The sequence below is a fragment of the Penicillium cinerascens genome (assembly GCF_028974065.1).
Source record: "Penicillium cinerascens strain IBT 15544 chromosome Unknown scaffold_4_segment0_segment0, whole genome shotgun sequence".
NCBI lineage: Eukaryota > Fungi > Ascomycota > Eurotiomycetes > Eurotiales > Aspergillaceae > Penicillium > Penicillium cinerascens.
Window position 1 is genome coordinate 1 of NW_026695297.1, and position 994,905 is coordinate 994,905.

Consider the following 994,905-nt stretch of genomic DNA (forward strand, 5'->3'; position numbering starts at 1 on the left):
AAACCCTAAACCCTTCTTCCAATACAACACAGCGGTCAGCGGGGGGCGCCGGGGGGATTGCGGGGGCTAGCGCGTCGGTACTTACTCTAAGATCCAAAACACTACGTTTGCGAAATATATTCACTCTCTAGTATAAGCCCGACCGAAGAAACCCTATCCCCTCCCTCTGATAGTAAATAATAGTAAATCCGAAATCATTATATCCCTTCGTAGAGAAGGGCTAATAATTGTAGACTAAAACTACTAGCGACTAAGGTGGTAGCGCGAGTAACCCTAAACGGTTCGAGTATAAAAACCCTAACGCCCACCCTAATACGATACGCCACTTAGTTAGAATAGCTTAATGCCTATCTAGCGCCAAAACGAGCGAGCCCTAATACCCTATACACTTCAGAAACCCCTAGCTTGGCCCAAAAACCCTCTGGATAAATGTAACCCAAAATCTCTATCGGAAAGAGAGCAACCTTATATCACGTAATTACTCCCTCCACGACTAAACCCTACCTTCGTCTAGGATCCATTTATCTAATACCTATCCGCGGCAATAGTGCTACCGCTTAGCCTTCTAATATACCCTAGTGTGCCCGTTAGCGGCCCTTACGTAGTGTGGAGATATATCGCTTAACTCTTAACTCGTATGCGGATATTATAGCGAAGATGATCCGTGTCGCCTAGCGTTTCGTTCTCTAGGATATATTGCTATTAGGGTCTGATGCTCGGGAGACCGATGATGCATTTGACTAGTAGCTCGCCCTTAAATATACGTCGGGGGGAGAAGGAGCGAGCCAAGCAACTATAACCATATATAGTATAAAAAGTGCCTACCAGTGCGGGAACGTTCTTCGTTTAGATATAGATATAGACTTTCCGCACGACCTTGTATTTACCCCGAACCTAGAGAAAGAAACCTATAAAAATCTTTTATTTCCCTCGATGCTAACAGATATATATCTCCTTGCCGACCTATCAAATTTATATCGGCACCTTTCCCATCTACCATAGGACCGAATCGCCCACAACGATCGCGTTAGATGCACGTTCACCAAACACCGACTGTTCCAACCCTAGCCATAATATATACGTCGCCTCGTCGCCTATAACATAACCACCGCCTAGTCCGCCGAGAAATTCCCGGACCTACCCTTTCTTCTAGAAGATAGCCCAACAGAGCGGCATCACAAGGTCCCTAAACTAGCACCTATCCGGTCCCTTTAGATCACACACCACTTACGAATTAAAGCATCGGTAGCAACTACTATACGGCTCGAACCATCCCCCCCGCGCTTGACCCTAGGACTGCGCTTTTTTCTTCGCATCGAAGTAGTTATACCGCTATAGGTGCGGGCAATTCGCTAGTCGATGGCGCGCGTGCAAAGCCTGCCTAGATGCTAGACGAGGGAGATGGTAGCAGATCATATATATCCCGCGCCACTCCTCTAGGGACGCGATATAATCCGCTAACCCACGCGCCCGCCTCTATATCTAAGATCGAAGTAGCTCGCCCCTAGCCCATAAATCGCTTGAGTCGTCGGATTCAACCTCCGCTACATCTGGCCCTCGAACCGAGGCATCCGCGATATCAGAAGGTTCCGGTAAACGGACCGTACCGGAATTCTAGTAGCAGTCACATAAAAGCGCTGTGGGGGTGCAGGGACTGCCGCGCTCGTCTAGGAAGGTAGATAGCTCAAACACCCGACAATTAGTAGCACTGATATATCTCTATATAGCGGCTTCCGCGGCACTTAGCGGTCGTCCACTGCCGTCGGTGAGAGCACTCTTCCATTAACGAGGTACTAGAATGATCGATCGCCCCCTGGCCCCATCTCGTCTAAGCCGCCCGACCTCCTATGTAAAGCTGATTAAGTCCCAGGGGACCCCAATATAAACCACCCACCGAACCGCCGCGTAATCGATCCCCATGCCAAACGCTGATGTCGCCACAATATACGGCGGCTCGCCATCCCACTAGCGTTGGAGGACCTAGGCCTTCTCCTCAACACTACTAGACTGCGAGTGGTAGACCGGCGCATCAAGGGCCCGCCTAACCTTATCCGCGACGCCTCTTATGTAGCAGTAGATAATAGCACGCCTAGCACGATCAAGGCTTGCAATCGCTTCGCGGATTCCAGGAAGTGCAAAGTCCCGGATAAGATCAGAATTAGGGGGGGCAGTGGCTAACCCAAAAGGTGATATCCCGACGCGTTGTAGGGCTACGGATCATCCGCGCACCACGTAGCAACATCGCCTATTCGAACCCAAACACCATCGACGGCGGTAGGGTGCCTATCAGGAAAACCATCTAACAAGCCAAATCCCGCAACAGCGGGAGTAAGGCCATCGCGGGCCGGTAGAACACCGCGGTCACCGCGAGATGACACTCGTCGAACACAACCTAGTCGAGTTTATTCGCAACGTAAAGGCGATTCAGAAACTGCCGGAACCGAGGCCGCACTGCCTATTCAACCCCGACGATAATAAGTGGGCAGGAGTGTAAATGATCCGGGTTCGACTGCGCGTCCTAGATATAGGCATCAACCCCGGCCTCTACGCATCGGCGTTGTATCTCGGCCTTGAGCACCACCAATGGAAGGATTAGCACCGTGGTGCCAGCCCCGGGCAGCTAACAAGGGAGAAGGTATAATAGACTCTTACCCTCACTAGTTCGTAGGATAGCCAGGACTTAGCCCGCGCCCGCCAAGATATGTTCCATCGCTTGTTGCTGCCCGCGGGACCGATACTGAGCGTGTACGCCGTACATCCGCTAGAGAACCTTATACGCCTGGTCCATTCGCTATCGCCGCCGGGTCCTAGCGGGGGCCTCGCGTTGGGTAATACGCCGTGCGATAGGGGTCTCGTCATCATCGCGCCGTCGCTTAAATAGGGTAGCGGACGATCGGGTTTCCGCGCTGCCGACTACGCTTCGACTACTAGGGGTCCTACTGGAAGTGCTGCGCGGGCTACCACGCAGGGAATGATCTCCTTCCTCCCATTCCTATGGCGTGGCCGGCTTAGCACGCTTATATAGCATGGCGAGGGCTGGTTGAAACTGGAGAGGATTACGCACGAACTAATGCTAGAGCCGACTAATATATCGAAACTCCTGGAGCCCGGCATCAGTTAACCCACCACGGAAGTTCACCGTCCCTCTATACACCCGATTACCAGTAGATAGGGTGTGGCTTGCCTGCTAGTGTAGTGCGTCCGACATACTCCCTCGCGCGGGATCCGTCTCCTCGCCATCGTCCCTCTCTTCAATAAGGAGATTGGCTTCGACAGTAGCAAATTTCCGTCGGGCGATACCCACCGTGATCTAGCGCCAGGCCTAGATGTGGATATGCTTCCTAAGAACCAGCTTGCCGGCATTCACTATAATCCGAGTCATGGTATCCACAGCCTATGGATCAGGGCTATAGGACCAGAGGTAATTGGATGCGGCGCTGGGCTGCTGCGTCTCGTGCTAGAGAAAATCGCGGAATGGTTAGATCATAGCGAGGTACTGGGTCACGAGCTGTACAACCTTAGGGAGTAGGAAGCGAACCAGCCATCGAGACGCATTATTCTGGTTCCGGGACTTATGGTAGCTAAGGATAAATAGCATTTGCCTATCGTGGAGAAATAAGTCTCGAGTGGTTAAAGTCGTGTTCCTCCACCGGAGCCCAATGAACTCCGTGCGACGCCCCTACTAACCCAACCTAATAAAGAAGGGGACGAGGAGTGCTCGAAGGAAACGCTGCACCCCATCCTTATACTGCTGCGCGGCATCCGCGGACACCACCCAATGCCCCTCGGCGGTCCGCGACTAGAACGTGCGGAAGAGAACGGGGGTCCTACCCACCCAGGAGATCAACCAGTCCTGTAACGGGGCTAGGTGGCATACGTTCCGCGAATCCGTCAGGAATGACTGGCCGGGCGCGGTGGCATCCCAGTTGTCGACGAGGAGCCGTAGATCTAGTATGGGGATCTCAGACGTAGGGCTAGAACGGCCATTGAGGCATAGCTCTTCGTCAAAAATTCGCCGAGCCTCAGAAATCTTCTGGAAGATAATTTGATGTAAGTCGGATAGATGAAAGATGACGTCCGACCACACCAGCGTCTCGCCGTCCGCATACCAGCGAATCTATACCAGTGGAACCTCGGTCTGGCTGATGCTAAACCCTAGTAGCCGATTCTCGAGCAATTCAGCCACGGGGCCCTCGGTGTCATTTAATAACCACTCGTTCCGGATATCCACGATCGTCGCACCAATTTCGGCCTCTCGGCCACCCGTGGTCTCCGCCAATATATACGCAAGGACCACCATTTGACAGTCGTAGATTAACTAGGATAGAATAGAGGTATAATTCCCGACCATTAGCCATGTACCTTGGGTGGGACTCCAGTACCGCACGGCAGCGTATGAAACAAGGACGGAATCAAACTTGCGACGGGGAACGGAGTATTGAATAATAGTAAGGCTAAACTCTAGGACTGCCCGGTCGAGTCGGTCGCGGAGAGTCGCTTTATATATGCCTTCTCGGTCCGGGTCGACAAGGTTGATAAGCTCGCTCGTGACCTGAGTTACCTCAAGCTATGCCTCACGCTGTCGGTCGCTCGGTTAGAATAGGGTATCTCGGAGCTAGCCCTGCTCGACCACTCGGTCCTAGTAGTAGATCAGTCGCTACTAGGTATCGATATATCTCCGGCGGGACTGCTCGTTTTATAGGTCCGAGATAGGGTCCTAAGAGGCTTCTCCCCGGGTAAAGGTATTAAGGAGCCGTGCGTTTCGGCGACTGAGATGCTAGGTTTCTAGGTCCTGGTCATACACAAGCACGGTCATAGCATTCTCGAGGACTCGTCCGACACTCTTATAGATCATAAAGAGTGATTCTTTCTGCTCCTGCTTAGGCAGTCGGTAGCTAAGACCGAGTTCGCTTAGCTTAAGTCCCTAGAGATAGATATAGATCCCAGTCCACTTCATCCACGGTGTGACCTCAGAGACATATCGTGTAGCCTGGACACAATCTCGGAGCGGCTGAGACTGCCGCTGTCGGTATCGACGCATAATATCGTCCCATGATTGATTAGAAATAGGGCAGGAAGAAGATCGCTCATAGGTAGAGGGTGGTGCATTGGTGGGTGCATTGGCGTAGAGATATATATATTGTGGGGTAGCGGTCCGGTGGACCCAGTCTGTCAGAACAACAGCGAAGTAGCGCTGGGCTTGCGACTGGCAAAACAATATCTAAACGTAGGCCTGATGCTATGGCATCGCGCCCTGCTGCGAAACTTGCCACTAGTGCCGCTGATTGTAGTGTTGTCGTATCCGATCAGTGCTAGTCGTGCGGAAGGCACATTGTGCAAAATGGCAGAGATACCCCAATACGGTCGGTAGCCTATGAATCTCCTCCGTGCCATCGGGTGGCTATACCACATCAATTTTCGTAGCGGCCACATCTTGTAATAGAGCGCTGGATTCAATTCTCCTACGCTGCCCACTTGGTGTTCGATGCTTCTCAAGTAAATGCCGGGCCAGATTCTGGCGAATGTAGCAGTTGCCGTGGGTAGTGTAAAGGGCCACCCGCCATTCGCGTAGGATCTTAACATATGGTGGAAAGATGTCAGTTTCTCCCCCAACCATAGACTGTGGTGTACTAAATCTAGATTGGGGCATATTTCACGGATTAAAGAATAAGATAATATCAAAAAAATAATAAAAATATATTATTAATATCGCTAACAGTAAGTAGTGAATACCAGCGGGTTTGCCCCTGAATACCAGCGGGCGCTAGTACCATTCCGGTTTAGGGCCGGGTACATTTTGTTAGTAAAGTGGGTGAACACCAGCGGAGTTCAACGTAGACTATATACAGGGGTAGATAATTAGACGAAAAGAAGATAGACAGGTAATTAATGGTAAATTCTGATTGTCTTTTCTACTCGTTCTCAGGGGGATATTTATATCCTACCCCTGAGAACTGTTTTCTGAAGAAATGCATACAAAAATGTTCTCCTACACCGCTGCCCGGTGTCCATAGGAAACCCCCTGAAAAGAAGCAAAGAAGGCGATATAGATGAGGAACCTGCATATACGGGCGCCCATTTCCAATAACCTCATGGGCCTAGCTGACCAATCAGCAGCCATCGGGGCAGAGAGATGCCGACCGATATTGGCGCCTTAGGATGAGGGCTCCAATTTCCAACAGAGACAAAGGCTGATGTGACGGTAGCCCGAATCGGGATATATTAGTGTGACGGTAGATGATATATCTTGGCGGAGCGGAAGACTTGACGCCGATTCCTCAAAATTGGGCAAACTTTGATCTACCACACAACCATCAAAAATAGTTAAATACAGACACAAGCTATATTATTTCAATGCTAAAAGAGTCCAGTTTCATATGGGATATTTTTTACTGTAAAACTTTAGAAGTTGGTTTGTTGGAATTGGATCAGGTTGACCTTATAGAACCAGACGTTGCATATAGTGACATGCATTACTTGCTTACTGTGCCGACAGACTACTTATGAACCTGCTTATCATAATACTCAGCTTGTCAGCCATATCTTTCTCAACTTAACGCTTTGTAACACATTATGCGGAAAAACTCCCAAATCGACTAGTGTATCTTGGCCTAGGGACCGGAAAGTTAATCGAGAAGTGTAGGTGGTAGCACCACAACCAACCAACCACTGTACATACACCATCCTCAGAGCAAGCGAACAGACACCTGAGGCAGACACTCATGAATGGCAACGCTTGAGGCTATCCCTATGTCTTTCGATCGCCTCTATTGTCGCCAGAACGTCACATTCGTCGCAACGAGAGCACGAGAGGCTTCGAGCATAGCGCGAACGGGGATAGCTGGCTTGGATGCCCGGGCCCATATCACGCTCCTGTGTTGATGAGAAAGCTTGGCGCCGGTCTCATACTCATCCTATAAGGTCTACTGGAGAAGCCTCTTTTCTATTCTTGTCGCTCTTGTTGACGTCTGCATCCCTGTCGATACGAAGCCTCGCTACCGCTTCGTGTCGCATCTGTAATGCTCGTCGTGGCATCCATCCATCGTCACTAGCGTTGATGTCTGCTCCCCTGTCGATAAGAAGCCTTGCTATCGCCTCGTGGCCCATTTTCAAGGCCCATCGAAGTGGCATCCAACCCTTCTCGTCGCAAGCGTTGATGTCTGCTCCCCTATCGATAAGAAGCCCCACCACCGTCTCGTGGCCTTGCATTGCAGCACATATAAGTGGTGCCCGTCCATTTTCGCTAGTAGCGTTGACATCTGCCCCTTTATCGATGAGAAACCTCACCATTGCCTTACACCCTGTCTTTGAAGCCCATTGAAGTGGTGTTGTCCCAGCTTTATCGCTAGCATTGAGGTCTGCTCCGCTATCGATAAGTAGCTCCGCTATCGCCTCGTGGCCTTGTGTTGTAGCGTATATAAGTGGTGTCCATCCATTTTCGTTGCTAGCGTTGACATCTACCCCTTTATTGATGAGAAGCCTTGCCACCGCCTCTAGGCCTTTGTGTAAGGCCCGTAAAAGTGGTGTCCACCCAGCTTTATCGCTAGTGTTAACATCTGCTCCTTCGTCGATGAGAAGCCTCACCACTGCCTTATGGCCGTTTTGTATGGCCCGTAAAAGCGGTGTCCACCCAGCTTTATCGCTAGTATTAACATCTGCCCCTTTATCGATGAGTAGCCTCACCACTGCCTCATGGCCTTTTTGTATAGCTCGTAAAAGTGGCGTCCATCCAGTGTAGTTAGGAGCGTTAACATCTGCTCCCTTATCGATAAGACAACTTATAGCTACCTCGTCGCCATCTGCGGAGGCGCTAATGAGTAGTGCTGATATATTCCGCTGGATATCTTTGATGTCTGCTCCCTTGCTGATAAGAAGCCTCACCACTACCTTATGATTATTGCTTAAGGCCCATTGAAGTGGTGTCCATCCATTTTCGTTCCTAGCGTTGACGTTTGCTCCGTTGTCGATGAGAAGCCTTACGGCTGCCTCGTGACCTTCCCTTGAAGCCCATCGAAGTGGTGTCCATCCGTGTTTATCGCTAACGTTAAGGTCTGCACCTTTATCGACGAGAAGCTTCGCTATCGCCTCGTGACCACTTCTTAAGGAATACAGAAGTGGCGTCAATTCATCTTTATCGCTAACGTTGACGTTCGCTCCCATGTCGATAAGAAGCTTCACCACCTCTTCGTGACCGTTCTCTGAGGCCCGTGAAACTGGAGTTCGCCCGCCGCTGTCCACTTCATCGACGGTCGTTCTTGTCTGGAGAAGTAGCTTCACAATACCTACTCGGCCAACCTGGGCCGCCCAAGATAGTGGCGTTCGATCCTTGTAATCTTTAAGATCTCGCTTGTAGGTAAGACCCTCTGTAATATCGACTCCATCATAAATACTCGAAGTTGAGTTCAGAAGAGCAGCAACAGCCCCTTTGTTGTTGTTAGCTAAAGCGGCAAAAATTGAATAATGATATCGCTCCCCAAGGACATGAATTTCCTGGTCTTCCTTAAGCCGCGTGCGGATAAGCTCGGAAAATCCTTTTTCTGCGAGGATATAGAACAGGTTTACACCCGGGCTATACTTTCGAGTGTTGCACCTCTCAAAAAGATTGTGAACGCTAGTCCAGTTCGAAATAGGAAAATAATCTAGGAACTCGTCCTGGGAAAACATTTTCGCGGCAGCATTGGCATGATGAAGGATATGCTGATTGGCATACTCTAGAAATGGGTACTCCTTTGGTAATTTCACCCCGTCTTTGGAGTTTGATAAGAGGTTGCCAATACCTGCGCGCGCAACAGCATGAGTTAGGTATGTCTTGCAGCATTGTTTGAGTTTCTCGTGACTTAGACTCTCGCAGTCAAACCCAAGGTCAGGCCATAACTCATGCAGACCCTTATCTTTGATAAGAAAGTCCCGAACGGATTCATGTATGAATTGAACTGTAGGAGGCTTAGAGTTCGTGGTCTCAGCAAGTCCTTTTGAGGAGCTGATGACAAATCTGTTAACCCTGTCGAGGTTTTGACTGGGAACTTGAATGGTAAAATCCGGAATATCATCATCGACTAATCCCCTTGGAGATAACCCTGCCCAGAGAGCATGACAGAACTCCTGCGGTTTTAAAGGCCGCTTTGCGTACAAAACCCAGAGGATACAAAGCAGGAGAGCTTCCGTATCACCATTATCCCGTCTTAGGATATTTCTGAAAAGATCGCTTAAATCACTTGGTATTTCTGCGAGTTTCTTCTTCAAAGCCATCCCACCCCGCCGAGATTCCATATTAAGAATATCGACTACCAGGACAACCCACATAAAACCACCAGCAGCTCTATTGAGAAGCTGAGCTCGCAATTCTTTGACAAGTACCGGGCCGTCAACTTGGAGGCGACTCTCAATGTATGTTGCTATATCTTCTGTATGGCCAGGCTGATCTTCTAAGGTTAAGCGAATTCCCTGTTGGATGAAGATATAAGGGTAATGTCGACTCGAAAAACATGTCCGGAATTGGATTCTCTGGGCTGTAGTTTTTTTGGCTAGGTCCTCAAAGTATTGGACCATTTCCACAATTTGCTGTTCATCACACTCGTCAAGAGCATCGACGAAGCAGGTAAATGAGCGTTGGCCGAGAGCGGAAACTGCGTTGCAAAAGAGGTCCTTGAGAACATTCAATGGAGGGCAACCATTTTGACTCTGAGAAACAAGCCCACGATCGTTTAAAACTGTCTGAAGGTCAGGGTATCCTTCTAGCAGCTGAAGCAACAATGATCGATACATCCCCAAGATCGACTTTTCTAGGCCTTCACCTTGGGCGTTGAAGAAAAAGGAAGCAGTGATAGCATGTTCATTGTCGTCTTTGAGCTTCAGATTTATGTAGGCAGCCTTCATCATAGTTGACTTGCCAGCACCTGGCTTGCCGCTGATCCACAGAAAGCCATGGTGGTGCGTCAATTTTGCGGGATTAAGCCATGCTTCGTAGTCGATATGGCTAAAGAGCCATTGACAGGTCATGTCGTGCGGATTCCTAATTGTTGATCTTTTAGAGTCAATTTGATTGAATCTAAGGGAATCTAATAAGCGCTGCCGAAATTCGTGCGATAAGAAATGATCTGGGCGTTAGGTATGAGTAGTTGTCCAAATAGTTTGCTATAATGGTAAGCAGACTTACAAGCATCGGCTGTTCTATACGGTTTCGCATTTGTGTCAACCGTAGGGATCTCTCCGATGAGATCTCTTGCATATGCTGCCGCAGTTGCTGCGGCGTACCTCTGCCACTCTTTGCTCTTGTGCGAATCAGAGTAATCACAAATACCCCGAATTGGGAGACAAGGGAGTATATCCATTAGGCCAGCAGCCTCCATCTCAAAACATATTATATCCAATTCCCGAGCAACATTGTCCCGCGTAATTCCGTTTTTTATGACCTGGTTCCCTGAAGCGATTGCGCCATAATGAATCGTTATATCGTTCGATACCCGTCTGTCTCGTGGTACCAGTTTTGTATGGTCGCATTTATCGCAGCTGGACGTTGAGGAGGGTCTATGGTCATATGTTGCGTGGAAGAGAAGATCGGGTGAATCTGGGCGACCGTACTCGGAGTGTCCTTCTAGCTTCTGGTGCAGAATGGATAGAATCCCACTGACTCTCAGTTCGTGTTTCGACCGAAGGGCAGAAACAGCCGTTCCGAGCAACAGCCCAGGAGTCCTTGGTATTGCTGTTCGTTGATACTTCCCGTCTTCCAAGATTTTCCCAAGATCATACTGCATCACCCTTGTGCCGACGACGATATCGCCTAGTCGCACATCAGCCTTGTTTGGCACACCTCCACCGATGCCTACTATCAAACCCGCACGGACTGCTGGAAAAGTTCGCTTCATGTTCGTCAGGACTATTGCTGCGTTGATTGTTCCATACTGCTGTGCTGGTAAGCATGCAATAACAACATTATGTTGCCTCACACGTCCTAGTACATAGGTGTTGCAGTCGTCCGCATGTGTAGATAGGGGTTCATGAAATTCATCTAGCATAATCTGAGCCGCTGCCATTTCTATATATAGCGCGCAGATCCAGGCGATGGTGTACTGATCGTGTCGATGGGTAGGCAATTCGTAATGGTGGGAAATCTTTTGACGCTTAGACAGTTGGCATTCGGTCGTAATTGTGCCATGATCATTGCCTATGTGTAGCCCAGTATTGGCACGATGACAAGATGTTGATGCCATAATTAGAGAAGCAAGTGTTGTGTAGCTCTTGAATGGTGGTGGGGTGGGGGAAGTTCTCTGACTCTCAAGAGACAGGCTGTGTGTGATTCATCAGGTGACTTCTTGGCGCTTAAACACGTAAACAGACCACGAGGGCATTTCTTTGTATTTGAACTGTTCAGTTTTCAGGCTCAGCTACACCTGACAAAGCTCTTAACGAAAGGTCTTGATTTGAATGTTAATAGTTCTATATAATGCAGCTAGATAATCAGAGAATAGCAAGCCGGGGTCCAGAAGTAGGACATCTCTAATGATGAGGAATGTACACCCGATTCCCACAGGCCCCTGGCTCCTAAGTTAGATGGCTCCTCCTGAGCTGACAAATTCAATACACTAAACGTAAAGAGAAAAGAACAGTTCCAGCACAATCCTAGGGTTGGAGCCACCGCTGGTTGGACCATTCGTGATTGATTGTTCCGAGCAAGGCTATTATAGAGGACAGGACGGTTCCAGCTGAGCGGGACTCAGAAAAAGTTGACCGAGACCCAGAAAATTTCTGACTAATTCCCAGTCCCGCTCCCAGTCCCGCTCAGCTCCAGCACCTGATCAGCACAGGAAGGGGTATGGAGGTGTCGGCTGTATTGAATTAATAAGCGAATACATGTCTCAAATTACTGGATAATTTACATACGAATACGAAGCAATACACATGTGCAACTTATAGGGTAATCCGGAAGAACCCCCTATTTAGACTAGTGGGTCTTGGCGTAGGGGCAAGAAAGGCAATCGAAGAGTGTAGGCGGTTGCACCAGTTTCGGGACGTACTGTACCGTGAGGAGTCTATTTCCTTGGGAGTATGCCATCAACTGACAGTCGCAGCTTTCCCCTGGGAACAGCCTACCTCCCAAACTTCGCAGCCACCGCACCATCAAGTACACTTCCTATCTCTTAGTACCGAGCCGAATTAATCTTTGAGGTCTCTAGTCACACATGGTGCAGCGATAAGCGTACCAGCCAAGACGTATCCTGCACAATCAGCAACGCCAAGCTTTCTTCAGGCAGTAACTGCTAATGATCAACAAATTCAATATCGAGGGTATCGTAATATCGTACTCTGCATAATATCAATATAAAAGCTAAAACAACTCTTCGAGCTTAGTTTCGTGACTATAACTTCCTTCTCCCTTTTCAAGAATTTACCCCCTCAACTACCGCAAGCAATTGAGTGAGTTTCCGAAGATAAAGAATCGCATATTCAGTTTTACTGACACTTTCCTAGTTTTCAACTTTTAGCAATCTCGTACGCATTCAGCGTGAGAAATCTGGTATTAATGCCAAAGCAGAATGCCCAATATACGGTGCAATGTTCACTCGCACGACAGCGCGAAACATTCACGTTGAGGGAAGGAGGTATAAAGGGCCAGGCGGCCACGAAGTAGCTGAGTCGATGGCGCGGTGAGATATTGTATTACTATTACTTCATGAGAGCTGTTAAATTCTGTTCTATATTTCTACTAGGCAGTGACTGAAATTTTAGCCGCCTTTACTTACTAAGGGATGTTTTAATCTAATGGGTGATCCAAAAACTCCCGATCATTTATCCAGTGAGCAGAGCCGGGAACTGGGTTAATTTGGTGTTGAGTATTTTGCTTCACCAAAACAGGTTATGTCAACACAGGCTATATTAGATATATAGTCGTTCAAGCGTTGACTCACAAAAAGGTGGATCCGTTCTTATGCCCGGAAAAGTGTTTTAACTTCTATAGCGACCATTTTAAGGGGGTGAATCACTAGACCCAGTCCGCCTTCTAGTCTACCTCCTAGTCTATAACTTATTTATACTATAATCATAGACCCCTCATTTTCTATTCTGCGTTTTCTAATATCCTCTTTTATTAATAATTGACGCCTATCACCAATTACCACACTGCAAGTCAGTCAATATTTCATCAACAGAGCGCACTTATCTACTGCACTTAATGATGCGAATGCCTAATTTAACAACCCTACCATATTGGCAACAGAGAAATAGGTAAATTTTCTGGCTGCTATTGGCGAAATATTGAATCCACTGACCATCTAAGAAAACCTGCCGATAGAGTCCCTAGATCTCACGGCAGCGGTTATTAGGCTCCCCTAAGCGACTGATTTTCATGGCATCATTCTACGTTGAAGAGAGCAATGCCATATCTTTGGACGACGTATATAATCACTTAATCAACGCGATTGCGAAGGTACGGCGAGATACCGGCGCGGTAGTGGAGATTTTGATCGTAGGAGACTTTAACTGATATGATCAACTCTGGGGAGGAGACGACGTGTCGTTGGGAAGACAAGGTGAAGCGGATCCAATCATCGACCTTATAAATAAATTTGCCCTCAGCAGCCTACTCAAACGAGGCATAAAGATATAGCATAGTGCAGGATAGAGTGGGGACTACAAGTCCACTATCGACCTCGTCCTAGCCTCGGAAAACCTGACAGACTCTATGGTTAAGTGTGCTATACTTAGGACGGAGCACAGTTCAGATCACTGCACTATTAAGACCGTATTCGATGCCCCATAGTCGCCCCTAAAGCATCAGGCACGACTCCTGCTTAAAAACGCTCTATGAAAAGAGATCAATGCCACAATTGCGAATATCCCGGCCGCCACTCCATTGGAGGGCACGGTGCAGCAGAAAACCAACCAACTTATATCCGCGGTCTAGGAAGCGGTCCATACCTTAACACCGAAGGCTAAACCGTCACCATAAGTATAGTGATAGTGGATAGATGACTTAACATAGCTCCGTCAAATATATATATACTAGAGAAATCACGCCCGCTCGGAGCGACGGGCGGGGCGAAAGGTACCCTATCTAGAAGAGATGACCCAAGACGCGGCAAAGCAATACCACGATGCTATCCGGCAACAAAAGAAAAAGCACTGGAATGTCTTCTTTGTAGACAATAATAACATATAGAAAGCCGCTAAATACCTAAAGTCGGGAGAGGACGTAGCGTTTGGGAAGATCTCGTAGCTCCTGAGAGCAGACGGAACGACCACCACCGATCACAAGGAGCAAGTAGAAGAACTGCTGACCACATTCTTCCCGTCTCTGCTAGATATTATCGACGATGAGGGGACGAGACTAGAAAGAGCACCAATGGAAATGCCGGCCATCACGATGGAGGAGGTAGAGCGGCAATTATTAGCGGCGAATAGACATTGACATTGCCCATGGGCGGCCCATCATGGGCGGTCCATGGGCACCCATGGGCAGATCCTTTTTTCCCATGGATGGGCAGACTCTAGCTGCCCATGGACAGGCGGCCCATGGGCGGCCCATCATGTCCATGATACAAGGTAGGATAAATTAATGACCTATTATGCAGTAATTTTTGTATTTATCTAGTAATATTTCAGAGTAGAAGTAAGGCTTAATTGAGAGAGAAGTGAGAATTTATTCAATTACTTTCTAATTAATCCTAATCTTATAGTTTTCGAACCCCTTTGGTCGCTTTCTTGCCCGTCCAGACTCACGTATCTAGCTCTGCATTATAGGTAATCTATTATCGTCCTTATCCTCACTACTACCATTAATTTGATCAACCTCATCTTTAGATACAACGCTCTATCGTCGCTTCCCACCCCTTATAGATTGCCTTAGATCTTGCTTATCTTCCTCAGTATCACTAATAGGATTTACCTCTTTGGTCTAAGGGCATATCTCCTCTATTTCCCCTTCTTTAGGGATTTCTAGAGATTGGGCTAATTAAAGCTGCTCCTCTTCTATCTCAAACTTAGTCGTATAGCTATAAAGCATAAGATCCTGGATAGTGGCAGGATTTAGACGACCTCTATAGTAGTGGCAAATATCGCGAGCTGAATTAAATAGGCGTTCAACACTAGTACTAGTAGCTAGGATAGAGAAGATATCGCGGGCTACCTATGCTAGGGTAGGAAATTTATATTAATGGTCTTTCCAGAATTAGGTAGGGGTCGTATTAACTAAGCCTAAATAGAAATAAAGGGTTAGTATAAGATAAAAAGGTAAATTAGATAGAGAATTATAAAACTTACCTCCTTTAAGAAACTATGTTAATTTATCTTAATCCTAGAGGGATCTAGCCGTAGAGGCAAGGACTTTATCAAGCTTAAAGATATATATCTAGACCTAGGTCTTTGATATCGAGTTATTAGATTGATAGCCCTTGATCCGGTCTTGTAGGCTATAATAATACGAAGTCTCCTATCCTCTAGCCCAGTCTTTACTCTTAAAGAACTATAGCTTATATTATAGAGTAAGGATCGTCCTATATATATAGATATCACTAAGTTCCTTAGTATCTGTCTTCGTATAGTACTCACGAAGCTTAGATTCACTAAATTTAAGGGCCTTAAGTATCTACTGCTTCCAACCGACCTATTAAAGAGGTTAGGAAAGGTAAGGTAAAAGTGAGATAGAAATAAAAGGTATTATAAACCTTCTTCCGCTGTAATTGTCGCTTTGAAACCTTAAGATGCTTAAAAAGCTTATTATAGAGACTGAAGACGTTATGAATAGTTACGTCTTTAGTCTTCGAGAGCGTAGTGGTATAGATATAGAACGGCTTTATAAGATAGAGAAGATAATCAATCTATCGCTATTCATCGGAATTTAGTATTATATAGTCGATCTTATATAGACGGCAATACTTATCTAGCTTAGATCGAAGCCTTCTAGCCCATTTAAGTATTAGATAAGTAGAATTCTATCTTGTCTAAACGTCCTAGATTAGGACTAGTTGAGGGTTTCTGATTTCCTTCTAAAGATCCTTGAACTTCTCCTTTCTCTATGGGCTTGCATTAATAAAGATCGCGAGATCACGGGCCTTATTTAAGGTGTTTGTAATATCCCGCTTCTTAGACCGCTGTCTAGCGGCCTTATTATATTCTTCTGTCCAAACCATATCTATAGTATTATTTAGAGGGTTTCCTTTTATCTAACCAAGTAGCTGATTTAGACTAAGCTAAATTATATACGCTATATATAGAATTCGGATAAAACGGGCGTCTAGGTAGTCCTTTTGTATCTTTATGATTATTGTGTTATTATTTGATGCATTATCAGTGGTAATAGCCATAATTCTATTAATAATCTAATATTGTTTTAGAATTGCAGATAAGACTAAGGTAAGGTTGTCTCTAGAGTGGGTGCCCTCTAGGGGTTTAAATCTAAGTAATACCTCTCTATACTCCCAATTTTAATTAAGGAAATACCTAGTAATAGCTATAAAAGCCTGCTAAAAAGGGGATGTCTAGTAGTCTAGACTAACAGAGAGCTTTGCGTCTTCTGGGAGCATTATAAGAATATCTACCTACCGAGATTGGACGATAGACTGGAGATGACGCTATATTGTTTGGCCGAAAGGAAAGGATAGGGCTAAAGGGGATATTTGCGCGAGACGTAGAAGGTCCTAGAAGTGTTGATTCTCAATGATCTAAAATGGTAGCCGTAGGCTAGTGATAGTGGTTAGAAGCTGCTGCTTCTAGACCTCTTTAGACCAAGATTGACGTAGTTTAGGTGGATTGACAGCCTAAAGTGGTAATAAATATTTTTATTATTCTTTATATTTTCTTAAAAGGAAGGTAAGGGTAAAGCGAGAGTAAAGTGAGAGTATAATAGGTATAAAACACTATTATTTTGCTCTCACTTTACCCTGTCTTAGGCTTTAGATCTTCACTTACCGCTTTTTTCTATAAATCCTAGATATTTTGTTCACTTACTAGGCCTGCCCCTCTGTATTTGGCTTTTGTATGCCTTTTAAGCGCATTAGTCCTATACTTAGTCCCCTTTTTGTTAGGTGTCACTAGGTGGTTCACTATCTGTCAGGATTTTAGGTGTCTGCATTTATAACTGCAGATTTCTAGAGCTTCCAATTCAACATAGAAGTTCCCGCTGAAATTCCCGTTCTGCCATTTCTCACCGCCTTTATCTGATCTTGCAGTTATCTCTCATTTATCTCTCACTTTGCTCTCACTTCAGCCTTTACTATGCTTTCTCTTTCCATTTGCCTACCGGACCGAGGTTATTAGGCCTATCCTGTCTATAGCCGCGGGTAACAGTACGTTTACCTACCTCGGGTAACAGCACGTTTACCTACCTCGGGCAATAGCACGTTTACGGCAAGATTACCTCGGGCGAATATTACCTTGGTAATTAGCCAGATGAACTGAATATTTGTCTATAAATATAGCCTAGAAACCAGACTAAATAAAAAAAAAGGGAGCTTTCATCTCAATTATTCTCTTATTACCTTTCTCTCATAAAGGCAGACTAAAGAGACCCTTTATCTTTATCTTCATCCATCTTCCTGGGGTAAGCTACTACGCCGCAGTAGTAGCCGACCTCTACGGGAGGTAGTATTTCTCTCTACAAATATTTGTCCTAAGGACTGCCCTGCCGCATAGGGACCCTTAGGCATTTATTTATCTCTCTTATTTTCATATACTACCAATCCCGACAATTATAAACCACGAAACCTTGATTATACTAGATAATATTAGTGGATAACTATAGGGATCCTTCTATAGCTAGCCGCCCTTGTGATCGCTCACGCCTAATATAGCTAATATATATACTAATACGCACTCGTACTTACTCGACTAGATCCGCTAGTTTAATAACTTAATCATAAAATCTATATATCACGCTTCTATAGGCTCTAACTAGTAGGGTTGGTCGTCCCCACCATTGATAGGGTTCTATATAGGCTAGCCCGCTAGGTACTACGCGGCACGCTATAATATATCCTATGCGATACGCTGCTAGCGATTAAACTGGTATATAGGACTCTCCTACTCGTGCGGGACCTATATCCGCGCAAAAAATATCAACACCCGCTAGTATAGCTCGACGTAGCGCTCTAACTTAGCGTACTTATATATATACGCCTGTAATAGCTTCGATAGGATGCTCTATATATTGGTGCGTATAGCTTCGATCTATAATAAATGCCTAGTCTGCTTAGTGATGCTTTGGCTTTTACTCGCTATCCCTAATATAGTATCCTATATTACCTATACAGTGGCTTCGGGGCCCTTAGCGTCGTCCGTGGGGATTCCACGTATATACGTAATGCCTTGGGCGTCTAGCTATATAAATAATAGGCCTATTTAGTGTGGTCTAACTATAGATTAGCCTCGTCGATTTCCCTAGCCTAGATCACGGCGGGCTACTACCGTTGCTAGGTGAATATTACTTCTATCTTATCGATAGCCTAGGCTATCTAACTGGCCTTAGGGGGTGGTGCAGCGGGCTTATACACGGGATTAGGCTATTAGACGTAGATATAATACGACCTAAATTTGCTATAGAAAAACCACTAGTATATAACTCATTGTATTGCTTAGTCTCGCTTCTCCTATCCCACGGCCATCTTAGATAGTCGCGGTTTCCGACTCTATTAGTACGGGGAAAACTAATAGATAACTCGCTAATGCTTCCGAATACTCTTGGGGGATTAATATATATATACGTAAAATAAATACTTAATCCTATTAGTATAGACGGTTAAACCCGCGATAGGCTGCTCTACTTATATAGGGAATATACTAGGCTTATTATATACTTTGTCCTACTCGTCGATAATAATTTCTTTCACTCGCTACGCAACACTCTTAGGGATATAATGATCACCGCGCCGCTTACTTAAATGGCTAATAATATCTTGGGGAACCACAGCGTGCCCGCATTTCTTATAAATAGCAACGTGGTACGTTAGATTATATATAAAATAATCGTGGGTATTAATATAGTTGTCTATTGTGTGACTAGAATATATATTGTTGGTGCGTTGAACCCACGGCGAATAGACTTAAATGATACCCTCTTAAATCGACGTGGATAATGTTTAAAATAAAACTAGATCTTAGGAAATCCCCCCTAACTACTACCACTTAATTTATAATACGAAACCCCTATTCGTTCTACTGTGATGAATCGTATAGTCTAGTGGTTGGTGGTATATAGCTATATAATGGGGTATAATGGAAATCCTAAATGTCGCCTAGTCGCACCCTATCAAAATAATTAACTATATTTCGGATCCTTGTAACTACCCTTTAATTTTGGGTGATGGGCTTAAAAATCTCACAAAATACGCGGGGGATCTAGGTTTAAATTTAATGGACCTTCGATAGGGATCCGACCAAAAAAAGCCTACTAGGATCTAGATAGGCGTTTCTACTAGGATGAACAAACTGGCTCCTATAGTTAACGAAACCCTACTCTACTGGGATGAACTGCATCCCACTTACCCCTATGGGATAGGGTTAAAGAGCTAAAAATCGAAGTCAAGATTAGCGGAAAAGGGATTTATTTAAGTCTCACTTACTTACTTTTCCTTTTAGGCTGGATAGAAATGGCAGATGCTTGAAGCTCTTGAATCAGCTAAAAATAAGCTTCGAGAGTACTATGCAAAAACAGATGATCCAGAACTTAGTGATATCTATATATATAGCACAATCCTAGCCCCTTAGTATAAGTTGCAGTTCTTTTCTGGCCCTGACTGGATAGATAAAGACTATGCTTCTTTATATCGAGTAAGCTTTCAAGAGCGGATGAAGGTATATCAAATAGAGAGTGATTTAATCTTAAAACCTTAGGCTTCTATCTTAGCTTCTGAGCTTGATCAATTGCTTACTTCTGAGCCTAAATCCACCTAGGATCAAGATGAATTATCCCGATTTCTCTAAGGAGGTAAGCTTATTTCTTCTCTCACTTTTCTCTCACTTTTCTCTCACTTTTCTCTCACTTCTTCTCTCACTTCTAGTCTTATTTTTAGTCTACTTTCTTTAGTTTATTTAGGTTTGGTCCTAATTAGCCCTCGTCTATTCTAGAAAGATTATATATATTAGTTCCCTACACTAGCATATATAGCATAGGATATTTTCTCTATCCCTGCTATTAGTGCTAGTGTAGAAAGGTCATTTAATTTAGCCTAGGATATCTATCATTATCGGAGGGGTCGTTTGAATTCTTCAACCATCTAAGACCTAATAATGTTTATATATACGACGAGGTTCGAGATAGAAGATTAGTAGCTAGCTTTTATTCGATCTCTATCTATCCACAAGGACGGTGAAATAGATGAACCTTCTAAGTAAATAGAAGGGTTTAAGCCAATTAGTGATACTGAGGATGAGGTGGATGATATAGATAATGTGGATGAGATAGATGTTTCTAGGCTATCTTCCGTTCGGGCTAGTAAGAGACGAAAGAGTGTTTTATCTAATGAGAGTGATGATGATTTGGTCTCTCTGCCTATAATGCCAGAAAGCCAGATTCGGGCCTCTAGTCGGGTGAAAAGACGTCCTTGGGGGCTTGAGGGCTTTGAAATTCTATAGATTAATACAGGTGTTATTCTCTTATTTAAACCTCACTTTCTTTTCTTATTTTATTACCTTTCGACTGTAATTTTACCACCTAAATACCAAAAATTCCTACATAATATGCATTAATTATACCTCCTTATATTATGGGTAGTTATGGGACTATAGGAGTCCCATGGGTGGGACGGCCTTTTCCCTACCCACCCATGGGACTAAGGGTCGGTCCCATATCCCATCTATAGGCGGGACGGGACTGTCCCAAATGGGAATACCCATGGGAGTGTCAATGTCTACCCCTGAATACCAGCGCGTACTAATACTATTCTAGTTTAGCGCTGGGTACCTTTTGTTAGTACCCTCCGCGACCGCATTACCGGCCACCAATTTCGCCCTCAAACACGCGCCAATAGCCATAAATTGACCCAAATTGAAGAGGAATCGCTTAAAAAGTGGATATTGTCAATGGATACGCGTGGAGTAGCCCCTAGGCCCTCTATGGTGCGAGAAATGGCGAATCTTTTGCTTGCAAAGCGTGGTTCAACCCTAATCTAGACAGTCAGCAAAAATTGGGTCACAAACTATGTCAAAAGACAGACAGAGCTAAAGACTCGTTTTTCACGTCGATATAACTATCAGCGAGCAAAACAAGAGGATCCAAAGGTTATTCAAGAGTGGTTTGATCGCGTACAAACTACAGTTCAGCAATACGGTATCCTACCAGAGGATATCTATAACTTTGACGAGACTGGTTTCGCTATGGGCCTTATAGCGACCGCAAAGGTTTTTACCCAAGCAGAATACTACAGTCGGCGATCAGTTTTACAGCTAGGAAATCGCGAGTGGGTGACTATAATCGAGTCAATTAGCGCTTCTAGGTGGGCGCTTTCGCCTACGATTATCTTCAAAGGCAAACTACATAATCTAGCTTAGACTAATGACCTTCCAAGGGATTGGCGCTTTAAAGTTAGTTAAAATAGATAGACGACAGACGAGATTGGCCTTCGATGGCTTCAAAAGCTATTTATACCATCAACGAATAGCCATACGCATAGCCGATATCGATTATTAGTCCTTGATGGGCACGGTAGCTATCTCACGCCCTATTTCGACCAAATTTGCTCAGAAAACGAGATAATTCCTATCTGCATACCAGCGCATAGCTCACATCTCTTATAGCCGCTTGATATTGGTTGTTTTGCGATTTTAAAGCGCTCGTACAGAACCTTGGTTGATCAAAAAATGCGGCTTGGCATCAACTATATCGACAAGTTCGATTTCCTCACAGCATACCCACAGGCTCGCATCGACGCTTTTAAAGTAGATACAATTACAAATAGCTTTGCGGCAGGTAGTTTAGTGCCGTTCGACCCAGAACGAGTGCTTTCAAAACTCAATATCTAGCTTCGAACGCCTACACCCTCAGGAAGCCGCCTAAGTAGCCGATCTAGCGTTTTTACCCCAAAAACACCCGCGACTATCGCTGAACTACTTAAACAAAGAGCGTCAATCCAGGCTTTCTTGAAACGACGCTCAAATAGCCCACCAACACCCTCAAAAACCGCGTTAAACCAGCTTATTAAGGGCTGTCAGATCGCTATGCAAAACGGCATATTACTTGAGCAAGAAGTTAAGGAATTACGCGCTGCTAACGCAGTGCAGAGGCAAAAGCGCGCACGTATTAATAGGTATATAGCCTATGAAGCTGGTATCTCAGTGCAAGAAGCTCAGGAGCATTTACAAGCCCATAAGGCTATTATACAGCCTACGGCACCGTCTCTAGCAGCACCCAGCCAGCCTATTCAGCAGGCGGTAGCACCAGCGCGACGACGTCAATACACCTGTTCTATATGCGGTGAGAAGGGGCATAAGTCCCCTACATGCCCAGTTAGGTAGAATAATTAATATAAAGGCGTTTTGGTTGAAAAGAATAGATAAAAAGTAAAAAGTAGATGGTTAGGTGGGCGGCTCGCTTGGGTGGGCGGCTCGCTTGGGAATTACGTTAACTAAGTCCTGTCTCCACCTGCTGTATTCGTTCCGACATAAACGTAGGTCCAGTCTCATTCCACATGCTCGACCTCTACCTCCGCGAGCTTCTCCGAGATGAACTGCTGCCGGTCGATTTGGTAGCTCTTAAACTGCGACGCCTTCAGGTTCTTGGAGAACATAATGTCAAGCTCCTCGTAGGTCCGGCCCTTGCAGTCGGGAAGACGGAAAAAGCCCCACAGAGCGCAGATGAGACCCAAGCCTCCCGCAAGAAACCCGGATTTACCCTTCCAGTTATCTGCATCGGGGTTAAGGATGATAGGCGCGGTCGCGGAGCTCAGGATGCCGAAGACATTATACGCGTTTCGCGCAAGTGCGATGGTGTGGGACCGGAGGCGGGTCGAAGAGGTCTCGCCAATAATAATAAAAACCGTAGGGCCAATAGTAAGCAAATACAGACAGAACCAGAGCATATACATGGCCGCTTGGGCGGCAGCAATGTTTGCTGACTTAGTCGGGATCGACAGGAAGCCAATGATAAACATGACGGTGGCCATCATAAGGCAGCCGGCGATGAAATTGGTGCGGCGGCCGAATCTGTGGGTGACGAAGCAGGAAAGAAGAGTGCAAAAGACGTTGAGGCCACCCTGGCCGACTGTCAACTTATAAGATTTCGAAGTCGATAGACCAGCCTGTTCGAAGAAGTAGGCCTGGTACCAGGTGAGGGCGAAGCCGACCAGGACTTGGGAGACCCAGGCGCAGCAGCTGATCTCGGTACGCCACAGGTTTGACCCGCGGAAACAGTCCAAATAAGTAGCACCCTCGGTCATACTGCGCTCCAGTTCCGTGGTCTCGACCATAAGTGCAACAGCATCGTGGACCTCTTGCTCGTCTTTCCAGCTAGTGAGCCGTTTGACGGACTTCTCAGCATCAGCGATGCGACCGCGGCGTACTAGCCACCAAGGGGATTCAGGGCAAAAGATAGCGAGGGGGAAAATAACGACAGGGAACACCCATTGCACCCCGAAGGGAATCCGCCAAGCCCACTGGCTAAGACTAGAATCCAAGCTATCCAACACGGCGTAAGAGATTAGCTGGCCAATACCCCAGCAGAGAACGACATAAGTTTCTAAATAGGCTCGAAGCGAAGCAGGCGCCACCTCAGAGGCATACGCCGGAGCCAATGTCGTGAAGACGCCCCAGGGCAGGCCGCAAAGAATCTCACCTGCGAATATCTGCTGAATGTTCTTGGCAAAGAACTGGATGAAAATGAAGCCGGTAAGGATCACGAGAGAGAGCAGCAGCATCTTCTTGTGGCCGACACGCTCCGTCACCAGACTGTTGATAAAGATGCCGAAGATGTTACCAACGGGGCTGGCCATTCCAATCGCCGTCTGCCATCTGGGAGGGACCTGGTAATCGTTGCTCTTTCCGACGTAACCGAAGCGGTGTTTGAAGGCCGGGAAGCCCTGAAGGGTGCCGATGAGGGCGGTGTCATAGCCGTCCATGATGACGACGAGCGACACGGCAAAAGACCAGAACAGCGCTTTGGGGTGCTGCTTGACGGAGGCGATGAAGCCCATCTGGGTCTCCCTACGAGTGGCTGCGGCGGCCTCATTAGAAGTGGCTTGCCAGCCGGAGACGGCGTGGGACTCAGGCTCCACCTTGGAAGCACCCTGGACACCGGCTCGGGCCGCGGGAAACATAGGGTCTTGATGTTCTGGATGGTCTGCTGCATCACCAATTGTGTTAGACGGCGACTAAAGGCGTGATAGTCGAGATCTGTGACGAATAGGGGTAAGAGCCAGGGGACATACCCATTGTAGTATAAGCGGTGACGCTGGTCAGGGGCGACTGAGCGAGTAGACTTGAGAATAGACTTCACAACGCCTGTCCAAGAGTTCTGTTGCTGGAAATGGGGGAAAAGCTGCTGAAGAGAAAGATGGAAGCGAGGTAATTATATACATGCAGCCGTGCTACCGTGGGTTAGCGCCTAGGCGTGCCAGGATCGTTTGTTTGATAGGCCCATGCATACCCATTTAACATTCTGAGTCCAGAGCACCACGAACCCCGCTCATCACACCCGGATAAGGTCACTGAATTTTGCCGGCACGAATCGTCTTAGCGTGGTATAAGGTTTAGGTGCTATACTGGGCAGTGCGGGGTCCCCGGGATGGCGGAGATACAAACAATAGAATCCGGGAAAGGGAAGAATTTTAGAGGAAAGGAACGAGAAGTCTTGTGGGTTCACATGTGGATCATTTCGGGAGAGCCTGCCATCTCGCATCCTAAAGGCTAGCTGCGTGGGGGCTAGCTGCGTGGGTAGCACTGGCATAGCGGGTGACAGAATCCCCCCACCAGTGGCATAGAAGCCTTACAAGCTGCCAACTACAATATGACCGTGGATTGCTTACTTCTACAAGCGGACGGCGGCCGAGTAGGAGGCTGGTGGAGATCGATATTGTAGACCGTCCGCGCCGGCGGACGAAGATGGCAAAACCGGCGGTAGCCGAGCGTGCATCCTTACGGATGCATTCCCCGGATAGTGGTTTGAGGCTTAACTTTATTAGTAGAAGAGCCCCAGGAGGCGGGGAAATTGCAGGCTAACCTTGGTTACCCTCTAACCACGAGACCTTCAGCTATCAAGCGACCTACGGTTCCCCGCGGGGGTGACAGAAGACAAAGGTGCCACCGTAGAAGAGATCCGCGGCTGTGGGTAAATTGCACGGCTAATTCGGCTTGCTAACTGACGGCGACATTTTCAGCTACCACATAACTATTGGAATCTGGAGACAGGGGACCAAAATGCTAGTAAAATTATTGGCTCTGGGTAAATTGCACGGATGTTTCGGTGTCTGCCTCGTCCTTCACTGCACTATTACAGTACCAGCCAGAGATACGAGATTCTACTAAGCAGTAGATGCAGGGGACCAGGACCCACGACAGAACCGTACAGGCTGCTGGACGCCTGCGGACGCGCATGGGAGTATTATAACTCTATTATCTACTTCTAACATTCTAAATTGACCTTCTAAATCGCCTTCAGGTATACTGTAAGAATCAAATTCTATAATGATAAGCAATAAGGTATATAAGTAGTAATTCCTTGTTCATCCAATATACTAGCTCAATTATTAATAATATAGAAACCCCAACTCCTTCTTTCCACGTCCCTCCACTTTCCTTACCTCCACCTTGTCGCCTACCCACAACGCGCCCTCTACTAGACTTCGCCAAAGCCCACGCCAACCTAAGCCTAACCTAACCTAACCCGTAAGTAGGTTGGGCTTTGGGCCTAGTTTTGAGTCCACGATAGGCCATAGGCTTTGCCTACTGTCTGGGAGAAGGACTGGCATTCAAAACCCTGCGCTCGAGCATCCTGCACACCTTCACTCGCCGTTGTCGATATGACCTCGCCAATCTTCTCAATCTCTTCGAATCTTTTCAACCAGAAATTCCACCGATCCATGCTCATCGGTCCCTCCGTCCAAAGCCTTCCTTCTCTCTCTAATTCCCAGGACTTTTCACCTTTCTTCGCGCCTTCTCTGAATCTTTCCCCGGCCACCTTGATCCACACCGCTGCAGCAGGTACCTCAAAGTCCCACACTGCATCCTGGAATTCCAGAGCCTCCAAGATCCACTCATAGCCCCAGCTCAATGGCAAGAGGCCATCTTCAGCATTTGGTCCCGGAGCAGCCATTTCACAAGTTGCCTCCACAAAGGCCAGGTGTACGTGGGTCTCGTACCTTTTCGCTCTTGTGGCTGGATCACGCGTTGCCAGCGCTTTGCGCCAGTGACTCTGCTTCCATCCATCTGACCACGAGTTGCCGAAGCTCTAAGACCTTTCCAGACTGGGTCGCCGTCTTCTTCGTCTGTTAACTGGCTAGGTTACTTTAGAAGGTCGACGAGGGCGAGTGTGTGGCTTTCGAGCAGCTCAAAAAGCGCGTCTTCGATTATGCCTAGTGCGCGGCTTCGCAGGTCGGCCTTCTTTTCAAAGGCATGGGGCTTCGTTATGGCGACAGCTGTCTCGGATGGCTTGGAGTCGCCTTTTAGGTATGCTTTGAGAGCCGCAGCTTGATAGGTATGCGCCCCTGTCTCTTCCTCGCCGTCCATGGGTGCAGTGTGTCGGTCGAACCAAGCGTCGGCGGCGGGAGAGCCGAAGCCGTCGAGCTCGATCGATTTGCACGTTATTTCTCGAATGTGGGTGTTCATGATGAAGGAGCGTGAGTGTTCTTTAAGGGATGCCTTTTGAGACTTTGAGCGTTTAAGAGATGAATAGTCACTATGCTGCGCTGCTGGGACGGGTGATGTAGTGAGTTGCGTTATTTTCGAAGAATGAAAGTGCGGAATAGCGGCGATACCGGAAACTTCGAAGGGTGGAAACCAGGCAGCAGAATCCGGACCAGGGTCACACACCTATCCCGATCACAATCGAGGAGGCGCAGTATATTTCTCCGTTTTGTTGCAACAATAGCGATGTGCCGAGAGTGACATCATTAGGCAAGAGACTTTGCGGCGCCGCCAAGCCCCATCAACTGCATATCTGGGATCTAGAGGCGAGACGATGTTACCTGGCGCCTGGTCCGCAATGACAATATGATCTTCTCGGAACCTCCGTCACACCAAGACCCGGGCAGTTAAACAGGCGGGTTGACATACGGGTTGACACCACTGAAGATAATACCCACTAGTATTGATGGCGCTCTCTCACTCTGACGGCTGACGGCCTTAATAGAATCCTTCTAGCCTTTTGTGCAAACGAACTATGTAAACTGGCAGGGTACGAAGTTGAGAGTGGTCAAATGGTTTACAGCAAATACCGAAATCAGTTTCATCGCTTCCTTCTCTTGACATTTCATACAAGCTTCTCCAGAGGCACACTAGACACTTCCGTTTAGTCTACCGCCAATTCCTGCTCTTGACACTATCTTGAATCGTTTTTCTGTAAGGCTAGGACAAATGGGGTGTTGGGTGGGTCTAGCCAAGACATTTATAGAGTCAAAGTGAACAAAAATGGTGAAACTGCTTCGATCTACGCTGTATGCAGAACTATTTACAGAGCATTGCAGTAGCTTGCACCCATACACAGCCTTCAAAAAATGGCGATCATAGCATCATATTTTAACCTTGGCCCCAGTCCTCGCGCGATATAATCTTCCTCTCTATGCCGATCGGCGCTCCGACGGCCATATTCTGTAGGTCCGTGACTGCGAGTGTAGGACTTTCACCCAGTTTTTGTGACTCCGTCAGTACTTATAAGAGAGCCTTTTCCGACTCGAAGATTCAAGCAACAAGCGCACAGACATAATTTCAGCATCAACAGTTCAGTTAGGACCCCTAAGCTAATCTTTTTCTACTCAATCTCTCCAACCGTAACAATGAAGTTCACTTTGGGTACCGCCTCCATCCTCTTCTTGAGCCTCACCTCCGCTGTTCCGGCCGAGGACTTTGCCAATCTTGAAGAACGTGAGGAGCCCTCCAACGCACCCATTGACGTACATTATCCCTCGGTCAACTTGAAACCTTCCCATGCCGACTGATATCTCTTGCAGTGGGATGGCCCGAACAACTATGCGTCCATCAAGTGCGGCAAAAATAATTATGATGGCCATGATATTTACCTTGCCACGCAGCACGCCGTAAACCTGGGCCTGCTGAGCCCCCCTGAGACGCGAGGCGCGAAGAGCTACCCGCACCCGTTTGAAAACGATGACAGCAACGGTGTGAAGCTGCACTTCCTTGCTCACTGCCCGGAGCACGACATGCACCGGAAGGAGTACCCCCTCGTCAAGAACGGGCCTTAAAATGGTGGCAAGAATAATGGGAATGAGCGTGTCGTGTTTTACTACGATGGCAAGACTCAAGGTATCGATGGTCACACGTTGGTCTACTACTGTGGCTTGATGACCCATGAAGGTGCGGCGCAGGGCGGTTTTGTGCAATGCCCCGATGGAAAATAGGCTTGCGCTGAATGCCATACTCAGGCTCCGAGCGTTGATACCTGTCTGTGAAAGAACTTTGGAGGTAGTTGGGCTGAGTGGAGGGGCTTCAATCGAAGTAAACTCACCAACCCCAATTTTTTAATAAGGCGGTGCCTTTGTATCCACGCCAGCATTATATTCAGAATGTAATAAGTTTTGTGTACAAATTTGACACGGACCTTTATTGCGAAAACTCGCAGTGGAGGACCGTCGAGACTTCCATCCCCTTTGCTTCAAAATTCGTACAGAACGGTCGAGAAGAGCAATAGAGTGATCATTTCGTCCAGTTTCAGTATAAACAGTGAAAGTGGTAGTATGTTTATTGATCATTATTGGCTAAAAGACACACCCCACCCAGAATCGCACGTATTTCCTAATATTAGGCATCCCCTAACCCCCAAAAGGTGTTGCACCCGTCCAGTAAGAGCTTCATAGTTCTGACCCTTGTTCGCCCGGTACACCTGAGGAGAATGCACTCTACGGCCCAACTTTTTTCTGTCTTCAAACAATAACCCTAAATAGAGAACCAAAATGCATTTCACCAAACTTATAACGAGGTAGGATTGCTGGTCGTGCTCAATTAGTAGTCGGGCTCCTGAAGTACGAGTGGACTGCCCCTCTTTCGCTGTTTATATCGGTGTCGACGGGCCGTATTTCTCGCGATCCTCGTGGGTATGTTGCGGCCGGCCCTCATCTTGAGCCTGTTTAAATGCAGAGAGCGGCTACGCAGAGATTTCTTTCGATCTTTCTTACCCTTTATGACCTGTATGATCCGGACTTGAGACAAACACCTCGGGCAGATCGGAAAAACTGTATTCGATACAATATTAAAATTATGCCAGTAATGTGCGGTTGGCAATTAGTGTTGAGTCTCCAGAAGCGGATAATCTCATTGGTGTCATACATGTATATTCATTCCCGTGATGTTATGTGTTTGTCCGGGTTTCTGACACTACTGTTAAATTATTGATACACATTCTTCCAACAACCAAAATGTAGCAGGTGACTACAACACCACACTACTCGGGTGGAGAGAATTATAAGATGATCAGAAAGCTATCATCCACCTAATCCTCAATCTGGTTTTGTCTTTTTATGATAATAAAACCCGGTGGCAGGAAGGACGAAATGCTCCTAGCCAATAGAAACTCGAACGAAAAACCTGGAGGATGGTCACATAGCTGATATATCAAGATACAGAATACGAGCGCCACAACCCTTATAGCATATTTATCTTGGTATCAGACGGATAGGCATACTCAATTGATTTCACTTTCCTTTTGTCTTTCAATTATTATCCAAACCGGTGGCAGGGGGTGCGGTCATACCCTCAGCCAATGGAAACTCGGACGAAATCATGTGCTATCCTACAGTCAAGTAGCTCAGTCAGGTCAAGATGCAGCCAACCCAGTGATTACCTTGGATGATAGGTAATGCTGAGGAAGCAGGATGATGCCTAGGGGGAGAAGGAGGACGACGCAGGGCATGTATGGTGGATTTAATGTAAAATACATTTTGTCGGAAGTGGTAGTATACAGATGAGAGAAATAAATAAATGACTTGGGGTCCCTATGCAGCAGGGTCGTCCTAAGAGCAAATATTTAAGACGACTACCCTTCCGTGGAAGTATGCCACCATTGGTAGATGGATGGAGATAAAGATATAAGATAGATAGAGAGAGAGAGAGAGATAGTAGATAGAATCTCCCTGGTCTGCCCTCTATGACAGAGAAAGGATAGTGGGAGGTAAATTGAAAATGAAAGCTCTGGTTCGATTCAGTTTGGGTTTGAACCATATTTATAGATGATAAAATTCCGTTCATCCGAAATGAGTGTGCCAAGAATATAGACTTCATAAAGTGAGGAACAGGCCTAATAAGCATGGTTATGTATGCTGGTGTGGATGGAAAGCATAGTAAATACCAAAGTGAGACATAACTGAGAGATAATTGGAAGCTTCTGGAAATTTGCATGTATACATACATACACCTAAAATCCTGACATGTATATTAAGGTATTCTAGCGCGTAGTCACTATCCGTCCATTAGGTAATTAGGGAGAGAAGGATTAGAACTATTAACGCTAGGGTTAGACTAAGTAAGGGATTCAGAACTATAAGTATACGGACGAGAACTTTAATAATACGATTATAACTAAACTAATCCTTAAGGAAGAGAGTTCATTAATTACAGGAGAGTGCATTTTATTCCTTTGTGCGATCAAGTGGCGCTGGCCTTTATATAGGTTCTCGGGAAACTCTCTTATGGAGTTCTAGTATACCCGATTAGGTATCCGAGTAGCTTTATATTGTTAAGGGGCCGTAACACCACCGGCGTCCCGAAAGTGTCAACCAGTGACGGCATTAAAAATAATTGCGAGACAACAAAGTAAGTCATCTGCAATCTATCAGCAAGCTACGCTAGCCTAACCTCAGCTAGCCCAATTAGTTTCAACCAGCCCCATCCAGGAGAAGGCTGGCAAGCACTAAGCAAAGTCTTGTCTTTCGTCAATGTTACCGACCTCTTCTAATGCCTCGTGATACCACTGCTCACGAAAGAACGCGCTTCTGGTGTACTCGGCGATGAAGTGTCTGCTGGCCTGGATTGATTCCACACCTGCCGATTCTGATATCATTCCCCACCGTCGGTTTTTCCTGACTTGAATGCATATTTGCCTGCCAGATATCCACGCGTCGTGTAATTCCACAGCTACTTGTGTCACTGTGCTCGATACGCTGGAGTTCTGCCGATTGACAAAGACCGCTGCTGATCCTCGGACCACTGTTGCTATTCGCACTCCGCAGTGGCGCAGCTCGTTGCACGTTTCGGTAGACTCGCCGGTAAAGATGCCGCATGGTGGGCAGTATGCTAGCTATCATGTAGATGGAGGGTTCAACGAGGGCGTAGATCATAGGACCCCCTGAGGCGTACCATGTTGGGTCCGAGAATAGCGGGACTGTGAAGAAGACGGAGAAGCGAAGCGCGCATGTTATTATGCCCCTATGTCGTATCAATAACTTTTCTTCTTCATCTAGACGAGACGCAGAAGCAATCGAAGACGAGGCGTGTAACTTACAGCGAAGCAGCCAGAAAAGTAAGAATATGGCCAATCTTTTCTGATGTATGCATTTGCAATTGGAGAAAAATCAGCCACGAGAGCACCAGCATCACCACATCCGTGACTAGACTCGGAATGCTATATGTCTTATAAAAAAGCATGACGTCTCCACAAGTCCCACCGTTGACATCAACCGCCTGGGTCCAGAAGTACCTGAAAGGCCGGCAAATCGAAAAGGCTAGGATGAAAGAAATGAAGCCTTGAAGGATGACAATCACACCCGTGCCAACGATGACGCGGCGGTAACGCGAGACTTCGAAGACTTGGTAGTAGAGAAATAGAGCGGCAAGCTTGGCGAACATGACGGCGGGTGTGTAGGTGAATTCGAGGACTTTGGATAGTTGCAGCCAGGTCTGAAAGGTGCTCACTGGGACGGCATCGACGTGGTACCCTACGCCGCCTATTTTAACCATTACTATCGAGCGTTAGTGTCCATCACTCATTCATCAAATTTCCCTATCTTGACATAAGCCATCGCAGCTTCATGTCTGGCTTTTTCTCCTCATGGATTGGAAAATGCTCAATGCTTCCACCTCATGCATATTCTCAAATCGTGCTTCTAAAGCCCATAGCCAATTCGAGAAGACAGGATGGGAAAGACTAACAGATTCCCGTCGCCGCACTCCCCTTACAAAACACATAGCACAACGTATTACACACCACCATGGGCATTCCCACGGCCTTGGGGTTGAAATATCGGCTCACGTAGAACACTAGTATGAAAAATGTATCAATCACAATGAACGCGATGCTGAACCGCTAGTCCAGACCTGGATCATTCGTCTCGGCTAGGTACTCTGACGACCCCGCGCTCGAGCCTGCCATGGTAGATAGAATAGGCGTTTGGGAGACAGCACATGCGAGGTTATTCACAGCGGATGTCGTGCTAGTGGGTGAGTTGGGGGACGCACTAATTTTACGTCTCGTGTCTAGCCCTGGCACGCCCCCGCGGGTGACCCTCTGCTTTTTGCCTTGATCCCCACTTGTCATTACCAATGCCCAGCCCATTAAGTAGAAATATATTAAGCCACCCGCCAGGAGGAGGTGCGGGTGGAGGGTAACATCCCGACCCTGAGTGTTGGAAATAATTGGTGCCCGACCCTCCGAGGGTCAGGGTCCCACCGTGACTGATTTTAGGGAAAAAAGTCACGTTTTAGGCAGAAAAGTCATACTTTAGGTGTCAATCCACTTAGTCATTTGTCCCAAAATAGTAGGGTGTGTCCTAAATAGGTAATATGTGTCTTATGCGGGTTATGTAGTTGGACCCTCGGAGGGTCAGATTCAGGGTCAGGGTCGGTGAGGTTGGACCCTGACCCTCGGACCTGCGGGTGGAGGTTCCTGACATTGGACCCGCGGGGGGCGCACCCACAACGAGAAGCGGTGTGGGTGGGTCGAAGGTAGGCCGAAGGCACGAATACTTTTCTCCTCGCGCTGTTCTTCTTTTACAAATTCTTTCTGGAGCTCTTTTCCCACCATACAAACGTCTCCTTCTCAGGATCTTTGCAGCTCTTACAGGATTGGGTCAATATGGTCAACCTTCGTACCTTGATTGGTCTTGCATATTTGACACAAGTCGCTTTTCTAGGAGGCAATGCGCAAACTCATAGTTCCCAGCTTAGGGACGTTGTTCCTAAGCGTGAGGATCTCTACGTTGGCGGACGATACACGAACATCACGGCAAGTCTCGATTCCCATTAGTCCTACGCGTATCTAAGACTAGAAAACAGGACAATGCAACCAATTCTACATCAATGGCTATGATAGGGCAAATTTACGTCGAGAAGCTTTCTCCTCAGCCAATCCCAGCGAACCCACCACTTCCCATTATTTTCATTGCAGGTGCGGCTCAGACCGGCACCAATTTCCTTGATACTCCAGACGGACGGCCAGGATGGGCATCCTATTTTATCTCCAAAGGTCACACAGTCTACCTCTCAGACCAGCCTGCACGCGGCCGCTCCTTCTGGTTTCCCGGAGAGACAAGTATCGGGTATATTGGCTCTCCTAATTTTGTCTCTGATATTTTCACCGACGTACAAAACAACGGCAACCAATGGCCACAGGCGAAGCTTCACACGCAATGGCCTGGCACCGGTCGCATTGGCGACTCAACTTTCGACGCTTTCTACAGGAGCCAGATGCAGTTCCAAACCGACCGCTTCATAGGCGAAGAACAAAATGCGCAGGCATATTCAGCTCTAGTCGACCTCGTAGGCGACTGTTATATCATCAGTCATTCGCAGGCGGGTGCATACGGTATCTTCAGCCAAACACTATGACTCGCTGAAGTGGTTAACGATTGAGTAGGCTGGAGGGTCGGAGACATGCGCCCAGACCTAGTCAAGGGTATTGTCCAGCTCGAGCCGTCTGGTCCACCGTTCACGCTCCGCCCGCCGTTCGGAAATGGCCCAGCTTTCGCTTTTGGTCTCACTGACCTCGCAATCGGATACGAACCGTCTGCAGGAAAGAATGCCGAAAACATTCAGACGACCATCGAACCAGCAATTGACGCCGATCACGACGGGTGCATCATGCAAAAGTTCCCAGCGAAGCAGCTGACGAACCTGGGCAAAATCCCAGAACTTGTTGTTACTGGCGAAGCTTCGTTCCATGCGCCATACGATTACTGCACCGTCAAGTATCTGGAGCAAGTTGGCGTAGACGTTGAGTACGCGGATTTAGGCAAGGAGGGCATTCATGGCAACGGACACATGTTCTTCATGGAGAAGAACAACCTTGAGATCGCAGACCGGGTGTACCAGTGGCTGAAAATGCACTAATCAACGCATAATAAAGAATCAATGTCCTCGGTGCATTGTTCCATGGTGTCTGCAACTTTAATGTAGGTCATTGACTGCCAGGAAATAGCTGAGTTCGTGAAAGGAAAAAGCCAAGTCCAGAATTGGCACAAACTCCTTGATCAGGTTTAGCTTCCAAGTCTACGGAGTAACTTTCAAAACCTTGGCATACGCCCCCCACTTTGAAACTTATAGGTTTTAGTAGCATTGAGATTCTAGGGCAAAGTAGTGTGTATTGGTAAAGATAGCTAAAGAAAAGATAAAATAGATATAAAAGCGATCAGAAAGGCGGTGCTAAATAGTAAAAAGAGGTAGAAAGCTAGTAAAACAACTATAAACCCTTGTGGAGATACTCCCGTTATGGCATCCTCCACTTCGAGATTAGAACTTATCCTCAAGTCGCTAATATGCACTAAGAAAGTCGAAATCACTTGCGCGAAAAGGAAAAGTCTAAAAACAAAGGAATATCACTTAAAAAGAGGTATTTCCCTCGAACTTTCTATGATTCGTGAATCTAAGAAAAAATATAAGTTATCGGTTTTAGAAAACTCCTAGTAACGTAATTCACTACCCACCTACCCACCGCAGAACACCTTATTAAATGTCCGGTTCGCCTCTACACATACTCCCGGCTACACGTTGACCTATTGAGCCAGTCCAATCCTTTACTTCCCGGAAAAGCGCTGAGGGGGACACGAGTTACTACGTAAGTGGTCTACTCCCGGCCACACGTTGACCTATTGAGCCAGTCCAATCCTTTACTTCCCGGAAAAGCGCTGAGGGGGACACGAGTTACTACGTAAGTGGTCCGCGCACGCTCACCTTGTCCTACGAAGTGGGCCTAAGTTTTTATCTCAGTTCGCCCATTTTGTCGGAAATAGTGAAATCCTCGTTTAGATTTAAGGATTTGCCAAAGTAACTGACCCTTTTCTGCCCACAATAACCGTATCTATAGGTGAGCTCTTTCACTATAATAAAATTGACAAAATCCTTGCTAGACTAAACACTCGCTCTAGTATCCTTGCAACAAAGTGTACTACAGGCCTCTCTACTATCTAACTATCGATTCTCTCGTATATTTCAACTTTTTCTCTCTTGATATTCTGTTCTAGCAGGCACATAATATCTTTAGTTTGGATACAATACAACACCTAATTGTATCTACGTCTCCTAGCCAAAATGAAGGCTATTATAATTCAGAGGAACATTCGGAGGAACTCGAGGCCGCGAGGCTTGACGGCTCTACCGCGACTGCGCTAGATACCGAGATCCACAAATCCTATAGCCAAGACGGAAATTACGAACAATAAGATGCGAGTATAAGTATAGGCCGGAAACCGTCTTATCCGTGTTTCCTATTGTGGGTTGCGCTCGCTAAGTTTCAAAGAGAGTTTTCGTTCTATTATCTTACGGAGAAATTATGTTAATTGTTCTCACGAGTCTAGCCAACTTGGTCCCGATGTTGAGATCACCGTCAGCCGCTAAAATAGGACTATAGGGGTGAAAGCCACTATTCCATAGTATACAGAGGATGCTTGAGCCGGAGAACTATGCAACCAATATAAAAAACAAAATCAGAAAAAGAAATATCCCAGATAAAATGGACTTTTCGACTTATTAGAATACTCGCTTGGGTTTGAGTACATACTGATTTATGGGAAACCATGTTTGCTAGGGTTGACCTAAAGAAGAGGGATGGTCTGAGAAGTTTACCACCACCTAGAACATCACTTACGACGAAGCGCCGCGACGCCCGGCCGTCGATCTTGTTCTTGTGTCGATTGAGCTAGGTAGGCAGAGGACGTGGGGAGACATTCGCCCGTTTGAGCATGGGTCAGTCCACTATAAAATTGGAACGACGAATGATGCGCGATCGCCATTATTTCGAACGCTCCGTCTCTTGCTCAGTGAGGCCACCTGGGCCGACATCAACAGGAAATTAAAAGACCTGGAAATGGAGGTGCTTGACATCATAGGCTGGTCAGACCTAGATTCCGCCGTGGAAACCTTGACAAGCAGAGTTAGTCTGGTAATCTGGCGGCTGGTCCCAGTTGCGCGACTGTCTCCTTGCAGAAAACAATGGTGGGAGCCCGAGTAAACCGCCTTGCGTGACTCATATACATGGGACTGGGATAGGTTTCAGAAAAAAGGCCAGCCAGAGGCTACGGAGGCCGACGCTCTTGCCATGAAGAATTAGAAGGGCCTGCGGTGGCTGCCTGAGATGTTTAGCAAGATATAGTTCTCTAAAAGAGCCTAGCCTCTTTATATTGGCATCATTTCGGAGCGTGACCGCAAAAATGAATCAAATTTGACTACATGCACTACCTCTTTTGCAGCAAATAACGGTTAAATTCGCTGCTACGCTCAACAGAATTGACGGCATCGAACATCGTACGGAGTCGTCAAACTCAGATCCCGATAAGAAACAAGCATGGCGAAAATCAAGCTTCAGCCAAGTTCAAGCCACGGAAGCACCCAAACTTGCCCAGCCTTGCCGACCTTGGAAGCCCCGAGATCCTTTTGTATAATTCGTATATGTTCAAAAAACTACGTGAAAATGGTTACCGTTACAGTAAAATTTCCACTCCGACGGAGGAGTCTTTTTGGGCTTTTATACCATTAACCAAACCGAAATCACGTCTCATTGGAAGCTCTGTCCTAAAATGTGCGGTTTTCTAACCTCCAGGTCCAAAATCATCTGCCCAAAGAGACCGTTGACCCAAGCGAACCTCAAAACATCATTAGCACACAGAATCCATTCGGCTGCAATTTTCTTACCATGGTCTGGTGTAATCGCTCTGGTTGTAGGAGTTGACACTTTCATGCAGAAGGCCTAGGACATCGTTTGGCATCAGCTGATTATTCGAGATGGAAAGCCTCTCCAAGGATTTTTTTACCTAGACCATTTGTACTGCGGAGCAGCTGCTGTAAATTGCTTGTTATTTCGTCGTCATTGTTGGATGTAAGAATGCGCACGACGAGTGCCATAGGCCAAACATATCCTGGTCCAGTATGTACGCTACCAATTCCAGTGATAACTGGTCCTTCCATGTAATATGGATTGTTGCTGCTGAGGAGAATCTCCCGTGTGGCCTGATATACACTACCGTTCTCATTGAGATATCCGAAAAAGGGAGCAGCCAATAAACTTGGAATGTTGGCGTCATCCATGATGTTACGCGAAGAGTATCCATCTACTTCAAAGGCGTAGATATCCGATTGACATGGCGCAGAGATAGCTGCGATTCCGTACTTGCCAATGGCCGCGCGGATCTCCTTAGCAAAGCTCTGCATCTCGACGGCTAAGTCTGATTCTTTGATGGCCTTAGCTATCAATGATGCCGACTCGAGATATCGTGCAAACATCATGTTTCCTGGAATGAAACCTTGGAAGATGGTCGCATCGTCTGATGGGCGGAAAAAGGAACGAACCAGCCCTGTACCAGAGCGGAAGGGGTTTCCCATTCCATTATTGTCCTGGGTATCCTCGCTGTCGGTGGTTTCACGCGTAAAAGCGTAGGCGCTAGGGTTCACACTACCATTGGCTCCGTACGTGCCGATACGCTGGGCTTGAGTTTCGTTGAGGATTTTTCGCACCGCGGTCCTCCACTGATACTTCCCAAAGAATTCAGCGTCCTGTGTCGCACCAAAATAATTTGTCGACACCGCTAGAAAAGCAGCAAGAGAGTCAAGCTCGTACTTGCATTCAAATACAGTCTGGTTGCTGTAGGGTGGAGTGACCGTGTCGTCATTGGCGGCGCTGTTCACTGAAGGTGTCAAACCAGATTCTGTTGGTGGCTGAAATGCCTGGCAATATGGATATTCCAGTAGGTAGCGCGATTGAAGATTGATCACCCCTCGATACAGCGCGGCGAGGGATTGCTCAGAGTCACTTGCGGTCAACATGGAAAGGTAGGACTGAAGTTGATTAGCCGAATCCCGTAGCCACATTGCATCACTGTTTATGATCAGCTTTTTTTTCTGAAGCTTAAACGATAGAGTAGAACCTTTACGGACATATCTCCCGTTATTAAAAAGCAAAGTTCCTCATCAAGGTTGTCGGCGGCATAACCCCGCCATTTGATGGTTGTGTCCAGGGTGTTGGGCCAACTATTTTCAAATAGCCGATACAGGTCAGGATCTTTAATGACTGACTGCATCCGAGTGATAGTCTTCTCGATCTCAGGCGAATTAAAGGTCCGACATCCCTTTGGAGGACGCATATATGAGAGATGGTATTTTCCGGAGGAAAGCGGCGCGTGTTTAGTTGATGCGAAAGCCGTGTAGTCGGTCGGACAGCTGATATTGACTGCGGCCACGACAGTCGCCGATGCCACTAAGAGCAGCCATGACCACATTTTGAGTTGTAGCCTTGGCATATTACGCCAAAGAAGTTCTAGTGGGTGTGGGCGCAGTATTGTCAAGGGATATCTTGAAAGTCTCTAGACGGCACAAACGACTATCGGCTTACCACCGGGAGCTCCAGTATATACGCACCGGTGTGGGGAGGCTACGGGTACCACCCTAATATGCAACCTAATTGTGGGGTGCCGCGGGGGTTAAATCTCTACGTCACGCTCATTTCACGTGCCCTGAGCGGGCAGGCTACCCCTGTCGACTGATATCGTCATCATGTTATGTACCTCGATGATTGTAACATTGAGGCATGGAGTTCGTCAATGAGATGCGTATATATTGGTCTCCAACAGTGGATGCACCTGATGACTCCCAGCGTCTTTGGCAACTATAGCCATTGTAAATCGCACGAAAGCCGGCGATATGATCATGAAAGCATTTGAAGGCCACGGCCGGCAATCTAGGCATTTTTGAGGTGCTTTATCCTACAGAGGACGTGCGATGCACGGCAAATAAAACGCGCTCTTCCTATACTAGTTTAGCCCCGAGTCGGCATTTTCCGTGTGGTGCCTTCTGGAGGAAAGCGACACTTATCTTGGTTCTGTGAGCATTAGTATTACATAATGCGGGGCGAAGTTTAAATTGCACCACCTCTTGCCAGGCGACAGCTTCCTCAAAATGATGCGTTGCTGTTTTTACCGCAAGCAAATACTATCAGACAATCACCGAAGCTGACGGCAGAGCAATTTGTCACCTGTTTCTATGATGAGCAGTGTATATGAGACGAGGGTGGAACACATTTCTATGATTAATTGAAATTGCGGAATAATAGATATTAGCGTTGGCAAAGGTTGAATGAAAAGGACAGATCTTGCGGATACCGCCATAAGTAAGCACCCCAAGTAATCACCCGCACTTTTAATTACTTTCTTTTCTGACGCCATTTTGAGCCCAGTGTGCCATAGTTGCTTTTCGCGTATAAGCTTCGATCCGCTTCTAGTCATCAAGTTGAACATGCCGATTCTCAACTTATCTTTTTTTTTCTTTCAATTTAGCACTTTCCCACAATTTATCGCTCTCCCCGGTAATGTCTTCATCTATATCACCTTCTTTGCTTCTTTTCAGGGGAGTTCCCTTATAGACACCGGGCAGCGGTGTAGGAGAACATTTTTATATACATTTCTCTTAGAAAATAGTTCTCAGGAGAAGGATATAAATATCCCCCTGAAAACGAGCAGAAAAAATTATCAGATTTTACTATTAATTATCTGTCCATCTTCTTTTCATCTGATCATCTACCCCTTCATTTCTCAAAAAATTATACCCTTTCTCTGAGAACTGTTTTCTGAGGAAAACGCATACAAATCTGTTCTTTCACACCTCTACTCGGTAGTCCATGAAAACGCTGGACTGGCGTAGCAGCGGGATGTTTGAACAACCCCGACCTGACAGTACAGAAGTTCATTCAGTGGCGCGGGGAGCGGTTCTACCGCACCGGGGTTACGACACATACATTTTTCGCTTATGATACTAAATTACGTCGTAATCTATAGCATTATTTGACCTTTTGATTGGCGTGAAATTCGTATATATTATAGAGAGTGCTTATCAACATTAGTATGTATACCGATAGCGGAATAAATAAAAGTGGTATTCATTAAGACCCAAGATCGGAAAAAATAACATTCAATATGGTGTTCTACGGTGGCCGGGGTGGATGGAGTGGCTGGGTAGGTAGTAATTACGTTAGAAGTGATGAAACATTTTGATGCCTCAGGGACAGGGCAACCGCGGCATCATTTTAACATTCGCCACGTTCCGATAGGTTTTCGAATAGCTTCATGTTTGTCCTGGAACTGTAACAATACCAAGTTACCAGACTCGGTTCTCAACGTTATTTTCTATGTTTTTGATATTTTCGTCGGAGGGTAGAATAAATTACACTAGTGATGAGACAGATATAAACAACGTTATTTCATTAGAATATATCATCAATATTATCTGTTTATCAGAAAATGGCACCAAAAATGCACATTTAGGGGTCACTGCGGGTCGCCAAGGATAACCCTCAACAGACCTCGGAAGGTCTGGGCCACAGCCGTTAAGGTTCTACCCCACCCTCAAGAGGGTCCGGGGTCCGGATCATAGACCCACAATTTGGCTCGTTTCTAGGTCTGTCCAACTATATCTGGGCGTTTCGGTAAAACTCTGTACTAGTCCATACCGGAATAAATCCTCTTGTGATCTTGCCTTGTTAAGAGAATCCTTCGGGACTCGACTGGTACAAAGACAGTCTTTCCATGTCAGTAAAGATTTATTGAAAACTCGCTTCCATGGATTGAGTCATGACAAGCGATATTACATTACGCGGCGATCGTATCCAGTCGGCAAATTAGGGACAAAACGCTTTTAGCTATTCACACAATTCAGCCTCAATGCGCTGCCGGTCACGGATTCCCCTCTCCCTATAACTATCGATATTTTGCCGGTCATCCCTTTGCACTAGCCAAGTGCCCGTGCGCCCAATCAAGCCCTAAGACCGGGTTACATGTGTTGCCGAAATAGTTAGCTGCCAGGCAATAGTTATTTTGAAACTTGACCTTTGAATTGGCTAGCAAGTCATTTAGGCAGAATGCGTTCTCCGACATGTCTGACTGGTTCCTTCTGTTTCGCTTCCACCACAGTTACCCTGATATAGGCAATGATCGTTACAAAAAGGCCCAGCTCCCCAGGGGCAGGTATTAGTGTTCCAAAGATCCTTTCGCCAGGCCTATCTGTCAGTTTGAAATGGTCGTAACAGCTTCTTCAGGACAGCATGCTCTCTCCCAAAGACGTGCCCAGCTCGCCGGGCCGTCTGGAGTTAAGGGACTCCTCTCGAACCTTCGAATTTTCGCTATCGCCATATTCGCCTCTCTTGGTGGTTTTGTCTATGGCTGTGAGAATTTTTGACTTACTTTATTGCCTGTTATATCCGTGCTAATTGAAGAGAGAAGATAATCAAGGAATGTTCGGGCAAATCTTGAACATGACCTCCTTCTCTGCTACGGTGCATCCTGATTCGATCACCAACCCGACTTCGAGGGGACTTTTGACCGCGTACGCATACAATATCCATGGACTCAGCGGCATAATCGCTATCCGGCTGACTGACAAGTGAATAGTATTCTTGAACTTGGTGCTTGGGTCGGCGTCCTCATCAACGGTATCCTCGCTGATCGCCTTGGACGTAAGTTGGCGACTGTGTGCGGTGTGATTGTCTTCTTGCTCGGCGTTATCGTTCAAGCTTGTGCTAAAGGACCGTCCTACATACTTGGCGGCCGTTTTGTGACTGGTATGGGTGTCGGCACCCTTTCTATGATTGTGCCACTGTAAGTGTGCTATCTGGAGAACTACTTCCAGTACTCGGCTAATATTCCCTCTAGGTACAACGCGGAGCTGGCCCCCGCAGAGCTAAGAGGATCTCTTGTGGCGCTTCAGCAACTTGCGATTACTTTTGGGATCATGGTATCGTACTGGATAGGTAAGCCATTATTCGCAGTTCAAAGCGGTTTGTTGATTTATTTCCAGGATATGGAACAAACTACATCGGAGGTACCGGCGCAAGCCAGTCCAACGCTGCGTGGCTGGTTCCAATTTGCATTCAAATCCTTCCCGCGCTCGCGCTTGGTATTGGTATTTTGTTCATGCCTCCTAGGTACAACTCCACCCCTATGTGCACATCGAAAGTATTTCTAACGCCTCTAAGCCCCCGTTGGCTCATGACAAAGGGACGAGAAGAGGAAAGTCTGGCCGTCATCTCCCGTATCCGCTCTCTTCCTTCCGACAATGAACTGGTTCAACTCGAATACCTGGAGGTGAAGGCGCAGCATCGCTTTGAAGTCGAAACTTCGGCTGCTCGCTTTCCTCAATACCACGCTCCTGGGCTTACGAACCAGATAAAACTAGGTTTCCAGGAGTATGTTAGCCTCCTAACTAATAGATCCCTCTTCAAGAGAGTTGTTGTTGCGGTATTCATTATGGTTTTCCAACAATGTGGGTTTTAAATCTGACAGTCATAGTGGACTCAGTGGCTAATTCTCTTCACAGGGTCTGGAGTCAACGCCATCCTCTACTATGCAGCTGTAATTTCTTCCCTTCGTGTAATGTAGTCAACTTGTATCATGCTAACTGTTCATAGTTCATCTTCAAGGATCTCGGTCTCACAGGAAACACCACTTCCCTACTTGCTAGTGGTGTCGGCGGTATCCTCATGTTCCTTGCTACTATCCCTGCCGTTCTATACATTGATCAGCTTGGGCGCAAACCCGTCCTGATTGTTGGAGCTATTGGGATGGGTATTTCGCATATTATTGTTGCCGCTTTGTATGGATCCTTCAGCAAGGACTGGGCAGCCCATAAAGCTGCCGGCTGGGTTGCCGTCGTTTTTGTGTGGATTTATGAGATCAACTTTGGCTACTCCTGGGGCGTAAGTCATTTCCCACACATTTGTTCCTTGGAGACAACCATATACTGATGCCTATCATTACCACAGCCCGCAGCTTGGATCGTTGTTGCAGAGATCTTCCCGCTCGGATTTCGTGCAAAGGGTATCTCCATTGGTGCTTCATCCAACTGGCTCAATAACTTCGCTGTAATCAATTTCCCTAGTCTTCCATTCCTGGTTCTGAGTATTAACAATGACCAGATCGGCCAAGCCACACCTCCCATGGTCTCATCGATGACCTACGGGACCTTCATCTTCTTCGGTCTGATCTGCTTCATCAGCGCACTCTTCATCTACTTTGCTGTCCCTGAAACCAAGAATCTCACCCTTGAGGAGATGGACGAAGTTTTCGGTGATGAAGCCGGAAATGCCATTGAGGACCGCAACCGTCTCCTGCAAATCTACACTGAACTAGGCTTATTTAGTGACGGTGTTGTCGAGGAAAAGGCTGTGCCTAGCAGTGAAAATGTCGAGGTTGAGCCGTAGCCCTCCACCCTATCCCATAGGGGTAAGTGGGGACAAGCTGGGGGCTGTGTCCGGCAGCGTGAGCAGTCTATCAACAGTAAGGAGCGTTTTGGACGATCAAGCAGGATTTAAAACTCATGTGCCAGTAATCAATCAATGATAGCAGCTTCACCAAAGTTTGACATATTATTACTTGAGACTTTCTTGATTCAAATCCTGAGTTCCAAAGCCCGATTCTGCAGTGTGGAACTTGGAAGGCTTTCACGTCGGCTTTACTTTTTGATGCGGTGCGACCGGACGTATAGTTGGAAGCATTATCGGATCATGAAGCCATTTCCAGCAGCTCACCCTGCGGTCTATGTCTTTGCGACTGCTGCAGGAGGGATCGAAGTCAGCTTCAATAGGATACACGTATGGACCGTGCATGAATTGTTTCCGATGCGATCCATACGAAGAACCAAATTGATTGAAAATCAAGGGTGGACTCACTCTAGTATAGAAGGGTAGTTTCCGATCTTTGACAGATAATTGATGGCCAGAGGATGATTAGGTAAAAGTCTGCTCATGGCCCTCCATGTGGAGATCGGATGACGAACAGATGGTATAAACCTCATTATCCAGGCTAATATCCAACAGTAACTAATTTAACTAATTAGTTACTCACTGGATTGCTACCTACACAAGTAGTACCTTAATTTCCGATTTCAACGATTCATTCTCATTTCCCTTGTCATATAATCTTGAAGTGCCCTAAATACCCTATTGATGTCAAACTCCCCGTACGTGGAATTCGGTGGATGCCATTCTCTCATATTGCCCTTTGCGGGCTACTCATCACCTTTTGCGAAAAAGGATCACTGTATAAACCTATTCGTCCGCCTCTTGTTCCATGGCTAGGGTCCCCGTTTCCTATCCCGCGATGGCTGAAAGATAAATTTGCCTCCTCAAAGCAGGAAACGGAGAGAAGTAAGCTAATGGCCAGTAGATCCATGGCCAGCCTTGTTCCTTAGCAATAAATCCGGCGGCAAAAGGCTAAAAAGCCCTGTATGGTTTTGTTCATTAATGTTGCGTCCTATGTCTAAAACTTGAAAAGGATGACCCCAATGCAACTCATCAATAGATATATTGCATTCGACCACCCTCGCTGGTGGACAGAAAAGTAATATGTTATTTATTTGGCCAATGTGAGTTACGCATCGATAACGCTAGGGAAGAATAGTGAGGGATTTCCGCTGTGATCGGGACCAATATCTAACCGACAGCGCAGGTGAGCCCGTTAATTACCTGTGCAGCCAACATATTCCCCAGCTTCTCAAGCACCCCCTGCCAAATCGCGGTAATGAATTTGATCATTGCGGACAACCGATAGATCGATCGGCGGCCAAATTCCAAGATCAGGGGTACCAGCAGGCTCACTATATATTGTTCTGATAGTACCTAGCCGTTGTAAAGCATCAACGCATTTCTATCTAAATCTATCAACCCTAGCAATCTTATATACTATGCTCTTGACACGCGGTTTATCATTATCAACCCCATTCGGCCTATTTATATTTTGGGCCACTTATATCCTCCGGCAAAAGATGCACATCTCCATTAGCTGTCAAAGCCTTAGCGAGCGTGGCCCATCTAGCTTCAGAAAATCCAAGACGCGGATACATCTTCACAGTAACGTGATTCTCTAGCTTTATCATAAGCCGTACTTGAACACTTGAAGGTGGGGATAAACAAGTTCGCAGATAGTCGACTGCCTTCTGGCATAGGGTAGCGCCGAGCCCGTTCCCTCGATACCCTGGGAGAGTAAACAAGCTCAGCATTTGCCACCTTTCTTCTTAAGAGCCTGATTTCTGTAGTGGTTCGCCGGATTCAGGAGACAGAGTGAAGTCTTCCAAAGACAGTGGGCCGCGGAGAGTGACCTGGCCAATCGACGTGGCATCTGAGTGCCTCGATTCTTGATTGAGTGGAGTGGCGGCGCAAAGGAAGACTTCCCGATCGGTCGTAGTCAAGATATTTGTTCAGTCCGCTTCCGTGAATGCCGATTCGATTTCATATGAGGATGCAAAGGAACCCGGCGCGGCCTTCAGACCACTCAGACGGAGGTCTCGGTATTTTTGAGCTGAGGCATGTATCTCTCCGGTCTTGAAGATCCGGAAAAACGAATAATCGTGGGCGGTAGAGGTGGAAACCATTATGGCGAGGGAGAATCAGTGAACAGTGGAGAGACTCGTTGTAATCGGGGACGGATTTTTGATATTCTTATGTCCGCGATCTCACATTGGATCCCGCGTGGGTCTGAGGTGCGCTACGGTGAACTTGAAAATTGCCGGTCGCATACTTTCGGGGACAGAAAATGCGGAGAGTCGAGAAATTGTAAGGTTGGACTACTCTTTGGGCGAGCAAGAGAAAGCAGATGTAAAATAGTGCAGTAGAAGTAGTGAAGTTCAACTTCATTGTGTTCATTCTATTCAGGATACAAAGAATCAAAAGACCACTCAAAAGCCATATCGAAATCATTCAGTAACTTCGGAGGATTCATAACCCCAATTTTCATTGCAGACTGGGTCAGAAAGTCTTCCATCAGGGGATTTTGAAGGGCCATCTCTGTTGTCAACTCTGGACCCAGATACCCATTTGCCGAAGGGACAGATTTCGGGCCGAAATCGAGGGAGGAGTGGTAAAAATCACCATTATGGCCTTGTAGTCCCGCTTGTTGACGATGAAGTGATATTGATGCTTTCATTCAAAGCAGACGTCTTTGATTTGGCCTGATATTGATCAAAGACAGACGAACCCGCTGGAGATTTTCATAAAGATCCTTGGCTGCCAAGTTGTCGGGAGTACTAAGGACTTTTAACATCCCCATCGCGATATCTACCGATGCAACATCGGCTGAATTTCCCAAAGGAAGTATACTTGATATGATCAAGGCTAAGGCAGAGGAGAAAGTGTAGGTCAGAAAACCCTAAACCTAGACTTCAAGGGACCCGCTGATCCATTCATCCTAACACAGTTTGAGAGAGTATCGGGCAGCATGAATACACGCCTCACCCAAGGCACCCGAAACTGGCGGCGCATCATCATTCAAGTCGCTGATATTGTTATTTGTGTGGCCGATGAGAATGTTGAGCAGAACAGGCCGAATTGCCAGAATGGCAGACTGCCAATGTTAGCGAGAACGAAGAGAGCTGCTAGTTTCTTGACTCACATAAGTGAATTGAAGATGTATAAGCACAGTGTGTTTCGAGTTCGGTTTATCTGGATGGAGGCTGATGTGCTCTGGGAGAGATTGAACCCATTGTTTTGATTGGATCAGAAGCTTGATCACGCTGTAGAATGCTTTCGGTTGACTTCTTCCGGCTATAGTTCCGCTGTGTCGTGTGACCGGTGATTTTGGCCAACTTGACTCCCGCAGTCTGATATACAGCGCCTGAATACTGTTCACTGTAGGTATCAGAAGCCGAGGCTTAGGCCAAGGCGTGGCGCATTACCAATGAGAAGATGTGCTGAGTGAAATCTGTTGAGAAATTGACAGAAGTAGTTATGCCTGGTGCAATGTCAGTATACCGGAAATGAATTTTGATAGAATGAGGCATACTAAAAGTAGTAAACTCTCAATGTGAACCATGCTCGGCCTCTCGGGAATTATCTGAAGGAGAGTCATCGCTCGAGCGAAATAAGATGTCCCAGGCAATGTTGACACATTGGATAAGCCATGAGGCGCGGAGTACACGTGACCCACTGCAAAAAGGGCAAAGTACTTGCACTTCAGAGTTGATTTGTCAAAATCGCCCTTTCAGTAGATTTCGCATAGTAAATCCAGCATTTCTTTCCTTAATACCATAGGGAACCCGGGTTTGATGTGCCCAAGTGCGGTCTTTACCAGTAACTGAGAGTGTGCCAAGCTGGGCCATTGCACATCTTCGTCCGGCAAAGATGCCAAAGTTGATTCATCAGTATAGCGCCACTGGGGAAGATGGTCAGTCGGCGAGACATTGTCTCTCAGACAGGTTAGGTAATATCGTATAATTTAGACATAATTAACATAAAACTAGGTATAATCGATGCTGGGACCCAGGATTAGTCATGATTTCTCTGTCCCAGCCAACTTTTTCTGGGTCCCAGCCAGCTGCCCGCGCCTTCCGGGTAATCCCCATGGTCCAACAGCCCATACCCAATACCATGGCCTACAGCCCGCACGTTCTCAATGCACCTCCGGTCTACATCCTTATTCGTCACACAGGCTGCTCCGTATCCAACTCGCTTGTGTGCCCAGTTCACTGGGGGATTACGTCACCTAGTTTGTTATTCGTCCATCTGCGGGTTTCCTAAACAAAAAAGCCTCACCGTTCCAAGACGAGGCAAGAGACAACCCTGTCTTAGCTTGGTCCCGAACCCACGAAGACATATATTGATTTTCCCCTGTTTCCCTCTTGTTTCTCTCTTCTTTACCACCACGTATACCCCTCATCAAGCCTCGTAAAGTATTGCGACATGGGTCAAAAACCATCCGTCCCCCAACCTGGGGCCCGCTTTCAAGTGATCGGCGCTGGCATGTCGCGTACCGGGACAGCATCATTCAGCGCTGCATTAGAGACCCTCTTGGGTGGGCCTGTTTACCATGGTGGAACACAAATGACAATGGGTCCTCCGACCGAGATCAAATCCTGGATCCAGATTTTGCAGTATTGGTTAGACGATAAGGGGGCTGACAGACCCACGATGATGGACCTCATGCGGCACCGGCTGGACGGATTCGTCGCTGTAACCGATGCACCTTGCTCGCAACTCTTCGGGGAATTGATGGAAACGTATCCCGACGCCAAGGTCATCTGCACAACCCGTGACCCAGTATCTTGGGAAAAATCCATGTCTCAGATCCATCACGTCGCGCTGTTGTGGTTTCTGCGCGGGGTCCTTCTTCCACTCCCGGGTATGAGACATTTCGTGCATTATATCAGTCTGTTGGAAAAGCAGTGGGTCAAGATCTATGGAACCGCGAATCCCGATCGCGCCACATATGACCAGCACATTGCTTGGTTAAAAGATGTAGTGCCTGGGGATCGCTTGGTGTTCTTTAATGTCAAAGATGGATGGGAGCCGCTGTGTAAGGCACTTGGTAAGGAGGTGCCTATGGACAAACCTTTCCCTTGGATCAACGATGGGGCTGCAATCGATCAAACCGCTCGGTATCATATTCGGCGGGGGCTTACTCGATGGTCTGCAATTCTTGCCGTGGTCGTAGTCGCCGTTGCATTAGGATTGCAGATATGCTTTGACATTTTCTCCAAATGAGTTTGTGTTGGTACGGCTCGGATCATGTGTTACTCGATTACACAGCATGTTAACTAGTTAACTAACTAAGTTAGTTAGTTAGTTTTAGCGGTCTAATGTAATCCACCAATGAGCTGGACACCTGAAAATGCACCTAGGGTGGGATCAAGGCACCAAAGTTGTGGGTTTTAATCCGCGCACAGATTACACATCGAAACACCATGGTAGATATATTATTTTATAGCTCATATATTAACTCTTCAACCTTTTCCTGTTCTGCTACCTGTGCTCTGAGCTAACATCGAGATGAGACTTTCCAATAATTAGACAGGTCTGCTGTTGCTACCTTACACATTTGAGGGTGGAAGGAGGCTGGACTGGAGATGCTATTGGATTACAGCTTGGAACTAAAATCCATATCAACGCCTGAAAATGTTCGGAATATATCACATCCTAATGAAATAAATCGCAAAATTTATTCCTACCTATTCATCCAGTACATAAGTCGACAGGACCCAGATAGCTAGCATATCAGTTGCCTTACTCTGGCTTGTTATAATTACAAACCTAGGCAATTGATGCTATTCACTTGCAAATCTTGTCAAAGATCACCTTTGAAGGCTGCTGGGTTAAATCCATCACTCTCAATTCACACAAATAGGACTCGGAGAATAATCCATTAAGACCGGACAGGTAAAATTGATTCAAAGCTAATCTGCAGAGGCAAGACAAAAGTGTAATATCATTTCATGGTCGGAAACCCTGAAGTTCGCTCCAGGACATAACCGCCCTGCCGCAGCCACAATCGGGCTTATATAGCTTAGATAGAGGTCAATTGCTGCCAAATTCGCCTTCACTTGGGTCTGGGGTATCAAGCATAAGACGTGGGCACCTGCTGCACCATGGAGCCCCGGCCAGACCCTTTCCTCCAAATTTCGCTGCCTGGTAGCTCGTGGTAGACCGGCTTGATCTCTGTACCATTACCGTCTAATTCCAAACCTTGCTCGTCTGTACTGTTCTCTGTGTTAACACCATCGCATCTATTCTCGTCATTATAGCTCTCGCCGGCATCGCCACAGACCGCATCTGGAGACCAAAATCTCGGTTGTGGAGGAGGCTGAGTAGTGTGTGCTGGGTTGGAAAGGATGGCGTTATGTACTGGGCCGGAGAGCACGGATACGTCTGGCTCGGGCGAAGTTGCTTTGTATTTTGTTTTTTGGCGCTGACGGCGGATGAAGAAGAGAACTGCTGCGAGAATGAAGACTCCAACCAATGCCGCAATCGCGATGCCAGCTACGGCGCCGTGGCTGAGTGGCGAGGGGCCTCCTGAATTTCCGGCACTCGAGCATCTGCTTCCAGAGCAAGTGGGCGGGTCGGAATCCTTGGGTATAATTGTGACTATGTTTTGCACGGCTTCTTCGTTCCATGCGCAAGCCGACACATTGAAGACGCCGCGATCGTAATCGGCCGAAAGATAACTGAATGAGATCCGAAGAGATCAGTTTACGCAGCGGTCGTGACCGAGGCTTCCCACTCACGCTTCTTGCAAGAATGTCCGGCCCAGTGTGTACTGAGTAGAGTTTGCCGCGCGTTTCAACGGGAAATAATAGCTGCTGTTGTTGACTAAAGGAGGCTGTGCGGTAAGGGAGAAAGCGTTGTACGGAAGAACGATCGTCACAGCATCTCCACCGGAGGCCACATCAGATAGCCGAAAGGTCACCTGCGCATTCGAGTTGAGCAATTCCGCGTTGTGAGTGTCGTTCACCAAGTATAAACCAGTATCACTATCGAGCGTAAGCCCGAACGCCTTTTCGAAAGCGTCACACACGTTTTCGGGAAGCCAGAGATTTGGATCAGTCGAATCAATGAAGATTGCAATGGGTTCGGAAAGTAAGGTGGCTGTATTTGATCCGCTGTAGCTTATGGACTGGAGATAAACCACAAGGTCGCGGGTGATGTCGCCTGCCATGGTAAACGATACAGAATTCATAGTGAAGCGAGATGTGTCGTAGCCAGAGAAGATAAGCTGGCCATAGACTTGTTTGAGACCTATGTTAGAAAGGACATGGAATTAGAGATGAAAGCAACCACGAATAATTCCCGTTGACAACCATACTTACGGTACTTGGCACCGGCTGTATAGCTCCAGCTTAGACTTGGAATAACACCTTGATTCTTGAGCGTTGTGACAAAGGAAGGCGAGGAGAAATTTCCTAGGGAGCTGAAATTTAGTGGTTGGGGGTTAAGGCCAAAAGTTCCACTATGCGTGCCTTAAATCAGTAGGATTTCAGACAAAGGAGGTTAGAAGGTCATCTTTACAGATAGAAGGGCTCAGGAGTTGCGATGCCCGCGATGGTCTGATTGTCAAGTCTTGGTCCAGTAAGACTAATACCCAGAGTATCCAGAGCAAACTCTGCTCTTTGGGAGTATCCAAGGTTGGCCTCGAGGCCAACACCATTCTCGTTGATTCCATAAAGACCTAGTTCGTGCCAGCTGGAAGACTGATTCGCGTTGAACAAGGTACCTCTGGACACTGCGCAATCTGATGGCACTTCCGTAAACACAGATGTCGAGCAACCGTAACCTGACAGCACGACCATTGACTCTGGAGAGGCCGTAGATACAGTCGTTCGGACGGATTGTTCTGGGGTACCAACTCGAAGATAAAAGGTGCTCCATGGCCCATCATTGCCCTCGCTATATTATAGATCAGCAGATGATACAGGGCCAATTTACCATTTTTGGTGAAGGTTACAAGTATTCGCTGGGAGAGATAACGACAGCCGATGATGAACGTTCAACAATGGAAGATGCCGAACATCCCAGCGTCCAGGAAAACATTAAGGCCAACTCTACCATAATGATGTCAGATCGCATCTTCACGAGCTGAAAATGGCATCAAAAGGAGATCTTGTGGTGCAGCAATAATGAGAGTCTCAATTCAAATGTGGCTGATGTAGCGACCGGGGCATCCAGGACTTTTGTCAATATGAGAGAAAAACGCAGACCAGCACGCTAGGATAGCAACATCATTCTGCCGTTCCCAGTCTAGCTGATGACAGAACCACGGCAATTGACTCAATGAAATTGCCAGGTCACAGAGTCACAGTCCCGCTGTCGTTCAGGAACTCAGGGGAGAACATGCAGTGGAGCAGGTTTTTGCCGTCGGCCAACCTGTTTGCTGCATTGTCCGTGCGGCGGGCCCAACGTGTTGTGTATCTAATCAAGAACCGCCCTCGGAGGTGATGAAGATCTAAGGGGCAATGCTTCAGCATCATTGCTATTCCTGGCTAGACTTTTGTCTGTCATTGCCCTTCTCAGTTAATAGGTCGCTCGGCTTTTTCACAATGACTACATCGAAAGGCAATGCCTCACTGACGCGAAGAACAAAGGTCTGTTGCCATAAGTCATTATTTTATCTACTCACTGTTCACGTGGTCTCTGCTTTTGCTATTGAAATTCGAAGCTCTTAAGCAGCACTTGCTTCCTTGCTCTTCTTTTATTTATCGCCGAACCTCAACATCCGCATTGCGTATTTGCTAGTGTCTCACTTCCGCTGGTCTATTTTGTTGTGATAAGAGTTGTAGCCATGTTGTCTGTGTTCCAACTATGGACGGCGCTTGGGTAGCTAATTGTTGGGGCAATGGCCCTCTATGGTCCTGGATTGTGGTCGACCTGAATTTGAGCATTCTTAAGGCAAAACGGCTGAAACAACGAAGCTATTCGCACTTCCCACTCTCCGTTCTTCAATCCTTCAATCAACAGTACCACGACCTGTACCCTGAGCGGGCGATCAGTTTGCCTACATCCCCCTTGGGGTATAGCGGTAGCACAATTGCCAGCACTACTACCGGTTACGTGCCACCACCCAAAGTATGACAACTTCCACACCATCGTTCTTAACAACCTTATCAAGTACGACAACACCACATCTTATGAGCCGATGACCATCACACCATCCCTTTTCACTTCCTCCAATCCACATCCGACATATTGCATCCCGTAGGTTTTCTATTCTTGTTTATATTCAGAAGTAATGTGATATTTGTTGCTAATGCTGTCTTCGAAGCCCCGCCCGCACTGTCAACTTATTCTACTTGGCCAACGAATGAGCCGTACACGTACTCGCTCACTTATGTCGACGCACACTTCGATTACACCTTTTAAGAGCTTCATCATCAGTACATTCTTCTTCTCCTTTCTCTTCCTCTCTTCTGTCTCATTAGGCTTATGTGAATTAGCACATACAGTACACCCCCGTCAGTGTATATGGTCGTCAACACAATCTTTGGCTACAATACTGCCGGTCGCGCTGGGCGCTTCGGCACCAGTGTACTATTCGCCCTCTATTTAGACCATGTGTTGAATATAATTCCTAACGAGTCAGTGAAACGACAGCCCATCCTGAGCGATCTGGATACCGACTTCCCCCAGACAGAAACTGCCTCAGTGATCGCGATAGCGGCGCCTGACGGCCGGTCAGACCTTATTCTTGTGGCCCCAGATCCTGTCAGGTCTTGGGTTTCGCCATGCAACGCATGTGGTGGATTTGGGCTATTTAATCCTCCGTATGTCGGTTTTCCGCTGACTGCATGGCTGGCCACGGAGATGACGACGACTTCGATGGCACAGCCAACGCCACAGCCTATAGTGGTCGTGAAATCGGGTGACTGTTGCGAGACTAAGGTCTCATATGGTATCTCAGAAATTTTCGCGAAGTCAGCATCTAAGAGCTGATGTAAAGCGTGGCTGAGTTATTTCTATCTACTTATAAGCTTAATATCCAGACTAATCCTGCTCCTTCTCGGTTCTAGAATAATACGAGCGCGTTTTCCTTAAGATGACTAAGACCCTCTTTCGGCGTGCGCGCCGGAAGGTAGATTTAACGTCTCACCATGAGAGGCCTATTAGTCTAAAATATTGTAGGGTGATTATACTTATAGGCCGGAATATTTGACCGTCAACCGGTCGATTGGAATATAAGGGGGCCGACCCAGGCCGTCCACGACCAAGAGTAAAGTCGCTTTATCTCAAATGTGAAAGTAAAGGCTAAGAAATATTAAGACCGTGCCAGGCAGCGCAAATACACTAAGAGGATCGATGATGAGCTGACGAGCCACGCCAGGAAAACAGGGATGGTTCAATAGACTGTCTCCCAAGAAAAAGGCAGATAGAGACGAGGCGAGTGAAGAAGCCGACGGGCGAAAAATGACAAGAGTCCCATCCCTGAGCTATAGGATAACTTGAGTGAGACTTTGGAAGATGCCAAGGTGGCCGAGGCTTAAGAACCCCGTACGCGGGTGAGGATAACACCCGTCCGTCTTGAGTAGGGTTACTGAAGGGCAGAGCGTTTCTTGAAATAAGAAAGACACCCAATGCTCCTTATAGCTTGATATAGTCCAATTCTACCATCACCGATCCCAATACTTGAATCCAATCGAAGTCATCTCTAAATGTGCCAGCGGAGACCCTGACGATCCCCCGTAACTGAGTCGTGTCGCTCAGGCCTCCTTACGGTGTATAGGTCGTGCTGGCTGCCATGTTAAATATCCGCTTCAAAGCGGCCAGACATTGTGCAGCGGTTGCATCCGACAAACGAAACCCGAAGCGGTGGCTGCTCTTGCCTGTATGGGCAGAGTTTAGCAACGAAGTGGAGCTTTATCTCTCCGGTGCGGGTCTCACTCTCCGATTCCACTCGGAAGAAAGCTTGTGATTTATTGTACCCCTTGAATCCCGGCATCCGTCATTGTTCCCCCACTGCCATACAAATATTTTAGTCAACCTTTTGCCGAGTTGGATTCAAGCGTCCCCCTCAAATTTTTCGGCCTCCGACTCTGCTCTCCTCGAAGCTATCTTTCTCCTACTTTTTGTTTCGAACATTCGGACCGGGACCGTCCTTCAGGTTTTCGCCATGAATAAGGAGCAGGTCGCTGCATCTCCGTTCGAGGTGGGCGAGGTGGGCTGGAGCCCGCTCATTAGACCGCAGGCTCGTGAGCCGTACGACCCCAACATTACCTTCGAAGAGTACCACTACTATGCGCGGAAGACACGCGAGGAAGAGTTGACCCTCGAATCACCCGTCCTGAATGTACGACAGATGTTCAAGAAAACAAGCGAGCAGGAGGTACCTAGCAACATTCCGACCCTGACGGAGGCGGATTTCAGAAACCCCGAGAGACGGCTGCAGATCACAAATGAAGAATGGAATAATGCGAGCCGCTCTTTCAGATCGGCTTCTTGGGGAGCCTGTGAGTATAGAACGGAGACTTATTTGGCGTGCAATGCTAATATGCTGTTTTGCTAGGTTTCTTCTTGATTACTACTGACGTTTTGGGACCCTACGGCTCCGGTTTCACGATGGGCACATTGGGTTGGGGACCAGGTGAGTGATATGCTTAGGCCTCAATAGGAGCAAAGCTCATCCTCCGTGTAGGCATCGCATTTTACACTGTCTTTGGATTGATGGCCGGCTATTCTGGCTACCTGGTCTGGCGCGTGTTCCTTGGAGTGGACAGTCACGAGTTCCCTGCAAAGAACTACGGTGACCTTGGTTTCAGAACCCTTGGTCGCTACGGTCGCTATGTCACAAACATATGTCAAGGAATCGCGCTTCTTCTACTGACCGGTCAGGTCACAATCCAATTCGGTGAGAACATCTCCCAGTTGTCTAAGTTCAAGCTGTGCTACGCCGTCTGCCCTGTTATCTTCGCTTGCGCTGGTTTCTTCGTCTCACAGATCCGCACGCTTAGATCGTATGGCTGGGTGGCCAACTTATCTGTGTGGCTTAATATCTTCGTGATTCTTATGACTATGGGTGTGATGGCTAACTCACCTCCTAACTATGCGATCTCGACTCTTGGATCTGCAGGAAGCGTCGTGAACGACGCTACTATCACTCCTGTAGGCGGCATCTACCCTCCGATCATTCACTATAATAATATCCCTCCGAATGGGCTGATTGGTTCTCTGAATGGCATGCTCTCTGGTGTTCTCGCTTATGCTGGTGTTCAACTATTTGTGGAGTTCCTAGCTGAGATGAGACGCCCTCGTGACTTTATCAAGGCGATGTGGGGCGCCCAGTTCTTTATTTATAGCGTCTATCTGATATATGGGTGTGTGGTCTATCACCTGCAGGGACAATACGCCTTTAACCCAAGTTACCAGGGAGTCAGTCTTTACGGATGGCAGACAGCCGGCAACATGATAAGTGTCATCGCTGCTCTGATTGCGGGCGGTCTTTATGGTAATATTGGCATCAAGGTTGTTTACAATAACATCTTCCTCGATATTCTTAAGGCACCACCGCTTACGACGCGGGTCGGAAAGATCATCTATGCTGCTATGGTCCCCATTTGGTGGATTCTTGCATACATCATTGCGGCGGCCATCCCTGATTATATAGGGTTTGTCAGTGTTATTTCAGCCTCAATGCTGCTGAACCTGACATATAGCTTCCCTCCGTTGTTCGCGTTGAGTTTCGATATTCAGAAGAACGCTATTCGGCCGTATCAGGGAGAAGGGTTTGACCAGAACACTGGACATATGAACATGAACGAGACCACCAGCCAGAGGCTGATCCGTGGGTTCTTTGCCGGTGGCGCTTTCCAGGTGGGCATCAACATCTGGCACGTCATTTACTTCTTGGCCTCGCTGTCTATGTGTGGTCTCGGCATCTATGCTGCCGTTGAGGGTAAGTCATCAACATTTCTCCCTTCTAGCTTTCAACCTAAACTTTATTGCAGGGATGATCGTTGCCTTCAAGGATCCTCAGCTGAACTCATTCTCTTGTGTCTCGCCACTCAACCTGAATGCGTAACTGGGCCAGTCAAGGGCCTCCAGTATGATAAGAGATTTATTCATTTTATTCAGATTGCACGCATCTATTGGTTTTCCGTTCCTTTGTTTAAGTATTACCAAAAGGAATTTTGTAAGGTCGAATGCATTCAGTCTGCCTCACGTAGCAAATCCAGCTGGCGAATACTTGCAAATTCCACCCCCGGGTGTAGGGATTGAACGTGGACTTGGTAAGGAGAGAGTTCTGTTGTGACTTGCAGACACTGCTCCAATGTGGTAGCTTACGTTGGAGGAATACTATCAAAAATAGCTATTCGGTCTAGTGACAATTATGATGGCTTCCTAATAATTTCCGTTTACGAACACCTAGGAACGAGTCCATTGAATTGGGCAGGTAGCGGGACCAGCTCAGTTATACCGACCAGAACCAGAACCAGGATGTAGGTATGTCATATTACAGATAGCAAATATGAGAGTACAAATATGGAGAAAGGGAAAAATACTGGGAGGGAGAGAGACCAGGCCCGAACACATAGTTAACTGTACATGTGGGCCGATGTTTTAGGCATGTGCACCTTCAGTGAACATGAACAGTTACCAGAGAATGAGGACGATTTAATGATTTTCTTATATTCAAAACCCTGGTCAGTTCTGCGCAGGCAAATCCTACGCACTCATTTACGACACCAACGGTCATCATGTCCGATTTATTCTCCTCAGCACCGCTTTTGAGCAACGATAGCGCCTAAAGAGCAAATCATGCCCGTGCTAAGGTAAGACCCCAACGGGGACCCCTATCCCGGTTGGCGCTACAGCGGTAGGTGTTATAAAGTTTTGCTGTTATTTTGGCTCTCTCATGCTTGGAGCCATGTATTCAAGGCTGTGTATGATGCGGCTAATCATATTACCCAGCCATATGGACGAGTTGTCAGTTGAAGTCGCCGGGTATCGCAACACAGTTGGGAAGCTTTTTCCTGGATTTGCTCTCGAGGACTTGAAACAAATGTTACAAGAGGAACTTTTGTAATGCATTCGAAATGAAGTTTCGGCTGAGAGTTAAGGGAGCCCAGTCAATAATTACGGACTTGCGGCTCGGGAGAATAACCACATGCCAGCGCCGGAAATGCGGCACAATATGATAGCCGTGCAAATGACCATCAATGACTCTGAAGGCAGTGTAGAGATTGACGCCGATCTGGAAGTTTCTGATGACGTCATATCCACTTTCGCCAGGGACGAGGAAGCCGAAATCATACCTTGGGGTGTCATCAGTTCATGCAAATTTGGACCTGGTCTTTCTCCTTTGCCCAGAGTCCACACCTGTTCTAGTTGATCCAAACTCTACTGGACAGATAGCTCAGTCTCATGTGCTATCTAGCAGAGCCGATGATTCCTTCCAAAAGCCTGCATTGACACAAGGACCCTTCGTGCAAGAAACGAGAGCCCATACATTTCTCTGCGCAAAATAATCCGATTGTATCAACGCCTACATCATCTACTTTCACTCTTTTGCTCCGCTGATTGATGAAGCATATTCTCAATCAACCTATACGCCCGGTCAGAGGAAAGGCAACCGATGCCTCGGTCTGCTTAACATGTCTGTGTCCTTGGCAGTATCACGGCTAGCGGTGCCCGTGACAAGTCCCATCTTGTCTACTACAAGCGCTGCAAGAGCCATTTGGGGGTTCATTGTCTCGGCTCCCCTAATTTTGGAATGATCCAAACGCTTGGCCTGTTGGGCGGGTACTAGTTTATCTCTAATAAGGTAGGAGCTATAAACAGCAGCAAGTCACAGCAGGGTGTTCAGTCATCGCAGTACCGCGCAAGTATCTGACGTCTGTGCTCTTGGCAAGATTTGTAAGGCCTTCATTGGCAGCAAGGGACAAAAACATCCCCTTTTTCATCCACTAACGACAACGCTAGAGGGTTTGTAGGTAGTGAAAGCTTGAACATTTTTCTATGTGGATGTGGAGATGCCATCTCCATGCTAAACTGAGTGTGTGGTAAATGGCTCGTTAGAAGGCGGAATAAACCGAGGAGTGAGATCTGGTGCTTCAGAAAATGTCCTGTCAAAAGGCCACATAGGGCGGTGGATGCGTTGGTGTCCAAGGCGAGGAAGATCCTGATCAACCCCCCCAGGTGTCAGAGCCAACATCCAGTCAGCTGCCATGTTGAATAGCTCCGGCTCCAAGTATCCGATCTTGACAATCACGATGTCTGCAGACCGAGGTTCAAGGTTGAGTTCGGTGAAATCTTTCTCGAGATGGTAGGGCTTGCGTAGTTCGGTCAAAATAACAGATACGCTTCCGACCTGAACGACAGTTTCAGTAACGGCATTTCGGTCTCCTTTCTTGATTGCATGAATCCGTCCTGTCATGGTGACCGGTCCCTCGTGGGTGTCGTCAACCTGTGCGCCAGCAGTAACTGTCACTGTGGCACCTACTCCTGCCCGAACAATCGATTCAACTGCCTCGGGACCTGGGATACTGGCATAAATGACTCGAGGGCCAGAGTCGTGCTGGAACTCTGGCCGAGACAGCACTTTTGAAAGACTCCATGTCACATCGCCAGCACCCCCGGCCGTTGGGTTGTCACCCGAGTCTGAAATGAAAAACGGCCGAGACGTGGATTGCAGAGCAGTATCAATACATTCTGTAAGGGATCCGGTCGGAGCGACAAAGTGAAAGTCTTCGCGAGAGTCCCAGAAGTGAGTTGCGAGCTTTCGGGCACCTGCAGTCACGACATCGGCTTCCCATCCCGTGACCATCACAACCGCATGATTGCGCGGCTCGTCCGCCCAGGCATAACCCACCCAGATAGCAGCATCCAAGACCCCCGCAATTGACTCGACTTCAGGCACAAGCGCATACAGTCCTTTTGCGGGCTGAAGCCGTGTCGAAGTCTGCTCTCCCGGGAGCAAGATTGGGATTGGAACCCAGGCTTTCAATGGCCGAGCTGGAGATGATCCTCCCGCCAATAAATTGACAAGGTTTCGACATGCGCGTTCTTTTGTGTCCATTGCATCTTCATGTGGAGCCATCCGATAACATGTGATGAGGTCTATTTGGTGAGCCAGTTCTTGTGAAACATTGCCATGAAGGTCCATCGAAGCTGATACGATGACGTGAGAACCGATAACACACCTAATTCGACGAAGAAGTTCAGCTTCAGCGTCATCTAAATCCTCGACACACATCGCTCCATGAATGTCAAACCACAGACCATGAACTGTGGTTGATTTGCATATATCCATCAGCCGAAATAAGATGTCTTCCACAAGCTCTTCAAATGCAGTCCTGGCAACAATTCCTCCAGGGAGGGCGTGGCCGATGAGTGCACCCCGCCATTCGGCTGCGTCTCCAAGGGGCGTTCCGAGTTGAATGAAGGGATATTTCTCAATTATCTCGGTATCACGACGAGGATGAAATGCTGGTGCGAGAGTCCGAGCTGGAGAGAACCCAGATGTTTCGCAAGCAAGTCCCGCAATAACAATAACTGGTTGGTTCGCCATTGCATGCAAGGATCATTTGCTGTTCCGTTCGCATAAACTGTGGAAGATGTCTCTGCGTCCTGAAAAAGAAACTCTTTCTAGGTTCCTTCCCAAGGGGCCAAGGTGGCAACGGGGGTGAAGCTTTCCCTTGCCGCCGATCAGTGCGCCCAAGTTCCATGCAACGTCGCTTCGAGCCGCCAGCCACTTCGACCCCGCTTATCTTTTGCCTATGGCCTCTGAATACCGTGTAACCCCCAGTAAAGTCACTTTGGCACAAACGGTAGTTAAAAACAATTTTATTAAAAACTGAATTTTAATGTGGCTCGTCGAATTCGAAGATATGGAGCTGCGCGAGAAGATTTAAACCCGCACGTGCTATCCCGCACAAGGGTGGGGAAGGTAGGCGTACCTCAATAAGGGGGGTGGGGTCGTTCCGAACCTGTAAATTTTGACAGGAGATAGATTAAACAGCCCTTGTCCTCTAAAGCGCAACCCCGCTGATCGGCCAACTCACGATGGAACGTTCCTATCGGCATGCTATTGTCCCCGCGATAAACAAGCCACCTGGGCAACTTGCGGAGCCACATACCGAGGCCATATTATCATATATAGTAAGGCTATCACCAGGTCTAAATATCCCAATCCATCATTTCCAAGGCTTCGCGACTCTGACCCCGCGTTGACATCTCTCTCCTTCAATGTTAAGAAAGACTCCGACGGGGACATGGATGCCGGCGTGGGTTCCTGAGTCCACCTTCACCGTCTCAATCCTACTGTTACTCTGTTCTATTGTTCAATCAGCGGTAAGTTTATACATTCAACCCTTGCCAGGTACAATTATCATCGAAAACTGACACAAGTAAGACGGGAGGTTATGATGGGTCAATGCTCAATGGTCTTAATATCTTACCATCATACAAAGACTATTTCAACCTAAATGAAGCAACAACTGGACTCAATACTGCATCTGTGTCCATTGGTGGTCTCTTAGGGCCTCTGGTATCAGGCGTTCTCGCTGATCGGTTGGGCCGTCGTCCAGCAATTTTCTGGGGATCGAGCCTGACCATTGTTGGCATTATCATTCAGACCGCTTCACAGAACATTGCCATGTTTGTCGTTGCCAGGGCAATTCTTGGATTTGGAAGTGCAATTTCCGGGATTGCCGGAGGAGTTTATCTCTCAGAAGCCTTCCCTAGCCGGTGGCGTGCATGGGGAGTCGGGCTCCTGAATGATTTTTACTAGTCAGTATGTCCATCTGAATGCGCGGGGACTGACTCTAATAGAAATCTCAGTGTTGGCGCGCTCATTGCTGCCGGTGTGACCCTCGGAACGGGACAGTGGCAATCAACCTGGGCCTGGAGAGCCCCGTCGCTATTCCAGGCAGTTTTCTCGTTGCTCTGCATCCTAACTTTACCTTTCATGTAGTGTTCATAACTTCTCTCCGCGTGAACATGATACTAATCAAATCAAAAGTCCTGAATCGCCACGCTGGCTCGCTCACCAGGGGTACTATGAAGAGGCCCGGCTTTCGGTTGCACAAACAAACTCCCATGGGAACCTCTCCGATCCAGTAGTTCTCACTATCTTTAAAGAGATCGTGGATACCCTGAAGTGGGAAAAAGAAAATTGGCATTCTATGAGCCCCATTGAAATTTTCAAGAAGCCTGTAGCCCGAAAGCGCCTCCTTGTTGGAATGTCGGCGGGACCATTTTCCTGCATTGCCGGCAACATCATTGCATCCTATTACTTTGGCTTGGAACTTGACACGGCAGGTATTACAGACAAAAACGAGCAACTGAAAGCAGTATGTTTATTAGCCAAAAAAAGTCTTGCTGCAAGATGACTAATTTCACAGAACGTGGTTCTCAATGTTTGGTGTCTTGTATGCTGTCTCGTCGGAACGCATCTCGCAGCCAAATGGGGTCGTAAGCCAACCGCAATGCTTTCCCAAGCTCTTTTGAGCGCTTGCCTATTTATCATTGGTGGCCTCTCTAAGATCTATGCCTCGAACCCAAAGAGCGCGTCCAACGCACTTGTTTACGGGAACGTGGCGGTTATATTTTTGTTCCAAGGCTTTTATTCGATCGGATGGACAACACTTCTTTATCTTTATCCATCGGAGATCATGAACTACTCTATTCGCGCTAATGGAGTCGCGTTCTCATCTTTTGTACTAAATGCATTTGCGTACGTTACTCATTGCTCTGGATGGGTATATGCTAATAAACGAAGCCTGGTTTTTACTTTTATCATGCCGATTGGTCTAGGGAATATTGGATGGAAAATGTACATCATCAACGCATCCTGGGACATTATAATCCTAGGGCTCATTGTAAGTTTCTGTTGATCCTTGTCTTGGCCCGTTTTTGTTTGCTATGCTGATATTTCTAGGCTTATTACTGGGTAGAGACCAAGGGCAAGACTCTGGAAGAGATCGATGCGTTGTTTGAAGGCGAGAAGCATTCCACGGTTCCGGATGTTGAGAAAATTGAGAAAGGCCAGAAACAGATCGACGTCGTTGCTATTGCGGAGGAGTTGAATGCTGAACTAGGTCCGTCGAGCGCCAAAGCGTCGGGAATTCACATCGCCCCTTGAACCCAAGGAGCCAGTGGAACTTTTTCTGGTTTCTCATTTATGTCCGCGCAAATAGATAAAGTCTTAGCACTACTTTCTTAAACCCGAGACAATCTACTCAATAACAAATAACAAAGCTGCACTTTTATCAGATGGCGATAATAATCATTAATAGTAAGCTTGTCTGTCGCCATCGCGGCTAGTGGGCCCAGAAGGCTTAAAAATGCCAGGGCCCAGCTAGCCCTGGATGATTAATCCCCATTAATGTAGTTAATCAGAGATAGTTTAGTAAATATATTGGCGTTTTGGTTTAAAACAAGCGGATTAAAATTACAGAGGGTGGGTGGGTGCGCAGCTCGCTTACATACGCAGCTCGCTTTTCCGAATACGCTTACCTCACGGTTAATCAGCTGCCTCCGTAGCCGGCTACCTGTCAATCACTTGCAATCCCTTTCTATTTTGGTCTTTTCACCTCAACATTGTTACCCTTTTCAAACGCAGTTTTGTTTCTGAAGCTGCGCTAGATGGTGAACCGCTATGGATAAACGCAGCTTCTCAGGAAGGCCCCTCTTGGAAATTGCCTGTTTCAACCAGGAGTCTGCATTCAATGCTGCGAACGGAGGGGCTGATCGAATCGAGTGAGTTTGAGGTCCAGCGCTATTCTTCAAGCACAGTAATCTAGAGCCAGATTCAGCGGGCGCCTTTGACCAGTTCACGCTGACTTTCTTCAGACTATGCTGTGATTACGAGTCTGGTGGCCTTTCGCCCGCTGCAACCATCTTAACGGCTCTCAAGTCTCAAATATCGATTCCAATTCACGTGATGATTCGCCCACACTCAGAAGGTTTCTGTTACAATGACGAATCCTTCGAGGCCATGAAAACGACATTGGTCGCTTTGAAGAATCTCGGGGCCGATGGATTTGTTTTCGGCATTCTCGGTCCAGTTTCTGAAAGCCTCTCGCAGGATATGTCACCGTGGATTGATGTCTCAAGGAACAAGGAGCTTGTCCAGCTTGCAGAAGGGAAACCGTGTACTTTTCATCGAGCCTTTGATTGCATTCCGGAATCCCACTGGGACATGGCATTAGCCGACATAGCGAAGTGCGGTTTTGCGTCAATTCTCACCAGTGGAGGTCCATCAAGCGACAAGGCAATCGACTGCGTCGGCAAACTAGCTGAACTTGGCCAACGGCTTGATCTACTGCGATTTTGTTCTTCAAAATCATGCGAATTTCCCGAGATCATCGTTGGTGGGGGGTGAGATCGAATAATATTCAACACCTGTGGGAGACGTCACATGCTCGAGTGTTTCACTCCAGTGCACTTATTTCGTCGAGCGAGAACGTCGCGATACACGAAGTGGAAAGGCTTCGAGACATCTTACGAGGGAGTTTCTTACAATAGGAAAGCACTGCCTTCGATGAAAAATGATGCCAATACTCCAACGTACTATTCTTGAAGGAAATATAATATCATGCGACTCAAACTCTGTGAGACGAAGCCGTCGATTGAATACTGGGTCATTTGTGCCTTGGGAAACTCATATTCATCTACAGTAGCTCGATCCAGAACTTGCCCCTGAAAGATTGATAGAGTAAACTGCTTGCATGGCGGGGCTACTTCACGTTAAATGAAAGTTTTTAACCCTTCTCTGTACGTTCTGGTTGATTGGATTCTATTTCCCCTCCTTCTCTCCATTTTCGCAATCCGGATCTTGTTCCTAGTAATAGAGCGTATTCTTTGCTAAAGTCGATTTAGAATGATTAGTCATGATTTTGTTTGAGACTAAGCAAAGTTCAAAACCGAATGTAGTTTCATTCTGACCCATCTCGAAATGGAGATTTCATTTGCCATGCTGGATTTGGATTTGTTTAGCCCGTATCAATATTGTAGGGTGAACTTTAGCTGTTCTTATCGGACGTTCCTGCTATATCATTGCCTAACCTTTGTGACTCTAAGTCGAATCCACAATGAGAGATGTGCATTTTGATCTTTGGATTCGGCGGCCAACTTTACTGATACAGATAATGAATTATTGGGTTTCCTCATATGTAAAGCTGCAACTGTACGGATGTAGATCTAGGCGCATTATTAATGCCCTACTACCTGCTCTTCATTGCCTACGATGATAATGACCTCATGCAGCGGATGCGATGGGGTTAACAGAGCAGCGAGAGCATGAGCTGCAGTCTTCTATACGACTTTCTAGCAGTATAACTCCCACGAGGATTATGTTGGTGTTTGGGCCGCTTACGAGCCCAAGTGTTGCGGTTGAAGTATAAAGACCAGTTTCGTTCTTGCTGTCCGGTCCTATAAAACATCTCCCAGTCCACATATTCTTGAGCCTATTTGAGTTCCGCTCAAGAAAGACAGGCCCACTATTACAACCTTGGCTCCTCGACACACCTACGTTGACATATATTGAAATCCTGTCGTCTCAATTGCAGTTGACCTGAACGGTGCCACCATCAATTGCTATGCATGAGATAGCCGTGAGCAGTGAAATCGTATACGAATTAATGCAATTTGTCAGGCTCATGGAGGATTCTCATTTTCATGATTTCGTATCTACCAATTCTCTTGAGTCACGATCACAGATTAGTAATGTAAATTTCAACAACAAACAATTCGTACAGTTAGTTCTACCACCTGGGGATGAATTGCCGTGGGTCAAAGTTCAAATTAGTTCTATCAACTGAGAGAACAGGTGCGCGTTTTGAAACGAAACCGAAAGGCTTGCGAAACTTGGAAATTCTTTGAATTTCACTGAATTTATGCATTATTGAAGGTTGTAATTGCGAGGCTTATAGTTTGTTGCCGCCCAGGACGCTTTCTTTTTTGTAGCAATGCCCATGTTTTATTATGCATTGATCTGCTCATCCTAACCACGACATTTCTTGATTTGATAGACATATCTAGGAGGTAAGCCTTGATAGCGCCACACCTTGACGAGGAGAGATTAAATTATCTTTGACCTTTAGGTGAATGCGTTACTTTGATGATCCAGGCTATTTGGCCAAGTTTTCCTCATTTGCCAAACACAATAGCCGCCAATGCTGGGATTAACACCAAGCATTTTTGTTAGATTTCTTCTATTTTGGCTGGGATCTCTGCCGGCTTTGTGGTTCCCCATCTACAAGATCCGTCATCTTTTTACCGTGAAAGCATACTTCTCCCCAGCCTGTGCTATCGCCTTCTTTGGCCGAACGATTACGCGTGCACATGTTCTTGGACCTATTATCACCCAGCCAAACACTGCCCAGGGTATTGCCTCGGCATGGGCCTTTTTCAAGAGCATCATGAACTGCATTGCCAATTTTGCGGCACTGGTAATCAATAATCCTGATTTTGCACGATACTCGCGGAAACCTCAAGATCCTTTATGGCCTCAGCTCATAACCATTCCAGAACCATTCCAGTGGGTTTGTCATCACATCTTTATTGGTATTATCGTCTCCTCTTTCTCAAGTGTTATATTTGATAAGCCAGTCTGGAATCCGTTGACCCTCTTGGCAATGTTTTTGGAAAATGCCAATTCCGCTGAACGTTTTGGCATCTTCGTTATCGCGAGCGGGTTTGCATTCGGCACAGCTGGGAAAAAATATCGCTGCCAATTCCGTATCTGCCGGTACCAGCCTCACAGCCCTTTTTCCGCGATTTTGCACTATCAGAAGGGGTGGTTATCTATATGCAGCTATTGGCCTTGCTATGTGCCCCGTGAATATCACGCTTCTGACATGGCCTATCGAGCGCGCCCTTGACCAATCTTCATTCTTAGAGCGTTTTGGTGGCCTTGAAAAATTGCTTGTCATGAACATGCTTGCTATATTTGCTCTTCACAGAAACACAGGCCCAGGACTTGGACACCCCGTCGACGTGGCTATGCGCTCATCTATTGATTTGCGTCTTTATTGCGAGCATAACACAAGTGTTTCTCAGGAGGGCTATTGACCAGCACCAATTTTGCAATGAGCAACGTGGGAATCAACATTGGGTTGATTACTTACGCCGGCGCTTGTGGTGGTGTGTGTATAGCCTCGAACGTCTCGTTGCACATAGTCTTAATCCACCCTTTTTTATTACTGATGAAGTCATTACCACTGGGTTTCCATCTCTCCTTGGCGAAGTTTTCTTTACAATATCAGGGTTCCTCAAGATGCAAATTCTGTAATCGGAGATTCACAGCGTTATCCAGTATCAACAACCCCTTTGCTAAACGAGATAGCGGAGCCTACACTAGAACCTCCGAATCAATTCGTCGACTTTTACTAATGTTGGGGCACACCAGGAGCTGGAGAGAACTAGCCAGACTAAGAGGGCAGCCTTCCTCCTGATTCATCCGAGACATGAGAATCGACTTACTTTCGAGGATGTTTTTGACGTGGACATGTTGTCACTTCTCTCGCTATAGCTCGGAGATGTTCTCTTGGATCCAAGCCTCGCAGCTGAATACCCGAAGATTCTGCGTCTCCAATGCATTAACATAACTATTCCTCTATATCATGCAAACCTGGGCCATGGTCTTCACGGGGGGGCCTTGGATGCGGACCTTGACACCGGATTTGACCGAAGATTTGTGATCAAAGTGGGGAACGAACCTCGGTAAATTAAGAAACAAATGCCCGGATGATTGATATCTCTGGTACAGGCCCCGGGATACGCTTACTCTACGCGATTTTTAGTGGCCTCAATGCTTCATTAGATGCAGATGAATCTCACATTAAACAAACGCTATCTGGTTTTCAACGTCAATGAGCACGCCAATGCCGAATCGGCCATATTTACGAGGCTTTCACTGCGATCCTGCATACACTGTTGATCATACTAATTCCACTGATTGCGACATGAGAAACTCTCGAGTCTCGGAGATTGCATGACATAATTCCAGTATTTAGTCGACCATCAAACAACTACATAGTTCGTATCTTAATGGGCGGGGCCACTTTCCCCTCACCAGTCTCAACGGTCGGACCTCTTGCTTCGCTTGGTGTTTGCCCGTTAACCCCTTTTCGGTTCAAAACTTGGGTATTGCGGCGTCTCCTAGTGTGACTCATGACTCGGACCCCTTGGGCTGCTAGACCATGTGTCTCTCGAAATTAAGCCCGGTGCAGTGATTCATGCATCTGGCCCACCCATCTCATTCCCGATGGGTACAATTCGGCATTTCAGGGAGGGCAACCTCCCAGCAAAAATCACCGCTGACCCCGGCGCGGTACTTCGGATATGCTTTTCAAACCAAGTTAGTGTGGGCGTACGTTAGCATGCTGCTGCAGTCGTGGCGTCCAATCTGCTTTCCAGCTGCCCTCTCGATGGGTAAAGATACAAAGCCGCGATAGATCGAGCCTGTCTTATCGTCAGCAAAGGAACAACCCCGCCGCCACCGCCATGAGGAAGATGAAGTTATCAACCCCAACTCGAGTCATCTCTGCGTCTTTGGCAACGGGGACCGCCTCGTGCTCGGCACTGTTGCTTGTCAAAAGCTTGACTTGCGCACCACCTTATGGTTGATAGACGGGTTTCCTAGCCTCGGCGCCACAGTGACATCGCACCGGCTTCGCTTATCGAACATTATTCAACTATCTTAATCAAAAATGGTCGATCTTTTCCTTATTTGCGATGGCTCATCTGAACACGGTCATGTCCCGGCATACAATGCAATCCCGGCCTCTCTTTGCCGGGTTCTGAAATGAATCTTCCTTATCGCAATGCCTAACCCCGTCGGAAATCCGCAGGTTTGCCATCGCAGCCCATTATCAAGGATTGGCGGCGCTAAAAGGTGCCCGTGGCTGACCGGGTATCGTTTGACGAATATGGGGTGCTCACATCATGTCTAGACGCGCATTTCGAAAGCTCTCTATTTTGACAGTGCTGTACGCAAGACATATAGAGATGTCTGACGCTGCCCCTTCTCGTCCTTTCATTTGGTGCTATACGCGACAAGGCGGGCGTAAATACCCAGGCGTCCACGAGAATCTTGACCATGCCCGCCTTCGCTCTGCAGAAAACCCGCTCGGAGCCATCAAGAAACTCTCAATTCATCAGATGCCACGCCATGGATATTTTCAAGGGTTGCGACTGGTTGATTCTTGACTGCGGGTCAGGCTAGCCCGATCTTGATACCTTCTCCATGTGAGCTAGAGTTTCTTCACGAATCTCTGCAGGTCGTGCTAAACTCATCTTCCAGGCTAACTCGACAAATCCATCGGCCTCCGACGGCGTCACATACTAGCGAAGTAGATGATACTTTTGCCGTCTAGTGGCGCTGGCCTACTGTCCATGATGTTGCATCAGCATCGAGTCTCATGGTGCTTGGATCGCCGAAATGGGATTGGGAGACGGGATCTTTGCGTTCTCGCCGTCTTGGTTATCTATTACGATATGAAAGACATTCAATGGGGCAGGATATAAAACCTATATAAAGCGTGTCCTCCCAGTGTAGCTATGGTCTTTCCTCTCACAAGCAAGCCTGTCTTCCGTCTTCCTCGCTCAACTATCCAAGCCTTCCATCGAAAATAGTCCTGTTAAGACAACCACCTCTATCATCACGATGAAGTTCTCAACCGCCATCCTGAGCAGCTCGCTCCTTGCAACTGCAGTCCTCGCAGCACCGCTGACTGACAAGCGTCAGGCCCGCAACATGGCTCGTTCAAGCAATCGTCAAAGCCATCCTCCTTACATCCCCGGCACCAACGAGATCCTCCACTTGAGCAAGACTTCGCACGAGCAGTATAGCTCGAACTGGGCCGGAGCTGTTCTCATAGGCACTGGATACAAGGCGGTCTCTGCGGAGTTTACCGTTCCTACTCCCAAGCGTCCGAGCGGCGGCTCCAAGCATAAGCAATACTGCGCTTCTGCGTGGGTTGGCATCGATGGAGACACCTGCTCCTCTGCAATTCTGCAGACCGGAGTCGACTTCTGTATCCAAGACAGTACGGTGTCCTATGATGCCTGGTATGAATGGTATCCCGACTATGCCTACGATTTCAGTGGCATCAGCATTTCTGCTGGGGACGTGATCAAGTTGTCTGTGGATGCCTCCTCCGACACCACTGGCACCGCTACTATTGAAAATGTTTCGAACGGGGAGTCCGTGACTCACACCTTCACCGGCGGCGTGGATGGTGATCTTTGCGAATACAATGCCGAGTGGATCGTTGAGGATTTCGAGTCGGGCAGTTCCCTAGTTCCGTTTGCCGACTTCGGCACTGTCACTTTTTCCAACGCCGAGGCTACCGACGGCAGCTCCACCGTTGGACCTTCCGGTGCTACCCTGATTGATATCGAGCAGAACAACGAAGTTCTTACCTCCAGCTCCATCAGTGGCAGCAGCGTTACCGTGGAGTACGTCTAAAGTACGTACTGCAAGCTGTGGGGTATCAATAGGCTTTCCGTTTGGAGTAGCCATGTACGAGGCTATCGGCGGAATAATCTGGACCTTTTGTAGTCGTCTCGTATCTTCTTCTACTCAGACGTCTCATGCTGCAAATGGAACCTCAATACAGATAAATTCGCATTACCTCCTTGTTTCAGCTGTTGAAAATCCTTATTTACACCCTCTTGTCGAATAAGGTAGAACGTCTGGCTATTTGCCAGTGAGCGCAGTGTCCAGAAGAGGCCCATATTAGTTAAAGCCAATAAAACTCGAAAGTATGGACCATTTGTGCGATCGATAGCCTTGTTTCGGGAAGTACAATCCTTCTTTTCTTCCGTACAATTGACCCTGGTTTCCGGGCATCTCATGTCCAGCTAGTCATATCTTTACTCCATTGCTCCTTACATCCTCATTTTGAAAGGGTTTTATATGGTCTCGAGGAATATGCAGATGGCCGTGTTGCTGAGACAAGAAGCGAGAAGATAATTCCAAGATTTGAATCGTCCACGTCCAGTATGAGACACATATTGTGTGCCCAGACCTAAAATGACCTCCTACTTTAGGCATTTGCCAGCAATATTTCCATAATCGCAGGATTGGTTTTCCGCAAATTTTCACTACCTCTAGTGCTCTTGTGATATTTCCTACATCTGATGTGTCAGAGGAAGATGTCCCGAAAAATTCAGCTGCTGACCCGGGTCATTCGGCAAACCAATTCCGTAAGGTCACAAAGAGCATTGGATGCTGCACCAAGTTATAGTAAGCTCCATACGGAAGAAGCTTCAGTACACTGAAATCTATTATTATGGATGAAGGGCGTGAATGATAGAACTTTTGTCGGCCGTTTTCGATGATGATACCCGCATAACTTTTTCTCACGGTCCTAATTTCCTCCAGGGTGACTTTTTCCCCGTTCTCGTTATATTGGCTGAGGACCTAAAGAAAATTAACTGCTGTCAGCTTAAAAAGCTCTGCTTGAATATTGCCTCCACTGACAAGTATTGACAGTGTTCCTTCTATCGAGCACTGGGCCAGTGGTTCGGGAGACGTTTCCTAGATTCCAGGGTGGCTTTACTGATATGGCAGAAGTATTCTGTATTCCAATAGGGAAACTTAAATCAATTGTTAAAAAGTCTCACCATACCTGCTTCGCAAGGTGGGAGGGTATGAATTTCTTCCTGGTCAGTGTATCTACTGATCATTGCATGTTGCTTGTTAGGCTGACGTTTTCTAGCAACAAAAGTGCGACGGAATAAACGTAGGTCGATTACCACTATTTCGTAACCGACATTGGCAGGAAAGATTGCAATACCTTCAGGTTGGGAGACTCCAAAGACCCGATTCGCGCGTTTTGTGGATCAATCAATCGTGGTGTAGACATCGCTTTCCTTTGGACGGAAGCTCTCCGGTCGCTGCAGTCGGATAGGTTACGGTGCCTTGCGCAAATAGGAACATGCCTAGATTTTCAACGAAGCTACGGCCAACTCTGGCTTAACCGCAACTACAAGAAGAGATTGGTTTATAAATTATCAAATCCTTTTGGCACATGTCATAGGCTTCTCAATTCAGCGACAGACCATTCATGATATCGATTTTGTATGATGACAGAGAACTATCAGAACAGTGTCCACAAGTGGCTCATTCGCCTAATGCCTGCAGGCCTCGAGAGCAAATTTCTGAAAAGATAATCGACCTGGAAGTAAAGGCGGATACTATTTTCCTTGTAGAAAGGCGACCAATCACAAAATACCCCGGTTAATCAACTTTGACAAAAGCGACATTTGACTGAAAGTTCCCACGGGTTGCCTTTCCCAGATCACTTAATTGGGATACAGTCACATCCGCCAGCGGCTTCTCCCAGACAGCGTGCCAGGTTCCCGCTGCATGAATGGAGTACTCATGCCCCTTCTGGAAGTGTATGCCAGGCAGATTCACAGTAAGGTCCAAGGTTTGGCCGGCGGATATCTCTACTAGGTCGTCAAGAGACAGCGGGAGCTTTCGTGATATTTTGATGGTGTCAAGTGGCAGGGTATCTCCGCTTTCAGTATCACAAACCACAAAGACACCTAGTACGCTGGCACGGGCATCCAAGGGGGAGCTCCACCTGAGGACCGTCACTGGGGATTCGGTGGGATTATAAATGGACACGGCGATGGGCACGACAAAAGGCGAGAGTGTATCTGTCGCTAACTGTTGAGAAACGAGGCTGATTTGAAGTCCTGCAGTAGACTGCATATCGACAAGAGAGTAAAAGAGGGTGAAGCAAGCGAGAATTAATGCCCTGCTAAGGTGCAGAGATCATCACGGGCTGAGCAGACTCACAGGGCAGATGGGTAGATGAGTTGAAGAAAGAAAAGAGAGTCAAGATCAGTCAGAGTCACGGGCGCGACTACTGGCTCGCTCAACCGGCATATGATGCCAACCTATAAAAGGCCCGACTTCGTATCTTCCCCAATGCAACCTCCCTGACTTGACACGGCTGCAGCCAAGGGCCACCCCATACCAAGTCCGAAATTTGGCTGAAGCCAAGCCAGAAAATGACTGAACTTCCCGTATTTAGTCTGAAGTAAAGTCTTGGACAGTCTTGGGGAGGCTTGGGTTGTATCTTGGCGCCGGAGTCCGACGACGATACAGGGTCCACAGGCTTGGCAAGCTTCCGGCGAGGACATCTACTTCAACCCGTCTATGGAGGTGGTTCAAGCAGAGAATAGCGGTGTTTCCCCCTCATTTTGTAATCCCATAACTATACAAGTTGAATGTTCGGTGCACGACTTTCGTCCCTCTCAGTTTACTTCCCTATGCCGGGTCGTAGGCAGTTACATCCCCGGGTCTTGGTTTCCTCTAGATGATCGTGCCCAGATAATTGATGAAACGAGCCCCGTGGTCACCAAACACGATGGCTTTCAGCATCATTTCACGACTATCTCAAACTCTCAAATCAATGGGTGATACGGGCTTCCGCCGGGCCAAGGCGATGCAGTCATTCAAGTGCGGGATTTCGGGTGCTCCAAGGCACTTCGAGATATTTACGGCCAGTGATAAGATCCGATTCAAGACCTCGCCAGCTCGATGGATAGTGATGAATGGGGTCGACATCCGTGACTTGCAGCGAGAGAATGCCACCTTCTCGACTTAGTTATCTTTGTTGGCGATCAGTTTCGTGCACGCTGGACCTCGGGGTTTTCTAGAGCGGGGGATATCTTTTGATATCGTAGGCAGATGCCCGGACCTTCTATAAAAAAGGGCGTGTTGCCCGGCTTATTCCAAGCTTTGAGAACCATCATCAAGTCGGTGGTATTCTAACCCGTCTTGAGAAATCGATCGATTCACGTTTCATCTCTGTTGTCCGCTATGCGTTTTACTGCCTTCTCTGCGGCCCTCCTGGCCCTCGCACAGCACGTATGCGCTTTGCCGGTCGAAAGCAACCAAGTGTCGGGCTTGGATGTCACCCTTAGCCAGGTGGGCCACACTCGCATCAAAGCCGTAGTGAAGAACGCCGGGAACGAGGAAGTGACCTTTGTACACCTTAATTTCTTCCGTGACGGTGCGCCTGTGAAAAAAGTCGCCGTTTTCAAAGATGGCATGCCTTCCGTTCCTGCGAAGATCTGACACGATGCTGATTGTTCACTTTAGACGCCGAAGTAGCATTTGAAGGCATCCGACGTCGTTTCAAACTTCAGGGCCTCACATCGGAGGCTCTCACAACCCTTGCCGTTGGAGAAACTGTGGAAGATGAGTTCGATATTGCCGTAACTAATGATCTATCTCACGGCGGGCCTATGACGCTGCGTTCTAGTGGCCTAGTGCCTCTGGTGAACAACGGTTCCGTCTCCGGCTACTTGCCTTACCAATCGAACGACCTCGAGATTGAAGTGGATGCAATGAAGGCATCCCGAATCACCAAAGCAATCAACCCGCTCACTCGCCGTACTAAGGAGAGCTGCAGTGATTCAAGCCGGAAGGCCGCCCTCGACAGAGCGCTGAAAAACACCGTGTCTCTGGCCAACGCCGCGGCGCAGGCCGCGCTTTCCGGTTCTGCATCCAAGTTCAGCGAATATTTCAAGACGACATCTAGTTCGACTCGCCAGGTTGTGGCCGCTCGACTCCGGGCAGTGGCAAAGGAAGCTCAGTCGACCACCTCCGGTTCCACCACATACTACTGTACCGATGTATATGGCTATTGTGAGACAAATGTGCTGGCTTACACGTTGCCCTCCCTGAACGCGATTGCGAACTGTGACATCTACTACTCGGATCTGCCCGACTTGACGAACACTTGCCACGATCAGGACCAGGCCACCACAACCCTGCATGAGCTCACCCACGCTCCGGGGGTGTACAAGCCTGGGACGGAAGACCTGGGGTACGGGTACTCGGCCGCCACGTCTCTCAGCAGCAGCAATGCCGTTCTGAATGCAGACTCGTATGCTCTATACGCCAATGGTATGTTTTGCAGTTTTCTCAAGCTCTCAGTCCACCGATGCCAGGCTAACCTTAGGATAGCGATCAGCCTCAAGTGCTGAAAGGGGTATTCCGCAAGCCGTAGTCAAGTTGGGAAGATGCAAGAGATGTGGAAATAAACAAGGTGCTTGGTGTATGTGAAGCAATGCGGATTCAAATGTATTAGGTCGATCTGAGGTCGGAATTGGTGGAACTTCGTTGGAAATGGCTCTCCTTAGGAAAACTGCCGCTGTCCAAATGTAGTGAGTCGTACTATCCAAACTCATTTCCGCCGAGTGAAGTATCTGAAAATATCGCACTACCCACGAATATTCCCTGTAACACCACGTAGCGTGCTATTGCGTAGCTGCAGGTCCAACTTCACGCGGAACCAAAAACCCTGCAGGAAACACGCGTCGCTCTATATCCCGGCTTTCAAACTTTGATACACATCGTCCGGGCGCTCCAGGGATAAAAGATTCCGCCACCATCTTCCTATGGTCAGCAATGCCAACAGAAAGGGGCCCGGTTATTTGCGGTCCAAAATGTATACCCAGTGGAATACCTCGGGGGTGTAGGCCGCCGAGGAGACGTCGCCCGACGGCGCTTTCAACGGTGTGCGCGAGCGCAATGACCAATACTCCGCAAGGAATGGCAGGTTATCAAAGCGCAGGGTCGAGTATGAAAGCGCAATCCATGTGGTGTTCTTGTGTGTCAACGGAGCGAGATGCAAAGCTAGCGCCTCGACTGGAGACAAAGTGACGGCCGGGACGCTGGGGAGAAATTTCTGCACGGTGGGACAGATGCTTGACAGATCGTCTGCGTGCGAAATGTTCCGGTCGCTGAAAGTGGCAATAGCATCGCTCGTACTTTTGTCCAAAATCACATCGAAGGGTGCAAATGGAGCCAAGGTGGAAACATGATCCCAGGAGAGCAAGTCGGCGCATAGCCAATGCATCGCCTGGTCGGGGGCTTTCTGTCGTTCGGCTTTTTGACCGATGCGAACGGCTTCGGCGGAGAAATCTACATTCTGCAGGAGAGATGCGCGTGAGAAATCTGCGAGCCCGAAGCCGAGAAAGAGTAATGCAGTGTATCAGACTTACGACTATGCCGCTTCCCATCCAGTCCCGCTCCGTACATGCATCTCGCAGCTTCATTCCCAGCTTGGAAACGCCGGGCCCCAAGTGCAAGACGCGTGGTGCACCTTCGAAGTCGGGCCGGCCTTCCAAATCTGATAGGACCACGTCCAGGAGCGCCTCGCCCGAATTCAGCCATTCGCCGACATCACGACCGGTGGCGAACCTAAAATCCCAGAACTTAGGGTCGTCGTAGTCCGGGGCACCTGCACCTTTGCTGTGCATTCTCCCCGGCTCTGCCATAGCTGCGCGATAGGACGAGCGCATTGCAGCCTCGGCGCAAGTTCGGCACGTTGTCACGTGACCGTCCTCGGTGGAAGAACGCCGCCGTGCGACGTTGATTTTGGATGTTTCGTATTATCCTGGTGCTTCAACGTTTTATACACGAACGGTCTGTGGTAGTCACGGATTTGTCATTTGCGATGGTAAGATAAATGTATTTAGGACTTGCCTTCGCGCTGGGTACTAGAGTTAGATGTATATATCTCTTTACACAAGGCACTTGCTTCGACGCAAACTACGTAGATACAAATGAATATCAAAATACGCGGCCGTAGACGGTATCCCCTTCAGTGCGTACATTGAAATGGTCCTTTACTCAAGCCACGGTCTACGACGCGATGGGCTCCGTCTCGGATATCATTTTCTCCAACATTGAACTGTCCGGCATCACCGGCTCTGTGGAATACGATTCAACTCAGGTCTACATTCTGTATGGCGACGACAGCTGCAGCGATTGGACTTGGGAGGGCGTGGATATGAGGGGCGGCAGCACGAGCGACGTCTGCGACTGCGGATCTTCGGTGCGTCTTGCTGAACAGGGAGGGGGTTTGTGCGTGGGCAAACAGTACTTTTGCGTGCATATCGGCTTCCAACTCAATACCGAAAGTGTACTAACGTGGTTGCGCCTCGTATCAGGGGGGAGGTTCGAGTCTATCTCTCCTGCAGAATATCCTAATTGGAGAATCAAATAACCACTCGACTTTCCAAGGCCCCGCATCTTTCGCATGTTCTCGGTGGGCCACGGCACGGAACGCGTCCAGACTCGGCGTCCCGTCTGTTGATACTCTTGCATCACTGCGGACTGCATAGGTAGAAGACCCAACCACCCCCTGTATCGCTAGCGTCAACTCCCGAGTTGATCTATGTGGTATAGCTATAGTTCGTACTTCCTCCCATCCATGCAGGACGGCCCTTTTTTTTCCCATATTCTTGATTGCACGGACCGCTTTATTGGCTCGGAGACGCTTTCCCCGGCGATCGGCGAGTCACCGCAGGCGTTGGCCCGTCCTCCGTGCGCCCAGTTGCCACGAACCCTCTTTTCTGCTCGCGGATGCGGGACTGTCAATCCGTGCCAATCCATCAGACGGTATCACTGGTTGGCGAGAGCTCAGACGGCGCGTTGCGGGGCAGTCAAATAGCCAAAGCTGCTGCACAATTCCATCGTGGCCTCCTTTTTCATTCTTCACCCCCACCTTCTCTGTTATCGCCTATACACTACCGTGGGCACCTCGCTATGGAGGACAGGCGGAGCGCAATGGAACAGATCGCCGTGGTATGTCTTGCATCTTGGTCTTTGTCTTTGTTTTTGTCGCGACTGACCGAATAGGACCCGGACGTGTATTCGGCCGACGGTCCTTACTACCCGGATGATTGGCAGTCGTAGGTCACCCCATTCATCGCGATCATCTTAGGAGTTTTACTGACGGCGTAGGGAAACGACCTCTATCGGTTCCTCGATCTATCGGGGTCTGATGGAGAACGGTCGACGGTAGGTATTTCGGCCACCAGAATCACGGTCGGGTTCGCTGATCGCGTCTAGATATCAAAACCTGCGCCACCAGGATTACTTGTAAGGGAAACGAACCGTTCTGGAATTCCGGGATCCGTCTGACTTCGATTAGAATTCCTTCGGACGATCAAATGTTCGAGTCATACGAAGCTGGGTATGCGACATCGGCCTGATGACGATTCTTACTGACCCAATTCTAGCCACTTGGTTGCGCTCGTATTGGACTCGGATCGTGAGAACCCTTTATTCCGTGCTCCCGTCCGCGATGCGCGGCAGATTCTCGATATTGGAACCGGCAAAGGCATCTGGGCCATGTAGGTCCCACGTGTGCTCTACCTCTATTTCAAATGACATGCTCACACTATCTCAGTGATGTTGCCGATATGTTCCCCAATGGTAGGCTTGCTATGATTCCTGATCATCTGGACCGAGCGCTGACTAGTTCTAGCGACCGTTCGAGGAGTTGACCTCTTCCCGCCTCCGGTTTCTTGGATGCCGCCCAACTGTGTGTTGGAAGTCGACGACATCCTCCAGGAATGGACCTGGCGCGAGCCCTTCGACCTGATTCACATGCGTATTATGATCGGCTCTTTCGACCCGGCCGAGTGGGATCGGGTCTATAAGCAATGCTACGAGTGAGTGTCGTGATGCCGTGGCATTCGAGTCGACCGAGTCTGACGATTTACAAATAGCAATCTGCAGCCTGGCGGATGGATCGAACAGCTGGAAGCCAGTCCCCGTGTCGAGTGTGACGACGGCAGTTTGCCCGAGGACAACATTCTTCACACCTGGGGTCCGAACATTTTCGCCTGTGGTGAAGCTGCCGGCCGTGAATGCGACACTCTCGACACAATGCATGAAGCAATTCAGAAGGCTGGCTTTGTGGACATCCAAGACATCACCTACAAATGGCCGATTGGGCCATGGGCCCGCGACAAGCGCTTCAAGGAGGCCGGCACAGTCAATTTCCATCACTGGATGTCTGGCATGGAGGGCTGGTGCATGTGGTTGTTGACCAAATTCGGCTCCCCTGAGCCGTGGACCAAAGACGAAGTTCTCGTATACGTGGCCAAGCTGCGTAAGGAGCTCAAGAACCCGCGGTTCCACATCTACCAACGCGCGTAAGTCTTCATCGGATGAAGATCTCGTACTTGGTTCGGACTAACGAATACTCAGCCGACGTGTGTGGGCACGCAAGCCATTCCCTGATGAGGTCGAGCGGTCTGCAAAAACGCAGGAAGGGTCTGCCGGAAAGTCAGATATCTCTGGTGGGAAGCACTAAGAAGCTACCTAGGTAGCCGGGCCGGATTGCCCCTTCAGGATCCCGAGCCTCGCATATCCGTGTATATATCATGCCCGAGATCTCATGAGTTGCGGCCATCAATGTACTCGCTAGGGGATGGAATGCTCTATTCATTTTGATTTTGTATAGCCAATAAGGCTTTGGAGCTAATGGGATTCTACATTTGTTTTCAGCCAATCAAGCTCCTGGACAACACTTGAGCGTACTAATGCAAATCTCCGTGTTTTGGTTTGTGGAGACTCGCAAGGATCATGGGCGGGCCTTGGTCTCTCATCCGCACGCTCCTTGCGAAGAACTCCAGGTAGTAGAAAATAGGCCACTAGCGGCCACCTGGGCAATCATTTCGTCCTCGACCACAAACTTGTTTTCCGAGAGATTAGGTTCAAACCGACGACTGTCTAGGTGTTTGGTCACCCGAGCCGATGATTGGCCCATCGCGAGGAATGTCCAGACCTGACATCACCATCATTGCGATCGCGCCCGGCCAGGATTTTAACTAGAGGCTGCAGTGCTTTATAATCTACACATATTTGTGGCATCGGCCGTTGATTTCTGATGCCCCTGTCAACCAGCCCTTCTCACGATGTCGGGAAGCCCGGCAAGAAAAAAGGTCGCTATCATCGGGGCTGGGGCCGCTGGCATGGTACGGACCCCTTAAATTGGTTCACGAGCTTCTTGGACTAATATATATCGTGGCTCGCAGTCCTGTGCGGCGACCTTAGCTAATCATCCCGACAAGTTTGAGGTGACGGTGATTGACATTGATTCCCATACTGGGGGCCAAGCAACCTCCATCACCCTCGATGAGTCCAAGTATGGGGCAAAGTGGCTCAATGACGGTGTGCAGGGCGGATCAGCCATATTTCGACACACTTTCCGCTTCTTTCGCCGCTACGGTTACGAGCCGCAGCCGGTAAAGCTCCAGGTCTCCTTTGGCAAAGGTCGCGATAGTTTCTGGACCAATGTGTTCCCCAGTCCTCTGGTGGATCGGCATTCACGAGAAATCAAAAAGCTAGGCCGTGTCTTGAGATACATCAAGTACCTGATGCCTATTCTTGGTGTTTTACCGGTCAAGTTTATCCTGCGCCTGTTCTGTTTCAGCAAAGATTTCAGCAACAAGATGGTTTTGCCTCTCTTGGCACTGTTCTTAGGGACCGGAAATGAGACTCCCAATGTGTCAAGTGTGCTCTTGGAGCGCCTGTTCGATGACCCCCAAATGAAGCTCTGGGAGTACGACCCAGACACTTTGTTACCAAATCTGCCAATTATGTTCACATTCCCTAACTTGGGGAGCTTTTATGAGGACTGGGCCGCGGACCTTCGTTCAGGAAAGATTGATATTCGATTAAATACTTCTGTCAAAGTGCTTGAGCGAGGCAAGAATGGTGTTATTTTGCAGACCCAGAAACATGGCAGCAACAACCACGACACCGAGCCCTTCGATGACCTGGTCCTTTGCTGTCCCGCAGACGAGGCAAAGAAGCTCTTGGGTCACCATGCGACATGGCGCGAGAAATACGTCTTGGGAGGCGTCAAGTTTTTCACCGACATCACGATCACCCACTCCGACTCGACTTATTTTCAGAACATCTTCGAGGCTCAATATGATCCAGCGCTATGTGCACAGTCATCTACAAAAGAGCGGAAAGACCAACTTCAGTTTGCCAAGCAGAGACCTGTCTGCCAGAATGACGGATGGCTCGGGTTTAGACCGATGTATTACACTCATTCTTTTGCCTCGGATCCGGACAAGATCGAAATGGGATTTGACTGTACTAATTATCAGCACCAATTCCGCGAGAATATTGGAGAGGGCCAGTCAGCTTTGCCTCTGAACGAGCATGTTTTTCAAACTATTTTTTTGAATGATCAACATCAAGACCTTTGGACTTGGAATGATATTGACCAGTCCAAAATCATCGGAAGGAAATGGTGGCATCAGTTTGGTCACAGATGGCAACACTATTTGCGTGTTATACCCGGGATGATGTTCATCAATGGCCAGAACAGAACATTATATGCCGGAAGTTGGACTATGGTCGTGAGTGATATCCCTTCCTACATGTTCAGTTCGGCACTAACTTGATTCAACTCAAGAATATGCACGAGATTGCCTGCATCTCCGGAATTGCAGCAGCGTATCAATTAGGAGCCACATATGAGCCGTTTGACGACTTTGCAGAAGACTTTTTTGCCAAATATCTGTTTGTCTGCCATGGGACACGTTACCGAAGAACAAAAGCGAAGGACACTTGAGAAGTCCCTGGCAATTAAAGGACATATCGTAAACTCTCGATTTCATGATCTGTCTTGTTGGACAGCTCGTCTTGCAGTTCGTCTGCCTCGGTCAACTCTCTTGGCAATCCGCATAGCCGGTCGCGCCCGCGGTTCTCCCGCACATAAAATCAGTACGGACAAATGAGGAAGAAGATGCCAAACCCCAACCCGGACAGGGCTGCTTTGATAGCAGTCTACCGTGTTAGCTCGAATGTCCCACAAGCAGATAGCGGATCACTCACCGGGTAGTTGGGGTCTTCGGAAGGAATGCAGAATTGAGGACCGACAACACACAGTACTCCAGGAACATCAACGCAATCACGGTACTTTTCTTGGTGAATCCGGCCACGTTCGAACTAATGATACTCAGCGATAGGGGAATGTTGGCAGCAAAGACCGCTCCCAAGCAAAGACCAACCATCTTCCCACGCGGTTCTCATCGTCGAGCTTCCAGATGAGGATCATGCTAAGCATCGAGGTGGTTGTGCTCAGGATCATCATAAAGATTCGGGATAAGGGGGCTTATGTCGCAAAACCGGAGGTTGAAAGAAGAAAGACAAGCTTTGCAGCCCCAATAGGCATCTGGACCAGAAGGGCCTTGGGCTTGCCGTATCCAAACCCAGTAATGATGATGGACGAGAAACTAGTGATACCGCCATTGCAAAAATTCACGCAAAGGATGTATAGCACCAGAAACCAGGTCTGAGGGTCTTTGATGGCCATCAGCACTTGGCTCCATTTGAACTTTCCAGTATCTATGACACCGGTTCTGTTCTTGAGCGTTCGTTGCCGGGCAATCGCTTTCTCGGTCTTGTTGAAGAAGATCGCATTTGCTGGCAAGTCGGGTAGAAAGGCAAAAAGCCCAAATCCGTAGGCAGCAGTGGCAGCACCGAGAATCAAGAAAAGCAACTGCCAATTATTAATTGTGGTACTCTGGGAGATGATAATACACGCCGTAGGACGATCAGATCGCTGCGCCGCGGTTCACATCATCGGCCAATCTAGGGCAGCCACCAGTGATCGTAGCTGCCGAAGCACCACCCTACTGTAGAGGGTGGCATGTAAATTCAGGACTGCTCGGCTTCAGTGTTGATACCCATTGTTCTTGGCCGTTCCTGACGGGGCCGAGATTAGGGATCTGTCATCATCGGGCAGTCCAGCCAATACGGGAGTCGCGTCGGCAAGCAACCCCCTTTCCTATCCGCAAGAGCCAAAACAGAAGGAGTCGGATGATAAATCCATGGCCGTCATGGAGTCACCGTGCTTTACCCCACAGATTCAAGCGTGGGAAGAGAGACCCACCAAATTGCCGAGTAGCTATGATTTACTCGCTCGCCAACCCGAAGTCTTAGCGGTATGATTCCGCTTTTGTCCTGCACTGACTCTAGTGAATTGTCAGCAATTGTCAGCAAACCCCAAGCGAAGAGTAACAGATAGGACGTTGGCCATGAAGGATAGGGTAGGATCCCCTCGGATGTGACGCAAGCTAGCGGCCCCCCTTCTGGACTCTCGTGTGTTAAAGGAACAATATTTCCCCCAGTTCCCGTGGAGTAGTGTTCTTTCTACCAGCCGAGTCTTTGTCCCATACTTTGAATTGAACCATGACTCTCTCGACAGTGGGAACCGACGATGTACGGGATTCTGTAGATGCGGCTCTTGCAACGCTCGAAGAGTCCCTGCGCCAAGTGAACCACGAGGTAAATAACCAGATCGAAAGCTGGGGGTTTTTTGAGTTCCATTTTGCAGATGGTTAATCCGCAACGTGCTTGATAGATCTGGTCTCACCCTGAGCTCGCTTACGAGGAGCATCGTGCTCATGATACCATTTGCGATTTCCTTGAGAAGCAGGGATTCATGGTTACACGCCATGCCTACGGGCTCGATACTTCGTTTGAAGCTTTAAGCGGATCGGGTGGACGGTTAATCAACTTCAATGCGGAATACGACGCACTCCCCGGCATCGGACACGCTTGCGGCCACAACCTCATCGCCACCAGCAGTATCGCGGCCTTTCTAGCCCTTTCATTTGCATTGAAAAAATTCGGTATTCCCGGACGGGCACAGTTACTGGGTACACCGGCGGAGGAAAATGGAGGCGGAAAGGCCAAGCTTATCGACGCGGGGGCGTACAAGAACGTGGACATTTCTCTCATGGCGTATGTTGAACCCCCAGCTGCCAACTACATTCCAACATGCCGGGCGAGATGCTGATGGCGTGAGGCTAGACATGGCGGACCCAAAAAAGTTTTTCCCGACCAGGGAGCTGCCGACGGAATTGCTGGGACGCTGATGAACGCCCGCAAGAATATCCACTGCGAGTACACGGGCAGAAGTGCACATGCAGGCGGCAACCCGTGGGATGGAATCAATGCCCTGGATGCCTTGGTGTCATCCTACAATAACGTTGCCGTGTTGCGACAGCAGCTTTTGCCGGAGCAGCGCGTTCACTGTGCCTTTATGGATACCCCGAAAGTGGCCAACGTGATCCCAGAGTCCACCAAGGCCTTCTGGCAGGTTCGGAGCCCGTCGCTCAAGGGACTTGACAGTCTCGTGGCCAAAGTACGCAATTGTATTGAGGCCGGTGCACTGGCGACGGGATGCCAAGTGTCAATCAAGGAGTAGGTTTACTTCACGTTCCCCCTACTCTCCCCGCGATTGTCATTGACACGACGTAATGCAGGGAGGAACTTTACACTGACGTGCGACTGAACGATACTCTCTGTGAGCGATATGTACTCCACATGGGAGAATATGGCCGAAAGGTCTTGAAGCGCCACGACAAGGTACTGACGGCCTCGTCGGATATTGGTACGTCATGCCACATCTAGAGTCACTCCCAGAAGCAGAATTGACGGAATTGACCTTGTTGCCAATAGGAAATGTCAGCTACGTGACGCCAACTCTGCATACAATGTTTGGGATCCCTACTCCGGAAAACACCTTCCCCCATCACCCTAACTTCGCCGCGGCGGCCGGAACGGACGAGGCGCATGTAGAGGCTGTAGTCGTGGGTAAGGCACTGGCGCTGAGCGGGTGGGATATGATCACGGACGATGCCTTATTCAAGACGGCACGACAACAATGGCAGGACGAGATTGCACGCGAAGACTAGAATAGCTATAGTATAAATTCAGGTCGCCCTGAAATATACACGGTGATGTCAGACTCGGCTGGTTTTCGGCATGTAAAACGTGGCATCGGCATTTGGAGTTGGTGCCTCCGGCCTCGGCTCCCCGCATTATCTCTTATCTCGGTTTTCTCTTTTTTCCTACCAGACAACTCTCCGATGCCTGCAGATTGGCCCGTGTAGACCCGTGGACCTAGAGAGAGAGGTGGGGGATTGAAATATTCATGTCCGGACGCAACGCGCCGCGCTCAAAGAATGGTCGGTGTGCTTTTCCCCCTCAAACCCGCTTGCCACTGACCCGATGTCGGCTTCGACTCAGGCTGCAGTACCTGCCGTCGACGCAAGGTGAAATGCGGCGAAGAGCGCCCAATCTGCAACCGCTGTTTGAATCTCCGCCTGAGTTGTGAATGGGGAGTGCCGGTGAAGCGCGGCCGCGGCGCGCATGTCCGACATCTCCAGCCGGCCCCCAGTGGTGCGGACCAGCTTCTCTGGCCCGCGCCTGATGGGGTCGATGTCCTGGACATCCCAGATGCGCTACTCGCTGGCCTCTCCCCGGTCTCCTGGCTGGGTGACACGGTGCTTCTCGAGCCTCCCCAGGTCGCTCCTTTCTACCCGCCCGTCGCCCCGGCCCGAATCTCGACCCCCCTCTACCCATCGTTGAGCACCGACGAGATTGTCTGCGCAAACTCCCTCACGCTTACAGAGCATGATCGAAAGTATTTTCAGTACTTTCCCTCCTCGTCTATCATATATTATTATATGAAAGGATGGAATTGGAGTAGCTTCTGCTACCTCTATCAAGGCCCCGCCGCCACCAACAAGGTGATCATGCGGATGATTCTGGCTCTGTCTGCCAGTGACATGCATCGGTCCGGGCTGGTGGTGCAGTCTCCAGGTCGGCCCACGGCCGAGAACCACGGAAGATATCACTACAATCTCGCGGTGAAGGAGTTTCGGCAGCTTCTAGAGACCCCCCGGCGGCACGTCTCGCTAGAAGAGCTCGAGATCATCTTTGCCACTATGTTTCTCATGGTCACCTACGAGTGGCAGTTCGGCCATTCGGTACGTCATCTCCAGCTTCATCTGCACGGAGTACGGTCGCTTCTGGAGTCACATCCGCAGCTCTTCCGACTCAAAGATGTCAACGATGTGTTTCTGTCCCCCGAGAGGGCCGACGACAATGCATCCCCGGCGGATGGAGCTGTAACGAAAGTCTCCTTCATTCCGGAGCAGTTCCTTCTATGGATATTGTGAGAACCCTGTTGGGATCTTTAGCCCGTATGTCTCATCACTAACAAAGCCCAGATACATCGACGCCAGTTGCCAGCCAATGGGCCTGACAGAGTCCTTGAATGACTATGTCATGCAGTCGAAGAATCCAGCACTGAATCCAGATCACTTGCACCAATGCGCTCGCCTCTGGGGCCGTTGCTTCTGGGGTGAGCAATATCCAGATCAGGAGGTCCTGGATGACATCGAAAATTATCGAGCACTGGAGCTGTTACATGCCGGTTTTCGTATGCGCTATCGGACTTGGAGGGTTTTGGTGGACTCTGGGGCTGGTACCGAATCCGGAGAGTCACTTTTCCAAGATATTATCGCTACTCGTGATGTACGCGTTCCTTGTGTGGCTTCCCCTGGCTCCTTCCTACATGCTGATTTGTGATTCAGAAATACTCCGATCTCTTCATCACTGCGAAGTTTGCTGGCGCCGTCTCGGCTCGACGTACCCTCAACACCATTTACATGGCCGTATGTATCTTCTATGCACAGATTATTCTCCACCGCCGGCTGCTCTGCGTGGATAGTTTGCCGTCGGCCATCCACCGGCAAGCCACGGCCGGTATCGTGGACATCGCCCGCAAGCAGTTTGCATCCGATCCAAGGCTGCTGCGTCGCTTGCATTGGCCTCTATTGATGGCCGTTATTGAAACGGATGACCCCAACCACCAAGCGTGGTGTCGACAACGCCTGTTCGAATTCCGTGACTTTCATTCGGAGTACCTGTGGGCCAATGAGGTGGCCGATCAGGTTCTGGCCCAGCAGGACGCGAGGCAGGGCCTCTACGTGAATCTGGCCGACTTGTTGCGTCAGCGATTCAAAGTACAATGACGCATCGTGGAACCTTTGTATATCTAGCTGTAATTCTATAGACCTTCTATGACGTGCTTGGTGATGCAGGACCCCTTGGATTTCTACCTTAGGGACTATTTTCCAGGAAATATGCATCATATGCAACCTCTCCTTGGGCTCTGGTAGCGCGCCCAATGATGACCCGATGGTTCATCCACTTGTACTTCTCGTGGCCCGTTTCAACCTTGACGTGAAGATGAAACCAATATTGGCTGGGGTCAACTGGGCCGCCTTCCATTAGGGCTCGGAGGACCTCGGGAGGGCCTGCTCGGGTCCCTTCGGTGCTATCAATGCCAGTCAGTGGTGGATTTGCTTCCGAGACAAGGTTACTCAACTGACCGAATGTAGAGGAATGCCCCATCATCACTCTTGATCACATAATTGGTATTCACGTGGGTCGTCTGGTCCTCCTCTACCAGCCTATACAGTATGAGACTCCTGTCACCGAGATTGTCCATGAACCTACATGAAATCTGCACCCCCGGGCACAACTTCCCCGTTGAGATTGGGCCCGCGTACGGAGCCCGATTTGATCGGCACGCATCGCCGACGACCGTAAGGACCGTGGCCGACCTCCATAGGCGGACCAACCGCACAGCGAAGAGTAAAGAGATGGCTCAGCTTTGGTGGTGGTGCGATGGTCTCCATTGTTGCCTTGTCTGAAGTCTGAAGGGAGAGGTGAACGAGGGGTCGAAGACGTGGGACCTCTCCACTAGGGTCCTTCCGGTGGGATTGACGGAGGATATAGTCCTCCCACAATCGATATTTGATGTTTAATGGAGGGGCGCACTGAAATTTTTATTTTATTTTTGTCCCTCTAGGCTGATTTCGATGGCTTTGTTTACGACTTCGGGAGCCGAACGTATCTCCGGTGTTGCTTATTAGTAACTTAATCCACAGTAACCGAGTAGCCTATACCAAACCGAGTCTGATCTATTGCGACAACAAACGGTCTTTGAGTTAACAACTCACGGGCCTATCAAATCCAATGGATTAAATCAATCAAATACAGATCACCTGGCGCAAGCTGCCGACAGCTTGCCAATGTTGACATCGTCTACCAGGTAGGTTTCGTAGAGGTTCCCCTGGCCGTTCCGCTGTTTCCGAAGATCTATTTTCAAGGTCTATATGGGCATTCGAGCAGCACTCACTACTAAATTGACATGGATGATCATTGCAGTCTGAGATGGATACGAAATCCACAATGGAATATTTCGCCGGCGATCTACTTATCTTCGCCCTCGATTGTCCCAAAATTTCTATACACGATTTTGAACCCATGAGATGCCGCCAAAAGAAAATCGCTGTGCACGCAGGCGCGGGGCCCGTTCGCATATGCAGATGGGGGATTCGAACGTATTTAGTTGAACACAACGGTCTTATGTCCATTGAGCAATACGCGCCGCTCGGTAACGTACTTCACGGCCGTGGCGAGCACGTTACTTTCGACGTTGCTACCGGCGTGAGTCAGCTCCTTGGGGCTCATGCCGTGGTTAACCCGGACGACGTTTTGTTCGATGATGGGGCCCTCGTCAAGATCACTGGTGACGAAATGGGCAGTGGCCCCGATGATCTTCACGCCGCGGTCATAGGCTTGGTGGTAAGGCTTGGCCCCCTTGAAAGAGGGCAGGAAGCTGTGGTGAATGTTGATGATGCGCCCGGACATGGCCTCGCACAGCTTCGGGGACAAGACCTGCATGTAGCGGGCTAGCACGACCAGATCAATGTTGTGCTCACGCACCAACTCCAGGACCTTGGCCTCCTGCTGAGCCTTGGTATCGGCAGTCACGGGGAGATGGAGGAAGGGAATCTTGTAAGTGGCCGCGAGGGCCTCAAAGTCGGGGTGGTTGGAGATGATCAGAGGAACCTCAATGTTCAGCTGGCCGGTGGACTGGCGGAAAAGAAGGTCGTTCAGGCAGTGGCCGATCTTGGAGACCATGATGAGCACGCGAGGCTTCTGTGTGGTGGGGTGGATCTCAAAGTCCATCGAGAAGGATTGCGCCGTAGGCTCGAAGGCGGCATGCAGCTTCTCGATGTCTGGCACCTCTTCGCTACCTGTAGCAGGCGCAAACTGCATGCGCATGAAGAAGCGTTGAGAGGTAAGATCGCCGAATTGTGACGAATCAATGATGTTGAGGTTGTGCTGGACAAGGAAGCCCGTCACGGCGTGCACGATGCCGGGGCGATCGGGACCCGAAAGGGTCAGAATGAAGCTGGGAGCCATGTTGAAATTGAGCAGAGAACGGGTGTTGAATCCCTTGAGGAAGCGCGATTTCACAACAATCGAGCAATGAGCAGAATCGCAAATTGATCCGTAACTGAAAATCCCACCATCCCACTTTCCGCCGATCGCGGCGATGACTCATCCGATCCGCCCCGCCAGGCACTAAGGCCCGGAGCTTAACGGATTTAAGCATACTTGCACACGTTTTCACTTCTTTCTCACTTCCATCAGTCCTCGGTTATCTTGAGATGCCTTGCACGTGTTGAGCGGTTGAGGGAAATCAGAGCTTTCTGTCGGACATCTAGTGAACCCCCCCTTGAGAATTATCTTCGTCGGATTTCATTCAACCGACATCACCTGCGACGCTAATGCGAACAACCCCGGCAGGCCCACCTCGCCTCCGTGTCCGCGGGGTGTTCAATGCCTTTCTTAGTTGGGAATAAGAACAAATGATGGCACTGTTCAGGTACGGTCGTCAGACCGTGATGCCGTACATGGTGAGCTCCGTCTACAGTTTCAGATCTGCCTGGGCGGCTCCGTCCTGAGATGAACATGAAAGGACACTACAGTTCATGATCAAAATGTTCCATTGATCGTTCCAAGCATCAAAACACTTCAAGATCGCCAATTTGAATATTACTTGCTCAAGATGGCTACTAGGAGATAGGGTGCCACGGGTTTGAAGAAAGATGATGCAAGATGCCGAGCTCTCGGGGCCTGGAATGAGACAAAGAAATCGAACTCGACATTCCTGAACCAATTTTCGTCTTCCAGGGAGGGAGATGGTTGCAATAATAATGCCTCGGACTACAAGGTCGGATGAAACTGTCCTGAAGATGCCCTCATTACCGACGTGTTCAGCCATCACCGGTGAAAGTCCGTGTCTGGTTTGGTGTCATTCTTATGAGCGAAGGGAAGGGAAGTGACGCTAAGCTTACGAAACCATAGAAAGCGGGTTGGGGTACGCGTGTATGTAGTGAGTTCGCTATAGGATAACTAGTATTCCCATCTTTCGAGAGTGATCCCATCTGATGAATCAATTGTAGTTTAGGTAAAGATACTGGGCCATCATGAATCATTCAATAGAAAAAGAAGCGCCAAACGCACTCCACTATATACAGATGAGATTCTAGCCGGGCTCAAAGGGGAGTATTGTACATGGTTCCTCCTTCTACCCGGCGGTTAACAGACGTTTCCATATCCAAACCCTTCAAAGGAAAGCGACACATCCTTCAAGTTTCATTATTGAAGGGCGGCGACCAATTCATCAACGCTCTTCATTTCACGTCCATTGTTCTCGCCCACATCCAGGGCAACTAGGAACCGGCTCACACAGTTGTATCCGGCAATGCCGGTAGTGAGCTCGACGATCTCACGATCGTTGAAACCAACGGTCTGAAGCTGCGCAAACACCTCGTCCTGGACGGTGATTGAGCGGGTCATCTGGTCGGTATAGCGCAGGACCGCGCGCTGCTGTGGGGTGAGTGCACTACTCTCCAGCTGGGCGAGGTCCCCCTCAGTAGTAGAGGGCAAGGTCCGGGCAGCCTGAAGTTCTTCGGCTTTGACCCCACCTTTCAATGCCAGCGGTGCATGAGCATTCCACTCGTACACGGCGTGATTGAGCACGGCCACGCGACAAACTGCCAGTTCGAGGATGCCGGAGTCGACGATCGTACGCGAGCGAATCGCACCCATGAAGCTATTCCAGCCGTCTGCCACCGGCGGGCTGTGCAGCAGGGACAGGTCTAGCGGAATCAAGGGACGCGGGTTTCTACGCGCGGCGATGCGGGCGTAGATGTCTGCCGTGTCGGCGGCCGCATCGGGCGGCGGGGTGGAGGGGGCGTAAGGAAGCCGCATGGTGTGTATTTGGATTTTGTTGAAGGGTTTGATGCGACTGGAGAGAGCGAGTCTGCGAGCATACATCGACCTGTCGAGCAATCGACGTCTCAAGGTCTCGCGCTATGCCACAGGAGATTGCATGAACCGAGCGGTTGTCGGTTTGTCGCTGCAGTGGGGGGGGCTGTCCGGCGGATAAGTGCTTTGCCGGTTAATTCTTCCTTCGACACGGGGGAAGTCGACGGCCAGGAGTTTCAGATTCGAGTTGATATACGTCCGGTACACATTCAAACCTGCATCAACTTCAATGTTATAATATATCTCAATTCCCACCGCAACTGATGCTGACTCGTCGCGGGATTTGATAACGTTTGGAGTATACGGGCGTGAATAGCGGCCACTACGAAAAAACATGCCACGAGAGCCTTTCAACGATCGGCATAGCTTAAAACTTTACCGGCCAGTAGCTTCCGAAGAAAACTTCTGTCGTACCTAAGGAATGAATGAGTCGAATATGATTGCCAGTAGTCTATTCACCAACACCAAGACAGTACGTCATCACACCCCAGGGACTCTCTTCCATCTGAAAAGGAATTCGAGTTGGATATCTTTTTGAATGTCTTTCTAGATCTATTCGGAAGGTCTCCTAGAAAAATGTCGAGCTAGCATATCTGCAATTGCGAATGGTGTTTATTTCCCCATGGCCATTATCAAGGCGGAGAATGACACTCGGCAGCAGCCGGACCAACTCCCGCGAGCCGGGATTGCACTTCCCTCAGTGCCGTGTTTTTGGTTCGCCGGTGTCGTCACTCGTCTCCATACCTCGTTGTTTTTGGGGAGCCACTCACGTCGGTCGTTGTGATGCCCCAGAACGCGCGCCTGGTTAAACGCATCTGCCATGCGCGTGCCGCCCTTCGGTGCCGGGGTTACTCTCGCCCCGCACCCGTTGCCCGAGACTGTATAGCGTCAACTTTTTCTTTCGTATGATCAGACCCAGAACCTGCAAGGCATTTGCCTTTTCCTCTCGATTCTCTACTCGATATTTCTCCCACACAGCTGCCGCCGCCATGAAGCACCATCTGATGGTCGGGACGTGGACCGTTCCCGGGCGTATCTACACCGTGCAATTCGACGACGAGGCCCTCACGCTGGAGCTGCTAAAGACCACCAATATTCCCGAGGCCGAGCCTATCTCCTGGATGACTTTCTCCCACGACAAGAAGGCCATCTACGGCGCCGCGATGAAGAAGTGGAACAGCTTCGCCGTCAACAGCCCAACCGACATCGTCCATCAGGCGTCCCATCCGGTTGCCGGACACCGTATGTATACATTCGCCTCGATTATCTCAATTGTCTTCCGCTGACCCGGTCTGCTTGCTTTTCACCAGCCCTGGCCCCAGGCAGTGAAACCAACACCCGCGCCATCTTCGTGCTCGCGGCACACAAGCCACCCTACAACGTGTACGGCAACCCCTTCTACAAGTACGCCGGCTTCGGCAACGTCTTCTCGGTGAAGCCCGACGGAGCCCTGGATGCCAATGTCCAGAACTACGAGTATCAGGAGAACACGGGCATCCACGGCATGGTGTTCGACCCCACCGAGACCTACCTGTACTCCGCAGACCTACAGGCCAACAAGATCTGGACACACAAGAAGGATGCGGAAACCGGTCAATTGACTCTGGTGGACTGCCTGGAGGCTCCGGCCTCCGATGATCACCCGCGCTGGGTCGAGATGCACCCTAGCGGCAAATACCTGTACGCCCTGATGGAAGCGGGTAACCGCCTGGCCGTCTACGTGATCGACGAGCGCACTCACAAGCCGGTCTTTACTCACATCACCTACCCGTTGCTCCCCTCCGGTAAGTGCAATCATCCACGATGCACACCCACACACACCCACACAGACACCGTCAGAATCTGACTCGATCCTCTTAGGGCTGCCGCCCCGTAACAAGTACCGCGGAGACGTGACCTTCACCACCCGCAGCGGCGAGTATCTCTTCGCAACCACGCGGTCCAACCACTTCGACGTGACGGGCTACATCACCGCGTTCAAGCTAGGACCCAGCGGTGAAATTGAGCGCCAGCTCTTCATCAACCCCACTTCGACCAGCGGCGGCCACTCCAACGCCGTCAGCCCATGCGACTTCAGCGACGAATGGGTGGCACTGTGCGACGACCAGCTGGGTTTCGTCGAGATGTATCGCTGGCGCGACGAGACCCTGGCCCGCGTGGCCCGAGTTGACATTCCGGAGCAGGGCTTTGGCATGAACGCGATCTGGTACGATTAATGATATAGATATGCAGCCGTAAATTTTCCATGTAGACATGAATTGATTTGAGTCAAACACACCCGGAGTGGATATAGTAAAACGAGAATGCGGGGATCAAAGACAGGCGACTTTCGGCAGTGAACATCGGTTGCGCTCAGCTTTCTTCCGGTGAGGGGCACCTTTCCACTGCCGGAACCACTTCGTCATGGATCAAGTCAATATAACGCGCTTGAGTCCTGGAATTGTGCGTGTGAATCGCTGATTTATCCTTTCTCGTCTTCCCAATATCAAGTCGCCATGCCTACCCCCGGCCTTCTCTACGTGACGATGCAGCCCAAGGGCTCGCTGCCAGACACTCAGTTCCACGACTGGTACAACACCGAGCATGGTCCTCTGCGACTGCGTCTGCCCTTCATCACCAATGGCTTCCGCTTCCGTGCGACTGACGGGGAGCAGCCCGAGTACGTGGCGCTGTACGATATCACCGACATGGACGAGTTGACCCGTAAGACCTACTTGGATCTGCGGACGGACCTGATCAAGACAGATCGTGAAAAAAAGACCATGGCCCAGATCGATGTCGGCCGCCTTCTGTACGACCTGATGGATGAGCGAAGCTCCCCCAACTTCCACCCGCTGGAGGAGCGAGCCGACACCGATGCCGAGACCCGCGGGAGCGTCCTGATTGCCGTGACCACCGCCACACATCCCGACGCCGAGAAGCAAGCCGAGCATGACCGCTGGTATCGCGAGGAACATTTCGAGATGCTCTCGCGCGTGCCCGGCTGGCGTCGTAGCCGTCTGTTCGTCACCGCTGCCATTGACTCGTCGGCCCCGCGCGAGTCCCTGGCTCTCCACGAATATGCCGCCGTCAACGGGCTGGGCGGCGAGGCCCATCAGGCCGCCATGAACACTCCCTGGCGCCACCGTCTCATGCATGACGTGGTGACCTCCAAGCGTCGTCGGGTGTATGAGTGGTACTACACCTTTGGTCCCGCGCCCCGCGAGCTTTCCTCGCTGGCCGCTCCCGATGTCGTTGGACCCTGGTCTTCCAACGACGGCCGCACTTGCACTTTCCCTTCGCCTACACGACCGGCAGTCGAGTCCTTCGTGACCACCAAGGATGGCGTGGAGATCCCGTATCGCTTGGAAGGCAGCACCGACCCTACCGCTCCCGTGGTCGTGCTCAGCAACTCCATCCTGGTCAACTGGAACATCTGGGATCGCTTCGTCGACGCCTTCTTCTCCCGTAAGGAGAACCAACGCTACCGTCTCGTGCGATACCTGACGCGTGGTCGGCGCTCTGCGAGCGGCGAGCAGCCCGTCAACGTGGACGTGTTGGCCTCCGACCTGGCTACTCTGCTCGAGGCACTTCGCGTGCCGCCCAAGGCCGCCCGCCTGATCGGAGTTAGTCTGGGTGGCGTGACCGTTCTCAACACTTCTCTTCTGTTCCCGGCGCGTGTGGGAGCATTCATTGCCTGCGACACCAACTCCTCCGCTCCGGAGTCGAACCGCAAGGCCTGGGGCGACCGTGTCGCCATTTGCGAGCAGGAGGGTTCCGTCGACCCCGATACGAAGGAGCCCATCGTTGGCGAACAGCTGGCCGAAATGACTACGCGACGCTGGTTCGTCCCGGGGTCGTACGAGACCCAGCCCGAGGTGCTGGCACCGGTCAAGGAAGCGGTGCGCACCAACAGCTTGAAGGGCTTCGCACACAGCGTGCAGGCCCTCTGTGCCTACGACATCCGCGACCGTATGGCCAACGCCACCGTTCCCGGCTTGTTTGTTGCGGGCGCCAACGACGGCGTCCTGCCTCAGACCATGCAGAAGATGGCGGCCGATCTGCGTGGCGGCGCCGAGTTGAAAATCATCGACAAGGCGGGCCACTTGCCCATGGTGGAGCAGCCAGAAGCCTTTGCGAAGGTGGTCACCGAGTTCCTGAGCAAAATCGATGGTTGAATGCATATATGCTACGGATTATAAATAGACCTGGGATTTTTGATGGCATATAGCGAAAACATAATTGATGTTTGATGACCCAGACCGCACCCCCGTAGGGTATCTATACAGGTACATAGGTAGACGTCCGCCGCGTGCTGCAGATCATGGTATCACGTAGCGCAACCGACGATATGTAGCTCATATCGCGTCCGCATCGAATACGTGACCCGCACAGGTGCAAATGTCGTGTGCCCGTGCGGTGCCCGAGTCCCGCCAAGGGCGCAAGTTCCCCGCCTTCATCTCCGTTCTCTTCTCACCTTTTTCCTCCCCCAATTCTCCGCCATGACCGACAGTAAGGTCCCTCAGCCGGGACCGGCCAAGTTGAAGCGCAATGCGGGCCCCGATGAGTGGCTCGAGGCCGCCAAGGACTGCAAATACCTTTCCGAGGCCCACATGAAGCAGCTTTGTGAGATGGTCAAGGAGTATATGATGGAGGGTAAGCTGGCCCCGAGACTTCGCCCTTGTTGGTACTGAACCGCGTGCGCCAGAATCGAATATTCAGCCTGTTTCCACGCCCGTCACCATCTGCGGTGATATCCACGGCCAGTTCTACGACCTTCTCGAGCTCTTCCGTGTCTCCGGTGGGATGCCCGATGGCTCGCAACTCGAAGCCCCCAAAACCTCCCCCCCCGTCATCTCTTCTGCCGATATCGAGCCCCCGTCCACTATCACAGACCCCAAGATCCGGAAGAAGTTACGAGGCCCCAACAGTTCGAACGAGGACGAGGAGGAAGCCCAGCGCAGCCGATCCGGGAGCCAGACATCGGAGGTTCAGCTGAACCGTAACTTTGTGTTCCTGGGTGATTACGTGGATCGTGGATACTTCAGTTTGGAGACATTGACGCTATTGCTCTGTCTCAAGGCGAAGTGAGTGTGCCGGACCCCCTTCGACCGTAGTATCGGCCAAGGCTGACATCACCCCTTCTTAGGTATCCTGATCGGGTCACGTTGGTGCGTGGCAACCACGAATCCCGCCAGATCACGCAAGTCTACGGATTCTACGAGGAGTGTTTCCAGAAGTATGGAAGTGCTTCCGTGTGGAAGGCCTGCTGCCAGGTTTTCGACTTCATGACCCTGGGCGCCATCATCGACGGCAAGGTCCTATGCGTCCACGGTGGACTCAGCCCGGAAATCCGTACCCTGGACCAGGTACGCGTGGTAGCTCGTGCACAGGAAATCCCCCACGAAGGTGCATTCTGCGATCTGGTGTGGTCCGATCCCGACGACGTGGAAACGTGGGCAGTCAGCCCTCGCGGAGCAGGTAAGATGAAGATGGCTCTCACGCTAGCTGCGTTGAAACTCACGGCAACTAACGTGAAATCTTCTAGGCTGGCTATTCGGTGATAGAGTGGCGGACGAGTTCTGCCATGTCAACGACCTCTCGTTGATTGCTCGTGCCCATCAGCTGGTGAACGAGGGCTATAAATATCACTTCTCCAACCAAAACGTCGTCACCGTGTGGAGTGCTCCCAACTACTGCTACCGATGTGGTAATTTGGCTTCGGTCTGTGAGATCGGCGACGATCTCAAGCCCACCTTCAAGCTGTTCAGCGCCGTCAGTGACGACCAACGGCATATGCCCACCTCGCGGCCGGGCCGCAGCGAGTACTTTTTGTAAGATGTTTCGCAACGAGCTTTGCACGGGCGCCGGCGTTTTGGTTCTGGGAAATGACGAGCATTACATAATGAATCTTAGAGACGAAATGATGTTGATATTTGAAGAGAGTTTGTAGATGCAAGTTGTAGAACGAATCAGGCCCCCGACTTGGCTCCATCTCCACGTTCTGTGGATTCTCCGGGTTCGCCAGATCTACGGGATTCAACAATCACCCGGTAAATGGCATTACGGCATTGAATGGGAGCTCCCATGTTCGATCTCGGGTACAACACTGCCGAGGGACTGCCGAGGTGGTGGAATCCGCACCCGGAGCTGATGCCGAACGGAAGCCGGGATGCATGCCGGACCTCCATAAAAGATGGCCCCCGAGGGCACGGCGCACAGACTAAAGTCCAGACGACGCTTCATATCATTACAATGGAAAAGGTCGACGTGCTCATTTGCGGCAGTGGATCGGCTGGTCTTTGCGCTGCGACATGGCTCGCCCGCTACGGTGTGAAATGCAAAGTGCTGGAACGGCGTGACGGTCCCATGAAGATGGGCCAGGCAGACGGCGTGCAATGCCGCACCGTTGAGATCTTCGAGAGCTTCGGTATTGGCGAGGAGCTTCTACGAGAAGCATATCACGTCCTCGAGGTGAACTTTTGGGCGGATGACGGCACCGGCGCCATCAAGCGTACGGGACGCACTGCGGATACACAGCCGGGTCTATCGCACCAGCCGCATGTCATTCTGAACCAGGCCCGGATCAACGGGCTTCTCATTGAGCTCATGCGCAAGTACAATGACCAACGGATTGACTACGGATACAATGTCACCGAGGTCCACGTCGACAGCGCCTCTGCCACCGACCCGGAGGCCTATCCGGTCACGGTGACTGCAGAGAAAGACGGGGGCATTGAAACCATTGCAGCTAGATATGTTCTGGTACGTTATCTTGGAACTCGATCATCCACTGAGTACTTACGTCCAATCTAGGCATGCGACGGTGCCCACAGCGTTGTCCGCAAGGCCCTGGGGTACAAAATGATCGGTGATAGCAGCGACGCCGTCTGGGGTGTCATGGACGTGGTACCAAGAACAAACTTCCCCGACATTCGCAAAAAGTCCACTCTTCGCTCAAAGGCAGGAAACATCCTGGTCATTCCCCGTGAGGGTGAGAGCAACAACTTGACGCGCTTCTATATTGAACTGGCATCGGGAACCAACCCGAAGGACGTGAGCCTGGAGAGCCTGCAACGGCAGGCGCAGGCTATCTTCCACCCCTATCAGGTTGATTTCGTCGAGACGGTCTGGTGGTCTGCGTACTCCATCGGTCAGCGTCAGGCCGACTTTTTCCATAAAGACCACCGGGTCTTCTTGGCGGGCGATGCCTGCCACACTCATTCTCCCAAGGCCGGTCAAGGGATGAATGTCAGCTTGCAGGACGGTTACAACATTGGGTGGAAGCTGGGAGAGGTCTTGACTGGCCTGGCCACTCCCTCTCTTCTCGAAACTTACGTCCTGGAGAGACAAAAAGTTGCCACCGATCTGATCAATTTCGACCGCTACTTTTCCAAGCTCTTTTCCTCGGGGGCCAAAACTACCCCTGCCGAGTTCCAACAAGGCTTCATCCAGTCTGGCAAATACACTGCCGGCCTGACAGCCAAATACGACGTTTCACCCATCACCACATCATTGGACTCCACCCGGCTTGCTTCGAACGTCGTCGTTGGCATGAGGCTACCCAGCGCCCAAGTTGTACGGTTCTGCGACTCCAAACCCCAGCAACTCATGGAATCACTCAAATCCGATGGCCGATGGCGCATCGTGGCCTTTGTGGGTGACTTGACCCTCCCAGAAAAGCGCAACGAATTAAATGCCGTAAGTTTGACCGTATTCAGTTTTGTTTGAATCTTTTCTAATGGATCGTGCAGCTCGGAGAATATCTTTCCTCGCCAGAGGGTTCAATCCGTGCCTTCACGCCAAATACCCGAGACGTCGACGGTTTGATTGAGACCCTTGTTGTGGGCCATGGAAATCGCCACGATGTTGAGCTGGAGCAGATCCCTGAATGTTTCTATCCGGCCACGGGCCAAAACCAAACAAGAGGTCAGTCTTAATGTCGCGCGGGATTTTTGAACCTATCCTAACCTACATCAGACTTGCACAAAATCTTTTACGATGACGAGAGCTATAATGAGGGCCACGGACATGCTTATGAATTTTTGGGCATCGATCCGTCACGGGGTGCCCTGATCATCGTCCGTCCTGATCAATGTGAGTGACTCTTTTCTAGGCCCGACTCCTTCACTCATGCTAACGTCCCGATGCAGATGTTTCCGCCGTCATGAGCATCGGCGACTACCCTGAAATCGGCAAATTTTTCGGTGGATTTCTCAAACCGCAACTGTAGGTTGGTCACTCCCTTCGGCAATGACCAACGACTCGGGCATCATCCAGGAATGCAGAGTGGTAGATACCGAGTGGCCAATCCTATTGAAAGCAGACTTTAGTGGAGTGACTTTGATCCGTACCGTAATATTGAGAAGAAGAAAAAACAATTCCCAGTCCTTCGCTTCTTGGGGTCTACATTTGCATGTCTTGAAACTTCGCCCTGCTTGATCAGTACACTTGGCGGGGCATCACCAAACTCTTTCACCCCTCCCTTGCAGTCATGGCTCGTCCCTACACGATCGCAACCCATCTCCAGTATTTCAATACCCCTCTCGCGGACTTTATTGCCGCTCGGCCCGAATTCGAGAGCTTCGGCGTCGGCGGTTACATCTTCTCGCAGGATGAATCCGCAACCCCGCGCGTCCTGCTGCTTCAACGCGCACTGACCGACTCGATGCCCGGGTGCTGGGAGGGACCCGGAGGTGCATTCGAACCTGGCATTGACGGAACTCTGCTGGACGGTGTGGCTCGTGAAGTGCTCGAGGAGACCGGGCTCCATGTGTCGCGCGTTGTCGAGCTGGTGGCTGTTGACAGTTGGACACACACGCGTCGCAACGGCAGCAAATTCCGCATCGCCAAATACTCGTTCGTCGTCGAAGTCTATGAATCAGTGCGTCAATCCGACGCACAACCGGTTCCCGGAGAGGAGATGCCCGTTCAATTGATGGCAAGCGAGCACCGGGCATTCGACTGGGCGACCGAAGAAGACGTGCGGCATTCTCTTGACGGCGACGGCAAATATCAATTGCCTCGGCCATCCACCGGCCATCAGGCACTGAACATTCTTCGGTCATTTGAGTTATACAGAGAGTTGCGGAGAGGGGCCTCCGCAGAGTTCAATTGAGTAAATATGATATCATTGCCAAGGTAATCCAATGCTATGTTCCTATCGTATGGTTTAGTCCTCGACGGGGAGAGCACCTTCGGCCTGCATCGCGAGAGCAACCCGGTCAACCTCCCTCCACACTCGCAGCAGATTGCCTCCAGCTACCTTGGCCGCATCTTCGTCCTTGAGTCCCCGCCGAAGGAGCTCGGCAATCAGAGCCGGGAATTTGGATACATCATCTAAACCCTGGGGCACGGTGAGGATCCCGTCAAAGTCACTCCCCAAGCCGACATGGTCGAAGCCCGCGACGTATCCAATGTGCATGATGTGATCCGCAACCCGCTCCAAAGTAGCGTGAGCAATGTCTACCTCAGGCAGGCCGTCGTCACCATCGGATGCCGAGCAGGAGATGAAGTCTGGTGCAAAGTTAACCATCACGATCGAGTAGCGTTGCCGGACCAACTCCAAAATGTCATCGGGCACATTTCGCGGATGCGGGCACAGCGCCTGAGCCGAGCTGTGGCTGAAGATAACGGGAGCACGACTGCCAGTCCAGTCGGTCTTACCGGAGCCCAGGACATCGCGCATGGTGTCTTGGCTCACATGGGCCAGATCAACGATCATTCCAAGCCGGTTCATTTCGTACACCAGCTTCTGACCGGCCGGGCTTACGCCGTGCCATAGAGGATCCGCCTTGCGGATGCTGCCATCCGGCTGCTCGACGAGTGCAGCGTCGGCATATCGATTATGGCAGTTGTGGGTGAGAGTTGCGTAGGACACACCCATTTCAAAGAACATGCGAAGATGAGCGAAGGAGTTGCCAACGGAATGCAACCCTTCGATGCCCAGGGGTGAGATGATCTTACCCTCCTGGAAAGCGCTCAGAGCCGTGGTGCCGTTGGGAGGTGCGGAGAAAACGTCCGGATAGGCCTGCTGCACGCGCTTCATAACATCAACTTGCCCCACGGTCATGCGGATGCCTGTTGGGACTCGTTAATACATGCCGTTCAACGACACGGGTTGGGCTGTCACGTACTGGCCGCATAGTTCTCGTCGGAAAAGTCAGTCCAATCCGCGGGGCAGGGTACGAAGACGCTCCAGAAAGTGCCACCGACATGCCCCCGTTTCAGGCGAAGCAGATCCACGTGGCCACCCAGGGTGCCGTCAGCAAAGGACTTGGTGAAATTGGACTCGTGGATGTGGTTGTGATAGAACTGCCGGATGAAAATGGGGAAGTCATCGTGACCGTCTATTCGGGCGGTCAGTGCTTTTTTGTTTGACACCCCGGCTTCACTTTATCTCACCGATCAGAGGAGTCCGAGTCAGAATGTTGTGTACTCGATCTTCAATACTGAGCACGCGCGCGTGGTGATAACGCGGCCAGAAGAACCAGCCGCCGGCCAGCAGAGTGCAAAGGACCAGGCCCCAGCTGCGCCGAGATGACTTGGGCCTCTGGACAGGCGCATCATTGAAGGGAATCCGGGGGTGTTTCTCGTCCATGGCGGGGAGTGTCGAAGGTGAAGTCCGGGCGTTACCGATCGGCCGGCGATAACGGGGTTCCATGATAGCAGTGTAGCATGGGGTGGGGGGAGGGGGGGCGCTCAGCGAGAATAGAGAAAAGGAAAAAGGACGAGAAGAGTCGTCACCTAATACCAGTTGAGCTGACCGTTCTGTCAGTATCGAATGTTCTCCGAGTCTTGAGGCAAAGCATGTATAGTTGCCCAGGTCGGGTAGCTGTTTACACCGGCAGCAGGATCGCATGTGCACATCTCTGCAGGTAGACACCAATGGCCTCGCATGTCCAGTATATGGGAATTTGTGATTTCCAATCTGAGATCGTAGATTCCCCAGCCTTCGTAACGAAACCGTCCACCCGGGTTTAGGTATTCTTTATCTCCATCGTGATCTCGGAGACTATATGTAACAGTACATAGATCCGTCTCTCGCGGAACGCTGACTCAGCGCTCCGTTTGGGCGCAGAGTTGGATGCGCTGTCTCGAATCTCCCACGCTCTCGCGATCGGAGAGCATTCCACTCTTTTCGGACGATACTTCCCTGCACTTATTGCCTTCGCTTGGCGTCGAACTCAACACACGCCTCCATTAGAATGACACAGCCCGGAAAATCCACCGCCGGGGTGCTCCAGATCTCGGCGGCGGCCACGAAGCCCGGCGCGCCAGCGAAGAAAGCCCCGAAGCCCCCGAACCCGCGCCTGAAACTGCTGATCCGCCGACTGCCTCCAGGGCTGACGCAGTCGGAGCTTGAAGGTGCCCTCGGGCAGGACTGGAAAGTTGGTGGAGGAAAGGTGGACTGGCTTCAGTACAAGCCCGGCAAAGTGTCGAAAGAGTATGGCTCCCCGTGAGCCAATTGACAAGAATTGAAGCTTAATCTCATTGCAGCCCTGCCAAACCATCTCGGCCGTCCAGAGCCTACATCCACGTCACGTCTAACGAACATATCGCCCCTCTGTCGGATCAGGTCCGACAAACTACCTTCCAAGATGCTCGGAACACGATCCACGACCCAGTTCTACTGGGACCTCCGACGTTGGAGTTCTCTCCCTACGCCAAAACCCCCAGTACGCGCGTGCGCAAAGATGCTCGCCAGGGCACGATTGATCAAGATCCCGACTTCATTGCCTTCCTTGAAAGCTTGACGCAACCTCTTACCAAACCGGCACCCGTGGATTCGGCAGAAAACGATGAAAAGAAGGAGACGGTAACGACGACGCCACTGGTGCAATTCATCAAAGACAAAAAGGCGAGCAAGGCAAAGGACGGCTCCTCCTCCAAATCATCCAAGCGAGCGGACAAGGAGTCGAAGCAGGAGAAGGTGCAGGCCAAGAAGCTTCTACAGCGACCTGATAAAGAGCTTGCAACCAACCCGTCATCGGACAGAAAGATCAAGGGTGATAAGCAAACTAAGGAGTCCGGTAAGGCGACCAAGCAGGCTGCAGCTACTACGAAGACCGGAAAATCAAGCACGGCGAACGCTACCAAAGAGAGCTCAACGTCCGCTACGGAGAGAAAGAAGGAACGGGGCACCGCCGCCGCCGCCACGAAGATCCTACAACGTGATCTTGGGCTGTCACCTTCGCCTTCCGGAGGCCGACGACGTGGTAAAGGCGGCTCAACTGAGGCAGATTCTCTCAAAACTGAGGGCTCGCATGATTCTTCGGCGCCCGCAGCCAAGGGCACGAAGAAAGAGGCTGCTTCCAAACCTCCCAAAAGTACCCCGTCAGCATCATCCAACTCGAACAAGGCGAAGGATGGAGAGTCCAAAGCATCAGATGCAGCCACGTCTGCGACCACCAATGCACCGTCCGCCAAACCACCCAAAGCGGCCAAACCCAAGCCCGCGGTTCCCTCGAAACCGTCGCCCGGCTCCACTCAGGCCTTCCTCAAACACGCCAACCCTTCTCAGGGTGTCACTGAAGCACTGTTAACGGCAGCGTTCCTTCCGTTCGGCGCATTGACCAAGGTGGAGATCGACAAGAAGAAAGGGTTCGGGTATGTGGACTTTGCCGAGTCTGAGAGTCTCCAGAGGGCCATGCTCGCCAGTCCGGTGGCTGTTGCGCAGAGTCAAGTTGTGGTTCTCGAGCGCAAGGCAAATCCCGGAGGAGAGAAGTCTCGGAAGGGTCGAGCGGACTCGCAGCAAGCCAAGGACGGCAAGGCGAAGACGGCCGAGGGCAACGTCGCAGGGGCAACGGGAGCTTCTCGAGGGTCTCGTGGAGGACGCGGAGGACGCAACAAAGGGAAGGGTGAAGGGTCGAAGGGAGGAATCGAAAAATGGGGAGACGAGGAAGCCAAATGAGATGTAGCACTAGCAATGCATAACGCAGACACGATACCAAGGCACCAATGATATGATCAATGACACTAACGGTACATGATACCAAAGACACTCACTCCATGTAGAGACAAGTCCTGCGCGTGGGCCATGGGAGAATGAGACCATGTTCCGCCTATTAGAGAAAAGTGGGGAGAAAAAGTACGGAAAATAATAGTTATTAAAAAATAATGAAAAAAATTGCATTGAATGTAATTGTATAAACCAACAGAATCAATCCAAACCGTCATCACACTGAATCAATCTCCAACATCAAAGAGAAGAAATGGAGGAATCAGGACCTTTCAGACCTCCTCGACACCCACCAGGACCAACCGACCGAAGTCAGACGTCGAGACCAGGTTAAGATCATCACCACTTCCTGGACCGAACACGCAGACGCTGCAAGCAGCACGCGTGCCAGTCGAGGCGGAAGTCCAAACGGCTTCACTTTAGGGCATCGAGGACATAGCAGTCATCAGCAAGGGTGGAGATTCTGTGGCTCTTTTAAAGAGCTTAATGGTGGGACGTCTACTCTAAAGTGATTCTTTGAACTGTGGCTGTTGTTAGCAAAAATTGCTCAAAGAGACTGAAGAGTCAAGTGTATGGAGGGGGAGGCACATACGTAGAGTCGCTTGAAAAAGAGAAAGATGTCCGGGGGGCTCGGCCTTTTTATATTTGGGCCCGGGCAGGCGGTGTGCGCTAGCGGCTAAGCGAGTGGTGTCGTGTTTGCCCTGTTTGCACCCGCTCCAGTGGGGGCGGTGGCTCAGTGGTTCAATCACATTCGCCGCTATACACCGCCCGCGGGACCCGCGGCAGAAAAGTTTTCTAGCTCGTGTTTTGTACGCAATTGATTGGCCGTGGTCCACTTGCGTCGTTGCCATTATTCACACCGTGTCGCTCTTTGAGCTCTTGGCCGGTTCTCGCCTCCCTAGTCTCGGCTATCCTCCGTGCTTGGTTCCTCTTCGGCTTGCCGAGGCCAGCTCTATACGGAATGAGTTCACGCGACATGGAAGCCACTGCATTGAACCGTGAGATGGTAAGCTAGAAATCAATCATTCCCTTTCAGCTCTAGTTAGAGGAAGGTATACTTGACCGAGTATCGCATCTGGGTACTGTATCTGCATTCCGTAGACTGCCCAGGTGAGCTCTACTTGTGTCAAGGCATTATGAAACTTAACGTTGTATGTGGAAATGTATCTCTGAGCTCGGCGGTTATTAAACACTTAGATCAATTTTTCTCATGCGTTTTGTATTATTCGGAGGTAGTTTCATTATAAAATATATGAATATATTGCAGGAGTTGAATCAGAAGATATAGTAGTTGTACAAAGCCGTTGTAGGTGATACTGTATAGACCATAGTACATATATATTCCGAGAATGTACAGCTCCCACCCCCGACTACAGCCCCGGGACTACCAAGCTTCTGAGCCACTCATGTAGCCGAAACATTTGTGAAAACTTGAGCAAATCGAACCTTGAAAACCTCAAAACGGAAAGAAAATGTGCCTTTCCAACAGAAGCAGCAAATCCCAGACGGGTGGTACCTTTTCCGATGCTGGATAGCGTCGGCCCGAACACCGCCGATAAACGCACCCGCTTATCGATGCGGGGAGATGCAGCCGTCGCAACGATACGCGACCCCGGATTTTCGACTTCCCTCTCCATCATGGGACGCCCTAAGGTACACCCTGCGAATCGCCTGCGGGCAAATACGGCCTGTACTACATGTCGGGCCTCCAAGAAGCGATGCAGCGGGTCTTTCCCCTGCACCAATTGCATCCGTAAGGGTTGCGGCCGCACTTGTATTCCATTCAAGTCGATACCGGATGCAAGTCCCCAGAGTCGGCCATCACCTGCGACTCAAACAGCGATAGAGGATATTCCGGCGTGGAGCAGCTCGAGTGTCAATTTACATAGCCCAGCCGCTTCACATACTCATGACGGTGCCGATCGCCAGATCGAGCGGGTGATAGAGACGGGCTCGCGATCGCCCGAGGCGACGCATCGCACACTTCCGCGCATGCTTCGAAACCTGCAGGGCGAACGAGGTATTCGAAATGTCTCAAATCCGATGCTGTCGCACGACTGACGTTCTTCTACAGTTTATGTTGGCAAGGCCGCTTCACTTTCATTTCTTCAACTCCTTCGAGATACGGTCACTCAGCATATTGGACCCTCGCAATTCTCCCATAACTTCAATAGTGAAGATATGCTGGAGACGGAATCCCGTCATGATCCACTGAACTTTTCAGAAGAGCGCTGCGATAATGACGAGAAGCGCCGGTTCATTCGGACCTTCCACACGGTAGTAAGTTGGGTCCCCATCCGGTCATGACTGCACTTCTGCTGACGCTTGCGACAGACCAGCGGTTTCCTTTTTCTTGAATGCCATCCAGAATCCTTAATATTAGATGACCCGGACCCAAAGACTGACCGAGAAAAGACTCGGGCAGCCGTTCGCGACCTCGTGATTGCCATTGGAGCGCAGTCATGTTCCAACGAACCCGAAACCGTCCGAACGGAGCGCTTCTTCTTCGCTCGGGGCCAACAAAGGACATTTGCCAATTTCTTGGAAGACCCGAGTATGGATCTGGTCCGCGTGTTTCTACTCATGTCATTCTACATGTTCGGCGCCTGTCGGCGTAATGCAGCGTTCATGTATTTAGGCGTGGCGGCTCGGTCCGCCGTGGCATTAGGTCTGCATACGGATTCTTACGGGTCGCTGAGCCGGGACGAACAACGGGAGCGGTATGTGACACTCCCCAAGACATGACGGGAGTATCTGCTGATTGCAACAGATCGCAATTGTGGATGAGCCTCTGCGTCATCGACTTGTTGGCGAGCTCCATCCTGGGACGCCCGGCTGCCACGGCATCTCTTCTCTGGGAAAATAAACGAGAGATCCCTCTGATGGCAGCTACACCGGCCGAAGCCGTCTTACTTGCCTCGTTTCAATTGTCTTTGATATTGGAAGAAATTATCAGCTGCCTGTATAGCGAAAAGGCGGCATCTACAGAAAGAGCAGATTCATTACTCGCCAAGCTGAATCGCTGGAGCGATCAGTTACCCAACTCGATTCGTAAATCGTCCGAAAATGAAGAGACTATCGCGGCACAAGAGTGCATCATCGGTAATATGCACGTTGCATGCTCCTATCATTTTGCGGTCATACTCGTGACCCGGCCTTTTCTCATCTCCACGCTAAGCGTCCGGCTGGCTCGGTTGCATCGGACCCTCTCGGGTGCGGCTATCGATATGCTCGAGGAAGACCCGGCACATTCGCGGCTTGCGGCTGCTTGTATTGACTCGGCGGTATACATGCTTCAAACGTGCATGGAAGTCCACCAGTCGGGGCTACTGTTGCGGAATATGGGGATCCTAAAGTACGTGATTATCCCACTGCACGGAATTTTGTACTAATGGGAGTGACGTATAGAGCATTTGTCTTCGCCGCAGCGCTAGTATTAGGATTTTCAATGTTCTCCCATCGCGACATTGACTCTGAAGTTGATGGTGCATTTGCAGGCGCTCTGAGCATTCTACGGATGCTCAGTCAACAGTCTGCGCAGGCCGCCCACTATCTCGAAATACTAACCTTGCTCGAGGCGGCCATCACACAGCAACGACGACGACTGGCAGCCCAAGCGCGGCAGCGGCGCAGCCAATACGTGAGTCGCATTTTCAGCTTGAATGATGACCCTGGTTCTGCGCGAATGCAGAGCGAAGGCGAGGGCCGAGCCGCCACGACTCCGCTGCAGCAGGGTGGATCATTCTACCCGTGGACTCCACAGCATGATGGCCCCGCGACGATGACCCCGCCAGTAATAGACGGGGCCCTTTTGGACTGGGAGGGCATGGAGCTACCGCTCTGGGACAGTTTTCCATTTACCGAGCCGGGATCGTCCGTGCTGTGAGACTATGTATACAATCTAGGAATTCTTGTATCAGCTGGACACCCGTATAGCCGTATTCTTCTAGAATATCACGAACTCCCGTATCCGCTACCTTGTCGGCAAAACCGCATTCACAAGATCGTCTCCAGATAAGCGGCTCGACTGTCCCCAGACCCCGACGATAAGCGGTGCGCGGCCCGCGCACCGGGAACCGCCGTCCACGATCCGACGGGCATGGGGAAACTAGATAAATGAGAGCAGACGCGCAGGGGACGATTTGAACCTTTCCACAGACATCCAAACGAACAGAATATCGAATAACATGTCTGGTTGGAGACCTTTGAAAGTCGGCGTGATCGGCGGCGGCATCGGCGGCATGTCGGCCGCCCTCGCTTTGCGTCGAGCAGGCCACGACGTGACCATCTATGAAAAGTCCGATTTTGCCGGCGAAGTAGGCGCCTCGGTCTCGTGTGCAGCCAACGGAACTCGCTGGTTGCACGAGTGGGGAGTCGATGTCGCCAAAGGCGACCCGGTCGTCTTGAAGAAGCTCATCAACCGCGACTGGAAGACTGGAGAGCCCGTGAGTGTTTATGACCTGGAAGACTACGAGAAGCGATGGGGATACGTATACAACATGTTCCACCGGCAATATATGCACGCCATGCTGAAGGACTCGGCGATGGGCGAAGGCGACGGGATCCCGGCGAAACTGGTTGTGAACCACCGCGTACGTGCCTCTGGTAACAACCGTCCAGATCATCTGCTGATCGTACAACAGTGCCGCGATATTGATCTGAACACGAACACGATTACCTTTGATAACGGAGTCACGGCACAACACGACCTTGTCGTCGGTGCAGACGGGATTGGATCCGCCGTGCGAGGCATCCTGGGCATTAAACCCGAGAAGAAGCCGTCCGATTCCAGCTGCCTGCACGCCAACGTGGATACCGACGAAGCAGTCAAGCTGGGCCTGGTCGACTATTCCCAGGACAGCGCACTGGAGTACTGGGGTGGTCAGGAGGGCAAGTGGGATAAGATCGTGCTGTCACCCTGCAACGGCGGCAAGCTGCTGTCGTATTACTGCTTCTTCCCTCGTGAACAGGGTGATTACGCCACGCAGGCGTGGGGTGCCGAAGGTCGTCCGGTGGAGGAGCTGTTGAAGCCCTACCCCAACCTGGATCCCCAGGTTCTCAAACATCTCTCCATCGGCAAGGAGATCCAGCCCTGGCGTTTGTGGGTTCATGAACCATACCCATACATCCACAAGGGCAATGTCTGCCTTCTGGGCGATGCCGGGCACCCGATGATGCCTCACCAGAGCCAGGGAGCCTGCATGGCCATCGAAGATGCCGCCGCACTGGGCATTTTGTTCAATAAAAAGTACTTCAACGGTGACGTCGCACAGTCCCTTGCAGTGTACGAGGAAGTTCGCCTTCCTCGGGCCACCCGCGTGCAGGCCGCTGCGGCCAAGGCAGCGTACAACATCAACGAACGAATCGGTGAGCCACCCTCCCGCTGCAGTCGATTTCGATTCCTATACTAACTCCAGACAGGATTCTCGGTCAACAAGGACACCGCCACGTACAAGGTCGAAGACCCGAAGAAGATCCTAACGATTGAAGAGATGAATGCGTAAGGCCCTCGATTCTTGCTATCCTGTGTGGAAAAACTAACGCGTGCTGCAGATATGACATGTACGGAGACGTCGAGGAGAAATTGGCAGCCAAACGCGGCGATCGATACACGGGCAAATTCATCTGTGGGTTGCCCATTGGTCTGGAATTGCCCAGTGGCATCACGATCGGAGCATCAGCATGAGCATGAACGTCGAAGTCAAAATAGACTTGAATAGCAAATACCACAGCATCTTTCTCACGCTTCCTCACCTCCAATTAGGGCTTCCGGAGTATGCGCTATCCCAAACTCGTGTCTCGGGTTCATTGGGACAGGGCCGATTTTCAGCCGCACGACTAATACACCAGTAATGAATACGCCGGTAACCTCTGCCGTCCTAATCGTTCTGGAAACCGCGTGGAACATGATTTGCAATCTACAGACATTCAATCCACTCGGAGTGAGATACCCCGACCGGGTGCTTTTCACCCGGGGCCCCCCGACTCCGAACTGTAAGGTCTACATCGCAACTCGCAATGAAATCCGAAGATAACGTCGATAATCACTCCGGTCAGTATGCCGAGTTATCGTGCACAGATCCCCCGAAGGCGTTTACGATCCAAGGTTGGGCGTGACGCGTCCCGACTGCCCGCCCGCCACACGATACCGCGCTACGAGATAAGGAACTGGCAAATTGGAGAAATACGGAGGTAATCAAGACATGGTACCAAACCTCAGGTGCATTCAATTTTTGGTATATACAGACAAATTTATTCGTTCATCATTGCTTCATCGAAGAATCCCTCTATCCGAACATGGCATCGCCCAGGCGAATGTGGACGGTCTTGACCTGGGTGTAGTTCTCCAGGGCGTAGGAGCCGAGTTCACGGCCCATGCCGGACTGCTTGAAGCCACCGAAGGGAGCCTGGTAGGAGATCAAGTTGTAGCTGTTGATCCACACGGTACCGGCCTTGAGGGCGTTGGAGACACGGATGGCGGTGTTGACGTTCTTGGTGTGGACGGCGGCAGCAAGACCTATGGTGAATTAGCATGGACTCACGAAGTTGATTAACGAAGGCAGGGACTTACCGTAGCTGGTGTTGTTGCCGATACTGATGGCCTCGGCCTCATCCTTGAACTTCTGGACGACGATGACGGGGCCGAAGATCTCCTCCTGAGCAATCTTCATGTTGGGAGTCACGTCGGTGAAGACGGTGGGCTGGATGAAGTAGCCCTCGGTACCGTGGCGGTCACCGCCGACGGCGACGGTGGCACCCTCCTTCTTGCCGTGATTAATGTGCTCCATGATGCGGTCGAACTGGAGCTGGGAGACCTGAGGACCCTGGAAGGTGTTGGCCTCGAAGGGGTTACCGAGCTGGTTCTTGGCCGCACGCTCCTTGAAGCGGGCAACGAACTTGTCGTGGATACCCTCCTGGACCAGCAGGCGAGAACCGGCACAGCAGCACTGGCCGTGGTTGAAGAAGATACCGAAGTTGGCCCAGGAGATGGCGTTGTCGATATCGGCATCATCGAAGACGATGTTCGGCGACTTACCGCCCAGTTCGAGGGTAACCTTCTTCAAGTTACTCTTGGCGGCGGCCTGCAGGATAGTGCGGCCGACCAGGGTGGAACCGGTGAAGGCAACCTTGTCAATGTCCATGTGGCTAGAGATGGCGGCACCGGCGGTGCGGCCGAAGCCGGAAATGACATTGATCACACCGGGAGGGAAGCCGGCCTCGACGATCAGCTTCGAGGCGTACAGACCGGACAGAGGGGTCTGCTCGGCGGTCTTGATAATAACGGTGTTACCGGTGGCGATGGCGGGGCCGATCTTCCAAGCCCACATGAGAATGGGGAAGTTCCAAGGAATGATCTGACCGCAGACACCGACGGGCTCGTGACGGGTGTAGGAGAGGGTCTCGGTATTGGTGTCGATAGTCTGACCGGTGATCTTGTCGGCCCAGCCACCGTAGTAGCGCAGACAGCCGGCGGCGTTGGCAATATCGACCTTGGCCATGGTGACGGCCTTGCCGTTATCGAGGGCCTCGATGGCGGCCAGTGTCTCCATATCACGCTCGAACAGGTCGGCCAGCTTGGTGAGCATGCGGCCGCGATCCGAGGGGGTCACGTCGTGCCAGGCACCCTCGAAGGCAGCGCGAGCGGCTTTGACGGCGACGTCGACATCCTTCTCGGTAGCCTCGTGGACGGCGACAATGGGCTTCTCGTTGGTGGGGTTGATGGTCTCGAAGGTCTTGCCGTCGACACCCTTGATGAACTCGTTGTTGATGAACCTGGGAACGGTCAGACAGATTGTGGGGTGGTAGTTGATAAGGGTACGTACAAGCCGAGCGGCTGCTCGTAGGTAAGGTTGGGGGTCTTGATGGTAGTAGAAAGCGCCATGATGGAAGGGGTATCACAGATGAGGAGGAAGAAAACAAGTTCTGGAGCAGTGAGGAGAGCTCCATCTTATAAGCCGGTGCTAAGTCGATATGTAATGCGGGGTTCCAGCGCCACGAGCCTTCGCAAAGTTACCGGTGGCGGGGTCTGGCGGTACCTAATGATACCTGCGGATCCGCATACGGCAGGCTGCCGATGCAAGTCCCCGTCGGGTACCGCTGCCCGAGCTTCCCCCTCCTTTTTTGGCGGGGCCTTTGTTCCCCAAGCCGAGGAACGAGGAAGATGTACTGTGTACCGTACTGTACATAGATGCCTAATCCGCATTCCGGACTCTGAACGAATTGAACTCTATCCTATTTCCCCCTTCCCTCTGCAGAAGCATCACTGGACTAAACCTTACACAGTACTGTAGGTGTTCGGACCAAAGGGAGGGGGAGTGGATCCTATACGATCATCCTGATGTATGCGCGGAGCAACGTCTGCCCGGTTACCTTCGGTGGGGTTCTGTCGGGGTCTTTTCCGCTCGATTCTTCGGTAGTGGGACCCTCGGTATGTAAGACACCGGTTCAGCATTTGATCCACGTTTGATGACTGGCCAAATCGACTGGATTCGGCCGAGAGATCTGCGCTTTGCTTCCCGATCGGGCAATTTGTTATACCGAGCTCGGTCTCCATTCTCGTAGAGCTAGCTTAGTCTATCCTGGGTTTCCAGCTACCCTCCTTCCCCCCGGGGTGCCGGATGAGACTGTAGATTTATAGTTTTCCCCGGTTCAGAAAGCGCACGGGAAGATCGACGTGCCGCGCCCGCAGGAATTCCGCGACGTTCTTCCCCAACACGTCCACCGTGCTTGTCACCCCGACCCCGCGATCCAACAAATTACGGAATAGGAAGTGTACTGCATGTAGACCCGGCAGCTCGAAGCGCTCGATCTCTAGCTGCGACTGAGTGCGGCCGGTCTCCCCCAGCAATACCCGCGCCGTCTCTTCCGACAACAGGGTGCGGAGCCACAGGTACTCATCGCGGTAGCGGACCCAAAATCCGCAGTTGGAGTCAGCTCCTTTGTCCCCCGAGCGGGCATGGACAATCCATCCTAGCGGCCCGCGCATGGTGGGTCCAAAATCATGGGCCAGGTCGACTGGCTTTTCCGTATGGGTGATCGCCAGTGAAGGTTGTCGAGAGGGGTACGTTTTGGTGCGTGGCGGAGGTGCAAGGTCGAGAACCCGAGTGTGCGCCGTAGGTTTCCAGGGAAGATGCACGCGATGCTGCACGTCCTGCTGTGGCAGAAGGGTCACATAGTACTCGAACAGAGGGCGAGGGAAACCTTGGCGCATATCCAGATGGAAGGTGGCCCCGGGGTACCCAGCCATGATGTTGTCCGTGATCGGTTTCAAGAATCGCACCGGTGCCAGGTCCTCCGCACGCGGCGCCTGCACCACGATCCGCAGTGGCACCGTGGCACGGTTCTGATCCCGTGCATCGGGCTGACTGGAGCCCAGGAGATCGAACTTGAGTACGGTGAACCGGTTCGAGGACGGAGCCAGCAACCGGCGAATCTGCACCTCCAGCATTCGCGCTTTGTCTTCGATGTCTAGTCCAGTCAGGAACCACCAAGCCTCGGCCTGGAACCCCCCGCGAGCGGTGATGCCGACCTTGGTGGTGGGCGGAGGGGGGCCGGACCGTACCCCGTGGACGGCCACTCGATTGATGCCTCGCTGTTCGAAGTGGATGCCATTCAGCACCGCTGTGACGTCCGAGTTAAAGTACCAGGGTCCCTGGATCTCATACAGTAACTGTGATTTGCAAGTGTCGACAGTCACCGCACCGCCCGATGCGTGCTTCTGCATCGTAATGATCACGTCCCCTTCCTTGGAGATCTCAGCAATCGGGTATCCGATATTCTCCCAGCCGCCACCATGTTCCAGGGTCTTGAACCCGGTGAAGTTCCCTCCGCAAACATAATTGCTGCATTCGATGAGATGGCCCGCGACAAACGCGTTGGCGAGCTTGTCCAGCTCGTCACGTTGCCAGCCGTGATACCAGTAGGCCGCGCCAATCACGGGTGATGCATCGGATACTCGTCCACACAGCACAATATCTGCACCCTCGGCGAGTGCAGCGGCGATGCCCAGCCCTCCCAGATAGCATTGCGCGTAGATCGGCTCGAAGGACCAGTCCGCCAGTCGTTCCCCCGTGTAGATGTTGCGGAATTCGGATTCTCCAGCCGCCAACGATCTCGACACAGCAGGAAGCACTTCGTCTCCAGACACCCACGCAACCTGTATTGATGTTTGAGTAAAAGTCCACGAGATATCCTAGGATGGAGGGGGGTATTGACTTTCAAATCCAGCCCCTTCTTCTGGACCATCTGTATGACCGCCTCATATAGGCCGTTTGTGTCTGTGACACCTGCATTGACCGCTATTTTAATTCCATACTTGGCTAGATCTTCCAGCGCAGGATCCAATGCCTCCAAAAATGAGAGGTCGTATGCTGGTGGTGCATCTGGGGCGGATGCCTGGTCCACTCGCCGACCCGCGGCAGTGGCCATGTTGAACTCGCTCATGAAATCGGCGGTGATGACATCCACCGGGTCCGTCGGGTGATGCCGTGCAAATTCCGCAATCGCATGGCGGCGGTCTGAGGCGGAGCCCGAAGCGCCTGGATGGAATTAGCGTCGACTTTTCGATCGTGCCTGAAGAGACCACCTGCCTGCAATTCTAATGGGACGACCTGAATAAGCCATGATGTTGTAACTACCCTGGGGTTTGATTTATATACAAGGCGATCTCCAAAATTGCAAAGGGGGTCAGAACCACATCTTTCAAAGTTGGTTGCACCGAGGCAGCTCGGCTGAAATTGCGGAGAATGCGGGGTTGAGAGATCTGATAAGAAGATTGTACTTGACGGAACATGCACACGGCGGCTCGGGGCCATTCGATCCACCCAACTGAAAACATTTTCACCTTCTGACTCTTCGGTCCTATTGAATTATGGCCATTCTAATTTGATATTTGAGATGCTCACGAGCACTCTTTGAGTAGATCATTGCGCTGGCAAGTAGCGGGCGTAAACCCTTGGGAGTATAAGAGTATGCATTCGTTAGAGATCATATCGAAATGTATCAACGCTAGAATGTAATTATGAAATTAACGCCGTCGCCTTGAGCGAGAGCTCTCCATGGGTTCAAACGCGTCGTCGTCATCATCATCATCATCGTCGTCGTCAATGTCATCACTAATGACGCTCACACTACGAGTGGTACGAATAGGTCGTGATGAACGAGGAGCACTGGCCTGCGAGTTTGCGAAATTCAAAGTTGATTGTGTCGGTTTAGCAGACCGCGCGGTTGTTCGACGAGTAGCGGCTCCGCCAACTGTGACCGACGAGGGTGCTGGAGAAGCCGCTGTGCGTCCGCCTCGACGTCCAGTAGCAGACGCGGTGGATGTAGCTTTTGGGCCCCGCTTCGAGCTAGCGGTTGCACGAGGTTGCTTGACAAACAGAGCCTGGGAGTCGTCATCGTCGTCAGATATGACATGGGCCACCGCGTCATCGTCTGCAGCATCATCAAGCATAATCACATCATTATCAGAAGCAGATTCATCGGAGACAGCTTGCTTCTTGCGCCCTTTTGCAGAACTTGTCTTGGTTGCTGTGGTACGGGAACTGACAGCCGCTCCTCGCGCAGCTCCCCGATCTCTGCCGCGGCTACGCGTGGTTGTCGCCGTCGCGCGGCTGCGAGCTGGAGCGGCGCCGTCCTCTCCAGCCTCTTCTGCAACCGGATCTCCACCCTCGTTATCGGAATGGATGAGAGCGCCTGGTTGATCCTCCCACACACCGTCGAACTCGGTGTCCCAGCCATCCGGCTTGGGCTTGAACCGCTTCTTCCCGCGAGTGGTACGCTTTTTGGTCCCCTTGGAGAACATGGCTTCCATCTGAGTGCGGTACTTCTCCATGGCTGTGACCAAGGAGCTTTGGGCCCTCTCTTCATCGTCCAAGTCGTCCGCATCACGGTCCAAGGACATCAAATGCTTTACCTGTCCTTCCAAGGACTCGTTGACAAACATTTCCATCGCATGTTTGTCATCCTTGTCGATAAACTGAGCCACCGCGTCTCCGAAAGAGTTTTGGGGAAGGATACTGAGTGATTGAGAAGCAAGGAATTCTTTCACCAACTGCTCTACTTTCACTGTATCCAGGGCCGCCAGGTTGGAAGCAGTTGCATCATCGATATTGGCATCAGGCTTTCTCGAGGAAGAGGACTTCTTCTTTCGATGGAACTGCACAACGTCGTTCACGTTGGCGACTTTGCCCACAAAACGATTGGAAAACCGCTGCGGGTTCTCACATTCATAAGTCCCGCCCTCTGGCGTGGAAGTCTCAACACGAAGGCGCACAAGTGGGAGGGGAAGCTCTTGCGATTCTTCGTCCTCGCCACCGGGTTGACCGTGCATCTCCCGCCATTGTGCATTGGCTTCTTCGATCAGCTCTTCGACAATGGACATGAGGAACCGAGTCACTTCAGTCCGATTGTTGTCTTTCCGCGCAAGCTTCTGTGCTCCTTTTTCTTCGGACAACACAATTTCTCGCATCACAAAAGGTCGGACCGTTTTCAGACGAATGGGTTCGGACTTGAATTCGCGACCGGTAACGCTGATAATGGAGACCTGTTTTGACACTGCCTCTCCGGGGACGAGAGATGTCGCGACTGACGACCCTGGCTGCATGACGTGGAATTTTGTCTCTGGGTTGAGACGAGGGTTAATCAAACACTCGTGCTCGTGTCCCCAAATGACCAGGTCCATGAATTCTGGTAGAAATTTCTCTGGGAGATACCCGGTTTCTGTGTATGCATGATGATTTTGATGTACCGACATCAGATTGAACCAGTCGTCCTTTTGGACAGAGGGTTGGAAGAACTTGACTTTGCCGTCGCGAAACGTACGGAACAGCCTCTCATCTCTGACGTTGCTCATACCATACAATGCGAGCTTTGTTCGCCCCTTTTGAAGCAAGACTGGCTTGATCTCGATGTTATCCGACTCGGGAGTTCGGCCGTAGTAGTTAAGAAGACCTGACACCTGGAGCAGATCCAAGGCGGCCAGATGGCCCTCACCAGATGGATCATCGTGATTGCCGTGGATGGAAAAGATTGGGATGGCGATGTTCATGTCCATGTCCTCGTAGTTAACATGGTTGAAGGCACCCTGAAAACTTTCGCTAGCATCACTGAGCATCTCCAGCTCGCAGGGTTTGTCGCCAAAGCAGTTCATCCGGATTGAGCGCATGACTTGGTACATGGATTTTCGGGAGGGCTTGTTCTCATGGAACAAATCTCCTGCCAGCAAGACCATGTCAACATCACGCTCTCTGGCCAGACACATAATCTCATGGAAGGTCTTCCAACTGTCGTCCCCGCGGATCGGGTCTCGTTCATTGTACCCGACATGGTTGTCCGTTGAGATAAGAATTCGGATGGTCTCCGCATCTACCAGTGAGGTCAGAGAGTCACCAGAAGGTGATAGGGATGGAAATGCTCACCATTGATGCCCGGCATGTTGCGTTTATGACCGCGACTATGCGCGCGCCGATTGTCGGATGCCAGGGTCTGCCCCGTACTCTGGCTGTGGCTAATGACAAAATCCGTTCAGCAAATTACAAATACCGGTGATAGAATCACCAGCAGACCCTCATTCACGACAAGTGACCTCGTTGCGAGCCGATGAAGTTGCGCTGCGTGTGTTGCCTCGCGCTGTCACGTGCCATGCGACGCGTTAAGAGCGGCCAAGCGGCAAAATAGCAAAATCGAGTTCTCACTTTCGAAGACCGCTATGTGAAACGATAATGATCGTTAAAGGAGATACAATAGATAAGAAGATACCTAGCACATGAGAATCAAAAGATTTCTGGGGTCGTGGAAGTGGAAGTTTCGCGTGCCAAGGTACTTGCGGGTTGACCGTTGCCAGTCGCCTCTCCGCTTTTCCCGCCTTCATCTCTTCCCTTCTGCAACGACTCGCTTTCGCACGCTTCCACCCCTTTTCGACTCACTGCATCGTCTCGGCTGATCCAGGTCTAGTCACTGGCTCAGTCGCTTTTCCTCTCGGTTTATCCCAAGTCCTTTTTATGCAATCAAACCCGACTGCCGTATCTCAACATACGCCTTCACTTGACTCATCCCAAGCCAAACCCAGCTCTACCCAGCATGGAAGCGACTTCGATGGCCGTCCAGTCTCTGACCCTCTCCATCATGAGATGTCCGGAGACACTTCAGGCCTGGACGTACCGGCGCCAGGCGTGGACCATCCGCCCCTGAACGACGCTGGAGAAGCCCCGCCATCCCCGCCGGTAAGCCGTGTGAGTCAGTACGAAAATGCTGGGACTCCCGGTAAAAAGGGCACTGATCTAGCTTTTCGTGTCGTTGCTTCTACGAGCCAGTGCATCTTGCCTCTGGAGTCTATGCCAAACGGTACACCCCGCTCCGAAATGCCCCGTGGAGGAGTGCCTACTAACACTGTTGCGCAGAGGTTCTCACGCATATCCTGTCGCACCTGCCTCCACAGTCCCTCTCGGCCATTACCTTAGTATCTCGTCGATTTCATTCCTTGGTCACCACTCCCCATGCCTGGAGAATCGCCTTCTCCCGGTTCTTCCCGGGTCCCCAGGCCGCGGAGACTGGACGTCGCGTCGCAGCAGATGAGGTGGATTTGATGTCGGACCGGCGAGTCTTTGCGCGACTGACCGCACTGGCTTCTTGGCGCAGTGAGTATATCCTGCGGACCCGGCTGATGCGGTCATTATCTCGAGGCAAGCCAGCGCAATTCCAGCCATCTAAGAAGCATGGAACCGTGCGCTCGGCGAACGGTCGCAACGGAAGCGCCGTTGCAACCTACACCTCGCAGTTGATGTTCCCCGTGAGTAAAATCCACGGAACTTTCAACAGCTCTGATAAGGACCCAACCTTCATCCACGGCGCCTCGGAGCAGGGTATCTCTTCTGCTAGCGATCCATCGGCAGTGAAGGTGAGCACCTGGGGGCTATCCGATCTCCAAATGTTCCGGCACTTTGCAGATATCTTTCCAGGTGATTCACCGTACGGCCTTGGGTCAGGCGAGATGGTTGGTGTGCCCAACTCGATGGATGTCAGCCAGCCGTACGGCATGATTTATGGAGAGGGTTGTCCGGGCGGCCGTGGCTACTTTATCTCGACCATGGAGCAGCGAGGCCGCTTCCTGGGTCCTTCTGACTTGGGTTCTCATCCTCGTTTGGGTATTCCCGCGGTGAAGATGATCACGCATTCCGTGTGTTCGGTCTGGATTGCCAAGTCATCGTCTATCCTCAAGACAACCGGTGGCTTGATTGCCATGATGTCTGGTTCTTCCTCTGGTGTACTCTCAGCGTATGCGCTGGGTCCCCACCCAACGTATGAGAAACGATACGAACGAGGGCAAGTGACCGTTAAGTGGGTTCTGAGCCCTGGTGTTCCTATTATTGGCATCGCCGTGGACAATAATTATACACCGAAGCGTCATTCCCAGCGACGGGTTTGGGCTTTTGCCCTCAATGCCTTGGGTGAAATTTTCTACCTCACGGATCTCCCGAGTCAACCGGAGGTTCCCTCGACGACCAAGTTGACTGCCGAGCAGTTTGATGAACTCGCTTGGAAGACTGGCAGAAGTGTGCGATGGGGGCTCATTGAATCGAGTCGACGTACAGCACGTCCAGACCCTTTCAGTCGAGATCCGGTTGATGGTAGTTATAGCCCTCGATCCTCGTCAGATTCGATGCACCTTGATGAAGAGCAGATTGCGGCGGAGACAAAGGAAATTGAGAAATTTCTTTCGTACAAACCGAAGCACTTCCGCAAGGTCTGCGAAGGCTGGAATATGCGATGTGATCTCCACGTTGATTTCGCAGGTGACGATGGGCGCGGTTCCGGTGAATCGGCCCTCGTCATTGCCCGTGGAGCGGATGAGCCTGAGAAAGCATCCATCCGACGATTTGGCCGCTCTGTGGTCAAACCTGGCTTGAACTCAATATCATCGATTTCCTGCTCACGAGCTGAAAACCTACCTAGCTCCCTCTTTGGGGGCCCTGTCAATTTGCCGAGCTCAGCTGCCAGTGAAACGCCTCCGTCTCGATCGTCAGCTCGGTCAAGCGAACCCGTTTCTGACGTGAACACGGAGTGGCGGATTTCCAATTTTACCTTTGGGGATCTCAATTCTGTGGAAGTCACAACCAGTGCATTGGACAATTCTACATTTGCTACTCTGACTGCGGAGGAGGACCCTCTCCTAGCAATGTCCGGAAGTTCCTTTTCGTCTGCTACCTCCTCACCAATGCTCCCGCACATGGACAAGCCTCGATCAAGTCTTGAAATCCCTGGGCACCGAGCACGATACCTTGCAGTTGGAACAAACACTGGTGCGGTCCTTGTCTGGGACATTCGCGCACTTGCCGCCAAGAACGTGGATGTCATCAACTCTATTCCTCCGCTCCATGTCATCCAAACCGAATCGCCCCAAGTCTCCTGCGTGGCATTGACGTCCTTGTATCTGGTGCATGGTGGCAATGATGGCCTGGTTCAAGCCTGGGATCCATTGGCGTCCTCAACACGCCCGATCAGGACCATCAATTCCCGCTTCTCATCCCGCGCTCGTCGTCGATTGGTGCAAGCGGAAGCATCCATGTTTGGCGTCGGAAACAACTTTTTCGCCACAGGGGCTATTTGTCTGGACCCAGATCCTACCAATCTTCGTGGAATGGTCTCCCTTGGCACGCATCTACGTTATTGGTCATACAGCTCATCCGCTGCTGATCAATATAAGACTAGCAAACGACGGCTTCGCCGTGCATTGCGCGGTGACAACGGGGCCAGCGATGGGCAGCGGTTCAATAACAGTGGACGAGGTGCCATCCAAGACTTCATTGAAGATGAGCGTGTCGAAATTGAGCGGCAGAAGATCGCGGACGAGCGAGAAAGAGCCCACCTGAGTCAAAGGTTCGGCGTGGATCTCCTTGGTCCGGATATTGACGAGGAACAGCTTCTCCAGTATGCCCAACTTCTGAGCCAGGAAGCCTATACTGGGGACATAGTCAAACAGGGTGACTCGATAGTGGCCGCAAGCTCCGTTGCCAGCTCTTCCCTTCCCGACACCACCGGGCCAAGTTCGTTCGGAGGTGCTGAAGTGTCCTCGTCGTCTTCTCCCTACCATGATGCAGCAGATGAGCAAGTGGACGATGATCTTGCCGAAGCCATTCGTCTCAGTCTTCTTGATGAGGAGTCTGCATCTCCACCGGTTGACCTAACGCCGTCCATCCCAATAAAGTATGCCAAGGGGATGCGACGACGTACCCCATCATCCCCCGGGAATAGGAACGCCGAGAGCAGTCAACGGAAGGAAATGGACGACTTGGATTTTGCCATCCAGCTCAGCTTAGCCGAAGACCAAAGCCGCGCCGTGACTGGCGAAGAATGGGAAGAGTTCCCAGCCCTTGAATCGGGGGCATTTTCATCTTCGCAGTCATCGGGCAAAGGCAAAGGAAAGGCCAGGGCATGATAAATGCGTGTTTTTATTGTCTTTTTTTTTTTTTTTTTGGTTTGAAGCTCGGGTTCTACCCGATTTCTCATCGAGTCAAATTCGTGATTTTGTCCATCATCTCTAATCAGTTTTGTTTACATTTAGATCTTAAATGCATAGTTCTAGTTTGATTTAATTGCGATATTTGTTCCTGACACATAAAAAGTGCTTCACCTGCGCAGGTGAGTATCGTTGGATCGTTGGATCCTAAGGGTCCACCGAGAAACCGCTGTTATTATAGAAAGATCTGAGGATTGTTTCCCGAATTTCTATCATTTGATCTTTGGGATCCTGCTCTTCCATTCCTCGAGTACCGCGAGAACCTTTACATTCCCAAGTTCCTTCGCACGGCTAAACGCGTTAAAGCCGCCACGTCTCCCAATACCGGTCTGCTCCCCGTTCAAGCAAGATGCGTGCAATTTGATCTCCTCCCGAAACCTCCGGTCCGATAGAATAAAGAAGCCGTGATCCCCACCCGCCGGGGAAAATCCGGTACGCATAGGTGCATACAGAATCGCATTCGCCACCAGTTAGCTTCAATTTCACCTTCCTACGCCAATTGAGAGTGAAGTGAGACCAAGCCATACTTGAACTCGCGTTATAAGGCTTCCCACCTTTTCTTAGGTACCCATTCGTATCATTCTGGGAAATTATTGGGTATATTGAGACGAATTATATTGCAAGATTGATTGATTCATGGGCATCAATTAAAAAAAAATAAAAAAGGCAAGAGATCCATTGGTCTAGCAGACCGGTAGAACGAAGAATGTCCATGGAATCAAGTAAATCACAAGAAACTACATCAAATCTCAAAATATACGCAGACATCCGACGAATCTCCCGTCCAGACATAAATTTCTGCTCTATACTTAACCGAATCATCCGTCACAACGGATTTGCAATTTACAGCAGGGAAGCAAGCAGCATGAAGAGACCGCCGAGGCCACCCCTGGCGACGGAGGGGCCGTTAAGCGAGGCAGCGTTATGGGTGGAGGTGCCAGTGGAGGAAGAGGAGGACGAGGTGCCGGTGCTGCTGCTGCTGCTGTTGCCGGAGGGGGTGTTGGCCTCATCACCAGTTAGAACCTTGAACTCAACGCCGGTGATCTCCTTGCCGGTGTAGTCGTAGACCTTCTGAGGAATGACACCGCCGCTCACGGCGACGAAAGAGCCCGTGGGAGCGTTGGGCAGTCCGCTCTCAATGTAGTCAGAGACCTTGGAAGGAGTGGCGGGCAAGCCCCAGGAGTTCAGGAGCTTGCCGGAGGTGATGATACTGGGGCTGCAAGTCTCGGCCTTGACGGAGGTCTGGGAACCGTTGCTCTTCATGATACGGCCAATGTCCAGCTCGTTGAACTGTTTCTGCAAGTTGTCGTAGTCGATGAGGGTGGTCACGGTGTTGGTGTTGTTGATCATGACAAGACCGTAGTCGTTGGTCTCTTGGGTCCACTCGTAGACCAGACCGCCGGAGAAAGCCTGGGTCATCTCCTCGCCGTACAGAGCCTGCACTTCGGTGAAGGTACGGGGGGTCACCTTATTGCAACCGTACTCGGAGAAGAAAACAGGGACGGTAGCGTTGGCGAAGTCCTCAGTCAGGACGTCGTAGCCACTGGATGTGTAGGAAGCATCACCGCACCAGGAGTAGGAGTTCAGGCCGAAGAAGTCAATACGGGAGTTGGTGGAATTGCTCATCTCACACTCAAAGTAGTGGGCGGTGTCGGTGAGGATATCACTAACATCGGCGGCGGAGTAACCAACGGGAATGGTACGGGGAGCGTTCTTGGCGATGTAGTTCTTCATGTCACGGACAACGGCGCGAACGTAGGCGGGGGCGAGCCAGGTCGAGTCCTGGTTGATGACCTCGTTACCGGCGAAGAAGCCCAGCACGTTCTCGTAGTTCTTGAAGGCCTCGATGATACCGAACACCTGCTCGAAGTAGGCGGCATCATAGGTAGTCCAGGGTTCAGCACGGTTCAGGGAGCCATTGGCCAGAGGAGAGTTGACATCCAGGATCATGTAAATGCCAGCCTCGCTGAAGATGGAAACACACTTGTCGTGGTTCAGAGTGGGCTGCATGTTATAGATACGGATGGTGTTGATACCCAGGCGCTGCATCAGAGCGGCGTCACGCATGCAGGCATCGCTGTCGGTCAGCGGGTCGCTCTTGGTGTTGACCGCGTTGGTACCACCGGGCTGGTAACTGTGATAATCACAAACGTCAGACGTCAGAGCGGAATTGCGGGGATTTTGGGGGGAGGGCCAGGAATGCGGGATACGGATAGGGGAATGCGGGATATCTTACTCAACACCGATGATCTGGAAACGCTCCTTGGTCTTGGAGTTGACAAAGTCCTTGCCATCGACCTCGAGAGGGCTCAGAGCCAGCGCGGAGCCGGCCAGGGCACAGGCGGCCGTGAAGAACCGACCGGCAGACTATCGAGATCAATCGTGCGTCAGTACTTCGACTCGCCCCGAATTGGGATCTATGGGCGCATGTGCGGGTTGCGCGCGAGAGGCAGAGGCAGTACGTACCACAACCATCTCGAAACTTGAAACTTGAACGAGAGATAAGACCAAGAGAAGAGGTGGAAACGAGAGGGGGAAACGAGAGGGATTGATATAGAAGGTTGGGGGGGGAGCGAGTGACAGCGCGAAGCGCGAAAACAACGAATGACGGGTATAGGGAAAAGAAATATTAAAAGGACGTAGATGAGAGAAGGCAAAATGCCTGAAAAAGGAGCCGAAGCGCAAGAAGGATCGGCGGGGAAACAGGAGCCGAGTGGAGTTCGTTGAGGTCCAACCGCCCATTCAACTCGGGCGGTTAGGGCTCTCCTGGTACACGGCGGGTACCCGAGCTATGCGGGGACTTCATACCGCGTGCCGGGTACCCCCCGTGTACCTTGCTTCGTCCCGAGCCCGAGTCCCGACACCGACACTATACTATACGCGCAACACTTTTGGGATGGGATCTTCATTCACTCTAAAATACAGCCTGTATAATCCCCTCGATTTCCTCCTGCCCGTAATGTGAAATGCAGAAACCTGGGAAACGAAAAAACAAATCATTGGCGCCGAGAAATACCAAGGCCCCTGATGCCACCCGGTCGAGGCCAAGACCCAATACATATACAAGAGTACACACGAAGAAAAGGGAATAGTGGAGAGCGGAGGCAGGAAAAAGGGAGGACTGGCAACGAAGGAAAAGGGTGCTGGTGAGGGAGACGGTGAGGGCGAGAGGAATATTACGAGGCGAGCCCAGGGATTTCCAAGCCAAACCCGGGGTCCAGACGGTCTTGGACTCGACCGGATGGCCTTGGACTGTCGGGCGTTTACTCGACGCCGTGGCTGTCGGCACTGCTCTCGCCGGTGAAGGAGCCACCCAGCTGGAGACCGGCGTCCATGGCGACCATCTCCGCCAGGATCTCCAGCACCTCCTTGGGCACGGTCTTGTCGTATATCGAGATGAGGTCTTTGGGCTGCGGGTACACCTTGAGGGCCTTGTAGAAAGCGAGAGCCGCCTCGATCTGGTCGGCACCTGCAATGGAGTTAGCACATCTGGTCCATTCCGTTCCGTGGCGGATGACGTACCCTCGGCGCAGAGGCCTTCACCCTTGGCGACCTGGCTCATGAAGTAGGACTCCTTCTCCTCGAGGTCGGCGGGGAATCCCTCCTGCTTGGCGCGCTGGACGGCGGCCTTGATGGCCTCGCGCTGCTCGGCACCCTGGGCCGCCTCCTCTTCCTTGACGGCCTTGGCGAGGCGGCGGTTGTTCCGCTTCAGGGATTTGCGGAAGTCGGGATCGGTTTGGCGTTTGTGGTCAAAGTATACTGCGTAGGCTGTAGTACCGCGGAAGAAAGAGGCATCAGTGATGTGTTGGTTTCCCCGAGCATGATGAGCTCTTACCGAGCAGTCCGGTCACGATCGTGCCGGCCGACGCGGCCACCAGAACAGACGTCCGCATGATGAAGGAAGGGAAATGTGTAAGGACGCTGGATTTGACGCGGCCAGAAGGGCTCCGAGAGCAAGGAAACGATGGGAAGGAGATACGAGTGGGAGTTGGCCGACGATGATGCGGTTGTTTGGAACGATAAATTTGATGAGGGGATTTACGTTCTTCCGTCGGCCTTTCTCTCCCACCCTGGCAACGCGACATCAGTGAACGTTGGGGGTCGTCGAGTGTGTTGTGATGGAAGAGAATCATAAAACGGATGAAATGAAGACAATCAACGTGGGTTGATAAAATTGGCAAGCCGTGAGGTTTTAGAAATGGCCCCCAATTGTGGCGGTTATCTATACTTCCAGGTTCATACCGCGATGCCGGACCACGTTACCTACATGACACGTTCGATTGTGGTCTTATGCCAAATGATCGGGAGGGAATTGATCCTGAAGCATGAGCCCTTTCATTTTGGGCACTCTACCACAGAAATAGACATCTTGAGGAGCATTTCTTTCGGTGAAGGAAACCTACATAATGATGTAGAACAAGGCACTACGTCTTCCCAGGCCGAGTGGAAGCGTGCAAGGAGAATATGGAAATATCAATTGCCCGATTAAAGCTTGAATGATTCCTACTCGGTGGTCAGTAACACGTTCAACTATAAATTCCGACAGAATCACCGGGCATTTGACTCGATGTAACTCGCCGAGCTATGACCGCCGCGCCAACCCCGTTACGGCCGTCCCCAACTCGCTCTCCTCCTCATCTCCAGCTTCAACTTCCACCTCGCTGCCCGCGCCCTCGTCACCATGGAAGGCCGAGGCTTGACCCTGCGAAGCAAGTCTCGCCGGCAACGCCCGCAGATCAGTGCTCCCAAACCCATTTCCGGCCCCTTGCCCGCCAATACCAGATCCCCCGATCCCGGTCAAGCCGCCGTCCCCGCGGGCCGCGACCGAGCTCCCCAGAGCGATGCCACGTCCGATCTGGTGAAGCGACGCTACTCTACCAGGTTTAACGCCGCCCCCGACTTCGATGTCAGTGCTCCACCGATCCCCGCCCTCCCGACTGCGGCACAAGGTGGTTATGGTGGCCTGGGTGCCCCAATCCCGGCCTCCAAACAACTGTCGCCGGCCGAAGGGGCAGCACCCGCACCCGTGGTCGATCTGAACGCTTTGCGAGACCCCAGTCTACCGGTGGAACGATGTACGTGTATTTCTTTTGCTCTGGTGCAATGAATAGTATTGACACCTTACCGCAGATGTCGCCAACCTCCTTGCCAACGCGTCCGAGGAGGAGATCCAGAATTACCAGGACAAACTGCGAAAAGTCAAGAACCGAACGTCGACCGACCTCCAGCAGAATGTGTATCAGAACCGCACACAATTCATCAAGATCAGTAGAGAGGCGGAGAAGCTCAAGGATGAAATGCGAACGCTACGTACCCTGATGTCCGAGCTCACGAGTGCACTGGGTCAGACCTCCGTGGGCAACACGCCCAATCCAATGTCGCCGGCAGATGATCATTTTCCCAAACGCAGCTCGAACCGCAGCTCCGTTGCCAACCTGGAGAGCATGTGGAGCGTCCAGTTGCAGACCTTGTGGAAAACCGTCGAAGGCTCCCAGAAATTCCTGCCGGCGGTTCCGGGTCGACATATCGTGTTGGAGACGGGCAATTGGGCTGAGCTGGATTCGGCAACCTGGAAGCCAAGACGTCCCGTCCACATTGTCCTGTTGAACGATCATCTGCTGGTGGCTGCAAAGAAACGCAAGCGAGTCGACCAGAATAACCCCAACCACCGAGGACCCGTGCCGACCAAGCTCGTGGCAGAGGAGTGTTGGCCGCTGCAGGATATCGACATGATTGATTTGGCCGCTAACCTGGGCACGGGCGCCGCGCGAGAAGAAGCCCTGGATCGCGGCATTGGGAACGCGATCAGTATTCGGGTCGGAACCAAGCCGTTTACCTACCGTCAAGACAAGCGTGACACGTCGACCAAGAACGAACTTTTGGCGACATTCCGAAAGACGGTGGAGGATCTGCGACGAACCCTACGTACAGAAACCGAGGCTGCCTCCAAGCCTCTAGAGGCGTATGGGTACCTCGCCGGGCGCCACATGTCGCCATTGCTCAAATCCGAACCCTTTGACCTTGGGGATGGCCCTCGCGATAAGTCCGAACTGCGCATCGATGTCGATGGCAAGCAGCAGAACCTCCGGTGGGTGGAGGGACAGGTGGACGAGTTGGACATTGACATCGCACTGCAAAGGTTCGAGGCGGCGGTATCCAGTATTGAACGACTGCGAAAACTCGCAAAGGGACTCAAGGGAAACCCTGTCGCCCAGGAGGTTATCAATACCAAGGTTGACGGACGAGCCACACGGTTGGCAGGCATGCTTTCCCGCGCCTTGGTGGACACGCACTCGTTTCCGGCGACAACCAAAACGAACGTCACCTGGCTGAGCCGCTTGGGTTTCGAGGATCAGGCGCGCGAGACGTACCTCAAAGCACGATCTGACGTGATTGCCAAACGCATCCGGTACGTTATCCATCCGACCTGAAACGCGCGATAGTAACCGCATATTAACGATTTAATAGGGCCTGCGTCTTCGAGGGCGACCTCCCACTTTACATTTTTCAAATTTCATACGTCTACTTCTCGCTCATCAAGAACACCATTAGCATCTACCAACAGTGCTTCCCGGGCGTCATGACCAGCTCTTGTATCCGCTGGGCCAAGCATCATCTGGATGGATTCAATGCTCTACTCAGCCGCCAGCTCAGCAGTGTACAACGCGGCACCTCGGTCTGGCAGAAGTGTCTCGACATTGTTCGCGAGCATGCCGACCTGTTGACAGAGGTAGGTGTCGATTTCACCGATTTGGTGGCACGGGGCCTGGAGGAAAACGGCGAACTGGCTCCTGTTGGTCGAACTGTACAGCCGGATAAGGTGGTGGCGGCCCCGGCGCCCTTCACCCCAGTACTTTAACCGAACCATGAGAGCGTGGAACATGATATCTTGATTATACGTACCTTAGCGGAAGGAGATTGCTCATAGAAATCATTTCGATTAGTCACACATTCACAAACAGTAGTTTCAATGAAGTCCAGATATATACTTGATGCTTCGTGGCAACCTCCCGGTATCAGCTAACATACAAGGTCCTACTGATCTGAACTGCCTGATATGTGGGAGCAGACTCCTTCGTATGGCCTCACCACCGGTAACTGAGACCGTGAACTCGCATATAGGCTTTGGCAATCTGTGCATGAAGGGATATGACATACGACTGAAGAATAAGGAAGTCATGTAGTTATAGCAAAAGCTGAAAACCAAGTCGCTCCTTCAGCATTGCACAAACCCCGTTCGCCGCGTTTCTCTGCCAGCATAATGAAATTGGAGACATTGCGATGGTTCTTAAGGATCCGTAAATCATGACCGCGTCTGCCCATCCGAAATTGAGAGTCTCACTGCGGTTGGGTATCTCTAAGTGACCCATACCTTGTGACACGCCCTGCGCGTGTAAGATCCTCGTAGCCGTGGCGCGAAAAGCTGCAATGCAACGTTCTTGCATTGCGGTGGAATGAATATGCTGCTGGGGTGAGCAACCCGCTTGGGAGGCACGACGTAGAAAGGTTAAAATGGTCGTCGAGAGATGCATTTGAAAATTCCCTTGATATGCATGCACTCCGATAGACGGTATTGAGGGTTGAACCGAATCATATGAAGAACCCCAAATATTCCCCATTTCGTCTATCTGTTGCAATATGGAAGAATAAGTGGCCAACACCAAATCCGAATTGCCGGTTAAAGCCTTCCGGATCTGACTAGAAAGACGAGTGCATTGGTAGGCAAAGATACACGCTTGAACCATGATATACTCGGAAGGCTTCAAGTACTGGCAGAGTTGGTGGATCCAGCTCAGCACGTCTATAGGAGACTCCCGGCCGGCGATGAGAGCTTTGGCTTGCTGGAGTCGTCAGAGACGCCGACTTTACACCTCGGGCTCAAGAGGTCTTACAGTGCAATAGCAGACAAACCAGACTAGATTCCGTCCATCCTGTCTAGAGAATTGCTCCGAGTCCCGGAGATTGATCAAAGAGGCCATGCCTCGACAGTGCCGGTCTCCCTCCTCGGATCCTGCAATGGATGTGAGATGAGGATTCGATAGGAACGTTGGGTCAGTCAGTCTCCTTGGCCTATAAATTCCCGCTGATGAACAACTCTTACCTCGTACACCACAAACATCCAAATTGCTAACAATGTGCTGTCATTCTTGTATTGAACGGGATCATCTAGAGCTGCGTTGACGGCCTTGAGAGCGTTCCCATACGCCCGGTTTCTGTTAGCCAGTGTAGCTGTCGTCCTCGTCGTACTAGCTAAATATGCACATGCAATAGCATTACAGACTGCGTAGACCGGGGAACCTTCTTGCGTGCTAGATATAATGCGTGGAATGGTAGCGAACATGTTGCTGTCTATGCTTATATCCACAAGCCCGACGGAGAACTTGTCTAGGACCAAAGGAATCACATGCTGGCTCAACACCTGGGAGGGTTCGTATATTATCTGGACGGAGGGGACGTCGCCGTCTTTGGCAGAGTCCATTTTGGCCATTGGCGGGTCGTGGTAGCGCATTTTCCGACGATCATGCCTCGTGCTCGGTTGAAACGACGAGACGTTGGCAATGCGGAAGCGCATGCTGACCTCGTCTCGATAGCCTGAACATGATTTCCCTACTCGTAGGCATTGGCTACAGGACGGACGTGCAAGGTCACACTGGAACTCATTTGATCAGTGGACACTACATTCGCAAATCTCAGGACCGCCGTACCTTGATACGTCGCTGTCGACAAGAATGGCAATCTCGGCTATATCGACCCGTGTTCGGCATTTGCTTTGTGTTCCTCGAGTAACTCTAATGAAGATGGTGCTCAACTGGCACTCTGGAGCCTTGGAGAGGTCGGAATGATCGAGTCAGCAAAGCTCAGCTTTGGCCCGTTTGGGAAATCGATTCGTGCAGCCAGTGGCAACTGCAGCCACGATCATCAGCGTATACCGCTCGCTCACGAATATATAAAGACGGCTGTCTGGACAGGGTCATTTCTCCAGAACTCGTTCTTGCAATCATAAATTGATCTCATCCACAATGTCGCCTTTGCCAGTCATTGCCTGTGGCAGCACCAACCCGCAAGTTTTCAACGCCGTCAAACCTCTTTACTTACCAGAGTACGAAAGTAGGGAAGAGAATCCAACTGGCACTGGCTAAGTTCTAACATCATCCGTAGTTATACATAATGTCACCAGCAGCGCCTCCGGAGCAGTAGAGATACCCCACTTGCTGCAAGGGCAGGCCCCGCCCATTGCTGAAGAGCACAACCGCGGCACCATGAACTATTCCAAGCCACCCGTGGCCGTGTTTGCAGGGGCCTTGTACAGCGATAGGGAGATTGACGAGATGCGCCAGGCGTGTCAAGGGCTCAGTTCCGTGCCTTGGTTGAAGATGGATATGACCGTGCCCAAGCCGCCGCTTGGACCGGGGTATGCGGAGCATGTCGTGCAGAGAATCAAGGCATGTATGAAGAAGATTGAAGCCGAGGGAATGCTGCAACAAGATGGCCTGTGGCTTTATTGAGTGAGAGAGACAGAGAGCAACCATCCGGTATAGCGCTAAGTCGGGCAACTAGTCTAATACACACAATCCTAGCTTATGGGATTATCCAGTATCTTACGGTACAACTCTTGAAAACAGGGGAATAGGAATCCTTGGATTATGCTGAACCTGGTTTAGGCTTTCTTGGCCATTAGCATTCAGTCAAAGAGCGTAGGTGGTGACACCGATTTCCGGCCACCACGGTATCAATACGACAGTAACTGATCTTGGGCGAACAACCTGATTCTCCTCAAGTGCTTCGACAATCGGGAGGGCGTGGCCACGCGAGTTGCACATACAGCATTCGTTGACCGGAATACCCTAAGCAATGCGAAGTCGAGGGATAGTATTGAAGTGAGAGTCATGGCTTTCGGGGGATGCTCACAGGCGAAAAGACTGAAGGCATTTGGTTCGGGCGAATATAGCAAACACACGGGCAGTCCTTGTGAATCCTCACGAACGTCTTAGCGATGCGACTTTCTGGTATAGAACTGATATCAATCCAAAGTATATTGATTGTGGAAACGATGCGCTTGTTAATATACAAATTCTATCGAGTTCGGTGTATCTATGTCAACCCGGGCACCGACAGTCCGATTCTATGCACCAAAAGCAAATCTAGATCGAGTACCACTCGTACCTGGACATGTCGTCCTGTTCAAGAAGTTCCTGGTTCCTCCGCCATGATCGTCTACTATTCAGCTCAAACCGCGATGCCGGAGCCCAAGCTGCATCCCAAACCTTGGGGTCATTGAGATAGCTCACGGACTTGAGAATCCCGAATCGGAAATCCAAGGGCTCGGGGTCGTCGCTAGTTCCAGATGGTAGTCTCATATAATACCGCACGCCGTCGGGAATTTCCTCTTTGACATGGCTGATGAGAATCAGGGCTTGATCCTCCGACAGACCATTATACCGATGTTTGCCTTTTTTGCTATGTGTTTTGGATAGAGCCTCACCGTGTTCAAGGAACGCCAGACACTTGTCACGCTGGGAAGCAGTCAACCCCGAGAAGGGCTCGTCTAGAATCACGATATCCGGCTTGTGGACCAGGGCACGCAGGAACAAGACAATGCGCTGCTGCGCGGTACTGAGTTGCCCAAACCGAACATTGTCGGCGTACTCCACGTCGTAGTCGGGCGGGAAAAATGGTTCGTTCAGGCTCACCCCGGGAAGTTTGGGGAAGTTTTGAGACACGTCGACGTGGGATGCTCCATTCTCCTGATGCACTGCATTCGACTCATTTGGATCAAGCTCGGCCTTGAAGGTGCGAAGAAAGGCATTGACGTCAATGTCATTCTCGTGGACAAGCTTTGGTTTCGACAAAAATGTCTCTGCAAACGCCGACTCCACACATTCACGTACCGTCAATTGACGCGGGAAAAATGCATGAATCTCAGGCGAAGAATGTCCCAGCCGAGACTGAAGTTCGAAGATCGAGATTCCAGGCTTGCCTTTTTCGGGAAGACGAGACCGTCCAAACAATTTGATTGGGAGGGCGTATGTCTGGGGATGGTCCGAAGTAATGAGCGACAGCAGCGTTGTCTTGCCCGAGCCATTGGCACCAAGAACCGCCCAGCGCTGGCCTCGACGTACTGTCCAGTGTAGCCCAGATTTTTTCTTATCGTCCACTTTCTGTTGCCAGTCACCCAGGACCGCCTTGTCACCGTATTGGACACGCACACCGTCCATCTCGATCAACGGCTCTCCCCCCAGAGAAGCATGCTGATATTTCCGGCGGCTATGAGTCTGGCCCACGGTGAAATCTCGGAGCAGTTGTTCATCGAGAACACCGGACTTCAAAAGATCGCGAGCCTCTTGCGCAATATCATTTTCAGCACCGCTCATGGCACGGGGTTTCACAGTCGTGGCAAGACGCTTCCAGACATCCAACTTTTCGACAACCTCCGAGCGTAAGCCCTGTTGGATGATCTGATGGGAGTTGCCCACGATGATCATGTGTGTGATCCACTGTGGCACTGCATCCTGCGGGCGGAGGGCCAGAACTAGCCGTGGAGAAGATTTTTGAGCCAGGCGGAACAGAAGATCACTGATGCTACGAACCGTGGGCGGATCCAATCCCATGAAAGGCTCATCGAGAAGCAGCAGCTCTGGCTTCTTGAGCAGAGCTTGTGCAATACGTGTCCGCCGAGTCTGGCCATTGCTAAGGTTCGCGACCGGCATGTCAAGCAACTTGGTCAGGTGCAGGTCGGCGGTCACCTGCCGCAGTAGCTGCTCATCATGCAACGTGCCATTTTCCTCTCCTTCCATGGGGTTGAGTGAGGTTTGGCCTCGCAGGAATTGCTCTACCGTCCAATCGGTCTCCTCGCGATGGCTCTCATACCGAGCACTCAGATATGCGCCTCGGGTGCCGCCAATGGCTCCGGAGCCTTCACCGTTGAATCCAATGTATTGAATTGCGTTTTCGACAAGTCGTAACCGGGGGTCCTTGGCAGCGAGCTCATCGGTGAGGAGGTAGGGATATGTGCGTGAGTTGGGTGGGATGGAGATGTGCTGGCCGCGAAGGATATTGAGCATGTCAGTTCGCTCCGACGGCCCAATTACTGCCCAGTATTGCTGCACGGGCTTCGCACCCTTCGAGGGAGGCGAAGGACCGGAGGGGAGGGTGAAGTTGAAGTTCCGGTATAAAGGCGGATTCGAGGTACCATCTTGCTCCGTCGGGTATTGCTTGTAGAAAGTCCCGTCCTGGATGCGAATAAGCGGCACGGAGGATACGAACCGGGTCGCACGCAAGGACGGCCACAACCGAGTGCGCAGCGTTGTTCGAAGCATCGTCGCTGGCAGGTGAAAGAGCCGGAGCGCATCTCGGAGTTTGGCGGCGTTAGTAGGGTTGGTCACGTGGACCTTCATTTGAGTGGACGTGGGAGCATAGAGATAGGATCGACGTGGAATAAAACAATGAAGCTATTAGATTAGATCAGGGACATAATGAACTACGTGGGTTTCAGAAGCACTCCATTCAATTGATACAATGTGCAATTGCATGAAGCCGCAGGAGGAAGCTCGGTGCTGGATCCAAATCTGCCGCCGACCTCGGAACTATATTTGAAGGCCGATCAGGGCGCGGGGAAAATGGAAAAGTACTTGGAAAAGACCGATCAATTTCATAAAGAAGGAACTGTTGTTGTTAATTCCACAGAATTATGGCAGATTCCTCTATCAATTATACTAGGTATGAATTTCTTCCCCAAGAGTGTCGCTCTCCTGCGGTGACTGACTTGGCCGCGATAGTCAACCGGCTAAATGAATGTGCACAGGGCCTCGGTGGATCGAACTCCGATCTTCTGTCTCCCTGCATTTTTGATTCTTCAAAGATTTTCTAACACCTGGAGTAAATGTTTCCTAATTCCCTATAGCTTGTCTACCCTCCCTTGCCCGCTCCGATAAGACCCCCTTCGACTTCATGCCGATCCCTTCGCTCCCGCTGTTCCTGGCAGCCCAACAGCATGCGCAAATCGACCCGGCGAAGGTGGCCGTGATCGACGCGACCAAGCAACAATCCTTCACATACACACAGCTCCTTGAGGACGCAGCTGGCCTCCGAAAGCAGATCACGGAGCAGCTGGGATTTACCGACTTGGAAGAGCGGCGCATTGCGTTTCTCGTGCCCAATGGATACGACTACGTGGTGACCAGCTGGGCAGTTTGGGCTGCCGGTGGAGTTTGCGTGCCACTTTGTATGCTCTTGCGTCCAAACCAGGTCACGTAGAAAGATGTTAAGAAAGACATCTTTCTTGGCCAACTGTATAGATGGCTAATCTCGAGAGTAGGCACCAGTCACCCCGTCAAAGAATTATTATACATTCTGGGCGATTCCGACCCATCGCTCGTTATTATCCACCCTGCTTTTGACAAGGTTGCGCCGGCTTTGCGCGAGGGATGCACTACGGATGTTCTCTTCATGGGTCTTGACCCGTTCACCAAGAATGATGCGCCGTCTCTGCCATCCTTCTCGCCGTCATTGGCCCTTGACAGACGCGCCCTCATGATATACACCAGCGGAACCACATCAAACCCCAAAGGGTGTGTCACCACGCATGAGACGATAACCTTCCAAGCTGGCTCTTTGGTCAAAGCCTGGAAATACAGCCGGAACGACCATCTCATTCACGTCCTCCCACTCCACCACATTCACGGCATTATTAATGGGCTAGTCGCTAGTCACTTGAGTGGCGCTACGGTCGAGATGCATCCGAAATTCGACCCTCGGGTTATCTGGGAGCGCTGGCAGGTCCAAGACTCTACTCTCTTCTTCGCGGTGCCTACCATCTATTCCCGCTTAAATGATTACTTCGACACCAAAATTCGCGGAACTCCCCAGGAGGATGCTGCTCGAGTTGGAGCCCATGCCTTGCGTCTCATTGTCAGCGGCTCAGCCGCGCTACCGACTCCTATCAAGGCCAAATTTGGTGAAATCACCGGCCAGACCCTGCTAGAGCGCTATGGAATGACAGAGATCGGCATGGCTTTGAGCTGTGGACTGGAAGTGGAGAATCGTATCGATGGAAGTGTCGGCTGGCCGCTTCCTGGTGTCCAAGTTCGATTGACTGACAAGGAAACCGGTCGCATCGTGGAAGAAGTCGATGAAGATGGCATGATCGAAATAAAGGGTGGCAACGTCTTCCTTGAGTATTGGCGTAAGCCCGAGGCTACAGCCTCCGAATTTACGGCAGATGGGTGGTTCAAGACTGGGGATGTCGCCAAACGCGACTCGGATGGCGCTTACTTCATCCAAGGGCGCGCATCAGTGGACGTAATCAAATCCGGTGGCTACAAAATCTCTGCACTCGAGGTAGAACGCAAAATGTTGGCTCTGGAATCCATCCAAGAGGTGGCCGTGGTCGGGCTGAAAGATGAAGAATGGGGCCAGAGAGTGGGAGCAGTGGTCAAATTCCGAGTAGGTTTCCAGGTAAATCGTCTGATGCACGTTGCTGATACCATTTAGGGCTATCCGTTGGACCTGCAGACTCTACGTGCCCAGTTGAAGACTGAAATGGCAGCGTACAAAATCCCCACCGTCTTGCAGGTCGTGGATGCCATCGAGCGGAATGCCATGGGCAAGGTTAACAAGAAGACCCTTGTGCAAAAGTATTGGCCGGGCAAGGCTTGAGGCAAATCTAGCCGATAGATGAGACAATTGTGCTTAGCGAGGATATAGTATACAGGATGATTCAATCAGGAAATTCTTGTAGATTCTTATTGAACGACCACAGGCCTGCTATGGTTTTTATAATTGAAAGACCCAACGCGGATCCTTGTCACCCAAAAATCTCCCTCTGCATCTCCAATATCACCCATCAAAGGCCTCAATCCTTGCGCCTCCCGAACACGCTCCTTCTCGGCATTCTCCCGACGAAGCACCTGCCACAGAATTGCGACGACAATGATATTGACCACAAGATACCCGAGGGCGAATCCATCCCCAAGGAAATACCGCGGACTGCTCTCGCTGCGATACAGCTGTGTCCCGACAAACGCACCCAGGTTACCAATAGAAATTTGCATGGCATTGGCAATGCAGCGCTTCGTCTGGCTGGAAACATTGTTTGCCGGCCAAGACAGCACAATATCAACAGCAGGATAGATACCCGCCGCGGCGAAAGTCGTACCGGCATAAGACATACCGGCCCGGTGCTGCGAAAATAACATCATGTATCCAATGCAACCGAGGGCAGACGAGCCCATGATAAAAGGCGCTCGGCAGCGTGTCTTCTCCGAGAGTACGGCAACGGTGATCGTCTGGATGAATGCTATCGCATATGGAGGCACAGTGAGAAGTTGTGCTTCATCAGCGGAGTAACCGAGCTCCTTGATAATGGTTGGCTGGGCAGTACTTAGCTCTGAGAAGACCGGGTTTGTCGCATATAAACTGACCAGAAGACGGGATGTATAGAGAGTCAACGACATGGTGTGAAATTCTAACCCATGGAGTCACACCTTGGGGTCCTTGGATGCATCAAAAACTGCGCGCCACGAGAACCTCTCCTCCCGCATAGAATCATTGTCATTTCTAAGCCGAAATTGGATGAAATCTCGTTCACCTTTGGACAGGAAATCGGCAGTTGCTGGATAGTTGTGCTCCTAGAAGTAAGCAATGATAGATACGATGGCGGTCAAGAGCCCTTCCTGGTTCATGCAGTATTCATCCTGGGACGTGGGTTGTGCAGAGCCCCGAGTTACGGGACCAACAATTCTTGAGAAGCTGAAATCAAGAAAAATCCTACATGGCAATGAATTAGGTCAGGTAGTTTACGGAGATCGCCTTGGGTCCACAATCTGAAACCGCTGAACACCGCTGAGATCCGTATTCAGCGCCGAGAATCGGGTGGGTCCTGGCCGGAGAGTCATCTTGAAAAGAAAATGCAACGTACGGCCTTAAAATGAATTGAAAGTGAATGATGAAATTGGTATATTGATAATTTTGGCTGCCAAATGCCAATGCAATGAAAAAATGCCCCAATAAGCCCCCCAAAACGCCAGAAACCCCAAACCAAGCAAAAAACAGACCGAACGCAACGCACGCCACGCAAAAAACACACCAGACATAACACACGACACACACATAAACCACATAATATACAAGACATACATAACACGGGGTTCATCGAATTCATGAAACGGAAATTCGTCTAATCTATACAGCTCACGTTCTATCGAGGCAGCTGCACCTACGAAAGATATCCAGACAGAACGCGCATAACTTTTGAAAACAGAGCAGAAAAAGCAAGACATGACATGCGTGATGGAAATCGACGGCGCTCTTTTCGTTGTCCCGGTCCCAGGGACATTATGAAACGACAAGACGTCTACGGCGCCAGGACCAGAGCCAGCAGCGCCATGCGGCAGTACAGGCCGTATCTCATCTGTAGTCACTATGTGAGCATATTCCTGGGTGTAGGGAGAGGGAAGGTAACGTACCTGGCGGAAGTAAGCAGCCCGCTGGTCAAAGTCGACCTCTTCGGAAATCTCGGCGTTCCGGGGCAGCGGGTGCATGACAATCATGTGGCTCTTGGCGTGCTTGAGCAGAGCGTTGTCGATGACGAAGCTGTTCTTCAGACGCTCGTACTGGGCGAGGTCGGCGAAGCGCTCTTTCTGCACACGAGTAGAGTACAGGACGTCGGAGCGAGCAACGATCTCAGGAGTCAGCTCCTCAGACTCGCAGATGAGCTTGCCAGAGGACACGAGCTGCTGGCGGATCTCCTCAGGAAGAGCCAGCTCCTTGGGGGAGACGAGCTGGACGCTGACTTCGTAGAAGCGGAGCAGCTTCATCAAGGAGTGCACAGTGCGGCCGTACTTAAGATCACCAGTGAAGGTGATGGTCAGGCCGTTGACGGTACCCAACTCCTCACGGATAGTGAAGAGGTCCAGGAAGGCCTGGGTCGGGTGCTCAATGGAGCCGTTGCCACCGTTGATGACGGGTACAGGGGAGAACTTGGCCGAGACATCGGTGCTGGTGGGGCTGGGGTGGCGCAGAACAACGGCATCACCATAGCAGCCGAGAGTGCGGATGGTGTCCTGCAGAGTCTCGCCCTTCTGGGTGGAGGAGTGTTCGGTGGAGATGGCGATAGTCCGTCCACCTAGACGTTGCATAGCGGCATCGAACGAGGCCGAGGTGCGGGTCGAGGGCTCGTAGAAGAGAGTGCACAGAACGCGACCCTTGAGGATGTCAAGAACACCCTGGCGCTGAACACCAAGACGCATCTCCTGGGCGACGGTGAACAGCAGGTGCAGGTCCGCACGAGAGAACTGGTTCACGGACAGCACGTGCTTGCCACGGAAAGGAGAGCGCGCGAGCATATCGTACAGCGAGGAGGACACCTGCGAAGAGGGGTACAGAGGGGGGCCAAGCTCGCCAACAGACGGAACAACGGCATCCAGAGCGCGGGTACGACGACCCGGGGTGCCCGAAACGGACGCATGGCGGTCAAGCGAGCTCTCGGGACGAACCATGGGAGTCATGGGCTTCTGCACAGGCGATGTGGGAACGATCCGGTGGGAAGACATGTCGGTACCCTTGGCGGCGTCCTTGGTGACGGCACCGTCAAGGCAAGAGGTCTTGCCCTGGAAAATGACCCGCTGGACTGAACCGCGCATCATCTTGCCGTTAAACGGAGACCAGACGTCGCGGCTCTGGAACATGTACGGGCGGTCAATCTCGATCTCGAGCGAGGTATCAGCCTGGTCGTGCAACTCGAAAATCTTCTTCGGGTTCTCATAGAGACGAGCGGTGACGTCCTCCACGGTCAGGCGGCCCTCTGCGACAGCAGTGAAGAGTAGAGGAAGCGACTCAGCAATACCGGCCACAGGCGAGGCTTCCTTGCCAGCAAGCTGGAATGGGATGCTACCGATCGAGAAGACATCGATGGTACTCATGTGGTCCCACAGAGCCTTCTGGTCCTCAGCTGAAGGAAGGGAGCTGCAGGCCGGGAAGTCCTCCTGAGAAAGGAACAGGGAGAAGATGGAAACGTCGCAAGTCACCTTCAGGCCCTTCTCCTTGCTCAACGCAATGAGCTTGATGTCCTCCTTGGAGGTCACGCTCATGACGTGGATGTTGCGGCTGTGCAGAGACGCCAGAAGCAGGATGGAGGCCAGGTCGGTGCCCTTGGCATCGGTGATCAGAGGCTTGTTCGAGGGCCAGGCTCCGAAGTGGTTGGTTACAGTAGCCACCTTGTTGATGTTGCCCGAGAGATGATTGAAGGGGATGAACAGGGAGCCAACCTCGCTGGTGACCTGAGTAACCTGGTCAGAGTTGTTGGCAGTAGCAGCAACAGAGACATTGAAGTCGCAGTAGGACTTGTCTTGAGCGTTCAGCTGAACGATCTTCAGGTCACTGGCCTCGGTGACGGAGCTGTCCACGCCCACCGGCATCACACGGACCATACTGAAACCAGCAGCGATCGAGGCCTTGGTGACCAATTCGAAGTCCTTGGAACCGGGGGTAACAAGATCTGGGACGAACGCAGCAATGTTGATCAGACCGGGGAGGACCACAGTGCGGTGGCTGGTCTGGAAGTCAGAGGTCTGGATGTCCAGAGTGAAGTGACGGGCGATAGCCTCAATCAGGATTTTCGCATTCTTGACGTTGGTGACCAGGGGAGTTTGGTAGTCCACAGCCATGCGACGGGTGCGGTAACCCTTCGACATGTAGTTGGCGGGGCGGCGGAAGCGGTTGTTGGACGGCAAGTTGATGTAAAGATCGATGAGGTTGTTCGACAAGTGTTGGGTCAGAGAGTACTCAGACTTGATATCATCCTCCTCACCAGGCAGATGCTCCAGGTACTTGACGGAAACACCGTTCTCCTTCAGGAAATCAGCGGTACCGGAAGTAGCAAACAGGTTGTATCCGAGGTTGGACAGCTTCTGGATGGAAGGCAGCATCTCCAACTTCTCCTTGTACGAACCAATAGAGAAGAGGATGTTGCGCTTAGGGAGACGGAAGCCAGTGGACAGAAGGGCCTTGAGGTAGGCCTCGTACTTGTCACGGCCGAAAGAGGCGACCTCACCAGTCGAGGCCATTTCAACACCCAGCACAGGATCAGCACCAGAGAGACGCGAGAACGAGAATTGCGGCACCTTGACACCAACGTAGTCCTTGGGAACGTTGACAGGGGGGTACTCGGTGAACGGAATGCCGATCATAGCCTTGGTGGCCATCTCGATCAGGTCCACGCCCATGACCTTGGACACGAAGGGGAACGAACGCGAGGCGCGGACGTTGCACTCAATGACCTTAATGTCATTGTCCTTGGCAATAAACTGGATGTTGTAAGGACCAGTAACGTTCAGAGCGTTACCAATCTTGCGAGTCGCCTCCACAATACGACGGACAGTCTCCTCACTCAAATCCTGAGGAGGCAGAATGAGGGTTGCATCACCAGAGTGAACACCAGCGTTCTCGACGTGCTCTGAGATGAAGTGGCCGACCATGACACCGTTACGGGCCACAGCATCCATCTCAATTTCCTTAGCGTTCTCAATGTACTTGGTGATGACGACAGGGTGCTCTCGAGAGACATCAGCAGCCTGGTTCAGGTAGCTAGCCAGATCGTGCTCGGAGTAGACAGTGTTCATGGCAGCACCGGAAAGGACGTAGGAGGGACGGACCAGCACGGGGTAGCCGACCTTGTCGCAAAAGTCGCGGGCCTCGTCAATGCTGGTCAGTTCCTTCCAGGCAGGCTGGTCAACCTCGATACGGTCCAGCATGCGCGAGAACTTGTAACGGTTCTCGGCACCATCAATCATCTCGGGCGAGGTACCCAGAATGTTGACATTAAGGCGGTGCAGGGGCAGAGCAATGTTGTTCGGGGTCTGGCCACCCATAGAGATGATCACACCGCTCGAAGCCTCCAGCTGGTAAATGTCAAGAACAGTCTCCAAGTTGATGTTCTCGAAGTACAGGCGGTCAGCCTCGTCGTAGTCGGTACTGACAGTCTCAGGGTTGTAGTTAACCATGATAGTCTTGTGGCCCTGCTCGCGGAGAGTGCGGATGGTGCGGACTGAGCACCAATCGAATTCGACCGAAGAACCAATACGGTAAACACCAGAGCCCAGGACCATAATACCGTGATCATCAAAGCTAAGATCGTGCTCAGAGGCATTATAAGTCAGGTAAAGGTAGTTGGTCACAGCTGGGAATTCAGCAGCGACAGTATCGATCTGCTTGACAATAGGCATGATGCCTGCCTCGACACGCATGCGACGAATGGCCAGCTCATTGGAGCTCAAGAACTTGGCAAGCTGGCGATCCGAGAAACCAAGCTGCTTGGCCTGGCGGATCATGTCGATGGGAACAGTGGTGGCATTGAAGGCAACCATGGACTTGCCAAAGTCGCTCAGGCCCTTGAGGCGGCTCAGGAACCATTTGTCGATGTTGGTCAGCTTCCAGATGTCATCAACGCTGTAGCCAGCGTGCATAGCGTTGGCAATGGCAAATAGACGCTGATCGGAAGGAGTCTGGAGCTCGCCCTTGATGGACATAAGAGCACTGGTCTCGTTGAAACCCAGGTTGTGGAAATCAACGGACCGGATGGCCTTCTGGATGGCTTCTTCGAAAGTGCGACCAATGCTCATGACTTCACCGACACTCTTCATGGACGAACCAAGCTGGGTCGAAACACGAGTGAACTTCTTAAGATCCCAGCGGGGGATCTTAACAACGCAGTAATCAAGCGAGGGCTCGAAGCAAGCGCAAGTGGACTTGGTGACGGAGTTCTTGATCTCGTTGAGTGGAATTCCTAGACCCAGCTTAGCGGCAATGAAGGCAAGCGGGTACCCAGTAGCCTTAGAGGCAAGTGCCGAGGAACGGGACAGACGGGCGTTGACTTCGATGATGCAGTATTCCTTGGAGAACGGGTTCAGGGCGTACTGGATGTTACATTCACCGACAACGCCAAGGTGGCGAATGACATTGACCGCGGTTGTCCGCAGCATATTGTAGTCCTCGTCGGAGAGGGTCTGCGAGGGGGCGACGACAATAGAGTCACCAGTGTGAATACCAAGAGGATCGAAGTTCTCCATGTTGCAGACGGTGATACAGTTGTCCTGAGCATCACGCACGACCTCGTATTCGATTTCCTTCCAGCCCTTCATACTGCGCTCGATCAGCACCTGCGGGCTGACGGCCAAAGCCTTGGTGCACAGTTCCTTCAGCTGCTCCATGTTGTCGGCGAAACCACTGCCAAGACCACCCAAGGCGTAAGCGGCACGCACAATGACGGGGAAGCCGATGCCCTCAACGACCTGCAGCGATTCCTCGATGGTCGAGGCAGAGGCGGATTTGGCGCACTTCTCCTGAATGGAGTCCATGCTACGAGCGAACAGCTCACGGTCCTCGGTGGTGATGATGGTATCAATAGGAGTACCCAGAACCTGGACGCCGAGAGACTCAAACTCATCCTTGAGCTGAATACCGACCTGAAGAGCCGTCTGTCCACCAAAGGTGACGTAGATGGCATCGGGGCGCTCGTGCTTGATGACCTTGCGAACGAAGTCGGCGTTAACGGGCAGGAAGTAGACCTTGTCAGCCAGACCCTTCGAAGTCTGAATGGTGGCAATGTTGGGGTTGATCAAAATCGTGTAGATGCCTTCCTCCTTTAGCGCCTTGATAGCCTGACTACCGGAGTAATCGAACTCTCCAGCCTGTCCAATGCTCAGACCACCACTACCCAGGACCAAGACCTTCTTGACGTGCACGCGGGGGGCAGCCTTGATATTATCAGCCTTGAGGCCACCAGGGAACTCCACGGGCTTGGTGAGAGCCTCGGCAGAGGCAAGGGTCTTCTTGATGGTGTTGATGAAGACGTCAAACAGATATTCGGTATCCCGGGGGCCAGGGGTGCTCTCCGGGTGGAACTGAACACTGAAGAAGGGGCGGGTGGTGTGACGGATACCCTCGTTGCTGCCGTCGTTGGCGTTGACGAACAACTCCTCCCAGCCATCTTGAAGGCTAGAGGCGTCCACGGCGTAACCGTGGTTCTGAGAGGTGATGTGGCACTTGCCCGAGATCAAGCTGGTGCAGGGAATGTTGTGACCGCGGTTACCAAACTTCATCTTGCTAGTGGTAGCACCAACCGAGCGAGCGATAAGCTGGTGGCCCAAACAGATACCAAAGACAGGCGTGCGAGCATCTTTCAGTGTCTTGGACAAGTTGTTGATGGTAGTGGTCAGGGTCGCAGGGTCACCGGGACCGTTCGAGACGAACAGACCGTCGTAGTCCTTTCCGGCGAGGGTAGGGAAGTCGTAGTCCCAAGGGACGACCATGACCTCGACACCACGGGCAAGCAGGCAGCGGAGCTGGTTGTGTTTCATACCGACGTCCAAGCACAGGACCCGAACGGGACGGCCCGAGGGGTGCTTGAGAGCAACATTCTCGGGGGGTGTGAAGAGACGGGGCTCACGGATGGAGACTACAGTCGACACAATCGCTGTCAGAAACAGAATTCACTAGGATTTTTTTCAGATTTATATCAGGATCACTCACCCTCATTGACGAGGTTCTTGGTGTTGGGGTCCACCCAGTCGATCTGCTCAAAGTGCGACTTCCAGTTTGCGGCATCGACACCAGCGGCCACACCATTGGTGGCGCCGGCGTTCTGAAGAAGCATGCGACCAAGCATGCTACCCTTTTGACGAATGCGCTTGGTCAGCGCACGGGTGTCGACACCGTGCATGGCGGGAACACCCTGCTCCTTGAGCCATTGGCCCAAAGAGGACTGGGCCAGGAAGTGGGAGAAATCCTCGCCGGCGTAGGTTGCCACCACCAACGCGGAGACGTGGATCTGAGTCGACTCAAAGTGCTTGGGAAGAGTCTCGAGCAGTTCGTCCATCTGCTCGCGGTCCGGCACACCGTAGTTACCGATGAGCGGGAAGGTGATGACCAGGATCTGACCGCGGTAGGAGGGGTCGGTGATGGACTCGGGGTAGCCGACCATACCGGTCTGGAAGACCAATTCACCGGCAACACTCTTCTCCGCACCGAAGTTGTAACCCTGGTAGACTGTGCCATCCTCCAGCTCGAGGGCCACGAGCCGGTCACTGCCACCCCGGACGGGGATAGAGGCCGGGGCAATCACGGCACCAGAGGCCATGTTGGGCAGCAGGTCCTTGTTGTTCTGGTAGGCAACTGCACCGCCCGACTTGGGACTGGTCGGGGAAGTCAATTCCTCGTTAGGAGCCGACTGGGACATCGAATTGGAGAAGCGAGAAAGAGGGGACAAGTCCTCTCGAGGACGCGATCGGAGCGAATGCAGGTCACTCTACTGCAGCATCCGCCAGCAGGACTTTCCTTGTATGGATTTTTTTAGTCCTTTTTAGGGGTTTTTTATAGAGGAGGTGTGGAGGAGGAGTAATTAGAGGAGATGGAGAGAACAGCTGCAAGAGCTGGAGGTATGAAGGAAGAAGAAAAGGTCTGTGGCAGAATAAAATTTTCGTGCCGCTGAGGGCCCACCGGTTTCGGTGGGGAGTGGGGCTCACCGCCTCAGAGTTTTCGCACTGATTCGGCAGAGTGGACGGTCACAGTGATGCCTGGTTGGGTTGTACTGTGTATACTGTGTATGATAGCAGAGCATATTTTTCGATTGTCTAGTATGGGTGTCTTCCGCAACGCATTAGACTGCGATAGAGGCAATGCATGCAATGCCAATGTTCTCCAAAAGTTCGTCCTGCAGGGCCTGCAGGCGGTGAGTGCTGATAAGCACGATAGGCGATCGGAGATGCGGCGATGCTTGCGGTTGATATACGGCTACCTAGGTATGCTCCTGAAGAAGATAGATGCTCGTAATGAAGTTAGGACGAAGGATCTGGATGAGTTACAGCACGGTTTTTAGGACCTTGGAAGGTAGTGCCGAAGATCGGCATATACAATGACGAATGAGAACCACACCTCGGGCGTTTAGATGTTTGGCCCTCCCGTTAACGAGGCACAGGGCGTAAATAAATCTCTTCCTAAACATGTATCTTTCTACCTTCGTGGACGTCTTTCTAAACGGCTTTCAACTATGTCGAATTTAGGAATAACTTGTTTACTATTCCGAATATTCCAAAGTAGGCCAGCTATGTGCGCCTAGAGCTTGGAATATTTCGTTGGTTCCCTTGTACTCTTGAATACTTACATATACCTAACCACAGAGGCAGGAGCTTTCAGTCAATGTTAAGAAATAGATTTTGACAATACCTCCCACAGGATATTTCAAGTATGCATTCCCTGTGTTAGAGATATCTGCTATTTGCAACCTATTACTGTAACGTCCATTATCCCGTCGCCATGGTATTTGGTGCCACTAGGAATGAGGGGAAAGCAAAAACCAGTCATTTGCAGCTTCTTGCAGTTACTTGCAAGTATAGTTTGTGTTAAACCTGAAAGAGGAGGAATGTACGGTCACCTGCACCTGACAGGCTGCGCAATGACGTGTGGAGCTCCGATCGCCTCCAGATCTGCGATAGCTCCGACTCGCGTGTTTAATCGCGCTCGCGCTGCCTTACCGGGTCGATTTCTTTCACTCATACTCCGTGCTACCCCGGATTCGTCGTGCCCAGCCCCTCGGCCTCTTGTTTATATTTCTGTCACCCCTCCAATGCGGTGAAACAAAACCTCTCCCTACGGTACCTCGGTCATGCAGAAACCCACGTGAATTTCTCGCTTTCTACAATGCTGGCCTCTTTGCTTCGTCCAAAAGGCCGGCGGGGTCGCATTGATCAGACTCCCTTTTCCTCCCCTTTCACACCCAGTGATACCTCTCCATGGTTTCGAGCGGCCGCGCAACGCGGTCTGCGACGCAATCCGAATGCCGACCACAGCAGCGAAGACGACGCGCCAGAGCTGGAAGAGATCGACGAGGGAATGGATGAGGACTGGGTGGGGGAAGAGGACGAGGAGGACGATGGGCCAGTCGAGTCAACCCCTCTTCTTCCCATGTTTTCTGCCTCGCATTTGGGTACCGTAGGATCCAATAAAATTGGACTATAACAGGTGATTAACAAATAATCGTTACAGATGCTTTACCCGTGTACGATATCACCCACGCCATTCGTCCCCTCATCGCCTCTCGCTGTGAGACGACTTTGACCTGGGACCAACTGCGTTCGCCGCAGGTGTCCCAGTTCCTCGTCAAGCCGATCCAGCAAAAAATAATGTCGGCACACTTTTCACGAGCCACCCTCTATGCTTTGATGGCCAATTGCCTGCAGTTCGAAAAAGAAATACAACTTAATCCCGGAAACAGCGGTGCTAGCCAGACCAGGGCGATGGTGAGCGAGCTGCTTGCTATCAAGTTATTGCGGGAATACACAACCAGAGAATTGGTCGACGCCTTGTCATATGAGTTCTTCCCTCTCCAGGGCCAGGATCCCACAACTGTATGGTCATCTGGCCCCCAGGGAAAGCGATTGGCAGGCTCGGCCCGCGTATCGTGTCTGGAGGTGGCTATTCGTGCCCAGGCCAAACGATTCCTAGCCCATCCGGTGGTTGTGCAGCAATTGGAGGCCATTTGGGCGGGCACCATCATCTTCCATTCTGCCGCCGATCACCTACATCGGCGGGTTAACAGAAATCCCGCTGGCGAGCTGGAATATGGGACATCGGCCGATCAGAATGGAAACCAGGTACCCGTCCCTGGAAGTGCGGCGCTCCGGCGCTCCGTGACTCTGTACAACCCCCGCGACGCATCATTGTTCAAGCTCTCCCGGTTGCGAGTTCCGCGCTATCGACAATTTCTCTCGACATTATCTTTCGCGGTGCTACTAGGACTCTTCTTGGCGGTTCTGGAACAACGCAGCCGGTCGATCACATCCCTCGAGATAGTATTCTGGTTCTGGAGTGCAGGATTCATGCTGGACGAGATTGTCGGGTTCAATGAGCAGGGATTCAGCCTCTATCTCATGAGCTTTTGGAATCTTTTTGACTTGGGGATATTGTTACTGCTCTTCTGTTACTACTGCCTGCGGATCTACGGAGCCTTCTTGACATATCCGCGAAACCGTGAGTTGGCCGACCAAGCATACGACATCCTGGCTGCCAATGCAGTACTCCTATTTCCGCGCCTCTTTTCGATTCTTGACCACTACCGCTATTTTTCGCAACTGCTGATTGCGTTTCGCATTATGGCGTCGGACCTGATCGCGGTATTCGTGCTGATCGTGATTGCATGCAGCGGCTTCTTCGTTGCCTTCTTGTCCTTTGGAAATGATAACTCCCCGAAAACGGTGGCCTACGCTTTGTTCCAGTTGCTCATGGGTTTTACGCCCACTGCCTGGGCAATGTGGGAAGAGTACAACTTCGTGGGCAAGATAATTTTGACGGTCTTCCTTTTTATATGTCACTTCGTGGTAGTGACTATACTGATCACGGTCCTGACCAACTCCTTCATGAGAATTGTTCAGAATGCCAACCAAGAGCACCAATTCTTGTTTGCCGTCAATACAATCTCCATGGTCAAATCCGATGCCCTCTTCTCCTACGTGGCCCCGGCAAACATCATCGCTTGGCTTGTTACACCTCTGCGATCCGCGATACCGTTCCGCCAATTCGTCAAACTCAACCGGACGATAATCAAAATCACCCATTTACCAATCCTATTCACCATCTGTTTCTACGAAAAGACATTTCTCTCTGCCCGAGTAGTTGAGCCGATGAATCTGGTCGAAAACACGACCCGTGAGGAAGCATCAGTCCACCCACAAAACTGGCGACCCACTCGTCTTCGTGGGTTTAGCTCGAGGGTACACCGTCTGGTGCGAGAGCCATCCGTTGCGACATACCAAAAAGACCAGGCATTAGAGGAAGTATTCCGAAGGCCGTTTGGAGACGAGGGCATGCGCGAGCGGCCTAGCAGCCCTCATAAGTGCCAGACAAACAACGTGATCAAAGATTGGATGCAGGAGATCGGCTCTGGTCCGGCTCATACCCCCGACGACCAAGATTCAGCCGTGCTGGAGATGCCGCCGCGTCGACCTCGGCTCCCGTACCGAAAGACATTGACTGCGCATGGACGCATCTTCACCGAAACTACTCGTTCGGTGGCATCAAATCCCGAAGATCGAGTCAGTCATATTGTTAGCCCCGCGTTCCGACCTCGTCGCGAACCGATCTCGCCTACTCGCACTCGGCAACTCTCCCAGCATACAGATATGGAGGGCGATGACGAGCTTACCAGTGACGATGCAGACTCGCATGGCAAACAGTCTGATAAAGAATCCATTGTTGACGACAACCATATTGAAAGCATCGAAAAGACCACCCCCAAGTTTTACAGCTCTCGACCATCCACTGCGCGAGTGTCACGCCGTGGCAGCCCCACACGCCGGCCCAAGCATGCCCGAAATGCCTCCGGCATTACCATGCTCTACAATCCAATCGGCTCCCTGAATGAAGGAACGGAGGGCCGAACCACCCCTCCACGACCAAACGACGACTCTTCCGAGGATGAGCTTCCCGCTCCTGTGTCTGCATCTGTAGATCAAGGTACGATGAGGAAGCATATGTTGAATGCGATCCTGGCTCGCAATACCTCCGTCGGCTTGAACCCAATGTCTGTTCCGGAGATGGACTATCTCTCTGATCGTCCTTCTGCACGACGACAGCGCTCTCTGCTCTTTGATCTAGGATCTGATCTGGGAGATAATCGAGCAGTGGCCGGTGGCTTTGGGGGCGCCATCCCAGGCAGCTTCAATACTCAGATAGCACTCGCCACCGGGGGTCTCCACCGAGATGTGCCTAATCAAGACATGCTGAGCAAGTTAGTTCTGGCTCGTATGAACAACATTGAAGAAGGCTTCCGTGAGGTGATCAAGGAAGTCAAAGATCTCGCACGTGGTGGGTCCAGTCGCAGCCGCAGTCACAGCCGGCCCGATCAGCTTCGAGCAGTCGGACGCGAAAAGGAAAAGAAGAAGCGAGGGGAGAAGAAAGATTTGAAAAAGCGCAGGCCTAACTCGGAGGCGAGTGGACCCGGGCGCGACGGGAAACCCGACGAGGAAGCGTAAACCATTTGTACATTCGATTTGCCTTGTATATGTATCGCGAGCGGCATTTGTCTTACGGCGGATTCATCTTGTGTTTCTGCAGAATACCATGACCATAGGAGACTGGCTCTTTGGATCGCCTGAATAACACCAGTTTATCTTTTTTCAATCTCCCTGGGCATTGCAAGAAAGGTGTCAAAGCGATCCCCGAATCACGTCCTCGTCGTGAAGCTATCCCGCGATTTCCATTTTGGTGCGCACCCCTCGCCGCTTTGTACCCACCAACACAAACCCAAAATTAGTGTGATTTTTTGGATCCCTCCGAGCTAATTTCGGGTGTCCACCTCAAAAAGAAACCGACATTCGCAATCTGAAATTGGTTGCCCGGATTCATGAATCCTGAGATATCCTACATCTTTCGTTTGGGAACGATCGCTCATTCTATCTTTCGCCAGCTCGCCCATTCTGTCACCATCAAAACCCCCCAAACCGGAATGGCCTCAAAAAATCTATCCATTCTACCGGCGGACATCATGGAGTCCCAATTGTCCGCAATTGATCTTCTAACGGCGATGTTCCCATCACCGGGCGAGCTGGAAATCCCTGAATCAACAACGCAGTGCGTCGAGAGACTCCGGGACTGGTGCCAGGACCCGACCTCCACGCCTTCCGGGATACCAGAATGGATCCCCCAAAGTATATCCCTCGTCGTCTGTCTACCTATTACAGACGGAGACAAAACAATTCAAGTCAATGTTTCCATTCCCCTACAACGTGAGGATTCGGAACGAGGCTGTGACCAGCCACCGCCATTAGGCTACTCGCTTCGACAGCCGGACTGGATGTCCAAAGCCGAGCTGGCTAGACTTGCCCCCTTAATACCGCAACATGATGCTCTAGAGGCATTTGAATACATCCAAGAAGAAGCTAGCCGCTTTCTGCAAGATAAGCATTTACAGTCACAAACCGCGACTTCAGAGGAATGTTCCAGAGGGCCGCTCGTGAGAGTCTGGTTTTATTTTCCCTCTCTATCAACCCGTAAAAAGAGAGACGACATGGTCAACCTTGCACCGGGGTATTCGCTGACGGGCTTCGTGTTAGCGGGAAAGCCGGGTGTCTTATGTCTCGAAGGCGCATCGACGGATATCGATGCCTATATGAGCTTCATCAAAACACATTCGTGGGGAGATATCCCCAGTCATCAGAAAAAGGTCAGCGAGAGGTTTCGAGAGACAGAGAGTATTCGGAGGGTGTTTTCGGGAATGGAGGAAATCACAGATTCGCTAGGGGAAAGAGGCGGACAGCGGGCCAATCGAGGGGATATGCAGGCATTGGAGGCGTGGTTGGGAGCAAAAGGCTTACACGAGGCATTTGAAAATGTAATCTTTTAGCCTGTGATAGGTTCCCCAGGTAAGTAGGCATTTGATAGTCATCTTCCTGGGGTGACTTTGCTTTATAAACTCCAGCTCGGCGCCAAAAAAACAAATCAGACATTTCCTATGTTTATCATCTGCGCCTCACCAGTAATAATATTCACCGTGTCGGTGTTGCTAGTACCATTGAAGATAAGACCAATGTATGATATTACCATTATCTTGCACTCGTCTGAAATAGTGGCCGCTATTCGGGGAAGTAAAGACGCCATGCAAAGCCCCACCGATCCACAGTGGGGGGTTGTCTACTGTAGTTTGTATCTGCCCACAAAATTCTCCCATGCATACTGTACAAATCATCTCTCGCACGGTCGACATGACTCAACTGGGTCATGCCAAAGATGTGGCTGCGCGCACCCGTGATTGGCCGCATCATACAGGCAGCGTTGATTTGCACGATTGAACCCGCAGTAATCAACAGTTGAGCCTCATTTGCTCAGCCTTGCCCCTCACGCCTCATGGGGAATCAATCTTTTTGGGACTCACCTGTTTCTTTTACCATCCCCGTGATATTCAGGGCTTGACTATTTATCATGGCTTCGGATTCTCACCCATCTCCTACATCCGGCCCCGAGCTGCTAGATGAAACCTCGATCGCACAACCTCCCACCTCAGCTCCCTCTGTTCATCAAGGTGTTCACTTTGACCTCTATCAACCTAACCTTCAGAAGCCGAATAAAACGATGGCGCTACCGCTTCTTCTCTTCCCCGATGGGGACACTCTGGTCTACATTGATCCTGCGCCGGAACACGGGGCTCAGAGCCTACCGAGGCCCACAGCCATTCATCGCGTCCACAGTGATAAGCTTCTAGTGACGGGCTCAACTTATTTTCAACGCCGTCTAGGTCTGCGACAGCAGAACCGAGTAAGAAAGCAGCGTGGCTTTCCATACAAACTTCCTGATGGCATCAAATACGTCTTAGATCTGACACCCCCCATGCTAGAAGAGGATGCCATCCTCTCAATGACTGAGGTGTCCTGCCCGATGGGAATTAGGACTTGGGCAAGTTCCAGGAGCATATGGGATCTGCCCATTCAGTGTGTTGGGGGAAATGACGAAAATGAGACGGTGGAAGAGGTCGTTGTTCCAGCTGGATGGGATAACTTGCCAACGGAAGAAGATCATGGATTCCAGGATGAGCAAGAGAGTGAGAATGAGAATGAGGAGGAGGAGGTGGTGGAGGAGAAGGAGGAGCGTGAGCTTCCTCACACCCGGCAGCGGGCTGGCCTCCCAGTCGAATACTCAGCCAATCGCCACCGTGATGGCATCGAGCAGATCTTGCACGTTTTGGAGGGGCTAAATGTCACTCTCGACACTCCTTGTAAGCTGTGGACATTTTTCGCAGTGGCCAAGCTCTTCGATGTTGCAACGGTTCCCGCCGTGGGCGATTTGATCAGCTCCTGGTTCTACATGGCGAATAATACGCGGTTCATCGAGATTCACCCGGAGATTGCATATCGAGTGGCCTGTGGGATTAGGTCGCACACCCTCTGTCGCAATGCATTTGTTGGCTTGGTTGGAGACGAGGCCCTTTTATATCTGATCCGATCTGGTCGACTGCGCCCGCTGAGGGCATGGGAGAAACACTTTGCTCGCAGCCGTGTTTCTGACCGCTTGGATGACACAGAGGTGCAGCGCATCGAGTATGCCAGCAAGAGCTTTGCGGAAGATGTTATCGGCCACTTCTTGCATCTGGCCGGGGTAGAAATGACGTGGCTGGCGGATATCGTGGAGTTCAGGAAACTCACGCAGCACATCCGGCACAATTCTACCGACAAAAATATGGTCCTTCAGTTAATTGTCACGCTGAGAGACTACATTCGGCACAAGATCTACAGAGCCCTGGATTCAGTCAAAGACCCCTGGCGACCCTCCGATGCTGTGCCAAAGGGAGGTCCCGACCCATACTTCATCGCGTTCCGGAACCGCGACCTTCTTCACCGGATTATTGGGAGGAAGTTCTGGATGGAGCTGCTGGCCCTGAACTTTGCATCGAGTGAACCCTACAGCACAAACGATCATGCTTCAATTGCAGAAGTTGGCAGCGGTCTTCTCGCTTTTCGGGGCCAAGAATCTGCCCGGCTTCGCTGCATTTCACATACGTGGCTCGGTCAACGCGTGGATGATTTCAACCGCATCGTCAGTTCCCGGGCCAAGGCAGCTGTGGCCGCTCAACTCGCGAACCAGAGGAATCGGTGGAGCTCTAGCCTGAACCGCCCTTGGCCCCTTCCTTTCGCCGATGCCAGCACTTCTCTCCCATTCAGACCGACTCCTGGCAGCAACGCCCTCACAGATATCGATGTCAATACTTCTCTTCCATTCAGACCTGCTCCGTCGCGGAAGAATCCCACCACTTCCTTGTCAGATGAAATAGACGACAAATTCGACTCAATCATCGAGGAGATGAGATTGGAAATGCTTTCTACTTCGACGAATGCCGATGACAAAATATTCGACCTTCACGTTTTCTTCGCCCAGGTCTCGCATTATGTGAGCAACTATGCACGAAAGCTGATTTACCCTTACGATGCACACGCCATATCGCTCGACGCAACCGACACTCTGGCCTGCTTGGGAGACAATCAATACCAATTCTTGCCTCTGTGGGCAGGTGGTAATGACGACGAGACCGGGGGTGTTTTTACAGATCCCGACATTCCTGTCATGGACATCGGTGGGTTCTCTGCACCCGGTCCTATGGTTCGTACCGGCAGCGGCGCCTCGACCGATGACTCTTTCAGCGAGATCGGTCCGAGCGATTCTATGAGCACCATCCATGGTGCCTCACACCACGCTACTTTCTCTCACATCTCCGATCTCATGTCAGTCGACTCTGCTGATATTGCACCAATTCAAAAGAAAGATGAGGGAACCGGTCACAAGCCCGCTGAGTCGGTTTTCAGTGACGAGAGTTCGGTACCGTCGATCCAGTCCACTGAAGAGGAACTGGACTTGGATGATCGCAGTGACGGCGCCAGCACTGTGGTCATGGAATCTCCCAGGCTTTCGGACGATATTGAAATGGAACATCCCGATAGCGACGAGGGCCTCGACGATGGGGAATTCGAGCTAGTTTGAAGGAGATAGCCAAGATCCCCCAGATCAAAAGGAGTTTGGGTTTTTTCTTCTTTAATGACTTATGAGATGCAGATATCTGAATACGATGAGCTTAGAAGTTGAGGACTTTCTTCAAATCGAGATGAAGTAGAGTAGTAGTAGTAAGAAGCAGAGAAGGACGCAAGTAGATGAATATCCCGGCACGACCTGATGCCGTGACTAAGCGGGGATCCACCCCCAAACCGGTAGCTACGCAACTTCTCATCCACTTGCTCGTGAACGCTCGGCTCGGCTCTTCGTTGTTTAGAACCTGAATATCTGAAGTGTCTCTGCTCTCACATCTGCGGACATCGGCCATGGCTTCCTCATCGAAGGCTTCCAACTCCCTCCTCTAGTGAGTGACACCCACCCCAAGGAGACTCGAGCGTCAGGGCAGCACTAACACACTGAATACCACCAGCTCCTGCATTGCCCATCGCACCACTATCTTAGCCGAACATTCATCTCCGGGCACCTCTTCGACCTCTGCCTCATCCATCGCGTCCATCATCCTCCCCAAAATCACCCACGATAAGCCCCAGAAATTGACTTACACCCATGAACGACTGTTCGTTCACTACATCGCCGACTCTCCGACAGGCGACTCGGCCGACGACCAAAATGGTCGCACCGAGACCAGTAGCCATGCCCCGCTCAGCTATCTCGTGGTCGCATCCGCTGAGCAAGGCCGCCGCATTCCATTCGCCTACTTGCTGGAGATGAAGCGTAAATTCCTCGCCAACTACCCCCCTCCAGTACGGACTTTTCCACCTTGCCCGCCTACGGTTGTGCAGCCTTCAACGGAGAGCTACGCAGCTTGCTCCAGACATACAACACCGCCCCGCCAGCCGACTCACTAGCCACGGCACGGCGCGAGATCGACAGCGTCCGCGACATCATGACCGAGAACATTGAGCGGGTGCTTGAACGTGGCGAGCGGATCGATCTGTTGGTAGATAAAACGGACCGTCTGGGCGGGAGCGCGCACGATTTCCGTATCCGGAGCCGTGGTCTGCGGCGGCGGATGTGGTGGAAAAACATCAAGCTAATGGTTCTACTCGGCGTCGTGGTTATCTTCCTGCTGTATCTGTTCATCGGCATGGGCTGCGGACTCCCGGCGTGGTCGAGTTGTGTCGGACACAAGTCGGCATGAAGCCCGTGAACGTGATCAGGGGTCGATTTCCATATATTGCAGATTCAACTTTTCAGCGAGCGTGACCCTATGTCTTTCCTTTCTCTTTTGATTGATTTCCCGGCCTTGATGAAGTATGATACGACGGTTCTTCCTGGGGTTTGATGTTTGATTTACTGCATTCTTCGCACGATTTTCTCTTGTGTACATTAAGTCCAGTCATTTGTGTTTGGTTCTCACATGCAACCCGGAATATATACAATACGAACAATACCACTGTGTCACTAGGCAACTTTGGAGCATCGTCTGAGGCTTTTAAGAGCTGTAGGCTTTTTCTAATTGATTGGATAATGTCAATATGAAACGTCCATGGACGAGTTGTATTAGTTACCTAGAGGTCCATTCCCAGATTCACAGCGTTATCTATCTTGCAGAGACTAGTACTAGACAGCTAGGAAAGTGTGTACCTCACTATCAAACCCACAACCTCAGGTATCAGTGTCGGTCTGCAAGCGAGACAAAACCAGTTGGTCGATGACCAGTTGATTTTGTGTCTTTTCTACGCCATTCGTTTACCTCTCCAACCATGGGTCCGTCGAAACGGGATTGACGAGGAGATATTTTGGCGAATTTCAAGATTGAGAAGATTTAGGCAACGATAAAGGCCTCGCTATGATGCAGCTTGAGTGAACATGAAGAATGGATTAGGCATGGAGGTGAGCAGGATGAAACGTGGTGGAAATTGAGCTGCAGCTGTCGACAGTTGCTCCTAATGCGAGTCGCAAAGGAGATTAAGAGTCCCGTAAAGAGGCAGCCGTAAAGAAAGGATGATTCTTGTTTTCCATCTCGTTGCAATGTCCTGAGCGTAGCAGGAGGAACGCACATTAAGTTCTCCCCACCACGGTCACTGCAACGAGAGTGTAGCGAGAAATACCACTATTCCGACTTCTGTCTCATCACCCTTGAGGTTCTGTGCTTGTTGTCGAGGCTTGGGCTTGGGCTTGACTCAAGCTAAAGCCTGGGGTGACAACGGAGAGAACAGTTTCTTTTTAAGCTGTGAATCACGTGCTCCACGTCACGTGCGTATAGTCACTGGTCGACGGTAATTGGCGGGCCCACGATGCGGTTTGATCCGTCGCGCGATACTCAAAGCTCTCTTGGACCTTGGATCTTGAATCTGTATAGGTCCTGTGCCATATCGCCTGTCCGGGCTTGGTAGTGTGCGCAGCACCGCTTCCCTCGAATCTACCTACCTCGTCCACCTCCAGCCATGGCCTCTTAGCGTGCGCTTTCATCCTCGAAATGGCCAATCGTGATTTCAATAACTGGCCACACAGCTTCATACCCGTCGTGAACGTGTAAAAAGCATATGAGCAGTCAGGATCCAGAGAGTACTTTTTGAGCATCCAGACTTTGCCCAAGCTGCACTCATGGCACAGGCTGCGAACGCAGCGCACTTGCGCCGGCAGCAGGCGATGCGTGCTGGAATTGAGGCTTCGCGGTCATCTTCACAGGGGGAAGTGGACAGCAATTCGAATCAGAATTCAAACCAGAGCTTTATCATTACGGAACACGTCTCTCCCTATCAACAAGAGTTATTGCGAGGGCAGCAGACCCATCCAGCATACTGGGGCCAGCAAGCATCACCGGATGCCCCGCGATCTCAAGGAAATCAAAGGCAGCAAGGCCAGAGGCCATCTGGACAGCAGTCCCCTCCATATTATTGGGTCCAGCAGTATGCGAGGCAACCTACTACCAATGCGTCCTCCTATCCGTCCAATACTTCCCGCCGAACCCACAAGCAGCCGCCGAAGCCTTCTCGGCCAACCCCAGACCAGGGAATGACCACGTCAATAAATCAGCAAGCACCTCAGTTTCAATTCTCATCTACATCCAGCCAGGTGCCCGACGACCGAAATTTCATAACGGATTCGTCTCACTCGCATCCTGCAAGATCTCCTCAAAATCTGCCACCATCCAAAAATCCCGCTATGGCCACCATAGCCAGTACCTTTGCGTCGGGTTCATCGTCCGCCTCTGCTCCCTTCCCACCACAACAAAATGGTCCACCGTGGAGTATGTACCCTTTCAATACATTCAATCCGACAACTAGCGAACAGCCCCCGGCGTTTATACCTCATTCTCCTCTAATTGCACCACCGCAGTGGAAACACGCAAGGTCTGTCAATTACGGACAGGAAGTTCTCCCTCAAAATCCCCGAGAGAGATGGGCAAACGGGCTACTGCCGACAGAAATCCCTCCTGATACATCTGATTCCCCGGAAGCAGCAAGCGGAGCAGTTCAAGGGCCAGGAGGTTGGAAGGCGCCTAATGCACCAGGTCAACTACATTGGCAGCCCCAAGTTTCAAGCTCAAGGAATGCTGGTTCTCAGCTGTCTATGGCCTCTATAGCGCCACCTTCGTCAAGAGCTTCTGGAGCCGGGTATGCGTCGGCGAATCAAGCCAGAGAGCCTCCGTTCGGTGCATATGTCGGTGATATACGGCCCCCGTCTGCTAAAATACAGCGACTCCAGGATGGCTCCAGGCATGCGGTAAATCCTCCAAATGGCGCATCCAAGTTCTCACGATACGTCCATCGGTCTCCCTCTCCAGCGCACTTGAAAACGCGATGCGGTCTTGTCCAGCCGATTGATGTCAGAGATGCAGCTCTTAAAGAGTCTTACGATCCTGCCACCATCGCACGAGATGTGTTGATAAATGCGGACAAGCACCCTACTGAGCCTATTTTGAACCATCACTTAGAGATTCTAAGTCAGAACATACCATCCATCAATATCGCCTCGGACTTGGAATCGATCCGCTGGGATCTGATTGACCCCGTGTCATCACGTGACACAGCGATTCACCGCTCGCCCGCGCGTGTCGAGTCGCGTCCCTCCAAAGATCTCGGTGTGCCACCATTTGTGCCTCCTTCTTATCAAGCTTGGCAATCTCAATTTCCGCCTTCTCCCGCTCCCGCTACTGCTTTCGCACGCCCCGCTCTTCGACCACCTTCTCAGTCACCACCTCCCCCCTCACCTTCGGCCCAATTCCCGTATCCGGCCCCGCTTCCGGTCTTTACGAGGCCGTCCACATCGAAACCTTCATCCGCACCAATCACCACACCCACGCCAGTGCTACAGCCCACGGCAGAGTTACCGCTTGGTCCGAAGTTATCTCCAGCTCCAGCACCGGCACCGGCACCGGCACGGCCAATTCAACCACAAACACCATCTAGCTCCGGCCTGAGGCGGGCTTCGGAGTCATCGTGGTCTAAAGAGCCATCGCGGTCCCGGCAACACTCGCCTCACACGCAAGTCCAGGTGGTAATCCCACCGAGCCCTCACAGGATGCCCCCACGCAAGAAGGGCCAGGTAGGCCGGCCCAAGAAGACTGCTGAAGCTACCCATAACGTGGAGGTGGCCATTCAGCGTGAGCCTACAGTCCCCTATCCGATTTATCATTGCAAGTGGATCGACTGCCTGGCAGAACTCCACAACCTGCAGGCGCTTCAGAGCCATGTCCTTAAGATCCATATCCCGCACAACCTCCACTGTGGCTGGAAAGAATGTGCCGATCGAACTCCGCGGGCTGCAGCAGACATGTGGGAGCATGTCACCAAGCAGCATATCGAAAAAGTGGGCTGGACTCTTGGAGACGGTCCAGTGGTACCTGTATCTGGTGAGAACGATCTGGCTACAATTGATATTTCTGCGCGGGATTCACATCTGTGACTTCACTGGTTTACATTTGTAAGAGAGTTGTCTAATGGGATCGCTGTGTTTAGCGAAGAACCAACCTAAACCACCCGGCTTCCAGCTCTCTTTGCGGAATCCTCGCCCGGAAACCATGACCCTACCAGCCAACGAAAACATGATCGACACCTTCAGTCGCGTTCACGGCGCTTATAACCACAAGCAAAAGGCGGAGAAATTCCGAGAAGGGGGCAGCCACTGGAAAGAAGAAACCGGAGTCGAGACGGATGTGAGCGACCGGGGCCTCTGTCACCCGGCCATGCAGCCCTTGGTGCAAGACATGGAGATGGCGATTACCATCTCCAACAACCCTTGATTGAAACGTCCATCATGATCTCATGACTTTGTGATACCCCATGACTGCACTATTTAGTTCGAAGGCAATCGGCGTTCTGGGCAATGTATTATTTTGCATGGGAAGGAGTATCATTCGATTTCCGAGCAACTTTGCGGAATATTTTTCATGGAACAATGTGAATGAATTGCAACTGCAGCCAAAAGAAAAAAAAAAAAAAGAAGAAGCCAATTGGCACTCTGCCCGAAGGCCGTTCTGACCATCGAGCGGGTATTGTACATGCTTGTAGTCCCACTTTCCTCCGCGTAGACCGATTGAGCTGAGATTTGGAGTCCTGTCCGTCTTTCCACAGCTTCGTGTATGACCTGCATCTTGATGTCTTCCCCGTAACGGGCCAGCTAAGGCACCCTTATGACGTCGCGGGCTGGGCAGTGGTCCTGGATTGCTTCGTAGATTTCGTGTCGTCCGCGGTCTCGTCGTCGCGGGCGTTGACATCGAGGAAGTGATAGAGGACAATCATCATCATGGCGCAGGAGCCCAGGAAGATGGCCAGGCGGTAGAGGTCGCCGTCGGAGATCATGGTGGAGATGTGATGGAGGTGGAGCAATTGGCCCGAATCTAGGACGGGATGAGAGTAGACGTGTCAATGCGACACAGGGCGCAAAACGGTAGAAAGGTGGAGTGGTACCGCAGGAGAGTTGAGCAGGGAGATGAATGTGGAAGATGGAAGGTGGAAGGTTGAGGGTCGAGGTGGACAAACGGGACGTGTCACCTTCTTAGCGTCCGCGGCTGGGGCCATCCTTGTCTCTCCCTCTCGGGCCCCCCCGCTTCTCTCGCAACTCCCCCCGGTTCCCTCTTTTCCGATCGCTTTCTCTCCATGCACTTGCAGCCTTCGCCATGACCGAACCGCAGGCCCCCTCCGCTCCCGGGTCCGCGAAACTCGTAGGTCCCTCTCTACTGGCCTGCCTCTTGTGCCGCCACAAGCACCTCAAGTGTGATGGGAAAACCCCGGTCTGCAGCCGATGTCTCCTCACGGGCTCCGACTGCAACTATACCAAGTCACGCAGAGGCTATAAGGGTCCGTCGAAGAAACGCCGCGCTGAACCGGACTCCCCGGACCAGTTACCTCTTGATCCCGCCGTAGGCCTGGTCGATATCCCCACGGACTGGAACCTGCAAAGCGGCTTCCACTATACGCCCACCATGCCCCTGTCATCCTCCGGGTCTGTGAGTCCCGGATTGAATGATATGTCTTTGACAATGGCGCCCTCTTCCCGGCCAACTACCGGCCCACTGACCCCGGATTCTTCCTCGTCGGTCGGCGGGGATGGGTATCTGCTCGATATCTACTATACATACTTCCACTCGGCTCATCCGATCCTACCTCCACTGCGATTCCTCTATCGCGCCCATTTCCCGCATTACTTGGAGCAGGTGATGAAGTTCATCGGCTCGCACTTCACCCCCGCCGCCTCCAGTGAAACGTATCGACCCATGATTGTCGCGGCAGTTCGAGACCAAGCACCCTCGGTCGAGAAGGTGCAGGCCCTCCTTCTGCTGTCCATCGTGTTACATTCGCGTAATGAGCGTCGCGAAGCGGGGGAGTGCTTGGCCAGCGCAGTGGACCTGGCATTCGACCTCGGTATGCACGAGGCGACTTATGCCGAAACCGCCAGCAACGGCGATCCCATTCGTGCTGAATGTCTGCGTCGGAGCTGGTGGGAACTTTTCGTGGTCGAGGGAATGTTAACAGCTCTTGGAGTGCAACGTGTCTACCGCACTAACCTGGTACCGCCCGTCGTGCCCCTTCCTTGCGAAGAGCGCATCTACCAGGATGGATTGACGCCACCACTTCCGCCGACTATCGCGCAATTTGACCAGCGCGTATTCGTGGACGAGGAGCGCGATTTTTCCTCGTACACTTATCGGATTGAGGCCGTGCGCATCCTGGGTCGAGTGGTCGCAACACAGGAGATGGTGGAGGGTCAGCAGGACCACGTCGAAGCTATTGACGCGCGCATCGCCAGCTGGTTCCACCATCTTCCAGAATCCAAGGCGGAACTGCTGCGTCCGGACGGCTCGGTCGACGAGGTCATGTTCCAGGCAACTATGATCGTGAACGGTGCTTCCATCTATCTGAACTTTCCCCGTTCTGATCTTCTCTCGTCGCCCGCAGTCGCGTCAGACGTCATCTGTGGCCATCATGGACCCATTAGTGTACCGGTTTTTTCTCACCACGCCCATGCCATGAAGGCCGTGAAGGCGGCTAGTGAGCTGTCTTCGCTAGCTGCCATACGCTTGCCAGTCGAGAGGCACACACCATTCTTCATCTGTGCTCTCACACTCAGCTCTATTGTCCAGCTGGCAGCCTGTTCCGTCAAAGCGGGCTCCATGCCTGATCCAAGCCGCGAACGCATTGGTCTGACCATCGGCGTCTTCAGGTCACTTGGCCGTACGTGGGCCATCTCGCAGTCGATCATGCGACAGATCAAAGCCGTCTCGCGCGATGTACTCGACATCGGAGTGCGCCCGACTATGGACCCGCTCGATCTGACATTCTGGGTTCAGGAGGGTCCCAGCTGAAGGAGATAATGAAGTGGAGATGCAGTCCTTCGGATGACATTATTGCATCATGTATATTCTCGCATACGCTTTGGACGTCGTGAAATACGTCAGGAAGGGGGGTTGCAAACCTCGGGGGTGAATGGGACCTGTCTCCAGGATCGTTTCAATCCAGATGCTCGAATCTTCCAAGCTGCCGCTGTCAAGGATATAGCCAAAATGGGCCATATACTGAAATTCACCAGAAAATGGGCAAAGGGGCGGAGTCGAAAGCCACTGGACTCGAGCTTATCACCATTGCTGACGGGCACATTTATGTCACGCTCGGTCTCAGATGGGCGATGGGTTGTTCATCGGTCTGGATTCCTGCTTTCTGCAAGCCGACGCCTCTCGACCTCTCGACCTCTAGGATGTTGGGCTACGAGCCCCTATGCATTTTGGCTGCAGAAGGCAAACAAACGCAAGGGCCCCGGGACCTTGAATAGGCCCGGGAGCGTCCGTCGGATAACCTATACTTGCCACTATATTTTTGAATCCGGTTCTTCTGTATTCGGGTAGCTTTGTGAATGCAACTATCAACCACGACCTAAGTAAACTAGTTATAATTTGCAGTTTCCTCTCTTCTTCCTCTCTTTTCCATGTTGAATGTTTTCGTCACGCTCCACTGGCTCTAACTCACCATAATCACTACTGATTGTTGCTGGCATCCTGTAACAGAATTCACTGCGGATCTCGGCTCCCTACTCTTCATTCTACAGTTAGTCGCATCCAGAACGGACAAGTTCACTGGCATAAATGGTCTAGTCACGAACAGCCGGCAATCAAGGAGGATAGTCCAGTAGATGGAGTTGTCATGGCTTACTCGTTGACTTTGGATTTATGCGGCTTCGGGAACTGAATAGCTCAGCGTGCTACGACGGGTGACGTTGAGCTATCGTTGGGAACGGACCAGCGATGTATGAATATTCGCAGTTCTTGTAATTGCGGGATATATGAGCAAACAACTCGGTATACAAGGCATCCTCCGTCTTGACACCATATGCGCAACAGGAACTCGCCTAGACCTGCATTTCAAGGACGCCTTGGTAAGAGCAGCTGATCTCGACGTGCGGCTCGGGGTTGTTCACGCAAATCCACTTGGTCCCCGGGGCCATTCCGTTGGCATTGGAACTCAGCAAAACATGACCATCTTCAGGGATCGAACCAGAAACCCTTTCCAATTCCAGCGTGAAAAGGTTGAAGTCGGGAGCACCTTGGGGAAACTTGATAGAGTACTCGCCGTTGTTACATCGTGCATTCTCGTTGGGCAGCTGTCCATAGGTCCTAGACCACACAAGCGACGATTAGCTTTTGAAGCTGTCACGCAGAAGTGTTTACCCTACCAGATCAGATTGCAGTCGGTGGGGGTGTCGTCGGGATAGTTTGGATCGGTCAGAGTGAAGTGCATGCTTGCACCGGGGGAGGTGGGCCCGGCACGAGCCCAGAAATCACCGATCTGGATAAAATTACTGCGGATGACATTGGCAGGAGCAGCGAGGGCGGAACTGGCAGCCAGGACAACAAGGGAAATGATAGACTTCATTTTGCGGATACGATACGGTTGAATCGACGGGGATCTCGGGATTGTAGCTGTGGTGGATTCAGAATGTTGCTGGGTGGGTCGAAGTGGCGAGAAGAAACACATTATTTATACCTCGACACTCTGATAGGAAACGTCACTCTCCATGAGGCGTGCGGTTATTGCATCAGACATTGCAAGGCGATTGAAGCTAGACATGTCTTGGAATAGTCACGTTGTATGCGGTACGCGACAGCGTTTGAGGCTGAGCGGCCGCAAAGCAAAGTGCAATATTGGGACGCCGTGACGAGCTCGCCTCATTCCCCACGGTCGTCGGGCCTCCCACGTTGTGAGACAGGTCGTGTTGTGAAGAATCTATTTTGAGATGCGGCTGTGGCTGACGCAGTCAGGCCTCCCATTCTCCACTGATTTGGTGCTGGCTCGAAATGCGATGATCCCTGGAGCAGATCCCTGTCAGAGCCGAGTCGTTTGCCCATGGTCAGCTCGTGATTGAATGCAGTGTTCAATCACTCTCCAGACTTGCCGCTTCGTATGGGATATTTTAGGGCTGATGACCCCGACCAGGTGAGAGACCTGCTCGTATCGGAAATCGCTGGGAATTCTCGCGCATGAACCAGCAGGACCGATATAATCTCATATGGCAGATAGTGTGCCTGTTTTCCTGCTCTATTTTGGTGTGAGTCTTTTGTTGCCGTCAACATGACCGCCTCTCTAGGGCTTGAAGGGCTTGTATGATTACGTGCGATCTGGAATTTGGAAGCGTTGCCGGGCTCTTCTCTCGACAAAGGAGCCATAGTGGGTGATCAGTCTCATTTGGAGAAAGACCAAAAGGGAAAGGAAGAGATGACGAGGTTGTGGACGCCGCCTTGCTACTAGGTGCCTAGATACCATACCTGACGTCCACTCGGGATATCCAGTGGTCGATAAACACAAATCAGTAACATTCAATCATCGCCATTGCCTATACCTCGAATACAGTATACTCAGCCTTATCTGCACGCATCGGGTTTGGTCGAGTGGATCAAGGTTCGGCGACTTGTCCGAGCCCTGGAAATTGCTTCCACCCGGAGCCCGTGAAGAATGTGTTTACGCCGGGCAATTGAAAATATCTACAGTTCGCAATATCGCTTATAAGCGAATATGTAAGCTGCCCATTTATGCGAGGGCGACACACCCCATCGATCCACGCACTCACCCGGGACGTCCATATCAATTTCGGAACAAGCCCCGCCCTACGTGGATCCCAGTCACAAATGCTGAAGGGACGAGCACAGGGCTATTTTCAAACTAGTTTTCTCCCGGGGGATTTAATTCTCAGCGTGCAAGTTCTTGGCGTTTTCTCCCTATGTTTCAACATGGACTCGAGTGAATCCACGGGGAAACATAACGATCGAACGGCCGTCCGTCTGATAGCCGTTCCGGACGGCGTCTCCACCGGGTCAACTACCAAGGAGATCGTATAACGGAACGTAGAACATATGACGGATGAACGATGCTATTCATTTGAAGTCTAACGATTCCGCGTAAGAGCCAGGGGTATCTCAAAATGCTGAATATAAGAAACGGTGGCCAACAGAGAAAGCCAAATAAAATGCCTGGCTGACGGAAAATCATAAGGAATAGCCCCCAATGAATGAATGGCGGTAGGGAATCAAAATAGTCAAAACTCCTTGCCCAATGCTCGTCATGTTAACATCGTCAAGATCTAATGCAGAAAGAAAAGGAAAGAACAGGGAAAGAGGTAAAAAAAAAACACGTTTCCAATAATGGCCCGTAGGCATCAGACCAGTCGAGATCTAGTGATGCCTGCCGCTGAATTCTCGCATTTCTTGGAGGGCGACGGCTCGGCGAGAGACGACGTCTTCGCGGCGAACCATATTGCGCAGTGCCTCGCTGGCTTGGATCAAGCCATCGATGCTAATGGCATGATTGGTCATCTGGTGGTTGATGTACGTATAAAGGGCGGCCGGGGTGGAACACGTCGTGAGCAGTTGCGGCTCATTGAGCTTGAGCAGGGCCAGAGCAACTTGGAAAAGGAACGTGCTTCCGCCTCCACTGCCGGACGCACCGTCTTCAGAGGATGGGGTCGCCTTGTCACTGCCATCCTTCACGCTGGAGGCAGACGAGACGGTCGGGCCTGGGCCATTGGATACCGCACTGGTGACGTTGAGGCACAGTACCACATCCCATACTCGGTATAGAGCTTCCGCAGAGAGGCAGTCCGTAAACACCGAAAGGAACCATTGGAACGTAAGGGCCTCCAGTTCCACACCGAGATCTTCAAGGTGTGCTGACAGCTTTGGAAGAAGCTCTGAGATGTACTGGCGCAGTACTGTCTGGTCGGCACGAGACGCAAGGAGTCCATGGTCATAGTAATGTTGAGGCAGGATGATCTCAATCATGGAGGTCAAAATCCAAAATGCATCCTCGGCCGTCGGCATGATGAGCAAAAGTGAGGCTGCAATGAGGTTCATGCCCTGGCAGTATCCCACTTCCTCGTTACGGCGCGAATACGCCAAAAGGACCTCTCTGAGTTTATCAACGCCGGGGCCTTTGCGGAAGAACACATTGTCGGTAAGGGTGCGACGGATGTCCATGTCAATCTGCGCGATAACCGAAGAATCAGGTTCAGTTCCACCAACTCCTCGCACGAGCTCATCATAGTATCCCGGAATGCGCATCGCAGATGCACCACTACACTCAGACCACACCTTGGCGCGGAGAGCAACTGGGATACCGCCGAGAACAAGTGACCGGAATTCTCGCCACTTGTTACGGCCAACCTTGCCTTTATTGCCCAGGCCAGCAATGCCGATGACCTCGCCGTCAGCGAGAGTTGCTTCAGGCGTGTCAACCGCAGTGAGGGATCGGTCCGAGGACGCTGCCGCTGCAGCTTCACCCTCTTTCCTGCGCTCTGCGCGCACCTTGCGAAGGAACTCGTTCCATCGGACCGTACGATCACGTTGCAGCGTATCGTGGAGATCAGTTAGCTGCTCCAGTAGTAGCTTTACTGGTTCGACTTCGGCTAGATTGGCTTTGGCCGATATGGCAACAGGCTCTTCCATGATTCCTCCAGAGAATTCAGGGCGGTCTGCGGTGATGGCCGATGTGGTTGCCGATGGCTGTGCGCTCGAACCGACAGAGAGACCCTTATCCGTCGAGAGAGACGAGCTATTGGGGCGATTATCTCCTGCAGTGGTCAGAGAAATAATCGGGGCCGCAGATGGTGTATGCGAAAGAAGCTCTGTTGGACGAGATGGAATCCTGAGATAGTCCTGCCAGCGGCGGAGGCTGACAGCGCCACTTTCAGGGTCGTCGGGGGAACCAGGAGGAGACACCGGGGTCTCAGGTGCCTTTTGAGGATCGGCTTGATTATCTTCCACGTCCGAGGCATCGCTTCGAAGGTTTCCAAGAGTCTCGGCAATGCTCAAACGATGTCGGGTCGGCTTTCCAGAGGCAGCTTCCCTCTGTCGCCTCTTTCGACGCTGATCATAGATGAACCCAAATCGATCCGTAAGGAACTCGCCGGCCTGTGAGTTATTGTATATTGGAGTCAGAGTTGGAGGTCGAGACTCGACAGGCAAAATGGCATCCATCTCCACGGGGCCAAGGTTGGTCGCGCTTCGGTCTGTAGTCTCGGGGGCCGTGCCTTGTGATACACTCCCTGCTGCATTCCTTCGCGCGGCCGGGGGATTTATTCTGACCGTACCAATGCTCCCGCTGGCGGGACGTCCTGTTGGAACCGTGGTGTTCCCGTTGATCCTCTTCAATGCAGCAATGGCGGACATCCCGCCCTTCGAAGCACCCAGCTGGTTGGTTGTTTTGTCCGGGATGTCGGACTTGATGCTCCTGGCCTCGGAGTCGCTCGCATCTCTTGGCGTTTGTGCGTTACCGGCAAATAATTTGACAGTCCAAGACCCAAGCGAGCGCGAGGATTTGCGTGAATGTATACTTGAATCATCGCCATTTGTAGAGCCACCGGTGATGCGATTCGCTTCACGCGCAGATATGCCCGGGGGCTGGAACAGCTGGTCATCGAGAGCCTTGCGACGGACAGAAGGGTTACTGGGCAATCGAGGGCGCTCAGCGCCTTCCTCGTCAATCCCTTGCATATCACTCATGATGCTGCTGGCACGGCTGGTCTTCCGGCTCGCATTGGCCGAGCCACCAAAGAGATAATCCCCCCAGCCGCGAAGTGACCCCGTCCGCTTTCGATTGTTGCTTGAGTCAGTGCTTGACCCTCCAACGCGAGCGTCAGTTTCCAATCGCTGAGCACGAATAGTCGCCTGCAAGTCTGAGTTCTCTCCATCAGGTTGCGCACCAACTGCATCAGCCATGGCCTGAGACATGAGTCCATTCAGACCCGTGGAATTTTCACCACTGTGGCTGCTGTCTGCGTCCGAGGCCCCATCCTCTGGATGGTTCTCCAGTTGGTATAGGCGACGCTCGATATCCTGATTCGATATGGATACTTCTCGAAGCATCCGCTTGAGCTCCCGCTCCCTTGCATCGGCACGGTGACGAAGAGCTGAGATTTCAGCATCCCGCTGAGCCAGATCCCGCGCATATTGCCTGACAATCTTCACGGGCCCGGTACTCGAGATTAAACGCTCGATGTGAGCATCATCTGCCAAGTGCAGGGCCCCCGGAATATCGCGTATGGGGGCCGAGTCCTCGAATAGGGCGGCTCGGCCAGAATTATGTGACACGCCCGTGGTAAGCTTCGCCAAGGTGGTTTTGCGCCCACGGCCAACGTCGGGAGCCCCTTCCGCACCATTTTCTGTCATCAACGTACTCGTCAAGCCTTGTGTCAACGTGGGGGCATTATCGGGCGGGGAAAGCGAAGGGAACGATGTGAGATCGGTGGTCGCATTGGAGGAAGCCGAGTTTCGTTTCTGGGCTTTGATGCGAAGTGTTTTAGCCTTTTGGCTCCTGCTGGATGCGGAGGAGGCCTGGGAGGAGGACCGTCGCTGGATATGAGGATCGGGCTCGGCCATGACTCAACGACTTGTGGATGGCATAGACGTCGGAATGGGTAGTTGCGGACTTCATGAATGCTTCCTTCCTCTGGCAGACGTAGGTCTTCGACGTAGGTCTTCGAGAAAATTCGAATGAGGATTGGCGGAGAAAGGAGCGATCCTTGCAGACGTACCTTTTCTTCCCTTTGTCGCGTGTCCTTGGCAATCCTAGACGATTTGTGTGGATCTTGGGAATGAAGGGAGATCGGCGGCAACGTCAAAGGTCAACGGCACAGTGAAGGAATCTGTCCAAGTGGCCTGGAGGAATCTCAGGCTCACAACGGGGCACTAAAAGGATCGAAGATAACTCAAGCTAAGACTTCACATCCAAAACAAGCTATGGCACATGACGTGATGATGTATCACGTGATTAATGAGCTCTCCAGTCATGTGACCTTTCAGGGTCAGGTCACCTGACTCCAGCCTCGGCTCTCCGCAAAAGTTACCGATTGAGTGGGGAAGATCCCGACGAGCTGCTCCCTGCTTGTTCGGTCCAACTCTTGTTAAATTTTCCTTGATCACCTTCCAAGCTGAACGTCTAGCAAATCTATACCTCTTCTTAAATCAATCCGAGGGTCCTCCTATGCTCATTATGTCTGCTACAGCACGGCAGCGTCTCCAAGCCCTCAGCAAACAGCTGGTCGAGGGCATCCCCGACGAGGGAACCTTTGAGGATATTCCCAAGATTCGTCATATTGCCTCAGACTCTGTAGGCCCGTAAGTGGTACCCAGTCTCGCTCATCTGTGATGTTATATAAAAGCAACATACATTATTGAAATATCCTCTCTACGACTCTGTCAAAGCTAACCTCGGTATAGTCGGACAAAGGACAAGGTGGTAATTGTCACCGGTAAGCTCTACAGAGTTCCCCACGAGTTACTATAAAAATAGAACACTAATATCGATATAATATAGGAGCCAACTCTCCCAATGGAATTGGCCGAGCCAGCGCTCACCAATTCGCTCATAACGGCGCGAAGGCCGTCTATATCTGCGACTATGTCGACTCACACCTGGCAACACACAAACGCGAGATTGAGTCCCTGTACCCAGGCGTGGATGTGCATGTGCGGCAATTTGATGCCGCCGATGAAAAGGCCCTAGTGGCTGTTATCGACGAAGCGATGGCCAAGTATGGGCGACTGGACATATTTTTTGCCAATGCCGGCATTGTGGGCCAGCCGAAGATGTTCACCGACATTGATGGTGATGGCTTTATGAAGACTATGAGGACCAATGCTTTGGGGTAAGATTCGGGTCTCATTTCTCATTGCATGTCGTAAACTAAAACATTCGACAGTGTCTTCCTGGCAGCCAAGCATGCCGCCCCGGCAATGAAAGTAACCTCGGAAGCAAAGCCGTACCCCAGCGGCTCCATTATCTGCACTGCATCAGTGGCGGGACTGCGCTCCAATGCCGGCTCCACAGATTACTCCGCATCTAAGGCGGCAGTTGTGTCTATCGCCCAGACCTGCTCTTATCAGCTGGCCGGCACTGGTATTCGTATCAATGCCATCTGCCCGGGTCTGATCGAGACGGGCATGACACAGGCGGTCTTCGACCATGCTCGGGCACGCGGCACACAGCGCAAGATCGGGCAGTTGAACCCGACACAACGGGGTGCTGTTGCCGATGAGGTTGCGCGCGTGGCCTTGTTCTTGGGGAGTGATGAGAGCAGCTATGTCAATGGTCAGGCCTGGGCTGTTTGTGGTGGTTTGAGCGCTGGACACCCCGTTGTCCCCGGGAAGCTTGCATAATTTTGATGCCTTGCATAGTGTGACGTGTACATAGTCCGAATCATCATAACAGAGCCCATCTACGCTGAAAGTAACATGTAAATACCGTTGATACGGAAGTAAAACAATTACAGAGTCCATTTTTAAATACAGCAGGGGTGGAATCCCCGTAGGCAATCGAATGAGTCCAGATCAACGACTGCGGACAAAAGGAAGGAGGGGGTGTGGCACAATATAAGGAAAGCCTGCTACCAATTTTTTGGGTGCAGGAACAAGAGTGCAGAGTAGCGCCCTTGCTCACACCGAGACTTTCACGTCAAGGCGCGCGACAAGGAGCGGAAAGTAGACAACAAGGGTGTCGTCCATCCCAGAAGGCACGACAAATAGTAACAGAGTCCTAGGTAGAAACAAAAACACCTGTTGGAGAAAAAAAGAAGCCGCAAAATCAATAGACAAGAAGGTGGGGATTCGAATGGGCGGATGGATATAATGGGTGTATCAAAATAGTCGACACGACGAAGCGAAACAAAACGATGCCGGGACCAAAAGGCTGTCGGCGTCAGAAGAAAAGAAGAGAGGAAGATTACGCCAAAGGGAAGAAGAAGAAACAGAGTGTCGTCTCAGTGAAGCGTTGCAATCATCCTTGAAGGGCTGATGGAAGCAAACTACGAGATCACACGGGCGGTGTTGGGCCGCATGAGATCCTCACTGGCTTGCTTGGACAAAGTGCCAGTCTCGGTCTGCTGGTCCTCGCTGGAGTCGTGGGCATGCTCGTCGTCATCCTCCACGATGCGGGTGGGGATGTCACCGGGCCCGTACTGCTGGCTCGAACGTTCCGGGAAGGTTGAGCTGCTGACCATAGACATGGATGTGCTGGAGCGGTTGTGGACCAGGTCCGGGGTGGGCGGGATGCTCGAGTGGCGGTTGTCCGGGTGCAGCGAGTTGTTGTCGGCATCGCTCACTTCACTGGCGGCACGGGTGGTGCGACCATCCTGACCCTCGTACTCGGAACCCAGACGAGGAGAGTCGGTCTGGTTAGTGGAGGCCTTGGAAGCCTCGGCCTCCTCATCCTCGGCATCCTGAGCGAGGTGCAGACCCTCGACGGCGGCGGCGCACTGGTCACTGATGCTGCGGATTATGTCCGCAATAGCATCTGTCTTGTCTTGGAGGTAACGGTCCGCGACGTCGGACATGCTCAGACGAGCAACGGACTTGTGATCCTTGCCAAGGTTCAGCAGGTGCTGTTCTAGCACGGGGCTTTGATCATTTACCGATTTGCTGGATGTGCTCTTCTTGCTTCCCGATGTCTCCTTTGCAACCTCCGACTTGTCCTCGATAGACTCTTCGGGGGCGTCTTCGTATCCCTGCTCGATCATCTCAGTAATCTCCGAAGTGCTACCGATGGAGCGAACAATGTGCTCCATGTGGTGGCTTTGGCCGCTGATCAGGCTGCGCAGGTGCAGAACGACACGCTGAGCATCGTCACGCTGGCGAGTGAGTGTCGAGTTAGTGTGGGAGAGAGCAGAGAGCTCCTTCTGGTTGCGCTTGCGTTCGCGCTCCAGCTCCTCGGCAATCTCCTGCTGGAGGACCAAGGCCTCGAGAGCATCGTCACGCTGCTTCTCGGTGCCGGAAAGACGGAGAGTGAGACGAGCAACGTCATCCTTCTGCTGGTCAATAAGACCGGTGAGGCGGCGGTTCTCGCGCTTGTGGTTCTCGATCTTGACCTTAAGTTCGGAGGTCTCCTTGGTGAGCTGCTCAGCAAAGGCCTGGAACTTGAGGAACTGCTGCTTCCAGGTCTCGAGCTCCTCAACAAGGAAGTTGTTGCGTTTGGTGACCTTGCTGAGCTCGGTGTCCATACGTCCCTTGAGGTTGATGAAGTCCTGCCACGCCTCCATGGCATCCCGAGAGTACTGGTTGCGCTCGCGGACGATCTCGTTGAGATGACGCATCGAGACCTTCGTCATCAGGGGCTTCTTGACGGAGCCACCGAAGATGGCCTTCATGCCGGTGTTGCGGCCCAGCTTCTCGCAAACGTGGTCCATAACACTCATGACGGCATCCTGGTTCCACCAGTTGGGCTCCTGGACACTTTCGACCTCGCCGCGCATGACAATTATTTGACCGGCAGGAATCAGCTTGCCACCAGCGTAGGCCGACCGCAGGTGGGCTGGGACACCGGAGGGCGACACATCACCGTTCAGAGCCTGTGTCAAGCGGTTAATGAACTTGGTGCGCTGGCCCTGGTTGAGGACGTTGGGAGGGCTAGAGGTGAGGACAAAGTTGCGGTCCAAGTCAACGACAAGGGCGTCAGAGGGAGCGTTAAATAGAGTGCGGCACTCGGCAGTGATACCCAAGATGTAGGGTCCGGGCTCCTGGACCAGCTCCTTCACGTGGCGAGCGTGCACCACGGGAACGTACAGACCGCTCCATTCATAGACTCGAACGCAGTATCGAACGGTCTCCGAGGCCACGGTCAGCATGGCTGGGTAGTGACTGACGAAGATGATGCGTCGGGTGGGCGAAACGGCGGCCTCGGTGACACCGACGATGTTAGGGATCGACAAACAGTTGAACAGTGGCCACATAGAGAAGTTCTGGAAGCCGGTGGGTGACGAAGGGAACTGGTAGCAAAGGGCATAATCCTTCATATCAATACGGACCAAGTCATTCAGACGGGGAGCCGGGAAGCTCAGGATGCGAGAGACCTCCTCGGCGTGGAACAGGTTGGTGGCCTTGTTCCAATGGATCCACATGCCACGAAGATAGTCACCCAGCAGGTCGTACAGGGGATACCTGGAGAGGAAACTCAAGCAGTAGGGAATCCAGTAGGTCTCGTCGGGGTTGTCGTAAAAGTCGGGCTCGGTCTTCTTGCGGAGTTCACGGATGGTCTCGGCACGCTTCTCATCGGCACGGGACCAAACGCGCAGCGCGATACCGTACAGAGTGTGAGAAGAGTCCTGCTGGAGGACAAAGGCGTGGTGGGCGCAGTGAGGTTGGCTCTTGCCGGTGCAGATCTCAACGTCGTGGGGGAAGCAAGCCTATACATCAATTGATTAGATTTCCAGCTACATTTCCACCGTGGTTGCAGCGCTTACCCTCATGGCCGAGTGCAAGGCTCTTGCAATCTCGTTGTCCTGCTCTAACCGGGGGCTGCTGCCCAGGATTTCTGGCAGCCAGAACTGGCCAACGGCACCTTTCATGTGGCCGATTTTTCCCTGGTCGGGTGCGGGAGCCTTGACCCATTGTGAAGGCTCACGGCCGACACCGCAGACCATGTAAGCATGAGTGAGAGTTTTGGGAGTCCGCTGAGGGGGCTTGATGCTAAGAGAAGAAGGAATGGGTTGAGTGATGCGAGAGTGCAAGGACGACGTGCGACTGGGGACGACCAGCGAATTTTCCCCCTCGCCGCGAGTCGTAGGCCGGTCCCTGGTGGATGGCCGGACGAAGGACCCGTGATCTCTCAGAGACGCTCCCATTGCGTCGGTATAGCCGGGTGTCGATGATATAGGTGATATCGATGTAGGGCCTCAAGTTGAGGGAACCTCTGCACTACTTGAGTGCCAGGTCTATAGAAAAGTGAAAGCAATAAAACGAATGAGGCCGAGTTCAATAGAGGGAGAGTCAAAAGCCCCAGGCCAAAGAGAGTGTCCACCGAGGTTGAAGGGTTCACGAAGTTTAGGGGAGGGGGGGGAAGCAGAATAGGAGGCGGACTTGGACTAAACCGAAGGGGAATCGTTCGGGACTAAGGAACACCAGCTAGAGGCAGTTCTCCACTTGGGCCCGGTCCGTTAATTAAATTTCAACGGAGATTTTTGGGTAATTGGAATTGATCCAGCGGCCAGCGGCCAGGGGGTTTCCTCTGTGGGGTGTGCTGCTGTGCTGCTGCCCTGCATCTATGTAGATGCTCAAGAATGTGTGGTGGCCTACGTATACTACTCGTACTCCGTACTCTGTAACCCAATACCCCGAGTAAACATGGGCGCTCCGACTTGGAAACTCGATACGTCCAACCGTTTCATGCAACGGTGAGTATCGTTTCACCCCTCGGTACGATAGGTCAAATTGTAATATCGAGTCCCGGGGTCTGTCCCCAGTCCAATTCTTAAGAACAGTCGCCTTGCCACCCTCATCTATCTGTTCCATGCACCATGTACCAATGCACAAATACACCAGAGGGGAGGTTGCATCTGGGTATCAGTGCGACCGCAGGTCCAGATCCTGTGTTTCACCGAGCGCGAACTCAAGCGAGGAGTCCGAGTACACAATGACGACAAAGAACATTGTGACAAATGCCCGACCTCTGGATGATCGGGGGTGGGCGTGCGCCGATCGAGATGCATGATTTGGAAGCGAATGAACGAATGTCAGATAGGTTGTGGCCCATGGTTCCCGGTTCCCTTAAGAGATCGTTTGGATTCCCGGTTGGTTTCCCGCGTTTGACACGAGTTGGAAGCCCAGATCGAGTGGTCCGTGTGTTGATGGCTTGACTCCCGATATTATGCCCCTGAATGTGCAAGATCCTGCGCTACTACTCCGTACTCTCGCGGTACATTCGTACATTCCGCTCCTGTATTCATGTATCCGGCCATCCGGCCACCCCGAGGATCACGTTGAAGCCGATGGCCTTAGCCTGCCCGGTTTCTGGCCAGCTCCACCACTGTCAAAATCTACCGAGCCGTCTGAGGAAGCTCACGGCGGTGATCCCGCTCCTCTTCTCATCGGACCAGTCCCCTTAATTGGGGTTGGTGGGCAACCTTGTCTCGATTGGCGCCTGTCATTCGCGTGTAAGGTACCACTCCTGGCTAGCACCGGCCGAGACGTGGAGGGGGGATCCAGACCGAGCGCGAGCCAGGGATCATGGATCGTGAGTGATTTTAGTGATTTCAGTGATCTCCAGGTGAATCTGATCGGGCCATGAGGGCCAATCATTCTGATCGATAACATGCAGCTGCGCGAATTGTCGCCCCCCGAACTGCAGGGGAGGAACTCAATGCGAAGGAAAAAAAAAAGAGCAAGGAACCGGGTCGAAGCTGGGGCCGCGAATGCCGATCAACCACCGATCCAGCAGGCCGAAACAGCGGGCTGCGTGGTCCGTCTCCACTGCCCAGCTTGGGTCCGGTACCGGCAGTTTCCACTCCGTGTACCTGCAGACGTTGTATCCACTACCTGGGCGGGGGCCTTGCACCCCATATGGCCTGGAAGTACCGTTTACTTCCGGGCAGGGGACCTTCTCCACTGTCCGAAACCTAAGCTTGATCCATGGTCAGTGTTCCCGGTCCGCCATGTCTGCCTCTACCTTTTCCATAGGAAAGACATACGAATGGTAGTTCGGTCGATGAGTACCTGGGATTACCGAAGTGATGCGGTCCAAAGATAAGGTATTGTGAGATTCCTAGCTTGGAAAAATAAAATTAAAACGTGTTGAGGATCCACTCCCTACAAAGAAATATATCCGAGAGTTACGCCCTCAAATACCTGCACGCTACTTGACGTGAAACACGGCCTTTGCTTATGGTATATACCTGGGCACCGTAGAAGTCACGACGCAAAATAGCGAGCTCGTGCAATTAATAAGGCATTGATTCAAAGTGTGCTCTGAATCCTGCTCTCCAGCTTTGGATGTTGTCCGAATGGCGATGGTGTCACACGTTGTGACAGTAGTTAAAACCACCGTAATGGGTCCGCCCGCGCACGTTCATCGCGTCGCTCTCAACCTTTTTGTTGGATCTTTATTTTATCTTGTACTTCAATCATCCTGTCACGACACGGAGAACTGGGGGAACTTAAGTCTACACAGAGAACCCTAGGGAAAATAAAGAGTGTGGTCAAGGTAAAGCCTTCTGGCCCATCCTCCCCATTCTCACCCACGCGAGAATGTCTGGGATCCTAGATTGGAAAAGAGCGGCTTTTGGTCTGACTATTATGATCTATCCATTCAGATGATGGGTATCTATTGCTAATCTACATTACTCTCGTCAAAGAAGCAAAGCTAGTCATGGACTCCTTATCGAAAGACGTAGACCATTCCCGCCCGGTCAACACTCACGATCATCCCATAAGGCTGCCGCAGCACCGCAACATCTTGGATAATATCCAGATGGCTTTTCAGAAGCTGCTGCTGCTGGAGACTAATGACAGTGCTGCGCGGCGGCCGCGGGCTGGTGCCTTTCTTGGAGTTACCAGTGTTGCCGGTGGTCGCCGGGTTCGAGGGCTGGTGTTCCAGGACGACTTGGATATTGGCTGCAATCGATGCTATTTCGTAGGTCGGCTTGCTCGTTGCGTCTCCACCACTGACAATCATGCTTGTCTCTGGGCGTGCAAGGTCCCAGAATCGAATCTTCCGGTCGCATCCCGCTGAGATGATGAACCCGCATTTATTGCTGGCCGCTTTGTCGTCGTCGGGCGGATTGAGTCCCGCCACAAATGCCCAGGTCCCGAGCTGATCACCGGATGTGTGAGTTGGAGATGCAGAGCCGTTACCCTCGGTGGCGGCACCCATTCCAGCTGCAGCAGGCGCGTTGGCAAATCGGCGAAGCATGCCTTCCGGTCGATCGTCGTCAACGGACCATGCCTCAAAGTCCCTAACATTGAGGCGCTGTCCACGGAGAGCGGCAGGCCGAGAGGTACCTCGATGCGTCCCCCCGGAAGTGCCTTCATTGAGATTCAGTGGTGCCATCTGGTAGACCTCGCGACAACGGAACTTTTCAATATCCCATGCGGTGATTTGATTACCGCGGGAACCGGCACTGGATACGCAGACCCAGCGTCCTCGCGGCTTCAACGGGTGCAGTTGGATTCGGTGGACATACCCCCAACCTGGAAGACCCCATGCCCTTAATCGCACACGGAAACGGAGATCCCATAAATCCATGATGCCATGAGTCGTTCCCACAAGTAGCCAAGTGTGCCGCCGGTCACAGCAAAACGTAGTCGGGGTTCCATGGTGGACTGGGTTTTCAAGTGTGTAGATGGGTAACATGGTCTTCATGTCCAGTGCGATGATTCGGCAGGTATTAGTGGCAACTAGCAGCGTTGACTGGCCCTCGTCCCGGAAATGTTCCATCCAGACAGCATATTCGGGTAATCCATTCTCGGCCACTGGGAGCTGATATTCGCGCACGATCTGGAGCTTTCCATACCGGGCAGTTTCATTGACTTTCTGGTAGTCAACTCGGACGGCATGAATGCTGCCATCGGTGGCGCCGCTGACGAAAGTATAGGTATTCTCGACAAACGTCAGTGCCTTCACCCGTGCCCCAGACGCATGCCGATGAGTCTGGCGGGAGCGCGGGGTCAAATTACGCTCAAGGCGAGTCGTGTCCCAGATCTTGACTGTACTATCATCGGATGCCGTGACGAAGAACGAGTGGTCCGGAGGCACAGCAATGCGATTCACCGGCCCGCTGTGTTCACCAAAGGTGGCCACCAGATGCCCTTCGGGCCTCCACATCTTCGTGGGGTCTTGGGTATTGGGTTGACGGATAGGCAGTCGAGGGTCCAGCTCTTTGACATAAGGCCCGAGATCAAATAGATCAGTCGGATAATTTTCTGCAAACACATTGTCCAATAGCTGCAGAACCACGGGATCATCACCCGCATAGGAATGATTGGCACGGTATCGTCGTGCAGGTGCCTGGACCGGTTTCCGTTCGTAGGCGTGGGAGAGAGGCGATGGCTGAGGAGTTCCTCCTCGATTCGTGGGTGCATCCACCTTCCCAAACGCATTTGCCGAGCTTGTGCTGGTTTCTGCGTATGTTTTGGTAGTTTCGTTGCGACCGAGAAGGTTGATTGCGCTTGACTTTCGTTGGACTCTGTCGCCTCTGATAGAAAGGGTGTCGGTATTGGTAGGAGTTGTTGATGAGCTCTCTTGACCAGAGCTCAGCCGGCGACTGACAGGAATTCGATCCCGATCAAGATCGGAGCCTGGAGGAGACATTGCACGAGACCCAGGACCTGCAGCAGGAGACGATGCAACGGGGGATGCAGCCGAAGAATCGACCCCAATATGATCCAGGCGACCTGGACGTGGAATTTCTAGCTCTTTGTGAAGTTGACTTCTGGCTCGAGCATGTTTGCGATGAGCGCCGGGTCCTCGCTCAATTGTTGTAGAGGCATCAAGCAGTGCATCCGCGATAGTTCTCGGCTTATTGTCATCGGCAATGCGACCTTCATTCCGAACAACTGGTGAATTTCGTGTCTTTTCGTTGAGGTTCTTGTCAAAGAAGACTGTTTGGGGTGTGACCCCATGTTGCGATAAACTGATAATATCATTCAACGGTATAGATGGATCAGTATCGACATCTCTCGATTGGCGCAGCGATACCCTCCAAATGTAGTCTCGAAGTGCAAGAAGCTTGAGTTCATCCTCTGGACTCATGCCAAGGTTCCGCAGCTTGGAGAGCCACTGCTCATCTTCATCGTTCTTCGATTGAGCGCCTAGCATGAATGTAGAAGTTCGTCCCACGCGAGAGCTATGACTACCGGGCTCGGAGAAGCTGAATGCCCCTTCACGGCTCGATGATTTCCAAAAAAGACCCTTATCAGCCTTGGATGCCCAAATGAAAGCCATTTCGTAGATGTTTCTGGATATTGGACGTTTGAGAGCGTCAAGAAGATCGGCCTCAGAAAACCTGACGATCTGGACTTTAAGAAAAGGTCGAATAAGAGGCGTTAGAATCGAATAGATATCCGCCTTCGACATAAACTTCGTGGTCTTGACCACAAGGTTCACAGTAGCCTCGCGAATCCAAATGTTTGGGTGCACCAAGAAGCCAACAGTAATATAAAGCAGATCCCAAGTTGTGGACCGTTGAAACAGCCCAAGATCAGCCATGGCTGCAAGCGAGCGAATCACTTTTTCCACGACAAATTCTTCAGGCTCAGTCATAGATTGGACCATTAGGGGAAGAATGTACTGCTCCAAGCTAATGTTTCCCACGTATGCGGCGACACCAACCACGGCCTCGAAGAAAGCGCACTTCAAGATCCAGTCACGATCATTCAAGTATGTGTTTAGATGGCTCAAAATGACCTCGTTCGATTTCAGATTGCCAAAGAACACGCAGAGACTGGATACGGACCCCAGAAAGGCTCGACGAACAGACGCATCCGTATCTGTGAGAAGCGCTTTTGTGTGGACCTCAAAGTACTCCAGTAAATCAATTCGAGCAACATCGTAAAGATTATGATAAGTGGCATCCTCGGTCCACCGTGGCTCAAAGCCGACGGGAATCAGCGCCGTCAGGCGAGAGTCGGAACGCAGTGCTTGAATCATGTCCAAGAATCTTAGGGATGACTGTGCCAGTGATGCAATGCATGAGGCATACGCAGCACGGACCAAGGGTTTCGGATTATGCTTGGATGATACGATGAAAGACTGTAGCCTTGGGAAGATGTATTCGGAGAATAGATAGGCGTTGACTGGGGAAACCACATGGACCATCTCCAGTAATTGAGTTAGCGTGCGAATGGCGGCGACCTTGACGGAGTCTGTGCGGTCCGCTAAAAGAATCATGATATAAGGGAGAACTCGATCGAGCTTTGCTTCGTCGGATAGCCGTTCTGCAAAGGCCAGAAGAATATCGCATGCTTTTATCCGAGCCGAAGCCTTGGCTGTGGTCCGAAGATTGGAGACAACCAGTGTCAAAAAGATCAAAACGCCCTCGTCGGACTGCGATGATGTTCCCAACATTTGGTTTCCGCTATTGGGCAGATCGAGTTTTACCGGGAGAATGTCTCCTGTGAGTCGAGAGACACCGGGATTGGATGCATCTCGAGAGCCTCGGGATGTGGAGCCAAGGAAATAGGATATCTTGTCAAAGTCGAAGCAGACTCGCTCAATCCTGTTATCGGTTTCGCCTCGGTTGGTGGATTCAGCATCCACCTTCGTTCTCCCTGAAGATGGATCCGTCATGAGAGACATGTATTGATGAAGGAAGCTGTAGAAATATTCGGGGAAAGCTTTGTTCTTCCAGAAGTTCAGATACTCCTCGGCTGAATATCGGGATTCTGGGTCCAGTGAAATCATGTGTAAGATCAGCTCCCGGATCTCTGGGTCTTCAATCTTCGCCAACTGGCTGTGCTCTGGGCTGTATTCGCCTTTGCGATACTTGTACATCTGACTGAGCGTGAAAATCGGAGACTCGAGAAAGAGCTCTGCAATGACGCAGCCGGCGCTGAAGATGTCCATTGCCCAGTTGACGTGACGATTCCCTGGCTCTTCTCCGGCCTCAAGGAATCGCTCGGGTGCCAGATAACACGTTCGCCGCCCGGAGATGTCAAAGTAGAAAGAAAAGTCTGCTGGGTTGTCTTCTGGAAGAAATGTTGGTTTGAACGAGGAAGAAAAGTCGGAGAGATATAGCCAGTTCCATGACGTGACCAGAACGTTCTCGGTCTTGATATCACCGTGGAACACGTCCAAGGAATGACAGTCACGCAGTGCACATAATAGTTGGAATGCAATCCATTTCTTTTCAATGTCTTCTAGAAATGGACGAGTGCTGTGTAGCCGTCAGTTCTGAGTTATCTGATATCAATATCAGTAAACATACCTCATCCGATCGTACAAAGAGCTGTGGATGTATTGTCGGACCAAATACCCACTAGTACTGGTCTCCAGGATCCTCTCGTAGCTCAATGCGTTTGGCACGTCTGATAGAAGCGTGCGTTCCCCTGTAATGGAATGATTAGCTTGATTAGACTATCCGAGAAGATATCGCGTACGAATGATGGCTTTCACATATGGCTCCAGCTGCATCGTCGGGTATGGTTTCATAATAACCTTGACGAAGACCAGGCCATTCAGCTGTCGCGCGCGGATGCTCTTCATGAACCTGCCCCCACCCATCGACTTCTCATACACCAGGTCTGAAAGCTCCGGCACATCGATCCCCGCTGACCCCGCGGACAGGGTAGTGAGGGAGTAGCCTTGACCCATGATTTTGCCAGGACTTCATCTCCCAAGTTTATTTGGAGAGTAACGGAGACGAAGCAGTTGATAAGTTGATAAAGCGGAGGTTGCGGTCACTTGACGCGTCTGCACGTGATGGGCAGGCGGTGAGTGGTGTCAACAGCCTGCTTTTTGGTCCTCGTTAGCACGACAACTACACTTGATATTGATTATTTTGATTTGAAAATCTGCTCGGTTGATGCTATTGTGCTGTTTTCATCGACCATGATGTCTTCGTGCCGGGATTAATCTTTGCCTGGATCCCAGGTTTCGCCTCGGGCAGCCACTTAAAGAAGCGGTAAAGATCGCAGGGGCTTCCAGGGAGGAATTATTATCACACAGTCAACAGGTCCACATTTCGAATTTGACCTTTCAGGCCTCGAGTAGCTACATCGAGTGTCTTGCATCTTACCCGTCGAATCTATCGCTTTGACATGGGCTCTGTCTCAGCTGAAATCCACAGTTTGCATTCCGCCAAGTCCAGCTTACCTCCGCCTTCTATGGATTCAAATACTATGGATCACGTCGGCATTCCCAACATCGGCACAGATGAGTCTCTGTTCGAAGTGATCCCTAAGCTGTCTAGGTGATTCTTTCATTCCACCTTTGGCCACTCTTGATTTGACAAGAATCTAATTTTCTTGCGTAGTTTCATTAGCACAGCCGTGGGCGACATCGCATACTCATTCGAGCAAATGAGATATGGATCCCGCGGGCACCGTCTGAGGCAGCTGGTTCACGCTCTTGCCGAGGATAGTCACAACCCATTTATCATTGTTGCATTGATGTAAGCCATGTCCGGCTCATCTGAAGCACGAGGCTGAACCAAGGTGACACAGGATTTTGAAATGGGAATTTACCAATGCCGCCGACGATGACTGGGGTCTCAATGAAAGTCGAGGCACGGCCTGCGAATTTGTCGCTTGGCAATTCCTGTGTCATTTGAACCAGCGTGAAACCATCGAATTCCTCCTGGAAGAGCTCCCGATCCCTCAACGCACCTCCACGAATTCCATTGAAGTGGAAAGAGGAACATCCGACTTCGCAACATCGAGGGACATGGAGACTACTCCACTTTTGTCAGGCTCTTCGACTGCTCTTTATCGGCTTGGGCTGGGAAAAGCCTCACAGCGCGGTGATACCGGTGAACAAAGCATCAGCGCAGAAGCCCATAGCCTCCATCGATATGCCCGATTCTTCGGGTTAAACGCCCTAGAAGTTGCAGTCATCGCCCAGGCTAAAAGGTTTTTGAGCCAACGAGTTGTTCAGCGCGTGGTCAACGACATCTGGAACGGAGAAATTGTTTTCTGGGACTCGCTCACTGTTCACTCGAAGAAAAAGCCACATATCTTCAACAGAAGGTGAGAACTGACCTTTCATTGTTTATGACGACATGCTTACGCACGTACAGAACGGCAGATCCGTATTCGAGGTTGAGGGTGCCCGTCTACCGAAAGATGTTTGAAGCAGCATTCTTCCTTTCTCTTCTGCTTCTGTACTACTCAGTACTGGTGGAGAGGAAGCAGCACGGACTTGGATTCTTTGAGACACTGATGGATGTGTGGATTGCTGCCTTTGCATATGACGAACTGAGTGGGCTGGTTGATGCGGGTGTACTGTTCTACCAGATGGACTTTTGGAGCCTCTGGAACCTAGGCATAATCAGCGTGGGAGTTTCTTTCATCATCACAAGTGAGTCGATTGTGCTCCGTCTGCCTTGCCAATCTTCAGCTTTACGACTGGATCTTTTTCAATTTTTGAGGCTGACACACCTGCAGGAGTCATTGGGTTGGCGAGGGGAGACAACTACGTTATCGACATTTCATTCGATATTCTGTCCCTCGAGGCTCTGTTTTTGGTTCCAAGGTAGATTCACCTGTATTCTGGGTGGTGTGCAGCTCGGCATTTCTGACGCAGGGCCAACAGGATCTGCTCGCTCGTGAGCTTGAACTCCTATTTTGGCAGTCTCGTGAGTTTTCTGACCTATATTGGAAATATGCCTTTTCTGACTGTGGCTATGATAGATTCCCGTGCTAAAAGAGATGGTACTGTGTCACTTTGAAACCAGCTTGGGGCCCCAAGGCTGATTGATCTCCAGACGAAAGCATTCTTCAGGTTCATGCCGGTGGTGGTGGTCTTGTATATCGGTAAGGGTGGCTGAGATAGCACAGCCGAGTAGACCTGAAACAACTAACGGTGACGGGATCCCTGCAGGGTTCTTGACCACGTTTACGATGCTCGCCCGCGACCGCCTGTCGCTCAAAGAAATGTCGTGGATGCTAGTGAAAGTGTTCTTTGGGTATGGCGGTGAAGATCCCCGTTCTCGACCGCTTCTTTCTAACGCGAGGCAGATCCGGCGCTCTTGGACTCGTGGGTGGTGGCACTATTCCTTGACTTGCAGGTTGAACTGACGGTGGCTGAATTGATTGGTCCAAAGGACTCCGCTTCGCAAGTAAGTCTACTGGTACTAGCGGCTGTTTCTGCACGATCCCTGCAGATTGGTGAAATGGTTGGCTGTCGCGTTTAGTTGACTGACGCGCTAAAATTTAGATCTCCCCGATTTTCGGCTACGGCTTGATGTAAGTTCTGCCTTTGTTATTGCTTGCGCCATGTTAGGACGGAAAACACCGCATACTGTTGCGATCACGTTTTGACGTGCTCGTGACGCTGGAGCTGCAGTAGTTTCGCAATGTTCCAATCCATTCCTCTCAGGGCTGGTGAAATGGTGGCCCCGCAATAAATGCCACGCATCTCGAATTTACACTTTGATCCGAACAGAGACTGACGATGTCACAGGTTGATTTTTGTTTCGATGACCAACATTCTCTTGCTCTCATCACTGATCAGTTTGATGAGCATGAGTATGGAAGGGGTGGGTTCGGTCGCGGCGCGTAAATGATCACATTTTACTAATCTTACGGATATATCCCAGGTCATGCTTCATGCTCGTGAGGAATACCTTTTTCAGTGAGTACCTACATATACTTTTAAAATTTGCACTGCCCCCAAAAAAGTGACCATGTCGCTAATGTGAACAGGTTATCCATCTATGTTCTGGAAAGCATCAATTCTCGACGCCTGACATACTTTATGCCCCCCTTGGTGAGTCAACGCCGAGAACCCTTGAAGGCTTCTGTCCGTGTTCTGGAACACCGAAAGCTCACATGCCACAAAGAATCTTATCCCACTCCTTTGCATTCGCCCCATGCGACTGTTTCTTTCCGCGGGAACGGTCCGTCGCGTGCGCATTGTCCTCCTGCGCGCAACTCACCTCCCATTCGTCATGCTCATTTGGGTCTATGAGTCCAGCTGGCGCCATCTGAATCAACGGACTACCGGTCTCCCTCCACTATCAACGGCAGGACCTGGTGCTTCTGCCGGCGAGCCGAGTGCCTCCAGATGCCAGGACCCACATCATCTTTCCGCAGCCGAAACACGTCCAGGCCCTGGAAATGAACGAACCGACGTGGAGCGGCACGATGTGCGTGAACCAGATTCGGCGCGGGGCAAAGAGACACAGATTGCGGATGTGATCGACGCAATTGAACAGCTTCGAGTGCAAGTGGAGCGCGTAGCTACGACGTTCGCGCAGCCGCCGGCCCGCTGAAGCAGATTTGTGACAGGTACTTTACAAGATGAAAAGGAGCTAGGTCGTTCATCCTCGAAGGGGCTACTTCCCAGGTGCTTACAGCCACGCACGCCCCCTGCGCGACGATGTGGAGCCACCCCGACTTCTCGAGTTTGAGGGGACACTACTCCGTACTCCGTACTCCGCACTCCGTAGATCGGATATAATTAGCGGCCCGGGGCGTTCTTCGGGGCTTTCTTTTCCCATCTGTTCCCTTTTGTAGTAATTCTATCACCGAGTCCGCGTACTACATAGATCAGCCTCTCAACCTTTGGGGTGCGTAAGGTGGGGCCGTCCACGATGCTATACATATCGACGGCTCGTAAGGGCGGTCTCGCATCTAGTGATAGTTAGATGGCAAGTCTTGCCTGATCGAGCAAAAGATGGATGTTTCGCAGTCAAACTTGAAGGGTTTGGAGGGGGCGGCTGTGTACGGAGTGTAAGATCAGGGAACATCGCTGTCAAGGACACTGCATATCGCCAAGCCAGCACCCAAAGTACCGGGCTCCTGTCGTGATTCTGTATGGTTGAGGAAGGCCACCCTTCACGCATGGGATTGCATGGGACGCGACGCTGTTGGGCAGACCGGTCCGGCGGTGATGGAGGGAATGGTTAGCCTTTCCCAAAACCATAGGTTGCAGCCGCCGTTATTTGCGTTTATTCGCAGGTCGGGGGTTTCTTTTGGCCTCTGGCCTCTGCACGATGCCAATCTCCCGTGCCGTACTCAGAGTTCTGTAATTTCCCTGATCCATGAACCTGTGTCCCGTTCTCTGCCATATCCGATACCTAGACTAAGCCCGGAAGAGTCTGACTTGCCTAACCCATGACATATCACTTGCCCAGGAAGCATCGGGCATCTTTGATCGCTCTTCTCCGGCGCTAAATCTATGGTGCATGGGTACTGAATACAGAACTTGCAGACCTAAGACCTCATCGATCTCCTTTCCCCCTCCCCCCAGGCCGTTAGTCGGTCACCCCACTTATCGTTCCCACCGCATTTGCAGACCCGCCTTCTCTTTGAAAATCTGCCTTGCCCGGTGAGGCGTCAACGTTACTCTACTCTTCACCACCGATGCGGCGCAAACTCGTCTCTCGTCTTGTGTCCGCTTGACGTCTCTCAGCCACCGTCCATGTATGCTGCTACTCGTCGCCAACAGCTCTAGCTGTTTCATTCATTATTTATACTCCCGTCGCTTCCGCAATTACACCTTTTTCTATAGACTTGCTTTGCCTTCGCGTTTGAACCCTCTATTTGTCGAGTCTCTTGTGATAGCTAGGCTCTTAGCACAGTTGTCATGGATCAGCCTCCTGGGTCATACGGTCGTTCTACGATGGCCCGCTCGTTGCCAGAAAATGTACAGACCTTTGATGCATCGTCAAGCTACCCGTCGCCAGTCTCCGCGACGACTCCTCAAGGATTAGGGTTCTCAACCGTTGGGTTGGGCATCTCTGGCTGTGGCCTAGAGCCCGGCTTCAACAACCTCAGGGTAATTCCCGGTGCAGTGCCTTTTGCAGCTTCCGCAACTGCCCCGAGCCAGATGGTTCCCATTGAAAGTTACTACGGCATCACTATGAAAGTCGACGATTTCTCCAGGCCGTGCTTCTCGGTCCACAATGGCCTCCCGCCCGCCTCCGACTCTCCGATCAATCTCTACGACTCCCAGACCATGGGCGTATCCCCAAGCTACAATACCTCCTTAGAGGTTGGTGGACAGGGCACTTTTACACAGTCGCTTGATTCCTGGGCTCCGACGTCGTGTTCCGGACCGACAACTCCACTGGAAGCCGTTGTCGCCACCGGTCATTGGGATCAGCCCTACTTTCCAGAGTCGTGCATCACCGCGAACCCACCGAGATTACCGATCAGCAGCGGTCCGTACCATCATATGGCAGTCACAGGGGGAAGCAGACCGCCCACGAGTCATTACCACGCAGCACGACTTTCTTCTTCTCCTCGCAGCACCACTTCATCTGAATGTGTCATCCCAAATATCCCCCAGAAAGTCAATAAAAATCACAGATGCAGCAAAACTCAGATGGACAAGGACATGGATGGGGGACGCAAATGTCGCGTGTGTGGTTTCGTCTTTACCAGACGCTCCAACTGCACGGAGCACGAGAAACGACATGACCCCGGCTTCAAGAAAGTCTTCTGCGACGAGTGCAAAAAGGCATTTGGGAGAAATGCGGATCTCCGGAGGCACATCGAAAGTGCAAGTCAAGTGACAGAGTCCGACAATGATACGTGCTGACTTGGATCCAGATTCACCGAGGGGTGCGCAAGCATGTCTGCAAGTGGTGCGACCTTAAATTAAGTCGACTTGACTCCCTGATCAAGTGAGATGCATTCGTGGACCAATTATTTTGCAATTCGTATACTGAGACTTTCCTAGACACTCGGAAGGATGTGAGATGCGACCCTGCGGCGCAACTTCCTCTGCTATACGTTTCCCTGCCAAACAAGACGTTAAGCCCCCGTCAGCGTCGGCCCAAAAGCTGTCCTCCAGGCGCCGTTGCTCCGGCTCTAAACATTAAGAAGGGTTGCTTCGCACACGGCTCTAGGATCCGGCATTCCCTGCGAGCTTCTTTCCGGACGCTTTTGTATACTCTGACTTACGAGTTTTGGTGGCCAAGAACCATGCTCGACAACTTTGCTTTTACCCCAATAAACTCATAGCATTTAGCATTTCAGTGAGGCTGGACTGATTTCCTCCCTCAGGCGTTGCATTTCGGGATGTTTTTTCTTTCTTTTTCTTGTACTACGACGCATTAGTGATGGACCACGAAGGCGGCAATTTGATTTGGCTTCGATTTGTTTTATTACTGTTGTTTGTCAATTGATCATTATCTATTAGCATTACAAGCAATGTTCACGTGTTGGTGTGATATCATTGCAGCCGTCTCAATAGGCTGGCGCGCGGTAAGCCGGAGCCCATCGGTTACTGAGCGGGTCCTTGGTACCTTTGCACTTGCAGCGAAAGTTGGCTGCCACTTGAAAGATTAGACAGAACATTAACAAAAGGCTACGTTTGTTCTCTAGCACGTTTCATGCATGCTACCTCGATTTCCAAGCGGGTCGCTCGGGCAAATGCAAACCGCGATAGCCCCGCGAGCCTGCAAATTCCCCTCACGTAGCCCCTACACAACCCACCAGCCTGCCCCTAACTATCTTAGCTTCGCAAAAAGAACTGGGATACCCCTTCAGCTTTGAGCCTGTTAAAGTCTCGACTCTTGCCGTACTCCACCCCTCAAGGGCGAGTCACACGCCAAGATGGGGGCCGGAGGGGATCTTCGAGACAGTCTGGGCTATGATCGGCGACGTTAAGGGCGATTGGAGACACAGAATCACTCTCTCATGGCGCAATGTGCCCGGGGAACCTTCGGAAGCGGCCCAAGCTCCTAAGCTAGCTTTGCAGGGTGGTGACGAAGTCCGACAATCGTCGTGTGATTCAAGGGTATCAAGCTAGACATGGTGGACCCCACAGGCCACGGTGAGATTTTGGCCCCCGACGACTGCCCGAACGCAATGGGTGTCAAAACTCCGAGATGGATTGGCAGGATTCAAGAGGCTGAGACACTGCTGTATAGATGTTGAGTCCTTCTTTTCCCTGAAGAGGTAGTTTTACCATTGCACAATTGGCAAGGCATCAACCGGTGTTGGTATCTCGCTATCTCCACCTGTGGTCCATGCCAACTTGTTAGCTGGCCGCTGTCCTCGAATGAGAGTTGGCGCAATCCCAGCAAGCAACAAAGCAAGTCATCGCGCCTGAATGTCGATTGTCGGTCTGAGTTGGTTCAGAATAGCTGACGTTTCAACGGGACGATCGAGCATCGATCTGGGGGTGGACTTTGTACGGAGAACCCTCGAATTACTGTACCTGATGCAAAATCAAGGTGGCGGGTGTGATTTCCCTCGGCCCCCTGAGCCGGAATAGATCAGGGAGATGTCACAGACGCTAAAGCGTCGGTGGAGATTGCCCTCCGGAATGATGATCATTAGTTCCTGTAATCCTCGTATCGGGCCTTAGAACAGACGCCACGATTGCAGTGCGAAAGAGGGGAAAGTGTCGTCAGGGGCATTTCATGATCGGCAGAAAAGCTATGACCCAGGGGCGCAGAAAGAAACCGTTGCGATTGCAAGGATGAAACAGCCGCTGGGAGATTGATTGAGCGTCGATCAACCAAGATTCGCGCCTCCACAGTATAAAGGTTGGTTCCGCCAACGAGAAGACGCAAAGCAATGACAAAAACATCCCGGCCGCAGAGCTTGGACGCATTGTCTCATTCCACTGAAATTTCAGGGGTTATTTTATTTTTAGTTTTTTTTTTTATCACACACTAGCCTCGGGTGTCTTCTTCGCAGACACAAAGTAGTGGTACGATGGCAACCCGTACCAGGGCCCCTTGTGGTGACGCACCCTGACCCTATCTACACTGTGCCACCGTATTTGATCCTTCTACGTTGGGAGGCCGATTCCGCTGACAAGCTTAAGTTTGATCAAATGCATGATAATAGACAAGACTTTATTGTGGGCACGAATAAGCCTTCTAAAATTAGCCCATCCAATCAGTCTTCCTATTCATAAAAGTTTCTTTACAAGTATCCGCGACCACGTCTTTTGAACGCAATCGTGGTTTTCATACGCCGCATTTATAAAGTGAGATGTTTACTCTGCATTGAAGCCCCTCACATAGAAGAGTCATTCCAAAGTCATTTCACTTAGGACTTGGATACTTTTGTGTCCACCGGTGTCGCCGCAAGCGAGTCCGACCAGCCGTCATCAGTCCCTTCTCTGTGACTTGGTCGGTCACTACCCGCACGGTTAGCACATTTAATTCGTAGAGTAAGAATGAATGAACGGAAACAGGTCAAGATCAGACTTACACACACCTTCGCTTCTCCTTAAGATCAAGATGTCGGACGACCAGAGTGGCAATGATCAAAACGACCGATAGACAAGAGGTTGTGATGAAACCCTTGCGGTATTCGGGTGCATCCACCTGCTGCCACACAATCAGAGGTAGCCATGCCTGGATGACATATGCCATCTCGTTCATGCTTCCAATGACGAGAGATCGCTCTTCATTGTCTTCGGAGCAAATTTCATGAGCCCAACTGTCGAGAATGGTTAATGTGTCCGACGGGGAATCTTATAGACGCAGTTTCACTCACGCCATTAGGAGACCACTGAGTCCAAATCCAGCACCACAGATAATGTAGCAAGTCCACTTCCAACACACTGGGATGTCCCATACTGTCAGCGGGACATAACTGATGATATTCACCATCTGGATGTTGTGAGCTTCTTGGTTATGACTGGTCCGCGGAGCGGTTGAACTCACAGCAACGAAGATAATGGGTGGCCATCGCATCCCGTTGAGGAAAGTGTCTGAAGACCCTTTATTTTGTTAGGTATAAATTGACCGACAGCTCAGCAGCATCGACTTACAGGCATAAGCAAGTGTGGTGACGACTTGAACAATGTAGGTGGTTGTAGGATATGTGTTGATCTGGCCGACTGAGTATTTGTGGTCTTTTGACGCTTTGGGAAACCTGACAAGAATGCTGAATGAATTCCTTTTCGGATCACACAGATTCAAACTTACTGTTGAAACACTGGCTGAGCTCCAGCAGCGGCATTGTTGAAAAGACTGTGGTTCGAGGGTAAGCGAATTATCAAAGAAAGGCCTAATCCCACTCACACGTAAAGTACATAGTGTAAGAAGGTAGATGTGCCATGAAGAGAAGATTTACATCAGTTTTGCTTTAGTGAATGACCCTATATCCTGTCTACCCTCTAGTTCCATCCGCTTTTGCGCCAGTGCAACTTCCTGATACGATATACGATCATGGATGTTAACGTAAATATTCGACCAGGAACGTTTAGACAAGGACGTACCTCTTGGCTGAGATACCATGGAATGGTGATTTCCGGCACACCTGGCAAGACAAAGAAGCCGCTGAGAGCAATCGGGAGAGAAATAACTCCATCAATTTGAAAGAGCTTGTTCCGTGTTGGACCAGATATATTCCCTGCGCTCAGTTCTGCCTTACCATTGCCACCCATTGAAACCCCCTCCCCCGCCTAGTTAATACACGGCATCCTTGAAATACCCAGAAAATATGCTAGTAATACCGCTGCTTGTGTGGAAAATGCATGATCGTTTGGCTAGCTCATTTTTGCGGTACCACGCCCCGATGATATATTGCATGCCAGGGTAAAAAATGCTCTCGGCGAGACCTTGAAAGATCAGATTAAAAATTGAATTATACATGACCAGTACGTCGCCAGCGTACATACCGATCAAAAACCTTAAAGCATAGAACTGGGTAGTAGTGTTGCATCTTGACTTAGAAAACGTGAGCACGGTCCAAAGAAGCTGGACAAGTTAGTGGACCTCACCATGGGTGGGACATCCATGATCTTGTCTCTGCAGCTAGAATCCAGTATCAAGGTCTGATACGCTTCAACAGTATGTTACTCGGAATCTCGCCGATAACGTAGCCCACGGTCCAGCATGTCTGCATATAATTTAGTTGATTGCCGTAGAGATCCATGTCCTCTTTCCTAGATACTGTCAGTCCATTGCGACTGCAGGAGTTTGTCTCACAACATACACTCCAGACACGAAACCATTGTTGATGTTGGTCTGATCAAGGTACTTTAACCTGGAGTCCAGAAAAACGCCGAGTCAGCAAAAAAATCGAATCCCATCTGTCACAATCGCCGGATCATTGACCAAAGTCGCAGGTATCCCGGGCTCATTATATTGCGGAAGGAAAGGTAGCACCATTTGGTAGCCCGTGCAGAGGACGATTATGTCGATGTCATGTAGTGTGTGACTGGATTTGAGTTTCGTAACTAGAGGTATGTGCTTGTCTGAAGACGTCTCAGACGAGATTACGTCGAATTATATCACTTCCTCGATTCGCGATGTGCATCCAGGAAGTGCGGTGGCTGGAATGTCGAAGGCGCCATTTCGGGTGCTTTGATAGAAATGTTTGGCGACCAGGCTGATTTCGCGAGCTATATCCATCGAGGACACTCCGCCTCCTATCAACAGTACATTTTTTAATAGAGTCAGTATTGGAAATCTTTCTTCTTTGTGTTGTGTAAAACTTACCTTTCGGAGTTTCGGAATGACTTGGAATACATGATCTTTGAAGGCCATTTGGCTTTTGCCTCAGCCAAGCCGGTAATATTAGGGATGATACCTAAGTGTTTTGAATGACCACTACCATGCGAACTATGAATCTGGCTATAGTTCAGATATACACGCGCTGAAGAGAGCTTCTCACCCCTTGTCACCCTTCTTTCAAGCCTTAATTCATTGCATATTCCCCCCCCACTTCCACCTGACACCCTTGCACAATGCATAGCAAATACTCGGTTGTTGCATAGTGTTGCCCTTTCCAGGTGGACCAGCTAATGATCGGGCAATTCCTGAATCTCGGATCGTTACCTGGTTTATCAGAGTAGTAAATTGCCCGTATATAGCCATTAGTATCTGAGGATATCACTGCGATTAGCAATGAAAACCAGAACCTATTTAAATGAGCGAATATTTTCGAAGGTGGTGGCGAATATGTTGAACTGTTGAAGGGTCCAACTGCCGATCCCTACCGCCCCGGGGAAAGTGCTGCCCCAAAGCCACCGCCCGCATTTCGCATTCCCTTTTTGTTTCTTCAAATTGTCACGAGAGCCACAAATACACAGGCAATTGTTCAAGATGAGTGCTACTATGACAGTCACAGCCCCGCCGGAAATCACGGCCGACAATGTGGCTACCCTCTTCCCCGATGTCGATACCTCCCTGGCTCGGAATGTCCTCCCCACCGCCAACAGCAACGCCGCTCACGAAGGGGCTGAACTCGAGGGTTACGACGAGGAACAGGTTCGTCTGATGGACGAAGTCTGCATTGTCTTGGATAAGAATGACCGCCCTATTGGCAGCGCCAGCAAGAAGGCCTGTAAGTCTTAGCCTCGGAGGTACCCACGGTTCATACCTTAGGGAGGGGCAGTGGCGGTCACCTCAGATTGCCAGGAACCAGCACTGACGGAGGCTTTCTCTCCAGGCCACTTGATGACCAACATTGACAAGGGTCTCCTGCACCGTGCTTTTTCCGTTTTCCTGTTCGACTCCAACAAGCGCCTCCTTTTGCAACAGCGCGCCACCGAGAAGATCACTTTCCCCGACATGTGGACCAACACCTGCTGCTCTCACCCTCTTGGAATCCCCGGTGAGACCGGTGCGGAGCTCGATGCTGCCATTATGGGCGTGAAGCGCGCTGCGCAGCGGAAGCTGAACCACGAGCTGGGCATCAAGGCCGAACAGGTGCCACTGGACAAGTTTGAGTTCTTTACCAGAATCCACTACAAGGCCCCGAGTGATGGAAAGTGGGGTGAGCACGAGGGTAGGTCATAACCATGGACTCATAGGGCTGGGTGGTCGCTAACATCTTAATAGTGGACTATATTCTCTTCATCCAGGCAGATGCCGACCTGGAGCCTAACCCGAATGAGGTGCGGGATACCTGCTATGTCTCGGCGGACGAGCTGAAGGCCATGTTCCAAAAGCCCGATTTGAAGTTCACTCCCTGGTTCAAGCTGATCTGCAGCTCGATGTTGTTCGAATGGTGGAGCCATCTGGGCACCCCGGCCCTGGAGAAGTACAAGGGCGAGACGGAGATTCGTCGGATGTGAGAAATGTTCAGAAATCTCCATCTTTCTTTTCTTTCTCGATACGTTCCCCGATACCTCCGTTTCGTTTCACCTACGCATTGCACCATCTTACATACCATATAATCCACTACATCGGAAATATTTTGGACATTTCTTTGAATTCAAGGAACTCAAGCGATTGACTTGGTTCATTCTGATATTAGCAAAATGGGCAAATGTCGGTCATGACATGAATATATGAATGCAGGCAGATAAAAGGCACCTGCTATGTACAATGCAATGCAACGCTTCCACATCCCAACGCCATGGCAAAACACAAGAAATGCAAAGTCGGAGTATTCACGTAGCCCGGTTCGTCGACAAAAAGAGGATACAACTGCCCAGGATCACAGTGCCGATCACCGTAAAGACGACCTGGGTCTTCCAACCGCTCTGAACAAGAGCCGCCTTGCGGCTGTACTTCATAACGGTTCGAGTGTAGTTGGCGAACCCATTAGTCAGACAGGTCAGACTCAGGAGCCAGAAGATAATGCCAAGGGGAAGAGCCATGTTTCGCTCCAGAGCGGAGGGCTGTTCACGGAAATGGAAAGAGATGATGATCGCGAGAGAGACGATGGCTAGGTACATGGAAAGGCGTAGCCAAGAAAGAAAAGTGCGCTCGTTGGCGCAGTGGTCACGGGCATCCGAGCTTGCATTTTCGAAGAGCAGCGCTCCCAAAAGAGGTCGCGAGAAGAGGATGTGGTGCTGATCCTCGATATGTCTACGAGCGATGTTAGTGCCTATGCAAGAGTGTGGAGAGGCGATAGGCGACTGGGGGTACAACAACGAAAATGATCATCCGGAGCCCATACAACGACGATGAAAACAAGCAACAAGAGCCCCGGGATTTCAAAAGGACGAGGAAACTCGTGTGCCGCAGGCCCACAGTCTCCACGGGTTTGTTTGGACTTACTCTTCTACCAATGCGGGCTTCGAGTGAGCCGGGTTGATCAACGGGTTGTAGCGGTCCGGTGGAAGGGCGTCGGTAGGCTGATTCATGATCGAGGTTACCGGGGAATCGTGAATGAAATTCCCAAAAAGAGCAGTACGAAGAGACGAAGAGCGCGGGCCTCCAGGTTCAGGTGTCACCTGACCCCCGCTTGCGGTTGATGTCAATCATCAAATCACCTGTCATATATCTCCCAAGTGCAAGTATAACGTATACTTTTCTTACTGTTTTTTTTTTTTTTTTTTTTAAATTCTGCGCATTTCAAATCAATTGAAATGTAGCTTCTCTGAAATATCGCTAGGCCAAATGGCATCTGGGCTCTTATCTCTTTATGCCTCAGGCAGAAATTGGAGATCTCCTTTCACTACCCCGTTATTTTCCAGTGCCAACCGTATATGCGGTATGAAAGAGAAACCAACCAACATGGGATGTCTGGGTACCGTACGTAGAATGCTCGACTGTTCAAATGCTTATATCACCTGCATGTCCTGGCAGACAATCCTGTAACACGAGTCTTGGAACATCTTTAACATTGTCTTTCTGAAGCTCTAGAAAATACACTTCTGGCCAAACCCAGACACGGAGAAAATAAATCGACGTGAGTCGCTGAATATAGTATTGAAGTCTCTGATAATCGGTGAGAACGATCACGGTGGGTCGACGGGTCGACGGTGGAGCCGCGATAGCGTCCTTGAATTGCCGACTCATGCACTCGAGTCACCTTGCCTCACGGCGATTGGAGGCTGATTGCGCAGATCTCGCGTGGATCCAGACTTCGGTAGGTGATACATAGACTTCGCCAATTTCGTGCGCCTCCGCCTTGCCTGATCGTTGCACCGGAGGCGACTAGAGCAGGAACGGCGGCCGCGGACCTCCCCACTTCCAAAGGACCCAGCGTAACCCGTATTTTCCTTCTTCGAGCTTTCAGCCTCCAACTTCCTCTTCCAGTGTCCTTGTCCTCCTCTGTAGGCAGAGCTCTATAGATGATGCAGGCCGTGCTGTAAAATCCTTCCCCCCTTCATGGCGCCCCGCAACACGATCTCCGCGGATTCCGCCGAGTATCAGACTCCGTACGGCCGATCCTTCACCTCCAGCTCGCCCATTGCTGCGTCAATCATTGCCCGTGACCTTGCTCATTACGCCGACGAAGACTCCATCACCACCAACGAGACCTCCGATTCGTCGACCGTACGACCGTCCAGCAGCCATGCCGGGACCAACCCTCACTCCTTGGCCGGCTCTTATCGCCGCCCGGGCTACTTCACGACCGTCAATCATACCACCGTGATCCCTTCCAGCGGCGACTACCAGCCCTTGACACAAAGCGAACGGGAACAGGCTATCGAAGAAGAGCGGCATCTGTTGAGCGATAACAATGTCATCCCTCCGGAGCACGCCCACGGGCAACCCAATGGATTACAACGTAGGCTGAGCAGCCTATTCTCGACCTCTGCTCAAGAGAGTTCTTCCAAACAGTATGGGTCGGTCAGGAGCTCCGTTCAAAGCTCGACCGATGTGGATGCCGAGACCGGAGTTGTGGCCACCGAGTCCACGGCGTTACTGGGAACTCCCCGGTGCGATGGAGACCCGATGGGACCGGAGGAGATCGATCGGAAATGGGAAGAGGCCGTGACAGCTGGGCTGATCAACACGACTTGGCAACGGGAAGCCCGGGTCATTGGAAGATACTCGGCGCCGTTGATGGCTACCTTCCTGCTGCAATACTCGTTGACAGTGGCGAGCATCTTCACCATCGGCCATCTGGGCAAGGAGGAGCTCGGAGCCGTCAGTCTGGCCAGTATGACTGTCAGCATCACCGGAAACGCCGTTTATTCAGGTCTGGCCACCAGTTTGGATACGCTGTGCGCCCAGGCGTACGGATCCGGCAAGAGGAAGCTTGTCGGCCTGCAGATGCTGCGCATGGTGTTTTTCCTGTGGCTGGTGACTATTCCCATTGCCATTCTGTGGTACTTTTCCGAGCATATTCTGGCGAAAATTGTGCCGGAGAGAGAGGTGGCTAGAATGGCTGGTCTGTATTTGAAGGTTGCTCTGCTGGGAACACCGGGATTTGCTTGTTTCGAGAGTGGCAAGCGATATCTTCAGGCCCAGGGAGTTTTCTCGGCATCTTTGTACGTGCTGCTCGTCTGCGCGCCGTTGAATGCGTTCATGAATTGGTTCTTCGTCTGGGTAAGTTGCTCTTCCTGTATCTTGAAACCTGTTGATACTAACAGCACCTGCAGAAACTCGAGATGGGCTTCGTCGGTGCACCTATTGCCGTTGTCATCACTGAGAATCTGATGCCGCTATGTCTCTTCGTATATGCCTACTACTTCGTGGGCTCTGAATGCTGGAGTGGATTCACTAGGCGAGCCTTCGAGAACTGGGGTCCCATGATCCGCCTCGCCCTGCCGGGTTTGATCATGGTGGAAGCCGAGTGTCTGGCATTTGAGGTGTTGACCTTGGCATCAAGCTACCTTGGCACCACCGAGCTCGCTGCACAGTCAATCCTTTCGACCATCTCAAGTATCACATGGCAGATTCCCTTCCCTTTGTCTATCGCCGGTAGCACGCGCGTTGCGAACCTGATTGGCGCCAGTCTTGTCGGCGCTGCGAAGACATCGGCTAAGGTGAGCTTCTGCGGCGCTACCATCGTCGGCCTGTTCAACATGGTTCTGCTCATGTGTCTGCGAAACTACATCCCGATGCTCTTCAGCTCGGATTCCGAAGTAATCGATCTGGTCGCGCAAGTGCTTCCTCTATGCGCTGCATTCCAGCTCTTCGATGCTCTGGCTGCCAACTGTAACGGTATTCTTCGCGGTCTTGGCCGCCAAGAAATTGGTGGATACATCCAACTATTCTGCTACTATGCTATTGCCATGCCCATCAGTATGGGAACAACGTTTGCATTGGGCTGGGGTGTGATGGGTCTGTGGACCGGTGTAGCGCTTGCTCTTCTCCTTGTGTCTGCGGTTGAGTTTATCTTCATCGGCCGGATCAGTTGGGAACGGTCTGTTGAAGAAGCGCGGCTGCGGAATGAGCTGACCTAATTACGGGTCCATGTATAAGCTGCATGAATTTTATATATGATACACCTGACGAAAACTTTGCCGATTTGATATATTTTGTTCTCATGATGAACCAGAATGAAGGACAAACGGGCTCTATAGATGGTGTTCGCGGGACCGCTTACACGGGCCAAAACAAATGTCATATATAGTTGGAATGTCAATTAGAATGCAAGATGAATTCATGATATCATTTGAGACTGCACACGGCTTCTAACTGAATGGTCAACCCACACCATGGATTCTAATACTCAAGGATTGCCCATGTCTGTTCATCCATAGTCGAGAAAATAACACCTGCACCGAGCAATTCTTCACCAGCACGCGCCACGTCCGTAGCGGGAAGGTTGAGCTTTGAGGCAATCTGCTGCATGTGAAGACCGGTCTCGTCCTGAGGGTCGGTCTTGAGCAAGTTATAGATCTTCTTAGCCAAGGGGGACATGGACATGAGAGCCCGGTTCTGGCCAGCACCATACTCATCCGCGCCGCCCATAACGGCATCGCCAGTAGCAGCATTGGCACCGGCGCCGGGGCCACCAGGGGGTCCACGAGTGAAGAACAGATGCACGGCAGTAGCCTCGAGAATGTGACAGTGCAGCTCGTTGATGTTGGTCAACGGGCGCACGCTATGGGCACCAATATAGCGCTTGTTGCCGAAGGACTTGATGGCTCCGAACACACGGGCGTATCCGTTCAGCTCGACCTCGCTCTTGCCATCGGCAGGTGCCTTGCCCTCGTCTGTGTCCATGCTGTCAGCCGTAGCCGAGTCCACCCATTTCTTGACCTCGACTTCGCCCGTGCCGTCGTCGATCTTGTATGTGATGTTCGTGCTCTGGGAGCTGATGTTGCGCACCTGGCCGACGAAGAGCACGTTGGCCACGTCCGCGCCGTCGATCTGGTAATTGGCCTCTGGGTAGGGTTGCGAGGCGTCGGCAACCTGCTTGACTGTGACAGGGCGGAGGGTCTTGTTATCGCGGTCACCAGCCTATTCAAGCATTAGTGTTGATGCCACAGAAAAGCAGCAATCCATCATACCTTTCCGCCGGAAGGGCTGTTCGTCTCGCCGGGCATGAAGCCACCGCCGCCAGACCCGCTGAAGGAGTTGTAATTGTTGTAGTTGTCTGAATGAACATGTTAGTATGCGACTGAATACACGTCAAGCCGGGTCACATACCCATGATGAAGGAGTGTGTGAGTAAACAGGTGAGAGTCGTAAAATCATTTTACCTCATCGGGCGAGCGTGTCGCGCGTCGCGGGGAGCATGTTTGTGCTGTTTGTACATCGCTCACCGCCTTCAGTTTCCTCGATTTTTTTTTGCGGCGAAGTTGACCGGCTGTTTCGACGCAGACTAACACCTTGAAAAGATATTTTTCAAGTGTGGAACCGTCTGGAGATTTGATATTCGGTTGTTTTATCGGCTTTTCATTCTTCCAACATCCTTTTGCTCTCTTTTTCGACGAATGATCAAACTGTTTAGTCGTTACCATCTCTATTTCCGCCTTTGATCGGCGCATCACCTCGAGGTTTCAACAATGCCTCACCGCGAGTCGTCTCCGGCCATGTCGGAAAACGAGTTCGACATCACGAACTCGCTCTTCCAGCATGACAGCGACTCCGACAACGATGGTGACACCAAGCCCCGTCAGAAGCACACTCCCGCTCAAGACCTCGACTTTCTCGGTGCCGATGACGATGATGACGAGGCCTTCATTGCGAATCGGCAGGCATCTGCAAACCGAAAGGGCGCCAACCTCAAGGGCCGGACCGTGAAGAAGGGTGGTGGCTTTCAGGCCATGGGTCTGAATGGCAAATTGCTCAAGGCAATCGCCCGCAAAGGATTTTCAGTCCCGACTCCTATCCAGCGCAAGACGATCCCCGTGATTATGGACGACAAGGATGTAGTGGGTATGGCCCGTACTGGTTCCGGAAAGACGGCCGCTTTCGTTATCCCCATGATCGAGAAATTGAAAGGCCACAGCAACGCATTTGGAGCCCGTGGATTGATTATGTCGCCCTCTCGAGAACTGGCTTTGCAAACGCTCAAGGTGGTCAAGGAGATGGGCCGTGGTACAGATCTACGATGTGTGCTCCTCATCGGTGGAGATAGCTTGGAGGACCAGTTCGGAATGATGGCAGGCAACCCTGACATTGTCATTGCGACACCAGGTCGTTTCCTGCATCTGAAGGTCGAGATGGATCTGGATCTCTCGTCTATCAAGTATGTCGTCTTTGACGAAGCTGATCGACTCTTTGAAATGGGTTTCGCTGCGCAGTTGGCCGAAATTCTTCACGGCTTGCCATCGACACGCCAGACGCTGCTCTTTTCCGCTACCCTCCCCAAGTCGCTTGTTGAATTCGCACGAGCTGGCTTGCAAGAGCCCAGCCTTGTCCGTCTGGATGCCGAGAGCAAAATTTCCCCTGATCTTCAAAATGCCTTCTTTGCGGTCAAGTCGTCCGACAAGGAAGGTGCGCTTCTTCACATTCTACACGAAATCATCAAGATGCCTACGGGACCAACCGAAGCTACCATGAGGTTCAAGGAAGGCTTCAAGGATCGGAAGCGCAAGAGGGACGGGGAGAAGGGCAGCAGCTGGAAGGAATCGCCCACCGAACATTCCACCATTGTATTTGCTGCCACAAAGCATCACGTCGACTACCTCTACGCTCTTCTTGTTGAAGCTGGCTTTGCTACTTCCTACGCATACGGTTCACTGGACCAAACCGCTCGCAAGATCCAGGTCCAGAACTTCCGAAGCGGCATCTCCAATATCTTGGTCGTCACCGATGTGGCCGCTCGTGGTATCGATATTCCCGTTCTTGCCAACGTCATCAACTACGATTTCCCGTCGCAGCCAAAGATTTTCATTCACCGTGTCGGTCGTACCGCACGTGCTGGCAAAACTGGATGGAGTTACAGTCTTGTGCGCGACGCGGATGCCCCGTATCTGCTCGACCTTCAGCTGTTCCTAGGCCGAAGATTGGTTCTTGGGCGTCAATATGGCAACCAGGTTAACTATGCCGAGGATGTGGTCGTGGGCACGATTCCCAGAGACCCGATGTCCCGGACATGTGAATGGGTTAACAAGGTCTTGGATGAGGTTCCAGACATCCACTCGCAGCGCCAGGTGGCCACAAGAGGCGAGAAGCTTTACATGCGCACCCGAAACGCCGCATCCATAGAGAGCGCGAAGCGAGCGAAAAAGGTCACTTCTACCGAAGACTGGTCCGCCATCCATGTCCTTTTCAACGACGCGACTAGTCAGATGGAAGCTGAGCGAGAGCAGATGCTTGCTCGCATCGGAGGCTTCCGCCCACAGGAGACCATTTTCGAGCATCACAACCGACGTGCCGGCAAGGCCGGCAAGGCTGAAGGTGACGAGGCCATCGAGACAATCAAGCGGATTCGCACCACGGTCGACAAGAAGAAGCAGCGGGCGCATGCTAAGGAGCAGGCCGAGCTGATCGAGATGGGAGGTGGAAACGCCGGAGAGGATGGAGCCGACGAAATCGACGAGGACATCCCCGAAGAAGCCGGGGACAACATGTCCGAGGCTGACGAGTCGGACCTGGAGGTTACCTTCGGCGCCTATTCCCAGAAGAAGGATTCCGGTGATAAATCCAAGGATTCATTTACTGCGTCGTTCCAGAACCCCGACTATTTCATGGGATACACACCCAACAACAGCAATGCCGCCGAGGATCGCGGATACGGTGTGCATTCCGGTACCAACTCCAACTTCACGGCTGCCTCGCGCGATGCCGCCATGGATTTGAATGGCGACGAAGGAAAGAAGGGCTTCGGCGAACCTCGCTCGACCATGCGCTGGGACAAACGTCACAAGAAGTACGTGGCGCGCCAGAACGACGAAGACGGATCCAAGGGCGCTCGACTGGTGCGCGGCGAGAGTGGTGCCAAGATCGCCGCCAGTTTCCGCAGCGGTCGTTTCCAGTCGTGGAAGAAGGGCAAGCGCATGAGCGGCATCCCACGCGTGGGTGAGGCCGAGACGCCCGGCATGGGCACGGACATGAACCCCGCTGGTCGCGGTGCTGGCGGACGGTTCCGGCACCACAAGCAGCAGGCACCCAAACGAGCCGACCCGATGCGACCGGACTACGAAACGATGAAGAAGAAGAACGAGGCGGCGCGCGAGCGACAGGGCCCGGCCTATGCAGGCTCGCAGGGGAAGAGCGAGATCAAATCGACGGACGACATTCGCAAGGCGCGCAAGTTGCAGCAGAGGCGACAGGAGAAGAACGCGCGGCCGCAGCGAAAGAAGCGCTGAGCAGAACCGTCATGTATCCGATCGTCTATGTCTATGTCTATATTTTTGCATTGGAGATACCAACGTTTGTCACCGTCCAGTCATCTGCATTACCGCATTTTGTGCATGGATCCTGCACCGTAGAGGGCTCTATTAGGCGCTAGCTGACTACTCGAGAGCTAGCCGGAGGCTAATGGCTATTCATGTTGAGAAGAGCATTTGGAACCGAGCTACGGATACACGTACATGAACCCACTACGCGACGATCCCGGTCTCGGACCCGGTGAAGCACCGTTAGTGCACGGTACGCTAGGTAGGGTTCACCCGAGGGTGCACCGTGAGTATATCGGGGATCACCCATACTCGGGCTTTTTTGAAAACCCCACGAGGAAATAGTCCCGAATGAGCCGAATAATATCCGGGGCTCGATCGGCGAATTTGACGATCCCGGCAAAATTTGGGACGACGGGACTGGTAGCGCTAAAAAAAAATCCCCTAGAAAAATATCCATGTATCGAGCCCAGATCCAGACCGGGGGCGCACTATTGAAATAAAAGCAGGCGGATCGTGCATGAACGGGGTGACAGACCCCTTGCTGCTCCGCGTGCCGCATGTTCCAGCCGAGCGGCGTAAAGGGGCTGGAGCCGCCTCTTGTTTCCCCTTCGGCGCCGGCCGAGTTGGGAAAATGACGTTATCTAGGGGTGATCAGAGCAGGGCAGGGCAGGGCAGGGCAGGGCGATTGCAGACCCCGGGAGATAACGAGACGAGACCCTGAATGATGATGATACCCGGGTGCAACGGAGGACCAGGGACCCCGGGGACCCTTGGCCGCGCCGACATTGCCGTTTCTGGCCAGAGCTATGATGGATATCTAAGCATGGTCCTTCAGACTTCCAGGGCTTTTTTCCCGCGAACCATTTCCATAGCCGCCGATCCATCCAAACTTCGGGGATAGTGGTACGACCAGGGTCGGGGTCGTGCTTCTGCAGCTGGCCGACTCCCATAGTTCATGTTCATGTTCATGGCAAACTGCACCTGTCGTGCGACCTCGACCCCCCTCGAGACTGCGACGGTAACCCTTAACCTTTGTGACGGGAGAGCAAGGGTCCGGAGAATACACTCTACAAGGTCGGTGGCGAAGACTTGAAACCGGTGAAAAATGTAGCCCGGGGAAGCGTGATCCCGGTGATTTCCAGTGGAGTATGAAATAAGGTGGAAGCCCTAACTCAAAAAAGAGAGCTGGGAAAAAAAAGCTGCACACCGGAAAATCGGAGACGTTCAGTACCCTGGTACGCGAAAGCTCCGTACATGGAGACCAGAGACGGGATCGAGGTGGGTTGCAGTTCCTAAATAACATGATTTCACTTCGTGTATCCGTATCCCCCTCCACAAAAGTACGGAATGCGCATTTCATTGCCGCGACTATTGGCAATGGCTGCGGGTGTCGATCCGTCTATCCCTCACCTTGCGTCTCCCGGTCTTGATTGGCATCCCCCCCCCCTCTTTTTTCTTTTTCTTCGTTTTCTTTTTGTTTTCTTTTCTTTTTTGGAACCCGTTCATTTTTTCACGGTTTCATTATTCGACACTCGGGGCCCCAATCCGTCCTAGCGTACGTACAGGGTGTCACTGACAGCGACTGGTGCCCCGTCCATGCAAGCCACTGCAGCCCGGGAACCGAGTAGTTCGTGCCCCAAAGATGTGAACCGCGGGTCCTAGTTCTTCCTAGCTTGGTAAACTACTGGAAGCTAGCGACTATCGTAACTATTGTCCACCCCGAATGAGGCAAATCCCCACTCCTTCCACCGTTGGATTCCCCCTCCTTCCCACTCCCCCCGAAAAAGGATCTCCGTCACGGTCGATCCAAGTCTATCAGCTACTAGTGAACTCAGCACTGACCATTTTACCCGGTCCCTAGTCTACTTAGTAGTCCCGGACCCGCCCACTTGACCTCTCTCTCTTTTTCGCCACGCTATTTACTGGTTATCGAGCCTGGAACCCGCAGGCCGGGTGTCCTACTCTGGAGAAAAATAATAATAATTAATTGTTATTTGTCGTCTTTTTTTCCTCTCTTCTCCTTTGTGGCTGCCTCCTGCCTTCTACACCCCCTATCATATCCATAGAGGACGAGGTGTATGTGAACGACTGGGTCTAGTGACATACCTGGTGTCTAGCCAGGGAAATCGGCCATCACTTTCGGGTATAGTTCCACCGTTTTCTTATTATTTATTTTTAATTATTTCCCACCCCCTCCCCCCCCCCCCCCCTCTATATCCCACCTATCCCGCTTATTTCCACCCCTGGAGGAGCACGAGAGACACTAGAGGCAAGGCGTGGAGAGAGGGGGGCTTTGACACGCTGCAGCGTGATCCTAGCTCGATGATCGACCGCCATTCTGCAATAAAGACGCCCGAAGGGAAAGACATGCGCGGCTATGAGTAACGCTGCTGTCACGATCTGGAAATCTCCCGCTGATCGATGCAGTCTATTTTCTGACTCCTCCAATAGCGGACTCATTCCACGGATTATAAGCTTGCCTTCTCCAAGGAGGTGACGAAGACCTTCTGCGTTCACCGCTGACGCTGTATCCTATACTTGCGTCTGCACTGCGTATCCTGTTCCTATTCCTCTTCTCTACCCTTGAACAACCCCTCCCTTCCCTGGTCTTCTCCCTTTCGCCACTACTGCCCTTTACACCCTTTGCACAAACAGGGATCCGCTATGCTGCCTCCAAGTGCGGAACAGAGAGCCAGTGGTCACCTTTTGTGAACGAGCATCCCCACCCAATCCAGAATTTCCCCGTGGGACTCACCTTTCCTTTTCCTGCCGGTCCTCCGATGCAACCACTCGTGCTTCACCCTCCGAGCCTCGCCACCGCCCAGTTCGGTCAGCCCCGGTTCAACTCGGGCCCAGAGCGGCTTCCGTTGAATCGCCCTTGGTCTACCAATGCTCGAGGGTGCAGCCCTAGGGCTTCTGTCCCCCGTCAATCTATGTCTGGCTCTCCTTCTGCTGAGCTGCCCTCGGTGACATCCGGAGAACCAAAGCCGGCTTATCCAGTATCCTCCCCGGTGGTGGTGACGACCGAGGAGCCGGCCTCGTCGTCAACTGCTGCCGTTTCTGCCTCATCAGTTCAGCCTGAGCATCAGCCCGCACAGCTCCCACCCAGGTATGGCGAGCAGAATGCCCCGGCATATGTGGGTTCTCCAAGACCTCTGCCCGGGGCACCTCCGTACCCATTATCAACACTTGAATCTCCAGTTCCAGGCCCGGAAACTCGTTCGTTAGCGCAAAAGTCAACACGGCGAACGAAAGCTCATGTAGCTTCGGCATGTGTTAACTGCAAAAAGAAGCATCTTGGGTGTGACCCGGCACGCCCGTGCCGACGATGTGTTCTGGCGGGCAAAGCAGTAAGTCCTTTCCCTTTCACCTCCGGAAGTTAATAGCAAGCTGACCAGACAAAGTCATCGTGTGTGGATGTCACGCATAAGAAGCGAGGACGACCCCCGCTGAAAGCGGAGGATTCGTCTCATCGGCCCTATACATCACACATGGAGAATCAAGCCGTTTCCGCAGAGGTTCAGCCATCAACGCCCTCTCAACGAAACAGCATGCATCGAGCTACCTCTTCTCGGGAATTACGACCAATGACCGACCTCCAGGCAATGGGCGAGCCAGGACCAGTAGCCGCAGCTATGCAGATGCCTCGAGGCCAGCCGCATCGATGGTCCGCATCTGTGTTTCCTCTAACTCGTCCGATGGACCCTTCGACAACGATATCAAGCGTAGCAGGCAGACGACCGTTCTCTGCATCCGGACCACCAGCATATGGAGGACCACCTCACCCACCCCCTGCTTTCGTGCCCACATCTAGTGGTTTCAATCCGGTTTTCAGAGTTGGAGTCATGCCTCCAGGAATGGAACGTCGATTCCCACAATACCCCAGCCCAGCCCTGCCTCCGCCTACATCGCCCCCGCAACATCCCCCAGCGGGTGTACCCTATCTGTCATACGAATCTCCTGGCAGTACGATCCACCAGCCATTGAGCGACTCCCGAGTTCCCCACGGGCCGCGTGAACCATATCTCGAATCCCCACTTCGACTCCCTCCAATCCACCAGGCAACCGCGAGTACAGGGCCGGTTCATCACCATGCGCATCGACTGAGCGATCCATATCCAACAACCTGGATATCTGCCAGAGAAGAAGCCACGCGAGAGCCGCGCTCCCCAAGTCTCCATAGACCAGCGAGCTCGGTCTTCTCCCATTCGACGCTGCATCAGCGATCCTCGTCCCAAACGGGCCCTCTCGATCCGATCCCCCGACATCTCGGCCCCGTCGAACTCCCATCTCCCGTAACACTAGGGCATTCTCCCTCATCGGGACCACGAGCCGAAACACAGCCGAGCGCAGAAGCCGAAAACCAAGAGCCACGGCCTATCAAAAGGCGTAAGATGGCGCTCGATGACATGGTCAACGGCTAATGCTTGCATTTTGTTCTTGAAATTGTCTACGACATACCAACAGCCCCGGAGGCTCCCTTTTATTGTATAATGCGCAACTCCTGTAGCAGGGTCTACAGGGAAAGATACCCCTATCCAGCGTGGCGAGTACCCTTTAGGTACAAGAAACAGGAAGCACCGTCTGCGATTTCATATCTGTGATCATCGTGTTTATTTCGACGGATTCACAGACTCCGACTTCGGATATTTACACAGCGACGGGATCTGTGCGTTTTCTTTTCTTTTGTTTTTGTTTTATCTGCGCCTCGGTTTGTTGTTTCTGTTCTGAATTGTTTCAGTGCGTCGCTTGAAACGGATGGGCGTCTTGTTTTTACATTTCTTTTGTCGGATTCTCTTCTTTTCTCGCGAGTACCCCTTACAGTTTTTTATACATGGCACGGCGTTTGGCAGAGTGGAAGGGGGCGGGCTCGCATTATTTTTCACCATGACTTTGTTTCCTTTGTTTGAGAATGAGTACATGCATTTGACTGGTGATGCTCGGCATGCAGGAAAAGGAGTGTACATCGGAGGAACGTGCTGGTTTTCACTTTCGAGGCTTGATTGATTACCTTGCCCTACCGGGTCTAGAACGAGACACTGTTTCAGAGATATTCGATATTGTGTGATCATCTCATGGATCATGAATGCATAATGCATAATGCAGAATCAGGTTGAGGTATATCAAAAATAAGTGCATATATATATATATATGTACGTGTATGGAACAAGAAGGTATCACCGCATAAACCCAAGACCCAAAACTAGAAAAACAACCACTGGCCGGCGCGCTGTAACTTGCCCAGCCACCCCTTGCGGCCAGGCACCAGCTCCAGGTCACGATGATAGGGCGTATCCTCCTGCCCTCCATCATAGCGATCCGTGCGCAGGTCCATCTCAGACTTGCGGACGAACTTGGTTCGCTTGACCAGTTTCCATGCGAGGAACATGGCAATCATGATGGGGATCTCGATGTAGTACGAGACAAAATTAACGCTCTGGAAATGCGGGCTGAAGCATTGCCAGCCTTGCACCAGAACCAAAACGGTGTTCAGACCCACGGCGATGATGGGGCCGTAGGGATAGGTCCAATTCTTGAAGGGGAGCAGGTGCTCGATACCCTGGGCGCGGACGGCAGCGCGGAATCGCAGGGATGCGAGGCCGATGCAGATCCAGGACAGCTGGTTGGAGACGCCGACGATGTTCTGCAGCCACGACCATAGTTTACCGGCTCCAATGTAACTGGCACCGAAACACAGACCGCTAATGACGGATGTGGACAAGACGGCAACCCAGGGGACGTGGAACCGGTTCAAGTGGCCGAAGAAGCGGGGCGCATAGCCGTCCACGGCAAGGGAGTAGAGCAGGCGTGAGCCGGCAAACAGGGCGTGATTGGCAGCGGAGATGACCGAGGTCATGATCACGGCGTTGATGAAGCTACCCGCGACAGCACTGCCGGCCTGTTGGAAGACGATGGTGAAGGGGCTGGTGCGGGTGTTGCCATCGGAGAGGTTGGGGTAGTTGTAAGGGACATTAAAACCGACGATAATGATGGAAACCAAGTAGAATAGAATGATGCGCCAGAAGACGTTGCGCACGACCTTGGGCAGGTTCTTGGCGGGGTCCTTGGTTTCACCGGCGGTAATGGCGATGGACTCGGTGCCACCGTAGGCGAACGAGGCTGTCACGAAGACCGAGGCAAATCCACCGATGCCACCGACAAAGGGTGCATCCCCGATGTTCCAGTTTTTGGCACCGATATATTCGTGACTGGTGTTGCCGCCGCAATTCACAGCTATACCAAGAATGATGAATATGATGATCGTGATCACTTTCAATAAACTGAGCCAGTACTCGACTTCACCGTAGACGCGCACGGAGAGCAGATTCAGCGCAATCACCACGATTAAAAAGATCAAGCTGATCGCCCACCCGGGGAAATTCTCGGTCCAAAATTGTAACAATAGCTGTAATGCAATGATATCGGAAGCCGTTGAAACGGCGTCGTTAAACCAGTAGTTCCACGTCAAAGCAAAGCCGAGCGCATCATCCACAAAGCGACTAGAAACAACGTTAGTAAGACCAGCCCCAAAGCGTTAGCGTTGCATCGATCAGCACTTACCCCGCAAAGGTACAGAAAGACCCAGCAACGGGTATGAAAGCCGCCATTTCGCCCAAACTCAGCATCGTGACGAAAACAATGCCGCCGCAAATGGCGTACGCAATTAGTGTAGAAGCAGGTCCACCCTTGACGATGGACTCGCCGGTACCCAAGAATAGTCCAGTACCGATGGTGCCGCCAATAGCAATCATCTGCACCTGGCGTGCCGACAGGCGACGAGCCAATTTGTCGGCATTGACCAAGGGTGTGGTCGAGATATCGCCGACATAGTCCTGGGTGGCCGCCTTGATATCATTCTGTTTCTCGGGGTCGAACGACATCGTGCGTAGAGTGACCCCGAACTTGCACGGAGCAACCGCTCAAAATGGAGAAGCTGCAAGCTGCCATCCCAGTTAGCATGATCAAGTCGACATAGTTAAGAGGTATTCGAGATGAGAACTGACCAGCCCTAAGATTTCGTGACCGGCACGTGCTTTACCCCGGATTCCGTGATAGATATGACAGCGCCCCCGTTTCTCTTGATAGCAACAAAACTAATGAAAAGGAAGGCATTTTGGATCTTCCAAAACCGACTGTCTTCAAGGTGTCAATTCTGCGATGGCGTGATTGCGTGTGGCGATGACTGGATCGGTTGGACCCGCACGCCATGACTTGAGAAAAACTCGATGGGATCCACTTGTTCCTCTCTTGGGACTCTGAAGCCCTTGGCCGCATTGGGAATGTACGGTACGGCTCGGCTGGCCAGGGGCCGATATTCTTATTTTTACTTTCGAGGTACCCGGGTTGCCCTACGTTTCCTGCTGGATTGATGGAGGAATGGAAGCCTGGATGATATCGCTATATACTCATGCACAAAAACAATGCTTTTACTGGCCTCGCTAGCACCAAATCGGAAAGACGCCCAGGATACACCCTCGTAGATATGCACGTTAGCCCAGCAGCCCACTGGCCAGGGCCTCCAGATCTTCCAGTGTCTCGATCTGGGGCTCGGCTCCCTTCTTGTCCTTCTTGTCCTTCTTGCTCTTCTTGCCTGCGGGGGCCTCGTCGAGCTCGCTGGCCGGCTCGGCAAATGTGACACGCGGCTTCTTGCTGGCACGGGGCTCTTCGGCCTCGGAAGCAGAATCGGATCCCGGGATCTCGAAGGGAACGTAGGGAAGGCCCTGGATACCGGCTTCCTCGCCGGTCTCCTCTTCGGCAAGGGCACGATCGCGGGCCCGACGCTTCTCCTTCTTCTCGCGCCTCTTCTCGCGCACGAGCTCCTTGTCCTCGACATCGGCACGGCGAGTACGTTCGGCCTCCTCCGCCACGAAGCGCTGGCGCTGGGTATCGGCGTCGCCGCGGGCCTTGAACTGGTCTTCATCCTCCATCTCGTAAACCTCGTGGGCATTGCCATCGTCGTCGTAGATGAGCTTCGTACCCTTGCCCTTGAACTTGAGCAACTTCTTCTTCGACTTGAGGAGTTTCTCGCGGCGCTTGGAGTCGATAACCAGCGGCTCCTGTCCGTCGATCTGCACCTTCCTGGTTGCCTTCTTCTCAGCAGAGGCGTCGGAGTCGGAGCCACCCTGACCGAGTTCCTCGTCACCTGCAACGAACCGACGCTTGACAGATAGGAAGTCGGCATCCTCGTCTGCGTCTTCACCGGCACCGGCACCGGTGGCAACCATGGTGCCGTCGTCGTTGATAAGTTTGTGGTAGTGGTCTGCCAACACGTCCTGGTTTCGTCGTTCGAACATGCGGTCGTAGCGGGTCCGCACCTGGTTCTCTTCCTTCTTCTTCTCCTTCTTGCTCTCGCCCTCTGCATCTGAATCCTCGTCACTGGAGAGGTGGGCCATCTTCCAAGAAGCATTCTTACGCTCCTTGGTATCGTCTCCCTTGATAAACTTGATGCGTGGTGCACCGGGTAGACCCAAGCTAGCAGCAAAGTCTTCCAGTTTGAGCTCCTTGATATTAAATACCGTCTTGTCAGGCTGCACAAAGCATGATTTGACATATGAAATAAATGCTTTTTGACCCAGGTACTTGAGTTCCGGATCCTTGAAACACATATTTTGCAGCTGATTCTTGATGCTGCTCTGCTTGCTCGCCTTGATATTAATCCTTTCGATCGGCACCTTCTTTTGTTCGAGTCGGCTCAACATACCCTTCTCCTCACTGGGATCGAGGAAAAGAACGGCGCGACCGACACGCTCGTAACGCGCAGTACGTCCCACTCGGTGAATGTAGGTGTCGGCATCTTCGGGGCAGTCCATTTGAATGACCCAGTCCACTGCGGGGAAATCCAAACCACGGGCTGCAACGTCGGTGGCGAAGAGCACCGAGTGCTGAGACTGGGAGAACTTGGTGGTGATATCAAGTCGGCCTCCCTGCTTTTGTCGGCCGTGAAGGTGCATCAGGGGGATACCGGGCTGCAGGTGCCGGAACGACTCGTAGACAAACCGGACCTGCTTTCCAGAGGCCAGGAAAACTACAGTCTTGGACTTGAGATTGCTGCGGATGAAGCTCCACAATGTATCGAGTTTTGAAGCGAGAGGAGTGACGACGTAGTGTTGTTGGAGAGTCGATGGGGTTGCCGCAGCGGCGGCTTCGTGGACAGCGACGTATTCGGGGTCCTTGAGACTGAGACGGGCCAAATCGGAGACCTTCTTCGTCTGCGTGGCACTGAATAGCATGGTCTGGCGCTCCTTGGGGAGATGATCGACAATCGCATCGACGGTCTTTTGGAATCCCATATCGAGGATTCTGTCCGCTTCATCGAAAACTAGCATCTGCATATTATGGGTTTCAAACATGGCAGTCTGATCCAGATGCTGGAGCATACGACCCGGAGTGCAGACCAGAATGTTCATGCGGCCCAGTCGATCTTGTTCCTCGCGCAGACTCTTTCCACCGATCACCAACCCGGCGGAGAAAGCATGGTAGCGGCCCACCTTGCGCAACACCTCGAAAATCTGGATCGCCAATTCGCGTGTCGGAGATAGGATAAGGGCACCCAATCCATCGAGTTCGGTCCACTGCCTGCGATACAGGTTTTCGAGAACGGGAATAATGAAGGCCAAAGTCTTGCCAGATCCGGTCTTCGCAGCACCCAAGATATCGCGGCCCTTGAGAGAATGGACGATAGCGCGCTGCTGGATGTCGGTCAGGGTCTTGAAGTGCGAGGCAGCCAGGCCCTTTGCGGTGGGCTCGGAGAGTGGAAGATCGGAGAAGGCCTTGACGGAGGCCTTCAAGTCGAGATCCTCGACGCGCTGAACGAGTGAGGACAGTGTATCCTCGCCGCGCTTTCGTTTGAGGGTCCGACCGGAGTCATGATGAGTTTTCGGAGGCTTTCCGCGAGAAGTCCGGGCAGGAGCCATGATGCTGTTATTCGTGAAGTTCTTATCGTCGGCGAAACCAAACGATGCAGCTTTTTTTTCTTGCTGAGTCATCTTACGATAAGTCCTTATCAGTGCAGAGACACATTGAACACAAAATCATTCCAAAACAAAGGGCAAAGTACTTGTAACATATTGATGGAGCTAATAGATGAATGTTTAATTAGAGTGCCCTCATTACTATTATAGTCATCCAATCTGCACCCTGTAATGATTATGTAGGACCGTGTATCGTGTGATCAACGCCGAGTAGTTCATGGGATGACTCAGCCACTGATAAGCCGCTTATCTGCGAGTTGGCGCCAGCGACTGCTTGTCACTTCCTCATGGCGGACGACGACCAGGACATTTTCGACTCGCTCGAGCGCGAGGCCTCCGAATTCACAAAGGTATGTCACTCCAATGTTCTCTTATGGGCCTGTGTTAATGCTCAATTCCAGGATGCGGAGATCGACCGCATTCGCAAGGCGTTCTCTCTGGATTCGTAAGTCTCCAGCGACTTTCCCGAGACCTTGGACTAATACACTACCAAACAGCTACGCCGTGCTAGACCTGCAGCCCGGTGTACCAGAGAAGGACATCAAGGTCCAATACCGCAAGAAGTCGCTCCTAATTCACCCGGACAAAACCAAGAACCCAGCCGCACCCGATGCATTCGACCGTCTCGCTAAAGCCCAAACGGCCCTACTAGACGAAAAGCAACGTGCCTACCTCGACGAATGCATTGCCGATGCGCGAAGGCTACTTATCCGCGAGCACAAGTACAATCTAGATTCACCAGAGCTGAAAACTGAGGAATTCAAGGTGGAATGGCGGCAGAAGACCGTCCACGTGCTGCTGGAAGAAGAGGCGCGACGGCGGCGACAGGCCAAGGCGCGCATGCAGGAAGAAGGACGAGAGGCTCGCAAGGAAGAAGAAGAACTGGATGCGCGCAAGCGGAAGCGCGACAATGACAAGGCGTGGGAGGAGAGTCGCGAGGAGCGCATTGGGACCTGGCGGGACTTCCAGAAGGGTCGCAAACCTGCGGGAGACGAGAAAAAGAAAAAGAAAAAGATGAAGGTGCTTGGATAGCCATCAAGCATCGCACGGCGTTAGGGATTTTACAATTGCATTCATAGCTCATAGCTCATAGCTACTATGTAACCTTGATGCTATCTACGACACTTGACTTATCTGCCGTTCCGTCCACGAAGATCCATGCACTTCGACTCCGATAAGCGCCGACGCGGGGTATGTCTCGAACCTTCGATGCAGCTGCAGAGGAGATCGGTCTTATTTCAATGTCCCTCCACAGAAGACTATGATATAAAATAGCCAAGCACTCGGAACCGAGGGACCGTGTTCGCATTGCCCTCCCCACATGGGATTAGACCATTCTGGATTCCCCGAGCGCCGAAACCCACTCTCCCCGCCTTCACCTCAGTCATCTTCCTTCCATAATTCACTACTGTCCACAATGGCCGAGTCCGTGGCACTCGGAGACGAGCCGTTTGAGCCTGTCATGACCGGACCGATTTCGCGTGCGCTAGAACATCTGCGCCCGTTTCCTCCGATCCCCGACTCAACAGGCCACCGCGGGGCCGAGCAACCTACCGATCCGACTAGCTCAACAGCACAGGCTCAGCAGAATGGATCCGCGCATGTACACTATAGCAATGGAGTCATCGACACGAATATCCCTCCTCTCGCTACCGTCATCGAGCGCATCCACGCCCGCGTCCACGCTTTCCTGAGCGAGTCACACCCTTCCGGCTCACTCCTCGCCTCGGCCCAGAAGCAAACCCGCATTTCCCTAGATGTGGTGTCCAAAGCACTCTCCCAATATAAACTATCCGAATTGTCCCTCTCCTACAACGGCGGCAAAGACTGTCTCGTCCTCCTAATCCTCTTCCTGGCCGGCCTGCACCCCTACTCCCAGCACGCCCATACCGATCACAAGACAACCACCCAGACCACCACCGGCCCTGCAACAGAAGAGGTGATACCGTCAATCTACGCCCTCCCACCCGACCCCTTCCCCTCCGTGGAAGAATTCGTCGTGTCCTCGGCACAAGCGTACCACCTCTCGATAACGAAATATACGACCAGCCCACCGCACACCACAATCCGCACCGTCTTCGAGGACTATCTGCAGCGACACCCGGGCATCCGGGCGATATTCGTGGGTACGCGGCGGACGGACCCGCACGGGGCGAAGCTGACGCATTTCGACCGGACGGATCACGGCTGGCCGGATTTCATGCGCGTGCACCCGGTGATCGACTGGCACTACGCCGAGATTTGGGCTTTTATTCGGCATTTGGATCTTGAGTTCTGTGATCTTTATCGACAAGGTTACACCAGCTTGGGAGGTACTTCAGATACCAAGCCCAACCCGAAATTAAGAAGACCCCAGGAAGACGGAGGCGATGGGGAGTATTTGCCAGCGTATGAGCTGACGCAGGATGTGGAGGAGAGACTTGGCCGCAATTGATCTTGGGAAATTCTGTATTGAGGAGTGTGAAACGAGTTTGGCGGTGGCCCATGTCGCTTGCCTTGTATAGATGGAGTTCTCCCCGTTTGACGATAGGTCCATAGATTGCGCGCTGGAGGTATGCTCCTGTACTCTCGTCATGTTTATCTGGGCTACTGTGGACCTACTGGACCTACTGTGGATTTCAATTGGTAAGGGATATCATAATTTAGACTGCGCAACCTTGTGATGCGCGAGGGCGTTTCGAGCGAATTGAAAAAAACATGCATCTCGAACACATACTGCAGAAGACATGCTTTCTCTTGTAGCTGTAACGAAGAACAGAATGACAAGAACAGAGGAGACAACAGTTCCATCAATACCGCAATCGCGTAAAGATATGGAGCGGATTGTGGAAAAAGTAGAAAACAGATTGTCGAAAGAGAAATACCTCGAACGACATTTGACAAACACTAAAAAGCCAGTAGAGAAACAGTAAAGAAACATGGATCGCAAGAAATACGTCGAAGTACATTCTGCGAATGATAAGGGATGTCGCGAGTTGAAAAGAGAAAAATTGCTCACAGTAGGCACTTACTGAAGCCTTGACGTCAATGAGGTTGATATTCATACACGTCGGATGTGTGAATCGTATTAGGTGCATGAGCGAGGAGTGGATACCGTGAATTCCACTCGTGAATGCATGGGAGATACTGATCCGGCCTTGATGTTCTCCTTGCGCGCGGCGGACGTGTAGGAGCGAGGTTCGCCAGCAGGAGACTTGGGAATGGCCGTCTTGGACGATCCCCCGGAAATATCAGTCATTGAGCGGCGTGCCTTGAATGAGCGCCCACGGCACACAGGAGTATTGTCGAGCGCACTGAGGCTGCTGGATGCCAGGGAACCGTGTCCTGCACCTCCATCCTTCATCAGGGCATACCTGTGGTATCTGGTAAGAACATGTTGTGAAACCTGTCAAGCTGGCATGTCTTTACTCACGTAGGGGAGATCGAAGATGCCGGGGTCCAGTTTGAGCCGAGCCCAGCCGGTGAAGTGAAGCTGGCCTGGGAATTAGGCGTGAGGTGCGTGCTATTCTGCTGGGGACGCTGCGCCGAGGGCGACGGGGTAGAACCCTGCACAACCTCCACAGAGTAGTTATACTCGCCAGCACGGTAGGCACGGCGCTCATTGCTCTGCTGCTTTAGCATCTTTTGGGCTTTGGTGTCTGCAAAACGCAACAACAATTTCACGCCATTGTCCTTCACGGTAACGTTGTGGAACTGGCCCAGGACGTGCTCGGCGATATCGCGGGTTTCGAAGCTGCAAGTGAGGTTTAGATGATTGCTAGATTCAGGGCCGGAGGCTCTCTTACCGAGCAAAGCCCACTTCCTTGCTCACGCCTGTCTTCTCATCACGGCTGATCTTCTCCGACACCACACGGTATGGCTCGAAATGGCGGCGCAAGTCCTTTGGGATGATCAGCATTTATCGAGGTGTATGACACCGACAATGGAGACATACGGCCTCTGTCCAATCAATGGGAATGTTGGTGCAGTATATATTGGTGGACGAGCTGTCTTCCAGATCCTTCAGACGAGAGTTGCGGGACTTTTGGGCAAAGCTGGCTTGGTATCCGAGGTAGAAAAACCCACGAATACAATTCTCGCAAGACTCGAAATTGAAGAATTGAACAAACCCAAAGCTGGGATCGTAAATTAGCAACGGAGGGCAGCTTAGTCTGCGGATCCTCATACCCCTTGCAAAGACCCGAGTCCAGGTCGACAATTGCCTTGCAGCGTTCAATCTTGCCAAAGCGAACGGAATAAGAATGCAGCATATCATCAGTTGTCTCAGGAAGAAATCCGCGAATGTAAACATTGGTGATACCCTCGCGGTTTTCCAGGCATTTGGCGAGTGTCAGCTCAGAGGGGTTAGTCCACATGGCAGGCACTGCACGGGGGATCGCGGGCTCTTGCTGCGTCAGAGCTTCCAGGTCTTGAACCATGTACCCGTTCGTGGTCTTCATCATCTGGAAAGGCAGCGAGAGCGAACCGAGCTGCGGGAACATGCTCCCGTAGGCGTACCCCGAGAGGGAACTGGCATCCATGGTGGGAACCAGAGGTGTGGGATAGTACTGTATGGGACCGACATTCTCTGATCTCTGTCCGTCAACAGTGGCCCATCCACTTTGCTTGGTATTCGAGACATCCTGCATGTCGTAGTTCACCACATACGGCCATGATGGGTACGTTCCTGGTACCATTGAATTGAGGTTCTGGTAAATACCCGATGAGAAATATGGAAACTGACCCATCTGGTCAGTCTGTCCCGAAACAGGCCCCGTCATGAACGAGGTCATCTGGGGGATGCTATTGAACACGGGCGAGTTGGGCAACAGGATAAATGGGCTGGTGTAAGGAGTGCGATTTCCGGCAGACCAGTCCAGGCTGTTGGTCATGGGCGTCGTAGGCGCGGAGCTTTTGGAGGAAAACCTGGGCCGATGGCCTTGAACACCCACACCTTGGTACATGCGAGGAACGACGCTGCTATCGCCAGTCGAGACGGTGGCATTATGGGAGAAGACAGACCCGTAAGGCGAACGAGGGTCATGTTGGCTGGAACTTTGGCCAGAGCTGGAAGTGCTGCATTTTTGAGCCTGATGCTGCATCTCGTCGTTCGTTTCTAAGACTGAAATCTGTGTCAGTAATGTTCATGCACCATGTCAGCCAACAATGGACAAGACGAAAAGAAAAAGAACGGACGATGGCTCTGTGATTTTGCAAACAGCATAAGACTGAGCACCTCGCATTTCTCTCGTGTTCATCGTATGGGACTCTGCTTGAAGAGAGAGGGGACTCATACCTCGCACACACGGGGAAGTATATCAACCGATGGGGAGACGATTCGATTGATGAATGACTGTATGTAATTTAGTTCAATTCGCTCAACGCGAGCGCAGAATGTAACCCAGAGCTACAGACGAGAGACTCACAAATTCGGCGGCCTGCAAAGCAATTTTGCTTCCGTTGATGCTCAGACAAGACGAGAGGAACGAACGGGACCTGTCAGAAGCTGGGAATAAAGTTGTGAGAAGGTTTTGTGGCAGGCTGGGCTCAACTGGTCTCTTACAAAACCAGGTGAAGATAAAGGAACCGATGAGAAAGAAGGTGAGATGAGATGAAATGAAGAAGAGAAGAGGGAGGAGAAATGGGAGAGTAACGAGGGCGAGCGTTCGAAGGGAAAGAGCGCACTTCCCACGAGAACGAAGCAAGTGCGACGTCCCAATTGGAACACAATTGGTGGAAGGATGAGCTTGAGGAGAAATACAAGATACAAACCGATACAGCGTAAAAGGGGAGAAGGATGTTAATGGAAGGAAGAGGATGAGGAAGAAGAGAAGTGAGCGTTGAAGATTGGCGCAGGGCGAGTATGTGCGAATGTGCGATTGCGAGGTTCTATACAACAAGAGACATCGCACCACCAAATTGCACCGTACGGTCGAATGGCATAAAAATTGAAATTAAGGCTCCTTCAAATTGCTACCTATCCAAATGACAATAAGAACACCTGTATTTTCCGCACGTCTATGGCAAGGCCTAGGTAGGAGAGAAGGGGTAATCACGAGAAATGCGTATGGCGCAAGCTAGGGACACACGAAAGTGTTATTCAGACCATTATTCAGATTTATTTTGCAGCCACTGGTAGACAACAGAGAAGTCCTTGCCGCGGTGGGCTTCCTCCACCGCATTATATACCTGTCGCGCCTGGTCACCCAGAGCCAACGGAGTGCCTGACTTCTCCGCTGCCGAGAGGGCCAAGCGCAGGTCCTTGTTCATCAGACTCACCCCAAACCCGCCTTCGTAGCCGCGCGATGCCGGTGCAGATTCGACTACACCGGGAACAGGGTTGTTGACCTCTGAAGGCCAGCAACGGCCCGTCGACGAGTTGATCAATTCGGCCAGCGCCTTGGGATCCAGCCCCCAGCGGATTCCGAGATTCATTGCTTCGGCAGTAGCAATGTTGTTGATGGCTAACATGTAGTTATTGGCGAGCTTGCCAGAGACTCCCGAGCCTGGCTCGCCGAGATGCCATGCCTTCTTACCCATGTGAGCGAGGACACCTCGGACACGCTCAAGCAGCTGCCCTGTCTGCGAAGAGGCTCCGAACATGAAAGACAAAGTGCCCGCTCGAGCACCGACCACACCACCCGAGACTGGGGCATCCACGAATCGGCCGGCTTGCGTAGTGTGAATTGCATTCGCGATGTCCTTGGACGTCACGGGGTCAATGGTTGATGTATCGATGAACAGACGCTCTTCCTCGAGCGCTGGAAGCTCGCCTTCCTTGAGAATGGAATGAAACACATCAATGACGTGTTGCGACTCGGGAAGGCTGGTGATCATGACGGTCTATCAAAGAACAAAGATGGTCATTAGCTGCTATCCACATAGAACATAAGAAGCCACAGTGCAGGCGGAGCATGATCACTGCCACTCAGGTCCTTGGATTAAGCGTGACACTCACCGACTTCTCTGCAACTTCACGCGCATTCTGGGCAATCTCGACTCGGTTTTCGTCGGCACTGCGTGCGGCCTCATGAGCTTCCGCGGCAAAGCGCTTAGTGGTCTCTTCGTTGACATCACGGATAATCAGTGTGTCAGCGGCGGGGATCTTGGCGCGTAGGTTCTTGGCCATGTTATAGCCTGCCCGAAATTAGTCAAGGGTCATTGCACATAACGAGAAATTTCGGCTTCAATTCATACATACCCATTTGCCCCAAGCCGACAAAACCCCATGTTGCGTCGCGGTGCAGTGTTGTTGAGAAAGCTCGGGCCGACTGTACCGAGCTTGTAGTTGACGGCCAGCGTCGGAGGCTCCCCGGAGTGCGGAGGCGAGCCGCCCTGGGTAAAGAGCATGCGGTTCGGACACTCATTGCTGAATTCGTGAGGAAGTATGGCGGGAGTTAGCGAGAAACAGAATCAACCTGGGGGTTTGAGAAAGATAAGCAGAAAAGTACCCGAGGGGGTATTTAAACGGCCCTTCGAGCTCCGCCGTGGCTTTCCGAGCGACGCAGGGGGCTCTCGGTCCGTTGCGGGGAAGCCGTGGGGCGGTCACGTGCGTGCATGGAGTATACCAGCATCACCGCTCTTTGCACTCGAATCACGGCATTCAATGGCGAGAACGGTATATATCTCCGTTACTGAAGTCTATTTGTGTATTTTAAGTTGCAAGGAATTCTCACGAGCTGAATAAAAAAGTATACAGGTCACGGTGAGAATAATGAACGTAAAACAGACCATCAGAAGGGAGTTGACAAAAAAAGCCCGACATGGAGGTTGTGCACGGGGCAGGCAGTGGCTTGACTGCATAATCGGCCCACCCGATTGAGGTGCGCCATTGAAGAGACCGTGTCCACTTCTCATTTATCGTGGCACCGGATCCCAGTCTCTATTTCTGCACAACCTGCAGCGTAAGCAGAAACCCGACCACTTGGACACTCGCTTTCTAGCCAATTTGATTGGAGCAATCTTATTTGGATATCGGACTGAAGATATCTCCTAGCACTAGCTCCATTATTTATTACATATTCACTGCCGTTTTCCACTTTAGAGACGTGGTCATCCATGGAGACAATGGGCCTCGCCCATTTCTAATTTCGATGGGTGAAGCCCTTCCACACCGATATTAACGTACGTGAAAAGGTGACTACTTGTCATTAGCACCACAAGATTCCTGATAGAGTATGGAAACATTGACCATCATCTGCCTCCATCGCATTTGTGTCACGCCAGACGAGAATGGAGAGGAGCTTCTTGTTCACAAGATAATGTGAAAACACCCTTGCTCTACATTCCTTGTTTCGTGGCTGCTAGATCTTGAAATACACTGATAAGTCTCCCCTTGTTCATATCAGATGTCAATGAGAGCTCACGTTCTCCGGTATGGTACTTGAACAGAACGCGAGACAGATTGACTCACTGTGGGCAAGAGAGATCTCCGGGACTTGTAAGAGATACGGTTCGAACGGTCTTTGGCCATTATCTCACCAGCAGCCGCCCACGGAAGCATTTGGAGATATCTGGTCAGATCAATTAAGAAGGTTCTGAATCTCAACCGTCTCGAAATGATCCGACATGCAAACGAGGCCATTTAAGTGACTCGATTCCACACCGGGAGCGTTTCCCAAGCTCCGATGCAACGAGGAAGATTTCTCCACCGGTGCGAATATTTATATGCGATTTGCCGTATGATAAGACTTCTCGCCATGGTAATAATAAGAGTGAGCAGCCGAGACTCCGAGGGGCTGGTGCGTGCTTAGTAAGTAGACCAATGCGCCGGAGACGAAGTCGCACCCCCAAAAAGAGTATCCATGCCCGGTAATCGGACGGGATACACAGAAATTCACCCGGTTTAATAGATAAGCATACTCGATGGTTACTTTGCGGAAGAACGGTCTGCCATCCTCATGCGAGCCGTGTCGCAAGTCCAAACTACGTTGCGATCATCAATATCCTGTCTGCGGGCGATGCGCTCGCACGAACAAGCCGGACAGATGCGTGTATCGCCCTTCTACGTCAACCATCCCCAGAGTCGGCACTGAATCGGTGATACTGGGCTCTACAAGAAGTCTACGCCAGTCAATTCGCGATGTAGCTACCTCCAAATAACGCCGACGTCGCGGATATTTTCTTGGACTATAACTACTATATTACGCATCTTGATAATTGGCAATCCGAGCTGCAAAACAGTTTGGATATGCTTTGATTCGAATGTCTACCCTTGCTACGGCACCTCTCAAAGACCGAGCGGGAGACCCACGCACGACATAGCGATAATTGTACTTGCATGAGCAATGGATCTTCATGAATCTTTTGACCACATGTCAAACACTGTTTTTCTCATTAATAAGCCAAAATTTCTCGGCCGGGACCGTTCGCTTGATGTACTGTGGTCTACACAGTATGCGATGTGCCAGTGGGCCGAAAGTGGGGGCCTCCGCAGTCGGAGTCGGAGTAAGGATGAGCTTCGGGGTTGGCGTTCGGGGTCGGAGTCCAGAGCGGGAATGTATGACTCAAGCACGTTTTCCTTAGTTTGTGTTATCTACCCCGTCTCCTACCAGCCTTTTTCTAACCTCGAACCTATCCCGTCATAGAATCACCGTGAGCCTCGACAAAAAGGGTGCCTATGGTATACGTACACACCGCCATTGTCGTAGGGCTAGGCTGGCGCAGCCAATCATCCAGGCAATAAAAGGTTTGTAGTTATCGGAGTCGGAGTGAGGCTTATAAATTCTAGGCTTATAAATTCTAATTTGATGCATTTACACGCTCGTTTCCTGATGCCTACAAAGATCCACTGAGTCATTACGCATCATCATGACCGGGAGGAAGTGTCTATATAAGCCGAGACATTCTCTGCCTGAATTACTATCTATACCTCACAACTGAATCACATATCATTCCTCTTTTTTGACTTGATACTTGGTGAAATACAAAACACTACCAACCAACAAAATTCTCCACTTTATCCAACCCAATCTACCTGCCAATAATCTTTGAATCATGGCTGCCTTCACCTTTCAACGACCGGCCACCGCATCTCTCGAGCCTCGCCCGCGCTCTGCGATCGAGTTCGCGAAGGATACGTGGAAATACCTGAGTCAAGAAATCGACAAGCGTCGTCAACAACCAGATTCGAAGGCCGAAACAAGTTCAAAGTCTTATGAGACAGACTCGGAGTCAATAATAAGCAAAGCAGAGACACTCGTTGTTGATGGAGAGAAAACAGTTGTGAATGTGGGAAAGAAATGATTTTTTGTCTGTGCTTCATGGGAGTTGGTGTACTATCTTGGTTGCCTGTACTTGAGGGCATGGGGCGTTTGTATGGAGGGCGGATCTTGTTAAGAATACAAGGGGGCTGCCATCTTTATTGGGACTTGACTACTAAAAGTTCCAAAGTCAATTAATCAAACTTTTTCCGTTGGAATGACGTTTGTTATCGTAGCAAAAATTTCGTATACCCTGCCGGTTCGGCCTTTTGCCAGCACCGTTCTCTTCGCGGAACCGTCGCTGCCGCAAAACCCCACCATAGTAAGCAGTGTCAGCGGAACTGCAAACGCACAGTAGAGCCACCACGGATGTGAGGCAATAAAAGCAGGCTATTTATATCCGTATGCATTCTCCAGATCCGCAGGTTTTTGAAGAATGAGCTGTCTGCTCGATATGCTGACAGAGATTCTCGATCTTGGTGAAATTTTGCGAATTGAAAGCTTCGGTAGCAACAAAGTGGTAGGACTTTGACATGGTATAATCATCGGTGGGTTGCAACTTTCGTCTCTTGCATGATTGGGAATGTGCGACAGACTGGAGAGCAAGAGAAAGATTTGTATCTGTCTGACTCAGACAAAACGCTGCTGAGACGTCGTCGGACGAAGAGAATACGTCGACTCAGTTTTGTTGCATAAGTCCTGCAAACTTCGTCTCAATTCTGGCCGATTGGACGTAATTTACAAAGTGGAAAAACATTTCAAGCGGTGACGGGACGTGTGATGTTCAAATTCGCGTTCTATTCTCGTCTGCGTAGGATCAGCACAGGATGGCAGTGCATTGCTGAGCTGAATCTCTGCAAAACTGTTTGAGCTACACCAACCTTTGAGATCCGAGATTGGAGATATCCACAGAATCAATGACTCCTGGCCACACGGGGCAGAAGCGGCCCAAATCCGAGGGCGCGGGAAAACCCCGGGGATCTCCACGACACCTGCGGGCCCAAAATGAGGGGCAGTCGTTTTAAAGCCGCCATTGTTGGAGGTCTGGGACATTTGCCTCGAACAAGAGAATTTGAACAGATTGGAGTCTTTCGTGCAAATTTCTCCTCTCGGTGAAGTCAGCATACCATGACAACAATCCTGGCCACCCGCTGTCTTGGCGACATCCGAGGCAAAACTGGCGAAGGTGTCACTCAATTCTTAGGGGTCAAATATGCCAATCTCAAAAATCGATTCGCGGATGCAGAGCTGGTTGAAGAGCGAAAGGGTGATATCCTAGATGCCACGGCCGATGGGTGAGTTCGTGCGTGACCGGACCGAGACCGTTCTATTGACATTTCCGCAGACCTACAGCGCTGTCACCGCCGGTTGGATGTGAAATAGAGCTCGGACATGTCCAGCACTCTTTGCCCAAGAAGGACCTGACGCAATCAGATGTCGATTGTCTCAATCTCAACGTCGCAGTCCCTTCCAACGCTACTCCTTCGTCAAAACTCCCCGTGCTTGTGTACATCCACGGCGGTGGTTTGTTCATCGGGGCGAACTCTTGGCCTCAGAATGACCTGCTTCGACTTGTCAAGTTGTCCATCGAGAAGAATCTCCCGGTAGTGGTAGTCGCCATCAAGTAAGATGACAGGAAGCAGCCCTTCTCCCCTGTATTGGCTGACGGCTTCTAAGTTATCGACTAGGAGCCCCGGGATTTTTGACTTCCGAGGAGCTGCGTAATGCGGGATACCGAGCAAACAATGGGCTCCGCGACCAGCGCATGGCTCTAGCTTGGGTCCGGAAGCACATTGAAGATTTTGGCGGAGACCCAGAAAATATCACTGCGGCGGGAATGAGCGCTGGTGGAGGTAAGAGGCATTTCCTGGGGATTTTCACGAGCACTTGATGCTGACTGGTTCGAGCTGCCGTAACCTACCACCTTCATTCGCAAAAGCCACTCTTCAAGCGCGCAATCTCAATGAGCGGAACATCTCTGTTCGTCCCCGCGCTTCCGTACGAGGTGCATGAGGAAAATTATAAACATGCGATGGCCGCTCTGGGATTGAATGATATAGCAGCTGAAGAGCGAGTCAAGGCGCTGCTGGAAATGCCCGGCCATGAACTTATCGCCAAGCTCCCTCCATCTGTCCTGGTGAGCCCGGCCATCGATAGCGATATCGTGCTCCCGGGTATCACATACAATGAGCTAGGAAAACCGAATTCGAAGGCTCTCCCGGGCCATTCATGGTGCCAGGATTTGTTGATCGGAGATGCCGAGGTTGACGTACGTTCATACATACTAGCTGCCTTGGCCGTGACTGACAATCTGCAAATACAGACCAGCATTCTACAAGTAGTGGCACCGAGAATCAACGCCAACTGCACGGAGCGTTTCATATCAGCAGTTCGTCAAGTTCTCGCATCACATCCAGAGGAAGCACAGCGCATCCTCGATTTTTACGGAATTACCGAGGATACACCAGACGAGAAGAGCATTTCTTCCATCTTCAAATTCAGCGCGGACATTCTATGTCACGCAGCTGCTCTCAGCTTTGCTCGTGGCTGGAATGGAAACGCCTATGTGTACCACTTCAACGAGGGAAATCCATGGGATGGGCCGTGGAAGGGCCACGCAAACCACATTCTTGATACTGCCTATCTCTTCCAGACGTTCACTGAATATTTGAGCCCGGAGCAGCAGAAGGTTGGCACTGCCTTTGCGGAGGACTTCTTCAAGTTCTGCCACGGACTTGCGCCGTGGCCTGCCATTACCCCCGGTGAAATCAATTCTGGGTTCTCGGCCCGTGTCTACGGACCCAGTGATCAAGGGAAGATTTCAGGTGTGGTGACGGAGGCTTTTGGAGGTGATAGTATGCGCAGAAGTATTCTATTTGACGGCGCTTCCAAGGTCCCGCTGGACGACCTAGCAAAAGTGTTTGTGAACTTTATGGCCAGCTAATTTTCACCTTCGCTTAGCCACATATCAAGAGATTTTCTATGTCTAAGCTCCGGGACGTAAATGCGTGTTATGTAGACCATCGGCAAGACCTACCCAAGCCTCCAGCCCCGGAGAGTTGGGAGTTTTCAAGATTACTCATCCAACCGAGGGAATAGATCTGATCAACCGAAAAAGGCCCACCGGCGGATCAGTGCAGCTTTCCCCGGACACTCGGACTCCCGGAACTCGGGCTGCGATAGGTGGGCGACTCACAAAATTTGTGGAGTCGGCACTCGTTGGCGGCAAGTCCGGATCGTAAGCGTAATACATTTCTTCGGCCTCTCCGGAGGTTATGATGATACGTGCTTTATATAAATCTTCTCGTTATCTACTCAATTCTGCCGCTCAGTACATTTTTACTCGTTTCTCTTTGAAATCCGTCATTTCCCAACAATGCCGTTCAAGACCTACCACTCTCCGTTCCCGGATATCAACATTAAATCCCTAGACTTGATCTCGTATCTCTTTTCCAATCCCCTCAATACGCCGCTGGACCGACCTTTGTACATCGATGCAGTGTCCGGGAAGCAGTACACCTTTGGCGATGTCGTCCAGCGCACGAAATCCTTATCAAACGGGCTTCGACAGAACTTCGGTCTCAAGGGGGACGATGTGGTCGCAGTTTTCAGTCCTAATACCATAGATTATCCCATTGTGGCTTATTCAATTATCGGCTCTGGAGCCATTGTATCCCCTACAAGTGCAGTCTTGACGGCATCGGAACTAAACGCCCAGCTTAAAACGAGTAAGGCTCGATTTATCATTGCCCACTCATCCTTGCTTCAGACTGCACAGAAGGCCATGAAAGGCACCTCTGTAGAGAAGATTATTATCCTGGATGGATCATTTCCTGTCAATGGCCAGCCTACTTGTGACCACATGGCTAGTACGTTCTCAGCTGCACCTCTATTTGCAGTTTCACCGGCAGATGCTACTGAGAAAATTGCTTTTATTTGCTTCTCTTCTGGTACATCTGGCCCCGCGAAGGGTGTCATCACGACACACCAGAATATTACATCCAACATGCAACAATGGCGTCTCATGACGGAAGCCGGCAAGCCCGACGAAGGAGCCCAACGACAGGCGATGATCGCCTTCCTCCCGCTCAGCCATATCTACGGACTCTTCCTTTACATGTGCCATAGCCTACTCTGGGGTACCTCCGTGGTAGTAATGGCCCGATTCGACCTCGACTTGTATCTGGGCTGCATCGAGAAGTACCGGCCTGACGACCTTGCCTTGGTTCCTCCCGTTGCACTCATGATCGTCAAAGACGAGAGAACTTCCAAGTATGATCTACGCAGTGTCAAGCGCATCATGTCTGCCGCAGCACCCTTATCCAATGAGCTTTCATCTGCGCTAGAAGCGAAGTTCAAAAATCTGCACCAAACCGAGGTCTTCTGTACCCAGTGTTGGGGACTCACGGAGACATCCCCCCTGGCCACCGGAATCCCAAACAACCGCATGGATAAGAGAGACACGGGGGTTGGATGCATCGCTCCCAACATGGTATTCCGCTTGGTGGATCCCGAGACTATGAACGATGCTGCTGTCAACCCTGATGGATCGACTCAGTCGGGTGAATTTTGGTGTCGCGGACCTAATGTGACTCGAGGTTACTACAACAACGAGGATGCGACCAAGGGCGCGTTCCACATTGACTCCGATGGCAGCAGGTGGTTCCGGACGGGTGACATCGGTACAATTGACAAAGAGGGCTACGTTGCGATCCACGATCGCATTAAGGAGATGATCAAGTACAAAGGCCTCCAGGTGATTCCGAGCGAGTTGGAAGGAAAACTAATCGATCACCCCGACATTGAAGACGCCGCCGTTGTCGGCCAGTGGGTTGATGAAATGGCCACTGAGCTGCCGGTTGGATTCGTGGTACTCAGGCAGCAGGCGAAAGAAAAGGATGCCAAGACCGTCATTGATGATATTCACTCATGGCTGAACCCCAAGATTGCCAACCACAAGCGATTCCGAGGCGGTATCCACGTGGTAGATCAGATCCCTAAAAGCCCCAGTGGAAAGATATTAAGAAGGCAGCTCAAGGAGATGCTGAAGAGCAAGAAATCCAGACCACGTCTGTGAGAGTCGGCTTTTCATGTCTATAGTTGGCGGGGCCCGCGGACATCACCACGTTTTCAGTGTTATACCAGGCAGCAGTAAAAAAATCATACAGACCGCTTCGGAATCAACCTAAACCCAATCTTTGTATCGAATCGAAATCTCGGATCAGTGCCAAATGCGGTGTCCGATATGTTCGGGAAACAAGTTAAACGAGTGGCGCACGAGTGCGGAGCCCGCGGGCTCCGCATTCGGATCGGAGTCTGCCTCCGTCGACACAATCTCTTATACGAGGAAGAATAAGAAACAACTAAAGCTGGAAGGTTTACCTGAACTTTTACTATTCCTTTTTCTGCCTTTCAGCGATCGCCGATATCGTAAAAGCAAACTTTTATCCGTCACGGTGTCTCCCATGTGACGTCAACTCGGACCCTCCGTCTTGACGATTGGGAAACCATGGGGGTTTTGGGCTTTCTCGGATTCCCCGGTAAGGGGCAATCGACACGGCCGAAGCTTGTAGAGCTAAGGTCTGCGAAATGGTTCATTCTGTTTACTGTTTCTTTTGCGGCTTCTACGGTAGGCATCGATCTGGTTTCGTGGATTGCAAATCAGTGGCTAACTTTCAAATAGGATATTTTCATGTATGGCCTGGTATGATATTGTCAAAGAAGGACTCAGTTATATATGAAGCAAATGTCCTAACAACCTCTAGATTGTGCCAGTCACGCCAACAGCGTTGGAGCGCAAAGTGGGTCTCTCGAAAGACCAAAGTACGTCAATGTCTTCGAATTTGTCCTCGAGTGCCATGACTAACTAGATTTTCTACTTGACAGTCCAAACATGGACTTCCATTCTTCTAGCGTTATACTCCGCTGCATTACTGGCCTTCTCTCGTGAGTCGGTTCTTTCTTCTGGGGCATGTGAATTGTGACTGACTCCTATCAGCTGTCATCGGCTATTTAGCAGACCGAGCTGAATCTCGACGGTGGCCTCTTCTTCTCGGTTTGATTGCATTAGGAGCTGCAACTGCCTTGCTCTGCATTGGAACCAATATCGGTCTGTGGATCGCCGGCCGTCTGTTTCAGGGCGCGGCTGCAGCCGTCGTCTGGACCGTTGGCATAGCGCTGATGGTTGACACTGTCGGAAGGGATGGCCTTGGTCAGGCCATTGGTTATGTCTCCATGTCATTGAGTATTGGCACGATGGGCGGACCTCTTCTGGGAGGCGTTCTCTACGAAAATGGAGGATACTACTCCGTCTTCGGGCTTGCGTTTGGGTTGATTGGCGTCGATATTTTCCTTCGGCTGGTCTTGATTGAAAAGCGACACGCTGCCCGATGGATTGCACCGGAAGTGAAGCCTTTAGCACCGATCGAAGAGCAGGACAAGGAAAATGCATCTATGGGTGCAACCGCAAATTCTCTTGCACTCAGCAACGACCCGCAACCCGAGGCATCGGAGGAAAAACCCGTGGCTCGGAGCCCTCTGAGACAAGCCGCTAGTCTCTTGAGCTCCTATCGTCTCGTCGTGTCGCTCTGGGGATATTTTGTGATAGCTCTAGTGCTGACCTCCTTCGACAGCGTTCTGCCAATCTTCGTTCAGGAGACATTTGGGTGGGAACAAACAGGCCAGGGGCTGATCTTCATCGCACTCATGGTACCGCACATCCTCGACCCAATTACCGGCTTTATCATCGATCGTTATCCCTGGACACCCCGCTATCTCACCGCAGCTGGATTCCTCTTTGTCGTTCCTGTGGCAACTCTCTTGCGTCTCGTCAAAGAAAACACAATGCATGACAAGATTGTCCTTTGCGCCCTGCTTGCCTTACTCGGATGCTGTATTGCCCTGGTTATGACCCCCATCGTGACTGAAGTGTTCAATGCCGTCAAGGAGAAGGAGGATAGATCTCCGAACATCTTTGGCCGTGGAGGCGCCATGGCTTTGGCGTTTGGGCTTTCCAATATGGGCTTTGCGGCGGGTAGTCTCATTGGCCCGTTTTTTGCCGGGTTCATTCGCCAGAGTGCTGGCTGGGGAACCATGGGCTGGGCGATGGGACTGATCGCGGGAGTCTCTGCGATCCCAAATCTGTTGTTTGTGGGTGGCTGGATCCTGAGGAAGCCAACCGCGGCTGGTGATCAGCCCGAGTCGGAAGGTTCCTAGCCTGAACATCCAGCGTTTCTTGCATATATAATCGGCATTATTCCCAACTCTTGTACATTAACAAAATCATCACAATGGATAATAACTCATTTCCGATTGGTGCGAACAGAGCGTCCCACCCTCGGGGGGGAATTGCTGCCGCGTTGCCTGACCAATCGGGCATTCTACAACTTCATCGCGGCATTAAACCGACATATTGACTCTATTCTTCATTTCTCCGGTGTTTGCAAGGCTTTTCTGATCCGTCAGTGCTAGTACAATCAACTTTTAACTCAGCAATGATCTCGTCAAACCCTCAAATTGCCATATCCGCAGCCGAAGCCCAAAGACACGCGCCACAAGTGGGTTCCCCCGCGGCCCCACGCGCATCCAAAGTAGGAAACCGTGGGTTGGGTCATGGATCCGGGTTGATCAGCTCGGGAATTGATGGGTCACCATTAGCCGTGCCCAGGTACACTACTCTCAATTTCGACCTCGTCGCAGGATCCTAGGATCCTAGGATACTATCATTGTCATGATACACATCATGGCGCCCCCGGAAGTCCACCACGCCGCTTTGAATGCCACTTTCAAGGGCATCCAGCGAGAAGACCATGTGCCTGTACACCAATATCTAGGTATTAAATACGGCAGTATTCCTGCGCGATTTGAAAGGGCTGAACCGGTGAATGATTTTGCGGGAGCTGTTGTTGATGCGACCAAATACGGGTATGTCAGCTTGACTTTCCTGCCTGATTAAATCCAGTCCTAACACATAATTAGACCGAGATGCCCTCAGGCGGAGATAGATGTGCGCCATTTGCTTCGTATCCCCGAGGAATTTGAAATTGCTCCAGAGCCGGAGGACGAATTCGAGTGTTTGAATCTTGAAATCACTTGTCCGTCGGTGTCTTCCGTTAAACAACCACTCCCAGTTCTGGTCTGGATTCATGGTTTGTCTCTTCCAGCTTTTTTTTAAAAATATGTTGACACTAACTGATAGTTTTAGGTGGCTCTCAGATTGTCACTTTTTGCTCTGCGGCATCCAAGATTTGCGGTGAGTATGAGTGTCTCAAGCACCAACTCCATCCATGCTGATCATTCGTTTAGATCCAACCAAGCTTGTGGCAGCCTCCATTGAAGCCGGAAAGCCCATTATCTTCGTTTCCATCAATTACCGTCTGAATATTTTCAGCTTCGGAGACGGCAAGGAGAAGAATCTTGCCTTGAAGGATCAGCAACTCGGTATAGAGTGGGTTCGCAATAACATAGCATCTTTCGGTGGTGATCCCGTGCGTATTCTTCGATCTTCATCCACTCACGCACTAACGCTGTATAGGCCAATATTACTCTCTCCGGTGAGAGTGCCGGGGCCATCTACACACATGCGCATCTTATCACCAGTCCTCCCGTCAAAAGGGCGGTGCTGGCATCAGGTAGCTTGTACCTATCGTCTCCATTGCCCGTAGAGCGAGGGGACGGTCTGATCAAGACATTGGAAGCGAAGGTTCAAAATCTGGATCAGCCCTCGCTACGAGAGTCTTCCGTTGAAGTATTGATTCAGGCCTTGAAAGAATGCAAGGTCAACACAATGTGGTTGCAAGAAGAGCCCGAGCTGGCGAACTGGGAGACCAAGCCCGAGCTGGTGGAAGAACTCATGATTGGTGACACCGAATATGAAGTACGTCTAAACTTAAGCCTGAGTGATTTGAAGCTGACCGTATGATAGTCTGTCATCTGGCGCAACGGTATTGAAACCCTCGAAGGTGAAACCATAGCGGCCGCATTCGAGAGCGACGAGCGATGGGGATCGAAGCTTCGCAAAATGTACCATGTGGTACCCGATAGACCAACAGCCGCGAAGCTTGGTGCTTTGGACTTGGTTCACGATGCACGCTACACGCTTCCAGTGGAAATGGTCGCGGAAAAGCTGAAAGCCGCCAACAAACGCGTCTACAAGTATGTGATTGACCAGCCAAATCCCTGGCAGCCATCTAGTCGCTCCCACCACGCCGTGGATCTGCTGTTCCTCTTTGATGGTGTAGATCTCTCATTCAACCCAGCTGCACAGGCGGTTGGGAAAGAGATGCGACAGCGCTGGATCAGTTTTGTCTCGGGAGAGGCACCTTGGGGTGCAGATAGCCGCTTTGCCTATGGGCCTCTGGGTGAGTCCAAGGAGATTAACGAGACACAATTTGCTGCTCGACGACGAGTCGAGCACTGCAAGGTGCTCAGGGAAGCTGGAATTGGGGTCTATCTTCCGATTCTGGGTGCCCTGACTGCGGGACGGATCAGCCTTCTCAATTAGCGAAAGACAATGTATGTTGCTATTTATCTAGAACTCCATTAAGTTGATTTGAATCTGTATCGTGTATAAATGTCTCCGATCAGGTTAGCATTGAAGCTGGTTTGAGAGTATGATCTCCCGACAGTAGTCAGTTCCTACGTAACTCGGCAGTTGAAGAGTCACCGATTCCCGCGGCCGCTTGCTCAGCGCTGAACAAGCGACCCACCGACATCCAAACACCTAGCAAAGCAGTTGGTGAATGCGTTAGTTATCAACCAAGGTGCTTTTCTCCGTTGCCTCCGCCGTTACTCAGACCTGACTCATGTGGGGTCGCGTACCGCGAACTTAAGCGTCTACTTTTCCAGCCTCTCCACAGTCAGCGTGCGACGAATCGCAATCCACGCCCGGGGAGGTCGGCAAAGCGAGAGTGTCGCGACATGCCGAATTCCATGATCTCCAGGACTTCGTGCAGCTGATGAGCTCCGCCATGACGATGTTTCAGTTCTCCACGGATCCGATATCCTGGGCATCGGATATATACTCGGTGGTCATGAGCCTGACCCCACGGCCTGAACCACCGTCCTTCCTGAAGAGTATATAGGACGCACGCCCCGCGCAGGAGCCTCCTCGGTATTTTGGTTCAATCCATCGGTAGAACATCATCATGCCTTCAACAAGTGACCTCGCTGATCCCAAGGAATATCAGAAGATTTTCCACTGGGCCGAGACGCAAAAGGATGCAACTATCCCTTCCTTTGCAACAAGGCGCAACGATCCTTATAAAGTATGTATCGATCAATCGGATTGTTTTCAATTGCTGACCTCTGTCGCAGTACCAATCTGGTTTTGGCAATGCGTATGTCTCCTGCATCTAGTGATTAAATTGGCCGATGTAGCTCACCGAATTAGCTTCGTATCGGAAGCGGTGCCTGGTACCATTCCACAGGGTCAAAATAACCCCCGCAATGTTCGCTTCGGCCTTTACGCTGAGCAGTTGACTGCCACTGCGTTTGTGGCGCCGCGACATGCTAACAAAAAGGCGTGGCTGTACCGTGCTCGTCCGGCAGTTGCACACCAGGGTTTCGTATGTTTTGTGCACGGAATGAGCCGGATTGAATACTAACCGTTTGTATAGACGGAACTGCCAGATAACAAAGACACCGAGTCCAACTTTCTACCACTCAACCCCCGCATCCATGTCTCCCCGACCCAGCTGGCCTGGCACCCTTTCGATATCCCCGCCAGTGGCGAGGTCGATTTTGTCTCGGGATTGAAAACAATCGCAGGTTCGGGCGAGCCCACCCTGCGCGAGGGTCTGGCCACCCACGTCTACGCAGCCAACACCAGCATGAAAAAGAAAGCATTCGTTAACTCGGACGGTGAATTCCTAATCGTCCCGCAACAGGGCGCCCTAGACATTCAGACCGAGTTCGGACCTCTCTTTGTCCAGCCCGGAGAGATCGTCGTCATCCAGCGAGGACTGCGCTTCCGCGTGGAACTACCGGACGGCCCGTCGCGTGGCTACATTCTCGAGGTCTGGGGTTCATGCTTTGAGCTGCCCGAATTGGGACCGCTGGGCGCTAACGGACTGGCCAATGCACGGGACTTTTTGAGTCCCGAGGCTCATTACGAGATTGCTCAGGAGCCCTGGGAGATTGTGTACAAGCTTGGCGGCAAGTTCTTTAAAAGCACGCAAAACCACAATCCATTCGATGTGGTGGCATGGCACGGGAATTATGTATGGATTCCACCGTGATTGAAAGTAAGAATGCAGCTGATTCTCTAGGTCCCCTATAAATACGACCTGACCAAATTTGTCAATGTCGGCTCAATCTCCGTTGATCACATTGACCCGAGTATTTTCTGCGTGCTGACGGCCAAATCGCGCGATCTGGCCGCACCCCTTGCCGATCTACTTATCTTTTCTCCGAGATGGGATGTTGCGTCCCGTAAGTTTAAGCTTCTTTTTCTATTTCTCCGAGAAAAATAAGCATTTTTCTGACCAAGTCTAGACACTTATCGGCCCCCCTACTACCACCGCAATGTAGCCTCCGAATTAATGGGTCTCATCTACGGAGACTACGGCGGCCGGAGTGACGCGTTCAAGCCGGGCAGCGTGTCGTTCGAATGCGGAAGTATGCGCACCTGAATCCCCCTCGCCAAACCCTGCTAACCTTGATAGTGGTCCCGCACGGCGTCGCCTACGAGGAATTTAAAGCGGCGAGCGATAACCCGCCGCCGGTGATGCAAATCTCCGAGGGCTCGATTGCATTCATGTTCGAATCTAGTCGGCCGTTTACGATTACGGACTACGCGTGGAACAGCGACAAGAAGCACGAGCACGAGCCCTCGATGTGGGACAGTCTCGTGGACAACTTCTCGAAGCATGCAAAGGAGATCGAGGAGATTCTGGCGAAGACCAAGAACCTGTAGGACGAGGACGAAGTCTTATATGGTGATCAGGGTTGATTTTGTTTGTTCAATCGCTGCAGTCGGTCATTTGACTGGGATTGTCTGACCTCGTTATAGTATTATTGTAGATGATTGACTTACCTAAATTATTATCTCATCGTTCTAAAAATCTCCCCGAGATATTCCCTAGTCCGGCGTTCCGAAGCTCAATACACTCCGTACTACCTGAGCCTATACTTTGGACTCTGGTTCCAATCCCTTCGATTTTCTTTGTCATATACATCAGCGTGATGGAAATAACTGGGATCGGAATCAGCCCCTAGACCTATCAGGATGCGCAGCCCCAAACCGACATCGCGGCGAATCGGGGCTTCGGCCTCCGTCCACACTAGCTCCGACCCCGACGGTCTGAGCTGTTGACTGGTAGAAACAGACCCTTGAACACGGCCATGTTGCTACTAGTGCATTGCTGCAGAAAAGCAGGGGTCCCTACGTCGTAAATCTCACACCCCTTTCGATCAGCTCGGGCCTTTGAATCGGCACTCGCTGTTCGCTGTTTACGATTAAGTGGCCCACGCTAAGCCCGAAGCCTAAAATGGTGGTTATATAGTCTTTTGCTTTCGCTTTCACTTACCTCTGCAGATCTGCCAGGGTTGTTTCCTTGCACATTTACACTTTTGGAGATCTCGATACTCACACTGCTGGTGCTTTGCGGATGAACTGCGCCCGCCCGATCTATACAGCCTCTCCAACAACACACCACACACCGCCGTATTAACCTTGAAATAATCGACCGGCGGCAATGGGAGGCCCATATGCACCTCATACGGCTGCACTGGGCGGTCGTCCAACAAAGGATCTCGACGTCCCCATCTGCGCCGTCTTCCTCGTCCTCTTCGCCGCCGCTGGCGCTAGCCATATGACCTTGTTCATTCGCAACCGAAAGCGAGGACACAAATTCATTCCATCAGCCGTGTCATTCGGTTTCTGCATGTCCCGCGTCATCGCCAATGCGATCCGCATCTCTTGGGCGCATTACCCAGCCAACATCTCACTCGCCATCGCAGCCCAGATCTTCGTTGCGGCGGGCGTGCTCCTCCTCTTCATTCTCAACCTCCTCTACGCCCAACGCATGCTCCGCGCCGCTTTCCCTACTTTCGGCTGGTCTCGGCCATTGTCATGGACATTCAAAGCCCTCTACGTGGTCGTGGTCATCACGATCATCATGTTGATTACGGTCGTGATCCAGAGCATGTACTCCCTGAATGCCAACACGCACCGTATCGATCGCGACGTCGAGCTCTACGGGCTGACCTACTTCGCCATCGTCTCGTTCCTGCCTATCCCAATCGTCCTCCTGATCCTCATCCTCACGCGCTTCCGCTCGGTCGAGCACCCGGGTGCGGGATCCTGGCACACGCGAGCTTTCATCATCCTCCTCGTCGGGTCACTCCTTTGTCTCGGCGCCTCGTTCCGCGCAGGCACGAGCTGGATGGATCCTCGCCCGCTCACGAATCCGGCATGGTACCAATCCAAGGCCTGTTTTTATGTCTTCGACTTCGCGATTGATTGGACGGTGGTAATGATTTTCCTGGTTACCCGCCAGGACAAGCGCATGTGGGTTCCCGATGGAAGCAGTAAGGTGCGGCATTACCGAATCGGAGCTGTCGAGGGCGATGAGAAGACGGAGGTAGCAGCCCCATTTCCCGAGCAGAGTCAGGTTATTGTCGCGGCTTGGAACAGGCAGGAGAAGGAGGAAGCAATGCAGCTTGCCTGACCTTGTGCTCGGCTCTTTTCGTCTTAAAACTGGCTGGGCACCGTCCATAATGTAAGATAATGTCTGACGGTGATGGAGTTGATGGCTGGCGTCATCCGTGTTGTTTGCGTATTATAATGGGTTCCTCCTAGCGATAAAACTAACGCTTTCACTTTTTATTTTTATTTTTAGCTTTGCATCTCAATTGAATCCAAATGTAATTGTATTTACTATTTACCCTAAACTCGAACCCGGTGTGATGTCAACATGTCCACAGCTTCACCGGGATATTCAGACAGCACCCAAAACTACAATTCGATAGGATTCGAATGCCGATCACAGATCCAGGTGAGTAGTGATTACGATCATGACTTGTAAGGTGGTACGGCGTTAGAAGTCTCGCAAAGTCTTTTATTTTCATGATTGGTATCAACAGACGGCCAGGCACCGAACCATACAGAATTAAGCGGACAAATGCCCCGTTCTTATGCCCCGTTCCTTCGCTAGCCCAGTAGCCTTCTGCAGGACAACGATGAAATCTATCACAGGAAGTAGTCGGGAGTGCGCCTCGATACCATGGGTTCTCCCGCTCGGGGGCAAGGATCAAATTGTAGACTGGGCAGAATTAGCAGAGATCAGCGGAAAGGATGAGTGATGTACTCACAATGTGTACTTCAAATGCTCGTCGATCTCCATAATAGCGGCCTGGTTGCCGCAGCGGTAACAGTAATTGGGCGCTATATCGGTTAGTCCTATTCCCCACAGTAGCGATCCCGGGAGAAAAAAAATACCTGAGAAGATCGTCACCACGTTGCGGTCCTGTGACCAGTTATATCCCTCCATCACCAGTTGATGCGCCCGTGCAACCAGAGTCAAGCCGTTGTTGTGGTTGAACGCCTCCGAAATGTCCTGACCGAATGTGTATCCCGCACCGCGAGGAGAAATTCCCCAACCGCAGCGATCGTCGGGATCACTCCAGAGGAGATCACACATGGGTCCCTCGTGCGGGACTTCTTGGATGCGGTCCAGGGATCGAATGTTGTCGAGGGTGTCAATGGACGGGCTCAGTCCACCATGCAGACAGAAGATCTGGTTTTCAATGAGAGCAGTGAGGGGGAGGTAGTCGAAGAGGTCGGTGAAATATTTCCACACGTTGGCGTTGCCGTATTTGCGCAGGCACTCGTCGTAGAAGCCATACACCTGGGTGATCTGGCGGGATTCGTGGTTGCCACGAAGGATGGTAATACGCTGAGGGTAACGAATCTTCAAGCAGACCAGAAGGGTCACGGTCTCGACGGAATAGTAGCCTCGGTCGACATAATCACCTGGGCCTCGAGGTTAGTTGTGGGACGATTCCGACGGACAAAACGAAACGCACCCATGAAGAGATAGTTTGTATCAGGGTTAGGACCGCCGATGCGGAAGAGCTCCATTAGATCGTGAAACTGGCCGTGTATATCACCGCAAACCGTCACCGGGCATTTCTATGTTTTGATCGTCAGTGGGCTGTGGCCCAGCCTTGGACCCCCCACAAGGTCCGACCGGCGAGACGGGAGTCATCACATACCACTGGCTGAACATTCGATTCCTCCTGCAATACCTCTCGTGCCTGAAACGCAGAAAATCATCAATTCGGTTCCTGCAGAAACGATCCAGCAAAGGGACCCACCCGATCGCAAAGTCGTCGCACATCCTCCTCCGCTAATTGCTTGCACGTCATCAAACTCTCGATCCAGCCATCCAAGGTGGGTATGGAGCCGGGGTCGCTTGTGGGCGAGAGGTGGTGCGGCTCGGGCGACCGTGCAGTATCGATTTCCATGTTGTTGTCCATGGTGGGCACAGCTGGCGATTGGAACAGGGGGGAGGAGGGGCCAGCTGGGAGGGGAGGGGCGGTCTCGTGCGAAACGAGCACCTAGATTGCGAGGGAAATCGAGGATAAAACGAAGTAAAAAGAAAGGAGGTGACGGAGTCAAAAACAGATAGCCGTGACAAGATTCCCAACTAACTCAAGGGATGAGAGGCTGGGGAGGTGGGAGAGGAACAAGGGGAGAAAGAGATGGGGAGATGCGGGAAGAGCAAGTTTGGAGGTGAGTTTGCGCCACTCTGCTTGAGCCACACCGCTTCGAGCTATACTTCAGGTAGGTTTTACTGTACAAGGAGATATCCTGTGCCACGATTTTACTATTTACAATTTCATATCATATTTCATTATCGAATGGTCATAAATTCGTTTCGGAGACGGTTTCCCTGGTTTCCCTGGTTTTGTTGAGGCTCAGATAATGTCGCCGCCAAAGCCACCCCCAAAGCCACCAAAGCCGCCGCCCGATCCTCCACCGAAGGGTCCTCGGTTACCGCCCATCGGTGGCTGACCCGGTCCAGGAGGATCGTATCTCGCTCCAGGTGGTGCACGAGGATCATATCCACCCACTCCGCCAGATCCTCCGAAAAGAGGATCGTGGAAAGTCGGGTGCATCCCGCCACCAGACCCAAAGCCAGGACCCATGGTGCCCCGGAGCGGGTCGTGAGGCCCAAGTCCCGGGGGATAGAGATCTCGGTCTCCAATATTATACGGGCTTCTCCCTCCTGGGAAACCTGGGGGATATCCTCTCGGAGGGCGATTTATTTCAAACTCGTCCTCGAACCCGGGCGGGGCAAAGTCTCCAGGTGGATTGGGTCGACGAGGTGCGGCAGCCAAGGGGTCATCAAAGGGGTAGGGACGAGCCGGTTGTGGGAAATCATCTCGGAGGGGATCTCGGGGCCGACTGGCTCCAGTTTGTCCACGAGGTGCTTGATTTGAATCCTCGTAGCCTTCCTTGTACAGCCCGGGGGCGAGTTTCTGGATCACGTTGATCTTGAAAAGTCCGACGAGATCGTTCAATCGAGCGTGAGAAATGAAAATATCGCGGAGAGCACCTGTGAGATTGTCTGTGGGCTGCAACGGGAGAGCAGACCCGGAGATATAATCTTTGGTAGGAAGATCGAACGAGCTGGTGCGATCGTCGCCTAGAGCCAGTGCAAATACCACCGCATTGTTGCCAAGTCGGCTCACTTTGAGCAAGTATTGCATGGAGGACTGTGCATGCGCGTAGCGAAAGGCAAAGGTATCGTTAGCGTTCCATTCTGCGGGAAGGGCGGGACTCTCTGTTGATGTTTCTGCGCAAGTTAGTGATGACCTCTTGACATGGTCGAAGAAGAAAAGAGAGACAAACGTAGATTATGATCTTCCCCGAGCCCCACCAACCTGAAGTCCACTGCTGCCATGCAGGCATGGCCGATGAGAGCGATAGCTTCAGCGGGTGTTTTGACACTCAGTTGTTTCTCACCAAGAGCTTTGGCCGCTAGGCTCAGGATGCGGTCCGGGCTCAGGACATTTGTGCTTGTCATTGTGAAATATGTGTGGATACACTCAAGTTTTGATCTAAGAGCTGCAAAGATCCAGTTGCTTGTGGCGAGTAGCTTCCGGCCGCAGGACGATGAGGTGATGCCTGGAGCTGAGATAAGCGGATCAACGATGATCCACCGAGCCTCATTCTCTCTTGATGTCGGATAAAATAAGGTATGATTTTTTAGTCGAGTATTGCTAGCATTTCTGAATTCGATGGTGGTAAAACGCGTGAACTGGTAGCGTGGGGTTTTGCTTCCTTTAAAAAGCGCTCAGGAACCTATTTCACCTCAAAAGGGCAGTGGTTGTCCACTAAAACTAAACAGGGCTATGCTAACATTTGGAGAACTAGCAAAGACTTAGATGGTGGGAATCAGTCGATATATAGTAAATGGGCAGAGTTATTAACGGCAAATGGTATTGAGTTTATGTACTATGAAGCAATCTAAAGTCTACAGCATAGCCTTGGGGAACTTCTTCATCGCCTGCCGCACGCCCAGGTCCGCTAGAATCTCCTCGGTCCCGCCCAGGATGGCATCAAACTTGTACGTGCGATGGAACATCTCCACGATCTTGCCCATGCCGGACTGAGTGATACCACGGCCGCCGAAGATGTTGGTGGCGTGATCAGCAATCTCGCCCGCGGACTTAGTAGCGTGCGACTTGAGCAGGCCGATAGGGCCACCCAAGTGAGCAGATTGCTCGGCGTAGCTCATGTTGCACATTTGGTAGGCGATGGACTCGAGCCAGGCTTGGTTAGATTCAGTGAGAGAGATCATGCGAGCGAGTCTGACAGATTGTTAGTATACAGGTTAATTATGGAGGTCATTATGAACGTCATTATGAACGTCATTCTGGAGATCGTGGAGAGGGCCTTGTGGCTGGTGCAGGATAACTCACTTCTGACGAATGGCCGGCTGAGAGACCAGGTTCTTGCCAAAGACGATACGCTGGTTGCACCACTTCAAGCATTCTTCCACGATGGTCATCGACATGCGGACCACGGCAGCAACCATCATGAAGCGCTCGTGGTTGAAATTGCTCATAATGACGATGAAACCCTTGTGCTCCTGGCCCAACAGGTTCTGGACAGGCACCTTGACATTCTCAAATTGCACAAATGCAGTTGCGGCGGCAGTCGAATATGAGGTCTTGATCTGCTTGGTCTCAACACCCTCGCCGCGCGGGATCAAAAGGACGGAGAAGCCCTTTTCAGTCTTGCAGCCCGTCACGAAATAGTCGGCGAACATGCCGTTGGTAATCCATTTCCTGGATGGTTAGCGTGGACAGCACAAAATAGACAGTAAACTTACTTGGTGCCGTTGATAATGTAGTATTTACCATCAGGGGTCTTCTCGGCGGTAGTCTTCAAGCCAGCGACATCACTGCCAGCGAAGGCTTCGGTGATGGCAAGACACATCTTCTTCTGTCCAGACAAAACTTCGCCGGTGACCCGCTCTTTGAGGGCGGGGTCGTTCAGCCACTGCTGCACGGCAGTAAGACTGATGGCCATGCCAGCCATGTTACCGTCCTGGAAGCCTATAACAAAGGTTAGAATATCATCTAGAATATCGCCTCATTTGAGATAAACCAAAAAAAAAAAAAAAAAAAAAAAAATTCACCTCGCGCATTGGCACGAACCAACTCCTGCGTAACAATCATGTCGTGCAGATAATCGAATTCCTTCCCATCCACAGCCCCACCCAACAACTGGCGGCCATGCAGATGCTTTCCGGGACCGAGGCGCATAGCCAGAACATTCGTCTCCGCCATACGGTCAATCAGCTCCTGACTGATGTAAGTGCCGTCGGCCTCTTTCGCCTGCGCCTCAGGTGTAACATAGCGATCGGTAAACTCGCGAATAGCCTTTTGTAGACGGCGATGGCTTTCCTTGTAGTAGGGACTCTTAAACTGCGGGCGCAACCAAAGCGGCTCCGCGTATGGGACAGGGCTCAAGGCGCCGGGCACGGGCTGGATAACCTCGGGTTTCTCGCCCTCGATGGTGCCGATACACAACTGATCACGGTACTTCTCGAGCACCTCCTGGCGATGTAGGTTGTAGAAGTCGGTTGTGGCATCCTGGCCGGCGACCTGGGCGAGCACGACACCGCCGCCGGGGTGGGCATCGATGAAATCGGTGAGGTCATAAACGTTGTGGTCGATGATGCACCAGAGGGAGTCCTCGGTGTTGTGCTTGGCCACCTCGGCACGGGTGAGCGTTTGTGAAGGCATATTGGATCGGTCTAAGGAAGATGTGTGCAGAAAGAGGAAAAGGAAGCTTGGAAAGGTGGAAATGGAGTAGGCGTTGCATACCCCGGATTTCCGGACTTGAGGTTGCCAATCACAGTGCAACGAATGTCAGCCGAGGCCCGACACTTCACAATCTTCCCATCATCCGAGGTTCATTTTTGAGTCGCTTTTCTACTATTTTGATTTGATATAATTGCGTCATTATACGTCTAGTGCTGTGCAACCAACCTCAGACTTAGGCCCAGATAATACGGATAGAAATGGTATAGATGCTCTAGGACTATGTACAAGCAGTCTATCCTAATCCCGGGACGCCCTTGAAGCCTATGCAACTACGGCCGGCGTCCAGCACCCGCCTTCATCTCCTTTAGTGCTTCGTCCACCAACCACACGCACACCGGCTGCGCATCGCTTCCAACGCGCCAACTGCCCAGGACAACGTTTTGCTTTTGAAGGGTTTCGGTTGCACGCTCCCAGCGACGTCGCCATAGTTCCTCGCGCTTGTTGGGAAGCGGTACAGGTGCCATAGTGGATTCAGTGGTCTTGCGTCCCAAAGACTGGTTAGATGCGGCCTTTCGCAGTCCTGTGGAAGGTGAGGAAGACAGATTGAGTCGCTCGGTGGCATATTGCAGGGCAGCCTGAGCTGCAGACACTGGGTATGATGGTAGGTATGATGGCTTTGCCGGTGGCTGCGGTGAAGGACGAGAGGTAGTTGTTGCGCTGGATGCAGAGCTGGTCATTGGTGAAGACGTGTTGTTGCGTCGCGGCGGAGGCACAGGAGGAGGTTGTTTCAAGCGCGCTTGCCCGGCCTGTGTATCTGCGGTCTCGCGCGGATACATCTCGTTCGTGAGTGGCTCGGTATCGCTTCGAGATATCGGTGGAGATGGCTCAAGGTCGATCAAGGAATCCGTCTGGGCGGAGGATCGTCGAGGGGGCAAAGCAGGAACGGCCTTTCGGCGGATTGGCGGGGGCGGCGGTGTCGCCTTGCCGGATGAAAATTGACTGTCTCCTGGTGCTGCCGCTGTGCGTAATGAAGATGGCTTGGGTGGCTTCGTGGGAGGTACACGCGGCTTCGTAGACATGGGAACCTCAGGAGCCGCAGGCTTCTGTTCCTCTTCATCTCGTAAATCGATTAATTGAACGTCGTCTACGCTCTTCGTGTCATCTGCAGTAGATGATGTTTCTCGGGCCCGGCGAGGCGGTAAAGCAGGCCTGTTGGGTTGGGAGTCTGAGTGATCCACCAGCTGCGGAGTGCTGCGGCTGCGACCAGCCTCTTCAAAACGTCCGACCGACTGGTCGAAGAAAGGCTTTCTATCTGTAGTCGTGACATCCCGAATAAAGATCCCCAGGATCCGGCCAGGGTTGGCTAGTACAATGTCGGTGTAGACCTCCAGGTCAGCTTCGCCGCTGTCACCAACCAATATGAACTTGCGTTCAGGAAAGTCTCGCAAGAGCTGCTCGAGCGAGCCTCGCTTCCTCTCGGCGGTAGGTTCAAAGATACCTTGCAGCATGCCAGAGTAAGCCTTGAGATGGAAGGAGCCAGGAGGCAGTCCGACGAGTTTGAAGTATTTCTCCAGCAGGGGATATAGTTGCCATGGAGCGTTGGAAACATAGTGGAAGTCCACGTTCCGCTTGGCCAGCTCTTGATACCAGTCACTAACTCCGTTGACGGCCAGTTCGCCCAGGTCGCGAACGAACGTGTTGCGGAACATTTCTTTGGCGCCGCTAGAAATGGCGGAATGCTTGACGGTGTCATCAATGTCGCTGATCACGCTGATGCCCACCGGTTCAATAAGCTGGATCGGTTTTGCAGCACATAGGTCCTCTGAGGCCAGCACCCGTACGTGAGTTGGGACGAAGGGCAGTGGCGCACGTAGAATGAAATGCCCTGACTCGTCTGTCTGAAGGGTTCGTGACACACTCTGCTCCTCGTTGAAGAAGAAGGCCATGACGCCCAAGCCAGCAATAGGATTCGTCAAGAACGGACGAAGTCTTTCCATCAGCTGTGCGTTGGCCATAGTCATTTCATCCTTACTCAAAGGCGTTTGTTGGTTGGTGTTTCGGGACCGATCGACATTGGAGCTCTTCCAGGCCTGGTCGGCATCTTTCTCCGCAGTGTCAACCAGAGTCTTCATCTCCTTATTCACGTACTCGTCTTCGCCCTTGCTTGCTGAGGAGCTCTGTGCATTGTTTGCGACAGGAGCTTGAACGCCGCTCAGCTGCCGAGCCAGCGTGATCATCAGGCGGTGCTTCTTGCTCATCGGTTCTCGACCAGGTGCATAGATCCAGCCACGCACGTCAACATCCACGACCGCATCTTCGGCCTCTGCGTGGTCCAGCGAATCACGCTCATTATCCACGCCATGGTATTCATCGAGTTCACGCGACCAAGAATCACGGCGTGAAGGTGCTTCACCATGCTGCTTTGGCTTGGGTGTCAAACGTCTCGCATAACTAGGGAAAAGCACCATCTCCTCGTCGCCAGAGCGTGCAATCTCCACGTCTGGAAAGGCGCCGGGGGTATTGTAGTAATTCTCACCGCTGTATTCATTCCTCTGCGAGCTCCATTGTGACTGATACGCCTGGCGCAACTCATTCGCCGCCTTGAAATACTCGTAGACCTTGCGCCGACGACCACCAGCGCCGTCACCACTCCCCGCACCCCGTGTTGACGAAAGTCCAGACTGAGCCATCGGGGCTCTCACAGCATCTTTCGACCCGTCGACAGGCCCGCGAATAGCTCGGATACGTTGTCCCCAGGCACCTGCAGCGACTCTCCCGCCCCGCAACCGTCGCCGCGGCCCAAGGAGATAGGCAACGAAACCGCCGCCGAGTCTGCGATGACGGGCCGCAAGCCGCTCCTGCCGCTTGACGATGGCTTGGTAGAGTCGCGACTGTGCACGGTGGCGGAACGAGGGGAGGGTCTCGTGGCGGAAGTTCCAGAGACGGTTCTGAGCTCTACGTGTTGCAAAAGGTCCGACGAGGATGCGGAGGAGGCTGGAGAGTCTGCCAGGTCTGGGCTCGCGACGGGCCAGAGAGGGGTTCGAGGGGTGAGCGACAGGGGGTGGACGTCTGAACACGAAGGGTTTGAAGCGAGCGATTGACCAGCGGGATCGAGGTTTGGGCGCCAGGGTCTCGGGTAGTCCCAGCGAAGCCGGTTGGTGGTGATTCTGTGGGAACGACTGGACCCGTCGGAGGTTCAAGCAAGAATAGACTGGAGGTTTAGACTGACACGATGAGTCGATATTAAGACACCTTGAAGACGTGGAATACTCACATGAGGCGTGCAAAAACGCTAAGAATATGCAGAGAGGAGCAAGTTGGAAGGGCTGGACGTTCTACTGTTGCTGCGGGGCGCGGATCAGCCATGACGCCAGTCTGGCCCCGACGCTTGATCGATTGTTTCACACCCAGCGCACTAAGGCGTGCTCCCACGTCGAGCGGCGTTCCATAGATCCAGTTCAAGCCACACATCATCGGCCATTTCGATCAAGTTATCATGTGAAATCTCAAAGTCAGACTCCGCAGCCTGCTTATCGCGAAGGAAAATGTCGCAAAAGTTGACTTTCATCTCGCCGGTGATCCTGGGACCATCAGGGAGTCGCTCGATTGCCATGGTTTGAGTAGGGAAAGGATCTCCAGATTGTTGGCTTAGATTCCATCTTTCGATGGAGATCTTGCCGTTGGAACTGATAGAAACCGTAATGACCACACTGACATCGCCCTTCGACTCGTCAAGCCAGAACTTCGCGTCTGCCTTAAGTTTTGCTCGCGTTTCCGACCACTGAACTTCAATAGCCACTGTTGGCCATTTTTCACTCCTAGAACTTGGCAGATCTGCTGGTCTCCAAGAGGCGTCTGGTTTTTTTGACCTACTGGCCCCTTTAATACTCTTATCCGCAGTAGATCGGAGGTGGCTTCTCTGCTTATCTTGCCAGATACTGAAAGCCTTGACGAACGCCCCTTGCGCGGTTGAGTGCACCCCAGTTGTTAAAGACATATTAAACAAAAGCGTTGAAGAAGTGAAGTAGTAAATCGACCAGCGACTTGCGAACGGATGATTTGGGAAGTTTTCGAAGTACTCGAGGAAGGAACGCTCATCCACATCATAAAAAAATACGTAAGGATTGCTGGTCTCTTCATACTCATAACGCTCGCATGCCTTGTCTATAATCTCCATGCATTGTTCGAATCCTTGATATCGGTACATTGGCGTCGCGGCAGGAAGTTCTCCAGGAAATTCTCCAGGAAATTCTCCAGGAAATTCTCCAGGCATAATGGTTTAGGAAAGGATCTTAGGTCAGCTAGGGATGTCAAGAAAAAGTGGGAGATATTTAAGAGTCTGAATCACTTGAGCCTTGGATTCGTCGTAAGTACAGCGGATATCCTATATATATATAGTATGTAGTAGGGATAATCATGACGCGCCAATTACGCCTATCGCCCGCTTGAGGCAACCTTGCCGACCTCGCGCAGGCTTGGTACTTTTTCGTACTTTTTCCATCGCTGTTACGAAGTAAGGAGAAAACGGAACGCAAGGCTGAGGTTGTGTACGGATTGATGATGAAGCTATCTCAGCTACGTCCGTAGACGGGATATAGGGCTCTGGCAACCAACCTCCGAGTAGACCCTGGCACTCACCCGTCCCGCGGGTCCAAGATCAAGAATCGTCACGTTGTCAAGCCTTTGCATACAGCTCCCTGGAGTCTACCAAATTGAATGCACAAAATTCTCCAGCTGCATTGACCAAGATTGTTCTGCAGCAAGCCAAAGACAAATATTCTTCAACTCCTCGCCGAACCGCTCAGTCCACAAGGTTGACCGATTAGCCAACGATCCCTGCAAAAAGAATACCACGCCAGTTCCATCCTGAGTCATGGCCGCATTCATTAACATCCCCAGTTTAGCCCGGATGTGCACTTGCATCATCCTCATCTTCTCAAAGGGGGCTCCGCCCGCCGCCAGAGCGCTGAGCCCGGGCATCCAGTTATAGAGAAGACTCTCTGCTGCCAGACTAAAAGCTTCCTCTGTACAGCCGATTCGAGGCAGGACTTCTCGCCAGGGCACGGTTGCGTACTGGCTGAGTTGGTTCTGATCCTGTTGCATGCGGTTGAGGAAGTCGAGTACTGTTACCTCTGGTTGGAAAGCCACGAGATTCCCAACTACATTGAAGACTGGACCGGCCACGTCCATAACGTCGTCTGCGGCACGTCGGCCTACAGCGAAGGGGAACTTGGACCGGGCCCCTTCGAAACTGAGGAAGAAGGCGTGGGAGTGGTTGGTCCGGGAGATGACCAGTAAAGCCAGGGCGGATTTTATGACCACAGACGGCGTCAAGAAGGAATGAGTCTGGCAGAGATGAACCAGTGCGGGCGCTGGGAAGGTCACTAGATGGCCATCTAGATGGTTGCGTTCGGGTGTGACTACCAGCTGGTGGGTTGGATGTGGCCAGAGGACGTGGTAATGTTCTTTCAGGTCGCGCAGGTAATTGGCATGGAATGCGATGGCGTTCTCAGCGGAGGGAGATTTGCGCAGAAGGTGATACTCGTCGGCCCATTCTTTATAACTGATATGGGGGGAAAGGGTCTCGCCGTTTAGAGCGCGGCTCACATCTTCGAAGAAGTGTTGGTGGGAAGTTTTGTCCAGCACAGCATGACTTACTAGTCCCGTTGTTAGCCTCTGTCGAAAACGAAAAAAAAATCACTCACTATTGGTAATGGCCACAGCTGACCTAGTTTCGCGCACAAAGACTAGTAAAGCGCGGAAGAGAGGGCCTGGCAGCTTGGTATGATCCGAATAAGGATAGTTCATAGTCAACAAACGCACTTCATCGAGCGTGTCGACGGTCCCATAATCCTCAATACACCAGTCGAGGACGTTGCGAGTCTGGCGGAGGGATACATAAAGGCCTAGATGGGGGCCCAGACGACCGGTATTTACCACGACGAAGGAGAGCAAGACGGGATTCACTACGAGTGCTGCTTCAATGGCATTACGCATTGACTATGCGGATATTAGGGCATGTACCTTCCACTAGATGGGGACAATTTACCTCGACGCTGGCAGAGTGGGAGACCACCGTGGTCCGGATGTTCCATGTGTTGACAGCCATCGACTTGCAAATGATCTGAATAAAGTCAGAGCAAGGGAAAATTTCCTGCACATCTTGCCAACCCAAGCCAAATGGAGTGATGGCCTCTTGGACTGCGATCTTGGTTGATTGGAACAAGGCCGCACTACCTCCCAGATGGACCATGTCGTCCACGTCCGGAGACCCTTGCGCTAATGAGAGTGCTTTGTTGGTTGAGGATACAAGTCCAGCTTTGGCCGTCAACAGATCAATCTGATCAGCAAGGGTTTCGGTTTCCATCCATGCGTCCAGCGGGACCGCTTGCCCGGTGTCCTTGCGAATGCGGTCCCGGGCCGTCAACATGAGAATGCTATCTGCCAAATGACTTAAAGGCGTATGCAACTCGAGTTGCGCAGGCGACAGGCCTAGAATTTGCGCCCATGCTGTGGCGACCGATGTTCGCCAGTCGACCGAGGTCGCTGCAGTCGCGCTGGGCGTTGGATGGTAGTGCGAAGCCACCAATTCAGTCAGTTTCCTTTTGTCAATCTTTCCAGAGCTTGTTCGCGGGTGCTCCTCAATACCTAGCGTCTGCGTTGGGATGACTGCCGTCGGCACATGGATAGTTCCTAGCGCGGATCGAACAGTGTCTTGCAGCAGCTTAATCTGCTCGCTGCTAGGCTGCCCTTTTACAACAGCCACAGGCACCTCGCCGGCAAACGGATCCTGTTTCCTTACCACCTGCGGCTGCATAGCTTCAAGGGCGGGTGTCTGGGCCAGGACAGCTTCGATCCTCGCCGGGGCGATGTTTTCACCTCCCCGGATAATTGTGTCTTTATACCGGCCAATAACGAATAGTCGACCAACCTGATCCAATATGGCGGCATCGCCCGTGATGAACCATATGCGGTCGTCTTCTTCGTAGAAATCGTCGATTTGGCCGCTCAGATACCCTTGTACCGTGGTATACCCGGACACATGGAGCTCGCCAACGGTACCACGGGGAACTGGCACGCGATCGTGCGGGTTGCAAACGCGCATAGTGAGGCCTGGGACTGGCCTTCCAATGGACAGACTGTTGCCGTCCTTAATAGGATCCACACTCGAGACAGGACCCGTCGAAGAAAAGACTCCCTCCGTCATGCCGTAGAGGTTCTCGATGCTGGAGAGGCCAAATTTGTCGAAGCAGGTCTGGACTAACGCAGGAGAGAGGACCATGCCACCAAACACAATTGTCTTGAGACTTGTCGTCTCCATCGAAGACAAGACCTCGATTAGACTATGAACCATCGTGCCTACCAGCCCCAAAAACGTACAGCGTTCCTGGACAATCGCGCGTGCGGCAGCACGGAGCTCGAACTTGGGCGCTGCGATGACCACACAGCTCCCGCGGAGTAGGGGCATGATGGTGCATATGTGACCAAAGGCATGATAGCCGGGCAAAAGTGTCGCCATAACGTCCCCTGGTTCGAGGCGTCCCAAGCTCATCACCTCGGGAAGCGAGCTGAACCATCTGTCTATCGATATTAGGCAGCCTTTCGGACGAGAGGTTGTGCCGCTGGTAAATAGTATCGACTCTGCTGGCTCCCCGGTGATGGGCGCTTCGCCGTCGATTGGCTCCATCAATTTTTTGAATGGAATCCAGCCCAAGGCGTCCCCATCTAGTGCGATCTTGACCGCATCTTGCGGCACATCTAATCCATCGATAGTTCTTGCAATATCGGCAGTAGCAAGAACTATGACTTTTTGTTCAGTGTGAGCTTTCCGCGCCGTATCTAGCATATATTGAACATCATCCAAGCTGGAAAGGCCCTCGGGGTTGATGGGAACGTGGGTATGGCCGAGGTAGTAGGCGGCTAGGGTTGCCAACACATACTCGATGCGATTTTGACAAAATAGGAAGAACGTCGTGCCGGCTCCCAAGCCACGAGAGCTTAGGTGTGTCGTGATAGTCTGGATAACGCGATGCAATGTGCTATATGTCCATCTCAGACCCTCACCGTCAGTTGTCCTTGGGTTACCGAGACCATACAACTCTGGCTGCTGGTGACTGCAAACGGCAGCGAGCTGTTCAGGGTGCTGTTGAACAACCGCTTCGAACTGATGTACGACGGTCTGCGGTTTCACAGGGGCAGGGCCTCCGTCGATTTCACTGATGGGACACATGATGAGTGAAAAAGAAAATCGATAGCCTCTCTATATGGAGAGAAAATTAATCAAAGCACACTCTACCCGTGGATTGAAAAAATGTAATATATCTTAAATAATACCACTGAGTCCGATCTGCACCCTTTCTTCCCGAAAAAAGACCTGGCAGAAGGGCTTTCTTAAGTCCAGTTCATCACTTGCCTCGGGGAATGGACCCCATCCACGCCACATAGAACAGGCGGAATGGTGTAGGGAATCAGGTTTACATCCAAGCGGTATTTGCTCATGTCGGCTGGACCAGATCACTACACGTTTTGGTGGCTCGGAATGCCTACTATTTAGGGTGGACACCGCACCTGGGCATCCTATTATAGAAGAGACCCCGGGGAGATGGTTTTCAATACCGGGATTTGCATGCTGTGTAACCACCACGCAAGAACCCGCGACCTGCAGCATGATGTCACATTTCCTCTTTGTTCATCCGACAGGAAGGTCAGTCAGGTCAGTACTTGGAATTAAACTTGAGCGGACGAGGGTTTGTGTAACGATGCTAAGCAACCCTGTTCCCGATATATTTTCATAGACTACAGTGGCATCACACAAGTCTCCGACCCCATACAGACCGTCTTTCATTCTGCCGCATTTTCTGGCGGTCCAAACTTGGCTACCATCACTAATACTTGTTAAATAAGCTATTTGGCTCTGAAATAAGACCAAGAAGATGTTCCAAAAGATGTTTCAAAAGATGTTTCAAAAGGTGTTCCAAAAGGTGTTCCAAAAGGTGTTCCAAAAGATGATGTGGTCGTAAATAATTCTAGTCTCTAGGGGGCCATATCTATGATAGTGTAACGAATGAACTTCCTGGAGCAATCTTCGACAAGGCCCCACCCGACTTCGATCCCAAGAACTCGACCGGACCCATTTCTGTACTTCGGTTGCCTTGAAGGAATCCACAACAAAAGCCGACTATGAGCGTCGAAAAACGCCCAAAAGGTCCGTGCAACACTTAGTGCGTTGGGCCCAGTGGACGAGCAAGTGGATGGAGGTGTGATTGCGGCAGTGGAAGGAATGGATTCCGGAATTGGCCTTTTGATGCCAGGGGTGTTCACACAATCAGGCTTAAAGCTGTTCCATGAGGGATAATTTTTGTTATCATCAAGTTTTAGGCCTGCGGTCTTATCCAGCATTATCCATTCCATCGGAACAGCAAATCAAGCCCCTCCCATTTAAACTCCATAACGCCATGCCATTCCGCTCCTTTAAATGCACGACAGTAGAGTATCTACCTATGTAGGTACAAAGTCTAGTATACAATAGCCAACAACCATCTATGTGCTATCCTCAGTGTAATTCACCTTTTTTGCACGGCTACTTCTCCGCGAGCTGGGTGCCTTCGCAGGAGCGTCTTCCAGCTCTGCGGACAGACCACTCAACTCGTCTAACTCCGGAGCAGAGTCGATCTCTTCAGCCTTCCGCTTCGTGCGAGACTTGATCGAGGATGAGGTGCGTCGAGGAGCCCGGGCGGTTTTCTTCACTGGTGTCTCCAAGATACCATTGGTATCAGGTTCCTTTTTGATCTTCTTCGGACTAGCCTTGGGTTTCACGATCTTCTTGGCCGGGCGGAGCCATTCTTCCATGCCTCGAGGCCAATATACTCGTCTATCGGGTCCACCCATACCGACCTCCTCGTCGGCGATGGTGCGAGGCGGAGGGACAGCGCCCTCGAGGTCAACAAAGCTACCGTTTTTCTTTGTTTTGCGTGGAGGCTTAAACGGTTTGTTTTCATCCGTTCGTGTGTACGGAATGAGATCGTTGAAAAGGTCATGCCCCGGCAGCTTGAATGTTCTCATCAGTTCAAATACTGCTTGCTCCTTATCTTTCGCCTCGATCATGAGGTCCATCGTAGGGACGCAAGGTGGCAGAGTGGCCACTCGATCGCTGTGTTTGCGCCGCTGGCGGGGTGTGATGGCTGGGGCAGTGGGTTCCGAATAATGCATTTTCTGCGTGATGTTCTTGCGTGACCAGGTGGCTGAAATCCGGTCATAGAGCGCCATGATATCCTGCGTACCCTCGCGCACCTCGTTCGCATCGAACATGATGTTGTGGTGGTGATAGTCAAGGACCAAAGGAATATTCAATTCTTCGCAGATGGGCAGTAAATCGTGAACGGTCCAACTAACATCGTCATTCTCAAGAACTAGCCGGTTCTTGATATCCTGCGACAATATGGCGTAGTTCTCTCGGAACCTGTCCAAGGTGGCTGCTTTGTCGCCGAAGACTCCGCCCATATGCAGAATCATAACAGCATCGCGATCTTGCTGAGGAGGCAATTTGAGCAACTGTAGCATCTCCGAATGAAATTCAAGGTCGCGGTAGGAGCTCTCTACCACCTCTCTTCTTGGAGAACCAAGCTGGGTGAATTGGCCGGGGTGAACCGATACACGGTGGCCGAGCTCCGCGACTACTCGTCCAGCGTCGGCTAATACCTCGGAAGCAAACGGCGCCAACTTGTAGCCGTATTCTTTGTGACTGGCAAACGGAAACATCTCGCTGCTGAGACGCATAAACTTGATGCCGTACTTGTCATTCCAGCGGATCAATTTGACAAGATCCCGCGCATTCGCCAACCCTAGCGCTTCAACGAATGCTTGTCCACGCGCCACATCTGCTGGTTGATTTCGGTCGGGACGGTTCTTGATCGGATGTGCAGGCTGATCTGGGTCCTGTAGAGGGTGTCGGTTCTCCAGGATAGAGGCAATGCGACATGTACGGGAACAGAAAACGGGAGGAGTCGAGTAGCGCAAGTATGTGTTTAGACACGCCTTGGTACGTTAGTATTCACACTGCGTTATGCTGCATCTAGTATGTGCAATATGTGCAACTTACATAGCCAAGGCGTCCTTTCCAGGGGAGAGGGAGGTAGCTGCTATTCACTGGCGGGGGACGTCCCAGAGCCTCCTTCAGCTCCTCGGCCTCAACGGGAACGTCTTCGTCGGACTCTGGATCCAACAAGGCCTCTGCCCGACCCGCAGGCATTGCGACGTCCTCATTGAGGATATCAGCCGGCTTCGCATCGGTGTCATCCGCGTCCACCACCATTGCTACTGCCGTATGTAATTGACGGTATGTATCGCGCACGAGAAAGCGGGGGAATGTCTGAAGAGACGGCACGACAAGGTTCAAGGAGGTATTAGAGAAATGCGCAAAGCTAGCGACGCCTCGATAAGGGAAGCGCAAACTTGGAAGAGCTGCATGACGAACATGGCCCAAAACCGGCCCAGGCGATCTGATGTTCGCCACAGATCGATCGGAGATCCTCAGTAACGAGGGGTGGCGACCCCGCGGGCCAGACCTGGAGCCGGCATGCTGGACAGGCAGACCACGCAGGAGTCGTGCAAAAGGACGACACATCCAGCGGGCTCTCAGTTTCTGGGAGAGTTGAGTGTTGGTGTTGCCAGACAAACGTTGCAAAGTTAAGGGGTGCGGGACGTCGATGACGCGCTAACCGCGACGCGCGCATTTCGTGTTAAAAGGTGATGACTGCTCAACTTCTACTTTACTCGAACCAATAGAGTGCGACTGGAGGTAGGCTCTCGGAGCAATTCTCATGGCACAGTCTGAAAGAATGCTTCACGTACGGAGTGCTGCCTCCACATTCGTTCTGCAGGGACAACTTAGTCTACGCTGCAATTAATCTCGAGGAAGAACAGGAATATCAACCACCCAAGGGAATGAGCTCCACTGGACAAATCACACCCCTGGGAAACACGTTTGGCTGCCTCATGGACCTCAAACTTCAATAAACACACCCGAGACAGCATTCTATTGGATGTCTCCTCATTGGCATGCAGGGGAAAAGGGGATCGCCCACAACCGCGACCTGCCAACATCTAAACCGGTTCTCATCCGAAGCTCCTATGGAGGCCAGATATTGTACTGTAGCTGGTGGAGGGTCCATGCTTTGAGAACAGCCTCCGCCTTCTGCTGCAACGCGTCTGGCCTGGCCTGACATCATGGCTGAATTCCCCATGCAACGGAGAATAATCTCGACGTGGAATGAAGGCACTCTTTCTAGTGAACCTTTCATATTTGCAAGGCTTACGCATCTCACCCCTGCGGCCGCACAGGCAAAGTACTTGGATTTTGTGGAGTGTCGTTCAAAGACAACACTGCAGGAGTGATGCTACATACATACGCTGGGCAGTAATCAATCACCGAGAGGCATAAATTGCCATATTGATGCTCTCTGTGATACACTGACGACGAATAGAGCTAACTCTCCGAGATTTTAAACTTCATCGCCAGGTGAGAAAGTGCGACTGGCAGCATTCTTCGCGTTGCGAGGCTCATTACTTGTCCGCCAACTTGGACCATAGAATGATGGCATCCATCATTCCTCCGGGGAACGCTGGAGAATGCCAACAGCCAAGTTAAATATTTATACTCGATCTTGTCCGGTGTTGCACTATCCTGCTTCTTCAGCCGTCTGTGCCTTCAGAGCCGAGATATTACCCTGGTGGTTAATTGCTTGCTTGCAGATTGTTGACCTGTTAATACATCTGACCCATTAAACTGTGAGTGGTTCATCACCTATACCTAGCTATACCTGGGGTGCTGACAAGGTCATAGGTATTCTACATTCAAAATGAAGGGAGTTGCTTTCATCGCAGGCTTGCTGGCCACGGGAGCCACTGCCCACATGCAGATGTCCAAGCCTTACCCCATCCGCTCTCCTCTGAACAAGGATGCCAAGGGCCAGAAGGACTACTCTTACACCAACCCACTTTCGTCCTCAGGCAGTGACTACCCTTGTAAGGGCTTTGCCAATGACGAGTTCGACTCCCAGGCCACCTACCAGCCCGGCGGGCAGTACGAGATGGAGCTTGAGGGCAGCGCCACTCACGGCGGCGGTTCTTGCCAGCTTTCTCTGACCTACGACCGGGGCAAGACCTTCAAGGTCATAGAGTCCATGCTGGGCACCTGCCCCATCCCCAAGAAGTACAGTTTCACCGTTCCCTCCGATGCGCCCAGCGGTGAGGCTATGCTCGCCTGGACCTGGTTCAACAAGATTGGCAACCGTGAGATGTACATGAACTGCGCTTTTGTTACCATCGGCGGTGATGACTCCAAGGGCACGGAGGTCCCGGCCGTTGCCGCTGCCCCTGCTCACCCCAAGGCCGAGGGCAAGAAGGTCAACCACATGCAGCAGATGGAGCACCCTCATGAGGTTGTCTCGCACCATCCCATGGGCCACGCCGCTCACCCCAACAAGGAGCACGCCGCTCACCATCCCATGGGCCACGCCGCTCACCCTAACATGGACCACGCCGCTCACCCTAACATGGAGCAGCGTGATATCTCCTGGATGGAGACCCACAGCATGGCCACCGCGTTTGACAGCCTCCCTCCTATCTTCGTCGCCAACGTTAACCAGGAGGGCAAGTGTGTGACCATCGAGGGTGAGCCCGTCAACTTCCCCGAGCCAGGTGACAACGTTATTGGCCAGGCTTCCGGCAAGGGCTACAAGTGCGCTGGTAACGCTCCTTTCCTCGGCTCTTCCGACTCCGGCTCTCCCGACTCCAGCTCTTCCGACTCCGGCTCTTCCGACTCCAGCTCTTCCGACCCTAGCTCCAAGAGTACAAACGACACAAAGGATTCCGAGAGCACCAAGGATTCGTCCGCCATCCCTGCCGATAACAAGAAGGCCAACGCTACTCGCAGCGAGAAGAGTGACCCGGCCATGTCCAAGATTGCATCTGCCTTCGGCACCCCCAGCGCTGACCCCCGTGTTGTCACCGAGGCCTCCACCAGCAATGCATTCTCCAGCTACGTTGGCCTATGGGCTTGCCATGATAACGAAATCATGTGCTCCCCCGACGGCTGGTCCTGGGCCATGTGCTCCAACGGCAGACCCATCTACATGGGTTCCGTCGCCGCTGGCACAAGTTGCCGCTTCGGCCAGATGGTTGCTGCCGGTGCTCCCTTGTAAATCTCCAGCTGCATTTCACTTCGACTCCTCCATTGAGAAGATACCCATCTTTGTCGATTGACCTTGCCGACTGGGTCGGTCCTTTCTCCTTTTTCTTTTATCTTCTCCCTCGGGTTTGGTGTTCAGGCGCTGGCAATGATCCATTGATGTCCACGCCGATGCTGATGTCTTATGTCTGATTGATATTCCTAATGATTGTCGGGTGTTGAATGTTTTGCCGCATGCGGAAGGGGGTGGATTTATTGTACTTTAGCTCCAGGAACAATACACTTTAGAACTTTATTTCTATTCTCCAAAGTCGTTTATCACAAGAAATCACATTACCATTATATCCTTAACCGCAATTACCCTTTGCGGTTCCCAGCTATGACCCGATATTTGTACATGCCAATCTTAAGTAAACATGGTATCTCTGCTTTCAAAGCAAAAAGGTCATACAATCGTCCATTGGCAACGGAATTGCCAGCTCAAACCAATATCCTGCATGAATATGTTCTATTGTTACGAAGAACATCATCCTTATGCATGACGAAGCCGTAAATGGTAGGCTTAGTAGTTGCCGGTATAGGCAGAGTTACCGTAGCCGTAACCATTGGCGCCAGTGGCGGTGGCGGCGGGAGTAGCCTTGTTCTTGCGACCGAAGGTGCTGAACCAACCCTTCTCCCGCTTAGTGTCGCCAGCCATCTCGACATCACCGGGAGTAGGGTGGCCAGGCAGGTTGTCGGCACCGGTGGCGTCGGGGCTGTTCTTCCTGCGGCTCCAGAACTTGCGGCCCCTGCCCGAGGTGTAACCGTTGGCGGGGGAGGGACCGAACCGCTTCTCGCGCTTGTGGTGGCGGGCGAGAGCGATCTGGAACAGGATGGAAATCAGGAAGAGGAAGCTAAAGGGGGCGGCGTTAGTATACGTTTTCTGGATGCGGCGAATCGGCATGGCAAAATGCAGATCAGATCCACTTACATTCCAATGATGGCAACTGCGAAGGTGACCTTCTCGAGCTTGCAGGCCATGCCGAAGGTCAACTTGGCCATGGAATGGTCATTGGCGTTGCCAGTACCCAAAGGCGTGTTGACGATACCAGTGCACTTGTCGACACCGTGACGAGTCAGGATGGCGATGGCGATCATGGCGCCAGTGAAGCATACATCGAAGACGACGCCTAGGAAAGCGAAGAAACCGACGCCGCCGAGACAGCAGACGAAAACGGTGCCGAGCAGGCCATATAGAGTGGCAGCACCGGACAGACCTTCGACGGCCTTGATCCACGTAGCGATGTGGAGGTTATGCTGGGCCAGGATGGCCAGGTAATAGGAGAAGATGCCGAGGATGACGGCCGCATCGAGGAACTGCAACACGCGTATAGCGAGTGCGCAAAAACGTAGAATCACTCCGCCCATGCCCATGGTGAATAGTGTATAGAGGAGGAAGGGAAGGGAAGTTGGAAGCCCGAGGCACCAGGATTCAGGGCTAGGACGGGTTTATAAGGAACCGAGCAGAACCTGGCCCCATCGAGACGCAAGTGTTGATGATCAGTGGATGCGGAACAGGTCGAACCCTGGTTCACGCCGTGTTGAGTGGCTCAGCCACCGCGACGTGATGTCATTGCATGAAATCATCTCTCCACCGGGCTCGGCATGACGGTTGTCATTGGGCACGATGGCCTCCGCCACCGCATGTGAAGAATAAAAAGAATTTGAAAGGCTGAAAAGTGGTAAATTTGAAGCATCAGCCACACTGCGCCATCGGCTTTGGGGAGGCGGGTCTCGTCCTTGGTTAGGTCGAGCTATTGTACACTATGCAACTTAAAATGGTTCTGCCTGTTGTGGACAAGCTATCCCTGCACATCCACTAATATCTTGCAGTGCTTGTCCCGATGCTCGAGTAAGACCTTGAACCCTTTGTCCACCACTTCCTCCAGGGCGATGCGCGAGGTGATCATGGCTTCCGGTTTGAGTTGACCTGAAGCCCCTAGGTTAGCTTTTTAATAAAACACCGAAACACCCCAAAAGGGAGACGCCTGGGTACTTACCGTAGTTCACTGCGCGGATCGTATCCAAAAACGACATTTCGTCGTACAAGGCTGCACCCATATACCGGATCTCGTTGTACATCAACTGATTCACGGGGATGGACGGCGCCTTTTCCCACACTGCGATATTAACAATCGTACCCTGCGCACGACAGGCCGGTATGGCACCGATGAGCGCCTTCTCCACGCCCGCCGCGTCGAAAATAACGTCTGCGCCAACGCCACCCGTAATCCCTCGCACGCGCTGTGCGACATCGCCCTCGCGCGGGTCAAGAAGGTGCGAGGCGCCGTAGTCCCTGCAGAGCGTCTTACGGTTATCCATCAATTCAGCCACCATGATGTTTCTCGCGCCTTGCAGCTTCAGCACCTGCACGACGCCGATCCCAATCGGGCCGCCGCCGACCACCAGCACATTGTCGCCGACTTTAAACGGTGACAGGTTCACTGCATGCCAAGCGACGGCTAGTGGTTCGATGAGGGCCGCGGCTTCCAGGGAGACGTTCTCGGGGATCGGGTAGAAGTGGCTGGCTGGTGCGACTATCTTTTTGGACATGCCGCCGCCGTAGCCTGAAGAGATGTGGTTAGTATCGGGTGCTCTGGATGATTGGACAAGTCTTACCGCTTAATCCAATGAATCCAATATTTGCGCAACAGTGGTTGTAGCCTTGCTTGCAGGCACCACATGTTCCATCATAGATGGTCGGACGCACGACGGCGCGTTGGCCGGGAGAAACGTGCGTGACGTCCTCGCCTACTTCTTCGATGATGCCGCTGAATTCATGACCCATGGGGGCGGGATATGTTGAGCCCGTGACGTGATGGGGGTTTTCCGGGATCAGCACCGGACCACTGGTATACTCGTGCAGATCTGTCGGATGTTAAGACGAGCTTGGGAGTATAGAGAGATGAAAACCCCACCACTTCCGCAGATTCCAACAAACGCCGGTTTCATCTGTAGCCCTCTTAGTATGATAACCACGATGCTCAAATTTTATGAATACCAACTTTGACTTGACCTTTGCCACATACTGGCTCCTCAACTTCGTCCACGCGGATATCTCCCGGTCCGTGGAAACGGACAGACTGCATCAACGGCGCACTTTTGAGTGTGGTATGCAGTGTGCCCTCCGACTGGGTGGTTGTGTTCAACATGTTGACTACCTCTGAGCGTATCGGTTGTGTCGGCATTTCAATTGTGTGACTTCGTCGCTAGGTGTCTGTGTATTCACTAGCCGAGGAGTCATGGCTGCTGCTGGGAAGGGCCTTTTATATTATCGCCAACGGAAACAGGTTCGATTACATCCATCTTGATAGAAGGGTGTGGCAAGATATGACAGGGTGGGAACAGAAGAGTCGGGATTTGAGAATCACCAAGGTTACAAGTACTAGTCGGACTACGAGCCAACCACTGAGAGGGCTTTGCACAGTATGAATCAGATTAAATGCTGTAGACGTAATCCATCGTGAGTGCAGCTGTTATCTTGCTCCAACGAGGTTCAACGATAGGGGAAGCAGGGTATGTATGTCCGAGCTTGATATCCGAGATAGTGATCACTTGGACTCTGGAAACGCCGCCGATTTGCTGGGTTCACCAAGGAAGGATGATCCATCGCCCCTTCTTGAGTCACGAGCAGCTCCACCCCAAGGATCTCGGGCTGAGAAGCTGCTTGACCAGAAGCTGTGTGGCCGGCATCGAAACCGACGACCGGGGTACCGAGAAAGATGGCGTCATGAGGAACTCCAATAGAAAACAGCTCTGCAGCACGGCACGATATACAGGAACAAGATCTGACCTTCTAGTGAAACAGTCGAAACATCATCGAAGCACGCCAGATGACATTAGGCCAAGCTTAAAACGGGGCCGCTTGCAGATGAATGACATCGCCGACAGGGATGTTTGAATTAGGGTTGTCATACATCATGAGCTGACTGGAGGCTCTTTTCCCCAGAAACCGAGAGATTGAGCTGGTGGTCGAGAACCCACCAATGAGCGGCTAGCGGTGTTGACATGCCACGCAGGGGAATGAATATCGAGGGTTGGGATGGCATCGGATACAAGCCCAGCCACTCAGGAGGCCTTCTCGCGTTGCTGTTCCACAAATGCACGGAGGATCGAATCCAGACCCTCGTTGCGGCGAGCGAGCAGCATCACGTCTGTGACATTAACCGTCGACCGCCCGGCATGCCTAATGCGGTAATACCGATCAGTTACGAGCCCGCTACCACGGTGATGAAACAAGCAGGATCCTGCGTTTCTGAGTTGATGTGATGTTAGATTTAACTCACTTGGCGAAGGACTCTAGGTCCTGGCTGACCGTTTCTGCGAGATAAGTCAGCCACACGGACGCGATGGGAAGTTGGCGCAACACGCGACGTCGAGATGTTGCCAGTTGGAACCGACAAGCGCGAAGTCTTCACGATCAAAAAAGACACCTACCGATTTGAGCCCACACCATCTCTGTCAGAGCACCGATGAACTGCGGCGTAGCGTTGACGCCTAGCTTGATGGTCTCCTCGTCAACGATCTTGCCGATAGACAGCCACAGGGCAGACTTTAGGCGCTAGGGACCTTGTGAGCTGTTTGAATCCCTCGGTATCAGAGAGCACTCACCTCCTCAAGTCCAACTTCATCGGTCTCCATGATGGCACTGGATGTAAAGGAGAGAGAAGCGCGTCCCATACATTCCACCACGGTGATGTGATTGGCTTGGGACGCGTCACCGGAGAAATAGCTGATCCGCGGCCCGAGTTATCCGGAGGCTTCTCGACGCATTCTTTTCTTCAGGTTCAAGGCATCAGGACAGCGTTCTCGTTTCGTTGTTCAAGAGTTGGGAGCTGCTCAATCGCTTCCACTTCACTTGCATCCTCCTCATATCCCTTATTTCCATCACATACCACCGGCCACCCCCATTTCCATCGCTTCCGTCTTCTCCGAGCCTTCCGTGTCCCCCACCAACTACAAAAACTCGACGCAGAATGGCCGACGCAAACGCCCCAGACCTCGGCGAGAAGGCCGCCGAGGCCGCCAGCGAATTCTTCCGTGAGATATACGGTTATTTCGAGACCGCCGTCTACCGCTTCTGCAAGAACTTCTATAAATCCTTCGCGGATGTTAGCGTGAACCGATGGGCCAAGGTCATTGCAAGTGTGGTCTTCTACATTCTCATCCGTCCATACATCGAGAAGTTCTTCAAGTACCTGCACGACCGTGAGCGCCGCAAGGAGAAGGAGAAGAAGGAAGCGGAGAAGGCCAAGCTGGGCGGGAAGAAGGCCAAGGTGTCTGCCAACTCGCTGCGCGGTGGTGACAAGGGCAAGGTGCTTGGCGAGGTGGACAACACGGATGACGAGGTCGAGGACGATGAGGAGGACGAGCTGGCTGAAGCTAGCGGTGTCCCTGAGTGGAACAAGATGGCTCGCAAGCGCCAGAAGAAGTACATCAAGAACCTACAGAAGAAGGAAGGCCCCAAGGCTGAGAAGTTTACCGAGGAGGAGATTATGGAGTTGCTGGACTGGAGCGAGTCCGAGGGTGAGAAGAAGGCGAAATAGGGGCTCTTTCATGCTTGTTGATGGATGTTGCTGGATATAGACCTGTGAATGTTGCTAATGTGTATTCTACTATTTCACCACTGTATACTAACTAACTTTACGGAGTTCATGAAATATCAGATGTGAGCATATAATCCAAAGTCATCATCCAAAAAAACTTCAAAAAGGATATAATTTCCACGCCTGGGCACCCTTGATTTGTCCTCGTAAACATGATGTGGTCGTAATAGAAAGAAGAAAATGTGGCAGTATCTAAGAAAGGCCTCTTTCAAACTGAAATCAATGCAGCCGGCGCAGCGCTTCAATCATTCTCTTCACCTCCTCTACATCGCCCGAGCCCACCTCCGCCACGATATCCTCTTGCAGGCTAGGATCACAGGTCAAGAATTGCTCGATAAGCTCGCCATCCACGAATCGATATGGCGCGTCGGCGGAGCGAACAAGCGTACGGAAGGCGCGGAACTTGTTGAAAGGCAGGTCGCCCAGCGAGTCCACCTTACTGGCGATGGCGTTTTGGAGGGTCATTAGGAAATCTTGGTGCTCTGGGTTGATGAGCGCGAAGAGATAGATCGATCCCTCAACCTGTGAATGGTTAGCAAGCGTAATTTCTAATTCCAAATGCAATACATACTGTTGCCATGAATGCTCGCGGGGTCACCAAGACGCTGGCCAGCTGGGGGATGTGAATCGGACGGATGCGGTTGACCATCTCTCCCAGGGCGATCTCGCTTGTTGGCACGAGCCGGTGTTTGTCTTGATCAGTGACGCCGTTGGTGTTGCGGGACAGGACGATCAAGTTGCCTTCGGCTTCACTGAGTAGGAACGTGTCTTTGTCGACAGAGGCCACGGCCGTGCTCCAGACTGTTTGATAGTGGCGGCCGATCTCCTTCAGCTCATCCTTGACCCCATCCTCGCCAGGGACGTACTTCACAATGCAGACACTCTTCATGAGATCAGCCACCACGATCATGTCGTCGATAACGGTGACATCGATGGGTGCAGTGGATGTTCGATAGGTGGCGAGCTTCTCGAGCTTGAGCGCTCCAGCGTTGTTATCAATTGTCTTGTAGACGACAACCTTGGGACAACGTCAGTAAACAGTAAAGGCCCAGTAAGATTTACAACTTACAGTCTTCACCAGCGCCGCGACAATCCGGTCACCCATCATGGCCAATGCTCGGCATGCACCCATGACCGGCATCTCGGCGACCTGGGTCAGCTTGCGCCCATGGTCCACCTCCAACACCAGAATCCGCCCGCGGATTGACCCTTCTTTATCCTCATCCATAAACGCCGTACCGACAATGAACCGATCTTTAGTCTCACAATTACCAACTGGGAACTCAGCTCGAATAACACTCTCGACCAGCTCGTCCGGATTGAGCTCCAACGCATCCAGGCGCCGGAACATGATCTCGTCAGCAAGGACGAAATGGCTCTTCACGATCTCAACACCATCTTCCAACTTGCGATCGATCGTACCAAGGCCAAACGCCTTTTCGGATGGAGAGTAGGCAACACGACGCACAGTCGATCCCATCGGTAGCGTTTGGATCTGGGTTGTGCGCTCCTTATCCACCAGTGCAATCTTTAGCTCTTTGGCAGTGGCCACGGCGATAGATTCGGGATATGCTTCTGCGTTCAGATGGCAGATGCGAGATGCACCTTCAGAATTGACTGCAGAGTATATAATCCGGCCTTCGGAGCCGTAGATCAGACTGGGGTTCTCGCAGGTTGCGAAGACGTTAAACAAGCCATCTCCTCGGGGTAGCTTCTTGAATGTTGGCTGTTCAGACCCGAGAATCAACTTATTCATGCCTGTTAGTGAGAAGTTTTTGGTATCCAACGCAAATGTAATAACACTTCCGTCGGCCATGGAGACAAACAGGGTGGGAGGGCTGTCGGCAAGAACGTCCGCCACAAGGACAGATCGAGGGAATGCCTCTCCTGTCGGACCTAATGATTTGCTCTGGAGTTCGGCAAGGTCATTGATGGCCAGGACTGACACCTTTGCTGATTGGGGGAATCCGGCGATACACACACCTGCCGGCTTGTACGGGACGGTCACGCCCGAAATCTGCTGGTCTGCACCGAGATTTTTCTGAGTGATAAGGCTCACATCACTCTGGATGTCAAAGGATGCTAAAACCTGACCGCTGATGACCAGGGCGAGGTTATCATCGTTGGCTGAGGCGGCAGTGATTGCTTTTTGCGTGGGTGGAGTCCACTCAAAGGTGACCATCCCACTTTCGAGATCGGCTATCACAGCTCGCTTCTCTGTGACCTGCAGGATTCGACCACCCGGAAGGTTTGTCGCTAAGAGAGTGCTTTCAGTCAAGGAAAGCCCCAGGAAATCCTCTAGCTCCTCGACTTCTCCATCAACGCTGAAGCGGAAAATGCGGGTTTCATCAACGAACGTCACAAGGAGCGTATCGAGAAATCCGCCTGTACTTTGGGATTGCAGACCCCAGAGATCCGTAATGTGATCCATCTCCCCCAATACACCCAGCTCTTCCATGCCGACACCGCTTCGCACGCTGCGCAAAGTACCGTCGTCAAATGCACCGGAGCCGGTCACGATCCGAGCTTGCCCGGTCGAGAACTCATGTGTATGACTCTCACTGGTGCGGTTGCCCAGGTCCATCAAAGTGAAATCCAGAACGGGAGCGATGTTGGACAATGTCTGAATGACCTCAAACCCGCCATTGTTGATGCGGAGAACCTGCGAATCGCCCTGGTGCGAACCGACGAAGAGAACTCCTCCACCGAGATAGACAAGTACTGTCGCACGCGATGTACTGCCAAGGTAATCGAGCTTCCAGTCCTCGACATTGCCCTCGCTATTCAAAACGATCATGAGGAAGAATAGCCGCCCGTAGTCATCAGCCAGTAGCCATCGCTGACTATCGACCTTCTCCCAGGCCACGAAGACGGTTGCTTCATCGAGATCGCGCGAGATCATATCATTCGCATTATCGTCAATGTACTTAATTGATGTTTCTCCCAGAACAATGAGACCACCTGGTGGGACAATTAGTATTTAAAGATCAACACCGCAAATCAGGAACAAAAACATACCTAGGGGTGCCGGGATGGGAATCAGATGTGACGATCCCATATCGAGCTCATGTGCAAACACTCCACCCTCCAGCTTCTTCTCCTGCACCTCCTTGAACGTAGCGTCCGCAGAAGAACTCGATGTAGCCCGAGTATACTCCAGCTCTCGGATCCGCAGCCGGACCTTTTTCTGATTATCTTCATACAACAGCGCCAGCCATGGCTGATTTGACCCGGAATGAAGAAACGCTGATGATCGAACAAACAGCTCATCGATGCGTGAGGCAGTCGGGTCACCCAGTTCTCCAACCTGCGGGGCATCACCTTGCCCAGCCGCGTGCGAGACCCGTCCTTTCCTCTTGCTCGGCTCGATAATCGGAATGACAACGATGATCCCCTCGTAAATCTCAAGCGTCATGAAGCGCCCGCTCGGGTCAATGAGACACCGTGGCTCCGTTTGAGCCTCCCGGGAGGCCGGGTCCGAAATATCCTGGTATGAGCGGGCAGTCTGGATATCATTCTTCTCGGCGTTCCACGCTAACGTGAAGTAATTATACTGGTCGGTGCCCACAAAGAGATGATCGGTCAGCGAGTTGGCCGGAGCGGGAAGGCGGGCGAGCATCGTCACCTGCGCGAAGAGCACGCGGGTGGCTGCGAGTGTCATTCCATCAGGGGTGAGGGTGTAGAACTCGAGGCGATTTGCTTTTCTATAAATTAATCGACGTATCAGCCTATGTTGTCTGGTAGCACGAAGCTATGCTCGAACTATGCCGCCCCGCAATCTCCGAGCATCGTTTGGCGGACTCACGCGAGAACCAAGCAGTCATCCTCTGCATTCATAAAGTTCAGCTTGACCGCATGGCGAATGCCGCTAGCGCGGTGGATGGGCACCACGTAGGCCATGGTGTTGGTTCAGCGAGCCGCGATCTGTTGGAGATCTTTCACAATTCCGTCGGGCGGAGCTTGCTTCTCGGTGTTGCGGGTCCACTGCGGAAGGGGGAGCTGCAAGTCGAGAAGATACCGGTAGAGGATGGCCAGGTAAAAAGAAGAGTAACTCAATCCCGGATTGGTACTTGGTGCATTTCTCAACCGCAAGGATTGAGCTGTTGCAGAATTGGAAGTTGCGAGGTCGGGCGGTGCCAAGGACAATTAAGTCCGCGCTTACAGCCGAAAACAGGTTCATCTCCACCAGCTGTAGAGCTACTTGTATTTCCAACCTTGGAAGTTTTACCTAGTCATGACAATCCAATGGCTCCTTGTTTGAAGTGATTTGATATTTCAAAATGATTAAATTCTTTCTAAATCACCAAGTCTACAGAATCGTCATTCGCCTCGTCCAAGCAGTGCTCCCGCGCAAAAAAAAAAAAAAAAAAAAAAAGCTGGCAGGCCTCATAAAAGCCATAAGGCAAGGCTGGGAAAAGAAAAGCTAGGGATACATAACCCACCAACGGATTCGACAAAAAGGGCGGAGAGTATATATGCTGGGTCATCTAGACAAGAGATGATATGACGAGAAGAACAGCAAGAGAAAAAGGGAAATTTCATCACTCATGACCAAACGTCCTCCTGGTAGCTGCCGCTACTCCGCATGTGCTTGACCATCTCCTCGCCCTTCTCCGGGGGCATACCCCGCTGCTGGGCGATGATGTGGCCGAGCACCAAGTTAACCTCCCTGGCCATGTTGGCGGCGTCACCGCACACGTAGAAGTTCGCCTTTTGCTTCAGCAGGTCGCTGACGAGCTCGGCGTTCTCCCTCAAGCGCTGCTGAACGTAAACCTTCTGGGGACCCTCGCGAGAGAAGGCGGTGATGATCTTCAGGGTGTCACCCATCTGGTCCTGGTAGGTCTGGTAAAACTGTCAGCATGGTATGTCTATTGAATGTTGGGATGACACTGTATCATACCTTGAATTCATCCGCGTAGAGGAAGTCCTCATCGGCCTTGCGGCATCCGAAGAACAGAAGCGTGGTGCCAACCTTCTCGCCCTTGGCGGCCAATGCAGCACGTTCCTGGATGAAACCACGGAAAGGAGCAACACCGGTACCGGGACCAACCATGATGATCGGCTTGGAAGGATCGGAAGGCAGCTTGAAGTTGGAATGGCGGATGTGAACCGGGACGTGGATACCATCGTACTTGTTGCGAGGACCGGTGATCGAGTAAGTCAAACCGTGAGGATCGGGAGAGGGATCACCATTCTGCTTCTGCTTGAGAGCCAGGAGGTAGTTGGTAGTAACACCCTTCACAATGTGCGAAGCACTGGGCAGACGAACGGACTCGACGACAGCAGTGATGCTGATCTTGTCCTTTTGAACCATGGAAGAAGAAGAAATGGAGTAATAACGGGGTTGAAGCTTATTGAGACCTTCGATGAGCAGAGAGAACGGAACATCGGCGAACTTCTTGGAGGTAATGCTTTGCAAGGCCTGAGCAATGTTGAAGCGCTGGTTGGTGATCTTCTCGTGGAAGTAGTCCTTGTCATTGCCCAGGCGAACAATCTCGTTCTTGCTGGCGTCATCCGGAGCAAAGGCAGCGAGGGTCGAGACGAACTGGCGGGACACCGGAGCACAGACTTCCATGTAGTAGCGGGCCGCAGCGTCGTAGGTGGTCGGAGTTGGGATGGGAACCTTGGCAGTAACATCCATGCCCTTGACGTTAATCACGGAGTGGCGCTTGCCCTCAAGACCAAAGACTTCGAGGAAACGGTCAACCTCCGCACCGGAGTTGGTAGGCCAAACAGCAATGTGGTCACCGGTCTGATAGCTCAGGTTGCTATCAGCGATACTGATTTCCATGTGCAGACAGTTGCGGCCCTTGACAGTGAACAATTCGCGGGATTCAACAATCGGGGCAATGAACGGGTTGTGCGCAGAGAAGGGGCCCTTAGCGCGGCCCTCACGGTGGGCAGCGGTGGGCTCTCCCAGGTACACAGTGTCGTGTTCGGCGGTGGTTTCATCATCCTCGGAAACGCAGAAGACGGGCTCGTAAACGGCTTCGCGCTCCTGCAGATCCATGGTGTCGGTCAGAGCGGCCCACATGGGTTCCTTCCAGGCTAAGAAGTCCTCCTCCATGGTACCGGCACCGTCGTCACCCTCACCGGCGGATCCAATGCGCTTCGCACCCAGCTTGGTGAGAGCGGTATCAACGTGGCGGACCATGGCATTGTAGTGCTCGTAGGTGTTGTTTCCAAGACCGAACGCGACATACTTCAGGGAAGACAGAGGCTGATCATCGGCGGAGGCGCCGCTCTCAAAGGCCACGTCGTCGCCAGTCAGGAACTGATAGAACTCCACGGCGTTATCGGTGGGCTCACCCTCGCCGTAGGTGGCCAGAACGAAGAAGGCGACTTTATCGCTGGGGAAGGTGTCCAGATTCTCGTAGTCATAGTCCTCGATATCGGCCACCATAGTCTTCAGACCGAAACGCTGGGAGCCCTCCTTAGCCAGACGCGAGGCGTAGTCCTCGGCGGTACCGGTCTGCGAGCCATAGAAGATCACACAGTTCTTGCCCGTCTCGTTCATCTTCTCAACAATGTTGCGGGTCTTGCCGCTCTTAGCGGCTCCGTTCATCGCGGTGGCGGAGGCGGCGTAGGGGTCTTTGGGGACCGCCCAGTAGGTCCCCTTGGTGAAGTAGGCGATGCTACCCACCAAGAGAGCCACCAGGACGACCAGATCGAGAGTGTCGAGTTGCGCCATGTTGGGGTTGAGTACGCGACCCGTAGGGGGCGGAGAATGCCCGGGCGAAGAGCGCGGCAGAGGGGAAAACTCTGTAAACGGGGAGAAGCGATCCAACGGGAAGAAAAGAAGACGACAAGAAAACGTCCCCGGATTTTCAAAGACTTCAGATCTTCAGTCCAGAGAAAGAAGACCCCTATTCACAAGTATGAAGGAAAGAACAAAGTGGTCTGACCTCCGAGATCCGGTCGGAGCAAAGTGGATCTTTCACCTGCCGAGCCCCCTCATGCACACCGACTCAAATTTTATACCTAGGTAGTGTGTGGTACAAACAGTAAATTGAGTAAAATCCAAGGGGTATAGCGTTTGGAGCAGAAGAATAATCCCCGCAATTCACGTATTTGCCCGGTATTTATAACGAACGGATCGCCCTCGGCTGATGGGGGAGGCCTTATATCTCTCCGTGGGGCAAACAGTCTATCGGAAAGAGAAGTCGGCCCCCGACCACGTTGGGAAACCTTAGAATGGCCCTGTTGCACACTATGACAGATACGCGTGATAACGCTTAGTCCTGGACCACTGCCAGTACCCCAATGGCGTCTCTTCCCCAGTCCTGGAGACCCTCGGGTCAACCCCGTTCGGCAGGCCCGTCCGGGAGATCGAGCGTCGCCCGCGCCGACGTAGCGCGCGCACCTTCGCCTCGACTACGGAAACTGGCAAAAGCCCGCTTTGTGCACTTTGCCTATGCCTTTCGAAGTTTGGTACATCGGAGTCAATCATTTTCTTCCGCACTCCCCCGAATCTGTGAGCGCGGCCTGATTCCGCTCTGTGCGGCCCTCCATTCCTCATACTTTGTGTGCGAGTGTCCGTGCGGAGAGAACACATGGAGAACCTACATAAGGGACGCAGCCCTATATTCATCTGTTCATCTGTTCACCTGTTCATATGGTGATGGCATGTTCTGTCGGGAAGCCATGCCTCCGGGGAACCAGCGAAACCATCCAGGCCGACTAGTATGTACTGATGACTTGGGCCTCCCCACGAGGACCGACATAGTCCCCACTGATCCTCCGACTCGGCACGTTCATACATTGCGAGTTCCCCTGCAAAGGCAGGCACGAGCGAGGCCGATCCTGGATGTATGAATCTGGGGACACGCGACATGACGATGCGGGGATCGGTGTGGGGGCCTTTCATATGATTGCCGTGATACTGGCAATACTGGTAGCCTAGGTTGGGCTGATCCTTTCAAAATTCTCTGTCCGTCTTTTGCACGAGGTGTGAACCCTCGGCTGGGGCAGTTTGTATACCGCGATGGACATCTATCGGACACCGCCGTTTGACGCCTCTCGTGTGGAACATCCTGTCTCGATATCGCCACTAGGCAGCAGGATACACTCTAGCTGAACAGCCACGGTCTCACGTAGAACGATTGTAAATGGTATATTTGCCTGGGGCTGACATCTGTATTTGCCACCTGGTCGAGGAAAAGGGACACGATCTGCCCGACTGGCAATGCTTGTAGCACGTCCATTTATCGTACTCCACGGGGGACTCCACGGGTTCCTGGATCTGTGTTTCAGATCTTGTCTTTTCCTCACCCCCGCTATCTTCCCCATGATAAATCGATTACGAGTGATGCTTGTGCAGCTTCCTGTTCCTCGATCCTGCATACAAGCTGCATTGGCGTTTGCCACCCAGCCTTTTCCTTTCTATATAAGAATATATATATATATTTTTTTAGTTCACTATGATACGACATTTGTTGGAATCAAATGGAACAGTGTACTTCTGTCCTACGGGATAGGCTGTTAATGCTGACTAGATGCTCAGTCAGGACACTCGAATCGGGGAACGCAAAGCCAAGGCGCGCAAGCGCCCAACTGCATTGGGCGAACAACGAAAAAGCTCTGAGAAGTGACTACTGTTTCTCTTGGGAATTGAGCTTTAACTCATATGAAAGTGAAACAGAAATGAAAAGAAAGCTAGATAGTGAAGAAAAGAACCCTAAGAGTAACTGAAGACCGAGCACCGCAAGGAGAAAAGTGGTCCCCGTGCGCCCGAATAAACATGAAGCTCGCCATCTTCAGTCCGGACCTCACGCTACAACCTCAAGCTACCACCCCCTAAATGGACTGAGCCGCAATGTCCTGCTTACTGCCTATTGCTGACTATTTGAATACGGCAGCCTGCATGAGGTTTACTCGGCAGTGAGCCCTTAATCCAAGAGTAAGTCGGTCTCCGTGATTCCCGGTCCCTTGCGACCCTTGCAACCTGACGCCGTTTTCTGGGGCAAATAGTGGCTTCACATCCAGCTAAGGCAGCTGGCTCCGGCCAGCCATCAACGCTGCCCCTCATTCCCGACGACCTTAAATCCGCATCCGAACGGCGCGGCACCCGCACTGCCCAATCCACCCCAATGCACAGTCGCGAGACGTCCGCCGTCCGAGGGAGAGCTGCCGACCCTTCCACCCTCGCTCCTACCCTACAAACCCGTCGTGGCCACTCCGGGTCGAAGAGCCCCGACGTCTCAGCCGGGCGACCTGCAGGGTATGACGTGGGATTGGAAAGACGACCGTCGAATTCGTACGGCCACCACCGGCAGACGTCAATCGTTCATGGCATGCAGCACTCGCGCAATACAAGCATGGCAGGCTCAACCGCCTCTGCTAGCCCGCTGAGCCCCGAGCTGATCGCCTCCCTCGGCCGCGGCGGATTCGACGAAGCCGGCCTCCCGAACAAGCTGGAACAATCCGATGCGCATGCGAACTACCAGAACCCCGCCGGAATGGTGGCGAGTCACGGCATACAAGGAACGCTGAGCACCATTCAGGACAACGACATCGACGACGTCTTGAACGGCAGTCCAGCAAGCATAGTACATAAGCGCATGAATTCGGGAGGCATGTCACGGCGAGAGCGATCACATAGTCGCTCGCACTCGAAACACCATTCCGAGTCCAAGACGGTTGGAGAATACGCACTGCATCATCTATTCAACTCGGTAAGACACTGGCGGACTCAGGAGAAACCCTCGCTACGAGTGCTGATAAGAAAATAGTTCGTCGGACAAGCAGACAGTAAGATCAACCAAGCCATTCTGAAGCTGGGAGAGTCGGAAGCTCCTGTCGAGGAGGTCTGTGGGCCTGGGGCGGACCCCAATTTCGACCAGTTGATCTCGGCTTTGGGGCATATCGCCAGACAGAAACCGAAACCTCTCATTGATACCATCATGGTCTGGCGGAAAGCGAAGGGAGATGCAGCCATCACTGCAAGGCAAATGACGAACGAACAGCCGAAGCCAGTAGTCACGGAGAACGGCGTACTCATGCGCCGTAACACGGAACCAACGCAACCACATGCGGATCCATCTGTATCCGCCGAGCGGCCAGCACAGCAGACAACGTTGCTTGGTCGCCATGATGATGTTGCGCTGGTAGAACGACGAGCGACCGTCTCTGTATACCTAGTCTGCAGAGTTCTGATTGAGATATTCAATCAGAGCAGTCTGGCATCTATCACGTTGGATATGGCAGATCGTCTGGAAGATATCGTGTTCGGTCAGCTGAAAACTGTTGATCCTGATCAGATCTCCGCGTCACCACTTCGAATGGCAAATTGGAGAATCTATGGTCAACTTCTTGGGATCATGAGCGAACAGAACTTCTCCAGTGTCGCAAACCGGTTCCTGTCGGAACTTGACCAGTACCAGAAGAATGAAATTGCCCGGGGTCCATCGCGCGAGGTCGATGCGAAGGCGGAGCTCTTGATCCTCGGCATGAGGTACTTGCGTCTACCCATGAACCCAGACACCTGGAGCAAGTCATGCGACTTCATGCGGTCTCTGGCTCGTCTGTTTGTCAATGCCCATGGGCAAAAGATCAAGCAGGCCTACTGCTACTTAATTGAGAAGCTGCTACTACCTGTTGCGGCCAATCCGTCTGTGGACCTTTCTCTCCCTAGATGGAAAGAGTTCTTGGAGTTGGTACAATCACGACTGGCACAGCTTCTCACCAAGCCTCGTCATTGGGCTGCTTCATTCTCGTTGAACGTATTGTTGCTGTGCATCTCTAACAAGGAAACCTTTTCTTCCCAGTGGCTCTCAATGATATCCAGCTTGCCTGCACGACTTAAGGATCGACCTACTCGTGCTCCAGCTCTGCAGGCTATGTGCCGGCTTGTCTGGACCTACTTCTTCCGCTATTCCGACTCCCCAACAACGGCCCTTCGCAAGGTTGAGGAAGTGGCCAAGATTGCGCTTCCCACCGGAAAGAGGACGTATCTCAGCGCTGAACCGGCCTTTGCAGATCCATTAATTCAACTGATCCGAATGATTGGATTCAAGCACCCCGACGTCTGCTTCAGGACTATCATATTCCCTCTGATCAACTCAGATCTCTTCTTGTCCGGCCGTGAGTTGAAGATCGAACAGATGGAGCCGGAGAAGATGGTCATTGGTATCCGTGCCTTCCTTGCTACTATGTCCGATTTAGAGACAAGCGATCAGCTCTGCCCTCCGTTCCCTACCGGCTCGCTACCCAACCCATTTATGGATTCATCAATTCCGGTGTACTTCCATCGCCCGCAGTTGCTTGCCGAACACAAGGTGACAACCGCGTCACAGCAGCCCAACCCTGCAGAATCGAGTCCCGTGAACATGTCCCGATTGAGCGACAATGTCAAGGAATACTATCTTCGTTTCTGTGAGGTCCTTGGGAAAATTACGATCCTGTGCGACAATACTTTTGGTGGACAAGCGGTCCTTGATGAGAAGTTTGGAGGAACGACCCCAAAGACACCTATCACTGATGCCTTCGGGTTTGGACGACGTGATGATCACGTCAACACACTGGACCAGAAGCAAGGCTTCTACGATCTTCTCCATGTGGCGGTGCAGGCTTTGCCCCGCTGTCTTTCGGAACATATTCCATTCAACTCGTTAATCAATCTCCTTTGTACGGGAACCGCTCATGTCAAATCAAACATCGCAATTTCCTCGGCAGAATCGCTCAAAGCAATTGCTCGGCAATCGCATGCTCAGCAGGTGACCATTGGCTTTGCAAGATTCATCTTCAACTTTGATGCACGGTATTCTACCATGTCTGATGAGGAGATGCTCGGGCCTGGCCACATCGAATCCACGTTGAGGCTATACGTCGAGCTGCTACATATCTGGATCGATGAAATCAAGCAAAAGACCAAGGAAGCGGCCTCGGACCAACTTGAAAAGTCCATCTCTGGCAGTCGCGCTCTACACCTGGATCTGTCAACCGTCCTCGCTCATGTGGAAGAAATCGAATCGCATGGTCTTTTCTTCCTGTGCTCTCAATCGAGAAGAGTTCGGGCCTTTGCTATCAACGTATTGCGCTTGATCACTGAGTTTGACAGTGCACTCGGGAAGGAGAACACGAGAATCATTAGAATTCTCGAGGCCGATTCTCTGCAGATTTTGGATGTGAAAGATGAACAGCTCACAGTCGCGGAGAGGAGCCGTATTCAAAAGGGTAAGCGAAGGAGTGCATCTCAGAATACCCTTATCGAACTGTGCTCCAGCGAAGTCTCCTACGACTCAACTCTGTGGGCCAAAGTCTTCCCCAACATGATTCGGGTTAGCTTCGAGACGTGCCCCTTTGCTGTGACTCTTGGCCGGGAGATTGTGTGTGCACGTCTTCTGCAGATGCACAAGACTATTACCTCCCTCGCGGAGAGGACACGACCTCAGTATTCTTCCCCGGTGGACGTTCACCAACGTCCCATAGGTCGGAGCAATATGACGGCAGAGATTCTAGTTGAACAGTGGAAGCTTTACCTGGTCATGGCCTGCACTACTGTCACCAGTGTTGGTGCTCAGTCTCAGAGCCAGCTGGCAAATGCCCAACACGCTCGCAAGGCTTCCAAAGGAGCCCAATCTCAAGACAAGATCAGCTCTGCCCGCAGTCTCTTTGCCTTCGTCATTCCTCTTCTCTCTGCCGAACGCGATTCCATTCGAAATGCTATCGTGGTGGCCTTAGGCTCTATCCATAAAAACCTCTATCGTACCTTGTTGGAGTCATTGCAGTACGCAGTCACTACCTGCAACGAAGAGGCCAAGATTCGCATTGGTACCCATCATCGCACCCCTAGCAGCCCCCTCCGCAATAGAAACACGGAGCGCTTGCGTACGGAGGTGACGCATGTCTATAAGCTTACTTCTCACTTCCTACGAGAGCCCGAAGTGTACAACGACGACTGGGTGGTCAACAACCTCATTACCTATGCCAAGGATATCCGGATCTTCTTGAGTGATGCGGAGGTTCAGAACGACTGGGAATTCCAGCGCTTGCGATTCCATTACTGTGGGTTGATGGAGGAGCTCTTTGAGGGGGTCAATCGCACGAAAGATCCTTCTCGCTGGATTCCTTTCGAGTCCCGCAAGTCTGCATTCTCTCTAATGGAAGACTGGTGCGGCTACTCGCCCAACCAGGCACAGATTTCACAGAGAGAAGACAACATGCGCAAGTTTGCAATGGCCCAGCCGCACGAAGGTGGTGAAATGAGGAATGCGGCAGCTGCCTTGGAAATCGAAAAGAAGAACCTCCGCGCAGCAGCATTGAGTGCCATGGCCTCTCTATGTGCTGGTCCGATTAGCATCACAACTGAAAGTGGATCTGTGCTTCAGTTCGATGTCGGTCGAATGCTCTCGTGGATCGATATCATCTTCAGCACCGTCAGCGATAAGTGGCATTCGATTGGCCGTCGCGCGTTGAAGAATCTCATTATCCACAACAAGGAACACTCCTACTTGATGGAGCGCTCAATCGAGATGTGCTATGTCACAGAGCGTCCCAAGGCGATCGAGAGTTATTTCGAGGTGGTGACCGAGGTGCTCTTGGAGCATCCGGATTACCCACTTGAATTCCGGAGGGTCTTGGGCGCCGTCTTGGTGACTCTCGGTAACCAAAAGCGCGAAATTCGGATGAAGTCGGCCAAGCTCCTTAGAAAATTGGAAGAGCGTCAACAGAAGAACTCCCGTCTCCAAGATTTCGACATCAGCATCTCAGATAAGACCACTGCAGTCTACAAGCTTGCTCAGTTCGATATCTCCAAGCGGCTAGCCAACCAGCACTCTGACTTGGCTTTCACACTATTCTCCGAGTTCGCACTGCACTTCCGCAGCCTGCGCCCTGACAGCCAGCGTAATATGGTAGCTGCCATCTTGCCATGGGTCCAGACCATGGAGTTACAGGTGGATCCCAATGGTGGCCCAACAGCCACGTCGTACATGCTCCTTGCAAATCTCTTTGAGATCACCATCCGCTGCAGCACTGTCCTCCCCAACCAGGTCCAGGCGCTATGGCAAGCGCTAGCCACGGGACCCCACGGCGGCAACGTCCAGCTTGTCCTTGACTTCATCATCAGCCTTTGCTTGGAGCGCAAAGAGCAGAATTTTGTTGAGTACGCCAAGCAGGTTGTCGTTTTCCTCGCTGGAACCCCAGCAGGCTCAAAGGTTATCGAGTTCTTCCTCATGCAGGTCATGCCGAAGAACATGGTGCAGGAGCGGAAAGATCTCACGCCGCCTCCACCAGAAATGAAGAGTCTTCCGTATGTTGCCGACCTGGATACGGTTCTTCCAGTAGGAAACAAACAAGCAGGCCTGTCGCTGGGACAAGTGGCTCTCATTCTCCTCGTCGATCTCATGGTCGCCCCTGTCACACTGGCTTTGGATAATATTATCAAACTCCTCCATGTTGTCCTCATTCTCTGGGACCATTATACAGTGACTGTCCAAGAGCAGGCGCGAGAGATGCTGGTCCATCTTCTCCACGAGCTCGTTGCAGCAAAGTTGGAAGATGACGCCCCTGCTGGAACTCGACAGGCGATTGAAGACTTTGTCGAGTCGATTCGTAAAAGCGATCCGGCGGTGATCTGGGAATACGAAGAGAATCATGGCAAGGAAGAGGAAGATGATGATCGCAAGGTGCCCCAAGCTATGGGTGCAGTGACCCGTGATGTGATCAAGTTTTTCAGCTTTGGTTATGAGGGTATCGGTGATCTCTGGGCCAAGGAGGCACTGAATTGGGCGACGTCGTGCCCCGTCCGACATCTGGCATGTCGGTCGTTCCAGATCTTCCGGTGTATCTCGACCTCACTTGATTCGCGGATGCTGGCAGATATGCTTGCCCGCCTCTCCAACACTATTGCGGATGAAGAGACGGACTACCAAACCTTTTCAATGGAGATCCTCACCACGCTGAAGATTATCATCAGCTCTCTGACACCGTCGGACCTTTTACACTACCCTCAACTGTTTTGGACAACTTGCGCTTGTCTCAATACCATCCACGAAAGTGAATTCATCGAGAGTCTAGGTATGCTCGAGAAATTCCTTGACAGGTTGGACCTCGGTGACCCCATGGTGGTGACGCAACTCCTTGAGGGCCAGCCACCCAAGTGGGAAGGTGGATTCGATGGTCTCCAGGATCTGGTGTTCAAGGGCCTCAGGTCATCTGAATCCTTTGAGCGTGCACTGGACGTTCTGCACCGTTTGAGCGGGTTGCCAAACAACGAACTCATCGGAGACGGGACACGTCAACTATTTACCATCCTTGCCAATCTGCCTCATTTCCTCCAGTGTTTTGACCGCGGGTTCGCTGACCAGAAGCCCATTATGCATGCCAGTTTGCTTGCACGCGTGGCAGAGAATGAGCGATGCCCACGGCTTGCAGCGTCGATCTTTGGTTTCGCAAACCAACAATACAAAGCCGAAAATGTCTTTTTGGACCATATTGTGACTGAGATCAAGTCATACTACTTCCCGCAGTTGGACTTCCAATGCTTGATCTTCCTGATGGGTCTTCTCACCAACACAACAGACTGGTTCCGAATTAAGACAATGAATATTCTCTGCGTCCTGATCCCCGAGGTTGACATGCGCCGGAATGAGGTCACTTGTCATGGCCCGGATCTGATATCCCCATTATTGAGACTTCTCCAGACCAACCTCTGCCCTCAGGCTCTGGAGGTCTTGGATCACATTATGACTGTATCTGGCAACCCGATGGAGCGTCATCACCTGCGCATGAGTATGGCATCATCCACCTCGTCTCGTGCTATCCGCAAAGAATACGAGCGGATTCAAAGTCTATACGGCATCCCCGAGCCTTCGGGTTGGTCTGTGCCTATGCCGGCGACTCAGTCAGTCATGACTCGCAACAATGTGCATGCCGTATTCTACACGTGTGCCGAGGCCGATGATTTGACCGTCCAAGACAGCATGACGCCTAATGTGGAGTTCCGTGCGGAGGAATACACTGACTCGTTCTTCCCGATGCGAGCTGATACAATGAAGTCTGTGGACACGCAGAATGATGGTAACATGGGTGATATTGTGCAGAAACTGGACAGCCTGGACGATTTCTTTGATGAGGAAACCGATGCCAGCATGCCTACGCTCAACCCAGTTGCAACGCCAATGATACGAGGCTTTACTGGAAGCTACGTCGATACCAATGCTCATCTGTACGATCAGCAAACGGCGCCCATTCTGCGCAAATCACTGGCTCGAACGGGCTCTACGTCGTCCTTTCACAACGGTCTTGCCGAAACCCGCACAGCAAACTTCCGCTTTGACGGACCCGGCATACCATCGCCGGTGAGTGCAGCACCCCACAGCTCGGGTCAGACGTTGCGACCGGCCTCCCATACTCGATCTGTCACTTCCCCTGCCAACAACCTGTTTGTCCAAACACAGGCCTTGGCACCACACGGCACGCTACCCGTGGGCCTCAATGACTCCGCCTTCATGTCCGACGACGAGATCGAGGAAGCGCACTCGGATATGGAAGAGCGACCTGTAACCAGACGGCCATACCCACAAATGCCGCCCATGATCCGCAGCGCAACAGACAGTCCCCACTCCCTCGAATCCATGATTCGCAGCGGCATGCGCCGACTCACCGGCGGCGCAGCCAACCGGGAAAAGGAACGGCAGCGGGACCACCTCCGCGCACAGCATCGCGCCATAGTCCAGACAGCCAACTCTCCCCGTGTCCCCAAGGTACCAGAGGAGTACCTTGCCGGACCAACCAGCCACCCGGCATCCCCGAGATGATGATTGGCCCCAAATATTGATATTGTGTTTTCGATTTCATTCTGCTGTATTCTCCAAGTATGGGCATTTTTTCGCGTGCTTAGATCACCCCTCATACCCTTTGCCTCTCAATTTTGTTACACGAGACTTGCCATGGCGCGTTGATCCGCGCGTATTGAATCCCTGTATATTATCTACATCATGGTTATTCTAAGGCACCTAGGTAGATGGGGTGTTGACAATTCACGAGTCATATGATAAGGATTCATCTTAACTTTCAATTCTATACTATGTGTCATAGACCAGCGGGGCTCCCCGTTCCCGCCAATGCGCTTTCAATGCAATGTCTCTTGTAAAAATATGTTCAAGATTGAAAATTCATCGAGTAGCCTCCAGTTTTGGGATCCTGCACAAAATTGAAGTTGTCCGTTGATAGACCGAATGGTTTCAAAATACCATTACCCAACTGGATAAGTGTTAGTTTTAAAAGAAATATAAGATCATCAAGTAGGGGTCACTTACGCCCTTCAATTTTGACATCATCTCACCCATCTCCTTTTCACGGGCCTCCTTGATCCGATCCGGCAGCTCCAAAAGGGCCCGTTGGACAATCCGTTGATCACTCGTTGGGAGATTTTCCATAGCAGCAAGAGCCTGGTAGTCTTCCGCAGCACCCTGTAGACTGGCCCAGCCCCCTATTTGAGATTTAGCCTTGGCCCGTCGCATAAGGGCCTTGGCTCGGATGCGCAAGACGTTGGTGCGCTGCTCGTCCTGCTCTTTCAAACGCTTCAGCTCCTTTTCCTCTGCCTCGTCATCCTCTCCGGAGAGTTCGACGACGGCATCGTCCCTTTCTGTGTTGCTTCCTGAGGGTAGAGGTTCCTTCGAGTCGCTTTGGTCCTTTTTCTCGTCGGGTGGCGGAATAATCTTGTCCAAGCGCTCGATTGACATCGTTGCTGAGTCGACTGCTGACTTCCAATCCTCTAGCTTCAAATAAGTGGCGGCAATGTTGCTCCGAAGCACTGCGACATCGTAGTCAAGGTAGTTCGGACATGAAGCGAGCGCTCGGTCGTATGAGGAAATAGCCTGGTCGTAGCATCCCGCGCTGAACAGCTGGTTCGCCTCTGCCTTGATCTCTTGCGCTTCCTTCAGAAGACTCTATCACAATCACGAGGATTAGTTCACTTTCGCCCACGCGGAGTATCGCAACGACTCACTGCTTCTTCCTCTGCGGGAAACCGCGCATCGTGGAAGACCTCTTCATCGCTCTCCGCATCGGCCTCAGTGTGAGGATGATTATCTTCGCGCTTCGAAGCGGGATCTGAATTGCCCGCCCTAGACATGTTGGTATGCAGCAGCGAAGAAAGAGGACGTTGAATGTCACCGATCACGGGACGGACGATAAGCACTCCCCGCGCCCTTATCGAACAGGCATTTCATCCCCTCAGTTCCTCACTGTACATAGACAACACACAACACACAATCATGGCACAAAGCAAGGAGTGAGTGGATGTATTTTTTTGCTAGTATTGGCATTCAATTGACAGATATTGCAGAACTCCCCGTATTCGGGCATGTCTCTTCGACATGGATGGCCTGCTGATTGACTCAGAGGACAAGTACACGATGATCACCAACGAGGTCCTTCAGATGTATGGCAAGCCTAATCTGCCCTGGTCAGTCAAGGCTCAATTGCAGGGACGCCCCCAACCCGAGGTATGTATTCTGTTCCGTCCTATAGTCGCACCGAAGAGCCAATAGTAACAATTCATACAGGCCAGCAAAATCTTCCACGACTGGGCGAAACTGCCTATTACTCCCGAGGAGACCGCTGCCAAGCAATCTTCTCTCCAAGCCAAGTACTTCCCGCAGAGTGGACCGCTGCCAGGCGTCCCTGCTCTGCTGTCCAAACTTGTGTCGACCCAGACTACAGACCAGCCTTGCCATATCGCATTGGCAACATCCTCCAACAGCAGGAATTTCAAGCTGAAGACGGACCACCTAACTGATCTCTTTGCCGCATTCCCCGAGGTCCACCGTGTTCTTGGCGATGACCCACGGATTGGAAAGGGACGAGGCAAGCCCCTGCCAGATATCTACCTGCTCGCCCTGGAGACCATCAATGAGGACTTGCGCAGTAAGGGCCAAACTGAAATCAAGCCTGAAGAATGCCTGGTCTTTGAAGATGCGGTTCCTGGCGTTGAGGCTGGTCGCCGGGCTGGTATGCAGGTCGTCTGGTGCCCTCACCCTGGTCTGCTTGAGGCGTACAAGGGCCGCGAGGAAGAAGTACTTGCGGGACTGACGGGCTCTCACAAAGAAGAGGAGAAGACAGAGGCGGAGAAGGAGGCAGACCAATTGCAAGCATCGCGTGTCCTGGGCGCTGGCAAGCCTGGTGTCCTGGGCGATGGATGGGGACAGCTTTACAACTCCTTGGAAGACTTCCCCTTTGCACGATATGGCATTCAAATTCCGTGAGTATGCATATGCCGGCTTTAGATCACAGGAGGATAAGCTTTTACAGTACATAGGGCTTCCCATAAACCTCCGTCAACTGACCTGTCTTCGGTTTGAACATCTCTTTCTCACTGCTTGGTCACTTCTAGTCATTATCTGATCGTATCCATAGACAATACCTGGTCATTCTCCTACTAACCACCTACGTACTACCTATTGATTGCTGCTGACTACCTATTTGTATTCTTGATCGTCCTACATATCCATAGCATATTTTACTGAAAAGTGTTTCACCGTGTTCATGAATGAATTGCAAGGGTATCAGATCACACATTTCCCCGGAGCTCGTCAAAAAAGCTTTCAAACTATCCAACCTGGGAAGCCCTTTGCTTCTTGTAGCCATTCTCCGGGGTCGGAGATTGATCCTCTTCAGTAGGACGCTTCTTTCCGTTAGATGCTGACAGGGCCTTCAACCCCAGCATCCGCTCCTGCTTCGATACGTGCTCAAGAAAGGCATCGTGATCAGCAGTAGAGCTAGCCGGCTTGCTCTCTGTCTCGAGCTCCGGGTCTCAGGTATTTCGAAAACAATCGATGAGCCTGTGATCAGCCCGGCCATTGATGGGTGGGGGAGATCAGCCAACCTTATTTCCATGGCGATATAGCGATGACCGCCACGGTCTAGCCTTGTCTTCTTTACCCTAGCAGTACTCCCAAAAATATATAGAAGATGTTCAGGAAGCGTTAATTTGCTTTGGGCCATCTCAAGTATACCCCTTCAATCCGAGTTCAGGAATGGCATCGACCAGACTTTCAGGCTGTTGTCTGCCCGTCCACCATTCTCATCCCGCCGTTGACCTGAGCAGGTGGCCATAACACTCCCTGTCGAATGGAACGCTGTGCTTGTAACGGTATCTATAACACATCAGCCATGCAAATTAGCAAGCAGAGAGGTCAAGAAACGTACCGTCGTGCACCTTGACTTCCCAATCTGGATCCTTAGCCCCCACAGTGTACGCAGGGTTCTTCCAGACCCTCATCATACCGTCCGTACCCCCAGCCCAGACCTCATGAGAGCTCTCTGCACCAGCGGAAACAACGTCGATCTTCATGCGCTGATTCGTCATCGCGTTCCGCCCTCGCAAATACCCGAGCATCTGTCCAGTCACGCGAATATCATACACTAGAACGCCATCACTCTTGCGCTCGGTGATGTATAAATACCGTCCGCAGGGACTCCACGAAAGTTGAGTGACACCCTTTCCTCCGATCTCCCGGTTAGCCTCAGTCTTTGCAATACTGAAGGTCCCCAACAGCTCCCCAGAGCCGTTGGAGCTGTAGAGCCCGACATGTCTGGTGAAAGTCCCAGCAGCAAGAATGCCATCGCCGGTGGGATTGATGGCCATGGCGGATACGATACCCTTCATACCAACACCACCCCCTACAATTTGCTTGCGCTTACTAGGGATTGTCGGCATCCAAGACACAGGACCGTCATTACCAGAACGGGAGACGTCGAACAGACAAATCATGCTATCCGATCCTGTCAAGAAATGGGTCCCTCCAAGCGTGGAGGGATACAGCAAAGAGTGCGGAGTAATAAATGCTTCGGTGGTCGGATTCACCAACGAGTAGCTCGCAACCGACATCGGAGCCAGCGCTGATGCTAACCTAATTGGGTGATCGCGGACCGAGGAAAGAAAGAGGCATGTGGTTGGATCCTGGAGATTAAAGAAAGGGTATATGGCCGATGCATAAGTTGGCTCTGCTGAAGGAAGTGTCGAGTAAGGAGAGAGACGATGTGCTGAACCTCTTTCTAGAAGATCCGGAGGTCTGACATTTGATGAGCAAGCCAGGTCTAGGAAAGGGAAAAAGAGAATGACTTACAGAATGAAGGTTCTGATATGATGATCCCCCGATTCAGCAAGGAGTGTGGTGCCGTCTGGGGTCCTATGGGAAGGTTCGTAAGCTGGACGCCATTTGGATCTATGAACCGGACTTACCATTCAGCACCTTTGAAATGGTGAGCGGAAAGATCCTCCTGAGCGTGGACCGCAGGATCTGTATTCGCGGAAGATGGAGATGCAGGATCCCCATAACTGGAAGACGAAAGACACTCCTCTTGTGAGGAAGAGGGAGATCCAATATCTCCGCGGTTGGGAGATGCGACATCAGGAATTGGCTCTACCAAGGAGTCCAAGGCTGTCGAGGCCACGCAAATGGGCGACCAGTTGTCGGTCATGATTGTGGAGAATCCAAAAAATGATTCGAAGCCGAAGCTTGGGCAGGCTGATGCTGAGAGTGGAGAATGAAGGGTCTTCAGGTGCAAGGAAGATCAAGATAATGGAAATCCTCAGTGAATAAGTTCAGCATTTGTGAAGCCACACATTTTGACAAACGACCATTGGTTTTGATTCGAGATGGTAGGGATTTTGCCACGGCTTGTTACCTGGCCGGCTATCCAGCGAGACCCTTTCTTTATAGCCAACTATCCTCTTGGATAACTTTTCGATATACCTGATCTGCTTCCAACGGCCTCGCAATATGCGCCCAGGCGTGCCTCGAAGTTTGGTGTCTGTCAGGAAGTCGGTATGTTCCTCATAATGCGGCCACAGATGTGTCCCTGGAATACTTCTGGATATTATTAAAAGGACTTTTATAGCACGGGCGTTTTCAACGAGAATAAATATATAAAACCGTGAAGCAGCCCTTGTAGTAGAAGTGGACGCGCTGACGTCGGGTCCGGGGAAACCATACGCCGATGCCGCAAATCTTATCGGACAACCGTGACTTTGTTGTTTGGGGAATTCAAGGGCCTGTACATTCCGATCACCATGTTCGCCCCCAAGTCTTCTGCTCCGCCTGCGGGCGGTCTCTCTATTAACACCGGCTCTGCCAATTCTTTGTTGTTAGTATCCATTGATTAAGCTCTCTCCCCCTGCTCCCCAACCTCCCCGAGCTCTCAGAGCTTGCCAAAGCTCAGCATTGCCCATCCCTCCCTTTGACTCGACGTTGATCATCACCCCCTGCTGCATCGCTTCAGGGTCGCGATTCGTCGTCGGTCTTCGGGCGGGTCGAGTTGCGCCACTTGCGCCAACATTTGACAACAAGCTAACAGACTCTTTTCCTCCGACAGTGGCGGCGCCAACACACAAACCTCATCCACACCGGGAACAACGGGAACTTCTGGCGGTCTCTTCGGAAATAACAGCTCGGCACAGCAATCAAAACCAGCAGGCGGCCTGTTTGGAGGTCTGGGTGGTGGAAACACACAGCAGTCGCAAAACACCATGTTCTCCGGCCTAGGTGGTCAGCAGCAGCAGCAGCAGCAGCAGCAAAGTGGGACGACTGGAGGTGGGCTCTTCGGAAGCTCGACCACTACAACGCCGCAGCCTCAGTCGGGCGGCCTGTTCGGAACAGCAGGGACTGGTGCGGGCGCTGGCACTGGCACCGCGCAGAGTGGAACTACCGGAGGTCTTTTCGGCGGTGGGCTTGGGGGTGGTACTACAACACAGACTCAGCAGAAGCCTGCCTTTGGTGGTCTCTTGTGAGTGAAACGTGATTAATCCTTCTTCGCTATAGCATTTCTAACCGATTCATTCTATTATATAGCGGCGGTGCACAAAGCACGCAACAACAGCCCCAGCAGCAACAACAAGCTCAGAAACCCACACTCTCCCTGTTCGGCAACCAAGGAGCAGCCCCGGGGGCCCAGCAGCCGCTGCAGCAGAGTACAGCGACAGGCAACGTGGTGCCTGGTGTTAAGGTCGATGTCAGCAACTTGTTACCAACCACTAAGTTCGAAAGCTGCGCGGATGAGATTCGGAACCACATCGAGATTATCGACAACTACATCCTCAACCAGATGAAGGTGTGCCATGAGGTTGCTGATATGCTTCCTACAATTGAAAAGCAGGGCTCGACCATCCCCAACGATGTGGAGTTCGTGCAGGGCAAGTTGGAGACTATCCAGCACGCGCTGGAGAACGATGCCGGTGACATTGACCAGCTGCGTGGCCTGGTCGGACGTGACGCCGCCGAGGCACAGGTCGCGTTCCGTGCCATTGATACCCTCAAGCTGCCTCTGCAGTACCAGTCCGCCAGTGGTGGTGGCTGGTGGTCGGTGCAAGATCAGAAGGTCGACCGACGATCTTTGCGTTCCACTCGCAAGAACACCCTTGCCCTTCCCGACGACGTGGAGGGCGACCCATCCACTGCTACATCCGTCAACGGTGTACCAGTCAACCTGATTGACTACTTTTCACAACGCTCAGATGAGATGAGCACCGTCCTTGAGCGGTACAAGGGAACTATCAAGGAAATTGAGGACCACCTGCACGGAGTCGAGCTTACATTGAACCGTCAAATCAGCGAGTTCGTCAGCTCCAAGTCTCGTGATAGTGCAGGTGCCGGGGCACCCAAGTCGGCTGTGAACGATCTGGCTGCGGTGCTAGGAGATGTTGAGGCTGGTATTATCGGAGTCGCAGCTCGGTTGGGAAGTGTCCAAGAGCAGGTGCAAGAGACATCCCTCGGTCCACTGTCCGTCGGCGATAGACTCGGGATTAACTAATGCATAATTTTATCTGTACACTAATGCAATGGGCTGGCCTCCGGCATGATATGCGGCGAACTATGGATATTTTATTCGTTGTACCTAGCCTTGTGACGTAGACAGTAACGAACTGAAGTGGTTGATAAGAACTCGAATTGTAGAAAAGCGAAAGAACCACGCCACCTTTCGGCTCCGAACCCCAGCATCATGAGATTAAATTTAGGTCGAGACCAAACCGAGCGTCTGGGAGAGATCCACGAGTATCGAGTAGTGTCCAGAACTGACGGGGCTCCGTTGCAAAAGAAGCCGCCACTCTTGCGTGATCGCCGCCCTAGCGCGCAACTCCGCCCGCTGCTTAAATACGACCTCCACTTTGCTTCAGATCACGGCGATTGCGTGTGCATACCGCTTTTATCTCCTGAAATGTCTTGGTGGTCTATCCAATGCAGCGGTGAGAATCTCATTCCGCTTAAAAAGAGGTCCCAAATCCGTCATTGGGTGTCTATGGCAAATCTTGCCATCAACGTCACCAAAATTGCGTGATCAGGTCCCTTAAACCGCCAGAATCCCGGGGGAAACACTCCCTTGATGCATGGCCCATTCTTCATTTCGTCACTGGTAAGGCATAAATTCCGGACCCATAATCTCTTGCCGCGCGCCGCTCATTTACCTGCGTTCCTTGGGTGATAATCGCGGGCGATGGCGCGATCCCCGTCAAACCCGGGCACCATTGGCGAGGCGCAATCACGCAAGATCTTCAAACCGTCTGGGATTGACTCATGGTTCGGAGTCCGCTGCAGTCCAAGGAGCTCTTCTATCTTTGGATTCATGTCTATATAAGGCCTGCAGCCCTCGGTTTAAACCTTGTCTATACATTCATCGTTATCTACAAGCCTCGGCGTGATTTGCATAGTCGGCCTTGTGCATATTATCATTAAGCTTGACCATGGCACCCTCCCTCGAAGTGCCCGTTACTTACGCTGCCCCTTCTACCTTTGGGAAATTCCCGGTTCCCAAGAAGGTGGTCGCCGGAGATAACAAGTTTGGCTACGTCCCCGGACGGACCACCGTCGAAGAGCACGTCGAATATCCCCATGAGGATCTTCTTCCTTCTTTCCCCGACATTCACTGGGCCCCCGTTGGGGAGGTCCCCTATTCAGACCGTGGCCTTCGAGGTGACCCCAAGTTTCGCAATCTGTTAGCAGACGCCACGGCTGTCTTTGACTACAACCCCAAAATCGGCACTGAGATCCATGGTGTTGACCTTTCCAATCTCACCGATGCTCAGAAGGACGACCTGGCTCGTCTGATTGCGTACCGCGGAGTCGTGTTCTTCCGGTCACAAAAGTCATTTGATGTCGAGGCTCAACGGAAACTCGGACAGCACTTTGGCACTCTCCACAAGGTACGCTACCACAGTGGGATCGATGAAAGCACGTTCTAATTGTGTGCAGCATGCAACTACCTCTGTTCCCCGAAAGAAGGGACTCGAAGATGTCCATGTTGTTTACACCGGTGACAACTCCGGCGACAACCGTGCTTTGTTCAGTCCAAGCTTTCTGTGGCATTCAGATGTTACTTATGAAGTGCAACCACCATCTTACACCTCTCTGAAGCTCTTGGCCGGTCCGCCTACCGGTGGCGGTGGCGATACCCTTTGGTCCTCGCAGTACGCTGCGTATGACGTTCTTTCCCCATATATGCAGACCTATCTCAAGGGCTTGACAGCCGTGCATTCTGCGAATATGCAGGCTAACGACTCGCGGGCCCTTGGCCGACCCGTCCGCCGTGATCCCGTCACCACTGTTCACCCTCTTATCCGAACGAATCCTGTCACGGGTTGGAACGCCCTGTTTTTCAATCCCGGCTTCGTGACTAAGATCATCGGCATCCCCAAGGGTGAGAGTGACGCCATTGTCCGGTACCTCACCGACGTGGTGGCCACGACTCAAGAGATGCATGCTCGATTCCAATGGGGCAAAGACGACGTTGCTCTCTGGGACAACCGCACAACTGTATGTGAACCTTGCCAGAGCCATCTGGAATTTGGTACTGACTCAACTTGCTTAGACACACACTGCTTCCTACGGATTCACTCCCCACCGAAGACACGCTGTGCGAGTCTGTTGCCATGCCGAGCGCCCTGTGCTCGAGGAGTTGGGCAAGTCGCAAGAAGAAGAGCTGAATGCTTTGTATGGATTGCCGGCCGTCAACAAGGACGGATCGCGGCAGTCAAACTATAACGATTGATGGTCATGGGAACAATCTTCATTGGAGCGTTTTTCTTTAGTATACAGGCATGGTAATAGGCAGTCTGCGAGTCTGCAGGCGTTAGGGCATTATCAATTTATGGCAACGCTAGGTGACAACATATTCAGGGATATAGTAATACAGAGCTCTTTTCGCTTCTAGTTTTCCAATATATTACTAGTTTTAGTAACGCATTAAATCGTCGCTGTTCGTCATGATTAATAATTTCGACACCCTATGACACCGAATCACCCTCTGTTTAATGTAGAGGCGTTGGACCCTACTGTCCCTATTCTAAATAGCTTTAATTATACTATAGACGTATTTCGTAACGAACCGGTCGAGTTTACGCGCGGTAGTGCTCTCGAGAGTCTACTGGTATTTTAAAACACCTTTTAAAACACCTCGTCAATCAGCTTCATCTCTTCGACTTTCTCTTCTTCAACTTGTTTTCTCCCAACCTCTCCATCATCATACCGGATGCCTCAGATTTCCCCTCACACGGATCCACCTCCTGATGGGAAAGAATCCCTCCTTGAATATGCGCACCACCATCACATCGCCGAAGACGCACTCACAACCCCCGCCAACGCACATCTCAGCAAACACCTTCCCAGAAAACGAACTCGTTCCGAATGCAATCAAGAGCTTGAAGGCTATCTCGAGGGATACTCCAAAGGACCTGTCTTTTCACGTAAAAGTTTCGCTGACTCCGCGCAAGATCCTAGCGACATGATCCACGGGAAATTGAAACTTTCCGTGAGCATAGAGGAGGGACGACTTCTATCTACAGTCATGCAGAACAAAGAGGTAGAGATTGATTGGAATGCAGTCCTGCCGCCTCTTCGACATGGCCGCTCTCCGATTGTCGAGTATCCGCTTCTCACGGAGGAACAAGAGATACGCATCTTCTCAAAGGCTCAACCGCTACTGGACAATGAAATGATTGATGGCCTTTGGGATGAGACTGTCGCACTTCATGAAGGAGACACGACCAAGAACTTGCAAGAGATGGCTGAAAGCTCCACGACGGAGACCGTGGAGAAGCTGGATTGCGGCACAGAGTCCCTCGCCTTGACTGCCGAGCTTCACCAAGATTGCGTGCTGTCTCCGGAGGAGACTCAATTGTGGTTTGATAGCGTGGTTGAGAAGTACGACGTATGAAGTCTCTCCCACAACACTAAACTATGAATACTGATCGAATTACAGGAAGGAGTCCATTGCTCAGATGATACACTTCAAAGGCCTGACCGAGCGGAGGAGGCAAGGTCCCCGTCGCCCATGCAGCTTGTCCCTTTGCCGGGCTTGGGCAATCTGTCTTCATTCATGTCAACAAGAGGAGTCACGACTTCCGCGGCACCAAACAGTCCATACTCCGCCCAAGGAGAGCCGGTGAAGAAGCCTGACAAAGATCAATCACTCCAAACTGCACCTAAATTTCCTGAGATCATTCTCAATATCACAACTCCACCAGTTACTCCCGGCCAAGACCCTACGGAAAAATTCGTGTGCTTCCTCTCGACAGTCACCTTGAAATGTCATCTCTCACACGTCCGAAGTCTCGACAACCGCCAGAGTTGTCGGCTTATCTACAGAGACTACGACTCAAGGACACAGCCAGAAGCCGACATTATCATATCGGCCAAAACAGGAATCATATTGACCTCTGCTCAATCACTGACCCAGAAATATCTTCCTGGGAGCAAAGGCTCACGACAAGACATCGTGTCACCGATTATGGAGCGCATCTACCTGACTGCACCCCGCTATGAAACCGTGTACATCTTCATCTGCGTGCTTTCAGCCAAGGCAGATAAACAGCTCCAAGATGCTGTTACCTCGCTGTCATCATTCTGTGACTCCCTTTCTGAGGACTCAACCGTCATCCCTATGATTGTATCTGGAGCTGACGGGGCAGTGACGGGCTGGGTAGAGTACCTGAGTCACACTGAGCTCTCGCTGCTGTTGCCGGTGATACAGTCAGTGGGGCAGTCCCAGACGCGAGAGGAAATCACACTTCGTGAGTATGGTCTGAATCCCTTCGCTGCTTGTCTGGTACTAGGTATGGGTAACACATTAGAAAAGTTCATTAAGATGGGCGCTGAGAAGCGCCGGTGCCGATTCGGATATCTGCTTGGCGAGCGAGTTCTACGGAGAGTCGGAGTGGCTATTGAGAGAGAGGGCGCACCGAGGAAGAGTACTGAGAGAGTTGATTAAGGAGATGATTACTGATGTTATTGAAGAGATCATCTGGAAGCCTTTCTATTTTATCCAGTTTTCCCACAGCTCTCCATCCATGGCTTCAATTATAGCTCTTTGCTCGAGAGCATATATCCTTTGAGTGATGGTTTTTCGTGATATATTTCCTCCGATCCATTTATCATTGAACAATCAGCTTTAGAAGCCTCCAAGGTGACATGGCCCAGGGGCTCAAAGCATGGGTCAGGGAATTCCAGGACCTGAAAGAGTGGCAGAATTGGATCTGGACTACAGAGTTTCATGTTGACGTGTGTTGGTTTTTGGAGAGACAGAGGATGAATCTGGCTCTAATGACCTTCGAGAACGACCGAAGTTAACATCTCAATGCTTGTGGACCTCGCTTTTTCTTTTTCGGCACGCCAGATTGACAATTGTTTTCATTCCATAACTTGCCGTCCGACAACCCTAACCGTTAAGAGAGCAATCATTCACTCTTGGCCAGACCGAAAGAGCACAGTACACCGTGATGGTCACTCCAGAGCGGGGTGTCTTCTATTGGATCAGTCTGCTGGAATCTCGATGTGTCTGAGTCACCGAGTCGTTTTGGCTCTAGGATTTTGATATTGGAAGGTTTGAGGCCTAGGACCGCAACTTTATCGAGCCGATTCGGGGGAAACGGATGTTCCCCATGTACTCCCCACGTAAAGCCGGGCTCCTCCGGGTGAAGAGATGTCCAGACATCTGTCAAACCATTGCTCCCGATAAGAGCGGCGTCTTCTTCAAGAACCGGGTTAAAGTCACCAGCAACCACCCCGCAACCTGCGACACGCAGGAAGGCGGAGACAATAGAGATCTGCCGGGGCCGGTGAGAAGGTTTGATAGGCAGAGAATTCAGATGAACATTCACAAGACGTATTCGCGTGGTAGAATGTTCAGATTCTTGAGGCGAAGGAAAAAAGACATCACAACAGAGCGCGTCTCTATCAAAGTGGCTAGGGTATTTGACCCTCCAAATATGTCCCAGAACGGCATTGCTGATTTGCGAGTTATGATATGATGCAAAACGTTCCTTAGACAGCAGGATCATCGTTGCAAAGGGTTGTTTGCCCCATGCCGCATCGTCACGCTCACTTGAAAACCAGGATTCACGAACACGCTCGTCTTTTAAGATTTGTTGCAAGGCCGGTCTTGAAACCTCTTGAAGGAATACAATATCCACTTTAGGATCAAGCTCGGTAATAAACGTAACTATATCTGTTACGCGCTCTTGGGTCCGAGGAGATGTTGCGTCGATATTCCATGTCAGCAACACCAGGTCCGTATTACCCCCACGCGTTGGCTCTGCGTGATCACGTCCGGCGTTCGAGGGAAGAGAGACCCACTGTAGGACGGGGTCAAAGTGGTGCCAGGACTGGAATGTAGGATGCGCTTGGTCTGCAGATGGAAGTGGTGTAGTATGTGCCCAAGACAGAATGCTTGCGCGGGCCTGCGCGAATATATTCATGTTGGCCACTGGTGTAGGATAATGGTGAAATGGCAGGCACCGGTAGACTTGAGCTCACTCAGGTGGGGGCCGGGACGGACACCGCATGTTGGAGGACGTAAGATATAGACCAATCAGCGGTGGAAAGAACGCTGCATTGCTACTGTATATCGCTGAGTTTGAGTCCGTGCTAACGCTTCCCCAATGATCCCGGTCCTGAGCGCCCTCATAAAAGCAGCAGCAGCCCCGGTAAGAAAAGCTCCACCCGGCAGACATTATGCTGTCTCTATAGCTGCCTATACGATACCTAACTAAAGTCTTTACATTAATGGAGATATCGAAGTACATTAAGAGAGAATCAGTGAGAGATTATCGCGAAGAGGGGAGATCATATCGAATTACTCGATTTAAAAATACAGTAAAAGGACATGCAAGACCAAGGCCAATCCAGCGCTTCAAAATTCAGTATGCAAGAGGGCGGTATATTTGGAGATTTTTTTTCCTGCTTGAGTTCGTTGAAATGGTCGAGCTCGTGACTTCGCTTCATTATAGTACACGCCGTATGCCCTGCACCTCCTCGGCAATTTCACAGCCGAGAAGATGGTTGCATGGATCGAACGGCCGGGGTCGGGGGAAGACGAGAGACGAGAGAAAGTTGGTCACTGCATTTACTCGTTGATCTTGGCCAGGATCTCGGAGTCCCGGAACAGAGTGTACTCCTCCTCACCGACCTTGATGGGGCTGCCACCGAACTGTACAGGAAACACGTTAGTATCACGTTGCAATCGGGGTAGTAGAGCTGGTGCTCAGGGGCGTTGCGAATGTCGATGCGACACGGAAGAGCGCGGAGTATCCAAGTGCCAACGTACCTGAGGAATCAGAACCTTGTCGCCGGAGGTAACACCCATGGGAAGGCGCTTGCCATCCTTGTCAAAGGCACCGGGGCCAACGGCGAGAACCTTAGCCTCGTTCTGCTCCTTGACGCTGCTCTCGGGGAGGAAGATGCCGGAGGCGGTCTTGGCCTCGGGCTTGATGCGCTGGACCAGAACGCGGTCCAGGAGGGGAGCGAGGCTCTTGATGTTGCGGAGGACAGACTATTGAGACAGGAGTCAGTACAGAGCGCGACCATAGGGAGTGGTAGGTGGTTGGATGATTGATCCGGTGCGAGAAAAAAGTGGAGGGCGGGAACACCAGCTCGGCGAAAGTCACGCGGGGCTTGGTAGTGTTGTTTTAAGCAATAAAAGTGCAATCGCAAAAGGCACATACCATTGTGATGGAGTTGGAGGTCTAAAAGGCCAAGAGTTGGGGATGAGCGTGGGATGGAGAAAGGAAGAGGGAAGTGTCCGGGGGAAGATCTGGACTTTGCACCGAGAAATTTCCAGAATGCCAAGACCGTAGCTTCGCCGAGGGCCAACCCGACTTTCGGCTTCTTTCTGTGTCTACGCTCCTTTCTATGCTTCCATGATCAATTCGGACTACGGCTAAGCTTTCAGCGCTATTCCTTGACGAATTCTCTTTTGCTCTAGGGTACTCTCCAATTCATACTTGGGCATACTTGGGAGATATCCTCTCCTGCCCATCTCCGTTCTCCCGAAAGAGAGCTTGTAGATACACCTCAAAAGTCGGAAATCGAGTTCGTTAAGTTCTCATTTCATTTGCAATAAAACGCCGCATTATTCAATCCCATCGGGAGTTCCAAATGATCTTCGAGACTATAAAAGTGACACCAGAACTACCATCTCCGCCCGCGACCCCGGCCTCCATAATTCCCGCGTTGTTCGTAGCCTCCGTATCCCATCTGGCCTTGACCACCTTGGCCGAAGCCTTGTCCTGGTCCCTGTCCTCCAAATCCGGGTTGTGCTTGCTGGCCACCGCCGGGCTGTCCTCCCATCATGGTCTGAGCGTGCTGCATGAACGCCATGGGGTCCATCGAGGATGGGTCCAATCCCTGGGACATCATGCTCGCTAGCATGCCCTGCATCATGTCGGGGTTCATGTCTGGCATACCGGACATACCGGGCATGGGTGGCTGGCCACCGCCTGGTGCTCCGGGTCCAGGTGGCGCGCCCGGCATTGGGGGCATTCCCATGCCCAGGAAAGACTGCATATCATCCATTTGCCTCTTCTGGTCGCCAACCTCCTTCCGTACCTCTCGCTGTTTTAAGCAGTAGCTAACCCATGTAAACTCGTCGAACCCGTAGTTGAAAAAGTCGGAGACATCGGAACCGGGACGTCGCCAGGGCTTATCGTCCGTAGGGAAGTCATTGTCCATGTCGCTGTCCATAATCGGCTTGCCGGTCGTGGGGTGAACAGGGTTGCCATTGACATCGATCGTAGAGGTATGAATGGCTGGGTATGCAGAGCCTGGCTTTTGGTTGGTCGCAGGTCTCGCCGCGGCGGTTGGGCCTGCGGCCGGAGCAGGCGCATCGAGGCGAGTAGCGGAAGGAGTCCCAGATTTGGAAACTATCGAAGAGTCTGCTGAGGAGGGCCGTTGTGTTTCTTGTCGTATGGTCGCAGGGCGCGGGTGGGCGCTGCAATGATCAGCCAAATAGAACAATGCGCGCGCGATCATCCATGACTTACATCTCTGGAGGCGCACCAGCTGGTGCTTCTGTGATGATATTGAAATCATCCTGGCGACTGTCAGTCATTTATACAGCAAAAGAAGAGTGGAGTTCCAACATCGTCATCCTCAACCTCTACCTCCTCTTCGTCATCCATGTCGTCGGTCTCCTGCGGTTGAGCTGGAGCTGCATTCTGGGTACCGTTGTGTTGATGGGGAGCCGGCACCGAGTCGGTGGGATCGTAGAAGTCATCTTCTTCTTCATCCATGGTTCTGGGTTCTCAATCTCATAGAAGTTGCAGTAGAAAAGTGTAGCAACAGGATCGATGTCCGTAAGTGAGCAGCCGTTTGAGTTGTTTGCACTCCCGTGGCAGTAAACGTAAACGGCGCAGCGCCCGAATATTGGGCCTTGTTCAAGGTAACGCATCAATTGAAAACCATTGTGATAATTGTGACATATTTCCACTTTTTGGCTTTTCGCTTATTTAGCTTGCTATGAAGGTTATTTTGGAGGCGATTATTGTTGCCAAAGATTTTCACTACATATCCTCCGCCTCATCTACGCAGTTCCGAGGTTCATTGGGAAACTCTACAAATGCCTAGAGGATTGCCAAAAAACCATTGCAATTGCTTGCAAATACCGAGAAAATGCAAATTTATTATTTTGAACCGACGAGTATTCCAGTTCCATGAGCTTCATAGCTCTTTCTTCCCAAAAACTATGCACCTTCTGTCTCATCGAGTCACGTGCCGAGTCGCCAAAGACAGTCAGTGACTCTGACGTTTAACACTTTCTCTCGAACCGACCTAGCCGACGCTTTCTCGCCAATGCAAAAGATGGAATCCGAGAAAGATAGCGAGACATCCACGCCGCGATCCTTCACGGGCCAGAGCATCTCCGCCGAAGAGATGCTCAAGTCGCAAACCGTCGGTCTTGTGCATCTGTCCGACTTTCGCAAACGTCGTGCAGAGGTTCTGGAGCAAACGTCGCGCGAGGCGCATGACAAGTCGCTAGGGCGACTGGCATCTGGTAATTCAAGAAGCGCAACTCCCTCCGCAGGCGATGTGACTGACGGGTAAGTCCAAGTTCCGCATTTCTCTGCGAATGTCTAAGCTGATCGCAGCGCAACAGATCGTCGACGCCACGAAGTGATGCTCCACCCAAGAAGAAGAAAAAGAAGGCGTTCACCAAGAGTAAGCTTTCCTTTGGCGACGATCCTGAGGATACCGGTGAAGAGTCCGCAGCAACCCCGCGCGACTCGAGCATATCGCGATCAGGGTCGAAGACACCCAATGAAGAGAGTGCTACATCGGCAGCGCGTCGCATGAAAGCCAATCCAAATGCGCCACCCCCTCCGAAGGCGATGACCAAAGCTGCGATGGAAGCCGAGGCGCAGGCTCGCGACACACTCCGCAAGGAATTCTTGTCGATGCAGGAAGCGGTTAAGAATACTGAAATCGTGATTCCGTTTGTCTTCTTTGACGGAACAACCATACCGGCTGGGTCGGTTAAAGTCAAGAAGGGAGATCCCGTGTGGCTATTTCTGGACCGGTGTCGTAAGGTCGGCGCTGAGTTGGGAGTGGGCGGCGCCAATGGAGCTTCAAAGGCACGAAAAGACACTCGCCGTGAATGGGCCCGAGTCAGTGTTGATGACCTGATGCTGGTCAAAGGCGACGTGATCGTTCCACATGTAAGTTCTTCATGACATGTAGGCCACTGTTAATAGCTGACACGCTACCAGCACTACGAGTTTTACTATTTTATTGCCAATAGAGTGTCGAGCTTCTCGAAGGCCGGTGGACTGCTCTTCGATTACTCGGATAAGCCTTCAGAGACCTCCAGTGATGACCCTTCACAACGCCCGAATGACGATCAATTGGAAGGCGCAGATAAGGATTCCAGCGAGACCAAGGTGGTAGACCGCCGCTGGTATGAAAAGAACAAGCATATCTACCCTGCGAGTCTTTGGAACGAGTACGAGCCAGGGAAGGAGTTTGAGGAGAAGATGACTTCAACGCGGCGTGATGCGTCCGGAAATACCTTCTTCTTTTAGCGATTGTAATGCTGGGAGTTCAGTGTGATTATTTATATCCAGGCGCAGCGATAAAACTAGACCAATGCTGAATTTGATGTTCTTTGGTGGTCGTCGAGGCAAGTCTCTGGCTCAGATGACCACCAATTTTCCTATCTTCATCCATCAATCTTGATTTCCGCGGATCATGGACTTCCACCTGCGATGCAATTCCCTTAAGTGCCGAGTGCAATTGAAGGAAAGAGCAGTGGTAACGACCTGCTCGTAAGCCATTTTTACTCTAACCAGCCGTTGGGCAACGCTGATGAGGCCAGACATATCTTCTGTCTTGAATGCGCAGATGGCCTCGGGTTTTCACACCCCACAGCAGGCGGCCGCCGGTGTCCTGCATGCCAGACGCTTCTATCCAACCCGGATGATGCCGTGTCGACGATCTTGAACCCCACGGAGGACTACAAGACCAGCGTGCTCAGCGGACTCGATCCGAACACCGTCATGGAATGCGCTGGCCGAGCATTAGGATTCTGGGCATACCAGAGCACACAGGAGATGTATGTAACATCACCTTCTATTGGGAAAGGTGTGAACCAGTGGATCGTGGCGATTGGTAATAATCTGCACCTAGATTCTACCAAGAATTCCTGGGGAAGAGTCTCACCGAGAAGTACGCCAGCCTGAACACCCAAATGGAGAAGGTGTTCCACAACGCAAACTCGGAGATATCGACTCTTCACAGCAAGATATCCGGTCAGTAACATCGAACTCATTGTCCCAAGTTTTGGCTGACACATAGAAACAGACATGCAAGCCGCGCAAGAACAGCTCGAGAAGAAGAACCAAGTTCTTGCTGATCTGAACCGAGAAAAGTCCAAAAAGCTATCACAGATGACAAACCTCTACAACCTCCTTAAAGCGCGTGCCATGCGAACCGAGATGCAGACTGCAGCTTCGGACACGGTGTCCCAGACCTTGAACAATCTCTCGTCACGAAATGGCACCATCGTTCCAACCATTCAACCCGGTGCCCAGTCACGTCCGATATTTTCAAAAGCGCGCGGTCAAGCGCGCACTCCAAAGACCCCTTCGTACCCTATGAGCCCTGAAGGGATCGAGCAACTGCATAGATATCAGCGGAGTGGTACCGGAAGTTCCCGGATGGCAGGGGAACAGAATGACTCCGGTACGATGGCTCCTCCTCCAAGGAAACCCATTTGGGATAGAAAGAACCGTAAGTGATGTTTGAGATACTCTATTGTGGAGCTAATAGTTTGTCTAGCTCGAGATCTGACCTCGAACCCTCAGCATCGTACCCGTCTTCCTCACCCGCCGCGACAGTCAACTTCACTCTCTCACCTCCCCCCAGAAGATGAGATACTCGCACGTTTTGGGCATTAAGGCATGTCTGCTGTCAATTTCGCGGCATTTTTATGAGACGGCTATACCAATTCCCCATATTTACCCTTTGAGGGGATGAAGGATTATTCTGGTTGCGAGATGTATTATGTCATCGATGGTAAAGTAGGATGCTTTGCTTTACTGCAATACTTCCAGAACCAAAATATTATCCGTTAAGTTCACTTTGGCCGATTGAGTTCTGGACCTAAGCATATACCTATCGACCCACCTACCCCGCCTCGGCTTTGCCCCGAGGTTGCTACGACGCTAAGCTTATGCTGGCATCTCGTGAGCTTCGTACTTGAACTTACATTCACCCCGCAGCAGATTTTCTACGGAGTGAGGCCTCGGCTACCACGTTATTGGTGTTTCATCGGCGTGGTCGACCGTGATCGTCATGCCCGAGGCTTCTAATCGTGAAAGGTTGCGTTCTAGACAGGCCTGTCTCAACTGCCGGTACGTCCCATCACCCTCTGATAGGTATAGTTTCAGAATCTTACATTGAATAGAAGGAAGAAGAGCCGGTGCCCTGGTGAAAAGCCAGCTTGCTCGAGCTGCGTGCGGCTCAAACAGTCGTGTAATTATGCCTTGGGGGATTCACGCCCATCTGTACGACGATCATTTCACGATGTGCTCGAAACCTTATCGCTGACTATTTCCCAGGACAGACTCGCATTTCTTGAAGAGAAAGTTGATCTCATTTTGAGCGGTGGCAAAGGCAAAGTCCCTGATAAACTCAATCAAGATGCACCAAGAACATTTCCAAATTCATTTGGGACCCCTCCGGAGCCCAACCGGAACAGAACGAGCAGTAGAAGCGGGCGTCAATCTGATCAAACACAGAACAATAGGTTCCCCGAGGGACCGAGTCGCACCATGAAAGATCCTGCCCGTCAACCAGGCTTCCCAGACACAAATCTACAAATCTCTCCATCCACAATCTCTGACGGAATTGACATATATTTCGACCTCTTTCACAGACAACCGATCTGGTGTTTTGATCGCGAGGATCTCGAGCAGAATCAAGAAATCTCCCCGGAACTGGTCTACAGCATTCTCGAGCTGACAGCGCGGGTTATGCGAAAGCGTGATAGGCCGCGTTATGGAGATCATGCCAAGTGGTCTATTATGCTCCGTGTCGCAAATGGCACTGTTGAGCTAGAGACCATCGAAAGTCTCTGTTTGCTTTCGTATTCAGCTTTTATTGGTATGAGTTGCTTTATCCAATTTCAACACCTTTTGAAATATTGCTGACACGGAGAAGATGGAAATTTGCACCTTGGTCAATTCTATCTCGGTCTCGGCTTCCAGCTGTGTCGATCTGCCCGCATCGACCGTGGATTGACCTCTGGAGAGGACCCAAAAGATGCCGAGCGCAAGAAGAGGCTTCTATGGAGCTTCCAATCTCTGGATCAGTTTTACAGCGAGCAGGACGGTATCCTTGGGACAGCTCCTCAGGTCTGGCGGCAGTACTATGTTTCGGATGGCGGCGATGCAGGTTTCCCTCGAGACGTTGAGGGAGGTACCTCTTCGTCTGACATAGGCATTTGGAGCTTCGCTGCGCATTTCGGATGGGTGTGGAGTAGGGTTAGAGAGTATGTTTTTGAATGTGCTCAAAACAAGCTTACAGAGCCATGGCGGCTTGATTCAATCTATGCCAAATGTGGACAAGACATGACGGAGATCGAGAACAAGGTAAGATTGAGTGAACCTTACATTCATACTTCAGCTAACCTATATATGTAGGTCCCTTGGTGTCATCGATACGACGCAGCCAAGTTCTTTGAGCGAGAGGCCTCCGAGATTCGACTCAACCGGGACTACTGGGTGCCATGGATCAAGCTGCAATTTACGTGGCATGCTATTTTAACCGTGTTGAATCACCCATTCTTATACATCGTGGCATCACAACATCACCCCAACCTGGCGATTCCAAATACTTTCTGGAGAAAGTCGTCTGAGCTAGTTCTACTTCATGCCACGTGGATTGTTCGAATGATTGATGTGGTCACCGAGAAGGAAGTCCAATTGGTTGATCCTTTTTACGGACACGCAGCGGCGATTGCAGCAACGGTACACCTATACTTCTGCTGTGCGACTGATGTAAGACTCAAACAAAAGTCGAAAATGGATTTTGAGAAATGCAAAAGATTCTTAAAGAACTTTGCGTCGTTCTCTCCTGCCTGTGCAACCCTGGTACGTTGAAATAAAGAGATAAAAACCAAAAGCCAAAGCTAAGAAGCCCAGGTCCAACTGCTGGAAAAAATGGCACGAATAGCATCCGGTTCAGAGAATATGGACCTCGATTGGGCACCGTCTAAACTACGTCTCAGCATTCCCTTGATGTGGGGTATTCTGCAGTTTAACGTCTCAAGCTCCCAAGGACTGTCCCCTGGATCGGGCTCCTTGTTACATTCTTCTTTGGGAACCAATAGCCCCCCAGAAAGCGAGGAAAACTCAACGCTTGAGATCAGTGTCGCGCTATCACCACCAGAGGTCACTATCGACCCTTCCGCGGGACACAATGCGTACCTGCCACCCTACATGACCACTGTATCATCAACTCCGGCATCTCCCAAAGACACAGCGATTCGGGATATTGTGGTTCCTTCAACTGACAGCCTCATGTTTAATGTTCCGTGGCTATGGACAGGAGAATCTCAGTTTTCCGACATGGAATCTGCGAGCAATTTTGATCCCGAGACCGCTGTTGGCAATATTGAAGGATTTTCTACCTGGTGGGATTTTGGAAACTTGTAAATTTACAACGGACGCCTCATGTGCACCACAGATGGGGATATTTCTACCGCCCAGGCGTTACTGGCTCGGACTTGCTTCCCGATTTTATCCTAATACCGGCTACACGTGCAGACTGAGAGCCTGAGAGCCCTTGGGGTCTGCGATATTGTATGTCAGACAATTATTCGAGCTTTCTAGTACACCTAATTCGCCAATACTTTCAATGAAAAGCTGCGAAACCCAAGTGATTCTTGACATAATGACCGTCAATCTGATTTGAACAAAACTCAATCTGATTTGAACAAAACTAAAACGCTACACTATAACAGAGGTCTATATAAAGAAAGTACACGCACAAAAGCCACTAGCAGACAGCAGTCTCGGTGATATGAGAAGTTATTCCCACGGAGGACTTGACATCCTCATAACCAAGCGGCAAGTAATTATCCGCCTTGGTCTGCTCCTTCACCAAAGCCTCCATCTGAGCCTTCTTCACATCAACCTGGGCAGGCCAGATCTGACTTCCAGCATCCTGCTCGCGCTCAAAATGCTCCATTAAGTTGTCGCGCACAACGGACTGGAAGTAAAGGGGGCCTTTCTCCATATGTGGGTGCAGGAGCCCGTTGACGAAGACACCAGTGGATAGGTTCTTCTGTGCCTCGACGCAGAGGTACTTGTCCTCCGACATGATGCGCTTATACATCTCGTTGATCAGTTGAAAGTCCTTCTCGTTGGAGCTCTTATTGCGGTAAACCTCGTACAGCATATCGCAAGAGGTTGGTGACGTTGGGACGAAGCGCTGCATGAAAAAGAAGTGGGGAGAGACAGTCATCGAGGCATTGGGGAAGTAGTACGTGCTGGCGATCTCCAGTCCGGCATCGATAGTCTCCTGCCCGGCATTGGCGAAGTGGATAATGCTGCCATCCTTGGTGTCCACATCGTAAGAGCTGAGATCTGCCAGGGTAGGAACATCGGGGTGTGCCGTCAAGCAGTGGTAGCATTCGTTGTAGTTGTCGGCCAAAAGCTTCCAGTTGTATGCACCTTCCATCTCCCAGCCGTGGTCGTACACGTAGTCCTCGAAGTTGAAGTGCTTAAAGCGAGGCTGAAGGTCGATGTCTTTGAAATCGCGTTCCCAGGAGATTTCGGGCTGCTCGCCGGCGTCCAGGTTGATCCAGATAAAAGCGTTCACGTCAGTGTGGACGTGGATGGTGTCGAGGCCATTGCTTTCATTGGCCAGCAGAGACTTTGCGAGATCATCGTTGAACCGATCGCCCCAGATGTCGTAGAAAGCCTTGATCTTGTTGTCATAGCCGCGAGCAAGGATGAAGGGGTAGCCGGCGATCCCGTAGCGGGACCAATCGCCAGCGTTGGGAATACGCAATGAATGAGTGGTGAGCAGCCACTTCTTGGAGAAGAGGGCTCGTCGTTCAAGCTGATAGAGGTCTTCGGAAAGGTACCATGAAGCAGGAAGAGCTCTGACGGGCTTCCTCTGAGGGGAAACAGGGCATGTGTTCTCGTCCCTGGCTTTGGAGAGACCGAGGAAGTTCTTAAGGACGGAGCCCATATTGTATAGAAAGGCAATTTAGTTTCACTGAAAAAGTCTAGATTGACTTCATTCAACGTTATCAGAATGGGCCGGTTGATATACTTGAAGGCTGGTCAGTTTTACCCTTTTGGGAACTACAGTTCAAGGACCACGGGCCATGTCTGACGCCGATCACAGGACCGGATAGTGCATATCTCGTGTATCTATCGGCTTTATCAACTTCGAGCGATTGGCGAATACCCCGGATTCCACTCCAACCTGGCCCGAAACACGGTTAACGGCATTCGCTCCGGGTCTAAACGTCACGGTCTGCTCAACGTCCCTGTCGAACAACACCGATTTCAATTATAGCTCCACCAATATTTACATAATTTCGTGATTATGTAGGGTCATCCACTAACATGAGACAAAACAGGATTATGATGACGAAATCCGGGGTTGGGGCCCGCCCGTCAAGCATGCGAGATACATAAGTCATTGGGACGATGGGGAGAAGAAGGTTCCGGTGCAAAGTTGTTTCTTCTGAAGAAATAGTCAGACTCGCTGACCTCTTCTCCGCCAATCAGGTTGCTCATGATGACCTTGTGCATTGACGCGGAGACAAGCCGGACCTTCTCATTCCATCAAGGCTCATCGAACCGTGTCCAACATGATCAAATTCGGACCTGGGATGAAGATTCTCTCCTGATCCATGTCATAGCAATGCGTAAGGCCAGGATCTCATAGTCCACCCAAAGCATGCTCTTCTTTATGAATTGCCATGCCGACCTGGAGAAGACGCAAGAGCCTAACTAAATTTTGGCTCGGGATACCGGTCACATGAGCGGTGGTCAGGGCCGTGATTGTTCCAGATGAAAAGGAAAGCCAGTAAGGGCCTTGCGAAGCTTATCACTCTCTGCGGGGTTACTGTGGCGGTATCATTGCGGTGGTGACACCCCGTGCACAACCTCAGGAGGAGAGGAACCCTAAGTGGGACAAGCGATCCTCGATGACGCCACAAGTTTGCGTCCGTCCGCGGGTGAACGACAGCAAGGAATTACTGAAACGAGACATCTATGGCTGATGCGATCAGATCTCATATGCGTAGTGTGCCCAAGTGCCTCAAATGTTGTCGGACAACTGTGTATACCGTGATTGCTAGTGGTGATGTCCCAGTCTGTTATTACACATCCAGGTAGGGACTGAGCTTAAATGGCGGGAAGCCATTTATAATGTGTGTGTCAGACAAAATTGGAAAGCACTTGAGAATAATGATGGTATACTTGGAAGTATACTTAAGGACTGTAACCAGGAAGATATCTCGGGTATGGTCCGGCTGCTCGGTACTTTAAGGGACGCCGGACAACTCCGCCTAAGCGTACACTCCCGGGGCTCAAAAGGCAGAAGAGGACCTAGAAAATTTCCAATGATGATCGATAATAGGAAGAAAGGATGTTTCTCAGAGGTGGACGGCATCCAGGAACCGAAAGAATGATCAGTAGATCAATTGCCTATTCAAAATGACGCTTTAGCATAAACTTTTGACTGCAACGGGCTGCTGCAAAAACCACGATCAAATCAAAAGCAAAAACTCCTAGCCATATAACATTTTAAATTCCTTCCGGAGCAACTGTCAGTGAAAAGGTCATCTCCACAGCCGTTTAGGGAAAAGCGACCTCCCAGACCCGTTCGTCCGGCCCGCCCTAGTCTCGGCGCAGCGGAACCTCCCCTCTGCACCCTCGGTCCAACACCAACCAGCCCCAATTCCAGCACGGTCCCTACCTTATTGCCCCGGGTCCGTTCCTGAAGAACCAGATCCACGGAAGCTAAGAGATCCCCCTGTCAATCCGGGGTGCAGAGATCTGTCTGGAGCTTGTGTGGGGCCTTTTTGTGACCGGCCGGTAATTTTGAGATCACGTGTAATCGCATCCCACCCTTCACATAGTCACGGATTCAACACAGGCATAGAACAAGCCCTACTCTGCTCTCCTCATTTACTTGAGTCTACTCAATTACTTCATTACTGGAAAAATCATGCCGTATCATCACTGATATTATCCGATGGGACCTCACGATCTCTATCCCCCGGTAGGTGAACATAAAGGAAATCTAATCATAGTACTGTACGTCGGCACCAAGCATCCGGTCTTTTTGGCCGGGCAGGAAGAAACGCCATATCCTCGACCAGCAAAAAACGGACCCGAGAAATGTATTTGAAGACTCGGGACCAAATCATATCATGCCATGCATTATACCACAAACCCATGCAACGGACGGGGACGCTGCAGAAACAAAAAGCCAAAACCAAATCATTTCATTTATGCGCCGTATTCCTTGACGTCGGACTTCTTGCCCAGCAGGGCCAGAGGCACGATACCGCTGACGTGCATCTCGGGGCCGTAGACGTGCATGTCCAGACCCAGCTCGACACCGGCGGACTTGATGTTCTTCAGACCCTCCTGGTAGTTGGGACCGGCACGGCGGACCCAGATCTGGACCTTGTGCTCCGCGAGGACGGGGGCAACGTCGCGAATGGCGCGGATGACACCCTTGAAGGTGTTGGCAACGTTGGTGAAGTTGGCAATACCACCACCAATGAAGAGGACCTTGCCCTCGGGGTGGTTGGGGGCGCGCAGCATCAGGTCAAGGACGGTGCGGGCGTAGTTGTAGGTCTGAGTCTCGGTGGGAGCACCGGAGTACTCACCGTAGTTGGCCAGCTCGCTAACGAAACCGGCGGAGGCAATGGCGTCGGCGTAAACGACGGAGGCACCACCACCAGCAACCAGGGTCCAGACACGGCCGTTGGAGTTCAAGACGGTCAGCTTGAGGGAAGCACCGGTCTTGGCGTCCATGTCGGAGATGAACTTCTCCTCCTTGCTCAGCTCACGGCCGAAGGGGGCGGGGAACTCCATTGGCGGACCAGCGTCAATGTTGACCTTGCCGTCGACGGAAGCCAGGGTGGGCAGACCCAGAGCGGCGGGGCTGCGGGCGACAGCCCACTTGGTGCCGCATTCGAACTCGGCAGTCTGGTCGAGCTTGGCCGCGAGGTCAAGGAAGTGAACCTCGGCGGAGGTGGCGTCGGCGTTGGGGATGACCACGAGAGGGTTGATCTCGAGGTAGGTGAACTGGCAGTCGACGTAGACGGCGTACAGGCGGGTGATGAAGTCCACCAGGACATTGTGGACACCCTTGGGGACCTTGGCCAGCAGGGTAGAGGCGATCTCCTCGTTGGAGGGGTAGTTCTTGAGGTTCACGGGGATGAGCAGCTTCTCCGCCTTGGCATCAACATCACCGACGTCGACACCACCCTCGTGGGTGAAGAGGATCCAGTCACCCTGTGATCGTTAGCTACTGCGATCGTGATCCAAGTTGGGAGCTTCGAACTTACCTCACGGACGGAGTGGATGTTAATGTAGTACTCGGTCTCCTGGGGGTGCGGCACGAAAGGCTCAACCAGGAACTGACGCAGGACACCGGTGACGGTCTCAACCTGGACGTCCTTGGTAGCGCGGGCCTCAACCCACTCGCGGGCCTCCGCCCAGGTCTTGTTCAGGGCGAGGAGACCGCTCTTGCCTCGGCGCTTGATCAATTGATCGGGCTTCGCGACGAACTTGGCGCCGGGGGTCAGGAGCCACGGGTAGGTGACCTCGGCCTGGTCGAGGACATCCTTGACGGCCTTGTCATCGGGGAAGTGGAGGGATGCGAGACGAGCAGGAGGGTTGTGTGTAGAGGAGGCGGGAAGAGTAGAGGGCTTGATGACGGGGGCACGGGTGAGGTGGTAGTTGAGGATGGCCTTGCCGTCGGCCTCGAGAATGGACTTTGCGGACATGATGGATGATGTGAAGGGAAGATGGGAAGAGGAGAAAAGGATGGGAAGGGAGAAGATAGGAATATGGGCAGAAAGGAAGACTGGAGTGTACGGCGTACAGAAAAAAAGTTGTGCTGGAGATTACAGCGTACAATTGAGGGGTGCTCCACCGGTTGAGACGATAAAAAAAGGGCTGGAAAAGGTGGGGTGGGCTCGTTGGGACGTTAGCTCGGTGTACGAGGTACCAGGTACTTTGCGGCTTGACTCTTTGCGAGGGAGGACTCAGATCCACGCGGTAGCCACCCGTACACGGGGCCGATACCGCCCACTTTTTGTTGGGTGCAGGAATCTGATCTACACGGTAGTCCCCAGAACCTTTTTTGGAGCTGTTGTAGTAGTTGCCGGCCACCGAGTGTGTAGAATCCCCCCGGAAATGGACTTGCTGTACTTCATCAATCCTACCGGGAAGAATCAATTGAATCAATTGAGTCCAACGGTGGATCCGGCAGCCGGATACCACTCGGTAGTGGAATCGATGACAGCTATAGGTAACGTACCTTACCCACCAAGATCCGGTGGGGCGCACTGGTATCGGCGGTACCCGGTACTTTGGGGACCACGGAGCTCAACACTCGCTAGCGCTAAAAAAACGGGAGGAGCTGTACACCGTACCTGCGAGTACTCGCTGCCCCGCGCCCTTTTCTTTGAACTCGCTCACCTTTGATCCTTCTTCTCCTCCTTCATCTTCCATTGAGCGGCTGTCATTTCACATAGGTGTGTTTTCCTTCCATACATCCTTCCGTCACGCCCTCTCCTCTCCATCCGCTAACTCCCCCAGATTCATCATGCCCTCTACTACTCTTGCCGGCAACGGCGTCCAGTCGGCCAACGACAACATCACCCGCTTCAACCCTCCCAGCCGTGCCCTCTCTCCCTTTAACCACGCCCTTTTCCACAACAAGACACGATGCTTCGTATAGTGAGTCCTCGACGGCAACTCCCCGCCGTGCAGCAACGGATATTGACCAATTCCGCAGTGGCATGCAACCCCGAGCCGTGCAGGGCATGCTCGACTTTGACTTCATTTGCAAGCGTACCACTCCCTCCGTGGCCGGTATCATCTACACCTTCGGTGGCCAGTTCGTCAGCAAGATGTACTGGGGCACCAGCGAGACCCTCCTTCCCGTCTACCAGGATGTCGAGAAGGCCATGGCCAAGCACCCCGACGTGGACACTGTCGTCAACTTCGCCTCCTCCCGTTCCGTCTACTCCTCCACCATGGAGTTGATGAACTGCCCCCAGATCCGCTCCATCGCCATCATCGCCGAGGGTGTCCCCGAGCGCCGTGCCCGTGAGATCATGGTCACTGCCAAGGAGAAGGGCATCACCATCATCGGCCCCGCCACGGTCGGTGGTATCAAGCCCGGTGCGTTCAAGATCGGTAACACCGGTGGTATGATGGACAACATTGTCGCCTCCAAGCTGTACCGCAAGGGTTCCGTCGGCTACGTCTCCAAGTCCGGTGGTATGTCCAACGAGCTCAACAACATTATCTCTCAGAACACCGACGGTGTCTACGAGGGTGTTGCCATTGGTGGTGACCGTTACCCCGGTACCACCTTCATTGACCACCTCCTCCGTTACCAGGCCGAGCCTGACTGCAAGATCCTCGTCCTCCTCGGTGAGGTCGGTGGTGTTGAGGAGTACCGTGTGATCGAGGCCATCAAGAAAGGCACCATCACCAAGCCCGTGGTTGCCTGGGCCATTGGTACCTGCGCCAGCATGTTCAAGACCGAGGTTCAGTTCGGTCACGCCGGTGCCTCCGCCAACTCCCAGATGGAGACTGCCGTCTACAAGAACAAGGCCATGCGCGATGCTGGTATCCACGTTCCCGAGACCTTCGAGGATCTGCCCCAGACCCTCAAGCAGGTCTACGATGCCGAGGTTGCCAAGGGCTCCATCAAGCCCGCTCCCGAGCCCATCGTCCCCAAGATCCCCATTGACTACTCGTGGGCCCAGGAGCTTGGTCTGATTCGTAAGCCCGCTGCCTTTATCTCCACCATCTCCGACGACCGTGGCCAGGAGCTGCTCTACGCCGGTATGCCCATCTCCGATGTCTTCAGGGAGGACATCGGCATCGGCGGTGTCATGTCGCTGCTGTGGTTCCGCCGCCGCCTGCCCCGCTACGCTAGCAAGTTCCTCGAGATGGTTCTCATGCTCACTGCCGACCACGGTCCCGCCGTGTCTGGTGCCATGAACACCATCATCACCACCCGTGCCGGCAAGGACCTCATCTCCGCCCTGGTCTCGGGTCTGCTGACCATTGGTTCGCGTTTCGGTGGTGCGCTGGACGGAGCCGCTGAGGAGTTCACCAAGGCCTTCGACAAGGGGTTGAGCCCCCGTGACTTCGTGGACATCATGCGCAAGGAGAACAAGCTGATCCCCGGTATTGGCCACAAGGTCAAGTCCCGCAACAACCCCGATCTGCGTGTCGAGCTCGTCAAGGAGTTCGTCAAGAAGAACTTCCCCAGCACCAAGCTGCTCGACTACGCCATTGCCGTCGAGACGGTTACCACCTCCAAGAAGGACAACCTGATCCTCAACGTCGACGGTTGCGTCGCTGTCTGCTTCGTTGACCTGCTCCGCAACTGCGGTGCCTTCTCCGGTGAGGAGGTTGAGGACTACATGCGTATGGGTGTCCTCAACGGTCTGTTCGTTTTGGGCCGCAGCATCGGTCTGATTGCCCACTACCTCGACCAGAAGCGTCTGCGCACCGGTCTGTACCGTCACCCTTGGGACGACATCACCTACCTTCTGCCCACCCTCCAGAAGGGCGGCGCCGAGGGCCGTGTCGAGGTTAACCTGTGATTTTCTCTTTTGGACAGCTGGTAGCATACAGTCCGCCCTTCGTGCGGGGGGCGGTGGAGTTTGGATGATTGATCCCTTGGTTTCTGTTTGGCAGTTTTGTGTATCTCATGTACTGCGCCCCTCGTGGGCATGACCGGGTTTTGCCATGAACAAAAACGGTGCAACGCCCGACTACGGATCTGTTTAATTTTTTGTTTAGATGACTAGAATTGGGATTAATGAACGTGCCCATTGCATGATATCAATCTTTTCAATCTTGTATGCCTATTTAAAAAAAAAAAGTAGAAGTAGAAGTATACTCGACGATGCGCTGGTCGTCGCGATAAGAACGCTCTTATCTGTTATCGCAAACTGCAACTTCTTCTTCCACGCTTCACCTTCACCAACTCTACACTACACACCCGCAAAATGGTCCGACTCAAGAACCGCTATCTCCTAGTGGACATCCTCTACCCCGATTCGTCAACATGGCCATCAACCAAAACCGCAGGGCCCCAATCCACACAACTATCCATCCACTCCCCGACCTCCGACGCGCTCACACCTGGCCTTCTCGCCAAAATGGTCCGTGAAGAAGTCGGCGAGATGTACGGTGACTGGGGAGTCGGTAAACTGGGCGGCGCCTCAGCCACGGGCATCCATAGTACGTTCCCAATTCAAGCCCTGCAGAATAGGCGTACCATTCACTCCATTCTGAAGCAAAGCGCTAACACACCCGCAGTCAAATATCTCTCCCCGGCAACATCAACCGCAATTATTCGCTGTCCCCGCGCTGCCTTTCGCCTCGTCTGGTCCGCACTCACGTACATGACACACGTCCCGGCCGTCGACGGCGCAGGTGCTGGAATCCGACGACCGAATGGGGGTCGCGAGCGGCCGTGCGTGTTCCGTGTGCTGCGCGTATCTGGAACGATGCGCAGGGCGGAGGAGGAAGCTATTCGGCGGGCTAGGAGGGAGATTGTGCGTGTGCGAGGTGTGGAGGAGGAGGGTGTGTTGGGGGATTTGTTAGGCGGTGTTGTGCAGAAGGAAGCGAATGCTGTTTCTGCAAAGGGTGTTGTGGATGAGAGTGAGGATGAAGGGATGCTTGTTGATGAGGATTGAGGATAGGAGAGGTCGGGTGTGGAAGGATTGCAATTATGATACCCCATGATCGTGACGATATAATACATTGATTTGATTATCTGATTTATTTGATTCATGCCTTTCGTCGCACGGTTACTCCGCTATCCGGTAGCGGGCCCCATTTCTCCATTTCCTCGTCGTCTGCTCCGCCCTCGCCCATCGCAGCATTCTCGGCCATCGCGGCTTTACTCGCCTCTTCGTGCATCTTGGCCACTTCTTCCAACTCCTCCCTCTCGAGATCGTCATACTCATCCTTTGAATCCAGCCATCGCTCCTGTACATCCCGCACATCTGTAGTGCCCATTCCTTCTCTCACGGCAACTTGCCAGACAGTATCATTGGCGCCCTCGGCTGGGCCAAAGGCATACCCGGATGCACGGTCAATGGCTCTGAGAAGATTCATCATACTCTTCTTGTCTTCCACGGCGAGTGTTTCGAAGGCAACGAGACCGAATTCCTCGACTAGATCGATGATGGTTTGATTCAATGCGCCGAACTTCGTGTTCGCAAGCCGTGAAGACTCGGCTTCCAGGTGTGGAAGGAGATATGAAAGGTCTTGTACTTCGGTGTAGAAGTCCAGGTTGAATGGGAGGTCGGCATAGTTGGATAGGTTGTCAATTTTGGTCAGGACGTTCAGATGCGGGAGGTCGAGTTGGAGCATGGCACGAAGAGATAGAAGGAGAGCGGATATATACATTGAAGGGAGAGTGAGGGTGTAGGAGTCGACGAGGTGGATAACTATTAGCTGTTCGAGGGTTAGGTTAGCTATAGTAGCTGGAACCTAAAGGATGGTGACGAACTCGGTAGCCTATTTTCTGGAGCTGGAAGAAGATATTCCGCAGTGATGCATGGTGCGTGAAAAGCTCGACTTGGCCGGGGCAGTCGAATAGAACATAGTCCTCTATATTACAACGAAGAAGTCAGTCCATCCGCTCGTTCCTGCAGGGTCCATCAACAAACCTCCAAGCTCCTTCAGCCCTTCCTCTAACCAGGAGTAGTTCTCTTCCAGCTCCTCAAGAGCATAAAGCGTAGCTCCATTGGGTCCCAGCTTATCCTCATCCATAATCTCCTCGAGTGTCACTAGATCGCGCACGTCCAGCGCACACGGGTAAGAGGTCTTGTCGTTAGCGGGGTCGAGATTAACGACGGAGCATTTGCGACCAATAGCGCCAAGGAACTGGTGCATGCCATTGCAGTATGTAGACTTGCCCGCGCCCGGGGGCCCGATAACCAGCTGTGCAAAGGGCATCTTGTAGTGGCGATGTCGAAGCTCAAGTAATGACCTTTTTTCTTATCAAAGCCGCGGGGAATAATGCGGCGGTGTGTCACGGCAAAAAAGGCCCTCAAGGAGCTACGTCTGGATCTCCGATCTGCAAACACCACCTCGTCCGCCACAATGTCGTCAAGTGAGTGGCTACCCTTTTAACCAATGGTCTTGTTCTGACCTTTGATAGATCAATTCACGGTGGCTTCGCCGCCCACCGACGCTATTTCCGCTTTGAAGTTCTCCCCCGACCCCAACTCGACGCGCATCGTTGTTTCGTCATGGGACAAGAACGTATATCTGTATGACCTGCGCGATGAGAACGGCACAGTAGGCGAGGGCAAGCTGCTGCAGAAGTTTGAGCACCGCGCACCGGTACTGGATGTGTGCTTCGGCGACAATGAAAACGAGATCTACACGGCTGGATTGGATTGGGATGTCCGAAAGTGAGTTCTCGCGCGATAGCTCCGATTGGACTAGTAAGGTGTTGTATTTACTAACATGGTTAGGATTGACCTCAACACATCCGAGCAGACCGTTCTGAGCAGTCACGAAGCTGGCGTGCGCAATGTCGTCTACAGCCCCGAACACAAACTCATCATCTCCGGCTCGTGGGATTCTACCCTCCACGTCCACCGGCCAGACGCCGGCACCAATTCCGCCCCCGCAATCATCCCGCTTCCCTCGAAACCCTTCTCGATTTCTCTCACAGCGACCAAGCTGGTTGTCGCCATGGCATCTCGTTCTCTACACATTTACGATCTCAAGGCGCTCGCTCTTCTCACAGCGCAGGCCGACAGTGAAAGCCTCGATGGAAATAAGGTCGAGATTGAGCCGTGGCAACGGCGGGAGAGCAGTCTGAAGTTCATGACACGATGTGTTGCCTGCATGCCCGACGATGCTGGATACGCCTCTTCCAGCATTGAGGGCCGTGTGGCAGTCGAGTGGTTTGACCCTTCGCCTGAATCCCAGGCCCGCAAATACGCTTTCAAGTGTCACCGTCAGACAGCCGAGGACGGTGTCGACGTTGTCTATCCGGTCAATGCACTTGCCTTCCACCCCGTGCACGGCACTTTCGCATCCGGTGGTGGTGACGGTGTCGTCGCGCTGTGGGATGGAATTGCCAAGCGTCGTATTCGCCAGTACCAGAAGTACCCCTCCAGCGTGGCAGCTGTTGGATTCAGTGGAAATGGTAAGTACCTGGCTATTGGAGTCAGCCCCGGCTTTGAGGATGGCCAGGACGACGTACCGGAGGGAGTAGTGAAGATCTTTGTGCGCGAGTTGGGCGAGACGGAGGCCAAGGGCAAGGGTGCTAAATAAATCCCACGGGCTACATATGCTAGCTAGTCTCATTGATACCACTCACCGAATCTGATGATCTAACATTTTGAATATGCAACCCCTTCCATGTACGTAATGAAACATCCAAGAACAAAGAAGGTCTCTCGTTTCCGGCCCCATATATGGAGGCAAATCTGGTATCATCTAAATTTATTTACGTCGTCAACTGCATCAATTCCAAGGCCCTCCCATTTAGGACGTGGCCTTGCGGACCGACACAGACCCATCAGGCATACCGAAGTACGCCGCAACAGGTCGCTGACCACCAACACCTCCAGCAGCAGTAGCCTCGGGACCAGTCTGGCCGGAGAAAATGCCCACCTCCAGGACACCGGCAATGTCCTTGATCCTCCGGGCAAGGTCACCCACCTCCCAAGCGCCGTTCTGGCCGGAAACCTTGCCAGCCTGGACATCCGACTTGGTGAGCATGGGTGGGAAGGGCGCGTCAACGAGGAAGAAGCCCTGATCGGTCTTCAGAGGACCCTCCTTGACGTTCAAGTTTTGGCGGAGGACAGGGTTGACGGCGCCGAGTTCAGTCAGCTTACGGATAACGCGGTAGGCGGCGATGGGAGCGACTTCGATGGGGACGTATTTCCAGTTTGAGAGGAGGCGGGACTGGAGCTTGCGCGAGTCTGCGGTGATATGAGTCAGTGGGACATGTTCACTTTTGGTAGATGGCTTAAATGCGCACCGGCAACACAGATAAACTCCTTGGCCTGCATTGCTACAATCTTCTCCTGGAAAAGACATGCGCCGCCGCCCTTGATGCAGTTCAGCTCGTCGTCGACCTCGTCCGCGCCGTCAAAGGCCACATCCAGCACGGTACCCTGGGGGATGGCGTCAAACTCGACGGCAGTCAGACCAGCGCTGACAATCAGCTGGCGTGACTGGTAGCCCGTAGGCACGTAGTGGGTGAGAGAGGTGTCGACACCGAGGGCCTGGATGGCCTCGACGACGTAGACGATGGTCGTGCCGCTGCCAATGCCGACCCAGCGGGCGTCCTTAGGGTAGTGGTTTGCGACAGCAGCCTTGGCCGCGGCGCGCTTGGAGGCTTCGATGTCGGCCATGGTGGATAGATGGGATCGGAAGGTGAGGGGTGCGAGAGGGAGACGGGGGAGGAGGCGTGGAGAAAAAAGAAGGCGGGGCGAGGGGAAGCAGAAAAGCCGGCCCATTCCCAAGTTCCCAAGTTCCGGGGCGTTGACAAGTCAAAGGTCTGCACTATAGCGTCATTGGCGCTGGTGTAAGTGTGGGGTTGTTAGTCCCGCATTGTTTGCTTTTGAATTGGAATGCTGAGGAAATAGAGGTAGGCCGTCCCAAGATCTATGGGAATTTGACGGCATTTCTCGACTATGCACAACAATTCACCCAAATAAACACTGGCCAGCCCGGGGTGGATTAATTGACTAGGCAATTACTTCCCACCTCCCACCTGCAGATATCCTATGCGTGAGGCCCTTCCCCGCGGCCGGTGAGCAGACGAAGATCACGTTTCATGGGCCAATGCGATTGTCGGTCTTCAGTCGCCGATGGTTTTAGTGCGCGCCGGAAAAGCCGGCCGGCGGTGGAGTCGTCGTAAAGGCCCCCGCGCAGGACAAAGGATTACGCGCAATTCATGATGCCCTTAGCTGTTTGCTGTCAATGTTATGATACTTATTGCGAAAGAATAATTGGTAAAGCGTATGTGTGCTTGTTGTATGAAATATCTATATTCTCAACGCTGTTCTATCCATATCAACCAGAATGCCAAGTGTTTGCTTTGGAGATCCATCAGGGCGTATTCCGATGGACAGTTTTGCTTCATATACACGCAACAAAGTCCTCGCTTGCTGACTGAATTTAAAAGCATGCTCTGGTAGTGGTCCTAAAGCATTGCCAATATCGATAATGCACTTGTATATGACCCCAAAACTTACAGATTCGTACTGGAATAATATGGAGCAACAACTCCACAACATCAGCTTTTCTCGGGCCCGATGTGAGTAGGTCGTTGCTAGTACGGTGCAAATGCAACCCGGAGCTGTTTTCAGCAAACACAAAGATATCGTCCGCAGAATGTTGACAAGAAGTACTGCTCTTGTGGCCTGCTGGCACTCACTCAATGAGATGCTGCTGTTAGAGGACAGCTGACCACTGTTGTGAGATTAGATCAGCCTAATCAGTTTCCATAAATGGGATTTTTCATGCCGTGAAGAGCTAGGTCTGATTCTTAGATTGAAATCAACTGCTAATGGACTACTTGACTATGTTACACTTGCTGGCATGCATACTGCCAAGGAAAACCGAGATTTGGCTAAATAGCTCTGTGGAGGCTACATATTACACCAAGAACGTAAAACGCCAGATTTCAGGGCCGCAGCAAGCCAGAGCTCCATTTGATTGTGTTGGTGGACCTGATTGAGAAACAGCGGCGATTTGATATTCCCCCACATTTGGCGCTTAGTCACGTCACCGCCCACTGCCAGTTCCGACAGTACCAAAACACTGAATACAAGGGCAGTCTTGGATACGCCAGCATACTCAGAGACGAGGAGGGACACTCTTGAAGCCCGTGCTTTGTATTCTGTCGCTATAGCCTCGTCTTTCCCTCAACCGTCCCTTCAGTGAGTTCAATCATGGCTCAATCATTCCATGGCGGGCCGACATCGAAAGAACGCAAGTATGATCGCCAGCTGCGGCTCTGGGCTGCTAGCGGCCAGCAAGCCCTAGAAGACTCTCGTGTGTTGCTCGTGAACTCTGATGGCCCCCTAGGTGCCAACAGTACCGGAGTCTCCGGTGTGGTCGGTGTGGAGGCTCTTAAGAACCTCGTACTACCAGGCATCGGTGGTTTTACCATCGTGGACCCAGCAATTGTCACGGAGGCTGACTTGGGCGTGAACTTCTTTCTGGAGGAGCAATCGCTTGGCAAATCTCGTGCAGAGGAGACTTGTCGCCTGTTGAGAGAGTTGAATCCTGATGTGCATGGATACTTTAACTCCCAGGTACGTCACCAGCCTCATGATTGAAAATTGATTCTGATATTGTTTGTTCAGCCCATCACCGATCTACTTCACGATCCAGATTTCTTGCCCCAGCACAAGTTGGTGATCATTTCTGGCCCAACCAAGCGCTCCTCGTTGGACCCGCTCATTCAAAGAGCTCAAGAGCTGGCAATTCCTGTGCTATACACCCACTCTGTTGGGTTCCTTGCGACGTTCTCCCTTCAACTTCCTGCTGAATTCCCCATTGTGGAAACTCACCCGGACCCAGAATCCGCGCAGGACCTACGACTTTTGCACCCCTGGCCGGAGCTTGTCGCTGCTACTTCGGCCCTAGGTGATCTGGATGCCATGGATGATCACCAGCACGGACATGTTCCATACATTCTACTCCTGCTTTATTTCCTCGAGCAGTGGAAGCAGGCCCATGGAGGAAATGCGCCTGGCAACTACAAGGAGAAGACCGAGTTCCGAGAATTCGTGCGCTCCCAAGCACGCACCAGCAACCCAGAAGGCGGCGAAGAGAACTTCGACGAAGCAGTAGCAGCCGTCCTGAAGACCGTCTCCCCGCCTACAATTCCCAGCACCATCCGTGAGATCTTCGAGTTGGATCAATGCCAGAACCTCACCGGTGAATCCGTGGATTTCTGGCTCATTGCACACGCCATCCACTTCTTCTACATGACTCACGGCGTCCTGCCACTTCCTGGCTCCCTGCCCGATATGAAAGCCCAATCAGCAGACTACGTATCGCTGCAGAATCTCTACAAGGCCAAAGCACGCCGCGATGTGGAGGAAGTCACTTCCACGGTGCGACAGCTAGAGACCCAGCTCGATCGACGCGTCCCTCCAATTCCCGACCGTGATATCGACGCGTTCTGTAAGAATGCCGCGCATATCAAGGTTGTGCACGGCCGACAAATCCCCCAGATCAGCAGCAACAGTGACGCAGTCACCTTGAAAGCAATTAGGAGCCAGCTCGGAATCCCCGACTCCCTGGTCTCAGTGTTCATCGCGACACAGATTCTCGACGGTGTAGTCGACGAAATACAAGATGAGTCGAACGACCGGCGCTTCATTAATGACGATACCTTGTGGAAGAGCCACACAGAGCGAATCCTGGCCCTGTTGACGCGGGATGACCCGACTCCGCTGGACTCCGAAGTTCGCGATAACATCAACAAAGCTATTCAAGAGCTGCGCCGTGCCGAGGGTGGTGAACTGCACAATATTGCCTCGTTGGCGGGTGGTTTGGTCGCACAAGAGTCGTTGAAGGTGATTACGAAGCAGTACGGACCGTTGGATAATACCTGCGTGTTCGATGGTGCGCGCAGTCGGAGTGAGATGTATAGACTGTGAGCTGCTTTGTGGACGCAAAAGCGTATTGTTATAAGGATGCGGACAATATGGCCGTTAATGACTTATGAGTTAGGGTCCTATCTATTAGATCGAGGTTGCCCTACAATGAATGAACTGAATGTGCGAATGCGGATTACATTTATGCTATTGGTGTACAGACGGAGACGAGAGGCCGCGGGCGTACAAGAGCACTCATAATATCGCGGGACTCTATGCGACACGGTTCTCGGTGTCGTAGCTGCAGTAGAGCAGTTCTTCCCAAGGCCTATCTTCTGGATCCACGTCCGTGTCAGCTACAAGTGACACAATGAACGATATTGTCGCGCGAGTCGGCAACTTGGCATCCGGTTTGAGAGAAATCGGGGGTGTCTCTATTATGCCGATCACTGAGCTCGGGCTCGAGTGTTTAAACTGCTGTTCAGAGACAAATATGGCTCAATTGTCGAATTTCAGAGCCTAGAATCAATCACCGCTTCTTCGGCCGGAAATTTCCATGGCGTTTTGGTCCAGTCGGAACACCCTTTGCCTCGTATAGCTTCTCCTTTCCAAATGCAGCATCGCTAATGCGTAAGAAACTTGTGACGCCCTGATCGACGACCGCGAGAACAACGTTGCGGTAGCCGTGTCGCAGCCGCATGTACATCAATCGGTCCATCTTCTCGCCCCGGGGCGGGTCCAGAGGCGTACTTTCCAGCAGCGCGCCGACTTGTGCTAAAGTGGGGATTGAGGTCTGCTCGCGTGTGTTGACCACGGCAATACGGAATTCTGGAGCCGGCCAGGCTGATTTTTTGATAGGGGTCGAGGGTTTGTAGACATGGAAGACAACCCGGAAGGGCACATCTGTGTCGAGAGGATCTCTCGTCTCAGCAGCGGCTGGGTCGTACCAAGGTATGATGGCGAGTTTCCGGTATACAGCGGCTGCAGATGATTAGAAAGGACAACGCAGAATGTCTCGAGAGAATATGATGCGTACCGTAGTTTCGATGAATACCGCACCCCACGACGGGACCAGCCGCCGTAGAGCTCGTACCAAAAGGATCATCCAGCCAGCTGAAACACCGTCCAATGATACCGGCAAGACCCGGTCCACGTTGCTGGGGCTGGGTATAAGCTTTCTTGTTGGACTCGTTCTTCGACTCGTTCACTTGGGCATTATCATCCCAGCCCGGTGCTCGAGTAACCGCATATCCCAATCGTTTCAATCCGGTGAAAACGGTATACCGCTCCAGTGTCAGGCCACTACGGCCGAGCAGGCACGCATACGCCGCTTGTATACTCATCGGGATAGCCGGCTCGTTCACATCGTTCTCGTCAATACCGGTCAACTCGCTCGGCCACTTGATATCCAAAGTCCCTCGTTCAATCAAGTACATCGCTTCTTCGGGAAGCAACCACACGCGGTTCCACCGATCTGCCCGGCCCATTGTCTTGAAATACTGGCCTTTCGGGACAGGCACGTAGACGCAATACTCGGGCGAGACGCCCGTGCCCTTTTCATCGACCTTGAGTTCAGGTGGAGGTGCAGGTCCATCCGGCGCATAGATACCGATTACCTGGGTCTTGGGATGGTGAATGCGCGGGTGGCCGAGCGCATTGTGCATCGCTCCACGCGAGGCGGCGAGGACATCTGCTTGGAACTCGGTCGGATTGGGCTCGAAATCCTTTTCGCCGCGGCGGGGGAGGCTGGAGGAGGATGTGTCGGACAGGCTGAGGAGCACAGGTTAGTCAAAGTCGGAGAGTATCACAGCTTTGGGCAGGTACAAATTGAGGTGGTTGAGCAGACGGAAGTCCTGGGTCTCGTCGGACAGATCGGTCTCGATCTGCGGGGCCTCTGTCGAAGTGGCACGAATGGCCTCTTCGTCTGCGTCGGCCATTGTGTGTGAGGTGCTACGAGGGAAGTCGGTCGCAGAATCAGAGTCCGGCGCGGCGAAAATCGAGGGTCGGGGCTTATCGATAAGACCGCCCACATATCGGGCCGCACCACTTTCTCCTAACCAACGAGCAGCACGACTGCACTGGCGATGTCGAATATTGCAGACTACAACGAGACTCTGCGCAAAGTACGTACTTTGATTTTTCATGTGGACGGAAAATAACGGGTGCTTAGGTCTCAAACAGCCTCCAGAATGCCCTAGACACCTTCGGGCCGTCTTCCCACCAGTATCGGGCCATTCTCGGGATCTTAAAAGAGTGTCTACTGGATATTGAAAATGAAAAGGCACGCACTCAGGCACAGGTGGTCGATCCAGTCATGCTGAGTGCCGCGATGGGGTTTCTGAAAATTGGAGAATAGGGAGACTATATGCTTGATACCCAATGTTTATGCGAGCGTTTTGCACCTGCAACCTTGGCCTGGACGGGATCAAAGCCCTTCTTCGCTCAAGCACCCGCAGCGGGATGTCTGAACAACATTTTTAGTAAAAGCCCCAGTGCAGCTCCTGCTGCATAATGTAACCCTGGCACTGCGTAACTCCCTTACCCTGCATCTTGCCGGTTCCATGCCCCCAGTCCTTGGAAGTGTATCGGATTGGTCGCTCGGACTGGCACCCATCCTGAAGGGTGTTTGCCCGGAGACGACCGCAGAGGATACAAAGGGACGCCATTGTTTTGGACCACCCAGTGGTACAGTTAGAATAGAGCGTATTTTGATAAAAGAAAGAAAAAAAGAGTGTATAAAAACATGAAAAGGAGTGACTGATAGGAAAAGATGAGAAACCCGAGAATCTTCTCACCGGTTAGACCCCATAGGGCCGCAAATGGGAATGATTCTTGTGGGATGAATGAGAATTGTCCTCTTCTTGCCTTTGTTTACGATCCCTGTATTCGGCTGGACTAATGTCTAGATCATTTGGACTGGCAAACTTGGGCCGCACCCCTCACCACCGAACTCTCCTGCGCCACGCTCAGGCCCGTCAAGACACATTGAATGACCAACTGCATATGGATCATTGTTGCGTAACGGACGTTTCCTTTGAGTTGGTCCTGTGACCACCTTTTTTCTTTTGGTGCTTCATCTTTCATAACCATTTGATGCGGGACCTCCATGGTCTAGTCTTGCGATGCTGCTTCAGCGATTCAGCCTCGCGAGGCCCGCTGTCGCTGGATACCCTCCCGGCTGCCAGCGCTCCTTCTCTCATCTGCGTGATATTCGGCAGACCAAGAGTTTTCGGGAGGTTGAAACCCATTTTCAAGCTGCCTACGCCCCATCATTTGGCAAGCCGTGCCACGCTTCCCAACCATCCGTTTGTCCCACGGATCCCCTTGTGGCCGTCAAGGTCGGGGTCCGCGACTCTCTCTCGTATTATAAACACAGTCACTGGTCATCAAGAAATCATCAAAACAAATGGTCGCTCTCAGGATAGCTCCCCTCAATGGGCTCCGAATGGTCAGCAGCTGGCATTTCTCTCTGATCGGCTTCAGCCCGGAGTGCTGAGCTTGTTTATATGTGAAATTAAGTCCTTATATGACCCTGACGCGTCTCCATCGGCCGCACTATCCCTACCAGGCACCGCGGAAGCGTTTTCGTGGTCCCGAGATAGCTCCCGTTTGCTACGTAGTACGGGTCGCCGAGCACGGAGCTGACCAAGCGGCGGCGTACGGTTCGGGCCGCATGGAGCCCCAAGATGATGGAGACGAGCCCTCATGGTTACCCAATGTTAGTGCGTGCAAACAAGAGACAGGCTGGAGATCAGTGTGGGTGTATGAGCCAAGCTCGGGTCAGCTCCATCGAGTCGGCAACATTGGCGTTCAGTTTTTGGGGACATATGTTGGACCCATAGGGTACGAAAGCAGCCGAGAGAAGTGAAGTAATTCGAGATATTGTCGAAAATCACTTGAAAGGATTTAACTGGTGTGGCAGAGAGAGTTCCTCATATATCTCACCGGATGGTATCAATGGCCACCCGATAAAGGATTGAGATATTTCCGAATCGGATAACAAATTTGATCTTTCAGCCATCGTGGAGTGATGGTAGCTTTGCTTGAAGAAGCGAAAGGGGTAGGGAAACAGAGGAAGTGAGGCAGAACTGAGATGATCCTTGAACCAATTATTTAAACAATAGTTCTAGGATTGAGTGATAATGAGAGTGTATGGAGTGTGTTCTACTAAGCCCTGTAAAAATGGTAACCCCATAGAACCTCGGGCCGGGAGATCACTAATCTCGGAAGTGGGATAAATGTTCCTGTGTGGGGCCCTAGAGCCGCTCATAGTAATTAGTCAGTTCACGAGCTGGAGTTCGACTCCAGCGATTAGTTCAGCAATGAACCCAGCTACTGGTTTCTCTATTCTATTGCCCAAACTCCTAGTAGAGCTTTAGATCAATCATGACTGTGCTTTGCCGCAGAATATTATATTCCTGGCTAACTTGTCCAAATGAGAACTTAGTTTACAACTTAGTTCCAATGCCGTATCAACTAGTTCAAGCACTTGATATGGCATGCAAAAGCCCTTTTGTGATATCATGCAGTAAGCGACAGCGAATTGTAAGAGATCAATCATTCGTACTGAATGCCAACTCCAGTCCTGGGACCCCAGAAGCAGTAACATCACTGCCAGCCACAAGCGAAAAATCGTATACGAGCCGGAAGGTCAAAGGACGAACTCAACAGAATCACAGTTTGTTGTCCAGACGAGCCTGGGCCTTAGCTGTTCTTTGCACTGACAGCTTCTTCCACCAGGGATATGTCCGTGGCGCATTTCTGGACAATACGTCCATGAACGCTGGCTTACGCTTCCCAAAGAAGGATGCCTTGAATTCGAGGTGGTCCCTGGCCCGAGTCAGCAAACATACATAAAACGAGCTGAAGCCCTCTTTCCTTGGTGTATACATACTTTCCGCCAAACATGTCATACATCAGCGGACTATCCACCAGGTGAGCACCTTCTGCAGTTCCAGGATTCCGCCAGATAAGCTGTCGATTCAGATGAACGGCCATCGTGCTCACGTTTTCAAGGATATCCTGAGCGAGCTCAAGCGCACGTGGCATAACATCCTTGGGTTCGGGCAACAGCTCCGCAAAGATTCCGTGTAGAACCGGAGAGTGAGCGGGGTATCTTTTCCCCGTGGCCAGCAGGTATGTTGCATTGCTGTAGCCAACCATCCGGGGTAGGAAAAACGAGCTGCAAGACTCCATGGTGAGGCCAATGCGCGAAAAAGGGAAGCCAAATTCTGTTTCTCGCGATGCGATACTGAGATTGGGGTTAGATTTCCATGACCACTGAGCCCAAGGCAGATACGTACCGGATGGTGGCGGCCAGAGTGGACGTCATGCCAATCCCAAGGGAAAGACCATTATATGCGACGATAATGGGCTTGCTGCAGTTGAACATAGCAAGTGCCAAGGTTCCGCCTGGGTCTCGCATCTCACTCGGCGGCAACGAGTCCTTGGCTTTGCTTGTGTCCATAGTAAGGTCGATTCCAGCGCTAAATGTTCTGCCCGCGCCTGTTAGGATGACGATTTTGACCCGGTTATCCACATCGACGGTCGAGAAAAAGGTAATAAGAGCATAGATCATGTTGCCTGTAATTGCATTGAGCTTGTCGGGTCGGTTGAGCGTAACAATCTGGATGGGCGTCACCCCTGGAGCCGACTCGGGGAAGTTGGTGATTCGGACATGGCTATCTGGGGTATTCACATATGTGTCTGGGGTAGGGATGGTTGGTATATCGTCGACCATCTTGCAAAAAGTTTACCCAATTTATTAAATGGCAAATATTGGAGGAATTGTTGGAAATACAATGTAGCGACTTCAAAGTATACAATATATAAGTTGTACATGGCACGTATATTGCCTCGGTTGAGATTGACTCCAAATTGATTAGTGATACAAACTAACACAGCGACCGAGAAATTTATTTCATTTATTCTCAGGCCGAGGTATCGACATAAATAATATGTTCACACTTCCATTGGAAGAAAGTTCACAAAAGTGTTTTGCAAGCGAGCTAAGGATACTCAGAAAAAGGCAGGCAGCAGCCATGTCTTGTGGCGGTCCAGCATTCGCGCCAAGGGTACGATGGAGAAACATGCGAAAATAAAGCAATGAATTTGTCTATAAAATTTTTTAGACCTCTAGAATATTGTAAGTTTAGAACATAAGTCAATCTAAACACCGGCCTATCTATATAATCTAAGGCCTTGGTGCAACTTGCGACAGCAACGCAAATTTTGAATACTAGGCTCCCGACACCAACCCAAAGACAGCAATTTATCGGGCGGATAACTTCCTGACAGAAAGCAGCCAATAATATAATTCTCTCGGCTTTTACTTCGATCAGACGACCTTGTGTATTTTTTTAATTTCGTTCCTGTTCATGCATTGATCACCGTGAATGGGACTGGAGGTGCGATGTAGACAGCAAAGTGGAGTTCGGACATTGTCAAATGACGCCGAGGTAGGTAGCTTCAAGAAAATTAAGTGCAACAGACTGTGGCATTGAATATTTCTACTAACGTACCAAGATCAACTTATTTATTTACCTAGATGTCATCTATCTGAGCTCTAACAACGGCGAGGTTAAGCTGATCCCTAATCATAAAACATAAAAATGTAGGAAGCAACGCGGGGCGGGTGAGCGCCTGGTCTATCTATAGAACCACGCACGGGAATGCTAAGGCGTAGGGTGACACTAAGCCTAAAATGGCACACTAAACCGTATTGCGTAACTCGCCGTCACCCACCAATACGAAGTATGATAGCCTAATCTCGTGAGACATTAAGCATTTAGGCGTCCAGTCGGGATTGGGCTTTTGGCCCCCGAAAACCGCCGTCGAGCCAATATAAAGCCGTGAGCACGACAACATGATCTTGTATCTTTAGGTCCCAGCTTTGCTTCTGGCTCTTGATCACCTTATATTGTCTCTTCGCTGGCTAGGAACCATATCGTTGCTTACGTTATCCTGACAGCGTTTCTCCCTTTCTACTTGACTATTTTGCATCGATCACTCCAGCATCGGGACGTGGGACAGGCATAACATGAGTTGGTCACAAATACACCCGTCGCAGAAGATACTGCTCGTGGTGACAACCGGAGGGTTCACCCATGCTGGTAAGGACTGAGATGTCATTGAGGTGGGGCCATTTGATCGTTAACGAACGTAAGCAGCTCCCGTGTTGGAAATTGGCCGAGTACTCGCGGAAAGAGGCCATACAATCGAGTTTGCAACTCTTGACGGTCAAGAAAGTTGGATCAAACCGGATGAATATGGGTTTGTCACTAAAATCCATCTCCTGGGACCTGGACCAACGACGGAGCAATTGGATGCTCATTACCGGCGAATGCAGGCGTGGGATCTTCGCGACGGCATTCAACCGGCCTTCGCGTCCAAACTCATGTTTGATTCTTTTTGGCCGCAGACTTACCATGGCCTCAAGAATATCATAGCGGCTTCCCGCCCGAGCATGATCATTGCGGATTTCTTCGCGGAGGCCGCGCATGATATGTACGTCGAGTATAACATACCCATTACCATTGTGGCTCCCAACTGGCCGCCACTCCAGCTTCCTTGTTCCTATATTCCTGGTCAGCCTGGCTTCCAACTTCCTGGCACCATGACCTCCGAGGACACGTCTATGTGGTTGCGTATTAAAAACGAGACGATGATTCTACTCGACCTGCCGGCGATCATGAGATTATTCAAATGGACTCGGAAGCAACGCAGCGAGAACGGCGTTACCTATCCACTTCATAAACCGAAAAAGCCCGATTATCTTCTATTTGTGAATTCCTTCGTGGGCTTGGAAATTCCGCGAGACCTGCCTCCTACCTGTGCGCCGGTCGGGCCGCTTTTAAGCCCTACCTGGTCTCCTCTAGATGCGGAGCATGAGGCGTTTATGAACAGACACAAGTCCGTATTATACATTGCTCTCGGCACGCATATTATTCTACCTCATCGAGATATCGTTACCATCGTGACTGGAGTGTTGCGTTTGATGGAAGAAGGCTTGATCGATGGAGTGATTTGGGCCATCCCAAAAACAGGTCGCAAGGATATTGACGGCAACCAGGCTGTCCGCGTCAAGGTCGGAAATGAGACAGAAGATCTCCATCTAGCAGACATGCTGGCCAACAAACATCCAGACTGTCTATTCCCATTCTTCGCTCCTCAACGCGCGATTCTGGACCACGAATCCACCAAGCTCTATTTCACCCACGGCGGGGGCTCTAGTGCCAACGAAGCACTTTTCCATGGAAAACCAATCCTCTCTATGGGTATCTTCTCCGATCAAATCGCCAACACGACCCGACTGGTTGCTGCTGGTGTCGCCGAGTGTCTCGACAAGTTCAGCTTTACTTCTGATGAGCTATACACAAAGGCGAAGAAGATTCTCGAATCCGGGGATAACGGATCCTACAAGCGGAACGTGTTACGACTGCAGCGTATCGCACATGTTGCATCGCATCGCAAGGAGTACGCAGCCGATCTCGTCGAGGAGGTGATGTACGACCACGAGTTGCGGTTCGATAAAGACGGCAAGGAATTACGCCCTATGCACCTGCAGACTGCGGAATCGCGCATGTCAGCCTTCAAGGCTAACAATTTAGACATGTATGCGGTCTGTGCACTGGGTTTAACGGTTACCATGGCTTCGATTGGGCTCGGTGGTATTTACTTACATCGATATCGAGCTCAATTGATTGGCCAGGCAACGTCGATTATCGTTCGCGGGTGGAGAAACTTGTATACTGCTTTACGTGGGTAGTTTCTGTGGCAATTCTCGCTAGCACGTAGCGTTTTCAATAAGCTTCATTCATCATAGAAGAACAAGGCAGGAAATAGGCCTGAATTATGGATTTACATTTCCGTATTTATCTCCAAGACGTGGAGTTACTGCGGAGCAGGCCGTGCTCTGTCATAGAAAAGTAGCAAGGAGGATGCAATCGTCTCAAGCCGAGACAATCCACTGCCCTCCTAAGAAAAAGCCCCAACACTCCACCCCAAGAATGAACAAGCGAACAAGTGTTCGTGCCATGCAATCAACTCCAGCTTTATGCAATCGTAATACATGACATGATAAGGTGTGCTTCCGGGTTCACGGGCCCTGGTCCCTTTCAATCGACTCGCGAGATCAAGATCGACTAGATGTGCTCTTCGGCACGTGAGTTGTACTTTCAAGTGAGAAAAGGTCCGATACGCTTTATGTGCGCTTCAATCGATGAGTGGTTTCTTCTGGTTGCCGACCAGAGCCACGCCGAGGTAATTGAGGGCGCAGGGATCGCTGGGACGTATGATTGATGGTAGTGGTAGCATCGGGTTGTCGGGATTAACATGGGCTGCATCTCGTGCAGCTTGCTCGATGGCTTCCATCTCTTCTTTGCATCCGGCATGATCAAGTGGGCACACCACGATCGGTTGCCGGATAGTGATATCTCTCGCTGATGTTAAATGCGCCTGTCACATGCGTTAGCGCTGGGAATCGTGCCTGGTATTGAAAAGACACTTACTCGGACTGTGAGATAGTACTCGATTTTATATAGACTTGCAGTAGTTGTGAACCCGCTGACACCGTACATCGGAAACGCTGAGCGGCTGCGCGGTAAAATCCCTTCTGAATCTCGCAGATCCTTGGCGGGAAAGACCAGTCCCAAATTGGTGAGATAACCTGATTGGGGCAGCTTGACACCGATTGTTTCTGTCTTCTTGGCCAACGTTTTGACCTTGCGCTGGGGCTCATCACCTTCGTGGTTGTAGATGATCTCCTCGTCAATACCAATCGTGATCTTGCTGATAGTCACTTTCCGAGCTTTGCCCATCCAATCCTGGTTTGGAGATAATTTGACATAGACGCTGACAGGATCAAGGGGCCCGTAAGACCACCGTGGGAGGGATATGGCCAATGTCACCAGATGATCTGATACCCGCTCTGCCGACTCCGGGCGATTATACATGCCGAATGTGGATAATGTGTCGTAGCGGGCGATTGGGACCGGAAATGTGTACTTTCGCTGTTCGGACTGGCCTTGTTGAACCATCACCACCATCTCGTAGTATGTCTCGGCGGTGCGACTGGGAAGCTGTAGGCTAGCCGGGGGTACTCGTCTTGAGGCGTCGCGTCCACCGCGGCCGAATGGGATGAATAGCACGAACGGCAAATCCATGGCTATGACTTCCTCGTATTCCTTTCCGGCAGGACATCGAAATAATAGCATCTCCTTGCCCACGATATCTGTGATCTCCTTGCGAGGCGGAGCAAGGCGTTTCTTGGTGACGGAGTCGGCCGACGGGTGGATCGTTTCTCGGCGCAGGAGGGATATGGTCACCAGGGACACATTGACCGGAGCTGAAATGCCGACACTCGGCCTGATCTCGACTTTACCCTCGACTCGGGGCTGGGAAGGGTCAGTCACTTGAGCTGCAATCGGGTGGGCAGGGGTTGAGCCCGGTGCTAGCAGAGAGGCACAGAGAGCGCTTACCATCGTGGCCGAGATACCTGGGTATCCGATCAGAAAATTGCCATTTGCCGGGCCTGAAACGCGCACGAAGGCGGCCATCTCGATAGCACAGTTCCCGCACCACCATGGACACGCGGAGGGGGCGCAGGGAAGTTGTGGGGAGTCTGCGACCTCGGCGGAGACCCTGTCGCACGGTTCATAACCCGCGAAAGCTGGATGTAGGCCCCGACGATGTGAAAGGGAGGGAGGTTAACAAGGTAGAGAGAGCTGTCGGATGTGGGGAGTGAGAGTGTACCTAGCTAAGGGTGAACCAGCCCCATCTGCCGAGCCCACCTTGAGCCTCGATTGCATCACCGACTCTTCAGCTCCGTGATGAACACCCTACAGCCTAAGGTGGTCTACACATGTTCCCGGGCCGGTTTGAAACCGTCGTTGCTTTATTACTTCTAAAACGGTCTCGCGTGCTCACTTTACTTGTACAATGCACCAGCACTGGAATGCGCTCAGTCCACAATTACCTGGTGCTGGTGCTGGTGCCGACTACCTAGAGTAGGCCATAGCACATAATTAACAATCATGAAAGGTGCCTGAACTCCGTGTATATATCGATCTCAACGATCAGTAAACAAAGGTACACACCCGTCACTATTAAGGCACAGTACCATGGGCGCCCAGCGTGAGAGCCGGCGGGCAAACTTTTTGGTTGCACCTGGCAACCACAATGACATCGCCCGCTCCACCAACCCGCTTCCCCAACCTCCGCCATCGACACCACTTCGATCTCGACAGCCATCGCACTGCTCACTATCGCCATGCCTCCTCGTCGCCGTGCCGCTGGCGCTGGCGCACAGTCGACTCTCTCGTTCGGCAACCAGTCCCGAGTGACCAAGCCCTCGACCACTCCCGCAACTCTCCACAAGACCAAGAACCTCGATTCTCCGCTACCCACCGACAAGTCTGCATCGGGCACTCCGGAGCCCCAGCAGGTACTTGCCTCCGAGCCGACAAAACCGCATGTCGCCGAGCTGGTAGTGCAGCAGCAGGCCGCCAAGGAACTCGAAGAACCACGATCGGCGGAAGATAAGCGGGCCCTGAAAGTCAGCAGGCAGGATCTACAGAAATACTGGAACAAGGAGGAGCGAAGTCGCAAGGCGCCTCGAGGTGAATACAGAATGTAGACTACGTGTGACAAGACACCGACTGACTTCTTCCTACAGTCCACCAGACGGACCTTTCCTTGGAAGAAAAGATCCTGCGTCACTTTGATCTTTCCAGCCAATATGGGGTATGTTCCAGATCTTTTTCACTTGCTCTACACATGCTAATGACTCTTCAGCCGTGTATCGGCATCGCCCGACTCAAGCGCTGGCGCCGTGCCAACATGCTGAAGCTCAATCCACCCATCGAGGTTCTCGCCGTTCTCCTCAAAGAGCAGAATGTGAATGAGCGGGCCCGTATGGATGAATTGCTCTCGTAATAACTCCGGAGGGCCGAAATATTTGCATGTATGGCGTTGGAATTTGTATTTTTAGCCATGAGAAACGAGTATATCATTTGATTCCAACTGTTTTCTGCATATATCCAATCGTCACTACGTCATTTTTACGGGAACCCCGTTATATTGGCCCACGGCTTTAAGATCCCTGAACGACACTCGGATTGCTTGTATCAGGCATTTCAGGCCATCTATAGGTTCAGGAAAGACATTCGGCGCGTTATCATCTTGAATCGTACGGCCCACGCAGTTTGGAATCAATAACAATTGAATTATACTAGTGGACCCAAGTTCCAGTCCTGGACAGGCTGCTATGTACCGACATAGCTCTTCTTCCACCGCCATCCAGCTACTGTCTATATGTATCTGGATGGTGAACAGCTTAATGGTACTGGCTATGCCTTGCATGGGGTGTTAGAAACTATTGTTTATCTGAACCATTTCTAAGTAGGATTCAGTCGGAGACTTAAAACACGTTTGTGATGGATATATATCCGCCGTCGGTTTCAAGAAAAAAGACTTTCCAAGGCTAGCTTTCTAATTTGCTTCAGTTTATCAGTCTGCTAAGAGCTTTACACTTCTGGAGAACGCGAGAAATACAGAGAATCAACATAGGAAAGGATAGGAGGTGGTCGCGTGAAGAATAGGGATAATCCAGAGTCCCGCAGGACAGCAGGTTCCAAACAGCCCCCTCGTTAAAACCGAATTCCCTTCCGACGCATATCTCGACAAATTTACTTTTAAAACTACAGTGTGCAACTAGCAGGAAGACTGTGCAGTAATGTCTCCCGATGGGGGTGGTCAACCCAATCTCCGTCCAAGTGAGATCTATATGATCACCGAGTTGAGCAACAAAAACTCCCATGGCGAAGCACAAACAAGCTTCCTACACAATATCTGACACTGGCAACGAAAAAGGCCAGAATTCGTGGGGTTTCCTGCACAAAGATAAATAATGTCGTTGTCTCATATCTTTGCGCCGCGAGAGACTGACCCACCGACTACGAACGTGTCTTGAACAGACTACGGAGTAGTGAGTGCTCGGTGGGCGCATAGTATAAGTGTACTCGATCGAACCCAGTGCCTATTTGGTCAAGACCATTTTTGTGCAGGGAACGCTTAAAATTGCGACGAAAGTCAGATGTCTTCGGCCCCCACAGTAAAGTGGGAACCGTTGGTTCATCGTCCCCAGGTTCCACAACCCCGAGATGAGCGACCATCCAATCATTTCCACTACGAGACATTTGATACGTCCCAGCCTCCCGAGCCCGGGAGGCAAAAGGAGGCAAAGGAACAGAGCAGGCCTTGATTTCCCTCAGGTGAAGTCTCGACCAATGGTCTCCAACGGCTGGCTCTGCCTTTTGCCTTGATCCCCACTTGTCATTACCGACGCCCGGCCCCATTTCGAAATATATTAACCCGCCTAAGATCTAAGCCCAATGCAGTTCTTGCTGACATGCCTCCGTAACTACAGCCGGCGGATCCAGTGGCGGTCTTTAGTGTGTAACCTCGCAGAATCATGCCATGTGATCGCCCTAGGGCTGCTTTTCGTCCCTGACTCGCTCCCCATGCCAGCTCGCTTCCAAGTTTGCTGCCCCCGGCCTTTCCGGCCGGCAGGTTTCTGACATGGCCGTGCCCATCTATCCAACCCCTGATTACATACTGTCGTTGGGTACGCCACCGTGTCTCACTTGGTCGGATCCAATGGCTGCCCAGCCCTGGCACGAGCCTTGGCACCTTATCCCCCGGGTGACTCCTACTGGCATAGTCCACCGTCCAACAAGATTGCATGGTCCAAACTCAGGAGTCATAGTTCAGCCCGCGATGATCGTGGCAACCATGCAGGTACACCCTTCCGTAGATCGAACGATAACCGAACAACGCCGGTTCCGTGGTTGATGGGTGAATCTAACCGCATTCCGGGGAACCGTGGAAGATCGCGAGTCAATGGGCCTACGAATTTAATCCCGCGTTCCCACCCCGACTAGTCAGTGACAGACAAGAGCGGAAACCCTAAGTCCCTGAAGAGATTTTATCAAATCCTCAAAATTGGCAATTGGTGCATCCGCCAAACGGCCAGGGCTTGGACCGCTTAATTCGATTATCCCTCAGACCGTGCACGAGTGTAAATCATCACCACGGTCCCTGCACGTCTTGACGATCAAAAGACTGATGGCGCTGATGGGCTTGAGCGGGCGTCGGATCAAGTTCTTCTTTGGGGATAGTCGATGCTACGCTACGTCAAACCCTGACCAAGCCCCGTCGCAGGGTCAGGGTCCACTCGCTTCCCCGGATCTGCTTTCGGCCTGGGCGCAAAACATGGACTCCATATCCGCGCGGCCCACACCCTGAAAGGTTCTCGAAGACCACTTCCATGGCTGGTCTCCGCGCTCTTTGTGACAGAGCAATCCTGTTGCCTCGTTATGGTGTATGCCACACCTGGGTGCCGTACGCCGACGCAGTTACCCCGTGGCGCGTCCGATCTCATTACGTACAGAGCGCTCTACTGTATAGGGTGGGGATCTGCACCGTTGGTGTCTACATGTTACTGTACATGTGCGACTCCACATCGTGTCGAGTGCATCTCGACCGCCGAGAACTCCTCCACGGGGTCTGGTTCGCGGGCTTGACACGGTGGAAATGAAAGCGCAGCTACATGCCGTGCGACTAGCTGGAAATAGAAACCGCGCCATTTCTTGATCGGTGACATCCGCTTCGCCTCTCTGGTCTCGCCTAGCCCCGACTTGGCACGGCGAACATAACGCACTTCATGCGGAACTACCAAAAAGGGACGAAATTTCATTTGTCGCTCTGGTCAATTGGCTGCAGGTGCTCAGGATCCGCCGTCAGCCATCCGGCCTTAGCTCTGTAATGAGCGTCCGGGGACCCCAGTCTGCTAATGAAAGATCTGAGTCAACCGCGGCCATGGGCGAGTCTCGACGCGAGCCGTGGGCTAGAAGACACATGTGATGGGGGCAATAATTAGTTTGACTCTGACAGGGTTCCACCAAGGTGGAGTGCTAGACAGGAGAGCGAATCTTATAAAGCCTCCTCTATGTCCTGTCCAACCCCAATCTTTCTCTCTTCCACCACACACGCCTCGCTCGTTCTAGCCTTGACTGTCGTTTCCTGCACGCTCATATTTTATCATTACTCAATCATCAAAATGAAGTTCTCCACCGCTGTCGTTGCTCTCGTTGCTGCCGGCCTGGCCAACGCCCAGCTTCCCAACGTCCCCAAATGCTCGGTGGGTATCCTGCCTGTCACCCGTCGTATTCGTCTCTGACATAGCCTCTAGCTCGACTGCTTCGTCAATGCTCTGACCTCTGATGGCTGCTCGGGCCTGACCGACTTCGCCTGCCACTGCCAGAAGCCCGCTCTTGTCAGCGACATTACTCCCTGCGTCAAGAAGGCTTGCGACGTCGCGGACCAGATCTGTATGTTCCATCAATACCCACCCGTCACGACTCTCACTAATCACCGCTGCAGCCGTTTCCAACGCCGTTGTCGCCCAGTGCTCCTCTGCCGGCCACCCCATCTCGGTTCCCCCGGTTGTGACCACCACCTCTTCTGCCCCCACCTCTTCCAAGAGCAGCAGCGCCCCTCCGAGACCAGCGCTACCGCCACCGGCACCGGCACCGGCAGCAGCAGCAGCAGCAGCAGCAGCAGCAGCAGCGCCAGCAGCGGCAGCAGCGAGTCCTCCTCCGCTCCTTGCACCTCGATGACTAGCTCTTCGCCCGCTGGCGCTTCCACCCCTGCCTCCGGCTCCACCCCCGCTGGCACCTCGACCCCTCTGGGCAGCAAGACCGGCTCCAGCCCCGGTTCCACCAGCTCGCCTGCCTTCAACGCCGCTGTCGGCATCAAGGGTAACATGGCCGGTGTTGCCGCTATTGCCGCTGCCGCTGCCTATGTTCTGTAAATATAGTTAATCTAATGTGGCACCGTGAGTCGCCTCGATGTTGGCGTTGGCGTTGACTCGGGCTCTATTGAGCTTGGGTCACCCAGCGAGCAGCCAGCAGTCGGTGGGGGTTTGTTGCCTTTCTTTGATGTAACAATGGTACAGTGTTCACTTACGGTGGAGGGCTGTTATATAGTGCAATTGTGTATAGTTGAGATGCTTAATATGAATATTGGTTGATGTGGAGTGATCCTTGAGAAACCGTAGTCAATTCTTAGTACAACCCTGGCGAGGACTACTACTGAATTATCTACCTATATCTATAAGAAATTGTAGCCAGCTGACCGAACTCAACAGCCCTTAGGCCTGTTGACAGTTGCTAGCAGTTGCCTTGAAAGATTTATCGGCCTTCTGTCTGCATATGTGCCATCGATGGGTTGGCTATTTATGATTGCCCCACGGCTTCTTCTCTGTTCCCTTCCAGCAGGCTTCGGAGCGTGGGCGTCCAAGAAGGCTGGGGCCGCATGTGGCCTGCTGTAACCGGAGCGGACGACGGACGTAGGAACTAGTTCTAAACCTCCAAGTTTCGCGCCTTGCTTATCCTGAGTCTACATGGTCACGGCTACGTAGTTCCGTCGTGATTAAGAATACCATTGGAGACAGGGAAGACCGTTTGGGGGCCGAGGTTGTTAACTGTAAGGTAAGAGTTAGAGTTAGTGGGTCGGATGGGTTACGACCATGGATCCGTTTCTAGGTTCCCAAACTGATAACCGTTGACGGACAGCTGGCGCCGGTAGTTTTCGCCTGGGGTGCTTTTGGTAAAATTGCCGACGATTCCGCTCATCGGAACATCCCAACCATCTGGAACGTCCAGGCGGAAGGAGGCGGTATTGAGCTCGACACCTGCCTGTGGCAAGCTATTCTCCACAGGGTTCGATCTGGTCCATTCCGATGTTGGAGGGCTGGGGTAGTGGTATCCTTGTCTCTCGGCACACATGCAAGCTTCATTCAAAGGGCCACGAACTAGATCCCGATACTGCTCTCCACCAAGATTACCTGTCAACTTCCATAAAATGTCAGATTGGTCGTGCCCGGAGATACCGTGGTTCAGAAAGCCTCTGGGGAATTTGATCACATCTGTACCGAGGGCTTCCTCGGCTTGGCCCATGTGATCAATCAAACGGAATGCCCAAACCCTGTGCCGCCAGATATGTTCAACCAAACATTAGACTCTTGGGCATTGGCAGTGGAATGGCCGCGATAAAGCAGGGATCCTGTATGATATCCGTAATCCATTGAATACAGACTAGAAGGGGTATTCAATTGGCGTGGATTGTGCGTCGACCTCATCGTGCAAGGCACCCAACGCGAGTCGTCCTGTAAAGGCTGGATCCAAGGTAGAGAATCGCGACCGTTGAGTGCCAGGTAGCCTCCCAGCTGAGGAACAGTGACTCTTCCGGTACTCGCCGCGAGCTTCAGACGGTACTGCGTTTTGTCGGTAGAAAAGGTTACCGGAATGCTCATCCCCGCATTCGCGATTCTAGCCTGATGTGTAGAGCCGGGGCGGGCTTTGATCTCATTCAAGGAATATCTCGTTTGTTCGCCGGGGCGCCGGGAAACCTGAAGTTTTCTAAAACTTTAGGCAACAATAAGCATCACCTTGGAGACTTTACAACCTTATTCGTATTTTCCTGGAGCCAAATAAGCTCGACGGGTTACCCCACCTTTTGCTGAATTACATCGTGGCTAGCTCATCTCACGTTGTCATGCCTTGCAGCACCGCTCGAGATGGAATTTCACTTCAATATCCTTTAGGAATTTTAAATAGCCGGTCATGTAAACCCTCTCATCATTCACACCGCTCCTCCGGTTTGAACCCGGCCAAGTAGCGATGGCGCTCGAAGCCCCGCTTGTTCCAACAATTGCCCATATTTAGTTCCTGAATGAGCGCAGAAATCCCTAGCTCCGTAGATAAACATTTCAAGGTATTGTCTGTGTCTGGTTTGGTTGGAACTTGGCTTTCAAGTCTTTCAACGCGACATGCGCCAACCCCTCGATGTTCCCTGCATTCATAAACTCCATCACGCTTATCTCCAGTCCCAAGGCCTGAGTCCACCAGTTGCGAATCTCAATTACCACAAGTGAGTCAATTCCCATAGCTGCCACTGACTTGGCTGTATCTATTTCTTCGTCCGGCTTGAAGAGAAATGAAACAATCTTGCGACCCAGCTCGTCTCTTAATAGGGCGTAACTCTCCGATTGGTCCAGGATCATCGGATCACGAGATACATCCGCCAAGAACGTCTGGAGTCCGTTGTCAACATTTCCTCGCGCTTGCGGGGCCTCTTGCGCATTGTGGAAGAGCCTCATGCGTAGGTCGCGCTGGAAGAAACCCGGTAGACGAGCTAGTGGGGTCCCAGGGTTGGGCGCTAGGCCGACTATCACATCACGTCCACTGCATGCCAACTTGACGGATTCTATCACGTCGTTTTCTTGGATGGCTTGGCCACTCCAAACAGCGAGCCCACGCTCTGTCATTCGGCCGCTCTCAGAGACGTAGCCGATGTCATTGACGATCCCTAGGTCGATGACGGATGCCGGGAGGCCAATTGATCGCCGGTAGTGCACAAAGGCATCCAGGAAAGTGTTGGCAGCGGCATAGTTGGCTTGGCCTGGCTGACCGAGAAGTCCGGACAAGAGCTACTCGGGAACTAGTATAACTACTGTATATAAAAATCTTCGTTGTCCACTGCCACCTAGGCAGGTTCAGCCGTGGTGGAGAACGGAGCCACGGAGTTGATTTGACTCGCTGATTGGCACTCGAGTATTGCTCGAAGGGAAAAAAGATGTGAACTGAGTTTGCGGGTTATTTGCGTATAAATTACAATACAGTACTGTATAGGAATGTCCAGCACAAGGTATGTAACCTTATTTTAGGCCAAGTCTTACACGACGACTAGTTTGAGTAAAACCTATATCACTTTTAGTACCTACGATCGTACCGAGGGTTACGGTGGAGATTGGGAGGGCGATACAAATTCTGATAATACGTGCTAGCTATAAGGCTACGACTTTAACTCCCCTTAGCCAGTCAAGAGCTATGATAACGACGTAGCCAACCTTAAGGGTACTAGTACCTAAAAGGGGTCTATTCAGATCTAGTACCTTGCTAGATGAAACTGAGACTGCCTTATTCGATATGTCCACCGATACCTTCGTCGGTGATAGCACGAAAAATATTAACGTATTCTCGTTGCTGATTCTGTTGATTGTCTCGGCAGTCGAGGAAATAGATAAGGTGGAAAGTATTGCGATAGGGATTAGCGCGGAAGAGAAGAAGCTAAAGCCAAGAAATTATAATTGGTTTTGTGACCGCAATTCTACTCCTTATTTCCGTCGCTAGTGAGGTCCTTAGCGTAGTCAATAGATTAGCCGAGACTACCGCCTTGCTCAATATCGCCGGTATAGCCACGGATGTCGGCTTAGTGTGTCCCATCCTTTGTGGCCAACCTGAAGGACGTGGACGAGTTGACCCACCGCAGAAACGGGAATGACATCACCCAACAAGGTTCAACAACATTCCAGGATCTATCTCATGGAACAGACACTTCAACTGAAAATATTGCGCGACACTATCCTCCATAGAAACCCTCCCCCCTATCCACGCTGTTGGTGAACCTGCCCCCTGCCCCCTCCCCCCGCATCCTATCTTATCTCATGCGGTCCACCGCCATCATGTCCGCCATCAAGAACTCCAAGTTCAGCCGCTTACCGCGAGCGATGTCTGGACCGCTGAAATGCCCGTTGGAAGTGAGTTTCAGTGCTATGCGATCTTTCGCAGGAGAATAAGAAGCTAAATGGAGACCCAGGGCCCAGCTCTTCTCCACTCGTCGCGCTTCAGCAAAGGCTCTGCCTTTCCGGATGATGAGCGAGCCGCTTTCAAGCTCCATGGACTGCTCCCGCCTAATGTCCAGACCCTGGATGAACAGGTGGTGCGGGCTTACCAGCAGTACAGCAGCAGGGACAGTGACTTGGCCAAAAATACCTTCATGGCAAGCATGAAGGCGCAGAATGAAGTACTGTACTACAAGGTATGTAGCTCCTTCCTGAACGGGTGTACTTATCGAGAAATAGGAGTAACATATGCAAATAGCTGTTACAAAATCACCTCAAAGAGATGTTTCCGATCATCTACACTCCCACCGAAGGCGATGCTATCCAGAACTACTCCCGGTTGTTCCGAAAGCCCGAGGGGTGTTTCTTGAACATCAGGGATCAGGATTCCATTGATGAGTCTCTTTCTAACTTCGGAGGTGCGGATGAAGTTGATTATATCGTTGTGAGCGATGGAGAAGAGGTGAGACAGTCCACCGGTGCCGAAATAACAAAGGCTCACATGACGTCAGATTCTGGGTATCGGGGATCAAGGCGTTGGCGCCATCCTCATCTCAGTTGCCAAGTTGGTCATCACCACCCTATGTGCCGGTATTCATCCATCGCGCCAGTTACCGGTGGTGCTTGATTGTGGAACAAACGTACATTTCCCTGGTACCATGATGAAACATCGCTAATTACGATTGCGCAGAACCAAGAGCTTCTCAATGATGACCTTTATTTGGGCCTGCGACAGCCCCGTGCAAGAGGGGAGGAATATGATGAGTTTGTGGACAACTTTGTCAAGGCTGCGCGGAAGCGTTTCCCAAAGGCTTACATCCACTTGTAAGTTGCTTTTCATTCATTTTGAAGGGTCTTGAATCTAACATATACAGCGAGGACTTTGGTCTCCGAAATGCAAGAAAAATCCTGGACAAGTATCAATCTCAAATTTCCTGCTTCAATGATGATATCCAAGGCACGGGTTGTGTCACACTGGCAGCAATGACGGCAGCCTTGCATGTCAGCAATATCAAGCTGGACGAGGTCCGCGTTGTGATATTTGGTTCGGGAACAGCTGGCACTGGCATTGCAGACCAGATTGCGGATACTATCGCGACGGAGACACACAAATCAAAGACCGAAGCATCGAAGCAAATATGGTATGTCCTAACAATTTCCCTGGCATGCTATGGACTAACATCTCTGTTCAAGGTGTATCGACAAACCAGGTCTTCTCGTCAAATCGCTCGGAGACAGCTTGACTCCAGGTCAAGTTCCCTTCGCAAGGGAAGACGACGAATTGCCAGAGGGGAAACAGCGTGATCTACTCTCGGTAGTGCAACACGTCAAACCCCATGTCCTTATTGGAACATCTACAAAGCCCAAGGCATTCACGGAGGAGATTATTCGGGAGATGGCCAAGCATGTGGAACGCCCCATCGTGTTCCCTCTGAGCAACCCAACACGCCTTCACGAGGCTCAACCAAACGATCTCTACAAATGGACAGACGGGCGAGCCCTCGTTGCTACAGGTAGCCCATTCCCCCCTGTGGAATATGGAGGTGCCAAATACGAGATTGGTAAGAGTCAATCAGATCGTCAACACCGTGACATCGAGCTAATGTATACAACAGCGGAGTGCAACAACTCGACTTGTTTCCCCGGAATCGGTCTCGGAGCAGTTCTATCGCGAAGCCGCCTTCTCTCAAAGAAGATGCTTGTAGCAGCCGTTGAAGCGCTGAAGGCACGGTCACCTGCTCTTGAAGACCCCAACGCACCCCTTCTACCCGATGTTGAGGATGTACGGGAAATCAGTGTGGATATCGCTGCCGGGGTGATTAAATGTTCTGTCGAGGAAGGACTGGCGCAGGAAGAGGGAATTCCTTCAGACGATGCCGAATTAAGGGAATGGATTCAGGCGCAGATGTGGGAAGCTGTGTATTACCCCTTGGAAAGGGCAGATTAGGCCGAATCGCTTTCGCGGTGATTGGATGATCTAGGGCAACATTTACCTGGGGGTTCGTGACTTCGCTACTTGTGACATATCTTTATCCTCTAGTTCCGCAATCCGTCATGTTGCCGTCAGAAGGGATTCCCTCTTCCTATGCCAGCCTATCGACGGCGAAGATAGGTAGTTGAGACACAAATCGTCACACCGGAAAAGAAATGTTCAATGTAATTACTTTCAGGTTCAAGTTCAATCAAGTTCACTAGAACAAGTGTAGGGGAAACGAAGCGAAGAGTTGTAACAGGCAGACTTGATTATGCAAAGTACTAAATATGGCAAAATAACATCTGTACAAGAAAGAAAGACGTGTATCTGCGGGGACCGCCCAATCCACCATCCATAAACCTGCCCCACACTCCCAAGTTAGAGATGTAGATGCATTATGTTACACGAATATAGGGGACCGATATAGAGAATAAAGGTCTTCAACTCGAGCGGACGCTAAAATTAAACATGATATGTCATTCATGGAACCCATAGCCGCATGAACCCACCGACTTCCTGTCGACAAGTCACACAACTGCCAAAGTTATTCATGGCTAGACTGACCCGGCAGTCCTCGCAGATGCAGAGGCAGCGACAAGGCCAGGTGATGATGGACCGTGGGCTCGTCTGGCAGACAACGCATGGTGGGCCATTCTCGCCTAGACCCATGGCACCAGACTCCCAGGTATTGGGATCAGAGCTGGAAGACTTCTCCTCAAAGTCAGCGCGGCGGGAAAGGATCAGCTGTTCGAGCATCTCAGACTCTTCTTCGGCAGAGGGTCTTCGATGTTCCGCGTGGGCATGTGTGACAGCTGGATGGTGCAAACGGGAAGACAGTAGGACACGAGATCTCTCCCGCTCTACTTGCTGCTGGTACTGGCTGCGAGTCATGATTCGACCGGACCCTTGGCCTGGACTGAGATGTGCCGCAAGAATTCGTGCCTCTTCTCTGGTTTCACGATCGCGAGGGTCGAGCAGACGAGCGAAAGTGCTCAGGTCCATGAGAGCATCTTGCTGAGGTGTGCTCTCCCGAGAAAATTGAGGATATGGGTCCGACTGCGTTGGAGTGCGACGACCATCCGATGGATAGTCCTCCCATTCCGATTCTGATGCATTGGTGGACATGGAAATAACGCTCGTCGTATCATCGTCTTCACTAGGAGGGCTGTAATCAGGCGTGTTGTCCTGGTTACCCCAAGAGCCACCCGCTTTCCACCACGCATATAGCTTCTCGTCCATTCGGCGTTCATCTGGGCCCTCCCAGTCCTGTTGACTAGAACGTTCACGTTTCCGCATTTCCAGCTCAACATCGAACTCGTGGTTATCGGGAAGCTCAAGTTCGCCTTCATCGGTGAGAATCCAAAAGTCCAACGATCCCGGAGATCCTCTTCCAGGCCTAGCGTTGTCCTTCTTCTTTCCAACCAAGTGCTTCAGCCACTGGGGCCGGTAGCTGACTCCTAAACGATCAAGGGCGCGGTTGAATCCGTATGCGATCCACCGGGCAACAAGCCAGAAGATAGAACGAAGGAAAGAGATACCAAGCCATAAACGGACTGATGCCCGCACAGCACCGACACCTCCAAGCTCACCTTGAGGTCGCATCTGCCGGGATGCATTCTTGGGCTTTTCCAGTTTCTTCTCCCGCTTGTATCCGCTCTCCCATACATCAGGTCGGTCTGGAATTTCAAAGCTGGCAAAGCCCACGGGTTCGAAAGGAGTCCCCTCGGCCTGGTTGGGCCAATTCCCGTGGGTTGAGTTTCTCCGACGAGAAGCTTCGATCTCAGCAAGTCGGTCTTTTTCGAGCCAGGTCATCTGCCTTGCGACGACGGCTTTGCCTTCGTTCAAGAAGACCGCTTCACTCGCGGCAGTCAATGCGACATATCCAATCCGAAGTAAAGTGGTATAGAAATCTTCGTGTCTGTTGACGCGGATGCTCCGGATCTGGTTGGAACCTTGCATGTTCTCGTGAGCCAACGCGAATCGTTCCCGAAGAGATGCCGGCTGGCCTTCTTCAAAGGGCAAAGAAAATGCGGTGACAGTCAAAGCTAGTCCATAGATAACGAAGCATGTAAAAATGCCGAAGAGGACCAGAAGATGAGGAATGAAGCCAACGATGCAAACTGTGGGGAATCGAAGCACACCCGTCTCGGTGCTTACTGGAGGGCCACTTTCGAATCCCCATGACATGGCTGCCATGAAGCAGAACCCCCAAAGGGCAGTGTTGAAGAGGCGGAATCGACTCTGTTTTCCAAAGACATCGAGTATGTGTGAAGAGAGGCTGTTTAAGCACGAAATCAGAACGATGAGCAGGAGCTCTGGGGTGGCGTTCATTCTATCGAGGACTTGCGCCCTTGTAAGAAGTTGGAAAGGGGATGAACTATCCCGGGATTCACCATCGTTGAGAGGGCTTTGCTTGGGGAGACCGAACAGCCCAAGTCCAATCGATTTACCGATCATAGACTCGGCTTCGGCAAAGGCCAGGGAGTGCTCAAAGATTGACATTCCAGTCTCCGTCATGACGGGCCGACCCTGTAGAGCGCAAGAAAGAGTTTCAACAAAATGGCTTAGACAAAGCTGTAGGAAAACCGGCCACAGGAGAGAAAACGAGCCGAACGGGACATCGGGACTGCTCGCTGCCCTTCCCATCTTCACGGCACTGCAGGCCTTTTCATCGGTCTCCCATGGTAAAAGAATGGATGCAAGCGAGTGGAGAGCACCCCCACCACTGGCATAGTCGAAGCTCAACGATTTCCCTGGCTTTCCATATCGCATGGAGGAGTAATCCGGAGACGTCTGGCATCGGATACCACGCAGTAGGGACAGTATTTGTGAGACAAAAAGGAGTATTGGAATAATGCGTAGAGCGAGTCGTCTCTCCCATCCTAATCTAAGATGTCTTCGGGAGGATGCATAGATAGTGACGCGGTTGAGGATGAGAGCCTCGATCAGACACGCGAAAGACCAGACGCTGGTCAAATAACCAAAGAAGCCCCCAACTTTCCGCATCGTCTGCAGAAACTCGGTCACATACCAGCTGTTACCTTGTCCGACCGTGTGAGCAACGCCCTCACGCGCCATGTTGGCCGTTGCTGCCACAGCCTCGCCTGCGAGCCCTGTATCACCTGTCGTTGAAGGGCCACCCCATAAGTTCACGGTAACGTCTTCTAATCCGGCGAGTCTTGCAATGTGTCGAGGAACGGTGCGGAAGGCGAAGGTCTCGGCGCGGTGTAAGGCGCGAATGGGGAAAGTAAGCAGTTCGAGGGGCGAGGATGGGATAATCGACTTTCCGGATGTCGCAGAGACGGTCGTATTGATACTCTGGGCGAGCGACGCGGAAGTGCTCGGCATGATTGACGGGTCGACGACACCGGACATGTTGGGCGTCGACACTTCCTCTATCAGGAACCACTATCAACGACCCGGGGAAGGTGAAATGGGGACGCCCCCACGCCACTTTTGATATTGGCAAAACCGAGGCAAAGGGTCGATTTGGTCCGAAGGGTCAGGTACTTGAGATTTGAATAGGTTACAGTGACCACAGCTCCTGGGACTTCCATCCCGTCAAAGAGGGAAAGTGAAGGGTGATGATCGTCGAGGACGAGCGGGCGGACCCTCCAGCTGAGTCAGCACAGACCGAGGTCCAGCATCTATGGACACTTCTATAGCGACATCCGGTATAATGAAACTAGCGCGGGAAATAAGGGTATAAATAGACCTCTTTCTCGAATTTTAGTTATAAGACCTTGGTCTGTAGCGAAAGCAAGATTCGAAGCCTTCGGGAGGAGAAAAGGACAATTTATCTCATTCTGTGGTGGCATGGTGACAGGGACTAAATAACGTGGTGGTGGGGATAGACGAAAACCAATCGAGGACCGAGGATCGAAGGGGTATAGAGATGTGAAGAAAAGAAGAGAGGAAGTAGATAAATCTGGCGTAATACCTTGATAACATACTAAGTATCTACATAGACGGATGAGGTTATAGCCGAATCTCCAGGGCTGTTTATCTAGGTTGTGTAATCCCTAAACACGTCCATCGTGGAGAAGAACATGCGTTGCTGGGGATCTATCCCCAGCAGCTTACATTCATGCTGCAAAAGCACGTCTTCCTTGGTGGACGCCGAAGCCATGACCCATTTGAAAATAAGTCTAGGCTTGGCTATCTGGATTGTGTTTGATCTGCCATCTGGTTTAGACCATTCGCCCACGGTGTTATCAGGTCGAATGAATGATGCTTCGATGGCTTGGCCCGGTCGTTGCTCACAGCTCGGGAGCGAGTAAATTGTTGAATATGCTGTATTCTATTTGGCAATAGTACATCCCACAGCAAAAACGCTGTGGCCCGGTCCGTTTGTCCAGGTTGATAACTCCCCATAAATTCCGTTGCAAATATTTTGATCGTCTCGTTGCGCCGTGATTCATTGCATAATATAAACAGGATGCGGGTGCTGTCGTGTATCCCGGTTAGAAATCGGCCTTTTCGAGAGAAGAGGGGCCAGCTGCACCTACACAGCAATCAAGTATCCAAGTAGTCAGCCGCCATCAGTAGCTCCAGACACAACTCGGGTGGGATATCCATGTCCGGGACATTAGCCTGATCTTTGTGCTTCTCGTTGTAAAAAAAGTATTCGCAGACTTTCTCCAGGACGACGCCACTGCAGAGGAAGTTGGTGTTAGGAGGATGGACGAGGATACCACAACAATGAAATGGGGATTGCTCGGAGAAGGACGTACGTCAAGGTCTCCAGGACACAGCGGCCGGTCAAAGCCTCCGAGAACTTGCCTATACACCACCAGATCAATCAGCGGAGTTCACGCAATCGAGCAGATCCACGTACTCGCAGGGTCCAGCATGCGCCGAATGGTGCCAGAGATGCAAGCGGTACTGCGCGGCAGGATGAACTCGAAGCCGTCGCATGAGACTAATGTCACGTATTCGGAGGTTGAGTCCGCCATGGTGAAGCGCGCGTCACGTTGAGGAAGTCGTGTAGATGGCGGAGTCGAAGATTCGAAGGAAGCATCCGCGTGGCCCGTGCGAGCTGATAAGATAAGCACTCGGCGCCGATGCTTTCCCTTCCTTTGCATTTACTTTTCCCATTTTATTTACATCACTGTGCATCTGCCTCCGATCGATGTATTGGTAGGCAATGACCGCCTTTCTCGTTTCTACGGCCCGACTGCGGATGCCAGCAGCATCCCTTTTCACAAGGCCCGTCAATGACATCAGATCAGGATTCCGCGCGAGTTCAGCAACCAGTCGATTCTACTTTCAAAAGACCAATAATAGTACGACTTCCTGTCATTCAGGAAATCGTCTCTCTGGCCGTACATGTATGGTCACAGGAGGCACGTCGGGAATCGGCTTTGCCATTGCCGAAAGGTTCTTGCAAGAAGGAGCTACATCCGTCATTCTAGTCGGCAGGTCGCAAGAGCGTCTCCAAGCTGCAGCTGGGCGCCTTGATGTCTCAAACGATCATGGAAACAGCATCACAGGCACATCGAACAAAGTGCGCCTGCTTGTCGGCGATGTAGGCGATATCGGATCCTGGAAGCATGAGTTGGAGAAAGAAATGGTATGAGCCCTCTTATTTCTCCGGAGTCATGAGATCTAACCATCCGCAGGCCAATGTGGATATCCTTGTGAATGCAGCTGGCATCTCCATCAATAACATTCTTCCCAGATCCGAACTGGATGATATCTCCCAGGTCCTGCGCACGAATCTCGAAGGTGCAATGCTTACCTCTCGGGCACTGGTGCGCGCCACAATCCGCAATAGAGTGCGCAACCGCAATTTCGCCCCAGACACTAAAACTCCATCCAAGTGTATCATCAATATCTCTTCCTTACTTGCACTCAAGGCTGGAACCGGTGCTGTTCCGTACGCTGCATCCAAGGCTGGTCTCTTGGGTCTGACACGGTCATTGGCTGTCGAGGTGTCTGCATCACTGAAGGATGTGGTGATTCGATCGAATGCCATCGTGCCGGGGTACATCGACACACCGATGATTACGGGTAAGCAGCAATCCACACCCCTTTGATGAGTTACCACTGACAGTATCCAGACTTTACTCCTGGCGAAGTCGACAGACTCAAAGCCATGATCCCTCTCCATCGATTCGGAAAGCCCAGTGAGATAGCGGACGCAGCTTTCTTCCTGGCAACGAATGAATATGCCAATAACTGCATTCTCAATCTAGACGGTGGACTAGGCGCTGTCTAGATGACCGTTTCAATGACCCTCTAAATGACCATCTTGTACTTTTATCATTGACTTTACGATCTCTTTTTGGTTTCGAGCCTCATAATACCTAAGCAAAGATGATCTGCAATCGTGAATTCTGGTCTTAAGTCGGAGTAGCTTGCATGTTTGCTATGATACAAATAAGATGGGGTAGTAAAACGTTGTCAAATCGTGTGCAGCTCTATTTTGGAGAAGTCAAAGCACCTGTGCACCCATCTGCCGCGGTTTCGCTCTAATCGTCGATCAAAATGGCTCCATCGTCGTCATCCAGGACGATCAGGTCGTTGTCATCGCCGTTAGATGATTCTCCAGCCACCTTCTTGGCAATATGGCCGTTCGTCATGGTCTCGTCCCCGTCTCCATCTTCACCCTCACGTTTGCGCTTGCCGGTGACGGAGGTGCCGTTGGTAACAGGGGCTGCCTCGACCGGGGGAATAAGAGCCGGCTTTGGCCTCCGCGGGATGTCTGGGGTGCTTTGTAAGACCACGGGCTTCGACTCCTCGGAGAGCTCAGGTCTGCAGATTTCAGTTAGTACAGATCTAAGATGTTGACATATAGAACGTACGTTGCACTGATAACAAGCTGTAGGTCGATACGAGGATCTTTATCCCGGTCGTCTTCATCCACGACGGTGAGGAAGGCCCAGTTCGTGATACCCATATCGGAGAGCTTCGATGACAGCTGGTCATTCAGATCAAGATCATATATCAAGTTGCCACCCTTGATGACAGAGAACTCCTTGCTATAGCCGAGCTCCTCACGGAGAACATTCACTAGGTCTTCTAGCGTGGCACGCTCTGGGTCAAATGACACACGACCTTGGGCAACAGAACAGACTGGACAGTTAGGTTTGGGAGGATCCAAAGAATCTGAGTTGATAGCTCGTGCACCGGATCGCTCGAGGAAGACCTGAAAATACCATGTCAATAAGCGACAATGACCTCACAATATGGGCAAAACAGTACCATCTTGGCATTTGCAAGGTTGTCTTGGAGAACCTTGAAAGCCTGGAGAACACACAGACTTGCCGTCATGGCGTTCGTGGTAGCGATGGCAGGAATGATATTACCCGCCATTTCTACAAGAAGTCAATTGAGTGCTCAACAAAGCCGGAATATGCGACCTACGCTTGGTATCAAATTTGGATTTCGCTTCCAAGTGGAAGATATTGGCCCGCAAGTTGGCAGTTGCGGTCACGAAATCCAGTGTGTCCACATCATCTTTATCAAATGTGATGACGGGAGCTTCATCTTCGGATGATGCTTTCGCTTGCATCTCCTTTAGGCGTCTGGTGAGTCGATCCGCACTTCACTTCAGTTAGCCAAGTCACAGACTTGAAGGAGTGAACAAGCCTGCTCACCTGTCTTTAAACACAACGAAGTCCTCGGCTAGCGTCCACACCCTCTGGTCAGTGATGGACACTGTGGGTTCCACGGAAGCAGATTCCTCCTGGAGTTTGTCATAATCCAGTAGGTCTGGTCTCGTGCGCTCTTTCCACATATCCTCCACTCTGCGAAGTCGCTCGATGTCATCCCTGAAGACCTTCTCGAAGACTTTTCTGGTGAAATCATCGGAGCCCATGGAGTTCCGGATCTCATTTAGAGCCTGCGCTTCTCTGCGCAGCTCCTCTATCTCTTCGGCTATTCAACAGTCAGCATCACCGGTTGCAGTCAACACATTCCTGTCGCCAAAACTGACCATTGTCTGCATCCTCAGTAGTGTCCAGTTCCTCTGGGTTGTCTTCACTCTGACCAAACAGCTCCCTAACCAGATGTCAACTATGAATATCATGGGGTAGTCGATCCGACATACGGGATAAGGTAGTTCTTGGCCCATACGATGCAGTGGATGGGCTGCGTCGGGTTGCTGCGGATCGTGCAAATAGGGAAGGATTTCGGAGTCTCCTTTTCGTTGCAATCATAACATTCCGTTTTCCCCTGGAGGGGTCAGTAAGGTCGGCACTTGAATCAATGAGCCCGGCAAAGCTGCTTACCTTCTCAATGACCTGCACCTGGCCGTTGAAACCGGTGGTGCCACTCTCCACCAGAGGCACACCCGCGGCAAGACACATCCGGTTTACATGTCGTCGCGCAGCCAGGTTATCTAGCGCATTGAAGACAATATTGAAGCTCCCAAACCAGTCGACGCTGAACTGCGAGTCCGTAATGTTCGCATGGTAGGCTTCCAACTTTGCGCTGGGCTGGAACCGATGCGCAACTTCTTTCGCAACCTAGATATCACAGACCTCTAGTCAGAACACCGTCTCATTGTAGTCATGAGGATTGCGCGGGGTCCGCGACCGGCGGCGGTTTCGCAAGGGAGGGCTGAGGTCGCGGGACTCCGGGAAGACGTACCAGGGCCTTTGGCTTCTTGATGTGTTCGTGGCGGAAGAGGAACTGGCGGTTCAAGTTACTGAGGTCGATTGTATCGAGATCGATGATGTGAATCTCTCCGAAGCCGGTGAGGACGAGGTTTTTAAGCAGCTCGCATCCGATGCCGCCAGCTCCAACGAGAAGGACACGCGACTAGAAGAGAGGAAGAAGAGACGTTAGAATTAGATCGCAGAACGCAATTTGATCTCCACAAGGGTTTGCACCATTGTTCAAGTGCCCGTACCTGCTTGATGCTGTTGGTGAGCTCCACTCCGAGGGAGCGCTTGATGGAGCTTGCGCGCATGATTGCGGGCGCAGAGATAGCTTGCGATAGAACAATGTAGGAATGAATGAGCCTATCGGCCCATGTCGGTGTCGAGGAGGTCGAACAAAAAGAAAGGGTGAAGGAGGGTGAAGGAGGGTGAGCGAGGGTGAGGGAGGATGAAAGAGAGAGTTGCGAATGAAAGTGTTGCGCGTGAGATCCCGGGAACAGAGACCGGAGTTGAGGGTCGTCGATGACGGCACGGCGGAGCCTTAGCTAGGATCGGCCCACGACTACCTTTTAAGATGCCTCTATTTATTCTGCTTCATAAACGATCAGGAACCATCGGGTACCCGGCACGATTGGCATCACATGGGCATTGAGATTGTTTGTGCATTCCATGCGGCGTGTTTGCGACACCTCGCAGTACCTTGCATGCACTACTGCTTTGCGTTGGTCCATGATTTCGGGCGATTTGCCAATTCGAATAGGTTGAGTACTCTGGGCTATTTTCTGTTTCACTTGGTTCTCAAAGTCTCTCTCGATGAGTGTATACGTGATTATGCGTAATTCAAGCGTTACTCAAGCGTATATAGGAGAATAACTGACTCTTATATTCACATCACCCTCCGATATCAACACCCCACTAATGATAGGTACAAAGCAGAGAGAACTAGGGACACACGAATCTCGCCTAAGCACCACTAAATCAGTAAATTGAATCACCAACACGCAAAACTCGGTGAAAGGGAATCACTGCTCGCCCCCTGCTTACATAACACGTGCCTCTATCCAAAAATCATGGAATTTTCTCCGTGGCGATAAAGAAAAACCTTGGACTTTGCATTGTGCATGATCAAAGACCTGGTTACCCCTGACCCAAATCACTCCATCGTCTCGTCCCAAATTGACCCTCTCGGTGTGGGCTGGAGAACTGCTGAGTGGCCACTCCCCTGACGCTGCATCTGGACCCTGTCGCATCGAGCCCCACGGACTAGGGGATATACTCGGCTCTACTGTACTTTTGCACACAACACAGCCATTGAGCATGCCTTCATTGGAATCAGACTCCGACCGACGTGGGTCAGATGAAGCTGACCCTGAACTCGTCGAACTGCTTCGCCAGCACCTTGGGCTGGGCGGAAAACCGAACAAGGCAGCTCCGCCCGAGACAAAGGTGCTCGAGGCTGCGCAGTACATCTTTGATAACTCAATTGATGTTGCTCTGAGTCCGACTCAGATCAAGGAAGCTGCTGAGACTATTTGGCGGTTGATGCAGAAGAAGGCGTATTCTACGCAGACATGGTCGGAGCATGAGCTGCACCCGCAGGAGAAAAATGAGAGCACGGTGGACTTTATTTTTACTATGGATCTATTGAACTTTAGTTTCTGGTCCGCGGAAAAGGACGAGTCGAAACGGTTCTGTATCGAGTATCGTGGGAGGAAATGGACTGGCTACTGGAGTCTGGTCGCTGCTCTGCAAAGAGCCTTGGATGAAGGTATGTTACATTGTATTGCTGTTTAGATCTTCAGAGCTGATCTGATATACTACAGATATCCCAATTACCACACCCGACTTTTGGGTGAATAAGGTTGAATGCACGGATGAGCTTCTGAAATATGTTTTTCGCTCCGCAACGGACGAGGAGATCCCTCTGTTCCAAGAGCGAGTGCAGTGCTTGCGTGAGGCCGGAGAAGTTCTCTGCAATGTGCGTCTCATTCCACCATTCTCTCTACATGCATCGCTAATCGATCTCATAGGAATTCGGAGGCAGCTTTGTCAACTGCATCGACGACGCCAACTACTCCGCTGCTGGCCTGGTCAATCTGGTAGCCGAGAACTTTGCCTGCTTCCGTGATGAAACAAGCTTCAACGGAAAAAGAGTGCGGCTCCTTAAGCGTGCGCAAATACTCGTCGCAGATCTGTGGGCCTGTTTCAACGGCGAAGACTTCGGCGAATTCCATGACATCGACAAAATCACCATGTTCGCAGACTACCGCATTCCTCAAATGCTGAACCAACTTGGCTGCCTCCGCTACTCGCCTCCGCTGGACTCTCATATCCGCAGCCTGAAACCTCTCACGCCAGGGTCAAACTGGGAGATTGAGCTGCGCGGCACGAGTATCTGGTGTGTAGAGCTAATCAAGCGTGAGATCGAGAAGCGACATCCCGAGGTGAAGAATGCTGGCAAGAAGGGCATTGTGAACTCGGGGCCGGACGAGAATGACCGTGTCGAAGGCCCAGAAGAGCCTGCTGATGGAAACCCCCACAAGACATTCGGGATCAACGCGATCCTCATAGACTTCTTCTTATACGATACGATGAAGAGTTTGGAGGCAGAGCAGAACGAGAGTGTCCCGCACCACCGGACTAGAAGCATTTGGTATTGAGATGCATTGGATATCATGGCGTCTACATGGGCAACGGCCTATGATTGCATTGTCCGATGCCCGCAGTGGCTCTGGAAGCCTTTGAGCAGTCGATTCGGGGGCGGTTACACAGCTGATAAACTCAATGTTTCAAGTAGTATTGGAAATATTATTAGATATGGTAGGTATATGAGGTGTATGTCACCAGTTGCCTTTATTAGATGCTATGGAACTGAACGTGTATGTAGGTCACTATACGTACCACATTTCCTCTGCTTGGTGGGGCTTTCCTATTTTAGCTGCCGCCGCTTTTATGAGGGCGCTCCGAGTCAGGCTCACCGAGTAAATTTCAGTCCGGGCTAAGACTCGAGTAAGGTACTCAGTGTCAATACGTGATAGATCAGTAGGGTCCACTGAACGCTCAGTGAGTGTTCACTGGTCGATTACTTAGAGATTGATCAGAGGCATCTAACGCAACCGCTAAGCGAGCCACCCATGTAAGCGAGCCGCTCACCCAACCATCTACTTTTTACTTTATGCATGTATATTTTAACTAAAACATCAATATATTCACTAAATTATCTCTAATTACATAAATAACGGGTAAATTGACGCCTTTACAGTGGTGCTACTGCAGCTTGAATATGCTGTGCTGGTGACGCTGAAGATGATGGTAGAGGCTGTATAATAGGCTCAGGGGCTTGCGAAAGCTCTTGAGCTTCCTGCACTGGTATAATAGCTTCGTAGGCTATACGCCTATTCACGCAAGCGCGCTTTTGCTTCTGCGCTGTATTTGTAGCGCGTAACTGCTTATTTTCCGAGCCCACTAATTGTAGCTTGTATATTACCTCCTTAGCCGCTTTAAGAAAATCTTACTAATAGCCTGTTTCTGCGCAACGGAGGGCTTACCGACTGATTTTTAAGCAATACTTTAACTGATCTTTCTTGTTTTGAAAGCTCTGCGATAGTCTTTGGTGTGAATATGCTTGATTGGCTGCCTGGGCAGCTACTCAGCGGTGTAGGCGTCCGAAGGTGAATTTTAAGCTTTGAAATTACCTAGTCTGGGTTAATCAGAACTAAACTCACTGCTTTAAAGTTGTCTTAAGCTGTTTTTGATCGCATTTAATTTAGATGCGTCTGCGCGAGCCTGTGGGCATGTTGTAAGGAAATCGAGCTTATCGATAAGGTTAATACTAGGGCCGTATTTTCTGATCGATTAAGCCTTCGTATGATTGTTTTAAGATCGCGCGAAATATCTGATATAAAGAGGCTGTAAGAGATGCGAGGCATATGGATGTATGTAGATAGGAATTATATCTATCGGACGTATAGTAGAGAGAAATAGATGTTCTAGGTTCCTATGAACCAGGCTGCTTAGAAACAAGAATTTCTTACTACCGTCCGTGGATCAGCTGACACTGCAGTGTACTAGCTAACATATCAGAGATAGATGAGACTGATAGAATACTTCCCTGGTCTGCGCTTTATGAGAGAGAGAGGGTAGTAGGAAGTAAATTCTAGTGAAAGCTTTTATTCGATTGGGTCTGGTTATGGAGCTATATTTATAGAAAGAAAAATAACCATTTTTTCTGACATATGCATCATCTAAAAACATCTTAAAAAGAGGGGCGGGCCTGATACCCGAGGTAATGTAGGTTGGATGAGCGAAAAAGCATAGTACATAAAGGGAGAGCTATCGTTGGAAATTCAGGTGAAAGGCGGTGATAATCGAAAACAATCCATAGGCTCCAAAATCCAGAAGAATGACATTAGAGTGGAGGATGAAGTTACAAGAACGCAGGCAAGATAGGGTCGGCCAAAAGAAAAACCAAGAGAAAGAACTTTGAATCTTTTAGCGACCGATTTTCAACAACTAGGAAATTAAAGCATAATTCCATTCTCCGCCACGGTTCTAGCCTTTCAATAAAAAAACCAAATCACCGAACGGGCCGTCCTGAAGAGTTTACTGGATTGCCACCAGAAGTCTTTCTAGGGCCACGACGGTTGCTGCTATGAAATCTCACTTCAACTCTCAACCAACTGAAAACATGCGTTGTCAAATGACTCTCAATAATTTTAAGCATCCTTTGGATGCCAGAAGACATCATCCTCTCAAGCTTACGAATTCATGAACGAAGATAGTGCAGATTCTGGGTTAAGCTCCACTGGGGTTTCTTGTGTAATTATTGGGCAAATTAACAGCAACATGTCGAGGCTGCGGGAAGGGAAAGCTGATGTCTGCCTTTTTTGCTTTTTGTTTTTACCATCAGTCTGACTCGGTCCTAGGTTTTTGAACCCTGGGGCTCTTCACTTTCTTAGAATTGAGACCCGTTGTGAGGATTACAGGAAGTCCGGAGGATGAGCAAATGATCCTCATTTTTCTGCCCAAAAATGTGAGGCTGACATCAAAGGCGTGGTAAATGTTTCACCACACATCGATACACATCGATACCCATTTGGCTCTGTGCGCCCCAAGTTCCTCCATCACGATCTTGACAACCTGACTGCAGTGCAGAGTACTGCCAAAATATTCTCAGTCTCTCCAGCAAGAGAGGTCACTATTTCCGGAGTCAGTGAAATAGTGACGCTTGCATTTCAAAAAAGTGGCAAGTCTGTCACAATTAATATGACGCTTTGACTGGGTGAATCCACAAGTTGTTTCAAGGTAGAATGCGATAGAGAACCGCTACCACGTTTAATCAAACAGCATCCATCGTCGAAGGTCACACTGCGCATACCTCGAAGACCATTCATCTCAGGCATTTAGTTTCCAAGACTATAAGTTCTATAAGTTAATTCCTCATTTCGATTTAAGACTAGGCAATAAGAGGCTCTATTAAAGGAGGGCGTATAATCGCGTACATATCCTGAGTCTGTCTTCCACGGTTCACACATGGCATCTTCCGGATATACCGGGGAAGACGGCACAAGTCTTGCGGTACTACGCTGTTCTCCACTCTCAGTCTTATTGGTGACCTGTCCCCGTCAATAGTAATAAACTTTGAATCCCCGCGTTTTCCCCACACCGACAAACCAGAGAATTGGTTGTGAGCAACCGCTAAATGTGGGGATCTACCGTGACCAACAGACTATACCCAACACTTCATTCACATGAGATTATTAGTTGATTTTGTCGCCCAACGATTTCGGAAAAACCGACATATTCCAAAATATCAAACATCTAAGAACCGCTTCAGCTTCAAAAGTTTGTGGAAGCTATCATTAGAGATCTATGAAGAATGTTGTCAGATCCGGCACCAAAACATTCTAGCGACTCAAATCCCAGATTATACTCGGCCTTCCCTCCTCTGCTCAATGAAAAGGTCATCATCAAAACAAACGAGTTGTCGGTTAGTATTGCTCTGGCTGAACCGATGCTCTGCCTCCAGTGGCATTATCCGGATGACCCAAGCGAAAAAACACCGGCGGTTTTGCGTGGGCAGATGCATCTACATGTCACCAAGCCTGTCCAAATAAAGACGATTGGAATCCGCTTCCGCAGCCAGGGCCATACAGACTGGCCAGGTGGTAAGCATTATGATTTATTGCTATGGACATGTATGTTCTGACTGTGCTGTACAGGCATCCCGCCGAACTGGACGCACGTTCACGATAAACAAAACTTTTTCGTCCACAAGCACGTCTACTTTAATTGCAAAGATGCGTCCTTAATGCAGAACAATCCTGGCAGGCACTATTGTCACCACACCAACACAGTGGTCCCAGTAACAGCAGAGGACTCAATGTTAGCAAAAGGTCGGACGCTATATTTGAAGAGCATTGAAGGCATTTTCCCGGGTCGTCATCAGCCCACATATACGGGTAACAAACACCCGCGAAGCAAGCAAAACAGCCACCCCTATGACTCTAAACACAGAAATTACGCAGTGTTCGCCGTCGGAAAGTACAGGTACAATTTTGAGTTTATCGTCGATGGCTCCCTGCCGGAGACAATCGAGACACGATTTGGGTCTGTGCGGTATGTTTTAGAGGCTGTCATCGAACGACCTGGGTTACTCCAATCTAACCTTCTCGGCACGATGGAGATTCTTGTCATTCGTATCCCGACCGAGGCCTCGTTAGCACGGATGGAGCCCATTGTGAATTCACGCAATTGGAAGAGTCAAATTTATTATAGCATTGCTATTCCGGGCAATTTATTCCCTCTGAGCTCACAGATTCCTATTACATTCAGGCTGACACCGCCGACGGACGTCGAATGCCACCGGATCAAAGTCTACGTGGTAGAAACCATTCAATACTGGACAGCAAATAAGAACATAAGCCATTCACGGCCTGCAAAGATGGTACTCTTATTCGATAGAGCCTGTTTTGTGGCTGTACCAGAAAAGGAGAAAATGGTCGATCATATTCGGACCGATATGACACAATGGCTGGAGTACAACCACTATGGTGACCAGGCGGAGGGGAAATTCAACGTGCATTTGCCAGGTTGCCATGAGATAAACAGTCGATGCGGTTCCCGGCGGCTACATTGCGATACAATGTACGGAAATATCAAGATAAGTCACCGAATAAAGGTAGGTTATACACAATCTTTTCATTTTATCTCCGTACCCTTTATACAAGCCGGTGCTGCCATCGAATCATTCTGATGTGAGTTTGTTTATTCAGGTTACGTTTTTTTTGTCCCAAAACAACCAAAAAACCCCATCAAAAAGGGTTTCTGAGGTTTCATTGGAGTCGCCGTTCTATATTATCTCCTGTCAAGCGACGCAGGCTAATATGCAACTCTCGGCCTACACAAGACCAACTTCTGACCCGATCTTTCCGGCTGAAGACACCAAGTGCGGTTGTTCAGAACCCAATCGAAACTAGAAAATGATTTTTGATTCGGTTTTATTCCAAGCCGAAGGCTTACGAATGCGGCATCAGAACACCTTGGAGAAAAATAAGGTCGAAGAGAAAGAGCTCTTGGGTGTCAGGTCCGGAGTAGAACTCCCAGCCTGAAATGAATTGGATAGGCCATCACTTCTGCGCAGGGGGCTTTTTCCGTCGATGGACGACGTATACCACAGCAAGGGAATTTAAAATGGTTCTCAAATTCAAAATGTTCCAGTGTTGGCTGGCCCGAGCCTGTGTATTTGGAATGGGAAGAATGAGCCATTACTACCGCTGCAAAGAAATCTCTCGAAAAATGGTGTTCCTGCCCTCAATTGCCAGCCGCCAAGTGATGGTTACGATGCAAGCAAGACCTGCTGGTATATCTACTTGGGCCTCCCTGCTCGTTCAAAGCCCGGAAAGCCATGGAAAGTAGATAGGGCGGTAAAACACGATTACTCCATTTCAGATAGCGTATTAAAGGTGAAAATATGTAGAATAATAACAATCATAAAGACTTGACATACCCTCGACTGGGATCAGAAAGCTACTTCCGTTTTCTTCGGCCTGCTTCCATTATCTTTCTGCCTCCCTCAGTCTGCCTCCATTATCTTTCTGCTTCCCTCGGTCTGCTTCCCTCAGCCTGCATGTATACTTCGCAACTTGTTCTTGTCTCTCCTTCCACTTTTGGAGTAGTTCCGAGAGCTCAACACGAAAGCTCAACAATTAAGCTTCTGTGTACTCAGCTTCTCTCAGCCTTGCCTTTCTGCTGGACCCGCTCGGAATTCGTCCACTCATACATAGCACCGTGTCTCCACTCGGGGGCCAGCTAAGTGGGACCCGTCTCCACTTACATCTACTGTTTTTCAACCCCTGATTACTAAGCCCCATGTAAGCGAGCGGCCCAGCCCAAAACATCATATTAAATGCTGTGGATAACTCAGAGTGTGGATGCCTGAGAATACCGAGACAACAATAGAATGTGGTATCGGATCACAGGTAGTTTCGGATGAAGATAAAACACGGAGATATGGAGGTGTAATCTACTCCATAAAATTGGCTATCATGTGACAGATTACCCAAAAGTCTCGTGACTGAGCCGCGCTTTATACCACAGTATAATCAATCTCACCCCGCACACCTTGGCCGTCGGGTAAGGTTCATCAGTAATAATCGCAAATCGTGCAATCTTGCATTCTACTCCAGCAACATATATCTTCAAATTATACTGCCATGGAAGTCAAACCTCCGCCAACATGTCCTCCCATGAGTCCCAGTGACTACCCTGAAATTCCGACTCGAACGCCACGTGCGACTATTGAGAAAATGCGTGCCCTCTGCATCGACGGGAATTTGCTTGAATTCCGTGAGGTTTTCGATTTATTGCGCCCTCATCCGGTGTCTCAAGACTTTGAAATACGCGAATTCTATGAAGTTATGGTTGAGGCCATCAAGCGGGAAAACGTATGGAGGAACCTGATCGGTCAGGGGAATGTGGCAATGCGGGACAAAGCCAGTTCCATGCGGCGGCGTGAAATGGTGTTGAGGAGCAGCCGGGCGATAATGGATGGTATCGTCCACATTGACCGCGATCATCATGTGTAAAGTTTCAGAAATAATTGGACAGGGAGTACGAGAACAATAGAAGGCCTCAAAGCCAGTTCTGAAAAGGTAGCGCCCTTGATGTCAATCTAAGCCCGACAAGTCTCTTTATACTCGGCTAGGCCTACTACATCTTCTAATATAATAATGTCATCGCGGAACGTGTAGCTCTCTCGAACGATATAATTAGCTAAATGACGGCCGTTCGTGCCCCTCTACTAAGGAAATACACTAGGCGACACATCAAATGGCTCAGTCACACTAGAATGCTAAGTACAGAAAACGCTAATCGATCAATTACGGACAGAAAGGCAAATAAGGCTATACAGGACAAGAGGCGGCTAGATAAACTACATACGAAGGTCTACGTAAACCGCCACCAAAACAGCCCACGCAGGAGGAAAAGGCATCTATAGAAGCAGCGAGGGGTGGTAGAGAGGCTAATAAGCCTTTTTACTTTGATTCGCATCCAAAGGGTTAATAAATAATACGAATAGCATCGTTCTTGGGTTACTAATAATAATTGCGGTACCGCTAGGGCGCACCCTCACCGCCAGGTGGGGGGCGCTAACACAAGGTACAGATACTATAGAATTCGTGCTCGGCCGCTTTAGTCATAGTGTACGTTATATTCCCTTCTCTCTACTAGCTATCCTCGCCTAGGCGGACAATTAATCGACCTAAGACCGAGACCACCGCGTGCACATAGTTTGGTACCTTGGACATGGCGCATTTTCCCATTCCAAGGTTTCATTCCGTTTCCATTGTGAGGGTATCAAATAATTCCTAGCGTCAGTGGCTCCATCCAGTATTTCACGTTAACACGCAGTGGATCATGCAGCTGCAGACCCGAGGCGGGACATAATGTCTGCTTTCCACTCGACGAATTCCTCCCGGCGATCCTCACTCAACCAGTCCACCCGATCCTGCATCATAGTCCCCAGACCAGGCAACAGACCACCATGGGAAGCCTCTGGCTTTGAAGGATGGGACTTGGAATTGCCGGCCCCATCATGGCGCTTGGGTAGCTTCACACCTCGGAATGCCGCATCTTCCTCGTCGAGATTGCGGTACGAGTTGCCCTCCTCATCCTCGCCATCCAGCTCTCCAGCGAGTGGGATATTCTCGAACCACTCCTGGCCATTGGCCCAGCCCTGTTCCATGATCAGAGCAATCCATTGATCAACATCATCACGATGCCGTCTATCAGTCGGGAGACCAAGGCAAGTCAAGGCAGTCTGGCGCATCTCTGTAAACGTCTTCTTGTCCATCTTCTGCGCCTCGCTATCCATCTCGCCGTTCTCAGACGGCGTAGGATTTCGCCGGCGAGCTAGAACAATAAAGTACACTGCGACCACCATGGCATGCACGAGGTCTTTGAATTCGGCATCATTGCCACCAATAGACACAATGGGTTCCAAGAACTCCAGCGTTTCCTCGTCGAAGCCTTCTTCATCGTTAAACATACTCGATGTCAAATAGAGGACGGTCGAGACGCCGGAAAATATGTGAGGGGGGAGAGTTCGTGAGATTGGAGGTCTGGACCAGGTGTTTGTCCGCGGAGCTGGGGTCGAAAGTGTCTTGCATACTGTGCGGATGGCGGTCATTGCCCATGCAGGGGCATCTGGAATGATCGTCGATTTAGTGATATCCCTAGGATGGCTTTGAATAGATTTTCGGGCGGATTTGGATGGCGAGCCTAGCCTGGCGGCGACACTGACACTCCGCTTCAAAGGTGTGGATTTGGAGGGTGTGTTTTGGAGGCCTCGTGACGTAGGAGCAACCTTCGAAGGGGTATTTCCAACCGCCTTGTTGGGAGTGGTTCTTGCAGAGTTGCTGCGAGTTGGTGTTCCAGATACACTTGCTGAGCGCTTGAGTCCTCCTGAGCCAGTTCCGAGAGACCTGTCAAGGTAGGAGTAGAGCTTCTTGTATACACGCGGAGGGCATGGGGCATGACCGAGTAGCGGGGGAAGTTTGAGCGCTCGGCTTAACCTGTAAGATTAAGCAGTTAGAAGCAATTTTGGTATCAGGTTGCTTGGAGACTGACGTACCTCCTGCAGGCAATCTCGGCACAAGCATATGGTCGGGCAATTTCTTCCTCGGGCTTCAGACTACTTGAGAAGCTCCGAGATTGGGCCACGAGATTCAAGGCAAGGCTGAGAAGCTCCTGAGGTAGATCATTGGCGTGTGTAGGAACGAGGTTCCCCAATGCTTGCTCCACTGGTCGATTGTTCATTGTGGTGATGTGCTTCGGACAGGCCTAGCTTGAACAGAAGGGAAGTGCGATGGTGAATCAAGAGTGCAAAATATCTTCGACGAGTCCGATTTCAGGGTTTCATAGTTTGCTGATTCCAAATTGGCCACTGCCGTCTCTTAACCCTTGAATCCAAATTGTGACTGCCGTAAACACGAGAGAACGCGGCCGCGAGTCCTGACTAAGCGTGACATCGACCGCCGCATCGGTCCCGACATTTGCTTCGCACGTCGATTTCATTGACCTCAAATCGGAGCGATTTTTACAGCCATGTCTGTCACAGTAAGTCCTTCGCTGCTAAGAAGCTCCTCAACTCTGCCGTGAAACCTAATGCCCGACACTGTGCTAATCATTGTGCCATTTAGCTTCATACTACCCAAGGTGACCTCAAGGTCGAGCTCTTCTGCGAAGCAGTCCCGCAAACTGCAGAGAACTTCCTCGCCCTGTGCGCATGCGGCGCATACAATGACACGCCATTCCATCGCCTCATCCCCGGCTTCATGATCCAAGGCGGAGACATCTCCCTCGGACCAGCCGCGAAACCCTCGAGCTCCACGAAACCCATTCTCCCCTTCGAGATCCCTAAAGGCGGCACCTCCATATATCACCCCTCCGCACTGAACCAAGAGATTAATCTCCCGGCACTGAAACACAATGCGCGCGGTATTCTCTCCATGGCTTCTCGCCCCGTCAAGGATAGGACGGCACCCGGCTCGCAAAATGCGACTGGCGCAGCCGTAAACGGCAGCCAATTTTTCATTGCCTTTGCGCCAGCATCGCATCTTGACGGTGCTAGTACGGTCTTTGGGAAAGTATTGAACCTAAGTCCCCAAGACGAAGGTGGAGACGTGCTTTCGAAGCTAGAGAAGGCCAATGCCAAGGTTGACAAGAAGGGCAAGGTTTCCCAGCCGAAGGAGGGGGATGAATTTGAGGCCCTGCGCATCAACCGAGTCACAATTCACGCGAACCCCTTTGCGAAGTGAGCTACTTGGCCGAGCATTTCGGCCTGAACCGGCCGATTTTCGAACATCGAAATCCAATAAGCTCATGGGACAAGCGTGGCTCTTTCATGACCGTGCCCGAACGTTTGATGCCAAGATACCCAACATAGCAACACGGCTGTAACTTCTTATGACAGAACCGGCGCGCCGTTGCAATCCATGCCACGGCAGTTCGCAAATGACCGAATGTTGTGCTACCCTGCTATTTGTCAACAGGACGGGCCATTCTTATTTTTCGATGGCCCTGACCTGAAAGACACTATTTCCACTATCTACATGGAACCAGTTCCGCCTGACTGTGGCTACTTTGTAGCATAGCCACCAGAACAAACTATGAATGCAAGGATTTGATGATCAGACAGACAACTTTTTTATCACTCCCTAAAAATCCCCATCACCACCGGATATCTATAGAGAAAGAATCACTGTACACATCACAAAAGACGCCGTCATGCAACATCGGATAAATAAAGAAAAACGTTTGCATCATGAATGGATATCAATCGTCACAAGGAAAAGGTTAACTAGGGGAATGAACTCATGACTGTTCCTCGGCCTCAGCCTTCTTCTTCTCGGCCGTCTCCTTCGCATGATCCTCTTCATAGCCCTCAGTCTTCATGTCCTTCAGACCGAGTTCCTCCTCCTCCTCTTCAGTGCGAGTGTATTCTTCAATGAAGATCTGCTCATCCTTTGCGGGAGAACACAGATCCTGAACGTAGCTGCTGGCCATGGGGTCCTCCAGCGTAATGGTGAACTTAATCTTGCCACTGATGGCGTCGTTCAGCTTGTCAAAGAAGCTATCCCACTTGGCCTTCTCGTCGGTAGCCATGCTGTCACCAGCTCCAGACCCGACGGCGTCGAAAATGTGATCGTGCAATTGATCCCTGACCTCGGTGAGCAATCCCTCGACGGTCGTGAATCGTCCACCGAGACTTCCGCTCTGGACAGTCAGATCAAGCTCCTCGCTGGACAGACAGCAGGTGTCTGATTTGAGAATGTCTCTGCTCAAATCGACTTCATTCTCCACAGACAACTTGATCCGCTTGCCCTTCTCTGGGACCTCGCCACCGGTCTTGATGTCACTGTTTCTGTAGCCACAGCCATCCATCTTGATCCATTTTCCGCCTTCACCGAGAACCTCACCGCCGCAAACGGTGCTGAAGAGCAGAACTTGCTTGAAGTGGGGGATGTCCACAGACTTGCAATTAACAACGCATGGCCTGTAGCAAGCGGGGCACTCCGCGGGAAGAGTGTAGACCTGGTTGTTGACGATTTCGGAATCGAAGGCCTCATCGCCGGCCTCGGTCGTAGCACCCTCGGTTTGGGAGGCATTAGGGTCGTTGGAAATGCCCAATTCTTCATTTTGTTCGTGGGTACGGAAATATTCGCGGCGTTGATACTTCTTGGCGTGGTCTTGCCCAATAGAGGGGGCGATCCAGCTGTTGCCAGTGTAGTCATCCAGGCTAATGGTGAAGGGGAAACCGTTGCCCTCCAAAATATCCTTCAATTTGTTGATAATCGGTTCGAGAGCATCGTGGAGTTCCGGGGCCTGAGCCTTGCGGGCGGGTTGGTCGCTCGCTAGACCTTCATGGATCCGTTGAATCAATCCTTCGACATTTGTCAACTGACCGTTACCGGGCGGCGCCTCAATACCCAAAGTATCAATCTTGAAGGTGGAGACATCGCTCTTAACGACCTGCTTCTGCATGTCGTTCTCGTTCTCAATGATGACTGTGTACGAGCAGCCCTTTTCCTGAATCTGACCGGCCGACTTGATAGAGTTGTTCTTGAAGTGGCAGTGAGGGCATTCGAACGACTCGAGGATAACATCGCGGAAGTAGGGGATGCGGATGAGTAGCAGACGGGTTTCGCCCTGTGAGCGACGTCAGTATGGAACGTATAGATTTGCGCAAGCGTCGTCGCCGCGGATCATTGAAATTGCGCATGGAACTAGACTCACATTATCGTGGCAGTTCATGCACATACTCTCAACCTGCATAAGACCGGTGTCATCATCGCGCTCAACCAGATCACCAGGCTTCTGGAACATCTGGCTATCGATCATGTCGTCGATGTCCTCGGTAGGCATTTTGAGAGGAGTTTGGAGAGCAAGAGGTGAATAGGTAGTGGAGACTTCGGAAACTCCCTCCAAGCGAAGCAAAGGGCGAGTAGATAAGTTGTGGGAATGAAGTAATCTAAAAGTCTTATCGCCAAAAAAAAAGTTCTCGAGGGCCCGCCGGAACATTCCTTCTCGTTCTGCGCGGCGGGGCTTGGAGGGGCTTATGCAGCTGACTCAGCCGGTCTTTTTATCCACTTTTATACTTTGCATCCTTAAGTATCTTATATTCGACTTTATTTGCACTGTCTAGCTATTGTGGTTATCGTCTGACATGAAGTTGGTAGTTCAGAGTATCATAACACTTCAAGACAGCCGTGGAGTAGCGAGTCGACATAGTTGCCAGCTGACAAATCACCCTGCCTGGTTGGGCACATTTAGGTGGACAGGATGGAGCTGTGCTATTGCTGGTCCAAATGAGGGATTTACTCAATCCTTTGGTGCGGATGTGAGCGATTCCAAGAGTGTAAATTGCAAGTAAAGAAGCTGGTCGTTGGAAGCTGCAAAGGGATGGACGCATTCTCCTGGAGCAGTAGTTAGCCGCAGTTTTATAGCGAGTAGAAATGGGGGACTTATAAGAAAAAAAAGGGTGCCGCTTCCAACCACCGAAGTAGAAGGAAACGGCGGTTCACCAGCAGTCGCCCATCCCGCACATTCTGCTCCCTCTCTAACACCATTCCCAGAATGCTCAATTCCCAAAGATCTATCAGCTGATCCTTGATAGCAAAAGACACAAGATATCCACCTTGTCACTCTAGGACTTATCCTTATCCAACCCAGATAGCGAGACCCAGTCACCAACACATATCGCAGAAAACAGCGTGGACAAGCCAAAGCTTTGATCCTCACTCGAGAGAGGTCCCACACTATTCCCTGCATGATGCGTACACGTTGAACGACCAAGAACCCAAAAGCCAGGATTGGCCAGACGATGAGACCGGGAGAAAGAGCAAGCGAGGGAAAGGATAGCTTGTGGACTTTAACCAGAACAACTGCGACTCATTGAGATTGAAGAAACGGAGAATAACGAGACGCAGGTTGAAGAATGGCTGGGAACAGAGAGAAGCCGAGTGAACGCAAATTGCAATGTCCACATCTCCGCACATCCTTGAAAAAAAAGTCGAGATCGGGCCATAACAGTCAATCAATCAAATCAAGCTTGTAAGGACATCGTTTCCTCAGAATTGCTAACTCGCCGAGCGCTCGCACGGACGTCTTGTCAAGAGCATGAAGCCGGTCTCTTGTGTGTGGTATAGTACCCTCTGAGACGAGTTTTTGTTTCCGCTCCTGGTCGATCCGAAGATATCACAGGAGGGCGTGATTTGAAGCGCACAAAGAACATCCAGAAAAAATCGCTTCCTGCCCTCCGAGGAGGGGAACAATGACGGTGGTCATTGTTGGTGTAGTCGGCGCCCATCGATCAATTTGCAAAGTACATTGCAAAGAGATGGTTAACACGGGTAGTCTGGACCATCAATAGATGCCGAATCAATGGCGGATGCCGCGATTCGAGGTGCCTAGCTGGCTGAAAAACGAAGAAACGGCAAGAATCAAGAGGTGAAAAGCAGGGGCTAGATGCCCAGGCATCTCCATTGTGGGAGCAAGTACGGGACGGTAGACAGCCGTCGCAGACGAAACCGAAGAAAGAAATGCAAACGAACAAGATCGAAAAACATCAATCTTGATTGGGGAGAAGCATTGCCACCCGGAACGTGACAAGAGACCAGAGACTTTGACACGCTCTTTGCAGAGAAGCATCAAAGAGCCATGATAGCAGCAAAACAGAACAACCTCGCGACAACATTATCTATGAAAGCTGCCCGGGCAGTTTCAGGGAAATAATCCTGATTCCGGCGAGTGAATTCCCCTGAATTGCTGACATCATGACTATGTGTGATGGTAGCTATTGTGTTCAAGGCGCCGAATCTCTGAACCAAACAAGATGATGTCCCGGGTATTCGAACTTGAACGTTGCATTCAATCCCTACCCTCTGCACTGTCATGTTGATCCTCCCAAAGGCAACCTCTCATACCGAGGTGCCCGACGAGCTCCACCTGCTCTTTCTCTTGAAATTCGAGCCTTTCAAGGCATAGGACAACCGTTCGATTGTGACCAGCATGCAGCGTCCAGCATAGGAAAACCGACGCGTGATCCGTGAGGACTCATTGCATAGTAATCCGTCTTTTGTGCCGCGAGGCTCTGGACAAATCGAACAACTTTCGTACCCTCGGTCCATCATAGACCAATTTGACTAGTCATAGTATCCGGCATGCTTTTCCCGCGAGACTTTGTCGGAAGACAATCCGGCTGGTTTGAGCTTAGGGTTAGATCCCAACTCCATCACACCCGAAACAATTACATTAGATCGACAGAATCGAAAAAAACATAGAAGGAACGGGCTGCTATTGAAAGCAGCAATGGGAGTCGGATCAAAAGAGGGGATCGCTATACATGGTGCCTCCGGAGGCAAGAGACTGAGGGTTCCACACTCTAGCAAGACGAACGCTGGAACTCCGACGCGTGTAAACAAACCTTGGGTTCAACGGCTGCCTCATGGATCAAGCGGGATCCAAAACGACCGATTGAATGAGATGGCCGTCCGATTTGTATTTGTCAGGCGTGTTTGAAGAAGGTAATCAAAACAATTGCAGATGGTGGAAGAAAGAGAAGCTCATACGCCCGCAGTATGCGCATCAAATGCCGGCGCGACTCGCGTGGTCACGTGGACGACGCGTTAACAATCTATTACGTAATTATATTTCACGACGCCAAGACCGCCCGCCTTCTTTGCCTTTTCAAGTGGAATGATCGTACTACTATTAACGGTGGGGGATACTCTTCAAATTAATTTAATGATGATGCTTCTCTCTACACATCCATGATGGGAGACCTCAAACATGTCCAAGATGCATTCGACGCAGCCAGTGACTTTTTGAGCCCGGTGCTTAATCGAGGCATGCCACTTTCAACTACTCATTTTTTTCGCTTACTAAAACTAACTGTATTAAAGAGGAAATACAAAATTCCCAGGGAAAATCACTACTGGAAATCCTGAGCAAGGATTCAGACGTCTCCGGGATCGATGATAGTGATGCCAGAACGACCGTGATCGACAAGGCGTTGGACATCTTGAACCGGATCCACGCGGCTTTTGTCAGACCGGCAGAGAGCCAGTCTGAATCTCAAAGGGCTGCAGGTTCTGGGGGAGATGCAGATCTTGAAGATGCAAAGCGACGCCGGATGCTCCATGCATTGCTGGACTTGATCTCCCTAGAAGGGATCTACCCGTCACTGTCATCAGGAGTTGGAATTCCTCTGCAGCGAAGAGTGATCTCGGTTTTGCCGGCTGGCATTATTGCAAAGCAGACTCATTCACCGCCTAGCAGCATACCTCACAATGAGACCCTTCTTCGGCATATCATGGCTATTCTTTTGAACATTGTCTTGGATTCCAGATTAAGCATCCAGCCAGTCGTCCGAGGCCGCATTTTGAGTGATATCATAAGCGGCGTAGCAGACCTTGCATTCAACCCCCATATAGCCCTGTCTCCGGACCAGACCAAGTTCCAGGAGGAATTTGCCGCGATCATCAATCAGTATGTTCGAAAGCCATTTGGAATTCACGAGTGCTGACGTATGAAACGAGGACCCCGAGTGCAGTATTGCTACCCACACTATCCAACTTTCTGCAGTCGGAGACTACTCCTTGGTTCAAGGCTGCGATTTCAAGCCAGATCTCTCGAGTGCCACTTCGACCCCATGGGGTCCTACAAACAATCATGTTCATTGCCTCCCAGATTGCGCCGTCACTGGGACAAGAAGCCCAAAACGAACCATCGAGCGGGCCACATTTTACAGTGCAAGCCATTATGCAAGTCTCGCGACTTCTTTCATCTGTGCCGCAGGGCATTGAACCGACAGCGTATTTCACTGCAATCGCTCCTCAACTGCTCGCACTACTCGATGGAGATGACCCGGACCTGAAAAAGACTGCATCCTACACCATTGGTAATGGTATACTGGGAAAGCGAGCATATGGTGCTCCTGGGACGATAGGCCACTTGATCTTCGTGGAGCCTATCTTTGGGGCGCTGACCGCCGAGCTGGACGATGCTTCAGGACGATGGATGACAAATTATTCGGACATTGAAAGGTCTACTCCACCCAGCGCGGGAGAGGCGTCAGAAGACACGCTTGTCCACGCTGATGTGGTTAGCCTGGCGATCGACAGGCTGAGAAGTCTAGCACTGCAGCATCCAAATCCTGGTCTCGTCAAAAGGATCGTGTATCCGATTCTTCTCCCACTATGGGGCTTGGCTTGCTATTCAAAGGAACAAGAACTGACTAATTATCATGAAAGAATCATGGCACTGCTCCAGACATACTTCGGCATATCGGTGGGCGCGCAGCCGCTCAAGAAACTCGTTGATCACCTTCTTTGGGATGGCGGCTCAAAATGGACATACGGTACGGACTCGCGGGGTTGCGTGGCATTGACAAAGCGCACGAACCCGGAAGGCGATCAGTCAAACATCATCAAATTGATAGATTCGCTCGAAAGCCGGACTGAGCTCTTTGTCAGTTTGCTGGGCTCAGATCCCAGTAGCGAGGAACGCACCGGTGATATATTCCTCTACGTGAGCGACCGCTGGCTAGTGCATCCCCGAGAGACTGACAGAGCGGGCAAGCCACAGAAGCTTGGTGAATCAGACAATATCTTCCAGAAACTGGTCAGCGCAAAGGTGGCGGAGAAGTTGCTCGACAATTTCAGAGACACATTGTCTCGTCGCCCACTGCGAGTATTGGAGCTCGTCAAGCAAGTCATCGATGGAGAGCTGTATCGACTTAGGGCTGAAGAGCCTCAAAAGCACGAGCAGAAGTCAGGAAAAGTCTCACTCTCGTCACTGTCCAATATTGTGTCTCAGCAAAATGTGCAAGAGGACGCTTCGGATACGGAAGCATCAGAGTCGCTGTCGACCGCATTCAGCTTGTTGTCCACTGTGCTCGCATCTCCCGAATTCTCGATCTCTCAAGAAACCAAGCTACTGCTTGACTCCGTGAAAAGTCATCTTGACCAACTAATCCCTCTTCTCCCGGCCTCTCTGTCCAAGCCAGCAACAACCTCGTCGATGCTCTTGGAGATCCAACTTACATCTCCAGAGCATGACGATTCCAAACCAAGACCTTCTCATGTCGCCGACCTTGAAATTCATCGTCAAGCTTTGGTGAACCTCAATTCGAATTTGCCACCCGTACAGGCCGAAGGTTTCTCATTGCTGTTAAAGTTGATCATGCGCTCCTCACCTGTACTCGATATTCCTTCAACATTGACACTCCTTCTCTCCATCATCACCGACATATCTGAGTCAACTGCCAATGAGGAGTTCATCTACCTCAATGCGATCAAGCTAATTGGCACACTTGCATCACGACATCCACGGACGGTGTTGAAGATCTTGGTGGACAGCTATGTCGACAAGAATGAACAAAGAGCCTTAGACTCACGTCTCAGGCTTGGCGAGTCTCTACTGCGCACCGTTCAAGATTTAGGTGATGCGCTAACTGGGGAAACTGCGAAAATCCTCGGCGAAGGTATGGTGGCTCTGGCAGGACGGCGAGGGCGTCGACCGGAAACACAGAAGAGTCGCAAGAAGCAAGTAGAAAAAGAGCAGCGCCGAAAAGAGCGAGAAGAGCGCAAGCAAAAAGAATCTACTCTGCCGGCGGGATGGTCAATCCCGACAGAGGAAACTCAACCAAAGTTTGAAGCCGAACTGGACGACGAGTCTACAACAGAAACCCCCGAGCAGACAGCATATGCCGCGAACATTGTCGCAGCATGGGCGGCAGGTGCATCAACAGATGAAGAGCCAGACGACCTTCGTGTACGCGCATCAGCCCTTTCAATTCTCGCCTCGGCAGTTCAGACCAACATCCTGGGTCTTGGCCCAGCCGTCGTCTCTTCAGCCGTCGACCTTGCCCTCGCGACGCTCACCCTGGAACCTGCCCCCGAGAGCGCAATCCTCCGTCGCGCAAGTGCGATCCTCCTCCTCGACATCTTGAAAGCACTGGATACGGCACGTGAAACACGGCACGGTAAGGACGTTGGCTTTGGCTTCTCCCTTACCGATGATCCGTACAGTCTCGGTCCACAAGACCAATCCCGCGGTCCTTCTACCATCGGGCATATCCCTTCAATGCTGCGCACGCTTGGCTTTGTCGAAACCACGGAGACAGACTCTATCGTGCGTGGGCATCTGCGTGCACTGATTGAGAGTCTAGAGGCCTGGCTGGAGAAGTCGTTGATGTGGGGGATAGGTGCTCAGGGAGATGACCAGCCGCGGCTGGAAATTGGAGATCGGATTGCTGGGTTGGCTGTTGATCCCATGGCTGGGCGAGGAGATTTGACGAGGCCAAAGATTGAGGAAATAGAGTAGTTCTACCACCAATTAACAACCACATCATTCAGTATACCCAATATCTACCAGTTTCGACGGTTATCGTAGAAATGCGGGATCATTGAATAAAGAAGACGGCTTCTTTAGTTCGGGCTCTACCAAAGACTCACGGTGATACGGAAATACTCATGATCTTCAGTCGCCTCGGTGCAGCCACGCAGTGGCTCTTCAACTTTGTAATTACCAAATGGAAATGCTGATTTAACGTCAGTACCCCGCCTAGAGGTCTTGATAAGTCCTTAAGGAGACATTCTCTATCGCCAAAACCTTACGGAGTGTGTCCATAGTATAAACAATTGATAAGTGATAAACCCAGAGCCCAGATCTTTGAGGGGACATAGTCCTATCGGCGCAGTCAGCAATGGCAGGTGCCAAATCTACAGTGTGGCCGGCCCTGAGCTAGAATAGGTTCGCACCGTGTAAGTTGACGAACGTCAGGAAGAATGAGTGGTCAATGGACTGAAAATTAAGATACAAAGAAAACCTAGCCACCACTTCGCACAGAATGCTAAACTAGCCAGCCAGACCTGTAGCAATAGCACCTTCCATATGAGTCATTCTCTTTACAAGATCATCCACTTCAGACTGGAGCTTTGAGCTTAGCAGCTGTTGCTCAATCTTCCGTCTGGCTCCTTTGGCTATTTCAGTATCCAGTAAGACATTTAGTCGTTCAATTTCGGAAGAGAGAGAAGAGAAAGAACATGGTCATCTTGAACAGAGTCATTTTCTAGAGGACTTGTGAGCAAGTATCATGACAATGTATGCTTTCGATCGTATGGCGGGGATATAGTCTGATTGCAGCACACCACAGCCACGACTCTTGAGACTTGAGAGCATCTTCTGCATTGTGTGTACTCATGAATGGGAGGTGTAGGCCACACGAAGTCCAGCACTTCGCAGATGAGCTTGATGAAGTATGGTTTGGCTCTCTAACCACATAGGAACGCGTCCTGTATGGAGATGGGTCACGGCTCATTGCTCATTGGGCGTTGCTGGATTTCAACATCCGCGGGGGAAACACAGGGAATATGGCATCCAGCATACACTGTATGTGGCTTTTTTCAGGCTCACCAGGAATCGCGAGACCCTGGTTCATGGCTCAATGGATACTGGAGGGATGTTTGAAGGCTCGGTGGCTCCAGACGACGTGCAAGGTTTGGGGCTCAGCGCGCATTGGGGATGTCACATCGCCTCGTTCAACCGCTCTGGCATTTGCAGAAACTGCTCCTGCAAGACCCTGACTTGTGGCTCATAGACACTGGGGTGTTTTTAACAGGATGGGGATAGGAAAGGTGCCTCGATAGGCGTGCCGCAGGAGGGGAAAGGGTCCTTACTAGTGGTATTCTGGGATAAAGGTATCAGTCTTTGAATACTTCATATTGAGAAAGATCGAAAGATAACATACCTGATAAAAGAATTGATCTTGGAGCCAGTGCTGGGAAAGGTTGAAAGGAAGTGAGATGTCGGGGGAAAGGGAAAGCACTGATGACACAAGTGAGCGCAACGGGGAGAGAGTATTATTTTCAGCCCAAGGCAGCTACCCTGTGGACATATTTTGGAACACTTCAAGTCAATTTGCTTCCCTTAGATACGATCTAATATTTAAAAACAATAATCGTCAAGCGTCACGCTCAGCATGCCCGAAGCCAATCTTGTTCAGGATTGTGTCCACATTAGCTTGTCTGTTCTTCATCTATAACACCGAACGCAAGGTCCATCTCCTCCAGGGTCTTGATATTGGTCTCTTTAATAAAGATGCCCCCCAAGGACTTCCCAACAGTGCAGAAGCTTACCTTGAGCTGGAGGAACTATGGCACCGCGGAATGTACCGTTCAGTCCACCTTTATCAGCTGTGTGGGTCCCAAGTGGGCCTCCGGGGTAATTGACCATTTTGGAACAAGCCGTTGTTTTATTGTCGACCCAAACAATCCTTATCGCTGGGTACTGGGTACCTCGAGGGTGCATCGGCGAGATTGTGGTTGATGGCCCGAATGTGAGTCGTGGCTACCTGCGTAACTCGGCCCAAACCGACCGCACCTTTATCCAAGAGCGGGTTCGCCTGGGCCGAGGACCAATGTCGGCGCTTCTATCGCACTGGCGATGTGGGATATGTCGACTCGTACATTATTGGCATGCAAAGGCCGTAATGACGACCAGGTTAAGACCAATGGTCAGCGCATTGAGTTGGGTGAGGTGGAGACCCAGCTCCAGTCCGTGCTGCCCAGAGCCTCGCGAGGGGTTGTTGACAGGGTCAACCTGTCTGGACGAGGCAAAATAGTGGTCGCTATTATCCAATTTGATGACTTCATCGGTGCAGATTTTGAGCAAATTGAGGCTCGGGTTAGAGATAACCTCATCAATGTGCTCCCTCCGGCATTTGTTCCCTCACACGTGCTTCACATCAAGGAGATTCTGATGGAAGTGAAGGGCAAAACAGACCGGAAAGCCTTGAGTAAAATCGGCAGTGAGCTACTTCCTAAACAGCTCGAAAAAAAAAACAGCAGGATCCATATGACTCATAGCACTCGTAAGGCTTATAGCACTCGCCTGGCGCTCTTACGAACTAAATTCGGATCTAAACCCGTCAGAAATAGGGCCAGAATCTATGATTTACAGAGCTACCGGCCGACGGGAAAGCGTGGAGTGTAAAAAAACAAACGGATGATTTTTTATACCATAGTAGCAGAGCGAAATGGTTAAATGTCGCAAGGATCATGTGGGAAATGAAAAGAGTGGTTGAGTAGAAGGAGGTAAGGTCGGTAGGTTCATTTCTTAATTAGGACTAACATCTCCCGACTGGCTTTTTGTCACCCCGCCTACTACGCTGCTCTCTTTCCCTCCCTCTCATCATTACCATCATCAAAGGAATACAACTTTGCCCTTCCATTTGATCTTTTTAAACTCCCTTAAGGGGTTTCCATTTACTACATCATACACCGTCGTCTTTTTTTGTCAAGTTCTGATCAACTCAACCCAGCGACACACCTCACACCCCTTGCTGAGTATTCGCTGCCGTCAGTCGTAAACGTTGTTAGAGAGGTACAGTACTTGATCACTTTGCACCCCCTATCCTACTCGAAACCAGCCATCTCTAAAACGTTCTTTCAGTGAAATTCCTCGTCGCTTCTTTGCTTTACATTCAACATGCCTTTTTCACTTTGTTGGCTCGAAAAGATGAAAGTGGCCCCAAAAGCGCCATACCCGCGCTATCACTTGTACCGGAGTGCCACGAAGATGAGCAGTGCACAAAAGGCCATTGCATTGACGGATCTTCCTCTCGAGCTGTTGTGGATGGTGACTGCGCGTTTATCGCCCGTCGATATTGCTTGCCTTGCATTATGCAGTCGCCACTTGATGCTCTCTCTTAAAGAATCTATATTGCATTACTTTTCACACGATCGCGTTGTGGAACTCGGCGATGAGGCACGGGTCGACCTATCAAGTCGACTTTTTTTCGATCTGTTGCAGTATCATCATTGTTATATCTGCCTGCAGCTTCAGGATCCTATCCAGGACAACCCCTGTGCTTTATCCGAGCAGGTACTATATCGTCAGAACATTTCGCTTATCCAAGAGCAAACGTATCAGACCTTGATGACTCGTTATTGTGATTCAAAGAGGCACCTTCTTGCTGGGGCGAATCACCATCGTGCTGAGGCTAATCGCCATCATGCTAAGGCTAACCGCCATCGGGCTGAGGCTAACCGCCATCGGGCTGAGACTGACATATATTATGCTGAGGCTGACAGCAGCTATCATGTTTGGGCTGACAGTTATCGTGATGAGACTGAAAGCTATTGTGCTGAGGCTGAGCGTGCTAAGCGTGCTGAGACTGAGAGTGCTGAGGCTGGCAACCATCCTGCTGAGACTAATAGCTATCGTGCTAAGGCTAATAGCTACCGCGCTGAGGCTGAAAGCCATCATGCAAAGGCTGAGAGCTATCGTGCTGAGGCAAACAGCTATCGTGATGAGGCTATCAGCTATCGTGCTGAGGCTGAAAGCCATCATGCAAAGGCTGAGAGCTATCGTGCTGAGGCAAACAGCTATCGTGCTGAGGCTAACAGTTCTTGCATTATTATGTGAGATAGCCCTAAAGAGTAAACGTGGACTGCAGAAAGGGAGCTGGCTCACATCATGTCGCCAGGTTGCGTGGGTAATTCGTCTGTAATCTAAGTATAGGTCGGAGTTGCTAGAACTGCCTAGGTTTGGTAACCAAAGGCTCAGAGGGAAAAATTGACCCTACTCGGTCACCTTCCTTATAACTTCAACCGAGTTGAATCCTTGTCCTCTTACTGAAATCAAGACATGATGCTCCAGCCTTCTTTGAAGTACATATATACAATAACAAGCTTCGGTGGCAAAGGTACCCATGCTGGTACTGTACAAAACTCACCGAATATGATGAATGCCCTCCACCTAGTGAAATTCATGGGACGGGAAGTAACGCGTCGCAATTTTCTACCATTCGCGAAAGCCATACGGCTATGAGTCGAAGGTAACAGTTATCCGTGGGCGTAAAGAGCTGAGGGCTTGCACCGTTTACAGAATTTATAGGTTGTGCAGACTTCCATCAGAATAGTAGAAGTTCCTGCGGTACACTCCAACGACCTGAAGGGAAAAGTGGACATTTTGCGACAGATGTGGACAGAGACGTTGCCACTACCCATCGAAGCACCCCACTCAAAATCAGACTTGTCTCTCCGGGGGAAGCTCTCTTCTTGGAATGCGATATAGTCGGCTAAATCGTCACAATAATGCCACTCAGCACCACCGTTCGTCAATCTCTCTCTATCAAGGATTTTCTAGAGATAATGTGGGATCAATCGGTTCGAGCGAGGCCTTTTGAGTAGACATGATTACGACGTATTAGGGAGATTTATGGCGGGCGCCTTCGACTATACTGCAAGTTCCAGAACTCTTTAGTCGTGTAGCTGCCGCGGAATGAGATGGCGGGCATCAAGAAAAATGCACTCAACTAGATACGTCCCAATAACTTCAATACTGTTTCAGCTTATGGCCTTATTGTGAACTGCTTAGTCGGCTTGTCTGAGTGGAATATATGGATGAACTATAACAATCGAGTCTGGAGTGAGGAAGAAATATAGAGACTTATGACCTCCGTCCCAGAGGTCCTCGGTCCTCTCTTAAGTCTTACGAGTTAACGGCAAGCAAACTATCACTGGGTTATACGCTCAAGTGCAAGCACCACAGTCAAATTTCTACCAGCCTCAGAGCAGCAGAGCCCTTCACGGACTATTGATTCTACTTATATTGAGAGCCAGATAGCGGGAAGCCTCAAAGTCCCTACGGATGCAATTTATGTAGACCTAATCCGACCAAATGAACATACTAATTATTTCATTTTGGCTGCTTTTATTACCGCGGATGATTTGAAGTGTTTCACTCGCTATATAACTGACTTGCAGTTGTATAAATTGCGCTGCTGTTGTTTCGAACTTCATCCGAAGAGCTATAGTGAAGGCTCCTTTCTCAAGACGGTAGATTCGACGGAGTCGCTAGGACAGTGGTGCTTGACAAGAAAGATTCCGATCTCCCTGCAGACCTCTTCGTCGAGAATCTGAAGTATCCAGGCATCGGCGACCTCTTCGCATTTTTCCCAGGCAGCATCATCAAAACACATACGTGGCTCCTTTTTAACGTCGAAAATTAGAATAAATCCAAAGATTATATAAGCAATGGAGAGCAGTCTCAACACTTTGGATGCTATGTATTGTTGATGATGATGGATGGATGATGGACGTAGGCGTTGTACCAGGATTATGAAGCCTCTGAAACCTATGAGAAACCCAAATGGAATGCAGTAGCTGCCATTTTCCTCCCGACCCTTGTGGGATAGGGATAGCGTGACCAATGAGCGCTCGTGCCTAACCGCCAACGTACGGTGAGAGGCTGAAACCACAGCATTGGCGCGCTAGATAATTCCGGTCCGAATATTCCATCCGTTCATCAACGGAGTTGCGAAATAGGTTTTGCAGATCCGTGCTAGCGCTATCATCTATTTCTCTCTGTGAAACAAGAGAGGCAACTCCATTCTGAGACTCAAAAGCGATTTCGATGATCCATACACTGTGTTCTCTGCGGCGAACGATTTCATTGCGATTTGCCATTCATTGCTCGTAAGAGCCCCTGAGTGTTCACCGCAATCGGTTGACTAATTTTGTCGGGCATAGTAATTGCGGACGAGTCTCAACAGACTAAGGTTCTGATAAAGCTGGCCTCGGTGGTGCCAGGTCAGGAATCAAACGCTGGATGCAAAGTACGAATTCCATGATGAAGGTGATTATCCAGTTGCTCCGTCTCTGCACAGCATTTGCTGGAAGGCTTTGAAAAGCAAGAACAACCTGGAGTCAATTTTCTGCTTTGGACTGGCCATGGTGCCTTTGCTGGATGTGGAGATCAGGGGCAATATCTATGCCTCGTCAAATACCTATTTTCTCTCCGAGGCACTGCAGCGCCTTTGCAGATTCACTTACGAAACCCCCGCGCAGGAATCAAGTCTATTTACGCTTCTAAATCTTCAAGGATGAAAGCGAGGACCCGGCAACGAAGACTAAATTTGAGCTCGTTTGTCTTCCTCCAATTTTGTAAATTAAACCTTGTAAATGTCACAAAACCTCGGCTTGGCGGAGGCAGCACCTACAGCTGGACTAGAAAGATATTTCAAGTGGCCTAATCGGGCGGTCATAACTATCTGGCCGGGAGGGTTGAAAAAGACGTTTAGAAAGGTACCTTGGAAAATGGTATCAAAAGATGTCTAGAAAGACGTTTAAAAAAGTTCCTAGGAGGAGATTTAGAAGGACCAAGAGAATAAAGTATTGAGGCCCATTTGTAATACATATCTCCTGTAGGCCAAGCATTCTATAATCGTTACCTGGGGCATGTTCAAGGAGGGTTTTATGCATCGATCGTGAGGGTATTCCTGTCACTTGGGCGAGAACTCTCTCGGTCTAATTAATCCAATCCATGGAGAATGAAGACAGCTTGCGAGTTTATCTGCTGGTCGACGCGCTTTCCTTGTAATTCTCGACATGGCTCCCTTCAATGACACTTGTCGAGAGCTTTCTTTTGAATTCAATATCTTATGGGAGGCCTTCATGGAGTAAATTTTTGAGCAGCCCCTTTAGCTTACAGGAAAAGAAGGTACAGTCGTATCGATATCATTCAGCCATTTATCATCTGGTAGATGATAGTGCCCTGACATGTTGGAAGTTGGAAAAGATTAGCTTCCACAATCTCTCTCATAAAAAGCTCAGTGACCACGATCACGCCCATGATCACGCCCGCCACGCCCGCCACGTCCTCCACGACCCCCACGCCCGCCGCGACCACGGCCAGGGCCACGGTGGTTCGAGTTTCCACGACCACCATGTGAGCGACCAGGTGCCATCGGACGAGGTCCAGCACTATGTCTTGCCAGACGCTCCTCCTCAGAGGTCTCGAACTTGTTCGGAATCTGGAGCAAATTGGTGAACTCGGCAGTTTGAATGTTGTTGTATTCAATTGGCTGCTCCGTAGTAGAAATCGGGACAGCGGGGTCGTACTTCGGCGCACTGCGCTGGAAGTTGAAAGGGACATCCATGAGGCCCTTCTGGACAATGTTCTCTTCAACCCAGTCTTCCTCTACCAGGATCTTCTCCAGGTATTTCTCTTCACCCAGGTCGGAAGGCATGGGAACATTCGGGTCGCCCAGTTGCAGATCCTCTGCAAAGACACGGGTGATAGCGAGCCACTCTTTATCATATTGGAGGCGGTACGGGCGTTGGCATTGGACGTTCTCCTGGTCGGAAATAGGATTAACCTCAATAAGCTGCAGGTAAGGATCATGGTTATTCGGCTTGTCCAGAGCCAAGAAGCGAGTGATCTTATTCTGAATAGCCTGGGGGGTAGTCTTCTTGACCTCCTGGGTTGCTGGAACGATAGGACGAGACAGACTAGCGGGCAGCTTGTTGCGAATAGCCTGGTCAACAAGGGATCTCGAATCGCCAGCACCGTCGGTAGTCACAGAAGCATTCACAGGGGCATTGAGTGAAGGGGACTCCATACTTTCATCGCCGGAGTCCAGGTTGATTTCTTCGCTGTTTTGGACCTTCGCATGCTTGGGTGAACCAAGCATCCCCTGAGGAACAGCGGCGGTAGAAGTGGAATCGTGGTCATCGTCGCTAGAATCCAGGTCAATCTCTTCGTCGTTCTGGACCTTGGCCTTCTTGGAGGTACCACCGAGAGTCTCCTGGTGAACGACGACAGTGTCGAATGAGCGGTGATTCTGGTGAGTTGCGAGACGCTTCCATTCGTGGTTAGTCTCAGCTCGGATAGTCTGAGGCCCGGCTTGCTGAAGTCGTTCGCGCATGCTGAGGGTGGTCTCCCCCTCAGTCTTGTTAGCAGAAGATTGGAAACTGTTCCACGCAGCAAGACGTGACATTTCGTCACCGGTAGCAGGAGGGTTGGCCTTGGATTCGGTGGCATCTGGGGAGACCTTGGTGCTGACGTTCCCATCAAGCGCAAGGGAAGCAGTCGGCACTTGAGGGGTCGTGGGGCCCGCAACCTCCACAGCCCATTCGGTAGGCTGGTCGGCGGTCGGGTCAGTCTTGCGCAGGGACACGTTGTCATATGGCATAGCTGCAGCGAACTTCACATGAAGATGGGCCGAAAACCAGTATCCCGGTCGCAGACGGTCCACGACTTCACGAGCGGCGGCATTTCCCAGGCGGCCGTGCTGGGCGTCCTCGCGGAAGCCTCTCTTCTTGCGGAAAAGACCCTCTGCGTCGCCATAGAACTCAATCCCACGGATCCAGTCATGGCTCAGACCGACATCCACCTGGGTGCGGACCTGAAGAAGCTTGCGGATGTCGATCTCGCGGATGTGGTAGATGCTGTGAAGCTCATCATCGTTGTAAGGCAGACGCTCGGAGTGAGGTTTGCGGTAGTCATAACCCTTCCAGATGCCAGACATTCCAGAGATTCGAATGGGACCGAGACGGAGAACGTTTGCCGCACCCATGAAGAAGATGTTATGGCAAGCCCAACCTCCGTAGTAGAGCTCGTACAGGTAGTTGCTGCACTCATGGTTCCCGCTCACAAAGATTGTTAGGTACGGAGCAACGCGCTGGCCCGAGTAGTAAAAGGGAAAATCGCCAAGCTTTCTGTACTTGGCGGGCATAGAGATGCAAGTAGCATCATTGGCGTTGCGGAGGGTCTGCTTCATATTAGATCCAGGTCCCTCGAACGAGGTGCGATGAAAGTACCTGAGTGTCACCGCCCAGAATGACTGCGTCAACAGTATCCCAACCACGCTTTTCGCACTCCACCTTGACATCGGCATAGATCTGGTCAAGCGAGCCGTGGGCCTGCAGGGAAGTCAGTATCAAATTTCAAGATCAACACCAAGGCCAGACCAGAAATTCCAGGCTGGTCTAGTGAGTGGAAGAAAGAGCTTACGCAGCCCACAATTGCAAGACGGGGGAGTCCAGGATTTTCAGACATCGCAAGAGGTGATAAGAGAAGTCGATGTAGGTGAGTGATGGGAAGTGAGAGGTGTGGAGATATGGCCCGAGAGGCCAGGACAGGACGGTGGTGAGATGCTCACAGCAGAGCAGATGAAAACATGTCCAGGAGAGAGGGACCAAGGATGAAAGGAAGAGGAAGGAGAAAAGGAGGGGATGTATGGCGGGAGTTGAGGGTGAATGCTGAACCTGAGAGGCGAAGGGACGTTGCCGTGCGGGATTCTCAGGCAGATTTGCACTCGACCTTCTCACTACGGCTCTTTCCCACGTTGTGCTGTTGTGCCACCGTACTATTGTACTATTGGTTCATTTCTTGTTTTGTGGTTTCTTTGACTGCCCTCGAAACGATGCCGCCTATTGAGTCTCCTCAATTGCGCTTCCTTAGCGACGCCGCTCAGTTGCTGAGCTCGTGCAGCCCCTCTACGGCTGCACATCTGCTGGATGCGCATACTCGTGTCATTCACGACGACCACAAATTGCTCAATGTGCGACAGCAGAGGCATCACTGTGGATCATGTGGTAGTCTTAGACAGTCCCAATCGACTAAAATTGTTAACGTGCGGCCGAAGAAAAAGTCTGCGCGTGGCTCCGGCGCGAAGGTGTACAAATGTACGCGCTGCCAACAACGCACGGTGATCCCGCGCAGAAAAACAATTGCAAAGGCACAGTCGCGTACATACACCGCAGCCACATCATCCATTCCTACATCATCTACATCCACAGATGTAACTAGCTCTACGAAAGCTTCTTCTCAGCATCCGACGGCAGAGCCGCAACCCAGCAAGGCCGAGGAAAATGCCGGCAGCAAGAAGCGCGCCAAGGCACGCAAGCAAGGTGGACTTCAAGCACTACTTGCCGCCAAAAAAAATGCACAACCCTCACTCGACCTGCTCGACTTTTTGCAGTGAACGCTTTTGCGCGGAGTCGGACCCACTTTGTTCCGCCGGAGCTGCCCCGCGCTCCAGCTCCAGCTTTCTCTCTTATTGATTCAAGCTCACGCGTTTCACCCATTCTGACCAAGCATTACCGTGTGTCAATCTGCCACGAGCATAATGTCGGTCTACTCGCACGATGAGGATCACGACCCTCAGGCTGACGAGCTCCGCGAGACCGCCCTCGTTACCCTCGAGGCTTTGATCAGCTCCTGCAACCAGCAGATGCAGCCATATCTGGCCAATACCACCAGTGCAGCCCTTCGATTCCTGAAGTACGATCCGAATGTTGCCGAGCTGGAGGATGACGAGGAGATGGGTGGTACCCAGGATGACGGCAGCGAGGACGATGCGACTGAAGAACCCGACATGGACGACGACGAATTCGAAGATTTTGAGGAGGAAGACGGATACAGTGACGTGGATGACATGAGCTGGAAGGTTCGCCGGTGCTCAGCGAAGCTGCTCTACTCCCTCGTCTCTACCTACGGCCGCAGCCGCGCCCTGGACGATGCCGCTTTGTACCAGCAGATTGCCCCCGCCCTGATCTCCCGTATCGGCCGCGAACGAGAAGAAAGTGTCAAGCTGGAGGTGGTCTCGACCCTAACTGCCCTCGTTCGCAAGACCAGCGAAGGCTCGGCCGTCGTCACCTCGAACGGCTTCCTGGAGGCGGTTGGTGGATCCAAGAACTCCCGCAAGAGGAGACGCCAGGACAGCGATGCCAGCATGGTCGACTTTGAGCCCAGTGTCGGAACGTCCTCTGCAATCGATTCCCCCCTTATTCCCTCCTCCCCAAAGTCCGGCCCCCAAGCCGACTTGGCCCGTTCCGTGCCTTTGATCGTGCAGAGTCTGTTGAAAGCCTGGAAGCAAGCCTCGATGCCTCTGCGACAAGCTGCCATTATTCTGTTGAAAAGTCTTTCGTTGGTTCGCTACGGAGGACTGGCAGACCACCTTCAACAAATCGAAGACCTCATCGCGGATGCCCTCAAGACATCCTCCCTCTCAGGCAGTTCGGCGGCCCACTCGGGGGCAGCTGTCAGTGCGGGCACTCTGCAGATTGAAACTCTGGGCTTGATTTCTGCCATCGCTGAGACACACCTGTCCGATGCTCTTCTCCCCTTCTTGATTGCGCTCGTCCCCGGAGTCGTCGGTGCCGTCAATGAGCGTAACTATAAGGTTAGCAGCGAGGCACTCGGTGCCGTTGGGCAAATAGTCAAGGCCCTCACTCCACCTCGGGCCTCGTCCAATGCGTCTGATATGGCCATGCAGCTGGAGAAGCTCTACGATGTTGTCCTCGCCCGCATCGCCGACACCAGCGCCGACCTGGAAGTTCGCCAGCGAGCCATCCACGTCTTCGGTGTCATCCTCGCACGCACGGCGGGTGAACGAGGCACCGAGTACCTTTCGGTCGACCGTAGGTCACAGGGCCTTACAATTCTTTCCGATCGTGCCAAAAATGAGACAACCCGTCTGTCAGCCGTTCGCGCCATCGACGATGTTGTCGTCCTAGCGGACCGCAAACAGGACGTGACGGATGACTGGGTCAACGATGTGACTCTAGAGCTTGGCTCTAACCTCCGAAAGGCCGACCGTGCTTTGCGAGGATCGTGCTTGGAGGCCCTTCGCAGCATTACCATGAACTCTAACACTCGCTCACACCTCAATGCCAACACAATGACCACTCTGGAGAGTTCGCTTTTGCCTCTGCTGGCGGCACCCGACTTTCACCTACTTACTCCTACTTTGATCATCATTGCTAAGCTTGTCCCCGGGAACTCCAAGACCCTGGTCAACGATGCCCTGATCTCGTCGATCTGCGCCATCGTCAAGCAGCCTCTGGTTGGGACTGTCCTGAAGGCTCTGCTCCTTCTTGTGAAGGTCATTGGCGAGGAGGGTGCCGGTGCCCAGTTGATGCAAAACCTGCTGCAGAATGTTGGCATTACCGGCGACTCCTCCGTCGTGGGTCGGGCCATTGGAACCCTTCTGGTGCATGGCGGACCAAACCTCGGCGTCACGATGAACGACTTTTCCAACGAGTTGCAATCTGCCAAGGACGACAGTCGCAAGTGTCTTGCCCTTGCAATTCTTGGTGAGATCGGATTGCGGATGGGCGCCGAGTGCTCTCTCACCCCTGACTTGTTCATTGCCCACTTCGACTCTCCCTCCGACCATGTCCGTTTGGCGGCTGCCACTGCCCTCGGGAATGCAGCGGCAGGGAGTGTCAAGGCATACTTGCCTATCCTGTTGAACGGCCTGACGAAATCCAACTCTCAGAGCTATCTTCTCCTCCACTCGGTGCGGGAGTTACTCCAGCATCCCGAAGTGGTGCGTCCTGACCTTGCGCCCTCTGCCCTCAAACTGTGGCAGTCACTCCTCGTCGTTTCGGAGGAAGAGGATAATCGGGCTGTTGGTGCGGAGTGCGTTGGCCGTCTTGCGCTGATTGATCCGGTGGCCTACATTCCTCATTTCCAGCAGTATCTCTCCAATCAAGACACCGTCATTCGCGGCGTGGTCATTTCGGCTTTCAGGTACACGCTAGCCGATTCAAGCGATGCCTACAACGACGTCCTTCGCCCCTTGATAGTGCCTCTTCTGACCAACATGCTTGCCGACCGCGACCTGGGCAACCACCGACTTGCATTGACCACCCTGAATTCTGCCATCCACAACAAGATGAACCTGCTTCTCCCTCATCTGGACGAACTGCTCCCGGCCGTCTTCGGCGATACTCAGATCAAGCCGGAGTTGATTCGGGAGGTGCAAATGGGTCCGTTCAAACACAAGGTGGATGACGGACTCGACCTGCGCAAGGTAAGAAGCCTCCATATATCCAATTCAATTTTACTTGTTGCTAACTTTCGGATCCCAGAGTGCCTACGAAACTCTCTACGCGTCTCTCGACACATCCTTCTCCCGCACGCACGTCGCCGAATTGTACGACCGTGTTCTGGCCGGCGTTGAAGACGAGCAGGATATTCGCGCGATCAGCAACCTGATGACATCCAAACTCATCACCATCGCTCCCGAAGAGACGGAGCGCCGCCTGGATCTATTGTCGGAGCGCTACACCAGCGTCCTCTCGTTCAAGCCGAAGGACAACGCCGTGAAGCAGGAACTGGAAAAGGCACAAGAAGCCTCGCTGGGTATTCTGAAGATCACCAAGGAACTCAGCAAGGCATTCCCGAATGCCGAAGCGTCCAACGATCTGCACAAATGGAAGGCATACATGGAGTACGTGCGGAAGCAGTTTACGAGCCAGTACCAGAGTCTGGACACGGACTTCTAGAGGAGTGGAGTGCAGATATGTGTATGTTGCTTCCCACTGGGACCCACGATCTGAACATCCGGGTGCGCCCAAACTTTGCTTAGAAAAGCTTATGACCTGAACGAATAAAATGCATCGCACAGCACTACATTGACTGGTTTTCGCTTGTAGAGATCGTAGCAGTGGCGGGTCTCGAATTGATGCCCACTGGATTAGGGGGGTTCAAGGCAGGCAGCCACCAAACACGCCCCCACCGCAATCCTCAGCCCGACTCCACAGGGGGGCGGGCACTTGTATGTAGTATTGTAAAAGTAGTGGTCGAACGAACAATTACACAGTGAATACAGTATGAAGACCACGTGATAACCATAACGCCGCTGTAATGCCTTGTTCGTTCTCACACTGGCCGGTTACAGCTTTCAGCTATTGACTATGGTCACCGGCGTCCACGCTGGCATCAGGGTCTATAACACAAAAACCAGCCTTAATCTCGTCACTTGCCTCTCTTTTAAGCCGATCCGCGTCAATCCCAGCTTTGCGTAAGTCCTCCAATGTCTCCTCAGCCTCTTCTTGCAAACCTTCCCTCTCGAGATTAAAATAGAGCACTATGTAGGAATCGTCCATAACAGAACAGAGACGATCAGAAGCGATAGCGACGACCTTGCCGTCCGGATACTTGAGATAGTACCCGCCATTTTCAGGCCAGACGAGTGTTCCTAAGTTGGCATTTTGAATCTGGGCGAATGCAGGTTTTGTTTTGGCGATCTCGACGTTTGGAGGTATAGGCGATCTGTATCTTGTTGTGGTGGCTTCGGCAAAGCTATTCAGGCTCGACATTGTTCACAGGGAGGACAAAGATCACTAGGGTATTGAGAGATGACTTGGAGGACCGCGTCGATAGATTGAAGGACTCTTGAAGGAAGACTGCTTGCGGCAGGATGGAGAGAGTCGTGGAGCGATCGGGATTGACCTTGGTTTTACGAATCCTTACTGTATTTATAACAATACAAGGCAGGTGCTATTGTCCTGCTGATACTGAGAGAATTGAACGGAAGAATTGATTGTCCTTTCCGGAGAGTGTAGATTGTAGTATGCAGATGCAGGGTCCGAGGGGCTGAACGGGACCGAGATTGGGTTCTATTGGGCCGACGTTGACGTGATCTTGGCAGGGCGATCGGAGAGACCCATGCCCGGACAAGGCAACATGGCACCCGTGTCTTAGCCTGATGGGACCCTGAAAATTTTGCAATTTCGATACGGGTGCTCGTGACGCACCAACACGCGACCGTCAAATCTGGCCGGAATTATGCTAGTTCCTCAATCGCAGAAGGCGCGGTCTTTCATACATCTTTTGGTGAAAACGGGAGATGCCACCGAAGCGGCCAAGAAGGCTGGACCGAGGTAGACCGCATCAATGTGATACAGGATGATTCAAACGGAGGAGCACAGCCTGTTCCCGCAGGGGTCCGGGAATACGACAAAACGCAAATCACCTCCCAAGTTTCGGGGGCCGAACTTTGGACGTTCCCAATTCGATAGTCCAACCCTCTCTCGCCCCAAGTGGAGATGGCTCGGTCAATCAAAAGGGACGCAAATCAGGGCCTCGCCAAGCTTTTTAAAGTTCGAGCTTCTGATTGGAGAAGTAACATGCGACCGTTCGATGCACAGGGGAAACGGAGAATTGAGCCTTGTGTAGTGTGTCGGCCCCAATTTAGAGGGCATCCGAAGGCAGCCTCATATCTATTCACTTTCTTTTCCCTTCCCATCCAGCCACTTTCCCTTTGCTTCCCCCTTTGGATTCCACCCATTCGCTTTCGAGGAATGGGGTGCTTTGGTCTGTCGCGTATTTAGACTTAGACTCCCGGAGTCATTTCCCCACCATGAAGCTCGACGCGAGGAGCTGCCAGGACTTGCTCCGCATTCTTTTCTCTCCGACGTCGTGGTTTGACGTGTATTGGCCAGCATCGCGCAAGTATTTCTTCGGTCTGCTGTTTATCGGCGTGATGAGCGCAAAACTACTCCATGTTTACTCCCACCTGAACTCGTTATCCGTTGGCCAGTTCCTTCTCTGGGGCCCGACGTTCTTTTTGCAGGATGTCGTTTGCATTCTCATCGCTCTATTCCTCACTCAACATTGCAACCGGAGATGGGGTCGTGTGCTAGCCGCCTTGGTGGCTATCCCAGCGTAGGCGAAACCCACGGGACGATCTACGAACTCCGCTGACGATCATTTTGTAGTACTTTAGCCATCTCCGGCCTGGCCGCGGCCAACATCTCCTTTTACTTCCAAACCGGTGCTGAAATCCATTGGCGACAGGCGCATTACTTTCACCGGGACCCCGCCGCGGTCAAAACTCTGTTGACGGGCTTGACCGGCATGATAATTGTGGAAATCCTCTTCAGCGCAGTTGCCTGGCTATCGACCCCTTACCTGTACAACGCAGTACGAATCCCCGTGCGCATTCTAAAATCGACCGTGGCACCCCTCCGTTGCTGGAAGAGACGGGCGGCGACCGATCCCAAGAGCTATGCGCAGCTTCCTCGCCAGGATTGGGATGAGGAAAGCAACGAACATGAGTCCATGCTGGGGCGGCATCGAGTACCCCAGTCATCCCACAGGGGCCGACCTTCTCTGTTGCTGCGTATATTGGTGGGCTCGCTGGCAGCGGGTGTCGTTTTGCTGCGCTGCATTCGTCCGTCGGATAGCGCATACTCGTTCCTCTCGCAAACAGTGATCACCACTCCGTTCGAAAACCCCCCGGTTCACCAACAAATATCGTCTGTCGATCTCCCACCCTTGGATGGCGACTACAGTTGGCTTTATAACCACACAGCGCTGGGCACTCCATCAAAGCTGGACTGGCTACCCCGGAAGAAATTGGCCGGTTTCCGAGACTGGTATGCACTATCAAACGGCAGCGCCCCGCTACACTACGATCCGATCAACGACCCTCTTAAAATCAGCAACCTCGATCAAGATATCCTCGCACCGTTGCGAGACGCCTTGGCGAAAGGCGATATTAACATTAAGCATGTCTTCCTGCTCAAGCTCGAAAGTACCCGAGACGACGTCTTCCCGTTGCGCAAGGAGTCCCACCTCGGTGACCTTATTCGTGAGTCCTTCTCCGGTCACATCCCCGATGATGTCGAGGAGAGACTTGCCAACCTGACCCGCAACGCCGAGAGATTCACCGCCACTCCGTCTGGCTTTGATCTCTATGATGTTGAGCCATATGGTGGCCTCCATATGACGAATGCATACACGGGCGACACATTCACCCTAAAGAGTATTTTGGCAAGCGCGTGTGGTATCGCACCTTTGGTCGTCGATTTCAATCGCGAATATCTGCACCATATGTACGAGCCTTGCATGCCACAGCTTCTGAGTGCATTGAACTCGCTGTCCAACGACACCAAAGTTGCGAAGAAGTCGGACGACTTCACTACCTGGCCTTGGCACTCGACTTTTATGCAGAGCATCGATGACAATTACGACAACCAGAACCTTCTCATCCCGGCCATGGGCTTCCAGGACAAAGTGACTGACAAGACGATCACGAAAGACTCGGAAAAGAGGGATGGCGAGGCGCCCGAAAAGTTCAACTTCTGGGGCTATCCCGAGCACGAGCTGCGACATTACTTCTCCAAGGCTCTGAAGCATGCCGAACGGCATCATGAGCGACTATTCATTACCCATCTCACCGGGCAAACGCACCACCCATGGGATATGCCCAAGGGCCAGGATTACGAAGAGTTGATTCACACTGGTATCTTCGGTAAGAACAAGAACGTCAACCGATACCTCAACACCATCGGTGTTGCGGACCGATGGCTTGGAGAGTTGACGGAAGTGCTTGAGGAAACCGGAGTCGCCAACGAGACGTTGGTCGTCATGGTAGGCGATCACGGCATCTCCCTCATCGAGGATGGCGGCGTCACGCCATATGACAATCCGCACGTCGCCAATTTCCACGTGCCCATGGTCTTCTCTCACCCACAGCTACCGCCGATCAACATCGACGGTCGCGTCACTTCGCTCCAGATTCTACCGACGATTCTGGACCTCTTGGTCGAGTCTGCATCCCTAGACGAGAAGGCAACGCACGCGATCAAAGATCTCCTCCCTCTTTACGAAGGACAATCCATGATCCGTGAGCTTGTTCCCGAGAAAGACGGCAAGCTCGACTGGCAGTTCACCGTCATGAACACCGGAGCCACATGGTTGGCCCTGAGATCTGCACCTAAGCCCTATCGCATCGTCATTCCCATGGTCCCCGACGTGGAGTGGCGCTTCTCAGACGTCGATGTCGACCCGCACGAGGAGAAGACCCTTCAGTCCTTCACGTTGCCTCCGTTACTTGAACAGGTGGCAAAGGAGCATGGCGAAGAAGCCGTTCAATGGATTGAAGAGGCGGCGCACGTCGCTCAGTGGTGGGTTGCCGAGAACTGGAGTCGGTACGAATACGTTCCCGAGTCTTGATGGAATGCCGGGCGACGTGGCAACCCGCTGAGAAATCATCTCCAAAATGCCGTCGATGGAACCATCCGATTGAAGAGTATGGTTCATACGACAGCTACCCTTTAAAAAGAATGTTTCCCGACTCATCCGGACCGACGTCACCGGTCTGCTATTGGCCACGCCAACCTCGGTCCCCTCTGATTGGAGCACCAACGGTTTTCTTTTTGCATTTTACACGGCCTCCATTTCGGCATTTCGGCATTTCGGTTTACCTTCTTCAAATGTGAATAATCCTTGGCGTTTGTTCGGGGGCGGGGGTACATACGGAGCCAACCCGACACGGTGTGATTTACTTGGAATTCCCCCATCTTGTATATTGAAGCGACACGACATGATTTGCATCACCGCTACCCATCGCCACCTAGAATTGCATATACTATAATGAAATCTCAAACCATATCATTCATTCTCCGGGCAAAACTGGATCAAAATCTACTCCGTAAAACACACAATCTCAGCACTAGGAAGAGAAATCCAAGCATCCTCATGCTTCCCCCACTCCCTCCAAGTATCCGAAACGCTCTTCAACTCCTCCTGGGTCGCAATCCCATTCTCCAACGCCGTCGTAGCAAACGATGAATAGAGCGCCCTATCAACCCAACTCTCACTCCACCACTTCGTATCCCCCTTATCAGCATAACACCACACAGTACAGGAACACTTGGGATCCTTGAACCCCGCCTTCTTCGCCCAAGCATGCAACACCCTGCCCGCATTGGGCTCACCCCCATTCTTCCTCGCAACACGATCATACAGATCCTGCCACGTCTTCAACCCCGGCAGTTCAGGATACCAAGAAAAGACACCGTAGTCCGCCTCCCGCGCAGCGACAATACCCCCACTCTTCGTAACGCGCTTCATCTCCTCGAGCATTCCAACCGGATCCCCAACATGCTGCAGAACCTGATGACAGAAGACGACGTCGAAGGTTCCATCTTCATAAGACAGGTCGTTGGCATCGCCCTCGACGAAATCGATATTCGTCACGCCCTTTTCTTGGGCGAGGGCTCGCGCCTGCGTTAGGACTCCGCCCGCTCGTTCCAGACCCGTGATATGGCCTTGTGGCACGTAGGACGCCACGTCGACGGTGATTGTGCCCGGGCCGCAGCCGATATCTAGGATTTTCATGTGCGGCTTTAAGTGCGGCAGGAGAAAGCCTATGGAGTTGGATGCTGTGCGCCAGCTGTGGGAGCGTACCACCGAGGCGTGGTGGCCGTGGGTGTACGTTGCTGTTTCGGATTTGCTGGACATTTTGGGTCGGTCCTTTTGCTTCAAGGCTTAATGGGTGAGAATGGATGTATGAATGAAGTATGACTCGATGAGAAGTGTTTTTGTATTCTGTTTTGTAGGATTTGTTGTGCTTTCTGTGGATTTATAGATCTTTGACTGTCGTTGCGGGTTGTAGTTCGCAGGCCGAGATCGGAGGGGGGCTTGGTGGGGCTCGGAGGCCTGATGCTGACAGCTCTTTTGCTTATTGGCTTTTGACCCGGTCGGAGATGGCTGTGGAGGAGCATGAGGAGCAGTGAGGTGGGATCGATCTTCTCATTCTCATCTCATGATATTGTTTCCATTGTGATTGAGTTATGGGGTGCTCCGTTGTCGGACCGGTTGAGTGAGGAGCCTGGGGTGTGAGGCTGGTGCGGGTGGCGATGCATGGGGATATATTCTCCGCGCCGCGGCTGAGTTCGTCCAACGGATGTTCAGTGGTACGTCCGTCAATTTGCTAAGCAATGAAATCTCTTCCAATTTTTAGGGCAGGAAAGTAGTAGAAGTTACCAGAGCATGATATATCGATGCTATTGGGTCCCAAAGGGCCCTGAGAATCATACGATGGACGAGTGAAGGCTGATTGATGTGATGTCACAACGTTCACTGGCTGGAATGAAGGGAACCCAGCCAATCAAGTGAATAGGCAATTATTTTGTGACCATTTGTAAGGCCGTTCACCGAGAGACAACGGTTCTGTCATTCGTAGTTGCGGCCTGTCAGGCATGTTCTAGAAGCAGAACCGACGTTCTCCTGTCATCTTTTCTTGGCAGGATTGACGAAGGATTAGAACCAGATTGCTACGATGTCTGGACGACGGCTTGTGGTCAGAGTCTAGACCCAACGGTGCTCTTGGCTGAAAAGTGGGTAGGGTAACCATACTTGGCTTGTCAGTGGGTTGTCAAACTTGCAGTGAAAGAACTCGGCTCTGGAACTTAAAGTTATACCGCGTTGGTCTCACGTCGGTCTATCATGTGGGAAAAGCCAACCTCGATATGCGTTATTTTCGACTATCTCGAATTCAGGTCAAAGAGAGTTTCTCATCTTCTCATCTTGTCACTTCCGATCTGCATAGATCATCCCCCGGAAAGTAGATCTATGGGGTAGCCCCACTGCCGCAATATGACATGCATTTATAATTGAACGTTCTACGCAATTCCACATGCCACGATGTAAAACCTAAATCCCCGGACCATTCCACGAGACATGCGCGTGGCGAAGTCTGAGCAAAGTCTGAGGCGAAGTGAACTCGACACAGCACTCGGCATCGTACTCGGCTTCGACAGGCACATGAAGTTTTTTTCGCACGCTACCGCGTTTCGGCTTCTTTCTTCTCCCTTCGGAACGGTTCATGAAGCAGATCTGGTTCTGTTCCTATGTTCCTGCAAGCCTCTCAGGGACTCAAACTCTGCAAGCCATTTCTGGGAATTCCACGCGTCGAACCACAGGAAACGAGTAAGGGGAAAAGCCGCTGATGTCAAGTTCTCCAAAAAAGACCTGTTCCTCCCGGTCTTGAGCGAACGAGATCCTGTACCACTCGTACGACATGGAAGGATGGAAAATTGGAAAAGTTAAAGTTGGTCTGGACGCCTTCCAAATCCGGCGATGGCGAAGATGTTCGAGACCACCGAATGAATACCGGGCCCACCCCATCTGAGCCTATTGGCGAACCCCAGGAAGTCATCGAACGTCTCGGACGACTTTGTTAGATTCAGTTTCATGGAGTTGACTGCCGTCGTCTGGTTTGTGGTCCAGACATCGCCACAACTTCAACTCCACCAGCACCAGAAACTATATAAAGTCCAGCTCGAAACCCCTACGATGTTCTTCTCCTCATCAATCTTTACAGTCCTTCGACTACTACTATCCTTTTTTTTCTCTCTCTTTCTACGATCTGATCACTCTCTTTCAGATCCTCACACTCTCTTGACAAATCTTTTTGTCTGTCCTTACACAAGAGCCTTCTTCTTCCAACCTTATACAGTCCTTTGACCAAGTCAAACCGACCTCTTTCCTCTTTCAAGATGATCTTCTCCAACGTCTTCATCACCAGCGTCCTCGCTGCTACCGCTGCTGCCCTGCCTCACCGTGCCCGTGACTCCAGCTCCGGCTCCGGCAGTGTCCAGTTCGTCAACAACATGGGCTCTGATGTCTACCTCTGGACTACCTCTGCCGACCCTGGCAGCATGAAGACCCTCAGCAACGGCGGTGGCACTTACAGTGAGCAGTGGCAGACCAACCCCAACGGTGGTGGTATCTCCATCAAGTTGGCCACCACCCAGAGCGACACCTCCGACGTCCTCCAGTTCGAGTACACTGTCGACTCCGACACTCTCTACTGGGACCTGTCTTCCATCAACCTGGAAAACTCCTCTGCCTTCGTCGAGAGCGGTTTCTCCGTCACCCCCAGTGACTCCAGCTGCAACTCTGCCACCTGTGCTCCCGGCGATTCCAACTGCGCCGACTCCTACCAGCACCCCGATGATGTCAACACCAACTCCTGCTCGACCGGCGCTACCTACGTCGTCACTCTGGGCTAAGCAATATCCTTCTTTTACATTTCTGCTTTGCTCAGCGTTTCCTTGTCAGAAGTTGGGTCTTTGGATCCACTATTTCATCTCTTCAAAATGAAAAAAGCGTTGGTGACTGAAATAGATTTTCCTCATTTTCGAGGTTGCATTTGCATACTGGATATCCTTCGGACTCTTATGACTTATTTGATTCTTTCATATCCATGGATATCATGATATAGACAACCTGTATAGAATACTCAATAGACACAAACATAGATTGTTTGCACATTTCTGAAAATCTCTTTCTCCAAAAGATCTTTGTAAGAATGACTTCTCCCATGGTACATATTTAACTTTACCGGACTTTTGAGTTGGCAGACGTTGCCGTACCGTTCGAGAGATGCCGGGCGGCAAATATGACAGGCCACCCGAACGCCACCCGAACGCCCTTCACATGCCAAGCCTTAACCGAGCCCCAATTCGGCCGAAGTATAATCAATCCCCTTTGCCAGGGTTGGCCTTTGCATTGCCATGGCATCTACACAAAGAACTGATTTTTGGTAATCATGTCAAACCAGTTTGTGTTTGCTTTTCCCTGTCTCACATCATAAACGTCAGCTTGGTGAATGCAAGTGCCTTGACGCATGCTTTCGTACTATGTTGCATCTTGTAGACCTCGGCAAGGTGCAGTTCTATATATTTTTAAGTATCTAATTTGACACGCAAGATAGATGGTCTAATTATACTCATTCATCTTCGAACTACTGCCATACCCCGCTGGCTTGATCTTGGGAACGTATCCAGGCGGCAATTCCTTGGTCAAAGCCACTGACTCAGCAATGGCAGCTTTGAGGTTCTCAAGCGCTTCATCGCTGACTTGATGATGCATGGCAATTCGCTCATCCTGCAGCTTCACGTTGAACTTCTGGCACTGTTCGAGCAGAATCCCCATGTCAATGTTCGACTTCTTAGCGTCGATGAAGAAGAAATTCGTGTCGACTGGGATTTGCGGCACAACTCCCATGGCTTTCAAATCTTCCTCGAGTTTCTTGGTCTTTGCGTGCGTTTCTTTCATGGTTGGCCACACTTCCTTTAGCGCAACCATGGCCGCGGATGTCAATACACCAGCCTGGCGAATGCCACCACCTTGTTGTTTGCGAAGCCATCTAGCCTGCTTGATGTTTGCCTTGGTACTAGCAAGGACTCCGCCAACGGGCGCGCCGAGGCCCTTGGAGACGCACATGGAGATGCTGTCGAAATATTGACAGTAATCTGCCAATGGGATGCCGGTAGCCGCAGAAGCATTCCACAGTCGAGCACCATCGCAGTGGACCTTGATATTATGTGCATGCGCAAACTTTGAAATCTTCTCGATCTCTTCGATTGGCGTGAGAACACCACCGATAGTCAATTCAAGAGAGATGACCTTTGTAGGCGCGATGTGTATATCATCCCCAAGAATGACCCAGTTCTCCACATCTTCCAAGGTCAAATAAAGCCCATTTTTAGGATGCACCGGAGTCACCATAGCTTGAGACAAAACGGCCAGACCCGACCCCTCTGCGGCGTAGATATGGGCCCGATAGTCGCAGAGCACCGAATGCGGTGGTTGGAACAGATGAACACGAACGCCGATTTGATTTCCCATGGTTCCCGATAGCATGAAAATAGCGTCCTCCATTCCAGTCAATCGGGCGATCTCATTTTGGAACTCAGTGGTCATCTTGTCTTCCTGATACACGTCATCGCCGAAGGTGGCATTCGCCATCGCCTCCAACATGGATGGCGTCGGGGTCGTGAAGGTATCACTGCGGAATTCATTGGCAGCTCTGGATTGACTGGAGGCCGACATGCTGGCTGTTGGGGATGTCGAGGATGTGGTGGAAATTTGCAGTGACTGGTGCTAATAAGTTCGTGGATAATGCGGGGACAAACCCCACTCCGGAAATTTAGTTCTTATCAGGCATTGATATCCAGATACATAGTGGTGGTTAGTTTTTGCCACCAGAGTGAACGAGAAAAACTATGTACTGTTGTAAAAGGAAATTAGCGAATACTCCGCCCTGTCTAGCTTCTATAATGAGTACAACGACAATATACAATTCGCCCATCAATGCTTCACTCCATGCATTACCAGATGGAGGGAAGGTGCTCCTGAGATAACCGCGCGAGTCTCTCCTGATTGAACTCAAAGCACTCAGGCAGACCAGTCTCACTCCAATTACCTCCAAGAACAAGCTTAGCAACCCCGGGCGCGCAAGTAAATACGCGCGCCATGCCATGACCGTTGAAACCAGCACAGATATATTGACCGTCACCGAGATCTCCAACAAAGGGCACAGAGTCGGTAGTCATAGCAATAATGCCAGTCCAAGCGTCTTGCAGGCCCTCCCCATGACGAACAGGCTCAGAAAGAAAGTCAGGGAACAGTCGACCAAAGCTACGCAACGCATCTTCCGCTATTTCCTCGCTGTATCGCGAGTCATCGGTGCTGAAGCGGCCTGCCAACGTTTCGGCGCTCAAAGTCGGGTTTGATCGAGACACTCCCAGAACCAGGGTTCCATCTCCTTGTCGCTGAATCAACGAGTAGAAATGGTGGAGGCTGTAGCGCAAGGAGAAGGTATTCTGGAGGGCATTATTGGCTGCGAATGATGGTGTCGGGACTAGAGTGTGCGCCTGGGCACGGTTGGGTCGGAAATAGGGCTCCAAGTGAGGAAGAAGCTGGGCAGCGTGGGCGTTCGTGCAGTGGATGATTTTCTCTGCTGTGACAATGCCTTTGCTTGTGTAGATATCCCACCTGTCACCGTTCCGTTTAATCTCTTTGGCTTGGCAGTTTGTAAACAGCTTTGCTCCCTTTTCGATCACGGATTGTAAAAGAAAATGTGCCAGTTTAGCAGGATGGCTGGAGCCAGCAGGCCATTCGTATGCTGCGACCGCCCCTTGAACCTTTGTCCGGTCCTGGGCTTGTCTTCCTTCATAAAATTTGATATGGGAGACGTCGCCCCCTGCGAGTTTATACGCCTCGAGACTCTCCGCTTCATACTCTGCGAACTCCTCGGTCATGCAGACATCAAAGGTCGTCGTTAAATCGAAGTCGCACTGCACGTTGTGTTTCTTGACAAACTCGTCGACCTTTTGCAGCACAAGGCGCTCATTCGCAATGATCTTGAGAGCCTGTTCTGAACCGTGAACTTTTGAATATGCACTGAACCCTCGAAAGGCGTCAGGTCGGACATGGCCCGCGTTCCGAGAACTCGCCCCGCTCGCTGCCTCACGCGCTTCAATGATGATGAGGTCTTCGGGTTTCACGCCTGCCTCCAGTAGCGAGAATGCGGTAAGACCACCGGAAATCCCCGACCCGATAATGACATATTTGGAAGCATCAGGAACGAGGGAAAGGTGATGTTCGAATAGATAGGGAAACCCCCGAGTCGTTCGCTGCCAGTAACTGAGACCAGGGGTTGCGTTCGGCAAGCTCCGACTGCAGCCGACATGAGTGGACGACATGGTGACAAGCTAAAGAGCACCATACGAGATCAAGCAGCCGGTCAGGTGCCTATATATGCAGATGCCGTAGTTGAGGGTCTCGGCAAATTGCCCGGTGCGGGGAACGGTCAGCTACGTACAAAACGACGCAGATATCTCGTGTTTTCACCTCGCTTCGACCTTCACATGGTGCCATTCAACAAGAGTCTCCGCTAAGGGGGGCGCTGACCCAGGCCAATGTGACATTTGCAGACCCCGTAGTCGTTCCGAGATTGCTTCAGCCCTCCCGCGGAATGCAACCATTCGGGCAAGGTTATCCGGCAGATTTGTACCCCTCGATCTGCATGCGACTGGTCTTGGGGCCTCCCCGCGTGTTACTATCGCTGAGATAAGAGACTTTATCATGAGTAGTTCCCCTCAGGGTTTCCCCGTTTACGTTGCTGGCCCTATGATCGCGCCATGGGGTCTTTCAACCTATTTCGCCGTCGAAGGGAGCTGATGCCCGCCTTTGAGAGGTCCCCCGAGGAGAAAGCGCTCGTGCGACGTCTTGATACTTTCTTTCTGACGTTTGGCTGCTTGTCCCAAATCATCAAGTATCTCGATCAGCAAAATATCAACAATGCCTACGTCTCGGGCATGCAGGAGGATCTCCATCTTTACGGTGACGAGCTGAATTTGTGAGACTCCTAACTTCCGTGCACTGTAATACATTCTGATTCCTAGTCGTTATCTAGATTTACAACCTACTTCAATGTCGCCTACTGCATCATGCTGATCCCCTCGCAAATTATCATGACCTACGTCCGCCCGAGTTATTGGCTCCCTGGCCTGGAGTTAATCTGGGGCCTTATGACCGGGCTTATGGCCATGACAACCAGTGCAAAGCAAGTCTATGTTCTGCGCGTGTTTCTCGGTCTCTGCGAGAGCTCTGCATGGCCGGGTTTCATGACTTTGCTTAGTGAGTAGAACACATCCGGTCGTGAGACTGCCACTAATCTCTCGTAGTGTACTGGTATACGCCAACAGAACTAGCCAAGCGCATGGGCTTCTATCATTCATGCCAAGGGATGGGAACGCTATTCGCTGGCTTCATGCAGGCATCCATTTCAAGCACCATGAATGGCAGCGGGGGTCTGGCAGGATGGCGCTGGCTTTTCGTGATCAACGCAATCATCACAGTCGTCTGGGGATTTGCCGGCTTCTTCATGATCCCTGATCTTCCAAACAAGCCGAACCCTCGCGCATTCTGGTTCGAGAAAAATCATGGCGAAATTTCGATGGAGCGGCTCGCTCGCAACGGCCGTGCTGAGCCCAAGAGAGTGACCTGGGCCGGTGCGAAGAGAACCTTCTCCGACTGGGTCGTCTATTTCATCGCAGTGTTGTATGCTGCCACGGTTCTCGGTACCTACGGCTACGTCTACTTTTCTCTTTTCTTAAAATCTCTGAAGAATCCCGATGGCACCCCGCGATGGAATATATCCGAAGTGAATGCCATTCCAATTGGCGGATCAGTTATAAATGTCGTCTTCGTGTGGATCTGGGCTCTCTTATCCGATTTCCTCCGGACTCGCTGGACCCTGATTGTGCTCCAGGCGGTTATTGGAATCGTTCCGTGCATTATCATGAGCATTTGGACTTCGCACCCTGAGTCGGTGGCTCTTTCAGCCGCCTACGCGTCTTACTTCATCTCGTTCGTCTGTCTCGGCACAGCGCCTCTCATTTTTGCGTGGCTTTCCGATCTGATTCCACAAGACCCCGAAGCCCGTTCGCTCGTGCTTGGTGTATCGGTTGCTGGATACTATGCTATCTCGGCATGGTCGCAAGTTCTGGTCTGGCCTGCTTCGCAAGCACCGTACTACAAATACGGATGGCAATCCGCACTGGCGTTACTGGTTCTTGTCATTATCATGACATGTGCTCTACGTTATGTTGACGTTCGATACCTGCTGCCGAAGCGTGAGGCTTTCCAAGAAGAATTGGATGGCCAGGAAGTAGGTAGAAAGGATAGTGTGTCTGGTGCATCGGATCAAGCTGGAAATGCAGGGCCGTCTAATCGTGATCGCAAAAGAACTCAATCTCCCACGGTGAACGAAATGTGAGTCGTTTGTTCGTTCTGGAAACCATCCATCCAGAACATAAGATAAATAAATTTAAAAAAATAAAAACAGAACATTCAATAATTCTATACTGGTAGGTCCACTGGCAAGTAGACCCAACACAGGGGATTAAATAGGCTCATCACGAGGCTCAACCAGAATCTCATTCACAGAGACATACTCCGGCTGGCAAAGAGCATGAACAATCGAGTTCGCCACATCAGACGGCTCGAGGATCTTTGCACCGGACGGCTCTCCGAACTTCTTGACAGCCTCGGTATCGGTGGACATGTTCAACAACGGAGTCGCCGTGTTACCAGGCTGAATGGCAGTCACGCGCAAGCCGGAACCAGCCGTCTCGAGCCGCAGTGCCTGGAGTGCTGCCTCGACGAAGAACTTACTGGCTGAGTAGACGCCCAGACCGGGGAAGACCTTGCGTCCGGCGTCGGAGGAGATAGCCACGACGTGACCCCGGCCGCGTTCAAGCATGCCAGGTACGGTGGTTCCGAGGGCGTTCAGGAGACCCTTGCAGTTGACGTCGACGGTACGTTCCCACTCGTCGAAGTTGGTGTTTTTCATCATCTCAAAGTACATCACGCCAGCGCATGAAACCAGGATATCCACGGGACCGAGCTCGTCGCTGGCTGCTTTGACGAGATCTTCGGTCTGTGCCTTGCTGGTGACATCGGTGGATCGGACGACACACTTGACACCATGGACGTCAACCTGGCGCTTGACAGATTCCAAAGCGTCTAGGCGACGAGCACCCAGGGCAACGGCACAGCCTGCCTTGGCGAGAGCAGCCGCGACGGCTGCACCAATGCCCGATGAGGCGCCAGTCACGACAGCGACCTTTCCACTGAGAGGGCCTCGGACGGTGGGTTTGGGAGCCAGAGCTTGTTGGCTAGTGGGTGCCCGGGAGAGCCATCCACGAGCAAACCAGTGTCGAGTGTATGTCTCGAGGAGCAGGGCGTCCACCTTGGGACGCTCGACAGCCGATCGGAAAGGTCTAGTCAGGGCATTGTCCAGAACCACAATACCGCGCAGGAACTCCACAGTCGGCATGCCACTGCGGAGAACGTCGACGGTAAACGAACCATCTCCACCCTTGGACAAGCTGCGCTTCTCGGACCAGAGAGATACCCACTCGTCCCACGGGAGTCGCTGGGTAGGATATCCAAGCGTGTCCAGGTTCTCAAAGACAGATCGAATGTTAACCGGGTTGGGGTCTCCCAGGTGGAACATTGTTTGGTTGGCCTGAGTCTGCGTGGCGAGGTGAACGATGCTCTTGCTTACGAAGTCGACAGGAGTCATCTCTGCTCTCCAGCCTTCGACGTCTGGGGCATAACCAAGTCTGATGGACTCGACGATCAGGGCAGTGAGTAGATCCCACGCATTGGCTGAACCAGTGAGACTGTGGCCACTGATAGTACCGCAACGGTGGATCTTTACGGGCAACCCGCGCTCTCCGGCCTTGAGGACGAGCTGCTCGGCAACCCACTTGGTTTGGCCATAGCCATCGAGGAGCTTTGTGGGGACATCCTCAACGTCAAGCATGGCAGTCTCGGGCCATCCCTTCTCTCCAGAAGGAGGCAAGACACCATTTGTGGACACGTATTGGACGGTCGCACCGCCCTTGGATGCGAGGCGAAGAACCTCCCGGGTTCCACCAACGTTGGCAGCGCGCAGCGCCGCGTAGGGGTAAACAAGGTTGACAGTGGCTGCAGCATGGACGATGACTTGGACGCGGCTGGCAAGCTCGTCGTATGCTTCGGGCGACAAACCGAAATGAGGTCTTGACAGATTGCCGGGGAGGACCTCGACACGCTCCATGATTGAGTCGCGCCAAAGGCCAAAGTCGAGAAGGTTGCGGCGAATACGAGCCACGCCTCCAGCCTGGTCGTCAACTTCAGGATCCTTGAAACGGACCATACAGATGATCTTCGCCGAAGTGTTTTCTAGCAAATCACTGAGCAAGAAAGCGCCTAGGAATCCGGTCACACCGGTCAACAGCACGGTATCAGCCGAAGCGATAGATTTGAGGGTAGAATTCGAAGGAGGCTTGATCTCGTCATCAAGGGTGGCATCAGCGACCAAAACGGCGGGAAGATCTGCCTGCACCGCAGCGGTGTGGCCATCTCTAACCGCACGCACAGTGTTCAATTGACCGGAGAGTGTAACGTTCTCTGCCAGTCGTGGAATGGGGATTCGGAAACCGAAGTGACGAGACAGGCGGCCAGCGAGGTCTGCAAGCGATAGAGAGTGGCCTCCAAGGTCGAAGAAATTGTCTTCGGGCTTCAAGTTGGACTTGCTAACCTTCAGGACAGTTGCCCAAATGGTCGCGATATCGTCGATGCCAATTGGATCCTTTTCCACCACGCGCTCAGTGCTGTTGGGGGTGGGGGTACGAGGCGGAGTAAGACTCTTGAGATCGACCTTGCCAGAGACCTCGTGGGTGGGCAACTCCTTCATGACAACCCACAGAGAGGGTATCATATAGTGGGCGAGGTGAGGCTCGAGAATGCGACGAGCCGCAGGGCTGTGTCCGGACTCGTTGACCTCAACCAGCGGTCGTGCATCAGACGCATGCTCCTCATCGACCACGACGTAAGCGCACAACTGGCGATCCAGACCATCACCATGAGCAGTGACGGCACAATGGTTGACCGCCAAGTGCTCGCAAATCTCACTCTCCACCTTGGCTGGAACAACTGAATATCCACGAATCTTGATCATGGCACCCACTCGGCCCGTAATCTCAATATGTCCCGACGGCAGCTTGCGAGCCAAGTCGCCAGTCCTGTACATGAGAGCACCGGGCTTGGTATCGAATTTGTTAGGAATGAAGGCCTTGGCAGTCGTTTCCGGGAGGTTGAGGTATCCCCGAGCCAGCATGTCTCCTCCAACAAACAACTCACCCGCAGTACCCGCTTCCACTTCCTCTTCCTTATCATTGAGGATGTACGTCTGAATCAGTGGCAGACCCACAGGGCAGTAGTGGGATTCCGTCTGGAGCATATCACGGATATCACCACACGCAATCTCGTGGGTCTCGCAGGCACTGTAGCAGTTGAGGAAGCGGGTATTGGGCATAGTCCCGATGCCGCGGCGGGCGAGATCGGTGGTCACAACCTCGCCATTGAGCCAAAGAGTTCGCAGATCGGGAAGACGAGTAGCAATGTGCGGGTAGCGTGAGAGGACAGTGGCGAGTAGAGTGGGTGTCATGAGTGTCTCGGTGACCTTTTTTGATTCGAGCAGGTCGACCAGGGCCGCGGGATCGTAGCTGACTTCGTCGGGGACGCAAATGACCGTAGCGCCTCTGAACAGCGGACGTAGCATCTCCCAAATGAAGAAGACATTGCAAGCCACTCGATCCCCGGGCTGCAAATCTTGTACTGCGAATCGAAGGTTGTATGAAAGCACCGGGGCTCTCTGGGGGTTGGCAATTCCCTTGGGCTTGCCGGTTGTGCCAGAGGAGTAGGACACAAACGCCAACCTATCCAAATCGTCCTCCGCCGGCAGTGGGGGCAGTTCCGAGGCATCGTAGCTTTCTTCGGGGGTCGATTCGTCGAGGAGGATGACCGGGCACTCGGCGGTGACTTTGTTGGCCTCGGTCCCGTGGGTGATCACGACGGCCGGCTTCGCATCGTCAATGACATCAGCCAACAAACCCGGCGGATATGCGAGCTCCAGGACCAAGAATGCTCCTCCGGCGCGAAGGGCTGCGAGGCACGCAATCACATAGTGTGCGCTGCGAGGTAGGAGCACTCCAACCAGACTGTCTCGGCCGACTCCGCGGAGACGGAGGCGAGTGGCAAGGGCCTCAGCTTCCTTGTCTAGCTGCGCATAAGTGTATGTGGTCTTTTCATCCTCCAAAGCAACGGCATCGGGCGTTGCCTGGACCTGCTTCTTGAACAACGATGGCAGGTCCAGCCTGGTATCGATAAAGGTCATTGTCGAGGACCGCCGAACGAGGGAAGGTAGGTCGGACGCGGGGCTCGAACAGCCGGACTAGCAGATCTAGAACCGTACGAATTCGAGGCGTACGGCCGCAATGGGAAGTGTGAGAGTGGAAATCTGCGTGATGCTATAAGAGCTGGAGATGACGCGATCGGCTAAATAGCGAGCACGAAAATGGCCACATGCCCTATTTCTTGATTTCCCACCATTTTGTTGAGAACCATATAAAAGCAAGCTCGGATGGAGACGAAACATCGAGCTAGACTCCATCCCGTCTAGCAAGAGATTCCTTGGAACCTCATGGAGTTCCTCTCCCTTATCGGAGCCAATCAATCCCACATCCGCCAAGGCGCCATGCATCGATTCGAGGCCGTGCCGCATCTGATCCCCTCCCGATCGCTACGCATGGAGGCCCTGAATGGCGGACACGTTCTCCCGTGAAGTATTCGGTAGTCATCGCTATGACTACTCCTGGCGCACCACCGCTGCATGAGTAAAAGAATCTAAGCGGTCAATTCCATCTTTCTCCGGTGTGGATCCACCCCCACTGTGTGCCCCTTTGCATGTGAAGTCCCTTCCCCCAACGCTTTCTACAGCTGTTTCGGTTCCTGAAATGGTTCATTTTATTCCTCTCGTGGCTAAAATCTCGTCCCGCAGGCCGTTAGATATTGAAGACCCTGAGGCGGTGCACCAGGGCCAGGTACATGGCTTTTTTTGGACTGCGCCCGGTGCACTCTACCCCGCGAACGTTCCAGCCCTGTCTCTTGGGGGCGAAGTTCTTCCGGTTTCTTCCCTTTCCATGTTTCCGTGAACTTACTGTGCCGTCATCATTATGCTAGGACTCTTTTTCTCCAACGTCTTTTGATACTTTTGATACTTGGATACTTCTGTCACGTGGGCAACCTGTCCCTGACGGCTTTATCCTCGACCATCCATCCCAACGTATTTTGTATTTTCTGCTTTGGTGAGATCATGCATGTCCTAATGTATGTGCAATTGAGATCGCACGGTGCTGAACAGGTCGGAGGATATCAGCTCCCCTTCACTTGAGATGCCCCTCATCGAACTCGGTCCATCGGATCTGACCTAGTGGGGCACGCCTGTTTAAGATCGGCAACATTAATAGCTCCAATTCGGTTTGTCAATTACTGCCGGGTCAACGGTCAACTGGTACTGGAAAAGTCATATTTGCAGGTTCCAAGTTTCGTCTCTTGGCGAGTCCAGGTGTGAGACTTGGTGGAAATCGTGGTCATCTGAAACCAATCGCGTAGCTGGAAAGGCCATCTTTGTCTCGTTCAGTTTGCCACTCTGGAGCCATGGCGTAACACTCGGCCCTGAAAGGGATCAGAGAGGAGTTAATAGAAGGTGAACCGAGGGTGAGGCCAGTTTGCGGTTTCCATCCTTTTATGGCTTTCTGTCGCATCTAACAGCCAGAAGACAGACAGACCTCGTGCAGACGCCGACATTTTTCCTATTAACCCCAAAGAAGCATTTCCCTCCCTCATTCGGGAAACTCAATTAATTTTCCTGGCGTTCTTTGCTTGCTTACCAGGTACGCTAAAAAAAAATAAAAAAAAAAAAAGGCCGACTAAACTATAATGAGCCTCATTACAGTTACCCTCATGGGATAGTATTGAGATTCTGCGATGTGGTGCGGCCGACCGTATCCTACCCAAATAATTCCCTACCTTTGAATCCCTGCAACCACTCCCACTGCTGGATGACCTTGAAACTCGGGGAAATGAAATTGAATGGCGTAAACCAAATCTTGCTAAAATTTCAACTTGATCGCTACGCTCGATGGATTTTTAATGCAACGCCAATGCAAAGCCAATGTAAATGCGACAAGAGTCAAATGCAAACCCTAAGCTCGTACTAAAGGTGCTGACTAAAATGCAATTTAACACCCCCCCCCCCCCCCCCCCAACCAAAGTGTTAGGTTGGACCCTGACTCTCGGAGGGGCGGATGGAGGGTCCAAGGTTTGACCCCACGGGCCAGGTCTAGGTTGATGTTGTGCACGATTGTTGCCCGTGAGACCTGCATAGCAGAGAAATGACATTGCGCAGGCACCCCTTACATACTTCAGTGAATTGACATTACTTATGAAGGGAAACAATCTCTACAAAAATATAATGAGTATTTTGGAACTCGAACCATTCTTAATAGACTGTCTTGAATCATGAGGAGCCTTACGTGGCTATTTATCTTTGCACCTACTGTCTTGACTCACAGCACTCATCATCCACGCCCAACGGCCATTACGCGCAATGGTACCATCCACGGCGTACAACTCCCCTCCTTCCAGCAAGATCTCTTCCTGGGAATTCCTTACGCCCAAGCCCCGCGACTAGACAACCCTAAGCCTATCAACACTACCTACGATCACGACGCTCCGTTTGACGCTTCTCGATACGGAAACACATGCTACGGCTTCGGCTCCAACGAGCTTTTGGGACTGACCCAGAGCGAAGACTGTTTGAATTTGAACATCATCCGACCATCCAGAGCAACAGTGGACAATCATGCCAACCCCCTCCCTGTCTTATTCTGGTTGTACGGCGGAGGCCTACATCAGGGTTCTTCCGCGGACCCAATGTGGAATCTATCGTATATTGTGCAACGATCTGTAGAAGAGGAACAGCCCCTTATCGCCGTAAGTATCAATTACCGTCTCTCTTTCCTCGGATTTCCAGGAGGACGCGAGGCTTTAAATGCCGGGGTGACCAACCTTGGACTTAAAGACCAGCGATTGGCCCTGGCTTGGATCCAAGAGAACATCATTGCATTCGGTGGTGATCCGTCTCGGGTGACAATCTGGGGCGAGTCTGCGGGCGGAGTCAGTGTTGTACAGCAGCTAGTTGCCTATGGAGGCCATGGTGGCACTGAGTTGTTCAGTGGTGCCATTGCAGTCAGCGGTTTCGCTACGGGCGCTGCTTTGCCGGAAACGGAGAAGATGCAGGCTGGATTTGACAAGCTGGTGGAAGGGGCCAATTGTACGATGGCAGAGAATAAGCTTGACTGTCTTCGCGGGACATCCTTGTATAATCTGTATCCCATTGAAGGGAGCACGGATGGGGGATGGGGTCCTGTGATAGATGGTGATTTTCTGCGGAGACCTCCTGCTTGGGAGATTCTGGATGGGAACTGTGCTCGTGTGCCTCTCCTTTTGGGCTGTAATTCGGACGAGGGTCTTATCAAAGTGACGGCGTCGGGATATTTCCCCAACGGGACGAATGAGACTACGACCTTACTGGAGACCAATTTCCCTCTCCTCCAACATTCGGTCATCGAGCAGTTACTGGATCTCTATCCAGAAGACGAGGAAGCACCACCGTACTCCCTCCCGCCAGACTTCGCGTGGTGCGAGGCTATGCACGCCGTCAATCTCCCCTGTGGCTCCCAGTACCGCCGCGCCGCGGCCCTGCTGGGCGACTACGTCTCGAACGCGCCCCGACGGTATATGGCCCAGCTGTGGTCAGGACTTGGTCTGCCGACGTACAGCTTCCACTTCAAGGCAGCCACGACGGGGATCCCGATCCAGTACTTCTACGGTCTGGGTCCTGGCTTTGCAAACCACGGGGCCGAGTTAGCGTATGAGATGGGGTTGCCGGGGGGGTTTACTACGCCGATTCGGTTTTATCCGCCGGTAAAGAATGTTTCTGGGCATGTGGCTTTGTCGGCGGAAATGAATCGACGATGGATTGCGTTTGCTGCGAGAAGGGATCCGAATGAGTTGACAGGTATGTATAGATACACAGTTGAGGTTTGATTGTGAGAGTGATCTAAGAGGCTGGTAGGCTAATGGCTCGAGTAGATGGGAATTCGTCACTAAAGTGGAGGGAGTATAAAACATCAGCATCGAATTTTGTTTTCGATGCTACTGACGAGGATCGCATTCTGTATATGGAGACAGATGATTACCGTGAAGAAGCATGTCAAATATGGACGGACAATGTCGCCCAGACAGATTATTCTGGCCAAGGGCCATAGGAGAGCATCCTCAAAGCGGCATCTTGAATAGGAAGCCCCCATCTGGCAGGATAAACATGATACGTATAGTGACCTAAGTAGCCCAGACATACAACGTCACGCTTCAGTGTATCAAAAGCACCCCTTCTCGGCCATTTTCTTCTGCACGAATCCGTCCATCTCACGTCTTTCGTCCGAACTTAATAGCCCCAGTCGATCCGTTAGATCACCTGTCCCGAAAAATCGACGGTCGATCTTCGCCCAGTATATCATGTCAAAGGCCCAGCTTCTCCGTGCTGCATATGTAACCCAGAAATCACCAGTCTTCCAGCTTTCTTCCATGTGTCGCGAAAGCCGATCCTCCTCGAAAATAATTCCACGCTGAATGGCGGCGTCCTCTTTCAGTCGAAGTTCCTCTAGGAATATTGGAAGGCGTTGCCGATAAACTCGCGTCCAGTCATCTAGTCCTTGCTCCCAATACTCCGGACGCTCCGGTAAGAGCCATGACGGAGGACTATACGTAAATTCTGCGGGTGCAGTATACGAAAACTCCCAATCGATAGCTCCAACAACACTGTAGGCGTATTGAGAACTTGCGAGGATATTCGCAGGCCTGAGGTCGTCGCAAAAGAGCTTAAATGGGCCATTGACATAACGGCAAAGTCGATTCTCTCGCGCAAGTTTTCGGAACAAACATCGTGCGATATATTTCCTTTTGCAATCTTCTTCGGAACCAATTGCATTGTTTCGTTGTGAGAATAGATGTGCCATGTGCTGTTCTGCAAGGGCCAGGAAATAAGCAGAAGCAGTTTTGAATGTACCCTGAGGTAGAAGGTGTGGAGGGAAACCGCCCAGCTGGACAAGCTCGTTCATATTTATGGTCAAAGGACGGTCCCTGACAAGCCATTGATCATCATCTTCGCCTTCGTTGCATGATATGCAGCCGATCTTGTTAAAAGAATGTCTCCCAAGCTGAAGTAGGATATCTGCCATTTGACTATACACCGATCTGAGTCTTTCATCGGTGATATCAGGGTCTAGAATAGGTCGGTCGTCATCTGAAAGACCTGGGCTATTCAGAGCATCAACAAGATCAGAGTCGTGCTCTATGTACTCCATGATAATAAATGGACCCAATCCAGCCGGACTTTCCTCAGTCATTCCATAATAAAGAACGTGAGGAACGCGGATTGATGTGCGCTGTTCGATAAATCCCATCATAGAGACCTCCATTCTAACCTTCTCCTCTGGGAATACTGAATAACCAGGACCTGGAAATCGGATGATTGCCGAGCCACCGTCGAGGAATTTCATGCGGAGTATAACATTGAAAGCTCCTTTCTGTGGAGAGAAAAGTTCATCTGCAGGTCCTCCTCTGTGCTTGATGATCATAGCTCCAATCTCTTGAAGAGCCTCTTCCTTGAAGAGCTTTTCCTTCCAAGCGGCAAATGCCAAGTCGCTTTTGTCCCAAGCAATCTCGTCAAAGCCCATACGTTTCTCCACGGAGATAGCGCGTTCATGCGAACTCTTGTTGGTGACTCTTTTTGGTACATCCTCAGAATCATTATATTTGGAGAGAGCACCATCATCACCCATCTGCACATGCTGGATCTGATAGATACGTTCTGACAACTGAGCACAAATTTGGAGGCACTTGTGGATGCTCATTCGCTCCTCCTCCATGAGTCGATGTTCTGTTTCATCTGTGCTGAACCGTTCCACATTCTTTTCGAGAATGCTCTCAAGCTTTTCATTGATACTCTCTAGATGATCCTCAAGGTCGCTGGAAGTAATCTGAATGAGGTCTTTGTAACCTTCAAGGCTCTCGGAATTGACGGAGGGCTTGTGGCTGGTATAGGAAAAACAAGCACAATAAGCACTAGACCTGTTCTTGTACAGATAAGCAGACACTTACAGGTTTGCACCAGTGACGGCAACAGTGACAGTTAGCTTATATGCAGCTAGAAGTCGTCTGAAACCGTCGATGTCTTCGTCCATGTATCTCAGCTTAGACCAGTCTCGGAAGCTGATTCGGCTAGCACTAGACCGTGCTGCACATCTCGCAATGACTTCATCGAAGTCTGTGCAGGCATTTCCACATCGCCACAGAGGAAGTTCAAGGGCAGAAAGGTCCAAATCAGTAGCGACACCGACTGTCTCTTCTAGCCGGCGAAGTACTTTATTGAAAGACTCAAGCTCCTCTGTGAGGTCACGCACACGTTTTGGATGAAATTGAAAACTCTGGACTGTTTTGTAAAGTGTCATGCTGGACTGGGAAGCGAATGTAGCTAAAGCTGCTATGCCGGAAACCAATTCGATTGGCTCTGCCATCTTCTCCGTCACGCCTTGAAGTGAGCAGCAGTCTAATGCAGAGTGTGAATGAGACACTCGCAGGCAACAGATGGCGGACCTGGGCTCCTCTAATATATTTTACGACAAGTAACAGATCAAGGTGAACTCCTATGGAACGTAGAGTATAAGCGCTCGCTGCTTTGCGATAAAGAAATATAGACTTGTTGGATAGAGGCGAAAGGCTGGGTTTCGCTACTTGGAGGGGCAAGGTCACTAGTGGGGTGGTGCTTGGCGGCTAACAGACTAAGTTACCAACCCGTTCCTTCATTTCACTCGCATCGGAGGTAAAACGCATCACGGACATAACAGATTCGGGTTTAAGGAGAAGAGAACTACCACAAGTATACTAACAAGATAGCTGTGTATTAAGTGAGAAGATAGTTCTCCTTTAGAAGATAAATGTGTCACCCAGCCGTCATTTGGCGACAGGATTTGGAGGGCATCTCGCATTCGAGAGGTAGTATTACCACCCTTGTTTATACCATTGCGCGCTACGAGGAGCAGGACTCTTGAAAGAATTGGGCGTCACGTTTTACGTATAGGAATAAAAGGTTGCATTTATATTGAGACCTTGACCTAAATATTTTAGAACCGCAGAACGTCCGGTTTTGGTGCGCGGTTCCAGACCTTGGAACTAGTACCGCATTATTTTGAGGTCTATGCTCGAGCTTTAGCCGCGGGAAGCTCAGAATGTGGGACCTTACGATTATCGGGTCCCATGACTACGCCTAAACGGGGTTCGAATTCGTCGGTGGCTTCTCCAGACGTCCTTTCCATGCTGCCGACAACATCGTCCGGCTGGTCCGACCACATCGTCCGGTTCGTCCGAGAATAAACCCGTTGTTTGACAATATAAGCAAGAGACCTCGAAGAATGCATTTTATAGGAATTTGCTATACTGTATGCAATACGCTCTCATTTGTCTTTAAAGAAGCTTGAGGGTCACTTTTTCTTCTTGACTTGCCCGTTTCCCTCTTATAACAGCAGCTTTCGGACCGGTCGATCACGATTTTCTATTCTACACTATTACCGGCTCTTCATTGCAGCCTCACATCGCGCAGCATCGCCCCCAGATCTCCCCGTTGTTGCCCGCGACACTGCCCTCCTTTTTATCTCTCCACCGCGCACCGATAGCAGAAATGTCATCGACGACCCGGGCTCCGACCGTGCCGCCGACTATGCGCGCCTGGGTGCGCCCGCGGCGCGGTCCTGCTCGCAGTGCGCTCGAGCTGGTCACCGGCTATCCCACGCCCGCCGTGCCCATGGGTATGTCGCCCGACGTCCTGATCCGCGTGTCACACGTGTCACTACAGTTTAGTACCGAGATGTTGATGAAGACTCTGCCTAACCTGCCCTTAATCGGCCCGTGGGTCCCAGAGGTCGAGCTTTCCGGCGAGGTGGTGGCGGCTGGCGAGGGCGCGCCGGCAGAGGTGCGCGACCTGGGCTCGCATGTCGTCGCCTTCCAGAACATTCCTAGCGCCGTGGTCATGGGCCGCGGCGTACTGGCAGAATATGTGCGGCTGCCCGGCTGCCAGGTCGCACATATTGATGCCGGTGTTGACATGGCGTCAGCCTCGGGCATTAATGGGGCCGGCAGCACCGCGCTCAAGATGATCCGCACAGCAGGTGTGCGCGAGGGTCACACTGTGCTCGTAAATGGGGCCAGCGGGTCGGTCGGCTCGGTGCTCGTGCAGCTGTGCAAGCTGCGTGGTGCATATGTGGTTGGCGTGGCCAGCGGCGGCAACGAGGCCATGGTTCGTGGCCTAGGCGTGGACGAGGTAGGTGGAGGTTGCCGACGTTATGCAAAAATATGACTAATTTACACATAGTTCGTCGACTACCGTAAACATGACCCGCTGCCAGCCTACCTAGCGCAGCAGTATGGCGACAAGCCGTTTGACTTTGTGCTCGACTGCGTCGGCACGCAGGCACTCTTTGTTAACTCGCCAGCCTATCTTAAGGCCAAAGGAGCTGTGGTTAATATTGGCGGGTTCGAGGGCATATGTGTGACGGTGCGCAACATGCTGCTCAATAGCTGGCTGCCCACCTGGCTGGGCGGCGTGCCGCGCCGCTATATCATGTTCAGCACGCCGCCGACGCGTGACGACGCAGTCTACCTGGCGCGTCTGGTCGAGGAGGGCCGTTTGCGAATCCCAGTCGACTCGGTCTTCGATATAGAAGATGCCGTGTGCGCCTACGAGCGCATCGCCACCAAGCGTGCGCGCGGCAAGGTAGTAGTCAAGATGCACGGCGGCTAGGCCGCAGGCATGTCGAGGGCATATTTAGATTATTTCCATTAAGAACAATTTTCTATGTGAAACTCATACAAAATAATTTCGCCTTCGCCATACTTTCAGGACCAATATAAGAACGCGGACAAAAACCAGGGGGAATATGAAGGTTTGGCGGCTTGGAACTAAGGTGTGGACCCAATTCTATGCTATGGCGCAGTCTAAAAGCAACAGAAGAGAAGCGCCAGTCCTGATCCGATTAGTTGCCCTCGCCTTCACTTCCATATACTCGTAGCGTGGGTCACAAATTGTGGTGTTCTACAGAGTCGACCATCATCTGACTTCTTTTAAAAGTAATTTCGAGGCTAAACAAAACAAAGACCAGCGTGTTTCCAAATTGAGTTTAGAAAATAAATCAAGAGAACGAAGCAGTGGAATTGATTTTGATTCATTCTGTAATAGTCACAAGGACGTCGTCTTTGTAATCTCAGATCAAATGAAGTATTATACAAGCAAAGCCATGACACTATTGATCGTCAACTGTGAGTGGAAGCTTAAACCCCATTTATTCAGACGGTCCTGACAGGCCACCCTTGTGCCCGGCCTCTCTAGTGCGCTCATCGCCGGGCTTGAATTTTCCGCCGGAGGCATGACCACCCTTATGGCCTGCCTCTCGCGCACGCTCGTCGCCAGGTTGGAAACTACCACTGGACGCATGGCCACCCTTGGACGCAATTTCTCTCTGGGTGATTGATCAGCTCGGGAAAGCGAATTTCGCAACGCATTATCAGCATACCTGCTTGTCCGGATCCATGTGAGCAAAGCCACCTTGGTGGCTCGCATGACCACCCTGCTGGGCGATTCTCGATACCTCCTCATGCGGTCGGTTGGCAAAGTTTCCGGGGTTCGGATTGGAGGACATGTTTATTGTATCAGATACTGGAATGTAGTCGAATATTGTCAAATGTGATATTCGGATGCGATATTCAGACGTGACATTGAAATAGAAACGGATTGATGCTAGGAGCAACTTGAAACGCTTCTTATAGCCCAACATCTTTCGCCATTTCTTTGCATGACGCTGTGGTCACATAATTATGAGCTGATCCTGCCACTTACTTTGCAACGTACATTTACGTCATTAATTTGAGGATATAAGGAACACGAGCTATCAAAGTGGCGGATGCTAGCAATCTCCCCGGTAATTAAGATCCGATTGGCTTCACCGGGACATCGCCTCATATTTTGGGGCCACCATGCAGGTCAAATATATGTAATGTAATAGCTCCGGCACCCTCATCACGATCGCCACAGAATGGGTCTTGGGACTATGGAGCGATCGTCAGTAGTAACTCTTGGATAGTGAGCGGGTTTTTATGTTCGCCACGAACTCAGTTTTTTACATCATTCTTGTCCCTTTCACGAGTGGCGCCACGAAATCTGCTTTCCTAAAGTGCTTCTATCAACAAGTTAACTATGGGTAGGATATAGCGGCCATGATAATTTTGTCAGCGAAAAGAATATATGGACATACGTCCGATGCTATCAAGTTGAAGGCAACTTGATAATGGCATAAAATTGTGCTGGTGGGTCTCAAAGTTATATCCGTTGAATATTGCGCTTTTCTAGAGCTCGAGTCCACTATGGTCCCGCGCTCCTAAACTCTATCTCAATACACAATGATAGTTTATTGTAACCACAGCCCTCACGCGTCATGTGTTAATTCCCAAATTCAACTATAAAACTAGATACGAACACATTACTGAGCCTCAGCTGGCAGGTCATCTTCATCAGGTCCCTCGCTGTACTTGTTTGCAGTTCTAGGCTTTGCATGACGGAGCCGATCACCCTTCAACACGTTCCTTCGGTCGATTGCTTCGTTTTCATCTTGTTCTACATTATATTAATTACCTGTCTTGATCTAGTGGAGAGGGGGCCGATGATGAAAACTTACCAAGCTGTTGATCGGAGTTGGAGTAGGGAGGTTGCATAGGATCATCGTACTCCTGCGTGTCTCGCTGGACAGGAACTTTATCTCTCAGATTCGGATTTGTTTCATTCGCATAGGAGTCATCTGCAAAGGACCCTGTGACAGGGGATTTATCGTTGTCTCTCTCATAGCGGTCTTCGGCGTCCCTTTCAACGGGGTTGGACATTTTGCTTGAATAGATCGGTTTGTGGATCGGTATAGGTACGAGGAAAGACGAACAAAGATGAAGTGTGAAAATCCTGGTATGTGCCTTAATTTATATTTCAAGACGGCCCAAAGTGTTCTGGACCTAAGGAATCATTGTTGGCTATCGATGTTACAGTTCGTCATAATCTTCGTCGCATGACCCAAAAGATACGTAATCCGCGATTTTCACCGTCCATGCCATCAAGACTCGAGGGTTTCTACCTCAGACTTCGCTACCCGCCTGCTCAATTTGAACTGAAGGCAATGGCTACACAAGATTGGTCTTGATCACGACAGAATCCTGGTCTATTTTCCAGGAAACACCAACTGGGTCTCAAGTAGGACGACGGAGTGTCGCATTGGTACAGGGTGACCTCGGTGACTGGAAACGTATCTGCACAAGGAGCGTGTGAGGGTGGTTCCTTTATGACGTTGACAAGACGTGGGCGATAGTCACTGAGATCTGGAGCAGATTGCCACTACAACAGTTTTCAAAATCCGTTATACCTCCACTCCCTTAAGACAGATGACAATTTCTGTGTCGTTGCAATCGAGGGCGCGTGGCCCACGTTCTACTGGACGGTCACCACCTAAGGGAGTTGTGAAGAGAGCTCCAGATAGGCGATACATCATTCAGGAACTGTCATACTCTATCAGTACGTATAAGGACATAGATTATTGTGGTAGCTTGCATATCGGGTGAGGTTATTGACATCATCCCTCTACCCAACGTATTATATTCAGGAGAATGAACCCTGATGGGCTGATAAATGCAGGTGAAAGACGCCAATTAATCCATGTATGTACAAAAAAACAGATCAGGTCATTTGATCTGTAGGTATTTATCAAACTTCTTCTTCAGTGCCGCCAAAAGAACCGGTTTCGCCAGATAATCATTCATCCCGGATTCCAGGCACTTCTCCCGATCACCCTGGATCGCCGAGGCTGTGAGAGCGATAATCAGAATACACCTCACAGCATCCACAGGATCCTGGCGAAGACGGCGGGTGGCAACATATCCATCCATAACAGGCATTTGAACATCCATCAAGATCATGTGGTATGGTTTCTCTCCACTGGCCGCCTTCTGGATGCCCTCCACGGCTTCTAGGCCGTTGTTATAGGCATCTACTTGGGTGAACCCTAGCTTTATGAGGTACTGCACCGTGATTTTCTGGTTGATGAGGTTATCCTCCGCGATACAGACGCGGACGTCGGAGAGAGGGATTTGAGACAGATCCGTAAAACTCAGGTCTGCTTTATCGAGCAGACCCAGTGAAGTGTCGATGGATTCTGCTGGAGTAACAGTCCCCGAGCCACCGTGATTGACCTTCGGCAAGGTGATTGAGAAAGAAACGGTCGTGCCGACGTCTTCGGCGCTCTTCAGTTCGATGGTGCCCCCCATCATCTCTATGAGAGATTTGCAAATACTGAGACCCAAGCCACTGCCTCCGAAGCGGCGCGCGGTACTGGCATCGGCTTGGGTGAACGGCTTGAACAGGTGCTGTACGAGTCGTTCGGGAATTCCAATGCCCGTGTCCGTCACCCAGAAGGAGAGATGAACCGAGTCTTCGGTTTCATCGTCCGCCTTGGATCCTATCGTGATGGACCCGGTTTCAGTGAACTTCAGGCTGTTGCCGATTAAGTTGCCTAGAATCTGCTGCAGACGCATGGGGTCGCCATATACGCGGGATTGGGGCAGTTGGAAATCCTGGATAATGCAGACATTGTTGGATCGTCCCTTATTCCTGAAGTCGGTTGACATCGAACGAACAACTTCCCGAATCATCTTGTCAACATCAAAGGAGACAATATGCAACTGCACCTTGTTCGCTTCGATCTTGGAGAAGTCGAGGATGTCATTGATCACGGTGAGAAGAAGGTTCGCAGACGTGCGAATCGAGCCCGCCATTTCTAATTGATGCTCCGGGAGTGGACTGCCGAGAAGAAGCTCTGAGTTGCCAATAACCCCATTGAGTGGCGTTCGTAGCTCATGAGATATATTGGCAAGAAAGCTGCTTTTAGCCTTGGCGGCCTCTTCGGCCAACCGGGCATGATGCAGAGCCTCCGCCTTAGCAGTGTTCGCCTTTTGCTCGGCCGCCATCGCTTCCGCCAGGGCCTCCTTCTGCACGTTTACCATGGATTGGTTGATGGTGGATACCCGTTCGACTTCCTTGAGGGTTAGCGCATTGAAATAGCTGATTCCGAGCTGGACGACGAGCAGCTGTAGCACAACACGATTGAGATGCGAGAACGCGTTCGGTGGCCCTTCCAGATACAGGACCGCAAGTGGTTCGCTCTCATCGCCACCGTGAGAAATGGGAAAGGCCACGACCGATTTACTAGCCGGGTTCTGGGCCACCCATGCTTCGCTAATGTAGCTAAATCGCGGATCTTGCAAGATGTCCGGCAAGTACGGTGCTTCACGAAAGCGCACGCAGTAATTCACGATGTTTTCTGCGACAAGAATGGAGTGTCCAATCGGTGTCGGAGATTGATGTAACTTGATGTGTCCAGCTGCGTCACCACTGACTGCCACGGCCCATCCGATAGATGGGTCCTCTTTGGTGATGATGGCCGCCACAGTAGCAATGCCGTGACAGCTCTCCATAACAATTTTGCACATTGTCTGGAGGAGCTCGTCAACCTTGAGAACGCTAGATATCACCTGTGACCGTTCAAGGATGGAGGTGAGATCTAAAATGTGTAGCGTACGCTCTGCCACGGACTTTTCTGGGTTCGATTTTCCATCGTCGCCAGAATCGGATACTTGAGGGCGAGGTCGTACGACACCCTCGTCTGGTTCGGTCTGAGTAGCGGCCTCCCGTGCCACGCCCATTGTCTTCTGCTTCAGATCGTGGACATGCAGAATGTGATCAGCCACCCCAATGGCCCCAATTCGCTGGTAGAGACTAACTGCTTCTTTTAGAGCAAGTGTGCCCAGTCGCAAAGAGCCCTCCCGCATCAGATGTTCAGCTAACAAATGGTTGGCTAGAGCTTCCTCGAAACCAAACCCATGCATCGAAGCGTGGTCCAATGCCTCTTGGTAGAGACACAAAGCAGTCATTTGGTCATGCTCCATCTCGGCGATTTGAGCGCCCAAGATCTTAGTCCAAGCCAAATAGTTCACATCTGTGACGACCTGCCACTGTTCAATCTTACGCTTGAAATACTTCAACATTCTGGCCATGTTGGTCATCTCTTCCTCGAAAGCTGGCTCAAAAGACCGCCCATTGATATCGGATGCCAGGTGAGGGGAGCTTGCACGATACGCGGGGTTGTATTGCTGCTGCTTCTGGATCCACACGCATCCGGCTAAAGAGAGGGAATGGAAGAACATCAGGAATCGCGTGTTTCGTGTGGACCAAATGGCATTGACTTTCTTGAGACAAGAATTCCCCAGCGCAACCGCTCGCTCGTAGTGACCATACAGAAATAATGGGGCAATTTCCATGCTCTCGTAGAGCATCAGTGGCCGGTCGCTGTTGTTGATGGTGCTCACTAGCCAATACTTGTAAGCGGCTGAATTGTGGTCCTCGTCGCTCATCACCCCCATCGAGTCATGCGTGTATGTTTTGCCTTGCAAAGAACGGCAGAGCTGGCAGATCGTAATGAGGATTGTACCGCCGGGAGTATCCGACCGCCAGCTGGGAATGTCCTGACAACTGTAGACACAGAAGCTTTCGACCTCGGCTAGGTTGTCGGAGACAAAAAACTTCATGGTGGCCAGTAGCCCGTAGTTCAAGATGGTCGCAATTCGGTCACCGGCGTGGATTGAGAAATCCAAAGCTCCTTCCAACCGAGAGATTGAGGACTGGACATGATGTTGAATGTGATCGACAAAGGTTGAATATAAAACGATGCCACGTCCCGTGGTACGCGGGTCGTTACATTGTTTAATTAAAGCCAGGGCAAGCTCTGAACAATGACTTGCGAAAGAAATTGCATTATGCCGAGTGATCGCTATCACAGCCAATTGCAATAGTCCAATGCCCGCCTGTGGGAAGGAGCCACGAGAGAGATAGGTCTCAACCATGACCAGCGTCATTTGATAGAATGTCAGCGTGTCGGACCAGAAAGCCGCGCTAGTGGCCTCGACAAGAACTGCACCGACAGCAGCCAAGGTGGGATGCTCAACAGAGCCCTTGTCAATGATGGCCTCGGGCAGAATAGCAGAAATGGCCTCGCATAGCCGACGGAACTCTATGTCGCATTTGAAAAAGCTCGGATCATCATCAATTGTGATGTCCAGAGTCATGAGACATTCTTTCAACGCCTGGAAAGCACCGGTGGAGTTACCCAGTTGTGCAAGCATGCGAGACTGCAAGATCCAGGATGGAGCCTTGTCCACTGGACTTCGAGCATTGGAGAGCATGGAGTCCAGTAAGCGTCCAGCTTCGGCATGCTGTCCCTGGTACAAGTAGCTTTCTGCTGCGGAGGTAAATATCTGCAGCGTCTCGTCGTAGCTCACATCTTCAGCGCCCTCGTTCCACATGTCCTCCTGAAGTAGGAGAATGCAACTTGTGTAAGAATTGATAGCGGTCGAGCGGAAACCGGTCTCACTTGCAGCTTTCGCATAGTCGAACAAAAACTTTCTGAAAGGCCTTGTTTTTGCCACGCAGGCTTTGATCATCGGTGCTGATTCGACAATGGCCGATGCCAGCATGTTGCGATATTTGTCGTCGTGGGAGTAATACCGAAACAACACTTGTGCTTTGACAAAATTCACATGGTTTTGATCTTTCGTGTGGAATGATGCTGCCATGTGCATGTAGTGGTTATATGTAAAGGAAAAGATGTCATGATCCTGCGTGGGCACAATAATGTAGGCTTGCATGGTCGCCTGCAGACCTTGAATCATCTCCCGCTCAGATAAGCCAGACTCGGGAACGATCTCATCGCTGTTGAGAAGTCTCTGGACCAGCTGAAACGAGAAGCTCATGCCCAAAAGGGATGCCCAGGCCAGTATTGACTTGGAGACTGGCGATAAGCTACTCAGGCGTCTATTTAAGAAGTCGTCGAAGATGGCGTCGTTGTAGATGTCCACCTTGAAATGTTCGGTGATACGGCTCAGATCAAACGACCACAGCCCTTCCTGAAAATCAAAGCTGATGAATTCATGTTCAAAGCAATGGTTCAACATTTCACGGACGTAAAAGGGATTTCCACTAGTCCTGGATTGAATGAGCGCCCCCAGCGGCAAGATAACAGGGACAGGCAAACATAATGTGCTTGCCACATATTGCATCACGCTGTCTTCACTGAGCGGAGAGAGGGTGATGACGTTAATACCTAAATCTCTTCCTTTCCGAAGATCTACGTTAGTACCCATGATGCAATATAATAAGACGGCCCGGAGTGATACAAAGTTCAAAATGAAAAAGTATTGGGAGGTGAATTACCTTTATTGGAAGAGAGGTGAAGAATCTGCTTCACCTTTTCAGATGCAGCATTTTCGGGTCGGTAGGCCAAGACCACCACCATTCTGATTCTAGCCGAGACAATCTGGGCAATGAGTTCCAACGACTCATCGTCGGCCAAATGGACATCGTCCAGGCAAAGACACACCAACTTGTATTGCGTGAAGGCTCGTAGGATATCTAGCAACGTTCGCACAAGAGGCAAAGACTTGGTCGAGGATCCGGCTCGAAGGAATTCCTGGGAACTCTCTGTTCCAGTAGTTTCAGGAGGAGGATGCCGGAAGGGCAATGACGTGGACGAACGAGCAGCAGTGTTTGGCACCTGCCCTGGCGCGTCGGGGCCAGATCCGAGGAGGAATTTAGGAAGACCTAAAACCTTGTGCAGAGTGTCCCACGCTGACCCGATATGGTTCCGCAGCATCGGCAGGAAACTAGGCTCAATCGCATTTTCTGAAAAGGCTTGCTCGAACAGGCTGGAAAACAGGTGCAGAACCGGACGCTGACGTTCTTTCGTTGCGAGATCAAAGCGGGAGCTGGCAAAAAAGCCTCTGCGCCGGGCTTCAATCTGCACCGACGAGATCAGTCGAGTCTTGCCCAAACCAGCCCCTCCCTCAATGCTGATAACCTCGCACCGTCCTTTCAGCGCCATCATGCGATGCACAGCCGTCTTTCCGGCCTCGGTACTAGATCGGGAGCTTCCGTCGCCACTGCTGGTGTCGATCGACGAAGCCGAAAATCGTTTCTCTGCCCCTTTCCCGTCTAAGGCGACGGGACTGGCCTCGCCGCTGCCATCGCTCGAGCCGCATTGCGAACCTCCGGGGGAACGCACGCGGCTCGTATTCGCTATATAGGGCTGTGTCATTCTAGCGGAGGGAACGCTGGTGGCACCCGGCAAGTTGGGAAATCCATCGGTCAATTCACGGGCTTCCCTTTCCCCCAGGTTATCGCCTGATGTAGGAGGGACGGCAAACATCGCAAATTGGTCCTCCGGCACCGACGACAAGTGACCCTCTTTCCCTCTTTGGTACATTCTGAATGTACGATCCAGGATCTGGACGATGTCATCCCGCTCGGTCGTCCGGCCCACCATCGTGCGCGGGAGCGTGAAGAACGGAGAAACATCCTTGCTAGCAATCTCCCAGGTTTCCGCTTCTGCCGTATCTCCCGCCGCTAGCAACTTCCGCGCCTCCACGAGGTCATGTCGCAAACCACTAACAGAGTTGTACCGCTCTGAAGCGTTCTTTGCCGTCGCCTTGGCGATAATTCGAGCAATGATTTCCGGCACGCCGGGTCGCAAGGTCGATACCGATGGCAGCTCCTTTCCAAGAACCTCCCGAATGATCTCTATAGGAGATTTGCCCCCGAACGGAGTCTCGCGAACTAGGGCGCTCCACAGCAGGACGCCGAGGGAGTAGATATCGGCGCGATTGTCGGGTTGAATCGGCGTCTGCCTGGTCTGTTCGGGGCTCATAAAGTAGATGCTCGTCGTGGCAACGTCCTGGTTCGCCAGCTCGGGCCAGCCGGCGCTGAGCTGCCCGGTGTCGTGGGACCGCAGACCCGACCCAAGATGGATCAGTCTCACGCGGCCAGTCTCTCGACTAAAGTGAAATGCGTCCCCCCGGATCTGCCCGTGAACAATCTGCTTGCTATGCAGCATTTTGATGCACTCCGCCGCGCCGATGGCAAAATCCAGAAATGTTTGCAACGGCATGAGCTCACTCTCGTCGGATTGATGTGAACTCATATCATCGCTCTCGTTATCACTCGTATCTCCTTCGGGACGCGTATGGTACCAGTTCGCGCCGCAATCGACGAAGCGCAGGAGATCGTTGGGACCGGGGCTTTCGTAAATACAGACCAAAAGCGATGACTTACGGTCCTCGTCGAGGGTGGGTAAGCGCTGCATCTCCACGGGCCGGAGGAAATATTGACTGTGGAAAGCGGCAACGGATGCCAGGGTCTGATACTCCTCTTGCAACATTTCTTCCTGGACCGTATTCTCACCAATCCGCGCCACCACTTCAATCGCTTTCTCCGACCCATTTCCCGGGGTCCCAGCGTTGCTATCCCCGCCTGGACCACGTAGGACCGAAGCACCGCTCAAATCGCCGGGAGGGGAGACATTTCGGAGGCGAGCGGTCTGCGCATGATCCGTATAGATAGTACGGTCAATGTACTTGATACCGAAAACGTGCCTAAGAGACGCTTCAGCATGGGGCTTTCCTTCTACCTAGGAACTGGGCTTCGGACAACGCACCATACGCCATAGCTTGAACGAAATTGCCTGGACTCGTCCCAGCTATAAGCCACCAAACGATCCAGTTTATCCATCCGACCGATGGGAGGCTCTTGCGCCTCTTCGCGCGATACTAGGATTCCCGAGAAAAAGGGGTGATAGGTTGAGGATCGGGGGGAAGGATTAACTGCCGGTCGGTGTCATGGTCGTTGTGGTTTTCCGTGGTCACGTCGAGATTCAACGTAGGCTCTCCCGCGGTCAGACGTAAAGTACAACGAATTGCACTGTAGAGAGGCGAAATCGAGATAGTTCGGCTAACTATGATACATACATGTATAATTATGTATTGCCAGTTGTGAAAATGGAATGAGATGGGCGGGGAGACCAGGAACTCAAAGGGCGGCAGAATCATCAGTTTTAAAACTCCAGCAAAACCGGTTTTTTGCTCTTAACCTTCCCGTCTTCTTTTGGCGCCCCATGGGACGGTACCGAAGGGATACGGACATGAGACATTTTGGATGCCGACCGGGGAAGGATGGTCATAAATATGACAGATGCGCCTAGGAAGTCGATCGCGATCGCAGCTCGATCGATTCTTTCAGCGATCTAAAGCTAAACCTTGTTTCATATTTAATTCCATAGGTAAAGGTCATAAAACAAGCAACTGGAAGGGGAAAAAAAGCACGGACTAGAATGGCGCGGGAAAAGAATGACTAGAAACATCAGTGGGGGGACCCTGAACCGGGCAACTGCCAAACCTATCTAGCCTTATCTTCTCTATCCATACTCACCTTGATCATTAATTCATCTTGACATTTTTATTTTCCCAACTGCCATCTTCTGCTGGTTCGAGCAGTTGGCACCTCCCCTCGATGCCGGAAGAAATGAGGCCCCCCTCGTACGTCTCAGATTTTTATTTTCATGTTTCCGCTGTCATTGCATTTCCCCGCCGTCTTGTTGTCCCCACTGCTCCTTCTTTTCAAACACAGAACAGGGAAACGTCGTCCTTTTCTTGCCTTCACTATTCTGGAGGATTTCCTGTTCTGATTTCGTCAACTCGGATCGGTCACCGATCTTGCCAACATTACCATCCCCATTCAGAATCATAACTAAATCCTTCATCGATGTTCTAGTCTCCGTCTGGGGTCGATTGCCCCCAACTTCCAAGCCGAAACCACCATCGGCCCCATCGACTTTCACAAGTGGGTTGGCAATGACTGGGTGATTCTCTTCTCCCACCCGGAGGATTACACCCCGGTTTGCACCACCGAGCTGGCCGCACTGGCCAAGCACGAGTCCGAGTTCACCAAGCGCCACGTCAAGCTGATCGGTCTCTCGGCCAACTCCATCGAGTCGCACGATGGCTGGATCAACGACATTGCCGAGATAGCTGGATGTCCCTTGACCTTCCCCGTCATCGGCGATAAGGATCGCCAGATCGCCTATGTCTATGATATGTCCGTGGCCTCCTTCCTTCCCTTTTGCGCCCCCGTCTCGGCACCCCCAGTCACAGACTGACGCATGAGAACAGGCTGGATCACCTTGACACCACCAATGTAGATGCCAGAGGAATCGCCTACACCATCCGGTCCGTCTTCATCATCGACCCCAACAAGGTCATCCGCCTGATTCAGGCCTACCCCGCCTCCACGGGCCGTAGCACGGCCGAATTGCTCCGCGTGGTTGACTCTTTACTTGCTACCGACAAGCATCGCATCAATACCCCCGCCAACTGGGAGCCTGGTGACAATGTGGTCGTCCCTGCCAGCGTTGGTGACGAGGATGCCAAGGCCCGCTTCCCGGACATGCAAGTGGTTAAGCCGTACTTGCGATTCGCCCCGTTAGCTAAAGAGAAGTTTCTTCCCTAGTTAAATATTCATGCCAGTGAAATATACGCGCACCCACGGCCATTTCTCTGTCAACCCATAATTACAATCTGCATTCCTGCTCTTGTTCAGTCGCGGTGGACCACAGTTCCATGTAACGAGCGCGAAACCAGCCCAGGAAATGAGGCTTGACTTGTAAAGGCTATCACTTGTTCAGTCTACATTGGACGGGTTTGCAATCAAAGGAGATTGTCATTGAATAGAAGTCCATAGGTACTTTGACACACTGTGTTGGGCATTATACTTGGACTAGCGTTGCTCTGAACAGCATTCAGGGAGACGCCCACACGATCACGCCAATCACAGGGACTGATCTTTTGTAACCTCTGAAGACGCGCAAGGACGGTGAGTGAAAAAAGTCGGTTGCTGCCGAGGTAGCGTGTGTATAGGAGTCGCGCGTCAATTATAATACTCGTGCTTTCACAATTCGTCGTGTGAAATCGAGAAACTATTTAGGGAAGCGGTCTGGAAAGCGGAGAGCTTGTTCTCCATCTTCCCTCATTCACCTATCTCCATTTTTCGTCCCTCTCTCTTCATTTCTAGGCATGTAAATTACTATCAAAAAAGGCCAGATAAATGCCCTGAAGGCACCAGTCATCGTTCAATGTAGATTCTATTGCCGGAAGTAGCTGCGTGGGTTCGCTTTATCGCTACTCTTTGGTATCGCCGATATAGATCGTTGGCGGTGTCAGAGGAACCCTTATCTCCCTTCGGCAGCTTATTGCTCTTGGCGCGAAGGTTCGAGGTGCGTCGTTCGGAATCATCTAGTTTATCGATAGGAGAAACACGCTAAAATCTCGATACCAGGAGGGAAACCGTTTATATCGAGAAGATCAAGGCGCCGGACTTTGAAATTCATGAATGGCAGACCTCATGGGTGCCGAAGATCAGTCACCCTTCAATTGCGCCCGAGCATCTGGAGATGTTTTCTAGGGTAGCTACTGCTAATATCTTGTTGGCTATTTCTGATAATGCCTATTTTGTGTCTGACGCTTGGAATCGGTTGCTTCCAGACTACAAGTTTACAACTGCGGAAGACTTCTTGAGTGAAGCATGGAGTGGCAAGCTTTAGATAACAAGATCGTTTATTTCTGTATATGCGATCATCTGAGTTCCAAGAACATAGCAGAATGGTACTGTTGGAAATCGTGTTTCACAATTCCAACCAAGTATACCTCATTTCAAAAACAACTTGTAACCAACGTGAACCATCTCAATCACCAGCAGCAGTTAAAGGGTTCTCATTATTTCAGAGCGTCCACATCCCGAGTTAAGATACTTAGCCAAACCGCCCATGCTAACTAAACAATACTTAAAAATTTAATAAGGGCGACATAATTAGAATAATGCATGCTAATGAGGTGTAGTTTCAATAGACATATGTACATAGTTTGATAGACAACGAATATGCCGGGTCATAAGTCATATGAGTCATAATTTGGGCGCCTTAACTTTATGTGCGCTCATCATCAATAATGCCATGAGTCTCTGCAGATGTCTCCGTCATGTCCATACCAGCCCCATCGTCTCGACCGTGCTCCAAATCCTGCTTTTCAGCTACTCGTGCATGCCATCGCTTGAACATCTGGACGAAGAAATGCGCGACGGCAATTTGTTCCGTGGTGTACAGCAGTACTGGCACTGAAGTCTTTGCATTTGTGTACAAGTCGACCGGCTCCCACATGGCATATAGCAACGGAATACCCAGTGCCGTGCTCTTCGCTGGACCGCAAAAGCAAACGGCAATCGTCTCTTCCGGGGACATAGGCCTGAACAGTGGTTCAGACCGGCCACAAGAGAAGAGGAATCGCGGAGGTCGTGCGCCAAAAAAACATACCACGGTCAGGGTCATATAGAGTGCGATGTTGAAAAGCACGACGAAGATGACGCTTTGAGTTGACATGGTCTGAAGAGCTCCCGTAGCGAAGCAGGACGAGAACGTGGACCTGTCCGACAGTTAGAATGGCTCTTTCGGAAGTCATTTTCAAGTGACCTACCAAATCAATAGCAGCATACAGAAAGAGGCCCACTTGGGAAGTTTGGTCTTCTGCAACACCCAGGCCGTACGATCAGGCCAGGTCCATCGTACCAACTGTCCGACAAAGAGTGGCAGCAGTACACTCAGGCCAAGTTGCTGAAACACGTTCTTGTACATATTGCCCATATTCCCGCCGCCATACCTCCATGGATCAAACTCGGTCGTCTTCGGGATCAGACTCACCGTCCAGGCCGCGGTAACGAAGGGTCCAAGGATATTGGCAATCACAACTTCCACCAGTGCGGCCGCATCGTCACCACCCGCCGCCCTCGTCATGACCACATTGGAAGCAATGGTCGTGGGGATACACGCTGTGAAGATATAACCCGCCAATACAGCTCGATCAATATGTCCACTTGGATCTCCGGCCAAGATGATATGCACCACAGCCAAGACCAGCGCCGGGATAAAAAGAAATGATATCACCTGCACCACTATATGCAGTCGCCAATTCAAGAGCTGCGTGAAGAGCTTCTGACGTGGAATGCTGAGGCCGGAGATGAGGAAGATGATGGCAATCACCCCGTACAATATGCTGTACTCGCTCCTGATGATTCCTCCATGCTTGGCCACTTGGGGGAAAAAGTAGGCCAGCACGCAGACAACACCGATTCCGATCAGCAGCCACTGGTGCAGAATCAACATCAATACTCGCTTTGACACCGCCTGCCACCGGGAAGAGGCGCGGCGCGGTTCCGGGGCCGCTGGGACCGTGGATTCTTCCATAGGTTCTAACTAGACGCACATGGAGACACAATATAGCTGTCGGGAAGGCCTTTAAGCAACTGGAATCGCGAGTAGGTTGTTGGGGTGTTTTTAAGAATTTTGGGCAGGGACCGCGCGATCGGGGTTTCTCCGAAATGGCTATCGCGGAGATCATTGCGGCGATACCTTCACCCAGGAAGTACTATGTCCAGCAGCCACCTCAACATCCCTTCATCGCTAAAACAGTTTAACGGCACCCCATGATCTGATAAGCCAAAGCTAAACTACCCGATCCTAAACAGGATTAAACGTCGAAATCGGGTACCCGACCAGCTCAAGCCGACAGTCGGGAGCAGCCACTTCACATGCGTGCGACGCACATGCAGAATGATGCAATCTAGTAATCTTTCATGAGTTTCTTCAGCCTCTTGAGCTAGGAACAGGCGTATAGTATACATTGAAAGGACAATAGCGATGTCTCAGAGGCAATACCCGGTACACCCCCTACAAACCCCTCGGTAACCCATTCAGCCGCCACCCGGGCCGTCCACCTTTGAAGCAGCGACCCCAGACTTTCAGTCAGATGACAAGGGCTACGACCAGGGGGTGAAAAGAAACATCTACTAGCTTAATTCCCATGGCCTCTGACTCAGAGAAAGGCTGACGAATGACCTGGGGCGTCGAGACTACACTGCGCGCAAAACGAACCTCGGCTGAGGGGAGCTTTGGAGCTGGTCCGGATTCTTCCGGACACCCAGTGCTGGCGTCACGGGGCGGAATTCGCTGCGGATGTCGCTGTGACTCTGCGGTGCCGCAGAGCGATCTTTTCTGTCGGTAATTCAAACCCCTTAAAATTCAATGCTGTAGGTGTCTATTCTAGCATAGTCAGGGAGGGGGGATCGCGAATAGGAATGTCTAGTCAATGTTAACAAGCATCTATAATTTTAAGGTCTACCTATGACGACAGTGACACTTGGGAACCCTTGCAGGAGCATGTGAACTCAGATCCATTGGAGATCTTGGGGGAATCGTAGCGGTGCCGCAATTCAGGGCCGTGGGGAGAGTCATCCGCCCTTGTTCCCGAAGGCCTCGGGATTGTCCTGGAGCTACGCTCCTTGGTCGGGACAAGTGTCTGAAATTATAAAAATTGCCGTTCTCCCTCGGCTTAGCTTTAGTTTTCTTCTAGCCTCTATTTTTCCCTTGTTCCCTTCGTTGTCGACTCCAGAAGCCAAGTCTCGGCGGCAAAGAACCATACACTTCCGCTCGTCCAGCTCCCTCCGCTTCCCCGTTGTAGCTGTCCCCCACACAAAACTTGGGAACCGCCACTCGAACCGACACATTTATCCTCGGGACTCCTGAGGTCATTGAAACCTTGTTCAATTGACCCCTTTCAACTCTCGAACTTCCTCTTTCTTTTTGTCGACCTTACCAACTTCCCCCGGGATTGTATACCTCCGACTCACCCCGCGATCCGCAACTTCGGTTATTCTCGCTCAATTGAATTTCGTTTTGGTCGCGAAAACTATAGCAAACCTTCGTGATCGATCCTTTCATCTTCGAGTGAAGAGGCAGTGCGCAAACTATATACCGTCCTTCGATTAAAAAAGATTCACCATGTCGGCCAAAAATGTGCAGCCCAATGGCAAGAGGAGGGCCTCGCCCGCAGTGAACTTGATTGGTAGATTGCACCATACCCAGCCGTGCGCTTGGCTTCAGTGCTAACTGTGAGATAGCTGGTGGTGGTGCCGGTATGATGGAGGCTCTCGTGTGTCACCCTCTAGACACTATCAAGGTCCGGATGCAGCTTTCGCGGAGAGCCAGAGTTCCTGGCGTGAGTCAACCCCGCTATAATATCCCGATGCCATTGCTAATCATATTGCGGTATATAGGCTAAGCCTCGTGGCTTCATAACCACCGGTGTGGAAATCGTGAAGAAGGAGACTGCTCTGGGTCTGTACAAGGGTTTGGGTGCCGTGTTGGGAGGTATTATCCCCAAGATGGCCATCCGGTTCACCTCGTACGAATACTACAAGACCCTGTTGGCGGATAAGGAGACGGGCCATGTCACCAGCAAGGCCACTTTCTTGTGTAAGTCAATACGTGCGATCCCAATCTTTCTGCGCAGTTAGCTCATATCTTGCACAGCTGGTCTGGCCGCCGGTGTGACTGAGGCCGTGGCTATCGTCAACCCCATGGAAGTTGTCAAGATTCGTCTGCAGGCGCAACATCACAGTCTGGCCGATCCCCTCGACGCCCCCAAGTACCGCAGTGCTCCGCACGCCCTATTCACCGTGATCAAGGAAGAGGGCTTCAGCACTCTGTACCGCGGAGTGTCGCTCACTGCGCTCCGACAAGGAACCAACCAAGCGGCCAACTTCACCGCGTACACCGAGCTGAAAGCCGCCCTGCAGGAGTGGCAACCCGAATACGCAGACACCCAGCTGCCTTCATACCAAACCACCGTCATCGGTCTCATCTCCGGCGCCGTCGGCCCCTTCTCCAATGCCCCCATCGACACCATCAAGACCCGTCTCCAAAAGACTCGCGCCGAGCCCGGCCAGTCTGCCGTCAGCCGCATCATGGTCATTGCCAAGGACATGTTCAAGCAGGAGGGTGCCAGCGCTTTCTACAAGGGTATCACTCCTCGTGTGATGCGTGTGGCTCCTGGCCAGGCCGTGACGTTCACAGTGTATGAGTACCTTAAGGGCAAGCTGGAGGCGTCCAACTGGGCCTTTGTGGGTGGCAAGTTCGAGGAGTAAAAGGACTGCTTCGTTTTTTGGAAAGCATTGTGATACCATACCACAGCATGGTGGGCGTTGCGTTTCCTTTGTCTGTTTACAGAGTTTGAGTCTGCGAGGAATCGCCGTTCGAGGCAGGCCGGTCGCAACGGTTTCTGTACATATGTTTCTTTGGTTGTATACCACTTGTTTAGATTTATCTTGGTTTCTTGTAGTCTGCGGATGTTCTCTGCTGTAGGAATCAGTAAAGGGGCTGTTGGATCGGACGATTTGATTGATCCTTTTCTGAATCTGTAGCAGCAGACGATTGGTGATATGTTGATTACATTGCTTCGCGAGTGATGTGATGGACCCCGCCGAACGAGGCCCCAACGGGTCCCCTCTCAGTCCCCTCACCGCTTCCCCTCTCTCCGTAAACAACCACACGATCAGACCAGGATCCTAGCATAGCACTGGCATCATGCAGTCGGGAATCTCAGGTACGTCCAGTGGATTCCGATGGACTACAAACGCCCGTCCATCCATTGGCCTCCCAATCCTTCGTTCAGCGCTTACACGATAGCCAGTCTCCTCGGAGCTGCAAGATGCCTTCAACCGCTTCACCTCCGACACCTCGATTTTCTGTCTCCCGGTGACCATCACATCCGAGAGTCTGACACCGCTTGACCAGATTCCGTTCTCTGGTGCCTCTTCCGGCCCAGATGCATTCTTCTCGTCGCTGCCGCAGCTCTCGTCCGTCCTGCAGCCCAAGACCCCGATCTACCTCCTGCTCCGCCGTCCCACCTCCACCTCGTCATCTCTCATCGCCCTGACCTATATCCCGTCCAATGCGCCCGTGCGTCCTAAGATGCTCTTTGCGTCGACTCGTACAACGCTGACCCGCGAGCTTGGAACCGAGAAGTTCGGTTCGTCCGTGTTCGCCACGGAAGAGGACGAGATCGTCGGTCAGGATGCATGGAAAGAGCGTGACGGTGCAGCTGCGGGTGTTGGTCGTGAGGAGCTCATGGGTGAGAAGGAGCGGGAGTTGGAGGCTGTTCGAAGGGCCGAGGCCGAGGCCCGCAGTGGTACTCCCCGAAGTGACATCGGTATCGGCGGGACCTTTGGGCCGGGTTCTGGATCTGGCATGAGAGTCACGATGCCTGTTGATGATGCTGCGAAGACAGCGTTGAAAGAGCTACAGGAAGGTGGTCTGGTGCAGCTGGTATGGATTCATTTCACCTCCCAGCGCCACTACTTTACATTGGATAAATTGACGCGGATATGAGTTTGATTTCAGAGCTAACCTACTTCCGATACAGACGGTTGATATCCCCACCGAGACCATCAAGCTCGCCGACTCGCAGTCCGGTGTCGAGCCGGGCTCTGTCGCTACCCATATCTCCTCATCCTCGCCCCGGTATTCCTTCTACCATTACCCGGGCTCGAGCGTCGTGGTTTTCGTGTACACATGTCCCACTGGGTCTTCAATCAAAGAGCGTATGCTGCATGCCAGCTCACGGAGAAGTGCCATCGCGGTTGCCGAAGGGGAAGGACTCAAGATTGAGAAGAAGGTAGGTTCGCTCGTTGTTCGTGGAATATGCAGTCGCTGATACTGTGATGGCAGATCGAGGCCTCTGGTCCGGATGAAATCACTGGGGACCGGTTGCAGGAAGAAGTGAACCCGCCACGCGACCAGGGTCCTGCGCGAGGATTTGCCCGGCCCCGTCGCCCTGGCCGGTAAATCACTCGATGACAGACCTCCGACACTTATTTATAAGAGCCTTGGATAACCTGTCAAGCCATGATGAATTGAAAGCGTAACACGTTTCTTGTCGGAGAAACGCTGGCCACTAGACTGGACGTTTGTAAGACCGGCGGGCCTGCGCGAAATCTCCTCCCCACTGGATATAATAGAACACCAAGCCAGCCATGGAGGAGGCGCAAAGGGCGGTCATTGATTTCGAAAACTTTTCTTTTGGTAGAATAAATCCGTTCTCGAACTTCCGAGATTGATAATCTTGGGACACCCGTCTCGGTCCTTCTCAAGGCGCGTGCATTCGAAGCAGTAGAAGGCGTCACTGATGCCCTCGCCACCGCAGACGATACACTTGTTCTGGTAGTTGCCGAAGGCACACTCGTCGCAGATTCGCACAAGGGTCGTGGGGCGCACGTAGGAGTCGCACACGGGGCATTTGCCGTCGCACTTGTCGCAAAGGCGGCCGATCGAGATACCAGGCTGCTTACGGCACATGACGAGATCTGGGTGATGGCGAGACATGATGGGTGGATGCGAGGGAGAGTGAAGGATTAGGTAGCTGCAATTCTGAAGGAGAAGAGGTGAACGCGAGAAGGAGAAGACGTGAACGAGAAAAAGAAGCTGGCAGAATCATGGTCCGTGCACGTGCCCCAGCAGCCCCCCGAGCTTCGTCGTATCAACCAACCTCCAGTCGGGTGAATCGATTTGTTGGTGGCAATAGACCACATCTCGGACGCAGCTTACTGATACTTTTGAGTTTCTCCTGTCACGGTCTATCGAAGGTTCCCGAGCGAGTACCGCCTGCAGCTCAATATGTCTGAAGGGTACGGGCAGCTTTTCCGATTTGCTTCCGAGTTGCGCTGATAGGTGTTCTGATGATTTACAGGACTCTTGCCTCCGCAGTCGCCGTTCCTGAACAGGATACTCTACGTCAATCTCCCGAACTCCTCGCAAAGCGGCGCAAGTCCTCCGTCACCGAGCACGAACCTAAGCGTCGCCGGCTAAGCACCCAAGATGAGGGTTCTCCGCAATCCCAACCCCGACGCCTGTCATCACCTGCACCGGAATCCGAGCAGCCCACGGAAAAGAGACCTGCCCGCCGGGGGCGCGAAGATGAGCGCAAGCGTGGGCAGCGACTATTCGGCGGGCTGCTGGGGACTCTCTCCCAGAGCTCAAACTCGGCGGCGCAGAAGCGGCGCGCGGATATTGAAAAGAGGCAGCAAGACAAATTGAAGTCGCGGGATGATGAATACGATGGACTGAAGAAGCGTCGTAAGGAGCGACGAGATGCGATTCGAAGGAAAGAGATGCCGTTCTATGAACGAGAGGCTGTAGGTTTGCCATTCGCTTGGGATATGCAGCAGGAGCTGACCTATCAATCTACAGATGCAAACACGTCATTCGAATTTAGTGGCTACAGCACGATTCCTGAAGACACGGACAGAACCTGCATTGGTATGTGAATCCTCAAGATGGTCGCTTGATCGAGGACTAACGGTGATATCAGTACTACAAGCCATGGCAATTAAGACCCGGCGATGAAGCAGTGATCCGGGAACAGATAGAGGATGCCGAAGCAACAGTCGCTCGCGAGGTTGCCGATTTCGAAGCCCGATACCCGCCCGAAGCTTTTATGCGCCAGGAGCTAGAGCCAGCACCTACAGAAGAACAACCGAAGCAACAAGACACATCCAAACATCAGCCCGAGTCAAGTTCGAACCAACCCTCGGCACCGGAACCGCAGGCTGAACCAAAGGAAGCTCAAGAGGCAATGAATACGGCGGGTGCACAGTCTAACAATCGGCAAAGCTCAGAACCAGCTAAAAACGATGCGCCTACCGACGGGACCGACGCGGCTGCTCATGAGCAGTCGGATGCCCATCATGACGACGGGGGTGAAGTAGTGGAGGATAATGAGGATACTGTGATATATTAGCAGTACCATCTATTTCCTTTTACTGAATACTCGAGAACTGGGAATAAGTGGATTTATGTGGCGCAACACCGGAGTTGAAATTGGAGCTGGAGTTTCTAAGGTTCAACCGAGGCAGACCGAGGATCATCCGTGAGGGGTTTCGGTCGGCCAAAACCTCGTTATGGGCTTGAATCTGTGTATATCTATCTTCTTTTTGAAATATAATCCTTCTATTTGGATCAGATTTGTTTTATAATCATTTTTTGTTAAGTTTTGTCAGTTTCACGTGATGACCGGCGGGGTTTCAATGCTGAATATATATCGGCTTTGCTAAACTTCCGAGGGCCACCATTTCGTCCTTTTTACCCAAAATCTTCCCCTATATATTCCACATCCATAGGAAAAGCTATAATTAGTGATTAATATTCACTACAGCACCATGCCGGTCGACAAGATCCGTATCTCCGGGGACCCGCGGCTCCGGTATCAATCCGCTACAGTCAATGACCATAAGTATAGTCAGTACCTCGGGTCGTGGATTGCCGCTCAGCTCTCAGAGATACTGCAAAAAGATTGCAGCAGCTAACGATATCTGATACTCAGCCTACCTTCTCAGCCAGCCTGAATCGGGCAAATACCGAGCTACAATCTTCTTGGTAAGCTGCCCACGTTGAGACGCGCTGAGGAGCTTTGAGCTAACACACCCCGTAGATCCATGGCTTCCCTGACATTTCGATGGGATGGCGATATCAGATCCCCATGCTGGTCAACATGGGACTGAGAGTGATAGCTCCTGACTGCCTGGGATACGGCCGGACGGTGAGCAATCAACCTCGGCTTGTGGCTTGAATCCATCTAACGCTGTATACGCGACCAGGACGCCCCTAATGACCATGTTCACTACTCGCACAAACGCTGTGCCGACGATATCAAGGCCTTGGCCAATCATCTCGGTGAATCCAAAGTCATTCTAGGAGGGCATGACTGGTAGGATATCTTTCTCCGTTCGAGCCATCTACGAACAGCTAATCCATGACCTCAACAGGGGCGCCGCCCTCGCCTACCGCATCGCGCTCTGGCACCCAGACCTAATCAGCCACCTCTTCACGGTCTGTGTTCCCTACGCGCGACCTATGGAAAGGTACGTCTCTCTCGAGGAACTGGTGGCCAATGGTGCGCCGCACTTCGCGTACCAAATTCAATTTGCGAGCGGGGACCTAGAAAAGGCCATCCGTTCCAAGGGAGAGATTCACCAATTTCTATCTGCGTTGTACGGTGGCCGGACGGAGAAGCGCGAATTTGGATTCGATGCCGAGAAGGGCGTTCTGCTGGATAAAATGCCGCACCTGAAGCAGTCGCGGTTGTTGAGTGAGGAAGTAAGTTAGCTCTCATCCCTCCAACTATACGGACAACTCAGGCAATCGGAAGCTGACAATTTTCAGGAGCTGGATTACTATTCCACCGAGTTTGCACGCAATGGCATCCATGGCCCACGTATGATATCACTGCCCCCACATTTTCTGAATATCGAGTCCTTTTCTAATTTTTGAGACAGTTAATTGGTACCGCACGCGCAAAGTCAACTATGAGGAAGAGCTCGCTATCCTCGGCCGACGAATTGAGATCCCAGTGCTGTTCATTCAAGCTCTCAAGGACGAGGCTCTTCCGCCGCACCTGGGCAAATCAATGGCCAAGCACATTCCCAATTTGACTCTGAAGCAGGTCAACACTGCACACTGGGCGCTGTGGGAGAAGCCTGAGGAAGTCAACGATATCATTGCGACCTGGTTGAAGGACGTTGCTTTTACGGAGGGACGGCCAGGCAAGCTTTAGTTCTGTGGGGTATTACTTCGTGTGCTAAGCTAGCTATGAATCAAAACCGCAAATTACATAAAATGGACCTTGGGCATTCGTCATCATGATGATGAATAACAGAGCGATGGATTGAGAAAAAAGAGTGCCAGCCACCTTTTCTGAGCCATTTGCAAGGATGCCAGTCCAGTGCAGATCGGCGTTCATCCCCACGTTAGTATTGGAAAACGCGGGTGTCGATGTTGACTCCGACCTTGCTCAGGCGATCGACGTAGTCTTGACCCAGGGTAGCAGGGGTGACGATACCACAACGTGAGGTCTTCTTCACCTTCTCCTCTTCCTGCAGAATGACCATGGCAGCCTCGGAAATGAGCAGACCAGTAAGCACGTACATGCTTCCCTCGTAGGTGACTGTCCCGAAGACACGACGGGGAGAGGGGACATCCTGGTCTGCAGTAGCGACGGCGTGATACTCAAGACGATCATTTCGGGACGCCTGCCGAGTCGGTCCCTGTCCGGGCGCGAAGATAAATTTGCGCAGTACCCAGCGCACAGGCGGGATCATCAGGAAACCCAGGGCGAAGACGCAGGCGACGTGCACCAGCGCGCCAATGAAGGTGTTGCGCACGTGGAGGAACTGGTGGAAGAAGAACCGCTTGCCGTAGAACTCGGGCATCAGAGTGCTGCTACGATGCACGATGGTCATGTCGGCCAGACCGTTGGGCGAGGTGGTCACTGTGCCCAGGTCGCTGATCGAGCGCACACCCAGAAGCTTCTGGAGGATAGAATCGCCAGGGATGTCCTTGGGTGGGGCGGAAGCGGCCAGGGAGAAAGGATTGGCGGACTTGAGCAGCTCGGAGATTGGAAGCGAGTCAAAAATGCCCAGGATCGTGGCGAGGGTGCCACCGCTGGCGCCGGAGGACCTGACATGATTGATTAGACAGGTGGGGCTTGGGTTTGAACGTGAAATGCTTACTTCAGCTCCTTGATGCAGCTGTCGATGGACCGGGTCCCGGAGGAGTAGTCAGATCGAATGCGCTTGACCAAGGCCCAGGCCAGCATATCGGCAGGAGCGCTTTCAACACCAACCGAAGGAATGATCTGGGTAGATACGATTAGCTTCAGAGCTGGAATCCACCTGGGCAAAGCTTACAATTGCACCGTTGCTCTTGGCCGTTTCATGATACTTCTCAATCATTTCCCTAATCCAGGGCGTCTCTCCGGTCCTGCAGGGGTTGCATTAGTCCCAGTCATAATAACGCAAGCAGGGCCACTCCACTTACACATCCAGGTAGTGGGTCCCATTGGTAGCACAAGCCTCCACAACCGGGGTTGAGTACAGATGGTAGGGGCCAACGCAGTTGATGATGATTTTAGTCTTCTTGGCCAGCTCATTGAGCTCTGCCGGATTAAGCTGGACCACCAGGACATCTATATTCCAAGTCAATAAGAAGGATCAAAAGCAGACTGCACAGGTCCATACCTGGCTGGACACGGTCCTGGTTGAGTTTCTTTAGCTCCTGAGCAATCGGCTCCATCTTTGCCGCTGAACGGCCGGCGATAGCCCATTTCAGACCAGTAGGATGGTTCTTGACGATGTGCTCAGCACAGAATCGGCCAGTGTAGCCAGTAGGGCCCAGGAGGACCATGTCATACTGCGGGGTGGACATTATGGCTATGGTGGTTTGCAGTCACAGATGTACGTTTGATTGACTGTTTAGCGGAATCTCTGAGCAAATCACAATATTCTCAGAAAGATGATCAGAAAGCGTGGAATGGGTCGATTTAAGGGGCAGTTGAGAGATGTTTGCCAGGTCGTACACAGTGGGGGCATTCAGACAGGCGGCGTTGTTGCTTGATATGAATGGAATGGTTGACACGTGATTGTTTTCGAATATCCTCCTACGTCTCTCTTTACACGTCTTTCTAAACACCTTTTTAAACTCATTTCTGGACCCATTCCTAAACATCTCTCTAAGCGTGCTTCATTAAAGTCGGATTCTGCTATGCAAAAAGTCGCCTTTCTGTCCTATTCACGCCCGTAGCACTGGCACGTGACCGGATAGATGAGTGTCGCCGACGGCTTAGTTCAGAGCGAGCTGCAGCGTGCGCGAGTGATAGGGGTTGGTGTTGCGAGTGGACGATCAGCAATTGGATGATACCAGGACAGGGGTATGGGAAACTGAAATTTGGCTTTTATCTAATGTCTATCTGACTTTCCAACGAACAAAGTAAACGGCGAGGTACGGCGAGGTACCTATGTACTCGTAACTACTATACACTCTGCGCCGAGAATCACTAGGTGATGGTGACGAACAGTCGCCACCCAAAAACGGAGCCCAGCGTGGCCCGTGCATCGATGAGTAAGCAGGCGCACCCGAGTACTGACATAAGCGGTCAGGTGACCGCACACACTGCCAAGGCCCCGAGCCCTAAGCGAGCCCACCCACAACCACTCTTTCTGAAGCGTCCTTCGATCTCGCTTTCTATCTTCATCATCTACAGCCGCACTCAGACAAGATGACCAAGCGCACCAAGAGTATGTTCCAAGACTGGGACTGTTCTAACAGACCAGCCCTTCCCTTTCAATTCCCACGAATATCCATCGCTAACGGTTTCCCACAGAGGTCGGTATCACCGGTAAATATGGTACCAGGTATGCATCGCGCCCAATCCTCGAAATACGCCCTCGAACGACCTTGAACACTTGAACGAGAAGCGACCGACCAGAAAGAATCGAATATTGACCAACTTCCAACAGATACGGTGCCTCCCTGCGTAAGCAGGTGAAGAAGATGGAAATCACCCAGCACGCCCGCTACGTCTGCACCTTCTGCGGAAAGAACACCGTCAAGCGCAAGGCTGTTGGTATCTGGGAGTGCAAGGGCTGCAACAAGACCGTCGCCGGTGGTGCCTACACCGTCTCGTAAGTCGCCCACCGACACCATTCAGACCTACCTGGACGGGGCACACAGCTTCCCACAACACCAGGCTCGGTCACAAACTGAGACAAACGCTGACGACGACACTGCTACAGGACCCCCGCCGCCGCTGCCACCCGCTCCACCATCCGTCGTCTCCGTGAGATCGCCGAGGTTTAAACGCGATTATGTGGTTTCCTTTTTCTTCTACGGTCACGTCTGAATACCAAAAATGAAAACTTTTTCGGAATCTGAAGATTTTGCATGAACTCGATTTCCAACTTTCGTAATCCGTCATGGTCGCAACGCTGGACTGATTTCCAGCGACGAGGAGACGGACCTATCGGGCGTCAAACTTTGCTCGTCCGATCTCTCCAGTCTCTCCAGTCTGTCCAGTCTGTCCAGTCTTGTCCAGTCTGCTCAGCCTGATCGCTCTTGTCGCCGTGACCACTTCCCGTGAATCTTAGCCTTCGATGCCAACGGGTCGAATTGTCTCACCACGGGTTGCACACTGGCACAGAGCAGTAATTGTAAACGCCGGGCCCTTTCTGAACTGGCCGCCGTTCAATATTGAATGTTGAACGTGGATTCCGTCGGATGTCTTTCCTTCCTGCGAATACCTTGCGCTATCGCGATCCATGCTCCGAAGTTTCTTATCATCTCAGGGCCACTGGGCGCCTGGGTGACGTAGATCACACCTGAATCGAACAGAGTTCCTCAGCCGCATGACCTTTAGACTGAAAGGGCCCGGGACCGAAGAAGAATGTGGGCGCTAGCGACACCGCAACTGTAGAATTTGTCCCTTTGGTCGGGTCGCAGGTTGCAGCGCAGGATGGAGCGCTTTGCAGCAAGGGTCCATGCGATCTACGATCTATCCCAGTTTTTTTTCTCCTTTGCATCCCAGTCAGCAACAATTTAAACACCCTATAAATACACGTTCCAGGCGTACTCATTCACGGCGTGCGGGTGATTCGCCTCCGTCACGTTGCCGCCCTGTTTGCGTTAGACCGGAAATCCGGCCCACCTTCAAAAGGGCCGGCTTCTCGACTCCCCACATCTTCCCTTCATACATATTCCTCCTCGACTCTATGCCGCCGTCCACTCCTGGCCTTTATCCTGTCCATGTCCGACACTTGTATTGTCTGTTTAGGAGACCTTGGCGAAAGCGCCGGTAATCCCCTCGCCGTCGAGCCTGTGCCAACGCCCGATGCCCATGATGCATCCATCAAGGTCAAGGATAGGCTCGAGGACGAGGATAGCCAGATCGCCCAGTTACTCCCTTGCGGACACATTCTGCATAATAACTGCTTGAAGCCATGGGTGGAGCGAGCCAACAGTTGTCCGATATGTCGCCGCAACTTCAACATGGTCGAGTTGACGGACCAACTTGGTGGTATGTACTCCCCTAGTTTCGGTGGATTATCTACGGAAGTTCACTTGAGAGTTCGTTGCCTTGCTGACCATTGCCGGGTGATTCATATAGGCCCCGTGATCTCGTCATATGCCGTGCAAGACCGAACCCAGATCGCCGACGTCGACCCTTCAATGGTCATCGAATATGCCGAAGATGACCTTGCCGATTTCCAACCATGTACGATATGTGGTGAAGCAGATAACGAGGATGTTCTCCTCCTGTGCGATGGTTGCGATGCCCCTTCGCATCAGTATTGTGTCGGTTTGGATGAAATACCTCCCGGCTCCTGGTATTGCGCACAATGCGAGGCTCAACGTGCCCTTGGCCCTGCGCCTGAGGTGTCTGCACGATCTACTCGAGCAACCGAGCGACGGAATCGCCGTACTCGCGCCCAACGGCGGCGTGCGCAAACCTCCAACAATATAAATTCGCTGCACTGGGCTCGGGTGTGGCAGTCCGTTTGGGATCACCTTAATATCGATCTGGATTTCCCATTCGACGATGACCGATCGGCGCAGCGTGTTATGCAGCAACGTCGCCGGGAGGAGGCCAACCAGCGCGAGTTCCGGGCATGGCAGCGTCGCTTTGAGGTTGCCGAGCGACAAGGCGGTGGTAGTCGGTTCCGAGACACAGCGTCTCTATTCGACATTGAACCCGCCCGCCCGTCACGGCCTCGAGTCCCTAGAGAGCCGACGCCCGAGCCCGAGTCTTTGGAAGAAGTGCGAGCATGGAATGCCTTTGAGAGAGCTCGAGAGATTGAGAACAACCCCAATGCCGCTCGAAAGCGCAAAGAACCAACAATGTCCCCTTCGCCAGAGCCGACCGAACCGGAGCGCAAGCTCAAGCGTCCACGCACTAGGCGGCCTCAGGAGCTGGCTGCCATGGCCCAACAGAATGGAGAATCCTCTAGAGCTGCCAGCTCGACCGCACGCCTCGCAAATGGGGATAGTGTAGGCGAACCAAGCTTCTTGTCCTCTCTCTTGAAGGAGGTCGAGGACTCATCGAATACGGAGCTCGCAACCTCCCATGGACCGTCGGCTCCCACATCCATAGCTCCTACCGACCATGCCACGCCAGGCCCATCTTCTCCATCCATCTCGCCCGTTTCCTCCAACCATTCCTCTCCTCGAATATCCTCCACGACCCCACCTCCTTTCTCTCGCAGTCGGCCTATTTCCCCAATCCAACTCTCTTCTCCAGCCGAATCCTCCTCGCCTCCATTCTCCCCAGAGGTATCATTCTCTGGGAGCCCAGCTTCCTCGCCGAGTAAGGAGACCCCTACGGCCCACCGTGATGCCGGTCGTCCACGCTCTCGTATACCTCGCCGAGGCATGCACCTGGGACACTCGCGCTCCGCCGATACCTCACCCACCCGCGCCGGCCCTTCATTAGCCGTCAAATCCGACATCCAGAAGATGGTTGGCACAGCGCTCAAGCCACACTACCGGGCCAAGACCATCTCCAAAGACCAATTCACCGAGATCAACCGCACCATCTCGCGCAAACTATACGAGCGCGTCGGAACGGCCGAGTCCCTCGGATCCGAGCGACGCGCAGATATTGAGGCGGTCGCGAAACAAGAAGTGCAAAATACCATCGGCGCGCTTTATAAGAAGGACAAACAGCCCATGTTGACATCGGACTCCGACGGCGATGTACAATGACTGCTACGACACGATACTCCAACATTTTGATGGCGTTCCTTCCATAGATCCACGGATCTCCACGATGATAATTGGCGTTTGGGACATCGGATGGTGTTACCTCTTTTTCATAACGGGATATCATTGGGATTTCATATCATTGACATGACAGGCGATTTGGATGCTTGGTTACTTCTTTTTTCCTTTCTACATACATCATTCTTCGATATTACATACCGTGTCTAAAATATTGACTTTCAAAGCTTCCATGGAAGTTTTTTTCTACAAGCATTTTCATGGCTTTTTACACTCGTGAGCATCAGTCTTTAGTTAATCTGAAGTTCACAATTGCTCTTCCAAGTTCCAAGGTTGGTTCGTATTCGATTGGCGAATCTATATAGTGCCTAGGTAGACGATCTAGTCAGAAATACAAGGATTTTATCTCGCTATGCATCCCCTACCGCCCAGAATGCATATTGGAGGACCCCTGACGAATCAGCCGGTTTCTAAAATAAGTCCCAAAGGCCCCCGGCCCCCTACCCCCAAAAATGAATCAAAGGGAATCTAGTAGAAACCGTAAGAATGGTCGAAATGTAAGACCGCTTCACTGAACCTGCCTTAATTGATTTAAAATCGGGACTTAATTCTCATTCTCTTTGACCATAGTTATAACATAAAAAGCTTATCTAATCTTAGCTTATCTCATATGGGGTAACGGCTAGCCTAACCGTCTTTCACACGGTAGACCCGGGTTCGACTCCCGGTGTGAGAACACACATTATATCTTTTTTTTTTTGGGCCAGCAGGACAAGTTTTAGTTATATCAGCTTTGGGAAGTGTCCTTACGGATCATGGGGAATCAGCGAAGGGTAGGAGCCTCGGTGGACCTAAGTTCAGGCACATATGTAGTATGTACCCGGTGGCGTATGAAAATTGTGGCCCTACAGATTCTATTCTACATGGAATATTCGATTCAGTTGATTCATATCTATCTGTCATCTTGAAAAAACTGCAATCAGGGAGCCCATGAAGTGATTCTCATATGTATATGAATGCCGGATTCATCGCAAGTGTTAGATGATTAGCCGCATTCGAAGAAAGCCCAAAAGACAACGACGTGAGATGGACGGACATTGAGAAGGGCTCCTTATGTACAAGAAGAAACCTTTTCTCTTATTTTAGTAGATTTTGATCCAATAAAACCTAAACTCGTTCCTGCGAAGTGCTTGTCCTACATAGCCGGAGAAACCCTTTACTAGGTTTGACGCAGACAGAGGATGGATGATTCATTACGTCGCCTCACACACAGTCCGCAATATTGCACATCCAAATTGGATAATCTTATTCTAAGGCGTGACGTACCATGATAATAAGATTCCAGGGAATAGACTAACTAACAGGCGATGGGGAGGGGAGTCAGGGATCCGTCGAAATTGTCAGGTACAAATATGTACTCGGTCAGACAGCCTAACTTTTGCAAGACTTAGGGCAAATCTAGCGGCGATGAAAAACATTCCCTTAGATTTTGAAAATACCTTAGATGAGAGCTCTTTTCAAGAAGAAAACGGCAAAAGATTAAAAGGAAAATTAATAAAAAAGAATTCCTACACCGGGAGTCGAACCCGGGTCTACCGTGTGAAAGACGGTTAGGCTAGCCGTTACCCCATGTAGGATGACTTATGGTTAATCAGACTTATTAAAGTATATAGTGTCCTAACGTAAAATCGTAATTGGTAAAATCGCTATTTATTTAGAACCATTAACGGTCAAATCATTTTGCATGTCGGTAGCTACTGCATCGTGGAATAAAATTTGTTCTCCGCTCCTAGACTACGTTGGCATGTGAGGTTATCAATTGTGTTCACCTCATTCAAATATCCAACGCTCATCGTCACGCCACAGCTTCGTGAGCCTCCTATGACCTTTGGCTTCCCAGAGCTGACGCACGCAGTCGGTCACCGCATCCTCCCAGTCGAGCTTCATGCCAAGCTCATTGGCCATCATATCACAGCGAACTAATAGTTGCCAACAGTATTTAAGGTACTTGGCCAATTCCTCTGTGTTGGATGGGTGAAATGGATCATGTGGCACATTCAGTCTTCGCTTCGGCGTATAATTGGCAAGTTCCATGATGTCGAGGGCAATCTCAAAAGGGATCCCTTTGAAACACAGCATAGACCGCACTTCTTCGGTATCTGGTAGAGCTGGCTCATATTCGGCCAGGTTCTGCATGGCGAGAAAATCACCAAACGAAGCTTTTCCATAGATTTTTCCAACCTGAAAACGACCAGATTTGTCCGCGTATTGACCCCATCGGAGAGTCCATGCCCGCGATGTGGTAGAGAAGGAAGTCGACCCGGGGTCTTTAATCCCGAAAAATTGTCGGTGGGGATATGCCACCACATGTGAAGTGGCACCCGGTCGCGTTGACTCCGTTACCATGAGCTGGTAAGACCTGGTATTTCGATAGTCGCTGTGTTCATTTTTTCCTGAAGCGCTGTCCCACAATTCTGGGAAACAGTATATCGTATTGAGACAAACGTATGCCAATAGTGCTTTCTTATAGACTTGATCCCATCCGAGATCGAATAACTAGGGATGTCAGAAACAGAGGCGAAAGGAAGAATATTCTCTCAAGAGAGAAGATGTCACTAAAGAAAAGTCCATCACTTACGCCGCAGCCACACTCGTCAATGTGCCTCCAGCCGTTAATGGCCACGTCCGGATGTGCGCATACACGGAGGATCGGTTCCATCTCGCCACATACGATCAAGGTTTTCACCAGTTCCATGTTGAAATAGCCTGAGCTCTGCCTTTGATAAAAAAACGTATAGCACCCAGTGGTTCGGTATCGCCTGCAAAACGCAGACGCGATTCTCTCCTCCCGCGGGAGGGCCGGACATTGAAAAGTCGGTTCTTCCATGGACTGGCCTTTGTCCCAACCGCGGACATAGTCCACCCGTGGCGACTCTTCCTTGCAGGTCTTCAGCCATCGACGGACGGTTGGCTGAATCTTTGTAGCAGTGTTTCCATCGATGATCACATCAGTAGAACCCGGCGTGTCGTATTTGTCGCAATATTTCCTGCGTTCACATCTTGCATGCTCTTCCACGTTTTTGGCGAAAGCTTTGGCGAAATGTTTCAACTCCTTGCCCTGGTCGGGTTTAAAGCGTGGATGGAGATCGTAGTTATGGCAGTGTCCACAAGACCCAGGGACCCACCGCAGATTTGAAGCTAGGAGTGTCCAGGGGATATTATGAGCTTGATGGGCCATGATAGCTCCGGGTCACGGAATGTGGTGATTGAGTTCTATGTCCTGCAAAATGTGCTTGAAATGTGCTTTTGTAATGTCACCGCCTGGGGGCCGCCAGGCACAGCCTCAATTTCCCTTAGCGCGTAGTGGATACTTGGGCTGACTCACTATGACTCTCCTTGACTCAACTCTTTTGCCTAGACCTAAAGTTATGGACTAGGGAATATCAACGTGTGTTTATTGCACATAACTCCAGGAAGAGAACTCCTGAAAAGTGTCAAGACAGGAGCCGAGATGCTTATCTTTCACGCTAAGCTCTGGCCTACGATCTTTACATTCCACTTAAGATGGCGCTTACATTGGCGCGGTCTACAGGGACATGAGGCTAGCCATTCGGAGTTCAGCCCGCTGGCGAAGTGCAAGAATCAGTGAGCTGCCCGCTACTGTGCCTTGTGGCCCGAAGGGGGCGTTTGGTGGAGACGAAAAAGCCAGTACCTTTCAAGAACAATTTGGAAAGTTTCCAAATGTAAACTTAATTAAATTTGGATCAGTCACAAGTCACCTAGAAATTTTTTTATATCGTTACGAACATCTCACTGTTGGCCTGAAACTAGCCATCGGTTTCTTCTCCCAGACCCCTTTGCTCAATCAATATGGGTTCTTACTCGCCGGAGCAGCTGCATCAATACTTCGACTGAATTGGTTTCCCTCAAAAGTATCGGCATATACTTCTGGCCAAGGATAATGCATGTATCGACAATGAAATGGCTTTGCCATTTTTGAGAGCACTGCAACGTTATCAGCTGGCAGCCGTGCCCTTTGAGAATCTCAGTCTTCACTACTCAGTCCACCGCTCTATCTTCACAGGCAACCAGAAGGTGTTGACAAGGTTTTCGATCACAAGTCATGTCGTGGTGGCTACTGCATGGAGAACAGTGCCCCCTTTGGATCGTCTTGCGGAGTTTGGAGTACAATGTCACATCCGTCAGAGGCCGAGTCAATGAAGCCGTTCAGCCCATATCCGCATCCAAGAGCTGGAAGGGCCCGACATTCAATGGATGGTATTGTTACCCTTTTCATTTCTATCCTTTGGGATATCGTGATCCTTTAACGGCCTCTACGTAGTTCCCTGTCAGTGGATGCGTACAAGTGGGGATTCATATGCACGCACTTAGTGACTCGCCAAATTACAGGAACCATATGGTGCACATCGTGAAGAGTCATTTTTGTTTTTGTTTTTGTTTATTCTTTGCACAAAATTTCTGCATGTATGCCTCATCTATTCGAGGATATCATCCAAAGGGCAGGCCTCTAGCATATCTATGTTGTCCTGAACAAGATTCCAAGGCACTACATCGGAAGGTGTCAAGGTTTTGTAGCCACTGTCGGATTTGCAAAGGAGAAAATTGAACTTAGAATAGCGGCCGCCATATGAGAAGTCTCCCCAGGCGAGTACTTGGAGGTTCGGAAGACTGTCAGAACTGAACGCCCAATGTGCAAAACCGTATATATCCTCGGGGTTATGTGGAATATCTGCTTCGACTTTAGAGTTCTTCACACTTTTAACACTAGTCTTCGATAAGTAGAATCAGCTTACCGTCGCCATATTTATAAGTATAAAGAGACGCAGAAGACCAGCTGGGATCCCCGCAGCTAAATAGTCTATCAAGGACTACCCCGCTTGTCCTAACATGTATTAGTTTGCATGACGGCCTTGGCTGCATCCTTTGCAAGTGACTGGCCTAATTCTCAGTTAGCAGCTATTTGAATCTCAAGATCCGCGGACAACACATACTAATTCCCCAGGTGGGATGGAAGATCCGAAGCAAGTTAATTGTTTTTCTTGCAGTATGTGTTCCAAAAACGAAGGCCAAGGTATGTCTCCATCGATGAGATCCTGACCACCTCTATCCACCAAATGGTGCATCACCAGGTGCTTGAGATGACGATGACATGACAAACTACAGTGAGAGTGTTCCAATCAATGGGCTCACGGAGCATTAGATAGAGACTTTCCAAGCCGGAATTATGGTGGATGAAATTGCAGGTCGTGTCCGTAATATGCATGTATGCATCTCTATCGAGACTGTTGAGACCGACAGTAAGTTTGAGGGATCTCAACTTCATTGGCTTTACAGAGTCGAGTATCATTCGTAACCAGTCAAGAGATCCCGGGCAGTTCCGCAATTTGAGGGTCTTTAGGCTTTCGATATTGTAAGCATAGGCCATTTCAATGCCGGTATGATAAAAAGACACAGCGGATAGTTGAAGATTCTCGAGAGACACAAAAATGACATTTTGGTCTCGGGGGTGGACGTTAAGCACTTTTTGCGAGAAGAAGTTGTCAGGAATTCTTGTGCGCTGGGGAGTCCGTTGGCGGAATCCATCAGCCCAAATCTTCTCCGCACGAACCCAGGTCAAAAGGTCAAGTGTCAATGATTGTATTTGATGGCCATGAACTTTGATACACTCTCTGACGGATTCGAAGTCGTTATATTGGTTCAAACCCCTCCAATCAAGGGACCGTAATTCTCTGAATTGGACAAGATCCACGAAGTCCTGCACGTTTTTGGTCGCACCACATTCACCATCCGTAATCAAGGTAATGGATTGAACCTGTCTTTGGTTCCCGAAAAACGATTCGTTGCCGCAGAAGAGAGCCTCTGGAATACATGTTCCTACCTCCCACCTAATTTCCCGTAAGTGGGTTTCCAAGGTAAGAAACGCGGTACTAACCGGAAACTGCGTAGCTGATCATCTGGAAACCTCAAAGAACCCAACGCGGAACTCAAATTACACAGAGGGTCCACGATGCGGCTCTGCTAGTTTATTAGTTATCTGACTTTCAACTACCCGGTGTTTGAAACAGTTGCGTTTACCCACCTTGTTCATACCCTGATCTGTATCCTCGTCCATATTCTCATCATCTGTAAGAAATTCAGCAAGCCCACCCTGAACAGCCTCATCACTGAAGCGCTCATTGCCACCGTGGTGTACACAGCGTGATTCGACTCGCTCATGGATCGGAACACTGAAGCCAAGTTCTTGTGTGTACTTCAAATATTTCCAAGGTAGCCTCTCCAAACCCACAACTAAATCATCTAACGATAGCTCCGGGTGCGGATAGGACAAGAGACCGATATAGATGTGGAACGACTATATCATGGAGACGCCTGCAGACTTCACAAAGCCGCTTCAGGTCCCTACGGCTGGCAATCTTCAATGATAAGCTAGTGAAACTAGGTTTCAAGGGACTACTGACTTACTTGGCCAACTACCATATCCAATAATTCTGAGGGAAGCGTGGCCAACATTTTGATTACCTCCGGACGATTACCCTCACGAGACTAGGGAAGCACTGCAGCAGGCTTAGCAACAGAGTATAGTCCTGACTGGGCTGACAGCGGGGCGCAGCGGGGAAGTATGAGTCGAAAATAGGGAATTCTGTTTGTCAATAGGTGGTTCCAGGGCGGTGGAAGAATTTTAGACCGCCCCACTGCCCCACCGCCCCGCTAGATAGAACATCTTTTATGTGCAACTGGCAATAACATTGACTTCAAGGCAACAGTTTGGTGACAGTCTTTCCAAGGTCTTCCGGTGTATTAGTGTAATGGTTAATTGATGACCAAGGGCCTTTGGAATGGCTGTCAAAAGCATCGACTTGAAGCTAAAATTTACTACTGACGTCGCTGGACTGTTAAAAAAAACAATTAAAGTCGGGCTTGTATACGCCAAATTCCAGCATCAATGCTAGCTACAGAAGTATAGTGACACAGGAAAGGTTTCCACACCCCCAGCCCACACTAGGTATAATTCTGCCTTGCCAAATCCCTCAAAGAGCGTGTTTCTCAGGAAGCCAAATTGGTATTTGACCGTCCCATACAGCGATAAATACTTCTATTAAACAAGATATGGCTTTTGGAAGGTGTCCTATCTAGATACCTAGAAAAATAGCCTTTTTCTCTTTATTATTATAAGTATTAATAGGGTTTGTAGGCGGTGTAGGATGTGGATAGATCCTTTGAATTAAATTGCTTATCCGCAAAGGTAAAATTAGATCATCTCCACAGCACGAAAATTATAATCAATGTCTCATCATGCTGTCACTCAAGACTTGTCTTTTTTTGCAAAGCTCTTGCAGTGTTTAATAATCCAGGGGTGTTGTTGGACTTTCTCCAAGGAAATTCTCAGATCCGAATCGAGGACAAGTAGCTTGATCAGTGTTAGTATTTCGTTGATACTATATTTCAAGATGAGCTCACCTTTCTGATAAGATCCTTGGCTTCAGAGCTAACAAAAGAAGGAATCGTCATATCTCCCTTGGCGATTCGTCTCTGTGTCATAACAGGTGTGTCCTCAAAAGGTGCCTGTCCAACCAGGAACTCGTACATCAAAACTCCTAGGGACCATAGATCCACTTTTTCATCATAAGGCTTCTCGCACCTTTTCGGATCCACCATCTCAGGTGGCAAGTAGTCCAGTGTCCCACACTTCGTGAGTCTGCGACCACTTGGCGCATGGACACTCCAGCCAAAATCCGACATCTTCAACTCACCGTGAAGACCAACAAGGATATCCTCGGGCTTAATATCTCGATGAATGACGTGCTTGTGATGTAAGTAACGTAATGCACTGGCCATTTGCGCAATGTATTGGGCTGCCTTCCACCCTGGGAAGCGATCTGCTTTCTGCAAGTGCTTGTACAATTCCCCTTTTCCGGCATACTCGAGAATCAAAAAAATTCGCTTCCGATCGTGAAAGTGACCGTATAGCCGTAGGATGTTGGGGTGGCGTAAATTGCTTTGAATCTCGATTTCACGAGCCACTTGTTTTTCGATCTTTCCTTGTTGGATCTCATCCTTGTGTAGTACCTTCAGCGCACAAACAAAACCAGTCTCTCGTTCTCGTGCAAGATAGACTCGTCCAAACTTGCCCTTTCCTAGGGGTCGGCCAATTTCAAACATGCCTAGATGGAATATCTTGGGAACTGGTTGTTTGATAAGCTGGACGGCGCGTTCTTCGATTGCATTGGATGTTGCCGAAAGGGCAACGGAGAGAGAGTGTCGAGCAAGGGAAAGATGTTGGCTGCCTTTTGCTCGAGCCATTTGGGGAGCGACATGGCTGGCGACATGACTGGCAACTACTGTGCTTTGCTGCTTGACTTCACCAACATGTTGTTCTTCTGTCTCAAACGCCGCATCTGGTATCTGCGACATCACAACAGATAGGGGATGGCGGGCCTGGGAAGGAGCTTGCCCGCCTTTGGCCTGAATCATGTGTGAAGCGACATGGCTGAAGGCTGTTTTTTGTTGCTTAATTCCTGTTTGGTGGTGTTCTCCCGCCCTGGCCGCTTCAGCAGTTACCTGTATAACCGAGAGTGGCCTTCGAGTTCGCCGAAGAGTCTTTCCACTTGTTTCTTGAGCCACTTGGGAAGTGGCAGGGTCGGTGGTTGTGCATTGCTTATATACAGCAGCCTTGGAGCTTTCTGATTGTCTGGTTCGGTCCGATCGATGAGTGCCGGTGATTGCAACCTGCTCACTGTTATCAATTGTGTTCTCAACGCATGTTGAAAGTGCGTCGCGGTGCGAACTTACGTTGCATTTCTGGCGGGAATTGGCCCCGTCGTGTCCATTCTCATCATGAACAGACAATTGCCCAAAACGAGCCTCGAGCGTCCTAGTCGCCATACTGGTTCCTCGCTACCGTTTCCCCGTTGCTTGACTTCAAGGAAACGAAAGGATCGCCAGGAAACTGATGCTTATGTTGGAAATATGGGTCGCAAGGTTTCTTGTGGAGAATGGTAGGTAAGCTAGGTCTAACTAACGTAACTAACTAACTATCCTGTTAACGAAGGGCAATTTCATGTTGCCGTGGTAACAGGTCGCTGTGGAGACCGAGTTGGCTGGACGGGAGTGCTACTATTAAGTGCCCCACATACCGGGCACCGGGTTTTGGGACCGACGTGGAATTGCAATCGATCATCATATTCTCTTCGTAGAATACGCGATATTCTCAGGATTCAACCCCGACGGTACATTGAAACGACATGAGCAAGGAACGGGCGGGCTTTGTCTACCTTCAATCCCTCTACCCGCTATTGCCTTCTCAATTCCCCTGACGGACTACTAACTCTCGCGCGAAAAAGCTACTGCGGTTCAATAGTATATTCAATGCACTAATCAGCCCCCTTGTACCCAAGGCCATTTTCCCTTCAGTTGGCTCCCTTCCTTTGTTTTTGCCACTAACCTTTTACACCAGTAATCCCATCAATAAGCGAGTTCTTCCGCTCCAACAGGAAAGACAAAACAGCTGACGGACTGAAAGCTTGCTTTAGTACCTGGGCAAGAAGAAGAGCTAACGATAACCTTCATAGATGTCGAGGCCGTAAAACTGGCTGACTCAACTCTGAGAATCGCCTTTAGGGTCATGGTCACCCGGTTGCCATTTGGATCGGTCATGCGGCTTCTAAGGCTGTTAAGCGAGGGAAGAACATGTCCGTGGATGCAACGGTTTCTTGTATATGCAGCGAACACTGTTAGAAGCTCGCTGGAACAATGCCCTTGGCGTCGTGACAGAGTTGGGGAAACATACAGCCATTGAGAAGCGGGAGCATTGGCCCAGTCTTGATGTTATCGAAGGGGACCCCCTTCAGAGTGTAGCTTCTGTGCTCCACGATCCGTTTAGGCTCCTTCTGGCGCATCGCGAACCGCATTGAAAGCTATACCGCTCTTTCGACTTTCCAACTGCGTTCAAACTCGATAATAAAGTGTTCTTTTATTGAATGTGCTCGTATGAGTCCAATTCTGGGCACTTCATAGAAAAAAAGAAACTTGAAGCCGTCAGCATTTTATAGATGGTTAGATAACCGCCATTGCACCTCCGGATGGCAGAAAGATCGCTAACCCGTAGAATTAGAAAGAAAAAAAGACGAGTCTTCACGCACTAAGTACACACGAATTGAGGGCAATCTGATATTTACCACATTTCCTGGACACTTTCCGCTAAAGCCATTACGCAGCGATATGCGGACCTACGTTTCGGGAAAGAAGGGAAGGGAGGGCGCGGTGATGTTCAAGATTAATGTTAACATCTTCATCCTCCCGGGGGACTTTGCAGCCAAATTTTGGTCGGTCACACTATTCTCTCGCAACCCACTCTAGATCTGTATGAGATCTGCGACCACTTATCTAGACATGGGATACCCGATTGATGCGGAGACCATGGCGCTATGATTGGCTGAGCTCGGGCCAGGTGGGTCCGCTACTTCCCGACTGCGCTAGTCCCCTTCGGGTATGTGAGATGCTCCGCCAATAAGCAGTCATCTGCGGGTTCAATTAGCGCTTTGATCTCGAGACGAGGCTGAGCTTTCCAGGAGGGACAAGGCTGGGATGTACAAAATAAGGGATCTGGGTCTGCACTCGTCCAATCTTAATAGCACATGTCATCAGGGAGAAGTTATAGAAGTGGGCCGTTTACGTGCGTATTGAAGGCTTGTCTCATTTGAGGAAAACACGCGGTTCCCCACTGCTGCCCTTCAACATCCTACTTCCCGGATATGGTAAATGATCTGGTTGTACAGATAGATGGGGGCCGGATGAGAGTCTCCCTCTCTCTATATAAACCCTCCGAAACATCCTCCTTCGGAATCCCGGCAGTCTTTTCAAAATATTCCTTGATTCAAACCTGTTTAACGACTCACGCCATCCACCACCACAACAATGGGTAAAGGACTCGTCAGACTCATTGGCTCCGGTATTGCCTTTACTTCTGAAGCCGTCCATGCAGCCCGACACCGAAACAAAGACTCCGTGTCTGTTTCAGAGACCACTCGCTCTATTACTGGCGTAGAAAGCGATTGTGGAGATTCTGTCGGTGCAGCTCATCAGACGACTTATACAGTCGCCCTCGAAGGTCTTGCAGAGCTACCCAATCGAGGGGGCCGCTCAGACTGGGGCAGCGAGAGAGGGCTCCCAACAGGAGATGAACTTCCACCCTACTCACCCGGCTCGGAACGACAGAGGAATATAAATGAAGCGAGATCTTCATCGGAAGCCGAAGAAAAGCGCTCTTCTGAGACAGGCGACGACACCGAAAACTTCGCTTTGGATACCAGAAATGACCGTGAGCACTCGATGGATGGAGATGAGGCTGCCTGGCAACTCGACGAAGCGACCGAAGAATTCGGATTGCCCACATATGATCAAACAGAAACCCACACTGGCCCGAAAGGTGCTCAGAGAGACTTCACGAGTGTTGATAACGACTCCGATGAGATCAGCGCCCAGGACTCTGAAGATGAGAAGGCGAAGAAAAGAGAGCTCATGATTCGCTCACTCGTGGCGATGGCTGGGCCACCACCAGTGCAACCGCAGCGACTCCCATGTCCTGTAATTATTCCTCAACGCAGGCCTGGTGCTAAGAAGCGTGGATTCGTGCGTGCATATGCGCCCGTGTTGGCCGACTGCGGTGTCAGCCAAGATGTGTTCTTGAAGTTCATCAGTGACTTTCATAAAGCTAGTCAGGTTGGTGACTGCCATTCCTTTTCTTGACCATGATGGGATTGCATTCATTTACTAACTATTATCATAGGCTTCAATGTGGCTCCAGGTTATCGTTTGCGCAGCCAACATCACTAGCTTCTCCCCATCATTAGCAGTTGCGTTGACCGCTGCAGCTATCCAGATTGTAGCGGACACAGCACAGCAATTCCAAATTCGTCACCGTACCAACAGCTACCTCGATAGGGCAAACCAAGAGATCTTCATGCCTCGTGGTCAATACGCGATGGTCATGAAATTCACGGATCGGCCTCCCAAGCTCACGAAGAAGCAGAAGCAGCAAAGAAAACGGGATCCGAACTCCCCTGACTCGGAAGCTGATCGACTTGGCGGACTCTTCTCAACCGAGCAGATCAATTTCAATCAATCAGGAGCGACAACTGATGTCAATGCCGGCCTGTCTCAGCCTGAAAGACCTGAATTCGACGCGGCAGCGACAATTTCAAAGTTCACTCACAGCAAGGAGCACCCGCAAATGAACGCATGGAAACAACGCATGCAACATTATCGATTGGCAGATGGCGCAACTAGAGGCGAAATGCAGCTTCCGGAGTGTGCACCACTAGTTTTCCCGGAGATTGATCGAGCTGCCATCCGGGTCAGAGACGGCCTGGAACCCAAGTCGAAATTCCAGAGTGCAAGATCCTGGGTTCGAGACTACATGGATCGAAAGTCTCAGGCATCATTCGTGAGTACCAATTCCTTTCTCTTACGCTATCGCATATCGACATAGCAATTCTGACGGGAAATAGGAAGCCGAGCATCAGGGTTCTGCGCTGGCTGTCCCCGAGTCCGGACGCAAGGCCTTCACTTCACGTTATAATGACCCCAACCACCCAGTGAATAGTGGGAACCTTCTCACGGCCTTGAGCGGTGGCTTATACCAGCCCAAGCCAAGCCTATTCGAGCGTGCTGGGGCTGCCATCAAGGAATCCCAGGACAAGAAGCGGGCTGCTCAAGGTCTTCCCCCAAGTGAAACATGGAAACAGAAGTTGGCCAGAAAGAAGAAGGAAACCGCCGGTAGAATTAAGATTCTTAGGGAGGACGTGATGTATCTGATGATCGTCAACATGCCTACCGAGGAAGAGCTGAGTGAGTCCGTTGCTAAGTTAAAGTACCTCGCACAGCAGGGAGACCTTGGAAGTGATGGGACTGGAGGGATGGCTCTCGGCTTTGATGTCTTGGACGTGGCTGACATAGTAGCTCTGGCTGCTAATACTTAAGTTGTCAGATTCTCTGGTGTATAAAAATAAGTTGATAATGAAATGTCCGCAGTTAGAGATATATTTCTCAAAGAAGTCGCACCTAATTGGTACTAGCGCGCCACGGGGAGAAGTGGGACCAGGAACGGTCCGAATCAGCCAACAGCAGTGCTCACGTTTCGGCCCCCAATGTCGGATTGCTTTGTTTGCATATGATGACGACGGCGAGGCTGTAATGGCCCCTGAAGACTCATCAGGGTCCGGATGTCTTTCTCTACCGCGCGGATTGAAGTCAACTGGGCAGAGTGCTGGTGATCTGGGTATCCGTAGGTGGGGGCCGACTGTGGAAAATCTCCAGCTGAACACGGACCTGACATCTGAGAGCTGAAGCCTAGCTGCAGAATTTTGAGCCTCTTGGGGAGTGCCTCTCGTCAGACCTGCCAGGGAACTCGGGTTTCCGACAGATCCTGCGCCCTCTCTTGTTCTTGCGCGCTCGTTTTGGCGTATCGATATGGCCCCACTCAACTCGGTTCGCCCTCGAGCCTCTAGAGGTTGTGGGAACTGCCGGGCTGTCAAACGACGTGTAAGCACCGTTCTGCCTTTGCTTCGCTTATTTTCCTCTTGTCTGCCAGGCCAGAACTAAATTTGCCGTGTCTCTACATAGTGCGACCAGCAGATTCCCCATTGTGGACAGTGCATTCGAATGCGCCAAGAATGTCCTGGGTACCGAGATGAATGGGACCTCGTCTTTCGTGATCAGACCGATAAAACCATAAAGCGATCCAGGAAAACGAAGATCAAAAGTGCCGACCAAGGCTTGCCCACGCCCGCCCGCGGCTTGAGCCCCGACCCTGACGAGATAGGAGTCAATTACTTCCTCCGCAACTTTGTCAGCGGTCAGTCCTCTTCACGGGGATGCCTGAACTATATTCCTTCTGTTTATCGCGAAGATGGCGAGCATCCCACTCTGGTCGCCAGCATGGCGGCTGTAGGGCTCGTGGCCTTGGCTAATTCGACCCGACAACCCGACCTGGCAAACCTCGCGCGAGCCAAATACACGGAGGCGATCCGCAATGTGAATGTCGCCTTAACATCGCCCGTGGAGTCCGTCAAGGACAGCACTTTAATGTCGGTGATCTCATTAGGGGTGTTTGAGCATGTCTCCGAGCACAAAGCGTGGGTTCGACATGTCCAGGGTGCTGCAGCGATAGTAGTTGCCCGGGGCAAGGACCAATTCACCAGCACGGCCACGATCCTCATGTTCAACCAAGTTCGCGCTGATCTTGTGCTTGCCTGTGTTCATAATGAAATACCGTTTCCGGAAGACATGATCGAGCTTCAAGAAGAGGCAGCCAAGCACATTGACGCCTCTGGTGCATTTTGGCGTGCGGGGACCTTAGGTGTCCGGTGCGCAGACCTCCTGATGAGAGTCAGGGCGAATACTGAGCAAATCCATTTGCCGGAATACCTGGAGGAAGCGACTATGATGGAGCGTGAATTCCAAAACCACGCTATGCTCCTCGCCACACAAGAACCATATACCATCACCCAAAGTGCTGGTGGGGTGCCAAAACTAATCTATAATGGACGAGTTGACCTATATAAGGACGCTTGGGCAATCCGGGTGTGGAACAATTTGAGAAATCTTCGAATGATCGTCTGCGAGATCATGTTATACCTCTTGAACAAGATTCTCGCCACAGACCTCACACTCACATCGGCCGTCCGGCAGTCTCTGAAGCTAAAGTTTCAGATGGCAATGCAAACTCTGTCAATGCTGGGAGACGATATACTCGCTACCATCCCTCAGGCTTTGGAATTCCTATCCTCTGCATCCAACACTCCCTCCGTCGATCTATCCTTCCACGGCAGCGTGTCAGGCGGGTATATCCTGACCTGGTGTTTGTACATGGTTGGAAAATGCCCAGCCACAAAAGCTGAGACCAGAAAATGGATCATCCAACGCCTCCAAGACTTTGGTAGGAACATGGGCATCTCAATTGCACTGCGTCTGGTTGATGATATAATAATGATTGACCAATTTGCCGACTAGACATTATCCATCCTGGCGCTCTCGTCTTTACTCGATTGTCAAAAACAAGCAATAGAATTCCTTCATTAGACTCGGATAAATATAACTAGGGAGTGTAATTTGTTATCATTGCTTGGAAATTTGGCGTTGAAACTGTTCAGATGCCTGGGTCAACTCTGCCTTTGCTTCTTCTGCTTGAGAGTGCAATACCTAGGTCGCTTCCTCTCGAGGACTTCTTTGCGGCTATAAATTCTATCGTTCTTTCCAATGCCAAGGCACGATGAAATGACAGTTCCCCCCCTTATCACATTCTTAAGCGCTTGTATTTGGGGGCCAAAAGTGTATCGTTGGTCAGAACCAACCTATAATCTCCACAGCGGGGAAGCTTTACCGAGATAGGTATAGATACCTTCAGCACCCTCTATCCCTCAGCGCCAAATCTCGCTCGTTTCTTTCACTCAACCCAAGCAGCTTAAAATGACTAGCTGTTACTCTCTACATTTGGGCGTGATCCATATCAATTACTCGGACTTGCCATGTGAAGACGTGGACCAAGTCGGTCACAATGTGACTTGCTGTGTACGAGGCTCTACATGTATGAGCAACGGGATCTGTGGAAACGGCAACGGCGATGGGTATTACAGTGCGGATTGCACAGATCCAACGCTGCAAGATCCTGCATGTCAAAATCACTGTGGTCCGTATCCTACCTTTCTGTCATTCCGAAGGCGGTTCATATTGTAAGCTAATCTATGTTCTTTGAAAAGGGGGCCTCGTGGGCTCGCAGATTACTTATAACTCAACTTCTGGCCTTTGGGCCTGCTGCACTTACAACGGTGGAACGCCTGATTGTTCCGAACCGAGCGATGAGCTTTTTGCCGCCCCTGGCCCATCCAGTCTCAAAACCGTCTTGCATCTCCCTACAACCGGATCCGTCACGTATTCTACCCCAACAGCGACCGCAACATCTATCGGAAACGCGCACACATCTTCAGCGTCATCTTCAGCGTCACCTTCATCGCCGTCTTCATCGCCATCCTCGAGTATTGGTCCAGGGGCTGCCGCCGGAATTGGAGTGGGTGCTGGTGCTGGTTTAATCCTTATCGCCGCAGTGGTCGCGTTTGTCATCTTCAAGCGGCGACGACCGATGAAAACAGATACGGCGATGTCAGCTGATGCTGGATTCCATCAGAGCCTTGAACCGCACGAGTTAGATAATAAGTCGATGATGCCCGAGATGGATAACGGGCTCGCCTTGTCCGAATTACCCTCCAACTCCTTAAGGGGTCCGGGATCCCACCCCTATGTATCATAATGATGGTTTAATGATATCCTGAGCTGAGCACTGAGAAGGTCAGGACAATGACGAAGGAGTATTTCTTATTCGCATAGATGAATAATGTAGAACATGAAGACTACGTAAGAGACAAACACAGACGTAGGCGAAGATGCCGCGGAAGCCTGGCCAGGCTATAAAACCGGACCAACGTAACAAGCGCGCTGGTTTACAAAGTTTATCTAGAATCTCCCCAGTTTTTTTCAATGTCGTAGAGCTGTTCCTCGCTACCAGCGAGGAAGGGCCGAATTTCCTAGAGTGAGTCTCGCTCGACTACTTAGACCCTGTACAGACACACTATCTGTTTTCCGCGGATTCAACTACTAAAGCTCCCTCGACATTTATTTATATCAGACTTTTGTAATTCTTTATATCTTGCAAGTGAGTCAAGTTGCGGGGGCTTACCGCTTCTAGTGGTTCATGACTTGGAGAAGCTGTTTCAAAAGACGACCGAAGGCTAGTAATCTCACGACGTTGATCCAGTCCAAGTATGTGTAGGTTGATCAAAGATCTGAAGGGGGTGTTGTAGGTGCTCGGTGGGCCTTAAAATAGGATGACAGGGAAGCCAGGATAAACTTTTATCTCTTTATCAGTATGTCTACCCATTGACACTGGCATTCTTGCTCATCCCAATGCCCACTGCTGCCGTCGTCCCTGCATCTACTGGAAGAATGACTCCTGTCATCCATCGAGCGTGAGGCCCCGCGACAAAGACTACTGCACCAGCACAGTCCCAACCATTTCCTTCGGTACCCAGTAGGCTTCGCTTTCTTCGAGCCTCCCTAGCCTCTTCGCTCATGCCGTTTCCATACATCATTGGCGTGTAGAGCATCTACGTTTCACATGGTTAAGGGGCAAATTTCTTAAGGTGTCCAAGAATAACTTACACCAGGACACACGCAGTTTACCCGGATGCCTTCTGCGGCGTGATGAGCGGCCATCGCTCGGGTCAGATTGACGACGGCACCCTTAGAAGTCGGATACAGCAGATGGGGGGTGCCACCTTTCAGTCCAGCAACGCTGCCCATATTGACGATACTGCCTTTGACCTCGCCGTCATTCTTGGTCATCTCCGGTATGGCATATTTGCTCATCTGAACCATACTGGCGACGTTGATTTCCATACTTTTTGCCCACTGAGTCATATCCACATCGACCGCTGTTCCGGATGCACCTCCTATCCCGACATTGTTGACCAGAATATCAAGCCTGCCGAAGTTCTGAATCGCGAAATCCACTGCTCTTTTGCAGTCCTCTTCCGATGTGACATCTGTCTTGAATGGGAGTGCTCTGCCACGTCCAGGCTTTGATGTGATCATGTCGACGGTCATTTTCGCCCATTCCAGATTGAGGTCGATGCAGAGCACATCGCAGCCGTCATCGGCCAACAGAATTGAGATTGCACGGCCATTCCCAATTCCATCACCAAGGCAGCCTGCGCCCGTCACGATGGCAACCTTGCCCTTCAAGGAACGGGAAGGCGGTTCAGTCGGGATGCCGGGGTCCATGGCAATTGACTGGGTTTCAGCCGAGGCAGAGCTGTAGGTGAAACTACATGATCGCAGTCAATTTCAATACATCAAGCCCCACCAAGGTCACGTTTAAGCTCATTCGCAGTGAACACCGCGGTGCGCGAATCCCGTTCGATGCCCATATGCGGGGTACCGAGGCGTTCATAACCGAGCCGAGGCGCCGCCATGAAGGGGATCGTTTTGATTCAAATACATACTAAAGCTACCTTGACACTTTTCTATCAGCTTTATTGTAAGATCAATACTGTACATAAATACAATGGCCGACTTCACTGAATATGCAAGACCCAGCGCCGACTGGATTGCCCTTGAGCCGAGCCTGCCCCAGCTCCCCAACGTCTCGGTTGAAGAGCTGAAGCAGATGATCAACAAGGGCCGCGAGGATATCGCAGCACAGGGCATGAGCAAAGGTCAGTGCACAAACTTTTTGATATAGAATGCCCAGCTAATAAACCCTAATTGAGATAGGTCTCAGCGAAAAGGTTCAGCTCAAAGATTATACCATAACTGCCCGTGATGGTTTCAAGCTCGAAGCACGCACCTACCGCCCCGCAGACGTCGACCCCTCCGAGCGTCTCCCCATCTACATCCATCTCCATGGAGGCGGCTACCTTTTCGGAACCCTCTCGTCCGAAGACGCAATCTGCTCTCGCATCGTCAACTCTCGGGCAGAGAAGGGCACGCCGGTTGTCGTGTTTAACATAAATTACCGCCACACACCAGAATACCGCTACCCAACCGCATGGGAGGACGTCGAAGACGCCTTCGTCTGGGTTCACGAAAACGTTGCCGAGATCGGCGGCCTGAACGACCAAGTCGTCGTGGGCGGCATCTCAGCTGGCGCCCAATTGACTGCTTCACTCGCGCTTGCTCAGCTTCATGGCAATGATAAGCGCCTGGCTGCTTGTCCCAAGATCAGAGGGCAAGTGTTGATGATTCCTTGCGTGGTACAGAGTGAATACTATGTCCCGCGGCTAGATCTACTAAAGAGCCCCGAGCTGTCAAGCTACAAGCAGTGTGCCCAAGCACCTATCTTGCCCGTTGATCGAATCAATATGTTTATGAGTTTACTTGGTGTTGTTGGCGTCAAGGGTGCGGAGAACGACCACCGTATGAATCCTGGAAATGCCACTGCGGAGGAAGTCAAAGCACTGCCGCCTACAACCTTTGGTATTGCGGGCAATGATCCGCTTCGGGACGAGGGTCTTTTCTACGCCAAGTTCCTGAATGATAATGGGTTAGTTTTCTTATGCCGCTGGAGATATCACCACTAACAAGCATTTGTCTAGTGTCCCGACTGATGTTCACGTCTTCCGAGGTGTACCGCATGGGTTCAGGCGGTTTGGCGATAAGCTACCGGGAGCGAGTGAATACTGGGATCGGGTCATGAGTGACGGCATTGCCTGGGCTTTGTCGAACCCTTCGGTTGGGGCTTTTGAGATCAAGTCCGATTGATTATGGAGAGCAGTCATAGAACATGAATTTCGCGAGGAAACTCCTTCGGGAAACATGCAGACATTGTGCGCTGGCTTGTCAAGGGCGGAGTACTATATGACTGCCGTTAATTAAACACAGTTGAAAATCAACACGAAGACTGCATCCTCTCCAAACGTTTCTCTCTCCGATCATTGCTTCCACCAACCCACATGATCCGATGATAACTCGCGAATACTTGCATTTTGCAGTCAAGTTCCACAGGCGGTAATTTAGCATATAAGCTCCCTCACCTCCTGTACCACATCCTTGTCACGGGGGTTCGTCGCATCTTCTTTTGTAGCAGAAAGATGCCCTGTAACAGAGCCTCCGGAGTGGGCGGACATCCCGGCACATAAATATCAACTGGGACAATGCGAGCCACCCCGCGCACGACACTATAGCTATAATGATAGTATCCGCCTCCATTTGCGCAACTTCCCATACCGATAACCCATTTCGGGTCCGGCATTTGGTCATAGAGTTGCCTCAATGCGGGTGCCATCTTGTTGCATACTGTAACAGCAACCAGCATCACATCGGACTGATGCGGGGAGGCGCGGATCGGTCCTGGTCGTATCTGGGCATCGACGCCCCCATCATTTCGACCCCACAGCAGGCTAATGCGAAGGTCAATGGCCAAAATGACCCTTGTCTGCCCCAATTGACAAGCTGGTCAGATTTTGCTCTTCGCGAGGGATAGGTTAGCATAAATCTCTAGTTAAGTAGAGGCTCGGTAGACAAGACATACAGCATATAGCCAATCGCTCCTGACTTTTCGCCCTCCCATGCCGCGGAAGTGGCGTGAAGCTTTTGTCGCTCACGCAAGTCTCCAATAGACTTGCTCGATGAAAACTTATGACCTGGCATCATGTTGACCCGGTGGGAAGCCATCGATCTCTTTGATGGAAGGGGAGAAGGTGCCAGTGACGACACTGATGGCTGACATGATACTAGAGTAGATTGTCTGGCTTGTGGCAGGAATTTCAGAAGAGTAGACATATTTTTGAATTGATGAGCATATAACTTCTGCTACTTGCGAATGGAGACAGCCGCTGTTCCTCTGATGAAAAGTGTCCGCCTACGTCCGAATTTGTTTGTAGCCTTCTTTCCCCATGTTATGCATGCTATTGGGTTGCTAAAAAGGCCCACAGTGAATATTTGCTATCCTTTCCAACCATGTCAGGGACCTGCGCCCTCACAGAACAACTTTCTTGAGCGAATCTCGTCTTGGTCTACACTGCTTCCGCCCGAACTGCGATTCCCATCTTCAAGCAGAAGTGTGTGGGCCATATTGACTCAACTGACCTATGAGTACGTCTACGTCTCAATCTCTTCAGTTTTTGCGGTTGGAATTTTCCAGATCATTGTCTCATGTAGATACTCACCAACCGTTCCAACAGCCAGTATCAGCTTCTTTTCCATCGAAAAAGCCCAGACGCTGCACAGAAAATAGGACCTGGCTCTCCCATATTTGAAATATGCACCAGATTGTTCCGCATGCTCGAGGACTTGGTGACGAGCGGTATCTTGTTTTCTGTTGCTGGCCATGTGTATGTTTGATTCAATTACAAGACAAGGAATATTACTGATCTGCTTTCCATATAGAGTACCCGCGGTGATGTCGTCACTCTGTTTCCATATCGCAAACATCAGCAGGGGAGGCCCGCAAATCAGGCCTATTTCCAAGCATCGAGCACGTTTTTGCTTGCTCGTTCTCAAAGACCTACGGGCCTCATGGCCGGTAATTGCCTCTGTTTACCCTTTTTTCACGCCCATGTTCAGACGACACTTTGGCGTATCTTTTTCGGAATGCGAGAAAAGTGATTTGGGGTGTTCGCAACCGATCCAGCGACCAGGCGACACTGAAATGTCCAGTGAGGATATTGCCCGTACCCAGGAAAGCGACGATTGGGTGTATGAGCGGTTTCTACATGATGAAAATTCGGCCGTGATCAATTCCGGATTTCCGTTCAGCTATCTTTTTGAAGACGTCTTCCTCACCCCTCCTCTTAACGCCTCTACACCGTGATGTGGTAGTTTTGAACTTTATCCTGTATAATTATGTTTGTATTGGAATCAGCATATCAACGTTTGGCTTTTGGTCGAGTATACGCTGCGCAAAGGGCGCTGGCTTAAGTAGTACATCGTTAGCACCATGATAGCATAACGGGGATTCAGGTCTCCGAAGGCAAAGCTATTGTTGAATATTACCGAGGGCAGGTGGTTGTCATGGCCTCAATCATCAGCTTACATGCATATATCTTTAGGTCTATTTCTTTCTCTCTCCCTCTCTCTATTCCCTTTCCCTATGTTTGTACTCTCGTTTCTGCTACTACAACGTGACTCACCTAAGTACTGGTTTTGGTCTGCGTAACTGAGCTTGTCTCACTGGGTATTCCAATTTCGACGAAAAGCCCAGTCATCATCCTCATAGAGAAGTTTTTACAGTTCCCCATTCAGCCTCAATGGCAGGGCCAATTTACTCCCTTGTGCCGTCTCATACAAGTGTCCAACATGAAGTGTAGTAGATCATTGATACTGTAACCTTCCGAGACTGAAGATAGGTTTATGAATTCAAGACTTAGAGACACTATCGTCCCTGGGGAAGGAACCCAAATCCCCAGTGCAATGCAATTGTCTATTCAGAGTTCGATGCGAGAGCGCCCATCATGCACGCATACCCATGAATCATAGATGGGCACATGCCAGATCCGATGCCGTAGCCATTACCCGAAACCCAAATCAAGACTCCACGGAAAAGAAAACCGATACAAAAAGGAATCACCGCCATGCAGGTTCGTTACTTCTTTTCTCCATTCGAAACACCCTCGTCTTCCATATCGACCATTTCCCTCAATATGTCCTTGAGACCGCGCACTCCCTCGTCCACCACCGTGTCTGGGATGCGCACGTCGACCTCTTCAATATATTTCAAAGGGTCGTATGGGGTGTTGTCTGTATTATTGGATCCTGCTTTGCCGCCCCTTTTGGTTCCATTGGCCTTTCCTTCTTTTGTGCCGTTCGAAGTCGCTTCTCCGTTCTGTTCTCCGGAGTGTTTTGAGCCCAGCGCAGGATGAGATCTTCCCTCCGCTGAGGCCACTACCGCTTCCATCACATCGTCGAATGTCTCGCAGCGGCCGGCGCGGAGGAGTTCGGTGGCGAGGCTGGTAACCTTTTCCGTCCACCCTGCGCGGTGTAATGAGCCCAGAAGTGTCTCTTGCAGCTCTTCTAGTGCGGATGTAGCAGCGAGTTTCGTGAGAAGGTCAGACTCGAGGGCATCGGGGGTAGAGGAAGCGCCAGCGGGGGTTGAGGATGGCATGTTGGAGGGCTTCGGCGGGGTTCACGCCGCAGACGAGCCCTCGGGCTATGAAGATTTGTAGCGGAATGTGAAGATCTAGAATAACCCGTCGCCAGGAAATGCGCCGCAGGAACTCGGATTGATTGTGCCTGTCCCAACGGTCTAGGAGTGAAGGGTTGCGGTCCGCCCCATGTGCCGGTGGTTGTCGGGTAGGTTTTGCGATAATAGGCAACAGAAAGAAAAGGGGAACCTGCCCTGGGTGTGAACTGTGCTTGCCAAAGAATAAACCGATTATGATTACTGGCGGTGACGAGAGATGTTTGCAGCTCGTGTAAAAGTGCGATATTGAGAATGACGATGGTTCCGGTGTCCGCCTGTCAATGCGGCGGCGATTCCGGTCAGCGCTGCAGCAATGACACCAATGCGAGATGATAGAATGAGGGGATGGGGAAACTGGGTATGCAGTTATGATGAATACTCACCAGAGTGAAGACCTTGTAGCCGGAGGGACGAGCTTTAGTCCCGCGGGCGCAAACGGTCACAGTTGCGGAGGTAAGGTAGTCGACGGGAGCCGGGGAGAAGGAGAGAATAGGGTCAGCCGAGAGAACAGACACCGGGTCACAGAGACGTATCCATTGCACACCCGGAGAAATAGCGGAATGTACAATAGTCACAGGACAGTCAATTGCAAAAAAGTGTAGGTTGAAAAGACCATGATGTCCAGGCCAATCGGCGTGGAGGCGACAGGGAGTGCGCTGACATAATCACACCAGCCCTCTAACCTGGGAATACGTGGATTCTCTCTCTTTGTCGACTTGTTTTGATTGATCAATTCATTGCTTATTTATAATCTGGCCATTATGACATCTACGAACTCCCGGCTTCTGATGTGGATGAGTGGCTTGCTAGAAGCTGAAAAACGGATCGTGGTCACGACAATGACACGGCTACATAAAACCTTAATGCTGTCATTACGGACTGCCATGGTACCGTATATCACTGACACCATCAAGGCAAGATATAAGACGCAGAAATGGTGTATAACATGCTGTATTAAAATCTCATTATCAATGTATAGGTAGCAAGTTATGTGACTTGCGATACCATCGAAACAATCTATATTGGCAGTAGTACAAAGAGCCTAACGAGAGTCAAAGCTAGTCACGGGTATAGTCTAAAATTATGAGTGGTTTCTCTTTGATAACTCTTCCGGCTATCAACAGCCACAAAAGATCTAGCATGGGCTGAAGATTGTGAGAGCCTTCGAACGAAAACTAACTAGATGGAATGCAGCAGCCGATTAGGTAGCTTCCCAGCACCCTTCCCAGCTTGGTGAACCCCATGGGTGTTGACAAAGGTCCGGCCAGTACTATTTTAAATACATAGGGTTTTTAATTCGCACCATCAGGCCTCGATTATGTTTAGAGAGGGGTCGGCCATACGGTCAACAGTATATAGATAATAGATCCGTAGTTTGAAAGCCGATTCGGACGATGGGAATGTCCCAAACCCCCGCGACTGCTCTTTCATCGAGACAACCTATCACTTGACCGGAGAGTCTAGAAGGATTCTCCAGTTTCAATGCGAGTGGGGCCATCAAGGTGGCCACCACGTTCTCTTTCGATGATCGTCCGTGAGATCTAAGACACAACGGACTTCTTCCGGGGTAAATTGGGATTGGAGAATGTATTGCTTATTAGCGCTTCTTCGTAAAGAACAAAAGTAAAAAAATATAACCCGGTTTTCTAGCTCAATCGCTGTGCAAAAGCAGTGGGAAAAGGTGAAGGTCGCTCGAGTCCAGACCCGGTCACGTGCACGCCATTGATGCGTCCCAGTTGCGACGCCCATCGTCCTCGACAATCCAAGCTCGCTTTCTGCCATCGCTGTCGCACCTTCCGCTGCGGATTTTGTCTTGCAGATATCTTGGTGTGCTCGTCCAGTCTCTCCGAAACCATATAACACACGCGCCCGGGAAAGCTTCCCCGCTCTCCTTCCCGCGTCTACCCTCGTTTTCATCCTCCGGCGCCTATCGTCATACGGGGCCCAATAGCCCTCCAGACCCGCATCGTGTGTATACACACGTTTTTTGGCCCCTCAGAAGACTCCGCCGTCTATCCGTCTATGCTTGCTTGGCAACCCCGAGTCTCCGTCCGCGTTCCCCCAGCCGCGCTCTCATAAACTTGACCCACCCGGCGCATATTTACCAGCCGGTTCCCTGTCAGCTCTGTCAGACAACTTCTTTCCTCTGACGGCGGCGCTGCTGCACAACGAGTGCACTCCGTCTTTCGTGCATAACAGCTCGCCTCTGAGTATCACCCGGCACGATGCTTCACACCTCTTACCATGCCGACTCCGATGCGGATGACGAGTACGAGCGCAGCGTGATCACTTCGCCGCACCTCCAAACAGAATTTGAAGCCTCTCCCATTGATTCCGACATCCCTTCATCCGAACACACCCCGACCAAGTTCGGCTACCCCAGCGATGGCCCGCGCACCCCGCGTTCAATCATATCAGAATGGACAGCAGATGAATGTATCGAGTTTTTGACGTCGCTTGGCCTTCTCCAGTATTGTGGAACCTTCCGAGGTAAGTCGGATTTTGTGACTGTGGCCGACTTGATCCTGACAATCCAATCCGTTACAGAGAATGGAATTGTGGGCGAAGCACTTATCGCGCTCAAGCATGATGAACTGAAGGAAATGGGCATCAACAGTGTGGGGCACCGTTTGACGATTTTGAAAAGCGTCTACGAGATCAAAATCCGACAGCAGGTTCCCCTGGATGTTGACCACTATATCCCGCTCTGTACGTTTCCCCATCCACCTGATCAATTGATTTCCAGCTAACTTCTGCACAGCGGCCGACCAAAGCATGAACGAAACTGCGTCCCAAGATGACCTTGCCCGTCTCATTCAATCGATTCAGCGTCGGGATGAAACAATCATCACAGTACAGGCGGAAATGCGCCGCCTTACGGAGGACTACCGCCGATTAAGAGAGGAAATTCTCCCCGTTATCAAAATCGCCAAAGATCGATCTCAGCCGCTTCCCCCGCCCTCTTCCTTGAACCAGTCCTCGGACACATACCACGACGGTTCAACTCTGACATCACCATCCCAACTCACCCTCGTAGACAATCCCTCATCATCAAAACTGAGCCGGGCCTTCTCCAAGCGCACGTATGGCGGAGGTACAACACCCAAGACCAACTCACCGACACACATCCCTCCTGCTGTCTATGAAGGGCGGAGCTACTCTGAAGGAGCTACTCTGGATCCATCTGCCGCTGCCGTGGCTGCTTCTTCACACCTCACTGCTTCAATGAATGGGGGATTACAGCACTCACCTGGAGTCCCATCACCAACTTCTCCGAACGCCCACACCTCTCAACACCAGACACTCAACCCGCGGTCTTACTCTCAACCCAACTCCAACTCCAGACACGATCACTCAGAGGAGATATCAAGAACCTCGTCCCGAACAGATCGGCTTACTCCCAGCCAGCAGCCACCTCGAACGGAAACACCATCCTCTGCATCCCGCACGGAGAATCGCAACACGGGCGAACCCTCCAGTGTGGAAATTTTCAAATCTTTCCGCGTATCTTGGGAGGATCCATGTTACAAGGTCCTTCCTGCTGCTTTAAAGAAATACAACATTCACTCCGACCCGAAGAACTACGCACTCTACATTGTTTATGGCGACCAGGAACGGTGTTTAGCATTGGATGAGAAACCTCTTTTGCTCTTCAAACAACTTGAGAAGGAAGGTCGGAAGCCGATGTTCATGTTGCGGAAAATTCACCCGGACAATCCTACCACCTACCCACCCAGTGGGTCGGCGCCCAACAGCGCTGGATTCGAGGGTGGACGCCAAGGGCAAATCAATTTACCGGGAGGAGTTCTGTGATTTTGCGTGCTGATGCATTTGCGTCTGTCGCTTCAGATACCCGGTGACTTATGACTATGCCTTTGTATTTTTTTGTTGCATTTGGGTTTGCTGGTCCCATTGGAATTCTATTCTTGATATGTCGGCTCTCAAGGTGTCCTGTGCCCACGGAGGGCTGGTGATTCCACTATGAATGCCATTGTGGAGGAGTCTGGCGTTCTTTCTTTCCGTTGGCAGTGTTTGATGCAAGACCTGCCCTTTATATCTGTTATCCGCATCGTGCATAAGCCTTGTGTCTCTTTCTTGGATGTTCTTGTTAGATCTCGAGTCTTGAATGTCAACAGCCCGCAACATCTGCGACGTGTACATCTCATCATAATCCAATTAAGACTTTGAGTGCCGCTTCTTGCTTTCGCACTCTTGTAGTATGTATAGTGCTTATCATCACGTGCGCCCGCGTCTTGTCGCAACGCGTCGATAAGCCCGCCATTTTCCAACTGCGCATCCACGACGACACTCCAATGAGCTGGGACCGAGTGATCCAGGACTCCGATGAGGACGAGCCCCTCATCGGGGAGGATATCTCGACCTCCAACGACCCGCTTCAGGGCCGCGGGTCCCCCATCCGGCAACACTACAACCACGGCGCGAACTACCAAGAACATTACCCAATCGAGCACCAAGATGTCAGCACAGAGCCACAATTGAGCGTTAATTTCGACCAGTTCCTGCAGTCTCAAGAGGGTCCACACACGACTCTCAATTCATCGCAGCAGCGGCGCGAAGAAAGGTGGATTCCTTCCACTGGTGAAGGCGGGGTCGGATCAATTGGTGCGTGCGGTCAACAATTCTCGATGTTTAAGGCTAACACACCTAGGCACAGGTGCAATGATGACGGAAATCGGGCTTGCACAGCAGCGACTATTCGACGATGAGGCCTCTAGTGTTGCCCAACGTCTTCCCTCCACAGCGACCGCGTACTCGAGCGAAATCTCTCAGCCGGGTTCTTTCCCTACCGGTCCAAACTACACGTACCAACAGCCGAACGAGGTCGCCAATGGCGTATCTAACCCTGTGAAAAAGGTGGTCTATCCCTCATATGAGGCGACGCAGCTTGTCCCGTCGGTTCAGTCGGTCCAGGCACACGGCTACGAGTACAGTACTCCTGCGGCGTCGACCACCGTCGATTCTCCTCTTGGAGGGTATGGGGAGACCAGTTCATACCCTCCAACTATTCAAACCTCTGGTGGCTCGCGCGCACACCCGTCGCAAAAGGCCCCCCAGAGGTCCAAGTCTCTGCAGTCACAGCAGTATTCTCCACATGACACGGAGCCAATGTCATCTGTGACGTCGCCGGGGGTGAGTCGCACGAAGAGCGACAATGTCAGGTCAGGTCTCATGTCTCCACGGTACTCCGAGCTCGATACACACGACGAACTTTCTTTGCCCGCTGTGTCTGTGGAGGTAACTACGGTTAAGAAGCGTGGACCTCCGAAGATGCATTCGGTGCCGGATAACGACGACGATGATGAACTAGCCATCATTCAATCTGGATCTGGTCAGAGCAAGCCCGAGAAACGGAAGCCGGGACAGCCTCCCAAAGCCGCATGTATTGGGGACGCTGCATTAAACAATACAGTAGCTGCGGGCGCTGAAATTCCTGCCGCAGATGGGGTTACAGTCACAGAGCCTGAAGTCCCTGTAAAGGCCGTTCCGAAGGAAACCAAGAAAAAGAAGGTCAGGAGAAGCAAGACCGCGGATGCGTTAATGCAGAAGAGTCGCATGGCGGATGAGGACGATGTCATCTGGGTAGACTCAAGGCCCATTCAGGTGGAGACCAACAAGCCTGACGCACCTCCATTAGGAGAGACTCCCATCACCGAAGACAAATCTCAATCCAATCAACCGGAAGAAAAGCCAGCACCCAAGAAACGAGGACGCAAGCGGAAGATGGTATCCGAGCAACTTACCACCGAAGCCGAATCTTCAAAAGAGAACCAAGCTCCAGCTGCTCCAGCTGCTCCCGAAGTCCCCATGGGAAAAGCCGCAGAACCAACCCCCGAACCTCCAATCCTTGAGCCTCAAGAACCCGTCCCAGCTAACAGCGCAGAACAAACACCCCAACCGGACGTACCCAGCAAACAACAAACCGATGCTCTTCCACAAACACCTCAAGCAGACACAAAGACCCGCAAAGGACCGGGCGCACACAGTCCGATTTCGTCGACGAGTAAGGTGCCATATCGAGTGGGACTGAGTAAAAGGGCGCGAATTGCGCCTCTCCTGAAAGTTGTGCGGAAATGATGGGTGTGCATTGAGACCGTGTCTTTTTATCTCGACTGGCGAGGCTTTTGCCTGCGGTGATGCTTTGATTATTCCTATACCCCTTTGTTTTGCATGAAATGGTGTTTTGACTTGCAGTCCGAGTGGCATTGGTATTTGTATGCATAGCTTTGCATTTTCTCACTTGATCTTTATCTGAATGAAATATATCTCACGCTTAATAGCCTCCGCCGCGTCGACCAAAGCGATTCCGAGTCCAATTATTGGCGAGGCGTGCAACTCCTGGGAAGCATGGTCTCAAAAAATAGCAGATCGTTTTAAAACCAGAAGATATCTACAAAAAAAAATTACAAAGCTTCCAAGTACAGCTCCCAGGTTCATTAGATGCAAATAGAGATGTTAAGATAGACAAAAAAGGTAATCAAGCAGGACCTACAGTACACTGATTACTGGTGAGTTACTTACAATGCGAGCAGCAAGCCAGCGCCCAAGAGACCGGGCAGAAGGTGGTTCGGGTTGCTGGTGGGTAACGCCGCCAGTCCCTTGGAGGAGGTGCTCGAAGCACCACCACTCTTAGCCGTTGTAGTCGCAGTACCAGTGACATGTGTTGTGGTTTCAACCGACACGGGTCCCGGAGAGCCCGAGGTCGCGGTGGCTTCACTGGCCCCATTACCCGTCGCCGAGGTGACTGGAGAGGGCATCAGCGTTGCGTTCGGCACCGCAGCCGATCCCGTGCCGATCTCGAGAATATCATCATCGCCCCCGTCATAGTTGGTGTTGGCGAGTGAAATCTCGTTATTGGCAAGATCGTAGACCACGTAGGCGCCACGTAAGAACACATCACCCATCAGATTCACTCCGGCTTGACTGGGGGAAAGTCCGAAGATGCAGTCACCGTCGGGGAAACCGTGCTCGGTTTCATCGGCAAAAACCAGTTCGCTGATGGGAACCGTGACCGTTGCGCCCGAGAAGCTAAAGGTCATATTGTAATCGGCCGTGGCCATATTGCAGGGGATATAGGCGGCCTGGGCGGTCGAAGAATAACCCGCGCCGACCTCCTTGTAGATAGGGTCCACCAGTTCTTTGGGCAACAAGATGAAAGGGGTCCCGTTATCCAAGGAAACGGCCAAGGGGAGACCCGTTGCATAACTCTTGGTGCCATGGGTGCTCTTCACAGAGATATCCGTCAGGGCGATGGCCAGAGAATAGTATTTGCCATATAACGGCAAAACAGGCACGGTTTGCAGCTCGCCTTGGTATCTCGCTTTGTTGACACCTCCGAAGAGAAGGTTTCCAGTGCCATCAAATTTATTCAGCCACAGGCTATAGGCGGCCGACTTGATAGCACCGCTATTGACCAGCGCTTCCGGAAGGTTGGCGTATTCCTTGTGGAGATTGGTGGCGGCATCAGTAGATATCGCATATCCGATTCCTAGAATACCGTCTGTACACGGTCCCCGAAATACCCACCGTTAGCCAGATGCCATTTTCTTTCTTTTTTAAAATCAAGGAACCAAGAACTGTATACTTACGGGGATTGTCACTTTGTTCGGCCACCGCAAACTCCATATTTTTCACCGTGACGCCTCCAATCACCAGCGTGTCGGTGGCGTAGGGACCTGCAGCCAAATTTTTACTGACATAGGTGGCGTTCATGTCGTAACCCAGTAATTTGAAGGTGGAGGAGTTTTTTGGATTGAACAAGCCAGTCGAGGAGCAGGGATCGTCATCTGCCGCACAGTAGGTGGAATTCGGGACGTTAACCCAGATATCACTACTGCCGGTATCGAGACTGAGGGAGAGATTCTGAGGCGGGGTGCCGATGGTGATGTTCACCATGTAATATAGATTTTGCTATTCGGAGATTTAGTACAATGTTCTATCATTAAGCGATACGCATTGCATTGAGACTTTCTCTCTCTCTCGTGCCACAAGCTGAAATATCTGAGATGGGACCGGAATCGGAAATACGACACATACCACATTGTATAATGCCGTGCTGGCGACTTTGGAACTGCGTTTCTGCAATGCCTGGGACTGCTCACTGCGGGCAATCGGGAGTCGGAAGACCGCCGGGTCGTCCCGCTTGTGCAGCGTGATGGCATTGGCGAATGGCACAGCAGCCAAGGCGAGCGGCAAGATGGAGGTTCCCCACATCTTCTCGATCGTGGTGAGATTTCACCGGATACTGGCCAGTGTAAAATGAACCAAAAGGATACGCGAAAAGGAAAAGAATAAATAGGGAGAGGGGCAAACGGGCAACCTTTCTACCCCATTGTCTGTGCTCGCTCTCGCTGCTGTCTTACTACAGTGACGATCCAGATCTCACCCAGGAACTCTTTGGTAGCTTTCCGGTTGAAATGTCTCTCTCGGCCACGAGCGAAGGCCAATTACCGTCCACCATAATGTCCGACGCAACCCCCGAAGCAGACTAATGGCGACGCGAGAGCCTCTCCTCGCACGTCCTGCGTGCTAGGACCCTTCGTTTCCGCGCTAGCTCGGGGTGAGACGGAAGTTGTGCCTTGATGTAGTTTGGTGCTTTCCAGAGGGCCGGACGCTCCAGCGAACAGGAGTTCCGGAACAGACCTAGAAATGAGCCAAGCAAACACCCGTTAGCTAATGGGAAGCACTTATAAAAAGAAACTCGCTTCGGCGGGAACCCCGGAAATAATCCTTAACCTTTATGTTTACCGCCTGGGCTAATCGGAATAGGCACGTTTGCGGTACGAGCCGAGAAACAAAGCGTGAGTGCCCGAGTACAGTACAGCGAAAGTCGAAAAGGCAATTCACAGGTCCGCCGTCTACAACATCTACTTTCTACAGGAACAATACAATCCAGTAGAGAAGAAATCCGTTCAGAAGACTTAAGTCGCACATGAATCATGAATCTGCGCAATAAAACAGCCTTGTCAAAATGGATAAAGGCAACGAGCGACAGGGAAAAAAGCCGCAGTGAGTGGATATAAATACATAATCAGGACTTCATCAAAACCAGAATAGTGGAGTCCCAAATAACGGAAATTGGAATCAAGAATACCAATCACATCCACACGGCAACCACTAGAGCCAGAAAAAGGGATGTCGCAGCTGCGGTACCAACCGTACGGAACTCAGACTCTCCCTCGGATTTACCACTCCTGCCTGGAGACTTAGGGTCCCATGCATCGCCGTTGGAGGGGGCCTCCACAGTGCAGTATCCAGAGTCTCGAAGACAGCCAACGCCGCAGTGCAAGGTACTGTTTCCACAAAGATGAACGCTGCTGCAACACAGTCCGAAGCGGGAACCAAGACACGTATAGTTTGCGCCGCAGGTGCCATCGACGGAGACCTGTTGTGGCACGACCTTCTTGGGACCCTTTTTATTTGGTGTATTCTTCTTGTTCTTGTGGCCGGGCCATCGGTTGTCTATACGGTACCAGTTGTCGCGCGGGTCTTGAAGACAGTCGCCGATAGTGACCGGGCGGTACCCAAGCCGGCTTATCGTTCTCAACATATGCTCCGTAAGATTGTGGACGGTTTGCTCGTGAGCGTCATGGCCGATGACGATCCAGGACTTGGTCGCAGGGTTACCACTGGAAAGGGCATGATCGAAAAGATCTTTGGATCGTTGAATGAGAGACGGGTTGTCATTTTTCCAGTCGTCCGTGTCGATATCGTAGAGAATGATATGGTATCCCATGTCACCCATGGCCTCGCGGCATCCAGAGTCAGCAAGGCAACTCGAGTATGGAGGGCGCATATAAGTCGGGAAGCTGCCAATGATATTCCGCAAAGCGCCTTCGTTTTTCTCCATTTGCTCACGACGCTGGGTAGGGCTGATTTTGCTGAGATCCTCGTGCGACCAGGTGTGGCTGGCAATCTGGTGGCCGCTGAGCAGCATGCGTTCGATGAGAGGAGCCCAAGGCAGAGAGAGATCATCGATCTGACCTTTACCGTTGTTGACACCCGTGATGAAGAAAGTGGCCGGAGCTTCATACTTGTCGAGCAGATCAAGAAGTTCGCCTGTATACCGGGTTGGACCATCATCGAAGGTCAAAGCAACTGTTCCAGGGACAGTGCAGGAGCGGATCTCCTGCGGACCGTACGGGACTTGGCCGATGTGAGGGCGAAGGATTTCACTGGTGGGCGGTCCCTTGGGAACTCGGTGAGCATCGCAGGTGCCGAAGTCGATCAAGCAGTCAGGAGAGCGGCAGTGCAACTTAGATGTGCCACAGTAACCTGATACCCGGATTTTGTCAGTACGCTGTCAGTCGGTCTGGCCAGGGACTTGCCTGAGGAGGAGCAGCAGGTGCCCATAGGGCATTTGCCCCATTTGGGTCCGCATTTGTAGTCGAGATTCTGAGTGACATCGTGCCGGGCCTGTATATTCTCAATCTGGGCCTCAAGAACTGCAGTTGCGGATTCTTCGATGGTCGACACAGCCTCGGACTGTCCTTGGGGAGCGGATTCGGGCTGGACTGGCCAGGTACTTGCTTCGGGCTGTTCGAGGGCAATCCCGGCTGGGGAGGGGTTGACAACCTCAAAGAAGAAGCAATGAGTGATGCCAATGAGAAGGACAAGAGGGAGGAACCGATCTAGACGCATCATGGGCTACGCCACAAGGAAAGATGGGAATAATATGTATGATAACCTGGCTTTGCAGACTGTTCAGAGAGATGAGGAGGAGGACAAGTTAGCCAAGTTAAGAGAAGTCAACATGGAAATAAGGGGACCGCTGGTGAAGGTAAGCACGTTGCACGGTTTGAAGGAAGCAGCGAGGAAGCAAAGTTGCATTAATGAGTCTTAAGCTAAATTGTAGGGAAGGCACGCCCGTGGATGTCAACTACCTATATGCCATAGATGCAAATGCGTTCCATTTTCAATCTTCCATGCCATGAAGTTTTGTTAAAGATCAACGTGGGTATCGTTAAATTCGGTCAGACTGGTCATCTTTGTACCCTATACACCCTCCCGGTGACGCTTCCTGCCTTACAAGCCAGGCCGCACAATGTGCGTCGTCAGCGAAGCATAGATAACAACCATATGTGCTGACATGAATCGTGGGCGGTGATCCATTAGGGACACCTGATGCCAGGAACCGAGGGTCTGCAATGGCTTCTTGCAGACCAATGAAACATGGGAAAGAGCTCAGTTTCCTGTAACGCCATCTTCCCCGACGGCAGAGAAGACAAAGGGTACCAGACTGTTCAGATGTGGGCCGAACTTGGCCGGGGCGCTTCGAGCAATAGTACCGATTGCTGCAATCAAATGCCGCCTGTGGACAGTGGAGATATTGGGTGACGACAAAGTATCCGCGAGGCGCTTGACAAAGGCGTTGAGCTGGTGATCAGAGTAGAAAAGCACCAGTGCCGAGATGGCCGCCAGGGCACGCTTTGTGACCACGGTCCCAGCAGTGTCGTTATGGATAATGGCCATGACAGGCTCTGTCAAGGCAGCCAGCTCCGGCTCCTGAAGCAGCGGTCCGAAACATGTAACCACCTTGATGAGCACATCGATGGCATCGCTGCTAAAGCCCTTGGACGGGTCCTTCTCCAACATACCCCTCACGACGGAGCCGCGTCTGCCCGAGCCTGATTGAGTTGGGCCCGTGAGTCTGGGAATCAAGACCTTGGATACGGCGTTGTATGCGGTGGTTGCAGCCGGGGTCGCAGGCTGTCCGACGTGAGGACGAGGAAGGGTATCGACAATGGTGCGGAGGGCGGTGTTTGGGACGGAAGTGTCTATCGTTTGTGAGGAGGTGAGGTTGGTCAATTCTTCGAGCAGGGGCATGAGCGCTTCGGATGGCAATCGAGTAGCCAAGGGGCCGAGACTGTTGTCTACATTAGTCACGAGTCGAGGTCAAAGCAGGAGGCTGTCACGCACCATTTCAACGCCTGGTTTTGCACGTCGCCATGCTGGTCGTCCAGAGCCTTGAGGAGCCCATCGGCCAGCTTGGTCGATGACCGGGGATCGCTCGCAAGGAAAGAGGAGGCAGGGTTGTTCAAAATGCCGAACAGGTCATTGAGGGACATATATCGCAGGTCGGCATCCGGGTCGTCGAGCTTGTTCAGCAGGCTGAAGATGTTCTGTTGGGTGACGTGTCGGTCTGCCATGGCTGTGACGGGGCCTTCTGGACGTGATGTGACTGATGATTTTATGTAGAAGGGCTGGAGGGGAGAAGCTCAAGAAAGGAAGGCCCGCTATCGTAGACGAGGCTGATAGCTGCGACAAACGTGGGGTGCATGGCCTGAGGCAGGAGCTCAGTCAATGCCTGAGTGCCGTGTCGCCTGAGGCATGAATCTGTCGATCAGGGTGAAGAAGATGAAGCCATCCTATGATGCTCTAGTCTTTGAATTCATACAATTGAAATGAAATTGAGCTCAAGTCTATTAAAATGGAGTCAACTGGCGTTAACTCCTAGCATAATCTCGTGAAGTCGATCTAATCTGATGGGCGGGAGCTCCGCCCGTCTCCACGAGCTATGAACACCCCGTGTACCTGCGCAAGGAGTCTTTAGGCAGTAAGAGAATTTAGGGCTTGGTCAAATTGACCAATGTATGTCCTAGTGTACCCAACACACCCTCCGATGAGATCCAGTAGCTATGCATGGGAAACAAAAGCAGGGTTGAAGCACCATTACATCACCGTGTAGCCGCACTGACCATCGGAAGTGGCTGGGGTAACGTCTTACGATCGGTTCGATTCCTCGTACCTTGGTAAGTTCTGGAATTAGTGGCTTGAGCTCTGCTACGGTAATTCCTCTCTACTTCCTCCTTTTCGCCCTACCACGCTTGTTCAATTCTCTTTACTTGTCTTTACATTCGCACCATGGTCTTTGCGCGCCGCTCCGCACTGCGTGCTGCCAATGCAGCTCGGGCCTTCCGCGCTGCTCCCGCCGTGAGGCGCTCCGGCCGGGTCCTCGGGAGGAGGTTCTATTCCAGTGAGAAGGGCCATGATGAGCACAAGACGAGTGATCTGCCGTGGTATGTTCTTCTATTCCCATTAATGCTTTGAGACAATGGATGTTCTTGCTGACTGCACTATAGGCTTCTCGCGTCAGCTGGTATTACTGGCCCAATGGTTTACTACCTCTGGCCTTCCAGCTCCGACAATTCCCACGGACATGGACACGATGATGCTCACGATGATCACGAGGCAAAACACGAGGAAAAGGAAGATAAAGCTGAGAAGGTAGAGGAGGCACCTTCCGACGATGACGCTGGTGAAAAGAAGGATGTCAAGAAGCCCGAGGAGAAGCCTAAGGAGGAAGACAAGAAGACAAAGGATACTGAGCAGAAGAAGGACGAAGAGAAAGGAGGCGAGGAGAAGAAGTCTGCCGACGAGTCCAAGGAGTCCAAGGAATCCAAGGAGGAGCCCAAGAAGGATTCCGAATCCAAGGAAGACCAACCCAAGGAAGAGTCCAAGGAAGCCAAGAAGGACGAGGGTGCCGAGAAGCCCAAGAAAGAAGCCTCAGGCGACTCGGGCAAGGACTCGAGCAAGGACTCGAGCAAGGACGAGGTCTGTCATATTCATTTCGACACCACAATCAATTGAGCTAACGAATTCACAGTCTGCCAATGAAAAGGACTCCGACAAGAACGACAAGGGCAAGGGCGAGGCCGAGGGCAAGCCCGAGAAGTCCGAGAACTAAACGCTGTATAGCTTTACACCATTCCAAATCTCTGTGGATGGAATTGGCAGGGTGTCTTGTACATGCACCTCTAGGATCATCAATCAATGCCCAACATGGTCTTGTCGAATTTGATAATTTTGCATTATCCAGGTCATTTCAAATCAGTAAAACAATTATTACGAAACCCAGAGGGTTACTTCAAAGTCCTCCCAAGCTACGTAAACATGTAGAGGACATCACAATTCACATGAAGATCATCGATATATTCGTATCAGCGCATGAACATCTGCCAGATCCTGACGGGTACCTAAAACGATCCCGACAAGTCTCCACATAACTCAAACAGAAAAAAATGTAGTGATAAACATAAGAGCCGAATAACATGGCGACTCGACTGTGCAACAATTCGAAAAAAAGACCTCCGACAACCCTTGTATGAGCCAGTGAGAAAACACTGGGAAAAGACACGCTCTGAAAGGTCAAACACCATGCCTTCATTCATCAATGTCCTTTTATGCATAATTATAAACAGGCGTTTCTGTGCGCCAAATATGGAACCGGTGTCGAGACATTATTGAAAATTGGGAACTTTCCCTCCGAAAAATGATCCAGTTTGCATCACTGGTTCAAGGGGGAAAGTGGCCGGGGGTGGACTTATGTGTCCTTCTTGCTGCGTGTGCGCGGACCGGACTGCTCGGTGACGGGTTGGCCATTGATGAGGACCTGGGGAGCCTGGTTCTCCTTGGACTCGATACCGGTGGCAGTAGCCTTGGTGGCCTCGACTTCCTCTTCCTCGTCTTCGTCTTCACTGCGCTCATCCTTGGTAACGCTGTTGAAGATGTAGTTGGCGAGAATGCGCAGGATCAGGAACAGCCAGAAGAGATTGACGGCCTGCAGACTGGCCAGCAGAGCAAAAGTAATGTACTGACTAATCCAGCACTTGTATTGCTGGGTCTCCCAGTTCAGCTCGAAGGGCCCAACAGTGCGGAACTCGGTCAAAACGGCCCACAGGATCTTCAGGTTTAGAACATGGCGGAGGTAAATCCACATGCCGACAAACGTGCCGAAGTAGGGGATGGTGATCCATGCATCGATGTAGTTGAGTGTCTTGGAGGTCTGTTCCACCATGTTAGCTCGGTTTACCATCTAATCACGCCGTCCAACATACCGCCAGGAAGAAATCCGAAACATCGTGCGTGATATACACCGCAAGACCCATGTAGGTAAAGTGGAATCGGTAGCTCAGCGCAATCAGCGCCAGTGTGATAATGTGGTGTCCGACCAATTCCTTGAAATCCTTGCGCGGCTTTTCCAGCTGCAGCAGAAGCACAATGGCCTGTTGGGCCCAGTAGCTAGCCTCGAGCAGATAGTATGCCTTAAAGAGGCCCTCGTGCTCGCGGTGCGGGAAACCCTCGAACATGGCAGTGGTGTTGAAGTACCAGATATCGGAGCGCTTCATAACGTACAGGCCGAAGGGTCCAAAAATGCCAAAGTAGATGGCTGTGTACACCTGCTCCATGAATCGCGCTGTCTTGCCCTTGCCGCGGATTCCGCAGTACACCGCGAACGGGCGGATGATCTGCTGCATGATGAACTCGCGCGTGAAGGACAGAACCACCGTGTAGAAGGCGACGAAGGCGATGTCTTTCTTGCCCTTTCCGTACATGATGGGACCGCCGGGGGTCTTGGGCGGCTGCGGGTAGGACAGGAAGATGGCACTGTGCATGGGGTTCGAAGGAGTCGGATTGACAGCATACAGCGACAGCAGGAAGGTCAAAATGAGCAGCGGGAGGAGCCAAGTGTAGCGGAGGCATGTATCGGCGAACCGGTGGAGGAGCGAGCGACTGCGGCGCTTCTTGGAATGTGTCTTGGCCTGCTTGTCGAATTGCTGATGCGCCCGAGGGTTAGCGTGTGCGCTCGAGTCGGGCGAGATCGACTACGTACCTTACTCAGGTCGGGGGAGGAAGGCTCAATCGGGCTGACTTCATTCATGGTGGACATCGCGGGGGCGCTGGTGTCGCCCCGGATGTCCACGCCCAGATTCGACCTTCCGCGCGGGCGAACCATGGCGGGAATGCAATACGAGAGAAGGTGGAAGTCGAAGTCGAAGTCGAGGTCAAGTTCGGCGAGATCGGAATGCGAACGGCAGAAAAGTTGTAGATCGCTCACGTGCCGAGCACAAGGGAAAAAAGATGAAAGGAGAGAAAGCTCAATTGGGAAGGGTTTCATCGGTGACGGTGACGACTATCACTTTTTTTCCCAATCCCAGGGGCTAATTTCGACTCCACTCCTATTCGGCCACCCAGCCTCCGCGGTCGCTCTTGGCCCTCTCGTCTTGGCGTTCGTGATGCCTCGGTCTCTACCAATACTGGCGATGAGCACCCGTATTCTTTTGCAATGCACCCGCTGCATTGGGAAGGCATCCGCTGTGCGATGCTGAGCGGTCCGAGCAAATTCAACCGTTCCCTTTCTCGGGGTACACAAGGTGCCGGCGAGTTTCAAGTCCACCGGTGGGAACTCTGTACCTGATCTCCGTAGCTTCGATGGAGCTATGCAAGTTACCAGTTTAGGCGCTCCGCTCCCTCTACGTACCGGATTCTCGGGTTTTGCTTGGCAGAAAGGCTTCTCCTATCGTATTTTTTAGGCGCTAGATTGAATGCACCGTAAGGTTCTTAAGGTACCGCAAACTCGATTGGGTCACTTCAGCTTTCACACACTTTTCCAAGTGGACGTATCTTGATGCGAATATGAAGCAAATAGGAGACGGTCTTGACGGCGATCTCGTACAGGAAAGTATTCTGGCGATTGAGATGAAATAACCTGATTTCGCGAGGCAGCAAATAGTTGAAATACTCCTTCGGGGGAGTAGATTGAGCCAAACTCCAGAGACCGAGTTCTTGTACAAGTACACTGGCTGCTCTATCCTGAACTATCCATAATGTTCCACATTGCCATTTCTGCGAGTGATTGATTGATTAAAAAAAATATATTTCTTCTATGTTCAAGATGCTTTCGTCACGAAAACTTTTATACATGACATCATCCAGTGAAACGACACAGTCGCTCACTTCTCAAACAAACCCAACGCCTCATCCAACATTGGTGCCCCATTTAGGCGGTAGTCTCATTGTGAGAAACAGCGGACTTGTCACCCATAGCGAGCTTCTCACCGAGAACCTCGACATCACCAGACTCAACAGCGACAGTGCGCTTAGTATCGTGGGTGGTCTTCCAGGCGGCAGTACCGATGTACGGGATACCGTTGGGGTCCTCGAAGATCAACTCGATCTCCTCGAGAGTCTTACCAGCAGTCTCGGGGAAGAGGAAGAAGACGTGGATGAACATGACAGTCAAGAACACGCCGAAGATGATGTATGTCTGCCAGCGGATAGTGGAGAAGGCGACGGGAGTAAACAGACCCAGAGCGGTGTTGAAAGCCCAGTTCGCAGAGGTGGCCATAGAGACGGCCTTGCCGCGGACACGGAGAGGGTACAGTTCCGGGGGGTACACCCAGGAAACGGGACCCCAGGTCGGCGCGTAGGAGGCGACGAACAAGTAGGTGCAGGCAATCAGACCCTTGGCGGGGGCACCGGACAGACGCATGGATTCCTCGGAAACGCCATGGATACCACCGGGCACAATAACACCGTACGTGGCCATGATACCGGCATTGGCGTACATCCAGACCATCATAAAGGCAGCACCGATCAACAGCGTGGGGCGACGTCCCCAACGGTCAACCCAGATCAAGGCGGGGACGGTGCAAATCACGTTGATGATATACTGAATGGAAGAGGCGAGCAGGGCGCCGTTGCCAGAGTAGCCGGCCATCTCGAAGACGTAGGTGATGTAGTACATCATGACGTTCATACCAGTAAGCTGGGACCAGATCTGGCACCACATACCGACCATGGTACGGTGGATCATGTTGGGCTTGAACAGCTCCCAGTAGGTGACATCGGCATGCTGACGCTCAAATTCGCACATCTCACCGATCTCCTGCATCTCAGCGTTGACGAAGGGGCTGTTGGGGTCACCCTTGCCGTGGACGAGGGTCAGGACCGCACGGCACTCTTCCCAGCGATCCTTGCGGGCCAACCAACGAGGAGACTCGGGCAGTACAGTCATTCCGATGAAGAGCAAGATGGCAGGAACCATTTGGACACCCCAGGGAATACGGAAGACAGCGGTGCTGTAGTCGGAGGAATGCGGGCCGCCGATGTAAGAGCAGCCGAACGAGATGTAGTACATGATCAGGATACCCCAGGTAATGGCCCACTGCTGCGAGCCGACCAGACGGCCACGCTTAGAGGGAGGGGAGATCTCGGAGATGTAGACGGGGACCTGGGCGGACTCCATGCCGACGCAGAGACCGTTGATGACACGGCCGGCGACGAGCATGCCGACGTTCTGAGAAGCACAGATGATAGCGGAACCGATGCACCTAACGAGGATGAATTAGTGACATGAACGGATATATTTCAGGATCAAACACCACGATCAACATACCAGATGATGCATCCAACCATGATAGAATACTTGCGACCAAGACGATCAGAGATAAAACCGGAAATCAAAGCACCGAGCCAGGAACCAGCGGGCATGGCAGCAGTCACACCACCCTGGTTGATGGAGGTCAAACCAGAGCAATGCTCATCATCAGTGAAGGGGGGACCCAGGGGACCCTGATTGAAGTAGCACTTGTAAGCAGGGGTGCTGATAATAGCAGACATGGACGAGATATCGAAACCGAACAAACCGCCGCCAATAACGGCGACGGCCGCAATCACGTAGATGTTACCCACAACGACCATGGTGTATGGTCAATAGTGATCCCAGGTATGAAGGAAAGGGGGGGGACTGAAGAGAAAAAAGATTAACCGTTCGGGGCGCGGAACAGGGAGGACTTAAATAGATCGACTCTGGAGTATACGAAAATTTCGACGGGGCCCCGGCCAAAACCCATGCGGTATGTCTCCACCGGGGAAAGTTTGGTGTGGCCATGCTCATTTCGGGTAATCTCAGTCTGGGGGTGAATAGAGATGGGAAGTAGAAGACGAGTGCAACCTTCCCAGTACCGCACGGCGTCAAGACCCGTTCACGGGCCGTACGGAAGGTGATTGGTGTAGTGGTCCCATCATGCCCTATATCATTGGCTCAACCGTTGCGATCGTTGGAGGGATCCGGGGCATCGGGCCACGAGGGCCACTGCTCTGGACCCGATGGGGCATGGTGCCGTCCTGAATGGCGATGCCGCACCGTGATGCCGCGTTCGGCGTCGGCGTGACCCATTGTCGGCTTCGTGGGGGCCGCACTCGGAAATCGGCTTCTTCACGGGATGAGCGCCAAGTATCAAGGGAGGGATATAGATCTGGTGGGTTCGGATCGTAGGCCTGCAGTGCCAGTCTACCTTCAGAACGGGTAACATTGGGTTTCTGTGAAAATCTTGCCACCTTCCTCCTACCCACTCTCTCGCTACTCCGTACAAGTCTCGGTACGAGTTGTAATGAAATTTCTTATACGATTAGCCGGTTTCCACCGGGTCTGACAAAGCAAACTCTGCCTTCCAACCTGCGCCAGTCCGGGGACCCCAAGGGCGGGCATTTGCCGGAACGGGGTAAAAACGGACGCGCTGAGCCGGCAGGCCACGGCATGAGTGGACGGCGCACGCCGAAGTGGACTCGGGGATAGCGCGCAACTCGGGCTCCGTTCCCCTTCCAAACCCGCGTGGCCCGTTTTCCGTGGTCTCAGTTAATTTCTCCTGCCGTTCTCGACCCCCGAGAATGGCCTGAACGTGTACTATGTGGGCCGGTCTAGGTCTGAGCGCCCCATTCCCTGCGCGGCCCTCGGACTCATTCAGGGATTTTGTCGGCTCGTTCCTTCTCCAGGCGATGCATCCCCGCCTCCTTCCCATCTCTATGCGGAGTTTGGGGTGCCCGCGTCCTAATCCGTACACCGGGATGCACTCCCCAGACACGTTTCCTCCACATTTCACCGTAGAGCGGGGGATTTACCTTGGGTATGGAAATGAGCCTCGCTTAATGCCAACATTTGAAACCTTTGATGATGGTGATGGCACGGACCAGACCTGGAAACACAGGGTTCCGCCGCGATTTAGCGGACGCCACTGGCCAACATGGCTTTTCTGTGATGTAATCGGCGCTGTTGGGAAACCTTAGGACGCCTCCCGTACGGTTGAGGCTTTTTTTGGCTGGCGCCTCAAATCTTGTACCTTCTATTTCCGACTTCTAGCCACTAGTGCTCTACTCGCCATGGCATGGACGTGCACGGCACTCCGTGCAATGAGCGGTATGCACAGTATCCACCCCAGATGGAGCGGTTTCACACTCGAATTCGCTACGTATGGTCACGTAAGGTTGCTGGATCCTTTTGGCAAGGTCAAGCAGCTTATCGACTCGGTTTTCCGTTGGGGAGCCCTTCTCTCTCGTATTTCGTAACTCCGTCATTATACACCGCCGCCTTCAATACAGCATGTGCCTCTCTCATTGTCTTCGGGACACTAGGCAGTGCCCCGACTGGCCCTCACACCCATTCGGCGACAAATTTCAACCGGGAGCCTGCTTGTCGGTGCCGACTGGTGGACTCTAATCGGGTAGAGGGTTTTCCTTATGAGGGGCCTTGGTCTGCCTTGGCCTGCCTTGGCGAATGGGGAGTAAGTGGGTCGATAGAAGCTTGAATCTAGAGAATCGCCAAGAAGATCTCTTACCTTGGCCAAGCTTTCGCTTGCGTCCCTGCTGGATGGCTCCTTGGTTTCCTTCGCTTTCTGTCTCAATTGATGCTTTGCATCATCCAGATCGTTGAGAAGGTGACATTGCATGTCAGCGGAGATTGAGCGAGATGTCAAGAAGAGGGTAGCCTGTTTGATGGGCCGTGTATCACGTTTCTTGTGGAAGCTGCCCTTGGTAACCCTCCAAGGTCCGTAAGGAATGTAGTTGAATTTTTTTTTTCCCTGTCTCGGACGGATAGTCCGGTGCATAACGCTGGTTGTTGCGTGCGTGCTCGATTATGAGTTTGAACGAAGAGGAGCGTCTGATTTTACGTATCACTTCCTCAAGACAGAAAGTATAGGGGGACTAAGAAGATATTATGAGCAGACCTACATCCCTTCTTCTCTTTGCAAATCTGCAAGGAAATGGTTGGGTCAAGCTTATATCGAAAAATCCAAACCCAAAATGCAAGTGCGTTCATGATATCAACCAATGCGTAAGAATATCGCTATCAACAACGCCGAGACTGAAACGAGAACCAATTCCAACGAATCACCATTCTTATGCAACCAACTCCCACTCGGCAACATAAGCCCAGGACATGGCAACACGACCCAGCTGCGCTCTATACTCCTCAGCCGTAAGCCCGCGGCAGTCCTCCCGATCCCCAAATTTAGTCATCACAGCAAGCAACACTTTCTGGCCCGGTGCACCCAACATGCGCGCATCAGGAACATCCACGTACCAGAACTCGCCGCCGCCACCAGGGCCAGAGCCCGGGATACGGTTGAATAACAGGCGTTCATCCTTGCGGCCGTCCACGCCGTGGATACACAGTAGGAAAAGTCCAGGCTTTTGACGGCTGTGTCGAGCGAGTGTCCAGTGCTCGCAGAGTAGTCCAAACTGGAACCGGACGGGGTTTGGTGTGTTATATACGGATATCCGGCCGTCAGCGGGGTACAGAGTACTTTTGCCGATGTCGTTCTTCCCGACACCGCAGTACATCCTGATGGGCGAGCCGCCGGAAGGGTTATCCGGGTTCACGCGCATGTACTCCTCCCAACTGATCTGAGGGCGACCGTCGTCGCGGAAAAAGTGTTCTTTGTTCTGCGGGAAGTGTTTCAATCCGAAGACGTCGTTCGACATGGTAAAGTGGATTGGATCGAAGACCTGCATGTAAGGTTGTCCCTTCCCTTGGATGTGGCCACCGCCCCAGCAGGGGTCGATCAGCTTCCAGCGGCCGCCGTCAATCTTGACGGCATTCCAAGCGTGGCCGGTGCTGAAGGGTGGGACCGGGGAGCCCGGGAGAAGTGGCTCATGACCGAATCCTTTGCCGTGGCCAGAAATCACGATTGATTCTAGTTCGGCCATTGCAGCTAGGGCTGTAAATAGGCCAGCGAAACCTTCGCAAACTGCCAATCCAGAGGCTATAGTGCTAGCTGGAGTTGATGGCTTCACGCAATCATTGAAAAAGGCGTAGACATCGTAACAAATGTTGTGATGCAGCCACGTGAATATAACTCGTGCCTTGTCAGTCAACGAGGGAAATGGAGCAGTCAGCTCATTGGCCAACCACCCCAAATCTTGCGTGGGAAGCGAATTACGAGGATACTGTGCTGCTCGTTGGTCTGGGGCTGAGAAGTCCCTGCAGATTAGGCATTCTGTGTTGGATGTCCCAGCAGGTAGACTAGCAGATGTTGCCGAGCCATCAAAGCGTGGCTTCGTCGCTTGAAGCTTGGAGAGGTCTGGACGAGTCCCTGTCGGCACTGGCGGGGGCATTCCATTTCCAGGTGTACTACTCGGTCTCGCGGGAATCCCGGGCGCCTTGCTTAACCCACCAAATCCGATCTTGCGAGCATCACGGATGTCTGAATTAGATAGAGTCGGAGGCAGTCGCCGTGGTGGCAAACCGGGAGCTGGTTCGTCGTCTGCCCCATTGGACTGCACGTCCTGGTCTGAGGGCCGGCGCGAGGGTAACTGCGGCGCAGAGGATGTATCGTTGCCAGCCTTTGGTCGAGATGGCAAGGAGGGTAAGCTCGGGCGAGTCGCAGAGGGCGAAGATGCCGTGTCCTTGCCCCGGAATGACGATATCCTCGAACTCAAGCCGTTTCTCAATCCAAAGCCACTAATGCTCTTGGACTCAGAGGACTTGGACTCAGAGCGTGGAGGCGGCCTCAAGTCTGCAAGGTCTTCCTTTGGACGTCTCGGAGGCAGTGCCGGTAGCTCAGTTTCGCCCCATGCGGGCGCCTTAATGCGGCCGTTGCCATTGGAGTTAATGGACGTGGTCGAAGCACCACGAATGCTTGTCGCTGCGGTGGAGTGTGATGCGTTGGACGTAACCGACTCGATGGAAGGCCTCCGCGGGGGATCTGTAGGTCTGCGGGGTGGCAGCGCAGGACGAACCTCGAGGCGAGCTGGTGTCGGGGGAGGCTGGCGATCCGATCTGCGCGTAGGCAAGGGGGGAGGGGGTTTCTTGGGTTTCACTTCCGGCTTTGGCGACGGCGTCGGAGGCGGTCGCGGGGCCGGTCTTGATGTCCGCTCGCCTGCCGGCTCATTTCCTATCGATGCGCCGTCCAGAACAGAGCCGGTCACATTGTAGGAGGGAGGATTGTTGGCCGATCTGCTGCGGTCGACATGCGGGCGGAAGATCGGTGGTTCAGGTCCAGAGGGATGTGCCGCCTGGGCCTGCTTCAGGGCGGCAATCCGCTGTTGGATAGAACCCAGCTGCGGCTCCTCAGTCATGGCGCCTGTCTTCTTTCCTCACGAACTTGGAGAAGGAGAGAGCCGTGAAACAGTTAAGACGCTGTAGCGACAGTCACGAACACCACTTGGTGGCTTGGCAGGGGCCGAGTGCAGAGGGCTTGGACCCAAAAAGTAGTGTCGCCACAACGTGGGGACTAGAAATGACCCTGGACAAGTCTCGACACAGCCCTGTACAATGCGCCGATGAAAAAGCCTTAGGATGAGGTGGCTCAAAGTAGTGAGGGGTCTGGCCCCAATGAGGAGCGCGGGAGTCTCACGCGTCGTATGGACCATGGATAGACTACGCTCAGGTACAAAGGCACACGTTGACTTGAACTTCAGTTTTGAATTTTTATTTCCGGCATGTCACTTCCTTCGGACACCCAAACGCCTCGAGGCAGCTAGAGGAGCCTCTGTCTAGGGAAAAGACATGAACACAAGAAAAAGAGGTAGTACGGAAATGGCCCCGGGAAACAAAGTCAATGCACAGAAAAGAAAAGGAATCAAGCACGGTCGCGTCCGGTCTTTGGATATCTTCAGGTGATTCCTGAAGATAATAAAAGTCAGGGGTGGCACGGAAGACATAAGAAACGTGAAATACATGATGAAGAGAAAGAAACATAATTCACAGAAAAGAGAGGCTCGGAGGGCCAGGGGTCAGGATCGATCATCAAGAGCATCACTTCATCCCAATGTACATCATCGTCAGTGAAATCCAGTCCTAGACAGACTTGTACAGCAGCAGAGGCTCGCCGACATTCTCGATCTCAGGGATGGTGCACTTGAGGTCAAATGCCTTGGCTAGAACGATCTTGAAGATCTAGGGAGAAGTTAGTGAATGGCTGGAATGAACTGGGAAAGACACAAACCTTCTGCACATTAATACTATGGCTGGTACTGCTGAAGATCAGGCTAGCCTTCATCGCCTTCGCAAATCGCTTGGCCTGAAGGGAGATCTCCTCTTGGTCCTCACGAGGAAAGTTGACGAAGTGGTCGTACTTGGTACCGACCAGGAATGGGATGGCCGTCTTGTTGAACCCCCGGCCCTGGCGATACCATTCCTTGATGGAATTCAGCGTGCTTTTGCGGGTGAGATCAAACATGAACAGAATCGCCACGGCATCGTTGCAGACGAGGGGCAACATGTTGACAAACTCGCGCTGACCACCAAGATCCCAGATGGAGAAGGTGATTTCTGTGTTGCGAATCGAGATGGTTTTCTCCATGAAATTGACACCTGCGTATCGCGGTCAGCAAGCGTACATGCTTGGCGGAGCAGCTCACACATACCCAGCGTCTGAATGTAATCCTCATCCCAACTTCCCTCAACGTACTTCACCATAAGACTGGTTTTGCCGATCTGAGCATCTCCAACCATGCCAACCTTAATGACAACGCTGTTCTTCGCCGCCTGCGACTGGGCCGCCTGTCGCTGGGCGACTTCAGACGGCTGCTGTTGAGAAAGACCGTATCTTTCTGGGCCACTTGAGAAGCTAGAGCTAGGGCGTGATGAGGGCTGCAGCTGGGGCTGCTGGTCAAGAGAGGAAGATGAAGTGAGGCGAGCAGATGGATCTGTATCTTGAGGGGGGTATTCGGGAGCAGCTTGGTGGAAATCAGTCGATCGAGAGTGGTAGTGCGCCTTGGAGTCGCTGTTGTAGCCTTGATCGATGCCTACACGGCTGGTAGCCCGCTCGGGAACTGGCTCTTCGACTCTGACACTGACGGATGCCGGTTGTTCCAACGGCTGCTCCAGAGGCTGCTCAAGAGGAGGTTCGGACGGGACCTCCGGCGCCTGTTCCTCTACAGGATGCTGTTGCGGCTCCGCAACAGCAGGAGCATCCGCGACGGGCTGCTGCAACGGATCCATGGTAAAGATTGTGGATTGTGTCAAGGGACTTTTTTTCGTAGTTGCGCCCTGCTCGAACCATCTCAGTCAGCGCTTGCGGGGAAAGGAGACCCTTGTGTGATAGGTCACTGACCAATTCCGAAGGCGATCAGATCATAGAAACGTCCAGTCGGACTTTGTGCACTGCAGTGATCTCCCAATGTTTCTTGTCAGGTCCACCGGACGGATCGGAGGTAGTATGAGAATCAGGTTTGGATGAGGAGGTTCGCGAACCACCCGTTGGCGTAAACAGTGGTCGGACGGTGATGCAGGTGCTGCGGGACAATGGCAGGATGAAACGGGAGATGCGGCCAGCGGATGGCAGCACAAATGAGAGGAGGCAAACCCTGGAATACAAGAGAAAAGCGCAGCAGCCGGTTTTGCGAGAGGCTTCAGCTCTTGTCGTCAACATCGCTGCACTGCGGGATAGGCGCTAATCCCCGATAGGCTTAGCGTGGGTCTGCGTGCCCAAACTGAAAAAAGTTCTTATCGTGCGTCCCTCATTCATTCCAGAACACCCCGCTTCAGCTATTAATATTCACCATGTCCAAGAGAGCTGCGGACTCCGATGAGCAGCCGGCTGCCCTCAAGGCCGGCGAGCGCCCTATCGCTGATGCCATCCCAGACGAGGCGGGGGAGTTCGAGGACGAGTTCGAGGATGAATTCGAGAGCGAGGACGAGATTTTGGAGGCCGGTGTCGACGGTCGTCCTGACGCAGAGCGTGAGGAGGAAGAGAGAGGTGTGTTCTGAAAACTATGGGTCAATTGGCGCACGGCAGCTTTGCTAACAATGTATTTAACAGAGGCAATGGATGTCGACAAGCAGACTTTCATTCCTGGTCGGACAAAATTGGCACCCGGCGAGACACTTTCTCCCGACCCGTCTACTTACGACATGCTTCACACCCTCAGCACTCCCTGGCCGTGCCTTTCCTTCGATATTGTGCGCGATTCGCTCGGCGACAACCGCAAGACTTTCCCCGCAACGGTGTACGCCGTCGCCGGTACCCAGACGGAGGGCACAAAAGCCAAGGACAACGAGCTGATGGTGCTCAAGATGAGCGGATTGAGCAAGATGGAGCGTGAAAATGAGGACGAGGACGATGAATCGGACTCGGACGACGACGACATGGGGGAGCCCATCCTTGAACACAAGTCGATCCCGCTGGGCTCAACAACGAACCGCATTCGCAGCCACCAGACGCCTTCGCAGTCTGCGGATTACTCTAAGCCCCCGCAAACACTCACGGCTACCATGCTCGAGAACTCGCAAGTTCTTATCCACGACGTTACCGCGCACCTTTCCAGCTTCGACGTTCCCGGCACTGTTCTCCCTCCCTCTGCTTCCAAACCTCTTTCTACCCTTCGCATGCATAAGTCGGAAGGTTACGCTCTGGATTGGTCTCCCCTTCAACCACTCGGCAAGCTCTTGACCGGTGACAATGACGGTCTCATCTACGCAACCACTCGCACGGAAGGTGGCGGCTGGGTGACTGACAATAGGCCATTCACCGGCCACCACTCTTCCGTGGAGGAGCTCCAGTGGTCTCCCAACGAGAAGAATGTGTTCGCTTCCGCGAGCAGCGACGGCAGTGTGAAGGTGTGGGATGTGCGGTCCAAGTCTCGTAAGCCCGCCGTGGACGTCCAGATCTCCAAGACCGACGTCAACGTCATGAGCTGGGCCAAGCAGACCTTCCATCTGCTGGCGACCGGTGCCGACGACGGACAGTGGGCCGTTTGGGACTTGCGACACTGGAAGCCGAACAACGCGGGCCAGATCAGCGCGTCGCCCGTTGCTTCCTTCGATTTCCATAAGGAGCCCATCACCAGTATCGAGTGGCACCCAACCGACGACAGTGTTGTTGCTGTCGGTTCGGCCGACAATACCGTCACCCTGTGGGATCTGGCGGTCGAGCTGGACGATGAGGAGAGCCGACAGGCGGGCATGGCGGACATCCCGCCGCAGCTGCTGTTCGTGCACTATATGGAGGATGTCAAGGAAGTGCACTGGCAAGCCCAGATGCCGGGCACGCTGATGGCGACCGGTGGTAGTGGATTCAGGTATGTTAACCGCCTGGGTGGAATTGATACGCGTGTGTGCAATGCTAACCATGTTTACCTCTATAGTGTCTTCAAGACCATCAGTGTCTAATGAGCAGATCGAGCGAGCTCGACGCCAAAAGAATTTTATGTGTGATGTCCTGCTCATATACCATTCGAGTACAGTGAAGCTTTACTCGTCTATATCGGAATCGGAGTTGTAGCCCTGTCGAAGACGAGGCGATGAACAAAAAAAAGCCTTGCTTTACATATTTTGGAGTAGATTAGACTTGCATTTACTAATGGCAATGTTAGTGCTCCTTAAACTATGTTTCTATAGCTTGTCTACTGCCTACATCTACATAGGTACCCGAGGCCCTACACATTCCTCCAATGTAGTACAATTTACGCTCAATCCACAAGCCAATGCAAAGAGAGCGGAATAAAGGAACCTCCCAATTCCGCCCTCCAAAACAATTAGCCTCGGCCGAGACTCAACCACCTTGACAGCTATCGGTTATCTAGGAGGGGCTGCAAATGCACAACATTCATCGGCTAGCGTGAGAAGCTGCCCTCCGACTACGGGGATGACAGAGAATACCCTAAGCTCCCAAGTACAAAACAAGTGCCGCCGGCATGAGGTACTCCAGGCATAAGACACGAGGAAACGCTCTCTCCACGCACCGGGAAACGTAACGCACGCGCGAAACCGTACTCCCGTATAACAGGGATCCGCCGCAGCCGGCGTCACTGCGCGTCGAGGCTACCTAGGGCCGTGCCAGATGGCTTGGCGCCAGGCTGGAGCCGACTCGGGTGCGACCATGCAGGTTAGGCCAGTTGGTTCCGACACCCTGCAACAGACTGTGCCATCCTTGTGCTGGGAGCCCGGGCCAGTCAGAGAGCGGGTGTATGTGCATAGTCGACAGTGGTAGGACGGTCGAGGCGATTGCTCTGGACGTGGCGCGAGGAGACAATGTTTGGTGCATTGGGCTGTGCTGTCTGTGCGAGTTCCACTTTCTGTCCCTTGACTGTGGTTTGGCCGAGGTATGACATGCATGGGTTGGTTGCCTGGACTCTTCGACTGTTGTATGTGTTGCGGGTTGAGATAGCTCATACAGCACGCACGGGACCGCTTTGTCCAGTGTACGACCTGGCCTGTAGGCACAGTGTACGGAGGACCTACGTCGTCTACCGCACCGGCATAGTGCTAGTCAACGACTAGTGTCCAGCCGTGGAAAGGCGATCTTCGGGAAAAGGCTACATCCGTCGCAAATACCGCTAATGCACGTCGCCAATCAATCACATCAGATCGTGCTCGCGCCTTCTCTGCAAGGTGTAGTAGATTTCGACCCGGTCGTTTCCTCGGTGAATCCAGATAATATGATAATATACGTTGGAGTTTGGCTCGAGCGGCGTCCTTCTATCGCGCGATTTCGCTGTGTCCCGATTTCCGTTTCTCTTTATTAGGTCACCGGTAAGGCGCGAGCGTCATTCAGGTCCACTTGGTGTCGATTACTGGAAGCGTGGAACTCCATAACTTGTAGTGTGAGACTAAATATAATCTCTTCACATTCCGTTGGGCCTCTGATATTACAGTAGCGCTGCATTGACTTTCGAGACGAGTGGCCTTTGCACGCAGATCCCCAATCGCCCAACTGCGTTTCGCCTCGCCACCATATGATCCTGCAGGCATTGAATATCCCCTGTATAGTAGGAATATCCGCGCCTTTTTATTTGGCCGTCCATACGTCCTTCTTTTGGATCGCCGGCACAGGGACTGCGAGAGCTCAGAGCTCCCGAGCGCAGAAATCCAATAGCCCCTGGTCCTGGCACCGGAAAGAACCTTTCCAGCCCCCTATATGGGGAATAGTGTCAATCTGCAGGCGATGTAGTATCGTCTGATTTAGCTTTTGCTGTCTACTTGGCGAGGCCGATCGTGTGATGGAATCAACAATCAGAGCTTATCAGGTTTCGGATAAATCCCGCGTCGCTGAAAGAGCTTCCAATTAGACCCTCGAGACCATCCCCGGCTGTAGTTTCCTCGCGTTTAACTGAGTAACTGAGTACCGTTGCGGCCGGGGTGCGTGTTTCAAAGTAGTGCTGACCAGTGGATTTCTTGCTTCGGAGAGCTATGGCCCCGTTGCCGAGCGGCGGATCTCGATTTTGAGAAAAGCAGTCGAAGGTTTAGTGTACAAGTAAGTGGATTGGTAAAAGCGAACAAAGGACGGGACAGGGAAGACAAATACGATAATGGCTACACTACTAACCTGATCTGATCAATATCATCAAGGATCCCAGGATGTATTTCTTCTGACTCCAACCTCACAGGAGTGGAATCCTCCGAATTCACTCCACTCTGCCGCAATCGGCGGACCTTTGCCCGCCCACCATGTTGGCGTTATCGAGAGTGGACTCAATGACGCACAGGGCCAGCGAATCCCAGAGCCTCAGGGACGAGCCACGTATTGTCAAGTACAGACTGCGATCCGCCAAACTCCACGAAGCTAGCGGGACGAAGCCACTGAGATCAACGGCCAAGCACGGGTAGCATTGTAGCGCTGAACGGACTCTCCATCGTGAATCCTAATTCAGCCAACCCGTCTGACGTGCAGCTTCATTCGTTCTGGACTGGAGGGTGGATTCAAAGGGGAAGGCGGGAAAACGGGCTGAAGTCCGATCATTCCGTGGACTAATATCCGAGCCGTCGCGCCATCGTCAGACTTGATGCCATCGTGCACACGGTGGGAAGCACAGGCCACCTGGCGATCCCCCGTGGCACGCAGGACCGGGTTGCGTGCATCGGAGAATTATTATATTCGCAATCTACCATTCTCATGCTTCTAGAGCCAAGGTTTTGTGGCGTGTGATTCTTGCGGAGATTCGGCGGCCAAGTTGCACATCTCGGTCAGCGATCACCCGGAAAGGGCGGTTACGCTATAACGTCGACTCGACCGAATTACAAAGGCGAGGATTTGCATACACCAGGGGAGTCGGAGGCCCAGGGCCTCGTGGCGCACCGATGGTCCAGTGAATGGGGTATAGTGCCAGCTCTGCGGTAATTGACTTCTGCCGCTCGTGGACCTGCATTCTGTGAATACCAAAAATAAGTACCCGTATCCGAGTGAGTATCCGGGGGAGCATATCGTCCAAGGTAATGATTCACCCCGGGTACAATGAGCACTCTAGGCCATTCGAGGATGCCTTATCGGAAAGTCTATGCATAGTCTGTACCACCATAAAAACCCCGGCTAAAAAGAAAGGTAATCTAGACGCACCCGAGCATAAATCGCTCAGGTCAGGTGCTCCGGAAGCCAATGCCGAGTAAAGTGCTCCCCAACATGCCGCTCAACGAGACAGCTCGGAGGTGGCTTGGGGTCCGTTTCATTTGTCAGGTCGGGTCACCTGCATCTTCGCAGACCGTCAGACTTTGCCCTAGTGGCCTAGTGCGCATTGCTAGGGTCCGGGGATTCTGCAAACGAGATGTCCGTGCGACATGCGAAGGGAGGCAAAGAGGCGACGGTTTCCAGAAGGGCCATGCAGATTTGGCGCTGTATAGTAGTCATTTTGCTTTTTTGTTTCCGACCTGTTTCCAGGGTCTATTTGCGTCAAAGAGACGAGTCTTAGACTCGGTGCCGCGAGGTTCCGAAAATAGCCCCTGTACTTGTCAATCCGTCAATCCTGCCCCAGAGTGTACTCTGAAATGAAAGTAGGATCGTCAAATCCCCCGTCTCCCCTAGACTCCGACCTAGATCCAGCCGCATCAACCACTGCTGGGGGACGGGTTGTCCAGTTCCGTGCGACCAAACTCAAACCGGCGTGGCTGCAACGTGCGTCGCAAAGTCAAAGGATAACCGGGGGAGTTCTAGAAAGTGTTACCAGAAGCAGCCTCCGTCTGGGGTAGCTCCAGTTTTGCCACCCCGAAAAATAAAGAGGCATGTGCAATGGGGGAAGTCGGGAGTGTTTCTGGATCATCCAATGGTGGCCATTGGGGCAGAGTTTCATTGGCACAGCAGAGCAAGAGGGAAGGGAAATCCCCCACACGAACCGTCTGGATTGCTTCCCCCACAAAAATGGCGCATGGCCCTCTATTTTGGGCCTTGCGGATCCTTCCGCCGTGCGCAACCCCAGCCTCGTCTGGTGGATCGTACCTGGAGGTAACAGGGTAACGGAGAAATGAAACAGAGCGTGTATCGGGGTAGGGAAACCCGGAAGACCCCGTAGCCTTTTTTGGGCCAGTCACGAGATGGCTCGATAACCTCGTATCGTTATGGATGAACGTGGTGAATGGACGGTGTTCCCCCCGGGCTCCACAGTTACGATACCCAAACGCCTCCGGGGTAATCTGTTAAGGAATGCTGTACACGAGTCGTACGCCGTACATCGCTAGGTACCTTTTCCAGTTTGCTTGACTCTTGACTCTGCAGGCTCAGGATTACATCCACGGTACAGGATCTCATGTCATCACGGGGACAGGTAAAACCGGACTGTTCTTCTTATCGCCCATGGTTGTTTCATGTCCGACACCACGGGGGCTACATCCACACTCATCACGCCACTAGACCCAAGCCAGCAGCTGAGAAGAGCAGCCAATCGCTCCGCGAGATTATCAGCGCCAGGAACCGGTGGACAGACCAGTGTAGCACCGTGCGTGGTCGTAAGATTGCGTCTACGCCGCATTCGGTATCACCTTGGGTAATCGTCGGCTGGCCATTGGCACTGCAGGCCGCTTGCCCGTGCGGGATCCACTTGGTTCAGTACTGTACATTGGTGGTCTTGTAACGTCTGGGCCTGCCACCTCGTGCGTGGGCCGTGGAGGTACGGGGTCCAGGGGGAAAAGAGTACGGGGAATACGCCGGGGGTACCAGGCGGTACCTGCGCACGGCGGGCCTCCGACTGCGTAGCTTGAAGTACACGGGTACACGTCGGTCCACACCAGCTGATTACTACGTGGTAACCACCACTACTGCCACGACGGCTCTGGTACCCAGACCCAGGTACCTCTGCGATGATTCGGAGGCAACTTCTAATTCCTTTCCTAACCCGACTTAACTTCCTAACTTCCTCTTGCCTCCTACCTACCTCCATATCCTCCAAACCCTCTCTTTCGACCCGGTGTGGATAGCTCTCGGTGACTCTTATCTACAATTGTCGCGCTATCTCGGTTATCTCCGGCTTATCCACTCTCATGCTCTCCGTGAACTGAAGTCGAGCATTCGCATTTCTCTTTATGGATGCATGGGAAGCTTGAAACTTTGATCTTCAGTCATCCCGGTAAGTCGGCCCCTGCCCTGCGGTCGCACGGCACTGCGGATTCGTGGATTCGTGGATTCTTGGGATCATGGAAGTCGGTTGCCTTGCTGATACCCCGATAGTCGTCAGTCAATACCAGGCGCCAATCCGTTCACCGGCCGCAGGTCCTCACTTCCTGTTGAACCTTCCCCTTCCCAAACCGAAACTCGGTTGAGACAAACCCCTCAAAAGAACAACCCCGATAGACTTTGCTGTACATTTGTTTCCCTCTGGTGGGTCTTGTCCCGGCCAAGCTTTATGAATAGCCTCGCTACCCTGGATCACCTCGGTCCCTCTACGCATCATCAAAGAGTCAAAGAACAGTGCTGACATGCCATCAGTCGTTGATGCGACAGTACGCAGTGTAAATTAACATCGACGACTGCACCTCGTCTGTGTCCTGAGTGACTTGCCTTCGCATTCCCGAGGACCCCGCATCGCATACTTGCGAACCATCTCCCTTCCCTTCCATTCGGGATCGTTGTTTCTACTCCTCGTCCGTGGGGAAGGTAAACTGCACCGCTGTAGGATGCTGTTTGATCCTATGGTTGCCCAAAGTCGTGACCGTAGCCCCAAAGTGGTTGATCTCGCCAGCATCAACGAAGTCCCCGGAAATATGCCTGGTAAGTACCACGGACCCAATCGGAATGCTTGCGGGTCCCTGAATTCTGAACCTCCATCGGTAGCCCCGGCGAAGGAAAACAAGAAGCAGGTCGAGGCCAATGGCCAGGCCGCGAATGGGAACATTCCACCTCCCAAGACCGACAAGCCTCGGCCTCATGTCTGCACTACTTGCGGCCGCTCCTTTGCGCGATTGGAGCACCTGAAGCGCCATGAGCGCTCCCACACGAAGGAGAAGCCCTTTGAATGCCCCGACTGCGCTCGCTGCTTCGCGCGCCGCGATCTACTGCTTCGCCACCAGCAGAAGTTGCATATGACTTCCACCCCGTCGTCTCGTCCGAGAAATGGCCGACGAGAGAGCACGAGCGGTGCTGCTGGCGGCGCCAATCGCGTGCGCAAGAACTCTATCGCTAACAACGCCTCATCCATGCGCCCCAGAGCAAACACTATCAGCCATGTGGGTGGGAACCCGTTGGGGCTTTCCGACGGTGCTAACCCATCCTCCGCCCCGAATCACTCGGGCCATGCCTATCACCCGAGCTTGAGCTCTTCTGTAGGCTCGACCATGGACTATAGAGGTTTCAGCTCTGGACACCCTCCGGTAAACGGCCTGTCCAAGCTGGAGACTTCGGGACTTCCTATGGATATGTCCGGTAGTCTGCGAACGGCACCGGTATACGGCAGCTTTGATATGGGCATCGATGGTATGCTGATGGGCCACGGTAGCACCATCAACCCGGCACAATTACACTTTGCAGGTTCTCCCCAGGGCTTTGGTGACACCCCCACTTCCCCGTTCGGCCACAACCACCACGGCATGCATCCCGCCACGGATCCCATGATGGACGAGGAGATGAATTTCGATTGGATGAACGGATTCGACGCGGCTGTGGCGTTGGGAAACGGGAACGACTCGGTCATCGACGAGTCGTCACCCTCGGCGATGAGCACGGGCAGCCAGAGTGGAATCAGCGAGGCCATGCTGGATGGCCCCAACCGTATTCCGATCTCCAATGGCTGGCACAACCCGTTCCCCACGCACACTTCAGCCAATCAGTTCGCCATCGACTTCTCGCCGACGACGTTGAACGATTTGGGGATCCCGCCGGAGACAGTGTCACCCAAGTCGCTGATGGCCCAGCATCCGTTTGCCGAGAACTATAACACACCTCCATCCATGACATCGGTCGGCCAGCCCGTCGTGGGAGGACATTCGCAGAGTATGTTATCATCCTCTATGGCAACAAACGGAGAATCTCCTAATCCTCTCAACGTTCCTTTCACGAATAGTGCCCTACGAAGTCAACATTCCCCAGTCTCAACGGATACATTTACAGACTCCACACGACAGGCTCTATTAGCGAGCATGTCGCAACCGGCTGGCTTCAATCATCGCAAGTATTCTCAGCCCGCTTCCAGCATGTTGAGTAGCCGCGAGTTGTTCGCCCGCTCGACTGGCTTCAACAGTTCCGGTCAACTTCCCAGCACCTCGGACATGCAGCGCTACATTTCCGCCTACATCACCTACTTTCACCCCCATATGCCTTTTCTTCACATCCCGACCCTCAACTTCCAGGCTCCCGAGTACACCAGTAACCTGCGCACCCCCAGTGGACATCTCAATCTGAGCTCCACTGGCGTCGCAGGAGGCGGAGGTTGCCTGATTCTCTCCATGGCTGCCATCGGTGCCCTGTACGAATACGACACCGCCGCATCAAAAGACTTGTTCGAAGCCGCCAAAAAGATGATCCAGCTGTACCTTGAAGAGCGTCGCAAGGCCGACATGTCCGCTGCACTCAGTCGTTCCAATACTGCACGAGACAACTCAGTTCAAAATACACCTCTCTGGCTGGTCCAGGCGATGCTGTTGAATGTGATATACGGTCATACCTGTGGTGACAAGACGTCTGCGGATATCGCCAGTACCCACTGCGCGGCTTTGGTTAGCTTGGCCCGCGCGGCCGAATTGACCCACCATCTGGACGCGAAGAACCTACCGCACGATCACCTCAAGACAGGACCCACTCCACCCGATCCAAATGATACGGAAAATTGGATGTCCCCATCGTTCAGCCAACCGAAAGAACGGCGAGACTGGCTGAATTGGAAAATCGTTGAAGAACGCAAGCGTACGCTTTACGCCATCTTTGTACTATCCAGCTTCCTCGTGTCTGCATACAACCATGCGCCTGCTTTGACAAACTCAGAGATCCGTCTCGATCTCCCCTGCGAGGAGGATGTATGGGCCGCTGAGTCTCCTCAAGCATGGAAGAAGATGGGAGGTCAAACGGCCTCCGTTAAGGGCGTTTCGTTCTCTGCCGCTTTGACCTCTCTTCTGACTGCCAGTCAACGAGAGCAGCAGAATCAATCTTCAAACCTCTTTTTCGGCGGTGGCAGTTCGGACGATCCGACAAGCGTAGACAACAGGCCGAGTACATTTGGGTGTCTCGTTCTTATCTACTCTTTGCACAACTATATCTGGGAAACCCGACAACGACACATGGGCCGCCAGTGGACCTCACAAGAAACCGAGGCCATGCAATCACATATCGAGCCGGCTCTCAGAGCCTGGCAGGCTGCATGGGCAAGCAATCCAGTTCATAGCCTAGAGCGACCCAACCCGTTTGGCGCCGGGCCACTGTCTGCAGATAGCATTCCACTGCTGGATCTGGCATACGTCCGGTTGTTTGTCAACCTCGGACGATGCAAAGAGGCGTTCTGGCAACGGGATTGGAACGGCATGGCAGATGAGCTTGCACGAGGTGCAGAGATGTTCCAACAGGCCGACACGAACATGAACGATCTGGTGGATCCTTCGCTCACCGGCCAGCTCGATTGCCGTCGAGAATCCATCAACGATCTGGGCGTGGCCGAACTAGCCATCTCGAAGACCCCGACGCAAGAACAGCCCATGCAGTCTCTCTCGAACATGTACAAGACTGGTCAATCCAAGCGTGAAAAACATCTGCGCAAAGCCGCATTCTATGCAGCCGACTCGATCAACATGTCGGACCGACTCGGTAACACATTCGCCGAGTTCTCATCACGGGAACTCCCCATACAATGTGCGATGTGTGCCTTCGACTGCGCACAGGTGCTAGCAGAGTGGATAACCACCGTTCAAGAACGAGTCGGACCTTACCTCGGCATCCTGGGTCGTGACGACGTCGATCTCACCCAAATACCAGGGGTGATGCTCCTCGAAGACGAAGATTGCAAGCTAGTGGACAAGATCAAGGAGATCTTAAACAGCATCGAAACAAAGATGCAGCGGCAGATGCAGAGCAGCAACTCAATGTCTGCACTCGGCGTAATGCAACGTCTACACAGTGTGGCGGAAGGCGGATATGGGTGTAAAATACTGATTGCCACAGCCAGCCTCCTAGACCGCGCTGCAGTCTGGCCCGTGACGAAACTGATGGCGCGATCCCTGGAGGCCCAGGCTATGCGAATGAAGGAGCGATGTGAGAATTCCGTTATGATGACCACTTAACGACCTTTGTTACTTCTTCCCATGTTTTCATCTTTTTGCGGCGATGTCATGAATTGTGAGATTCGAGGCTGCTTCCTACCCTCTTCCATTCCTTTTTCTCGCCTCGGCTTGCCTTGATGGTCCCCTTTCGATACCCCGATCGAATTCTCATAGACGAACACCATGTCATGTCATCTGTTACCCTTTCCCACACTGTTAGCGTTGATCTTCTGTGTACCCGCCTGATGACCAAGGGCTGTTTCTTACTATGGTGTGGCTGTTGTATTGATTTACTAGGGCCCTTTCTTTTACATCTTTCTCCCCTTGCCCTGTCTGTGTTTAATTATGCTTTTTATACTTCATGTGAATATGATTTATATTTGACTTGTATCTGCTTTCGGTTGAGCTCGTATTTAGAAGGTAATTTGCTATTGTTTATCCGCATAGGCCTCTTGATAGCTATCTAGACACGAAAAGCTGCTCGTGTGGAATTACGTAACCACCCCGCGGTTGCTGGGGCAGTTCACGCGTAGAGTGCTTCTTTTCGCGTTGGGCGCTGCCTACGTTGAGATCCCTCCCATTCGACCAGACATGACGAAAACCCCCCATTTGGATCTCTCTCTAGCTGCACCGATGCAGGATCCGACCGTCGCAGCTCTGAACCCACCAAGCGCCAACGTCAACACCTCACGCCGATGCCCTACCCGCGGCCCGTTTCTCCAGTCACTTTCGAATCATGTTCACCTCTGGCCTCTGATATAGACTCGGACGACCTGTTAGGCTCCGATGATGAGTTGGAAGATTCAGCGCGCGCTGCGAAACGGCAGAGAATCGAGAAGCTCGCTGAGTCATACCTTCGAGGACAGCCTCTGTTTATTCTCTCTGCATCTCTTCGCGGGCCGTTCGACGAGGGCTGGAGGAACCCATGGACCAAGAAACGGAAAACAGTGGCCGATACGGAGCCATCAGGGGTCAGGCCAGATGGTCACGTACGAGAGGCGGAGCCCGTGATACAAGAAACGGCCTCGTTACGGCCGAAGTACAGAGAGGACTTATCGGTTTCTCGTCCCTCGGTTGATGCATCTCTTGCAGAGACTTCCACTGTGGTCTCTGTCCAGGGTCCGAAATCCTCTTTCGTTGTCGGGTCCGCTCACAAGAGACCCTTCCAGCATGCAGCAGCTGATCAAGAAAATCGAGCTGCACCCCGCTCAGCGAGGAAACCACAACAGGCCTCTTCCATGAGTTTATCAACAAGCGATACGACGTTTACTGGAGACGGTCCAACCAAGTGGCTAAAGAAAGACCGAAAGTCCATGAACTTTGCGCGATTCGAGCCGCCTAGTTCGCCGACTCCAGAGATGACATCTAGGCAGTCTGGAGATACGTCTCGGACGAGTGTGCCTCGTTCAGTTAGTGGGCAGGCTTCAAAACCTTCTGCTTTGCAGACTCCCAAGATATTCACTGTGCCCGAGCAGCCAAATATGGACACCGCTGCCCATATATCGCCGCGATCTGCTCAAACGGCTGTTCCAGCCACTTATCAGCCTTCTGGAGTCTCCAAGCGATCGCCTCATAAAGAACAAACATCTCCGAAGAAAACGGGACATGCGGCTACGTCTTTCCATGTGGTCAACTCGTCATCTCAACTGCCGCGGTTTGAGTATCGTCGTTGGCATCTAGACTCAAGCTCACATGCAGAGTCAAAGTCTCCTGGTAGAAAACCCTTAGAGTCACCTCAACCCGCAGAAGCTGTCAACGAGCAAGATGAAGATACTGCTATGCCAGATGCTCTCGAGCCGGCCAATGAGCCCTTGGCTGACAACGGCGCAAAGGAAACAGATCAATCCATTCGTCGATCAAAGGATCTGAGATTTGTCGATATTGAAGCATCCAAATCTACAGTAACATACCCGCAGGTACCAACTGAACACAACACTTATGATACTTTGCCATCTGCGCAAGAAATACCTCCCCCTCCCGGTATATCAGACCGCATGCCATCATTGCACTCAACGGCAATGCCCAAAACAGACACTGAACACAACGGCGATACCAGTCCCGACACTCAACTATCGACACAGGCTGCCTTGCTTCATGCGCAGAAGTCGTTTCAGGATGACTTGGAGAGCCCTGAACAGGAGCACGGCAAAACACCAGCCCAACCACGACCCCAGTCTCCTTCCGGCGACGACTCCGTACTCCTGGCGCAAGAGACACCAATTTATCGACCCAACGCCACAGAAAAATTTCTGTTACAAGGCTCCAGGCAAATCGTCAGAGACAGGATGCAAGCTATGAGCACGCAGTGCTTGATCGACGCGGCTACACCTTTCGCCTTCAGTACGGAGAAGAAAGCTCAAGCTCACCGTCCGATGTCACCGCAAGAAACAAGCCCTCGGGAACCTGAAATGGCACAACTAGAAGCAAGCCCGTTACAATCTCCCGATGGGTCCCTGCCGTCTCCAGAAAATGCTTACGAGACGGCCCGATCAGGCCCTGGCACCTCCAGCCGACATGAATGTGAAAGGCGAACTGAACAAGCGCCTGCTCATCCACCCACTACTCAGGGTACTGCTTTACCCTTTGATCTGAGTGGAGACACGCCTGCAACGGCCCAGGATGGCCAAGGTGGCGATAGCTTCCCCCTCAGCCAGGCAATTGCCGATCTGGGCAGTTGGTTAAGGCAGAGCTCCGACTTTCTTAAGGAACTTCGACCTTCTAGCCAGAGTAGAAGAGGAAAATCGCCTGAGGATACGCCCGCATCTGCTTGGAATCTTGATATGACTCGTTAGAGGGTCTTGAATACCTCTCTAAACTATTACGACAGCGCATCTTCTCATTGATTCTCATGATTCCCCATTTTCATGTGCAACCTGCTTTGAGCTTCATATTGGAAGCGATGGCGTCTTTTCTTGATAAATAGATTTTGCATATATATGATACAATTTACTGTGACTTTAAAAACGTAAGGTAAACATGAGATGTGTTGTGGAGGTATCTTATCCCTAATTTGTCTCTCCAACTTGTAGATATCTGGGCGCCAAAGATCCGCAGGAACCATGTGGTCCGAGCGTCAGCGGGGAGGAGCTCCCGGCCGTCTCCAAGGCAGCTCCGCCACCAGTGAATATATCCATGGCCAGTCCAAATGGCTCTGACATCAGTATGATTGCCAATATTCCGCCCTGTTACGTCGCTAACAACCGCAGTGGAAAGCGTTCAACTTCATCGACGTCTCGCCGGTCAAGATACCGGACGAGAGCTCCGCGCTGTTCGGTGTAAGGCCTCGATCCACCTCCCCAAAGACCAGCAGCTAACTGCGTAAACCAGAGCGACCTTTCAAGCCTCTGCACCGGCTCCGCGAACCTTTTCCTCGGCACCACTGATGGCTTCGTTCACATCGTTACCCAAGGCTTCCGCGTTGCGCGCTCATTCAAGGCCCACGACACCGGCTTGATCACCCACATGAAGCAGATTAATGGCACTTCCCTACTCGTCACGGTTTCGGAGGATCTCCCGAACGAACCTGTGTTAAAGGTCTGGGCGCTGGATACGGAGAAGAAAGGCGGCGGGCCACAATGTCTGTCCACAGTGTCTGTGCAGAATGGGCGACGGCCATCTCCGGTGCGCGAAACTTTACAACCGTGTGATTGGACCTGGTTACTGACATTGATTTAGATTTCGGCATTTGCGGCTGTCGACGATCTCTCCCAAGTGGCGGTTGGTTTCGCGAATGGATCTGTGACGATTGTCCGGGGCGACCTAATCCACGATCGTGGCGCGCGCCAGCGCATTGTCTTCGAGTCGGAAGAGCCGATTACAGGCCTTGAAACGCAGGAGGGCTCTGTCACTGTGCTTTATATCGCGACGACAAACAGGATTCTCACACTGGTAATTTCGGGACGGGGACAGGGTCAGCCTGCGCGCATACTGGATAACATGGGATGTGCGTTGGGTTGCATGACGCCGGACCAGGAAACGGGGGAGATTCTCATTGCCAGAGAGGATGCGGTCTACACATACGGTTCTCGTGGCCGTGGGCCGAGTTATGCTTTCGAGAGCCCCAAGACGTCTATCAAGTCGTTCCGCGACTACGTGGCGTTAGTTTGCCCACCCAAAGCAGGAACCGGGAGGCGCGAATCGTTGCGAAAGTACGGTGTCAGCCCTGGAGACGAGATCTTCGGCACAACGACATTTACACTGCTTGATACCGACCTCAAGTTTATTTCTCACAGCGAAGCGCTAGTGGCGCCGATGAAGCACATTTTCATGGAATGGGGCGACCTGTTCTTGCTCACGACTGAAGGAAAGGTATGCAAGTGGATCTTAGATGGTGATTATAGTTCTCTAACATGTTACAGATCTTTAGATATCGGGAGAAGAGCCTCCAACAACGACTTGAAATACTCTACGAGCGCAACCTCTACATCCTGGCTATCAATCTTGCGCAAAAGATTGGCATCGATCCACTGCAGCAGAATGCCATCTATCGCAAATACGGTGATTTCTTGTACCAACGCGGCGACTACGATACGGCTATGCAGCAGTATCTTCGGGCAATTGACAACACGGAGCCATCTCAAGTTATTCGCAAAGTTCGTCTAGTAAAGCATGTTTGATAGGCGATCAGTTTGCTAACAAGTGGTATAGTATCTGGATACACAGCGAATTCACAACTTGATCGAGTATCTGGAGGAACTGCACGACCATGGCCGTGCCACGGTCGACCACACAACACTTCTCTTGAACTGCTACGCGAAGTTGAAGGATACCAGCAAGCTGGACTCATTCATTCAAGCTCCTGGTGAGCTCAAGTTTGATCTGGAAACGGCAATTGCAATGTGCCGCCAGGGCGGATACTTCGAGCAAGCGGCCTACCTTGCCACAAAACACGGAGAAAATGACATGGTGGTGGATATCCTCATCGAAGATTCCAAGAAGTATGCTGAAGCCGTGGAGTATATCTGGCGGTTGGAACCCGAAGCGGTAAGTAAGGCTGGATTCACATGCAGGCTCAGCTAATTGTTTGACAAGGCATATCACAATCTGATGAAATACGCCCGGGTCCTCTTGGCTCACTGCCCTGAGCGAACAACGGAACTCTTCAAGGTTTACTATACAGGACAGTATCGGCCGCACACGGATGTAGAACTACCGTCCGAGTCCCAAACTCAACCTACAAGTACCATGCAAAGTCTTGCTGGTCTTCTCCCCTTGCGGTATATGACTGGCGGTATAAGGTCTCAACCCACTGCCCCAGCTCCCGAAAATGTCAAGGCTGAAGAGAACCCCGACAATGTCCCACTGGAATATGAGGTTCCAAAGCCTCGGACTGCGTTCTCGGCATTTGTTGACCACCCACAAAAGTTCATCAGCTTCCTGGAGACCCTCGTGCAACAGCCCGACCTGAAGAGGGACGCTAAAGTTGATCTCTTCACTACGCTCTTCGAGATGTATCTCGACACGGCCAAGAGAAAGAAAGACGCGGCAGAGAAACAAGAATGGGAGAACAAGGCAAAGAAGCTGATTGAAGGGAAAGATGTGAGTGTTTCAACCTGTGGTTTGAAGTCCCGCTAATGTGATTAGATTCCCATTTCCACCTCCAATGTCCTCCTTCTCTCCGACCTATCCAACTTCCGGGAAGGTTCCACATTGGTTCGCGAGCAAGAAGGCCTCCGCCTAGACATATTCAGATCGTTCACGTCCGCCAAGGATACTCAAGGTGCCATCCAAGCTTTGAGGCGCTACGGACCAGACGAGCCTCAGCTTTACGTCGATGCCTTGACGTACTTTGCTTCAAGCCCACAGATCCTCGAAGAAGCAGGCGACGAGCTGGACGTAGTCCTGCGCCGCATCGACCAAGATGGCCTTCTCTCCCCACTACAAGTGATTCAAGCTCTCAGCAACAACGCCGTGGTCACAATGGGCCGAGTCAAGAAATATTTATGCGACAATATCGACCGCGAACGCAAAGAGATTACAACTGTACGTCCTTTCCGCCCAGCCTCAAAACTCAATACTAATTCCCTCCTAGAACCGCCGCCTCATAACAAGCTACAAATCCGAAACAGCCACCAAGAAAGAAGAACTCGACAACCTCGCCAGCCAACCCGTCGTCTTCCAATCCCGTCGCTGCCAATCCTGTGGCGGCACGCTCGACCTGCCCACCGTGCACTTCCTCTGCCGCCACTCCTTCCACGAACGCTGTCTCAATCGTGTCGACGACGATGCCCAGTGTCCCGTTTGCGCGCCGACAAATTCGACGCTCCGTGCTATCCGTCAGCGCCAGGTTGACTCGGCTGATCAGCATGATCTGTTCAAGGCGGAGTTGTCGCGCTCGAGGGATCGGTTCGGTGTTGTCAGTGAGTTCTTTGGGAGGGGGGTTATGAGGTCGCAGGCGACGATGGATTAGGAGGGGGTTTTGTGAGGATGTATTTTAGAGATACATAGTGTTGTTTTTGCTTGATACCTGAGTCTCAATCTAAGTGGTATTGCATGTAAGATTCCAAAGTCAAAACCGTGTATAGATGTCTCCAGTAGCGTAATAGTCTTTTATATCCCGTACAATGACCTACAAAGTAGGAAGGGGTTATGCAAATAAAATGCATTATGAGCGATCTCGCTCTGCTCTAGCAATACCAATCGTCAGAAAAGGAAAAACATTCATACCGAACAATCGCAGATCGCTCGATGCAGTCATTATCTCCCAAGAGCAATGTAATATGCACAGAAAAGGAAACCAAAAAAAAAAATACAAGAATGATAAAATAGGCATGTGCAAAGGTTTGTATAATCGTCATCTTGCGTCACAAATAGTTATGTACTCTGAGAGCAAAGAGATGCGAGAGATGCGGAAGGTAGCCCGTGTGTTTACAGAGGAGCAACGGCTGAGAATCTAGGAGCCACGGCCCTTTTCTCCACCCCATGAAACGCGAGGTCGGTGGCCGCGGGTGTATCCAGTGCCCGAGCCCGAGCCCGAGCCCGAGCCTGAACCGGACCCAGATGGAGATGACTGGTCACCGGGGTTGGACTGTTCAGGCTTCAGATTCTCGGCAAATGATATCTTGCCGGGGGGTTGACGAGGTTCGCCATCATCTTCGCTGTCAGAGGCGACTGCGTCGTCACTCTCAGAAGCGGAGTCATCATTGTGGATCTGGCCCAGAGCAGCGAGACGTCGACGACGTTCAGCGGGTGTTTCGCCCGTGTCATCGTCTGTCTGGCGCGGGGGAGCAGCGAGGCCGGCAGCTTGGCGAAGACGTGAGGGAGGAATACGCTCAGTGCCGTCGTCGTCAGAGTCACGACGGACACGGTCGCGGGTGCGAGGGCCAGGGTCGAGGTTGCTGCGGCGTTCCTGGGCAGAGCTGCCGCGGGTGAACTTGGCGAGTGAGGCGGCCACGTTGGGACTAGACACAGGTCCGTCACTGGTTTCTTCTTCGCTGCCTTCGGTTTCGGTGACTGATTCGGACTCGAGGTCTTCGGCTACCTCCTCCGGGATGATACCGGTAGCGGCTCCAGCGGCGGCTGCAGAAAGACGACGCTCGTGTTTCTCCTCCTGCTTGGCGTCGTCGATAGCAGCCTCCTTCACAACGGCGGGGGCATCAGTCTGCTGCACCATGTCGCGGCGAGCTTTGGAGTCCAGGCCCTTGAGCTGCTGGAAGAACTCCTGCTTGTTCATACGACGACCCTTGTGGCCGATGCCCTGGGAATCAACCTCCTGGTTCTGAGCCAGAGTGAAACGCAAGCCGTCATCAGTAGCCCAGTCCTCTGTCTCGGTTCTCGGCACGGGCTTCTTTTGTTCGGCCTGGGAGGTCTTGCCCTCTTCTTCTTTGCCGAACCAAGTACCCATGCGAGAGATACCGCGCTTGAGTGGAGGTCGGGATGGTCGGGATGGTCCAGCTTCCGCCTCGTCGGGTTTGGCGGGCTTGTGCTTGGATGGTTTGTCACCAGGGATGGTATACTTCTTCAGTACCTCACCATCCTCGTCCTCCACGATGATAGTGTTACCAAACTGGTAGGCATGGGCAGAACGGTGCTTGGGCTTGGCGGATTCGGCCTTAGGTTTCTCCTGCTTTGGCTTCTCCGCGGGCTTTTCTTTGCCTTGGTCTCTTCCACCAAGACCCACCCAGTTTGCCCACGTTGAGCGAGAGGCCTTTTCGAAGGGGTGGCCAGTCTTCTCGCCTATAGCCTTCTCAATCTCCTCGCCCTCGGTCTTCTTGTGGGGCTGGCTTTGAGAAGGTGCCAGCTCACCACTCTTGTCATGCTCGAGACGCCTGCGTTGGTCCTCGATGTGCTGCGCCTGTTGTTCTGGAGTCAGGTGGGTTGTGTCCTCGGTCTTGAGAACATTGCCCTCTTCGTCCTCGATGATCATATGGTGGCCCTCTTGGAACACCTCCAATTCGGGCTCACGGCCGAAGCGGTCGCGCTCAGCATTAGGTGGCGAAGCTCCACGCTCGACTGCATCGCGTTCCTCCAATTCCTGTTTATCTTCGCCCTCGGCCTCACTTTTCGTACGTTTTGCAGGCATGATAGCAGACTGGCTGATTGGGCCACCTGCATCGTCATGCTTGCGGCGCCTCCTTCGGTGCGCAGGCTTTCGAGGTTCGGATGGGATACTCTGGGATTCACTGTCTTCGTCGCGCACGCGGCGAAGGAAGTTACCGGGCATACCAATAGGCGGCAGGGTACCCGGAGGATATTCGGGGAGCTTCTCCTCGGAAGAGCCCTCCAGTTCGTCAGTCTTTCGGAATGACATAGAACCCTTGGCAATTGACTGAACACGGGGCAGGCGGTTCATCCAAGAAGGACCTTCCTCGTTGGCTTGAGTGTAGGACAGGGTGACGGTCAAGGTGTTGATACGCTTGCCGAGAGTGAAGACGGCGATAGAGGAGCCGTGTACCAAGATGGACGAGATGACCATGAAGGTTGTAATGGGCCAGATAAGCATGACAACGTAGTAGTTGTCTTGACCAGGCTTTGGTAGACTACCTTCCGGTGAAGGCTGTGTGTTGTCATTTTCCAATTCAGCTCGCGCAAGAATTGCAGCGAAAATGGCGCCGACACCGATGGGACCGAAGTGGCCGGCGAAAAGAGCCTCACGCCATGTTTTGACGTCTGGTATAAACGGTTTCAGCATAAGCATGATCGGAATGCGACGGAAAAAAATGACCAAAAGCGCAATCACTACCAGTCGCCACGGCGTCAAGCCCAGATCCGGAGCGTTGAAATCCTCCCAAGGGATGATCGATCCAAAGTAAACGAAGTATGCCAAGTTAAGCAGCAGATCTATGACGTTGGAAACATGTGATTCCTCCGTCTTTTCCGTGAACCAGCCGTCGTTACTGAAGCCGACACCGCACGAGAATCCAATCAGCAGATCGTCCATGCCCAGCAGACTGCCCGACCCGGCACAGAAAACAGCCAACACGAAGTAGAACACCAGGAAACTCTCACGATCGATCAGCCCCCTGCGTTCAGCGAGCTTGATGGCATGTCGGGCCAGGTAGCCAATGGTGAAGCCGAAAATCGCGCCGAAAACGCACTCGTATAAGATGGTGATGCAAAACCAATTCATCGTCACCTCTCCGGCATTAGGTCGGTAGTGGAGAATATAGAAAGAAAGGTAGATGAATGGGAAGGCCATGCCATCGTTGCAACCCGACTCGGCAGATAAGAGATCTCGCAAATGCTTGGGAACACGCTTGGAGAATTTTCCCTTACCGACGACGGACGACGCCAAGACAGGATCCGTGGCCGTGACGCATGCAGCACACACCAGACTCTCCAGCCAGTTGAGCGGAGGCACCATCCACCAAATAAACAGACTGGTAATCAGCCAGCCCCAGGTCATGACTGGGATTAGCAACAACGCGACAGACTTCCAGTGTCGCTCCATGTAAGCCTTGGGCAACTCGACGCCGACGGCAAAACATTGCACGACCAGTACAATGCGCGAGCACTCGAGTGTAATTTTGTCGACATTTCCCCATTCATGGGGATTGAATAGGTTCGCGGCATGGGGGCCGAAGATAATACCGCACAGGGTTGCGACGGTAGCTTCACCGATGTAGAGCTTCTCCTTAACGAACAGGGAGCACAGCATGAACAGGCCGGTGAAGCCGCCGATAATCATGTACGCCAGATGCGGCTTGTCGATGTCCAGATGATCCCACGCCATGGTGTTGGGATTCGCACGTCCCGGGTGTTACAGAGAAGTCGTCACCCCGTTCCTCAATCAATTACCAGATGGTATTCCGCCTCGTACGTCGGTCCGTGTAGCTCCTCATGCCTTGGTGGTGGTGGGAGTGGAGAAGGGTCGGACGAAGAGCCCTGTAGGGCTGAGCGGCGGTGACGGTGACGTTGACGGGCGCGCCGGGTTCCTCAAGGACAGGAGAATTCGGAAACCGAGAGGAGAGTAGAGGTGCTTGACCGTCCGAGCGCGGATGCGAGATACCGGAGAAGTCCAGGGAAGGTCTCGCCGCAGGGAAAATAACTCAGTCCCAAGGGTGAGGAGGAAAAGACAAAAGCTAAGAGATCTGGGCAGGGCGCAGAGTCTTAGGGGACTCTTGGCCGATGAAGAACGGGCGAAAACGCGCCAGAGGAGATTTTGCCCCGAATGAAGGTATTCTTGAAGCGGCCGGGATTCGTCAGCCCAGACTGTTGCGCCCCACGTCGGAGGCGGATGAGTCTTGGCTGGCGGAGAAATCGAAAAGAAAACCCCTGGTACTAAACGAGATTATATGAAAGGACAGAATTGGGGTCCAGAAAGTCGGTCTCTACCCGGATAAATAATAACACAAAAAGACCTAAAAAAGGGAAAAACGGAATAAGGTCGATGAAAATCGCCGATCCCGGTATTTTACATGTTTCCGGCCAAGACGGATTCGCTGCCCTGTGAGCCGCCAAGGCCCTTGCGTTTCGTCGCTCGTTACTGGCCGGCGCCCACGAGTCTACTCCACATCGTCCCGGGTGGATCTTCTGGAATCTCGGCGTACGGACGTCATCGTGCTTGTCTGTCGTATTTACTGCATGTACTATGTACTATGTACAGGGACCGGGCACCATGGAGGTTTAGGTGTGAAGCCAAAGTATGTGATTCAAGTATAGCACTCTTAGAACAAGACGAATTGGGGAATTGGTAATGGGGAATTCAAACCGACACGTAGCTCGGCTAGATTCCAAACATGGAACTCAGAAAATGCCTAGGGACTTGCGGAGATAAGGGGGATAAAGGGAGTAAAAAACAAACAAAACTCAAGTGCAATTCGGGGATCGCGCACCCCGCGCGTGGCCAAAAATCCTCGCTGTTCGGGTTTCGGTGCCTCAAAAAGGAAGCCCGTATGTACGCCCAACTTCAATTTCTACTCTCCCGTCGGCATCCCCTCTACCTCATCGCTCAGTCGTCGCCAGTTGTCCGCCTGCAATTCAGAATACTTGACTCGCTCCTGGCTCCAGTCCTGATGCAGGCGGCTGATGTGGTACTGGCTCTGCTGGAAGTGGATGAGTTCGTCCCGGAGGCATTCCTTGATGAACACGCCCCGCGCGTGCTGCTGCACGATTGACTCTTTGTCCTGCACGATCCGAATCAGCCACGCATTCCCCGACGGCATTGGATCGGTTGACTTACCTTGAATATAGAATCCTCCACTTTTTCGATCTCGCCCGGCTTCGCCGTCCCGGTTGGTCGGGCCCGCAGGTCCTGCAGCTTGCGCTCACTGGCCTCGATTCGGCGTTCGAGCTGCAGGATATTGTTTCGGGCGTATCTATCCCGCCGATCGAACATCTCCCGCACGCTGACCAGAACGTCCCGCTGGCGCTTGAGGTCCTCGAGAACTCCCTCGGACCAGGCTCGCCCCTCGTCCTCTAGCAGGCTCTGGCTAGCAGAAAGGTGTCGCGCGGTCGCCGTGATGCCGGTATTTAGAGATGGGACATCATTGGTGTCAATCGAGTAGGTGTCCTTGGTGACCTCGGTCAGAGATTGCAGAGCCAGAGAGAAGCGCAGGTGATCGGCAGCCAGGCCGTCATTCCGCTTGGCCAGTCGCTCGAGCAGAGTACACAGGTTGATATAGATTTCCGCGGATCGTTGAACACCGCTGCGGACGGTTTCGAAGGTTTCATCAAGTGTGGCAGGCAGAGAGTCCTCCAAGTCCGGTGGGAGAGCACGGCCAACAAACTCGTCCTGAACGGAGATTGTGGCCTGCTTGCGCCATACTGACAATTCCTGGTCGAAAATCAGAGGTTTGTCTCGAGTGAGGAATCGGTGAAAACTTACCGTAGGAACAGTTAAGAACATGATCACCAGCTGTTCCTGGCCAAGGACAGGATGTCGGACGAGAGAATTGGTAAACCTAATGAGCCCACGGCGGCGCTTTTCCAGAAAAGAAGTTGAATCCGCTGATAGATGAGTACCATTCACTTCAAACGGGTGAGCAAGCAGCTTGGAGCGCCTGGGCCAGTAAGGGACGTACCTGACACGCGCTTGGGCGGGAGAAGGGGCAATTGTCGGAAGGGGAATCGCTTTTGAAGACAATCCAAGAGCCAGACAAAGTCGCTGTACCGCCGCACGACCGTGCTCCCTCGTCGCGCCGACTTGACTTCGTAGTTTCGATGTTGGAACATGAACATGCCCTCTTTCTCCGGAAGGAGGGTAATCGCGACGGTTTCTTCAACCTGTGGGTTTGTAGTCCGTGAGAGACCCATGGACCGGCGCCGAGGTGCGATGTCGCCGGGGTCGTCGCCGGGAGGCCCGAAGCCACCGAGGGCCGGGCGCTGTCCCGCACCAAATGCATCATCTCCGGGTTGCCCGCCCATGTTAACTCCCCAGCCAGACCCAGAGCTGCTGGGCGGCGCCGCGTCACTTCGACCGTTGGTATGCTCCTGTTGTGGTGCTTCGCTCCGGCTGGTCTCGTCGACTACCCGGCCAGACCATGCAGCACTTGGAGAGCGCATGCTTCCGAAGCCATTTATAACGCGCTCTTCGGTCGGGACGGTTTCATGGTTGTGATTCCGATGGAGCTCCGGGCTTCCCCAGGGATCCGATTCCAAGCCGCCGCCCAAACCCAATGACTCCCGTCGTGTGCGTCGAGACCGTGCCGAGTTCGGTTCTTGTATCGGTGCTACTTGGGTTGGGGGTGTGGTTGGTCGTTCGTTCGCGGTATCAGAGGGCGCGTTGTTCGATGTTCGTAACCGGTCAAGGAAACCGCTATTAGGCTGTGGAAGCTCTGCACGTCGATTATGTTAGTTCGTGGATCGTGCAGTATGAGATAGTAGATATCAAGGAGATCACTCACTCTTGCGACGGTCATCGACGGAATCAAAAGATAGATCCTCTCCCTCTTGCGCGAGGCCAACTAGCGCCAGCAACACATTGAACTCTGCGCGACCTAGCCCACCAGAGCTCTCGTGGTCACCAGACACGACCAGATTGAGGATCTTGCCCTGATCGGAGGCAGTCAGGCCACTGCTTGACAGGATCTCCCTAATCGAGGTCAGTCCGACGCCTGAGTCGACTCTATCCCCGCTGTTGAGTATCAGATCGTATGCGTCGACATAGCTCTCGGGAACATCGGTGGCAGGAAGCAAAGTGCGGACCAGATCGCGGCGAGCGGTTCTCTTGGCTGTATTGTTCTGATTCCAGGGAGTGGCGGAGCTATCGTCGCCGTCATCATCCGCGAAGAGGGAGGAGCCGCCGGCGGATTCGTCTGCGAAGAGCGAGGATTTGGACCTCTGGGTGGAGGTCACCGCGGAAGGCTCTTCGGGCGATGTTCCGAACAGAGACATTATGACTCCGCCGGTGGAATGTTTGTGGGTGCGAGGTTTCGGGTGTGGAGGTGATGGCGACAGTGAGGGTCGGGGTCGATCAAGCGGAGCTAAAGCTCGGTCGGGCTGTCTGATCGCACGGGCGCCGTGGGTCACCCAACCACACCGTCGGATATTCCCCCTCGCTGAAGGCTAACAGTTGGATGATCAATTTGTTCAGTCCTCGTTCAACCAGATCACTGTGAGCAATCTGTCTCTCCTCGTTAACCGCCGTGGCTAACCCAAGGCCAGCAAGGTCTTGACAAGATAAACTCGGCCGGTACAAGCCATTCCGATGTATAGAGGCGCGATTGATTAGTACAAACCTCAATCGCAAAGTTTGCACTTCTGTTATCTAAAGCCATATCTATTACAAGGCAATTTGATGAGCCAGAAGATGCAGGGGTAACATTCTGTCGCACAGATGCGAGTAAGATTCCCGCGAAGCTGCTGAGCTCCATTTTCTCGCGATGATTAAATACAGGACAAGCCTTGGAAAAGCCTTGAGCATATGAGGGTTAAATTTAGGACACTATGCGGGCCGCCGCCGCAGTGCTGACTTGATAGTGCAGATATCAGGTGTATTTCAAGACCCATAACCTAGGGTCCACCGTGCAGCTCAGCGATGCGAGACTCCAGGGCTATCACGCCGTCTAGACCGCACCTCTAAAAGAAATACTAGCTATCACCAAAGCCTAGCGAGGTGAATGAGCTCGTTATTGGCTACCATCTCAAGTTTGACTATAACATAGAAAGTTAATAGTAGTATGGCTACTTCAACGACTCGAATCTATCCCCGCAATATCTCAAGTTAAACCTGAATGATACAACCTTTCTTCTTTGAAATGCTTTTTCACTGCAGGCTTGCGCCTCGATCGACACTGCCGTTATCATGGCTACTCTTCAAGTCAACTACCATTCAGACGGTGGTTGCTCAGATAACATAAAGAAATCCATCAGATCAGAAAACCAGCGGTTCGTGGAACGACTACGACTGAACTGGCGCGGACAGTGCCAGTATCGCTCGTTGCACGTTTCCCAATGATACTTGCATGTGTGCCTTTTACCCCGGAGCCGGATACAAAGGTGCCGCTCGGGCTGTTGTATACCCTAAGAAAAATTGTGCTTAGAACTACGGCCAGAGATTCATCTTAAATGCGACATCATCCAAAGTCTTTAGTAGAATTAACATTTTCTAAATCTGTCTCTCTCGCTAGCGATGCAATGGAAATCTACATACCAGGTTGAGGGGCAGAGAAAATGACGGCACCGATGGCCTGGCAGTATTCACCAGTCAAGTGTCCCCGACGTCAGCCAGGCATATGGAACTCCGATGAATTAAGAGTCGCGAATCTCATCGGAAGGCGCTTTCCAAGTACGTTTCATATCTGCGAGTCTATCTCGGACGTTCCCCGATTCCCCACTAAGAACGCGTGACTTGAGGGTGGTTCCGATTGAATGTCGGAAGACCCTCCCGACATCTGCAAACTATACGCAATCTGCATATTCCCCGCAATAGTGGATTGGAGTATGCCAGCCCACTGCATGATAAGCTGCAATGCAATTGCGTCTGAAGGTCGGGACGACCTTCCGACTGTCGGTGTATGCTGTATAAACCGGAACCAGGCCTTGGCTATATTTAAGGATTCCATGGGAGGTGTTTTCGGTTCTGTATTGTAGTACACCTCGACGAGCTCTTCATCGAGAAACACAATCATGCGGCCTACAACAATCACCCGTGTAGCTGGCCTGAACCGCCTCAAGTCTTGCTCCCGCAATGGAGCTACCCGGCGGTACTTGACTATGCTGCAGCCGCCCAAGTTCGAGAATGAGAAGATGGTTAGCCACAGCATTCACGCCGTCAGATCTTTGCTAACAGATTCAAAGTTGAACTATGCCAAAGGCTCGCCTGAAAGAACAGAGCTCACCAAAACCCTTCAAAAGCTTAAGAGTGAATTTCCATTCACCATTCCTATCCAAATTAATGGCTCAGAAGTACGGCATGAGACACGAGATGTAGAGAACACCAATCAACATTTACTAACGCCGGTGGTCAAATAGGTCGAAACAAAGCAATCACGAGCCCAACTAAACCCTTCGAAACACCGCGAGATCGTTGCCAACTACGCATCTGCCACACCGGAACAAACCAACGCCGCGATTGATGCAGCCCTCAAGGCCAAGCCGGCGTGGGAGGCAACTCCGTTCGAAGACCGCGCGGCCATTTTCCTGCGTGCCTCTGAGCTCGTCACCGGTAAATATCGTCCAGAAATTGTTGCGGCGACAATGCTTGGACAAGGCAAAAACATCTGGCAAGCAGAGATCGATGCAGCAGCGGAGACTGCTGATTTCTTTCGTCACTACGTCCAAGAAGCTTGGTCTCTCTTCGCTCAACAACCGAGGGTCCAACTTGACGGAAACTGGAATAAGATGGAGTACCGGCCCTTGGAAGGCTTCACCTATGCTATCGCACCATTCAACTTTACGGCTCTTGGCGCTACCCTCGTCGGGCCAGCTGCTTTGCTTGGCAACGTTGTTATTTGGAAGCCTTCTGATTCGGCTCTGCATGCTAGCTGGCTGCTTCACAAGATCTTGCTCGAAGCTGGTCTCCCTAAGGACGTGATTCAATTCTTACCCGGCGATGCTGAGGAAGTCACCAACACCATTCTCAAGAGGCCCGAATTCGGTGCTCTCACGTTTATCGGGTCGACCACGACATTCAAGGGAATTCAGAAGAAGATTGGTGACGGCATTGGCAAGGGAATTTATAATTCTTACCCTCGCGTCGTCGGCGAAACCGGTGGCAAGAACTGGGGTGTGGTGCACCCCTCGGCAGACGTGAGGAGTGCTGCTTTGAACACCATCCGGGCTGCTTTCGAGTATCAGGGACAGAAGTGCTCTGCCAACTCGCGCGTCTACGTGGCAGAGTCTGTCTGGCCCGAGTTCCAAAAGGTTCTGGCCGAGGAGACCGCAGCTCTGAAGGTTGGAAACGTTGAAGACTACGGGAACTTCATCAACCCCGTGATCCACGAACGATCTTTCGACAAGCTCAACAAGTTCCTTGAGGATGCCAAGACTGATTCCGAACTTGAGCTCGTCGTGGGTGGCAAGGCCTCTAAAGAGGAAGGATTCTACGTGCACCCTACCGTGTACCGTACATCCAACCCCCGCCACGAGATCATGTCCCAAGAGCTCTTCGGTCCTATCCTCGGTATCTACGTATACCCTGATGCGGAATGGGAAAAGACCTTGAAGCTGATTGATACGACGTCTCGCTACGGCTTGACAGGTAGTATCTTTGCCAAGGATCCATACGCCAGCCGACAGGCACAAACCATTCTGAAGCATGCTGCTGGTATGCTCTACCTGAACACCAAATGCACTGGCTCTACTGTGGCTCAGCAGCCGTTTGGCGGAAGCCGAGACTCCGGTACGAATGACAAGACCGGCACAATGGCCCATCTGCAGCGATTTGTGAGCACTCGCACCATTAAGGAGGAGTTTGTTCCCCTGGAGAAGGTGGAATACCCTTCTAACGAGGTATAAGTGAAGAAAGGAATATGTGCGAGTGTAAGATGTCAAAATATTTTGCAGTTCTAAACTTAGTTGAAACCCTCATTGAGCCCCTGTTGGAGTTCAACTCAGCCACCCACATCTACACCATCAGTAATTCAATAGAATTAATTGACTATCTTGATACTAATATGCTCGGTACATACTTGCCTACCGTAATATTGCCAGCATGTCATGAATTTAAGAATAGAATATGAAATCATGAATTATTATAGATGGTAATATATATTTGCACAGCATACAAAAACAGCAGCTGATCAAGAACAATGATAAAATTTTGAATTGACAAATTCAGCAATTACATGCTATATAACAGCGTGTATCTTGTTTGAAAGTGTTATTAATGGAATGACACGGGTCTCGTTCCCCGATACTTACATGTGGAATTTTGGTGGGACATCTATTCGCTGCGGGACAAGGACGAACTCAACCCAATATGACAGAAGATATTAGCAAACACATTCATGGCTCAGTCTTTCAAGCACAGAATACATTGCATATGCGAGAGCTTAATGTACATGAGGGATTGCGATGATTGTACGGGACTTGCAATGGGTCAGATCCGAGATGCAACAATAACAAGTGATAATCTTGGATCCTCACGAACCGGCCCGGTTGAACACGAATGAGGGGTACAGATCCGGCCACTGTCTTGGAAGCTACTGATAACAGCAAATCCCTCATTCGATAAAGTGATTTGGCTGGTAGAAGGCCTGATCTGATGCCCCTCCCACCATCGGACGGTCTTCCCGACTTGTGTCGGCTGACGCTCGGACAACGCATCGGTAGCTCCTTGCGAGCAGATAGATCATTACAGATATAGAACAAGCCGCAGTAGTATATGGAGCTTTCCACTAGCAATAAAATAATAGCAAAATCTCACCGGTCTGCCTCGCAAAGGTTGAGAGAACTCATCGCCAGCCCTCTCATCCGTGAGCCCTCGCTGCAATGCTTCCTCGATCTATTTCCCTCCACATTGGAATGCGACCCCGCGTTCTGCAAGCGAAAACCACAATATTCCGGCGGCACCGCTCAACCAAGCACGGGTTCCATGATGCGGTGGTTGTCGTACCAGAGGTCAAACGCCCGCTGGAGGTGTCATCTATGGCCAGATTGCCGACCAAATTTGTCTTGCGCTCTTTGCTTTTAACATCTCTTATGACCTCGAAAGTGTTTCTCAAGCCCGCACTGGCCGTACTGAACGTCGTCACAAATTCCAAGTCCGCGTTCCTAAACCCTGATCGAAACCCAATCCTAAACAAGCTTCTCCGGTGGACGGTCTATGATCACTTCTGCGCGGGGACGAACCGAGCGGAGGTATCGAAGACGGTTGCGGATATAAAAAGGATTGGTTATCAAGGGGTCATTTTGGGATATTCGAGAGAAATCGTGCTGGACCCTAATGAGAAGTTGGCTCGCGATGAGACTGGCTCGACAACCTACAGTGACAAGTGCTATGAGATGGTGGAAGAATGGAAAAACGGAACGCTCGACACTCTCAGCATGGTTGGACCGGGTGATTTCCTGGCTGTGAAGTGAGTATCCAGTTGTCCTTGTTTCGGAGTCCTCGGGCCTAATGCATTTTACAGACTTACAGGCGCTGGCCCAATTGCCATTGATGGCATGGCAGAGAGGGGCACCATGCCCGAAGTCATGGTGAAAGCCATGGATGAAATCTGTATCGCTGCCAAAGGACAGGGATCACGTCTGTGGCTGGACGCCGAGCAGCAGGTCCTCCAGCACGGCCTGGATGACTGGGCCATTGAGATCATGCGCAAACATAACAGATCTGCTGCGCCACTTGTATACAACACCATTCAGGGATATTTGAAAGCATCAAAAGCAAACTTCGACCGTCATGTCACCTCGGCTGCGAAGGAAGGCTGGTCCCTCGGTATCAAGTTGGTGCGAGGCGCATATATTGAACACGAGAAACGTTCGCTCATACATGACACAAAAGAGGAGACGGACCAGTCTTATGATCTAATCGCCGACATGATGCTCTGTCGAAGAATGCCCAAGGGCGTCGAAAACCTGGACTTCCCCAACGCAGCCCTTTTCCTCGCCACCCACAACGCTGCTAGTGCTGCAAAGGCAATCTCGACCCACCAAGCCCGCTTGCTTGCACACAAGCCAACAGTCACGCTTGAATGTGGTCAAATCCAGGGAATGGCAGACGAACTCAGTTGCGAATTGGTGCATAATTACGAGCGTGCTATGAAGGAATCCTCTGCGGTAAATTTGTCGGTCCCTAAGGCTTTCAAATGTATGGCTTGGGGGTCGGTCGCAGAGTGCATGCAGTACCTTCATCGTCGGGCTATCGAGAACAAGGGTGCTGTGGAGCGCACAGAGCATATGGTGACTGCTCTACGCCATGAGCTGTGGCGGAGGATTTTTGGTTAATATTTTCGGAGATTATTCAAAATAGAAGAAATCAAAAAACCCAAGATTATATCCAACGAGACTAGGTCTATATTCAAATATTCTACACGAAGCTGAACGGACTACACTTCTTTTCATCGTACTGTGTGGAAACGAAGGCCTTGGGTCAAATAGACGACGCTAAGAAGTCAACGGTGACCTGATTTTTGATACTTCGCTCTCATAGTATTCTTAATTGAAGGTAAAGATCAAGAGGACTGACAAACGCAATGTAACGGCCATTCCTACACATAAAGCATTATTGATGTACAGGCTGTCGGGTAGAGTGACAGAAGCTTTCCGACTGGAACTCTCTCCGCTTACGCAGGTTTCAACTTGACGAACTACACTTTGAACAACAATTCTATCCGACGGCTATCATTGAGGACGGGAAATTGAGTATTATCTTTGAGATCTCACGAACAAACCATGCTAGTAAGTTGATGTAAGTTTATCCAATCACATAGCAATATTACTGCATTTTGCCCCACAGCGTCTTATCTCATGATAAGAAAATGTCGGAAGGCCATCCCGACAGTATCTTTGCCTCTTCTTACACTACCCCGCAAAACTTCAACATTGCTGATATCGGAGACCAACGCCCGATGTTATACATGCCTTTTTGACATAGTCTCTTTCGGCATTATAATCCGGTATGCCTGCGACATCGAACAAAACGAAAGCCAAAAAATGCCAGAGGGCGTAAGTAGTACGAAATGCAGATGATCGGAGCTTGTTCTAAAATCTCATGCAAGTTGTGCACGATGTCGGAGCATGAAAGTCAAGTGCTCGGGATCGGATCCCTGCACAAGATGTGCCCGCAAAAAGCAACGCTGTCACTTTCATCCTGAGGATGTGCGGGTCTCGGTATCGGAGCGGTCAGTCATGGATTTTGATCCGATGTTATTCAGAGCTAACCAATGCAACCAGCTATTTACGTCAGTTAGAACAGCATCTGTCTCAAAGCAGCGGCTTGCGTCGCGCCAGTGATTCGCGGGATGAAGCTCTCGGCGAGTCTTCGTATGTTGGGCACGATATTGATGAGCCAACACCAAACGCGGCACCATTTCTCTTGGATGATCAGCCTACCCAAGGGATAGATACTGTTTTTCACCTTCCGGAAACACCACGTCAGCAGCGAGGGCAGACTGGGAGTGATCCCGATATTGAAGACGGCCATAGGTCACGATTCTCAAGAAACCCTCTTGTGGATAAGAATCCCTCATTTGCAAAGACACCAGACGGCCGCTTTTGTGAGTAAGCCAGGATGTTTGCGAGCGAAGATGCTAATGATACTGTTCCAGGGTACATGGGCCCGACTTCATCATGGTCCTTCTGCCGCCGTGTCCTGGCTTTGATAGGAAAAAGGGTACCCGAATCCAATTGTCCTCCTGATCCATGGCACCTGGATGGAATGGCATTCAAACTTCAATGGAGGCCACTGCCCCATGATGAAGTTCCCGACGTTGCCAATCTCCCACCACTGGATTACGCACTATTCCTTTTTAACACCGTCAAATTTTACTTTGGCTTTCTTTCATTTATGATAGACGAAGATGCCTACCTTCGGGATCTACATGAATTCTACAGGAATCCTGCAGCTAAGGCTGCGTCTTCACGGTATTGGTATACCCAATATCTCCTTGTGCTCGCCTTTGGAAAGGCATTTCTTACTCAGAGGAACCCGTCCGGAGCCCCACCAGGTCACCAATATGCATCAAGGGCAATGGCTCTTCTACCGGATCTGTCTGGTATGCATGAAGATCCATTAACCTGCATCCAAGCGCTGTGCTTGGGAGCGGTGTATCTTCAATCTATTGATATGAGGCGGGCAGCGTTCCAACACGTAAGCTTTGGCACGTTATCTTTCAAGACATGCAATGCTAATATAAACCCTAGATTGGACAAGCCCTCCGCGGTTGTATAATAGAAGGTATTCATCGGCATGTCCCAGAAGAACTGGGCGGACCGGAATTATCACGCCGTTGCAGAACCATATTCTGGGTGGTTTACATGCTAGACCGAGAGTTCTCCGCTCTAATAGGTGCACCGAGCTCTATAAGGGACGAAGATATCACGGTTAGATTGCCGGCTGATGTGGAAAGTTCTGTGGAGCACATCAACTTGACATTGCACGTCAGGCTCTCCCGTTTGATGGCTCAAATTCTGACAAGTATGTTTTCTACCTAATCCCTAGATCTGACGTTGACTGACATTGACGAAATAGATGTGTACGGGGTTGGCGACGAGTTCAATGGTTCGCTTGTCCGAAATATGCAATCAATACTGCATAGCATGGCAGAACTGTCTCACGACCTGACTGCCTTCTTGAACACACATTTCCACGGGCTGATCAGTCGAGCATCAAAGATGGCAATTCGACTGATGTTGGCTCACCACCATGTAAGATCTCTCCATCGCAAAATATTTTTCAGGAAGCTAACAGAAGAAGTGTGTGGTCCTGACAACAAGACCACTGGTGATGTGCGCTCTATACATGCACATCGAACGCACGGAGAGACGCACATCCCAAACGATATCACTTTCGCCACCTGTTGCGTCTCTCTTACAATGCTGTGCCGATTCCGCCCAGACTATTCTCCAGACTCTTCAAACGTTGGCCGATGATGATCTTATAGGTGCGTCCGCGAAATTAACAGCATGATGGGAAATAGATAGCTTCTAATATGTTCTTAGATGCATTTCTACCATTCCAGATTGAGGATGCGTCTTCATCTGCATTCGTTCTCTATTTGCTTCGCGCAATTGCCCCTTCGCTAATTCACAGTAATACCTGGTGCGAGAACCTGAAGTGTGTGCTGGACAAGCTCATTGCAAAGGGAAATTTGGCCGCACCGCTTCGAAAGCAGGAGCTCAAGCAATTGGAACAAATATTGGCACCTTTGACTCCCAATCCCACTCCCAACTCCACTGTCGATCCTTTCCCCCCTGTTGATTTCAATGCAGCAGAGGAAGGCAACGAGGTCTACGACCTGGATCATGTTGGCGTCGGTGATGAATTTGAGTGGGACTTGTTAGGCTTGAATTCCTCGGTCAGCCTCCCACCGAGAGAATTACTAGATCTTGCTGATCAGCTGGACGTGGAAAGCATTATGCAATCTGTCGGATGTGTTAGTTGAGATATTGACCCGGGCGGTGCAATTGGCGGCTAGCTCATTACGAATTATGGATGACGAATAAAATCGAAAACAAGCGTTTCTCAATTATCCCGGCGTTCTGTTACACCAATAGTTGGTGTGACGGTAAGATGGGAGTGATGAATAAACTCGTGATCCTTACATCCCAACGCTAGTTGACGTAAAGTATGCGCCGAAATTGGGCTATCTGGGATGCATATTTTGGCGCGCGTTTCATGATTGAGCTACGTGCAACGGGTTGACTTACCCTCCCGTCTGCTCGCCGAGCACTCTGGACAAAGATTCGTGCACATATGGCTGGGGTGTATTGCATATCAATTGCAGCAAGATGATTATATAGCATCACTAGAAAACTCCCTCTTGAGATCGTGGTTCATCAGAATCATGGCTAGCGGTTTCCTCGGTGGGCTCCATGGCAGGCTGAACATGGAAGTGTCCCATCTGAAACAAGATGTTCTGCCACTCGTACTTGCCCGTGGCCTGTACCCAGAAATAGTTCGTATCATTTGGGAACCATCTTTCTTTCCGCGTGAAAGCCTTGTCGCCTCCTTCGAGCGCGGCTCGACTGGCGCGGGTTGTTCGGCCACGTTTTTCGCAATTTCCATTTTCCCTTGTCAAGATCGCACTCAGGTTGTCGCGGTACTCTTTCAATCGACCGTCGAAAACCATGATAGCACGAACATAAGGGGCGATATCTTCGGTGATAGGGGCAAGACTGTTTTCAAATGACGGTGCTAAGCGCCCAGTCGGGATGGGCATGGAGTAATTTGCCCGCATGATGGGCTCGAATACTTTCTGGAAACTGGGCAGAGTAGATGGGAAATGCATCCGACGCGCACCAGCCTTGGCCCAACCATTGAAAATCCGAGCCACGCTAGAACTCTCGTAATCTTCGGTTTTTGGGCGGAAGGTTTGAGATATCAGGGCATCGAATGTGACACTAATGTTCTCACTCAAGGACGAATGCTCGGGTCGCAAGTCAGCTTGCAGGAGGGGATAGGCTTCGACATAGTTGGACCGGTGGGCTTCGGGGAGTGGGGGAGCAGATGAATCCACAACATCCTGCAACATGGTTAGTTCCAATAGCCATTTCATAGAGGAGAGGACACTTGCCTGTAGCATGTCCAAAGGACACTCGGAGCAGAGAAGGTCGAGGGAGCTTCTCATCTCCAGGTATTCGGCTTCACGACTCATCAAATCAAGCTGCTCCATCTTTGACCGCGATCGGTATTGATCATGGGGTATAGTTTCAATGAAGCTACCGCGGGCCGCTTCCTCCGAGTCTTGTATACCGAGTCTCCACCCTTGAAAGGTATTTTGTAAACTCTCCGTTTCGTTGTCCAGGGGCTTCTGTTCCAGAAAGACGTCACGATTGAACCATCCCATGTAAGGCTCGTAGGTGTTGAGACTGAGAACTCGAACCCTGTCTCCATTCTGATCCAAGTTCGCTTCTGGAGGCCACAGGGATAGGATCCAATCAAGACCCGCTTTTTTACTTCCGACGCCAATCTGGCACCAGAAATTCAGGTCCATCATAGACCTTCGGATGTCCATGCCTGACCCATCGTAGAGCTTGCTGACAGCCTCCCGCTTGAGTACATGTCCTTCGTTCGCGGCTACAAGCAATAAATAGTCGATGGCGAGATCACGATGGGGTCTTTGAAATCGGAGAATTGCGTGTAAAGACATGTCCTGAATAGGCACTAATGATTCGTCGTTGCATGTGATGACAATCGGCCGCTTTGACTGGCTGATGAGGGTGAGAACGCCCGTCCAAAATTGCTTATCTTCGTCGAAAAGCAGGTCAGCTTCTTCGAGAAGAATCAAAGATTGTTTTTGTTCACGATTGCGCTTTGCCTCGGAATCGGGTGTCGGACTTGGCTGAGTACTTTTCTTGTCGCAATTTGCACTCTTGGATGATTGTCCTTTGAAAAAGCCCATCAACTTGTTCTGTTTGGTGTCGTCGTCCGTCGTAAGTGCTCGGGGCTTGGCAGACGAGTCATCGGCTTCGTTCAGAAGATGGACCAAGTGGTTCTGGGTCATATCGCCGACTCTTTCCAGCATATCTCTTGCACTGCGACGGCTGCCAGCATTGATCTCGAACACCTCGAAGTCAAGTTCTTTGGCCACTGCATACACTGAGGCCGTTTTACCAGAGCCGGATGGGCCGCTCAAAAGGATTGCATTTGCGACCCGACCTCTCTCCCCTCCATGCGATGAAGAAAATGCCAGATCTCCGGATTGAATCACCGTTCGCTGAGCAGACACCGTGACATCCCCAGCCAGCTCATCGTCTGAACCAGAGAGATTGTCCATTTCAGATGCCTCTTCTTCACTGGAGACGATGAAACCGTCAAGTTTGTCGTTATTCTTTCGCCGTTTCTTCTTTTTCATGTCGGGTTTGGAGTTGGACCTGGCGTTGTCTTTTGATGGCTTTCCAGTGTCGACTGCCGTAATTTTGAGGTGAAGGAGCCAGTCACGGAGTACCTGGGCCTCGCGGCCGACTTGAAGCACATCCTCCGCTTTTTTGGGTGCGTATTTATGAGGCCAGAGTTGCGATTCATATTTCCCGCGATCAAAAGCGGAAAACGACGAGAGCAAGGCTGATCGAAGTTTTGATATGACCGGAGTGATAGATTGGGTCGTATAACGCGAGTTTGGTAACGACCAGGACATCTGGTTATCAATCGCAGTCTGCAGGACCCGTCCACTGGCAATATGCCGGACAGGCAACCGTAGATTCGATGTGTCGTGACCTCCCATGGACAAAGTTGCCGCTTTTCGTGCATTGGATGTGCTGGTTAAAAGGGCATTCTCGTCATCGGCGATAAAGATAACTGGCGACTTGGCTTTCTTTTGGTCATTTGTGAGGGGATCGAGAGTGAGGGGGCGAGTGGGCTGTTGCGGATCAATAGATCTGACATGAATAAGATCCTTTGGTGGCCACAAAGGTTCGATAAGCTCCGGGAACTTTGGCTTATTCCGACTAAAGGTTGAGGGGAATGTTGGAAAGGGCCGTGATTCTCGCTTGACCTCCGATGTGGAAGGGGCAGTGGTCTTTCCTGGGCCCGAGGCTTCGGTATTTGAACTAGCCACGGAAGGTTTATTCTCCTGGGGCTTCTGGGCCGCTTTCTTCACAAAGAAAGGATGTGTTGCCTTCGCAGGCTCGTTCACGGTCTTTTTTGGGGCGGCTGCGAGCCGCGGAGGAGCCGCCTTGTACACCCTCTGACCATTGAGAATTTCATCGATCAAATTCCCAGCTTTTCTCTCTCCTGTAACGCTGTATTTGAGGATGGCCAGCTTGCTTCGGACCTTTCCCCCTCTTCGTCGCTTGTTTCCCGTTTGCGTTGCACCCGCTATTTCTGTAGAGCTGACAGGAGGTGAGCTCAGCAATCTACCATTGGCATTCAACTTCAAGGTCTTCCTTTTGCCTCTAGTAGACGCGTGTTTGTCTTCTTGTTCGGTGGGATTCAGGTCTTGTTCCGGAGCGCTATTGTTGATTGGGGACCGAGGCGACTGGGGACGAGGAGCGATGGACGGGGGAGGTTCAATGTTGATGGTGGGTGCAGCAGCTACGGCTTCTGGAGCCTCGATTCCCAGCCATCCCGACAAGCCTGACTTTACAGTGGTCTCTTGGTCCAGCTTGCTTTTCTCTGTCTTCCTTCTCTTGCGTCGGTTGGCATTAGGGTCTTCCTCCTGGCTCACGGGCGTTGAAACTTGAGACCTTGAGACATCGGATTCATTGGAGGCTTGTAATTGGGGCAGTAGCTCTTGGTTGGCGTGAGTAAAGACATCGGTTGGCGTTGGGGCTGCGGTACCATTGGGGATGGAACGGTCAGTGTTCCCCGATACTGCGAAGTCTGAGGCCATGGTGTGAGCCGAAGAAGATGTAAGAGTGGACGGAAAGTTCCATACCTTGTCTAAAGAAAGGGTGGACAACGTGCTGCTCGCCCGGTCCCATGGCTACTGGTGATTTGGATATGAGGGTGTCCATAGGATTGGGACCCTCAGTAGCTCAAGAAGGAGGGGGCGGCAGGAGAAGGAATCAAGGGACGTTCATCAGAATTCAGGTAGAGCCGAGACTCGGGACATTGACGAGGACAGAGGAGACAAGCCCAAATCGTCTTTATCGCGGTTATCTGCTCTTTACACGTCCGACGCGAAAGGCGCGTCTGAACCGCTTATGTCATCCTGATTACATCACCTGGTCGGCCATCGGCCATCCCTATTTGGGTCTAGCGTCATGGTGGGTCCGGCCCGTTGTTATCCCGAAAATTTTTCAGATTTCCCCGTTGGGACGGGTTTGCAGCTTCACCGTTCAGGCTCTAAAGGGAGTGGGAATCATATCTTTGACGTGATTGTGGTTCTGTTCGTCATGGATTTGCAATCGCCGTCAGTTCTGGCGCAATTGCCGCGCCCCCTTCATGCCTCCACGGGCAAAACTCGCATCGGCGATGTCTTCAGTCTCGCCGATGCCAAAAAGCGCAAGCGCTATGAAGTCGCGGTTGCTGTGGATGGTGAAGCCGTCAACATCTACAATGTACGACTCCTGACCGTGTGATTACCTTTGACTGGCCTGACATTCTTCCCCTAGGTGCAAACGCCCAAGCTTGTGACCTCGTACGCCTTCCCGCCGCAGTCTACGTTCTCTTGTCGGCCTTGCTCTGTCCGCCGCAAGCTGCCCAAGAAGTCCTCCGTCAAGCGCCAGACATATACCGCGGCGACACGTCCGGAACGCCAGATCAAGTGCTTTGTCGAAGAGATTGGCAATGGCTCCACTGCCCCAGTGATCTCTTCCTCGGCCGCCACTATCACCGACTCGAGCAGCCCCACGAACTTTGTCGGCATTGTTCCTTTCACCGTCGAAGATGACAGCGAGGCCGATCCTTTCGATATCCTTGCCGTTCACCAGGATGGCCGAGTGCGCAGGTTGTCGTCCGATCTGAAAACTCAGCGCTGGAGTATCCAGCATAGCGAAATTTCCAAAATCTGTTCTTCTACTCATGCCGTTCACTCATGCTTCTTGGTCGATCTTGAGGATGCGAAGAAGGCTCTGTTCAAGCGGAGACAGGATTTGGCCGCTCTGGCCCTCGGAGACTCCACAGCCTCCGGAACCGACGAACCGTCCATTCTGCTCATCGTGTCCCACCCGAAAGACGCTGATCAGGTCACTTTGCAAGACGTTAATGTTCAATTGTTCTCCGTCCCTGCTAGCGCAAAATCAGGGGGACGCGAGGAGAGCCAACGACTTCGACACCTTCAGACAATCCAAGTCCCCGCCACACCCGGGCTCGTCACTGTTAACAGCAATGGCCTCCAGTGGAGCTTCCACTCAGGCTCCGCAGGGCTTCAGCTGTCGTTCGAGAAGGGATTTGTAAACATCGACCTGTCGCAATACTCGCCCTGTGTAACCTCCCAATTTGTCCTCGATGAGCGCTTCTCGTCCGTCATGCGCATTTCACCACAGTGCGTCATCGGGGCAAGTGATTCGCTGGTGGCTGTATACGACACTCAATATCAATCTGTTCAACGAAGCATTGCTGCTGGTGATGTCTTGTCTGGAGCTGGCATCAACGCAGATGCCCCAATGGTCTTCATCAGCTACTTTGCAAAGCTTGGAATTGCAGTCGCAACCAAGGGAAACACCCTTATCGCTTTCGACTTGACCTCTCTTTATAGCCACTCTGGGCCTTCTCTGAAGCGATCGCGTGATGGCCTTCTCATTGATGCCATTGGCCGCGGTATCGGCTCGTCTGCTGCGCAATGGGACATGGCATCGAAGAAGCACCGATCCGAGAACATGACCTCTCTTCGACTCACCTCGCCCGATCAGGTGGAAAAATGGAATCAATTGACCAAGGATGTGGATGAAGCGGCCAAGAGTCGTAATGCACCGAAGTTCGACAAGGCGGTTCTGAGCTACTTCTGCTCTTCTGATGCGCCCACGACGCTTCCTACTCGGGGACAATATGTCAATCCAGAGTCCACCCTTTTCCTGCTCTCCAAGATGTTTGCGGTTGAGGACTCCAACATCCAGGATGGGGTTTCAGCCTCTTCGTCTTCTCAACTACGCGTTGTGCTCTGGCCTTCAAATACTTGCGATTGGCTCATTCGGCTGGGCCATTTGTCTCCTGATAATGTCGAAATCTCCCTTCGACGGGCTTCTAAGCCACGCATTCTTCAGCCGTTGGTGACGGGATCTTTCGTTCAAGCTCTGATCGATTCCGACCCCTCGCTGAAGCAGGTCAACCAGGTCATTGCCGGCCCGTCTCTCATTTCTTCTGATGAGTTGGCCTACGCGCTCAAGTACTTCCTGAACCAGGCACGCCTGCACTCAAGTGCTTTGGAGGAGACTGCTCGGGCTATTACCAGTGGCGAGGTTGCTACTCCCACGCAGGAGCTCTCTCGCCATCTCGGGGGTGAGACGGTCACTCTGAAGGATATCTTCACTGGCCTGAACACTTCTATTCAAAAGGTCCACTCACAGCCTCAGTCTGCCGTCGTTCAGTCTCTGCGTTCGAACCTGTCGCGGACAGAACTTATATCTTTGGTTCATCATCTCCGCCTATCCCTTGCTACTGGTGGCTACACCTCTCGCTCCACCGAAAATCCCCCTACCCCTATTACTCTCGACCAAATCACACCCTCCCTCTCTCTCGACACCATCATTGACCTCATGACTGCCTCAGTGGACGCGGTCGGCCCCTCAGGCTGGATCTCCGCGCTGCCCGCCGTCGACCTTAACGGTGACTCGGACTCGGCTATCGCCGCTGCTAGCCGTGAAATGGAGTTGATTGCTGACATGAAGTCGGAGGTCTCTGCCGCGCTCGCCGGTGTGGAAGAGGCCACCTACCTCAAGGGCATTCTTCGCGAATACCTCCGATTTGCTGACCAAGTGGCTACTCCAGCGGCTACCGCTGGAGACGTCGTCGCCAAGATTGATGATGAGACTCCCTCTTCATCCAATCTCGTTCGCTATGAGAAGCTCAATGGAGCTGACCTTGTCGTCTTTGGTCGCCCTGGTGAAGGAGAAGACGGTTACGATGCCGATGCCGGTGGCAAGATGCTGCCATTGTCGCTGAAGCCTGCCTCGGCCGATGTTTCGCGTACGAAGATCAACAAGTCCACTGGTGAGACCAAGTCTCGTACCAGTCGTGAGATTGGATACCTTCGCCGTAAGGCAGTTGGCAAATATTCTTTCGAGAGGCTCCTTGTTTAAAGGTATCACTTCTTGGTGGGATGCATTCTGCCTTTCATGTGTCATATTATAAATATATTTACGGAGCAAAAATATAGGAGTTAGATCTGGGGTGAATGAATATTTGGATTACTACGCAAATGGAGCTCTTCGTATATGGGTGTGAATAGCGGCCAGTAGGAGATCATCTTCCAAAAGAACTCATTAAAGATCGGTACAGGTTTAAGCTTCTAGCGGGCTTCTTGTCAGCGAGCTATGCTATGTAACCTCGATTTTGCTTTCCCTTCTGATGTTATGTGAGACATGCCCCATTTCCTTCACTTTGCTAAATCTCTCATGTTCTTGAACTTACTTCTATACATACTGTTTGAACGTCTTTTGAGACATACTTCTTGATGTCTCTCTGAACGCATCGAGCCTTGAAACTAATGTCCCGCCTGCTATTAAAACGTAGGTACTTCAGTTTTCTTAGCGGCAACTATCCGCGCCAGTATTCCTACTCACTTTGGGATGCAAGAGGGGTTTTTTTTTTTTTTTTTTTTTTTAAATCAGTCGAGGTAAGAATTAGCCTGACCCCATAGCAGCATATATTTAGCGAGCTGCAATCGGGCAAATGAATATGTAATTCATCATCAATAGCTGCGATTCAGTTTTCACGGCGATTTGATTATTCAACATAAACCCCCGCCTTTTCTTCATATCGCGATCTCGCATTTTACGCCCCTAAGCACAATTAACTCCGCTCCATTCGCCTTTCTCACAGCGACTTGATTATTCAACAGAAGGCCCCATCCATCATGACACAAACGTCCCTCTCCACCTCTCCACCTCGTGACCCACGCCCTTAATCCTGATCAACTCCACTCCATGTACGTTTTCCACGGCGATTTGATTATTTGATTACTCAACCAAACCCCTCCAACAATCATGTGGAAACCCAAACGCAGTTCTCCACCTCGCGATCTACGCTCTTAACCCCGACTAGCTCCGCTCTACTCGCACTTTGTCAGAAGTTTGGACTAGCGAGTGCCTTCACTGCAAGGGAATGCGTGGTCCAAATTAATAATGGCAGGAGCATAAATGGTGACCTTCTTCCTCATGCTTCTGTTACAGCCACTGAAACTTGGAGAATTGCCTTCAAGACTAAGTACATATTCTGAGTGCAAACTTGTTCATCAAAATGCCTTTCCGACCATTGCAGAGCTCCTAGAGCGAAACAAGTTAGTATCTCGTCTTCAGAATATAATTTTTTCATTATCCAACCGCATCGTCCATGTTCGATCGCTAACATAAGTGGCAGGGCCACTGTTGCAACACATACCCCTTTACAACTAAGCAAAGAGAGGCGCGCACAGGGAATCAAGAAAATGAGTGGGACCATGGTTGGTAAGTAAAAAAATCAAGAAGTGTCTGTTCAACTATCCGGTATCATTGCAAACATCCAACCTTTTAGTGACTTGTATTGATCCTCGTTGCATTGCTCCCACCATACCCTTGAGCATAAAAGAATCGATCGTATGTCCATCAATATAAACCACCCTAAAATGTTGTCGCTTTCCTGACCCATGCCTTATAGTGCTAATGAATATGTTCATGCGAGCGGTCAGGGCTTATATCACCCCGAGGAATGTCAATCCCGCAGGGCGTCTCGGGTATCGCTTCGAACCAGATGCTGGAATTCCATGTAGTGTAAATCTTCCGTTTCCAAGCTCTAAAGTATTTATCGATGGACGTTGGATCTTCTGTAGGTGCATAGATGGTGTGGTGCGTTAGAATCAACCATACATGGCGCCACCTGGCTCTAATGAGATCCGGGTCGTATTTCAAAACAGTCTCACGATTGTTAATTAGGTCCGATACAAATTGCTCTCCGTATGCTGATCCCCAAGTTTTGTCTTTTTTGTACCAGTCATTGAATCGTTCTAGACGTAGTAGGGTTGCTGTTGGTCCGGGCAGACAGTCGAGAACTGTGTCCAGGAAAATGCGGGTGTCCGTGAGCCACATCTTGGCTTCAGATTCGTATTTAAAAGATCCCCACTTCTCTTCGATGACATTTTCGAGATGAGGCTCACAGAGCAGATGGAACAGACGATAAGTAAGAGAATCTTCCTTATCGAGAGTCACAGCTCGGAGGTTGGTTGCCATCTTGAATTCTCGAAGGAGGAAGAAGGGCAGTAGTGCGATGTCGCGGTCGTAGCGGCGTAGATAGCATGGTTTTAAGTCCTCGGCGCTCTGTTTCGGTGTTTTCTCGTCGTTCCATTTTCCTGTCAGCTGTATGTATACGTAATGAATCCGAGGCAACGCGTTGAGAACATCGACGAGTCTATTGATCGTGTGCCACATTTGGACCATATGGCCAGGATCATTCCGAGAAGGGTGCTTAATATAGACTCCAAGGCCACGTTTTGGTATGCGGTCATGGGGGAAGTTGAGGATATGCCTTCGGAAGGCCTCGTCGTTCTTCAGCTTCCGCTTAACTATCAGTCTTTTGGTTGATATGTCCACGTCAACACAGCTTTCTCCGGAAGATGAGGGGTGTGGATGAATTCCGTGAACCATATCTTCGTAAACCAAGTAGGAGATCTCTTGGCAGAGATACCGGCTGCAGCAAAGGATGGACAGGATATTCTTTCTAGCTTCTGGATGGCTGCGTGCGTAGATGGAGCGAAGAAGAAACTCCCATATCATCAGTTGTAGCTCTGTTGGTAGCTTTGAAAAGTTGCCCAGTTGGGCGGGACATGTAGACTGTTTGTCAAGATTGGAGTTGTTGATGATCACCATGATTATATGAGTGAATGAATGAAATGCAACTTGAGATAGAACGAGATCAGGAGGACGTGGGAAGGGACAAAATCAACAGGAATGCAGTCCGTACTTGCCTTGAAAGTATGTCAGAATGGGTTTCCATGCCGATACCTAATCGAGGAAAGTACGAGGTGATTTGTTTCAAGCTAAGTAGCTGGTGTACTAGTCCTATTCGAGAAGGAAGTCTGAAGTTTAAACTCGGCGAACGCCGTGAACCTTACCTATTTTGTCTCCTGGACATGGTACAATAATTCCGGAAATTGGTGTCACTCTTCGATTGTTTCTCGAACCCTAATGTCAAGATCCACTACACTATATTAAGAATAGCCCCCAAATATCGATATTCCTGTAAAGTTATAAACATGGCTGTATCTCTTCAAATCACTTACTGCTTTACATCTGTAGGGAGTGTATAGGCAACGAGCGCAACAAAATAGTGTCCTAACCCCACCTGTAGAATCGCTCGCTCAGTCCAGATAGCACCCCTTCTCAGTAACATCCAACTCCACCGAACGAACTGCGCAGATTAAACAAACAATTGTGACTTTATATAATTTCCACGTTCCTTTAGCACCCGCCACCGCCGCCGCTACCCGCACATCCGCTGGCAGCACCTCCACCAAGGGAGCAGACGGGATTGGTATAAGTAGTGCCTCGACCGGAGGAACTTTTGTCACGCTTCGTGTATGATGAACGACGTTCCTGAGACTTTTGAAAGTCACGGATATAACTGTCATAATCTTGCCGTTTCTTTGAGCGGCGCGGAGGAGGATATTTTTCTTGTACATCAGAAGACGAGCGGAAGCACATTTTGACTAAGTTTGGAGCGTCTGTATTGGTTTGAATGTCCAACCAGTTTTATTATGAGAGTTGAAATGTTGTAAATTTAATCCACGGTATGCTGTCGCGTGTGAAATCATCCATTTTATAAGGCTGGGGCGCGATCAGACCTTTCTAAACCCTGAAGCATAGCCACCGTCCGGGCAAGGTAAGTCGGCGTTTCGTCGTAAATGCTGAGGTCAGAACGCGGGGGCCGTTTATTGCTAACAATAGAAATAGGGCGGAATATAAAGAACTGAATGCTATTTTGGCTCTTAATCTCTACTTTGAACGAAAGCAATCAGCCGTGTACTTTGACTACGCTAAAAGTAGCTTGTCGTTTCTGAGCAGTAGGGTTCGAGAAACAATCGGAAAGTATTGGTGGTGACACCGACTTCCGGAAGTACTGTATCTGTTAAAATTGATGACATCGTGTCTGCCGAACTTGATGTGCATTACATACTTTCGATGAGTTCCTCAAAACTTCTTACCAATTCGAGTCGCGGAGCATGTCCTCTCAAATCATATATCACCCGAGGTTTTCCAGGGCCTACCCTCAAATTATATTGACTTACTGTCAACAGGCGTGAACTTGGAATGAGTCCTATTCAAGTGATATTCAGTGTACCCGTGACCGAATTACGAGGTCTTAATCAGTCCATATGTTGCATTATACATATTAAGGAAGCAACGTAAGCTCCCAAGGTCGTTGCGATCGCATAGGAACCAACGCCGACAAGTTTTAGATCACCAATGCCATGTTCGACTTGTACAATTGCCCGTGCTGAAGGACCTTGAAATATCGGTCAACTACCTTGATCGGGTTGAGACGAGTGGGACTCGACAACACATCGGGCTGCGAAACGGGAGCCAATCAGAGTATGACTGAATGAATAATAGGTTAAGACTATTGACTAGTGAATAAATTGTTGGGAGTACGTCAACAATCGATTACAGGCACAGAGTTGAAGACGGTAGCAGTGGACATGGAAAATAAACAAGGGAAAGTGAAAAGTTCGAATCTGACCCAGGTCAGTTGTGGCGCGTAGGAAAATAAACAAGGAGCTCGAGTGGAGCAGTCGACTGCCCGGACCAACACCGCATCTCCGCACTCGCTATCCACCGTTCTTTTCGATCCGATGGGTTTGCATGTCTTCATGGACTGACACTCCTTTGTTGTTCTTTTGGTCCGTCCCTTCTTGCTCATTGGAGGGAGAGCGCGATCAAAACAAACTTAGAGACGCGGGAAAATGAGCCGCGAACCCTGGCTCGACAGCCTGTCCGACGACTGGCCATCGGTGCCTGTCTCTCCTACAACGCCTGCGACGCCTGGCCCATCTAAGACCGTACTTCCCTCGTCTCCCCGAACTGGCGCCCAGGATACCCCTAGTCGCATTCCAGTGCCCGCCCGTCGATCCGTGGAACAACAGTCACCGGCCAGCGACGCGAAAAAGGTGACTCGGCCATGTCACTTCATTAAAAGAGAACCTCCGACCCCTAAAACGCCTCGAACACGCAAGACACCCTCGAAAACTCAGTCGCCGACCCCCGCAAAATCCAAAACAAACACCCCGAAATCCTCCCCGAAGCGCAGTCCGAGGCCCGCCTCCGGCGCGGCTGCTAAACAACCGCAGGCGATGGACACGCGCTCCCCTCTGCGATCGGTGTCGAATGTTTCCAGTCAGTCGGGTTATCAAAGCACCGTTCAGATAAAACCGAAGAAGAATCGAGATGAGGGCGCGGCCACGCCCGAATGGCGGAAGCGACTGGTTCACGGAGAGATTGGGGTGGGTGAACAACGGGATCTGTTTGCGCCCATGGGCCTCGAAAGCGTGTTTAAACCGCCGACACCAGGATCTACGAACGGGCAACAAGATTCGATCCCTTTCACGAAGCAGGATGACCAGCTGTGGGATTTCACCGACGCGACTTCGCGCCGGGATAGCACGGTGGAGGCTGACGCCGACGACCCCCAGGGCCAGGAACCGGATATAATTGACGGCGATGAAACGGGCACCGGAATGGAGTCGCCAATGGGAACGGTCAACTACGCATCATGGACAGACAAGCGATCTCGAGGTCAGGATCTTGACCAGGAGGACGTTTCACAAGGAGGATACACCGAACAGCGAACGGCCAGTGGGCTGGAAGACCTTCGCAATGAGGGCATCACCCCCATTGTATTCACCCGACCGAATACCCTGGAAGGTGGAGCTACATCGGAGGTGATCAAATCGGCCCTAAAGCAAGTTACCAACAAGCTCGAGAGTCTGTCCATGAATACCGACAGCCGGCCAGACTCACCCGCCAGCGATAGCTTCCTCTTCTACAACCACAGCGAGCCCCACGCCGAAGGCTCACCGCAAGATGACAGCCTGCTGGATGTGACCAGTCACTCCTTGCCGCAGGATCTGTCTATGGGGACGGTGGATTTCAGTAGCCGCCGTGGCAACCGCTCTTTCCGACGCCGATTCTCTCCTTCGCCCTTTCCCTCACATCGTATGTCTCTCGCGACTCTCGCCAATACCAAAATTCGCAGTTCTCCCCTTTTCAACCCTTCTCAGCATAAAGGCTCACCCTCCTTGCCTCGACCTTCCTCCTCCCACGTGCGTCCTTCAACAGCGGGGGATGCGACAACAAAAGAACCAAAAATGCCATCTTCGGGCAGTCCGCTGAAGCTGTTTGGCGAGCATGATACGTTCACGAACAACCGACTGCTGCGGCGCATGAGTCAGTTTGAAGAGTTCAGTGATGGGTCGGATGGCGAGGCGCCGCTTTCGCCCTCAGAAGAAGCGCGGAGAAAGGGTGAAAACCGCAGCTCGTTGAATCCCAGACACGAGCCGCTGAGTGAGATTTCGTCGAAGTTCAATGAGCGACTAGCATCTCGGAACATCCCACGCCCTCGACTGAATCGGTTCGGCGACGGAGAACTCGATCAATTCGACTTCTCTGATGCCAGTCCATATGAGAATAAGTTGGTCTATGATGAAGCACAAGGATTTGGATCTCGACCCTCCTCGCGGAAGCTCTCATCCGGTAGAAAACAATATCTCCGTGGGGCGTCCCAGCAAGGCTCTCTGCGCTATACCAGGACTGCGAGTTCCAGTTTTACCCGAAAGCCATCGGCATGGACTCGCCAGAGTTACTTCGACCACGTTCGTGAGAATTCACTGTCACGCTTCAACAAAAAAGAAAACCGGGCATTCCCCGAGACCAAGCGAGTCCCCAAAAGTGCAGCTGATCCGACTCCGAAGCGTCGTCGGACAATATTGCGAGACAGCGCAGAGCCAGAACACTCACATCAAGCCGGCGACTCCCCTCCGAAATTGGGCGACAGCATGTCTCTCCTGCAGAGAAGCCTGTTGCAGCATGGCGTGCACCTTGAAAACGGAGACTACCTCGCCCCTCCTGGCTTATCTCAGTCTATGCAACGACCTAGAACGCCCACTCCTAGTCAAATAAGGTCGACCCATGAAGCCAAGATTGCCCCAACCAGAGACTTCTCTGAGTCCAACTTTGATGAACTGGATTATTCAGATTCCTTCTCGATCGAAGGAGATATTCCATTGCTCAAGGTGACTGGTACGAGTGACACGTCGCGAAAAGGGTCAATCACAACCCAGGATTATTTGAATGAGGCTACAAAGATCATGGATTTGATTCGGTCAAAAGGCCGATCGGCCGCTGGTCTGACCAGTGTGCAGGAATCCGAGCCAGATAGTGAGGAGGGCGATTTCAGCTACGAGGATGAATCCACGCGGGAAGCCTTTTCTCGGCCTCCAAGCCGGGACGGGACGGACCTGCGCAAGCAGCGGGAGCCCAAGGAGTTGAACCCGCTCATTATCAGCTACCTGAAAAAATATCAAGAGAAGGACGATGCTAATGACTCGGTCATGTCATTCAACGGCTACTCAATGGATAAAGAAGATCGACTTGGCGGACTAACCCCCGAGCAGAGAAAGCGCAAGCCAAGTGCTTCAATCGATGATGTGGCGGAGAATATCGCCCAAGACCTGATGACAATCAATACTCAGATGTCTGGATTCAGCGTTCAATCTGTTCCAACCGGCTCATCTCAAAACTCCCAGGCGAAAGGCATGTTGTCCTCTGACCTGATATCCCATTTGATTCCCCAGCAAGTCAATGGCTTCACGTATGATCGGGCGAAGAATCAGTGGATCAAGGACGGCACTCAAGAGCCGGTCCGTTCACCTTTCCGGGAAGATGAGCATGATCCCTTCCAGGACATCCCAGATCTGAGCGTGGATGAGCTGCAAGAGATGATGCGGATCCATGGACTGAGCTCTCCTGGAAAGAGTCTGGCTGCGGATCAGAGTGAGGATCATCCTGCGCCTACTCTCGATGCAGGTACTTCTCCCAGGAAGACTGATCCTCGACCTCACACGAGGGATGGTGAACCCTCAGTGAGTGCAAGCTCCGTGCAATCCAGAGCCACTCGATTCACATCAAGTGTTCCTCAATCTGGCACCAGAGCCACATCATGGAACACAGATGAGATTCAGGAAGAGAACGTCGGTCAAGCGATTCCTGTACCCGGCTCGCAGCGGCGAACAAAACAGGCTCGCGTTGCAACCATCACTTTCTCTTCTCCTCTAGTGTCACACATCGCGTATAGAGATGATCCGGATGCTCTGGAATGCCATTCAAACCAGGAAGAGGCGACTGACGCAGCCAATTCTCCGGAAGAAAGCCCAACTCGTGCGGACCAGCAGCACGGTGCATTACGGTCTTTCGCGCCGCCGATTGGGCGTGAAACCTCCGTGGCCGGTCAACCATTCATCCGACGTCCCATTTCTCGAATTGAAGAAAGAAACGAAGAAGGGACCGAGGATCTCAGCCTTATTCATAGGGGCGATCCGATGGCTGTCCAGCAGACCCCAGGTGGACAAGGCGTTGGGAATTCCTTAGTTCCCATTCAGAGTCCCGACCAGACGAACTACAGTTTCCATCTGAGTCCACTTCCTGAATTCTCTGTGAACCAGCCTGACCACCCGTTGAATCTTGAAATGACCTATGTGGCTCAACGGACAAACCCAAAGTCTTTGAGACAGGTTCATGGAACTTTTGCTCTCGCGACAGAGGATCTGATCAAGCACATCACCGATGTAGAGCCATACGAGCCTTACTGGGATCATGTCCGCCGTTTGGTCCTTCGTCAGAAGGGACTGATCACTCTGCACAAATTGAGTGACTTCTGTCCTCGCCTTGAGGACCTCGATGTTTCTGATAACGACATTGGGCAGCTGAGTGGTGTGCCTTCAACCTTGCGAACCCTGAAGATCCCCCATAACTGTCTCTCCAATCTCACACCTTGGGGCCACTTGACCAACCTGCAGTATTTGGACATTTCTGGCAACGACATTGAAACACTGGATGGATTCTCCAGCCTGATCCACCTTCGGGAATTGAAGGCAAATGACAATCAAATCCGCAACATCGACGGCATTATGGAGCTAAATGGGTTGCTGAGTCTGAAGCTGGGTAACAATTCGATTACCGGTGTGGACTTCGAAGGAACTGAACTGTAAGTTGCCCTTTGGCATGCTTGCTGTGTGGAGTACTAACTTTCCAGGACTCGGCTTCGTGATCTTGATTTGAGCCATAACTGCTTGACGTCGGTTCGGAACATTGAGTGGCTCCCATCCCTCACCACCCTTGATCTCAGCGCCAACCAGATCACGCGACTTGAAGCTTCAGCTTCACTCATTAGCCTTCGTGCCCTTAGGATCTCTGGAAACCGACTGAATCGGTTCGATGTGAAGAACTTCTCTTCCGTGAGCCTTCTCTACCTGGATCAGAACCGCTTATCTACCATCGCTGGTCTGGAGCACTGCCTTAACCTGGAGGTGCTATCTGTACGAGAGCAGTCCTCGCCTTCGGACAATGGGTCGGGCTTCGCTCTGAATCTCGACCTGGGATGTGTGAAGGATGTTCGGAAGTTGTTCTTGTCTTCAAACAAGCTTTCATCCGGATGCCTCTCGCCATCGGCACCTTTACTCCAACTCCAATTGTTTGATCTAGCTTCCTGCACCCTCAATGGTCTTCCTAGTGACTTCGCATCGAACTTCCCGAATGTCAAGGTTTTGAATATGAATTTCAACTCGCTCATCGAGCTGGAACCGCTCGTGGGAATGAAATGCCTCTCCAGGCTGTCTATCGTTGGAAACCGGCTGGCCAGAATGAGACGGATTTGTCAAATTCTAAGCCGACTGGGTCGAGCTGGCCGCGGAAGCCCATGCTCTCTTCGGAAACTTGATATTCGTGGCAACCCGCTGACCATTGGATTCTATCCTCCTGCCCTCACTGGTAATGGAACCAACGCAGACCGCAAGAAGTTGAAGGACCAGGATAAGGCAGTCATCCGGCAACAGGAAAATCGGCGCGATCTTTCTGATGCGCTCGCCGACCTTGATCAGAATGACCAGATGACGCAAGCAGTAACTTGGGAGGACGGTGTAAAGGGCGAGCGAGATGTCGAAGTCAACGACCCATTTACTCTTCCGTCTGCGGATGCCGCCGCGGATGCGAAGTACCTAGGTCATTTGGACCAAGCAACCAGGCTGCGCCGAAGTGTCCTGGAGCTTTTGCTCTATGCTGGCACAAGCGGATCACTACACACCCTTGACGGGTTGGAGCTTCGGCCATCCCTGGGCGAGGACAGTCCGGACATGGCAAAGGCATGGTCAAAACTGGAGGAGCTGGGAGTTCTCCGGAGAAAGGCGATTACCCACAAGGCATAAAGGTGGATTTGATTTTACTTAGCGGAGGAGCGAGTTTTATTAGAGCATTGGGGGCAGTGTCCATGGAGTTTTTTTGACTTGACTTAGGCTTGGCCATGCCTGGTGTTGGGTGCCTGTGCACAATCTGCATGATTGCATTACTGGAGTTTGATTTTGACTGCCTTGATGGGCATGGATTATAGCGATAGCGCTTGTGGATTTCAATACACAATTTTCATCCCAATGTCCTTATAAGCACGCGGACGTAGACAGGAATTTTCTCCTTGATCTTTGGATCCGCTGGACCCACCACACCGATAGACCTGAGGGGGAGGAACACGCACAGAGCCTCAAGATCAACATCCCAATATCCCAAACAGGCAAGAGCCAGCCAGCACAGCAGTGTCCTCTTAACCAGCTTGGTATAATTAGCAGCCGGGGGCGAAAGTCAAAAGGCAACCAAAGTACCGGGAACCTCCAGAAGGGTAACCCTCTGTGGAGTAAGACCCGACAATACGGTAAGCAGGCGCGGCCCGCGGACCCGACCAGCTGGGCCGGGGATATTTCGGGGCCTGATATGCGCTGGTTCGGGGCTCCGCTGCATTGTTACTACATTCTCATTGCTCGACGAGCCAGAAGTAAATGCACGGACTCGCATAAGTGTGTTTCGTACCTTTAGGCACACTGCTAGCCGTGCTTGCGACTAGGCTTTACCCGACAGAGGATCATCGTGGGGTTTTGACGGATTTGAACCGCGATGTGTCCCGCTAGGTTGCACGGGCTTTGACCCACGTCGTTCATTCACCGGTCTGTTCCAGGGGGCTGGTTGCTGGGCTCTGTCCATTGTCCCGGGACTTCTTCCCCTTTTGTCCTTGATCTTGCTTTTCAGAATCCTTTGGTCTGGAAGCGGCCGAGGCTCTCTTGTTTTTGCTGTAGCCTTATCCCACCCTCGCGAGTTACTATTTGAAGACGTCGCAGTGCCAGGGCTTGTTAAGTGTCCAATAACAATGACATCGTGTGGAATTAGCTACAGAGATCTGTTCATGGCTAGACAAAACTAGGGCCACTGGACGCACCGTGGACAGGAATCGCCGCTTGTAATCACTTCTCCTTACAAATTTCATGCAGTCTTAAGTCGATCTGTCAATTTACCTCCCATGGAGTCTCGGCTATTCCTAGAAACCAGCCGGACTCTCCCCTGTCTATTTCTCTCGGGCGTCCAGTCCGCCGATCTTGCATTACCTAAAGGCGGGCCTTGCTCGACTGAGCCAAACCCTTCGGTTCTATTCTATTTACCAGTTTCCCTTCCCTTCGAGATAACTTCTGAGCTTTATGATATTTTCTTCATCTATGTGGCCATCTTCACTGCGTTTATTTGGACCTCCAGTTCACAACCGCCATATCAATTTCATCTTCACCAATCCTGTGAGAACAATGGGTCGGTAAGTATCGAGTGTCACCCGGAAGGATCTCTCAATCGGAGACCCATTCACTGATATTACCTACTATTATTCAGCGGCGGATACAATTAATACTCAGAGTTCATGTTCCATGTTCCACTAGAGGGCTGCGCAAGCGTCGGAATTTCCCATGTAAGTCAGACCGGTCACCAGCTTTTCAGCTATTGCTCACATCTCATATAACTTAGAGACGAATGATCAAATCGACTTTACGCTTTCTCATTTTGTCTGTCCCTACATGAACGCTCGAGCGCGATATACGGTGGCGGGCTCATAATTGGTACCGAAACATAGAGCTGGCACCTGGACCGCAGAATGAGACTGCCAAGCTACTATCGGGGGTGAACATAATAGTCAAGACAAGATGAGACGGCTACGTAGAATGGCGTTATATAAATCCCCCTCGGTTCTCATTTTATTGGATATTTTCCCCAGAGATTTGGACTTCTTTCTCATCAAATTTCCGCGCATCGTTTCCCTCCGTACCAGATCCATCCCCCCGTTCTTCCGCCCTCTTCTTTCTCTTCTTGTTCCACCTGACGCAGCTCAAAAGCATACACACAAACAGCGAACCACCAATTATGGAAGGCACAATAATAGCCACATAAATTAATTTGTGTTCCGTATGCGGCTGGATGCCCAGATGGTCATATTTTCCATCGGGGATAATCTCGCCAGGTGTCCACGTTGGAACCAGCATGCTACTTTTCAATGTTGGGAGTGATGGCGACATGTATGGTGTATCGGTTGCCGCCCATGTAATCGCCCATGCACGGTGTGCGAGAATCCCACTTGTAATCACAGGCACTGGCTCAGTAATGCTTGCCGGAACGAGTGAGATGGTAGTTGGGGTATCGCCGTTCACGCTGCGAACGCAGGCCCCGTCGGCCAGGCTGGAGACAGGGAACTTAGACTTTTCTGTCCAGAGGTGAAAACCACTATATTCGATAGTGTGTTAGGATCCATACTCTGGGAGTGGACTTTGGCTCAAGAAAGAGGTAGGTAGAGCAAAATCTTACCTTGCACAGCAGTATGCTGTTGAAATCTGCTCCTCCAGCCACAACGTACCATATTCCGGAAGTTGGAACAACGTGGAGGTTGCTTCCATGTTGTAGTAATTCCAGTCACTGGGACATACAGTTGGGCGGAAAGCAAAAACGCTGGACGAGTTTCTATCCCACCCGGATGGCTGACAAGAGGAAAATCTTGGATCAGCCATGTTGGAAGCTAAAATAGTCATGGTCTCATAGGAGCCATTTGTAGATGTCGATGTGAGTTCCGTCTCCCATAACGAAGCGCAAGAGCCCCGTTGTACCCAGGGAGTGATGGCCACCGACGTGGTTGACGTAGTTGTCGACGGCGACTTGAACGAAGTAGATGACATTTTCTTCAGATGAGCGTAAATTTAACAATTATTGCCTGTGAATAAGAACGAGAAGTGTCCGAAATTCTTTTGTCGCATTATAGATCTCTCTAAGCACGACAGGCGGAAATATGAGGCTGAAAAGTTGACCTTCTCTATCCAGGCGGGGAAAAACCCCTTTATACGATCTTAACAGAACCGGAAAGACGCTATGGTCAACTGGGAAAGCATTTAATTTGCCAAGAATAGAGGCTAATAGGAAAGTGAGACATGGCCTCTCCCATTCCAACCAGCGCACTCGCTTACACTGGCGGCAACGCCAAGCCCAAGCTATTGGGCCAAGTCAGGTTCCAGCCGAAAGCAGTAAATGTGGGCCCGGTATGGGTTTGACAAAGAAGAAAACTAAGGTGTAGTGAGATGTTTAAGAAGGGAAACTAATAGGGTATGAATAATAGCATGAGTATGTTGAGAAATAAGGGGGAGATCGGATGAAAAGAGGATGGACATATAATTGATAGTAAATTCCGATAATATTTTCTGCAGGTTCTCGGGGGGATACTTATACCCTTTCTCTGAGAACTGTTTTCTGAAGGAATCACAAACAAAACTGTTCTTTCACACCGCTGCTCGGTGATCCATGAAAGAACTGGATAGATAACCCGAAGAGAAGGTATAGATGAGCAAACTGCAGATACGGGCTGATTATGCAGCCCAGTTTCGAATATCCTCATGAGCCTAGCTGGCCAATCGGCAGCCGTCGATCAGTGTTGGCGCCTTAGGATGAGGGCTCCCATATTCAACAGAGTACATAGTCCAGCGCGCTGCGGTCACATCCACACCGATCGGATTCATGTAAATTGAGCACCATCCACCATCCAACATCCACTAGCAATTCCATGATTAAATACTATTGAATGTAGTCCTCAAGACCTAGTAGTGCACATGTGCAGGCACACTAACAGACGTGATTGATTTGGGCAGTGTCTGAATCATGACGCGATATACTGTCGTGATTGTCAACAACTTCCTTTTTGTTTGCTGATGTCACCCGGAAGTGCGGGGCGACGCTGGACCCACTTCACTTCCATTTAACCTTCAGTTCTCACTCTTCCTTCCTTCCTCTTCATCACTCTGACTGTCACTTTAACCATGGCTACCCAAGTTATCAACCCCCAGGCGACTCCAATCGCCCTACCTCCTACTGGCCCAGCTGATGGCCCAGTTGAAGCTCCAGCAGTATCGTTCTTGGGCTCGAATTCCACAACCGCATCGGTCAATCTTGAAGCCAAAGCACCATTTTCATCTATCCAGGCTCTCTTTGATCATCTTCATGCCCACCCTGATGATGTTGCCAAGCTCAATGCAACCTACCCTCACCGGGGCGTCATCAAGACTGCTGCCCTACACAAACCCGAGTCGGATCAGAAGTTCACCATCGACCTCTCGCCCATGCGGAACTCTCGGATTCCAGAAGCACTACGTCAGTCCTTGGATCCTCATGGCCTAGGTGAGGTCCTCGACTTCTTCAACGCCATCAGTGCTTAGTATGTACCCTCCATTCTGGCTTCTCTGAGCCTCCTCGCTGGTACCGATCTGTCTGCGGCACACACCTCATACAATATGAACTATCGCCTATGTGACTACAATCCTAACACGGCTGCTCCCGAATCGTCGAATGGATGCGGAGCCCACACGGATTATGGAACCTTCTCGATCATCTTCCAAGATGGCACGCCCGGTCTGGAGCTCGAAGAAACCGCGGGTACGTGGGTTCCCGTCCCAGGGGATGCCACTGTTGTCTTGACTGGTTGGTGTGCCGTTATCTTGAGTGGTGGCCGAATTTCCGCTGCCAAACATCGTGTTCGCCGTGCCCCGGGCGTGCGTCGACTGAGTGCTGTCTTGTTCGTCGCCCCTGGCCTTGACGTGAAATTGAAGCCTATGGGTGATTCGCAGCCAATCAGAGCTTTATCCGACACCATCATGCTTGGAGACCTAGATGTTGCGACCTTCAAGGACGTTATGGGGAAGAGATGGCGATACCGAGAGGGCAACGAAGAGATGGACAATGCAGACTCTCTCTCCCAGGATAACGAGATTGAGAACATGGTATGGGGCTAAGCTTGCGGGGTAATTGAGCTAGCTCTGTTCATCAACCGAGACGGATTTATCATTCTCCATTCCTTGTCTTGCTGCTAATCGCTTATCTTTCTCTTTTCCTTTTTTCTAGCTAACAGCAGTCAGAATGGCAGATCTTGTTCTCATTATCGAAGTGGAACAGATCTATATGCATAATACCAGAGCCACACTAAGATAAACATTACAGAAAAGAGTCGCCTCTCACGTGTCGGTTGCTAACCTCTTTCGAAGTTTAGTTATTTCTTTTTTGAGACACTCATGTTTTTGATAAAGGCGCGGGAACGGGGGTGGGCCATTGAAGAACAAAACTTGAGGTCGAGGTCGTTGCCTAAAACTTTATTTCTAGGACTTAGTAGTGTGCCCGCCTAGCTCTTGTATCTAGTGCTAGGGGTATAGCATTCTATAAGACTACATTCGCTGATGCTCAATGGTCAAAGCGCCAGAAGTGCCGATTTCATTAGCACTTGCTGATAGCACCATGCGATGAAGCGGGTCCTCCCGCATTCCTTCAGATGCACGGACCGGACCACCCGTTATAATAGTAGTTTAGCCTCAATTCAAATCTTAATAACGCTTATTTCCTTCATCGGAATCGCATCATGTGATGGCGCCTAGGGATGAAGCAAGGCCCGCAGATGAAAAAAAGAGACGCATATGTACCCTACTTTACGAAGCTACATATCAAAACCATACGAAGCGCAAAGAGATCTTGTTCATATCTAGATTGCATTCAAGTCATAGTCTATATGTAGTCAGGTCTAAATAACGGTTCATATCTATTTTCCGAAGACCTTGTAGCGGCCCTCGAGAGGGGCGAAAGTCTTCTCGCCAGGCTCAGAGGCGGGAACACCGAAGACCATCTGGGCGTCCAGCTTCCAGGACTCGGGCAGGTTCCAAGTCTTGCGAACATCCTCGTCAATGAGGGGGCTGTAGTGCTGGAGGTTGGCACCGAAGCCCTCAGACTCAAGAGCGAGCCAGACTGCAGAATGTTAGAATCACGCTCAAAAAACACATTTCATGTTAAAGATTGGAAACATACCGAAGTACTGAGACATGGCGTTGGACTCCAGGGCGAAGGGGTCGAACTTGGCAGCGTAGATGGCGAACTTCTCCTTGATAGCAGCCAGGGACTCGTAGTCAACAAAGAAAAGAACCTGGTTACGGTGTCAGTCGCTACTGATTCAAGAATCAAAGAGCTACAAAGGTACTTACAGTTCCGTAGCCGGCCTTGAAGCCCTCGAGCTTGGGCTTGGTGCTGTTCTCGAACATCTCCTTGGGGACCTGGCCAGCAGCGACAAGACCCTCCATGACCTTGATAGCAATGTCCCACAACTTCTTGTGCTCCTCCTTCAACAAAAGAACGACGCGAGAAGTCTGAGTGTTGAAAGAGCTGGGAACGTGGAGGACAGAGTCCTGGACAATGTGATCAATGGCATCGTCGGAGATAGGGCTCTCCGCCTTGAGGTTGTAGTAAGTGCGGCGGGACTTGACCAACTCCAGAAGAGTGGTAGTAGCCGGGTTCTTGAACTCGATGCTGCCCATTGTGGAATAAGAGTAGAGATAGTAGATTAGAGGAAAGAAGAGAATGACAGTCCACAGAAGAGGCAAAGGCGCGGTTTTCATATCTACAGTGGGGTATTCTTAGTGCCTTTTTATTTATGGTAGACGGATGGGGCCGTGGGTATTAACACCAATGATCTGACTTGGAAACGGACTGTAGGCAGGGATTACAAATTCCCCTTTTTTGTCTTTAAAAAAATTCATAAGCAATTTTAGTCGGGTTCGCGGAGATTAACGCCGCCGATGCCTGAGTAAGCGGAACATGGGAAACTCGGGTTCTGATTGGCTGATGACGACTGGGTGGGTCCATCAATTCAGGAGTGCGGAAAATGGCCGCCGAGAACCGGCCGGACTTGGGCGCTCGGAATATGGTGAAGGCTCCATATGACACGTTTCGATAAGTGCCATCTATACTCTCCATGACTAAATCTTTCAATTTCAAAAACTCCGGTTGCGCTATTCGATTGAAGACCACGCTCCTCCATAAGCGCAGGTCTAGTCTCGCCTCATCCATAGACATGGTCTTTCCCGGGACATCCCCTTTGATGATGTGCTGCAGTTCCAAGGGAAGCTTTTCAGGAAGCACTTGGCCGACAAATTCTCTTCTGTCTTGGACTTCAATCATCCATTTGCGGGGGTACGTTGGGAGATGAGCTGACACGGCTGTGGCGGTCCACCAACGAGAATGGCGTTGGAAATTCGTAAGGTGGCGCTCATTTCGTGAGTGCAAAAGGCTAGATTGGTGTTTGTGATGTTTCCACAGTCGTAATCACATATCTCAGTGCTACAGATTCGCTGATCCCAGACCATAGGAGCCATCTGAGCAACTTCCCAAGTTTTGGTGAAAATTGTGAGTGAAATTATAAATATGCAATGTAACCCTCGTCCGACTTTGGAAAAGAGAAATATCGACCCGAAATGACTATTCATTCGGTTTATGGTAGAATACATAGACAAGATCAATCACAGTTGAAGAAAATATATATGCGACATCAAGGTCCCGAAAACAAAGGAATATCCAAATGATGAAAAGATATACACGGCAAGTCATGCAATGTTGAAGGCAAAAATTCGTGGCGAGCCTATATCTCAGATATAGCTCACCTTAACACCCATGCCGACGGTACCCTTCACTTTCTGCCACGCAGAGTCCGTGATCCTGCGGACTCGTTCGCGGACGTCCTGTCGGCTCATTGCCATCAAGATTCCGAGAACAAAGAGCAGGGTGCGCACTATTGATAGTGGGTTTCCGGAAATGCTCTGGATAATATGCTTGAACAGATTGCGAAGCGTATTGGCCACGGCTTGTGACTTGGCCCGTGGCTCAGGCTTGACCTGCTTCTTGGAGTTCTTCGAGCTAGACGATGAAAGAGCAGTCCGTGTTGTGGACTTGCTGGTGGGTGACTTATCCGAGGACTTGGAGCCCTTGCCCTTGGAAGCACCGCGAGCGCTGCCCTTCTCAATCCCGTAGTCGACCTCGCTGGTGTTGCGCTTGTGTCCGTTGGCTTTCGGAGGTGTGGCCGCGGCGGCTTCCTCGGCTCTCCGGCGTTCGTCGTCTCGTTGCCGATCGAGCTCTAGGTCTTTCTGGCGTTGCAACTCCGCGGCACGTAACTCTCCTCTTTCCTTCTCCTCCTTCAGACTTTCCAATGTTTGTAGGAACAGGTCTTTACGCTCTTCGTCTAGGACTTCGCTCAGGTTGATGAACTCGTGGGCGTACTCCCACTCCTCGTTACGGGGAAGGACATGCAAGACGAACAGCTCGATGATCCTCACACGGGCGGCCAGGTCCTTCGGGGTATCGGTTCCGCTTGTCGCGGAAATACGCTGAGGTGGAGAGCCACTGGAGGCATCTTGGAGACGGTCTGCAAGGTCAAGGTTGGGTTGTCCGTAGGATGATAGGTAGGTTTCGAGTCGTTGCTGGTTGAGGGCTTGAGAAGCAGACTGGTTCAGGAGTAGTGTGGCTCTATTCGGCGTTTGTTAGTTGCGATTCATATGAACGTGTATGAGAAGCGATCACTGACAAGTTGTACACAACCTCGGCGTCGACGGAGCCTTCCCGGCCCTGGTAGCCGACCTGTACGACAGTCTGCCAAATGCCTCCTTCCCGCACTTGTGTCGCAATTGACTTCCACTCCTTCTGGCCAAATTGATTCTTCCCTTCCTCCGCTCCGAGGTCCACTATTGCGCTGAGAAGCGTAATGTAGAGATTCCACACCTTGATTCTCCACGTGCCGGGGGCGGTGGCGATCGGCGCGACGGCCGCGGCCGCGGTCGAGTCACCATTCGTGTACTGGTCATCTTGTGATAAGGGTACATTGATAATTGGCTGAAGAGATGCGAGTGATTCTGGTAGACGTCGTGTAAGGTACAGCTGGGAAGCTTTCTTGTATGTCTTGGAGCAGAGCCTCGTGGGGCTGGTGGAGGACGGGGAGGTGAGCTTCGTATGTGTCGACATTGCGTCAGTCGTTGCTTTCCAGAAGCACGGAATGGCGCGGTATTCAAAACTGCCTAGTTCTGGATCATAAGGAGTAGAGAAGAAATGGATGGAGAGAGAAGAGAGGAGACCGTGGACGCCGGGAACTCTGCGATCGGCTGTCGTTTTCCCTCGGCTCGCCCAAGTCCGGGGTTGGTCACGGGATTGCTTCCCCAACGTGAACGTCTTTCGCAACGTTGTCAATTATACACTCCATTGCTGCTTATTTTGTATCATTGGCTACTTTTTACACCGCAATTTATTGTTTAGGATTTAACTGCACGGGTTCCTCATTAGGTCCATTGGAGTCGTGTTTGTATACCTGTTGTCTCTTCTAGGTGGTATAACCCACATGTCATTCGTATTGTCTAGGATTAATCTAGTTCGGCATACTAGCAGGGTTCCCTTGCTGTAATCTTTCTATTACTGGTCTTTTTCAATTACTCAAATTCGCATGGTCTGACTAGGAGCCCTGCCCCGGGGAGGCTTCAGTCAGTTTGTGCTACATAGAAAATGTAGCCTACATTGTCAGTTCCACGTAGCTCCGTAGCATCTTCGATCTCACAATCATTTACCTACCATCTACTTCCCTTCCACACATATGGTTCAATGGTTCTGACAAATATCCCATTTTTCATGATAACATCCACGGTGCAAGCTAAAGCTTCCTCGATATGAGCCATTGATCGTATTTCTCATCTCTCTTAATCAATCGTACTTCTCTTCGTTCTTTTCTTTAGCTCCTTTCACTCTCGACCGCGCATCTGCCTTTTATCTCATCAATTTCAAACAAGATGGATCTAACGCAGCACAACTTCGCTTACTACCTTCCTTGGCTTCTGAAAGAGCTGACCCAAAGCTACTTCGTTTCTATTGACTTTGAACTCTCTGGTATTTCCCTGGCCCCCTCCTCCCAGATTCCGAAGATCCAGACTCTACAGGAACGTTATTTGGAAAACAAAATCGCCGCGGAGAAGTACCAGATCATTCAGATTGGTCTGACAATCTGCAATGAGGATGCTGCAAATGGTACTCGGTCTGGTGGAATTGTGTTTTCTTGTTGACTGCAATCTGACTAGTGGTAGGCACTTACAACCTCAGACCGTTTAACATCTGCTTGAGTCCTATCGTGGAGCAAGCCCTGGACATCAACCGTGACTGGACATTTTCAAGCCTGGGTACGTCCTTCTTCTCCGATAGTCCAATTTTACAGTAATATTGATCCACCTACCCAGCGGTCGAGTTCCTATTAGGACATGGGTTCAGCATCGATGCCCTCTGCAAACAGGGTGTCCGCTATCTCTCTCGCAGCGAAGAACAAGAGGCCCGGGAGCATATGAACACGAGGCTCAACCGTCTTGATACCTGGGACATACAGGACATAGACCAAGTTTCTTTGGACTTTCTAGAGGAAGTTCGCGCCTTGCTTGATAACTGGGTGGCTAGTTATCAGGGCCAAAGACGCAATGAGCACTTAAACATCCCCCCTTTACCTCGTTCTTACAAGGCCCAGCAGCGCAGAACTCTGCCCAGGCATCTGAGCAATCAGCAGAAATACCTCGTGCACAAAGTGATCAGGCTCGAGTACCCTGATCTGAAATCTCAAACCCGACACGGATACGTGCAGGTCACCGAGACCACCGCGGAGATGAACAGACTGGCCATTGAGCGAAAGCGGGACGATGCCAAAAAGAAGATCCAAAAAAGCATTGGATTCCGCTGGATTGCCGAGGCTTTGGTGGGAGGAGACCTGACATCCCTCGAGCCAAGCACCTTTGCTCCCCTCCTGGCTCAAGCTGAGAACCCGAAGTTCACGTTGGAGGAGCTCTCCTCCGGACTGAAAGACTGTCTCAAAGAGAACCGAGTGGTATTCATTGGACACAATTGCTTCACGGATCTGGTTTTCTTTTACCACCACTTCATCGGCAAATTGCCCCAGACCTTGGAAGAATTCAAGCTTCTGGTTCACCGTGTATTTCCCCTGGTGATAGATACGAAGTATCTCTTTACTTACGACGAGGACTCCTCCAACGCTAAGTCTTCGCTGGCAGACGCCAACAGAGAGTTTGCGAAGGTAGCTTTTCCCAAGATCAGTGAGTCACAGAGAACTCCGAACTGAGAAGGTAGCGAATAACTGACCTGTATACCAGTTATCGACCCCGTGTATTCGAAGTATGCATGGTCCGAGAGCCTGCACGAAGCGGGCTACGACAGCATGCTCGCCGCCATCTTGTTTATCAAGCTCTCTGCCCAGCTTCACAAGGAGGGAAAGATACTCAACAACACAAAGGGAACTCTGAGGGAGATGAATATCGAAATCGCTAATGGCCAGCCTTTCAATGTGCAGGACCTATTCAACAGTGTCATGAATGGCCGTTCTAAACGAGCCCAGAGCAGGTCAAACGATGACGACGACCTTCCGGGCAAGGGCGACGACGGCAAGGATTCCGATGTTTGGTCTCCGGAGGAATCACTTCAGTCTCTCGCTGAATCTGCAACCCACGCAGTTGCTGATATGGTTCGCAATGGCTTGCTGATCCCTCGACTCGACAGCGAGTTTTGGGACGTCTACGGCAATAAGCTGCGAGTGTTTGGAACGCATGAGGGAGTCGTGGACCTCGGAGAGATAGCTCGCGAAGCCACCTAGGTTTCTTTAGAGGGTGGAAAAGGGAGATTGGATGAAATGATCGGATGAAATGATCAAATGGCATTACTGAACATAGCACAAGGCATGGTGTTGAAATGTTCGCCGCATCTATCTAACAGTACACCTTGGTAATAACGAAGGTACCGCTAGCGAATCAGCAGCAAAGCTCGCTCTAGACACCGCTAAATGATCGACTGGTCGTGGGGTTTACTAAACGCAGTGACGATAAGGAAATGGGTGCCTGAAGAAGAGAAAATCTGAAAAGCGGGCGCCGCGTTTTTATGTGGCCCGGTGTCCGCTAGTCCCGATTGGGTGTAGCGCGAACGTGACTTCGCTGGAACTTTTCTCGGAGTTGCAAAGGGTGTTGAAACAGCAACAACAGTGTCTATAACGATGTCGTCAGGTCCCAATGGCGCCCGGCGCATAGCGTCCCTGCTGCGTATGTACGATTGCTGATGAATCGGAATAGCCACTAACTCCCTCTGATCCAGGCCCGTCAAAATTCGACTCCGGCGTGTGCAAAAGCTGTCAAGAGACCCTCGGCCGCCGCACCTATGCCTCTGCTGCGGCTGCGACCCCATCAGCGACTGCTGCCCCTGACACTACTTTCCCCGTTTTGAAGCCCGTCTACACCATCAACGCCGGCGTTGTCCTCTCGCGTCCGCCCCAGATCACCCGCGACCTGGAGCCGTTCGAGAAAGCCTTCCATTTCTACCAAAAGCGTCTGAACGAGCGTCTGGCGCTGCCTTTCACCAAATACTTTTATTTCAAGCGTGGAACGCCCGCCGACGTGGACTGGAAGAAGAAGGTCGCGGAGCGTCGGACCCCGGCACGCGACATCGGAAAGTACAACGCGTACGCCACCGACGCATGGAACGACGAGCTGCTCCTCGGGTCCAAGGAATCCGAGCCGGAGTACCAGATAGAGAAACTGGTTGATGACGCCGAGTCCACAGCCAACGCCACCTCCCAAGATACCAGCAAGAAGGAGGAGATCCCGCGCCCATTCTCGCGGGTGACGGAGGCCGACAAGAAGGGAGACTTCAAGAGCCTGAACCGTTTGCTTCCCAAGACTCTTTACTTGCTTGTTCAGTCGAAGGAGGGATATTGGAAGTTCCCTAGCTCTCCTGTGGTTGGAGAGGAAACCATCCGTGAGGTGAGCTTGCGCCTACGCACATTATGCTCTGGGGGACAGTCATTCTAATCAAATTCTCGATATAGGCCGCTGAACGTACCCTCGCCGAGTCCGCCGGTGTCAACATGAACACCTGGATGGTCGGCTACCATCCCTACGGTCACCACGTCTACACAAACCGCAAGCCCCACATCGACAAGGCCACCGGAGCCGAGTCCCACGGCGAGAAGACCTTCTTCATGAAGACTCGCATCATGACCGGCCAAGCCGATCTGTCCGCCAATACCCAGAACCTGAAGGACTTCAAGTGGTTGTCCAAGGACGAGATCGCGCAGCACGTGCTGCCGAATTACTACAGCTACATCAAGAACATGTTGGCCGACCGGTAAACGGTTACTGGGATTGATAAGGAGCTTATGAGGGAATTGGAACCGAACTGTTTGTGTATGAACAAAGGGAAGCGCGAGCTTGTCGTAGCCAGGAATTGGCGATTTGTTGCCTGGTATGAAGCGTTATCGACGCACTGCATATACTCTTACCGCGCATGCCATGTATAACTAGATTTTTTCTGTACTGTCAATCGAATTTATTCATCGAGATCGGATCTGTAAATACATAGGCCTGTCCTTGGACTCCGAACGCCTCGCCATGAGCACTAGAAAACCACACCCGCCACATCTTATGAAAAAGTAAATCATTTCAAGTTGAACTTCTGACCTTGCACAACGGGCTGGTCCTTGGCCGATTTGCCAGCCAGACTCTTGCCGCACATCGGGCAGGCTGATAAGTTCCATTAGCAAAGACATCGTGAAAAAAATCATCACAAGAACGTACCATTCTTCTGATAAGCACAGCGCTGGCAGTACTTCTTTCCCTGCTCAGTCTTCGTCTTGCAAAGTTCGCAAGACGAAGCATACGCCGCATAAGGATTCTTCGCCTTCGAGCTGAGAAGTTTACTCTGCGCGGGTGTCAGTCATCAACCTGAATATCAGCACAGAGCACATCCAGAAACACACCTTGCCGATACCCATGTTGCCCAGGGTTGATTTAGCCTTTGCAGCACCGGCCGAGGAGCCGCCTAGAGTGGTGGACGGGGAGCCGTAGTACATGTCATTCTTGCGTTTGACACCCGGCGTGGCGAGCTCGGTGGTCTTAAGCTTTTTCTGGCATTTGGTGCACACCATGGCTGGGAGAAGATGCTGGTTGAGTTGAAGTTGATAGACGTTCGGGTGTGATGTGATCGCCGTGCCGCCACCGCCTGGTTTGCCAAGACATTTGCGGAGTGTAGATGGAAAGACCTTCAAGGCACGGGGGACTCGTTAAATTAGGTAAAGGATTTCTCGGTCATTAGAGCTCAGCAACTTCTTGATCTACTACTTGTACAGTAATAGCACAAATATGGACTTCATTCGAGAAAATTAGATTGGGTATTAACATCAAACAAATATGGGTATTTCGTATACAGCAGGCCCGAACCAGCCCAGGGATATCGCCTTGAAACAAAACACGTAAACACGTCAAAGAATCGCAGTCCAAAACATGATTGTCCTATATCTTCATATCTTGGGACGGCATGTTTGGATAGCATCGCTTCCATCCACCTTCATCCTCCATCGCGACCTCCACTAACACCTCTTACTACCGTCAAGGCTGTTATTAAGGTTGCTGCTGAGGCTGCTAGTATGTCTGCTGATATGGCTGCTGGTATGGCTGCTGCATATATGGAGGATACTGCTGTGGATTTTGTGAGAACTGGGGATAAGTCTGATATGCCGGGTATGTCGGGTATCCAACAGGCACAGGACCGTGTTGCATTGGCCCGGAAGGCTTGTCGCCGACCTTGCTCCAGTTCATGCAGCAGAGGAGGACGCCGACGTAGATGCCGACGCAGAACAAAAATTGGCCGACACTCTCAACGGCTGACAGATACCGCGGGAAAAACAGGCTGTCCGGGATGATGTAGCGGATGTAGACGACTGCCCACATCATGTTCAGGGCGAACCAAAAGACGCTGCCGATTATGAAAGCAATTGCTGGCATCTGTTGCCATATTTTAGCATGCATTCCAAAGAGGGGCTGTATCGTCAACACACTTTCGAGACAAACCTGTGAGATCCAGCCTTCACAGTCGCAAAGATGGACCAGGCGAGCATCTCCACTGAAATTACCCAGTAGAAGATAACCTGTGCACTCTGGATATTGCTATAGATTCCTGAAACATCGAATCCATATGAATTCTGAATCATATTCACCTCAAATACCACATACAAGGCCCAGGTAGCAATGGCTAGTGCTACCGCAAGGGCCAGAACGATCCAGTGAATGATAACCACAGCCGCGTATGGCTTGCCCGTATCAGTGAGCCGATCCAACAGCTTATGAATGACGTTGTAGAAGACGAAAATGAGCAGGCATTGACTCAAAAGAAAGAAAAAGACATTGAGGAACAGGCCCATCACATAGTATTGGGTGACTACGGCGTCGGCTAGGTGGAGACTTTCCTCGATGATGGTAAGGATCATAGCACTGGAGTCGTTCCGTATTAGCATCTGTCTCTGCATAATAAAAGCGATTCACATACACCAGCCAGGCAATGAGAGAAGGGAGCACGCCCTTCAGCGCGCCTCTGTGGTTGCGGATCAGACATGCCCAGACGACACCGCAGATCAGGGCGGCCAGTGTCAGAACGTCGAAAGAAAAGCCGACAATATACAGAGACTTGGTTTCGTAAAGACTGTCTGTGCTGAGCGTGACCTTGTCGTTCCACACCGAGGGACCATTGAAATACCGGTTATAACGGGCGAACAGCCCGTGTGAAGGCGACATGCTGAAGCGCGTCTAGATTAATGTAGATCGTGTTGTAAAACGCGTCTCGAACAACACTTTGAATTTCCCTCCAGCTATTGTTAGTAGAGGGAGATTTTCGCGCAGGAGTAAACAGCTCGCGTGGCGAGTCACCAAGGCTTTAAGTCTCATTTCCAGAAAAATTTCCGGAGCCTCTCGGGCACTTAATACGACATTGGCCCGGATGGATCGCTCGCTATTGGTTGGATTGTCGTTTATGGCAGTGCTGAGGCGCCAACCTCGCCCGGTTGCTTAGCGCCGTCTCGTGGCTTTGGCCCCCTTTTTGCCTGGACACCTCATCACCGATTTATTCTTAGGCTCCCCTTCATTTCCCTCGCGTGTACCCATTGGCAACTTATGACAAAAGGAGATCTTCGAGTATCAAAGGACTCATAGGAGGTGTCATCGAGCTGGGGTCGAGATCGGAGCCGAGTAGCGCGCATGCCAACGCAGAGATCGCAAAGATGGACTTGGTGGAGACACTAAAGTAGCCTCGCAAATCATCGTACCTATCCCAAGGAACCTTAGAGTAGTTCGAAGTACGGTGTACGGAGCACACGGGGACAACGCTTTCATCAAGAGCGGCATCTCCGACCACTCCACATCTCAGTTCAGCCGAGTGCAGAGGGCAAACTGTGGCTTAGCATCACCGCCACCTGCAGCTGGGAACCCTGTGTCCTCTAGGGCTGTCAGACCACGCCTATCACCTCCCGATCAGGGAAGATCCTAGATCCCGTTCAGCTCAGCTCTCCCCAGCGACGTGTATGGACCCGACCGATCGTCTACAGATCCCCGAAGTATAACTACGCTCGCCACTGCGTCGTACGTCGCATGTCGTACGGCTCACGAGTGGGCAGAGATTAATCTGCCGAGTCTGGAGACCCGTCTCAGCTCTCCATTCTGGATTCTGGGTCCCGTTGTCCCGTTGTGCCTTTGTCCCAATTCCCGGTTCCCACGTTTCCCTAGGATGCACGGCGTGATGGATCCCCCCAGTATGCATGATGACCCGCCACTTGCAAACTGGTCCGCGCCATCGTGAAGAATTTTGGCGATCCTCAAGTCCAGGTGGTCCCAAAGTTCTTTGGGAGCCCGGCAGCCCGGTCGTCCCCCATTCACTGCGGGCTCTGCTTTTAGGCTCCTTTTTTGCCCTCCCCTGAGCTCTAGGGGGTACTATTCATATAAATAGTGACTAGTCACGAACTAATTTCCTCTCGTGGTCCAGTTCGCTTCCTCGGATATCGGGGGATTCTTTTTGGCTTTTTTTCTTTTCCTTTTTCTGTCGCGTTCCTGTTGATGCCGCATGCGGCATCCTATCCGCAAAACGCGCATCGTCGACTTCCTATCCAAATATATTCCCCGCAAAGTCCAATTCCATTTATTCTGTGCGCTTCGTTTCTTCCTATTTCCCTTGAAACGAAGCTGTGGACCCCGTGTCTCAAACGACGTTCCCGTTGATGATCCGCACAGACGCCGGAACTCGATTACATTACAGCAAGCTCAGTCCATTGACTCAGCCGTGTTCTGTCAGCACGATCGGTTTCAATTCTCTATAAAAAGAACAAGAATCCCAGAAGCCGTTAGCAAGCTCTAAAGTCACAGCTAGCCCACCATGCCACCAGACGGCTCCTCCTTCACAGCCTTGAACCTACCACCAGGCTTCACACTCCCGCAATGCATGGAATACTTCACTCTAACAGCGGGCCCGAACACCGATCTATGGCGCAAACCCCCAAACAGTGACACATCCACCGCGCCCATCGTATTCACCTCGCTACGGCAGCCATTCGTCGTAGCCGAAGTCACCATCAGCGCTGACTGGGAAATGGAATGGGACCAGGGCGGCCTGGTCATCTTCGCGGGCGCAGCACCACAGTCCTTCTCCGGGGCTCCGGCAATCACCACAGCCCGCCGATCGGGCGCCCGGGCACCGTGTAAATGGGTCAAAGCCGGCATGGAATTTTCATCTGGCACTGTCAATGCATCGTCAACTAGCGCGACGGGAGACGGTGCCGACTGGTGCCTGTCGCCGATCCAATCTACACATGGACCCGGGACTCAGTCTCTACGCATCAAACTGGAGCGTATCGGTCATGCGCTCTGGGTTTGGTACCAGGTCCCGTCCGCTTCGCCGTTTGTGCGGAGTCCGGGGGCAGTGGGATCCTCGTGGACGAAGCTGCGGGAAGTCAATTGGTTCTTTTACGGGGTTGAGGACAAGTTCGTTCATGTGGGGATATACGCGAGTCGGCCTATGAATCTGGGCCGCGGCGAGACTATGTTTGACGCGATGAATGGGTTAAGTCTGGATAGTTCGTTGGCGGCTGGCTTCGCGGATGGGCTGGTGGTGGAGTTTGAAGATCTAGAAATCTTTTAGCAACTTGCGAGTTGGTGTCCACTTTTTCAAGGGGTATCTCTTCAATTTCTGTTTCTATTTATCGCATCTTTGAGCTCGTTTTGTTTCCCTTTACTGTTCCCATGACGTGATACCTATTTCCCCCCAGCGTTTGAGCAAGCGAGTCTTGCGGCATGATCGGAGTTTATCTGGTATTTTGTTGTGACTGGATCTATACTTCCCTATTCTGTTGATCTTAATGATTTTACATAATTGAATATTGAGATTAATTTGCTATATTGACTTCACTAATTGATGCTCGTGGTTGAAGATGGTGTTTGGAGGTTCCAGGGGTTGCCGGGCCTAGCACCCTTGAACACATACAAAGTGAGGCTCCAGCCTTGCATAGAGCACAGCAAACATTCCAAAAATAGCTTGGATCTTCCAAATAAGGATTGTAAAATGCTGCTGGGCTTTCATTTCTGACAAAACTAGCTGTTTGAGGAACATGTTGCGATACGTAAGACAAGTTGACTCAGCCAAGATAAACTTCAAAAATATGCATGTCATCGTCTGGAATGCCTGAATTAACTCCAATAAGCGTGGATATGATTATACATAGGCATGCTAGCTGCAGATAAACTAAGTACCATACATGTGTACTTTTTATGCTGTCAGGTTGGACTGAGGTGTTGAACCTGGAGCTCTCCATGTCATCCAACCCAAGGGATAGAGCCAATACCACATACAGGTGGAATGACGAGCTTAGATGTATACCAAACTTGACATTTTCTTGTCAACTTAGTACATAGTTGATTACCACTGAAAATAATGTCATATTAAATAGTATTTTTCCTGTCCGAATGTTTTGTGTCCGGATATGATACTCTTCCCAGGTAGCCGAACCCAGCTATTGCAAACCACACAGCCACGACGTCGCACCACAAAATCAATTCACCATACCGACTTTCTATACAGATGATTACATTCTGCAAACACGGACAATCTCACCTAAGATACTCACCAGACGAATTCGTCTCGTTGATGTCATGCTGCTGAGTCAGCCGGCCCATGCGGGAGCGCGCTACCCGAGGTCCCGGAGCTAGTGCAGGCTCTGCATTGGGGATGCCGGGGACGTCGAGCTCGAAAGACTGCTCTCAAAGCTGGGGAACCGAGGGCCGAGCTAGGTAGATAGGCTAAATGAGATGGCTAGATTTACCTGGTAGAGCATTGACCGTCAATGGAGCGCGGTCGTGTCGGTAGTTGATCGAGAAGTTTCCACGTAGCAAACCCCGGAGACAGGAGGCATCGAACTCGGGGCAGGGGCGACCCCGGATGGAGGAGCTGTCTGTGAAGATCAAGCTGGAGATCCAGGAGATAGCTTGACAGTTCCAGCAGAAATAATGCGTAATGCGTTCTCTAGGGAATCTAGGAAAGAGCCATACGTGAAATGCCCAGGAGCGGAAAAATGCGAGAGCAATTAGGAAATTGGTGGTACAAGCCGGAGGACTCAACACACAGAGTTTTGGTTTGGCTCTTAGAAGTTGGGATAGGTAGGCCACATAGACTCTATATGTACAAAAAGGAAAAGTTGTAGATGACGCTGAAAAGTAGTACATGGTAATACATCACGACCAAATACCCTCCCCGGCGGACAAAAGAAAAAAAGAAATATTTTCTATTTGTTCCTTCAAAGCCCTTGGATCAAACGCTTAGACGTACTTGCACATCATGGCAACCATGAGATCGAAGAGACCCATGGCCTCGACGAAGGCGAAACCCAGAATGGCGTAGGAGAAGAGCTGGCCACGGAGAGCAGGGTTGCGGGAGACCGACATGAGGAGAGCGGCGAAGACGAGACCGATACCGATACCGGCACCACCGAGACCGATGGCAGCGGAACCCATACCCAGGTTCTTGGAGACCTCAACCATGGCGGTGGCGACCTCGGAGGAGTACTGGCGGCGGGCAGCGGACTGGAAGGCCTGGCGGGCGTTGGCCTGGAGGACGGTGGGAGCGGCGACACGCTTGGGGGCACCGAAGGTGGCGACGGGGGCCTTCTGGGAGGTGAAGGTGCGCTTGGTGGCAGCGTTCAGCTGGAAGCGGGCAGCGGGGCGAGCGACCTTGGAGGTCTGGGCCATGGTGGAAGCCAGGCGCTGGGCGAAGACACGGGAGGCCATTGTGATGGTTTGTTGGTTGATATAGAGAGGAGTTGGGGAGGGTGGATTGGTATGGGATGGGAAGGAACTTTTCAGGGAGAAAAAGCTGGGAAACTACGGAAGAAGGTCGTCCCAGGACATAAATACTCTACGGCACAATTTTCGCCCGTCCGCCTCCTAGTCGAGGCTAGTGCGCGTGTGAAAAAAGCCCTACTCTGTGCGGACGCCGGAGTATTTCACTCGCAAATCACCTGTACTTGGAATGCTCGGGATGTGTTTCTACCTTGTTTTACGCTTTTCTTTCATTTCTTACGCGTATCGCTGCCTTTATTCGGGTTCGTCCGGGTTCTAGCTGATACTCGGCTCCACTTCCTATGAGACGGATTCCCTTCCCAGGAAGCAAATAAATTACCTCTAGCTTCTTCCCCTGCATGTAGTTTCAATTGCTTCTCATGCCTCCCTAATAGGCCCTTTCCTCACTGTTAGGGGGGAGGAAGAAAGGGCAAAGGCAATGGGCAGGGTAAGCTCAAATTTTTTTTTTCACCTTCCCTGCAGTGGATCATCCGCATGTTCCAAATGAGTGGGTCCGATCCACCGATCCACTAGATAGAGCGCCAATCATAACCCTCTCGGGCGTCTTAAACGGAGCCTACTTTTCTGGATTTCTTCCCGGCGTCGCCCAAACCGGGCCGACTCGGATTCCAGGTCCACCAACTACAGATTCACTGGGCAACCAACTTTTCCTCGGGCCACTTTGGTCGGCTGAAAGGAGGGTCGGGTGGATTCTCCCATCCTCCCTTTCCTCGGGAACACACTTCACCGAGCGGTCTAATTGGGAACACGTAATTCAGACACCGCATCCCGACACCCACCCCCTTCGGTATACTTGTTTGTCCGGCTCGTCACCGTTCCCTGCCATTATCGTATGCAGCTGCACCCGGGCTAGGGGTTCCTTTTATAGGTTTCCGAGTGTGAGCGAAAATTTCAGGGAAATAATTAAAAATGATGGATACGAGCTTCCAGTCCACCCGCTTCCCTCGGCCTCCACCCAGTGGATTCCGGGACCACCAGAACCGGATAACACATAACCTGTCCGGGACCCCCCGGCCAGGGAACCGCTGGGATATAAACATGCCTATAATAACAAGCGCCTTCCAAAGATGCTTTCTGATATCTTCTACATGCGCCGGAGGGATTTCTACACCCATGCGAGGATTTATAAAAAAGCCCGCGTAGGGGTCCGGAGGCTGAGAGAGGCTCAGTCGGGAAAATCGAACTGCTGCAGCCCGGCCTTGGCGGACCCACACAAGCTAGATCGGACGACTGCCGGCACCGTTGGCGAACAGGCCCTTGCAAATATCTCAGCTCCTCGGAACTGCATATCGAGTGAATGAGAGCTATCATCTGAATGGCAACTTGCCTGGGTGATTTGTCTCTTTATCGAGGGTCGTAGATGCGATGTTACAAGTGGCACAAGCCACGAGATGGCGATCCAGGGGCCGAGTATCGGGTGTTTTAGGATACGTGGTAAATTACAATACGGTATCTATCGATCCGACTCATCGAGTCATCATCGATCCGCCGTGAGGTCATCCGATGGAATTGCTTGGCGGAGAGAGAGGCCAGCTGGCACTTCCTGGTAAGGCTTGAGAGAGTATTGACATGTGCGAAATTAACACCCATGCAGGGGCTCAACGTCTGCGTGATGTGTTGCATAGCAACAAATCTCGACTACGGAACTACGGGACTACGGAGACCTGATGCCGGAATCACCTGTCCCTGTCTCGGACTCGTACATACGTGATGAATCCACTTGATGGAGCAGTGGATCCCATCCTCACGATACAGGGGGTTGTATCAGCTCCGTCAACAGGTACCAACACAGCTGAATTTCAAGAGACGCGTCGTGGCAGAAACCAGCCGATTCAGGGTAATTTCGACCCAGGTTCTGCTGGGTCAGGTGCTTGTTTCTTTCCTTGAGCTGCCCTGAAGCTGGATACGGCTCGTACCGCACGGTTAGCTTTTACCTTCCACGAGGAAGCTACAGCAGATCTGGCATTCCAGAGACATACTGTAGATGTGAGGATCGTAGGGATACAATAGGCATGCTAGAGATGTACATACATGCTTGGAGCTGGAGCTGAAGGTGAAGCTCCCTGCGTCGATTCAGGAGTACGGACCCATAGGGTGCCTGGGGCGACTGTGCCATACCCTGAAAGCCACAACGGGGATTCTTTCCAGACTCAACACTAGTATCGGTGCCACACACATTGTTTCTGAGCTTTCCCCAGCTTGCTTCTTCAGATCCACTTCTTGCTACACCCAACGGGCATAGCGTACCTTGCTAATGGCTATTTTTGAGATTATTTTTGTGCGATCCTTCCCCAATATTATATGGAGTATGCCCAAGCTGGCGATGGAAAGGCCCGGTAGACCCACGTTGCCAAGTTTTCTGTGGCCTTGTCAATTTTGTGGTAGTATATACCAAAAGAGCTTGGTTTCATGCTGGCGTAGTTCAGTTGATAGCTCGTAGCCGGATCCCTATTCCGGGAAACCACAGCCAGTGCAATTGGAAGATGAAAAGCACATTCTAGGACATGTTGTTTCAGCGAACCTCATTGGCTAGTATCAAAACAACCTGTTCTCTCACGTGTCAAGCTGATTGGCCGTTGATATTCCCTGGCATATGTATTACGCCGTCAGCTATGTTAGCTTGTTCATCTCACTGCCCTAGTCCATAACCCCCTGCAGAACATGTATATAAATAACCTCTCAAATTGCCTCCATGGCTGTATATTGTCTGCTTCCTCCAAACAACGTGACCGTTTGATAGCGGGACGTAGTTTCCATATTTTGTTTTCCAAGTCATGAGTCGCCTGGACCACAGACACGCCATTACCTACAATAGCCGCAAGGACAATACTTGCACCAGCCCCGAGAGCAGTGCTACCTACTTTAGCACCAGGTAAGTCTTCATGCCAGTGACTACTGCAGTTCGTCCAGGGAATGGTATATCCGGCCCCGTGGGTGAATCACTATGCACTTTTATCAATGGGCTTGATGCAGGCGTGCCACTATTTGAGACGATGAGCCGGCTGGTTGTCAGACCTGCGACATGGCCGATAGAGAAGTACGGCCGGAAGGGCAGATAAATAGGCCAGGTAGGTGTCTCTTCAAACCACGCGGGACTGCAACCCCGTCGACTCGATTGTTCAGGATGTAAGTAAGCAACTCCGAGTAATGCACACCTGGACTCGCCAGATCCTTCCTTCGCTTCAACACCGCAACATCGTCCTGTATGGAATTGCTGAGAATTGCCGATACACTCAGACTCAGAGAGGTGATTCTCCCCTTCGACTCTCTACTTTGATACTTTTTACTTGAGACGTATAATAAAACCACATCGATGATACAGTAGATGTGGTTTGTTTAATAATATCGGAGTCTTCATTTGCGACTCTTGAAGGACCTCATATTAGTTCACTGTGAACACCCGCTGGTATTTTCCATCTTCTCATCTCGGTCATTCCATCGCAAGCCCCGCCTGCTCAATTGAATCTTGGATCAACTTGCTTTCTGTCTTTAACTCTGCCTGGCCTTCCTTCAACATCGTTTGCCACTCTTCACTCTTCTCCCGACAGTTCAGAGCAGAGTCATGGCAAAGGTCAACAGCGAAAGCGACTGGACCCACGATATGTCCAGGGGACAGAAGCAAAAGATGACGAAGATCGTGGAACACAATTTCGACCTTGGCATCGAGCTTGAGCTGCATGCTACCAAGATCACAAAACTTGGAGTTCATTGCCAGGAACCAAGTACCGGACTAGAGAAGAACAACATGGACGTCAATACGAAGTTTGAAATGCAGACCGATGAGATTAAGAGTCTCAAGGGTCAGACTGAACAGCCGCCCACAGTCCAGAAGGGTCAAGAGAAGCAGGTCTCGAAGCTCAAGGATAATACCGAACAGGTCGATACAGAGCTTATAAAAGGTTCTTCACCAGAAGAACAAGCAAACCGGTTCAAAATACGAGACGCACACCGAAGAAATCGGGAAACTCGAGAATTATTTCAACGAGAAGCTCAAACTACATACAGAGGAATTGCTGGAGCTCAAAGAACAGAACGCAAAGCTCCTTAAATTGCTGAAGGCTTATAGCGTCGACATTAGAAAGCTGAAGAAGCCAGGCGAAGATTTCACGAACCAGTTCATCCAGTCCAGCCAGACAGTCACAAGCGACCCCAAGGACACTATCACTGCGGAGATTCTACATTGGTAAATACGAGAAGACCTTGCGTGATTTGATGCTGATGTTAATGAAGCAGAATAATCCGGACGCACGAAGTGAGAAGGGACCATACGAGTGGCCCCAGAAAGGCATCGCCCGCGAGAAGCATCTTGGAGAAGAGAGTGTCTACCGACGATATGAAGAGGAGCAATCTTGGACTTGTTGGGATGCAGTATATTGGAACTTGGTAGCGGCTCATCTGTGAAGTGTTCGCGAGGCTTTGAATGGGCTTAAAAAGAGCATAAATGTGGGAGTCTCTCCAACAATTCGGACGTATGACGAAGTTGCCAAGGGAAAGAATCTCTCTGTATCATAGAGACATAAAATGCAACCGCCATAAGAATTGGGATAAACGGAACAAAAGGCATTGGACCATTGAAGATTAGCCTACAGTAAGTGCCCGGTGCTCTGAAGGTAAGACTGATCAACATGGGCTCCTAGTCTATAAATGTGTTGGCCGGCGCCACGAGGTTCCACAATCAGCCACGATCAAATTTTGGGCGAGAGTATGCTGGTCCTTGTAATGAGTTACCTCCGCATTGTCAGCCTGTAACCGGGAAACCGCTGTGTTTATGGCATTATACTGTGCTCAGTGAAGTAGTTTTAATTTTGACCCGGCCGAAACAGAGGCTGTGTACTTTTAGAGAAGATTATTGACATTGGTTCGCGGGGCTGGACATGTTGGCCACGAAAATATTTGAATGACGACTGCTAAGAAATGACTATATAAAGCATACTCTATGGTCTTTTTTGAACATTTATGCGAGACTCTCTCGCCCTTCTCCTTTAAAATAGGCAATATGCTTCCAAGAGCCTACATTATTGGTCTACTTTGCTCCACGCGTGTCGCGTACGGAGCGTCCGATTCTCCGAACAGCGCTTTCAAGCCTTATACAATCCAAGCACCAAATATCTCCGCAACATTTATCTCCTATGGAGCTCGTCTCACTTCTCTACTTGTTCCGGACCGCAACGGCGCGACCCAAGACGTTGTACTGGGCTACGACTTTCCAGAACAATAATTGAATGACACAGAAACGGTACACACCTATTATGGCGCCGTCGTCGGCCGCTATGCCAACCGTATCAAGAACGGCACATTTACGGTTGACGGAAACAAGCATCATGTTTCACTCAACGGTCCGCATGGCCTCTACACCCTTCATGGGGGTACCGTCGGATACGACCAGCGGAAGTGGAATGTGTCCAGCTCCACATGGTCGTCAATCACATTCTCCTTGTACGATCCCGGCTTCGAAGGTTTCCCCGGAGACGCTATTACAAATGCCACCTACACAGTATCGTCTGGTGCCGATGGTCTTCCCCAATTGACGACGGAGTTGACTTCCATATCACTCACACAAAAGACGCCAATAATGCTTACAAACCATATTTACTGGAACCTGAATACGTTCCTTGCGCCAACGATTGAGCACGATACCTGGCTTCAACTGCCACTATCTCACCGGCTGGTTGGCGTGGATAACATCGAGGTCCCAACCGGCAAACTATTTGATGTCACCACTTCTTACGGTGGCTCGGCGGATTTTCTCAAAGGCAAGCTTATCGGTGCAGACATCAAGAAAACATCAGGGCTCTGTGGTCAGAACTGTTTAGGATATGATGACTGTATGATCGTGGACCGTCCCCCAAAGTATGAGCCAAATGCGTTAGTACCAGTGGTTCGGATGAACTCCAAGCTCACAGGCATCTCGATGGAACGCATGAGCGACCAAAAAGCAGTTCATATTTACACTTGCAACGGAGTTGGGCCTTCCCCTGTTAAGCAATCTCAAATCAAGCGAAATAAGGCCAAGGGCCATGCAGGTGTGGACTTCGTTCACAGTCATGGTTGCATTGCTATCGAGCCTTATGGTTGGATTGATGGAATCAATAATTCTCAGTGGGGCCAGAGACCTTTCCAGATATTTGGACCCGAGGAAGGGCCGGCGAGGAATCTGGCTGTCTATAAGTTTCGGACTATTCCTTGACTGAGATCATGTTTACGCTCACGAATCGTTTCCCGATTTTGTTAAAGGCTATTCATGAATCGTCTCATCGGCTGTATTATAAACCGCGCTAATCCGTATTTATGTAGCTGATCTACAAATGTTGACGCCCTGCTAGCGCCGGCCTTATCGTAAAAACATCAATGCCCAATTTATTCAACAAACAAGTCTGCAATGGACTCCATAGCCTCGAAAAAAAAGGATCCAACTAAAACCAAGGCTAAAGGTAAGTCTCCAAAGGATAAGCGTTCCGAAAACCTAAATTGAAGTCCCTCGAACCCCACCTAATCTAGATTGCGCCCCATGGATGACATCGAACAATCTAGAAGGCCCACGCCAAGTCATCTCTGAATGCTGCTTATAACGAATTATAGTCTCATACACTGCATTTACTGGAGTCTTTACTAGAGTCTCAATTCATAATACCGAACTCCATTTTATCATATATCATTCCCGCGGCCTTCGGGCATGATGGGAGACACAGCGCAACCAACCCACCGCCCCTTCATCCTGCGGACCCATAGCCACGGAGTACTTTACTATGAAGAGTTCGGCTGGGACGAGCGCTTCGAGGCTCTCGTCAGCCGAATTGCCACAGATTTCATCGATCAGCTCGACCCCGCATCGGATCGTTGTTGGGTCGCCGAGCGGGACGAAAAGTTCCTCGGGTACATTATGCTAGTGAAAGACCGAATGCAGCAAAATGCGGCTAAGATTCGCCTTTTGCTCCTGGAGCCGAGCGCCTGGGGGCTCAGTGTTGGCAGAGGTTCGGTGTGACAGTGCACGGAATTCGCGAAGGAAGTGGGCTACGAGAAGATCGTGTTGTGGACTCAAAGTTTACTGGTCTCTACTAGGCGGATATATAAGAATGAAGGGTATCAGCATGTCTATTCGTAGGAGCATGATAACTTTGGGTTCAAATTGACGGGTGAACTTTGGGAATTGAAGCTATAGACGCAAGGAGTGTGTACCCCCCAATGTCAGATTGAGTGGCGAGCGCGGGGCTATTGGTGGAGCATGTCACCGAGAAGGGACCTAGTATATCAAAGCTTCCTATTCTGATCTACAGGAGTGGTGTGGTCAGTACTTCAGGGTTCGAGTATGGCTCTATCAATTTCTGGAATCAGCAGCATCTGAAGATTGACCAGGTCTCACTGCCAGATAGGGATCGTAATTCCTCCTGACAGCTTTGGAGCCTGTGTTGTTATCTTACGTTGGTGTTCACCAGAATGCAAATGCAGACTAGGGGACGGTCTTCGAGACGACATCCTATGCACCCCCGTGCAGATCTTGCAAGTATTAGTCGGATTCACGACAGCGAGTTGTACGAGATTGGCATCTAGAGCAACGACCGTCGTCTTCAGCTGGAGTGCACTAAATCACCCGGGTGTGACGCCCCCAACGGATTCCTATGCACCACTCAAGGACTCTGAAAATAGCCAGAGTAATCCATGGGAATTGCATAACTCACCTCAGCTATGCATATGAGCATGAGCACATAATCTCCTTGCATGGCTTCTGCTGCACCTACGCCACTGATAAGAATGGCAATGTTAAGTGGACGCTGAACGTGGGTCTCCACCCCGACTTCTCATCTCACATTACTGACCATATGGCATCTGTTGCAGGAACAAACGGGAGGCGATTTCAAGTTGGCTCTGGGAACCACATTCTGCTTCCAGCACGACGTGCGAATCGAGGACTCAACCAGCAGCACCATCACGCCCCATTATCCACAACAACGACAATGTTCCTTTTTCGAAGGAACAGCTGCCACGACTGGTCTCTTGCTGAAACTCGGCCTCCTTGCAAAACTCTTTCTCTCTTGAACATCGCCTGTGGGACGCAGAAGAGGTATTCTACGCCGTTTGGGGGGTAGTTATCAACTCCTCGCCGACGACCACGTGCTCTTAGGCCACGGCGCAACACCCGAAATCGAAGAACTCGACGAGGGCGGAGCAGTTTTCATGAGAGCAAGGTTTGGCTACAATCACCTGATGACGTCCTAACGGGTCTTAGAGTCTGTATTGACGGGCAAGCCGACCACCACACCGCGTGTTCACACGTGCAAGGTGGCAGACGCCAGCAAGGGGCAAGTGAAAGGCGTATGCGAGTTGAAAGGGGGCAACCAATGTGCGGTCATGGAAAGTGTATTTTGCCAATGATGAGCAAGATCTCCGGAAAGTGGCTACTTGCGCGCGGAATAGGTTTGAGAGACGGAGATCCGTGGAAGTGGGGAGGGAAACTACGATGGTCAAAGCCGGGTCCGGGCAGACCGAGGTCGGTCGCGTACAAAGCTACTCGACCCTTCTGGCATGAAGCTATTCATTCAGATAAATCCGTACATTCCATCTAACAATGCTAACTATGGTTCTATTCCGGCTATGTCATAGAATCAATTCGAAACACAGGGCGAATGTGTCATGCCATGCCTCCCCCCATCGCAGACCCATGGAACATGGATGACGAGCCCTGGGTCACATCAGCGGGCTCCGAGTTTGTTATTGTCCATTGTTTATGTTTTTACTGCTCAAGTTTCGGTCGAGCCATGGCAAAGTTAGCCATGCCGTGTGAACCACCAGCCGTGTTTTGGAGAGCATCAGATCACACGGTAATCAATGCAGTTGACAGGTGGAGAGGAGTCCCTGCGTCCATTGGCCCCTTATGGGCTCCGTCTATCAGTGGACGGGCCCTAGTGATAATTAGTCTTCTTAGTGCATCCTTAGTGTGCATTTAGTACCTTCGTGCATGGGCCGATGAGTGCATTCCGCTCCACTTTTTTTTTCCTCTCTCTTCGGGAGCTTCCTGCTCGAGTCGTGAACCAAGCAGTTGCGACCGCGCGAAAGAGGCCACTGGGGGAGTACAGAGACAGAGTATTCCGGCTGTCGCACACGACTTGCTGTTCGTATTATGTAGACAGGAAGCCTAATCCCGGGGATCGCCCGAGGACCTCGGCGGATAGCTTCACCGCATATTGGACAGTGGTGGGGACCGCAGTGGCCCAAGGCGACAACGGTTGGCCATTTGGGTTCCAACGGAGACCAATTATGCTGAATCGGTACTAGACAAAAGACCGAAGCTGGCAGAATTGAGTAAAGCACGACCTGGTCACTGTGACAACCTGCCCCACGCCGTGAATCATATGCGCTTGTGTTGTACACGGTCGAGTTGGGCATCCGATTTTTTTTTATCGCGCTATCCGGCCTTTCTTCCTCCTCTACGCTCTACACACCTCTAATAATACCACTTTGCTCTGCGAGCTTTGTTTGTACAGTTGATCCTGCCTGAAGTGCTGCTTTGCTGGTCAAGTTGCAAATCCTTACTCGCTTTCCCTCTCACCTTTTCACGACCGTTACGACTTGACGACTGCCACCATGGCGACCGCTGCGATCCAAAACGGTATTTACTGAGCTTCCGAGGTACAACCTGCAGCTTGCTGACCTTTCATTCAGTTTCTGATGAGACCCTGCCCAAAGACCCCGTCTCCGTCGAGCCGATCGCAACCCCACTCGTCGGCGCGAAGTCCACGAATGGCGACGCCGCCGCCGAGACTGAGGCACCGATGAGCGCTGCCCAAAAGAAGAAGGCTAAGAAGAATGCCAAAAAGAAGGAGAAGAAGCAGGCTGCGAAGGTGGAGGAACCTGGCACTGAGTCTACCGATGCCGATGCCGATGCCTTATCTTCGCAAGAAGCTGAGCCGACTGAGACGGCACCGAAGACTGAGGAGGCGAAGGAGCCCGAGCCTGTTGCAGAGGCTGAAAAGCCCGCCGCAGAGGCTGTTCCCACAGAACAGCCCGAGCAAACCACCGAGGAGCCAACATCTACCGAGGGCCCCGAGTCAGCGCCCGTCACAGAGGCAACCTCTACAGAGATTCCCACTAAGGCCGAGGAGGCCGAACCTGTGGTGGAGGAGCCTACTGCTGAGGAGGCTGTGAAGGTATCCGAGCCCGCCGAAATTGCTCAAGAGCCTGTGACCGAAGAGCCCGCCACCGAGACTAAGGCCGAGGCTGTTCCGGAAGCGTCCGAAAAGCTCACAGAGGAACCCGCCACAGAGACTGCAATCGAAGCATCTGAGCTCAAGGAATCGACACCGGAGGTCACCAAGGATGCGCCGGTTGAAGAGACTCCCGCTGAAGAACCTCTCAAGGGGTCTGCTGCCGACAAATTCACCGTGGAGACCGTCTCTGAGATGAAGGAAGACCCTCCTGCTGAGGTTTCTGCTGTTGAGGAGCCCCAAGTTTCCAAGGAGACTGCCGAGGAAAAGCCGGTTGAAGAGTCCACTGTGAAGGAGGCCGCTACCGAGGGGGCAGCGCCCGAGCCTGTCCGGGACACGACTACCGCCGCCCCCGTTGAGGAGCAGGTTGAGACAGCCGAGAGGGTTGAAGAGCCCGCTCCTGTTGAGGCCGAGAAGGATGTCGTAGCTGAACCTACGACCGAGACTACGGCCACAGAGGAGCCTGCTGCTGAGCAAACGACCGAACGGGAGACCGTAGCCAAGGAGCCCGAAGAGGCAGCTCCCGCTCTTGAAGCCGAGACTTCCAAGGTTGAAGAGGGCACAGAAACCGTTTCCGAGCCCGTCGAGCCTCTCGTCACCGAGGAAGCCACCGTTGTGGAGCCCACTCAGGAGAAGGCTGCTGAGGACGTTTCCGAAACCCCCAGGACCGAAGAACCCAAGGTTGCAGAGTCTCAGGCTGAGGTGACCGAGCAAACAACCCAGGAATCTACCGTGGAAGAAGAGGCATCTGCTGAAACCCCAGCTCAGGCTGTTACCAACCCCGTTGAGCAGTCGAACGAGGCTGCTGTTTTGGAAGCACCGGCTGAGGAATCTACTAAGGAGGCTGTCCCTGAAGTCCCCGTCGAGGTTGTTGCCGAGACCGAGACTAAGGAGGCCGCGGAAGAGCCTGTTGCTGAGCCCGTTGCTGAGCCTGTTACTGAGCCCGGTACTGAGCCCGTCGCTGAGCCTGTTACTGAGCCCGTCTCTGAGCCTGTTACTGAGTCCGTCGCTGAGCCTGTTACTGAGCCCGTCGCTGAGCCTGTTACTGAGCCCGTCGCTGAGCCCGTCGCTGAGCCCACTACCCAAGAAGCCCCTGTCGTAGTTCAGGAAACCTCTATCCAGGAGCCCAAGGTCCCTGTGGCAGAGGAAGAGAAGATCGAGGAGTCTATCGCCGAACCCAAGACTTCCACCGCTGTCGAGGCCACCCCTGCACGGGAGGAGACCGAGGTTGTCGAAGAGCCTGCTGCTGAGACTGCCCCCATTGAAGAGGCTAAGGAGGAACCGGCAGTTGTGGAGGAATCTGTGGTTGAGACTCCCGCGGCTGAAGAGATGGAGACTCTCAACGCTCCTGATGTGATGGAATCTGTCAACGAAGAAAAGGCTGCTGAGGAGCCCGTTGTTGAAGAGAAGACTGAGGAGCCTGTTATGTCTGGTGCTCCGGTTGAGGTCGAGGTACCTAAGGAGGCCTCTGAGACACCCGCCGTCGAGGAACCTACTCAAGAAGATGGTCCCGACACTCAGGTCGAAGAGCCTGCTGAGACCACTGCTCCTCAGCAGGAAACTCCCAAGGAAGAAACCTCCGAGGCGCCTACCGAGACCGAGCCAATTACCGATGCTCCCGTTGCTGATGCTCCCGTTGCTGATGCTCCCGTTGCTGATGCTCCCGTTGCCACTGAATCTACAACTGATGAAGAGATTGCTCCTCAGGAGGCTGCTACTCAGGAGCCCATCGCTGAGGCTGTTCCCCATGAGGCTGAGCCTACTGCTGAGCCTGCTCCCACTGAGGATATTATTGCTCAGGGGACTGTGAAGACCGAGGCTGAAGTAGAGGTCCCCGCGGCCACTGATGCTACCGAAACTTCGCAGGAGCCTGTCGCAGAGGATCCCGTCGTGGAAGAGCCTGTTACCGAGGAACCTGTCAAGAAGGCTACTGAGGAGACTCTCGCTTCTGCTGCCACCGAGGAAGTTGTCGTTGCAATGGAGCCCACCACGGCCACTGAGGAACAGCCCACCACTGAAGCTTTAGAGCCCGAGACCACCTCCGCTGCTGAGCCTACTGTGCCAGTGGAGGAGGCTGAGACTCCTGCTCAGCCCGAGGAGCCTATTCATACCGAAGAGGCCCCTGTCACAAACGAAGAAGAGCCTGTTGTTGAGGCCCCTGTGGCTGAACAGCAGCCCGAGAAGCAGGAACCCGTTGCTGTGGCCGAAGAGACACCCGCTGCGCTTGCTGAGCCTCAGGCTCCTATCGAAGAAGTCTCTGCTCCCAGAGAGGTGATGGATGCTCCTCGTCAAGAGACCCAGGAAGAATCTGCACAGGACAGTGTTCTGACACCTAAGGTGATTGCCGCTGGAGCTGCCGCTGCCACAGCCGGCGTTGCTGCTGCAGGTGTGGCTTCTGCGCTGCACAAGGAGCCTGAGTCTACTCCGGCTCCTAAAGCTGCGCAGGAGTCGACCGCCATGGGCACCAAGAATGAACCCGCGGAAGCCAAGGAAGAGACCAAGGCTCTGGCAGATCCGCAGCCCGATAACAGTAAGCTGCAGCCCTACTCTGTTTCGACCAACAACGTGTCGGTGCCGTCTTTCGAAGCTGATTCGCTTCTTGCAGCCCTCGCTGGTGATCGTGAAGCTCTTCTCACCAGGCTGAACCAGCCTTCCACCGATCAGCTGGCTACCATGGCCACTGAACAATCCCTGCCCCCCGCTGCCACGAAGCAGCCCCAGGTTGAACCCGAAGAGTCAGCCCAGAAGACCACTGAGGCTCCTGCCCAGCCCGCGCAGGAAGGCGCACCTGCTAATGCTAATGAAGAGGATGCTCGTCCAGTGAGCCAGAACCGGTCAGTGGCTGCTGTTTCTCTGAATAGTGCACCAGACAGCTGGCTCAAGGCGTTCCTGCGCACTGTCTTTGTCGGATTCTTTGGAACTATCTTTGCCCCCTTCCGCCGCCGTGGAAAGGACCGCAAGTAATATGGTGACTGGAATTTCTTCGTTCCTTGGTGCTGCACATGGAGATATATCAGATTCACTGAGATAAATGCGCGTCGAATCTCAAAGACTAACATTGATTTACCAGGGCCCTGTTTTGGATTGCCATTGCTGCGGTACCTCTACTTGCGATACTCTGGCACGCATTGACTCGCTGACTCTACCTCTCGTTGTGGTTGCACCAAGGATTCTTGATTGAAAAGCAAAGTCGTGAAAATGTTCTTTTGCGCTTGATTCCCCTGTATTGATTACGATTTTCTTTTTATCTCTCGGATTTTGTCTTTTTTGCTTGTGTCTCCATAAGGAGGCTCCTGCTTTTTATGTGCTGTTATTTCCTATGGTTTTATGATTTCCATTTGTCGCCTCGCATATTGGTGAGCTTGGCCGGTCTCGAGATAGATCGTGATGCGGTCTGGCATCTCCATTGTGTATGTAACGAGGCCCTTACGATAAAGTTTATGAATTGGATGAGTTACCAACCGTCTTTCTGTTTCTGCGTTCTTTACGCGGACTGGAAACATCCTTACCCCGTGTAGGCAACTTCACGTCCACATCCCCTTTCACGCTCTTCAACGTTCTTACTTCTTTTACTTCCCTTCACCATCATCCCCATCTCCCCTTTATCCATATTTCAACCGCTCAACACGTATTGAGTATCATTGCTCTCCTTTACACCCCCTTCCTGTCCTGTTTCTCAACCAAATATTCACTCACACCTTCCATCTCTTGCCATGTTCGGCCCATTTCCCTCGTGCCTCGTGGCGCCTGCGGATGAGCCATGCAGCCCTTCAAAGTCGCCTGGGCGCAGCAGTGTTCGACGTTCATTGGACACTGCTGTTAAGAGCCCAGTGACTGAAGCTCATCATCCTGCGCCTGACCCGGGCCCGCCGCCCATCACGCCCGGTAACGCGTTTTCCATAATTGCTCGACGCGAATGGGAGAAAGGCAGAGTCCGTGGGAAGAGTTTTGGTAAGTACTGAGGCTGTTTTAGTTCTCTCTGTTATCCCACGCCTCGATGTGTGTTGTGAAAGGCACTGCTTCAGACGGCTGACAATTTTGAGTACACAGGTAGTTCGGAACCAAGCAGCCCAACTGAGGAGCTTCAGCGTCCTGGCATCTATCGCAAGTCTTCATACCTTGATTATGATGAGGAGCTGGCGCTTCCCATGCCCAAGCCACGACATGAGAGAGCCGACACGCCGTCTCTGTCTACAGGGAATGAGAATGAGACCGGGAGACCTGGCCTGCTGAAAAATCGCTCCGCAACCGATCCGATTTTCGTTAGCACCCCTTCTCACTCCGAGCCATCAACCCCGGATGATGTCAAGAAGAGGTCCAAGCTGGATCTCATCAAGTCTAAACTGAGCTTCAAGGATCTGCGCAAGGAGGCTTCCACAGAGGACACCAGCAAGAGCTTCATCTCTCATCCGATGCCCCAGCTGCGTGACGTTCCAGCTCTGCCATCTAGTGAGAGCTCCAAGAGAAGATTTCGTCGTGCTGCCTCGCCTGGTGGCTTTTCGTCCATGTCGCAGAGCAACTACAATTTTAAGGCAAAGCTGAAACCTATCGACCAAGGCAAAATCTCTGGACCCGCATTGCAAACCAACACTACGCCGAGTAAGATACCGCTGCCTCCTTCGGGGGGCTTCACCAATGCGCATGGCATCATGGCTCCGTCCCGAATTCCAAGCCGTCGGGTATCCAGCACTGAGAGCCAGTCTTCGTCCCCTACTCAGGATAGCAACAAGGACAAGTCAAACGCAGAGGACAAAACAGGAGCTATTGCTCCCACTGGAAAGCGTCCGAATCTTACTATCTCGCGTACCAGTATGGATGTTGGCCAGAAGGTGCGCACCTCATACGAGGCGCCCAACTATCCTGTGACAAAGGACTCACCTCCCGTGCCTGGCGACCTTCTTGAGGGGTCGGGAAAGGTCAAGTATCTGCCACGACACTGGGTCGAGCAAGACTCTGCTCCCTCGGTCCCACCCAAACCAGATGGCCATGCCCCAACTGCTTACGAAGAGAATGAACCTCCCATTACTGCTATTCCTGATTATCTGCCGTCCTTCAAGGAACGTCTGGAAAAGGCTGACATCCCTCTGGAGGGGCTTGTGTCCCCGATCCGCAGTATCCCCATGCAAGTAGATGACCTCGTTGACACGGTTCGCTCAATCCAGAGACAGACTGAAACCGGCGTGAGCAACCTCACCAAGAAGCTGGACGAGCTCTCTAACTGGATCGGCGATCAGCTCCAAAATCAGGTGGATTCTATCTCCGACTTGGCGCGCACCAAAGCCGAGTTGCACAGCAAGCAGTTTGATATTTCCAGGGAGATGATGAAATTCCAGATGGATGTTCGTCTTGAGATCGGTGTCATGGAGCGAAGACTCAACAACTTCGAGATGAAGGTTATGGATGAGGTGCAGGCCGAGATTCGAGCTTTGGCTCGCTCGTATGAGGATCTGAATCGCAAGACTGAGGCCCTTATCACCAAGTTTTCGTCCGATGATCTTCACGAGTTCATTGAATGCCAACGCCGGAAGACCGAGGAGATCCAGAAAGAAGTCGGCTATTTGAAGGCTCAAGATGACAAACTCAAGCTCGATGAAACTCAGACAGAGCAAATCATTCGGTGCGTAAAAGCTCAGATGGAGGCCGTCAAAGGCGCATCCGCTGCCTACCCAATTACCCCGACGAAGATTGAGATCTTGAACGAACTTTCCTCCAAGAAAACTGACCTGGCAACTCCGCTGAGCCAGAAGACGGACACCCCGACCACATCGTTGGATGTACACCGCTACAGTGAATCGACCATCCGCAGCACTCCACCTTTGGTCCGTGATCTCGATCGTGCTCTCCCCCTGCCACCTACCCCGGCTTCCATTGAAAACTCACTTCTCACCCGTCCTCGAGCATCCGCGGCGCAGGAGCCCAAGCCCACCGGTACGTTCCCACGAAGCTTGTCCATGACCAAGAAAGGATTTCTTACTGGTGTGAAAGATGCAGTCTCTAGCGCCTCTGAGGTAAGAGAGAAACCAATGGAGAAGAAGAGTTCTAGCGAAGGGAAGAAATGGTCTGTCTTTGGATTTCGCCGCCGCCGCGATGGCCACGAGACCTCCACCACCAGCTCGGGCAAACACTCCCGCTCCTCCATCCGCCGCCTTGAGGGTACCCTACTTCTCGATGATGGCAGATCGCACTCGCGAACATCGACTCCTACTCCGCCCATTCCCGCTATTCCGCGGGATGTCTCCAAGTCTGTTCAGAAAGGCAACACGCTGAGCACCATCCACCCAGCCCTTCGCGCCGCTACTATCCAGAATTCCATGCACAAGGATGAAGCGCTGTCTTCAAAGAGCTGCTTCAAGCCAATCGTGCCTACCCAGCCTCGCTTCAGCTGTGATATCGGCTCTAACGGTTCTACCCGTGGCTCGATCCCATCCACCTGCACTCCCGCGACATCCTTTGGCGAAGCCCATTTTCAGCCTGGTTCTGACAACTTCCACTCCACCATGCAGGAAAAGCAGTCCCTGAAGAAGAGTCACCACGCTGAGGATAGCCTGAAGGTGCCGCTGCTTGGCGATACTGACCATGGCTGGGATCGGGCGTCTCTGCGTGAGTCCCGATCCAACGACACGCTGAACTAGGTCTTTCCTTGTCACATCTTAAAATATCTTGTTTTCCCCCTCACATCTAAGCAATTCCGACAGGTTAAGTGAAGATTGAGGTTATTGTTGTTCGAAGCCGTGTGGCTCTTAGAGGCGCCATGGATTCAGTGCGGAGTTTACGGTGGATAATTCATGTGGTAAAAAGCGTTCGGTAGTACATGGATTTCTACAGGGAGTTTATCGGTGCTGGATGATAGGAGATATGGGTTTCATGATGGAGATACCGAGTGGAGATGTTCTCAGCAGTGATCTACCTACTTAAAAGTTCTAATAGGAGTGAATGCGTTCTTAAAAAGTGACAATCCGTTTTTCGTATTCTAACTTTCAACGCGGGGAGTATTTGAAGTCCTCTAGCTGTTCCAAGGCTACTTTTTTTATCCTTGAGTGGTAAGTTTCTTCTCAAATTGTGGCAGCTATGAGGAAGCTATGATCGGAGAAGCGGTGAAGGGCATACGTAAATTATGGGGAAATGGACGCCATGTCGGCCAGCGTCAGTAGAAACGGTGACTATTGATCTGGGCCCGACTACGTAGACAATTTTGGAACTAAACACCTACTGAATTCTACGCAACGCGTGCAGACAAAGTCAGATAATGAAGTGAAGAATCGTATCTTGCGGTTTATTCCGGTGTGCCGACATCACCATCCAGGAAAAATAGATGAAGTCGGGCGTGAGGAATGGTTTGGTTTGAAGACTCATGAGATAAAATTACATATAGGTTGATGAGGATGAACTTGCACATGGAACGACTAGATTGAATGGGCGTACTGTCCGTAGAAGAACATGCCAAACAGTAAATGGTATCAACGCCTACATACAGGAACCGGTCACTTTTTCTATTATAGACATCTATGCACACAGACACGGTTACTTCGAATCGTTCACCAACTTCTCAATCTCAATGGCCGAATCCCGCACTTGAGGGCAGTAATGCATGCGCAGCAGCTCGCCTTCCCACACTGAGCCTGCAAAGACGTTCGTGCTCTCGATGTCGTTTGCATACGCGTTGAACACGCCGTCGCCTTTGCGTTCATCACTGTGCCACAGCGACGAGATGCGGCGTTGATTGTGCTTTGCGAGCTGATTCATCAGCGACAGGGTCGCGATGGCGGATTTCTCGGGCAGTTGGAGCGAGGTTGTCATCAGACGCTTGGCGAAGCTGGCCAGGCGGATGGGCGGTGGCATACCGTGTGCTCGCGAGAGAAGGGACGATTGGAGGCAACGGAGGAGCAAGACCATTGGGGTCTGGAAGTTGACCTTGTTTCTTGATCGCATGCGAGACTGGGCATCTTCTCCGCGGGCATTGGGGTCTGGGAGGCGCAGAGATGTGTTGGGGTTAAACTCGACGTCGGGGTTGATAGATAGCGAGTAAAGGGATCGGTAGAGGTGTTTGATGAAGAAGCTGAGGTCGAGGTGGAGGGTTGTTGCAGCCTTACTGGTGTCCTGTCCTTCCAGCAGGGCAAAGGCAGTCACCGTGCACAGCAGAGTCTCACGACGCGCATCGCGAGCCTTGCTCTCCGATGCAGGAGCACGCTCTTCGTCTTCGTTCTCGTCTTCTTCTCCTTGGTCTTCGGCATCTTCACCAAGTTCATCACGCTCGGCATGGCCGATAAGATCCTTCATGGCTTCCAGCAGATCACCGAAGAAGTCCTGGTTGATCAGGCGGGCATACTTGGCCAGACCTTCAAGAACAGGTCCCATCAGGTGGGGAATGCGCGCCTTGAGAATGCGGAAGTAGATACCAAAGACGAGCTTCAGAGTCTCTGCCTGGTTCTTGTCCCGCTCTTCATGAGACACAATTGCATCTGCCTGCTTCATATCCTTCTCGACAATCTTGCGCTCCTTCTGCACCTTGCGCTCACGCTTTGTGCGGAACTCCCGCTTCTGCTTCTGCTTTTTGCCATGGGGCTGATCGTCCTCAGGTTCCCGGTCCACCCGGTCTCGGGAAGCCTTCATATTGAACTCGCCAAGTAGACGCAGATGAAGGAAAGTATCCAATACACTCTCGTTGATGTTGAAGTCTCTAGCTTTCATCATCTTTGCGAGCAATCGGACAGCTTCAAGGGAAACGACACCATCATTGTCCTTCGCAAAAATATCCTCCATAGTCTCGCGACACTTAAGTTGGTCCGCATCGACCAACTTCTTCGCGAGGCGGTTCACAACGATCTTGAGCAGGTCATTGCGGAAGTTGAAGTGCGGCACAGATTGAAGCATGGTGCAGGCGCAATTGATGGCGATGCTCTTCAGACCAGGATCGACGTAGACAAATCTGCCAGGCTTGGTGATGGTAGACAGCTTATGGACGTAGTTTCGATAACTGGACACAAGAGATTGTTCGAAATCGCGCAACTTTCGCACTTCCTTTGAGACCTTCGCGGTTTTGTCCTCTTCACTAAGAGGGCGGATTCGGTAACCGGGAATGACATCCTTGAAGATTGCAGCCTGAGCCGCCAGAGCGAGTTTCTTAACGGTGATCGCCGAGTCTTTCTTCTCCACCATCTCAGCCATTGTCTTGAACAGGGCGATGTGTTCTTCGGGGTCCTCATTGATCAGTGTAGCGATTCGGGCAAGATCCTCTTTGGCCTGCATAATCTGCACCTTGACCGGGATTTTGGGCTTCTTCTCTTCGACTATCTCCTCGCCATCGTCGGAATCTTCGTTTTCCCCGTCATCGTCTGTGCCCAGGAAGCTGTCGGTTTCTTCCGCTGCATCTTCAGCTACTTGAGGCTCTTTGAAGGCTTCGACAAATCCCTCCGAGGTCTTAATTGGCAATCGGGTGTGCTCGTTGGCTTTCTTGTTCCCTTTTCGCGGGCGGCGTTCGTAGTCCATTTCGACATCCCATTCGTCGTCGCGGTTGTGGGAATTGTCCTTGCTGCGAGAGGCAGCGCCATCATCACCAGCAGGAGGGCTCAGACGTCTCCTTTTCGCATTCGAACCACGCGCCATTTTGTTGTTTATCGGTGTTGTGAGCGTCGGAGACTGAAGGGTCTGCGGCGAATAGGCGGTCCAACTTTTCCCTCACCGCCTGGTCCCGAGACTTTTTTTCTGCCAGCGCTATCGCGTTTGTCATCACGTGCTGATAGGTACAAGTGGGCTTTCATGTCATGTGATCTGTTATCGTCCGGGAAAAAAATGGCCTCTCTATCAGCCAGCTTTGTTCACTAACAACGACATCAACGAGGCACGATGCGTCAACTCACCGAAGAAGAGACCAAGACTTTATTCTCAAAGCTCGCCCACTACACGGGGCGTTCTTTGAACAGCCTGATTGCCCCCACCGATGGCGGACAACAGATGGTCTTCCGTCTGCAAGGAAGTCGGGTAAGATCCTGTCATGATGCACAATGGCTCAGGAATACTCTGTTTGCTAACGTGCGGCGCTTAGGTATACTACATGCCCCTAGCTCTTGCGAATCTGGCGACCTCAATTCCCCGCGACAACCTCCTGTCGGCTGGTACTCAGATGGGAAAGTTCACAAAGACTGGAAAGTTCAGGCTCAACTTGACTTGCCTGGATGTCGTGGCCCCTCATGCGAGATATAAGGTATCTTACGTGCGCTTGCTGAAGCTAGACACCTGCTGACTTTTGACAGCTGTGGATCAAACCCAATGGAGAAATGCCTTTCCTCTATGGAGGTAACGTCGTGAAGGCGCACGTCGGCAGATGGTCCGAGGACTGCCCTGAGCACAGCGGCGTCATTGTGTACAGTCAAGATGATACCCCCCTGGGATTCGGAGGTAATACTTTGCCTAGTCACTTGGATTATGGGAGAAATGCTAACATACGACAGTTTCGGCACGATCAACTCAAGAGGCCAAGAAGCTGGACCCCACAGGTATTGTGCTCTTCAGACAAGCGGATGTTGGAGAATACCTACGCGAGGTAAGTCAATTTTATTTCCGATGGATGGTATGGTCTGCATACAGTACGGGTCTAACAATCAACAGGAGGATACACTGTTCACCACCTAAGGACGAGCTCTGGGCAACAAGGACCTTGCATGTTCGCATACTTGATCAAGGATGGGAGTTAATGGAGTCGTTTCTGTCACGTAAAAAGTTTTGCTTCGCAGTCAAATACCATCGATCTCAATACTTTCCACTTCGTACATCACCCAAGATTCATGTAGAGCACAAATATATAGCAGATTCACAATGTTCCGCTCACCTACGCAAATTTCTACGGCTCTTTCCAATCAGCATCAGGATCCTCAAGAAGAAATTTACTCCAACATTCACTTAATTCATCTCGTGTTCCTGGTCATCGTTACCAGATGCAACTGGGATAGGTATTCCGATGCAGCCTGAGGCAGTAAGTGGCTGAGTCAGCAGGCCGATGCCGCGGCGGGTGTTCAAGTGCATCGTCGGAGGGAGAATTCCATCGCCATTGTTCAAAAAGCCGCCCGCCCGAAATCGTCGTTTGGCCTCGAGCTAGTTTCCAGGTCTTCAGACTACGCGCTCTTACTTCCCTCCACTCACCTTACCCCATCGTCTTGACAGACATCGCGGGGCACCAATATCAAACCCCGCCATGCCGGCCTACACCTCGGCGCAGAAGGACGCCATCGACCAGTTCGTGGATTTGACCAACTCTCAGCGGACCATAGCTTCCAAGGTGAGCTTTGTTTGTATTGATACGCAGGATGCTTCTCCGAAGCATGTTTGGCGCGGCATAGGTCCGGTTTGATGTTCATTGCGCTCTGGACTAACAACATGTTATAGTTCCTGAAGCAAGTAGGGTGGAACGTCGAAAGAGCCATTGATACGTAAGTTCAACGACCTTTTCATTTGCACCACTTTCAGGCCATTTCGTACATTCATGCCTGTTTCGGCCTGGCGCCTGTTTCCTCAGGCGGGAATCCTTCGAGGCTCAACAATGGCTCTACATCCAGTTGTTTCGCGCCTTGGCCATTTTTTCGTGTCCCAAATCACCACGCAGTCTCGACAGTGTGTTTTCTTCAATTTTGCTATCAACACGACCCACCCTCGTGCAGCCGAAGCGCTCCCACCTCGATGACCGTGGTGACTAGGAACGAGGACGGCGGAAGTCGCGGCCAGCAAAGCCACCTTGAACACCCCAACCAAATTCGACGACCTTGCGGCCTGGGAACAATGGCTAACCTTTGAACAACGATAGTTTTTTCGGAAGCGATAGCTCCAATTCAGCAGTTAAGAGCTCACTCAACACCATCTTCGACAAATACAGAGGTAATGCATCCCGTACTTTACACTGAAGCTACATGCTAACCCGCCACAGATGACCCGCAAGATAACCCAGATGGCATCGGCATCGACGGCGCAATGAAATTCCTCGGCGACATTCAAGTGCAGCTCGACGAGGTAGCCTGTCTCGGCGTCTTCGAAATGTGTCAATGCCCCTCCATGGGCGAGTTCACGCGCGAGGGTTTCACGGATGGATGGAAGAAGGCCCAGTAAGTTCTTCTCGCCTGAGCTCTTCTCTACGTGATTACGTATACTAACTCTACCTCAGATGCGACAACGAAGACCGAATGAAGGAATATATCAAGTACCTCCGCACCCACATCCCCAGTGACGCCAACCTTTTCCGGCGCGTCTACCGCTTCGCATTCCCGCTTTCCCGTATGCAGGGCCAGCGTAACCTGCAATACGAAATCGCCGTTGACCAGTGGAAGCTCTTTTTTACATCTGACCACGGGGGTCTGCCTTGGAACACCGCCCGCACACCGTGGCTGGACTGGTGGCTGGAGTTCCTGGAGGCGCGCGGCAAGAAGCCTGTGAACAAGGACCTGTGGGAGCAAGTTGAGGTGTTTATGCGCAAGAGCCACGAAGACGAGGAGTTCGGTTGGTGGAGTCCTGATGGGGCTTGGCCTGGAGTGCTGGATGACTTTGTCGACTATGTAAAGGAGAGAAGGGGGAAGGGTTCCGAGATGGATGTTGAGTGATCTCTTAGCGCTGTTATCTGATGGTGTGGAGACTAGTGGATACGTCTACTATCCAAACTTCACTTACAAGGTGCTCTCGTGGGGATGGTATGTAAGGGAGCCAGCTGCATTTCTGCGGTCCTGTCTATCCTGACAGATAAAAATATCAAAGTATATGTGTACCTATCTCCAGGATCCAAATCCAAGTAGTATATTGGGAAGGCCATTCGTCGTAAGATTGAAAATAACATCAAGGGAGAAAGATATCTGGTCTGGTGCATAACAAGATGTAAGATGTGTACAGGTTCAAAACACCGGGGGGAGAAGACATGAGATACAAAAGGAAAGGGTAAATAGATAACCACAAATGGGAGCAATATCGTGTCAGCAGGTGGCATGTATCCGCTCGGCTCAATTGCAGGGTGCGACTGTGACCGCTCAAGGGTAGTCGCGCTTCTCGTACTCGCCGCCGCGGCGCTGGTCGTAGCGCTTGCGGAGAGCTTCCAGACGCTTCTTCTTGGTGTGGGTGTTGACGTAGGTGCCGATGAAGAAACCGATGATGTTGAAGAAGGGCACCCAGGTGTGCTCGGGGAGGAACTTCTGGGCGAAGGCCAGCGCCAGAGGGGAGGTGACCCAGCTAACCTTCATGACGGGCATGAAGCCGGCCTTGACGGTGGCGCGGACCTGGTGGAAGGTGCGCGCGCCGGCGATGACGGCCATCGAAGAAAGGTAGACGCCGTTCTGGATGGGGGAGATCTATTGATAAGTCTGGTTAGCATCGTCGCGTGTAGTCGGATTGCCGCGTGGGAAATACGTACGATCAAGTTGCTGACAAGGATCTGAAGGATCTTAGCCTTCAAGCTGGTGCGACCAGCGAAGATCTTCTGAAGAATGCCGATGAGGAAATGGCCCAGCGGAGCGGCAACGAACATGCCGTAGAGCGACATCTTAGGGATGCGCGAGCTGAAGTAGTGACCATGCTTGCCGACATCATGGGCGAGCCACGAGGCGAGAAGTTCTTGAAGACCGGAGAGCACACCGGAGGTGAGCATCTTAGTGCGCATCGGGTTCTGCTGCAGCTGACGGAGATAGGCCTGCGACGATCCATTCCTCGGATCAGTTGGCGCGTTCATCGGCGACATCGGGGAATTTGGGCACTTCTACATACCTGAAGATACCCGGTCTGGGTTTTTCCACCGGTCAATCGCTCACCGACGCGATGCGCCAGGTCCTCGGGCCTGCCGCCGGCATTGGCGACCGCGCGGATGGTCTCCTCCTGGAACTTGACGGACATGATGGATTGGGAGATGAGAGGAGGAGATGGGATCGGGATTAGAGATTCCGGAGGTGCCTGTGGGGAGAAGAAAGCGGTCAATGGAAAGACAGGACGATAACAAGACGATGTATCGCGTGGGAGACAAGAGGGAACAGGGGGCGTGTTTGTTTATGACAAAGTCGAGGGGGCTGGGCCGGGTAACCGAGGTCCGCCTGGCTGATTGGGCCAATCTTGGGCCGACCTACCTGGTCTTTTGGTGATACGAGGGGGAGCCACGCCACAAGAGGAATTTCTCAAGTTTCCCGTGAAAAACCGGGGTAGAACCAGTATATGAAGGGGAAGCGGTCGGTCCTCAAATCGGCAGATGGAACGGGGCAGACCCCGGCGAGATCCATTGGGCGGAGGTCATCGGAGATCGGGGGGCTCCGTCGGCCATCGCGCAAGTTCAGGATGTATGGTACGCTTCTCCGTAGGGCTCGGCTCATAATTCCAACAACGGTCGGTGGAGAATCTATCCGTATTCTTCATGCAAAGAGTACGACGTGTCCGTATAGCTCGGCCCATTTGCATTGTATGTCAATATCTTATCATTTTTTTAAAATAAAATCCTTGTCCCTACTGAATTTCCGCTTTACAACGTACTTTACCCGGCATCGCTCTTGTCTTATATATGGTTTCCGCTGCTTTTGATTGCACCGGCATTTGCCCGAATGTATGGAACCGCGCAGATTCACACAGAGCCAGGTAAAAAGAGCAGCTCTTGTCAAAGGTCGCTATGAAAGAAAAACATCGCGCTTGTAATTTTGCGCCGGCAATCGGGCAATATCAAAATAATCTTGTGAACTCACAGGAACAGTTCATGAGCTCATGGGCGATCTACAAAATCTCATCGAGCGGAGGCGCTGCCGGAGAGTAAAAAAATGGTTAGTCAAGCAGGAGGCACAGTAAGTACCTCTCATCGGCGATGTAGGAGTGAAAACCATCGTGGAGTCCGGATAGCTCGCCGGCGAAATGTATCCACGGCGGATTTCGTTGCCACGTACCGTAGCCGGGTCAAATCATGTAGACCTCATCTGGGGGCACGTCTAGGTATCGTGATGATGTTACTGAAGCCCTATTGGGATGGATTAGTCGTCATTGCTCGGCGGACTAGTCGCGTGGGGTGAAATGATCGTGCTTCGTTGTCGTTCTGCTTCACCACTTTGCCTTCCACCCGCGCATACTCTACCCATCCATGCTTTTCGGCTTCCAAACGTCGTGAAATCTTTGTCCATCGCATCTCACATCATTCCCTGGTCACCGAGGCATTGCTCGGGCCACCCGAGATGTCTTCCGAACCCTCGGGGGAGTATGAGACGGAAGAGTTGCCGAGTCGAGCTGCCCTCGGCAAACTCACTTCACCTGCAACTCATCTCCTTGAATCTGATCATCGTCCTTCTCAAGGTAAGTCTTCGGCTACTCTGTGCCAGAAATCCAAGACATCCATGCCTTTGAGTCTCAAAGTCCATCGAAGTGCACCGGAGAAAAGGGCACCCGGGTGAGCACAGATTCTAACGAGAGCTCCACAGATGCCAACTCTGCCGTATCGATACCTGCCGTATCTGAACTGCAAGCCACTGGGACTGGTAATGAAATCGTCGGAGAAGGGAACCGAAAACTTGGTGAGTCCTATGGTGTACCGGGTAATCGGCGTTGGGAGTATAGATTGATTCATATGAACATCCAGATACCCACTCAGCAGATTATGAATGTCTGCCAGAATGTCTGGATACATCGTACAGCAGCAGTGGCGATGACGACGGCGCTGAAGGGCCTGCAACACCACAGACCTCGGCGGATGCTATTTGCGTAGCCATACGTGATCTGACCGCCACGAACACTTTTGCTGGAAGCCCTATCCAGTCGAGCAGGACTGCCGAGTACGAAGAGCAATATCCAAAGCGTGCGGATAGATGGGAGGCCCTTGCATGGGCAGTAAGTGACTCGAGCGAAGAACATCCGTTTTCTGATCACCACATATTGTCTGCAAGTAGCTCATCGGAGGAAGAGAGTCTCGAAGAGGCCTGGAACATGGAAGATGTCGTCGAGCTCGCCGCGAGTGACCAAGGCGAAGGGAGCTCGGGGTCTGATGACCACGCCGGATCGGAAAGCAGCGAGGGACTGAAAAGCCAAGCTTCATATACCTCGCCCAAGCAAACCAGAGTGGACTTCGCCCAGTTTGATGGTTTCCGCGAACACTTCCAGGGCCACTACCGGGATGACGACGAGGAGTTCTTCCCATACGACATTTCCGAGGCAATCTCCGAGGACGACGCTTGGGCTGAGTACTTCGAAAACACCGGTGATTATGAAGTAGAGCTGGCAGGACTGGAAGGCCCCTATGACCAACTGAGAGCTCATCGCACAACACTTGCAACCCCCAATCGCCCCTCGCCAGCAGGCTTCCATATCACTTCCCTTTCTCGCAGTGCTTCCTTCCCTGCCTTCCCACAAACCTCATACACGGTAAATGCGTGCAAAGAAGAGGCCGAAGACAAGTCCGCAGAAACTCCCATCTGTCATTCTGATCACAGACGTCGTGTTTCCGACACTGAAGTCACCTACATCAATTTAAGTGAGCGATACCGACGCCCCTCGCCCACGCCATCCTACGGCATGCCTCACCCACGCTTCCCACCCGGCCTAACTGAGACGCCCGAGGTGATCCGCCATGAGCGGTACCAGCCTCGTCCTGGAAAATGTCATCACGATTCGGTCCTGCGATTCTGGACCGATGAATCAGCCCCAGACCGGGTCTGTGATATTTGTGGCCGCTTTGCTCGATACTTATGGGCCTGCAACTCCGACACGGATGACTGGTCAAAGGTTCCGCCACAAACCGAGGTTCCCGTGCACACCGCTGGTCCTGATACCAGCATCCTGGCAGAGTGGATGCAAAAGGCCATTGCCAAGGGTGATTATACCTTGGAGCAGGTGCAGAAGCTCGCGGACCAGAAGAAGCAGGTCCTCAAATGCGCAGCCAAAGATCGCGCCGCACAGGCATCCCGCGATGGACAACCTTCGACAGCGGGGGAACAAGGTACGGCTCAGGCATGGTTCGAGCAAGAAGTCGACAAAGAAAGTCGACCTAACGACGGTGTGCCGGACGATCCTTCCAATGGCGGCCCTTGCAGAATGATGTTCTGTGGCCAATGCCACGGGAATTTCGTCGACCGTTCATTCGGCCACATCGACCGGGTCGTCAACGAACCATACGTCGAGCCGCCCAAAATCCCCGAATACCTGTGCCGTCCGATCTCCGACGCCGCCATCCTGAGAGAGATGCGCCCGATGCACTGGGTGCGCGGGTATGCATTCGGCCTTTGGTGGCAGGAGCACAGGTACTCGTCCGGTCAGGATATGACCCCGGTGCTCCGTCTAGCCCATAATAAGGGCTGGACGGAGAACCAGTTCAAACTCACCACCTGGTGGGTTTACTGGCAGCGCCGGTCGGATCGCGAAGTTGATGCGCGGATCAGATGGCTCGAGGGACGTACCCTCGAACAAATGTCATCTTTCAGTCAGTCTATCGCTGACTCTCGTTTCATTATTCCTCGTTCCGGTGAGCGAAGCCGCTCTCAGATGGCAAGGGTCCTAGACCCTGTGCTGTCTATCAGTCGGCATCCGATCTGGGAAGAGGACGAGAGTCAGGAAGGACCGGTGACCTCCCCTGGCTGGGACTACTCCCTCGGGCACCGCTGGCAAGCATTGAGCCAGGCGGAGCACAGGGAGCTAACGCGGCTTTTCATTGAGCAGCGAGACACGCTGGCGGGCCAGCGTGTCTCGACCAACTGCTCCGCCGCTCCCACCCTGGAGGCCGGTTCTTCCCAGGAACCAACCCAAGAGACCGCGCTCTCTCAGCAGGCCGACGACGATTTCGACAGCCTGTATGACGCATCCGACAGAGAGTGAGGGTGAGGGGAGGTTCCTGGCGATGATTGGGTGAATGGTGAGATTTGCCCTGCCATACGCCGACAGGAAGAGTAGCAAGGGCGACACGCCATGCACGACAAGTACATTGCTGAGAAGGTGAACGCCCGAGAATCCAACAAGTACCAAGGAAAGATGTGGAGTATGAATCACGAGTATTTACAGGGGCGATCACATTGATGTCCGCACGGTCGAGTGGAGCCGGCCGAGTGAGGAAGTCGTAACCCAGATTTCCGAACCTCGGCCCATTCCGCTCCATTTGCGCGCGGTTTCCGTGATGCGCGCCGGTGATTTTCGTCCTCAACTCTTTTTTTCTTTCCGATGGTCTCGAGAAGCTGGACTTTCTCATTGTCTCTCTCAACACAGTATGGCAGACCCTGAGCACCCTCCTGACCCCTCGAAGGCTGCGGAACACGAGCAGCATGTGGGGAAAGGTCCGATAGCCGCGGGGAAAGCAACAACGCGGCAACAGTTCCTGGCGGCATTGACGGCGACTGACACGACGATACGACGGTTAGATCTGTAAGGGTTCTTTTCTCTCTCTCTGCCTTGCAGTTGACAGTTCAATACGTTGACTGCAACATGCACAACTCCTAAAAATTTATTGAGCATCCGCTGACCGTCTCCGCGGACTTTTGTCCTCGGCCGCCGGCGAAGAACGAGTGCTGGCGACAGTGAACTATGTCGCCTCAATTTTGCATCACCTGTGTGCGTCGGCGCCATGGATCGCATTACAAACGCGACTATCTCTTCTTGCGCGACTGAAGGACCGAACTGCATCGCAACATGTGAAACCCGCCCCGGCGGGCTCTAAATCCAAATTCTCTGCTCTTTCTTCCCTTGCTTCGGAGACGCGATACAATCTACGCCTGTTCGGCCTCATTCCTCTCTGGGTCTGGGGATCCGAGACTCTCAGATCACCCCCTGCCGACCCGGTCATCCGCATCCTGACCATCCTACAAGTCATCTCCAACGTGATCTACCAGTTCTTGGAGAATGTGGCACACCTAGCATCGAAGGGCGTTATCTCGAGGAAGTTCGTTGACAAGTACGGCGGACCCGTGAAATGGGAGATCTGGAGCACACGCGGCTGGTTTGGACACATCTTCTTTGAATTCTTCGTTCTCTGGCGCCAACACGTGCTGCGCAAGAGACGTGTTGCAGCCCAGCGCGCGGCAGCCGGCACTACCGAGTCGAAAGAGACCAAGGCGGAGGATGCTGAAGCTCTGCGTCTGGAGATCCGCTCATGGAAAAAGACTCTTGTCAACAACACATTCTGGGCTCCTTTGTGTCTTCACTGGTGTTTCGAGAAGGGCATCGGTATTCCGGACCACCTTGTTGGGATAATCAGTCTCGGGGCTGGCATTTGGGGTCTATGCGACTCCTGGGCTGCCACAGCCAAAAAATGATCTCGGGGCTTTTCATTTCTATTCTCGTCCCATGTTACTTTATACCATTCTGCTCTTGTCCAATAGATACGTATGTCCGGAAATTGAAAAAGGATGACAGTAAAAACGAATACCTACGTAGAACGGATATTTAAGCTCAAACCAGCCTGTATTGTGGACGGTTGGTCAGAACTAACCCGGGATCTAGCTGCGCATAGCCACTGAGGCTTTAACGACCCCGCCAGTAAGTCAATGAACTTCAAACCTCTCCGGGTACCTCAAAATACGGCCTTATCAAAGCCTCGAACAACTCGGCCTCAAAATGTCCTACAACGTATACACCGTCGAATCCCTCGGAAACGGCGAACGCAACCACAAAGCAATCTACATCGAAACGAACCCCACCGCGGCACAAAAATCATTCAAGGGAGCCCTTTACCACGTCACCGGAACGATCCTTAATGGAATGACCTACGAATCCCGCGACACGATAGACCCAGAACAGCTACCCGAGCATATCCCAGGCACAAAGAAACAAATCGCGACCATTGCTGCACCCGACCTAGCAAGGTTCGAGGATGAATGCTGTTTGACTGTTCCACCCCCGCGAGCCCAGATTACTCTCAGCGGCAAGAGACTGTTTCCCCAGATCCCACTCTATCGATGTCGAGAGTGGCTCGCGGATGTGGAGAAGGTGGCAGTTGAAAAGGGTATCTTCGCGCGATAGGATACAGGAGCTTTCGAATTCAGTTTTACCTCCTACTCTTATGACCAGATTCCTGGAAAATAAACCCGAAATGTGCGAGTCTTGATAGGATGATTGTCGACACCCAGACCGCTTCCTAAATAGGATAGATTTGTACTTTACAATACGACTGCGAGACTTCGATTGCTGTATTTTACACGAAACCGCTATACTCATTACCTCTGCCATTAGGCCAGGCGCAGGACCGCGTGGCCCACTGGCGCGGGGTGGCTAGCTCCTTAATCACTACTGTAATAGAACGGCGAATAAAGGAACGATGAGCTATGTAATTCTGGTGCAATGTAAAGCGATTTGTATCCTGCTCACGATAAACGACTCATAGATAATGTATCATCCTGAGTGATGATAGCCGATGGGAAATTTTGAATGAACCAAGTGCCTCAATAGTAGTAGTTCATGACTCCATTTAGGAGAAACAACTAGACTACTGTTGATTCTTGACGACCCAGGGTCAGGCAGGGAGCGAATTAAATTGATAGGAAAGAGGTAAGTATTTCCGGCCATCACACTTTCCGTGCCCACTTACTTATCCAGCAGCCATACCGCGTACATTAGTTTATACAATATTCGGGAAGAGCTTTCGTGTAGTCCAGAGTACATGCTTTGCCTCTTGACTACACGTTGTGGCTTTCATGGCCGTTTAGCTTTGTAAAAGTTCTGGAGAGGTGGACTCGAGATACCGTCATTTGCATGAGCAAATCAGAGCATCCCAATATGAACGGACAAAGGTACATAACTTCATGTTAAACGTCGTATTGCGTAGCAAAGACACTCGGCCAAAATGGGCTCTCAAACCTTTGTCTGTGATTTCGAGTACCTCCGAGCAGTGTAGCATGATAGCATTCTGTGGTGTGTAATTGCTTTAACCACTCGTTGCTGCTGATACTTTCTTGCTCATAATGGACTGTAACTTTGAGTAAGGGCAAACGCCATAGTAGTCAAATGGGTTGTTTATCTTGGCAAAGGAAACCTCTTCTTGACGGCCATAGTAAGATGTCTCAACACTACGAGCTAACAAGTCTGATCGGTGGCTGTCGTTCCCTCGATGAGCAGTGTTGATTAGCCGCTTAAAATCAACTTGCCAGCCAGTTCAGGTTGAATAGGCGTCAAAATTTACCCACTACATAAATGTTCAAGCAGCGATAGACGGCGTCAAAAAAAAAACATATAAGGCTCGAGCTAGCGTATCGCTTTTTATTAAGCTTGCTTACTTAACTAGGTCACTCCTCTCGGGGCCGGGTTTAGTAAGAAAATCAGGGGACCCATTGAATGAGTCAGGACGATCAGGGGCGTGTTTAATTATCCTCAGTGAGAAAAAGCGGCGAGGGGGTGAGCACTAGAACGGAAGGAGACCGCCGAGAGTTGCCGAGTATTGTCCGGGATATATGCGGATGAATCTAGATGCGATGAACGGGTTGGGTTCGGACGAACGGGTTAGGCGGGCACATCTCGGCAAGTCTCCTTTGCAAGTAACGCAATTTCCGCGGGGAAGATCGGCAATGTCAGATACTGTCTGCGCCTGATCTGTCATCGGAACGGTCCAGATACGAGCTGCCAAAACAACTGATCGTCAACAAACTCCTGTCATCACATTTGATTCTCCACGGCCGGAACCACGCAACGAATGCAAACGCTAGAAATATCTACCGTGGAATGGATCCTCGGCAATCTTGGAAAATCTCTGATCCCCGACAAATGAACTGGCTGCCCATAGGCTGAAGGGCGTTAGCTTAATTCTCCTCAAGCTCCGCCCTAGGCACGTGGGAGGGGCCAAAGCCCGGCAAATCCTGTATTCTTGGTGCGCAGAGCGGGTCGCAGGGCACCGGCAGTTCGGATTCTCCACGCGCCGGCGTTGAGGTTAATATCATTGTGGTAAGCGCGTGAGTAGTCCCCCACTGGGCTGTCGACTACCGCGCATTGGGCCTGTCGATCCCTCGTCGCCATTCGCTGGTGGCAAGATTCAGGAAGTTGCTTCCAGTGCACTAAAATTGCCCCTGAGGCACCGAGCGTTCTCGATCTCTGCAATATCTACCTTCCCGATTTTCCTGATTGAGAATCCAACCTTCATGGAAATTTTTACCAGCCACGTCTCACCCCGTCAGGATGAGTAGGGAAGAGGAACAACAGAACGCGGCGATCAAGATCGTTGCGGGCCTGTTTATGTCGATAGCATGTGTTGCTGTGATCCTCCGATGTTACGTTCGCGGCTGGGTGGTGAAGGCGTTCGGATGGGATGACGGTGCGATGGTGATGGCTATGGTAAAGTTGCTGCTTGTGGATGGCTTGAATCGTTGCTGACTCTGCGATAGGCATGGTATGTAGTGTACTCCGGGTCCATGATCGGAGCCGGGGTACATGGTAATGGGTACCACTGGTATAGTCTGACAGCAGAAGAGCGCGTGGTCGCCATAAAGGTAACTTGTGCCATCGAATCGGTCAAGGAGCCTCGCTGACTCCTCCGATAGTATTGGTGGTTTTGCGAAATCGCTTTCTGTCTCGCCTCCATTTTCTGCAAGATTTCAATTTGCATTTTCCTGCTGCGCATCTGTATCAAGCGGATCCATATTTTGAGTCTCTATACTGTCATGGTTCTGACGGTCTTTTGTGGCTTGGTGTTCCTGTTGCTGATGCTCTTGCAATGCAAGCCATTGTCCTTTTTCTGGACCAGGATGGCCAACCATCCCGTCGTGAACGTTGAAGGCGAAGGCTCCTGTATCAATATGGAAATTATTGTCGCCATGACATATGTTTACAGTGTCTTTGCCGCAATGTGCGACTTCACGGTGGGCATTTTGCCAATTTTCCTGGTGCAAAAACTGCAAATGAAGCGACGGACGAAACTGGTGGTAGCTGGAATCTTGAGCATGGCCTGCGTGTATGTAACTGCTCTCTTTTCTGGCGTTGAAACATACCGCTAACCGACTTGGCAGTGCATCCAGCGCCGTGATTGTTCGGATTCCATTTGTGAAAACGTTCAATGATTTGAATGACTTTTTGTGTACGTTGTTCTTCCACTTTCCCTTCCGACCTTTCGCTTCGAAGAGCGCTAACCCGCTAAAGATGCCACCGTCCAAATCGCCTACTGGTCAAATCTCGAGATTGGTCTAGGTATTACCGCCGGCAGTCTCGCAACCCTCCGTCCCCTCCTTCGCCACTGGCTCGGCTCACACGCAGGTCAATCATATCCCTCTCGGGTTACTGGAGAACGTCGCGCTGGTGCTAGTGGGCACCGGCAAGTGCCTTTAGAGTCACTGAATGGAACTAAGCAGGGCGAGTTGAGACCCGACAAACTGGCTGTTATGGTGACCAACATCGAGAGCCAAAGAGACTTGGAAAGTTCATGGCCACAGTCATCCAGTCCAACCAGTAGCGAGGAAAGGTTGACTGTGCAGCATCATTCACTCCCAGGAACAATGGAGGTGGGTGTCCATCAAACATTCGAGGTTACACGAACACTAGCGGACGGCGATGATGGGGAAGGGTCTCACCGGATCGCGAGAGAGCATGTATAATAAACAACTTTAAACCTTATAGATTAATGTTTACGCAGAAGTAGTCCCTTCTGTATTAGTGGGTGATTTTTTATATCCTACTATTATTTCTTAAAGTTCTCTGCAACTGGGCCTTTGAATCCTTCGCGTTTGACTTGGAAAACAATATAGAGTGGCGCGTCCTCGTCGCAGGCTCTCCTTTCTTTCTATTCGGACAGCATAGATTTGAGGTCGGCAACGAATGAGATGCGCAATAGATAACAGCTATGGAGATAAAAGAATCATGTTGTCCAACCAGGGTTAGCTCTCTACAGAATAAGCACAGCCGTCTGTATTATGACTGACGGGAAGCGAAGGTTGCGTGTCCAAAGAATGAAGAGAAAACCCCAGGAAGATGCAGGCGAGCGATCTCTACTTTGTTTCCACGGAACCTTACGGTATTATGACGATGACTTACCGATAGAAGTACGGCCATTACTATAAAATTTCTGCCAGAATTACAGAGCGGTGACCTGAAATTGGATTAGGGCCTTTCTGATTTATTTCCCGGGAATGAAGTAAGTGTGGAGATGAAACTGCATTCGAAAACTACTGTAATTCCGGTGCCACGATGGGATGCGGGTCGGGAAGGGGGATTAACGGGGTCTAGAGACTTCGGGGAAAGTCTTACGTGGATTGCGGAGTTCGAAGTGGATGTTAATGGGCGGTTTTGTGCTTTGATTCTTTGATGGATTTGGGGCTGGGGCTGTTGGACTTGCCGCATTGGGTTATTTTTTGTCATCGTCCCGCTGCTTTTATTCATTTGGTCGGGTCTCCGATTTTCTTATTACCATCAGAAGATGTGGGACCCTGAAATGTCTACATATGCTAACAGGGTATCAACGTGCGTGTGAAGGTGTGAAAGGGGTGGCAGTCCCACCTTCATCGATGGTGGGGAAAAGCTCTTTGAGCCGCATCGACTGTTTGGGAAGCACACTTGCTTCATCCTTTAGGCACAAGGAGACATGATATCGATGGTATGCTGGTGGAATATCCCCGGAGATGCCCATGGCGATGTTTATTCCCACCAGGGCGTTCGATATGACCTCACTCTTTGCCCGATACTTGTACTAAAATACTTGAATTGGAACAATTACTGGCGCTTTTATCATGAGGTTGGCAAGAGCTCAGGGGTGCTCGTAAATTTTTCGATAAAAGTGAACAGGAGTCTCCCTCTGACTGTATGCATCCTTCTTTACCTGTCAGTACATTACTTTTCCGCATACAAGCTATTGGCTCATAAAACGCAAAAGGCTCTACCTAGTACAATGTTTTTGTGATTGCTAAACTTCAAGGACCTTGATAACCTTGGACACTGTTAGTACTATAAACTCTGGGGTGTTATCTTTCATCGCAATAGGCATATCGGCAATTAACCCGCAGAAAATCCTAGACTTCTTTGCTTACATCTTCAGTCGGCTTGACCAAAAGCGCTGAAAAAAGGTTATCGTCGCGATCGATTTGATGGTGACTTTGTGAAAATATTTTTGAGGAAAAAAGTTCGAACAAATCAGATGCCTACTGGCTTCTAGGCGGCAGCAGTACGTGCTGCCCAATGCGAGCCAGAAGACAACGTTGGCTCCAAAACGTTCCCTTGTTGAGTAACTGACCTCAACCCCACTTTCCCCCACTTTCCGCGCCAACTCGTCTTCTTGTCAACTTTCTTGCCATTGATAATGAGTTTCGGCTTCAGCATTGGTGATTTTGTAACTGTGATTGATCGAGCCAACATCATTCGAAGAAACTTCGTTGGTGCGCCTGCTCAATTTAAGGCTCTCTCCGATGAGTACTGCGCTACCGTGTTGCTGTATGACGAGACATTCTCACTGATGTATTCGTCAATAGGGTCAGGAACCTTACCATCGTCATAAATGATATCAAAATCAATTTATCTGGTACCACTCTTTGCAATGCTCAGGAAACGAGGCTGCAAGAAATAGCAGTCAGCTGCAGTAACGTTCTCACTGGAATTGAGAAGACTATTGAGCGATACTCCGCGATAGACGCCCCGCATAGTTTCAAAAGGATCTGGAAACGTCTCAAATGGGAACCAGACGATGCTAGTGATCTTAGAAATCGTCTTTGCAGTAATATTGGCCTTCTGAATGCTATCAACGGGCGGATGACTCGCGACGGTGTCTTGGATTTACTAAAGTATAAAAGCAACGAAGAAAACCAACAGTGTCTTGACTGGTTATCGCCAACGAATTATGCGATACAGCAGAGTAACTTTATCGGTCGGCGCCAACAAGGGACAGGAGGGTGGCTTCCAGAGTCACTCAAATTTCAAGTATGGCTCGAAAGACCACAGCAAACATTATTCTGTCCAGGTATTCCTGGAGCTGGCAAGACAATTATTGCATCGATTGTAATCAATGAGTTGGAGATTCGATTTGGAAATGACCGCGACGTCGGCATTGCATATCTTTTCTGCAGTTTTGAACATTATGACGATCAAATACAGAAAGCAGAAAGCTTACTAGCAAGCATACTTCGTCAGCTGGCTCAATGCCTGGGTTTAATTCCAGAGAGTGTTATAGCCTTGCACGCTAAGCACAAGGCCAAAGGATCACGACCTTCGTTTAATGAAATTTCTAAGGCCCTACGGTCGATTGTGAGTGGTTTAACCCGTGTCTTCATTGTCATTGATGCATTGGACGAGTGCAACACTCTTGCAATATCACCAATATTGGACGAATTCTTTGATATTCAGTTAACGACTAGATTGAACATTTTGGCAACATCGAGGTTTGTCCCCGAGATAATGGCTAGGTTTCAGAAAATGCCTTCTCAAGAAATCCGGGCAACAAACCCAGATGTGATGGTCTATCTCAATACCAATTTGAGGAAACTCCCAGCCTTTGTGTCGAGAAACCAACCGCTTCAACAAGAGATCGTAAAAAAGATCACCGCTGCCGCTGATGGAATGTGAGCCCAGACCTATATTTCCTATCTAACTGATTTGGTAACCCATTCTCACAATACCGTAGGTTTCTTCTTGCGCAGCTTCATCTGGACTCGCTGAGCGAAAAACGCTCTGAAAGAGCAATAAAACGTGAGCTCGAGGGGCTAGCAAGAAGCTCTCAAACATATGACACAGCATACGATAAGACTATGAAGAGAATCGAAGGCCAGGGCTCGGATAGGAGAAATATGGCAATAGAAGCGTTGTCTTGGGTAACTTGCGCCAGAAGACCGTTGACAAGGTTGGAGCTACTACAGGCCCTTGCCGTGGAGCTTGGTGAATCCTCATTTCATGAGGACAACCTTCCCGATATCGAGGACATCATTTCTGTTTGTGCAGGCTTGATCACAATAACATCGGATCCTTCAGGGGATATAATTCGATTGGTCCACTACACCACCAAGGAGTACTTTGAACGCAAGTGGACTCGCTGGTTCGCAGATGCACATAATAGGATTGCGACGATTTGTGTGACATATCTCTCATTTGATGTTTTCCAAAAAGGCATCTGCTCCACCGATACAGAGTTTGAAACACGCCTTGATCAATACCCTCTTTATTCTTGTGCAGCTAAAAACTGGGGGCACCACACTCGGGCCTAGCCAATAAATGAAGAATTGGTCATGGCCTTCCTCAGTGATACATACAAAGTCAATGCAAGTGTGCAAGAAATTTTTGCCCTCAATGGATTTTCAAGTTATGGTGATTATTCCCAACGGGTGCCTATAGGGTTCACCGGCCTGCATCTGGCTGCATATTTTGGGCTTGAACGGGTGGTGCAGACCTTGATCCAACATTGCGACCAATCTCATGTGGTGGATTCAACGGGCAGAACACCCTTCATGTGGGCGATACACGCTGGCCATAACGAGGTTGTCAAGCTCTTCTTGGAGAACTTTGTTAATGCACACGTACGTGATAGAATGGGTCGAACGCCTATCTCTTTGGCCGCCTCGGTGGGCTGCGTTTACGTCGTAAACCTTCTTCTTGATTACGATGTCAATCCAGACTCCACGGATATCGATTGTCAGACCCCTCTTTCATGGGCGGCGTATCGAGGTTACAATGAGATCGCCCAACTTCTCGTCAGGAGAGGTGCCAATCCTGATCCGAAAGACGAGTATGGCAAAACACCTCTTTCATGGGCGGCTGCCGATGGGTGGGTGGAAATTGTTCATTTTCTACTGCAACAAGCCGTTGAGGTAGATTCTAAAGATGAGCTCGGCCGGACACCAATTTCCTGGGCTGCAGAAAATGGTCATACCGCTGTGGTTAGGCTCTTGTTGGAGAAAGGTGCCTCGCCAGACTCGAAGGATGTAGAGGGGCACACTCCTTTATTCTGGGCAATCCACTATGGCCATGAGGCCGTTATCCGGCTTTTCCAAATGAGGCCTATCAGCTTAAACCCGTGGATTCCGGTAAGACATAACGGGGATTCTGTGGCCCAAAACACAAAGCACGGTTTGCCATTGATTTTACCAAGCGGCAGTACCTATCCACTCTTCCTGGAGTCCTCAATGTCCCTCGATCAGAATGAGCCTACGCATGGGACTCAGCTTACGTGCCCACTTTGCTTTGCGCGATCTTGGTCATCATATAGTCGCGGATCGTTGAAAAGACACGTGGAGAACCAACACTACCCTCGTTTCAGTTATTGTTGCATCGAACGATCTTGCGCACGGCAGTTTTTGAGACGCGATAAAGCGAGAACCCATTGTTTATCAATGCATGGGATCATCCTAAACCACGAAGTTTTGCGCAAAAGCCAAAAAGAAGAGTCCCCACCTTCGGAATGCCCGCTTTGCCAAAGATGTGTCAGCTCGTGGAGTGAATTTTTCGAATGCGTGCTGAACCATGCCCAGGATCCTTCGCCTCGTGGGGCAGACATGGATACTTCCAAAATGCCCTAAGTTTCTACCGATTTTTTTTGTCGTACTTTAGCTACGTTGCGCGGCTATAGCGATTTGAGAAGTGTCATTGACTGGCTGGACGATATTCCTAATACGGAGCCTGTTGTCGTGCCTCGACGTGAAGAAATGGCGTTTATAGTGGATGCTTATGGAAAGAAGCGGGACAACCAACGGTCTGCTACGCAGGAGAGTCTTTATAGCAAGCGAATCTCTTCCAGCAGCTATGGGCGTGCAAGATTTGGTGCCGCTATGCCCTCCGTGAAGCGTGGCACGAAGCGAGTGAACACGAAGATGCCCACGGCGAAGGATCCTATGATATTGGGACCAAAATCCAGCCAGCCAGAGTCTTGTATGAAATTCGAAGAAAGGGAAGGCGACGAGAGATAGTTGATATCAAATTTTAGGTCTGGCAACCAACCGGTTAGTCAACGTGGTCGACACCTTGACCCCTGCATTGAAAGGCACCAAGGCACCGATCGACGCACTTCCATCAGATTCGCCGTGGCCGATGACATAATCGGAGCTTAAGTCAGCGCCGGGGATATCGTCACTCAACGGGTACCTGGTAAGCTCCAACACTTCCTCTCATCTCCCCGTCGCCGTCAGGTCTGCTTCTTGATCTGCCGGTTTTCCTGCATCTCCATCGCCACTTTCTTCATTGTCGCTTTTCGTTCGTGTTATCGAGCTGCTCCGCTCGGTTGTGAACACCTTGACCATTCCCTTCCCCAAGCTCGGTTCTCATCAACGTCACACACCTCAGATCCTTCACAATGTCGTCCGAGCCGGATCACACCCACGAGAAGAAGAGGGTTAACCTTCGGTATGCTCCCATGGTGCATCTCTTTCTCGCTCAATGTTAACGATGGTCGCAGGGATGCCTCTGGCGCCGAGCACAAGGAGGTAAGGCGGACTCAGCACAGCGTGGCCACGACGCGGCAGCTAACATCGCACAGGAGCTCGACACCGCCACCGCCATCCTCAAGAAGAAGAAGAAGCCCAACTCTTTGATGTAAGCGAACATTGAGCTACTCTAACTGATTCCTGGGCCGAAGCTGACACCTCATCAACAGTGTGACTGATGCCGTCAATGATGATAACTCGGTTATTGCTCTGTCAAACAACACTATGGAAACTCTCCAACTCTTCCGGGGTGATACTGTATGTCTTTCCCACTCTAACTCAAATTGTTGATGTCTGCTAATCTCCTACTTCCCGAACAGGTCCTTGTGAAGGGTAAGAAGAGAAAGGATACCGTGCTTATTGTTTTGGCCGACGATGATCTGGATGACGGAAGCGTCCGCATCAACCGTGTTGTGCGCCACAACCTCCGTGTCAAGCATGGTGATATCGTCACCGTCCACGCCTGTCCCGATATTAAATACGTATGTCGTCTTTTCCCTACCTTGACGACCTTTTGGTCTCTGCTAATGTATCATCTCCCATCTAGGCCAAGCGCATCGCTGTCCTCCCTATTGCCGATACCGTCGAGGGCCTGACCGGCTCCCTTTTCGATGTCTACCTCGCCCCCTACTTCCGCGAGGCCTACCGACCAGTCAGGCAGGGTGACCTGTTCACAGTACGAGGTGGTATGAGACAGGTGGAGTTTAAGGTTGTGGAGGTCGACGCCCCAGAGTTCGGTATTGTCGCACAGGACACAGTTATTCACTGCGAGGGTGAGCCCATCCAACGAGAGGATGAGGAGGGTAACCTCAATGAAGTCGGTTACGATGACATTGGTGGCTGTCGGAAACAGATGGCTCAGATCCGTGAGTTGGTCGAGCTGCCTCTCCGCCACCCTCAACTCTTCAAATCCATTGGTATCAAGCCGCCCCGTGGTATCCTTATGTATGGTCCCCCGGGTACTGGTAAGACCCTGATGGCTCGTGCCGTGGCCAACGAGACCGGCGCTTTCTTCTTCCTCATCAACGGCCCCGAGATCATGTCTAAGATGGCCGGTGAGTCCGAATCGAACCTGCGCAAGGCTTTCGAGGAGGCCGAGAAGAACTCTCCCGCCATCATCTTCATTGATGAGATTGACTCTATCGCCCCCAAGCGTGAGAAGACCAACGGTGAGGTCGAGCGCCGTGTCGTTTCCCAGCTCCTGACCCTCATGGACGGCATGAAGGCCCGCTCCAACGTTGTGGTCATGGCCGCCACCAACCGCCCCAACTCCATTGATCCCGCGCTCCGCCGCTTCGGCCGCTTCGACCGTGAGGTTGACATCGGTATCCCCGACCCCACTGGCCGTCTGGAGATCATGCAGATCCACACCAAGAACATGAAGCTAGGTGAGGATGTCGACCTCGAGACCATTGCCGCCGAGACCCACGGTTACGTCGGTTCCGATCTGGCATCCCTCTGCTCTGAGGCCGCTATGCAACAGATTCGTGAGAAGATGGATCTCATTGATCTGGATGAGGATACTATTGATGCTGAGGTTCTTGACTCCCTGGGTGTCACCATGGAAAACTTCCGCTACGCCCTGGGTGTCTCCAACCCCTCCGCCCTCCGCGAGGTTGCCGTGGTCGAGGTTCCCAACGTCCGTTGGGACGACATTGGTGGTCTGGAGGAGGTCAAGCGCGAGCTTATCGAGAGCGTCCAGTACCCTGTCGACCACCCCGAGATGTTCCAGAAGTTTGGTCTCTCGCCTTCTCGTGGTGTTCTGTTCTATGGTCCTCCTGGTACTGGTAAGACCATGTTGGCCAAGGCTGTCGCTAACGAGTGTGCTGCCAACTTCATCTCGGTCAAGGGACCCGAACTTCTGAGCATGTGGTTTGGTGAGTCCGAATCCAACATTCGTGACATCTTCGACAAGGCCCGTGCCGCCGCTCCTTGCGTCGTCTTCCTTGACGAGTTGGACTCTATTGCCAAGTCCCGTGGTGGCTCCGTCGGTGATGCCGGCGGTGCTTCCGACCGTGTTGTCAACCAGCTCCTGACTGGTGAGTTCATCTGAAATTCTTATATACTGATCATTGCTAATATCACAACAGAGATGGATGGTATGACCTCCAAGAAGAATGTCTTTGTTATCGGTGCTACCAACCGTCCCGAGCAGCTTGATGCCGCCCTGGTCCGTCCCGGCCGTCTGGACACTCTAGTCTACGTTCCCCTGCCCGACCAGTCTTCTCGTGAGGGTATCCTCAAGGCTCAGCTCCGCAAAACCCCTGTTGCCGACGATGTCGACATATCCTTTATTGCCAGCAAGACCCACGGTTTCTCCGGTGCCGATCTTGGCTTCGTGACCCAGCGTGCCGTCAAGCTTGCTATCAAGGAGGCCATCTCCATCGACATCGAGCGTGTCAAGGCTCGCGAGGCTGCCGGCGAGGACATTACCATGGACGACGAGGAGGATGTCGAGGACCCCGTTCCCGAGCTCACCCGCGCCCACTTCGAGGAGGCCATGAAGACGGCGCGCCGCTCCGTCAGCGACGTCGAGATCCGCCGCTACGAGGCCTTCGCTCAGAGCTTGAAGAACTCCGGAGGCAGCAGCTTCTTCCGCTTCCCTGGTGCTGGGGAGGTGCAGAACAACGACACGTTCGGCGACGCCGGCAATGACGATAGCCTCTACGACTAAATGGGTTCTTTTTTCCCCTTTGCTTTGACGATTTGTGATTTTTAGGCCGCTCTATCTCGGCCAGGGTTCCTGCGGTGAGATTCATAGGTAGATCGTTTTCGAGGTTGGAATTTCCTTTGAGAGCTGGTCTGTGGGCCTTTTTCGATTTGTGCTTTCCTGCCCTCATACAATGTGCCATAATAGCCAATACAAGTGGAGCAATCCCCCCGTTGAATTTTATACGTTCGTAGTTCCATATTTTTGAGATACATGTACCTCTGTACCCGCCCGGCCCCACTGGTAGTATTTGTACCACGCGCTTGACGGGACTAGAGTGCGTTCCGTGCGACTTGCGGGCCCCTCGCCGGTTGCAGGTGTGCTCCAGAGCTTTTAAGATCCAACGACGTTGCGACTCATTGTATAGCTTTCTATAGTACTCGGAATATTTCTCATGATGAAAATTATATGTATTCATTATTCTATCAATGCACGTACGCTCTAAGTCAAGATAGATGCAACGCCAGAACAAAAGCAAAAAGAAAATGCCGGCAGTAAATATGTGCACCAGGCTTTTTTCTCGTCCTAGGATCAAACAGACCAATAAATTAGAACTTCGGGGTGAAGCGGCTCATAGCACGAATCTTCGCGCCATAGAAGAAGAAGAGAATGGGAATAGGAATCATAGCAACAGTAATGAAACCCAACACACTAGAAGCCCAGTTGACACCAAGATTGTGGTACATCTGGGTTGCAAATAGCGGGAACGCACCACCAAGCGCAGAACGAACAAGAGTGTTCGCAGCGATGGCAGAGTTGGCGTACATCATATACACATCGATGATGTAGTTGAGACCTTGCATGAAAATAACCAGGATACCCATGCCGATAGGCACGCCGGCAATAACCTGGGGGACCCATGAGACGTGTGGGCTGGAGGTCCAGCCGAACCAGAAGAGGCCGATGGGTAGGAGCACGGAGGCGATCATCATGGGCACGAGACGCTCTTCGGGGACGACGCGGCCGTGCTTCGCAAGCTTGCGGGCGAAGCGGGTCTTGGTTGTGTAGACGATTAGGGCGACGCCAAGGAGTACACCGATCATGATTCCGATGAAGGGGAGAGCGGCGACACCCTCGTTGGTCCAGCCACGGACTTCCCCGAAGGAGACGGGGTAGGCCTCGAAGAAGAGGTAGAGGATACCGTAGATCAGGGCCAGGTAGATGGTGATGCAGATGAGAATGGGCTCGGCGAACAGCATCTGGAAGGGACGCAGGAGGTACTTGTAGACAATATCCGACATCGTGGGCCTGTGTTCGTCCAGGAAAGAGTGCAGGGCCCAGTTACGGGTCTCCCGGCGCAGACGGGCAGCACGCTCTTGAAGCAGCTTGGGGCCGTACGTCTCGGGTACGATGATGAGGGCGATCAAGCCAAAGAAGGCAGATGCGATGAGTGTGATCCATGCGGTCCAGCGCCAGCCCAAGTGGCTCTCTGTGATGAAGCCACCGATGATAGGTCCCAACACGGGGCCCAGGAAGGTGGCTGAACTAAACATCGCAATGGCGACGGCGCGGTCAACGGGGTCCCAGATATCAGCCATGGCACCGCCGACACAAGCGAGTGGAGAGCAGCCAAAAAGACCGATGAGGAAACGACAGATCATGATTGTCTCAAGGTTCTGCGCGACAGCGACGGGGATTTGGAAAATGGCGAAGATGATATAGCCAGAGAAGAGCGGGAGTCGACGACCGTATAGTTCGGACAACGGGGCCCAGAAGAGAGGGCCCAGAGCGAAGCCAAAGACGGTCAAACTGGTTCCCAGAATCATGACTTCGCTGGAGACGTTGAATTCTTTCGCGGTGACTAGGGTTGCGGTCGAGAAGACACTGCTAGCAAAGGTAACCCACATAGTCATCAAAGACATGGACACAGTAATGATCCATTTGCGCAGCCGCGTGAAGTTCTGGGGATTCTCAGGATCATCGGGGCCGTCCCATTCCACGAGGTTGGGGTCTTTTTCGGCAGGCTTTTCCGTGACTTGCTGATTCTGGGCACTCTCAACATCGGTATCATCTTGAGGCGATCGTATCTTGTCATCAGGAACAGCCGCAACGGGCTCTTGGGGTTCGTGGTGCTCCATACTTTGACGGGGAGTGGTGAGAGCCGAGTCAAATTGATTCGTAGTCATGTTGAGTCCAGGTTGTATAGTAGTATGGGTATACACTTCACGTGCGCCACTAGGGATGCGTTGAAAGCGTTATTGATCTTGTTACAGAGAAAGCCGTACAGGTGGGCGATCAGGGAGCATTTAACCGCCATGGGAAATCTATGCTCGTGGGTCTTCTAGAAGAGAATCGGACCGGAGCTAAGAAGATCAGAAAGCTCGGAGCAAGTGCAAACCTCGTGGCCCGACCCATCATCTACTTGTCGAGTCCACTATCTGCTATGTCCGTCCATAGGGCCGTGGTAGGGCCGTGGATTACACAGTATAGGCCCGAAGACGCGAGATGCTGCTTCACATCTTGAAACAAGATATCGTGCCGGTATCCCGCCCTGGTGAAGGCCAGATTGAGCACGGTAAAACATGGGACATATCAAAATCATTAGTCACTGAACTCTCCCGAGCTCATCATCGTATCAGAAGACCCTCTGGCGGTGTGAAAAAAGCCCCGATGGCGTCAGTCGCCACAATCAGAAAGAAAAGTGATTCGACCAGACGCTCGGGGTCGGTCTTCGCGTGGGCCGAACGACCGAGGGAAGCAGTTCGGCAGATTTCGTGACCCCCGCTTCCGGTTACGAATTCGATCCGATCTCGATGCGGAAGCGTGTTGTTTGGTGCTCCTTTGAGCCCGACCAGCTTCATGAGCTTACTCGTAACCCTGTCAGAACTCGCCCTGACACTCCGTCGTGCGGCTGCCAAGGCTTTTATATCCGTCTCGGTCGGCAAATTCGTTCATCGGGCCCGATAAATAATCAGCCCCACTCCTGGGATATTTTCAGACCAACGTGTAGTATATTGCAGGCATCTACATAAAGCTGTCTAGCTATAGATGCCTAGGGTCTCCAGTTGATGTCAGAGTGTTGCTGGTGGGGACTCGGCTCACCTGCCGGGTACCTGCCCGAATGCTACTGTATGTTGATAGCAGCAAATGCATTGTGGAGATAAATCCGACTGATTGACATTGAAGTACATACGAAAATCCGATGAGATCAGAAATGTACAATGAATCAGAGAACTACCAAATACACAGCCCGAAGATGTTCAAAACCAAAGGGAACCCGTTGGATCAGCACGGTTTTGTAGGGCAGACGCGATCCCGTGCGACGCGTCTGGGCGGTCAACCTCCACACCACCCTTTTCGTACCGCGTCCCTCCCTCCTCACATCTCCCATGTGAGATTCGTTGCATCATGCCGTCGCGCACTCGACCTCCTGCCGACGCGGACGAGGACACTGGCCTTCGCAGCCTGTCCTTCAATCAACCGCTGTCGTGGCGCGTGGGGCGCTCCGCCATCCCTATCGCCGATCTACTGGAGCGCCTTCAAACTCTCGCCCAGGAATTGCGCAAGCTTGAACAGGAAGAAATTGACAAGGAATCTTTGCGCAAGGTCTCTCAGGAACTCGCCAGCGCGCACTTGCTTGCCCACAAGGATAAGGGTGTGCGAGCGTGGGCCACATGCTGCATCGTCGATGTCTTGCGACTCTGCGCGCCCGACGCGCCTTTTACACGGAACCAGCTTAAGGTGTGCATTGGCAGATGGCGAGCGGGAATCGTGATTCTTTGTAAATGGGGGACACGCGCTGACCACAGACTCGATAACAGGATATTTTCACATGTATCATCACATCGATTATCCCCGCACTGGCCGATCCGTCCAATGCCTACAATGCCCAGCACATCTATGTCTTGGGCTCGCTCGCCGAGGTTAAGAGCATTGTCCTAATGACTGATCTCGACCATCCCGATTCGCTCATCGTTCCCCTCTTCACCAGCTGCTTCGACATCGTCTCGGGCTCTTCCAAGGCCTCCACCGGTGAGGAAGTCGCAAAGGGCGTCGAATTTGACATGACCCGGCTGCTGGTCACCGTGATCGATGAAACGCCCGTTTTGGCTCCGGAGGTGGTGGATACTATTGTGGCACAGTTCTTGCGGGTCGACCCCCGCGTGCTGGACAACCCGAGGAAGGGCAAGCGAGGGGATGGTCCGATTGATGCTAAGCAGGACACTCTGTTGCTGAAGGATTACCCGCCTGCCTACAATATGGCCAAGGCCATTTGCCAGGCCTGTCCCGAGCGAATGACCAGCCATATCAGCCAGTACTTCAACAATGTCATCATCGACGCCTCCGCCCAGTCCGGTCAGACAAATGGCAACAAGCAGGGCGTTCGGAAGACAGGCCTGGATGATTCGGACGAGGAAGGAGAAGATATAAAGGAATTGAGCAAGGCGCACCGTCTGATTCGGGAACTCTGGCGCGCCTGCCCTGAAGTGTTGCAGAATGTCATTCCTCAAGTCGAAGCTGAATTGTCTGCAGAGTCCGTGGCACTGCGTTTACTCGCTACTCAAACCATTGGTGATCTTGCGGCGGGCATCGGCGTTGCCGGCCCCCCTCCGGCACCTCCCATGGATCCAGTGACATACCCCCCGGTGACGCTGGAGGAATATCCACAGACAATCCCTCAACCCAATGTCCTCCTTACGCCCCTGTCTCCCAAGCCCTTCTCTCAAGTCCATGTCTCAGCTTATGATGCATTCTTGAGCCGCCGACTGGACAAGACCCCTTCAGTGCGCGCTGCATGGGTCACTGTTGTTGGACGGATCCTCCTGACTTCGGCTGGAGGCTCTGGTCTAAGTGAAAACGAGGAGCAAGGTCTCGTTCAAAGCCTAGCTATCATGCTTCAGGATGCCGACGAGAAAGTCCGCCTCGCTGCGGTGGATGCCGTTGGACAGTTTGGCTATTCCCACATTGTTAACAAGCTGGGTGTAAACGGCGGCTGCTCATCACCCGGCTCGGTGCTTGCGGCTCTTTCGGAACGACCAAAAGATCGCAGACCCCAAGTGCGCGAACATTCAACCAAAGTCCTGGCTCGTATCTGGGCGGTGGCGGCTGGTGATATCGAGCAGAATACCGAGCCTGTTGCTTCTTTGTTGAAGGATGCACCTTCGAAGATCTTTGATGCTTTCTATACAAACGATCAGGAGGTTCATGTGCTCATCGACCGAGTGATGTTTGAGACGCTTCTCCCCCTCAACTACCCCCCCATCAAGTCAAACAAGTCTCGGGGCGCCTCCAGCCAGTCTCGAAAGCAGAAGGACAGTCAACCATCTGAAGAAGAAAACGATGTCGACAAGATCCGTGTGCGTCGTATCCTTACATTGCTTCGAGGGTTGGACGAAAAGGCTAGGAAAGTATTTTTTGTCATGCTGGCCCGTCAATTGCAACTGAGGTCGGCCGTGACAATGTACTTGGATTCATGTGAGAAATACAATGTAAGTATCACGGCTTGCACGCTGGCATTTCAACACCATACTGACATTCTAACAGGGTGGCGTGATTGACAAAAACGAAGATCAAACCAAGGCACAACTATCGAGAATCATTGACTCATTGTCCAAGCTTTTCCCCGATCCCTCACGATCATCTGCAGACTTGTGGAAATTTGCTAAGGTCCATGATCGGCGCAGTTATCAACTGACCCGCTTCGCCATGGCTGCTGCCAGCGACTATCGTACTGTGATCAAGGCCATTAGGGAGCTTCAGCGACGTGCACAAAGTGCCAACAATGCGCCTCTGCTTGAAACCTTGACACCTCTGCTATACCGCTGCGGGTCTTTGATCTTCAACCGGAGTCACATTCCTGCGATCATGAGCCTGTCTCGGACCGATGAGAACGGCCTGGCCAATGCCGCTCAGGAGATGCTGAAGGAGATCTCCACTCAAAACCCGGAGGTGCTTGAGGCACAGGTACAAGAAATGTGCAAGGACCTGGAAGCGCAGGCCCCGAAGGCCAACTCTCCCGGCGATGACAGCAATGAAGACATCCTCAAGGCTTGTGCGGGCTTCGCTAAGAAGCTTCCAGCCAAGCTTCCCAAAGAACGCAAGTTCTTCCAAGCGCTCACAGGCTACGCCCTTTACAGTTCTTCGCCACGGTCTGCGAAACACGCCGTCTCAGTTCTCATGGCCACGGCCGACAAGAAGGAGATGTATGCGAAGGATCTGGTCCAGAAATGTGTCAAGAAATGGACCTACGGCTCTGATCACTTCCTTACTCGTCTTGCTGCTTTGTCGCAGCTGAACCTGCTCGCTCCGAGGGAAGCAGACGAAGAGAGCGATGCTATCATTTCCATTGCTATCAACAAGATTCTTCTTACCAACCTTTCCCCCGAGACGGATTCTAAATACCTTTGGTCTGACACAGCCGACGACGAGACACAAGCCAAGGAGTGGGCCCTCAAGGTCATTGTTAACCGTCTCCGGGCACAGGACGGAGCTGATAATGAAGCGGATTTCCGTGCCCTTGCCAAGCCTGTATATGACACCTTGAACAAGCTTGTGGCTGGCGAGGGTGAACTGTCCAAGAAAAAAGATACCCCGGCGACCCAGAAGTCCCGGCTCCGGCTTCTTGCTGCCAAGTCTATAGTCAAGTTGTGTGCTTCCAGCATTCTGTGTGACTCACTGTTGACTCCTGCAGACTTCAATTCTGTTGCCCTGGTCGCTCAGGACCCTCTACTGGAAGTCCGCAGTGGATTTGTCAACCATCTCAAGAAGAAATTGGTGCAAAAGTCTCACCTCAGCCATCGCTGGTACATTGTTCCTTGCCTGCTTGGCTTTGAGCCGAGCAGAGGCTTCAAGGAAAGCACGCTCACGTGGCTGCGATCTCGCGCTGCGTATTTCTCCCAAAAAGCCCAGGCCAGTGGAAAGCGCACAGAACAGAACATGGTGATGGAGATGATCTTCTCCCGTCTTTTATCTCTGCTTGCTTATCACCCAGACTACCCATCTGACGACCTGGATGAGTCAACAAAGCTCGCTGATCTCAGCGACTTTTCTCAGTACATCCTCTTCTATCTCTCCGCAGTGGCCAACGAGCACAACATGTCATTGATCTTCCACGTTGGTCAGCGCGTTAAGCAATTCCGCGATGGCATCACCAAATCCGACGAGATTTCCACCCGTCTCCATACGCTGTCCGATCTGGCCCAGGCGGTCATCCGACGCTTTGCCGACATATACTCCCAACAACACAAGTTCGGTGGTGCCGCCGGTGGAACCAACATTCTGCAGACCTACCCTGGAAAGATGGGTGTTCCCAGCACACTGTTCGCCAGCATTCCCAACCACCGCGAGGCTCAGGATGTTGCCGACAAGAACTTCCTCCCTGACGAGATGGACGATTTGTTGGATCGCGTTGTGCGTGCTTCAATGAAATCCAAGGGTTCTTCCGGCACGCACGCTTCCGCCAAGAAACGCAAGCAGGAGTCCCTGGGTGCCAGCGGCCATTCGTCGGCAGCCAAGAAGGCACGGAAGGAGAAGTCCGCTCGCCCGCCACGCAAGTCTTCTTCATCTGTGGGTGTGTCAAGCAAGGCTCCCAGGCGCAAGCGCAAGGGTGAAGATGACTGGTCGTCTGATGGTGGTGCTGGGGATGATGTGCCTGCCTCCGCTCGCCGACGCAGCAGCCGGGGAACTGTAAAGCATGATGTCAGCTATGCAGACAAGGACAGTGATGAAGAAGATGAGGAGATGCAGCAGTGGGACCAGGCCAAGGCTGAAGATGACGATGCCGAAGAGGAAGACGAGGATGAAGAGATGGAGGACGATGACAACGCCGAGGAAGAGGAAGAGGAAGAGGACAACGTCAAAGTCGGCGAGACTAGTGAGAAGGAAAACTCACCCCCACCCCCAAGGCGAGGCGGCAAAGGGTCCAAGGCGAAGGAAAACCAGGCCAAGAAACCGGTGACGACCACCTTGCCCTCGCGCCGGTCATCTCGGCGGGGCTGATGCGCAAGATATATGAATGGAAATACCCCCTTTCTCATTTTGTTCTTGTTCTATGGTTTCATTTCTATCCCGTTGTGTGAATGCGCACGTTGCTTATTCATACCTATTTCGTGTGTTATCTGCAGTTGATAATGTCTGAGATGTATACCCAGTCTGCTTTGATGTCTTCGGCCTGTTCTGCTGAACTCTGATTGTTTCGTTAATGATTGCACCTGTCAGTCAAATATTATCATCATATGCACGTATCACTTTTGCAATGTCGTAATGTCTTAGCTGTATGGTGGGCTGTACAGGTTTTTGGCAGATCATATACGTTTTCCCCTATATCTTGGTGTGAATACAGAGTCTGCCGTATTTTGTTGACTAGATTTTACTGATTGTGATTCGATTCTTTTGTTGTGAAAGGTGGAAGCATAAAAAAGAAGGAAAGACGTATGCAAGACACATAGGAGAATTGGTTTGAATGACCAAAGAAAACTCCCAGGGAACCCAGCAGCCTTTTACATTGCAAGATGCTTTGCCCAACCGTTATGCACTACAGCACTTTCGGCGGCAGCTCTTGCCTAGATTATCCATATCCAATATCTTCAAAAGTGCTGAGATTTTAGGCTCACAAGCAAGTTTGATTGTAGACATTCCATCACGGTTTGTAAATGGGCGGAACAACCCTACAAAGAGAATCCCGTAAAACTCAGATCTTAGTCCCCAATAATTAACTTCCAGCCATAAACTGCTCTCATCAGCAGCCCCCGCCCCGTTGTAAACGCCTCGTGTTCACGCCAGATACCCAAAGATTGTCAGCATACCCCGCTCCAGCTGCCAGAATCGACCCCCGACCCCCGCTATGGTGTAGTTCCACTTCTGCCTTCGAACGCAAATTCCTATTACGTCTTGCAGAAATTGCCTTGGCGGGTCCATCGTTTTTTCCATTTGTACACTACGTAGGAGGAAGCTTCCTGAGCCCCAAAGTTGAGTCCGGAAATGGTGCCTCCGGACGCCAAGATAGTGATCTAGACAGTTCTGGCGGGGGGCCTGAGTGGAACATGGATGACGGCCGATTCCCGGGACCCAGTGTTTCTTGTCTGGGCGTGCATGCGTGCTTTTGTTATTGGCTATGCAGTGTGAAGCGTGTTTTGGAGGGGCCTTTGCACTGCTGACGATGCTGCAACGTTGGATTGTAACTAACTAGGTACTCGTATTTATACCCAGGCCATATTCCCGCCAAGGTCCAGCTTTTTTTTCTGTCTAACTTGATTCCAATTGAATCGTTGAACTTCAATATTTACTGCTAATATGGCTGCCAAAGGATCACAGCCCATCGAAACTCGGCTGTTCATTAACGGCGAGGTAAGCCACTCCTCTATCACGAATCAGAATACAACCGAACTAACATCCGATTCCCACCCAGTTCCGCGAATCATCAAGCAACAAAACATTTGACGTCGTCTACCCCTACACCAAGGAAGTGGTAGCCCAGGGTAAAACCCTCCCTAAACATCCTATCCCCGATTCGCAGCTAACAACCCCAGTCCACGAAGCCGACGTCCAAGACGTGGACGACGCAGTCGCAGCAGCCAGCGCCGCCTTTCCAGCATGGCGCGATCTGGGCGTCGACGGACGCGGTGCCCTCCTCCGCAAAGTCTCAGAGCTCTTCCTCGAAGCTAATGACGAGCTCGCCCGCCTGGAAACACTCTGCACAGGCCGTCCGATCTCTCAATATATAGATGCCAAGATATCTTCTGAGCGGTGGAGATACTTCGCTGATGGGGCCTGGTCGATGCAGGGCACGGCTAGCACCAACACGCCCGGTCTGCTTAGTATGACCGTCAAAGAGCCGTACGGCGTGGCGGCCTTGATCATCCCGTGGAATTTCCCGCTTATCATGTTCTCGATGAAGGTGGCTGCTGCTCTAGCGGCGGGTAATACTGTTGTTTTGAAGAGTAGTGAAAAGGCGCCTTTGACTGTAAGCGTCCCTTGCACCGAATTTGCTTTTGAACCAAAAGCTGACTCGATATAGTCTATCGCCGCTGCAAAACTCATCCAAAAAGCCGGCTTCCCCCCGGGTGTCGTCAATGTAATCGCAGGCTACGGCAACCCAACTGGTGAGGCACTCGCCTCACACATGGCCGTCCGATGCATCAGCTTCACCGGCTCCTCCCTCACAGGCCAAAAGATCCAAGCCGCCGCCGCAAAGTCCAACATGAAACACGTTCACATGGAGCTTGGCGGGAAATCCCCCGCCGTAGTCTTCGAAGATGCCGACCTCGAAGCCGCAGCCAAAGCCACACAGTTCAGCATCCGCTTGAACAGCGGCCAGGTGTGTGTCGCAAACTCCCGCGTCTACGTCCAGGAATCTGTTGCCGAGAAATTCACCGAACTTTTCCGCGCGCAGTTCTCGCAGTTCCAGTTCGGGGACCCACTGGATCCAACCACCCAGCAGGGTCCGCAGATTGATGTGCTGCAATACAATCGCATCAAAGAGTACCTCGGTATTGGCGCGAAGGATGGCCAGCTTACGCTTGGCGGTGATGCGAATGATGGGTTCTTCGTGAAACCGACGATTTTCGAGAAGGTTCCTGAGGACTCGCGGTTGATGCGCGAGGAGATCTTTGGGCCTATTGTGGCGATTAATACGTTCAAAACGGAGGAAGAGGCGATTCAGAAGGCTAATGATACTGAGTTTGGTCTTTACGCATCGGTCTTTACAAATGATTTGGATCGAGCGGTGCGTTTGTCGAAGGCGTTGCAAGCTGGTACTGTTGGTGTTAATTGCACAAGCCCCGTTAATGCGAAGGATGCTGCATTTGGTGGATACAAGATGAGTGGAATTGGTCGCGAAGGATTGTTGTATAGCATCGATAACTTCGTTCAGACGAAGTCCATCTTGATCAAGGCTAGTGGACAGTCGGCTGGCTTCTTCTGAAGTACTGGTACAGTACTTCCCGAAACTGGTGTCACCACCTACACTTTTCGATTGTTTCCCGAACCCTAACTCGAGACACGATAATCTAAGCTTTAGCCCATCTTCTGCAGGGCTATATCGTTTTCACGTGTAATAGCAAATGATTTATGGTTATAATACTATAAATTTCCGTAGAACCCGTTAAAAACATTCATGCAAAAAATCAAACAAAAAGGGAACCCAGTCTGGCAAGATCTATTCCCACTCTCGGATCTTTCTACTCATTACACGCAGCCTTCGCTTACACTCGTTTGCCACTCAATAGAAGGCTGCGGCGGCGCCACAGAGAACTAAGACTGGTAGGCCATTATGCTTCTCTTCCCATAGTTTTTGTTATTAAATGCGATTTTCATTCGTTACCGGAGTGTATTGAAGCTAGTGCTCCGAGTAACTGACATGAGTCTTTCAAGTCCGTGATCGTGTGCAAAGATGGCACAGCGCCCATATCACATCGATACTATACCCCAGCCCGAAGAGTATGAACCATGGGACCACAACTCGCTATACGCTCCAACCCCTGGATACCTTGGTACCCCTACGAAACCCACTGGCGATTATAATTGATGGCATAGACAATGTTACCCAAGGAGGCGCCTACATGGGCAGTAGCGAGCAGAATGGAGATCGAGAAAAGCGTACCCTTTGGTCTTGTAAGGAATTAAGGAAGGTTACAAAGAGCAGGAACAGAAATTAAAATCATTTTTACCTGCTACATACAAAACTTGATGAAGGAAATCTGCCCCGATGGGTGTCCTAGGGCAAGTAAATTGCCATAGCTCTTGGAAGAACTGGCGCGAGACTCTGGAGGAAGCCATAGGACCTTTTCACCATTCAATGTTATCCACCTCTGATCTTCAATTGAGATATCCACGTTTTTATGACGCGAATAAGGCCTTGGAATGTCACAATTAGACTGAAGATCAAGGATACCCAAGTCTGTGTGTATATACGGCCCGTCATTGGAGAATTGAAGAGTGTTGACTGTGTTCGTAATGTAAGTCTGGTTTAGCTCGCCTGTCGCCGTTTCCCAAATGCGCACTGTCTTATCAGCAGAGCTGGATGCTAGCAGCCGACTGTTGGGCGAGAAAGCTGTCGACCGAACTAAGTCAAAATGGCCCTGGAGAGTATGCAGCAGTATGCCCGTCGTCAAGTTCCAAAGACGAACAGTCTGATCACGAGACCCGGATGCTAGTAGCCGGCCGTCGAGCGAAAAGCTCACTGACAAAACCGCATCTATGTGGCCGTCGAGGGTATGCTGGAGTGCGCCTGTCGCCGAGTCCCAAAGGCGAACCGTATGGTCTTCAGAACCAGACGCTAATAGACAGCCATCGGGCGAGAATCTCACTAACCGAACCCAACTTGAATGGCCCTTAAGAACCTGCCGAAACACACCTGTAGTCGTGTTCCAGAGGTGCACTGTTTGATCTTGAGAGCTGGACGCTAGTAGCCGGCCATCAGGTGAGAACGCCACTGACCAAACCGAAGCTGAATGGCCCTTAAGAGTTTGCCGGAGTATACCCGTCGCTGTGTCCCATATGCATACTCTCTTATCATTAGAGCCGGACGCTAGTAGGCGGCCGTCGGGCGAGAACGCTGTAGACTGAATCCACTCGGAATGGCCATCAAGAGTCTGCTGGTGGGGCCCTATCGTCGTGTCCCAGAGACGTACATAACTTTTGTCAGAGCCAGATGCCAGTAGCTGGCTATTAGGCGAGAAGGCTACCGACCGAACCGTAGCCGAATGGCCCTCGAGAGTCTGATGGAGCGTGCCCGTCGTTGTATTCCAGAGGCGTATTGTCTGATCATCAGAGCCGGACGCTAGTAGCCCACCGTCAGACGAGAAGGCCACTGACCAGATCCATTCTGAGTGGCCCTTGAGAATGTGTTTAATTATGCCTGTCGCCATGTCCCAGAGGCGCACCGTCTTATCAGCAGAGCTCGATGCCAGTAGGCGGCCGTCAGGCGAAAAGGCTACCGAGAAAACCCAGTTTGAGTGTCCACAAAGAGTTCGCTGGAGTGCGCCCGTCGCCGAGTCCCAGAGGCATACTGTTTGATCGTCAGAGCCAGACGCTAGCAAATAGCCGTCAGATGAGAATGATACCGACCAAATTAATCCTCTGTGGCCATCAAGAGTCTGCTGGTGGGGCCCTATCGTCGTGTCCCAGAGACGTACATAACTTTTGTCAGAGCCAGATGCCAGTAGCCGGCTATTAGGCGAGAAGGCTACCGACCGAACCGAAGCCGAATGACCCTCGAGAGTCTGGAGTGCGCCCGTCGACGAGTCCCAGAGACACAATGTCTTATCATCTGAGCTGGACGCTAGCAAGCGGCCATCAGGCGCAAAAGCTACCGACCAAACCGGAGCTGAATGTGCCTTGAGGGTCTGTTTGAGCGTGCCCGTTGCTGGGTCCCACAGGCGTACCGTCTTATCAGCAGAGCTGGATGCTAGCAGCCGGCCGTCCGGCGAGAATGCTACCGACAGAGCCGACCATGTATGGCCCTCGAGAACCTGTAATTCTGCGCTCCAGCTATCCTTAACTCGTGGAAATTGGCATATCCAAGTAGGTAGGTCTTTGTGAAATTGTTGACGGATAATTGCTTTCAGGGGTGTAAAAGTAAGTCCTGCGTCATAAATTTGTAGCGGTACTTCGTCAGCTATCTGGCGATTTTTCAGAACAAAACGCTGTGCATCGTGAAGAAAAGCAGATATATCAGAGTGATGATCACTCTACACTTATCAGTACGTATCGTGTGTAGACATTCAGAGACCTTACAGGTAACACTGCCTTGATGGCATTGAGCATCCCCACCACTTCCGATACGAAACCCAATAGGCTTGTTGCTTCCACCCAGTGTAGAAAATGCGCCTGGAGGAAACATAGAATATCTTCCCACTCAAAGGGCGAGATATTGCTGTTTTCGAGATGGTGGGCCCAGTAACGACAAGAATATTCAAGTTCTGGTGGTAAATATTGGCGGAGGTGTTGGGGATCAATGTCTGCTCTGTGCGTGCAAGTGCTTTTCAAATTGCAAATATTTCTCTGCAGATGCCTTCGCATGGTTTTGAGGCAGAGCTTAGCAATATCTTTGTGTTTACTTCTCTCGTCTACCAGAAATTTGCTGTTGGTTTGGACCAAGAAGTTTCGAAATGACAGATGTAGAATCCTTATCGGCAGATCTTGGTTAGTGGGGACACTGAGAACAGACCGGAATGAATCCAATCGGTTGCTGATTTGGTCCGCCCGAATCCCAATGAAAAGCGACAGTGCATTTATCGAAAGTGGCGCTGCAAGGAGTATAATGACTCCAACAATTTCCTGGAACTCATGCAAGAGCTGCTGTTGCTCTAACTCATCACTATCCTGATCATCTAGGAGCCGTGTGAGGATTGGTAGGTACGTCTTTTCTATTTTCGTCGCATATTTCGCTTAATCTTTTAGGAGCTTTGCAAGGCGTGATACGGGTTCCTATCTCGGATTTTCGATGAATCGGTATATAGTGGCAGCAGAAATAAAGAGCGGAACCGACATTGATACCAATTCTTGTATAACGTCTTCGCCAGGCTAATCGCGAGAAATATTTCTGTCGTGTCTGATTCTCATGAATCGGTCCTTCAAAAATAAACGTATATCGCGTTCTGTCACTTTTTCAGAGACCTCATGGAGTGCTAGGTCCTGATAATCACGATTCGAGATCTTTGAGAAGCTAAGGCGAATTGGGAGTTCCGGCCTGCTAGTTAAGAATATTCGAAGGCGATAAGTGTTTGCCTTCTGTAGAAGAGGCAGTAGTCGGACGATATTTTGTATATCCTAATCATAGTCGTGTCATCACGGAGTGCCTTATGCACACTAGAGCATAGTTCGGATTTCCTAAGCATCAGTTGTTTTATAATTGTCGGGAAGAACTTCTTAGCGTTCCCTCGGTCCCCTTCACCCCTTTTAAAGAAAAAGTTCGCCCCTAGATGGTTGGTATCCTTTAGTGACTTTGCCACCGTCCGAGAAATTGTGGATTTCCCAGTTCCAGCCATTCCTTTTAGCCAGAACACGCTTTTCTGGCACGGCGATACAGCCCATTACATTATCAAATGTAGGACCTCAGCCCTAGTACCTTGAAGACACTCAACTTCATCTCGATTGGCAAATGAGTCAAAACTTGCATCGGACACACTATCCAACTTTCCAAGATCCATTATTTGATAAGTCCGGTCGGTGTTCTGGGCTACGCTGGCCATGGCAGAACTATCTAATGTTAGTCTATCTATCATGCAGACGTATTTATTTGGAGAACATACATTTGATCCACCTGCAAGGATAAAAGAAACGAGGATTTATATCTCTCAAGCTTTTGAACTTCTCCGTCAACCTCTGCACGCTCCAAGGGCCATCTCCAGGCACGAAATCCGAATTTTCTCATTGATTTCTTCCCATTATTAGACTCTAGCTTTTCGTTCAAGGCTCGAAGATCTGAAAGGCAGTGGACGATTTCACTGGCTAGCCGCGATGAGGTAGATAGTCTTTCTTTGTTAGAGTCTCGAAGGGTTTTAAGAAGGTCCTGTAGAATCATTTGGAGGCTTTCTATCGTCCTTTGCAAGGTGACAATCTCGTTTCTTGCATGCTTCACCCGTTGAAGGTAGCCACAACAAATCGTCACAAGGCTACCAGTGACTTGAATGACCGCGATCACGCTTGCAGCGGATGAAATCCCATCCATTTGGAAGAACGAAGAACACTGACATCTATTTTAGCGGAGATAGGTAAGGTGGTGACTGTAGTGTGGACGTAGAGGCTTGTGTTGGAGTTTAGAGTCTTAAAGAGGGGGTAGGTTAGGCGCCAGGCGGGAGTGAGGCTGTGATTTAATATCCATTTTGGGCGCCTAAATGACCAAACATATTTACCGATTGAAGAAATCACACCAATAGTACAAACGCTTGGGAGACAATTTTTGCCTCAGGCTCGGGGCATATAACGAGTTATTAATTTTTTCATGTCGAAGCGAACGGAGACACCACTCTGACCGTCTGCACGTGTAGGTGAATGCTTAGTCATAATTCTTCCATTGACAAGATCTTCAACACCTTGTTAACAAATAGTTGAAAATCGCCAATACGCAACTAGGTTGGGTCTATATTTACAAACATAAGCCTAAATCCGTCGGCAGTACAATAGCGACTTCAAGCTTATCCCTCATTATAATTGCCAGCTGCCTTTCATCACAGGCAAGAATATTCAGAAAATCCAAAAGAACCCGCTTCAGACAAGTAGTGAGATTGACCTCGAACTTGCTACAGTAGCTGCGCTACATCTCCTCTACGGTCAGACCTGCATGCCGAAAGTGTCCCTCTGCGCTTCCTTCCCTGGTACCGACCGTTTCAACACACCACTCGAGGAAGGTATCGAATCCTTGGTCCGGATTATCTTCGTATGACTGCCAGTGCCGCCGAATGAAGGCGTTTAGCTCAGCAAAGAACTCCTCAATAGGATTTAGATCTGGAGAATATGGAGGCAGGTATACTAGTTTCACACCGGCTTCTGAACACATTTGCTCTATTCGGTCAGAGTGATGAAATGACGCGTTGTCCATGACTAGCACAGACTTTAGCTCGGGCCATTTCCCACAATGGCGGAGCAGTTGCTCAATGAAATCCCCAAAGACGGACGCATTAGTCGAGCCTTGGAACACTCGAGGGAAAACAATGCCATCTTGAGCATACGCAGGTAGTATCTGAGATCGCTGATCACGATGGAATTTGGACACTTAAACTGGTGTCACCCCTAGTGGAGACCACCCGGTTCGCCTGAAGCCAATCCTTTTATCACACCCAGATTCGTCCACATAAACAAGGTGGTAAGATCTAAAATCCGAGATAAGGTGGGAGTATTCATCATGAAGGTCGTGATTACGCTCTCTGGCCTTGACCCGGGCAGCTTTTTTTGACCAGCGTTTTGATGCAAGGGCGCGACTAATGCTGGACTTCGTCGCTTGGATATAAAACTCATCCCACAGAAAAAGTGCCATCTCACCGAGATATAGGTTAGGCTTTTCCAGTAGGTGATCACAAAGGGCTTCCAGCATAACTGGACTGATGCTTCGTGGTCTACCACCTTTATTAGGCGGTGCTATGACGCTACCAAATGTCCGAATATTGGAAGAGATTCTTAGGATGGTACGCTTGTGGGAGCCAGCAGCCTTTGCCATCTGCGATATAGATAGTTCCCACTCCGGAGCATGTCCTGTATAAGCTCATGCTTTGAAGGGGCTAGATTAGGCGCCATCTTGGTGTGACCATTAATGGCTGATTGTTAAGATCTGCCCGTATACCAAGGGACGAAGTTCCAAAGTGGGGTATCGAGGTGTCAGTTGTCTCAAATTACAAGTTAATACACCCCACTACACATCCAGATTACTCTACGTAAGAAATAATACAGGGCCCACTGACAGGGATACTCCGGAATAACTTCCAATATAGACTAGTCTGTCTTGGCAATTAGGGTTCGAGAAACAATCGAAGAGTGAAGTGGTGACACCAGTTTCGGGAAGTACTGTATCTCACATTGACGAACTCTCAAATTGATGAATTTTCTGTCCGAGCGTATTTACCTTAGGAACCACCAGCCGATTCAGAGTCAATACTGTACCAAACCATCCTTTTAAGCTTTCTCTACTCAGCCACGGCGACGTCGACCGTGGTTGCGAACAGCAGCGCTAAGCAAAGCACCATCCAGATTAACACCATCAGATGAGGTAATTTGAAAAGGAAATGAGCATTTTATTCTTGATTCGAATCCCGATTCCTTCTCAGCCGGGTCTTGACCTTTTCTTTTGTCTTATAATTCCATCGTATGTTTTAATCGAAGATTTCCTTACCAACCCCCAAAGAATCGTGGGAAGCACGGAGTTAAGCGGCCCAAACACTCTGTCACGGAGATAGGTGCCTTACATATCCGGTTTTTAGTGCGGAGTTCCGTGCTATTTCTTTCGCGAATGTGCAAGGCGGAGAGCTATGCATCCCAGATTGTATCACATGTCTTCAGGTATACGAAGGTTTGTAAGTCGGACATAAGAGGAGAAAACCGAAAATTTTCGTGGACAGCGCCAAGTTGGCGTCTCTATCCTCGATCTCCGGTGAAGTATGCCCCAGGCTCCCGGCCAAAGTTGCTCATCACTAGATCACGATATTTGAAGTATTTATATAGAAATAAACCTTGAAAGTATTGTGGTTATAAATCGCTATTTCCTCTTCGAACGCTGTACTGCAAATTGTCCTGTCACAAACGGAATGTCGCACACAATCAAGAACGTGGCTATTGCTGGGGTAAGGGTAAACAAAAATCCTAGGTTGTCCAAGTTAACAAGCTGTTAGGCCAGTGGAAATGTCGGAGCTCGGGTACCCAGCGCATTACTCGATCTTAACGAATTCAACGTGACTGTGCTCAGTCGCAATTCCAAAGCCTTCCCGGCCGCAGCTCGCGTGAAAGTTGTGGACTTCACTTCGGTGGAGTCATTATCTGCTGCCATCGCCGGACAGGACGCAGTTATCGATACTACTTTTTCGCCGGAAATTGACACACCACTCCGACTTATTGACGCAGCGGCCAAGGCTGGGGTTTATCGCTTGTCTGTAAGCCCGCCTATTGATAGCACTTGATATTTGGCTAATATCCTGTTCTCACACGTTATCAGTATCACCAGTGATTTTGGACTCGATCCAGACCTACCCGGTATTCATGATTTGCCTGTTTTTGGCCGAAAGAAAGCTTCTTATGAGGCCGTGAAGAGACAGGCGGCTGATAATCGCTTGACGTACACCCTGGTAGCATGTGGTGCGTTTCTTGACTGGAGTCTCTCCACTGGGGTTTCCGGTCTGGACTTGCAAGAAAAGAAAGCTTTCATCTTTGGTGATGGAAACAACGTCGTTCCATGGACGACGTTGGAGGATGTTGGCAGAGTGACTGCGAATGTGCTTTTGCATCCGCAGGAGACTCTGAACCGCCCAGTCTATGTTCACTCCGTGTTAATGTCGCAAAATCAAATTTTCGATGCAGCAAAAGAGATCTTAGGTAACGAGGGATGGAAAGTCACTTATAACGACATGGCACCTCTTTGGAAAATGCGTTGACGGACCTCAAGACCGGCAACATTAGTGCCTCAACTTTCGAAGTACAAATACAATACTGCCTAGCGACCAAAGCACTTGCGCACCCCTGGGCAAGAGATGATAATTCACTCCTGGGACTGAAAGAATGGGACCTAGAGAAGGTAAAATGCCTGGTTTGGACAATCGCTCACGAGAGAGTGTGAAGTTGAAGTCATTGTGTTTCCTACGTCACCTTGTCAACTGAATATTTCCGAAAGAGGAAAGATTTTATTCTATTACAACCCAATAAATACACTGTTAAACATGAAAAAGTCGCCAAGTAACCGCCAAATCGCGGTTGGAGAATAGTCTTCATCCCAAGTAGTATTTTCTGAGGGCTCTAAATTACTCCATAGTAATTTAGTGGTTGCTGTAGGTGGTTTGGGAGGCTTAATAGTAATTTAATTTGAGTATCTATAGACGGGATGGCCCATAGGCCACTAAGCCAAACGGGTCTTGATGTCCATGGTCGTGTTTTCTATTTAGTAAATTTTCTATCTAGCCAACAAACACGGAAACATTGATGGGAAATGTAAACATACCCCGGTAGACAGACATTCACCACCAAAGGTGAGGATGGTGTCTCAATCACCCTTCCCTTCGAGCCTCACCAGGCGGCTCAATCAAGTTCCTCCTCTTCCTTTCCTTGCCCAAGCCACATACGTCCGTGGCTCTCCGAATCCTTCTCGAATTCGAGTGCCAACGTAGACAGATGACTAAGCACATTGCCAATGGCCACATCACCCTTGCTCTGTTTGGTGCGACCCAAGGTATCGAGCCACTTCCATTTGCAAAGAGCAAAGTAAACCAGCGCGATCACAACTTCCACGCCAATACAATATCCCCAGAGGCGAACGACATCAACAATGTTGGTCCAACCATTAGCCGTCTCCTTGGGAATGTACTGATCGTAGGGATCGGTGATCATGTCCCGGTTTGCGAACCAACCGAATAAGCAGAAGCAAGTGGCTAATGCATCTACACCACCAATTGCAATGATCAGAGGAAGCGATGGCCAAGTCTCGCCTCCTCGAGTGACGAAGATCAACCAATTTTCTGTCAAAGCAACTTCTAGGAAGATGATCTCCTGAATCGAGCCCCAATTCTGGATGAACCCACCATTTGGTAGGAACATAGTTCCGCGAATGACCCAAGTAGCTAGAGCTAGGAGAATGCCGAGGATGATCGAAATAATCCATATCTTTGGCAATTGCCACTGCACAGGCCTGCGCTCGTAACTGGCGTGATCGTAGGCAACCGCGACAGTTGCAAGGTCGGCAAAAAGCGCGAGGAACACCACTAAATCAGTACGGATACTTTCATTAATGATGATCATCGTAGTGACCAGATAGATTTCCAAATGGAGACAGAGAGCAATACGGTATTGAATGTATGCTTTCATGCGCTGGAAAATTTGGCGCGCTACCTAATCATGTGTCATCAGCTACTGATCATAACCAGATATGAGAGTCGGCCCGATTGGGGACTTACCTTGATCGAATCAATAATCGTCGATAAACCCGGCTCCAGGAAAACAATATCCGCAGCAGACTGCGCAGCCTCCGAAGCACCCTCCACGGCGATACCGCAGTCTGCTTTCTTTAGGGAGGGTGCATCGTTAACGCCATCGCCAGTCATAGCAGTAAGGTGGCCACGGTCTTGCAACATCTCCACCACTTGGTACTTGTGTTCGGGAAAGACTTCTGCAAAACCGTCGGCCTTCTCGACTAGCTCACCGGCCATGGCACCGTTTAGGCCACCGCCGATGAGTTTCTCCGAGTTGTAGACCTTGGTACCCAAAGCAAGCATTTTGCAGGTCTCTTTCGCAATAGCGATTGCGTCACCTGTAAGCATTTTGACCTTTATGCCTAGGTTCTGGGCTTCCGCAATGGTTGAAGCAGTGTCTTCACGCGGAGGATCAAACATCGGCAGCATACCAAGCAGTGTCCACTCCTCGTTGCCTTTTTGAACGGCGACGCCAAGCGAGCGGAACCCACGATAAGCAAAATCTGTCGCTTTCTTCCTGTATAACTTGGCAGTCTCTTCGGAACAGTTCGTCAATTGAAGGACTGCCTTAGGAGCACCCTTTGTGCAGGTGTATTTCTCGCCATTTAGTGAGACGACGGCCACGATTCGCTTGGAAACGGGGTCAAAGGGTGTAAAGCTCTCCGTTTTCCACCCTTGCTGCAGAATTTCCTTGGCCTTTGGGTATTGATTCACAGACAATATGGTCACTTTGTCGATAGGATCCAGAGAATTAACGTTGTGGGACGAGGCAAGCGCTGCAACTGCAAACATCCAGTTCACATCAATGCCTTCGGCGACGTATGGCTCTCGGATGCTCAGCTGATTCGCAGTTAAAGTTCCTGTCTTGTCCGAACAGAGGATATCCACGCCCTAAACTCCGTTAGTCACGAGGTAGAAGAAGTGAGAGCGATAGCATGATCATAGGCATCTACATGCTCAATGCAAGGTACTTACAGCGAGAGACTCGATAGCGGTCAACTTCTGGACAATTGCCTTTTTCTTGGCCAAATACGCGGCTCCCACTGCCAGAGTGGTCGTGGTGACAACGGGCAAACCGACGGGAACACCAATGATCAATAGATCAAGGGTGTAGAAAAGAAGAGTCTGTTCTCCAGGTGAAGCAATTGGCAGGTTGCGGAAGAAGCCACCGATCCACATTGCTAGGATCCATGCCATGACGATAACCAGCAAAGAAGTACCGATGCTGTCCATGACCAGTTGGAAGTGACCTTTGCCCGAGGTGCCCTGAACCATAGCTGCGGTGCGGCCCACAAAGGTCTTGATGCCGGTAGCTTGCACAATACAATACGCTTTGCCGCGTTTGCATCCGGTCGTGTAAAACACTTGGTCACCCATGAAACGGTCCACGGCGAGGGATTCTCCGGTGATAGCGGAATGGTCACAGGAAACGATGGGATAGTCGGGATTATCGTCGTCATCATCATCACCATTCTCACCATTCTTTCCATTCTCTCCGTTCTTTCCGTCCTCTCCATCCTCTCCATCCTCATTCTCGTCCTCGTCATCATTCTTCCTCTTTTTGCCGAGTTTGCCCTCTTCTCGCAGCTTTTTGTACTGCTCCCAGCCCTGATCCTTCTCTTCGTAATCACACACGACTGAAGCATCAGCGGGAACACTTGCAGCCTCTTCCACAATGACCTAGAATATGCCAGAGGAAATTAGAAAATGCACCAAATGACAGCAAGTCGAATCAATCTAGCTTACCACGTCACCGGGCACGAGCTCACGGGCTAGGACATCGACCTCCTGTCCGTTCCGAATGGCCGTACTGCGCATTGCGATGTCGGCTTTGAGACTGGCCACTACATCTTCGGCTTGTTTTTCTTGATACCATCCGACCGCTGCGTTAAGGCAGAGAATGCCAATAATGACACCAAAGTCCACCCAGTCTTCCAGTCCCGCCGCGAGCAGAACAGCGATCTCCATCACTGGCAATCTCCATCAGTACCCGTCATCCACCGTGAATGTTGTGGGGCATCTTACCGTAGAGAATTGGTCCCTGGAAATAACCCACCACCTTGCGAAACTGGTTCGTTTTCTCGGCTGTCAATTCATTGAAACCTACTTTACGTCGCCTTTCTTCCACATCCGAGTCCGAGAGGCCTTGCTGGATGTCGGTGAAACGCCAGTCTTCTGGGTAATCTTCTCCGGCGCCGACGTATTTCCAGCGGAACTTTCTCTTCTTCCACGGAGCGTACCATGCACGACTCTCGCGAATTTCTCCCGCGTCTTTGTCGACCTTGGAATCACCGCGGTAGGTTGACATGAATTTCACGAGCCTTGTGTATTCATCAAGCTTCGCGTCCTTGTAGGAGACGCCGGACGGCCTGCGATTGGCAGCGCCGTTCTCGACGTCGCTATCAGAACTAGACGCCATATTGAAGCAACAATGACAAGAGCACTGTCAGTTCCAAGAAGACCAGTTTATCAAAGACACGAGTTTACACGGAGAGGGGTTGGCCAAAGTGATAGATCGGAGTAGCTAGCGTAGAAGAATCCCGTCCCAGACCAGGGCAGATGTTGACATAAAAGGAATCGAATCAATGCAGACACTCGGATGAATTGAAGCAGGATAACGGCACGGCACAACCGAACCCACCATGTGCTTCCGCTCAAGTAAACGTCATTGGGCCTTGATTTTTGGAATCAGCTGGCGAGTGGATGACGACCGGTCGTGGGGCATTGAAAAAAAAGACGCATAAAGTTATCCGATTTTCCCGAGACAGAATGCCACTTCAGACTGACCATGATGAGTTAATGATGATGCATGAGTAGCAATTGCAGTGCTGGAAGTATGGCAGCCACCTTCGTACGAATCCGCTTAGAGCAGGAGATCAAGGTGGGGAAGCCCCACTTCCAACTTATAGATGATTTTTTTCCTAAACGACACTAGACCAAACCTTTTTTTGGCACCTGTGATGCCACAGTATTTCCTCCCCTGGTGCCTGTTCGTGGAATGAACTGAGCGGGGACCAGGCGGAGCCACGGGAAGGGAAAAAGCTTGGTAGTCTGTAGCCGCCTCCACCGCAACGACACTGCGACGCCGAAGTGATTGGGCATCCTCAATATTAGGCGAAGGTCCGGTACCAACGGGTAACACGGATCTAAAACTTGTTCTCATCCCGCATATAAGGTTCTACTATACAGTATCCTGGGACGTATCGCGCCTCTCAGAAGCCACCCATCCGTCCTGTAGATAACTGTCCGCCAGTTCTTTCCTAGATATTCGCGCCTCGGTTGCCACCGTCTCCCACGTCATCGTGGGTGCCTGAGCCGTCCTTCCGATCGCATGGTTATCGCGAGGCATTAGTACCGGCTAGGCCTGGCTAAACCTCCGGAGACTAGCTGGAACAAGTAATGACGTCTTGACCTTTTAAGATTTTTATGCGAGGGAGCGAAAGCTTGTTTACCTGCTTTCTTCCGACCCCACTACTTAATTCGACGGAAAGTGTGAATTGACCCCGCAAAGACACTACATGCACAGGTATTAGACCTACGATGGTATGAATTCTTGTTTTTTCTGCCTCACCTCACCACCACTCAAAAGATCTTTGGATATTTCGTTCTCACTGCGCCGCTTTTCCCGTCCAATTTCTTCTCCTTGACCAGCACCCTTAAGACTGGAGTGCCCCTTGACAGGTACTGAGCACCACACGAAACTGGCCAACTTTCAGTGGTAAGTCAAGAAGCAATTTCGGAAGAGTATTCTAGCAGATAGAACAAATTCTCACTTGTTAACCAGAACCAACAGAAGCCGGATTGATCCTGTCTCTTCGCTACGCATATCGCTCAATTATATCATGCCTGCTATAAGTCATCCACTGCTCGCCGCCAGGAATGGGATTGTCCGGCGAGACAATTGGGCTGGGCAAGAACCCGGGGTAGTTTTGGTCTTTTGTATTGTTTTCCTCGTCGGGTGTGGAATTCTGTGGGTTATAGTCCAGAAGGCGTTGAAGCACAAACGCGAAGAGCGAGCAAAATGGGAGGTGACGGAGATCAGAGATGAGAAATCGCATTAATTGAGCCCCGGTTCAAATGCCTGTACTTAGACGCGTTTCATACCGCCTCTTGCCATTTGAAATGCCAGTGCCAACCCATTGTATGTGTGTGACCTTTTGTGTTCAAGGATATTCCCCTCTCTGCTCTCGCTACGAGTGCCATTAGGCAGTAACCCGCTCTTACAAAACGCCCATGGGCACTAGTTCCATAGCAGAAGGAGATAGCGAAACCGCCTCCCAAGGTAACATGGCGGTCAGATGCCAATCGGGAGGAAGATCTCCTAATTCCTTATCATCGGGCACGCGTTGGGCGGAGGCTAAGATCATGACGATGACTAAATTACTCCCATTGCTTCAATCGCAAGTCCTGTACTTTGCCCGTGTCTAGATGCTTATGGGGTTGCTATGAACCTTAAGCAACCCTGATAGCATATGAATCGGCCAATCGGAGCTTCGGAACCGGAAATGGGTGCTCGGGGTATTCACCAATGTTGGAGTAAAGTTTTCTGCGGAGAACGGGACGTAATTGTGACGTTAACACCCGCCGTCTTGTGGCGGACTATTCTGTAACTTCGGGTCACTCTGTGATCAACCTCCCGCTGCGCAGTCTGAGCTCTGGAAGGATGAGCCGCTTATCGTCATGCCGTGGTCGCACGTGATCGTGGTGGGGTACGGTTCGCGGGAAACGTATCCGGGAAACAGGGGCCCTCGGGCAATCGGCACGCAACTTAAGTTGCGGTTAAAATCGCCTTTACGAATCAGGGTAATGAGTTAGGTGACGCAAACGTAAGACAAGCATTTGCCTCCTTTGGTACGAAGCTGTGCACGTACCCCACGATGAAGCCAAATCCATGCCGAGAACCGAATGGAAACCGGATTTCTTCATACCAGATATCGCCAGCGCGCTTGCTGGCTCGACTTTTACCTTGATATGCCTTCAAGTCTAGTTCATTGACTGGTTCTCAATTCTTTTCTTTTTAATCCATATAGTCTGACTGCCCCCGCATCATCGTAAAGGAAAGTCCATCACGTCAGGCTTAACAGAGTAAGTTCACCCAATCGACTCTACAGGGCAAGAGTATTCACGATTTGATTTAGCGGAAAACGATACCGAAACATCTGGTGTTGAATGCTAGTTGGCACTAATCAAAACATCAATCAAAGTGGTCATTGAGAAAGACCGGATCGGCTGTCCCGCTTTCGACCAAGCAGCATCACACGTTACTATAAAGTCCGATCGCAGACTTTTTATCCGGGATTTACAGTATCCTATTCTCGCGTTTTTCCCATCCCATCTTCTGGTGACCCAGCAGTTATGGTACCTCGTCAAGTGAAACCTACCACAGAGGTTTCCCACTCATCGGGTATGTGGCGTAAGAGGGTTCGCAAGGCTTGCGATCGATGCCGACTCAAAAAGTCAAAGGTACACACTCTGTGAATGTTAGACCCTTGTCCTTTAGATCTTGTTGACCTTTTACTTAGTGCGACGGCTCCAAACCTTGCTCGCGTTGTCAAATAGACAATTCTATCTGCCTCACAGGTGAGCGCAAAAGTGTCCCTGATAAAGTGCATCCGAAGGGGTGAGTTTCCACGCGGTCTTTTTTGTATATTCCATAATCGCAATGCTCACGACCGACAGGTACGTGGAAATTCTCGAGCGGCAACAAATCTGGCTTGTCCGAGGACTTCGTGAGCTGTATCGACGTTCTATCGAGAGCGGGATTTGGCCTGGCGATCCGTTGGAGCTCGAGGATAACGGGCACCCACTCACTCATGATTTGCTCGCACGATTAGGAGTCATAGATCACAACAAGGACCTTCGCTTTGAGGAAGATAGCCAGTCCCTGTGCAGCCGTGACCCTGATGACCCCAGCGACAGCCCTAGCCTTCTACAATCTCGCTCATCCTCCTCGCTGGGCTCTTCTGTTCACCAAAATAAGTCGACTGCCTCCCTAACCAGCGAACCTATGAGCGCCGGATGGGAAGACAATATCAAACCTCAGCCGGTTAATGATGGCTTGGGTTTCACGCCGCGCTCAGTTAAAGGCGCTGACAGCTCGCCTACGTCACTAGACGTACGTCAACAGACCAGCGAACCTATGAGCGCCGGATTAGAAAATAATATCAAACCTCAGCCGGGTAATGATGGCTTGGGTTTCACGCCGCTCCCAGTTAAGGGCGCTGCCAGCTCGCCTACGTCACTAGACGTACGTCCACACCGGGAGCAACAATGGGTCGGTGGCGACCTGGACGCACTATTTCATGAAAGTGACCTTCTCATTTCGGCCGACCAGACCTGTTTTACGCTCGATGATTTCATTACAGCGGCATCTAGCTCTGAAACTCCTATACCGCTCATAAACGCCCCGTCGGTCCCCCTACACGAACCAGTCATAGACCCGCAGTCCTCCCTGAATTTTGATTTAGCTAGTTTTGGAGCACCGCCTGGATTTTGGAAAACGTATGCATTTTGACTTGAGGCGCGTGCTTGCTTTTCACAGGCCGTGCTCTGTTATCTAGTAATAAAAGGGACTTTCCTCCGCTTACTCCACATCCCAGCAAAAACTCTGAAATTGTACGGCTGTGCTCATGTGCGAGAATAATGAAAATATTATCCTTTATTAGTAAGTAATTCCACTAGCACGACGATCATCTTGGATCAATACCGTGTACTAATATACTGCCAAGAATGTAGATCAGGGGCGGAGTAACTATAAGAGGTATCGTGTTGTACCAAACAGAGTTTGACAAGCAATTAAAGAGAGTAAAAATGTGAAACTGATTCCGAGCGCGTTTTTACTAATATGGTATAGCTTTGACGGGGAACCTAGGCGCCATTTTGCGTAGGCCTTATTGTAGCTCTTACATAAGACCGATGGTGTGGATGAATGCCATAATAAAATGGGGAATTGGGGTGGCAGCGTAAAGGAGGTTCGTGTGAAGTATATAGTATTATACTTGATGGCTTTGTTATAGAGTTAAAAGAATCGATAATTAAGAAAAGTATTACCTACAGCATATCTCAATAGGTATAAGCGTGGTTCTGGGTATGTGCCGAGAAACAAAGTGAGAGTGTTTAGGGGGTACACTGTTTTCGAATTCTACTGTAAGAACGAAATAAGTGGAACAATCTTCTAGAATTAACTCTAAGCTAAATCCTAAACGCATTAAAGACAGACAGTAAATGAATTCCGCCAGCGGTCTTTGGGTATAAAACCATAATTCTTCCCCCAACCGTAGTCTAGAGGTCAAACTCCGAAACAGAACGAATAAAATAAAAGAAATTTAGTTGTCAACCATCAGCTGCTCGCCTTCGTCCAGCAGTGTGGTGACACGTGAGAGATCGGATATCATCTTGCGGCCATGCCCAACCAGCAGCAGCTTCTCTGCGTTAGCTGGCAGACCCAGGTAGGTGGGAGGTTCGCGCTCAGGCAAGTTGTTGACCCAGTTGACAAAGTCGCGAATGTTGGTCGTGCTGGGCAGGGTAAGAACATCGTCCTTTTCGACGCCCGAGACGAGTTTGTATTCATCCTCAAACGCTGCGGGCGTGAGGAACTGGCCGACCAGGCTCTCCAGTTGCTGGAAGTCACCGGCGTCGTCGATCTTGCCGCCGTACATCTCGGTAATCAGGGTGCGGATCATCTCCCAAGGAAGCTTCTGAGGGGCGACGTTGGAGCGGCCTTGAGCAACCGTATCGACCCAGTAGTCGATGATGAAGGCCGAACACTCGTAGTCACTGTCATTGAATTCCCAGAAGCCCTTCCATCCAAGGCTGGGCGCGTACCGGAGTCGTTCCTGGACCACGGCGTGGAGGAAGCAAAGCAAAAGATAAACACGGGCCTTTTCGACAGGAGCCTTGCTTGCGCGGGTGTTCAGTGAAGACAGGGAGTCCTTCATGTTGGCGCGAACACCGGCAGGTTGCTCGAACATCAAAACGCGAGAAGCTCGGATTAGGTTAACGGGGATCTTGGGGCTCGATTCCATAGAAAGGAAGAGACGGAACTCTTTGTGAGGCTTGAGCGAATCCAATCTCTTTTCCAGGCTCTGAAGCCACGAGGGCGCCAAGTGGACGTTCTTGACTAGCACCCAGTTACCAGCGGCAGCGGCATTGCTGATAGCCTTGTCGGCACTCTCGAGACCTTCATTCGAACCCATGGCAATGTTTGCGCAGATCGCGTTTGTTCGTTCAACCAGTGCGTCAACCTTATAACTGGCATCGAAGCCGGGGCTGGAGCTGAGAGCAATCGGGGTGGTTGCGGTAACCTGATCAACCACATCCTTGAGATCGCTGCTGCCCTCAAACAGCTCGTGCCCAAACACAGCCTCAATGAAGCGCTCGGCAATAGGAACGAATCGGTCCATGCGACAAAGCTTGACAAGCAGCAAGGAGCGGAGCAATTGGTCGATGCTGGAGGTGTCCTCGCCCCAGACGATTGGAACGGCATTCTCTGCAAGCTCCTCGTCAAAGAATCGATCCCACTGATCCTGAGAAATGGAGGGGATGTACTCCTTGAAGAGCGACATGTTGAGCAACTTGTTTATTACTTGGTCTCGAGAATCAGTGGCGGTAGAAAGATCACTGTCCTCAACGGACTCGTCCAAGATACGGTCCAGAATGGCCCGGTCCATAGGGAAAGGAGTGGCTTGAGCAAGAAGGATGGCGAGTGTAATGCGATCCTTCTGAACAAGACCAAGTGAAGTCCGTTGGAAGGTAGTAATGAACAAGTCACGGATGATGATCTGAACGCGGGCGAAGTGATCCTTCTCCTGAGCAAGACGCTTGTTCTGGTACAGAACTGAGTTGAAAATATCAACGAAGTACTGCAGCGAGAACTGGTAGAAGTGATTGATGTGGTGGAGTTGCTCCAGAACCGCAAATACAGCACTGCATGCACGGGCAATGGTGCTGTACTGGTGGGTGACGTTCTCCACTTCGGACATGACGCCTTCGGTCTCTGACATCTTCTTCGAGATCTCCCCAGCTTCCTTTTTGAGGGTTTCGAGTGTTTCGATGACATTATCATCGTCGAGAATGTTACCGCGAGACTCGTTGAGTGCCTGCAACAGGCGCTTCTCCAGCTGCCGAAGGTGGACCTTGAACTCTCCTTGCATCTTGACGAGGTTGTTGCGGCGTTCGTCAACATCGGGTCGCTCGAATTTCAGCACATCATTCAAGGATTGTGTCTGCAAACTGCTCTGGGTGACCGTAAAGTTGACAAAAGTGGTTCTACTGCAAACGTCCGGTGGGAACGAAGCAGAAGGATCTCTTGTCGACAGGAACAGTTTGAAGGACGGCGAGAAATCGATCTCCTGCTTTCCAAGTTGAATGAGAACACGGCCACCAGTCTTCTGGTATTCCTTGTTGAGAACATGGTTGAGAATAGGGTCCAAGTGTTCGGCATCCTGGATCAGGATGGGGTTTCCAAATCGCAAGGCGCTTTCCAGCTGCTTGACAAATGAATCGTCGAGGAAGCTCGTGACAGTAAGCTTGCGGTCCTTGCTTTCCTTCTGCAAGAACTCTGTAACACGACCGGACGGGTCGACGATCAGAGGGTATCTGTTGAAACGCTTCAGGACGATGGCGTTTTCCGTGCAAAGATCATCGACAGGCAGAGAGTGCTCTTGCCAGGTGAGACGCTCGTCCGCGTTGGACAGGTACTCCGTGATTGGGTTGTGGGGCTTGAAGTTGATGCCGGATTGAGCCAGCTGATGAACCCAATCGTCAATCATGGCCTTGCGGAACTGTTGGTCGTAGAGACCAGCGTAGGCAAGGAAAGCAGCAGCGATGATAACGTCACCAACGAGGGTGCCGATCTGAGTCTCGAACGATTTGCTGCCATCTTCCCAACGCTCGCGCTCGGATGCCAGGCTGTCAAGCAGACGCACACTGCGGTCGACCTTGAACTGGACTCGGGACATTTCTGTCTTTATGGCTTGTGTTTCACTGATGAGAGCAGCGTATTCAGCCTTGTAGGTAGCAATACTGCTCTCCAAGCCCTGGATGGTATTCTCGATGGCCTGTGCCTCGGCCTTGGTTTGCAGAGCCTGTTCTTCTAGCTGGTCAACCTCCTCGCGCAAGGGTCCAACGCGATCCAAGATGGCAGAGTAGTTGACTTGAGCCTCAACCCACTGGACCAAGGGACCACATGCCTTACTGGCACGGTTCACTCGCTCGTAGGTAAAGTCTTCCTTGGACAGGAACTCGTTCTGCATCTTGGTGCGGTGGTTGCGTGTCATCTGGCGCTCGTTGTCGTAGTTCACAATGCTGGCAATAAAGTCATCTCGGCGAACAAGGCCTTGGATAGTCCTCCAGCTATCGACCTTGTGGCCGAGAAGCGTACACACGGCTTCCAGGGCAAGTCGGACACTAGCCGGCGGGTTGCCCATTGACCGGACTTCCGTAAGATGCTGACGCTTGATGTTGCTGACACTCTTTTGTGCCTCCGCCACAGCAGGCTCCGCCCGTGCCAAATCGTTCAAAACGATTTCCCTCCGCTCCGCAACCTCCTTCTCCTGTTTCTCCAAAGCTGCTTGCACCTCCAACGAAACATGTTTCCGCTGCTCTGCCTCCTGTTGATCAGCAACCATGCGTTGCAATTTCTCGTTGGCCTCCGTGTCCTTCTTCTCGAGCTGGGTCTTCTTCTGGGCTAGACTGCCACGTAGATCGCTGACCTTGTCGACTGTATCGCGCAGTTTCTCGAGGCCGACGTTCAAATGGCGCTGTTGCTCCTCAAGATCCTCACGCTTCTCATTAAATAGCTTGACGTACTGCGCCACAAAGTCGAGATAGTGGCGAGGCGTGAGGAAAGTGGTCCGACCCTGCTGTTTCTGCAAACGCTGGTTGAAGCGATGCAGCGAGTGGTGGATGTACACCATGGAATTGATCACAGTGTCTCTGTGCGAAGCGGGAAGAGAAAGCTCACGGTAAGCCACCGGAATGCTGTCGGGAGAAACAAAGTTGGGCTTATCGAGATCGACGGACTGAGTGAGTTCAGAGCCAACCTGGAACAGTGCTTGATCAGACCAATCTCCCATCCAGTTAAGCACGCAACGGTTGAACAGGGCAGGACTGGTCGCGGCCTTGGAAGACAGTCCTTCCTCTGGCGGGTTCATGGTAAACACAACGTGCAAGTTCTTGACAATTTGCTGGGTGAACCACTTGTAGAGCTCCTCCTGAGAGTCAAGAAGGAGGCCCTGGCGCTGGGCACCCTCCTTACAGGCCGTCATCAAAGAGGAGAACTCATCACCCTCAAAGAGACCGGGGACCTCAGCGTTGGCGAGCAGGGTGTTCATGCGCTCCAAGAAACCGGAGTCAAGGACATTGGATTCATCCATGACGAAGCAGATCTTCTCGCCCTTGCAGCCCGCACGGCGCAGAACGCTTCGGAGATCGTCATCGAAATCCTCCGACGAGTACTTGCCATGCACCTTGATCTGGAAGACTTTCAGACCATTCATCCAAGCAACGAAGCGTGACAGAGTTGTCTTTCCACTACCGCTGACACCGATAAGGATAAGATGACCCTGGGGCTGGCGGAAGACTCGGTCAATGCGCAGAGCATGCTCCAGAACGTCATTGAACAGAACCAGAGGCACATCAACTTCCTCCTCGCAGAATGTCCTGAGGCGGGCCTTGACGAAGTCACGAAGGCGTTCCTGTTCTACGGGCACGTAGTTCTTGGACAACCAGTTCGAGAACAGAATGGGGCCCTTCAATGCCTCCTGTTCGTCGATGGTGGGGAAATTCTCCAAAGCAATACGGCGAACAGCATCAGCAGTCCAAGCGCGCTCATCTTCATCAACCAGCCGATCCTGGAAGAGACGCAAAGCTTCGTGGGCCCAGATGCGCACAAGGCCTTCAACCGACAGGCTTTCGAGTGGCTTGATGGCCTCGTAGACACCGCGGACCCAGCGAGTAAGCTCACGCGGAGAGTAAACGTAGTGAGGCTGAATCTTTGGCGTGAATCTGGTTTGAGATTCAAGGTAGAACTGGACCATGGCCTTGGTGAGAGCCTCAGAGTATCCGCGTAGCAAGGGCAGGATCTTGAGGACTGCTGAGTTAAATGTACCGTAGATTTGGTTGAGGGATATCTCGCCAGGGTAGTCAACCATGATGAGGGGCGCGTGACGAAGGAAACGCTCTCCCATGGCGGTACGGCCAGCATCAGTGGGCGGGTTACAGGCACCGACAAACTGAATGCGATCAAGAGTGACCCAGGTCTTGTCGGATGTGCGCCAGAAACCATTCTGCTCGACAAGCTGGCGCAGGAAGGAGATAGCGCGCTGAGTGCCATAACGATCCGGAGCGGGCAAGTTGATTTCGTCGCAGAAAAGGACCAGCCAGCGACCAATTTGGTTGGGAGACATAACAACACCGTTGAGAGTCTTCTTGTATTCGCAATACTGCTCGAAAGTCTTGATCAAAAGATCGGGTGTAGTAGCGCTGGAGAAGTTGAGGCCGACAACCTCCATGTTGGGCAATTTTCTCAGCGCGGCGAACAGTGTCATGGTCTTACCCGAACCAGGAGGACCGCAAAGCAGCAAAGGTTTGTGTTCAGCGAGCCATGAGTACAACACATCTTCATGACGAATGGTATCCACAGTCGGGATGATAACGTCGGTTTGGGTGATCGAGTGGGTGTTGATGTCGATCGATGGCACCTGCGATTGCCAACTAGTCCACTCAGACTTCGGGAGAGTAACATCAAAGTCGATGAGAGATGAATCGCCATCCGGCGGTAGGTCAATGGTGGACATCCCAGAGACGTATTGCCCAAAGGCCTTCCGGTCGGCAAGAGGACAATCGCCAGTGAAAGACCAGACCATGGTGAGCAGAAGCTTCTTGGAGACGTACGACTCGATTTGCTCGGGGTCCAGAGGGAAGTCGACATGCTGGATATTGTATTCCAGGACATTGCGACAGGCCTTGTTCAACAAACTAAACATGGTGTTGAGGGCGCGGATTTCGGTGAAGTCCATGATGTGGTTGTATTTCTTGGCTTCTTCAAGAGCCTTCAGGACAAGATCGTCACTTTCCAAGTGCTGCTTGAGAATCACTGAAAGCTGGTCCTGTGCAATCTGAGTTCTGACTGCAGCGGATCCAGCAGGGGCGCTGTCATCGTCCAGGTCCTCGAATGTCTTGGTCTTCAGAGCCTCGACGTAGTTGTTGATCATCATGGTAGGAGTCACAGTTTCCTCATTGAACCATACCATACCGCAACGACTGACAGTGGCGAGAGTTGCGTACTTTAAGGTCTCGACTTCGAACATGATACGAACATTCGGAGGCAAATTGAGACGTTCACCGTTGGGCAGAGTGAGGAGTTTGTTGTCATCCAGAACACTGTTCAAGTTCTCAACCCACTCCGGATCCACGTCACCATCGAAAACAATCCAATGGCGCTTGCTATCTTCTCCTCTAAGGTTGTCGACAATCTTTCTCAGAATACCAGTGAAGAGACCATCTGTCCACTCGCGGGTAGTGCTGTCCAAGTTACCATAGAGAGCTTCCTTGGACATGACCTTGGAGTCGATGATGTGGGAGACGCCCTCAACGCCTTCAATTCGTTGCATAGCTTGGAGAAGAATCTTCCAAGTAGCTGACTTACCAGCTCCTGACTTTCCAACCATCATCACACCATGATGGATACTCTGAATCTGGTACAACTGAAGAGCCTTGGCAATCCACATTTCGCTGTCCACGAGATATTGTTCCTTGGCAATGTCCCGAATGGCCTGGGTGAGCTTCTCGTAGTTGGCAGGCACGTAGTCGACACCCGGGAAGTCTTGCGTCTGGATCTCCAGCATGCGATCAACATCCTCTTGCACAAGCTTGGGAGCAATAGTCTCCCGCAGACTCTGAACAATGATTTGAGGTTCGACCACTTCATCGGGGCCTAACTCGCCGTCGGCATTGGCGATACGAGCACGCTTAAGGCCACCTGAGCTGACAAGCACACTCTTCAAGGCGCGAAGACCAAAGTCGTAATGCGCCTGCTTAGACAGTTGAGAGGCACAGTGGTCGAAGAACGGCACGGTTTGCTTGGACAAGGGCTTGGCTTGCTTGAAACCCTGGGAGAAAAGCATGACTTCCGCAATAAGCTCCTTGTCGGGTTTGGACATGGCAACGCTGCGGAACAGCTTCTTCAAGTTGTCCGGCAAGTTGGAACGACCGGCGTATCCAGGGTTCATGGTAATGAAGATACCTGTATTGCCGTTGACAGACAGTCGGCGGCCAACCAACTCGATCTGAGATTTGTTGTCTTCTTCTCCCTTGCGCAGACCAATCTGGATGTTTTGAATCTGCTGAGAAACAGCAGACAAAATTCTCTCCTCCAGACGGTTAAACTCATCGAAGCAGCCCCAAGCGCCGACTTGACAGATACCGAGGAAGATACGGCCCATGGCTTGGAAATCGAAAGTGTCGTCACAGCAGAAGACAAGAGTGAAGCGACCAAGCTGGAGACCCAGAGCTTTGACAGATTCGGTTTTACCTGTACCGGCCGGACCGTAGGGAGACCCACCAAGTCTCTGGCATAGAGCTTGGGTGAGAGTGAGGAAACAGCGGTCAGTAAGAGGAGTGCGGACGAGACGTTCGGGAACACCGAGGTACTCGAATCCGTAGTTGAGCTTCGCGTTGGCCATATGGACGTAGAGACGCTGGAGGAAGTCACCTTCTGGCTGGTAGACAAAACGCATCTGCATGAGCCATAGATAGTGTGTGGGAGTTGTGGCATTGAGCTGAATGAGCTTGGAGATGGTGTCACGCTGGTGAACAAATTCTGTAATCATGTGTTCACACTTCTTGCGAGTGATGGCATCAAGCTCACCAAGTACAGTGGCAGCGAGCAACTCAAGGATTCTGACTTCTGCGTCATACAATGCCTGGAGATTTGCGCCACCATCTTCCAGAGACTTCTGCACTGAATTGGTCCACACCACTTGACTGGCAAGGACAACGATCTGGGCGGGGTAGTTGGCAAGGAAGTCACTGAAAGCAGTCCGATCCACTTCCGGTGTGTTGTACAAGGTGTCGAACTGCTCGACGGCCTCCCCGAGAAGCTCAGCCAAAGCAAGTTTCATGTTGGTCTCCAGTGCAGTAAGCCAGTCATTGATACGAGGGGTCTTGATGAGGTTGACCTCCTTCTTCAAACGGACTTCTTCTCCCTCCTTGGAGGTAAACCCGACAATGTTGTTGTCGTCATCCATCAGGAGACCATTGAGACCAGCGAACATCTTTTTGAAATGCTTCGCAACACGGAAGATGTCATTGCTATTACCAATGATCTCTAGCAGGTCTTCGTCTCCGACAAAGTAGAAGCGAGGGAACGACACACGCTCACGCTCCAGATATTCACCAAGTGCCTTCTGGATCTTGTTCAGCAGCTCGGCTAATCGTTCCAAAGATTTCTGGACTCCGTTGATGGCAAGGATATCGAGAACGAACGGAGACTTATAAACCTTCTTCATGACAGCGAAGAACTCCGAGTTGATATTTTGGAATCGGCTCGACTCAAGCGGAAGGAGATGCTTGATATCAGCATTGCCTGTAAAGACACCTTCCAAGTAGACCCACTGTCTCTGGACATCAATCCAAACATCGAAAAGAACGTGAACACGGTTTAATTTGTCTTCCCAGGAGGCGGCTTCTTCCTCGAACTCCTTGTAGTAAGGCGAATGCCTCATGGCCTGGAGCGAGTTCAGGTTCTCGCTACACTTGGCAAAGAGATCATCGAAGCCACGGATAAGACGGCATTTGTTTTGGTAGTTGACTAGGTCCAGAGAGTAGTTCTGCCAAGTCTCACGAACAGACTTGAGGAACTCCTCCAGGGCCATCTCACCCTGGGCCTGTGCGATGATGTCGCGAATAATAGTCTCGCTGGTTGCCAGCTGCAAATCCCAGACATCACCCAGGGTCAGCGATACCAGCGAGAACCGCTTTCCAGGCTTTAAAGACTTGTAAATTTTTTGCCAGTGTCGTTCCTTCACAGCCTCAGACTTCATATCGGAGAGAAGGGAGTTAACCTTCAGCAGCTGTCGGAGGACATTCTGGATATGCTCGAATGCAGCATACTGTCTCATTCGGCTAGGCATTTCCTTGGTCATCTTGATAAGACCATCAAGTGCCTGGCGCAGCTTGCGGGGCTGGACGCTTGTCCACAAGCCATCGCGGAGGTCGTTAAGGCTCTTCCAGATGGTGGAAAGAGCAGCCCAGACAGACATGAAGTCCTGAACTTCCTCGAGAATAGCCGGAAGAGATGACTCGGAGCTCGCAGGGAGGTCAAGGGCCTCCTTGGCCTTGGAGACCATCTCAAATTCGGATTGGAGGGATTCGAGACGCGACTGGAAGGAGCTCAAGGTGTGAGAAGCCTCATCGGGGGGAATAGTGCCAGAGACCGGCTTTTCGTCATTCCACTGAGCAATGACCTCGCCGATCTTGTCATTGATGACACGGTCTTCGGCACTAATCTTTGCACGAAGACCCTCGGTCTGATCCTGAACGATCTTGCTCTTACGGGTTAGCAGCTCATTCAAAGCTGCCCACTCTCCATCGACATTTTCAACGTGAAGCCAGTCACCTGGGAATTGGTAGCGCTGGCGAGCGAGGGTAGTTTGACCCTGGCGGAAGAGGTCAACCTCGGGCTCCCAAACGCGAGTCTTCCGCTTGCACTGCTGCACGATGGTGATGAACGACACGGCATGTGCCGTAGAGGATGCCTCTAAGGTCTGACCCTCCAAGTCACGGCGGGCAGAGGCAATTTCTGAGTGTACCTCCCTCATACGACCACCGAGCTTTGCACCGAACTTTTGGAGGATCTCATGCTGCCACTGGTCATACTTGGCGTTTACCTTTGTCTGAACCTGCTCGTAGTCGATCCTGATGTTACCGAAAGATCGTCCGACTTCCGAGGTGTCGAAGGTGGCGCGGCTCTTTCGAATCTCCTGGAGCAGTTGAAGCCACTGAGAGAGGTCGTCTCCCAGGATCTCGTATACCTGCTCGGATTGCAAGTCCCAGAGCGATTGGAATTGCAGCCACTTGTTGACGTATTCAGATACATCGTTGAGTCTGGATTCAATCACGCCGTAGACTTGGTTAAGCTCCTCGGTGCAACCTTGTGGGAGTTCTGAGAAACATGCTTCAGACTGACGAACAATCTGCACGTTGATGGAAATTTGGTACCGAGAGGCCTTGATCTTTTCGAGATTGCAGATGACTCCCAGCCAGGTATCAAAGTGCGAGAACCAGCTTGCACGAGCAAATTGAAGTGGAGGGTCAAGGTGGAGGACTTGGTTCTTCATGGAGATCTCGTGGAAGAGTTCAGGGAATGAAATGTTGTAACCAGGGGTCTCAACTTCACCAGTTTTGGTGTGGAAAGATGTTGTCTGCTCATTTCGAGACTCCTGGAAGGTGCTGATCCACTCACGAACAGCACGGTGAAGTCGTTCACGAAGAATTGCCTCGATCTTCCCGTTGAGCTCCGAAACCCAATGCTCTAAGTTGACGTAGTTCTCAAGATTGAGCTTATCCACAGCAGCCTGGATGGTATCCAAGCGTTGCTTGAATGCAGCGGAGTCGTAAGCGCAAGTCTTGAGTTCATGAGTGGATTTCAGAATGTTCTCATTGATAGAAGAAAGAGTGGTGGTCTTGGCCTGGAGAACAGAGGCTGAGCCAGCGAATTCGCGAACAAATTGAACATGCTTGCTCTCAGTACGGTTTGGCATAGTACTGTCGATGGCGCCATTCGGAAGTGACTGTTTGACATGCAGCTCATAGGAATGAACGAAAGACTCCCATCGGAGAGGAATTCCCTTGCCAATCATGGCTTGTGAGTCATTGATGTAGCCATTGAGAAGGATAGCGACATCAGACATGGAGGCAATAGTACGGTTGGTCTGAAGCAGAGTCCGCACGCTCTCCATCAAACTAATGGCGTAGGGATAAACACGCTTCGCCTCCTTGGAGATGTTGCTGACAGCATGAGGAACCTGGAAGTTCAGCCAAATGAGGTTGCGAACTTCTTTGAAAAGAGCAATGATCTGAGCATCGAAGTTGACTGTAAGCTCCAGGATGTTTCCAGCAGCGCGGTTGCGCACAATATTGAAGAGTCGTCCAGAAATAGTGATATGTCTCCTTTGGACATCGTAGAGCCATGACTCGAAGACAGGCCGAGTGTCAAGCTTCTTACGGAACATGTTACTCTCGGATTGAAGCTTCTGCCCCTCGGTGTGCAAGTGCCAGTCCTCTCCCAGAACATTCTCCACCTTGCGCATGTAGTTATCAAGTTGGCGCTCAATCTGACGAGCCCATATAATTGCGCCGGAAACGGGTGGAAGATCGCGAAGCTGGGCCATGGCATGAGCCTCTGAATGGCCATACTGCTGCTTGAAGCGCTCGTGGAGACCAGAGATATCGCGCTTGACATTGTCGATGAGTTGTGTCTGGTACTCTCCAATAGCGCCACGGATCTTGGGACGGACCAAAAGAGCATTGAACTTGGAGAAGACCCGGAACATCTCGTTGGCGTTCTTGGCTGTCGCAAGGCGATCGCGAAGACGAGCAATGATGGAGTTCTCAACGCGCGAGGTGCGCTCACTGTAGCCAATCTCGGCTTGTTCCCAGGCACGAGATCCTGCAGGGGAGACATCCAACACGTCCACGTTCTTCAGGGCAGAGTAGGCGTGGGTCACTTCCTCGACAGCGTCGACATCACCAATCTCTTCGACAATAACAGTTTGGTCAGTGTCAACGCCACCGCCGTTCTCTGCGGAAGTCTTGCTCGATCCGAGGACATTAACGATGGTCCTTTGAAGCTGCTCGTGGTTGACACGGAAGGTATCGATGTACTTCAGCCGTTCACGGGTGAGTTCATGTCTGCCATTTATCTTAATCGGAATGAATTTCTCATTCCGACGCCTGGTTGAATCTCGAGCAACGTTGGTGAATTCCTTCAGGTTCTCATCCCAGGCACGCCAAATAGCTTGAGTGGCCTTCATCAACGACCGGAACTCACGGTAATCCAGGTGCAGGATTGCACGGCCGTTGATAAGCTCGTGAATTTTCCGATCAAGATCACCAGAAATGGCCTCGACAAGCGAAAGCGCACGCTTGATGGGGTACGGGCAGATCTTCAGCTTCTTATTCAGATGGCTAAATATCAAGCCTAATGATTCCTGCACCTTGTTCAGAGAGGTAGCAGAAAGGAGCTCGTCAAGAGGGAAGTCACGCATAAGCTGGTTATACTTCTGAACCAGCTCGGAGGCATCTCTCAGTCCAGTATCCGCCTGGAAACTGAGGGTTGGTTGATACCGCTTTGCATGGCGGAGAATATCCATCGTCAACTTGACTCCATCACTTGCCAATTGAGCCTCGATGCTCTCCAAAGCAGACTCCATAGACAGCCAAAAGTTGATCTCTGGAGATGCCGACTCGCTATCCGGATCCCGAGACATTTTGGTGATCGTCTGGATGGACCGAATCCAACCATTCACGGTGTTCTGGATGCTGTTTGTGAATGCGCTGTTATCCAGAATCGCCGCGGGAATCAGTTCAACAGACGCCCGAACACCCTTAGCCTCAGCCTCCTTCAACGCGCCCTGGACCACATCGTGCATAGGAAGGTTCAAAGCCGGGATCTCCACATTTTGCTGCAGGTGCATGAGACCCAACTCCAGCTCAGCAAACTTCTTCTTCGTTCCAGGAATACCAGTCTTTGTCTCGGTGTCCGCTCTGGGCTTCGCGCCAGCAATAGTCTCCTGGTTGCGGGCGTAGGCTTCGAAATAAGGACTCAGGCCGTGGTGGAGCAGCAGATGTAAAACCTGGTAGGGGGACGTGGCATTTCCTTGCTGAGTCTGGGAATTGTTGAGGGAGGCGACACCGGGGAGATTCATGACCTGGATCTGCGAGGCGATTGGAAGAGCCGGGTCGATGGGAGCAGGGCGTTTGATGAAAGCCACCGAAGAGACGGTGGTCGAAGACGACGAAATCTCGGAGGAAAGGGTATAAACATACTGCGCTGAGTCTTTCATATTTCATTAGCATAAATGTCCGCGGTACTCCACAAGATAGCGGATCAACTCACCTGGGCCCTCGGTGTCGCCATTCATTTCCTCCGCACCCGCGATATCTTTCTGCACATAGAGGGCGACTTGCGACTCGGAGGCGAATCGCGTACATCTTTGCATTGTTTCATTGTACCTGGCCTCCGAGAGCAAGCTCCCAGCTGTCTCCAACTCGGATCTCAGAGCGCCCAGTGTCACCTGGAGCACCTCTGTCAGGTACTGGATCACAGCACCGGAATCCACCAAAGCTGCCGTATCTGGCGTCGACACGCCATTTGGCACCCCTGTGGAGGCGACCTCCATTTTGTTTCCCCGGTTTATTGCGACAAGCACGGGGAGATCATCGATGGAAGAATGTGAAGCGCGATCGGAGCGGGAGAGATAAAATGTTGACACGGTTCACGTCGTGCAAACGCGGGGTGGAAGGGCGGAGACGGGGGAAGGACCGCGTCCTTGAGGTGGAAAAGGGAAAGTAAAGGATTCTAGATTAAACAATAGAGAAGAGAAGTCGACAAAAGCTGGCGTCGATTATCGATACGCGGTGTTGTTGGAACAGCTCACTTTACTTCAGGGGATACACCATCCCCAATTCGGTTTAGGGCCGTCGCCCAACCATGTGACAAACGCGGTTCCTGATCCATCGATTTGATACACATACACGTCTGCTTTCCTATGGGTTGATTCTGATCTGATCACACTGCAGTCCCGATATCCATCTCCTCCAGGTCCTTTGCTTCCACTGGCCCGCAGTCACAGTGATACTTGAGCCGGAAATCGGAAATAAGCATTCCTTGGATCGCCACCAGTGCCCTTTCGCTCGCCCTAACCTTCACGTACCGACCAGACGTCCCAACCGCATCCGCGATAGATTCACCGTGCACCATCACGGCAGCCAGAATCTTTGACTTGTCTCCATCAATCTCAGGGATTTCACCGGTCTTGAGACAATAATTGGTGCATCCATAGACGTTCGTCAATTGGCTGTGAAGATAGGTCTAGACTTCGTCAGTATATATGTGTAATGGGGCCAGGTGGTCTTACTGTCGGGTGCTTATTGGCAAACGTGTCATACAGAGACATGTCCTCGAAGAAGGGCCTGACATGAGCGGTGAAGAAGTCTTCGACCACGGTGAAATCGAATTCCGAATCCACGAAGATGGCGCCAAGATATGCCTCGAGCATATCTGGGAGACACTAGAATCATATACGCGTCAGGTTGGTGAGTTTTCATTGCAATGCACTTGGTGGAAACTACCTTTGGGGAATCCCTGGTGGCAAGCCAGTAATCCATCGCCCCGTCGACCTCAGTCTCTGCGAGCTGGATATCTTCGGCGTAGTGGGTGATTTGCCCCTGCAGTGGGCCACCAAAGTATTGAAGATGCCGATGCAGGCCCAGCCTGACTGCTAAGGCCCCCAGGAATTTGTTCGAGACCATAGCCATCTGTCATTAATATTAGCGATCTTGAGTTGAAGTACATCAGAATATGCATCTACTCACTTTGTGCTCGGTGAGCCACTGGGGATCCTTGTCAGGGAACCGATGGAACAAGTACTCTATGCATACCATGTCGAGAAGTGCATCACCCAGGAACTCAAGTCGTTGGTAGCAGGGCACTTTAGCGTATACCGTCGGATAAGAAGGATGCGTGAAAGCTGACCGCAACAAACGAGGAAAATTGAAGCGATATCCTAGCTTCTCAAATATTTTGTCGGCAAGGTCTCTCTCGGCTCCATCAGGTGCTTGTATCTGGTATGCCGGTTTGATGTAGGATGCAGCATAGTCGGCCCAAGAAGTTGCTGTATGGTTTTCACTGTCAACAAGAAGAGTCACTGCTCGGACAGCGAAGTCAAATCGATTGTCTTTGCCACCGGTGAGCAAAGACCCCGCAATCAATGCTTCACACACGTCGGCAATCGTCTTTTCGCCGAGATTATGGAAGCTCTCTGAAGCAGTATGCTTGGCATAGCTAGTCCCGTTGAGTTGTTTCAAACCTGGAGGGTACCAAGTATGCCGAGAGAAGCCACGGCTACGGATGTACATAAAGAGCCGAAGCTTGATGGCCGTGCTGAATAAATTCTTGTTGCAGATGAGACACATCCGATGAACGTGGTAGTCATACTCACCATCGTCTGGTCTTTGGGCGAAGAGCGAGATCGTTGTTCCCATCTTGAGAAAGCTATCCCCCAGAAACTCCAGGCGCTCATAGTTCTTTCCCATGCCTCGCTGTACATGAACCTGCATAGCTCGGTGCTCTTCCGTATGGTCGGAGTCTTTAGTAAAGGCTTCTAGGGCATATTCCGTCTTGATATCCAGATCGAGAGACTTACAGCCCTCCATCACGATCATGTAGGACTCCAACCGGCTAATGATAGCAGGAAAGGCCAGGCACGTAGTCACTGTCGCCAGCGGGATCTGGGTGAGTGTCAGTACTATGTAGCTCCAAGTCAAACACTATTTACAGGTGTAACTAACCGACGATATGGCCAATGGCTGTGGGCAGACAACGCATTTTGTGGCCACCAATTTTTCTGGATCAGTCACTTTGTCGAGAAAGTTCCTTCGGAGCCAGAGACATTCTACCTGGAGGACAGGCTGGTTCCAATCACAATGACGTAGAACCTTGGGGCGGGAATTTTTCGGAAGACTCAGCGAATAGTTGACGATATCTTGCATCCATCGTCGGCGAGGTGTCCAGTCAGGCGGTGGGTCCGACGCGCGCAGGTTGGGTTCAACGGCAATTGGAAAGTACCGTTTCCTACCATCCCATGGATCGTAAATGAAGCGGCTCAGGAGAAAATCAACATCCATGTCTGGGGACCAATGCCAGTCTAGGTGATCTTGAACAAAGGCCACCGTCTCCCAGTCTACTAAAGACATGGGCGCGGCATTTGAATTAAATTTACTAGCAACTGCACGGACTGGAGCAAGCCAGTAGGGAAATTTCTCAGGAGCTGGGTCAAAATTCTTGTGGAACACATCGTGGAAGACCGCAAGCGTAAAATTGGACAATTGGTTCAGCTCCTGAAAAGTGACTGAAAATGGGATACCAATGTCCGCCGTCTGGACGACCGTGCTGACATCATTATCCAGAAATATCGGAAACGACGGAAATGAAGGAAGCCTCTTTCGAGACAACAGCAGCAGAGTTTGGTGCTCTCTTTTCAAGGGCTTTGATGGGATCAGTTTTATGAGCATCCCATAGAGCGTCTCCGGAATAGTTTCTTCTTCTTGATGCCAGATCGAGGGCTTACAAACCATGATGTACTTGTTTGTCTTCTTCGATGCGACCGCTAACTTAGCATTACGCATAGCCGGCAGACGCTTTTGATAGACGGACCTGAAGTTAGTGTCAAGCAAATTGTTTCTGCGAAGCAAGATGCACGTATCAAAGGCAGCAGACTGTTTGGCCAAGGTTTTTCTGGATGCTCGTCCTCCAATCAATCCTCTAATGGGCGACTTCTCTGGGAGAATTATCTCACAGAAGTATGACTGGGCCTGTGAGAAGAGGACATAATTGACTGATGCTGAAATGCCATCCTCATATTGCAAGGAGCTGGCATAGCGGTCCAGAACACTAATTGCATGTTCGTAAGTAAGCTTCGCGCCGGTTGAAGGGACGGTGTAGATTCTCTTCTTTTCTTCCTTCTTCAGAAGAATATTCAAGTCATTTTCGTTTCCGTGCAGCAGGAGGCGATCTTCGGGCAGAGATTTGCAGAAAGTTTTCATGAGGCTTTCTGCTTCTTGAATTTCTTGTAGCCGCCTTTTGTGATCATCATTCCCCATTTCGATCATGGTAGCATAGGTTGAGTTGGCATGTCTTGCACGGCCCCGACTTTGGACATACTGAATCAGTGTGTCGTAAAGATCGAACCTCACAACAAGATTGCAATCTGGAATATCGAGACCCTCTTCTGCAACAGATGTTGCAAAAAGACAATTTATTTCACCCTGGCGAAACTTGGACAAAACGAGGAACTGATGGCGGAACGTTGTGGATCCCGTGAGATCGTGGTTGATCCCGACCAGCACTCCAGGGCGAAGATTGATGATGTCCAGTTTCTCACAAAGCCGATGCAAAGTCTTCGCCGTGTTTCGGCGCTGGGTAAAGACGATGCATTTCCTACTCTCTGACGTCGCAAACAGTTCACTCAGTCGTTTCACGAACAGCTCAACCTTGGGGCTGAGCTGACCTGCCTCTGAGGGATGCTGGGATTGGTGAGAAATCACAATGCGACAGGCTTCTTTCACCTGCCTGATGTCCCGCTTGGTTTCTTCCTGACTCTGCTTCTGGGAGTCTGGATCTGTTTCCTTGGATAAAATGCCCTCGAGTTTTCGTAGTACATCGTCCGCTATGGCCCGCTCCCATACCTGGTCCGCACACCACCTTCCTAGTTCTGAGGTGGCATTCAGCGCGAACCGTAGAATTGGCCTGAGGGCTTTGACATTTACAAAACGTCTTTCCATCTCTGTGTATAGCTCTGTCTGGTATGGTGAATCGAGCTTTGCGTATGCCCAAACCTCCTCTTTTGGCCTTCTCACGACTTGACGTAACAAGGTCAAATGGGACGTCGTTGCAATTTCGCTATCCAAGAGAGTCTCGAGCTGTCTATTAAATGTGAATTGGAAAAGATTTATCAATAGTCCCGAAGATATGGACTTACATAGCTGCGTCTGCAATGTTTACTTTGGCATCGATTGGGGAGGCAGTCATCCCAAAAATCTTTGGACGTTGAGACTTGTCTGTCGGGAGATAAAACTCTCGAATGATACTAGCCCCCAGTTAGCCGATATATATCAGTGCAAATGCATATAATATTCAGGGATCCTAACCGTGCATAGACGTGGTCCTTCTTTGTATGGTGAGCTTCATCAAAGATCAACAAATTGATCTGGCTCATCTTCACAAATCCATTGAGTAGAGCATGGTTGAGAATCTCAGCTGTACACACGACCACCATATGTCGATTGAACAGGTCTACCCAGGTCTCAGAGTCCCAGAAATCCGGACCCATGGCACCGTAAATGTGTGCCACATTTTGGTCAAGATTGTTTCGGAGAACGGCCGCCTGCTGGAAGACAAGCGTCACACTATCGACCTTTTATATATTAGTGATGCTCCTTCCAAATTGTCAAAAGCCCATACCAAAAAGAATGCCACCCGATGGGCCTTTCCATTAGCTCGGTCGATAAACTCCGAATTGAGGATATGTTTCAACAGGAGAACCGCGATCAATGTCTTTCCAGAGCCTGCGTATCTCTCTTAGAATGGTTCCTACTATATCAGACATTTCAGTGTTAGTGACTTACCTGTATCGAGTACCGCGATGATATTTCTGGCCTTTGCACGCTCAAACAGTTCAATCTGGTATTCACGAGGATCTAAACTGCCCGTTTTACACTCTTGCTTCGCCAGTAGGAGGGCAATAGAAAGCTCATCGTCCGGCCGGTCAGATTCATCAGGCTTTGTTTCTTTACTGGAATTGCGAAGAACACGTTCCGAGATCCTATACTCTTGTCAGTATTGCATCACCGGATGATTGCTCCCATCTAGACTCACAAGGCTTCAAATTGGGCATTCTGGACGCGTCTTCGGTGGACAGCTTCTGACTGGGCCACTTGATTGTCTTCTTCACTCTCAGACTCTTCTGGAGAGCCGGGTGATGGCCCCTCATTGGCATTATCGGGGTTCAAGGTGTCCAGTCGGCTCTGTGAGCGGCCATCATAGATTTCGTTGGTGACATGTGATCCCGTTTTGGTACGTGAATGAGGCGTTATAGTGTCGTTTGGAGCCATAGCCGAGCTTCTTTCCTGTTCAAGTAAATGAGATCTTGGGAATTGAGAGAAAGAAACATGAGAGGTGAAGGTGTAATACAGACGAAGGTTTATATATATGAGCGGTTTAGCCGTTCACTTGGTAAAGAAGTGGCTTTACTTGGGTAGGTAGGTGCCAAGGCTGGAATATGCAGGGTAATGACTGAGGATAGGTAAGTGAGCTAAGATGTCAAAGGCAACGAGCTTAATGAACGTATGCATCATCCATAAGCAAAGCTGCTACAATATGTACTCGCGATAAGAATTCTTATCGGCTTATCAGCTCGCCAAAACTCAGGCCAAAACTGCGGGGACCTGTTTAATCATTCAGTTTGCCGCACCAACACCGAAATTATGGAGGAGACCCAGAGTCTCAGGTCGCTGTTTCAATCTGCTCGGAATGACAAGACTGCGCTGGAATCGAGAGGGGATACAAACACCGAAGCCTACCGAGTCGCCGTGAATGCGACGATCGCCAAATTCCGCGAGTGCCAGCGCCAGATCAGCATCCTGTCGCTGTTCAGCTCAAATGAATCGCTGGATGATGTTTCAACCGGAGATATTCCGTAATTATATCAATTCCTGATACGCTGCTATCGTCGGGCTGACACTCGCATCTAGCTACATGACTCTGGAGCACCACCTCGCTGAGCTGGTCCAGCGGGGTCCCACCTCCGATCGAGAAGCTGTTCTTCGACAAGCCCTGGAACAATATGAGACATTCCTCACACGCCTGGATGAATACGAGTTGATGTCGGGGGGAGACAAGAAGCTTCTTGAGCACTATATGGCCAACCCGTCCACCTTCACCCTAGCTCCGATGAACGATGCCGCCGCTCGACGGGACGTCAAGGTGAAACGCTTCAGGGAAGAAAAAGAACTAAAGCAGAAACTTGAGGTATTTTTGCCCAACGTATCTCCTGAATGTCTGCTGACTCTCTATGAAGTATCTCGCGCGGAACGAGGCACGGCTCCAAAGCGATGACGATGACACGCGACGACTATACCTGGCCGAACTCCAACTCTATATTCACCAGACATTCCAATCCATAGACCTCCTGATGCAGGAACTCTCGATGCTCTCTGCCATGAAAAATGCGCCTCCGCCTCCTCAACCGCAGCCAGAAGACGCTAGACAACGAAGTGGCCTGGGAGGAGCCAATTATTCAGATCGCTTGGATCCATCAATATCACAGCTACTCGGCAGAGGACGGAATGGCCCCATTTTGAATGGCAAAGGCAAGCCAATGCAGCCTTTTACTCTCCTCGACCGCCGCACGCAGCTCCAGCAAGGAGTGTTCCGCTCCGGTCATAACCTGCCGACAATGACGATTGATGAATATCTCGAAGAAGAGCATCGAAGAGGCAATGTGCTTCAAGGAGGAGAGCAATCTGGCATTCAGCCGGAGATTGATGAGGATGATTTGGACAAGGCGGATGAGGAAACGATGAAAGCTCGCGCCTGGGACGAATATCTCGAAGCCAATCCTAAGGGATCCGGCAACACCCTCAACCGGGGCTAAACGGATAGAGCTATGTAGTGTTGATACGAGTATTCGTCAAAAGCGATAGATGGCATTCCTGATTCGGGTTACAATATTCAATGCATAATTACAATGTACTCGAATCCAGCATTCAAAATAAATTCGTTGATATCGGGTCATTTCACAGGGTATCTGTGTCGTCTATGCGAATGGTCTTTCAGACAATAATTTTTAATCAAGAAGAAACACTCTCCTTAGCCACCTTGTTGTGCTGGATCTCCTCAAGAATCTTCCCAGCGCCGTCGGCTACCAGAGCCTTGGCCACCGTGATGCCAAAAGCCTCGGCACTTTCAATTGAGTGAACATCACCATCGACCTCTGCCTCTGCGCATTGCTGGCCGTCGACACTGACAACGACAGACCGCATGCGCAATTTTTTGGACCCCTCGGCGCTCTGAACCCACTCGGTCTCAACACCCAGAGGGGCACTGCAGCCGCCCTCCAGAGTGCGGAGCAGACTCCGCTCCGCCAAAACGGCAAAAGTTGTGTCCCAGTCGCCAATCTTATCCAACATCTCGCTCAAGAGAGTATCGCCCTTACGGATCTCAATACCCAGAGCACCCTGTCCAACTGCATAGAGCATTCCGCTGTTCTTCGAGTCGAGGTACTGCGTGATACGATCCTCCAGATCCAGACGCAGCAGACCAGCGGCAGCGAGGATGGCGCAAGTATAGGGGCTATCTTCAGCGTCCAACTTGGTCAGCCGGGTGCCAATGTTGCCGCGAATATCCTGGACCTTCAGGTGAGGGTATTTGCGAGCCAATTGAGCCGTGCGGCGAATTGAGGAGGTTCCGACCACGGAGCCTGCGGGGATCTCCGCCAAGCTCTTGTACGGCAGCCCTTGCTTCACAACGAGCACATCCCGGCTATCTTCGCGGGGCATTGTAGGGCCCAAGGTGCATGTCGAGGGGAGAAGAGTGGGGACATCTAGCGAATTCAAGGTGTATGAGCTATTTGTTCTTCTTGGCAGCGTCAACGCCGGGCAGGCCAACCTTTGAGGGAATGAACGATGAGATCGACCTGACCCCCGATCATCAACTCCTCTAATTCCTCAGTCCATAGGTTCTTGCTGGTAAAATCCTTCAGCGCAATAGTGGTGTTGAGATCGCCGGCGGTCTCCTTGGAGAAGATCTTGAATTCATATTCGGGGTGTATTTTCTTGAGGGCGGCCTGCACAAGGTCGGTCTGGAGCAAGGCGAGCTTGGATTTGCGAGTGCCGATGGTGAAGGTCGTTCTGGTGGGGGCGGGGGTAGCCATGATGGTCGCAGGGGGGTAGTGCCAATCACGAGAGCAAAGAAGCCGAGGAAAATGAGGCGAAAAGGCGATTGCGTGCGGATAACTCCGATCACGGGACACGGCCCAAAACCACCAGCAGAACAGAGATGAACAGAACAGACGCGCTGCTGATCAATGTTCGATGAGAATAATTCAATGACCTAGGTAAATAATCGCACAAACTCTAATAGATAGTAACGAAGTACATAGAGTGAAACGAAACCCTTTCCCCGGTAGATCTGCAAGACTGACGTACCCTAGCGTACTAACCTCGGCTTCGGGACGCGGAGATTGCAAGACATGCGACCTTATCGCTCTCCCCCGGACTCGCCTCTCCAAAGTACACGGAGGGTTCTGGAACTGTTCATCACTCTTCATCCCCCCTGGGTCTACCCTTGTGACACCACATCACTTTTATCCCGCTTCTCTTCTGCTATTCTGTCTTCTTTCTATCCTTTCTCTTCTTTATCTGGTTCTATCGCTGTTCTCCGCTCTTCCTAGCCTTGATCACATACGCCTCAAGATGGGATCCAACAGCGGTAGAGCCACTAAGCTTCCCCTCGTTCCCCTGGCCAAGGGCTCTGTCCTGCTGCCGGGCGTGACACTGCGAATTCCAGTTTCCAACCGTCCCGACCTGACCAACCTTCTGTCTTCCCTGGTGGACCGGCCCAAGCGCGATGGCAACTCGATCACCTTTGGGTGTATTCCTCTCAGCTCCCCGTTCCTGAGCCGCGACGGCCAACAACTTCTCGAAGGCGAAGATTCCGATAATGAGAGGAAGGAGGGTTACGATTCAATCGATGCGGGCCAGGCGCGCAAGGATGACTTGTTCCGCTACGGCACGGTGGGCAAGGTAATCGGCGTTCAGCGCCGAGCCTACGCCGAGCCGTTTCTTCTGGTCCAAGGGTCTCAACGCTTCACAGTTAAGAAGATCTTGAAGGATCGACCTTATTTCGAGGCGGAGGTGTTTGTCCACGAGGAGAACAGTAGGTTCTACCGATGCGAATTCCTGCACACCGTCCCGGTGACTAACCACTTCTCTGCTAGACTCATCCATACATGGCGACTCTGAGGCTGCTGATCTCTTCCAACAATTGAGACAGCTGTCTCGTGAGCTTCTTACTCTATTGCGCCTGTCGTCATTGTTGTCGGCTGCCTCAACTCGTCTCTCGCCCCTCGTGGCAAGGAAGTTTGAACTCTATATATCAAAGACAGACTTGGCCCAGGCAGGAAAGCTTGCCGATTTCATGGCCGATGTATCCGATGCGAGCTTCGAAGAGAAGCTACGGATACTCGCTTCTTTCGATGTGAAGCAGCGACTGGAACGCGTCGTGGAGATTTTGTCTCGCCAGGCCCAGCATATTAAGAGTAGCGTGAAGGTCACCTCTATCTCCACGACATCATTCCCGCCGAGCTCAAACATGGATATTAGCCAAATTGACCCTCGAGAGCGTGAGTTGCTTGCCAGGCGTGCGATGCAGGGTCTCTCTGGCCTATCGCCTCCTGGGCCCGCAGGGGGACGTGGCGGTGATGACGAGAAGGAGCCGAACGAGGTGGACGAACTGCAACAGAAGATTAAGGACGCGGAGTTGAGCCCCGAGGCTCAAAAGGTCGCGGATAAGGAATTGAAGCGCTTGCGCAAGATGAACCCTGCCAACGCCGAATACGGTGTTTGCCGCACCTATCTGGAGAACCTTGCGGAGATCCCGTGGACGAAGGTTACTGCTGATCATCTGGGTCCAGAGACTTTGAAGCGTGCGCGGCAGCAGCTGGATGAGGACCACTACGGTCTGGAGCGCATCAAGAAGAGGCTGTTGGAGTACCTTGCTGTGCTGCGGCTGAAACAGTCCACCAACGATGATGTTGAACGCCAAATTACCGGTCTGTCTAAAGACTTGGATGCGGCGTCTGCCGGAGATCTGGAGAAGGACGTTCCTTTGCTCTCCGAAACCGATCGAGTTGCGCTGGAGACCAGACTCGAAATTTTGAAGTCTAAGCGCATGACTGACAAATCACCGATCCTGCTCCTAGTTGGGCCGCCCGGTACTGGAAAGACCAGTTTGGCGAGGTCAGTGGCTGCTTCTCTTGGACGCAAGTTCCACCGCATCTCTCTTGGCGGTGTCCGCGATGAAGCTGAGATCCGTGGACACCGACGAACTTATGTTGCGGCCATGCCCGGTTTGGTCGTGAACGGATTGAAGAAAGTTGGTGTTGCGAACCCGGTCTTCTTGCTTGACGAGATCGACAAGGTTGGCGGCGCCAACTTCCAGGGAGATCCTTCCGCAGCCATGCTAGAAGTCTTGGATCCCGAGCAGAACAATTCGTTCACTGATCACTACATCAACATCCCGATCGATCTGAGCAAGGTGCTCTTCATTGCCACAGCCAACTCTCTTGATACCATTCCCCCACCGCTCCTCGACCGCATGGAGACCATCTCGCTATCCGGATACACTACCGTTGAGAAGAGACACATCGCCAAGCGTCACCTGATTCCCAAGCAGATTCGTTCAAACGGATTGACCGAGGGACAGGTCGTTTTGTCCGATGAAGTGATTGACAAGACCATCACTTCTTACACTCGGGAATCCGGTGTCCGTAATCTGGAACGTGAGATCGGCTCGATCTGCCGTCACAAGGCCGTTCAATTCGCCGATGCCGGCGACGCTGACCGACTAGCTGAGTACAACCCAGTCGTTACTGTCGAAGACTTGGAAGACATTCTGGGCATCGAGCGCTTCGAGGAAGAAATAGCCGAGAAGCACGGCCGCCCTGGCGTGGTTACTGGACTTGTTGCCTATTCTTCTGGTGGCCAAGGAAGTATTCTGTTCATCGAGGTAGCCGACATGCCCGGCAACGGACGAGTCCAGCTCACTGGCAAGCTCGGCGACGTTCTCAAGGAGTCTGTTGAGGTGGCTCTCACATGGGTGAAGGCCCATTCTTTCGAGCTGGGACTGACTCACGACCCCAATGAGGATGTCATGAAGAGTCGCAGCCTGCACGTCCACTGTCCCTCTGGCGCCATCCCTAAGGATGGACCGTCCGCCGGTCTGGCCCACACCGTGGCGCTTATCTCCTTGTTCGCCAACAAGCCTGTTCCCCCGCAGATTGCCATGACCGGTGAGGTCTCCCTCCGGGGTCGCGTGATGCCCGTTGGCGGAATTAAGGAGAAGCTCATTGGTGCTTTGCGCGCCGGTGTCAAGACTGTCCTCTTGCCTTACCCCAACCGCAAGGATGTCAAGGATGTTCCTCAGGAGGTTCACGATGGCCTGGAGATCATCTATGTGCAGTAAGTTACTTGAAACCTTGAACGCTATTCATCTGCTAACATTCACCCGCAGGCACATCTGGGAAGCACTCGGCAAGATCTGGCCGGATGCTCACTGGCCCGGCCAGCACCACGTGAACTTCGTCGAGAGCCGCCTGTAGATACCCTTGGCTTTTGCCACCTGCTGTTCACATTGCGTCTCTTCCAAGCCCCTCTCGACCACAATCGCTTTGCATAGCGTTATTTTGTCCCACTGTGTATTGTAATTAATCTTCGTTTTTGATGCAGTCATGCTGTTAAGAATTCCCTTGTTTATATCTCTCAATACAACCCAGTATGTACTTGCAACATAACCCTCCATCTACACAAGATAACTCAGGTATTATGAAACAAGGCCTAAAGGCTTCAGATGTATATGGATCCGACCTCATAAATATTGTACAGACAGGCCCAATCACAAATGGGGAGAAAAATACACGTAACACCGATTTTTGCCAGAAAAATCTAGCACAAAAGAAACATGCAAAGAAAGGCTCTAGGCCGGAATCAAGGCTTCTTCATCCACTTCGGCGGACGGAGGCCAGGGCCCCTCGTGTTAGCCATCTCCTTGTGCGCGAAATCGATACCCAGCGCCTTCCAAGTCGGCCGCCAGGCCTCCTTATCCTTCTTCAACTCCTCCGCCTGCTCCTTGAATGCCTTTCGCACCTTCTCGTTCGGCTTCTCGGCAGCGTCGCCCTTCTGGCGGTTATCACGGCGCATCTCGGTCTGGAATCGTTCGCCAGAATCCCAGGAATCCTTCTCCCATCTATTGACGCGTTAGCAACGGACATTTTCAACGGCCTAATGCATTGCAAACTGGATGGCACGTACGGGCTAAGATCGGTGGGCTCCTCGGGCCAGACAAATGGCTCCCGCAACTCGACCGTCATGCGCTTCTCGGACTTGGGTCGTCGCCACGCGCCCAAGTTTCGTCCGTCACGGGTGATACGGGTAATGGGCTGCAGCTGGACGTAGCTGCGGACGCTCACGACGCCGACGCCATACGCACGCTCCAGGTAGTCGCGCATGTCGAGTTTGTTGAGGTTGAGAGGGACGCGGAACTGAGCATAGCGGTTGGAGAGGAAGGGGGTTCGGACAAGGGCGACGGTAAATTCGGGGCTGTGAAAGGCCTGTGTTAGCGATTTGCGGTCTAATTGTTCCTGGCGCTGAGGCCGGAAGACTCGTTCGTGATCAAAAGTTCGGGATGAAATTTGGAAATTTGTCGGCTTGGGGGCGACGGTCGACGTACAGGTAGATCTGCTTGCGTTCGGATAGAGGCGGGAGGGGACTTGTCCCCATCTTGGGGAGGCCAATTGCTTTGCGAACCATCTTGACGTCGTTGGTTGATGGTTGGAGTGTCGGGGCGCTGGTGATCTTTTGCTGCGGTGGAATTGCGCGGATGGCCGCGTCGCCCGCCGTACACATCATGATTACTCTTTACGGCTTGTCCTCACATGGCTTTTGTCTTTTGAATTTCATCGCTGATATTGAACGCTAATTATTTTTCAGTCGAGATAGCAAGTCCAGCAACATTGATGTGAATTGTTGTAATTATCTGAGCTATCTTAGACCTGATCTGCACAAGGTCTCTTGGTTTGTATTATGCACGGTATTTAAGTCACTTGGATTCTGATCCTTGCTTAACGTTTATCGGGTAAATGACACGGTTGATCTCTAAAATATAGACTACCTCACCGCTTGAAGTATCTGCTCAAATAGCTGATCCGAATCCGGCCCAATGGGGTTGGCTGCGGTCAATGCCTCTTGGGCATCACACGGGGGATAGATCAGTTTCTGATTGATAAAGCACTTGACCCGCTTTGCCAAATCTCCCGTCAGCTTGATCTGTCTTTTCCAGCATCCACATATCACCGCGCCGTAGGAGCCGAGATCCAGACAGCAGTTGTATGCAGCCTGCGAGTAAGGTATCAATGGCTCGTCGAGAAGGTCAGCTGCGGCATTGTGACCTGACACACGGCCAAGCTGAAGAGCATGCTGACAAGACATCAAGGCATAGCGACCATTGGTATCGGCAAAAGCAGCAGCGGCATCACCAGTAGCAAAAATGTCCCTAGACGACGAAACGCGAAGATGTTGGTCGACCTGGAGGCGACAGAGGCCGTCTTTAGGACCGGCAATTTGTTGTGTAAGGGGAGTCGCCCTCACGCCAGCAGTCCAAATGGCAGTCCTGGTATCAATGCGCTCTCCGGATTCGAGGGTCACACCATCCGCGTCAACTGCCGCGACAGCAGATCCGAGCTTAACTTCAATACCGAGATCCTTCAAAGCCTGGATGATGATAGGACGAGGGCCGGGTCCAAGCTCAGGGCCAACCTGCTCGGCATTTTCAACCAACACAACGCGATAATTGGGGATGTGGACGAGGCGTTTAGGCAACTCGGTTGCAAGCTCGATGCCTGTGAAGCCAGCGCCGCACACGACGATGGTATCGCGAGCAGGGCCTGCAGGAAGCGAGGCAAGATCCTCGACGTGGGTCTCGAGCTTGGTGGCGGATTCCAGGGAGTCAATATCGAAAGCGTGTTGCTCAATCCCGGTAATGCCGCGAGGTCGTACGACTGAGCTTCCAGCTGCTAGGATGAGGCGGTCGTAGCCGATGCTTGATTCGAGACCAGAGGCAGAATGGATGGTAACAGTGTTTGCCTCTGCAGTGATGGTGTTCACGGTGCCTTGGATGAACTTGATTCCCACGCTTTCGAAAATCGGCGCGAGAGAATGGGTCATGCTGGAAGCATTGGCTTCGTAGAGTCGTGGGCGAATTACCAAGGATGGCTCAGGAGAGATGACGAAAACCTGAACGTCGTTGTTTTTTTTCTTTAGATTGATTAGACGCTTGGCTGAAAGGGCACTCCAGACACCGGCAAACCCGGTGCCAATAATGACGATTTTCTTTGCCATTGTTGAAGTTTTATAGTTCCGAGGACTATATCCGCGCGGAATTGGGAGTGGCGATGATGCAAGGTGAGAATCTAAAGATGCAATCCATTATATTAAATCTTAAATGATATCCAATGTACTTCAAATACCCTCTAGGCGGGAATACCTAGGTGGGTATTGAACAGTCTTCACACTCGGCGGGATCTCACGATCGCCGTAGCTTAACGGATTCCCGACGAGTGGGTCCCCGAATACCCGAGTATCCGCCTCTCTCCATGCCGACTCGACCCTGTTCTATACTCACATTTTCAATGTATTCCACATCGCATGGTAGAGCCACACGCTCATCTCTCGCTTGCTTACCCTGCCGCTCGCGCCACCTAAAATGCGACGGCAAGCGACCGTGCTGTACGCGCTGCGCGGAGTACGGTAAGGAGTGTAACTATGCTCGATCGCGCAGAGGCGGGCTCGACCGCGCAGCTCTGGCAGAGCGGCGTAAACGGCTCGCTGCGACAGAAGAAAGTACGATAACCGGTGAACCGGGTCCACAAAGACCCGCAGCCGCTCAGCAGGGCCCAGAATGTACACCTCAATTCCTCGAGATGGACTTCTCGAGCAGCTACGATCTACTTAACGGGATCAGCATTGGTGATGGCACATCTGGAATGACTTCACCAGCAGCAACCCAAGTCGTTATGGGCGATATCGAGAAAGACGCCTTGGTCGATGCTTACTACAAGAACTTTCACAAGTTGCATCCGTTCCTCCCGCCCAAAAGGCACTTTCTCAGACTTTGCCAAGATCCGAGCAGACAGCTCAGCTTCACACCACTCATTGCTGTCATGCGCTTTGTTGGACATATTTTCAACTCGCACGGATGGTCAAGTCTATTGAAGGACTTCGCCGAGACGTGCTTTTCGCAGGCATTACCAACGGATCCAGTTATGGTCCAATGCCGACTCTTATATTCAATGGCTTTGTTCTGGTACGACTATAAGGCTGAATCCAAAATGGAGATGAAAAAGGCTATTCATCTTGCCGTTGATCTCCATATGTTTTCTCAAGACTTTGCGACGAAACATGGTGCCGACGACCCCGTATTGAGGGAATGCTGGAGAAGGACGTGGTGGATGCTTTACCTCGTAGACGCATACTATGCTGGAACCCTCGGCACTATGAATTTTGAAGTCGTGGATATTGAGGTCACGGTGGATCTGCCCTGTGAAGAGTCTGAATTTGAGTCCGGGGTAAGTACTGACAATCTCTCTTCTGCCTCATCCGATCGATTCCGGAGTCGGTATCGAAGCTCGCATAACTCACTTTGACCAGAAAATTCCCGCACCCAAAACCTTGGAGGAATTTGACTGCCGCGAATTCTCTCCTGAAAGTACCTTCTCATCCTTTGCGTACTTGATCGGTGCTGTACGCTGTGCGGCATCTGCAATATCGTGCGCACCAAAAATTGCAAATAAAGAAGACTCGATGCATATCCTTCAGGCTGCTGACTCCAGTCTGGATGGCTGGCGACTTCTACTTCCAGAGAATCGCAAGCAGGTCATTTCCAAAACGGGAGAAATCGACGAACTCATGTTTCAAGCACACCTACTCATTCATGTGTAAGATCCCCAATACAATGGGCCAAACATTCGCAAGCTCACGCACCAAATAGAGCCACCATCGGATTACATCGACCATTCTCCGATCTCAAGTTCAACGCCGTAGAAGACGTCTCGAGCTGCGCTCGAGAACCGCCTCTCGACACACCAACACCAGAACTTGTCAACGTGCATACGGTGCGAGTCCTCCGGTCCGTCGAAGCACAAATACGCCTTTTGGCATTGCCGGTCCGCCAATTCCACCACACCCCATTCACAACCTGCATGGTCAGCGAAGGCACCCTGGCGCTCCTCTCAGCCTGCAATTATCTGTTCAAGAGCAGGGATCTGGCAACCGCAAGAGACCAGATCCGCATGACTATCGGGTGTCTGAAGGCATTGGGTGAAATCTGGCCACGGACAGCAAGAAATGTGCGAGAGATCCAAACTATTGCGCATCATGTGTTGGGAATTGGGTCGAAGAATACCAGTAAAAGTGTTACTCCCAATTCCAGCGAAGTGCCGCCTCTGTTTGGTGGTCAAGAGCAAAGAAGTCATGGCTCCGAGGGTGAGATTTCGAGTAACGATACTGATATGCTGCCCTCTCTTGGCTCTATCGAGGATCTCTGTGGATGGTATAACCTTGGAGATCTCGATGGCCTTCCGTGGGGAATGACTGATGGATGATAAAAGTCCTGCTGATTACAATGATAATGTTCAATTGCATTTTGAGGAGCCACCGAAGCCTGTAGAGGACGGGTAGTATTGCCGCTCTTGATATACCTGCTGGCTCGTTTTGAGCTCTTCCCTATGGAGAAGACCTGTTTCATAATGTGATCTCACATGGTGATTGTAATTGCAATCCATTCATGACTGTACTGTCTAAGCTTCTGACTCGTCTGCTCCCGTGAAATCAATCACAACCTTCCCTCCCCGATTCCTCTGCCGGGCATACGCCCAAGCCTCTTCTGCCTTATGGAACGGGAATGGCTTCACTGCCAAAACCTTGATAGAACCTGCATCAATCATCGCAGATGCCTTGCTCATTCGCTCCGCATTTGGAGAGACGATGAAATACACGTATCGCACGTTGGGGTGCTCGGTGGCCTCGACCGCCTTGCCTCGTCCAACTACCCACGAGGGTGCCGGATCCCCAACAGCCACAATCACACCGTCGTCCTTGACCGTTTCCCACGATTTGGTCAAAACATCACCGCCAACCGTGTCAAAGACCAAGTCCACCCCCCTGACCCGGTTCTCCCAATTTGGCGTGTTGTAATCAATCGTCTCGTGTGCTCCAAGTTGTTTCAGATGCTCGTGAGTTCTGGATGAAGCCAGCGCAATCACGCTCGCACCAGCCAGCCGAGTCGCAAATTGCACGGCAAATGTCCCCACTGCTCCAGATGCCCCGGTGACGAGAACCCGCATACCAGATTCGAGTTTACCATGATCGATAACTGCCTCCCATGCAGTGAGGATCGGGATCGGTAAAGCGGCCGCTTCCTCATGAGATATCAAAGTTGGTTTGGGGGCGACTTCATCCTCTAGACAGAGGACGTAATCAGCCTGGCCTTCGCATCGGCCCGGTGCGATCATCGCGTAGACCTCCTGATGGAGTTTCAAAGGGCCGCTGTAATCTGGACCGAATGCGGAGATGACGCCTGATACTTCGTGTCCAGGGATGGGGGATAGGGTTGGGTAGGATTGAAGCCATAAGATCTCGTCGCCGGTTACCCCGGCCGAGTGGACGCGAATGAGAATCTCGGCTTTTTGGGGAATCGGCTTGGCCATGGAGTAATTGGTAGTGACTTGCGGGGAGGAGACATCTAGGATTTGAACGGCCTTCATCGCGTGGAATGCGCTTTCTCAAGAACAATGAACATGGGATGATTTGATTAACTGATGCACTGCTAGATCATGTACCTTGATTGTCTTTATACTACTCTACTTATACCCGCAATCATCGCTGTTGTCAGTTTGTGTTGCCGCCCTTGAGGAAACTCGGGATGCCATTGTCGCGGATACCCGGATACCCGCGACCATACGGCCGCTGCACGATGGTGCAATCCCGAGTAGGCGCCTGCAGGTGCAATGACCAGGTCAAGCTTGGCGTCAGCCACCGACACAACCGTAGTACTGTGGCTTGTGAAACCTTGAACCGATCTGCAACAGTTCTGGACTCCGGAGCCGAGGGAGATGATTGGCCTACGAGGGTTTTCAGCCACTGACGACAGTCGGGACTTCCCGAGGCTCACGAGTTCCCGCCGATCATCGCCAGGGATCACGGTCTTCACGTCAATAGCCTATTGTTTGGCTGAACTTCTCTCTGCATAGGTTGTCTAGGAGAACTTGTGTCTGACCAGTGTAGTCTGCAAAGTACGAACTACCTACCTATAGCCACAAAAACGTCCCTCGACGGGGTTTGACGAGACGAGATAAGACGACGTCTCCACAATCCTAACCCCGGATAACACCGTCTAAGCCCCCGAAGATCGATCGGTGGGCCCGGAGCCTGGACGACGATGATGACGCAGTATATTTGGAGAAATCAAGGAACCTTGCAAAGGCCATCTATCTCAAATCGAGGATAAATAGCTCTCAAATTCCCCCGGCAGACTTGAGTTTCTATCATCACATTCACTCTCACTCTCAACAACTCACTTCCAAACCAAACACATCTTACCCCACCCTTCCTTCACAATGGAGACCGTCAAGGTTCGTGATTATCTTTCCCGGTAGTCCACCAACGTCCCAGACTAACAAGCCCATAGCAAACCGTCAACTACGTCGCCGAGACCGTTCAGGGTGCCGGTGCTACCGCTTCCAAGGAGGCCAACAAGGAGGTCGCCAAGGACTCCGACGCCAAGATCAGCACCCGTGCCAATGCCGCCTTCGACGCCGTCGGTGACAAGAAGGACGAGCAGGTCCACAACACCAAGGCCGATGTCCACAAGGGTAAGTCTTGCGTCTTTGTTTATTTACCGAGAACACGTCTAATACGGATTTATAGAGGCTGCTAAGCACTAAGCGCTGAGCGCTGAGCGCTAAGTGATTGCGCGATTTGATGGACGGCTATTACCCCGATCGATCTTATCGTGTCTCGCGGGCCCCGCATGCATCACCCCGCTTCCCTTGCGGTTGTTTGATGATTACCATGGATTACTTATATAGCTTTTGTCTAAACATAATAAACAAATCTTTCTCAGGAGAAAACTATCCCTTGGTTGTAGGTCCTCGCTGACTTGGCAGGTTGAGATAGTTATCGGGATAGACGATGGGCGAAAATGAAGGCGTACGGAGACGGAACTTCACTCACGGACGCTATATTTACACTCTAGATTCATCACTCGTGATCATTAAAGTACATTCCCAGGTGGCTCGGATCGTCTACTTTTCAGATGATCCCGAGATCTCCAGTGCGTCTAATCGCTTGGAGCTCTCGTCCACTTCTGCGCTAGACTGCTCAGGTTGTTCATCGTCGGCCTCCTCTTCCTCCTCCTCGGACTCTTCATCTTCATCAGATTCCTCCTCTTCATCGTCGTCTCTCTCGCCTGCATCATCATTGGCGCCGACTTCGTCCATATATTTCTCAAGCTCGCGCGCCATCTTCCTAGAGAAGCCCGAAGCCTCGACCTCAACGTCCAGCCGCTTCCCAGGGTTCTTCAAGAACCTCTTCTTCGCATCCGCAAAGAACGGGCCCGGCGCATCGCTAACAAAATGATACTTCCGCTGGAAGAACCGCTTCACGCAGTTTACATCACGGTCAAAGTACATCTCCGCATTAGCGTGATCAATAGAGACCATCTGGGGGAAATCAATGAGAATCGGAGTCAGCTGGATATGGTCATCATCGGCATCCTCAATGTCCGGAGTATTTCCATCCTCGTCCGGAATCACTTCTTCCTTGATAAGGAGGTTAAACTCGTTAAAGTCACCGTGAATCAGACCGTAGCGCGCCAGCTCCAAAATCATATCCATCAGCTCCGAGTATAGCTTAGCCGGTTTGGGGACCTTGGCGATCTGGCGGAGCGGGAAGGCGTCGATCAGACTCATGACGATGGTGTGGCGGTTCTGGGCAATGGGCTCGGGAACTGGGAAGCCGTTCTCCCGCAGGGCTTTCATAAATGCAAACTCTTTCATCGCCGCCAGTCGAGACATGTACATCCAGGATCCTGTATGGCGGTGTCGGAGGTAGTCGCGGTTCGTCTTGACGGTTCGGAAGGAGATACGGCCGAGACGGTGGATTTTGAGAATGCGCTGTGCTCCACTGCTGTGTGCGACAACGATGATATCTGATTCTTTACCCACGCCGATCTGGTTGCCAACGGAGTAGACCACTTTTTGCTTCTGGTGCCCGTTGAGAGCCAAATAGTCGAGACCGCCGTAGGTGAGTCGGTAGCCGTCGTCTGTGGCCACCAGAGATATAAGCTGGTGTTTCAGTAGAGGGAGATAAAAGGGAAGACGTACACTTTGCGTTCTTCACCTTCGCGATCAGGTTGATTTTGGCCAGATTCGAGATGGCCCGATGCACGCCACTGCCGCCGCGGAGGCCCGAAAGCTGCACGATCAGCGGTGTCGGAACGACTTCATGGTTTCGGCTTCCGGTTTCAACCTAAAAGAGAAGACCGTCGTTAGTTATCTGGGCATTATGGCGAAAGAGCAGGCGCTCTAAGCACGGCGGGGTGGAGGGGCTGATAAGTACCCCCGCAAGAACTTTGAAATCCTCATTCGTGAGGTAGCGGATCGCCTTGGCGTCGAGTTTCATCTTGGAAAGATCTCAGGGTTCTTGACCTGAGAATAACCGGATCTTTTGGAGTAAAAAGCGTCGGGCTGCAGCTGGGAAGACTGACGCGGAGAGAAAAAAGTGATAAGCTCGTAGCCCTAAGCCCTATTTCCTATTTAGGCGAGTACCTTGGGGTTGGTCGACGCGGAGATCTAACCACGAGAAGATGAGAACATTAATTAAGGACTGATTCAAGCTTGCTACAGGAATACTAGAAAAGTTAAATATTCACCATTTCATATGTCAACCCAGGGCACAGAACGCGAGGCCCCTGATTGAGATGTAGTCTACACAAGATTTTCCCACCGATGCAGCCTGTCTAGGCCGCCCAATATACCGAATGCAGAAGGATAAAAGAAGTCCATGCTATTCCTCAGTCGTTCTGAATACATTAGGTCCAACTGTAACCCGACCACTATATGAGACCCGTCAGGGACGAGCAAGAAGAGAGATCGGGTGCTATCTCATTTGGCTTATTCGGGGCTTTCCCAGTCGGGGTTCTACATATTTCGTTAGCAAGCGTTTAACAATACGGAGTTCTGTTGGGATGGCTTACCTTGCGCAGAATTACCAAGCCTTCGAGTATGCCGCTGAGAGGGATATACTGCTCATCTTCCAGCTCGGCTCTCTCGCCGTACGACAAAAGCACCGGCGTGCTCTGAGTTTGCCATCCGGTGATGGTCTTTGGCCGACCAGCCTGACCAACGACGTCCACGGCCTGACCCACCCGCACGTTGACGGTGAGCGGGTTCAGATCCTCATCGAGAGTGACGAGGAAGCGGGGGAACATGGCGGTAATGAGGAAGTAAAGAAGGTAGTGGCTATCGGCAAGGATGAAGTCCTTGGCATCGATCAAGGACACGAGAACGGTGAGCAGACCGGCCGCCGAGACTCGGGAAAGGACCTGACGGTCGGTGTGGAAGGGGTTGAGCGTCATTGTGCCCTTGCCCATGTGCAGGAGACCCTGGGCGATGCGCACCATGAACAGGGAGTTCTGGTCGCGGTGGTAGTAGCTAGCCAGTTGACGCAGAAGCTGTGCCAAACGAGCGTTGTTGGTACCCGCACCGCAGAGACCCATGGCAAAGATGGCGTTAATAGCAACATCGTTGTCATTGTCGTGACTGTACCGGGACAGGGTGTCGTACACCTTCATCTGGGGGTTGCTGGGGCTGATCAAGCCCATGGCAAGGGGCACGGCCCGACGAATGTTGGGAGAGCCGTAGTGCATGAGATGACCGAACTGACGGAGAATCATATCCTGACCGACATCCTCACCCATGGCGATGAGCGACAGACCCAAGACAGCATAGGACTGGACCAACTCGTCACCCTTGTTCTCCTCCTTCTCTTCAATAATGTCATTGCAGATGTGAAGGAGCTCTTGTAACTTGAGTACAGTTCCGGTACCAGCCCAGGCACAAACCGAGGCAAGGACCGAGGTGGGCTTAGCCATGGGGTGATCAACGGCTTTCAAAATGTCAAGGATGACATCGACCTCCTCCTGGCGGCCGAAGTAAAGCAGCGCAAGACCAAGAGCCATGAATCGTGTCCACTTGTCCTTCAGCTGCTTCTGGCGCTCCTCATCCATCAAAGTTGTGGCAATCGCCTCGCTCACCTGATGGTTCGATGAGCCGACAAAGATGAGACCCAAGGAGACTGCAGCCATAGCAGAGAGCTGCATATCCAGCGAAGAATCCTCCACAATGGGGAGAAGTATCTCGAGGAGGTCCTCTTTGTTAGAGCCGGCATATGCCAGACCAAGACCCATGATAGATGCAACTCGCATCGGCACGTTCTTGGCCTCGAGGTTGTCAGGATCACTCAAGAGCGCAAGAGCGGGGTCAGAGTCGAGGCGGACACCGGAGTTCAGGATACCAATGGCAAGCAAAGCACCGGCCTTGACCTGGTCCTCCGATGCGTAGGTGAACTTGTCAATCTTGTCCAGCCCATCCTCAACATCCCGGTGAAGGAGCATACCCAGCGACGCTGTTGTGGAGAGCATGCCATCGTCCTTGGTCTTCCACACCCACGGGCCCTTCTCACCCTCGACCAGCATCATCTTATCGTTACCAAAGCCAGCGTTGGCAAAGGAGTTGACAAAGGCGCTAGCCAGGTTGTGCCGTGCGGAGTCGAGATTGGTGAGACCCGCTCCGCGACTGCTCTCAAGATGCGTTTTGTAAATATCCTCAGGCATCTTGGGGTCCAAGATGTTGAGCTCCTTTCCAAGAGACTTGAAGTGCTTCGGAATGGAGGTGTTGTTAAGGCAGTCGTTCAAAGCCTCACCTTCCTCATCCTCAGCGGGCAGATCAAGCCAGATCTGCTGTCGAGCAACAAGGAAAGCCATTTGCTTCTTGAGGGACTTATCGTCGGTGGCATCGATATCACTCTTGATGAGATCAATATCGTTCAATCGGATGGCGAGGACGATTGCCTGGGACAGTTTGTTGTAGCGGACGTAGATCTCGTGGGCGGCGCGGAGGAACTGCTGGTCTTCGGGGTAAGTGAGCAAGTTGACCATGCTGACCATGTACAAGCAAACTCGGGAGTATGTGTTCTCGTCCACAAAGCGCGGAATTTCTTCGATAATCTCCATCTCACTCAGAAGATCGACAGCATCAGCCTCGGCGTTGTGGCTGAGGAAATGAGGCACCAGAGACAAAGCGAGGTCCACCAGGTCCGTGGTTTCCTTCTCAGCATTCAACCGGTTCTGATATTCTTGTCCAATCTCCAGCGCCAGGTGTCTGATATATTCGTGGCCCCAAGAGGCAAGATCTTCCGACTGGGCCAACAGGCGGTACTTCAGGGTCTCCAGCTTCGCCTCGTCTCCGTAGGTCATACCGAGCACCGACAACATATCGGCCAGCGAGTCCTAGTGATGTTAAGATTAGAACAAGCTAATTGTAATGTCCTGTTAATCAGACGAACCTTAATAGGGCCAGCCGTCCACTTCTCGTAAAGCGCTGCCAGATCATCGTAATGCGGTCGGAGGAATTTCAACGGCTTGGGGACAGCCGTCATGGAAGATGTGGAGGTCTTGATGAAGTTCTTGATCGCGTCCAAGGCAGGTCCGTAAAGGGAGGTGTCGGGCTCCTATTGCGAGCTGTTGTTAGCATCAACGTCATCGTCGGCTTGGGACGAATTCGGGGATTACCGTACCTTTAACCGCTCCACGAGCATCTCGAGCTCATCTTTCAATTGTTGGTCCTCCTCACTGAGCTCATCTTTGAAGAAGTCAGCGCCTGGGTCCAAGCAGCGAAGCATCCTGCGGAAGCCACACGCTCTGCTCCGATATGCGTTGCAGGGTGTTGTCGCGACGTACCTTCCTGGGGCTCCTCATCCTTCTTTTTTCCATCCTCGGTTGTCTTCTCGTCCTTTTGGGGCTTCTTGCCGTTCAACTCGCGAACGTCATCAACCTTGCCCTTGCCCTTGTCGGCGGCGGTTGACCGTTCGCCCTCGTTCGCCATTTCTGACGGATATCTGGCGACCGGGTCGGGGGGGAAATCAAAAAGGGTTAACGGGTAATTCAAGTGTCGGAAGCCGAATTATGCCGTGTCACAAAAGAAACAAGAGATAGGGAGCTGCAGATGACGGGTGATGCAGTTGATTGTAAGCTGGTGATGGAGACGCAGAGAGCTCGGGCTGGTGCAGCTCTCGTATTATGTAATCCGCCAAGTCCTCGTCATTGTTTTGCCTCGACACCTTGTGCCAACATCAAATCGTCCTACGCGGGTGCAAAATGCTGTTCGACTTAAGTAATGTATCTCCTAAGGACCTAGTAAATAGACTATCATCCAGCCAAGATTATCCAAGCCAAGCTCCAAATATCATAACGCCACATGTTCAAGACTTAGAACGGACATCGCAGAACATGCTAGAAACCAGCTGGGATCATACATCAGCCAAGACAGAATAGATCTAGACCAGGTCCCTCCGTTACTGTACTATCCTGAGTACAGTGTCCCTGTTGTAGTCGAAACTTCTCAGCGTATTCCCTGGTTTGGCTATAGTATGTCTCCGGTGTCAATTCCTTTCCGTCGTAAGACAACAAGGACAACTCCTCAACATCTGGAAGGCCGGATTCGAAGATATCAAGGAGAGGCATAATATTAGGTGCTCGAGTTGATGGTTTCTCAGGGATATCGTCCATCAGTGGCTCAAGGGGCCTATCGGGATTATCGATTTCAGGAATGGGGATTTTGCCGGTGTTGAGACTGACTTCGTGGGCATACTCTTCCGGTGAATGATAGAGATCATGATGCACTGTCACCAGAGATGCTGCAGTATGGCCGGGAAATGACGGGTACAACATGTAGTATCCTTTGGCTCGCATCAATTCCAAAAGATATTCCATAAAGGCTGGGTATCTCCTGGATATGATCTTGTCTTGAGAGGCGATATTCGTCTTCGTCTCTGAAACCCCCAAGCGACTCGAGAGGAAGGAATGAAACTCGGTCCACTTGTCACCGAAGAACAACGCCGCGTTGCAGTTTGGCGCTTGCCACAAAAAGGATGGGATGGAGTGCGGTCCATTTTTCTTGATATCATCCATCGATAACAATGACGGCGGGCTGAACGGTTCTTTGTCAATCGTGGGCTTCGAAGATGGCAGCTCCAAAGAAATTCCCATGAGATCCAATGCGGTCTGCTTAGCGCGTGTACTCTGTTTGTACTGCAGAATGTTGTACTTAAGATAATGGTAGAATGAAGGTGCCACTTCCGTCTGTGGAGATAAAATGAGCAAGTGAGACAAGCGGGGATTTATTGGGTAAAAGCCTTCTACTGTGCGAAGAGACGAATCCGCTGGGTCCATGTAGCGTGGGTCAATACGCCGCCGAAGAGTAATGCGCCCCGCAAGCTTAGACAGTCCTTGCAAATTCTGCAAAATGCCACGCAACTGAGGATCGAGAGATGGCGGCAGCTCGATGGTCAAGCTGGGTGTTGATCCAAGATAGTCCGCAGCATCTAAGGACCGGATGAGTCTTATCAGAGACCCTGATGATTTCGATGCGTGAACGACCATGTCAACGCGAATATCATTCCAGACTATTATGTGTCAGTATCAAAGGGATCCGAGCATGTTTCAAAATCCCTTCTTGACATGTTTTCAAAGTTTTTTCTTATATGCAGAGAGTTTTACCTTTCAAAGCAGTGCTATCGATGAAGGAAATCCACATGAGGTCTCTGGAAGCTGAGGGAAGCGCAATATGAGGAATTTCAGCTTTCCGTTTATGAATTTCCAACCCATTCAGAAAGAAGGAGTCTTCCCAGCCTTTTTGCTGTGTGATGATAACTTCTGGAGCCACATATGCTTGAATCAAACCAAGGCCCCCGGAAGCAGATCGTTCCATGCGAGCATCGGAAGATTCAGACAAATGATCCGGTCGACCGTCTGTGTTGATACGTAGTTAGCATTATAATGCATCGTTAGACCGAAGGACCGAGAGATCTAGAAGAGAACTAACCATGCCATGTCATAGGGCATTCTGCGTCTGAAATCCCGTTTACTGTTTTGATTCCTTCAATGGAAACTTGTTCCTTGCCCATGATAACAAAATGTACACGATTAAATTGCTTGCGCGCCATTTGACAGGCCAAAGGCAACATGTCAGAGACACAATGCAGGTTCGAGCCGGCAAAAAGCACTGCACGGCTAGGTTTGCGCTCCGGGTGCTTGTTGGGGGGAAGAGACCTGGCCAGTTCATAGAACTTGATCGCCCCATCAAAAGTCTCTCCTTCGGCATCTGTTTGTGGCACGTATCGTGGTGGATCCTCGGCTTTAAATATAGCAGGCGACTGAACCGGAGCTGATTGCGGCGGCGAAGGAGGAGGAGGGTGTCTTAAACGCGCAATCGTCGGGTTGTATCGTTCGGCGGCCGGGGCAATATCGGTGGGCATGTGCTTGAAGAATTGATACAAGAGTACCAAAACAAAAACAGCGATCAATATCCGACGAGGGCGAGGGTACATGCGATTTTGTGCAGGACGCAATCGTGCCTGGTTGGAGTGGAGATCGTCGTCTTTCTTGCCCAGCTCCTCATCGGCGCGCAAGGGCATCTTTGCGGGCGCCATGATATAGTGCGGCTGGCGGTGGAGCCAGAAGATCTAGAGAGAGCATTGAGCCCAGCTCAACTCTTGGTAATTTTGAAGAAACCAACGAGAAGTCCGAGGTCGAAAGGGTGCGAAGGGGTCGAGAGGGTGAAAGATGATCTCCACAAATAGTGAGATCAACGCCTAATCGCCTTATCGCCAACTCGAGCTCCGCGTTTCTTCCCCACTTCACGGTGCGCGCACGCGACGCAGCATCCTGAACACCACGGCATACAATATGGATCTGGATTCTCCAGACCAGCATGGTACTAAGCGTGCGGTGGAGGAGTCAGAGGTCTCTGGGTCGTCCAAGCCCAAGAGAATTAAGGTACGAACAGCTCTACCCATTCGGTGAAACACTACCTAAAAGGAGCCGTACTAATGAGCCTCCACAGGCCCTCGATCCCGATGTCGTCAACAAGATCGCAGCCGGAGAGATTATCGTAGCTCCAATGCACGCGCTGAAAGAGTTAATCGAGAACGCTGTCGATGCGGGCTCTACTTCGATCGAGGTTCTGATCAAAGATGGAGGGTTGAAGCTTTTACAGATTACGGACAATGGGCATGGTATTGATGTGAGTTGGCTTGATCTTGACTCCCCAATAGATATGGATAATATAACTGATAGCTTCCAGCGCGACGACCTCCCCATTCTCTGCGAACGATTCACCACATCCAAACTCAAGGAATTTGAGGACCTCTCTTCGATCGGAACATATGGTTTCCGCGGCGAAGCATTAGCCAGTATCAGTCACATCGCTCATCTGACAGTGACAACAAAGACGGCTGGGTCTAGCTGCGCCTGGAGAGCACATTACGCTGATGGAAAGCTGGTTCCGGCAAAGCCAGGACAAAATGCCGCTCCCAAGGCTACCGCTGGCCGTGGAGGAACACAAATCACGGTAACTACGACTGCTTGTCTTCGATTTGATAGGGTTCTAACGAAAGAAACAGGTCGAGGACCTGTTCTACAATGTCCCTACTCGCCGCCGTGCGTTTCGCTCCGCGAGCGAAGAGTACGCGAAGATCCTCGATGTTGTTGGTCGGTATGCAGTGCACTGCTCTGGTGTTGCCTTCTCATGCCGCAAGCATGGTGACTCGGGAGTTAGTATCTCAACGCCCTCCAGCGCGACCATTGTCGACCGAATCCGCCAAATTCATGGCAGTGCAGTGGCAAATGAATTGGTTGAATTCGAGGCCTCAGACAGCAAGCTTGGTTTCCGTGCCTCGGGCTTAGCCACCAATGCCAATTATCATGTCAAAAAGACGACCATCCTGCTCTTCATCAATCACCGCGCTGTGGAATCAACTGCTATCAAACGCGCGGTGGAACAGACATACTCCGCATTCCTGCCAAAGGGTGGACATCCTTTCGCATATATCGATCTGGAAATCGAGCCACACCGCGTGGATGTTAATGTTCACCCGACTAAACGTGAGGTGAATTTCTTGAACGAAGACGAGATCATTGAGATGGTTTGCAATGAAATCAGGTCCAAGCTTGCCAAAGTTGACTCGAGCCGAACATTCCTCACCCAGAGTCTTTTGCCCGGCGTTCAGACCATCGATACCATTCAGCTTGATCAGGGCTCAGACAATGAAGGTGTAGCAGATGGGAAGGTAACACGCACACCGAAGACACCCGCCACATCCAAAAGACCATACGAAAACAATCTCGTCCGCACGGATTCCAAAGTCCGCAAGATTACCTCCATGCTTGCCCCATCTCCTGCACAACCTGACACGCCTACCATCCCCGGCAATCCACCATCATCTATACTGGACGACAGTCTCCAGTACGAAACCACAGACCGTCAACCCCTCCGCATCGCCCTCACGTCCGTCAAGAGCCTTCGCAGCGCTGTTCGTGACACCATGCATAATACGTTAACGGAAATGTTCGCGTCACATACCTATGTCGGTCTCGTGGATGAACAACGACGCTTAGCAGCCATCCAATCCGGAGTGAAACTCTACCTAGTAGACTACGGTCTCGCCTGCAATGAATTTTTTTACCAGGTCGGGCTGACGGATTTTGGCAACTTTGGCGTCATCCGTTTAGATCCTCCACCGAAGCTGGTAGATTTACTGAAGATTGCCGCTGAAGCGGAGCAGCAGAGACATAGCAGCAACGATGCGAATACAGAGACCATCTTCGCCAATGCCGCAGAGATGGTAACACAGACCCTGATCGAGCGCCGTGAGATGCTGGACGAATACTTCTCAATAAAAATCAGTGCCGAGGGCGAGCTCCTCACGATTCCACTTCTTTTGAAGGGATATGTGCCCTCGCTAGCAAAACTGCCGCGATTCTTGCTCCGGTTGGGTCCCTATGTGGACTGGTCTGGCGAAGAAGAATGTTTCCGCACCTTTCTACGTGAACTCGCGACTTTTTATACCCCAGAGCAGCTCCCAGTCGCACCATCGAAGGATGCTTCGACTTCCGATGAACCCAACGTGGACGCCCCAACAGAAGAAGACCCGATGATCCAAACACGCCGTGCGCAAATGGCCCGAATGCTAGAGTACGCTGTATTCCCAGCTCTCCGTGCACGACTAGTTGCTACATCGCGGATGCTAAAGGGCGTGGTGGAGGTTGCCGATCTGAAGGGACTCTACAGGGTATTCGAGCGATGCTAAGGTGATCCGAACTTATCAATATACCAATATGGATGATAAATCAAACAAACCCCCATACATGTTCGTAGGATTCGCAGTAAAAAAGTCCAACAGTGATCCAGATTTTAAGACCACGCCGTGTCCATTCCGCGGGAAACACGAACCCATAATCCAATACAAGAAGAAAAAGAATCACCAGACTATGCAGTCACAAAGACGGAAAGATGGCACACCGCCAGCCCCGTCATATGGATGATCACGCGATATTCATGATTCGCGAAGAAGTGGAATGGAAGGGGAAAGATGTTGCTGTAAAATATGAGCTGGACGGATGTAAAGTCCAAGAAGAGATGAAAGATAAAGCAGAGAATGGAAAGATAAGGCTTAAAGAACACGACAGAATCATGTGAGGTTGGTGAAAAGCATTGAATCGTCGTTGTTGATAATCCCGTATCAAATTCTCGCAACGCCAAGCGCCAAAATCCAGCGAAAAGCCAGCCCTCGTTCGTAGCAGTCATGTGTCAAGATCGTTCAACGTGTAAATGTGTGGTCCGACTTTCTAAGAAGTGCGGATCTGGCAACGTGAGAAAAAACAAAAAAGATTAAGAATATCGCGGTCAGACATATGAAGTCAAGTCTGGTGGAAGGGAGAGTTGAGGCTGAAGCCGGTGATACCCTTAGGTTCTAGAGTAGGGTTTGTTGAGGAGTGCAATCTCGCGGGCGACAGTTGGCCATTCGAGTTCGCGTTTCAAAGGGCCGCGTTTCTTCATTTGGCTCTCTTCCCATTGGAGGAGTTCATAGCTGGAGAGGAATGTCAGTGATCAAAAAATTTGAGGGTGGGAAGAGAGATCCTTACACAAAGCGGAGATGGGGCTGAATAATCACGTTCAGTCGTCTAGCGCGGACAAAGCAACTGGGTTGAGGTCAGTTTTGGCTTCAAGTCTAGGGTTTCAAAGAAGGTGTGACATACTATGCGCGAGGGAAGGAGAGACCCTGTGTTTTCATCACCTCGGCAATGCAAATGCTGGCAGATCGGGAAACGCCAACACGGCAGTGAACCAGGGTCGCCATGCCTTCTTTCTTTTCATGCTCTTAAAAAATGTCAGTGACACGTTCAAAACAAACCATGGACGACAGTTCGGTGGGTTTCACTCACCGAGAAATTCCAAACACCTATCGATCTCCTGCCAGAGTGGGTCGATACCGTTATCTTGAACGTTGTCAATGTACATGAGGTTGTCTTTGCCCCATTTGTCACGGGCCTCGCTGCTCCACGAAACGGGCTCGCCGATGCTCAAAACGCGTCGGATCCCAAGTTCCCACAACAAATCCGGGTTGTTGGCATGATTGAGGTTACCCAGATACAGCCATGGAAGAATGCGACTGGGCAAAGAGCCGTCCATCTTCAAAAACCAGTTGGGATCCCAGATTTCCGAGGGGTCGCTGGAACGGGTTACCGGGCTCTCTTGCAAAAGACGTGGCTGAACGTGACTTAGGAACGCAACGTCCGTCGGGTATGCGAAGAAGTTCCGACCCTTTTCACGATGCAGACGAAGCCACGCTTCGTGCGCGGGAACACCTTCGGCGAACATGAAATACGCAACTGCCAGCAGCGAGCTCTCGGTGTAGCCATCGGCACAATGGATGAACACTCGACGAGCCTTCTTCTCCTGGTGAGTCATGGCGATGTCGCCGTCACGGTCTGCCACTTCGGTTGGCTCGGGGTGAGCGAGGTAGTAGATCCATCGAATGGTGGCGACAAGGTCTTCGACTTCGCGGGTGTGGCCCGAAGGGAGTACAATCGAGCCAGACGAGGGGAATTCCATTCGCTGGGGAGCGCTCTCGAGCTTTGCGTCGAGCGTGGCCAAGAAACGAGGACCGGGGATACTGGCGAGATCGCTTGCCTCGATCATCAGATCATACGGAACCGTCTCGGGCTCATCACATACTCCCGGTCGAAGCATGTAATCAGGAGTCGGTCCGAGCCAGACATTGGTTGAGATCTCCGACGCACGAGACATGCTGCACATCTCCAGACGCTCCCATTGAGAGAAGTCCATGACCCGACCAGTGAGTTGGCCAAGCGAATTGATAGCGACCAGCTGGGGGAGTTTCTTCTCAATATGGTGGAAGGAGCTTGTGACCACGAAGGTGTTGTAAGTCGGCCGTTCTTGCAAGGGATCATTCTTCATGCGCCAAGCCTGCTGGGCCATCGCAAAGTCCTCTGCCAGCGCAAGAAGCTCCGACTTGCTGGCTCCATCTTCGGCATAAACCACTATATCCGACATGGCAGCAAGTTTGGCAGTCTGGATATGGAAGTTGCGCACCGAGAAACCCTCCGGCGGGTCGGCCATCAAGAAACGCGATGAGGGCGAGATGACTTCGCTGGGAGCGACGGCACCTTTGATGCGTGCCTTGCTCAGATCACCGCCCAACTTGACCACCGTGATTCCGCGCCAACATTTCGGTGCTCGGCGCAGGGACTTCTTGCGACCGGAGAAGAAGCCCAACTGCAGGTGGTTATCGGGGTGGAGGCCATGCAGCCAGGGGAACATTTGCGATGGATCAGGCAATGGCTGCGCTGCCATGTGATCCAGCGCAGAAGATAAGGTCTCGGCATCGATGGCATAGATATTGGGTGCCGGCGGGCACGAAATACGCACAAAGCCATCGGCCGGGTACAGGAGTGAGGAAGTCTGATCATTGGTGGTGCGTTGTGCAGGAGTCTCCCGCAGAGACTCGGAGGAAGACGGGCCTGTTGGGCACACCGGCAGATGCTTGTTCGGAATCGGGCTCGACCGTCTGTTGACGGAGAGGGCGGATGGGATGGAAGAAGGAGGAGGAGTGGAATGGCGCAGCGCCTGCTGTTGAACGACGACGGTTGCCATGATGGGCTAGTGGAGTGTCGACGATCGCAAGTATCGAGCAGTTTCGTATCACACAATTCGGCAGCCGCGCAACAAGAAGATCACATCCTTTGCAACAGGGGCTGGGGGGAAGGTATGAAGTGGAAGAGCGGGCTCTTCACGGAGTTTCGGTTGATGAAACAAAGTACAGAGGGCACGGAGAGAAAGAATGTGAAGGGGGCGAAGAGAGAGACAAGCGGGGAGCAGTCATACGATGCAGATAAGGCCAAGAGTAAGGGGCCGGGAATGAGTCGGACAAGAATACTAAGTCTAGCAGTGTACACAAGAAACGAGGGAAGTTTACTTTATCTCCTCATCATCATTTATGTCATTATCCCCCGGGGTGGCTCCACGGCTCGCAGCTCCACCGCTCCACTTTGTTATCGCGATTAGTACGGAGTACGTTACGCGCAACAGGATTCGAAACCCAAGTCAGAGTGAGGTGAATGCGAAGGTGAACTGTACCCCGCCTGGAACACGCTACTCGCACATCCACGGACCACCCTCTCGCGGCACCTGCAATCTATTCCGCTCACGTCCAATCACGCTTCCCGGGGAGGCTTCCGATGACGCTGAGATTCCTATATTATATGCCCCCTCCTTCTCGGCCCAGATTCCTGTCCAACCGGTTTCGTCCGTGCGTCCCTCCACCACAGAAACAAAGAGTCTCCCCGCACACCGGTGGGCACCTCGATCCACTTGCATACGGTTACCCTCCAGTGGCAACTTGCCCAGTCCGGTCCGTCTATGGAATGTTGGGATCTTGAAACTCAATTTATCCTCGCCATCGGCTTATACTTTGATCATCTTGGGAGTCCAAGTGGGCTCATGTATATATAGTAAACCCTATCAAGAATCAGTATTCGTCCATTTGTTTACATGACCCCGGATCGCCGGTGTGATCCACCTTCAGGTGGGGAGGTGCAGGAGAGCCGACTTTAAGGAGACCTGAACGTCTCAAAGCCGCATGCGGAAGGGAAGGATTCCCTGGCATCACCGGGAGATGCAGATGCCCAGGAAACGGGTACCTAAACATCGACCACAGAGCCGGTGCCCAAATCAGATCCAGGCGTGTGTCCAGGGTGGCACAGGGAGGGTGGAAACACCCCTTCCCCTTCCCCCCCTCACTTAATGGTTGTCCTTTGAACCGCACAAAACCAACCAACCCGTTGGTTATTGGTCGACTATTCCACGCATCTCCTTGGCTAACCGGCCCACCTAAAAGCCTAACATGTCAGCCGGGACTACGTCGAACGATCGGGACAACTTTCTGCAGATCTTCTCTCGATTTCTCGACGACATGTTGAGCTATCCCTGTGGTCGGGTTCCGGAAGGATGTACTGTACAGTATGGGCGGCGAAGTCGACATGATTCGTTGCTAAGTATGCCGTTTGTAGCCAGGTGGGAGGAACAGGATCTAGCCAGGTCGTAAAATCGCTTCTTCGGGTAATGTTCCTGGGATGGACCATGTCGAGCCTAGGCCCAAGGTTTAAAAAGTGTTCGATGGTGGAATTCATGCCCCGGCTGAGATTGATGTACAGTGACTGCACGTCGTTGGCCGAGAACTGAATGAGCTTGATCATTACCTGCCATAAGTACAATAACTATCATTCCTTGCTTCATTATTTTCGATTCGGTTGAAGACGAGGTGCGCCATTTATCGTAATGAAGCCACATCGTAGCCGGTGGAGAACTATGGGGTTTCCCGTAAGAAGGGCCATCCCAGTGGATTCAAAAAGCTTGGAGTCATTTTCCAGCGTAACCGCCAAATCAACGACTGCTCTGTCGAGATAGTCGGGGACGCTAACGGCTCCCGGCATCATAGACAAGATTCATCCACTGGAAATTTATCCACTACGACAAGGCGTGAAACAAACGTTTGAGAGCTTATGTTTACCCGGCCTGCATGCGCATCGTGTGACGCGGATATGGGTAGCTACCGTACCTTCCAGTCATCGCCGACGGTGCTTGCGAGGTATGGCTTGGTCCAGCACTGGATAAAGGATCCGATATACAAATACTTGATGACGAGTTCTTACCGGCTGACGACGATTTGCTGGAATTGCCTGCCCGGTATTCATGATGCAGGCGACGTGGCCGGGAAGCAGAGGTCTGAGCCGGAGAATGTGTAACTTGAGTCCAATGGCAGATACTGACTACGAAGAGCGCCAAGCAGTAGTCAGGCAGAGTGCTCTTCGTCAAGATGTCCAAGTTCTGATCACAGCTCACCGCAATTTATCGAGGTCTGCAGGTCTCAATGTTATCCGGCGCTAATGCAGATTATACGTCCCAGGTACCCACGTAAACGCCTGCATACTTCGAATAGCATTTTCTTATGACCCTTGAGCTTCTCATAGCCGTCGAAAATTAAAATATACCCACTACACAACTTATGCTCTTCATTGAGCAGCATGAAAGGGGACCGGATCGCTACGCCCCATCTCGGTATTTGTCTCATGGCTTCCACCTACTATCCACGCCCGTGAGAATGAACACCAGTTTGGAGTTCTCCACCAATTTCGTATTCATGATCTGCCGCAGATTCTGCGCTGTAGTATACACAGCTAGTATTCGCGATTGATAATCGGTGATCGGCGCTGGGGCGACAGAAACGTGGTTCGAGGTAGTAGATCATTAGGATGGTTTGTTCGGAGGTAATATTGCTGTTGTTTGTCCGCGACGTAAGCCCAATGCACCCAACTCTGTAGGTCACAACCTACACCTCATCAACCTGTCGGCCTCCAAGGCCTCCAAAGCCGACTCCGCGGGCGCCGGGGCGATGCTCTCAGAGTGGTGTTCGTCGGAGAGATCGTTATCGATAAGACAAACGTATGTAGCGAATTCGTAGGCGGTGGGTAATCAAGGTGTGGCCCAAGCGCGGCGACTCGCTTGCGAACGACCAAATTCTCTCTAGGGATCTCGGATGTCGCATCTTCACTTCTCCAACCCCGTCGCCTTCGCAGCACCGTCCTGGAACCAGTGAGAGATGATACGCGCTGACCGGTGACGGGCGACTTCTCCCCTCAGCCCCCTAGTCCTCCCAAGCGGGGTCATCATCCGCGGCTCTTGTATCCACCTTCTGGTGACCCGACCACCTGCGCCTAGTACCTGTCGGCAAAATGACGATGAACTTCGTGACCTTTAACCAGGACTACAGCTACCTGGCTGTCGGTGAGCTTCCCACCCACTCGGAAGGCCGTCGACTTCGGCGTTTACTGACGTCAGCCAGCCACCTCCAAAGGATTTCGCATATTCACTACCGAACCATTTGCCAAGAGCTATGAGACCAAAGAGGGGAACATCGCGGTGATTGAGATGCTTTTTTCAACCTCCCTGGTTGCTCTCATATTATCGCCCCGTCGTCTACAAATCACAAACACCAAGGTTCGTCGGAGCTTGCCATGAACCCGCTGTATAAAAGTGACTTGGAATGGCCGATCTGATGATTTCTCCTATAGCGTCAAAGTACAATATGTGAATTGACATTCCCAACTACAGTTCTAGCTGTCAAGTTGAATCGCAAACGTCTCGTCATCGTGCTGGAGGATCAGATCTATCTCTACGATATTCAGACCATGAAGCTCTTGTCTACAATTGATACGTCACCTAACCCACACGGTATGCTTGACCCCAGATCAAAAACCTCCAGTGCCTACTGACATCGTATCAGCCACCTGTGCCTTGGCACCATCTTCGGATAATTGTTACATGGCGTATCCCCTGCCTCAAAAGGCCCCGGCAACGATGAAGCCACCAGCCCATGCACCACCGGGAACAACTCACGTCTCGCCAACAACCGGAGATGTTCTCATCTTTGATGCGCAGAAACTCGAAGCTATCAACGTCATTGAAGCGCACCGCTCTCCGTTGGCCTGTATCACACTCAACAGTGAAGGGACTCTGCTTGCAACGGCCTCGGACAAGGGAACGATTATCCGCGTTTTCTCAGTTCCCGATGGTCGTAAACTCTACCAGTTCCGACGTGGCTCTATGCCCTCACGCATCTACAGCATGTCCTTCAACACCACGTCGACACTTCTTTGTGTCTCCTCGTCTACCGAGACCATTCATCTCTTCAAACTGAGTCAGCAAGGTCCACCCTCTGAAGGTTCCCCTCCCTCGCAATCTCCGCCTGCCCGTGAGTCGTATTACGGGAGCAGTCATTTTGGGAGCGCGCACGATGACGATGAGGCGGGCAGTGAAACCGGAGCGGATTTGGCAACCCGAAAGCACAACGGCACTTTGATAGGAATGCTCCGTCGGACGTCTCAAAATGTCGGAGGAGCTGTTGCTTCAAGGGTGGGCGGCTACCTTCCCAAGGGCGTGAGTGAGATGTGGGAACCAGCGCGTGACTTCGCCTGGATAAAAATACCACGATCCAATCAAGCTCAAGGTGGGAATGGAGGCGCCAGCCCTCTCCGGAGTGTTGTTGCTATGAGCAATAGTTCTCCTCAGGTGATGGTCGTGACCAGTGATGGCAACTTTTATGTCTTCAACATCGATCTATCCAAGGGTGGGGAAGGGACCCTCACCAAACAATACTCGTAAGTTCTGAGAAACGCCACTGTTTGATCCATTTTTCACTAACTCAGAATCAGGGTGGTCGATTCGAATGACAGACTAGGAAACCCCGCGATGGACTTCTGAGGAGAAGATCTACCCCCCGCTCCGTGATGACAATGAATTCTTGCGTAATCGAATAACGACTTCATAACTCACCATTCCAAGACCCGCCCTCTCTATATATGGCACCATAAAGTCAAGAAGCGATCCGCCATTTCTACTAGGTACATGTCCTTGAAATCCAAAGGTGTGAGCCTTGCTTCCTCGACGTGTTTTTTTCCGCACGGGCGTTCATGATTTTGATTTGCACATTGCTCTTTCAGCTCTTTTAGGCCCCATTCCCCTCGTTCTGGGCATTAGCGATTTTATTCTCTGTTTTGGCGTCGGCACTCCCGCTCTGCATCAATGATATTTTGGCCTCTGGTTGGTTTGTTTTAGGTGGCTGGTTGCAGTCCTCACTATCCCATCGATATATCTATTACTTTGATTGCAATATGACCATTTCAGCCCCAATTGAAAACAGTTTCTAGATTAAGATAGGTTTGAGTGAGTCCGCGGATCGATACACAACACTTCGTTTAACACATGGGCCGCACCTTTTCCAGTATTGCTTGATTTCGATCTTTCCTCTAGTCAAATCATTAGGTTGATATTGGAGGAATGAGCCAACTAAGCTCAGCTATCCGAACCAAGCATTGTCTATCTCTACATCCATGTCCATCAATCTATTTACATTTATTTGAGAAAATGTATGTACAATCCCGGAAAGCGCCATTCTCGGGGGTCACCTCCGGGCTTATCGCCCGTCACGGCGGACTCCGCGTCTTGGTCCAAAGTGAACCAACAAAGTACACCAGACCGTGCCCGATAGCAGCGGCGAGTGGTCCGACCTACGTAAGGTTAGACAAGCTCTTGCTAACGGAACCTCAATAGACGCAGACGTAATCAGCCTTCCCAGTGGATCCAATGATAGGAAGGGAATTCCGTCGCCACATAGGCACCGACGCACCGAGCCGGGTTAAGACCCTGCATGAAATATGTTGCTTAAAATACTCCCGCGAATCCACTTCTTTCTGCAACTTACTCGCGCCAAATAACCCTTCACCAGTGGAGGCCGTTCCCCGGCTGACGACTCCGAGGATAATACCCACAAACCACGGATGTATACAGCCGATTGAATCTGGTGACAATGAACCGAAGGGCATTCAAAGCGGGACATCTCTAGTTTCCACTGCAACGGAGCCAGCCAAGAAACCTCCTGCTGGCTTTACATGTACGAGTTTTGATCAATGGGAACGGAAAGGCCAAGGGGCCTGAACACAATATTCGACATTAACATCCAGTCGTTGCCCACCAAGGCTCACGATGGTCGTATCATTAGGGTGGCGGAAGGCATCACCTGCAGCCAAGAGCCACGAGACCTCTCGAAAGCCCAATATGTCAGTACATATCTATATACATAAAAACAAATGGCATCCCACAGAAGCTCTAGAAATTGCGGCGGAATTTCGCAGGAATGTTGCTCTCTACCAGTTGCATCGTCTCAAGCCTTTCGAGACGCATCTCAGCGGCTTCTTCTTCATCGTGCCTCCTAAAGTGCTCAATATCCTCGGGGTGGGTCAGGTCCTCCTCCTTTGCGTCATCTCCGTGGAATTTCTCAAAGTGGTGAATCTCGTATTCATACTCCATGTCGCCGTGGTGTCCTGGTCCAAATCCGAGGTCGGGCAACCGCAAGCCATCGGCGTCCGCCTTCAGCCAGGCTTCACGGGTAATAAAGCCAGTGTTACCTGGGTCGAAAAGGTCGAAGACCGTGCGGACGGCGGCCTGTTTGCTGGGCTCGCTCACGCCGCTGTTGGATTCGTCGTCGAGACCGTACGTCTTGCGGACTTCGTCAACAGTCCATGACCCGGAGGAATCGTAATCGTGGAGCATAAAGAATGAGCCCGCATCAAAGGACTCGATGTGGTGTTCCTCTAAATAATTCGTTAGCAATTGTATCAGCGCCATTGGTGTTGTTGTCATCGTACCCATCATGTGTCTTGTGGCCCAGTCTTCGGACGGCGGTTGGTTACTCGAATGAGACCCATGGGCATTCGCGAGGCCACCGCTGATGGCGAGCACCCCAGCCACAAAGCAGATTAAGCGACCGACCATTGTAGAAAGTAGTTGACGGGGAACTGGAGAAGTGCATCCTCGACCCCGGACCAACAGGAGATGCAAGCGGCCAAGCTTGTTTGCTATGTTTGCACCGGCAATTTGCGTTTGCCGGAATTTCTCGCATTGCACGATTGCTTTCCCAACTCCATTGCTGCATCGGACTCCACAGGGGGTCTAATTGACCCTTTTTCATATCCTTGTGTCATCTGTGCCCTCCAGAGATGTCCCGATAATGCAGAGCTTGTGGTCCCGCGCTGCTCGGTCGCAGTCGACCTGCCGCTGTGTTTCGTGTTTGAGCACGACCGCCAGCGGAGTGACTTCGCGGTCGGCAGGCGCTGCCAGCAAGAAGAAACTTCGAATTGGAAACTCCGTGACCGCCTTATACACGAGTATCTTCGCCGCCGCCGCCCTTGCCGACGCCAGAGCCAAGACCCAACGCCGACATGACTGGGAGGAAAAGATCGCGGCTGTCAAGGCCGAGGTGAATGAACTGGTAGATGAAGAACAGCGACTCCTGGAGTCATTGGAGTCACGAAGGAAAAGCACCGGGGCGCTCAACCGATTGCTGCAGGCCAGAGGGCTCGGCACCGTCACGAACTTTTCTCCTGCACCCCGACGAGTCACGCCGAACCAGCCAACAAGGTCCTTCCACACGGAACGCAGTGTACTCGGTGCTGCCAATGCACAATTACTCGAGAGTGCATTAGCAGAGGAAACCAACGACTTCAGGATAGCCGCCGAGGCGGAATATGATGACTTTGACATTGAGGATGAAACATTGCCGGGCTGGGCCCATGACGATCCTTTACGCGTGAAGGCTATCCAGAAGCTCGCATTGCGGCAATTTGCGATCCGGCTCCTTCTGCGACCGATTATCGCTCATCGTTATGCCGGAGTATCGATGAATTACTCTGCTGATTTGGACCTCCCCGAGATTAACGTCCGGAAACTTTTGGACGAGCTCAACAGTATACGGCATCGAATCAGGGCACTCAAGTCTCACAAAAATGCGGGATATGACGACGTGATTGGTCACTATGCTACAATGCAACCCGACGAGACTCGGAGAGAGAGCGTGCGCCTTGACGCGGAGCTGAACCGGGATATTCAATTATTCACGAGAGACCAGATGTCCCTGCAAGAGCTCCTCATGCGGATATCTAGCAACCTAATCGCTTCGGCGGAGCCCGACCGCACTGCTGCTTTCAGATACATTCTCATTGCTTTCTCGCATGCTCGCCAGAACGACATCAACGATCTTCTCCTCCGCGCCCTCCTTCCGAATGGCTTCAACTTGAGCACCTCACTCATTATCACCATTATCTCGTTCTTCCGCAAGTCCAAAAACCTCAAGGACTTTGATATGTTCCTTCAGATGCTCAGTGGTCATGGAGGTTACTCTGCGAATCTAGGCACTCTCGGTCGTTATCGAAATCGAAAAATGAATGGCTTGGAAATTGTCTGCCCGCCGCTGGACAGCAATAATCCTGTCATTTATTGCGAGCTTATCGCTGCTGCATTACGATTCGATCAGCCTGATCGAGCTGACGCTTGGCTCCAAGCTGCGCGGAGCGTCGGCTTCTTTGACAATTTCACAACACTGTTTTACTACACTCGATTCTACAGCATCAGGCAAGACTGGGAGAAGGGCGTTAATGTGTTGAGAAGAGCTACCACCTATATGGTCTCATCAACCGACCATCAGAGTCACATGGTTGAGCGTCTGCTCATGCTGATGGTCCATCTTTGTGACTCCTGCGGTAAAAAGGAGGTTTCAAAAGTCTTGATCACAGCTGCCGTTCGCAGTGGATTTGAACCGCCTCTACCATCAGCGCAAAGTGGTATTGTGCCTATCGTTGACCGCGATTTCGAGAGATGGACAGAGGCTGCTAGATCGGCACCCAGAGAGAATGCAGATCGTCCTCTGTGGAAGAAGTGCTTCGACTTTGTCAACGATTTCGGTGAAGATTTGAATGCGTTCGAGGCAGAGAATGAAGCAATAGCGCTTGACCACGCAAGCTTCCTTGCTCTTCATGCACGGGATGCCTTTTCCACCACTCTTGCCGGCAATAGATCAGATCACAAAGATGCCAAACCAGCTGCGATTTCATCACCAGCCAGTTTGCGGTCTATGGATAACCCCCGGAATTCCAAGGCGCAAAAGGACGAGATGACCGCTCTGAAAGACGAAATTAGTCAGCTTCGTGACCTCGTTTTCGAACTCCGGAAACACCACATCGAATCTTCGTTTAAAGAGGACGATGTCCATGAAGTCGAGCAAGAAACCCACTCCTCACAACCCTCCGAAACTTCACCCACCCCCGCCTCCGAAACCCCCAACACTCCCATGAATGTCAAATTCGAACGGATATCCGAAATGATCGACAGTGACCGCACACTGCCTCCATCTGAAGTGAGCCCTCGACCGTTTACCCGGCGATTCTCTAAAAAGGACACAACCATGCCATTGACCGATCCTCTCACTGCCTCTGATACCCCCGTACAAGCAGTCTCCACCCCGGAACGTCCCAAGGGGTTCCGTACTATTGCCAGTGCTATGGCCAAGAAATCTGCTCGACAGAATTGAGCAACGCGCCTCAGCGCATGAAATATTACTTTATTCTTGTACATTACTATATACCTACACTCTCTTTGAGAGGTTCAATGTCAATAGCCGAGATGTATTTGTTACAGCGAGAATTTTAAGCTAGTAACAGATTTCTATTGCAAAAGTCTAGCAAGCTGGGAGGGAATCTAAAACCGTTGATCCATGAAAGCAAATCTAGCGGCGCTTCTCGGCGCGCATCTTTTCCTTGCGAGCAAGTCGTTCCGCGGCCCGCATGAGAGCTGAGCGAATATCGCCCTTGGGGAAGGTAGAAATGTCGTAGTATGTAGGAGCAATGTCCTATTCTCAAGTTAGCGGGTGTATGATGGGAGGGCAAGGGAAGGGCAACATACCAAGAGCCACTCGGGCTTGACTGCTGTCACGGTACGGATATAGTTCTTCGTAGTGAGGACAAATTCGTTATAAAGGACCCATTCGGCGTCGTGAGCCAGCACAGTAGACGGGTGCAGGAGAACACTTTGGTTGTCCTTGATGGTAGTGTAGACGCTCTTGCCTTGAGCATCCTTCTTGGCAATCTGCATGAAGAAGCCAGCGCAGAGGGCGCGGCGGATGTTCTCGTAGTACTTCTTGTCGTCGAAAGGAGTTGAGATCATCTCGATTTCCTCGCGCTCCATGATGCGGAGGAGTTGCTTCCGGACGTTGTCCGCTGACTGAAGCGATCGCAAGTTGAGGAAGTGGTCGTGGCACCACTGTTTAAGATTCGCCTGCGCTTCAGGGCTCTTGAAAGCGTGGTAGACGTTCAGCAGGGTCAGTTGATCACCGTCCTGATGGGAGAAAAGATTCTTCATCTCGTCCGCGCGTTTTCGCTGAGAGGCCGGACGGACGAACACTTGGGGCACGGATAGCAAAGCTGTGATGGACAGAATCTCGTTGGAGCAGTAGAACTCCGGTGAGCTGATAAGCATGACCGCGAGGGCTGGGTCGAGAGGGAACTCGGAAGCTAGACGGCCAAGCTGAGTGAGGTTGCCATCGTCGTCCAGACAGGCAAGGTAGTTGAGCTCCTCCAGCGCTCTCATCAGAGTCTCCGGCGCAGGGGGGTCCATCAAATCGAAGTGAACAAGATCATCAATCCCCAGCTTCTTCAACTCAAGGACAGTGGATGACAAGTTGGAACGAAGAACCTCGGGGTAGGTTGACTCGATCAACTCCTTCTTGTAAGCCTCCTCGGTGTAAAGACGGAAGCATTTTCCGGGACGAGTACGACCGGCACGACCGGCTCTCTGTTGAGCAGACGCCTTGGAGATTGGCGAGACCAGAAGAGATTCGACACGAATGCGGGGGTTGTAGATCTTCTGCTTGGAGAATCCGGGGTCCACCACGTACACGATACCATCAATGGTAAGAGATGTTTCCGCGATGTTGGTGGAAATGATGACTTTGCGTCCGGGACGGCCACCTGGGCGGCGAGGTGGTGGTGCCGGCTCGAAGATGCGCTGTTGCATGTGGGGAGGAAGACTGCCGTACAGCGGGTATACCTTGAGGGGGCCTGCATCGGCCTCTCGAACCATCTCTTCTGCCTCCATATAGATCTTGCGCGCAGCATCTTCAATCTCTTCTTCACCAGTCAAGAACACCAAGATGTCACCCTCGTCTTCAGTGGCGTGAATCTGCAGCACGGTCCGAATCGCGGCCTCGACATAGTCCTGTTCGGGCTCAGGCGTGTAAAAGACTTCGACGGGGTGCGTGCGACCAGGAACAGCGAGAAGTGGCGCATCCAAGAAGTAGCGCTGGAATTTTTGGGCATCCAGGGTAGCGGACATGATAATGATCTTCAAGTCCGGCCGACGTACCACAACCTGCTTCAGAAGACCCATCAGAACATCAGTAGCCATGGTTCTCTCGTGAGCCTCGTCCAGCATAATGGTGCTGTAACGCGACAGGTCGTGATCGTTCATGGCCTCTCGCAAGAGCATACCATCGGTCATGTACTTCAGGATGGTCTTCGAGCTGGTCATATCCTCGAAACGAATGCTGTAACCGACTTCTTCTCCGAGCTTGACATCCATTTCCTCTGCGACACGTTGAGCGACGGACATGGCAGCCACACGACGGGGCTGGGTACAAGCAATCATCTTGTGCTGGGTCTGGGGGAGGTCATCGAACAGGACGAATTGCGGAATCTGAGTGGTCTTTCCGGAACCGGTCTCACCGACAAAGACCAGGATTTGCGACTGCTGGTAGAGTTGCAGGAACTCATCACTGCGCATGAAGCATGGTTAGTCCAAAGGGTCTTTCTGGAAACGAACTGGTAGAGGCTTACCGCTGCTGGTGCACGGGCAGATCGCGCCGAGTGTGCAGAATGGAGACGTATTTGCTGGAGAAGGGCCGACCGTTGAAGGGATTAATCTCGCCATCTTCGGCCTTCTTGGCCATCGCAGCCGTTGTCTGGTGGCGCTTGAACTTGGCCAGGGACGAGTTCTTGTCCACGCCGTTGGTGTCCTCATACATGTGGGCGAGATAAGGGTTGTCTTTCGGGTCTCCGGCGTCCATCTTTTGGCGCTTGGCTCGTACACCGTCCTCGGGGTCTCTTCGATCAGCCATGATGTTGAATGGGAGTCGAAGTTGCAAAATGCAAAAACTGGGCGACCGATAAAAAACTCGGATAGGAAAGTTACCCGCCGATCGCCCCAGGTGCCTATCGGACCCTCACCGCCCTGTGTATTCTGCCGCACCCCACAAAGGGATCGAGGGACGCGATTGATTCACGCAGGGGCTGATTCAGGCCTTTTTCTGTCTTCGAGGGTTGAGTTACGGTATTTGCGCCCTTGCGGTGACCTCCTTTGTGGTGCTGTCCACCACTTTTACCCGGCCCTCTTCTTCGGACTTTCTTCTCCCACCATCACCACACCGTGGCCATTGTCAATATGGACAGCTACAGTGCTTCTGAAGACCCGGGGCCGACGTTCTGCATCGGTCACTATGAGGCTAATCGCTCAGTGACTGTGACCCCTCAGATGATCCGGAGGGTCCATGAAACCAACGTGGGTTCATATTCTCCCATAAGCGCCTTACTTTTTTCTTTTTTTTTTTTTGAGCTAACCAAGAAGGTCTAGTATGATATGTTAACGGTCTCAATCACCACGCCGCATTTCCATTCGCGGGTCCTGGGGCTGTTGTCTTCGTATTTGTCCAACTTGCAGCCGCCCAAATATGATCCTATTGGAACTATGGCGACATCGCAGAACACACGGCCTTTGGTAGTGCCGCCACTGTCGAAGCTGGACTCTACTCTCATCCCCAATGATGCTACTAGCCAGATTGTCGGTGTGACCAGCAGCTGGATTGATATGTGTTCACCCGATCCAGTGATTGCAGATCTGTCCCGCCAGGTCTTTATGCTGGAGGTGGCATACGCTGCTTTCTGTGGCATTGGCTATCTTCTGGTACCTGGCCCTAAGCTGCACCACGGCAGCATCCACTCAGAAGGCTTGGTTTACTATGCGCGAGCCATTCATGATGCCTTGAGTCTGGGCCCGTATATCCAATTCCACACCTGGTTCGGCATGGTCGACAACCCCGAGCTCGAGGTTGACACCATGGGTGATCTGGCCCCACTAGCCCGAGAGGAGTATCTTCTACCAGACGATGGCGTGTCGGCGAAGGTGGATTTGTTTGGAACCTGGGATGCATGGGATCTTATCCGGAAGACGTGCAAGTACCATTCTAGGCTGTTGGTCGGTAAGTATTGGCTACCTAATTTCTTCCTGTAAAACAGTAACTAAACTCGACAATAGCTCTTGCTTTGCCTAAGTTGCTACCACCTCTGTCTGTACAGTCCCGTTGGCATTCTGAGCCGGTTCATTTACTCACCATTGAGGCTTCCGCTTTCCTGAAGAACCAAAAAGGGTATCCAGTTCTTTCCAAGGGCCACCAGGCTTTGATTGCAAAGTTGATGCGACTTCGAACTGCTCCATGGATTCTTCTCTGTGACGTCGGTCCGATCCCAGGACTTGACAGTATGGAAGATGCAACCCAGTCTCATATCTCTGGCTCTGACTATCCAAGCTTGTCACAGGGCGCAGGTGCCAAGAAACATCATGATCCAACCCCTCATCTTTCCTACATAAGGAACCTGCAGCAGCGTCAACCTCCGCGTACTCCTATTGAAAGATTTGGAGTGGGCTATCAGGACTACCTGCAGGCTCCTTTGCAACCACTTACTGTCAACCTGGAGAGTATCACATATGAGGTCTTTGAAAAAGACCCAATCAAATATGAGTGGTATGAGCGGGCGATTGAAAAAGCCCTGAGAGATTGGGCAGAGCAGAAGAAGCCTACCTCGCACCCTGACGGCAAAGTGATTCTTGCGGTCGTGGGTGCTGGCCGTGGCCCACTGGTCACTCGAGCCATCAAGGCTAGTGTTCAGGCAGGCGTGGAAATCGATTTGTGGGCTGTCGAGAAAAACCAAAATGCGTTTGTCTTGTTGCAGCGCCACAACGAAAGCCTTTGGGGTGGCAAGGTGACACTAGTCCAATCAGACATGCGCAGCTGGAAAGGACCCTGTGTGCGTCAACAGGCAGCCCAGGGAAGTCAGGAACGTGTTGGTGAATCTCTCGGTATTGAGGACTCGCTGATTTACACGCCTAAGAAGGGTGAAAATGACCCTGGCCCGGCATCCGATTTCACTAACCCCCAGGCCTCTGCTCTCACGCATACCTATGTGGATATAGTGGTGTCCGAGCTTCTCGGCTCATTCGCCGACAATGAACTCTCTCCAGAGTGCCTGGATGGAATCAACGATCTCATCAATCCCATCCACGGCATCTCGATTCCCGCTTCCTACACGGCCCACTTCACGCCAGTTTCTGCCCCAAAGCTGCACTCCGATGTCATGAATCAGACTGTTTCAAACCCAGCGGCCCCGGAAACACCATACGTTGTCATGCTACATGCAATTGACTTCCTCTCTACCTCCGACTCGCCAGCTTCTGCGGATGCTGGAAACCAAAACGTGGCAAACCGCTCCTCGGGCTCTGCGGCGCCGATCGCCGCCACTGAATTCCCAAGCCCCTTAGTTCAGACCGCATGGTCGTTCTCTCACCCGAACAAGAACATTCCCGCTCAATCTCCGACGCAATCCACCATCTCCAATGCGCACAACGTGCGTCAAACTCGTCTGTCTTTCCCCGCCCAGAACCGCGGTGTCTGCCACGGATTGGCTGGATACTTTGAGACTGTCCTATATGGCGATGTCGAGCTTTCGACCAACCCGGTGACCATGGATGCGAAGAGTGCAAGCATGATCAGCTGGTTCCCCATTTACTTCCCCTTGAAGGTGAGTTCTACAATTAATTTTGTGGTTGGTCGATTCTATGGCATTCGTGGGTATTGATTCTCCTATTAATTACAGACACCCCTCAACGTCCCCGACAACGGTGAGATTGTCGTTACCATGTACCGACAAACTGACGACCGGAAGGTCTGGTATGAGTGGATGGTGGAGGTCTTTGCTCTGGAACGCACTGCTCTTGGCCCCAGCCTCACCACACCAGCTATGAGTGGTGCACGCTCGGTTTCACCAAGTGTCTCGAGTCTCAAGGTCAAGGATAATGGTCAGCGGCAGCAAAATGGAGGTCCTCGAACGGGTTATCGCCGAGTGCGTGTTGGACTGAGTGATTTGCATTCGAGTATCAAGGAGGGATGTCTGATGTAGCTCGGCTCAGATAATTGGACTTGAAAAAAAGGGTTTATGATGCCCATGATAAGCTGCGAGCCTGGATAGTTCGGCTTGGTTCTACAAATGTCAGTTCTTGATATCCAAGGTGTTAGAGAAACGAGAATAACTCTCGAGGGTAGTGATAGATCTATGGATATAATAAACAATGCATTTGTTGTTCCCCCAAAGCTTGGAATGAGATACCATGTACTTAGTCGCGAAAAAAAGAGACTTGGTAACCCTACTGACATGAAGATAAAATATGCGTGGAGTGTTCCAAATTTGTTGCATCCATTGAAATAAAGCCGAGAGTTTGAGTTTGGCTAAAAGCGGGAAATGTACCTTGAGTATACCTCAAGGTAGCGTCAATTCTAAACAAGCCATCAGTCGGCGGACGGTTCATTCCTTAACTGCCATGTGACCCGTCAAAAACACGTGCAAAGTATATCTGATCGACTCGGGATGACCGTGTCGCGATGATCTTGCATTCCGAACGTGGGTCAACCATGACGACTTGGAGATTTCGGCGGCGGGATCGGCCACCGAACAGAGATCGTAGTACCTTTGCAGGTAGGGCTATACTAATCGATGCCATGTCACTTCATCGTTTTTCCGTGCCTGAAATGCGAACCCGTTCGTGATGATCTCAATTATCGGGCCGAGCGGATCATGCACGGATTTGGTGGCGTCGGAATGCCGCACTTTGATTTCACGCTACATCTTACACTTATCCTTGTCACCAACGTTCCAATTGAGACTTAACGCCGACTGAGTGATATTAGTGCTGATACTTCTCTGATTTGGCTTCCGCATGATCAGTGATTGATCGGAAATGTCTTAAAATCCTCCCCGGAAATAGTTAGATGCCCGTGGAGCCCCATCGTCATCCACCGGTACGGCAAATGCCAAGACCAGCCATCGGCCCCGATGGGTTCCTATCGGCGCCTTGTGGGAACAGCACATGAAATTTGCAGTGCCCCGAATACCGAGGAGTGTGCCTGGTTTTTGCGAATTCGCCGCGTTAGTACATTGGATTGATACTCGAAGCCTCGGGCCTTACTCCGGCCGGCATCGGGCTATCGTGGACTCGACATTCGGGATTCGATTTGATCTGCATGGATCGAGTGCTAAATGGAAAGACCCCCGATACGCCGAGGTTCTCCCCTCAAAGAGTCATTCGGATTGTCAATCACCTCGACCCTGGGCAAATCATACCTCGATCTAGTGGTCCACAGCCTGTCAAGCAACCCTTTTCGGCAGATAAAAATCTTGGTACCAGAGGACCTGTTTCCCTCGTGGCATGGCAGTGAGATATAAGGGCTTCCCCGTACGCCGCTTTGGACATTGCGCACCAAGTCAGCTCGTCAACAGTCATTATGCGTTTCCCCGTCTTGACTACCCTGTCTGCGGCCGCTGCGCTGAGTCACGCAGCCCCAAGCCCCCTGCAGGCTCGAGGTATGACATTCTTCCTCCATGTTTTGTCATCTACATAGCTGATCTTATTCCAGACGTCCCGTCCGATGAATTGTCTCAGTTCAAGTTCTGGGTCCAATATGCTGCTGCTTCTTACTGTGAAGCCAACTATGCTGGCCAATCTGGTACCAAGCTGGCATGCTGGGCCGGTAACTGCCCTCAGGTTGAGGCAGCTGACACCAAGATTGCCTATGACTTCTCCAAGTAAGCTTTCCCCATCCATTGAATACCATATAAGGTTCTTACAACTATAGCACCACCGCCACCGATACTGCGGGCTATATTGCCGTTGACAGTACCAACAAGGCAGTCGTCCTGGCTTTCCGTGGCTCATACTCTGTCCGCAACTGGATGGCCGACTTCGAGTTCCCCCACACCGACCCCGGTCTCTGCGACGGCTGCCAGGCCTAATTCGGCTTCTGGAACTCATGGGCCGTGGTCCGCGACGACATCATGAAGAACCTGAACGAAGTCGTCTCCGAAAACTTGGACTACGAACTCGTCGTCGTGGGACACAGTCTGGGCGCCAGTATTGCTACCCTCGCAGCCGCAGATATTCGAGGGCGTGGCCACCCCTCAGCGAAGTTGTACGCATTTGCATCGCCTCGCGTGGCTAACTCGGCTTTGGCCAAGTACATCACTGCTCAGGGTAACAACTACCGGTTCACGCACACCGATGACCCCGTTCCTAAGCTGCCACTTCTAGGTATGGGGTACGTCCATGTCAGCCCTGAGTACTATATCACCTCTGGAAACAACGTTACGGTTTCCACTGGTGATATTGATGTCCTGGATGGTGAGGTAAACTGGAAGGGTAACACCGGAACCGGTATCCCAACAGTTGAAGCTTTCTCCGCTCACCACTGGTACTTCGAGCGGGCTGATGGGTGCATCGGAGCTGGTACTCCCTGGAAGAGATCGGACTAGAGGGCTCACCTAAAAGCTTTCCGCCGTTTTCAGAGGATTTAACCCCTGAATCTGGCCTATTGAGGTAATTCCGTATAATCCTAGATATAGATATAGAGACGCAATGAGATTTTATAGACAAGGAAACATCACTTACGAAATCTCCTCTCTCCATTCACAATAACGAGATATACCGGGTACAGTAACTATGTTTTTTTGGCATAAGTGACCGTGGGAGTACGCGGGTTTAAAGGGGTGAATGGGGGCTAGGTGTTAGGTGGCTTAGGAATTACGTTGTATGGAATCAATGACACCTCCCTTCCAAGGTTAGGCTGCTAGTGTTTCAAGGCTCTGTATTCTCGATGTTCTAATTAAGACAAAAGTAGCTCATGCAGATAATTGCGGCGTTCTTCTTGGTTTATTATCATCATCCCTTGGTGATGCATTTCGTCAGGGCGTCGTGGCAAGTGGGTCCCCGTTCAAGGTTGAATGTACAAGTAGCGCCGACGCAACGCGTCCGTTCGTTTCATTTTTCTTGAATTTGTTACCACCCCCGGAAAAGCAGCCGTGCTCCATTTTTTATATGTGCACAATTAATGCCTCCGGGGTTAGGACTCGGGGAGGAGTGCCACGATGTTAAAAAAAAATCAGGCGCATTGCGTGGCGCTCGGCTCGATCCGTCGTAGCGAGAACCAACCACGTAAGACGCTGCCGTCATCGACCGACCCAAGCTTTTTCGGTGGAGACGCCATTGATCGGTTTGAACTACATTGGCCATCCGATTGTCCTCCGTCTCTTGGGGGATGTCCACCGCGATAGCCGTGTAGGCCAATCACTGGCGTGAGGCACCTGAGTGATCGGCTGTGGGTGGAAGTGATGTTTCCAGATCGGAGCACATTGGTTTACTCGCTTCGTGGTCTATGGGTCGATGAATTAAAAATAGACCGATCAGTGAATTTCATTGCTTGATTCCTCGGTTCCTGGACACCGCGTATATTATCGGAGGTTCTCGTCCTGTTTTCACCGTTCGTTCCATCCTTCATCTCCAATCGTTAGGTGCCGGATAACACTCGTTCAACTCCAAAATGGTTTCCTATATGAAGTGGGCTGCCTTGATCCTGGCCACTGCCCAGCTCGGCTATGCCCAGACCTACACCAGCTGTAACCCAACCAAGAGTAATATTCTCCAGCCCGAGGTTCAACCGAGTGATTCACTAACATATCATCTATGCAGAGACCTGCCCTGCCGACACCGGTCTGGATAAGTGGGAGTACAACATCGACTTCACTGTTGGTTCATCTGCCTTTGCCAAGTGGAATACCACCGCCGGTACCGTCGAAAGCACCTCTCTCGGCGCCAAGTTCACCATCTCGGAGGAAGGAGACGCTCCCACCATCGAGAGCGAATTCTACATCTTCTTCGGCCATATCGACGTTAAGCTGAGAGCCGCTAATGGCACTGGTATCATCAGTACTTATATCCTGGAGTCGGATGACCTTGACGAGATCGACTGGGTAAGCCATCGACAAATCGCGACCAATAAAACCAAACCGCTAATATCCTCTCAGGAGCAAATCAGCACCTACGACACCGAAATCCAGACCAACTACTTCGGAAAGGGCAATACCACCACCTACAACCGTGCCACGACCGTGACTGTCTCCGACCCCGAAATCACCTTCCACACCTACTCCGTCGACTGGACCTCCAGTCGCATCGAGTGGCTCCTGGACGGCGAGGTGGTCCGCACAGTGGAGTACGCCGATGCGCTCTCTGGCAAGAACTTCCCCCAGACCCCCATGCGCATCCGCATCGGTATTTGGGCCGGCGGCGACCCCGACAACAGTGAGGGTACCATCGAGTGGGCTGGTGGTGAGACCGACTACACTGACGGACCTTTCACCATGTACGTCGAGTCCATCAACATCACCAACTACACCCCCGCCCAGCACTACAAGTACACCGACAAGACTGGCGCGTATACCAGCATCAAGTCTTACAACAGTACCGTCTCCAACTCGACATCCAGCTCTTCCATGTCCTCCAGCTCGTCTATTGCCCGGATTGTTTCTTCTAGCGCGGCGGGTGCTACCACGTCTGCTGCATCCGCTGCGTCTGCTTCCGCTTCCGCTGCTGCTTACTCTGGTGCCTCGGCCTTGACTTACTCCTCTTTGTTCATGGCCTCTGTTGTCGCCTTTATTGTCGGTGCCTTGCAGATGTAATTCATTGTACGTTGGCCGAGTCATATGTCATGTTACTTTAGGGAAGACGCCCTTGTATAGATGTACCAGCCACTGATCATCGTAACAAAGGATCTAGTCAGGTTGATCTAGATATAGAAGATCTGCTTGTCATGTACTTCCGCACAATTTGCTTTTCTGGTCGCGGCATGTTTTCTCGAGGGGTTGTATGTATATGGCCGCCATCAAGGCAGGAACTGACGTAGTCTTGGCACCGTATTATGCAGGTTCTAATGGGGAGCAAAATAGAGGTCTACGGGGTCAATCACTGAAGTAAAGGGATATAGAGGTGGTATGAGGATTGGACGCCGCGCAATCATTCTCGTAGAGTCAGACATGGTAATAGTTCATAGAGCGTCACTAGTTTGAGAATTGGGCGCGAAATAATCAGAGAAAGAAACCGTGCAGATATCAAAATCGAACCTTGAAGTCCTGATACACTAGACTCGAAAAGGCAAGGCAGAGAGGGATAGGGAGCGCGCGCTGAAGATAGGCCTAATTATAGGTCAGCCTCCTCTTTTTGGTGTATCGCCTACGTACATGCATGTTGATTGAAACTTCTCTCTCCTTACATTCGTTCAGAGCATAATTATCGCCAAGTAAGTCATTATTAAACACTGTAAGACTCCATAGAATCTCTTAGAACGTTGTACGCAAACCTTCCAACCACAGCGGAAAATCTGACGATCTGGCAAGATCTACGCCCACCGTCCTCCTCTTTCTCCGCAGCCTTCGTGGCTTGGGCGGCTAGCGCACGCTGGTCATTCCTCACGATGTGAGTCAGCTTTGCACCGCCTTGGGGCCAAAAAGTGCCAACCTTGTCAACTTGCACATGATTCTCTCCGTGTATCAACCCTACCCCAGAAAGAAAAACTGTTTAATAATTAAGCACCCAGGCGTTCTCGGATCCTTGCAAATCTCTACTTGTCTACCCAGTCTCAATTAGCCGCAGACTCCGACATACTCCAAGCACGCATTCAATAGCTAACCTCGGCCCCGGAGATCTCACTCCATTTCCTAACCCAGGAGTTCGCAAAATCGGATTTGAAGAAGATCCACCCCAATTCACCGTCACACACCTTCTCGTCCACGGCTGGCCCGTCCAGAGACCAACGTCAGAATGCAACAACCCACCCAACGGCGACTTCGAAATCTGGGCGAAAGAAGTCGAACCACTCACTTTGAAGGAACGAGAACAACTTCCGCGGGATTCGGACACAAAGTCTTGCCATACGCCATGGCGCGACCAGATCTATTATATGTGGAACCATGTCTTTTATGACGTTGGCAATTGGATGTCGAGAATGTACGGCACTAGAACGTTCAAGCCACCCAATACAGAGGTCTTTGCCATCGAACTTCCGACATCCCATGAGGATCGCTCAGGTGGGAAGGTTCCCGCCGCGACGAAAGTCTGGGACGCAGAGACTCTGCTTGCTCCGGCTTACCTAGCCCCGGGAGTTTCAGTCCGTGTTGAAACGCTTAATCCTGGCCAAGAGGATGGTGAACCTTTTCATCCTGCGGACTTTGAGCATGGGGACCGTTATAGTGTTTGGTATGTGAAGAAAGGGCTGCAAATGCGATTTTATGTCGAAGGAGACTGGGATCAGGGCGCGGACGGAGTGGCTGCGGTGATGGTCTATGGAAATATGTTAGGTGAGCCGCTCGAAATTGTGCACGACGAGAGCGAAGATGGTGAAGATGGTGAAGATGAACGTAAAGTGCAGACGGGCGTGTAGCCAAAAGTTTCCTCACCGCTTCTCTTAGGAAGAACTTGACTAAAAAATAGAAAAGATCATTCCTGTTAGCAAGATGTGGAGGGAGGTTATTAGGAGTATAGTGAGTTAACTAAGATTATCAGTTTGCCAGGCAGCAAGTGTTTCCGGTTTGAGAGCTTGCAATCTTTGCATTTCATCGATCAACTAAGGATCTAACCCGTGCCGGAGATCCCTCATATCCAGTGATTGAAGTAAATGAAGACTACTGTAGTCAGTTAACGCAGGGGGCGACAGTTGCACGGATGTAGACCGATATTTCCGGTAAGAGTCTTGACGTCGATCGTTGAGATCATCCTTGCGATGTAACATAGCGGATTGAAGGATCGCGCCTCAGATTTTGTAGTCGGTGAGACAACAGGCTAAACAAACAACAACCTGTTTTCAGCGCACTGAACACCCTTTCATGGCGACGTTGTTACACTTCACTATGCGATTGTAGTCGGCCGGAGAAGGCTACGGCGGCGGATGTTGCCGCTGGAAGGGACCCTTCAACAGAAGGGTCGGAATGTTACCGGCTGGCAACGGCTTGGAATTGTCATCTTCGTTTTCGTTATACAAATGGAGCGCTCTGGTGGGGTACGGAAATGATGAGTTTAGGGGGTTCTCAGAAAAGACTCGAAAATTGGGTGAATGTGAGCCTCTGCCGGGAAGGTCCAAATTCATATATGTAACAGTTATATTATCTTAAGACACTATGGTTTCATATTTGGCCGCTGTCGTGGTGCATGGCTTGTGCAGGACTTGCAGAAAACTCTCTGGCCTGCGTGGGCCATACCATCAAGGTTTCTAGGGTCGGTCCAACAAATAGTTTGGTATCAGCGATACTGGCCGAAAGAAGCACGCGAATGGTGCACTAATGTACTTCGTGGGTCAGCGGCCATAATTTTGAAACGTTGAAACCATGGGATGGGTGATTGGGAGATGCCAAACTAGGGACGATGCGCGAGAACTTGGAGAACGGCAGCCCATCAGGTTTTATCCGGTCTGGAGAGCACGGCAAAAGCACGGCAAAAGCACGGCAAAAGCACGGCAAGAGCACGGCACATGGCGTGATCTTGTGTAACATGTAACATCAAATTTCGCCAGCGCGAACCCTGCGCAACCGGGGCGTGATTGGCCCGGCGCTGAAGTCTAGTTCCTTCGAGGCGCGGGCGCGGCACGAATGAATCTTGGCGCCCAGCAACGGAATTGTCGCACTAAGCTCGTGCGCTGAGGAACAGGGATCACCTCGGCCCGGCCACGCTGACCACGGGTTTGCAAATTATGATCACCACGATCCCTGTATGGCTGCCGCTCACCATTTGTGGAGTACTCCTTGTGGTCCCTTGGTTGCGGTCACCGAGTTTGGCAAATTACCAAGTGAATCGGGGTCCAGGGGCGCGCCTGAATCACTGTGGAGACCTTCGGCGGTCGTACCGAATTGCTTTAGTCACGCTCTTGTAAAAGTATGATTACCAACAGTTACCACTCGATGGATACCTAAGGAAAGATGAAACCTGCCGGCACCATGAGGCTTGTTAACTTCTATATTATAACAGACAACTTCGGCTCCTTGGCCTTCTATCTTCCAAGGCGTTCGCGATGAGGCCAGAATTGAAGGCGACATGGACACCTGCCATCAATGTGTTGACCTTCTTTATGCTGGTCACCAGCATACTCAGTGTGTTTACACGCTTGGGAACGAAATACTTCATGGTGAGAAAATGGTCCTTGGATGACTATCTCAGCATCGGAGCAATGGTCACCATCATTGGACAGTCCATTGCAGTGTCGGTGGCAGCCAAGTCAGGACTCGGACAGCATCTCTTTACGCTGTCACCGGCGCAGGAAGTGAGCATGATGAAGGTGCGTATCGCTCCAGTGCCCGAGACCTGGTCGTCGATATTTTCAGGATACTCATAAGAGATGTTTTCTGTTCTAGGCACAGTACGCAGCGAATATTCTTTTTGTCATCAGCATGGCCTGCTCCAAACTAGCCCTTGTCATGTTCATTCGCAGCTTGACGCCAGCCTCATTGGATCGCCGCTTCGCGCTTGGGCTTGGAACCTTCATTGTACTATGGATGATTACGGGGGTCTTCACAGCGGCTTTCCAATGCTCTGTGCCTGATACATGGGACTACTTGCACGGAAAATGCTTCCATCTGGTTTGTGGTTCAGGTCCATTGTCTTTCGGGCAGACGCTTACGGAGATGCTAGGTTGCTTGGTGGAACTATCTCGGAGTCACCAATATCCTGTCCGAGGTAGGCATAGTCACACAGGCATTGTTGGTTGTCTTGCGAATCCAGGCAGACTTTCATAAAAAGGCGGTCCTAGCCAGTGTGTTTCTCTTTCGAGTTGTGTATGTTCCCTACAAGGTCCCTCTCTGCACGTTGGTTCATTTAGCTAATTGACTCCAGTGTTGTGATCGCAATCATATGCCAGCTAGCCTACGCCCACGAGACCGCGGGATCAACCGATCCATCTTGGGATACATGGACCGTTGCCGTTTCGACCCAGGTGGCCCAGTCCTTGAGTATCGTCACGGCCTGTGCACCGCAATTTAAGCCGTTCCTCGATAGCCTCCGATCTTCGGGAATGACTCTTGGAGATTCGAGCTATGAGAGCAAACAGCGAACCTATAACGCCGCAACCTCTTACTACAAGGCATCTCGCGCTGGACGTACAAGTGACACTCACGAATTGGTTCCAATGCACAACCAAACCACTGTTACTTCGGCGTTGGACTGCGACACAGAGAGTCAATCAAGTCAGGCGCAGATTATTCGCGAGACTAGGACATGGACTGTAACAGAGCAACGGGGGTAATTTCAGAAATTTTGCATTTAGTGAAGTTAGACTATTGAACTTAATGTAAATCGGAGACAATCATGAGGACTGGGCGACTTTGATAATCGAACCAATAATGTACAATGAATTGTTTCATAGTGAACCGTAGAATCTACCCAAAACAAAAAATTGATCCAGAATACCACCTACCCGAATGGTAAAGATGAGCGGTATTGTACAACCCTCCTAGAAACCAACGTGGAGTCATGTAACATAACATGGATATCAAAGTTTACGGCCACGAGACCGAGTGGGCCGCTAACCAGGAGTGGCCAGAAGAACGGCCGAGATTGGTCAGGTTTGTTACAGATCGTGCATAGAAGAATGTGGGGATCCCGAATTACTGTCGCATCCCATCGTCGGCAACGTGATACCACCGGGATTCCGACCCTCCGGCACTAAAATGAACCAAGAGATTAGTTCAGTCGAATCCACTACTTGACCGGTATATGCCCCGAGAGTGCCGCAGCTAAACCAGATTTTCTGTTACCCTAGTGGAAGGGAGTAGGGTATGTGGATAGCCGATACCAAACGCCCACTGTTCTAGAATCATTTTCTGCATTAGTCTCCTGCATACCTCCTGAGACTCCTCTTTCTCCACGTGACAGGTCTTCAACCTTTGGTTCCCTTCTGGAGCTTGGCTCTTTTTTCTTTTTTCATTCATTCATTCATTTATTCATTCATTCATTCTTTCCTTCCCTGCCCATCATGTCTTCGCGCCAGGCGAAGCAAGTGAGCATGACCGGCATGCAGGAGATCGGTAGTCCGTCGAGTAAGGAACTCGACGACGCCAATCTGGCGCGTATGGGAAAGCGCCCAGTTTTGAAGGTACAAATATCCCCTGTTTCACATCCAGAGGTCAATTGCTGATTGTATCTAGCGGAACTTTGGACTGATGTCCATGCTTGGTTTCAGTTGTACTATTCTGATTACTTGGGAGGGAATTGTGGTGTGAGTTTTCAATGAATCGCGATGCGATTGCTTTTTGTGGCGTGCATTTGCTGACTCGGGCTTGCGTTATAGCCTTTTCTTGCAAGCTTACCAGAAGTAAGTTTCCCTAGTCTTTGTCACTAGGTTTCAAGATATCTGACAAGCCTTGCGCAGTGGTGGCCCTGCGGGTGCGATATATGGATACCTCTTCGTCTGGGCTGGCGTCGCATCCACCTTCGTGGTTCTCTCGGAATTGGCGTCGATGTATGTGCTCTTCAAGAATCACAAGTGGATTCCTCATAACACCTTGATAGGGCACCGACTTCTGGAGGGCAGTACCACTGGTGCTCCATGCTTGCTCCGCGTTCCACAATGAAGCTGTTTAGCTATATAACAGGTGAGCTACCATGATAAGTCCTCAATAGAAGCTTTAAATTGACACGGAAACAGGCTGGCTCACGGTCATCGGATGGCAAGCCACATACGCGACCTCCTGCTATCTGTGTGGAACTCTCATCCAGGGCCTAATCGTCCTCACAAACAGCTCGTACGAGCCAAAGAACTGGCACGCGACTCTGATATTCTGGGCCGTGGCATTATTCTCGATTACGATTAACTCCGTTGGAGGAAAGCTACTACCTCGTTTCGAAGGCTTTATCCTCATCCTTCACATCCTCGGCTTCTTCGCCATTCTCATCCCGCTCACTTATATGGCCGACCATGGAAGTGCAAAGGAGGTTTTTACCGAGTTCCTAAACCTAGGAGGGTTCCCATCCCAGGGTCTGTCATTCTTTGTCGGTATGGTAGGATGTATTTTCGCATTTGCTGGTGGTGATGCGGCGGTTCACGTAAGTGCGAAAATCTTGATCTGTCACTGCAACAACTTATTAATCGCATCGAATAGATGTCCGAGGAGATCCTGAACGCCTCAACCGCGGTTCCAACCTCGATCATGCTCTCCGTGCTGATCAACGGTTCCCTTGGCTTCGGCATGCTGCTGGCCATGCTCTTCTGCCTGGGTGATATTGAAGAGGCCCTTGGCTCTGCCACAGGATATCCATTCATGAGCATCTTCCTGCAAGCCACCGGCTCCGTTGCCGGAACTGCTGTAATGTGCTCTATCATCACCACTATGGGTATCACGACTTCGGTCGGCATGCTCGCCTCTGCCTCTCGACAGTTTTGGTCGTTCGCACGAGACCGTGGCATTCCAGGCTGGCGCATTTGGAGCCAGGTATGTTCTCTCTTGTACTGGGGTTGTTGGAATTTTGCTCACCATTTACCCTTTCAGGTCCACGGCACTACCGCGGTTCCCATTTACTCCGTGTTATTGACCACCGTTGTTGTCTGCCTGCTCGCGCTCATCAATATCGGATCTGCCGTCGCCTTTAACGATCTCGTCGCCATGTCCATTTCCGGTCTATACTTGTCGTATATGATTGTGGCCGGTCTTCTGCTCTACCGTCGCTGCACAGGCGGTATCAGCAACGCTCGAAGCAGCGATCACGGCCTGGTTAATGTCCCCGGATCCATTTGTGCCTGGGGACCATTCCACTTACCGGGCATTGCGGGCATCGCGGTCAATACCTTTGCCCTGATTTATATGACCATTGCTGTGTTCTTCAGTTTCTGGCCGCCTTCGTGGGCTGTCACCGTGCAGACGATGAACTTCAGTGTGGTTGGCACTTTCGGCGTGATTATGCTCAGCTTGATTTACTACGCTGTCCGGGCTAGACATGTCTACAACGGACCAATCGTGGAGATCCATTAGTTGGAACTTGCCACAGGCGGTAGGGACAGGATAGCCCTGGGGGTATGATATCGGATGGGGTCCGAATTCCATGTATATTCAAAATTGATCACTAAGTTTAGATACATAATAATCCTTGACGCACGTTTCACCAACTATCTTGAGAAATCAGTCCGACCTCGTGCAAGAGGTCTTCTTCAGTCGACACTAGGAATTCGCTATCAATTTCAATTTTTCTTTGTGATTTTCGCACTAGCACGTTTGGAGACATTAGTGCGAAATCTCATCGCGCGATCGTCGCGTGGTCGGTTCGAACCCCTGTGGGGCTGGTGGTCGGGGATCTGCGTCCCGCCGGCGTTTCAAGTTTGGAAGCCAAATTATTTTTAGAAAGCCCATCACCCTGCAGATAAAAACGCAGGGTCCAACAGGGTTTAGGAGACCCGATTCAGATATCGGGGGCTATAGGGCTGATCAGTCATGGAGGAGGCTCGAATCGGATCCCGTGCATCGAGTTGTGGAACGATCCAACGGCCCCCAAACCCATTTTGTTCGATCTAGCAAATTGAATTGCAGGATTCTCGCTGACGAGCTGGTTTGATACTATATTTATACTTTCGTGGTCTAGCCTTAGTGTCCCGCAAGATCCATCATGGGAGGATCCACGTGGGTTGCAGTTATTTCTAGCCCTGTATACCGCTGGGCTGTTGATGCTGTTTTGGCGTCATTTAGGGAAGCATGGCTGCGCGTTTTTTGGAGCCACTGTAAAACACCTTTTAAACTGCGTAGATATCATATAGCAGTCTCACTGAATCTTTCATTGTAAATATCCCAAGTTCTTGATGAACCTTGATATCAGCCTGGAGGGTCCTCACCTTGGTAAACCGGAAATCGTAAACCGTGTGCACTGTGAATATGTCTGGTCGACCACGGTAAGTAAAACACTGCGTATGGCGCCATAAAAAGGCCAAAGATATGATCCTGCATATTATAGGGGCCCAATAAACGGAACTGGCAGTCGGAATGATGCCTGCAGCCCCCACCTCCAGCGTATTTCGAACCATCTCCAACCCCAGACAATGATTTACTATTCGCCCAGCAAAACTGTTAAGAGCCAAATATTGAGCTACAGTTCGCTTAATCTCTATTCAATAAAATTGAGGTTGTATATATTTCAAAGGCGTGGTATTCGAACATTCCAGGGAATAATAATATAATATGCATAGATGGTATATAGCGAGGGTATCAAGCGTGGTTATTCGCCGTAGTTAGTGATAAACGAGAGGAAGGTGTATAAATATAACAGAGATGAACCCCAAAGCGCCGGAAAATATCAAAAGTCAAGAATATTTCAAGTTGACCGCACCAGTCACTGGTTTTCTAAAGGCGGAAGTGTGCCGGATAATTGGTGCGCAGGCACAGTTGTAGACATAGTACCTGGCGCAGAAGTCCACGAAGGATAGGGGATGGGATTTTCGAAAGCTAAAGTGTTGATCGAGGGCAGATTGGAGTCGTTGTTGGAGTTCCAGAAAGAAGTGTCGATCTGTTGCTGGGATTGAGGCGGCGTCAAGAACGCTTCAGGTCGAAGGACGTTTCGCAGATATTGCTCGAGAACCGTTTCTGCGTCGATACCGAGTCCGATTTGCGGGATCGAGGTTTGACCCATGCTCGTTGGGTAGTTGTACAAAGTGTTACTGTACATGCCTCCTTGGTCGTGATGCTGACAGTCATAGGACGGAGAAGAGTAGAGCAGGGATTGCTCGGGGTTGCTCGAGGTTGTCGTGCCGGCAGATGGTGGCGGAGTCTGGAATCCAGGCAGCATTGGAGACTTGGAGAAAGGCTGCAACTGCCCGATCGGGACTGGAGACGAAGCAGAGTAGGCGCTTTTCACGGAAGGAGATCTCTTTGGGGAGTAATCAGGGTCGCTGTTCATCCAGTTAGCTTCGAGGACTTGCCGTTGGGAATCTTTGAAGGGACTCACTGTCGGGCCATGTGCTGGTTCAAGTAATCGGCACGGTGGAAAGCCTTTGTGCAGCCTTCATGGGAGCAGGTGAAGAGCCTCTGAGCCTTGTGGCTCAACTCGTGTCGTCGTCGGTGTTCGGCTCTTGTGAAGACCTTGCCGCAGCCGGGATGCTCACAAGCATGTACCCGTTTGCCCTTCCTGGCTTTGCTCACTCGGTGCTCGCCATTGGAAGGAGATGGGGAGGGAGGAAAAGCGCGAGGGCTGGCGCTGTCGGCCTCTCGATGATATATGGTGTTCATGGAGGATGATGGCAGCGATGCGATGTACTGGGAGTCCATAAAAGGTGGCGGGGAGGTCACAAAAGGGACTGAGAACTGGGACATGACACAGGCCATTGCGATCAGGTAATCGACGAGCTTTTTATGTCATCAAAAGAGAAGGATAAGGTAAGGCGCAGGCGAAGTTAAGGCTCAGTTCTTCGGCGGTTTATATCACAAGAATATTGAGAAGTGTGAAGAAGCGCACGGATGAAGGCTGAAGAGAAAGTGGGCTGTCCAATGGAGGGACTTGGGTCTCTATAAATCCTCCGAAAATCTACGCGAATCAATAACAATCGGCTGATTTACGGGATGGCAATCTTCAACTGGGGCAGAAACGAGGGTTAAAAATAAAAACAGATGAAACGAGATGACAGGCATTCCCGCCGGGATTGCTAGCGATCGACCGCCCCCATCGTGATCCACCGTGACGGCCCTAAAGTAGTCGCTGTGGCTTTTTTCCCGCCGGCGTTCCGCTGAGTGGATGAAGCAGCCCAAGAATCTGCCTTGTGCCTGAAACTGCATGAGGCTCCCCGTAGATGTTCGAAATTCCCCGAGTGGCCGAGGCTGGGTCCTACATGTTGGATGTTGGATGGTGAATGTTGGCCTGGGCCAAAAGCCAGAAGCTTGTCGGCTAAGTCGGACGGAGTGCCCCGACCTGTCGCTCCCCCGGACCATCAGCCAATATCCTGCTTCTCTCACCATTTCCTTTTAGGAAATAAATGCGATAGCAGGGGGTCGGAGGGGCTGGAAAGACCTCTTCCCGGAACGGTGGGGGCGATTTGATCCGCAGGGCAGGTACGAATCAAGATCCTGCCCTCGACGAGTCTACATCCAACCCGGTTAGACAAATGGAAAGACTAGGGATTTCTCAGCCGTTAGAAGGGCCAAGCTCCATGGGCAATTTGCCGGGTTGAAACCAGCCAGAGCACGAGTGAGGGAAATTAGACAGGGAGGAGATAGGCCGATTCACCAACCAGACGGGGCTCTGTGGACCGGGCTTTCAAGGCTCCGCGGCTTCCGCTGGGGGGCTCTGGGCTGTAAGCATTGGCACTACTGTAGGGCTCCCCACGGTCTGCTCGAGTGTGGTTACTGCACAGGCCAGTGGCCCACTTGGATCAGGGTCACTGGCTTTGAAGCGGCCCGGGCAGGAGCTAAGCATGGCACTAGGATGACCGAGTTTACTGGGGCGGTGCCGTTTCCTTATTCGATTTGGAAATCGGCTCGCTATCGAGCCTCAGGGTCCACTCGGATCGAGCGTACTGATTTCCAAATCAAGCACTAGCACATCTGTCTAATGTAACATTTCATCTCCGTTGCTTCGGTCGTTTGTCCTAGGCGTCCACTGCTTCCGTCATGATTGGCTGCATCGTCTCCCAAGTGGATCCCTCTCCCGCTTTACCGTCCAAAGAACAAATCCAAATAAACAAATTCTACCGCGGGGGGCCTTTTCCTAGCCTCTGACTCCCAGGAATAGCAGCACAGGTGAGATAGAGAGAACGTATCCCGTGCAGATGATCTCAATCGCCAGAGTACCGGTTTCATGTGTGGCAATTGCCACCTAAATGTCGTTTCAAGATGGAACGCCAATGACAGGTGAGTCTATTTTTGATTTGAAATGAGCCCCCGTTTCACATTTCAACGTTAAAGTTAACAATAGAACATGCCCTTGCCTTGATCCATAACGAAATGGACCCTGGGGGCCGTTTCCGTTAAATCTCCTCATTCCCCAACCCTCAATTCAGCCAGATCCCCCAGGTATCCTCATGATATCACGGCCCCCGCGAGCTGAGGGTGCCCTCGTCCCAATTTGACTAGCCTACTTTTGCCACCTCGGACCTCTAGGGGTTTAGTCCAGTCATCCCGTAAGGAAATTAACTTGTTGTGATCTTCGCCAACCACATGGCCATGTGCGATCCTTCACTGGCTTACTAGCACATCGAAGGGACACCGGGTGCGCCCATTCGCTATCACACGGGTGTCATTATGCTTGGCAGTTTTGGTAGTATTCTCCTTGCAAGCAAGGATCGGAATCCTTCAACCACTTGGCTTACACAGGCGTCCTGATTCCCCTTTTAGAACCGTGACAGCCCCCAACATTCCGATGTTCCCTTGGACGAAACCCGAGTAGAACCAATTTAGCAACGTTGGTCGACCCAACGGATACAGAAATCGTTTATACGAGTAACACTGCAACTAAGCGACAGCCCACGGCCTCTTCTCCAACAATAACCGCGCAATAATCTGATAGATCAAGCCCGCCATAAACGCCGCCCCGCTGAACATCGACGCCTCCAGATATCCATAGTTCCTGATTTAAAGCCCCGTTGATCGGTGTGCCACCTAGCGCTCCAAAGCTACAAATCGCTAGACCTTGCCCGACATACGTGCTGATGTCGCTTGGATTCGGACACACTACACTCATGCCATATATTTTAGCAGATAGGTCTAGACATATCAAAGAGGGAATTAGAACGGAGAAGAGAGGAGACGGACCTTGAGCAACACTAGGCGAATACAACGAAAATGCCCCGCCAGAAAGGAACCCGAAGAACGCGATCCAGACCATAATCGCCGCATTAGAGATCGCAGCTGTCCAGCAGAAGAGGAGAATCGCGCAGGCGGCATATGTGAAGATGGTGATGTTAAACCGGCCTAGCTTGTCACCTGCGAAGTTGGGGATCAACCGCCCGAAGAATGAGGGGGCATTGAGGATCGCAACCTGGTACAGGGCCAACTGGCTGCTCATGCGGCGCTCGAGAGCATAGTCTGGGATATAGAAGATAGGTGCGTAATGGCCCAGCAGGGCGAGGAGGAAGCCCGCGTTTGTTAAGATATAAGGCCACTGCTAGAAGGCGCTTAACAGGAACATATTTTTCTGTCGACAGGGTGCGAATTACTTAGTGACGAAGGCGGCGTAGATGATCAAGACGAGCATAATGAAGCCGATATCACGCACCGACCAGCCGAAACTAATTAGGAGACGATTAAGGGTGATGGGGAAGATAATACCTCCGACAGCAGCGCCGGACACCACAACAACCATAGCCCACGCCCGACGCGTGGTGAAGTACTGCCCGACGCAGGAAACCACAGGGGTAAAAATCATACCGCAAGCCATACCCCCCAAAACACCCTAGGCGAGGATAAACTGGTAGTATTCGCGGCATAGGCTGGTCATCATGGCGGAGAAGACCAGGGTGAGGCCTGAGGGGATCACGACGGCTTTGACGCCGAGACGGTCGGAGAGGGGGCCACTGATGGCCCCGAGGAGGAAGAGGAAGAAAGCTTGCAGGGAGCCGATCCAGGAGATTGCATTGGAGGATTGGGAGGAGAGAAAGGTTGTGCTGTAGTAGCTTTAGTAGATGCTGAACACTGTTAAGGCAGGACTTCACTACTGCACCCCGTTGTATATGACTCACCCAAACGTGTTGATATAACGGAAAGTGCACATACATTGAGCTCAAAGTTAGATATAATATAGTATAGTCCGGCCGGAGACATACATCTGTGCGGCAAAAGCTCCCAGAGCCACACCCCACGCTCGGGCGCCTCCATTAGGAGGTTCCTGGGGGCCCTGACGCTTTTCTTCGTCACTAGACATTTCGAAGACTCAAATATAATAAACTGTCATGGAAGGAATTTGTCTCGAGAGAATTAGAACAGGGCGAGGAGAGGCGGTAAAAAGACAAGCTCATCGGAAATAAAAGAGCGGAGTTAACTGAGCGGAGTCCGGGCAGACCTGATGTGCCATGATCTCTATCCGTAAGATCCGGGGTTGAGCGGACTCGACTATTCTAGCTTGAACTTGGATAATTGCCATGGGAGCCGCGGAATACTTCGTGAATCTCAGTCGTTCAGCATAAAGGTTGAACTAAGAAAAGCTCGGCCCTAGACGTCATGGCCAGGTGCTATTCTTAGGATTTTGACCTATGCTATGCTAGGACCAAAAACATACCTCTCCATTACGGATGGATCTGGAGAAGTATTTACTTCGAAAGGGACTTGAAAGAGGCAAGGAAACGGTCAGGTGGGGATTCAGATAAACAGATTACACTCTTGCTTTTGGTTCTAATACCGGTTCCAGGGAGAATTATTCATTGACAGTCTCATATTGATGCATCAAGACACTGTTTACTAAGTCTCAATGTACAATTCTGTTAGATAGATTGGAAGATTGACAATATCTCATCTGCAAGTCCAGTGTGCGTTGCCAGACTGCTAGATCTGGAGGTCTGTTCGGATGTTGCATACAGCCCTTTTTGAATATCTAGTCTAACCGTCCAGGTAAGAGCCAGTTTGTCGAAGAAATCACAGCCAATGATATTGTCTGTTGATCTTGGGGTGTATTGGCCAAGTTGACCATACAGAGGGCGAATCACCAGCCGGACGAGGTGTTTTGCATCCTGACATGCGAGTATGTGCGTGAAGAATGCCTTAGCCAGAGTCTCGCTAATAGCACAGTTGATCATGCAGTCCCGGATAAACCATCTCGGGCAACCATGAAGCCCTACAAGGCCCTTTTCAAAGTCCGACAAATCACGGGGCGGGACCGGCATCATGTTGGCGCCCATCCTAGGTAAGCAGTTCAACACTAGGTCGAGCTCCTCAAGGCATGGAAACCGGCCCAGTGCAGTCCATACATCCGTCTCGAGACCTTGATATCGTTGTACGCATATAAGGAGCTTCTGTAGAGACGGACACCGGCCTGCTAGCTCCAAAATATCCTCGGTCGAAAATATGGGCCCAATTGGTCCTTTTTGTGACAGCCTGCGCATGTCTTGACTGCTCCACTGGTGCTTGTGTAATTTTAGTTCGAGCAGAGTTGATCCGTGCCTATCAAGGACTCGAGTATTGAGAAAGGTAGGCGTGTATGAGCCTAGTAGACAAAGATATGTCAACCGAGGTAGGGACTTGAACATCGACTCTGCAGCACGCCAAAATTCTGGGCCGTCATCCCTTCTCGGCTGAACTATAGCAAGGGTGAGTCGTGTCAGATGCTGGAAAGGGTGGAAATCCACAATAGTCTGAAGCAGTGACGAATCTTCAACACAGCCGACAGTCCATGCTTTTAGAAGCCTGAAATCTGTAATCTTTTGCCACTCCTGGAACTGCTCGGCTGTCATTTTGCTATTAAGGGGCCATAGTAGTGTTTGAAGCTTGGCAGGTGGCTTTTCATTCTTCATTCCCTCCTCCACCTGAATGCTTTTGTTGAAGTCTGGTCGATGACTAGGCATATCATCAGTAGAGATTTGCAATGAAACCTCTCTTATTTGAGGCGCAAGTAACACAATGCTCTGTAGGGGCCGATCGGGGTGTTCAACAAATAGCCTAGCTTTTTGATTCTCAAAGCAGGTGAAATGTACGGCATGTAGCATTGGTGAAAGAGCCCAGTGCTTGCCGATGACACTATATGGCCCATTATTGAATGGCCAAGTGGTGAAGATGGACACTCGACAAGTGGGATGATATTGCGAAAGAGCCTCAAAGAGCTCGACCGGGCCACCATGGAGAACAACGATATTGACAATGTGCAAAGAAGGGATTTGTCTAATCAAATCGACAATGGGAGTCCAATCTCCCTTGGCGTAACGCCCAACTCGGGGGATGGCCCCGCTCTCTAGTTCCCCTAGCCTTACTCCTTCAAGAACACGAGGAATGCAATTGAATCGATTGCGAGTCGCTCGAACGTATCTAGCTTGTCGGTCGGGGCATCTAAAATGATGTCTACTCGGATAACATTCCGCCACAAGACTCAGTTGTTTCACTTGTGTGAGAACACTTCGGGAAACCGGCAGATGGAGCAATTTGTCGGAGATTTCCCCATCTCTCAGGCGGATGACGAGATGTTGGTATAAGACTGGCGTGGCAATTCTGTTCCATTCCCGGTTTACTTGGGACAGCGCTTGGAGGCTTTCCTTGGACTTGTCGTCGCTTGCCTGAAGTTTCAATCAGGGCTGCAAATGATCAGATCATCATATAAGGAGACTCACCCACTGGACGATTGTATGCTTGATCTCTTGTGGTAGTCGATCCATAATTCTTAGTTCGTAAAGTTCCAACAAGAATGTTTCAATATGACCAAGAGTAGGAAGGGGCCTTCAATATTGGAAGAGAAAACAAGACCGAGGAATTAAATACGAGAAATTGGGGAACTGACGTGTTGACCCAGAAGAGACTAGTGGAATAACTGTCGGAGCACGTGATATAAGGGCCAATCAGCAGTAAAAAAGACTCTGTATTGCTATACCCCTGAATCTGGCAATTTAGTTAGAATACAGTATTTTACGTAATCTAAAACAATGATCATGATCTACTGTAGAACGTAATTCCCAAGCGAGCCGCCCACCCCAAAACACCATATTAAATGCTGCTTTTTACAACCTTATATCTCAACAATCGGGGCTCTTATAGATAGCAAACTCTAAGGCCATGTTCTATACAGTAAACATAGTACTTGGATGGAGTCTAGAAAATTTTGGCAGCGAATGGTCTATTTAGCTAAATTACGTTGTAATTTATGGTATTGTGAGTATACGACATTTTGATCGGCTTGAAATTAATATCCACTATAAAGAATGCTTATCAATACTAGTATACTTATATTGGAATAAATTAGAGCTTTGGTTGTTGAGATATAAGGTTATAAAAAACAGCATTTAATATGGTGTTTTGGGGTGGGCGGCTCGCTAGGGAATTACGTTATTCTTGGAAAAGGGAGATCTATGGCTAAAATAAAAGTAGACTAGCGTGCTTCAAGATAGGGTTCGGGAAACAATAGCTGAGTGTACGCGGGGGAAGAACATGGCAGTACGAGCATTCTTGGAGACAGAACCCGGAAAATGATTCCTTTGAAATATGAGCACAGACAAAACTCGATGGCCTTCATAGCAAAATTTCCGTTGACATAGCCGACCGGATTTAAACTTTGTTTGTGTCAGTGAGCAGTTCGCGTTTTATTGAGTGGAATCGAAACTGAAATGAACGATCGAATAGAATGAATTCACCGTCATCTAAGTCACAGACCGAGGACAAGAAAATCCCGAATCTTGTCAAAGTCAGTTCGCGTCAAGGTGTCCCACGGGTCCTTGCGCGTGCCAATATCAGCGAAAACCATAGCAGTGAGACTGGGTATCTCCTCGGCAAGTTCCTTCAACAATATCGCAATGATAATATGCGCAGGGACGGTCACCCACAGGCTCTTGTACATCATGTCAAGCGAATCGACAAACATTCTGGCATCGGTGCAGTCAGACCGTCTGAATCGCAGGACTTCAAGCAGGGCCTCGTTATCCCATTTGATGCCGAAATCGATAACCGCCTTCTGTGTGTCCTCCATGAATTCATCGGCCAGCTCCATGCGCGGATTGCGTTTCATGATGTGTTTGAGCATGTAGGGGACGATATTGTCGTGCAGCCAGACCAGGACAAGGCGAGAAAGTATTTGCCATTTCAGCGCGATTGGGTCAGACCATTTGAGGCGGGGAATTTTCGAGTCAACGAGGTTATGTAGTTGGTATCTGCTCAGTACCTCGCGCACTGCCACGTCCCAGTCTTCCAGGTCGGACGGCCCTCGGAGAGGAATGACCATCTTGGGGAGTCTGAAGCTCCCAACCTCGGGGAGGTCGACTCCCTGGTGAGGAATGACTTTCCTTGGATCGACGCCATCGTCTGCGCATGGGTGCAGGCGGAGTGTGTGCGGGGAGAGGGCTGGGTCGGCCAGAATCCAAAAGTCTCGAGTTTCGTCGAGGGCGTCTTTCACACCTCTTGTTTGACTGGTTGAGCGGCCTGTCGATCGGTCTTTTGCTTGGTTGGATGTCATGATGATATCTCGAATGAAGGTAAATGGGGTGGGTCTGTTCACGGTGGGCTGGAATACTGATGCGCTGGCTGATGATGAGGAAAGCAGGATTTTTGGTTATGTCAAGCTGATACCGAAGCTCGTGCAATCAGTAAGTTGTAAACAACCGGCTTGTTCCGGTTTGAAAAGCCATTGGAAGTAGGTCATGCCTTGTTGACAGCATGACTTCAACGGAAGACACATTTGCTTGTGTCGAGGCATTCTCCGTAAACAACAGCGAAGGGGTAGAGTCGATAGGCAACATAGCATCCATATCCACCTGCGTTTTACAACAGCTATTCATTAATCTGCGTAGGTAAACGAGTTGACGTTGTTGGAAGTGTGGTTGTCAGGTGGGCCTCAGCCCAAATGGTGTGATCCGCCGCCATCAAGATGCCATTCCCACTAACAACAGCGTGGCTTTCTCAAGGGTTCTTGTCGAAGTATTTCCCTCACGAAACCGAAATATCGTGACTGAAACGGCAGATTATCCCATACTTGGCCAGATGATGCAACCGCCAAGGACATTTGCAGGGTGGGTGTGGAGCAATATATTATGAATAATGGATAGGTATAGCCGACCGGCGCACGTATAAAAACCAGATGTCGAGAAGCATCCTGACACACAAAAGACGGAGAAAAGTATCAAGAAACAGGTTGGCCAAAATGACCACTTTATTTTCCGAGTCACTTTCAAAGAATGCAGCCCATGAGTCGGTCTCATCCATCAGTGGAACAGACTCTTTGACGGATGACACCGCGGCTTTGGGACAGCCAGGCGACGAGCGTCGCTTTTGGTTTCAGCGAGCAAAGGGCTTCGACCCTCAAGCAATCGCAACCCAGCCATCTGTCTTTGACAACCCCGACATTGCCAAAGAGTACCAGCCCAGAGCCGACTGGGAGAATCTCCATCGATTCGACCCCTCCGCAAGATGGACATGGGCCGAGGAATACAAGCTGATACGGAAGATCGATTTGCGGATTATGGTTTTTGCCTGCATAATGTTCATGGCGCTGGAGCTGGATCGTGGGAACCTCTCGCAAGCTCTGACCGATAATTTCCTGCCGGATTTGGGGATGAACACAAATGGTAAACATCGTGTAGGCCCCTTGGAAGGTATGCGCATCGCTAATGAAATTAAAGACTACAATCTTGGAAACACCGTTTTCCGACTCTCGTTCCTTTGTGCCGAGCTGCCTTCTCAGCTTGTCAGTAAGTGGGCCGGGCCGGACCAATGGATCCCCACGCAGATGGTTCTATGGTCGGCGGTAGCTATGGGCCAGTATGGACTCAAGGGAAAGACATCATTCTTGGTGTGCCGAGTTCTTCTTGGAATCCTGCAAGGCGGGTTCATTCCAGATGTAAGTTCTACTGCCTGCCATCAAACCACTCGCTCACAAATTTGGCTAGGTGATTCTCTACCTGTCGTATTTTTATAAAGCTCACGAATTGTCCATTAGACTGGGCTTCTTCTGGACTGCTATGAATGTGGCCGATATTATTGCCAGCTTCCTGGCATTCGGCCTGTTGCACCTTCGCGGGATTGAAGGTCAGGCCGGTTGGCGCTGGCTCTTCCTGATTGAGGTAATTACACTCTCTACTCCACTTTGGAGCTTGCAAAATCTGACGACTGATCTAGGGTATAATTACACTTCTTTTCGGTCTGGCTGCATATGTCTTGATGCCTCCCGGGCCCTGTCAAACAGCAAATTGGTCGCGTGGCAAGTCCGGTTGGTTCACTCCACGCGAAGAAACGATCATCGTGAACCGAGTCATCCGAGATGATCCCAGTAAAGGAACCATGCACAATCGCGAGCCCATTACACCCAGACTGCTCTGGAAAAGTCTCTGTGACTTCGATCTATGGCCTCTTTACATTATTGGCCTTACGTTCGAGACACCCATGACAACGCCAAAGCAATACCTGACCCTCACCCTGAAAAGCATGGGCTTCGGCACTTTCGTCACGAATCTGCTAACAATTCCGAGTACGGCGATTTCAATCATCACGATGCTCAGTCTTACCTACCTGTCAGAAGTTCTTGGGGAACTGAGTCTCGTATCTCTGTTTGGGCAGATCTGGACACTTCCCTTCGTGGTATATTTGTACATGGTGGATATCAACACTGCGAACAGATGGGCCGTCTGGGTCGTTATGACATTACTACTCGGTTTCCCAAATGGTGAGTATCTACCGCGTATCTCCACTTCCACATGCACATGCTAATCCATTCCAAAGCACACGCAATTCAAGTCGGCTGGAACTCTCGAAACTCCAATACCGTCCGGTCTCGGACTGTCTCGGCCGCCATGTATAATATGGCCGTGCAGGCTTCGTCGATTATTGCCTCAAACATCTACCGGGCTGGTTCGTTTCCCGCAATATCCCCTACTTGCGTTATTGACTAATCACCACTAGATGATGCCCCCCTCTACAAGCGAGGTAATCGTGTGCTGGTTGGCTTGGTAGTTGCGAACATATTCATCTACCTCTTGGTCAAGGCTTACTACGTATGGCGCAACTCGAGCCGCGATAAGAAGTGGAATGCTATGACCGATGAGCAAAAGGCGCATTACTTGGCGACTACGAAAGATGAGGGCAGTGGTCGGCTGGATTTCCGTTTCGCTCATTAAATACCGAGATGATGTAAATGGGTAGCCGGGACGGATATAAGCGGTCGCGCACTCTCACTTTTCGCGCGTCGTATTTTGTTCTTGTCGTGAACGAAGTCAACTCTAGTCTCAAGATCTGGATTGACCTAAAGTTTACATGATATGTTTTCAACGACAATAAAAATTGGAAGGCTGATAAATCAGTGCAATTTAGTTAATGGAACTTAATAGACTCTAGATGCTGTACAAACCACCGATAGAGTCTTCGTTCATAATAATGGTGACGGTAAAACTGTCGCCTCTGGAAGTGCGATCGGCTCCCGGAGCACAGGGTGAGTTAGTCTCCCCGCCGCCTTGAACTAACCCGAGAGGGTTAGTCTTTTAAGTGTTATCATCACCATCCTCTTTTCAACAGACTGCGCCTATTTGTCCTATTACCCCTCTTCCTCCACTAAAGATACAGCACAATGGCCAGGATCAAAGCTTGGCGACAGACTCCGTGTACCCGATGGGTTGCCCAACATTACCAAGACCACGCACAGCAACCTGCGATTTTCATGACACTCAAAGAGACCAACCCGGAAGCCTTACCAGTTCATCTTCCACAAATCGCCATCCAGGTTTACAGCACCGTTCCCCTAAGCTTGGACTCTGAAGACGACTCGGAAGATGTCTACACCTCTATCTGTCGATATCTCTCTTCGCAGATCTCTTCCTATCCCTCCGAAACCCTCTCATATGAGATCTATGCCCCCCAGCCTAATGTATTCGCCTGTGTGGAGCATCAAAGACGGGAAATTCTTCACCGAAAGAATAGTATTCCCGGAGAATATTTCTTCCCTGGTATCGCGAAAGTGGCACCCAACAACAAAAATTGGCTTTTGCAGGGGTTTCTACTAGTGATGACTTCCTATAGCTTCCGCGATACATTCATACCGCGATATGAAGCTGAATCTGGTCCGCTGTGGGTAAATTGTAATCGGAGTTTTCCGCTTAGAGCGAAAGTCGATCTTGCCTCTCGAATTGAATCCGCTACAACACGTGAATTTAATCCTTCGATCATCAGTGTTGATTGCCAAGTACAATCAGAGAGAGAAGAACTTATTGTGCGAAAATGCCGACATGTGGATAACAATTGCCGAGAACTCTCCTCCCTAGTTATCCGAAGTGGGAGCGATGATGTGGATGACAATTGCCGAGAACTCTCCTCCCTAGTTATCCAAAGTGGGAGCGATGTTGCGGGGCATCAGTTCGATTATGGTCTAAATGAAGATGAGGGCGATCCGTCCTTATCCAACCAACCTCTAGCGCCGGAGATGATTGAATTACTACAGATCCAAGCTGATTCGTTGGACCATAACCAATTTGATATATCAGCACCCTCCGATGGTGCTGTTGCTATTAAGTCGAATCATATAGCCACGACAGCAGAACTTGATCTTCAGTATATTATTTACATCGCCTTCCCTTATAAGCAGCTCGGATTGGAGCTTATGCCAATCGCTAAGGCCTTTACTACTGCGATTATCGACAGCCTTGCACGGGGAAAGACGGTCAACTTCGAGTTCTTTTCAGGGGATCAATCCCTAGCTGCTACCCTAGCATCGCACCGGGATCTCATCAACTCTCGCCCAGAGATAGCCATAGGAGCGCTTCATCGAGGCAGCCGGAGTTTCCCGCAGAAGCGACATGAGCCCGAGATTGAAATTCCATCGGGAAGGGAGCCATACCGTACCTTCTTTGTTATCCTCGATCTTCCGGATTTCCTCACTGGGCCTGGTGTGCTTTTCTTTCTCACCGATGGAAACGAAATCACAGATGAGGCAATGCAGAGCAGAATTTTTGGGTCTATAGACCAACGTGGAGACTACGCGGTATACCAGGTTTGGCGGAGCGCAGGAATGTCTGAAGCAGCAGGAAGGTTGGCAATGATGCCTACAAATCTAACTAGCTGGGGTTGAAAATTAAGTGGATTAGCTAGGCAATAATTGAGCAATTGTAGTAGGTTTAAAAGTTTTCACGCGTTATTTACAGCCGTAAGCCTTGGGAGATTCTCTTTTATTATCTTCTAACTTATCTGTCTCTCTCTCTCTTATATTCCTTTCTTCTATTAAATATTTGCTGTTGTTGTTGGTGATGAGGCTGTAGTAGTAGTAGTAGTGACCTCCCATAATAAAATTTTCATTTTTGAAAGCGCCCACTCTCAAAATAATCAAAACACGAGACTAGTCTGCGCAAACCTAGCTCCTGATGCTATTGTGCATAGGGAAAATATCTAGGCTGTACAGCGGGTGGTCTTTAACCCGGCCAATACAGTAGATTCTCTCAATCCAAGTATTACAACTCCCTTATAACCCAAGTTCATTCAGTATTCACATATAATGTCTTTAGGATATTCAAATTTGTCCAGCCTAGATAGATAGTTTCCTTAACATAAAGGCGTTTTGGTTATAGCTGAGCGTCAGCCAGGCTATTATAAAAGAAAAGGCCTAAAGTAAGACAAAATGGCAGGGTGACTCACTCGCTTACATGGCTCACCCCCTCACCGATCACGTTATATACATACCATCCTAAGAGCTGACATGTTACAAGCAGCGTCCTTCGCCAGGCTCCAACACCCCACGCTGTCAATATTAATCTGTAATTCGTTTCTCGCCAACATAACCTCAAATTGACTGTATTTAACAATTCAGACATTCATCATGGTCAAGCCCACGCCTTTCAAAATTGCCGTTCCTGAGGAACAACTTTCATGGATCACCGATCGCGTCAAAACGACTCGTCTTCCCCCAGGCAAAGAGCTTCCCGTCGATAAGCAATGGTCCTTTGGCTTGCCTATTGAAGTGGCCACACACCTCAAGAACTATTGGACTGACCAGTTTGATTGGCGCAAAGTAGAAGCCCAGCTGAACTGCGAGATGGACATGTTTACGCTACCCATCTCTCATAACGACGAGGATCTCACCATACATTTTGTGCATCATTTGTCACCCTCCGATGACGCTCTTCCTCTAATTTTCATACATGGGTGGCCGGGAAACTTCACCGAGGTGCGATATATCATCGATGAACTCACAAAGCCATCCTCGCCCGACGCCCAGGCCTACCACGTCGTTGCCCCAAGTCTTCCTGGATACGGCTTCTCATCCTACCCCAAAAAGCCGTTTGGCGTCATCGAAATGGCTGCAACGCTAAACAAGCTGATGCTGGCGCTAGGCTATAACCAATACATCGCGCAGGGCGGTGATTGGGGCAGTCTTCTCGCGCGGGTGATGGCGCTGGAACATGAGAAACAGTGCATCGGTATCCACATAAACATGATCTTCAGTTTGCCGCCATCTGCTCTCTGGGCGCCTTTTGCATTTGGCAGGCTTGTGTTTGGCTACTTGACGGGTTTCTGGAGCGAGTACGAGGCAAAAAATCTCAAGCGAATGAAATGGTGGATGGATGAGGAAAACGGTTATAGACAGATCCAAGGAACAAAGCCGCAAACTATCTCGTACGCGCTGACAGATAGCCCGTTTGGGATGATGTGCTGGCTTCGCGACAAAATGCAGCATCTGATTGACGATGACTTTGTCTGGAAGGATGAGGAGGTTATAACATGGGCCATGGCAAGTCAACAGACCTAATGGATGAAAAGAGCGTGAAAAATCCTGCTAATTACAGGTCGATCAACCAGATATACATCCTCAATGGCACTCCAGGCCATGCAGAGATCTACAAGACCACCATGGGCGAAGGGGAAATGGAGATGAAGACCTGCTTGACCAGAATGATTAGCATTCCCATGGGCGTCTCGGTGTTCCCCAAGGATCCCATGTACGCTCAGCAATGGTGGGCAGAGGCTGCGGTGGGGAAGAAGATTGTCTTCTGGAAAGAGCACGAGAAGGGCGGTCACTTTGCTTCAGTTGAGAAGCCGGTGCAACTGATTGAAGATATTCGCAGCTTCACGAAAGCATCGAAATTGAGTGGTAAAATGATTCGGGGGTCCTAAGTAACTTCAGGAATTCTGCTCCAGAAAATGGAAAAAGACAATGAAGTGGTATCCGGGTATTGAGACGCCGTGTGCAAGTTTGGTAATTTGTGAGCTTATGCAATTAATATCCCCATTCATACTGGTCGTTGGCAATTCTGGTCAAAATTAAGAATTCACGTTTTCTGTAATCACGGCATCGTGTTGCGCAACTTTGGGCTTGGATTGCCCCATAACCCCCGCAAAGCGACAAGGTCCTGAATAGGCCCCATTATATGCCTGATCAATGAGACTACCCCCATCTAACTAGTGGGCTTGCCACCTGCGGTCGGGGTGTTGCCAGTAAACAATCATATCATGTAGAATATTAGACACGAAAAGAGAAGAGCATTGGTATTTGCTGTTGAAGCTGGCAACAAGCCATATGCAACTATGGACATGCAATGCACGTTTTTATGTGACTGTTAAAAATATACAACATGAGTCTGTCGAATTTCAGAGAACGGTAGCAGGATCCACATCAAGGTTAGCGGTATCCCGCTTCGCCTGGTCCAGGATCGGAACCCGGATGGCACCCTTGTCGCTGACAGCTCCCGGGTTAGGCGAGGGGCCGGGCGTGCGCTCGCTCTTGTGCTGGCGCTGAATGAGGCCGTTTGTGATGCCCAAAACGGAGTCGACGATGACAGCGTCGATGCCTTCGGCGACTTGGTACTGTGTGTATCCATTGATTAGTTTGTGCGTTTTGGACTTGGGAGGAGTAATGAGACTTACGTCGACGTTGACGCCGTCGTTGTTGAGGGTGCCGTAGGACACGCAGACGAGACCGGATTCCTTAACAATACGCACGAGACGCGGGCACAAGACCAGAGGCTCGGCCTGAGACACAATGCCAAGGAGGTTCCAGCGCGAAGCGAATCGAATGGCCTCCTGCAGACTGCTGGCGCGAATGTCACCGACTGGGGAGGCACCGGCGTCGGTTAGGAAAAGAACCGGGATGGACGGCTGCTTGAAGGACAGCAGGAGACAAATGTCAGGGTTGAAGCTGGAGAACAATATGTCACGCCCCATGCCCATATCATAGACCTTGGTGAGGATGGTATCGACGAAAGAATTCAGTTCGACGGCGTAGGTGTCCATTTCTTCCTCTTCGCTCTCGTGGAGCATGGGATACTCTGGCGATCTTGGTTAGATCGTCGAAAAGGTAGCTGTTCTTTAGGAAGCTGTTTGGACTCACTCAGTTCAATGTTGAAGCCAACTGGGTTGGGAATCTTTCTAAACAATTCCTCCAGAGTGGCGAATGGGGCTTGAATGTGCTCGCCACGGGTGTTGCCCTTGAATCCCTTCTTCTTGAAATCGCGTGTGTGCTTGATCTTCTCGGTCAACTCGGCCGGGTTATACTCAGAGCCACCCACAGACATCGAGCGTTGCCGAGTGCCCGGGGTTGTATCGCCATGAACATCAACGCCGCCGGGCAAGACGTTGCGGTGCCGACCCTTGCCGAGTTCCAAGAACTGGTCCACCGTCAAGGTATGCACAGGGGCGTCAATGCCGGTCTCACTGACCAAAAAGTCGTGATAAATGACAGGGACATGGTCTTTCGTAAGCTGTACATCAAACTCGACGTAGGACGCACCCAAGTTTGCAGCTGCGATGAATGATTGAATAGTGTTTTCACCCAGTTGAAGGGAGTTACGACTGGCCATGTTCTTACCCAGACCTCGGTGCCCGATGACCATCGTCGAGCTCACAGTTCGCCAGTATGTCTGATTGCCGGCGATCGACATGTTTGGGTGCTTGAAAGGGGTGATAATCAGAAAGTTGAAGGTCACAGACCCAATCACATCCAGAGTGTTGGCAGCGACGATGGGAACGGTAGAGTCGCCCTTGAGGTTGATTCGTTGAGAACCAACTGTCGGCTTGATGCTGGAAAGAAGTGCAACACCACGGCCAACAATTTTCTCCTTCGATCCGGCGTAGGTGGGCACGAGATCGAAAAGAAGGCGGACCTTGCTCGCATCGGTGGTGTGAAAAACAATCGGTTCAGTCGAGATATTATCCTGAACAGGGAGATCAATCACCTCGGGCTCTCCATGGGCACCGCTAGCGGTAACTACCAGAGACAGGGCCGTATCCAGCTGCGTCGCGTGTGCGTTCTCCATAGGGATGCGGTCGAGGTTGACTGTTTCTAGAGGCTTCCGCATATCCATTGTTCCCAGGCTGACCAAAATCATGGTCTCGTCGGTGAGATACCGGTGTCCAAAAGTCTTAATAGGTTCAGTATTTCGTAGCCCAGAATTCCCCGGAAAGGTGGAACCAGGCGCATTCGACCGACGATCCGTCAAAGAGGACTGGGAAGGCGGCGAAGACGACGCGGACGAAGTGTTGGTAGGAACCGCGATCGGCTCGGGCTCAGTAGCCGGGGGACCAGGGCTCACTTCGGCAAGACACCGCGCGATATCCAGGTGGCCTCGCAATGACGCATGCTCCTTGGCCGTCCAGCCAGAAGAGTCGAACCTATCAACATCCGCACCAGCCGCAATCAGCTGCTGGGCTACATTCAAGGAGCCATCAACACATGCAATGAACAGCGGTGTCCACGCGTAGGTCTTTTCTGGCAGATCCGTGTTCGCCTTTTGGTATTCAGAACCCGCGAGAAGAATCCGGGCACATTCATCGTGACCGAAGCGGGCAGCAACATGAAGTGCAGTTTCACCCTGCTCGTCTTGATAGTTGATATCAACGCCGGCGTCCACCAAAAGCTGAACAATGTCCACAAAGTTGGCCTTGGTTGCTAGTGCAAGAACTGCGCTAGACTTGGGCGTCTGTTTGCGGACCTGGTCCTCCTGTCTGTGGGATCCTTTCCAGTTCTCGGCATCGAGCAAGTACCGGGTAGTCATCGGGTGGCCACCGACCACACTCAAGTGAAGAGGCGCCCAGCCATCATCATCCTGCCACAAAGGACCGTCGATGCCCTCGCTGACATCGAACATTTCCCATTCCCTCAGGTGTTCGATAATGACTTCACAAACAACCTTGAAACCATACTGGGCTGAATAGTGCAGCGGAGTGCGTCCAGAGATATCCTTCGCCATCAGTGCTTCGCGCTGGTTCGGGCGCAAAGCACCCAGCACATGGGTCAAAAGAGAAACAGCCGGGTCATCACGACCCAGTTGCTGGGGCATGTGTGCCTCCTTGACTACAGAGCGTGGCGGCTGCAGGGTTGGCGGGGCTGCAGGAGTGATGTAACGGGACGTCTCCAAAGGGAAGTCAAGCACCAACGACGCCGCGGGCTCGGAGTCGGTGGTCGACTGCCCACGGCCAATTGAGATGACCAGACGATGCAGACAGTTGCGACGATTGATTTCATCATCTTCCTCAAGGGTGTCAACGCGAGGCAAAAGGGCGGACAGGCAAGCCCGAGCCCTGTGTAGAATGGCTCGCTGGATGAGGGTCTTGAGGACCTTAAGAAAGACGCCTTCACCAGCTTCATCCGCAGCGGTTTTCAGGGTCTCAAGCAGTTCCAGCAAAACATGAACATCATCTTTTTTGAGGGCATCGTCCACCGCCGTCACAACGCTGGTGGGCAGATTCAAGAACGGCCGGGACGGACCACGCTTCAGCGACAGAGAGGAGTGGGTCGAGCTGGCATCGTCAAACTTCTCTTGCTCCTTGGATTGGTCGGTGATAACGGCCATCCATGTGTTGATGCGCTCTTGGGCCTTGAACACGCGAGCATTGGAGGCAAAGGGAGCGGGATCGACCTTGGTCTCCAGATAACGCTTCTGAGCCTGGGCACCAACCTTCTTATCGAGTTTCTTCGTAATCTTGACAAAGCCGCGGCGATTGACTTCGCCGTACCACTGTAAGCGGCGGAGATGGTAGCGCAGGTCGAGGAGGGCCTCGCGCAGATCATGCCTATCCTCGGGCTCCAATGGATGGTGACCTTCCATGGAATAACCATAGCGCTCCTCCAGCAGCTTCAGACGGCGGGCGTACTCGGCATATTTCTTGTTGTAGAAGTAATCGACGTCCTCGACATTTCGGTCGAGAGAGTAGAAGAAACCTATAGAACGCAACCAACGGACATCCTAGTTAGAACGGTGCTCCGAGGGATGCAGGAGGACTCGAGTCGACAGAGCACCACACTTACCGGCCAGATCCGCCTCTTGGCCAGCCTTGACTTGCTCAGCCGCGGACTTGATGAGTTTCTTCAACGCCTTGTACTTGATGTACGAGGAGCTCCATTCCGGCACGGTGAACTGAGGCAAGTTGCGACCGAACTTCATATTGACGAGTGAAGTGTTCGGGGTCAAAATGACCTCTCACCACGCTGTTCTTTTCCTTTATTCCACCAGTTTCTCCGACACGAATCCTCAAATCTTCCACACGGCGCACGGGATCGGAGGTTCGGGTCGAGTCGGCAATCTGAGGATCACAAGCAGTGATCAGGTGAGCGGCCGTACGCAAAGAAGGAAAGAGGTAATTGGCGCCATGAGGGAGGGGGTGAAAGTGTAGCCTCAAAAGGCCGACTGTACCTGGTGGGTTTAAGTGGATGCGAAGCGGTGAAAGAATAAAAAACTCTGATCAGTGTGGGTGGAGACGTAAGGTTTAAAAGAGAATGAAGGAAATGAAGGAAACGGTGAAACAAAGCAAAAGAGCGACCAAGAGGCGTTGAGCAACTAACGAGGGCCAGGATGAAGGTGTGCATTCGACGGCGCCGGTGATTTGTCGATCCCGATCCCCGCGCGGTTCATTGACAGGTTCTGTGCAGGGCAAGATCTGTGCTCGCTGATTAGCGGAGCCGGGCCAATCAGAACCCCGAAACGTGCTTCGATCCCGGCCCTAATTCGTGTTCGTCATGTGACCTTCCATCCATCCACTTTGGTCACTTTCAATAGGGCTAGCATTGACTTGGACACCTTCTGGATGGTCTGTCGGGACATTTCTGAGTCCCTTGGCTGGTGACCGTGACAGCCCGTGTCTGACCGAAATGGGCCCTCGAAGTCAACTATGAGCCTCCCCGAGTGAGGCCGGAGGGTATGCAAGCACCCTCGAGCATCCGGATAAAAGGTCTTGTGATCATACCAACGCGCCATAAGATGTCAATTGTGTCCATGTCGTCCGGTGCGGGGCATGCCTAGTGATATCCGGGCAACTCGTTTTCTTCCGATAACCGGACCCCCGGTAGCCTGTAGTAGCCTTGTGAGTCATGCAAGTCCTTCTCGGTTAGGACATGCTCACACGTAACATCATTAAACCAAAGTAGCGTAAGGGAAACATCGAGTAATCCAAGGTTCCTTAGGAATGCGTAGTCAACTACCACGACCTCGGAATGCATGTTTCAGAAATTGATTCATACTCTCTATAGCTAAGCCCCAATGCGGGGCAACCCCATAGCAAGTCAAGAAACGCCCCCATTCCATATTCCCCAACGCAAGAAAAGAACGCTAAACCAAAGTATGTGCTCATCATCATGAGGGCCATCAAAAGAAACCCGTAAACAGAAAGATAAAACTCCAGCTGGGTGTACATGCGAAGACGTTGCTCTCGCAGAAAGCCATCGAATAGCAACATGCTCGTGTCGGTCACTGGACCAGCGGTTTCAATGCCTCCACGCCCGCCTGTAACACAGCCTGGTTCGACGTTTTCTTGATACACGCCGTCAGAATGTCGATACCATTCGCAGCGCGAACCGCTTCCTTTGCACGAGCTCCGATGTCACCTGATGCCGTGCAGGTCAGGTTGCGCACGCACACCGCGCCTCGGTGGACGAGAGAGTCGTCCTCCTCCTGGCACAAACCTAGCAAGAGATCCACTCCACGAGGTCGTTCCAAGACTGCGGCAACGGCCGCGTCATACTCGGTCAACATGGCAATCGCGCCGCCAGCGGCTCGTCGAGTGGGGAAGTCGTCGGCGTCGGTAAGGGCCAGAAGGATGTGGAGGCGTTGGGACGCGCGCTTAGAGCCGTCGGCAAATTTGACGATGCCAGACTCGCAGGTCATCAGATTGCAGACCAGTTCGCAGGCTGCCCGCTGCACGCGAGGGTTACTGGACAAGAGGAGGTCTTCCACGGCGGGCCAGCCTTCCCGCACCATGAGTTCGGCGGGTGTATCGTCGTGTGGATAAGAAGCAAGGTTTGTCAGAGCAAGTAAACTTTCAAACACCGGGAGAAGGTCACGAGGCTGGTCTACCGAGATGGGGGCCGACTCAGGCGTTGACAGAAGAGAGAGCAAAGGCCGCACAGCAGACGTGACCTGGGGGAAGCCGGAGGATGGGAACACATGTGAAGGGTCGACGGAGATAAGGATTCGAGTCAATGCGTGGGACGCATTCTGTGTCGTCTCCGTGGCGAAACTGGGATTGCCCTGTTTCGGGACGGCCAGGCTGAGCAACAACTTGACGGCACCCTGCTGAGCCAGAGTACCTCGTGACTTTGTTCGCCGTGCCAGAGCGAGGAGAATCTTGGCTGTGAGATCGTGAATGGAAGGCATAGCAACACGTCCACACTCCACCAGTAAGGACATGACGCCCGCGTCAATGACGACCCCGCACCGGTCAAGCACCACCTCATCCTCTTCTAGCGGATCCGGGGCAGCCCTAGCCTTGCCAGTCGATGCATCCGCGTAGTCCTTCAGCTGGGACATTTTCTTCTGCTCTTCCGAGAGGTTGGGGAGGAATTTGGTGAGGTTCAAAATGACCATCAAGCCGCCATAGAGCACAGAGGAGTCGGTGATGGTATGCTTCTTCAGGACCGTGATCAGTTCGTGGAGAAAAGTAGGGTCCTTGGCCAGCTCGTCCTTGACAACGGGCTTGACCGACGAATAGGCCAGTCCCTCGATGGCGTGGGAGATGTGTTCAGCCTTGGATTCAGACATCAGTCCCTTGAAACGTTGAACCAGCTCAGAGACACCGGTATCCGCATCCTCGACCTTACCGTTCTCGGCCGTATTAGGCTCAGAGGCTCGAATCTTCGCCAAAACCACCGCCGCCAGTTCAGACCCCTCGTCGCTGCCGTTAGTCAGGGTGTGCGACAGCCACTCGGAGAAGTGTTTGGCAACTGCTTCGCGGCAGGGACGATTAATGCAAGCTGCATTGAGCAGCTCCAAGATCGAAACCTCCACTCGTTTGCGCTTCGCATCCCGCGACGCTAACGGAGTCAACGTGTTCATAAATTCATCGGAAAGGAACACAGTGGCCGCAGCCGCGGGTGCCACGGGAAAGACAGCCGCCACAGCGGAAAAAGCAAGAATGAAATCGTCCAGGCGACCCTTGGCGATCATGGCTGCGATCAAGCCAGAGAATTGTTTCGCGCCAGTCTCCTTGGCGACCTCCAGGTATTTGGCGGTTGCCAACGTGGCTTGACTGCGCACTTCTAGTGGCAGCCGGTTGTCGAGGGACGACAGAATCACTTCGAATCCCTCATGATCGATCAGATGTTGAAGGCGCTCCGCATCGACTGCCAAGAGTCTTGTAATTCCCTTCAGAGAACGACCGTCCAAGTCGTGGCCTGACTCCATCAACTTCGCCAAGAACAACTGAAATAGCTCGTTCTCGCAGTGAGATCGCTTGTCCTCTGTAGGCCAGAGACTGGGATCCAACACCACGGTGTCCAGACAAACCGCCGCTCCATCGCCGCGGTCGTAGATCTCGTCAAAAAAGGCGGTTACGGAAACCTGGAGTTGGTTGGAAAAGTACTGGCGGACACTGGCACTTTGTCGAACCAGACCTGAGATGATCTCGTCCTGTATCTCGGACAGGGCATGGGCATTTTCACCCAGCAGGAGCTTTAGCGATTCTAACGCCACATTCTCCGGAGGCTTCAGACCGTCTACGCCAAGATAGGCTATGGCCTCTTTCCCGGCAGCCTCATCCTTTCGTGTAGTGTAGCGTCGGCAAAGATCTAGTAGCTGGTGGCCATTTTCTTCTTCCTGTTGGATTTTGAGGAAGGCGGCTTTCACGTCGGGGTTGTCAGCGGCAATGGAAAGAGCTTCTCGGAGATTGCGTGATGCGGCCTATGAAGCTCAAGGTCAGTTAGTACCCTGGAGGTGACTCCGGTTCGTGTTCCAGGGGGTGCTATCGCGTATTACGCACCTCGCGATGACCGGCGTCGAACAACTCGACAGCCTCCCGTGCCAGGTGAACAGCGCGCTCTTCGCCTGTTACTTGGACCATTGCAGGGATGCTGGTAATCAGCACCGAAGACAAATAACAGCCCGCTTATCGAGTTCACGGGTGGTTGTAATAAAGAAAAACGTTCAGAGTCGTAGACGCGGCGGGAGGCGGGACTTTTTTTTTTGAGGAGGGGAAGGCGGAGAGGCGGAGGTGCGGAGCGGGAGAAAAAGAGAGGAAGATAGGTGGGAGCTGACCGCGATTTTATCAGATCGGAGTGAGCCACGTATGAGAAAAAGCAAATGGGAACAGGGCTCAGACAAGATTCTTCAAATCTCCCTGCGTATACGTATTACAAGTATTACCCTCCGTGGCTCTCTGCCAATGCTTCCAAATGTAATGACAGATAACTCACTTGATTTCAGTCAAATCCATTATCAATCCCGCCGATAAGACCAACCACAGCCACCCAACTGGGCACGCCGTCACTCTGCTTAGACTTACTCGTCACAGAGTTAATGTATGTAACCTATGTTTGCTCCAGGCTAAGCTGGCGCTGCTCCTTGTCTGTACGGTTAGATAGCGGTATCCCTGGTAAGATAATCCCAACAGGATGAGCTAAACGCGGTACGAGTCGGTGACCGCCAGGGCCGATCATGTGGGACATCTGTCCCTTATTCGAGGAAATCGCCGCGTAGCGCCGTCCTTAATTCCATTCTCCCGCATACGATGTACAGATTGTCATAGCTCCCCGGCTGCTTACATTCTCCTTCGATGCTCCCTAGAGGGGGGGCTCTAAGACGGTTGAGTGAGTCATTCTAGGGGTTTAAGGGTGATCGGAAATAGAAACTTGGAATCTGCCAAGGTGATCATCCTGGCGTAGATCAGTCGGAATATATAGTGTTACCCATAGTGCATTTTACCACCCCAATTATTCGACCTGCCAAGAGAAAGGCGTCGATTTAATGAAACCTTGAAAATCATAACATCACCGGCAATACTTCATCCAGACGACGTTCATAATATATCTCAATTAGAAATAGAAGATAATGGCCATGGAATAAAAGGCAAAGAGCACGTAGACTCAGTTCTTCGTTATCGTCCCGTGACTGGACTTATCGCGGAGCTGGTTTTGGATCATCCGCTTTAAACTACGCTTGGCTTGCTATCGCCTTCCAAGAGACATCACTCAGAAGAGGTTGCCGCTGCTCCGCAGTCTGGATTCTCATCGAATCACCTCTGGCCTGGGCCACCTCGCCATGAGCTTCCGTCCTCATTGATCAGTCCCGGCACCATGAATTCCGTTGATGCTTCCGAGCACTACGAGCTAGGCGTCACCGGTCGGTTACCTTCCCTAATGACCGCCGCAAGGAGCGTTCGCTAATATTTACATTTCACGGCTACAGACCTCGCACCATCCCTCCTCACCATCGTCATCGACACAAATCCGCACGCCTGGGCTGCTTTGGAAGATTCCCTCCCGCTGTCCAAAGCCGTCGCGAACATCCTCGTCTTCATCAATGCGCACCTGGCCTGCAACTACGCGAATGAAGTCGCCGTCGTTGCATCACACAGCCAAAAAGCAACATGGCTATATCCCGTCCCGACACCGAGCGACTTCGATCGTGATGGAGACGTCTCGATGAACGGAGCCAACGGAGCAGCCAGCGCACAGATGAACAAGTACCGCCCGTTCCGCGTAGTCGAAGAGCAAGTGACCCGCCACCTGAAGGAACTCATGGTGTCCACGAGCAGCGACGATCTCCGAGGTAACACTTCCACAATGCTGGCCGGCGCATTAACACTCGCACTGAGCCACATCAATCGGCGCACAATCGCCTGGGCCGAAGAGCACGGCGGCGCAGACCTAGAAGACGCAGCCGAAGCCGGTGCGGGAGGCGGTGCAAATCGATACTCCGCCTCGAACGACGATGAGCGGCTCCAGAGCCGCATCCTGATCGTCTCGGTCAGCGGGTCTAGCGACTCGGCGCACCAGTACATCCCTGTGATGAATAGCATCTTCGCCTGCCAGCGGTTACAAATCCCCATCGACGTGTGTAAGCTTAGTGGTGATGCTGTCTTCCTGCAGCAGGCCTGCGATGCTACCAGGGGTGTGTACATGGCTCTTTCTGAGCCGCGCGGGCTGCTGCAGTACTTGATGATGGCATTCCTACCCGACCAGCGCTCCCGTCGGCATCTGGTGCTTCCGACGAGAGAAGACGTGGATTTCCGTGCGGCCTGCTTCTGTCACAGGAAAGTGGTTAATATCGGCTACGTCTGCTCCATCTGTCTGAGTATCTTCTGTGAAGCTCCCCCGGGTGGCGTGTGTCTTACTTGTGGAACCGAACTGGACGTGGGTGAGTACGATGTCAAGCCTGCTCTCCTGAAAAGGAAGAAGAAAAAGAAGAAGCAGGTCAATGGGACCTCGGCGGCGGGGACACCTTTGTCAACACCGACGCCTGGGCCTTGATTGCATCGGAGGTTCAGTTTAGGGGGTAAATATACCTTGAGGATATCTAGAGACTTTTCTCGCTGGATTCGAGAAAGCTTTTATCTAGGGAAATCTATCAGATCGAGAGTTTCGGGCAGATTTTCGGAATTTTTTTGAATTTCTAGAGACTTAATAGAATCACTCGCCTATGAATCTTGAAAGAAACACCGCTGAGCGCCAGCATCGATGCACTGCCCAGACAGAAACAAGCTGGATGGATCATAGAAAAAGGGAACCAAAGGCGCCCTCGAAATTAACACAGCCATGCTCGCTATGTAGGAAGAAAACGCCGGACATGCACAGGAGCCACACGAGAAAAGGAAATCTCAGCGGGGACAATCCAGAATGTACCACGAAGATATGAAAGGCCCCGAGGGGAAGAAAGCGTGCAGTCAGTGTAATTGACATGAGGCCCTTGACGAAAGCAGACCCTCCTTAGTCCTGAGCTATCTTGTGCCGCTTCTTCTCTCTGGTGTCGTTGGATGGCCTCATGAACGATAAGCAACCGCGAAATTTCAAATGACATGTCAGTTAAACCCACTTACTTCTTGGAGCGAATCATGATCCCACCCTGAGCAATGACCCCGTTTCTCCTGCTCCGGGACATCACGGTTAGGGGTTCGACATCGCCTGCAGCCATAGAGGCAACAGCCTGCGTAGGATTAGTAGACAGCCTCATGTCCTTTGGGAATCGACTCACAAACGACTCGGTGTTGTGAGCAAAGAAGAGACCAATGCCATCATCCGTTTTCTTCACAGCCAGGATTCCGATGGAACCGCCGACTTCGCTGTTCTGGACCGCGGGGTGATCTGGACATTGTCAGGCCAGGTGAGGTCAAAACACAGATGGAGGCGTTCTTACTCATGAATTCATTTTCAATCATAGCGTGGATGGCCTCTTCTTCAGGCACTTGCACGAAGACACCCGCTGAGCCCATCTTCTGGCCGTAATAGATCCGAGACGCACAGGTGCTGGCCGCAAAGGTCGAGGAAATGTGCTCACCAGTTCCAGACGTTACGACAGCTGTGGTTGTTCGTTCCGAGTCGGAGGGGTCAACGGGCATGACATGGGTGCCGATGCCTATGAGCGCTGCAGGTCCTACTCGGCCTCGATGTTTCATCCCAATGCCACCAGATGACGACCCCGCGGCGATGTTACCCCACCGATCAATCGCAATTGCCCCGACTGTATCTGTGATACGATCCTCTCCATCCTCGCCGTCGGTAAGATTCTTCTTTGGGTAAAATGATGGGCCAGACTTGAAGAAGCTGGTACTTTCTTCTGCTGACCGTGACTTCACACGGGGAAACTGGCCATCCATTGTCGTTCCGGACATTATTCGATCGAGGTCGTTGTCGCTGTTGAGCTGACTGGCGGGAAAAATTCCGGCCTCAAGTTTATCAAGAGCGGGAGGGGTGCAAAGGGCCATGCTAGATGACATGGGGGGTAGTGGCCGACGAAGCCAAGGATTCATAGCCTCCTTTTCATCAGGTGAATTTTCCGCTTCGTATTCCTGAATCTCGCGAGTCCAGATGTTCCAGCGCTCTCTTGCAGGGGCCGTGATCAAAGCATCATCCGGAACGTTGGGAATATTATGGGTCCATGCAAAGTCCGTGGCGCCGTCACCAACGAGGAAGTTGGGAGGCACCCGTGACATACCAGGAGATCTGTACGCCTCATCATAGATCTTGCGAGCCAGCATGATCGGGTTCTTAACATCTGCGTCGCAATTAGATCAAATCAAGGTTCTTCAACAAGCACAGGACATCTTACTGGGCACAGCTCCAGCGGCACCGCTGCGACCAAGATGGTCCATAATCGAAGCATCACATTCAACGACACCCTTGGCAGTCAGGTTGCTGCCATATCCGGCATTGGTGATGGGATTGTCCTCAAGTATCATGATGGCAATCTCCACCGCTTCCACAGCAGTCCCGCCAGCCTGCAGGGCAGCTAGTCCAGCCTTGGTCGCCCTATAACAAGTCTGCCGTCAGTTTTGATCAGTAAGTGGAAAGAGGACCCATACTGTGAGCAGGCAAGAAGGTGCTTCCCTTCATTCTCTCGGCTATGGTATCCAGCGCCAGCATGGACAAACATCGCACAGGGGAGTTGTTTCCGTTTGCTTCGGCCCATTTTGGCAGGCTGCTCAGCGGTTGAGACTCGGGAACGTGCCGGATCAGCTTCTTGCGTCATGGATCGGTGTCAAGCGTAGAAGTGGTGCGGATTTCAAATAATGTGACAGAGAGTTGCGAGCCAACTCAGGATACGTCAGGTAAGACAGCTCGAAATGAGTGAGTGACTCGCGTGTTTCTTTGCCGTCACAGCACCAACGCGATCCGATATTAGTGGCAGCGGCGGTTCTGGCCACCGGAGTCAAGCGAACGAAGGAAGTCAATGATCAAAAGTGTTTCAAGAGCGAAGAATATGACTGCAAAGGAAGAATAAAGGCAAGTTATCACATAGGGTACTGTTCATGAAGGAGGGATAAGATAGAATGGTAAGAGATGTTTAGGGCTGAGGGACAAGAAGTATCAAAAGCGCGTTGCGCAGTTTTCCCGACCACAAATTGACACCGTTGAACGTTCCCTCCATTTTAAATTAGCCGCGACTTCCCTATTTCCATCGTGATTCGAATGTATGTGAATGAAGCGTTCTTTCCTCGAATACTTTCAATTTGATAAAAAACCAGGGCACATGATGTTGACGTGACCCTCTCTTAGGTAATCACGCTCCCCGCCTTGTCTGCCTGAGCTCCGCCACGGTTGACTTCATCCCCCCCCTTCTAAAGGCGGACCTCGCATACCTCTGTGTGTTCGCATTGGCTCTAGTCTTTACCTTCCGCCATGGCGTCCCAAACACCAGCCGTTGTCATGGACAAGTAAGTCGCGCACCTCCTCTGGAATTGGCCCAATACTGACCCGTCTCTCCTCAGCGGTACCGGTTACTCCAAGCTTGGTAGGTGCCGCTTGCTAGGCAATCGGATTCGATTACTGTGATCGATCAGGACAGGAGAACTAACAAGACGTCTTTCGCCGATTGCAGGATTTGCCGGTAACGATTCGCCCTCTTTCGTCTTCCCGACTGCAATTGCAACCAAGGCCGCCGGGAGCGCTGGAAGCTCCGCGGGCTCTCGGCCTGCCGTCCCGAATAAGCCCTCATTCCTCCCTGGCGGTGCCGGGGCCAGTTCACACCTGTCTGGAAAGCGTGGTACCGAGGACCTGGACTTCTTCATCGGTGATGAGGCTCTGGCTGCTGGCAGTGGCCCCGGATACGGTGTGAACTACCCTATTCGCCACGGACAGATCGAGAACTGGGACTACATGGAGCGCTTTTGGTCGAACTCGATTTTCAAGTACCTCCGCGTGGAGCCCGAAGACCATTACTTCCTCCTCACCGAACCTGTAAGCCACCCCCATACGCACCTCCCCCGCAGGCGGTCAGAGTGGCCTAGAATGCTAACTCGGGCATCAATATAGCCGCTGAACCCGCCCGAGAACCGTGAAAACACCGCAGAAATTATGTTCGAGTCTTTCAACTGTGCCGGTCTCTACATTGCCGTTCAAGCCGTGCTTGCCCTCGCCGCCTCATGGACTTCCTCCAAGGTCACCGATCGCTCCCTGACCGGAACTGTCATTGATTCGGGTGACGGTGTTACGCACGTTATTCCCGTCGCTGAGGGCTACGTAATTGGCTCCTCCATTAAGAGCATTCCCATCGCCGGACGTGACATCACATATTTCGTGCAAAGCTTGCTGCGTGACCGTGGTGAGCCCGACAGCAGCTTGAAGACGGCCGAGAAGGTGAAGGAGGAGTACTGCTACGTGAGCCCGGATATCGTTAAGGAATTTGCCCGCTACGACCGCGAACCCGATCGCCTCTTGAAGCACACCGTGACCTCGCCGAATGGCCGCAGCGTGCAAATCGACATCGGCTACGAGCGCTTCCTCGCCCCGGAGATCTTCTTCAATCCCGAAATCTACTCCTCCGACTTCCTGACCCCGCTTCCAAATGTCGTCGACGGTGTGATCCAGTCCTCCCCCATTGACGTTCGGAGGGGTCTCTATAAGAACATTGTGTTGTCCGGTGGTTCCACTCTGTACAAGGACTTCGGCCGCCGTCTACAGCGTGACATCCGCCACTTGGTGGATGCCCGTATTCGCGCATCCGAGGCACGCAGTGGCGGTGCTCGCAGTGGTGGTCTGGACGTCGCAGTAGTTACACACAAGCGCCAGCGACACGGGCCCTGGTTCGGAGGCAGCTTGCTGGGTCAGACACCCGAGTTCCGGAGCTACTGCCACACCAAGGCCGAATACGACGAGATCGGTCCCAGCATTGTGCGGAGATTTGCACTGCTCGGTGGCCCTGGAAGCTCGTAAAGTGGGTTGTCTTTTATTTTCTCATGTCCTTTCGTCAGCCGGTGTAGCTGGTCCTCTGTTCATAGTCCGTAGCTTTTCCTCATGTCTTTCTGCTCTCCCTTCGTGACACTTTCCTCCTTTTGTTCTCCAAAGCGAGCGGCATGGCGCTGGGTCCTCAGGATGCTACATCTGGTTCCCGAGTAGATAGAGGGAGATGGTTGAGACTCTTTGATATTTGTTTCAGAAGCGTATGAAAATGCAAAATTTTTCCTTATCTGTGCGCTTTTTTGTCCTGCCTCCCAAAAACCAACGCCATAAATAAGATGCAAGTAACAGACGTATTATATATCCGGCCCATAATCTATACTCAAGCAGATCCCTCTTTTGAGGGAAATTCGGTACGGTTAAGAATAGCCACGCCCTCGACGTGGCCAGTCTGGGGGAAGAAGTCGAATCCACGAATGCTCTCGATCTCGTAGCGAACGTTCTTGGTCTCGTCACCCTGCACCATGACAGCGACATCACGAGCCTGGGTGTGCACATTACAGCTCACGTAGACAACGCGACGAGGCTTATAGTCAAGCATCTGCTTGATGAAATCCTCGGAGCAGCCCTTCCGCGGCGGGTCAATGACAAGCAGGGTCTGGTCAGGCGGGTACGGAACGTCCTTGAATAGGACAGCGGCATCAGCAGCAGCGAAGCCGGTGTTGGGCAATTCGTTCGCCTTGGCGTTCTCGCGCGCAGAGGTGATAGAATCACCTGCAACATCGACACCAAGACTAGACTTGAAGAGCGGAGACAGAGTAATGGTGAATAGGCCAGAGCCTGAGTAGGCATCAAGAAGATACTTGATGGGCTTGGAATCTTGGTCGTTACCGGGAGGCATGGCCTGTGAACGAATGAACTCGGTGAAGCCGGAGAGGATCGAGTTGTTGTTCTGGAAGAAGGCACCGGCCTTGTTGCTGAAGACATAGTCATCGACAAATTCGACGGAAGTGGCGTTGTTGTCGGTAATGCAGCGCTTCTCTTCAATGTAGTTTTCTCGCTCAACACGGATCACATCACCAGTGTCCGCGCCAGGAGTTGGTACTAAGCCGTTGTTGATCTTGGCCTCGCTATCGGTGGGTGCTGTCTTGGGGATTCGGCTGGTGGACTCCCGCATCAAGAGAGTTGCGCCCTTTTTGTAGGACCGGATGTTTTCAGCAACACGCTTCCTCTCACTCTTGAGGCCAAGGCGCACAACATCCGTTCCTAGAGGGCAGTCCTCGATATCAAGGTCCGTCCTTCGATTCTTGTATGTGAATCCAATAGCTGGAACTTCAACCTTGGCGGGATCCTCTTCAGCCTCCTGCTTCTTCCTCCGACCAGCGCCATTCGCAAAGTGCGGCGTAAGTTTCGTGCGGTAACCGTACTGCATGGGAGAGGGAAATGTCTCTCCGATAGTAGGAACCAATTCTGGAATAAGCCCAGAGAAGTTGGCATAAGCCTTCTCCACGATGCGCCGCTTATGCTCCAGCTGATCCTCGTACGACATCATCTGCAATTGACACCCAGAGCACTTGCTAAAGTATCCACATCCAATCAGTGCATCATTTCTCTTGGGACCCGGCTCAATCACGCTGAGGAAATCGGTGACACTGTAGGACAGAGCAGGGTGATGCCGGATCACCTTAACCCGAACCTTGTCTCCAGGAACGGTGAACGGCACCACAAAGACATGGTCTGCATTCTCTGAAAGCGCCAGACCATCGCCCGTCGAGGAAATCTCGGATACCGTCACGTCAATCTCGGTGAACGTCTCTGGGAGAATGGGCTTCGCAGGGCTATTGTCGCCATTTTGGTCTGCTTCGGGGCGGTTGCGCTTGAGGAGCTGGTCGATATCGGCCTGAAGGACTTCATCAAATCCACTAGCCTTGTCCTTGCGCTCAACCTTGGCCTTCTTGAACTTCTTGCCGCCAAAATGCTTCTTCGGAGTGTTCTGCATTATTGCGACGGAGGCTGGCGCATTGGCTGTGGGCGACTGGGAAAGGTTCGAAATGAACTGTTGTCTGACAAGCGGACGAGACAGAACAGAGTAAGCAAGAGAAAACCGTCGAACTGACGAGCGCAGAGCCAACATGAACGAAGATTTAGAAAGTCGAAATTCTGGAAATTTATTAGAAAGACCATCTGCGGCTTCACTGATTGGCCCGGGGCTCACCGCCCGCGAGCAAGAAATTCCTCCCGGCGTTCAACTTCGCCGAACTTCGTTGTTGTCCGCGTTTCTTCGCTGCGTTTCCTCTTTTCCCTTGTTTGAAGCTCGTGGCTAGCAAATTGCTGGCTAACGACTACTAACGTCTTTCGCAATGAGTCTTGCTCGACCGGCAAAATGCCTATTCTGCAGCTTCTCCCGTGCTGCGACTCCAGTCACGCGAATCCCTCGTCGCCAATTCCACCCGACACCGGCGTCATTGTCGAACCGGACACCCAAATTCCAGAACATTAAGGCTCCCGAATCGCAAAATGCCGAAGGATCCCGACCAGCACCGAAGGCAGAGGACTTCAAGCCGTACACCGAGGAGGAGAAGTCCCAGCTGGCGAAGGAGTACTCGCCCGAGCAAATGGAGGCCATCAAGGCTGGCGAGGCTGCCATTGACCCGAAGGACCTGGCCGAGCAATTCCACCAGCGCGACGATCCGCTGGCATTCAAGTACCTAGACGACTTCTCCGTGGTCGAACCCAGCGTCGACCGCAACGTTCGCGCCCCCAAGTCGAACTCGGACTACAACATGAAACTCAAGAGCGAAAAGGAGTTCGTGGAGGATTTTGGCCGTTTCTTCGCCGAGGGCCCGGAAAACCCCACGGGTGCTGACTTCGTGCGGTTCGCGGAATCCCTGCGCCTGACCAAGGGCAAGGAGGCGGCCGAGTTGGATCCGCACAGCGTCCTGGTTCCCGACCTTTTCGGCCCCGATGAGACTATTGATGAGCCCCGTGTGGAAGAGCGGAAGACCGCCGAGGAGCGCGGTGAGAAGGAGCGATCGTTGGAGGCCGAGGAGATGACTGATGCTCTGAAGAGCCTTCTCCTCGCTACGGGCTACACAGAGCGCCAGGTCAAGGACCTCCGGACCAAGACCCTGGTGTCTCATAGTGTCGTGAACCAGACCCGTCTGGGTAAGGTCCGCCGTGCCTACCGTCTCTCCATCGCTGGCAATGGCAACGGTCTCCTGGGTATCGGCGAGGGCAAGTCCGATGAAGCAGCCGATGCAAAGATCCAGTCGCAATACCGTGCCATCCGCAACATGCAGCCCATTCCCCGCTACGAGAACCGCACCATCTTCGGTGATGTGGCCGGCAAGGTTGGAGCCACGGAGTTGCAATTGATGCACCGTCCCCCAGGTAATGTTTTCGCATCCCCAAACTATAAGACCCGCACTAATTTGTGACAGGCTTCGGTCTCCGTGTCCAATACCTGATCTACGAAATGTGCCGTGCCGCCGGTATACATGACCTCGCCGGTCGGGTCGGCCGCTCGCGAAACAAGATGAATACAGTCAAGGCTGCGTACGAGGCGCTTATGAGCCAGAAGGACCCCGAGGAAGTTGCACGGGCTCGCGGCAGGAAGATGGTGGATGTGCGCAACGTGTACTATGCGGGCAAGGTCTAAGCTCAGCGGCTTCAGCAGTCGAGTCGTGCATATTCCCTCGGCGTGTATATAATATGTCTTTTTTCTTCTCCTTGTGTCTTTTGCATGTACTTGTATCTTGTACCTGTTCGCCATATGTTTCAAAAGGATCAATCATCAATGGCATTGTCTTCGAGATTTTGAATATGTGCAAACCATAGGACAACGGTCCTTTTACCCTTTTCATTAAACACTCCATATTTCCAGTAACGCGCCAGTCGCAAAGAATAAACACCCAGGGTATACGCAGATAAACAACACATCCCGATCCCACACGTAAGTGAAAAAAGATCACTGGAATGTCACGTCCCCATCCCCCTCATAACCCCCACCATGGTGGAACTCCGTATCCTGGAACTGGTCCTGCTCAGTCTGCTGCTGTTGCTGCTGTTCCTGGTCCTCATTCCAGATCTGCTGCTGCAAGACAATGCTGTAAACACTAGCTTTGAGTAGAGTGCACACAGTCGCCGTCTTCCGCTCGAGGAGCCGCATGCCATCGAGAGTCATAGAAGCCGGGGAGCCGGCGAGATCGGAGACTTTCTCAGAGAGCTAGACACAGAAAGATAGAAATTAGCCGAGAGCTCAAAGTACGTAAGTATTGCTTCGTGGGACAGAAAAAGACGCGCGAAGCTGCCCGAGTTTACCCACCTGATTCACATTCCGCAGTAGCCGTGAATACTCGTCCAGGACTTCCTGCTCCAGCTCAGAAACGAGCGGGTTATCATTACCCAGCAGTGGGTTGTTGGAGCGGCTGCGGCCGTGGGAAGCTTCCGCGTCGGAGCTCATGTGTTGCTCCTGCGGGATGGGAGGGGTGGTGGTTGCGGGGTCGTCTTCGGTGAAGGAGTTATCTTGGGCATCCGGGTCGTCGGGGGCTGCAAAGGCGGACATGATGGGTGGTTGAAGTGTTAGGAGTTTGTTCGAAAGGGAGGGAGAATGCGAAGCGGAGGAAGCGCGGTGTTTTGGTTTTTGGTTTATGGCCCGACTTGGGTTTTGGGCGGAGCTGTTCCACTCTCCAACGCTTCGACGTATACACTCGAATTTGGGACTACGAAGTGAGTTTACGAAGGAGAAGACTCCGCGAAGATTGTTTTCTCGAAATTTATCATCGCTGCAAAGATAGATACTGGACATGGCACTGCAGGCTTCTTTCGGACGAGAGACAAATCACAAAGCCAAGATAGAATCGAGTTCGTTAATAGATAGGAGCCGCGCCATGATACTTGGAAATACAGAAGCAAAAAGCAGTCAACACGGATCCGAAAAGTATCAGAAACAGAAATCCATAACGCCGCCCGCTGCACAGTAGAGAAAGCGAACCGATGTATACGCGGCTTTCAGCAAAAAAAAAAAAAAAAGAAAGAAACAGGGCAACAAAATCCAGAAGCACATGGGATCATGAGGGAATGAGTGGTAAGAGTATGGAGAAAAAAGAACGCGAGTGATTCAAGGCCTTCGGCGATCATGAGTATGCAAAATGCAACGTGTGAGATGGCCAGAAAAAGCAGGCTCCGTAGAGCAGAAAGCATGCATAAATCAACGCAGAAGGCCCCGAAGCACTCCGTACAACCGGTGTAGATTGCACGGGTCCTCGCGAGAAACATATTTAAATGCAGTCGTCAATGCATCATGATCGTGAACGCGCCGGTGCTCAGGCGGCTGCTCCCCATGTAGCGGGAGAAAATGAAGAAAGCAAAATACAATGTGGGCTATGCTGCCGAAACACAATCAGTGGTCTCCCTGATGGTGGAGAGTGACGCTGTTGAACTCCTCGAAGGGGTCGTTCAACTCGCCATTGGGGGTTGCCAGGCCGGAATCCATGGGGACTCCCTTCAGCTTGGAGGCATTGTTGCCACCGATATCCACACTGGCACTTTCCTTGACATTGCGGAAGTTCACCGTATCTGTACCAACACGACCCTGATGCGGGATCATGGGCGGCTTCATGTGGCGGATGAGTGCCCACTGGGTTGATCGGAAGAAGGCATGGGTTTTGACATCCGATGCGCCGGCACGGGCACCGAGACGCTTGGTCTCATCCTTGATCAATAGTTTGCGGATCAAGGATTTGCACAGGCTGGTGGTCTGCTGTGCGCCCGAATGTTCCGGGAATTGCACATCGTCCCGCAGGATGCTGGCAAATGTCGCATTACGGTTCTTGCCCTTGAAGGGCGTGGTACCATACAGCATCTCATAAATCAAAATACCCAAGGTCCACCAGTCGACTGCACTGGTATGTCCGCAGCCTTTGATGACCTCGGGGGCAATGTACTCCTCAGTTCCAACAAAGGAATTTGTGCGGAAGTCGGCAATGCAGGATTTCGTGTCAATGGTGGGCAGAGCAGCGCTGGCGTTGCCGCCAACCCGGCCAGGGATCATAGTAGGGGCACCGCCCGGTCCAGACTGTTTTGACAAGTCAAAGTCCGACAACATGATATGGCCTGATTGATGCAGTAGAATATCTTAACAAGATGTAAGCAAATGTTCGGGCGAAACTTGAAAAGTAAGGGTCCATGGTGGCAAACATACTCTCTGGTTTAAGGTCGCGATAAATGAAACCCATCAGATGGAGATACTCCAGGGCAGCAGTCACCTCGGCAGCATAAAATCGGGCGGCATCTTCCGAGATGCATTTGCCAGGTCGAGTTTGCAGAGTTCGAAAGAACTCTCCTCCACTGCAGTACTCCATACAGAGGTACAAATAGTCCTCTGACTGGAACGAGTGGAACAGAGTGACAATGAACGGATGGTTCGATGTTGCCAAGATCTCCTGTTCGGCCAGAGCACGCTTGATCTTGTTCCGCTTGATCATTTCCTTCTTGCTCAAGACTGGACACGAGTCAGCATTACCAATTCGCCTGTGGGACTTACAAGATGCAACATACCTTTCATCGCATATAGGCGGCTCGATTTCTTCTCGCGGACCAAGTATACTTTCCCCACATCACCCTTGCCAATCAACTTGATCTTATCAAAACTGGCGGGTCCCACTTCCACGTTGCGAACCTTGATGGAATTCGAGCTGTACGTGCGGCGGAAGCTACCATCATCGCCATCGAGCTTGTGGCCCAAACCAATAGAGGGCACAGAAAGGGCAAGCTCTTTTTCGTTGTTCAACTCGAGTGTCGAGCCGGATGCCTCCACAAGAGGCTCCTTGCCCATCTCGGCCGTTTGAGGTCGGTCTTGTCCCTGTCCGCTTGCAAAGAGGCCCTGGGCATTGGGAGCAGACGCCACACGCCGCAACTTGCGGGCTAGTTCTTCCTTGTTGGCGGTGGTAGCCTGCTCCACAGCCGAAACCCCGGTGACCTGCAGCTCGGGTGTATCAGGAGGAGATGAAGGGACCGACCCTTCATTCCGATGTCGCAACGCAGGTTGGCCCTGGTGGGCAAAGTATGGGTTCGCAGTCGCAGTGGGCGAAACTCCGTCGTCGAGAGGGTTACCTTCACTGGCAACAGTTGTTGAGCGATTGCGGCCGATGGCAGGCAAGAATCGTGACTGTCGGAAAGGGGACTTTTCGTTCTTGGAGAGAGACTCCTTCTCCCGTTCGCGCTCATTGCTGGTTGGGCTACCGCTGTGCGAAGATGTATGGCTGCTGGAGCTATTGATCCGGAAAAAGTTTTTGATCTTCGTAGGGAGGTGGCCCGACTCGTTGGAGTGTTTCCGAGATGGTAGCGAGAGGCCGGGGAAATTCCCGCGCTTTTCGTTAGACATGGCCGAAGGACTGGACGCAAAAAGCTGCGTCATGACGGACAAGTCGTGGTTATTGAAATTGTCTGTCCCCTGGAGTGGCGGAGATCTGTTTCAAAGGCGAATTTACGTGAAGTAAAGGAACGGGCGGTGGGGGGATGTTCAGACAAGAGATGCAAGATGGGGATACGCCCCGGGGGGGGGGATATCTGGCCAAGTAGAGCGAAACGAGGGCTATCCACACAAAAGAACAGAGATACAGTTTCGCACGGCAGCAGAACTCACGAAAGAGGCCGCATCTTAAGAGCCGAGCAGAAAAGAACGGGCAATCAGGACAGATTCGGGGAAGGCGAAGAGAAGGAGTTGGCAACGAAATGATTGGAGTAGGACGTGGAGGCAGGAATTAGTCATCCTCGCATTCCCGCTTTTGGCTCTTTGATAGTCTCTTTTCTATTCTTCAGAGTCGTTGCTTATGACGTGAAATTGAGTAATAACCAAACTACATAACTGAGATTAATACAAGATGTTTATTATGACCTGAAAGCGGGAGGAACTCTGCGATAGAAGCGTCGAGTGGCGACAAATCGCTGCTCGATGCGCGTAATATCAATGGTTCCCCGGATTATATTTATTCCGCCGATTGACATCTACATCACCGACTTCCCATCCCCCATCCATTCAAATATATGAACTATTTTCTGCAGTAGATCGGGGGCTGATATGAGACTGACTGTTATGTTTTTCGATGTCCCAAAGCTTTCAGCATCGCTTACATGGTGTCCCTTAATTGGATATATCCTGTCACCTCAGTATCCTCGCTTGGGTTTAGCCTTGGTCAATAAATAGGGAGGGAATCAGATCAATGGAAAGAGATTTTATGCCCGTTACGGTCATCTCCCATCCAAGTCTACCAAAATGTATCTACAGGAACTTCCATGCGCCCAGCTGGCGTGGGGAGATGTTGAGATCAGAAAGTGTGATCTCGAGTTGAGGGGAACGAACTGTCGGAAATAAGTGAGCGGGAAGTGCGAGATACTCCCGGCCGAAAGTAGATGCGCTACCTAAGAATCTAGGCTATCCGGCTCCCGACTATGAGGGCAGACCCTCTGGGGATTTAATGACTACCTTTCTGGATGCTTGTAAGAAGAGCGAAAAGTGCCTAAGAAAACGACAGATGAGACTCGCCAAATCAACGGGTTAAGAGTATTTCTATCGAGGATTTTCTTGAATCTCTTCATGTGGCCACGCATACGACATGTGACGAGAATCTCTATCAGACACTCTCGCGAACCTTGACGGGCTGAAGTCCACTATGAAGCCTCCACTCTTCTTCCATGTCATCCCATGCCACCGACATGGGAACGCGATTAGTCGTGATGTCTGGCGACTCTGCTTGATCAAGTTCCTTCTTTTGCTGGCCCTGGCCCATTTCCCAACTACCCAGTCGCTCGTGGCCGGAGACAACCACTCCATCCGCCGTGATTCCTTCTGACTCTTCAGCATCTCCGGCCTTGGAGGCACCCCAAATAGGGTTACGGAAAGTGACGTCTGTATCACTAGCGAGTTTGCCAGTCCCCTTGAAGCCACCAATGCTTGATTTGTGAATTGTCTTGCGCTTACGGCAACCACAGATCAAGAAGCCAATCGCCGCCAGGAGACCAATGACGACCAGCGTGACAACGGCCCCAATAACGCCAGCCACGGCCGGCTTCATCTGTTTCTTTGGAGCAGATTTGTTGTCGTTGAGAACACCATTGCAGAAGACGGACTGCGCATTGCACCGCGTGCACCACTCCTGAGTCGACGATACTGCAAAAGTCTCCAGCTCAGACTGGAAGTCGGTATATGAGACGTACTGGTGGCTCGGCCCGTACCCGAAGAGCGAGAACGGTTCAAAGTCGGTGGTATTTGAATCGGTCCCGTTGTGCAAAAAGAATCGCACGTACAGGTTGTCTTTTCCTGGAAATGAGGGGGATTCGTCGCCTGTCCCGAAGCTGTATAGCTCAAAGACCAGAGATGCACCTTGAACGGGGCGAGAGTAGAAGTTGGGCTGTTGCTCTGACGCCAGCCCTATCAAAGAAGCCAGAGCGACAGCAGGTGCGTCATTTCCGAAAAGCAGGGTCATCTGCTGATGGGAGCCAAAGTGCTCAATATTCATGTTGAACGCATTCAAAAGACCGGACGCCAACGTTTGACCGGCAATAGGGTTCACGGCTCCAATCGTTGAGAAACTGCTGGTGGCCGTGGAGTCTTGCCCATTTGTTGCATATGTATACTGATCTGCTAACCACCGAGCTCGACTTAGATCACCGTCACCGACGGTCGACATGAACGTGCTGTTATGCACAGATTCATAGTCCATATATTCCGAAACATCAACGGCATTCCGGTACGTCGCCGAAGCCGCATCGTAGACCCCATCAAGCACCCCATGAAGAAGATCAAGATAGAAATCCGACGACTCCCGCGTGATTCTATAAGCATCACTGCTGTTCTTGTACTCCTCTTCAGCTGCTTGATGCATGTCACAAGTGGCAGATCCCTGCACAATAATAGAAGTAGGATCCGCTTCTCCTAGTGTCACGATTCGAGCATATTGATATCCATCCAGCGGAGCCGTATCAATTGTTGCATTGCCGGTCAAATTCGAGTCAGTCAAGTCTGAGTCGGTCGTATCCGACTGGCCGAGTGGTGGGTATAGGCCCTGCATGAAAGCCTGCGCAGACGCAAAGATGTATTGGTCGGTGGCTGAAAACACACCCACGTCTCTCGCAATGAGAATACCCGGAGTTAGGTATTGAATGGCATTCGCACTGTCGTTCGAGTCTGTAGTTGGCACATAGCGGTCCCGGAAGGTTGATCCAGCAGCTTGGAGCTGGTTGGCGCCAAATTCAGTCAGGACCTTGGCACCAGGAGATACCGCTAGGGCATTGGGAATGCTCTCCCCGTGAATGGTATATGCAAAGACTCCCCAAACTTTCTCCGAGTAGTCCTGCGCTGTAACGAGCACGGAAGCCTGGAGGCATAGCGCAATGGCGTAGAATTTTCGATTCCCAAACATTATGGCGATGAAGGCTCGATGTGTCGAACTCTATAAAGGGCCAATGAATGGTGTACTCGAGCGTACTTCAACAGCCAATGATGGAAACAAGCAGGGACATTTAGAAGGAGATTCGCTCGCCGCGGGGCCGGGGGAGCTAAAGGTAATAATAGCAAGCTAGCTGTAATCGTCCTGGAACCCCGGGTAGGGTGGATGGGCCAGGCCCCCGGGAGCATGGTCTATGGATTTACGGAAATCAGGGAACAACCCAGGGAAGCATCTGCATTCGGAAAGTAGTCTTACCTCAGACAAGCTGTCGAGTGGTAAACTTTGAGGAGTGTAAGGTTCCGGAATCCTCGGCACACGGGCGGCTTGCATCTGGCAAACCCGTGAACCCATAGTTCATCCATGTCAAAGTATTCGCTTTCATAATATATGAACTTAAATTAAGTATTTGTCGAAAGAGGACGCTGAAGAGTGCTATGTGCCTGCTAGATAGTTTGGCATATCTGACACATTCTTCTCATAGAAGACGTAATACACCATGCTTGATGCCCTGGTGTCACTATCCATGTGTGGTTGGAGGGTTACACGCAGGGGCAGAGGCTCAAGGTCGATGACGCGCACAAATATTCCGCGGCCTAGCAGCTTAATAGTCAGGAGCGGGAAGAAGTGGGTTTACCGGAACTCCCCTATCAAGGGAGTCGCCAGACACTGGCCCTATCAAGTGACCTAAGCTTTTTTCAGCTACTCAAAATCCAAAGTGGGGAGATAGGGCTGTCCATGTAGATCCGGGGCGAGGTACAAGTTTCCTCTCTGCCTCAGGTGTCGACTAGAGCGGAAGTCCCCAAGTTAACTTCACAACATCGCATTTGCCCAAGGACTGTGAAATTAGGAAAATCGATCCAAAAGCCTTGTGCCAATGCGGTAACTGATCAAAACGCTTGTTTTCCAAGTGGAAAGTTCAACTTTCATCCTTCAGCGTAACACGGCAACCCCGGGCGGTGAGCAGTCCACGCCCATTCACCAATCACCGCCCACGCAGGGCAGAAAAACCTTGCACCGCCCAGCGGCAAATCTCAGCCTCGCAAGCCCTACAAACGCGCCCTACCCCTAAGCCCTCATTTCTGCTCTTGGAAGTTGACTGCCCAACCCGACCCTGCTGTCGCGCCCCGATGGTCGAAACACGAGGCAATCGTCCGTCTTTCGACGGCTCGAATGATCTTCCTTCATTTGACTCCGTCGATGACTTTGGTAAGCCTTGTCCATCCAGTCCCGTCCAGCTTCCCGCCGTAGTAAGCTACGGCCAAGATTACCCGTAATCATCATGAAACTTTATCGGAACATCTCAGTCTGTTATCCATGTTGCTGATAAGTGCTTTCATCGATTATTAGATCAAAAAGCCCCTCATCCTCTTGATGATGAGGAACACGGATCGCCGCCCGCGGCAAAAAAGCGCCGCACGGGCTCCGGGCCCGATGAAGACCAATCGATCCCGCAATTCTTGTCAGAGGAGCACGGTCCGGGTCACAAGATTGAACAAGAATTAGCAAATGCTCTCGGCGAAAGCGTCGTCGATACCGTCGAGCCGACCGATCAAACGCAAGGTCGACATGACCAGCCCGAAAACTCACCCCATGATGGAGGCTCCAATGTCAACCCCGATGTCACTTCGATTATCTCCGAGATCATGGACCATACCGATCGCCAGGAGAACACCGTATCGATGGGCCCGCAGGATATTCCTGCCACCACTGAATTCCCGGGGGCACGAGGCTATGCATTCCTCAAGGCCAATTCGCATCTGAAGATCCAGAGCTTGCCCATTCTGGACAACTTGGTGAGTTCTCATCATCCGTATGAGAGTACGAATACTGACATTTATTAGTCTACTCAAATTCTGTCGTTCCTTTCCAAGAACAGTTACCAAGATCTCACTGCCATGGTCTCCGAGCCGGACTCCGAGAACGGCCAGGCCTATGCAACCATGCGATCTTTGTTCGATCATACCAAGCGGGTGTACACTGTCAAACACTCCTTCCTTCAGCCCACGGATATCGAAGTAACGGAGAGCTCTCAGATTGATGTCATTCGCAAGGCCAATCTGGCCTCATTTGTGTCGAGCATCTTTGGCTCCCAGGAGATTGGTTTCGCAGAGCTCAACGATCACTTCCTGGACGTGTTTGTTCCCGAGGGAAATCGCCTGCTAAAAGCTCAAAGTGGGTTGTACTTGGACCTCAAGACACAGGCATTCATCGCCGCGATGAATAACAAGTCCCGCACCCGGACACAACTCCTGTATGAGCTTTTCCCTGAAGACATGGAGCAGCGCCTGTTGGCAAGACGCCCGGGTTCTCGGCAGCTGGCTCCAAGTGAGACGGATTTTGTCAGCCGGCTCAACTCTCGCCGTGACATTCTGCTGCGCAAGATCAATGACGAGGAAGCATTGAAGGCATTGCCCGACAACTACCACTGGGAGGATTTTCTTCGGGAGCTGAGCTCTTACATCTCGAAGAACTTCGAAGCCATCAATACTCAACAGGTTTGTTCCCACCGTATTTTCCCGTCTGAATTATTACTAATGAGCTCTAGGGGAAGAAGCCGGTCAAAGGAAGACAACCTTCAAGTTCCAATGGTGATGCTCAGGAGTCTCCCACTGCAACCCATCAAGGCCAATTCGCGGTTACCCAACCAGTTGAGGTTCCCGTTGATCGCAATATGCATGGTGACCTTGTGGCCCGCGCGGCCCGTGCCGCGCAGATTGCCCTTCAGGGTCATGGTCTGCGACGATCTCAACAGCAATCTCAGATGCAGCATCAGCATCAGCAGCAACCTCCATCTCAAGCGAGCCAATCCCCATCTCAGCCTCCGCCTCCGCAACCCCAGCCGCAGCAACAACAACAGCAACAACAGCACACACCACAACCTGATAATCAGTATCTCCAAGGCTACACCCCTGCTCAGCAGCCGGAACACCAAGCCTCCCAGCAATATCACCACAGCCCTACGCCGCCCGGTGGATACCAACAGCAACATGGCTTGACTTTCCAGCAGAGCCCACTGCAGGTCAACTTCCAGCAGTTCCAGCCCAACGCTGCCCAGGCTATGCAGGCGCGAGCCAACGGCATGTCCGCCAGCCATGTCTACATGCCCGGGATTCCTCACTACTCCCAGTCGCAACCTACCCAGGTCCTGTATGAGCGAGCCCGCCAGGCTGCCTCGGCAAAATCATCCCCGACGAGCCGCAAGTCCGGCTTGCCAAGCCAGCGCCGCCCCTGGACGACTGAAGAAGAGAACGCGCTGATGGCCGGCCTGGACCGGGTCAAGGGCCCTCACTGGAGTCAGATCTTGGCCATGTTTGGCCCTGGTGGTACCATCAGTGAAGCATTAAAGGACCGCAATCAGGTTCAGCTCAAGGATAAGGCCCGAAACCTGAAGCTCTTCTTCCTGAAGAGCGGTATTGAGGTCCCCTACTACCTCAAGTTCGTCACTGGCGAGCTGAAAACGCGTGCACCGGCCCAAGCTGCCAAGCGCGAGGCCCGTGAGCGACAAAAGAAGCAGGGCGAAGAAGACAAGGCTCATGTGGAAGGTATCAAGGGCATGATGGCACTGGCGGGAGCCCACCAGTCACCAGTCGCCGGCCATGAGATGTCGGCCTCTCCCAGCCACAGCCTGCCTCCGGATGCCAACAGCCAGGCCGTTTTCGATCAGACTGCAGAGCAAAACCTGATGCAAACTCTCAGCCAGGAAGTTCATGGTAGTCAATACAACCCCCAGCAGCACGCTGCGCAGACGCCGGATCACCACATCGATCCTCACATGCAACTGGGACAGTAGACAACTGTGGTCGCTTCATGACTATTTCAGTCTAGCATTTCTGTGTCCAGCGGAGTTCAATATGGGTCGGCATTTACATATAGAATATGAGCACCCGTGCAATTGATGCCGAAAATGACCCATTCCGAGGCCAGAAACGGCCGCCCTTTACCACCTTGTCGACCATCCAGCAGATCTAGTGTATACCAACTGCACGCACCAGCCACGATTGCGCAGCTCATAGAGCACCAGAAATCAGCTGATCCCTGCTAAAGTATCAGTCAGAAAGCTCGCCTACCCCTACTAAGCAGGTAATTGAGCAGATGTATGGCACGCAATGGAGCTATGAGAATTATTCTTTTCTTAGAGAGAAAGAAAACAAGGACCCCGCGTGGGAGTAATCGCAAGCAAAATACAAAAGAAGTCTACCTAATAAGTATTTCGTTTATAAAGAGGGATTATCAGTTCAAGAAGCGCAGGGTTTACGCTTTGATCCAGGAAGCGTATCTATATCTGAAGGTACAGCACCAGCAGTAGCGCCAGTTGCATGACGTACATATACATGCAGTGTATGTAGGATACCTGGGCATGGTGCTAATCTTTGCCACGAGAGAGATAACTGGGATTGAAAGACGTTTTGTTGATTAAATTGTCCATATTATACGGGCGGCCCACTCCCTCGTGAATTACGGAATATTATTCTTTACGTGATTAGTTAGCCAATCTGGGGATGTACAACACGTGAACTAACTGGGCCAAACCGGTCCGATCAAAACTTCAATTAACACACACAAGAATTGTTATATCTGCAGCAGATGTTATACACTCTTATGCTTATCCATCTCCGATCAGGCTTCTGACTAGTCAGAAGTTTGCTCTAGCGGTTTATATACCATAGTTTCCACAGCTGCTCGGATTTGGGCAGAAAGTGAACTTCAAAAACACAAGGAAGAAAAATTGCAATATGAGGACAGGCTATATTTGTGGGATCTCGTGAAGAACCAGCTTTTCACAGATAATGCCGGCTAAGTTCCAAATGACAGATAGGAAGCGACAGAAAAGGCGAACAAGGAACTATACAATATGTATATTGAAACAATGAGCGAAGAGCTCACGCCCGAAGCAGCCTCGCGAAAGTGGCCTTTTCCACCGCAACGGATCTGATCTGGGCTCAAAGATTTTCCTTCGCTTGCCTTCTTCAGCTCGCTCTTTGTCTGTTGCACTCCGATTGGTTTCAAGACGAGCTTCGGCAATTATATGGCTCATCTGGCTGCAGCGTCTGTGCTCATCTGCAACCTCTGCTTCAAAGACCTCCTAAGTTGCTCCAGTAGGACAATCGCCTGCTAGTTTGACTGGTCGGCGCGCGCTGATGCACGTTGCCACCTTGAAATGACGTGGCAGATTGGCGAAACCAAAATCAATATGGCACCCAGATTACCCCCATCGAAGCTATGACTTATCCTCTGTACCAACAATGGCCACCCGCCGCTTCGCCGCACTGCCGCACACGACCTAGTTGCACCATTGTTCTGCACCCACCAAGCATTATTGTCACCCTCCGGGACGCCACATTGAGTTTTCTATTCTTTTTTTTTTTTTTTTTTCAAAGAAAAGAGTACTAAGGATGGGCTGGCTGTTTGTCATGGTGGTAGTAATACTGATGGTGATTGACAGCTTCGTGAGACTGGTGATCTGGTCTTCCGAAAGGTCTGCATCTTGCCATCCGACGTGACAAAGGTAGCAGACAAGAAAGTATCAAAAGGAGGTGCCTGAAAGCTTGTTGTCATGTGGAGAGTGACGGATGTGTCGCCGAGGAGACTTTCAGGGGCCAAAGGCTAATCACGGACGTGCTGGCTAAAATTTCAATTAGCCGAATACCGAGAAGCACATATCTCAGTCCCAACGGCGGGTATGAATCGAAAATAGCAGGCATACCTGGGGAGGGGGGGGAGTGTGGTCGTGACGGTGCTACCACTAACGGTCACTTCAGTCGAAATGGGCGCAAAGGTGACGACAGTCTTCGTGGACATCGTCGAGAGAGGCATCACCATCGTGCAAGGGTCTCAACACTGGAAAGTTGGGCTTGGCTCATATCACAGTTTAGGATCAATGCAAATCATACCCCATCTATTATTCTTTTCATTTCCGTCGTCACCGATGTCTGTACCCTCTTGTGCCGGGACGTCACATATCGTACTGGAGATGTACTCCGTAGACCATCCAGAAAGGACTCCGAGTACAAAACTGGAATCCCGACGCCGCACTTTTAAACTCAAATGCCAAGTCAAGTGGGACCCGACAGTGGGGATGCAATTCCAGCCAAAGCGCCCAAGTGAGCGTCGTGCCCAGTAATTTTGTCGCATGGTAGGATAAGCATTGCGGATATACGTCTTCCGAGGATCCTCCTGAGGGTCCTTCGTGAGCAGGTCTAGCAGGCATGGATATCCTCACTAGTACTAGTGTACCAGTGAATACATGATTGGGTCCGGAGCATATTGCCACCGGATCTAACCGTATTGAGGCTTTCTCATCTCGGTGCCGCTCGAGCCGTCGGGTTCCGGCCCCCTCTAACAGAAAGAAGCGATAGGCTGAGACATTAGTCTGAATGGTCCGGGTTAGCGTGGCTTATACTGGACGTTGACGCGTCCTGGGCCGACACCTATTTTTGGCCCCTGTCCCCTTAAAGTGAGATTGTAGTCCACGGAGCTTGCCCGCTCCTTTTATTTCGTCGTCCCCCACACCCGTTTGACACTGCGTTATATTTCTCTATTTCTTGACACTCGTTTACTCACAATGTTGTTCCGTGGCGTCGCAGCCGCCTTGCTGCTCCTCAAAGGCACTCTTGCCACCGTTCCGCCCATTGAAATCAAAGTAGGTGCCCCGGCTGCCCCCTTTTCAGGGGAGTTTGCCTACTAATTGCTGTGTCCTTCAGGGCTCCAAATTCTTCTATTCCAACAACGGAACCGAGTTGTAAGTATGAGTCTAGCCTCCGAAGCAAGACATTTTTAACTCGAGGAATTTTAGCTACATCCGCGGAATAGCCTACCAGGGTAATGATAAGCCGCAACAATTCTTGGCACCATGAAGACTGACAGGCTTGCAGAGGGCTACAGCGGCGGAGGAGCTACTGGCACTGGTCAGACCAGCGATGCTGGCTACGTCGACCCTCTTTTCAATATCACCACCTGCGAGCGCGACATTCCCTATCTCACCCAACTGCGCACAAACGTCATTCGCACCTACACCGTGGACCCAACCGAGAACCATGATGCCTGCATGCAGGCGCTCGCCGATGCCGGTATTTATGTCATCACTGACCTGGCTTCGCCCGATATTTCTATCGAGGCCAACTCGCCCGTTTGGACCGTCGATATCTACGACCGATACACCGCTGTCGTTGATGCATTCCAGAAGTACGACAACGTGATTGGTTTCTTTGTCGGCAACGAGGTTGTCAACAGGCCAAACCAGACCGATGCCGCCGCCTTTGTCAAGGCTGCTGCTCGGGATATCAAATCCTACATCAAGGACAAAAGTTACAGGAGCTCGCTTTCGATCGGCTACGCAACAACTGATCAGTCGGATATCCGGGATAACCTGTCGGACTATCTCAACTGTGGAGATCAGAGCGACGCTATCGACTTCTTCGGCTACAACATCTATGAATGGTGCGGTGACCAGACGTACCAGTCATCAGGATATGAAGCCCGTACCGAGGAGTACAGAAACTACTCTATTCCCGTCTTCTTCTCGGAGTACGGCTGCAACACCGTGAAACCCCGCAAGTTCACCGATGTCCCCGTGCTCTTCGGCCCCCAGATGGACGATGTTTGGAGCGGCGGTATTGTCTACATGTACTTCGAGACCCAGAACGACTACGGACTTGTTTCCGTGGACGGCAACTCCGTGTCCACCGAAGTCGATTTCGGCTACTACTCCAAGGAAATCCAAAGCGCGACACCCAGCGGCACCAACAGCGCTAGTTACTCCCCGACGAACTCCCCGCGCGCCTGTCCCACTGTCGACGACAGCTGGATCGCAAAGTCGAGTCCTCTTCCCCCGACTCCTAACTCGCAGCTCTGCTCCTGTATGGTATCCAGCTTGTCCTGCGTGGTCAGCGATTCAGTCGATTCAACCAAGTACAGTGATCTCTTTGGCGAAGTTTGCGGATACGGAGCGGACATCTGCGAAGGTATTGCGCACAACGCAACCACTGGAACCTACGGTGCCTACAGTGTCTGCAGTAGCAAGGACCAGCTGTCTCAGGCATTCAACCGCTACTACGTGAGCCAGGGTAAGAGCAGCAGCGCATGCGACTTCAAGGGATCTGCCAAGGTTCAGTCGGCCTCGTCTCCATCGGGTGATTGCAAGGCTCTCGTTAGCCAGGCCGGTGGCACTGCTGGAACGGGTACCGTCACTTCCAATCCCACTGCAACATCCGCCAGCAGCTCCACGTCCAAGGGTGCGGCCGCCAGCCTTGGTGGCTCTGCCGTCTTTGTGAACAGCTGGTTGTCGATGGCATCCCTTGTCGGGGCTGTGGTGACGGGCGTCCTGATGATGGCACTCTAAGCGATTGTGAGTGCCCTTGTCCGGCTGAAACCAGGGGGCATTGTAGTGTCGAGCATGATAGTCCGGATCGAGTTGACCGCAGATATCCCCTTCTAGGGACCAGCTATTCTCCTTACAATGTCATCTTTGTACAAAAGCGAAACTCTCCCGATCATACGAACTAAAAGTGTAGGCAATAAGGGCCCAGGGGCAGCTAGCAGCCAAAACGGGAATAGCGAGGCAGACGATGAGCCCAGTTGAGCAGATGAAATTTCAGGGGCGCGACAATAGGTCCTCGCTCTAGTTCTTCTAGCATTCTCGGGGTCAAGGAGGGCATGTACATAGTATTGTGAGATCTCATTCGGGGATTTGCTTTACAGCGCACGGAGGCCTTGAATAACCAGAGTTTACCGCAAGAGTACATAACGACAGTGCATGTAAACTAGAAATATCATTATCACGCCATTATATCTTCAAGGTACTTCTTGTGTAGTTGCTCATGTACACGAACAGCTCCACCGCAGTAGTGGGCCGTGCGCGGCTTCTCCGCCCGCGTGTGACTGGCTCTGCGACAAGTAGAACCTCCAACTTCCCAACTGCATTGATTGGACCCCTCCTCTCCGGTCTGCAGCCCAATTCCAGAGCGTGTACGAGTAAGGATTAAAAGATCAGGGGCTTCGATGACCGCCCAGCATGGCCGACTCTCAACCTTCATCCCAAGCGAACGGGTCACAAGAGCAGCCTCCTGCCTCCACACCAGCTGAGACTGCCGACTCTGCCATCAAGCCCGAACCCGATATCGACGCTTCCATCGAGCAGGATATCGATATGAATGCCGATCAGACCGCGCAGGGCGCCAATCCCGATGACACCGTCGATCCCATCGCCGCTGCGCCGCAGCCGTCCAAGAAGGAAACCAGTCTGCGCGAGTTCTTGAGCAAGATGGATGACTATGCGCCGATTGTATGTCCTTCGCCCTGTTGCTTCACCCGGTTCTCTCTCTCGGTCTCGAGTCATCCTATCATCTGGTCTTCGAGATTGCTCCGAAGCCCATGGGAGCTTGGGGCGAGATGGCCGATGAGAGCAGACAAGCAGAGCCTATAAAATGGGAATGTGAGAGCTAACTGTACTCCCCAGATTCCCGACGCCGTCACAGCCCACTACCTCACCCTCGCCGGCCTGCCGCCACCGGGTACAGGTCCCAACCAAACCCCACCACACCTCGCCCGTCTCCTCGCGCTCGCGACACAAAAGTTCGTTTCCGACATCGCAGCCGACTCATACCAGTTCGCTCGCATCCGCGCCTCCAACAGCTCCTCCGCCAACAACCCGATTGGTAATTTGAACGCCGCGTCCGGTCTAGGCGGTCCAGCTGGCCCCGGGGCAGCGCCATTTGCCGGCGACGGAGGAAAAGGCAACAAGGCCAACACGCACCTCGGCATCCAGCGTGCTGGATTCGGTGGCGGTGGTTCCGGCGGTACTGGGCAAGGACGAACCGTGTTGACGATGGAGGATCTGGGCATGGCCGTATCAGAGTACGGCGTGACCGTGAAGCGGGGCGAGTTCTATCGGTAATTCGCGAGGTGGACGGTTGATGTGCTCTCGCCTTTTATGTTTTCAGTCTACAATGGGTTTTGGCGCTGGGCGTACAAAGATTTTGAGAAGGGGCTGCGGATAAATATCCTGCCCATGGCCCTGGGCATTTCTGGTTGGGAGGGGAATTTAGCAAATGGAGTTTTTGCCCTTTCTACTACCTAGCATGGTTCGTTTGCAGAAAAGATGAGCCACCTGAAGGGGGGTGGGGGAATGAACTGTCAAACCAGTCATGAATGATATTGAATAATTTCCATGCTTAACTCCATCCCACAAGTAATGACACACAAGGGAAGTGTTGGATATATCTGTACACGGCCATAGGCCAAAAAGGAAATGCTTCGTTGACGCAGAGGGATCGATGGAGAGAGAACAAAGCGAAGACGGGGAAAAGCAAAGTCCGCGTATCCCGTAGTCAGGCGAGTCGACTATTTGTTCTTGGACTGCTTGTATGTAAAGCGCTTGCGGGTTCTGTTCGCCAATTCCAGGTTAGCATCATTACGGTCCGAACAAGACCACCTTCTCGTAGAGGTTCCAGCGGAGAGACATACGCAACATATTCCCCGAGCTTCCGACCGACCATCTCTTCGGTGATCTGGACCTCCTGGTAGGTCTTGCCATTGTGGACAGCGAAGCGCAGGCCCACGAAGTTGGGCAGGATGGTAGCTGCGCGCTTCTGGGTGCGAATCGGGGGAGTGTTTGGCGGTGGGGGAAGGGTGCGCGGGAGAGGAAGACTGTATGAGTAAAGAAATCAGTAATTCGTTCTAGAATCGTACTTTTCTCTTGAATTGGAGTATGCAGGGATCAGCGGGCGTGGGGGTTTGCGCTTGAATTGCGGCGGGTGTTCACGTACGGGACGATGTTCGGGCCTGGATAAGCGTGTTAGTTGCGGGTTTCTTCGCAATTGACGGTCCTTGGACTTGGAGAGGGCCAGCCGGGTCTTACCTTTCCAGACCGATCGGCCCAGCAGGGCGCGCGTGGGAAACATGGTGGCGTGCAAGCGATCGGAGCAGTAAATCCGGAGAAGTTGAAAAGACGGCCTCCGGCTTGAAATGCTGAATCAGCAGATTCACGTCCCGATTGGGAAGGGTCGCAGTTGGCTTTCTTTCTAATTGCCTCGGTCTTCTACGGGCTTTGGAGTACGAAGAACATAATTTAGAAAAGTCTCTCTAATCGTCATTATACTTCCCCCTTCTACGAATTCGCCAAGTCTTATCTTGTGAGTTGTGAGGCGTTTCGTATCTGATAAGTGTATAGATCCATAGTCAAAGACCGACGATGCCATAGTTATCTAGAGACAGGACGTCTTATTCAGCTCGCACATATTTGAGTGCTTTTTGAAATCAAGTATCTGTACTTATATTCGGGGTTGTGGGATGAACCCCAGCCCAGCGGTGCAAATCATGCAACTGAAGAGCTTCGTCACACCGTTTGAGGGGCTGCATGGCCGCTGCATCCATGGATCAGATCATATGACCGATTGACTGCCCAACGTTACTTAAAGAATTACCACTGTATTGTCCCAAATTCGGTCTAGCTTCTTCCATTCATGTGAAAGGCGTCTACTGAATCTACTTCATATCTTGGTCCTAAGCAGATAGAATGCGTGACCGGGCGATATCCCCTCCGTCTCCTCGGCCACATCTGCAGATCTTCAACTTCCTCCAGGCACCATCCACCCTTAACTCAAGCTTCACACTATTTCCATTGCTACCACCCGAGATTCGTTTATTGATATGGCATCACTCCTTGCGACGCCAGCGCATTGTCGATGTAGCTCTGGAGGCTTGCACACAACGTGATGCTCCGTATGGGTGCACTGATGGCAAGCAGCATCGAGCCGTAGTCTCCGGACACCAAGTACTCAGCAAGTTACTGCGCGTGAATAGTGAAGCCAGACAAGCAGCACTATCATTCTACCGGGTCCATATTCCCTGCCAGTTCTTCACATCCGACAGAGAACACGTCCCGACGACCATGACATTCTATTTCAACCCGGAATACGACATGCTCAGATTCTTCTTTCGCAACACAGTGTCGGACGCCTTCATCCACTTTCTCTATCACCTGAAGCACACTTACGACCCGCAACGCGCTGGTCTCCTCAGACTGGCGGTGGACATCGACAGTTTAAGTGACAACGCCTTGAGAATCTTCGATCTTTCACGCTTCGAAAACGATGTAAGAGAATGTGTGGTGGATACTCTCAACCAGCTACAGGAGGTCTTCTTCATCGAAGTGGTATCCATCGGACGCCAGATCTTGGGCTACATGAGCGGGATCAACACATCCGACAACATGTTCAACCGCTCGTTCCCCATACTGACCGCGACAACATTAAAATTTGACCGTCTTCCTCGGGACCCACGTCATATTGCCGAAGATCTCGGTCAACTACACATGGGGCATGACCCGCGAAACATGGTTCTTGTTTGGCGAGACATATTGAAGAAATGGGCCGCTGTGCCATCTCAGGCTGAATATAAATTGCTATTAGCATTTTCGCCTCCAGGCCAGAACCTCGTTTCCGACCGCAAGAGCGCAGATGCATGGCTACAGAATGAAGAGGATGAATGGACTGGGAAATGGCGTCTTGGTGACAGATTGGAGAATGGGAATTGGGCTTTGCGCTATTGGGGGTCAACGGATCGGTTTTCACACTGCCAGGTCGGTGCATTGCACGAGAAGTACCGGAACGAGGACCTTGAGAAGGCCGTGAAGCCTGCGTTTGGGTTCTGGTTGTTTCCTCTTGAGGTACTCGGGTCTGTCACTGTGGAAGAACTTGATCGATGGAACTGGCCGGAACTATGTATAATGACGGATCACTGGCCGGAACTTGCACTGTCCGATTTACCCGGGAAATAATGAAGAGTTGTATGGGTGGGAATAGCGGTCACTAGGAGAAGATGCACCGCAGGAGTTTATCAATGATCGAGGTTCTACTATGGAAAATCGTTCAATATTCTTTCTTGGTGGCTGCTACCATGCCCGTATAATTTATACTGGCTCGAGATGCATTGGATAAATCCATGTAAAGAAAGAAAGTAAATCGCCGTATTGGGCCCAGTTGCCAGCAACTAGAGCCATGATATATAAAGATGCTCACTCGGCCAGCTCCTCAAATATTTTGATCAGATTGCGAATCCCCATCAGCACGTTCTCATCCGGCCCTTCACCAGGAGTCCAGTTTGCATGAGCAAAGTCAATGATGCGGAGGTCGTGCACTTTTGGTGCCTCCTCTTCGTCATCATCATCGCCTAATTCCAATGGCAACTGCGCTGTCTGGGGGTCGAAGCTGATATTGATGGCTTTTTGGGGAATTCCGCCTGGAAGCTGCACATCGACTAGCTCGAGGGGTTCTTCCGTGTATTCAAAATCGACCTCTTCCTCGCCATCGTCCTCGGCTTCTTGATTCCTGGGATCGGGTATCTTTTTCTCTTCTTCCAGGGCAACTGCCATTGCCTCCGGATCTCCTTCGTAAACTACCAAGACACTCGACGAGTACATGCGACATTCCTCGGTCTCGAGAACACGTTGGACGTTGTGCAACTCTTCTGCGAGTCGGCGCGCGACTAGCTTCGAGCGATCCACGGAGCCTGCTTTGGCGCCAGCGAGAAATGTCTCAAATCCCTGCTTGACGTTCTCGGCACTGAATGACCGTCCGTACCATTTATCGTATCGTCGATAGCCATCCTTCTCGATCACTTCCCCTCTTGCGCCCTCCGCTCCTTCATACTTGGTCGCGTATGGATTGGTCCGGGTACCCTCGTCGGTCTCGCCATTTGAGCCGGTCCACACCTTCATCCCGGCTATCCGGTATCCCAGGCTTGAGCTCGTCGTTTCTTTGGACACGGCATCCAACTTGTTGCGCTTGGCAGGAGGCGCATCATCAGCCCACAGCCGGGCCCCGAGCTTTACGTCCAGCACGTTTGGTCGATGGAACCCCGCGGCGACATTCTCCAGCACGATGGACAGGCCTGTCTCTAGCTTCTTGCCACCGGAAGGCACCCACGGCTGGTCTGTTCTTGAAGAGGACGACCCTTCCGTCGACGCGGCGCGTAGTGGGTGTGCGGAGTCGGCGGGACGGCTGGGAACAGTTGGTGCATCGCCAGCGGGAGGTAGGAAGATGGCGCCGGATTCTTGGGCAGCAGCAATCGCCAGCGGTTGTTGCTGATCGGCAGACGAGAGCGAGCCCATGAAGAGGGGCATAAACTCCTGAAAGGCCGGATGGAGAGCGCTGGATTCGTAGAAATCGACCTCCTGCTGGACACAAGGTTTGGCGATCAGGGACCCGGAAAGAGTGCAGCGGACACCATCGCTATAGTGAAGCACAAGGTTAGCTTCATGCGGAGACCACGCAAAGTTTGCGTTTGAGGCTCTCATTCCGCCCCACGCAGGATCCCCGTCGGCCTCGGCCTGCAGGATAATCGTGTGGGGAGCAGGAGCAGGGCGAGGGCGGACTTACTGGCCTGCAGCAACGTGATCAAAGGGAACCAAGTCATCGCTGCCCAGTTGCGGCGTTTTTAAACTCTCAGATCTTGAGGGTGGCATCTTGATGTGGGAAACTCGTCCGACGAAGAAAGTTTACAACATGCCGGATGACTCAACAAGGGACGGGGAAGAGCGGAGCAGCTGCTTGTCGCAGATTGCAAGCAAATTGCAGATTGCAAAGAGAATAAAACGAGACCGGGAGAAAAGGAGAGAGCTGTCAAGGACGAAGCGATATCACGATCGACGGGGCGGGCCTTAAAACAATGCAGGGGCCGAGTCAGCTTTATCGGGCCCTGAACTCGGATGACTATACAATGACTTTCATTTCCAATCCACGGCATATACTTTGTCCTGCGCTCCGTAAATAATGTAAACCATCTCCAATGCCTGGCTCTTCACTAAGGCTGTCTCCATTCACTTCGGTTATCACATTCACTCTCTGTTCTCTTTCCCTGTTTTCCTGCTCTATTCTCCTCTCATCTCCCACCCTTCTTCATACCTCCCTCTCATCATCTCTGTTCCTCTTACACTCTTCAACTCTCACAATCGACAGCCTCCCACCATGGAGACACCAACACGGGGAAACACCACCATCTCGGGCGACCTTCCCATTCGCTCTGCAAAGCCCAAATCTGATACCTCTAAGATGCCCCCACACCTGGATGTGCAAGATGCAACAAATGAGCAGATCCGAGAAGCCACCCGTATGGCCATGATGAACCCTCGGCTTAATTTCAGTGATGCTCTGGCTGCTGCCATAGGAGCCAAGAAACGGACCAAGAAAAAACGCCCCAAGAGCAAGCGTGGAAATGTATTCATAGTTTTCAAAAATCTCAAATCCCAGAGCTAACTAACGCTTTGCTTTTTTCACAGGACAAGCCTACTGGATTCGAAGAATATTACGCCGATGGTCCCATTACCCCCAAGGAGCACGCGGAGATGCTTGAGGTGTATAACCCGTACGTGAAACATGCCCTTCTGAGATATATGGTACCGACTAACATCTATCCAGTGATCTGCGTTTTATTGTGTAAGATATGTTCTTGATTGCTGGATACCCTTGCACTAACATTAAGAAAGCCGCATCGAGGAGGCACTCAAACGCTTCCAGAACAGACGTCGCATCGAACCAGGCCGACTGAACATGTTCTTGAAATACCTGCAATATGGTGGCGTCAATATCGGAGGCAACAGCGTAGATGAAGCAAACAAACAGGACGTGAAAAGTATGACCAAGGACCAGATCATGCAGGCTCGTGCCCAAGCCGGAATCCAGAAACAGCGTGACACGCTGGAGGTGAACTTCGACTTGGTTCTTCGGGGTTTCCTGTGAGTAAGACTTATTTCCGATACTCAACCAAGCTAATTCATACAGGAGCTCGTACTTCATCAGATACTTCAACCCGGAAAACGAAGCGGTCATCAAGTTGGCAACCGAAACCATCAAGAACTTCTACACTTACCTGCTCCAGCGCGACGTATGCCCCGAGTACACTGAGAACCTGCTCGACGCCCGCAAAACATGCGATATGGCAGCCAAAGAGCTGTGGATGAACGTGCAGCTGGTGCGCAAAGGCCCTGGACCGTTCAACAAGTCCTGCTCGACGCTGTTTGGAGGAGCATACTTCCAATCTAGCAGTCCCCCTACCGGAACCGAGCGTAGGAAAGACATCAAGGAAAAGCAAGAAAATGCTCGCAATGTCATTAAATATGCCGTTGCCGGCGCCACCTCCTACGAGCAGGCCAGCAGTTTCCTGGAACTTGTGACCCAGAACCAACTCTGGGCGAAGAAGATCCATGACATTGATGGCTTCGAGGTACTCGCAGTCATCGACCCTGATATTCGAGTCGTCGAATTCTACCATGAATACGCGCCAGAGCAGACACCCGTGGGTACAATCAAGGCTGTTTCGTTCCGTGACCCCTCCGAGCCCGATATCGACATGAGCCCCGAGGAGCGTTGGGAGTGGGACAATGGCAAGGCCCCGGAGTACGAGTTCGAGTTCCTCGTCGACATTGACCTTCTTCCGCTATTCTACCAGGGGTTGAAGGTGATATCGGGGGTTTGGCAGCTCAATTGCGGACTGTACTACTTCGACGAGGTCATGTCCACCTATCCGACTTTCCACACGGTTATTGCCAACGGCTTGATGATGAAGTGGAAGTGGCCCCGCGATTTGACTGGCGATGATGACAAGAAGCCAGATGAAGGGGCTGGAAATGCGATCCAGTGGACTGTCGATGCCGCTTCCAAGGTGACTGATCAGCAAAAGGGCGAGCAATCGGACCAAGATGAGAATTAGTTTGCGAGAACTACTAATCTTCCGGCGCTAACATTCCGCAGCAATTACGTTTTTGCGTTTAGCACAGATGTGATCAAAAATCCATAAATCATATTCTTAAAAAGTTACAATCGTAGCATTCAGCCGATTAGTCGTAAACATTCAATCTATGTACTTTTTCGATAGTCCATAGTCCAATCAAGGCTTGATGAGAGGCTTTCCGGTGGTCTTGCGACCCTCCAGGTCCTGTTAAATGACCGTGAGCAATGAAGTTCGAGCAGGAAAAACAAGTTCGACTAACCTTGTGAACCTGAGCAATATCCTCCATCGGGTAGACCTTGTGGATCTTAACCTTGAGCTTACCAGACTGAAGCATGCTGAAAAGCTCATTGGTATAGTAGTCAAACTCCTCACGGGTTTCAATGTAGCCGAAGAGGGTGGGACGAGCAATCTTAACACACTTGGGCGAGAGTTTCCTGTTTGATACGAATCAGCTTTACCATCAAGACCCAGGGAAACATGCCGAAACGTACGGTAGAGCAATGGGAGGCACGGGCCCACTGGCATTGCCGAACCAGACGATGGTGCCCTTGCGCTTGACAGCTTCCAAGCTACCTTCCCAGGTATCCTTGCCAACAGAATCGTAGACCACGTCCACGCCACGACCACCAGTAGCCTCTTTCACCAGCTTCACCCAGTCCTTGCCCTCTTCACTGCGGTAGTCAATAACCACGTCGGCCCCGAGGCTCTTCACCAGCGCACACTTCTCCGGCCCACCAGCAGTGCCGATGACCTTGGCACCAATGTTCTTCAGAACCTGGGTCATGAGGAATCCCGCACCGCCCGCAGCAGCGTGCAAGAGCACCCAGTCACCCTTCTGCACGGCGTAAGTCTCTTTCGCAAAGGCGAGAACGGTCAACCCGCTCAGGAACGAAGCCATGAGGTCCTCATCGCTCACGCCTTCGGGGATCTTAACGGTTGTAGCGACCGGCGCAGCCGTGTATTCCGCATACCCACCGGTACCCATCCAAGCAACGCGGTCACCGACCTTGAAACCGGAGGTATTGGGGCCGAGCGCCACGACAGTACCGGCGCCCTCACGGCCCAAGATTTCGGGCTTGGGCGAGGCGTACAGTCCAGTGCGGAAGTATGTGTCGATGTAGTTCACACCGGAGATATTGTTGCGCACCAACAGCTGGCCATCCTTGGGTGTTGGTACGGGCTGCGAGGTTTTGTATTGGAGGACCTCGGGGCCGCCGGTCTGGTCGACCACGACGGCTTTCATGGTGGAGGGGACGGACATGTTGCGGATTGGAGAGAATGAAAACGGGCGGCTCGGAGGGATAGTAGAATGAAGAAATTGGCTACGGAGAGCTGCAAGACGAAGACTGCTTCGAAGTGCAAAAGACATTGCAAGAAAAAGAGCGGGGAAGCTCCGGGGAGTTAAGTAGATTGCTTCCACAGCTTCAATTTGTCATCGCATCTCCGCATTCTCCGAGCCCGGAATTCGTCTCGCTTCTCCCGTGGTCTGGGTCCTTGACTACTCAATCCAAGGGTTACAATTGTTTCTGAATATCTGAATAGCTTTATTCGTCGAGGTCTCATCCAATGCCGTCGCGCTGCAATACGGATGAAATGCCGAATGCACTCGGAGCATCCGGGTGGAGTTGACTGACGCCATACCGACGGGCCAGAGCCGTCGGATGAACTCCGCTGTTTACCATACGAGTCCGAGTATCCGAATTCTTTCAAAGCAGGGCTTAAGCTATTTCTTTTTCCGTAACTATTTCTTAGTTAACGCGGGGTTCCTGGGTTTAGACTAAAGACAATTTCATCCAACGCCCCCTCGCCCTTTTGACTGACTCGCGATGAGGCTTTTGCATTTACCAACGGAGTTCTTAGATATGATTGTTCAATGCGTCTTATCTGATGATGGTTTCGAGAGCTTGGCACTGACATGCAAAACTTGCCAAGCACTTTGCCTTCCGTTCATTCAGACCATAACAAACTCAAAAAGCTCCGCGAGCATCATCAGAAATTCGAGTACTGCAAGTGCAGCTCTCAACCAAAGTTTCCGAAGAATAGGCTACGCTGGCTTCTATGGTACCCAGGCACCCTTAGCTCAGCATTCGACTTGATTGTGCGCATTGCTGCAGAGCCTGTTATAGCCTATTACATCGAATAGGCCGAATATGACGATGACTGTCGGATCAGAAAGGGCGTAAGTCGCGAAATAATCACTGGGAGAGCTAATGCCGAAGTGCCCTCTAATGAAAGTCGTGAAGAAGCTATCATCAGACTGCTGGCCAACTCTTCCAATCTTAAGCAAACTGGCCTTGACTGGAAGGAATACTATACCGCAATCGATAAGAACTTGAAAACAGGCCAGTACTCGCAACACTGTGCTGCATTTGTCTTGACTCTTCTACCTAATCTTAAGCGGCTCCGCCTGCCTAAAGAATGGAATTACGGAGCATTCGCCGCCCCCGATCACTTCTCGACACCGTGGTTTCAAAAGCCAGACTACAGTAGTTTTTGAAATCAGCTATACCGCCACACTCTTACTACCCGAAGCCACGCTACCCCATATTAGGTTACTCCGAAAATAACTGAGTTATTGTAAGTTACAGTATGCCCTATTGCTCTAGGCAACGATTCAGAAGGGGCGGGGTATCTGGCTTCATTCGCTCCCATTTTCTCCCTTTCTCTGTTCCTTCGTAGCCTTTGTCTCTATTACCTCTTCCACAGTGAAGGCTGTTCTGCTACTGTGATTGGCTAATTCTAGTAGACCAACATAATTCTCGTTTGTGTGTTTCAATAGCTGTTGCCCTCTATTGCCGCTTCTTTTCTTTAGTGGCCGCCAAGTACAAACCCAGGAAATGGCTTGCTTCATTTGGGCAAAGGTGGCTGCTTTGGCTCAATGGATGGGAGTGCATTTAACCAATCTGACCACGTCGCGGCGTCCAGATGTGTTAAAGACTCGACTTCGCGTCCGGGAAGTTCTTCAACAAATAGAAAGTGAGAATTGGGCGGGTTTGAGACTGCAATTTACCCCACTTGTCCGATTTTTACTCTCGGAGTCTCTTCTCGAGAAGGGCTGGAAGAGTGTGTGCAAAGCTTTCGGGCCGCTAGAGAGCGTTGGCGCTCCAATTATTACCAGCGGATGGTGGCTGACGTCTATTAAGGTGCCACTAAAATTCCAGCACACAAAGTTCGGTATGCTGCTACAAATGACTTCGGGAGGCAGTCTCGTGGGTCTTCGCTTTTTCCCAATGAGAGCGCTCGGTCTCGGTGTTGGCTGGCAGATGCCCTGCTATGCCGACAAAGGTGCACACGAATTCGACATTACACTCGGGAAAAGAGATTTTAGGGTCGGAGGAACTTTTTGTTTACCTAATGTCACGGAAGAGCAAGGCGAGATTCCAAGGTTCCCTTGTGTGGTTTTCCTGGCGGGCTCGGGGCCATGTGATCGAGACTCGACAGTGGAGGAGAACAAGCCTTCAAAGACCTTGCATGGGGTCTAGCTCGTCAGGGAATTGCATCTATTCGGTTCGACAAAGTGACTCGCACGTACCCCAAAGCTTTTCGCAATCGCAAGAATATGACCTTGACCGACGAATATGTCGAACACACAGTCGACGCTATATCACAGTGCCAGAACCATCCGAGTATCCTTCCTAACCGAGTTTTTGTTCTCGGACATAGCCTCGGCGCGGTGGTTGCTCCCATAATCGCGGCTATGGATGCTTCGGTTGCAGGCTGTGTTATCATGGCTGGACCGGCGGAGCCAATATATCGATGTCTAATCCGACAGCTTCGCTATATGCAATCGTTGGATGGTCCAGAAGCATTATATCTAAGCAAGCAGATTGGCGAAGCGCAGGTGCAGGCCGATTTAGCAGATAGTGATCATCTCACGTTGTCAACGCCCGCTAAGCAACTTCCCTTTGGGATGGGTCCGTCTTATTGGCTTGACTACCGCAAGTTCAACCCCATTGGAACTGCGAGCTCTATGAAGAAACCTATTCTCATCATGCAGGGTGGCAGGGACTATCAGGTCACCGTTCAAGATGATTACCAACAATGGCACACGGCTCTCCACGGAAAACACAATGTCCAGTTCCATTTATATGAACAACTAAACCATCTTTTCATTGCGGGAAAAGGGCCATCAACACCACTCGAATACCGTGTTCCAGGCAACATAGATGAGCAAGTTATCATTGATCTTGCCAAATGGGTGTTTAGAGCACCACAGGAAGCGGCCATGTCTGTCCAGAAAGCTGTCAATGAAATTGATTATTAAACAAAATGTCGGGATTTTATGTGTATGCATTTATACATGCATATATCCAGAGCTTCCGATTCAACATGGAAATTCCCGTGGAAGGTCCCGTTCGGCCATCTTTCACCGCCTTCTGTCTGATCATCCAAGTATCTCTCACTTGCATCTCACTTCAGTATTGCGAATTTCGTTCAACAGATTCCAAATCTCGAAAGCTTCGAGTATAGTTATTCAGGACATCTGTAGGCCTGGGATATCTGTCAGGTGGTCAAACGGATTGAGCAGGTGGCTGGCAGTCACCTGGAAGAACTGTACATGCTCTACGAATCGAAAACCGTCGTAGATATTGATACGGATGAAGAAACGGTTATTTCTCTTGCTCCTGAAAAAGCCTCTTTATATGTCTTTTAGAGGCTACAAAGGCTCCAGTTGCCCCTTGAAATCGTAGTGTGCAATCTTAATGCTACTACTCCACACTGTCCCGTTTCATTGATTGATCTTGTCTCGCATCTTTCTCTCGTCTCATATGGAACAGACCGAGAGGCAAAGGCCCTTGAATTCTTGTTGGATACATTTTCGAGGAGCCAGATGCCGTCTCTCCAAGAGGCCCATCTCCACATACCTACGAATGCAACCGACCTGTACACAGAAAGTTGAATCAGTGTTTCCACGAAGATGAAGAGGGCGGGCATTTTATTAATACATGAAGGGTATGAGGGCCAAGCCTCCTGGCTAGACCGAAATGATTCGGTTGACGTTTGATCAACTTCTATTCTGTTCGAGGGTCTTTATTTTGATTTAGTTGGAAAAAGGGCTTTCAAGTTTTGATACCATCAAAGCTCAGGCATTGACGCCGTCACTCACCCGTACGTCGCTAACAGCCACTATGCACCCTATTCTTAATATCTGAACGTTGCTATAAAAGCGTACATTTTTATTGTGAGTAAAAATGAATGCCGAACCTATGCCCGGCAGGCCGACCCAGCAGTCATTTCAGTGAAATTGTGTTATCTGAGCTGTGGGTTGGGGACTAGCCCGGGAGGAGATCGAGCTGCGAGCTGTCGTCCAGCCCAAGAGAGATCCGACATTGTTCTCCGCAGGCCCAGGGGGCTCCAAAGGAACTTCCGCAGGGGCTCAACGATAGTCATCACCATCATAGGAGGTGACCGGATGGCCTGGACTGGGGCATGTTTCCTCGGACGACAGCAGTGGACCGGTGGCCCCTCCAGCGACACGCCGATTGATACTCGGGGCTTTCACTCGACTTCTGATCATCCAACGATGCTCCCACATCAGGCAACATTGTTTGAGCATTATTTATAACCTACAATCTACCTTGGCACGATCTGGTCGGGCGCAAAAATAACCACGGAAACACGGGAGAAGCATCATGCAGCTGTTTTTGTGCCCAATAACTGACAAAGACAACGGCCTCCGCGATGCTTGCGCGTGGCGTGGTCTTCGACTGGTGCCCTTATTTTTCTCCCTTGTCTCAATGACGATGTTCATGCTCTTCAGCCTGATACTATTCGGGGTGATTCGTCGGTTCTGGCCCAATGGCCATCGCTGCCCTATCAGAGACGGAATGGTGCCCGATGTCATTGACCATATAATCCCCCTAACCCGGGTAACGCGCACACACCACCTCGACCATCTTTGTTGACGCTGAAAAAATTTTCCTGTTGGGTTTTAACCTGAGGATCTCATTCTTATTTACTACCCAACTCCCGTTGTTTATTACTATGAGCCATTCCGTCCGCAAAGCTTCGCGTCGAGTCTTCATTGCAGCCGGGTAACTTTTTGTATCAGTACCTACGGAACCGTGCATGATCAAACTTGAAACAATGATGTCCTCTCGGAAGAGCGTGGTGGCACACCCTCCACCACCTTGCGTGGAGGAGGAGCCCACCTCGCTGGCCCGAGAACTACACGGGCTCACCAAGCTTGGCGAAAAGCCAGGCTTCGAGGGTATTCGCGTGAGGGGTGCTATTGACCAGTACCCAATCATTATGAACATTGCATCTCATGGCACCTCTCCTCCACCCGACGCCTCCAGCATGCCTGGACTGGGGCATGTTTCCTCGGATGACAGCAGTGGACCAGTGACTCCTCCACCTCCCATGGCCCAGGAGCCCGCGATCCGTACAAGCTCCAGATCGACGTCTCATGACCGCTTTCGACGTGTTTCATTATCTGCTTCGTCTGCCTCGAGCCGGTCTCGGGGTCAACCGTCCCATATACATCATCAGTCTAGCCGTGAGCTGAATCCTGAGCGCCACAGTCGTACACTGCCACAGCAGCGGGATATCGTTTCTACCAGGAATGAGGTTCCGACTTCAACGACTTCATCTAGCTCCAGCAAATCCCGGGGTCGGCCACTGCCACCAATTCCACAGCAAATCGGCCCTGAGGTGAATGTTCCTCGTCCTCCACCATACTCACGAGATGGCAACGCTATCAAGCACGAGGCTCCTGTTCATACTATTCCTTACGGTTCACGAGGAGTCCGTCCTGAACGACCGCGTTCTCCGTCTCTTGGTCCCGTTCACAACAGAATCCCGCTAAGCCAGCCATCGCCGCCCATCGGCCAGTCGAACAGCGTGCGATCTGGAAGCTCTGGAGACCCCAGGACCCCAACCCAGGATCACCGACGCCGCGAATCACCCCCAGGATACATGTCGGATTCAAATGCGGCGCGCAACAGAGCATATTCTCACCACAATCCTTCGCCTCCATCGGCTGTTCCGGATAAGACAACCAATGAGAATCTCACTAGCCCTACGCTCGCAGAACGCATTGAGGAAAAGCTTCGCGTGCGTCAAGAGCATCGTGAGTCGGGCCTTCTCTCGGATACAGAAACTCGCTCGAAAAATATACCGGCAACTGCAGTAGTCAATCCTATCAACACTACCTTGAAGCCTTCCGTTCCTGCTTCGGCGCCCCAATCACCTTGTCGCGAGCCTCGCACTCCTGGCCATCTTTCAAATGAACGGCCTCCGGCCGGACGTCCTAGGGCAGCAACGGTGAGCTCATCGAGGCCGCCTGCACCCCCGTCTCGCTCAACATCCAATGCTCGCGAGCGTCCCAAGTCCATTTTGATTAACGGCGGTCAGTCTCAATCTGGATCAAACCAACCACCGCGCCCGCCAGGGTCTGTCAAATTCCAAGAGCCACCCACGGAGAAGGCAAGCTCGTTTCAAGCTCCAAATCGGCAGGCCAGCACGCCACAGCGTCCAAACCCCACGGGGCTATGCCTCACCCCATGCCCCCGTTCAGCTGCCACAGCAGGCCATACAGACTGGTACACCCTCAAGGGCCTCACACACCTAGACATCTGTCCATCCTGCATGAGCCAAATCGCGCACTCTCGCTTCCGCGACTTCTTCATCCCAAGCCTCGCCAAATCTCCAACCCAAAAAACCCGCTGCGCCTTGGCAAACCCATGGACGCGTCTGTCCTGGACCCAAATGATCAAAAAGAAACACGACAGCCTCGAAATGCTCTACCAAATGACCCGGCCTCCACCGGGAACCCGCGCCTGCCCAGGCCGGGTCGTCACCAACCAAACCTGGCACCGCATCATCGACCCAGAAACGAACCTCTACCTACCCCGTTTCCACGTCTGTGGGACCTGCGCTCGCAATGTCCGCGTCCTGATGCCCGCTCTCCGCGATACCTTCCAACATCATCCGGAACCAAAAGAACGCGCCTGCGACTTCGTCACCTCCAGCCCGCGCTTCGTGCAGTACATCGATCTCCTCGACGACGCAGCCTCCCGTGCAGAAGCAGATCCCTCACGCCGGCCAGACGTCCGCGAGTTCCTACACTACGCCCGCCGAAAGGTCGTCCTCCGCGACTGTCGCCGCGACAGACCCACGCTTGGAACATGGCACTACATCCCCTCACTACCAGAGCTAAGCGTCTGCGAAGACTGCTACGACGAAGTAGTTTGGCCGCTAGCCAAATTGCACCACCCGATCGCGCGGATGTTTTCTACTTCTATGAGGCTGCTACCCGGGGACGGGCCACGGAGTTTTCGGGAGGCAAGTTGCCAGTTGTATTCTGGACGGATGAGGGCACGGTTTAGGGAAGCGGTAGCGAAGGATGATTTTGCGGGGTTGAAGTCTGCTGCGCTGAGAAGATTTGAGGCGGAGCAGAGGTTTAAGGATCGGAGGGAGGAGTTGCTTGTTGCGGAGGGGAAGGGGTACGATTGTGACGAGGAGATGAGGAAGGCTGTTGGGGAGTGGAGGAGGTGGGAGTAGCTTGGAAGAACGGATTGTAAGAAATTGTACATGTTGGTGGTTGTATATTATGGGTTCTATGTATACTTGGGCATTGGGTTCCGGAGGTTGGCATGCATGGCATCAGCATTAGCATTCGTTGTAGTATAACATTATGTACCATCTTCAGGTCTCTTCTTTTGATTCTTTGCTTTTCAAGGTCGTCGGTATTACTTAGAACAGTATCTACCCAGATAGCCACAAATATACCCGGTTCTCGATAAGTACTCGATCCGATCTCGAATTGACTTCCGTCACCCCCACAGACGTCATGGCCAGGATTGGCCGGGGCTAGCACGGATAATACAGCCCCTTCAAAATCTCGGTTGAGTTGACGGGTAGAATCTTAATTTAGATGAACGGTGGTTTATGATAGTTGGGGGTTTGAATCAAGCCCGACTTTAATCTGTTGTCTTTCCGGATTTGACTGATTTGACCCGAACGGACGGTGACTTTGGTTATGTTTCCAAGACTATGACCACTTAATATAATTTTGGCTTCATGGTTCATCACCCGTTCTTATTTTTGCTTCTTTCAGTTGGGATATGGGTTCTGGAGGAAAATAATGGTCCAATAAAGTAGTTTCGAACCAATGAATCGAATGATTGCAGGTACGAGGAAGCCTATCTAAGAGAAAAGCTGTAAGTAGGTAGGGCTGTAAAGGTATTCGGTATGATCAAGTTGATTGACGAGGTTGACACATTATCCGCTATATCGGTCCCGAGATCTTGAAGTATGAGATTGAAAACAAGGTAAATTTATGCGCTAAATAGGCTGCATATATACACCGCACCATGCACATGACCGTCAACCCGCCCAAACCTCGGAATTCCAAACGCCGCATACCACAAAGGCTAGCACGAGAAATGCATATGTGAAAACGAAATGATCTTACCCAACAAGCCCCACAACCTCACCGGGCCACCGCTTAGCCCAGATGATCGCGCGCGTTGGTACGCGTCCACCGACTGGCGCGAGCACCCGGATCTTGCCCTTGTCAGCATCGACGTCTGCAACGTAGAGGAAGCCCATGATGCTGGCGTCGCGGACGTCAGCGGGGGAGGCGGTTGTTGGGGCGTGGGTGATTGCGAGGAGAGTATTGGCAAGGGTTGATGGGGCGGGAGGGAGGATCTTTTTCAAGGGGACGTTGGTCGGTGGTGTTTGATTTGATGCGTCGCCTGAGAAGCCGACGCCAGGAAGAGGTGTACCGTGGTCCGATTCCTGAGGTGTGTAGTCTTCTGAGCCACCGCCTGGGAGGAATGACTCCCCAGTGCCGAGTTGGGACGGGTCGTACTCGTCTTCGTCTTCGTCTTCTGTCGATGTTACAGTGTAGCTGTAAACGGAGAGAGCGGCGAAATCCAGCTGCTGGGCGTGGGGGGAGAGAGTAACGGCCGAAGATGAGGAGAGCGAGAGCGCCGCGGTTCCGGTAGAAGGGATTGGGTTGCCGAAGAAGTAAGATCGAATTTGCGACTCGCGTGTTGCCTTGAGGAAAGCAGCGTCACGATCGACACAGCCGCCTGACTTGGACAGCTTCACGACGGAAACGCGCTCGTCAAAAACGGCTGCTGTGGCGCTTGCGCTGGGCTTGTTGTCGTACTGCTTGACCATGGCGCTATATAGTCGCTCGGAGCCAATTACCAAGATTGTGGTGATGGCGAACTCGGTCACGATGTGGTTGATCAACTCCAGACTGCCGGGCTTGCCGCTGCTCAGGATCCCCGGTGTATCGACAATGATTCCTGTCTCTCGTGCGTCCTCGTCTTCGGCCATACGGCCGGTTACTGAAAGTGCCAGTCGCGATACAACGGGCCTGTAGACAGAGCCTTCAGCGTCGAGTGGGTTGGCCATCGGGTAGCTGTAGACGAGAGGGAGCTTCACGGGCACAGGGCTGGGCCCGGACATGGGACTGCTGCCCCAGCCCTCCTCGATGTCCAGCATGGTCCGGAAGGCAGTTGCAGTCAATGTACCGGGGACGCTCAGCATGCCCTCGGTCGGGTCCAGGTTGACGACTAGCGGCTGGCGGCCGACCTTTGTAGAATAGGCAGTCAAGATCTTGGCGAGACTGGTCTTGCCAGCGTTTTCAGGGCCCAGCAACAGAACACGGGGTCCGTCCTTGCTCGATGCCTGGGCTTCTTCTCGCATTGCCTCCAGCGCAAAATGTACGTTGGAGTACTCCACCATCGGTGTCTCTTCAGCGGTGTATTCACTCTGGCAGCCGCCCGCGCCGTGCCCGGCCGTTGGCGTGACTCCATCGAGCGTCATAAAGCCCGTCTCTCCGGCGCTGACCTCCAGCTCACAGCCGTGCCATGTATAGATTGCGCCTTTCGTGCCGGAGAAGGTGTACGTCTGCAACGGTGCGAGTTCTGTTCCGAAGAGCTCTGCCGTACCGGTGAGAAGCTGCGATGAGCTCAGGTCAGCGCAGTCACTTAGGAACGATTTGAAGCTCCAGCGAACAGATTTGCCCGGGATTTCTATGGAATACCACGCACCTTGACCCTCACGATATGCCCAAATGCGACCTCGAACCTCCACTCCGAGCCAGAGCTCAGGGCGATCTGCGACGGTGGAGCAGCGGCGAATTGCCTCTCCTCCGAGGGCTGTGTCAACTCTAACCCCGGGAGAGACATTGCGTCGCCCGTTTCAAAAATTCAGAGAAGAATGATGAGAGAAAGTGCAAGGATTCGGATCAAAGACGGAACAATGCGCGGAGTTGGAGAGCTATTGTTTTACATGTTTGCACTCGTCCCGCAGAGTCGCATCATCGCAGTTCTTCGTCTGACCTCGCAAGGAAAAAAGTACCCTGATATGGGCCTTTTTGAATTCGCTACATTTCATGGTTAGGCCGTGCGTGCATATATTTCGAGGTTTATCTACAAGTGAATGTGAATGGCTTTTGAAATGTTTAGATATTGCTACGTTAAAGCGATCTTCACTACAGCGCAGGGCAGCCAAAGACAAACAACGGAATCGAGTATTTGGTATCCAGAGAAGGGGGAGGGGAATAAATCGATGGGAGGATGGATTCGGAACATGTCTCTTTAGTGATTCGGGGATAGAGGGTACAAGCACGTGTCGTTCTCAAAGTGTAAGGGGAGATATTAAAGGAAATGATGTCAAGGAAGTACAGTGCACACTCGAGGAGGGCTGGGGAGGAATATATTTATCATCAAGACAACGGAGATGGGAAATCGGGGAGAGGGGATTGAGCTTGCCCTATCGGTACCGGACAAGCGCAAGGAGTGTAAGACGATCCTCGGGGTTGGAGCAGCCGTTCAGCATGTCCAATGGCGGGACGGCATCATGGGAATTGAAAGGGAATGAGTACTGCCTGGATATAGTCCTCCAGGCTCGACCAAAGCCTGACCTAGAAGAAATAGGGGATTGAGGCACTGGGCTCAGTTAGCAAGCAATATATAAACCAAACAGGTAGAATCCACTTACGCAAGAGCAAAAGCAGCGGAAACACCGAACAGAGCACGGTTGCGGACACGCTCGCGCTTGAGCTTGTCCTCCAACACCTTGGCCTTCTTCACCCGTTGGGCGGACTCGGCCGCAGTCTCCTCGTCATCCTCCTCGGGCTTGCGCTTCTTCGTCACCTTGGCAGATGACGATCCCTCGCTCTGACCCTTGATGGCATCGGCCACCATTTCCTTGGCCTTGGCGATCATATCCTCCGTTTCGGCCGCGGAGGGCACTTCCGGCAGGCTGATGGGCGTGTCAAGTGAAACGATGGTCTGGGAAGTCTTGCCCTTGGGTGTGGCTTCGGTGGTCTCGGTGACCTCGACCTCGGTCTCCTTCTCCTTGGCTTCCTTCTTCTTCTTCTTCTTCTCGGTCTTCTTCTCTTCCTTCTTGGCCTCCTTCTCATTTTCCTTCTCCTCTTCGGCCTCAGCAGCCTTCTTGGATTTCCGGCCCTTCTTCTTCGGTGACTCGGTGGTCTTCACCTCAATCTCCTCCGCGGCAATCAGCTTAGACTCTTTCTCCTCCGACTCCATATTGGCTGTGATTGACAACGCTTCTTGAAGTGAGTTGTTGGCAGCCGCTGTTGACGGAGTGCTGGGGACATCCTTCGCAGACTTGGAATTCCGGGACTTGCGAGGCGAGAGGGACTTCTTGCTGGGCGACACCGAGCGGCGGCTACGGCGCTGCGACGGAGTGTGATCATCCTCGGGCAGATCGAACTTGGGTGGGGGGGTGATCTGCTTCTTTGCGCTTGACGGGCTTTGCACGATATCGGTAGGATCCAACAAGGCGCGCACCCAGTCATACATCTGGTATTCTCGAGCAAGTTCAAGAGCTGAGAAGACGGTTAGGATAAAGCAATGGTGTACATAAGCCGGTGAAGTTGATAGACCTACCAAACAGCGGGGAAATCCAAACATTGCCAGCCACTTCCTCCTGGCTCGTGTACTCTCGAGACTTCAGGTACTCTCTCTCATTCTTCTCCTCGTCGGTCTTGGCCCAGGGGAAAGCGATCTTGAACATGCCCGTTGCGCTGACGAAGCCATCCTTGCTCCGACGCTGTTTCCCACGTAGAAGATTAGCGACTGCTTATCATAGCATGTTTTTTTTAATGATCGGCATCTCTTACCATCAAGAAGTAGGTTTCTGGGTGCGAGACAGCGGGGTGCGAGGGGAAGATCTCGGAGCCCTTCAGATCCTGGGGCAAAGGGGCGCGGAGGTGGGCGTACTCGAAGACGCCCAGGTTCTCGGGCTTGGTAGCATTCGACGAACCAATGAGGGTGGGCTTGACGGCCAGGTTGGTCTTGCCGAGACGGCGGCGCGCAAGAAGCTCATCGTCTAGAATCACGGAGGGAGATGGGTTAGCCATGGCGGCGAGAAAAAATGAGGGCAGGTAGGAACGATAAGGCGGGACAGCGGTCGCATGAGGGGCCGCGCGACCACGCATTTCAAGAGGAGACTTACATGCCGGAGAGACGTCGCTGAGAATCAGCGGGTTAGTCCTCTTAGGGAGAGTTCGCGACATGCTGGGCGAGTTGCGAGACGATCAAACGAGCACGGTCAGATGCGAAGAGAAAGTTGCGCCAATGGCAGCCACGTAGCAGGCGCGTCGCAAATAGACGGTCGAGATCGGATATCAAAACCGACAAGGAACACGAACGCGGGGTAGAAAGAACGCGCCAAAGGTCTGAGAATCAGAACAATAAAGTAGTCCACCAAAAAGACGACTATAAAAGAAAAGACAATCAGGGGAGACGCCCCGTCGCGACGGAATGGGGAGTCTCCCTGTATGAGCCTTGACTTCTTCCGGCATGGTCCGGTTTGTGTATCGTATGGGGCTTGTAATTGTCCACTTCTATTTGTCAATGACAAAGTTACGCCGTTACGGAGATACACTTCGTTGGGGCGTTGGCCCCGTGACCTCTGCATTCCTGAGGCATTCAACTCTGTTTACTTCGAACACTCAACTTTCCCGCGTATAGTGGTTTGCTCGTATTAAGTACTTGGAACGATAGTACTTCTGATCAGGCTGCGCCCCTCCCCCCAGGTGGAGTCCATCTAGCTACACTCCAATAATAACGGGCTCAACTGGCTCCCACAATTTAGTTGCCTCTGGGCCTAGATCCTCCATGCCGTGTACTGTGTACCGCCACGAGGACCATCCCACCCGGATGGCCAATATTGATGAGCTCTACCACAACACCACCCTCGTCTTCATAGCTGGTACTGCCAAAGGAGGGATAAGCTCGTATACGCCGGAAATAATAGATATGCGGCGCGTATGTATGCTGCAACGCGTTCTTAAGTTGTTGCGAAGATCCGAATAGCCTCGCCCCTCTTCCTCCACCGCCTTTCTGTAACCCCACCACGACTCAGGAGACAAGTGGGTGATATCTTTCTCCTCTTCCCTCCTGTCTAATCCTCTCCTGTCACTTGTCAATCTCTATTTCTCCTTCCCCAATTCCCCGTTGACCGACCTCTTCCCCTCCCAACCAAACTTACCCCCACCACATCAACACCAACAACAACAAGAACAACAATGGCCGACCACCACGACGACGATCTTGCCACCAGCAAGACCCAGGGCTTCAAGGTCGGAGAGAAGAAGTCTCTCCAGGAGTACCAGGAGCTCGGTTAGTTCCTTCCCTTTCGTGCTCAATTACATTCTACCACCGACCCTGTACTGACGCTGCTCCTCCCCCTGCAGACAAGGATGACGAGGCCATGAACCGCTGGAAGGCTTCCCTGGGCCTGAACACCGGCGACCCCATCGGCCAGCCCAGCGACCCCAAGTGTGTCATCAAGTCGCTCGCCCTGGTCTCCCCGGGCCGCGAGAACGTCGTGATCGATCTGTCCACCCCTCAGTCTCTCTCGACTCTGAAGGACAAGCCCTTCACTATTAAGGAGGGTGCCAAGTTCCACATCAAGGTTGTCTTCCAGGTCAATCACGATGTCTTGAGCGGTCTCAAGTACGTGCAGGCTGTCAAGCGCAAGGGTATCCGTGTGAGCAAGGATGAGGAGATGCTGGGCAGCTTCGCCCCCAGCACCACCGACAAGCCTGTGTATGAGAAGGAATGTGAGTAGCCATCAATTTCGCTATACACTGATCGCATTGGCTGACTCTTCTTTCCCAGTCAACGAGGAGGAGGCTCCTTCGGGCATGCTCGCTCGCGGCCACTACAACGCCGCCTCTCGCTTCGTTGATGATGATGACCACACTCACCTCCAGTTTGATTGGTCCTTTGACATCGCCAAGGACTGGTAAACAGTTCAAAGCCCTTGGACTGATACTACGTTGAATTCTTGAGCGGCTACATTGTTTCCACGCGTGACGAATTTCCTTTTGACTCCAAAAGCCTGGTAGAGATGGATCCGGCTCGGGCCCGTTTACTTTGCACGGATTGAAGCCCTCATTCTTGGGCAGATATTGTTTGTTGTCTTTTTCTTTTCAAGTCTCCTTTTCATGTAGATGTTTGTATGTGTCACATGTTCGAAATAGCCAGCCTTGCTAGACCCGTGAATGTGCAGTCATATTTTCTTTCCCCTTCCCCAACTCCTGTATGGTGTACGGCATAATTAAACAAGCTAAAAACAAAATCCAGGGGTATCACAAGAAATAGTCAATCACTGGCTGCGAGTCCCTGTTCTGCTGTGCCTGCTGCTCACTGCGATGCACATCATTTTCAGGGGCCGCGTCAAAGATGTTGAAGAAGCGCTCCATTTTATCACCCACCTCCAGCACACTGGCGAGGTTGCCACATCTGTAGCAGTAGTTGGGCGCACTCCAAACCGTGCTCAGCCGGTCATCAAACAGGACCTGGTAGCCCTCATTACAGAGCTGGTGGGCCCGCAGTATGTGGGACATGTTATTCACCTCGAGGAATTTCCGAACCACCTGGGCACCAAATGTATATCCAGCGCCTCGAGGAGAAAGAGAGAATTCATCTCGGTCTGGATCCGGATCAGACCAAACCAAGTCGGCCATTGGTCCTTCATGTGGAATCTCTCGAAACCGGTCAATAATCTTAATCTGGTCGATAGAGTGGATAGAAGGAGAGAGACCTCCATGCACACAGAAGATCTCGTCGTTGATCACGACACTTAGCGTCAAGTAGTCAAACATATCTGTAAAGTAATGCCACACATTGGCATTTCCATATTTGCGCGCACACTCGGTATAAAAGCCGTAGGATTGGGTAACGCCGCGGGACTCGTGGTTGCCGCGGATTAGGTGTACTCGGTCCGGATAGCGCAGCTTGAGGCAAACGAGCAGTGAGATAGTCTCTACACTGAAAAGGCCACGATCGACATAGTCCCCTACTCACGTCTAAGTCAGCAACTCCTCTCACACATACAGAAAACAGAACCAACCTGCCCCTCACGGACAAGCAGAGCGGGAAACTAACCGAGGAAAAGATAATTTGTGTTGGGACAGAAGCCACCGATCCGGAAAATCTCCAGCAAATCGAAGAACTGGCCATGGATATCCCCCACAACAGTCACCGGCGCCTTGATATGAACCACATTGCTCTCTTTCATGAGCAGCTCCTTAGTCTTGGCACAGATAGCCTCGATCACGGGCTCGGCCAGGAGCTCCTTGCGATAGAGTCTCTCGATGCACTCATCTAGGTCGATACTGGCTGGGACCGACGTCAGCTTTGCTTACCGAAGCTCGGAGGGGGCCGAGGCCGGAGTGACGGCTGGCTGCAGCGCACAACATACTAGGAAGGCCAGGCATGGCGACGAAAAGCTGTGAAATTCACCCGAAAGGAATGGAACCACCCCCTAACGAGAGCTCCGGAGGTATAGTTAAACAGATGATTACCAGAAAATAGTAGCAAGTGGATGAAAGCCGGCGGTGCTCTGTGAGGCTAAGAGAAGGAAGCCAAAAAGAGACGACAGGGACAATAGCGATCAACGAGAAATGGGATTGGAGGGTTGGTTCACAGCGGGCATCATGATCACGAATACAATCACCACTTCGATAAATGTGTAGTATCGTCTCAAGCAGAGAGATCCAAAGCCTTTTGAGGAAGACTCCGAGCTGCACTCCGTCGGGGCGCGTTCTGCCGTCGTGTACCGCTTATCATACACGTGATCGGCTTCCATCTTCAGATCTGGAAGTATGCACTTGACATTTTTGGCACCTTCCTGCTGTAACAACCTTGCTCCATGGGTTTCCAAACACATACAGGAATAGTTTATTCATGCAGGGCCTGATAAAACTCCCCGGGTACCCAGAGCTTGTATAACGCTCCGAAAGTGCCCAACCAATTTACAATTTGCCTCATTACTTGTCTCTTGCATGGCCGAGAAATATAACACAAGTAAAAAGGATGTGGCGGGCCCACTTTGTGCATCACCCATGCCCGGTCATTACTAACTGAGGTGCCAGCCTATGAGAAAGATAGTAATGATCTTCAATGGATAGAATGATTCAAGCCAAAGGGTTGTAGTATGGTGGTAAGAACTATAGAACTCAGATCTTCCACGTAATAGGACATTTCTATTCAATATAATATCAAGTCTATTCATCCGCTCCAAGCCGCCTGCTATACAAATCCTAAGCCCTATGACCAGACTAACCGAGCAGCTGCTGAGCCTCCTTGTGAACAGCCTCGCTCTCAGAATCAGTTTCAGCTTCCTCGTCATCATCATCCTCCTCCTCCTCCCCTTCATCCTCATCAGACTCTTCCTCTTCGGAGTCTGTCTCATACTCATCAGAATCAGTTTCACCCTCCGACTCCGTTTCAGATTCTGTCTCTTCTTCCTCTTCATCAAGCCACTGATCAAGACTCTTCTTGTTGGATGACCCTGAGAGAGGCGCAGCATTATGCCGATGCGGCGTGGCAGTAGTCTGATGCTCGCGAAGTGCTCGGTCCAAGCGTTCGCCGGCAGTCATCGAGGACTGGAGGGTGGTTGATTCGGGCTTGACGTCTTCGGTGCGCGAACTTGGGTCTGGCTCCTGTCCTAGCTCGACCCAGTCGGGAATATTGACGTAACCGCGGAGGCCGTGGTAACCCGCTTCGGGACCGGTGACAAGGGTTGCCGTTCCGATGAGGAGGTCTTTGCGTGTTTCGGAGGGACTCGGGGCGTGAGGGACGGGCTTGGGGGCCAGAAGTAGCAGGTTAGCCAGTTGTGTGGATGAGGGACTGGCGAGGAGGGCTTTGTAAAGACGGGCGCGGTCACGGAGATCGTATGAGCTGTCATAACGTGCGAGAAGGAGGATATAGCGCCAGAGCAGGGTGATGCGATCTTCCTCTTCCTCTTCCTTTGCTTGGTCTTTTCCTTTTTCATTGTTCTCGTCTTCTGGCTCCTGACTGGGTTCTTTTTGCTCCTCGGTTCGGTCCTCGGTCCACTCGTTGTGAATTTCCTGTTCAAGGTTGGCTGGAAGCCTGGGCGATGCTGGAGGCTCCTCCTTTGAAGGCCCCGGTGGGTTTTGTAGCAGATGGTGGAGGTAAACCTTGGCACCAAGTAGGACAATTTGTTGTTTAACAACTTCTGTTTCATCGGCAAATCCTTGAATAAGTATGCGGAGAACATCAGGTGCAATATTGTTTCCCGGGTCCACGCCCGCGAACTCGCCCACTAGCCAGATAATCGTAGCTCTTGCGTCGGGGTTCGTTGTTGTGCCAAGGTATGTAACGAGTTGAACAACAGTTTGCTTATGGGAAGACGGATCCTGCTGGATCAAATGGCGGATGACGGTCAAGGACTCGGAAACAAGGTTGCCGTCCAGACTAGAGATTTGGCCAAGCAGGATTCGCAAGCACATGTCGGCAGTTTTGGCGTCCCCCTGTGCACATCTCCCAATAGCTCGCACACTTTCTCGAACCAATTCGGGGTCGGTGCCCTTGGAGAAATGTTCCAGTTCGCTGATGATTACACCCTTCCAATGTTTCCCGCAGTGGGGGAACACAATAGTCAAGGCCTCCAACTTCAAACGCCAGATATGCGGTGGGTCGTTGGCGTGAACGAGGAAGCGAGCGACATATTTTGTAAATGGTTTCGGGTCTCTCAAGGCCACCACAACAATGTTGTAGAGAGCAATCAGCTGCATGTCTCGAGGACTTCGGAGCAAAGCCACCAAAGGGCCTATGGCCGAGGCAAGGTACTCCGGGGGTGCCAAGTAAAGGAAACAGCGAACAACGCTGACAATGACGGCCGAGTTGCGATTCTGCAACAGCAATTTGCATGCTCGAAGCAGCAGTTCGAGATCTGGATCCAGGATTGGAACTTCGTATTCTTCGCCACCATCCTGAGCGTTCTGCCCCTGATCCTCGTCCTCATAGAATGGTTTAGAGACCGCTTGCTTGATCTTTTGAGTCCGGCGAGGGAAGCATTGGCGAGCATAGAATGTGAGAAGGCGTAATGTTGAGAGCTGACTCCATTCGTCCATATCTACAAGCTTCTTCACCAAGCTGCGATAATGCTTGTGAACAAGGTCAATTTGCTCAGGGCAAACCTCCAAGAATGCGGCAACCGCCGGACCCACCACGAAGTATTGGGAGTCACCAAGGAGCGTTGAGATATACCCGATCAACTGCGGCAGTGTGTTCGGGTCTAAGCGATAGCACTTGGGAATGGCCAAAGCCGCTGCTTTCCGCACATGGGGGCTCATATCGCCGCATCCGCGCTTGATGGCCAGTGACACGATCTGGCTGATAACCGGCACGCGGATACCGGACATGGTTCGCAATGCCATTGTCCGCACTTGCGGGTTCGAATCTGTGAGAGATTTCTGGATCGCATTGATTGATAGCAATGCCAGATCTGGTTCCGCTTCCGCATGGTCGACCAGGTAGATGTAGACCAGTTTCTTGACTTCGAGATTAGCGCTGGCGGCGTTCTTGACGACGGCCGAAAAGAAGGTCATGGAGGGCTCGGAGCGGTACATCAACTTCAGCGGTCGCAAAGATAAATGAGTTAGTCACTGCGTTCGTCCTCGTCCATTATTGGGGCACGATCATACCGAGATAACCCGCCGCATTCCATCCAGGACCTCCCGCTCATGGCGACTGTCCAGCAGCTTTTTGATGTGAGCGACGCTGTAGGTGCGCGAGGAATAATCGGTCTTAGAGCTTCGGTTGCTCGTAGCGGACTGGGCGGCCTCCAGGGTGAGCTCTCGAGCTATGCGCACAGTGACCACCGATCAGTCCAAAGTCTCCGGGCGCGTACAACCAAACACAAACTGACGTACCTGTTTCCAGCATCGAGGATATCCTGGATATGGTCTCCATTGTAATTCCAGCCTCCGAGGGGCCCCAGTGTGAGAATTGACTGGGAGTGATGAAGGCAGGTGGGGGAGGCAAGGCGGAGGAGCATGACCTCCGCGGCGCAAAACGGACTCCGCTGATCTCTACCACAACCACTCTCCAAGTCTATGGCGGGCTGCAACCCAACGCCATGATTTTGGTCCAAACACACCAGTTCACGGGGCAAATGACAGATCGCAAAGTGAAGATTTTGCGATTCCAAAGCAGGTGATGCGTCATGGGCCAAATACGAACCGTCGCTTTCTGCAGCCTGGTAACTGATCTTCTACAACAATTGCTCGACACCGGTACAGACACCCGACTCATCGTCTGCGGCACCAGAACCGAATTTCTGGTGCAACTAGCAGCCGCTATTCACTCACAACGCGCCGATTCGAGTGCGATACCTCGTCATGACCTCCTCACCCAAACAATTGGGTTACTTGCCAACTCTAGCCGGATCCAACTGACGTTCTGCTCATCTCTGGAGAGTCTTCGGGCCTATCTTGCAGCTCTGGGATCAACTGGTAAAGAGCAACCAGGCAAACAGCGACTACTGGCAATTCTGGATATGGTTGCTTTACACGGAACCACTACGGAGTTCTCGGCCCAGGGACTTTCGAGAACATTTGCTGCAGCAGTTGAGACGGCCTCCCGTGTAGGATTAGACCTGATGCTCTGCGAATGTACCAACTCCGTGACCCCTACGAGTGACGATTGGGGTGGAAGACTCTGGGATACGCGAGTCCCCTTACTAAATGGCTCCGTCCGGATACGCGGCGAAGAAGGCAGTTGGGGCGGACGTGGCGTGACCATTAAACAAATAGCCCAACGCTGGTTCGACTTTGACGAAGAAATACGCTCATAAAGATATATGGTGTCGATTGAAAATGAGAAAAAGTGAGCCAAAACACTTGCAACATGATGAAACTCCTCGAAATGAACCTGTACTGCCCGGGTATCCTTGACTTAACCTCTGAACTCCTGAACCGTAAAGCCACAAAACCGATTCCTCACAGTGACTTTTCCACCTCCGTGATGTAGAGCTTGATGTGGGCTTCCAGCTTGAGATATTGATCATGGGCTGATTGAATCTCACTCTCGATGTTTTCTTTAAGATCGACCATCTAGAATGGGTTAGCAGGATGGTCTCACAGCTGCGATACCAAAAACGTACTTTCTTCTCAGTCTGCTCAATGCGAATCCGCCTGCGCTCCATGTCACGTTGTTTCTCTGCTCGCTCCTCGCGAAGCTGCTTCTGGACATTGCGGAGCTCCTCCATCCGGGCCTGAGCAATCTCGGCCTTCTCCTGTGCATTTTTGCGAAGACCCTCGATTCTCTCGTGCCAACGGGCCAGTTGCCGCTGCAGGAGCTTCTCAGTCTGTTCCACTTCCCGGACGCTGTTACCTCGATCCGAAATCGCCTCCTTGTTGCGGGCCGCGCGGGACTCCTCTTCATCTTCCTTTTGGAGCTCGGAGGAAATGTCATCGAGTAGCTTCACGCACGCTTGCACGTCGTTGGAAACAACCGTAAAAGTATCCGAGGAGGTCTGGAGAGCGCGTGCCCGCTTCTCCATCGCGTCGATCTGAGCCTTTTCGCGCATGAGATTCTCAGCCAATTCGGTCAAGGACGACTGCAAGGTGGCGGGAGACTCGAGAACATAAGGCCGCAGCTTTTCGGCTTCTTGACGGCTCCGGACGGTCTTCTCCATCTTTTCCTCCAGTTGTTGCTGCCGCCGTTGCCTCTCGCTCTTGACTCGGTCAAGTGTCTCTGCCACTCGTGACTGCTCTCGGCCCAGCTCTATCAGGCGTGCCTTGAGCTCGTCGTTCCTGGCCACTTTCTCGCGAACCTGAGACTCGTTGGCTTGTTGGTTCTGTCGCATCTCCGCTAGGCGTTGCTCCATTTCCTGGTTCTCAGCGAACAGCTCATCGATGCGCGATTTGGTTTTCTCGGTTTTGTTGAAGTGCTCGTCGATTATGGGTGTCTGCGACTCGCGGAAGCGAACGAAGTTGATGAGATAGGAGAAGATCTTAACAAGTCGGTCGTGGGTCGGTTTTGTCAGGTCGGTGAAGGTAAAGTCGTTGACGCCGCACTATAGTGTGGACAGATGAGATTAGTCGCGGTGCTTAATGCGGTTTCTTGTAACAGTGGTCAGGTACCTCCGTTAGTAGTCTCCGAACGCTTATGAAAAATCCCATGAGGTTCCGAGTATCATTGGGGACGATGTCGGGGTAGTCGCCGCATGTATCTTCCGCAGCTGCATGCATAGCTGGTTCAACCGTCTCGCGCGTAATGTTCATGAGAAGCTCGGCGAACCATTCGAAGACCATCTGGATCTGCTGGGGATTCGGTTTGGCCAAGTCGGCTGCCGTGAACGGAATACCGATGTCGTTGATACATCCTGCAATTTCTCTATCAGGCTGTGGCAATGTTAGCTGATGGTCCACTGTGCTTTGGATCCGAGTCTTGTGCAAGACCAAGGTCGGGACTGACCAGGCGCATCAATGCGTCATTATCGTCTTCCTTCTTGCGACCCCGGTTGTGCTGCTGCTGGGAGCCAGCCATACTCATGCGATGGTTGTACGCCATCGCGTTGCGCGAGCGGAGTGATCGCAATCAGCTTTAAGAATGGGAGATCAAGCAGTCGGCAGCGTAGGGAGTCAGGGAGGCGAGTGATGTTATGATTTGCTGCGATTGTTTACTTTGGAGAGGAGCCCGCACGACACCCGCATCGGGTTAGCCCAATGCTGGAGGGGCAGAGTGCAAACACGGCAAACGCCATCAAAGAAATCGTGACTCTTTCAGTTCCTCGAACTTCTCGATCAGAGCTTCTGCCCAGAACACCATGGCTACGATGACAGGAAGCTCGGCTGCGGCGGGCGCGAAGTCATTTGAGTGAGTACTTGCCCCCATCATTGCCCGAGTGCTGTACTCATCCTCCCGCAGCATCGTCGCAACATACAATGAGCTCCTGCGCTCCGATCCCGATCTCACAATGCCCATTGCGGCCATTGAAGCTCTTGTGCTACTTCTGACGAAGGAGCCCTCCTCGACAATTTCCGAAACCCTTGATCTCCTGGAAAAGTCTACCGCACACTTGAAAAAGGCCATCCCCAACCCCATCGGTCTGTCGGCCGGAACCGATCTTTTCCAACGATACCTCATCACCACATTACAACGACCTGGTCAGCTCGGTCCTGCCGGCGACTTTAAAGCCATCCGCACACATCTATTGTCAAATGGACGACTGTTCATTCGGCGCGCAAAGGAGAGCCGAGAGAAGATCGCGACCTTTGGACGAGGGTTCATCCGTGATGGCTGCACGGTGCTCACCAACGGTGGATCCAGAGCCGTCGCATCTCTGTTGCAGAAGGCTGCAGATGATGAAGGCGGCCCCTCGGCGGTGCGCTTCCGGGTCATTTACGTCTTGTCCTCGTTCAAGAATGCCGACGAACCTTCTGGGGAGCCGGAGGGTATGGAGACAGTGCGGGCTTTGAGAGCCAAAGGTGTCCCCGTATCAACGATCCCGGAATCAGCAGTCGCATACGCTCTCGGAAAAACAGATATGGTTATTGTCGGTGCGGAGGGTGTGGTCGAGAACGGTGGTATTGTGTCCCGCATGGGCACCTACCAGATTGGCCTTCTGGCCAAGGCAATTGGGAAACCCTTCTATGTGGTAGCAGAGAGCCACAAGTTCGTCCGGCTGTACCCCTTGGGCCAGTATGATCTGCCAATCAACCAGCACGTCATCGATTTCAAATCAGATGATGACATTACCGAGCAGAAAGAGGAATCGGCCACCCCCAATACCAATGGAAACCAACAAATTGAGCTACCGCTTTGCGATTCGGTGGACTTCACGCCCCCATATCTCATTTCGGCGCTTATTACCGACAGCGGTGTCTTGACGCCTAGTGCTGTCAGTGAGGAGTTGATCAAGATTTGGTTCTAAAGAGCCTAGGACACTCAACTGCCATCGCGAGCTAGTTGGGATCTGGGAACGTCTTTACTACCAAGCTTCTGCGCTCGAAATCTGACGGAAGGCTTTTACGAGTTGATGACATGACGGGGAATGACTTTTGTGGAACTCGCTCCCCACCCCGCAGCCTGCATTCCTTGAGAATGACCTAGAGCTCATCCAGGGCAAACTCAATGTGGGATATTTACCCTGGATGAAGAAGCCCAGAACACTTACTTATTGTCTGTGCTCAGACGCCCGTGGGAAATTCATACCTTTACTTTCCACTATGATATTGTCAAGCCGTGGTAGTTTGGTCTCTTTATTATAAACCACAGCAAAAACTCATAAATTTTGAACACGTTTGTTCTCAAACAGAAGGCAACTCTTGAAGAACATGTAACGCCTTTGCCCAGCAGTCATAAGTTCTGTCATGAACGTCATTCATCAAACGAAGTTGTCCCAGACAATATGAACCCCACTTATTTCAAATATCTTGAAACGTGTTTGTTGATAAAAAGCAAAGGACACGGTGGTGCCGGGTCGAGATTTATTTTGGGTATCATTGAAGAAACTCGATAGTCATAACTCATAGTCGCATAGTCGATCAATGGCCGATGGCCCGACGAAGCGTTCGATTTCACGGCAGTTTCGAAAGGTGGGGCATTGCGTAAATTGTGAAGTGGCGGTCTGAATGCCTCGATGGAGAGGAGGATTGTCTCTATAGCTACTGATCTCACCATTCGATCAGACCCGAGACATAGCGTCGTACAAGTCTCAGCCCGTTATACGATTCGAGATGAAAATAAGCCAGTCCTTGTGCATCGAGGCGAAGGCATATAGCAGTAGATATCCGAGAGCCACGAATATCCATAGCGTTGCCATACTGGCGGCAGAGATGTGAGAAAGTCGGTGAGGGCGAGAGACGACGAGTCGGTAGACCACGGGAGAATGGGAAATGACGACGAAAATCTCAGCTTCTCTCGTCGGTTCAGATACTTGGGGGAATGGGATAATATCAGCTCGTCCGAGTAGAAGATCGCGTGGGAGGAAAAAGAAACAGAAGTCATTTCGGGCTAGGAAAGCGCTTTTGACTATTTTGAAACCAACCAGACCAGTGATCTACAACACATTCCAATAATCTCCGAGATGTTTCATCCAATACCAGTTGGTCGTGCATCGGACTTCCGACCATTGAGAATTCATCCCAAGCGATGTGACTGCAGCGATGCGGGGTTCGGGGAAACGCAGGTCTACGTTGTGTTGATCACAAGGACAGAGAAAAGTCTGTTCCAGACCACGAGGTCCGAATCCGACATTTTGTGTTTTTCGAAAAGTATCGATCGCTTGATGTTTGCTGTCCTCCGCAACAAGAAAAATTGGATCTTATCGCTCGTCGTGTTTAAAAGAATTCCTTAGGACATATTTGGGCCGGTTCCTATCTAACCCGGATTCAAAAATGAATTAATAAGAGGTAGCGATTGCCTCAAACATTTCTTTGGTTCTTGCTTCGACTGGAATAAATAGTGTGATACGGGCTAAGTGATTGAAAATGCGATCCCTTAGAATGGGATAATGTCTGCCACGTGAGGCATTTCCTACCTAGGCGCCGCCCCTCTTATGAGGCCGCTCAGGTCCGAGGATCATCGTAGATGTCAGCACGGGTCTCGAATAGTGAAGGTAACTTCTTAATCAGATGACATGTGTCGAGTATCTTTGGCAATTTTTCGACTAACCTTCAAAACAAGGTAGGCAAATGTACCTTTATAGATTCTAGCAAGAAACAAGCTTGGAAGGGTCGAGATTATTAGCCCTCTCCTTCCATAGCAAGACTCTTTCAAGCCTGAGGCAAAGCTAATCATGAAAATAAGTTGATTGTAGTTGCACTCTTAGTTAACGTGATCGGCGCATGGCCTCGGGTGTTCCACTTTGTTACATATAGTCTGTGAACTTAGGCTCCTTGCGAATCCAAGTCTTGGCGGCGTCTACGATATAAATGTAATCCTTTCAATGCACCGCATATCTCAACATCATCAGAATGGGTTGGAAGGCTATAGGCATCATACTCAAGCCACATATCTCTTGTTCTCGGAGATTCAGCATCTGCTAATGGTTTTCTGCAAAGTGTCCTGGTTAGCCAGATTCAAAAATCAAAGAAAGCGAACTTACTCATTACTGTTGAAGACATCAAAGCCGGTGGAAATAATGAGGGCAGGTCGAGCAAGATCGGCGATGATCTGCTTAACCGGGGCGGCAGCAAAGGCTGATATCACAATCGATTCTTCATCGATTTCCGCGAATCCTCCTGCACCATGATGTCCAACAATTTTGAAGTTCTTCTTGGTCAGGACCTCTTCTGCAGCGCTTGTATACTCTGGGTCCTGGGCGTATAGTGGTATCGTTCCATTGCCGCAATAAACCTGAGCGATAGTAAGAGCCATCGAATGTTGAACCATGCAGCCTGTCACGTTTTTCACTTCCGAAGTCCCATCCCAAGAGTCATGCTGCTTCCTTAGCCATTCAGGGGCAGAGCGGCAGAAGTCACCGAGCCCAAAGCAAAGAAATTTCTTCACAATATTTGTACTGAGTAAGTCCTGTACCAAGGCTGTCAAGAGCTTGCAAGTTATGCTATTCTGCCACAAAGAGTCTTTCTCGTCAAAGACTTGTGAAGGCTGTGCTATAAGCTCCCGAAAGTCTCGTGCAGTCCGATTGCTCCAATCTACCATGTAGGAGCAATGGTAGGTTTCGATCGGGCCGGTGGGTTGCGCTTTCACAAGTTGCCAATATTCTTGGTACTTGACATGAGGTTTCCTAAGAGAACTTAGACTGTCGGCTGAAACCAAATCAGAATACCCACATACCAGATAGGATTCTGTATTTGGAACATAGGATTAGATATTTGGACTATGCTTCCATCAATTCGACGGACGGAGAATCGATCCATTGTATAGGATTGGCCCAACTGTCTCTCTATGTCTTTGAGATCCTCTCTCGTCCAAAGCTTGGTACCAGCTCTGTACAGATCTGCGGCTCGTTGGCTCATGATCCGCCAGTCTGAGCACCCATAGTCGAGAGACATGTGCTCGGGTCTTGCGAGCACACGAGCTGGAGTTTGTGGCATTCCTCTCGTAGCCGCTAGTCGAGCAAGGAGGAGGGAAAAATCAGGTCGTGAGTTGCCTGGAGAAATAATCCAAAATTGTTTTAGGGTGCAGTTCATTCGTGTTTAGAAGGGGCTAGGTTTGGCGCCATTTTGTTCAGCCATTCGTGATTGATTGTTAAGGTACGCTGTCTATAGGGAGATTGTTATGATGGTGGGGTATGGAGGTGTCAGTTGTATTGAAGTTACAAGGTAATGCATAATAAAAACCATATTGTAATTTAAAAAGGACAAAATACACATCCACCTAGCAGGGGTTTCCGGATAAAATCTAACAAGGACTAGTGTGTCCTGGCATTACTGTTAGAAAATTGGTCAAAAAGTATAGGTGGTCGCACCGGTTCGGGACGTACTGTAAGACAACTTCATAATGCTCTAAATACTTTTCTGCTCCAGCTATACGTTCTCATTATTGAATTGAAAAGAGACCTGAACGCGCCGAATGCATGTTCGTTGAGTCGCGTGCTTGGACGCGTCACAACAGGATGCCTCACTTCCCGATCATTTAAGCCAAGATTTGAAGGATCAAGAGGAATAAAGTATACAGAATAGCTATATTCACATACTAAACTTTGATATAATCTCCCGCAGTGGTGGTGTCATCAACCTTGAAACACCTTCCAGGGTATTTACTCTGAAAGATAAACTCGTGACGAACATACTAACTGGAAAGCCTGGCCAATATCACATAGACCCCGGATCTAGCTTCCTGTCACAGAACCAGACAAAACCAGGATCATAACTACTCAAAGTATACTTGGGAACCACCCGGAATCAGATAAACACGAGAACTGGAGGATGCAAATCGCCCCCACAGCTCAACCCCGCTCCCCGGTTCCCGGTCTAACATCATCTGGACTTTTCTGGACCTACCATCCATTCTCACTATACCATCGATATACCACAAAGACCATATCCCGGTTCAAAGCTTAAGCCGTCAAAACTATATTTACCCTATCTCCGATAACATATACTCGAACCGAACCTTGGAACCCCACCTAGCAGTCCACGGGTGCACCCTCCCGACAAACACCTTCAGACATCACAGACCCCGTGAACACTTTGACGATGGATGCCCAGCCATTAACAGAACAACTGCAATCCGAACCCCGCAAGCTCCACGCATCACCCGAGAACGAAAGCGAACACTCCGCGCCCTGCACCGAAGTCCGCAGGTCGTGGTCGCTCAAGCGACTCCTGAGCGGACGCGGTAGCCGTCAATATCGTGTCTTGGAACGAGAGCCGAATCGGCTGCGAAAACGTGTCAGTACGTGACAGCGGCGAATTGTAGAAGCCAGGGAAAGTGGCGGTGACAACGTGTGCAAGGACGGGCGTTGGCCTGATCTAGCCTGCCCTACCCTATTCGCTAGGGTAGAGTTGGGAGCTGATGGGGCAAGGGTAGTTGTCCAAGGTGGTTTGCTGAAGGCTGAGGAATATATGATGTTGCTTGGAGATTTGACTTATCCGCGTTAGTTTGATTACATGGGTTGCCGGTTTGCATCCGATCGGCGTTTATAGAGGAACGGGGGATATACGAGGAACTAGGCGGCATTTGTGTATTCATTATTCCATATGGCTCTTTTGATTTGATCTGGATTTAGAGGAACTAAGGAGATATTCCTACGATTGCTTATTGCCGAGTTGGGTTTCCACCGTCTCCATGGTAAAACCCTCATAGAATATCCCAATGGCCCAACCAGCGCGCCACGATTTCTGCGTCAAGAATTAATAGAGTTGATAAGAAGAAACATGCATCGGAGGCTGAATCAAATGCCGCGGCGTGTTTTGCTTTCTACGTTGAGCAGCAGCTGCCGGGGTCCCGGCGTAGCTTTATTGGATATAAGTTCGGTCCGCCTCCGCGCTATCGACGCCAAGTAGGGTAGCTGGGGCCGGGTAATCCGGGTAGATCGGTGCTGCACGTCTTGATGCCCAAGTTTGTCTCAAACAGACCCGGAAATTGGCTTCTATGCCCGAGCATTTTTTTTTTTTTTTTTGGAGATAATTGAACTGTGAGTGTGTTCGATAGGGGACCCATAAACGCCGGAACCGTGTTCTTTGTGATTGATCTAACTGAGAATTGTCTCAGTTGGAAGCGGGGGGCTCTACTAGACTGAAATGGACCGAGATAAACTGAGACCATCAGTCCCACCCGCAAAGTGCAGGGCGAAGGCACCCGCGAATACTGACATGGGGAAGAAGACTCAGGCTGGAGTTGAAAGGCCTGCTGATGCCGTCATATCATATCGGTTGCTGTGAGAAAGGCGAAGATGTAACAAACTACAAAGAAAAGAAAGGATAAAGCTCAGGATCTCCGATCTTACCGCGTGATCTCGTGTTACCCCCAGACATAGTTGTGTTGCCGATGGAGTTGCGAGTTGCCGGGCGGATTGGCAATGAGGGAAAGGCTTGTAATTAGCGGTAATTTGAGACCCCGGCCGCCGTGTGTGGTGGCAGGGACATGTTCTCGAAGCCACGCAGTTGCCCGGTGCCACCACTAACACGAAACGGGAGCCGGACTCCCTGCAGATACCAGGTCGGAGCCCCAGAGTCCCAGGCGCAAACAAGAAGAAAAAGCTCATCATGACCACAACATTAGACCGACCGTAGCTCCGACCGAAAGGGCAACAATATCGACGATCGTCTACACAGTCAACACAACCCCCAAAGTTCCTGTTCCTGCAGGACCGCAGGTCGGCAGACAATCGGTCATATTAAGGAGACGTGTTGTGACGGGCGAGTCCACGGTACAGGCCCGTGTAGCGGGCCAACCACCACGGGTTGCGTAAGATGGGGTCCCATTCCCGCGAGTCAAAGTGGTTTAGCACGTCCAATGCCCACGGTGGGCTCGGGTTCCACCGGGCGCCCAACGGCGGGTTTGACTTCCGGAGTCACAGAGGCACGCGCGCGGTGCACGAGATCTGTCAGTTTTGTCGCGGCGGCGTCCGAGGGAGAAGGCATTACAGTAGACTCGTCATGGACGGTCCCATCCGGATTCGGTTTCGCGATACCTTGCACAGGACGGTTACAGTAGGGGCCAAGTGGATAACCCGGTGTTACTCACCCCACAGTCCGCCGATGACGAAATGGGACTCGCCGATCCCCTGAGGCGCTGTTCGACGCAGTAGGATCGTATCGACTACCCGTGGTTCCAGTGTCATGCATAAGGGCCGGCAGGTACCAGGTACAAGGACCAGGACCGGGAACCAGGACCAGGACCACGGTAGAGGGCCGATGGGGGGAAGTAAAAGAATGTCGGGCTTATTTATAGGGGAAAACAATTAAAATAAAATTGTGCCTTGGGGCATTTTCGGCCCTCTGTTCTGGGCCCTTTTTGGAGCCTTTCTGGTCGTGGGTCTTTTTTCCACCCATGTTCCATTTCCATTTTCCATTTTCCATTTTCCATTTTCCATTTTCTCTATGATCATCTCTCTGTTCTCTTCCCTGTCTTGTTTTGTTTGCCTCTGGTGACGGCTAAGCCACTATCCCTTTCTCGACTCCTCCACGTTCGCTGTTTATTTACCTCGTGTCCTTCGAAACCTAAACAACGCTATACCCACGTATGACGCCGGTGGCCAACTCGTCTCACTTTCGCTGCCTGTTGACTTGACCCCAACTTTCCCCCCATGAGTCCAGTCATCAGATCGCGTACGACCTCGGACTGACTCGCCGCGCCCGCGGTGCACTTCTCGCGCCATGGCGATATGGCCCTTCGGCCGCAAAAGTAAGCGGCATACGATCCAGGTCAGCCCGGACGAGGCCGCCGCTTTGCAGACGTCGCTGGAGCAGGATCTCTCTGTGGAGCCGGCCTTAGGCCGCAAGCCTTCTCGTCGTCTTTCCAAGCGCCAGAACAATCGCATGTCGCGTGGCGGTGATGGTTCAGACAGCGTCCGTGACTCGACTCGCACCTCTTCGCATCGTCCGATCTCGCTCGATCACCGAATCTCAGAACAACAAGGTCACCCCGAACCGAACACTGTTCCGCAGCGACGACTGTCGCTCACCGGATCGCTGTCAAAAAAGCAATCTCCCAATGGACCCAACAAGCTCCGAAAAAGCAAGCGCCGTACGGACGAGATCCTGCGCGAGCGACAAATTCGTATGTTGTCGTCGACCCCGATCGATATCCCGCGCCGATCCACCGCCCCCGACGGCGAACATGCGCTGGAACATCGCAAGAGGAGAGCAAATGGCCGGCGCGTTGACCGCTACATGTCAGATATCAGCCTTTCTATTCGGGATTCTGCTGCCTCCTCCATATCCGACGTATCCGACCCTTTCACTTATAAGGTCAACGCCTTCGCTGCGCTGACCCCACGGCCCATTGTTCGCTATGTCGAGGCTCCTCGACTCCCGACAGCCAAAAGCCAGGAACCCCCCGCTAAAGAATCTCGACGTGACAAGGATCGAATGCAGGCTTTGGCAACGTCGGATGATAATCTCTACTACTCTAGACGCCGTGTGAAGGAACTGGCCGATTCATTAGATGCAGGGGGCCTCCGCGAATTACTAGACCGAGATCGCCGACGCCGAGAAAAGCAGCAAATCGACGATCAAGAGAAGCTGAGGCGCAAGTTGCAGAAACGAGCCGACCAACAAGCAGCGGAAGAGAAGCGACAGGCGGTGGAAGCAACCACGGAACCGCAGCCTGAACCCGAGGTTTCGGCTGATATGCAAAATGATATGGAACAGCAGGAGGGGCATATTGAAATCCAGATCGACGAGCCCACTCCTGCAGAGGTATCCGAGTCTGGGTTAGGAGGCGAGTCCAAAGGTAGCGATGCTGCCAGGCCTGCGTCTCTGGACAGCGCCAACGTCATGGGAAACATTGACGATAGCTCTGTCCGCGAGATTCCCAAGCTTTCCACACGCCCCAGCTTTGCGCCTTCACACGAGATGGGCATGTCGCGAACCACGCTCTCCCCGTCCCATTCCTCTCTCCGACACGGAATCAACAGCCCCAGTCAATCACAAACCTTTGGCATTGGCTCAGCTTCTGATCTTTCGGACCGTCGATCATCCGATACCAGTGGTCGCCGTGGGAATACGATCACATCGTTGTTCCGACGTGGCTCTTCCCGCCTCAAGCGGCGCTACCGTGAGCGCTTCCAGGACTCGGCTCCCGAGGTTTCGAATTCCACGCAACCTTCGAACGAGTCGTTTTACAAAATCCACACCCAGTCATCACCTCCACAGCCCTCTATCATCCCACCGAGATCATTCATGCCCCCTGGAACTGTCATGCGTTCCCACTCCAAGTTCACAGAGCACTTTGACTTTGGCGACGAGCCTCTGTCACCCCCGGACTCGCGCTTGCAGTCTCCCGATATTCCTGAGCAGGTGCCCGAATCCTCGCTGGAGAATGAGTTTGACAGCACCTTCCTGCATGGCCCTACTTCCAGTGCGGGCATGGATATAGTTAACCCTCGTCGACGCCGCCACCAGTCATGGAACGGCAGTATCGACCCTGAAACCGGCAATGTGCCCCTCTCGCAGTCTCTGGCTTCGATCGACTCTGAGGGATCTTGGATGTCTGGTGACTTCTTCCGTCGGATGTCCCACAAGCCCGGCAGTCCCGTCCGTGCGACCATGACTTCCTTTGAAGCCGCCATGGATGGCCCTGTCGATACACATGACGACTCGCGGGACTCTGTTGATTCTCGTGGAGCAAGTAGCCATGTCATGGGAGAGCCGGAGATCGATGACGAGATCGCTGGCTCTGATGCAGGCAAGCCCTCCGAGATGTGGCACCACAGTGAAGTTGGTCGTCGCCCCATCCTCGTCAACCCCACTTCTCGTCCCAAGTCCATCCAGGGCATGCTGAAGAGCATCCCCTCCCTTTCCCCCATCTCGGCAGAGGAGGATCACAGCTCCGAAGAGGAGACTGTCCCTCCCACGGATTTCCACCGAGTGGCCAGCCAGCATGGTGAAATTGGCCATGCTGAGTTGGAGCAGGATTAAACCCATCTGTTTCGGGCCATTTGTTTATTTGGCCACATACATAACCTGTCACTCCTTTAGATTTTTCCTTTGTTTTTTCCTTTGTTCGCGCCACCTTGAGGGTCTCGATGCTGCTATCTACCCCTTGTATGATGTGATGTCGGGCCCATCAGCCTCATGGCACTCCATTTTTCTGTCTCCTTAAGATCCTTGTTTCCATCCTTGTTTCCATACCCCTTCATCCCAGTTGACCCTGCCGAGCTTGTCATTTACGACGCTTACCATTCGATTTGTTGATACCCCCCATGTTTTCGACTGTTTTCCCCAGCATCAATGCACGCCTCCTGTTTCAATAGCCGGGTCGATTGACCCTTTCCCAGCCCTGTAAACTTTGATCCACATAGCCAGAGTGGATGTTCCATTGGCTACCTTCATTTCTGTACCGTCCCCCGACGGTTTGTTGACTGTTTTTAATATACACCTTTCCCTGTGATTCGCTGGACGATTCCACGTCTGTATTTCTTCTACTAGTTGCTCGGGTGATTTACACAAGCACCATGTTAGATACTGCTCCATAGACCATTGTTCTTCCATCTCTGTCATTCAGCTAGGACCATGTTTTGGTGCCCGTATACCGAGTAATAGCGGTGTTTGTACTGGCCAGACACGGCACGGCGAATCGGCCTTTGAATCTGTCAGAAAATGCTGGAACGTACTTTGAAATCAAGATAATTGCGTCATGTATGACTCTATCTTGCATATAATCCTCAAGAACTATCTAGCTTTACGAACCCTTCATACCTTGAGCTATACCTACCTTAAGGTAAGATTTTTATAAGTTAGTCCAGAAGCGTCCAATTCGTAAGCAACCGATCACGTCATCTCAGGCCACGAATACTGCCACCACCCACCGCTCCATCTCCTTTTCCCTCGGGACGTCAAACCACGCGCAATTGGACAATTCGAGCCCAGCTAAGAACATCACCGAGTGATTAATCCTGCCATGCAAGCAGTAAGTCGCCCCATTCCATAATCACACCCGTTCCTTCAAGCAGAAGGTGGAAAGGGCCGTGGCCAGCCATTATTCAGCGGCCCTTACCTAAGCCTTCGGAGGTCGGAACGTCATCGCCCTATAAAAACCACCCGCCCCTCACCATATCTGCCCCTCCTTGAAAACTAAAGCGCTTAGTTCAAATCCCCCACTTTCCGCCTCGCACGCTTCTCTCGTCTCGCAAGAGCTACTCCGCTGCTTGTCCGTTCGCCTCTTACTTCGCGACTTCCGTCCGTTCACGCTCCTCGCGCTTTCTCCTCTACTCCCGTCCCGCACTTTTCGCGCTCTTCCTTCAAAATGGGTGGCAACGTCGTTGAGATCACTACGTATGTTTTCCTCTCTGTTTCTCTCATTCCGCACCAGCTAATAAGCCTTGTTTCATAGTAAGGAGGACTTCGAGTCCAAGGTTATCGGCGCTAGCGAGCCCGTCCTCGTCGACTTCTTCGCGGAGTGGTGCGGTCCCTGCAAGGCCATCTCCCCCGCCATCGAGAAGCTGAGCGTGGAGCACACCGGCGTCAAGTTCTACAAGGTCGACGTTGACAAGCTCGGCGAGGTTGCCGCCAGCAACGAGATCTCTGCTATGCCCACTTTCCTCTTCTTCAAGGACGGCAAGAAGGTCGACATGGTCCGTGGCGCCAACCCTCCTGCTATCAACGCCGCTGTCCAGAAGCTGCTCGCATAAATTGGGACCGGTAGATTTATGAAATAGTTTTTCTTTTGAGATCAAACACATAATATGATCCAGGGCAAAGAGCCCTCTCTTTGACTTGCAATTGGTTTTGCTCGTTCTTTCATGAATGAATTTGTAGTTGGAGACGAGATATTATTTCCTGGATGATCATGCAGCTTGCATGCAGCTTACAGAAAGCCACTAATCAACGATAGGGTCTGTCTGCAGCTATATCGGTATGCAAAAATAAGATTGAATTAGAAGTGCTCGACTCGCGACGAAAGTCTCCGGTAGATTCCCATCGATAAGATTCATGGCGGCATCGAGGTCTACCCATTCCTCGAAACAAGCCATGAAGCTTCTGCTAATGATGGATTACGGTGTCATTGGAATAATGAAAGTTCCATCGATCCAATACGAATAGGGACGGGAACCGTCACTGGGAGCTGTGACGCGAAGCTGGTTATCCTCGCCCAGAGGAATGCCGGCAGCAACCTCGTGCAAGATATGGGAACTCCACGTTCACCGATAACAAACATGTGCGCATCGAGCGGATGTCGATCAATAAACCCCTTGCATTGTGGGTAACCAGATGGTCTTATCCACATTCTACTCTCATCTACGGGCGTGAACAAAGGCCACCATGGGAAATATTTAGTTTATTTTAGTTTATTTTTTCGTTTATTTTTTGAATAAGAGGTCATTAGTTTCACATGTTTAAAGAGCAAACAGAAATCTGAAAGTAGGCTTAACAGGATCGATATGAAGAAAGATGTTTAAAATGAGTTTAAAGATGGAAAGAGAGCAGGGTATACTCTGCATCTTCATCCATTTCACTATGCCTGCGAATGTTTGGACGTGACTAAAGCCGTAGAGGCCTTGATTTTATGAGCTGATATCGTCTCTTTGACTTCTTTAGGGCGTTGCGATGCTGGAATGTCGGAAGACACCTTGTCATCGATGCGAGCGGGGCAAGGCATGGTATATCAGTTGTGTTTCTCCTCCTTGGAACGCCTTAATGAGGCCAAAACGACTTATTTCCGTTTAACTCGTACTGAGAGTATGCCTAATGTAAGCATTTCGGCAACGGGTTTGAGCGATGCTAAGGGAAGCCCGGATATTGCGCTATATTAGACTATGGAATAGAGATGAGACTTACGAAACACACCATGCGGCAAGCTAAGTGCCCAGATCTCGTCTGTGCGGATAATTGAGGTTTGAAAGAGAGAATGGTAGATGATATGTCCTACGCGGGAATTCAGCGAGAGTACAAGGCGGGTACTTGAAATGAGTAGACCCGAGTAAGTGGAGGGATGAAGAACCAGCAGTATGATTGTGCATTATGCAAGTAGTTACTTCTATTCACGGTGACCACTCCGCTGCTGCAGCTTCTGCGGTAACTAGGTTTCTACGTGACGGTAACCTTGGAATTCGACTTTCAGTGCGCTGATAAGCAAAGGGTATACTATAGTTCGCTGGAAACTACGTTGGTCTAGAGAGCAATGATTCCAGAAAGTGATGAGTCCTTGGAAGTACGTTCGAGCGAATACCTATCTGTAGAATCATTTGATGCTGGTGCGGAAGTCGGATCCCCGACTTCCAAGGGTTGTTGCCCAGGAGTCCTTCACGAATCAATTACCCGAAGGAGGACAAATTCGATTGAAATTTGCATACGAACCAGATCGTGCCTGGACATGTCGACAAGTTTCAGTCTGGACGGATCGATTCCCTCGATTCGGATGTAATCGTCTCGTCAACAAGCGAGAGCCAGATGGCTGTGTGACGAAGCCGTTAATTTGAAGATGGCGAGATTCCCGATTCGCATTCTAGCATGCTTCGAAGGTATGTTTGACAGCCACCTGGCCACGGGGCGAGAGGTGCATTTCCCGATTGAGCGGCCGGAGAACATAGCCGTGGACCGTGGACCCAACCCACATGTGTCAATGCAGGTGCCATGCGACAAATTCCCAAGTTTGCGTTGGACTGGTCATTTTCCACATGTTTTATGTATCCGTTTTGACCCCCCAGAGCCTCCCAAACCCGACGGGGACATTTTTAACGGCGGCACACATCATTCAACGCAGCTGATAGCGTGTCAAAGTGGACCTGGCAGGTGCCGAACGGACTCACCATATCCACAAATTTGGACCGGGAACCGAGATCAAGACCCGGTAAGATGGATCAGATCGGTCAATCTTCTTTTCGCAGATGAACACCCGCACTGTCTGTCGCGTGGCCAAGCCGAAACACGCCCACCGTGAACCATTGCACAGAGCGCGCTAGTGCGATAGATCGATCGAGCCCATCAAACTGTGCCCTGTTAATTTATTGAGACACCGAATCACACCGTGTGTGCTCGAAAGAGGATAGCGCAATTCTTTCCATATCTCTCCATATTGTCCGAACGAGAACCGAGCTCCATGTGCCGTGCCGTGCGGCTCCGGGGACATCGGGGAATTGATCTTTCCAAAATTCACGCATCCACGACACTGTCGGTTGCCTTTCATGCAGTGAAAAACGCCAGCCCTGCCGAGGAAGCTTTCGGGCGATGTGACTGATCGTCCCGGACAGTGGCTCGCAGATCCGGATGAGCGAACGCGAACCCCCATGATGGCCCAGGGCGAGAGGTCCGGTTTACCCAGTAGCGTGGGGCTTTTAATCTATCAGACTTCATTTGCAAATGACGAAAAGGCGCAGCTGAGCTCGATGGCGTATGGATGCCCCAATCAACGCCTCGGAGGGGCCCGAACCCACAGCACACACACACCCACACATCCAGTGGCCACGACCTGCTCGCCTCGTATGCTGGCTGTCTCTTTAAGTTTACGGCAACTGACAGGAAAACAATGCATTATCACACTACGAAGTATGGTGCGCGAAATGGCCCGTCTAGTCAGTATGTTTCATTTCTCTCACCTTCTACAGCAGAATAGGCCAAGTGACGGACACGGAACCGAGGGCCATCGCTAGCTTCCGGTACGCTAATCGACCCCCGGGCCCCATCGTTCCTTACCCACTACGATCCGATCTAGATCTAGCCTGGCCTACGGGCTATCCAGTGCAGGACATCACTCTCGCTACAAAAGTCCGGTCTGATGGCGTTGCGCCAAGGGACCCATCCTGCTTTACCAAGCTGCTTTCCTGTTGGGCCATATCTGATCAATCCGAAACTTCTTTTTCTCTGTGGACTCCATCGGGAAGGAGTCTGAAATCCACTGTCCGGCTTGATTGTAATCTCACGCGAAATGTCATGGGCCCGATACAGAGCATGCGCGCCGGGAGGTGGATCCCATCGCTTTTATCGAAGCGGATCTAGATCCCTGTCGCTTGCGTGCGGAGCTTGCGATTAGTCCGAGCACATGCTCGCCTTCGTCTACTACGTTGGCCTAGCTATAATATGCGAGCCTTTGCCGCTGATCTGGGATTATAAGATACAAAAGCAATCACCGTGGCAGACGATCTTCGCTGATCGACATTCCATTTTCAACTGTTCCAACGATAACCGTTACTATTCCCATTTCATCCATGTCTTTCTGATCTTACACGCCCTTCGGTCGATCTTTCGGCTCTTCCAGTCTCCCAAATACCTTTATCCCGAGTCAGTGCGAGGATCGGAGTGCGTTACCGCATAATATCTGGCAACATGACGAGTGCAGGCACTCAAGATGCGGGCCCCATCCACAGTTCGTACCTGCCCGGATACATCTTTCTCTCATATGTGATCAGCTCGATGGGATGTGCAACTACGCTCGAGCTTCTGCACCGCAGGACATCAAGGTCCGGATTCTACAATTGGTACATTTCCCCGCCCCGAGACCCGAACCACCACTGACAAATATCGAAGGTATCTACTCCTTACCTCCTCTATCACCATGGGTGGCATTGGAATCTGGTGCATGCACTTCATCGGCAACCGCGCCATCGTCCTCGGCGACGGGGCACAAAATATCCAGATCCTGTATAATGTGGCCTTCACCGGAACATCCTTCGTACTTCCTGTGGTTGTACTGCTTGCCGCCTTCTATTCCATTGGTGTCGAAGAGAGACCGACTTACATTCGTATCTTGATCGGAGGCTTTCTCACGGGAAGCTCAGTCTGCGGTATGCACTACGTCGGCCAACTCGGAATTGCAAACTACAGATGTGCGTACAAGGTCGCCAACGTCGTCGGATCTGCAGCCATCGCTATTTTCTCCAGCACTGTAGCTCTGGGAATCTTCTTCCGGTGGAGAGCATCATGGACTGATAGTTGGTGGAGGCGAGGTATCTGTGCCTGTCTACTTGCTGCCGCCGTGTCGGGCATGCACTGGACAGCGGCGGTTGGCACGATCTACACAGAACGTGTCGAGTCGATCAATCATGGAACCCAGTTATCTCGAAGCCAGACAGTCATTGTCTGTGCTGTGCTAGTGAGTTTATTCACGTTCAACGGTGATAGATTGGAAGCTGACACGGTTTGAAGGCTTGCGTGGCCTGTGTTATTCTCTCCGCATGTGCCATCGTGGCCGGTGGCAACCGACGACGATCGACTACTCGCGCACACCAGCTCGTCCTCGCCTGTGCCTACTTTGATCCCGCCGGTCGAGTCATGGTCACTCCACAGGCACTCCTGCCACTTCGGAAGGTCGTTGATCACTATATCGGACGAGTACGTTAATTGAAACATGCTACTTGAGATATTCAGCTAACCTTAAACGCAGACTTTCAAAGATGACGACCTGACACGCACCCACCCTACCTTCCTCTGGGCCTTCCGGGCAAGTCGAAACTGGCCCGTTGTGAAAGACCTAATCCCCTTTATGCGAAACCGTTTGGAATCCGAACAACGAGCCATTCGAAAGCACGTTGTTACTCGTGGAGTGGTCATGGACAAGGAGACGGAATTGCAGACCGACTTTGATACCCTGTTCAAGCAGCTTTTCTGTGTTACAGCCCAGGAAATTTCCGACGAACTTCGACAACCGCTGCAAGACCTGGGAACGCTTTACGATGATGTTCTTTCGACGGCTATCCCCGTCTCGCGACTTTCTCGGGCCATGGGCCGTTCGTCGCTCCGCACAGGCAAGGGCCAGCTCATGTTTAGCGTTCGACAAATTCAGAAGCATGAAGCAACTCGCTTCGCCTCGATGGGCTTCCGGTTCGCAACTATCGAGCATGTCACTTCGGCGCTCTCCCGTCGTATTCATGTCCCCGAAACGACTCTCCTCGAGCGCCTGCGGGATATGCGCGATTATGCATCCTCCAACCGTACCTTCGGAGAGGGTGTTCATCTCATCTCGTTTGTGATGCGTCCCACCGTCGCCGACCATTTCGAGATTCTCACCACGAAGGGCACCGGCAACCCACTGCCATCCACCACATTGCCGATGAAACGTCTACAGGTGCAGCATCTCGACCTGATTTCTCATATGGAGGGCTGGTCCATGAACACGTGCTTGAAATATCTCTCGTCGCCACCTGCTAAGCAGGACGACCTCGCCGTCGACGAGTTCCGCCGACACCTCGTGGAGGGAATCGCCTCTCTCGCAGAAACACTCCCGGAGGAAATGCGTACAGCCGCGCGCTTCTCTGCACGACCTCTTGTAACGCCATGCCGCACCGCAAATCGACTCTCCGAAGAAGACCTCAAATCGCAACATTGCACCCTCCTCACATTCTGCGTCGTCGGCACTCTCGACACACAGGTCCCAAACACAGACTTCACATTCACCCCCTTCCGTCTCTTCCGCGTACAACAGCAAGTAAACGACAGCATCGCCGACCGAGATGGGTTCACCCGCGAACTAAGCCAGGAACTCTTCATCACCGACGTACGCTCCGGCTCCACAGCCTCAGAAGCAGACCTCCTCGCCTCAACAAAATCCGCATTCCTGCGCCTCTGGCCTTCTCGCAAGCAATCCACAAGTGGAACAACCCATTCACAGGAGTCTCTATTTGACAAAACTACTTATGCTCTGGGCGATATCACCGTGCAGAAAGAAGTTCGCGTTGACGTCAGCCGACTCAACGAGAATGCAGCTCACAATCCAGTTGGCACGCATAATGCTGTTATTGCCGCCGGCGATGCAGTTAACACGCCTACCACATACGTCGATGAACTGTACAGTCTATGTTACGAGCCTGGAATCCGACTCCGGCCGAATTCGACATTGCAGCACACGAAGCACAAATCCGAAACATGATCCATTTTATGCACTGGGAGGGTATTTGGGCTGGGGTTTTGACGGCGAGCAGAAATATGGATGATTCATGGCAAACACGACAATTGTATATAATAACTTTTCCTGTAAATGATGAATGGAAAAAGAAAAGCTTTGATTATTGTATGCCCTCCCCGTCAAAGACCTAAGCTTTGACCGGGACATTTCGCAGCCAGAACATCGTGACACATATCAAGACAGATGAAAAAGTCGCTCAATCCTAATGCAAATATACTCCAGAAACCACATGCAGGGAACTCCCCCGAGAAAAGACCAAAGAGAAGAAATCACGTCGCATTAGGATCCTGCCTCTCCAAAAATGAAGGGTCCATATCAATGCGCCGCTCAAACTTCGTCCACCAATCGCGGAAGCTCTTAAGCGGTACGACATCTTGGCCCTTTTTAGAGGGATCCGACTCAGCGAAACTAGCCAGGAAATTAAACGCACTGCCAATAATGCGCTGCGCAAGAACCTTTGTCGAAATCTGCTTCTGCTGCTGCTGCTGTTCCGGAGATAGTCGTATCAGCGCAGTGGATTGTTCGCGCGGAGCCTGAGCTTCAAGCGCAGATAACTGCGGCGCGATATTCTCAACAGGCTCAATTGAAATGCCCAGGGTCACGACGCCGTTGGACGGGCCTGCGGGACCGGAGGCGCCCTCATCTAGCATTTCATCCTCTTCTTCAGCTTCTGAACGCTGCGGGCCATTGTTGCTTGGTGCCTTGACGGTGAAGATGCCGGATGGCTTTTCGTTGGCCAGCGCGCCGATGAAGCGGAAGTCTGTCGGGTTGCCGGTGGTTGGGTCCGGAGTCTGGATATAGATCGCGGCGCCTGTGTTTGGGGGTAGGACTGTTCCCGGGAGGAAGAAGACTACCAGATCGTTGAAGGATGGGTTGAGCGGAATGTTGAATGCGAACTTGGTGGCTTGGCCGTTTGGTTGACTGTCGACTGGGATGATGTCGGTTAGGCACGGACGGCCTGGGATCACGACGGAGAACATGGTCGCAGCGGGACTGAGGTGCAGATGAAGGGGTGTTGGAGCAATTGAGGATTCCTCGAACTCTGTCGAGCTTCCAAGAGATTCTAAGATTCGGAGCTGGTGACATAAGAGGGGAGCTGCCCTTATCGGGTCGATAAGGGCTTGGCGCTGATCTCAGTCGTAGAGTTCGCGGGATACTGTTTCCCATACAGATACGTAGCTTTCAACATGCCCAAGTCAAATCTAGATCTCGTTTGCGAATGCGATAAGTACTTAACACTCCACCCAATCTTGCATTTCATTGTCTCATGGCCGCAGCTTCCCCTATTATGAGGACAACCGCGCCGCCTACACGGAGAGCCTCAACAACTACCACGCCTTCCGAGTGTCCGGCTGCGATGCCACGCTAGGATATGTCCTGAACTCGGTGATCGACAAGTTCCCGTGGTCAAAGCACTGGGCCATTGACTCCGCCGCGAAAACTTTGACCCTGTTGACGCCGGCAGATGCAGACCCCACTCTCCGCAGCAAGTTGGTCGCGGAGAGCATCGGGGACGCCGTCAAGCAGGGAAGCTTCGAGGTTCTGAAGGGATGGCGCAATGAGAACTATCCCGTTTTCGGACCCGGTGGTGAATACCTACTCGAGATGGAGCGCTGTGCCTCATGTCTTTTCGGCATCGTCACCTACGGCGCCCATATGACCGCATACGTGGAGGATGCGACAGAGTTGAAGATATGGGTTCCACGCCGTTCAAAGGACAAGCAAACGTACCCCAGCATGCTAGACAACACCGTCGCAGGCGGAATGTGCACCGGCGAGAAACCGTTCGAATGTATCGTCCGCGAAGCAATGGAAGAAGCCTCTCTCCCCGAAGATGATATCCGGCCCAAGATCACCGCCAGGGGCTGTGTGACGTACCACCATGTGCGCGATCCCCGCGCTGGTGGCGAAACCGGTCTCTTGCAGCCGGAGGTCGAGTACGTCTACGATCTGAAGCTTGATGCGTCGGTGGTACCCCGGCCCGGTGACAACGAGGTCGAGGAGTTCAAGTTGCTTTCTATTCCTGAGGTGCAGGAGGCGCTTGCGCGGGGTGAGTTCAAGCCGAACTGCGCCGTCATTATAATTGACTTCTTTATTCGGCATGGTCTGCTCACGGCGGAGAATGAGCCGGATTATTTGGATATTGTGGCGCGCTTGCATCGTCGTTTGGAATATCCAACTGCATCGCATTGCCAGAAGTAAATATGAACATTTTGTAACTACATGAAATATGAGGATGGCCGATAGGTCTGACCACTGATCTCCATTTTTCTTTCTATTCGTCTCTCTCTGCTGCTCCCAAATCACGTTTCAAAATACGTTATCCTTTTGATTCTACGAGCCTTGTCACCTCGAGTGCTTGGTCCGAATTGGCTAACACAAACGCCAGAACCTTGTCGTACTATGACCAAATCATTTGACTGCAGATCCGTATAAGAGGTCTCAGCAGTTTCTACAGCCCTCTTCAGAGCACAATACAGGCCAAGAACTGCCTCACTTGAATGAAGATCGATTTTTGATAGACGATCATCTATTGGTATTCCCAAATCAGAATGCAAAAAACGCCAGCGCTGCACAACCCCATAAAGAAGATATGAACATCTGCCCAAATCAAGTACACCCCGTAACTTTTTGCCCTTTATGTAGTATATTTCGAGACAAATTCTGATCATCTCAGATCAAGCCATAGACACCAAAATCTAACGAAATTGGCTTATTTCTTCAGAAGCAAGTACACATGGTCGATGCGCAGAGGAGCAAGCTTCTTGTAGGGACCCTCCAAGTAGAGCAGCAGACCTCCAAAAGAAACAAAGACGGCCCTGAAAAGATCATCTGTCAGTCAAAGGCCCCCGAAGGAAAATCTGCCAAGAACAAAGGCATTGCAAAACTTACATGGTATCCTTGGTAGTGCCCTCCTCGAAACGGTAAACCTTTCCGTGGCAGACATAGTCGTAGTCATTTGCAAGAGTCTGCTCACCCATGCTGACCTCTCTCCAGCTATTCCGGGTATCCTCCTTGCCGTCGAGAGACAGGGTCGAGGCCAAAGCCAGAGAGAGCGACTCGCCCACCACACAAGGGTAGAGCTCGGAGTTCACATCGAGGGTGAATGTGAGAGAGGCATCGTTGGAGGTGCAGGTCAAGCGCGAAACGCGGTCATACTTCTGGGCGTTGATCGCGGTGATCGTGAAGGTGTCTTCAAACAGGAGCGGGTCCGACATTGTGAGGTTGCGACTTGCGGTGATGCAGTTTTTGGGTGATCAAAGAAGGCGGATGGTTTGCGCTGCAAGAATTCTGGTTGAGCCCCTGCGATCCGGGATGTTGAAGTGGTTGGCAGGGTGGAGAGTTGAGGAAGGTAGGATTTGAAGGTGGAGAATCGGAGTTCTGAAGCTTTTCTTTTTTTCTGCCGGTTCTGCTTCCCCGCCGATAACGATTTGCACTCGACTGCGGCGCATCGCCTTTTTCTCTCTCTGTTCTTGATTTAAATTTCTGTTTTTGCATACAATGTCCTTTCGCAAGCGAAACATCGGCTTGTCAGTTGGCGTGGATCGCGCTGCTGTTCCCAATGCTCCCGCACAGCCAGCTCCGGAGTCCAACCCAGGAATTCGCCCCTCCCCCGACGATGGACGACCGACTACTTCTACAGGAACGCCGTCGCTAGACAATTTACTGGCGGGTCATGCAGGCCTGCCTATGGGCAAGACTTTATTGATAGAGGAGAATGGAACCACCGATTTTGCAGGTGCATTGCTGCGATACTATGCAGCGGAGGGCGTCGTCCAGGAACAAAAGGTCCATGTTGTTGGAGTCCCCGAGCAATGGGGTCGCAGTCTGCCTGGATTGATCGGCACGGCCGAGTCGCTGAATGATAAGAGATCGGACAAGCGCAAGGATGAGAAGATGAAGATTGCCTGGCGATATGAGCGACTAGGCGAGTTTGGCGCGGGCATTGCAGGATCGCGTGATGGTAAGTTCCTCATGAAGCGGAGCTTTTAGCTTATATATACTGACGATTATAGCCCCTGCTGCTGCTTCACCTGGAGAACAAGATGGGAAGCAGCAAGTCGCCTTCTGCCACGCCTTCGATCTCACTAAACGTCTCGCCCATCCGTCCATCACTAACATGACGTTCACTCCTCTGATGCCCTCGAGGGGCTCGCCCTTCACAGCCGTTTTAAACCGACTTCAGACCGCCATTGAATCTGACAGCCCGAGTGTCGTTCACCGAATTGTTATTCCATCTCTGCTCAATCCCACCATGTATCCGCCCGACGCATGCCAGCCCGAATATGTGCTGCAATTCCTTCACGGTTTGAAGGCAGTGATGAGCGCTTACACCTCTCGAGTCACCGCAATGATCACCCTCCCATTATCCTTATTCCCCCGTTCATCCGGTCTAGTCCGCTGGATGGAGCTGCTCAGCGACGGCGTCATTGAACTTTGTCCGTTCCCTCATTCCTCCGATAACCTGGCAACTTCGGGAGCGGCGACATCATCAGAAGAACCACCGCAGGGCATGCTCAAGACCCATCGCCTTCCAGTATTGCACGAACGAGGCGGTGGAAGCGATCGGAATGTGGGATTGGATTGGGCGTTCATCTTGAGTCGGCGGCGTTTCGAGATCAAGCCGTTCAGCTTGCCACCGGACGAGGGCGACAAGGAGGCACAGGAAGCATCGGCCCCCGGAGGGATGCCTAAAAAGTCGGATCTGGAATTCTGAGGAATGTGTGACAGCTTGCAACCTCAATCCTCTTCTTCGTCAAAGTGACGGAGAGTTCCTGGCTCGGCTAGCATGTCCTCCATTTCAATCTGCTCCGACATTGCTGGGCCTGAGTTGGCCATAGTCCGGAGATAGCTCTGGCCATATGTGTCCATACCCGGTCGCACCGAAAAGCCTCCTACGCGAAAGCGATTCCCCAGACAGGATGAAGCTAAGAGCCATGCTGTTGAGTGTCAGCAGAGATGTACTGGTGTCCAGGAAGGGTATGATATTATAGATTCTCACCTGCAAAAAGCAGCAGGGGTACGAAGAAGATCAGAAATAGCAAGAGCAAGAAGTTCATGGCGTGAGATCTAAAGCTGAAGCTGAAGCTGAAGCCGGGCAGAAGCAAAGCCGCGGGGAGCCAAGACCGCCCGCCCAAAGGGGACAAGCGCGGGCGGAGCTTCACAAAACTCGGGTTTTCGCTTTTTTCCTTCTTCCACTTCTCGGGTCTCTGGCTTTGCTAGTCAAATCCCGGACTCGTCTCGCTAATGGTAAGATTTTGCAATTTTTCGCCTTGTTTTCCTCTTTGCATGATTATCCATCTACAAATCTGTCAATCCCCTGAAAGCTCGTTATAATCTCAAAAAAATGAGCGCCGGTGACTGAGAAACGTATTGAAAATGACCTGCCTTGAATTCATCTTTATTCAAACTGCATCTGCTGTTTATGAGCAACTGCTAACATCGCATTGCTACAGAATCTATGAATTGCTTTCAAGATGGACTCCCTACCTACCCTTCCCATCCCGATCTCATTCATATCTGGTAGATACCTTCTGTTCTCAATCGATGCCGTGACCTACCTGCGACGCGAGCACAACATCTGTGGCGTGCTGATCGGGACTCTGCCTCAAATTCCGCAGCAGAATGTGTTCCTGGGTCTGCCGCTCGAGCTGATGCCAGAGGAGGCGCGGGTGTTGGTAGACAGGGGTGTAGCTTGCATTGTAGACGAAGCCAAGGCCCACGATGGCATGAAGTCGCTCTTAGAGGAGGACCGCCGACAGTATCTACGCGAACTAGAATCCCAAGGTCTCCACGCTACTCGCATCCTCTCGGACCGAAAGGGCCAGCAACGAGACCAGGCATTGAAGAAGCTAGACGAGAAGGCCAAGGCCAAAGCCAAAGCCAAAGCCAAGGCTACGAAAGCTGCTGATGACAATGCTTCTGCGTCGTCTTCAGCACAGCAGGATGAGCCGGCGTCGGTGGTGGATCTCTTTGCAGATGATGGCAGCAACCCGGCCTCTTCTAGCAAACCCTTGACGAGCTCGACACCTGACGCTCAGCTTGCGATGGGCATTACACCTGCAACATCCTATCCACCTCTTCCTCACCCCTCCTCGTCAAGCCAACTTCTCTCGAAGCCCGAAGTACCATTGTCCTACCCGCTCTTCGCCCACCTACACTCACGTGGTTACTTCCTCTCGCCAGGGCTGCGATTCGGATGCCAGTATGTGGCCTACCCCGGCGATCCTCTCCGCTTCCACTCGCACTTCCTGGTTGTGTCGGCAGAATGGGATCAGAATATTGACTTGATGGACATTGTCAACGGTGGCCGACTGGGCACCGGTGTTAAGAAAGGCTTCCTTCTCGGTGGGCCAGAGAAGTCCCGGGAAGAAGTCAACTCCGAGGCTGAGCGTGTGGAAAGTGTCCGCGCTTTCAGTATTGAATGGGCAGGGATGTGATTTTATCATGCGCACTTTGCATTTAATTTCATCGACCATGCCGCTTGGCGGCTTCATATAGCTCGCAATGCAGCAAGCATCGACTGAGGACCGTGTCCTTTGAACGGGATACTGGCATTCACTCCTTCTTTCAACGAGGGTATGCAATCTATGCCGCAATCTTCGACACCTCGAGTCTGATGCCGACATCCTCACGACCAAATCCTCGGTTGGAAGAAGGACGGTGCATCACCGAGAGATGATCGGGCCTTGAAATGTTCGAGATTTTGACCTCGAATCGAGTCGTCTATCGACAGGGCTTCAAGTCAATCTCTTCGAGAATATTCGACTGGCCCATGTCGCGCAGCACCATGACCATCAAGCTACAGCTCAAAACGCCTCGCCACGCCTGTGGCACAGCAATCTTCAAATATTTTACATCATGAAATCTAACAAATGTTTTTGACCACATTAAAAGCTTTGCAGCCTTTCCCACCTGTAAATATCTTCCGTTGTAGAAACCTCGGGATGAATTCGTTCAATCGAACTAGCCAGTCTACTATATGCGTGCAATAATGGCTCGAAGGCCATTGAGCGGGGGTATCATAGTTTTAAGCTAATATCGAGGCTCTGTTAGGATTTCTCCGCGAAGACAGCCGTCACAGATAGTCGACATTCCTCCACTTGAATTTCTTATTAGCCCGATCAACGGGCCGATTCTCAAACTGGCTTCCATGCAACTCAAATTCCAGAGGCTTGAGGTCTTCAGTATGTCCTTTTTTCGGCTTCTCGCCATCCGCTGTAGACTCCGAAGACTTCGGAAACGGTACCGTGAATCGGAAAATGGTATGCTCCTTCGGTATCGCTGTCAAATCGTCAGCATCCGACAAAATTAACATCCCATCGCAAAAACTCACTTTTAACCTCATCCTTTTCCGTAACAATAGTAAACGTAAACTTCGTATCGCGAACAACAAACCCCTTCAGCCCAACCCTCCCTGCAGACCGACTCCTCACAACTTCCACTTCTGCGCCATGATAATCCGCGCTGACGAGCTTAGCACCGTGTGACGCCGGCGTCACAAGTCCACTTCTCCCATCAGCTTTCAGATCCAGAATCTCCTGCATATACGTCGTCCACAGAGCATGCAGTCCCTTGAAAATGGCATATTTGCATTCTTCCTTGGGAAGATCGTAGAGGCCTGAGGTGCGCTTCTCACGCGCGGACAGTGGGCGCGGTCGTTGGTGTTTGAGGAAGTATTCTTTCTTGCGGAGGTGGTGGAGGCGTCGCCTTGAGCGGTTGTCGGACGCGGAGGGTGATGTTGGGCGTAGGAAGAGGGGTTTTTGTTTTATGCGCTCGGTGAATTGTTGGCTCGCTGTGTCGGGGGAGTGGGCGCGCGCGAGGAGGGTTTGGGCGATGTGTGTGGTTGGTGCGGGAGAAGAGGTCATTTTCTAGATATTTGGCCTCTCTAACCGGCTGTGAGAGGGCTCTGGTGGGATGTGAGAGCTCGGGAAGTTGTTGAAGCTGGAGGTCGGCGGAGTTGGAGTTCGGAAAAATTGTTTGATGTCACCCGCCGATAAGAGATGCCCACACTATCACTAGGAGCTATAACTACTTGGCTCAAGTCCATTACTTTCTACACGCCACACAATCATTCGATGAATTTCAATTCTATGTCTTGTATTCATACCTCTAAATCCTTGCCAGCGGCCCATCTGACCGAACAACTCCCAAGCTTGAAGGACTGATTTCAGAAATGGATTTGCAGCCTGCCAGCTGCATACACCTTTTGAATTCCTGATAGAGTATTGCGAGCATCAACTCAACTCCTTCCTGGCCATTGTACTAATGAATTAAGTCAGCCATCATCCATTCACAAACAGGCTGATATGCGGTATCTATGACTCACCGCTAGCCCCCAAAGCATAGGACGGCCAACCCAGCAACATTCCGCGCCCAAAGCCATAGCCTTGAAAATGTCACTACCAGATCTGATGCCTCCGTCAATATGGATTCTAATTCTACCGCGCGCAGCTTTTGCACAAGCAGGAAGAACATCGATAGTCGCCGGCGTCTCGTCCAACTGCCGTCCACCGTGATTGCTGATGATCACACCGTCGCAGCCATATTCGATTGCCGTCTCAACATCTTCAGGTGTCAATACTCCCTTGATCCATACCTCCATCTTAGTGATACTGCGCAGCCAAGGAATCTCATTTGCCCATGAATGAGAGTCTGAATTGAATGATGAGAATCCATCATCATGAGACTGCGACTGGATCTGCTCTGATGTCTTTTCGATCATTGGATACGCCAGGCCCGCGGGTGGTTTAAAAGCTTCGCTCCGCCATTCATTGTATCGAACACCGAGAACAGGGCTATCTGCAGTGAGAAATATGGCCTTGCAGCCTGCTGCCTCTGCTCGACGAACAATACGAGCTTCCTTCTCGCGATCCGTCATAGTATAGAGCTGCATAACGTGATGAATTGGCCCAATCTGCTTGCCAACAGTAGTAATTTGCTCCACAGAGTGATTGGCATAAGAAGAGACACCCATGTTTACGCCAGCTTTGGAGCATGCTCTACTCGTCGCTAGCTCTCCATCTGGGTGAGCCATTCCCTGGAGCCCTGCTGGAGATACGCAGAGTGGGAATGTGATGTCTCGGCCGAAAAGGCTGATCTTGGTGCTGACTTGAGAGACATCTTTCAGGACTCGCGGTAGGATGCGATACTTTCGATACGCTGACGAGTTCTCATGGACAGTCACTTGATTCGTGGCGCCGGAGTTGAAGAAGTCTGTTCATCATTGCCCCCTCATTAGCAGGGGAACGGAATGCCCAAATCGAATTGCAAATTACCTCGAGTCGCAACCGGAAGGGTCTGGCCAGCTACGGCTTCAAGGTCCGAGATGGATAAGATCTTCCCTGCCATCATTCGGCGAATCTGATCAAGTCAAAAGTTGTTAAGTCAAGGAGGAATTGCGGGGACGGGCGTATTTTTGGAGGTGGGCCAGCCAAGTACGCACCGGGTTGCACTCCACACTTGGGGTCAAAGTTGGGGCCCAGTTACACGAAGAAGCTAAAGAATACAATGACGGTATTATCTGGATGTTCTGGTTCCTCAAAACTATTGAGTCATAATGTTCGGCCATAGTCCGAATGCCTTCATAGTCCGGATACAAAGCCGAACTTATACCTCCCAAAATACCCTGATACCCTATCGACGCATCAGTAAACGAATAGTTGTGCTGGATCTTGAACGTCACAAAGAAAATAATGACATATGCGAAGATACTTTTCATTATTAATCGCTTCAAAGTTGACTTGATATCCGGCTATGTAAACTCGGATTCGTTGCAGATCCTCGGCTAGTACTGCTTCCCCGCATGAACTTCGTCAGAGATCTATTAATGTCCAAGTCCTATTACATAGCATCAACCCTGTGCACACTCGATACCATCAACTATTCCCATCTTTGTTTGAGTTTCACCATGCAGTCCCACGGAAGCTATACTGATATTCAAAACAATTTCCCTGGACTCCCGCCATTTCCAGACGACGTCCCCACCGCGCCCCTTCTTCGGCTATCGCTTGGAAAGCTCTTGGCCGGTGACCCCACGGAGTGTGAACGACTTTTCCAAGCCTCTGTAGAAATAGGATTTTTCTACCTTGATCTCCAAGATTCAGGTCATGGCGTTTCACTCCTTGGCGATGCCGATAAATTGTTTACTGTTGGAGAGAAACTGTTCGAGCTAAGTCTCGAGGAGAAGAAGACTTTTGATTTCAGTGCCCAGAACTCATACTTTGGGTATAAAGGGCAAGGGCTTTCGACTGTGGATAAGGCAGGCAACTTGGATCGAAATGAGTTTTACAATGTAAGACCCTGGGAGCGGTGTCACTAATTAGCCTGGCCCCGGCAAGAGAACATATTAACTCACCATATAATTCCAGGTCTCCAAGGACGACATTATTGGAATTAGTGATCCTCTCCCGGCACCCGAGGTGCTGAAACAAAGCCGAAAACAGCAGGAATCATTCATGCTAGGCTCCCACGTCATCGTGTCTCTCGTTTTGAACATTCTCAACGACAAACTCCACCTGCCACAGGATACTTTGTCCAATCTTCATCGATGGCGATCCACTGGTGGCGACCAAGTAAGGTTTGTCAAAGCACCACCTCAGCCAGTCGACGACCGCCGTACAGCGTTGGGACAACATACCGACTTCGGAAGTGTCACCGTGCTCTTCAACAGACTGGGCGGGCTTCAAGTATTGCCTCCAGGCGCTGATGCCGAATGGGTCTATGTGCGGCCGCTGCCGGGACACGCGATCATCAATTTGGGGGATGCTATGGTCAAGTTTACGAATGGTCTGTTGCGGTCCAATATCCATCGTGTCGCAGCGCCTCCAGGCATCCAAGGTGATTCGACGCGTTATAGTCTGGTGTACTTTTCACGACCGGAGGATAGTGTCATGCTGCGGCGACTGGATGGCTCGGATCTCATTCCTCCCATCGAAAAGGACCAGGTTGAAGAGGAAATCAGCAGCAAGGACTGGATCATTCGTCGGGCTCTGGGTCGTCGAGTGGATCTTCACAAGGATATTGACTACGAGAAAGCTGCTGGTACGGAGCAAATGAGTCGGCGGATCAGAGTCTAGTTCTGAGGAAAGCTAGTATCTGTAGCCAGTTATTTGTATCATTGCGGGATCGAAGAACGCACACTTGAAGTTGAATGTCATGATGCTTGTTTGAAATTTTAGCTCAGCAAGGAACATTCTGTATACGAGAGTGATGTTTGACGTCATATCAAAAATAGTGAAAGCTTGTTTGCTTTTGAGAGCCTGAGTTCTAGTGCAATTCTGGTGCGCTGACTAGCTAACGTGCCCGCCTTACGCGTATCTCAAGTCCCAGAGCTTCCCATGCAACAATTATGAAAAATCATAAAGGACCGACATCTAATAGTCTATTGATCAGCTTTACCGAGCTCATTTGCCTCAGTCACCCCGGAGTTCCTGAAGTGTCTTTATCTGACTACCGTCGTCGCGGAAATTAGCCTCATCCAGCCACTTCTCCATTGCGCCCGCTACAGTCTGATTCCACTCCTCCTTCAAAATTGAAAACCAAGCTGTATCTCGGCTCCGCCCTTTCACGATCATATGTTGTCTGAAAATTCCCTCATATGTATGACCCAATCGCAGTGCTGACCGCCGCGATGGTGCATTGAGAGAATCACACTTCCACTCCAATCGGCGATATCCCAGGTCATCAAAAGCATGCCGCGCCAGCAGATAAAACGCTTCCGTTGCTCCAACGGTGCGTTGAAGGACCGGTGAAAACATCACATTTCCAATTTCAATGCACAATTGCTCGGGGGTAATGCGCATAAGAGACAAGTATCCGATTGCTTTGCCGAAGCTGGGCATTGCACTGCGCTTGTCGATAATTGCGAAGAAGAATGGATCCGGGGAAGCTGACTTAGAGGCAATGTTCTTCTCGAATGCGTCTAGCTGAGGGTACGGGCCATCGCCCATATAATCCCACAGGGACGTGCGTGCGGGATCATCGCCGCCAACGAGATGGAACAGATCCTTGGCGTGTGTTGGTTCGAGCTTCTTGAGAAGAACGGTGCGGCCCTGGAGAATTGTCTGGCTTGATGGCAGAGATGCCTTTGCGAAGGAAACGAGAGGACCTCGCGGTCGTGCCACTGCCATGTTGAAGATAAAAGAATCCAACTCTGACTTTAAGCAATTATGGGACGCAAGAGTCGACTTTTAAATCGCAGCTTTAGTGCTTATACGTATGACTCTTATCAAGACGACCCAGATCCTGTCTGTATGATTGGATGGCTGCTCCGATTCACAGCTGCTTCTATATTTGGTAACTTATGATAGGCTGTTTGCCCGAACGGACCTGCCCCACCAGCTTCACCCTTGTCGTCTCGGCCTCTATTTGCGCACGTGAATCTATTAGGTCGAACGTTACAGACATTGTAGAAACTACATAGAAGCCGACAGTCAATACGATGTCCTATGAGCCCATTCCCGAATCCCCGATTGAGCGGTAGAAATCTCAAACCATCCTTGGTAGAAGCACATCTTCACCTTCATTCTAAACTTCATATTGACCTTTACTGGAGATGGCCTTATTTCCTCTTAAAGCAATCCAAAGCAATCTCCCCTGTAATACGACAAAATCGCATTGTCTATCAGAGACCACCAAGAGAAATTATACGACATAATCAAAGCAGGCCAAACTTGAGTCAAATGATTCAACCGAGATCGGACCTTCAAAGCCCAGGAAATAGTCATTATGCCGTGTACCATAGCCTGGCGGGCGAGTCCTGCAAGGCTCAAAGGGGACGTAGAATCCAGCCTCCCATCAGAATGCTGAGAGATTAGTATGATTGTAAGATAGAAACTTGTGGATAGATCGGTACAAAGGAAAATTCGAAATTACCTGCATAGCCAGATAGACATCGCGGGGGTATACGCAGTTAGTTTTTTCTCGGCCGACACAAAGGCCGAGGAAGACATGGATGCTTAGGTGGCGGAAACAAATGAGAAAATTTCCGTCCAAGTTTAGCGGCGCCTACACTAGTCGCAAGTAGCTAGGTCCATAAGCTAAGTCGATTGCGGCAATTTCTAGAAGATTTGTCCCCATGTCCGAGATAGGGAATACTAAGAGTGATGGAGTGTGCATTGGTCAAGCCTATTTCGAGAATGACTATATTCTATAAGCTGAGATGGAGAGCTAATGCCACCAATCAGATAGACCTTTCAGAAACATAGCATTGGGTGGCTCTCGCTGCATTAGATTTGGAGAGACCCAATAATTTACTCGCACTAGGACCTTGGAGGTGGATCCAAAAAACAGTTGTTAAGTGTTTATTAGTCAAGCCAATTTCGAGAATGACTGTACCCTGTCCGGGAATGATTGCCGACTAAAGCGGGGTACTCGGTTGACAAACTATGCCTACCGAGGCTATTAGTCCGGATTTGTTCCTACAAGATCTGAATTACTATTTGTAATGGTGAGATGGACGGCTAATTGGGTGATGTTACTTTGCACACCGACTACAATAGTTGGAGTCATTGCTATGTGACCGGGAAGAAGTTGCGGCTGACGTCTGCGACTTCACTCACTTCCGCCGAAAATTGTGGTTGGTTCACTAAACTAACAAGTTTCCACCCAGGTTATTATCGGACTCATTATAGCTGCTACTATTAAAGGGCGAAATGAAGTCAGAAGTGGTGACTGTTCCTGGGCCGTTCACAGAAAGTGCAGATTTCAGTTTCGAAAACCAAGCGTCTTCTGCACCGTCATCTCCCTCGGTTACTGAAGGAAGTAGCCAAGGCCTTTTACAAGTGCTTGGAGTATTTTTGATTATTTTCAATGTGTGGTAAGTATTACCCTGTTTATGAAATAGATTCTTCAGTATCTGACACTTGGGTAGGGGTCTAAATTTTGCATATGGATCGTTTGAGAGTTTCTATGCTCTGACATACATCCCAACTTTCTCAGCGTCTGCCATATCATGGATCGGCACAATTCAAAGCTGGTTATTGATTGTCTCCGGCCTGATCTCCGGTCCTCTCTTTGATCTTGGCTATTTCTCGTTCATGATCGGTGCCGGTTCATTCCTGGCAGTTTTTGGTTTCATGATGCTAAGCCTTTCACATCAATACTATGCAATTTTCCTCAGCCAAGGAGTATGCATGGGACTGGGGTTTGGTCTGTTGTATATACCAGGAATCACACTTATCAGTCGATCATTTGTTCACAAGCGAGCCGTGGCTTTGGGTTTTGCTACATCTGGTGCCCCTGCGGGAGGTATCATCTATACTGTCATGTTTGATCGACTGATTTCGAAGTTGAGTTTTGCATGGACTGTCCGCATCATGGCTTTTGTGATGCTGTCTCTGTTTCTCATCGCTGCTGCCCTGCTGTTGTCTCAAGGAAGGAGCACGACAACAATAAGTAACAACCAACGAAGGAAGCTGATTGATATGCGAGCTCTCAGAGATCTTCCCTTCTGGAGTTTTATTGCTGCTAACTTTCTGATGTATCTCGGATACATAACACCCTTCTATTATATCCCGACATACGCACAGACGAAGCTTGGCACTTCACGATCCCTCGCCTCTTATATTCTCATAATATCCCAAGCATCGTCGATCGTCGGTCGTGTCGGCACCACAATTTTTGCCCATTATTATGGTTCAATGATGTCTTGGATATTCTGCGGCATGCTCTCCGGAATTTTATGCTTTGCCTGGATTAGTGCAGACACCCTTTTGCGTTTTATTCTCTTTGCCGCCTTCTATGGTAAGTCCCAGCTGGTGTCTTCCTTCTGAACTTTCGCTTATGTATCCAAACAGGTGGTATATCCGGAGCCTTAATTCCCCTCCCACCAAGTGTTTTCTTCCATGTTTGCCCAGATATAGAAATCCTTGGTACCTGGCTTGGGATGGCTCAAAGTATCAGCAGCTTTGCATCCCTGTTGGGACCACCAATTGCAGGTGCACTCGCTTCGATCGATTCTCACGGTAGCGCCGATCTTAACTTTCTCAACATTCAATTGTTCGGTGGAATCACAATGAGTCTCGGGGCCTTGGAACTGATGCTTCTGTGGTACTTGCTTTGGAAGATCAGGGATAAAAAAGGCTTGTTTTGAAGTGAATAAGAGATACTGGCCCTCTCAGCGGCTATGTGCGACTCTTGCAATTAACTAGGTTGTTTTGAAAAGTGATTTGTCTCATATTTGACAAAAATATAATTTGCTTGTTAAATCATGAGCTCAATAACGGAGACGCGATCGGTACTCTTTGACTTTAATCACCGGCGAAGAAACAAGACATTTTCCGCGAGCGTCATATGCCTTGGCTACCACGTAAGCTGGTTCCTCTCCAGTTTGGAACTTTGTTTCGAACCCATTCCTTCTTGTCTGGCCGAGTGGAATTTCTTCGCCAAGATTCTGTTCGTAAAACTTCCAGATGGTGGTCTCCGTATCCCCATTCCAACTAATATAGATAGATGTTCCATTTGACTCTTTGAAGGCGACCAATGCTGGCTCCTCATATGGGAGAGCATGCCAATCAAATTTGAACGCGCGGTAATTCTCCGACCCGGGACCTAGTCTTCCTGAATCCAGCTTTGTGAAGAATATGGTGGTCCCGTCTGGCTTATGCTCGGACATGGCACCCTCGTAGCCCCAGTTGATAAACGCATTCCCGTTTGGGAGAAGTTGGACATTTCCTTGGGACCTGACTGACAGATCTCCGGGTGCCCGAAACATGGCTATCAGCTTGGCTGTACGCTTTTCCGTGTCAAGCTCGACGACTTTCCCGGCACTGTAATCACGAGTTTTCAGAATGGGGCCTCCAGCCAAATTCTCATGTGCGGAGTTGTCAAAGAATGAAATGATCTCCTTGGATCCTTTTGTTTCGTAGTGCAGGTATTTCTTATGCATTCGGGTGTCGTGCTGCCAGCAGAAGTCGACGCCTTCGCCAAGCAAGAAGTCGGAGTGCTTCCCTCCCAGTTGCCAGATGATATCGCCAGTTTCGCCGTCCATCTTGAATATCGTGCACATGCTTCGGGCGGACAGCAAATAAGTGTTGCTTTCCGGGTCGACATCAAACGCATTCATGTAAAAGTAATGCCACACTTGACTTGAATTCACTCCCAGTCCAGCATTGCCACTCTGTAATGTCAAGTTGGTCCCAGCAGGATCGACATGGTCAAGAGAACTCCATTCCCATAAGACCTGATTTGTATCGGTATCCACCTTTTGAATCTTGTTATCGAGAATCCATTGCTGATTCTCTGACGTGGCGCCGTAATCGGTTAGATCGTGAATTTCGGGGTCGAAAATAGTGAAGACAGCTGAATGATCATCGAAGAATAGAAATTCATGCTGGTCGGCCAATTTGTGACCTCCGCCTTTGATTTGCTTGAGCAGTCGGTATTGGTTATCGAGGATAGTGGTGTGTCCATGCCCGTGCCCCATTGGCGAGTTGTGCGAACCGTCGAAAATGCTCAGTACTTGCTCTCCTCTATAGGTGTGCACCTGTAAGTTTTCACTTCTCGGACCAACGTATCCAAATCCTGTCCAAACCAGCTCCCCTTTATCGGTATAGATATAGGGGCCGCTCTGAGCGGGACCGTGGCCGGTATCATCTGCAAAAGTGCTTTCGGGGGTATAGAAAATAAGACCATTGGCAGTATCATTTGTGGCTGGGATAGTAATATTCAGGACAGGGACAGCGAGATCCGGTCTAGATTTGTAGGCCAAATTTGCACCCACATAGCCTGTGAAATAGAGTATCGCTAGATGGGAAAGGCGAGTCATGGCGATTTACGGATTCCCGGTGTTCAGATCAGCTTATGTAGGTAAAGCAACGCTATAAATGAGATATTTCACTCATTTTGTATGAAATATCAATCTTTAGCATCGTGACTGGAGGTCGCCGAGATCCGTCCTGAAATGCAGAGGAATATTTTGAGCGGGAGATCTTCCCTTTGTTTGTCAGTCGCAACCGAGATAAGCCCCGACGTACATCCGAGAGTGCAGATTGTTAGCATAGGGAAGAGGGGGTAGAAAGTGGATTTCAAAAGAAACGCCACTCTTAAACAGAAAGGGAAGGCCCAGGCGTGGAGACCTCAGAGCGCCAAGTAATCGATCGCCTCTTGGGCGTTCATTCCACTTCTCCAGTGGTTAGCGATCAGTGATCGGCGATCGGCGGTGATGATTTCATAACATTGTCTATCATTCGGCGACTCATAACGAAATACATTTAGGATGAGACGACATACAGAAAACTGGCAACCAAGCGCGTGTAGCCCATTTACCACTACAGGCATGTGCTGCCTAGTAACAACACATATACTTAGCTCGCAGCCTCTCAATATGCATGGACGTATCATATATGTGATGTATGAGGTCCAATGGTTCCATGTTACCCCTCACCACCTCCGGCGGGAGGAACATTTCCACCATTCTAGCCTGCCATGCAAGTCAAAGAAACAGATCACCGAGTACAGGAAATTCGTCATGTTTTCGGTCTCCTCTGCTGACTGTGATTTGGTTGAATTCTGCCTCAACGCACCACCAGATCGACTCGTGGGTAGAAAGGACCTGGGGAAAAAGCTTGTCCGAATCTCCGAGAATCTAGTGATTAAATATGGCCGGTTCGTCACGAAAGAAGAGGCACTCAACCAACAGAGAGCCTTTGAACTGGTTGACCCGAACGTTGTCTGCATCCCTCAAGTCTACCGCTTCTTTTCTGACGAGAGAGGGCGCGGGTACATCATGATGGAGTTTGTGGAAGGCAAGATTATAGATCCTCTGGATGATCAAACGCTCATTGATAGGCTCGTGCGGATCCTTGACCATTTCAGTACGATCACGAGCGATGTCCCTGGGCCTCTTAGCCGTGGTCCCTGTGCTGGCCTCCTCTGGCCAGACGCCGAGGAGCCTCCCACGTTCGAGAGCAAGCAAGAAATGGAAGTGTGGTTCAACAATAGGTTATTCCCCGGAGAAGGCAGCATGTCATTTGAGAATTGTGATCTCGTCCTATGTCATCTGGACATCGCGCCTCGAAATATTATCTGGAAACCCGACGGGGAAATCTGTCTGGTGGACTGGGAATCTGCTGGCTTCTACCCTCGATTGTTTGAGTTTTGGCCACTGTGGAATCTTGGAGAAAAGGAAGGGGTATTTAACGGGATGCTTTTAAACTCCATGAGGCCTCTCGCTGAGTATGAATCGAATCAGAAATGGCCAATCTGTCGGGTCTGGTATAACACCCAGAAGTACTCGCCGTCTTCTTTGTGAGTGATCATGCCCTCCACTAGTCACTGCTTGCCATCGCTCACGGCGCCAAAAAAAGCCAGGAAAATAAGAGGAGGTCTGGTCTGCGTCCAGTGCCAAACGTGGAAAGGGCCCCTATTCCAGGAGCTCCAATGCCCCCTCTCATAATTGCATATGAATTTGCGATTGGAAACACACCAGATCTAAGCTCACCATGGCCCGAAAGGCAATCAAAAGAGTACTGGGAAGAAGAATTGCCGGAGCATCTTCTGAATGACACGCTGGAGAAAGAAGCCATCCTAATGAGAGCTGCGCGAGGTGCAGTGCAAATTGCCAAAGAACGACCAATCACCATCATCAGTGTTTCTATTGGAGCTCTTACTGTACTCGGGATCTATGTCCAGAGACTAGCCACACTGGAGTACCCAGCGAAGAAACCTTTCCGATGAGAGTGAGTGAGTGGTGCTGAAGAGGATAGAAGTCTAGAAAAGAGAATCTGCGACCAAGTACATAGTGGTGGCTAGCTCACCGCAACATAAAAGAGCCTCTTAGAGCTGTTGACAAGTTAATTCACTATCGAATAATACACTCAGCGACACTGAGAGCTGCTGTGAATACCAAACATCATTTAGGGTTCCCATTCGGCTTGAAACCCGTCTGACAGACCTAACCCCTAAAAAGTTAGCTGTATTCATTCAATCGAGACACCAAATCGGCATGAATCATGGTGTATTCTCGTTATATCAACAATACCAAGCATGAGCCACCAAGATCCGCAGCCCGACCGCATCACTATAGCTCTTCCGGCAGGAGGGTCTCGGCACTGTCCGCCCTTTGGCCTGTCAAACCTTAACGGAATCGAAGCGGTCATCCCCTGCGAACCAGCAGTTGAAACCCCACCGATAATTTCGATTCCCGAACCCGATAGTCTGGTCACGACAGGCCGTGCATGTGGACTCACGCACAATCAAACTAGCCCATCAGCCCTGGCGTCAGCGCTGGCATCTGGACTTTTGACAGGAGATCGTGATACAGCCACTGTATTGACGGGTGACACCGTCCGGATAGTATCCTAGCGGGTACCGAGGTCGTGGATTGACGTGCCAAGAGCCGAGTGCGGCAGGAGACGTGTCAGGGGTGTACTGTACATCCTTGTTCGGAGCGCAGGGACGTACCGATGCGAAAGTACTCTACATCTGTCGATCGAACCGATCATCGTACACAAAAATATTGTGAGCTGCATGGAAGCCAGCGCGTGAACGGCTAGCACCCGGTAAACCCGACGGTGTATTGTTGAAACAAATAATGCGTCCATCTGCAGATAGAAGCATACAACACGCACAATAAAGAATCGGATACTCCGTACCGAGCCACGGAACAATGCATCGTCCTCACCATGCAAGGATCTCCATCCCGTCTGGAACCCAATCAAGAAAACCCACAGAACAGAGCCGAACTCCGCTCGATCAGGCTAGTCGACCGTTACGACCCATCAAGCCTTCCTTCCCACGACCCCCAGCCACCACTATTTCCATCCGGACCAACCGGGTCAAACCAGAATTCCCAGCAGACTGGTTCAATACCACCCCTTGCTTCAGATGTGACTCTTGCCCTTGCCCGAGCCTATTCTACTCTATCCGGGATAGAATGTAGGGTCTTTGGATACATCGAACATCGAGCACATGGCCAATTGCAGGCTCGCGAATTGCAACCCCCTGCTCAAAGCCGGTGAATACCGAGTTCAACTTCAGGCAACCCGTCCCCTTGGGTACTTTCTCTGCAGGGACTCATTTGACAGCGGGTGCATCCTTGCTTTGGCGCCGGGCGTTTTCTAGCGGTGGACTCCCAAGTTGGCCCATGTATGGGATGCAGTAGCAGGGTGATAATGGCCGAAGGAATGGCCTAATGCAAAGAAACGGTGCCTAGTAGGGGATCTAGCAAGGGTATTGAGGGGGCAAGGCGGACTTTTGTCCAACCCATGTCAACGGCTTGGGATCCGATACCTTGGGGAATGAAAACGGAACAGCGAAACACGAATACCACAAGCAGGCTTCATACATAGAACGGAGACTACAAGGCAAAGGGACCGAGGTCCGTATTACAAGTATCCTCAAGAAGGCTAGACTTCCGTACCGCAACTTAAAGGCCCACAGAGTATTCAGCGCCCCCACATTTAATCCCAAATAGGAAGTAGTCTCGACAGGGCCAAAGCGGGTGTGGCGTATCTCTGGTTTTTTATTCCGACCAATTGACGCCACTTGTCATGTTCGAAACCCCACGCATCGGTAATGGGGACGTACTGTAAGTTAGCGATGGCGATGCCATTTTGATTACACGGTCCTTAGAGTGGCAAATTCTGGGTGTCAGTTATGAAAACTCCACATTCAATCGGCTCGGTCCGTCCAATGGCCCATGGATACTCATTCGGTGGGAATGGTGGCCACGTATGACGGAGGAAGGGCTTTCTTCCCGAAGCTTGAACGTCTTGAGGGATGCTTGTGACATGATCGATATGCTAATCTCTGTCTGTACTACCCAGGATGTACTGGGTACATCCCGGGGGCAAAGGACAAGAATTCTCACGACCAACACGGAGTGGCTCCACAATGATGTCGTGGGCTGGACGCGCTGTGCGAAAGCCTGGCCAGATGTGGAAATCGATATCGTTACGAGTGGGGTATGTCTCGCCCCGCTGCCGGGGGTAATAGATTGTTTCTGCGCTTGGAGCACAAGCCAGAAGCTCGGACTTACAATATAGACTATAGGCTATAAATTTGTGATCTAGGCCGTAGGGGAAAACTATTGGAAATCTTATTCGGAACGGTAGACTACTGCCTTGTTGGGAATACTCGCCGTGCGTTTGGGGATGCTGAGCTGAGACAGCTTGGGACCGCGGAAGTTGACCGTTCACCCGGCCCATACGTAGCCTGTGTAACTTGCAGGTAAGTATCGGAAAGATTGGAGAGGCGTGCGACCGTTGCTGGTCGAAAAGTACGATTTCAATTTGCGCGACGACCCATGCATGCTACTATCTGTCCGATATGCGAAACCAAATAACCGTAACGATGTCTCTGGGCCGCGGGAATAAAAAGTCAAATTCATGTGAACGGCAGTCGTTGCGGGCAGTTCGCTGTACAAGGCGCGTCGCTTTATTCCTGGATATTCAAGGCTGCTATTCTCTCTTCGACGCGCCGTACGACTTCGGGGTCCGGATCTCGTTTGACTTTCTTTGGTCTGTAGATATTGTTAGCACAAGAATGAAGAAATACGAGTTGGAACCAACATACGGAATTCGTATAGTCTCTGCACACTTCGCCTGACCACACTTTCCACAAGTATTGGCGCCTTCATTATATCCCGTGTCGCAGACATGGCATATGTAATGGACCCGACGGCGGGATTTTCTGAAAGTGCGATCGGGCTTCAGCTTAAGCAGATCCGGTGGGTCGACATCGCCAGGATAGCCATCAGGATACTTATCCGGCTTGGGCGGCTCGCGGGGACACTTCTTGCAGCGAATATGTTTGCAGCACTCGCACTCCTTGGATCCACCGGCAAACACCTTCCCACAAGAGTGGCAGGATCGCCGGACTCGCTGCCGCACGGGCTTGCAGATGAGATCCTGCCCGCTTGAACGCGACTGCATTTTCAGAGGCGCATTGGGGTCGCCAGTCAACATGAAGTGCTGATTGAGCGACGGGGCGCCGTACTGCCGGGCGCGGATCTCGAGGATCTTGGGCTTGGGAATCCGCGGCTGCTCGGCATCCTTATGCTCATGAGGCGGGAAGCGGGGGCACTTCTTGCAGCGTGGGTGCTGGCAGTTGACGCAGACCTTGTCTGGGCCGAAGGTCGTGTCGCAGCGGTGGCAGGTGCGGCGCACGCGCATTCGGATCGGCTTGGTGACTCGGGCGAGCTGAAGATCGGTGGGCAACTTCCACTCTTCGGGCTCGAGGGTGAGCCCGTATTTGGCGAAGAGAGTGCGTGCTTTTTGCTGCTGGATGACGCTGTAGTTGGCTAGCATAGCGGGTTGTTCAACAACTGGCTTTGGGGCCGTGGCTATGGCTGAGGTACTGGTCCAATGTCCATGTTAGCAATCGGTGCGATAAAAAAAAAAGTTCATATGAAGTGTAGGTTATATAGCGTACGCTGTTGTGCTGGATTGGCCGGTGACCTCGGGGGCTATGGTCATAGATTGACGCTTGGAGCCGGACCGCGGGCGCAGAACGGTCTTCATGCGCTTCAGATATTTGGACAAGCCTTCGAGCTTGTCCTCGGCCGGGTGGCCGGTGGTGTCTTGCGGAGACATGTCGAATAATGGTGGATTTCAGACGATTTCACAGTGGCGCAAGAATGCAATGGCGAATGCTCGGTCGCAGATCGAACCTGGGAAGTGCACAATCACTTCATTCCATATACATCAAAAAGTCGTAATTCAAATGATGCTCGTTCCAGTCCCGAACCAGCGAGTTGGGAGACCCGACGGACAGGGTCTAATTAACAGGGAACACCCCGGGGTGAGATGTGTGGAAGCGTCGAAGTGTCCAAGTGTCGAAATCGAAGTCGAAGTCGACGAACCATGTACGGTCGAGGGTTGTCGAAAAGGTCGCAGTCGGAGGTTAGGGAGCGACGACACTTTTATGAAGAAACGGGAAGCGCAAGCTAATAATAACCATACGGCGAGTGAAATCAATACGGTAAAATGAAAAAGTATAGTGTGCGGGTGGAGGCAACCCAAGCCCGGGCACATGGGGGTGGCGGCAATCCCGGGGCTCTGGGTTGGTATGTATGGTATGTACTGTAATGTGCAGGTACTCGTACTCGTACCGTGAATTCCCCGCCTCTGGGAGTATTGGGAAGCTTGGGACATGGAATTATGTCACTGTGCGATACATCCATAGGATGTACGGAGACCCTCGGCCCCGATCCTGCAGCTGGTTACCGGCTATCAGGTACTGTATGGCAGGGACATCCCTGGTATTCACGTACGGGTGGGTTCTCCCCCACTCCACTCCTGGCAGTACTGTACGGAGTACCATAGTACTTTGATGCTCTGTGCTTCGGTGTTTGTGGTGGCCCACCCCTCCCGGTTGGCTCTGGGATCTGGCATCCCGTTCCGGGGTTGTGGACAGGCTCGCGCATTTCCGTTGACACACCATTTGTCTAATCCCATCTTTATTCAGCGTCTCCTGATGCATCACCCCATCGGACCCTGTTGTCGCGCTCGCCAGCGCGACAACACCCACACGCATCGAACAGGCTCGTCGGATGGCATGTCGATGGTGGGCCATGGCGGTCTGAACCAAACACTCGCACGGAAGTACCCGCTCTCTGCTCGGATGATTTTCCAAAACCAGTTAATTTCCACGGATCGACCAAGTCGGGAGGAGACTGCCGTTATGGGGGACTTCGTTGGCCGATTCATAATTCATGACTGATTCAGTTCCCAATCTACGTATTTGATTAGGGGCATCGTCCAAGGCTTGGCCGAGCTGATCATCCGGCTTCCATGTTTACTTCTTCCGATTATTCACTATGAAACGGCCGGATAATACAAAGCTCCGGGCTCCCAGCGGCGAGCCAGAGCCTCGGGCTCCTATACGCTATACGCATGCAACATCCTGAGAGTTTGTGTTAGACTTTGGCGCAACTCCGTGTGCAAGTATTTGTCAGTTGCCTTTCTCTCCTACGGGGTTACTCGGAATGCACTTTCTGCAACCTGGCGGGGTACTCCGTACTAATCTCGCCACTGCTATCTGCAGCCGCTGCTCAAGCCCCGAAAGGCGTTTAGAATATGAGGCACAACGCTAGAGCACACATTCCCTGCAACTATTCTGCACACCATCGTCAGGCCGGTTACGCCCACCACGAGGACAGTGCGCGACCCGGAGCCACGCTGTGCATGACTCGGGTTTCCCTCGACCTCGGGGTATTTCCCAGCACAATGCATAACAAAGGGGGAGTTTGTAGATCTTGATCTCTGGGGCCGAGCGGTGTACTCGGTAAGACGAAACAGTGATTGGACGGGACTATCGATCTGGAATTTTCAAACTTTGGGCTACGGGCGATGGCGGGCTCGACGGGCGCGACTACTGCAGGCTATCACCGCCCCTCAACTGCGATGATCATTCCATGAATTTCATCCCTCGTTGCGCGACGGTCCCACCGTGTGCTAACTAATGTACTCTGTCCTTTCCGTGACGCACCCTGGTTGAGTTTGAGTGTCTCCATCCTTCAAACACATTCGGTCATTCGCCGAGTCGACAAACGGGGTCATAGAGGGGTTACGGCAAAGAAACGGCTGAGCAGCGCGTGCTAAGCTCCCTCTGAAGCATGATTTGACAATCTCGCGTTCATTCACGTCGCATCGCGTTCTTCATGACTTGTAATAACCATGGGTGGCTTCGTACCAGACACACCGCCAACTGCAAGCTGAACCAACCCCCTGGTAAATGAACCGCCCAATTGTTTGTTCCCTGGCAGGACAGTTCGTTCCAACGGAGGTGGTCAGTGCCTGCGCCAACCCACCGGGACTCCTACCTCTTGAGCTGGACTCGGGTCTATCCCGGTTCTCGACACCGATACACCGATCGATGGGACCCGGGGCGGTGGGTCCGTCAGAGATGGAACTCCTGATCCCAGCCGTCCACCCGCTCGGGCAATGAATGCCCGGCACGAGGTCCACCCGGTGGAGAGTAAGTTTGCTGGCCTGATCCCGTGTGCAGACCGTGCTCGGTACTCCAGTACGGATGTGTACAAGGACCGTAATGAAGTACATAGTACAACTATGAATTTGATATTTGACGTGTTTATTTCTTCGTGGAACCCTCGTCTGCACTATTTGTAGATTATTAGCGTCTTGCTGCTTCAGACGATCGGGCCTTCGTGTCAGTGATCATGCCCCCGGTCCAGTTTGCAATTTGCAGAGTATGCGGATTACGGGTCTGCAGATGGCATAAATAGTTGCCTACAAAAGTACATACACCAGACTTGTCTTGTCAGGCTATCAGAAAACCGTTGGAAAATTCAATCCAGAATGTTTTTCACGCCGTTCAGTTCACGATATTGATGAATTTTTACCCCAGGGGATGAGTTTTCTTTCCATGTTTTGCAACTTGGACCCATCTCACAGGAAAAGTTTCACCAAGCCTAGTTAGATCGTACAATCCGCTGTTTCTATTGCCGCCTGCCCCTCAGTGCGAGAGCTGTGCTCGTTCCAAACACGGCAGTCCCGCGTCGAGGATCAAGCCACCTTGCAATGGGCTTGCTGTACACAACATCTGCCCATCGAACGCCGGTTTTCAAGTGGCGACATCTTTTTTTACCCTCGGTGTTAAAGGTATTAAATGGTATTAAATGTCAAGTAAGCATCACCAGAGCCAGCCGATGACCATAGTGAATGTATTAGCGCCGTGCTTTACCCTACATATTCTACGACACGGCAGCAATACCACGCCACCTCCCAAGGTTTCGACGGCGTATAAACATGGCTGAGGTCTAGTGTCGATAATCCTGACCTGCTCTGCGTCTAGTAGATTGGCACTTTGCTGGTAGACTCTGCTCAGGTACTGGATCAAGCAGGACGCCCACGGTTGGGAGATGGGAGAATGAGGGGCACAAGCCCTCGTAGCGGCCGATCAGGGCTGGGGGGTCCAAAAGGACCCACCAATGAACAATTGGCATTGGCATCTACATATGTTCGAGTCATGCGGCAAAATTCCACTAAAATCTGATGGGATCGTCACTAGAGAATACTGTAGATCCAGGACGGGGGATAGGACCAGCCGCATATTATGGGCTTTTCGGGCGGGGTTGCCGGTGTTCGCCATCCGTGGAATAGTCTCGCTTCTCAAAGTTCAGCTTCATTTTCGGCTGAGAATCAAAGTGGGATCGTTGGCTGTCACGCATGGAGATCAAAAGCCTACAGGTTTTAGACTGTGCAATCGGACAAGGTCCGCGCAGTTTCCGTGATCGCACTAAGAGACTAGTCCGGTTGAATATATTAAAGAACAGACACTGATCATTTCAGGGAGTTCATGCGGCAAAAATACTCAAAAATCAGGCTGTCAGATCCCCCGCTAGCTCGAGACTATAACCGGCACCGTTGTAAATCATCATGTCAATCATTGTGATAGATCACCCGGAGGAAAATCTGATTTTATTGACATTATACTGAATCCTGGGCCTCTTCGTATCTGATTTGTCAATACGGCATGCCGCAGATCATTCGCTGCGCCGCAAACTTCAACCAGTCAAACGCCCGCTCTATACAAGCCTCCAGCTGGATATCCAAAATATACCGATTGATCTGAAAATATGTGCTCGGACCGTGGAATAGTCGGCTTGAATGGAACCTTTAGTCGGACCCGGCGAGCTTCTCCGCAATGGATGTAACATCCTCGTCTTCGTGTACTTCAATAACCCGGTTCACTTCGGCGGAGTTGCGCATCAGCTCCACTGCACTGGCGTACATCATCCGTTGTGACGGGTTGCAGTTCACGGGCAGCCAGTAGAGGAGGACGTAAGGGACGGAGAGACGACCGTCGTTCTATATACGCAGATCGCTATGTCAGCATGGTTCATGATTCACGGGAGTCCATATCCTGAGTTGCACTTACCATGGTCAGTGGGTGGCTGAGAAGAATGTATCGTGGCGAAGATTCGGGGAGCTCGTCAGCGAGATCCTCCATCTTGGTGTAGACTTCGCCATCTTCTGGGCGGATCTCTTGTGTCTCTTTATCGATGATGTCTGAGACCCAATCATTAGCAAGTGTGTCCTGGATTGAGACGTGACCGCTGTCCGCATCGTGTGTCTAGTCTGATATTGGCATGTGAGATGTGCGTACATATGATGGCCTGGGCTTCCTTGGCTCTGGAGGTGGTGAGACGAAACTTTCGCAGCTTCTCCCTGGTCTCCGGAGAGAAGGTATATAACCGCGACTCGGACTAGGAACCGTCAGCTCGCGTCTCCGAGGGGATGTCGCATGTTCCGATTGAGGTCACGCGGACTGTCCTTTGGAGACTCACCATGCTGAATATGCGTGGACAACAGAATCTGTTGTTTTCCAAAGGTATTTCGTATCTCCTAAGCTGGTATACTCGCAGCAGGCAAAAGAGGGTGGGCGTACGAAGAATGTGAGAAGCTTGCTATCGCCAAACTGAAATGCGGGCGGAACATCCCCCTCCCCCACTTGCGTACCCTTCCCCGTCAAATCCCCTCAACACCTTCTCACAGAGCAAACGCCTCAACCCCCCTTCATGCTAAGCCGACTGAACTTGTTAACCCGCCACTTCTCCCGTCAATTCGGTTCCTCCCGTCCTACCTCTCCGACTCACTCGCCCCGGGTCCAACATCCCGGTCCGTCCGCAATGACATCACCCCATCCGAACTTCACCAAACCCATCCACACGGCAGCCTGCCTGATCATTGGCGATGAGGTTCTAGGCGGAAAGGTGAGAAGATACTCTGAGGTCGCGGTCTACCGGTATTGACGTATCTAGACAATCGATACCAATTCGCCCTTCCTAGCCAAGTTCTGCTTCAACCTCGGCATCCAGCTGAAGCGCGTGGAGGTCATCCCGGACGATGAGGAAGACATCATGGAAGCAGTGCACCGCATGAGCGCCCGCTATGACTTTGTCGTTACCAGCGGAGGCATTGGTCCAACGTCCGTACCCTTTCCCCGGAACCGCAACCACCATGCTACACCATGCTAACCCCAACCTACAGCCACGACGACATTACCTACCAATCAATCGCCAAAGCGTTCAACCTCAAGCTCCAATTACACCAGCCTGCCTTTGAGCGCATGAAGAAGCTCTCAAAACCGCACCCTATGCAACCCAACTTTGACTGGGAAACCCCATCCCCAGGCCTAACCGCCAAACTGCGCATGGTCGAGCTCCCCTACGACCCGTCCATCCCCGCCGAACAACAAGCCCTGTTCGTCGCCGAGGACATGTGGGTTCCAATCGCCGTCGTCAACGGCAACGTGTATATCCTGCCCGGCGTGCCACGTCTCTTCGAACGACTTCTGCAGCACCTCAAGCCCGCCATCACGCCCCGATTGTCTGATCCCGAGGGCAAGGGTACCACCCGCTTCATGATTAGCACGCCGCTGCCGGAAAGTGCCGTTGCGCCTTATCTGACTGAGCTGGCAGCTAAGGTCGAGCCGAAGGGTGTCAAGGTCGGTAGTTATCCCCGCTGGGGTAAGAAGCGGAATACGGTTACCCTTGTGGGCGCCGATAAGGCGTTTTTGGAGTCGTTGGTCGCTGAGGTTGAGGAGAATGTACAGGGAAAGCGGGTTTCTAAAGAGGATGAGCTTGACCCGCCGTCGGATTCGGAGCATGTCTATAGCCAGTAGGGCGATGGAGTCAAGGTTGTATCATATCAGATTTGACTTTGCATTAGCTCGTTCTGTGCAGAGCATACATTATTCCAAGATCAGCTATCAGCATTCTTTGCTGTATGTTCCCGCAGCGTCAATAGGCCGTATAACGTGTGTGAAGTTTTGGAATGGTTAGCTAGTGCCAACGTCGGGAGGGTACCCTGTGTCTTCATCGGGACGATATTGGATATAGTTGCCGGCTATGGATGCCAACAGCTACCCGCTACCCTCGGAAAATGCAATGCAGAGTACTTATGATGCATGACAGGTCAGCACCAGCACCTGGGCATGAAAGCATTGCAGAAAGGTCACACTACAATATAGCATGCACATCAATCGGGCAGGAAGTCAATTGAATTGATAGATCGGTGGAGTTCCCTCCCGACCTTGGAGCTTACGAGCCAGATTCACGACGCATCAACATGATCATCGGAAGCAAAAACCCCCTCGACGAGGAACTTATATTGACAGCCGAGTCGTCTCGCCCGAGACAGACATGATAGACAAAACATAATAGCCAGGACAAATCTTTTGCGACAAATAAAACAAAAAATAAAGCAGACGCAGAGGAACAAAAGGGGAATCAAAATGTTTCATGAGACGAGGGTTGGCGTCAGGCATTCATCGATTTGCAGTTTTGCAGAGCAGTCCAAGCTGAAAACCCCACTCGAAAGCCGCAGACACAAAGCCACTTTCCGTTCTTTCCTCTTGTTGTATCCTTTCCCTTTCCTCCCAGCACGGGGAGCGATTATAACCGTATTTCCATTCCAATTCTCTCTCGCTTTTCCATATATCCCACCGAGGTATTACCCGTTCGTATGAACTCATTCTCTTCGCGTCTCCGATTCTCCGACTTTGTGTCCGGTTTCCGTATGTGGGTTTCGAGACTGGGCGTGGGCAGCTTTACATGATGACGCACTTGCTGCAGCAGCCGGCGCTCTCGCCGGGCTCGCTCACGTCCATCTTGCCCTCCGGTGCGCGGGCACCGAATGCTCCGGAGCCGGAGGGATAGGACGACATCTCCTTGTTGTAGCGGCGAATCTCGCGGACGAGATCGTAGAAGGCGTCCTCGACGTGGATGCGGGACTTGGCGGAGGTCTCGATGAACTTGCAGCCGAACTGTCGGGCCAGGGCCTCACCCTCTGCAGAGATCCGGTGTTAGCTTGGGGTTCTTGATTTAGGTCGAACGGCATGTGGGGAAACGGGACGGGGGAAAATGTACCTTGCTCGGAGACCACGCGCTCCTTGTCCAAATCGCACTTGTTGCCGACGACGATGATGGGGAAATAGTCCTTGTCCTTGACGCGCAGGATCTGCTGTTGGAAGGTCATGATTTCTTCGAAGGATTGGCGCGACGTTATGGAGTAGATGAGCAGGAAGCCCTCGCCGGTCCGCATGTACTGTTCCCGCATTGCCGAGTACTCTTCCTGGCCTGCTGTATCCAGGACGTCCAACAGGGCGACCTCATCGTCGATGACACACTGCTTGCGGTAGGAATCTGCGATGAAATACGACCGTGAGCGATTCGATTCGATGCAATCCGACGGTGCTCGGGGCGGGTGTGTTCGGCTCACCTTCAATTGTCGGGTCATACTCGTCCACGAAGTGGCTCTGGATCAGTTGGATCGTCAAGCACGACTTTCCGACACCACCTCCACCGACAACCACCAGCTTATACTCTCGTAGGAACTGCAGCGAGGAACACGGTCAGCCATTGGGGAAAATTCTTGGGCTCGTTGCGATCGGGAACGCGGGTGCGAGAGCGAGGTCGGGACGGAGGTCGATGCGAGAAAGGGAGGTTCGTGGAGTTTGGTTAGGAGCGGTATTTCAGGATGGAGCTTACCTTTGAAGCCATTCTGGAAATCTAGAGGAAACCCTTCCCGAGAGAAAAGGCGCAAGAGAAGATCAAACGGAGTCTAGACAAGACGTAGAGGAAAAAGGGTCCAGAAAGGAAATGCAAAACACGGCGGGTCTTGCGAAGGGTTAGGAGGAAACTGATTAGGGGGGGGGGGGGGAAGAGAGGTTCGGAGTGTCGACGGGAAGAAAATGGAGAACCGCTGTTGTCCTGAGCTTCTTTGGCTTGTGGAGCCCCCTACACCCCGGGCTTTCTCTAGCACTTATACAATTGACGGTCGAATAAGAACGACCGGAATGAATAGGTTTTTACGGGGATTAAAAGCAACGCCTTAAAATCGAGAAGAATAACATGGGGGCAGGGGAAGGGGCAGGAAGAGCGAAATTCAGGAGATCGCAAAGTGGGGAGCCGGCGGTGATTGGGTGAGCAGGGGAGATGAGTGGTGATTGACGGAGCCTTCTTTTGATGGTACTTGTGTTCTTCCGGGCGAACTGATGCATACGGGTCCTGGTGGTCCTGGTACTCCGTAGACTGGTCTGGTTTTTTTGTGTTCCTGTGCTTGTTTCTACCATCTCCCCACGTCTTCGGTGCTGACCCTCAAAATGTGCTAAATAAGATCGAGCTTTGGTACGCTACCATCGGGTTCCCACATTGATTGGCCATCTCCGCGGCCCCCTGGGGACGATGCCGTACCCTGCTCTGAACTTCCATAGGACAGATAGGACATGTTCCGGCACAAAGTGCCCAATTCTCCGACCCACGCGAGACGAACAAATTAAATCTCCTGCTGTGCCTCTTGCGACTGCAGAGTCCACAGTCACCTCCAGACTGGAGTGGATCAGCCGTCCCTGGTGGGGATGGGTCCAGGGCGCTTTAGGGTATCGGGTTAGCTCGCACCGCTCAGCGGCACGCTGGTGAGGTCTTCGGATGTAAGGGCCGTAGCTTTTGTCGGGCACCAACAGAGCGCTCGTCGTCGTCTATATATCTTGGCTTTCTTGTGTCACCTGGATGGCTTGCAGGAGCCGCCTTGCAGGTGGATTGCATCATCCCGACGCCCCGGCCTCTTCTGTGTCAACTCTTCCGTACGAGGCTTTTCGTTTCTCCGGAAGTCCGTGTTCTGGAACGGAGGACCCCGTCCATGTTCATTTTTCTGTTCCCATGTCCATGCACACTGCCTCCGGTGATCGCCTGGCGGGTCACGCCGTAGTAAACATTTGCGACTGTAGATCGTAGTATAGAACCCTGGAACGGTCGGAAAATCCGGGTTTTTGCAGAACCGCCCCGCTCATCCACCCACACATTTGAGATCCTCGCGGCGTGTAGTGTCACATTGGAGGCCCCATCGATCCCACATTGGCACCGTCCGGCCGGGTAACGATCGCCTTGCCCTAATTGATACCCCTCCTTTTTTACTTGTCGGTCTGTGGGATTCCATGGAGATCTCATGTGCTCCAAAATGCCAAGGATCCAAGGTTCTTGACGCGGGCACGATGCCCCTCTCATCCTAGGCGAGGGGACTGTGCGGCTGGCATTCCGTGGCACGTCGGAATTTAATTCACCGTCCCGCGTTCTGGAAGCTCACTTCGAAGCTGCAGTGTTTTTTGGTTTGTTTGTGGAGATGCCCAACTCAGCAGTTCGGATCGATATGTGCCGGGTACAGCTGCAGGATGCGTCGGGTCAAGGGCTTGCAGATGCGGCCTAGATATGATCGATCAAACTCCCCGATTCGTGTACCAGACGCACGGCTGGTGGTGGATCACGGCTTGCTGCAGGTGTCGGAATCGGGCAAGTGAGCGGTTCCGAGACCAGTTACTGCATGGGGCTGTTCGTCAGGATATATATATGCATCCATGCTCGGGTATCCTGGGCAATTTCAAACTTCAAAATCTTGACGGGAGTCGATTTCATCTTGAATCAATTGAGGCCGAGTCTCAAATTCAGATCTGAGATAAACGGTCTGCAGCTAAGCATGCAGCTCTTTAGCATCATCTCCCCGTTTCGCTATTTACTGAAAAAAAATGCATTTCACCTGATCTCCGACTGGATAGCTTATACATTCTCCTGTTTATCATAAACGAACCATCGCGGCCAGACAGGGGCCTTGTATCTCCACCAATACCCAGACAAAGGAGGCACACAGTATCACTATCACATCTAGATAGCCATACTATTGGTGCTTTTGCTAACGACCAATGCCCGCCCATTGGTGCTTCTAGACTGCTTCACATGATTAAGATCTAATGCAGCGTAGGTGACACAAGCTCCCGTAGACTAGTATTCCAAGATTTTGTGTTCAATTCTTATATTGTGAAACCATATACGGCCAACTCTATCTATGTACCTCCAATGCCTCAGACTGTCATACACACCAAATCTATGACTTGCGGTGCATAGTACCGGCGCCAGCCTGTTCAATGGTAAGTGGAAATGTCTAGAGATCAATTGAAACGTCGCAAGACATACCTGGTGGTTGGGGAAGACCAGAGTATCCGCAATGACGACGTTTTCCCGTCGCCCGGCAGCGAAGACAACAACCTCGGCGATATCCTCGCCGGTCAAAGGCTCAACACCTCTAGAAATCATGATTAGTATAGTGGCGGATGAGGTAGGCGGAACCATGAAATCTACTCACTTGTAAACAGCGTCGGCCTTGGACTTGTCACCGTAAAATCGCACAACAGAAAACTCCTGTGTATATGTTAGCTTGGGCTTGGAAATAATACAAGTGTGGAGAGTCGCACAGTCTCAACCTGCCCGGGGTCAATCTCAATGATGCGAATCCGTGTAGCGATAAGCTCCTTGCGCATCGACTCGGTGAAGGAGCGGACGGCCGCCTTGGTGGCGCAGTAGATGCCTCCACCGGGGTAGGGATCACGGCCAGCAATGCTTCCAATGTTGATAATGTCACCGCGGCCGCCCTCGGGTCGCTTCTTGAAGATTTGGAGAACAGCCTGGGTCATGTGGATGAGACCGGTAACGTTGGTGTTGAACATGACGTTCATATCTTCGGTGGCGATGTCGCCAGCATGGGCAACGCCCTTGACGAGACCACTGTAGAGACATTGTTAATATCCTGCTGTATAGTTGTCCATTGGACCTATATTTAGTGTTCGATGATGACTCACGCATTGTTGACAAGGACATCGATCTCCTTGAACTCCTCTGGCAGAGAGGGAACGAATTTCTTGATCTCCTCCGGGTTGCTAACGTCCAGCTTGACCGGGTGCACCTTGACACCATCACCAACTTCCGCCTTGATCTCAGCAGCGAGTTGGTTCAGTGCGTCAATACGGCGCGCCGTCACGATAAGCTTCAGGTTCTTGGGCGAGGTGCGCGCGAACTCCAGGGCCGTGCTCTTTCCGATACCGGAGGAAGCGCCGGTAATAACGATAGTCTTGCCCTCGAGGCGCTTTGCCATTGCGGAGGCCATGGTGCGTCGGATAGTGGTCGGTTGGACAGCTAGAGAGAAAGGGCTGGACTTTGCAGAGAGCGAAGAGGTGGGGAGAGGGGTGGAAAGTCGGCGTAGGAGGTTAATTGATCTACCACAAGCTCTAAAATGGTTCATGAAGAGTGTTCGTGTCTCTCAAACGAATTCCAGAGAAAATAAAAGAACGGCCTTGATACCGTGCGGGGATGTTGCTGGCGTCATCTCGGGTTACGTAATCAAGTAATCGCCGCGACGCGAGATCGGCCTTCGCGCCGAGTTATTTACATGGCTTAAATGTTCGGCCATGCGCCGGCGAGGTCTGTAGGAGCTTCGTCGCTTGCTCGGAAATCATCTAGTCTCCGCTTTGTGTGGGTTTATCGCGCTACCCGCGGTAGAATGGCAGAACACCCTACAATGGAATTCACTTTCACTCAATATTGAGTTCTACACAGAGTGTGTTTTCAATTTGCCTGATGATGAAGGAAACAAAGAGCTTATCAGCAGTAGACTGTTCTGGTGTCGAGGATCTCAATGTTTCAGCCCGCCTCGTCGTACAAAGAAACTCCGCGGCCTTTCCATTGTCTTGTCTTTCAGCAAGGGAAGGCATGTTCGACGTACAACTCAGCTGCCCCACAGACACCCTTGAAGAATGCAGCCGCATGATCCCTGTAATTCATCCAGATATGGAGCCATAAAGCAAGATTAGAACTAACTCTATTGCATCCTTCTATACTAGCGCAGTTTTAGCGAATACTTATCCAAACCCCGTATCAAGGGCTTATTCCAGGCGCTTTTCCGGGGAAGATCCGTGTGGGGTCAAGTCTCCCCCGGGGAGGAGACTTGTTTAAAAAGGGTCCCTGCCAGTGAAACTCACTCGGTGAACTTTGCAACCGGGTGATTTCTACTATTCTTACCATAAAAATGACACATCTACGTCTTGAGCCTTCCTTGCTTGACACCATTGCGGGCAAGGTGGCCGTATTGACCGGGGGAGCAACTGGTATTGGTCGCTCAACCGTCCAGCAACTATGCGGTAAATGCACCCCAAATGAAAGTGGTATTGTCACACTTTCTAACCAACTCTAGAACACGGTGCAAAAGTAGTCTTCGGCGACGTCGTCGAAGAGCCTTCCCGAGAACTAGAATCCGAACTGAGCCCAAATGCCTACTTCGTCAAATGCGACACCTCGAGCTACTCAGACCAGCTCGCGCTATTCAAAGCTGCATATGACAAGTTCGGCAAAGTGGACATTGTGGTCGCAAATGCCGGGATCTCGATCCGCAGGGACATATTCGATCCCGCCGAGGATATCACGCAAGAGCCCTCGATGAAGGAAATCGACATCAACACCAAAGGCGCCATTTTCAGCGCACGCATAGGCATGCACTACCTGCGACAGGGTGGGGGCGGAGACCTGGTACTGGTGAGCAGCATTGCCGGGTTCAAGGAATGTGGGGGTCTGGTTACCTACACGGCCAGCAAGCACGGCGTCGTGGGCATTATGCGGGGCCTTCATTTGACCGCAACTCCGGAAAATATCAAGGTCAATGTGATATGTCCCTGGATGACCAGTATGTTTTCTTTCTATGTTTTCTGGCCTGAGCTAACCGTGCATAGAAACTCGGATGGTTGTCGGAATTGAAAAGGGTTGGCATGAGCGGGGCCTGCCCGTGAACGAACCTGAGGATGTTGCCAGGGCCATTGTAATATGCGCCACTGCTAATCGAGCCTCGGGTGGATTGACCCACCAGGGTGCTCGTCTTCCGTTCGCTGGGAAGATTATATATGTTTCAGGTGGGGAGAGCTATGAAATTGAAGATGCGATCCAGAGCCTGGAACCCGCGTGGTTGGGTAAGGAAAACAGCGAATTCCTTGAAAAGGGACAGGAATATCTTGCATCTGACAGTACAAGCTGGGATGAGTCAAAATTGTCTTAATGCCCGGATGGGACATATGGTCAAAACAAAGTTGATATAGTGTCTAGGTGACGGGAAACTGGGAACTGCCGCTTTAGGAAGCCGTCGGCTCTCGGAGCACAGTACATATCTTGATACCTAAGCGATGTCTCTCACTAACTACTTTCTTTTGGGGATTCTTTGTCCTGTCTTAGTGAAACAAGTCTCATGAGTTATGAATCTACTTATGTCATTTGCCAATTTTCTCTGATTTCCGTGCAATTCCTTAAAAAATATATCCTTCTGCCCCTTCGTACCCCAGTCAACGTAAGATAACAGCCGGAAGCTCTACCAACCGAAAGACTCCTCAACCAATTTCAGCCTCACGGAAGGGTTGCTTTCAATTAATCTGGCAACGACCATACGGACTTCATCCGCCATTCTGGGAGGACCGCTCACAACCACAGTGAGCTCTTGCTCCATAAATCTGGCGACCTCCTCTTCCAGCAGCCGAGGAATCTCCATACGTTGGTCATGGAAAATCACAGCATTCATCTGCTTGAACCTGGACTCTCCAAGCGCGTCTTCAACGGAATCAACCAGGGACTTGCTTCTGACTGCCCATATCAGTTTGTGCCATCCCCGGTGACCCAACAGTATGGGCGATATAGCAGTAACGCCAACTCCACCGGCGATTGCGATGATATTCGGCGCCTGGGTGATCTCTTCGCCCACAATGGAGGTCGGACGGTAGGTAGACTCAACAAGGACGGGCAGGTGTGACTTTCCTCGGAGATGTCGAGTGATGCCTGCCTCGGTCCGGATGTATATGAGTAGCCCAGAGCGACCTTGTAGACTAACTTGCCTTGATCCATGGGCTGACTCCGATCCTGAGTCATTCCCGGTTGCAGTGATATTGATCTTGGCAATTTCCTCTTTCCCTTCAGCTAAGCAATCCAATGACCTCTTCGAAGTCCTAGTGTCGCCGCTTTGCTGGAAATCGGCCATGACAGAGAACGGATGGTTCTCCCACATGCGCCAGGTCAGAGTCGGGAAATATAGGTAAACATGCCCATCCGCTGCAATTCCTGGGATCTCGAGCTTGATATAGTCATCGTCAACAATAGACACATGCGCTGTTAGGATACCATGTCTAGCCATTCGCAAGATTCGGAACCCACGCTCAAAGGCCCATATGGCAAATGCGATATAGATCCAGTTCTCAAAGCCATATTGGTGAGCGTATTCGTAATAGATGTGCAGGTAACAGCCGATCAAAGCCAAAAGAGAGAAGAAGATATGCCATGCCAAAAATAGCTCATAGCATCTTTTCCGAATCTGCAGTGTCGACATTGGTATCAAGATGACCAGGGAGAGCGTTGCAATGATACCCCAGTACCAATACGGGAGCTTGCTTTCACTCGAATATGAGTAATCGACGCTGTAAATTTGCAGATACATGGCGGAGTGCAGGCATGCCTCAATAACGCAGATCACTGCAACCCATCGGTGAAGAAGGAGAAAAGTGGAGTGAGACCAGTTGGTCAACCACAGCAGGACATTGTTCCGACCCGAGTAAAGGAACAAGAGTGGGATGTTTGCGAAGCTGAGAACTCCAGCGCGGTTGCTCACGTAACTAGCGATTTCGATTGGCTCTGAGGCATACCAGGCGCTCGGGTTGGCAGTTTCATAGCCGACGGCAGAAAGAATGATGTTGATGATGATCAAGTAAGCAATAAACAGTGCTTGGCCTCGCGTAGGCATGATAAACGTGTTGAAAACCGGCACTTTATGTCGATTGCCGATGAGCGGCGGGAGAATGAAAAGTGCTTCGAATTTTGCTTTCCATGGCCCAGGAAATGGAATAAATCTTGCCATTGAGAGGCTGATTGGGATGATCGCGCCGGTCAGAATGAGGACAAGTCTGTAGGTTACGTTAGTACATCTAAAATGTACCAGAAACCGTTCAAAACTTACCCGTATGTCTCGTGTGAGGTTTCAACGCGCTCAACATTAGTCAGAGTATTGTATTGGAGCGTGTAGGTCGCACCGGATACCAGAGATGCCGATCTTAGAACCTCGGTAGAATTGACAGTTATATTCGGTGTGAACCCGATGCTCCAAAGCGCTTGCTGGTATGACTCCTTTGGCAAAGGTTGGTTTGCCTCAGTGCCGGCAACGTTCATTTCCCAGTATCTCTGCAAGGTAGAGTTGGCCTCTGTATGGCAATGAGAGTACATGCAGTAAGCCAGGGTCTGCAATAATGCATCATTCTCGGCATAACATTTGGGATCGGGATACTCTTCAATCATCCAAGATGTGCCCATGTCAACCGTATCCATGTCACTCATGTCCATGTCACTCATATACATGCCGCCCATATCCATGCCTTCCATGTCCCCTGTGTTCATTGAACAGTTTAGAGGATTGGTAATAGCTGCTCGGCAAGCATTGGCGCAGGGAGGATAAAACATAGAAATTCCGTAACCGATCAATCCGTGGCCGGGTCTTCCCATCGTCATTTGCGACGAGATCACTGGGGCAAATCCCAGCAAGAAGCCTATAGCAGCATAGGACCGGCGACGCATGGTTGGCCCGAAAGACAAATTTCGAAGATAGCCCTACTCAGGAAAAAAGGTTGAAAAAACAGCATGGAGGCAAACATAAGTGAAAGAGAAAACCCTGCTCTGAATCATTCTCGAGTGAACCTCATCGGGGCTGGTCTTTGCAATCCAAAATCTCCGAGCTAGGTGATTGTCACGGCAAGTGTCGCCCGACCTTCCAGAATAGAGATGGATTTGCCGGAGACATAATCCAATCATATCTATGGTTTTTCGAATGTTGAAATGAAAGATAACTAGTCAATGAATTGAGGAAGAGTGAAAATGAGCGCATTTTTTTCTATGGCTTGGAGTGGGCCTCTCTCCGAGAGGCCCGAGTCCAAATCGGCAGGTGTACACGGGTGACGGGGTAAAACCCCGACCAGTCGCCCCATGAACCCTATACTGCAGATTGACAGCAAGATCATCCGTATCGCCCTTCTACTTACAGTCTTGTTCGAAAAGCTTCATTATCGGTTTAAATATGTGGGTCATATTAATTGTGACTCAGACCACGCCATTTCTGATATTTCCATGTAGACCATGGGAGTCCGTCTGCGTTGAGCCAGCGCCAAACATAACCGGCCGTATCTCCATGACGCTGTTTCATATCGTGAAGAAGATGTAGTGGGGCATTGACCTTTGCTCTTCAGGTAATGTGAAAGAAGGAAAAATAATAACCTCTCTCTGAGGGCCCGATCCGTCAGGCTATCCAGATCCTCGAATTCGTATTTGGACCATGACTTGACGTAATCTATTATTTTCTGCGATGGACTTGGAACGCCTACTGTCATCATATTAGCCTAGATTACGATAGTCTAGAAATTGAGCTACTCACTTGAAAGACGAAATCCATCAGTATCAACGTAGATCACGGGAGAGAGTGCCTCGAAAATCGTAAACGACAGCAGAGACCCATTCCGTGTAGACGGCGATAATTTTAAATGTATCTGGAGATAGTCCAGGGCGTATTTGTGATAAACAGCCAAGGCATCCCGAAGCTGGCAAAAATCTGCTGCGCGAAACGTGAGGCCTTGCATTACCCTGAGAGAAGTACGGAGAATGTGGAGTCGGAGGAGAAGATTCGATTCAGCGTCCCAGCTAGAGACATCTGGTGCGTTGGAGATTCCTTCAAGCCTCTTCAGCAGAACATGCATGATATAGGAGGTCAGTGTCATATCATTCGTCTTATCTCCATTCTCACAACGGAATGTCTCTTTGAGAAGCTGTACTCGGAGCTTTCCACATCGGTACAAAGCCCTTTGCAAGCTACAATCCGATCGCGTTATGGGATCCGATTCCAGAGGTGAAAGTTCTAAATGAGGATGCAATTGAACATCGTCCAGATTGGAAGGTTGCAACACTTGGTGGTTGATAGGTGAGGTCCAAGGCAAGGCATTTCCATGCTCAAGAGAAACTTGAATATCGATCTCCAGAATGGTTGCCCAAAGCCGTCTTCGTATCTCCATATCGAACACGGAGATTGCTTTCAACTCAGAAGGATCAACGTGGAGGTCTGCTTGCACGGCGCATTTGACAAGTCTCTGTGTCCAACTTCGAGCTTCATTTCGGTCACAAGTAGTCGTCTTGTACAGTGTGAACAAACACAAGGTCTGCATTGCCATAAAATCTAGGCGTTGGTTGTCGAGTAACAAGAAACAGTAATTCTCAACACATTCCGTCCATTTGGCGAAGCGTTCAAGGCGGGCTTTGGTTGACTCAAGATCTTCAATTGAATCCTGGTCTGTGGCTTGATGTCCCAAGATCAAAATTGCGAGTGTGAGGACTCTGGACCCGAGGGATGACTGCGTGATTTCAGCGCATGTATCGTAGTAAGCTTTCCAGAATGAGTGCCTATGGACCACTCGATAAAGCCGCTCCCATGTATTAAAATAAGCAGTAGCCAATGGCTTGGCAGTGTCATGTGAAGGTAGAAGGTGTGCTGCATTGAGAGCCTTGATGCCGCTCTCTATAGGGTTTCTGGGCTTTGAAGCTTGGATTTTGGCTTCAGTTTTCCGGCATAACTCGTTATGGCTGCTAAATGTCTCTGGGGAGTACACGATGCAGTGCCGGATGCAGGTTCTGAATTTCGTCCACTGTGTAGGTTAGTTGGGCCCACTCTGCCAAATCAGACTGGGAAATGCTTGCCGACAGTTGAAGCGGAGGACACCAGCCTTGGTGTCGGAAAGGATGTGCTAAAAGTTGAGTACCAGGAATCTTCTCTTGTTCCATACTGAGGTCAGAGTTTTCGATTGTACAGACGAGGTTCACTTTCTAGTGATTGACTCGCGAACAAGAGATTGACAAAGTCATTCAATCTCGACGTTCATCGAACGTGGGGATCAGCGTGTCATATTGAGTCGGTCCCGTGGTTGAGAGGGGGTTTGAGGGATATAGGACATGAATAGTGACTGTTTATCACTCTTGGCATGCAAGATCTATCACAAGAGATAGAAACGGCAATACCCTTTTCTCCGACCGGTGGATCACTGCCCAGCGTTGGATGTGAATCGCCTTGGGTCGCCAACCGCTATGTCCAAGATTCGAGATCCCCAGAGAAAAAGTCTCTTCCTGTTTTTGTGTTTACCCAGACTGTAAATGAATGCTGATCCGGCGATTCGTGTATCGGTGCTGTGTCAGATGCGGAAATGAGATGAGCACATTTGCGCAAAGTCCCCACCAAACGGGTCATCCCCAATCCTGGATGCAGTCTCCTCCCGCGCGGAAAAGAAAATAGGTCACGCGGGCGGAAATCACTATACCGTGTGTCATGCACCTGGGTAGGCTATTTGTGCGGCAAAATGCGCATGTTTAGGTCGTTGTTGCCTTGAAACCAAGCTGTACAGAACGCGTAGATCGCGTGAATCGCATGATTTCGGATCGTCTCTGGGCGTGAGCTGAATAAAAGAGATTAAAAGAGTGGCTGAAGGAAGGATGCTGAACATACTTTACAGTTTGTCCACGATTCAGTCACCGTGAGATCGTTGCGACACCGATGAATCACCATATGAACATGGAGCACGGCGGGCATGAACACGGTCATGCTGACAATGGTGGACATGGCATGGATATGGCTATGTCGATGGTCTTCACCGCGAGCACCAAGGTTACGCTCCTTTTCAGCTGGTGGTCAACGACCACAGTTACATCATATATCTTTACATTGTTGTTTCTCTTCCTTCTCGCGTTGTTTAACCGTTTCCTGGGCATTTTGAAGCTTCGGCTCGACCTGAAACGAGCCGATCCAACCCAAGACCTATTCAAAGTGCCCAAGTTGAATTTGCCGCCGTCTCGCTGGCCTCGAAATCGAAAGTCGAAGGGTCGTGTCAGTCCTCTCCCACGAGACGTGGAGATTAATGACGACGACACCGACCGTTACGGTGTTTTCCATTCGGCTCCCCTTTTGGCACCCACCTCACAGCTCTACTCCGAAGAATCGCACACCGTTGCTTCTCATCGTACTTCGCTTGGCCCTTGCGGAAGATGGAGTTTGCGGCAAGATGGGACGAGCGCTCTACTTGAGGGGCTTCGCGCGCTCTTTGGGTATGCATTGTAAGTCTATCCTTTACCCAAGGGAGAAATGTGCAATATCTTACATTTTTTTAAAAATCTAGAATGTTGGCGGTCATGACATACAACGTTGGTGTCCTTTGTGCTGTTCTTGCGGGTATTCTGGTGGGCGAGCTGTTCTTGGGCCGTTATTCTCCACCGTCGTCTGGGTGGCAGGATGGAGCATGTCATGATAGCTAGAAACGGTTGACAACTCGGTTGTACTGCATAATTTGAGCCTATTACAAAAAGAAAAGGGCGAATTTGATGAGATGGCGAACGCTTGAACTATTGACGGATTATACGCTCGAGCTATGCAAGGACCAATGAAATGTGCACCTATAGACATTGCTAGCCACGTACAGAGATATATGTACTTTAAACATGTATTGATGCAATTATGGCAAGTGGATCCCTCTGTGAGCAGCACAATCCTAAGCATCTCCTGATTGGCATCGTCTATTGAGAATGCAAAACCAGTCACATGGCCCCCTTAAACCCCCTCAAACCCCCCTCAAACGAGCAAATTAGGCTCTAAAAAATGTCACAACGTCATCCCGCTTCTTCACTTCCCACTCTCTCGCAAGTCTATTGAGGATATTCTGCATGAACATCCCCGAGAGATACCCATTCGTGGACACTATGTGTTATGGCGTCAAGATAATCCCTGTCTTAATGATATCCCTACTAAATGTGATGCAGCCTCCCGCATTGAATCGCTCCAATGTTCTCATACGCATGCTGCCTGAGCTTGGATCATTTAGAACATGCTGCTTCGGTGTTTCGCCTCCTGAAAGGAATGATACCGAGCCAGCTTGAAAACGGAATGGATAGAATGTTCTTCACAGTCGTCGTGAATGCAGAAAAAAATGTAATGGAAACTTTTTTCGGACTTGGCTCCCTTTTGCTCACAGGTTAAGACCCAAAAAAGGCGTGACACAGTCAATGGACCTTATTGATCGATTCCCAGAAGCGACGAGCGAGTAGCTTGTAAGACTACTTCAAGACTTTCAGTTCGATCTATAGAATTCAGAGCCTTGCTTGCTATTTTTTGCCCGTAGCCCAGGGGTTTCTCGGGCCTGTAGAAGATGATTCTTGTTTGAAGTCGTCAACGTCAACCGCGAGTGCCTTTGAGCAGAATATCATCATGCAAAATTTACCCAATATTGGATTCCATGCTTGTCGGCGGAACTCTCGGATGTTGAATTTATAAGCCGGGTGTACACAGAAGCCCGGGAGTATATAGTGCCATCGAATAGAGAGCTGCGCCGTACTGTCAGCTTCCACGCAACACCGTACATCCCCGCCTATACCCCTGCAATGGATTTCGAATTCTCTGTACCAATACAGCCCAGGTTCCTCGCCGGAATCCCTCTATCTGTCAAAACATGGGCAATTCAACAACTTGGGTTTTACGGCACAGCTTTGCTTTTCGAATACTTTGACAAAACGACATTTCGACGCCTGCGCGTGCGCGAGCCGGACCGAAAGCCTTTCAATCAACTCCTCTTACGCGTCCTGGTGAATCAATGCTGCATTTTGCTGCCATGTATGATGCTCACTCAAGTCGTTGGGATTTGCTTTACCGGCCCAACCCATTTACACCCGATAAACTTTCTCCTCATACTTCCTGCGATGGCAGTAGGCCATGACGTCGTGCAGTATCTCACCCATCGATATCTTCTTCACAGTCCTAATATCAAACTGATGCGTCTCCTGCGACACTCAGTACACCATATGACAACGGCCAGTCGGGGCATTAGCGCTTGCTACATGAGCTCGGTGGATTTTCTCCTCGAGATCGTTTTCCCGTATCTGGTTCCACTCATTCTTGTTGGTGGTGGCGGTGCGGACATCCGCCTACAGTACCTCGTTGCAGGCCTCGGGGCTATGGGTGGTGTATATGAACATTCTGGATATGATTTTGGTGTGTCGCTGCGATCGTTGGGCAAAGCTTCAGAATCAACGGATACAGCTGAAAATTCCAACTCGTATATTTCTCTCGCCGTACTTCGGGCTCTGGGTGGGATCTTCGATAATCGCGCTCATGGGGAACATCATGCCCGAGCCAATGTATCTTTCGCGGATGGATTTGGAAATCCCGGGGTCTGTGATACGCTTTTCGGGACGCGGTTCGATCTGTCTGGGACTCAGTGGACATTGGCGGAGAAGGAATGGAGAAGCCAGACGGTATCTTCTCGCCGATAGCTTGGCATGTGCTTGGAGACCAATGACATGACGGCGTCATCTGAACGACTGCAAAAATGCAACTCTAGGAGAGCATCGTGAAGGATCTACTTTGCGCGTAAATTTGGGTCATCCAACGGTGTACTTTAAGACGGGGTCAAAAGGACGTTATTCTCTGCTCTTTCTATAACTGAGAAGTAATTCATAACAGGGTCGGTGACAATACCCCTCATGTAGCTAATGTATTTTGCAATTGTCCGCTAAACTCCGTAACGTCATCGGGACCAGAGACAGAAGGTTTTAAACCAGGTCCTGACATAGCCTTGCGCGCCGCACCATCCCCCTCCCCTCGGAGATCCGTCTTCAGCTGCTCTAATTGCTAATACCAATAGGGAATACTCAGATGATCTATTTTAATGACTAAAAATGAACCTACAATATGTCTCCAGGATCCCAGGATATTTGGCACGGGTGAAGGCCCGAAGCAGTATCGAACGACGTGCTTAGCGTGCTCTAAATGTATAATTCCATAATCCCAAGCGATGCCAGAGATTTTAAAGTTCAATTCATGAGAATTCACGTTTGCCTTGTGGGTAGAGAATCTACTTTGACTAGTTCATGAACTAGTCGTGGTTATCGGTATTGTTGACGCCTCAGGTATCAGGCAGCAATGAGAAACATCCGCCGATCGGATTTCGACTCGGGCAGTTCCAACCAAACAAAAGAACCAAAGCGAGAGAATATTTCCACAATGGCCTCAACTCGAGACGCACTAGAGTTCCCTGAATCAGACAAAGGATTCTTAGAGTGCCAGCTCCCACCAAAAGATGGCTCGACTCCGCGTCCAGATATGCCATTCACGACACTCACATTCGCAACATCTCTTGATTCCTCTCTTGCTCTGTCCCCGGGCGCACGTACCGTCCTCTCGGGACCGCAATCCAAAGCCATGACCCACTACCTGCGCTCTCGCCATGACGGCATCCTCATCGGCGTCGGAACCGCCGTGGCGGATGACCCTGGCCTCAACTGCCGTATTGCCGGGGTAGGAGGTTACGGCGGTGAAAATCTGGACAGCCAGCCGCGGCCAATTGTGATTGACCCATCTGCTCGATGGGATTTCTCCGAAGATAGCAAACTATTTCAGCTTTGCAGACAGGGGCGCGGCCGCGCGCCTTGGATTGTGACTACGCGCCAGAAGCCTTCAGCTGAAAAGCAGGCTTTGCTAGAGAAATATGGAGGGAAATTTATTACATTGGAAGAGATTGATTGGAGTGTTCTCTTTGTAGCGCTTCGATCAAATGGACTTCGGAGCGTTATGATTGAAGGAGGCGCACATGTTATCAACTCGCTGCTGGAGCCTTCAAACATGTCTCTGATCGATCGAGTTATTGTGACCATTGCCCCTACATGGCTGGGCCAAGGAGGAGTCGTCGTCTCCCCTCCCCGACGCTTTGATACTGAAGGCAAAGCGATCTCTGCGGCGAGGCTGAAAAATGTCAAGTGGTATCCATTTGGGGAGGACGTGGTTCTCTGTGGTCAAATTCGAGTAAATGATGATGTATAGAGCATTAATTTTTTTTTTTTTTTAAAAAAATGGCTTCGTGGGATCGCAAAGAAAACTTTTGATTGAACTTTAAGCCAAACGGTTCGGACACCTGCCAATTTGCACGGTGTCCAAATAAGCAAACTAGGGTCTTGAAAGCGAAGGTTTCCCGAGGTATTGCCTCGATCAAGCCTCCCGGAAGTCTAGCAAACTTAATCTTAGCATAAATCCAAGAGTAGCGATTGCGCAGGTACACGATGGAAATTCTGAATTGTAACCACTTGCATATTCTCTGTTCGAATTTCCCTTTCCCAGTAATGTAAATCTGTACGAGTCAGTCTGTGGCCGCGTGCGCTCCGTTCGGCTTCTCCCTCGGTTGTCTCCAAGGTGGCGGTCTATATCAACACCTGGACTGGATCTTTGCAACGAATGCTATTATCTGTACGATATGTTGTATGGCCACTTACTTTACTATCCCTCCTCTGCGATCAGTCGCTGATGCGATTGGTACACGTGTCGATACTGGGCCGGATGGGGAGGTTGGATTGAAGGGTCTACACGCCATCTGATGGTTTGCGTTAGGAGCTCAGCTGACTGCAGCTCTTATGATGGTCATCTGGGTAAGAATTCCTAAGGAGGAGGAGAAAGAGCATGTCACCTAGGCTTGGGACGGCGTAAATGTTAGCTCTTGTGGACAGGTGCAGTTTTTGTAAATGGCAGTCACTTAGCATCAAATATTGACCAGAATATCTTCATATCTCGCAGAGGATATTGCTTCCTACGTGTTGATGTTTAGTCACTGCAAGAAAACCATCTTTTCCTATGGTTCGTGATTCGCGTCAAGCCTGATGAGAGAAGGCGTGAGACACATAGCAGCCTGAAGGTCAACCGGAATCTACCGTCAAACACAAAGGACAGGATACTTAAGTCAGTCACCTCCCTCATAGTTTTCTTCCCTCTCCACCAGCCTGCACTGCTTCTCTCTCCAAGTTAACAATCCTTCATCTTCATAGGTATCTCGTCTTCATACATCCACTTCATACCTCATCTTCATCTACATCTCCACTCGTACGCTGGTTACTTTCACCATCACCAAGCCACCGAAACCTCGATTGCAGTCGAGATGTCAACACAAGATGCCATTCACCACCTGAAGGTACTCGAGCCTCAAAAGGCACCGTCTACCAAAAAGCCAATCATCGTGGGCATATACGGGATCCCAGGTGCAGGCAAGACATACCTCTTGAACAAACTAAAATTTGAACTGCAGAACGAGAACATCCTTTTCTACGAGGGCACTGAAGTGATCGCATCCACGTGTCCTGGCGGCCTCGACAATTTTAATCACCTTTCTGAAGAAGGAAAGGCTCATTGGCGTGGGGTTGCCATCAATGCCATTCGACAGAGCTGTTTGGACAAAGAAAAGGATGCTGTGGTTGTGGGCCATTACATGTTCTGGCCAGAGAGCGAGCCCATCGGTCGCTCAGTGTGCACCCCGGAGGATTTGAAAACATACACTCATATTCTCTATCTGAGTACACCGGTGCAACAAATTGCCGAGTACAGAGCCAAGGAGGATACCCGAAGACGCCTGAAAGCCTCAGTCGACCATTTGCAGAAATGGCAAATCGCCGAAAGTACCCAACTCCGCCGGCTCTGTCTGGAACATGGGATACTTTTCATGTTGCTGAATCCTCATTTGCTTCACCACGAGAAGGTCGCTGGCGTCATTAGGGATTTCCAAATCCACACAGAGACATATAACACGACCCTTGCCATGGCCCGACTTGATGAAATTATGGCCAACAAATCATCTCAGATTGAGACTGTTTTGTTTCTCGACTCTGACAAGACCTTGACAACACAAGACAGTGGTCGCCTATTCTGGGAAAAAGAACATCCTCAACTGAGACTCAACGGTGGTTCTACGCCCCTGACCGACGTTTTCGGCAGCTCTCTAGCCTATTCCTACGCTGCGTTCCGACAGGCAACCATGGTTTTCGAAGCTCGCGACGATCGTGAGTTTGATAGGTCTTGCACAAAAGTTGCAGAATCTATCAAGATGTACCCAGAGTTTCTCTTCTTATTGCACGAAACAGCAAAGGCTCCCCATGTCAAAGCGATCATTGTCACTTGTGGACTGCGTATGGTCTGGACGAAGGTTCTCGAGATAGAAGGTTTGTCCGATAGCGTGGATGTCATTGGTGGGGGTCGCCTCAAAGATGGATTTGTTATCACAGCCGCAGTCAAAGGTGCCCTAGTCGAAAGGCTGCATGAAACAACCAAGTCATGTGTGTGGGCCTTTGGCGACAGCCCACTGGATATCGAAATGCTTAAAAGAGCAGACAAAGCTGTTCTAGTGACAGGCCCAGAACACACAAGGAGCAAGTCCATGGACGAGGTGTTGAAGACTGCTCTCGACAACAAGGAGTTGGCCGTCCAGCAAGTCCTTCTGCCTTCAGACGTTCCCCCTCGGGATCCCTCTCGCATTCCACTCATGAAACTCACCGCACAATGTACTCTGAAAGCAATTTTTTCCCGTCGATTTCAAGTTTTCCATGCGACCGAGAAGAACGCGGCCAAAATATTGATGACTCGCATGCGCGATAGTAGTGTCGTCGGTTCGGCATTAAGAGACGCCCATTGGGAAGCAGGGAAGTATTTGGCCGTTGAATTCATTTCAGAGATCATCGGCGTTGAGGAGTTCCAAATACGACATGTTCAAAGCCACTCCGTTGCGGGTCACCGTCTTCTCCACGAAGACAAGACACTAATCATGGCTCTCATGCGTGGTGGAGAGGCCATGGCATTTGGTATCAGCAGAGTTTTCCCTCTGGCGTCTTTCCTGCACGCGGTTGATCCGGCGATGCTAAAGGAGAGACATCTACAAGACATGAAAACCGTACTCTTGGTCGACTCCGTCGTCAACAGCGGCAAGTCTGTATTTGAGTGGATAACGGCCATTCGAAACATCAATGAGTCTGTTAGAATTCTCGTTGTTGCTGGTGTGATCTACGAACCGACGGTTTCGCCGGAGAGTATTGCTCGAAATCTGGGCTCCCCACCTGCTGCTAGTTTCGTTGCTCTGCGTCTTTCGAAGAACCAGTTTAAGGGTAGTGGTGCAATTGATACGGGAAACCGGCTTTTTAACACAGTTTATCTGGGTTGATTACCGGAATCATCTTTGACAAGGGGAACTACGTCCAATGTGTTTGTGTGACAGATAATGAATGATCTATTGAGTTCTAAAAACTAGAAATAACACCTAGCATGGCACGTACGACGTAGAGTTATGTGAGCTATGCTCGGGGTCATTATCATCCGAATTTCAACATAAGTAAACTTTGAGACGAGGAAAGAAGCTAACCCCGTTAGGTCCGGCTAGGTCCGTTAAGCCCCCAAGCCCCGAGAGATCCTTGGAGATCTGTCCATTTTTGGTACTTTTGGAATGTTCTTTGGCGATTTTTGAAATTCAAGCCCTCCAACTTCATTACTTCGACACTAACTTGACGGAGGTATTTCCGGCTATCCTTGGAAAAGTGTTTGTGTCCGAGACGCTTACCCGCATTGGAGTGTGTGCATTAAGCTGAACATCAGTCATGTCACCGAATTACCACATAAGAAGCTTGCAAGACGAGAGAAGAGAGAACCAGATCCGACGTACTCTGATTTTAAATATAAAAGTCCTACCCCAATCTATCTGAGTCCTTTACCGTAGAAACGTATCGCTCACAAGACGCTGTCTTATTTTTCATTAAAGTGTTGGATGCCGTATGTTGGATGTATGGCGGTATAGATGACGCCATGGAGATTCAGAGTCGACGATAGAAGTCCAGTTGTTTGAGTAGCGTTTTAATGTCTATCAATGGGGACATGTTTTCTTCGCTGGCTTACCTGGCTCCCCGGAATTCCCAGGATCCCGTTGAAAGTGGAGCGTATGTCTGGTTTCCATGGGGGCCCTACACCAGAGAGTTCGTCCCCGCTGGATTCCGATGAGAAATATACAAATCAATGACGGCATTTATTCCTCAACCATATTTGACTATTTTGAAAATAAACGTCATCTGAGTCAAAACTTCCGTCGTCTTCCTGGTTCCGAGAACCGATAGAACGGAAAGGATCGGGGGCTATATAACGTATAGTACTAATGGATTCTTAATCTTGACACTGATAACCTTCAATTACTAGACAAAATAAGTGATATTGAAAGAAACATTGGAAAATAAGACTCGGGATTGATAGACAGTCTTGTGACACCATTGCGTCTCCATGGCACATCCTCAGTCTTTCAGAGAAACAACAACCTTCTTGGCAGATACTCCCGTCTTATAGTAGTCCATGGCGGTCTGAATGCTTTCCAGCCCATTACCTATCACAACTGGCTCTGGCGATGGCAGAAATATGCCGTTTTCTAGAGCCTGTGGCAGATAACCCTCAAAGATAGCCTTGCCGACCCCATTCTCAACCAGAGAAGTCGCAAAAATCAAGTTGTAGTCCACGCCCATAGTCTTGGATTTGAACCAATAGACGAAGCTTCGAGTAAGGAACATGAACATGGTTTGCAGCATTGGAAAATGCGCTGGGATCTTGTCGGGAACCGGATAAGCGGCTAGCGAAACAAATCTCTTCCCATCGCAACGAGCAAGAATATCCATGCATCGCTCGGTTCCATTGGAGGCCATAGAAATTGCACCAGCCGCTTTCTTTCCCTTGAAGGCTTTCACTATATCATTCACGACTGTCTTGCTTTTGTAATTGAAGACTTGAGAGGCACCTAGCTTCTTCACGTAATTGAAATTATGCGGAGATGACGTTGTAAAGACTTCATATCCAGCGCTCACAGCAAGCTGGATAGCACTGCTGCCCACGCTAGTGGAGCCGCCCCAGATCAGTAGGGTTTCGCCTTTGGGCTTGGAATTGACGGAAGGTAGCTGGAGTCCAAGCTGATCTTCTTGAAAAAGACCGCAGGCAGCCGTGGAAGTACCTAGCGGAAGCACACAGGCGCTTTCATACGGCATATCATCCGGAATGGGCGATGCCATATGGTCCAGAAGCACAACATAGAGTTGGAAGGCTCCCTCGGCATCGCTGTTGCGCTTTTCATCCTTGCCGACAGCTTGGCCGACAACGCGGTCTCCGAATTTGAATCGCGTCACTTGCGGACCAACCTCGACTACTTCGCCTGCCACATCGGATCCTAGGACGCAAGGATATTTGATCCATTTGTACATCATAGATGTTCCGAGGTCCTGCAGTCTCCAGTCAATTATGTTGATGGCTGTGGCGTGGTTGCGGATCACAATCTGGCCTTTGCGAGGACCAGTGTAAGGTGCTGATTTCACCTGAAGGGGACGGTTTTTGCTTCCCATTAGCCATGCGGCGCGGTTGTTGAACATGATGATGTCTCTATGTAGAGTTGGAAGACTTGAGTCCACGGCGCCTCCAAGAGGTGCTTATTAAAAGAAGAATTAAGAGCTGAAAAGTTCGGTGTAGATTAGAAATAATGATTAAGATTTATAGCCAGAGGTAGAGCCTTTTATTCTGTAATCTGCCCGGCATTCGGGATTAAGAGAATACATGGGATGAATTGAATCCGAATGGGGGTTTAGCGCAAAGGCTAAATCGGGAAAGTGGCGCTTGAATCCGAGTCAGGGTTAGCGTGAACCGTAATCATGCACCTCATCACCATCACCTGTCTAGAGCTTCCGACATTCACACAACACGCTGCTCTTCCGCGGTAATCAGAAATGGAGAAACGACCCCGTAAGATCCAGCCCCATAGAAAGTCTCGACAAGGCTGTACCAACTGCAAGCTTCGCAATGTAAAAGTAAGCCTCCGGAGCAATTTCGTTGTTTCAGAGCCCTGACTTCGCCCCAGTGTGACGAGAAGACACCCGCGTGCAAGCGGTGCATTGCCTACGGTGTAGCTTGCAGCTATGATCGGACAGTTTCCATTCTCCGAGCCCCGATGGAGAATATCATGACTCCCGCTTTGCCTCCCGAACCATCCTACTGGCGGCATCCGAGCGACCAAATACTTGCCAAGTTTCAAACACGGACTGCGCCCACTGTTAGTATCGGCAAGCGGCTGGCAGTTTATCAGAATGAGGTGACCATGTTGGCACCATCTGTAAGCTTAGATCATCTGTGGCAGTCGAGTCGAGCCTCTGCTAAGTCCCATATTCTACCAGCACCCATTCTTGATGCACGCGATCGCCACCCTGACCCTCATGCATGACCGGCATTTATCCATGACTGATAATCTGAATTATTGCCCAAACCTCATATTCACAGAATATTTCCACTGGTACCGAGCCGTGTTGTCGTTCAACGACCGGCTGTCGGTCTTGCAGCAATATCACGGAGGGGAATGGACAGCTGCCTCTACTCAGGTTGCTTTAGTTAGCACGGCAGCTATCCTCTGGACCATAGCCTTCTGTCATATCGAGGCCAGAGCCCCACAAGAAGCGTGGCCACTCAAGTCCACGTCGTCCGATCTAAACTGGCTACGTATGAATAATGGGAAGGAGCAAATATGGAAAGTCACCCAATCATATCCTCCAGACCCCATCTCGATGACCTTGGCTTCCATGCGTACCCATGAAATGCTCCCTACTCCCCATAATAACGTCAACGCTCTCTTTGATAAACTCCCGCCAGCTTTCATTCGTCTCTTCAATCTCGCCAATGGTGACAGTCTACCGAGTAATACGATAGACCCATACTACACCATCGGGGTGCAAGTTGCCCAGGTAGTTTATGTGGATTGTCCCCTATACGTGACCATTCTGAGCTTCGTCTCATTTGTTAGTGGCATTTCTTCGGAAGCCAGGGGACTGCTAGAAGCAAAGGATCCTTGTATGCTCTTGGCGCTGGCTCTTTGGTACGCGAAGTTGTACCAAGTTGGGGTTTGGTGGATGTTGCGGCGGCTGCTAATAGAGGGCCAAGCTATCTGTCTCTATTTGGAGCGTTTCTTTTCCCACGATGCCGACATTCAGGCTGTTTTGGAATTCCCTCAGAGGATCTTCCCCACCGAGGTAGTTGAGTGATTTACATCTCATGTATGTGCTGGCAGCGGTAGAATTTATTCTTCGTTCAAGGTGGGAGACTTTTGGTTGTTTTCTCGTCTTTTAGATCATAGCGCCTTGTTGATCATTCTGTCTCCCAGAGATGACCATCAATTTAGATTCTGAGCCACTGATCTAGTGGAGGGTTGTGATATCGACCGAAAATATTACACAGTAAATTTTGAAAAGGTTGACACAACTTATACTCTTTGAATCAATGTTTTTCGAAGAGACAGTGTCTCTCACCCAGATGCCTCGTCCAAGATTCTATTTAGAATCATAATCCCAGTATCCTCCGCATACCACTATTCTCTACTACCCAGCCTCCCCCAAGCTTGAATGCCCCCGCACCTTCGAGCTTCTCGTCTATCCGACCCATCGCCATATCCGTCAAGAACGGCCCTAGACGCTCCGTCGGACTATGCAGTTGTTTGTAAAAGTGCCGTACAGGTGGGCCAAAAAATAACACTCCAATCCTCGGGATAAGCCCCTGGCTCGGAATATACGGCTTTATAGTGCCATGCGATGCCGGGTCAACGAAACCAGGCCTCATACTGTCCACTCGAATTTGTGGGCTTTTCTCTGACAAATCTCCCAGGAGTTTCTCGGTTTCGCCCTTTATCCGGGCATAAATTGGAGAAAATTGCCCCGGAGCTTGTGTGGCTCCCTCGCCAGATACATAGATGAATCGGAAGGGATGCTGCGTAGTCTTGAGGGTTGAAAATGAATTGGCCGCAGCAAGGGCGTAGTCCTTGGTGATTTTGACGTATTCCCTGCTTAAATGTCAGAATCAAATTCGTCCACCATTACTAGTAGTGGCAAGTGGATCGCGTAATGGGAAATCTTACTCTTGGTTGACATTGTTCTGGCTCGTTCCCAAAGCCCAAACACACCCGTCGGCATCTTTCAGTTGATCCAGAAGCTCAGGTTCGTAAGATCCAAAATCTCGATGGGTAATTACCCGAACCCGCGAATCTCTCGCATCTTCTGCCATCGCAACCGGTCTCCGACTAAGGATAGAAATTTTAGAGATATTCGTGTTTTTGAACATGGCGTCAAGCACGGAAGAGCCGACCAGGCCGGTCGCACCCGTAAGAATGAGATGCATTTGGGAATTGTTTATAACTTCGGCAGGCGAGTTGGTATAATTTGGGACATCGGGAGGAGGAGAAACCAAATTGCTGTGACTTTCTGTCCAAACGGACGTCCTTATATAAAATTATAAAATTCTTCGTGGCTGAGACCAGCCATCGGACTTAGGCGGTATTAAGACTTGATGACCCGAGTTGTCATCACGTGGAAAAATCTGCCTTATGAGCGATGTACTGGGGTAGCAGATCATCAGGTCTCCGGGATAACCAATTCTAGACTGGAAGTTACACGCCTTGGCCATGGCTGATCTCAACTTTGAGTATAGCTGCCAGTCCCTGTAGGAGCGAACGGCCATCGAGACCGGATTAATGGATAATCCGACAGTAATATTTCCGTATGTAATCAGAAACCCCTACAAATTGCAAAGAACCAGGGATATAGCAATACAGGGTTCTTTTCACCCCTGTCGTGTATAAATCTTGGCTTTCTTGTGCACCTGGATGGCTTGCAGGAACTGGCCGCCTTGCATGTGGATTGCATCATCCCGGGCCTAATGGCATACGTAGATTTTCACCAGTGTCTCCTGATCTTGCAGGTCGACTTCTGCTGCACTGAGCCATGACCGGTATAAAAGATCGTCGCGAAGAGAAGGATAACGCGGGCGAGATTATCTCACGAATGATTGCCACTGTGAAGACTCTACTTGATGCGAAGCCGACAACTATCAACTCGCGAGACCAGTATGATGCTAAGACCTTTCATTACGCGTTGCAGATCCACATTGAGTATCGGGAAGCCCCTCAAGCTATTCAAGCCCTGCTGAATGCCCATCCATCTATCGATACGCTCAACTCTCGGAACGATCGAGGCATGACTGCTCTTGGTGAGGCGATCAGGTCATTTAAATCTTATGGCAGCACTTTTGAAGAAGTAACAAGCTTAATCACAATGTTGCTGGTGTACGGGGCAAATCAACGCTTGTACGACACCAAAGGACGCAATATCCTCCGCCTACTTTGCATGTAATTCTTGGCAGAGCTCATCGCCCCTATCATACTGGATCAAATTTTCAAGTTTGTTGATGCCAATGAGACTGATTGATGACGATGGCCGCACTCCACTGCACTATCTAGTGAAGACTATAGAACAGGTTGATGCAGTCCGGCATCTCATTAGTCCGTTGTCATCAAGAGTGATCACTAGGGGAGTACTCCTCTTCATGAACTGATTGAAGGGCAAATCATCAAAAAGAGATTTGGAACCTGGTCTTAGAGGGGGCGAGTACGAGAGAGAGGATAAGGGAATAGGGAGAAAAGAGCAAGAGATGGGTTGATCCAAGACTTGGTCAACGCTGGAACATCTATGGACAAGCCTAATGAAGCCGGCCAGACACCCAGACAGTTGTTGAACAATTTCTGAAAACATCAAAAACGCAGGGAGAAGGATGCAGTCTACGATACCAAACGCGGACGTCACGAAAACGGATACCGATTTGCTAACTTCCCTGAAAATAGACATGTGGAAAGAACTCATGGATTCGGCTTCATGTATTCAAATAGGCTATCATAACATTCTCTTTCGAAGAGAATAATATACACCCATAGGTCTGATCAGGAAAGCAGGATAAGCCTCGACTTCGATCATGTCGTTGGTAGTACACAATGATAGTTCCGAGAGGCTATAGCTTCGAGCTATTCACTCCAGATATCCATTGAATTATAGGATCTTTCCCGAGATGAGTCATCGCTTGTGGGTGGATCGGTTAACTAGTTGACTACGTAATCTGAATCAGATCCACTATGAGAGTGAGCTTTGACATCAAACGGACTATACGGACCCTGTAATTTCCGACCGATCCTCTGCCGCCATCACATGTCCTTTGACGGCGACGAACCAAGCGAGTCTAAAAAATCTTATTCACAATCGGCGACGTCTAGACCCACAAGATTGGTGTTCTCGTTAGTGTCGCGAAGAAGGTAATTAATTCTGATGCCTGCGATAGGCGTACTGTAGATTAAATCATAGTGCTAGGTTTGACCATGTGTGGGACGCTCTTGCCACTGAAGACCGTGTATATGCGACAGTAGCTTCAAACTAGGTTATTCATGGTCAAGGTTGATAGGAACATCTGTGAACAATAGTGATTGTGACTAGCGGCGTAGATATAGTTGCATCGCAGGCGAACCTTTGGCTGGGCAATCGGCCATGGGCTAAAAGTTCCACTGCGCTAGCAAAGATCGAACAGCGATCAGGGGCAATGAAAATCATTACACCCATTTTTGTAGACTTCTCGGGGTCAAAGCGCAACTATAATAAAGTACCCATGTAACATTCATTTTCACGTGCGTGCGGACTCCGGAGGAGTGGACCTCCGCAGTGGAGACATTAGGAAACATTAGGAAACATTAGGAAACATTAGGAAACATTAGGAAACATTAGGAGACATTAGGAGACATTACTAGGAGATATTACTAGGAGACATTACTAGGAGACATTACTTGGAGACATTGCTAGGAGACATTACTAGGAGACATTAGTGAATGCCAAGGACGATCTTGTGTGGGGGTTTTGACGGCGGCTGAGAACTTCCAGGGGGGTGGAGGCGCCTATTAGACGATTGAAGCTTGCCTTCGGTTAGATTAGAATTCAATAGTATGTCGAATTAACAATGGAGTAATGGAAAATTTTAAAATACCCCGAAGTGTACTCCGTAGGGGGAAACACGGCCGTTGAGTGTTAGGGGCTGCCTAAACCAGCGGAAGGCGTCCCAAGCGAAAATCACGGTTTTCTATTAGTTGAGTTTGGCGGCTGAAACCCAGGAACCTAAATTGCGCAGGGTTTCATTGAGCCTGCCTAGAAATTTGAAATGTTTTGAAATTGAATTTTATATACTTATAGCAATGCGATTGATATCTGTCACGATGGCCTTGTTTTGCAGTCACGTTGTAAGCGAGTCTTGTGCGTGCAATGTTGCTATTATTGTCCGCGGGCAACGAGGCACATTACACAAGCACGAGACGGACCACTCAGAGTGTAACATCGTATCCATAGCGGTGGGGTCATCACTAACCGTGGTACAAGAGCGGCCCAGCGGCCCCGATTTATTTGGCAGCTACAGTACAGTACGCTTGACAGGGAAAATTTGAGAACACACGTCCGTCATTCCATGGTTATGGGCCCACCACCAAGCCCACCCTGACCAAAATTTGCACTGGCATGAGGCACAGACTTCCGAACGTGATCCACTGTTGGCGACGATGCGGTGCGGAGCAGCCCACTATGTAACTCGGCGCGAGAGTCGTGGAAGTCGTGGAAGTCGTGAGAGTCTTGATGGCGCAATTTCGTGCATTTTACTGTAGCTGCCTCTTCACGGAGTTGTTCTCCATCTGGGTCAGCCACATCGTGCGAAATCGAACCGAACTCCCGGGTGCTCGAGGGTTTTTGGAGCATTTATTTTCCATCGGGATCGCCGCAGGTCGTGCGCTAGTGAGCAGACTAGTCAAACTTTGCCTAGGTCAAGAGTAACCAAAAAAGGATTTTGCTTGATGCTTTGCACGGGCGCACAATTTCTTCTCCACAGCCAAAGATCGCTCCACTATCAGAGCTGATTTCAAAAGCAACGACCCCCGCTTGTCAATTGATCGGTTGTACTCGTTATTCTCTCAACCGCAGACTCTTCCTCAACATTAAGCCACCGATCTTTTAAGGCTTCAATTACCTCTGACCCTAATCAAAGCTTGCATGGGACCTGCAAGTTGGGCATAGACGACCGAGGTTCACACCGACATTAATTTAACGATACCAACATCTATTACACTCTTTTTAATCCCTCTTCAACGACTATAATGACGAGCTTTGTTCACGAGATGTTCCCCCGGAGTGGAGATGACGGGAGAGCAGATGACGGATACGACCGGGGAAGGCGAGCATTGGTCGTGACAGCGTCGTTGACGTCCCTCGCCGCTGTCATTGTCAGCTTGCGATTGTTTGCACGACTCAAACTGATGAAAGCCACTGGGACTGAAGACTGGCTTATTTTGGCATCCTTGGTTTTCTCCATCATATACCTCGCCCTCGTTGCTGCTCGTATGACTAGCTCCCCTCCGTTATCATTCGAGCATTATCGCTGACGTTCCATTAGAATTCCATTTTGGAATGGGTGTTCACTCCGATCAATTATCTCCTAGAATGCTGCAAGAGCAACTCAAGGTATGTCATGAAGTCTTTCTTGATTCAAAAAGCTTTTTTCGAAATGACAGATCTAACAATCACTTTGACAGTGTTTGTGGGCTGCAATCCCCATGTACAACGCCAGTCTGGGACTCACCAAACTCTCCATCCTTTTTCAATATCTCCGCATCTTCCCCGCTCGCTCTTTTCGCATCGCCTGTTATGTTGTGATGGCCATTGTGGCAACATACTCATCCTGGGCCATTGTTAGCGGCTACGTCAACTGCGTGCCCGTGGCCAAGTTCTGGAATCACGACATGCCGGGCAATTGTCTCAACTTCGAGGCAGTCTGGTTTTTCAATGCATCGATGAACATTGCAACCGATGTTACTCTTCTCATCATGCCTATGCCGTTACTGGCGCAGCTCCAGCTTCCCCGCATGCAGAAAATTGCTCTGATGGGTGTTTTTGCTATGGGTATTCTGTACGTGCCATTCTTTCTATTTGCAGGTTCAAAGCTAACGGTAATCAGGGTTGTCATTACAAGTGTCCTCCGCCTCTCCAGTCTGCGAATCGTGGCCAAGAGCACAGACACGTCCTGTATGTTTACATCAGTCCTCCATGTCCACCATTCTACTAACAAATATTAAAGACAGCAATGTTGGAGCCGCCTACTGGACCGCTGCAGAGTGCAATGTCGCAATCATATGTGCCTGTCTCCCCTTCCTTCGACCCATCATCAGCCGCATCTTTCCCAAGCTGCTCTCTACAAACAGCTACAACCGTACAGCCAGCTACAACCGGTACAACAGCAACCCGCGAACTGCTACCAACAACTTCACTGGTCCTGGCTCACAGCGTCGAACTGAGCTTTTCAGCCAGAACATGGATAAAGACTACGACATGTACTCTATCAATGTCAAGCCTGGAGACCACTCAAGTCATAGCTCTCTTGGTGGCATTGAGGTCACCACTGAGATGAGTGTCACGAAAGAAAACAACAAGCACAATGATAATGTTAGTGAGCGGCACTTGGTATCCGATGCGGCATGAGATGTCTTTTCCCCCTCTTCATTCACTTCCTGTGGAGATATGTTCTGGTTTATGATTGCATTGCAACGGAATACTTTTTCCATTCGGATCTTTTTACATATTCTTGATCAGCTCCTCTAGAGGAATTGATTTAGGGAACCGGTAATCCGGAACCCCCCTCTGCCTGATATTCTAGGTTTCTTCCACTTTCTGCTGATCAAATCACCCCTGATTTCCAAGTGTTAGTTTTCTTAGCTATAGGGATTTCTTTTCTTTAGTTTATATAATAGAATACCTAGTTTTATCCTATTTAATCGCTATTTTCGCTTTCTATTATATCTCTCTTAACACCAAATCACTCAAGCATTCTCCTAACCATTTTGACTCCTCCCGCGACCGCGCCCCCTATGACTCGGTCGCGGATAAGGTGCGAGAGTTACGGCAGGTAAGTTAAAAGTGGTGGATAAAGCGGTATAGAATTTACTAACGCAATATCCTACACTAAGCCTATATAGGGGTAGAGACTCGAAAAATCAGCCAGGGTAGGGGTGTTGGATTACCGATTCTCTTGATTTATTGGGCGGCCAACTCATATTTCAATCTCGTTCATTCTCTTTCATTCTTATCCAAACTTCAAGTTTATACCCTTTTCACTTACTGACATCTATAATAATTTGACCATCCTTACCAATTTCATTGCGTACCATCGTCCCCAGATTCAAACTAAGAGCCTCAATCTTCCGCCTCGCCCAATCGTGATCCCTATCACCAGCCCCAAGCAACATAGCCCTAAACCTCTCAATCCTCGTAGGAAAAATCTCCAGCCGGTCCAGCACCAGCCCATTCCTACCACGCTTCATATCCCCCTCCCTAACAAGAACCCTCCACACAGCCCCAAGATCATTCCGATAATCTGCATGGACAGCATAATCATCCACGAAATCACCACATCCGTAGATAATAACTTTCCCATGATATATCTCCACACCCTGCAAATGGTGTGACGAATGGCCTTGCACGATATCGACTTCGCATTCATCAATTAGGAAATGTGCAAGGGATCTGACTTTATCTGCTGGGTGCCATGAGTAATTCGGGCCCCAGTGAACCGAGAATATCTTCAGCGCTGACTGTGTGGACGCGGTGCTTTGGTGTATATCACTGTCAGTCTCAACTCCTTTCACGCCAACTGGTTCCCTTGCACCGCCAGATAACAAAGCTCTCAACTTCTCTCTCGTCCCAGGTGTATAATCAATCAAATGAAATCCAGGAACAACATTCCATTCTTGTGGATGATCACTCGCCGCGTATATCTCCACCTTATACCCACTGCCCCCCAACCGTAGAATAGCAGGCCTACGAGCCTCACTACTCGTCTCGCCAGCGCCCGCAAACCCAACCCCCGCATCCTTCGCACACCTAACTGTCTCAACCAGCCCTTCGGTCCCAAAATCAAGGGTGTGGTTATTAGCCAGGCCCACGTAATCGACACCCGCAGCCTGCAATATCGGCGCTAGGTTCGCGGGGTGCATGCGGTAATTGAATGCTTTATCTGGCCATGGTTCGGGGAAAGTTGTTGCGGAGGTTTCGAGGTTTATAAGAGTTAGGTCTGAAGTGCGGAGGAGGGGGGAGGGTTGTGCCCCACGGTGAAGAATGTTTGTAGTTTCCATTGCCTAGGAGGGTTGGGTGTGTTTGGATGAAGTGGTCGGCGGTACGGCGGTCTCGTGGGTTGTGGACGTGTATTGGGAAGAGTTGGTCGATTAGGCGGCCGAGCATTACGTCGCCGTTAAATGTCAGGCTGAATGTCTTTGCCATTGTGGGTATTCGCTTTGTAAATTATATCAATTGCTGTTGTTCAGGATATTTGAGATAGGGTCCAGGTTGGGATCAAGTCATGATGACATCGATAGCCTTCGACCCGGGCCGAGTTACCTACATGATTCTATATGCAAAACAAAATACCATGGAGAGCAGCCATTGAGAGAAGCAATTCATTTGTAGAATACAGTTATTCCTAATACTTTTTGAGAAGTTTTGAAGAATAGTAGCACAGTCCAGGGATCCATCATCCCAGCCAAACATTCAGTGGTATCATACGCAAATCACCGAGTATTTGCGCCGTGTATCAAGTGGTGCCCCGCGAAACAGGAAAGATAAATAAAAGTTTTGATCTCGTTAAATTCGTCACAACTTGGGCCAGTTGCGAAATTAGTGGCGCATATCTGCCAGTTCCCGTTCTTTGGCACGCAGCATCTCGCGCATCTGCTCAGCTTCCCGTTCCAATCTGGCACGGCGTTCACGCTCGGCGGCAGGATCTGAGAGGGACGAGATGCCGGGCAGAGTCTGCTGTTGCTGGGCGGAGGGCCCTGGGGGCTGGTATGCCTGAGGTCGGCCCAAGTGCGAGGACTCCATCCGAGCGTGGGGATCTGCCTGGTTTAGGATGGATGAGATCGAGCTCAGGCGGCCCGAAGGCAACGGGTTGGCAGATGACATGATGGGAGGCAGCTGATTTGAACCTGACTCCAGAGTCGTGGGGATCGGGAGAGCTTCTGAAGAGGTTTCGGCAAGGGTCCGCTTCATTGGTAAAGCAACAGTATTAGGAGATGCAGATCGTCGTCCGAATTGAGCGCCTGGCGAATGTCCCAGTCGTTCTGGCTCCATAATTTTAGGGAAAGTGTGGTGAGGAAGAGGAGCGGAGTTGATGCGGAAGCCGGTAAAATCCACCGGGGGCGGAGCAAATGATATAGGCCGCGGTTGATCCATAGGCTCACTGCTCATGTAGCGGTAGTGTTCGTCGTGATGAGCCAAGGCAGCCGGAGATGCCTCGGGGGATACGGATGATCCATTAGAGGAGTGGGTGGCAGCAGTGGGAGACTGGTCGCGCAAAGCAGGGACAACTCGCTTGCGACGCTTGATGATCGACTTTTTCATCGTTGTCGGGCGATAGCAACCATGGAGCTTGTAGTACAGTCCTGTTGAGGGTTAGCAAATGTCTTGTGGAACTGACAAGGGGAAAAAAACGAACCACAGGCATTGCAAATAGGATGACCATGTTCGTCTCGTCGCCACAGCGGAGTCACAGTCGTCCCACAATTTTGGCATGCAACCAGAGTCGAATTACCGTCAACAGGAGAGTTCTTCGCGGGAGCCTCCGTCTCAAGAGCCGGAGGTGCAAGATTGTTATCAGGGGCCGATGTTCGACCCCATGATGGGTGAACGGGCGCGGCACCTCGATGCGAAGCTTTATAGATACGGTTGTTGTAGGCCGGACAGCCATCGCATCCTTCTGCACCACCAGTACCATTGCAGCTACCACCACCGGGACAAGAGCCCTTGCAGCCTCCTTCTGATGCCACAGAATGATCGTGCTGGTGAGCTTGTAGATGTGATTTATCGGCTTCGGGACCTTGTTGCATGCGATTTCGTTTCGTAGGACGAGCGACATTGCGAGCTTTCAGGTAAAGACCGCAGGCATTGCAGATCATTGATCCAGTGGGAGAGCGGCGCCAGAGTGGAGTGGATTTCGTTCCGCAATTACTGAATAACATCGTCAGTATTTCTCGACCAGGCACTACGCAGAATAAAATGGAGGAAACTCACCTGCAAGAGTGCCCCAGAAAAGAGGTGTCCTTCTGTGCCCTTGGAGATGTCTTATCCTGGGCACTAGCGGATGGTTCCCGGCTCAATTGGTCCGTCGTTGGGCCCTGATCTGGCATAGGACTCTCCGATGCTTTGAAACTGGGAGCATCGCCATGGCGTTGAGCCAGATGTTCGCGACCCGCCTGCGCAGACGAGATCAGCTGCTGAGCAGCATCCAAGTCCTCCCAGGATGGCTGTCGCATGGAGCCCATGGATGTTCCGGTGTAAGAGCGTACTGATTCCATGGGAGAAATGGACGCTAACATTACCACCTCGTTGCCGGGCCGGGGGATCTTGTCGGCCAGTTTGATCGGAGTAGGAGGGAGGGCGGATATTCCAGGAACGAAGCGATGAAAAGCGAGAGGATAGATGCTCGGTGGATGGGAAGTTTACGTCGCACCGCAGTTGAAAGTCGAATTCACCGTATCACACACAACCCGCCAGAGGTCAAAAGTCGGTCAGGACAGCTGGGGGAAGCGGCACGCCTGCGGATTGACTGCAGTCGACAGGAATCGCAAAGACAGGGGCAAGGCGCGTCACAAGGGGCGAACAGCACGATTGACAGTGACAGACGGCGATAGATGGCAGGATAGCCTTCTAAAAAGACCGCAAGATATTCAAAGAGTGTGGCGACCCAGAGGCTTAGGGTCAGGTGATGGCGATTGCGACAGCTGACAACGTGTGCGCAGGCTGACTTGGCGCTGTGGGGGATTTCGGGGACGCTGATCGGAGGAGCTAAACAGAAGAGGGCTGGGCGCAGCTGCTAGGTGCTAGGGGCCTGCAAGATGGTGATCACACCGCGTTGGGAAGAGGGTGGTTTTGAGATTCGAGGTGGAAAGAGAGGGAAGAGAGATAAGGGAGAGAGGTGGGGAGGCGTTGCAAATTCGGTGGTCCGAAGTGGTTGACTAGGGGGTAGAGGAAAAGGGAAACTGGGAAGGGAAGGCGGGTTTGGAATGATCGAGTCGAGCCCTGCTTATCGAGCACATCAAAAAAGGGATTACGGGAAGTTTTTGGCTTTATCGATCTACGAAAGGGGGGATCGGCGAGGCTATCATATCAGTCTAATCACACCACTGCCGAGGATCGCTATCTCATCTAATCTGTTGAAGCGTCCAAACTACCTGTCACTTTTAATTTTGACTCTTTTGTGCCCTTGTTCAAGTCTGCAGGAAATCTCTGATCGTGATGATCTGGATTTTACATCTGTCACTCCCCAGATCGCATCATACCGGGCTCCACCGAGTCCTGATGAAGTTTAGGGGGAAGAAATCAGTGGGAATGCACCTTCCGAAGTGAGGCCTGGTCGGGCCAATGCGCAGGCAAGCATCTTTGTAGACGCCCTCATTGGCTGACGCGGCCCTTGGACCGTTGTAAGCAGCAATCTAGGGTTTCTTATTGGTCCTCGGCAGTGGCGGGATCCATCCGAGACGCCTCCGTTTGACTCGTTTGATTCTTTTTCTTGCCAGGCTGTCACTAACGTAATCAAAACCATATTAATAGTTAATCAGCTGGAACCCGGCACCGGGCGTGTGTACCCGATGCAGATCAGCGCGATCCATTCGTACTTTGTCCAAATAGGTATATGGTCTCGACCATATTTTGGTTAGGATAAGTCTTAGGCAGTCCCGAGGCTGCGTGACAACTGGCCTTAAGACTCTACATCATAACCAATAAACGATCCACCAATGTCATTTCATGCGAGAGCTCTAGCCACACGCCCGTCCAAGAAATATAATACAGATGCTGTCAAATGGACTTATCCCCATCAGGTATCAAAACGAAATGAAAGCAATCCCCACTATCCAGAATCCCCATAGGCTGAGCACTGGAACTCTCATGTCATAGCACTCGTCGAGTATTCGTATATCGCGTCGCGAACAGATCCATTTCCTTAATGCGACCCACAAGGGTCATGCAGAACGGGTCCTCGCTCCAGCGACGCAAGCCACTTAGACCTGCTCGGCACCCCAGCCCTGGTCGGACTCGCGCATGTTGGACGGAGGCTCGATGGAGGGGATGAACTCGAGGACGAGGTAGGCAATACCGGTGATACCAATGATGGAGGCGGCGATCTCACGCAGGACATGGCCGTGGAGGATGATGCAGCCGACGAAGATGTAGACTGGCAGAGGTCAGCGTTGCAACGGGGGAATTAACAAAGGCGCACGTACAGACACCACGGCCCAGGAAAGAGAACAGGAACGAGGCGTAGCGGTAGGCGTAGTCGGGAACGTTGGGCATGAACTCAAGGCCACCAACGACTGGAAACACGTTAGCACTTGATCGTTACGCGCGGGATCGCATGACTTACCGAGACCGAAGACGATCACGTACGCGCCGACGATGACGGAGCTCATGCTTGCCGGGAAGAACTGGCTGATACCGCCCAGTATCATGATGACACCCACCGCGATGTTGACGAGGCGGCTGTTGTCCCCAGTTAGTTCACTCTTTATCAACTTGCTCGGCACTCATCCATGGAGAGTATCACGGAGAGATCCGCGACGAGATGACCAGATGACATACAAGATGTTGGAGAAGTCCATTTTGATGGTATTTTCGGGTGACTCCACGGAGTGATTTTCAGGGTTTCGAGGTCTAGGTTCGCAAGGCGAGGTGTCCAACTTGCTTGGCAACGGCGAGTCGGGAAGGCGATGGAGATGGTTCGTGAATTGCTAGTTCTTTTCGTTAGTCTCTTTGGTACGGTCGGATTGATCGTGATTGATCGTGGAGCGGATGAATCCACTGCTGAATCGCAGCTGTTGATTCGCAATGTGGGGAAGGAGGAGGTGTGGTTGCAATCGTACCTAGGAAGTGATGACAGGTCGAAGGGAGAGGAACAAACAAGATCAGGACTTAATGAATGGAGAAGCAGAACAGGGGCAGAGACGGGGAACAGCTGCGGCTGTCGCAAGCAGCGGGTCTGCCAAGCCCGGCTGATTCAGCGGCATTTGACGAATCACGTAATGAATTCGTGGCTGCTCATTTCATACGAGCCCAATGCGATAACGATGTACGAGGCGATTCTGATTGTGTTTAGATACTCGCGATCGCCTGCTGCCTGTGCTCTAGACGCACCGTTGCCAGTCCGTTGGCAAACCGACTCGTCTGTAAAGGATCTCGCTGCACTGCATCATACATGGCATCCAAATCGGTCCGATTCCGATCCTCCGCCGTGTTAAGGCTCTCGCCGGACGTCTGTGCGTTCTTGCCAGGTACTGTTTGCTAGCTTGTTGACGTTGTGATAACCCACTTCATTGAGGTGGTTGACGGTCTTTTGGGCGAGATCGTGCTGAATGGGACGTGACTTCACCAGTGAGTCCATAACCATCGCAAGTATTGTTTCTGGGGTGGGCGACGGCTCCTCCTTGGCCAGTGGTGTCCCCGCTAAAGGTAGGCTACCGCATTCATTGAGCACCTTTTAAACTCGGAGGGTAGCCTTGTCGGCCTGGGCTTTGGGCATTGCATTGATAGCAGGCTCCAAGATTCTAGATATTCACAAGACGGCCAATCTAAATTCGATTAATAGCGAGCAATACTTTCGAAAAAGCATGTTCCAGAAAGATTGGGATGTAGATGATCATCTTGAGCCTCAAAATTGTTTTACGTCATATTTGCATAATGGGAGCGTGAAATGGTTTATTTACAACGCGCGGTAGAAAATCTCCCACTGTTTGCTGAATTCCACTGGCTCGACGCCACTGCTCAAAGCTTGGCCCGAGTCTTGCTCTGCAGCACTTCCTTGACCAAGGACACCGCCTCATTGGCACAGCCAAATGATGCCTGATATCCAAAGCCACCATGGCCATAGTTATGCACGATCTGCACACCCCCCACCTCGTCCTTCTCGACCCGAGGACCACCTTCACGCAAAGGCCTGAGGCCAACACCGTGGCGAATTATATCGAGACCCTCAATTCCCTGTCCCGGCTTGACAAGTTGTGGGGCAACTTGAATCGCACGCTTCATGATGCGGTTGGCAAGGTTGGGATCCGGCAATGGATCCCAGTTGTGCTTCTGGTAAGAACCTCCCAAAATGGTGCCACCGCCCACAGCACGAGTCATCGTGTACACGGCCTCATCTGGCCCGTCGTCGGTTCCGGAGGTGGAGCACATCGGGCCGGCATCATTTCGGACTACCACGATCTGGCCACGGGCAGGATACATCTTCTCATCGGAAACTCCACCAAGTGTCTTGGATGACAGACCCGTGCAGTTCACCACTACGTCGGCCCGTTGCCCCGAATGGTGAGCATTGGCAGCTTCGGTAATGTGCTTAAGTACGGCTCTCTTGAAGACTGCGCCGTTCTTAGCACATTGGCCAACCAGCCATGGGAGGTAGACTGCGGTGTTGATGCAGACGGAGGTAAATTCTTGGGCGTTGTCCATTTCAGCGTCCAGCTTGCCATCGGGGATAGATTTAAACTGAGGGGATCGTGAGCATATCTTTGTAGGGCTTGTGATTTCGCAAATCTTACATTGGGCACTACGTCTTTGTACCACGGGTTAGGCTTCACTAACTCCGAGAACCAGTCGCCGGTGGCCGACCCTTGGTCCTTCTTGCGGTTGTAAACGACGGTGTCTATAATTTCAATTAGAACATATTTCGCCAGATCTCGGAGTATGAAAGACGCACTCAGGAAGTGGATGCCCGCTTCGGGGTGCTTTTCTGTGAGTTCTTTCAACGGCGCCCATGTAGCCCGCTCCCACTCTTGATGCTTGCTGCCTTCCTTGCCAGTACTAAAGGGAGGCCATGGTTAGCTGTGCTCCAAATGGTAGGCTGATGGACCGATCATACGGCATGTAGTTGGCGCCGGCCCATGGTGAAGCATATTCGATGTCATAGTCACCAGGCATGTGCTTGGCGAGGACGGTGACTTTATTGGCGGCGTCCTTAGACAGTAGGTATGCTGTCGTCAGGCCGGACACACCGGCTCTGTTCATAGGTCAATTCATTGTTCAGGCATGTATCTTCTTGCTGGGTGGAGCCGGGGTAGCATTACCCCAGAATAACGATATTGTTCGGCATGTTGAATTGGCTATTTCCCCCGGTTCAAAATTGTTTGACTTGAAGAGAGTGACAGAAAGAAGAGGACACAGCGAGCAATTGATCGCCGATGACTAGAATGACTCAAAGTACCAGTAACCACGAGCGGGGTGAGGAGCTAATCTCACGTTCCCCAATTTGATAAGAGAAATTGATTTGGAGTAATTTACAAGTCGTACGACACGGGTCAGTTCACTTCTATTTCAGGTGGCGGCGGGAGAGGCGGTGTGGGTAGTAACGAACCAAACTAGTTTGTTACCATAAACGCGCAAAAGTTTTCAAAGTGGAGACGCGGAGAGATACAGGGCAAATACATTGTTAAATACAGCTCCGCATTCTTGCCAGACCACGCGGAGCTATCGAGCTTGAGAAGGGGCGGTATGATTGATAAACAAAGATATCTGATGCCAGGAAGCTCCCGGAATGGACCGCTAGGAAATGGTTATATTGAAAAGACCCTTTACTTATTGGCCCCATGTTGGAGCAAGGGCCTTCTCCGTAAAGTCCCGTGTTCTCCATCTCGGGCTCCACTGTATCCCTAGAAATGAATGAATCACATCTGAAATGTGAGAGTGAACGAAGGCCAAAGTGAGGGAAAGGTGAACTAGGTATGAATCCTTGATATTTTCGGAGCACTACGGAAAGGAAGCATAGAGGACGAATCAATTGGGAACAATTAGAGCTTAATGTTAAGCTCTGTCACCGATGTAATAGAAGGGAAAAGTCTCACGTGTGGCCCAATCACGTAGGGAGAGGGATTCACCGCCCCCGACTCGGCACTCAAATCTGGGCGGATGCTTGAATTCCTTTTTCAATTCATCCCACCCGCAGGGCTTCTCTACTCTGCGGGCTGTTACCTGTTTCCCCTTGTATTTCGACCCTAATCTATTCCCTCTATATTCACTTTCAATACCATAAATGTCGATACTGTCCTCGGGGCCCCTCTTACCACCATGTCTTCCCTCACACACGGTGGCAGAATTGTGCCCATACTTACGGGTCACCAACAACAACCACCAGACTCCACTACCCCGGAGACCGATGTTCTAGAGACTCGCCTTTTACCGCCTCCCTTTCCCCCCTCTCCGCTGCTGGATCAGCCGGATGAAACCGCAGTAATGCGTCACAAAGGGGCCATTGACCTGGCGAGTCTCGAAATGCCCTGTTTAAAGGAACGCGGTCTGTTTGCTCTACCAACGGAAGGAGATGGTAAGATCCCCAATGAAACTGATTCACAGCTTTCTAGCGGAGTACCCAAGCTTCATGCTGCATTTACCGTTTATTGACGCGTCGAGCAGGAAATTGCCTCTACTACTCGCTCTCGGACCAATTGTGGGGAAGCTTCGATCATGACAACGAGATCCGCCAACTTCTGGCAGACCACATGGAGAGCAACAAGAAGTACTTCATGCAGTTCGTGGTTGCTGAAGGTGGGGAACGTCGACGTCCCAAACGAGCCACCCAATCGGCCTACGCTACGCGTTCCGCCGACGTGTCCGTGCCGTCTGAAGAAGACAAGGAGAGACGGTTCGAGGAAATGGTGACTTCTACCCGGAAGAACGGCGAGTGGGGCAGCTCGGAGCACCTTCAGGCATTCTGTCAGGTTTACAAGGTGGACATCAATGTTTACACCATGGACGGTGTCCAGGCGTTTCGGGATGTCAATGCTACACAAGAAGAGCATCGGGACGTGACTCACGTCGCCTTCCACGTATGATATCTATGCTTGAGGGACCATTGGGCTGTATCTAACCGAAAACAGGACTTCAAACACTACTCCTCGGTGCGGCCAATCGATGGCACCCACAAAGGCCTCTTTACTATTAGAAAGAGTGTCGATCGCGTTCCCTTGAGAGAACTCGGCGAGGACTTGAAGGAGCAGGCCTCCTTCGACAACAAAGATTCCCATGACTCCAAGAACGCCGACATTACCTCGGAGACCACCCACTCCTCCAGAACCTCTTCCTCCGACATTTCTCCCTCCACCACCGCCACAACACCCGAATCCACCTCAAAAGACACCGGTCTGGCCGTTGATGTATTCCAGCCTTGGGATATTCAGTCCATCCAAGAAGGACTTGGAGGTCGATATGATCGTGACACCATCGTTGACATGCTCCAGAAATGCCGTGGCGACATCGATCGGGCATTTGCAGCTCTCCTGGGTGAAAAGTCCGATGCTGCACCGGATAAGAAGGTCGTTCCGGGCCCTACCTTCAATTCGAGTATCCAGATGTCCCGAGAATCATCCCCTTTCAGCACCGGCAGCAAGCGTTCTGCTGAGGACAGTGAGGACTCTGATGAGCCTCGACCGGCCATTCGGCGAGTGCGACCAAAGAGACGCATTGTCTCCAATCTCACCCTGGGCGTCGGCATCTCATTCAGAGACGACCAGAACGAGCTCGTATCCCTTAACCTCCGCATGAAGGCAGAGGCAGATGCTGAAAAGGCCAAGGCTGAGTCTGGCACCGACGACACGCAAGAATCATCCGACCAATCCGCCTCGGGTGTCAGGAGAGGTCCGCGCCGGAGCGGCAGACTCTCCAAACCACGACCGGTTTAGGCGTGATGAAGCATTTTCAAGGTCATATAGCAGACCAATTCCTCGTTATTTTGCGTGCGCCCTAGATTCCCATCTTTGTTTGCAGCGATGAACTTGCATTGTGATGGCGTTAGCGTGAAGCATATGGCTCATAGGAGCTTTTTTTTTGTCATACGTGCATGGCCACATGGAACAGCCAGGTTGGCTGGAGAGGCGTTTTGACTTATTTGCATGGAGGGATGTGCCTGGAGCACTCCCTCGACGGATCACGAAATGCATTTCTTTTTGGCGATGGCTTGGAGGCTTTCTCACTTCGATGTTCTACCTTTAGAGGTGACGTGCTTGTGTGCGAAGATCTTCCATTTGAATAATCAATGCATTTCCCACCTTCTGGGTGGACTGGCTTGACATTTTACCTCTTTTCTTTCCGTAGGGCAATGGTGGGCACAACCGAACCATCACCCATAGAGATGTGTTCGGTTCCAGCGCGTTGGACGTTGAGTAACACAGCAGGTGGTTTTTTCAGTCGAATCAATTTCGATTCTAGACAATGTAAGCTTATACTACTTTGGTGGGCTAGATTGGTCAGGAGGTATAGTCTTGAGGGATGCAGTTTGTATACGTCAAGGGAAGTGACTTGAATTCAGATAAATAGTCCCATATCTCGAATTTAGGTCGGAAACAGCGAGTTTCCAATACAAGAGGAAGAGCAGTATTGTATTGCTGGACCAATGCATCAATCGACCTGGTCCCAGACCCCGTTCGCCATATCGAGTGCAATCTCACTGAACTGGTCAGGCGTCAGTTCGTGTGCTAGGGTGACCCGAATCGCATATGTTGTCGCAATGACTGAATCCAGCTCCAGTCTTCTATCCCCAACCACCTTCATGATATGACACAGGAGAGTCTCCATAGGAAAAGGCCGTGATGCACGGTAGGTGCACTTGACGGTGTCAATATGCTGACTCCGAACAATAATATCGACCGCGGGTGGACCCATATACTCCTGATGATCACCGTCGGATGCAAGTCTGATCTCACCGGTAGCGCGGTCACAATACTTGCCATCCACAACTGGTGTTCGTCCCTCATCATGCCACCCAGGGGCGTGGAACTCCAAGGGATGGGTTGATGACATAATAGAGGGTAATTGGGATAAAATGTCTTAAGTATTAAGTATCAATGTAGTTTTAGTTTGATAGTATAACTTTTTTGATGGGTTTCGAGTTATGTTGTGAAGATGTAGATGGAAAGTCTGAGATGTGCGATAAGGATGCTTTTATATGCGACAGGGTGGGTGGCAATAGTTATATGCACGCTACCTCTGCGGGTGACCCTCAAGGGACCCTTGGAGAGTCCGGGTCAGGGTCATGGTCGGTGAGTTTAGACCCTGACCCTTGGAGGTGCGGGTGGAGGTTCCTGACTTTGGACCCGTGGGGCGGGTGAGTGCCAGGTCTAGTAAAAATAAATTCATGCTATTAGGACGGCGTATTACCTAGGACCCTAAGGCATTTATTCCTCTCATCTACTACTACCACTCCCGACACTTATCATTTTATTACTATCCTAGACTAAAGCGCCCTGTAATTAGTAGATAGTAGGAATATTAAATAGGGTATAGCCTGTGGAACCTATTTAGAACCTATAGAATCTATTTAGAACCCGCGAAACCCGCTAATAACCCACTAATAATCTATAACCCCTATCTATAACCTATCTACAGTCCATATCAATCCATTTGATGTTGGATCAATCCTCTAATGGATGTTGAGAAATTAAGGGGTAGATGATCAGACGAAAAGAGGATGAACAGGTAAGTAATGGAAGAATTCTAATAATATTTTTGCTCGTTCTCAGGGGGATATTTATGTCCTTTTCCTAAGAACTATTTTCTAAGGGAAATGCATATAAAAATGTTCTCCTACACCGCTGCCCAGTGGTCCATGAAAGAACATCCTCTAGAACAAGCAAAGAGGGTGATATAGATGAGGAGCCTATATATACAGGCTGCTCATGTAGCCCAATTTCAATAGCCTCATGGGCCTAGCTGATTAATCAGCAGCCATCGGGGCAGAGAGATGCCGACCGATATTAGCGCCTTAGGATGAGGGCTCTAATTTCCAACAATGGACGTTCTATTTAAACCTCTAGTAGAAACTTGAGGGATGTCGCTCCGATGGAAACACCATCATGTTCAATACCCGTTCTACCCAGGGCCTCTTGCGCTTAGTCCTCACTGAAGATACCGGCCTTGGCCCTGCTGTGGATGACCACCTTCTCGATCGCGCCAGTGAATTCAGGGTGTCCCTGAACAGTAACGAAGCGGCGCGGAGCATAAATGCCCTGAACAGCACAACGCGGAGACGACCCAAGCAAAGTGACACCCGGAGGGCAATTATACACAATGCCCTGGTGCATTTGTTGAATGCGCTGGACAAGTTAGCACAGCCATATCCACACCCGACGGAAAATACATACAATCTTCTCCAATCCAAACAACTCTTTTCCCTCCTCGGTCAAGTCCATGTCACAGACAGCAATTTCCCAGCCCTGGTCATTCCGCCCGACCTTCGCGCCCAGCGCACGGCCGACAATCTGGTGTCCGAAGCAGATCCCGAGAATACGCACCCGATCTTGGGCTAGGACCTGCTGCGTGAATTTTACCAGGCGGTTGATCCACGGAACGTCCTCATATGAATTATGTTCTGCAATTCGGCTATCAGCATTTCTGCGTGGCGCACGTTTCAGGAGCAGAGACTTGACCCGGTAATAAGCACAGCGTCGATATCCTCCAGCTTTGGGTATTCTTGGGCGTCGACAACGTCCCACTTGGTAATCTGTAGCCCGGTATCTGGATCTAAGCATTCTTTGCCTAGTATTTTGGCGCTGGACCTGAGGAGCGCACTGAAGATGCCGCAGTAGCCTTCATCCTTGTAGTATGCGTTGACAGCGGGAAGCGGTGTGCCGGCTTCTAGCACGGCAATTCGGAGGTGGCGCTGCATCGTATCGGTGTATACGAGGGCTTGGGGATCTATATCGTGGGGGTATTATCACGCGTAGAGCAACAGGCGTAAGGAGTGACGTGAGGTTGAGGCGAGTCAGAGGCGAGTCAAAATATTTGCCATAGTCACCGATCGGGCCGGCGACGACCTGATTATCGATTATCTCTTATCGCGGCTTCGGATCCTGGCTTTGCCACTAATCCCCCACTCGGCATTTTCGATCTGCAGCGTGGCCCCCTGCTCGGCTCGTCTTACATCAGACCTGCATTGATCTAGTTGGGGCTCATGTGGCTTGGCTAGTCCTTGGGTGTAGGGCTGTATCCCCCACTTTGTTGCTTTATTTTTTTTTTTCGTGGTACCGCGATCTCCGTCGATCGAAGCCGCACTCTAATCTTTTGACATATCTACTTTGCTTTCTACACCTGGCGAAGCTATATATTCGAATCCCTTTTCTCTCATCATGAGCGCTAACGATGGGGGAAGCCAGGCTGTTTCCCGCCCATCTGAGGCCACTCCGCTCCTGCGAGAAGAATCGCACCGGGAAAGTACGCCTTATTACAGCGTGGTCACCAGCGGAGATGGGGAAGCAGGGTCATCGAGGAGTGAAGACATCAATAAGGTAACCACTCTCGGTCTCACTCGAGTCAGTTCCTCGTCCGGGCTGGAAATTGAACCGAGCCTAGAGAGATTGGTCTCCGATGACTCCACAAATGGGGGAGTTTGTGATGACGACGAGGACGACAATTACGCCGCGCAATTCATTGACGTATCTCCGACGCGATTCTGGCTGATCTTCTCAGGCGTGATGGTGGGGTTCCTGATGGCTTTCTTCGACTCGACTCTCATGGCTTCCAGCCATCCAGTCATCACGTCCTATTTCCATGCCGCCAATGCGGCATCATGGCTATCCACTGCATTTCTGCTTACATCGACGGCCTTTTTGCCCCTTTTTGGGCGCATTTCTGATGCATTTGGCCGTAAACCTGTCTATCTCTTTTCTATTACCATGTTCTTCTTGACGACGGCATGGTGTGGCCTCGCCCAGAGCATCGGTACCTTTATCGCTGCCAGAGCGCTGTGCGGAATGGGTGCAGGTGGTGTGATCTCCATGGGCCAGATCATTTCTAGCGATCTGGTGCGCATCGAGTATCGCGGTATCTATCAGTCATATCTCAACCTCTGCCTCGGCACTGGCAGCTGTTTGGGACTTGCATTCGGTGGTCTTCTTTGCGACCAGATTGGATGGAGGGGGGCGTTCTTTATCCAACTTCCCTTTATCTTCGTCCTGTTCATCATAGCCTCCTGCACGATCCCTGCGGGCCTTGGAGTGAAACGGGTCGGATCAGAGCGCATGAGTGTATTGCAACTGATCCGAAGCATCGACTTGACCGGCTCATTTATCCTGATTCTGGCGGTCACGGCATTAATCATGGGGTTGAATCTGGGTGGAAATATCTTTCCCTGGAGCCATCCTCTGGTCATTGGTTCCTTGGTGGCATCGGTCATTTTAGCAATTATACTGGTGCGGTATGAACGGAACATCCCTCGAGCCGTTCTACCCATCGAACTGCTTTCAAAGGACCCTCGCGCTAGCATCATCTTCGGCAATTTCTTCGGGGCTGTTTCAGTTCACACCATGATGTTCAATGCCCCATTGTACTTTCAAGCTGTGAAGCTTTCTAGCCCGACTGACTCTGGCTTACGACTTGTCGCCGCTTCCATCGCGGTTACTGCATCTAGCGTCGGGACTGGGTTTCTCATTACATGGACCAGGCGTCTGAAGCCCACGATCATCATCGGCGCCTGCTCTATGCTCCTCGGAGGATGTGCCGCGGCCACGATGGGTGTCAACACAGCCCCTGCAGTCGCAATGCTGTGCGTCTCCTTCTCCAGTCTCGGACAAGGCTTCTCGTTTCCTGCTCTGATGGTTTCGATTCTCGCTACGAGCGAGCAGGATGATCAATCCGCGGCAACTACGACTCTGGGTCTCGCCCGTAACCTAGGGTCGGTGATGGGCGTGGCTATTAGTAGCTGGATCTTCCAAAACGCGCTTGTCTATCAGCTTGATCAGAAGGTGACCGGTACCGAGAAGTCACATATTATCGGCCTTGTTCGCAAGTCTATTCGTGCTATTGGTGATCTTGATACATTCCATCGACAACAAGGTTCGTGCTCTGTTGGAGATTGTCATGGTTTGCGTTCTCTGCTGACATCTTTTAGTGATCGGAGCATATGCCATGGCACTTCGTGTGACGTTCATGTCAGCGGCTGTCTGGGGCGCGATCATGTTAATACTCCACTCTCGGCTTAGACTACCTCGGCTGGGTAGTAAATCCAGAAAATAAGCGACTATTGGGGAGTTGGCTCTCACTCAATCTGCCGTTCCTAACTGGGATCATATTGATAGGATTGCGAGAAGCAATCAAAAATTAGATTTAAATTCCAATATCGCATTCCCTAAATCCATTGTAGGGTACATCTTGATTCATTATTCGACATGAACCATATACCAGTCAATCAATTAAACTATGGAGTAACGGCCACTGCAAAGTGGTGGAAAAGGGCGGGGCCCCACTTTTTTTTTCTCGCCCACCTCCGCGTTCGATCCAATCTCGATTTCAGCTTCAATCCACGCTCGACTTCCTGCCTCGGAGTGTTCCGGCACACTGCAGCTGTTCGAGGAATGAGTTGGTATGTTTGGTCGCCGTGACTGACCTGACAGGCCCGCGAGCTGACATCATCGTGGAACAGATTCTCGAGTTTCTGCCCCTCCGCCTTTCGATCGCCCGCGCCTACTATCGGCCCGTTGAGAGACAAGACAATTCCCAGAACTCTCTTCGGCCTTTCCTGTGGTCCTAGCCTTCAGATCAGCCTGCGCACCGGCAGCGAACATGGCCATTCGGGTACAGCTACGTATGAGAACTTGTATATTCGGAACCTCTGTGCTGGCCCGGAATTTGGCTATCCCTGGGGGCTGAGAAACGACCGAGCGTGCTCATCTCAGAACTGGGCCTGTCGCCCGATCAAAACCGAAATGAACCTCACGACTCGCTCGCAGTCGAAGGCCCAACCTTCGAATGGGAACCCGAAGACGACAAACCCACGGGGCCAGCAACGTTCACCACGACCGTCGAGCGCAAACCGCAAAAAGTCCTCTGAAATAATGGAGAATAAAGCGAAGAGAGTCCGGACGGGCTGCTTGACTTGTCGGGAGAGGCATTTGAAGTGCGATGAGGCCTTGGGACGATGTCTGAACTGTCGAAAGTCAGATAGAATCTGCAGACGCGGTTTGCGCTTGAACTTTATTGATATTCAGACCGTTGCACCGCCCCATATCATCGATCGTGCCCACGGTGCCAAAGTCACGTTCCGTGATGATTCACGAATCATCGCATCCGAATATGTCGGGGGCTTTGAGAGATATCCACCCGTCCAGCACGAGAGTCCGACCGAGGAAAGGAGAAATTTGCAGCAGGAAGTGTTCCAGTCATTGGGGCCTGATCAGTTAGCGAGCCTTTTTCAATCAGTCGCTCACTCGTTTGATCCGACTACGTTTGATTTTTCCCACTCCGCGGCAGCGGACTTTCTTCTCGGACCTGATGCTTGGCACGAGCCTCATCTTGTGCCTGGCGATGAACTGCTCCCTCACGGAACATCGAACTTTGCGCGAAAATTAGCCATGAAACAGTACAATCCCTCGACATTGACCGACCCCGAACAAGTTCATCTCTTGCGAGTTTTCGTTGAAGAGGTTGGGCTTTGGATTGATTCGATGGATCCAATGAGACATGTACGTGCCCGGTACCCTGAAACTCGCCGCTTGAGTTAACAGTATTTAGTTCACACAGGTTCTGCCATTCTACGCCATTGAGGAACCAATGCTACTCAAGGCCTTTCTAGCATGTGGCGCTCGGCAAATCTTTCTCTCCAATCCTTCTTACAGAGAGGAAAAAGCATCTCATTATTATGAGGCAGCCACTCAAGATCTAATGAACGCTCTTCAGAATCCCAATCGTGATTCCGTTTTATGCGCAGCGGCCTCGCTTGCATTGAGCGTCTTTGAAGCACTGTCTCCGCAGCAAGCCCCACAGACAAATCACATCGTGGGGTCACGGGCTTTGATTCACGAGTGTGGATGGACTGCGAAGACCCCTGGTCTCGGCGGAGCATGTTTCTGGATTAGTGTGGGTATGGAGTTATTGAGTTGTTTGCACCATGGATGGACCCTATCATGGAATCCAGATACTTGGGGAGTCGACATGGATATGGACCATACGCATCCTTTTGGAAAAGGAGAAGACCTGTGGTTCCACCGCATCCTCTACATCTGTGCGAAGATCGCAAACCTTCGAGCTTCCATACAGCAACTGCTATCATCGACTGATTTACAAAGTAACCCTGCCCAGTTCCATGATTTATTGCAGAAATGGAATCATTACAGTGGTTGGTGTGATCAATGGGACAAACTTGTACCAAGGTCGATGAAGCCTCTTGGCCATTTACAACCGTGGCAAACTGGCTATAAGTCTTCCTTTCCGACAATATGGTATGCATATCGCATTTGACTGGTTTCTGTCTCACTTATTGACCCTTCACTACAGGTTGCCAAAACGGACAGCAATAATTTCCGAGCTCTTCTATCATACTGCTCGCATATTGCTTGCTAAGACACATCCTATGAAGTCCGATCTTCAAATGGAGATGAAGGAGATGCAAAAGGCCCACGCCCACGACATATGTGGCCTTCTTGCAAATACCAAGGATCGGACCATTCCCAGTGTATCAATCCGCTGCTTCGCAATCGCAGCAGAATGCTTGGAGACCCGAGAATCCCAGGAAGAGGCTCTTGGCATCCTTGACGTGATCTCCACTGATAGAAGCTGGTATGCTGAACCCGTCAAAGAGGGACTTAGGCACCTCTGGGGCTGGCATAACCCCCACCCTGAGACGATGGATCCAGCGCAGATGCACAATCACTCCTATGGTCTCGACCCAGCTCTATCTATCCCGAAGGTGTTTGAATTCCCCGCAGGCATCGCAAATCCTCTTTCCAATACGGGCGACTTTTCCATGGAGAATCATCCGTACCATGGGTACTATGTTGCTCCTCACCATGGGATCGACCATTACCAATATGGTCCTTATTTGATTTGATCTCATATTTTGGGACGGCTGTTTGAACACTACTTTTTCTGTTATGATGCTTATATTTGCCCTACACCCCTACATTTATATACCCAATGCAAATATTTGAAATCACTCTGAAAAGTTTCAACAGCGTATTAGAAAACCTTGTCCATGATTTCCATCAACCATATTTTAGGGATCCCTAGCTTCCACCACCAAGTTTATCAGTCGCTTCAAGTGGCATGGTCCTAGAAAACAGTCCATGACCAATGGCAGAAGATCACAGAGGGAGTGTCTAATGATCTTGGGAAGACAGTTCCTGGCCGGTTCATCGTGCAGAAGACTTGGCGGTCTGCACGGTAATCACGTTACTATCACGGTTAGGCGTCAAAAGGCGGCCGTTGCCCTGGCTCTGCTAGCATTGAGACCATTGCATACCTGGTTTTCACCCCCCTCACCATCAAAACAACTTGTTTATTATGGATTATAACAAACCTCTTGATCTTCTTCACATGGCGGAAGAGGCAAATTGGATCAACAAAGGTAAATATGGCTCGTGCGGACGGCCGTATCTGCAACTGGGCTACAGGTTACCATCCCCAAAAGATCCCTTGCCAGCTGGTAGATGGCTTCCTTAACGGGTCTTACAATCTTGGACAAAAACTTGCTTTTGAGGACGGGACAATTTGGTTCCTCCGCTTACCCCGTGTAAGCAGTATTTCCCCTGAATATGCGGACGAGAAAGTAGCCATGGAAGTGGGAGCCCTTCATCTTGTCCTAGAGAGGACATCTATACCCGTCCCGGAAGTCTACGCTTGGGGCCTTGCTAGAGAAAATCAACTTGGTCTGGGCCCTTTCATCTTGATGCAATTCATCGATGGTGTCTGCCTTAACCATGCTTTTGGTGGAAAGGATTCGAGACTGCTTAAGGAGGAAACTTCCGATGCTGATGTCGAATACGTCTACAAAAAAAATGGCGCAGTTCATGCTGCAGCTATTCAAGATCGATTTCGAACAGATTGGCAGCTTGCCAACTCCAAAGACAAAATATACCGCGCCTAGTCGTCCACTCACGTGGAAAGCACGCGAAATATTGCGGGTGGGAGGTGTCAATATATTCGGTTCGTCCTATATCTTAGGCGAAGGCTTTTACTAACGACCATAGATGGCCAAGAAAGAGACTTTTCCACTACAAAAGAGTTTTTTCAATCCATCAGCAAGCAGGACTGGCAACAACTACGACACCAAGCAAACTCAATTGCCGGCCCTAGGAGTGCCAGATCAAGATGCGCATCGATAAAAATATTGGAGTCTCTGATACCCGATATGATACACACGACATACGATCGAGGCCCCTTTAAACTCGTTTGCGATGATTTTGGGCCGGCAAATATGATCGTCCGAAGTAAGGAGGACCTTACAATCATCGCAGTTGTTGATCTTGAGTGGGTTTACGCTGGTCCAGCTCAACTATTTGGCTCGGCTCCCTGGTGGCTGCTCTTAGATCGCCCAGTCAATGACGAGTGGGATTTTGAAGAAGGCGAGGCACCCAAACCCACCGATCGCTACTTCAAATGCCTAGAAATATTCAAGCATGTGCTAGAGGAGGAAGAGTCAAAGATGGTAGGAGACGACAAAAAGGAACTTTATGAGCTCGTGAAGTGGTCTGAGGATTCTGGTGCCATGTGGCTCCACGTGCTTCTCTCGAGCGGCTTTTTTGACACCCCAAGCTTCCCGTGCATGCAATTACGAAGACACAAAGGTGTTGATTGGTGGGAAGAGCGCCTCATCGAGTATGGGAATGCAGAAGAAGTTGAAACATTCGTGGCCGGCAAGCTAAATGATCTCGCAGCATATGACGAGATCAAGGAAAAAGTCGAGCATTACAAAGCTCTCATGGACAACAAAGAGATGGAACTGGAAACGTTTATTTGCATTGTCTCCGAACTTCTTAACTCCGATTGAAAGGCTTAGTTGCGAGGAGAAGCTCACCTGGTTGTGAAAGATCATGTACATAAATCTGGTTGTAATCAGATGGAAGAAGGTCAATCTGCAATATGGCTTACTATCAACTAGAGAAGAATATGTAAAATCACCGAAGCTCATGAGTCCCCTCAGTATTCATCAACGCCAATGCTATCAAAGTATCAATCGTGTTCTTAGCTTGCCCGCATTTGGTCTCGTGCGTCCTCTGTCATCACAATCCTCTGGAGAAGCAGGAAAGCCCACCTCGAGTTCTTCCATCTCCAGCCTAAGGTGACGCGTTTAACCACTCCAACAAAAAACACAAGAAATTTATCTATTCGATCACGTAACACTATAGGCAAGAACCATTATTATTTGATACAGGGGGGCAAATATTATCATTTTCCAGGCTCCAGGATCAATTTGGAGCGGTGTTAGAAGCAGTTGAGCATCATCGACGAGGGGCCGGAAAGGCGGTGCGCGGGCTGATGTTGCACCATGGCCACCACCGTCGTTCCCGTCCACCAGCAAACCCACCATCCAGCTTGGTATTCAGGGAGAATCACCCGCAGCATTCCACAACTAGACATGGATGAAAGATCCAGTCAAGGGCAGCAGTCTGCAGCTACTCCAGTATACATTCTCCGCGGACATGCAGCTCCAATACACGCTTTGCAAATCTTCTCCCAAAACCTGCGGCTAGTCTCCGGAGACGCCGAAGGCTGGATTGTCATCTGGGACCTAGTCACCAAGCGTCCAGTCACGGTGTGGAAGGCGCACGAGGGCGCAGTACTCGAAGTGAAGGGTTTCCAGGTTGCCTCGGGGGCCTCGGAGATTTATACGTAAGATCACCAATAAGGAACTCTAGGTCCTCTGCTAATTGGATAGTTAGACATGGACGCGACCACAAACTCTGTGTCTGGAAGCTTCGTGCAGAAGACGAGGGGTTCCTTGATAAGACTTTACCGGTTGATGTGACAGCGTCGGATCGTTCAAAAAGTGCTACTCAGCCATGGCTGCTTCATTCCTTGCCTGTCAACGCGCTGAACTTTTGCGCGTTTTCGATGACATTCTTGAATATGCTGAGCAATTCATCTTTACAAGACGCTCCAGAGCCAACAACATCCCGTGTCGTCTTGTTTGCAGTCCCTAATGCTCTTGACTCTGGAGGAATCGACATCTTCCATCTACCATCTGAACGCCGGATTAGCACCATTGCCTCGGATTCATCAACCAAGACTGGCATGGTTATGGCCGTCAATATGTTCGTATCTTCATCTGGAGATGTATACGTTGCATCCGCCTACGAAGACGGTCACGTCATGGTCTTCATGCACAAAGGTCCTCTCACAGCTGCCAGCTTCGAGATCGGCAGCATCGCTTCAAATCCCTGGAAGTGGGACAAACTCTATGCTAGCCGTCCGCATAGCCAACCTGTCCTCTCCCTTGACGTGTCTCCCACGCGCGACTGCTTCATCACGTCTTCTGCCGATGCTCTACTCATCAAGCATCCGATACCCAGCCCAAATTCTCCTGGGTATATTCCTACTGAGAATTATACGGAAGAGAAACCCCTTAAAACGATCAACACGAAACATTCTGGTCAGCAGGGATTGCGCATGCGCAGCGACGGGAAGATCTTTGCGACTGCTGGCTGGGACAGCAGGGTGAGAGTGTACTCGGGCAAGACAATGAAGGAGCTGGCTGTGCTCAAATGGCACAAAGAAGGCTGCTACACTGTCACATTCGGAGATACAGATCCGTTTTCCCAGCCAGCAATTTCTGGCCAATCCCAAGAATTGACGACAAATGAATCGGGCTCGGAGCAAGTTACCCGCGACCAAAGCTTGTCACTCGCGGCCATTCATAACCAACGAAATCAAAAAGTACAACACACGCATTGGCTAGCAGCTGGATCCAAGGATGGAAAGGTTTCATTATGGGATATCTACTGAAAACATGCTAATGCTTTTTTACAATGCATCATCACCTCCAACACAAATCACAAGTCATAATTAAGCCAGGTTGAACTCGTTCGCACCGGCCATGTGCTCCCTCATCTTGGCCCTCATCCTCCGCGCCGCATCGTCAGCATTGCTCGAAGCCGGAACGTCATCAGAGGCACCAGCCTTCCTCTTTTGTCCTGTGCCGCCACGTGCAGCCTTGAAGTCCTTCTTCGTCTCTTGCTGGCTAGTGCGCAGACCGGGAACATTGATCTTGCCAGGTCGATCGCGCAGAGCGAAACTCTTAGCAAGATGTCCAAGGTGAAGGTCCTTGATGTTGAACATGCTCCGCTCGGCGGCAATATGGGTTGCGTACGCACGAATGTGGGACTGAAACGCGCGACGCGCCATTTCGAGATACTTCGGGTTCTCCAGAGCCCAGCGCTCCACATCCATTTGCCAGTCGGTTGTCTTTTCCTCCCAATTTTTGCTCTTGGAGCCATTGGTGCTGCCGAAGCCGCGTTTCAGGATCTCGGTGGCGTCGGTACGCGTGAGTGCTTTGCCTCCGTCGCGGTAGCCGCGCTTGAGGATGTCGACATAGTTCTCTTCACAGCCGGGCTGGAGGAAAATACAGGCACGACCGTCGCGGCCCAAACGGGCGGTACGACCGATGCGATGAGTGTGGTCATCGGAGCTGAAGGCAGGGTCATACTCGATGACTAGATCGACGTTGGGGAGATCCAGACCGCGGGAGGCTACGTCGGTACAGATCATGACTGAAGCATTGGTGCTCTTGGAGAAGGAGTTGAGGGTGGCGGTTCGGACATGTTGAGGAAGGGAGCCGTGGAGTCGGTGTAGGATAACGGGGTTCGATGGGTTGGAAAAGGCTGTACCAGGAGCGATAGTGCCGTGCGGGGAGAGCGCCTCTCGGTCGTCTTTCTTTTCATCGTCGCTCTTCTTCTCCTCGTCTTCTTCCTTTTCGGGAGTATCCTCTCTCCTTTGGCCGTGCTTTTTTGAGAACACTTCGTAGAGGAAATCGACCTCGTCAGCACAGGAAACAAAAACAATAACCTTCATCACAGAGCCCTTCCGAATAAATGTTCTCTTCAAGTATGCGGTCAATGAGACTAGACGCAATTTAGCCGGAACAATCGCGTAGGACTGCTTCAGCTGGGCGGGAACGCGGAAGCCTTCATCTTCGTCCTTTCCATTCTTGTTCTCATCCTCATCCGTTGGGTCTGCCTTGATGTGCACCGCATCCTTCAAACTGATCTCTCCAAGCCGTTGCACATTCATCTTCAGCGTAGCAGAACACAAGACGGTTGTCCTCCGCGTCGGTACACCAGGAATGCGACTGGGACGCTGTCTCGCGTCGAGCTTGCTGACAATACCCTGCAATTCCTCCTCAAATCCAAGTTCCATCAAGCGATCACCTTCATCCAAGACCAACCATCGTACATTACTGACATCCAGCACCTGCGTATTGTCCAGATGATCGGCCAGACGTCCAGGGGTGGCGACAAGAATATTCAATCCTTTCCTCAACCGTGCCTTCTCTGACTTTTTCTTCTCTCCACCGATAACGGTTCCACAGACAAGCCAGTTGGCGCATCGGAGAAGATTCTCCAAGACGACGGAGATCTGCTTGCACAGTTCACGGGTTGGAGCAAGAATAATAGCAAACAATCCACTGTCACGGTGAAGACCCGCCTCCTCTGTCGCTTTCGAGAGAGCCATAATCCGTTGTACGAGCGGCAGAAGATATGCCAGGGTCTTTCCAGAACCAGTCTCAGCCTGAATGAACGCATCGCTTTCCTCTTTCAGCAGCTGTGAAATCGAACTCCTTTGAATAGCCGTAGGCGCCTTCAGCTCGAGTTTCGTGAGAAGATGCGCAGCCAGATTCGGCGACAAGCCCAGGTTCGTAAAAGTGTCAATTCCATCGATAAGGGGGGCGTTCGTCGGCTTCGCATCCTCAACAGGCTCATCATTCTTCGGTTCAAGGGCGTTTTGGGCTTCGGGGTTCTTGGTGAAAAGTGACGAGACGAATTCATTGGGGTTCTTTCTCTGCGGCGGATGTTGCTGGGGTCGAGACCGACGGTCTTCGCCGTGCGCATCGGAGTCGGAAGTTCTTTGTCGCTTTGCAGGTCTTGTAGATGGGACTTGAATGTGATTTGGGTTCTTTGACTCTCTCCGTGTGCTCAAGTCTGCGTTGGGGTTGGGATGATGCTGCGAGCGCTTCTTGGCCGTGAGGCGGTCCCGCCATCTTCCTCCTTTGAACTTTGCCTCGGGCTTGATGACAGATTCGCCGATGGCAAAGTTCAAGAGCATTCCATCGTCGGCCATGGTGAATAATGTTGTTTCCGATCGGGTTGAAATCTGGGAGGAGCACGATCAGAGCTTTGCCGTCGAGACTTTTTCCCGCCAAGCCAAGACCCGCAGGAATTTTTTCGGCCCGAGCCCTACGGTCGAGCCCTACTTACCGCTTTTGAGTGGCAGCAGAAAAAGATCTATTGGGATGCTAACGCTAAAGGATGGTATTTATGTACATAGGGTATGCAGTAACTACTGCTGAGGCTGAAGGATCAGGTTGTCGATCAATCGGACGGGAACCTTGCCACCACCCAGTCCGCACCGCTCGCCATCTCTTGTCTCTTCCAGGGGCGCCATCTTCAGAGCCGCGCTCAGGACAGCTCCCCTAGAACGATCGACGAGATCCAGCTCGTCCAAAGTATCCGGGTCGGCAAGAGAGATGTAGTCCGCCTCGAACAACGCCCTCTCTGAGGGGGAGAGGGCTTGTTGCTCGGCGAGCACCCGGTCTGTGACACTTCGAGCAGCTCCCAAAATGTCTGCACGGGAAGTCTTTCCGGACCGGTACACTTCTTCGGCAGCTTTCAAAGCCTTATAAAGTGTAAGGCCGACGGCGCGTCTCCGGTCGCCAAGGTAGACATTGCGCGAGCTCAGTGCTAGCCCGTCGGCTTCGCGAGACGTACTCACAATCCGCACCTCGGTGCCAACGTGGAGATCCTGAACCATCCTCTTGATAATGATTGTCTGTTGGACATCTTTTTGGCCAAAGTAAACACGATCGGGGGTCGTGATATTGAAAAGCTTCATGCAGACGGTTGCAACGCCACGGAAGAAAACGGGACGAGAGCCTCCTTCCAATTTCTTGGAAAGAGGGGTTATGGTAACGAAGGAGCCATTGCCATCGACTTCAGACGAGGGAGGCAGAGTAGGGTACATGACCTTCGCTGTGGGGGCGAAGATGGCCGAAATGCGTCCTGTGGTTGTCTCGGAGCTAGCTGCCGCGGCCGCGTTAGCCAGCTCTTCGTTCAACTTCTCCAGCTTTTCCATATCAGCATCCCAGGTACGTGGGTAGCTCGAAAGATCCTCGTTCACCCCGAACTGAGTGGGGTTCACAAAGATGCTGACGAAAATGTCGGTGTTCTCGCGGGCAGCTTCTCGAATCAACGAAAGGTGACCTTCATGAAGAGCACCCATCGTGGGCACAAATCCTACACTACGGTCATTTTTTAGCAATTGCCGGCGCAATTGGCGCACTTGAGGGACATCGCGGAAGACTGGGAAGGACGAGGGTTGACGAGCAGATCGCACAGCGGAAGAAGCGGCGTCAATCAGCAGAGACGAAGCCGCGGCTAAGGAGGGAGCAGGTGGTGAGTATGCATCGAATACAACAAGCCTAAGCTAGGTGCAACATACTAGAGAAGGACCGCACGCCGGTCACTAGACGAGACATGGTGGTTAATGACATTCAAAAGAAGCTTAACCTTTTTTGCGCCGACGGTTTCCGCTCTTCACGTGACCTAACGCCTCGGCTGTCTGGGGAAACCCGTGATTCCGAGTCCGGGGGACGATCCTCGTTTCGTTGGGAATGGGAGCTATGGCCCTTGTCCCGCACTTCTTGTCTGGTAGATCTGGTGAATTCCAATGCGCCATATATCTAATGCTTCCTTTCTGTCCATAACCTGATCCCCCAGGACCTTCCTCATCACATTGCGCCCATAATGCCACCTCCGAAGCCGGTCCCCAGCGACGAGCCCTCGGCTCCGGACCTGGAGATTGTTGGCAAACAGGTCACCATCCACCCGTCCGGCTTCACGGGCGGTCCTGAAGCAGCAGATGGCGCGACCACGGAGCGTAACCTCATCCACAACTACAGCCGCTTCCGCCAAAGTCCCCTCGATTTCCTCCGCGAAGTGAGTCTGTACATGTCAGGCACAGGCTGGCGCGCATACGACGATGTGATCGGCCAGCCGGTCTTCTACTCGGGATTCTCCGAGAAAATCAAATCGACAATCTTGGCCAGTCCGATGCTGCAAAGTAAAGTGCGAGAACTGGCGAGCACTCGGCTTGCAGTTGAGGAAAAGGAAGGACTAGTAGAGATCAAGGAAGGCGCCACATTCGACCAGAAACGAGCTCGACGCCGACATGAGATTGAAACTGGGCTCAGAGAAGTGGTAGACAACATGATGGATAACATGATTTGCAAGATGGAAAGCAAGTCGTTTATTCGGGGCGCGTACTATATGTGCACCCAACTTTTGACTCGTGCCTACCACCAAGGTATTCATGTTTCCAGTGAAGAAGTCTTGCGTTTGCGGTCAGTCGCCGAGGAGGCATCCAAGAAGAAGCAGTCGATTGTCTTTTTGCCCTGCCACAAGTCCCATGTGGATTATGTCTCCCTACAGGTCCTTTGCTACCGTCTGGGCATTGGTCTGCCCGTTGTCGTCGCAGGCGATAACTTGAACATTCCTCTTCTGGGGCCCTTTTTGCAGCATGCAGGTAAATCAAGTTCCTGTCAACTCATACCTCGGTGTTCAAACTGACACCCTCATAGGTGCTATGTGGATCCGGCGCAGTTTTGGAAATGACCCGCTGTATCATACTGTTGTGCAAGCTTACATCGACTCAATTCTCCAGGAGGGTTACAACTTCGAATGCTTCATTGAAGGCGGTCGTTCCCGGACCGGAAAACTGCTCTCCCCCAAATTTGGAATTCTGAACTTCATCGTTGACAGTGTTCTGTCCGGCCGGGTTGAAGACACAATAATTTGCCCCGTCAGCACTCAGTATGACAAGGTCATTGAGACAGAGTATGTAACCCGATGTGCAGACCACTTGACTCTCATTCTAATTCATCTTTAGATCCTACATCAGTGAACTTTTGGGTCAGCCTAAGGCGAAGGAAAACCTGGCCGATCTTCTTTCCTCGTCTTCAGTCTTGTCCCTGCAGCTGGGACGAGTAGATGTCCGGTTCCATCAACCCTGGAGTCTCCGGGAATTCCTCACTCAGCAGCTGACGCGTCTCAATTGCTCTCACCTGGGTACCGCCCAGAAACTTGCCATGTCTGAACGTGGCCGAATCCTTAGAACGTTGGGATATCGGGTCTTGTCCGAAATCAACGATGTCTCTGTTATGATGCCAACCGCCCTCGTGGGAACAGTACTTCTGACGCTCCGTGGTCGTGGAGTTGGAAAAGCCGAGTTGGTGCGACGCTTGGACTGGCTTTGTGAGCGTGTTCGTGCCAAGGGCGGTCGAGTTGCTCACTTCTACCGCTCACCTACCGAGATGGTGGTTGACCGTGCCTTGGAAGTCATGGGGCCAAAGCTGGTGGGTGTAATCTCAGGCTTGGTGGAACCGACCTACTATGCCGTCGATCGCTTCCAGCTGTCTTTCTATCGAAACATGACCATCCATCTCTTCATCACCGAGGCACTGGTTTCTGTTGCGATGTACACAAAGATCAAGCAAGGTGGCGGCCCTACCAACCAACGGATTGCCTACGATGCTCTGACGAACCAGGTCTCCTTCCTTTCTCAGGCATGTTTTTTCCCACGTGAACTCTTTATTTGGGTGTAACTAATAGTTTGCAGCTCTTCCGTGGCGAGTTCATTTTCCCGCCTGAAGGTCTGGCCGTTAATATGGAAAACACCTTGCGTGGCTTGGAGACAGACGACGTGATCAAGATCACTCGTGACAGCACCGGCACGCCACAGTATGTTGAACTCAGCGACACTGAGCGCAGCTGTGGTCGTGAAAACTATGATTTCTACTGCTTCCTCATCTGGCCCTTCATCGAATCATCGTGGCTCGGTGCGGTGTCTCTTCTCGGACTTACTCCGCCTCTCGATGGATCGCAAGATATCTGGCTTGACAACAAGAAGGCTCTGGATAGTGCTCAGCTTGTAAGTGCCCGTCTTTTGTCAAATATGGGGCGCATCTTGACCGATGACTAACGTCTTGCAGCTTGGAAAAACGTTGTATCATCAGGGTGATCTCTCGTACTTCGAAGCTGTCAACAAGGAGACCCTGAAGAACTCCTACCAGCGCTTTGAGGAAGAGGGTATTATCCTCGTTGCCAAAGACAAGGAATCCCGGGCCGGACCATCTCTCAGGCTTGCGCCGGATTGGACACCGGAGAGAGACCCTACATCGGGCAAGGTCCTGCCTCAAGGACGCCTGTGGGACTTCACTGAGTTGATCGCTCAGTCCCGCCGTGAAGGGTGAGTAATTTGGCAAAGAACATGTTTTGGATGTTGGCTAATAATTGATGAAGTAAAAACCGTCGTGACGGTGCAACTGTCTCCTCACGGGTCCTGACCATGTCGGACAATGTCGGCCGTGAACTCTTCTACAATGCGGCAGCCCCTGCACCTGCGGATGTTGTCTCCAAGCAGAGACGACGCCAGGCTATTGCGACCGACTCCAAGCTATAACCCCTATCATGATCTGCTGCAAATACGAATTCGGGAGTTTATTTATTACTGTTTCCATTTGGTTCGGCTTTGTTTGATCCCTGTTATTTGAACGCGACGGTCGCGCCTTGTGCATAATACAATACCCCCACGTCGTCGAATCGGTCAACCTGTTGTGGCTTCTTGTACATAAACATCACACCCATACCATACATATGGATGAATTGTTGCCAGCACGGACCCGAACTTGGATTCTGGCTTCTTATATACATCTTATCCCTTAGCCGAGCAAATCCTCACTTCTCATTTGACATAACTTGAATTAGTCACTATGATGCTCTCAGCAACCCTGGCCAGCAGTGACAGGCTCAGATCTTGTGCCATCACCCACGCCACCTACAGCTTCCACAACCACCGAATCGCCATCCGAAATTCCATCCACTATAACAGTAGTCTCAAACCCATTCCGCAAGGCAGTCTTGCTAACCTTGGATCCAGAATAGACCTTCCACGACTGCACATCCGTAGCTCCATTCCAACTCACATAGACAGCCGTCTTCCCACCCTTACTACCAGGACACGCCAAAACATCAGGCTTCGTAGACGGACACCCAACCCAGGGATACCGGTACGTGCGATAAGTCTGCATGGTGTTGTCATATCCGAAACGAGCCCGCATCACAATAGTACCATTCTCATCATACTCTTCAATCTTGGGAGTTGCGCCATGATCCTGCAAGATGTGTCCGTTTCCAAGAAGCTGGTAGCTACCCTGAGACTCGGCGTATACGGGCTCTGCAGCATCCCACATTCGATTAACGAGCGTAACCTCTTTCGAGCCTTGTAGCTCGACGTCCAGTACCAGGCCCGTGGTGAGTGACGTATGGCCGGTGAACTCGGTATTGTCGTTGTTGTGCATACTCAGTGTTACACGCTCAGGACTTTGCGACTCGAAGCGCACATCGTGCTGGTAACAGAAGCTCGTTCCGAGCCCCAGTGTAAAGTCGCCACCGGTTCGGCCCTATATGTTTTTATTAGTGTCTCGTACATCTAGTGCCTTGGTAGATCCAACTCACATGCAAATGCCAGATAACCGTTCCATTGGGAGCAATGAAGAAAACACTACACATGTACCGCGACGATACTAGGTAGTTATCGCCGTACTTGTCGATGGAATTCAGATGCGGGTACCCAAACGGATATGTCGAATTGACACCCGAACCCCCGGAGCCGTGAAGCGGAGCACGAACATCACTCAGAGGAACCTGATTTATATGCTCATGGGCACTCCATCTGAAAAGGATCTCGTTGGTTGCGATATCAATCTCATAGACAAGCCCATCCTGGATCCAGCCATCCTTGGGCCCGCCAATAGAGCTCAAATCGGCCTGAGTAACATTCACCGCGGTGACGAGAATGTTGCCGTTGTCGGTAATCTGGCTCTCGTGGATATCAATGCAAGAGTTGAATGTCATTGGCTCAAACACGGTGTGGAAATTCTGCTCCTTGCAATCAATTGTGACGCGGTGGATCTCATCGTACGAGCTGTTTAAGATGCTGATGTGGCCAAATCCGAATCCATCACCAACATATCCGGCCCAGTAGGCGATTACCGGCTCTCCGTTTAGTATTTGTGGTTGTAGTGCCGAGTAGTTTCCATTGGCGCCTTGCCATACTAGTTGGCCGTCGTCTGAGTAGATCGCTGGGTAGCCGGTTCCTCGGATTATATCTTCTGGGGAGAGGAACAAGAATCCTGGTTCCGTTTGGCCCATTTTCGTGACGTTCATGAATGGAGTCTGGATTGAGGAGCTCTTGTAGCTTTGCTGGGGCCATAATGCATCATCGGAAGATTGCGCGGCAGTCACACTGAGCAGGCTTGGAATGAATGCAAGTGCCTGAGGAAGGCGGCTCATGATAGAGCGGCCCATTCTCACGTTCACGGGTAGGGAGTTAGGTCTTTGCCTGTGTTGTGCTAGAGCCCTATTGTGGTAGGCTCATCTTTGGGGTGGCAATCTGTGAATTTATACTACTTCAATCATCATGCTCCCCTGTGAAGACTCGATGTGGAACCTAATATCCCCGCATCTTGCCCATCGAAAGGCAAGGTTGAGGTGAATTCCTTCGGCAGTCATAGTTCCTCAACGAACCGATGGGATATCCGATGGGATATCCGGTGTTCAGGTCATTTGAACGCGGAAGGTATCCGGGCATGGTCCCCACAATATTCACTTCGTTGCCCTGAATGGGCAATTGCATGTCCCTTAACCTGTCAAATCAAGCTATTGCTTGTCCAGCCGTAGATTGAACTATATTAGCTGAGAGACGCGAAGGGACTGGCTGTTTAGAGGGACCCGGCAAGTCTAATACAAGCAAAGGAAGAGCAAAGTTATCCATCTCAATGTACAATTGGAGTGTACAATTGGAGTGTACAATTGGACGCGAGCGTGATGTCATTCGGCAAGCTTTAGAAAAGAGAAACAGCACTTCTTCAGAGAACGGAATTATCCCTTGGGTGTTTGCCGACAACGCGGGATTACTTTCAGTGCTCTGACAACATCACGAAGTCAATTTCTCCGATCGATGGCAGTCTTCGTGTTGGTAAATATTAACGGTCCACTCAAGATCATTGTGGATGAGACAATTGTTGTCGATCCTCCACGGATTCCCACTATTTGCCGATGTAATCTGGGGTATGTGCATGGCAAGATGTCAAGGGTTCGGGGCCACTCGGCGGCCAGCTGAGGGGACAGGTCGTTTAACGATGACATCGCGCGGAACTTGTTGCTGTTGGCTAAAGTTCTCAACGATGCTATTCTGCTTTCCCTGTTTGGGTCCAGGGCGAGTTCATGGCAGGGTGTTCATGGTTCTCCGCGTCGAGGCTAAAGCTTGCCCAGCAGGTCAACGCTAGGGAAGTAAGTACCCACCAGGGATACTGCCGATGGGGTCTTCTTGTAGGGTTTGAGCAATGATAATCGTTGAAAGGGGCTCGTTTAATTATCGGAGGTAATCGGCAATGTTGTCGGCAGTTCATCTCCGGGCTAGTGACGTATTGGTACAGATGGGCAGATCATAGTTCCAAGTGATTTTCCGCGCGTTTCAGCACAGATGCCTTGTCAAAGTCAGGAACTTAAGCGACAGCCTTTTGCAAGGTGGAAAAACAAAGTTCGACCCCTCAAAACAAGAGGCCTGAACCATCAAAGCTTCATCATGCGTCCTCTATTGTAGGCTTCAATGCGGAAGATCGCCGCACGCCCTTGAGCTTTGCAGAGCTACTCGGGTATGGCTTCCGGGATGGGATTTTCAAACCCGAAAGCTCAAAAGACCAGATATTTATCGAAACTGGTTGCAGTTGGCTATCCGTGGCCTTGCAATGACCCTCTCAGAAGGATGCCATGAAATGGGTCCAACGCGCTGTCTAACAGCCGCCATGCACATGTGCAAGTAATAACACGCATCCAACTTTTACTTTTACGTGCAGTAAATCTAGCTCCCAGCCCATGATATCCATTCACCAGCACGCAAATCAAAAGACCCACCAAGAACATTTCCTTACATAAGCTCGATACAGATAAGAGGAGTCTAAACCCCAGAAGGATGCAGGATCCGGAGGTACATGAATGATTGGAGGTAATTGGATCGGCTTATCTTGCATCCCGGAGCAGCTCGCATCCTTATCAATCACGCCCTTCTTTATCGGAGATGACAGCGATGTCGCCAGCATGCTTTATCAAGGGCTTAGCCAAGATGCCGTAGATCGGTTTTCTATGCTTGTGTTTCAGGCCCAGATGCGCGTTGCGGAGGTCTTGGCCGTTCGGGTGTAGATAAGGATCCTTGAATTTCGGGCGATTGGTTGATGGCATTTCTTGGATGGGTGACAAGAATGTTCCTGGGTATATGACTCTGGGGGTTTATCGTGGGTCGCTAGCTCTCACTTGGATAACTTTTTCTCTTCGCGTTCAGGCTCTTGTATTGAGTAGTCTTGCTTCATATCCCGGCGACGAACATTGAGTATTTCCAACTGGACTAAGTCAGGGGCCATGGCCGACGCGGTATGTTCAATGTCACAAAATCGAAATCAAACCATGATATCTCACCGCTGTCGTTTGTATACTGATTCTGGAAAAAGCCAGTATACAATGCCTCCGCCCCGAGCGGTGGAAATCCACTCAAGATTGACGTGAACGCTCAATATGTGGGCTACGAGTGGAACTACACATATATTATGTTCTGTGGTTTTATTGTCTGGCTGATCATTCCTGGTATCGGCCTACTATACAGTGGCTTGGCGCGAAGGAAGTCGGCATTGGCATTGCTTTTCCAATCGCTCATGATCGTTGCCGTGTATGCTTGCACCTGGGCCAGAAGACAAACACTTGGAATGGTGTCACTGACCAGCTTTCCTTAGGACGACTTTTCAATGGATATTTTGGGGCTATTCTCTAGCTTATTCTCGCGATGCAGGCCCTTTCATTGGCACTTTGAAGAACTTCGGATTGAAAGATGTGATGGCAGCGCCGTCGCCAAGCTCTGCGGTTCTGCCGGAGATCGTGTTCTGTTTCTACCAGCTGCTCTTTTGCGCATGCACGGTAAGATGAAACAACCCATACGAATCTGGCAACTGAATTAACAAGACTGGAATTAGGTGATGATAGTAGTCGGCGGGGCATTTGAGCGAGGGAACATGCTTCCATCCCTCATCTTTAGCTTCTGCTGGGCGACCGTGGTCTACTGTCCTGTCGCCTGCTGGACATGGAACAGCAATGGCTGGTTATACAACCTTCCCGCGCTGGACTTTGCCGGTGGCGGCCCGGTGCATATCGCATCGGGCTGGTCTGCCCTTGCATATGCTCTGGTTCTCGGGAAACGCAAGAACCTTCACGAGCCCTCGCATGGTAAACCTCATAATACCACGTTGGTATTCCTTGGAACGACGCTTATTTGGTTTGGATGGTTCGGATTCAATGTATGTCTTGTCTCATGTTCACTTCGCCGTTGCGATAAGTCTAACCATCTACAGGGCGGGTCGGCTCTTAATGCTAGTGTGAGAGCTATGTTGGCTGCATTCAACACCAACACGGCTGCTTGTATGGGAGTATTGGGGTGGGTGTTAGTGGACTCGATCAAGCATCAGGGAAAGTTCTCCGTAGTGGGCGCCTGTGAGGGAGCCATTGCGGGATTGGTGGGCATTACCCCAGCCGCCGGATTTGTCTCCGTGTGGCTTGCGGCATGCATTGGGTTCCTTACGAGTATCGTATGCGCGCTGCTCCAGGACGTCAATAATTGGATGCGCATCGACGAGGGGATGGACGTGTTTAAGCTACATGGTATTGGGGGGATGGTCGGGGCGTTTTTAACCGGCGTCTTCGCGTCGCAATCGGTTGCAGCGCTGGATGGCGCGACCGAAGCCACCGGTGGTATTGACGGTAATGGGATGCAGGTCGGGAAACAATTGGCGGAAGTGTGCGCCATCTCTGCGTACTCTTTCATCGTGTCTTGCATCTTGCTTTACATCCTGAAATGGATCCCCGGCATGCAATTACGAGTTCATGAGGAGGCGGAGATCATTGGGTTGGACAGGGCACAGTTCGTGGATGAACAGATCGGCGAGCGGGTTGTTCTTGACGATCTCTTGGTGTCGTCCTCACCGGCGAATTCAAGTATGGCGAATAGGAACTCCGGGGGGATGTCGGTAGGGTCCAAAGAGATCAAGATGTGAGAGGGTCCAGGTCCAGGTGTACTGTACATAGATAGATACTGTAGATAGTTTGGCAGGCCGCGTACCATGTCACATCCCGAAAGAGTAGGAATGCGAACAGATCACTGCCGACGTTGACTCGCGTCAAATCAATTCCAAAAGGCTGAAAGGTGGGGTTTGCGTGGCGACCGATGATCGAGGGAGCAAAGACCCTGAAACTGAGTCCGGAGCAATCAAAATCAAACGAGGAGTGGGGTCGGCTTCAACGTCTTGCGCGGCCTGTCATCCTGCGCAGTACTGTGGTACAGTAACTGAACCTCTGCAATGTAATCAGCCCCGCGTTCTTTTCAGACATGCCAAGGGAGCGGTTATGTAGTCCTGGCGTATTGGGGATGAGGGAAGTTGGTCGGGGCAGGCATGAGCTGACGTACACTGGCGCACCCGTCTTCCATGCCCCTGCTCGGGCGGGCCTAGGGCGGGCGGTGGCGTTCCCAGTGCAAGGGCGAGATCAAACCCGAGCAGGGATGTGTGACTCCGCCATGCAACACCACGGGACTGCATGGTCTTGCATTCCGAGGTGACGAATCATTGAGACATTCGACGGTACCGTACATTGTACATTGTACATCGTAGTCAAATAGTAAATCTGGATTGTAGAGAAAATGGAATAAATACAAACAAATCAAGAGCAGTGGAGACAAAAGGAAACCGGAATCAACGTCAGGGTGTTGAACATGGCCAATAAGAGACACAAGGGAAAGAAGTTAGATTACATTACGCTTTGTGTATGACACGGTACGGGGACCGGGCTAGGCCCGATGCGGCACACGGGCGGCCGGGTATTTTGCCCGTGTCGAGGGAAAACCTAGTCTCGCCCCGTGTCACGTCCTGTATCGCCTCTCCCGCTGTCGCGTCTCCGTTTTGAGACACCCTTATCTCGTTTTCTGCTCTCGCTCTTTCCTCCGAGTCCAAGTCCAAGCCCAACTTCACTTTTCCGTCACTCGTTCAATCGCTGTCCTGTCCTGTCCTCTGCCTCTTTGTAGGCCCCGTCTGCTATTTCTCGCTGTTGTCCCTGGTCATGCTATTCGTATAGCTTACTAGTCCAAATGGGCAAGTGTACGTCAAATGTCTCACCATCCGCAAAACGTTCAAATCACTAACGGTTCTTCTCTAGGGCGCTATGGCGTTGTCCTGGACGCTGGCTCGTCTGGGACCCGTGTACACGTTTATCGCTGGCTGCGCAATGTGGCCGCGCGCAAGGACGCCGATCCGTTGGAACTGAAGTCGTTACCGGAAATCAAGACCAAGGATAAATGGGTCAAGAAGATTCATCCCGGTGTCTCCTCCTTCGCCGATAGACCCGAAGCCGTCGGATCCGAGCATCTGGCGGATCTTTTGGAGCATGCGAAGAGCATCATCCCCAAGGAGGATGCCAAGGATACCCCGATCTTCCTTCTCGCGACGGCGGGCATGCGACTCCTTGGGAACCTCGAACGACAACTCCTACTCGACCAGATTTGCTCCTACGCACGCGCGAACACCGATTTCCTGCTCCCCGACTGTGGAGTTCATATTCAAGTGATCCCCGGCGTGACCGAAGGACTCTACGGATGGATTGCGACCAACTATCTCATGGGGACGTTCGACTCTCCCGACAAACATAACCATGGGAAAGGACACAGCACCTATGGATTTTTGGATATGGGAGGCGCATCCGCCCAGATTGCTTTTGCGCCAAACGCTACCGAAACGGAAAAACACGCCAACGATTTGACACTCATGCGATTGCGGAATATCGATGGCTCGGTTCAAGAGCACCGAGTCTTTGTGACTTCGTGGCTGGAGTTCGGCGTGCACGAAGCTCGCCGGCGTTACGTGGAAGCCTTGCAGACAGCGACGGGAGCAGACATTCGTGAACTACCGGATCCATGTCTTCCAAGTGGCCTACGTACAACGTTGAATGGAAAGGATGTTTCATCCATCAACGACGCGGGCACCACTTTGCTGGGTACGGGAAGATTCGACGAGTGCCTACGTCAAACTTTCCCCTTGCTGGACAAGGATGCTCCTTGTATGGATAATCCATGTCTCCTCCATGGTATCCACGTTCCGGCTATTGACTTTGATGTCAACCACTTCATTGGGATCAGCGAGTACTGGCATACCACTCATGAGATCTTTGAAATGGGTTATAAGGATAAAGCATATGACTTCAACACCTACCAAGAGCGTGTCAATACGTTCTGTTCGCAGGACTGGAGCTCCATCGAGGCTGGTATTCAAGCACACAAGTGGGGCAAGAAGGTTGACTCTCAAAAGGCCTACGAAGTATGCTTCAAGGCGTCGTGGATCATCAATATGCTGCACGACGGCATTGGGATTCCTCGCGTCGGTCTTGAAGACACTTTAGGTTCCTCTCACAATGGCACCAAAGAACTTCTGTCTCATGGCCAGGAGAAGGGCTACCTCGATGCTTTCCAAGCAGTGAACAAGATCGACTCGACCGAAGTGAGCTGGACCTTAGGCAAGATCGTCTTGTACGCCTCATCTCAGGTTCCCACGGAAGCGGAAGAGGCCATGCCAGTCGGCTTCGGCAGCAATGTTGCGGGTGTTCCCGCTGACTTCCAGTATCCCAGCGTGGAGCTGCTTCCGGATTCCGAAGGCTTCCACAGCGAACATTGGCATGATGCCCTGTTTGATGGCGACTCGCCCCGGCGAATCCCTGGGTTGCTTCTGTTCCTGTTCATTATCGTACTCGCATGCTTCTTCCTGTGTGGACGCAGCCGCCGCTTGCGAATGTACCACAACATTAATAAGCTGCTCCGTCGCGGGCCCTCTCATCCCAATCACCCAAAGAAGCGAAAGGGGCTGGGAAGCATGTTACCGTTCTTGAATCGCGGTGGCCAAATGTACGAGCGCGTCTTGGAGGACGGTGCTCATGACTTTGAACTAGGCGTCACGGATTCCGATGGATCGGACGTGGATGCCGGTCGTCCTTCTGAGACCGATGCCAATCCCCGGCCGCCCAAGCGAACGTCCAGTTGGGGCAGCAGCAGCAATCCGCCGGGCCTGAAGTACACGCTCGACAATAGCTCCTCGGGCACCATCGGCTTGGGGATCAGTGGTGATTCGGGCATTAACATGGATCGAGCAGGTTTGGTGGTGAGGACCGAGAGCCGGGATCATTTGGCTCCCATTGCTCTTGGGCCCACCACCAACGGCCGACGATCCAGAGCTGGCAGTCCCACGCGATCTCACCATCAAAAATCGCCAAGTATGACGCCCCTCGCCGATGATTAATGTGACTGATGCATACACCGAATTATGCTTTCCTCGAAATATGAGCCGCCCTGTTTCTGCATGCATTTTTCACTGGAGTTGACTGTTTAATATGCCCATGCCATTCCTGGCACTGACTTGGCTTCTCCCCATTACTGGGTTGTTTGTTCAAGGCCTTGTTTGTTGTCTCGTGGGCAGTTTGTGTTTTCGATTCTTGGTACCATATTCAATCCTGTGCTCTGGAGTACTCTTCTGTTTCGGGCTGTCGATCTGATCCGGGTGATTTCGATGGAAGGGCAGTGTACCATTACCGCTGCGGCAGATTTTTTATCTTAATGAACATAGACTAATACATTGCTCGCACCATTTAATTCTCAATAATCCAGTATATGACAATCCGTAAATCATCTGAGCTTCTTGTTTGCAGCTCTGTGGAGTAGATACCATGGACCGATAGAAGGTCACGTGCATCGCTGACCTCCAGTCACCGCTCGGCAGAAAGGGCTGCGGTCCAAGGTGATCTCGATTGGAGAAATTGCGACAGGTCTTTTTCGTCCATTGCAGCTCTGTCGGTTTTCAGCTTTGTTTCATACTTTTTGAATCTCCTCCACTCTACGATACCCCGATAGACTCGCTTACCTAGACCCATCCCCTCCCCGTCGCCGTCGACGACCGCCACCGCCGCCATGCGCTTGACTGTCGAGCTCATTCAGAACTCTCTGTCATACATAAATCCGCTCAAGGACCGTGAGCTGGATCTCCGAGGTGCGTTTCACTGCTACACTTCTGCCTGAAAGGAACAGGTACTTCATCTTGTCAAAGGAGCTGGATTGATATCAACTTTGCGCGTCGCGTGTAGGGCACAAGATCCCCGCAATTGAGAACCTGGGCGTTGCCAAAGTAAGTAGTCCGCACCTCTGAACTCGGTATTGCTTCCTCGCTTCTCGGCGAGCAGTATATACGAGTCAGCCTGTTGGAAATGGCTTGGTAACGTTTCGCAGCATCAAGATGCAATTGACTTCACGGACAACGACCTCTCTTCGCTCGGGAACTTCCCTTTTTTCCCTCGTCTTCACACCCTCCTTCTTGCGCGAAACCGAATCAATCACATTCAGTCGTCTCTGGCTTCGTCTCTGCCAAATTTGACAACTCTCGTCTTGACTTCAAATAACATTGCCGAGCTCGCGGACCTCGACCCACTGCGGAAATTGACGAAATTGACACATTTGACCCTTCTTGAGAACCCTATCACACGGAAGGAGGTATGTTCTACCGTTTTTGCGATCTCTAAGTGTTTCCCAAACCTGCTGGACATCTAACACGTACTTTTAGCACTACCGATACTGGGTCATCTGGCTGCTCCCCTCCGTCCGTTTCCTCGACTACCATAAAGTGAAAGACGCAGAGCGCACCCAAGCCAAGGAGCTCTTCGGCACTTCCGAAGAACCCTCCTCGCTCGCATCCAAGATCATGGGCATCAAGTCCCGAACCTTCGACGTTTCCACCAACGCCGCAGACCGCGCCCCATCAGACAAGGCCATCCGGGTAAAATTGACCGCCACCGAGAGGAAGCGAGTGGAGCAAATGATCCGCGAGGCAAAGAGTCTGCAAGCGATCACACGCCTGGAGAAGGAGTTGAACGAGGGACGGATACCCGGTGGAGCCCTCGGTGCGGGAGATGCGGACGGAGACGAGAAGATGCAAATGTGAGCTTGCATTGTGCATTTTCTGAACATACCATGCTTGTGTTTTTAGGCTCTGGTTTTCGTTTTTGACTCACGGTCGTTGGGATTCTCATATTATACCTGGCTTTGACTTGCGGGGTCGTGTGTTTATCGGGGGTTTTTGTTTTGCCATGGGTGCTTTAATCTATCTTCAGGGTTCGAGAGCTAGCATTTGGACTTGATGTCCATATCCAAAAATACTTTCCTTGCATTCTGCACACACTTTTTATTCATTGTGACTTCTTTTGAAAGTAGCTCACAACATGTCTTCCAATGTTTGAATAAGGCGACAGCGATCTATGAAATTCTGAGAGCGGTCCCCAAGTGGACGCCGATTGTGGAGGACTATAGAATAATGAGGGACTAGATCCCGGTCAAGTAAGCTGAAACCGGGGCCAGGGATCACCGGCCACAGCATCATTCGAGGGTTCACGCTACTTGGATCCTTCGAGACGTCAACCCTCTGAGTGATGAATAGCCTCTCCTATAGCTTCATGTGACTCACGAAACGTAGTTGTCTTTTCAAAGTTTACCTTCGCTGTTCAAAGGACTTAATCTTGAGGCACAAGACGTGGTAGATGAAGGGTGAAGATGCCCATGCTTAGACCCATTGCCTACGGTAATAGTTCCGGGTTCTCCGACTATTCAATTTACTTAATCAACCACCTAGCCTAATCTTCATGAATAGTCTATATCAGTTTCCCAAAGCCGTATTACGAGTGATCTGCGCAGTCTCTCCCACACAAATGGTTCTATTGATTCAAAAGCACCGCCGCATCGAAGCCGGTAGATTGAGATCGAGGGCTGAGGACAACCAAAACTCTGGAATCGAAATGGGTAATCCGAGCCGATCTGTGTACATCCACATTAATGGGACACGGGAAGATCCCACACCAAAAGCGCCCGGGCAGTTTCATCTCAACGAGCGGGTAGGAGAAAGTCGGCTAGAAGCGATCTGGACTAATCCATCGGAAAGCTTCGTCGAACGAAGTGGAGGCTTAAGTTCGATCGGATTCAAAACAGATCCCGCGGTGGTTCGTGGCGCGTCAATCCCTGTCCCCTCTACGGGGTCACTATGGAGACTGCGGATCGAGCCACCGATTCGCGCCGGGAAAGGGTTGGAGATGGTTTGCAATATCCCCGGCACAGAGGTTCAGGGCTGCTATGTCACAAGCAAAATTCTCTTCGTGTTTTGCATCTTCAGTCCTAACTGATTTATACTTTGGACAAGACAGTGCCGGCTTTTTAAGCCCGAAGATCACTCGGTACTCGGTATCCTCAGGCTGAGGCTTGGGGTGGAAAGGGGTTCACTTCTAGAGAGCTTCGCTCGGAAACCTTGTCAGCCCTGACACAGCCAATTTGCGAAAAGTGATACGGTGAACGGACCTCCGGGTGAATCGATGGCCTAACCGGGCGGGATACGATACGTGGGTGGAGCCAGTTCTATGGTCTCCACGCGATACTACGGATTGTCGGTAAAGTGCGTGCCCTTGATCTACCTACAAGTTCCAATGGTCAGACCTCCTGCTACACAAGGTTTACGGTCCCATAAGTCCTCTTGATAATCTTGACATCTTCAGAACCATAAACTTTTTTTGGCTCCCCACATAATACCATTGATAGCTCAGGGGAACTTTCCCTAATTATATAACGCCCTGCGCCTGACTTTTCGGTTACCCTAACTCACAGATGGGTCGCCTCCCTCCCTGAGCCAGCGCTATGGCCAGTGATACGATTATTCCGGCGATGGCACCGCCCGCCGGCCAGACATCGAATTTCGTCGACCCGCCATATACTGGCACAAAGTTCGTTGTTGTCAATTGCGTTTTCTTGCCATTGGCTTTCACTGCTTTGTGTGTTCGGACATGGACTCGAGCTTTTGTCGTGCGTAGCTTCGGCTGGAATGATTGTGAGTCGAAATTAATTCCACAAACAGGTCTTATAACTGACCCCTATCACAGATTTAATGGTCATGGCTCTTGTATGCAGCTCTATCTCCCCAATGTCAACCTGATTGTTTACTAATGCAAATCTATCTTCACAGACGCTATCATGCGCTCTAACTGGCGTGACATTAGAGAGTAAGTTGATCTGATACGAAATCAGTAGCAGCCAGCTGACGTTGATAGTGCTGAACTGGGGATTGGGCAAGCATATGTGGGATGTCCCCATGACTTCCTTGACGCCATGGTTTATGAAGGTGTGTACACATGCGCGAGTACTCCTCGGAATAACACGAGGGCTGACTGTTCCCGACCTCACAGCTCAACGTCATTGCGGCTATCCTCTATTGCGCTGCTACCGGCTTCACCAAATGCTCCGTCCTCATTTTCTACCTCCGAATCTTTCCTAGCCGGAACTTTCACATCTGTGTTTGGGCCATTGTGTTTATTGCAGCTGGCTATGCCATTGCCAGCATTCTCGCCAACATCGTGAGCTGCAGTCCCGTCGCCAAGGCCTGGGACCTGACTATTACAACTGGGCACTGTATGAACAGGCCAGTCTTTTATTTTGCCAATGCCGGTCTGGGTATCTTCACAGATTTTGCGACTGTTGTGGTGCCGATGTATGTTCTTCCAAGGCTCGTACGAGGGCTAGGCTAATGAAGGGCGTATCTAGACCATGGCTGCGTCGACTGCAAATGCCTACGCGGCAGAAAATCGCTGTCGGTGGTATTCTGGCTATGGGATGCTTGTAAGTTGTATTATAATGCGTCATCTCTCTTGTTTGACAACTAACCCCTGTCATAGTGTTGGTATTGTCAGCTGCATCCGCCTGGCATCGCTTTACGAGCTCCTAAAAAGCCCCGACCTCACCTGTAAATATACCGCCCATTGGAGTCGAGACCAGCTACTAACAGGAAGTCTGTACAGGGACAACTACCAACGCACTCATGTGGTGCACAATCGAACTTAACCTCGGAATCTTCGGTGGCTGCGTCACAGCGATCAGACCGTTTATCCGACGATACTTCCCGCGCCTGCTGGGCCTGTCATCCGGTGGATATCGCTCGGACTCCCGCAAGTACGATCATCAGCTCAGCTCATTACCCAGCCAGAGGCCCGACTTCTCGGGCCGCGATAATCAGTACTCGGCAACACTCACCACGCTCAGGGCGGATAATGATAGTGGGGAGCATATCCTGTCACAATACCCTTCGAGCCATGAAAAGGATGCAGATGGGCCCGCTGGCATCGTTCGAACGGTCGATTTTAATGTGGAAAACTCCTCTCGCACGGAGCAATGATGAGAGAGATACTGTAAGATATCATATTCTAATTCCTGCACATCTATATAGCATGTAATTTCGGGTCCTGTGATTTACTAGATCTGGATGGTTTTGCCGTTTCCGAGTTGGCGCCCCAGTACGCTGTCACGTAACCTCTCATTCATGTCGCCCCGACATAAAAAGGCGCGACCTCGCCTTTTCGACCTCTTTTCTTCTTCTCCCCTACCTTCAACTTGCAAATTGAGCGGTACTCAGGGGCTGAAACCAAACGCGGCAGATTATTCTAACCCTGCTCCACTAGGCGATTTTTCAAATCAGCCTATTTTCCTCATATCTTTCATATTTCATCTACATTGGACGATCTGCGGCGATCGAAGCTCTGTTGCTAGCGCTGTTTTAATCTTCAAGAAGCACAAACCCATCCTTACTCTGCCTAACCCGCACCTTTTCACCTCCTCTGCATCCCAAGTGCGAAGACGCTCTGGCATCTCCGCTATATTCCGATGGCTGTGATGGGTCTATGGTGGCTGCGTGATAGTAAATAGGTAATCTGTCGGAGTACGTAATATAGAGACCAATCAACGGTAAAAGAACTCTGCATTGCTATGCCCTTTCTTCTAGCAATCCATAACGTAACTGGTAAGCGAGCCACCCATGTAAGCGAGCCGTCCACCTCACAGCACCATAGTTAAGCCGATATTTTACAAGGTAATAACTCAACAACTATGCCTTATATTGGGCTGGTATTAGATAAATAATAAATAAGAAAGTGTTTCATAACAATTAATGTTCTCATAACAATCAATAGCAGATTTAGGAACTTGGAAATGGTGGATCCGCCACCTCGGAAAATCCGGGAGAACAGCCCGCCCGAACATCGCTTCCACAGGTAGGCCAGGGGCCCAGGCATACCTAGACGCCACATCGCCAAAGTATAACAATCTTCACTTGTACTGCTGTTTTTGGCCTAGTCCTTTGAATATTCAGCGCCGCGTTCATCACAATTTCCTTGCTTTGTGCACCACACTGTAATGACAACCCACCAAGAGGTAGATGGTATCCATAGTCTTAAACCAGTTCGTTCCGTCAAATCACCGGAATTGACTAGGCTACCAAGCTAGGCGTGGCTAAGAGAGATTCTGAGAATAAGCGACAATGCCAATTCCAGTAATTCCCGTGTCGGAGGCTACTGAAAACCAAATTGCCAGATGCTATTAGTAAGACTTGTGTTGCATCTTTAGTGACCTCCTGCTGTTCTCCTTGACCACATTTCACCCCCTACCCAGCTCACCATGCGTTTAGTCTCTGTTGTAGTGCCTTTGGCAAGCTCCATTGCCACAGTCGCGGCCAAGTGCGTCAGCGCCGGGTGCCATGCATTGAACGAGCCCCTTGGAGATGCGGTGTTCTCCCGAGGCACCCCGGTCTACAACTACGAGTCCAAGAACTTCTGGTCGAACACTGAGATCATGTCCCCTGGATGTGTGTTCCGTCCTCAGTCTAGTAGTCAATTGGCCGAGGGATTGAAGGCTCTTGTTGGTGCCAATGCCGAGTTTGCTGTTCGCGGTGGTGGACACATGGGCATCCGAGTAAGTTCCCCACCAAAAAGATGCCCGACATGAACCATGTAGATTGACATGTATAGGGTTCCAACAACATCAATGGTGGCGTGCTGGTCGTCATGTCAAATTTGACTACTATGGCATTGAACGAAGACAAGTCTATTCTTTCCGTTGGTCCTGCTTACCGGTAAGCATTCTATCTAACAGCACGATAAACAAACCACTGATTCAAGTAGATGGAGCGATGTCTATGCGTTCTTGGCCCAATCTGACCTGACCGCGGCCGGTGGCCGCCTCGGGCCTGTCGGTGTTCCCGGTCTCCTTCTTGCCGGTGGCATCAACTTCTACGGTAACCAGGTTGGCTTCGGCGCCGACACCGTCATCAACTACGAGGTCGTTCTTGCCGACGGCTCGATCATTGAGGCCAACAAGACCTCCAACCCGGATCTGTTCTGGGCCTTGAAGGGTGGGAGCAGCAACTTCGGCCTGGTCACTCGCTTCGATTTGCAGACGATCAAGTCGTCGAAGGTTTGGGCTGGAACTTACACCGTCACAGCTAGATATGTCGACCGCTTCCTTGATGTATGTTTTACTTTGATCAATATACCAGATCGATTCGCTGATCCTCCCAGGCTGCCGCCAAATACGCGTCCGACATCTACGACCCTAAGTCTCACATTGTCCCGGCCGTGGTGCCCGGCAACTCGACTCTAGCTTCAGTGATTCTGTTCTACAACAGCGACACCGAGAGCTACCCCGAGATCTTCAAGCCATTCACCGATATTCCCACTATCAGCAACACTCTTGGCTTCAAGACCGTCGCCGATTTTGCAGCTGAGACCGGTGAGATGGTAGTCGAGGGCATCAAGTAAGACAGATCCCAATTGGCAGCTGAAATACAGCGCTAACGAACTGTAGTGACGTCTTCGTCGCTGGAACTGTCAAGGGAACCACCTACAAGGAACTCCACCAGGGTATCAGCATCATCAACTCCACCTTCTTCAGCCAGCTGCCCAAGCTGTACAAGCAGATCCCCGCCGCCAACATCTCCACCATCCAGCTGGACTGGCAGCCCATCGGTGCCGACTGGATGAAGGCCTCCGAGACTGCAGGTGGTAACGCCTTGGGACTGGACTCCTCCAAGGTCTATCTCTGTTACGCCGAGGTCGTCGAATGGATTGGATCTGCATACGACCACATCGTGGCTGAGTGGATCGAAGAGACTACCTATGCGATCAACAATGCCACGCAAAAGGCTGGCCTTTACGACACGTTCAACTACATGGGCGATTCCGCCGGCTTCCAGTCCATCTTCCCGGGTTACGGTGAGAAGAACCACCAGAAGTTGATCTCCATTGCTCAGAAGTATGACCCTCATGGTATCTTCCAGAAATTGATGCCTGGTGGCTTCAAGGTTTATTAAATTCAGCCATTGGGTAAAGGCTCGTCTTTGCCTACTCTAGGTAACTGGTACATATTCTTGCGGTGAGAATCCAAAAACTACATAGATGTCGTACTTTACAATTCAAATTCAATATGCCACATCTGACGAGTCATTGCCGTTAATATCATGATCCAATAAAACTATGTCGAAAATAAATCACCCCGGCAGTAAAGATTTCTGTATGAATTGCATCTCTCTTTATTCAGTCCGACGTTATTCTATAAGCACCAAGAGTAAGTATCATTCCCAATATAAGAGCTAGGCATTGAGCCTCATACTGGATTCTTCTTCTTCTTCTTCTTCTTCTTCTTCTTCTTCTTCTTCTTCTTCTTCTTCTTCTTCTTCTTCTTCTTCTTCCTCCTCCTCATCAGCCCATGGGCACTCGATCGGCGCATGTGGCCAGAGACGTTTGTAAAGATCGCGTGCCGGCCGCCACTCCTCCCAACTTCCATCGGACCTAGGAAAAGGTTAGGTCATCCCAATAGAAACGGAAGACAATACTGACCTCACTTTAAAGATGTTTGGAGCCAACATGTATGCTCGCAGCAGAATGCAGGTGACCACAACATCGTACGGCAAGCGAGCTGTTTTGCAGAAGTTCCCCGGGTGGCGTTTATCTTCTCTTTTGTCGAGGATCAGCGGCTCATATGAAAGGTCCCTGGCACCGTTCACGTAGATTTTGTTCTCGGTCAGAAGAGGGTACGTGACGACGTCTATATCCTCAGTAGGACCACTAATCTCGACTCCAGACGCGTCGATTATTCTAGGAATGTCCTTGATCAGTTGGGCCCAGGCAGCTTTCCGCTCAGGCGAGTCCCAGTCATAGATCCTATAATGATGGGTGTAACTAATTCTTTCGTTGGCAAGGATATTGTAATTCCAAGAAACACGTACCCCATTCTTTCCAGCCCAAATGGATTTATTTGTCTTTGTGTAGTGAGAAAATACCTGTGGTGTGATAAGTCAGGTCAGCCCGATGCCAAACCTGTTGATGGTCAAATCGAGCTCACTCGAATCGGGGTTGAGGAGCACACACCCTTTGAGAAACTGTTGTGAAAGCGAAGACCGAGGGAAATGGCAGCGATATCGGAGAGGAGAAGTAAAAAGGTGATAGAAGATTTTTGGACCAGGATTTCGCGTCCTGCATTTGAAGCTGCGTGACGGTCACGGTGATGTAATTGGAATGATTCCCATTTATTGTCATGACAACTGCAAAATGGTTTTCTCTAGTAAGGGACTTTCATATATGAATTGCGAGATACCTTGTAATCGTGATATCATTTTCTTGCGCTGGAAACATAAACTTGGATGGGCCTCTACATGAAAAGGGCCAATTCAGCTGCGGAGTTAAACTTCACTTTTTTGGGCTGTTTCGATGCTTTTTGTTTTTGCTAGTTGAGTCTAAGAATCGAAGGAATGAAAGTTCAGAAATAGAACTCATGATGATTTCTATTTCGTTAAAGCTGTACTGTTCAATCGGAGTAGAACCTCCAAGACGTTTTATAGTCTCGGCTCAACGGTTGATCCATCATCAGCGCCCGAACCAGCTCAATCGGCATACGATTCTCCTTCAAAAACTGGTCATGAAAGTTCTTCTCTGCCATATATTGAGTATCCACAATCTCTTTCTTCAGAGCGTAGATCTGTAGCGCTCCAAGCATGTACCCAGCCTGATAAAGAGGAGAGTAATCGCCTTTCAGCGACCTTCTGACTTCTCCTTCTGCTGTCGCACGTTCGTGGCCCACGCCGTCAACAAGTAGATCAATACACTCCTGAGGACTCATTTGGCCGAGGTGAAACTTCAGAGAGAAAATGATCCGAGCGCATCGATGAAGTCGCCAGAAGAGCATTCCAATGCGATTCTGGGGTGTCTTTTGAAATCGCTCGTCATCCCACAGAATAAACTCCCAATACAAAGACCATCCCTCGATCCAGAATGGTGTATCGAACAGCCGTCGATATGGTTTATGTCTGGCATTCATATGCATCTGGAGGTGATGACCGGGAATCATCTCATGAAAAACGGTCGCGCGGGAGAAATGGATGTTGTTTCCCCGCATACTCATGAGCTTGGCCTCATGGTCCATCGTATCGACTGGATAAGACACGATGATACAATCCCCTCCGAGGAAAAACGGATTCACTTTTTGGCGTTCTGGCGACATCATGAACATCTGCCACGTTTCCTTTGCGGTCGGTGGTACTGTGACGAGGTCGTGCTCTTCGACAAACGAGATCGCTTCTTGCACAAGGTCCCGGACGAGCTGGGTCTGTTTTCCTGGCTCCACAAAATCATTCTTGACTTGTTCCAGAGCTTGCTTCCAATCGTCCTGCAAGCCCATGCTGCGCGATGCCTTTTTGAGCTCCTTGATACACCACTCAAATTCTTTCTCGCCGATGGCGATAACCTCATCTGGCGTGTAAGGAATCATTTCGGCATGCAGCTCGTTGATGAGTCCATCTTGGCCAATTGGGTCCCCAACGATTGCGTCGTCGTTGTCAGGATCGATACCAACAAGTTTTTCACGAATGGCGATCGAAGCGTCTTGAAGATTCGTATCCACAACGCTGTATGGGTGCGACACCCACCAGTCAAATGAGGGATCGTATCCTTTGTAGAAGCCGTACCATTCTTTCAGATAGTCGCGAAGTGAGTCCACGGTTTTCGATGCGCGAAAAGTAACGGTCTTTTCCATTGAGAGATACTTTGAGCCGGTTTTGATGTTCTCGATCACAGTTGTGATTTGCCCTTGGGACTCAAACAGCTTCTGTGCGGCATCTTTTGGCTCGATTGGAGCTACCATTGCACGGTCCTCGCAGAGATTTACCAATGTGTCTGCAAATGGCAGCAGAGGTGCGGTCTTGTGGTTCTGTTTACAGTCGAGCTCCAACTCTCGGAGTTGCCTCTCCAGGTAGTTCTTGATCAGAAGATAGTCCACCTTTCCTTGCTGATCATAATGGTCAAAAGGTTGCTCGCGCAGAGACTCTAGCTCTGTATTCAGAAACTGTTTTAATCTCTGTGTCCTCCTGGAGGATATCCTAATCGGGAAAAAAGCTTTGATGTCGGAAAGGTCTTCCGTGATACGTTCGATTCTACCGCGTACGGCGTCCACTTGGGAACGCCAAAGGGCAACACCCCTGGGGAAAGTGATCGTGACCATGATTTGTACAAAGAGTCTAGTCCAGCAGCGTGCCGCTTCGGGAACGAAGGATATCGAGGGGATGGCTTCGCACTAAAGAGCAAGGAGAATAGCGATCGATAAGTGCAAAAGATAGGATTCCGACCGGAAAAGATCCAGACATATCGTAGCGAGGCACCTGATCAACAGTGAATACCACGGTATGATACTGTACCGAGCCGACGTTTTACTGAAAGTGGCTGGTTGATCCGAGTGGTCGAGGTTACCCTGGCCATATCTTGACTTTAATCTAGCTCAGGTGAATGATTGGAGGCATGCTTAACTTACTCCGCGTTCTTACCCGAACCGGAATCGTTCGTTATTGCGTGAGCTGTGATTCGAAGACTGCATCTTCGCGCCGAGGGGAACAACCCTCTGGAATGGGGGAACAAATAAAGGGTTACATTACTAGTTTTAGGCTTATCTTGGCACAGAAGCTTTTTGGATCAAACTACTAAGGTGTCGGACCGCCACGTGTTTAAATATTTGACCTGGTCCAGCCGCTGGAGAACAGAAATCGGTCATTTTTGTTCAACTAGTGGCAACAATGGTTTCGCAAGTTCAGGCCATCGATGGCATTGAGCTTTTCCCGCCAGAGAGCACAACTGAAGTAAACAAACCAGCTGGCAGTACTATTGAGGAACTACCCAAGCTCAAGTCTCTGCATCAATGGGATCCAAATCTTCCACAAGAGAAACTCGATGAAATCAGCGAGGCAATTAACACAGATGACCAAGAAAAAGCCGCCGAACTTGATAAGTCCTTTGTGCAGGATTCGCCTTACGAGACCGTTCGTGCGGCAGTTCGCAACACGGACGGCGAGGAAGTTGCGAATACCGTACGAGCATGGATTTTAGGAATGATTTTTACGACGGTCGGCGTTGGACTGAACATGTTTTTGAGCATGAGGTGAGATCTCTCGGGGTTCCTGTACCATCTGAACAACTTATTAAGCACCGAACAGGAGCCCGGCCATTTCATTTCCAGCTATTGTGGTGCAATTGGTTGTCTACCCAATCGGTTGCCTATGGGCTAAATGGATGCCAACGAGAATTTTCAACACTTTTGGACTTCGCTGGACCCTGAATACCGGCCCCTTTACCATTAAAGAACATGCAGTCATCACGGTAGGTTTGACATCTCGTTCTCCATTGAGCGCACCGTTAACTGTGTTTAGATTATGGCCAAGTACGTCATGAAACCATTTCCTGTCATCTTGCAATTGAGATCCACTCACACAATTTAGCGTGTCAATCGGATACGCGTATTGCACAGATGCCCTGCTGGCGTTGAAAGCAGAGCGTAAGTGATTTTATTCGCAGGGTGACTATCTCTAACAACGAGCAGCCTTGTATAACCTCGAAATCACCTGGGGTTTCCAGCTCCTATTCGCATTGAGCAGTCAATTAATCGGCATTTCCCTGGCTGGAATCTTTCGTCGTTTCGTTGTCTGGTATGTAATGAAATTTTCAGAGTCTTCTTTATCACCGCTGATATGTCCAGGCCGGCGGCCATGATATGGCCCACGCAATTTGCAAACACGACCTTGTTCTATGCTCTCCACGATAAGAGCTCTTCAGATCCATCCAAAACCAATGGGTGGACTATTTCGCGTTACAGATACTTCATGTATGTCATGAGTGGGATGTTTCTATGGTACTGGTAAGTTTGCACAAGTTCCAACCCTGCTTTTCGTCCAAAGCTAACGCCATTAAAGGTTTCCGGGTGTCATCTGGCAAGGGTTGTCTGTCTTTGCCTTTGTAACTTGTGAGAGCTTTTATTTCAGTTTCCAATGCCTGGAAGCTAACGCATCTACCTCACAGGGATAAAACCAAATAATGTGGTCTTGAATCAACTATTTGGCGGGTTCACTGGCCTTTCGCTCATTCCGCTCACTTTTGATTGGACGTGAGTCTGCAAACCCAAGCTTCGCCTTCTTCTCTTTCTCTAATATCACAAAGTTATGTGTCCGCCTACCTTCTTGACCCATTGCTTGCACCAGTCCACGCATTGGTCAACACCATGATCGGACTTGTGGTGTTCTTAATCCTCGCAACGGTTGGAATCGCTTATACGGGAGCTTTGTACGCCACATTTCCACATCTCACCTGACAAAGGCTGATCAAAGAATAGGTATTCCGAATACCTCCCAATCAACACAGCCACCACGTATGACAACAAACAGAAAATTTATGATGTGCAACGCATTCTAGGGCCAGGCTTCTCATTTGACGAACAGAAATATAAAGCATACTCACCGATGTTCTTGGCGCCAACATTTGCATTGAACTACGGATTATCATTCGCTGCACTTACAGCAGCCATCGTTCATATTACCCTTTTCCATCGAAAAGAGATCTGGCATCGGTTCAGAGCTGCTCAGAATCAAGAGCCTGACATCCATTTAACACTGATGAAGAAGTATAAAGAAGCCCCTGAGTGGTGGTATGCAGGACTTTTTCTCTTTTCAATGGCTCTAGGACTGGCTTGTATTCTGGGTTACGACTCAGAGCTTCCCTGTGCGTGAATTTTCTCGCCCCGCAATCATTAGTGCTAACCAAAAGCACAGGGTGGGGATTCTTTGTATCTGTAATAATGGCCGTTGTGTGGATTGTAGGTGTCTCCTCAGATTGGGTGATCACTGCTAACATAGAAAGGTTCCGACTTGCATGATTTACGCAATTAGCAATATCGTGCTTTGTGAGTATATTCCAATGCGCTGGGGGTCTAAGTCTAATGTATTTAGCTCTTAATGTGTTGTCTCCCTTTTTGGCAGGGTTCATGATCCCCGGCAAACCGATCGGAGTCATGGTCTTCAAGGTTTTCAGCACAATCACCCTTGGACAGGCGTATGTTCTTCTTTCCCCTGGCACTTCCCAGGCTAACCTCAATTCAAGGCAAACATATTGTTCAGATCTCAAGGTAATTCCAAACAAAATGTGCACTTTTTGGTTTTATTAACTCCTCTTAACAAGCTGGCGCATTATATGAAACTCCCGCCTCGGGTTACTTTCATGTGCCAAGTCATCCCCACAATATGGGCGTGTTTTGTTCAGATTGCTGTCATGAACTGGGTTCTGGGAAACATCGAAGGGGTTTGCAATCCGTGAGCCAGTTCAATATCTTCGCAACACTAATGAGCATGTTACTGATATGAATCCAGTGAACAAGCAGCACATTTCACATGTCCGAATGGCAGGGCGTTCTTCTCGTCTAGTATCGTATGGGGTCAGTATTATCCTTGTTTCTTGCTTTATACCAAATAATTAACTACTTCCATAGGTGTCATTGGTCCGAAGCGCATGTTTGGACCCAGTGCAATATACGCGCAGATTCAGTGGTTCTGGCTGCTGGGGGCACTTTTACCGGTGGCATTCTATGTTTTGATGCGAGTCTTCCCCCGGTCTAAAGCTCGCTTCCTCAATGCTCCAGTGTAAGTTCGAAGCCTTTTGCTTGATTGGGCGTTACTGATTTGAAACTAGTATGCTAGGTGCAATGAGTTGGCTTCCTCCGTGAGTGATCCGACATATATCACTGTAGAGACTCAGTTGACTGATAATCTTTAGTGCCACCCCACTGAGCTACTCTTCCTGGGTCATTTTTGGTCTCCTCTTCAACTATTGGATCCGACGTCGATGGGGTGGCTGGTGGCATAACTATAATTACATCACAGCTGCAGGACTTGATACCGGCCTTGTTCTGTCCACGATTGTCATTTTCTTTGCTATTACGCTTCCTAATGTCTCTGCTCCGGCATGGTGGGGTAACAGTGCTCCGTTTGAAACAATGGTAAGTGCATGATTCAGCTTCTTTGCGTATTCCAGTCTCATTGAGTACTTTCAGGATTACTTGTCCACTGCCCTTCGAAAGACAGTATCAGGCAAAGAAACTTTTGGTCCATCAACCTGGTGAGCAGCATTTTGGTACTTTCAATGTCGATTGTCAATAAGTGGTGGGACAATTCCAGACCGTTGGTCACTTATGGAGGCCGGCAAACAAAGTCTTGGGATGAGACATCACACCCGCCATTGCATTTGGAAAGCAGTCAAGTCATTTTTTCGAGTTATTTGTGGAGAAGAGGGCTAGTCGTGCGGCCTTGATTGTTTGTGACGTCACTCCAATTGTGGATGGGTTGCAATTTGAGTGGCGCAGCTGGGCAAGACAGATGCTTTATCCCACAAATTTCATGGGGGTTTCCAATTTAGGAAGGAATTTTAGACAATGTCCCTAATTTTGGTGTCCCTTGGAACCGTCGAGGGAAGTATCTATTGTAGATATGAACTCAACCCCTCTATTCCACTAGCTTGAAGACACACAGAAGCTTGAGAAGCAATTCGGCAAACTGTAGACTGCTAGCCGGTATGCGGCATTTCGATCAATGATGACGGTCCAAGTAAAGATGAAAACAAACAGTAACGGGCTGAAATATCAACTAATCCCGTACAAATTACGGGTATTCGCTGAAAAGACCAGGGTGCCATGGAGTGGTCGCATATCGCGGTCACATATATTTTGGCTCTTGGCAATGATTTTCAAGCGAATACATCAATATTTTCTAAGGTACTGTTGTAGTTTACATGAACGAGGACGGGCTTCTTGTGAGTTTGGAAGAACCTCGCATCCGTGCTCAAGGTCGACGCTACAGCTTACAATATACGAACGCGAACAAGATAACGAAACCCCATATATTCCTCTTCTAGATCAATTAAATTTCCCAGCCCATTGATATAGCATGTTCAGAAGGCAGATCATTCCGCCAACCTCTCAGCACCTTCAGATAGTTCATCATCTTCCACATATTCAATGCCTAGACATGGATTAGCACTGACTCAAAAGATAATGATTGTTCGGAAGAACGGACTCTCAATTTCCCACCCGTTCCAGGTCTGAGCATCTCGTTTTGATGCACCCGAACTGCTGCTCTGGCTATTTGCAAAACGAACCAAGCACCTGGCTACATTGTATTGGACAGTCCAACCATCTGGTTTGATACCGCTGCCACTCGTCTTTTTGCAATAAGCATTATAAGGCTTTTGCGCACCTTGGTCTGTTCCATCCGAGTTCACAGCTCTACCAGGGAGTTTATACACATCTTCCTGGTTGAAATGGTTCACTGCGCAGAGAATTGAGTCCATGTCCAGAGGTCCCACGGATGTCGGGGTGTACATTGAAGGCTTATTGGCACCCCACCAGTCTGCGGACGTCAGTGAGCTCTGTGGCTGGATCCATGAAGTTTCATAGTCTCGCTTGAAAGCCCACGAAACTTGGTTGTTGCCATTCTTTGGAGATCTATGTTAGCGTGGGCCTTAATCCGTGGCCAGGTAATACGTACTTGGATACCACCATCGGGGGGTGGCATGGGCTCGCCATAGTCCTGCAACTGCTGTTGATACTTCTTCGCGTAGGCTGTCCCACTTGGAAAATCGCCTGCGGTTTCCCAATCTGTCGAAGAAGATAGAATTAGACGGGGACGAACGTCACAAATGAAGAGAATGGGAACTAGGGATTTGGAAACTCACAGGTGGAGCGCCAGGGAACCCAATAGTTTCGCATTTCAGAATCCGAACGCGGCTCAGGATCCAGCTGTTTCCAGTTTGATGTAAATTCACCCATCATCTCTGCATCTTGTCAGCCAACTTGCGATGTTCGAGTTCAAGCCATAGAGAGGGAAGGGCTATTAGATACTTACTGACACAATTCCCATGCCAGGTATTCTGGAAAGTAGGGACGCACTCGGTCCGGCGTTGAGCTTGGGGCAGCCAAGTCCCCCCCTGCTCGGTCGAGGCCCAGGGGAATTCATCGCATTGTAATTTGAGATTCTTTCTTCGAACGGCTTTGTTCGGCGCATTCGTCTCCTGCACAGAACATTTCGTGTCCGTGCAGACCGACTGATGCCGCTTTTCAACCCGTGCACCCCCCTTGATCTCCCTGGAGTACGTGAACTTCGTCCACAATGGATCAAGCTTAACGATCCCATCGCACAGACCGGGCACTTCGTAAGTGAGCCTTTCGGGGTTTCCATAGGCATCCAATACATCGTTTATCACCAAATATCGACTAAGCCAGGCACAATTGACTGGTGATTTGTATATAGTGAGAAAAAAAGTGAAAGCATAAGGTGTAAGAGGGAGACAAGCGGGATGAAAAGACGAGAGGAATCCAGTCATCATCGCGGAACTCACATCGCAATTCTGGTAGTCTGAATCCAGTCGACCCAATGGGGCAGTGGCCCCTATCGGTAAACTCTGGAATTTTGGGATCTATTTGGCATGTGAGCTTTTTCTGCCCAGCTAGAACAATTCGTCACCGGTGGTGAATTGCATACCCATGTCCACATCAGCCCGACGGAAAATTGCCGGGCCCGGTGTCAGAACAGACATTGTGCTATTGGAAAACATGTCCAACTGAGGAAAATTGGAATCGACGCCTCTTTTATCCACGTCTGGTGCAGACATCGGGGTCGTGCCTGTGTTCTCATATAGTTTGATCATCTTGGCAGGAGAATATGCCTCGCGATCCCCCGTCGCCCAGTCAATGAAACCGAGGATTTTGGCCTTGGCTTTGTACCCCACATTGTAGTACAGGTAGGTTCCAAGCCGGTAGTGGAAAGCATTATCAGAGGTGTCGTAGTCACCGTGTGCCTGGAAAGAGAGATCGGTGTCGACGTAGCCGCTAAGCTGGGCATCCATTAAGGTTTTGCCCCCGACAAGGCTGCCGCCGCCAATTTTGATTCCGACATTAGCTTGAGGTGTTATGACAACATCAATCTGTGCGTCAACGCCAAGGCCAGCATGAAAGACGGGTTCAACTTCACCAGGGCTGGGTGATTCGGTCTTGCTTTCAAGACCGAGTGTGTTAGTATACTTCTCCTGCACATCCTCATCCTGTGGCCAGAATACTTCAGCTTTTCCAAAGGACATTCTTGCTCCAGCGTCGAAAGATCCATAAAGAGTGATCTTGCCTTTGATCTAAATGATAGATTAGCGTCAGATTCCTTGATATTCAATGAGAGTTAAGGGTCCGCCGCCAGTAGTTACCTGACCATACACATCCAAAGTGGGTCCGACAGCAGCAATCTACTATGGTGTTTTGGGGGTGCGCCGCTCGCTTACATGCGCCACTCGCTTTCCGATTACGTTAATCACTGAGCATGTACTGAGCACGCACTGAGCACGCACTAAGCACGACTAAGTATATACTGAGTACGCACTAAGCACTCACTGAGCGTTAGTCATCGGTCATATGACGGGACTAAGCATGATCACTGAGCCTGAACCCATAAGTTACTGACGTCTACTTAGTGATCCTAAGCCTGAGCGCCCTCATAAAAGCGGCGGTAGCCTAGATAGGAAAGGCTCCACCCGCCAGACTTTTTCCTATGTAGATAGGTACCACTAGGTATCACAAATGCATAGATGCTCCTAGATAAACCCACATGCTTATCACTCTCAATCATAAGTCTCACTAACTCCCTCCCAATGCATCACATAACATTCCATAATACTTAATTATACTTCACTCTCACAGGAATTTCAGAATCCTCAGGCAAAGCTACCCAGCGACTCTTATACACGCGACCATCCTTCATAACACCCAAAACATATTGTTCCGGTTCATCAAATATAGTCACATCCTCCAAAGGATTCTTGCTCAACATAACGACATCGGCATGGAATCCCTCTTTGATTTGACCGATCGCATCCTCCCACCCCATCATCTTGGCAGGATTGATTGTTGCACTGCGAAGAATCTGCAATGGCTTCAAGACCTGCGACCGTAGGGCAAACTCGTGTGTCTGAGCCGAGCCCAGCGGACCAAGCAAATCAGAGCCATAGCACATTGTGACACCCGCTTCGGCAGCAATCTTCAAGGCTGCGAGACCGGACTTGAGCACTTGTGAGTTCTTTGCCTGAGACTCGGGTGGCAAGTACCCCTTCCACTGCTCCGACGCCATCTGCGCATATGCAATCAGGGTGGGTGTCAGGTACACACCCTTGTGTGCCATCATCTTGGCGGTCGGCGCATCCACGAAGTTGCCATGCTCAATGCCTTTGACGCCGTTGTCAATACAGTGCCTGATAGCCTTCACCGTATAAGCGTGGGCAGTGACAAAAGTTCCCGCATTATTAGCGCACTCCACCATCGCTTGAATCTCGCCCGATGTGAACTGCAAATGCTCTAACTTGTCCGTTGGGGATGCCACACCGCCAGAACCCATAATTTTGATGAAGTCTGCTCCACAGCGGATTTCCTCGCGCACGGCAGCCATGCACTCGGGGACACCGTTGCACATGCGTCCCAGGTGGTTATTGCTATGGTTCCCTCCACAGCATTCAGTGGGCTCGTGTGATCCGCGCAGATCGCCGTGCCCACCGAATTGGGACAGGGCATGGCCGGAAATAAACACACGTGGTCCAGGGAATACACCATCCTCGATGGCTTCTTTCAAGGCTAGTTGTGCTCCGCCACAATCTCGGATGCTGGTGAAACCACGATGCAGCATCTGGGCAGCGGTGTAGGGCTGCCGGAGCAAGTGGACATCGTTGGGGTTTCCAAAGGCTTTGGAAAGATCACTGAATCCAGGTACGGCGCAGAGATGAACATGAGCGTCAAACAGACCTGGGCAGAGGTAGCGGCCTTCACAGTCGATGATCGTCAGGTCGGTTGGAAGGGGCTTTGGCAATGATGAAGAAACTGATTGGATTTTGCCTTCCCGGGTGATCACAGTCGAGTCCTTCAAAATCTTCCCCGCTTGAACGTCGACGACATTGGCATTTTTGAAAAGGTAGCCTTTGGGTTCTGGACGGGCCCAGGGCTTGATCTGGGAGTCTGCTACGTCGGACATGATAATAGAGAGCGAATTGAAATGAATCAACAATGAGGGGAGATAGCAGGAAGACGTGGCCTGTATACTAAACCGAGTGATAGGGATGTAACAGTGATCGCATTTCTGGCCGAATGAGCGATCGGGAAGATGGTCGACGCAGGCCAAGTTGCCGACGTATCGTCATCGGCTATGCCCCCGCCTGTGTTGTTTATCAGCGCATGCTGATCCTTTCCATATCTGCCAGAGATGGGGAGATCATAACGCGGGCCTAATTCGGGGTCGACAAGCTGACCCAGGGTTGTCTCCGTTTATTATCTGCATTGCACGGGTTAAGCAGCTTAGATGTTACACTTTCGTCAAGCTCAAATAGTACCTACTGCCCTTTTTAATTTGCCATTCTGTGCAACTGGAACGCCGACACCTAGCCACCTCTCAACATGGACAGCGGCAAGGAACAAACGTCTTTTAAAGATGAAGCAGCCCTAACTAGCGGCGAGATCGTGGGTGTATGTGAGGGGTATGAGGGGTACACTGCTGAGGAGGAGAAGGCCGTTTTGCGCAAAATAGACACGGTCATTCTACCATTTGTGAGTGTTCAGCTGTGTCTGGAACTACGAGGTAGCTAATAGGACGTAATAGATGTGCTTTGTCTTCTTTCTACAGTACCTGGACAAGCAAAGTCTGAGCTATGCAGCAGTTTTCGGGCTCATAGATGATCTAAACCTGACCAGCTCACAGTACTCGTGGACGAGTTCCATCTTCTACATTGGCCAGCTCGTCTCCGAATATCCCTTCATCTATCTCATGAGTCGGTTGCCACTCGCCAAGTTTGTCGGAACCACGATGTATGTGTCCTCCTCCTTGAAACTTTCGATAATTTTGCTGATAGATCTGCAGCATCATCTGGGGGGTCATCTGTATGTGCCTCGCGACACCGAAGAACTTCACCGGTTTCGCCGCCGTCCGTTTTCTTCTCGGATTCAGCGAGGGCGCTGTCTCTCCTGCATTCATTACCATCACCAGTATCTGGTATCGCAAGAAGGAACACACCGTTCGCACTGCGCTCTGGATTACCATGAATGGCTTGGCTCAAGTTATAGGCTGCTTGCTCATGTACGGGATTGGCAAGAATGGGTCCTTTTCCCTCGCTCCCTGGCGTATTTTGTTTATCATATGTGGTGCGCTGACCGTCGCGGCCGGTCTTGGATTTTTCATGTTGATGCCCAACGGACCCAAAGATGCTTGGTTTCTCAACTCGCGCGAAAAAGAAGTACTTTCCTTGCGTTTAGCTCAAGACCGTGAAGGGGGAGATCAAGACATCATTCTCCCTTACACATCTCAAGGAAGCAATGCTGGATCCCAAGGCGTGGATGGTCTTCTGGTTTGGTGTGCTTGTGACGATGCAGTCGCCAGTGTTGACTTTTGCATCCCTTGTCATTGAGTCTATTGGCTATAGCAAGCTCGATACGATGCTATATACTGCCCCTTCGGGGGCTGTGCAGGTGGCCATGCTTTGGATTGGCACCGCTCTGGTTTACTTCGTCCCTCACCAACGGACCCTGGTTGTTTTGGTCCTTATAATTCCACCGCTTATCGGTTGCGTATTCTTAATGAAGCTTGACGTGGGCGCCCAATGGGGCCTCATCGTGGCTTCCTGGATGGTAAGTCCTCTGTCTTTGAAGCAAATCTCTACACATTATGTTTTCTAACACTTCACTCAAGTCTTCCTGTATCACCGCGCCCTGGTCAATTCTTCTCTCCCTCTCGGCTTCCAATGTCAAGGGCAATACGAAGCGTGCTATTGTCAACACGATGTTCTTCATCGGGTACTGCGCCGGTTGCATTGGCGGGCCCCAGCTTTGGACCCACAAGCCACGCTACACTGAGGGTGTCATTACTGGTATCGTGACTTGGTGCTTGCTGTTTGTCGCCGTCATTGTCTATCGCTTTCTCTGCGCCCTGGATAACAAGAACCGGGACGCAGGTGTAATTTCTGGTGGTGACATGGGTCGGCAGATCGAGCTGGACCAAAATTGGTTGCCCAAAAACGATTTGACCGACAAGGAAGACAGGCAATTTCGGTATGTATGGTAGAACGAGTTCATTTTTATTTTATACATTCACCCGTGAAGCACTCAATCTCCCATTCGTAAATACAAAGCCGATTGTGATATCCACCGGGAGGAATCGAAGCTGTCCCGCTGGCGGCAACCCTGGTGGATCGAAGGGTTTGACACGCCTCCGTCGAGACAAATTTGACGGTATTGTTTATAGCGTCCCCTGACCTGCAGTGGTATGTTTTGCATATAGGTTCGTGTACCCGTACCGTTCCACTGCCAGAGCCACCACTATGGGTGTTTCCGTAGATGTGATGTTTGTGAGTGAACGATTTATGTAGAAACGAGACGCACAATTCCCTAGGCCGAACCGATGTAAACAAAGGTGGAGTTCCGGACATGTGATGCAGGTACATGTGTTTCCACCTCATTCCATCTTTGGTTCCAACTTCATCTGACCCCCGCTTTCAACTCCGCTTCACCCCAGCTTTGGAGAAATCAATCATCAGCTTAAATAGCCTTACAAATTCTGTCTTAAGACATCAAAAGCATCTTCATTGAAGAATCCCGAGAAATTGCGAGGTATGTTGTCCACGAGGGGCTCGACCTGGGCGAAGATCGACTTCGCCCATGGACAACAAGATGTTTACGACCATTCCAACAATCCTAATGGAGTTGTGAGCTTTGCAAATGCTGAAAATGTAACCTATTGTCCGTGAAATTGTTGGAAATAACGAGACCGCTAACGAGAAAGACAGTGGCTGCTTCATGATGACCTGTCGGATTACATCAATAAACAGGTGCGTAATAACCAAAGCAAAAATAAACCTCCCTATGACTGACAATAAAAAGAGCTTTGACAGGCAATGCTGTGCATATGGTGAAGGCTACACAGGGACCCTACGAATGCGATCTGCGATGGCGAAGCACCTCAACAATCATTTTAAGCCAGTAATGGCGATCGATCCGGAGGAGATTACTTTTGCGGCTGGAGTGACAAGCCTGAACGAAGTCTGCGCCCTTGCCTTATGTAACCCGGACGACGCAATTATGCTCCCTCGGCCTGTATATGGGGCCTTCTACCGAGATCTTGGCACTAGGACCGGGTAAGATGCCAGTCACGAATAGCCAAAGCCACGCTGATTAATATCCTTCCAAGCATACATCTAGAATATGTTTCCGTTGGAGATGAGGATCAATTTTCAACTGACTGTATCGCTGCTCTCGATGCTGGATTCGAAACTGCGAAAGCGCGAGGAAGGAGTATCAAAGCATTAATAATATGCAACCCGCACAATCCGCTTGGACGCTGTTATCCTCGGGAGACTTTGATCATGCTCCTTCGCCTATGTGCCTCAAAAGGTATTCATTTGATCAGCGATGAGATATATGCTCTTTCGGTTTACCATAGACATGACCGGCCGTCGGAAAATTTCACATCCGTACGCTCTATTGACTTCACTGGTATCATCAACCCGGACCAGGTTCATGTCCTCTACGGAATGTCAAAGGTAAGGCTAGGTGACTCAAATATATAAAAAGGATAATTGAATTAACTTCGACACAAATAGGATTTTGGTGCCGGTGGAATGCGCTTAGGCTGTGTTATATCGCAAAACCCTGAGTTCACTAAAGCGACACGAGCTGTTTGGTGAGACTCGATATATCTAAATCAGTGCTTTGGAGAATCGCAACAAGCTAATTCTCACATCATATTTCTAGCCGCTTTTCTTCTCCTTCTCAATTCTCTATGAGCCTAGCAGCAGGAATGCTTGAAGACCAGGACTTCATCGGAAAGATTTTACGCAAATCCCACGCTCTTCTACTTAGAAACCGCTTGCTAGCAGAAGATCTCCTCAATCAGGCAGGTATTAGCTTTCACAATAAAGGGTATGTGAAGGTCATCAATAATTTTAGTGATTTTGATAATCTAACCTCGAATAATCATAATAGGAATGCAGGATTATTCGTGTGGCTTGATTTGAGCGCGCATCTTTGTATTGAAGATACTAGTGGGGATGCATGGGCTGCTGAGAGGGTTCTCTCCCGACGCTTGAAAATGGCTGGTGTCATAATGTCCACTGGTGAAGAATACCATGCCGAAGAACCCGGGAGGTTTCGGCTTGTATTTTGTGTGAGCGAACAAACACTGAGAGAGGGCATTCGAAGGTTAGTTCCATTCATACTGTGGCTCCGAACCTTGAGAAAGAAAATCCGTGCTGAAGAGGGGTTCACAGGATATGCACTCTATTACGAAACTAGAGTTGAGGCGCTAAAAATTCCGGCACAAACATAATTCCTTACGAGCACTGGATATCACGGGGTGAAGATCTATACCGGCTCTATGGGGTCTAGAAACCTCGCTGGATTTATTGTTGACTTTTTAGAGGAGAATTTTGTGCGCATGTCTTGTGGAGTTCTGATTCTGGATACTACCCATGTTTGAGAGTACTCGCGTAATCTTATGGTTTTTTTTTTTTTTTTTTTTTGGTTTTTTCCTCTCCGTTTAAACCGTCAAGAAGAAAGTAAATTGAAAGACAGCCCAGCACCATGTACCAACAAGTTTAGGGAGCATTACTCAGGCGAGAAAGTACCATGAACTTATCTTATAATAGTAAGGCGAAAGGGTCTATTGTTTTACATAAAATTATTGACCAGTTCTCTCTGGAGTAGATATGTAGTAAAAATCGGGTATCTAGATCTGGCCCTTGATAATATCGGCCGCTCGCTCAGCGATAGCGTATACGGTACTCTGCAGGTGTCCGCAAACCTGGAAAGGGATAACAGAAGCATCCACAATGCGGATGTTGGAGGTGCCGTAGACCTTCAACGAGCTGTCAACAACACCGCCAATATCCTTCGGCATCATCGCAGCTGTGCTAATGGGATGGAAGTTCGAACGGACTATGAAGTTATTAGCACCCAGCAACCAAAGCAGAATACAACGTGCACATACAATTGTTCTTGATGAACGACGACCATCCCTGGTCATTAGCGTTCGCAGCAACGGTAGAGAAACCGGGTTTAGTCTCAGCGCCGGCCATATCGGCAAACGGCTCCGTCTTGAAAAGCTGACGAATGAAGCGAGCGGCCTGGATCTGGGCGTGGAGATCGAAATCGAGCATGAAGTACTTCGGGTCAATGGTGGCTGCAGCGGTCGGGTTGGCGGAGGAGATGTGGATGTTTCCACGGGAGAAGGGAACGGAGCCCCAGTACTCAGTGCCCATGGTAGTCCCGGATGGCTCGACGAGGACCTCGGCAACGGGAATGTGCGACTTGAATATCAGGTTCCACTGGATTTTGAAGAAGCGCTCGATGTCAGCCGCCTTGGTGACGTTGCCGTTGGCGGACGCGACTTGGGCGGCGTAGGCAGGGAGCTTGCTGAGAAGCTGGGCACCGACAGCCGTGGCGTTGGAGAACAACTGAGTCACGGAGGGGTATGCAACATAGTCCGCGAGATTTGAGTAGCTTGTTTTGGCATCATAGGTAAGACCATTGTTCATCTGATCTTGGAGGTTCTCGCCGACCGTTGGCAGGTTCACTTTGGTGCCAATTCCATACTTTGAAAGGATGCTAGAGGCAAGTTAGTTATAAGGCTGTTTTCATCTTTTGAGAAAGGCCACATACTCTGGGTTTCCAACACCGGAAAGTTCCAGTAAAACAGGGGACTTCAATGCACCTGCAGCGAGAATAACCTCACGGGAAGCCTTGACAACAGTCGTGGTGCCATTGGCCAGGGTAACTTCAACGCCATCAGCAGTGGCCTCATCACCAGTCTTCCAGGTGAGCTTGTTCGCGTTGGTGTTGAGCCACACGTGAAGGTTGCTCCGAGCCTTGTAAGGATAGTAGTAGGCGCGGGCAGCGTCTTCACGGATGTTCAATTTCGAATCAACTGTCTTTGGGTAAAGAGCGTATCCGATCATTTTGCCTCCATTGGGATCGATGTTGTAAGGGACAGGAACAGGCATGTTTGGATATGTCGTGTTCAACTTCTGGGCGAGTCCATCGTTCAACTGCGTCTCGGACCAGCCAACTTTCAGGGGACCATCGAATCCATGGAATGCTGGGTCATATGCGACGCCAGAACCTTCCAACCAAGAGTAGTTGGTTCCCTGAAAATGTTCACCCTTGCGGTAGTAAGGGAACAGGTTCTTCCAGTTCCAGTCCTTGTTGCCAATTTCCTCCCACGCATCGATCTGAGCACTCTGCGCACGGAGATACACCATTCCGTTGATGGTAGATGTTCCTCCAAGCGCCTTTCCAGCACGCACCGTCTGGGGATAGTTTCCAGCATATTCCTGATCCACGGTCTTGTAGGCCCAATCAATGGCGGTGCCAAATGCTTTTCCATATCCAGTCGTGGAGGTCACGTTGGGGTTGTTGTATACCGAGCCTCCAGCTTCGATTACTAAAACATTGATATCATCGTTTTCGGAAAGACGGTTGGCAACTACCAGACCGCTTGTGCCACCTCCGACAACGATATAGTCATAGGTAGGCTCAGCTCCACGAACGACATGGGGAACGGCTGCTGCCAGAGGGAGCAACGCAAGGCCTGCGAGGTTGCGCATATTGAGTACAGTACTTAAATGAGAGAAGAAAAGGTTGACTACTGTTGCCTCAATATTCTCCTAGACAAGGGAGTTGTATTTATACACGATGTTTGATGACACGGGAACGGGATTGCCGCACTCCACTTGCTCTTCACACCGGGAAAGGATTCCTTGGCTATCACTAATAATTCAGTCAGCATCCACGTACAGCTTTTTTGAGAACATTAGTGATGTTGCTCGAGCTGAAGCTCCACAGGTAACATTAGGATAGCCCGGAACATACATCAATGGGTAATCTTCGATGGGCCCGATATCGGGCCAAGACTAGCTAAGACCAATGCAAAGAACGATCAGCATATGAATCCAGGGCGGAGTAAAAATGGGTTCGAATTAAACACTGCCCCTTAGTGGTCGGGTCCGTCTTTTTCTTCTATGCACAATGCAGTCCGATGCAACCGAAATGCACGATCAAGGCTTGGAAGTGTGATCGACTGGGATACCTGATATTTTAGAAGGAGCTTCAAGCTTAGATACATCCTAATATCCGTACCTACTTTACTGGGCAAAACTTGCCTCAGTTCTTCCGACCTGGCTCAGACACCTACTGAGCCGTCGCCGACCACGGTTACGTCGATGGCTTCGGCACGTCGGCGCCGATCCTTTAACGGGACGGCAACCAGGGCCGAGGGAGCCATCTTTTACCGGTCGGCATGACTGCAACTGTGTGGAGTAACGGCTCGGGCTTGTTTCACCCGCTTCTAGAATAGGCTCGAAGCCCTTGAAACAATGATACCCTGCCAAGCGATGACAGCATGTATATCTGAGACACGCCTTATCACTATTGTTACAAGAGGGATATCACATGGCACTCGTAAGCCCCTGACTGGATGTGCAGAATTTTGCCATCCGAGTTAAAAAAAGTTTTGTGATGAGAGAAGCGGCGAAAATCTGATCTGATAAGATGGTTCCCGTGCTGGGAAAGTCGGCTGAACTCTATTGACCAACAATAAATCCCATAGCGCCAGTTCCGGGTGGTCCCATGTGCAAGTGGAACCGGCTGCTTTTTCACGTTCCCTTTGCGCTCTAACAGTGGAGAATCCGTATCCCAACCCATATCGCAACTTGAACTCTGCTCTATCAGGAAGCCGACATGTTCCGGGAAAGTTTGTTAACGACGATTTTTGGCAATAAATTACATTGACCCTTTTGAGGAGGAAAAGCCGGTATATTTTTGCAGGTAATATTGTGACACCCATCAATTTATAGTCAAAAAGGGACCAGTCACTGTAATTTTTGTAAAGGGAATTGTGCACTCACAGGATCGACACAATCGCTTGCGGCGGCTTGGTTAAACAAGCAATTGCCGTTAAATCTTAATGTTCAATATCCCGGTCTTGGATGTTCCTTGGTTAGGAGATTCTTGGAAAACCATCAAGTCGTTAAATTCGTAGATTGATATTCTTATTCAAATGGAGTCCTTCCGATCATTCTGTTCCATCGAGAGGCAAGATAGTGCGCCCATCCACTAACAAGCATTCACTTCGAATTAACCTGGTCCCTGATCACTGAACAAAGGTTTTGCACATATGTATCATGTAACTTGACGCCCCTCGAAAGCTGGAAATATGGGATATGGACGTTTTGCTCCCTCAAGTGATGGAGAAAAGAGATGTTGAGGTGCGGGAGTGGCATCATCGTGGATGGAAGAAGGCTGCTGGCGGTGGTCACAGAGGCCTAGAAGCAATCAGGAAGTGCATTTTGCTTTATTGTCTTTTCCCATACCTTTTCATTTGAGAATACTTTTTTGTTTGAGACAGTCTCTGTAGGTGAGCGAAGGGCAATTAAAAACCCCATCTTCGTGTCAAACATCTTGTCAAGAATATCACGAGGCTATGAACAGCCCTTTCCTATGTTAATTTTGAACCGAAATCTGAAGATGGGAACATGGCTTTTATCATCTCACTTGTAGCAAGGAGTCCCATGTGTGGCATTGCGTGAACATGACCCATTCTTGAGTCTCATCATTTCTTACAGCCTCCCCACTCCAAACTACATAATCATGGGAAGTTCCTTGCGCTTTGGGCTACAAGCTTTGCAGATCGCAGAGATCAATGAAGACAATTGCCGAGTGTGGATCTTGGACACACGTTCAACGCCTGTGCCGCGTCGTCTATCCGGCCTTGCCCGTCTCATCTGATAAGATGGGCGATCAGAGCTTCCCGTTCGCGATGATCTTAATCACAACAGTTGGATGATCATTCCCTCTTCAGGAATGAACAGCCCCATAGCGAGAGAGCCTTGATCGGTTTAAACTCCTGCGTTTCATTGATTGGTATTAAACTCAGTGAAAGAACCAATGCCTTGATTAAAGTGAAACTGTAATTTAGTATCGCCGTATGTAATTTTTGCTGCTTCCCTGCCCACCTTTCTGAGAGAGTTATGTAAGAGCTATAAATTGATAAGCTTCCCAACTTAACTGAGCCATCACCTCGTCAGAGCTCTTTTCCACTTAGATCTCACACCCTATCTGATTTCCATTCAAGATGACAATCGTGAACTTGAGCAACGGGAATGGCAACCATGCCAGGCCAAAGCCCATCATTTCCGCGGATGTTCTCATTGTCGGTACTGGCCCTGCTGGTGCCTCTCTAGCATGTTTTCTGGCGTACTATGGTAGGCTCATAACCATCAGACTGGCTCAAACGAATTTTCTAATTCGAGCTAGGTATCCGAGGAATCATGGTCAGCTCCTGTCCCACGAGTGCCGATACTCCAAGAGCGCACATTACCAACATGGCTGCCATGGGTGCGTTGGCTCGCCAGAAACCCTCTGTTGAATAATAACTAACACGAAGCAGAGTGCCTTCGAGACATTGGTCTAGATGTCGAATGCAACCGCCTTGCAACTAATGGAATGAACATGATGCACACTCGCTGGGCATACAGCATGGCAGGGGATGAATACGCACGAATCCACTCCTGGGGACACGATCCGAAACGCAAGGTATATTCAAACGAAGGCATTAATTGCACGTCTTGAAAATAAACTAACGAGTGACAGGGTGACTATGAAACAGCCAGTCCGTGCGACCCTGTCGATCTCCCCCAGACCCTCCTCGAGCCCATCCTCGTCCGATACGCCACACTGAACGGCTTCAGCTGTCGCTTCGACACCACATTCATCAACTTCGTCCAAGATACCGAGGGAGCCACATCAATACTCCGTGATAACATCACCGGAGCGGAATATAAAATTCGCTCGAAGTATTTATTCGGCGCAGATGGAGCTCGTGGCGAAGTTTTCCGCCAGCTCGGCCTTCCACTGGACGTGCGGCCGGACCAGGGCCTTGCATTCAATGTCCATCTAAAAGCAGACCTTTCAAGCTATATGCAGTATCGCACAGGCAATCTCCACTGGCTTTTACAGCCGGATAGAGAACACCCGCTTTTCGGGTGGGCGTGCATTGCGAGAATGGTCAAGGCGTGGGATGAGTGGCTTTTCATTGTTCTACCTGAGCGTGGAAAGGAGCTTGAAATTAACCCGACTAATGAGGAGTGGCTTGGTCGTATGAAAGAGTTTATTGGAGATGATTCCATTGATACGGAGATTCTGGGTGTGTCTAAGTGGCGTATCAATGATGTTGTTGCGGAGAGCTTTTCTAAGGGCAGAGTGTACGCTGACTCTCTTCCTGATTGTGATATCTCAGTTGCTAATAGGTTGGTAGGTTCTGTCTTGGTGATGCCGTGCATCGGCATCCGCCTTCGAATGGACTCGGTTCCAATACTTGTATACAAGATGCATACAACCTGGCTTGGAAGGTTGCATATGTTCTGAAGGGTAAGCTAAATTTAGGCTTTGGAGCTTATGGTCGTCTAACAAAACATCTGCAGGCCAAGCATCTCCCTCCCTGCTCGACTCGTACACCGCCGAGCGTCAACCTGTTGGTCGTGGAGTGGTCAGTCGCGCCAACGAGTCATTCCGACACCACGGCCCTGTCTGGGAAGCACTTGGAGTTACCCTGTCCACGCCTGAAGAGAGAACACAGGCACTTCACGAATTGACACTGCCTACACTGAAGGGTCGAGCTCGTCGCGCTGCTCTCCAGGCTGCCATTGAGGTAACGGAACACGAGTATCATGCGCTGGGCACTGAAATGGGCCAATTCTACCAAAGCTCTGTTGTATATTCTGCGGATGAAAATTCCTCATTCTTGTCTCCTGAGGTAGTTGCTAAAGACCGTGATCTGAGCCTCATTCGAAGCACATATCCTGGATGCCGCTTGCCTCACGTCTGGCTTAACAATGCAACTCCAGTGCAGCGCATTTCTACCATTGACTTGGCTGGAAAGGGTGCTTTCGCGCTATTTACTGGCATTGGAGGTGATGCTTGGAAGGCAGCTGCTTCAAGGGTTGCAGAGGACCTGGTTATTCAAGTCAAGGCCTACTCCATCGGTTTCCGCTCAGATTATGAGGATGTTTACTTTGACTGGGCGCGTGTTCGCGGTGTTGATGAGACGGGATGTGTTCTCGTTCGACCCGACAACTTCGTTGCTTGGAGATGTAACGAGGTGCTGGGGGATGAAGCTCAATGCGCGTCGAAGCTAGTTGAGGTCATTCAGAGCATTCTCGGTCAGTAAACAGAATATATCCTAGGTTCACTTTTATTTAAGATCATCAAATAAAATATGGAGTCCACGAGTTCATCTATCCTTCCTGAAAAACTTGGTTTCACCTATGAAGTCAATATGTAGGTTATGCATGTATCAGTATCAGGGACGCTGCAGCTTCGCTTGGCTTGTGCTTGACTGAAAGTATGATACGGACCATCGCCACATTAGTCGGGTTTTGCGAACAGTCGGAAACGGACTTTAAGCCGCCACCAATCGTTGTCGAGCATCGCAAGCTTTTACAAGGTACTGGGCTTAGCATAACAAGACCGCTGTCTTCTTCAGAACGTTGCCTTAATCGCAATCTTAAGTGATAAACTGCAACCGATGTGCCGATCAATACTGAATCGAGTTCTTCGCCGACGGTCGAAACACGTGGATCGGCTTACCACCCTGGTCCACAAGCCGCGGAAAATTCTTTTTTATGGGCTCTCAAGCACCTTAGTAAGGAACATCATGCCTATTGAGGACGTTTCATCTACCCAGCGGCATCATTTTCTTGTTGGGTCGGCTCCCACATGAAATGACGTACCTGGTGATGGACTTAAAGTCGTACAGTTCAGTCTCTCTGTAAAGATCAAACTCTGCAAAGGAGCGTCGTCTCTCCAAATTATACAATTTGGGTAATAGAGATTGCACTCTCCACCATGGAGAGCAGTCCCAGCATGAGGCCTGTGTCATCGGCACCCTCAGTCGCGGAGGGATTCTCACCTCTCCGTGAAGCGCTATTCGTCATAATCGTCTGCATGGCCCAGTTCATGACCCAAACAAACGTCGGGGTCTGTCTCTCCCCGCTAGACATTCTCGGAAGGAGCTTTGGTATCGATGATCCCGGCATCCTAAGCTGGTTTCTCGCTGGGTATTCATTGACCGTTGGTACATTCATCCTGGTCTTCGGCCGATGTGGAGACCTATTTGGCTACCGGCGAGTTTTCCTCTCCGGGTTCATCTGGCTTGCTGTATGGTCTCTAGTGGCCGGATTCAGTGTATATTACAACCACATCTTGTTCATCGTTGCGCGCGTTCTGCAGGGTATTGGGGGCGCTATGATGCTGCCCAATGCACTGGCTATTCTGGGTGCTACTTATCCACCTGGAAGGAAGAAGGCTATGATCTTCGCTCTTTTCGGGGCTGTTGCTCCTAACAGTGCCGTCTTGGGAGTCGTCTTCGGGGCGATATTCGCGCAACTTTCTTGGTGGCCCTGGGCGTTCTGGACTCAGGCTATTGTTTCCGTTGTTTGTGCCATTATAGGCTTCGTTGTGGTGCCTTCTATTCATCATGATATTCCACATGATGTGAGCACATTTATTGGTATCCTGAAGGCACTCGATGCCCCTGGTGCTTTCTGCGGAGTTGGAGGATTGATACTTGTGAATATTGCGTGGAACCAGGCCCCCGTCGCAGGCTGGAGCACACCATATGTTTACGTGCTTCTGATTATCGGCCTCCTCTTGATTGCCGGCTTCTTCCTCGTCGAATTCCGCTATACAGAACATCCCTTAATCCCATTTCACGCCTTCAGTCGCGATGTCTCATTCGTGCTGGGCTGCGTTGCTTGTGGATGGGGCGCATTCGGCACATGGATTTGGTACTTCTGGCGCTTCCAGATGGAGTATCGCCGCACAACTCCACTCCTAGCAGCCGCGGAATTTGTACCAGCTGCACCGATGGGTATTGCTGCCTGTTTTATCACTGGGATCCTTATCGCTCGACTGCAGCCGGGGTGGATCATGATCATGTCGATGACCGCCTTTACGCTCGGCAATATTTTCATTGCCATCACGCCAGTGGATCAAACATACTGGGCCTTGACGTTTGTCTGCCTGTTGGTGATTCCATGGGGGATGGATATGTCGTTCCCTGCCGCTACCTTGATGCTCTCGAACTCTGTGGAAAGGAAGCATCAAGGCATCGCGGCATCTCTAGTGACTACAATCGTCAACTATAGTATTTCGCTGAGTCTGGGATTTGCAGGCACGGTAGAGACGCATGTTAATAACGGAGGAATGACTCCGGAGGATACATTGAAGGGCTATCGGGGAGCACTATACTTCTCCACCGGCCTCGGTGGCTTGGGTATGGTTCTCAGTGTTATATTCACGCTGAAATGTTACTGGGAAGAGAGGAGGCCGAAGTCGGTCGAGAAAGAAAAGTGGCCTGATGAGGCGCCCTCAGCTGAGGGATTTTCGGGCGAGTAATTGCGACTCGCTCAATCGTACCATATTTTCCATCTCCACTGTTTGCCAAGACAGCCGGTTAGAGCGCCACAAAGTTAGAATTCCGAGACAACCGAATACGGGGGCATTCACCGCAAGCCGTAGGAGGTCTTTACATCATGACTAAAGGCTTTCAAGCTGCAGAATCTCATGTCAAACCGGGCCCGTGTGACAAGCAAGCAAGCTTTCGCATAAGCTTTAGCGCAAGCCCTTTAAAGTTTGCAGCGCAGGGTGGTTGAACCGACGCGGTTATCAATCGTATCCATCAAATCAATCAAATCAATCAGATAATCTCTGGCACCGTAATTTCCTCGGAAGCGCCGTTACCGGTGAGACGAAAACGGGCTTGGCGCACGGCGCGGAAAGTTCATATTAGGGTGGATCTTTACCATTTCCACGTGTGGCTCACCTGGTCATAACTGGCATTCGGGTAATCCCATTTGGATCCATCTCCGGAGCACCTGCGTGGAGCCCAACAGGGTTTGCAGTCGACCCCGATGGCCCTTTTTTCTCTCCAGGCCCTCTCAGCCGCCTTGTGTGTAAATGTAGGTGCTGATTTGCCGATGTCGGCAGCTAGTGCAGCTCAAATACTGAATCCTTGATTGCTGATTCTTTTTCCCACGAACTCCACATGGCACGAGGCGGGATACCATGCATGTGCGGCAGAAATCGGCTGCAAGTGGGTTAGGGTTCGGCGGACCATGGCAAAACACGAAAAGTTGAACACGAGACTGGATCGTCGGACGTTGATCAGATACCGCTGCGGCACTAGTAATTTTCACTCGGGCGGACCACCTAATTTCAGGGTTCGCACGGGCTCTTATCAATCACCGGTATTCCTCCTTCCCAAGGGTCACGTCCATCCCTCTCTTCTGCAGTGCAGGCTCTCTGGGAAGCGTTTTCAAGATGGGTCAAAATCAAGTGTTTGCCGTCACTGGTAAGTGAATGCGCTGTAATCGCATTGGTATATATCCGTGTCGGATACCGGCTGACTCGATGCGACCGCCCAGTGTTTTTCATTTGCTTCCGAGAATGTCTGGAAACCACCGTGGTTGTCTCGGTTCTGCTGGCCTTCTTGAAGCAGTCGTTGGGCTCAGGACAGGATCAAAAAACGTATAAAAGGCTTGTGAAACAAGTATGGCTAGGGTGCGGCTTAGGTCTTTTCATCTGCTTGGCCGTTGGTGCAGGCATGATCGGTGCTTTTTACGGCCTTGGCACCGACACTTTCTCCGGCACGGAGGACATTTGGGAGGGTGTTCTCGGTATCATCGCTTCCCTGATTATTACAATCATGGGCGCGGCGCTGCTGCGCGTTTCCAAACTCCAGGACAAGTGGCGTGTCAAGCTTGCTAAGGCGCTGGAGCACGAGGCCAATCCCAATGAGACGCGCAGGGGTCGTTTCAAGAGATATATGGAGAAGTACGTGATGTTCTTCCTCCCCTTCATCACGGTGCTGCGTGAGGGTTTGGAGGCGGTCGTCTACGTCGGCGGTGTTGGTCTGGGACTCCCGGCCACCTCTTTCCCTCTTGCTGTGGTGTGTGGTTTGGCGGCAGGAATTCTCGTGGGCTACATCATCTACAAGTAAGCTATCCAATACTTCTACGGAGCACTGAGCCAGAACTGATTCTTCGCAGGGGTGGACGAGAGACATCGATGCAGATCTTCTTGATCATTTCGACCTGCTTCCTCTACCTGGTCGCCGCTGGTCTGATGTCGCGTGGAGTTTGGTACTTCGAGAACCACGCCTGGAGCAAGGTCATTGGAGGTGATGCCTCCGAGACAGGCTCCGGTCCTGGATCTTACAACATCGACGTCAGCGTCTGGCACGTCAACTGCTGCAACCCCGAACTGGGCGGCGGCGGTGGCTGGGGAATCTTCAACGCCCTGCTTGGTTGGACCAACTCTGCTACCTACGGTTCGGTGATCTCGTACAACCTCTACTGGCTCGCTGTCATGATTGGCTATGCCCTGATGCTTGTTCGTGAGCGCCGAGGACCTCTGCCATACATCGACCCAGCCTTGCGAAAGGCGGCCAATGCCAAGGGACGGGCCAAGGCATTTGTGTTCCGCCAGAAGTATGAGCCTGAGCCTGACTATGCGTCTTTCCACGCAAGCGGTGCTATTGAGACCAGCGTACTCGGCAAGGAGAAGGACTCCGGTGCCGGTGTGTCTACCGTAGCTAAGTCAAGCTCTTCGGCTTAGACGGTTAAGCGGGCCCGATAATCGGAAGAGCCATGCGACTGGCAATAGTGGGAAGCTAGAAGCAGAAAAAATTCCCACAGTTCGCAGAAGCAAAATGAACGTAATTTTCACTTTCCTGTAATTTTGGTAAACCAGAAAAGGAATGTACCCTGTAGTGGGACGCGCGAGTAGCCGTAGGCTTAGCAAAGTTTAGAGGCCCGGGCCCCGAAGGCCCGGGCTTGGCAGTCTATTTGTTGCCTGGGCCCCCTTCGTGTTCCAGGGATGCAACATTCCTCCAATGGACGGACCACCAAGCATCAGATTATCACTGGACGGGACCTTGCCACCCTCGTCTCGCTAATCAATCGAACCCACACCGAGCGCTGATCTCAGTTGTTTTACAGCCCGCGTCGCTGCTCTGGAGCCAATATTCAAGGGTCTTGGCATTCTATATAGACCTGCGCCCGGAGTTTTCGCCAGCTTAGACCCCACCCCGTAAGGGCATGTGGACTCCTGAGAAACAAGCGAAGACAGGACCACCACGGCCCACTTTGGTATACTGCCACCTATCCCAGAGGCCTGAGCTACGCCCGTGAGCTTTGAAATTTTTTACTTTTTTACTTTTTTACTTTTCTAAACAAGCCCCACCGTGTACCACCGGACGGTAAGATCGATAATCTTATCGCGTGGTGCGCAGAAAGTTCAGCCGATGGGCCGACCTTGCGAAAACGGGGTTGGTGTTAGTCCCTGGGGTGGTTCCTCTAGGTCATTATTCTTGCTCCTACGACAGTTAGGTTCTTCTTTCTTCCATGCCCTCTCTTCCAGACAAGCACTGAAATCCTTGGACATGGCGAACCCCTTGGGAGGCCTGCTTTTGCGCCTCGCGGCGCTGCTTTTCTTCTTCCGCAGCTGCCAGGCCAAAACTGTCACCTATGATTTCAACGTCACCTGGGTTATTGCCAACCCGGATGGTCTGTTCGACCGAAAGGTCGTCGGCATCAACGGGCAGTGGCCCCTGCCTACCATTGAGGTGGACAAGGGTGACCAGCTCGTCGTGAACATGTATAACGGTCTTGGGGACAAGAGTACCTCCATTCACTTCCACGGGATGTTTCAGAATGGCACCAACAACATGGATGGCCCTTCTATGGTCACCCAGTGTCCCATCCCGCCGGGTAACTCCTTCACCTATAATTTCACCGTCAACCAAAATGGAACCTACTGGTACCACTGCCATACCGACTATTGCTACCCGGATGGCTACCGGCAAGCGTTGATCGTTCATGACACTGAATCGTACTTCCACGATATGTACGATGAAGAGTTTGTGCTCACGATGAGTGATTGGTACCATACCTTGGTCGAGGACATTGCTCCGCACTTTATTACTCTCGCGAACCCGACGGGCGCTGAGCCTATTCCGCAAGCATTCCTGGTCAACGATACGATGAATACCAGTATACCTGTGAAGCCAGGGAAGACCTACTTGCTAAGGTTGATCAATGTGAGCGCCTTCGTCGCCCAGTACTTCTATATCGAGGATCACACGTTCAAGATCGTCGAGATTGACGGGGTCTACGTTGACGCCGCCGAAGCCGACACGCTATACCTTGGCGTTGCTCAGCGGTACTCAATTCTCGTCACGATGAAGAATTCCACGGAAAAGAATTACCCCATCGTGACAGTCGCAGACTCCGTGCTTCTGGATGTTATTCCCTCCGACCTTCAGCTAAACTATACCAATTGGCTGGAATATAACGCGGATGCCGCACACCCACAAGCCGTGATGACCGTGGACACATCATCCGACCTCGTCCCATTCGACGACATCACCCTCGTCCCCCACGACAGAATGGAACTCCTCCCCGACGCCGACCTGACCGTCGAGCTGACAGTGATGATGGCAGACCTCGACAACGGCGCCAGCTACGCGTTCTTCAACAACATCTCTTACACCAAACCAAAGGTCCCCACTCTCTACACCGTGATGTCGTCCGGGAATCTCTCCACCAACGCCGAGATCTACGGAGAGTTCACGCATTCCGTGGTCCTAGGACACAACCAAATCGTCGACGTCGTCCTGAACAACGGCGACACGGGCTCGCACCCGTTCCATCTTCACGGACACAACTTCCAGCTCCTCCATCGCGAGCCGTCATACGGGGCACACTTCTACGATTACGCAAGCGCGAGTACCCCCCCGCTCACCTACGATCCATCTGACCATGCTGCATTCCCTCCATACCCAGCCCGTCGTGACACATTCGTCGCCCCGCCGCACGGTAACTTCGTCATCCGCTTCGTGGCCGATAACCCGGGTGTCTGGTTCTTCCACTGCCACATCGACTGGCACTTGGCACAGGGACTGGGAATGTTGATGATCGAAGCTCCTACGCAAATGCAAGAGCGGATGACTATTCCAGAAGGCGCATACGATACTTGCAGGGCTGCTGGTGTGGCCTACGAGGGTAATGCGGCAGCCAACACGGAGGACTTCCTCGACCTTAGCGGACAGAACAAGCAGGTCGCCTGGCTACCCGCTGGCTTCACTGCCAAGGGTATTGTGGCGATGGTGTTCTCGTGCGTGTCTGCCTTCTTGGGAATGGCGTTTATTTCCTTCTACGGAGCTACGGGCATCCAGTCTAAGAAACCAGAGGCAGAAGGGGAAAATCAGGAGGGGTCGGCTCCGACGGATAGCCAACGGCTGAGTCTGTAGATTCATGTGCATATAAATGTCAATGTTAGTGTTTTGTTTATGTTATTGCCGATATCGGGGCGTCCATTGGCTCCACTGTTCGATTCCGCTCATGAGGTACTCCAAGCCTTTGGTGTACTTGTCCATTTCCGGGCGCAAGGTGCCGCCGTTCTCCTGTTTGAGATCTTCGATGGATTGTTTGAGCACGATCTCCAGTTCTCGGCAGTAGGCGTACATCAGGCGCTTGCAGGCTGTGTAGGATAGGCCTGTCTCTTGGGATAGGATGTAGATTGCGGAGAAAGGGCGGGCTCCGTCGGTCGGGTTGCCTTGGTACACTTTGGATTCGCGGTCCCAGCTGTAGATGTCGTTCAATACGCCCATAAAGCGGAATGCACAGCTTTCAAGTGCGGCGGTCTGGGAAAGCTCTGGTGAGCTGAGATGCAGATCTGCGCCGAATCTGATGAGCGCCGAGTAGAACCTGGACGGGCTTAGTTAGTTCGAAGCATAACTTCATTAAATGGAGGATTACTAACGGTCTGCCGACATCGACCTCTCTATGCTCAAGGTATGGTCCCAGGTGCTTCACCGACATGCGTTCCTCAGTCGTCTGGGCTTGAAGGAGAGCGCAGAACCCTTCAACTAGACCACGCGCCAGCACATCATCAGTGCTTTGCATGAGCTGGAATGTGTCGAATAGCATCCATTCAAAGCACTTTTTTCTGTCTGGCTTGGATTGTCCTCGTACAATTTGAATTAATCGGTTTCTGTAGGATAGCATCTCCAGCAAATCCATCTTCTCCAGTTGGTCTAGATATTGTCAGCATAGACCTAGCACCATAGACGCATATTTTTGAACTCACCATCGATCAAAAGGATCAAGTAATGCAGCTTGCAAGTCATCTCAACTCGATCATCAAGAGTAAGCGGGAAGAATTGGCTGAAAGCACGAGACATTCCAAGTGCGAAGAACCCCTCCTTCTCCTTTTCGCTCGCAAACTCCCAGTGCTGGTCAAACCATGGCTCGGTCTGGGCTTGGATGGCCTCCCACCCTAAAGGGTGGATCTTTGATTCTAATCGACTCGGTGGAATCTCATACAGCTGGTGGTGGAGAGGGGCTTCGGAAGAATATCGACTCAATGAAGTGGTGATTTGCTTGAATGTTGAGTTTCTGGGCAATTCATATGGTCTCGGTCTCGGAATCCCTATGCGGAGACCGAGGGCCAAGTGTCTGGCGCATGCCCTTGAGAAGTGACGCATGTTCAGTTTGGAGGCATGTAGGGGGTAGGACCGTTCACAGTCTCCACGACTGTGGCGTCACTCGTATGGGACTCTCGATGTGGTGGTATATTCCCTCGAGGATAGCTTTGAAACCGTCCCTTGCTTTGAACGCGTTGCCAGCCAGGCGCCGATAAGATTGCGCACGTGCCACCGGGATTAACGGGGTTGATGTCACCGATAGCTGCCTTTGCGGGACTTCCCTTCTTACTCTGTTCTTCGACGCAAGTTCTTCCCTTTTGAGTAGATCAATCGATATCTCTAAGGGCCGTCCAGCTATAGCCTATCTTAAAAGGGCCCCTATACCATATCTACACCAGAGAATCCGACCGCATTTCCCGCCAATTCACCAGTATCGACGCCAGATAGCTTCACATGCTTCCTATGTGATCTACATATGCCGCTTGCTTCTACACCCAGAAGTAGCTTGAAACGGTTGCACGCAACTAGTCAACATTTGGTCGCGACCAGGGGCTATTCTACAGTCCACCCAACATCATCATCACCCATCTCAACAACATCCAAAATGACACCACCAAGCAATCACCGCGCCCCATGGCGCAGCATCCTCAACACCCATCTTGAACAAACACCAGGCTACGAATTCACTATTGCGACCGTGGGCCAAGATGCTCACGGCCGTACTGTTCCCCGCGTGCGCACCTGCGGCTGCCGCGGCTTCTTCCCAGAGCTCGAACTCCATCCAAAGGGCCAACAAGCTATGGATGAACAGGTTGAAGATGGTGGGAACCCGTCTGTGTACGAGAGTGATATGCTGTCGTTTACGACCGATATCCGGATGGAGAAATTGGGACACCTGGAAGAGTCGGGGCATGCTATCGAAGCTATGTTCTGGTTGACGGATATTATGGCTCAGTGGCGGGTTAAGGGGAGGGCCTACGCAATTGGGAGTCCCGAGAAGGATGAGGCTGAGCAGTTGTCCCGGCAGGAAGCTGCTAAGGGGCTTCGGGTGAAGAGTGATGCTAACGGGGATACGGCAAAGTGGACATGGGAGAAGGCTGTGACGAAGTATTTTGCAAACCATTCTCCTATCATGCGAGGTATGTTGCTTTCTTACACTGTTTAGTGCTCTGTTGGCAATATTGCCCGTTCTTGTTTTCCCCCTTTGAATGCTCCATGGCAAACATCCATGCATACCCGACAGGTCTCCCATTTAAGGTTGTTCTAACTATGACCACAGGTTCTTTCAAGAGCCCACCCCCCCGGGCAGCCACGGTCTAAAGCACCAGATGATCCAGCTTTAGGGTTGGGACAGAAAGTCACAGATCTTCATGATCCTGTTGCTCGCAAGAATTTCAGGGTGGTGGTCATCCAGCCCGAGGAAGTTGAGAGGCTGGATATTTCAAATCAAGAAGACATCAGGAGATGGAAGTGGACATTGGTCGACGACGGCCAACCTGGGAGTCATTGGGTAGAAACCGAGTTGTGGCCGTGATTCCTTCGTGAAGCCGACAATATATATGAATACTAAGTGAAGTTTGTATCTGATGCGTAAAGGCAGTGTTTTCAAGGCACGCGCCCAGGTGTTGGTGGCAAGTCCGTCTATATGTTCCCAATTTTGCATTTTAAAATGACTGCATTCGCGCTTTGAGCAAGAGAGTTCGCGTCTTGGGCATATAATATCTATTATATTTCAGCTGCGCGCCCGTTTGTCCTCCGTCAACACCCGTCTTTTCGGACTGTCGCCAACGGACAGGACATCTCGATCGATAGCATCGATAGGCTGTATTAAAAGCCTTCGCAATGGCCTTCTCAGAGGCCATTGAAGACGATAAACCAGGTGGGGATTCCTGACCAGGCTCTGATCCCCGCGTGCGATCGAATATCTTTCTGATATCATATTACAGCCAGTGCAGCAGAGACAGTCGATCGATTTGCCAGTGGCAAGCTGCGAGCCTGCCAACTGTGCAGTTCCAAGAAGAAGCGCTGCACGCATAGGGGCGGCGACCACGGCGTCGTCGGCGAGACCGACCTCACCATGAATACCAGGCTGCGAAAGCGAGAGCAAGGTGAAGCCTCCGTAAGAGAAACCCAACCTCACTTTCCGTCTTTATTCTCTCTGAAATTTCCCAAACTTACACTCATCAAGGTCACTGACACCAGCCACGCCAAAAGTCCTTCTTCACCTGCTTCCACATCTTCTACCACCGATACCAACGAGATGGAGAAGTTCAACGGGCGCCACAAGCGCTCGGTTTCAGTCAAGTCCGCAAGGAAGAATGCTGAGTCGACCGCGCCGGCAAAGACCGCCACTACCAAGACCACCAGGGCCACCAATGGCGAGACAGCCGCCTCGAATGCCACTGTCCCCGAGCCGCCCACCGACATGCTGAGGGGCTCCATTGCCCTGTCTGTCCATTCCGTCTACGCACATGAGCTTCAGCAGCGGCTGGATGATTTCGAGGCCAAGTTTGAGGCTAGTATGGCTGCACACGAAGCCACCAAGGAGGCTGCCCAGGCTGTTCGCGAAACTGTCCACGGCTGGGTCGATGCCTGGACCTCCGGCCGGTGAATTCATATGGTCAACAACGTGCATCCTCGGCGCTCTCATTCAGGGTCATCATAACGGTGCTGGGGAGTTTATTTCATCTGGGGGATTCATGTACCTACACCACGGAGGTAGTTCAAATGTTCATGTTCACAGAGAGTTCAAATCTCTTTCGTCTAGGTACGCGTACCTGAATCCAGTCCGAGAGGGCTCGAGCCATCACGTGCACGTGTACACGTGCGCGAGGGACGAGACAATAATTACTCGAACATTCAGCGAAGTTCCCTGTGCTTCCGTCCGAGCTTCACTCCCTCCGAATGCACACAGGAGTCGGTCTGAAACACAAGCACGATCACATCCTCGACCCTGTTCGCTCGGGGATTTCCCGGTGGCTTGACGGCTAGGCCGTGAATAGTTACCCAACGCGAGTGGGTTTCTCATGCATAGAGCTACCACTGTATAACCCTGGCAGGTTTGAGGTATGAACAAGGGCAGCGTACAGACAAGAATGTAAGGCCCCCGGGCTCCACAGAGAGAACGAAGCCAAAGTACAGTCAACCTCAGATTCCCCCCCGATGATCCAATCATCAGCTCTGATCGCAGCGACGGGGCCACCCGGTCTCCAATCCACGGCCTTTCCCGGTCTGCCGCCTCAAAAGGATCGCCCTCTGGCCCCATCCATGTCGAGATCCCCGGCGCTAGTATCCCCCGTGTATTTCCACCGACCCCGTGATCCCCGTGATCCCCGAGTCCCCGACGCCGACCGTTACGTGTCATGTCCCTCTTGGGAAAGGCACCGGGTCCATCGTGGTTGCCGCTCCATCTTGGCTCCCATTCCGGTGCCTTCTTGAGCCTGTCGCAGTGCTTCGTAGGAGGTTCTCGCGATTATGGATGTTCGACGATGCGATGACATAATCCCCGCGCCGTGCTGGGAGTGGTCAAGAAGTATTTGTCACGTTGAGGGCTCCGAAGGGTGAGGAATGGATGTTCAGGACATGCCCCATACTCTCGATTTTGATTGAGTATCTCGATGTGGATTTCAGAAGTAGATCCTCGTCGGAAACGTGGAAATTGTCATGCGTTCTTATTGCCTGCAACTGGAACTGTCAAGAGATGCACATCATGAGGAATCCACACCGCTCCTTGGGGAAGCGTAAGCTCGGTGTATAGTCCAATCAATCAGTCTATGTACTTTAGCAACAGTAGTACAAACAGTAGTACAAGAGTAGGGAGGAGGGCCGCAGCGATGCAGGCGGCCATGATATCCTTGTTTTGGAGGAAAGCCGCCGGGGACTGTATCAGCACGGGTACCAATTACGGTAATGAAACAGCCGGCCCAGACAGAATGACGGCCCAAAGATACTTACCGTATGATAACAGAACTCTGCTCACCTCTCTTTTTGATCCTTCCCCGTCTTTTTCCTGGCTTCCCTTTCACCCCTCCCCAAACTGCTACCCTTCACCATTTCTCCATCTTTCCTGCTCAGGATACTAGGGAGAAATACTAATATCTGCTGCCCGCTCCCGCCCCCTTATACCCAGCTTCGCCCTCACGATTCACGAACGCAACGAAATATCGGGAATACCCCCGGTCTACAACTACCATCACCTGTCGTTTTTAGTCGCTGTATACGCCTTGAGGAGGCTCCCGGAATTTCTCGCGCCGTTGATCGGAGCTTATTTGGCATGGCTATGACTATGGATGCACTGGGAGCCTTTTCCCACCTACAGTCGAACCTTCCCTCATGGATCACTCGTGTCTCCGAGCTTGCCGCTCATACTTCCGCCAAACACATGGAATACTCCGAAGCATACCGCCGACATACCACATACAAACCCCGTCGTCGAAAGAATAGCTCCGTACGCTCCATTCACACCGACGACTTCGCCCCGATTCCCCAGCGCGAGTGTCCTACCCAGGTAGCCGTTGAAATGTCCACCACGGTCGAAGATGCTACAACAGCCCCCCAACATGCCGGTCGCAAGCGCGGCGCGGACGAAACCTCGTCCATCGACTCCAGCGAGCGCCACGCCTTTGTCAGCACCCGACACAAAGTGATCATCGAGTACGACGGCCACACTCAGAAAGTACTGGAAGAAGTAGTACGCGACATCGGTATTGCCAGGAACAACATTCGACGCGGCAGGATGTTGTCGATGCCGCGGGTAGGGGCAGGTTACCGCGCAGGCCTGCTGAACAAAACTGTCAACATTGGTACAAACAACCAACCCGGAGGCGCGCCGTCGTCCATCTCCGGGCTGGCCTATGTTCGCAGCATGCGAACTGGAGGTGGCGTCGTGGGGGTCTCTGGGTCTAGTGCTAGCTTGCAAAAAGAGTCGCTCTTTGACTATGCGGACAAGCAGTTGGAGCTGGCTCACGGGCTCTGCGAGACAGCCGCGTACCAGGTCCTTCGATGCGGTGACTGCGGTACCGAACTGGACGGCGTGGAAGAGAAGTTCCAAATGCTACTGGAAATGGTCGACAACGAAGTGGAACGTCTCGAGGAGGAGAAGAAGAAGCAAGAGCAAGCGCAATCACCTCCCGAAGACAAGGAGAACGAGACACCCGTAAAGCCTCCTCAAACCTCGACCGCCGCTCGACTTGCCAGGGTCGCCGCAATCACCAACAAACAACCCTCGACAGACACACCCGGCACCATTGAAGTGGACGATGACGAGGCCATATCGGTCGAGTCCATCGACCTCTCTGCATTCCGATCATCCCGGATCCGAGTGTAAGAGGCCTGTGTCGTGTCATTTGTTAGTGAAGTTAGCGTGTTGAAGGCCCTTGTCAGCAAAAGCATTACGACCGGTTCATCCCCCTTCGATTTTTCCCCAAAAATACCATTATTCTATTGTTGCCATTTGGCCCTGCACATTTGATCCAGTCTCGACTCGCGGCTCGCGCAACCTCATTATACCACTGTCTGTCATTGAACGCTTTTTTTCCCAATTTTCCATTCTGTCTTTTTTTTCCCCTACTGGACCATCACTATCCCCCTGTCCATCATTCCGCATTTGTTCCAGCGCATCATTGCTAGCGAGCACGGCGTTGGCAACGGCGTTTATTTGCATTTATCTGGACCTGGCCCGTTCATTGGCCCTCCATTATCTACCTGGCAAATTGTACTTGGGAATTCTTTCTTGTGTCGGTGTGTCAGTAGTCTCGGTTGTAGAGACTTCATGCAACCTGCATGCGACATCCTGCTATGGCAATCGAAGCGAGAATCACTCGGCCCAATATTGTATAATATACATCGTTTCTTCTCATTGGATCCCTCCAAGTGTCAACGTAGATTAGCGGATGCGCGGCGTAGAACATTGCATTGACGGTTGTCATGTCCCTTGGCGCCGTTCCCAAGAAGAATCGTACGTGCAGTTCTAACGGTTTTTGACAGGAGTGGCAGGGTTCTAGGGGCCAATTATGCGTGCAGGCCCAAGACTAGGTTAGGTGCCCAACGTGTCTGAGTTTCCCAACGGCCAAGGATAGGACTGCAGGGGGTTTTGTTACGTCTTGCGGTGATCTTCGATAACAAATGAACTCTGGTCGGACTTCAGTTACATCCGTGCTGTCCCGGCAACACCCCTATCTAATTCTGAAATGAAGGATATAGAGTTGCAATCGATGGAGACGGGTGGTACGCGGACTTGCGCGGCGTTAGGGTGTGGGGTAGGAGGTGCAGCCCAGCAAGGATGATTCTCGTTGATCTTGTTTCTGTCTTGGAGATCACTCTGAGATACAGAGATACGATGGAGTATGTACCACGAGGCATCCCACGCGCTGGTTGATGGTAGTCTAGACGCGGTCAAAATATGTAGTACTTTTGTCCATGGTGGAGGGAGGCGTAACAGCCAAGAGCTGAATTCATTTCCGCCAGGCGCACACGGACCTATGTACCAGTGTGAAGATTACCTACATCCAGCGGGACTTTATATGATCCCGCTCTATAGAGGTAATACCACCCTACCTTGCTGTGAGGGCACTGAGACTTGACTATATGCTCAACACAACTATAGAATGATAAAAACCCCACTAAGCAACAAACTTGTCAAGCTAATAAACTATGTAAACCTCCTTTACGAAATAAATAACCAAAATACAACGAAACAAGGAGCCCCTAGTCCGCTTCGCGGACCCATCCCGACGGGTCCCATCTGCCATTTTAACTGGTCCAAACCAGCGGGGTCATATTTCGTTTTTCCCATGTAGCGGGAGACATTTGAAACCTTTCTGTTACGGAGATCAAAAGTACGATGCAGAGAGGGGTCGATGACATGTTTTAAATTGCCCAGAGATTTCTCTCGTGGGGTAAGACAAAACGCATTCTTGCAACTACGGCTACGATCCATTCTAATATAAGTGAAGCTAAAGGGATCAGAGGCGCATACATACGCTAAGCTATAAAAAAAAAATGAGGCGCTGAAGCCACATCAGTCACGTACGTATTGTGGACATGACAATAATACATACATCCCTAATAGGAAGAATGTGTCCGGGATGATTGAACATAAGTCCGTAATAATCCATTTCCCCCGGCTTCTGAAGGTTTTACATACACGTCTCGTATCTTTCAGGGTACTGTCATACCGACATTATTATGGAGCCCGACTGTCAAAGACAGCCACCCCTGCCGGCTAATATAGAGGGCGGCCAATAACCGTCTGCCACAGGGGTCCATGAGAGCAGTGGCTTTTGTGACTGCCTGCACTAGGCCTCGAATCGTTTCTCCGCGGCAGTGTCCATGTTTTGAACCTGGATTCGAAATTTTGGCCTAGAAGGATCAGTCGAAGGAACATGCATCTTCTAGACCCCTAACCCGCCTAGGCAAGAGGGTCGTAGTTTTCGGGTTTATGAGCTTGGCGATAGTGAACTGTGATATTAATCTGGTGATCCGAGTACGAGGTGAAGCATGTTGCCCAGAGTGTGGTGGCTTGCGTGTCGTCCATTGGCATTGCAGATGGGAGTGACTGCCGGTCAATCCATGGACGCCCAAACTTAAAGGCTTTTCGCCTTGCTACTTCGTCCCGATTTGGTGGTATACCAGGGATCTACGACTTTCCGTATGGTATTGAATGCATTCTAGGTTTGAACTATTGGAGCACGGGAGACAACAGAGCAATGATCAGAGGGGGTGGTTCACCAGCCCGTCGATCGCGGGGTTCGAAAATTGATGAGAGGTTGGGAATGTACTGCGAGTTGATCAGTCTGGGCATTTATTCAAGGTTAATCCCTAACTGCTCTGGTAGCCTTCCTCGGGCTTTGAATGGCTCGTCGCAACGCCTACTGGAGGATAAGGATGAGTGAGACCGTCGATGGTGAGATGGGACCAGAAGTACCGGGCAATTCTCACTGCCAGGGGCATTTTTCTTCTTAGGATCATTAGTTGAACTGAAATACAACAATTCGGTTGTGTAGTGTAATGGTCATCACTGCGGATTCTGATTCCGCCGATCCCGGTTCGATCCCGGGCACGACCTTTTCTTATTTTTGTTTGAAATCCTTACAAGGAGCCAGGGCAGGATCCATTTTTGTTTCTTTTTTTTAAAAAGTAACCCAACATTTAAAGTGATCTCGGATGTCAACTTACTGAAATAGCTAGCTTTTTGTCCAAGAAAGTGTGGTGTTTAAATAGAAGTTGGTGAAGCTCCTCCTCGGGCTATATATTTGAATGGTCCTTGGACGTACCCAGGAGCATCAAATCTAGATTAGAAGTCGGGTAAAGATAAGCCATTGTAGAAATCACTTTGAATTACGAGGCAAAGTCAAGAAGAGGCGTGGAAATGGAATGGTTCTCAATTTGAACTACTGAAAATATAATACATCTTCCAAGGTTGATACTGACTTCATGGAACGTGTATGTCAAGTCCATCATCATATGGCAACATTCTCGACCACCAAGGGACATGACGCGTGAACATCAGCCGCACACTACGAATAAGATAGAGATAGGAAATTAGGTCCTGAGACTCCTCAAAGAAAACCTCAACAAGATCGGTATAGATCGTCCACTTCACATAAACAAACAAAACGCAGAGCCCAGATCAGAGCCAACCAGGATCGAAGCACGATCTGGAAGGCTGGGTATCACTGTAGATTATAGACCGGAGGGCATTTTCAAGACATCGACAGATATTTCGCGGGTGCAGGTGCATGTTTAGTAATAGGTCTTCTCCTCGTAGATCGGGGGCTCGCCTTTGTCGACGTTCCAGGTGATCTTGGCGTTCTCGTCGAGGAAAGCGTCCTCGTCGGTAATCGGGATGACGCGCGAGGTGTGCGCAACTTCCTGGCGAGAGATACCGAGGGGGTCACGGGGGATCCAGAGAAGAGGGGCCTGCGAGGTGATGGCCGGGTGGCAGTAAGCGTCGCGCTCGGCTTCCTCAGTGTAGGGAGGGACATCGAGTGGGTTAGGAACCAGACGGCGCAGGGTGGCGTAGTCGTGGTAAATGTCCGGGCGCAGGAACTTCACGAAGAAGTTGGGCTTGGTGTGCGGGGGCGGCATGGTGGTGTGAGTGAGACCCTTCTCAGCCGAGTCGACATTGCCAACACCGCTATCGATGCTGGCGACGCCGTTGTTACCGGCATCGACACCCTTGGTAGGCTTCTCCTCAGCAGAGAGCTTGCGGCGCTCCTCGTCCAGCAGAGACTCCTCCTCGTGCTCAAGGTTCCTGGGCAGGTAGTTAATGAGGGGCTCCATGGCGCTATTCATCGAGATATGGTACAGGACGACAAAGACCAGGAAGATGATCATGAGGATCAGAGGTCCCACGGCGATGCGCCTGGCACCGGAGGCTATAGCGAACAGACCGATCAGGCAGACCATAAGCAGGTAGCAGCCTACGGTAAGGTGCTGCAAAGCTCGAGTGTACGCCTTGCCCTGCGTGTCAATGGTAGCGTTCGACACGTAGAGCAGGTTGTACCGGTAGGCGAAGTAGAACAGATACAGGCCAACAGTGCCGAAGCCCATGACAAGCGGGGCAATGCAGGAGTAGATGATTCCAATGACAGTCAACAGAGTCATTGCAGGGTAGACAGTACCCCAGCCGAGACCAGCCAAATTGGACCAGCGGCTGTACATCTTGCGGGGAGTCTTGTCGAGGAACTTGCCCAGAATCTTGCCGATGATCAGACCAGTGATCTGCAAGAGAGCACCGGAGGTGAAAGACAAGCCCTGCAGAACAATGTACGCGATGTAGAAGTTGGAAGCCCTGGGGATCTTCTGAGAGAGCAGGGTAGCAGCCGACGCGGGATCCATAAGAATACTGCTGATAACACTAGTGGCAGCAGAGGCCAGAGTGAGGACCAGGAACACCTGAATCACCTGGAAAGCGAAGAACCAGTTCTGAACGATCAATTCAACTTCAGCCCGGCTGGAAGCACCACCCCACTTGGCCATCACTGGAGATAAGTTAGCTTAAGTAGTAGAAATAGAGTTTGCAGGGATGTTCATACATCGAAGAATGATAGGCACGAGCGAGATCAGAATAGACATTAGGATAGTGGGCAGAAGACCAGTAATGAGACCCAAGAGGACTTTGGGAAGGTTGTTGATAAATCGCAGGAAGGGAACCTTCTGCTCCAGATAATTAATGTTGGAGATCGCACCAACCACGGCAGTGGGGATAGCCCAGAAAATAATCATGGCGATAACAAAGGCAAGGGTAGCACTGTAACGAAGGACGCGCTCCCACCACTTGATGCGGAGGTTGGCCCAGATGACCTGGGTAGGATCGAGACCGATGTAGCGGGGAGTCATGTGCAAAGGCAGATTGTGAGCGACAGATTGGTAGGCGCTCTGCGCATCAGACTGGCGGTAGAATTCGACAAACACGGACGAGACGAGCTTGCAATCGCCAGCGCGATGCTTAGCCTGCAGCTCCTCGATCTCAGGAGTGAGACGCTCGATCTCCGAGCGAGCCCAGTTGATAGTGTCGACCTTTTTGCCAATGAGGAACTTCAGACGGTGGGTAGGGCGGTCCTTGGCCTGAACCCATTTGGCGGCAACGGAGCCAGACTCGTCATCAAATTGGCCAACGCCCTCCTCTCCCTGGTTACCATCCTCGACGGTGCCCTGCTTCTTGAGCGCCTTATTGCGAGCCTTGTTGGCCTGGACAATGAGAGCAGTCTCGGCACCCTCCAGCTTCATGGCCGCGGAATCACGTTCCTCGACCTTCTTCTCGAGCTCGGCGGTATCCGTGGCGATCCAAACGTTCTGGACCTTCTCCTTGCCGAACATGGCACGGATCTTGTCCTTGTTCAGGTAATCCGCAGTCACGGCGGAGAAAAGAACGGTGCGCGACGAGATACGGTTGGCATAGGCGGGCGAGAAGAAGTAAGCCTGGCGCAGGTTGATGTAGAAGATGTGCTCGCGGGTGATCAACCAGAAGACGAAAGAAACGAAGATCCAAGCGATGAAGTTGTGAGCGAAGTAGCGCGCATAGCCATCCTTGTCGATGTTCCCAATATTCAGGATATCGAATTGCGTACCTTTGCCACCGCCAGTCGCATTGACGGGGAACAGGACGGGCCAAGTGATGCAGCAGCCGACGAATAGAAGCATCGAGCATAACTTAAGGAAGCGGAGCAGCAGGTACGCATCCAAGGAGTGGTGCTGCAGGACATAGGTATCGGGGAGCTTGTACATGGAGGTGATCCAGTTCAAAAGGCCGGTGGGCGATTCGGGAGTCTTCTGCCAGTCGCGCAGGTAGCCAATGTAGGTTCGGGGCATGTAGGTGCGACGCTGGGACTTGCGCAGGATGATGAACAGAACGGTCATGACCGCGGCCACGGCCAGGGCGGGGATCAGAGTGGCTAGGAGCGCGGACAGTGAACTACCCGTCGAGCTGGGGTCATCCTAGATTTCATGTTAGTACTGTTCCAATTGGATTGTCGCGTTGGACGTGGAACATACACTGGCCCGGGCAAAGAACCGGTGCAGAGTACCGGTTTCCGCCATGGTGAAGGATTGAGCGAGGCTCGAATACAGAATCGAAAAACAGAAGCCTCAACCTCAGTCGTCTAGAGTTGGTTCACACGTGGAAATTCTCGAAAGGGGAGAAGGTGGAAATGTTCCTCGGGCGATGAAAGGGAGAGCAAGAAAAAGGAAAAAGGTCGGAGCAGCTTAAGCTTTAGAAGGCGAGGGGCACTGGAGCTTACGATCTGCGATCTCGGCTACGTAACTACCGTGAATATTCCAATTTAATTTCGATTCGCAAGTGGTACTTTTAGCTTTTCTGCTGATTTCTGCCCCCTGTTACACCACTCGCACCTGTCCGAATCTCCACTTGGTGTTTGGGTGGCGAGTGAGGGATTGATCCAGACTTTCGCCGCCGCCGGATCACCTTGCGATCGGCCGCTTTTGTGGTTCAGCTAGGTCAATGACTCCACGAGATCGATTCTCCATATTTTCCATCGCTATGCTCTCTCGGAATGTTTTGTGAGAGTTGCCTGCACACCGCAAGGGCCTCGGAGAAGACCGATTGCCAACGAATCAGCCACACCAGCCACACATCTCCGGTCTTGGGTACTCCACCGGGCGAGTTTCCCAGCCGCAAGGGGGTGCACATCGGCAAAACAAACGGGAAGGTTTAATGGTCACTCGTTCTACGTATCATGGAGACTGTTTACCCGCTCGGAATCCAGGGGTTCTGTTTCACCACAACATACTCGGTCGAAACCCCGATATCTACCCAGCTAGGTACTACATCCCAAGACAGGCAGAATATAGTTCGTTACGCCTGGTTTGAGGCACGAGTCCGCTTGTACAGTATGGCTGGTGAGTTTCAATGGCGTGCCAGGTAGATGATGAATCCGTGCAGATGATCACACGTCCGATCGCGAAAAGGAGATCGTCCAGTTAGAGCGCTGACGACGTGGATCCAATAGATCGGGCGGGATAGGAAGCGCTAAGAGCAGCTAGTTCAGCTGTAGTGGGCTGCACTATTTGACCGGGGTCTGTAACCATGGGCCGGTGGCGGCACTTTCAAAATCTGCAAAAAACTCCCCCGCCCCCTTGGTGTTGCTTGATGGTGGACTGTAGAAATGACAATGTGAAACACTCAATTTCGGCCGTGCCAGCATGCTTTAATTGTGTAAATTATAGAGTTTCATAGGGCCAGGAATTGAAATGCGAAAACCAGAACCCCGGGATAGGACAAGGCGGGTGATATCATCACCTCCTATCGCGGTAATCGCTCATACATAGTGATTGGCGATCCTTTACGCAATTCGTCACCCCTGCGAGACGGTTCCTCAAGTGTCCCAAGATCCATCGCTGGCACACGCTTCAAGGTAACTCTAGGTACCACTCGCCCTTCGTTATTATGGAGGGTGACTTCGGAGAACTTCTCCTGGGTTACGCCCTCCGTTCTCCGCTCCTTGATCCACTTTGGTGTTCGTGTTCAGCAACCCTAATTAGGTATCGGCCGATCAAAGGTTTTTTTTTTTTTTTTTCTGATATCAGTTTTATAATGTGAACCGAGGCTGTGGCCCTGGTCCTACAGTACGCTAGTGTCCGCCAAGAGCGATGACGTTTAGACTTGACGATCCTGGTTCCCGGGTCCCCGAGGTCTGCCAAGACACGGTGTACATGCCCGGCTTTGCCTACTTGAACTGTCGATATAGGTGATATGCAGGTTGATCTTTGGATGATCGATGTCAAAGCGACTTTGTAAATTGTTTCATTGATAAAATGCTAACTTTCCTCTTCGAGTTCCTCCTCGAACACGTCAATGCCGCGGATCGGAGGGCGCAGACTCAAAAAGCTCATCAAAATCTCGTTGAAATGGAATTGCAGGTCAGGTCGCAGCTGTCGATGTGTCTTCAGAAGTTCACCGGTAGACCACGATCGCTCGGGATTTTGTAAGTCGGGGTCACATCCCTGTTCTAGCAACAACCAGAGCAAAGTCTCGCAGGCAGGGTGTCGGCCAAGCTGATGGTGCTCGACCATCGTTTGCAAATAGTCCAAGAATCGTCTGGTCTTGCTGATCGAGTCCTTGAAATCCCAGAGTGCCGCAGTAATGAAGATGAGGGCCGCAGTCCGGCTGATTTCCTGAGTCTGATGGTCGCGAACCACGTACATGCGTGATTCATGTGGCACCTGTGAGGGCCGCGGCCCGCTGGACAACAAGGGGAACAGCGGGCTTTCCATTTGAAAAGCATCCCGTCTCTGGGGTGTATGTGCCAAGTATTCGGGGACGCGGTGCACTTGCATTAGGTCGTGCGCCCCCCGGAGAAAGGTAACCAGCCATCTCCGGTCAGCTGGGTCGACTACCATGCTGTTCGGCGCCATGATGTATCGCACGTAGTGAAAGGGGACCTCTACGGACATGTTGGATCCAGTTCGCGGTCGCATAATTCGGACGGCCTGTTCCAGATAGGCTTGGGCGTCTGGCTGACTGCCGAATCGCCACTCTGAGAGGGCCATACCTGCCAAGGCCAGGGCCAGATAATCCGGTGGAACCTGCATAGAACCCGAAAAAGCCTCCTCGATACGCTTCCGGGCCTGGCCAACATGCCATTGAACCTCCAAGGTGTCGGGAGTCTCCTGTAACTGGGCCTTCCACCGCGCACAATAGACCAAAATAAACGACTGGAAGGAAAGCGGATGCTGCATGGCCGTGCGGAAGATTTGATTCTTGACATACGGGTTTTGTCCAGACCAATATGTTAATTTGTTATTCCAATAATCGACCAGCTCCATGTCTTCGGGATTGTGGACCTTTGGGAGACTCGAGAATGGATATGTGCGGGATTTATCAAGCACAGGAATGGGTGAGCTCAGTTGCATGGGCACTGTCGGTTGCGAGACTTGGTTCACATTTGAGAACCTGATTGGGAGCTATAAGGCAAACTGTTAGCACCATGTTGATGTCGTAAACGCTGTTTGATGCATGGATCGTGATAGTTGGGTGGCTGTCTACCATACCGAAGAATTCTGGTCTGCAGATCGACCCGGTGCGCCAATCAAGGCCACATCTTTTCCACCATCAGTACCATACCCGGAGTCTTTTCTGGTAGACCAAGAGAGTGAATCTTGAAGCTGCTCCTGGACTATTCCATGAGAACGTTTGCGCTGCTTCCTTTTTTCCTGCACGTGGTGCCGCATAACATGGGCGCGCTTCTCCTTCGATGACGAGTTTGAGTCGACGAAATAAAACATTTGGTTCTTCTGGTTATCCGAGTTGGCCGCGCGCCTTCTCCTTCTCGGTTTTGCGTTTTGAGCGCCATCGCCAGAGGGTCCTGCTACACATTCAGCACGGGTATCATCTCATACGTGGGCCGGAGAACGTACCCGGAACCTCCGGCATAGATGAATCTGAAGGCTCTGCTGATGGAATGGGCGTCGAATCCACCACCCGTCGCTCGTTTTCAGACATATCGCGACGGAGGACAAGAGGTGGTCGACGCAGTAGGACAATCGCTACAGCAGCATACCGACCCGACGATCGCCAAAATTCCTCCGTTCACACTTTCGGGATTTGGCTACAATCATCGCAGACATGCAGGCGACTATCAACGAAGGGGCGACGATGCGGGCTCCGCTCAAGAAAGGGCTGAGGAGAGGGTGGCGCTAGAGCAGATGACAATTATACTCGGTAGACGCAACGCAAGGTGAACACGAAGGTTCATCGTAATCTCCGCGGGGTTGGAGAAGGATGTTTCACGGTCACCAAAGATGCCCAGGTGTAGGGTCCAGGGTGCGCCGAGAAACACCAATGACTGAGTTAAGTTAAAAGGATGCGAGGGCATTTGGGTATTTCCCGAACCGAACTATCAGAGTCGGGGAGAGAGGTCCCGAGTGGGTCATTATGACCATCTCCAACGGGGAGGAGAGGGGGAAAAACAATCTACCAAGCCAATGTGTCACCGTGACTGGATGGGACCACTTGCCTCCTGAGGAGAAAAGCCGGCTTTTGTTCGGGGGAAAGGATCAGTGCGCAACAAGGGTTTAGTTCCAAAGGTCTCCGTTTTCATTTAAAAATTACCTTCCCAAACGGGTGTGTCTGTTCGCCCGAATTACGAGGTGTTGAGATGCCAGGTGTCAAGGCGTCAAGGCGTCAAGGCGTCAAGGCGTCAAGGCGTCAATATTAGTCAGAAACCACTTAACGCGTCGGCTCCGGGTCAACCGTCTCCCCGGGACGCGTCTCGCGTCTCGCGTCCCTGCGAAAAAAGCGGTCCCCCTTAGGTGTTTATCATAACTGTCCGTACTTGACAACCACCTCTTGGTATCCGTGAGAGCTCATTGTTTGACCGCGGCTTGTATTCGGCCGTTCGCTCTCTCTGCCATGTCTTCCCTCTTCGATGCCGTCCTCCAGTCTGAGCTGGGCTCGGGGCCTGGCGCCCGTCATAAGCCTGAATCCGAACACGACCGCCTGCCCAGTTCTCGCCATACCGAGGAGGGCAATGGTCTCACGAGTGATACGAATGCGTTCCCCGATGACCAAATCGTTGGAGCCAGCACATCGGCTGTCAGTCGTCTACGGAATCCCTACGCTCCTGGCCCCCCGCCCGTGATCGATGAGGCCGGAGAGAAAGTTCAGCAGGCATTCGAGGAGCTTCTGGAGACATTCATGGAAGAGCCCTCATCATCGGCCCCTCCCTCTTCTGGAGAGGCCCTGAGCGACAAATACTATATCGCACAGATCAAGGGCATGAAGAAATTTGAACTGTCCACTCTCTATGTGGATTTCACCCACCTGACCTCCCTGGAGAACCATATTCTGGCCGATGCCATTGCCGGCCAATACTACCGATTCCTCCCATTCCTCACCAAAGCTCTCCACAACCTGGTTGCCAAATATGAACCGGAATACTTCGTATCGCACAGATTGGCCTCTAGCGCATCCACGCAACCCAGTGCTTCCGTGGCCTCCGCTTATTCCAATGTCAACGACAACCCCGATTTGGAGCGTCAAATCCGCGAGAAGACTCGTCACCAACAGACCGACAAGCTGTTCGCGCTCGCTTTCTACAACTTGCCGCTGGTTTCTCGCCTTCGCCAGCTGCGCACATCGCAGATTGGAAAGTTGCTTTCAGTCTCAGGAACAGTCACAAGAACCTCCGAAATCAGACCCGAGCTGTCGCTGGGAACCTTTATCTGTGAGGGCTGTAAGACTGTCGTTTCAAACATCGAGCAGACCTTTAAGTACACCGAGCCCACCGAGTGCCCAAATGCGACCTGCGGTAACCGCAATGGCTGGCGCTTGGATATCGGCAAGAGTACCTTTGTCGATTGGCAGAAGGTCAAGCTTCAGGAGTCGTCTCACGAGATCCCAACGGGTAGCATGCCCCGCACTATGGATGTTATCCTGCGCGGTGAAATGGTCGACCGTGCCAAGGCCGGCGAACGTTGTATCTTCACTGGTACCTTGATTGTCGTGCCAGATGTGAGCCAGCTGGGACTTCCCGGTGTGCGTCCCGAGGCTGTCCGTGATAACAACTCCTTCCGCGGTAACGAAGTCGGTGGCGGTGGTGTGTCTGGTCTCAAGGCTCTGGGTGTTCGTGATCTGACTTACCGCCTGGCCTTCCTTGCCTGCATGGTGACCCCGGATACTACAACCCCTGGCCAGAAGCCGGAGCAGCAGCTCAGCGGCCAGTCAAACAACATTCTGGCCTCTTTGAACCAGAACCCCGATCCCGATACGAATGACGACAAGGCCCAGGAAGCTTTCCTCCAAAGCCTCACACCCGCCGAGGTCCAGGATTTGAAGAGACTGGTCCACTCAGAGTACATCTACGCCCGACTAATTGACTCGATTGCGCCAATGGTCTTTGGTCATCGCCAAATCAAGAAGGGCCTTCTTTTACAGCTGATCAGCGGTGTCAGCAAGAAGACAGCCGCAGAGAGCCTGCAACTGCGTGGTGATATCAACATTTGCATTGTCGGTGACCCATCCACCAGTAAGAGTCAGTTCTTGAAGTGAGTAAACCAGAATCGCCCTACAACAACTATCAATTCTAAGATGATCCCCCAGGTACATTTGCTCCCTGCACCCCCGCGCAGTCTATACCTCCGGCAAAGCCTCATCCGCAGCCGGTCTGACAGCATCCGTCGTAAAAGACGCGGAGACGGGAGAATTCACCATCGAAGCCGGAGCCCTAATGCTCGCAAACGGAGGCGGAATCTGTGCCATCGACGAATTTGACAAGATGGACATCGCCGACCAAGTCGCCATCCACGAAGCAATGGAACAACAAACCATCTCCATCGCCAAAGCCGGCATCCACACCACCCTCAACGCCCGCGCCTCCATCCTAGCCGCTGCTAACCCCATCGGCGGCCGGTACAACCCCAAGTTAACTCTGCGCCAAAACCTTAACTTCAGCGCGCCCATTATGTCTCGATTTGACGTGTTCTTCGTCGTCCGCGACGAGCCCAAGGAAAAGGTTGATCGTGAGTTGGCGGAGCATATCGTCAACGTGCACATGAACCGCGACGAGGCTATCGAGCCGGACCTGAGCACGGAGCAGCTGCAGCGCTACATCCAGTTCGCGCGGACTTTCCGTCCTGTTTTCAATGAGGAGGCCAAGGCTCTTCTTGTTGAGAAGTACAAGGAACTCCGCGCGAATGATGCACAGGGCGGTATGGGTCGCTCGTCGTACCGTATCACTGTGCGTCAGCTGGAATCTTTGATCCGATTGTCCGAGGCCGTGGCCAAGGCCAACTGTGTCGAGGAAATCATCCCCGATTTCGTGATCGAAGCGTACAATCTCCTCCGCCAGAGTATCGTGACGGTTGAAAAGGACGACGTCGAGGTCGATGACGATGTTCGTATCCGTGGTGGGGACGAGGACCTGGAGATGGGCGATCGGGACCGCGATGGCGATAGCCCGATGCGTGAGGACGGCGAAGAGGCCCAGACCCAGCCCCAGACGAAGGCGGAGAAGACCAAGACTAAGATCACTTTCGACAAGTACTCCAAGATCCTGAACCTCTTCGTGCAGCGCATCCGCGAGGATGAGGTGAACCAGGGTGAGGGCGTCGAGCAGGAAGATCTGATCCTGTGGTACCTGGAGCGAATCGAAAACGAGCTGAAATCAAAGGATGACTACGAGCGCGAGCGCGATCTGGCCGCCAAGGTGTTGAAGCGCAGCGTCAAGGTGAGTTTTTCTACGCCCATACAATTTCAGATTTACAATTATGCTAATATTTTTTACAGGACCGAGTCATTCTCCGTATCTCATCGAGTCTCATGGAAGACGCGAATACCCAGCAGTCCGCAGAGGAAAAGATTCTTTACGTGATGCATCCAAACTGCGCTTTCGAGGAGATGTAGGCAATTGCCTGATCTCGCTTCGTTTCCTTATCTATTTTCTGGATCGGTTGTTGTTTAGCATTTTCAGGGTGGATTCAACTGGTGCAAGGGGGTTATGAATGATGATATCCGTTATGCCCGTTGATTTTATGGCACTAGGCATGAAATGTATACTTCACAACATATCTGGACTTGCGTAGATTTCAAGATGTAAAGTAACTAACTCTACGGTGATTGAGATGGTTACTCGAGTGCCCAGATGTGCAATCTGCATCCCTCAACTCAACTCCACGTCCCGTTAGCAGGCCCGAAATACCCAACTTCTGGAATCGCTTTGTACGGTACACCTTGTGCATCTGCAGTGTTCAGGTACACTGTATTTCCCCACCAGTTAGGGAAGGTAGCACCCGGGTACGAGATGCAAAAGAAGATGACAATGCCACTCAGTGCAAGGCCGGTATCAAGTGCAGCTGCGAGAATGTAGTTGTACTTTGTCCACCAAGCGAAGAATCGGCGCTTAATCCAGAAGTTGAAGACAAAGTTGACCAATGCCCAGCTGGAATAGTTGATTCCGGTCGCTAAAGGATGTTAGTGATGCCGAACAAGAAAGTTGGAAGCTGCAGAACATACCAGGTGGGACGTTGTAAGTACCCACAAAAATCAGGGGCCAGTTGATAAACTTCCAAAACTTCTGTCTGGTATAGCGGTAGAGAAGGAATGTCACTACCGGAGCAAGAGCACCAATTCAAAAGAAATGCAATAGGGAAGAATAAATCTTGCCAGCAGAGTAGAGACGACGAGGTCCAATAAGACCCCAGATAACGGAAGAAGAATAAACCGTGCGGCCATTCGGACAGGTAAAATTATCCGTCTGATCAGTCTGGCAAATCCCTGAGATATTACCCAGCATCCAAAGCGTAACGCCCGCCTGAGTTAGCGCGCCCAGGATAGTAGCCACGCCCTGCGCCACAAAGCAAGTGCGCGGCGGCACCTTGAGATAATGAGCCAATTTCATATCCATAGCAAAGTAGACGCCCTGTCCTACGACGTCGGTGGAGATAATCTTGAAAATCATGTTGGCCAGCGGCTTGCCTTCGAACATGTACCCGCCGATAAACTCTGCGAGTACGTTCAGCTGGTTCGCGTCCACATTTGTGATGCCCTGCACGATACCGCAGGGTACCATGTACATAACCGGGATGATCAAGCCCAGGAAAACCCCATAGACGGGCAGCTTGGTCTCGTAGACTTCAACCATCGCGATAGCCATGGCCATGATCACCACGATAATGGCAGCGTACCAGTACCACGGAGTCCGGCGGTATGAGGCGCGGATGAGTCTTGCGTGGATATCGAGCTTGTTGCGGCCCTTGAGAGCAGACCAGAGGTCACGGCCGTGCCAGATGGCGATGTGAGTAAGCACAGAGGTGATAGCAGCGAACGAAAGCCCATACACGAAAGCGAAGGTTGCACTCAAGAACGGAGGCGAGTACTTTCGGTATTCAGCCGCGTCGAGAGTCTTATCTGCGGAAATGACTCGAGCTGTATCATAGAATGCGCCTGTGTTGTCGTACACGTCGGCCGTCATTAGCGGAAGGTAAGCCGTGAACCAGGTATTGGTGTAGTAAAGAACTGGTGTAACAATCCAATAGAAGAAAGCGAAGCCAGCAAAGACATTCATCGCAGCCCACGCTGGTGACAGGAGCGGGTTCGTGTTGTAAGCGATTTGGCTCCAGTCGAAAGTAATTGGACTCAGGCCGAGGCCCGTCTGCATTCCGAAGAGCTGGTTGACGATGACGTTCTTCGGCGCGATCCAGCAGACCCAGGTGAAATAGGATAGCGCGGTGAAGATCAGGCCAGGGAAGAAATACCAAAGGAAGGCACCTGTCATTACATATAGGAAGAAGCGGAGACGGGAAATGCGCCATCCATCTGCGATGCGATTTGCGCGCGAATGCAATGTTTCTAGCATGGCACAGTTGGACAGCACGCCTGGCCAAATGATGCGGGCTGGTTCGACGAGCCACGGTGTTGCGAGACCTGCTACGCCGAATCCGAGGAGTTGTGCGACGAGGACGATGAGTACGTAGAAACCAGGTTTGAGGTTGAAATTGTAGAAGTTTTTGCTAGCTGCTTGGATGATGTTCGTCGAGTCGGCTGAGGCGTATCCGAAGGAGACATTGCTCATGATCACGATGAGCGCATGCTCTTTGATATTGAACGACCTGTCCGGATTGATAACGAATGTCCCCAGAGGTCCGAGTCGGACGGGGGTGAGAGGAAGTGTCTTTGCGAGGAGCACGCCGATCGGGTATGCAAGTAACTCTGCGACTAGGGCTACAATGTGAACTGACGGATAGCGTAGCGAGAAAAACTGATTGATCCCGGACCCGAGAATGGTGAAGATGATGCCCAGGAACCACATTCGAACCGTGTTGACTGGCATACTGGGATCGTCCGTTTCGGGGACGACAGCCCTAACTGTAGCAGTTGTTAGTCTAGCAACTCCACCGGAGCTGAACTATGCACTTGCCTTCGGGGAACGGAGAGCGATGCGATTCATAGCTGAACTCTTCATTCTTGACCTCCTCGTCCTTGTCTAGTTCGATCTGATCCAAGCGGCCCTCGCCCACCTCTTCATCTTCTCTGACGAGCGCGGGTTTGATAGTCTCTGTATCCAGCTCTTTGGAATCCATGACAGTATAGATTGTAACGCAAGCTCAGCGCGTCGTTTTCCGGAAAGTTTCCACCGGTCGGACAAGCACGACGGGCCCCTTTTCTACTGCCGCTTGAATTGGCCATGACCGGCACGATTTTAGTGCAATACGAAACGCGGGGAAACAGAGATAAGGCGTCGCGACGGTTGATTTGCGAGCGGAGAAGGTGAGCTTAGCTTTAGCTCGGCTTGGCTCAACTTAACTCGAGATAGGCAGGTCTAACCCCGCTTTGTGTCCAGTGTATGTGCTTGGATTTGATTCTGGGAGAACGTGAACGGGTGGACTATTGGTAATTGCTTCCAGATGCCCGTGGAGGTGTGTATGTACAAGATCACGAAATTGAGTTGGATGGCAAGGGCTCGTTATCAGCGACAGAGTCGGCGGGCGTTTAGTTTGCTCTAGCGTGCTTTGATTTGCCGAGGAAAGATAGCGATAGCAAGATAGAGAGATATGAATGACCAAGGTTGTTTCCTCGGCTGAACAATCTTCCATGTAGGCAAGTTTCAACTTGAAGTCGAGGCCCGACAATGAAAAATCAAGGAAACAAACCGACCTGCAGACCGCAAGTCCGCAGTGTCATCTATCGAGCATTACGGAGTAGCCGGCGCAGAATGACGCCCCCAAGAACAAACAATTTGAACGGAAACAAGACAGTTCACCGCCTGTTGACATTTAGCACGATGCAGATGGGATCAAAAACCCTAGATCCTTGCCTTTGCGCCAACCCTTGTTTAATAACGAACGACCTAGCATATATGCGGTCGGATATAGTCAACCCTGTACACTCGGATCCTAGTCCGGCGTGCTACTCTCAGCACACCCGGGGCATTTCTCCTTGCCAGCTGCATCTATCACGGCACCTCAAGGCGCAGGTAAAGCGCGTAGACACCTTCCCGCAAATCGAGCAGAAGCACATACCCACGGGCCGTTGAGAACGGACTGCAAGGAAGCGCTCAGATCCCATGGGATACTGCAATCAACACGGTGGCCTACAGAAGGGATAGCACATGATAAGGGGTGGAAGTTTTGTCTCGAAGCGTTCGAGAAAAGCGGTGTTGCCGTTACTCAGCAGCGCTTGGGGCCAGGGCTGGTTCGGGCTGGTCTGGATCGGTGTTTACTATTTGTTCGGAGTGCACGTCGCGGTGGCGATTTTACAAGGCCACCCTAGCTTGACTCCGACAGGTGTCAGCTGGGGAAATGAGAGCATCAGTCTCGCCCCAATAATATCACAAACCCCAGCTTCAAAACTATCCATGTCTGTGATATCCAGGTGTGAGATCCGATCCGGGGTCGGACTGCAAGTGTGACGTCTCGACACGTTCTTTCTCCCAAGGTCGTGTTGCGAGTCAGGTGTAAGCTCTGACCACGCGCCGCAGCCGTATCCGAGACGTGTCGGGACTGAAGAACGCGTTGTGGTGGTTGATCGCTGCAGCCAAAGCTGCACGGAGGCCCCTCCGCCCGGATGGCTTCCCCGTCGAAAATTGAGTTCCTCACACTGCAGCTTTTTGTGCGATGATTGTACCTCGTCACATTCTTCCCGTGGAGGTCGGTGATCTGGTACCCGGGCCCCACGGGGCTTGCATTTCCTGGTTCGGTCTTTGATTTGCGTACAAAGTACGGGGGAGATTCTATGCACCGAGACCACCCGTGCAGCTGTGGCAACTGAAATGTGGCTGCGACGGACAGATGGATCCCGGTAATTGAGGCGGATACTTGATCCTATACAGCAAGTTGCATTTTCTTCATCGGAGGCTGGGAGTTTTGAATTGGATCGGTAGCACTTCATACTGTTATAGCGCAGTGTTCAGCCTCTGGGATTTTGGTGTAGGACTAGGAGCCTCTGCCCTTGCGTTGCTCGATTTGGATGAGAGATCGTGGATCTTGCATATAAGATGCAGCTGCGGCTGCAGAGAATCCCCGGAAGGTGGATGGGACCAAGCGGGTGGTAGCTATTCAATGCGCCGAGCTAGTGGATATACCGCCTCCATTTATTTATACGATCATTGATAGTTATCCAATCGATCTGTGATGCAGCATGGCTTTTTCACTAGGATCAATGGTCACCCAGCCATTCGACCGGAATAGATGCATACTCTGTACACCTCCTTTCTCTGGAACCGAGACTGTTCCAAAAGTACAGTCAAGGGAAGAAATCCTCCTGGACAGTGGACCTGCCTCTTTCGTAATACAAAATCATTCAGGAGGTCCAGCCCCCATTTCCTCACCTCCACCTTTGGGCATTCAGGAGGACCAAAGTATCCACCATTAAAGAACCCAAAGCACCCAGGGAAATGGTAGCTAGCACGGGTCCGAAGCCGATGAAACACCGGGAGCCTGGTAAAGGGGGGACCACGATCCTGGCGTGATAGATGATAGATGATCGATGGGGACCGCGGCCCGCAAGCCGTCTCCCGACCCAGCAACAGCACCGAGGTGAAGCTGGGGATCGTCTCAGCTCAAAGGTACCGAGGAACGTGTCATTTCGTCTATTGCGGGAGGTGAGAAAACACCCGCCCCTGATTCCCCGTTCCCCGGCGGGCCGCAAGTACGAAATATAGACTGCGTGCGATGTGTTAGATTGTGGATTTCCAGGATGCCGGGACACCACATGTGAGCCCAAGGTGGATCGGACGTGTCTTCTGAGTGATGATGTAGACCCGAAAAAGGGGCCGAGGGTTGTCGGGGAACCCAGGATGGCGGATACATCTCCACTTGGGGCCGGGGAACCGCTGGGTGTCCCGGCAGGCGCTAAGCAGATCAGGGTCGGAAAATTAATGAGTCGAGTTCCCTAGACGTGTAGCTTTTGACTACAATGTAAAGGGCGATGGTGTAATTAGTTGGATCCGAAGTCCGGAGTATGGAATGGCACAGTCTGAACAGTTGGACGATTCTTTGTCTTCAAGTCGGAAGACCCAGGCCGAGGCGTATATCTACCTCGGGGAAATCTAGACCGCGGCTAAAGGGACGCAATGGAGCCTCTCCGTGGTCAAAATGGCACACCTCTGATTCGCGCAAAGTCATAGGCCGGGTTCCACGATCCCGGGTTTTATCTAGCGTTGTTCTAGTCCATGTTCTTTGATGTTATTTCCCCCCACGGCTTTCGGGGATCTATCTACCCCTATACCATGCAACAAAGAACGACTTCGTTTCGAGTCTGTCTAGATATGCCGTAAATCAATAGTCCTCCAGGGTTCTTCATAGTTCGGTCTTTGGACACACCGTCCGGCTCTACGCGTTCCCTTTCTTTGTGGAGAGCCGAACCGTTGCTACTGTTCGGGCCCGCCCGTGATTTAGGGCGTTCCAGACTGCCGTTCGGCGGAGTTTCTCAGTCCACATGTGAGCACCCAATTCTCCACGGGGATCCTCTCCTACCTCGTCCGAGTGGAGCGGAAGAAGTCGCGTTTTGGTCAGAACCCGTGCCTAGTACTCCGTAGATAGTCCACAAAGTATTTCCCGGGCGCGTTCGCTGTTCATTTTCCGAACTTTTGTTTTTCTACTCCGAAGGCCCTCACCACATTATCTCTACAGACACGTCAACAATCATACTATCTCCAGACCGCCGAACTCCCTCAGGTCATTCACCAAACATTTCCCTGTTTGTGCCCTACCCGACTATCAGCGATTCGAACATCTCAGGAAGCGGTGAAATCGAGAGCGTCCTGATTGGGAAGTTTGAATCGGGGCCAAAGTACGGACTGCACACCGCTGGACGGGCGAGTTCCCCCGCTGCATCTTGGGCAGCCCTTCCGGGGATACCATCCCAGGCAAGGGGGAAATCCCCAGGTTCACCTTATTCAGGTTATTCATAAACCGGGTACTTGTGTACATCTGACACAGAGGGCTGAATACGATCCGATATTCCCAGGCTAAAGTCGATACCTCGGATTGGCGCGGCTGTCAAATAATTCAGCCATTTTTGATTAATTTGATGCGCGGATCCCAGCCGGCTGAATGACTGATCGCCCGCCTCACTGCACGGAAACCGCTTCCGCCTAATATTGAATTTATTTATTTTTTTTTATTTTGTCTCAGTCGGGACTGCAAGGGTACATCGGCACTCTAGAAGCCTTCCCCGGGCTTTGATATGCGCCCTTTCACACCGTCTTGATAAACACGTCTCGCCCTCTCTCGACTCTCACCTACTTTATCTCATTTAACATCACTTTACCCTCACTTTCTTCTATCATCTCTACTCATCTTCAACCTTATCTCTCTTCTCTCGTCACACCTTTACCAACCATCATTCACCATCCATCATCCATCATCCATCATCCATCCTATACATCACCACCATGGTGATTCCCATTCAGTCGCGTCTGCGCTACATGACGCTCGCCAAAGCGTCTGCTATTGCGCCTGTCGCCAGTACAGACCCCGCGCAAGTGACTTTTAGCTGGAGTGGCAGCTCATTTGAAAGCTCACCACTGTCCAACCCGTCTGCGCCTCCTCCAACCCCCACCGACTCTCTCCTCGACATCTCCCCGCGCAAGTCTTCCTTCTCCAGCGAGTACGGCATGGGGGCCGCATGTGCCTTCCCTTCCTGGCCAAACCGTCCCTCTCTGGCCAGCGCCGACTCGAACGATTCATTCACCAACAACGCTTACCTCTCCGATGAAGATCTACTCTGGATGCCCGAGAATGCAGCAGCTGCCCATGCCGTTGAAGAGGCAGGACCTCAGGTACCCGAGATGGTTTGCTCAGCGACCATGGAGCAACAACTCCAGCGCATGCGCGCAGTCGCCGAACATGAAGATCGCCTTCGCTTCCTGGCCAAGGTCGAGGCCCACGCTCGAGCCACACAGGCCCTGCGACAAGCAAAGCACGACAAGCTGGCGCTGATCAGCGAGCGCACCACCCCGTCACCAAAGCCTAGGAAGCGCCGCGCTGCCCCCAGCCCCAAGCGTCGCGCCCACTCTTCATAGGACAGGTGCCCAGGAGTCACACATCAACGGGTGCAGCGCTGGCGCTGTTATCATCTACGACTATCTTCTCATCGCTATGCCGCCATAGCCACTGTTTTTACCACACATATTCTTTTCTTCACCCCCACGCCTCTACCCCTCCACAGCTCCGTCGGGCCCGCCGCTCCGACTGTTTATCGGCGGTCCGGGATCTGAGCCCAAAACGAATCAGATGACGGGGCTCAGGCAGCTGCAAGATCCGCACCGTCAACAGTGCCGATCACCAGTGGGCAAGGCGCATCCCGGGTGGTACTGAGTTCGTGCCTCCGTTTGGCTCCGCGCCTTATCCATTGATCTCCGACCCCCGCGCTTACCTAATTCTTCGCTGTCGGCGCTTCCCTCTTATTATGCTTCACACCGCTGGTTGCGCCCTGACTCATACTTCTTTTTTTCCCTCCGACATTTCGCATGGAGTTGCAGCGCAATCATTCCTCTTTTGATTTTTTTCTTGATTTTTTTCATTTTCCATCTTTATTACCCCTTCTGATCTTCTGACGACTGCATTCCCGAATACGGACCCGGTGTTTCTTTGTTTCTCCATTGCCCATCTTCTAGCGTGTTTCTTTCAGATACCCCCGATGTCCAATCTTGTAACCCTCCTGTTCATTTTCGTTCCGATTCTCGCTTCTATTTTCTCCCGGTCCGCGCACAGCGCCGTCTCTATTTTCCTTGGAAATAGACAAAAGCGCCACATGCCACCTCGATCACGTCGAGTGTCGGTGTGTCTGTGAGTTGGCCGACTGTTGGGTACAGCCCAGTGGTACTTTTATCTTAGGTAGCCTAGCTTGAACCAAGCCGTCTATTCATGAATACTCTTTCCACTTGTAGAACAATATCACTGCGCACATGAATAAAATAATAAAAATAAATCCGAAACACCCGTCTGCCACAATGCCTTTCAGCCCTGTCCGCCTCGTGTGTTGGCTTTCTATTGTTGGCTTTCTATTGTTGGCTTTTTGTCGGCGGATGGTCGCCCCGGGTCCCATGGCCGTGCAGATGACATGCAACGGTGAGATTGCTCCGGGACAATTTTCTCCCGTTGATTATCACATTGGTCATCTCAGGAAATGAAACCGGCAGACTCGATCGAATATTATCGTTTCTCACGTTGGAGCTGCGTCTCACTGCATCGACCGTATCTTTTTATCGCGATGTTGCGTTGCGCTGACTTCGCCACCGCAGCGGTGGACAGTGTAGGTATTTATGTACATCGGCATGACCGAAGGTACCTGGGTACTTGGGTACATTCAGTGAAGCACGACAGTCAGATGCGGGGATCTTCAAATCATTTAGCGTTCTTAGGCTGGGTTTTCATATTATTTTTCTGTACAACGAGAAACTATGTTTCCTAAAAGATCAAGAAGGGGCCATTGTGTCGTTCGTGTTCTCGGGCGAATGCGATCCATTTCCCGACGCCATGATATTCGGTCCTCTTCCAAAATGCCTTTAGGAAGTGTATCGCGGTCGAGTTGCACCAGAGTCCGGTTGTGGAAACTAGGTCAAGGTAGAGCTTTTCGATTGAGATTTGTCTTGTCGTGTCAGCCCAACATTCTGTCCCGGCTATGAAGAGTGGGAGGAAGATGTCGTGGGATAGGATGTGGATTGAACCGGCCGTTACAAAATCGATTTCTTGGATGAGATGCTTCATTGACGAGCTAATTGCTTCTGTTGCTGAGGTGGGAGCGAGGGCTTGGTAAGCGTAGATAAGAGTGGCATGATAGACTGCGCGAACGATCGCGTCCATCCATTGCTGGGTGTCGGTTCCGTGTATTGTTGATAGCCAGGCTGTGTCGGTCGATGCCCGCGTATAAGCGTGTTCTACCTTGGCTCGCCAGGTGTACATGTTGATAGGTGGTAAATCTTGGCCGTTTTGAGACAGACCATATCGACGTCTTTCTTCGACGGTAATTTCCCAGAGAAGCCCCGTAAAAGCACCGAAATGGGAGTCCATTATAGCCCTTGAAGGGAGAGATACCAAAGGATCTTCTTTTGTAAATGCCCCGAATGTGCGGAAAACTTCGATATCAGAGACCTCGTTGATCAAAAATCTTGTGGCAGCATCTTTTGGCTCGGTGTGCCAGTCCCGCCATTGGTGTCTCTCAATCAGAGCTCGACAAGCACGAAGATGCAGGTTCCAGTCTGTCGAATTGGGGACCAGCATCTCTCCATAGCATAGCACCAGAGTGGTTGCCAAGATCCCAATCAGAGATGAAGCTTCGTGATAGGAATTTGAAGAATCATTGTTATCCAGCTCAACACGAATCATGTCGTTGAGGGTTCGAAGACTGGCATCTCGAAGGCGATGGTTCATTGCCTGTATTTCCATTGACTGGGGTTGATTCTTAGGAGATGTAAATGATAAATGCGCTGCGGCAACACTGAGAATTGATAGACGGAGACAGGAACACCGCTGTGCAAGTGGGAACATCAAGCTCCGCCATGGGTGATCGGGCCCGTCGACCCAGGTTAATCGAGGCGCAACGCTGATGTCGAAATGTGTGAAAAGATCGTCAGAAACAGTCACCGAGGTATAGACCTCCACGAGACGGCGGTCCACAGCGGGATGGGATAAGAGACCGGCATCTTCCTGAGCCCAAACGCCATATTTTGTCAGGGAAGATGGACCATGGCCCAGGCCGTTGAAATAAACTCCGCTCTGTGAAACTGCACGCTGGCTAGTGGATCCCACCGGGCTGCTTGATTGGGGTAGAGCCCGCATAGGGTATCTCTTCCCAGCCAAATGCCCTCTACTGGCCACTCCCTGGCTCCATTTCAATTGAAAAGAGTCGTATCCAGGACATCGAAGCCCTCGGACAGAGCATTTCCGGCACCCCGGTGTGCTCCGGTCACACTTTATGCGTCGCTTGTTGCACTGCCGGCAGTCTAAACTATTAGATCAGGTCTCAAGGTTCATTTCTGGGCAGGCAATACCTTTGTCCGCTGTTTGGCGGTCAGATGGCAGCGAGGAAATGCGGACGTTCAACATGTCTCGGGTGGTTGATGCAGCGATTTAATGCATAAGTGGATGAGAAAAGAACACATAATCGGTTCTTCAAGAATGTGGCATTCAATATGATGACCTTTAAAGCAAAACAGAGTTGCAAGCAGGAGCAAGGGAAGACCCGAAGGAATTTCGACCCCGCAAAGTTGGAAGCTGTGGAGCGATTTTGTCGCCTTCGGTATCAGGCACCGAGGTTAGATCTACACAATAATTATGATTGAACCGCCTGTTTTTCTAATATTTCTCATTACTGGAGTCTACGAGTGGACAGTAGCTAATTGAAAGGAAATGGCCTCAACGACTGAAACCTGAGAATATGGATTTTCATATTCAGAATTGGATAGATCGAGCCTACCGGAGGTAACTTTCACGTATCGATTTAGCTTCTAAGATATTGTTTTACAGCATCTGCCCACTTATCCCCGTTCTTATATGTAAATATCTCAGGCACACTTCCACTTTGCAGCCCATCGATGGCCAAAGCAAGATCCTCAGCACTGCCCTCCGCCTTGATATCTTGAATAGGATAGAGATAAGTATGAAAAGCGAATACAATAGCATTTGATGCTGGAAGACGATGCAGCGTCTGGCGCTCGCTACGGAGGAATGTCTATAGTTCCGTTAGACTCATCTTGCAAGATTTATATGAGAGCAAATAAGAAACACTTACCTTATTCAGATCCAAGTCATCCACGGTCATTTTCTTCAGCGTCCCCTCGAATGCGGGTCCACTTTTGTCAAAGTTGGAATAAAGCTCCTCGTCCACAGTGACGGCCCAGTTGACTCGCTTCACCAAGCGGCCCACCTCAAGGCGTGCGAAGAACCTGTCCATGCTCTTTTGAAGCTTCTCCTTGTATTTTGGAACCGGGCCGTGGATGTCGGCCAACCTTTTTCCGATTTTGTCTCTGGGTTGGAACCCAGATGGGAAGCACGCAGAATAGGCTTCTAGGACATAGACGGTTTCAGCGGATGTCTTGTTCTCATTTACTTGATGCGGTAAAAGGATGAAAAAGTCTTCATCTACATTTTCTGAAATGATCGCCAACGCGGCGGGCAGAGATATCGACTCTGCATCTGCGGGTATGATCTTCCCTGTGACAAGATTTTTCACCGTGATGAGAGAGTAGGTCTTGTCACAGTGCGTCTTGAAAATCGACGGATAGCGAGAAGGTAGATAGGTCTTGAAGAGGTAGCTGTACAGTTCCTGAACGGCAAGTTGAATGCGGGAATCATAGTCATCAGTGATGCCTATGACATCTTCAGGATGTTGCTCAACCAAGGACCGTCGAAGGTTGAGACGCTCGGAATATGTCTTATCGAAGATCAAAAAGTCACTAGGGTCTAGTGTTTCAAGGCCTAGCTCTATTAGTTAAATATGCTTGCGAAAGACAAGGAGGTGCATACCCATTGTTAGGTGATATTTCGGTTTGAATGGTCGAAAAGCGGGAGGCTCTGAAGAATCAATATGGAAGCTCTCAATCTTTTCAATTCTAGCATGTTGATGCTGCCCAGATTTAGCATCTTCATGGATATCATTGAACTTATTAGAGAGAGAAGTTAGCAACTTCCACATTTGTTGGATAGTATAGGATTTTATGAAGTCTCACGGAACTCACCCACTTGCATCTGTGAAATCGCCAGATGATCAACGCAATTATAGTCAGAGCAATCTGCCCAGCTACCGGGAAAGGAAACATCTCCAGTATCTGCTGCTGCTGAAACTTCGTGCCCCATTCTGAACTATTAGCGGCAGCCAGTGGAAAATCCATTGTCCCCATATAATTCAGCCGTAATTCATCAACCCGGCTTGGATAAAGAGATGTAAGACGTGAGGTCGGCGAACATCCTGAAATGGACGTCAACCAGCGCCGGAACGTCGCCGGCCCGGTGAGAACCCCACGGCCATCGACATCGCAAGAATCTGTGATAAATGGCAAATTAAACCGTGGCGATAGTTGGACGTCGTGGCCTGATTGGTGACCCAGACAGTGGTGAGGCCCATGCTCCACCGTTTTTGTCACTTTCTCTCTTTACTTTCTAGTTTGGGTTTAGTGCCGGTTCCCCATCTACAATTCCAGACACAAGTCGCTCCGAGGTCGCCCTCTTATCCAACCCTGTTCTACAAGGAAATAAAAATAGTGATTTGAGACAATATACTTAATCATCCATAAAATTTGCACCTAGGCAGTCGGAGACAACTGGTGAGGTCAACTGCATAACTAACATTTGGAAGGCATAATGCGATAACTGAGGATCTTGGAAGCACTCAACTGCTACAGCTGTAGAATTACTACATTTGACCAGAAATCACCTGAAACCCTTGCTAGGAGCACCACTTAGCTTCCCAGCCTGCGAAGAAAGGGCTATGCTCCAGAGTAGCAACATTCCAGTCCCTGTCCACCAATCCCGCTTCTTCCTGCTCTCTCTTCCACGCCTCAAAAGCCGCGATCAAAACATGCTCAACAAGAGGAGTCTTTTTGTATTCCATGAGGTCCTTCTTGCCATGCTTTAAAATTTCTGAAAGTACCGAAGGTACTTTAGGCTCGTCCCGCAACTCCGAGACGGGGGTAAAGAATGCCTTGAAGTTGAATACCACACCGCCGGATAATGGGAGACGTCGGAGAGTCTGCCAATCTACTCGAAGGAAACAGTCTTCTATACTCAGATTGGGATCCTGAGTGTGCTCTTTAGTGATTTCCGGATCGTTCTTGGTCAGGTGGAGAACTTGTCCAACTTCCAGGCTCCAGGCTCCGCGTTGGATCGGTTTGTCCGTTGGCATTTTTGAGAAATATCTGGCGTTACAGCATATTAGTAGCTGGCGTGCGAGGAATATTGATCGGATTCCAGCTCACCGGTGCATCGAGAAAGCCATTTTCTCTTTATAATCCGGCACAGGCTGATGAATCTCATCAAGCCCAAGTCCCAACTTATCACCCAACGTCCAACCAATCGAGTAACAGATGACTCCAGCTCGCAGAGAGTACCTCCCGGTTTGACTATCTCGAATCATGATTGTGAAGTCCTCTGGGACATGATCAAGCAGAATTTCAAGTGGGTGCTTGGATTCGATGTCTATTTGAATGCCAAGGATCCCATTGGAGAATATCTTGCCATCACACGTGAAATATTGTGGATACCGAGCACAGAGGAATTGAATTACCATTTCCAAGAGCTCTTTGCAGGCTAGTTCAGATCCAGGGAGATAGTCCAGTACTGCCTTGCCATGTTTCCAGTGGAGTTCTTTTCGGGCCGCTATTCTTTGGCGATAGGTACTTTCCAGCTCGATCCACCAGTCGGTATCCATTTTGGAGAGTGCTTTAATCTTCAAATAAGCATCAAGATGAAGTGGAAGACTATTCAGGAGGGAAAGGGTACGTACACATCGTTTGATGGTAGTTCCAACGAAATGGCCTGTAAGGTCGCGGCAAGGCTTTGTCGATATCGAAATCAGGAAACGGACTTGGTAGTGGGATACCACTCAAAGTTGCATAATCTGGAAATTTGCCGAGCCGCTGTACTTCCTGCGTGGAGAAGCCCGTAGGTGTGTATCGTGTTGCTCCGCAAGCTTTGAAGTCGGCATCCATTCGGATCTGGCTCTGCAGGACCGCTGATTCAGATGTATGCGGGGAATGAGGGTCAATGTGAGAAGGTAGGAACGGCCGTCGTGAAGGTGGGAGAATATGGGTCAAGCTGTCGTCTGGGCGCGGTTTTGGCGGAAGGCTCTTGGGTGCCGACGACAGCTTCTCTTGGAGCCATTCTCTGGGAATTGAGATCGTGTCGCAGCAAAATAACGGCACTCTTGATATCAGATGTGCATATGCAAAATCAAGAACTGCTGCACTAACCAAACAAGCCAGGAGCAAAAGCATATTGATGTAGCCGTGGTGTAGATGAAGCAGAACGCAGACGACCCGTGGGGGCGAAGGGTATTAGAATGCCCAGATATTCACGGCCAGTATCAAGATAGGCAACGACCCCTCCTGGATTTCCAAAGTAGCAAGATAACCCCATCCGCTGTATTCTTTGCCAGTAGCATTTGATAACTTTCTCTCGCAACCTGCCTGATCAAGTTTAGCGTATTTCGCCTCCCCCAGATATAGTCCCAGCGGAGACGAACCAAAATCCAAGGAAACTGGAAGAAGATTGTATTCGAGATAATATTATGGCTAATATGACACTAAAGCCCCTTCCCAAATAACTCTTCTCCAACTTCCTTCAACAGTGGCTCCTTCCGTACAGCCTCTATCTTGGACTTCGCAGCAACCGTCTCAGTTACCCCCATTGCACGACAAAGATCAATAAGCGCCCCTTCCAACGGAGCTTCATAAATAAAAAGACCGAGTGCAAATAAGAAGCCGCGCAGGGCTTCGGGGCTCTGCTCTTCTTGCGAGACAGCTTCTAGCAAAGAAGCGGCCAATTCTACTTGATCCTCTTCCGAAAGCGGATCTGGCTTTCCATCAAAGCGAGCGTTGTGATTGTATGCAGCGAGATTATATGCAAATGACGATGCGACGACGCGGAGGTTGTTCTGCGAGTCTAATAGGGAGTTGGTCGCGAGTCGAAGACAGGTCTCTCGCAAGGGCGAGGGGGTTGACACGAGTTGGTGTGGGTAAAGCGGGGTGCTGAAGAGGTTGCAAGCAAGTTGAAGAGCGACAATGCGAAGGCTATAAGGGCATGATGAAAGATCCCCCTGGGAGAGTGGCGAGAGAAGTGTGAGGAGGGTGGTATGGTTGGCCTCTTCGGCAAAGTAGCCGCTCACGCGCGGATCAAGGAACAATAAGCGAACGAGGTCCACGACTGCAAAATGACTGTCACTCGGGAGCGTGGGGTAGGTTGATTGAAGAGTAGTAGCGAACGAGTGGAGATCAGGCACTCTAGTATCCGCGGCAGGGGCATTGCCGTTACTTGCAGTGAAACGAAGCTTGACGAATTCGATGACTGGAGCGACACTCTGGGCACCCTTGAACTCGGCTGGAAGCTTTTGCAGGAGCTTATCAAGTGGCGGGACTTTCTTGTACATGACGAAGTTAGAGATAGGTCGCTGCAAGCTGGGCAGTCGAAGTTTCTGGTGGGGATGAGGTGGATAGGCCATCTCGAGGAGCAAGCGCACATTGCCCTTCAATAGGGCTGGCGTTGCACCGCTCCACTGGTTCACCTTCTTTCCTTTCACGAAAGTCATAAAGGTTGGCGTTGAGCGCACTCTGTACCTCATGTCCACATCGCGAGCAAACCCAACATCAACCTTGATGAGTCTTCCTCTGTCACCAACTTCCTCTGCAAGCTCATCGTATATCGGATAGACAGCTTTGCAGGGTGGACACGTCGACGACGTGAAAAAAATCACTGCACAAGAGTCTGATGTCGCGGCCAACTCGCTTTGGAGCTGGCTGAGATTGCTTACATTGCGCACCGTGGTTGGTACGGGATGAGGGGCAGCTGAGACTTGAGGCATCTGAGGAGGGGCAGGCCTTGAAGGTGGTGGCTGAATACTTGGACCAGGAACAGTTCCCGGGCCAGTACCCTGCGTGACACCCTTCAGAGCCATTTCGATCTGAGGTTTCATCATCTGACCGAATGGAGTGTCCAAAAATTGGCGCGGCAGGTTCCGGATGTGGTCAGGGATACTCTTGCCAACCAGGAACATGGCAAGGTCCTGGGTGAAGTTGTTGCAATTATGCAGAAAGAGATCATAAGACTGCGATGCGTTAGTTTTGACTATTTAAGGGGTTGTTTCTTCTCATCCGGACGGACCTCGGGGGTGTATATTTCAGCTAAAGAGCTTAGCCATTCTTCAATCACCTCAGCTGGCAGCTCTGTCGTTCCCAATTTCAGCCTCTCAATCGGCTGTCCATGATGAGTGGAGCCAGGGGCAGCGGTCTGGATGCCTTGACCGTAATAATACTCAACGCCGTTGACGACGATGGACGTGTGATAAATGGCATCCATCTGAGTCCCTGTTAAGGACATGGAGAACTGCCCAAGTTGTTAATAAGGGACGGCATCACTTGTTGGTATGACTGTACGTACCTGGCGAGCAAGACCCTGCATGAACCAATCAGTTACGTGAACTACAAGCACAGATAAGGAGGTAGCATACCTTTGACAGGTCATAGACGTAGAGTATGACGTCCATGATGGATTTATTTGCAACTGAGAAACCCTGAGCAGAGTAGAGTTGATAAATGATTAAGGGCTGGGCCAGGCACCGATCGGATCACGTCAGCGCCGAGGCTGCCGATCCACTGCCTTCGACCGTTTTCTACTTGGCTTCAAGCGTAATTTACGGCGAATATGGGTAAATGAGCAAACACGCACAAGGCAGAGACAGTGACGCGGTATGTACCCAAAGAGAAAGTATTATTTACGTTTAAGCGCGAGCTATTTATGTATCTATGTTTTCTATACTCAACCTACTTTCCACGGGTCCTCTCCCATCTTAAGCATGCTTGTTTAGCGCAAAACAAGAACACACTAGATTCAAATGCTGTCTAGTTACGGTGTGTCACACTTAGTACAAGAGCCATTCTCTGCAATACGTCCACAAGTACATAACAAAAAGTATTTCCCAAAAGTAATTGATACCCTCTAGTTCTGTAACCAATCACCATCCCGCATTACCTCCCCACTTCAGCATCATCGCTCTCCAGATCTCTCGATCGCTTGATCTCTCGTCAACGATACACCCTCCAACCTCCAGCGCAAGCTGCGACGCCTCACAGTCAGAGACATGGTAAGTCCTCCACAACAGTCAGCCATTGCGAAACCCATCCGCTAAGCATGGCTCGACCACAGCCTCCCAAGAGGCGCGGAGCTCCCGTCAGCACCTCCGCAGGCCCCAAGCGCGCGCGCCAGTCCAAGCTCGCTAAAGAAAACGACATCACCGGTGACCAAGAGAACGAAATCAAGGAAGTATTCCAGCTCTTCGCGAACGCGCACGAAGACTTCCCCGGCGAGAAAGAGGGCGTCATCCCGCGCGAAGATGTGCGCAAGGCTATGGTGTATGTCCACTCCGCTCATTTCCCCGTCTAACGTCCTCCTCTATGACATCCACTAATATCCATAACAGAGCCCTCGGCCTCCCTCCAAATGACTCAACCGAACTCGCTGAAATCCTCTCCGCGCTCGATCCAACCCTAACAGGCCAAGTCCCCTACAGCCCTTTCGTCTCCGTATGCGCCGCGAAACTGCGTTCGCGCGACGACGACGCCATGGTCGCGGAGGTCGATGACGCATATCAGCTCTTCACGCGCGGGGGCAATGGGCCGATCTCGCTCGGTCATTTGCGGCGCATTGCGCGCGAGTTGAAGGAGGATTCGGTGGGTGATGAGCTGCTTAAGGATATGATTCTTGAAGCGAACGGTGGCGCGGGATTGAGTGCTGGTGTCACGCTGGAGCAGTTTCATGATGTTATGTCGCGGGCGGGAGTTTTCTAGATGGTTTCCTGTTGTACAATACGTTTGAGGGCTGGTTCTTTTTCTTTCTGCAAGGACATTCTGGATTTGGCGTTTGGGACTGGGCGTTTGTGTTGCATAGCGCTGAGAATTTATTCGGTGTCCTGATATGATAATACTGTGTTTTGTAATTGAAAAACCTCGTGGGAACATCTACGCAGTTGATTTACAATGGAATCATGACCAATTTAGACCTTGTTGGATTGTAGATACATCCTTGCATCCCATTGCAAGTCGAAGAATTAAGACCGGTACCGAAAAAAAAGCCGTGGACAAGACACTCATAAAAAAGGAGAAAAAGAAAGAGTGGAGGAAAAGCAGAAGACAGGGCCCGCGCATCGACTATCAAAATCCTCCGAAAAAAAGCCGTATTTCCATCTCACACCCGGCAGCAACTGGGGAGACGCTAAGCAATGACGGTTGAGAAAATTGTTTACTGATGATACGTTAGCAAAGGGCCCTGAAAGATGCATCAAGTGATGAGGAACGTACAGAAATCTCAGCCATGCCGAGATCCTCGCCAGCGTTGGTAGCCTGGGGAGCAGTCCCGTTGACAGGGGCGTTGCCCGCAGCGGGAGCGTTCTCGTTGGTGAAGTAGTCGACCATCTCAGCATCAAGCTCCTCGACAGTCTTGGGCTTGCCGCGGCCGGGGTTGCGACCCTTGCGGGTGCGACCATTGGGGTTGCGACCGGTGGCGTTCTTGTCGTTGGTGTTGGTCTTACCCTTGCCCTTGGCAGCCTTCGCGGCAGTGGCGGGCTTGGGCTGAGACTTCTGAGCAACGCGCTCGGTAAGAGGCTTGGGAGTAGGAACGGCGGGGGCGTGGGAGGCATCGTAAACGACCTCAATCTTTGTCGGTTGTCAGATAAGCACGTTATGGTACGAAAACGAAAGCGACTGACCTTCATGGGACGGCCATCAACCAGGAGCCCATTAAGCTCTTTAGCGGCCTTATGAGCGGTGTCGGGCTTGGCGAAGATGATTGAGGCAATGCCACGGCTGGTGCCGTTCTGGTTGTAGGTGAGCATCACCTTCTTGACGGGTCCTGCAGACTTGATGAAGTATTCCTAAAGCGGAAGACGATCAGTATTCTCGCCTGAAAATTTGAGGTGAAACAGTGATGGTCGAGTAGCGAAGGGAAACGACGGCGACAGCGCAATGAAAACGTGAGTTAATCCGAAGGTGAAAGAGCATCAGTGAGCACAGAGCGGCGATCGGTAAATCGGTTCAGCCTCTATCCACAAATCCCAAATCCCTATGCAAGATGATCTGCTCCGATCGCAACTTGCGTCCCTCAGAAGTCCCTCAATCTATCCGACAAAGATCCATGCGAACTATTGATAGCGTCCTTCCAATCCACGAATCCATCAAATGAGTGCGACAAGTCCTCGAACGACGGGTCCATGCTCCCAAGAAGCCTTCGTCAATGCACCCGCACCACTTGCATTGAAGAGAGCCCGGAGTCCCGTCTTGTGTCCTCATGTGCGCTCTCGAGGTGACAAATCTTGTAGCATGATAAGACACTGTATAAGTAGCCCTCACAATCACTGTGACGGGATTCACCCCATGGAGCAGTGAGAACACTGACGAGATGCTTTGAAAATGCATCGTCGCAAGTGTTAAAGCAGAGTCTCGCCCCAAAAATATTTGCTGGTGATCTGATGCGCTCGCTGATGCCCTCTAAAGCTCAATGAAAGAGCAAAATCTCGAAAAGCGGTCAGGATGGGAATCTTTCATCTCCGATCCTTGGCACAGTACTCAGAATGACAATGCAAAGCGGAATTGTCTCCAACTGGGCATCATCGCAAGCAGCAGTCATACTTTCACAGTACTACAACAGAGCTCAATTTCCTGCTTCGCAGTATGCCAGCCAGCCAGAAGAATGCGCAGAAGCATATGGAAAGAGCGTGCTGTCTGTGCCAGACGTCGAGCGACAACCACGAAGAGCGGGGAATGAGTAATGTAACAGGTCGCAGCGCGCGTCGCAGTCGTTTACACCTCGAAGGGTTCGAAAACAAAGATGGCGATCAAAGCCAAGAAGGCCTCTCGATCAACATACCTTGATATTGGCCTCAGACACATCGGCAGGCTGATGAAGTTAGTCAATGGAACAGTAAGACTCGAGGCCGATAATGGAAGGAACTTACCAGTCCGCTCACGATGATCTTGCTGGAAACAGCCGGGGCAGCCTTGGGGGCGGGATGAGCAGCCTTGGGGGCAGCCTTGGTGGGCTTGGACTTCTTCACACCTCCGACGGAAGGCTTGGCGGCAGCACGGCGGTTGTTGCTGCGACGGCGAGCATTCTGACGGCGGCTGCCGACGAGGTCGTCGAGAGACTTGTCCAGGTTGGCAGACATTCTGAAGACTTGTGGAGGACGGGTTGGCAAAGCTGGCAGTTTGCGATGAGAAGAGAAGTCGCGATACGAACGCGTCGATGGCTGGGGAGTCACTGAAGAGCGACGGCGTTCAATAAGAGAAATTGAAGGGATGAGTGGGTTCTCGAGAGCGATCGAGAGAGGCTTCCAGGGAAGTAGAACGGAAAGCCAGAAAGTGGAAGATGGGGGGAGGAGGAATGACTGAGGGAAGAGGAGAGAAAGGGAGAGGCGCAGCGGGTCAGCCGCATTAGGCCCGGTTCGGCCGGGTACGTGTTTGCTTTGTTTGCACCACCAACGTGGCCTCGTTCTACTTCTATTGACTGTCCTTGTCTGCCTAATTGGTGCAATTGACTGAAGTTGGACGTCAATCGACCTAATTGTTAATTGAGAGCAATAATGCGCAAAGACAGCGGTAACCAGCACTTGAGTGGAAGCCATTTTGAACCGAAGAGCAGCAAACTGCGATACCTATTTTGGTTCTCGATCTGCCCTTTGTACATGTCGCCCGGGCGCAATAAAAAGCAAAGACCCCATTGATAAGTAAAATAGTCGGATACATTCTATCTAGGTCCAGCCTGTGGTCAAATAGTAAATATCATTGAATGAGGAGCCACCCAACTCCTTCCGAAATGAAACAACAAAAGGTCCAGACGAACAAAGACTCGGGAGTGCATAACAACATGGATATCGCTAGAGTAATCGCAAAAATAAAAGGTCATTAGCTCTTGAGAGCCTCCAGGCGACCTCGCATTTGTTCCAGAGTCGCCTCTTGGTCCTCGAACTCGGGCTCGCTTTCGGCGGCCGGTGTAGCTTCCACAGGCTCTGCGGCCGGCTTGACAGCCGCGGGCTGGGAGAGCTTTCCCGAGAGGATTTCTTGCAGGATTTTGTCCACCTCTTCCTCTGCCTCGTCGTCTTCTCCCTCCAGAAGCTCATCATTGGGCATGGCGTCGTCGACGATCTCCTCGATGATGCCCGCCCTCACCAATTCCGTTGAGAGCTGGTGCATAGTCGATGACAGCTCCGGCAGCCGTACCAAGGTATTCACGTCTTTCATGATCCCAGTGGACTTCTGAAGACTGCCTTGGATTTTGCGTACCGAGAACGCTTCATTGACCTGCATCCCCACGCTCTGCAACTGGGCACGGCTCGTCGTGAGCCGGGAAGTTTGTTTTCGGATTCGCACCAGCTCTCGTGCAAATGTTTTGGTTTCGCTCGTCGCCTGTTTGGCTTGGGATGGATTGCGCTGTGCTCGTTTGGATGCAGCGACGATGTGCCCTCGGGTCTTGCTGTCGAGGGACTTGAGATGGGCGAGGTCGCGATCGAGTTGCCTGGTATTCGCGCGGATGAGGGCATTGCATTTTCTCATCTGGCCGTGAGAGTCAGTGGATTGGACGTCACTAGTAATCTGGCCTCACTTACCTGGGCTGCCGGGTCGGGCCCGAAGAAGACTGCCTTGAGAGACTCCATCGCTACAGGTGTTATAAAGCACGTATAGAATGTGAGACCTAAGTGGTTACCGCAAGGCAGCGGGCTAATCTTTCTCAGCCGTGAGTCGTAGATTGAACGTTATGAGCTGCGTGGGGTAAAAAGAGGGGTGCCCAGGTGCATTCTCTGTGCGGGTAGTGATGGAACAGCAATTGATTTCAGATGAGCTGGCTCCAGGAACGAAGCAAAGCCGTTCGCAGGGGTCGTAGACACTTGACTAGCATCTTATCGGTGTCGCGATGCCTGCGGCGACTCGGAGGGGAACTCGCTGAGTCATCCAAGTGACGTCCCTGACTTGAGGCATCAAGGCTACAAAGAGACAAACAGGACAAACGCAGGCTTCCAGTACATTCTAGCATTCGCGCACTCGATTGCGGTACATGCGCTTCATTGTGAGCTTCTCCTCTTCTGCCTCAGACACCATTCTTCATCCCTCCCCGAAGACTCCATTCCTCCATCATCTCTCTCTTATTGCTTAAAGCTCTTCCTCTTCTTTATCTCCAAAATGCCCGACACCTGCACCCCCGAAGGTAAGTTGTGACAGATCGACTTCCCCGCTCCGTCTCAAAACACTTGGACCTGCACATTTTGTGGATAGCTGCTATGACGTTATCCCATTCTTTGCGGCTCCGGTGCAGAAAAGGCTCAATTTATTTCTACGTCGTTCAGGGATAGCAAGCTGACGTGAAAATTGTTCGGTTATTCCAGTTACCTGGGCCCAGCGCTCCTCCGACTCGGAGCCCGAGCGGAACTACCTCTACGTTAACCTCAAGACTCCCGACGTCTCCAAGTCCGATGCCGACCTCAACATCACCCCCACCGAGGTCTCCTTCACTGGAAAGTCTGGAAAGGGTGTGACATACAAGGTCTCGCTGCCCCTCTATGCCGAGATCGACCCCGAGAACAGCAAGGTGAACCACACCGACCGCGAGGTTGAGCTCGTTCTGCGCAAGAAGGAGTTGAAGCAGGAGTTCTGGCCCCGTCTGCTTAAGGAGGCCAAGAAGTACCACTTCCTGAAGACCGACTTCGACAAGGTATGAAAATCATGGGTGCTGACCGGGTTGGATTTGCTGACTGACTGGGTCCAGTGGGTCGATGAGGATGAGCAGGATGAGGCCGGTGAAGATGACTACGCCAACAACTTCGGTGGATTCGGCGGCCCTGGCGGCGAGGAGGGTGGCGGCCTGAGCAACATCGACTTCTCCAAGCTCGGCGGTATGGGCGGTGCCGGTGGCATGCCCGACTTGAGCGCTCTTGCTGGCGCCGGTGGTGGCATGCCCGACCTGAGTGCCTTTGCTGGTGCTGCTGGTGCTGCCGGCGGCGCCGGCGGTGCTGAGGGCGAGGACGACGTGAGTTATCCCGGGAATGATGTTGCACGCGAAAGCTAATATTTGCATACAGGAGGACCTGCCCGAGCTCGAGGAGGACAACCAGAAGTCCAAGATTCAGGAGGTTTCTTAAATAAACCCTTCTGATCTCCCTATTCTACGGATTCTATGATGACCAGAAACGAAAAATAAGAGTTTTAAGGTTTTTTACGTGCGCCGGAGATTTTGGATTGCTGGAGTATTTCCCACATGTGATGTAGAGCAACGCACCAAGCCCCAGGATGAACCCTTTTGCACTTGGTTTTGCATTATACATGGGTAGATGATTATCTGAGAAAAACATCCCCAAATGAATGCAGTGGTAATGAACCAAGCGAGAATGGCTACTTCGAGAGATCGGCTAGTAGGTCGTAAATATGTGTTGTAGTAGTAGAAATGCTCTGCGATCATTTTCTTCATTTTTTACGAGAGATATGAAGTGTTCCATGGGTGTCTACATGAGCATAGAAAGTGTCATAGCGAATGCAGGACTTGTCCACCGCGAATCCGCTGTGTGCGGGAGTCTCCAGCGATGACGCAAAGGGTCGAGTCCCAGCCGAGCACAGCAAAAACGCACATCTCGCCTTCTGTGGAGCAGAACACATCGACTAGACTTCTACTAGACTCACGATTCCCATCAATATCTTCAAGGTTTTCCCCGTTCATCCTACATCGAGACTCTCACCGCGTGCAAAGTCCGTGGAATATACTTGAAGGGCTCGCACCGTCATTGGTCGGTCAAAGATTGAGCCCGCCACACTTCACCCCTCGAATTTGTGGAGGCTTTCCGTCATTCTCAGCCCTTGTAAAACCTCTTTTCGACCCTATACACTCCCCAACCACCGGGACCTCTCTCGCTTTCTGCATCAGCGTTCCTTTCGGTTTCAACCAGCGTCTCGGCGGTCGAGCGCATCTCTCTCTTTTTTTTTTTTTTTTCACCATCCACCGGCGCGTGAGCCCAAACCGCCACCATGGCTCCCAAGAAGGCTGACCAGCCGAAGAAGAAGACCAAGACGGTCGATGACAAGGTGCGCACTTCAGACAGAGAATGATTCAATCGATTGGACCAGCAACTAACATTTCCTCTCTGACCAGACCTTTGGTATGAAAAATGTACGTCAAAAAATCCGCAGGCCCTCGCGCATCACGAGACCACCGCTCCCAGGACGCCGATAACTAACCCCGACCAACAGAAAAAAGGTGGAGCTGCCAAAAAGCAGATCCAGCAGATGAATGCGATGGCCCTATCCAACAAGGCCCCCGATGAGAAGAAGAAGGAAGCAGAGAGGAAGCAGCGCGAGGCCGAGAAGGCTGCCGCCGAGCTGGCCAAGCGTGAAGCCGCCGAGTTGTTCAAGCCTGTCCAGGTGCAGAAGGTGCCTTTCGGTGTCGATCCCAAGACCGTTCTGTGTATCTTCCACAAGAAGGGCGGCTGCGACAAGGGTAGGAAGTGCAAGTTCAGCCACGACATGAACATCGAGCGCAAAGCGGCCAAGAAGGATCTCTACACCGATTCGCGTGAGGACAAGGAGGAGCAGAAGAAGGCGGATACTATGGACCAATGGGACGAGGAGAAGCTGCGCAGTGTCGTAATGAGCAAGCACGGTAACCCTCGTACGACCACCGACAAAGTCTGCAAGTACTTTATCGAGGCGGTGGAGAACCAGAAGTATGGCTGGTTCTGGACTTGTCCGAACGGAGGTGATAAGTGCATGTACAAGCACAGCTTGCCATCAGGGTGCGTTGAAACTTCCTTCCGCTTTTCGCGTTCATTTGTGCTTGTGCTGACCTCTTGAGCAGATTCGTTCTCAAGACTAAGGAGCAGAAGGCTGCCGAGAAGGCTTTGATGGACAAGTCGCCACTAAACACCTTGACTCTGGAAGACTGGCTGGAGTCGGAGCGACACAAGCTGACCGGCAACTTGACGCCGGTCACCCCCGAGTCATTCGCTGAGTGGAAGAAGGGGCGTCTGGACAAGAAGGCTGCCGAGCAGGAGGCACAGACAGCCAAGGATGCGACTGGTCGGTCCATGTTCGAGAGCGGAGACTGGAAGGACGAAGAGAGCAGTGATGAGGAATCTGATGATGACGGCGATTCCTGGAACTTGGAGTCACTGCGTAGGGAGACCGAGAGAATCCGCGAGGAGAAGGAGAAGGACCGGCTGGCCAAGGTTCACGGAATTGAGATCCCACCTTCAAACGATGCAGCGATTGCACAGGAAGCTGCTGGCTGAGCCCCTGTGCTCTTTCACGAGAATAGTTTCGTGGGACTCTAGGGTCTTTCCCAGTAGGGCTCTTGGAACCAGACCTTTCCGGCTCGGTTCTTCGATTCCATGGGATCGGATCCACTTGATGAGCGATGCTTACAATCTGCTGCCTTTTTGGGCGTTGCATTGCATGACCTCGTCGCTAGAGACTTGGCTAGCTTGCTGTCTATCCATCCCCACCATGCAAGATTGACATGACGACTCTTGCAAGGAAGGGAGGAGGACAGGAAGCTGGGAACGAAGGACAGAGGGTTCAGGTCCTTTGTCTTCATGTGACGGAAGAATCAACGATATATTGTTATGGCTTTGGTAGCAAAAAGTCCGTTCATTTCCAGTATTTGCGCAGCTATAATGGCAATGATTCCCACTAGTTTTTATAAAACAGATTTTCGACCCGAGTAGCCTACAAGATCCCCTGATTTGGAACCCGAGCACCTTTGTATCCCGAATTCGCCATACACTGGGCAGCCTTTGGCTTTCCCGTCCTATAGTCAACCATGTATACCGGCACATCTAACGAGCCAAGTACTTACCGGACATGAATTTGAAGACCCACTGAACTGCCCTGCCGTTAGGTTTGAGAATGTCGGCTGAGCGCAACGGTGAATGAACGCTTATCTTCTGGCAGTTCAAATAATGACAGACTGTCTTGACAGCAGTTTCAGCTTGATGCAGACCGACTTTAGCGACTTCCAATGGTCTTGTTGTAATTCTACTTTCGATCAGCCTCTTTCTCGATCTTTTCGCGCTTGCGGCTTCCGGTGAGAATCGTCTTGGCGGTTGTCAAGTGTCGAACGTAAGGCTCAAAGCTGAAGGACGAGATGCTCTGATACCGTGATATTCGAGATCAATCTCACTCCCAATCTCACTTTTTTATCCGAGGCTCCATTCCGTCGACGTACCTTCTAGTGTGCATATATCAACCGGAGCAGGACACTAAAGCGAAGAAAATCCAAGACAATCCAACGACGTGATGAGTTTGTGCAGTTTCCTTCCATTTATTCTTCCGTCATTCACCCAGTAGCGCTATGCTGCCCCAGAGCAGGTCAATTGAAGCTGCATCCCCTGTAGATGGTTGACTGCTATCCTCATCCCTGCTCGCCTCGTGTACCGTGTCGAGGCTAGAAGTGTTAAAACAAGGTGCGCGAACTTGATCAATGCTCTGGTCTTTGAGGTGCCCCGCAGCTTCTGGAGTATAAAAGTCTATATTCACCACTTCTTCAAGTGCCATTCTGTCGTGATAGTCTTCAAGGGAACATGAAGGAGGAGCCAGTGCTAAAGCTGGACCAGAAGGGGACCCCAAGGGCGAAGAGAGCTCTGTCAACGAGGTTGCAGACAGAGTTTCTATAGACTGCAGGTTCCCGAGAGCCAAGTGACCGGTAGACATTGAAGTATCCACCACGGTAGTAAGCTGGAAGTATATTGCTGGCTGAATCTGGAGCAACAAGGAACCCTTTAGGGGGCCTAGTCTGCCGGAATGCCCAGGTTTTGCAGTGCTCAGCGTGTTAGGTGAAATAGAAGTCTCAAACATGCGGATAATATCGTTCACCCATGACGCGACATGGGAACAATCGTAACGTAAATCATACTGGCGATTGAGCTCATTGTAGTTCTCTAAATCGTGCGCCTGGTTCTTCCGGCCTATGCTGTTGCCACAGAAGCGAAGGTCGAAGCTCAGGACAAGCTGGGGTAAGACGGTGTACGCTACAACACTGATAGGGAGATGTCCTGCCGTACTATCAACAATGAAACGTTTCACTATCTCGTTGATTACTTGAACAGCGTTCATTAGATTCGGTAAATTCTCCTGTCGTTGACGTTGAGAAGTTCGGAAACAGATAAGGTGATACAGTGCCAAGCGAGCGGTTCTATTTGGGAAAAGTATTAGTTTTATGTTCCCGAGTACACTCAGCCGCAAGAGTTGCTGGCCCTTACTTAAAATAAACGCAAGTCAATTGCTTGTAGAATGGGATAGATGGATGATAGCTCGAGTCTTGTGAAGATCGTTGAAGCATATGGTTGGTTTTCCAGTATTCAAGATGCGACTTGATTTCATTAAGCCGAACCGATTCGAAATTTTCGTGCAAATATTTGGACTGGTCTAGAGGATAGACTGTCATTATCAAAGCTGTCAAGGCAGCAACAAGCTGACACTGGCTGGTTAGGAGCTTGCAAAGCATCACTTTGGTCTCAGGGTCATAAACCTCGGAGGCGTGAATCTCCTCAGAGAGGTCTTCAAGAAGTAACGGACAGTGAGATGCGGCGTCAAAGTGCGATGGAAGAATTTGAAGAGACCGCCTCATGCCCAAGGCAATAATTCTGTCACGAATGAGGAGACACCACCAGAGCCTTTTGAGATCAGACCGCTTGTATTTAGCATCGGTTGGAGAACGGTGATAGACATGTGCATTTGCCGCAACAGCCTGTTGAATTGCGAGAGTGAGCCATGTGGTATTTGTCAAGTGATCCGAGCCAGTGCTTTGAAAGGTAAGCAATGTCAAGGCTTGAGAAAGACGCAAATGATCATCCTCAACACCAAAGTCGTAGAGTAACTTAGCCTTATGTCAGCTTTTTCTGGAACTAGGGATGCTCACATCTCAATATCGGACAAAACTCACCTTGGCACGCCGATAAAAAGAATTGCGGACCTCACGAATCGATTCAGCCCCCCATTCCCTAGCGTCAGTCAGCGAGACATACTAGAAACAAGTTAATTTTTGAGACGCTGAACGGTCCAGAAGGTCCTTGGAGATTCCCTCTAGATCTTGTATGTGGGAGCTTACACTGCAAGCAACGAATAGCATCGCCTGAAAAGTAAGTAAAGAAAATGTAGAACTCCCGGGCTGCGTTTGACGAAACATCGGCCAAAACTCAGCCTCGTTCACAATTGGCAAGCATGGGTGGACGTAGAGGAAATAATGGGCAACGAGGGTCTCCAAAAATGGTCCCACAGGGATGTGAAAACATTTTTGGGACTCGAGAAAAGCCACGTCGGCTGGCTGCAAGCCTCGCAGGTTTGGAGCTTGTAGACAAGGATAGTAGGAGAAGAACAGAAGTGGGCCGCGGGTATTTTCTGATGCATCTTTCCAACACATTAGCACTTGGCCCTCAGAGTGTCTTATATGTGCCTTGGCAGTTGAACATCTACTCAAAGCGGACTTGAAATTGGGATTAAGGAAGGATTGGGGAACTCACATGAGCTAGTATTTCGGCTCGTATCCACGCAAAGTGCCTCGGGGCCAACAGAACTAGGTCCACGGGCTTTTTCCATGCCGTCCGCTTGGGGCATGGGATGGTTGCTCATTTGGTCGCCGATTACCGCAGGAATGCGTGTACAATGGCCCCGGCTGTCATGTATAACCGACATCCGATCGGTATCGGCCACATGAGTGGTATCAGCCGAATTCCGGGAGGCTTTTGGGGTTTTCGGACGAGTGACACAATCAAAGCCATCCAGTCGACAGTTGGTACAAGGTTGTCCGCACACCGCAACCTTACATCTCACTTTGCGGCGGCGACAATCTGAGCACGCAATGCGTGCCCGGGGTCGACTCGCCCGTGGACGTGAAGCAGTTCTCGGCGCAGAAATATCCATCAGTTGAGCAGCCGGCTTCGTGGGTGCGTAACTGGTATGTGCGCGAGATTAGATTGAAAAGTGGGCAACGGCGAGTGTTCATAGTCGTCGTCGCGAACATAAAATCAGCTACCCCGCATCCCGCATTCCGAGGCTCCGCACCCTTTACAAGAAATTTAGTACGGGAGATCGAACTTCAGTTGATTGTGGGATCTGTTGAAATCTCAGTAACTATTCTCCGTCCACCGACTTCCAGGGATTCCCATACTACCAAGAGAAACTGTAAGGTCCGCTGAACAGGTGTTCTAGGGTATAGATCAATAAAGAAGAAAATCAATTTATGGGATGAAGGGATTCACATTAGACCTCGGGGGGAGGTAATATAATGTGATTTCGTTAAATAAAGAAAATAGCTAGATACACACTCTTTTTACCTAGTGCACACCCCCTAACCTGAGTGGGAATATCTAGGTATAATATTATTACATGGGTAAAGAGTTCGTAGGGCTTTTTTCATATTTACCACTTAACCTACTGGGAGGTACGATCGGGAGGAAATCGGCGCTCAGATATCCACCTGTTAACCAGGACGGTACACGGCTACACGTCGGTAGCTTGTTGGAGACTTAAGATTTTCTTGACACGGTAAGGACGTTGCCTCCTAGAGCCCTCGAGACAGTGGTGGTTTGATGAAAGCCAGGGTGAAGCCAAGGCGTAATGTTTAAGGGGATTTCCTTTGGGATGAATCATAAAAAGTTGAAAATACAGGACCTGACCACATCCCGAAACCAAACATTCTTTTCTGTTCGGGGAAGCTTTCTCAGTTAACATTGAACACTACCAATCTCGTGGGATTCATCTAGGCACTGATTCCACAACAATACTGGTTTGATCGAAGATCCTTCCTTCAAGCTATCCAACGCCTGTTGGTAATCCGTAGCCTACGCATGGCAAATAAAGTCAGTTCTGTCTGCCTCTGTTAAGAAAAAGGATAATCGCCCGACCTTGAAATACTTAATCAGTTTATCAATCGGAAATCTGCCCTCCCGGTACCATTTAACCATTTGTGGAATGGCCTGTGGTTTCTATCAGTCAACTTCAAATTCCAAAAAGACCTTTTCAGAAGAGCACAAACAATTTTTGGGACGCAATCCCCTTCAATGCATCCCAAGATCGCGCGGCCCGACTTCGACATCAATTAGTCATATGTTCGAACTCGGTCAGACTTTACGACTCACATTGATATGTTCTACTGCTTTGACACCCAGGGTATAATCTGGGGGTGGTACTCCGATAAGCACTATCTTACCGCGTGCAGTTGTGGATTGGATCCCTTGCTCGATTAGGGTAGGCACCCCCGTGGTGTCGATCACAACGGAGACTCCTCCCGCCGACAAATTCCTAGTCGCTTCATTCAGTGTGGTGAAAGATGGATCACTTGTGTTCAGAATATGTGATGCCCCGAGTGTTTTGGCCAGCTCAAGACGATCTTTGATCCGATCTACAGCGATGATAGCTTTGCAATTCCTTATCTTTGCTGTCTAGACATCCAGGAAATGGTTAACATCGTGAAATAAAGTGATCATATTTAAATGTTGAAAAAGGAAGAGAGAAAAAGATACCATGAGAGCCCCCATTCCAACAGCACCCATGCCTATGATCATGACTGTTTCAGCTATACCCGCGGCGGCAATGTTCTGGATTGCACCCATTCCTGTCTGGAACCCGCATCCCAAAGGGGCAAAAAGTTCTAGTTCATGATCATGGTGTAGAAGTTCCTTGGCGTTAACAACGCTTGCTTCGCTCACAATGCTGTACTGGGCAAAGCTGGATTGGCCAAAAAACCTCGTCCATATTATTTCACCGTTTTTCCGTAGAGACATCGATCGTTTACGGCCGACGTAGTTTTCCTGCCCAAACTCGTCGCAGTAGGCAGGATGACAGTCCTTGCATTGCTCACAGGAGGAGCAGGAGTGAAAAGATAACAGAACTGGGTCTCCGACAGCGACGGCATGGACATTCTTGCCGACATCGCGAACAATCCCTGCACCTAATTCACTTTTAGCAAGCGCAACGTTGAAGATGAAGGTCAGAAAGAAGAAAAAGAAACGGATCAAGAGCTAATAGGACTATTCGAGACTTAAATTTAAGTCTAGAATTGGTCCTTAAAGTGAAAATAATACCTTCATGTCCGGGCACCTTTGGATAACTGAGGCCAAATACACCTACAGATACTGAAGTCAACAGGATATCAGTATGGCAAATTCCGGAGGCACGCATTTCCACAAGGACTTCTCCATCACCGGGGGCGTGAACGTCCACATCCTCTAACGACCAATTCACAGCCAAAGGATGCGTAGGCTCTCGAGCAATGACAGCTTTGGAGACTACCATGACACAGGTTGGATGGTTTTAAGTCCACCTTGTTCGATACAATTAGGGGGTCTTTAAAGAAATCCTGTGCTCTTCCTCCGCAAGACAAATCCAAATAAATCCAACATCGTGGGGTAAATCTGGAGTTCCACGACTAACCGCGGAGACTCGGTAAATGCGGGGTAGTCGGATATGCAGACGCGTCTTGCCTTCGACGCCACTTTCGACAGATATTTTGCGAAGAGTCTAACACATAAGCAGACATTGTCTGACCAAGCTATAATGCATCTCAGTCCCACTTATCCCAAAGGGAGTTTTTTTCCGGGTTCCTGGATCAAGAAGAAAGTCCCGAAATGACAAGGGGGAGAGCCGAACCGGTTCTGTATCATCATTTGACACTCTAAGCACCGAGCGCAGTGGAGCGAGTCGAAGGCGAACAAGTCTCTCAGGAAGCTCAAAGAGCTTTGCGAGCGAGACCATTAATAGTGGATTCTCTAGCATCAAAATACCACCGATCACCTACTAGAACTCCAAGACTAGTTTTGCTTTTTGCTTCTCGCGTTATCTACTAGGAAGATGATCAAGAACCGGAAGATAAGTCTCATCTAGCTTTGATTAGTCGTTTTAATATATAAGGATCTCGGTGAGACTATCAGTTGGGTCCTAATCTAGGTTCTCAAATACACAGCAGATCGTGGCCGCGAATACAAAGAGCGGACGGATAATGCCACTAGTTTTGGAGATTTTTCTCTCCAGGCCAGTCTATCGATAGGGACCATTCAATTCTAATCTCTGTAAATCAATATTCAAAAAACAATAATATATCATGCTCGATCACTTCTATAAGGGTGTTATAGAGAATTAAGTCTTTGTCGTCATTGCTTAGAGTTCTCGAAAAACCTAGACGAATCGGTAGATCGAGCCTACTAGTTCAGAGCACTCGTAAACGAATTATAGATGTATTCTTTAGATATAGGAGAAGTTGGAGTATAAGTTAAATGTCACTATCTCCTTCGCATTCGTCTAATGCATCAATCACTATCACTATAGCCATGATAGCGATAGGGGTTCGCTTAAGGCTCTAGAGTGGCTAAAGGAGGAGTTTTTCGAATTCCTGCCACATCATCTTTATTATAATACCTAGGTTATCGCGGGCTATTTGCTAGAGGGCTAGATCTATTATAGGAATACTAGTCGCTAATTGCCTTACGATTGTCGGGAATAGCTTTCTTGCATTACCGCGATCCGCTTCGCCTCTTTCAAAGAAAAGCTTGCTCTAAGTAACTTAAAGTGGTTGAATTTTCCTGTTCCCGCTATTCCGTCCAACCAGAAGATGCATCTAGCATTTAGGGACGAGGCCCATTCAGTGATTTGATCGATGGTATCGGGTCGTGTGCGTGGAAGACATTGATCTTTATGCTGATTTTCGTATAAGTTGAACGCAGCCCCGGGTACAGAAGATAGCTTGTCATCAAGGTCTATTTAAAGGTTAGCATGATCGACGCTGAATCACTACATTTCTAAGGTACCTGATTGATGATGAAACTCGTTCGTGACCAAACTGTAGTTAACGCCTATCTCTGCTTCATAATTGGCCCCACTGAATGAGATCGTTGAGTCCATAAATCACGAGGCAAAGGGTCTTTGGTCCTCAGGAGGAACATACGGAGTTACTCCCCAGTCCTAGTCACGACCATTATATTTTCAGCCCAGAACATAATGTCCTTGACAAACGCCGGATAATACCCCACTTGACACCACGCTTTGTAGAGAAATCAGGAATTTTGTCGTCGTCAATCTGTACCAGGTCTAGTCCATCATCTAGAACTACGTCGCACGCCTTTTTGACCTCGGATTTCAATGCCTCATCACTTAAACGTGACTGTTGCCAGATACTGTATTCCTTCGCGGCAATAACGAGAAGGACCCAAATATGAAGGTCAGGGAGGTCGATCGAAGAAGTAGTGGGTTTTCCAGAAATGTGGGAGTGGATGAGCCGGTTGAAGCGCAGTCTTTTACTGAACTTCTTCTCTCTACCGTGAGACTCCAGCGACATCTTGGCATACGTATTGTGATTTCAACTCAAGAACCAACGATATCCACTGCTCTTCTTGGTGTCTGCTCTGTTACCGTTGTTCATCGATTTTCGTCACCGGAGTGGCTTCGTGCTTTGAAAAAACACGAAGCGGGCGTCTCTATAGGTGAAGAGCCACGAGAGATTGCAGCGCACACAGAGAAGGAACAGTTATATGCGAGAAGTCATTGTTTGAAAGAATAGTCCATCTTCAAGTGGGTGAGGCTTTGCTTTTCTCCCCAGGTGATTTGATCGAAACCCCCTACGGGGAGTGACATAAATGGTACAGTCCAAAAATTGGGACCTGGTTATCTGGAAGTTAAAATCAGGAGCAGGCTGACTGAAGATGGTGGAAGAAGTGTTCTTTCTCTCTGAAGGCTAATATTCTGGTATTTAGATTATTTGACTAGGTGTGCTACTTACTAGTGCTTCTTAATTCTGGATTGAAAACTTGAATTTTTTGATCGGAACTAATTAATAAACGTTTTATAGCTTAATATTCAGGGTTTCCATCTAAACCTCGCGAGGGGGGGGGGGGGGGTGGGGGTGCACTAGCCTCATAGTACAGTTTCTTAAAGGATCAAATGGCTGGTATCTATATCGATAGGATCAGAAGAGCCGGGACGGGCAGATTGAATGATGTGAATCTCTTGTATATCCTTTAAGGTAGCCTCGAATTTCGGATGTCTCTAAACCTAAGTGGCGAATACTATTTAGGTCCTAGCCTCTCACTAGCTACATTATCTTGTCCTAGATCGCCGCCTCATGCTAGGCTAATTCTACGCAACGTGAAAAAAAGTATGAAAGAAGTTGGCTAGCTTAGCCTAGTTTATTTACGCCCCGCGTAAAAGAAATAGAGGTTTTCGTGCTAAACACTTAGAGGAACAGATACAAGTATGAAATCGTTATCTCCGAAAGAACTTTATATTAGCATCAATAACGTCGCAATCTTTCCTAAACCTCTTATTTACAGCAATCGCAGATTTCTGCTATATTGCATAGCCCAATACCATGAAGTTTAAAGGGAGCCCACGACCTTGAAAGCCTAAGGCTTCTTTCAAGAAAAAAATGATATAGTGGCTAATTAATATTATGCACAGCTATAATGGCATGACACGGCAAACGCTCTCCATGTTTTGTTCTCAATTTTCTGGTGTGCATAGGGCAGATAGGGGTTAATGAATTTGAAGCCTTTGTTACCAGTTGCTAGTGTCTACTGAGTCCCCATTCACGTGAATTTGACTAACCCAACAACTGGATCGTTGAATTTACCTGGAGGCAGATGAACTCTGCCATGATTGAGCCACAGTTATCTCCAACATTGATCCCATGGTTGTAGCCAGATAGTGATATCGACGCCATAATGACAGCACGTTCGTCTATGTTCATGTGAAGGGGCATTGCCTGCCTCTCACCTGAAGGAGGCACACGTCCTTTGCTTCACGATCAGATGACTCCGTGGTCGGTCCCTGTGTGGGGTGGGACTAGCACCTTCCCAGGAACCAGATCAACCTGAGCCCGAACATCCAGACCAAGCGCAGCACACGATGACCAGCCAGATCCCATCCTCTGACGGGCGCGCCGCTTGACTGCCCACCGCCCTGTATCCACTTCTATTCCCGCCCAGCGCTTTTAGTCATCCTACGGTCCTCTGGCTGATTAATCTCCCAGACGGTTAGGGTCAGGTGAGTGGCTACCAGTCAAGATCATTCACCGCCGGGCACAACACACAACTGCCAACCCCCCCCCCACTTCGACTAACCAGGCCCGGCACACTGGTTACTGATTTGGGCCAAATTGATTCATTCAACACCCTATCGTGTTGTCCCTCAGACACGATACGGCTACGTCACCCATTTTGGCTTATTTGATCTCGTAGCTACCCTCGCTTCAGCTAGAAGCATCTACTTTTGCATTTGCCTCCGCTACGACTCTACCGAGGGGAATTGTAGCAATCTCCTGACGAGCTTCCAAAATGGCGGATCCTCTGAGCATTACTGCCTCGGTGCTGGCTGTTATTGCAGCTGCTATCCAGTCGACGCAGTCGCTCTACGAAACTGTCAAATGCTTCAGAGATCGCGACAGAACTCTACACAGGCTTCAAAATGAGCTTGAAGACCTCGCCAAGATTTTGGGCTCATTGACAGAAGTGACCAGTGCCGAGACGTCAATGTTCGAGCTTCTTCAAAGTCCTATTGGCCGATGCGGCCAGGTTTGTGGCGAGTTCAAACAGTCATTGGAAGCTTTCAGTCAAAATTCAAAGATGGGTGTTCGAGATTGGACAAAGATGGAATTTATGAGAGGCGACATCGATGACTTCATAAATGTTGTCGCAGGGTATAAGTCGACGATCTCTATTGGTCTATGCGCTATTACTATGTTAGTTACAATTCCTTGTCTAGTTCGGACTCCACTAACATCTTTCATAAGGGATACCACCAAGGTCTCCCGCCAAGCTCTTCAAGACTATAATGAGCTGATCCAAGACACAGCATATAATCTCGAAGTCAATTTACAACGAGTTAATGAGAAAATGTCGCGGTTTATTCTCGACAACATAAATACCTTGGACATCAGCATTGATATTAATGACGAGAAAGAGGTGGCCAAAAAGTGTCTTCGTATTTGTGAAGACGTAAGGTCTTGTATTGAATCCCGGGCAAATCGAGAATCCTTTATATTACAAGAGCGGCCTCAAAACGCCACTGAAGATGACATGCAAACTTGCTTCGAAGCGCAGGCGCTTACGCGTCAAGTGCTAGAGGAAAGTCGCGATAGCTTCACACAGGTCATCGGTCGCCTTCAGAAACGCCTAGAGTCTCTACTTCCAAATATGAACCCTGGAGACGACAATGAGAGGTTACGATTACAGCATGATATCAATACTTCGAAGCAATGCCTGGAGGTGTGCAGGGTGGCCCGTGAAGCTTGCTATCAGAATATAAGCGGAACTAGGGAAACAACTGCCGACAAACACACAGACCAAGCAGTGGTGACTACTTTAGGAGATTTATTCAATATCAAAAAAACGCTATCTCAGAACGACTCAGCGCAGGTGGTTGGCTCAATGACGGAAGAAGCTCTTCGAAATTTGGCCGGCAAGGGTTATAGCAGTCGTTTCAGATCTTTCTCCCATGAGTCCAGCCCTGCTGAAGCTTGCAGCACCAGCTTGCCTTCAGTCGTCCAGTCTCGACCGAGCACATCCACAAGCAGAGGCTTCCGAAAGGTTCAGGCTGCATCGTCTTCAGATGAGGCCCTGTTAATAGAATGCCAAGAAAAGGTAAGGCATTCTTATGGGTCATAGTAGATGGTAACTAACAGGCAAGGTGCCATGTGAGAATTGTGACAGGATAACATGGTCGGAACCCGGGAGAGGCAATCGGATTGACCCTCCATCCAATACTGTGGCAGTTGTCGTGGATCTTATCAACGCGAGAGGGGCGATCAGGATTTATGATCAACAGGGCTCCTACGTAGACGGTGTTGGGACGGCGGAGGCAGGGAATCGCATCATAGTGCCATGGGATATAAATTGGTGGTTTTATGTGTCGGGGTATCTCACGGTTGGTCTTGTATTTGGACGCTAGCTGATGATAATATCTTTCACATCAAACGTGAACTGTGCATAAAAAGTTGTGCCCTCAGTTCATTAGGGATAGTGACTGTTATCCATGACTCTAAACTCACGTCGTCTGGGTCATACAAACACACGATACCCGTAAACTGGTCTGAATTCACTATGGCTCGTACATCATCCATGGTGAGCATGTAGACGTCTCCTATGCGCGTGCGTTGATTGTGTTCAACAGACGTATGGTTTTGTGTGCTAGAATGGTCTAGTTTGAGTTAGATAATTTCAGGTAGATTTTGTGTTATGAGACACACAGTTGGCAGAATTGTTTTGTAACGAGTCTCGCAATACCTGGCAATCAAAATTCGTTCGATTGTCTCTGATTCTCCTGGAGAGTTCGAGTCTAAAACGATCCTTCATTTTGCCGATCATCGAGCGCCCAAGGCCTAGAGCACATAGACCAACTATTTCATCCCCACAGTCCCGGGCTATGCTTCTCAAGAATTCCCAATAATTCCTCTCCCTTGTAGTTTTCGGCGGATCAGCTTCTCTGGCAAGTACAAGAGCATCCGCGACGCGCTCTGCATCATTTGGTCTGATTCTGGCACGGTATTGTATCATCTCGGATGCTGCAAGCAGACGGTGCATTGCTTGGTCAACAGGGCATTGGAGCGGCTGAGCTTGCCGCTGTGCTACTTGTTGTGAGGACATTTCAAACGGGAACCTTCGTCGAACCAGGAAGTTTGAATTTGTTATGTTCAGGGCGTATGGAAGATAGCGAAATCAAAGTTATTGACCATAGTTGAATTACGGAGGGTGAAAGAGAAGGAGCGAAGAGATTTGAAGAAATAGATACAGAGAGATAAATCATGCATGTGAACCAGATGACATGTCTCAACAGGCTGGGATAATATCGCACAAAGGGTGAAATATAGAACAATATGGTTTCGACTATTATGTGCGTTGCTTGCAAAAGTATGGTAAAAACATGGTGAAATGCAGGGGGTTTCTAGGTCAAATAGGTGGGTGCTATGCAATGCTCAACCCCGCACAACAGACGTGGGGACGACCACGGACCTTCAGCAGGTAACGAGTATCTTCCAGCATGCTGTACTTGTGATTGGACATTAGATCATGCAGGAGCTTCATGCGTGCGCAAGAAAAAGGAAAGGTGTATTATCCGTGTCCATAGTCGCACCACACCGCCCTTCTTATCTTTGGCCTTCTTAATGCAGACCCATTTATGCTGATGGCAAGCGGCGTATACGTGAGCTTCTCTGAATGTTTTACCTTTAGGGCCTCAGAGTTTTTCCGTCAGACGTTAACCGGAGATATCCATATTTTTATCCTGTAGATCATGTGATCTAAACGCGCTAGCTGCGATAACAGTACCTTGACTCCTAAGGCGCCTACCCAGCCAGGAGCTGGAATGATGGCATTATTTGCGAGCATATTTCGGACGTGGTATACCAGAATAAAGACCATCTCGAAAGCGTGCTGGACAAGAACATCATGATGGTACAGGCACAGCCAGAAAGCAGAGAAACAAAGGTTTGGCCTTTGGACATTCATCACCTGATCGATCACTCGTGACTTTGTAATCCCGAGTCCGCTAGTTAGTTAACTACAACACGTGAATTAGCTAGGCCAAAAAGGTCCGATCAAACTTCTGACTAATCAGAAGTTTGCAAGTTTGCTCTAGCGGTTTATATACCATAGTTTCCACAACTTCGAGTCTCGAGTGTTCCTAGCTGACCCGATTAGAGGACCTTATCGCAGTCTCAACGATCCTTCGGTGGTCCTATTGTTGACGGCCATCGCTGAAAGTCCACTGCTTTGACAGGGCTCTTCTCGACAGGATGTGTGGCATGCCGCCTGGTTTTTGGGATCTCCAATGCACCCAGAACTTCTGGTCTTTGAATACGCTTGCCCAATAGGGTGCGGAATTTGCGGCCGCTCTCAGCCGGCTAACCCTTGACCCCCTTGGTTATGATTTGGGGTGGTATTCGGGGAAACAGTCGGAGAGAAGTAGACAGTGCTTATAATTCGACGTTCCACATGTTTCGCTAATTCCATAAATAAAATCCATCCTACGAACTGTTTCCAAGTAATTGGGCGACTATCTGCAACATATGCCATGGTGCATACGCGAAGTATGCAGGTCCGCGGTTTAAAGTTCGATCTACTTACTATGATTGGAAATCATGGGTATATATCAGGATTGCAAAGAGCTTGTCAATCAAGATTTAGAGTCTCTTGTCTCATTATCTTCTATATGTGACAACCCCGATGGTGTACACGCTTCAAACCATCCTAAGATCTCAATCCGTTACTAAATTCGGCGTTGGATAATATGAGTTTTAGAGACGTTAGTGGTCCTTCCATCAGGTAGTATTGGTGACATACTAATTGAGAGCCAAGAAAAGCCTAGAATCCCGGTGACTAGATAAGTTAAGGGAAATGTCTGAGAGACTGATGTATCATGTCACCTGAGAACAAACTCTTCCAAAGCCCGGCCATTTTCCCGAAAACATAAAGCTGCGTCGGGGCCAAATAATCCTAATCCAAGAGCTGCAAAAGTGGAGGCAACCAGGACTCAGCCACAGTCGTGACCCGAAAAAGAAGGGGCAGGCGGGGCGGACGGTTGTTCCAGTTAGGTAGGCAAAATTGTAGGGCGCAGCGATGAGTGCAAGATACACTGGGTGGAAGTAATGAGCCTACTAGGGCCTTACGTCAGAAATACTAGGTATCCTTGATGACCTCCAAACGGCTATATCGGTAAGTTCCAAAGATAGTCTTATATATTTGCATTAATAGCTTTAGGGCCACAACTCTTCCCCAATTTCGCATTTACTTCACGATGCAAAGCGATTTATGCTGAAAAATTTCCAGATAATCGATTAAGCACCTCTTCAAGTTTATTGTGCTGGACTTATATTTGCACCCTACACGGCAATAATCCGTAGAGAGTTCAAATAAGAACTTCATACTTAGGTATGCTAGCTACCACGAGTAAAAGAAAGATAGAGTGCCGAATTACAGACTCTCGAAGGTCATTTAAATCGGGTTCGGTCAGTCATTTTCTCGCCCGATGGTCGGCTACTAGCGTCTAGCTCTCATGATAGCATAGTTCAACTTTGGGACCCCGCGATAGGTGCACTTACTTAGAAGCTCGAAGGTTATTTAGGTTCGGTTCTATGGGTGACCTTTTCGTTTAACGGCCAGCTGCTGGTATCGGACTCTGACGATAAGATAGTACGGATCTAGGATTCGTTAATAGGCGCCCTTATATAGAGCAATAGGCGCAATCGCATAGACGCTTAAGGGTCATTTAGGTTTAGTTGTGGCGGTGGCCTTCTCGCCTAGAGGCAAGCTATTTGCGTCCGGCTCTAGTGACAGAATAGTGCGGCTCTAGGACCTAGCGACAGGCACACTTATTCAAATGTTTGAAGGCCATTTGCAATCAGTTGCCTCGGTAGCCTTTTCGCCCGATAGCCATCTAATAGTGTCGAGCTCTGAAGATAACACAGTGCGGCTCTGTGAAATGTCGACAGGCGTGGCTTACACGAACTTGGAATGTTGAGGAAGTAGTCACTGAGCTAGAATTTTCCTACGACGGTCCCTATATCCGTACTAATTCCGGCCTTCTTGACATTCAATCTAGGT

At 51.2% G+C, this 994,905-nt stretch overlaps 399 protein-coding genes across 399 annotated transcripts; 211 read left to right on the top strand and 188 right to left on the bottom strand.

Annotated features, from left to right (window-relative positions):
* Nucleotides 1-3,682: 3,682 nt before the first annotated feature.
* On the bottom strand, nucleotides 3,683-4,300 carry N7498_007935 (uncharacterized protein; the record flags this gene model as incomplete). The annotated part of the gene is made up of 3 exons (XM_058454997.1): nucleotides 3,683-3,799; nucleotides 3,878-4,033; nucleotides 4,124-4,300. 3 exons carry the CDS (start codon nucleotides 4,298-4,300, stop codon nucleotides 3,683-3,685), a joined length of 450 nt encoding a protein of 149 aa, XP_058304985.1.
* Nucleotides 4,301-6,909: 2,609 nt separating this feature from the next.
* On the bottom strand, nucleotides 6,910-11,033 carry N7498_007936 (Pfs, NACHT and Ankyrin domain protein; the record flags this gene model as incomplete). Its single annotated transcript, XM_058454998.1, has 2 exons — nucleotides 6,910-10,097; nucleotides 10,157-11,033. The coding sequence occupies 2 exons, from the start codon at nucleotides 11,031-11,033 to the stop codon at nucleotides 6,910-6,912; spliced, it is 4,065 nt and encodes a 1,354-aa protein (XP_058304986.1).
* Nucleotides 11,034-22,604: 11,571 nt separating this feature from the next.
* N7498_007937 (uncharacterized protein) lies at nucleotides 22,605-24,236 on the bottom strand (the record flags this gene model as incomplete). The annotated part of the gene is made up of 1 exon (XM_058454999.1): nucleotides 22,605-24,236. The coding sequence occupies one exon, from the start codon at nucleotides 24,234-24,236 to the stop codon at nucleotides 22,605-22,607; it is 1,632 nt and encodes a 543-aa protein (XP_058304987.1).
* A 1,589-nt stretch (nucleotides 24,237-25,825) lies between these two features.
* On the bottom strand, nucleotides 25,826-26,742 carry N7498_007938 (uncharacterized protein; the record flags this gene model as incomplete). The annotated part of the gene is made up of 2 exons (XM_058455000.1): nucleotides 25,826-26,363; nucleotides 26,423-26,742. 2 exons carry the CDS (start codon nucleotides 26,740-26,742, stop codon nucleotides 25,826-25,828), a joined length of 858 nt encoding a protein of 285 aa, XP_058304988.1.
* Nucleotides 26,743-27,908: 1,166 nt separating this feature from the next.
* On the top strand, nucleotides 27,909-28,334 carry N7498_007939 (uncharacterized protein; the record flags this gene model as incomplete). Its single annotated transcript, XM_058455001.1, has 2 exons — nucleotides 27,909-28,025; nucleotides 28,083-28,334. 2 exons carry the CDS (start codon nucleotides 27,909-27,911, stop codon nucleotides 28,332-28,334), a joined length of 369 nt encoding a protein of 122 aa, XP_058304989.1.
* A 2,724-nt stretch (nucleotides 28,335-31,058) lies between these two features.
* N7498_007940 (uncharacterized protein) lies at nucleotides 31,059-32,452 on the bottom strand (the record flags this gene model as incomplete). The annotated part of the gene is made up of 4 exons (XM_058455002.1): nucleotides 31,059-31,509; nucleotides 31,586-32,042; nucleotides 32,233-32,340; nucleotides 32,398-32,452. 4 exons carry the CDS (start codon nucleotides 32,450-32,452, stop codon nucleotides 31,059-31,061), a joined length of 1,071 nt encoding a protein of 356 aa, XP_058304990.1.
* Nucleotides 32,453-33,378: 926 nt separating this feature from the next.
* Nucleotides 33,379-34,407, top strand: N7498_007941 (alpha/beta hydrolase; the record flags this gene model as incomplete). The annotated part of the gene is made up of 2 exons (XM_058455003.1): nucleotides 33,379-33,883; nucleotides 33,935-34,407. The coding sequence occupies 2 exons, from the start codon at nucleotides 33,379-33,381 to the stop codon at nucleotides 34,405-34,407; spliced, it is 978 nt and encodes a 325-aa protein (XP_058304991.1).
* A 2,659-nt stretch (nucleotides 34,408-37,066) lies between these two features.
* Nucleotides 37,067-38,783, bottom strand: N7498_007942 (glycoside hydrolase family 125 protein; the record flags this gene model as incomplete). The annotated part of the gene is made up of 4 exons (XM_058455004.1): nucleotides 37,067-37,154; nucleotides 37,204-37,258; nucleotides 37,323-38,383; nucleotides 38,443-38,783. 4 exons carry the CDS (start codon nucleotides 38,781-38,783, stop codon nucleotides 37,067-37,069), a joined length of 1,545 nt encoding a protein of 514 aa, XP_058304992.1.
* A 2,785-nt stretch (nucleotides 38,784-41,568) lies between these two features.
* N7498_007943 (uncharacterized protein) lies at nucleotides 41,569-43,750 on the top strand (the record flags this gene model as incomplete). Its single annotated transcript, XM_058455005.1, has 8 exons — nucleotides 41,569-41,716; nucleotides 41,775-41,877; nucleotides 41,943-42,149; nucleotides 42,204-42,301; nucleotides 42,349-42,813; nucleotides 42,868-42,902; nucleotides 42,959-43,246; nucleotides 43,313-43,750. The coding sequence occupies 8 exons, from the start codon at nucleotides 41,569-41,571 to the stop codon at nucleotides 43,748-43,750; spliced, it is 1,782 nt and encodes a 593-aa protein (XP_058304993.1).
* Nucleotides 43,751-45,273: 1,523 nt separating this feature from the next.
* Nucleotides 45,274-45,665, bottom strand: N7498_007944 (GNAT family N-acetyltransferase; the record flags this gene model as incomplete). Its single annotated transcript, XM_058455006.1, has 2 exons — nucleotides 45,274-45,521; nucleotides 45,554-45,665. The coding sequence occupies 2 exons, from the start codon at nucleotides 45,663-45,665 to the stop codon at nucleotides 45,274-45,276; spliced, it is 360 nt and encodes a 119-aa protein (XP_058304994.1).
* Nucleotides 45,666-46,469: 804 nt separating this feature from the next.
* Nucleotides 46,470-47,726, bottom strand: N7498_007945 (transcription factor domain-containing protein; the record flags this gene model as incomplete). Its single annotated transcript, XM_058455007.1, has 5 exons — nucleotides 46,470-46,657; nucleotides 46,736-46,886; nucleotides 46,935-47,156; nucleotides 47,325-47,519; nucleotides 47,568-47,726. Coding segments are annotated over 5 exons (915 nt in total), but the record flags the coding sequence as incomplete, so codon positions are not given.
* Nucleotides 47,727-48,220: 494 nt separating this feature from the next.
* N7498_007946 (sulfotransferase family protein) lies at nucleotides 48,221-49,021 on the top strand (the record flags this gene model as incomplete). The annotated part of the gene is made up of 1 exon (XM_058455008.1): nucleotides 48,221-49,021. One exon carries the CDS (start codon nucleotides 48,221-48,223, stop codon nucleotides 49,019-49,021), a length of 801 nt encoding a protein of 266 aa, XP_058304996.1.
* Nucleotides 49,022-49,871: 850 nt separating this feature from the next.
* Nucleotides 49,872-51,600, bottom strand: N7498_007947 (uncharacterized protein; the record flags this gene model as incomplete). Its single annotated transcript, XM_058455009.1, has 4 exons — nucleotides 49,872-50,478; nucleotides 50,539-51,049; nucleotides 51,121-51,260; nucleotides 51,320-51,600. The coding sequence occupies 4 exons, from the start codon at nucleotides 51,598-51,600 to the stop codon at nucleotides 49,872-49,874; spliced, it is 1,539 nt and encodes a 512-aa protein (XP_058304997.1).
* Nucleotides 51,601-54,911: 3,311 nt separating this feature from the next.
* Nucleotides 54,912-56,816, top strand: N7498_007948 (uncharacterized protein; the record flags this gene model as incomplete). Its single annotated transcript, XM_058455010.1, has 4 exons — nucleotides 54,912-55,248; nucleotides 55,305-55,382; nucleotides 55,434-56,690; nucleotides 56,719-56,816. 4 exons carry the CDS (start codon nucleotides 54,912-54,914, stop codon nucleotides 56,814-56,816), a joined length of 1,770 nt encoding a protein of 589 aa, XP_058304998.1.
* Nucleotides 56,817-58,781: 1,965 nt separating this feature from the next.
* N7498_007949 (M81 family metallopeptidase) lies at nucleotides 58,782-60,305 on the bottom strand (the record flags this gene model as incomplete). The annotated part of the gene is made up of 1 exon (XM_058455011.1): nucleotides 58,782-60,305. The coding sequence occupies one exon, from the start codon at nucleotides 60,303-60,305 to the stop codon at nucleotides 58,782-58,784; it is 1,524 nt and encodes a 507-aa protein (XP_058304999.1).
* A 707-nt stretch (nucleotides 60,306-61,012) lies between these two features.
* N7498_007950 (uncharacterized protein) lies at nucleotides 61,013-62,879 on the top strand (the record flags this gene model as incomplete). The annotated part of the gene is made up of 7 exons (XM_058455012.1): nucleotides 61,013-61,087; nucleotides 61,149-61,525; nucleotides 61,577-61,705; nucleotides 61,758-62,088; nucleotides 62,140-62,471; nucleotides 62,517-62,616; nucleotides 62,676-62,879. The coding sequence occupies 7 exons, from the start codon at nucleotides 61,013-61,015 to the stop codon at nucleotides 62,877-62,879; spliced, it is 1,548 nt and encodes a 515-aa protein (XP_058305000.1).
* A 586-nt stretch (nucleotides 62,880-63,465) lies between these two features.
* Nucleotides 63,466-64,121, top strand: N7498_007951 (copper homeostasis protein CutC; the record flags this gene model as incomplete). Its single annotated transcript, XM_058455013.1, has 2 exons — nucleotides 63,466-63,496; nucleotides 63,541-64,121. 2 exons carry the CDS (start codon nucleotides 63,466-63,468, stop codon nucleotides 64,119-64,121), a joined length of 612 nt encoding a protein of 203 aa, XP_058305001.1.
* A 5,286-nt stretch (nucleotides 64,122-69,407) lies between these two features.
* N7498_007952 (A4/G1 family peptidase) lies at nucleotides 69,408-70,211 on the top strand (the record flags this gene model as incomplete). The annotated part of the gene is made up of 1 exon (XM_058455014.1): nucleotides 69,408-70,211. The coding sequence occupies one exon, from the start codon at nucleotides 69,408-69,410 to the stop codon at nucleotides 70,209-70,211; it is 804 nt and encodes a 267-aa protein (XP_058305002.1).
* Nucleotides 70,212-70,931: 720 nt separating this feature from the next.
* On the bottom strand, nucleotides 70,932-71,613 carry N7498_007953 (uncharacterized protein; the record flags this gene model as incomplete). The annotated part of the gene is given in 4 exon segments (XM_058455015.1): nucleotides 70,932-71,168; nucleotides 71,184-71,285; nucleotides 71,372-71,462; nucleotides 71,522-71,613. The coding sequence occupies 4 exon segments, from the start codon at nucleotides 71,611-71,613 to the stop codon at nucleotides 70,932-70,934; spliced, it is 522 nt and encodes a 173-aa protein (XP_058305003.1).
* Nucleotides 71,614-71,987: 374 nt separating this feature from the next.
* On the bottom strand, nucleotides 71,988-72,467 carry N7498_007954 (uncharacterized protein; the record flags this gene model as incomplete). Its single annotated transcript, XM_058455016.1, has 1 exon — nucleotides 71,988-72,467. The coding sequence occupies one exon, from the start codon at nucleotides 72,465-72,467 to the stop codon at nucleotides 71,988-71,990; it is 480 nt and encodes a 159-aa protein (XP_058305004.1).
* Nucleotides 72,468-73,128: 661 nt separating this feature from the next.
* N7498_007955 (uncharacterized protein) lies at nucleotides 73,129-73,368 on the top strand (the record flags this gene model as incomplete). The annotated part of the gene is made up of 1 exon (XM_058455017.1): nucleotides 73,129-73,368. One exon carries the CDS (start codon nucleotides 73,129-73,131, stop codon nucleotides 73,366-73,368), a length of 240 nt encoding a protein of 79 aa, XP_058305005.1.
* Nucleotides 73,369-73,583: 215 nt separating this feature from the next.
* On the top strand, nucleotides 73,584-74,755 carry mep20 (uncharacterized protein; the record flags this gene model as incomplete). Its single annotated transcript, XM_058455018.1, has 3 exons — nucleotides 73,584-73,812; nucleotides 73,866-74,675; nucleotides 74,736-74,755. The coding sequence occupies 3 exons, from the start codon at nucleotides 73,584-73,586 to the stop codon at nucleotides 74,753-74,755; spliced, it is 1,059 nt and encodes a 352-aa protein (XP_058305006.1).
* Nucleotides 74,756-75,201: 446 nt separating this feature from the next.
* N7498_007957 (uncharacterized protein) lies at nucleotides 75,202-76,051 on the bottom strand (the record flags this gene model as incomplete). The annotated part of the gene is made up of 2 exons (XM_058455019.1): nucleotides 75,202-75,702; nucleotides 75,776-76,051. The coding sequence occupies 2 exons, from the start codon at nucleotides 76,049-76,051 to the stop codon at nucleotides 75,202-75,204; spliced, it is 777 nt and encodes a 258-aa protein (XP_058305007.1).
* A 377-nt stretch (nucleotides 76,052-76,428) lies between these two features.
* N7498_007958 (endopolygalacturonase C) lies at nucleotides 76,429-76,782 on the top strand (the record flags this gene model as incomplete). The annotated part of the gene is made up of 2 exons (XM_058455020.1): nucleotides 76,429-76,636; nucleotides 76,757-76,782. The coding sequence occupies 2 exons, from the start codon at nucleotides 76,429-76,431 to the stop codon at nucleotides 76,780-76,782; spliced, it is 234 nt and encodes a 77-aa protein (XP_058305008.1).
* Nucleotides 76,783-77,324: 542 nt separating this feature from the next.
* Nucleotides 77,325-78,882, top strand: N7498_007959 (class I SAM-dependent methyltransferase; the record flags this gene model as incomplete). The annotated part of the gene is made up of 10 exons (XM_058455021.1): nucleotides 77,325-77,363; nucleotides 77,418-77,470; nucleotides 77,523-77,579; nucleotides 77,631-77,660; nucleotides 77,713-77,754; nucleotides 77,801-77,914; nucleotides 77,971-77,996; nucleotides 78,049-78,235; nucleotides 78,293-78,721; nucleotides 78,777-78,882. 10 exons carry the CDS (start codon nucleotides 77,325-77,327, stop codon nucleotides 78,880-78,882), a joined length of 1,083 nt encoding a protein of 360 aa, XP_058305009.1.
* A 604-nt stretch (nucleotides 78,883-79,486) lies between these two features.
* Nucleotides 79,487-81,159, top strand: N7498_007960 (putative flavin-containing amine oxidasedehydrogenase; the record flags this gene model as incomplete). Its single annotated transcript, XM_058455022.1, has 3 exons — nucleotides 79,487-79,546; nucleotides 79,607-80,944; nucleotides 80,974-81,159. The coding sequence occupies 3 exons, from the start codon at nucleotides 79,487-79,489 to the stop codon at nucleotides 81,157-81,159; spliced, it is 1,584 nt and encodes a 527-aa protein (XP_058305010.1).
* A 149-nt stretch (nucleotides 81,160-81,308) lies between these two features.
* On the bottom strand, nucleotides 81,309-81,678 carry N7498_007961 (uncharacterized protein; the record flags this gene model as incomplete). The annotated part of the gene is made up of 3 exons (XM_058455023.1): nucleotides 81,309-81,374; nucleotides 81,423-81,536; nucleotides 81,610-81,678. The coding sequence occupies 3 exons, from the start codon at nucleotides 81,676-81,678 to the stop codon at nucleotides 81,309-81,311; spliced, it is 249 nt and encodes an 82-aa protein (XP_058305011.1).
* Nucleotides 81,679-81,702: 24 nt separating this feature from the next.
* Nucleotides 81,703-82,241, bottom strand: N7498_007962 (uncharacterized protein; the record flags this gene model as incomplete). Its single annotated transcript, XM_058455024.1, has 2 exons — nucleotides 81,703-82,089; nucleotides 82,227-82,241. 2 exons carry the CDS (start codon nucleotides 82,239-82,241, stop codon nucleotides 81,703-81,705), a joined length of 402 nt encoding a protein of 133 aa, XP_058305012.1.
* Nucleotides 82,242-82,781: 540 nt separating this feature from the next.
* Nucleotides 82,782-84,292, top strand: N7498_007963 (M20 family metallopeptidase; the record flags this gene model as incomplete). Its single annotated transcript, XM_058455025.1, has 5 exons — nucleotides 82,782-82,877; nucleotides 82,954-83,336; nucleotides 83,406-83,798; nucleotides 83,861-83,988; nucleotides 84,057-84,292. The coding sequence occupies 5 exons, from the start codon at nucleotides 82,782-82,784 to the stop codon at nucleotides 84,290-84,292; spliced, it is 1,236 nt and encodes a 411-aa protein (XP_058305013.1).
* A 239-nt stretch (nucleotides 84,293-84,531) lies between these two features.
* On the top strand, nucleotides 84,532-86,419 carry N7498_007964 (Zn(II)2Cys6 transcription factor; the record flags this gene model as incomplete). Its single annotated transcript, XM_058455026.1, has 4 exons — nucleotides 84,532-84,565; nucleotides 84,627-85,557; nucleotides 85,613-85,919; nucleotides 85,979-86,419. The coding sequence occupies 4 exons, from the start codon at nucleotides 84,532-84,534 to the stop codon at nucleotides 86,417-86,419; spliced, it is 1,713 nt and encodes a 570-aa protein (XP_058305014.1).
* An 88-nt stretch (nucleotides 86,420-86,507) lies between these two features.
* On the bottom strand, nucleotides 86,508-87,088 carry N7498_007965 (DUF3237 domain-containing protein; the record flags this gene model as incomplete). Its single annotated transcript, XM_058455027.1, has 3 exons — nucleotides 86,508-86,724; nucleotides 86,780-86,860; nucleotides 86,907-87,088. The coding sequence occupies 3 exons, from the start codon at nucleotides 87,086-87,088 to the stop codon at nucleotides 86,508-86,510; spliced, it is 480 nt and encodes a 159-aa protein (XP_058305015.1).
* A 712-nt stretch (nucleotides 87,089-87,800) lies between these two features.
* Nucleotides 87,801-88,664, bottom strand: N7498_007966 (formyltetrahydrofolate deformylase; the record flags this gene model as incomplete). The annotated part of the gene is made up of 1 exon (XM_058455028.1): nucleotides 87,801-88,664. The coding sequence occupies one exon, from the start codon at nucleotides 88,662-88,664 to the stop codon at nucleotides 87,801-87,803; it is 864 nt and encodes a 287-aa protein (XP_058305016.1).
* A 1,242-nt stretch (nucleotides 88,665-89,906) lies between these two features.
* On the bottom strand, nucleotides 89,907-90,521 carry N7498_007967 (carboxymuconolactone decarboxylase family protein; the record flags this gene model as incomplete). The annotated part of the gene is made up of 1 exon (XM_058455029.1): nucleotides 89,907-90,521. One exon carries the CDS (start codon nucleotides 90,519-90,521, stop codon nucleotides 89,907-89,909), a length of 615 nt encoding a protein of 204 aa, XP_058305017.1.
* A 1,046-nt stretch (nucleotides 90,522-91,567) lies between these two features.
* Nucleotides 91,568-92,794, top strand: N7498_007968 (lactonase family protein; the record flags this gene model as incomplete). Its single annotated transcript, XM_058455030.1, has 3 exons — nucleotides 91,568-91,820; nucleotides 91,889-92,362; nucleotides 92,439-92,794. 3 exons carry the CDS (start codon nucleotides 91,568-91,570, stop codon nucleotides 92,792-92,794), a joined length of 1,083 nt encoding a protein of 360 aa, XP_058305018.1.
* Nucleotides 92,795-93,073: 279 nt separating this feature from the next.
* On the top strand, nucleotides 93,074-94,735 carry N7498_007969 (putative alpha/beta hydrolase; the record flags this gene model as incomplete). The annotated part of the gene is made up of 1 exon (XM_058455031.1): nucleotides 93,074-94,735. One exon carries the CDS (start codon nucleotides 93,074-93,076, stop codon nucleotides 94,733-94,735), a length of 1,662 nt encoding a protein of 553 aa, XP_058305019.1.
* Nucleotides 94,736-95,059: 324 nt separating this feature from the next.
* Nucleotides 95,060-96,395, top strand: sitA (TOR signaling pathway phosphatase SitA; the record flags this gene model as incomplete). The annotated part of the gene is made up of 4 exons (XM_058455032.1): nucleotides 95,060-95,213; nucleotides 95,266-95,644; nucleotides 95,707-96,038; nucleotides 96,106-96,395. The coding sequence occupies 4 exons, from the start codon at nucleotides 95,060-95,062 to the stop codon at nucleotides 96,393-96,395; spliced, it is 1,155 nt and encodes a 384-aa protein (XP_058305020.1).
* Nucleotides 96,396-96,812: 417 nt separating this feature from the next.
* On the top strand, nucleotides 96,813-98,790 carry N7498_007971 (putative phenol 2-monooxygenase; the record flags this gene model as incomplete). Its single annotated transcript, XM_058455033.1, has 5 exons — nucleotides 96,813-97,322; nucleotides 97,374-98,258; nucleotides 98,312-98,486; nucleotides 98,538-98,654; nucleotides 98,711-98,790. 5 exons carry the CDS (start codon nucleotides 96,813-96,815, stop codon nucleotides 98,788-98,790), a joined length of 1,767 nt encoding a protein of 588 aa, XP_058305021.1.
* Nucleotides 98,791-99,051: 261 nt separating this feature from the next.
* On the top strand, nucleotides 99,052-99,675 carry N7498_007972 (NUDIX hydrolase; the record flags this gene model as incomplete). Its single annotated transcript, XM_058455034.1, has 1 exon — nucleotides 99,052-99,675. One exon carries the CDS (start codon nucleotides 99,052-99,054, stop codon nucleotides 99,673-99,675), a length of 624 nt encoding a protein of 207 aa, XP_058305022.1.
* Nucleotides 99,676-99,729: 54 nt separating this feature from the next.
* Nucleotides 99,730-101,220, bottom strand: N7498_007973 (putative dipeptidase; the record flags this gene model as incomplete). The annotated part of the gene is made up of 3 exons (XM_058455035.1): nucleotides 99,730-100,637; nucleotides 100,694-100,906; nucleotides 100,962-101,220. The coding sequence occupies 3 exons, from the start codon at nucleotides 101,218-101,220 to the stop codon at nucleotides 99,730-99,732; spliced, it is 1,380 nt and encodes a 459-aa protein (XP_058305023.1).
* Nucleotides 101,221-101,764: 544 nt separating this feature from the next.
* On the top strand, nucleotides 101,765-103,470 carry N7498_007974 (putative nonsense-mediated mRNA decay protein Upf3; the record flags this gene model as incomplete). Its single annotated transcript, XM_058455036.1, has 2 exons — nucleotides 101,765-102,003; nucleotides 102,057-103,470. 2 exons carry the CDS (start codon nucleotides 101,765-101,767, stop codon nucleotides 103,468-103,470), a joined length of 1,653 nt encoding a protein of 550 aa, XP_058305024.1.
* A 142-nt stretch (nucleotides 103,471-103,612) lies between these two features.
* On the top strand, nucleotides 103,613-104,030 carry N7498_007975 (Nucleic acid-binding OB-fold; the record flags this gene model as incomplete). The annotated part of the gene is made up of 2 exons (XM_058455037.1): nucleotides 103,613-103,647; nucleotides 103,718-104,030. 2 exons carry the CDS (start codon nucleotides 103,613-103,615, stop codon nucleotides 104,028-104,030), a joined length of 348 nt encoding a protein of 115 aa, XP_058305025.1.
* A 1,126-nt stretch (nucleotides 104,031-105,156) lies between these two features.
* On the top strand, nucleotides 105,157-107,404 carry N7498_007976 (Zn(II)2Cys6 transcription factor; the record flags this gene model as incomplete). Its single annotated transcript, XM_058455038.1, has 5 exons — nucleotides 105,157-105,538; nucleotides 105,593-105,798; nucleotides 105,853-106,238; nucleotides 106,289-106,873; nucleotides 106,927-107,404. 5 exons carry the CDS (start codon nucleotides 105,157-105,159, stop codon nucleotides 107,402-107,404), a joined length of 2,037 nt encoding a protein of 678 aa, XP_058305026.1.
* A 301-nt stretch (nucleotides 107,405-107,705) lies between these two features.
* On the top strand, nucleotides 107,706-109,204 carry N7498_007977 (FAD-dependent oxidoreductase; the record flags this gene model as incomplete). The annotated part of the gene is made up of 3 exons (XM_058455039.1): nucleotides 107,706-108,885; nucleotides 108,940-109,018; nucleotides 109,072-109,204. The coding sequence occupies 3 exons, from the start codon at nucleotides 107,706-107,708 to the stop codon at nucleotides 109,202-109,204; spliced, it is 1,392 nt and encodes a 463-aa protein (XP_058305027.1).
* A 601-nt stretch (nucleotides 109,205-109,805) lies between these two features.
* On the bottom strand, nucleotides 109,806-111,422 carry N7498_007978 (uncharacterized protein; the record flags this gene model as incomplete). Its single annotated transcript, XM_058455040.1, has 3 exons — nucleotides 111,342-111,422; nucleotides 110,090-111,291; nucleotides 109,806-110,035 (listed from the first exon to the last, which is right to left on the bottom strand). The coding sequence occupies exons 1-3, from the start codon at nucleotides 111,398-111,400 to the stop codon at nucleotides 109,806-109,808; spliced, it is 1,491 nt and encodes a 496-aa protein (XP_058305028.1). The 5' UTR covers nucleotides 111,401-111,422.
* Nucleotides 111,423-112,150: 728 nt separating this feature from the next.
* N7498_007979 (acyclic terpene utilization AtuA family protein) lies at nucleotides 112,151-114,444 on the bottom strand (the record flags this gene model as incomplete). Its single annotated transcript, XM_058455041.1, has 3 exons — nucleotides 112,151-113,674; nucleotides 113,734-114,056; nucleotides 114,423-114,444. The coding sequence occupies 3 exons, from the start codon at nucleotides 114,442-114,444 to the stop codon at nucleotides 112,151-112,153; spliced, it is 1,869 nt and encodes a 622-aa protein (XP_058305029.1).
* Nucleotides 114,445-114,544: 100 nt separating this feature from the next.
* Nucleotides 114,545-116,952, bottom strand: N7498_007980 (MRX complex nuclease subunit; the record flags this gene model as incomplete). The annotated part of the gene is made up of 2 exons (XM_058455042.1): nucleotides 114,545-116,883; nucleotides 116,937-116,952. 2 exons carry the CDS (start codon nucleotides 116,950-116,952, stop codon nucleotides 114,545-114,547), a joined length of 2,355 nt encoding a protein of 784 aa, XP_058305030.1.
* Nucleotides 116,953-117,518: 566 nt separating this feature from the next.
* Nucleotides 117,519-120,952, top strand: N7498_007981 (F-box and WD domain protein; the record flags this gene model as incomplete). The annotated part of the gene is made up of 2 exons (XM_058455043.1): nucleotides 117,519-117,861; nucleotides 117,918-120,952. The coding sequence occupies 2 exons, from the start codon at nucleotides 117,519-117,521 to the stop codon at nucleotides 120,950-120,952; spliced, it is 3,378 nt and encodes a 1,125-aa protein (XP_058305031.1).
* Nucleotides 120,953-121,876: 924 nt separating this feature from the next.
* Nucleotides 121,877-123,508, bottom strand: gel2 (1,3-beta-glucanosyltransferase gel2; the record flags this gene model as incomplete). Its single annotated transcript, XM_058455044.1, has 3 exons — nucleotides 121,877-123,167; nucleotides 123,270-123,400; nucleotides 123,500-123,508. 3 exons carry the CDS (start codon nucleotides 123,506-123,508, stop codon nucleotides 121,877-121,879), a joined length of 1,431 nt encoding a protein of 476 aa, XP_058305032.1.
* Nucleotides 123,509-124,296: 788 nt separating this feature from the next.
* N7498_007983 (TOM complex receptor protein TOM20) lies at nucleotides 124,297-124,926 on the bottom strand (the record flags this gene model as incomplete). Its single annotated transcript, XM_058455045.1, has 3 exons — nucleotides 124,297-124,502; nucleotides 124,556-124,801; nucleotides 124,869-124,926. 3 exons carry the CDS (start codon nucleotides 124,924-124,926, stop codon nucleotides 124,297-124,299), a joined length of 510 nt encoding a protein of 169 aa, XP_058305033.1.
* A 788-nt stretch (nucleotides 124,927-125,714) lies between these two features.
* Nucleotides 125,715-127,892, top strand: N7498_007984 (exocyst subunit EXO84; the record flags this gene model as incomplete). Its single annotated transcript, XM_058455046.1, has 3 exons — nucleotides 125,715-126,108; nucleotides 126,164-127,442; nucleotides 127,502-127,892. 3 exons carry the CDS (start codon nucleotides 125,715-125,717, stop codon nucleotides 127,890-127,892), a joined length of 2,064 nt encoding a protein of 687 aa, XP_058305034.1.
* Nucleotides 127,893-128,999: 1,107 nt separating this feature from the next.
* On the bottom strand, nucleotides 129,000-129,605 carry N7498_007985 (uncharacterized protein; the record flags this gene model as incomplete). Its single annotated transcript, XM_058455047.1, has 2 exons — nucleotides 129,000-129,044; nucleotides 129,135-129,605. The coding sequence occupies 2 exons, from the start codon at nucleotides 129,603-129,605 to the stop codon at nucleotides 129,000-129,002; spliced, it is 516 nt and encodes a 171-aa protein (XP_058305035.1).
* Nucleotides 129,606-130,053: 448 nt separating this feature from the next.
* Nucleotides 130,054-130,539, top strand: N7498_007986 (uncharacterized protein; the record flags this gene model as incomplete). The annotated part of the gene is made up of 2 exons (XM_058455048.1): nucleotides 130,054-130,141; nucleotides 130,193-130,539. The coding sequence occupies 2 exons, from the start codon at nucleotides 130,054-130,056 to the stop codon at nucleotides 130,537-130,539; spliced, it is 435 nt and encodes a 144-aa protein (XP_058305036.1).
* Nucleotides 130,540-131,175: 636 nt separating this feature from the next.
* On the bottom strand, nucleotides 131,176-133,428 carry N7498_007987 (putative ABC transporter; the record flags this gene model as incomplete). Its single annotated transcript, XM_058455049.1, has 1 exon — nucleotides 131,176-133,428. The coding sequence occupies one exon, from the start codon at nucleotides 133,426-133,428 to the stop codon at nucleotides 131,176-131,178; it is 2,253 nt and encodes a 750-aa protein (XP_058305037.1).
* Nucleotides 133,429-133,981: 553 nt separating this feature from the next.
* Nucleotides 133,982-135,688, top strand: N7498_007988 (acyl-CoA synthetase; the record flags this gene model as incomplete). The annotated part of the gene is made up of 3 exons (XM_058455050.1): nucleotides 133,982-134,255; nucleotides 134,349-135,475; nucleotides 135,524-135,688. 3 exons carry the CDS (start codon nucleotides 133,982-133,984, stop codon nucleotides 135,686-135,688), a joined length of 1,566 nt encoding a protein of 521 aa, XP_058305038.1.
* Nucleotides 135,689-135,774: 86 nt separating this feature from the next.
* N7498_007989 (uncharacterized protein) lies at nucleotides 135,775-136,485 on the bottom strand (the record flags this gene model as incomplete). Its single annotated transcript, XM_058455051.1, has 1 exon — nucleotides 135,775-136,485. The coding sequence occupies one exon, from the start codon at nucleotides 136,483-136,485 to the stop codon at nucleotides 135,775-135,777; it is 711 nt and encodes a 236-aa protein (XP_058305039.1).
* An 899-nt stretch (nucleotides 136,486-137,384) lies between these two features.
* N7498_007990 (bifunctional carbamoylphosphate synthetase/aspartate transcarbamylase) lies at nucleotides 137,385-144,263 on the bottom strand (the record flags this gene model as incomplete). Its single annotated transcript, XM_058455052.1, has 3 exons — nucleotides 137,385-137,441; nucleotides 137,497-143,483; nucleotides 143,558-144,263. 3 exons carry the CDS (start codon nucleotides 144,261-144,263, stop codon nucleotides 137,385-137,387), a joined length of 6,750 nt encoding a protein of 2,249 aa, XP_058305040.1.
* Nucleotides 144,264-145,723: 1,460 nt separating this feature from the next.
* N7498_007991 (uncharacterized protein) lies at nucleotides 145,724-149,052 on the top strand (the record flags this gene model as incomplete). The annotated part of the gene is made up of 2 exons (XM_058455053.1): nucleotides 145,724-146,009; nucleotides 146,069-149,052. 2 exons carry the CDS (start codon nucleotides 145,724-145,726, stop codon nucleotides 149,050-149,052), a joined length of 3,270 nt encoding a protein of 1,089 aa, XP_058305041.1.
* A 473-nt stretch (nucleotides 149,053-149,525) lies between these two features.
* N7498_007992 (DUF1115 domain protein) lies at nucleotides 149,526-150,422 on the top strand (the record flags this gene model as incomplete). Its single annotated transcript, XM_058455054.1, has 1 exon — nucleotides 149,526-150,422. The coding sequence occupies one exon, from the start codon at nucleotides 149,526-149,528 to the stop codon at nucleotides 150,420-150,422; it is 897 nt and encodes a 298-aa protein (XP_058305042.1).
* A 575-nt stretch (nucleotides 150,423-150,997) lies between these two features.
* Nucleotides 150,998-153,544, top strand: N7498_007993 (uncharacterized protein; the record flags this gene model as incomplete). The annotated part of the gene is made up of 1 exon (XM_058455055.1): nucleotides 150,998-153,544. One exon carries the CDS (start codon nucleotides 150,998-151,000, stop codon nucleotides 153,542-153,544), a length of 2,547 nt encoding a protein of 848 aa, XP_058305043.1.
* Nucleotides 153,545-153,879: 335 nt separating this feature from the next.
* On the top strand, nucleotides 153,880-154,715 carry N7498_007994 (uncharacterized protein; the record flags this gene model as incomplete). Its single annotated transcript, XM_058455056.1, has 3 exons — nucleotides 153,880-153,917; nucleotides 153,984-154,288; nucleotides 154,357-154,715. The coding sequence occupies 3 exons, from the start codon at nucleotides 153,880-153,882 to the stop codon at nucleotides 154,713-154,715; spliced, it is 702 nt and encodes a 233-aa protein (XP_058305044.1).
* Nucleotides 154,716-156,124: 1,409 nt separating this feature from the next.
* On the top strand, nucleotides 156,125-158,428 carry N7498_007995 (putative C2H2 finger domain protein; the record flags this gene model as incomplete). The annotated part of the gene is made up of 1 exon (XM_058455057.1): nucleotides 156,125-158,428. One exon carries the CDS (start codon nucleotides 156,125-156,127, stop codon nucleotides 158,426-158,428), a length of 2,304 nt encoding a protein of 767 aa, XP_058305045.1.
* A 115-nt stretch (nucleotides 158,429-158,543) lies between these two features.
* N7498_007996 (uncharacterized protein) lies at nucleotides 158,544-158,765 on the top strand (the record flags this gene model as incomplete). The annotated part of the gene is made up of 1 exon (XM_058455058.1): nucleotides 158,544-158,765. One exon carries the CDS (start codon nucleotides 158,544-158,546, stop codon nucleotides 158,763-158,765), a length of 222 nt encoding a protein of 73 aa, XP_058305046.1.
* A 388-nt stretch (nucleotides 158,766-159,153) lies between these two features.
* Nucleotides 159,154-159,324, bottom strand: N7498_007997 (dolichyl-diphosphooligosaccharide--protein glycosyltransferase subunit 4; the record flags this gene model as incomplete). Its single annotated transcript, XM_058455059.1, has 1 exon — nucleotides 159,154-159,324. The coding sequence occupies one exon, from the start codon at nucleotides 159,322-159,324 to the stop codon at nucleotides 159,154-159,156; it is 171 nt and encodes a 56-aa protein (XP_058305047.1).
* A 317-nt stretch (nucleotides 159,325-159,641) lies between these two features.
* N7498_007998 (Zn(II)2Cys6 transcription factor) lies at nucleotides 159,642-161,327 on the top strand (the record flags this gene model as incomplete). The annotated part of the gene is made up of 1 exon (XM_058455060.1): nucleotides 159,642-161,327. The coding sequence occupies one exon, from the start codon at nucleotides 159,642-159,644 to the stop codon at nucleotides 161,325-161,327; it is 1,686 nt and encodes a 561-aa protein (XP_058305048.1).
* Nucleotides 161,328-162,364: 1,037 nt separating this feature from the next.
* N7498_007999 (uncharacterized protein) lies at nucleotides 162,365-162,888 on the bottom strand (the record flags this gene model as incomplete). The annotated part of the gene is made up of 2 exons (XM_058455061.1): nucleotides 162,365-162,629; nucleotides 162,689-162,888. The coding sequence occupies 2 exons, from the start codon at nucleotides 162,886-162,888 to the stop codon at nucleotides 162,365-162,367; spliced, it is 465 nt and encodes a 154-aa protein (XP_058305049.1).
* Nucleotides 162,889-164,681: 1,793 nt separating this feature from the next.
* N7498_008000 (TBC domain-containing protein) lies at nucleotides 164,682-167,882 on the bottom strand (the record flags this gene model as incomplete). Its single annotated transcript, XM_058455062.1, has 1 exon — nucleotides 164,682-167,882. The coding sequence occupies one exon, from the start codon at nucleotides 167,880-167,882 to the stop codon at nucleotides 164,682-164,684; it is 3,201 nt and encodes a 1,066-aa protein (XP_058305050.1).
* A 613-nt stretch (nucleotides 167,883-168,495) lies between these two features.
* Nucleotides 168,496-169,661, top strand: N7498_008001 (SDR family NAD(P)-dependent oxidoreductase; the record flags this gene model as incomplete). The annotated part of the gene is made up of 4 exons (XM_058455063.1): nucleotides 168,496-168,620; nucleotides 168,723-168,754; nucleotides 168,820-169,150; nucleotides 169,205-169,661. The coding sequence occupies 4 exons, from the start codon at nucleotides 168,496-168,498 to the stop codon at nucleotides 169,659-169,661; spliced, it is 945 nt and encodes a 314-aa protein (XP_058305051.1).
* A 644-nt stretch (nucleotides 169,662-170,305) lies between these two features.
* N7498_008002 (DENN (AEX-3) domain protein) lies at nucleotides 170,306-173,116 on the bottom strand (the record flags this gene model as incomplete). The annotated part of the gene is made up of 2 exons (XM_058455064.1): nucleotides 170,306-172,678; nucleotides 172,736-173,116. The coding sequence occupies 2 exons, from the start codon at nucleotides 173,114-173,116 to the stop codon at nucleotides 170,306-170,308; spliced, it is 2,754 nt and encodes a 917-aa protein (XP_058305052.1).
* A 2,528-nt stretch (nucleotides 173,117-175,644) lies between these two features.
* N7498_008003 (ubiquitin-binding serine/threonine protein kinase VPS15) lies at nucleotides 175,645-180,576 on the bottom strand (the record flags this gene model as incomplete). Its single annotated transcript, XM_058455065.1, has 3 exons — nucleotides 175,645-180,139; nucleotides 180,191-180,311; nucleotides 180,363-180,576. The coding sequence occupies 3 exons, from the start codon at nucleotides 180,574-180,576 to the stop codon at nucleotides 175,645-175,647; spliced, it is 4,830 nt and encodes a 1,609-aa protein (XP_058305053.1).
* A 446-nt stretch (nucleotides 180,577-181,022) lies between these two features.
* N7498_008004 (uncharacterized protein) lies at nucleotides 181,023-182,982 on the top strand (the record flags this gene model as incomplete). Its single annotated transcript, XM_058455066.1, has 10 exons — nucleotides 181,023-181,174; nucleotides 181,238-181,375; nucleotides 181,428-181,949; nucleotides 182,000-182,280; nucleotides 182,367-182,454; nucleotides 182,515-182,557; nucleotides 182,613-182,633; nucleotides 182,687-182,735; nucleotides 182,803-182,887; nucleotides 182,940-182,982. 10 exons carry the CDS (start codon nucleotides 181,023-181,025, stop codon nucleotides 182,980-182,982), a joined length of 1,422 nt encoding a protein of 473 aa, XP_058305054.1.
* Nucleotides 182,983-183,793: 811 nt separating this feature from the next.
* On the top strand, nucleotides 183,794-184,195 carry N7498_008005 (uncharacterized protein; the record flags this gene model as incomplete). The annotated part of the gene is made up of 1 exon (XM_058455067.1): nucleotides 183,794-184,195. The coding sequence occupies one exon, from the start codon at nucleotides 183,794-183,796 to the stop codon at nucleotides 184,193-184,195; it is 402 nt and encodes a 133-aa protein (XP_058305055.1).
* A 1,352-nt stretch (nucleotides 184,196-185,547) lies between these two features.
* Nucleotides 185,548-186,468, top strand: N7498_008006 (uncharacterized protein; the record flags this gene model as incomplete). Its single annotated transcript, XM_058455068.1, has 1 exon — nucleotides 185,548-186,468. The coding sequence occupies one exon, from the start codon at nucleotides 185,548-185,550 to the stop codon at nucleotides 186,466-186,468; it is 921 nt and encodes a 306-aa protein (XP_058305056.1).
* A 2,468-nt stretch (nucleotides 186,469-188,936) lies between these two features.
* Nucleotides 188,937-189,857, bottom strand: N7498_008007 (uncharacterized protein; the record flags this gene model as incomplete). Its single annotated transcript, XM_058455069.1, has 5 exons — nucleotides 188,937-189,027; nucleotides 189,102-189,332; nucleotides 189,390-189,615; nucleotides 189,667-189,759; nucleotides 189,824-189,857. 5 exons carry the CDS (start codon nucleotides 189,855-189,857, stop codon nucleotides 188,937-188,939), a joined length of 675 nt encoding a protein of 224 aa, XP_058305057.1.
* A 2,090-nt stretch (nucleotides 189,858-191,947) lies between these two features.
* Nucleotides 191,948-192,921, top strand: idi1 (isopentenyl-diphosphate delta-isomerase IDI1; the record flags this gene model as incomplete). The annotated part of the gene is made up of 3 exons (XM_058455070.1): nucleotides 191,948-192,188; nucleotides 192,294-192,632; nucleotides 192,686-192,921. 3 exons carry the CDS (start codon nucleotides 191,948-191,950, stop codon nucleotides 192,919-192,921), a joined length of 816 nt encoding a protein of 271 aa, XP_058305058.1.
* Nucleotides 192,922-193,239: 318 nt separating this feature from the next.
* Nucleotides 193,240-193,938, bottom strand: N7498_008009 (DUF202 domain-containing protein; the record flags this gene model as incomplete). Its single annotated transcript, XM_058455071.1, has 2 exons — nucleotides 193,240-193,660; nucleotides 193,853-193,938. 2 exons carry the CDS (start codon nucleotides 193,936-193,938, stop codon nucleotides 193,240-193,242), a joined length of 507 nt encoding a protein of 168 aa, XP_058305059.1.
* A 970-nt stretch (nucleotides 193,939-194,908) lies between these two features.
* Nucleotides 194,909-196,935, top strand: N7498_008010 (MATE family efflux transporter; the record flags this gene model as incomplete). The annotated part of the gene is made up of 2 exons (XM_058455072.1): nucleotides 194,909-196,075; nucleotides 196,129-196,935. 2 exons carry the CDS (start codon nucleotides 194,909-194,911, stop codon nucleotides 196,933-196,935), a joined length of 1,974 nt encoding a protein of 657 aa, XP_058305060.1.
* Nucleotides 196,936-197,197: 262 nt separating this feature from the next.
* On the bottom strand, nucleotides 197,198-198,131 carry N7498_008011 (uncharacterized protein; the record flags this gene model as incomplete). The annotated part of the gene is made up of 3 exons (XM_058455073.1): nucleotides 197,198-197,938; nucleotides 197,989-198,074; nucleotides 198,128-198,131. The coding sequence occupies 3 exons, from the start codon at nucleotides 198,129-198,131 to the stop codon at nucleotides 197,198-197,200; spliced, it is 831 nt and encodes a 276-aa protein (XP_058305061.1).
* A 355-nt stretch (nucleotides 198,132-198,486) lies between these two features.
* Nucleotides 198,487-201,237, top strand: N7498_008012 (ATP-dependent RNA helicase DBP10; the record flags this gene model as incomplete). Its single annotated transcript, XM_058455074.1, has 1 exon — nucleotides 198,487-201,237. One exon carries the CDS (start codon nucleotides 198,487-198,489, stop codon nucleotides 201,235-201,237), a length of 2,751 nt encoding a protein of 916 aa, XP_058305062.1.
* A 2,813-nt stretch (nucleotides 201,238-204,050) lies between these two features.
* sclB (uncharacterized protein) lies at nucleotides 204,051-205,694 on the top strand (the record flags this gene model as incomplete). The annotated part of the gene is made up of 2 exons (XM_058455075.1): nucleotides 204,051-204,620; nucleotides 204,675-205,694. 2 exons carry the CDS (start codon nucleotides 204,051-204,053, stop codon nucleotides 205,692-205,694), a joined length of 1,590 nt encoding a protein of 529 aa, XP_058305063.1.
* A 779-nt stretch (nucleotides 205,695-206,473) lies between these two features.
* Nucleotides 206,474-208,151, bottom strand: N7498_008014 (amino acid permease; the record flags this gene model as incomplete). Its single annotated transcript, XM_058455076.1, has 2 exons — nucleotides 206,474-207,770; nucleotides 207,832-208,151. The coding sequence occupies 2 exons, from the start codon at nucleotides 208,149-208,151 to the stop codon at nucleotides 206,474-206,476; spliced, it is 1,617 nt and encodes a 538-aa protein (XP_058305064.1).
* Nucleotides 208,152-208,760: 609 nt separating this feature from the next.
* Nucleotides 208,761-211,256, bottom strand: dbp4 (RNA-dependent ATPase HCA4; the record flags this gene model as incomplete). The annotated part of the gene is made up of 1 exon (XM_058455077.1): nucleotides 208,761-211,256. The coding sequence occupies one exon, from the start codon at nucleotides 211,254-211,256 to the stop codon at nucleotides 208,761-208,763; it is 2,496 nt and encodes an 831-aa protein (XP_058305065.1).
* A 272-nt stretch (nucleotides 211,257-211,528) lies between these two features.
* N7498_008016 (uncharacterized protein) lies at nucleotides 211,529-212,273 on the top strand (the record flags this gene model as incomplete). Its single annotated transcript, XM_058455078.1, has 3 exons — nucleotides 211,529-211,591; nucleotides 211,643-211,686; nucleotides 211,739-212,273. The coding sequence occupies 3 exons, from the start codon at nucleotides 211,529-211,531 to the stop codon at nucleotides 212,271-212,273; spliced, it is 642 nt and encodes a 213-aa protein (XP_058305066.1).
* Nucleotides 212,274-212,658: 385 nt separating this feature from the next.
* On the top strand, nucleotides 212,659-213,675 carry N7498_008017 (FAD synthase; the record flags this gene model as incomplete). Its single annotated transcript, XM_058455079.1, has 1 exon — nucleotides 212,659-213,675. The coding sequence occupies one exon, from the start codon at nucleotides 212,659-212,661 to the stop codon at nucleotides 213,673-213,675; it is 1,017 nt and encodes a 338-aa protein (XP_058305067.1).
* Nucleotides 213,676-214,308: 633 nt separating this feature from the next.
* On the bottom strand, nucleotides 214,309-216,322 carry N7498_008018 (uncharacterized protein; the record flags this gene model as incomplete). Its single annotated transcript, XM_058455080.1, has 5 exons — nucleotides 214,309-214,594; nucleotides 214,654-214,974; nucleotides 215,027-215,121; nucleotides 215,176-215,356; nucleotides 215,409-216,322. 5 exons carry the CDS (start codon nucleotides 216,320-216,322, stop codon nucleotides 214,309-214,311), a joined length of 1,797 nt encoding a protein of 598 aa, XP_058305068.1.
* Nucleotides 216,323-217,328: 1,006 nt separating this feature from the next.
* N7498_008019 (uncharacterized protein) lies at nucleotides 217,329-218,587 on the bottom strand (the record flags this gene model as incomplete). The annotated part of the gene is made up of 3 exons (XM_058455081.1): nucleotides 217,329-218,063; nucleotides 218,179-218,357; nucleotides 218,422-218,587. 3 exons carry the CDS (start codon nucleotides 218,585-218,587, stop codon nucleotides 217,329-217,331), a joined length of 1,080 nt encoding a protein of 359 aa, XP_058305069.1.
* Nucleotides 218,588-221,216: 2,629 nt separating this feature from the next.
* Nucleotides 221,217-221,465, top strand: N7498_008020 (uncharacterized protein; the record flags this gene model as incomplete). The annotated part of the gene is made up of 1 exon (XM_058455082.1): nucleotides 221,217-221,465. The coding sequence occupies one exon, from the start codon at nucleotides 221,217-221,219 to the stop codon at nucleotides 221,463-221,465; it is 249 nt and encodes an 82-aa protein (XP_058305070.1).
* Nucleotides 221,466-222,550: 1,085 nt separating this feature from the next.
* On the top strand, nucleotides 222,551-224,366 carry N7498_008021 (uncharacterized protein; the record flags this gene model as incomplete). Its single annotated transcript, XM_058455083.1, has 5 exons — nucleotides 222,551-222,717; nucleotides 222,768-223,046; nucleotides 223,100-223,275; nucleotides 223,330-223,691; nucleotides 223,746-224,366. The coding sequence occupies 5 exons, from the start codon at nucleotides 222,551-222,553 to the stop codon at nucleotides 224,364-224,366; spliced, it is 1,605 nt and encodes a 534-aa protein (XP_058305071.1).
* A 432-nt stretch (nucleotides 224,367-224,798) lies between these two features.
* On the top strand, nucleotides 224,799-226,499 carry N7498_008022 (acyl--CoA ligase; the record flags this gene model as incomplete). The annotated part of the gene is made up of 1 exon (XM_058455084.1): nucleotides 224,799-226,499. One exon carries the CDS (start codon nucleotides 224,799-224,801, stop codon nucleotides 226,497-226,499), a length of 1,701 nt encoding a protein of 566 aa, XP_058305072.1.
* A 432-nt stretch (nucleotides 226,500-226,931) lies between these two features.
* N7498_008023 (uncharacterized protein) lies at nucleotides 226,932-228,637 on the top strand (the record flags this gene model as incomplete). The annotated part of the gene is made up of 5 exons (XM_058455085.1): nucleotides 226,932-227,051; nucleotides 227,106-227,126; nucleotides 227,188-227,245; nucleotides 227,309-227,368; nucleotides 227,421-228,637. 5 exons carry the CDS (start codon nucleotides 226,932-226,934, stop codon nucleotides 228,635-228,637), a joined length of 1,476 nt encoding a protein of 491 aa, XP_058305073.1.
* Nucleotides 228,638-229,163: 526 nt separating this feature from the next.
* Nucleotides 229,164-230,924, top strand: N7498_008024 (uncharacterized protein; the record flags this gene model as incomplete). Its single annotated transcript, XM_058455086.1, has 6 exons — nucleotides 229,164-229,345; nucleotides 229,400-229,569; nucleotides 229,626-229,673; nucleotides 229,727-229,908; nucleotides 229,956-230,297; nucleotides 230,346-230,924. The coding sequence occupies 6 exons, from the start codon at nucleotides 229,164-229,166 to the stop codon at nucleotides 230,922-230,924; spliced, it is 1,503 nt and encodes a 500-aa protein (XP_058305074.1).
* A 643-nt stretch (nucleotides 230,925-231,567) lies between these two features.
* Nucleotides 231,568-233,336, top strand: N7498_008025 (putative homogentisate 1,2-dioxygenase; the record flags this gene model as incomplete). The annotated part of the gene is made up of 7 exons (XM_058455087.1): nucleotides 231,568-231,687; nucleotides 231,737-231,759; nucleotides 231,813-231,987; nucleotides 232,039-232,641; nucleotides 232,690-232,852; nucleotides 232,916-233,038; nucleotides 233,086-233,336. The coding sequence occupies 7 exons, from the start codon at nucleotides 231,568-231,570 to the stop codon at nucleotides 233,334-233,336; spliced, it is 1,458 nt and encodes a 485-aa protein (XP_058305075.1).
* A 781-nt stretch (nucleotides 233,337-234,117) lies between these two features.
* On the top strand, nucleotides 234,118-235,092 carry N7498_008026 (uncharacterized protein; the record flags this gene model as incomplete). The annotated part of the gene is made up of 1 exon (XM_058455088.1): nucleotides 234,118-235,092. One exon carries the CDS (start codon nucleotides 234,118-234,120, stop codon nucleotides 235,090-235,092), a length of 975 nt encoding a protein of 324 aa, XP_058305076.1.
* A 375-nt stretch (nucleotides 235,093-235,467) lies between these two features.
* Nucleotides 235,468-237,038, bottom strand: N7498_008027 (serine/threonine-protein phosphatase). Its single transcript, XM_058455089.1, has 6 exons — nucleotides 236,741-237,038; nucleotides 236,639-236,680; nucleotides 236,450-236,555; nucleotides 235,863-236,396; nucleotides 235,736-235,808; nucleotides 235,468-235,686 (listed from the first exon to the last, which is right to left on the bottom strand). Exons 1-6 carry the CDS (start codon nucleotides 236,900-236,902, stop codon nucleotides 235,614-235,616), a joined length of 990 nt encoding a protein of 329 aa, XP_058305077.1. The 5' UTR covers nucleotides 236,903-237,038; the 3' UTR covers nucleotides 235,468-235,613.
* A 305-nt stretch (nucleotides 237,039-237,343) lies between these two features.
* On the bottom strand, nucleotides 237,344-238,455 carry N7498_008028 (proteasome inhibitor PI31 family protein; the record flags this gene model as incomplete). The annotated part of the gene is made up of 2 exons (XM_058455090.1): nucleotides 237,344-238,224; nucleotides 238,281-238,455. 2 exons carry the CDS (start codon nucleotides 238,453-238,455, stop codon nucleotides 237,344-237,346), a joined length of 1,056 nt encoding a protein of 351 aa, XP_058305078.1.
* Nucleotides 238,456-238,905: 450 nt separating this feature from the next.
* On the bottom strand, nucleotides 238,906-240,685 carry N7498_008029 (acyl-CoA dehydrogenase family protein; the record flags this gene model as incomplete). The annotated part of the gene is made up of 4 exons (XM_058455091.1): nucleotides 238,906-239,242; nucleotides 239,354-239,722; nucleotides 239,767-239,992; nucleotides 240,076-240,685. The coding sequence occupies 4 exons, from the start codon at nucleotides 240,683-240,685 to the stop codon at nucleotides 238,906-238,908; spliced, it is 1,542 nt and encodes a 513-aa protein (XP_058305079.1).
* A 350-nt stretch (nucleotides 240,686-241,035) lies between these two features.
* On the bottom strand, nucleotides 241,036-244,072 carry N7498_008030 (phosphatidate phosphatase App1 family protein; the record flags this gene model as incomplete). The annotated part of the gene is made up of 2 exons (XM_058455092.1): nucleotides 241,036-243,958; nucleotides 243,981-244,072. 2 exons carry the CDS (start codon nucleotides 244,070-244,072, stop codon nucleotides 241,036-241,038), a joined length of 3,015 nt encoding a protein of 1,004 aa, XP_058305080.1.
* Nucleotides 244,073-244,121: 49 nt separating this feature from the next.
* Nucleotides 244,122-244,703, bottom strand: N7498_008031 (uncharacterized protein; the record flags this gene model as incomplete). The annotated part of the gene is made up of 2 exons (XM_058455093.1): nucleotides 244,122-244,504; nucleotides 244,580-244,703. The coding sequence occupies 2 exons, from the start codon at nucleotides 244,701-244,703 to the stop codon at nucleotides 244,122-244,124; spliced, it is 507 nt and encodes a 168-aa protein (XP_058305081.1).
* Nucleotides 244,704-245,410: 707 nt separating this feature from the next.
* Nucleotides 245,411-248,936, bottom strand: N7498_008032 (uncharacterized protein; the record flags this gene model as incomplete). The annotated part of the gene is made up of 3 exons (XM_058455094.1): nucleotides 245,411-246,363; nucleotides 246,412-246,706; nucleotides 246,756-248,936. The coding sequence occupies 3 exons, from the start codon at nucleotides 248,934-248,936 to the stop codon at nucleotides 245,411-245,413; spliced, it is 3,429 nt and encodes a 1,142-aa protein (XP_058305082.1).
* Nucleotides 248,937-250,246: 1,310 nt separating this feature from the next.
* On the bottom strand, nucleotides 250,247-252,017 carry N7498_008033 (UV-endonuclease UVE-1; the record flags this gene model as incomplete). Its single annotated transcript, XM_058455095.1, has 2 exons — nucleotides 250,247-251,740; nucleotides 251,805-252,017. 2 exons carry the CDS (start codon nucleotides 252,015-252,017, stop codon nucleotides 250,247-250,249), a joined length of 1,707 nt encoding a protein of 568 aa, XP_058305083.1.
* A 1,546-nt stretch (nucleotides 252,018-253,563) lies between these two features.
* On the top strand, nucleotides 253,564-254,907 carry N7498_008034 (putative extracellular protein; the record flags this gene model as incomplete). Its single annotated transcript, XM_058455096.1, has 1 exon — nucleotides 253,564-254,907. One exon carries the CDS (start codon nucleotides 253,564-253,566, stop codon nucleotides 254,905-254,907), a length of 1,344 nt encoding a protein of 447 aa, XP_058305084.1.
* Nucleotides 254,908-255,456: 549 nt separating this feature from the next.
* On the bottom strand, nucleotides 255,457-256,307 carry N7498_008035 (uncharacterized protein; the record flags this gene model as incomplete). Its single annotated transcript, XM_058455097.1, has 2 exons — nucleotides 255,457-255,787; nucleotides 255,865-256,307. 2 exons carry the CDS (start codon nucleotides 256,305-256,307, stop codon nucleotides 255,457-255,459), a joined length of 774 nt encoding a protein of 257 aa, XP_058305085.1.
* Nucleotides 256,308-256,735: 428 nt separating this feature from the next.
* On the bottom strand, nucleotides 256,736-258,085 carry N7498_008036 (uncharacterized protein; the record flags this gene model as incomplete). The annotated part of the gene is made up of 5 exons (XM_058455098.1): nucleotides 256,736-256,863; nucleotides 256,934-257,500; nucleotides 257,553-257,801; nucleotides 257,852-257,885; nucleotides 257,963-258,085. The coding sequence occupies 5 exons, from the start codon at nucleotides 258,083-258,085 to the stop codon at nucleotides 256,736-256,738; spliced, it is 1,101 nt and encodes a 366-aa protein (XP_058305086.1).
* Nucleotides 258,086-259,001: 916 nt separating this feature from the next.
* Nucleotides 259,002-259,574, bottom strand: N7498_008037 (CENP-S family protein; the record flags this gene model as incomplete). The annotated part of the gene is made up of 4 exons (XM_058455099.1): nucleotides 259,002-259,119; nucleotides 259,220-259,253; nucleotides 259,371-259,494; nucleotides 259,545-259,574. 4 exons carry the CDS (start codon nucleotides 259,572-259,574, stop codon nucleotides 259,002-259,004), a joined length of 306 nt encoding a protein of 101 aa, XP_058305087.1.
* Nucleotides 259,575-259,909: 335 nt separating this feature from the next.
* N7498_008038 (uncharacterized protein) lies at nucleotides 259,910-260,479 on the top strand (the record flags this gene model as incomplete). The annotated part of the gene is made up of 1 exon (XM_058455100.1): nucleotides 259,910-260,479. One exon carries the CDS (start codon nucleotides 259,910-259,912, stop codon nucleotides 260,477-260,479), a length of 570 nt encoding a protein of 189 aa, XP_058305088.1.
* Nucleotides 260,480-260,758: 279 nt separating this feature from the next.
* Nucleotides 260,759-264,439, bottom strand: N7498_008039 (DDB1/RSE1 family protein; the record flags this gene model as incomplete). Its single annotated transcript, XM_058455101.1, has 5 exons — nucleotides 260,759-261,061; nucleotides 261,111-261,557; nucleotides 261,609-263,500; nucleotides 263,558-264,243; nucleotides 264,345-264,439. 5 exons carry the CDS (start codon nucleotides 264,437-264,439, stop codon nucleotides 260,759-260,761), a joined length of 3,423 nt encoding a protein of 1,140 aa, XP_058305089.1.
* A 645-nt stretch (nucleotides 264,440-265,084) lies between these two features.
* Nucleotides 265,085-267,230, bottom strand: cprA (NADPH--hemoprotein reductase cprA; the record flags this gene model as incomplete). Its single annotated transcript, XM_058455102.1, has 2 exons — nucleotides 265,085-265,381; nucleotides 265,440-267,230. The coding sequence occupies 2 exons, from the start codon at nucleotides 267,228-267,230 to the stop codon at nucleotides 265,085-265,087; spliced, it is 2,088 nt and encodes a 695-aa protein (XP_058305090.1).
* A 2,281-nt stretch (nucleotides 267,231-269,511) lies between these two features.
* N7498_008041 (putative cell morphogenesis protein (PAG1)) lies at nucleotides 269,512-277,299 on the top strand (the record flags this gene model as incomplete). Its single annotated transcript, XM_058455103.1, has 2 exons — nucleotides 269,512-270,213; nucleotides 270,271-277,299. Coding segments are annotated over 2 exons (7,731 nt in total), but the record flags the coding sequence as incomplete, so codon positions are not given.
* Nucleotides 277,300-277,642: 343 nt separating this feature from the next.
* On the bottom strand, nucleotides 277,643-278,618 carry N7498_008042 (uncharacterized protein; the record flags this gene model as incomplete). Its single annotated transcript, XM_058455104.1, has 3 exons — nucleotides 277,643-277,744; nucleotides 277,801-278,433; nucleotides 278,493-278,618. 3 exons carry the CDS (start codon nucleotides 278,616-278,618, stop codon nucleotides 277,643-277,645), a joined length of 861 nt encoding a protein of 286 aa, XP_058305092.1.
* Nucleotides 278,619-278,760: 142 nt separating this feature from the next.
* N7498_008043 (haloacid dehalogenase superfamily protein) lies at nucleotides 278,761-279,750 on the top strand (the record flags this gene model as incomplete). Its single annotated transcript, XM_058455105.1, has 3 exons — nucleotides 278,761-278,777; nucleotides 278,832-278,991; nucleotides 279,052-279,750. 3 exons carry the CDS (start codon nucleotides 278,761-278,763, stop codon nucleotides 279,748-279,750), a joined length of 876 nt encoding a protein of 291 aa, XP_058305093.1.
* Nucleotides 279,751-280,504: 754 nt separating this feature from the next.
* N7498_008044 (uncharacterized protein) lies at nucleotides 280,505-281,968 on the bottom strand (the record flags this gene model as incomplete). The annotated part of the gene is made up of 4 exons (XM_058455106.1): nucleotides 280,505-280,641; nucleotides 280,694-281,559; nucleotides 281,614-281,676; nucleotides 281,730-281,968. 4 exons carry the CDS (start codon nucleotides 281,966-281,968, stop codon nucleotides 280,505-280,507), a joined length of 1,305 nt encoding a protein of 434 aa, XP_058305094.1.
* Nucleotides 281,969-282,470: 502 nt separating this feature from the next.
* N7498_008045 (uncharacterized protein) lies at nucleotides 282,471-284,296 on the top strand (the record flags this gene model as incomplete). The annotated part of the gene is made up of 3 exons (XM_058455107.1): nucleotides 282,471-282,634; nucleotides 282,863-283,273; nucleotides 283,339-284,296. Exons 1-3 carry the CDS (start codon nucleotides 282,561-282,563, stop codon nucleotides 284,294-284,296), a joined length of 1,443 nt encoding a protein of 480 aa, XP_058305095.1. The 5' UTR covers nucleotides 282,471-282,560.
* A 928-nt stretch (nucleotides 284,297-285,224) lies between these two features.
* On the top strand, nucleotides 285,225-286,616 carry N7498_008046 (TauD/TfdA dioxygenase family protein; the record flags this gene model as incomplete). Its single annotated transcript, XM_058455108.1, has 3 exons — nucleotides 285,225-285,683; nucleotides 285,733-286,293; nucleotides 286,349-286,616. The coding sequence occupies 3 exons, from the start codon at nucleotides 285,225-285,227 to the stop codon at nucleotides 286,526-286,528; spliced, it is 1,200 nt and encodes a 399-aa protein (XP_058305096.1). The 3' UTR covers nucleotides 286,529-286,616.
* A 392-nt stretch (nucleotides 286,617-287,008) lies between these two features.
* N7498_008047 (uncharacterized protein) lies at nucleotides 287,009-288,745 on the top strand (the record flags this gene model as incomplete). The annotated part of the gene is made up of 2 exons (XM_058455109.1): nucleotides 287,009-287,686; nucleotides 287,738-288,745. 2 exons carry the CDS (start codon nucleotides 287,009-287,011, stop codon nucleotides 288,743-288,745), a joined length of 1,686 nt encoding a protein of 561 aa, XP_058305097.1.
* A 466-nt stretch (nucleotides 288,746-289,211) lies between these two features.
* On the bottom strand, nucleotides 289,212-290,231 carry N7498_008048 (endonuclease/exonuclease/phosphatase family protein; the record flags this gene model as incomplete). Its single annotated transcript, XM_058455110.1, has 1 exon — nucleotides 289,212-290,231. The coding sequence occupies one exon, from the start codon at nucleotides 290,229-290,231 to the stop codon at nucleotides 289,212-289,214; it is 1,020 nt and encodes a 339-aa protein (XP_058305098.1).
* Nucleotides 290,232-290,878: 647 nt separating this feature from the next.
* On the bottom strand, nucleotides 290,879-291,479 carry N7498_008049 (GroES family chaperonin; the record flags this gene model as incomplete). The annotated part of the gene is made up of 3 exons (XM_058455111.1): nucleotides 290,879-290,962; nucleotides 291,080-291,304; nucleotides 291,477-291,479. 3 exons carry the CDS (start codon nucleotides 291,477-291,479, stop codon nucleotides 290,879-290,881), a joined length of 312 nt encoding a protein of 103 aa, XP_058305099.1.
* Nucleotides 291,480-291,942: 463 nt separating this feature from the next.
* On the bottom strand, nucleotides 291,943-293,042 carry fip1 (cleavage polyadenylation factor subunit FIP1; the record flags this gene model as incomplete). Its single annotated transcript, XM_058455112.1, has 3 exons — nucleotides 291,943-292,741; nucleotides 292,794-292,843; nucleotides 292,914-293,042. 3 exons carry the CDS (start codon nucleotides 293,040-293,042, stop codon nucleotides 291,943-291,945), a joined length of 978 nt encoding a protein of 325 aa, XP_058305100.1.
* A 568-nt stretch (nucleotides 293,043-293,610) lies between these two features.
* Nucleotides 293,611-294,827, top strand: N7498_008051 (FAM50/XAP5 family protein; the record flags this gene model as incomplete). Its single annotated transcript, XM_058455113.1, has 3 exons — nucleotides 293,611-293,849; nucleotides 293,906-294,464; nucleotides 294,516-294,827. 3 exons carry the CDS (start codon nucleotides 293,611-293,613, stop codon nucleotides 294,825-294,827), a joined length of 1,110 nt encoding a protein of 369 aa, XP_058305101.1.
* A 166-nt stretch (nucleotides 294,828-294,993) lies between these two features.
* Nucleotides 294,994-296,201, top strand: N7498_008052 (uncharacterized protein; the record flags this gene model as incomplete). Its single annotated transcript, XM_058455114.1, has 5 exons — nucleotides 294,994-295,070; nucleotides 295,121-295,357; nucleotides 295,432-295,553; nucleotides 295,606-296,034; nucleotides 296,083-296,201. The coding sequence occupies 5 exons, from the start codon at nucleotides 294,994-294,996 to the stop codon at nucleotides 296,199-296,201; spliced, it is 984 nt and encodes a 327-aa protein (XP_058305102.1).
* A 397-nt stretch (nucleotides 296,202-296,598) lies between these two features.
* Nucleotides 296,599-298,961, top strand: N7498_008053 (Zn(II)2Cys6 transcription factor; the record flags this gene model as incomplete). The annotated part of the gene is made up of 5 exons (XM_058455115.1): nucleotides 296,599-296,657; nucleotides 296,711-297,408; nucleotides 297,466-297,896; nucleotides 297,948-298,397; nucleotides 298,449-298,961. 5 exons carry the CDS (start codon nucleotides 296,599-296,601, stop codon nucleotides 298,959-298,961), a joined length of 2,151 nt encoding a protein of 716 aa, XP_058305103.1.
* A 343-nt stretch (nucleotides 298,962-299,304) lies between these two features.
* On the bottom strand, nucleotides 299,305-300,504 carry N7498_008054 (uncharacterized protein; the record flags this gene model as incomplete). Its single annotated transcript, XM_058455116.1, has 1 exon — nucleotides 299,305-300,504. The coding sequence occupies one exon, from the start codon at nucleotides 300,502-300,504 to the stop codon at nucleotides 299,305-299,307; it is 1,200 nt and encodes a 399-aa protein (XP_058305104.1).
* A 2,279-nt stretch (nucleotides 300,505-302,783) lies between these two features.
* On the bottom strand, nucleotides 302,784-304,294 carry aclA (putative ATP citrate lyase subunit (Acl); the record flags this gene model as incomplete). Its single annotated transcript, XM_058455117.1, has 2 exons — nucleotides 302,784-303,800; nucleotides 303,854-304,294. 2 exons carry the CDS (start codon nucleotides 304,292-304,294, stop codon nucleotides 302,784-302,786), a joined length of 1,458 nt encoding a protein of 485 aa, XP_058305105.1.
* Nucleotides 304,295-305,118: 824 nt separating this feature from the next.
* N7498_008056 (uncharacterized protein) lies at nucleotides 305,119-307,141 on the top strand (the record flags this gene model as incomplete). The annotated part of the gene is made up of 2 exons (XM_058455118.1): nucleotides 305,119-305,252; nucleotides 305,311-307,141. The coding sequence occupies 2 exons, from the start codon at nucleotides 305,119-305,121 to the stop codon at nucleotides 307,139-307,141; spliced, it is 1,965 nt and encodes a 654-aa protein (XP_058305106.1).
* A 408-nt stretch (nucleotides 307,142-307,549) lies between these two features.
* N7498_008057 (Rpp14/Pop5 family protein) lies at nucleotides 307,550-308,242 on the top strand (the record flags this gene model as incomplete). The annotated part of the gene is made up of 2 exons (XM_058455119.1): nucleotides 307,550-307,784; nucleotides 307,863-308,242. 2 exons carry the CDS (start codon nucleotides 307,550-307,552, stop codon nucleotides 308,240-308,242), a joined length of 615 nt encoding a protein of 204 aa, XP_058305107.1.
* Nucleotides 308,243-308,336: 94 nt separating this feature from the next.
* Nucleotides 308,337-309,512, bottom strand: N7498_008058 (GTPase GPN2; the record flags this gene model as incomplete). The annotated part of the gene is made up of 3 exons (XM_058455120.1): nucleotides 308,337-309,008; nucleotides 309,064-309,164; nucleotides 309,224-309,512. The coding sequence occupies 3 exons, from the start codon at nucleotides 309,510-309,512 to the stop codon at nucleotides 308,337-308,339; spliced, it is 1,062 nt and encodes a 353-aa protein (XP_058305108.1).
* A 147-nt stretch (nucleotides 309,513-309,659) lies between these two features.
* N7498_008059 (WD40 repeat domain-containing protein) lies at nucleotides 309,660-310,847 on the top strand (the record flags this gene model as incomplete). Its single annotated transcript, XM_058455121.1, has 3 exons — nucleotides 309,660-309,669; nucleotides 309,718-309,973; nucleotides 310,037-310,847. The coding sequence occupies 3 exons, from the start codon at nucleotides 309,660-309,662 to the stop codon at nucleotides 310,845-310,847; spliced, it is 1,077 nt and encodes a 358-aa protein (XP_058305109.1).
* A 213-nt stretch (nucleotides 310,848-311,060) lies between these two features.
* Nucleotides 311,061-311,935, bottom strand: N7498_008060 (ribose-5-phosphate isomerase RKI1; the record flags this gene model as incomplete). Its single annotated transcript, XM_058455122.1, has 2 exons — nucleotides 311,061-311,500; nucleotides 311,560-311,935. 2 exons carry the CDS (start codon nucleotides 311,933-311,935, stop codon nucleotides 311,061-311,063), a joined length of 816 nt encoding a protein of 271 aa, XP_058305110.1.
* Nucleotides 311,936-313,480: 1,545 nt separating this feature from the next.
* N7498_008061 (NEDD8-activating enzyme E1 regulatory subunit) lies at nucleotides 313,481-315,202 on the top strand (the record flags this gene model as incomplete). The annotated part of the gene is made up of 2 exons (XM_058455123.1): nucleotides 313,481-313,846; nucleotides 313,898-315,202. The coding sequence occupies 2 exons, from the start codon at nucleotides 313,481-313,483 to the stop codon at nucleotides 315,200-315,202; spliced, it is 1,671 nt and encodes a 556-aa protein (XP_058305111.1).
* Nucleotides 315,203-315,668: 466 nt separating this feature from the next.
* Nucleotides 315,669-317,076, bottom strand: N7498_008062 (tRNA-splicing endonuclease subunit SEN54 family protein; the record flags this gene model as incomplete). The annotated part of the gene is made up of 3 exons (XM_058455124.1): nucleotides 315,669-316,120; nucleotides 316,176-316,909; nucleotides 316,964-317,076. The coding sequence occupies 3 exons, from the start codon at nucleotides 317,074-317,076 to the stop codon at nucleotides 315,669-315,671; spliced, it is 1,299 nt and encodes a 432-aa protein (XP_058305112.1).
* A 147-nt stretch (nucleotides 317,077-317,223) lies between these two features.
* On the top strand, nucleotides 317,224-317,495 carry N7498_008063 (uncharacterized protein; the record flags this gene model as incomplete). The annotated part of the gene is made up of 2 exons (XM_058455125.1): nucleotides 317,224-317,262; nucleotides 317,310-317,495. 2 exons carry the CDS (start codon nucleotides 317,224-317,226, stop codon nucleotides 317,493-317,495), a joined length of 225 nt encoding a protein of 74 aa, XP_058305113.1.
* Nucleotides 317,496-319,812: 2,317 nt separating this feature from the next.
* N7498_008064 (uncharacterized protein) lies at nucleotides 319,813-320,879 on the bottom strand (the record flags this gene model as incomplete). Its single annotated transcript, XM_058455126.1, has 3 exons — nucleotides 319,813-319,969; nucleotides 320,034-320,390; nucleotides 320,443-320,879. The coding sequence occupies 3 exons, from the start codon at nucleotides 320,877-320,879 to the stop codon at nucleotides 319,813-319,815; spliced, it is 951 nt and encodes a 316-aa protein (XP_058305114.1).
* Nucleotides 320,880-322,178: 1,299 nt separating this feature from the next.
* Nucleotides 322,179-323,906, top strand: N7498_008065 (glycosyltransferase; the record flags this gene model as incomplete). The annotated part of the gene is made up of 2 exons (XM_058455127.1): nucleotides 322,179-322,251; nucleotides 322,309-323,906. 2 exons carry the CDS (start codon nucleotides 322,179-322,181, stop codon nucleotides 323,904-323,906), a joined length of 1,671 nt encoding a protein of 556 aa, XP_058305115.1.
* A 446-nt stretch (nucleotides 323,907-324,352) lies between these two features.
* On the bottom strand, nucleotides 324,353-325,836 carry N7498_008066 (arrestin C-terminal domain-containing protein; the record flags this gene model as incomplete). Its single annotated transcript, XM_058455128.1, has 3 exons — nucleotides 325,618-325,836; nucleotides 324,649-325,533; nucleotides 324,353-324,595 (listed from the first exon to the last, which is right to left on the bottom strand). The coding sequence occupies exons 1-3, from the start codon at nucleotides 325,693-325,695 to the stop codon at nucleotides 324,353-324,355; spliced, it is 1,206 nt and encodes a 401-aa protein (XP_058305116.1). The 5' UTR covers nucleotides 325,696-325,836.
* A 572-nt stretch (nucleotides 325,837-326,408) lies between these two features.
* Nucleotides 326,409-327,073, top strand: N7498_008067 (putative DNA polymerase delta subunit 4; the record flags this gene model as incomplete). Its single annotated transcript, XM_058455129.1, has 3 exons — nucleotides 326,409-326,757; nucleotides 326,814-326,881; nucleotides 326,933-327,073. The coding sequence occupies 3 exons, from the start codon at nucleotides 326,409-326,411 to the stop codon at nucleotides 327,071-327,073; spliced, it is 558 nt and encodes a 185-aa protein (XP_058305117.1).
* A 3,184-nt stretch (nucleotides 327,074-330,257) lies between these two features.
* N7498_008068 (CFEM domain-containing protein) lies at nucleotides 330,258-331,010 on the top strand (the record flags this gene model as incomplete). Its single annotated transcript, XM_058455130.1, has 3 exons — nucleotides 330,258-330,338; nucleotides 330,390-330,528; nucleotides 330,607-331,010. 3 exons carry the CDS (start codon nucleotides 330,258-330,260, stop codon nucleotides 331,008-331,010), a joined length of 624 nt encoding a protein of 207 aa, XP_058305118.1.
* Nucleotides 331,011-331,611: 601 nt separating this feature from the next.
* Nucleotides 331,612-332,157, bottom strand: N7498_008069 (beta galactosidase jelly roll domain-containing protein; the record flags this gene model as incomplete). Its single annotated transcript, XM_058455131.1, has 2 exons — nucleotides 331,612-331,682; nucleotides 331,761-332,157. 2 exons carry the CDS (start codon nucleotides 332,155-332,157, stop codon nucleotides 331,612-331,614), a joined length of 468 nt encoding a protein of 155 aa, XP_058305119.1.
* Nucleotides 332,158-332,969: 812 nt separating this feature from the next.
* On the bottom strand, nucleotides 332,970-333,527 carry N7498_008070 (acyl carrier protein; the record flags this gene model as incomplete). Its single annotated transcript, XM_058455132.1, has 1 exon — nucleotides 332,970-333,527. The coding sequence occupies one exon, from the start codon at nucleotides 333,525-333,527 to the stop codon at nucleotides 332,970-332,972; it is 558 nt and encodes a 185-aa protein (XP_058305120.1).
* Nucleotides 333,528-334,706: 1,179 nt separating this feature from the next.
* N7498_008071 (NAD-dependent malic enzyme) lies at nucleotides 334,707-336,831 on the top strand (the record flags this gene model as incomplete). The annotated part of the gene is made up of 8 exons (XM_058455133.1): nucleotides 334,707-334,799; nucleotides 334,859-335,080; nucleotides 335,143-335,346; nucleotides 335,396-335,524; nucleotides 335,575-335,708; nucleotides 335,759-336,025; nucleotides 336,078-336,445; nucleotides 336,500-336,831. 8 exons carry the CDS (start codon nucleotides 334,707-334,709, stop codon nucleotides 336,829-336,831), a joined length of 1,749 nt encoding a protein of 582 aa, XP_058305121.1.
* A 507-nt stretch (nucleotides 336,832-337,338) lies between these two features.
* N7498_008072 (putative ubiquitin-protein ligase (Asi3)) lies at nucleotides 337,339-340,233 on the bottom strand (the record flags this gene model as incomplete). Its single annotated transcript, XM_058455134.1, has 1 exon — nucleotides 337,339-340,233. The coding sequence occupies one exon, from the start codon at nucleotides 340,231-340,233 to the stop codon at nucleotides 337,339-337,341; it is 2,895 nt and encodes a 964-aa protein (XP_058305122.1).
* Nucleotides 340,234-341,366: 1,133 nt separating this feature from the next.
* On the bottom strand, nucleotides 341,367-341,825 carry N7498_008073 (elongin C). Its single transcript, XM_058455135.1, has 3 exons — nucleotides 341,696-341,825; nucleotides 341,592-341,640; nucleotides 341,367-341,512 (listed from the first exon to the last, which is right to left on the bottom strand). Exons 1-3 carry the CDS (start codon nucleotides 341,811-341,813, stop codon nucleotides 341,374-341,376), a joined length of 306 nt encoding a protein of 101 aa, XP_058305123.1. The 5' UTR covers nucleotides 341,814-341,825; the 3' UTR covers nucleotides 341,367-341,373.
* A 179-nt stretch (nucleotides 341,826-342,004) lies between these two features.
* Nucleotides 342,005-343,078, top strand: N7498_008074 (SDR family NAD(P)-dependent oxidoreductase; the record flags this gene model as incomplete). Its single annotated transcript, XM_058455136.1, has 3 exons — nucleotides 342,005-342,430; nucleotides 342,480-342,870; nucleotides 342,921-343,078. The coding sequence occupies 3 exons, from the start codon at nucleotides 342,005-342,007 to the stop codon at nucleotides 343,076-343,078; spliced, it is 975 nt and encodes a 324-aa protein (XP_058305124.1).
* A 253-nt stretch (nucleotides 343,079-343,331) lies between these two features.
* On the bottom strand, nucleotides 343,332-345,775 carry N7498_008075 (E1 ubiquitin-activating protein ubaB; the record flags this gene model as incomplete). Its single annotated transcript, XM_058455137.1, has 10 exons — nucleotides 343,332-343,614; nucleotides 343,665-344,008; nucleotides 344,065-344,177; nucleotides 344,227-344,405; nucleotides 344,460-344,739; nucleotides 344,798-344,862; nucleotides 344,912-345,036; nucleotides 345,093-345,329; nucleotides 345,454-345,624; nucleotides 345,716-345,775. 10 exons carry the CDS (start codon nucleotides 345,773-345,775, stop codon nucleotides 343,332-343,334), a joined length of 1,857 nt encoding a protein of 618 aa, XP_058305125.1.
* A 1,006-nt stretch (nucleotides 345,776-346,781) lies between these two features.
* N7498_008076 (queuosine 5'-phosphate N-glycosylase/hydrolase) lies at nucleotides 346,782-348,124 on the top strand (the record flags this gene model as incomplete). The annotated part of the gene is made up of 3 exons (XM_058455138.1): nucleotides 346,782-347,232; nucleotides 347,288-347,442; nucleotides 347,495-348,124. 3 exons carry the CDS (start codon nucleotides 346,782-346,784, stop codon nucleotides 348,122-348,124), a joined length of 1,236 nt encoding a protein of 411 aa, XP_058305126.1.
* A 15-nt stretch (nucleotides 348,125-348,139) lies between these two features.
* On the top strand, nucleotides 348,140-348,449 carry N7498_008077 (uncharacterized protein; the record flags this gene model as incomplete). Its single annotated transcript, XM_058455139.1, has 2 exons — nucleotides 348,140-348,284; nucleotides 348,325-348,449. 2 exons carry the CDS (start codon nucleotides 348,140-348,142, stop codon nucleotides 348,447-348,449), a joined length of 270 nt encoding a protein of 89 aa, XP_058305127.1.
* A 2,893-nt stretch (nucleotides 348,450-351,342) lies between these two features.
* N7498_008078 (arrestin family protein) lies at nucleotides 351,343-352,942 on the top strand (the record flags this gene model as incomplete). Its single annotated transcript, XM_058455140.1, has 3 exons — nucleotides 351,343-351,631; nucleotides 351,686-352,644; nucleotides 352,739-352,942. The coding sequence occupies 3 exons, from the start codon at nucleotides 351,343-351,345 to the stop codon at nucleotides 352,940-352,942; spliced, it is 1,452 nt and encodes a 483-aa protein (XP_058305128.1).
* A 1,236-nt stretch (nucleotides 352,943-354,178) lies between these two features.
* On the top strand, nucleotides 354,179-354,550 carry N7498_008079 (uncharacterized protein; the record flags this gene model as incomplete). Its single annotated transcript, XM_058455141.1, has 1 exon — nucleotides 354,179-354,550. The coding sequence occupies one exon, from the start codon at nucleotides 354,179-354,181 to the stop codon at nucleotides 354,548-354,550; it is 372 nt and encodes a 123-aa protein (XP_058305129.1).
* Nucleotides 354,551-355,380: 830 nt separating this feature from the next.
* Nucleotides 355,381-356,783, bottom strand: N7498_008080 (uncharacterized protein; the record flags this gene model as incomplete). Its single annotated transcript, XM_058455142.1, has 2 exons — nucleotides 355,381-356,539; nucleotides 356,599-356,783. 2 exons carry the CDS (start codon nucleotides 356,781-356,783, stop codon nucleotides 355,381-355,383), a joined length of 1,344 nt encoding a protein of 447 aa, XP_058305130.1.
* Nucleotides 356,784-357,071: 288 nt separating this feature from the next.
* Nucleotides 357,072-357,784, top strand: cyp5 (uncharacterized protein; the record flags this gene model as incomplete). Its single annotated transcript, XM_058455143.1, has 2 exons — nucleotides 357,072-357,083; nucleotides 357,167-357,784. The coding sequence occupies 2 exons, from the start codon at nucleotides 357,072-357,074 to the stop codon at nucleotides 357,782-357,784; spliced, it is 630 nt and encodes a 209-aa protein (XP_058305131.1).
* A 556-nt stretch (nucleotides 357,785-358,340) lies between these two features.
* On the bottom strand, nucleotides 358,341-359,891 carry zpr1 (zinc finger-containing protein ZPR1; the record flags this gene model as incomplete). The annotated part of the gene is made up of 2 exons (XM_058455144.1): nucleotides 358,341-359,675; nucleotides 359,763-359,891. 2 exons carry the CDS (start codon nucleotides 359,889-359,891, stop codon nucleotides 358,341-358,343), a joined length of 1,464 nt encoding a protein of 487 aa, XP_058305132.1.
* A 2,909-nt stretch (nucleotides 359,892-362,800) lies between these two features.
* N7498_008083 (RTP1/Tango6 family protein) lies at nucleotides 362,801-366,353 on the top strand (the record flags this gene model as incomplete). The annotated part of the gene is made up of 3 exons (XM_058455145.1): nucleotides 362,801-362,873; nucleotides 362,930-363,515; nucleotides 363,566-366,353. The coding sequence occupies 3 exons, from the start codon at nucleotides 362,801-362,803 to the stop codon at nucleotides 366,351-366,353; spliced, it is 3,447 nt and encodes a 1,148-aa protein (XP_058305133.1).
* A 2,121-nt stretch (nucleotides 366,354-368,474) lies between these two features.
* On the top strand, nucleotides 368,475-368,896 carry N7498_008084 (AM-toxin synthetase; the record flags this gene model as incomplete). The annotated part of the gene is made up of 2 exons (XM_058455146.1): nucleotides 368,475-368,838; nucleotides 368,859-368,896. 2 exons carry the CDS (start codon nucleotides 368,475-368,477, stop codon nucleotides 368,894-368,896), a joined length of 402 nt encoding a protein of 133 aa, XP_058305134.1.
* Nucleotides 368,897-369,548: 652 nt separating this feature from the next.
* On the top strand, nucleotides 369,549-370,457 carry N7498_008085 (F-box protein; the record flags this gene model as incomplete). The annotated part of the gene is made up of 1 exon (XM_058455147.1): nucleotides 369,549-370,457. The coding sequence occupies one exon, from the start codon at nucleotides 369,549-369,551 to the stop codon at nucleotides 370,455-370,457; it is 909 nt and encodes a 302-aa protein (XP_058305135.1).
* Nucleotides 370,458-373,644: 3,187 nt separating this feature from the next.
* N7498_008086 (RNA lariat debranching enzyme) lies at nucleotides 373,645-375,875 on the bottom strand (the record flags this gene model as incomplete). The annotated part of the gene is made up of 3 exons (XM_058455148.1): nucleotides 373,645-375,588; nucleotides 375,638-375,739; nucleotides 375,831-375,875. The coding sequence occupies 3 exons, from the start codon at nucleotides 375,873-375,875 to the stop codon at nucleotides 373,645-373,647; spliced, it is 2,091 nt and encodes a 696-aa protein (XP_058305136.1).
* Nucleotides 375,876-376,242: 367 nt separating this feature from the next.
* Nucleotides 376,243-376,803, top strand: N7498_008087 (ribonuclease P Rpr2/Rpp21/SNM1 subunit; the record flags this gene model as incomplete). The annotated part of the gene is made up of 1 exon (XM_058455149.1): nucleotides 376,243-376,803. The coding sequence occupies one exon, from the start codon at nucleotides 376,243-376,245 to the stop codon at nucleotides 376,801-376,803; it is 561 nt and encodes a 186-aa protein (XP_058305137.1).
* A 144-nt stretch (nucleotides 376,804-376,947) lies between these two features.
* canA (putative cullin binding protein CanA) lies at nucleotides 376,948-380,113 on the top strand (the record flags this gene model as incomplete). The annotated part of the gene is made up of 2 exons (XM_058455150.1): nucleotides 376,948-379,638; nucleotides 379,697-380,113. The coding sequence occupies 2 exons, from the start codon at nucleotides 376,948-376,950 to the stop codon at nucleotides 380,111-380,113; spliced, it is 3,108 nt and encodes a 1,035-aa protein (XP_058305138.1).
* A 402-nt stretch (nucleotides 380,114-380,515) lies between these two features.
* Nucleotides 380,516-380,929, bottom strand: N7498_008089 (uncharacterized protein; the record flags this gene model as incomplete). The annotated part of the gene is made up of 1 exon (XM_058455151.1): nucleotides 380,516-380,929. The coding sequence occupies one exon, from the start codon at nucleotides 380,927-380,929 to the stop codon at nucleotides 380,516-380,518; it is 414 nt and encodes a 137-aa protein (XP_058305139.1).
* A 1,043-nt stretch (nucleotides 380,930-381,972) lies between these two features.
* Nucleotides 381,973-384,572, top strand: N7498_008090 (uncharacterized protein; the record flags this gene model as incomplete). The annotated part of the gene is made up of 2 exons (XM_058455152.1): nucleotides 381,973-382,277; nucleotides 382,331-384,572. 2 exons carry the CDS (start codon nucleotides 381,973-381,975, stop codon nucleotides 384,570-384,572), a joined length of 2,547 nt encoding a protein of 848 aa, XP_058305140.1.
* A 471-nt stretch (nucleotides 384,573-385,043) lies between these two features.
* Nucleotides 385,044-385,862, bottom strand: N7498_008091 (class I SAM-dependent methyltransferase; the record flags this gene model as incomplete). Its single annotated transcript, XM_058455153.1, has 1 exon — nucleotides 385,044-385,862. One exon carries the CDS (start codon nucleotides 385,860-385,862, stop codon nucleotides 385,044-385,046), a length of 819 nt encoding a protein of 272 aa, XP_058305141.1.
* A 2,039-nt stretch (nucleotides 385,863-387,901) lies between these two features.
* Nucleotides 387,902-388,417, top strand: N7498_008092 (putative antigenic thaumatin domain protein; the record flags this gene model as incomplete). Its single annotated transcript, XM_058455154.1, has 1 exon — nucleotides 387,902-388,417. The coding sequence occupies one exon, from the start codon at nucleotides 387,902-387,904 to the stop codon at nucleotides 388,415-388,417; it is 516 nt and encodes a 171-aa protein (XP_058305142.1).
* A 709-nt stretch (nucleotides 388,418-389,126) lies between these two features.
* On the bottom strand, nucleotides 389,127-390,242 carry N7498_008093 (threonine aldolase family protein; the record flags this gene model as incomplete). Its single annotated transcript, XM_058455155.1, has 1 exon — nucleotides 389,127-390,242. The coding sequence occupies one exon, from the start codon at nucleotides 390,240-390,242 to the stop codon at nucleotides 389,127-389,129; it is 1,116 nt and encodes a 371-aa protein (XP_058305143.1).
* A 278-nt stretch (nucleotides 390,243-390,520) lies between these two features.
* Nucleotides 390,521-391,897, bottom strand: N7498_008094 (NAD(P)/FAD-dependent oxidoreductase; the record flags this gene model as incomplete). The annotated part of the gene is made up of 1 exon (XM_058455156.1): nucleotides 390,521-391,897. The coding sequence occupies one exon, from the start codon at nucleotides 391,895-391,897 to the stop codon at nucleotides 390,521-390,523; it is 1,377 nt and encodes a 458-aa protein (XP_058305144.1).
* A 438-nt stretch (nucleotides 391,898-392,335) lies between these two features.
* On the top strand, nucleotides 392,336-393,975 carry N7498_008095 (uncharacterized protein; the record flags this gene model as incomplete). The annotated part of the gene is made up of 3 exons (XM_058455157.1): nucleotides 392,336-392,553; nucleotides 392,611-392,834; nucleotides 392,882-393,975. 3 exons carry the CDS (start codon nucleotides 392,336-392,338, stop codon nucleotides 393,973-393,975), a joined length of 1,536 nt encoding a protein of 511 aa, XP_058305145.1.
* A 126-nt stretch (nucleotides 393,976-394,101) lies between these two features.
* Nucleotides 394,102-397,926, bottom strand: N7498_008096 (non-ribosomal peptide synthetase; the record flags this gene model as incomplete). Its single annotated transcript, XM_058455158.1, has 1 exon — nucleotides 394,102-397,926. One exon carries the CDS (start codon nucleotides 397,924-397,926, stop codon nucleotides 394,102-394,104), a length of 3,825 nt encoding a protein of 1,274 aa, XP_058305146.1.
* A 2,186-nt stretch (nucleotides 397,927-400,112) lies between these two features.
* On the top strand, nucleotides 400,113-401,923 carry N7498_008097 (uncharacterized protein; the record flags this gene model as incomplete). The annotated part of the gene is made up of 2 exons (XM_058455159.1): nucleotides 400,113-401,673; nucleotides 401,748-401,923. The coding sequence occupies 2 exons, from the start codon at nucleotides 400,113-400,115 to the stop codon at nucleotides 401,921-401,923; spliced, it is 1,737 nt and encodes a 578-aa protein (XP_058305147.1).
* Nucleotides 401,924-402,034: 111 nt separating this feature from the next.
* N7498_008098 (uncharacterized protein) lies at nucleotides 402,035-404,233 on the bottom strand (the record flags this gene model as incomplete). The annotated part of the gene is made up of 2 exons (XM_058455160.1): nucleotides 402,035-403,751; nucleotides 403,818-404,233. 2 exons carry the CDS (start codon nucleotides 404,231-404,233, stop codon nucleotides 402,035-402,037), a joined length of 2,133 nt encoding a protein of 710 aa, XP_058305148.1.
* Nucleotides 404,234-405,393: 1,160 nt separating this feature from the next.
* Nucleotides 405,394-406,512, top strand: N7498_008099 (NAD(P)-dependent alcohol dehydrogenase; the record flags this gene model as incomplete). The annotated part of the gene is made up of 2 exons (XM_058455161.1): nucleotides 405,394-406,032; nucleotides 406,084-406,512. The coding sequence occupies 2 exons, from the start codon at nucleotides 405,394-405,396 to the stop codon at nucleotides 406,510-406,512; spliced, it is 1,068 nt and encodes a 355-aa protein (XP_058305149.1).
* Nucleotides 406,513-407,050: 538 nt separating this feature from the next.
* Nucleotides 407,051-407,407, bottom strand: N7498_008100 (con-10 family general stress protein; the record flags this gene model as incomplete). The annotated part of the gene is made up of 2 exons (XM_058455162.1): nucleotides 407,051-407,227; nucleotides 407,282-407,407. The coding sequence occupies 2 exons, from the start codon at nucleotides 407,405-407,407 to the stop codon at nucleotides 407,051-407,053; spliced, it is 303 nt and encodes a 100-aa protein (XP_058305150.1).
* An 837-nt stretch (nucleotides 407,408-408,244) lies between these two features.
* N7498_008101 (uncharacterized protein) lies at nucleotides 408,245-408,641 on the bottom strand (the record flags this gene model as incomplete). The annotated part of the gene is made up of 2 exons (XM_058455163.1): nucleotides 408,245-408,378; nucleotides 408,440-408,641. The coding sequence occupies 2 exons, from the start codon at nucleotides 408,639-408,641 to the stop codon at nucleotides 408,245-408,247; spliced, it is 336 nt and encodes a 111-aa protein (XP_058305151.1).
* An 843-nt stretch (nucleotides 408,642-409,484) lies between these two features.
* N7498_008102 (ATP-binding hybrid sensor histidine kinase/response regulator) lies at nucleotides 409,485-416,412 on the bottom strand (the record flags this gene model as incomplete). Its single annotated transcript, XM_058455164.1, has 3 exons — nucleotides 409,485-413,965; nucleotides 414,064-416,276; nucleotides 416,339-416,412. The coding sequence occupies 3 exons, from the start codon at nucleotides 416,410-416,412 to the stop codon at nucleotides 409,485-409,487; spliced, it is 6,768 nt and encodes a 2,255-aa protein (XP_058305152.1).
* Nucleotides 416,413-417,451: 1,039 nt separating this feature from the next.
* Nucleotides 417,452-418,185, top strand: N7498_008103 (peroxiredoxin; the record flags this gene model as incomplete). The annotated part of the gene is made up of 2 exons (XM_058455165.1): nucleotides 417,452-417,774; nucleotides 417,849-418,185. Coding segments are annotated over 2 exons (660 nt in total), but the record flags the coding sequence as incomplete, so codon positions are not given.
* Nucleotides 418,186-419,656: 1,471 nt separating this feature from the next.
* On the bottom strand, nucleotides 419,657-420,967 carry N7498_008104 (uncharacterized protein; the record flags this gene model as incomplete). Its single annotated transcript, XM_058455166.1, has 2 exons — nucleotides 419,657-420,149; nucleotides 420,201-420,967. The coding sequence occupies 2 exons, from the start codon at nucleotides 420,965-420,967 to the stop codon at nucleotides 419,657-419,659; spliced, it is 1,260 nt and encodes a 419-aa protein (XP_058305154.1).
* Nucleotides 420,968-422,560: 1,593 nt separating this feature from the next.
* On the top strand, nucleotides 422,561-423,837 carry N7498_008105 (putative succinate:fumarate antiporter (Acr1); the record flags this gene model as incomplete). Its single annotated transcript, XM_058455167.1, has 4 exons — nucleotides 422,561-422,624; nucleotides 422,680-422,777; nucleotides 422,836-423,034; nucleotides 423,092-423,837. 4 exons carry the CDS (start codon nucleotides 422,561-422,563, stop codon nucleotides 423,703-423,705), a joined length of 975 nt encoding a protein of 324 aa, XP_058305155.1. The 3' UTR covers nucleotides 423,706-423,837.
* A 307-nt stretch (nucleotides 423,838-424,144) lies between these two features.
* Nucleotides 424,145-425,404, top strand: N7498_008106 (twinfilin; the record flags this gene model as incomplete). The annotated part of the gene is made up of 4 exons (XM_058455168.1): nucleotides 424,145-424,163; nucleotides 424,251-424,885; nucleotides 424,983-425,234; nucleotides 425,288-425,404. The coding sequence occupies 4 exons, from the start codon at nucleotides 424,145-424,147 to the stop codon at nucleotides 425,402-425,404; spliced, it is 1,023 nt and encodes a 340-aa protein (XP_058305156.1).
* A 210-nt stretch (nucleotides 425,405-425,614) lies between these two features.
* On the bottom strand, nucleotides 425,615-425,941 carry N7498_008107 (PHF5 family protein; the record flags this gene model as incomplete). The annotated part of the gene is made up of 1 exon (XM_058455169.1): nucleotides 425,615-425,941. The coding sequence occupies one exon, from the start codon at nucleotides 425,939-425,941 to the stop codon at nucleotides 425,615-425,617; it is 327 nt and encodes a 108-aa protein (XP_058305157.1).
* A 291-nt stretch (nucleotides 425,942-426,232) lies between these two features.
* N7498_008108 (pinin family protein) lies at nucleotides 426,233-427,355 on the top strand (the record flags this gene model as incomplete). Its single annotated transcript, XM_058455170.1, has 4 exons — nucleotides 426,233-426,243; nucleotides 426,306-426,750; nucleotides 426,806-426,874; nucleotides 426,927-427,355. 4 exons carry the CDS (start codon nucleotides 426,233-426,235, stop codon nucleotides 427,353-427,355), a joined length of 954 nt encoding a protein of 317 aa, XP_058305158.1.
* A 418-nt stretch (nucleotides 427,356-427,773) lies between these two features.
* N7498_008109 (alpha/beta fold hydrolase) lies at nucleotides 427,774-429,167 on the top strand (the record flags this gene model as incomplete). The annotated part of the gene is made up of 7 exons (XM_058455171.1): nucleotides 427,774-427,852; nucleotides 427,938-427,990; nucleotides 428,046-428,153; nucleotides 428,212-428,321; nucleotides 428,380-428,710; nucleotides 428,777-428,828; nucleotides 428,890-429,167. 7 exons carry the CDS (start codon nucleotides 427,774-427,776, stop codon nucleotides 429,165-429,167), a joined length of 1,011 nt encoding a protein of 336 aa, XP_058305159.1.
* Nucleotides 429,168-429,360: 193 nt separating this feature from the next.
* N7498_008110 (saccharopine dehydrogenase family protein) lies at nucleotides 429,361-430,816 on the bottom strand (the record flags this gene model as incomplete). Its single annotated transcript, XM_058455172.1, has 5 exons — nucleotides 429,361-430,069; nucleotides 430,123-430,247; nucleotides 430,300-430,372; nucleotides 430,430-430,577; nucleotides 430,630-430,816. The coding sequence occupies 5 exons, from the start codon at nucleotides 430,814-430,816 to the stop codon at nucleotides 429,361-429,363; spliced, it is 1,242 nt and encodes a 413-aa protein (XP_058305160.1).
* Nucleotides 430,817-431,634: 818 nt separating this feature from the next.
* N7498_008111 (60S ribosomal protein eL43) lies at nucleotides 431,635-432,336 on the top strand. Its single transcript, XM_058455173.1, has 4 exons — nucleotides 431,635-431,685; nucleotides 431,772-431,802; nucleotides 431,908-432,072; nucleotides 432,184-432,336. The coding sequence occupies exons 1-4, from the start codon at nucleotides 431,667-431,669 to the stop codon at nucleotides 432,245-432,247; spliced, it is 279 nt and encodes a 92-aa protein (XP_058305161.1). The 5' UTR covers nucleotides 431,635-431,666; the 3' UTR covers nucleotides 432,248-432,336.
* Nucleotides 432,337-433,189: 853 nt separating this feature from the next.
* N7498_008112 (putative PHD and RING finger domain protein) lies at nucleotides 433,190-435,145 on the top strand (the record flags this gene model as incomplete). The annotated part of the gene is made up of 2 exons (XM_058455174.1): nucleotides 433,190-433,460; nucleotides 433,551-435,145. The coding sequence occupies 2 exons, from the start codon at nucleotides 433,190-433,192 to the stop codon at nucleotides 435,143-435,145; spliced, it is 1,866 nt and encodes a 621-aa protein (XP_058305162.1).
* Nucleotides 435,146-436,990: 1,845 nt separating this feature from the next.
* N7498_008113 (uncharacterized protein) lies at nucleotides 436,991-438,398 on the bottom strand (the record flags this gene model as incomplete). Its single annotated transcript, XM_058455175.1, has 2 exons — nucleotides 436,991-437,716; nucleotides 437,799-438,398. 2 exons carry the CDS (start codon nucleotides 438,396-438,398, stop codon nucleotides 436,991-436,993), a joined length of 1,326 nt encoding a protein of 441 aa, XP_058305163.1.
* A 1,905-nt stretch (nucleotides 438,399-440,303) lies between these two features.
* N7498_008114 (uncharacterized protein) lies at nucleotides 440,304-441,691 on the bottom strand (the record flags this gene model as incomplete). The annotated part of the gene is made up of 4 exons (XM_058455176.1): nucleotides 440,304-441,066; nucleotides 441,114-441,196; nucleotides 441,261-441,533; nucleotides 441,644-441,691. 4 exons carry the CDS (start codon nucleotides 441,689-441,691, stop codon nucleotides 440,304-440,306), a joined length of 1,167 nt encoding a protein of 388 aa, XP_058305164.1.
* Nucleotides 441,692-442,624: 933 nt separating this feature from the next.
* On the bottom strand, nucleotides 442,625-443,653 carry N7498_008115 (aurora family serine/threonine-protein kinase; the record flags this gene model as incomplete). The annotated part of the gene is made up of 1 exon (XM_058455177.1): nucleotides 442,625-443,653. The coding sequence occupies one exon, from the start codon at nucleotides 443,651-443,653 to the stop codon at nucleotides 442,625-442,627; it is 1,029 nt and encodes a 342-aa protein (XP_058305165.1).
* Nucleotides 443,654-444,016: 363 nt separating this feature from the next.
* On the top strand, nucleotides 444,017-444,302 carry N7498_008116 (uncharacterized protein; the record flags this gene model as incomplete). Its single annotated transcript, XM_058455178.1, has 2 exons — nucleotides 444,017-444,160; nucleotides 444,258-444,302. The coding sequence occupies 2 exons, from the start codon at nucleotides 444,017-444,019 to the stop codon at nucleotides 444,300-444,302; spliced, it is 189 nt and encodes a 62-aa protein (XP_058305166.1).
* A 1,793-nt stretch (nucleotides 444,303-446,095) lies between these two features.
* N7498_008117 (uncharacterized protein) lies at nucleotides 446,096-448,158 on the top strand (the record flags this gene model as incomplete). The annotated part of the gene is made up of 3 exons (XM_058455179.1): nucleotides 446,096-446,899; nucleotides 446,967-447,623; nucleotides 447,688-448,158. The coding sequence occupies 3 exons, from the start codon at nucleotides 446,096-446,098 to the stop codon at nucleotides 448,156-448,158; spliced, it is 1,932 nt and encodes a 643-aa protein (XP_058305167.1).
* A 682-nt stretch (nucleotides 448,159-448,840) lies between these two features.
* On the top strand, nucleotides 448,841-450,190 carry N7498_008118 (transcriptional regulator family TF; the record flags this gene model as incomplete). The annotated part of the gene is made up of 1 exon (XM_058455180.1): nucleotides 448,841-450,190. The coding sequence occupies one exon, from the start codon at nucleotides 448,841-448,843 to the stop codon at nucleotides 450,188-450,190; it is 1,350 nt and encodes a 449-aa protein (XP_058305168.1).
* Nucleotides 450,191-450,766: 576 nt separating this feature from the next.
* N7498_008119 (uncharacterized protein) lies at nucleotides 450,767-451,484 on the top strand (the record flags this gene model as incomplete). Its single annotated transcript, XM_058455181.1, has 2 exons — nucleotides 450,767-450,866; nucleotides 450,937-451,484. The coding sequence occupies 2 exons, from the start codon at nucleotides 450,767-450,769 to the stop codon at nucleotides 451,482-451,484; spliced, it is 648 nt and encodes a 215-aa protein (XP_058305169.1).
* Nucleotides 451,485-452,103: 619 nt separating this feature from the next.
* Nucleotides 452,104-453,013, bottom strand: N7498_008120 (SDR family NAD(P)-dependent oxidoreductase; the record flags this gene model as incomplete). The annotated part of the gene is made up of 2 exons (XM_058455182.1): nucleotides 452,104-452,337; nucleotides 452,393-453,013. The coding sequence occupies 2 exons, from the start codon at nucleotides 453,011-453,013 to the stop codon at nucleotides 452,104-452,106; spliced, it is 855 nt and encodes a 284-aa protein (XP_058305170.1).
* Nucleotides 453,014-453,296: 283 nt separating this feature from the next.
* N7498_008121 (alpha/beta hydrolase) lies at nucleotides 453,297-454,492 on the top strand (the record flags this gene model as incomplete). The annotated part of the gene is made up of 3 exons (XM_058455183.1): nucleotides 453,297-453,447; nucleotides 453,506-454,274; nucleotides 454,327-454,492. 3 exons carry the CDS (start codon nucleotides 453,297-453,299, stop codon nucleotides 454,490-454,492), a joined length of 1,086 nt encoding a protein of 361 aa, XP_058305171.1.
* A 268-nt stretch (nucleotides 454,493-454,760) lies between these two features.
* On the bottom strand, nucleotides 454,761-455,404 carry N7498_008122 (uncharacterized protein; the record flags this gene model as incomplete). The annotated part of the gene is made up of 2 exons (XM_058455184.1): nucleotides 454,761-455,130; nucleotides 455,262-455,404. 2 exons carry the CDS (start codon nucleotides 455,402-455,404, stop codon nucleotides 454,761-454,763), a joined length of 513 nt encoding a protein of 170 aa, XP_058305172.1.
* Nucleotides 455,405-457,313: 1,909 nt separating this feature from the next.
* Nucleotides 457,314-457,832, bottom strand: N7498_008123 (uncharacterized protein; the record flags this gene model as incomplete). Its single annotated transcript, XM_058455185.1, has 1 exon — nucleotides 457,314-457,832. One exon carries the CDS (start codon nucleotides 457,830-457,832, stop codon nucleotides 457,314-457,316), a length of 519 nt encoding a protein of 172 aa, XP_058305173.1.
* A 2,303-nt stretch (nucleotides 457,833-460,135) lies between these two features.
* N7498_008124 (adaptor protein STE50) lies at nucleotides 460,136-461,723 on the top strand (the record flags this gene model as incomplete). Its single annotated transcript, XM_058455186.1, has 3 exons — nucleotides 460,136-460,400; nucleotides 460,458-460,619; nucleotides 460,672-461,723. 3 exons carry the CDS (start codon nucleotides 460,136-460,138, stop codon nucleotides 461,721-461,723), a joined length of 1,479 nt encoding a protein of 492 aa, XP_058305174.1.
* Nucleotides 461,724-462,223: 500 nt separating this feature from the next.
* On the top strand, nucleotides 462,224-464,006 carry N7498_008125 (uncharacterized protein; the record flags this gene model as incomplete). Its single annotated transcript, XM_058455187.1, has 2 exons — nucleotides 462,224-462,533; nucleotides 462,586-464,006. The coding sequence occupies 2 exons, from the start codon at nucleotides 462,224-462,226 to the stop codon at nucleotides 464,004-464,006; spliced, it is 1,731 nt and encodes a 576-aa protein (XP_058305175.1).
* A 440-nt stretch (nucleotides 464,007-464,446) lies between these two features.
* N7498_008126 (pepsin-like aspartic protease) lies at nucleotides 464,447-466,142 on the bottom strand (the record flags this gene model as incomplete). Its single annotated transcript, XM_058455188.1, has 3 exons — nucleotides 464,447-465,429; nucleotides 465,518-465,839; nucleotides 465,966-466,142. 3 exons carry the CDS (start codon nucleotides 466,140-466,142, stop codon nucleotides 464,447-464,449), a joined length of 1,482 nt encoding a protein of 493 aa, XP_058305176.1.
* Nucleotides 466,143-467,025: 883 nt separating this feature from the next.
* Nucleotides 467,026-468,569, bottom strand: N7498_008127 (chitin deacetylase CDA6; the record flags this gene model as incomplete). The annotated part of the gene is made up of 2 exons (XM_058455189.1): nucleotides 467,026-468,203; nucleotides 468,257-468,569. 2 exons carry the CDS (start codon nucleotides 468,567-468,569, stop codon nucleotides 467,026-467,028), a joined length of 1,491 nt encoding a protein of 496 aa, XP_058305177.1.
* A 533-nt stretch (nucleotides 468,570-469,102) lies between these two features.
* On the bottom strand, nucleotides 469,103-470,143 carry N7498_008128 (uncharacterized protein). The gene is made up of 2 exons (XM_058455190.1): nucleotides 469,848-470,143; nucleotides 469,103-469,794 (listed from the first exon to the last, which is right to left on the bottom strand). The coding sequence occupies exons 1-2, from the start codon at nucleotides 470,075-470,077 to the stop codon at nucleotides 469,113-469,115; spliced, it is 912 nt and encodes a 303-aa protein (XP_058305178.1). The 5' UTR covers nucleotides 470,078-470,143; the 3' UTR covers nucleotides 469,103-469,112.
* A 617-nt stretch (nucleotides 470,144-470,760) lies between these two features.
* N7498_008129 (uncharacterized protein) lies at nucleotides 470,761-471,615 on the top strand (the record flags this gene model as incomplete). Its single annotated transcript, XM_058455191.1, has 3 exons — nucleotides 470,761-470,947; nucleotides 471,011-471,482; nucleotides 471,535-471,615. Exons 1-3 carry the CDS (start codon nucleotides 470,793-470,795, stop codon nucleotides 471,613-471,615), a joined length of 708 nt encoding a protein of 235 aa, XP_058305179.1. The 5' UTR covers nucleotides 470,761-470,792.
* A 636-nt stretch (nucleotides 471,616-472,251) lies between these two features.
* N7498_008130 (TLC domain-containing protein) lies at nucleotides 472,252-473,664 on the bottom strand (the record flags this gene model as incomplete). The annotated part of the gene is made up of 3 exons (XM_058455192.1): nucleotides 472,252-472,713; nucleotides 472,766-473,485; nucleotides 473,542-473,664. 3 exons carry the CDS (start codon nucleotides 473,662-473,664, stop codon nucleotides 472,252-472,254), a joined length of 1,305 nt encoding a protein of 434 aa, XP_058305180.1.
* A 1,044-nt stretch (nucleotides 473,665-474,708) lies between these two features.
* N7498_008131 (sugar porter family MFS transporter) lies at nucleotides 474,709-476,411 on the bottom strand (the record flags this gene model as incomplete). Its single annotated transcript, XM_058455193.1, has 2 exons — nucleotides 474,709-476,041; nucleotides 476,107-476,411. The coding sequence occupies 2 exons, from the start codon at nucleotides 476,409-476,411 to the stop codon at nucleotides 474,709-474,711; spliced, it is 1,638 nt and encodes a 545-aa protein (XP_058305181.1).
* A 2,475-nt stretch (nucleotides 476,412-478,886) lies between these two features.
* On the bottom strand, nucleotides 478,887-481,067 carry N7498_008132 (uncharacterized protein; the record flags this gene model as incomplete). Its single annotated transcript, XM_058455194.1, has 1 exon — nucleotides 478,887-481,067. One exon carries the CDS (start codon nucleotides 481,065-481,067, stop codon nucleotides 478,887-478,889), a length of 2,181 nt encoding a protein of 726 aa, XP_058305182.1.
* Nucleotides 481,068-481,788: 721 nt separating this feature from the next.
* N7498_008133 (Spg1/Tem1 GTP-binding protein) lies at nucleotides 481,789-482,934 on the bottom strand (the record flags this gene model as incomplete). The annotated part of the gene is made up of 3 exons (XM_058455195.1): nucleotides 481,789-481,887; nucleotides 481,937-482,304; nucleotides 482,358-482,934. 3 exons carry the CDS (start codon nucleotides 482,932-482,934, stop codon nucleotides 481,789-481,791), a joined length of 1,044 nt encoding a protein of 347 aa, XP_058305183.1.
* Nucleotides 482,935-483,495: 561 nt separating this feature from the next.
* Nucleotides 483,496-485,103, top strand: N7498_008134 (ribosome biosynthesis protein RRB1; the record flags this gene model as incomplete). Its single annotated transcript, XM_058455196.1, has 3 exons — nucleotides 483,496-483,691; nucleotides 483,755-485,012; nucleotides 485,079-485,103. 3 exons carry the CDS (start codon nucleotides 483,496-483,498, stop codon nucleotides 485,101-485,103), a joined length of 1,479 nt encoding a protein of 492 aa, XP_058305184.1.
* A 670-nt stretch (nucleotides 485,104-485,773) lies between these two features.
* On the top strand, nucleotides 485,774-486,041 carry N7498_008135 (uncharacterized protein; the record flags this gene model as incomplete). The annotated part of the gene is made up of 2 exons (XM_058455197.1): nucleotides 485,774-485,898; nucleotides 485,924-486,041. 2 exons carry the CDS (start codon nucleotides 485,774-485,776, stop codon nucleotides 486,039-486,041), a joined length of 243 nt encoding a protein of 80 aa, XP_058305185.1.
* A 4,768-nt stretch (nucleotides 486,042-490,809) lies between these two features.
* On the top strand, nucleotides 490,810-494,394 carry amdX (putative C2H2 transcription factor (AmdX); the record flags this gene model as incomplete). Its single annotated transcript, XM_058455198.1, has 2 exons — nucleotides 490,810-490,903; nucleotides 490,967-494,394. The coding sequence occupies 2 exons, from the start codon at nucleotides 490,810-490,812 to the stop codon at nucleotides 494,392-494,394; spliced, it is 3,522 nt and encodes a 1,173-aa protein (XP_058305186.1).
* A 674-nt stretch (nucleotides 494,395-495,068) lies between these two features.
* Nucleotides 495,069-497,165, top strand: N7498_008137 (uncharacterized protein; the record flags this gene model as incomplete). The annotated part of the gene is made up of 1 exon (XM_058455199.1): nucleotides 495,069-497,165. One exon carries the CDS (start codon nucleotides 495,069-495,071, stop codon nucleotides 497,163-497,165), a length of 2,097 nt encoding a protein of 698 aa, XP_058305187.1.
* A 353-nt stretch (nucleotides 497,166-497,518) lies between these two features.
* N7498_008138 (tethering complex subunit PEP5) lies at nucleotides 497,519-500,782 on the top strand (the record flags this gene model as incomplete). The annotated part of the gene is made up of 9 exons (XM_058455200.1): nucleotides 497,519-497,533; nucleotides 497,580-497,648; nucleotides 497,701-497,994; nucleotides 498,049-498,681; nucleotides 498,732-498,965; nucleotides 499,021-499,356; nucleotides 499,405-499,911; nucleotides 499,957-500,355; nucleotides 500,405-500,782. 9 exons carry the CDS (start codon nucleotides 497,519-497,521, stop codon nucleotides 500,780-500,782), a joined length of 2,865 nt encoding a protein of 954 aa, XP_058305188.1.
* A 483-nt stretch (nucleotides 500,783-501,265) lies between these two features.
* On the bottom strand, nucleotides 501,266-504,544 carry N7498_008139 (Na+/H+ antiporter Nha1; the record flags this gene model as incomplete). Its single annotated transcript, XM_058455201.1, has 1 exon — nucleotides 501,266-504,544. One exon carries the CDS (start codon nucleotides 504,542-504,544, stop codon nucleotides 501,266-501,268), a length of 3,279 nt encoding a protein of 1,092 aa, XP_058305189.1.
* A 1,071-nt stretch (nucleotides 504,545-505,615) lies between these two features.
* Nucleotides 505,616-508,146, bottom strand: mvp1 (sorting nexin Mvp1; the record flags this gene model as incomplete). The annotated part of the gene is made up of 5 exons (XM_058455202.1): nucleotides 505,616-505,937; nucleotides 505,994-506,587; nucleotides 506,639-506,781; nucleotides 506,835-507,587; nucleotides 507,657-508,146. 5 exons carry the CDS (start codon nucleotides 508,144-508,146, stop codon nucleotides 505,728-505,730), a joined length of 2,190 nt encoding a protein of 729 aa, XP_058305190.1. The 3' UTR covers nucleotides 505,616-505,727.
* Nucleotides 508,147-509,880: 1,734 nt separating this feature from the next.
* N7498_008141 (L-glutamate gamma-semialdehyde dehydrogenase) lies at nucleotides 509,881-511,710 on the top strand (the record flags this gene model as incomplete). The annotated part of the gene is made up of 3 exons (XM_058455203.1): nucleotides 509,881-510,003; nucleotides 510,052-510,159; nucleotides 510,226-511,710. The coding sequence occupies 3 exons, from the start codon at nucleotides 509,881-509,883 to the stop codon at nucleotides 511,708-511,710; spliced, it is 1,716 nt and encodes a 571-aa protein (XP_058305191.1).
* Nucleotides 511,711-512,718: 1,008 nt separating this feature from the next.
* On the top strand, nucleotides 512,719-514,140 carry N7498_008142 (putative proline oxidase Put1; the record flags this gene model as incomplete). Its single annotated transcript, XM_058455204.1, has 2 exons — nucleotides 512,719-513,272; nucleotides 513,327-514,140. The coding sequence occupies 2 exons, from the start codon at nucleotides 512,719-512,721 to the stop codon at nucleotides 514,138-514,140; spliced, it is 1,368 nt and encodes a 455-aa protein (XP_058305192.1).
* A 673-nt stretch (nucleotides 514,141-514,813) lies between these two features.
* On the top strand, nucleotides 514,814-517,298 carry N7498_008143 (transcriptional regulator family TF; the record flags this gene model as incomplete). Its single annotated transcript, XM_058455205.1, has 8 exons — nucleotides 514,814-514,860; nucleotides 514,914-515,036; nucleotides 515,089-515,411; nucleotides 515,463-516,004; nucleotides 516,058-516,331; nucleotides 516,386-516,561; nucleotides 516,608-516,797; nucleotides 516,856-517,298. The coding sequence occupies 8 exons, from the start codon at nucleotides 514,814-514,816 to the stop codon at nucleotides 517,296-517,298; spliced, it is 2,118 nt and encodes a 705-aa protein (XP_058305193.1).
* A 363-nt stretch (nucleotides 517,299-517,661) lies between these two features.
* Nucleotides 517,662-521,186, bottom strand: N7498_008144 (uncharacterized protein; the record flags this gene model as incomplete). The annotated part of the gene is made up of 1 exon (XM_058455206.1): nucleotides 517,662-521,186. One exon carries the CDS (start codon nucleotides 521,184-521,186, stop codon nucleotides 517,662-517,664), a length of 3,525 nt encoding a protein of 1,174 aa, XP_058305194.1.
* Nucleotides 521,187-521,637: 451 nt separating this feature from the next.
* N7498_008145 (uncharacterized protein) lies at nucleotides 521,638-524,535 on the top strand (the record flags this gene model as incomplete). Its single annotated transcript, XM_058455207.1, has 2 exons — nucleotides 521,638-521,856; nucleotides 521,911-524,535. Exons 1-2 carry the CDS (start codon nucleotides 521,692-521,694, stop codon nucleotides 524,533-524,535), a joined length of 2,790 nt encoding a protein of 929 aa, XP_058305195.1. The 5' UTR covers nucleotides 521,638-521,691.
* A 1,557-nt stretch (nucleotides 524,536-526,092) lies between these two features.
* On the bottom strand, nucleotides 526,093-527,295 carry N7498_008146 (uncharacterized protein; the record flags this gene model as incomplete). Its single annotated transcript, XM_058455208.1, has 1 exon — nucleotides 526,093-527,295. One exon carries the CDS (start codon nucleotides 527,293-527,295, stop codon nucleotides 526,093-526,095), a length of 1,203 nt encoding a protein of 400 aa, XP_058305196.1.
* A 591-nt stretch (nucleotides 527,296-527,886) lies between these two features.
* On the bottom strand, nucleotides 527,887-528,129 carry N7498_008147 (uncharacterized protein; the record flags this gene model as incomplete). The annotated part of the gene is made up of 1 exon (XM_058455209.1): nucleotides 527,887-528,129. The coding sequence occupies one exon, from the start codon at nucleotides 528,127-528,129 to the stop codon at nucleotides 527,887-527,889; it is 243 nt and encodes an 80-aa protein (XP_058305197.1).
* A 1,259-nt stretch (nucleotides 528,130-529,388) lies between these two features.
* N7498_008148 (uncharacterized protein) lies at nucleotides 529,389-534,899 on the top strand (the record flags this gene model as incomplete). Its single annotated transcript, XM_058455210.1, has 2 exons — nucleotides 529,389-533,683; nucleotides 533,732-534,899. The coding sequence occupies 2 exons, from the start codon at nucleotides 529,389-529,391 to the stop codon at nucleotides 534,897-534,899; spliced, it is 5,463 nt and encodes a 1,820-aa protein (XP_058305198.1).
* Nucleotides 534,900-536,753: 1,854 nt separating this feature from the next.
* On the bottom strand, nucleotides 536,754-537,722 carry N7498_008149 (uncharacterized protein; the record flags this gene model as incomplete). The annotated part of the gene is made up of 3 exons (XM_058455211.1): nucleotides 536,754-537,276; nucleotides 537,358-537,465; nucleotides 537,520-537,722. The coding sequence occupies 3 exons, from the start codon at nucleotides 537,720-537,722 to the stop codon at nucleotides 536,754-536,756; spliced, it is 834 nt and encodes a 277-aa protein (XP_058305199.1).
* A 1,128-nt stretch (nucleotides 537,723-538,850) lies between these two features.
* N7498_008150 (uncharacterized protein) lies at nucleotides 538,851-539,819 on the top strand (the record flags this gene model as incomplete). Its single annotated transcript, XM_058455212.1, has 2 exons — nucleotides 538,851-539,245; nucleotides 539,276-539,819. 2 exons carry the CDS (start codon nucleotides 538,851-538,853, stop codon nucleotides 539,817-539,819), a joined length of 939 nt encoding a protein of 312 aa, XP_058305200.1.
* Nucleotides 539,820-540,613: 794 nt separating this feature from the next.
* On the bottom strand, nucleotides 540,614-541,379 carry N7498_008151 (uncharacterized protein; the record flags this gene model as incomplete). Its single annotated transcript, XM_058455213.1, has 3 exons — nucleotides 540,614-540,816; nucleotides 540,877-540,991; nucleotides 541,050-541,379. The coding sequence occupies 3 exons, from the start codon at nucleotides 541,377-541,379 to the stop codon at nucleotides 540,614-540,616; spliced, it is 648 nt and encodes a 215-aa protein (XP_058305201.1).
* A 1,107-nt stretch (nucleotides 541,380-542,486) lies between these two features.
* Nucleotides 542,487-543,852, bottom strand: pex26 (the record flags this gene model as incomplete). The annotated part of the gene is made up of 2 exons (XM_058455214.1): nucleotides 542,487-543,360; nucleotides 543,419-543,852. The coding sequence occupies 2 exons, from the start codon at nucleotides 543,850-543,852 to the stop codon at nucleotides 542,487-542,489; spliced, it is 1,308 nt and encodes a 435-aa protein (XP_058305202.1).
* Nucleotides 543,853-544,664: 812 nt separating this feature from the next.
* Nucleotides 544,665-546,517, top strand: N7498_008153 (CAF1 family ribonuclease; the record flags this gene model as incomplete). Its single annotated transcript, XM_058455215.1, has 4 exons — nucleotides 544,665-544,899; nucleotides 544,956-545,048; nucleotides 545,106-545,963; nucleotides 546,021-546,517. The coding sequence occupies 4 exons, from the start codon at nucleotides 544,665-544,667 to the stop codon at nucleotides 546,515-546,517; spliced, it is 1,683 nt and encodes a 560-aa protein (XP_058305203.1).
* A 393-nt stretch (nucleotides 546,518-546,910) lies between these two features.
* Nucleotides 546,911-548,041, top strand: N7498_008154 (mitochondrial 54S ribosomal protein mL46; the record flags this gene model as incomplete). Its single annotated transcript, XM_058455216.1, has 3 exons — nucleotides 546,911-546,956; nucleotides 547,009-547,673; nucleotides 547,739-548,041. 3 exons carry the CDS (start codon nucleotides 546,911-546,913, stop codon nucleotides 548,039-548,041), a joined length of 1,014 nt encoding a protein of 337 aa, XP_058305204.1.
* Nucleotides 548,042-548,346: 305 nt separating this feature from the next.
* N7498_008155 (cysteine-rich PDZ-binding protein) lies at nucleotides 548,347-548,836 on the bottom strand (the record flags this gene model as incomplete). Its single annotated transcript, XM_058455217.1, has 3 exons — nucleotides 548,347-548,432; nucleotides 548,487-548,610; nucleotides 548,669-548,836. The coding sequence occupies 3 exons, from the start codon at nucleotides 548,834-548,836 to the stop codon at nucleotides 548,347-548,349; spliced, it is 378 nt and encodes a 125-aa protein (XP_058305205.1).
* A 493-nt stretch (nucleotides 548,837-549,329) lies between these two features.
* N7498_008156 (uncharacterized protein) lies at nucleotides 549,330-550,478 on the bottom strand (the record flags this gene model as incomplete). Its single annotated transcript, XM_058455218.1, has 3 exons — nucleotides 549,330-549,692; nucleotides 549,746-550,178; nucleotides 550,234-550,478. 3 exons carry the CDS (start codon nucleotides 550,476-550,478, stop codon nucleotides 549,330-549,332), a joined length of 1,041 nt encoding a protein of 346 aa, XP_058305206.1.
* A 1,627-nt stretch (nucleotides 550,479-552,105) lies between these two features.
* Nucleotides 552,106-552,867, top strand: N7498_008157 (uncharacterized protein; the record flags this gene model as incomplete). Its single annotated transcript, XM_058455219.1, has 1 exon — nucleotides 552,106-552,867. The coding sequence occupies one exon, from the start codon at nucleotides 552,106-552,108 to the stop codon at nucleotides 552,865-552,867; it is 762 nt and encodes a 253-aa protein (XP_058305207.1).
* A 1,670-nt stretch (nucleotides 552,868-554,537) lies between these two features.
* On the bottom strand, nucleotides 554,538-555,005 carry N7498_008158 (ATP synthase subunit C family protein; the record flags this gene model as incomplete). Its single annotated transcript, XM_058455220.1, has 1 exon — nucleotides 554,538-555,005. One exon carries the CDS (start codon nucleotides 555,003-555,005, stop codon nucleotides 554,538-554,540), a length of 468 nt encoding a protein of 155 aa, XP_058305208.1.
* Nucleotides 555,006-558,639: 3,634 nt separating this feature from the next.
* N7498_008159 (uncharacterized protein) lies at nucleotides 558,640-559,264 on the top strand (the record flags this gene model as incomplete). The annotated part of the gene is made up of 2 exons (XM_058455221.1): nucleotides 558,640-558,954; nucleotides 558,977-559,264. The coding sequence occupies 2 exons, from the start codon at nucleotides 558,640-558,642 to the stop codon at nucleotides 559,262-559,264; spliced, it is 603 nt and encodes a 200-aa protein (XP_058305209.1).
* Nucleotides 559,265-560,073: 809 nt separating this feature from the next.
* Nucleotides 560,074-561,264, top strand: N7498_008160 (galactose mutarotase-like protein; the record flags this gene model as incomplete). The annotated part of the gene is made up of 2 exons (XM_058455222.1): nucleotides 560,074-560,248; nucleotides 560,309-561,264. The coding sequence occupies 2 exons, from the start codon at nucleotides 560,074-560,076 to the stop codon at nucleotides 561,262-561,264; spliced, it is 1,131 nt and encodes a 376-aa protein (XP_058305210.1).
* A 489-nt stretch (nucleotides 561,265-561,753) lies between these two features.
* On the top strand, nucleotides 561,754-562,059 carry N7498_008161 (GNAT family N-acetyltransferase; the record flags this gene model as incomplete). Its single annotated transcript, XM_058455223.1, has 1 exon — nucleotides 561,754-562,059. The coding sequence occupies one exon, from the start codon at nucleotides 561,754-561,756 to the stop codon at nucleotides 562,057-562,059; it is 306 nt and encodes a 101-aa protein (XP_058305211.1).
* A 2,597-nt stretch (nucleotides 562,060-564,656) lies between these two features.
* N7498_008162 (PT repeat family protein) lies at nucleotides 564,657-568,240 on the top strand (the record flags this gene model as incomplete). The annotated part of the gene is made up of 2 exons (XM_058455224.1): nucleotides 564,657-564,681; nucleotides 564,735-568,240. The coding sequence occupies 2 exons, from the start codon at nucleotides 564,657-564,659 to the stop codon at nucleotides 568,238-568,240; spliced, it is 3,531 nt and encodes a 1,176-aa protein (XP_058305212.1).
* A 749-nt stretch (nucleotides 568,241-568,989) lies between these two features.
* N7498_008163 (uncharacterized protein) lies at nucleotides 568,990-571,908 on the top strand (the record flags this gene model as incomplete). The annotated part of the gene is made up of 2 exons (XM_058455225.1): nucleotides 568,990-569,227; nucleotides 569,327-571,908. 2 exons carry the CDS (start codon nucleotides 568,990-568,992, stop codon nucleotides 571,906-571,908), a joined length of 2,820 nt encoding a protein of 939 aa, XP_058305213.1.
* An 889-nt stretch (nucleotides 571,909-572,797) lies between these two features.
* On the bottom strand, nucleotides 572,798-574,879 carry N7498_008164 (nuclear export protein Noc3; the record flags this gene model as incomplete). The annotated part of the gene is made up of 1 exon (XM_058455226.1): nucleotides 572,798-574,879. The coding sequence occupies one exon, from the start codon at nucleotides 574,877-574,879 to the stop codon at nucleotides 572,798-572,800; it is 2,082 nt and encodes a 693-aa protein (XP_058305214.1).
* A 240-nt stretch (nucleotides 574,880-575,119) lies between these two features.
* Nucleotides 575,120-575,905, top strand: N7498_008165 (ribosome biosynthesis protein NIP7; the record flags this gene model as incomplete). The annotated part of the gene is made up of 5 exons (XM_058455227.1): nucleotides 575,120-575,254; nucleotides 575,319-575,477; nucleotides 575,527-575,671; nucleotides 575,725-575,816; nucleotides 575,882-575,905. 5 exons carry the CDS (start codon nucleotides 575,120-575,122, stop codon nucleotides 575,903-575,905), a joined length of 555 nt encoding a protein of 184 aa, XP_058305215.1.
* A 267-nt stretch (nucleotides 575,906-576,172) lies between these two features.
* N7498_008166 (uncharacterized protein) lies at nucleotides 576,173-576,466 on the bottom strand (the record flags this gene model as incomplete). The annotated part of the gene is made up of 2 exons (XM_058455228.1): nucleotides 576,173-576,364; nucleotides 576,413-576,466. The coding sequence occupies 2 exons, from the start codon at nucleotides 576,464-576,466 to the stop codon at nucleotides 576,173-576,175; spliced, it is 246 nt and encodes an 81-aa protein (XP_058305216.1).
* On the top strand, nucleotides 576,465-577,857 carry N7498_008167 (defective in cullin neddylation 1 family protein; the record flags this gene model as incomplete). The annotated part of the gene is made up of 5 exons (XM_058455229.1): nucleotides 576,465-576,548; nucleotides 576,656-576,699; nucleotides 577,071-577,141; nucleotides 577,191-577,365; nucleotides 577,425-577,857. The coding sequence occupies 5 exons, from the start codon at nucleotides 576,465-576,467 to the stop codon at nucleotides 577,855-577,857; spliced, it is 807 nt and encodes a 268-aa protein (XP_058305217.1).
* A 417-nt stretch (nucleotides 577,858-578,274) lies between these two features.
* N7498_008168 (Mpv17/PMP22 family protein) lies at nucleotides 578,275-579,130 on the bottom strand (the record flags this gene model as incomplete). Its single annotated transcript, XM_058455230.1, has 3 exons — nucleotides 578,275-578,592; nucleotides 578,655-578,930; nucleotides 579,005-579,130. 3 exons carry the CDS (start codon nucleotides 579,128-579,130, stop codon nucleotides 578,275-578,277), a joined length of 720 nt encoding a protein of 239 aa, XP_058305218.1.
* A 1,307-nt stretch (nucleotides 579,131-580,437) lies between these two features.
* On the top strand, nucleotides 580,438-583,063 carry N7498_008169 (uncharacterized protein; the record flags this gene model as incomplete). Its single annotated transcript, XM_058455231.1, has 3 exons — nucleotides 580,438-580,555; nucleotides 580,681-580,773; nucleotides 580,854-583,063. 3 exons carry the CDS (start codon nucleotides 580,438-580,440, stop codon nucleotides 583,061-583,063), a joined length of 2,421 nt encoding a protein of 806 aa, XP_058305219.1.
* A 385-nt stretch (nucleotides 583,064-583,448) lies between these two features.
* On the top strand, nucleotides 583,449-584,490 carry N7498_008170 (uncharacterized protein; the record flags this gene model as incomplete). The annotated part of the gene is made up of 2 exons (XM_058455232.1): nucleotides 583,449-583,515; nucleotides 583,691-584,490. The coding sequence occupies 2 exons, from the start codon at nucleotides 583,449-583,451 to the stop codon at nucleotides 584,488-584,490; spliced, it is 867 nt and encodes a 288-aa protein (XP_058305220.1).
* Nucleotides 584,491-584,791: 301 nt separating this feature from the next.
* On the top strand, nucleotides 584,792-585,196 carry N7498_008171 (uncharacterized protein; the record flags this gene model as incomplete). The annotated part of the gene is made up of 1 exon (XM_058455233.1): nucleotides 584,792-585,196. One exon carries the CDS (start codon nucleotides 584,792-584,794, stop codon nucleotides 585,194-585,196), a length of 405 nt encoding a protein of 134 aa, XP_058305221.1.
* A 2,142-nt stretch (nucleotides 585,197-587,338) lies between these two features.
* On the top strand, nucleotides 587,339-588,747 carry N7498_008172 (uncharacterized protein; the record flags this gene model as incomplete). Its single annotated transcript, XM_058455234.1, has 5 exons — nucleotides 587,339-587,494; nucleotides 587,545-587,649; nucleotides 587,701-588,110; nucleotides 588,166-588,233; nucleotides 588,296-588,747. 5 exons carry the CDS (start codon nucleotides 587,339-587,341, stop codon nucleotides 588,745-588,747), a joined length of 1,191 nt encoding a protein of 396 aa, XP_058305222.1.
* Nucleotides 588,748-590,441: 1,694 nt separating this feature from the next.
* Nucleotides 590,442-594,157, top strand: N7498_008173 (ankyrin repeat domain-containing protein; the record flags this gene model as incomplete). The annotated part of the gene is made up of 7 exons (XM_058455235.1): nucleotides 590,442-590,572; nucleotides 590,611-591,693; nucleotides 591,756-592,198; nucleotides 592,460-593,148; nucleotides 593,483-593,544; nucleotides 593,691-593,989; nucleotides 594,045-594,157. The coding sequence occupies 7 exons, from the start codon at nucleotides 590,442-590,444 to the stop codon at nucleotides 594,155-594,157; spliced, it is 2,820 nt and encodes a 939-aa protein (XP_058305223.1).
* Nucleotides 594,158-594,244: 87 nt separating this feature from the next.
* Nucleotides 594,245-597,214, top strand: cdc48 (AAA family ATPase CDC48; the record flags this gene model as incomplete). The annotated part of the gene is made up of 7 exons (XM_058455236.1): nucleotides 594,245-594,460; nucleotides 594,513-594,540; nucleotides 594,561-594,649; nucleotides 594,711-594,798; nucleotides 594,861-595,022; nucleotides 595,088-596,579; nucleotides 596,631-597,214. The coding sequence occupies exons 1-7, from the start codon at nucleotides 594,411-594,413 to the stop codon at nucleotides 597,212-597,214; spliced, it is 2,493 nt and encodes an 830-aa protein (XP_058305224.1). The 5' UTR covers nucleotides 594,245-594,410.
* Nucleotides 597,215-597,798: 584 nt separating this feature from the next.
* Nucleotides 597,799-599,376, bottom strand: N7498_008175 (MFS transporter; the record flags this gene model as incomplete). The annotated part of the gene is made up of 1 exon (XM_058455237.1): nucleotides 597,799-599,376. One exon carries the CDS (start codon nucleotides 599,374-599,376, stop codon nucleotides 597,799-597,801), a length of 1,578 nt encoding a protein of 525 aa, XP_058305225.1.
* Nucleotides 599,377-600,598: 1,222 nt separating this feature from the next.
* N7498_008176 (sister chromatid cohesion factor PDS5) lies at nucleotides 600,599-605,188 on the top strand (the record flags this gene model as incomplete). Its single annotated transcript, XM_058455238.1, has 3 exons — nucleotides 600,599-600,931; nucleotides 601,012-602,679; nucleotides 602,735-605,188. 3 exons carry the CDS (start codon nucleotides 600,599-600,601, stop codon nucleotides 605,186-605,188), a joined length of 4,455 nt encoding a protein of 1,484 aa, XP_058305226.1.
* A 1,293-nt stretch (nucleotides 605,189-606,481) lies between these two features.
* Nucleotides 606,482-608,111, top strand: N7498_008177 (aldehyde dehydrogenase family protein; the record flags this gene model as incomplete). The annotated part of the gene is made up of 4 exons (XM_058455239.1): nucleotides 606,482-606,535; nucleotides 606,597-606,666; nucleotides 606,718-607,151; nucleotides 607,206-608,111. 4 exons carry the CDS (start codon nucleotides 606,482-606,484, stop codon nucleotides 608,109-608,111), a joined length of 1,464 nt encoding a protein of 487 aa, XP_058305227.1.
* A 748-nt stretch (nucleotides 608,112-608,859) lies between these two features.
* N7498_008178 (WD40 repeat domain-containing protein) lies at nucleotides 608,860-612,177 on the bottom strand (the record flags this gene model as incomplete). The annotated part of the gene is given in 5 exon segments (XM_058455240.1): nucleotides 608,860-610,878; nucleotides 610,925-611,512; nucleotides 611,550-611,761; nucleotides 611,776-611,882; nucleotides 611,945-612,177. The coding sequence occupies 5 exon segments, from the start codon at nucleotides 612,175-612,177 to the stop codon at nucleotides 608,860-608,862; spliced, it is 3,159 nt and encodes a 1,052-aa protein (XP_058305228.1).
* Nucleotides 612,178-612,222: 45 nt separating this feature from the next.
* Nucleotides 612,223-612,860, bottom strand: N7498_008179 (uncharacterized protein; the record flags this gene model as incomplete). The annotated part of the gene is made up of 2 exons (XM_058455241.1): nucleotides 612,223-612,388; nucleotides 612,442-612,860. The coding sequence occupies 2 exons, from the start codon at nucleotides 612,858-612,860 to the stop codon at nucleotides 612,223-612,225; spliced, it is 585 nt and encodes a 194-aa protein (XP_058305229.1).
* Nucleotides 612,861-615,426: 2,566 nt separating this feature from the next.
* On the top strand, nucleotides 615,427-616,266 carry N7498_008180 (aromatic alcohol reductase; the record flags this gene model as incomplete). The annotated part of the gene is made up of 3 exons (XM_058455242.1): nucleotides 615,427-615,462; nucleotides 615,511-615,764; nucleotides 615,831-616,266. 3 exons carry the CDS (start codon nucleotides 615,427-615,429, stop codon nucleotides 616,264-616,266), a joined length of 726 nt encoding a protein of 241 aa, XP_058305230.1.
* A 637-nt stretch (nucleotides 616,267-616,903) lies between these two features.
* Nucleotides 616,904-620,209, bottom strand: N7498_008181 (uncharacterized protein; the record flags this gene model as incomplete). Its single annotated transcript, XM_058455243.1, has 5 exons — nucleotides 616,904-617,710; nucleotides 617,776-618,681; nucleotides 618,766-619,470; nucleotides 619,537-619,760; nucleotides 619,816-620,209. 5 exons carry the CDS (start codon nucleotides 620,207-620,209, stop codon nucleotides 616,904-616,906), a joined length of 3,036 nt encoding a protein of 1,011 aa, XP_058305231.1.
* A 2,936-nt stretch (nucleotides 620,210-623,145) lies between these two features.
* On the top strand, nucleotides 623,146-624,304 carry N7498_008182 (C6 transcription factor; the record flags this gene model as incomplete). Its single annotated transcript, XM_058455244.1, has 3 exons — nucleotides 623,146-623,194; nucleotides 623,371-623,410; nucleotides 623,470-624,304. The coding sequence occupies 3 exons, from the start codon at nucleotides 623,146-623,148 to the stop codon at nucleotides 624,302-624,304; spliced, it is 924 nt and encodes a 307-aa protein (XP_058305232.1).
* An 811-nt stretch (nucleotides 624,305-625,115) lies between these two features.
* On the bottom strand, nucleotides 625,116-638,192 carry N7498_008183 (uncharacterized protein; the record flags this gene model as incomplete). Its single annotated transcript, XM_058455245.1, has 2 exons — nucleotides 625,116-637,849; nucleotides 637,910-638,192. 2 exons carry the CDS (start codon nucleotides 638,190-638,192, stop codon nucleotides 625,116-625,118), a joined length of 13,017 nt encoding a protein of 4,338 aa, XP_058305233.1.
* A 389-nt stretch (nucleotides 638,193-638,581) lies between these two features.
* On the bottom strand, nucleotides 638,582-643,683 carry N7498_008184 (uncharacterized protein; the record flags this gene model as incomplete). Its single annotated transcript, XM_058455246.1, has 10 exons — nucleotides 638,582-638,884; nucleotides 638,931-639,083; nucleotides 639,145-639,330; nucleotides 639,388-640,302; nucleotides 640,363-642,496; nucleotides 642,552-642,659; nucleotides 642,721-642,986; nucleotides 643,034-643,137; nucleotides 643,198-643,394; nucleotides 643,448-643,683. 10 exons carry the CDS (start codon nucleotides 643,681-643,683, stop codon nucleotides 638,582-638,584), a joined length of 4,602 nt encoding a protein of 1,533 aa, XP_058305234.1.
* A 355-nt stretch (nucleotides 643,684-644,038) lies between these two features.
* N7498_008185 (IGBP1/TAP42 family protein) lies at nucleotides 644,039-645,224 on the top strand (the record flags this gene model as incomplete). The annotated part of the gene is made up of 3 exons (XM_058455247.1): nucleotides 644,039-644,267; nucleotides 644,323-644,599; nucleotides 644,649-645,224. The coding sequence occupies exons 1-3, from the start codon at nucleotides 644,056-644,058 to the stop codon at nucleotides 645,222-645,224; spliced, it is 1,065 nt and encodes a 354-aa protein (XP_058305235.1). The 5' UTR covers nucleotides 644,039-644,055.
* A 196-nt stretch (nucleotides 645,225-645,420) lies between these two features.
* Nucleotides 645,421-646,673, bottom strand: N7498_008186 (porphobilinogen deaminase; the record flags this gene model as incomplete). Its single annotated transcript, XM_058455248.1, has 2 exons — nucleotides 646,238-646,673; nucleotides 645,421-646,172 (listed from the first exon to the last, which is right to left on the bottom strand). Exons 1-2 carry the CDS (start codon nucleotides 646,500-646,502, stop codon nucleotides 645,421-645,423), a joined length of 1,017 nt encoding a protein of 338 aa, XP_058305236.1. The 5' UTR covers nucleotides 646,503-646,673.
* Nucleotides 646,674-647,043: 370 nt separating this feature from the next.
* N7498_008187 (putative LON domain serine protease) lies at nucleotides 647,044-650,020 on the top strand (the record flags this gene model as incomplete). Its single annotated transcript, XM_058455249.1, has 3 exons — nucleotides 647,044-647,506; nucleotides 647,568-649,809; nucleotides 649,862-650,020. 3 exons carry the CDS (start codon nucleotides 647,044-647,046, stop codon nucleotides 649,947-649,949), a joined length of 2,793 nt encoding a protein of 930 aa, XP_058305237.1. The 3' UTR covers nucleotides 649,950-650,020.
* A 314-nt stretch (nucleotides 650,021-650,334) lies between these two features.
* N7498_008188 (mitochondrial 54S ribosomal protein uL23m) lies at nucleotides 650,335-651,252 on the bottom strand (the record flags this gene model as incomplete). The annotated part of the gene is made up of 3 exons (XM_058455250.1): nucleotides 650,335-650,593; nucleotides 650,659-650,946; nucleotides 651,077-651,252. 3 exons carry the CDS (start codon nucleotides 651,250-651,252, stop codon nucleotides 650,335-650,337), a joined length of 723 nt encoding a protein of 240 aa, XP_058305238.1.
* A 261-nt stretch (nucleotides 651,253-651,513) lies between these two features.
* On the bottom strand, nucleotides 651,514-652,743 carry N7498_008189 (NAD(P)/FAD-dependent oxidoreductase; the record flags this gene model as incomplete). The annotated part of the gene is made up of 1 exon (XM_058455251.1): nucleotides 651,514-652,743. The coding sequence occupies one exon, from the start codon at nucleotides 652,741-652,743 to the stop codon at nucleotides 651,514-651,516; it is 1,230 nt and encodes a 409-aa protein (XP_058305239.1).
* A 364-nt stretch (nucleotides 652,744-653,107) lies between these two features.
* Nucleotides 653,108-655,004, top strand: N7498_008190 (uncharacterized protein; the record flags this gene model as incomplete). Its single annotated transcript, XM_058455252.1, has 4 exons — nucleotides 653,108-653,130; nucleotides 653,183-653,969; nucleotides 654,052-654,338; nucleotides 654,392-655,004. 4 exons carry the CDS (start codon nucleotides 653,108-653,110, stop codon nucleotides 655,002-655,004), a joined length of 1,710 nt encoding a protein of 569 aa, XP_058305240.1.
* Nucleotides 655,005-655,199: 195 nt separating this feature from the next.
* Nucleotides 655,200-656,165, bottom strand: N7498_008191 (NADP-dependent oxidoreductase; the record flags this gene model as incomplete). The annotated part of the gene is made up of 1 exon (XM_058455253.1): nucleotides 655,200-656,165. One exon carries the CDS (start codon nucleotides 656,163-656,165, stop codon nucleotides 655,200-655,202), a length of 966 nt encoding a protein of 321 aa, XP_058305241.1.
* An 852-nt stretch (nucleotides 656,166-657,017) lies between these two features.
* On the top strand, nucleotides 657,018-657,344 carry N7498_008192 (Glucose-repressible protein; the record flags this gene model as incomplete). Its single annotated transcript, XM_058455254.1, has 3 exons — nucleotides 657,018-657,032; nucleotides 657,089-657,272; nucleotides 657,328-657,344. 3 exons carry the CDS (start codon nucleotides 657,018-657,020, stop codon nucleotides 657,342-657,344), a joined length of 216 nt encoding a protein of 71 aa, XP_058305242.1.
* A 360-nt stretch (nucleotides 657,345-657,704) lies between these two features.
* On the bottom strand, nucleotides 657,705-659,141 carry N7498_008193 (protein kinase RIO2; the record flags this gene model as incomplete). The annotated part of the gene is made up of 3 exons (XM_058455255.1): nucleotides 659,020-659,141; nucleotides 658,785-658,929; nucleotides 657,705-658,723 (listed from the first exon to the last, which is right to left on the bottom strand). The coding sequence occupies exons 1-3, from the start codon at nucleotides 659,080-659,082 to the stop codon at nucleotides 657,705-657,707; spliced, it is 1,227 nt and encodes a 408-aa protein (XP_058305243.1). The 5' UTR covers nucleotides 659,083-659,141.
* A 432-nt stretch (nucleotides 659,142-659,573) lies between these two features.
* Nucleotides 659,574-662,564, bottom strand: N7498_008194 (proteasome regulatory particle base subunit RPN1; the record flags this gene model as incomplete). Its single annotated transcript, XM_058455256.1, has 5 exons — nucleotides 659,574-659,600; nucleotides 659,657-661,969; nucleotides 662,026-662,190; nucleotides 662,257-662,321; nucleotides 662,420-662,564. The coding sequence occupies 5 exons, from the start codon at nucleotides 662,562-662,564 to the stop codon at nucleotides 659,574-659,576; spliced, it is 2,715 nt and encodes a 904-aa protein (XP_058305244.1).
* A 431-nt stretch (nucleotides 662,565-662,995) lies between these two features.
* N7498_008195 (uncharacterized protein) lies at nucleotides 662,996-665,169 on the bottom strand (the record flags this gene model as incomplete). The annotated part of the gene is made up of 3 exons (XM_058455257.1): nucleotides 662,996-664,143; nucleotides 664,238-664,489; nucleotides 664,563-665,169. 3 exons carry the CDS (start codon nucleotides 665,167-665,169, stop codon nucleotides 662,996-662,998), a joined length of 2,007 nt encoding a protein of 668 aa, XP_058305245.1.
* A 256-nt stretch (nucleotides 665,170-665,425) lies between these two features.
* On the top strand, nucleotides 665,426-667,827 carry N7498_008196 (mismatch repair ATPase MLH1; the record flags this gene model as incomplete). The annotated part of the gene is made up of 4 exons (XM_058455258.1): nucleotides 665,426-665,515; nucleotides 665,583-665,762; nucleotides 665,823-666,089; nucleotides 666,142-667,827. The coding sequence occupies 4 exons, from the start codon at nucleotides 665,426-665,428 to the stop codon at nucleotides 667,825-667,827; spliced, it is 2,223 nt and encodes a 740-aa protein (XP_058305246.1).
* Nucleotides 667,828-668,483: 656 nt separating this feature from the next.
* On the bottom strand, nucleotides 668,484-670,694 carry pps1 (tyrosine/serine/threonine protein phosphatase PPS1; the record flags this gene model as incomplete). The annotated part of the gene is made up of 4 exons (XM_058455259.1): nucleotides 668,484-668,607; nucleotides 668,663-668,719; nucleotides 668,777-668,897; nucleotides 668,963-670,694. The coding sequence occupies 4 exons, from the start codon at nucleotides 670,692-670,694 to the stop codon at nucleotides 668,484-668,486; spliced, it is 2,034 nt and encodes a 677-aa protein (XP_058305247.1).
* A 3,002-nt stretch (nucleotides 670,695-673,696) lies between these two features.
* N7498_008198 (phosphoinositide binding protein ATG18) lies at nucleotides 673,697-675,359 on the top strand (the record flags this gene model as incomplete). The annotated part of the gene is made up of 5 exons (XM_058455260.1): nucleotides 673,697-673,883; nucleotides 673,942-674,096; nucleotides 674,171-674,330; nucleotides 674,383-675,256; nucleotides 675,311-675,359. The coding sequence occupies exons 1-5, from the start codon at nucleotides 673,832-673,834 to the stop codon at nucleotides 675,357-675,359; spliced, it is 1,290 nt and encodes a 429-aa protein (XP_058305248.1). The 5' UTR covers nucleotides 673,697-673,831.
* A 1,404-nt stretch (nucleotides 675,360-676,763) lies between these two features.
* On the bottom strand, nucleotides 676,764-677,429 carry N7498_008199 (nucleobindin SSP120; the record flags this gene model as incomplete). The annotated part of the gene is made up of 2 exons (XM_058455261.1): nucleotides 676,764-677,248; nucleotides 677,303-677,429. 2 exons carry the CDS (start codon nucleotides 677,427-677,429, stop codon nucleotides 676,764-676,766), a joined length of 612 nt encoding a protein of 203 aa, XP_058305249.1.
* Nucleotides 677,430-677,664: 235 nt separating this feature from the next.
* N7498_008200 (uncharacterized protein) lies at nucleotides 677,665-680,019 on the top strand (the record flags this gene model as incomplete). The annotated part of the gene is made up of 1 exon (XM_058455262.1): nucleotides 677,665-680,019. One exon carries the CDS (start codon nucleotides 677,665-677,667, stop codon nucleotides 680,017-680,019), a length of 2,355 nt encoding a protein of 784 aa, XP_058305250.1.
* Nucleotides 680,020-680,214: 195 nt separating this feature from the next.
* On the bottom strand, nucleotides 680,215-682,599 carry N7498_008201 (DEAH-box ATP-dependent RNA helicase PRP43; the record flags this gene model as incomplete). The annotated part of the gene is made up of 3 exons (XM_058455263.1): nucleotides 680,215-680,337; nucleotides 680,391-682,257; nucleotides 682,319-682,599. 3 exons carry the CDS (start codon nucleotides 682,597-682,599, stop codon nucleotides 680,215-680,217), a joined length of 2,271 nt encoding a protein of 756 aa, XP_058305251.1.
* A 323-nt stretch (nucleotides 682,600-682,922) lies between these two features.
* N7498_008202 (protein arginine N-methyltransferase) lies at nucleotides 682,923-685,711 on the top strand (the record flags this gene model as incomplete). The annotated part of the gene is made up of 4 exons (XM_058455264.1): nucleotides 682,923-683,039; nucleotides 683,112-683,736; nucleotides 683,793-685,333; nucleotides 685,409-685,711. The coding sequence occupies 4 exons, from the start codon at nucleotides 682,923-682,925 to the stop codon at nucleotides 685,709-685,711; spliced, it is 2,586 nt and encodes an 861-aa protein (XP_058305252.1).
* A 1,379-nt stretch (nucleotides 685,712-687,090) lies between these two features.
* On the top strand, nucleotides 687,091-687,598 carry N7498_008203 (uncharacterized protein; the record flags this gene model as incomplete). The annotated part of the gene is made up of 3 exons (XM_058455265.1): nucleotides 687,091-687,169; nucleotides 687,223-687,391; nucleotides 687,442-687,598. 3 exons carry the CDS (start codon nucleotides 687,091-687,093, stop codon nucleotides 687,596-687,598), a joined length of 405 nt encoding a protein of 134 aa, XP_058305253.1.
* Nucleotides 687,599-687,640: 42 nt separating this feature from the next.
* Nucleotides 687,641-688,114, top strand: N7498_008204 (lipase family protein; the record flags this gene model as incomplete). The annotated part of the gene is made up of 1 exon (XM_058455266.1): nucleotides 687,641-688,114. The coding sequence occupies one exon, from the start codon at nucleotides 687,641-687,643 to the stop codon at nucleotides 688,112-688,114; it is 474 nt and encodes a 157-aa protein (XP_058305254.1).
* A 1,064-nt stretch (nucleotides 688,115-689,178) lies between these two features.
* N7498_008205 (glycoside hydrolase family 16 protein) lies at nucleotides 689,179-690,316 on the top strand (the record flags this gene model as incomplete). The annotated part of the gene is made up of 3 exons (XM_058455267.1): nucleotides 689,179-689,299; nucleotides 689,328-689,608; nucleotides 689,663-690,316. 3 exons carry the CDS (start codon nucleotides 689,179-689,181, stop codon nucleotides 690,314-690,316), a joined length of 1,056 nt encoding a protein of 351 aa, XP_058305255.1.
* Nucleotides 690,317-691,166: 850 nt separating this feature from the next.
* Nucleotides 691,167-692,073, top strand: N7498_008206 (uncharacterized protein; the record flags this gene model as incomplete). Its single annotated transcript, XM_058455268.1, has 2 exons — nucleotides 691,167-691,178; nucleotides 691,231-692,073. 2 exons carry the CDS (start codon nucleotides 691,167-691,169, stop codon nucleotides 692,071-692,073), a joined length of 855 nt encoding a protein of 284 aa, XP_058305256.1.
* A 1,620-nt stretch (nucleotides 692,074-693,693) lies between these two features.
* Nucleotides 693,694-694,920, top strand: N7498_008207 (uncharacterized protein; the record flags this gene model as incomplete). Its single annotated transcript, XM_058455269.1, has 4 exons — nucleotides 693,694-693,957; nucleotides 694,034-694,258; nucleotides 694,311-694,453; nucleotides 694,512-694,920. The coding sequence occupies 4 exons, from the start codon at nucleotides 693,694-693,696 to the stop codon at nucleotides 694,918-694,920; spliced, it is 1,041 nt and encodes a 346-aa protein (XP_058305257.1).
* A 729-nt stretch (nucleotides 694,921-695,649) lies between these two features.
* On the top strand, nucleotides 695,650-697,642 carry N7498_008208 (putative GABA permease; the record flags this gene model as incomplete). Its single annotated transcript, XM_058455270.1, has 8 exons — nucleotides 695,650-695,769; nucleotides 695,822-695,892; nucleotides 695,965-695,988; nucleotides 696,046-696,135; nucleotides 696,186-696,268; nucleotides 696,322-696,719; nucleotides 696,776-697,105; nucleotides 697,163-697,642. 8 exons carry the CDS (start codon nucleotides 695,650-695,652, stop codon nucleotides 697,640-697,642), a joined length of 1,596 nt encoding a protein of 531 aa, XP_058305258.1.
* A 1,345-nt stretch (nucleotides 697,643-698,987) lies between these two features.
* N7498_008209 (uncharacterized protein) lies at nucleotides 698,988-699,964 on the bottom strand (the record flags this gene model as incomplete). The annotated part of the gene is made up of 2 exons (XM_058455271.1): nucleotides 698,988-699,543; nucleotides 699,600-699,964. 2 exons carry the CDS (start codon nucleotides 699,962-699,964, stop codon nucleotides 698,988-698,990), a joined length of 921 nt encoding a protein of 306 aa, XP_058305259.1.
* Nucleotides 699,965-702,094: 2,130 nt separating this feature from the next.
* N7498_008210 (monocarboxylate transporter) lies at nucleotides 702,095-703,502 on the bottom strand (the record flags this gene model as incomplete). The annotated part of the gene is made up of 6 exons (XM_058455272.1): nucleotides 702,095-702,209; nucleotides 702,286-702,313; nucleotides 702,395-702,746; nucleotides 702,807-703,034; nucleotides 703,095-703,245; nucleotides 703,405-703,502. 6 exons carry the CDS (start codon nucleotides 703,500-703,502, stop codon nucleotides 702,095-702,097), a joined length of 972 nt encoding a protein of 323 aa, XP_058305260.1.
* Nucleotides 703,503-706,916: 3,414 nt separating this feature from the next.
* On the bottom strand, nucleotides 706,917-707,720 carry N7498_008211 (uncharacterized protein; the record flags this gene model as incomplete). The annotated part of the gene is made up of 1 exon (XM_058455273.1): nucleotides 706,917-707,720. The coding sequence occupies one exon, from the start codon at nucleotides 707,718-707,720 to the stop codon at nucleotides 706,917-706,919; it is 804 nt and encodes a 267-aa protein (XP_058305261.1).
* A 684-nt stretch (nucleotides 707,721-708,404) lies between these two features.
* N7498_008212 (putative MFS transporter) lies at nucleotides 708,405-710,373 on the top strand (the record flags this gene model as incomplete). The annotated part of the gene is made up of 6 exons (XM_058455274.1): nucleotides 708,405-708,828; nucleotides 708,883-709,100; nucleotides 709,150-709,323; nucleotides 709,379-709,922; nucleotides 709,979-710,107; nucleotides 710,159-710,373. 6 exons carry the CDS (start codon nucleotides 708,405-708,407, stop codon nucleotides 710,371-710,373), a joined length of 1,704 nt encoding a protein of 567 aa, XP_058305262.1.
* A 446-nt stretch (nucleotides 710,374-710,819) lies between these two features.
* N7498_008213 (uncharacterized protein) lies at nucleotides 710,820-712,313 on the top strand (the record flags this gene model as incomplete). Its single annotated transcript, XM_058455275.1, has 1 exon — nucleotides 710,820-712,313. One exon carries the CDS (start codon nucleotides 710,820-710,822, stop codon nucleotides 712,311-712,313), a length of 1,494 nt encoding a protein of 497 aa, XP_058305263.1.
* A 741-nt stretch (nucleotides 712,314-713,054) lies between these two features.
* On the top strand, nucleotides 713,055-713,984 carry N7498_008214 (epoxide hydrolase domain-containing protein; the record flags this gene model as incomplete). Its single annotated transcript, XM_058455276.1, has 1 exon — nucleotides 713,055-713,984. One exon carries the CDS (start codon nucleotides 713,055-713,057, stop codon nucleotides 713,982-713,984), a length of 930 nt encoding a protein of 309 aa, XP_058305264.1.
* A 101-nt stretch (nucleotides 713,985-714,085) lies between these two features.
* Nucleotides 714,086-714,349, top strand: N7498_008215 (epoxide hydrolase; the record flags this gene model as incomplete). Its single annotated transcript, XM_058455277.1, has 1 exon — nucleotides 714,086-714,349. One exon carries the CDS (start codon nucleotides 714,086-714,088, stop codon nucleotides 714,347-714,349), a length of 264 nt encoding a protein of 87 aa, XP_058305265.1.
* Nucleotides 714,350-714,823: 474 nt separating this feature from the next.
* N7498_008216 (glycerophosphocholine phosphodiesterase) lies at nucleotides 714,824-718,614 on the bottom strand (the record flags this gene model as incomplete). The annotated part of the gene is made up of 4 exons (XM_058455278.1): nucleotides 714,824-715,039; nucleotides 715,100-715,500; nucleotides 715,563-718,391; nucleotides 718,479-718,614. 4 exons carry the CDS (start codon nucleotides 718,612-718,614, stop codon nucleotides 714,824-714,826), a joined length of 3,582 nt encoding a protein of 1,193 aa, XP_058305266.1.
* A 1,299-nt stretch (nucleotides 718,615-719,913) lies between these two features.
* Nucleotides 719,914-722,500, bottom strand: N7498_008217 (UNC45-central domain-containing protein; the record flags this gene model as incomplete). The annotated part of the gene is made up of 2 exons (XM_058455279.1): nucleotides 719,914-722,340; nucleotides 722,420-722,500. 2 exons carry the CDS (start codon nucleotides 722,498-722,500, stop codon nucleotides 719,914-719,916), a joined length of 2,508 nt encoding a protein of 835 aa, XP_058305267.1.
* Nucleotides 722,501-723,731: 1,231 nt separating this feature from the next.
* N7498_008218 (TFIIH/NER complex subunit TFB4) lies at nucleotides 723,732-724,907 on the top strand (the record flags this gene model as incomplete). Its single annotated transcript, XM_058455280.1, has 2 exons — nucleotides 723,732-723,777; nucleotides 723,844-724,907. 2 exons carry the CDS (start codon nucleotides 723,732-723,734, stop codon nucleotides 724,905-724,907), a joined length of 1,110 nt encoding a protein of 369 aa, XP_058305268.1.
* A 562-nt stretch (nucleotides 724,908-725,469) lies between these two features.
* On the bottom strand, nucleotides 725,470-727,122 carry N7498_008219 (threonine aspartase 1; the record flags this gene model as incomplete). The annotated part of the gene is made up of 5 exons (XM_058455281.1): nucleotides 725,470-725,580; nucleotides 725,629-725,738; nucleotides 725,791-726,648; nucleotides 726,703-726,902; nucleotides 726,956-727,122. 5 exons carry the CDS (start codon nucleotides 727,120-727,122, stop codon nucleotides 725,470-725,472), a joined length of 1,446 nt encoding a protein of 481 aa, XP_058305269.1.
* A 650-nt stretch (nucleotides 727,123-727,772) lies between these two features.
* Nucleotides 727,773-729,305, top strand: N7498_008220 (actin-related protein 3; the record flags this gene model as incomplete). Its single annotated transcript, XM_058455282.1, has 4 exons — nucleotides 727,773-727,807; nucleotides 727,862-727,884; nucleotides 727,972-728,330; nucleotides 728,406-729,305. The coding sequence occupies 4 exons, from the start codon at nucleotides 727,773-727,775 to the stop codon at nucleotides 729,303-729,305; spliced, it is 1,317 nt and encodes a 438-aa protein (XP_058305270.1).
* A 346-nt stretch (nucleotides 729,306-729,651) lies between these two features.
* On the bottom strand, nucleotides 729,652-731,268 carry N7498_008221 (tRNA (uracil(54)-C(5))-methyltransferase; the record flags this gene model as incomplete). Its single annotated transcript, XM_058455283.1, has 1 exon — nucleotides 729,652-731,268. One exon carries the CDS (start codon nucleotides 731,266-731,268, stop codon nucleotides 729,652-729,654), a length of 1,617 nt encoding a protein of 538 aa, XP_058305271.1.
* A 361-nt stretch (nucleotides 731,269-731,629) lies between these two features.
* N7498_008222 (mitochondrial 37S ribosomal protein uS5m) lies at nucleotides 731,630-732,927 on the top strand (the record flags this gene model as incomplete). Its single annotated transcript, XM_058455284.1, has 2 exons — nucleotides 731,630-732,659; nucleotides 732,710-732,927. The coding sequence occupies 2 exons, from the start codon at nucleotides 731,630-731,632 to the stop codon at nucleotides 732,925-732,927; spliced, it is 1,248 nt and encodes a 415-aa protein (XP_058305272.1).
* Nucleotides 732,928-733,236: 309 nt separating this feature from the next.
* Nucleotides 733,237-733,833, bottom strand: N7498_008223 (DASH complex subunit DAD3 family protein; the record flags this gene model as incomplete). Its single annotated transcript, XM_058455285.1, has 2 exons — nucleotides 733,237-733,494; nucleotides 733,594-733,833. The coding sequence occupies 2 exons, from the start codon at nucleotides 733,831-733,833 to the stop codon at nucleotides 733,237-733,239; spliced, it is 498 nt and encodes a 165-aa protein (XP_058305273.1).
* Nucleotides 733,834-734,670: 837 nt separating this feature from the next.
* N7498_008224 (putative serine/threonine protein kinase (Nrc-2)) lies at nucleotides 734,671-736,686 on the bottom strand (the record flags this gene model as incomplete). The annotated part of the gene is made up of 3 exons (XM_058455286.1): nucleotides 734,671-735,404; nucleotides 735,472-735,771; nucleotides 735,828-736,686. The coding sequence occupies 3 exons, from the start codon at nucleotides 736,684-736,686 to the stop codon at nucleotides 734,671-734,673; spliced, it is 1,893 nt and encodes a 630-aa protein (XP_058305274.1).
* Nucleotides 736,687-737,902: 1,216 nt separating this feature from the next.
* Nucleotides 737,903-739,690, bottom strand: N7498_008225 (uncharacterized protein; the record flags this gene model as incomplete). The annotated part of the gene is made up of 1 exon (XM_058455287.1): nucleotides 737,903-739,690. The coding sequence occupies one exon, from the start codon at nucleotides 739,688-739,690 to the stop codon at nucleotides 737,903-737,905; it is 1,788 nt and encodes a 595-aa protein (XP_058305275.1).
* A 1,154-nt stretch (nucleotides 739,691-740,844) lies between these two features.
* Nucleotides 740,845-743,507, top strand: N7498_008226 (uncharacterized protein; the record flags this gene model as incomplete). Its single annotated transcript, XM_058455288.1, has 4 exons — nucleotides 740,845-740,923; nucleotides 741,065-741,510; nucleotides 741,559-742,212; nucleotides 742,263-743,507. The coding sequence occupies 4 exons, from the start codon at nucleotides 740,845-740,847 to the stop codon at nucleotides 743,505-743,507; spliced, it is 2,424 nt and encodes an 807-aa protein (XP_058305276.1).
* Nucleotides 743,508-746,279: 2,772 nt separating this feature from the next.
* N7498_008227 (glycoside hydrolase family 72 protein) lies at nucleotides 746,280-748,055 on the top strand (the record flags this gene model as incomplete). Its single annotated transcript, XM_058455289.1, has 4 exons — nucleotides 746,280-746,357; nucleotides 746,419-746,456; nucleotides 746,511-746,536; nucleotides 746,590-748,055. 4 exons carry the CDS (start codon nucleotides 746,280-746,282, stop codon nucleotides 748,053-748,055), a joined length of 1,608 nt encoding a protein of 535 aa, XP_058305277.1.
* A 672-nt stretch (nucleotides 748,056-748,727) lies between these two features.
* N7498_008228 (putative TFIID and and SAGA complex TAF10 subunit) lies at nucleotides 748,728-749,609 on the top strand (the record flags this gene model as incomplete). The annotated part of the gene is made up of 2 exons (XM_058455290.1): nucleotides 748,728-748,997; nucleotides 749,172-749,609. 2 exons carry the CDS (start codon nucleotides 748,728-748,730, stop codon nucleotides 749,607-749,609), a joined length of 708 nt encoding a protein of 235 aa, XP_058305278.1.
* Nucleotides 749,610-750,055: 446 nt separating this feature from the next.
* Nucleotides 750,056-750,622, bottom strand: N7498_008229 (mitochondrial 37S ribosomal protein uS19m; the record flags this gene model as incomplete). The annotated part of the gene is made up of 4 exons (XM_058455291.1): nucleotides 750,573-750,622; nucleotides 750,481-750,496; nucleotides 750,179-750,361; nucleotides 750,056-750,098 (listed from the first exon to the last, which is right to left on the bottom strand). The coding sequence occupies exons 1-4, from the start codon at nucleotides 750,613-750,615 to the stop codon at nucleotides 750,056-750,058; spliced, it is 285 nt and encodes a 94-aa protein (XP_058305279.1). The 5' UTR covers nucleotides 750,616-750,622.
* A 607-nt stretch (nucleotides 750,623-751,229) lies between these two features.
* N7498_008230 (2EXR domain-containing protein) lies at nucleotides 751,230-752,492 on the top strand (the record flags this gene model as incomplete). Its single annotated transcript, XM_058455292.1, has 1 exon — nucleotides 751,230-752,492. One exon carries the CDS (start codon nucleotides 751,230-751,232, stop codon nucleotides 752,490-752,492), a length of 1,263 nt encoding a protein of 420 aa, XP_058305280.1.
* Nucleotides 752,493-752,729: 237 nt separating this feature from the next.
* On the bottom strand, nucleotides 752,730-754,178 carry N7498_008231 (inositol polyphosphate multikinase; the record flags this gene model as incomplete). Its single annotated transcript, XM_058455293.1, has 2 exons — nucleotides 752,730-753,945; nucleotides 754,093-754,178. The coding sequence occupies 2 exons, from the start codon at nucleotides 754,176-754,178 to the stop codon at nucleotides 752,730-752,732; spliced, it is 1,302 nt and encodes a 433-aa protein (XP_058305281.1).
* Nucleotides 754,179-754,680: 502 nt separating this feature from the next.
* On the top strand, nucleotides 754,681-756,421 carry N7498_008232 (uncharacterized protein; the record flags this gene model as incomplete). The annotated part of the gene is made up of 5 exons (XM_058455294.1): nucleotides 754,681-754,929; nucleotides 754,992-755,077; nucleotides 755,131-755,148; nucleotides 755,199-755,447; nucleotides 755,494-756,421. The coding sequence occupies 5 exons, from the start codon at nucleotides 754,681-754,683 to the stop codon at nucleotides 756,419-756,421; spliced, it is 1,530 nt and encodes a 509-aa protein (XP_058305282.1).
* A 160-nt stretch (nucleotides 756,422-756,581) lies between these two features.
* Nucleotides 756,582-757,811, bottom strand: N7498_008233 (quinone oxidoreductase family protein; the record flags this gene model as incomplete). Its single annotated transcript, XM_058455295.1, has 3 exons — nucleotides 756,582-756,646; nucleotides 756,702-756,876; nucleotides 756,934-757,811. 3 exons carry the CDS (start codon nucleotides 757,809-757,811, stop codon nucleotides 756,599-756,601), a joined length of 1,101 nt encoding a protein of 366 aa, XP_058305283.1. The 3' UTR covers nucleotides 756,582-756,598.
* A 2,190-nt stretch (nucleotides 757,812-760,001) lies between these two features.
* Nucleotides 760,002-761,096, top strand: N7498_008234 (alpha/beta hydrolase family protein; the record flags this gene model as incomplete). The annotated part of the gene is made up of 2 exons (XM_058455296.1): nucleotides 760,002-760,640; nucleotides 760,932-761,096. The coding sequence occupies 2 exons, from the start codon at nucleotides 760,002-760,004 to the stop codon at nucleotides 761,094-761,096; spliced, it is 804 nt and encodes a 267-aa protein (XP_058305284.1).
* Nucleotides 761,097-762,529: 1,433 nt separating this feature from the next.
* On the top strand, nucleotides 762,530-764,947 carry N7498_008235 (uncharacterized protein; the record flags this gene model as incomplete). Its single annotated transcript, XM_058455297.1, has 1 exon — nucleotides 762,530-764,947. One exon carries the CDS (start codon nucleotides 762,530-762,532, stop codon nucleotides 764,945-764,947), a length of 2,418 nt encoding a protein of 805 aa, XP_058305285.1.
* Nucleotides 764,948-765,856: 909 nt separating this feature from the next.
* Nucleotides 765,857-767,592, bottom strand: N7498_008236 (cleavage polyadenylation factor subunit CLP1; the record flags this gene model as incomplete). The annotated part of the gene is made up of 2 exons (XM_058455298.1): nucleotides 765,857-767,362; nucleotides 767,455-767,592. The coding sequence occupies 2 exons, from the start codon at nucleotides 767,590-767,592 to the stop codon at nucleotides 765,857-765,859; spliced, it is 1,644 nt and encodes a 547-aa protein (XP_058305286.1).
* Nucleotides 767,593-768,329: 737 nt separating this feature from the next.
* Nucleotides 768,330-769,949, bottom strand: N7498_008237 (KilA-N domain-containing protein; the record flags this gene model as incomplete). Its single annotated transcript, XM_058455299.1, has 4 exons — nucleotides 768,330-768,354; nucleotides 768,407-769,259; nucleotides 769,321-769,483; nucleotides 769,554-769,949. 4 exons carry the CDS (start codon nucleotides 769,947-769,949, stop codon nucleotides 768,330-768,332), a joined length of 1,437 nt encoding a protein of 478 aa, XP_058305287.1.
* A 994-nt stretch (nucleotides 769,950-770,943) lies between these two features.
* N7498_008238 (rho GDP-dissociation inhibitor) lies at nucleotides 770,944-771,689 on the top strand (the record flags this gene model as incomplete). Its single annotated transcript, XM_058455300.1, has 3 exons — nucleotides 770,944-771,057; nucleotides 771,132-771,500; nucleotides 771,559-771,689. Exons 1-3 carry the CDS (start codon nucleotides 770,964-770,966, stop codon nucleotides 771,687-771,689), a joined length of 594 nt encoding a protein of 197 aa, XP_058305288.1. The 5' UTR covers nucleotides 770,944-770,963.
* Nucleotides 771,690-772,031: 342 nt separating this feature from the next.
* N7498_008239 (serine/threonine-protein phosphatase) lies at nucleotides 772,032-773,162 on the bottom strand (the record flags this gene model as incomplete). The annotated part of the gene is made up of 3 exons (XM_058455301.1): nucleotides 772,032-772,741; nucleotides 772,831-773,064; nucleotides 773,147-773,162. The coding sequence occupies 3 exons, from the start codon at nucleotides 773,160-773,162 to the stop codon at nucleotides 772,032-772,034; spliced, it is 960 nt and encodes a 319-aa protein (XP_058305289.1).
* An 843-nt stretch (nucleotides 773,163-774,005) lies between these two features.
* Nucleotides 774,006-776,664, bottom strand: N7498_008240 (AP-3 complex subunit beta; the record flags this gene model as incomplete). The annotated part of the gene is made up of 3 exons (XM_058455302.1): nucleotides 774,006-776,324; nucleotides 776,397-776,554; nucleotides 776,625-776,664. The coding sequence occupies 3 exons, from the start codon at nucleotides 776,662-776,664 to the stop codon at nucleotides 774,006-774,008; spliced, it is 2,517 nt and encodes an 838-aa protein (XP_058305290.1).
* Nucleotides 776,665-776,917: 253 nt separating this feature from the next.
* Nucleotides 776,918-777,547, top strand: N7498_008241 (uncharacterized protein; the record flags this gene model as incomplete). The annotated part of the gene is made up of 1 exon (XM_058455303.1): nucleotides 776,918-777,547. One exon carries the CDS (start codon nucleotides 776,918-776,920, stop codon nucleotides 777,545-777,547), a length of 630 nt encoding a protein of 209 aa, XP_058305291.1.
* A 145-nt stretch (nucleotides 777,548-777,692) lies between these two features.
* nuf2 (kinetochore-associated Ndc80 complex subunit NUF2) lies at nucleotides 777,693-779,268 on the bottom strand (the record flags this gene model as incomplete). Its single annotated transcript, XM_058455304.1, has 4 exons — nucleotides 777,693-777,806; nucleotides 777,857-778,771; nucleotides 778,839-779,099; nucleotides 779,173-779,268. The coding sequence occupies 4 exons, from the start codon at nucleotides 779,266-779,268 to the stop codon at nucleotides 777,693-777,695; spliced, it is 1,386 nt and encodes a 461-aa protein (XP_058305292.1).
* Nucleotides 779,269-779,524: 256 nt separating this feature from the next.
* On the top strand, nucleotides 779,525-780,631 carry N7498_008243 (translation initiation factor eIF2B subunit alpha; the record flags this gene model as incomplete). The annotated part of the gene is made up of 2 exons (XM_058455305.1): nucleotides 779,525-779,574; nucleotides 779,626-780,631. The coding sequence occupies 2 exons, from the start codon at nucleotides 779,525-779,527 to the stop codon at nucleotides 780,629-780,631; spliced, it is 1,056 nt and encodes a 351-aa protein (XP_058305293.1).
* Nucleotides 780,632-782,802: 2,171 nt separating this feature from the next.
* Nucleotides 782,803-783,581, bottom strand: N7498_008244 (uncharacterized protein; the record flags this gene model as incomplete). Its single annotated transcript, XM_058455306.1, has 2 exons — nucleotides 782,803-783,448; nucleotides 783,499-783,581. 2 exons carry the CDS (start codon nucleotides 783,579-783,581, stop codon nucleotides 782,803-782,805), a joined length of 729 nt encoding a protein of 242 aa, XP_058305294.1.
* Nucleotides 783,582-784,862: 1,281 nt separating this feature from the next.
* On the top strand, nucleotides 784,863-785,069 carry N7498_008245 (uncharacterized protein; the record flags this gene model as incomplete). Its single annotated transcript, XM_058455307.1, has 1 exon — nucleotides 784,863-785,069. The coding sequence occupies one exon, from the start codon at nucleotides 784,863-784,865 to the stop codon at nucleotides 785,067-785,069; it is 207 nt and encodes a 68-aa protein (XP_058305295.1).
* A 1,533-nt stretch (nucleotides 785,070-786,602) lies between these two features.
* On the bottom strand, nucleotides 786,603-786,952 carry N7498_008246 (uncharacterized protein; the record flags this gene model as incomplete). The annotated part of the gene is made up of 2 exons (XM_058455308.1): nucleotides 786,603-786,802; nucleotides 786,856-786,952. The coding sequence occupies 2 exons, from the start codon at nucleotides 786,950-786,952 to the stop codon at nucleotides 786,603-786,605; spliced, it is 297 nt and encodes a 98-aa protein (XP_058305296.1).
* Nucleotides 786,953-787,487: 535 nt separating this feature from the next.
* N7498_008247 (uncharacterized protein) lies at nucleotides 787,488-789,752 on the top strand (the record flags this gene model as incomplete). The annotated part of the gene is made up of 1 exon (XM_058455309.1): nucleotides 787,488-789,752. The coding sequence occupies one exon, from the start codon at nucleotides 787,488-787,490 to the stop codon at nucleotides 789,750-789,752; it is 2,265 nt and encodes a 754-aa protein (XP_058305297.1).
* Nucleotides 789,753-790,734: 982 nt separating this feature from the next.
* On the top strand, nucleotides 790,735-791,464 carry N7498_008248 (thioredoxin family protein; the record flags this gene model as incomplete). The annotated part of the gene is made up of 3 exons (XM_058455310.1): nucleotides 790,735-790,743; nucleotides 790,921-791,108; nucleotides 791,167-791,464. 3 exons carry the CDS (start codon nucleotides 790,735-790,737, stop codon nucleotides 791,462-791,464), a joined length of 495 nt encoding a protein of 164 aa, XP_058305298.1.
* Nucleotides 791,465-795,095: 3,631 nt separating this feature from the next.
* On the top strand, nucleotides 795,096-797,634 carry N7498_008249 (MHYT domain-containing protein; the record flags this gene model as incomplete). The annotated part of the gene is made up of 4 exons (XM_058455311.1): nucleotides 795,096-795,247; nucleotides 795,297-795,861; nucleotides 795,915-796,100; nucleotides 796,153-797,634. The coding sequence occupies 4 exons, from the start codon at nucleotides 795,096-795,098 to the stop codon at nucleotides 797,632-797,634; spliced, it is 2,385 nt and encodes a 794-aa protein (XP_058305299.1).
* Nucleotides 797,635-797,939: 305 nt separating this feature from the next.
* On the bottom strand, nucleotides 797,940-798,650 carry N7498_008250 (OPI10 family protein; the record flags this gene model as incomplete). Its single annotated transcript, XM_058455312.1, has 1 exon — nucleotides 797,940-798,650. One exon carries the CDS (start codon nucleotides 798,648-798,650, stop codon nucleotides 797,940-797,942), a length of 711 nt encoding a protein of 236 aa, XP_058305300.1.
* A 207-nt stretch (nucleotides 798,651-798,857) lies between these two features.
* Nucleotides 798,858-799,872, top strand: N7498_008251 (thiamine pyrophosphokinase-related protein; the record flags this gene model as incomplete). Its single annotated transcript, XM_058455313.1, has 2 exons — nucleotides 798,858-798,898; nucleotides 798,948-799,872. 2 exons carry the CDS (start codon nucleotides 798,858-798,860, stop codon nucleotides 799,870-799,872), a joined length of 966 nt encoding a protein of 321 aa, XP_058305301.1.
* A 511-nt stretch (nucleotides 799,873-800,383) lies between these two features.
* N7498_008252 (DNA-directed RNA polymerase core subunit RPB8) lies at nucleotides 800,384-800,888 on the bottom strand (the record flags this gene model as incomplete). The annotated part of the gene is made up of 2 exons (XM_058455314.1): nucleotides 800,384-800,489; nucleotides 800,563-800,888. 2 exons carry the CDS (start codon nucleotides 800,886-800,888, stop codon nucleotides 800,384-800,386), a joined length of 432 nt encoding a protein of 143 aa, XP_058305302.1.
* A 283-nt stretch (nucleotides 800,889-801,171) lies between these two features.
* On the top strand, nucleotides 801,172-802,387 carry N7498_008253 (elongator complex protein 4; the record flags this gene model as incomplete). The annotated part of the gene is made up of 2 exons (XM_058455315.1): nucleotides 801,172-801,634; nucleotides 801,687-802,387. 2 exons carry the CDS (start codon nucleotides 801,172-801,174, stop codon nucleotides 802,385-802,387), a joined length of 1,164 nt encoding a protein of 387 aa, XP_058305303.1.
* Nucleotides 802,388-802,410: 23 nt separating this feature from the next.
* N7498_008254 (uncharacterized protein) lies at nucleotides 802,411-802,730 on the bottom strand (the record flags this gene model as incomplete). Its single annotated transcript, XM_058455316.1, has 2 exons — nucleotides 802,411-802,610; nucleotides 802,673-802,730. The coding sequence occupies 2 exons, from the start codon at nucleotides 802,728-802,730 to the stop codon at nucleotides 802,411-802,413; spliced, it is 258 nt and encodes an 85-aa protein (XP_058305304.1).
* Nucleotides 802,731-803,147: 417 nt separating this feature from the next.
* N7498_008255 (tRNA splicing endonuclease subunit SEN34) lies at nucleotides 803,148-804,110 on the top strand (the record flags this gene model as incomplete). Its single annotated transcript, XM_058455317.1, has 1 exon — nucleotides 803,148-804,110. The coding sequence occupies one exon, from the start codon at nucleotides 803,148-803,150 to the stop codon at nucleotides 804,108-804,110; it is 963 nt and encodes a 320-aa protein (XP_058305305.1).
* A 638-nt stretch (nucleotides 804,111-804,748) lies between these two features.
* N7498_008256 (RNase P/RNase MRP complex subunit) lies at nucleotides 804,749-805,538 on the bottom strand (the record flags this gene model as incomplete). Its single annotated transcript, XM_058455318.1, has 2 exons — nucleotides 804,749-804,954; nucleotides 805,007-805,538. The coding sequence occupies 2 exons, from the start codon at nucleotides 805,536-805,538 to the stop codon at nucleotides 804,749-804,751; spliced, it is 738 nt and encodes a 245-aa protein (XP_058305306.1).
* A 244-nt stretch (nucleotides 805,539-805,782) lies between these two features.
* Nucleotides 805,783-807,021, bottom strand: N7498_008257 (alpha-hydroxy acid oxidase; the record flags this gene model as incomplete). The annotated part of the gene is made up of 3 exons (XM_058455319.1): nucleotides 805,783-805,935; nucleotides 806,000-806,886; nucleotides 806,949-807,021. The coding sequence occupies 3 exons, from the start codon at nucleotides 807,019-807,021 to the stop codon at nucleotides 805,783-805,785; spliced, it is 1,113 nt and encodes a 370-aa protein (XP_058305307.1).
* Nucleotides 807,022-807,580: 559 nt separating this feature from the next.
* Nucleotides 807,581-808,748, top strand: N7498_008258 (putative oxidoreductase, 2OG-Fe(II) oxygenase family; the record flags this gene model as incomplete). The annotated part of the gene is made up of 2 exons (XM_058455320.1): nucleotides 807,581-807,964; nucleotides 808,041-808,748. 2 exons carry the CDS (start codon nucleotides 807,581-807,583, stop codon nucleotides 808,746-808,748), a joined length of 1,092 nt encoding a protein of 363 aa, XP_058305308.1.
* A 336-nt stretch (nucleotides 808,749-809,084) lies between these two features.
* Nucleotides 809,085-809,801, bottom strand: N7498_008259 (GNAT family N-acetyltransferase; the record flags this gene model as incomplete). Its single annotated transcript, XM_058455321.1, has 1 exon — nucleotides 809,085-809,801. One exon carries the CDS (start codon nucleotides 809,799-809,801, stop codon nucleotides 809,085-809,087), a length of 717 nt encoding a protein of 238 aa, XP_058305309.1.
* Nucleotides 809,802-811,325: 1,524 nt separating this feature from the next.
* N7498_008260 (uncharacterized protein) lies at nucleotides 811,326-812,764 on the top strand (the record flags this gene model as incomplete). Its single annotated transcript, XM_058455322.1, has 3 exons — nucleotides 811,326-811,486; nucleotides 811,544-812,415; nucleotides 812,469-812,764. The coding sequence occupies 3 exons, from the start codon at nucleotides 811,326-811,328 to the stop codon at nucleotides 812,762-812,764; spliced, it is 1,329 nt and encodes a 442-aa protein (XP_058305310.1).
* A 123-nt stretch (nucleotides 812,765-812,887) lies between these two features.
* On the bottom strand, nucleotides 812,888-814,438 carry N7498_008261 (arylsulfotransferase family protein; the record flags this gene model as incomplete). The annotated part of the gene is made up of 1 exon (XM_058455323.1): nucleotides 812,888-814,438. The coding sequence occupies one exon, from the start codon at nucleotides 814,436-814,438 to the stop codon at nucleotides 812,888-812,890; it is 1,551 nt and encodes a 516-aa protein (XP_058305311.1).
* Nucleotides 814,439-815,140: 702 nt separating this feature from the next.
* Nucleotides 815,141-815,923, top strand: N7498_008262 (kinase-like domain-containing protein; the record flags this gene model as incomplete). Its single annotated transcript, XM_058455324.1, has 1 exon — nucleotides 815,141-815,923. The coding sequence occupies one exon, from the start codon at nucleotides 815,141-815,143 to the stop codon at nucleotides 815,921-815,923; it is 783 nt and encodes a 260-aa protein (XP_058305312.1).
* Nucleotides 815,924-819,048: 3,125 nt separating this feature from the next.
* Nucleotides 819,049-820,205, bottom strand: N7498_008263 (uncharacterized protein; the record flags this gene model as incomplete). The annotated part of the gene is made up of 3 exons (XM_058455325.1): nucleotides 819,049-819,133; nucleotides 819,187-819,969; nucleotides 820,045-820,205. The coding sequence occupies 3 exons, from the start codon at nucleotides 820,203-820,205 to the stop codon at nucleotides 819,049-819,051; spliced, it is 1,029 nt and encodes a 342-aa protein (XP_058305313.1).
* A 4,047-nt stretch (nucleotides 820,206-824,252) lies between these two features.
* Nucleotides 824,253-824,926, bottom strand: N7498_008264 (GMF family protein; the record flags this gene model as incomplete). Its single annotated transcript, XM_058455326.1, has 4 exons — nucleotides 824,253-824,444; nucleotides 824,515-824,645; nucleotides 824,743-824,842; nucleotides 824,924-824,926. The coding sequence occupies 4 exons, from the start codon at nucleotides 824,924-824,926 to the stop codon at nucleotides 824,253-824,255; spliced, it is 426 nt and encodes a 141-aa protein (XP_058305314.1).
* Nucleotides 824,927-825,147: 221 nt separating this feature from the next.
* On the top strand, nucleotides 825,148-826,260 carry N7498_008265 (flavin adenine dinucleotide pyrophosphatase; the record flags this gene model as incomplete). The annotated part of the gene is made up of 3 exons (XM_058455327.1): nucleotides 825,148-825,349; nucleotides 825,398-825,564; nucleotides 825,627-826,260. The coding sequence occupies exons 1-3, from the start codon at nucleotides 825,155-825,157 to the stop codon at nucleotides 826,258-826,260; spliced, it is 996 nt and encodes a 331-aa protein (XP_058305315.1). The 5' UTR covers nucleotides 825,148-825,154.
* Nucleotides 826,261-827,187: 927 nt separating this feature from the next.
* On the bottom strand, nucleotides 827,188-828,139 carry N7498_008266 (Ras family protein; the record flags this gene model as incomplete). Its single annotated transcript, XM_058455328.1, has 4 exons — nucleotides 827,188-827,426; nucleotides 827,507-827,782; nucleotides 827,859-827,973; nucleotides 828,128-828,139. 4 exons carry the CDS (start codon nucleotides 828,137-828,139, stop codon nucleotides 827,188-827,190), a joined length of 642 nt encoding a protein of 213 aa, XP_058305316.1.
* A 2,374-nt stretch (nucleotides 828,140-830,513) lies between these two features.
* Nucleotides 830,514-831,704, bottom strand: N7498_008267 (SDR family oxidoreductase; the record flags this gene model as incomplete). Its single annotated transcript, XM_058455329.1, has 5 exons — nucleotides 830,514-830,546; nucleotides 830,603-830,711; nucleotides 830,772-830,827; nucleotides 830,881-831,190; nucleotides 831,265-831,704. The coding sequence occupies 5 exons, from the start codon at nucleotides 831,702-831,704 to the stop codon at nucleotides 830,514-830,516; spliced, it is 948 nt and encodes a 315-aa protein (XP_058305317.1).
* Nucleotides 831,705-832,487: 783 nt separating this feature from the next.
* On the top strand, nucleotides 832,488-833,504 carry N7498_008268 (NAD(P)-binding protein; the record flags this gene model as incomplete). The annotated part of the gene is made up of 3 exons (XM_058455330.1): nucleotides 832,488-832,599; nucleotides 832,653-833,138; nucleotides 833,185-833,504. 3 exons carry the CDS (start codon nucleotides 832,488-832,490, stop codon nucleotides 833,502-833,504), a joined length of 918 nt encoding a protein of 305 aa, XP_058305318.1.
* A 306-nt stretch (nucleotides 833,505-833,810) lies between these two features.
* On the bottom strand, nucleotides 833,811-835,873 carry N7498_008269 (putative ferric-chelate reductase (Fre2); the record flags this gene model as incomplete). Its single annotated transcript, XM_058455331.1, has 2 exons — nucleotides 833,811-835,386; nucleotides 835,440-835,873. The coding sequence occupies 2 exons, from the start codon at nucleotides 835,871-835,873 to the stop codon at nucleotides 833,811-833,813; spliced, it is 2,010 nt and encodes a 669-aa protein (XP_058305319.1).
* Nucleotides 835,874-839,075: 3,202 nt separating this feature from the next.
* On the top strand, nucleotides 839,076-839,812 carry crmD (putative copper transporter crmD; the record flags this gene model as incomplete). Its single annotated transcript, XM_058455332.1, has 2 exons — nucleotides 839,076-839,614; nucleotides 839,677-839,812. 2 exons carry the CDS (start codon nucleotides 839,076-839,078, stop codon nucleotides 839,810-839,812), a joined length of 675 nt encoding a protein of 224 aa, XP_058305320.1.
* A 1,119-nt stretch (nucleotides 839,813-840,931) lies between these two features.
* On the top strand, nucleotides 840,932-841,819 carry N7498_008271 (sterol desaturase family protein; the record flags this gene model as incomplete). The annotated part of the gene is made up of 1 exon (XM_058455333.1): nucleotides 840,932-841,819. One exon carries the CDS (start codon nucleotides 840,932-840,934, stop codon nucleotides 841,817-841,819), a length of 888 nt encoding a protein of 295 aa, XP_058305321.1.
* A 730-nt stretch (nucleotides 841,820-842,549) lies between these two features.
* Nucleotides 842,550-843,365, top strand: N7498_008272 (RibD family protein; the record flags this gene model as incomplete). The annotated part of the gene is made up of 1 exon (XM_058455334.1): nucleotides 842,550-843,365. The coding sequence occupies one exon, from the start codon at nucleotides 842,550-842,552 to the stop codon at nucleotides 843,363-843,365; it is 816 nt and encodes a 271-aa protein (XP_058305322.1).
* A 1,102-nt stretch (nucleotides 843,366-844,467) lies between these two features.
* Nucleotides 844,468-846,513, top strand: N7498_008273 (uncharacterized protein; the record flags this gene model as incomplete). Its single annotated transcript, XM_058455335.1, has 1 exon — nucleotides 844,468-846,513. One exon carries the CDS (start codon nucleotides 844,468-844,470, stop codon nucleotides 846,511-846,513), a length of 2,046 nt encoding a protein of 681 aa, XP_058305323.1.
* Nucleotides 846,514-847,624: 1,111 nt separating this feature from the next.
* On the bottom strand, nucleotides 847,625-848,740 carry N7498_008274 (zinc-binding alcohol dehydrogenase family protein; the record flags this gene model as incomplete). Its single annotated transcript, XM_058455336.1, has 1 exon — nucleotides 847,625-848,740. The coding sequence occupies one exon, from the start codon at nucleotides 848,738-848,740 to the stop codon at nucleotides 847,625-847,627; it is 1,116 nt and encodes a 371-aa protein (XP_058305324.1).
* Nucleotides 848,741-849,091: 351 nt separating this feature from the next.
* Nucleotides 849,092-850,393, top strand: N7498_008275 (Zn(II)2Cys6 transcription factor domain-containing protein; the record flags this gene model as incomplete). Its single annotated transcript, XM_058455337.1, has 3 exons — nucleotides 849,092-849,172; nucleotides 849,223-849,474; nucleotides 849,536-850,393. The coding sequence occupies 3 exons, from the start codon at nucleotides 849,092-849,094 to the stop codon at nucleotides 850,391-850,393; spliced, it is 1,191 nt and encodes a 396-aa protein (XP_058305325.1).
* Nucleotides 850,394-850,688: 295 nt separating this feature from the next.
* N7498_008276 (putative nucleoside-diphosphate-sugar epimerases) lies at nucleotides 850,689-851,519 on the bottom strand (the record flags this gene model as incomplete). The annotated part of the gene is made up of 2 exons (XM_058455338.1): nucleotides 850,689-851,184; nucleotides 851,260-851,519. 2 exons carry the CDS (start codon nucleotides 851,517-851,519, stop codon nucleotides 850,689-850,691), a joined length of 756 nt encoding a protein of 251 aa, XP_058305326.1.
* Nucleotides 851,520-852,121: 602 nt separating this feature from the next.
* On the top strand, nucleotides 852,122-852,529 carry N7498_008277 (uncharacterized protein; the record flags this gene model as incomplete). The annotated part of the gene is made up of 1 exon (XM_058455339.1): nucleotides 852,122-852,529. One exon carries the CDS (start codon nucleotides 852,122-852,124, stop codon nucleotides 852,527-852,529), a length of 408 nt encoding a protein of 135 aa, XP_058305327.1.
* A 2,819-nt stretch (nucleotides 852,530-855,348) lies between these two features.
* On the top strand, nucleotides 855,349-856,726 carry N7498_008278 (PTH11-like integral membrane protein; the record flags this gene model as incomplete). Its single annotated transcript, XM_058455340.1, has 5 exons — nucleotides 855,349-855,589; nucleotides 855,645-855,712; nucleotides 855,784-856,157; nucleotides 856,206-856,273; nucleotides 856,326-856,726. 5 exons carry the CDS (start codon nucleotides 855,349-855,351, stop codon nucleotides 856,724-856,726), a joined length of 1,152 nt encoding a protein of 383 aa, XP_058305328.1.
* A 629-nt stretch (nucleotides 856,727-857,355) lies between these two features.
* On the bottom strand, nucleotides 857,356-858,375 carry N7498_008279 (CapA family protein; the record flags this gene model as incomplete). The annotated part of the gene is made up of 1 exon (XM_058455341.1): nucleotides 857,356-858,375. One exon carries the CDS (start codon nucleotides 858,373-858,375, stop codon nucleotides 857,356-857,358), a length of 1,020 nt encoding a protein of 339 aa, XP_058305329.1.
* Nucleotides 858,376-858,913: 538 nt separating this feature from the next.
* Nucleotides 858,914-860,610, bottom strand: sreA (siderophore transcription factor SreA; the record flags this gene model as incomplete). The annotated part of the gene is made up of 3 exons (XM_058455342.1): nucleotides 858,914-859,677; nucleotides 859,731-860,242; nucleotides 860,306-860,610. 3 exons carry the CDS (start codon nucleotides 860,608-860,610, stop codon nucleotides 858,914-858,916), a joined length of 1,581 nt encoding a protein of 526 aa, XP_058305330.1.
* Nucleotides 860,611-862,293: 1,683 nt separating this feature from the next.
* On the bottom strand, nucleotides 862,294-862,890 carry N7498_008281 (TVP15 family protein; the record flags this gene model as incomplete). The annotated part of the gene is made up of 4 exons (XM_058455343.1): nucleotides 862,294-862,466; nucleotides 862,516-862,605; nucleotides 862,656-862,771; nucleotides 862,871-862,890. 4 exons carry the CDS (start codon nucleotides 862,888-862,890, stop codon nucleotides 862,294-862,296), a joined length of 399 nt encoding a protein of 132 aa, XP_058305331.1.
* A 1,159-nt stretch (nucleotides 862,891-864,049) lies between these two features.
* On the bottom strand, nucleotides 864,050-865,373 carry N7498_008282 (FAD-dependent oxidoreductase; the record flags this gene model as incomplete). Its single annotated transcript, XM_058455344.1, has 5 exons — nucleotides 864,050-864,769; nucleotides 864,823-864,926; nucleotides 864,981-865,084; nucleotides 865,143-865,280; nucleotides 865,348-865,373. The coding sequence occupies 5 exons, from the start codon at nucleotides 865,371-865,373 to the stop codon at nucleotides 864,050-864,052; spliced, it is 1,092 nt and encodes a 363-aa protein (XP_058305332.1).
* Nucleotides 865,374-866,344: 971 nt separating this feature from the next.
* N7498_008283 (uncharacterized protein) lies at nucleotides 866,345-867,954 on the top strand (the record flags this gene model as incomplete). Its single annotated transcript, XM_058455345.1, has 3 exons — nucleotides 866,345-866,600; nucleotides 866,690-867,102; nucleotides 867,154-867,954. The coding sequence occupies 3 exons, from the start codon at nucleotides 866,345-866,347 to the stop codon at nucleotides 867,952-867,954; spliced, it is 1,470 nt and encodes a 489-aa protein (XP_058305333.1).
* A 715-nt stretch (nucleotides 867,955-868,669) lies between these two features.
* Nucleotides 868,670-869,071, bottom strand: N7498_008284 (uncharacterized protein; the record flags this gene model as incomplete). The annotated part of the gene is made up of 1 exon (XM_058455346.1): nucleotides 868,670-869,071. One exon carries the CDS (start codon nucleotides 869,069-869,071, stop codon nucleotides 868,670-868,672), a length of 402 nt encoding a protein of 133 aa, XP_058305334.1.
* A 1,088-nt stretch (nucleotides 869,072-870,159) lies between these two features.
* On the bottom strand, nucleotides 870,160-870,935 carry N7498_008285 (type 1 glutamine amidotransferase; the record flags this gene model as incomplete). Its single annotated transcript, XM_058455347.1, has 3 exons — nucleotides 870,160-870,363; nucleotides 870,412-870,638; nucleotides 870,692-870,935. 3 exons carry the CDS (start codon nucleotides 870,933-870,935, stop codon nucleotides 870,160-870,162), a joined length of 675 nt encoding a protein of 224 aa, XP_058305335.1.
* Nucleotides 870,936-871,395: 460 nt separating this feature from the next.
* On the top strand, nucleotides 871,396-873,280 carry N7498_008286 (putative MFS multidrug transporter; the record flags this gene model as incomplete). Its single annotated transcript, XM_058455348.1, has 2 exons — nucleotides 871,396-873,100; nucleotides 873,156-873,280. The coding sequence occupies 2 exons, from the start codon at nucleotides 871,396-871,398 to the stop codon at nucleotides 873,278-873,280; spliced, it is 1,830 nt and encodes a 609-aa protein (XP_058305336.1).
* Nucleotides 873,281-876,611: 3,331 nt separating this feature from the next.
* N7498_008287 (uncharacterized protein) lies at nucleotides 876,612-877,124 on the top strand (the record flags this gene model as incomplete). Its single annotated transcript, XM_058455349.1, has 1 exon — nucleotides 876,612-877,124. The coding sequence occupies one exon, from the start codon at nucleotides 876,612-876,614 to the stop codon at nucleotides 877,122-877,124; it is 513 nt and encodes a 170-aa protein (XP_058305337.1).
* A 264-nt stretch (nucleotides 877,125-877,388) lies between these two features.
* Nucleotides 877,389-878,027, top strand: N7498_008288 (uncharacterized protein; the record flags this gene model as incomplete). The annotated part of the gene is made up of 1 exon (XM_058455350.1): nucleotides 877,389-878,027. One exon carries the CDS (start codon nucleotides 877,389-877,391, stop codon nucleotides 878,025-878,027), a length of 639 nt encoding a protein of 212 aa, XP_058305338.1.
* A 588-nt stretch (nucleotides 878,028-878,615) lies between these two features.
* Nucleotides 878,616-879,982, top strand: N7498_008289 (WD40 repeat domain-containing protein; the record flags this gene model as incomplete). Its single annotated transcript, XM_058455351.1, has 2 exons — nucleotides 878,616-878,869; nucleotides 878,920-879,982. 2 exons carry the CDS (start codon nucleotides 878,616-878,618, stop codon nucleotides 879,980-879,982), a joined length of 1,317 nt encoding a protein of 438 aa, XP_058305339.1.
* Nucleotides 879,983-880,042: 60 nt separating this feature from the next.
* On the bottom strand, nucleotides 880,043-882,313 carry dbp7 (putative ATP-dependent RNA helicase; the record flags this gene model as incomplete). Its single annotated transcript, XM_058455352.1, has 1 exon — nucleotides 880,043-882,313. One exon carries the CDS (start codon nucleotides 882,311-882,313, stop codon nucleotides 880,043-880,045), a length of 2,271 nt encoding a protein of 756 aa, XP_058305340.1.
* A 219-nt stretch (nucleotides 882,314-882,532) lies between these two features.
* On the bottom strand, nucleotides 882,533-883,727 carry N7498_008291 (pantoate--beta-alanine ligase PAN6; the record flags this gene model as incomplete). Its single annotated transcript, XM_058455353.1, has 2 exons — nucleotides 882,533-883,626; nucleotides 883,691-883,727. The coding sequence occupies 2 exons, from the start codon at nucleotides 883,725-883,727 to the stop codon at nucleotides 882,533-882,535; spliced, it is 1,131 nt and encodes a 376-aa protein (XP_058305341.1).
* A 268-nt stretch (nucleotides 883,728-883,995) lies between these two features.
* On the top strand, nucleotides 883,996-886,719 carry N7498_008292 (lysophospholipid acyltransferase family protein; the record flags this gene model as incomplete). The annotated part of the gene is made up of 6 exons (XM_058455354.1): nucleotides 883,996-884,773; nucleotides 884,829-885,084; nucleotides 885,137-885,812; nucleotides 885,866-886,177; nucleotides 886,239-886,495; nucleotides 886,549-886,719. 6 exons carry the CDS (start codon nucleotides 883,996-883,998, stop codon nucleotides 886,706-886,708), a joined length of 2,439 nt encoding a protein of 812 aa, XP_058305342.1. The 3' UTR covers nucleotides 886,709-886,719.
* A 308-nt stretch (nucleotides 886,720-887,027) lies between these two features.
* N7498_008293 (arylsulfotransferase family protein) lies at nucleotides 887,028-888,600 on the bottom strand (the record flags this gene model as incomplete). Its single annotated transcript, XM_058455355.1, has 2 exons — nucleotides 887,028-887,708; nucleotides 887,764-888,600. The coding sequence occupies 2 exons, from the start codon at nucleotides 888,598-888,600 to the stop codon at nucleotides 887,028-887,030; spliced, it is 1,518 nt and encodes a 505-aa protein (XP_058305343.1).
* Nucleotides 888,601-890,724: 2,124 nt separating this feature from the next.
* On the top strand, nucleotides 890,725-892,403 carry N7498_008294 (ammonium transporter; the record flags this gene model as incomplete). Its single annotated transcript, XM_058455356.1, has 5 exons — nucleotides 890,725-890,736; nucleotides 890,814-891,028; nucleotides 891,093-891,273; nucleotides 891,330-891,650; nucleotides 891,705-892,403. 5 exons carry the CDS (start codon nucleotides 890,725-890,727, stop codon nucleotides 892,401-892,403), a joined length of 1,428 nt encoding a protein of 475 aa, XP_058305344.1.
* A 1,085-nt stretch (nucleotides 892,404-893,488) lies between these two features.
* On the top strand, nucleotides 893,489-895,682 carry N7498_008295 (putative nucleoside diphosphatase (Ynd1); the record flags this gene model as incomplete). Its single annotated transcript, XM_058455357.1, has 2 exons — nucleotides 893,489-893,498; nucleotides 893,557-895,682. 2 exons carry the CDS (start codon nucleotides 893,489-893,491, stop codon nucleotides 895,680-895,682), a joined length of 2,136 nt encoding a protein of 711 aa, XP_058305345.1.
* Nucleotides 895,683-896,347: 665 nt separating this feature from the next.
* lea1 (U2 snRNP complex subunit LEA1) lies at nucleotides 896,348-897,371 on the top strand (the record flags this gene model as incomplete). Its single annotated transcript, XM_058455358.1, has 4 exons — nucleotides 896,348-896,426; nucleotides 896,521-896,561; nucleotides 896,663-896,923; nucleotides 896,994-897,371. 4 exons carry the CDS (start codon nucleotides 896,348-896,350, stop codon nucleotides 897,369-897,371), a joined length of 759 nt encoding a protein of 252 aa, XP_058305346.1.
* Nucleotides 897,372-898,131: 760 nt separating this feature from the next.
* On the top strand, nucleotides 898,132-898,599 carry N7498_008297 (uncharacterized protein; the record flags this gene model as incomplete). The annotated part of the gene is made up of 1 exon (XM_058455359.1): nucleotides 898,132-898,599. One exon carries the CDS (start codon nucleotides 898,132-898,134, stop codon nucleotides 898,597-898,599), a length of 468 nt encoding a protein of 155 aa, XP_058305347.1.
* Nucleotides 898,600-899,104: 505 nt separating this feature from the next.
* On the top strand, nucleotides 899,105-900,632 carry N7498_008298 (uncharacterized protein; the record flags this gene model as incomplete). Its single annotated transcript, XM_058455360.1, has 8 exons — nucleotides 899,105-899,294; nucleotides 899,347-899,366; nucleotides 899,430-899,466; nucleotides 899,515-899,585; nucleotides 899,650-899,951; nucleotides 900,005-900,079; nucleotides 900,136-900,203; nucleotides 900,259-900,632. The coding sequence occupies 8 exons, from the start codon at nucleotides 899,105-899,107 to the stop codon at nucleotides 900,630-900,632; spliced, it is 1,137 nt and encodes a 378-aa protein (XP_058305348.1).
* Nucleotides 900,633-901,906: 1,274 nt separating this feature from the next.
* Nucleotides 901,907-903,596, top strand: N7498_008299 (FAD-binding oxidoreductase; the record flags this gene model as incomplete). The annotated part of the gene is made up of 5 exons (XM_058455361.1): nucleotides 901,907-902,200; nucleotides 902,257-902,360; nucleotides 902,410-902,755; nucleotides 902,806-903,041; nucleotides 903,092-903,596. 5 exons carry the CDS (start codon nucleotides 901,907-901,909, stop codon nucleotides 903,594-903,596), a joined length of 1,485 nt encoding a protein of 494 aa, XP_058305349.1.
* A 279-nt stretch (nucleotides 903,597-903,875) lies between these two features.
* Nucleotides 903,876-904,516, bottom strand: N7498_008300 (uncharacterized protein; the record flags this gene model as incomplete). The annotated part of the gene is made up of 3 exons (XM_058455362.1): nucleotides 903,876-904,074; nucleotides 904,123-904,446; nucleotides 904,512-904,516. The coding sequence occupies 3 exons, from the start codon at nucleotides 904,514-904,516 to the stop codon at nucleotides 903,876-903,878; spliced, it is 528 nt and encodes a 175-aa protein (XP_058305350.1).
* Nucleotides 904,517-905,089: 573 nt separating this feature from the next.
* N7498_008301 (uncharacterized protein) lies at nucleotides 905,090-906,778 on the bottom strand (the record flags this gene model as incomplete). The annotated part of the gene is made up of 1 exon (XM_058455363.1): nucleotides 905,090-906,778. One exon carries the CDS (start codon nucleotides 906,776-906,778, stop codon nucleotides 905,090-905,092), a length of 1,689 nt encoding a protein of 562 aa, XP_058305351.1.
* Nucleotides 906,779-907,343: 565 nt separating this feature from the next.
* N7498_008302 (uncharacterized protein) lies at nucleotides 907,344-910,708 on the top strand (the record flags this gene model as incomplete). The annotated part of the gene is made up of 20 exons (XM_058455364.1): nucleotides 907,344-907,705; nucleotides 907,761-907,923; nucleotides 907,974-907,984; nucleotides 908,043-908,098; nucleotides 908,144-908,249; nucleotides 908,300-908,458; nucleotides 908,514-908,563; nucleotides 908,620-908,704; nucleotides 908,758-908,880; nucleotides 908,930-909,315; nucleotides 909,366-909,409; nucleotides 909,454-909,496; nucleotides 909,543-909,645; nucleotides 909,694-909,718; nucleotides 909,772-909,902; nucleotides 909,960-910,024; nucleotides 910,079-910,229; nucleotides 910,279-910,308; nucleotides 910,363-910,585; nucleotides 910,640-910,708. 20 exons carry the CDS (start codon nucleotides 907,344-907,346, stop codon nucleotides 910,706-910,708), a joined length of 2,385 nt encoding a protein of 794 aa, XP_058305352.1.
* A 917-nt stretch (nucleotides 910,709-911,625) lies between these two features.
* Nucleotides 911,626-913,716, bottom strand: N7498_008303 (uncharacterized protein; the record flags this gene model as incomplete). Its single annotated transcript, XM_058455365.1, has 5 exons — nucleotides 911,626-912,075; nucleotides 912,129-912,238; nucleotides 912,316-912,414; nucleotides 912,486-913,028; nucleotides 913,122-913,716. The coding sequence occupies 5 exons, from the start codon at nucleotides 913,714-913,716 to the stop codon at nucleotides 911,626-911,628; spliced, it is 1,797 nt and encodes a 598-aa protein (XP_058305353.1).
* A 584-nt stretch (nucleotides 913,717-914,300) lies between these two features.
* Nucleotides 914,301-915,641, bottom strand: N7498_008304 (metal-dependent hydrolase family protein; the record flags this gene model as incomplete). Its single annotated transcript, XM_058455366.1, has 1 exon — nucleotides 914,301-915,641. One exon carries the CDS (start codon nucleotides 915,639-915,641, stop codon nucleotides 914,301-914,303), a length of 1,341 nt encoding a protein of 446 aa, XP_058305354.1.
* Nucleotides 915,642-916,060: 419 nt separating this feature from the next.
* Nucleotides 916,061-917,717, top strand: N7498_008305 (MFS general substrate transporter; the record flags this gene model as incomplete). Its single annotated transcript, XM_058455367.1, has 5 exons — nucleotides 916,061-916,210; nucleotides 916,263-916,468; nucleotides 916,521-916,893; nucleotides 916,967-917,284; nucleotides 917,346-917,717. 5 exons carry the CDS (start codon nucleotides 916,061-916,063, stop codon nucleotides 917,715-917,717), a joined length of 1,419 nt encoding a protein of 472 aa, XP_058305355.1.
* A 721-nt stretch (nucleotides 917,718-918,438) lies between these two features.
* On the top strand, nucleotides 918,439-919,976 carry N7498_008306 (pyridoxal phosphate-dependent aminotransferase; the record flags this gene model as incomplete). The annotated part of the gene is made up of 5 exons (XM_058455368.1): nucleotides 918,439-918,480; nucleotides 918,533-918,786; nucleotides 918,840-919,191; nucleotides 919,252-919,331; nucleotides 919,403-919,976. Coding segments are annotated over 5 exons (1,302 nt in total), but the record flags the coding sequence as incomplete, so codon positions are not given.
* Nucleotides 919,977-920,375: 399 nt separating this feature from the next.
* N7498_008307 (GMC family oxidoreductase) lies at nucleotides 920,376-922,251 on the bottom strand (the record flags this gene model as incomplete). Its single annotated transcript, XM_058455369.1, has 3 exons — nucleotides 920,376-920,584; nucleotides 920,637-921,253; nucleotides 921,308-922,251. 3 exons carry the CDS (start codon nucleotides 922,249-922,251, stop codon nucleotides 920,376-920,378), a joined length of 1,770 nt encoding a protein of 589 aa, XP_058305357.1.
* A 2,525-nt stretch (nucleotides 922,252-924,776) lies between these two features.
* Nucleotides 924,777-926,870, top strand: N7498_008308 (uncharacterized protein; the record flags this gene model as incomplete). The annotated part of the gene is made up of 6 exons (XM_058455370.1): nucleotides 924,777-924,906; nucleotides 924,959-925,039; nucleotides 925,092-925,237; nucleotides 925,295-925,905; nucleotides 925,959-926,071; nucleotides 926,125-926,870. 6 exons carry the CDS (start codon nucleotides 924,777-924,779, stop codon nucleotides 926,868-926,870), a joined length of 1,827 nt encoding a protein of 608 aa, XP_058305358.1.
* A 677-nt stretch (nucleotides 926,871-927,547) lies between these two features.
* On the top strand, nucleotides 927,548-929,098 carry N7498_008309 (MFS transporter; the record flags this gene model as incomplete). The annotated part of the gene is made up of 1 exon (XM_058455371.1): nucleotides 927,548-929,098. One exon carries the CDS (start codon nucleotides 927,548-927,550, stop codon nucleotides 929,096-929,098), a length of 1,551 nt encoding a protein of 516 aa, XP_058305359.1.
* A 924-nt stretch (nucleotides 929,099-930,022) lies between these two features.
* Nucleotides 930,023-931,318, top strand: N7498_008310 (FTR1 family protein; the record flags this gene model as incomplete). The annotated part of the gene is made up of 3 exons (XM_058455372.1): nucleotides 930,023-930,053; nucleotides 930,127-930,697; nucleotides 930,751-931,318. 3 exons carry the CDS (start codon nucleotides 930,023-930,025, stop codon nucleotides 931,316-931,318), a joined length of 1,170 nt encoding a protein of 389 aa, XP_058305360.1.
* An 826-nt stretch (nucleotides 931,319-932,144) lies between these two features.
* Nucleotides 932,145-934,013, top strand: fetC (putative ferrooxidoreductase Fet3; the record flags this gene model as incomplete). The annotated part of the gene is made up of 1 exon (XM_058455373.1): nucleotides 932,145-934,013. The coding sequence occupies one exon, from the start codon at nucleotides 932,145-932,147 to the stop codon at nucleotides 934,011-934,013; it is 1,869 nt and encodes a 622-aa protein (XP_058305361.1).
* Nucleotides 934,014-934,055: 42 nt separating this feature from the next.
* Nucleotides 934,056-935,249, bottom strand: N7498_008312 (uncharacterized protein; the record flags this gene model as incomplete). Its single annotated transcript, XM_058455374.1, has 3 exons — nucleotides 934,056-934,470; nucleotides 934,526-934,799; nucleotides 934,853-935,249. The coding sequence occupies 3 exons, from the start codon at nucleotides 935,247-935,249 to the stop codon at nucleotides 934,056-934,058; spliced, it is 1,086 nt and encodes a 361-aa protein (XP_058305362.1).
* A 544-nt stretch (nucleotides 935,250-935,793) lies between these two features.
* N7498_008313 (uncharacterized protein) lies at nucleotides 935,794-936,509 on the top strand (the record flags this gene model as incomplete). Its single annotated transcript, XM_058455375.1, has 2 exons — nucleotides 935,794-936,328; nucleotides 936,469-936,509. The coding sequence occupies 2 exons, from the start codon at nucleotides 935,794-935,796 to the stop codon at nucleotides 936,507-936,509; spliced, it is 576 nt and encodes a 191-aa protein (XP_058305363.1).
* Nucleotides 936,510-937,031: 522 nt separating this feature from the next.
* On the top strand, nucleotides 937,032-937,800 carry N7498_008314 (uncharacterized protein; the record flags this gene model as incomplete). The annotated part of the gene is made up of 2 exons (XM_058455376.1): nucleotides 937,032-937,068; nucleotides 937,136-937,800. 2 exons carry the CDS (start codon nucleotides 937,032-937,034, stop codon nucleotides 937,798-937,800), a joined length of 702 nt encoding a protein of 233 aa, XP_058305364.1.
* A 1,662-nt stretch (nucleotides 937,801-939,462) lies between these two features.
* N7498_008315 (uncharacterized protein) lies at nucleotides 939,463-940,515 on the top strand (the record flags this gene model as incomplete). Its single annotated transcript, XM_058455377.1, has 1 exon — nucleotides 939,463-940,515. The coding sequence occupies one exon, from the start codon at nucleotides 939,463-939,465 to the stop codon at nucleotides 940,513-940,515; it is 1,053 nt and encodes a 350-aa protein (XP_058305365.1).
* Nucleotides 940,516-943,931: 3,416 nt separating this feature from the next.
* On the bottom strand, nucleotides 943,932-946,730 carry N7498_008316 (uncharacterized protein; the record flags this gene model as incomplete). Its single annotated transcript, XM_058455378.1, has 3 exons — nucleotides 943,932-945,172; nucleotides 945,227-946,628; nucleotides 946,686-946,730. The coding sequence occupies 3 exons, from the start codon at nucleotides 946,728-946,730 to the stop codon at nucleotides 943,932-943,934; spliced, it is 2,688 nt and encodes an 895-aa protein (XP_058305366.1).
* A 1,737-nt stretch (nucleotides 946,731-948,467) lies between these two features.
* N7498_008317 (uncharacterized protein) lies at nucleotides 948,468-950,151 on the bottom strand (the record flags this gene model as incomplete). The annotated part of the gene is made up of 3 exons (XM_058455379.1): nucleotides 948,468-949,613; nucleotides 949,701-950,014; nucleotides 950,067-950,151. The coding sequence occupies 3 exons, from the start codon at nucleotides 950,149-950,151 to the stop codon at nucleotides 948,468-948,470; spliced, it is 1,545 nt and encodes a 514-aa protein (XP_058305367.1).
* A 909-nt stretch (nucleotides 950,152-951,060) lies between these two features.
* Nucleotides 951,061-954,069, top strand: N7498_008318 (MCM DNA helicase complex subunit MCM6; the record flags this gene model as incomplete). Its single annotated transcript, XM_058455380.1, has 3 exons — nucleotides 951,061-952,694; nucleotides 952,750-953,875; nucleotides 953,935-954,069. 3 exons carry the CDS (start codon nucleotides 951,061-951,063, stop codon nucleotides 954,049-954,051), a joined length of 2,877 nt encoding a protein of 958 aa, XP_058305368.1. The 3' UTR covers nucleotides 954,052-954,069.
* A 243-nt stretch (nucleotides 954,070-954,312) lies between these two features.
* On the bottom strand, nucleotides 954,313-956,726 carry optD (uncharacterized protein; the record flags this gene model as incomplete). Its single annotated transcript, XM_058455381.1, has 4 exons — nucleotides 954,313-954,608; nucleotides 954,661-954,753; nucleotides 954,811-956,511; nucleotides 956,564-956,726. 4 exons carry the CDS (start codon nucleotides 956,724-956,726, stop codon nucleotides 954,313-954,315), a joined length of 2,253 nt encoding a protein of 750 aa, XP_058305369.1.
* A 4,313-nt stretch (nucleotides 956,727-961,039) lies between these two features.
* On the top strand, nucleotides 961,040-961,669 carry N7498_008320 (uncharacterized protein; the record flags this gene model as incomplete). The annotated part of the gene is made up of 1 exon (XM_058455382.1): nucleotides 961,040-961,669. The coding sequence occupies one exon, from the start codon at nucleotides 961,040-961,042 to the stop codon at nucleotides 961,667-961,669; it is 630 nt and encodes a 209-aa protein (XP_058305370.1).
* A 1,387-nt stretch (nucleotides 961,670-963,056) lies between these two features.
* On the bottom strand, nucleotides 963,057-964,694 carry N7498_008321 (Zn(II)2Cys6 transcription factor; the record flags this gene model as incomplete). Its single annotated transcript, XM_058455383.1, has 2 exons — nucleotides 963,057-964,591; nucleotides 964,640-964,694. The coding sequence occupies 2 exons, from the start codon at nucleotides 964,692-964,694 to the stop codon at nucleotides 963,057-963,059; spliced, it is 1,590 nt and encodes a 529-aa protein (XP_058305371.1).
* A 394-nt stretch (nucleotides 964,695-965,088) lies between these two features.
* On the bottom strand, nucleotides 965,089-966,117 carry N7498_008322 (heme-dependent oxidative N-demethylase family protein; the record flags this gene model as incomplete). Its single annotated transcript, XM_058455384.1, has 3 exons — nucleotides 965,089-965,319; nucleotides 965,380-966,065; nucleotides 966,114-966,117. 3 exons carry the CDS (start codon nucleotides 966,115-966,117, stop codon nucleotides 965,089-965,091), a joined length of 921 nt encoding a protein of 306 aa, XP_058305372.1.
* A 915-nt stretch (nucleotides 966,118-967,032) lies between these two features.
* N7498_008323 (heme-dependent oxidative N-demethylase family protein) lies at nucleotides 967,033-968,578 on the bottom strand (the record flags this gene model as incomplete). The annotated part of the gene is made up of 3 exons (XM_058455385.1): nucleotides 967,033-967,501; nucleotides 967,562-968,024; nucleotides 968,089-968,578. The coding sequence occupies 3 exons, from the start codon at nucleotides 968,576-968,578 to the stop codon at nucleotides 967,033-967,035; spliced, it is 1,422 nt and encodes a 473-aa protein (XP_058305373.1).
* Nucleotides 968,579-968,886: 308 nt separating this feature from the next.
* On the bottom strand, nucleotides 968,887-970,842 carry N7498_008324 (uncharacterized protein; the record flags this gene model as incomplete). Its single annotated transcript, XM_058455386.1, has 4 exons — nucleotides 968,887-970,404; nucleotides 970,461-970,682; nucleotides 970,737-970,751; nucleotides 970,807-970,842. The coding sequence occupies 4 exons, from the start codon at nucleotides 970,840-970,842 to the stop codon at nucleotides 968,887-968,889; spliced, it is 1,791 nt and encodes a 596-aa protein (XP_058305374.1).
* Nucleotides 970,843-971,436: 594 nt separating this feature from the next.
* Nucleotides 971,437-972,142, top strand: N7498_008325 (EF-hand superfamily Ca2+-modulated protein; the record flags this gene model as incomplete). The annotated part of the gene is made up of 3 exons (XM_058455387.1): nucleotides 971,437-971,439; nucleotides 971,502-971,707; nucleotides 971,776-972,142. 3 exons carry the CDS (start codon nucleotides 971,437-971,439, stop codon nucleotides 972,140-972,142), a joined length of 576 nt encoding a protein of 191 aa, XP_058305375.1.
* A 451-nt stretch (nucleotides 972,143-972,593) lies between these two features.
* Nucleotides 972,594-974,514, bottom strand: N7498_008326 (putative RNA annealing protein Yra1; the record flags this gene model as incomplete). The annotated part of the gene is made up of 5 exons (XM_058455388.1): nucleotides 972,594-972,596; nucleotides 972,653-973,006; nucleotides 973,060-973,224; nucleotides 974,217-974,246; nucleotides 974,305-974,514. 5 exons carry the CDS (start codon nucleotides 974,512-974,514, stop codon nucleotides 972,594-972,596), a joined length of 762 nt encoding a protein of 253 aa, XP_058305376.1.
* Nucleotides 974,515-975,250: 736 nt separating this feature from the next.
* Nucleotides 975,251-975,999, bottom strand: N7498_008327 (ESCRT-III subunit protein VPS24; the record flags this gene model as incomplete). The annotated part of the gene is made up of 2 exons (XM_058455389.1): nucleotides 975,251-975,898; nucleotides 975,952-975,999. The coding sequence occupies 2 exons, from the start codon at nucleotides 975,997-975,999 to the stop codon at nucleotides 975,251-975,253; spliced, it is 696 nt and encodes a 231-aa protein (XP_058305377.1).
* Nucleotides 976,000-976,522: 523 nt separating this feature from the next.
* wos2 (Hsp90 cochaperone SBA1) lies at nucleotides 976,523-977,478 on the top strand (the record flags this gene model as incomplete). The annotated part of the gene is made up of 4 exons (XM_058455390.1): nucleotides 976,523-976,547; nucleotides 976,726-977,051; nucleotides 977,106-977,366; nucleotides 977,419-977,478. The coding sequence occupies 4 exons, from the start codon at nucleotides 976,523-976,525 to the stop codon at nucleotides 977,476-977,478; spliced, it is 672 nt and encodes a 223-aa protein (XP_058305378.1).
* An 877-nt stretch (nucleotides 977,479-978,355) lies between these two features.
* N7498_008329 (translation machinery-associated protein TMA46) lies at nucleotides 978,356-979,614 on the top strand (the record flags this gene model as incomplete). Its single annotated transcript, XM_058455391.1, has 4 exons — nucleotides 978,356-978,412; nucleotides 978,480-978,497; nucleotides 978,578-979,119; nucleotides 979,182-979,614. The coding sequence occupies 4 exons, from the start codon at nucleotides 978,356-978,358 to the stop codon at nucleotides 979,612-979,614; spliced, it is 1,050 nt and encodes a 349-aa protein (XP_058305379.1).
* A 1,042-nt stretch (nucleotides 979,615-980,656) lies between these two features.
* N7498_008330 (fungal specific transcription factor domain-containing protein) lies at nucleotides 980,657-982,742 on the bottom strand (the record flags this gene model as incomplete). Its single annotated transcript, XM_058455392.1, has 4 exons — nucleotides 980,657-981,515; nucleotides 981,583-982,199; nucleotides 982,266-982,346; nucleotides 982,431-982,742. The coding sequence occupies 4 exons, from the start codon at nucleotides 982,740-982,742 to the stop codon at nucleotides 980,657-980,659; spliced, it is 1,869 nt and encodes a 622-aa protein (XP_058305380.1).
* Nucleotides 982,743-984,378: 1,636 nt separating this feature from the next.
* On the bottom strand, nucleotides 984,379-985,615 carry N7498_008331 (Alcohol dehydrogenase superfamily zinc-type; the record flags this gene model as incomplete). The annotated part of the gene is made up of 4 exons (XM_058455393.1): nucleotides 984,379-984,407; nucleotides 984,531-984,762; nucleotides 984,844-985,341; nucleotides 985,451-985,615. 4 exons carry the CDS (start codon nucleotides 985,613-985,615, stop codon nucleotides 984,379-984,381), a joined length of 924 nt encoding a protein of 307 aa, XP_058305381.1.
* A 975-nt stretch (nucleotides 985,616-986,590) lies between these two features.
* On the bottom strand, nucleotides 986,591-987,072 carry N7498_008332 (uncharacterized protein). The gene is made up of 2 exons (XM_058455394.1): nucleotides 986,834-987,072; nucleotides 986,591-986,675 (listed from the first exon to the last, which is right to left on the bottom strand). The coding sequence occupies exon 1, from the start codon at nucleotides 987,064-987,066 to the stop codon at nucleotides 986,941-986,943; it is 126 nt and encodes a 41-aa protein (XP_058305382.1). The 5' UTR covers nucleotides 987,067-987,072; the 3' UTR covers nucleotides 986,591-986,675; nucleotides 986,834-986,940.
* Nucleotides 987,073-989,643: 2,571 nt separating this feature from the next.
* Nucleotides 989,644-990,664, top strand: N7498_008333 (uncharacterized protein; the record flags this gene model as incomplete). Its single annotated transcript, XM_058455395.1, has 3 exons — nucleotides 989,644-990,047; nucleotides 990,099-990,573; nucleotides 990,650-990,664. 3 exons carry the CDS (start codon nucleotides 989,644-989,646, stop codon nucleotides 990,662-990,664), a joined length of 894 nt encoding a protein of 297 aa, XP_058305383.1.
* Nucleotides 990,665-994,905: the final 4,241 nt, after the last annotated feature.

Coding starts and splice junctions, on each gene's coding strand:
- N7498_008027 (XM_058455089.1), bottom strand. CDS start 236,902: ATGGACAACAACATGGAAATCGATACTGCACGGTCGCCCGAGCCGCAC. Junction 236,556..236,638: donor AATCGAATGTTCAGCCAGTG/GTATGTGATGAC, acceptor ATCAAAACATAG/AAATGCCCGGTGACGGTTTG. Junction 235,687..235,735: donor GAGCATTTGAAGTACACATT/GTGAGTACATCA, acceptor AATTCTGCCCAG/TCTACAATTTGATCCTTGCC.
- N7498_008073 (XM_058455135.1), bottom strand. CDS start 341,813: ATGGCGGACTCAACCTCCGAATACGTGACATTAGTCTCATGCGACGGC. Junction 341,641..341,695: donor GCGCATGCTGGACCCTGCGA/GTACGTGGATCT, acceptor GGTGGTGTATAG/GCAAGTTCTCGGAGGCTTTG. Junction 341,513..341,591: donor TGTGTCCTGGAGACCTTGAC/GTACGTCCTTCT, acceptor CTTCCTCTGCAG/TGGCGTCGTCCTGGAGAAAG.
- N7498_008111 (XM_058455173.1), top strand. Junction 431,803..431,907: donor ACCGGTAAATATGGTACCAG/GTATGCATCGCG, acceptor AACTTCCAACAG/ATACGGTGCCTCCCTGCGTA. Junction 432,073..432,183: donor GGTGGTGCCTACACCGTCTC/GTAAGTCGCCCA, acceptor ACACTGCTACAG/GACCCCCGCCGCCGCTGCCA.
- N7498_008128 (XM_058455190.1), bottom strand. CDS start 470,077: ATGGCAGACCGACACGTCACCCAACAGAACATCTTCAGCCTGCTGAAC. Junction 469,795..469,847: donor CAAAACCAGGCGTTGAAATG/GTGCGTGACAGC, acceptor TGTAGACAACAG/TCTCGGCCCCTTGGCTACTC.
- N7498_008332 (XM_058455394.1), bottom strand. CDS start 987,066: ATGACAAGCTATCTTCTGTACCCGGGGCTGCGTTCAACTTATACGAAA.